This window comes from Homo sapiens, chromosome 10 (genome assembly GCF_000001405.40).
Source record: "Homo sapiens chromosome 10, GRCh38.p14 Primary Assembly".
Taxonomy (NCBI): Eukaryota; Metazoa; Chordata; class Mammalia; order Primates; family Hominidae; genus Homo; species Homo sapiens.
In genome coordinates this window covers 125,502,196-126,411,244 of record NC_000010.11, presented here as the reverse complement: position 1 = coordinate 126,411,244, position 909,049 = coordinate 125,502,196, and the positions used below count along the sequence as shown (strand labels likewise).

The 909,049-nt window shown below is 42.9% G+C and overlaps 8 protein-coding genes, 9 long non-coding RNA genes, 1 other non-coding gene and 5 pseudogenes across 65 annotated transcripts, besides 38 other annotated features; 13 read left to right on the top strand and 10 right to left on the bottom strand.

Annotated features, from left to right (window-relative positions):
- Positions 22,768-398,854, top strand: ADAM12 (ADAM metallopeptidase domain 12). 7 transcript variants are annotated; one of them, NM_001288973.2, is made up of 23 exons: positions 22,768-23,187; positions 80,736-80,833; positions 132,257-132,330; positions 255,940-256,018; positions 275,585-275,661; positions 293,021-293,207; positions 301,405-301,470; positions 302,581-302,652; positions 310,004-310,173; positions 312,745-312,829; positions 317,112-317,260; positions 339,591-339,768; positions 344,439-344,528; positions 346,244-346,439; positions 361,576-361,684; positions 361,794-361,992; positions 365,113-365,190; positions 368,097-368,205; positions 371,816-371,951; positions 372,896-373,004; positions 374,920-375,099; positions 391,420-391,550; positions 393,906-398,854. In NM_001288973.2, exons 1-23 carry the CDS (start codon positions 23,100-23,102, stop codon positions 393,964-393,966), a joined length of 2,721 nt encoding a protein of 906 aa, NP_001275902.1. In that variant the 5' UTR covers positions 22,768-23,099; the 3' UTR covers positions 393,967-398,854. The 7 variants fall into 7 exon arrangements, with proteins under 7 accessions (NP_001275902.1, NP_003465.3, NP_001275904.1 ...); NM_003474.6 differs by having other exon boundaries at positions 255,940-256,027; NM_001288975.2 differs by lacking the exons at positions 371,816-371,951; positions 372,896-373,004; positions 374,920-375,099; positions 391,420-391,550; positions 393,906-398,854 and adding an exon at positions 369,010-369,901.
- SAR1AP2 (secretion associated Ras related GTPase 1A pseudogene 2) lies at positions 137,923-138,517 on the bottom strand (annotated as a pseudogene).
- Positions 162,872-164,071: an enhancer, noted in NCBI's record as "P300/CBP strongly-dependent group 1 enhancer chr10:127935743-127936942 (GRCh37/hg19 assembly coordinates)". NCBI's record gives its function as "activates an origin of replication core promoter dependent on BRD2, BRD4, P300/CBP, MED14 and CDK7 cofactors, with strong dependence on P300/CBP, by STARR-seq in HCT116 cells {active_cell/tissue: HCT116}" and the evidence as "EXISTENCE:reporter gene assay evidence [ECO:0000049][PMID:35650434]".
- Positions 210,634-210,814: a silencer, noted in NCBI's record as "fragment chr10:127889000-127889180 (GRCh37/hg19 assembly coordinates)". NCBI's record gives its function as "represses an EF-1alpha promoter that drives an FKBP-Casp9 reporter gene in an ReSE screen in K562 erythroleukemia cells {active_cell/tissue: K562}" and the evidence as "EXISTENCE:reporter gene assay evidence [ECO:0000049][PMID:32094911]".
- Positions 236,122-236,645: an enhancer, noted in NCBI's record as "H3K4me1 hESC enhancer chr10:127863169-127863692 (GRCh37/hg19 assembly coordinates)". NCBI's record gives its function as "activates a minimal SCP1, AML or CMV promoter by ChIP-STARR-seq in naive H9 embryonic stem cells {active_cell/tissue: H9 hESC(naive)}" and the evidence as "EXISTENCE:reporter gene assay evidence [ECO:0000049][PMID:30033119]".
- Positions 248,401-248,901: an enhancer, noted in NCBI's record as "H3K4me1 hESC enhancer chr10:127850913-127851413 (GRCh37/hg19 assembly coordinates)". NCBI's record gives its function as "activates a minimal SCP1, AML or CMV promoter by ChIP-STARR-seq in naive H9 embryonic stem cells {active_cell/tissue: H9 hESC(naive)}" and the evidence as "EXISTENCE:reporter gene assay evidence [ECO:0000049][PMID:30033119]".
- Positions 252,999-253,499: an enhancer, noted in NCBI's record as "H3K4me1 hESC enhancer chr10:127846315-127846815 (GRCh37/hg19 assembly coordinates)". NCBI's record gives its function as "activates a minimal SCP1, AML or CMV promoter by ChIP-STARR-seq in naive H9 embryonic stem cells {active_cell/tissue: H9 hESC(naive)}" and the evidence as "EXISTENCE:reporter gene assay evidence [ECO:0000049][PMID:30033119]".
- Positions 253,500-254,000: an enhancer, noted in NCBI's record as "H3K4me1 hESC enhancer chr10:127845814-127846314 (GRCh37/hg19 assembly coordinates)". NCBI's record gives its function as "activates a minimal SCP1, AML or CMV promoter by ChIP-STARR-seq in naive H9 embryonic stem cells {active_cell/tissue: H9 hESC(naive)}" and the evidence as "EXISTENCE:reporter gene assay evidence [ECO:0000049][PMID:30033119]".
- Positions 262,822-263,321: an enhancer, noted in NCBI's record as "H3K27ac hESC enhancer chr10:127836493-127836992 (GRCh37/hg19 assembly coordinates)". NCBI's record gives its function as "activates a minimal SCP1, AML or CMV promoter by ChIP-STARR-seq in primed H9 embryonic stem cells {active_cell/tissue: H9 hESC(primed)}" and the evidence as "EXISTENCE:reporter gene assay evidence [ECO:0000049][PMID:30033119]".
- Positions 265,663-265,771, top strand: RNA5SP328 (RNA, 5S ribosomal pseudogene 328; annotated as a pseudogene).
- Positions 274,868-276,067: an enhancer, noted in NCBI's record as "CDK7 strongly-dependent group 2 enhancer chr10:127823747-127824946 (GRCh37/hg19 assembly coordinates)". NCBI's record gives its function as "activates an origin of replication core promoter dependent on BRD2, BRD4, P300/CBP, MED14 and CDK7 cofactors, with strong dependence on CDK7, by STARR-seq in HCT116 cells {active_cell/tissue: HCT116}" and the evidence as "EXISTENCE:reporter gene assay evidence [ECO:0000049][PMID:35650434]".
- Positions 335,401-336,600: an enhancer, noted in NCBI's record as "CDK7 strongly-dependent group 2 enhancer chr10:127763214-127764413 (GRCh37/hg19 assembly coordinates)". NCBI's record gives its function as "activates an origin of replication core promoter dependent on BRD2, BRD4, P300/CBP, MED14 and CDK7 cofactors, with strong dependence on CDK7, by STARR-seq in HCT116 cells {active_cell/tissue: HCT116}" and the evidence as "EXISTENCE:reporter gene assay evidence [ECO:0000049][PMID:35650434]".
- Positions 361,447-361,947: an enhancer, noted in NCBI's record as "H3K4me1 hESC enhancer chr10:127737867-127738367 (GRCh37/hg19 assembly coordinates)". NCBI's record gives its function as "activates a minimal SCP1, AML or CMV promoter by ChIP-STARR-seq in primed H9 embryonic stem cells {active_cell/tissue: H9 hESC(primed)}" and the evidence as "EXISTENCE:reporter gene assay evidence [ECO:0000049][PMID:30033119]".
- Positions 367,674-368,331: an enhancer, noted in NCBI's record as "H3K4me1 hESC enhancer chr10:127731483-127732140 (GRCh37/hg19 assembly coordinates)". NCBI's record gives its function as "activates a minimal SCP1, AML or CMV promoter by ChIP-STARR-seq in naive H9 embryonic stem cells {active_cell/tissue: H9 hESC(naive)}" and the evidence as "EXISTENCE:reporter gene assay evidence [ECO:0000049][PMID:30033119]".
- On the bottom strand, positions 401,653-514,681 carry FANK1 (fibronectin type III and ankyrin repeat domains 1). 3 transcript variants are annotated; one of them, NM_001350939.2, is made up of 12 exons: positions 514,590-514,681; positions 430,907-431,084; positions 422,570-422,694; positions 421,888-421,965; positions 415,747-415,828; positions 414,621-414,695; positions 413,760-413,825; positions 406,196-406,361; positions 402,695-402,838; positions 402,114-402,191; positions 401,979-402,023; positions 401,653-401,872 (listed from the first exon to the last, which is right to left on the bottom strand). In NM_001350939.2, the coding sequence occupies exons 1-12, from the start codon at positions 514,600-514,602 to the stop codon at positions 401,807-401,809; spliced, it is 1,116 nt and encodes a 371-aa protein (NP_001337868.1). In that variant the 5' UTR covers positions 514,603-514,681; the 3' UTR covers positions 401,653-401,806. The 3 variants fall into 3 exon arrangements, with proteins under 3 accessions (NP_001337868.1, NP_660278.3, NP_001350478.1); NM_145235.5 differs by lacking the exon at positions 421,888-421,965; NM_001363549.2 differs by lacking the exons at positions 421,888-421,965; positions 514,590-514,681 and adding an exon at positions 514,337-514,439.
- Positions 428,785-428,834: a silencer, noted in NCBI's record as "silent region_2929". NCBI's record gives its function as "represses an Ori minimal core promoter by ATAC-STARR-seq in GM12878 lymphoblastoid cells {active_cell/tissue: GM12878}" and the evidence as "EXISTENCE:reporter gene assay evidence [ECO:0000049][PMID:35858748]".
- Positions 437,972-439,057, top strand: FANK1-AS1 (FANK1 antisense RNA 1). The gene is made up of 4 exons (NR_102707.1): positions 437,972-437,991; positions 438,121-438,283; positions 438,400-438,508; positions 438,904-439,057. It is a non-coding gene; the product is annotated as an FANK1 antisense RNA 1 (long non-coding RNA).
- GNG10P1 (G protein subunit gamma 10 pseudogene 1) lies at positions 450,815-452,350 on the top strand (annotated as a pseudogene).
- Positions 476,294-476,794: an enhancer, noted in NCBI's record as "H3K4me1 hESC enhancer chr10:127623020-127623520 (GRCh37/hg19 assembly coordinates)". NCBI's record gives its function as "activates a minimal SCP1, AML or CMV promoter by ChIP-STARR-seq in primed H9 embryonic stem cells {active_cell/tissue: H9 hESC(primed)}" and the evidence as "EXISTENCE:reporter gene assay evidence [ECO:0000049][PMID:30033119]".
- Positions 514,111-514,405: a silencer, noted in NCBI's record as "tiled region #15703; K562 Repressive non-DNase unmatched - State 25:Art". NCBI's record gives its function as "represses a minimal TATA promoter and a strong SV40 promoter by Sharpr-MPRA in K562 cells {active_cell/tissue: K562}" and the evidence as "EXISTENCE:reporter gene assay evidence [ECO:0000049][PMID:27701403]".
- Positions 514,497-514,636: a silencer, noted in NCBI's record as "silent region_2928". NCBI's record gives its function as "represses an Ori minimal core promoter by ATAC-STARR-seq in GM12878 lymphoblastoid cells {active_cell/tissue: GM12878}" and the evidence as "EXISTENCE:reporter gene assay evidence [ECO:0000049][PMID:35858748]".
- On the top strand, positions 514,760-574,908 carry DHX32 (DEAH-box helicase 32 (putative)). Of its 5 annotated transcripts, none has more exons than XM_047425469.1 (13): positions 514,760-515,027; positions 525,569-525,880; positions 530,174-530,702; positions 544,062-544,255; positions 551,270-551,642; positions 557,042-557,284; positions 558,603-558,702; positions 558,794-558,952; positions 569,311-569,502; positions 570,249-570,398; positions 572,057-572,244; positions 572,858-573,039; positions 574,390-574,908. In XM_047425469.1, exons 3-13 carry the CDS (start codon positions 530,421-530,423, stop codon positions 574,556-574,558), a joined length of 2,232 nt encoding a protein of 743 aa, XP_047281425.1. In that variant the 5' UTR covers positions 514,760-515,027; positions 525,569-525,880; positions 530,174-530,420; the 3' UTR covers positions 574,559-574,908. The 5 variants fall into 5 exon arrangements, with proteins under 5 accessions (XP_047281425.1, XP_047281423.1, XP_047281426.1 ...); XM_047425467.1 differs by having other exon boundaries at positions 558,794-559,099; XM_047425470.1 differs by lacking the exon at positions 525,569-525,880.
- Positions 514,797-514,876: a silencer, noted in NCBI's record as "silent region_2927". NCBI's record gives its function as "represses an Ori minimal core promoter by ATAC-STARR-seq in GM12878 lymphoblastoid cells {active_cell/tissue: GM12878}" and the evidence as "EXISTENCE:reporter gene assay evidence [ECO:0000049][PMID:35858748]".
- Positions 515,097-515,176: a silencer, noted in NCBI's record as "silent region_2926". NCBI's record gives its function as "represses an Ori minimal core promoter by ATAC-STARR-seq in GM12878 lymphoblastoid cells {active_cell/tissue: GM12878}" and the evidence as "EXISTENCE:reporter gene assay evidence [ECO:0000049][PMID:35858748]".
- RNU2-42P (RNA, U2 small nuclear 42, pseudogene) lies at positions 520,567-520,679 on the top strand (annotated as a pseudogene).
- Positions 524,991-525,285: a silencer, noted in NCBI's record as "tiled region #1957; HepG2 Repressive non-DNase unmatched - State 25:Art". NCBI's record gives its function as "represses a minimal TATA promoter and a strong SV40 promoter by Sharpr-MPRA in HepG2 cells {active_cell/tissue: HepG2}" and the evidence as "EXISTENCE:reporter gene assay evidence [ECO:0000049][PMID:27701403]".
- Positions 529,641-530,363: an enhancer, noted in NCBI's record as "OCT4-NANOG-H3K27ac hESC enhancer chr10:127569451-127570173 (GRCh37/hg19 assembly coordinates)". NCBI's record gives its function as "activates a minimal SCP1, AML or CMV promoter by ChIP-STARR-seq in primed H9 embryonic stem cells {active_cell/tissue: H9 hESC(primed)}" and the evidence as "EXISTENCE:reporter gene assay evidence [ECO:0000049][PMID:30033119]".
- BCCIP (BRCA2 and CDKN1A interacting protein) lies at positions 557,550-587,699 on the bottom strand. Of its 3 annotated transcripts, NM_016567.4 has the most exons (8): positions 587,523-587,699; positions 584,580-584,654; positions 583,607-583,687; positions 580,594-580,683; positions 579,638-579,825; positions 577,299-577,473; positions 569,915-569,990; positions 557,550-558,120 (listed from the first exon to the last, which is right to left on the bottom strand). In NM_016567.4, exons 1-8 carry the CDS (start codon positions 587,685-587,687, stop codon positions 558,002-558,004), a joined length of 969 nt encoding a protein of 322 aa, NP_057651.1. In that variant the 5' UTR covers positions 587,688-587,699; the 3' UTR covers positions 557,550-558,001. The 3 variants fall into 3 exon arrangements, with proteins under 3 accessions (NP_057651.1, NP_510869.1, NP_510868.1); NM_078469.3 differs by lacking the exon at positions 557,550-558,120 and having other exon boundaries at positions 568,443-569,990; NM_078468.3 differs by lacking the exons at positions 557,550-558,120; positions 569,915-569,990 and adding an exon at positions 574,694-575,141.
- Positions 557,695-557,874: a silencer, noted in NCBI's record as "fragment chr10:127541940-127542119 (GRCh37/hg19 assembly coordinates)". NCBI's record gives its function as "represses an EF-1alpha promoter that drives an FKBP-Casp9 reporter gene in an ReSE screen in K562 erythroleukemia cells {active_cell/tissue: K562}" and the evidence as "EXISTENCE:reporter gene assay evidence [ECO:0000049][PMID:32094911]".
- Positions 586,935-587,154: a silencer, noted in NCBI's record as "fragment chr10:127512660-127512879 (GRCh37/hg19 assembly coordinates)". NCBI's record gives its function as "represses an EF-1alpha promoter that drives an FKBP-Casp9 reporter gene in an ReSE screen in K562 erythroleukemia cells {active_cell/tissue: K562}" and the evidence as "EXISTENCE:reporter gene assay evidence [ECO:0000049][PMID:32094911]".
- Positions 587,374-588,059: an enhancer, noted in NCBI's record as "H3K27ac hESC enhancer chr10:127511755-127512440 (GRCh37/hg19 assembly coordinates)". NCBI's record gives its function as "activates a minimal SCP1, AML or CMV promoter by ChIP-STARR-seq in primed H9 embryonic stem cells {active_cell/tissue: H9 hESC(primed)}" and the evidence as "EXISTENCE:reporter gene assay evidence [ECO:0000049][PMID:30033119]".
- Positions 587,374-588,340: a biological region, named in NCBI's record as "H3K27ac hESC enhancer GRCh37_chr10:127511755-127512440".
- Positions 587,631-587,830: an enhancer, noted in NCBI's record as "active region_4195". NCBI's record gives its function as "activates an Ori minimal core promoter by ATAC-STARR-seq in GM12878 lymphoblastoid cells {active_cell/tissue: GM12878}" and the evidence as "EXISTENCE:reporter gene assay evidence [ECO:0000049][PMID:35858748]".
- Positions 587,911-588,340: a silencer, noted in NCBI's record as "silent region_2925". NCBI's record gives its function as "represses an Ori minimal core promoter by ATAC-STARR-seq in GM12878 lymphoblastoid cells {active_cell/tissue: GM12878}" and the evidence as "EXISTENCE:reporter gene assay evidence [ECO:0000049][PMID:35858748]".
- Positions 587,987-626,265, top strand: UROS (uroporphyrinogen III synthase). 22 transcript variants are annotated; one of them, NR_136677.2, is made up of 11 exons: positions 587,987-588,216; positions 594,720-594,808; positions 594,985-595,068; positions 596,115-596,211; positions 598,957-599,031; positions 603,758-603,832; positions 613,100-613,180; positions 615,057-615,142; positions 616,267-616,365; positions 625,406-625,596; positions 625,985-626,265. NR_136677.2 is itself a non-coding variant. In XM_017016611.3 (11 exons), exons 2-11 carry the CDS (start codon positions 594,746-594,748, stop codon positions 622,375-622,377), a joined length of 879 nt encoding a protein of 292 aa, XP_016872100.2. In that variant the 5' UTR covers positions 587,987-588,038; positions 594,720-594,745; the 3' UTR covers positions 622,378-622,659. The 22 variants fall into 22 exon arrangements, 15 of the variants coding, with proteins under 15 accessions (XP_016872100.2, NP_001310965.1, XP_011538429.1 ...); NR_136676.2 differs by lacking the exons at positions 625,406-625,596; positions 625,985-626,265 and adding exons at positions 621,717-621,962; positions 622,240-622,659; XR_007061985.1 differs by lacking the exons at positions 625,406-625,596; positions 625,985-626,265 and adding exons at positions 616,857-616,982; positions 617,070-619,725.
- On the bottom strand, positions 591,423-591,505 carry MIR4484 (microRNA 4484). The gene has a single exon (NR_039704.1). It is a non-coding gene; the product is annotated as a microRNA 4484 (primary transcript).
- Positions 594,542-594,554: a transcriptional cis regulatory region, noted in NCBI's record as "UROS GATA1 binding motif range of bases targeted for CRISPR/Cas9 perturbation among clones U-1, U-2 and U-7". NCBI's record gives its function as "positively regulates UROS gene expression in K562 erythroleukemia cells {active_cell/tissue: K562}" and the evidence as "EXISTENCE:mutant phenotype evidence [ECO:0000015][PMID:27044088]".
- Positions 627,218-627,277: a silencer, noted in NCBI's record as "silent region_2924". NCBI's record gives its function as "represses an Ori minimal core promoter by ATAC-STARR-seq in GM12878 lymphoblastoid cells {active_cell/tissue: GM12878}" and the evidence as "EXISTENCE:reporter gene assay evidence [ECO:0000049][PMID:35858748]".
- On the top strand, positions 635,424-644,792 carry MMP21 (matrix metallopeptidase 21). The gene is made up of 7 exons (NM_147191.1): positions 635,424-635,585; positions 636,880-637,414; positions 638,495-638,634; positions 638,886-639,027; positions 640,654-640,911; positions 643,541-643,713; positions 644,284-644,792. The coding sequence occupies exons 1-7, from the start codon at positions 635,424-635,426 to the stop codon at positions 644,581-644,583; spliced, it is 1,710 nt and encodes a 569-aa protein (NP_671724.1). The 3' UTR covers positions 644,584-644,792.
- On the bottom strand, positions 647,106-691,536 carry EDRF1 (erythroid differentiation regulatory factor 1). 11 transcript variants are annotated; one of them, NR_110859.2, is made up of 26 exons: positions 691,330-691,536; positions 689,833-690,041; positions 688,111-688,177; positions 687,309-687,434; positions 685,803-685,927; positions 685,407-685,563; positions 682,141-682,242; positions 681,766-681,887; positions 680,846-680,973; positions 677,694-677,841; positions 677,502-677,610; positions 677,062-677,173; positions 675,341-675,601; positions 673,256-673,327; positions 672,800-672,950; positions 670,594-670,782; positions 670,044-670,244; positions 667,969-668,187; positions 665,315-665,538; positions 663,551-663,709; positions 663,233-663,382; positions 661,680-661,833; positions 658,331-658,446; positions 657,400-657,551; positions 647,721-647,944; positions 647,106-647,204 (listed from the first exon to the last, which is right to left on the bottom strand). NR_110859.2 is itself a non-coding variant. In NM_001202438.2 (25 exons), exons 1-25 carry the CDS (start codon positions 691,435-691,437, stop codon positions 647,773-647,775), a joined length of 3,717 nt encoding a protein of 1,238 aa, NP_001189367.1. In that variant the 5' UTR covers positions 691,438-691,536; the 3' UTR covers positions 647,106-647,772. The 11 variants fall into 11 exon arrangements, 8 of the variants coding, with proteins under 8 accessions (NP_001189367.1, NP_056423.2, XP_011537924.1 ...); NR_110858.2 differs by adding an exon at positions 668,900-669,025 and having other exon boundaries at positions 647,106-647,944; positions 680,846-680,957; NR_110857.2 differs by having other exon boundaries at positions 647,106-647,944; positions 673,256-673,322; positions 680,846-680,957.
- Positions 654,771-655,065: a silencer, noted in NCBI's record as "tiled region #6903; HepG2 Repressive non-DNase unmatched - State 15:Elon". NCBI's record gives its function as "represses a minimal TATA promoter and a strong SV40 promoter by Sharpr-MPRA in HepG2 cells {active_cell/tissue: HepG2}" and the evidence as "EXISTENCE:reporter gene assay evidence [ECO:0000049][PMID:27701403]".
- On the top strand, positions 659,185-666,518 carry EDRF1-AS1 (EDRF1 antisense RNA 1). Its single transcript, NR_120633.1, has 5 exons — positions 659,185-659,260; positions 660,764-660,805; positions 661,717-661,870; positions 665,547-665,706; positions 666,394-666,518. It is a non-coding gene; the product is annotated as an EDRF1 antisense RNA 1 (long non-coding RNA).
- Positions 690,653-691,635: an enhancer, noted in NCBI's record as "H3K27ac hESC enhancer chr10:127408179-127409161 (GRCh37/hg19 assembly coordinates)". NCBI's record gives its function as "activates a minimal SCP1, AML or CMV promoter by ChIP-STARR-seq in primed H9 embryonic stem cells {active_cell/tissue: H9 hESC(primed)}" and the evidence as "EXISTENCE:reporter gene assay evidence [ECO:0000049][PMID:30033119]".
- Positions 691,751-691,830: an enhancer, noted in NCBI's record as "active region_4194". NCBI's record gives its function as "activates an Ori minimal core promoter by ATAC-STARR-seq in GM12878 lymphoblastoid cells {active_cell/tissue: GM12878}" and the evidence as "EXISTENCE:reporter gene assay evidence [ECO:0000049][PMID:35858748]".
- On the top strand, positions 691,752-705,955 carry EDRF1-DT (EDRF1 divergent transcript). Its single transcript, NR_033847.1, has 5 exons — positions 691,752-691,823; positions 699,657-699,771; positions 701,678-701,747; positions 703,486-703,844; positions 704,045-705,955. It is a non-coding gene; the product is annotated as an EDRF1 divergent transcript (long non-coding RNA).
- Positions 692,311-692,420: an enhancer, noted in NCBI's record as "active region_4193". NCBI's record gives its function as "activates an Ori minimal core promoter by ATAC-STARR-seq in GM12878 lymphoblastoid cells {active_cell/tissue: GM12878}" and the evidence as "EXISTENCE:reporter gene assay evidence [ECO:0000049][PMID:35858748]".
- LOC283038 (uncharacterized) lies at positions 701,568-728,002 on the bottom strand. The gene is made up of 5 exons (NR_033848.1): positions 727,914-728,002; positions 724,798-724,968; positions 712,058-712,121; positions 704,562-704,663; positions 701,568-704,290 (listed from the first exon to the last, which is right to left on the bottom strand). It is a non-coding gene; the product is annotated as an uncharacterized LOC283038 (long non-coding RNA).
- Positions 728,003-728,081: 79 nt separating this feature from the next.
- Positions 728,082-834,723, top strand: TEX36 (testis expressed 36). Of its 3 annotated transcripts, none has more exons than NM_001318133.2 (4): positions 728,082-728,306; positions 749,268-749,399; positions 750,144-750,224; positions 834,371-834,723. In NM_001318133.2, exons 1-4 carry the CDS (start codon positions 728,256-728,258, stop codon positions 834,494-834,496), a joined length of 390 nt encoding a protein of 129 aa, NP_001305062.1. In that variant the 5' UTR covers positions 728,082-728,255; the 3' UTR covers positions 834,497-834,723. The 3 variants fall into 3 exon arrangements, with proteins under 3 accessions (NP_001305062.1, XP_005269874.1, NP_001121674.1); XM_005269817.5 differs by lacking the exon at positions 834,371-834,723 and adding an exon at positions 771,031-772,001; NM_001128202.3 differs by lacking the exon at positions 834,371-834,723 and adding an exon at positions 755,049-755,551.
- Positions 743,189-744,565, top strand: ALDOAP2 (ALDOA pseudogene 2; annotated as a pseudogene).
- Positions 748,364-749,563: an enhancer, noted in NCBI's record as "CDK7 strongly-dependent group 2 enhancer chr10:127350251-127351450 (GRCh37/hg19 assembly coordinates)". NCBI's record gives its function as "activates an origin of replication core promoter dependent on BRD2, BRD4, P300/CBP, MED14 and CDK7 cofactors, with strong dependence on CDK7, by STARR-seq in HCT116 cells {active_cell/tissue: HCT116}" and the evidence as "EXISTENCE:reporter gene assay evidence [ECO:0000049][PMID:35650434]".
- Positions 781,171-781,465: a silencer, noted in NCBI's record as "tiled region #5499; HepG2 Repressive non-DNase unmatched - State 13:Ctcf". NCBI's record gives its function as "represses a minimal TATA promoter and a strong SV40 promoter by Sharpr-MPRA in HepG2 cells {active_cell/tissue: HepG2}" and the evidence as "EXISTENCE:reporter gene assay evidence [ECO:0000049][PMID:27701403]".
- On the bottom strand, positions 807,993-826,759 carry LOC102724793 (uncharacterized). The gene is made up of 3 exons (XR_428823.2): positions 826,693-826,759; positions 826,063-826,191; positions 807,993-808,425 (listed from the first exon to the last, which is right to left on the bottom strand). It is a non-coding gene; the product is annotated as an uncharacterized LOC102724793 (long non-coding RNA).
- Positions 825,973-826,487: an enhancer, noted in NCBI's record as "NANOG hESC enhancer chr10:127273327-127273841 (GRCh37/hg19 assembly coordinates)". NCBI's record gives its function as "activates a minimal SCP1, AML or CMV promoter by ChIP-STARR-seq in naive H9 embryonic stem cells {active_cell/tissue: H9 hESC(naive)}" and the evidence as "EXISTENCE:reporter gene assay evidence [ECO:0000049][PMID:30033119]".
- On the bottom strand, positions 832,800-836,874 carry TEX36-AS1 (TEX36 antisense RNA 1). The gene is made up of 5 exons (NR_023362.1): positions 836,696-836,874; positions 836,106-836,220; positions 835,244-835,365; positions 834,893-834,990; positions 832,800-833,034 (listed from the first exon to the last, which is right to left on the bottom strand). It is a non-coding gene; the product is annotated as a TEX36 antisense RNA 1 (long non-coding RNA).
- Positions 836,398-837,597: an enhancer, noted in NCBI's record as "BRD4-independent group 4 enhancer chr10:127262217-127263416 (GRCh37/hg19 assembly coordinates)". NCBI's record gives its function as "activates an origin of replication core promoter dependent on BRD2, P300/CBP, MED14 and CDK7 cofactors, and independent of BRD4, by STARR-seq in HCT116 cells {active_cell/tissue: HCT116}" and the evidence as "EXISTENCE:reporter gene assay evidence [ECO:0000049][PMID:35650434]".
- On the top strand, positions 855,721-856,940 carry LOC124902522 (uncharacterized). Its single transcript, XR_007062333.1, has 2 exons — positions 855,721-855,797; positions 856,425-856,940. It is a non-coding gene; the product is annotated as an uncharacterized LOC124902522 (long non-coding RNA).
- Positions 865,543-866,043: an enhancer, noted in NCBI's record as "H3K27ac hESC enhancer chr10:127233771-127234271 (GRCh37/hg19 assembly coordinates)". NCBI's record gives its function as "activates a minimal SCP1, AML or CMV promoter by ChIP-STARR-seq in primed H9 embryonic stem cells {active_cell/tissue: H9 hESC(primed)}" and the evidence as "EXISTENCE:reporter gene assay evidence [ECO:0000049][PMID:30033119]".
- Positions 871,459-874,419, bottom strand: LOC105378545 (uncharacterized). Its single transcript, XR_946439.2, has 3 exons — positions 874,251-874,419; positions 871,755-871,781; positions 871,459-871,654 (listed from the first exon to the last, which is right to left on the bottom strand). It is a non-coding gene; the product is annotated as an uncharacterized LOC105378545 (long non-coding RNA).
- Positions 874,420-880,193: 5,774 nt separating this feature from the next.
- On the bottom strand, positions 880,194-889,378 carry LOC105378544 (uncharacterized). Its single transcript, XR_946438.2, has 3 exons — positions 889,271-889,378; positions 887,714-887,879; positions 880,194-881,766 (listed from the first exon to the last, which is right to left on the bottom strand). It is a non-coding gene; the product is annotated as an uncharacterized LOC105378544 (long non-coding RNA).
- Positions 892,604-893,346: an enhancer, noted in NCBI's record as "H3K27ac hESC enhancer chr10:127206468-127207210 (GRCh37/hg19 assembly coordinates)". NCBI's record gives its function as "activates a minimal SCP1, AML or CMV promoter by ChIP-STARR-seq in primed H9 embryonic stem cells {active_cell/tissue: H9 hESC(primed)}" and the evidence as "EXISTENCE:reporter gene assay evidence [ECO:0000049][PMID:30033119]".
- Positions 896,294-896,926: an enhancer, noted in NCBI's record as "NANOG-H3K4me1 hESC enhancer chr10:127202888-127203520 (GRCh37/hg19 assembly coordinates)". NCBI's record gives its function as "activates a minimal SCP1, AML or CMV promoter by ChIP-STARR-seq in primed H9 embryonic stem cells {active_cell/tissue: H9 hESC(primed)}" and the evidence as "EXISTENCE:reporter gene assay evidence [ECO:0000049][PMID:30033119]".

Below are 909,049 nucleotides of genomic sequence, written 5' to 3'. Positions count from 1 at the left end.
CCAAGCGAAGATCTTTCTTCCCCCCATTCCATGTCCAAGGCAGACCTCATGACCAATGGCAGTCTTCCTGACTACAACACCCAGGTAAAGCCTCAGAATCATTCTGGACACAGCATTCCTGGATGGAAGGAACCCATGAAATAAATGTATGTGCCACCTGGGCCAAGCCTGCAGGTAGAAGTGGAAGCTGGGGAAGTAGGGGCTCAGTGGAGGGCCTGCTGGCAGTGACTGAGAGCCATTAGCACCCTGATCATGGAGCCTCACCTCCAAAAAAGGCCAATTTTCAGGAACAATGGTTACTGACCTGGAAAAAGCATTTATTTTTAAAATGTGTGATTGGTCATGATTTCATTTTCATTTCACTGGAAGCTTACATAGATAGCCTCAATGATTGCCTCAGCTTTCTTCTCAAGGCTGCTTTCATGACCTGAAAGATGTAGCACCCTTTGGGCGTGGGGTAGTAACTCTCCCAGAGTCCTAAGCAAAGGCAGGCCTCACCTCTGTGTAGTGCAAGTTCAGATATTCATTAACATATCCTGACACAGCCGTGACTTTAAAAGGTAGGGTGCTGTTTTTTACCAAGATCAGGACAGAAGCTGGGCTATAGGCTGAGGCCCAGGACAGATGCTGGCATGCAGGCTCTAACTCCTGATCAGGCCAAAGGAACCAAGTTGATCTCTCCCACAGAGCAGAAGCAGACTTGGGGACATGGTTCTGGTCGAGGCCCATCCAAGACATGATGGAATTGGGCAAATCTAATATGATGCATCCGATCTTACAAAAAAAAATCATTTCTAAGGTGAATGCAACCATAATTGCTACTTGAAGATAAAATTATTTAAAATAGCAATATTCTCTATGCTGAATGCACAATTGCAGCATTAGAATCCTCAGGGGTGTCTCTCTCTGTAAGTTCCGATAGGAAAGATTTAGAAACCACAAGCCTCTCCAGGATTTGCAGGGCAGCCCTATATGTCAGGCTGCTAGACCCAAGGGGTGAGCCGGCAGAAGGCAAAAAGAGACACGATCCCCAGGAATAAACCTCCAACTGCAAGTTTTAACTTAAAATCCTATTTCATTTATACCAAATGAGATCTGCAAGGAAGTGACATTTTAAAGGTTCCAGTCTTGCAGGAATAACAAAGACAACCATTATGTTGGAAAGAGCAGCTGCTCTTTGATGTTTTAAAGGGCAGCGACAGAGTGCCCAGGTGGAATTAGGATTGGATTAAGAGGCGAGTTGAGGGAAGAGGCTGAAAGAAAGGGCTCTACAGTTTCAGATGCAGGTCTGCAGACAGCTTGGCACGTAGAAATAGACAACACACTCGGGCCCCAGAGAAAGGCAGGGCCACAGTCCACTTCCCTGCTTAGGAAGATGCAACGAGGGTTGGGGGACAGAAGGAGATGGATGAAGAGGGATTTGTTCAACTTGACTGATCCCCACTAGTTTGAAGACAAGAGTAGAAATTACTGAATTGTTCCAGGAGATAACATCTTTGAACTATTGTGAACAGAGAGAGACCCTGTTGATCTATCTTCTACTGGGGAAAGAGCAAAAAAAAGTGACTCGGAGGTTAACTTTCTTGGCAAAGCTGGGACCTCTAAGAGAGGTCCTAAGATCATTTGCCTGTCTTATCTGTGTCCCAGAAGACATGAATGAACTCCCCACCCAACCCCATCCACTGCCCATTTAAGCAACTCCTTGGAATTCAAGTTTTTAAAAGAAAATCCGGCTCGGAAAACACCCCGTGGGTTCATGGTTTCAGAATGTGTAAGGATGGCACATTGCACCTGACAATATCTGTCCGTATGCCACAACTTCCTTATAAGTTGGTAACAATTAAAAGTTCTTATTCTGTGTCAGTAAGTCCCAGTTCTACAGCAAAAGATTAGAAGGATTTCCATTTTCCCAAAAGGCTCCCAGGTAATGACTATTTTGATGCTATTGTCATTGGAATGTGATGTTTCTGGTGTTGAAGCCTTGTTCTAGGAAAATCTGGTTTGTGCAATTCTTTCCTGGAGTGGAGATTGCAGCTCTCTTTCAGAGGGAAGTCGTACGTCATTTGTCAAAAAGGAATCCCCTGAAGGAAACAGTGACCAAACCCAGATAAGAGGATGACCTTTGGGAGGGGGCTTACCAATCACGTCGGCATGGCGGTGGTGAAGGTCATCTGCGGTCTGACCCAGCTCCACACTTCTCCTTCTCCTCCTGGGCTCCTGCTCTTACCTAGGGGTGTGAACTGCCGCTGCAGGGACTGTGCTCTGGGCTTGTTCCTCTGTGTCTTGGTCCATACTATTCCTTCTACTGGGAAAGCCCTTCTAAGGGTCTTTGCCTGCTGAACAAGACCTCCTCTCCTCCAGGAAGGCGTTCCTGACCCCATCACCAAGTTTCCACACCCCCTGTGACTTCTACAGAAACACTACCAAGATCTGATTAAAAATATATTTTTAGAGACAGAAAAGGCAATATATTGACATGGGAAACTGCCAATATCTGTTCAGTATAAATTCCAAAAATCAGCTATCAAAAGTATGTACAGTGTGATTTCAAATGGGCTAAGGTAGCTAAATACATAAAAATACATCTGAACTAAAATGTGATTATCTAGGGATAATAAAAGTATGGATGGTTTTTGCTTTGTTCTTTGGAATTTTACATAGTTTCTAACAATTTTATGATGAAGGCCAGGCGTAGTGGCTCACGCCTGTAATCCCAGCACTTGGGGATACTGAGGAGGGCAGATTGCTTGAGCTCATAAGTTCAAGACCAGCCCGTGGAACATGGCAAAACCCTGTCTCTACAAAAAGTACAAAAATTAGCCAGGTGTGGTGGTGTGTGCCTATAGGCCCAGCTACTCGGGAGGTTGAGGTGGGAGGATGGCTTGAGCCTGGGAGGTGGAGGTTGCAGTGAGCTGAGATTGTACCACTGTACTCCAGTCTGGGCGACAAAGCCCCAGATCTTGTCCCCCCCCCCCCCAAAATTATAATGAACATTGCATTCTATTTTTATTGCTGCTATCACAAACAAAACAACAGGCATTTGTAATTTTATATTTCTGCAGGTCAGAAGTCTGATGTGCGTCTCACTGGAAAAAAAAATGCAGGTGTCAGCAGGGCAGGGCTATGCTCCTTTTTGAGGGCTCTGGGGATGCATCTGCTCTTGAGCTCATGCCAGTGGTTGGCAAAATTCAGTTCTTGAGTCATACATTCCCTTGAAGTTGCTGTTTCCTTGCTGGCTGTCAGCAGAGGGCCTTTCACAGCTTTTAGATGCCACTCAGATACCTGGGCTTATGCCCCCTTTCTCCCTTGCCAAAGCCAGCAATGGTGAGTCAAGTCCCTCTGAAACCTCAAATCTCTCCTGCCTCTTTGTCCCTCGAATCTCTTTGATGGAATCTTTTCCATCCTATTCTACTGGGTCATTGAGCCCACTGGATAATCCTAGGTAATCCTCTTATTTTAAGGTCAGCTGATATTAGCAACCCTAATTCTCTTTTGCCTTATAACTGACATATTCGCAGGTACACCATAAGATCCTAATGTCAAAACCCTACCTACCACAAACATTCATTTTTAAATAATAATTTTAAAAAGTCATTGAAAAAGAAGCCAATTTAAATAAAGTGAAGGAGTGTCCGCCATATTTTGGCCTTTAACAAAATAAACAGTAGTCCTCTACAAATAGCTCACCATTTCTGTGAATGTCATAATTTTCTAAGAAACCTCTGGCTTCTTGAACTCTCAAACACAATTCCAAATCCCTTGACAAAATTTTCTTCTATTTTTATTATTTAAAAATGAGCTTCATTTTTCTGATTTCAAATGGTGTGTTTGTTTTCTTGCATGGCCACGATGTCCCCATCCCTGTGTGCACAGGCCTTTTGCAGAATGGCTTTGGGGCATTTCCTTTAAGAGGCAGAGTCTCCCCTCCACCCTCTCAAGCCTGGCATGGCACACAGATCATTTTGGCCAATGGACAGGAGCCAACGTGATGCAGGCAGAGGTGTGAAAAGAGCATTCACCTTAGGACTTGCCCCTTCCTCCTGCTCTTTGGACCCCCAAGACCACCAAAAAAGAGGCTTGGGCTAGCCCCTGGGAGAATGAGAGATGACATATCATGAAGATACCAGTCCCAGCTCAGGTCCTTGGACCAACCAACCTGCCAAAGCTAGAAATGTGAGTGCTGCCACAACACGAGGGCATCCTGAGTCGGCCTAGCTGTAGGCTGACCTCAAGACCTACCACCTGGTCTAGACCGAAGGATCAGACCCAAGGTCCCTTAGAATTACGAGAAATAGCAAGTGTTTCTTGTTTCAAGCCATTAAATTTTAGAGTAATCTGTTATACAGCCAAGGCTAACAAATATATTTTAAGAAACACTCAAAAAAAATTTAATAAGAAAACAAAAGTCAGCCACAATTCCATCAACCCAAAATAACCAGTGTGAATATTTTGGTGTATTTTCTATGAATTTTTGTATTTAGTTACATAGCTAGAGAGAACGAGAGACACAATGATCAATAGAAGATGATAGAAACATACACAGAATTTCTATGACATTTTGTTGAATTCTTGCCTTTCCCACTTTCTAATAAGCATGATTTTATGTCATTAATTATTTCTAGAAGTTTGGCTTTCATTGACTTGGTAACATCTTTCAAACACTGTGATTTCCCTAATGGTCACTTTACTAAATAATGTCATCTGTATTAGCTCTGTACCTATAAATTCAAGCACTATAAATGTTCAGTCTAGTTGAGTTTAAATGAAACAAATTAGCAAATCTTTACTGGCCAACTTATGTCTGAACAACTGACTAGAGCTTGGGTTTGGTTGGTCCAATTTGGCCCTGGAAGCAGGAAGGAGTTCTTGCTACCCTGGGCTTCCTGTGAAATGCATGCTTTCCTTGGTTCCAGGACCCGGCCAGAGTGAACAGGAAGAGCAGCTGATCACCACCTCTGCTGCGTGGATCCCCATCTTGGGCAGTGATTCTTCTTCTGTGTACCTGTATCCACTTAACCCCCAGCCTTGCTCACCATGGGCCCCAGACCTAGGTGGGCAGACAGGTGGGGCAGCCCCTTGCAGTGACCTCATCCTAGGCTGATATCTAATAGGAAGGCCTGGGTTATCTGGAGAGAACAGGCCATTTCGACTGTAGCAGGCTACTTCATGTTTAGATTTGTTCACATCTGAGTCCCAGGAGGAGTGGGGACTGTGAGTGTGACCTGTCATGCCACCACTCGTGTCAATTCCAAACAGCATGGTTCAAAAGCCACACGCAAATCCACAGGGAGTCCAGCCCTTCCTTTTAAGGCTCTAAATCATAACACTCAGGAACCAGCACTCTATTTTTTGGAGTCCTCCATTTCTAATTCTCACCACCCCAACTGTCCTCTGCCCCCAAATAAGGCACCTGTTAACTCACCCCTATTCCCCAGCACCCCAGCTCCCTCCCCACTCCCAGCTTTTGCTGAAGTAACTGCAACATATTGTCATGGGCTTCCAGCTTCACCTCTCTCGTGCTGGCCTTTCTCCCGCCCTCCTCTGCCCATCCCTCCTCTTGCAGCACAAAACCCAGGAATGTGCCTGGAAGAAACAAACTATCCCCAGTAGGTTGGAGATACAAGGGCTCTTCATACAGAATTTTTTTTTCCCTTGGGGCAGGCAGGGAGGTAAGTATGAGAATGCTAACAATGCTCCCACAATAATTTTTTTTCAGCCCAAGCGGACAACTGCTATCTTCACAAAAATTCCAAGGAGACATGTGGAAACAAGGCAGTCTGATTGGGGTCACGTATCACAGTTTGACATCAGTGTCCAGCCCTGGCCATCTGGCCCTTCCAGGGTTTCCGGTGCACAGCTTTAGGAAGATGGGGCTGAGGGCTCTGTTAGCTGGGGGTCGGGGAAGGGGGAGGTTAAGGGCATTTGCACAAAAGCACACATGTGACTGTCCTAGAGGCAACCAGGAAGTAAATGACTGAGTCTTGTGCCTTCATGTGGGCACAGGACTGGTATAGAAAATGCAGGAAAGTGGTCGGGTGCCGTGGCTCACGTCTATAATCCCAGCACTTTGGGAGGCTGAGGCGAGCAGATCACTTGAGGCCAGGAGTTCGAAACAAGGCTAGCCAACATAGTGAAACATGTTTACTAAACATCTTTACTAAACATCTTTACTAAAAATGCAAAAATTAGCCAGGCGTGGTGGTGAGCACCTGTAATCCCAGCTAGTTGGGAGGCTGAGGCACAAGAATTGCTTGAACCTGGAAGGTGGAGGTTGCAGTGAGCTGAAATCATGACACTGCACTCCAGCCTGGGTGACAGGGCTAGACTATCTCTCAAAAAAAAAAAAAAAAAAAAAGGCCAGGCGTGGTGGCTCACGCCTGTAATCCCAACACTTTGGGAGGCCGAGGTGGGCGGATCACAAGGTCAGGAGATGGAGACCATCCCGGCTAACACTGTGAAACCCCGTCTCTACTAAAAATAGAAAAATTAGCCGGGCGTGGTGGTGGGCACCTGTAGTCCCAGCTACTCAGGAGGATGAGGCAGGAGAATGGTGTGAACCGGAGAGGCGGAGCTTGCAGTGAGCCAAGATTGTGCCACTGCAGTCTAGCCTGGGCAACAGAGGGAGACTCCATTACAAAAAAAAAAAAAAAAGGAAAGAGTCAGATAAAGGCAGCAAAATGCAGTCTCATTCTCACCCCCAGGCTGCTGGTGTGACTTGAAGAAACCCTGGTGAAACTAGACTTACATTTGTCCCAATTTCTTCCATCGCTTTCTCATAGCTCCACTTTTATAACACCCAATCTCTTATTCTTTCTTTTCATCCTGCAGCACCCTCTGCATATAGAAAAGCTCATAAGTCATTCACAACCAGAGTTGCAGATGTCAGTCCGCTGGTTGAAATCATTTTGCGGAAGTTCAATGAAAGCCAAATATTTGTCTGAAAGACGGGCTTTTCAGTTTAATTGCTGGTGGTTACAATTATCTCCACAGGCACTCAGGTTATTTTAACCTACCGGTGAATTCTCAATCCACCATTACACAAATGTCAACCGTTACTGTGGATGTGTCTATTAGAGAAATTTAAAGTAGCATCTCCGTGATCATGCGCCTCTCTGGCGTGCACTTGGACCTTGAGGTCGGTGCTAAGAGTTACTGGAGGCAGAGCGAGGGCCAGGGCCAGGCAGGCCCATTTGCATCCCATCAAGCCTCCACACAGAGAAGATTGCTGGTCTTGGCAAGTATTAAAAACACAGAGTTTGTAAATGCTGTTTTCTGTGATCACGGCAATATGGTGGCCGAGAGGGAGAGGTGGACTTTTCAAAGCAGATTTGTGCGATCTAAGCTAAGTGCCAATCACAGCGGCTTCCTCCTGGCTGCTGAGTCCTGCTCCTTTGCACCTCCAGGCCCCGTGCGAGTGAAGCCTTGGAGATGGAAAATATTTCCCAGTCCCAGAGAGTTCTCTGAATTTCAGGCAAAATAAATTATCCCTATGTGTTACAGCTATGGAAATAGGTTCACACGATCCAAAGAATTTAAGTGTTTAGTAATACCAGGTCCTACCTGGTAAGTAAGTAGGTTTTAAGCTTTTAAGAATATTGATTGATCAGTTAATTGCTCCAGTCATTCAAATATTGCTTAAGCCAGGCCCTGTGAATAAACACCGGAATCAAAAAAGTAAGACACTGCGTCTGGCCTGGGGGAATTTAGATCCTAATGAAGAGACACAAACAGGAAACAAATGATTCTGCTAGGGGTGATAAGAGCTGTAGCAGAGACATGGAGAAACTGCTGTGAGAGCCAGAGGAGGCAGAATTAATTCTGCAGAAGGACACAGGACATCTCCGAGGAGGTTTCCAAGACAGGGCGATTCCAGAATGGCTGAAATAGTGGCAACCCCAGTATCCCTGTGAATATGAAGAAACTGGGGCTTCCACATTGTTCCAGTGGGAGTGACAGTTGGTATAATTGTGTTGGAGACTCTTTGGCAGTCACTCACTGAAAGTAAATATATGCTGATCCCATGACCCAGCAATCCCGCTCCTGGGTTTACACCGAAGATAAATGTGTGCATATGTCTATAGAAGACATTTATCAGAATGTTCATTGCAGGTTTATTCATAATAGTTAAAAATCAGAAGCAACCCAAATCTCTATCAAATAGTAGGATAAATAAATAAATTCAGGTATATTCATACAATGGAATATGCAGCAATGAAAAAGAATAAACTACCGCCACATGCAATAACATGCATGAATCTCACAGACATAAAGATTAGTGAAGGAAGCCAGACACAAGGAACTACCCACTATGAGGTCAGCTTGTCTGTGATGATGGAAATTAGTGTAGTTGATAGCTATGGGGAGATGGTTTTGACAAGGGACACAAGGAGTGGAGGTGCTGGAGTGTTCTATATCTTGATCTGGGTTGCAGTACAAGCATTGCAAATATGAGCAAAACTCATGAAGCCATATACTTAATATGCATGTACCTTACTGTATGTATGTGATAATACAATTTTTAAGAGTCAAAAAGCAGCTAACAAATACACAAACAGAATGCCATTACTTAATACTCTAGGACACCTAAAGGATCTCCAACTTCGCAGGAATTATGAATAATCTTCTAGATAAAAACGTTTTATTCTTAAATGTCCTCGTGGGGAAGGGTAGAAAGAGCACAAACCTAGACAGAGACTGACATGGATTGACCCCACTCATGGCACTGTGACCCTGGGAAATGCCTCTGAGACTTCACTTCCTGAGTTTTTTAATTGGTGATAATAAGGCTTAAGCTATAAACACCTGGAATCATCTAATATAGCATCTCTGCACATAAAAATTGGATCAATAGTGGTCAAAGCAAATATGTCCGTGTTTTCTACAGTGACATTCACATTTTAGGCATGAGAACCTATTTCAAATTTTTTCCAATGAAACTTTAAAAAATTTATAATTATGAACATCATTTTTAAGCATATAGAAAAGCAGGGAGAACATTGAATATGACTCTAATAAACCATCAATCCAATTGAACAGTTGTTAACATTTTGTTATAATTGATATACTATTTTTCTGAATTGGTCTTTCTTAAAGAAACCATCTTATGGAAAGATTGAAAACATTAAAGAGAGAGAGTAGTATGGTCAACTCTCATGTGCCCGAATCCCAATAATTATGAAGCCATGTCTAATCTTATTTCAGTTATATCCCCACCTATTTCCCCATCTCCTACCCTAGAATTATTTAGAAACAAATCTCAAATATGACATCATTACATGCACAAATATTTAAGTGCGTATGGTTAGGTCTCTTTTAAAACATAACCACAAGATAACTATCATATCTTTAAAAAATTAACAATAGCTTCTTAATGGTAAATATCAAGTTGATATTCATATTTCTCCATTTCTCTTGTAAAACATGTTTACAGGTTGTTCAAATACTGCATGCTGCTGCTATTTTTCAAAATTCCTTTTGAATCCATAGATCCCCCTTCTGAGTTTTCTTGCAGTTCATTGTTAAACCAGGTTGCTTGTGCTGTACATCAATGCTTCACACACTTTAGCATAGAAAAGAACCCCCTGGTAAGTGTGTTAAAATGCAGGTTCCTGGGGCCCAACCCCAGAGAGTCTGATTCAGTAGGTCCAGGCCAGGGCCTGAGAATCTGCATTTTTAACAAGCTCCCAAATGATGCTGATGCTGGTCTATAGACCCAAGTGGAATAGCGCCACTCATTTCCCACAGTGCAGATTTAGCTAGTTGCACTCCCGGGGTGTCTTTGAACGTGCTTTTCTGCTCCTTACATATTTTTAAGTCACCTTGGCTAGATCCGTATGTAGGGTTGTATACTTTCATCACGAGGCTTCACCTCTGGCCAGTAAGTAGCCAGCAATGATCATCCCTAGATCTTTTATTTCAGCAGAGGTTACAGTATGGTAATTCCTAAATCTACCGTTCCTTCTTCACATATTACCTGGCTTAATTCAACAAAAAGAGACTTTCTCTCATCAACTATTTGAATACTCTCAGATAGAGTTGATACAGAAAAGTCAGGATAAATGTTTGAATCTTTCTTTTTATTAACCCATTTTCAAAATAATGGCTTGGTTCTCCAGCTTCCTGAGCAATCAAAGAGACATTTGGTTTGTTTGCCTGTTTTTTGACTTATCCTAATGAACTCATGAATACAAACATATTTGGCATGTTTCAATACATTAAGTTATTGTTTCTGTTCAAATTGTCCCATCTTTGACTAATGGGAACTTAGGTTAGCTCACGTGTCCTTTTGACATGACTCTAGTGATCTTTGACAGCTTCCTTTCTTTGGACATGACAAGATATTATAGCTCACCTTATATATTTCCTGCCCGAGACCCGGAATCAGTCATATTTCCAAGGAGCCCTGGTTGCATTTAAGGGGAAATGGCAGAGAGATCACAATCTAGGCACTAAAAGCACCATTATTAATGGGTTGGTCATTGTTTCCAGACCCTTTCAGTGCACAAAGCTAGAAAATAGGTTTTATTTTTCTAAAACAAAATATGTCCTGAGTTTATACGAATACTTTCAATTAGAGTTTAAGGGGTATTTTACTTGATCTCATCAACCTTAAAACCCAGAAGAATGACTCTAACCCTATAGCCAATAATAGGATTGTTAAAAACCATTGAAGTTGTTTTTTCTTTTTTATGTTCTTTTTGTTTTTAGGGCATGTCTCACTAAGGATGTACAATGAAATTAATGTTTTTAAGTCACATGAAATTGTCTCTTTCTTTGTGGACATGCCACAAATCAATAGTTATGTTTATTCCATTTTGGTTTTGATGTTTAGGAACTGATTTTTTTAATATTTCAATTTGTTTCATAATTATGTAAAAATATTTATGTGGTTTCAAAATCAAATCTACAAACCGAAGCATATTTTGAGGTATTTGACCTGTTCCTTTTTCTCTCTGTCATATCTCTTCATCCCCTTATATGAGATAATTTTTAAAAATATGTATGGTTTATCTTTTCATTTAAAATCAATGTATTAACAGTACATGTATAATGTTATACCCACACACATATATTTATATCACAACTTCCTGGATAAATGTTGTATTACATATACTTTTATTATATTACATATTATATTATATACACTTTTGCCCACTTAGCTTTTGAGACCATTTTATATTGTCAGCCATTTTTATACTGAATAGTAGTTCCATCCTTGGCATTCATTAAGAAAATATATAAGGACAGTGCATTTGGTCGCACTTTTAAATAAATTTGTTAGTCCTAATGCATAGATGTAGAATTGGAAAATGCTACTCCATGTGTCTATTCTGCCTGCAATAAATAATACTTGGTGCAAATCTTGATTTGAATTGCCTGGATAATCAGGAACCACAGGATAACTACTATTTTTCCCCCTTTTAAGTTTTGGAATAATTCTAGATTTACATAAAAGTTGCAAAGTCAGTACTGAGAGGTCCCCCGTATCCCTTCACCCAGGCTCCCCTATCGTCAACATCTAAAATAACAGAGTACATTTGTCAAAACTAAGAAACCAACATTAGTATATTGCTGTTAACTCCAGACTTTATTCAGATTTCACTGTTTTTTTCGCTAATGTTTTTTTCTGTTCCAGGAGTCAGTACAGGATACCACATCGTATTCAGTATCTTTCCATTTTTAATCGACCTAAAAATTGATCAATGCTAAGGAGAACTCCCATTCTGTGGGCAGTAAATGACAGAAACCAAGTGGTTAACTAGTGGTAGGATAATCACAGGATTTAAGTACACATTTGGGTAGAATTGACTTTTACAAGAGGCATTATGGTTTATGGAAAGAAAATGTAGATTCTAGAATTAGGCAGTCCTGTGTTTGAGTCCTAGTTTGCGACTTAGTAGTTTTAAGGTTTTGATTATTTGATATCACTGAGCCTTCATTTTTCATCTGTGAAACTGAAATATACTTCACAGGGCAATAGGGAAGTTTATAAATAACATATGTGAAGTGTTTGGCTGTAATTCGTGCTACTTCAATGATAATTGCCATTATCATAGCATCTTGTTGGGCAGCCTTATTACCCAAGCTTGGGAGCCGGATGTCGGGTCATTTGCTAACCAGAACACAACTCTCTCATTAAACAGATATGTAATTTTTATTCCTCCAGTTTACTATGGGGTTACAGCTCAGATATGCAACCTCTGATTAAAGTGACACTAAGCAGGAGGAGACGTTTAGAGGGCCATTTGCATCTAAATCTACCATGACTCATATAAAAATTGCCTGGTTTCTGTGTGTAAAATGAAGTTTTCCACCAACATGCATTGACATTACCCCGCAGGTATTTTACCAGAAAATAAGATCTAATAAATTATACGTATTATTGGTTTTGAACATATATATTTATATTTAGTTTTGAAGTACTGTTGACACTTCTTAAAGTACTTTCTGATGAGTTTAATTTTTTTTTTTTTTTTTTTTTTTTTGGTGACAGAAAACAAATGCTCCTTTCTGGAAAATTACTCCGGCCTTGATTTCTGCAAGTGTAAGTGTTCATGGGTGCCTATGTATGTGTTTTAGCCTCTTCTTCTTTTGCAGGGATACAAAAGACTTTTGTGTCACTTTCCGAAATAGAACTTGAAAGTAGGTCAGTAAGAGAGCTGTAAAATAGGTCAATTGCCATAAATCTAGGCAGAAGAAGGAAATAGCATTCAGCTCTAGAAAGATTTCATGTTTAGACCTCTGGTGCCAGTTCTGCTAAGGCTAATTTAAATGCTAGAGGACCATTTGGGGTACAAGGGTGACACCAGACACTCTACGGTACCATTGCTGCCTGCATCTTCTTTTTCCAGGGCAGAGATCACGGCTGCTGGTCATCAGGACCAAGTGGCAGATTTAAGCCTGATGTCATTAGGAAGCCCAGCATGGGGTTGAGGGCAACATTCTGCTTGGGGATGAATAAGCAGGATACTTTCTCCCCTCCCTGGGTAGGTGAATAAGCACTGGTGTTGAATAGCAAAACCACATTATTGGGTCATGCTTCTGGTATTTCAGTGCAGTGGAATTGGACATGGAATCCTATTCCGTAACCCCCCCACCCAGAGTGATGCTGCAGTTCCCGCTCTGCTGCTGGAAAAGTGCCTAAAAGGCTCAGGCTGCAGGAATGGCTTTTACCTGATTTAACAGTCTCCCCTTTAATGACAATGTTGTGTCCTCATCACTGGGGGCCACTTTTCCATGCACCAGACTGTCTATATCTTACCCCCAACAGAGACAGCATTTTCCTGATGGTGCAGGATTTTGATTTCTCAAGACTCAATTTTGTAAGAATTCTTGGCACTCTACCAGGTGGAAGGGGCTCTCTAATATATGAGATTGTAATTTTTGAAAAACCATCAAATCTGGTGTTGTGACCGAGGCTCTTCCATGTGACTTTCTGAGTTATTACCAACACACATTTCTGGTTTCAGATTATTCTGACTCAGGCTCATATTTATTTTTTCCATTGTTGGCAATATCTCCAACTAACCACAGTCCTTATGTATTGTCTGATTACCAGAACAAAACACAGTTTGAGGTTGTTTAGAGCCTTAAAAGAGTTTTATTTTGTTTCTATTAAATTTTAAAATAGTACCAGAAGTAACAGACTTAGTTAAAAATCAAAGATTTTCAAAAATAAAACATGTCCCAGTACAGATTGCTAGCTCTGTGAATATCAGTTCAAACTTGATTTGCAATGGTAATGAGCCTTAACTGGAATAATTAGGGAGGTTATTGGAAAAATAGTTTGTGAGAGAAATGAAATATTGTCCACTTATTGTCTTGAACCTCAGCAATAAATACACTTACATGGAATCCCTGTCCTTAAGCCTGGATTGGGAAACTATATAGAGAGAAAAATTCCTAAAGACCCAGATGGGAACGTGGTTGCACACACTGGTTCATTTATCCACTTAACCAGAAATTCCTGTGCCTTCTCTTTCCTAGGCACTGAGCTAGGCATGGACAATAAGAGTGAGCAAGACGGGGTTACCTCCAAGGGGATCCCTGTCTCGCAAGGCAGACAGGCTTGCCCAGCAATAATTATACCACCAAGCATTAAGCCTCATGCTATCAGCGGATACACAGAACTGTGGGAGCACAAAATGAAATGTTCACTTTGCCTGAAGAGGTAGAGAAGGCATCACAGAGGAAATGGTGCCATTCTGGACCTTGAAGGATAGATCCTCTACGGAGTGGAAGAGGAGGGCATTCAGACAGTGGGAGAAGCACATGGAAAACCATGACATGTTCAACATTTTGCAAAAGTCAAGTGGTGCCATGTGACTGGAGGATGGTGCTGTGTCAGGTGGCAGGAAAGAGAGGAGCCTGGGAGTGCTGACTGTGGTCTGTATTAGTCCGTGCTCATGCTGCTAATAAAGACATACCCAAGATTGGGTAATTTATAAAGGAAAGAGGTTTAATGGACTCACAGTTCCACATGGCTGGGGAGGCCTCACAGTCATGGTGGAAGGTATATGAGGAACAAAGGCATGTCTTACATGGCAGCAGGCAAGAGAGTGTGTGCAGGGGAACTGCCTTTTATAAAACCATCAGATCTCATGTGACTTATTCACTATCATGAGAACAGCATAGGAAAAACCCACCCCCATGATTCAATTACCTCCCACTGGGTCCCTCCCATGACATGTGGGGATTATGGGAGCTACAATTCAAGATGAGATTTGGGTGGGGACACAGCCAAACCATATCAGGACCAACCCCAAATTGCCTTGTATGTCTCATGAAGTAGATTCAATATATTTCTGAAGACAATGAGGACCCATGAAAGTTTTGTCAGATTTCCATTTTAAAAGTGCCTTTGCAGGAGCAGTGGCTAGAATAACAACAAAACAAGCCTCAGGACCCTACCCCTGTCTTTGAGGGGAGGCACCATGGTTATCTACCCTGGGGGATTGTATGGAGAGGGCAGAGCCAGGGGGATATTTCTGAGGTGGCATGCACAGGACTTGATGGGTGTGGTTCAGGGAGAGAGAAAGGAAGGGGCCAACGATGACTCGAGTTTTGGACCAGCACTGGCAGGGAGAAGATGAAATGGAAGATCTTTGGAGTCAGACAGACCCAGCCTCCAATCCCAGGTGGACCACTTTTGAGTTTTGTGTTCATGGGCAAGCCACTTCTCAAAGGCACCATTTCCTCTCAAAAGAGGAGGAGTAGTTAACTGTCTCAATGAGGGTTGATGAGATCTTGGAGGCCTTGGACAGAGTGGCTGCAGGACAGGCCCTGTTGTTATTATTTTAGGTAGGCTCAAAGCCATTCTCTGTATCATAAGACCAGGAGGTCTTTGAAGGCAGGATCTGTGTCTGTGTCCTTAACCTGTGGGGACGCTTCCTCAACTATTGGTTCTTTATTTTTCAGCTCAGCCTAGGACAAAGAAAGCTGGAACATTGTGAGTATGGCTTAGGGATATTAGGGAAAGGAATGCTGGAGTTTCTATCCAGGAAGGCGGTGGGATAATTCCTTCACTCAGGAGTGCTGGGGGACTTGCAGCAGTGGGGTGCTGCTGGCTCAGGATCTGATGGAGATGAAAATTTTAAATGCTTGGTAACTGCTAAACAATTAAAGCTGCATTAGAGTCCAGACCAGAGCTTAATGTAGGAGAAACAACAATTGATCCCAGGCCCTGGTACTTCTGAGTTGTCTCTTCTGCCTGAGCTCATCAAGGAGTTAATTCTAGGGAGAATGGAGCCCTGGACAAAAGTGCTCACCAGGATGCAGAACTGAGAGAAACTGAAGCAGCGGAGAAAATTGAGGTCTAAGAAGCAGACTGAAATAACCATGGTAAAGGAGGGGGACTGCACATACCACATGCAGGGCTTGGGAGCGGATGGGTGCAGGGTCAGCCACCCTGCTCTCAGAGCAGCTGGCCTCCCCAGACCCAGAATCGCTTCTTCATCCTCAGAGTAGAAACTAGGTCAGGCCTCCAAAAAGGAGTTAAAAGTCTCAGCTGCAGAGAGACCCCACTAGGCGCAATCAGCCAGTGCTCTGCTTCCCTTGGCTTCATGCAGACCCTTCTTGGAACTCTGTAGCCACATTTGGCCTCCACAGTTTAAGAGAAATCAAGAAACTGGAGAGGTGCCAAAGGACAGCAACAAACATGATTAGAAAGAGTGAGAATAGGACCCAGGGGGTACATTAAAGAAATTGGGGTTGATTTGCCTGAAACAGTAGAGACAAAATGGGAACTATATTCAAGTACATGAAGTGGGACCAGTGTCTAGTTATTTGCCAATTTTAAGGGCACAGAATAAGAGGCAAAGGGCCTAATTTGCCACAAGAGAGATCAGGTAAAGACGGAGTTTCAATAAGGCATGTAGGTCTTGGGATGGCTTTTCCTGCGTTATCGTAAAGTAGGTCTGGCCTCTCTCCCTAGGAAGAAACCTGCTGGAGATTGGATAGGGAGGCCAAGACTTGTCCCCAGAGCACCTTGGAGTCCTCCCCCAGCCTCCATCCACCCCAGCCCTCCTGGTTTCTGGGAGTCCATGCATCCTTGCAGGAACAGAAACCTGACACTTGAGTGGCCAGCCTGGGTGGTGGGGCCACTATGCTTCCTCTGGTGATTCTCTCTAAGAGAAAGAGCAAGCATGACCTTTCATCACATCTTCTCTTGGATGCATTCAAGATACAGCCACCAGCAGAGCCCCAGGTACTTTGGCAGGAGGTGAAAAATGTCTTACAACTTCCGGAAACGGCAGTCCAGATCAGATCACTGTGTGACTGGCTAACCGTGTAGTGGGGATACTCAGACAATCTTGTGAGTCTTCATGGCCTCAGCCAGTTTTGCTTTGGGAGCTGTGGCTTGGTATCTATCACCGCGAGCGAGCTCATTCAGCCAACCAACCTTCATGGAAGGAATCAAGTCAAGATGTACAACCAAGCACGTGTGCCTGCCCATCCCTCCTGCCCTGAAGACACGGCACAAAAGAAACATTTATCTACAGACAGGATAACTGTGCACTTTGTTTACAAATCAGGACTCTAGTGAGAGAGAAAGGGACTGCCGTTGATAAGTACAATAGGACAAGACTGGGACCCATGGCCACCCTATCTACACCCTGTTTTCAAAGCTGATAAACAAGAAGGGTGCCCTTCATATTGAAATTATCAAGACATTCCAAAAGCTAGAAAAATCCATAGAAATGGAATGTTCGCTTTATTACATGCATAACAATTATTGCTGTGTAAAAAATTATTCCCCAAAGTAATGGGTCAAAACAACAAATACTCATTATCTCAGGGGGTTTCTGTGTGTCAGGAATTTGGGAGCAGCTTAGCTGAATGGTTCTGCCCTGGGGTCTTCTCATAAGGCTGCTGTCATCTGAAAATGACGGGCTGAATGATCCACTTGCAACGTAGCTAACTCACATGGCTATTGGCAGGAAACCTCATTCCCCACCTCAGCTCTACTCCACTGGTCTGCTTGAGGCTCCTCACGACATGGCAGCTGGTTGCCTCCAGAGCGAGCAACCTGAGTCAAGGAGGAAGCTGAAATGCCTTTCATGATTTGGCCTCAGAACTTACACACTGCTCACTTAGGCTGCGTTTTGTTAGAATGAGTCACTAATTCACAATTGTAAAGATATGGAACCAATCTAAATGCCCATTAACCAATGAGTGCATAAAGAAAATGTGGTATATATGCACTATGGAATACTACTCAGCCATAAAAAAGAATAAAATCATGTATTTTGCAGCAACTTGGATGGAGCTGGAGGCCATTATTCTAAGTAACTCAAGACTGGAAAACCATATGCCATATGTTCTTACTTATAAGTAGGAGCTAAGCTATGAGTGTGCAAAGGCACACAGAGTGGTATAATGGTCTATGGAGACTCAGAAGGGGAAGGATGGGAGGGGCATCAGGGATAACATATACTACTTGGGTCCCAGGTGCACTAAAATCTCAGAATTCACCACCATATAATTCATCCATGTAACCAAAAACCACTTGTACCACAAAAGTTATTGAAATAAAAAAAAAAGAGTCACTAAGCCCAGCCCACATGAAAAGGGAAGATGATTAAGCCCTCTTTTTTTTTTTTTTTTTTTTGAGACGTAGTCTCGCTCTGTTGCCCAGACTGGAGCTGGAGTGCAGTGGCACGATCTCGGCTCACTGCAAGCTCCGCCTCCCGGGTTCACACCATTCTCCTACCTCAACCTCCCGAGTAGCTGGGACTACAGACGCCCGCCACCACCCCCGGCTAATTTTTTGTATTTTTAGTAGAGACGGGGTTTCACCGTGTTGGCCAGGATGGTCTCGATCTCCTAACCTCGCGATCCGCCCACCTCGACCTCCCAAAGTGCTGGGATTACAGGCGTGAGCCACCGCACCCGGCCAGCCCTATTTCTTAAATGAAGTATCCTCAAATGTTTGGTCATTCTTGTCATAGTTCATGTTTGTTTTTGAGATTCCCCTTTTCCTTTCGCTGTGTGCTGGCTTTGCACTCAGCCTGCCCCCGCTGATGGCGGGAGAGATAAGCACCTGGTCTAGGAGGCTGTCTCAGCAGCTGCTGCTGCTCCAGGAGGTGTCTGTTTCTCTTAGTACTGTCAGTCACTTGGGGTACGTAAAATGGAATCTGGGGGTGTGTAGGGAGGGGCATAATAAGTTTCCCATCACAGTACAGTCATGAGTCACCAAATGACATTTTGGTCAATCACGTGGTACGCACTTGAGCACTTGTAAGGATGCTCCCATAAAATTATAATGGAGCTTCTCTATCCGGGTGTACCATTTTTTAAAATCTTTTCCACTGTATTTTTACTGTACCTTTCTGCCTTTTTGCTGTACCATTCCCTACAGTATTCAGTGGAGTCATGTGCCATACAGGTTCGTAGCCTAGGAGCAACAGGTTATACCATAAAACCTAGATGTGTAGTAGGCGGTACCACCTAGATGTGTGAGTACACTCTGTGATGTTCACACAGCGACAAAACTGCCTAATGATGCATTTCTTAGAATGTATCTTTGTTAAGTGAAGTATGACTGTCACTTGGTTGGAGAAGTTGACTGGTCAGTGGGTAGGTGACATAGATGAATATAGATGGGGTGACCTTTCCTGTCTCTTGTGACACAGCGCATCCCCGAGTTCCTTGTCCCCAGCCCCAGGAGCATTCTTTCTTTGGCGTTTAGTGCTACTTAAGTGCTAATTCTGTGCAATAATGAAAGCATCAGAGACAAGAGGGTTTAATCTGCCCAGAAGAGGTTCACTGGGGGCAGGTTTCTGAGGAGGTGAAGGCATGGATTCTTGAAGTGAGAGATCTAGGAAAAGAAAAATGGACTACATGTTATTATAATACGCCGAGAGGAGCAGGAGTTTTCATCTCTCCAAGAGATAGAATAAAAATGATTTCCAAGAATCTTAATCTTGGGGTGATCACATTTGTTTACGTTTGGAGTAAGCCTTGGGAACTGTGCTTGGAGAGAGGAAAGCTGTTCTGCAAGCCTGTGTCTGAAGTTCTGTCAATAGGTCACTCTGCAAGGAGGCCGGCTCTTCACTTACTGCAGAAATTAGCAGTGGCTGCCTGTAAATTCCTGGCTTAGGAAAGTTTGTCTCCGTTTTTCATCTGCTTGTACTCAGAGCAGATTGAGCTTACATGAGCTTGGGTAAGAAATAAGTGCCCTGTTCGTTGTGAATGCCCAGGCTGTTAAACGAAAATAGCACACAGGAAACAGTATTGCAAAGGTCAATTCTTCCAGAAAGGAAGGGACAACCAGCCATCTATCTGAAATTTTCGTGTGTAGATCCTGGCCTCTGACCCCACACCATTACCTAACAATCCAGTATTGAATGTGATGTCGGCTTCCATTTCCTGTGAATGAGGAGGCAGAATTTCCATCCAAAGACAGACCATCTGCCAGACGCAGGATTTGCTCTTTGCCTTAGCTGGCTGTTATTGATGTCTATGAAGGCTTTGTGGAGACAGTGTCAGCCCAGGCCGCTTGCTTCACAGAGATGGTGAATTACAGGGTTGAAATCCAGAGCTTGCAGCCAGGATTTTATTTTTCTTCATTTTTCCTCTGCAATGGCTGTTTTCTTTCGTTCAGTCAGAAACAAATCAAGGACAGTCTTGGGGCACATTTAGTTCTTTGGAGGAAGCTTTGCAACATCCAGGTTTAAAAGAAATTGGACTTTTACAGTCAACATTAACAATTGAATATGAAAGAGCGAAAATAAATTGATCATTAAGAGAAAATGTATACAAGGCCCCCAGCCCAGTGCACAGCACATGTTAGGTCCATTGTGAATAAACCATTTAACCAGTCAGAAGGATCCGAGAGGCCAGTGGCTGGGCTCATCTGCAAGCAAATCTGGCCCTTTGAGCTGGAAGAAAACAATTTTTAATTCTCTTGCGTCGATGTGTCTGAAGTTCTATGGGCCACAAGTATCAGGATCACCTAAGTACTTGCTAAAACTTGTCCTTCCCAGACCTTTCTAATGAGAATCTCCAGTGCAAACGCCAGAGGAATTGAATTCTTAACAGACATCCCAGGGATCAGGTGGGTTGGGAGACATTGCATTATTTCACCTGGTGCTCACAACCACCTGGGAGGTTTGTATTTTACCTTCACTTAACAGCTGCTAAAACTGAAGGTTGGAACTCAGCCTTAAAGAAACAGGCTTTATCTTTAACAGATCTGAGGTTGGGCTCTGACCTACTTCACTGTGTGGTGGTGGGAAAGCTACATCTCTATGCTGCAGTTTCCTCATCTGTATATTCAGGACTTAAAAAATGAAATAATGCAGGTGAAAGACGTTAGCACAATACTCCGATTATACGAGGTATGTAATGAATTATGAAGTAGTAAATAGTCTGTTTTCGTGCTGCTGATAAAGACATACACAAGACTGGGTAAAATTATACAGGAAAAACGTTTAATGGACCTACATTTCCACATGGCTAGGGCAGAAGACATGAAGGGGCAAGTCATGTCTTACATGGATGGTAGCAGGCAGAAAGTGAGAGAGAGCTTGTGGAGGGGAACTCCTCTTTTTAAAACCATCAGATCTTTTGAGACTTATCCACTACCATGAGAACAGCACAGGAAAGACCTGCCCCCATGATTCAATTACCTCCCACCAGGTCCCTCCCACAACACATGGGAATTCAAGATGAGATTTGGGTGGGGACACAGCCAAACCATATCAGTAAACAAGCCTAATCATTATTAACTAGGTTAAGTAACTAGCTCACACTGTCCAATAATGATGATTTATCAGTTTGATCAGAAAGAAAAGTCTTTGAAGGCAAGAGGCTTTCTCGTTTAGTTTCCCAAGTTCTAACATAGGGTTGCTCATGTAGATTGACTGAATGAATGAACAAAAGAAGTACACTGCAACGCTGGTTGGTAGTACGGTTAGATATGACACAGGGCTTGAACCAGGCCTGGTTTCCAGATCTGGTACTGAGATATGGCAGCATTGGGAAGGGGGCTGGAGAGCCTGTGCTTCCCACTAAGGTTTTTTAAAAAGAAAGTCCTGCACCTTGTTAGGAGGATCGACCTGGGTTTTGGGAACACTGCAAAACCTGCCGTGGGAGGGAACTCCTGAGAAAACTCCTCTGCAGTGGGAAGAGATGGTATGGAAGGCAGCTTCCTCAAATGCTGGATAACCGCCTCCTAGGAGTGGGTGCTCCGTCAGGAATCGGTGCGAGGTCGCAGGACCAGGATGGAATTTCTGCAGGTGGTCCTAGGTCTGAGCAGCACAGTAGAATCACCTGAGGCTTTGAAAACTATTGAGCTCCACGCATTGTGGGAAACTGAGTTAACTGGTGTCTGGGGCTGGCAATGTCTTTAACTCTTACTATTCTAATAAGTCCCCAAGGTTGGGAATCATGGTAACCCGCAGGGTGGGCATCAGCCATCCTCCATAGCTCCAGCCATTTCTGTCTGTGCGGGCCCCCTCGCTGCTGCTTTTCATGGTCTCCCTGAGGGCCGAGCGAGGCTGAAGAGGTGGGGTCAGCCCGGAACAAGGATGAGAAGGCAAGGCGCACCATTCTTTCATTGGTGTTTCTCCAAACACCCTGGGCTCCCCTGGCCTCACAGCCTGGAGAGTCTCATTCTGAAAGCGTAGGAGGGCGCCCGGGAATCTTTTTAACAAGCCAACCCAGGTGCTTCTTACAATCAGGAAAGTTTGGGGAACGTCACTGTACACCCTTTTCTGGGTCCAGGTCATGGAATGGAAACGTGAGCCAATCTATCAACGTAAAACCTAACACTGTTGATCAAAAGTAACGCCCAGGTGTCTTGTGCCTGCGAGTCCAAGCTTGTTTCTCGGGCGAGAGATGCCCCTTTGGGCGCTTAGGGCCGGGCGGGGTCGCGCGCCGGGCTGTGGGCCGCGGTGGAGACCTGACCCGCACTCCGAGGGTTCCCAGAGAGCCGGGGAGCGAGTAGCAGAGTCATCGTTTCCAGCTTCAGCCTGAAAAGCTGGACCGTGCCGCCGCATGTGCGCTTGGCAGCCGGGCGCCCCGGGCCCTGCGGCCACATCATCCTGGGGCGGGGACGTGTGCGCTCCGGGCGCCCGGACGCCACTGAGCCACGTCTGAGCCGCCCACCCTCGGGGGTGAGCGAGCCGCGGCTCGGGGCGGGACCCTGGCGGGGGGACCCGAGCGGTCTCTAGGACCCGCGGGACGCCGCCAACTGGCGGGGGTGCGGGGGAGACAATAATTTGTTCCGCGGTAATAAGAACGGTGACTGCTGGCCGTGGATCCATTTCACAGGCCTGCCTTCTCTCACTAACGCTCTTCCTAGTCCCCGGGCCAACTCGGACAGTTTGCTCATTTATTGCAACGGTCAAGGCTGGCTTGTGCCAGAACGGCGCGCGCGCGCGCACGCACGCACACACACGGGGGGAAACTTTTTTAAAAATGAAAGGCTAGAAGAGCTCAGCGGCGGCGCGGGCGCTGCGCGAGGGCTCCGGAGCTGACTCGCCGAGGCAGGAAATCCCTCCGGTCGCGACGCCCGGCCCCGGCTCGGCGCCCGCGTGGGATGGTGCAGCGCTCGCCGCCGGGCCCGAGAGCTGCTGCACTGAAGGCCGGCGACGATGGCAGCGCGCCCGCTGCCCGTGTCCCCCGCCCGCGCCCTCCTGCTCGCCCTGGCCGGTGCTCTGCTCGCGCCCTGCGAGGCCCGAGGTAAGTCGCCGAACTAGGGCGGCTCGCTGCCCGCCCCGCCGAGGGCACCGCACGCTGCGCCTGGGCGCGCCGAGGTCCAGGGCTGCCCCGAGGGGCGACGCGCCCCGGCGCATCTCCGGAGCCCCGGGGCTTGCGCTTCCAGCGCGGCGAGACCGACCCCCCCCCCCCAGGTGCCAATTCCTTGGGGAAGGGCGACACTTGGCCCGCAGCCCCACAGGAGCCAGTACCTGCCCCGGAGGGCACAGCCTCGGGACCGCTCCCCCGTCCTCACCCTCTTGGGTGACATTTGCAGATGTCTCTGTATCTTGACATTTACACGTGTCACTCGGGACGATGCGTGTCGGGTCCTCTTGCTGGCCCTATCCCGCAGTGAATATCCCCACCCCAGGCTCCGGGCCAGCCCTTCACCAGGTTTCCTTTCCAGCCCCGCCTCCCCCGCTAACACACTTAGGGGGGCGCGCAGCGGCCCCGCAGGTGAGGCAGCCCCCTCCTCCGCAGGTGTGCCTGCTGCTCTCCACAGCAGGCTCTATTTTCATAAACTGACTCTCTTACCTACTTCTTTAGTTTCCTCTCTGCCCCTCTTCCTGGCTTCCAGGTCACTCCCTAGCTGTCAGTCGCAGGCAAACTTTAGCGGAATTCTCCCTCCTTCCTCCACTCAGTTTCTCCGCCGTAAATAATCGCCCCCATCAACTTGGTGCACAGCGAGAACTTACTTAGTTTAACGTACTTAGTTTTACAGACTTAGGTTTTCCCGAGTTGTAGCCCCTTAAAATCGGGCACCTGTGGCTCCCGTTTGCACAGTGAGGACTCACCCAGCAGGTGCCTTTTTAAAAATCCGGCAACTTCCCCGGGTCTCCGCCGCCGCCGCCTTCTTTCTGCCGCCCGGGGCGCTGTCGGTCCACCGATGAACGACTTCCCTTGGCCGCAAGCTCTCAAGTTCTGTGATTCTATATAACAGGCATTTATTTTTCAACAACTGGCCTAAATCACGAACCGTTACCACTTTATGATACGTTTTATTTTGCGATTGCCACTGCTGCCCTCCGCCCCCACCGCGTCTACTGTAATGTGGCTAAAACCCAGTTCTTGTTAAAAGCCACACTGCGAAGACCAATTCGGGGATAAATGATTAAATACAAAGATTGCACAAAGCAATGAGAAAGTCAAGAAAGAATCCTGCTGAGGGTTTAAAGAACTCTACGACCTGTAGTGAATTGTGCTTTGAAAGACTTTTAAACAAATTGGTCCTTTTGAATGTTTATTAAGAAAGAACTTTTTAAAAAACGGAAAGTGTCTCAAAGTGTGCCTGACATGGTCTTTAACTTGGCACGTGCTTTGTACACATAAAGAGAAGTCTACTGAGCAGGGACAAATTTTTTTTTTGGAAGAAAATGTTTATTAAATCCAGCTAATAATGGGAAATTATTTCTTGTGTGTGTGGGCGGGGGAGGACTTTTACTATTTTATGAGTTCAGCTTTGGTAGAGAGAGTGTTTCCTTAAGACAGATATGACCCAAAATAGAAAACCAGGGAGGCCTAAGCACTTTGAATGGGTTACCTATTGTGATATATTCCAGGATTCACTGCTTGTTTACCCTTAGATTCTCAGTATCAAGTCTTCAATCAATCAGTGCCCCAAATCATACCATTGAGGCCGTATAAAACGCCAAACATATAATGAAACATTTCTTTGCATTGGCAAGAGAAAAGGAGGAATTACTACCTGTTGAGTCTGAGCATATTCTGAGTTTCTCCCTAGCCTTGTCTGTACCCTGAGCCCTGGCACAGTTGCCTACTTGGTACTTTCTGGGGCAACTCGGCCTAACAAGTCCAAAACAGAACCCTAGATCCCAGACTCTCTAGTTGCAAATCATTCCCTCCCCAGCCTTCCTGAACCCAGTAACAACCTCCTCTGCCTTCTCCACATGCCTTGTGCTGACATGCAGGAAGTCATCCCTGTGTCCCTCTTTTTACTCCGTAAGCCACCAACCTCCTAAGTATATTCCCACCTACCCACTTCCTTACATCCCGAAGTGTGCCTTTCCCAGTCCAGGCCACATTATAGGAAAAATCTCTTCTGCAGAAGCCTCTTATCCCTCTTACCCAACGGGCCTACTGGCTTTTCACCTTATCCCTGCATGGTATATTTTCCTCCACAATAGAGCCAAAGTTATTATTTTCAAACATGAGTTAGAGCATTCAAGTTTCCTGTCTAAAACTCCCCAGTGGCTCTCTAGCACCCTTAGGAAAGAAAATCCAAACCTCAGCATGACCTAATTCCTGTTTTCCTTTCTGATCTCCTTTCTTACCATTCTCCCTTTGCTCACCCTACTCCAGACACACTGCCTTCTCTTCTTTTCAACTACCCAATATAGTAGTGCCATCATTAAAAAAAAATTCAATGTTTGCACTAAGAAGACTTTGCAAATACTTTTCACTGTTTTGCCGTGCAGTGTTTTATGGCATTTCATCCCTCTTGTAACTTTTTGCTTTTCCTAGAGTTAATGATTGCCTTGTCTTGATTTTTGTTTGCTTTATTTTCTGTGCACCAAGCTGTGATATTGTGATATAATAAGAAATATGTCTCTGCCCCTGGTTCCTGGCACAGAACTCCTAAAATCCTTGGAATCTCTGGGGTATTAAGAGTGTCTTTTGTATGCTAATGAGCTTGTTAAGGCATGATTAGAGTTGGGACTTTTAGTGCCACCTCCCTTGCAACCTCCAGGGAGGGGAGACGGATTGAAGGTTGACTTGATCGCCAATGGTGTAATTAATCATGGCTGTGTAATTAGGCCTCCATAAACCCCCCAAAGGACAAGGTTTGTAGAATTTCCAGATTGCTGAGCAAATCAAAGTTCCTGGAGGGTGGCGTATCTAGAGAGGACACAGAAGCTCTGTATCCCTTTCCACATTCTCTGCCCTTTGCATCTCTTCCAACTGTTTTTCATCTGTGTCCCTAATTACATCCTTCATTAATATAATAAACTGGTAAATATAAGCAAGTGTTTTCTGTGGTTCTGTGAGCTTACCTAGCAAATTAACTGAACCTGAGAAGGGGGTTGTGGACCCCCAACTTATAGCTAGTTGGTCAGAAGTATAGGTGTGACAACCTACTACTTGTGATTGGCATCTGACATTGGGGGGAAGTCTTGTGGGACTGAGCCCTTAACCTGTGTGATCTGATGCTTTCTCCAGGTAGATAGAGTCAGAATAGAGTTAAATTGTAGGACTCCCAGTTGATCTCTACTGAAGAACTGGTGGTTGGTGGGGAGAAACTCCCACACATTTGGGTGACCAGAGGTGAAACATTCGGTACTGAGAGTGAGAGTAGGGAGAATACTTGGTTTTTGGTTTTTCCCATCCCTTACGCAACCTCTATTTTACTTCCACACTTTCTGGAAGAACTATCAACCTCCTTTCAATATGATCCAACACATCAGGTAGTCTAGCCATGATTTTTTTTTTCCTGATGTCATCTTTCCTAGAGCCCCTCATCCTCCTGTTCCAATGTGACTCACGGGTTACTTTTTAGGCATACATTACAGCTGTTATCTCAGGACTACCCTTATTACCAAGACGCTAAGAATTCCTCTTGCATCCTTCCTGTGTTGAATCATCTGTATTCTGAGCACTGTAAATTTTTCTTAGTTCATTCCTCATTTCTGTGGAGCACGTTTTCCAGTAACTTCCTGAGGATGGGTGTTGGGAAGATACAACTTTTTTTGATAACTTGTGAATATGTCAGGGATGCTTTCAGCTGCAAATAACAAAAAAACATGACAGCAGCAATTTTTACAAGCTCGTATTCTTTACAAGCAGTTGCAAAGTAAGTATTTTGGTGGCTGGTGTAACTGGTGTGTCAGGTCACTGATGTGATCGGGGACCCAAGCACTTTCTTTTATTTCTATCTGCGATACGTAGATGTTGACTTTTGCCTTTATGCTTACTTCCTCATGGTCTCATGATAGCTGCTGTACCTCTTGGCATCATATCTGCATTCCAGGCAGTAATACAGCAGAAAGGACAAAAGGCAGAACCAGTCAAATCTATTTTCATCAGGAAAATAATATTTCCATAAGCGTTTGTAGTAGATTTTGTCTTAGATATCATTGGCTAGACTGTGACCCAGGGCCCCTGCTAGCTTGTACAGAATACTAGAAAAGTAAATATTTTTAACTATGTACATTGCTGCTTCAAACAAAACAGTTCTGTGAGTAAAAACAAAGGTTGGAATGTGTCTCTGGCATACCTTGTATAAAATATATAGATAAACACACATTCATTCATTCCACCCTTGATTGCTAGTTTGTTTAGGTATAAAATTCCAAGAAAGAAATCATATTTTCTCAGTATTTTATAAGGCATTTCTTCAATGTCTCTATGGCCATTACTGCTTGAGAAGTTGATGGTATTCTGCTTGTCAAACCTTTAAATGTAGTCTTTTTTTCTTTTTGGAAGTGATTATCTTTTTTCGTTGTCACTAGTATTTTTGCGTTTTATGATTATGTGCTTTAGCAATGCTCTTATCAGTAATTGTTAGGAACTCAGTGGGCCCCTTCAGTTTGAATATTCATGTTGTCAAGTTTTAGTATACTTTCTTATATTCGTTCTTCAATTATTTCTTCCTCACTGTTTTTACCACAGCTTTTCTGAAACTGCTATTAGCTGAATGTCCCAGCCTCCTGAAAACATCCTTTAATTTTCTTATCTATTTTTCATCCCTTTACATTTTTGTTCTACTTTCTGGGACAGTTATTTAATTTCATTTCCCAACCCTTCTATTTAAATTTTTTGGCTGGGCACGGTAGCTCATGTCTGTAATTCCAGCACTTTGAGAGGCTGAGGCAGGAGGATTGCTTGAGCCCAGGAGTTCAAGACCAGCCTGGGTAATATAGTGAGCCACACCCCCCAACCCCACCACATCTCAACAAAAAATTTTTAAAAAATTAACTGGGCAAGGTGTCACACACCTTTAGTTCCAGCTACTCAGGATGCTGAGGTGGGAGGATCACTTGAGTCCAGGAGGTCAAGGCTGCAGGGAACCATGATCATGCCGTGCTACTCCAGCCTCGGTGACAGAATGAGACCCTGTATCAAAATAAATAAATAATTTTAAATTTTATCCTACCACATTTAATTTCCAAGAGGTTTCTTGTGCAATGAATGTTCTTTTATTCTTATTATAGTGTCCTCTTCTTTTTTGTAATGGATGTAAAATTGCTATTAACTCTGAATGTGTTAGTCATTACTTGTTAAACATTTTTTGTTCACCTCTTTCTCATTGTTAGCTTTGAGATTCTCTTTCCCCCCCATTTGTTTAATATCTGTCTGACTTTCTTCAAATGTCTGATTTTTGGCTCTCTGTTGATATTTAATAACGGGGCATTAAAGAGCTGATTAGAAGTTCTGTGTACTTCCACAGATGGATTTACTGACTGATGAACATTCATTTTGCTGAGAGACGTCCACATATCACAGACTCTATTTTTCTTAGGCTGGTCAATTTCTCCAAGGAAGAATCCTTCAGCTTCCTGCCAAGGCGATTTCACTCTGGCAATTTAAGCCTGGCTCTAGGGCCTGTGAACTGAGCAGGGGAAAAGAAGATAGTGTTGCCGTTAAGTATGCTTGTATTGTTTAAACTTAATCCTTTTGTTTTCCGTTTAGCACTTTGCTAACCCACCTTCACGATTCCTGGGAGTCCTTATGTACAGAACTTCTCTACTTCAGTGTCTTCAGGAAATACACCTCCCATGTTGGTCGGAGTAGGACAGGCAACACCTAGCTGTGTTGGCTTTGCAGGGGATCTAGGGCTCTATCTTCTCCTTATACAGGTTTTCAGCCTCAGCCTGTATTGGCCTTGGCCCATACAGTGCCCCCTGTTCCAGTGCCCAGTGCCCCCTGTTCCCAAACCTTTCCAGGGTTCTGCTTATCCATCCCACCTTCTGATGGCTGCCCTCCTTTCCAGGTCATAAGTTCCCATTCTCTCTTCCCTGCTAAATAGGTAACAACTTGTCCATCCCCTTTCCATCTTCCAAAGCTTTGCTGCTTTGTGTTTTAATTATTATTATTGTTTTTTTTTTTTTGAGACAGGGTCTTGCATTGTCACCCAGGCTGATGTACAGTGGTGCAATCATAGCTCACTGCAGCCTTGACCCTCTGAGCTCAAGTGATCCTCCTACCTCAGCCTCCCTAGTAGCTGGGACTCCAGGCACACACTACCATGCCCAACTAATTTGTTCTTAATTTTTAAATTTTTGGTCAAGCATGGTGGCTCACACCTGTAATCCCAGCACTTTGGGAGGCCGAAGCAGATGGATCACTTGAGGTCAGGAGTTTGAGTCCAGCCTGGTCAACATGTTGAAATCCTATCTCTACTAAAAAAAAAGATACAAAAATTAGCCAGGGATGGTGTCAGGCACCTGTAATCCCAGCTACTCCAGAGGCTGAGGCAGGAGAATCGCTTGAACCTGGGAGGCAGAGCCTACAGTGAGCTGAGATCGTGCCACTGTACTCCAGCCTGGGTGACAGAGTGAGAGTCTGTCTCAAAAGTTTTTTTTTAAAAAATATAATTTTTAAATTTTTATACAGACAGAATCTCACTCTATTGCCTCAGGCTGGTCTTGAACTCCTGGGCTCAAGCATCCTCCTGCCGCAGCCCCCCAAAAGTGTTGGAATTACAGGCATTGAACCATGGTACGCAGCCTATTATTGTTATTACAATTATTCCCTTATGGCAGGGTTTCAGGAGGGCATACAGATAAACACCTGTGACTCCGCCATGTACATTTAGAATTTAGCCAAGGCTTTGATTACCATGCTCGACATATAGATGTATTTTCTTTCTCTCACTTGTCATTTGGCACTTTCTAACTCCTTCCTTGTGGAAACAAAAATTAAACTCATTTTTAAATGTTTCAAAACTTTCTTTTCAAAATCTATAAAAACTCAAAGTCAACATATACCTAATTAGATAAATGTTGCAGCTGTGGAAACTGTAACAAAATTTTTCTTAAGGAATGTAGCTACATCATTTAAAGAAGCTAAGCACATTCCTTCCTGGTGTAGATGATGCTGTAATGAACTCATCAGAGTTGCAGAAAAAAAATTTTGTATCAGAGTGTGTTTCAGAGGCCTCCTTAAGCTAAATGGTTTCTGCAGCGTCCATGATTTACAAAGACAGGTGTAGAATTTTCAGATGTTTCTTCTGTACCAAATGGCTAAGCCCTACAACCCTTTGGCTGTGTGCCCACAGGGAGCTATATGAAGCAGCTCTGGAGTATGTCCATGCTCTTTAATTGTCAGGTCTCTGGGCTGGAGAAGTGAAATTGGTATAATCTAGACAATGTTTTTGAGAGTAGTTGCTGTGCATTTTTCATAGTTGTTTCTTCATATGTTTGGTTAGTATTTTTTTAAACCTAAAATTGTCATACCAGCACATTGTTACTTAAAAAGGAGTTTGTCGAGTGCGTCAGTGCCAGGAGCGGTGCGCAGGTCTTTGCGTGCACTATCTCCTGCAATTCTGCTGAAAGAATCTTGTTGTTCCTGTTAGTACCCTCATTCTACAGAAAAGGAAATGATAGCCTCAGATAGTGAGATCAGCAGTGTCAGAGGCAAGGCAATCTAGTCTACCTCACGCTGGAGACTGGATCTTAACCTAGCTGTGGCAAACAGTTCATAACCTATCTTTGCCATAACTATAGCAGTGAGATTGTAATTAGCTTGGATCTCAGCAGAACGGTAATGCAGTTCAAATGAACATTATTTGCCAATTGAAATGTGCACATTGAATATTACACTTTCTCACAGGCTGCCATTTCAATCTTCATACTTTCTCCAGCCCATTTTTCACCCTGTTTCTTTTGTGCTTTGTTGAATGCCCAATATACCTTGCCTCCAGTTGATAGATGGGATGGAAAAGCCGAGTAATTCAGCATCATATTGATATTTTTTATCCTTTAAGCTTTTATGTCATTCCAAGGCTACATTAAGAGCTCAGCTTCTTGGCAACTATTTAAAAAATTGGACAGCTTCATTGGATAACGTTTTCTGTCTGTTTACCTACTCCTGGAAGCCTTGAACTGCTTAATCAGTTTAGATGATCCATTCTTAGAAATGTTGAAACACCTTGACATGTCTTCCCCTAGCAGGCATGGTGAGCACTGGTCTGCAATTTGGCCAAAAGATTCCTTGTATTATGTGTTGCTATGTTTGTAATTAAAGCCAGGATAGGATGGAGACATTGCTTTTGAGAGATATGCTCACTTGAATCTGAATGTGATCTGAGAATCTAGTCTTGCTTTAAAAAAAAAAATTGAAATACTGGGAGTACATGAAGGATTGCCTAGATATATGAGCAACTTTTTTTAATATACTTTAAGTTTTGGGGTACATGGCAGAACGTGCAGTTTTGTTACATAGGTATACAGGTGCCATGGTGGTTTGCTGCACCCATCAACCCGTCATCTACATTAGGTATTTCTCCTAATGTTATCCCTCCCCTAGCTCCCCATCCCCCTGACAGGCGCCCCAGTGTGTGATGTTCCCCTCCCTATGTCCATGTGTTCTCATTGTTCAACTCCCACTTATGGGTGAGAACATGCGGTGTTTGGTTTTCTGTTCTTCTGATAGTTTGCTGAAAATGATGGTTTCCAGCTTCATCCATGTCCCTGCAAAGGACATGAACTCATCCTTTTTCATGGCTGCATAGTATTCCGTGGTGTATAAGTGCCACATTTTCTTTATCCAGTCTGTTATTGATGGACATTTGGATTGGTTCCAAGTATTTGTTATTGTGAATAGTGCTGCAATAAACATATGTGTGCATGTGTCTTTATAGTGGAATGATTTATAATCCTTTGGGTATATACCCAGTAATGGGATTGCTGGGTCAAATGGTATTTCTAGTTCTAGATCCTTGAGAAATCACCACACTGTCTTCCACAATGGTTGAACTAATTTACACTCCCACCAACAGTGTAAAAGCCTTCCTATTTTGGTTTTGTTTTCATCCTGGGTTTTTTGTTGTTGTTGGTAGTGTTCTTCAGAGCCTGCATTAGGATTTAGGGTCTACATTATACCTCAAAATGCAGCTGTTGTCCGCCTATGGAAAGGTACATTCCTGAAATTAAGCATACTAAGTAAAACTTTTAAGCTAAAATCATTATTTCAGCCAATTTCAGTATAATTTGAGAATATCATATAAAAGATGATTGAAAAAGAAATCTGGCCCCATCATTCATTTCTAAAATATGACAATTTTAAAGTTGAAAAATGGACATAGAATAAGTTATACACCCATATTTTTGCCAGCCAGATTCTACTATATGTACTTCAGAACTTTCAACATTTAAAGATGTAAAATGTTAAAGATATATTTATAGCCATACCTTTTCTCCCCACCCATTCAGACTATTTTATCTCAGTCTTCCTTTTGCAGAGGCTATACTACTGTGAAGTTGGTTGGTTCGTGTGTGTGTACACACACACATACCCCTAATCAATATCTGATACTCTTCATGTATTTAACTGTTAAGTAAATGGTACCCTACTATATATGACAACCTTCTGCAACTTTTTAAAAAATCAATATATATTTTAGACTTATTCATATATGTGCTTGGTTCATTCCTTTTAATTGAATGACTAAATCATAATTTGTGTACTCCTCTGTTGATAATAAATATGTTTTCCCCAACTTTTTGATATTGCAATGGTGAGAGGATCCTTGCTATCTTAGGTATGGGTGTAAGCTCTAGGGAACCTATTACAAGTGAATTACTAAGCTGTAGAGTACACAAATTTTTTACTGTAACGTATTTTGTTAAGTTGCTTTCCAAATTGGTTGTACCAATTTATGTGCCTACTTATTGGAGAGCTCTGGTTACCTATGTGGTTGTTAATACTTGGTAATTTCAGGCTTTTTAAATGTTGCCAAGCTGGATGTTAAATATTTCATTGTTTTAATTGGCATTTTTCTCATTACTAAAGACTCTAAGATTCTTATGTGTTTATATGTTCTTCGTATTTCTTCTTTGAATTATTTATCTTTATTTACTCATGTTTCTTTTTAAGTTTAGTTTAAACAATCCTCCTCTCTTTCCTGAGCTCCGAAATAAATGTTGATAATTTCTTCTAAATTTAAAATTTTTGCTTTTCGCTTTTAGAATAACTGGAATTTAATTTTTATTTCTTGTATGAGATCCATGTCTGTTTCCCCCCATCTGGAAAACCAATTGCTCTAGTAACATTTGTTGAATCCTTTTCCACTTCTGATAACCAGCAAGCACACACAGATATGCTTCTGGGTTCTTTGTCCTACTGTTCTATTTACCTCCGTTCCAGCATCATATTGTTCTCAGTATCCCGTACTTCACAATAAGCCTTCAGTGTTTAGATTGGTTGGCGTGATGGTTAAGCTTGATTGGATTGAAGGATGCAAAGTATTGATCCTGGGTGTATCTGTGAGGGTGTTGCCAAAGGAGATTAACATTTGAGTCAGTGGGCCGGGAAAGGCAGACTCACCCTTAATCTGGATGGGCTTCATCTAATCAGCTACCAGCATGGCCAGAACATAAAGCAGGCAGAAAAAAAAAATGTGAAAAGACTAGACTGACTTAGCCTCCCAGCCTACATTTTTCTCCTGTGCTGGATGCTTCTTTCCCTTGAACATCGGACTCCGGGCTCTTCAGCTTTGGGACTCAGACGGGCTTCCTTGCTCCTCAGCTTGCAGACAGCCTATTGTGGGACTTTGTGATCATGTGAGTTAATACTCCTTAATAAACTCCCCTTTATATACCTCTCTATTAGTTCTGTCCCTCTAGAGAACCCTGACTAATAGAGTTGGTATGTGGTGGTGCAGAGGGCAGACACTGAAGCCAGCTTGCTGGAGTTTGCAGATCAGCTCTGCCACCTGGCTCCTGACATGTGATGTTGAGAAAGTAACTAACCATCCTGTGTGCCCAGACTTTCCTAGGTTTAGCACTGAAGATGACACATCACAGGAAACCTCTCAGTGCCAGGCAAATTGGGATCGTTGCTCACCCCAAACCTTGAACAAACTATGTAATCTTTTTCTTTCCCCATTTTCCCTTGATGAAATGGTGATAAAGATCATATCTACCTCCACAGGGCCGTAGTGCAGGTGAAATGAAAGAATACATATACAGTGCTTTGAACAGTGCTCAGACCATGCTAAGTATTCAATAAAGTATAAAGTTTAATGTCTCCTTTCCTTCTCCCCTCCTCTCCTTTTAAAGTTATCTTGACTAGCCCTGAAACTTTAGTGTTTCCATATGAACTTCAGAATCTTCTTGCTAAGTTCTGCAAAATACTGTATGGGGACTTGTAGGCTAATTTAGGGGAGAATTGACATCCTCATGACATCAAGGCTTCCCATCATGAATGTGGTGATTTCTCTATTTATTTGTTCCCTTTAATGCTATTCAATAAGTTTTCAATAATATTCTCTTCAATGTTCTTGTGCATCTTTGTAAGATATATTTCTAGATATCCTAAGTACCTAATAGATTTATTGTCACTTTAGATGGTATCACTATTTTTAAAAGATTTTAACTTTTTAATATGAAATTTTTAAACATACACAGAAGTAGACAGACTGCAATCAATACCTGTGTTTCTATCACTCAGTTTCAACAAGTGCCAGTTCATGGCTGTTCTTGTTTTATCTGTGGAGTCATTTCCTTATTGAAAGTTGTAATTGATGTTTTCTTTTCAGTGTATATGAATGTTACTTATTTTTGTAGGTTGACTTTGAATTCAGAAATCTTGCTCAATTTTTTTTTAATCCTGATGATTCAAATCATAGGTAGGTGTTTGCTCAATTTTTATTCTAATAGTTTGTCTGTAGATTGACGTCATAGAAATTCTAAGAGAATAATCACCTGAAAGGGTAAGTTTTGTTTTTTCCTATACATTCCTTATTCATTCTACTTCCTTTATTTTTCTTGTTTCATTGGGTAGCATATCCATTACAATGATAAACAAAAGGATTAGCCAGGCCCAGTGACTCATACCTGTAATCTCAGCACTTTGAGAGGCTGGGGGGTGGGGAGGGGGGATTACTTGAGCCCAGAAATTTGAGACCAGCCTGAGCAACATAAGGACACCCCATTTCTACAAAAAAAAAAAAGTCATATATGTGGCATGCACCTGTAGTCCCAGCTACGCAGGGAGGCTAAGGTGGGAGGATTGCTTGAGCCCAGGAGGTCGAGGCTGCTGTGATCTTGCACTGCACTCCAGCCTGGGAGACACAGTGAGACCCTGACCCTGTCTCAAAAAAGAAAGAAAAAAAAAAAAGAAGAAGAAGAAGTGATTGCTAGTCTCCTTGTTTTTTTTTTTTTTAACTTTAATGAAAATAACTAACTTTTGCTATCTTTACACCTTTCTTTTCTTTCTTCTATTGTTGTAGGATTATTTATACCTACTCTTTCCCAGTTCTGTTAATTTAGAGGTTACATATTCTGTTTCCACAGTTTTAGTAGTACCATTAAATTTTTAACATTTGCATTTCAGACACAGAGTCCAAAGGTAGTCAGTAACTTTGGCCTCCTCCCAAACAATTACAAGCTAACCATGGTTTAGTGCCCTTCATTGTGCCTCCTGTTTTTTTATTATTGTCTAGAATTTTAGTTCTGCCATTTTGAAACCCATCTCTCATCAAAAAAGATAGTGGGGAAATACTAGGCTTTGTTCTGTGCTGAGCAGTCCAGGCTTATGCTGATTTATCCAATGCAACTAGTTTCCTTTCTTTCCTTTCTTTTTCTTTCTTTCTTTCTTTTTTTTTTTTTAACCATGGCTTCTTGCAAACCACTTCCACTTCTGGATCCAGTCGCTTCTTATTGAAGTAGTCTTCATTGAAGGTCTCTGAGTAGCAAATTCCCTATATTTGTTTGCCTGGAAAATGTTTTTCTTTTTCATGAATGTTAGTCTAGGTATGTATGGATAACCAAACCAGAGGTTGGCGATTTTTTTCTTTTAGCAGATATTACCTGTTGTATCCTTGCGTCTCCTGTTGTTGTTAAGGAGTCTTTCATTTAATGACTGTGCCTTTGCACTAAACCTGCCTTTTTCTCTGGTTACTTTTAAGGTAGTTCTTTGGTGGTGGTGGTGGAGTGTGTGTGTTTGTGTATGTGTAGTTCTGTATTTTATTCGTGTGTTTTTATATGGTTTTATATTAAATTTGTGTATTTCTGGCCTTGTGGTGCTTCTTGAATCCAATCAATTATTTAAAAAAATGTAGCAAGCATCTCTTTAATTACTGCCTTGCCGTTTTTGCTTCATCACTTCCTTTGGAACTTTTGTTATATGTAGTTGGGCCTTATAATTCAGTCCTCCTGTTTTTAGCTTCTCTTCATCTCTTTATCACTCTTTGCTTTATATTCTGGGTGATGTCTACAAGTCTAAATTTCAGTTTACCAATTCTCTCTTGAGCTGTGTCTAAATGCTGTTTAAACTGTCTATTGACTTCACATTTTTCAATATCTTTACTTTTTCACGTATGGAAGCTTTGTTTTGCTCTTTTTCAAACTTGCCTGATCTTCTTAAAATGTAATATTTTAAAATTATCTTTTATTATCTTTTCTTTGTATTCTTACATGTCTTTAATAATTTGGGATTTATATATTGTTATCCATTTCAGGTTATTATTTAAAGTTCTTAGGATGCTGATTCTGTATTACTGTGGATTATCTCTTCCAATGCCTTGCAATTTTAAATTGTGAGTTCATTTTCAGCTTTTTTCCCTCCACTGCTACCCTCTCCATGGGAGTCCTATGTACCCTGGATTAGAAGAGTTCCTGTGGAGCAGAGTCTGTTTACTCATGACAGATGCCTCAGGGATTTCCCTTGTCTAAGCCCAGTTATTGTGGGAATTTTACACCACATGGCTATTCTAATTTTGGTCTCCATACCCATGTGGCAAAGGCTTGAAGTTTCTATTTCTCTTGCGAAACTCCCTAACCCTCACCAGATCTCTGGGGAGACATGTCACTTTGAAGTTTCCCTGTGGCATTTGGTAGAGGTTTTCTAGCCCTGGTGACTTGGGAAGGGCAGCCTGTCTGGGCTTGGTTTTATTCAAGGATCTAGCTAGAGTTCTCTGACTTGTGTGTTCAAGATCATACCTCCTGTTACTGAACTCATGGTTTCCAGGCTGAAGTCCTATGTCTGCCAGGCCTTTGGGATTCCATGACTTTGGCAGTGGGTGGATGCTCTGGCTAGGAATTCCTTAATTCCCTGATAATTTCCTTTCCCTTCTTTCTAGTTCAGTTATGTAGGTTGTCACATTTTATTTAACATTTTTCTGTGTTTGTAGTAGAAAGGCTTTCTAGCTGTGTCAACTCAGTCCACTGTGTTTTCAGAACTAGACATCTCTGATAATGATTCTTTGGGTCTTTTAGTCAACACATTTGTTGGCTGCCTATTGTAATCCCAGATTTGTGCCAGGAACTGGGGATACAGTGTTGAGAAGAACAGACACCCTCATTTCATGGCCTCTAGAGCGAGTGGATCATAAAAATGTACAGAAAATAAGTTGAACCCGCTTGGCAGCTTGATTCTCAACTTCCAGTACTCCAAACACTCAGTCAGAAAAGTCAGTCAGCTGCTTTCCTGCTGGCATGTTAGTCTTGGCCTTGGCAGCTGCAGGGGTGAGATGTGCTAATGATGGGGCCAAGCTGAGCTTTGGGGGTGAAGCCATCAGCTGTTCCCATCTCCCTCTGGCGGAGGCAAAATGAGAACAGCTGGGAAGCAAGGCCAACATCCACTCCCAGAAGCCGCTCCTCTGCCAGCAGAGGTGTCAACAGAATTCCAGTCATGTGAGCCTTCCAGGAGTGTATAGTGAATTCATTCCATACTTAAACATTCTAGTATACAAAGAAGATTGTACAATGGAGTAAGCCAACAATGGAGACACTCATTTGTATATTTTTGTAACCTTCAGAATGAATGCTATGATTCCATATAGATTGATTTCTCCACTAATTTATCTACAGGAAAATCAGACGCCTGATTTGCCACTAAAATTTGGACATGTCAGATTTAGTCTATTCAATTCACTAAGCTTTACTTCCAGTTTCTTAGTAGGGAGAGTCTGCTCCTTGGAGCATAATTTATTCAGCTGCAATAGATGGTACTCTTGAAACTTTTTTCTCACATACTTTAGTCTCTTTTCTGTTTCTTGTCTCTGCTCTCCTTTAAAAAGGTGATTATCATCCTTCTTTCTCCCTCAGTGCTGCTGAAGACTAAGCCATTGGTTATAGAGGCTCAGTGAGAAAGCAATTTCAAAAGAGGGAGGCAGAAAGGGCTGGGATAGGATATGGTCTGTAAAGCTAAATCAAGACAACTGTTTTCAAGCACAAAAGCTCCTAGTAGAAGCATCTGCTTCTCTTATGGACTTCAGTGACATAAAATAATGAGATTTCTTCAGCTTATCTCCCCTGATGTTACTTCCTTATGGATTTAGTGGGTCAAGAGTGCTGTGTGTTCTGGCGTTGTAGTTATAAAATTGACAGGTGGCTTGGATCATGGCCAGAATTCTGGACTTGGAGTGAGAAGTGGCTCTGAGTTCTGGCTTGGCCTCTTTATGGCTGTGTGACCTTGAGGAACCCACTAAATCTTTCTGAACTTAGTTTATTTGTCAACAATGAGCAAGGATGCAGCCTACCTCCCTGGGTTGTGGTGAATTCCAAATGAGGGAGAGGTTGGGGAATGTGTTTTGTAATTTAAGGTCTTCTCTTTTGATGGTACAGGGGGCACATGGTATCACTGTTCATATGTTCATTCAGTGCTGAGGTTTGTCCTCATGCCTTGAACGGCACAAGTTCTCAGCATCCATGAGCCACCGTCCCCTTCTGCTCATGGTAGATGGGTATCCAAGTTAATCCCAAAGCTTGACAGAGGGGGTGGCAGAGAATTGGGAGAGGAAGGCAGTTTCTATTCGTTTTTCTCCTACCTTAAATCTCATGTTTCCATCTTTGTTGTTTATCAGTCTACCATTAGGGGCATCTCTGTTAACCAGGACTATTTGAGATTGTGTTAATAATGTGAACTCTTTCAAATATCATTTACTTATAGCACACAAAATGGTCACCAGTTTCCTTCTTCTCTGCTATATGGGACTCACTGTGGGCTAGGCATAAGGGCTGTAGAGAATGAATGGTAGCAGATGCCCAGGCCAGGGGCATGAATTTTCCTAGCCTTCAGCTTCCACTGGCTTTTTGAGAAAGAGATGTGGGAGGGAGGATAAGCGTAGAATGGCAAGGCAAATAAAATTTAACATGCCTCTCAGGGTATTGGGTTGGCATGAATAAGAATTGCTGCAGAAATAGGAACCTCACATTTGTGGGTGAAGCAGACACATAAGCTCTTGACTTATATCTTAATTACCAGTTAGAGCAGGTGATTGCAGCAGTAAAGCCCGTTAAGCACTCTACATCCTTGTGGCTCTAAACAGTACACATTTAGAACATCCAGAATCTGACAGAAATGTTCCACTCTAAGACCAAATATTGGTGGTGTTTTCCCAATTTACAGCAAAACGTAAGTGAATGGAAAGATCTCTCCCACACTACTAAGATTGTTCATCTGAATCTTTCTGAAACTAAGTTGCAGCTACCATTATCTTCTGACTTGCACAGCAGCAAATGAATTTTCTAAAATGTTTACTCAGTTCAGTGCATGATCAGACAACACCCAAGGGCTCCTGGTGACAGGTTTATCTGTGTACCTGGAAAACAATCACATTTCTGAGTGGTAATTGCTCTTTCTTCATAGGATAGAATTGAGGAATTCCATAAAGGGATTTTGCCTGTGTGGTTTCTGTGCTAGCACTGGTTCAGTAGCTTCTCATACATTCTCACCATGCCCTGGGAGGCAGGCACTATGACCACTCTTTCTTCCAGATAGGAAAGCCAAGGCTAGGACATTCAGCTTGTGCAGTTATACAGCTACAAGGTGACGCAGCTGAGATTATGCACATGAATTACTGCACAAATAGGGAATATACTAGAAATGGGACTTACACGAATAACTAATAGTGATGACACCGGCATTTAACAAAACATTCAGCAGACTCTCGACTAATCCCTTTACATGAATTATGTGGTTAAAATATCCCTATGGCCCTTAGAGGTATGGGCCATTATTATTTCCATTTTACAGATGAAGAAACTAAGGCATAGAGAACTCATGATTTGCCTTAGCCCTTGCATCTTATAAGAGGCTGAGCCAGGATTGAACTAGGCAGTTGATTTTCAGGGCCCACATGCTAAACCACTGGGCTGCCAAGGGAGGACCTATGATGTCCAGGAACTCTTCCATACTCCAGACCCTTTGCAGCTATCTCAGCTTGTGTTTATCTTGGGACATTGGGATTTGAGGAGAGAACCTAGGAAGACACTGAGATAGAACAATACTTGAGTCTTTAGCTGTGTGAATCCCAGGAACTTGTCCTGTGGGCTCTGACCTGCAAGGACTGGCAGGAAAAACAGGACTGGAGACCCATTTGCAGGGCCTGGTATCTCTGACCTTTCATTTTCGCATCAAAGGAACATGTGGACTTACCAGCTAAAATTTATTCTTCCTGAAGGAGAAACTTACTGTTTAATAATTAAGTATACTATCTTCTGTTTCCTCTCACAAATAAAATGCAGGACTCAACCTAATAACTGCTACCTATGATGGCTGTAGAAAATACTTGTAAACATGATAAATGCACATGCATGAGTGCATTTGTTATTTATTGCTGTATGACAAATTGCCACAACTTAGTGGCTTACTATCACACCTGTGTACAATCTCACAGCTTTTGTGGGTTACGAATCTAGGCACAACTTATCTGGGTCCTCTAATTCAGCTTCTTTCACTGGTTTCAGTCAAGATGTTAGCCAGGACTGGATCTCATTCAAAGGCTCAACTGGGAAGGATCTGCTTTCAAGCTCACAGAAACATGGCAGAATTCAGTCCCTTGAGTTGTTGAACTGAAGGTTTCAGTTCCTAGCTGGTTCCCATTTTCCTAATCAGTATTCTCTCCAATATAGAAGCTTGCTTCATCAAGGCCTGCAGACTGAGAAGGCAATATAATCTGCAAATAAGACAGAATCACAAGTTGTATAATCCAATCATGGTCTGTGAATATTGCTATAGTCTACTGGTTAAAAACAAGTCACTAAGTCTCTTAACCTAGTGACTTGCTTAATTCTAACCCTACCAGGGTTACATATGAGAGTGAATACCAGGAGGCGGGGGCACTGGGAACCATCTCAACAGTCTAGCACAGTGAGTTAATTAGATAATCAGCATTGTAAATACCAGGAATGGCTTTGACAGGTGAAAGCGTCTGTTTTCAGAGGTGTCCACTCACTATGTACAAGTCCTGGAGCTGGCAGCAGCATCTGATTGGTAAGGTGGCTCTGTTTCTGCATTTTTGTTGCTTAGCTGTTTCATGTCCTTTTACTGCAGTGTCTTCATTGCCTTTGCCTGACAGTTCTTTTCCCACTCTCACTCCAACACTTGGCTGAACTCCTCCTTGGCTTAGACTTCACTTCCTCACAGGCAGCCGGTTCTTGGTCCTTCCCACCCAACCCCAGTCAAGGAAAGGTCCCCCTGCTAAATGTTCTCAAAATGCTATGTCTCTGTCAGAGCACTTATCACATTCTAATCAACGGTTTGTCTTCTAGGTTAGAATTTAAGCTCTGTGGTGACAGAGACCACATCCATCTTATTCTCTGTTGGGTCCCCCGTGCCTAGCACATCACAGCTGCTCAATAAATATTGGCATGATGAGTAAATAGTCCCACTTGGTGTGCTGCTTTTTCATTTCAACAAATGTGATTCACTAAAGCTCTACTCTTAAATTTTTTGTGTTTGTACAACCTTTCATGTAAATGAATTTTCACATTTGGAAAGTCTTTTTGAAAAAAAATACCATGTATCCAAATATTTGATATGGAAAAGGTAGTTAGTATATATTAGTGATACGAAAGGAACATCTTAAAGGAACATCTTTTGGAAATACTATGATGCTGTAATGGATGCTAATTTTCATATTGGGTAGAAAATGTGAGCTGATAGTCTAATAAAAATCGCAAGAGGTCTCTATTAATTTTAGCTTGTTCTTATCTCCCTGAGAAATGTACAGATGCGAGGATGGGCATGAAGAACTCTATGCATTTGCTTGGGTTTGGATATTCTATAGCTAGCATTTAGTGATCTGGTGATGATAAACTTAACTATATGTTTACTTTTTTTCCTTTTTATTTCCTCTACCCTCATTTTAAACTTTTGAAGTGATTTTAGCCTAAATGAGTAAAAATTCAATTGGGGAATGAAATGACTCCTTCTAAAACAGAGCTCACCTTCTGCAACTACAAAGGCAAAAAAAAACAACAACAACAACAAACTTACATCAGGCTGATTTGCAAATCACAAGTTTTACTTTGTTTTATGCTGCTTTCTTACATTGAACTTGGTTATTTTATTTACATCCACAATGGATAGTTTCAGTGGTTTGATGAAAATCATTTTTATGTACAAAAATTGGAAGACTTAACATGAAAGGTTATTATTGATAAACTCATAGTAATTTTAAAAGTACATTCCTTAAAGTTGTACCCTATTTGTTGTTACAATACATTTTTCTTTTGGTGGTTTGACTTCAGTCCTTTGTAAAAAAAAAAAAAAAAAAAACAAATCACACAATCTAAGCTGGGATCATAAAACAGTGAATTAAGTTATCAAAGGAATAATGAAATTTATGTTTCTGAAGAGTTTTAATATAAATAACAACTGGGTAGCCTGATTAGTTGTAGTCCTGGGAATATGAACTATGAGACCTACCTAGGTTTCACAAATTAGTATGCCCATTCATTTGTTGTTTATCCTATATTATATATACACATACACACATATATATACACACATGCATACATATACTTATATGCACACGTTTATATATATACACACATACACATGCACACATATACATTTATGTACATATAGAGACAGATCTGGGTTTATTACCTAATATTTTAAGGATTTTATGTCTGTTTTTATAAGAGATAGTGCTATTTTTCTTATTATATTATTGTCTAGTTTTGGTATCAGGGTTATACTGGCCTCATAAGTTAAGGTTTTCTCACTTTCTGTATTTTGTGAAAGAGTTCGTATAAGATTGTTATTATTTCTCTCTTAAATGTCTAATAGAATTATTCAGTGTAGCTATCTGGGCCTGGAGATTCAAAAAATACGTCCATGTCATCTGAGTTAACAAACATATTGGCATAACATGTTTCATAATATTTTCTTATCACTTAATGCCTGTATTATCTGTAATGACGTACCCCTCTTTAATTCCTAAAATTGGTAAATTATGATTTTTTTCTCATTTTTTTCATCCTGCTAGGAATTTAACAATTTTATCAATATTTGCAAACAACCAACTTTGGTTTCAAAGATTTTCTTTTGTTATTTATTTTATTGATTTTTGCTACTTATTGTTGCTTTTCTTCTAGTTTGTCTTTGATTTGCTCTTTAGCTGCTTTTGGTTGATCCTTACTTAGAATATTAACATAACATTCTCAATTTCTAGTACAGCCATTTGGAAATACAAATATCCCTGGTGCAGTACTCCTTTAGCTGAATATTACAAATTTGTATAGGTTATTTTTTCATTATCGTCAGTTTAAAATATTTTAAAAAATTCTTTCATAATTTTTTTCTATGACTCGTGGCTTATTTAGAAATATGTTTTTAAATTTCTGAATATTTGAGATGTTAAGATTTTTGTTATTAATTTCTAATTTTATTTTATTATAATCAGATTATGTCTTCTTTATTACTTTTATCTTTACATTTGTTAGAGAGTTGTTTTATACTCCAGCTTATAGTCTTTATTGATGGATATTCCATGAATGGTTGAAAGGAATGTAAAATCTGCTGTTGTTGGATAGGGTAATGTCCCGTAAATAGCATAGTTAGTTGATGGTGTTATCAAATCTCATATTAAGCTTACTAATATTTTTTGTTTGTTATTTCTATCAATTATTGGGAGAGGAGTAACACCTTTAACTGAAGTTGCCAATTTATCTATTTGTACTTTCAGTTCTGTCAGTCTTCTTGATGTATTTTGAAACTCTTTTTAGGTTTATACACATCTAGGATTGTTATGTCTTCTTGACGAATTGACCTGTTTATCATGATGAAATTTCCTCTTTATCTCTGGTAGTAATTTCTGTCCCACAGTCCACTTTGACTAACATTGATATGGCCACCTCAGCTTTCCTATGCTTAGTGTTTGCATATGTATGCGCAGAGCATTTTTTTCATTTTTTAAAATTTTCAGTATATCTATATTTATGCTCAAAGTGCATTCTTTTAAACAGTGTGTATTAGCTTTGCATTTTAATCTTTTCTGAGGGTCACTACCTTTTAATTGAAATATTTATTCCAATTACACTTAATTATTCTTATGGAGAATTACGTTCATTATCTTGCTGTCTTTTACTGTTTGCCCAGTATGTTTTTGCTTTTTTCCCTTCTTTTCCCATTTTCTTTTGTACTGAGTAGTTTTAATATTTCCCTTTTTTAGCTGTAGTTCTTCATTTTATTATTATATTTTAGTGTTTGCCATAGGAATTAGAATATGTATCTTTAACTTAGAGAGTTATAGAAAGGATCACGCATCCTGCTGTGACATCCTAAAAGGCTGCATGGAATTAATATGGAAGCAGTGTTTTCATACAGTAGTTTTATAGTTTTATTTTTTGTATTTAAATTATTCATTCATCTGTCATTTTTACACAAAAGGTGAGGATAGGAATCCATTCTCTTTTCAGATGACTACCCAGTTATGACCACTGACTGTTTTATTTCCATTGATTTGAAATACTACCTTGTTTATTAGATTTTTTTATACATATTTGTGTCAATTTTTCTCACTTTTATATACTTATATTGATCTGTCTATTCTTGTACTTGGACTGTATGCTTAATTATTGCTATTTGATAATTCTAACACCTGGTAGATCTAAACCTCGTATAATATTCTTTCAGAATTGTTCTGTACCTTCTTGATTACTTTCCATATAAATAAACTTTAGAATCTAAAAGAAATCCCAATAAATGTAAGCAGGATTGCACTTGAAAAGCAGGTGATTTAAGACAGGAGTAAGCACCTTTAAAATTTGTGCTATGTGTTGTAATTGGCTTTCCAATCGCTGTGCTCCTTGATATGGTTTGGCTGTGTCCCCACCCAAATCTCATCTTGAATTGTAGTTCCCATAATCCCTATGTGTTGTGGGAGGGATCTGGTGGGAGGTAATTGAATCATGGGGGCAGTTGCCCCGATGCTATTCTTGTGATAGTGAGTGAATTCTCATGAGATTTGATGGTTTTATAAGGGGCTTTTCCCCCTTTGCTCCACACTTCTCCTTCCTGCCTCCCTGTGAAGAAGGTGGCTTTCGTCACCTTTGCCCTTTGCTATGATCACAAGTTTCCTGAGGCCTTCCCAGCCACACGGAACTGTGAGTCAAACCTCTTTTCTTTATAAATTACCCAGTCTCGGGCATTTCTTCATAGCAGCCTGAGAACAGACTGATACACCCCTTTATGTTCTTCCTGGCCTGTTTCTCTGAAGCTTCTTCATTCCTAGCTAGTGGCATTATTGTTACCAATTATTATCATATTTACTTTGCCAATTTTCTAGGTTAAAATATTCTAATTTGCATTTTAAATTTATTGTTGGGGTCTTAGGAGTCTATTAAACAAACTTTCCTTCCCCTCTTAGGTTCAGAAGTAAACGATGGCACCGGAAGCAGAATGTTAGAGAACAAATGATCAGTTATTAATACACAGCTGATCATAGAATTTGGCTTTAGGTCTTTGGCTGTGTAGGCTTACTACTGTTTTACTTCCAAATTTGAGAGTCACCAATCATACTGGATAATATTAACAATGTAGTATCTTGCCCAACAGGGTCATATCCCTTAACATATGGCAAAGGGCAGACCAGAATGAGTGTGCTGTAGACACATCCAGGATGACAGGGAGATCCCAGAAGAAATGAGACACAAAATTAAGTTCCTCCTTTCAAACTCTTATATACATCACTATTCTTTACCTGGGGGAGTTAGGGGAAGGGAGGGAGGCCCGGAATATTAATCTAATGGAAATTCATGTACACTAAAACAAGGACAAAGGTGGGATGGTGAGGGAGGAGTTGAGGGAAGGAGGTTCTCTTTAAATTCTTAATAATGCAGTTTAATTTCCCCCCTTATTTTTATCAATAATTTTTGATTTTTTTAAATTGTTAGTTCATATCCTTTGGTCACTTTGTTATTGAAGATTTGTCTTCTTTTAATTGATTTGTTAAGAGCTGTTTATATATGAGCACTACCCTTTTGTGAGCCATAATTTGGAATGAACAGCATACCATTCATTTATTACAAAGCACTTTTTAGGTGTTATTTTTCTAGTTATTTTTCTTCCCTTGTCATTATAAATGGGATCCAATTTTCAATTTTATTTTAGTAATGATATATCTTGTATTAGTTTATATACACACATTCTGGGACTAGCCTGTTTATTAAAATGTCTTGCTGGTTTTAGTAGATATTCAGTTGACTTTCTTGGGTTTCCTAGGTAACTAATCATATCACTTATAAATAACTTTTCTTTTCTAACATTTATTTCCCTGAAATGTTATTGCTTTATTGCAGTGTCTCAAACATAAAGAATTGCTATAAAAATGTGTACAAACAGCAATAATTCCTCTTTTGTTTTGGGTTTTAATGGAAGGCTCCTGATATTTCACCATTGATTTTAATATTGACTGTTGATTTAAGATGTGAGTTTATGATTTTAAGAACCTATTTCTAGTTTTCAAATAGATTTTTTTAAAAAAAAAAGTATTGGATACTGAATTTTATTAACTTTTTTTAGACATGTACAGAGGTACCATATCTTGTCTCTCTCTTTTTAAATCTTGTGACCTGATAAAAATATTAATTGACTTATTGATATAAATATTCATTCATGGATTTCCCCTTATCAAAATATTCTTATATTTTTGGGACACATCCTGCTCTGTCAAGGTGTATCATATTTTTAATATGCTGCTGAATTTAATTCCCTAGTGTTCTAATTAAGATTGTTTGCATCTATATTAGGAAGGAAAGTGGTCTTAGTTCTCTGTTTATACAAACTCAGTGGCTTAAAACAATAAAACCCATCTTTCGCTCATGTGTCTGTGAGTCAGGGATTTAGGCTGGGCAGGTCTGGTCTCCGTTAGGCTTGCTGCCATGTTTATGGGCCTGCTGAGTATAATAGAGTGACCAGGCCCTTCTCCATGTCTCTCCCATCTCCGTAGCAGGCTAACCCAGCATGTTCTCATAGAGAAGGCAGAGGCATAAGAACAGACATGTCCTTAGACACAAGCCCATTTCAAGCATCTGCTTGGGACCCACCTGCTAACATTCCATTGACATGTCAGGGAAGCAAACTGGGGAAGGAGGTTCTACCTCTTCAGAGCAGGAGTGGAAAAGCCATATCCCACCCCCAGACAAGGGACTCCTTGGGGCTCAGATAGAGGGATGGTAAAGTATTAGAGCAATTTTAGCAATCAGCCATAATCCTAAAGTTTCTTTTATCCAGTCTTTTACTGTGTGTTTTTTGGGACAGTAAAAATTATATGAAAATAATCTGTCACATTGGGGCTTTAAAAAACTCTCTCTTAAAATTATCTGGCCCCAATATCTTTATGGAACATAAATCTTGTACAGATTTTTGAACTTCTTACAGACTTATTGGTTTTGCTATTTCTTATTGAACCAGTTGAGATAACTTATCTTTTCCTAGAAAATCATTTATTGTCCCCATGTTTTCAGATTCATTAGTATAAAGAACATGTAATACTTGATTACAATTTAATTTTTGTAGCAATAATTATACTCATTTCTTTTTTTAAAACTTATTTTTATTATGAGTTGACAAATTATATGGGGCCCAAATTGATGTTATGATTTATAAATACAACATGGAATAATTAAATCAAGTGACTTAACATATCCATCACCTCAAATATGTAGCTTTTTTGTGTTGGGAGCATTTGCAGTTTATTTCCTTCAAGAATTTGAAATGTACAACACACTGTTATTAGCTATATTCATGTCACTGTGCAATAGATCTCAAAAAACAAAAAACCTTATTCCTCCTGTTTAACAGAAACTTAGTACCCTTTAACCATCATCTCCTCATTTCCCCCATCCCCAGACTTTTGGTAACCACCATTCTACTCTTTGTATGAGCTCGATTGTTTTAGATTCCACATATAAATGAGAACACACAGTATTTGTCTGTCTGTGCCTGGCTTATTTCACTTAGTATGATCTCCAATTCCAAACATATTGCAAATTACAGATTTTTTTCTTTTTAAAGACTGAATAGTATTCCATTTGTATATATACTACATTTTCTTTATTCATCTGTTGACAGATGCTTGGGTTAATTCTATAACTTGACTATCGTGAATATTGCTGCAATGCACATGGGAGTTCAGACATCTCTTTGACATACTGATTTCAAATCTTTTGGGTAAATACCGAGAAGTGGGATTGCTGGGTCATATGGTAATATTGCAGGGTCATATGGTAATATTATTTTGAGGAACCTCTATAGAGTTTTTCATAATCATCATACTAATTTACATTTCCACCAATAGTGTACAAGTGTTTTCTTTTCTTCACATCCTCGCTAACATTCGTTATCTTTTGTCTTTTTGATAATGGCCATTCTGACAGGTGTGAGATAATATCTCATTGTGGTTTTATTGGCATTTCCCTAATGATTATTTATGTTGGACTTTTTTTCATATATCTGTTGGTCATTTGGAGTATGTCTTATTTTGAGAAATGTCTAGTCTGGTCCCTTGCCCATTTTAAAATCAGGCTAATAGTTTTCTTTCTACAGAATTGTTTGAATTCCTTATATATTTTGGATATTAACTCCTATTAGATGAATGGCTTGCAAATATTTTCTCCCAATGCTTACATTGTCTCTTCATTCTGTTAATTTTTTTCTTCATTGTGTGAAAGCTTTTTAGTTTGATGTAATTCCATTTGCTTATTTTTGCTTTTATTGCCTGAGCTTTTGGGACAAATCTAAAAAAAAATTGCCTATAGACCAACATCATGTAGATTTTCTTTGTTTCCTTCTAGCAATCTAGTTTCAGATTTTATATTTAAATCTTTAATCCAGTTTTAGTTGGCTTTTTTGTATATAGTGTGAGATAAGTGTCCAATTTCATTCTACTGCCTATGATTATCCAGTTTTTCCAACACCATTTATTGAAGAGACTGCACTTTTTCTATCATGTATCCTTGGCACCTTTGTCAAAAATCAATTGACCGTATATGTTTGGGTTCATTTCTGGGCTCTCTGTTCTATTCCATTGGTTGATGTGTCTATTTTTATGCTTAGTACCATGCTATTTTAGTTGCTATCACTTTGTAGTATAGTTTGAAATTAGGTACTGTGATGCCTTCAGCTTTGTTCTTTTTGCTCAGTACTGCTTTGGCTAGTCAGGGTTTTTTGTGATTCCATATAAATTTTAGGATTGTTTTTTCTATTTCTATAAAAAATCACATTGGACTTTTGATAGAGATTGCATTGAATCTGTAGATTGCTTTGGGTAGTATGGCCATGTTAACAATACTCATTCTTTCAATCCATGAACATGGACTATCTTTCATTTATTTATGTTTTCTTCAGTTTATTTAACATTTTATAATTTTCAATATACAAGTTCTTTAACTCCTTGCTTAAATTTATTTCTAATATTTTGTTTAATTTTTATAGCTATTTTAAATGGGATTTGATAAGGTTTGGCTGTGTCCCCACCAAAATCTCATCTTGACTTCCCACGTGTTGTGGGAGGAACCTGGTGGGAGGTAATTGAATCATGGGGGCAGATCTTTCTCATGCTGTTCTGGTGATAGTGAATAAGCCTCACGAGATCTGATGCTTTTAAAAATGGGAGTTTCCCTGCACAACCTCTCTCTTTGCTTGCTGCCATCTGTGTAAGACATGACTTGCTCTTCCTTGCCTTCCACCATGATTGTGAGGCTTCCCTAGCCATGTGGAACTGTAAGTCCAAATTAAACCTCTTTCTTTTGTAAATTGTCTAGTCTTGGGTATGTCTTTATCAGCAGCATGGAAACAAACTAATACAGTAAATTGGTACCAGTAGAGTGGGGCACTGCTGAAAAGATACCTGAAAATGTGGAAGCCACTTTGGAACTGGGCAACAGGCAAAGGTTGAAACAGTTTGGAGGGCTCAGAAGAAGACAGGAAAATGTGAGAAAGTTTGGAACTCCCTAGAGACTTGTTGAATTGCTTTGACCAAAATGCTGATAGTGATATGGACAATGAAATCCAGACTGAGGTGGTTTCAGATGGAGATGAGGAACTTTTTAGGAACTAGAGTAAAGGTGAATTTTGTTATGTTTTAGCAAAGACACTGGTAGCATTTTGCTTCTGCCCTAGAGATTTGTGGAACTTTGAACTTGAGAGAGATGATTTAGGGTATCTGGAGGAAGAAATTTCTAAGCAGCATAGCATTCAAGAGGTGACTTGGGTGCTGTTAAAAGCATTCAGTTTTAAAAGGGAAGTAGAGCATAAAAGTTTGGAAAATTTGCAGACTGACAATGCAATAGATAAGAAAATCCCATTTTCTGAGGAGAAATTCAAGCCAGCTGCATAAATTTGCATAAGTAATGAGGAGCCAAATGTTAATCCCAAGACAATGGGGAAAATGTCTCCAGGGCAAGTCAGAGGTCTACATGGCAGCCCCTCCCATCACAGGCCTGGAGACCTAGGGGGAAAAGAATGGTTTCGTGGGTCAGGCCCAGGGTCCCTGTGCTGTGTGCAGCCTAGGGACTTGGTACCCTGCATTCCAGCTGCTCTAGCCATGGCTAAAAGGTGCCAATGTGCAGCTTGGGCTGTTGTTTCAGAGGGTGAAGCCCCAAACCTTGGCATCTTCCATGTGGTGTTGAGCCTGTGGGTACACAGAAGTCAAGAATTGGGGTTTGGGAACCTCCAGCTAGATTTCAGAGGATGTATGGAAATGCCTGGATGCCCAGGCAGAAGTTTGCTGCAGGGGTGAGTCCTTCATGGAGAATCTCTGCTAGGGCAGTGCGAAAGGGAAATGTGGGGTTGCAGCCCCCACACAGAGTCCCTACTGGGGCACCACCTAGTAGAGCTGTGAGAAGAGGGCCGCCCCATCCTCCAGACCCCAGAATGGTAGATCCACTGACAGCTTGAACTGTGTGCCTGAAAAAGCTGCAGACACTCAACACCAGCCCGTGAAAGTAGCCAGGAGGGAGGCTGTACCCTGCAAAGTCACAGGGGTGGAGCTGCTCAAGACCATGGGAACCCAACTCTTGCATCAGAGTGATCTGGATGTGAGACATGGAGTCAGAGGAGATCATTTTGGAGCTTTAAGATTTGACTGCCCTGCTGGATTTTGAACTTGCGTGGGTCCTGTAGCCCCTTTGTTTTGGTCAATTTCTCCCATTTGGAATGGCTGTATTTACCCAATGCCTGTACCCTCATTGTATCTAGGAAGTAACTAACTTGCTTTTGATTTTACAGGCTCATAGGCAGAAGGGACTTGCCTTGTCTCGGATGAGACTTTGGACTGTTGCCTTTTGAGTTAATGCTGTAATGAGTTAAGACTTTGGGGGACTGTTGGGAAGGCATGATTGGTTTTGAAATGTGAGGACATGCGATTTCGGAGGAGCCAGGGGCAGAATGATAGGGTTTGGCTGTGTCCCCACCCAAATCTCATCTTGAATTCCCATGTGTTGTGGAAGGAACCTGGTGGGAGGTAATTGAATCATGGGTGCAGGTCATTCCCATGCTGTTCTGGTGATAGTGAATAAGTCTCGTGAGATATGATGGTTTAAAAACAGGAGTTTCCCTGCACAGGCTCTCTCTTTGCTTGCTGCCATCCATTTAAAACATGACTTGCTCCTCCTTGCCTTCCACCATAATTGTGAGGCTTCCCCAGCCATGTGGAACTGTAAGTACAATTAAACCGCTTTCTTTTGTAAATTGCCCAGTCTTGGGTGTCTTTATCAGCAGCATGAAAATGGACTAATACAGGATTCTTCTCTTGATTTCTTTTTTGAAGAGTCTCTTTTTAGTATATAGAAATGCTACTGATTTTTTTGTTTATTTTGTATCCTGCAATTTTACTGAATTTGTTTATTCTAAATTCTAGCAGTTTTTTTAGAGAATCTTTAGAATTTTTTAACATGAAGAAACACGTCATCAACAAACAGCAACAATTTTACTTCTTCCTTTCCTATTTGGGTGTCTTTTATCTCTTTCTCTTGCAAAATTGCTCTGGCGAGGACTTCCAACACTATGTTGAATAGAAATGGTGAGTGTAGGCATTCTTGTCTTGTTCCGGATCTTAGAGGAAGGGCTTTCAATTTTTTACCATTGAGTATGATGTTAGCTGTGGGCTTATTATATATGGCTTTATTGTGTTAAGGTACATTTCTTCTATGCCTAATTTGTTGAGAGTTTATCATAAAAGGATATTGAATTCTGTCAAATGCTTTCTCTTCATCTAATGAGATGATCACATGGTTTTTGTCCTATGTTCTCTTAATGTGATGTATCACATTTATTGATTTGTCTGTGTTGAAACATCCTTCCATCTCAGGGATAAATCCCACCTGATCATGATGAATGATCCTTTTAATGTGTTTTTGAATTTGGTGTGCTAGGTTTTTGATAAGGATTTTTGCATGTATGTTTAACAAGGATATTGGCCTGTAATTTTCTTTACTTTTTTTTTTTTTTTGAGACGGAGTCTCACGGTCACCCAGGCTGGAGTGCAGTGGCGCGATCTCGGCTCACTGCAGGTTCCACCCCCCGGGGTTCATGCCATTCTCCTGCCTCAGCCTCCTGAGTAGCTGGGACTACAGGCACCCGCCACCTCGCCCAATTTTCTTTACTTTTGAGGTGTTTGTCTGCCTTTGGCATCAGGGTAACGCATTTGGAAGTAATCTTTCCTCTTCAATTTTTGGAAAAGTTTGGATTCATATTTGTTTTTCTGTAAATGTTTGTAGAATTCAGCAGCAGTGAAGCTAATATAGCTTGGCTGTGTCCCTATCCAAATCTCATCATGAAATGTAGTTCCCATAATCTCCATGTGTCATGGGAGGGACCTGGTGGGAGGTAATTGAATCATGGGGGCAGTTAGTCCCATGCTGCTGTTCTTGTGATAGTGAGTGAGTTCTCACAGATCTGATGGGTCTTTTTATAAGGGTCTTTTCCCCGTTTTGCTCGGCACTTCTTCTTGCTGCTGCCATGTAAAGAAGGATTTGTTTGCTTCGCCTTCTGCTATGATCATAAGTTTCCTGAGGCCTCCCCTGCCATGCTGAACTGTGAGTCAATTCAACCTCTTTGCTTTATAAGTTACCCAGTCTTGGGTATGTCTTTATTAGCAGCATGAGAATGGACTAATACAGAAGCCATCAGGTTCTGTATTAGAAAAGCCATCAGGCTTTTCTTTGATGGGAGACTTTTTATTATGCATTCAATCTCTGCTTAGCTTTTGTTTGTCTAGGAAAGTTTTTATTTGTCCCTTATTTCTGAAATACAGCCTTGCTGGGTAAGGTATTCCTGGTAGACAGGAGTTTTTTTTTCCCCCTCCCTCAGCACTTTGAATATATCATCCCACTCTCTCCTGGCCTGCAAGTTTTCTGCTGAGTAATGCACTGATAGTCATATTGAGACTTCTTTGTATATAAAGTATTTTTTATCTTTTGCTGCTCTCACAATTTTTTGTCTTTAAGTTTTGACAGTTTGATTAATATGTGTTATGGTGGACTCCTCCTTGGGTTGAATTTGATTGGAAACTTCTGTGCTTTCAGGACCTGGATGTTGGCATCTTTCCCCAGGTTAGGGAAGTTTTCAGCCATTATTTCTTTAAATGTATTATGTGGCCCCTTTTTCTCTTTCTTCTTCTGAAATTTGTATTATGCAAAAGTTAGGTCATTTGATGGTATTCCATAATTCCCATTGGCTTCCTTCATTTTTCTGTTTGTTCCTCTGATTGGATAATTTTAAATTATCTGCTTCAATTCTTTTGCATCTTGCTCAAGCCTGCTGTTGAAGCTTTCTATTGCATTTTTAAAGTTTAGCCATTGTATTCTTTATCTCTAGTGTTTCTATTTGTTTTTTGATTGTTTCTGTTTCTTCATCAAACTTTTATTCATGTATTGTTTTCCAAATTTTATTTGATTTTTAATCTGTAGTATCATATAGTTTACAGAATTTCTTTAAGAGGATTATTCTGAATTCTTTATCACTTTATAGATATCCATTTCTGTAGGGTTCATTTTTGCAGTTTTGCTAGTTTCTTTTGGTGTTGTCATGATTTCTGAATCTTTGTAATGCTATGTTCTTGCACTGGTTTTTGCGCATTTGGGGAGACAGTCACCTCTTCTGGATGTTACAGGTGTTCTTTGGCAGAAATACACCTTTACTATTTAGTCTAGCCTGTGATTCCGGATGGGCCAATTGGTAATGACCCCAGGCAGGCAAAGCTTGCTTTCCATTCTCTAGATGGCTGGGATGCTGCCTTTGCTTTGAGTTCTGGTAGAGCTAAGCTAGCTGGGCTCAGGTGTCAGGTGAGAGCACTAGCTGAACTCTGTAATTAGGCAGAACTACTGGCTGGTCATTGCAATTTCCTCTGATTGGGCTGGGCTACAGGGTGTATTCCTTCACCAGGTGGTACTTTTATTTGAATTCTTCAGTTGTACAGAGTTGCAGGAGGTTCCCTGGGGTTAGGTGGAGTCATTGCTCAGGAAGGATGGGATTATCTGGTGCTTCAGTAGAAATGTATGCTTGAGGTTTGCGTCTTTGCCTAACCAGGGCCTTAGGGTAGGCTTTGAGGTTAAGCTGAGTGCTGTTTGAAGTTTTGGGTGTTGCAGAACTAGCTCTTGCTCTTTACCAAAATGTGTAGTCGTGGGGAGCTCTCTCCCCAGGTGGAGCCTTCAAGTAGAGCCTAAGGCTGGGCCTGGAAGATGGCTGTTGGGATTCAAGCCAGGCACAACTTTTCACCACTTGGGAGTGACCATCTTGGCTTTGCAGGTGTGCTATGCTGTTTGCTGGTACCTCTCACTGGGGGCTGCCACTGGAAGATACACAGAGATATCACCAGTATCTGCTGTGGGCCCTGTCTCCTTGCTTTGTTTCTAACTGACTCCAGCTGGTCTCGCCATGCCGCTACCTCGAGCATTCTTTATGAAGTGAGACTGAGGTGGGCTTCCTGGGAAGCATCTCAGAATGCTAGAGAAGCTAGATGTCTGCTTCTGGTTCTCCCTGCCCACTGCAGAAACCATGGGCCCTGAGGCATCCTCTCTGTGTGGCACCATGCTGAATGAAAGGATGGAGGGAGAAGCAGTGTGGTCAAAGTGAGACCATTTCTCCTACCCTTCCAATGCAGACTTCATTCATTTCTGTAGTCTAGGCAGGTCTCTCAGGCTTATTCCCAAGTTTTGGGGTTTTGACCCACATGTTCCTGTCTGTAGATAATTGCTAGTTGAAATTTCTGTGGGTGATAGTAAAGCCTGGGGCCACCTGTTCCACTATTTTTGCCCACTTCTCTTTATTTACAATTTATCTTTCCCCTTGTTTAGACCTGTCGGAGATTTAGATATGTATTTGGCCTGTCAGAAGAATTTAGTCTTGGATTTATTAATCAACACTATTCCTTTTATTCATAGCTTTTAATTTAGTCATTTCTGGTTTTATTTCTTAACTCCTTTGTCTTTTTATTGTTGTGATTTTTTGGCCGAATGTTTAGTTCATCTATGTTCATATTTCTTGATAATAAAAGCAGTTAAAACTATACATTTTTTGTTAGTCGAGTTTTGGTTTCATTCCATATATTTTGATGTATAAATTCACTCAACACAATTATAAAAATTTTTTACCTTTCAACATTTTTTTCCTGTGGGGAATTGCTATTTGACAATTGACATAAGAACTCTTGTGGGTCAGATTTTCTGTGAACTATGAATTCCAAGATCAATGCAAGTTTTAATATAAATATGTGAAAAGCTCCCATCTCCCTATTTTGCCTCCCCTCCAACATAAAATGAGTACAGATTTAGAATTTCATTGGTTAAATATATCTTTGAGTATTCATTAAAAAAAAAACAAACTTTAGCAGTGGTTACTCAAAATCTTGCCATAGTCAGTTCTGCAGTATCCACTAAAAGACTTAGATTTTTATCAAAATTTCTTTCCCCCTAAAGTCTATGTGGTGGAGCTTTCTTTTAGAATCATCAACCAGTTTGTTCTTGGCATTAAACATTATCTTTTCTCATTAAAGCTCTAATTTTTTTAAAAAAAGCTAATGATGAAAATTTTAGTTATAATTTAAATGAAATTTGCATGTACAATTGTCAGTAAGGACTATGAAACATAAACAATTACATAATTTTTGAGATGCAGCAGATCCTAGAAACTCACTCAGTCCTGTGGTTGCCAACCTTTCTCCATCTCCCGCAGACGTTCTACTGCATGCCAGATACCATGTGCAGTAACTTCTGAATCCTCTCATCCCCCTACTTCCAGAACACAGGACTATGAGTTACTTGAAAGCTGAGGCTTGGTAGAGGGCTGGAGCCAATTGCGTTAAACTAACTAACATTATTGCAAAATATATTCTAGGGCTTTTACTCTAATAAAAATGACTCCTGGAACTGCAGTACTATATTCTTGGAACCCCAAGAAACCAGGTGACAACCCATAAATTTACCATCACTTTTCAGATGAGGAAGGCAAATCTGGAAGGCCAAATTACTTGTCCAAAGATAGACACCAAACCAGTAAAGGAGCAGGATTTGATGGAGGGAGGATGAAGTATCAATGAAAAAATAAGTCTAAGTAAAGAAATGCAAATATCTTTTTCTTTAAAAAAAAAAAAAAGCTTGTTAACATTATAAAAAACATTTCAAATATGGCATCTCAAGTTTGAATTGGTTAACTTCCTTTAGGGATTTGGAATTTTCTGTCAACATGATTCCCCTGGCCAGGATTAAGACATGGTCTTGTAGACTTGTAAAAGGGTATTATCCCTGGAAAATATGCTGTTCAAAATAAGGGCAGCTGGAAGCCTACAGATGACTGTTTGTGCCAGAGCAGTCAATTGATTACCGCAGGGAGCTTTCCCTTCTTTTTAAGGACTCTGGAGAGTTCATTATGAAATCTTTTGAAAGATACATGAGCAGGACCAGGCTAGACCTGGATTCCATTAGCTTTGTCTATTCACAAATAGTGGTTAGTATTAGAAGAGTCATAAATCTCTTATTTATTTTGCTATCAGAGACCTTCATAAAACTCAGCTCTTTAATAAACAGGTTGAGATACTCAGCAAACTAAATGGAAAAAATGATAAACTAATGTAAACACAGCATTTGCCTTGTTTATCATTGAGTGCCTGTCTGTGCTTGTTGCTTTCTGAACCTTGAATGCTGTTACTGCAGACCCTCCCTTTGTGCCTAGTAGCCTGTGTCCCTTGGGAAACCTCCTTCACCACTGTCCTCTCACTTCAGCCTTGGCTCCTTTCTCCAGATTGTGGAAGACATTCTCCCTGGGAGCTCCACCATCTTAGTATGACACTGTTGCTTTCCCCACTTGTACCGTAACATCTTTCAGATCTAGGCATGTGACCTTTGATTCCAACCTCAAGGACTTGGCCTAGCACATAGCTGGTGCTAAATAAAAGCTCCTGGTTACACAATGATCCATCCATGAGGTTGTGAGCTCATTGATATCAGTGTTCAAGTCTCCACTCATAGGGTGTTACAGCCATTTAAGTATAGGGAGTGATGGCAATTCCTTTTGAATCTGTGGGCTGCATTTGGTATGCAGGAGATGCTCTGATGTTCCACGAATGGGAGGAAGGATGTTCTGGAGCAGTGGAGAGAAGCCTGCTTTGATCACAGTGAGGATGCACCCACAGCAAGAGCAGCCTTTGTGCTTTGACTTTAGCTGGTGGTCAGAGATGGTTGTTTCAAAGGCTAGGGTCTCTGAGACTGCTGGTCTACCAAATGGTCTGCACTGAAACCATTCCCTGGGAGCTTGTTTTGAATGTACATTCTTATATCCCACCTTGAATCTGGATCACATCACTGCCATGGTGGTGACACCCTATTGTTTATTCCTGTTGTTTATGGCAAGGTCCCCAGCCTCCAAGGCTCACTTCCCACCCAGCCCTTCCCCTGCTCAGCAGAATGGGGTGAATAAAACCTACTGTGACATCTTTGTGCACTGGCGTGAGGTGACAGATGCAGGAAACACTTTGTAAACTGTCAAGCGCCTGGCAACTGAAAGACATCCGACACAAGACAGCCATTAAGTAATTACATGCATAGCAACGCTGACCAGCTGTGGTCCAAGCAGTTCATATAGTACCAAGTTTCCTAACTTGGTGTCATTTGAGAACTTACTTTCATGACTTTTTAATAAATGTATATCACCTGTGCCATACACAGGTTTGCTTTTCTTAGTTTATCTTAATTTTTCTTAATTTATCTTAAACTTTAAGTCAGTATACACATTTTGCTTAAATTTGTTTAAGAAGGAAGTTGTACTTCAATATTCTAAATAGGCCAGTATCACTTGACATAAATACTATAAAGATAAATTGAAGGAAAACAAAACAATGTTATTAAAATGCAGCCAGACAATAGTGTCTGTTGGTGTCCCTGAGCCCAAGACCTGTTCTCTTTGTGAAAAAGGGCAGAGAGCCAGTGGCTGGGAGGTTTTAGGCATGGAATACCAAATGGACTTTTTCCTAATTAGAGGGCTTGACGGGAAACTGAAAAGTGAATAATTTGTTCCCCCCTTGACCTTATGTTAAGTGTCAGCACCGCCGAGGACACCTCCATCAAGCCAGCTGGGTGTGTCTGGCCCTTTGAGGGGTGCTGTTGAGTGCTGGGTTCTGAGGCTTGAGGCCGGAGGTCTTCAGTGAAGTCCCTGAACAACTCAGTGAGTCTTTGTCTAAAGCAGAGGGGACGAGGCCGGAGTCCTATAGTGACCCGAGAGTACTTTCTCAGTCCACTCTTCCTGTGTGTGTCCAAAGGCCAGATGAGGGCTGAGTGCTGGAGTGGGGGGATTATAAATAACCCCTGAAGCCAACTAGAGTCTTTGGGCACTCAGCACTTCTCACTGGGGGTGGGGGTGCAGGGAGAGCAATGCACAGTTGAAGGCATTGTCTTGATGAGGAGGTTTGAGATTTGTTCCTGGATCCTGGATCCAAACCCATCAACCAGGGGGTGTTTTCATGCAGGTCACTGGAGGGCTTCTGGACCTCCCCCTTCTCTATCACATCTATTCAGCATGTTGATGTAGCATGTGGGAGGTCCAAGGTGCAGTGCTGGGGGATCCGAGGAGAGGAAGCGGCAGTCTCTGTCGCAAGGAGTCAGCTCCCCTCCAGTGTGGCCAGGTAGTAAGCACATGCCATGCATGGGCTCTGTGTCAGGCAGGGAAATCCAGCACCAGAGGGCCAGAGCAGGAGGGACCATTTCTTGTAGGAGGCTTCAGACAGGGATCCATTGTAGTGCAAGCATGCAGGATGGTGACCACCAGTGAGGCCAAGAACTGGCCTATCCAGTGGGAACCCTCTTGATTTGGATAGGGCTGGCAGAGGACAGAGCTCCCAGAAGCCAGTCACAACCAGGACACATCTGGTGAGGTCCGGACAGCTGCAGGAAAGCCGAGACTAAAGGGGGAAGTTGGGACAGAAGGGAAGGGCAGGGTGGGGTGGGGGAGCAGGGCACATGTTGTCTGGTGCCAGCTTTGGGCTGAACAGGTGGGGTCTGGGCCTCCGGGCTGAGGGCACTGCCCGTGGACACCTCTGCCACAGCCTAGCTTCGCTTGAAATCCTGGCCATGGCCTGCTTTCCACACCCTGCTTCATTTCACTATGTGACCGATATGGGTACACTGTGGTGGGGGAACATGGCCCAGACTGATGGAAGACCAGCATGAGCAAAGGTGCCATGCAGGAGAGCCTGGACAGGGGAAGGGGCAGGGCTCCGGGGGTCGGCAGCAGTTCAGGTCACAGGATACTCTGGATCTGAGGTACCCATGGCAAGGCAGAGCCCTGGATGTGAGCCTGAGCTCTGCCCACTGCCAGAGGCGTGAATTCTGGCCAGGTGCCCGGCCTCCAAGGCTCACTTCCCACTCACCCTATCCCCTGCTCAGTAGAATGGGATGAATCAAACTTCCTGCAGCATTCCTGTGCACCGATGTGAGGTGACACATGTGGGAAGCACTTTGTAATCTGTCAAGTGCCTGGCAACTGGGAGACATCCGACACAAGACTGCCACTGACAACAGACACAGCTGCTCACACATGCAGGTCACTGCGGAAAATGCTCCAAGAGATGGACAGAGTCAGGCTCTGGAGCAGGAACTTCCTAGAATGATGGAGTTGACAGGGCCAGGTGAGTCTAGTTGTGGTGGCCATGCCCAGGCAGCTGTCTCTGTCCCGGGGCTGAATTCCTCTCCCCTCTTCCTCCCTTTCTCAAAGTCAGCCTTGTAGAGAACTTGCTTCACTCGGGCTTGGCCGACTCTGTGTGTGGGTGTGTATTTTCAAGAGGAGAGTTTCTCTCCATGTGGCTCTGATTTATGCTGATACTGTCAAGTTGAAAAACACAAATTGCTTGATTCCACAGAAAATCAATTTGACAATTTCTTTGCTCCCCACCCAGCCCTTGACATGAACAGTAATCTTTAGGGCACACTGGAAAAGTTAGGAATTACAATGTGTGCCAGTGTGTGGATGCTGCTTTGTTTTAGTTGTTTCAATTTTTTCCAGTTTCTTCTTGGGGACAGGGAGAGCATTGAAATATTTATAAGAATATCATTGGCCGGCCAGTGACAAGTACCCTCAACTCTCTCTTAGATGGAAGCTGTGTCCACGTGCAATCACAGAGTTGAAGGAAAGATGAAACAAAGGCTACTATGTGGCTTCTTGGCTCTAAAGACAAATATCTAGATTTCAATCATATGCATTTTCCATCTAGAAATCTGTCTTCTGGAGAAAACCCATACCTGAAGAGCAAGCCAGCATACCTGTGTGATTCTGCCCACGGAGAGTTCCATTATGTAATCTTTTTCTGCTTAGCAGAGATAAATGTAATAGTATTTGCATTGTTATAGATCTGATAGATCTGGTGTCGAAACAGTTTGCCTAGATGGAAGAGATATGCGGATTGTTGAGGCTGTAAGGGACGTTGAAAGTTCATCAAAATAGGAGTTGCTTCCTTTGATAATTTCATTCTCAATTGGACCTTTAGAGGGAAGTTTCCTCTTTGTATAAGGAATTATGCAAATGTTTATTTTATAGTGGATATATTTGGATTCCTGTCTCTTATTTTATAACAACTGCATACTAAAACAGGCACCTCTGGCACCAGCCCCCTCATAAACTTAGCTTTCTTTAACATGTTTTAAAAGCAAATAATTTTGGTATTGTGGTCTGCTGCATACATCATTTGTTGTTGAGCCAGGATATTATTTGAGAACTGCAAAGCTCTCTAGGTATTACCTCCCTATATAAACCATGTGTTAGAAAGATATAAATTCAGTTTTGAAATATTTGTTAGACTGCTTTTGGCTTTCAGTCCGTGCCAAACATGTGCTTTGGTGACAGATGGAGTCATGTGGGCCCCTGAATGAAACACTGCATTGTGTATAGACTTTGTCTTCCAGCAGTTGGGTTGCAGAAGCTGGGAGATAAAGAGGATCCAATTGCTATGAGGTGTGTTCTCCAGTGAGCATAGGATCCTTTTCCCCCTCAAATATGTCACTAGGTTATTTGGTCTCAAATTCTGTGCCATAGAAAATAGTGCTGTACACTCTGAATTTATCTAGAATAATTAAATGTAAAGCATTCTCATGTTAACTTCAAATTTTGAAACTAGAACATGTTTCCTAAGAATCTATTGAAACGTATTGGCTTTGCGGGCCTGTAAACCATTCAAGGAAGCATGGACCTAGGATTGCCAGATAAAACAGGACTCCCAGTTGAATCTGAATTTCAGATAAACAACGAATTTTTTCTTAGCGTAATTATATCCTCAGTATTGCATGGGACATATTTATCCTAAAGAATTATTCATTGTCTATCTGAAATTAGATTCAACTGGAAGTTCTATATTTTGATTTGCTAAATTTGATCATTCTACTTGGATCCCAATTTATGGTTCGCTCTCATAAACAGTGACTGTCAAAGAACATTCCTCAGTGATGAAGGCTCTGTGAGTTTGCAAGTCCACGTGGCACAGAGACAGAGGAAATCTCAGTTCAGTCATCCTGCAGAATAAAAAGAGTGTTCTGTTAGAACAAAGTGGACGTAGATCACATCTACTGCACTTCTGATTGGGCTCGGTTGAATACTTTTTTCTCCTCATATGCATCCGTTCTCTCTCATCTCCCCCTCTTGCATTTGTTCCCACATTGTATAGGCAGAGCACGGAGGTGAGGGCATAACTCGGAAAGGCATGCTTGGGCCCATTCTCTTTCCATATAAGAAGCTTCCTTTCCCTCCCCCATCCTCCCACGTGAATGCCCAGATCCTGCCCATTCAAAGCCTGATATCATTGGCATCCCTGTTGTGAAGACATCCTGGACCGCCTCAACTGAATCAGGTTTCTAGCCCAACTCCGATTGCTCTTAAAGGCACTATCCCTTTCCGTCTTCTTTACCAGACTCTGTGCTCCCAGTAGGCAGGATGCAGTCTAACTTAAGAAAACACCCAGGGAGGAGCCTCCAGGCTACTGACATTCAGAAGAGGTTTCTTTTTCTCTCTTCTCTCTGTCCGTAACTTCTAATTGAGCACTAAATGTACAGGTGCTAAGACAAAGGCTTTCCACAAATCCTCTCCTTTCTCAATTGCCCCAGGGGTTAAGCACCCTGTACTCCAAAGGTCCCACCTTTGGTGAAAAGCAGAGCTCACTGGAAGGTGTTGTTCTAGACTCCCATGGAAACCTGAAATGCTGTTGACTCTCAGCCTGTACCATTGGTACCCCATTTCTGAGCAGCAGCAGAGAATTCGTCACTGGATGTCTGACTCCCAGCCTCCACTCTCAGGGCAGGATTCAGGGTGACCCAGAAGTTTGTTTTAGAAATAAACCTGTTTAATATTCTTAACACATAAAGTTTCAAATAAATAAGAGAAAAACAGGCTAATTAAAAATTGGCAATAAATGTGAGCAAACAACCCCCAAATTAAGAAATAAAAATAACTGATGAAAATATGAAAAGGCTCAATTTCAGTGATAAGTAAATGCACATTGAAACAACAAAGAAATTTGTTTTCTTTATAAGTGGCCAAACATCATTTGTAGGGCTTTCTCTTTATAATGATTGGCTATTGACAAGGCAGGCCAACATTCAAATTCAGGAAATACAGAGAACGCCACAAAGATACTCCTCAAGAAGAGCAAATCCAAGACCCATAATTGTCAGATTCACCAAAGTTGAAATGAAGGAAAGAATGTTAAGGGCAGCCAGAGAGAAAGGTCGGGTTACCCACAAAGGGAAGCCCATCAGACTAACAGCTGATCTCTCAGCAGAAACTCTACAAGCCAGAAGGGAGTGGGGGCCGATATTCAACATTCTTAAAGAGAAGAATTTTCAACCCAGAATTTCATATCCAGCCAAACTAAGCTTCATAAGTGAAGGAGAAATAAAATCCTTTACAGACACGCAAATGCTGAGGGATTTTGTCACCACCAGCCTGCCCTAAAAGAGCTCCTGAAGGAAGCACTAAACATGGAAAGGAACAACCGGTATCAGCCACTGCAAAAACATGCCAAATTGTAAAGACCATTGAGGCTAGCAAGAAACTGCATCAACTAACGAGCAAAATAAGCAGCTATCATCATAATGACAGGATCAAATTCACACATAACAATATTAACCTTAAGTGTAAATGGGCTAACTGCTCCAATTAAAAGACACAAACTGGCAAATTGGATGAAGAGTCAAGACCCATCAGTGTGTTGTATTCAGGAGACCCATCTCATGTGCAGAGACACACATAGGCTCAAAATAAAGGGTTGGAGGAAGATCTACCAAGCAAATGGAAAACAAAGAAAGGCAGGGGTTGCAAACCTAGTCTCTGATAAAACAGACTTTAAACCAAGAAAGATCAAAAGAGACAAAGAAGGCCATTACATAATGGTAAAGGGATCAATTCAACAAGAAGAGCTAACTATCCTAAATATATATGCACCCAATACAGGAGCACCCAGATTCATAAAGCAAGTCCTTAGAGACCTACAAAGAGAATTAGACTTCCACACAATAATAATGGGAGACTTTAACACCCCACTGTCAACGTTAGACAGATCAACGAGACAGAAAGTTAAAAAGGATATCCAGGGATTGAACTCAGCTCTGCACCAAGTGGACCTAACAGACATCTACAGAACTCTCCACCCCAAACCAACAGAATATACATTCTTCTTGGCACCACATCGCACTTATTCCAAAATTGACCACATAGTTGGAAGTAAAGCACTCCTCAGCAAATGTAAAAGAACAGAAGTTATAACAAACTATCTCTCAGACCACAGTGCAATCAAACTAGAACTCAGGATTAAGAAACTCACTAAAAACCGCTCAGCTACATGGAAACTGAACAACCTGCTCCTGAATGGCTACTGGGTAAATAAGGAAATGAAGGCAGAAATAAAGATGTTCTTTGAAACCAACGAGAACAAAGACACAACATACCAGAATCTCTGGGACACATTCAAAGCAGTGTGTAGAGGGAAATTTATAGCACTAAATGCCCACAAGAGAAAGCAGGAAAGATCTAAAATTGACACCTTAACATCACATTTAAAAGAACTAGAGAAGCAAGAGCAAACAAATTCAAAAGCTAGCAGAAGGGGCAAGAAATAACTAAGATCAGAGCAGAACTGAAGGAGACAGAGACACAAAAAAACCTTCAAAAAATCAATGAATCCAGGAGCTGGCTTTTTGAAAGGATCAACAAAATTGATAGACCTCTAGCAAGACTAATAAGAAAAGAGAAAAGAATCAAATAGACGCAATAAAAAGTGATAAAGGGGATATCACCACCAATCCTACAGAAATACAAACTACCATCAGAGAATACTATAAACACCTCTACACAAATAAACTAGAAAATCTAGAAGAAATGGATAAATTCCTCAACACAAACACCCTCCCAAGACTAAACCAGGAAGAAGTTGAAACCCTGAATAGACCAATAACAGGCTCTGAAATTGAGGCAATAATTAATAGTCTACCAACCAAAAAAAGTCCAGGACCAGACGGATTCGCAGCCGAATTCTACCAGAGGTACAAGGAGGAGCTGGTACCATTCCTTCTGAAACTATTCCAACCAATAGAAAAAGAGGGAATCCTCCCTAACTCATTTTATGAGGCCAGCATCATCCTGATACCAAAGCCGGGCAGAGACACAACAAAAAAGGAGAATTTTAGACCAATATCCCTGATAAAATCAATGCAAAAATCCTCAATAAAATACTGGCAAACCGAATCCAGCAGCACATCAAAAAGTTTATCTACCATGATCAAGTGGGCTTCATCCCTGGGATGCAAGGCTGGTTCAACATACGCAAATCAATAAATGTAATCCAGCATATAAACAGAACCAAAGACAAAAACCACATGGTTATCTCAATAGATGCAGAAAAGGCCTTTGACAAAATTCAACAGCCCTTCATGCTAAAAACTCTCAATAAATTAGGTATTGATGGGATGTATCTCAAAATAATAAGAGCTATTTATGACAAACCCATAGCCAATATCATACTGAATGGGCAAAAACTGGAAGCATTCCCTTTCAAAACTGGCACAAGACAGGGATGCCCTCTCTCACCACTCCTATTCAACATAGTGTTGGAAGTTCTGGCCAGGGCAATCAGGCAGGAGAAAGAAATAAAGGGTATTCAGTTAGGAAAAGAGGGAGTCAAATTGTCCCTGTTTGCAGATGATATGATTGTATATTTAGAAAACCCCATCGTCTCAGCCCCAAATCTCCTTAAGCTGATAAGCAACTTCAGCAAAGTCTCAGGATACAAAATCAATGTGCAAAAATCACAAGCATTCTTATACACCAATAACAGACAAACAGAGAGCCAAATCATGAGTGAACTCCCATTCACAATTGCTTCAAAGAGAATAAAATACCTAGGAATCCAACTCACAAGGGATGTGAAGAACCTCTTCAAGGAGAACAACAAACCACTGCTCAATGAAATAAAAGAGGACACAAACAAATGGAAGAAGATTCCATGCTCATGGATAGGAAGAATCAATATCGTAAAAATGGCCATATTGCCCAAGGTAATTTATAGATTCAATGCCACCCCCATCAAACTACCAATGACTTTCTTCACAGAGTTGGAAAAAACTACTTTAAAGTTCATATGGAACCAAAAAAGAGCCCACATTTCCAAGTCAATCCTAAGCCAAAAGAACAAAACTGGAGGCATCAGACTACCTGACTTCAAACTATACTACAAGGCTATAGTAACCAAAACAGCATGGTACTGGTACCAAAACAGAGATAAAGACCAATGGAACAGAACAGAGCCCTCAGAAATAATACCACACATCTACAACCATCCGATCTTTGACAAACCTGACAAAAAACAAGAAATGGGGAAAGGATTCCCTATTTAATAAATGGTGCTGGGAAAACTGGCTAGCCATATGTAGAAAGCTGAAACTGGATCCCTTCCTTACACCTTATACAAAAATTAATTCAAGATGGATTAAAGACTTAAATGTTAGACCTAAAACCATAAAAACCCTAGAAGAAAACCTAGGCAATACCATTCAGGACATAGGCATGGGCAAGGACTTCATGTCTAAAACGCCAAAAGCAATGGCAACAAAAGCCAAAATTGACAAATGAGATCTAATTAAACTAAAGAGCTTCTGCACAGCAAAAGAAACTACCATCAGAGTGAACAGGCAATCTACATAATGGGAGAAAATTTTTGCAATCTACTCATCTGACAAAGGGCTAATATGCAGAATCTACAAAGAATTCAAATTTACAAGAAAAAAACAACCCCATCAAAAAGTGGGTGAAGGATATGAACAGACACTTCTCAAAAGAAGACATTTATGCAGCTAACAGACACATGAAAAAATGCTCCTCATCACTGGCCATCAGAGAAATGCAAATCAAAACCACAATGAGATACCATTTCACACCAGTTAGAATGGTGATCATTAAAAAGTCGGGAAACAACAGGTGCTGGAGAGGATCTGGAGAAATAGGAATACTTTTACACTATTGGTGGGACTGTAAACTAGTTCAACCATTGTGAAAGATGGTGTGGCGATTCCTCAGGGATCTAGAACTAGAAATACCATTTGACCCAGCCATCCCATTACTGGGTATATACCCAAAGGATTATAAATCATGCTGCTATAAAGATACATGCATATGTATGTTTATTGCGGCACTATTCCCAATAGCAAAGACATGGAACCAACCCAAATGTCCAACAATGATAGACTGGACTAAGAAAATGTGGCACATATACACCATGGAATACTATGCAGCCATAAAAAATGATGAGTTGATATCCTTTGTAGGGACATGGATGAAATTGGAAATCATCATTCTCAGTAAACTATTGCAAGGACAAAAAACCAAACACCGCATGTTCTCACTCATAGGTGGGAATTGAACAATGAGAACACTTGGACACAGGAAAGAGAACATCACACACCAGGGCCTGTCGTGGGATGGGGGGAGGGGGGAGGGATAGCATTAGGAGGTATACCCAATGTAAATGACTGACGAGTTAATGGGTGCAGCACACCAACATGGCACATGTATACATATGTAACAAACCCTAGAACTTAAAGTATAATAATAAAAAAAGAAAAAAATATAATGATTGGCTATTGAGTTGTCAACTTGCCAGTGCCTGGTCGTTGCTGAATGAAGGGAAACCAGTCACATTTCAGGACCAGCAGAGAGGAGGAGGGAACCCTGCCCATGCCCCACCCCTCCACCCTCCCTCCAGCCCTCATCAGCGGATTCACCTTGTTGATTTATGGTGCTACACTGTGTGATCAGACGCCGAAAGGAGAAAAACTGCTCCCTTGGATGACATATTAAGTGCTCATCTTGCAGAGAAATGAAAATCCATTTAGAACAATTAATGCATCATTAGTGTGGATTTTAAACCAAGGCAGTGTTCTCAGCCTACAAATGTTCTTGCTCTGATAAAAGACCTGCCAGCCGATACTGGATTGGACCAGTTCTCTTGTCTGTGGGAATAGATCAGAATCAAGATGGGTATTGTTGAGAGGAAATTATTTAGAAGTTCCTAAAATGAACAGTTTTCTTTACTCTTTTGGCTTCTCTATGTAAGATGAAGCAAGGATTTAAACAGTTAAGCACAGTGTTTAGTTTCAAACACTAAGAACAAAAAAAATTCTCATTAGAATTATTTAAAATGTTCCTGGGTCAATCTATATGCCTAATAAATATCTGTCAAATTGAATAGAATGAAAAGTTCTTCAGGACGCTAATTCTAAGTTGTAATAGTTTTGTTTATCCTGTTTGACTATTTAAATTATGATTGCCCATTTGGGTCCTCCAAATTCAATGGCCAAAGTCAATGGCTAGAAAATCAAAGGTTGTAAAAATCATGTCAGCACCTACCTCTAGATAGCCACACTTTCTCCTTGGCCACTGGAACTTAGGCAGGTGTCCCCTAACTTTGTGATTCCAATCATTGCAGTGCTTGAAGTCCCACCTTATTCCCCATCTCACCCTATTCCCCACCTGCATCCTGCCCAAGCCACAGTCATCCCTGCAAGTGGGGAAAAAGGGAAATGAACATTCCTGCTGTCGGGCATGGGGCATAGGATGTGCCCCTTCTTGTTGTCTTTTGGAATTCAGATTCTATTTTCCCATGAAAACGCATGAGGTTTCAGATCTAGAAACTATTACCCACATTAGAAGTCAAAGTGCATTTTTCTCATAGAGAAAATGAAATGTTCTAAATGGTGATATGAAAGTCAACTCTATGAGTTAAAAGGCATTTAAGAGTTAACCTTCAAAAACTAACCGAGTCTATAAAAAATACATTTCAAATTCAAATCATCACCCTGTGCCCACTGCCTTCTGGTGTGTAGCCACGTACATGCTGGGGCTTAGCTTCCCCTCAGCTAATGAAGCAGGCATGGATCCTTAAACAGAGAAGGAAATATCAGGCTACTATGATGGCAATTGCTATTATGGTCCCTTAGTTCTCTGTTCTCCTCTTAATTTGGCTTCTCAAGGAAGCTTTCCTGCTGGGTAGATAATGAACAAAATGTTTTAGATGAGGACTCTGGTTGACTTGGCAGTTCTTTCTCATTAAAAATAAGCAAATTGGAATTCTGGCTTATAAATAAGGCTCATGTGGATTTGGTTGTGTGCATCCACCTGTGAGGGATCAGACATTGCAGGGTGAGCTAAAAGTCAATCACTCATCAGAGTGTCCATGAGAACGAAGCCTTGGACCCCATTCCTGTCTCATCATGATCACAATGAGGCCATGGAAATTTTTAATTTGTTTGATAATAATTCATTGCACAAATACTTGTCTGCACATGAAGATATAGCAGTAAATTTGATAGACGAGGCCCCTACCTCTTGTTATTCCTATTTTTGATTGAGGGGTGGTAGAGACAGACAAAGAGGTAAATAAATAAAACAAGATTTGATACTGATAGTGGCTGTAGGCGGGATAAAGGATGACGGGCCGGGAAGCAACTTGGGTTGGGAGGAAAAGTATTTAAATAGGGAAGACTCTCTGAGGGGTAACATTTGAGCAGAGACTTGAATAACAAGGTTTGGGGGCATGCGAAGGTTTGAGAGTAGGGTATTCTATGCAGAGGGCACAGCAAATGCAAAGGCTGTGGCCAGGTGCAATGGCTCACACCTGTAATCCCAGCACTTTGGGAGGCTGAGGCGGGTGGATCACGAGCTCAGGAGTTCAAGACCAGCCTGGCCAAGATGGTGAAACCCCGTCTCTACCAAAAATACAAAAAATTAGCCAGGCGTGGTGGGGGCACCTATAAACCCAGCTACTCGGGAGGCTGAGGCAGAGAATTGCTTGAACCCAGGAGGTGGAGGTTGCAGTGAGCTGAGATTGCACCACTGCACTCCAGCCTTGGCAACAGAGTGAGACTCCACCTCAAAAAAAAAAAAAAACAGGCCACGAGGTAGGACATAGCTGAGCACTATTAAGGGGTCAGGAGGCTGGTCAGTATGGTGGCAGTAGAGAGAGGAAGATGGTGCTATCAGGACATGAGGTTCCAGAACTTAGGAAAAAAGTCTGAATCATACTCCAAGTTTTCCTAATCAGCATGAGTGTTTATTTATCACACAGTAGGATTATGAGCACAGCATTCTGTAATTTGGCTGTATAGGTCAGCCCCCTGGCTTCATGATTTGTGTGATCCTGGGCAAGTTACTTAACTTCTGTGCCTCAGTTTCATCATCTATGAGATGGGGATAAATATCACAGGGTTGTTGTTGGGTTTAAACAAGGTAAGCTTATAAAAGATTAGAATGGGGCTTCCTTGCATAGCAATTGCTTAATTAGCATTCGTTGTAATCAATAACTATTTCTTGTTTATGTAATCTATGTTCAACACTCCATGTTTGCCTTATGAATAGTTCTCATTTATCCATTCTTCAGGCTTTATACAATCCATTCTTAGGCAGAGAATGTGTCCATTATGGGTCAGAGTTAGCCTGCTTAAAAGCCCTAGAACGGGGCTGGGCACTGTGGCTCATGCCTGTAATCCCAGCACTTTGGGAAGCCAAGGTGGGTGGATCACGAGGTCAAGAGATCAAGACCATGCTGGCCAATGTGGTGAAACCCCATCTCTACTAAAAATACAAAAATTCACTAGGTGTGGTGGTATGCACCTGTAGTCCCAGCTACTCCGGAGGCTGAAGCAGGAGAATCGCTTGAACCTGGAAGTCAGAGGTTGCAGTGAGCTGAGATCAGGCCACTGCACTCCAGCCTGGGTGAGAGAGCAAGACTCTGTCTCAAAAAAAAAAAAAAAAAAAAAAAAAGCCCTAGAATGGCTTCCCACTTCACTCAAATAAAATTTAATTTCCCTGCCTTGAAAGGCCCGCCACAGTCTGAGCCTTGTCTACCACCTGGACTTCTGCTCCTCCCTCTCTGCATCCCATCTCTCACTCCATCTTAGCCATACTGACTGCCTGGCTGTTCCTGGAACCCACAAAGCACTCTACTGCCTTGGGGTTTTCACATTCATGTTCTCTTGATGAGAAACCTGTCATAGATGTTTGCTCTTGTTAAAGGTCCCTCTCCTTTAAGATTGAAAGAGGGAGAACCTGCAGGTGATGAGGCTATCTAGAAGTATTCAGTTAAGTACTAGGAGCATCTTTTAGAAGACAAAAGAACAAAAGCAAAGCGCAAAACACCAACTGGAGTTTTGTAAGAAGAGGACTCTGCCAAAGAAGTCAGTCATCCAGACACGTGGCTTAAGAAAGGGCGATGAATGTGGATGGTATTGACAAGACGTGTATGATTGAAAACGTGTTGGTTTTTCGCTGGGAGATGAAGATTAAAAACCTTTGATTTTTAAACACGTTGAATTTGAGGTGGTGATGGTGACAAGACATTGAAATTAACATGTCCTGTAGATAAAATATAGACTGTGCTTGGGTGAAGTGGCCAGATGGGAAGAAAATATTGATTTGGGCAACATCAGCTTAAAAATTAATGAGTTCTCTGGGGAACAGTAAGGGTAGAAAGGGAAGATGGCCAAGAGCTGAGACTTGGGGAATGTTCAAGTGGAGGAGGCAAGACCTGGGCAGAGGAGGGGAAGAAATCCAGAATCACAGAGTGCTGCCCAAGTTGGTGTGTATTTTGGCAGAAGGTGGTCACAGATACCCAGTGAAGCAGCAGGGATGTGAGAGAATGCCTTTACATGGAGCTGGGGCTTTAGTGTAGATGCAGAATGACTTGTTTTTCACTGTTGTTTAATTCCATTTAATAAGTTTACAGGACTTAATGACATATACAAGGTTCCATTCTTGTTGTTTTGCTGTTAAGATCCAAAAATTATTCCTAGGTGTACATTTTAACAATTAGTTTCATTTTCCCCTTACATCATTTCTTGCAAGGTAAGCATTGAAGAATTCTGACCCTCTGCAAAAGCATTACAAAGTGAATGTATGTATTTGACATGCAAAGGGCTTGGGTTTTGCCATTAATTCCACCATTTATATTATTAGGCAACTTTGAGAAAAACCTATACAACTCTATAGTTTAGTCTCACAGTGTATAAAATGGGATTAGTATCTCACTCACCAGTAACGGTTATAAAAATGTAAGTTACAGGCCGGGCGCGGTGGCTCACGCCTGTAATCCCAGCACTTTGGGAGGCCGAGGCGGGCGGATCACGAGGTCAGGAGATCGAGACCATCCCGGCTAAAACGGTGAAACCCCGTCTCTACTAAAAATACAAAAAATTAGCCGGGCGTAGTGGCGGGCGCCTGTAGTCCCAGCTACTTGGGAGGCTGAGGCAGGAGAATGGCGGGAACCCGGGAGGCGGAGCTTGCAGTGAGCCGAGATCCCGCCACTGCACTCCAGCCTGGGCGACAGAGCGAGACTCCGTCTCAAAAAAAAAAAAAAAAAAAAAAAATGTAAGTTACTGTTGTAAGTGACTTTGCTCCCCACAGCTGGGAGGCACCATAGGCATGGACAGTTATGTTTATGTGTAGTAGAGACAGCTCGTGCTTGGGGTATGAATCTATTTAGACATTTATGAGAAGCTATAACTAGCTTTCTTTGAATTTCAAAATGACACATAAAACATCTTTTCCAAATTGTAATTGTTCCATAGCACTTGATTGCTTTTATTTCCAAATGGCTCTGTCCTCTAACACGCCCAAGGCTGTGTATCTGTGGTGCCAGAAGAATTGTTGTTTTGTCATCATAAGTCCAAAGGATCTTTTTAAGTTTATTTTTTCATCATAAAAGTAATAATGTGCCAGTTATAGAAAAGCCAGAAATACATACAAACATAAAGAAGAAAATCATAATGAATTCATAGCCCCAGCACTCAAAGAAAGCCAGCAAGAGCATTTTGGTGTATTTCTTTCCAATGACTGATAAGGAGTAAACAAAAAAAACAACCTAAACCAAATGAGATCCATGTGTGATGGTTAATATTAGGTGTCAGCTTGACTGGATGGAGGGTTGCCTACATGGCTGATAAAGTATTGTTTCTGGGTGTGTCTGGGAGGGTGTTGCCAGAGGAGATTGGCATTTGAGTTGGACTGGAAGAGGAAGACCCGCCCTTTCCCAGGCTGGATGGGCAGCATCCCATGTGCTGCCAGCACAGCTGGAACAAAGCAGGTGGAGGAAGGTGGGATGATCTGGCTTGCTGAGGCTTCTGATTTCCTTCTTTTTCTGTGCTGAATGCTTCCTCCCACTCCTCCTGCCCTTGGACATCAGACTCCAGGTTCTTTGACCTTTGGACTCTGGGACTTGCACCAGTGACTTCAAAGCAGGAAGAGGAAGGTGGGATAAGCTTGCTTGCTGAGTCTTCTGGCTCTCTTCCTTCTTCCCATTCCTCCTGCCCTGGGACATCAGACTTCAGGGACTGAAGACTTCAGACTGTGGGACTTACATCAGTGGCTTCCCAACCTTTGGCTGCAGACTGAAGGCTGCACTGTTGGCTTCCCTGGTTTTGAGGCTTTCGGGCTTTGACAGAGCCACTACCAGCCTCTGTCTTTCCCAGCTTGCAGACGGCCTGTCCTGGGACGTCGCCTTGTAATTGTGTGAGCCAGTTCTTCCTAATAAACTCCCTGTTTTATATACACATATTCTGTTGGTTCTGGAAAACCTGAGTAATACACCATGTACATGTTTGCATCTATGATCTCATTTGATCCTCTTGCCGGCCCTCTGTGGCGGATGTTGTTCCATAGCCCAGCTCCACTCACCAAGGATCTGAATAGCAAGGAATGCAAGCAACTTGCCCAGGGTCATTGAGAGCGTGTGGTGGATGCAGGATGCGTCTTCTGACTCAAAATATTATGCTGCTTCTCTTACACCTGCCTACATCTTCGTAATTCAGCCTGCCAGCGTGGTAGCTACAATCTTAGGCTCTGAGAGAAGCTATATTCTGTATTGACGTGGTTTTGTCAATGTGTTTGTGTGTGTGTCACTTGGTGTCACCTTCCCAAACCTAGTGGCAGTTTCTCCCTTTAACTTTTCTGCCATCCCAGACCCTTGTAGCCAATGATGCAAAAAATCTTAAGTTTTTATTTCAACTTGCCGTTTCTGTGTTTTCTAGAGTATGCTGGAGAGTACTCAGAAGGCCCTTTAAGCTGCTTGAGAATCAATTATTTTCACATCCTCTGCCTTTTTCTACTCTAGGAATCCTTGTCAGTGACAAGGTTTTAGCTTGCCTGCAGGTACTGCATCTTCCGTCTGAGTAAATAGCAATGTCAGAAGAGCAGTGAATGGCAAACATGCCATCTTTCTGGTATTTGGAGCCCCCAGTGATAACCAGTCATCCCTGAGCCTTTTGATATGTACTGAACTGCTCCAGAATGACATGATTATTCTTGTAAAATTCAGATTAAATTTTAAAAATTATTCTTAGTAGACTTCATTTTTAGAACGATTTTAGAGTGACAGAAAAATTGCAAAGCTAGAACAGATGGTTTCCAGACACCCCACATCCCATTTCCCCTATTCTTAACATCTTACCTTAGTATTGTACATTTGTTACAGTTAGTAAACCAATATTTGCATAGTATTTTAAATTAGGTTTATACTTTATTCATTGGTTCTTACTGAGTGCATTTTTTCTGTTGCTCAGTCCCATCCAGGATACATTACATTTAGTTGTCCTGTCTCCTTAGGTTCATCTTGTCTGTGACAGTACCTCAGACTGTCCTTGTTTTTTATGATGTTGACAGTTTTGACGATTACTGGTTGGTATATTTTAGAGCGTACCTCTTTGGGAATTTATCTCATGATTAGACGGGGGCTGTGGGTTTTGAAGTGGAAGATCACAGATGGAAGTGGGACTGTCATCACATCACGTCAAGGGTCGTACCATCCACAGGACTTATCTCTGTTGATGTTGACCTTGACCATCTGGCTAAAGCAGGGTTTGTCAGGTTTCTCTATTATAAAGTTACTTTTTTCAGCTTAACTTTTGCTATTGGTTCTTTTGTGGATCCTTCACTTACGTTATTTTAAAATTGCATTACTAATTTACATGTAGGGAGCGTGCAGCTAAAATGAAAGAACTACATCATTATTTGGTTAAGATTGAAAATGTGAATCTGAAAGGAAATCTTGCTATCATTTATAGGAGCATCACCACCATATTGCCCTGAGACAAGGAGCTGCTCAGTTCTGTAAGATTTCCTTTAGGTCTCGGATATTTAGGGGCTAAAAAAATTGCTTCATCAGTTTCCGAAGCCTTGTCCCTGGCTTCTTGGCAAATGGCTGCCCCAACTTTTTGCTTTCACTTAGATTTTTCAAAAGGATGTTTATCTTAATTCTACTTTTTGCACCTCAGATTGATTCTCCATTTTAAAGTTCATGTAGGTGTTGATAATGATTTCCCTTTCAAGCCAGAACTCCAGGTGTGATATTTAAGTTTCTCTTGACTAATGATCTCATCAGAGTTTATTTTCTCAATGGCCCACTGGGTGGCTTAGGAGGATGCCCACTGGCATCCACTTATACACTGGCATTTTCAAATGATCAATATGGAGTTGTGATTTTTGCACCAATAGTGTGGTTTGGTTAAACAGACACTGCCTCAAAGTCTAGAAACTTGGATTCTGATATCTAAGACGGATTTCATGCATTAAGCTTTTCGAAAGCGCTTTACTGTGTTGACTTATTTGAGCTCCCTTAACCTCATGAGAATCTTAGAGGAGAGAATGCAGTTTTCATTTTGTAGACGGTAGAGCCTCAGATGTCAGGCTTTGACAAAGGAAAATAAATCGAGGAGGAGTCAGGACCAGGGTCAGGTCTTATGGCTCCAAGATGTCCCCTCTTCACTGTGTATGTCTTAGAGCTGCTGCATCAGTCTCCACCTCTTGTGAAATGGAGCTTGCGCGGATGTAGGCATCAGGGTGGTGTGGACTTGGTTATAGCCTTTCCTGTTTCCCTTCATAAGTTACCAAAGGAAGGTTGGCTAGAGCAAGGATGGGGCAGGACTCATGCAGGCAGCCAGGCTCTGGGTGACATGAGGGGAGGATCTGGAGTCACTTTGAGAGGTTTCTTCTTTGCCTGCTTTCCCATAACCTTAAAAACTTTCATTGCAATCTTGACTAGCCTGAATCAGATCTGAAAATGACAAACTCAGACAAGGAGACAAGCAAAGCAGGCACACACTTCCCATGGGAAAGCACAACTGATGATCACAGCAGATAACTGTCAGAGATGAACGATCTAATATGTGTTTTTCCACTCTGAGGCTGAAGCAAACTGGCCATTTTATCAAAACTGCAAGCAGTGTATCAGGTTACGCAGTGGCAAAAAAGCTTCCTGCCCAGTATAATCTATCCACATTTCTTATTTAGGTAACTATGAGTTCTGTTGATGCCCAAATATATATTATGAAAAATAAAATATATGCAAACTGTGTATTTTATAGGGTCATATTTTTTCCCCGGGTTTCTCAGGCTTGAATGTATCCATCATTCAGGTCCCGTGTTTATAATTTATCAATAAGATCACTCCATAAAATATATTCTGATACCTCACAGCTGTGTATAATTTATTCTGTCTATCCGTGCAGTGAAATAAAATTTTTATTTGCATCATCTAAAAGAAATACCAGTGTATAAATACATAAGAAAAGCTCATAAGAAACGGTCTTCTGACTACAGATATTGCTGAGGGGCTGTTGTGCAGCCAATGAAAAAGCTGAGAGATGGCTTGATTATCCATGTACATAGATAATACATACCGTACTCAGCAAATTGTGCAGTCACTCAATTTCTCAAAAAGGTTGCACCACATTCTACAAGGGCTGCCACAGCCTGCTTCTAAATTCTCCTTCGAATATTTGGAAATAAAGCCTCTTCAAGGAAAACATATTTGCCAAAAAGGGCTCCTTTTGGATTGAGATACTGGAATATGTAGGTGAAACAGGAAATGTTTCAGTGGTTGGAATATTTTGCCTTCAGGAAACTAAATAACTGTGTCTTTCTCAGCCACTAAGAGCCTTGGAAGAAACAGTCCAGAGGATGGAGGATGTTCTTTACACTTGGTTTCTGTAGCCTCACCCTGATTATCTAACAGGAGGCCCCACCAACACCTCCTGAACTTCCCCAAAGTCAAGGTGTGGAGTTGCTGCCTCCCCTACACCCCTCCCTGCAGGAGCACCTGCAAACAGTTCGACTAGAAGACCCGGATTTCACGCATCATCTCCTTCCTCCTCACACATACAGCTTCTCAAGGGAAGTCTATTAAGTGCAAAGATTCTTCCTCCAGGCATCTGAGGCCTGGGTGAAAACCTTCCAGGCCTTTTGGTAGTGTGGCTGGAATACCCATGGAAACCATCCCATCCTCCCCATTACTGGGGTTGGGTTGGGAGTGACACAGGATTCTAGTTTTGGAACTCTTTCTCTGCCCAGTTTAACACATCCTTGGCAATAGGATTGATTTGTGGTTATTCAGTTTAACAATTCACTTGTGTTGGAAACTCAGCGCTGCCAGGAGTACCTTATAATTAAACTGGTTCGTTTATGTGGAGGATATTTTAAAATGCTCGCGATCGCTTTGACAGTTTTAGCTGACTTTCCAAAGACTACGCCAATGCCCGTGGTAACTCTCGGCGTGGTGTGGTTTTTCAGCAGGTGAAGGGAAAGTTCAGATGGATCTCCAGTTTTCACCCCATAACTGCTAGTATTTTAAAGCTGCCTTAATCCAATTCCAATAACATGACAGCTGTCTTATAAGTTCAGTTAATTGCACTCTGTAGTCGGCCTCTGCAGGAGCTGTATAGCTGGATCAGAACTCACTTTGTTTCTCTGCATTCCAACGTGTGAATCCCGTGGGGTCCTGAGCAAGAGACCCTGGTCTTGGCAAAGCTTCGAGAACAGTGCCGTTGAAACCGGCCGATGCGTCCCTCACACATCATGTGATTTCCCTCGGGCTCACCACGCTCTGCCTCATTTTACGGAAAAGGAAAGTCTTGCGCTCCCTCTACTGCTGTCGATCCTCGTGGCTATATGTGCAGCTGGAGGCTTCTCATCATCAGCTCTCAGCTTATAAGCTCACCATCCCCAACAAAAAAGGGGGGCTTTCCTGGCCTGTCCTTCAGAAATACCATCCCCAGCCATTCTGCTGTCACCCTGTTTTTCTTCTTAATTTTTTTTTACTTTGAAATAATGTTTGATTGACAAGAAGGTTGCAGTTTTAGCAGAGTTGCTGTGGTCCTGCTGTTTCACAGCACTTCTGGCTCTCTGAAATGGTCTTCTTTTCATCGTTTTTCTCTCCCAGTACAAGAATGCAAGTCCTGAGGGCAGTTTTCTCTACGTCCCTCTCTGAAATGCACAGGACGGAGAGAGAGGCAAGCCTTCTGGGATGAAGCTGTGTTCAAGAGATGAGGGTCTCAGCAGTATAGACGGAGGGAGCTGGCTCACTTTGGGGCTGCTGGCTTGAAGAAGAAAGAATGGGCTTTTTGAATAGAAGGCATCAGATCTAGAGTCACTGACAAGAGTGCCTGTCACCAGGTAGACAGTTGAATACTTGGTGAGTGGTGAGTAAACACGTGGGACACAACTGGCCCGTGGCCCCGCAGCTGATGTGTGGTAGAGCTGGTGCTGCTGCAGGGTGCGTCTTCCTCCAAAGCCTGGGCTATTCTGCCTTTGAGCACATGGAAGGCATGGGCTCAAGCGACAGGAGGAGGGAGACACACTTACTCAAGATCTCCATGCTGCCAGTGGTTGCACCCTTGCAGCCAGGAGAAGGACTTCTGATGCTTCCCATTCAGAGAGTCGACTCTTTTCACCTCCAAGCAGCCGTTCACGGGTGTCACAGATATCACCATCAGAGCCAGCACCTCCACTTGCTCTGCCAGAACCCTTCTCGCTTGAATGCAGGTTCATCCCTGAAGACTCAGCCCATCCACACCCTGAAGACCACACGTCCTGGGCCCATAGTCCCCTCCCTCCTTCCTTCCCCATGCGGTCGAGGGTTGCAGCTCAGCCCTCTCCCATTGGCTGTATTTCGGACTTTCAGTTCATTCCTGTTCCTTGTCCTCTTGGTCCTCAACACCTGAGAGTTTTAAACACTCTGTGACCAGCTTGAGAATTTCTCAGAGGCTGTTTCAGACAGTGACTACGGGAGTAGTAATCCTTTGGTAACCTGAATATAACTGCAGACTTCCACATTGAGCATGATAAAATGGTGTGGATTTAAAAGTATTTGGGGAACTGTAAAATGTCTAGGATTAAAATTTCAATACCATTTGTGCCCAATAAATGTGAACTCTTTAGTAACTTAAAACTGTGCTATTATGACTCAGGTCTGAAAATTATGAGTCCTGCTTGAAGAAATGGGAATAACATGTGAGGGAATCTGGTCCCATCCTTCACCTTGAGGGATATACTGTGGTCGAACCAAATAGCAGGAGCATGACCTCATAGGAGAGCAAGTCCAGAGAAATTAGCGTATTTGTTGAGAAAGTGATACACCCTCCAGAAGAGAAAAATGTTATACTTTCCGTGAGGATTGTTTATGGAAATGGGTCTAAATTGAACCTGTGTTGGTATATTAACTGGTTCAACAGACAGGACCCCAAGAAACAAGATCATATAATAGTTTATTGAATGACTTGATTTTTTTAAAACATAAACCAGTCTAGTCAGTCTGAACTGGAAAATTAATTTTGTCTATAGAATCACTTACTAAAGCATATAAAATTAGACTCCATAAGTGCAGAGAGGAGAATTGGCATTATGTTTAACAGATTCACTGGGACTTAAATAAATGGATTTAGTCTTAATACAGCTAAAGCCATGTGACTTTTAATACAGAGCAGATCCTAAATAAAGTATCAATTCATCATTTCAAAAAAGTCACTTTTGCATTTTTGTTGCTTGTTGAAGGACTGAATTATATATCTTGTCTATGATAATACCCCAGCACATGTTACAGGTCTTGAAGGAACAAATTAATTAACTTTTGTTTTCTTTAAGTTACAAAATTTTCATGGTTAGATTGACAGAGAATTCAGCAGTTTTAACACTTTTCATGACTTAATGGGTTCTAGTGTTTCCCTGGGCTTATTTAACTTCCAAATATTTTCACTGTGTCATTTATGTAATAAGCTTCTGATGCCAAACTCTTCCTGACTAGAGTGAAATATAGGGCTGTTTTCCTTTTGATTCAGGGGTGAGCTTATGGAACCAAGGAAGAGCTGATGAAGTTGTCAGTGCCTCTGTTGGGAGTGGGGACCTCTGGATCCCAGTGAAGAGCTTCGACTCCAAGGTGAGTTCCTCTCCTTTTCTCAGCTTTGAGACTGCCGAAGCTTTTAAATCACATTAGCTGCTTTGGTATTCTCTCATTCAAGGGTTGTCTCTACTCACTTTAATGCTAACTCTATCCTTAGAGAATGGAAGCTTTATTCTTAAGCCAAAAATATGCAAACCAATTTTGATGTGACAGTGCTGATGAGGGATCCAACATTATTTGCATCTACTGAAAATTAGTTTTTGAACAAAAACCAGGGGTTACAGTCCCAGATATACAACTTCCATGTTCAGTTTAACTGAATGAATGATGGGCATTTTTCTATATTTATGTCTATTTAATTAACATTGATTTCCTCGAATTGATTATTGCTAGAAATATATTTATGCAACTTAAAAACCCATTTGTCATGAGTTTTAATGCAATCTAAACTTTATTTACTTTGACATGTTTGATTTGAGCCTTTTATGATGTAAAAGAATAATATAAAATAATTGAAATAATAGTGATTAAATTTAATATCTTGGTGCGTTTTATCTGCTAAACTGACATGACTTTCTTAAATTTCAGTGCTTGTAGGAACAGTTGGAAAGTGATAAAAATCTATGGAAATATGAGCTCTTTGAAGAGATCATACAGATGGCTTGGTCCTTGCATTATATAGAACTATTTTTAGATCATTTTTCATAATAGCAGATTTTTTGAAGAGCAGTTGAGATTGTGAACATCCTCTGTCACTTCCTGGAATGGTTGCAGTGGGCCACCTTTATATGAGTAATGATAAGGTGATTTCCATCTAGGGAGCTTACCTTGGAAACTGAGCTTTTAGAAAGGTTGGTGGTTTGATTAAAAGGCCCAAATGCCAAATGTGCACATTTTTTCTAACTTTGTTGTTTCACAGACATTGTTGCAAATTGAATATACAAGGTACAAGTCAAGTATAGTGGTGTTGATATTTTCTGGAAGAAAAACTTAAGATATTAAAGAAAATTCCATCATGCTATTGGTCAGCAAAATTAAAAACAACATAATAGATACAGTAAAAGAGGAGTGGGCTTTCGTTATAAAGAAGTTGATTTAAAATATTGATATACATGAATAATAGAAAAATATGGAATAATCTAAAGTTTCTTGGATGTTGGGAGCCATTATGTAGACTTTCCCTGGGGTTAGAGTTGCCAGATTTAGCAAGTTAGAAGTACAGAATGCCTGGTTAAATTTGGATTTCAAATAAACAATGTATTTAATTTTAGTGTAAATATGTCTCGTGCAATATTTGGGACATACTTTTTTTTTTTTTAAGTATTTGTTGCTTATCTGAAATGCACATTTAACTGAATGTGTCCTGTCTTGTTTCTGACAACCTTCCCTGGAGGGAATCGGAGGGACAAGCTGCTGAGGGCTATGGGCCTGCCGCTGGGGTGGACCAGCTCAGGCCTTCTCTGGTTTGTGACCCCCAGCTTCCTCCTTCCTACCCTCCAGCCACCTGGCAGACATCACAAGGCATGTTGGAGGAGGGACTGGCACATCTACTGCTGGCCAAGCTTACCACCTGGTGCTTGTGGGTCACAAGCATCATCTTTTAGAAGACTAGGAAGAACCATGATTATTAGGTAGCTGTCCCAACTCTTCTGGGTTTCTGTCTCCAGAATGAGAGCCCTGTGGGTGACAGGCATACACCTACTGCACTAAAGAATTCCAGGTTAGTGACGTTATGTAGGGGCATGATGACTTAGGTAAGTTGGGAACAGCATTTTGTTGTAATGCCAGTGGGCTCATCTCAACATATAGTTTATGGCATCAGTGTATGGCCATAAAATTACAATATGTACTCATATTTGGTGGGTAACCCCGAAAGCTTGTGTGAGGAGTGGTGCATGTCAATGTCTGTTACGTGTGTGTACCTGTTTGCAGGAATTCCCCATGGGGAAGACGTGTATACATGCTGTGGGAATAGGCATTCTGGCCAAAGGTGTGTATGTGTGTATCTGTCCTCATTACCAGTAAGTCAAGATTTTCATTTTGAACTGAATCATGCAGTATATCTTCAGTATACAAAACATACTCACGTGAAGAATATTTTTGCAGAACAACGGTGCCTGCTGTGCCTCAGAATATAGACTTTTAGATTTGCTTCTCACTCCTTGCCTCTTTCTGTTCAGCCAGTTTTTAACTAAGCACCTATTATGTGCCAGGTGCTAGGCATACAGCCAATGCAGAAGGCAGACACGCTTTCTGCCACCTGCAACTTACGTTGCAGTAAGGGAAACATAATTAAATAAATTCACATTGTGATAAGTGTTAAGAAAAAAACAACAAAGTATTCTAGGGGCCAGCAGGGAAGATGGATTTTGATAGTTTGGCCAGGAAAGCCCTTTCTAAGAAGGAAAGATAGTTTTTTCAATAAGTTCTAAAGAGCCAGCCATGAGAAGAGCCAGAGTGTAAGAGGCTGGAGGAGCAGGGAGGAGGCAGGTGTGTCTAGAGCATGGAAAATAAGACAGACTTGGAGTGATGCGGGAGCAACAGGGGCCAAGATTTCCCACAGGGCTCCTCCCATGTGTGAACTCACTGTGGAAGTAGTAGCCTGTAGGAAACAGACATTCACCCTGAGATAGCGACATAAACTGTGACCTTCTTTCTCTGGTAAATATTCTGATTTTATATGACTTACCAAATCATAACATTAATTTTTTGTGACTCTTTTTCCCCAGAGGTGACATGCAGTGTTCACAACCATGAAACACATTCCTTATTTATACAGAAATGCCTAGCTTTTTGATTTCTTCGTATTATTATTTATTTATTTATTTTGGTAGAGATGAGGGGGTGGGGAGGGGGTAGGAGACAGGCCTCCTTTGTCACCTAAGCTGGTCTCAAACTCCTGGGCTCAAGCAATCCTCCTGTCTCGATCTCCCCAAGTGCTGGGATTATAGGCTGAACCACTGTGCCCTGCCAGAAATCCCTAACTCTTAAACATTTTATCTGATGGCCATGGCAAGTCCAGTAAGCCAGATCTGGAAGTTTGGCCAGCAATTTCTGGCTGGGAATGCCATGGGAACCTAAAGAAAGGGGGCCTCAAATTCCAAGTCACATCCTTTCTGGCTTTCTTCCGGACAGATTTCCACAACTGTTTTCCTAAAATGAAGATCTAACTCATCATGATTTTCCTTGAAAACCTCAGAGGCATTCCTCACATCCGCATCCTAGAGTGTGAAGACAAACTCTAGGCTTGGCATGAAAGGCACGTCGCTCTGTGACCCAGAGGCACTAACCACAGCCCCACGCCATGGCTCCGGGGCTCTGACTGTCCCTCCATTCTCTCCTCATGTGCATTCTTCTTCATCCTATGGTGCCATAGCATGGGGCCACCCCTGTGACCTCAGGCAGCCTGGTCACCTGCCCCGCTGTGCTTTGTCTCAAAGCACTTTGGGCTAAAAAGTGGTAACAAGTTCCTGGGGGTTCAGTGACTCATTCCCAAATCTGGATTATGTGCCTGCCATGCACCTGGTGCTGGAGCTGCATCTCTGCCCTGAGGGTGGTCAGGAAAGGCCTCTCTGTGGAGGTGACATCTGAAGGTGACCTAAATGACATGAAGGGTGAGCCTGCCATGTGGAGTTCTGGGGAAGAGCATCCAGGCCGAGGAAACAGCGACAGAGGGAGCCAAAGAGGGAGCGTGTAGAGAGGTGAGCAGGGCCCTGACAAGGTAGAACAGCCATGAGAAGGTTCCTGGGGGCTTGGAGCAGGACGTGCAAGTGAGTTTTAACAGTGACCTCTGACAGCTGTGCCCAGACTGCAGTGTAGGGCCCTGAATGGAAATGAGGAGAGCCATGGGGAATCCAGTGCAACTGTCCAGGAAGGAGAGGGAGGCGTCCACACTCTGACCACGGACAGCACCAGAAGCGATTGGACTGGAGACGTACTTTGAAGGGAAAGTTTGTTGGACTTGCCCGTGGATTCAAGGTGTTAAGGACAACCCCTGTGTTTTGGCCCTGGCTACATAGGTGGCAGGAGCTTCCATCATATACACCCCCAAAGAGAAAGGACCCCCTGTCTAATTTGGTGTTCACCACGTCATTGACTTACTATGTATACTGGTTCTCACCCTAGCTGCATTTTAGAATCACCCAGAAACTTTTACAAATAACAGTGTTCAACCTCCAGTTGTTGAGAGTTAATTTAAATGGTTTGAGGCAGGTCCATGCAGATTTCTTAAAAAAAAAAAAAATACTCCCCGGTGATTTTAGTGAGCACCCAAGGCTTAGATCCACTTGGGGAAATTGATGCTGCATCCAATGCCAGATTGCTGGTCAAGTCGATTCGGCTGATTTAGGTAAAATTACTGTCAAGTTCTCTGTCTCTTTCTTTCTGAATGGGATGTTAGAATGTCCTTTCCAAATCAAGAATCAAGCCATCACTGCCACTGATAATTTAGTGGAAAGAGTAGAGGGACAGGAAAGGAGGTGACCTTGTGTGTGTTGGAGAGCTTGCACTTTTTTGTTCATTGGTTGTTGTCTATAATGCAGGGATAAACTTATCTGCATTCCCTCCCTCTAAGGGTCATTGTGAGAATGAGATGAAACGATGGCTGTAAAATACGCTAGAAACTTAACACTACTACAGAAATGTAAGGTGACACTGAAAGTTTACAGTGTCTTTAGGAACCAAATTCCAATTTCATGTCTTGAAAAAATTAACCGCGGAACCAGCGAAGACATGTCAAAATGTGATTGATCGTGAGATGACCTCACTTGAGCTCGGCCTTTGAATACTTCAGGAAATGTCCAATTTCCAGCTTCCTTGAGTGAGAATGAAGTTACAGAAAGAGTATAAGAAATGGAAAATGGAAGGCAAACCCATTAGAACATGAAACCAAAGCTTCCCTTAGCATATGGCAGGTCTCAAATATCAAATAGCAGCTAATTAAAATGACAGAGGCACATTCTACTCCATACATTTCCATTTGCCTTTTTTTACAGCTGAGAAAACGGAGCCCTGCTCTCCCCTCCAATAACCATCCCCATTCTTTCCTTCACAGCCAGACTTCCCAGAAAGGTGATCCGCATTCACTGGCTTGCCTCCCCCCAGTTCCCTCCCAACCCTTGGTAGCAGCTCCCATTCCCAACATGTCATTGGAATGGCCTTTGCCAAGGTCAGAGATGGCTTCCTAATTTCCAAAGCCAGCACACACCTTTCACTCTTTATCTTACTTATCTTGATACCCATTCCCTCTCCTCCTCTGAACTCCTCTCTTCTTTGGGCTCCTGAGACCCCGTTCTCATGTTTCTTCTCATATGTTTTTGTTTTTGCTTTTCATTAGCTTTCCTGGCTCTGTCCCTCATTCTTGGTGTCCTCTGAGTTTCTTTGTGGCCCCACTTCTGATGAAGGGTCCCGCTGGTGATGTCCCTCTCAACTGTGACCTCATGGTCTACTTGCACCTAGGGGCTCACATAAGTGAAAATAGCAGTGAGAGCTACCACACGTGGAGTTCCCACTGTGTGAACCGCTGTATCAGGTGTTACGAACAATAACTTCGGCTTTTGTCATCTAGCATGCATTGACTTAAAATCCACACCTCTCATTCTGCTTTGACCCCTGAGATTTGATCATCTACTTCCAATCAATTACAGGTACCTCCAGCTGAAAGTTCCCAATTATGCAAATGTATTGTCCCCCAACGTAGACTCTGCCTCCCACTTAATTTAATTGTCCCTAGAAGATAAGGTTGTCATCTTCCTTCTCCCCTGAAATAGTAAGGTTTGAAACACTTCTTAACTCTACTGGCCCAGTATCCTGACATGTGCTTCTTCTTTCTGCTGTCTACCACTGCCTTCATTAGTCTTCCTCCATTCTACAAAAGGAGGTAGGGTACTCTGTCTAAAGCACAGATAGAACCTGTTCCCTTCCTGCTTTCCAGTCCTTCGGAAGTCCCGGATGACACCTGAATTCAAAGCCAGGCTTCTTAGCATGATGCCCATGGGACTGGGTAGCCTGGGCCATCTGGACTCTAGAGCCCCCACCCCTACATCTTAGCCATGAAGCTTGTCAGGGCAGCCAGTTGCCTAAATAGGCCACGTTCTTTACACCATGCTTGCACTATGTTCTGTCCCCATGTCCCCTGACTCCCTCAGTCCTACTCATTCTTGAAGCACCACTTAAGCACTCATTCTTAAATGGCACCTTCTCTTGTGAAACCCATCCTGAACCCCTGGCCTCCTGGCCAAATTCTTCCTTCCCATACCTTTGTCTTTATAAGTTGTCCACATCTCTGTGATGTGCAATCATATCATGCACACATTTAATTCATGCAAATTCAGCCTTGCACATGGCAGAAACAGATGCTGCAGAGACGCAACTTAAGTGACATAGGTGATCACATCCCCTTGGGTCCCCAAGGAGCATGTGGGCATCTGCTGTTTTCTTAGTTCCTTCTGCCTCTCATGAGGCAAGCTTCTTACTTCCTAAGAGCAGTTCTAGTTCTTTCTGTTGGATATCATGAAATAGCGCAACCCCTAAAATAAGCCAACTCGACTATGCTCAACCCAATAAGCAATGCCCCAGTGCTCTGTGGAGAAGAAATGCTGAACCTGTATAAAAGCATGAAAGCTGTGAGGCTTTCAAAGATTAATTTGGACTGTGCCTCAGGTGCCACCTCTACCTTCTATACTGGCCTTAGACCCCAACCATGCATGACTTTGGGATTCAGCTCTCTGGCGCGATCACAGAGTACCATCATTATTAGTTTTTATCCCTGCTTCTCCCAACCAGCCTGTGCCCTCCCTCAGGGCAGCAGCCACAGCTCTGTGCCCTTCCACCTTGGTGCAGTGCTTGGCACAGAGTGGAGTGATTGCAGGATGCTTGTTGACTGACTCTGAGACTTTATCCGTGCCTGGATCCTGAGCCTTGCAAACCACTCTGACTACCACAACTTTTTAGATGTTTCCTACCTCCTTTTGGCAACTCTGGGTCCTTTAAAATCATTTGGAGGCTGCGTCTAGCTGATAGAATGCTACCTTCTTCACTTTAGTGCTATGTGGTATCTTACCTGGGACACCGCCCCAAGTGTAGCTCTGTGCCAAGAGCAGTGCTGTTACTCTACATGGGTGGGTTGACATAGCCAGACCTATATTTTTTATCTAAGGGATTATTCGAGTAATTGCAGGAGTTGCTCAGGCTAGATGGTAGCACCTCCAGCTTGGCTGAACAGGCTCAATAGTTAGCCTTTCAGACTTAGGAAGCATCTATTTTACATTAGCTTCCAAGCCAGCCAATGGTGTTTCCTCTTAAGAATGTAATGACTAAAATACCTACTGTGGAATAGATATCATCATATGACATGCACAGTGGCTCATGGTTGGAACACTGTTCCCAGACTCTCTGGGTTCCTGGGTATGGTCTGTCCCACTCAGTTTCTTACCTTCTGTGGGAACCCCAACCCCACCCTTGGCCTGACAATCCTCATGAAGCTGTGTCTGCCACACAGGAGGCTGCTGGAGGCCCCAACTCCTGCACCAGACCTCATATAACCCATCATTATGGAGAGAGGATTTGGAGAGGTAAAAGCTGGCACCCTTGTATCTTGTCTGGGAGCTCAGCTGTTTAAAGAATCATTTCCATGCATGGTGGGAGGAGAAGAACCGTGGATGTTGGAACCTGCAGAAATGGATTCGGACTCCCTCTGCCTTGCTGTGTGGCGTTGGGCTTGTCATTCGCCCTTGCTCAGGCTTTGTTTCCTTAGCTGTAAAGGAGATGGTGATGGTGGCCTTGTGACCTGATGCCATGCCCTACACATGCTGGATCCTCAGCAAATGCCAGCCTCTCTCCTGTCCCTCACCGGGTCCTCCTATCACTGCCCCAGGGCTGGATAAGCCTTTGCTGTGTGTGGGGGGAGGGCACTGGCCTGGGAGTTCCTGGATGTGTAGCAGCATCCCTGATACACCTGACTGATGCCAGCGCCACCCTCTTCTAGTCACAGATGTCTCCAGGCATTGCCACGTGGCCCCTGGGGTGTAAAATTGCCCCGGGTTGAGAACCACTGCACGGTGAGAAAAGATGTGGAAGGACAGGAAACTGGCAGTTACTGGGATCCCCGTCTTGGCCTTGGACGGAGCCAGACTGGGGTTCTGCAGATTTTTCTGGGAAGAGCTGAACAGTAAATATGTTCAGCAGCACAGGTCACAATGATACCTGCTGAAGCGACTCAACTGGGCTGTTGCGTAGAAGCAGCCCTAGATAATACATAAATGAATGAGCATGGCTATGTTCCAATAAAACTTACTGGACGTTGAAATTTGAATTTAGTATCATTTTCATGTGTCATGAAAAATCTTTTTAAACAATTTTAGAATATGAAATGAGTCTTAGCTTGCAGGCTGAACCAAAACAGGCAGTGCATTGGCTTTGCCCGAGGGCCATAGTTTATAACCCCTAGACTAGATATTCCATAGATATCAGCTCGCTGGATGCCCCCAGCAGCCCTGCAAGGTGGATGCTGTTGTGCACATGAGGTTGCTGAAGCCCCCCCCCCGACCCCCAGGTAGAAAGTTAAGCGAGAAGACTAGCATCTGGGCCAAGGCCTGTCAGATTTGAAATCCAGTATTCTTTGCATATTCCTCTGCTACCTTTCAGAAAAATCTTTAACTTTCTTTCCCCTGGGCATCATATCAGGACTGCTTCATACATCTTGACTCCAGACAGCTGAGGTCATGGTTCAGGGGGCAGACGTGGTGAGCACTCGCCAGCGCTCTCTCCCTCCCTGTCTGTCTTGCCTCCGAGGGAGATCTGGCTTTCTTCAACAAGATGTGATTGTTGCATCCCAACTCCCTGCCAGGGTCTTTCCTGTTCACTCCTCCTTTTTGGCCAACACACAAAGAGGAGAAAGCAGGCCAAGGTATTGTACTTGTTTCAACTGTGTCCCTGGCTTAGGGAGCTCTCATTCAACCAAGGAAGGGCTCTGCATTTCCAACAACACTCACCACCCACTCGCTTGTTTCTTGTGACCTCTTAGCAAGGCCTTAATATCATACTTTTAAATTGTTTTTATTGAATCGGGTTGTCTTAGATTCTGTACCTTTTCCTTCCCCTACAAGCTTCTGTCATCATCATTAAACTGGGTCCTTTTGAAAAAAAAATCATATTTTAAAATAACTGAACAAATTTGGATAATGCAGGAGATATCATGATTTACCTTCTTGAGACAGAAATTGTAAAATATATTTTTGTAATCCTGAGTAATGCTTTTTATGTTTGACTGACATGTAGGGCTTATAGTTACTTGACATTAGGAGAGAAGGAGTTTGATGAATTCTGTTTTCAGTTGTACATTTGCCCAAGGACGTATGAATGCTTGTTGTCTTTGAGACCCGAGGTCAGGTTCCCAGGAAGCAAGGATGAATGGGACCCAATCCTGCCCTTGAGAAGCTCACAGACTGTAGTAAATTTGAATAAGTACTTAGTCAGACATATGGGATTTTAAAAAATAAACAACTTATTTTAAAAAAGTTTTGGATTTATTGAAAAATTGCAAAGACATTACAGAGAATTTTTATATACTGCATACCTTGGTTCCCCATTTTTCACAATTATCTTTGTGTAGTTCATTTGTGACAATATTTTTTTCTTTTTAAGCCTGACATTTTTTAATAAGAGAGAGAACATTCTGGGGATTGAGGTCATTTGGAAGAACATATAACTTCCAGAAAGGATTAGGATTCTAAAATCTTACTTTAAACTGAAGAGCTTATCTTCCCAAGAGATTTAATGGTATTAATGTTGCACTTTATAATTTTATGTCAGAGGAAAGCTGAGGAAGCCTTCATCTACGTGTTTACTGTGGAATTTCTTTGAAGTTGCAACATATAACCAGTGAGGACCGTTCCTTAATAATCACTCAATAAGTAGTTGTGATAGTGATGAAGATGTTTTTGTTCAACCAAAATGTAAAGTTCAGATTTTTTTAAATCCTCCTATTCTTTCCCTAAAAAGTGAGAAACATTTTTATACCTATCCTGACAGTGCCTGCAACCACGTATATAAAATTATATTAAAACAACGCTTGACTACAGCACCGTTGTAGAATGTAACATATGCCTGCATAGAGAGCCGCTGTGGGAAGAATTTCCTTTTGGATATATTTAAGACACTCCTCATGCTCTTGTGTCTTGCACGTGTCCCTGAGAATGTGAGGAAGACATGCATTGTTGGTGGTGCACACTAGTGTTTTACCAGCATTTTTTGTTACCGCCTGCCTAAAGAGAAAAACTAAATGAATTTAAATTTAGTTTCTTTCTAACAAGAGAACTTGAACACTAAGGAATAAGATTTTATTGGGTTGTGCTAAGCTAAACTTTGGAGGGTAAAAACCTTTGTAATAGCGAAGGTTTTCGTCCCCTTCCTAGTACCAATTTTGCTCATCCCCGTTGAGAATGCATGGTGGGCACCACACGTAAATGGTCAAAAGGAAACACGTGTCTCCCAAGACTACATGTGTTTAGAGAAATCTGCCCATTAGAGATTTGGGGCAAGGAAGAATAAAAGTCAATTCCCACCCTTCCATCCTCCCAAGACTGCTCTTGCTAGATCTTTAAAAATAAGCTTTTTATATAAGAACAATTTTTAATTTATAAAAAAATTGCAAAGATAGTATGGTTCTCATGTACCTCACACCAAGTCTCCCCTGTTGTTACACTTGTCACAATTAACAAGCCCTTATCAGTGGATTATTAGGAGCTAATGTCCGTACCTTATTCTGATTTTCTTAGCTTTGACTCAATGTTCGTTTTCTGATGGTTCATCTGGGACCTCACATTATATCGTGTTCAGTGTCGTGTCTCTGAAGGCTCCTCTTGGTTGTGGCGGTTTATTGGGCCTTCCTTGTCCTTGATGACCTAGACGGTTTTGGGGAGTAGAGATCAGGTGTGGCATAGACTGGCCCTCAGCTGGGATTTTCCAGCGTTTTTCTCATGATGGGACTGGGCTTGTCTGTTTTGGGCAGCAGATCACAGAGGCAAATTCCCCATCTTGTTACACCATATCAAGGGGACATACTGTGCATATGTCTTATCTGTAGGTGCTTCAGCACCTGGCTGAGGTTGTGTTTGCTGGGTTTCTCCACTTACAAAGCTCCTTTTTCCCCCTTCCCATGCTGTGTTGCCTGGAAGGAGGTCACTGTGCGCATCCCATACTTGAGGAGTGGGGAGTTACGCTGCACCCCTGGATGGCGAGGTAGCTGCATCCATTATTTGGAATTCTCATGCATGTGAGATTTGTCTGTGCTCCCTATTTATGTTTTTAATCATTTAACGACATTAATGTGGTCTTATGGTTATTGATATGGTTTGGCAGTGTCCCCACCCAAATCTTATTTTGAATTGTAATTCCCACAATCCCCCACATGTTGTGGGAGGGACCTGGTGGGAGGTAATTTAATTACAGAGGCAGGTCTTTCCCATGCTGTTCTCATGATAGTGAATAAGTCTCACGAGATCTGCTGGTTTTTTAAAGGGCAGTTCCCCTGAACATGCTCTCTTGCCTGCCACCATGTAAGATGTGTCTTGCTTCCCCTTCGCCTTCTGCCATGATTGTGAGGCCTCCCCAGCCATGTGGAACTGTGAGTCAATTAAATCTCCTTCCTTTAAAAATTACCCAGTCTTGGGTCGTCTTTATTAGCAGTGTGAGAGTAGACTAATACAGGTATTTATTTTATACTTTAGAATATAATCCAATACTCTTATTTATTTTATTGTTCAAATTGTTCCTACTTTGGCTATTGAGAGTTCTTTTCACTGGCTCCTGTGTCTCTTTGACATACACCCATGGATGCATGTGTGAAGGTGTGTGAGAGAGTGTGTGGGTGTATGTGAGTGTGTGAGTGTGAATGTGAGTTTGAGTGTGTGTGAAAGTGTGTGTTAGAATGAGTGTGTGTGAGAGAGTGTGGCTCTGAGAATGTGTGAATGTGTGAGTGTGAATGTCACTGCATGAGTTTGAATGTATGTGAAAGTGTATCTGTGTGTTAGAATGTGTGTGTGTTTGTGTATGACAGAGTGACTCTGAGCTTGTGGATGTATGCGAGTGAGAGAGTGTGAATGTGTGTGAGTTTGTGTGTGAAAGTATATGTGAGTGTGTGGGTGTACATTAGTGTGTGAGTTTGAGTGTGTGAAAGTGTATGGGAATGTATAAGAATGTGTGAGAGTGTGTGTGAGAGAGATGGTATGACTGTTGAGTGTGTGTGTGTGTTCTAGCACTTCCTTCCTTTCTGGCACTGCAAGCTGCACTGGGTTCATCTGGTATATTTCCTGTACCTGTCCTAAAGTCAGCCATTTCTCCACGAGCCCGATTCCTTGGAGAATGGTATTAGAGACTCTAGGTACTAGATAGGCTCACTGCTACTGGGCAGTCATTGCTTCTAGGCCTTCTCAGCTGACAGAGTGTGGGAAATATATGTGTATGTCTGCTGTGGGTAGATTATAAAAGAAACAGATCTCAAGTGCTGGCTCATGGCTGAGACACACCCTATCTTTTCACATAATTAATTTAAAATGGCATAAAATTGGGAGGCTGAAGCAGGAGAATTGCTTGAACTCAGGAGGCGGAGGTTGCAGTGAGCCAACATTGCACCACTGCACTCCAGTATGGGTGACAGAGCAAAACTCCATCTCAAAAAATAATAAAATAAAATGGTATAAAAGGAAATATGCCAGGAATTTGGCTCTTTATGGATGTACCTATAGACATAAATAAAATAGCTATGTTCAATAAGTTAAATCAATTACTTAGAAACCTAATCATTAGGCTCTTTTCCCTGGGGGAAAAAAACATTTCTTAAAAAAATTAATTCCCAACTCTTCAGTATTTGACCTAGCTCTGGTATTTCACATTCCTTGCATTGATCCATGCCTCAAGGCTGCCTTTCTGCTAATTACTTGAAATTAAATTGACCCTTTTCTAAAGTTGGCACACAAAATGTTTCATTCAGCTGGCATAATGTCTGCCATATGCACTTTTTACTCAGCAGAGGTACTAAGGGTCTTCTTTTTGCTTGAACCTACTAATTTTCCAAGCATATTGTTTAAAGATTTGGTCAAAAACCCAAAACAGAGTTGGTGAGAGCACAGAGCTACTGAGATCCAGGGTTGTGGATTGGGTCTCTATTAAGATTTCCCGTTTCCATGGGAGCCATTAGCTTGGCTGTGTTCCTCGGCCTCACCTGGCAGGTCCCACCCCAGAGGTGTCTCAGGAAGGACTCCTCAGAAGGGCTGTGGGTGGATTCGCTCAATTGCAGAAACATCACAGGTACAGCACTTCCCATCATTGATGGACTCGCGGTGATGTTTCTGTATATGGAGGCAACATAGTTTGCATCCATGTTTCTCAAACTTCAGTCACCCAGGACCCACCAGCGTGAATTTAACCTAATTATAAAAGCAATCACATCATTAATATTACAGCTTATCATATGAATAGCTTATACATGCTTGAGATACTTAGTGATTTTTTTTCTCAAACACTAAAACTGATTAAAATGAAGTGTGCTGTATACCTCTTAAAATGTATTTGTCTGTCATGGGGGAACACATTATACCACTTGGAAAATGCTATTTTAGCTATTGTAGACTTTTAACAATTTTCTTTTCTTTTTTTTTTTTTTTTTTGAGATAGGGTCTCACTCTGTCACCAATGCTGGAGTGCAGTGGCACAATCAGTGCACCATCACCCCTGGCTAATTTAAAAAATTATTTTTTGTGGAGATAGGTTTTTGCCATGTTGCTGAGGCTGGTCTCAAACTCCTGAGCTCAAGCGATCCACCTGCCTCAGCCTCCCAAAGTGCTGAGATAACAGTCATGAACCACCGTGCCCAACCAATTTCTTTAATTTTTCCACCTTGAACACCTCATCAGGTGTATGTTTTCATCAATTTACATGTATAGCCATGTAAATTGAGCCCTGCGCAACTTGGGGCTTAGAGTTGAATGGCTCTAAACCTGCTCAGCTGCTGAGGGCGGAGGCCCTGCCTAGGATACTATTGGGTGGAATTATCTCCATGAGTTTTGACTTAACACTTTTGAGGGGGAAGAAATTACGATTAGAGATTACCCTGCTTTTCTGTTGAGTCCTTTCTGTATATTCATTTAATCAACAAATATTTATTGAGAATCCTTTATGTGCCAGGCCCTGTGCTAAGTGATAGAGATATTTTGCCCTTTTAAAAACTGCATTAAAACTGGCCATTTCATTTCAGAGCTACTTTGCAACTTGCTCAAACAGAACTCTTAGAAATGTTAACTCCTCCTGCACTACAAACATAAGGAAGAGTTAAGAGCCCATCAGGGGTAAAAAATTCTATCATATCTCCTTTGAAATCCAGCTCCTTCTTTTGTAGTTCAAAACAAGACCACGGGGGCATATAATCTCTGGTCGTGCCTATTCAGCTAATAGGAATGCGTTTGCATTGCCAAAAGTTATTGCTGGTTTTAGTGTTCCTTGACACAGGCAAATCTCATAAGTGGACTTCGTGGGAATGCATCGGATCGCTGGGAGCTGTCGGTCAGCCAGACACTAGCTGCCCATGTCTGTGTCTTTGCTTATAAAGAGCATTGAGAGTGGGCATTTGCTGTCCTGCGATTTTCATGTCTGGATCTGCTGTGGAAAAGTGAAGAATCACACATCTACAGACACCCTTGCCTTGCAGTTTTAAGTAAAAAGAGAAGGGAGCTTTGTGAGGTTGATCTCCAGAACGGTCTCGGTGGAGCTCCAGAGACTGAGTTTCCAGCCTGCTGTTTCATTGGCAGGTACTGAGCCTCGTCTGGTTCAGTCTGGAAGTGTTTCTGGGAATGCAGCTGCCATGGGAAACGCCTGTGATGGGCAAAACACAAACTGGTCATCCTCCCAGCTCCAAGGATCAAACTAATATTCTGATTTTTATGCCACATACTTCAGTTGCCCAGACAGGGTTATAAGGAGCCATCGGTTGGAAAGGACAGAAACAGCATCCTTAAGTCAAATACAAAAGATTGGATGCATTTTTGTTGGTTATAACAGACAGGAACACGGAGACGTTCTTTTGGCTCCAGCAGGCATTACGAGGAAAGAGCTGGCGAGCAGAGTTGGCAGGTGGGGAAATGAGTTGGAGAAACTTTAAAGATCTTTTCCTATAAAATAAATGTCCAGAAGCTGTGGAAACGTACGTCTTTAGTTAAGTAAATACCCTCGAAGACAACACATGTACATTTTTCAGTGAAAGCTGACTAGCTACAACTGCCATGTTTTCAGATTCCAAGAATTTCAGCACACATAGAATTGACCTATCATGCTCATTAACCTCAGAGCAACTCCTTTCAAGAAGCTCTTGCAACCATGACGGCAAATGAGTTTAACTGTTTCATTTCAAATGCAGTGACTTGGAGCGGCATGCTTACCGTTTCCTTGCCCTGCATCTCAGGCCCAAATGAGAAGGAACGTTAATTACCTTACCAGTCCTAGCTTCTGTACAAACTGGGGCAGTCTGCTGAAACCCCCGCTTCTCCCTTTCCTTCCATAGAAAGCCTCATAGCAGGGGTTTTGAACGAGGCTCTGCATTGACTGTGCTCTGAGAGGCAAGTTCCAGTCCTCTGTTTATGTTTGCAAGTGACTATTAAGTACCTATTCCAGCTAGATTTGGGGTTGGGTTGAGGAGTTTTCAGATTAAACAAGGCCCTGAATATCATGCTGGGGGCTTGACTTCAATTCTGAAGGCAATGGGGAGCCACTGAAGGTTTCTGAGTAGTCAAGTGACATTTTGGGGGTGTAATTTTAGACAAGGTTTGAAAATAGAGTATTGAAAATTTTATATAGACAATGGGCTCTCAGACAAATCTTCTTTTCCTGAAAATGTCCATGTCGTATCTCTTGATTGATTTGAGTGTGTCTCATTTATGAGTGGAGGGTGCTCCCAAAATTTGTCCCAAATTCAAAGCAGAACTTCTTAATGTGTGGCCCCATTGAGGTGATGTTCCAAAGGGCAGCCAGACGTTGGCCTGCAGCCCTAACACTCCCTGTGCCCTACTCTGTCTGCATTGAAACTCCCTTTGGAGCACCCCCCTCACACCATATCCTCACCCCACAGCATCCCCAGCTGGTTTCTGCTCTCCCTCACCAGGGACACCTGGTCTCCTCTCTAACAATCGAGCTGGCTACTTTTCCCATGGTTGTGGGACTTGCGTCCATGTCCCTCTCTCCAAGCTTACTTCCTGCCCCACCCTCAGCTCCTCCAGCAGTCCTCAGACCACGCTACTCCTGCCAACCTGCTCAGGTCGGTGGTGATGCCTCATCCTCCACACTTGGCTTCTCATCTTATTCCTGGCTTGGCTCCTCCTCTGGCTTTTGTCCAGGAGAGCCCTGGGAATGTCCTTGGGAATGCCTGTTCCTGACCTCCATCCGTGAGTGCCTACAGCACCCCATCTAGTTGCATGGTGAATGAGTCCCTTCTCGTCTCTGCCTTAAAACCCCTTCCTTAGGGAAGTCTTCCTTCCCTCATTATCTCATTTAAGCAGATGCCCACTCGCTTGGTTGCTGTAATTATTCTTTGTTTCTTCCACGCTCTGCCTCACCATTTTCTTTATCTGTTTATGTCCTCGTTTAATGTCTGCCTTTCAGCCTTAACTGTCCATCCCATGAGGAGAGAGACTTATCTTTTTTATTCACCACTTTTTCCTAGAGTTGACCACAGAAGCTTCTGTGATAAATACCAGTGATATATGTGTAGGTGGATAGAAGGGCAGGTGGGAAGACAGACAGACAGATCGACGGATGGACAGATGGATAGATGGCTGGATGGACAGATGGACAGATGGATGGATGGGGCTCACACCTTGAAGCAGGTGGTGTTGATGAGGTGTATGTATTCTCTTCCACCCTTTTATATGGTCATCTTATATGTCTGGCTATTCCATATGAGATCTTAAAATGTTCTGTTTCCCAGGTGGGAGACTTTGACCCCATACTTTGCATTTTCAAAGTTAAATTCAAGGGCTTTGTGATAGCCAGCTTCCAAGGTGATCCTTGCCCTTCCAAGGCCCTCTCCTTTGTGAGGCAGGGTTGGTCTGGGTCACCAATAGAAGAAGGCAGAAGTGTGTGACCTTGAGGTTAAGTCATAGGAGACATTGTACTTTTCACCTTGGTTTCTTGGCCCTCTCAACTGGTGGGGGAAACCAGCTGCTGAGCCATGAAGATACTTAAACAGCCCTGTGGAGATACCATATGGAAAGCCGACAGCCAGCGCTGACTTGCCAGGCATACTAGGGTGCCATCTTGCAGTGGGTCCTTTCATCCCAGCCAAGCTGCAGGCTCAGGTGATGACTGCACCCTCATGAGAGACCCTCAGGCTGGGACCTTTCAGCCAAGCTGCTCTGCATTTCTGCTGCAAAGAAACTGTAAGCAAAGTAGCAACGTGTGATGTTGTCTCTTCATCTGAACCAACATGGCTAATTTATGCAAGTAAGTAATAATGTATTACTGAAAAGTAAAAGAAGAAACTGCAAAATCTGAAGACTTGACCATAACTACCTGTTAGCTTTGGCGATGTGGCTCACATATGTTCACGTGCATATGTGGCTGCGATGAGAGGGCATCGTTCCTGGTTTGTCAGCGCCTGAGATGTGCTGATGTCCCCGGGTTTGACGGCACCATTGTCTAACAAGAGAAGAGAAGGCAGTTGCTTGCTGCTGAAGAAGGGCAAAGTCTACAACATAAACAGTATTTAATAAAGCCAGCCACAATCTTGATATCATGTTTGGCTTAGTGTTTAGGTTTAATTACAACGAATTCAGAGAGACTTCTGCCTATTTATGTTCTCCTCCTCCTTAAAGGCTCCCCACAGGCCTGCCTCCTCCCTGAAGCTTTCCCTGACCACCCAGACTCCACTGACCACACGGCATCCATATCTCATTAACCACATAGTCAGGACCATCCAGCCACACACAGCATTTCTTCTCTTGTGTTTGGTTTGTTGAAGGGAGACAACTACCTAAATTAAGTCACATTCATCCAGAGGCACGGCCAGGTTCTCACTTCAGGACTTGCTGTTCTGGAGCTTGTGGAAGACAGAACCCAGGTGTTGGAGAGGGAAGGAGCAGGTGTGCTTGGAAGGCCCCGCTGTCGGGTTCCCTCTGCACCCATCTTGTGTCCCCCGCTGGTGCTCTGCCATGGGTTTCTCACAGCCTCTCTGACGTCGTCTCATTGCAGCTGTACAGAAAATGCAAACCGTGGTCTTGACGCTTATACTTCACTTCTGGTCACCAAACGTGGGTTTTTTTTTTTTTTTTTTTTTCCACACCAACCAATTCTCCAACTTTGGACACCAGTTGGGTGTCCTACAGTTCAGTTATGATGCTGACTACCTGGAGTTAGCACCGACCCCACAGGCAAAGGGTTCCATCCCACAAGATGCTCCACTTCAGACGCCAATTGCAAATAGAGGGTCCCCAGGTGACCCACACTTCTCTCTGACTTGGCTACAAGTGAAGGGGTCCCATGACCCCCTTGTCAGGCTCAATAATTTGCTATAATGACTCGGGACTCACTTATTTACTTAGTCTTGCTACTTTATTATAAAATATATGGTAAAGGACACCAATGAGCAGCCAGATGAAGAGGTGCCTATAGAGCAGGGTCTAGAGGGTCCTGAGCGTGGGAGCTGCTGTCCCCGTGGAGTTGCAGTGCACCACCCTCCTGGCACATGGATGTGTTCACCACTCTGAAACCTGAATCTCCTCTTTTCAGGATGTTTATGGAGGCTTCATCACTTTGGCATTATCGATTTTTAACTCCAGCTCCAGCTCCTCTCCCCTCCCCAGAGGATGGGGGTGGGCTGGAAGTTCCCAGCTTCTAATCATGGCTCAGTCTTTCTGGTGACCAGCCCCCATCCAGGAGCCCACCAAGAGTCACCTTATTAGAACAAAAGACGTTCCTGTCACCCGAGAAATTACAGGGGTTTTAGAAGTTCTGTTCCAGGAACAGGGGGCAGAGACCAGATACATGTTCCTTATGCCACAAAGGTCTCATCTGCTCTGCCAGTGCTGTGCCCTAAGCACTGTGCTACTTTTTTATAATTGTTTTTTGGAGATTAGATTTAAAAAGAATTATTTTCCTCTCCCAGGTTTCTCCTCCCACTCCAGCCCCAGTTATACTTCTGTATTTATTCAGCAAACATGCATGGAATGTGGCATTGCCAAATAAAATATAGGATGCCCGGTTAAATTTAAATTTCAGAAAACCAATGAGGAGTCTTTGAGTATATCTCATGCAGCTTGTGTGCGTGCAGGTGTGTGTGTGTGTGTGTGTGTGTGTGTGTGTGTGTGTGTGTGTATTTGTGTGTATGTATAATGAGGAAGACCCATAACCCACTAAAAAGGTGGGCAGGAGATTTAGTATTAGCTCAGCTCAGAGGAGGCATCCTAGAGATTTTCCCTGCAACGACCCTTAATGAAGACTGGCATTCCCTAAAGGCAGGGACTTCTTTCCTGCTCCTTAGGGTCCACCATATCCCCTTGCACAATAAATGCTTAACAAAAATGTATCATCCCTCTCATAGTGCACAATTTCATATTTTGGTCCCATTCTCACCAAACAGCTATGAGACTATGTTAATAATTTCCCTGTACCTGTGCTACTCTGCATTACAACCTTCTTTTATTTACTGAGAAAGTTCTTTTGTACCTTCCCATTGATAATGAGACACATCCCACCCAGTGATCCATAATTAAAAACAATATGATGGTATTTACATAATTTTGAGAGTTAGCACTCCAGTTTCCATACTGTTACCTCTGCACCCACCTGCCTTTCTGCCCCTACCTCAGCCACCAGGCATCTCAGAGGCAGCTGATTGCTTTTAGTGGCTGCTGTGTACCATGGGTTTTGCTGTGTAACTATTGCAGCCTGGTTCTACCCTACCACTTGCTTGGAACATCTTTTGGCAAGGTCAATAATGCCTTGGTAAATACCTTGCTTCTCTTACATTCTCTGGGGTCTTTAATTATTGGTATTTGTCATTGGTGATTTCTTTCTCTTACTTGCAATTGCTGCCCCTGGATTTCTTGGTCCCAGGTTTTGCCTTGTTCTCCTCCGACCCCTTTGACCACTCTACTAGCTTCTTTTCCCACTCCTGTTCTCCACCAGCCTTCTAAATGTATGCAACTCCCAGGGTTCTGTCTTCTGTCTGCTTGTTTTTTACTGCATTGCATCTCTGGACCCTTTCAGAATACTCCAAAATATCATCTATCACTTTTTTTTTTTTTTTTTGAGACAGAGTCTCACTCTGTCACCCAGGCTGGAGTGCAGTGGCTCAGTCTTGTCTCAGCACATCCTCCGCCTCCTGGGTTCAAGCGATTCTCCTGCCTCAGCGTCCTGAGCAGCTGGGATTACAGGCGCATGCCACTATGCCTGGGTAATTTTTGTATTTTTAGTAGAGATGGGGTTTCACCATGTTGGCCCGGCTGGTCTTGAACTTCTGACCTCAAGTGATCTGCCCACCTCAGCCTCCCAAAGTGCTGGGATTACCTGCGTGAGCCACTGCACCCAGCCCATTTCATCTGTCGCTTCTGTTAACATGACACAAAATCTTTACCTGCAGTTCTAATATTTTGCAAGGCTGAAGTCCATATTTACAACTGTCTTAGATCATCTCAATCTGATTATTTAACTATTCTCTCTAACTGCTAGTCCAGCCCCTAAAACTGCATTTCTCTGCTCCTCCAAAGCTTAGTGGCTTATTGATGTCCATATTTGCATTGTGACAGAGCCAACTCCCAAGAATGGATTCCCACTCAGTGTAATGCAATAGGAGCACTTTAATTTTATCTCCATTTTCTGGACCCAGTGCATCATTCTAGCCCTTTTTTCTTGGAATGAAGTCTGGCTGAGAATGATGATCCATTAGTAAGAATTACTTAATAAATCAACTCTTGGTTATGAGTGGCAGAAAACTAAAGCCGGCTTATGTTACATTGGAATTTGTTTTCTGTTTACAATACCCAAAGTCCAGGGGCATTTTCTGGCTTTAGATATGAGAGACTCCAGTGACTCAACAAGTGTTCCCAAGACTGGAATTTATTCTTTCTGTTGTCTCTGCCCTCAGAGAGAGCCGACCTTCATCATGGCAAGATGGCTGACAACAGCTACAGTCTTGTCTCCCCTTCTCAACAACCCCAGCTGCAAACATTGTCTTCCTCAACGATGTAAATAGAAGTCCTCAAATAGAGTCTCTGAGATCTCATTTAGGTCATGTGCCCTCATTTGAAACGATCAATGTAGTCAAAAGGTGTAGAATACGGTGATTGGCCAAGCCTGGGCCATGTGTCCACTCTTGGCATAGGGGGAAGGAGATAGTCCACTGAAATCACAGGACTGGGTGGGAGAACCGTGGTTCCCCAAAATAACTCTGGGTTCTGGGATGATATAAGAGGTGAATAGAAGGCAAGCAGGCAAAAATGGCAGATATCTACTCAGTTGTATAAATGCATCTCTCTACTTGTCCCAGAAGGGGCTTCATGACAGCTGACACATACATCATTCTTGGACTGGTAAGGGATAAGATCTGACCTTCAACAATGGATACGATATTAAAGGGTCTCCAAGACATCACAGCTGTTACTTGCAGTTGCTAACTATGAGATGATAATGCCTCTTATCTGAGATGAGATGTTCAGTTTTCTTCTACCACAAAGTACACCAGGCATCGGCCAAGTTGCAATGAATATTTTTAAACTTCTAAGATATAGTTTGAGGGCATTTCCTCAAATAGAAAATCACAATTTGAAAAAATAGTCAAAACATCACTTAAGATTTGAGTTAATTTTAAATAGTGGCTGTGTAAAAGTTTGCTTTTATACTATCAAACAATATTAAGTCAGTCAATAGTAAAAGCAATATGTCTATGGTGATGCTTAAAGTGTTAATAGTGAAAAAAGAAAAGACTTGTGTTGAAAGTTTGCTTGACAAAGTAGTATAAATTTACATATAATTTCTGGCATCATTTAGGAGGCTGAGGTACTGGGTGAGAAAGGCAGAGTGAAATCTTCCACAATCTGCTGGTAACTTGGGAGACAAGGTCCAGCAAGAGGAATGGGGCTTGCAACAAACACATAACTAGTCTCCCATGTCATGTTTCCTGCCCAAGTTGCATGGGCAAGAAAGCTAAAGAGTACGCTTCTAGTTTGCAAAGATAAAACTGAACTTCATCTGTAGTCTTTTGTAGTGTTTGTGGGCCAAAAAGACAGATACTCCAGATCCTAAATTAAAAGCCTAGGATGGTCACCGTCAAGGAACCATCCTTGAGGATGAGCCTTACTAAGGCTTGGACTGAGCCTTACTAGAAGTGCAGCCCAACCCTGACCCAGCTCAATTCCTGGCAAGTGAGAGACTGATCACATCAGTCCAATTTTCCTACAGATGAAAGGCTGTGCTCTCTCTGGTGGGAAAATCATCTGGATCCTTTATGGCACTGCCATACACAGTGTCTAGCATAAAATAAAAAGTAGCTAGACATGTTTTCAAAAGCAGGCATGAGGGCCAGGCACGCTGGCTCATGCAAGTAATTCCAGCACTTTTGGAGGCCAAGGCAGGCAGATCATTTAAGGTCAGAAGTTTGAGACCAGCCTGGCTAACATGGCGAAACTCTGTATCTACAAAAAATACAAAAATTCCCCAGCCTGGCCAACATAGTGAAACCCTGTCTCTACTAAAATACAAAAATTAGCTGGGCATGGTGGCATGCACCTGAAGTCCCAGCTACTCAGGAAGCTAAGGTAGGAGAATCGCTTGAACCTGGGAGGCGGAGGTTGTGGTGAGCCGAGATCGCGCCACTGCACTCCAGCCTGGGCAACAGAACAGAGTGAGACTCTGTTTCAAAAAAAAGAAAAGAAAAGAAAAAAATACAAAAATTGTCGGATGTGGTTGTGCATGCCTGGAATCTCAGCTAGTTGGGAGGCTGAGGCATGAGAATCGCTTGAACCCCAGAGGCAGAGGTTGCAATGAGTGGAGATTGTGCCATTGCACTCCAGCCTGGGTGACAGAGCAAGACTCCATCTCAAAAAAAGGCAGGCAGGAAACTGTGACTGACAAGAGAAAAAAACAGAGCCACCAATATATAAATATTGAAATTAGCTGAGAAGGACTTGAAGCTAATTAGCATTGGTGTGGTAAAACAGCAAAAACGAAAAACAAAATCTCTGAAATGGAGAAAAATATGCAGAATTTCAGTAGTGACCTGGATTCTACAAATATGATTCTATAACTGAATAATATGATCAATATCTAAAATTAAGTACTCATTGGAATGGAAACAGAAGTTGTTGGGAATAGTGAACTTGAAGACAGATCAATAGACATGAAACACAGTAGACATGAATGGAAGGAACAGAACAGAGCACAGAAGCCACATGGAACGGTGAAAAGTGTAACTACATATAACTGGAATCCTATAAGGAAAGGAGTGAGAGAGACTGGGAAAGAAGCAATGTCTAAGGAGATAATGGCTGAGAATTTTTCAAAAGTTATGACTAATAGTTAATTATAATTTCAAACTCATTTAGCCCCAATTAGAGTAAATGCAAAGAAAACTTCATCTGAGCCCGTGATAATCAAACTGTTGAAAGTCAAAGTCCAAGAGAAAATCTATTAAACATTCAGAGGAAAAAAGACTTTCAAAGGAGCAAAGTTAAGACTGGTGGTTGACATTTCAATAGAAACCGCCAGAAGAAAATGGAAAGATATCTTGGAAGGTCAAGATGTAAGAAAAACTGCCAATGCAGAATTCAAACTGGGAGAAAATTCTCTTAAAAATGGAGGAAAAATAAAGATATTTAAAAACCAAAAGCAGGTGATAAAATTCGTCTCTAACAGAATCAAACTGTAAGAGCTATGAAAGGATGTCCTTCAGGTTGAAGGAAAACGATGCCAGATAGAAGCATAGAACTATAGAAAGAGCATAAGAATGTAAACATATTGGTAAATATAACACTATTAACTCTTTAAAACAATAATGCAAGATATTTAGGGCTTTACAACATATGGATAAGTAAACTATGAATAGCACAAAGGGAGGAACAAATAGAGCTCAACTATTATAATATTTTTGCTTATTCTGAAAACAGTAAAGATACTAAGTTAATAATAAGTCTGGGATCCTCATTTTTATCTCCAAAGTAGGCACTGAAAGGATGACAGTAAGATATAAGAAGCTGCTATAAGAGAAAGATGAAATAATAAAAATATAAAGTTTATTTTAAAAAAACAGGAAAAATAAAATACTAATACACAAGAAAATAAGTAGAAGGATGCCAGACTTAAACCCAGCTCTGCAGGAATTATAGTAAAATTAAATGGAAAAATTAAAAAACAAGGATTATCAGATGGGGTTAAGAAACCAAACTCCCTGTATATGATTTACAAGAGATACACTTTAAATGTCAATACATACAGAAATGAAGTATATATAAATATAGAACTTCCTACAGGAATCAAGTAAAAGGAGAGAAAAATATATATGCCATGCAAGCAAACACATCAAAATGAAGCTGACCAGCTGTAACAATATTAAATATAGTCGATTTAAGACAGGAAGTTTGATGAGAAATAGTCCTATCTCATAATAATAAAATGAGTCTACTAGCCTGGTCATAATTCTACTCAGTATCATTTTCCTTCAATCTGAAACACTTGCTTTAGGATTTTTTCAAAATATATACCATAGAAATTTGTAGAATTAAAAAGAGAGAAAACCATATCACAGTGGAGATTTTTGTAAAAATAAACTTTGAAGTAAAACAATAAAAAGATAAAATACACATAAGTGGACAGTTTAATGAATTTTGACAAGTATATACACCCACGTAACCGTCACCCAAATCAAGACATTAAATATTTCCCTCATCCCAAAAATATTTCTTCATAGTCAGTTCCTTTGTAGTGTTCCTTTTCAATCAGTCTTTCTTATCAACTCTGGCTTCAAGTAACGACCAATCTGTTTTATAGCACTAAAGATTAGATTTCTCTCTTCTAGAAACTCATATGTACGAAATCATGTGATTGTACTCTTTTGTGTCTGGCTCCTTTTGATTAACATAATGCTTTTGAAATTCATTTGTGTTGTTGGTATCAGGAGTCCATTTCTTGTTATTGCTTGAGTAGTAACTCATTGTTGGATATTCTGCAGTTTGCTCATACATTCCCCTGTTGATGGATATTTGGGTTGATTCAAGTTTTGAGCTATTAAGAGTAAAGCTGTTATAATTAACTCTGTGTAAGTCACTGTGTAGAAATATATTTTTATTTCATTTGGGAATATACCCAGGAATGGAATTCCTGTTTCAAGTGTTTAGCTTTCTAAGAAATTGCCAAATTGTCTCCCAAAGTCTACCATTTTACTTTCCCGCCAGAAATATATATGTGTTCTATTGTTTCTATCCTCACCAAGGTATACATTATATGTCGGTGGTGGTGGTGATTTATAATTTACACTTGGTATATTCAGTCTTCTTCAACTCAACCATTATAATGGTTGGATATTGGTATCTCATTGTGGTTTTAGTTCACATTTCCCTGATATTTCATGAAATTGACCATGTTTACATGGAACTTATTGGCCATTCAAATATATTTTTTTTTTGTAAACGTTCAGATTTTTTTTACCCATTTTTACGTGCGTTAAGGTGATTAACAGTTCTTTATATATTCTGGATACAAGTCGATTGTGTAGCAAATGTTTTCTTCAACACTGTGGCTTAACTTTATATTTTCTTAATGGTGTATTTTGATCAGCAGAATTTTAAAATTTTGAAGTCCAATTTATCAAATAGTATTTCATCTTCTATAATATATCATTTACTGCTCTTTGCTCTTTCAGTTTTAATCTATATGCATTGTTATACTTATAGTGGGTTTCTTGCTGACAGCGTGTAGTTAAGTCTTCCTTTTTCACTGCCTGTGACCATCTCTGCCTTTTATTTTGGAGTATTTAGATCATTTATCTTTAATGTAATTATTAATATGGTTGGCTTTTTTGAAGTTGCTGTTCTTTATTTTCTACTTTTCCATCTGTTTGGGTTTTTTGTTTTTCTCCCTCCCTCCCTCCCTCCCTCCCTTCCTTCTTTCCTTCCTTCCTTCTTTCACTTCCTTTTTGTTACCTGGTTTTGGATTTTTAAAAAATCAGTATTCTAGTTTTCTGTATGTTGGTTTCTTAGCTCTTTGTCTCTATTGTATTATTTATTTGTTAACTAATTTATTACTTTTGGGTGTTTGTGTGAGGCACGGCCTTTCTTAGAGTGTTTCATCGTAATCACAGAAGACAGAGAAAAATGATTGAGTGTCTTTCTCAATTCTCCCAAGGATGATGCATAAGTAACACCATTCTAAATGCATAGGAGAGACATTAATTCATCATATATGATGGATGTGTTAAGGTATTACAGCTCAATCTCTGGAGGAGGTCTGATCAAGAAAGACTGTGAAATTTATAGTATGGTTCTATAATGTATTCATAGTCTACTGTCAAATAATAGTATACCACAGTGGGAGAATTTAAAAATATCTTCAGTCTAGGATCTTTGCCCTTCTGTGAACCAGCCAATTTGGTGTATAATATGATGGTGTTCTCACAATTAGGACAAACAAGGTGAGGCATCACCTTACAATGAATTAAGGAAGCCAAACCCACCACAGGTAAAGAGAGGCTTTGCTATGCAGGGTTAATCTGTCTCAAAGCTGCTCTGTGGCTAGGCCAGGATTCAAACATATTGCTTATTTCCCTGTCCTGTGACCTTCTAAAGCCTGTGCAAAAATTATTTTCCTTTACCACATTCCCTGGTTTTGCTCAAAGCATATCTCACTTCAAAAATGCCCAAGAGCCAGGAATAGGGTGATTTTCTTAATTGCCCTGAATGCTCTGTGTGAATCTTCTCCTCTCGGAAAGTAATTTAATGACCTGTCTTGGGAAATGGACTGGGATCCCTGTACAGGCTATTACATTACTCTTTCTAATAGGATTTCTACAGCGATTTAACTCTTCCCACTAATCACAAACAACCAATTTAATAAAAGGGAAAATGACAGTTTTGCTTAGAAAGCTGTACAAACATGTTTGCGCTTTTCCAGCACAATGACAGCAGCAATAAAAACAGCTGTTGTTACATTGGTGATATACATAGGATAGTATGAGCAACTGGAAATACCAAAAGGATTGAAAGCTCCCAGTGATGAATGGGGATTTTACGCATGTAAAAAGGAATATCGATGCTTCCCAAAACAGCAATGGATCACATTGTACTTTAACACTACTTTCAAGTAGGTAAAAATGTTTCACACATCAAATATCAAAAATGATCAAATCAGTCCTGTCTCCCTTATTTTCCTCTGGGTGTCAGTGTCCTCCCAGGCACCCAGCTCCCTACTTTGCTCCATTCTTGAGTTCTTTTTTATCCTTAATGCCCAGCCTGTTCCAAAACCATGCCCCCTCTTCCTTTGTTCCCTTCTTTTAAAAGTCACTTCTTTTCTGGCGTCACTGCCATTGTGCTCAACTAGTGAAAACTGGAAGTACTAAAGTCTTTACTGCATTATGCCTCAAAAATACACACAGGGCATTTATCATTCTGAAATGACACAATTTTGGTAATGGTACGTGTAGCCTATTTCCAAAACCTTTTCCTTTCTTTCTAAATGTTATTTTTCAGGAGTGATTTATAATTTAGCATAATGAAACATCCTCACCATTGGTGGTTTCCTTTTAAAAAACAATTGAATACAAACTGACTCTAGACAGGAGACAACTGTGCTTTTGTTTTAAACTTGCAGAGATCACTTCAAGCTCTTCAGACGTCCTCCCCTTCCACCCTCCTGTAGCTTAGACCCCTGCTCATTATCCTAAGTGTCCTCACGAAAGGGGTGAAATCTTCCCATCTATCTGTGTTCTTCTTTCTTTCTTCTCGTCATCATTTCTGTTTTTGCCGAAACACATTGATCCCATTCAAAGTATCGTATAATAAAAGACCAATTACTTTCTAAAAAATGCTGACTTTCCATTTTAGTCCAAATGCCTTGAGATCACACACAAAAGGAACACAGATTAGAAGCACATCTGGGATCACAACAGGAACAAGTTAGTGAGAATTTAATCTGAGCCCCCATCTTGTAAAAGGATAGTCCAAAGGCTGAAGGCTTAACTTGCAGAATTTGGCACAGAAACAGACTTGGTGAAGCAAAATGAACAGTTTGGACGGACAAAACCCTGGGGGTGGGGTTGGTGGGGTTTGAGGAACAAAGAGAGAAAGCCAAACGATTATTTGATTTAAGCATCAGAATTGGATGACCCTGAGAATCCCTCTGGAGAACACACTAAAGATTGTTTCTCCAGAGAATGTCGAAATTTTAGATAAGACCAGGATGTTTTTGTATACGATTTGGACTTGAAAGTTTTATTAAGTGGCTCAAGCTGTCCCACGGTCATGATACATGCTACCCATATATGTTCCATGAATTTGAAAAGATTAAGTAATTAGGCCCCAGGCTCAGAGTATAAATTATGATTTAAGGAGGCAGAGTATTAACTACGCCTGGAAGTTAGGGAGGATGTAAGAGTATGTATAAAGGGCAATGTCTGCAATCTGGATGGGAAGAGAGTAGACCAATGTGTTTTTGTCTTCTGAGTATTTCTTAGTGGACTCGTAATGGTTGCTGCCTTTTTATTGCTTGGGATTAAATATAACCTTTGATGATCATCCTCAAAGCTTCTTACCAGCTGGTCACATCCTACAAGTCTTGACCTCCTATAAATACAACCTGCTTCTCCAAAAATCCACTGATTCAGCTATGTCAGCCACCCCACCCCTTACCCCATGTTCCTCATTTAGCCTAGAAATGTGGAGGTTCTTCTTTCCTTATTCTTCCTTTAAACAAGAACTGAAGGCCTAACTCTCAGGAAACCTCCCCATATTAAATGCACTGCCACCTAATTTCCAGTGTGTCTTCATTTGGGGACTGAATGAAACTATGCTCACCCTGACATAGATTGAATGTAATTACATTTTGGCAAGTTTTCTTCCATTCAAAGGTGGTCTTAAAAAGAACATAACACATCTGTTTGCATATATAAATAAAATAACAAGGGTGGGAGCTGTGTAAGCCAGTGTGTTGTTAGCACTTACAAGGTTATAGACCATCTGGTTAAATGCAGCTATTCAAGAAGAAAAATTTAAACCAGGGTTTCTTAGCGATGACACTGTTAACATTTGGACTGGGTTATTCTGTGCTGGGGAGAGGGAGGGTACTGTCCTGTGCATTGTACAATGTTTAGCGGCACCCCTGGACTCTACCCACTGGTTGCCAGTAGCATCTTTCACCCTGTTGAGACAACCAAAAATGTCCCTAGACATTGCCACATGTTCCCTGGGGGGCAAAATCGCCCCAAGTTGAAACCACTGATTTCAACCAACCTATTTAAGTCGTTGCTTATTTTGAATACTTGTTTTACATTAAGCAAATCAAACTGAAAAGACCTGAGGACAGAAAGCTTCAAGCTGCCTTAGAAGTTGGTCTTTCTCATCATGATATACTAGTGGAATCTCGTGGAATACTCCGGCAATGTTAATCTGTGGACATGGGAAGAGTTAACACACTCAACCTATGTAGCCTTTTACGTCAGGGTTTTAAAGGTTACATTAATTTTTCTGTGCAGGATTTTATTCTCCAGTAGGGTCAGGTTTTTGTGTTTCCTATTAATTAAAAAAAGAAAAGTGAGGTCATATGGTAATAAGCTCTGTGGTAAATAAAATTGGGCTGTTATGTTAATAGCAGAGATAATGAAACAGTACTTTCATTTAACAAAACCGTCTTTTTAAAATGTGTCTTGGCCGTAAATTATCTATACACCCATGATTGATTATTGCTGTATAGATATAATTTTTCCTGCAAGTTGTTAAACAGTAATGCAGATATATGCAGAATTATTGCCAGGGTTTAGGAGGATAACTCTTAGCTTGGAGGTACTGAATTTGGTAAGGGGAAGAAGGAAGGAGAGTGGTCTGGCTGCAGAGCCCCATGGATACTATCAAAATTGGCCTCTTCCCCCCTGTTTATCAGTGGGGGACCAGTGCCCAGGTCCTGTCAGGTGGGATGGGATCAGGCAGGTGGAGCAAAGTGGTAGCCTCCTTCCTTCTTTCCTGGGCCACATTAGAGCTTTAGCTTTGACCCTGACCCCAGTTCTTGGCCAGGGCAAGAGGACAGTAGCTGTGTATGATTTGGGTAGCATCATTAAATGGTTGAAAATTCCAGTGGGATTCTTCTAACTGCAGAACGTTGCATGCTCGCATCTTAAGAAATAGAAGGTCACACGATCCATTTATGAATTCAAGATATTTTTATTCTACAAAGGTAAAAATAATAGGAAAGAAAGTGAAAAGGAATACTTCGAAGATGGTGAAGAGACTGACGGTGATATGAGGATGTCAGAGAAAAAAAGTTGAGTGGGGCTGGGCCAGGTGGCTCACCCCTGTAATCCCAGCACTTTGGGAGGCTGAGACAGGCAGATCAACTGAGGTCAGGAGTTCAAGACCAGCCTGGCCAACATGGCGAAACCCCGTCTCTACTAAAAATACAAAAATTAGCCAGGCGTGGTGGTGGGCACCTATAATCCCAGGTACTTGGAAGGCTGAGGCAGGAGAATTGTTTGAACCCAGGAGGCAGAGTTTGCAGTGAGCCGACATTGCGCCACTGCACTCCAGCCTGGGCAACAGAGTGAGACTGTTAAAAAAAGAAAAAAAAAAGCTGAATGGTAATAGCAATAAAATATTAGACAGTAACATGGGTAAATTCAACATGAGCATTCATGTATGTGACTTTTTAGGGGTGGGGGAGTCAAGGTTGCTTAGTAGAAAATTCCTGGCAAGGAAATAGATCCAGGGTTTGGCTCTGCCATGTAGGAGCCAGGTAACCTTGGGCAAGTTGCTGAACTTCTCTGAGTTTTCCTTCTTTGCCTATAAAATGAGTGTCTTCATCTCTGTGGCCCCAGAACTCTGTATAGTGCCTTGCCCATAATAGATGCTCAACAGATTTGTTGAAAAAATGAGAGAAAAGAATAAAGTGGACGTAGCTAGAAGAAATCTGGGCTAAATCCCTAGTGACTGAAGTTCCAGGCAGGCATGCCGAGGCCTGGGGTCATGGAATCTTCTTCCAGTTAAAAAATATGTTCCTGGAAATGAAGGCATTGAAAGTGGATATGTGCTGTGTTTAAACTGTTGTAAACTTATTCACTGGGTTCTGTTTACCTCCTCTCTTTCTCATTTCTGTACCATGCCTTTAATATTCATTTAGAGGTTCCCACATGTTAACCTTACCGCTTCATTCCTTCCTACAATCTCCAAGCAGCTGTCAAAAGTAATATTCCTCTCTCCTGAAGAAAAGTCCTTAGTATTTCTTTAATGCAATCTGCGGCTGCTGAATTCTCTCAATTTTTGCTTGTCTGCAAATATCTTTATTTCACCTTTAATGTTAAGAATATTTCATTTTTTAAAGGATATTTCATTTTCAATTTTAATCATACAGAACTTTAGGTGACAATTGTTTCTTTGAACCATATAGTATATTCTTTTGTCTTCTGTGGTGTCATTTGTCAGTTATTATTGCTCTTTTTAATATACCGCATCTTTCTTTTCTTTGTCTCTGTTTTTCAGCAATGTTACTATGATTCTTCTAGGTGTGGCTTTTCTTTTTCATTTATAATACTTTGGATTCGTGATTTTTTTTATAAAAGTATGTGACTTGATATCTCTTCCCAATTTTGAAAAATTCTTATTTTCTCTTCAAATATTGCTTCTGAGGTTTTCTCTTACCTCCTTTGCTGGGTCTCTAATTACATATACCTTTCACCATGTCCCATATGTCTCTGAAGCTTTTTTCTGAACTTTCCAGCCTTTTATCTCTTTATGCTTTTGTCCTGCATATTTTCTTCAGACCGATTTTTCACTCTACGATTTCTTCCTTCAGCTGTGTTTAAAATGCCATTGAACCTATTCATTGAGTTGTATTTTCCAGTTTTTAGAATTTCCATGTGGCTCTAGTTCTCTGCTGACTTTTCTGTTTTTCAATTTCTTGAACATATGAAGTGTGGCATTTTAAATTTTAAATTCCGCTTCTGAGTTCCTTTAACTGCATCTCCTATAGGTCAGTTTCTATTGCCTGTGGTTTTTTTCTTGTATTTCAGTCTTATCTTCTCGGTGTTCACTTATGCCTGGTTATTTTTGGAGTGTCAGACATTGTATATGGGCAGCTTAAAGACAAATTGAGCCGCTAGATGATGTCATATGGTTGGTTGGTGCCTAAGCTAGGGGCACTTGTGATCAGTGACTGAACAGGTCTCAGGCTTTGTGAAGACTGATCTACTTCTCATTCGCCCTCTCTCCTTGGGTATAGCATTTTGAGATCCCAACCCAAACCCTGGAGTGGGGAGTTATCAATACTGCCTCTTCGCAGGCCCTCATTTCTGGATTTTGTCTTCCTTGCCTTGTGAGTCTGTGGGAAGTTCTGGTGAGGTTTTTTGGCCTCTCAGCTGCCTCTCCTAATAGCTGCAGATTCCTTGAGTGGGACAGTTACCTCCCCATTTTGGGATCATACCTTCTGTTTTCTTCTCCATCTGGGTCATGGTCCCATAATACTTTATTACTTTGGAAATGCTACATTGCTTTCAAATACCATTTTTGTATATTTTCCCTAGCTTTTCTAGTTGTTTTTAGTGGGAAGTTAGGTCTAAATGACTCAAACTGTCATTACCAGAAACAAAACCCCTCCATTTGTGTACCATCAGCTTAATGACTGTGGAATATCACATCGTGTGGTTCCCACGTTGTTTTGCTGTTTTTCATTCCTGAGACAGGGCCTTGCTCCCTCACCCAGGCTGGAGTGCAGTGGCACAATTCTAGCTCACTGCAGCCTTAAACTCTTGAGCTCAAGTGATCCTCCTGGCTTCAGCCTCCTGAGTAGCCGAGACTATAGACACATGCCACCAAGCCTGGCTAATATATTTTTTAAAATTTTTTGTAGAGATGGGTTTTTGCTATGTTGCCCAGGCTGGTCTCGAATTGCTGTCATCAAGTGATCCTCCTGCCTTGGCCTCCCAAAGTGCTGGGATTACAGGCGCTTATGTTTTTTCATTTTTAACCATTGCCCTGAGTTGGACATAGAAGAGGTGTTTTCTGACTTCACTGTGAATTATGCTGAATGTCTTTCTGCTTATATCTGTGCATACTTTTCTAGTTATTTCCTTTAGATGACTTCTTAGAAGTGGAATTGTTGAATCAAAGCTATGCACATTTTTAAGGAGTAGGAAAACTGTTTCCAGACTGCCTTATGGAAAGCTGTACCAATTTGCACTTTTACCAGCTGTGTGTGGAAGTGCCCATTTCTTGACATCTCACCAACACCAGCATCTCATGCTTTTAATAAGCCTAGCACAGCCCCTGGCAGCTACCAGCTTGGCTGAAGGAATCCCAGCTTTAAAAGTCCTCAACAGGTTGGAACTGTGTGTCAAAATTCACAGAATAAGTTGTTAGGTAAAATGAAAAGGCCTGCAGTTCAAACAAACAAACAAAAAACTAGCTAAGCAGATCCCCGATAGGGAAACCTGGTATAATAGCAGTTCATATTAAAAAGAGTGAGGGGTCATTTTAGATGACAAGTGAATGCACTCCTGGACTGGATTTGTAGACCTTGAAGGTACAGAAATGGAAACATGGGGTCTCAGTGAACTCTAAATTAGGTGGCTCATATCTGAAATACTCCAACCATGGTTACATTTTAAGAAGTCTGTGACATGCTTCCAGAGCAGAATATAGAAAGAGGCTGGTCTGTAACCACGTGGCAGGGAGAACAGCTGAGGGAACAGGGGTGTGTGTCCCTCACAAAAGATGTGTTTGGGGGAAGAAATGAATTTGCATGACTTTGAAAAGATTGTTCTTCTCGACTACATTTAAAAATATTTAAAAGGCTGGGCACAGTGGCTCACACCTGTAATCCTAGTGCTTTGGGAGGCTGAATGGGGAGGATCGCTTGAAGCCAGAAGTTCAAGAGCAGCCTGGACAACATAGCAAGACCCTGTCTCTACTAAAAAATTAGTCAGGCATGGTGGCATGTGCCTGTAGTGCCAGCTACTCAGGAAACTGAGGTGGGAAGATTGCTTGAGCCCAGAAATTCAAAGTGGCAGTGAGCCATGATTGTACCACTATACTCCAGGCCTGGGCAACAGAACATCTCAAAATAAAAATAAGGAACAGGCAGTTACCTACCAAATATTTTATTTTAAAAAATGTTTTGGTGCACATTTCCTGATGGTCCCCACGCACGGGGATGGACATGAGCCTGCTCTTCTCTCCAGTTACTGCCCTTCATGGACTGTTCCTGCCAGAACTTGGAATTGGTTGTAGCGTAGGGTAGATGCCTGATTGCCTGATTTACCCATGGGGTGTGTGTGTTTATGTGTGTGTGTGTTTATGTGTGTGTGTGTGTGTGTTTGTGTGTGTGTGTCTGTTGTTCGATACTTCATGACAGTGGTTCATTTTTAGCTTTGATCATCAGAGGAAGAAAGATGGGCTTGCCTTCTCTCTACTTTACATTCCATAATTTTGTTTTATTTTGTTTTTCTTTATTAACAGCAAGCAATAGGCCACCAAAAAGTCCAGGCATATTGGGGACAAAAGAGTGTGCATGGTTTTCATGGTAAAGGATAGAGTCCCCCAGAGTTATTGAGAAGACATTTATTAACTTTTCTTATTCAGGTAACTATGATTGTCAGTTTGGATGAACTTCTTATGAGTGATTCTTTTTCTCACTTCCAATAGGAGAACAGAGATGTGTGTGTGTGTGTGTGTGTGTATGTGTGTGTGTGTGTATTTTTGTGGTAAGATGTTATGGTTTGCAGCAAAATGAAAATTCAATTGTAAGAACAGTAGTGTTTTCCTGGATTGCAGGGCAACGGAAATATATTCTTAGACAAAAGGAGCAGAGGTATGACCAATACAAATGGCAGTGTGGTGTAATCCTTATTGTCAGTCACATGAAGTGCTTCTTATGTGCCATCCCTGTCCAAGTTGTGATAGAAACTATGTCATTTAGTCCTCCCAGCTGGCATAGTATGACTTACCTGTGAGGGACACTGGGCTCAGAGAGGCTAACAATGACCAAAGCATCACACAGCTAGTAAGTGATGGAGCTTAGATTTGACCCCAGATCTATGTGATTCTATTTTTTGGGGGGAGAGGGAGAGGAAGCTATAATATTAAAAAAAAATGAGTTATAGTTTCCTCTGAAGCTCTGATGGGTTTAACTGACCACTTCCTTTTATTTTCCACTGAGCCTGGATTTTCCATTTGTAAAAAATTAGCAAGGAAACCTTTCATTTAAGCTTGATGATCATGTAACAGTTTTTGGATTTCCTTATTCCATTGCAACTTTAGGTAAGACCCTACTGTATACTTAGGGAGAATACACACAGGCACACACACACATACACACACACACACACATCTACACACAATTTTGTTTATACAAAATTTCTTCTAGTTAATAATGCATCAGAAATCTTTTCTGAACTATTTTCTCTGAAATCATTACAAATAAAAGATTTGTCTGTAGGAGTTCAGGAATCTCTGTATGACATGATATCTCTAGAAAATAATGGAATTTTGGTTCTTACTGGTTGTAAATCATGTTGGTCAGTTGTAAGTTATTCACACCCACGTGCTACGTCTGTTAGCTGTCTTGACTCTTCCTCTGTTTTCCTTTTTTTCAAGTCCACATTAGTTTTATAGTCCAAGTAAGTTGATTATTTACCCAGTTTTTCATCATTTAAGTCAGGTCATTCTTAGGAATGGAGCAATCCTTTCCTCTTCCTAGCAGAACAGGGAGGAAACCTGAACAGCCGAGACTGTCGCGGGAGAAATCCTGCAGTTTCCACAGTGACCCCTTAAATGCTGTGACATTTTCACTCCTGTGGTTTAGTTTCAGTTGGGATCATCCACGAAGGCTGAAAATACGCTAAGGTTTTGGTGATCACACACTTCTGATCATTCCAGCCTCATCCTCAGCAAGGACTACATTTTCTATTTTGGTCTGAAATTCATCTGTGTTAAGGGTGAATTTAAATACTTTGTCAGCAAATCAACAGCCAAAATTCTAGTATATCCACTTATTCCATGTAATGATGACTTTGACTTTGTAGCAAAAATCAAGATTGACTCTCAGGGTGGACAGCCCGTACTTAGCACAGTGTCAGGTTCTGCCCTGTCAGCATCTGATGAAGGGATGAGCGCATTTTATGAGGCATTAATACAGTTGATCCAAAAACACATTGATTTCATACTTTCTATATACAAAGAAGCAATGCTTGAGGCACATTGATGGGTCTTCAAAGTTGCCTGAGGCCTCAAGAGGCTTGAAGCCCAGTGGGTAGACAGTGTTTGTGAGTAAACAGAAATAACTACATTTCAGGTAAAATGTGGCAGTATAGTTAGAAGAGCAGAGATTGGAGAGAAGAGCTCTACCTGGGCCTTCATGGAGAGTTTTAAAGGCCAGGGCATCTGAAGGGGCCTTGTGGAAGATGGGGAGTATTTTAGGAACTAGAAGGAAGGGCAAAAGAAGAAATGGGAGGCCGAGGTGGGTGGGTCACCTGAGGTCAGGAGTTCAAGACCAGCCTGGCCAACATGGTGCAACCCTGTCTGTACTAAAAAACAACAAAAATTGGCCAGGCGTGGTGACATGCACCTGCAATCTCAGCTACTCAGGAGGCTGAGGCAGGAGAATTGCTTGAACTTGGGAGGTGGAGGTTGCAGTGAGCCAAGGTCACACCACTGCACTCCAGTCTGGGTGAAGAGTGAGACTCCATCTCTCAAAAAACAAAATAAATAAAAATAAATGGGGTGCTCATTCACTTGTTTCATGTGTATCCCACATCATCATCCTGTTTGACTTGAGGCCAGGGATTGTGAAGTCAATACCTGTAGGGGCCAGGCCAGGGTTACAAACTAGTGAAGCTAGCCAGACATAAGATGACAGGTAAGCTTTGCCCCTTGGGCTCCATGTGTGGATCCCATAGGGCAGGTGGGGCTGGGAGAATTGGTGGCCTCTAGTTAGTTTTAGCCAACTGTTACCATTGAAGTAGAAACCAAGGGTTGCCATTTTTCCTGGTATTTCTCCCCTCCCAGAAGCTGCACATCCAGATTTGTCTGAGAATTCTCCTGACTCTTAGGTGTTAGCAACTTAATCAAATTGACAGCACTGGATGGCGCCCACTTTGGGGCCATGCCAGTGATAGAGCTACAGGCTGAAGGAGCCTTGTGGGTTGCTGGCCTGTGAAACTTGGTCGAGCAACAATGGTTCTGCAATGTGGTCCCCAGACCAGCAGCATCAGCATCACCTGGGAACTTGCTAGAAATGCAAATGCTTGGGCCCCACCCAGATCATCTGAATTGGAAACTTGAGGTGGGCGCAATGATATCTGTTGTAATAAGCACTCCAGGCGATTTTGATGCTTTCCTGTGTTTGAGATTTTTTATTTTTATTTTTTTTACCTTTTTAAATGACTGGAGAAAAAAATTCAAAAGAATATTTCGTAACACATAAAATGATGGGAAATTCAAATTTTGGTGTACATCAATAAAGTTTGACTGGAACACAGCCACATTCATTTATATGATCTATGACTGCTTTTGCACTGCAGTGGCAGAGTTGAGCAGTCATGACAGGGACTGTATGGCTAACAAAGCTTAATGTATTTATTATCTGTTCCATTACAGAAAATGTGCATCAACCCTGCTCTAGAGCACTGAATGGGATGGAGGAAGAGGAGGCAGGTGGAGGAGCCTGGGATGCTCAGGAACCTTGGCTTTGTACCCAACTTTGGCTTTATATATGAAGGGCAGAAGAATTATTTGAGCCCTGCATTAATAAAACAGCTCAGGGAACAATATACAGGACTGGCTGATGAAAGAGTAGCCAGGGGAGAGCTGGAATGAGGGCCATGTTGCAGGAATAGAAGGAACTGTGGAGGTACTCCAGAGAAGGAATTGCAAAACTCAGCCACTAATTCAACATTGGAACCGAGAGGAAAAAGAGAGTCAGAAGAGGGTACCAATGGGAGCCAAAAGGATGATGATGACAATAGGAAAAACAAGGGGGTCACAAAATGAGGAATGCACTCGGGGGAGTCGGGAGAAATGTGAAATGAGCTGGTGAGTTTTCAGCACTGTAGCCTTTGAGTTGCCAGGGAGAGATCTGCTGATTGTGGCTTGTGGGGCATTTGCAATGCATGTGCTGGGCTCAAGAGAGCAGTCAGAGCTGGAGATTTGGCGTCGAGCATCTTCTACATAGAGGACCAAGTTTTTCATAAGTATGTCTGGGCTTCATGACTGGCTGATTTTTCTAATGTTTCAACGGGAAAAAAAAAAAGCTGAACCCCAATTTTCATTAGCAAAGTGTACAGATTGAGGATGTCTCTGTCCCAGAGCCAGACTGGGTTGAAATGGAAAGTTATACCCATAAAGGTTGCAAAGCCCTGCAAGCCTGGTGAAGTGATAGTCTGGTTAACGTGGTGGCTCCAAGGGGCCACACAGCCAGATGACCCCCAGTCCTTCTCAAGTCCTTCATCTGCTTTTGCCTTGAGTCCTCAATCCCAGAGCTGCATCCATCACCCCCCGAGCCCTGGGCTTTCTGACTCCATCTCCCAACTCCAGTGGAGCTTCTCCTCCAGCCTCAGCGTGCACCTCTGTCCCATTCCTCCCGTGCCATCTCCCTCCTGATGCTGAGGCTCTCATGAATGCCTCAAGACACAGCCAGGCAGGCAAGCAAAGGGAAGAGCAAGTGACACTCTAACTTCAATTTTTGTCTGCAGCCATGAAATGAGAATTCTCTTTGCAAGATCTTTATGAGGCTTGTAGTGTGTGTTTTCATGGTGCAATTTGAATGTGTTTTCTAAAAAGTTAGCAATTAGCTGTAATTCTGTTTGTAATAGAAAAACTTGTTTGCATTCGGCCTCAGTACATAGTGACTTGCGGTGCCTCTGTGATCGATAGCAGGATTACTCTTTAAAGGGCTTAGTATATTCTGCTAATGTTTATTTGAAAGACATTACAGTGATGCTTTATAAATGGATTTTAGTCAACATATGAATGGGGTATTTTTCTAGAAGACAGCTTGCATGCAAACAAACTAGCAACTTAAGCTAACTTCCCCTGACTGACAGTTTTGAAATGTGTTGTAGGAAAAAAAAATGGTACATGAATGTTTCCAGACATCAAATTAGTTATATAAATGCACTTTGAATGGGAAGCAAGCTTTCTGGTTAATAAACACAGTCCATGCTATTCTACCACTGGCTGTGTCTTAGAAGGCCTCAGAGGCCACTCCAAAAACAATGCTCTGTGCTTTTATAATATTTTAATGTCCCTGGTTATATCAGTAAGCATACATTAGAAAGTATTAGCTTAAAACATTCTACACCAAAATGAAGTACATTCACATATTTTGTGCTGCATCTTACAGGTCTTCTAGTACCTTCTATCCCCTTCTATGATTGGTCGTACACATAGTACGTAAGAGCCTCTTCCCATATAGAAGAAGGGGGAAAGCTAAGCTGCTTTCAGCTATCAACCCAGGACTGGACCCAGTGCCTGGCTCATAAATAGGCCCTCAGTTAATAAATGTATAATATTCCTTTTTGAAAAATTTTTGAAGCGTCATTTATTATGCCCATTTTGATCTAACTATAAAAAGCATGAAAAGGGTGCAATTTGGGAAATTAGCAATCGATAATAAGTGAAACGGTATCTTGTCACTGTCATGCTGTGCAGTAGCAGTTTGATTTGTGATTGGATTTCTGTAATAAGCATGCATTTTCATTTTGTCACGCATGATGGTTTCCAAACAGCCTTTTTACCATTTGAATCTCATAGCGATCATACTAATTAAGTCAGTTGTCTAGTGCTGCTATAACAAATCACACCAGTTTAAGTGGCTTAAAATGACACCCATTTATTATCTCACAGTCAAAATCTCAAGGTCAGAAGCCCAGTGGGCATGGTTGGATTCTCTGCTTCAAATCTCACCAGGTTAAAAACAAAGTGTCCACAGGACTTCCTTCTTGGTGGAGGCTCTGGGGGAGAACCCATTTCCTGCTCCTTGACGCACTGGCGGAATTCAGTTCTATGTGGTGGTAGGAACATGGTTCCTATTTTCTTGCTGGCGGTTGAGGGCGGTTCCCAGCTTCTGGAGACACCAGGTTCCTTGGCTCATGGCTCCCTTCTGGCACCTTCAGAGTAAGCACAGTGGGTCAAGCCCTCTTGTCACATCTTTCTGACCCCAGTCATGAAAGATTCTCTGCCTTCAGGAACGCTTGTGATTACATTGGGCCCATCTGAATAATCCAGGGTGAGGTCCCTGTCCTTAACCTTAATTGCATCTTCACAGTCCCTTTTGCCAAGTAAGGTAACATATGCACACATTCCAAGGGTTAGCACATCTTTGGGGACTGTCATTTCTATGACCACAATGATAGGAAAAGCGTTTTGTTATCCCATTTTCCTTGTAAGAAAACTGAGGTCCAGCAGAGTTAAAAGATTGGCCCTCAGTCCATGGCCCACAGCTGCCGTCTGACCGTAGCCTTCTAGCCTGAGGCCCCTCCTACTGTAGCCTCTTAAATGGAAAAATGCTACATTTCCAAAATGAAATAGTTCTTTGTTGCTTAAAATTATTGTTCCTTTGCAGTCAAAAGAGGAGGAATTGCTGCATCTCCATAAACTTTCAACCTAGGATGCTCCTAGAAATTGATCAGGGTGTTCCAAGACCTGGGGTGGTCCGAGGATGCTGAAATGAACTGGGTCTTGGAACCCAGCCTAGGCCTTCTTCCCATGGTGAGCACACCTCCTCATCAGCCCTGCTTTCCAGTGCAGCTGGCATCGACACTGAACGTTGCAAGGGGCTGGTACCCGTGGATGTGGATGCCAGGCACATGGCACTGGGGCTACCAGTGGTCCTTATGAGCCCAGGTGGTACGTGGCTGACAGGAAAGACTCATCCCGGCCTCGGCCTTCTGCCTCCCCGCCTTGGCATCTGATGGTCCTCAGCAGGCAGCCAGGTGCTGGCAGAGATGCCTGGAAGTGGGAGAGGGCACGGGGCAGCAGAGGTCTGAGGAGGTGGTCCCACAGCCTGGCAGGGTTTGGTGTCAGCTGGGGCCTGGTCAGAGGCTGACTTCAGCAACATGATGTCAACACACTATCCAGCCCCCAGGCACCAAGTCACCACATGGTCCTGTCCCCAAGCCATTGTGTCACCACACGGTCCTGTCCCTGGGCCACCGTGTCACCACATGGTCCTTTTCTCTGGCCATCATGTCACCACACAATCTTATTCCTGGGTCACCATGTCACTATATGGTCCTGTCCCCAAGCCATCATGTGACCATGTGGTCCTATCCTCAGGGCTACCATGTCATCATGCGGTCCTGTCCCCAGGCCATCATGCCACCCTGTGGTCATGTCCTTAGGGGTAACTATATTACCACATGATCCTTTCCCCTGGGCCACTATGTCACCACTTTCCTGTCCCTGGGCCACCGTGTCACCATGTGGTCAGGTCCTTAGAGTCACTGTACCACCACATAGTCCTGTCCCTGGGCCATTATGTCACCACACGGTCCTGTCCCTAGGGCCACTATGTCACCACACGGTCCTGTCCCTGGATCACCACGTCACCGCATGATCCTGTCCTTAGGGCCACCATGTCACCACATGGTCCTGTCCTTGGGGCCACTATGTCACCACACTGTTCTGTTCCTGAGGCCACCACATCACCACACAGTCCTATCCCCAGGCCATCATGTCACCACACCCACCTCCACTCTTTACCTTGTATTTTGCATTGATTCAGATTTTATCAAAAGTCCTGCTGCTGCTGCTGCTCTTGCTGCTGCCGCCTCACCCTGTCTGCCCTATTTTGGATTTTTTTTGTCACGAAGATCCAAATAAACTGAGCAGGAGGATGTGGAATCCTCTCCGGAGAGCTGAGGGTGCTGGGACCCAGCCTGGGAACATGCATTCATTGGTCATTTGTATAGTCCCAAGTACAAATGTAAGAAATTCAGCTCACAGGGCAAGCCCTGCCTACTCTCCTCAGAAGAACAGTATGGAAGTCCATTTTCAAAGTCCAGGGTTTCCCTGCTCCTTGTACAGGGATCCTTGTACAGCCACTTGTGTCCCACAGAGGACGTTGGCCTCCTAGGGTGAGGCAAGCAGACAGCCCGCAGGTCAGAGGACCCTCTGCTTGTGACAGTGTGTGACAGGTGAGGAGGGACTGGAGGCCACTGTTATACCTCCTCAGGGGACCTTTGCAGCTTTGGGGTCTCCTCTCCGCCCCCCAGTTAGTGTTCCTCCTGCATCCCCGACTCCTCCTGCCTGTACCCTTCATCCTACAGAGGCATCTCGGTGGCCCTGCTCCGGGTGTGGGGACTGTAATGTGGAGCACGCTGACAAATTCTTTGTCCTTGGGAAGTTTCTATTTTGCCGAGGGAGATAGACTGTAAACAAGTAAAAGAAAAACAACAAATCATCACAAATGAGGAACTTTGCTAGGAAGAGACAGAACAGGGTGTGTGAGAACCAACAACCCCCTTAGGAGGCCGGGACTTCTCTGAGGTGGTGATGTCCAGGCCAGTGCCTGGAGGTTAAGCCACACAAAGGGCCCAGGGAAGATGTTTTGGCAGAGAGTCAGCAGCCACAAGGACCCAGAAGCTTCGGGAACAAGCAAGTGATGACATCCAAGTGAGGTGCCAGGTGAGCAGACGCCAGAGCCTTCACAGCGTGAAGGCCGTGGTTTTGTTCTAAGCACATCAGGTTGCCATTGAAGGGTCTTAAGAAAGGGCATCACTAAGCTCAGGAATTCTGGAGGAAAGCCAGGGTGGATTTTCTCCAACCTCCCCTCTGTCGTGGATCAGGGGTGATGGAGGGAGATGGTCAAATAAAAGCTGAATTTTAGCTGTGTTAAGTTTGAGAAATCCATGTCATAGTGTTTTCCAGGTTGCTTTCTGATAAGTCATGTTTTCATTTCCCTCTTCCAACCCAATAGTAAGCTCAAGAAAGGAACAGAGTAATGTCGTCTGCTTCAGAATTGGCCATTGTCCTCAGACAGATGCACGTGCCTGGTGGACTGTCATTCTATAGCATTCAGATGCACAGAAGCAGACCAGAAGTATTTCAGTGCATAAATAAGGCTTTAAGATGCTCTGGCTATAGCTAAAGTAATCTAAAATGAAAATCTAAAATGTTTGCTGCAAATCTGAGGATTAACAATCACACCGGTAGCGACGGGACAAAGAACTTGAGCTAAGAGCATCACGAGGACCAAAGGTGATGTGATGGTGCCTTTTCCTGCAGGGAGGGAGAAGCAAGCTGAAAAACCAAGACTCTATCATGCTGCAGAAACACAGTGAGAAGATCCTGTGCTTAAAATAATCCAACGTTTGAACACACAAACTTCCAACTGCATTATAAACCTAAGGATAATACATGCCATCCTGTACATAGCATTTTAACAGGTTGTTGGCTAAAGTTAATTATCCATCGGAAAAATTGTCAGTAACTCAAGAATAAACATTATCATTATTTATGTAATAACAAACAGGCCCCAATCCAGGGACACCCCATTATAATGCTGCCGTGCCTTAATTCCTGACTGTGTTATACTGCAGTTAATTCAATTTTGTCCTCTCTAAATTCCACAGTGCGCATATCTTCCAGGCTGTGGAAGTAGCACACTGATATTAAAGTGGTAATCAAGATTGCCTCTAAATATTCATAGCAATAAATGACTCCCTCGTGCCCCGTGAATGCCAAGGCTGCAGCCTGAAGCATTTATTTAGTGCCGGAGAGGGATCTAGTTATTTTAGAGTTCCCTTGAATGCAATATTTTAATTTTGTTGTTCTTCTTGAAAAATTAGATCCCTCTGAGCTTCCAGTATTGATGGTTGAGATGAATGACTTTGGCTCTGGCTGACCATGGTCTTTGGAAGGATAATCTCAGAGTTGTGATGGGAGTGGACTTGGCTGTTGACCCCAAATCTTACTTTTTGGATGGTAATTCCCTCCTGCCTGCCAGACCTGCTGCCGTTCCACTGCCACATTAATTCACCCTCAGAATCAGGGCAGATGTTTCTAAGCTGTTGAAAATTTCTTGTTCTCTAAAGAGAGAAAAACACCAAGGACCTGATGCTGTGTGTCATCCCGTCCTTCAGGGAAAATAATGAGCACCCTACAACCATGCAAAGCTACATTTATGGACTCGAGGTATTTTGTGTTCATTATGGGTGAAATGATTTAAAGTCAAGTTTGGATCAGCCTCCAATCGCACACATTAAAGAAGGGTAGCACGACATGGATAGCACCAAAAAAAAAAAAAAAAAAATAGGGAAATCAATCTAATCAGCCAATCAATCAATCATCACTTTTTGCACATCTGTTTGTACAGCCAGTTCACTGGGATGCCCTAGCCAAGTGCATTGTGGGAAACCTCTGAGAGAACACAGGCACCTGGGGGCCCTAGAGGTGGGCAGCTGGGTCCTGGCCGCACCCGTCTTTGCAGATTTGCCTGGGCTTGCCATCTCAAGGGGAGTCTGCCAAAAAAGCCTTTCTGTGAGGAAGGCACTTGCCTCCTGTGAGCACATGTGCACTGAGGATAGAGTGTCTGATGAGTTTTGCCCAACGACAAAGCTTCCCTCCTAGGAGGAAAGAGGGATTTGGAGTAAATGCAGTATCAGTCTTGGGGTTTATCTCCAAGCCTACATGCCCTAAAGAGGGAACTTAGATCTGACTCCTAGATGGAACTGAGAGTGAAGTATAAGTACAAATAGCAAGAGCTATTTCATGAAAAATTCTATAATAAACTGGGACATCAGCCCAGGTCCCATAATACACTTACACACAAAAGCAAGTGTTCATGCACATGCCTGCATGCATACAGGTAAATAGGGATATCAATAAATGTCAGTGCCTTATGGCCTAAGAGGCAGTGTAGTAGATAAAAATATATCGATTCACTTGAACTTTCAAACTTAAAAAGATATTTTCTTATGACTTTGGAGGAAACAGGAAGCTGTTGAACTTTGCCATGACTTTTTTTGTCACCTTTGTTGAGGAGAGCTTGCCTCCAAATTATAATGCTTCTCTTGCAGCAGAACCCTTTCCTTCTCTCCTACCCAGCATCCCATAGGAAGTGGTCCTTTCCTCTCTAGAATGTCCATTCCACAGACCTCTGTCCAGTCTCTCAGTCTGTAGCCCTTTTTTGGCCAGCACCTACCGGCTCCTCTTACCTGCTGGCTCCCTCACCTCCAGCCTGTATTCTCCCCTGGCCTTCGGCCACTCTTGGCCTGCACAGTCTCCAATCTTGGGTCACACCCTTAACCCTACCTACCTTTTCCAACCTGCCATTGAGCCCTGAACGCTGCAAAAGACAGACAAGTGTGTATGGGTGAATAAGAAATAAAACAGCCCCAGTGAAGAGAGTAAGGGAGCATCCTTTCTCCAAGGAGGACAAATCAAAGTGAACAAATAAAACAAAATTCACACCCAGACATACAATGGCCACACTGCCAAACATGGAAGAAAAAAGATCACAAAAGCAGCTGCAGAGAAGAGATGGGTCACCTGCCCAAGGAGGCTGAGGACTGACTTCTCAGCAACAAGAATGGAAACCAAGTCATCCGTGATCGCTCGAGCCTGTAGTCCCAGCTACTTGAGAGGCTGAGGCAGGAGGATTGCTTGAGGATAGGAGTTTGAGACCAGCCTGGGTAACATATTGAGACCTCATTTTTATAAAAAAGAAATAGAAACAGAAGACAGTGGAGCAATCCCAGGGTGCTGAGATAGTAGAGGTGAGAAGACTCACCAAACATCAGGACTCAGAGTAAAGCTGTAGTAATTAACACAGGGTGGCATTAGTGCATGGACAGACAATGAGACACATGGTATTAGCTCAGAAACAGATCTCCACATGGCTGCTACAGATACGGTGGAAGGATAGGTCTTTTTTTTTTTTTTTTTTTTTTTTTTGAGATGGAGTCTTGCTCTGTCATCCAGGCTGGAGTGCAGTGACGTGATCTCAGCTCACTGCAACCTCTGCCTCCCGGGTTCAAGTGATTCTCCTGCCTCAGCCTCCCGAGTAGCTAGGATTACAGGAGCACAGCACCATACCCAGCTAATTTTTGTATTTTTAGTAGAGACGGGGTTTCACCATATTGGCCAGGCTGGTCTCAAAGGCCTGACCTCAGATGATCCACCCACATTGGCCTCCCAAAGTGCTGGGATTACAGGAATGAGACACTGTGCCCAGCCAGGAAGGATAGACTTTTAACAAATGGTGCTGGAACAATTGGTTAATCACATTTTCTCTAAAGTAGAGTTGGACTCCTACTTGGTACTGGACACAAAAATCAAGTCTGGATGGGACTTAAATGTGAAAGGCAAAATTATGAAACATTTAGAAGATAACACAGTCTGCTTTTTGATCTTGGAGTAGGGAAGGATTTCTCAAATAAGGCACAAAGACTTTAAACCATGAAGGATTTTATTAAAATTAAGGCATTCTGTTCATGAGAACACACTTAAGAGGATGAAAAGCCAAAGCCCAAACTGGGAGAAGATATTTGTCACACATTAAACAGAGAAAAGCATAGCTTCCAGAATGTAGAAATAACTACAAATTCACAATGACAAGAGAAAGGGAGGAGGAAGAAAGCAGGAAAGGAAATGGTCAGAAAACATGAGCAAGTATTTCACAGGAGAAGAAAATCAAATGTTCCATAAACATAAGCAAAGGTGCTCTGTCTTGCTACTGAGGAGGGAGGCGTAAAGGAAAACCCCAGTGAGCCGCAGTTGCACAGTCAGCAGATTGGGGCTGCCCGCCTTTTTAAATTTTTGCCAGATATTCATGAGACTATGGAATGAGAGAAACATTTATAACCCATTTGTACTTTGGAAAACAATTTAAAGATCCCTGGTAGAGTCAAACATGTGCAAACTACACCACCCAGAGTTTCCATCCCAGATTAGCCAGGGAAACTCATATCTGTCCAGCAAGGCAGGGGTCCCCAACCCCTGTAGCCTAGGAACCAGGTCACACGGCAGCAGGCGAGGTGAGCTGCAGGCTGAGAAGCTACATCTGTATTTAGAGCAGCTCCCCACCACTCACATCACTGCCTGAGTTCCGCCTCCCGTCAGATTAGCGGAGGCACTGGGTTCTCATAGGAGCACAAACCCTATTGTGAACTGTGCACGTGAGGGATCTAGGTTGTGGGCTCCTTATGAGAATCTAACGCCTGATGATCTGTCACTGTCTTCCATCACCCCCATATGGGACCATCTAGTTGCAGAAAAATAATCTCAGGGCTCCCACTGATGCTACATTATGGTGAGTTGTATTTCATTATGTATTACAATGTAATGACGATAGAAATAAAGTACACAGTAAGTAATAATAATGTGCTTGAATCATCCCGAAACCATCCCCCACCCCCAGCCCCAGTTCCATGGAAAAATTGTCTTCCACAAAACCGGCCACTGGTGGCAAAAATGTTGGGGACTGCTGTAGTAGGAGACATGTACACAGGAACATGCATAACAGCATTTTAAGAGCAAAAAGGGTTGGAGAGAAAGAATGCCAAAGTCCACCTGTAGGAGAAAGGACTTACACATTGTTTGTGCAATAGAATACTACATAGCAATGAAAATAGATGGACTACAGCTGTATACAACCATATGTATAAATCTAACAAATATAAGATTAAGTAAAAGAAACCAGTCATAGAAGAATGGACAAAGTATGAGGCCATTTTTGTAAGGTTCAAAACAGGGTAAAACTAAACAGTGTATTGCTTAGGAATATGTACACTAGAAACAAAACTGTAGAGGAAATCAAGATAATGATTAATAGAAACTTCAGCATAATGGTTACCACTGGTTGGGAATAAGGGAAATGTAATAATGAATTTAGCATGAGAAAGTGTATGAGATGAATTTCCTCTCCCTTCCCCCCAGCAAATTCCTGTATTGACATCCTAACCCCGGTACCTTAGAATGTGACTGTATTTGGAGAAAGGCCCTTTAAAAAGGCAATTAAGGTGAAATGAGGTCATATGTGTGGCCCCTAATCTTATATGGCTGGTGTCCTTATAAGAAGAGATCAGGACACAGACATACAAAAGGCCATCTGTGGACACAGTAAGAAGGCAACTGTCTCAAAGCCAAGGAAAGCGGCCTCAGAAGAAACCAAACCTGCCAATGCCTTCATCTTGGACATCTAGCTCCAAAGCTATAAGATAAATTTCTGTTGTTTAAGCCACACAGTCTCTGGTGTGTGTTATGACAGCCCCACCAAACTAATACGGGGGCTTCTAAGATTATAGAAATAGTCTGCTTTTTCAGCTGGGTAGTAGGTGCCCTGGTGTTTATTTTAATCGTTGTTTTTCAAATTGTACTTATACATTTTATATACTCTTGGATGTACTTTCCCAATTAAAATAATAGAGCAGCAATTACTGCCAAAACATTTCTGGCCCATTGATTAGCAGTTAATTGATTTATTCAGCAGGTACAGTTCTTTAAGCATTCAATAAAAGACACAGTTCCATTAGGGTAATCAATATATCATTTTTAAGAAAAGGAATGCCGTATTTTACCGGTACTACTTCATCATCTCCAATGGGTAACAATCAAAAGAAAATGGAATGAATACATGCTTTTAAGAAGTCTAAGGCAATTAGTGGTCTTCAATTAAAGTAGCTGTCTGTTCTCCCTCTCTATTGGTTTCTCCTTTACTAGTCATACCTCAACTAATGTACATAAAGATCTTCCCTGAAGGAAAATATGTTCTTCTGCAAGATGTTGACATTGGACTCTCCTAACACTTCTAGTACTTTATGTGGAATTACTACAAATGTTAATGCTTAAACTACCTCAATTCTTTGGGGGAAAAGGGATATTGCAAATAATATATTTTTATTCACATATAGAATTGTCAGGATTTCCATTTAAGGTATGTGATCTGTGCATTGATATCTTAGGCAAACACTATTTGTAACTAAAGTAACTAAGTTACTTATATATACATACATATGAAACATGTAGTTATACACACATGTATACATACATATGGTGTGTTTGGGCACATTTTGACAGAATATTGAGACATATTTTGTTCTAATATTTTATTGTAAATATAATTAATAATCTTGTTCTTCACACATATAATTAATGGGTACATATTACAAACCCTGAAGAGAACATTATGGAAGTGTTTGTAGTTCAACCCGGGTGTCAGCAAGTATAGGCAAATATGCAGGAGTCCCTGTGATGGACTCGAAAGCAAATACCTGTAAGGGCATAAGAACACTTTGACACACTACACTACAAAGAAATGGTGCATGTTTCTTGGCATGTAGGATCCAATAGATTAATTTTCAAAGTCGAGTAACACTCAGAAATGCACACAGTTCTTATAAACACCAGACAGTATCAAAATATATAAATTTGGTATGTTTTTGTACTCTTTTGCTAGAGTAAATCCATCAAAAACAAGGCCTGTGTAAACCCAGAAAAGATACGTAAGAATTTCATATATCTGGAAATTCACCAATTTAACTCTCAAGTTTAAATAACTATTTAAAGTAATATCATCCATCAGTGAAAACTGAGAAAGAACCTCCTTGAAGCTCATAAGGAAAAAACCCTTGAGTTTGTACCTAATTTTACCTCCTGAAGGCCCTGATATTTAAAATAATCTAATTCTCAGGTGGCAATTGGATGATGTAAGTTTTAGGTCTTTATCACTGACTCAGAGCTGTCCAATAGAACATTCCATGATGATAGAAATGCTCTATATCTGTGCTGTCCCACAGTGGTAGCCACCTGTCACACCAAGTTATTGAGTCTGGCAATGTGTCCAGTATGACTGGTGAACTAATTTTTAAATTTCATTTCGTTTTAATTAACTTAAATAGCCATATGCGGCTAATGGCTACCATGAGAGACACAGAAAGACTAGAAGAAGATATGCAAAGGGCTGCCCTAAAAATAAAGCAAATAATGTTTCAGCCTTTGTGACTCTACCCCAGTTATATGGCCTTAGTTAAGTCATGTTTTGCCTTAACTCATTTTTTTTTCCCAAAACTCATGTGACCTTCAGTTGTTATGGGTTTTCTTTAAATTCTGTTTTACTTTAACTAATTATTTTCATGTTGGACATTTGGAACCCACAATCCATTTCATCTTAAAGTGTAGTGGCATGTGGTTAGTTAAGTCATGGTATAGCTGAAACATTATATATATTGTGAAAAGATCTTTCGAGCTCTGGAGTTATAAGACTGACTTTCAAATATGAAATATTAGAAAAGTATGTATAAACTTCTCATTCTCATGCGTTCATACAAGCCTAGTACCGAAATAACTGACAAAGCAAAGGCAGACGAAGTCAGCGTAACTGAAGGAAGCACTAATTGAGTGTGGTGGTGATCATGTCTCAGCAAGACTGAGTCTCCACTTTCTGCACTCATGCAATGCTGACCAGGAAGAATGAGGTCTCCTTGAGTTTGTGGTGCCTGTTCTGTGGGATGACCCAACTCTCCCTCCACTCTTGTCTTCTTCTTCTTTTTTTGTTTTTTTGAGACGAAGTTTCGCTCTTGTTGCCCAGGCTGGAGTGCAATGGTGCAATCTTGGCTCACTACAACCTCGGCCTCCCGGGTTCAAGCGATTCTCCTGCTTCAGCCTCCTGAGTAGCTGGGATTACAGGGGTGTGCCACCACACCAGGCTAATTTTTTGTATTTTTAATAGAGATGGGGTTTCACCATATTGGCCAGGCTGGTCTTGAACTTCTGACCTCAGGTGATCCACCCCCACCCCACCCCCACCCCTCGGCCTCCCAAAGTGCTGGGATTACAGGCTTGTTTTCTTTTTTTTTTGAGACAGAGTCTCACTCTGCCACCCAGGCTGGAGTGCAGTGGCGTGACCATAGCTCACTGCAGCCTCGAACTCCTAGGCTCAAGTGATCTCTCGCCTCAGCCACCCAAGTAGCTAGGACCACAGGCACAAACTACCACCCCTGGCTAATATTCTGATTTTTTTTATTTTTACTTTTTGTAGAGATAGGGTCTCACTGTGTTGCCCACCTAGGCTGGTCTCAAACTCCTGGACTCAAGCAATCCTCTGGTGCCTGGCCTTCACTGCTCTTTTTAAGCTGCTAAGAAACCTTCATTTATACACTGCATTGTGATGGCATTTGGCTCTTTCTTAGGTTGACCGCATCGTTTATTCCCTCATTTGACTACGCCTGTGGGTCTTATTCAGCTATTTGCAAATCAAAGCCAAGCGTTTTTCAACTGACTTTTGTTGTTTATCTTTCAGAATCATCCAGAAGTGCTGAATATTCGACTACAACGGGAAAGCAAAGAACTGATCATAAATCTGGAAAGAAATGAGTAAGTTAATTCTTGTTTATTGCATGATAGGAGAAAGTTAAGACACCATGGACAGAAAAGTGCTCTGTGATTTATGTTGGGGTTTAGAAACAAAGAACGAAATGCATGGATTTGTAATCCAAATTTGGATTTGAGGTGAGAATTAACTTTAAAAAATTATCTAATGGAAAAATAAAGAATTTTATCACTCTATTAAGGAACTTTATAACTCAACACTATTTTTTCATAGTTCTGATGTTTTATTTTTTCAGTGCCTGGTTGTTCAAAGATTTGATTTAAGCATCCCTGTACTGTTCAAATAACAGAGTTTCATAATTAGTTGACTTTTGACAACTCCTGGATTATATTAGGGGAAACAGCTTCAAACTGATAGAAATTATCTTCTCCCTGAGAAATACCAAGAGTTTATTTTATCTTTCAAAGCTTATCTCCAGTGATTTGGACTATTTCTGTCATCTTCTTATTTTTAAAAATTGGTCCTTTTGTGGAAAAATTATATAAATTTCCAGAAAATGGCATTATGGCTTTTTCTGGGCCGCTTGGATACTATTATACATTTTGTGTGCCTTACTAGCAGAAAACTTTGTCTGCCTCCAACCGTAAGACAAACAACTCGTTTTCTTATTCTTTGCACCCTGGCTATCCCCACAGATTCCTCAGATCTAAAGGACTCCTTAATATTCTATTTCATTAGTACCATAAAAGAAGAGCTTATTAGTTCTTCTAATAAGCAATCTGTATGTAAAGATAGAACTCAATTTTCCAAGTCCTGCTTGGTCAAAATAGCAGTTTCTCTCTTCCAAAAGTACTGGTTCCTGTTCCTCACCCATCAGCAGGATGGTGATTTTTTCTGAAACAAGAGTAGAGGTCGCAGGCCCTCACTGGGATGAGTTCTGTCAGGGATGTGGAGTCCCAGAACCTGACTCAACATCTCCCTGTAAACAACTCAGATCATTTACTTGTGTTGGTGCTTTGATTTGAGCATTTTAAGCAAGACAGACGAAAGACAGTCAATCAACAGCCAGCCCGAAAGTTCGGTATCTAATGCTGCAATATATAAAAATGTATACAAAAATCACACTACCTGCTCCCTGGGATCTGCAACCTGCCTCTTTTGTGTTTTTTTTCTTACATTCTTACTGCTCACCATTAAATAGATCAGAAGCTTTGGAAACAAGAAATGAGGTGTTTTTAGCTTTTCTTGTGACTTGCTCTTAAAATAGAGATTCAGACACATGTATTATATAATCAGGAATCTGAAGAGAAAACTGTATATTGCTTTTGATCCGTCTCCCTTAGCAAAGTACATATTTTCATACTCTATTTCTTTACATAAGAATATCGAGGGGCACACATTTTTGTACATTTTTAGGTATGGTTTTGAAAATATCTCAATGGAAGAAGCTAGGCATTCCCTGAAAGATCAAAAGCATCTAAGGCTGCTGGTGGTGATGCATTTTCTCGATGGGGTTGTTGTGGTGGGCAGCTGGATTTAGGAGTGTTCTTTATTGCACCTGCTCCCATTGTTAGGCTGTTGGAAGAAACGTGGTGCACAGCATGAGGGGAGGCTAATCCTGAATGTTTTATGGAGCATTACGACTGCAGGTAGAGAAGCAAAAATCGACCTCATAAAAACCTTAAGTTGTTTTTACTATGAAAACAATATACATACCCAGTGAAGAAAACTGAACATTATAGGGGGGAAGGGAACAAATAACCCTAACATTTTTTAAAAAGTACTTTTACCACCAAACACAATCCTGTTTAAGATTCTGGTGAATTATATAGATGGATTTTTTTTCTTATAAATAAGCCTTTGTTTCTTTTGTCTTCTTAGTTGATATCACAGTCTGTATGCAATTTTATACCCTGCTACTTCATTTAGCTTCATAATGGACACACATTTCCATAGATAAATAATTTCTTAGAGCCCGTCTGGTTGTCTGAGTTTGTAATGTGACTTAATAGCCTTGTCCATGGTTCCCCCTGAAAATGATGTACCTTCCATTACTGCAGATACTATAATACACGTTGACTGCTAGAGAGTAGCTAATTTGTATAAATATCGTTTTAAAAGGTGACTTAATTTGTTCCCTTTCAATTCTGAGTCTTTCATGAGATAATCTCAAAATTATAAAAGTTGAAAACAAAACTATCTTTTTAATTTATTTCTCTCTTTGCAACCTCACTGTCAGACTGCATTTTCAAAAATACATAGAAAATGTTTCATATGTTCCTATGATATGCTATAATTTTAATTGTATTACTTGTACCAATTTTAGAAATTCCATTATATGAAAAGTAACATTTTCATAATAAGAGGATGCCAATATTACTATTTTAATGATGCATTACCAAAAATACTTCAGTATAACAATTTTTTTGCAAAAGGTTACATACCTATTCCAAATTAACTATACCTTTGACGCAATGAATACTAAAAACAAAAAAAATCAAGTAGAGTGAAATGCTTGTGCACTACTAGCATGTAATGCTGTTAGACACCAAAGGCAATCAATCATTTAGTATATAATAGAATTTTAAATTTGCATAGCCATTGGCCCAATAGAGTCAAGTCCGAGAGTTTTTACAAGTGAAACTATAAGAACCCAGAGATAAAAATATAAGCAGAGACCATTTACATGTTTAACAATGAGTACAATAAAGGGCCTGATCAATCAGGATGAACAGCTGACCAATCAGAAGGCAAGCTGGTTAGTATACCGCTCCAACACCTTCAGCCCCAGAGTCAGCCCTGTGCTTAAAGATGTTTTACCTAAAAGTACATCAATAGGAGACTGATTCAATAATCAGCTATGAAACAGGATACCATACAACAATTTAAAATGATGAGACTTTTATTATAAAAAATTCATGGTATAATCAATGTAACTAGCATGTTAGAAAATAGTTGTTTCCTGCTAGTGTTTGTTTTCTAAAAAATGAAAATAGTTTACATAGTATTCAATTTTTATTTTAAAATTATACACATGACATGTATCTCTGAGTAGGAAGATTATAGAGGATATTTACTTTCTTTATTGTATTAATGTTTCGCAAAAATAAAATATTACTTTTAAAATTAGGAAAAAACATTTTCTTTTGAAGGAAAAAAACTATTGTAAAAACTTGATAATGGTTGAAAAGAAGATTGCTAACGTATTTATTATTCCTAAAAAGAAAATGATAAAAGTTATTTTGAGAGGCCTCTGGAAGGCCTCTGGTGACTTTTAAAGAGCAAAAAATATCTACTCATTGAATATTGGGTCTTTAAATATCCAGAAGTTTACTGTAATTGAAAAACCTGCTTAGAAACCACAACCTAAATTAAAGCGGTCCCAGTCTCTTAAGTCTATAGCTAATGCTGAGAGTCATCTAATTAATCCTACTCAAAATGCTTCTGTGGTGAACCGATTCTTCATGGCACAGGGCTGAATTTTTATTAAATAGTTTTTCAGGGAATCTCTTTTATTTACCTTCTAACATCCCTAATTTATGAAAAGATTGGATGCTGTTCACTTAAAATCTGTATTTGTATAGCCCCTGAGAAGCATTTTGCACAATATTGCTGTCTGCCTATGGACCTGTAGAAACCAGGTTGATAACTTTCATACTTCTACTAGATCCCTGTGGACTCTCAGGCCATCCCTTACATAGGTATTCTGTGAAATTGTATCTTTGATCAAAATGTTTTATTGGACAGGCTGGCCAGCTTTGGCATCAGCTTTTCCAGTTTAGGATAATGAAGAGTGATGGCAGTAGATCACGTTCCTTACATCTCTCAATCCCAGCATGCCTTCAAGTTCTGTTCCCATCACTGATTGAAGGCACTTGCCATGGGAAGTCCATAGCCCATTGAATTTATGTTTGGGGTATCTCTGGGATAGAATAACTTCAGCACTGACTTATTTTGCCTAGAACGATTCCAGACATCTCTTACAGGGCAACTTTAATTAGTATTCACTCTAGAACAATAACAGAAAGGGCATTTTAAAATGGCTAAACATGGGTATAAATATTTGGAAAGGCATTTATCTTAGATCATCTCTCAGAATATCATGGTACAGAATGGAGAAATGTAACCAGTGTGGAGATGGCATTAGATGGTTTAGTTGGCTGAATCACCATCCAGAGGATATCAAGCCATTGTTCCCCTTGACCCAACCCATGTTGAAGAGGGCGACTGAGGTTGCTGCCGGTGGCCTTAGGGCTGTGTGCATGGCCTTGTCCTGGCCCACAGTTTCATGGACCATCTCGATGAAGATATAAAAAGTGCTCTCATCACATTTCCTGGCAATGCAGAGCTAGGGGGAATAATTGTGCTTGGCACGGCAAAATCTGGATTATGAAGATTTCAGCAGTTCGGATCAATGGGCCAAAACTAACAAGGTGAGATTTAATGGGGATAAATGTAAAATCCTGTGCTTGGGTTAACAAAAAAATAAATGTTGCAAGTTCAGAAGGAAATTTGTTAGTAGTTCTTGTGAATGAGACCTGCATACTCAAGCCCCTGAGGCAATGTGGCTGCTAAAAAGGTGACTGCCACCTGAGCGTGTGGGGGTATATGTGGTGGGTCCTAGGCAGGGGAGGTCATTCTTCTGCTACACAGGGTGGGGCACAGCCAAAACCCTGCATCCTTCGCCGTTGCAAGCCTGACATCAGAGAGCCACCTGCCACTTCATTCTCATTTCCACCATTGGATGCTTCTTTCCTTTCCTCTTCCGCCAACCATGACATCCTTACGGTCAGGGGTAGGACAGCGTGGCTCATCATAGGCATCGATGAGCACTCCTCAAATGAGTGGATGATGGAGTCTGGACAACCTGGACCAAGCCAGAAGTGAGTTCCCAGGAGGTCGAAGGTCACTTGGGTGGGGTGAGAAACAATTCAAGGAGAAAACCTTCCAGAAAGGAACACAGGATTTGGAGTTAGGAGCCCAGGCTTTGAAAGCAGCATTGCTCCCAACAGCAAGTTACTGATATTCTCTCCACTTCCTTCATGGCCTCCAGCGATCTGCCCACCTTGGCCTCCTTGTCTGCAAAATGGAATAAGCATCTGTGTCCAGTCAATGCAGGAAGATTATAGCTCATGTTAATTTTGATGATCAGGTTTGAATGACTCAATAACATTTCTCTGTGGATCCAGCAATCTTAATTATTTTACCGAATTATATTATGTTCTGTTTCAGCGTTTCTAAATTAATGGAAATCAGGTTATGCCTACTCTTTACCTCTAATTCTTGGTGATGGCCAAACATCTCAATGCTCACAAGACCTGGAACAGACACGCCAGGCTGGTCCTTCGGGATCCAGCTGCTGTAGGGTTCTTACCTTTACAATCTTGACATGCCCAGGGATTGGACTTTTAAAATCTTTGAGTGTAGAGTGCTATTCCCTTTTACTTCTTCTCTTGCAGAAGAAGCCTAGACTGTTTACCCCCTCCCCACCCACCATCTTTTTTTTTTAAGAAGTTAAACTTTTATTTTCACTGCCCAACCATCAGTCAATATACTGGGCAAACCAGCAGAAGCCCTTGCCATAGCCCTGTTGTTGTACACACTGAACGTGAACGATTCCTTGGAAAAGGCATTTGGCTCCTTCAGGGTCACAAGTTCCCTTTCCTGTGGTCTGTCCATAAAGACCAAATGGCAGACAGAGTTTTTCTTCACTGATTGTGCCTGTTCTGTCCAATGTTTGCTAATCAAGATAAGGACTGGCACATGGGATATTCTTTCATCAGTCATTAAAGCATTGAGCTCCTCTTTGGATTCCAGGATCTGAGGACAATCTGCACAGTAACCCAGAAAGGCAATCCCATTTGTTGCTGGGAGATCACTGTTCCAAAACCAACGTGTTTGCTTATGCCCCAGAAGATCAAAAGTCGTAAAAGCCAGGCTAGCAGTTGTCAGCTCTGCTGATGGCAGAGGTCGTGTTGGAGCCTGTTGGCCCAATCCACCATCTTTGAGCATATGAGGAAGAATGGTTTCATCCACATTGTCCCAACCCAAGAGAACAAGTTTTCTAGATTTCTTGTAGAGTCCTAGAAACTGGAGCACACTGTAGAAGCCATTGTAGATCCACTCACAGATGAAAGACATTATTAATGCTGACCATAGCCTGAGGGGCTCCCCTGGAGGCAGCACATGGCCTGGACCCTCCCTCAGAGCACACAGACCAGCAGCACCCGGACCAACAGTGACTCACCAGGTGGACATCACACCCCCTCCCTGAAGCCTGCCCTTAGGAATGGGGAGTTCTAAACTGGCTGGTGATTCTAATTAGTGACTAAACAAATGTCGATGGAACCATATCTCAGAAATTATAGTCTCATGTTTCCAGCTCTCAGCTTCCCTTCTACTATTAACTGATCTTTATCAGAATCTTTATTAATATCTTATTAATAATTATCTTTACTAAACATTAATAATTAATAAAGCTAATTAAGACAATGTGCTTGCTCATGCCTCCCAAGATCAAAAGTTATAAAAGTCATGTCAACAATTGTCAGCTCTTCTGATGTCAGAGGTCATGTTGGAAAACATTGGCCTAATCTGCCATCTTTAATGATTATCATCTGTCATATTAATTATCTTTATTAATTAATCTTTATTGATGTGTTAAATCACTTGCTCATTCACTTCTTCACCTGGTTATTTATTCACAAATATGTGTTTAATACCAGACAGTATAATTGACCCTGGAGGGAGAGTAGTGAATAAGATAAAGTTCCTGTCCTCTTAGAATTTAGTCAAGGAGCCCAACACTAAGCAGATCATTACAAAAACAGTAACTGGATGACTGCATTGCTCAGTGCTCAGGAGGGGAAGGTATGGGGCCAATGCCTGGTCTGGGGAGGGAAAATGTAGAATGAAGCAGCTCTTAAGCTGTGCACACAGAGGGAAGAGCCCAGTCAAGGAGGGCAGGAGGTAGAGAGAGAAAGAAGAGCAGAAGTAAATGTCCAGCTTCTCAGATTCTAGAAGGTCTTTGTACTGATGACCAAGAAGGAGAGAGACAGAGGAAGCCAGGCCATACAGGGGTTGTGTGTCCTGATAAGGATCTTGACTTTATTCCTAAATACAGTGGCATGCCATAGAAGAAAAGGCCTGTAGGCAGAACAATGACATGATAAGATTCTGCTTTTCATTTGTTTGAGACAGGGTCTCACTCTGTTGCCTAGGCTGGAGTGCATTTGTGGAATCACAGCTCACTGCAGCCTTGACTGCTCTGGGCTCAGGTGATCCTCCCACCTCAGCCTCCCTAGTAGCTGGGACTACAGGCATGCGCTGCAATATCCAGCTAGTTTTTCTATTTTTTGTAGAGACCGGGTTTCACCATGTTGCCCAGACCAGTCTTGAGCTCCTGGCCTCAAGCAATTTGCCTACCTCGGCCTCCCAAAGGCATGAGCTACTGCTCTCCACCAAAATTCAGTCTTTTAAAGTCCATCTGGCTGCCTGTGAAGACTAGCTGGGAGGGTAGAGCGGGTGTGGTCAAGGGACTGCATATTGCTGCTGTCCAGGGAGAGCTGATGATGGCTTGAGCCAAGAGAGTATTGGTGGGAAGGAGTAAGTAGTTAAGAAATGTTAAGTAGGCAGAATGGACAGAACATGATGAATGATGGAATGTGTGGGATCATGGAAAGGAAGGCATACAATTCTTACCTGAGATGCCAGGAGAACAGTGATGCCTTCGATGAGAATAGAGAACCCTGGAAAAGGACCAAGAACTTGTCCTTTGAGCAGTGGCCAGAGACACAAAGATGTGGGTCATGGTAGGCATGGTCCTGAGAGTCTGGGAGGGGCTGAATATTGGGTTTCACAGAATTCACTCTGGAGGTGACCTGTGGAGGGCCCTTGTAGAACTGGGCATGGCATTTTTGAAGGGGGTGTTCATGGATGTTTGCCGCTGACCAGTGGCTGGCAGCTATGAGCTGGAGATCAGGAGCCGGCAGTGGGCAGAACATGGAGAGGCATCAGCTGTGGCCCTGACGGTATCTAAATAGCTGTCACAACCCAAGGCAATGTCAGTGCTCCACTGAATTCTAAGCTGGAGCCTAGTGGGTGAGCCTCTGGCCTCTAGGATCGCTCCCAGGCCCTATTCCATATCCTTCCTATAGTCTGTCTCCATGCAGTGGGTGTTCCCCACTACCAGGAGCTCACACATGGACTCCTGCCCTCCTTGAAGTCTAGAGCATTGCTTCAAGACCACCAGCATCAGGACCACCTGGAGCGCTTGTTAAAAGGGGCAATGCCTGGCGCCACCGCTATTTAACCAGAATCCCCAGCCATAGGGCCTGAGGGTCTATATTTTTAACACATTCTGCTAGGAGTTATATTCACACTTTACTTAGAGAGCCACTAGCCACATGTGGCTATTTAAATTAAGTTTAATTTAAATAAAATTGAAATTTTAGTTCCTTGCTCAAACTAGCCACAGTTCAAGTATTCAATAGCCACGTGTGGCTAGACGGACATTTCCATCATCATAGAAATTTCTGTTGGACAGCACTGGGGCTAGCAGGGAAATTCCAGCCCATTGGATCCTTCTGTGAGAATTTGGGATATCTGTCTTAGCTGATGCATCGCCCACAGGAATGTTCTTTCCTACAGGGAGTGACCACACCTCTTCAGCTTGCCTAATGCCTGCAGTGTAAAAAGCCCCATCCCCTGCCTTGGAGAATCCGGTGCTACCAGAGGGGTCATCTCTGCCCACTTTGATGAAAGGGTGATGGTGCAGTCAAAAATTCTCTAAGCATGACTATAGACTCAGGGAATTAACTCAAGCTACATGCACTTCGGCAATCTAACTAGACCAAACTCCTTCAGATTTAAGTTAAAATCTCTCAACCTTAACATTTAAGATCTTTTTAATTGAGCTAAATTTTGTTTCCTGAGTAAGAGCTAAATTCCCTTGAGCTTCTCCCCTCATTTCATTCTTTGAAGTTGTATAGACGTTGAAGAAGGTCAGAACACCATTTTTAGAGCTTTTTGTTCCTCAACCCGAGTTAACTTGAAAGTGCCTAAACTGGTTAAGATCAACCTTTTTAAAACAGGCCCCTCTGGGTTGTGATTTGAGAGTGTGGCGTCCTTGAGTGAACTCTTTGAAGCTGGAAGAATGAGAGAGGGCATTTGAGATGGAGATGGAGTTCCACATTTCATTACATCCCTTGCACTCCTTCCCTTCTGACACTGCAGACTCAGGGTTTTCTGACGAAAATCCTCCTGCAGCCTTAAGCTCCTTTCCCCAACTCTGTATCCCAAGAGGACAGTAATGGCTGTCCTGGCTCTTCCCAGGAGGTCTCTAGCAGTGGAGAGGCTGATGCCATCTTAGTGGCTGTCATTGCACCTTCCCTCTCCTGGTGCGACCGGGATGGTTACGTGCAGATACTGTGCAGGCTGGGGTCGTTATGGCCTGTCTCTTCTGGATTTTTTCTAGTTGTTGTGTCCTCAAAAGAAAGACCATGATGCTTTCATTGATTGCTTATGACAATAAAACTAACTCTCTGGAAAGCTTGAAAGTTTTGTTAGAGGCGTTTGAACCAGAGCAACTCCATCTTGAATAGGAGCTGGGTAAAATGAGGCTGAAACCTACTGGGCTGCCTTCCTAGACAGTTAAGGCATTCTAAGTCACAGGATGAGAAGGATGTTGGCACAAAATACAGGTCATAAAGACCTTGCTGGTAAAACAGCTTGCAGTAAAGAAGCTGGCTAAAACCCACCAAAACTAAAATGGTCACGAGAGTGACCCCTAGTCATCCTCACTGCTACCCTCCCACCAGCACCATGACAGTTTACAAATGCCGTGGCAACGTCAGGAAGTTACCCTATATGGTCTAAAAAGGGGAGGCATGAATAATCCACCCCTTGTTTAGCATATCATCAAGAAATAACCATAAAAATGGATAACCAGCGGTTCTCGGGGCTGCTGTGTCTATGGAGTAGCCATTCTTATTCCTTTACTTTCTTAATAAACTTGCTTTTGCCTTGAACTGTGGACTTACCCTGAATTCTTTCTTGTGTAAGATCCAAGAACCCTCTTTTGGGGTCTGGATCGGGAACCTTTCCTGTAACTCTTTGACATAATTTTGCTGAGTTCATAAACACAGATTCTGCTACATTCTTACAGTATCATGCCCCAGGAGGCCAAAATCCTAGATTACTGTTTTCAGAAGTGTTTACTTCAAACTCGTTATCTTGAGTGGAGTTGAGCCCTGTCTGTGATTGGCCATGTTTCATAACATGCATGGGAAAACTGCAACTGATAGTCACAGCTCTGTTTTCTTGAGGCCTTCTTACTGGTTTCTTACTTCTATTGTTTTCACAGTTCATTAGTGATGACAAAGAGCTGCAACGTAACTGTATTTACCATTAGCTCATTTGTTGCATGCTGACAGTATGTGGCATATCTTTATTCCTCATCATAGGTAGCATCATCATTACAAAGCTGGGCTTCATCAGGGACTTACAGAGAGATTTGTACACCCACATTCGTGGCAGCGGCATTCACAATGGCCAAAAGGTGGGAACAACCCAAGTGTTCATCGACAGATGAATCAGTCCACAAAATGTGGCATACGTAAAATGAAATTTTATTCAGCCTTCAAAAGGAATGACATTCTGACACATGCCATCACATGAACTTTGAAGACATTATGCTAAGTGAAATGACTCAGACACTAAAGGACAAATATTATGCGATTCTATTTACATGAGGTGTACTTTGAATAGGCAAAATTCGAATAGGCAAAATCATAGAAACAGAAAGTAGAATGGTGGTTACCGGGGCCTGGAGGGTTAGGGAGTGAGGCGTTTGGTGGGCAAAGTTTCTGTTTGGGATGATGAAAGACTTATGGAGATGGATGTCAGTGATGGTTGTACAAAATTGTGAATGTGCTTAACGCCACTGAATTATGCAATTGCAAATGGTTAAAATTATAAATTTTATGTTATGTGTATTTTGCCCCAGTTAAAAAACAAAGCTGGGCTCCTGGTTTGTTTTTATTATCTAACAAAAGGTCTCCCTCCCTGTCCTCCTCCATGAAGGTACATAGTGTAGAGGAAGACGGTGATAGTTTCTTCTAAATCCACCCCCACCGCCCCCCACCTCTCTTTTTTGTAACTCTAAGAAAATCACAATCCTCCAGCTCCATTTAGGCTAGGGGTCCCCAATACCTTCTCTGACGTGCTCTCCCCAACCCTTAGGAACTGGGCCACACAGCAGGGGATGAGTATCTGATGAGTGAGTGAAGCTTCATCTGTATTTACGGCTGCTCCCCATCACTCAGATTACTGCCTGAGCTCCGCCCCCTGTCAGATCAGTGGCGGCATTAGATTCTCATAGGAGAATGAACCCTCTTGTGAACTGTGCATGGGAGGGATCTAGGCTGCCTGCTCCTTATGAGAATCTAATGCCTGATGATCTGTCGCTGTCTCCCATCACCCCCAGATGGGATCGTCTAGTTGCAGAAAAAGCAGCTCAGGGTTCCCACTGATTCTACATGATGGTGAGTTGTATAATTATTTCATTATATATTACAATGTAATAATAGAAATAAAGTACACAATAAATGCAATGTGCTGGAATCATCCTGAAAGCATCCCCTGCCCCCACCCCTGGTCCATGGAAAAATTGTCTTCCATGAAACCGGTCTCAGGTGCCAAAAAGTTTGGGGACCACTGATTGAGGTGACTCTTCTGAGCTAATGAATAAGGGTGTAACTGTGATTCAACAGCAAAACCCAATCTGACTTCCCTGGACTCTTTCTAGAGCTGCTTCCGTATCCCTATCAGAGGAGATGATTGACAGTGTTAGGATTTGGATTTGGATTTGGGTATCAGGCTGCTTGGAGACAAGCCACGTCAGCTCCTCCATTCTAAAATGGAGAGTAAGACCTTCCTCCCAGGTTGTTAGGACAACACAGTGATATGGTTTGGATCTGTGTCCCATCAAATCTCCTGTTCGGTTGTAATCCCCAGTGTTGGAGGTGGAGCCTGGTGGGAGGTGATTGGATCATGGAAGAGGTTTCTTCTGCGTGGTTTAGCGGCATCCCCCTAGTGCTGTTCTCGTGGTGGACTTCTCGTGAAATCGGGTTGTTTAGAAGTGTGTGGAACCTCCCACCTTTCTCTCTTCCTCCTGCTCTGACCATGTGAGATGCTTGCTCCCACTCTGCCATCCACCATGATTGAAAGCTCCCTGAGGCCTCCTCAGAAGCCGAGCAGAAGCTGTCATGCTTCTTGTACAGCTTGCAGAACCATGAGCCAATTAAACCTCTTTTCTTCTTAAATTACCCAGACTCAGGCATTTCTTTGTAACAGTGCGAGAACGGACTAATACATAAGGGATATGGTATTCAGTGTGCTTGACACTGCACTGCCATTCACAGCATGAGTGCTGTTCTGCTGCCATTGCTCTTGCATTATCTCCCTCCTCACCCTGGCCGCTTCTGTCTGCAGGAAAAGGAATCACATGCTCAGGTCTCATCATCTTCCTTCCTGCAAGCAGCTTCCTGTGACTGCCCCTATTCCTGCTTTCCTCACCCATCTTTCTCTTCCTCCTTCATTTTGATGGTCAGACCAGGTCAATCCCAGTACCCTGCCTCGTCCCACCCTGCACCTGCTGCTCTTGTCACCTGAAGGTTTAGATACCCCCATTTCCATTCTCCCCAGCATCAGCAATGGGAGGGCCCCCAAGTCACCTGTGTGCTGTGGGTGGAGGTGGGCCAGGAGGTGCAGTGCAATTCTGTAGGCCTGTGGAGCCCAGGGACCACCTGTTTGGCTGGCCTGGCTACAGATTAGGTGAGGTGCATGCAACAGTTAATTGCTATGTACCCATCGCCTGTGTGCAACAATTACCATGCAATTATCAGACTCCCCCACCCCCAGACATCACGTCATTTCACCTGCAAATTCTGACATATGTATTGCTAAAAAAAGAATTATTTTTATCACACCTAAAAGATAAAAATTTTATAGTACTATCAAATGTCCAGCCAGTATTCATGTTTCCCAGATTTTATATCTCTCCATTTTTTTCTTGGCAGTTGGATTGCTTGAACTTGGTTATAAACACAGTCCCCACGTTGTATGTGTCTGCTACATTTTTAATGTGTCTTTTAATATATAGGTTCCCTATCCTTCCTTTTAATTCTTGCAATTAAAATCTTGCAGTCCTTACAAATGAAACCAGATTTTTATACTCAGTAGAATTTTCCACACTCTCAATTTGCTGATTTCATCCTCTTGGTGCTGTCTAGCCTGTTCCTCTGGGCCCTGTGTTTTCTGTTTACTGGTAGGTAATTCAGTGTACAGGCTTGTGCAGATTGAGGTACTGGTTTTAGGCAGGATGACATTGCAGGTGGTCCTCGTTCTTCTCTTGTGCCATGTCAATAGTTCTGTGACCTCTGATTGTCTTGTTTTGTGATGACAGGTTGACCACTGAGTTTGGGGTCACTCTGATGCTTCCATTAGAAAAGTCTGCCTGAGACTTCACCCACCAGGTTCAGTGGCCATTAACAATCAGTGCCTAGATCTGTTCTTTCCTTGGGTCCTGCAAAATGGCAGTGTTCTATCATTCTTTCTTCTTTTATTAGCTGAAATGCTCCTATAGAGAAGAACTTTCCCTCATCAATTATTGGTTTCCCTGAGATATGAGATAAAAAGCAAGATAAATTTTTCTTAGAGACCACCTCTACTTATCACTCTGCCTTTGCCAGTGGGTAGCCACTGTATTCCCCAAATTTAGCATCTCACATTTGGTGATATGCTGCACAGCCCCCTGCTGAGGGTCCACATTTGTAAAAGGTTCTGTGGGGATAACGAGGTGCACCACAGCCTGTCCTGGAGTAGCTTCTTATACTCTGTAAACACTTCTTGATCCAAAAGCCTTGTATTTTCACATTGAACCATAAATTACCCATATAGATATTACACAAATCTTTTTATTTAGAGTGCTGGATAAAAGGCTGACTTTGAAACTGCTCTACAGAGACCTAATTTTCTTGCTGTTTTTAAAGACAAAGGCATCCTCACATCTGGCACGGAGGTAGATGCTGGGGTGAGAACAGGGAAGCAGGAACTGGTTCCAGTGTTGCTAGTAGGAAAAGCAGGGGTCTGGATTGCGTCTAGACATAGCCTGTCCCTTGGAGGACTGTTTCCATTCCAATGGCAATGGCAAGTTAAAAAAAACAAAAAACAAAAAAACAACGTTTCATTCACAAGCAGGCTTAGTCCCACTGAAGGAAAATCGCCGTAATTGGCAAAGACCAAAGCCAGAGAAGACACAGAGGCTAACCCTACTTCTTCAGGGACCCGCGAGAAAAACAAAACGAGGGCGTTTGTCTAAAAATGTTATGAAATACTCACTTCTTTCTTCTCAGTATGCTGGTGGATTTCACTGTGGGATGAGGTAGATTCAACATAAGTGGAGAACAAGGCTTTCTTTATTTTCTTCTATGATTTTCTTCCTTATGAAAAACATGTGGTCAGATAGAAGATGATACAAAACCAAGCCCCCACAGGAGGGTTATCTGGGGAGACGATTTATTTAGAAAGAGTTATTTTCACAGCCCTTCTAAGGCCACTTCTTCAGCTTCAACTGGCCTAGAGGATTTTGTTGGTCAGTTTCGTGGTTTTCTTTGAAAATCTGACAGGCTCCAGTGGAGAAGCCTCTCGTGCTGTGTCCACAGCCGGCCAGCACCCATTAAGCAAATATCAGCATCACAGAAGTTCCTTGGGAGTTGTGGGAAATGGTTTTTACATGTGGTTTTCGTAAAATGAAAACAATTATTCATTAATATTTTCACTAAAGTTTTGATGGTATTGTACATTCATATCAACAAAATATATAGAATGTTAGGTTGGTTAAATGAAAAAATATGAAGTGACATTAAAAACTTACTAAAAATACTAGCCCTACAATTCAATAAATATGTTTAAAATTCATTTATATTTTGGAGCAAATTCATTATCTTACCAAATAGGGTAATGATTATGACTGGATAACATCACTTCTTATATTCTGTAAGTACTTCCTGATCCAAAAGCCTTGTATTTTTATATTGGACCATAAATTACCTGTATAGATATTACATAAATCTCTTTTTATCTAGAAAATTATTTAAGACAGCTGCTTTTTCCAAAGTAATTTTACATGTAGGAACTGAAATCACTGATGTAGATGGAAATATGTTATTCAATCAGTTAATTGGTTTTTACCCTATCATATTATAGAAAAGATTCAAGGTTACTGAAGGACACATAAATTAATTAGTAAACTTTTTCCAGATGTGTAAAATACACCCCCCTCCCCGCCCACCAACAAACTAACATGTCTGCATTTTACTGTTTTCAGAGCAGCAGTTCTAGTTCATATTGAATAAAAATGATGAAGACCATTTGAGGAAGTATGATGCATGCCTGTTACTGCTTTACTTAAAACAAACAAAAAAACAGCAAAGAGGATCTAGTGTGATATAGGGGAGAAGCACTGAGCCAAGGGAAAGGAAACATGAAATCTCTGGTATTTGTAAGCTCTGTGACTTTAGGCAAATTAAGTAACCTCTCTGGTCCTGAGTTCTCTCATCTATAATCTGAAGTTAAGCCTCCTCAGCTTGGAGACTGGATCAGATGGTTTTCTGGGGCTCCATTTCCACTCTAAGATGTTCGGCCTCAGTAATTTTCTGCATTCAAGTATGTTCTCACTTTAACCAGAGGAATGCTTAAACTGATCCTACTGGCAGAAATCATGCTTACAACACTAGATGAGGAATCATGCAGGGCATGTGGCATTCAAGCATCAAAACAAATTAAACAATTCCTACGAGAGCCAAGGTTTCTTATCTCATTGTATTTCAGTGAACCAGGAAACCCTGAGCGAGTGGCTCCTTCCACATGGTGCTGAGTGCTGTTCCTTGGAAACCTGAGAATCCCAGGATGCATCTCAGTGCCCAGAGCAGTCCATTTTGTTGGGAGATTTAAATGTCTGAGATTCCTCATCTGGGGGAAGTGTGTGCTCTAGGGACATCCCTCGCCAACATGATGAAGCCAGCATGGAGTACCCCACCTGTGGGTTGGAGGCAGGGTGGGAAGTGCCCTTGGCCTGAGGAGTGGGTGGCATTTGATAAAAGCTAGATGCCTTCATGATACTCTTATATATAATGGCAACCTTGACTTCCTTAAAGGCTTTTAAAACAATTTTTAAAGCAGTTATGATAGAAGAAAGGCACTGGGAAGCCTCTGGGACTCTAGTTATGTCCTATTTTTTAAGCCAAGTGATGAGGACATGGGTGTTTATTTTAGTGTTCATTTTTCCACATTCTTTTATGTGTTCACTGTAGGTCACAAAAATAAAACATTATTTTTTGGTAGCAAAACCTGGCAAATATTTTTGTCCAAAAAGGGGTAATCATACTGCTCTTTTTGAACACATTTGTTTTCTTCTTCCCCTCTGACCTGCTTGGCTAGGAATCCTGACTGATTTGCAGATTTGCAGAGGACATTGTCATTGGAATGAGTTTAAGGAAAGTGGCCACTCTTTGTTGCCAAAGACAAAACTTGGCTAAATATTTTGATGAATCGGCATCTTTTTTTCCTATAATCATTGGCATGGAATTCCTATAAGTGGAAATAGTGAAAACCAACACAAATACTATATAAAAAGTAGGATTTCTCAGAATGTATTTGTAATTAAATTTCAGTACTGATATGAAGATACATAAATATATGTACATACTCTACATATACTATATATTATATGATATTACAAAATACAGGTCATTATGCTTAGAATGCAATGACTCATTTTATTAGGTTGAGCCAATAACAAATATATTATGTTTAGAAAAATATGTTAGTTCAACCTATACTATTGATGACTTTTCAAAGATTCTACTGCAGTACAAACATGGCTTATGCCCTAAAAATAATCTATAGGTTTTGATTTAGAAGTAGAATTCCTTCCAACATTTAAATGTTGGGTATTAAAAATACTATCCTGGGAGGCTGAGGCAGGAGAATGACATGAACCCGGGAGGCAGAGCTTGCAGTGAGCGGAGATCGCGCCGCTGCACTCCAGCCTGGGTGACACAGCGAGACTCCATCTCAAAAAAAAAAAAAAAAATACTATCCATCCATCCTTATTAAGAGAGAAAAGGCCTTTTAATCTGTGGGGTGTTTTTGCCGTTTTCGTTTTTTACATTTGGACATTGAAGTGCTTGATGCCATACTGCATATTCTGTTCATCTATTCATGTTTGTTCATTTGCTTATTCATTTAACAAACTGTGTTCCAGATAGTGTATTGGGGTTTGAGACACAGAGATGAATAACACACGGTTCCTGCCCTTCACAAGGCCTAAATCCACCACCGTTTTACACAGTCGCAAAGGATAGGCTTGTCTGAATTGATTTATAACAAATACTCACTATAGGGTATCACTGAACTAGATTGCCAATTAATAGGAAAATTAGATAATATACTGCTCTTCCTATCCCAATCTTTGCCATGTCTTTACTCCCAAAAAATTCAGTAATTTTTGCTTTTTTCTAAGTATAGTCTTAATTGCTAAGTGTTTTCTCAATTTTTCAAAATGAGAACCAGATGAAATGCAGCCCGTTCGTTGTTTCAATCTCCTGTCCTCAGATGAAGCATTCTTGGTTCCCATATAGAATTTTTAAACATACCAGTGTGTGTGTGTGTGCACAGTCGTGCCTTGGTATCTGAAGGAGATTAGCTCCAGAACCCCTCATGGGTACCAAAATTCAAATATGCTCATGTCCCTAATATAAAATGGCATAGTATTTGCATATAACCTACTGTATACTTTAAATCCTCCTGTATACTTTAAATCATCTCTAGATTGCTTATAATACCTAATACAATGTAAATGCTATGTAAATAGTTGTTATCCTGTATATTTTTAAATTTGTATCATTTTTATTGCTGCATTATTATTTTTTGTTTTCTCCCCCAATTATTTTCAATCTGCAATTGGTTGAAACTGAGAGTAGGGAACCCCAGGATGCGGAGGGCCAATTGTATGGACATAAATATAAAGCTCAATATATATGTCACATCATACAAGTATATTTTTTGGTGTAATCTATGGGTGGTCTGTTTCTGTCACAGTGCTTTGGGGTGGACATGATAGACACACATGTCATTACGGTGGCACTGCCACGGCACACCCCTTCTGTCTTAAGATTGATGGTCTCTGGTTTTCAGTGGCAATGTTTCTCTTAAGTGCCGTGGCTGTCATCACTCACCCTCTGTCCACTTTTCACATTACCTTCTTCACAGCCTGACAAGTTATCTGAACAATTAACTGGCCTTAAGGAAAGTTTCAACCTCTGTATGTTCAGAATGAGGGACCTGCTTGCCTGTAAACATTTATTTTGCTTCCTATTTTTGTTTTTACTCTTTTCCCCAGTAGTCCAATTTTTCTAAATAAGAAGCAGATGAAGAGCAGCCCATTGGTTCCTCCAATCTCTTGTCCTCAGATGAAGGTTTCTGGGTTCCCATATAGAAATTTTAAGTGTTTGGGGCTGGCTCAACAGCTTTCCCTTTGGACCCTGTTGTAAACATCGACCACTTTTGATTTATGAGAATCCCAGCCAGGAACAGAGGGCAGCTTTTAAATTGCTAATTTGTATCCATGTTTGCCTGTGAGTATGGATAGTCTAGCAGGCAGCGTGAAGCGCTGGCTCCCGGTCATTTGTCCTGTTGTCCCAGGACAGATCTGAAGAACCAAGTGAAGACTACTTGGCACCAGCCATGGGTAGGTAGGTAATGTGTATGGTAATGTGTATGGTAATGTGTATGGAAGAAATGCTGGGGCCCTTGTAGGCAGGTGGGACCCAGGTGTCACTTGAGGTGGTGGCTGACCTTGCAGGCAGTACTGTCACCTCTGGGAGATCATCCCAGCTTTGCACATCCACAAATCATTCTTGACGGAACTCAAGAGGTCTGACTCACAATGACCAAACTCCCATGTGACAGACACCTAAACCAGACTCATCACTGTCATATATGCATCATTTCCCTATCACCATCCATGAGCTGACTCGATTTCCCTCAGTTTTCTTTAAAGAAAGAATTTCAGTGTTAGATGTTTGGCCCACCAAACCTTACTGAGCGTTTTGGAACTTTTTTTAGGAGTGATCATCAGTTGGGTTGATTGCCCCGGTTTAGTTCTCAGAGAGTGACTTTATTCCCTCATGTGTGGAGAAGATGTACTTTCTCTCTCTAACCCATGCATGGATGATGAATGATAGCTCAAAGCGTTTGTAGTAGAGAACAAAGGAAATCAGGACATCAAATTCCCACCTAAGTATCAAATATTAGAATTGCATTTTCCCATAGTAAAATATTTTGCTGTGTCAGACCAGATCAGGTGCCTGAGACCTTTTGAGTGAACAAAGAAATGAGTGGCCTTTATTTTTGTTAGTAAGAAAGCATGTGATCGCTCTTTTCAGTAAACAAACTTTGCAAAAATATTGAAAAGAGACTTTTTTAAGCCACAAGGGCTATAGCTCATATTGTAAACGTATTATAACTTTGCAGAGCTTGACTTTCCTCTCAAAGCTCCTTGAAGCTTTTTTAAGAAGGGTTTTTCGTCTGTATCACATTTGCTTGGATATCTAAGAAGGTTATTTATTTCACTAGGTAAATTGAGAGCACTGAGCTGGGAATCTGATAATCCCAGGTGAAAGCTGCACTCTGCCGTGTGAATTTAGGAACTGAGCTGTGTAAGCCTCAGTTTGACGTCTGTTAGATACAGACCACCAAGATCCTACTGTTGTTTTAGGAATTAAATACAAAAATCCATAAAACCATTTACTACAGAGTCTAAGGCATAGGAAATATCCCACAAAGGTTAGCTGGTGCTGCTGTTATAAATTCAACCATTATTTTTGACCTCCTGGTATATAACAAGCATTGAACAACACACTGGGGACACGGTAGGGAACAGGGGGGAAACAGCCCTTGACCTCAAAGAGCTTGCAGGCTAGTGGAGCTGTGAGATGCCAAAGAGATGATCTTACAAATAATGGATTATGCTGTTACGTGCACTGGAAGTGCTTACGGGCATGGGCAATGAGGGAAAGAAAGGTGTCTTGGTGTGGCAGCCAGGGAAGGCCCACAGGCTAGAAGTACTGTCACCTGTGGGAGTCAGCCAGGTGCAGAGAGGAGGAAGAGTTTCAGGCCAAGCAAGCAGTGCAAGTAAAGGCCCAGGTGGGTGAGGAGCTTGTGGCATGGAGGCTCTGGCCGAATGCCAGGGCATGGGCTGAGAGAGTAATAAAAAAGGGAGACCAAGGGGCTACCAAAGACCAGACTAGATCTGGCCAGGTTTCAGACGCCACCCTGCACCAGGGGAAGCCACTGAAGGTTGGTAAGTAGGGCATGGATGGATTGAAATGGGTGTTTTAAGAATGGCTTCCTGAATGAAACAAAAAGTATCAAGAGCAGAGGTCGGAGGCCACTGGGAGACCATTACACTGGTGGGGCGTGTGGGGCACGGGTGGGGCGTGTGGGGCACGGAGGCAGTGGGGATGAGTGAGGTGGAGGAATTTAAGAAATAATTAGGGAAAAATCCTGAATCCAGAGACATTTAGATGCAGGTGAAAGTGATAGTCTAGAAAACTGTGAGATGACTCAGACTCTAATGAGGACAAAGACAGATTGCAAATAAAAGTGTTTTTGTAAGATATGAGAGTGCAGAAAGCAATCTGAATAAACTTATGCTTACATTATTTTAAATGTGTGCCTGAATTGGCCAATTAAATATTGTCAGTAGACAGTGGATTGTTCCCCACTGTGTCCCTAGCATATTATTCTATGCTTGATATATAGCAGGAGGTGAAAATTGAATATAAATATAGGGACACAGATATAAAATGGCCAAAAATCCTTTTGGTATCTTCTCATTGTGAAAATTGAGAGGCCAATTCTATTTGAGGTTGCCAAATAGAGTAGGCACCTATCTTACTAGTTATTTCCAGGCATGGTGCCTGTAAAGACACCACCGTTGTCCAGAAATCCATGACCTCTGGTTAGGAACTCACCTGCTTCTAAGTGCCTGGAGTCATTTGCGCTGCTGAGCCTTTCCTGAGCCCTTGGCAAGGCTGACTGGTTTTATAATTCTAACCTCTGCTTTTATATATTCTTATCTTTATCTTTGTTCTTACCTCTATAAAATGAGGATGGTTATATTTCCTTGCCCATCTCCACGGTTGATGGATGCAAGTTATTTCATGAAGCGATTGTAGTATTTTATCTGCGATGTAAATTTTTATGCGATTGTGTGACAGGTCATATTTCCCCATTTTCCTTTATAGTTGTGGATAGAGTTTTATTTAAAGAGTCAATAAAATGTTTTTCTTTTAAATACAGCGTAGAAATGCATGACCACTTTCGTGCACCTGAGAAAGTTGGTGAAAAGAATAGATTATCACATGCTTGAGAAGTTCCTCTTTGTTCTAAGTTGTATTGAGTCAGATCGAGTTCCTTTGCTAAACTCAGTGCAATTCCTGCATTCTCTCAGCAGCGAAGAGGCCATCTCAATACAAATGGAACATTTTGATCGCAGAACAGAAGACCATGTGCACGTTCCAGGGCTACTTAGGTGTTTTGGTGAGGATTGGGCATACCTGGTGTCTGGGCTTTAGGACATCACTGCCTGACATCATTCCTTCCCGGTACTGTCTTTGGAGGGTAACTGTGTGTGTCATTGTGTTTTGCAGAGCACATGTAGGGTTAGGTGGTTGCTGTCAAGTGAAAGGGAATCCAGGCTGGCAGTACACATACAGGTGGTGTCAGTGTTCAGGGAGGAAGGGGCTGAGAGTGGGCACTGCAGGCCTTATGCAGGATGCAGAAGTGGACTGGGGAGCCCCCAGGTGGCCAGTGGGTGGGCTACTGCTAAGAGTGGATGGTCAAATGCTCTGCAAAATATGAAAAGCTGCAAAACCACAGAAGTCCCTCCATCATCATCATCATCATCATCATTATTATTATTATTCCCATCCAAAGGTGCAGGAACAGTATTTCTTAGGAATATATATGCAATATAGTACTTAAAGAACCAGCCTTTGCAATGTTGGTGTTAATATAAAAGAGATTTCTGGATAAACCTACTATCTCCCCATCCTCTAGGGCTCCTATCTCATCTGTCTCCATTCTTTTGAAGCCCTCCAGAGTGATTCAGGGAAAATTTTCTCCAGTTCCTCTGCTTTTTAGTTGGTATAGTCTCTGCTTCTCTGCACTGGGCTATTGTCCAGATAAATGAAGTAGACTCCTGGATTTGTAGACTTTCTAAGTGGAAGTAGATGGAAGTGAGGATGTCTGCTGGAAGGTAAGCTCCTGAAGGCCCCAGGGCTGAATCCCCACCTCCCAGACCAGAGTCTGACACACAGCGACGGCTCAAGGTAGTAGAACCTCTATCAATGCAGAGGGAATGAAGGGACCTCAGAGATCACTGTGGCCACGTCACCCATTTTACAGATGGAGACTGGAAGAGCAGGGAGGTTTAGACACTTGCCCAAGATCCCGTAGTTGTTGGTAGAGTTAGAAACTAAAACAAAGGGTCCAGGTCATAAACCCAGAGTTGTTTCCTAATACATTGGCCTTCTACTGTTACAGAGCCATAGGACTCTGCATTCATGTTTACCCATTCATTCACAAACTAAGCGTTCATTCATACAATGTGATTGGTAGATCTTAGACCAATGGCTTTCGTTCTGCTTGGACATTAGAATCACCTGGAGCAAAAACCAAAGTTGCCAGGTAGGGGGGTGATTTGATTTACTTTTACCTGGACATAAGTATTTTTCTTAAGTGTCCCAGGTGATCTGCAGAAGCAACAGGGTTGAGCACCACCGTGGCAGACTTGGCTGGTCCTAACTACCAGCCGTGGTGGGCGAGTGAAGATATTCCTTTGGCTGGGTGGTAAGTGCCCTGACGAGATGCCCATGGGCACCCACCTCCTTCCCTGCACCGTTCCTGATGCCGAAGGCCCTTGGACAGCCTGCACTAGCTGGATCTGGCTCCGGTAGAGGCGAGGGAAGGATAACACCATAATGACCAGGCGTGTGCCTCGGCTGTCTGCTGCCTCTGTGCAGACATCTCTGAGACTAGCTGCAATGGGGCCAGTTAGCTTTGCCATCCCCCCTTCAGAGTATCATTCAGTTGTCCTGGAGACAACCCTCATGGAGCCAGGTGCTTTGTTGGGGATTCAAAGAAAGGTAAGACGAAGTCCCCATCAGGAGGGACCCTCCGTGGGCAGGAGGAAGTGTGTTTTGATATTAGTATAAAGCGAGGTTGTACTATTTTGTTTAATGCTAGGATTTAAAAATCAGTTTTCCTGGAAACCTTTGCTGTTTGCTTTTTACAAAATTTAATAGTATGGCCATGATGACATCATCAATGTTTAAACTGCCTTATTGGACCCTCCTAGTCCTCCTGCCATGAAGGGGCTGCGTTCTAAGGGTGAGTGTGTGAGGTGGAGCCGTGGGGAGGAAGCTGGGACTGAATGCGAACGAGAGCTGGACTCGGGACACCATCTGAGATTGCCACACACCTGAGGCTTCTTTTTGAGGTACAAAAGGAGCAGTTTCTTACTTCCCAAAGTAAGTCAAAACCTGAGTCTGTTCAGTTCTCAGGCCTCACAAACTTTCATTGAGTGTAGCAAAAGGAAGACAGGAAGAAACCTGTACTTATCACCACCTGACATCAGCCTGAGTGCCAGCTGGCCGGCGACACCACTGGGAGCTGGGACTGCTAGTGTGGAACCCACAGAGGGTGGCATTGCAGGACAAGTCAGCAGATGGGCTCACGACAGGAATGCCCCAAAGCTGTCCAAGCTGACCCCACTTCGGGTGCAGGAAAGCCGTGCTCCGAGGGTGGCCCCTGTCCAAATGCCACCGGGGGCTGGTGACCGGGGCGAACTATGGCCAGAACATGAGACTTCTGTGGTTTGTAAAGGGGGACTGATGTCAGGGAAGAGAGATGGTGCCCTAATTGTCTTAATTATGGTTTATGTCAAGAGAGATGACGTTTTAATGGTTCTAATGACAGTTCCAGGCTGTCAGTACACTCTTAAGTCCTATTGTCTTGAAGCAATTTCTGAACAGGTGAAGAAACCCCTGCAAAACAGAGGGGCCTCCCCAGCGATGGCGACTGTTGCACAGTTCAGAGGAGGCCTGGGAGCATGTGAGCAGAGCGGTCAGTGGCCTTTGTCCTCACTACGGTGGTGGCTCCATGGATGCTCTGGATCCTAGGGAAGGAAGGAAGGAAGAACAGCAGTTCAGGAGGGCCAAGGAAAGGGCCTCCCGCCTGGACCGGGTGTGGAATTGACGCTGAGTAACACACCTGTGCAGGTGGACTCTGTGAGCAAGGCAAGAGGAGATGAGGAGAGCATCCGCAGGGGAAGAGGCCAAGACTGCATCCTGAGAAGGAAGTGTTGTCAGTTGCTCTTGCTGGGGTGAAGCTGACCAGACCGCAGGTTCTTCCTGGAGCCAGTGACAATGCCGACAGCTGACACAGAGGGAGCACATGACTTGCGCTTGGCATTTTCACCTGCATTATCTTGTTTATTCCTCACATCAACCCTATAAGGTATGTGCCATTACTGTCCTTGTCTTCCAGCCAAGGAAACTGAGGCACAGCCCTATCAAATGACTCCCACCAGGTCACGCAGCTGATAGGTGCCAGAGCTGGCTGCAGACCCAGGGAGGCTGCCTGCAGACCCCAAGCTACAAACCTGTTCTAATGGCTGAGAGCTGAACACACCTCCGGAGCCTCCCAAGGGAAAGGAAGGGATGAGCTGGGAAGATGGACAGTGCTGCCCAGGAGGGGACTGGGGAAGGGTAGCAGAGGGGCCATAGGACCTTGGAGGATGGCCACTGAATGGCTCTGACTGAAGATAGCACTGGGCTGGGTGAGCCGGCAGAGACATAGCGCCCTGGAAGTCTGGCCTTCAGCATCCTGTGCTGTAATTGCTCAACTCCAGGTACAGGATGGGGCATGGCAGGCCTGCCAGTGAAGAGAAACGGGGAGGGCTTAGGGCTCACCTCACTCATCCTTGAGGCTTCTCTCATGGAGCCTGTGCCAGCTCAGGCCAGGCAAGAACCGCATCTCATTCCCTGCTTATCCCAGGCTCTGCCCTGGTCCCTACAAGCCCTCTGGGAGGAAGAGTGGGACAGTATGAGGAGGAGAGCAGAAGCCCTCCCCCCACCCAACCCACAAAGATCTGCTCAAGCAAAGTGAGTCCAGGAGCTGTCAGAGGAGCAGGGTTTTCTCTGGGGGGTGGGTGTTCCCCCTCTTAGCCCAAGCTCTGCCACACGAGAAGCAGATGTCTTGTTCTAATCTTCAAGTGGGATGATTCGTGGACACTGCCATTAGCTAGTTTTCTTAACATGAAGAGACAGCTGCTTAGTGGCTATTTCTATGTGGGCTGAGCTCATTCAGTAGAGCAGCTTTCCCCTCTGGAGAACAAGAGAATGATAAGCGAGCATAAATCATGCTAAAAGGAACGACTCCTCATCATGAGTCATTAGGACACATGCCACATTGGCGAGCAGATGAAAAACCTTTGATGAAGACCAGTTGTAAAAGCACAAGCTAATGCTGGAGAAATGCATCATGGTGACTTGAAAGTGTAATATATGCATGCTCACGCTTTCGGTCTTAAAAAAAAAAATTGCAGTAAATGTCAAGAGTGGTCAGAAACCATTTCCTGTGCTGGACCCTGCAGGGAGAGGTTCAGGGAAGGGTGGGTTTGGAAGAATACTTCAAATCAGTGAGTGCTAAGCATATTTTGGCACAGTCCTTCTGGAATGGCATCAGGAATGTGAACCACAGTCCTAAACAGGTATGTCCTGTTATGTGACAGTAGCTATAATAGAACGTCACTTCAGGGTTTCGAGAGCACATATCAGAGCATGGTTGAAAAATCATCCAGAGAAATTCCAAAGAAGACCATGAAGTTGCAAGTGCCACCTTTGTCCCTTTCTACAAGGAGCAGGAGGCAGTATGCCAGGGCTAAGGCATCAGCTCTGCACCCAGGCAACCTGCTCAGTGTCCCTGTTCTACCACTTCATAGCTGTGTGACTGTGGTGGTTAATTTAGGTGTCAACTTGACTGGGTTAACAGACACCGAGAAAGCGGGTAAAGCATTATGTATGGATGTATCCATGAGGAGGGTGTTTCTGGAAGAGATCAGCATTTGAATTGGTGAACTGAGTAAGAAAGATCCCCCGTAACCCAATGTGGGTGGGCACCATCCAGTCAGTTGAGGGCCTGGATAGAACAAAAATAGAGGAAAAGTGAATTTGCCCACTTTCTCTTCTGGAGCTGGGACACTCATCTTCTCCTGCCCTTGGTTGAACATCAGAACTCCAGGTCTCCAGCCTTTAGACTCTGGCCTCCCAGGTCCTCAGACCTTTGGCCTTAGACAGAGTTACATCATCAGCTCCCTTGGTGTTCGGGCCTTTGAACTTGGACTGAGATATGCCACCAACTTCCCCAGTTTTCCAGCTTGCAGACAGCGTATCATGGGCCTTCTTATTCTTCATAACTGCATGAGCCAATTCCCATAATTAATCCTCTCCCATCCATCCATCCATCCCATCCATTCCATCCATCTATCTAATCCATTCTCCAATACATCCATCCCATCCATCAGTCCAATCCATCCATCTAATCCATCCATCCATCTAATCCATCCATCTCATCCATCCCATCCATTGAGTCCATCCATCATCCATCCATCCCATCCATCCACCCATCCATCCTGTCCATCCATCCATCCATCCCATCCATCCATCCAATCCATCCCATCCATCTAATCCATTCATCCCATCCATCATCCATCTCATCCATCCATCCAATCTATCCATCCCACCCAATCCATCCATCCATTTATCCATCCCATCCATCCATCAATCCTGTTCATCCAACCATCTATCCATTCTATCCATCCCATCATCCCATCCATCCATCCTATCCATCCCATCCATCCATCCTATCCATCCCATCCATCCATTGCATCCATCCCATCCATCCATCTGTCCTATCCATCCCACCCATTCATCCATCTATCCTATCCATCCCATCAATTCATGTATCCATCCCATCCATCCATCCAATCCATTCATCCCATCATCCCATCCATCCATCCAATCTATCCATCATATCCATCCATCCCATCCTATCCATCCATCCTATCCATCCATCCCATCCATCCTCTCCATCCCATCCATCCATCCTTCCTATCCATCCCATCCATCCCATCATCCCATCCATTCATCTATCCATGCATCCATCCATCCTATCCATCCTGTCCGTTCATCCATCCATCCCATCCATCCCACCCATCTATCCTATCCATCCATCTATCCATCCTGTCCATCCCATCCATTCATCCCATCCATCGCATCGATTCCATCTGTCCATCCCATCCATCCCATCCATCCATCCATCTATCCTATTGGTTCTGTTTCTCTGGAGAATTTTGACCAAGACAGTGACCTTGGGCAAGTTCTTTAACTTCTTTAAGCCTGCTTCCTCATCTAAATAAAGAATAATAACATGCTACCCACTCTCTGGACAGGTTTCTTTGATTGCAGGCAAGACAAATGCACACTGCTGACTTAAGCAGAGAGGAAATGTTTAGGAAGGAACTGGAGGAAAGCACAACGAACCAGGTCTCAGAAAGGTCGAGGACCAGACCACTTGGGGATCTTGGAAAAAGAACCGATGGACACGCTCAGCAGGGTCTGCCAAGGACTGTCCTTGTGTCATCTGGTCATGTTCCTACCCCTTGGCCAGAGGAGAACAAGCCACTTTGATGTGAGCCAGTGAGAGAGGCAGAGTTTCTATTCCCAGAAGAAAGAAGCAAGAATCTTATGGGGATTGATTAACATCATGTGTGTCAAGTTCTTAGCACCATGCCTAGTACATCATAAGAGCTGAAAAATCAGCCGTTGCATATTAACAATTATAAATTGGAATGGCTGATAGCAGATCAATAATGTAAACTATTCCAAATAAAAAGCTAATGATGCATACACATAAATGAGTGTAATAAAAATTAGAAATACGAATAAGATTGTTGGACTGTATCAGTGTCAATATCCTGGTTGTGAAATTACACTAGAGGCTTGCAAAATCTTTCCACTGGAGGAAATTGGGCAAGGTGGACAGAGATTTTCCCTGTATTATTTCTTAATAAACACATGTGAATCTACAATGGTCTCAACAAAAATTTCGGTTAACAATGTAAAGCTAATGATGGCTTCAGAATCCCAAGAAGTGTTTTGTCCCCATTGCGGTTCCTTGTTTTAATTCCCCAAGCCACAAAAAAATAATCAGAAAAATGTTGTTTACATGTAAGAGTCTTGATGGATTAAAAATTATTTTTAAAGGCTTGAGAGAAACTTAAGATACGATAAACGAGCAGGGCCAGGTCAGAATATTCCCTGCCTAAAAATGTTCATTATTAGGCATATGGTAAACTTGACTACACACACACACGCTCACACACTCCTTCCCTCCCAATAAACATGTGAACAAAATGTCAGCCTGGTTTGTCCCCAGTGGTTTATCTTAGAGAGCACTGTTTGTTCTCAAATCTTATCTATAAATGTTAGTTTATTTAAGTAAAGGTGGGCCCCAGTGAGTGTCAGCTCTGGAGGGATATTTGTTGGGTTTATTGAGTCCTTGAGTCCCTGTTTATATACTCTGGGATTATGCTGGGGGAAGAAACCTCATGCGAGGACTTTGAAGGGCCTTGCGGTCGGTATGCCCTGGCTTGCAGCTTTCTGTGGTAGTCCCGGATGGGTTGGAGTCTTGCTTTGGTGGAAGGGGAATCTAGCCATGCACCAGATTTTTGCTTACTCCTTTTCTTTCCCCTTTCTTTTTCTTCTAGCCAGTGTTTATCAGTGGCCTACTTATTGTGTATGAGTCCCTGTGCTAAGTAGTGAGGATACTAAGACCCAGTTCTCCCTTTAAGGAATTTGCAGCTTGACAGAGGACCATGGTGTGTGCTCCAATAATGAGCAGTCAGGGAAGTGGGTCTGTATGTCTTATGCATGTAACAAAGTGCTAGATGAACTCAAGAAAAGAAGAAAAGCAAATTCAGCCATGAATTCTAAATCAGAATTCCTGCAATTTAAATTACATTGCAGGCAAGGGCTGCATGTTGGTGTCAGTTTTCTTTTTGTTTTTCTTTTTTTTGAGACGGAGTCTGGCAGACTGGAGTGCAGTGGCGTGATCTCGGCTCACTGCAAGCTCCGCCTCCCGGGTTGACGCCATTCTCCTGCCTCAGCCTCCCAAGTAGCTGAGACTACAGGCACAGGCGCCCGCCACCACACGCGGCTAATTTTTTGTATTTTTACTAGAGACGGGTTTCACGGTGTTAGCCAGGATGGTCTTGATCTCCTGACCTCGTGATCCTCCCGCCTCGGCCTCCCGAAGTGCTGGGATTACAGGCATGAGCCATGGCGCCCCGCCTGGTGTTGGTTTTCTAAGGCACTTTGGCTAATTTGTAAGGCGTCTGCTTCCCCTCACAGACATAAATGCACTCCCCATCACCACCAACCCCCACCTAGACTGCCCTCTTTGTGGTCTAGAGGTAGTGGAGAGTAGAGTGTTTGCATTGGATTCTATTGGCCATTAGCTGTGTGGCTACATTTTAGTAGGGGAAATTGATTACAGAATAAAAAATATCTTCCAGAGTTAATTAGAAAGAGAGGATGAGAACATTTTAGCCTAGAGGAGGCAAGACTTAGGAGAAACATAAGCTGTGTGGCCTCAGGTAGAGTACTTAATTTCTCTGTGCCTCAGTTTCCTCCAACTGTAAAGTAAGGATAATAATTTTACTCTATAGTTGGTTCTGGAAATGAAATAGGTAAATACTTGCGAAGGCCAGACATGGTGGCTCATGCCTGTAATCCCAGCACTTCAGGAGGCCGAACGGGGCAGATCACTTGAGGTCAGGAGTTCGAGACCAGCCTGACCAACATCATGAAAACCCATCTCTACTAAAAATACAAAAATTAGCCAGGTACGATGGCGCCTGTCTGTAGTCCCAGCTACTCGGGAGGCTGAGGCAGGAGAATCACTTGAACCCAGGAGGCGGAGGTTACAGTGAGCCAAGGTCGCACCACTGCACTTCAGCCTGGGCGACAGAGACTCTGTCTCAAAATAAATAAATAAATAAATAAATAAATAAATAAATAAATACATACATACATACATACATACATACATACATACATACCTGTGAGGCTCCTAAAACAATACCTAGCTCATGGTATGCATTCGATAATTGTCAAGAGTACTGAAATGTGTTTGCTTGTTGATGAACCTGTCACATGGCAGAGACATCTGTTTGGCCACCAAGGACGAGAACAGACCAGTGAGAAGCCAAAGCAGCACAATCAGCTCTAAAACAAAAGTCACGTTGCCTCGAGGGGTGGCAAGGCCTGTGTTTGGGAGGGCCCAGCCATGACTTAGTGGCAGTTGTGTGTCCTGGTTGAGAGTCAGAAGCCTAAGGAGAGACAAAAATGGTTGTTTGTTATATGCCAGGCTCTGTGCTAAGTGCTCTCATATCAGGGGCGGGGGCCTTGCAAGTTTTGCTCATTTCCGAGTTCATTTGTTCATTCCGAGTACCTAGACAAATTCCTGACATGTGAAGTCGGCATCACCCTGGAAAGAATACGTGAATTATGGCCTTTAATTCTTCCCACTACCCAGTGATGCATAGGGGGTATGACTGCCACACTCAATCTGCAGATGAGGACACTGAGGCCTAGAGAAGGAAGTCATGTCACCCGAGTAATTTCAGCAATGAGCTGTGCCACCAGCAGGTGCAGGGCCAGAGACTTGAACCCACATCTGATACCTTCTCCAGCAATCTTCCAACAGCACTACTGCCTTCACGGCCCACAGACACCATTCTGATTCTCCAGTCTTTGGTTTGAAGAAATTACGAAATTCAAAGAGCATCTTACTCCGTCATTGGCTCGTGGAGCCACAGGATCCCAGGAGGCAGGCTTTGTTTTTATTTCTTGGCGTTTTAGTGAGTGGCTTGACAGAGGAGGAGGTGAAGTTATGGCCACTGTGTGCTGACTGTATTATCTGTTTGTTGCCACCATGCTGATTTGAGAGGTATTTTTAGAGTCATACGTTCATTATTCATGGCTGACATTTTTACTATTACCAAAAACTAGATAACAGCGAAGAATTCCTGGTTGGTGACTTAGTCTCAAGATTGACGCCAAGCCCTGTTTTAAATGATTCACTCTTTTCTTTGGCTGTGGAATGCCATCGGGTCCTTATGACTCAGGGCCAGAAAGCACATGAGTTTCTCAGGACTGAGCCGGGCGCTGGGATTGCCCATACGTCACAGATGGCAGGCTCTCTCCTAAATATCTAACAATAATTGTTGAGTGGACAAGGGTTTCCAAGTTCCTGCTACTACTGTGATACATGAGTGAAATTTGGTTAGTGGCTCTGTTGCTGGGAAGTTTGCCTCGTTGCTGGTTTTGTTGACATTGCACTTGAGTGGAATCGAAACTATTTTGTCTAGGAAAAGGGTGAGAAGAGTTAATATTATACATAAACATTTTATGCAGTGATATTTTCAGACTCTCTCTAAAGGCAGCAATGTTTAAGTAAAGGACGCATTTGATTCTCCTTCAATTTTCTAGCAATGGCCTTCATGTTTTAGCAAAGTTGATTTGAGATAGATACACTAAGGTTGACATGGAAAGGATTTTCTTAGAAACCACTCTCAGATACTTTACAGGATAATTGGAATTATTTTCCAACAAGAAGTAATTTTATACAATTTTGAAACCATTTGTATTTAAATAACAAGTTACATTTCTTCTTTTAGAGAAATAAAAGTTTAAGCAACTTTTGGGCTGAAACTATGGGGTTTGCTAGAAATAGATATAGAATCATGTTGTCTGCTAACGGGAATAGTTTGATTTCTGCTCTTCGTATTTGGATGCCCTTTAATACTTTCTCTTGCCTGATTGCCCTGCCCAGAACTTCCAATACTATGCTGAATAGGAGTGGTGAGAGAGGGCATCCTTGTCTTGTGCTAGTTTTCAAAGGGAATGCTTCCAGCTTTTGCCCATTCATTATGTTGGCTGTGGGTTTGTCATAGATGGCTCTTATTATTTTGAGGTGTGTTCCTTCAATACCTAGTTTATTGAAAGTTTTTAACATGAGGGGGTGTTGAATTTTATCAAAAGCCTTTTCTGCGTCTTTTGAAATGATCATGTGGTTTTTGTCCTCAGTTCTGTTTATGTGATGAATCACATCTATTGTTTTGCATATGTTGAACCAACTTTGCATCCCAGGGATGAAGCCTACTTGATTGTGGTGGATAAGCTTTTCAATGTGCTGCTGGATTCTGTTTGCCAGTATTTTCTTGAGGATTTTTGCATTGATGTTCATCAAGGATATTGGCCTGAAGTTTTCTTTTTTTGTTGTGTCTCTGCCAGGTTTTGGTATATACCTTGTGGATGGCTGGATATTCGCAGTTTACCTTAGGTTGTCTATGGCTATTTTCCTGAGGATAAAACTATAAAATCTGGGGCATTTTACAACAGGTTCAAAATAAATTGGAGAGTCAAGTAATTACTCATAACTTTACATCCACAGATCAATATCTCAGTCTTTTCATCCTTCTCCCAGTTTCTGAGAAAGAGGGTTATCTTTTTGTCCCCAAAGCCATTTGTTCACCTGTATCTTAGGCCCTATTTATTCCTGCCTTTCTCCTCCAGAATGCAAGGGTTTTGTGTCCCTCATTATTTTCTTTGTCTTTACCATTTTTCCTAGGCCCTTCCCTGTGTACTCCTTCCTTTCCACCTCTCAATATGCTCTGATGTCTCCACCATTTTTTAAAAGGTCAATCCAACTATTTTCTCTGTCTTTCTAGCTATCTGTTCATCCATCCATTCCCAGTCAAATTTTCTCCTTTATCTTGCAGCCAAACCGTACACACCTGTAGGCTCTGCTACCCTCTCACTTCTTCATCCATTCCTCTCTCCTGTCACCCCATCCTCTCCGTGACCTTTGCTTTCAGACAACCCAAAGAAAGGGCCACTTTCTTGCCAAATCCAATGCTTTCTTCTCAATCTACTTCCTCCTTGTCATCTGACGCTGCCGTTCATGCTCCCCTTGAGGAGCCCCCTGCCCTGACTCCCATGATAACTTTTTCCTGGTGCTCCCAACCTCTCCAATGGCAAATCCCCTTCACTGCCTTTCCTTCCTCCTAAGTGTGGGTGGATGCCAGGGTGCCTGGTCCTTGGCCCTGGGGTCTGGATTCTTTAGGCTTCCTCTGGGACCTATCTCCCACTCCCATTGATTCCAAAGGCAGTGCCTCTAGCCCCGACCTCCTGCCCACTGCCCAGTCCTTCAGGATGGTCCCCCTATCTTCTAAAGCCATCCTCTCCAACTGGGAGCTCCTGGTGTCCCCCATGCCTCCATAGTGGGCTGCAGTTCCCAATTGTGCGCATTCCTTTCTCAAGCTGGCAGGACTCTCTCCTTTCACCATCTAGGTTTAGTCTAAGTTCCATGTTCTTCAGCGTCTCTGGGGGATGTGTCCTTCCTCTTCCTTGCCTGGCTGCAGGTTCACGTCAGGTCCCACCTGGATTATTTGTCTCCTCAATGACCTTTCAGAAACACCCTGCCACCAGTTTGTCTTACAGAGACAAGTGCCCTTTCCAAAGCACAGACTGGAGCATGCCAATGTGATGCTCACTCTCCCTTGAGGGTTCCCCGAGGCTGGCGAGGGGATGTCCTGGTGCCTTCAGGTGACTCCAACATCTCTGTGTCATGCCCCAGCCTTGCTGTTTGCATTTGCTCCTGCTTACCATCTTCCTTCTCCTTGGTGCAAGCCCCTCCCCTGATCATGTACCCTACTCCCCATCTTCAAACATAGCTGGATGTTGACATCTCTATGTCTTGGCTTCTCCTGTTCTCTTGTGTGGAATGCCATTTTCTCCTTTGCTTGGTGAATGTCTACTCATTTGCTAATGTACAACTCCAATATCATCTTCTCTTAAAGCTTTTGCTGTTCAATTTCTAGTCCCCCATTCCTGTCCCCACTCAAGTAGCATTTTCCTTCCTCTTTCATTCCATACAACTTTACATCTCTCTTTATCATAGCATGTACACTTTATTAGATCTATTAATAGGTCTGCTTATACTAATGGTGCATGAGCTCCCTGAGATATGACATTTAGTGTCCTCTCTCTGTCTCCCCAGCACCACACCTGTGAATTAATAGCTGTCAGTATATACTGATTGAATTAGATTTTAAGTGACACTTTCCTGCTGAAGGAAGAGGATACGATCTTGTTAATTGGCATCTCTAGTCTAAACTTCCCACCATGTCTACCATGATCCCCCAACAGTCAGTCAGTCAGTCAGAGTTTTCTGGAAATGCCTAAACCCCATTCTCACATTTCTCATCCTGAGCCCTCCCTTCTCTGCTGCTCCAGAGTCTGTCTCCCCTTTCTCACCATCTGTACCTTCTCCTCTCTTCCATGCAGGCTGTGGTTGCCTTCAAATACCGGCAGTGCACTGTGTGGTCACGGACCCAAGCATGAACCCTCGGCTGGTTTTCCCCGATTGTCTGATCTCTCAGAGTTCTGTATGAGCCAGATGAAGGCAGAGGCTGGCCATTCGCTTCCTTTGAATACAACTCATGTTGGATTCATACTTTGCCCATAGTTGTACATCAGAAACTTGATGAGTTGTTTAGATATCTTAGATTTCATTGCCAAGTATTCAAGACCATCAAACCCACAGTTTTATGGCTAAATCCATGTGCTCTAATCACAGAGTTGCCAAAACATGAGTAGGCAGTCTGGAAATGACTAGAATTTGAGAAACAGAAACCTTTCTCCCCCAGTCTGATCCAGTTGGTGCAATGTCATCCCCCGGATTTTGATAGAGATGCAAATCTTTTCCGAACTGATTTATTCTAGAATTGTTAAAAGCGTATAGAGGACAGTCACTGAGGTTAAGCCTCACATTCCCCGTTGTCAATGTCTGTGCCATCCCACGACAATCAGAAGCCCTCCTACCTCTGAAAAATAGCCATGGTCTAGTTCCATTGTGAAAGACATCAGAAGCTGCTTCCATTTGGCTGGTTCTCTAAAATGTCTAGATAGTTGCGTATAAACACCTACAAAGCAGGGTATGCTGTCTCATTAGTATTCTACTCAGAAAGCAGCTATCTGCAAGAATACCACTTTTATCCCCCTAAAAGAAGTCAATAAAAATGTATTCACCCTGAAAGTGAAAAACACATCCCATAAGTGTTTTAACTTGTCCTGAATGGCCTACACACACACCCATAAGTGTTTTAACTTGTCCTGAATGACCTACACACACACACACACACACACACACACATACACTCACACACACAGAGTTGCTCCCCACTGGTCTACACAGAAGATAATGTTAGTCCCTGCCTCCTGGGGAACTGAGAGAATTAAGTAAGATGCATGAGAAGGCCTGAGAACAGAGTAAGAGATCAATAAAGGTTTGCTCTGGTTAAAATTACACACTCAAAATTGATATCCATAGTTATTATCAATTTCACTGTTATGCTGCCTAAACACCCAAGAGTCAGACATAAGACATCTGGCAAGGGCTGGCTGTTGGCATCAGCAACTTGGGGCAGGATCCTCAGGCTAAGGGTCCCCTGCAGCCAGGGCGGCCTCCATGCTGCCTGCTCAGCAGCTGCACGCCCAGGAACATGGTAACACTGGCCTGCTTCCAGCAACACGATGCAGCCATCACAGCTGCTCTGCACGCGCTGACAGGGTGAATGTGTCTAGAGGGAAAAAGAAAAAGGATGAAGTCATTGCTAGTTCCATATGGGTGGATGGGTGGCCACCCCTTGGGCTTGTATTCACATGTCTCTTGTGTCACAGCCTTGGCTAGATCATATCCCTTTCAGGGGACAGTTTTAATGCGGAGAATGGAAGAATCTCTTATACGAGATCATAAAAGTCCACAGCCCTTTGTGATGTCAAAACCAGACACTGGAAAGAGCCAGCAAGAGCTCTGTCTCACCATGTGAACCCAGAGCTGGGAGGCAGACCTGTGTCCACTTCTTTCTCCCCAGATGTGGACATCTTGAAATCCTGAGGAGCCTGGGACCCTGGCCATGGCTTTGTTTGTTATTTGTGTCAGAAACTCAGAGAGAGCACTTCCGTACCTATTCCAACTCAAATAAAGCACAATTGGTCTTCATTAAAAGGGTTTGCTCAGCCTGTGTCAGGGGCGTTGTGGAGGACCCACTGTGGACGGGCCAGGAGACGCCCACGCTCTGTGAAGTGCTGCCTTCGCACAATCTCATGGAAGGGAAGTAACCCTCAGACACCACCTCCCTACTCCTGTCTTGGGCCAGAATTGCTTACATGTTCTTAATTTTCCATCATTTTGCCTTGATTTTGAAAGTCTTTGGGGAATTTCAATGGAAAATGAGCAAGCCTGTTTAGTGTTTACTGCTGAACCATAAATACAATTCTATTCCCTGCTGGTAGAAAAGCCTTAGGAATAAACGTCTGATTTTACAAAATAGTAAGTTAGGAGTTCCTTAAAATGTCAAGGGGGTTTTAAAGTATGTTTTTACAACTTGACAGAGTCTGGGGAGAAAACAGTCTTAAAACTAAAGTGTTAGGATCTGCTGCCAACTGAAAATCAATCACAAATGAAGATAAATCACCCCTGAACATATAATATGGAACAATGGGAAAATATTATCAGAATTGTAAAAATTTGATTTGCATGCAATTTTTCAGAAACATAGCTTTGCAAGCATAAATTGAAACAAGCAGAGTGATTCATATAATGGGGGGAAAATCAGTCTAAGATTCCAAACATGTATGTCAGGAGATGATTATTTGATGTGTTAAAAAAAAAAAAAAAGCTCTGTTTTACAAAGTGTACCCCACTAGCTCTTTCTTTGCCATGGAGAATTCCAAATAGCATTTATAAAATGGACTAACTACAAATGTACTAATTTATAAAATATACTGTCAAGACCCTGTAAAGTATTGATAGCACTATTAATAACACCATTTATTAAGCATCTGCTGCTTATATTTATCCCATGCACATGTCATTTCTAATACTTACAGTGATGTCCTTGCAAACATTCTTGTCCCCGTTTTATACGTGAGGACACTGTGCAGAGCATTCACACAGCTTGCTGCAGGCCACAAAGCTATTAAGTGGCAAATCAGCGTTCAGGCTCAGTTTGCCCTGGCCTTAAACACACCTGCTTTGTCATGGCCTCAACATGTCTTATAAACAGAAAATTGAACATTGGCCCAATAGAGGCATAAGGCTTGTTGGAAGGCAGAGACCTCATCCAGAGAGAAATTCTGCCAGTTTGAGCGCAAGTCAGGATTTCTGAGACTGAAGGAAACAATTTACTGAATGACATATTTTTTTAGAAGTCAATTTTATTTTTCTGGTTACGATTCTTCTAATTGAGATGTGATTCACATAACATAAAATTCACCATTTTAAAGGGTACAGTTTCAGTGGGTTCTGCTATATTCACAATGTTGTACAGCTGTCACCACTATCTAATTCCAGAACATTTCCATCCTCTCCAAAAACAACCCCCAAACCTGTTAAAGTCACTTCCTATTCTCCGTTTGCCCATCTCTCTGAAGCTTCTGGCAAATGCTCACCTTTAGGTCTCTATGGATTGGCCTATTTTAGACATCTGGTGTCCGTGCAGTTATATAGTACATGTCCCCTTGTGTCAGCTCCTTTCACTTAGCATGAGGTTTTCAGGTTCATCCATGTTGTTTGTAGCATGTACCAGAACTTCCTTGCTTTTTATGGCTGGAACACATTCCATTAAGACATTATGGACATGCCCCATTCATCTGTTACTGAATGACATTTCAATGACACTCTAGATTTTATTTCAAGGAGTTTGGCCTATGCCATAGCAAGCTACAGAAGGAAGGTCTTTCGCTGCAGGGTAGATACCTGATAGTGATACAGCAAAAAGTGGAGCTCCCGGGGGGCTCTGTGTTGTTCTCAGAAGGACCCGGCGTCTCCTGACTGTGACCTTCCAGGCCGGCGTGCCCTGCTATCGGCCTGCATCTCTGACCTCAGTCAGATCACTCTTTCACTGAGTTCCAGCTGCTGTTTGTTCAATTCTCAAGCACGTGGTCTCTTTCACCGCAGGATCACTTGTGTTCTGTTCTCTGCCTGGAAGTCTCTGCCTCCAGCTCCAGCCTGCCTGGTAGCTCCTTCTCAGCCTTCAGGTCTCAGCCCAGATACTCAGAGCACAGCTGACTGCCTGTGTGAAATAGGCCTGCCTAACCCTCAGTCTTTCCTAGCATTTTCTTTCTTTCCCTTTAAACTGCATCTCCTCATTTATGATTCTGCACTTGTCGTGTGTTTACTCGTTTTATGTAGGTCTCCTCCACTATGCTTAATGCCATTGACAGGGACTGATTCTGCTCCTGTTGCTTTGTCTCCAAGGCCCAGCTGAAGCACAGATTAGCACAGGTGCAACTTCTGTCACGCTCTTAGGGGCTGATGCCCCCCAGAGCATCGCCTGTGCCACAATGCCCAGAGCTTAATGAGTGCTGTGGAATGAATATTTTAAAGGGTGTGCCTGTCTTGGTTGTATAGTTCCCCTTCGGCTGGTGAAGAGTCCTCAGCTATGTACACACTGAGTGGGAGGCAAGGACAGTGCTCAGCCAGGTCTCTGCCCTCGGGCTGGTCATCACACAATGGATACAGCACTTCACTGCTGAGCACTGCGTGCACCAATGGGCAGTGTAGACGCAATGCTACAGCAAGCCAGGAGGGAGCTGAGTCGACTCCGGGCAGAGCAGGACAGATGTGCTGCCTGAGCTTGGCACGGAAGGATGGAGGAGGAGGGCAGGGGGCACGGCAGTGGACACCCAGTGATTGGGTGTAAGACCCCAGTTTGGAAGCCACACCAACCAGAGCTCACCTAGGACCTACTATATGGATTCCACCTGCCCATCATGGGGCAAGATGCTGGCCTTCCTTTAGAAAGGGGCCAAATTTCAATTCCCACCAGAAAATCAAGAATACATAATCAGATAGTTCTGAATGACGTGAATGGTTCTCTTTCAACCTCACAAGATTTTGAGAGTCTAATATTAGGATTTGTGATCAAAAAGTTGCAAACGTGCACTATGTCATAATTCCTTAGATCCGACAATAAAGGATTCTGTTGTAATTCTCCATCTTAAGATGATTTTTTTTTCTCTTGGAGGAAATAACGACCTAAATAAATGTCATGTGCTTGAATTTCTGAAAGGAAAATGTTACCCCATACCCATTTATTTTAGAAAGGTCGGATTTGTTCCCCTGTCAACAAAAGCTTTGAGCTGTACATTGGTCTAGACACCCCCAAGTACTCCAGAAAGTTGAGGGTTAAAAATCCAAGACAGATTTTATAAATGTAGGACTGACGAAATTTTCAACAAAAAATTCACTGTTATGTCATATCCTATAGGAAAGGCTTTATCCACACATGCCTTCTTGATATTCTATGCTATGGTTTCATCCAGTAGTACATTGGTTCTTATAGATACATGGAAACAATGAGGTTCTTTTTCCTATATAATTTTTATTTCTGTAGGTTACATATCCCACCTGTTATCTAGAAAACATTGTTCAGTTATATGTACATGTGGTGTTACTTGAATTAGTTCAGAATCAAAAGCTAATCTTTAACACTGGCATTATTGCTGGAAGTGGTTCTCCCTTACTGCATGCTAAAAAACTTGTTGACATCATTTTTACTTCTTAATTTTGGTTTATTTCAGCTCCCAAGATGCCTACTTAGTAGTCAATGTGATCAAACTCATAGAACCTGAGGCCTAACTATTTTAGTCCCTGAAACCTTCTCTCTTTTATCTCTTTCTCTATGAATAATTCATTTGTCTGCATTGCCTCTGAAGCAAATCCTCTTTATAAAAAAGAAAGACAGGGAAAAATGTAGCAGAGCAGAATGAGTGCCCATGAAATCTCAGGTTTACCCTCAGAAACAGGCTAAGATTTTGAGGGAGTTTCTGTTTCCTGTGACTTCTTAGCTGGCAGAGAACTATGGATTTATTTTATGAGCTGTTGCCTGGAAGAAGTAATGACATCAATATTTAAGCATAATATTGTACGTGTTCTTGGTCTGGGTATTACATTCCATGTTCTTGTGTTAATTTCTAGAATGGTCTATATGTTTTTTGACATACAACTTTTAAAAATAAATTTTATTTTGTATATTGAAAGTACGCAACATGCAGTTTTGGGATGCATATAGATAGTAAAATGGTTACACATAGGTTTAGAACTTGAACTCTCAGGATTTAATTAATTAATTAATTAAATTTTGTTTGTTTGTTTGTTTGAGATGGAGTTTTGCTCTTATCTCCCAGGCTGAGTACAATGGCACAATCTCGGCTCACTGCAATCTCCGCCTCCTGGGTTCAAGCGATTCTCCTGCCCCAGCCTGTCACTAGCTAGGATAACAGGTGTGCATCACCACGCCCGGCTAATTTTTGTATTTTTAGTAGAGATGGGGTTTCCCCATGTTGGCCAGGCTGGTCTTGAACTCCTCACCTCAGGTGATCCACCTGCCTTGGCCTCACAATGTGGTGAGATTACAGGCGTGAGCCACCCTGCCCGGCCAGGATTTAATTTAAAATACAATTGTAGGAAGCGTTTTGAAGGACCTTATTTTACGCAATGTATGTACTCCTAAAACAGAATGAAAGTTGCACTTTTACAAATAAAACCATTTTAATGATCTTTTTTTAAAGAAATGCTTTGGATAATATTTTGCGTAGCTAACAATTGTCGTTGCTTTGTTTTCTTCCGTACCATCGCAGGGCCAACACTTTCACCCATTCTTTTATCATTCATCCCTAAATTCAACAAACGGTGTGTCACTCCTGAGTTCAGTGCACTGTGCTGGGCACTGTTGAGAGCACAGAATGACACACCTTGATCTTTATGTCATCCTAGCTTGTCCCAAGCTCTTTATACCCCATCACTCTAGGGCTGGAGAGAGGATTTGCATTAGAGTTCTTTCCAGTGGGGGCCTCTGAAGCTGTGCAGTGCTTAACCTGGGCCATCATATGCAATGGGCTGATTGTCAGCGTGTGATTGGGAACGTTTTGCTACAAACGTATGATTTTCATTTAGGCTCTACCTATAACCAAATATTATTTGAAGTGGCACAGCCAAAATAATAAGGATCACAGCCCAGTATAAAGATGAAAACCAAGTAGAAAGAAAAAGGGAAGGAGGAGGACAAAAATATATGAAGATATTGTAGATAAGAAATGTTTTGAAAGCAGAACTTTTGCTGAAGTGTTTCCAGTGAAGATATCTGGGATTTGCTTCAAAATAATTCAGTGAGAGGAAGGGGGAGCGGGTGCTGCCATAGATGAAATGAGGTCGGCCCCAAGTTAATGATAGTTGAATTGGGGTGATGGGTATAGGGGAGTCCCCTCTATTTTTCTGAGAATAATAGAATAGAATAGAATAGAATAATAGAAGTCCTCTCTATTTCCCTATTATTTGAAAATTTTCAAATTAATTTTAAGTTGCCAGGCCAACAAACACACAAAAGATTCCCATAGAGTTCTAACAGGCAAGGCAAAGAATAAAATAAGGGGTTACGTATCTCATAGTCCAGAAAAGGGAACACAGCAGTTTTAAAGAAAATATCTGAATTAGATGTGTCATGAGGGTATTTATTTGAAGAGTGCTAGAAAACATGTTAATTAACGTAGACGCATCTGGGGAAATGGGGGGAGGGGTTGTGGGCGAGGCTGGCCCAGGCAGGGAGGAGAGCATTATCACTGATGTTGTTTAGAATGGGCAATGCATGGTGATAATAAAAAGCAGGAGGCTTCTGGTCAGCTCTGTATTGTTTTACATTCTCTGCAGGCAATGTCATGCTGCCTGCCCATGCCCAGGGTGGATGGCTCCTGTCACCCCTTCCTCCAGGAGGCGGCCCTGCCCCTTGGCTTTGGGGGTGCTGTCCCCAGGGGTTTCTCCATCCTCAGAGATCTGTTGGTTCCTTCATGGGCTCCTTCCTGCGGGTGCTCCTTCCTGTGATGCTCCTTCCTGTAGGTGCTCCTTCCTGTGAGTACTCCTTCCTGCAGGTGCTCCTTCCTGTGAGTGCTCTTTCCTACAGGTGCTCCTTCCTATGAGTGCTCCTTCCTATGGGTGTTCCTTCCTGTGAGTGCTCCTTCCTGTGGGTGCTCCTTCCTGTGAGTGCTCCTTCCTGTGAGTGCTCATTCAGCTCCCCCCGCAGAGCCGTGCTTGCTTTCCTTTCCACACTCTCCCATGCAGTATCCACCTCTGTGGCCCAGGCTGTGATTTATCTGGAGTTCCAGATGAGTCTGACAATTTCCAGAAACCAGGCTGTCCATATTCAGCTGTCCTATAGGCATCTGAGACTCAGCAAATCCCAGCCTGAGCTCGCAGGTTTGCTCTCCTGCTCCCCACTTATCCCGGGGGCTTCCCCATCGCAGGCCCTGGCATCTCCATCTGACCAGTGGCCCCAGCCAGACACTCGAGAGTTGCAGGGTCTGCCCCAGCCTTCCCCCAGGGCACCAGGCCTGTTGATGCCACCTGGGCATAGCTCTGGATAACCTTGGATAACCTTCCTTTTCTTGTCTCCACGGACACTCTCTGGGCTGAGCTCCAGCATCCCCTGGCTTCTTTGCTCCCAAGTGAGGGCATTCCCTTCTAACTCGCAAATGTGTTCTTCCTCCTTCCGCGCTGGTGGCCTGTCCTTTTCAGGTTGGAACCCAAAGCCCTGGCAGAGCCTCAGCGCCTGCCCAAGATGCCCTCTCCAGCCCAGCTCTGTCTCCCTGTCTGCCAGGCCCTGGGCTGCCCTCGCCTCTGCTCCCCCAGCCCCTTGGTCCAACCAGGTCCTGCGCAGCCCATGGTACAGCCACCCCCTCCTCCGTGTGTTCCCCTTGACCCAGATCCCTGTGTACCCCACACCCTGCTTCTTGCTTACCCAGCCAGTTGCCAGGCCCTGCGATTTGGCCCTTTTGTTCCTAACACTGCCACTCTCCTCGAACACGACCATTATTTTTCTTGGAAACCAATGGTTTGTAAGCAGATTTGTAAACAATGGAGCCCTTTCTTCCCTTGAAATCTGGAGCAGAAAGTGGGAGGAGAGCAGAAAGGGATGAGGAGGCTGGAGAAGGAGACACGCATCCTGGTGGCATCTTCTGAGTGTGGCTGGGCTGGACGGTGTGCCGCTGCTGCCTTTCCAACAGCCCCGTGAGATAGCTCGAGCCCGCCTCACAGATGCAGGCACGCTCCTGCAGCAAGTTCAAGTCCCTCGAGGAAGGCCAGAAGGCCAGTGAGGGCAGAGCCAGGACTCACACCCAGGGGCCCGACTTGGAGCCCAGCGGTCCGCGCTCCCTGGTTCTCATCTCTCCCAGAGCCTCTTCCTGTCGTCCTCCAGATGTGTCCTCTCTTGCTCTGGAGTAGCCAGGTTTGTGCTTTTGTTGTGTTGCTGCCTGGAGGCAATGGAGCCTCCTCCGACACACCCAGGCCTGAGGTTCATCCGGTGACTAAGCCCACTCTCCCTCAAGGCCGTGGTCACCGGTCAGTCAGGCCAGGTCCCTCCCTGGGGGGTGGCTTCCTGATGGGTCACCTGAGGCAGATGCCACAGAGCAGCAGGTGCCTGGGCTTCCAGGGTGGCCCCAACCTGCGGTGGCCTGGCCTGGACTCATCGACCTGTGAGGAGTCTGGCCTTGTGTGCCACGTGGAGACGACCCTTTCCACCCCTCTGCCAGCTTCCCCAACTCTTCCATCTCCTCCCATGTCCATCCAGTCCTAGTCCCAGGAGGCCTGTCTCAACTCCCCACCTGCAGCATCAGACCTGGGAGACCTGCCTTGGTTTCTGCCTGCAGTGTGATGCCTTGTTCATGCCACCTTACGATTTGTAGGTCTCTCCACGTGCCCCTTTGACCCTGAGATGGGGAACTGCTTGGCACCTCAGCCATCACTGGTAGCAGTTGGGCTTTCCTTGGTTATTGCCTGGTGTGAGCGTTGGCCTGATCCATCCTCCCTCCATTTGGAGTTATTCCTGTTTTCCGGATCACTGGCTCAGCACCATTCTTGCCTCTCCAACTCCTCACACAGATGGAAGCAAATACAGATCTGCATTTTCAAGGCTGAGCATCCACATAGGTGGACACTGTCAGGATGCGTGTGTGTTTCTGTTTCTCGCCAGGCAAGTTCTGAGTTTGATACTACACTGCACCTCTCTCCATATCCTCCTCCATACCCAACTCATTACTGGGCAGAGCAGGCACATGGGAAGTAAGAAAGGAGTCGTCTTGTTGAACTAGAAACGTTGTAACTGATCTGTTTTCTAAGCCTGTGTTTGGATATTAGATGCAGCGTTAATCTGCATTTGTATATTTGAGATTTGGCAACAGGAATCTAACTGGCTTTCAAACAAACAAACAGTACTGAACTGCTTTGTGTCTGCTTAAAGAATACTTATGAGTTTTTATTAACATATGCAGTTTTAATTGTAACTATTATTGCTTTTCTTATTACAAATGCAGCCCATGATAATTACATAAAAATTAAGCACAAGTAAGCCAAGAGAAAAAAAAAGAAGAAATGACGCAGAATCTCATTCCATTTTGATAGCCTTCCTTCCCATCTTTTTTCTTTGACATGCTCGAACTCCTCCCTGGTGGTTTTCTTTGTATAGGAGTGGTGTGCCTGTCCATGAGCTTGGGAATTTCTGTACTCCGCCTGCTGTGTATTTTCAGCCTCTTCATTACTTTCCTCGGGAGGCCCGGCTACAGCCAGCTTATGCTATCTTTACTGTAAAATAGGTGCCTGTTTATTTTCCCATCATACACACGCAAAGATAACAATGATATATTGCCGGTTCCTTAATCTCTTCTCTTTTCCTTTATAGAACCTTAGGGGATACAAAATTATGCATACAAAGGATCATAAAATACCAAGTGCAATGTAAACACAGTTGCCACTTACTTCATCTGTTATCATAGATCAAAGACTGCTTCTACAGTAAGAGAAGCGCATTTCCAATTCAGGTGGGACTCACCTTAAAATATGCGAGTGGAGGGAGTCCCCTTATTAGAAACATTTGGTTCACAAGTGTCCAGTAATTGCAGAGCACTCCCACGAGTGCAGAAAGCTCCCACGAGATGGTTGAGGCTTATGGAGAGCCAGGCTCAATCCTCCTATCTCCTGCAGAACATGTCTGTCTCCAGCCTCTCCCTCCTTCCTAGCTCCCATGCAGCCCACAACATATACCAGCCTTAAAACTATGCCTCCTTTCCCCAACCGCCCACCCAAACCATGTGGGCCCTGCGGTGCCTCTCTACTTTTCTCTCTTTCTCCACTCCTGGTCCCCGCTGGTTCTTATCCCCATCACTGCTACTTGCACACCCTCCTCCCCCAGCAGGACCTTGTCTGAGGCTGACTTGATGTGGACTCCACTGTATCCGGCACAGTCCCTCAGGTTCTCCTTCTTTAACACTCTCCTTACCTGGTTCTGTGACGAGGCTCTTCTAGCATCCTCTCTGTCACTCCTCAGGGGTCCTCTCCCACCTCTTCCAGACTGCTCCTTCTCCACTCAGGTCTGAAATGCTGGTGCCCTCCGGGTTCTGCCCTTGGCTGTTCTTCTCCCGCACACCCTGCATCATGGGGACCCATCCTTGAACTCCCACCTCTTCACTGATGAAGCCCAAGTGTACATCTCCCACATACATCTGTCCCCAAAGCCCAGCCCCAGGCCCCTTGAATTGACTGTGGTAGGGGATGCTCTTCTGCCTGGACGTCTTCCACGCACACCCCAAATGCAATAGAAACATATCGAGATGCCACATCTTTCCCCACCGACTCTCCCTACTGCCCCCGTCCTTCCTTCCTCTGCCTCCATCAGTGACCCCACCTACCTACTCACTCCTCTTTGTCCCCATCCTGTGGAATTTCTGTTCTAAATATTTTTAATATTCCTTATCTTCCTCCCTAGTCCTACCACTATTTGTCTAGTTCTAACCCTCATCATTTTCACCTGGGCTCCAGTCATGGCTGCCTAACTATATAATATGTCATCTTCACAAGTCACTCGTTTTGCTGCACATGTGCCAGCTGAGCATGTATTTATTGGATATCTAAGAGAAAAAGACTGATGAAAGGTTGATATCTAAGATGCTGGCCTGAGAAGATGAGGGGACAGTGCAGGTGTCAGTTGAGAAGGAGGAGAACAAAGAGAGAGCAGATTGCTTGGCTCCATGTGGGGTTTTCTGGTGGTGCTGGTGAACGTGTCATTTTCCTATTTTGCTGCTCTAAAAAAATCACTACAAACTTCATGGCTTCAAACAACATCAACTTATTGTCATACCATTCTGGAGGTCAGAAGTCCAAAAGAATCCTAGTGTCTCACTAGGATACAACCAAGGTGTGGGTGGGGCTGTGTTCCTTCTGGAGCCTCTCAGGAAAATCCTATTTCTTTGACTTTTTTAGCTTTTAGAAGCTGCCTGCATACCCTGGTTCTTGACCTCATCCTCCGTTTTCAAAGCCAGCAGTGTGGCATCTTCTAATTTCTCTCTCTGACTCTGACCCTCCTGCTTGTCTCTTATAAGGACCTTTGTGGTTACGTTGGGCCCACCCAGATCATCCCCTTCATCTCCAGCTCCTTCATGTAATCACATCAGCAAAGTCCTTTTGGTAAATGAAGTAACAGATTCACAGGTTCCAGGAATTAGAATGTGTACATCTTTGGGGAGGCCAGTATTCAGCCCATTACAGGAAACAATGGGGTGAGGGACACTCATGTCCAGAATTCCTTTCAGTTATATAAAGTTTGCAGTGTCTGCTGGACATTCAAGTAGAAATGTCAGAAAGGCAATTGGTTATGTCTAGAATTCAGGCTGAGAAAGAACAGTTGGGGATCAAAAGAATCTACACTGAGGCTAGACCGAGTCACCTAAAGAGAGAAGACATGGAAGACAAGTGGGTCAAGGACCAATCCCGTTCATCCCTTTGTATCTCCTCCACAGCCCAACACACTGAGGTTGGGAAGAGGAGGAGGCGCCAACAGAGAGCAGCCGCCCCGAGGCAGGAGGCAGTTCAGGACCTAAGGCATTGCCAGGAGGAGAGAGTGGTGGGCTGGCCTTGTGCTAATGTGGGGAGAATAAGATCAGGAAAAGAACTGGTCTTTCCATGTGACCAGAGCAGGTAATGGGTGACCTTGGTGACATCCCTATTAGAGACAGGAGTCCTGCGCCAGGGCAAGGAGAGGATGGAAGGTAAGAAAAGCAGCACATCACGACCACTCATGGGAGGGAGTTGCTATAGATGGCGCAGTAGCTAGAATTAGGGAGGGTGGCAGTTTTGCTTTAAGGGTAGATATTATTAAGACATTCGTATGGTATAAAGGACCCAATAGCTGGTGCTTTTTTTTTTTTCCTACTAATCTTCTATTTCTGTTGCCTTATTTCCTCCCTCCTAAGATTTCAAAGTTCCTAAGAAGACATCGTTGTTATAAAAACCCTGGAAAAAGAAAGCCAAATGTTCCAACACAGAGAAGAAAAAAATATAGTAAATAAGTTTCTCGCAAACTTTAAATAATCTTAATGGGCTGTACTATTCTGGCAAACCTCGGCCTCTAGTAGATTGAAGAAATCATTTTTAAAACTAAAGCTATTAAAGTACAAGAATATATAGATTTACAGTATATGGCAGGCAAAAGTCAATAGGGGCCTCAGAAGATGCTTCCATTTACAGGACAATGCAATGAAGAAGTCCCTTTAAGTTGATGTCTTACGTTCTTAATAAAATGTTTTTGGTTGCTAAAATTGAACTTATAACCTTCTAAAGCACAAGTTTTATAATTTACATAGGACACAATTCCCTTAGATTTAATGCATGTCCTAGCTTAACGTAAAGGTAAAGGGAAAAAACTCTAAGGGATAAGACTGCAATAGTTAATAGTTAATCTGTAAGTTAAAAATGTTTGTTTTTATTAAAATATCCAAATCAAGGACAAGGAGCACATGATACAATGGAAAAAATATTGGCAGCATAAATATAGTGAATATATCATGAGCTTTTACAAATCAGGAAGCAAAAGACGTTCACACTGAATTTAAAAAGGGCTTAAGACAATCACAAAGAAAGTACAAATGACTAATGAATATGTGGGAAAACATTCCAATTGATTTATACTTAAATGAAAATTCAAATGAGGTCATATTTTTCATCTATCAGATTGGCAAAGCTTTTAAAAACTACAATTCGGTGTTGATGGAGTTTCAGGAGAGTGGGTGGGTTCTTACACAGTTTGGAAGAGTGGAAATGGATACACCCTTTGGTAGAGCAGTTTAGAAATACATATTAAGAATATTAAACATACAGCATTCGACTCAGCAGTTTCACATCAGGGATTTATCCTCAGGAAAGTATAGTGTATCCCAAGGCATATGCAAAAGTATATTCATTGCAGTGTGGTCATGATAGGCATTGAAGATGTTGTATTGAACGTCAGATAAATGCCAGGAGCAGTGTTAGCTGCAGGAAATATAAGGTGTGAGGGGCGGGTAGAAACAGATCCAGTCCCTGACCCCTCTACGAGTGTACCCTGCATCTGAGGTACAGATAAGTAATTTGGCCATAAGAGCCCAATGCCATGAGTGCTTTGGGGGCTGGAAGATCACACAGAAAAGGAACCTTCCCTGGGCTTGGTAAGACAGGAAAGGAGAGTACCACAAGAAGGCTTCCTGGAGGAAGTTGCAGCTCAGCCAAAATGGAAGGATCAGTAAGAATTAGCCACATATAAAGGGCAGGTAGGAATTGGCCAAGCCAAGGATGTGGACTGACACCTTAAGGGCCAAACACTGCTGGAGAAGCACAACTCGTTGAGCACCTGCATGTGGGATACTAGAGTGCGGCAGCGGCCAGGTCACAAGGGCCTTGAGAGTCTTCAATAGAAAGCGCAGAAGCATGACATCAGTAAGAGATTAACAATCATGCCTTCGAGCATTTACTGGAATACGGGGCAGAGCTCCATCTGAACAGCAGGCATGAACAGAGCACGAAGGGGGTTCCCAAAGGAAAAGTGAGGTTTGCAACTGGAGGAAGGAGAAAGAGTGAGTGGAAGGTAGGGAAGGAGGCGGGAGAGATAAAGAGAATAGGACTGGAGGGAGACAGTGGGGGGGAAGAGGAAGAGAGGGGGAGAGGGAGGGGGAGGGAGAGGGAGAGAATGCACATGTATAGGGAAAGAATGGAAGGAAATAGATACATTCAATGCTAATTAATATTTTCTAATGTGTTTTATTGGAGACTTGAAATTTATTCTTTATAATTTTCTCAAGTTAATATATATAACTTTTTTATTCTACAAACAATTTTAAAAGGCTCTTACAATTATGCAGCCATTAAAATGAATGAAAGTCTTCAAATGCATCAAACATAATTTATCCTCAGAACTGCCATGCCCAGACAAACCCAGAATTGAGGCTGAGAAGTCACAGGAGTCAAACAGGATTGGAATTTGGTTCCTACAGGCTTTTTCTCAAAAGGCAAATTAAGAACTTTCAGGCCAATTGATAATATTTCCCCTCCTAGATTCCCCTCCCTCCACCGGAAGCCCCTGCCCACCTCCTGGTTCCTCTCCCTCCACCGGAAGCCCCTGCCCGCCTCCTGGGAAGGGGAGGCTCTGAGGGCATCTGCACATGTGATCACTTGGGTAAAGAAATCCCCAGGCTCCCTGCAGAAGTGTTTCCATTAGCGTGGTCATCTCAGGTTTTTCTCTTTTGTTTTGTTCTTTTCCTGGTAAACAGGGGAACCACAAAAAGGTATTGGATTTTCTTTCTTTCCATACCAATTGATTTTATATTGTCTGACAACCCTCTGTACACACTGCCAGTAAGAATTTTTTTTAACCTTAATCTATAAAATCTTACTGCATTTAATCACTGGATTTACATTTGGTTTATTTTATACTTGCAAAGAAAACAGCCACTTTTATTTAAAGAAAAGAGGAGGCTTGAACATATCAGAAGCTTCAGCTACATGGGTGGGAGGCCTGGCCCATGTCTACTGCAGAGCATGGTTTGGGGGCAGAAGGATGAATTTAAAGTCCACCCCTTCCTCCTGATAATCAGAACTTAAAAGCTCCAGGAGGAAGGACAAAAATGTGCAACAAAGTGTTTCATTTAGTAGGAAATTGTCTTATATTTCCAGAGTGTAAAAATACCCTACTAGAAACATGATTTCTAATTATCTGATTTCATTCTGGTATGAAATAGACTTATGAGTAGGATGTTTTCTATTTAAGTATTTCAAAAAACATATGTTTAAAAATACAACTAAACCTTCTTAGGGTTTTATAAAAATTAAATCCTTCTATCTGAGCCCAACATTGTACATTTGAAGTTACTTTTTGAAAATCTGTTTCACTTCTGTTCTTTCAGCACCCAGTTCTTGGTCTTATATGAAACGATCTCTTGGAATCATGCATTTAATGGAAGTTGAATGGGGAAAAAATATCTTAGGATGCACTTTATGGATCAAAAACTCTTACATTCCAAGTGTTAAGCCTTTGTTAATACCAATCGTTTGTTGGCATATTGGGGGGTACAGTTACGACTTTGTGAACTTTCAGAAAATGTTGATTTGCTTTTGTCAATGGGACTTGATTTTCATTCCAGAACCCAAGCATTGTTAGGGGTGCAGGCTTCCCCATCAGATGTCCTATCTGCTTTCAAGTGAGGACTGGCAGTGTCTGGGGCCGTCCTTGACCCCTTTTCCCTCCCCTGGCTTCTGGAAGCTCGTCTCCACCCAGACATACCCTGATCCAGGGGAATCATCACAGGAAGGTCCCCACTGTCTCCTCCCTAGGGACTCCAGGATATGAATGGTATGAAAGGCATGGCTCTGGGGGGTGCTGCCAGCTCACCATCTGTCATGACTCAGCTCCCTCCTCACTGTCCTCTCCACTCCCAGCTCTCTCTCTGCCTCACAAAAATATTGCCATTTTTTTCTGCCTCTTTGTTTTCTTGGCCTAGTGAGGTTGTCAGAAGGATTGTTCAGTGGGGTCCCTGGGAAGGAAAAGGAGGGGAAAGAGAAAGGTGATGGGGGTACTCTCTCCAAAGCAGTCACTTTCTGCTGAGACACGGTGCCTTCCTGAATGCCATCTTCTTATCTGGGCCAGGGCTTCTCAAACGTGAGCATGCCTGCAAAGCACTGGGGATAATGCTGACATGCAGATTCTGAATCGGTGGGTCTGGTGCGGACTGAGAATTTATGTTTCTAACAAGCTCCTGTGTGTCGTACCTGCTGCTGGCCCATGCTGTCATGAAAAAAGTGTGCTACTTGAACATCAATGAGATCGTCTATGTAGGGGGCTTAACAAAGGGCCTGGCAAATACTAAGTGCCTCACAATGTGCGTGAAGTTGATGATGAAGAGAAAATGATGATGGTGGCAATAGTGAAGATGATGATGATAACAGCGGTGATGTGGTTATGATGACAGGTGGTGATGGCAATGATGATGGTGATAATAGTGATGATGGTGACGATGATGATGGTAATGATGGCGATGGTGATGATGTGGTAATCATGGTAATAGTGGTGGGCATGATGGTGATGGTGGTGGTGTTAGTGATAATGGTGATATGGTGATTATGATCATGGTGATGGTAGTGACAATGGTGATAATGATGGTGATGGTAATGGTGGTGGTGATGTTGGTGATAATGATAGTGATGGTGGTGGTGACAGGGCAAGTATTGATGATAGTGATGGTGGTAATGCTGGTGGTAGCAGGAAACACTTATCTTCATAGAAATGTTATTGTTGAATCTGCTGTACGATAAGCAGTTATTTTCAGAGAACAAGCATCAAGGAGAACAGAGAGCAAAACAGGAATTGGTTCACTTGGCCAGTATATATGTTCATATTTCCACCCAGAAATTTAGTGCAGTTTGCAAAACAGCCTTAGTCCTTCAGGCCATAAGCTCTGAGGGCATAACTGAGTCAGTCATCATTGTCCTGTGTCCTGGCACCCGGTAAAGTGCCTGGCACATAGTAATCGCTCAGTAAATGTTGGCTCCTGTCCTCAATTACTGAACATTTACTATTTCTGTCCTCAATTACTGAACACTTACTACAAGCCAAGCTCTCTACATGCATTTTTCTCATTTAGCCTTCACAACAAACTTGAATGGGAGGTATAATTATTAACCTTAATTTGCAGGTATGAAAAACTAAGTCTTGCCTAAGGTCCCTCAGCTGGCCGGAGGCAGAGCCAGAATTCAGGCTCAGGCCCGTCAGAGTCGACAGCCCAATCCCAGTCCTCTTGTGATGACATGTGATTCTGGAGCAGCGCCACCATTGCATGCATGTCAGCTGTGCCCATGTTGCCTTCACACCCCTTGCCAACGCAGGGCTGCACACGCATCCCCTCCACACAGAAGCTCCTCACCAGGCAAGGCATGTGCCCACCAGCCACGCCCATGCCCACCCGGCTTCTCCTCTTATTCCTGCTCCTGAACTCGTGCATTCTTTCCACATGGTTCTGATTCTGTCCTGGAGAGATTTGCTCAGGCTGACATCCAGTGGCTGAAAGAACAGCACTCCCACCCCACTCCCCCCGCCCCCTCCCCCCACCACCACCTTTCCCCAGGGATTATGCAGAGCACCCGGTTTCATTGCTGGGCCGTCACCTTTAACCCATCTGTACCATGTGCCTAGAGCACCATCCTGGCTTGCACGGGTGGTCTGTGCCAGACATCTTAGGTCTGCAGCTGTTCCCCCATAAGATGCCTGTCCCTGCTGCCCTTTGAGGGTACTCAAGTTGAACCCCAGATGCCCATTTCATGTTTGATAAACTTTGCTCCGCACTCCCATTTCTGTTAAAGCTGCGAAAGGCTTCGACTTTGTTCCATTTGGAAGGGAGGCTGGAGTTACCACGCTCTGGGCTCTTACATCCTGTCGTAACATCGTTGTAAGGGTTGCGTTGTGACTGCAGGAATTCCCAGTTGCAGTTCCAGGAAGGTCAGAGAGGAGCAACGTTCCCAGCCACAGTTCTGTGAGCTATGGTTCAGACTGAAGTCTTTTGCTTATTTTGGTGATAAAAGCTGAACATGGTTTGTGCTGAAGTTCCAGCTGGTTATCGGAGTGGCTGACCAGGTCAGTCTGCTTTGTGAAGGGGAATCCAGGCCCCTCTTGCCCTCATTTTGCAGCCTGAACACATGCTCACTTTCCACTCCCACGTGTGAAGCATGAACACACGCACACCTCCGCCCAGTTATGCAGTCGGGCTCACGGCTAAAAACCGATTTTCCAAATGATCGGGCAGGATCACGCATGGATGACGGAAGCTCTGGCTCTGCCCCCACACTAATTGCCGTGCGATCCCGTGCAGGTTTCTTTACTTCTCTGGGCGTGTTTCCTCACCGGCAAAATGGGAACACTTAACGAGGAAACTTTGCAGAGAGCATTCAGCTTTCAAACTCTGACTCCCCAAGTGTGTGACATATTTTTTAATAACTCCTTTCTCATTATTTCCCTTTTACCTCCTTGCTTTGAATCTTGAGACACAACAGAAAACATATACATGGTGCTTTAGCAAAGGCAGCCAGCTCCTGGCCACCCTTTCCAGGGGTCGGGCAGAGGTGTATGTGGTACAAATGGTCAGGAATGTTTTTCATCCTTGAAAAAAGCCTTCTTGCCCTTCTGCCACCAGCACAGCCTCCTCTGAAAGCAGTCGAAACAGTGGGCTCAGAGGATCCCGCCCTCTTCGGGGGTGCCCCCTTTCTAAAGAGTTGCTTCTCACTCCCAAACCTGACTCAGAGGCGGCAGGAGCAGTATCTGTGACTGACAACAAAAGCCGTTCACGTAGAGGAGGAGGGTGGCGGGACTGGCTTGGCTCTGATGCTTCCCTGATGTCCACTTTTCCCGAGTAATTGCTCCCTCGTCTCCTGCTGCAGCACCTGCCTGGGATCCTCCATGAAACAGCTGGCTGGGGCTGCAGAGTGCCTCCAGACACGCCCCTCTCCTGTGTCCCTTCCTGCTCACTTGTAGGTGGCAACAGACGTTTGACCTGACATCGTGACAGTGGCTCTTTGGCAGTCCAGGGCCAAGGTGAGCCAGGGAAGGCAGGAAGCAGAGGGGCTCTGGAGCTGGTATGTTGTGATTCAGGTGAAGCCACGGGCTAAAGACTGCAGTATTATGGGAAGATGCCCTTGGAACCTCCCTTCGTGACAAGGGCCGTGCAACGCCCCCACCGCCACCCAGGCACCTCCCCAGGCCCCTCCCCAAGAGTCCATCCCCTAGAGCCTTCTAAGAGCCAGAAGAGCCACTGTCCATCCTTCCTGTGCTTGTTTCTCCCTCTCCTGCCTGGGGGACCTCTTCTCCAGAAAGGCCCTGGGGAAAGAGTCCAGCAGCTGCAAGCTCCCAGCTCCAGGAAGGCAAGACAGGGCCCTGGTGGAAGGAGATGCCCAGAGCTGGAGGTGTGTCCAGCTGGAGCTCTTCTTTCTCCTGGGACTCCCCTCACCAGCATGGCCCCAGCTTGGAGCCTGCAGGACCTGTCTAAGAATGGAGGAGCTGAACATGAGGGTGGCTCTAACCCCGGAGACAGGGAAGGACAGGAGGAGGGGCCCCAAGTCAGGCCCTCTCTGGGCTCCCCTGAGGGCAGTCAGCTCCATATCACACCAGAGACCCACCTGGAAGCTGCCTTTCCCGCATCTCTCCCCAGGCCCCCTCCCCAGGAGTCCAGATGTCTGGAGCCCCACAGCCTTAGCTGGTGGGGGTCATGAGTTCCACTCTGAGAGGACAGTGCCGGGTTCAAATCCAAGTCCCACGTTTTATGGGCCGTACTATCCTGGTCAGTCATCCAGCATCTCTTAGGTAGCAGTTTCCTCATCTATAAGTCTGGGCACGAACCCCCAGGGATGCTGGGATGGCTCTAGCTGGTGTAGTACCAGCATTGGCCTCACATAAAGCACAGGTCCAGGCATGAAAGCACTCATGCCCAATGCACAGCTTTCCCCTCCCTCTGGCAACTGGAGTGTTGCTGCTGAGGCTCAGTAATTGTGACCAAAGACCGTGGAGAATTTTCTTTCATGCCACAGTGCTTCTGTCCTGCATGTGTCTGTCCCTGAGCCTGGCATCGGCCCACGTCCTACACCATGAAGTGGTGAGGAAGGGCCACGCGGGCTGCTCTTCTCGTACTATAGAGGCATGTGCTGGGAGGTGCTGCTGAGGATGTTCTCCTAACATTGCTTGCTTATAATTCCTTCTCAATTTTGAGTGGTGGCCTTTTAAAAATTTTATATAGATGCCTATTAGGCTCTCAGCTCAAGCATTCAAGGGCATTCAAAATAGAAGGTTGTTCTTCATTTTATTGTGTGTGTTATGTATGGCAAAGGCAGACAGCAGAATCATTTCCTTGGAGAAATGGCTCCCATCCACAAATAGTGTTCATCTCCTTGGTGCTTAGAACCTCAGCTGATTTGAGGGAGCAGAAGAATGTGACAGGCAGAAGCTGAAATATGAGAAATACTTCTTTGAAATCAACTTCGAATCTATGTCAGAGCATTATACTTTAGACTTATTAAGGAAGCAAAAACAACTAGATTGAATAACACAAGTTTATTTAGAATTGTGCTTATTATAAGCAAAAGTCTTCCCCCAAATTGTATCCTAAGTAGAAGGACTTGTGAAAACTTACAGGCTATAAATTGATAGGAAAAACGATAGGCAAAATGAAGACTATTTTTCATGTTTGAATAAAGCATTTTCAGTAGATTTGGCAGAGCTGTGCTTTCTAAATCTCCAAAGAACGCAGGAACAATTAGTAAGTATGATGAATCAGCTGACATAGGCTTTTTTCCCTTGGCCCTGTGTGAAACAATGGAAAATTTTCTATTGCAAGTCTAATTTCCCAAGAAATTGGACTACGCATTGGATAAAGGCTGAGATCTCTAAGGAGAGTCAGAAAGCAGCTTGGGATGAGAGAGTATATGGAGCCAGGAAGACTAGATGCTTTTTATCTACTGACTCTGGATCTATAAAAGTGTGAAATTGCAGATTCTCAGCAGCCTCTGCTATCACCAACTATTCCTGAAAATTGAAATCAGTACCATGATGCCTGTCTTCTTTACGGTTAGAAAACACCCCGGAAACGCAGGATGAGAGCCCCAAATGGAAGCTTTAGGCAACTCTCTGGATCAGCATGCTGATCAGAGCCACCAAAGGACCCCCAGTGAGTCTGTTGTATACCAGCTGGCGTGCTCGGTTCTGGGGCCACCAGGAAGCCAGGGATGCCACTTTGCAAGAAGAGATGATATCTGGTATGCCGAGCACTCACTGGGAGTCAGAGACTGTGCCGGGCTCTTCCTCCAACCACCCCGTGGGATAAGTGAGACTTGTCCCTGTTTTTCAGATGAGAAAACTGACTCACAGAGAGGCTAACAGATTTTCCCAAAGATACACAGTGAGGAATGGCACCATGCTTTATGAACCTGCCAATTCAATTTCACGTGAGACCTCAAAGGCGAATTGCCCTGAATGAGGTGCTTTTTTTTTATAGAAATAAATGTTCTAACCCAGCGTCCTCTCTGCAAACAAAAGCTTTATGCAGAAACCCAGAATATGCCATCAGTAATCCTAAAGGCTAGCCACCTATGAGCAGTCCCTGTAACTGAGTACCTTCCAGAGAAGAACGGTGCCCATGGTTCCGTGTAATGCCTATGTTCACGTGTGACGTGTAGGTAGCATCATAGTTCAAAGTGGGCCAAACTCAGCTGCTGAGGACCTCAGGAGACAGCCATCTGGAGAGGGGGACTTCTGATGGACAGCCAGTGGGTGGTCTAGAACAAGATGACTTCTTGTGACCTAACCTGGCACTCTGGTTCTGAGGGTCTATGACAGTTTGGTGGTTTAGAGGGAAGCATTGGCCTCAAGATGCCACCATTGGGCACGTTTAATGAGTGACAGCTTTGGTTACTCTTTTAACATAGTAGAGTTTCGTAGCACCTGGTTCAGCCCTGTCATTCTTTGGGGAGAATGAGAAGGATCTAATCTCCTGGGAGAAGGAGGATTCCAGCTCCTTTGAATTTCAGACCTGCTTCTTGCCCCCTGTGACAGATTTCAGCACCTCTGTCTCCTCGGTGTTGGATGCGAACAATGAATGAGTAGCAACTTGCTGGCCAAATTCCTATTCCTTAAGTGAGAGAGAAGACAGATGGTGAAGAGATTTTTAAGCATTTTAACCTTGTCCACATGTTATAATATAAAAAAAGTAGAAGCTCGCTATGTTAAAATCACCCACAAGTCAATAACCTGAGAATAATAATTGTTAGTTTATCTTTTGTATGCATGTTACATCCAAATGTCAACAGTACTTTGCCTCTTTTTCTTTTTCTTCTCTTTCTTTCTTTCTTTCTTTTTTTTTTTTTTTTTTGAGACAGAGTCTTGCTCTGTTGCCCAGGCTGGAGTCCAGTGACACAATCTCAGCTCACTGCAACCTCCGCCTCCACCTCTCAGGTTCAAGTGATTCTGCTGCCTCAGACTGCCAAGTAGCTGGGATTACAGGCATGTGCCACCACACCTGACTAATTTTTGTATTTTTAGTAGAGACGGGGTTTCACCATATTGGCCAGGCTGGTCTCGAACTCCTGACCTCAAGTGACCTGCCTGCCTCAGCTTCCCAAAGTGCTGGGATTACAAGTGTGAGCCACCGCACCCAGCCTCCTTCTCTTCTAAATCTACCTCATACATTTCCTGTGTTGTTCCATCATCTTCAAAACTGAAGTCTTCCATGACTGAGAACTGCCCATCAAGTGCCCCAATGATGTGGAGAGGCTTTGTTTCGTCCCCTAACGGGGTGGGATCAGAATGTGTTCTGGAAGCCTCTGGGCCTCCATGTGGCCTGCTGGAGATGCGGGTTTCCCTGCCCCAAGGCACTGATCCCAGGAACCCACAGGTGCCCCAGAGAAAGGACCTGAAGTTGCTAAGAGGGACACAGATGCTGCCAGATTTGTGTCTGGGAGGAGCGGCTCCTAATAGGTGACAATTATTCCTAGACTTTCCAACTGCTCACATTGGGTAAGACTTTCAAAGCCAATTATTTTATAAGCAAAGCATTCATAACTTTGGAACCCATCATTAGCATCACAGAGAAGGGAGGACACTAAGGATTGCGATGTCTAGCAAATGCAAATATGGGATGCCCATTGAAACCTGAATTTCAGATTAAAAAATCATTTTTATAAGTATGTTCCAAATGGTACACAAGACATACTTCAGCAACAACAACAAAAATCATTTTAGAATGAATTGATTTTGGGGTGAATTTTGACTTGTATTTCCTCATTTGAAATTCAAATTTAACTAGGCATCCTGTGTTTTATCCAGCTCTCCTCTCCAGGCACAACAAACATGACACAGCACCCTCATTAAGGGTGAGGGCTAATAAGCCTTGAGCCAGTTCCTTGCATTCCCTGACCTCTGTTTCCCAGCTATACACAGGACTGTAGTATCAGCACCTACTTCAGAAAGTGCTGTGTGGTGCTCGGCACCTCGTGAGTACTCAACAAATATTTACCGTCACTATTGTTATCGTGAATCAAGAATCCAGCTCTTCAGAGAGTTAACTAAGCCCTAGTCACGTTTCACATTGCCACGCACAGACACACATGTCTCTGAAGAGTGGAGGCTTCCGAATGGCTGGCTGGCCCTGTGGGCATGTGTCATCCTTGAAGGAGACCTCTCAGCCTCCTCCTACAGGGGCTGAGTCTCTGCTGAGATTCAGAGACGTCCTACTTGGTACGGCGAGGAGCTGCTTTATGACCACTGCAAAATCCAGAATTTTCCAGCTCCTGTCTCCCCATTGGTTCCATCTCATTTCCAATTCCCAGTGGCCTTGTTTGGACAAATATGATTCAGGTAGATTCCCATTGATTGTCTAGTTCAATGAAGAAAGCCCATTTCCTATTTTGCCTACAAACTGACAATAATTTTTTTTACTTGCCCAGAATTGTCTGATAATAAGAGGAAAGTCTATCCAAAAACAAATGTTTCTTTAAATAGGTGGCATTAATTAATGTACCCGTTAAATGGATGGTTTAACTAACAGCATCTAAATTTACTCATTGTCTCACAGAACCTAAACTTTGTGAGAAAAGTTGGCTTCTAGACAATTGCAACATATCTATGTCAATTATAAACTATTATATTCAACTAAGGTTGTTCAACTATAAGGATTTTCACCAGAAACCTCTGAGTTGTTAAAATATAATAGCGTAGTAACACTTACAATTGGATTTATGGACATTCCTTTTCTCTATAAAATGTGGACATTTTATAGCTCTGCCAATCTTAAAAGAAAAAGACCACTGATGTCTGTGTCGCACATAGCTAAAGAGATTAATGTAAGTCCTGATTAGCAAAGGTTCCCTGCTGGCCCACGGGGAGAAAAGGCATGGGGGCCTGAGGTGATGTGGCTGTCACACCAATGGTTCAATCTGAGCAGAGCCTCCCGAAGCAGGTCACCAGGACCTCTGTTCGAGGCGCTAAGGACGACTGCAACAGGCCCTCATCTCAGAGGTCACACGTCGTCAGGCATGACATCTGGGGTAATAAATCCTTTGGAAGTTGTAGCAATGGATTTTTGTTTTTGTTATTTTTTATCCAAGAGCAAACCCCAAATAGCCTGAGCCATGAGAGTTGTACAACTACAGAGCAAAGCATGGGACCTGTGAAGTTCTCCAGGCCTGGCACCACATTCTGGCCCTGTTAGTTACTGCCTGCAATCTCTGTCTCATTTGCTTCACCTGTAAATTGAGGGTAACATTACCTTGCAGGCCTGGGAGGCTTCAACGTGATGTCTGTAAAGCATCAAGCACGAGGTCAGGCGTGATGCAGCTGTGCAGTTGATGGGAGGGAGGCATTGGCATCAATATTTATCACAAATATCTAAATGTCTCACTTTTATCATAACCCCGGACATCTCTACAGATCCTAATTTGGCAGCTGCCCTTCTTATCCTAATGCCACATGAGAACTGGGGTAGAACAGTACATTCTGCCTCTGGAGGGTTTGTTTCTGGGGTTCACTTTTGTGTCCAGACATTGGATATCCTTTGAACATGGATAAAGCAAATATGAAGCCAGTGTTGTGGGATGGGTGTGTGAGGCCCTGGCAAGGCAGACCCATTGCCCAGCACCTTTGTGCTCCCCTTCCCACAGTACCTGTTCTCAGGCCCTTTCACAGAGAATGAAGGTTTTGCCATCTGTTCTGCCTCGGGTACCTCACAGACCCAAGCACCTGCAGGGAGGAAGTACCAAGATGCCCTCAGTATGTCTCTTGTTGGCTGAGTCTGCCCAGAAAAGTCAATGCATAGCAGTCAGTTCCAAGCCCAGCTGTTCTGTTCACCAGCTGTGTGACCTTGAACAAGCCTTGGTTTCCCCCTCTGCAAAATGGGCATAAGAATACCTACCTTGGTGAGTTGATGTGGAGTTAGGTGAACAACATAGTTAGAAGGAATACGTGTCCATGTTTACCTGTGATGGCCCAAGTTACGCCTGTTGTCGGGGCACGTGTATTATAGTGTCCCTTCTCACTCCAAATGTATCTCAGTGTGGATGATAGTTACCACCCCCTGCCCCCCCACACACACACTCAACAACTGTATTTTGCTTTTGTTGCTGATAATGATTAATGATTATAATCACAATCATGTCACTGTTATTCCTAGCAGCTCAGTGTGACTGAAGTACCTAGTACCAAAAAATCCTTATTTACGTTATACTTCCATGTAATTAAAAGCTTCTTGTATTTCCAATTAGAAAATAGTGTAATCTTTTTTTTTTTTTTGAGAGACAGAGTCTTGCTCTGTTACCCAGGCTGGAGTGCAGTGACGTGATCTTGGCTCACTACAACCTCTACCTCCCGGGTTCAAGCAATTCTCCTGCCTCAGCTTCCCAAGTAGCTGGGACTACAGGCCTGTGCCACCACGCTCAGCTAATTTTCATATTTTTTAGTAGAGATGAGGTTTCGCTATATGTTGGCCAGGCTGGTCTCGAACTCCTGACTCAGGTGATCCACCTGCCTTGGCCTCCCAAAGTGCTGGGATTACAGGCGTGAGCCACCATGCCTGGCCAAAATATTGTAATTTACATGGAGCAAAAATGTGCAGTGGCTCACGCCTGTAATCCCAGCACTTTGGGAGGCCAAGGCAGGCAGATTATCTGAGGTCAGGAGTTCGAGACCAGCCTGACCAACATGGAGAAACCCTGTCTCTACTAAAAATACAAAATTAGCTGGGCATGGTGGTGCATTCCTGTAATCCCAGCTACTAAGGAGGCTGAGGCAGGAGGATCACTTGAACCCTGGAGGCAGAAGTTGTGGTGAGCCAAGATCGCGCCATTGCACTCCAGCCTGGTCAACAAGAGCGAAACTCCGTTTCAAAAAAAAAAAAAAAGTTCCAAATGCACAGGCTTTTCTGTTTTCCTATGATAACTTCATAAATTTGAGGTATTTATTTTTCTTCCTTGTAGAAAGCTATGGGACTGATTATTTTTTCTCAGTAACCTTTGCTCTCTTCTGGGTAAACTTTAGTTCATCTTTTCAAAGATCACAATGTATTTAGGACATTCATTAGGTAACTAATGGTTAGCCTTTTATAGTGATTATTATAAAAGTGCATTCATCTTAATCAGTTTTCTTATAAAAAATATTCTCACTCTCATGGTTTTACTAATTAAACATTGTTTTATTAATGTACCAGGATTTGTTTGCTGACATCCCTGATTCTTGAGCTCAGAGTTGGAAAGATGAGCACCAAGAAAACAGGAGAAACAGAAAAATATTCTCCTTAATTGTCATGTGGGATTTCAGGCAAAACCACAGTGCATGGGAAGTTATAGGGAAAAGGCCTCAAGAACTGAAGATTCAGGGTGTGCATGTGGATGAGAAGCCCTTTGGGGGTACCTCATGGATCATCTTTCAAAATCTGGAATTTTCTGTTTGGCCCCAAGGCAATGTCCTCTGGCCTTCTGCCGGGGTCACCCTGGTGGCCTGGCTAAGTTCCAGGCAGGGAGGGAGGCCACCTCCCTGACCTACGAAGCCCCCTGGGCTTTTGATATACATTCAACATTCCAAATGGTCAAAACCAAAGGCATCATTAATAAAGGATGCGTCGGAAGGAACATTTGAAGCAGTGTGATGCGTTTCACATGACGGTCAGGAGAGAAGATTTATGATCCCGGAGGATAAGCCCTTTTCCTGGAGTTACTCAGACCTAACAGTTTCTTGAGGCTGAAACAACAGATCTATCACAAGCTGTGATTTATGTAGAAGGCTCTGATGGAATACATCTTGGCAGGGGCGAAATTGAGAGCTTTCGAGCTCTGTAACAGTTGGGAAACAAATGGCCAAGCCTCAGCAGGCTGACTTGTGCCTGCCTGGAGTTTGCTTTTTAATCTTTATGGGAATTCTTTGAAGTTCGAAGTGGGCTTTGCTGTTGTAGGAAAGGCTGTAGCTCATCCTCATTGGCTAGGGCGAAGTTTTATCTTCCCAATTTCATTACAGTGTTTTGCACAAAGTAGTCACTTAAATACTGCTGGGATGGAGTGAGGATTGGGACCCTTAGCAGGAACAACTAAGACATGTCTACAGAGGGCACATCAGTGTGTGATTTAGGGAGTTTCACTATCTTCTCTGTAATCTCTCAGACTGTTTTAAAAGAAGCAAGCTGTGAGCAAAAGCTTTTTAACACCAAATGGCAAAGCAAACCCTCGAAAGGGGAAAACAAAAGGCCACAGTCATATGACTTGGGGAAAGGGAATATTGCTGCCTCCCTGGGGTGGGTTCATGGCTATGACAATAATACAGATGTCTTCAAGGAATGCAAGCATAAAGCCTTTAGCCAGAAAACAAGGGCAACTCGTGAGCTCTCACTAGTCAAAATATTGATGCCATTTGCGAATACCATGAACCTTGGCTAACACCCCTGATTTTTTTGTGCTGTTTACACAAGTCCTTAAAGCTGTTGTTGTGCCGGGGGTGACAAATACACAATTTACTGTCACTGGTACACATTCTGCTTTTGAAAAATGGCTTATTTTTCATTGCAGGCTTCAGTTTTGCATTTGAACTGAGTCTTTGTCTTCCTCATTGAGTTCTGCCCTCCACCTTCCAATGGATGTGCCTGCTCTCTTCTCCTGCACCTTTCCAGTTTCCTCCTGGCCTCAGTTTACCTATCATGTATCACTTTTTATATAAAGGTTTTCCTAATGGCCTAGTCCTTGGTTAGCACACTTCCCTCACAGATTCCCACACAGAACCTAAGCCCTTGATTACTCTATTAAGGGCTGTGATTTCGGGGGGGCCCTGAGCTGAACTACAAATTCCTCAAGGGGAAGGCCCTGTCCTGTGGCCTCCCCCAGATATTTAACATGGATTGAAACCCTGAGTTATGGAAGGGCAGCCAGAGCCAGGGAGAGGCCACAGGAAAGAGGAAGGCACCATGGGATTGTCCCTGTGCCGAGGATGTACCTCCTTCCCCCACCACCCCTGTCAGTAGTGCTGGTGGGGAGTGTTATCCCTGCATGCCAGAAAGGGAAAGGCCATCCAGGCCGTACAGCCAGTACCTTCAGGAGCAGAGCTGGTTTGGACCCAGGTAGACCAGAACCACAGCTGAGTGCCCCTCACAGAAGTCACAGATGTGAGCAGGAAGTGTGGGTATGGGGAGGCTGGCCTGGACAGATGGGTGTGGTCAGACAAGCTAGAGGACCTCCAAAGCCAGCCCCAGGGGCTTGGACCAGGTGCCATGGGAAAATGGGTGTCAGAGAAGGCTTTGGGACAGGAAAATGGCCCAGCGAGGGGCTGACTCTCCCAGGTGGATGAGAGTCACCAAGGTGAGGGTAAGGGATGAGGCGTGGAGGCCTGGGAGGCGAGCAGCCGAGTGGCATCCTAATCCAGCCAGCGGGCGTGAGAGGTGGGCTGGGCCGAGGGTCCCATTCCAGAAAGCTGCTATTCTAGAGTCAAAAATGGTCTGTGCATAGCCACCTGTGATTAACTAGGACTCCAAGCTGAGTCATAATGAACATCATAGATACTCTTCTCAAAAACGTTTGCTCTCATTAGTGGCCCAATTTCTTCATTTTCTAAAAATTTGGTGCTTTTTCCCATGAAACAAATGCACACAGAAACTCAATCACTGCAAAAGGGTACTGTCAATCAGTGAATCTTCCTCTGACCATCTACTCCCACACCCTCCAGAATCTTCTTTTAGAGGCAGCCACTGCTTCCAGTCTCTCATATACATTTCCAGAGACAGCCCATGCATATATTAACACGGCTGTGTTCTGCTACTGCTTATAATGATGGTGATGAGAATAGTAGCAAATATTTATATAATAGGTACTATATGTCAGGCACCATTCTAAGTGCTTTATAAATGTTATCTCAGAGGAGCACCTTGTAGCAACCCTACAGGGTAGAAACTCTTACCCTCCCCCACGTTACAGATAGAGAAACAGAGGGAGGGGAGGGACTTGACTAACTCACGTGGCTAATGAAGGGTCGAGCCAGGATGTGACCACATAATCCTTGTCATTCTGCATCTGGTGTTCTGCGCATACGACCACGGCCAACAATCATTCCTTAGTAGCTGTAAGCTTCTTCCTTCTTGTTTTAATGCTCACACAGAATGCCACATGTTCAATGAACCCTCATTCATCTAACCAGCTTCTTATTGATGCTTCTTGTTGCATTATAGTGGTTTCCAGTGTCCTGATTTTAGCCATATTTTTGAAGTGATTTATTGGGTCACGTTATAAAATTGTACTTTTGTAATCAGTATGTTATTTTCTACAGAGTGGTAGCAAAACCTTTGCTAAGCCTGGAATTCATCTCAGTTTGGAAAGCTGCTTTCTAATAGAAGGAACTTGCTTTAATTTGCTTTTGCTATGTCTATGGAAGGTCAAGTCAGCAGATGGTCCCTGCTTTAAGGGGTAAACCAAACAAGAGTTCGTTCTAGCATTTTGGCAGGGAAATTTTCAAGGACATTGTTAAAACACCTGCTTGGTGCTTCAGTCTGAATGCTTTTGGCATCACTGGGAGCTTTTTGAAATATGTATTTTCACTTATAACAGTAATTAGTTTTAGTCACATGGAGATTTAAGGATAAGAATATTCAGTTTTGTGTTGATGGGTAATTTAGCCTGTGCATATTTTTATACCCCAAAATTGTTCTGCAAGCCTCATAGAGAAAGTGGTTTGGGTATATTCAGTGGGTGGCTTAGTTATTTCAACAAGTTGGCAAATTCTAGCATATAATTTCAAAGAGTTCCATTTGAAACAAATGTTTGATCAATTATTAGCTTCTTGTTTTCCTGCTTGTCTTGCTAAAACACTCAATTAAAAATTGTTCAACAGATTCCTTCTGGCATATAATCTGGGGATCATCTCTCAAATTTCTTAGGCTGAAATTAGATAAAACGAGTGTGTTCTATCTAAAGAACGAACCATATGCACATCCCCTCATGGATGATCTAAATTTATGTTGTCAAGTGAAAACGAAAACCTATAGCATTTTATTGTTTATAAAATTCTGGTTTATGATGCTTTTGCCAGAACACAAATAAGGTTACTATATTTAGTAGATCTTGGAGCTAAGCCCTCTCCTAAAAGAATGGGTACATTCCTTCTACAGGTATTTATTGAGCACTTATTATCTGCTCAACACTGTGCTGGATACGACAGGAAAGAAATTGTGAACCAAATGTGAGTCTTGTAGAGCTCTTGGAAGGCTTCGAAGGGTGGGGGTGCACTTACTAAAGATCCCTCCCACAATTCTATGAATGTAGTAAAAACCACCAAATTATGTGCATTCAAAGGCTGTGTTTTATGGTATGTGAAGCATATCTCAATAATGCTGTTATTTAGAAAAAAAAAGTTACTCTGACTGCATGAGAGAGAATACACAAAAGGCAGGTGGTAGGACCAAGCTCAGGAGTCCAGACACATTCTTAAGCATTTAATCATAACAAGGGAGAAAAGCCTTTGCTTACTGTGATAGCAAAATTGAAGAGAATCCATCTCTCCATAATCAAAGCTGCTCTTTTAATTAAATTCAGAAGAATTCAAATGCTCATGCTTAAGAGATACCTGTATCAGTGGCTAAAGATGATAAAATTAGATTAGCAAGGCAAGACTGAGAAACCAAGATAGCCCAGTTTTCTTCATATATGTAGGAATAGAAGGGATTGACCCAAATAAAATAAAATAAAATAAAATAAAGAGGAATGAAGAGCTGCTGCTTAACTCTCTATCAAGTTTTATTTGCATTTCAAGATAGTTACCAAAAGATAAACCAATGTTTAATCAAGATAAGTACATCTTAATTTTTTCACAAAGCTGAGGGGCAGGATACATTTAGAATATACCTTTTATTCCTTGGTTCAAGATAAAATTAGTAGATTTTGGTCACTTGGAAAATGACAGCATCATGATCATTATTAGAACAAATCATTCTTGTTTCCAAATTCTAATTAACCCCAGCTGTGTTGATTCAATATGGGCACCATACTCAGATTGAATTTTCACATCTATAGATGAAACTTTTTTTGGAGTTTGTGGATGAGTATGCATAAAAGAGGAGAAAATCCTCATTTGGAAAGTGGGAGTCTGCCCCTGAATCTTAATCACCAGTGCGGTACCTGGCATGGCAATGTACAGCCAGGCTGGTGAGCTGCGCAGCAGTCACGCCTGGGAGTGAACAAGACCCAAATTCACAACCTTTCCAGGCAATGATGAAACCCCAGGTAAGTCCTTATTCCCTCCCCATCACCCACATTCTGCCTCCCACTCTGGACTTCACAACTGCTCCAGTCTAAGCATATTATTTGGACAGATTTGTTTCAAGTAACAGAAAACCCAACTCAAAATAACTGAAGCACAGAGGGTGTTTATCGACTCACGCGGTCTCCCTCACTCTACTGAACTTTCCTCTGCATAGTTTTCATTATCCATCTGGATCTGTCCACAGGAAGCAGAGATGACTATTGGCAGGTCCAGCATCACATGGTTCAGGAGGCAGAGATGACTATTTGCGGATTCAGCATCACATGGTCCAGGAGGCAGAGATAACTATTGGCAGGTCCAGGATCACATGGTTCAGGAAGCAGAGAAGGCTATTAGTGGGTTCAGACTCACATGGTTCAAGAGGTAGAGATGACTACTGGAGGGTCCAGGATCACATGATCCAGAAGGCAGAGATGACTACTAGCGGGTCCAGGATGACATGGTCCAGGACCCAGAGATGGCTACTGGCAGGTCGAGGATCACGTGGTCCAGGAGGCAGAGATGGCTACTGGCAGGTCCAGGATCCCATGGTTCTTAAGTTCTTTCTCCTTTGAGAATATGTGAACTCTCTTTTCCAATGTCCTTGGCAACCACTGAAAGAAGAACTTAAGTGAAGCACCCAGCTCTTGAGGACCAATTGCTGAGCCCGGGAGGGTGGGGTATGCCGCCTGCCTAGCTCCATTTGGCAAAAGAACAGGGGAACAAACACACTTCAGGCAAGTTTTGATGCAGCTATTTGATATCTCAATGATGGGTTCTGTATACCTGGACAGGGAGTGCCCTGAAGGGAAGCTCCACCTTCATTCTTTCTATGGCATCACCTCCAGCCACCCCTGTGCACACCCTGTGGTTGCAAATGGCGAGAGCAGCTCCCATAACTCACATTCTAATGCCACAGCCCCAAACAGAGGAAGAGAGAGGCAGCTCCTTACACCACAGTGTAAGGTGCCTGAGTGGCACCAAGACCCCACCCTTGGTGGAGTCAACTCCACCAAAGGACAAAGATTGAAAATAGGAAAAAGGCAATTACTCAGAGGAAAATATGGAGGATATTGGCAGAAAACAGGGACCAAAGTGCCACCTACCTGGAAGCCACCCATAAATGACCCTCGTAACCTTTCCATGATTTCCTAGTCTGCCAGACTTCTCACAGCCTTGCTCCTGCCCTATCAGCCTCCCTTAATGTCCAGAAAAGCCCCACTTCTGGGTCAACCCAGCCCTCTGCTCTCCTGCTCTGTCTCCTCCAGTGCAGGTTTCACTGGTGGAAGGAACCTTTCCCTAGGCATATGGCTGAATCTCATCCTGGGCTCTCTGGTGACCTTCCTCGTGGCCCAGTCATCATCGTCCATATCCATGTTCATCTCCTCCACCACCTTCTTCACTGGACTTCTTTTATTCAACAGTCAGGAGGACTCACTCACGTCCTGTCAGCCAGGAAGCCATCCACGACATTCTCTCTGTGGCCCTGCCCCTACCCCACTTGTTCCACCTTGCTCTTTCCACCTAGCATCTGACATGCTGTGTGGTCATTGCCTCCTCCTGGATTGGGACCTGCCAGGGTCGGGTGCTAGGTGACTCACACGGGGCTGATGTCCAGAGCAGTGAGGAAGAAATTGCTGTAGGGGCTGTCTCTCTCTCAGGCTGAGGACCTGGGGAGGAGTAGATGCAATAACATTTATAACATTTATAGAATGACCAGCACGGCGCCTGACACAGAGGAAAGCATTGGTCAACAGGAGCTGCTGCTAGTCCAGCTTTGTCACGTGCTATTTCTGGAAGAATGAAATGGAGTTCACCACGCAGAGATGAAAGGAAGGACCTTCCCCATAGAGGGTCAGCCCAGGAGGAAGGGAGCAGGCATGAATGTACCTGGCAGTTGGGGAAAGATGGGAGATTCAGTCATCGAGTTGAGTGTTGCATCTGGAAAGTCCAAAAACCAAGCCTGAGAGTTAACGTAGTACCCGGAGGATCCCGAGATGTAGTTATGTGAGTCTGCATTAATAAAATGATTAAGGAGAATAAGTTACACATGAGGAGTGATCAGCAGTCGCCTGTTCCCAGTGAAGTTGTGTGCTAGCTAGGATAATCAGCTGTATCTTGAGCTTTTCATGGGTCCAGACCTCTAAATCTATTGAGTCGTGTTCTGCTGTCGAACTTAGTGCTCATAGGCTTGGGAGTTACGGTAAAGGAAAAGTAAAGAACTTCTTGTTTTACAAAATCTTTTTCTTGGATCCTCTGTGGTTTGAAACCTGCATTCAATATAACAATATAGGCCTTGTTTTGTCACCCTCTTTCTGAAAACTTTTTATATCTAAAAATAGCTGCTGACAGAATGCAGCTAAAATATTTGGATTATTTCAATCATCATGTGATCATTGCCCTAAACTCAACAGAGTTTGTAAAATCTGACTCCTGTGTTTGTCGCCAGCAAAGCTGTGACAAATCATCATATTATGGTTATTAGGACAAATTCTAATAAATTCTGTGTGACAATAGGACACCCCAGTGATTTATTTTTCTCACCATCAATTATCCTTATAAATTCTAAAGAATAATCTCTGCTTAAGACAGTTTTGTCTTTCCTGCCAAGACAAGAAAGGAACAGCACTATGGATCAGGTAATTGTTAGGCATTTTTATCAGTTTGAAACAATTTACATATCTAACAGAATTTTATAGAGGTGTCTAAAAAATTTATACTCAGGGATGCTACAATAATAAAGTTTTCAGAAGCAGCATTAGCTTTTTACCCCTTTTCATCAAGATGTGAACAGTCTACATTTTCTGGAAGTAGCCATAAGAAGCAATTAGAAGATGAAAATATCCCTCCTATGTTGATAGGATTTTGGCTTGCTGCCAAGATTCCCAACAGTGAATTGACAGCGTTCTTCTTTCCTTTGGAATTCTGATTTTCATTGCTCTCTTGCTGGTCTCAATTTTGACAGCAGAATAATGAGTAATAGAAAAGTTTCATTAATTCTGAAAAGAGATGTCTTGTCATTTGACAATTCTCAGAGAACATTCTTACGATAAGAAGTTGGCACGTAACTGAGGAAAAAGCTCAATTTGTATAGGCTAGGGGATGTGATCACCAGAAAGATGTGGGTGGTAACAGGAAAAAAAAAAAAAAACTTTCTTTTTTCTCCTTTCTATCCCGCAGTGTAAGAGTTTCTGATGGATATGATTTAAAGAAGTGTGCTTACTCCATTGGGCTTCATAGCATTTTCCTGCAAGTGTCAAATGATCATTTTAATCAGGTTACCAGATGGTTCTGTTTCTGCTCAGTCTTCCTGTCTTGTGAGTTTCCATTCTCTTCTACCTGAATTTTGGAGTGTAGATTTTATCCCCCAATAAACATGAAATAGATTTCCTGATGGCCAGTCAGCTGCCGTTGAAAAGTAAAGATAAATCCTACTTTTATTTATTTTTCTTTACCTTTACTTCATTAAGAAATCTATGTGTGGTGTGCTTATCCTGTGCCTCCCACATTTATTTGTGCTTGTGTACAATTGCATATGAATTTTTAAGAGCTCTGAAAGCCATCTGACCAACCAAGAACCAGTGTCTGATGAAGCTTGAACAGGTTTCTTACCCTCAGCCCTATTGACTCTTGCAGAGGAGGGGATAATTCTTTGTTGCTGGGGGCTGCACTGGGCATTGTAGGATGTTTGGCAGCATCCCTGTCGTCTGCCCACAGTCTGCTCCCCTGATTGTGACAACCAAAAGTATCTGCAGATATTGCCAGTGTCCCCTGGGGTGGGGCACAAAATCACCCTACGCTCCATTAAGAACCACTGATTTAAAATTAAGAACCTTTTATGGTGGCTTCTTTAAATCTCCCAGGGAATTCTTTCCCTTATCTCAGTCAGCTGATAGAAGTATTTCCTTTATCAGAGCAGCATAAATCCCACATCAAGAAACAGAGTTTGAAAATGGATATAATCCCCTACATAAAATCTAATTCTGTGAATAATAACTTTCTTTATTTAAAATGTACATTATCAGAAAAAAATTACAGAAATCATTGAAATATGTTGTTCCTTGCAAGGCTGGCTGTCTACTATTTTTCCTTTTAGTGTTTTTCATATTGAAACATGTAAGGGTTTCTGTATATTTTTGTAATCTTATCAACAATATATCCTGGAATTGAATCTCTAATTCCTGAGAGATGATGATAAAGAGATGAGTGAAACAAGAATCTGGAAGAATATTGGTGTTCGAGCAACCATTTAAATAAATAACAGCAGCTGTAATCTTCTTAGTATCAGTAAGTAATCTCAAATAATATAAACTTTGAAAGTTTTACAAAAATGTTAGCCACAAAAGCAATTATATCTTAGTAACCAATTGCTATATGAGTCAGTATAATTGGAGCAGAAGCAATCGTATTTTATATTGAGCTTATTAGTAACAGACAAGGTCCTGGGCAGAGTCTTCAATACCAATAGCATTTCAAAACTGAGAAAATAACATTGGAATTGCACAGATGTATCATGAGCACTCTTTGAGAATGTTCTCTTAAATCATTTTAATGTGCTTTCACATAAAATATCAGACCTTAATTATAATAGCTTGCGTAATTTGCACTATAACTTAGCTAAGATTATAAGAAAAGATCCCAATGCATGATCATTTCTTAGTGATGAAATCAAAAGTGTGGCAACTCTACCAATATGTTGGGAGCCATTGCATTCTGCCAATGAGGCACAGTAAACCCCTTTCCCTTTTCTGTGTCCTGTCTCCCCATTCCATTGTTTCCCCCAAGCTTTCTCATCTGTGATCTCAAGATGCTCATCTGAGGTGACTTCTAGTTTATGTTCTTTATCCTTGCTTTCTGTGTTAGTCCGTTTTCATGCTGCTAATAAAGACATACCCAAGACTGGACAATTTACAAAAGAAAGAGGTTTAATAGACTCAGTTCCACATGGCTGGGGAGGCCACACAATCATGGCGGACGGTGAAAGGCACATCTCACATGGCAGCAGACGAGAGAAAAGAGAGCTTGTGCAGGGAAACTCCCCTTTATAAAACCATCAGATCTTGTGAGACTTATTCACTATCAGGAGAACAGAAAGGGAAAGATCTGCCCCCATGATTCAATTACCTCCCACTGGCTCCCCCCCGCCCCCACAACACATGGGAATTCAGGGAGCTACAACTCAAGATGACATTTGGGTGGGGACACAGCCAAACCGTATCACTTTCCTTCCTCCCTGCCTGCAGAGAACTGCAAAGCCTTCAGGAGAAAGAAGACCCTCCTACTGCAACATACTTAGAACTCAGAGCATGATTCTTGCATGTTTCTTTCTTGAAATGTTGGTACTTGCCAGCCATGTAATCTTATAATTGCCTGGTGTTTGGTCTTAGCAGATACAGATAAACATCCCGTAATAGAAAACGATGTACTTTTTGAGTGAGATGTGTTGTGTTTGTCAGTGTTGGATATGAATACACACATTCTAGAGGCAGCAGACTGGGGGTTTCTCTTTGCTCATGGGATATTATGATTAACTTAATTCCCTGCTTGAGTGCCGAGGAGTCACCTCTTTCACTTTGACGCTTGTGTTTGAAAATATTTTCAAAATTGATTCATCTGTCTCCCTAGACTAAGCAGGATAGTGTCCCACCTGAGTATACTTTAATCGTCTATCGTTTTGGGATTTAGGATCTTGAAGCCTCTCAGAGTCAGAATTTCTGGTGTGTAGGGCAAGTACTTTTAGAAAGGGTCAGAAAGATTCATGTCCATGTGGTAGTTCTATAGACTAGTTGCTTTGCCTTGCAATTGTTTTCTTACAATGTGTTTCTCCTGAATAAAGAAAGCTTAACAGCAAAACAACATCAGAGGGTTTTGTGGTCTAGTTATTTGAGTTCAGGTTAGACCCAGCTTTGCTATACACAAGATAATTTGTTTAGGTGCTAGAAAAAAAATTGGACATTTTTCCAGACACATAAAGTCTAGCTAAGCAGGCCAGATAATAGCCTTCCCACCAAGATTTTTAGACTATGATGTGTTATTTTTTATGTGGTTGAGTGTATGTACTAGTGTGCATTATTAGAATTTATTCAGATACCAGTGATGTTTTGTCTATAAAATAAATCATATGACCAGACTAACTCAAATTTAAAAAGATATCAACTGAAAAACAATAAAAAGAAAAATCTCCAGGATATACCGATCAGTCTTTCACAGACAGTAACATGTTATACATCATCTGGAACTAAAGAGTCATGAGTAATGGAAGGGCAGAGATACAAGAAGTCTGCAAAATTTGAGATAAGATTCTATATCTTAGCCTGGGTTTTGTCTTTACTTTTGGAAACTGCAATGAGTGCATATTTCAGCCACCTGATGCTAAGCATTCACTTGTCCTGTGGAAGCCTGTCCCTTTCAGAAGGATATTCTATGTGACAGACAGATCAGGTTTAAGAAATATACAGATCCTGAGCTGGCATGGGCTGAGTTGAGCTTCAAGAAATGGTAACAAGCCAGTGGATTTGGGAGATTTTTCATTTTAGGTTTTACAACTCTTGCTGACATTAAATTAAGACTTTTGCCATCTTATATAAAGTGTATTCCAGTGATTCAGCTATTCTAACTTAAGAGGAGTGAAGTTGGCCTAAAGTACACAGGGTTGGTTGTTTTTTTTTTTTTAAACATACTTTCAGAATTCTTTTGGTTTTAAGTGACAGAAAACCAACTCAAACTGCTAAAAGAAAAGGTAAAGAGGTTTTGTGCCACATAACTGGGAAGCAAGGTACAACTTGCTTCAGGTGTGGCCTGATCCAGGGGCTCAGAGTGTCATCATGGCTTTGGCTCTCTGGTTGTCTCTTGGTCAGGCTCTCCTGCTATGCTGTATGACAAAAGCCATTGGCATCCACAGATCACACAGTATTAGCTATGGAACTCCAGGGGAAAGGTACCATCTTTCCCAAGTACCTTCTGGAAAGACTTGGTGGTGTCCAAATGGCCTGGCTTCCGTCAGGTGCCTAGCCCCGAGCCAATCCACCCTGGCCAAGAACCTGGGGTTACTCTTGGCAAACGTGGTTCTCATGCCCATTCTTGTGACTGTGGGTGGGTTCCAACCTATCTAATCTACTTAGAATAGCGCAGAGTTGGGTAGTTGTGACAAAGACTGTGAGGCCTGGAAAGCCTGTAATATTTATGATCTGGCCTTTTACAGAAAAAATGTGCTACCCATTTGGTAGGTAAGATAAGCCCGTAAATAGGGCCACCTTCATGAATGTGCAGTCCGAGTGGTCACACAAGGCCTCACAGCTAGAAGGGCCCATGGTTGGTTTAATGCTCTGCTATCACCGTCTTTAAATTCTTAACAATTTATGAACAAAGGTGCCACATTTTCATTTGCGGTCTCTTGAGTTACTCATAGACTAAACGTTGAGGGATGAGAGGGATTTCCCAGAGGAAAATGCCCTGAAGAAAGGGCATGAAGCGGGAATCTGCTTTCTGTTCCATGTGAGTAACAGAATACCTGACCCAGAGTGACTCAGCAATGAGGAGCTTATTGTCTCACAGACACAGTCACCCAGAGGTGGCACTGCTAGGTGAGGCTAATTTAGCAGCTGACAGCACCTGCATCCTGGGCCAGCCTTTCTGCAATTCTCTGGGCTTTCTCCTAGTCACAGGTGATGGAAAGCTCCAGTTCCAAGCATCACATCTTCACCCAACAATGTCTAATGGAGGGGAAAGGGAAGCCATGTTTCCTCCCTTGTATTACGCTTCTTGTTAGGGAAGAAAATGTTTCTAGAAAGTTTCCCAGCAGATCCACTGACTGGAGCTGGCTGCCAGGGGTGGGGAGATTTCCATTTCTAGCCTCTGAAGTAGGAGGTGGCTTCTCCATGAGGAACCAGGGGCTGGAGATAGGAGCTGGGGGTTCAGCAGCCAAAGCATTCGCCACTGGCAGCCTTGCATTGGCAGCTCCTACTGTGAATAATTTGTTGCAGAATTCCTTCAACTCCTGGGTGAACTTCTGGGGACATTGAAAAGATGACTTAGTTTGGTTCACACACACACACACACACACACGCGCGCGCGCGCACTCACTCTGATTTGCTTGATTTCTCCAAGAATACATCTACCACAGAGAGTGAAGTCCACCACAGAGGGTGAAGTCCATCACAGGCAGCCACACTCCCAACACAGAACTGGGCCATAGCACAGTCTCTGTGGGTCACACTCTCACATTGCCCAAAGTTATGAAACTTATTTTTTTAAATAGTTCTGCTAAGCAGTTTCTGAAGAATTTGTGGGAGTAGGAAGGAAAATTTTACCTCAAAAGATATTTGATCAGATCCTGTCAGATAAGCAAAGGGTATTTAGGGTATGTTTGTGAAACATGATTTCTTATCTAAAAATTGAACAGCTCTTCAGTAAAATGGTATTTGATGCTTTGATAGAGTTTATGCCCAAATCATTTTTCTTCCTGACTTCTGTATTTCTGCGTGTTTATGCTTCTATATTTATTCAAAAAGAACGTCTGAAATGTGTAAAACATAATTTTTCTTGGCTGAAGCACCTCCATTCCACACAGGAATTTCACTATACTTGCTTTTTATAAAATAAAACGTCTGTTGCAATATTTACCTTAAATATGATTTTAGTAACAACTGAACCAAGCTATTTCTTCTCCTTCAGACTATAATTCTTTCCAATAGGTGTTGGTAGGAAGGCATAGACATATTAATATGCATGTCAAATAAAGAATACTTTCTAGTTTCTTATAGGAAATTACTACTACAATCCCTATAGATTAAATAAAATGTACACTCTGATTAGTTATTAAGGTAAGAAACTTTCAGTTTAGAAATAAAGGTTTTTTGTGGTTTTTACTGAATTAAAAACCTGACCATCGCTGTCTCCATAATTCATTCTTCCTTCCTTACTCCTTCGCTGATGACAACTAGTTGGGCACCTGAACTTTCACAAAAGATGTCCAGTTAAAAGGAGCCAGTATGGAACTTTGTACACAATTTCCCCTGTATTCTACTATCTGCAACAATGTGAAACTTTTTAATTTTAATTTTTAATTTCAATGTGAAATAAAAAGTCTTGAAAGGAGACATTTTTTTCTTTCGGTGGTTTAAAGATCGAGTCTCACTTTGACCTTCGGAAAAATGTTAGAGCATTTCAGAGACACGTACGTCTGCGAACCTGCAGTGATTTGGGGACTTTATACAACTTGAAGCCACTTGAGTTCTGTAGACACTCAGAGATTATGAGAATTCTGTTGATATGAAGCTCTTTTGCCTCTTGGCCCCGGCAAAATTGTACGTTGTGAGTAGTTTGTATTTTTAGTTGAAGGTTTTGCTTTGGAGTTCAACTGCAATTTTACTTTCGTTGTCATCTTAAATCTGTAATTTTGAGAGAAAGTTTTTAAAAATATCTTCAATCCACTGCAGCAATTATTCTGACTGCAGAGTGACCTTTATCTTCTTCTGGTTAAAGAGAGAGAGAGAGAGAGAGAGAAGTAGTAGAGCATTTTGGGGTTTTTCAAACCCTCGGATTACAGGGTAGGACACCTCAAGATACAAAAGCAAGATTTTCAGACTTCGTAATGTCATTGGATAGTCATTAAATTTATACAAAATTACAGTTCAGTGAACTTAAGGATAGGCTGAAAAAGGTAAAAGTGGTAATAGTCAGAAAGGCTGAAATCTGGAATCAATTAACTGAAAACAAATTAACCAACAATTATGGTATGCCCTGTTTATTTTTCTAAAGATCTTGAAATAAAGCAAAAGTTTTCCACAGGTACTAATAGCTAGAAACCCATGGGAATAAGTTTCGGAGTAGAACTTCCCCACATGGGGTGGATCTCCAGCCACAGTGGAAGAAGAATCGACTGAGATGTTTGGAAGTTTTAATTGCCAAGGCATTAAGACAAGAGTGAATGGAAGTGGACAAGGAGGCCTGGCACTGGTGCTGTACATCCTGTGCGTTGCAGCCCCAGAGCCTTTCCACTGGACGAGCTCTGACCTTGCAAAAAGAAGGCCCGCCCATTCTTTCCCTGGACGTTCTTTATGTGAACGACAACGTTGCTGAACTAGCCTGCTGCCTCTCTCTGGGGCAGGCCTCTCTGCTCGAGGTAGAAGGTCTTGCTCAGAGCCAACACCTCTCTGTTTTTGTTTCTGCCTGGTCTTTCTTTCTATCAATGGGAGCACCTCGGTTCTCTGGGTTCTTACCACTTCCCTTTTTCTTTCTTCATTTCACCGTTGTATCTCCAGGTCTTTGATCCACTCTAAGAATGGCTTCTCAGCTCTGTTCCTTGTCACCACCACTCTCTCATCTGGTGACTACATCATGTCTTCCCTGTACATTGCCAGTTCCCCATCTCCCAGGGCTGCTGTAATGAAGCACCACAAACTGAGTGGCTTCAAACAACAGAAACTCGGTCTCTCGCAGCTCTGGAAGGCAGAAATCCTAAATCCAGGACTTGTGACTTCTGGCAGGGCCACGTTCCCTCCCAAGGCTCTGGGAGGAACCCTTCCTCGCCTCTTCCAGCTTCTGGTGCTTGCCTGGGGTTCCCTGGCGTTTTTGGCTCGTGGCAACAACACTCCAGTCTCTGCCTCCCTTGTCACTTGGCCTTTTCCCCTGTTTCTCTTCTGTATCTCTGTTTCGTCTCATGGCAGCCTCCTCTCTGCGTGCCTGTGTTCAAATTTCCCTCTCCTTGTAAGGCCCACACTACTCCAGTATGACCTCAACTTAGCTTGGTTACGTCTGCAAAGAACCTATTTTTAAATAAAGTCACCATCACAGGTGCCGGGAAGTAGGAGTTAAACGTATCTTTTTGGAAGGACGGTTCAACCCACGGCACACATCATGTTATCCTTTCTCAAATGATCCCTTTTTCTCACTCCGTTGTTCAATAACCATTTGGCCTGTGGAAGAAATTCTGACTACTTTAGCCTGATGCTCATACTCTTTTCCAGCCTGGACAACCCCACCTTTCTAGGATCACGTCCTATTACCTCCCATATGAGAAATTTATGCCCTGCCCAGACTGGTCTACTGTTTCTAGAACATTCCATGTGCCATTTACAATATCTGTGCCTTTGCTTACAGCATCTCTGTTGCTTTGATTTAACCACCACCACCACCCTGCCCCCATCACGTACACAAAATCTAAGTCCTAACAACTCTCCAACGTCCATCTCAAACCACATCCTGGGCTCTTTCTCTAGAGTCTTGGAGACTCCAACCTATTGAGAATCCTCTCTCCTTTGAACATTCTGAACCATTTAGAGCTTCTCATCTGGTGCTTTGTTGCTGCTGATGTTGCTCTTGCCATAAATAGCTAACGTTCCTGGAGAGTTCACTGGGCACCGTAACTGAGCTCTTTGCACACATTATCTTATTGGCACCCCACGGCAGCTCCACAGTGTGGGAACCATTATATCGTGGTGTTGTCGATTAAGATGCTGAGGCTGAGGGAGGCAAATCCCTTGCCCAAGATCTCACCAAGTAGTGGGAGATGGAGACAGGAGTCGTGCTGATTTTTCTGACTCCAAAATTCTGGTTTTTAACCTCCAAATGCTCCTGCTTTTATTGGTGTTGGTTACTGTTCAATTTCATTTTCATAATTAGAGCATAAACTTCCTGAGCCTTGAGACCATACTTGAAGGCATCTGATCGTGTTTGGGGATCAATGTCATGGTTATTAATCTGTTACTCCATTTTCAAAGACAAAAACCATTGAGTTAACTGAAGACCTAGGAAGTCTGGAGTCCTTCCTGCTCCCTCCTAGTGCCCTCAGACCATCCAGTCCCCGTGTGAGCTGCACTTCTTGCCAACCTTAACAGCTTGCACCTGTTCCACCTCATTATGTGGCCCAGGTCAGACCCTGCATGGAAATACCAATTCATAGAATATTCTAATTAATAGAACAGTGAATATTAAAGAGCATCTCGTAGGTGGTAATTGTCTGGTAACTAGTGTGTAAGTCACTGTCCTTCCTTCTGTTGATGGACTATATACATAGGTCATGGTGCGTGTGGAAGACCCCATTGAGTGCCTGTATTTTGTGCCAGTGGGCTTTTGTTTTTGTTAGTCAATCATTTGACCAAAAAGCATTGCTTTGATCAGGTGCACACTGTCTATGTTTGTTAATAGAACAAACCTTAATGCCTTTCTCAAGGTCATGCACAATCTCAATTAGCTAGAGAGACAGGGATAGGATGACTTATTTTAAAAGAATGCATCCTTATTCTTTCATTATCAGGGAATATTACTGACATGTACAGAAACTTTATATGTATTCCATTTGTAATTCTAAATGTTTATTTTTCTCTGATTTAGTAAAATAACTCACTGAAGTCTAAAAATGAAAACCTGGTTTTGTTTAGATGTGTAAGACGGTCCGAGACACACTCTGGGAAGCAGCAGCAGCTTCCCACAGACAGGGTCACATGATGCATGGGGCTGATGACACTTGATGAGCAGAGGTTTATGGGAGCGTTTCTGCGGTAGAATCCCAACGCATTAGCTGGAGGCCAGGAGGGGCTGCGAACTTGACAATATGGCTGAGTCATGGGTAGTCGTTGAAATTGGCTGGTGGCCGTTATGCCTAAAATGACTCATGCACTGCAAGCAGATATGATTGTTGGCATGACTTGAAATGAACACCGGCCATTTCAGCGGGATGGTCAGGCCCGCTGATCTCGATGGTGATTAGGTGGATAAGTTTTCAGCAGGGCTGGGTTGCCTCATCCTCCTGTCATTGTCCAAGGCTTTGAAATCACTTTTTCTTACACTTTACTGAATCATCTAGATAATTGCCCCAAACGAAACCTTCATTCAGGTGGTTAGTCTAAACTTATTGGGGTCTTCAACCTGGTAAGCAGGTAGTTTTAAAGTGAGACTGAGGACTTGACTACATAACTTAAATTCCTTATTCCTAGGGCCCCAAAAGCACAAAGCTCACCATAAAAAGACACAGATGCCCTGAAAGAAATTTCTGGAATCTACAGGCCTTCTGCTCAAGCCTACCTTCCTTACTCTTTGATATCAGATAGTGGTAATAAAATGGGACATATTTCTGATATACTGGGAAAAGTCATTTCTTCCCCTCTTGAAAAATGTTCTCCTCTTTTCTCACCACAGCTGGGAGTTTCTAATATGAATAAAGTGCCAGGAATTTGGCAGTAACAGTATATTCATAAATACACATGAAATTTGGTGGGGTTTAAAGAAAAATAAAATGGAAAGAGCATATTGTCAGGTTTAAGCACAGACCTACCTTGAGATGAAAACTGAGTCTGTTTGTAATGGTTGTTCATTTGCTTTGCAAGGATGCGTGCCAGGCACTCAGCCTCATCCAGAGGTGCAGGCAGAGATCCCCGGCACCCACAGCTGGGTAGGAGCAGCAGGGGAGGTGCTGGATCTCTGTCTTCAGGCCCAGAAACAGAAGCTGCAGGATTCACACGAGCTAAAGGCTACACTGGCCCTGGTTGCACATTTTGCGTCCACAAACCAGATAGCAAATATTTCACTGCAAGAGCCGGTGAAATGCAGAACATATGGCCCCTCCCAATGGCTCCAGGAGCTGGAGACAAATCCAGCATGTGGGTGATGAGACTTGCCGGGCCCTTCTGGTCTCTCTCCTGGTTGTGTAAATTCTGTCGTCTTACACTTCATTAGACCAGAAAAAGGTACAGACCTTCCTGATAGCGTGACCTCCCCTCTGCCATGGCAGGGTTGAGATTCAGTCTTTGAAATGTGTCTACTGATGCCGGAGAGCATGGGCGTCTGCAACGGTGACTGACCCCTCTCCTGTCCTGCATCTGCACCTCCCACAGGGGGCTTTCCAGGGAGGGCCGTGGACTCAAGGGAGGAGAGCAAGGCCCGTAGTGGCTGTCCATCTTGACTGAACACCAGCCCCAACCCATGAGGAGATACCTGGTTTGCATCTTCACGCTTCTTAGGAAACAGTGATGTTAATTTGGAACACATGTCTTTGTGTGGAATGAAGAACTGTAATTTCACATTGAAGCCCCAGTCCCTTCCCTCTCCCATTCCTGCAGTTCACGGAGGTGATGTCACCCCATGCGTGGTGGAGACTTAGGCCTTCCACGTACCACCCGCTGTCTGGGGCTTTCAGGCCTGTGAAGCATTTTCTTGCTTCTTCTCCACTCATAACCTCCCTCCCTTCCCAAAGATGTCCCTACCAGCATCACTTCTCTCTGTCACATGGCCACCTAAGTATCTTTACTTCAGCCTCCAAATTCATTGACTATTTGTTGGGCACCAGTGATATATAAATACCAAATGCAGCCAGGCAGGCTCCTGCATGCCAAACCCAGGTCTGTTTCTCAGGCTTACCTCTGTGTCCTCAGATGCTCAACCATCCGGCCTTCCTTAAATCAGTCATTTAGTTCCCAGCAATGAGAAATTCCCTGACTTCCATTCCATCTTTGTGCTGCTCCTCTTCGGACTCCTGGCTTGGTTGTGCTTCCTCTGCAACCCCAGGAGGGAAGCACACGACTGTCCTCTCCCACAGGGTCACTCACAGTCTTGCTGTGGACCTCCTGTGGTGCACAGCCTCCAGGCTGCATCACCAAAACCCTCAACTTGCCTCCCTTCCGCTCAAGCCTGGGACATGTATCCCGAGCTTGTTCTATGTTCTGGGCACCAGGCTCGGCCTCAGGGATTCGAGGACAGATCAGATGCAGCTGGCTTCTTCCAGAGTTCACCAATGGACTTTGTCCAAAAGATGCCTTGTCACTCCCTGTAGGGGCCCTAGTCAGTGCCCTTTCCAACCAGCTCATCTTTGCTTCGTCATCTCTAAGTCTGTCTTTACAAATAGCTCCTCACCTAGCCATGTCTTCCACACCACCCCTGCCTCCACCTGGGACCGTGTCTTCTTTATCTCAGGTCTGGATTGCACGGCAGATTTCTACTTCTTTCTCTTCTTCCCATCTTAAAGCCACAGCAGCTCCCTCTTACCCAAAATGATGGGTCAAATTTGTCAGCCCGGCTTCCAAGGCCTCTATACCCTAGATCCCCTGCCCTATCTGAATTTTTCCTTTGTCCCCTAGTCTCCCACTGAAGCCAAACGACATTCCCTGATTTTCCCTGACTGACATTTTTGAAAAGTTAAAATCAAATTCCCCACTTTTTTTTTATTTTACAAGAAGCAACAGATGCTCCTTACAGAAAATTACAGAAAGGAAAGGAGGAAATCTTTAAGTATTCATAATCTCACCCACCAGCAACTAACTATAACTAATCAGGCAGTTACCATGAACTATGACTTTTACTACACAAATTTATTTCTGAGCACGTGTATTATGTATTGTAGTTATTTGAGTGGATGAGTTATTTTCTGTCAACCCCAGTTCTTACCCACTCTTGTATCCCACCTAGCATCCAACATGACTCAGCGACATAGAAGGGGCCCAGTAGGTCATTGAGCCAATCAGAGTTGCTCAGTAAATGTGTCTTCAATCAAATGTAGACAAATAAGTTATGTCAAAGCACAAACTTCAGAAAGTTAAAGCCATGGCTCTCACATAAACCTATAGTGAGCATCTGTCAAAGGTTTATGCAGCTGATTGATGAGGGAACCAGCAGGATGCCAAAGCAGGCTCAGGGAGAACAAGGAAGGTTGAGAGAAGCCTGCTAGCTCACATCCAGAACCGGCTCATGTTCTTCCAGGCAATGAAACCATCACTTTAGCGCTTTATCTTTTCTGCCTGACAGATATCACTTGCCATTTCTCAGTCTTCTGCAAGTTAACATCTAACTTTACAGAATCAGGTCCCTAATCAATAGCAAATGGTAAATCAACCCAAATAGCATCCCCTAGAATGAGGGTCTACAAACGTTTTCTGTGAAGGGCCAGTTATTAAACATCTCAGACTTTGCAGACCATGCAGTCTCTGTTGCAGTTACCCCACTCTTTTTGCCACAACACAAAAGCTGCCATAAGCAACACGTTAAGTAGCTGCATTCCTATAAAACTTTATAAGAAACAGGCCCCTGGAGGCCATCCGCTAACCCCTGCCCCACTTAGATGCATTCTAGGCCAGCTTGTGAGACGGTGATCGGGTTTTACTTTGAAAGCAGACATAGTGAGCTTTTCACCTTATTTCCAAGTTTTAGGTAACTTAACAGTTTCATGGACCCCTGTCTTTTAGATATCAGTTCCCAAGTTTATCATATAAATTGTATCATATAAATAGAGTAGTCACATTTAAAAATGGTGTCTAAGAATTCAACAATATTTAAGATTGATACATAATGCAGATTTTTAAAATTGTATTTTTTATTGAAAAATTTAAGAATCATATATATCATATACATGTTGTTTTGAAATATGTATATATTGTTGAAGGGCTTAACTGGTCTAATTAACGTATGTTGGTTTTTGTTTTTGTTCTTGTTTTTTGGGTGGGGGATGGAGTTTTGCTCTTATTGCCCAGGCTGGAGTGCAATGGTGCGATTTGGCTCACTGCAACCTCTGCCTCCCGGGTTCAAGCGATTCTCCTGTCTCAACTTCCCGAGTAGCTGGGATTACAAGCACACACCACCACACCTGGCTAATTTTTCTATTTTTAGTAGAGATGGGGTTTCACCATGTTGGCCAAGCCAATCTCGAACCCCTGATCTGAGGTGATCCACCCACCTGGGCCTCCCAAGGTGCTGGGATTATACACATGAGCCACCACACCTGACCAACATATGTATTATTTCACACATTTTTGTGTGTATGTGGTGAGAACACTTAAAATCTATTCTTTTAGCAATTTTCCAGAATGTGATACACTGGTATTAACTGTAGTTACCATATTGCACAGTAGATCTTGAACTTATTCCTCCTAACCGAAATTTTGTGTCCTTTGACCCACATCTCTCCACCCCCAAGCCCTCCACCCCTGGTAAGCTCTGCTTTTAAGAGTTAACTTTTTAAGATTCTACATATAAAGGAGAACAATATTTAAGGCAGATACGTAATTAGTGCAGATTTTTTAATACTACAATCATGCGACCTTAGCTTAAAGTAACAAGACTATCAAATTCTACCTCACTGCCATAGGCATTCAAGCGTTGCCTGCCAGCAGAATTTTGGGGGCCACATGAGGTCTGATTATCCCGTTGAGACAAAGTTTTGAAGATGTTCCTAGCATTCTGTGTTACATACGTATGTCAACAGACATTATACAAGGGTACGATTACAGGCAAATACAGAAACATTCACTGCAGACCCAGAACCAGGGTTGCAACTTTCTACCCTGAAGCTCTGAATGAGCAATTTTGCTTCCACAAAACCACATTACCCATTAGGCTGAATTAATATCCTTCAATTGAGTGGTCTTGGGTTGGTAATTTACTCTGTATTTCATTTGTGAATTTGTTTTGATTGGTGTGTTATACACATACATTTATATTTCATTTTATTCTTGCATACATTTAAATACTATTGGGATAAAAATATTGTAAGTCAACACCAGGGGTCTCTGAGAATTGGAGACTTTCTCTACGTGTGAGAAATGCTACATTAAATCACGTTTTATTTGTCACTGGCTCAGCCAGATTACCCAAGTCTGCTTCCCGATAAATGGTGAGGTGTACACTTCCCTTTGATTCCTTGCCTTTTATTTGTCTCAGAAAGCTTAAAGGATTCTTCTCTAGTCTGCACACAGGTGGGCTGACAGTGTCCAGAAAGCTTTTTTTTTTTTTTTTTTTTTTTGAGCATATGAACTTATTTGATGTCTGTGACTGCTGGCAAGGGACAGAAGCACCGAGGATATTTAGTTGTTTGAAACTGAGCCACTCCAAAGTTTGATTTAACATTTACTTACATAACACGCTGTATTTAAAGTCTTATGTATATTTTTGATTATCTTCTCCTAATAAGCACCTGGAGCGTTTCTTGAATGGTGCTCTCTTCATTTCACAAGTGTAACTTTTCCAGGAAGAACATCACTGCTTCCAACGCATTTCAGGCTGTACAACAGCAGTCTCTCTGTTTCCAAATCAACCCCTCAACTTTGGTTTCTCATATCAGGCCTCTCTCACATGTTTATTTTATTTTATTTTATTTTATTTTATTTTATTTTATTTCATTTTATTTCATGAGACAGAGTCTCACTCGGTTGCCCAGGCTGGAGTGCAATGACATGAGCTCACTACAACTTCTGCCTCCCGAATTCAAGAGATTCTCCTGCCTCAGCCTACCGAGTAGCTGGGACTACAGGCGCACGCCACCACATGCAGCTAATTTTTGTATTTTTAGTAGAGGTGGGATTTTGCCATGTTGGCCAGGCTGGTCTCGAACCCCTGACCTCATGTGATCCACTCGCTTCAGCTTCCCAAAGTTCTGGGATTACAGGCGTGAGCCACCGCACCTGGCCCTCTCTCATATGTTTAAAAGGTGTGATAATGCCATTGTTGTTTCTTTATCTTTTGAAAGAAAGAATCTACCCCTTCTCTGGGTTTCATAGCTTAGTTTTATTTAAAGTGCCCAGTTTAAACCACACAATAAATTAATCCAGTAAGCACATTTCTCTAATGTATTTGACCAGTGGCAGGAATCAAATAGATTTTGTCCATCATTGCCATCAGATTACAGTGACTTTGCAAATTAAGCAAAACCTTAACTGTCATACTGGTTACCTGAGTTCATTGTCTTCTGGAAATGTTTATTTAGTCTTGTCTATTGCATATGGTTTGTCTTTTTTTTTTTTTTTTTTTTTTTTTTTTTGAGATGGAGTCTCGCTCTGTCGCCTAGGCTGGAGTTCAGTGGCACAATCTCGGCTCACTGCAACCTCTGCCTTCTGGGTTCAAGTGATTCTCTTGCCTCAGCCTCCTGAATAGCCAAGACCACAGGCACAGGCCATCACACCCGGCTAATTTTTTATATTTCTAGTAGAGACGGGGTTTCACCATGTTAGCCAGGATGGTCTTGATCTCCTGACCTTGTGATCCACCCACCTTGGTCTTCCAAAGTGCTGGGATTACAGGCATGAGCCACTGCGCCCAGAGGTCTGTCCTTTTCAAAAAGATTAAAAAATTAAAAATCCATTACAATGCCCCTTTGGCAAAGGCTGGCGACTCTCTCCCATTGGAGTAAGCTGAATGTTTCTGCCTCTTGCAGAATTACATGGTAGAAACCCGCAGCTCTAGACCAGTCAAGGCCATTTGAGGAGGACCAGATAGTCACATGCTGAAATGGGTCTTTGGCATATCTTTCAAAATTTCACTGGCCTCCATGCTTTAATTTGATCTTTTCAAGTATTCTTTAACCACTTCAGAAGTTTTGTAATCAACTGGTAGTGAAGGACATTTTCAAAATATTCCCGAGGGGGATCCCATCTACTGAAGTACAAACAGAGATTTAGAATTGTAAGTTAAGTATGTGCGATGGATGAATATAGACATCTTTGTGGTTGATTCCCATGTCACATTTCTCTTGGAATCCTGTTATTCTTCTTTCTGTGTAATAATGTGGTCATTGGCTGACACAAGGAGTAACTAAAGATATATTTTATGAACAAATCTGTGTTTATTACTCCCATTGAACATAAGCCTTTGGAAGGTAAAGCTGATGTCCCTGTGTCCCTTTGCACTCAGGACAGGGGTGCCTCCAGCAGACAGGGTGCTCAATGTATGTTTGTTGTTAGTAATAACTATAACTTATTGGGTGATGGCCATTATTTACTATGTACCAGGCACTATTCTACACATTTTATGTATGTATATTAACTCATGCAGTTCTCATAAGGACCACAAAAAGATTGTCCTCATTTTTAAAATGAAAAAAGCAGTCACAGAGAAGTTAAGCAACTTTCCCAAAGGCACATAGCTAGTGATATGGTTTGGATCTGTGTCCCCACCCAAATCTTATGTCAAATTGTAATCCCCAACTTGGAGGTGGAGACTAGTGGGAGGTGATTGGATGGGGCCGGGGGCAGACTTTCCCCTTGGTGCTGTTCTTGTGATAGTGAATAAGTGCTCACCAGATCAGGTTTAAAAGTGTGTAGCCCTCCCCATTCTCTCTCTTCCTCATCCAGCCATGTAAGACGTGCCTGCTTCCCCCTCACCTTCTGCCAGGGTTGTAAGTTTTCTGAGGCCTCCCAGCCATGCTTCCTGTACAGCCTGTAGAACCATGAGCCAATTAAACCTATTTTCTTTATAAATTATCCAGTCTCAGGCATTTCTTTATAGCAGTGTGAGAGTGGACTAATAGAGCTAGTTATTAGTAGAGCCAAGATTTAAATTCGAGCTTGCTGGCTCCCGAGTTCTACTTTCTCAAACCCTATGTTAAGCTATTGTCCACAGCATTCAACATTGTTGAATTATCTTTGTCAACTAACCTTGGAAGTCTTAAATTTTGTCCTAATCCTGTCCCCTATTCCCCCCACCTTAGTCTTCTCCATCACTCAAACCAGAACATTAGGAATCCTCTCTTTCCTTACCCACCCCCTCTGATCCATCTCCTTCTATACACATCAATCCTGAATCCATCCAGCTCCTCCTTCCCAGTGACCCTGCGCTGAACCAGTCCAAACCATCATCACCTTTCATCTGGACTCATGCGGTCACCTGCTGACTTCCTCCAGGCTTCCCCTCCTGCTGCTCACCCCCATCTATCCTCCACTCAGCAGCTGGAAGGATTAACGCATAAACTAAACAATGGTAATCCTGGTTTATAACCCCATAAAGGCTCCTCATAGACTGGGCCCGGTGACTCAATCCCAGCACTTTGAGAGGCTGAGGCAGGCAGATCACTTGAGGGCAGGAGTTCAATACCAGCCTGACTAACATGGCAAAACTCCATCTCTACTAAAAATACAAAAATTAGCCGGGCGTGGTGGCAGGCGCCTGTAATCCCAGCTACTCAGAAGGCTGAGGCATGAGAATCACTTGGACCCAGGAGGCGGAGGTTGCAGTGAGCAGAGATTGTGCTACTGCACTCCAGCCTGGGTGACAGAGCAAGACTCTGTCTGAAAAAAAAAAAAAAAAAAAAAAAAAAAAAGGACAAAACTCCTCATGGCAACTCAAACAAAACCCAAACTCTCCCAGACTCTTCACCCTGGCATTTGCCTGGCCTGTCAACCTCTCCAGCATTATCTTGTGCCTCCCACCTGCTGCGTGCTCTAACCCCACTATCTTATTTCTATTCCTGGGCTGCTCTGCTCTTTCCTGCCTCTGCCCTGTGTGGGAACATTCCTCCCCAAACCTGTCCACAAGGCCAGCACCTTCCAGCTTTGCTCTCAGCCACCATAGCATCACTTCAAAGAGGTCTGTTCCTCACCACCTTCTCATTTTCAGTCTCCCATTAGTGTGTTTGTCGCTTTCATAGACAAAACAGCACAGGCTGTAATGTACACTCTTCACGTTTTGTCTGCTTCCCACCAGACTTTGAACCTCCCAAAGGGCAGAAGCATACACATGAATTTTGGTGAAATTCCCAGCCTCCAGCACAGCTGGCTGGAGGCTTTTGCTAAATGAATGAATTGGGGCCGGGTGTGGTGTCTCATGCCTGTAATCCCACCACTTTGGGAAGCAGAGGCAGGTGGACTACTTGAGGTCAGGAGTTTGAGACCAGCCTGGCCAACATGGTGAAACCCATCTCTACTAAGAATACAAAAGTTAGCCAGGTGTGGTGGTGCAAGAGTAGTTGAGTAATCCCAACTACTCAGGAGCCAGAGGCGGGAGAATTGCTTGAACCCAGAAGTGGAGGTTGCAGTGAGCTGAGATCATGCCACTGCACTCCAGGCTGGGTAACAGAGTGAGACTCCGTCTAAAAAAAAAAGAAAAAAAAAAAGAGTGAATTGGGCAGATGTAGAAGCAGGCACGCTACACGCTAGTCCCCTCTGCCCCAACCTGAGAAGGCTGGATAGACAGATGGGATGTCTCAACAGGTGGGGAAGCCTGGCCCCGGTCCTTAGTGACTGCCTGCCATCGAGGCTGCACTCAGCACAACCATTTGGAAGAGTGAGCTCAGGATCCCATTCACAATGCTGGGTCTTCAGTGACCATCTTCTGAAAAGAGACAAACGTCTACAGGATTAAGAACTGAGTGATGATGTGCACCTGAGATACAGAGTGAAATGAGCTGCTGCACACACGGCCTAGGGAGTCCGAGGGTTGGGGATTACCGCAATGCCGTCTTCAGGAAGGTTCTGCAGGAGGCTCAGCCTTGCAGAGCAGAGGCTGGACATATGAAAGATCAAGCAGAGAGAAGGGAGCCACTGAGGCGAGGGACAGCTTGTGGGGCTTAAAGCATGGGCTCCACAGCAAGCCTGCCTGCAGGTAGATTCCGGTGCCCCTGAGTGCCAGCTCTGTAGCCCAGGACAGGGAGCCCAATCTGTCCTCACTTTGTCATCTGTAAAGTGGGAATCACAACAGTATCTACCCATAGCTTATTTTGAGGCATAAACATGGCAATGCATGTTTAGCACATGCCTGGCACGTAGTCAGCACTCAAAAAACAGTCCTAAGAGTTGGTGGTATCCGTAGAGTAGAGCAGCCGTACTTGTGGCTGCTGTTGTCCTGATGATAAATGAGGATAGAACAAAGGACAAGGAAGAAGAGGAGTTGGAAGCTGACTCTGGCATTTGAAGCCCTTCACATTCTGGCCCCAACTGGTCCTTTTGCCTCAGTCCTTCCTACACTCCCCACCGTATACCCCATTCTTCATCCCCACTGAACTTCTCCCCATTCCTGGAATGTTCCATGCTCTTTCCTGCTTTGGTTTCTTTCCACGTGCTGTTCCCACTGTCTAAACACCTTGCTCGGTTTTCTATGCCTGGTGAGCCCTTGTCCTTCATCATGATCCTTCTCTATGCAACTTGGTCTGTGGGACCTTCCTTCATTCCTTAAGTCCAGGGCTCCTTCTTCAGTGCTCCTAAAGCTCTCATTGTATCTGCATTTGTCTCCCTACTCTAGGATGTGGGCTTCTTGAGAAAAGGGACGTTTGTGCAACAGGGCTCACACTGCACCTGATGCTTAGAACATGTTCATGGATGGATGGATGGTGAATGGATAGATGGATGGTGAATAGATGGATGATGAATGGATGGGTGGATAATAAATAGATGATGCATGGATGAGTGATGGACAGATAGATGAATGAAAGGATGAAGGATGGGCGACAAATAGATGAATGGATTATGGATGGATGATTGATGGATGGATGATAAATGGCTTGATGGGGGATGGATGGATGAAAGGATGATGGATAGATGGATGGATAAATGGATAAATAATGAATGATTAATTGTAATAGTTAAAATGCAATTGAAAAAAAGATTCCCAAAGGTAAGATGAGGGGATTAAAGGGCGTACAAAGATATGTCATGGGATCAAATAAAAGAAAAATGATTCCACTCACAGAAGATGCCTGTGACTGATTAAGTTCCCTGAAATTAGGAAATAAGAATGCTATCTAACACTGAGCTGTAAGTTCACACACAGACAAGGCCTTTGTTTGTTTTCTTCCTTGTGCCCACCAAATGCATGAGGCATAATAGGTTTAAAGTAACCCTGAAGGAAAAAAACAGATGGACCATTCTGCAGGTGCCCCACTCAGTGAGGTTGGAAAAGAAGGAATTTCGATGCACGTTTTATGTGTGGGCAACAGAATGAGACCACACTGAGTCTTGAAGGCTTTTTCAACAGTGATGTGGCCAAAGAATTAGAGCACACCCAGTGGTACACATGGAGTCTAGCAAAGGTCCACAGAAACTCAGGGGCTTTGCTTTGAGTTGTAAAAGCTTAGATTCCACTTTGAGGCTTTGGACTCTGCTCTCAACATATTTTTGCCCTTATGAGCCAGACTTGTCAGAGGAAAGAAGCTGACATGGGAACCTGAGTTGGGAGGAAGAGGACAGCAAACAGTGAGAACAAGCTGCAGTGTCCAGAAGTTCTTTGTCACATAGGGTGGACTGGGCTGTCATTGCCCCTTCACAGCCTGGCTTTCCAGTGGCCTCTCCTGGGAACCTGCACTTCCTCTTTGCAGATCCCTTAGGTGTCTGATTAGCCAGCACTCTGACCTAAAGCAGACATGTGCTTCTTTCTTGGATGCTCATCTCACACTCCCAGTCATCTGCAGGAATGTCAGGCTCAGGGGACAGCGTCATCTGGTACTCAGAGTAGCATGTGATGCCATGTGCACATTTACCCTGGACCTAGTGGAACATAAGGAGGTCTTCAAAACTCCTTTCATTTTAGCTCATCAAGTAATTCCAGCAAGATATTAAAACCTGTGCACTGTGGCCAGCGTGCTGTGCCTTGCATATTCCCACCTGGTGCCCTCTCTGTGCCCACCCTGCAGCTCCGCCTCTTCCTTTAGACAGCCTCTGTGAAGTCACTTTGAAGTAGCCTAGGGTTGGATTGCCTTAACACCACCCTCTAGGGGCAGGAGCAATGTAGCCCCAGGGGTGGAGTTTCCAGCCAGGGCATCCCACAACACCGACCTGGGCTCCCACCTCATGATGACTCCAGACCTGAGCCTTCTGCCTACAGACATCAAATACAGCCACTTGCTGGGCACCCCGGCGCCTGTGTGTCAGCATTTTGATTTCCTTGGCTTTAAGAAGAAGCTAGAAGGAAGGTTGAAATCATTTACTGAAATGCCCCCAGCAGCAAAAAGCCGCTTGGTATTTTATTTGCAACATTAAATTTGTTTTTTTTTTATTTCATTTCCTTCACAGTTGGGGAGAACTTAAAAAACAGAGGTAATAAGAACAATAAAAATCATGCAGAGACGATCAGAGTGGACAAGTCCTCAGAGGATGCCTGTCCTGTATTGTATCTGTATTTTAAGAAGAAGTATGAAAGTTTTACTGATGTAGTAATTCCCACGATACAGAGATTTTTATATATAAACAGCACCTAAACGTTGGAATGAAAGAAGAAATTAGTTACTCTGTCATTCATGTAATTAGCTTAAAACTGGGGCAGAGAGGAGCTGCAAGACAGTGAAAGACACAGGGGAAGACCATGCAATTTGGAATCCAAAGTTGGAGATTGATCTAGTTAGTGACTGTGTGTCCTCAGGAAAGCATATTTGCTCATGATGACTCAGATTCCCCATCTATAAAACAAAGATGGTAGTGCCTGCTTCCCAGAGCTGCTTGAGAGATCAAAGAAAAATAATATGGATGAAAGTGTTGTTCGCTGTCCATCCTGCAGAAATGTCAATTTCACAAGAAACTTAAAAGTCATCTTCTGTCCATCCGCGATGCATTCTGCTTCTTCCAGCCCCGGCCACCTCTGTCATTGGTCTTCTCTGCTCTTGATGACCTGCCTCTTGCCCCCTCCCTAAGGCTCCAGCCCCTTCCTGTTGTCTGCTGGTCCAGACACTGTGCGATTCCTGCCCCCCTCTATGGCCCACTGCCCCCACACTCAGCCAAATGTCACACAGAATGGCCTTTTCCATCTTCCCATTCATCCCCATGTCCCTAGAACTACAAAATTGAGTGCAGAAATAAATGACCTTTGTTCAAGTGAATACAGTGTGTTGGGCTGAACTTTTCCCTGGGACTCAGATGCTGCTCCCTTGTTTGAGGAGTTGGAGTGATAGCTCCAAGGGAGGCCAAAGCTCTTCTATTCAGATTACTGCCCAGCCAGGCAGACCCAGACAGAAATTTTCCTTCAACCAAGCACCACATTGCTCCACATTGCTGTTCTCCGGCAATAGACTCTCACTTTTTCTTCCTTATTGGCTAAATGGTCCTCTCAAAGGTCACAGTTGCTAAGTATATTGATCGATAGGGTTTTTCTGCCCCGCGGGGATTACAACATGGTAAGCCTAGTGACTGAACACTGCACACTGTCCAGTTAGAAGGTAGCAGTCAAGGAAGACACAGAGATGGGTTTTCTGAAGCATCCCCACCGGCTCCTGCTAACGGGCACCCTTGCCACAACCCTTGGGGACACAGGACAGGCACAGTCCCCTCTCTTAGTGCTTTAGCTCTCATTGGCCTGAGTGGTTGTCATTCCGGATAGAGGTCAGTGACTTCTAGCAACAGCACAAGTCTAGACAGAACATTTAAACAAAATATCATCAAACTTTGGAATTACAAGTGACGTTTTTGGTCATCTAGTTCATTTCCCTGGCTAATCTTCAGATATTTTTGAAAACATTCCCTCAGGAGTTGATTCATAACTGGGGCCAGGAGAATGTGCTCTCGTTTGAGATGGTCTGTTTCCTGAGACAGTCATGATGATGGTAAAATTATTGCTTGCATTGGGCTGCCCAGGCCGGTGTAGCTCCAGCCACTGTGCATTGGTCTGCTCTTTCTCACTCAAATCATCTCTGTTTCTCTAATTGCTCCCCATGGGTGGTGTGTCTTACTCTCTTGCCATCCTAGATGTTGTCCCCCAAATGCACTGTTGCTTGTCAAACTCCATCTTTTGGGAAGCTTTTTTGCTATAGTTTCCACTTGTAATCTCACCCATTAAGCATATAATAGACCACAATTGGCCCCATTATGTACTTTCTAAAAATTACTTTCCCTCTATCCAAAAAAAAAAACAGATGTTAACAGAAATCAAGATATTCCAGCAACCCTTGACTCTTGCAAAGTGGGAGCATTGTGTTCAGAAAAGGTTGCTGTCATTTGCCCCTCTAAGATGATCAGAGTCATTTCACTAAGGCTATAGGGCATAGCCCTGTGTGGCAAAGAGAAATTCCACAAAAGAAAGCTGAAGAGTAAGTTCAGACCCTTTTTATTTTACACCATTGTTAAAAAATGAAAATATGTTTGAAAGATGCAATGCAATAGCAACGTCTTTCTTTCTTCATGGACCTCAAAAGGAAAGAATTCTGTGACTTAGATGAAGCAACAACCCCACAGCATTTGTTACCCACAGAGGTAAGCCAGGACTCAGCTTTGTGCTACAAAATCCAGACCATGTGCAAGACGGTCCTGAAAGGATATATGGCCCCGAAAGAGAGAAAAGATGAAACTCCAACCCGTGCTTTCATTAGATGGGTAGGTTTAATCCAATAAGAGATCACGGTCAGGGTGCCATGTTGGCTTGGTCTCTAAATCCATCAGGATGTGCCCTTTCCACCTCAGTTTTCCCCACACAGGATGGTGATGGTCACTAAAGTTTTGATTCCAGTCCTCATGGAGTCCCGAAGAAATAAGGCAGGGCTCGTGACGTCCTCGTACCCTTGTTGTACACTTGCAGAGGGAAAGGCAGGATTTGAACTCTGGTCCTCTCAGGTGGATCTTGTGTATGTTCTGCTGCTGTGTGCTGGGGTTCATTTTTCCTGCAACATGGTTGTCAACAGACCAAGCACAAACACAAGAGACAGAACTGAAGCGTGGCAGCCGTCGGAAAGGTCATCAGGTTGTGAAGGTGCCCAAATACTAAATTTTGACAAAACCATGAAAAATTGAACTTTAGCACTGAATCCCTTAATTCTAGTCTAGAAAATGCCATCTGCAATTTGCAAAATACGGCACAGCTTTTGCCACTTCATCATAAGAATTGGAGTACTTAAGTCTAAATAAATTATATTTGGAAGACTAATGTACTAATGAAGGTTTAAGCATGAAATCCAAGCAGGATTAACAAGCTTTGCGCCATATTAAAAATTTGAGGTCACTTTTATGTAACACTCAAGAGCTGGGGGCTTTCTGCTGAGCATTCTTTTATTACTTATGAAAAATAATAAAACCTATGAGAGGTTAATTTGCTCATATTAATGTTATCTAAAAGTTGCTGATATTACAAAACCGAATGTAACGGCACCGAAATATCACTTTGCATTTCACTTTTATCTGGTATTTCAATTCTGATATGCTCTGGATTGACACTGGGAAGACCCAAGGTACTGGGGGAGAAGAAGGTGCTGAGTGCTTCTTGGAAGGGGCTGAAATATTTCTGCTTTCAATGGGACACAGTCTTGGTTCTGGTACACATTTGGTAGGACTAGGTCCAGATTCCTTGGCTCAGAGTTATGACGTTATTAGATATTTCACACTTTTTTGAAGAAAATCAAGTAAAATATAAGGATCATAATAATGTAAGAAAAGATTATTAGATATTTCATTGTGTTACATAAACATTTATTAAGTGTGGACTTAGTTTTTAGTGTTCGTCACAGAATTCAGTAATAGATTCTTCTGCAGTTACACGGAAATCGCCATTGACATCTCCGTGTTTGGATTTCAAAACCTTCTATAATTTACTCACTTTTCCATCCATTCATGACATATCAGTGGGTGCCCATTTTGTGGCTCTAGGAGAAAAGATGTCACAGGCTCCTGTGGTTGTACTTTGGGGAAAGATGAAGCCATGACTCTTTATTACTGTCATACTCAAAGCACTTAGGATAATGTGTGGGAACAGAGGAGACATCCAAAAAACATTTATATGAATTAAGAATTTTATTTTAGAAGTGCGGACGACATGTTGACTTATCAGCTATGCCTTCAAAAAGCCTGCACTTCACCACTTGCCCCAGATGGCTGTTTCACCTGTTCTGCTTTTCCAGGAAGGTGTGTAAATGGCATGGCAGGAGGTGAAGCTCACCTGTCTGCAGTAGCCATCCTGGGACTGGGGCGAGGTGTTTTACAATGTGACGCCCTGCTCGCACACGGGTGGTGTTCTAGTGCAGTGGTCCCCAACCCTTCTAGCACCAGGGACCAGTTTTGTGGAAGACACTTTTTCCATGGAATGGGGTTGAGGGGGTGGTTTGGGGATGATTCAAGCTTATTACATTTATTATGCACTTTATTTCTATTATTATTACGTTGTAATATATAATGAAATAATTATACAACTCATAATATGTAGAATCAGCGGGAGCCCTGAGCTTGTTTTCCTGTAACTAGACGGTCCCATCTGGGGGTGATGGGAAGCAGTGACAGATCACCAGGCCTTAGGTTCTCGTAAGGAACATGCAACCTAGATCCCTCGCATGCACAGTTCACATTAGGGTTCAAACTCTTGTGAGAATCTAGTGCTTCTTCTGATCTGACAGGAGTTGGAGCTCTGGCAGTAATGTAAGCAATGAGGAGTGGCTGTAAATACAGATGAAGCTTCACTCACCTCCTGCTGTGTGGCCCAGTTCCTAACAGGCCACGGACAGGTATCGGTCTGTGGCCCGGGGGTTTGGGACCCCTGTTCTAGTGGATTGCACGCTTGCGTGCCAGGAGGCGGGAAAATTAACTCTTCTTATGTTTATGTAAATCCCCATAGTCCCGAGAATTAGACTGGGGGTCATCCAAGTAGAAGAGACGCTAGGGACGCAAAACCTTCTGCTACACTCCTCAAGCCCACCTCCACTGACCTCACGGATGTTTATTTCTGCCCCACCATGATCAATATTTGCTTTGAATCCCCGCAGCAACTTACATGAAATCTGGGCTCTTCACATCCTGGCACAGGCTCTCTCTCTCTCTCATGTGCCTGATAAGTCCTATACCTCCAGTGACATTTTAAACTTCCCCAAGGCAGAATCTGCTATTTTCATGCTTTTACGTCTTTTGTCTACAAAGGATACTTTGAAAAGATCAAGAATTTAATAAACTTTCATTAAATAAGTGAACACATCCAGAAGAAAAATTTATAGTGAGTGTTTTTTTTGTTTGTTTGTTTTGCTGGACAAATCTTGGTCCCTGGTTAAGGAAATTCCATTTGTACGAGACTATAAATGTGTTTTTAGTCCCTTAATGTTTTTTATTAGATGTCTTTATGTCTTAGATACTGCAAATAAGTATGCTGTGCTGTGATAGATATCTGGCCCTCAACATCAGACTTCTGATTGTACCACATACTCCCTCTACATGTTCATGTTTTTGGTATATAATTCTGACAAGGCATCTCAAAGGAAACTCACCAGCCACCAGGCAGAGGGGCACCTGGCAGCAGGGCCGCTGTTACCTGGCGTGCCATACGTCAGTGGTTACTTCCTGGGATGCACTGCGTTGCCGGTGCTGTGTGAGGGTGAACTTCCATCTTTTATTTGTTTCCCTAATCATGTGCTTTACGTGTCTTCTGAAGGATGTCCTCTGCTACCATCTGAGAAACAAAGGCATTGTGTAGGCAGCAGACTAATGGATGCTGACCGGGCCATGCAATTAAAGACCCCAGAAATCATGTAATCTCCCGGTGGATCTCAGCTCCCTCCACACCAGGAGGGGCTCCTGCGGCTATTGGTCGGTCCAGAAGGACTGCTGCCAAAGGCCTGATCTTCTGACTGTCAACAGCTGGCTTGCTTGCAGAAGAAGTGGTGTAATGCCAGTGAAGGCAAACACAAAGCTGCAATTTTAACCAACTGAGAAATGGAGGTGGAATCCCACAGTATGCCTCTCTTCTGCCTCTCTCCTTCCTCTGAAGGTTGTTCTTTCATTCGCTTGTTTCATTTGTCTTTCACTGCCCAAGACGGCACCTGACACTTAGCAGGCTCGTAATTAATGTTTCTTGAGTGGCTGGGTGGCTGAATGTGTGGATGGCTGGGTGGGTGGACAGATATGTACACAGATACTATACTTATGAAATAGTAATAATCACAAATTGAGTAGGACATGGTATCATGTAATATATATCAGTATAACTATAAAACTATCAATATAATTATTGTAATTATTTTGAGGCATTCATAAAGCTATGATCAAAATCCCTGTGTAGGCTTGGCGTGATGGCTCATGCCTATAATCCCAGCACTTTGGAAAACCGAGGGTGTTGGATCACTTGAGGTCAGGAGTTGGAGGTCAGCCTCGCCAACATGGTGAAACCCCATCTCTACTAAAAATACAAAAATTAGCTGAGCATGGTGGTATGTGCCTGTAGTCCTAGCTACTCAGGAGGCTGAGGCAAGAGAATTGCTTGAACCCAGGAGGCGGAGGTTGCAGTGAGCCAAGATCATGCCACTGCACTCCAGCCTGGGCAACAGAGGGAGACTGTGTCTCAAAAAAAAAAAAAAAAATCCCTATGTAGCACAAGCTGCTTTTATATCTGCTAGATTCTTTATTAGTTATTTATGTTAATCAGCTAGTATAACATTGTCCATGAAATAGCATTGACTGTTGAAATTATCAGGCTAAAAGCAATATCTGAACTTTCCTCCTTCAGACTTGTACTTCTTCCTCCTCTAGAATGTGTGTGGCTGATTGTTAAATAATGAAAGTGTATTAGTATAATTGCAGTAACGATGGCCCTCTCTCCAGAAGCACAGTGCCACGGTGGGAAGTGAAAATCAACAAAATAACAAATTTGGTGTTCATTAACTTCCTTTCTAAGAAGCTTCTTTGTACGTGATAAGGTTTTGTAATTGAAGAGGGAAAAGGATCGATAACTTCCAATGCAAAAGCAAATTAAAACTTCATAAATATTTATCTGAGGAAAATAGGGCACTTCTGCTGCTTGGTTTTAAATCCTTGTGAAACAGGTGCTAGACAGACAGACACTGGGGCTTATCTTTTTTTTAGAAAAAATAAAAGATGCATACTTTTGGAATTATCAAGCTTACCTTTTACAGTCAGGTTTCTCGTACTGTCTTCGTTTAACATTTCAATGCTTTTTCATGAGCATAGCAATAAACGTTACATGCCACCCACGTACAGAGATCACATGAACACACGTGAGTACCGAATCAACCTCATGGCTCCTGAGGTCGGTTGCTGGGGGGCCCCTCCAGAATCACAGAGCCTGGCTCTCGAGCTCTTGAATGCAGAATACTCGGAAAGGTCTTCCTTGCTGTTGCTCAGACCTTGACCTCTGCAGTCAGAAAGCTCGGATTCAAACCTTAATCCGGCTGGTTACTAAGCGGATGACCTTCCGGACATTCTTGATCTGCGTTCATCTTCATGTATAAATTTGGATATTAATAGTACCTGGGGTTGTTGGAAGATTAAAAACTCCTTAATACAGTGCCTGGGACATGGCCATCATCCCAAATAATTACTGTTATTTCTGATGATATTGTCTGTATTGTATCAATATTATATGGATGGGTATTGTATGGACCTTGTAGCCTAAATAATAGTTTTCTTTGAAGAATACGTTGGGTTTTTTGCATTGGTTTATTGTAAAAATTGGGAAAGACCTTCTTTGAAGGCAAACAAGAAGACTTAGGAGAAGCATTGGTGTGCGGTCACCACATCCAGGAAGCCGTCCTTAGCTCTCACTCCCGTCTCTATTCTGCCTGCCTAGTGACAGCCGACTACTTCCTCTTTCAACCTTGCATGCCATGCATGAACTGCTACCCCAGCATCAATAACTATTTATTTATACTTTCTTACCTCTTGATCACCCACACGAGACCAGAAGGACCATGGAGTATGTGAACCATGGTCTAACCCATGTTGGTTTCCCCAGTACCCAGCCTGGCATTTATCGGCACTCAGTGTTTATTGAATTAATTAACAAATTAATCCAAGATCACCTACATAATGTTGAACATAGTCAAAAGACAGGCAGGTAGTACCTGTGGCTGAGTAACATTTTTTAGCATCCAAAAGGTATGACCCATTTTTCTTCACAAGGGCAAAACAGTTCTAAATTGCATGAACTTTCTCTCTAGAATTGACTTTGTTTTATCAGAGTGGCCATTACCACTCTTGGTGGAAGAAATAGAAATTTGGTTCTGACCAATCAGACCAGCTCATTTTGAGCCCAATGTGTAAAGAAAGTGGTGCCGATTGATTGTATCCTGTGGGATGACTTGATTGCAAACACAAGAAGCCAGAATTGAAACAGACTGAAAGCACAGTTACCTGCAGCGGCTCTAATGCTAACTACAGAGGTGCCAGAGCAAACAGCAGAGGGGGAAGAGGAGCAGCTAACCCGCTTCACTTAACCAATATTTACGAAAACTTTGGGCACAGCTGATGGGAGATTCCCACACACTCCGCTTTTGTTCATGAAATAAACTACAGTCACGTTGATAGGGACTGCTTGAGTGCTTGAGTGGATATTTTCTTTTTCTTCTTTTTTTTTTCTTTCTTTTTTTAAGATAAGAGTCTCACTGTGTTGCCCAAGCTGGAGTGCAGTGGCACAATCTTGGCTCACCGCAGCCTCCGCCTCCTGGGTTCAAGCAATTCTCCTGCCTCAGCCTCTCGAGTAGCTGGGGTTATAGGCATGCACCACCACACCTGGCTAATTTTTGTATTTTTAATAGAGATGGGGTTTCACCACGTTGGCCAGGCTGGTCTTGAACTCCTGACCTCAGGTGAACCACCCACCTCGGCCTCCTAAAGTGCTGGGATTACAGGCGTGAGCCACTGCGCCCGGCCTGCTTGAGTGGATTTTGACAGCTGTGTGTTATGTTTTCCCATTCACATGCAATGGAGACATTTGCTCGTTTACTTTTCTACAAAGTACCTCCAAGAGCATTTTGTGAAGAGTTTTGGTTTCATCTTTTTGTCTCCTTTGATTTTTTTTCTCTCTGAAGCCTGTTTCTGTTGTGTTCTAGTACTTTCAATCTCATTAAAGAAAGAGTAAGAAATAAACAATTATTTTTACAAGCATACAAAGAAATATATTGCTCTTTTATATGAAAGAGAGTTTGACAATTTGTGTAATGTTTCAATTGCTACTTATAAAACTATCTGAAAGATGTTTATCCAAAAAAAAAAAAAAAAAAAAAAAAGATGTCCTCCAATGAGGACTAAGGTAAGCCAAAAAGGAAATATAAGTATTTCTCGATTTTCCTACCTGTTTTATTAATTTGAGTTTAAGGTGCAAAATTCTCTTTATAAAAAATGTGACTTGAAGAACACATGTGTCACAAACCAAATTCCTCTGGTAAGAAGCTTTGTAACTACAATATGGGGATTTTTTTTTTTGACTGTTTGAGACCATGTTTATTCTCTACATAAGAGAATAGTTCCCATTTATATAGAAGGGAGTTTTTAAATGACTGTGATGATTGACTTTGTCTAATGTAGATGCTAAGATATTGACACAGCCATTTTCACATCAACAATCACATAAATAAAACACAAAACTTTCCCGGTTACTGTTTTAAAAAATTCCAAAATTGAGTTAGAGACTAACATTTTATTCAGAATTGAGGTTAATAAACTAAGTTAAATGAGCGCATGGAGATTCTTCCCTAATGAAGCTGAACAAAGATGCCAGAGGCTTGAGTGACACGTTGCTCGCTCCAGCTACCTCCATTCAAATGCAAAGCCTTCCTTTCTTTTTGGCCAAAAGCCTGATAGTGAAGAAGGACTTCAGCCGCAGTTAATTCCCATTCTTTGTTGCAATGTAAGAAAGCAGGGGCAACTCTTGATTGTATTATTTAACTTTATCTTGAATTCACTGCATTGGATTCATTTTTTTGTTGTTGTTCATTTGCCGATTTGTATCCGCATTCTTCCCTGGGCTTTCTTCCCACATTCTTAAACCAAAATGTTGTTTACTTTTGTCTTTTAAATAACCAAAACCAAGCAAAACAAAATCTATTCCTATCATCGTCACAAATCTTCAGTAGGAAACCTTGAAACTGATTCTGGAGTCAGACTGATTTAGGTCCCAGTCTGGTATCTCTAATTTATTAGCTGTGTGGTCTTAAGCTATGTAATCTCTTTGTGTCTTAGTTGTCTGTTCCACAAAATGGTCAGATTCATGAGACCTTCTAAGTCTTTTTAAGTACTAAATGAGAGAGTGCTTATTAAATATTAGCATGACACATAGGGGTTCCATAAACGGTGGCCGTCATCATTATTCTGTAATTATCAGTGTTTCACATCTCACTGGCATCAAATCTCCTGTTTCTCATCTCATTGCTTTTTTTTTTTCCATTTACAATCTAATGTTATCTTCTATTTTCCTCCTGGTAAAGTAATTGTCCATTTTTCTTAGTCTTTTCTTGACAACCTGGCCTCTCCTTTCATAAAAGGCTCTAATAAGCATTTCCTATAGCACACCTGCAGCCATGTACAGCCATAAATGAATAATACCAAGTGTATTATGACCAGGAAACCGTGTGTGTGTGCGTGTGTGTGTGTGTGCACATGTGCACACACACATACACTTTGGCACACTCCTGCTTAAAAAGGTGACCCAATGACAGATTCACTATGGCTGTATACAAACAGGGCAGCTCTTTTTCAAATGAAGGGAGCCCTTTTCTGAAAGTTCAGGAGTCCCAGTTGCCAATTTCTCTCCATGCTTTTTCTCTCTCTCAGGCTTCGGCAGTAAACCCTTAGAGGGAAGCTCCTGCAGTCCCCAGACATCACGTGGAAGAGTCACCTGACATTTAACCACACACGTCTCCACGCTTTGGGAGACAATGAGAGATTTTGTTCAGAGCCGTTAGGAATTAAGTTTTTATTTGAATTTATTTTTTAAGGTCATTATTTTTAGGCTAAAAGAGTATCATATTTTAGTTACACTGTTGCTTCCTATGCCACTGAAACAAAAGAATTGTATTACTCTGTGAAATACAAATAATATGGGATGTACTTGATTTAACTATTTACGTATTCTGAGCACAAGATAGACTATGCCCTAGATGAGTGATTCAGAGTTCTTGCAATGGCAATGTCTTGCCATTTCTGGTTTTATATTTCCTCTCCTCGAAATGTGTCTTAAATTTCACCTAGTGTCTTTATTTAAAATGACGGTAAACTCTATTTCATATCACCTATAAATGAATACCCTAGGAGGCCTCATGATAACGCATCCCACCCTGAAGGATCCCAAAGCCAGCATTTTGAATCATGGCCTTGGCCGAGAGCAGTGTTTACCCTCTTGGTGAGCTGTGAGCTCTTTGAGCCAAAGGCCGCAGGACCAGAGAAGGCCTTGAACGCATGTTAATTCATGGTATGTTTTCCATCAGAGTCCCTGAGAATATTCTTTACTTGGGATCGTTCTGCAGTTGTTATGTGTGCTCAGTAACTTCCCGGAACTCAGTGCCTGATCTCTTTTGTTTTATTAGCCTCCTGGTTCTCTGACCCCCTGAGGATCGCAGTGACCTGACTCTCTTGGAACAGATCTTTCTCTGTGGTGTGCAGGGTGAGGGCGAGGCAGCCTTTCTTTATGCTGAGCTAGCACACACACAATGTTGATTTCCATCACACAGCTTCAGGGAGAGACCTTACGAGACCCATATTTCCAAAAGAGGGGAACAGCAGATCACACCTGCCTCTGGGGCTTAAATGCTGACTGGGCTCTCTTGCATGAGGCTTGAACCCCCAGGGAAGTCCAGAGTGGTAAGGGAGAGCCTTTCCCCTCCTTCCAAGAGCAGCTTGCAGGGCAGCCACCGGCTGGGCTTGTTTTGCAAAGTGCAGTGGAAGCCCCTGCTCTTCTGGGCATTCCGATGGAACGAGCAGACTCTTTCCCAACTGCCCCCAGCACGACACTTACGTGGCACCCACATCACATCACGTCCCTCTCTCGCCACTCGAATGAAACGACTAGGTTATGCTTCAGAACTCCTTGTACCATTCCTCGATTGTTTTTGATGAGAGAAAAAAATGTAGGGCATGTATAGGCAGTTTCCAAAGCAAGTCATGTACACAGAAAAAGGAAAATCGACTTGATGCTGTGTTTTTTGGCACTCACCACTGACTGTTTTAGAAACATATGTTTAAAATAAAACCTGTAGAAGTCTCGTCTTGGTGTTCCAATGGTTTTGCCTGTTTTGAGTTTTATTTTCCGAGCAATTGTTATTGTTATGAGTAAATAATAATAATATTTTGTAAGGTTGCCCCGCCAGCAGGCAGGCCATTGTGGAGGTGAGTTGCAACTCCTGGCACCTGGCTGTGTGGCCCAGTGGCCTCCACGCACACTGGTCTTCCGGTGCTGTGTGTTTCTCTCGGCAGCGTTCTTCGCTTATTTGTAAATACACCACCTCCTCGTGTGTGCTGTGCTGTTCAGCTTGGCTGCAGGTCCTTGTGAAGCCATTGTTTCTGGCTCTTCTCGCAGGATTCTGGCTCTGAAGGTGGTCCCAAGGAAATAGCAGACAAACTCAAAATTGTTTTAATAAAAATGGGTGGCCGGGCGCGGTGGCTCATGCCTGTAATCCCAGCACTTTGGGAGGCCGAGGTGGACGGATCACGAGGTCAGGAGATCGAGACCATCCTGGCTAACACAGTGAAACCCCGTCCCTACTAAAAATGCAAACAAAAAATTAGCCGGGCGTGGTGGCAGGTGCCTGTAGTCCCAGCTACTCGGGAGGCTGAGGCAGGAGAATGGCGTGAACCCGGAAGGCGGAGCTTGCAGTGAGCCGAGATCAAGCCACTGCACTCCAGCCTGGGTGACAGAGTGAGACTCAGTCTCAAAAAAAAAAAAAGGGGGGGTGAGGACTGTGGTCCTCAAATATGTCATTATCATAGGAGATAAAAGCAGTGGAAATGTCTCATTCCAAGAGACTAAGGGTAGTGAGTATAGGGTAAAGGGCACGGGGAGATGGAATATCCTAAAATCATCTTGTGGTAGATGGTGGCACCACCCTGAATAGGGTAAAAAACATGCAATTGTACATCTTCAGTGTGCCAGTTGTCTGGTACGGGAATAGTGTCTTAAAGTTGTTAATAAAAATATAGGGAAAATGGACACGACACCCTAATGCAAGCCCCGGCCCTGAACTCGGCCTGGGAGGAGGAAAGACATGCCGCAAAGCTCACAGCTGGGTCAGGGACAGCCTTGAGTGTGGCTGAGAAGCGAGGAACTGCCTGGATGTGACATTTGCCGACTTGGATAGCCGGGCCATGATGCGTAGGAGAATATCTGCTTATAGGAAATATGCAATGAAGTATTTGGTGGGAAAGGGCCATGGTGTATATCACTTATCCTCAGATGGTTTAGCAAAAACACTCTGTGTGTTTGTAAAGATTGGGAGGTGGGCAGTGGGGGGAAGGGGGAGGAGGGGAACAACGTATAAAGCAAATGGAATAAAATATCGTCCCAGCTACTCAGGAGGCTGAGGCAGGAGAATGGCTTGAAACCGGGAGGCGGGAGGTTGCAGTGAGCCAAGATCACTCCAGCCTGGTGACAGAGTGAGACTCTATCTCAAAAAAAAAAAAAAAAAAAAAAAAAAAATCAACAACAGATGAATCTGGATAAAAGGTGTATAGGCATATATATGTTGTTTGTATGATTTTTATTTTTGCAATTTTTCTGTAAGTTTGAAATTATTTCCAAATATTAATGCTCTTTAAAAAAAAATGCCCATTCCTAGCCCCCAGACCCCTGCGATGCTGACTCCCTTGGCCTGAGGTGGTTTCTGACACCAAGGTCCCAGACCGGCCTGAGAAATTCTCTGGAGTTGGGGCCTCTGGTCTCGGGGCCCCAGGCAGACTCTGCTATACTCCTCAGGAAGATTTTCCAAACCACAAAAGAGACTGAATTAGCATTGTGATTTTTCACACTTTTGTTCCTCCATTGACTTTAAAACTTGCGCTCTGAAACTTAAAAAAAAAATCTATATTCAAAAGAAGAGGAAATAGTATATTAATCCCTCCTACATACCAGCAGTTCTCAACTGAGGGTGATTTTGCCCCACAGAGGACAGTTGGCTGTGTCTGGGGACAGTTTTGGTTGGGAGAGAGTTACCGGCATCTTGGGGGTGGAGGCCAGGGATATTGCTAAACACCCTCCATTACACAGGACAGCCCCCCAGCACAGAATCATCTGCACCGATTGTCAGCTGAGCTGAGGTTGAGAAGCCCAGATTCAGCCGGTGTTAAGATTCGCCGCGTTTGCTGTTTCTGTGGTTCTCCCCTTTCTGAGGTCACCTCAAACAGACTTCATGCCATTGCTCCTCTTAACACTTCAATTTGTGTTTTTATTATTATTATACTTTAAGTTCTGGGGTACATGTGCAGAACGTGCAGGTTCGTTACATAGGTATACACGTGCCATGGTGGTTTGCTGCACCCATCAACTCATCATCTACATTAGGTATTTATCCTAATGCTATCCCTCCCCTAGCCTCCCACCCTGTGACAGGCCCCAGTGTGTGATGTTCACCTCCCTATGTCCATGTGTTCTCATTGTTCAACTCCCACTTATGAGTGAGAACATGTGGTGTGGGTTTTCTGTTCTTGTGTTAGTTTGCTAAGAATGATGGTTTCTAGCTTCATCCATGTCCCCACAAAGGACATGAGCTCAACCTTTTTTATGGCTGCATAGTATTCCATGGTGTATATGTGCCACATTTTCTTTATCCAGTCTATCATTGATGGGCATTTGGGTTGGTTCCAAGTCTTTGCTATTGTGAACAATGCTGCAGTAAACATACGTGTGCATGTGTCTTTATAGTAGAATGATTTATAATCCTTTGGGTATATACCCAGTAATGGGATTGCTGGGTCAAATGGCATTTCTGGTTCTAGATCCTTGAGGAATCGCCACACTTTTCTTCTACAATGGTTGAACTAATTTACACTCCCACCAACAGTGTAAAAGCATTCCTATTTCTCCACATCCTCTCCAGCATCTGTTGTTTCCTGACTTTTTAATGATTGCCATTCTAACTGGCATGAGATGGTATCTCATCATGGTTTTGATTTGCATTTCTCTAATGATCAGTGATGATGAGCTTTTTTTTGTATGTTTGTTGGCAACATAAATGTCTTCTTTTGAGAAATATCTGTTCATATCCTTCGCCCACTTTTTGATGGGGTTGTTTTTTTCTTGTAAATTTTAAAATAACACACCGTGCCATTGTTACACCCAAGAAAATTAGTAATGATTCCTCAGGACCCTCTAATAACCAGAGTCTGAAGTTCCAGGTCAAACAATGCTCTGACCCATTGAGAACTGAAATGTGATTGTTTAATTTTGGAAATCTCAGCCTTTATGGGAAAGATAAAGAACAGTAACTCCACATTTTATCTACTTTCTGGTTGGATCCATTGCCTCAGTCTTTGAGTGTACAGGAGTGCACTTAATACATAATTGTTTTCTGACCCCAAGAAGTGTTGATTAATTCAGTAAGTTTGGAGATCATAATAGTATTTTTTAAAATGAAACTTTTAGGAGGGATTACTGAGGCTGATCATTATAAATTACATCTTTTAGTCATTAAATTGGGCCTCCCTCCTCCTCAACGTATTAGCTATTTTTTTCCCCAGACACATGGAAAGCTTTCAGCTTCTAATGAAGAACTCCTTTCTGGAGCATGTTTCTAGAATATGAGTTTAGCAGCACACATGATGTCATCCTAATTCCCAACTTTGCGTGCAAGATTGTTGTGTGAAAATGAAACCATAAATCCCATCTGAATTCTACTTGCTGGGTCCTTTTACAGGAAGTATTCTTCTGTTTTCCTTTTCTAAAGAAACCACAACAGTGTCATCTGAGTAACAGATCCACGACTGGGAAGCCAGAAATACTGGAAGCATGTTCATCTTTTTCTGGCCAAAGCCCATCCAGAGAAGTGAAGTCATGTTTTGGGATGGGTGCATTGAGTAGGTATCTGGTTTTGTCCCATACGCAAGACACCGTGGAGACTTAGCGGTGAACAAGCCACAAGGAAAAGGTGCTAACTCTAGCCTAGTGCTGTAAGATTGCTTGTTGCCTAATGCCAGCAGCTTTTTAAAAATGCAATCCAAGTAAGTAATACGTTAGAATGCCTGGACAGCAAATGAACTCTAAAGATTTCATAAATGTAATGAATTACTGCTTCAATCAAATATGAACCAACTAACCACCCCTGCCACGGTTTTTTAAGTAATTTTACAATTTGAGACCATGATGCTTATTAAAGATCTCTATTTTTCATGACCCAGGGTAATATTTTGTCGTGTATTGCATTACTTAATTAAATCAACAAGGTAATTCATAAGAATTACCCTGCCTAGCCGAAGCATAATGAAAGCCGCCTAAAATATTCCCAACCATCATTCTGACTAAACTATTTAAGCGCTTATGGAAAATTAGCTGTTAGAATTAGCCAAACTCTTTTGTAACCTAGGAGGCTGGAATTGAATAAGAAATTAAGGCACTGGGGAAAATGTCAATTTACCCTTGGAGAGTCCATATGGAGGAAGCAAATAGTTCAAAGGCCCAGCTGTAAGAATATTGATTGGTGTGGCCTTTATCCTGGAGAGAAATCCATCAATGAATGGCCCACTGTCACTGACATCTGTCCTTTGGTTCTTCTCTAGGGTTCTCGACAGCATTAGATCTTAATGTAAAATGCTCCCAGTTTTGTATTGTTTTGTTTTGTTTTTTGAAGCCCAGTTGCTGATCAGATAGTAAATCAACTAAGCACTTGGAGAATCGTTACTGGGAAACAGAAATATTCAGCATGGGTATTACAAGTACTTCTTGTTGTAGTTTCTTTAAAACAAAGAAAACAGAAGACTACTTCATATAAAGAACCCAACAGCGAGAATTCAGATGGGATTAATGGTTTTATTTTACAATTTTATATTTTACAATCCTTCCTTGTCCCAGACACGGTGCTTTTCTAACAGCTCTGTTGCAGGCAGTGGTGTCTGCATGGGGCTGGCACAACCCATGGCTTTTTTTGGATCCTCCTGACTCAGCCTAGGGGATTGGAGCAGGCAAACTCAGTGGGCCTTCGCAGAAAAGAGGGTGTGCTTTAACTGATTATGCCTCTGTACACCTGGGTTCACACACAGGGACTCCCCCCCCGCCCTCTTTTTTTTTTTAAAGGAAAAACACATCCATTTCAAAATCCAGGCACATTTCATGGTAGCCTCAGCAAGAGGAATTGAACTGCTCCGTGGGCCAATTTAGAACACTTCAGAAAGTGAAGGTCCTCTTCGCCGCCCCGGATCCCTGCTGGTGTCTGTCTCCTGGCCACGATGGTATGGAAATTTGCAGAGCATGACCCTCTCTGAGCAAGCAGAGAGGAGCAAATTTGATCTAACACACATTCTACGGGTTTGGTTCAATGTAGGTCAATTTTTAAGAGAGCTCAGCTGGCCAGTCTGCAAGTCTGCCAGGGAGCTGGCTGGCTGGCTGGCTTCCGCCACGGCCAAGAAAATCCCCTTCTGCCTCAAAGCACCAATTAATACAAGTTCTTCACCGAGCTGGGTGGGTAAAGGAAACAGGCTGAAATGCATCCAGCTTTCTGTGAAACCACTTACAAGGTCATCAGCCCCGATATCTTGCAGGACCCCCTGCTTTGGGCTAGGCGGAAGATGCCAATCTACATCAGAAGACTCTGAGATACCAGCTGGTGTGAGGAGGGGACACGCATACACCAGGTCATTTTATTTTTAAAGTGTAAAGCTGTGTGTCCAAGGAGTCAAAGGTATTTGGTTCAATGGTTCCAAATAAGTCGGCTGAACTTTTTTTTAATTCTGGAAGTTAAGGAAATGCCATTTGAAGATGTATCTTGTAAAGTATATTTTCTATTCTACCTTATGAACTAAAAAACAGATATATTTTAGGTGGTAGAACTTCTAAGGATCAACGTGTCTTTTACCAGTCAGTGTTTTGTGGGATTGGGTGGTGTTGGTGGTTTTATTTTATTTTATTTTTTTTAGAGTAGAAAGAAGTCCTCATATCCTAAAATAGCAGCAAGTCAATAATGATTCTATTATGTATGAGTGCTTTTGCCATATTTTTCTCATTCTCAGTTATTCCATTCATTCTACAAGTGTTTATTGAGCATCTACTAAGTTCCAGACATTAATGTAAGGGCTGGGGAGGGACCCAGACAGACTCTGCCCTAATGGGGGAAACATACCTCAAATGACAGAGCAAATAAATGAGAAATGGCACTATGTGCTCAAGGAACAGGGCAGAACCTTGCGAGAGCAGCGAACAAGGAGAACCGCATTTAGGAAGGGGCAGGCAGGGAAGATTGCTGCAGATACTGTCATTTTGGATGGGGGTTACTAAGAGTTGGCGAGGCAGAGAAAGTGGGAAGAATGTTCCAGACCAAGATAAGAAGGGTGGTGGACTTGGGAAACCAAAGGGAGGCCACAGAGCCTAAGTGGGATGAATTGAGCAGGTAGAGGGGGTGGGCCTGGTCCACACTAAGGAATGTGTTTTTTGCTTTTTGGGTTTTTTTTCGAGACGGAGTCCCACTCTGTGGCCCAGGCTGGAGTGCACTGGTGCGATCTCGGCTCACTACAATCTCTGCCTCTCGGATTCACACAAATCTCCTGCCTCAGCTTCCTGAGTAGCTGGGATTACAGGCACGTGCCACCATACCCGGCTAATTTTTGTATTGTTAGTAGAGATGGAGTTTCACCATGTTGGCCAGGCTGGTCTCGAACTCCTGACCTCAAGTGATCCGCCCGCCTCAGCCTCCCAAAGTGCTAGGATTCCCGTGTGAGCCACCGCGCCTGGCCGTGCGCTAAGGAATTAGAATTCTGCTCTGGGTTCTGTAAGGAGCAGTGCAGTGTTTTAAGTGGAGAAGTGACATGATCCGTTTTCGTTTTAAAAACTTCACACTGGCTGGTGTATGAAAAACAGACCTAAATGTTTCAAGAGTGAAAACAGGAGTCTGGCTAATCTATTATGGAAGGTTAGGTGAGGGGAAATGGTGGCTGGGACCGGAGAAATGGTAGGTGAGACGAATGGAAGCCAGCGGACTTATTAATAATAATAATTGCTTCCATTTGCTGAGTACATAATATGGGTTCGGCATGTTTATCATCTATAGCATATATTAACTTCCCATATAGTGTCCCTGTGAGGCAGGCACTATCATTCTCATTTTATATGAGGAAACTCCAGCATGAGGTCGGATTTCATATTCAAAGTCATAAAAGAAGAAAATGGCAGAATGAGATTTGTTCTTCCACTGTTGCTATACTACTGCTAGAGATATATTTTGAAGGTAGTTTGGTCTTCTTGTCCACATTTTATTACTGAGAAATGTATCAGCCCAAACATTCTGCAGATACTGACTGAAAGTCTTTCGGATCCAGGAACTGGCCTCAGAAGTGAGTAAGAAAGACCCCATCAGTTAGCCCAGCTGAAAAGGCACCTCTCTCCACTTGAATATTTTTGTACATGAGGTTCAGTTAATCAGTTAGGTAAATACATTCCTTAAAATAATCAACCAAGAATTTTCTGGGACAGGAAGGGAGAAAGGTATGCTTTCCTATCCAACATGCATGTGACCAAGGGCTGGGTGTAAGATATGTTAGCATGTGACAACCCAAGCCCATTGCCGCTGTAAGAGTGTGTGGCCTTGAACACATTTCTTAACACTTCTGAGCCTCAATTCCTATATCTATAAAATGGCCATATACCAACTCATAGTGTCATTATAAAGATTTAAAGACTCACCAGTTGTCACGTGTCCTCCCACATCATAGACCATGTGGATGCTTAATGAGCAGTGGCTAATAAATACCACTTGCAGTCCAGGGCAAGAAGGGCAATTAGAAAATGAATTCGAGGTTCACTTTGCTTCTAGTCTATAGACTATTTGCGGGTGGTATGTGGCACTAATGAATAAATATAAATGAGTTTGATCGTTCACTCGCATTATTGAATATTTCATGCACCTTTACGCATGGAATAGTATGAACTGATACACATAAAATGACTAAGGTGATTATTCTCCACACTAGAGGCAAACAGAATCCTGATTTATGCAGTTCCTCGTTGTTCCTTTCAGTTTTGACCCATGGCAATAAGTGGGAAATAGATTCACCCAACTCACTCCAAATTCTTTATAATTTCTTTCAAAGACAGAGATTGCTACATTAAGTATAGTTGTCCCTTTAAAGGAATATGGGCAGAAAAGGCAAAAGTCAGATTAAGGGGAAATAGAAGTTGTATAAGTATAGCAATAAGAGCTCTGAAGTCAAAATGCCTACACAGTGCCAGCTGTGTGACCCCGGCAAAGTTGCCTAACCTCTCTTTGCCTCCAGTGTCTCATATACAAATAAGTACCTACCTGCCAAAATTGTTGTAAAAGTTAAATTTAAAAATACACGTAAAGTGCCTTTGCTTAGGAGGAGCTCAAATGAACGTTAGTGACTGATGCTACTTAGTGACTGATGCTGTTGCTACTGTTACAGCCAACTCTTGTTTTCTGAAAGGAAGAAGGAAAATTTTGAAGTTTAAGAGAAATGACTGTTTTACCTGTGTTGGTAGAAACGTTTGAAGAATGCAACGTAAGCTGACCTACTAAATCTACCCTTGCGATTCATTCTGAGAGAAGTGGGCGTGGGGCTTTACTGTCAGTGGAAGTAATCGTTTATCAGGTTTACAACTTTTCCCCTGTATCTGAGGCCCTATTTTTTTGTTCTTAAAATTGTGCTACTGAAACTTGATAGATCTTATACTAGGAAGGCAATCATGACACATTAAAAACAGCCTGAGGCCGGGCATGATGGCTCATGCCTTTGGGAGGTCGAGGCGGGCGGATCACAAGGTCAAGAGATGGAGACCATCCTGGCCAATATGGTGAAACCCCATCTCTACTAAAAATACAAAAATTACCTGGGTGTGGTGGCACATGCCTGTAGTCTCAGCTACGCGGGAGGCTGGGGCAGGAGAATCACTTAAACCGGGAGGTGGAGGTTGCAGTGAGCCGAGATCTCGCGCCACTGCACTCCAGCCTGGTGATAAAACGAGACTCCGTCTCAAAAAAAACAAAAAACAAAAAAAAAGAAACCTGCCTGAAATGGTATGTAAGTCCTCATCCAAGACTTGCAAACTGTATCTAGTCATTTGAAAGGGGAGAAAACAGCCCAAAGCCTTAAGACTGAGTCTCATGCCAGCTGGAGAGCTGCAAAGGTGGAAACCCATCAGTTTCCACCTGCTCATACATTTCAGCCAGTGGACAAGTCAGCCCTCCTGTTCTTATAGAGACCTCCACTGAGTCTGCAGCAGTCCAAAAGGCTGTCTGTGAACTCTTCGCTCATGAACAGATAGGCTCATCTGAACAGTCCCAAAAGACAATCATAACAGCATGTCTCAGTGTGTCACATGATTGGACCCAAAATTCTGTGTATTTGTGACTTATAGTGAAGCAGTATATTAAGAAGTTATTTTGCAGGAAACTTTGTTGTCCCCTACAGCTTCCAAAATGCTGTATCAGCAGTTTTATTTAATATAGTTTGTGAAACTAAATGAGAAAGAGCTGGGCAAAGGAAGCTTTTTTTATTCCAGGGGAAAACAAAAGTTGTTTTGATCATTTTGAATCTTTTAGTAAATGGAGAATAACAAAAGAAAAATGGAATGTACGTGCTCCATTGTTCTTACAGATGTACAGTTTAAATAGTTAGGATCCCAAAATACTGAAATTATATCCAAAAATAATTTGGATTTTGTAACAAAATTGAATTGCGTGTGAAGAGAAATAGCGTAGCACCGTTTTCAAGTGTCTCTTCCAACATGGAGGAAAAAATATTTCAGAAAAATACGGAATTTGGTTTGTTGCTGCTTATTTTTCAGACCGTCAGAACCATATGCTGATGCTGCTTCCTGGGAAGGCAGTGTCCACCAGTGGTTAGGAACAGGTGGTCTTTGGAGCTAAATAGAGTCAAGTTTAGTCTCCAGGGCTCAGCTGTGTGGCTTTGGACAAGTCACTTAACCTCTCTGAGTGCTTCCTCTTCCTTATCAAGCAGGCAATTACAGTCCTTACCCTGCAGAGTCTCTTTCAAGATAAAGTAAGGAAGTGCGTATCAAAAGCGAATGCCCCCGGCTGGGCACCGTGGCTCACGCCTGTAATCCCAGCACTTTGGGAGGCTGAGATAGGTGTCAGGAGTTCAAGACCAGTCTGGCCAACATGGCGAAACCCCATCTGTACTAAAACTACGGAAAATTAACCAGGCGTAATGGTGTGTGCCTGTAATCCCAGCTACTCAGGAGGCTGAGGCAGGAGAATTGCCTGAGCTTGGGAGGTAGATGTCGCAGTGAGCCGGGATCGCACCACTGCACTCCAGCCTGGGTGACAGAGAGAGACTCAGTCTCAAAAAAAAAAGTGAATGCCCCAAGGCCTGACACCCTGTGAGCAAACAATGAACAGGGGCAGGAGGAAGATGGCAAGATGATGAGGGCAAGGCATTGAGGGTGGTGGCCGCGATGCTTTGCTTTCATTCTTTAAGATGAGAACCCAGACCATGAGTTCTTTACCAGGCTGTGATAACTTGTGCCATAAAAAAGAAGCATAAATATTTGCAAAGACAAGGTTCTGAAAGAAGTTTGAGCAAAGTTGAGATGTGAGAAATACCAGATGTCTTCGATACTTCTTTTTCATTTTTCTCCTCTTATTTTATACCTCAGTATACTGGTTTTACAGAGAATCTTTCAACTGTCTGATCTTTTCATAAAATAGTCCAGAAAAGCCAATGATAGCAGCATGAAGATCTTCATGATTCCAGCTAGTCTAGAGTTTCTGCTGAAAACCAGAGTGAGTGTTTTCAGAGGATGCAGGGTCCGGTCTGGGTGCATACCGTTTGCCTTCCAGATCTTTTCTCTATATTTATTTACCTGTGATTGTGGAATGGACAGTTTTCATTAAAGGATATCATTTTAGTAACTTGGAAAATCCTGATCATGATTTTTAATTATGATCTTTATTCGGTGCTATGTTTTGTTAAAGCTCTTGGCCCTTAGTCCCACATATGAAAGTATTTGTAGCTGTATTTCCACATTCTAATAAAAGAAATCCATTACCCAAATTTACATATGAATGATTTTGTAATTTGTGGAATGATGACATGATAAAGTAAATCTTCAGCAAAAAACTCGGTTGGATGCTTTGTTCGAATACCAAATGGATCCACCAGGAAGAAGAAATCACTGAAGCCTACATTGCCTGGCATGATTTAATTGCAAAGAGTATCTATACTGCCTGCTGGTGTTAATTGACAAACAAGAACTGTCTTGTGACACTTTGGCATGGCATGAATATGCTGTACAGAATAATTAAACCCTCCAACAATACGTATGGTCTTCAAAGAAATAATAGGAAAAAGTTGACATGTCATCAATGAGTTTTTTCATATTCTAAGTAATTGATGCCAATCTCTTACTTTTCTTTCCCTGTTTCCCTCATTTAAGCAGTTTGAAATTGATAACATGTTGTCAGCATTGAACTGGATGACCGGAGAACATTCAGAATTCTTGAAATAATGAAGGAATGAATGAGATTGTCCCCACCCCATACCCCCTGTATGATCAGTGTAAGCAATTTGAAGCATATTTCTTTTATTTTTAATTGATCCAACTAGTTCTGACACATTCTATCCAGATTGGGTTGCGTTTCTATGATAATGATTCAGTTTCTCATTCGTTTATTTATGAAGCACTTCTTCTATGCTAGGCATTGTGCTAGGTTTAGAGGTGTTGTTTCTGCTTTTTAGCTCAACCCAGTGTGGGAGGAAGACAAGTAAACAAGAAATAAGGCCGAATAGGGAAAGTCTTGTTACAGAATCCTGGCAGAACACAAGAGAAAGGCTGATTCACTTCTGGGGCCGGGGGGTTTCTTTCAGCTCTCCCATGCTTTGGAGTGTAACATATGTTATCTTAATGAAATCCATCTCATTCAAACTGTGTAACTAAATTATATAAGGGTAAAGTTAAAGTTGGATAATTTCAATATTGATCTGAAAGCAATTTGGAGGTCATTCATGTTTTGAGTCAATACTCAAATCATTTCAGAAATGCAGGACATTTTATCAGGAAGAACTTTACCTACATGGTAATATTTTCATGCAAATTCTAAATACTCGTTTTCAGCCAGTATGTCCAAAGATTTTGAAATCAGAAAATACAGTACTCGGCCAAAAAGGATGGGAGTCTACTTGTCCTCTCTAAATGAGGGTGGACACCATGTGTCTCCAAACCGTAGGAGTCACCTGCTCCCATGACGTGTCCAAGAAAGAGAACAGCTCTCAGCACTGAGCATGGCTGGATTAGGACATTCTTGCGTTGCTATGAAGAAATACCTGAGACTTGGTAATTTACAAAGAAAAAAGGTTTCATTGGCTCACGGTTCTGCAGGCTTTACAGGAAGCATAGCATCGGCATCTGCTCAGCTTCTGGGGAAGCCTCAGAAAGCTTGCAGTCATGGTGGAAGGTGCAGTGGAAACATGTACCTCGTATGATGAAAGCGGGAGAAAGTGAGAGGAAGGGGTGGGAGGAGGAGGTGCCACATGCTTTTAATTGACCAGATCTTGCAAAAACTCATTCTTACGAAGACAGCACCAAGCCATCAAGGATCCGCCCCCACAATCCAAACACCTCCTACCAGACCCCACCTCCAGCTTTGGGGATTACAATTCAATGTGAGATTTGAGTGGGGACAAGTATCTAAACTACATCCATGGCTAAGACTGAACTCATGTCTCTTCTCTCCTTTATGAGTGACCCATCTCTGTTGACATCACGCAAGAGTCCTCAGTCTGTTACGCAGTTCCTGATTCTGGGCCCCCCTGAATTTCCCATCCAGTTGTGTCCTGGCCTGGTGCTCTGTATGGACGCTCACACCAGCCTCCTTGCTAACCTTCCTGGAGCCTGTATTTTTCTCTTTCCCCTCCAAGTCTCATCTGTGTGGCTGTCAGAACCACCTGTGGCTCTGAAGCTTGTGTCTGCTCAGGTCCCTTCCGTGTTTGGCGGCTCTGCATGGCACAGGATAAAGTCAGCAGCATTGGGCAGCATGTAGGTTCTGTCCCCAGCCTGCCTGTCTCAGCAGCAGCGGGTCTCCCTGCCTCAGGCCCTGCGCCCTGACCACCTGGCATCCGTGTCATTTCCCCTCCCCTCTGCGCGTTGCCCGCTAGCATGCTGTTTCTGCACCCCCATGCCTTTGAGGATGCAGTCCCCTCTCGCTGGAATGCTCTCCTCCCCATTTCCCATTCCTCTCCTCACCTTTTCCCCACCAGCGCAGCTCATTCTTCCCCATCTTTCCCGGCTCCCTTGGGCACCCCCTCCCCAGGCTGACTTCTGGGTTGGAAGCCTTTCCTGGGGCTCCAGCAGTGCTTTGGGCGTGTCCCTGTCATGGAGCCCTGACCACTCTGGGTCTGTGTCCTTCAGCAGTGGGGCCTCCTGGAGCATCTTATTCCCATTGTGCAGCATGCTAGATATTGTTTAAATGAGAGAATATTTAGGTGTCACGTGTCATCCCACAACAAACGGCAAATAGCAAAATCAACTCCTGGCACAGTTAAAATGCATTTTACTTCCTGGTATTGAGAGAAGCAGAGTGCCTTGTTAGATCGCCTAATCTAATAAGCAGAGAAAAAGAATGTTCTCATGAAATTATGCATTCACCTTCTGTTTTCATTTGCTGACGTAAGATAGTCCATCTAATTGGATTTTCTCTTTGGGGAAATCTGCAGGCTCCAAGGCCATTGCTGTCACATTTCCAATACTGCCATTGTCCATCCACCCCCCTTAGTTCTCTCCAGGGGACTTTGACTCCCGGCCCCTTTTAAATTAGGCACACATCTTAGAAAACCTCCATCCAGCGCCTTCTCAGTTTCATCCATGCTCCCTGGCAAGTCATGGTGCTGGAGAAAGATGTGGGACGTGTATCACCCAGGAAGGAGCAGAAAGCCCGAAGCAAAAGGGGCAGTGCCTGCCGCATGCTCCTCAAATTCACTTATTCTTTCACGTATTCATCTGCTCAACATGTAATGTATTCAGCACTTAGCACAGCACCTGCAGCAAACACTCCGTCAATATTGCTTGACCATCCTGTAAGGTCTGGTAGCGCCACACAGTGGTTAAGAGCACAAATTCTAAAGCAAAACCACCCGGACACTGTCATGGATGGCATGACCTTGGGCAGGTCATTTGACCCTGCTGTGTCTTGGTTTCCTCTTTTAAATAGGGATTAAAAAAATAATATCCATGGGCCAGATAATATATGGATTAAATGAGATATCAGGGGCTCAGCACAGTACCTGGACCAGGGTGTGTTTAGCAGCTATTAATGCTTACAGCCAGGAGGAGGTGCAGGCTCTCTGCAGGGCTGGAAGTGAGGGAATACAGCGATGACCAAGGAGCCCTCCTGTGGCTCACATTCTTGAAGGTAGAGATAAATAAGTAAGGAGACGCATAAACAAAATAGGAATACCAGGCAGAAAACCAAAGGAGGACTGCGATGGGGGCTAATAGTGGTGATGGGGCTGCTTTAGATAAGAGATCAGGAAAGGACCCTCTGGAGAGACAACACTGAAACCAAGAGCAGAAGGATGAAAAGGTGCTGGCTACATGAAAAGCCATGTAAAGAATGTTCCAGACACGGGCACAGCAGGTGCAATGGCCCTCAGAGGGAGAGGATCTGGAATGTTCTAGAACCAACCAGAGGCCAGTGTTGGCTAGAGTAGCATGAGCTAGAGGGAAAAGTGAGCACAGTGTGGTGGCAGGGTGGGCAGCATGAGGTTGCAAGCACCTCGGAGGCCATCGGGAGGCGTTGGGATTTCACCCCAGGGCCAACAAGAAGACACTAAAGAGTTTTAGCAGGGACAGCAGCATGATCTCCAAGCAGGACCTGAGGAAGTCAGAGCAGGGAGCAGGGGCACACAAAGCCCTGCATGGTGGGTTCATTCCCAAGGGTGTGGAGCGCATGACACCTGGAGTCTTGGCTGCAGAAGCACAGATTCCTGGAAGGGAGAGCTGGGAAGGAGTTCCGATATCAGGTCATATTGCTTCTCTCCATCTCTCATTCAAACCCCTGAAAGAAAACCAAGGAAGCTGCCTGTTTTTCCAGCTCATAGCACTGGGGCTGATCAACAGAAAGCCCATCTTCAGTTTGGGGCTTTTTTTTGGAGAGGGGGGAGTTGGTATTTATTTAGGTATTTAGCTATTTAAATGGACATATCATTGCGTGTTTTTGTTGGGCACACCATGTTGTTTTGAAGGAGATAGTTGAATCTAGCTAATAAACAAATGTATTACCTCCCAGTTACCATTTTTGTGGTGAGCGCACGTAACATTCACCGCCTGCATTTTGCAAGACTCTGTTGTATGCTGAGCATGAATTTTTGCTGGCTTTCCTCCTGTTCCTGTCTTCCCCTTCCCCTTCCCCTCTCTTGTCTTCAAAATATCTTGAGAAGATACAATGTACACAAGTGGTATGACTGCATCTTATCTGTAAATCAACATTTCTTTTCCAGACTGCATAAGAAAAACTCGAAAAGGAACATATCATTTAGTGCCTCAGCAGCAGTGGGACATGGTCAGGGCTGTAAGCACAAGCCCCTGTTCCACTCTCCTTAGACAAGAGAAGACATAACACAGTGCTTAAGAACTCTCCAGAGCTCCAAGCATGACTGTGGTTGTATTTCTGCTTAGCTCCAATGACACTTGGATGATGATGAGGAGCAGTGGGTAGTTTTAGGGCTTTGTATTGCTGTTCTGAGTCACATTTCAAAACCTTCTAATTAATTTTACTGCTGTTTAACCCTAAAATTACTCTGTCCTCCAGTTTGCTGACAGTTGTCTATCAAAAGCTCGTTTTCTCTAATCCCCAGCTTTCCTGATGGACTTTTCTCTCCCTCATACGTAAAATGACTTTTCTCCTTGGCCATCTGTCCAAACCAGCTTTCAGTTAAGCCTGGTCAGAAGCCTTCGAATGATGTATCTTTGTTCTACAAATGTCTGCACCCATCACTCCCCTTAATATTAGGTATCTATATACCTTGTTCATTCAAATAAGATTTCAACATTGTTAAGACCTGAATTGCTAAAATATTAATAAAGGATGTGATAGAAGTACAAGTACATAGTAAATAATATATGTAATAATTAATATAACTTAATCTACATTAAATTCTTCCTTTCCTTTCTCTGTAATATTTAAGCTGGTCAAGTGTGCTCCTTTTTTTTTTTTTTTTTTTTTTTTGATGGAGTCTCGCTCTGTTGCCCAGGCTGGAGTGCAGTGGCATGATCTCGGCTCACTGCAAGCTCTGCCTCCCAGGTTCACGCCATTCTCCTGCCTCAGCCTCCTGAGTAGTTGGGACCACAGGCACCCACCACCGTGCCCGGCTAATTTTTTTGTATTTTTAGTAGAGACGGGGTTTCACCGTATTAGCCAGAATGGTCTCGATCTCCTGACCTCGTGATCTGCCCGCCTTGGCCTCCCAAAGTGCTGGGATTACAGGCGTGAGCCACTGTGCCCAGCCGTGTGCTCTTTTTTAAGACTATTGAGGCCACTATGGGTTCTGGCTCAGTAGAGAATAGGCTGTGTGCATCCTTAGCTGCATCTTCCATGCTCTGTGCATCCCCCCTCCATGCTCTGTGCATCCTCCCCACCATGCTCTGTGCATCCTCTCCCCATGCTCTGCGCACCCTCCCCACCGTGCTCTGTGCATCTACTCCCCGTGCTCTGCGCATCCTCCCCACCGTGCTGTGTGCATCCCCACTCCATGCTCTGCTCATCCTCCCACCCGTGCTCTGTGCATCCCCACCCCCATGCTCTCCGAATCCTCCCCACCATGCTCTGTGCATCCTCTCCCTGTGCTCTGTGCATCCTCTCCCCGTGCTCTGTGCATCCCCCAACCCATGCTCTGTGCATCCCCGCCCCATGCTCTCTGCATCCTCCCCGCCTCTGCTCTCTGCATCCCCACCCCCGGCTCTGTGCATCCCTGCCCCATGCTCTGTGCATCCTCCCCGTGCTCTGTGCATCCTCCCCGTGCTCTGTGCATCCTCTCTCCGTGCTCTGTGCATCCTCTCCCCATGCTCTGTGCATTCTCTCCCCGTGCTCTGTGCATCCTCCCCGTGCTCTGTGCATCCTCTCTCCGTGCTCTGTGCATCCTCTCCCCATGCTCTGTGCATCTTCCCATGCTCTGTGCATCCCTCATGCTCTGTGCATCCTCCCCTCCATGCTCTGTGCCTCCCCCTGTGCTCTGTGCCTCCTCTCCCGGTGCTCTGTGCATTCTCTCCCTGTGCTCTGTGCTTTCTCCCGTGCTGTGTGCATTACCCCGTGCTCTGCAGATATGTCCTGTGTTGTGTGTATCCCTCTGTGCTCTGCATCCTTCTGCCTGTTCCTCTGCAGCTTCACCCATGTCCCCTCTCAGCCCCATCCCTCCAGTTATTCCCCTCAAGTCCCCGTCTCTGGTTTTCACATCCCGCCTCTCTGCTTCCCTTTGGAACTGTGCTGTGGAACATTCGTTCACCTCGCCTGTCACCTTGACCTGGGCTCACCTGCTGCATCTCCATTGTCAAGGTCACCAGACTCCTCCACCATCCTGGAGCTCTCTACCTATGACTAAGGACTACCCCTTCTTCACACTCTTCTCTTCAGGGCCCTGTCACCTTCCCACTGCCTTGCCTGCTCTCCTTCCCCTCTTCCTCTCCTTTGCTCATGACTGCGTGACAGGGCCAGGGTGCCCTGTGAATGAGCCTGCCCAGGCAGCCCCTCTGGCAGCTCAGAGGAGGTGAGCTTAGAAGACAGGGGTTTCAGAGCTCAACGCTGCCAAGGAGGGCAACTTTCTCTGGCACGACATGTGCACTGCTGAGGAGAGTGAGGGGCAGCACTTGGGAGGCCCACGTGCCTTTGCCAGTGAGTGTGAGGGCCCGTCTGTGTTTTATGTTTTCCGCACACTCTCTCAAACACTCGCTGTTAAGTAGACTGCAGCGGAGACCTGCCATCGGGGTCTAACTGATTTAAGCCAGGCATATCCTCAACATATTGCAATCCATGTAAAACAAGGAGCTGACTCTCAGTTCTGAACTTGGCTGGGAGCAGGTCTAAGAACTCTGACTGTGTAAGGAAGTGCTTCTCATCTCTGACATTTGCATATTCCCGCTGCTTTTCCTTCCCTGCCATACTGATCAGGACTCTGGTTGCAAAACCCAGCTCCAGCCAGCGTAGGCAGAAGAGAGGGACTTATGAGGAGGAGGAGAGGCGGAGCAGGCCCCATGGGCAACAGGTCCATCTCCCTCTCCCTGCCTTTTGTCCCTGCCTGAGGGTGACAGCTTTGTTCTCTCTGACTAGCTTTCTCCTGAAGTAAGGGACCAGGATGGAGGTGGTGGCCACATTCTCAGAGCCTTGAGAACAGAGAAGAAAGACGTCATCCCCAGACATCCCAGCTCAACATGCTGTAGGGAAGATTTGTGATGGGCTTAGCTTGGGTCACATGTTCATCTCTGGATCAAGAGTGGAGGAGCACCCCCCCACACACACACACACAAAACCAAACGGTGTGAAGAGTGGAGAGTGTCTTCCTCTGAAGACAGGAAAGGGCAGGCAGCACCTTCACCATCCACAAAGTTCAGTATTTAAAGCAACTCTTGACTCCCTGTTGTCCAGACACAGAAAACCCAGGTTCTGTTTAGAGCCTTTCTCTGTCTTCCACCAGCCCAGCTCCCCAGACTCCAGGCCTTTCAGGCCCTGACCTTGACATTATCTGCCAGGATTTCCCCTCTCCTTCCACCCTGTCCTGGGCCTGGCCGACTCCTGCTCCATCGTTAGGGCCCAGTAGTTGTCGGATCCCTACGCAAAGCCTTTCCCTTGCAGGATGCTCCACCCAAAGCACATCCACGCACCCAGAAGTGTTACTGCTGGAGGATGTCCAGGTTCTTGGTGTTTTGAACAAAGAATTGGACAAAATGCACAAACAAAACAAGGAAAGAATGAAGCAACAGAAGCAGAGATTTATTGAAAATGAAATTACGCTCCTCAGGGTGTGAGGGGGCCCAAGCATAGGTGCTCAAGATCCCCGTTACAGAATTTTCTGGGATTTAAATACCCTCTAGAGGTTTCCATTGGTTACTTCGTGTGCGCCCTATGTAAATGAAGGGGATGAGGTAAAGTTACAAAGTCATTTAATCGCTGTACGCCCTATGTAAATGGAGAGGATATTTCCTGTCATAGCTGAAGTGTTTCCGTTTGACTTAGTTCTAGAAAGTCAGCATGAATCGACCTTTGTTCCCTGCCTCCAGACCTTACTCTCCTGCCTCAGAAGGACTCTGTTTCTACTCTGTGATCGCTCCCTTCACACTGGATTCTGTGTCAACCATCACCCTACCAGCTCGTGGTGTCATCAAGATGGGGGCTGTTCCTATTTGTCTTTGTATCCCAGCAGCTAGCACCTGGCAGCGGTAGTTACACAGGAAATACTTCCTGTGGTTGTGTTGAACAGGATAAAATAGTGCATGTTATGTAAGACATTGGAAAATAATTTAAAATCTAAGTAACCCATGCTTTGCAATCTTTAATGAAGTTCTGGTAGACTGCATACAGTTTTATTAATAGCATAAACGGGGTTTCCTCCCCCTTTCAATTTATCTTAGAAATTCAATATTTCAGGATGTGCAAAATCATTTTTCCTCACCTCATACATACATTGCTGCTTTTAGCATTTCATTGCTGTTCTATTCTCTTCTGTGACATTTCAATATTTTCAGCCGGTTCTCTCACCTGCGGGGGAGCCAGCAGGGGCACTGCTGTGGATCAGAATGATTTTCCCAGCAGGTGGTTCAACCATTGATTCCAGTTGGTGGAGACTGTGACTTCCAAGCAGGAGATTTTCCCAAATTGGAAATCTGCCTGTACTATTCATGGAAGAGTATATGTGTGTGACAAATGTGTGCCTTTGCAAGTGTGTGCACCCAGTGTGCGCATGAAGGAATGAGGTGGGAGGAAGGGAGAGAGGGAGGGTTCCACATTGAGTGTGTGGGCTATTGTTCCGAGGATGCATATCTGACTCTGTTGTCTGAGTCTCCTCTGAATTCTCCCCGGAGAACCTAAACTGGGAAGGCCCTAATGGGAGCTTCCTTGGATTATCTGTTAAAAAAAAAAAAAGGAGGTCACAATCTTGCTACCCTATAGCCTAGACATTCACAACAATGTATCAATGCAATTCTGCACTCATCTTTTTATGGTGTTTTTGTTTTTCCGCAGAGGTCTCATTGCCAGCAGTTTCACGGAAACCCACTATCTGCAAGACGGTACTGATGTCTCCCTCGCTCGAAATTACACGGTAATTCTGGCACGTTGGGATCACCATAATCTTACACCACTGGATCTGTGCTTAACCTTTGTAGCCATTTTATTCGGAGCAAAATCACATGCCCAGATTCTTAACTTAGGCCCCCCCAAGAAGCGCTGGTGTGTCCCTTAGTGGTAGGCGTTCTATTATAAATCCAAAACAGCAGCCTTGGCCAGGTATGTGCACAGACAGCCCCTGAGGGAATGGCTTTATGGCAGAGCTGAACCTTGAAACCACCTTCCAAGGACTATGGATCCTCATTTGGGCAAATCCTTTTTAGAAAACCTAGCCAGTTAGAGATGGCTTGGAAGGCAGCCTTGCCTGAACTGAACTTGGCTACATTAAACTCTGAGGTGCCTTAAAGAACTTTAAAAGAAAACTGATTCTGCTTAACCTATTCTGAATGTATCCACAATGTGGATACGATTCTATATCGTGGGTGTTACTGTAACATGACATTTATCCCCTCTCAGGCAGTGTTTCTGGTATTTGAACTTTTAGCTGTGTCCTGGACAAAATGCTCACTTCATTTGTTGCTTTAACAAATGTTTACTGTGTACTCTCCATGATCTGTCCCACATGTGAATATGGGGATTCAGAGAGAATAGGACAGAGTCACTGCCCTCTGGGAAGGAGGAAGGTTACTTGTTTTAAAGAGCTGTGGGTATTTTAAAAAGGATGAGCTTGAGGCAGGCTTTATGCTTCTCCCTTATCACTGAAGGTTGTCAAGTAGCCATTACTGTCTGCAGTGATTCCTCCCTTCTCTGCATGACACCAACACTTTTCTTTATCACTTGTTTGACACTTGGCACTTGCAAGCTGATACCTGCAGCCTTCCAGGAACTTGGTGGAATGAGCTGCTGTAGCTCTCCCAGCCCAAAGAAAACACATGGAAATCCAGGATAAAATATAAACATTTAAGAATTTTTGCTAATGCCTGGTCAAGCTCAAAAGAGAGTCAGCAAAATCCCCAAGAGGCAGAAACAAAGAGGGGATGTTATTCCTGAGCACTGGCTGGTGAGTTGGGGCTCCCCAAAGGACTATTCAAAGACCCAAAGGGCTATTCAAGACCCAGAAAGAGGGCCTGGTGCTTGGGTTTGGAAAAAGAGAAGTAACCGCCTGCAACTGAGAATCCCACAAAAGCCAGATCCCCAGGAGAGCTGCTTTCCTCTGTGAAAAAGAGACAAAAAGAACTCTTCCAATCCAGGGATGGGGGCTGGGAGGAAGAATTGTTTGCCAGGTGTCTTGGATTGAAAAAAGACTTCATAAAAAATGAAGACATTGAAACCCCAGTTAGTCTCATGTGTGGATGTTGGGAATAGTCTGGGCCTGTGTCCAAATTTTTAATACCAGCGTAGGAATGGAATTCCCAGTCAAGATATTGACCTCAAAACTGGTCCCACATCAGTGAAACTCCCATGGGCCCAGACATAAGCCAACCCAAAATAGTTCTGTAGGAATATTTCTATAACCCAGATAACATGAGATGCCCTCATGGAAGAAAAAGTAATAAAAATATTAAAGATGAGCCCCAAATCAAAATTACAAGCCACACAATGCAAAAAGCCGTTGTACGCAAGCATCAGCAGACAAGAGAAACAAGAATTAGGACTTCTGAGAACATAAGAGATAATGGAAAAATCAGAGAAAAAAAATTAAAGAGAACAGAATGGGTCTAATAGAAATTCCACAATGAAAATACATAAAATTTAAAAACACACACAGGAAACAAGCCGTGTTTAATCAGAGTGTGACGAGCCTGTCCCTGAATTGAGGAAAGACATGAGTCTTGAGGAAAATCCACCAAGGAGGTGGATAACTTGGAATAACTAAACTAAACATACTCCAGGACAGCTGCTGATGAAAATGCAGAACACCAAGGATGAACTCTTAAAACCACTTGAGGCAAAAGAGAGATTTGTACAAAATAATGACAACTAAACCAACAATAAACTTTTCATTAGTAACTATGCAATTAAAACTTGAGAGCTAAGGGAAAATTATTGTCAGTCTCAATCCTATATTCATTAATTATTTTGTAAGAATAAAAATGAAATAGACATTTTCATACAAAGATGAGAGAAATTACTACCCTCAGATTCCAACGAAGGTATCTACCAAAGGGTAACTAACAAAGAATAGCTCAGTAGGAAGGAAACTGATCACCAGCAGCAAGGACAGGAAGTCAGAGGCACTAGTAAACAAAATAATGCATGTGAATAAATTTAAATAAGCTTCTTAAAATGACTGTTGCAACAGTGACCAAATTTGGATGGTTTAAAACCAGATGAGCTAATAGATTTAAAATGGTTTAAGAATTTGTATTGTACTGGAGAATAATAGACACGCTGATTAACTTTAGATTTTGATAAGAGTGTGTCCTGCAATTTTAAGTATAACTATTTAAAGAGTAGAAAAACATAAAATAGCAAGATAAAAATGAGTCAACATATTAATCTCATTATATGTAAATAGATGGAATCTCTTTGTAAAAATGAAAACATGATCTGCTTAGAATTTAAAATAAAATCCAGCTACATCATTTTTACAGGATTCACACCCAAAATATAAAATGGTTGTGAGAACTAAGAAAAGGAATGGGAAAAGATATTGTAGACAAATCTTAATTAAAAAAAAAGCAAAACAAAACAAAAAAAAAGCTGCTGTAGTGGTAACATCAGAGAAGCTAGACCTTAAGGCAAAAATGACATTAATAGGCATAAAGGGAGTAATTCTGTAATGATAAAAGGAGCAACTTAGAAAGGTAGTAAAAGAATTTTGAAACTGTATATGCTAGCAAAATTGTCTCAAAATATATAAAGTGATAAATGGCAGAATCCAGATGTAACTTTTAAATCTAATTATAGATTCATCTAGAACTAAGCTTTAGCCCAGCTCCTAATTAAAGGATTTCTGAAAATCCGAAACAAAACAAAAAAGCATTAAAGATTAGACATTATGGGCTAAAACTTGTTTGGTTCCTAGAAGGTTACCAAAAAAGCTTTCAATACTGACAGCATTTTACAATTTTTCCTCAAAAGAAAAGTCTCTAGATGTAAAATTGATAAGCTTAATTCATAAAGCAAGTCACTGAAAATGTCTGGACACATTCACAGAGTGGGAGATTTAAATATACCTCTCTCAGAAATGAAGATTTTTTAAATGAGCAGAAATTAATGAAAAGGAAGACCAAAAAAAAAAAAAAAAAACTCAAGAGGGAAGATGAATTAAACCAAAAGCTGGTGCTTTGAAAATATTCATAAAATGGACAAGACATTTATAAAATTAAGAAAGAAAGAATTCCCAAGTAAATAATATTAAGAATGCAAAGAGGGATATAAATATTTTTATTCAGAGATTTTTTAAATCACAAGAATGTTGTGAACAATACTAATTATTTCTTAGAAATGTAAAATTATTAACACTGGATCAAGGTGAAAGAGGAAAATTTAAATATAACTATATAAAGATATTAAATTTGTAATAGTACTTTTAATATTTACTGACAAAAATAAGCTCAGACTCAAATGATTTAGCTGGTGAGTTTTAACTAACATATAAGAAACAAATAGTTCCTGAGAAAAAAAGAATAATTTTTTTAAAGGAGGGTGTGGAAGGAGCTTCTAAAACAAGAAAAAGAGCATGCACAAAATGAATCCTACAGACTAGTTTCAATTATGGACGTAGTTGCAAAAATCCTAAGTAAATTTTACAAACCCTATCCAGTACATATTTTAAAAATACTTCTGACCAAATTATACTCAACTGAGGAATGCAAGGATAGTTCAACATTAGTATATCTACTAAGGTAATTTAATCCATTAATATCTTCAGATTAAAAGTATTATAACTGATAGTATTTCTTCTGTGATAACCTATACTGTTTCTTATAGTGATTTTAATAGCTTTTGTGAGTGGAGAATGCTATCTATCCCTTTCCTAACCCCATAGAGCCTCACATAGCATCTTGCATATAATAGATTTTTAATAAAATTATCCATCTAGCATTGCATTGTCTTAGGTGATGCCATGTAAAATTCATTTCTTCATCTATTCACTCAGCAAACATTTATTTAGCACCTCCTGTTTGCAGACACTGTTAGGCTATGGGGAGATAGGCTGACTAAAATATATTCCTCAGCATATAAATCCTGCTTAAGAGGCACAGAGCATTTTAAAGACATTTAAAAAACATGTTTTAATGTAATTACTATAATAGGAGATGTGTACAAAATACCACTGTGGTATTTTAATTGTGGCTGATTTTAATTCTTTGGACGCCATTTCACTAAGGAAGTAACATTAATCTGGGTCTTTAAAAGTGGGCAAAGAAGAAGACCAAGATGGGGATGAAACCTTTCCATACTAAAGAGTTTCAACTTTACCTATTGAAATTTGGGAGTCATAGGAAGTTCTCATGCAGCAGAATGGCCTGTTCAGTTCTGTGATTTAGAAAGGGTCTCTGATGACAGAATGGAAGAAAGATTGGTAGGAATATTGGTAGACAGAAGACAGGAAGATTTCTTATGGGCCCATTGTAGTTAGTGAAAATTTTGCCTACAGAACTGGGCCTTGGAATGGTCAGCAATTGGCCAGAGTCAAGAGTCCTTGGGAAGTCAAAGGAGACAGGATCAGGGGATAGAGGGTGGGGGAGGTGTCATCAGTGGGACTTTCCCTTCCACTTAGGCCATTGGATGGGCAATTTGTTTCTCAGTGGTACCATTAAGGAGCAGTTGTTGGTTGGAAGGCAGAGGAGATGAGTCTTGGTTTGTCTGTGTTGAGTTTGTCATAGGACAGCCAAGTAAAGGTCTTCTGTAGGCAGATGGATATATAAGAACCTAGAGTACAGAGAAAGATGGAGTCCTAAAGTAAAGATCTGTGGATCAACGTCATAAATAAGTGATGGGCAGGGCCATGAGTTCACATTTGACGTTTATGTCCTCTTTTACCTCCCTAAGATCTCATTTAAAATATGTTTTCAGACTCAGCACTGAGGCTATCTCCACAGTGTAAATAGTTATTTCAGAAAGAAACAGAAAAGAGAGATCTTAGAAATACCACAACAATAGGCTCCGGTCTTCCAAATGTCCACGATCTATGATGGTGAACAGTGCTTGTCTAATACAGACATCTCTAGAATGTGTAAAATATGCATTCAAAGTTATTTGAATAGTTTTGTGCATTCTGTTACAATCTCCCTTACTAGTTTTCTTTTTCTTAGGCATCTGTATTAGTATTAGTCAGGGTTCTCTTGAAGGACAGAACTAATAGGACAGATGTATATATGAAGGGGAGTTTGTTAAGGAGTACAGACTCACACGATCACAAGGTAAGGCCTCACAATAGGCCATCTGCAAGTTGAGGAGCAAGGAAGCCAATCCAAGTCCCAAAACCTCAAAAGTAGGGAAGCCGATGGTGCAGCCTTCAGTCTGTGGCTGAAGGCCCGAGAACCCCTGGCAAACCATTGGTGTAGGTCCAAGAGTCCAAAAGCTGAAGAACTTGAAGTCCGATGTTCAAGGGCAGGAAACATTCAGCACGGGAGAAAGGTAAAGGCCAGAAAACTCAGCCAGTCTAGTCTTTCCACATTCCTCTGCCTACTTTATTCTAGCCGCGCTGGCAGCTGATTAGATGGTGCCCACCCAGATTGAGGACGGGTGGGCCTCTCCCAGTCCACTGACTCAAATGTTAATCTCCTTTGGCAACACCCTCACAGACACACCCAGGAATAATACTTTGCATCCTTCAATCCAATCAAGTTGACACTCAATATTTACTATCACAGTACTTTTTCCCCTTCTTTCTCACTTGGGAGGAAAAATGCAATAAGCAAGAAGACGAAGAAATAGAGGACTAGAGAAACAGGGGTTCAACAACTGCCAGGTCTGTTTGGGACTTGGATTGCAAAAGCTGAAGTCTACATATCCAGGCATCTTAGTAAACAGCCCGGATGGAAGGGCTCCAGGGCGTTGATAGTGTTTGTCTCCATGTGGTGCGGGACTCTGTGCTTTTCTGGGTTCTCTGATTCACATGTGCACAGGAGCAGGAGCTCACATTTTTCCTCTCCTCCTTTTCCATGTGGTTACTGTGTGAAAGGGTGAATGTCTGCTCCATTCCCCTCGTCTTCCCCCGGTCCTCCCCATGGAACTGTCTCTTTACAGGGAAGAGGGTGGGAGGAGACAGGCCCTGAAAATCCCTGGTCCCTGCTAACTGGGGAGTGGCTGCAGCCCCTGTGTTGGGCAGCCCTTGAGGTCAGTAGTGGGTGAGACTTGCCCCTCCCTCCCTCCATGGAGTCCTCTAGGCAGCAGTGTTCCTCATTTCTACCTTCCCCACAATGGGTCCTGAGGCTTTTGGCTGGGAAGAAGGGGAAAGAGGTCGGGGCATGGGGAGGATGGAAGTTGGAAATTGCAGGAAGCCTCTCTACTGTCTAGGCCTAAACTAGTATCCTCTCCAGAATATACCAGAAGCCTCTTTTTTGGCAGTCATTAAGCTGATGCTGTATTTTGATCTTCATCTGACTCTGTGGATCATCTCCACTGGGGAAGCAACTGAAAGCTAGATTAATTGGCACCCCCAAATCTCCAGAAGCATCAAGCACATGTTGCTTTTATAATTAGAAAAATGGTGACTTTTCTTTTAACCCAGCAGTTCCCTTCCCCCATTCCTTTGAATGCCTTTCCAAGCAGTCAGCCTTGTTACAGTAAAGACAGGGAGTGAACAATGTTGTTCACTAATTAAAACCCACAGCCCAGAACAGCTGGTCCTTCCAGCAGGAGCCCCTTAAGGAGAGTCCGAGGCTTTGCATTGTTTTTCGTGGTGAGGACCCAGATGCAGCTTTTAGGGTTTTGTTTTTATTGAATCAGGCTGGAAAACAAAAAGAAATTTGCTGACTCATCTCCTCTTCTGCTCAAGTCAGCACACAGGGAATTTTCCTAAATTTAAAGTTATGTATAAAATAAGAACCACTTTTTGTTGGCTATAGTGTATAGTGCTATTTTTTTCTTTAAATATCTCAACAATTGGTATAAGCTGGTTGACTCAGAAGAGTGGCTGATTTTAATTTTGGAGTTAATCACATCTTTTCTCTCGACTGTCCTGACAGGATGAAATATTTGTGGCTTTATCCTTTGCTGCCCACATCTAAGGGGAGATTATGTTTTATATTGTTACTTTTAATAAGGCCTGCGGGAGACTATCCGTGTGACATTTCTGCTGTTTACATGCCAAAAGACAGCTCTGAAAGGCTGGCAGAGGTCCCCAAAAAGGCTAGATGCTGTCAGTGCTTTGGAGGGAATACATTCGTCTGTTACATGCATCTTGTCAACCAAGAACCTGCACTACGCAGGTACCATGACCTGTTCACATGCCCCCTTATGCTGAGAATACAGCAGGGATTAAAAACAGACAAGGGAGCCCATGGGTGAGGGGAGGCTAGAGGAAGAAGACTGCCCTTATCCTGGTAAGCACAAACATAATTAACATCTGGGCTAAGTGCACCAAAGGAAAGGCCACGGGGCCCTAATCTGGTCTGAGGGATCATGGAAGGCTTTATGGGGAAAGGAACATTTGAACCAACAGCTGGAGGCTGAGGAGGCATGAACCAGGGGACAGGAGGAGAAACGTTCCAGGCTGATGCTGAGTTTTACTTGGGGTGGCGGGGGAGAGGAAGGAAGTGTTTAGGAGCTGATGAAAGTCATAGCGTATAGGACCTGAGGACCATGTTGATAGCCTTGGTTGTGATAGGGGAACATTAGGAGGTCAATAAAGGCCTTCCTCAAGGCGTGTCATGACTATGTTTGGGCTTTGAAAAGCACCCGCTGGCTCCAGCATGAAGTCGTAGTCAGAGGGAACAGGAGGGGAGAGGGAGGGTCCCCTGCTCTGTCAGGGTCAGGCAGGGGCCTCTTGTGGAACAGCCTGAAGCCCAGGTGAGAGGAGATAGCAGCAGAGGCCAGGTGCACGGAATGAAAGGAAGGAAACATGTCTCCCCTTAGACATGATCAGGACCCAAAAATGTTTCATTCGTGGTATATGTTTCTCACTGGAAAAAATAGAGAGCATTTGCTTTGATAGTTTCAAAGGAGACCAGCTGAGATGAACTGAGGCTGGACCATCAGGTAAGGATAGAATCTAATATTTTGGCCAAAAGTGTTGTTTGGGTGACATCCCATTCATTTCCATGGCAACTACTGATTGTCAGAAAGGGATAGTATCTTCTACAACCAGCTTGGACTAAACACGTCAGGGCGGATGACTATCAGGAGTTAACCACAGTTCATTACAGTTAGAAAGCATCTAATCGAGATGAAAAGATAATTCTGGAAGGAAGGGGAAAGTCAGAGATCACGCACATCTCATAAGTGTATCAAGTGTAAGCAGTGTTGCAGGTGCGCAGTGACTATCTGGGCCAGAGGCGTGGGGGTAAGAAGAATTTACCAAGACAGTTGTAGGTAAAGAAAGGGAGATTTACTAGAGATCATAGGAAAATACATTACAAAGGAGCAATGGGCAGGCCAGCAAGAGAGGAGCTGACTGCAAGGAGACAAAGGCTTGCTGGAGATGTTATAGGATGGTGCTTGTGCCACCGGTGTGCTGAAGAAAGCTTTGTGCAATATTGATAATGCCAAGGTTGCAGTGAACTAAATTGCAATTTTCTGTCAGCTGGGGGTCTGGTGATAGCTGGGCACAGGAAGATTGTGAGTCATGTGCACGGGAGGGATATGTGTCCTGGACCATGAAAAAGGCAGACTTGTAGCTTATCTGCTTCTTCATTTTGCTTTCCCCCAATCCTGCTAGCCTGACTCCTCCTCCCTAACTAGGACTCCACAAGCCAGGCTCATCATCATATTCTTCTTAAAACATCATTGAGAATGGATTGAATTTCCCTGCTGTTGCTGTACTCCACACATACCTAACTCACCGGCTCTCCCTGCCTGCCTCTCCCTCACAGGCTGCTTTGCTGTCCCACTGGCCGAGGCACTCAACACCAGTGCCTTCTCTCCCTTGGGTCTTCACCCAAGTCCCGTGGTGACTCCTACCTCCACAGCACATTCCACACCCTTTCCTGTCCACCATCACATGGCTGCACCAGCTCAGGCCCTCCCTTCCTCACAGCTGGAAGATGTTTTAGCCACCTGTCTTTTTCTCCCAACTACCAGTATAACCTAGCTTTAATCCAGACCCCGCACCGGCCTGAATGATCCTTCTAAAACATCTTTCTATTTGTATCACAAGATTGCATTTACATTTTGATCCTCCCAAATCATCAGCAGCTTCCCCCAATGCCTCCTCAGTCAAATTCAAATTTCTTAGACCAGTATCACCCTCCACAGTGGTGACGGCCCTACCTTTTCACACATGCCTATGTTTATTCAGTCATTCATTCATGCACTAATTCAACAAATGTTTACTGATAGTGTCCAATGTGGTAGCTAACATTGAGTAAATATCAACAACAGGCAAGACACTGTGCACAGAACTTTTCATATATTCTGTTGTTTGATCTTCACCAAAAATCAGTTCTTGCTATCTTTATACCCAGATGAGAATACTGAGACATTGAGGGGCTAAATAACTCGGCCACACCCACAGTTAATAAGGATTCAAACCCAGATAGTCTGACTCTAGAATCTGAGCTCCTAGTCTAAGGCTACACTACCCAGAATGAGCCTGATCTCATCTGATCTTGGAAGCTAAGCAGGATCAGGCCTGGCTAGCTCTTGGACAGGAGAGTCTCAGCTCCTATATGCTGTGCTACACTGCCTCCAGTTCACTTGGAACAAAACACTGAGTCTTGGTTATACGTTTCTGGCTATGGTGTTTGTTGTAATGGAATTAGTCTATAAATGGAGTGGATTGGGGAAGCGGGTAGCATTCATTTACAATGGGAGACACCTAGAGAATGCTCTTGGGGGAGAGCAGCTGAACCAAAGTCCTGGAATATGAGGAGAGGAGAGGCCAGAACAGGCCTCTGGGGATTCACTAAGTGCATCACTCCAAGGCCCAACTGAACTCAGACCAGTAAACATCCCATACTCTGTGGCAAGTCTGCAGAAGGGAGGATGCAGCCCCTGTCCTCAGGGAACATACATTCTAACAACATATGACATAATGTGCCCATAACAGAGATGCTTTGGGAGCCAAACAATGCAAGGGGCAAACCCACGTTCCCAGAGGAACTCACTGTTTTGGTGACTTTTCTTCCATAAAATTGTCAGGAAAGGGCAGGCTGTAAGATAGACCTTCTGTCTGGAGACAGGATACGTCAAGGTTAGGATCACAAGCCAGAGTCCAGCTACCCAGGTTCGAATCCCAGCTCGAGCACTTAACCAGCTGTGGGATGTGACGATGAAACAGACACCGAGCCTGGCACTCAGTCGGGGCTTTGGGGAAGTGAGCCAGCCATGGCCACTGCTGTGCCAGTGATCATTTCACAGCAGTTCTTCCCCACGCTGTACCATATGTTCCTTCTGAAATCCCTTGTAGATTCTGAGAACAGATGAGAAGCTGGGATGCGGCTGATAACTGAGTTGTTCAGGCCTGTGTGTCTCCATCAAATTGCAAATGGCCCTATAGGTCTTCTGACCCCTGCCCCTGCTAACCCCCCCGTGTGCATTTTCACACAATATCCAAGAAAATTTGCAGTTAGGAGTTAGAGCCAAGTGACAGGGTATAAGCAAATAACCCTCCCTTCTCTCTAATGGGTCAATTTCTCTCATGCACATCCATTCATTCATTCGTTCAACAAAAATACACTGAGCAATGGGTCAGTGTGGAAGAAAATAGCAAGTGGAAAATAGAGCTTACAGCAGAGTGGGTTTAAAATATTTATGTTCGTATTCCAGATTTGTAACAATGCCTTACATTTTATGAATTGCGTCCCCATGTCATGTTTATTTGATCCACAAAACTCTGGACAACTAAGTGCCCGTCCCATTATACAGATTAAAAACTGAGAGACTCAACCCGAAGATTTCCAATTCTGGATGGATCTAGTGATCTCACTATTGCAGACGTGCTGTTCCCAGGCCCAGTTTGCCTGGAGGTCTCAAAGACTATGAACATGATTTTGTAAGCGTTTGTTCTCTCTGCAGAATTCTAGCACAGCAAAATGATTTCAGTGGTCCCTGAGGTTAGTTCTTTATAGTCTTTTAACCAGACATGGTTCTTGTTATGGACATGGGAGCAGAGATGCTCGGAGGATGGGTGTGGTGACTTATTTCTTCACAATCCTGCCCTGCACACTCTCAGGACTAAGTGTAATGTAGCCCAGTTATAGAAACACACAGAGCTGCAAAGTCACTTTTTCTTTGCTCAGATGCATTGTCACCTTGTTTTAGTCTCAAGCAAACATGTAGTATGTTGGGGCTTGCGTGCAAGGGAACAAGGACCTGACTGCAGTCATGCTGAAATGCAGGCTGGCAACAGACATGCATGTACATACACACACCCAGAAACACAGACACATACACACCCATATACACACAATGCATATACACATGCATACCCACACACACACATATACACACATGCACACCCATATATGCACATACATATACACATATGCACACCATATACACACATACGTGTATACACACACCCACGCACCCCCATATACATACAGATACATGCATATACACACACAAATATACACATGTGCCCACATATACATGCGTGCATACCCATACACATGTACATATACACACATGCACACCCACATCCACACATATACATATATGCACACCATATACACACATACATATACACACACATGCACACCATATACACACATACATATACACACATTCACACATCTGCACACCATATACAAACATATACACACACGCACAGCATATACACATGTATATATACACACATGCACACATATACACATGTGCACACCATATACACACATGCACACCCACATGCACACACACACATGCATACCCATATACACACATACATATACACACATGCACACCCACATCCACACAGACACACACATGCACACCATATACACACATACATATACACAGATACCATATACACACATACATATATATACACGTGCATATATACACATGCACACTGATATACACATGCATATGCACACATGCACACCATATACACACGTACATATACACACATGCACACATATGCACATGTGCACACCATATACACACATACATATATATACAAATGCATATATACACATGCACACCAATATACACACATGCATATATACACATGCACACTGATATACACACATGCATATATACACATGCACACCCATGCACCCCATATACATACCCATGCACATGCACACACACAAATATACGCACGTGCCCACATACACACACATACACACCTATAGACACACATACACCCATACACATGTACGCTCACCCACCTTTGGACCCCTCCTATTTATGGGCTTTTCTCTGAGTTTGGAAATGACTTCACCTTCTTATGATGCCATGAGTGACACTGTAATGAGGCTCTGCGGTACCCAGGAAAAGCATTCCGCCCATGTATGGATTTTAGGTGATAGCTTTTTGTTGGGAACAGGCCCCCCGCCAAATCTGGCCATAAACTGGCCCCAAAACTGGCCATAAACAAAATCTCTGCAGCACTGTGACATGTTCGTGATGGCCATGACACCCACGCTGGAAGGTTGTGGGTTTACCAGAATGGAGCAAGGAACACCTGGCCCACCCAGGGCGGAAAACTGCTTAAAGGTGTTCTTAAACCACAAACAATAGCATGCATGATCTGTGCCTTAAGGACATGCTCCTGCTGCAGATAAGTAGCCCAACCCATCCCTTTATTTCAACCCATCCATTCATTTCCCATAAGGAATACTTTTAGTTAATCTACAATCTATAGAAACAATGCTTATCACTGGCTTGCTGTCAGTAAATACGTGGGTAAATCTCTGTTCAGGGCTCTCAGCTCTGAAGGCTGTGAGACCCCTGATTTCCCACTCCACTCCTCTGTATTTCTGTGTGTGTGTCTTTAATTCCTCTAGTGCCGCTGGATTAGGGTCTCCCTGACCGAGCTGGTCTCGGCAGCTTTTCTTTTCTAAAAGAGAGAGAAACTCATGTTTCTGAGAGAAATGCATGTTTCTGACAGCCAGGTATGGAGGGAAGTGTCTGGCCTAGAGTTGAGAGGCCTGGATTTTAGTTCCTGCCCTACCGTTAACCAGCTCTGTGACCTTTGATGGTTATTTAGGTCTTGGTTTCCCCATCTATTCAGGGAAGGGGCTGGCTAAAAGAAAAAGGTTGGCCTTAGATGGCCCAAAGCTTCCTTCTGGCTAGAATATTGTGTGATTCAAGCACTTAATCAAGATAGTTTGGCTCATTGCATAGGGCAAGGAGTCTGGGAAGACCCTACAAATTTCCCCTAAAGAAGGCATTCAGAATAATTTTCATTTGGTATACTCCCTAACAGACTTTGGTAGCATTCCTTTCTAATCACAAGGTCAAGCCATCTTTGTTACCACTTAAGCATATAAAATGCCTTTCCTTCTAGTCCACTGAGAGTTGGGTAACAGACGTTTGATTTTACTTCCCACATGGCGTAGAGTTGAGGGCTACCAATTTTCAAGTTCAAGAGTTCTTATTCCATCTTCCTCTTACCCACCATTATATTTGATTGATAGTATTAAACAGAAGGAAAAGTTGTTCTACTGGAGTGGGAAAATGCATTAGGTTAAGTAATAAGTATATAAAATACATGGTTAGAGGTTTTTGAAAAGGAAAAGATGTAATTTTCTGGTTATGCATGTTTGGGGCTCTTTTTCTGTGTTGTGTTTTGTTGGTAGAAATAGAATGTCTTGGATCAGCAGAACTAGGCAAAGACGGCCTGGCCTAGTGGGACCATGTCTTGTTCGGCAATGTCTTTAGAGACATAAGGGTGAGGAAAAGAAAGAGGCTATACAGTTTAGCGCCCTTGAGGCAATCAGAGAGAGGAACAGGAATGCAGTGTTGGAAGGTCTGCAGAGGGTTGTGGCCACAGCTGGCTGGCTGGTAAGGGCCATGCAGTGATCAACAGGTCAGGGGGCCCTGGGGTGCAAGCCCCTCTTAGGCATGATGGCTCCCTGCTGGGTCTCTTTCTGGTGTGGATATTCAGACCCAAAAACCAAGTGTTTGTGAACCCACAAGGCCTAGTTGGTGCCTGCCTCTTAGCATCAGTGCGTGCAGAGGTGCACCCTTGGGCAGGGCACAGGCTCACCTGGAGATTGTCTTGACTGGCCACTGCTGGCCACTAGCGGTGATGTAGCCTGTGCTCCTCTCTCTCTGCCTTTGTCACTGGCTAAGAGGGTCACCCCCCACCCCCAGGGGTTGAAGACTGCATCTCCTCCACTCCCCATAATCAAATTTCCCAACCAACCACGTGATGCATGGTGTGACAACCATGTCTTGCTGAGTTGCGAAATTATCTGTGTTTTGACTTATGTTATAAAAACTCAATCACATTTGTTTAAACACTTAATGAGACATATTGAAAAAAATTAAATTTCACGAAATTGTCATTGCCTTGGAAAATCTAGAATTTGGAGTTCTCATAATTATGGTCAGTAATCTAAGAAGTTAATCACTGTCAGGAATGAACAACGGACTTGTTAGTCAACTGTCTGAAGGTGATACAAAAGTGGTGTTAAAGCTGGAAATCAGTTGTTAACTCTACTAATGACTGAGAGAAGTGAGATTGTTTACTTTAAGCAACAGTTTATGAGAGCTGAAATCCACCCCCCTCCTCCCTCATAAGCAATACTTCAAGTGAGTTGTTGAACTGGAAATTAATTTGATACTAGTTTGTTCTAAGCTCATGCTCTAACGAGCTTATATTTCTGTGTATTTAATTTGAAAGTACATTTAATAAATAATCTATTAAAAACAAATTGAGATTGAGTATAAATGAGCTTGAAATTTCAGAGGTCAGTAATTAAAATTATTGTCACCATTTGGTTTTCAGTTTTTTAAACAGTATTTAGCTACTTAGAGCAGCATTTCACATTCCTCTAAAATGGGGGAAATTCTGTAACCATATGTGACCCCAAAGATCTGTGACAGTCAAAACCCAGTGATTCTGGTTACCTTAAGCAGCCAAAATCCTAACAGCAGCTGCCAACCTTTCACTCTCTGCATTGTCTTCCGCTTTGATGCCTGCCGTGTGCCCAGGGCTAAAATCCCTACCAGGGAAGCCCGGCCTGGGAAGGTACTAGGATCCCCCTGATGCCCCAGAGCATTATGATCCAATTATATAACCCCCTCATAGTCAGAGAATTATCATGCTTCCCCTACATACCCAACTAAGAGTTAATCTAGAGTGAGAGGACACTGAAGCCATTCAAAATATATGTCACACAAAAGCTAAGGAGGTGACCTGGCAGCGAGGTTTGCCCTCCCAGATGGCCTGGATGGAAGCCTGATGCATCCTTTCCTAAGCCACGTGCTTATTGAAGATGGCAGCTTCTCTGGGGGAGGAACAGGGCACTGTGAGAGCTACACTCCTGCATCTGAACCTTCCAGCCCAGCAGAACTAACCCCACCCCTGGATGCCACTCCCCACCCCCAGCGCCCACTATCTTTGCACATGCTTTCCCTCTGTAGGTAAGTCCTCTCCTGCCATGGCCCCTGCATACCTAGCCATTTCACTCTTCAGTGTTGTATGAAGGATCCAAAAAGGAGCACACGGCACTTTCATTGTTTGCAATTGATATAATCAGCAACATAGAAAAAAGATACGCTACAAACTGATAAACTGATAAGATGGTGTGGCAAAAGTGCCCAATATAAGACCAACTTACAAAATCAAAAGCTTCCCTTTACATTAAAAATAAATATATGTAAGACAAAATAGGAAAAAAGAGATCTTATTTATGATATCAACAAATCTACACAATACCTATACATAAGCTTAACAAAAATTTTCCAACAGCCACGTGGAAAAAAAAATCTAAAACTAGACTAAAGGACATAAAAATGACCGTATTAAAAGAAGAGGCCTGCCATGTACATGAATAGGCAAGCGGTTTATTATGAAAATATAAGTTCTTCCCAAACTGACCTGTACTTCAGTGTAATACAAACTGAGATCTCAATGGGTTATTGTGTAGCTTAAAATTGGATTCTGTAATTCATCTGAAGAGAAAATAGGGAATGATAACCTAGAAACCTTTGAGAAAAGAATGGTACCAAAAGAAAATGATTTGGAGAAAGTCACCAAGACAATTCAATAGAAAAAAGAGTAGGTGTTTCAACAAATGGTTCTGGAACAACTAGCTGTCCACATGCCGAAGAATGAAGTTGGACTTGTACTTCAAGCTACATACAAAAATTAATTCAAGATGGCTAAAGATGTAAATATAATAGCTAAACCCATACAACTCTTAAAAAGAAAAAGATATGTGTAGATCTTTATGACCTTAGGTTAGGTAATGGTTTCTTAGACATGGTACCAGAAGTGTAAGTAGCCAAAGAAAAAAATAGACAAGACCTCATCAAAATTTTGAGCTTCAAAAGATACAATCAAGAAAGTAAAAGGGGCCAGTTCTGATGGCTCACGCCTGTAATCCCAGCACTTTGGGAGGCCAAGGCAGGCAGATTGCTTGAGGTCAGTAGTTCAAGACCAGCCTGGCCAATATGGTGAAATTCCATCACTACAAAAAAATACAAAAATTAGCTGGGTGTGATGGCATGTGCCTGTAATCCCAGTTACTCCAGTGGCTGAGGCAGGAGAATCACTTGAACCCGGGAAGCAGAGGTTGCAATGAGCCGAGATCGTGCCACTGCACTCCAGCCTAGGTGACAGAGCGAGGCTCTGTCTCAAAAAAAATAAATAAATAAAATAAAAATTAAGAAAGTAAAAGGACAACCCATAAAATGGGAAAAAAATCTGTAAATCATATATCTAATAAGGGTCTAGTGCTGAAAATATGTGAAGAACTCTTCTAACTCAACAATAAAAACACCAAAATCCAATTTACAAATAAGCAAGGATTTGAGTAGACATTTCTTCAAAGAAGACATAAAAATGGACAATAAACACATGAAAAGATCCCCAACATCATTAGTGATTAAGAAAATTAAAACCAAAACCACATTGAAATACCACTTTATATCCACTAGGATGGCTATAATTGAAAAGATAAACAATAACAAGTGTTGGTGAATATGTGGGGAAATTAGAGCCCTCGTGTAATGCTCACAGGAATGTAAAATGGTTCAGCTGCTTGGCAAAACAGTTTGGCAGTACTTTAAAAAGTTAAACATTGAGTTTCCATATAACCAGCAACCTTACTTTTAGACCCACGTGTCTACTCATAGTGCATATCCAAGAGAACTGGAAACACATCCTTACAAAAATGTGTACACATGTGTTCATAGTAACGTTACTCATAATAGTCAAAAAGTAGAAACAACTCATGTGCTCAACACTTGGATAAGCAAAATATGTTTTCATCCACAAGGCAGAAGGTGATTCAGCTGTAGAAAAGGAATGACATTCTAATGCATGCCTCAGTATGAATGAACTTGAGAACACCATGCTTAAGTGAAAGAAGCCAGTCACAAAAGGCACTTATTGTATGATTCCATTTCTATAAAATAACAGAACGGGCAAATCCATAGAGATAGAAAGCAGGTTAATGGTTGCCAGAGATGGAGGAGCAGGGAATGGAAAGTGACTGCTAATGAATATGAGATTTCTTTCTGAGGTGACAGAAATGTTTTAGAATCAATTAGTGGTGATGAGTATATAATATTGTGAATATACAACAAAACCCACTGATTATATATGCTTTTAAAAGGTGAGTTTTATGGCAAGTGAATTTAATCTTAATTTTAAAGGACAACTTAACTCTACCTGATATCAAAATAGAGTATAGAGCAATAGTCATTGGAACAGTGTGGAATTGGCACAGAAACAGACAAATGGATGTCTGTCTCAGTGGGCTAGCACAGAGAGTACAAAAGTGGCACCACAAACATACTGTGGGCCTTTGATATATGCCAAGGTAGCATGTCACATCAGTGAGAAAAGGAAAAATGGCAGCAAAGCACAGCTGGCTCTCATTTTTAGGGGAAAGTTAGCATTGAACCTCACAGTCCCACAAAAATTAATTCCAGATGGATTAAAGAGCTAATTGTCAGACTATAAAGATAGAAGAAAATAAAGAAGAACATATTTGTGACCCTGAAAACAGCCACCTTGAGCTATGCAAAAAATGCATGAAGAGAGCGACAAATGCATTTAGATTGATATACACTGGAAACTCTGAACAAAAAATACCATAAGCAAAGTTAAAAGACATTTCCCATGTAATAACAGGCAGAGTATTAATATCCTGAGTATATAAAGAACTTCTAAAATTAATATGAAAAAGCTCAACAGAATAATAAATGTCCCTGCAACCCCTTAACCCTATCACCCTCCTTTCATCGCCTTTTAGATGATCTGAGAATTTTGTCATCTACGTTGAGACCAAGAGATCATCTTAGCCCCTTTCCCATGGTGGTGTCTGGTTTTCTTCATGACTCAATTGCATCTGGTGCTTTTTCTTAGCAAAGTCAAGGTGGGTTTTGTTGGGCAGAATGACTGGACACCAAGCTCTGCGCTGGACAAAGTGCATGACTGTTGTCGTGTGTGAAGGAGCTGTGTGCTAAGGAGGGTGCAGTGGAGACAGACTAACACCTGAGCTGCTCAAAAGAGGAGCTTCTCAGAGGAAACCCTGAGAAGATGCATGTACCTTTCTCTGCAGAGACCTGCACCCAGCTGGCGTCCAGAGGATCTGAGTGAGGAGTACTGAGTATACTCAGCCACTTCTTGCCAGTCTGCCACTTAATTGGGGCTGCAGCATAACCTTTGCTCGATGATAAAATTAACCTTGATTCCGGACTGATATCTGTCTTCACTAAGGAAGTGTCTGTGCTGTGGTTTCTTTTTGTAAGCTGTGACATTATCAAAGAATAGAATATTGCAGGCATGACACACGGGAACTTTTGTCTTAGACTTAGAAGACCTTCCTATTTTTCTTTCCTGCCGAGATAGACTTTCAGCTCTCAATTGGGTAATTCAGTGAGGTCCCCTCCTTCCTTCTTCACCCCCACTTCCTCTCATCTGCTTTCCCGTTTTCATAAGCCACAGATTTAGGCCTTGTTTTATTACATTTCACAGTGTGCTTAAATACCCCCTACAGTTCTTCATCTCATTACAAAAGACAATTTACATGAGGGTAAAATGGCGATGTCAATGTGATTTGTTTTGCTGCTGGATTTTGTAAAACGTTCTGTATCAGGGCTTTCCTGTAGGGTGCCAGAGAGACAAGAGTGAAACTAGGGTTCATTTAAAAACCGCTGTTGGTAATCTGTAAGTAAATCAGATATTCCCGACATAGACCCTGGCTGGGTCATGTTGGGCTTTGCATTAAATATTAAGACTGTAGAACAATATTTTATGCAATGGAAAATTCTATAGTTAAAAACAAGAGGCAGTTGATTTATTATAAGTGGGCAAAAATGTGTTATAACTGAAATGGGATTCTCTCCTCCTCCCCTTTAGGGTCACTGTTACTACCATGGACATGTACGGGGATATTCTGATTCAGCAGTCAGTCTCAGCACGTGTTCTGGTCTCAGGTAAGTGGCCATGACCATGGCGGCTCTAGTCTTCAGCCATCTACTGCAGGCAACCTCTGTCTTTTCCTGCTCGTGCTAAAGCACTGAGAGTGAGTGATGGGGGCTCCCAGCTCAGCTACACCTCCACCTAGGCAAGAGAACACGGAGGCCCTCTCTCCACTGCTTACAAGAGCATGGCCACCCAGGATCTTAGCCTCATGTTCATGCCCCCTCTTACAGTGCCATCCTCAGGCCTGGTGGGGTAAAAGCGACTGAACTGGTTGAGTTTCTACATCCAAGCATTTTGTGAATTATTTTCCATTTATGTGGCTCTGATGCTTTATAATTCCCAGTGCTAAAAGATAGAACATTACATACCAATGTTGAAGCTGCTGGCTTAATGTAAATCTTAAAGGGCCTCCTCTCATTAGGAAACAAAGTAAGGAAACTAATTTAGCAACAACCAAGGTGAGTTGAATAGAGGCATGGATTGGTAGGGGGTTTGCTACTATGCTACGGGCATGATGCAGGAAACAATTACCTTCCCATGCTAGACAAGTCAACCCCAGGTGTTACTCACAGCCCGCTTCCTTCCACATCACAGTTATTGGCCATCAGGTGGCCCTTATGTGCTCCCCAGGAAAATCATTTTGTTTGATAAATTTCCAGCTGTTTCAGCCTTTTTACTGGATTTGCTTATCGAATTTGTGAACTAAATGTTTGTAACCTCAGAGTCCTGGGTAACTTTGGCCCAAGGCACCAAAGCATGATTCCATGGGAGGGAAGAGAGAGAAGGCCCTGGAAGGATATACCTGCTTGAGTTAAAAAGCAGAATCACATTCTGCGCATCAGCAGTTCCTGTGACGTCTTTGCAGGTTCTGTGTGGGATCATGGAGGATGAGAATATGCATGTGACACACACAACAACCACACACCTACCAGTTTATTCTTTGCTGCCCTCACTTCTACTCCAGCCAGCAGAGAATGAGAGTTCTATTTGCTCACATGTTCCCCATTGCTCAATACATCTGATTTATCTCTAAGTATTTACCAGCGTTGGTCCTTTCATGTAACTAAAAATAAGTACACAAAGCTATTCCTCTTCCTCGTTCATCCCGTTCCAGTCCCACTCAGATAAAAATGCAAGCTGGGAATTCCCCTCCCAGCTTTCTCATCCCTTGTGCATGTAAACACATAGTCAGAGATTGGGGTGTGTATTTGTTTATTTTTACAAACATAGAGTCACATCATATACATCATTCTACGGCTTTCTTTTGTCACCCAACCCTGTCTGTCTCTCCAAGTTAGCAGACACAGACCCAAATCATTGAGTGAACACACACATTTGCATGCACACACACATTTCTGCATACCTGCATTTTTTTAAAAGCATTTTTATGTCCTATTTATGCAACACAATTGAACTTTAAGATGTCTGCTACTCTGAAAAGTGAAGGAGGTGCCTTGTGGTTTGAATTTGCTTCTCTTCAGTTATTCATTCGTTCAGAAAACATTCCTTGAGTGCTTCCTCATTGCCAGTTCTGTTCTAGGTTCTGGGGGCACGGCACTGAACAAAATGCATTCTTCCTGGAGCACTTCCTAGTGGAAGGAACAGACAATGGACATAGAGTAAGATACATGATGTCAAGGATCATGGAGAAAGACAAAGCTGAGATGGAGGACAGGAAAGGCAACAGGTAGTCAGGGAGGTTCGGAAGGAGGTGAGGTGAGCCCTTTAGATGAGGTAGGTAGCATATCAGAGAGAAGAGCATGTGCAAAGCTCCTGAAGCAGAAAGATGCCTGGGATATTCCCAGAGCAGCGAGGTGGCCAGCATAACTAGAGTGGACAGGGACAGGGAGGCAGTAGAGAGAAATGAGGTCAGAAGGGAAGTGGAAAGGTAGGATCACCAGGGGTCACGAAGGTGATCAGATGTCCTTTGGCCTCCCCCCCAGTGATGGGTGCCAGGGAGCTTGGAGCTGAAGTGATGTGGTCTGACTTCACATTTTTACAGGGGCACTCCAGCTGCCAGGCTGGAAATAGACTGTAGGGAATGTGCACAGAAGCGGAGGCTTGGGTAGGTGTCTTCAGAGTAACTCTGGTAAGAGGTGGTGGGGCAGGCCTGGTCAAAGGTGGCAACTTTTGTGAGAGTCGAGAGACCTTTCCACGGGTATTAGAGAGGCTGGCGACTCTAAATTTTGTTAGTGATCTGTGTCTTAAAGTCACTTTCCTGAGGAAGCGTGGGGTGTGAGCACATGAAAGGACCTACTGAAGATGCAGCAAAATCCACTACCAGGCAGGGACTCCAATACGCGTACACGCCCAGCATGCAGAGTGGGCGCTCAGGAGAAGGTGAAGAAGGAGAGTTTGGAAGTGACAATTTAGAGCAAAGATGACAACTGTTCACCACCAAGGAGCTGAGGTACATGAGGGAGAAATTTTAAGTAATGAAGTATCATCCTGAGAGGCTGCAGGGGAGGTGATATCAGTGGAATCAGCCAGGATTCAGCTAGGGGAAGGAGGTAAGAGGAATATTCTGGAAGAGATTTGGATCAGGATAGGATTTGAGGATGGACCATGAGCCCCAAGAGCACAGTGGAAAGGGTTAGGGAAAAGGGAGTGGGGATAGGGTCAGTAGAGGATTAAAGACTTGTGGGGGATAAGGGGCCAGTTTTCATGGAAAACCAGTGCTTGAATTCCTGGAGGAGACAGAGATGAGGGGGTGAAATGGGATCAGACCTGGTGGCATCTGAGGTGAAGGTGAGTGACCAATTCAAAATGGATACTCTGGGACCCCAGGTAGATGTTCTCACCCTAGAACATGATAGTCAGGGTGGTGAATTAGCTGTGTGACGATGGACAGGTCACTGGGCCTCTCTGAGCCCCAGTTTGCATGGTGGGAAGTTTGCATGTTCAAACAAAGTTTGAGTTTGTTTCTCCCCTGTGATGGGTGCCAGGGGAGAAACAGTAAACAAATGCAGTGACCTCTAGGAAAGCCAAGCCCTGTGCCCACCTCTAGTGAGCATCATGAGACAGTCTTTGTTCTTTGATTCTGGGACTGGACTAGTTGAGGGGGGGGGGGTGTTCATGCAGCACTCCTGGGATAATTCCTTGCAAAGCTTTGCAGCTCCTGTAGAGACCAGGGCAGAGATACACAAGGCCATGGTAGTAAGGACCACACACACTTGGAAAGGGAAATCCACACTTTACTATTGTGCCTCTCTGGGGCCTGAAAGGTGGACCTCTTTCTTCAAAGGTCATGTGTTGAAGGCTGGATATTTTCAGCCTTCAATTTGGCATTAAGGTCATTGTGTGTAAAGAAGAGAAAAGCTGCCCGGGGGCGCGGTGGCTCACGCCTGTAATCCTAGCACTTTGGGAGGCCGAGGCGGGTGGATCACAAGGTCAAGAGATCGAGACCATTCTGGCCAACATGGTGAAAACCCATCTCTACTAAAAATACGAAAATTAGCTGGGCGTGGTGGCATGCTCCTGTAGTCCCAGCTACTTGGGAGGCTGAGGCAGAAAACTGCTTGAACCCGGGAGGCGGGGGTTGCAGTGAGCCGAGATTGTACCACTGCACTCCAACCTGGTGACAGAGTAAGACTCCAACTAAAAAAAAAAAAAAAACACGAATTCAAACTGACTTAAAGAAAAACAAAATAATGTGGAGATAGGCTTATGCTACTGAAAAATCTAGGCATGGCTGGATACAGGGTCCTAGCTAATATTATCACGGTCTATTTTCTATCTCAAGCCTCTACCTTCTTCTGTGTTACTTTCATTCTCAGGCACTATCTTAGCATGGGCTGCCATAGCAAAATACCATAGACTGGTTGGCTTAAACCATAGAATTTTATTTCTCACAGTTCTTGAGCCTGGAAAGTCCAAGATCAATGAGCTGACAAGATTGATTTTTCCTCCTGAGGCCTTTTCTCTTGGCTTCCAGGCAGTCATTAGCTTGCTGTGTGCTCACGTGACCTCTCTTTGTGCGTGTACAGAGGGAGGAAGCTCTGGTGTCCCTTATAAGGGCACGAATCCCATCATGGGGCTTCCCTCATGATCTCATCTAAGCCTGATCAGCTCCCAAAGGCCCCATCTCCCGATACCATCACATGGGGGCCATGGCTCTAACATATGAATTTGCAGGGTATATAAACACTCAGTCCATAATAGGCAGTTGTTGTTTTGTTTTGTTGGCAGCATGAGGCTTCCATGCTCAAAAAGCAAGAAGAAGAATAAGGGCCTCTCTCCCAAGCTCAGTGGAGGTCATCTAAACACATCCCAGTGGCTCTGACTAGGCCACTGGCTCATCTGTGAAACAATCAGAGTTGTCAGTGGGGAGCTTAGTAGTCTGATCAAACAGGTTATGGCCCTATATCCTGGACCAGGTTGAGGGAAAACTGCACCCAGGGTCCCCGAGGCAGGGAGCAGGGAAGGGGTGAATGTACCAAAGAAATGCAATGAGCTTTTGCCAAAAAAAAAAAAAAAAAAAAAAAAAAAAAGAAGACAGCTGAGAGCCAGGGACACTCAGAAACAAATAGGCCTCTTCCAGCAACAATTATGAAGAAATTCCCAATTATCAAAACTGAGATCAGCCATCAATGGAAACATCCAGGATTGGCTGGATAATTTTCAGGTTATCTTTATAGGGCTATCAGATTCTTGATGGGCAAAGAGAAAAGGATTCTCTACAAGGAGTTCCTAATAGCTCCTATTTACCTTAATAAAACAACTTATAAACTAGTGACATTAACTCATTAGAGTGACAACTGGGGAAGGTATTCCTAGAGTAATATCCAAGCAAGACAAATCCTCCCATAGGGCTTGGCCTTGCCACTCAGTCACAACCCTCCATCCCTCTTCCCAGGCCAGCCCTGTAGTCACCGTGTGCCAGGCACGCTGCCTTAGCTCTTTCAGCCTCCCACAAAGGTGCAGGGCAACTGTCAGGGTTGCCAGTTCCTTCCGCATGGTGGTGACGACCTCGCTGGCCAGACTCTGCAGTGTCTGAGTCTCCACATCCACCCCGCATCCCCAGGAGCAGGCACAGACTCATAAATTTGGCAGAAAAGAATATTGTGAAATCCTTGCAGCTGGGATTTCAGGAAAAGTCAGAAGAGTAAGTGCTGCATTGTCTGGTGTCAGCCACCAAGAGGGAATGGGAATGGTGATGAGGAACGCTGTGTGGGTCTAATGAACTCCTCACTGTGGGCGCTTCTGAGAATTTTGACTTCCCAGATCTTTGTGCTGTTGTTACAAAAGCAGCAGACCGTGCATCAACAGAGAAATTCCGCAGCTGTACAGTCAACTTTATGATCTTTCAAGTCAAGAATCAGACCAGGGTGAGGGGAAGCTGTATCTGATCAACTGCTCACTGACAGAAGAATTGATTGAGACTGGAAGTAAAAGGAAAAAAAAAAATGCAACTAGAGTAGCCCCAGCCTGCTAGCTGTTAAGAAAGAAAATGGGGATTAAAAATTGTGTTAAATGTGGTGTGCTCCAGAAACATATTAAGATCTAGGAACCTGGAGGGAAGCTGGGGTGTCCTAGAAGACACATTAATTACAGCCCAACAGATTCCAGTTTTGCAGCGAAAGAACATCCCACATTGCTTCAAAAACACAGGATCACAAATCAGCAGGAAGAAAAAAACTCTGTTCTAGAACATAGAAGAAGGAGGGAATTAACAAGTTGTTTTTCATCATTTGAAGCTTGAAGCGGAAAGCACACGGAGACAAAAACAGCACAAAGATCTCAGTAGAAAGGGACATGAAAGAGGAGATGGCTCTTGAATGGAGGGAATGAAGTACAACATGGAAAATGGGTCGTAAAAAGGAGTTCAGCCATGGAGTTTATTCTTACTTTGAAATGACTCCAAGTCGAATGTGAAGTTGAGGCCATACGTTAATTTTGTCCCGTATCGTATGTCTCCCATCGATGCGCAACTCCCAGTTAATACGGTTTCGGTGAAGTGCTTGTGATTCTCCTCCCCCTTTTTACATTCTGGTTCCCAATTTGCTCTGGTGGCTTGGTGCTCTCATTCCTGCCAGCCAGGGAGCCTGGAGGCACAGCCATGAGCTTCAGATAATCTGCAACTCTGCAGGGCACAGACATCAAACTGTCACTGAGATGGGAAGAGAATCCAGCTCCTGGCCCAGAGGAACCGACCCACTGTACTTTGTAATGGGATAGACGTCCAGCCCTGTCATGCTCCTGCTGGGGCATCAAAACAGCCATGCACCCGTCTTCTGAGTTTGTTCCTAAATGCCACGTTCCCACTGCTTCAGCTCCTGGCTGGAGCATGAGCTCCTGGAGGGAAAAGGTTGTCTCTCTCTAATTTTTCTGGTTCTCTTGCCCCGCTCTCTCAGCTCTGACTCAGGTATCTGGCAGGAGGAGTCTCATGGGCTCTTGGCATTGGAATGAGCCCCAAGTCTTCATCACCTGCAGGCACAGAGGTTCGACTGAAGCTGAATTTCTTCAGGGCCTACCTGTGCTTTAAAAGACCTGAGCCAAGCTCACTTGCTAGATGAGGAAGTGGTATCTCGATCAGATCGTACACTAGAGACTGGTTGTCATCATAGTTATTTCCTTTTTAAATGGGGTTGGTGACACCTGAGCACGAGGTGTCCTCACACTCACATGCGCAGGCTCCCACTTGCACACATTCCCACACGCGCACCACACACTCCCATGGGCAGGTGCCCACTTGCACACATTCCCACACGCGCACCACACACTCGCACAGGCGCCCACTTGCACACATTCCCACACGCACCACACACTCACATGCGCAGGCGTCCACTTGCACACATTCCGACACGCGCACCACACACTCACATGGGCAGGCGCCCACTTGCACACATTCCCACACACGCACCACACACTCGCACAGGCGCCCACTTGCACACATTCCCACACACACACCACACACTCGCACAGGCGCCCACTTGCACACATTCCCACATGCACACCACACACTCACATGCACAGGCCCCCACTTGCACACATTCCCACACGCGCACCACACACTGACATGCACAGGCGCCCACTTGCACACATTCCCACATGTACACCACACACTCACATGCGTACCCACTCTGTGGGGTGCTGATGATAGTTGCAGTAGGTCATACTTTATTTTTCTTCATTGTTATGATTCCTGTTTTCATGAGAATGGGGCAGATGTTATTGTCACCTGAGCAGCCAACTAAGGCATGGCATCCTCAGGGGCCTGGAGTTCGTTTCCCAACCCCCAGCATTGCTGTCATGCAGTTTGCACCTTGAAATCGCCACCCTCTCAAAGCCCTTTGCCCCATCCCCATATCACCAGGTACTGACCCAGCTCACTTCCCTTCCTCATCCCAGCTGCAGACCGGGGCCTCTCCTGAATTGGCACCTCACCTTTCCTTGTCCTCATGGGAAGCTCACACAAGCCACGAGCAGGTCTCATGCTCCTTGGTTTACAGGTAAAAAGCAGAGACCACAAAAGTGACTTCCTCATGGCCTCTCAGTGATAATGGGCAAAACTAGATCTTAAACCCAAGCCTGGCTGACCCCCGTTCAATTTTTTTTCTGGTAAACCTCTTGCATAATTTGGATCCAATCTTCTTTTTCAGTCCCACCATCCCCTTCCTGAGGAAACCACCCTATTCCCGCCATGCTGTTTTTTTGGCTGTTTCCAGAGCATGCCGCCACATGCGTGGTGCTGCCCCTCTGCCTGGGACACACTACTCCCTGCCCTCCCTTTTGACTTTGGAAGATCCACTCTTCCCTCAAGGCCCAAGTCAAACACTGCTTCCTCCTCCAAGAAGCCTCTCCTGGTGTCCCCATCTCCTCACCATCTGGCTCAGCCATGTGCTGTCATGCATTTCCTCATACATTGTAGTTCTGGTAGCATAGCAGGTGCTTTGTAAATATGTGTTTACGTCCCTGTCTTAAGGCCCCTATCCTTCCTTGCCCATGCCTTGGTAACTGCCATACCTCATTCTACGAGGTGCCTGCAACGTATAGGTCTAACACCCAGAAGGTCAGGTGCATGGAGGTGGCCTTGCCTTCACCTTCCTGTCTGCTACACTGGGAGTTCCAGGAAGGCAGGGACTGGGTGCCCCAACACGGCTGTGTCCTAGACCCTGGCATGTTACAAGTACTCAGTAAGTAGTGCAGGAATAGATGTGCCCTCCCAAAGGTCAGGCAGTTCATAAACCTTAATTTTGGCCAATCCACTTTTTAAAAACTATTTAAAGTGCAGTAGAACATATGAAGGAGGAAATTGGCATGGAATGGCGGTAAAGCCACTTTGACCTTCACCTTTGCACTTGTGGTGCTCGCTCCATCAGCACCTGTCTGACTAGCCCACCTGGCTCTCCTCCAACCTCTGGCCAGGTGTCTCTAGCCAGGTTTCCACACTGCTTCCCTTCTCCCTTCTGCTTCCTCCCATGGAGATCTTTGGACATCCGGGTAAACTCCTGTGAGAGCCATCCCTGGGGGCCCACCTCAGCTGTTTGCAGATATTGTTGGACATGTGCACGAGTCAGCAAGAAGCTTTGACGTGCATGCCACAGGGATCCACTGGCCACCAGCCACGGTGGTTTTGCCAGGTGGCATCTGCTCTGAAGGAGATCCAAGGTCAAGTCTCTCAGCTCTCCCCAGGCCCCACTGTCACTCAAAACTCAGGATGTCTCAATCTAAACTCCTCTGGGTAGGTCTCCAGACTGGCTCTCCACCTGACCTCTTGTCCAGAAGGTCCACAACACCTCGAGTCTATAAGCCTGACCCCAGGGAGATTTCTGTAACCTATTGTATCCACCCAGGCCCTGCACGCTCTCCCCTATAGCGTCTCCTTCATCCCTCTCTTCTATCACCATCCTTGTTCAACCCCCCTCTTAGATTTGAAAATTGCCTCCCCCACTGTGCTTCTGTCTCCACCCCTCCTTTCATTGCCATGTTGCACATTCTAGAAGGTCATGTTTTAAAAACACTACTAGATCATGTCATAAATCCTGCCAACCCATTGCACTCCAGCCCACCTTGGCTCTCCATGGCTTACTTGTCAAAGCCTCTAGTTCAGTCTTATGCTTGTTCAATAGTCCTGCAAATATTTAGTGATCACTTACTCACCTACTGGTCACGTGCAAACTGCAATGCTGGTTCTAAAAAAAACAACGAAAATAAGGAAACTATTCCCTGGGTGTGTAAAGGGAGCCAGATATCAATTTAATAAAATGTTGTTAGTGACAGGAAGCAGGTTGCACAAAACCACACGAGGAATTCCGCAGAAGGGCCCTAGATGCTGGGGATCCTGAAGGAAGGGTTGGCTAACCTGGACCTCGAAGGTCACTCATCAGCCTCGAAGGTCATCCCCAGCATTAGTGCTGTGCGTGACCCTGAAGAGGAGGCTAACCATCCAGTCTGATGAGGGCAAGTGACCAGGCCCAGGAGCCAGGTCCCAACTGGGACATCTTGGCTCTGCTGCTGATTGGCTGTATGGCTGTGTCTGTTTCATAGGGCTACCTTCACAAACTGCCATAAACTAGGTGGCTTCAAACAACAGAAATTTAGTCTCTCACTGCTTTTCAGGCCAGAAGTCTGAAATCAAGGGGTCAGCAGGGTTGGTTTCTTCAGCAGAGTCTACGGAAGAATCCCTCCCACATCTCCCTCCTCGCTTTGGGTGGCTTCTGGCCATCCCTGCTATGCCTTGACTTGTAGATGTCACTCCCGTTTCTGCTTGCATCTTTGCTTGGCCTTCTTCCCTACGTCTGTGTGTCTCCTCTTCGGTCTCTTCTAAGGACATGTGTCGTTAGATTTATGGCCCACCCTAGTCCAGGACAATCTCATCTTGAGATCCTTAATCTAATTACATTTGCAAAGTCCCTTTTCGCAATAAGGTCACGTTCACAGGTCCAGAGATTAGGACTTAAACATATCTTTTCTGGGGGCTGGGGGGGACACTATTCAACCCCCTGCAGTGACCTGGGGACTCTCATCTTTATTTTCCTCATTAGTAAAATGGGCTCATGTTATCTGCTTTACAGGATTGCTGTAAATATTAAAGAAAATAATATATTCCTGGCTGAGCACAGTGGCTCATGCCTGTAATTCCAGCACTTTGGGAGGCCGAGGCTGGCGGATCACGGGGTCAGGAAATCGAGACCCTCCTGGCCAACATGGTGAAACCCCATCTCTACTAAAAATACAAAAGCTAGCTGGGTGTGGTGGCACATGCCTGTAATCCCAGCTACTCAGGAGGCTGAGGCAGGAGAATCCCTTGAACCAGGGAGTCAGAGGTTGCAGTGAGCTGAGATCACGCCACTGTACTGTAGCCTGGTGACAAAGCGAGACTCCGTTTCAAAAAAAAAAAAAAGAAAAGAAAAGAAAAAAAAAAGGAAGTAATACATTCGAGAGCCTGGCTCATGGGGGCCATGAAGGATCAAGAGTGACTGCTGATAGGTCCAGAGTTTTGGGGGGAATGATGAAAATGTCTGCAATTAGATAGTGGTGATGTTTGCATGACTCAGTGAATAAGCTAGAAACCATTGGATTGCATGCTTTCAAGGAGTGAACTTAATGCTGTGTGAATTATTTTTCCATAACACTGAAATTTAAAAAAGGAGCCTGACTCAGGGAATCTTTTCATACATCATAGCTGCTATTATTATTATTGATGTGCTGGTAATGCTGGTAATAACACTTTTCTTTTTCTTTTTTTTTTTTTTTTGAGACGGTGTCTCACTCACTGTGTCACCCAGGCTGAAGTGCAGTGGTGCGATCTTGGCTCACTGCAACCTCCGCCTCCCAGGTTCAAGTGATTCTCCTACCTCAGCCTCCCGAGTAGATGGGATTACAGGCACGCACTATCACACATGCTAATTTTTGTATTTTCAGTAGGAATGGGGTTTCACAATGTTGCCCAGGCTGGACTGGAACTCCTGACCTCAAGTGATCTGCCAGTCTCAGCCTCCCAAAATGCCAGGATTACAGGCATGAGCCACCATGCCCAGCCCTTGGTAATAACTATTCTTAATGTGTTTTATCACAGTTTAAACTCTTACCTCCTCTGTCGTGCTCCCACACCCTGGTCATGAGATATATTTGAAATGGGAGCCACGGGCAAGGGGTCTTTGTATGTCTAGCCTAGTGTCTCGCGCATAGTAAAAGGATAAAGAATATTTGTTTTGACTGTACCTGAGTAGTTCACATGGAAATTACTGAAGCCCTGTGGTGCGTATGTGTTAAGTAATACTGCTGCCACGACTGTTTATCAAACATGTATGGGGTGAGATATTACTTTTACCCAGGAGTTGCTCCAAAAAAAAAAAAAGCCGAAATTAAATTTCAAGCCAACTGCTTTTCCACCACATGATTGACAGCACCACACTGAGACCAAAAGTCTTTTTCTAGGAAATTCAGTTAGCAGTTGGACACTGAGCTAGCCAGGATAATTCATGTTTTCTAATCATCATCTTATTACAGGCAGTCAAAATCCATGTGCCACTGTCCTGCTTGCCGGGTGCAGTCAAAAAAATCAGGATCAGACATTAAGCGGCCCCGGTGCCTGCTGCATCGTGGCTTTGGAGATTAAAAACTAATTTTCAGAAGGACAAAAACTTATCTTGAGGAAATATAGGTCTCTTGAGTGTCCACTTTGAAAGCTAAAATAATCAACTAATAAAATTTTAATAGATTCCTCTTTGTTTCCTGTCAAGGAAAAACAACAGGATTTTACATGTTAAAGGAAGGCCGCTGGTTTTCAAAGCAGCGGCTCCATTTTCTCTTTCTAATTCTAATTCTAGTCCTTTTCATTTTTAATTCTGCTTTTTTCATGCTCCTGCTGGTTCTGGGCCCCTCTCTCAAAACTGCACAAAGGGAAGCAGGCGAGTGTGGGGTTGAGAGGCCCAAGCCCGGGGCACACAGGTCCCGCCTGGGTCCCCAGCTCTGCCACCTGCGCACCTTGGACAGTGGGGTCATGGCGGGAGCTGCAGCCATGGTCAGCAGAGTGATCAGTGTACGGAGCGCAGCCCAGAACCTGGATCCTAGAAGAGTGCCACAGGGGGGTGACCCTGACCACCCTGAGAACCCCCTTCTCTCTGCCCCAGAACTTGGCCTGAGCCTGGGGTGATGGCTGGGCCGGCCTCCTCCTGTCGCTCTAGAGAAGGGACCCACGGTCTTCATCTTTCCCAAACATTGGAGACTTTCTTCTCATCTTTTCCCCCTACTCTACCTAGGGAGAAAGAACCCCACACGCAAAGTCCACTGGATTTAAATTCCATGCTCTGAGAGTCTTCCAACTTCAGGTTTACAACTAAATATCTGTGACATTCAACTTAAAACAAATTACATTCACTTATCTAACTCAGGGCCAGTAAGGGCTGTGAGAACATCAAAATGTATCTCAGAAACCCTGAATGCTTCAATTTTGTGTCCACTGTTGTTTCCAGCAATTCTTTAGAGCTAAATGATTAATTATACCCAAGACAGTCCAAAGCAATTATTTAATTAAGCTTATTATAGGCTGCCAATTGTTTGCAGTAAAGGGAAGGCCTTCATCCTGATTTCTCAACATCTGGCCTTTGGATGACTTAAAAGATAAAAGAAGATAAGAGAATATTTTTACGACTAAGTAACAATTGCTAGAAATATTCCACTATGTAGAAAAACTTTTTCAGTAATTTGCTTCTCATGATTAGAATGTGGTGACATGTTTTACAGTTAAGTGTTCAGCTTATTTAGATCCGATGTAAAATAGAAAATGTTGCAATACAAAATGAAATGTTACTGCCATTTTCTTTTTAGGGCAGAATTGATGGTATTCATTTCCACTTTCCCCTTGCCTGTTTTTGTTTTTTTTGTTTTTGAGAGGGACTCTCGTTCTGTCACCCAGGCTGGAGTACAGTGGCACATCTCGGCTCACTGCAACCTCTGCCTCCTGGGTTCAAGCGATTCTCCCACATCAGCCTCCCAAGTAGCTGGGACTACAGGTGCGTGCCACCACACCCAGCTACTTTTTGTATTTTTAATAGAGATGGAGTTTCGCCATGTTGTCCGGCTGGTCTTGAACTCCTGACCACAGGTGATCCACCCACCTCGGCCTCCCAAAGTGCTGGAATTACAGGCGTGAGCCACCGCACCCTGCCTCCCTTTGCCTATTTTTTTAAGTTCGCATCCTTAATAAAATCAACTTTAATAAACAAAAATCCTCTCCTACCTATTCCAAAGTTAGAAGTCTACATTTTATTTCATAAAGAACATCTCAGAGAAGGAGACACAAGCCACCCCACAGAGTTGATGACCAAAGTAATCCCTGAATGATCTGTTTGGTGATATACGTGGACACCAGTGTGGGGGAAGGCAACACTTCATAGAATGACTTTTAGTCAATCTGGACTTTGGATGACTTAGAAGGAGACATGAGAACATTTTCATGACTAAGTAACAATTTCTACAGATTTGGGATTTGAAAATATTGAAAAATGTTTTAGTTGCTCCAAACCACATTGGACCCCTTCTTCTCTGAAGGATTAAGTGTTACGGTTCTTCAAATGCACATCTTAGCTCTCACAGGATTTCTAATTGTCCCGGATATCTCGATGCTGCCTTGTCTATTAGGATACCAGTATCCTGAGCATGATAGATCTGTTTCTCCCATTGCCCATGACAACTCATAAAACAGGATTGGTGGAGTAAGCCAGTTAAATACTAATGAGTTGATTAGTCTGTATTTGCTTACCAGTTGTGTTCAAAATAGATACTTGACTAACTCAAGCCTCTTCCTTCCGTATCATTTGAGCGTTGAGATACTGTCAATCTATTAAAATTTAAGAGTTGTTAAATACTACCTACGAATGGGCCATCAATGAGCATAGGATGATGAATGACTGAACAAATATGTAAGCAGTAATGAATGACATAGGAACACCTTACACAGTCCCTTCTTTGGAAAGAAGCTTAGATTGAGGAAAACTGATGGAGTTTGCAACTTGACCAGCTATTCCTCGAGGATTGATGTATACCTAGATCCTTGGGTTGCTGCAATATAAATTATATATTAGAACTAATTATTATATAAGATTATATATTATTATATAATTATATAATATATAATTTTCTATTATATTATATATTGTTACATATTATATAATTTCTGATATATAACATATTGCATATTATATAATATGCAATATATAATATATTGCATATTATATAATATGCAATATATTATATATTGCATATAATATATAATTGCATATGTAATATATAATATATGTTACATGTAAGATAATATATATTATGTATTGCATATATAATATATATTACATGTATAATATAATATAGTATATTATATATTATATAATATATAGTATGTATATACTATATAGTATATATACTATAGTATATAATATATATAGTATATAGTATATATATAGTATATAGTGTATATAGTATATATAGTATATATAGTATATATAGTATATATAGTATATAGTATATATACTATATATATACTATATATAATATAGTATATTATACATCTAATATATAATATATTTAATTATATTGCATATAATATATTATATTGCATATATAATATATAATATATATTATATTGCATATGTAATATATAATATATGCTATATTGCATATGTAATATATAATATATATTATATTACATATGTAATATATAATATATAATTATATTGCATATATATTATATAATATATATTATTATATATTGTGTATTATTATATATTAGAACTAATGCCCTAAACCTCATTCCATTTACATAGACCTTATCCTCACTCCTGAATTTGCTAAAATAATCTGCAAAATTTTGTGGTTATGTATGTTGGGGCTCAGAAAATGATACCCCAAAATATGGATCTTTGACATGCTGAACTGAAGGAAAACCCTCAAGGTCTCTCTGGCCCCTGGCACCCACCTTCACCCCATCTGACTCTCCAAAAGCACAGGATGAAGTTGTTCTCTGACATTCCCTTATCTGCCTAAACTATAGACCCTCCAAAAAAGAAATAAATTACCTTGGTCCCTCTCTGAGTTTTCATTAACTAATGTCACAGGAAGAAAGACTGAAGCCTGTCAACACATCCAGACAGACTTTTGTCATAAACCGTTGTCTGTTCTGCAGGCCCAACAGACTTTGTCCCAGGCCATTGTATGTTCTTCCAGCCCAATGAATTCCCCTAAAAATCATTTACTCACCCCCTAAAATTATCCATACTTCCCTATCTCCCTTTCTCCTAAGAAGAAGGGTGTATAACCATCTGTGCCCCCATTGAGTAATCATTCTTCTACAATTCACCTGTGCTATGACTGTTAAAATAAAATTGTATGCCTTTTCTCCCATAATATTTCTGCCTTTTGTCAGTTGATTTGTAGTGAACTTTCAGAGGGCAAAGGAGGACATTTTCCCTTAGCCCCTACAGGTATGTATGTGAATTATTCTAGGAAGAGTCTAAGGAGGTTCATGTCTCACAAAAGGTTAGTAGTCACTGTATTAGAAGGGTCCATTTCCAGTCAGATGAATTTTACATGAAAATTTTGTGTCTTTCTAAAGTGGAGAGATAGTGGTCACCTCGCTAAATAACATAAGGTACTAGACACATGGGAATTCAGAGATGCCAGTTTGCTGTTACCCAAATTGTCATTTCTCCAAAGAAAACCTTTCTCTCAACATCAGGAAGCACCTTTTAAATTAAAGCACTTCACTGCCCCACCTTAGCAAAGAGAGAAATGAAAACCAAGCTGCAGGCCGAGGTTCCCATCGTTTGAAGGAACCCGACAGCCCAAGGCTAGCATTACTCATTTCCAGGCAGTGGGATGTGGCCTTAGCTGTGAGCTCCAGAAGGTCAGACATGTGTCATGGTCCATGGCTAAATGTCACCTTCTATCTCTGCAAGTTAGAGTCTTCAGCAAATTTGTCCATTTTTAAAAAGAATCTATGCTTTCTTTCCCAAACCTAAAGACTGGCTCAAAAGGTTCTTTCTTAGTTATTGTCATTCCCAGAAATGTATTTATATTTTTAATGCTATATTTTATATCACAGAGCCATGAGTGACCAGTATTCCTATGAGCAGATGGGTTAACAAAATACAGAACTTTCCTGAAGTTGTCAGTCTTTCAGTTAACCTGTTAACAGATGCCTAATCCATGAATCTGCCCTTATTAATAGTAAAGAAAGCTACCATCTCTCAAGCACTGACCTGGGGCCTCCCCTGGGCTAAGCGTTTTGACTCGATGACATAGCAACCCTGAGAAGTAGGTACCATTATCCCCATTTTACAGGTGAAGAAACCAGGGCTCAAAGTTAAGGTCACATAACTAGTAAGTAAAAAACTGGAACTCAAACCCAGAGCTTCCAGACTCCAGAGGCCACCCTTGCAGCGTTGAGACTGGCACTTCTCCCTGTAGTGTTCTTGATTCCAGAAAGAGCTGAACACAGGATCCAGAGGCCGGACCTCAGCCTCCAAGAAGCAGTGCTAATGTTCTGTGTACTTAAGTGGGTTCCTTTATTCACACATCTCCCACAAATTAAATAAGTAAATAAAAAAATATAAATTTGTACTCATGGTGCTTATAATTCCATCAAATATTTAGGGAATAGGGCTGATCAGGATAAATAATTAGATGTAGGAATTGTCCTTTTATAAAAAGATTTCCTAATGGCTTTTGGAGCAACTTGGATGGAACTAGGGCCATTATTGTAAATGAAATAACTCAGGAATTGAAAAACAAATATGGCATTTTCTGACTTCTAAGTGGGAAGTAAGCTATGGGTACACAAAGGCATCCAGAGTAATATAATGGACATTGGAGACTCAGAAGGGGGAGGCCAAGAGGCGGGAGAGGGATGAAAGAATACCTGTGGGGTACAACGTACACTACTCAGATGACAGGTGCACTAAAATCCTAGACTTCACCATTACACAATTTATCCACGTAACCAAAGGCTACTGTACCCCTGAGGCTATTGAAATATTTTAAAAGTAAACATTTTCCTTTTGAAATGTGTCTGCTAATTCAGATACAGTTATCTTCTAAGCAGTTAAAACATCTTTTTCCTCATTCTTCTTCCCGGCAATATATCTTTGAGACATAAAAAGAGATAAAAACATACAAAAGCAAAATGCACTGTATTCTTTACCATAAAATATTTCAAACAGAAGAAAATTCCTAGGCTAACTTTCCAAAAGATTTGCCAAATGAATCAATGCAAACATATGTCACAGAAACGTCCTTTCCAATCAAAATCTGAGAATATAAGTAAATTGGTGTTTCTGTTTTCATTCTCTCTCTTGTTAAGAACTGTGTCTTGGCCATAAACAAGAAGCTGTCCTTAAAATTATATATTTTTTCTTGTTTCTTTTTCAACAGGGGACTTATTGTGTTTGAAAATGAAAGCTATGTCTTAGAACCAATGAAAAGTGCAACCAACAGATACAAACTCTTCCCAGCGAAGAAGCTGAAAAGCGTCCGGGGATCATGTGGATCACATCACAACACACCAAACCTCGCTGCAAAGAATGTGTTTCCACCACCCTCTCAGACATGGGCAAGAAGGGTAAGGGGGATACCTGATTTTGTGTTTCTGGAAAGCTAGGAGCTCAAGCTACGGATACCCCACACTAGGACATCTGGAGAAATGTTGCCATCTAGATGATGCGGCATCTGGGGGATGGAAGTGCCCAGTTTATCTGGAGGTGGTAGACATTATACAGTGGGACACAACCATAAGCCAAATCCCCATCACTGTACTGCAGATGTCAGTCTCAGACTCATTAAAATATGCTGAGGAAAGTCACACAGTTGGGATCAAAGGATGACAAAATTACGCCCCCCCAACTTCTACCCCCACAAGCTCAAGATTCATGGAATCTCCCAAGAGACCCTACTATGGTCCTAGGCCCAGGGTTGGGCGCCACCATGACAAGCAAGACAAGATTGGACCCTGACCCACTCTCTAGCAGCTCTCCATCTACTGGAGGTGAAAGACTACATAGAGCCTTCCTTATTAGCAAGTTTGGGTTCTTATAATTTGCAGAGAATTCTCACTCTTTGCCTACACACTTATGCAGAGGTGAACTGGGCCTTCCTCCACGTGATGTGGCTCAGGAATCTTGCTTATCCACAGTCCAAGCTGCAAATGCTTGTCCTAGTTCCCTCCTGGGACCGTCCAAGCAGTCTGTGTTTTCTGGCCACCAGCCCCTGGATCTGCTGATAAAATGTCTTCCTTTTTGCAGCAGCACTGGAAAGAGTAGTTGCCTAAGGGAGTCTGTGCTGCAGACAGACTTCCCTTCCTGACACGTGTAGTGTCACACCATGAAACCTCCACCCCTAAGGGTGGCCTGCCCCTTTTCTCTCTGGCATTATGTGGGCAACAGAGGCTACAGTAGAGCTCTTTTAATAAGGATTAAAGGCAATCGTTCCCAACATTTGGCTGGAGGCCCTGAATTTAAATGAGCAGAAACAGATAGGAAATTATCAACAATTTCCTGATTTTCCATTTCTGGATTTCCTGTTCCTCTGTTGACAAGAAATCAAGAAAATTTATAGATAGGATGTCGCTTGTGCTTATATTTGACTGTCCGAGAACATTTCTTCTAGGTTTCTCCTAACCCGTTGTTGTCTCCTAACTTGAATTTCAGTAGACCACTGCTTAGCACTCAATATTTAATGAATATTATTCTTGGTTCATTCTAAATCATTTTTCTAGTTGGAAACAGTAGGGGTTATCCCAAATGATACCTTCTAATTCTTAGAATTCCCCTCATACCTGTGGATAGATGTCTGTTCCCCTAAAACTGCTCTTATCGGAACCAGTTCAGGACTTTTAACTCTAATTTTACATTCATTCTTTCAGTCCAGGTATTCTACTTGTGTAACCCTCACGTCTTCTGTTTGCTAGTATGTTTCTAAGACTTTCTATGGCAGGTGCTCACAACCTCTTTTTCGTTTCCTGCCCCATCACAGGAAGGGGAGGAACTCTCCCATCTGGTACTGTGGCTCACCTTGACATGGCTGCTTGGTGGCAGAACACTGTATCCTAATCCCAAGGAACAGAGCTTGAAAATTACCCCCCCAACCTCTACCCTTACAAGCTCAAGAGACTTTTCAACTTGTGCTTCTCCCCGCAACCTGTCTTAGTGGTGGATTTAAAGATCAGCCTCTGGGGTCCCACGGCAGGTTTATTTTACTCTTCAAATGCTTTTGCCTTTGATTCCAAACCTTGGAGAAGATGTGATTAAGCTGTAGCTTTACCGGTCATAAACAAGTAGAACATTTGCATTTTGTTTTCCAGGCTCTTTGCTTTGAGTACCTTGTTGAATGCACGTTGCCCACGTTACAAGATTTATAATTTGATGGCTTAAATGACACTCAAATATGTTTGTCGTTTCATATAGAAGTACACACTTGGTCTGTACTTGCCAGCCATATTTTAATTCTTTTAGCTTACAGCTTTCTAGAAGCATGATTGTAATTTCCAGTCATTTTGACTTGTGGAGAAATGGGGAGAATGGGAATAACAACGGTGCTTTGTTAATAATGCATATTGAAGTGCAAATGAACCTTTAAATTGAAAAGGGAAGGCATCAATGCCGGTCAACTCAGTTCTCAATATTTCTCTCTAGAAAGCACTGTGATGGTTTTTATGGAAGAGAAAGCATCCTGGACTTAAAATGCATGTATATAATGAAAATGGTGCGAAAAATAATTTCAAATATGTGGAATCCTTGTGAATTGGAATTATATAGTAGATTGTTTTGGTTAGCACCTACGGTAAATATGAAAGGGACATTTCCTGCCCCACTTATGCTGCCTTTATTTCACTCTTAAAAAAAAATCAATAGAAAGGCTGCTAACTAATCTTGTTTATGCAATGCAGCAACTGCATTTGCTTTTTCCCTGCATTTTTCTGCCCCCACTAAATGTTAACTATTGCAAAGACTGGTTTGCAGACTCTGATTTTTCTGCAGATGTTTGCGTTTTTCTTCACAGAGCATCAGGAATAAATCTGCACTCAGGGTATACACTGGCTGTGATATAAACCTGAGCTATTGTTTGTCATTTTTACAAGGCTCCACATTAGATTTTAGTGAGAACCCAGGCTGCCCCTCGAAGGGCACAGAGAAACAGGGAGCGTCACAGTCAGCTCGTTCTCTCTGTGGATTTTTGAGTCTCCATCCTGAAGCCTCCTTACTGTTCAGCTCCCCCACAGCAGACTCCTTCCCTCTCCATCGGCTACTCATTCAAGAATGCAAACTAATTTTAACATCATCCTAAGCAAGCTCTGAGCAAGGCAAAGATGGTAAATCTACTGGAGAAAATCACATAAGACATCCCAAAGGCAAATGCAAATTATTTTTGAATTGCCTTTTCTTTAGGGATTATCTGTGCCATTGTTCCCCTCCGTTAGTATGGATAATTATGAGTCAAATAGAAAAGTTGCTGCCTTCTCTGAAAAGAAATGTTTGCTTGGGTACTGTGTACATATAGGACAGCGAGTTGGGGAGGTGCTGTTTTGCTTCCTCGAAGGTGGCCATTCTGAAATGAACTGGTGCTATTGCTTTTGTGTTTCTAGACAGCCTATCGTATTTGTTTAATAGAAGGCACAGTAGTGGTGGGGTATTTGTAGCCATAGCAGTATATAGCACATTATATGTAGAGCCTAATGAGAGTTGAATATCAGGAACTGGCCAGAACTGTTTGAAAACTCCTTAAATATGACAGGCATACTGAATTCCTCTCTAACAACCATCCTTGCTTCCATGCCTCTTCTAAGAGACTATCATGTTCTTTTACTACCTTAGTTGTTCTTAAAGCTTGGTGGTGGGGGCTCACGCCTGTAGTCCCAGCACTTTGGGAGGCTGAAGCAGGCAGATCACCTGAGGTCAGGAGTTCAAGACCAACCTGGCCAACGTGGTGAAACCCCATCTCTACGAAAAATACAAAAATTAGCAGGGCGTAGTGGCAGGCACCTGTAATCCCAGCTACCTGGGAGGCTGAGGCAGGAGAATCACTTGAAACCAGGAGGCAGAGGTTGTAGTGAGCTGAGATCATGCCATTGCACTCTAGCCTGGGCGACAAGAGTGAAACTCGTCTCAAAACAAAAAACAAAACAAAAGAACCGCTTGGTGGGGAACGGGGCAGCACCACTTCCTTGGCCCTGGGCTTTGAATATCTATTTATGTGAGTGGAGGCTCCAGTTTTCCAGGTGTGGATTCCTAGTGAGTTTCAAATCCACTGAAGCTCTGGATAAATAAATAATAGATCTCACTTGTGCCATTCGTTTTTAAGGCTTAATTTCAATACTTCACATTTCTCCCTATTAACATTCAGTTTGCCGGATTCAGCCTGTTCTCCTGGCAGAATGTCTCATTTGTTTACTTCTGCCCGCCTACATGTCGGCCAGGTGTCAGAGGCTGTATCCTGTGTGGATATGATCAGTGTGTGCTGTCCCCATGCCAGTCACGGTCAAGGATGGTAGAGACAACCTTTCCTAACCGAAATTGGAGCTCAACTTACAAATACGCAGAAAGTGATGTTAGAGTCAAGGCATGGAGCGTTGCTTGCTTGAGCTAATACTGATTGTTTTCTTGCCTAGAGGAAGAGAAACCAAACTTTTGATTCATTTCATTTGCTGATATTGCTGGCGATGGACACTTTGGCTGTGGTCTCATTGTGATTGTTGTTTTCTCGCTGTCAGGTGATAGCACAGCTGGCTTGCATGTGGCTACCCATGTCCATCATGACTGTCACCTCTCACCTGGACGACTGCATGGCCTCCTTGCTGCACTCTCAGCTTCCAGTATCATCCAATATCATCTCCCTAGAATCCGTTCTCCTTCCAGTAGCCAGAGCAATATATTATATATATATATATATATATATATATATATATATATATATATATTTTTTTTTTTTTTTTTTTTTTTTTTTTTTGAGACGGAGTCTCACTGTGTTGCCCAGGCTGGAGTCAGTGGTGCCATCTCGGCTCACTGCAACCTCCACCTCCCAGGTTCAAGTAATTCTTGTGCCTCAGCCTCCCGAGTAGCTGGGACTACAGGCGTGTACCACTACACCTGGCTAATTTATCTGTTTTTAGCAGAGACAGGGTTTTACCATGTTGATCAGGCTGGTCTTGAACTCCTGACCGCGAGGGATTCGCCCACCTCAGCCTCCCAAAGTGCTGGGATTACAGGCGTAAGCCACCACGCCCAGTTGCAATATTTTTAAAATCTCACATTCAAGGCCCCCATGCTCTTAGATTATTAGGCTATCACTCAACCTCCTTGCCATGGCCCCAGTGTCCTGTCCCCATCTTCCACCTCCTCTCGTCCACTCTTGTCCGCCATTCGCCAGACTCCAGCCATACGGCCTGTTGCCAACACCCACAAGCTCTCCCCAGCCTCAGGACATCTGCTGTTGCCATTCCATCTACCTGAAACACTGTTCCCACAATCTTTCCACACATGCCTCTTTCTCATCCTTCAGGCCTCAGCTACCTTTGGCCTGCCCACTGCCCAGCTTCATCCTACCTGCAGAACCCTGTTTATTTCCTTTGTTGTACTTTTCACAGACTCTCTCTTTCTTTCGTTAATTCTGCATGGGCTCACCTTCTCCCAGGCCCCACCAGAATATGAGTTTCAGGAGGACACTGGATTTCCCGAATATGGGTTTCCTGAATATGAGTTTCAGGAAGACACTGGGTTTCAGGAATATGGGTTTCAGGAGGACACTGGGTTTCAGGAATATGAGTTTCAGGAGGACACTGGGTTTCAGGAATATGAGTTTCCTGTCCACACTGTATCCCCAGCACCCTACACAGGGCCTAGTGCAAACAGCATCCCTGGTAGATAGCATGGGATGAATAAATGTTATACAAATGGTCTGACCCATATGAAGAAAGAATTGCAATGAGGATTTATTATAGCCCCAATGTCAACTTGCTTTTCTAACTTGAGTTAAGTTCCCATTGCCAGAGTCCTCATTGCAGGCTGATCGGGGGTTATTTATCCTGGGGAACTTGGCTGTGATGACTTTGAGAGGCCCAGGAACTGGTTCTTTCTTGAGCAAGATTCAAAGAAGGCCTCTGCCTCCACCTGGGAACGGAGACTTTTGGGCTAATCCCAGAGGCTGATGTTCCCGTTTGAGGAAGGGCTTTTGTTCATAACCCCCCAAAATGAAAATCCAGTAGAGCAACCAGTTTCTTTTTTTAAATTTTTTAAAATTATTATTTTAATTTCTTCTTTAAAAAAAAAAAAACAGGATACATGTGCAAAACGTGCAGGTTTGTTACATAGGTATACGTGTGCCATGGTGGTTTGCTGCACCTACTGACCCATCCTCTAAATTCCCTCCTCTCATCCCCCACCCCTCAACAGGCCCTGGTGTGTGTTGTTCCCCTCCCTGTGTCCATGTGTTCTTATTGTTCAACTCCCACTTGGTTCTCTGTTCCTATATTAGTTTGCTGAGTATGATGGCCTCCAGCTTCATCCATGTCCCTGCAAAGGACACGATCTCATTCCTTTTTATGGCAGCATAGTATTCCGTGGTGTATGTATATACCACATTTTCTTTATCCGGTCTATCAGTGATGGGCATTTGGATTGGTTCCATGTCTTCAGCAACCAGTTTCAAATGTTGCTCTCCATATCACAAATTTAAAAACATGATTCTTTGTTGTTGTTTTTTTAACTGGACAGCCAGATAGGTGGAAATCACGTGGGGATAATGTAAACCTCTCTCTGTGTGTGCAGCTAACAGGAGAATAAACCTCCGCCCTGAGCCGGCGACTCCCCCAGTGCTTCTCTTTATTATGTGGTTAAGCTTCCCTCTGAGCTTGCAGTTCTCTGAATTCATGAGAAAATGTAGACTTCTCTGAAAATTGCAGAGACAGGAAAATTGTGTTCACATGTTTGTTTTTATTATCTGGAATTGTGTATTTTCTAAATGGGGATCTTAAGCCAGTTGGAAATATCCCATGGTCGTTTATTTCACCCCTCTGCAGGCTGAAAAGTGTAAACGTCTAAACAACCAGATTCCTTTCCATGAGCTTTTCAATGAGAGATTAGTTTTTCATTTCTAGAGCTATATTTTCTTCTGCATAATTAGCCAAATTTTTTTAATGATTAATTAGGGAATTATGGACAACAGAGAGGGTTCTGCCTCTTTCACGCCTCAATGAGGAAAAAGGGCAAGATCTTCACACTTTCAGAAGGTGTCTCATTTTGTGTGCACCCGTGGGCACCATGGGGGCAAATGTCTTTTCTTTTATAAGTAACGCATAGTTATCACCATAAAGCATGCCTACAACATATAGTTACAAAGCGTAACAGTTTCTTCTTGTAACATTGTAAAGATATGAGAAATTGTACCTTTCCTGGTGCTTTATTTTTCCTTTTCCATAAGGTTTCCAGATATCTTTAGGAACACCTAAATTCATGAATTAGCACAGCTGGGCAGCAAGAAGGAACACTGCTATAATACAAACATTTTTCTTGTAAAAGTCTGTTTGGAAGATCCCGGACTGATGGGGATTTGTTTTATAAAAGATGTTTCCCTCAGGATTATGTGACTGGAAACCTGATTCAAAGCATACTTTTGTGATTTTCTTTTGCTTTTGTCTGAAAGAGTGGTTATAACATGCAAGTTTTAAACTTGAAGCAGTGTGTGTAGTTAACTCATAAACCAGCAATATCAGTCATCAGGACCAAAGACCAACTTAACCCCCACTTCCTCCAACTGCATTTTATGGCAGAAACAGAAGGCTTTGTTTTTTGTTTTTAATGTTTGCTTTTTGAGACCACCCTCCACGAACTGCTTTATTTCTCTTAAAAATGCATTTGGAATTCTTCCAGTAATTCACAGAAGAGTGTGAATGCTTTTTGAGGAAGTTTGATTAAAATGTGATCCACTTCAGGAGCTGCCTTTGTGGGGGACGGGGTTCCTATTTCTGCTGCCTGAATCATCTCCATTCATCCACTTCCATATCCACTTTCCATGTTCTCTCAACTGTCTCACTCTTACGAAATCCCTGTTCTCCAGGGGCATATTGCAGTCTTAGTTTTTTCTTAACTCTGTTTCTTTCCGTTCTCTTTCTCTTTGCTCTTTTTTTTTTCTCCTCATACCTTTCTCACTTCTCTGTTCATTAGTCTGACAGTTTCCTTTTCTCCAGACCACCCCGGTCTTCCATTGCTTCTAACTAGATTTTTACATTATCATTTAAAAAATGATTATACAGTTCCTGTTCAAAATGTATTCTCCTCCACTTTTCTTAAGTCTCAAAACAGGTACACTTGGACCATAAAGACAAAGGGAACAGCCACAGTGCATTGAACTCCGTCGTCTTCTCTGATGACCTTCAAATGTGGTCATCAGAGAAGACCTACACGTGGTCTGAAATAAATGACTTTTGACTGGCTCCTGTTCTAGAGAGTGCTTTGGTTTTGTTTGTTTATGTGCTCGTTTTGTTTAATAATCTTGATTTGCTGCTCCAATAATCCATGATTCAGCAGAAAGCTTAAACTCCTTTTTAAGGGTTTTCCAAGTGGAAATGGAAGCTGGTTACTCATGTTGAGAAGGTTTTACAAAGAGTTGGTTGGAGTTGGGGTAAACTTCTAGATGGAATGGAGGTGTGGGGGCCTGGCGGGGATGGGGGATATACATTCTCAACCTAAAGTGTTTAGATTGAGAGACATTGACAGTCTTAATGCCAGAGAGGCATTAAGAGAGATTAAGTGCATGTTTACTCTTGGCAGCATAAAAGAGAGACCCTCAAGGCAACTAAGTATGTGGAGCTGGTGATCGTGGCAGACAACCGAGAGGTAAGAACTTTTTAAAATTTCTCAGTATGGTTGGTTAGAGATAAAAGAAAAAAGGACATGTTTTGCAAGTTATTACTTGCTTTAATGAACCTCATTTCCTATGTGCTCTTAAAAGCAATGGAAACAACCCATTGAAACAATGGTTTTCTGATTTTATAAAGCATACAATATTAAAAATTTATTTGATATATAAAGTAATGGCAAAGCCTGCAGGAAAAAACAGAGTTGCTCTATAGCTCAGCTCTCCAAACAAGGAGAATTAACTGAGAGGAATGACAGAAGGCTTTAGATTATATTCTAAAACATTTTGGGGAAAAGTTTAGTCTTTAAAATGGGACATTTAAAAAATATCCCATATGTCATTAATCAAAATGAATAAATGAAGGTATGAATGAAGGCTATAGAGACACAGCAGAAAAATCCTCCCCTCTGAGCTATAGCTTGATACTACATTCATTTTTTATTTTAATTAATTTTGAATTAGTTTTTCTAAAGATTATCTTCTCTGTATTTACTGCCTCATTGGCATATATGAATTGGGTGATTGGGTGATATTTTCTCATAGACTCTTTCAACACCTATGAATGAAACAGGCTTGACTATTTTTCAGAAAATGATTCCCATTCTGGAAGGTCAGATTAGAGAGGGGAATGGGAAATTTGTTGATTTTTTTGTCTATTCTCCTCTGTATTGTTTGACAAGCTGCCATGAGCTTCTATGACTTTTACTTTTTAATTTTTAAAAACAAATATAAAGAAAATTTCTCAGGAAGTTAAAATCAAGTTGATGATATGAAAAATGGCTTTGGACTGACTTCTAGTTGTCTGTTTCCTCTTTGCCAAAACAAGTCACTGCCTCCATCATTTATGAGGCTGGAAAATTGCAGAAGTTGCTGTCTTGAGAGCACTTGGCTTAGGCAAATTTCAGGGAATTTCAGGGAGTCCCCAGCCGGGAAAGTTAGTCGGCAGGATGCAAGCTCATTTTACCGTGAACTGTGGAGGGTCCCCAGTGGTTTGTAAAATCCCAAGACTTCACATTTCCAGAAGCCAGGAAGATGAAACGTGATTGATATTCTTGCTGGTATTAATGCTGCCATTTAAAATTGTTAAGTTTCAGAGGCAAGGAAAAGATCTGGAAAAAGTTAAGCAGCGATTAATAGAGATTGCTAATCACGTTGACAAGGTAAGTTCTTTTTCAGTAGTTAAATCATTCAGATCATGTAAATGTTTGGAAATGAGGTTGGGGGACCTCATCTGACTTAGCAAGGAGATGAGGTTCTGCCTCTGGGCCTTGGTTTGGAACTGTTTCCTGTCCTCTGAGTGTGTAATTCCTGGGTCCTGGGGCAGCTTCAGGAGATGCCAAACCACAGCAGTCTGGACTATGGTGGCCTTGGTGACATGTCTTCCTCCAGGCTCTCTTCCGGTCAGGTGGAATACCAGTCTGAGGGTGTTTTGGACTTCCCGATTAGCTCCAGAACCCCTACAGAGTTCACCTGATCCTTTGGATTCCTCCTGAGCCGGGCCTCTCCCAGGTCTCCCGATGACGGATCCCACAGGCCCCTTCAATCTGTCCCCATCATTGCAGGCCTGTACCAATGTAACCCTGAGGGTGGGCTTGCATTTATAAGGGATCCATAGGCTTCACTGTCCTGGAACACAGAAGTTGACTTTCAGCTAAATCAGCTATTGGAAAATCCCTCGCCAAGAACAAGTAGGTCAGAAACTCACCTTTCACAAAGATGATTTCCTTGCTGGAGGAGCCCCTGCAAACCAGGTCCTACTCCTGGGGTACTTGTTCACTAACCGCTCCTCACACTGCGGGCCGGCAAAGAAAATGGCAGCGCTCTCTGTCTAAACCACCTGTCCTTCCTCAGTGTATCCTGCTGGAGAGGATGTTGGCTATTTGCTGCTGACGACCCTTAGCCTAAAATAGGCTTCTCACAAGCCCCGCATATTGGAGTTGCCCTGTGAGCTTCTGAAAGCATTGCTGCCCTCAAGGGGCAGGGCGGGGGGGAGGTTAGACCTCGAATTTTCAGAAGCTCCCCAGCAATTCTCATGTGCAATGTGGATGGTGACCGCTGTCCTAAAGCAACCATAGTCTCTCAGCAATACTGAGTCTCTTGCCTGTGGGGACAGTGTGAGAAGGGATCTGGTCATGGCTGAGCCTTTCACATCCATGGTCCTCTGAAACAGCAGATTTTACACATAGTGGTTTGTGAGGGTGCCTCACTCTAGCCTTGTTTCCAAGCAATCTTATTCGATTTGAATTGCATTCTCTAAGTTTTCAGAAAAATGAAGGCAAAGGTCCTTTCAGAAATTCGGCTCCATATTACAAGACCTTATGCACTCTGCATCAATAATTCAGAATGAATCAGATGTGGTCCCTCCACTTGAGAACGTCAAGGCTGTGTAGGGAAGCAGACATGCAACCCACACAGCATGGTCCAAGGCATTAAGAACTAGATCCATGCTATGAATGGAGGTTTATGGGGATGCAGAAGAGAATCACTTACTTCTTCCCAGGGCCAGGGAGTCTTTGCAGGGAGAGGATCCTCAAAGGTAAGTTCAGTTTCACTGTGAGCATAGCAGAAGAAGGAGTATGTGTGATGTGGACATGTATGTGCTTCATGTACATGTACATGCATGTGTGTTCCTATATGTGTTCATGTGTGTGTTCATACGTGTGTGTGCCCTGCATGCATGTATGTGTGTTTGTGTACATGCATGCTCATATTGTATGCAAATGTATGCATGCAGAGCTAGGGCAGGAGGAGATGAAGCTGCAAAGATTCACGGTGCTCAAGGCCCCGGCTGTTCTACGAAGCCATCTTGATGTTATTCTGCAGTGAATAGAGAGCTAGGTGAATGTTTTTAAGCAGGGGAGAGACACACATGATAGTAGAAAAATATTCCTGCAGTTAGTGTGGAGGGTGGGATAACCAAAGACAAATAGGGCTGAGAGGAGCCTATTGCATAGAAATGATAAAGGCCTGAGCGGGCGCGGTGGCTTACGCCTGTAATCCCAGCACTTTGGGAGGCCGAGGCGGGCGGATCACGAGGTCAAGAGATCGAGACCATCCTGGCCAACATGGTGAAACCCCGTCTCTACTAAAAATACAAAAACTAGCTGGGCGTGGTGGCATGCGCCTGTAGTCCCAGCTACTCGGGAGGCTGAGGCAGGAGAATTGCTTGAACCCGGGAAGCAGAGGTTGCAGTGAGCCGAGATCACGCCATCGCACTCTAGCCTGGTGACAGAGCGAGACTCCATCTCAAAAAAAAAAAAAAAAAAGAAGAAGAAGAAAAAGAAGGGATAAAGGCCTGACCTGACCCAGGGCAGGGGAAGTGGGGAAGTGAGAAGGACAAGGATTGAGAGAGGCTCGAAGGGATGTGTTTCCTGATTATTATTTTTACCAGTTACTGTGTGCCGGGCTCTAAGTGCTTTGCACACACTCTCAGGTACACACTATTGTTCTTATTTTTAAAGCAGAGGAGGCTGAGATGGGCAGAGGTTATTCATTTGCAGGACGAGGGATGAGTGCTAGTCTTGCCAACTCCCAGCAGCAGGGGCTCTTGGCTTTGACTCTACTCCCCCTACTGTGAGTCCCGGGACCTCATGATGACCAAGCAGAGGCTGAGGGCGAGTGGGAGACCACATGACCGCCAGTTTCGTTGGAGTGGAGGGGCAGGTAGACGATGCTTCATACCCCAGGAAAGGGGGAGCAGGAAGAGGAGTTTGAAGGGCACTCTGAACAGTCAGAGATCTGGGTTTGCCACTCAGAGAGAGGCTATGGCTACATGGAACTTTCTGGAAGTCAGAAAAACCCACATGGCCGTTGATATCCTGGGATGATATTGCCCTTGTCCACCTTTGAAGCAGGTCAAACTTCCTGGCAACCCCTGCCTGTTGATGTGTTTTCAGTAGTTACTCTTTGCAGATTCAACTTTATCCCATAGTCCAGGTGCAGGAGAATCCTGGTGAAAGGCAAATCCTGGCAGGGGGGATGAAGGGTGGGTCTTAGAGGAGACATCAAAGATAGCACGGCAGTTAGAACTGGACCTCGGTCTAGACTGGACATTAGAACCCCTGGAGGGGAGTTTGTTTGTCTATTTGTTTATATGTTTACTTTAGGAAATATTGATTCCCACACCTTGGCCCAGGGATTCTGATTTGATTGACCTGGCACAGGGCCTAGGCACAGATATTCTCCAGGGTCCTCCAGTTATCCTAACATGAAGTGGGACTGAGACGCACTGGCCTAGAGGGCGGAAGGCTTAGGTGCCTGAGCTGGGAGCGCAGGTGCCACTCCAAGGTGAGCGAGTTGGACCATTGCCCCAACGGCCTCAGGCTATCCTCAGACTGTCCAACGAGAAGAAAACACGAGTTCTTCTTAGACCTCGGGAGCAAAAGGAAATGATAAACTATATTAAACCCAAACTGGAAATTGCTGAAGCCCCATTTTAAAAAAGGGATGTGTTTGGGTCCTCTGTGTTTGTATTTCTTCACATTTATTCTAGGTTATATCTTGCTTCAGTTTGCAAAACCAAAAATGAGCAATTAGGGGTTTGTTAATAACTTGCACTGGTAATTAAAAAACACTGTGCCTCGGAAAAGTCCTAACGGACTCCGTGGAGTTTGCCGGCCTGGCTGTCCTTGTGTTTCTGGCAGGGAGAGAGCCGATTTGCTGAGCACACAGCTACCCCTGGCCCTGACATCCCTGTCCATCCCCAGCAGACGCCAAAGACCTTGGAGGAGATACCCAGGCCCCCTGGGAGACTTGGTGCTTCCAAGTCTATGAACAGATGACTCCCAGCTCTGTTACACAATTCTAAATTTCAGTTTTTCAACTCTACAAATGAAAGTGTCTCAGTCCAGAAAACAACGACTGTGCCAGTGGCAACTTCCTCATTTGCTGAAGTCTTGGCTCTCCTGGACCATTCTAACTTAATAACTGCTTGCTGCGTGGAGAAAGAGGACATCCTAGACTGGAAAACAGACGAGTGGTTTAGTGATGAAGGTGACATTCTGGAATGTTCAGGAAATCCCCCCATGAGCAAAACACAGAAGGCATGTCTGACACTCATGCTTCTAGGCCAGACGCTGAGAATTTTCCCCGGGTCCTCATTACATTCCCACAGGAGCCCGGGGAGTGCACCTGCCCATGGAGCTATCGTGGAGTTTGCATCTTCCACCCTTCACCTCCAGACTGTCCTCCTTATTCATTAGGAAGTTAGTGTCAGCTGCAAATTCAGGGACCTGCTTCTGAAAGGACTCATCGTCTATGTATTTAATTTCTTTTCTTTCTTTCTTTCTTTTTTTTTTTTTTTTTAGACAGAGTCTTGCTCTATCCCCAAGGCTGGAGTGCAATGGCGCCATCTTGGCTCACTGCAGCCTCCACCTCCCAGGTTCAAGCGATTCTCCTGCCTCAGCTTCCCGAGTAGCTAGGATTACAGGCACCCACCATCAGGCCTGACTAATTTTTGTATTTTTAGTAGAGATGGAGTTTCACCATGTTGGACAGGCTGGCCTCAAACTCCTAACCTCAAGTGATCTGCCTGCCTCAGCCTCCCAAAGTGCCGGGATTACAGGCATGAGCCACCATGTCCAGCCTCTGTGTATTGAATTTCTTAGGATATTTTCACTCATGTGACAGTTTTCTTCTCCTCCTGTCCCAAACCAGTTGCCTGAAGGATGCAGTTTCCTTCATTAGACCCCAGGGGATTCCGCCTCACTGTTTCTTCCCAAAAGTCTCCAGTGCAGCGTCCCTGGACTTCCTATGTGCACCACTGCTTGGCAGTTCACTGTATTGGAGTTAACTGAACTGACAGTTCAGTGTGCCATGCCTTAAGCCCCTGGTGACCTCTGAGCATTTGGGTGGCAGGAGCGAGGGCATCCAAATCTTTGCTCTCTCTGCCACTGCCGGCCCAGCCCACAGCAAGAGGCAAGAAAATATTTGTTGCTGTTGTGTAAACAGGTGAATCGCTTCAGCTGGATCTCTGACTGTGTCCACATATGTTCTGGGCTTTGTAAGTCAGGCAGGCAGCTGCCAAGCTCCATTTGTACAGCAGAGGCCCGTGAGCTTCTCTCCGGGCCTGGGGTCACAGTGGGCCGTCTTGGAAGGGAGTCTTAGTGCTCACAGAAGATGGCAGTGTTACCTAGTGGGTTCAAACATGAGCGTCAGGGTTAGCTGGCCTGTGTTCCAACCCCAGCCATGGAGTTGCAATCTTAAGTCACCTGACTTCTCCAAGCCTCCGTGTCTTTGACTATAAAATAGAAATAATAATAATTCTTAACACATGGAGTTGTTTTCAGGATTAAGCCACAGCACAGAAACCACCGTGGCATCATGCCTGTGATGCAGTAATGCTCACTAAACATTAGCTGTGGTGGTGGTTATTAGGAAGAATCAAAAGGAACCCGTCAGCAGCCCTGGAAAGAACTTTTAGAGCAGGCAGCAAAGGCATCATGTATGATGACTTGATGTGAGTTTAGCATAAATGACAGTCAAACAATGGCACTAATTTTGGAGAGGGGAGGTTGTCTGTTATATTACTACTAAGTATGAAATCTGTTCTAAGGATGTGGTTTGAGAAGCCTAGTAGGTGGAGATGCAAAACCCATCATTATCATGAAAAGCTCCTTGATGAGGAAGCAGCAAACCTAGCACTAAGGAATGATGACAATTAGTCCTTTGCTGACCTTCATTACTGGCTCCATGCAACACTCCTGGGAGGCAAACCTAGTGTCTCCTTCCCAGATGCCAACCCTGAGCCCACGCAAGGTGTCTGACCCCAAGGACATCTCTTAGCAAGCTGGTGTGAGCATCAGCATTGGATCGCCTCCGTTTCTGCTTTCTGATCACTGTTACCTTTGTATATAATAGAGCTGAAAATGTAATCTCTCAGTGGACAGCAGCCAAACATGTGCATTCAGAGTTCCAGAGCCGGCCAGGAACTTACTTTCGCCCCGGAAGCCTGGGCTGGGAGTTTGCAAGTAGATAGCGTGGGCCATGCAATTCTTGATTGAAAACAAACTGTTGGGCTGTGTTGTAGTCATGTAATCGTCTCGTTAACTCATTAATGTAATGTCTGTAATTGTGATCTGTTTGAAACCAAGTTGGACCAATGCAATCAGCATATATTCTGTGATGCACTTTGTATCCTGGTCATATTCTCCTGCTAACCCAATGCTCACCAGATGACTGTGGGGACCAGCAAGGGAAAAGATGAGCTCACCTTATGTGGGTTAGAATCTAGGGTCAGATGTTCAACTTTGAGCAGTTTCTTCTACTTTAGTTCACCATGTTGGAATGGTGCCTAACTAGCAAATGCAGAACTTCTATAAGTTTTGTTATTGGCCAGATGCTTCCAGCAACTGAGAATAGGACCTGCTTTCATCTGGTGCTTGGCTTTGGCTGCTATCACTAGCCACCCTTTTCTCCGTGGCTACCTGGGATCTCAGAAGATGAGGGCTTTCTCCCTGTGTGCTGCCTCATACACTAGGGGCATTGAAAGATTTGACAGCCCACCAGGTGACACCATGTCCTAGCCCCCTCAACCATGAGTACAAAGCCATCTGCTTGTCTATGTGATGCCTATGAGGACAATGGGTAGGTCATACCTCTACCCTGACCGCTCATCCTGGCCCTCTGAACTCCTATGAGACAAAGCCATCCCTTAGTCCCTGGAGGAGTTGCTTTTCCCTGCCCTGACCCAGAACGACCTGCCTGTAGGTGTAGTCAGGTATGGGCCATAGGCTGAAGTCAGGAACACCCAAAGATGGTGGGGGCAGGCAGGGGAGTGAGAAGTCTTGCTTTCAGTGGTGTGCCGGATGCTTTGTTTCACAGGCGCATAAAAGAGGAACTTCATTTAACAGACCTTTCCATGACACTGTTGGTGAGCTAACTTCTGGCTGTGGGGAGGATAGTCATTAATGTTCCTGAAGAAGGGCTCTGTTTATGCCTTTGTTATTCTGAAAGATATTGACTTCTTTATTTTATTAAAACCTGCGTTGATTATAGGTGACAGAATATGATAGTGTTAGCCAGAGCTGAGACTTTGCTGAAAAATTAATACAGATTCATTTTCAGTAACTAATAAGCAGAACATTTTGCTCAAAATGAACAAGTTATTGTCCTTGGCAGAAGTGTCTGAAAGATCCTAATTCACTTATTGTTTCACTTGCAGTGGATATTAACTGGCCATCTTTAGCTATAATACACATCTGTATGTACATTTTAAATCACCAGTGAGTCATTTGAAATGTATGCTTCCATACAAATGCAAGTAGACAGTAAAAAAGCTGATAACTTCAGCATCTAATTGGTCAATCTTCGAGAACCTAGTTAACACATCACTTTGCATTAGGCACTGCAAATATTTCTTAAATTCCAACACCACAGGAACCAAAGAGCACAGAGATATTTTTCTCACCTGTGTCAGTGACCCTCAAATAACGCAAATCTGTTCTAATTTTCATTTCGAGTTTTTATTAACGTGATCCCAACTCCAATGCCAGTTTTGCCTGTTTTGCCCAGTTTTACAGACCACTGAACATTCGGATCGTGTTGGTAGGCGTGGAAGTGTGGAATGACATGGACAAATGCTCTGTAAGTCAGGACCCATTCACCAGCCTCCATGAATTTCTGGACTGGAGGAAGATGAAGCTTCTACCTCGCAAATCCCATGACAATGCGCAGCTTGTCAGGTAGGGAGTTACGTCTTGTCTGCTTAAAAAAAAAAGGAGTGCTCTCGGCGAAGCCCTTCGTTTCACCTGCACAGCCCCAGGAGCTGCCACCTTTCTGCAGAGCACACTGCCTTGTGCAAGGGGGCTTCTCAGCTCACACCAGGGGGGCAGATGCCACCCTCACCTGGAACTGAAGGTCTGCTAGGAAAGTCTCCCTCTGAACACCCTGGAAAACCTGTCCCTCTACAGAACTCTCATTTCCTTCTTCTAGAACCCGGACATTTTCTTCTATACCAATTTTTCTGATTTTAGCTGTGATGTAAAGTTGTTCTGAGTAGCCTATTTTTTTGTTTTGTTTTTTGTTTGTTTGTTTGTTTTTGAGACAGAGTCTCTCTCTGTCACCAGGCTGGAGTGCAGTGGCATGATCTCAGCTCACTGCAACCTCCAGCTCCCTGGTTTAAGTGATTCTCCTGCCTCAACCTCCCGAGTAGCTGAGATTACAGGCACACGCCACCACGCCCAGCTAATTTTTGTATTTTTTTTTTTTTTTTTTAGTAGAGACAGGGTTTCACCATGTTGGCCAAGATGGTCTCAATCTCCTGACCTCATGATCCGCCCACCTCGGCCTCCCAAAGTGCTGGGATTACAGGCATGAGCCACCGCGCCAGGCCGAGGAGCCTGTTTTTAAAGATTCATCATTATTAGTGGAAAATGTATGTTTATACAATATCTAAGGACAGTACTTTGGGTGAATACTGTCAGATTCCTGGAGGGAAAAAAGACTTTATTCCTCCTCCTGTTGTGGCTGTGACTCTTTGGTTTTCTAGATCAGAGAATACCGGGAAGCATAGCACATTAACCTTGTGTTCCCTCTTTAAATCAATATGCATCACCCGTTAGGAACCAAAGAGTGTTTGGGGGGCTTTGAACACAGTGGTGACCAACACTGTAAATCTCCCTGCTCTCAGAAGTCTCCACTCTACTGAGAGACAACAATAAAGAGGACAATTTCAGCAGGATCAACTGGAAGATGATAAACTAAGGCAAAGCATAGCTCTATTATAACACAAAAATTGTTGAGATGTTGCCGATGCTTTTATACTTAAAAAAAAAAGGAACAATCTAAATTAGTATGAAGTAGATGTTTCTAGAAGTGACAAATTTTTATTTAAATCTTTAAATACTTTGTGCTATTATTCTTTTGTTGTCATGTGGCTTATAGCACAGAAAGGAAAGCTTCTGGGACAGAGACTTTCCTTTGACAAACCCAATGTAGCTATTGAACATTTGTGGAAAGTTAAAAAACCAGTCCTACCCCATTGTCACTTCAGAAAATGCCTACGTCTGAACTGAGGCTGTTGGCATTCTTTGATAATTTACTTCGGCCATTTTCACAGGGTTCCCCCCTGCCCCTACCCTTGGATATTTGTGGTTGCCTCACATTTTATGCATTGATTAGTCTTGAACTACTAAAAGTACATTTTATGTATTTTGAGTCAGAGTGTTTTGATATTTTTCCCAAATGGAGTCTGTCCAACTTGAACATCTGGAAATAAATTATCATCTTATGTAACTTTATTATTTATATACATGTATAATTATATCTGTTCATATAGTCTATATAGATGTAAATAAAGGCCGAAATTTCTACCACTGTAAATATAAGTATAGTGGGATAGGTGGATAGAGAGGGAGGGAGGGAGAGAGGGAGGGAGAGAGGGAGGGAGGGAAGGAGGGAGAAGGTTTTATATACACTTACCACTTTCTGTTCAATTGACCATAGCTAAAATATCTAACTTTTCAAACAATATATCTGTATACATACATGGCCAAGATAGCATTGGTAAGTCATTTGACTCCTTTAAAGGAAATTCAACAAATACAGCGTTTTGTTTTTCATGCATGAGGTTGGAATTAACAGCACTTGTGTTCAACAGGCCCTTGGTGTCATTAGATTCATGATCAGGTTAAGATTCCAGATAGAAGGACGACTGCATTGAAGCCATGAAGTCCCCTTCCAGAAGCTTCCTCCCTAGGTGCCAAGGCTTTGTGGGTGCTCACTTGTTCTACACCGGCTCCAGGGTTGATAATTTTTCTGCCCATTTCAATTTTGCAAGCTATCTTAGCGGGACAATTTGAAAGAATTTGGGTGTCTGGCAGAACTGTAGTAAGTTACCCAGGAAAGCAGTTAAGCTATGGTGAAAATCTAGTAAACCATCTAATGCATTTCTTTTAGTTAACAGTGATTCTCTGTGACTATTTTCAGCCTTTCCATCAGCAGACATTGTTTAAATGGAGCAGCTTCCTACAGTCCATTAGGAAATAGGCAGATTACAACTCATAAGTACAAAAGTAATAACTAGTTGTCATCTGAGTCTTGAAAACAAAACTCTAAAAAATGACAGAACCATGACGCAACTGCAGAAATAAAATTTTCAGGGAAAAAAGATAAAATCACATGTGAATATACCCTCATACAGCTATTTTTATTTTTGCGTATTTTATTGCAGGAATATCCAACAGAATTTTTAAATATTAGAGAATGCCCCCGTTCTAATTTGATTAAAGAAAGTCCTCTCTTTTATTTCCTAGTGGGGTTTATTTCCAAGGGACCACCATCGGCATGGCCCCAATCATGAGCATGTGCACGGCAGACCAGTCTGGGGGAATTGTCATGGTAAGCCAAGGGCATTGGGAGCTGGTTCCCCTTGATAATGATTCCCCAGGAAGTCACTACTTTTATCAGACTTTGTGAAGATAGATCCTTTCCTTTAATGCTTTTTAGATTTAACTCTATTTTTACTGTAGCTGTATTTATAATTTTATATATCCCACAGTGTTTTAGGAACCATTTAAAAGCAAATTGCACACAGGAAAGGTGGGCATGTAAAATAGCTCAGCAGAGGCAAGCCTACCTCTTTTATGGAGAAACATTTTCAACCAGGACTTTCCAAACCAGGAATTCCTCGCAGCACTGGGGTGAGCCAGGGCATTGGGGTTGCCCTCGTCATGCAGCTGTTGGGACGCCCTGTGGTCTCACCAGACGTTCCCGTTTGGATGGTTTTCTGATGGTTCTGTCTCCAAGCCCAATGGCCCAAAGTCTGAGGTTTTTAGCTTTTTACCACTGCAAATGCTTTACATGCCTTCTGGCCAGTATACAGTTTGTCTTTAAAATAACCTTATTCTTGGAAGTCAGAAACCCAGGTTTATTGCTTTACAAGGACCATTTTGTCATATATAAGCTATATATGTTTGTGAAAGGAAATACAGTGGGAAAACTATTTGGGTCTCGTTATGAATGTAGGAGGGAGGTAGCTTTGATAGGCTTGCCAGCAGGGGGCTTGTGCTCCACTTCATCAGATAATTAAAGGAGAGGTTTTCACCCTATGCTGTCCCTGCTCTGAAAATTTAGTGTCTCCTCTGCACCAGACCTCAGACAGGGAGTATCCTCAGAGACCATTCTTCCATCTCCATTAAACAAATAGAACCCTGCCCTCCCAAGAAACTGTGAGTTCCTCCATGTTTTTTAAACAGAACATGTGTGAATGTTCAGTTGTATTACATAGTGGAAGGAGTTATGTTCTGCTGATGATTACTTTCTCTCCACCTACTGCCTAATCAGATATTCTTCATGAATATACGGAACCAACATTTCCCTCTTCTGTGGGTTCAGAGATTGGTCATTAATGTAAGCCTGCACTAAGGGTCAAAGCTGCGTGGAGGGATTGCCCCCACTTACTGGATTTCTGGCTTGAGTGGTGACTGCCTTGTTTTCTGTGGACCTGGAGGCCCTGCATGTGATCTCCACCATGGCAGGTCCTTGGCAAGTTTGGTTTTTGTGATGCCAGGTTCACTTCAAGTCAGATCCCAACTCTATTTTTACAGAGCAGACTGTACATTTTTAAGAGGGAATAATTTTCTGTTTCATGGTTCCATGGTCAGTTGCTACTGACTTTGCCACTTCAAGTTGGCATCATATTTTTTTTAGAGCTGGAACTCAATTCTTCATAAGCATGGTAAGTTCTGCTGCTGTGCGGTGCTGAAATGGGCCTGTAACCCATCTCACCAGAGTAAGCGGCTTTCTTCAGCTCGTGTCCCTTATTCCATTTCCATACAAGCATTTGATGAAAATTCCTTCTTTAAAAGGATACAGGGAAGGCTATTTTTAAAAAAGGTATATGAAAATGAATGTGGGAAATATAAGCAAATTATGTGTCATGCAATAAGATTCAATTGAAGATCAAAGTTAATTATCAGGAAATATGTTTTAGCAATTTGACAGCAGTTAACATCATCCTTAGACACACTGCTTACACGTTCCACATATAACAGAAACATCAAATAGGATAAAAATGCCTCAGCACCTTTGATTTCTACAAAAGTCATGAAATCAGCAAGATCAACATCTTGACCAGACCAAAAACTTCTAGACTCACTTTCTTCTCCTGTGTCTGTAAAGTTACATTCACGGGCATCCCGTGTGACTGTGCTTCATTAGAGGACCACAAATCTAAGAGGAAGGAATCAATGTAGCAAGGAAGCAGAGATCCTCATAAAATTGAAAACAGGATTGTAGTACCATTTCTGTATTTTCCAATATAGAGCAAATCATTAATTTTAGTGACTGAAAGTCATTCCTTTTTATCTAACTGGCCTAAAACAGCCTTGCTTTGGAAATAATATTAATAACATGAATAAAGAGATATTTTTTCTTACTACAAATGTAAACTGTTTATCAAGGTCTTTTAAGAGACATTCTGTTTATAATCATTGATGCATGAAAGAATGTAAAACAATCTGGCAACTAAAAACCAAGACATTCAATGACACAAAAGAATCAGAAGAATATTTTTTAAGGGTGAATTCCTTGAATTTTGTGCCAGAGCATGGTAACTTCAGCCCCTATGTTCTTAGACTGACTACATTCTCTTCACCATTGTGTTATTTTCGAGAACCGATTTCCTGAAACATATTTGTAAACTTCCTACAACAGGAAACTCTAAAATCTAAACAAAGTAATTTATTAGGAATTTCATCTACTGTAAGATTATCTTGGTTCCTTGATATGCTATTGTTTTCTTAGACAGAAGCCTCATTGTAAACACTGTCAACAAACCTGTAAGATCTTACATGAGCACACTTTTATCCAGGAGCCTCACACAGACTGTATCAGTGTGCTCTCTGAAATTCAGTATCATATTTGTTTTAGCCCATTTTCTGTTGATTCTAACAGAATACTTGAAACTGGATAATTTATAAAGAAAGGGAATTTATTTCTTACAGTTACAGAGGCTGAGAAGTTCAAGGTAGGGGGGCACACCTGATAGGGCTTCTTGAGGGTGAGGACTCTCTGAAGAGTCCCAAGGCAGTGCGGGGGATCACATGGCAAGGGGGCTAAACAAACTAGCTCAGGTCCCTCTTCTTCTTATAAAGCCACTGGTCCCACTCTCATGATAAACCATGAATGCATTAACCCATTAGTCCATGAATGGATTAATACATTATGAGGGCAGAGTCCCCATGACCCAATCACTTTTTTTTTTTTTTTTTTTTTTTTTTGAGACAGAGTCTCGCTCTGTCACCCAGGCTAGAGTGCAGTGGTGGGATCTTGGCTCACTGCAAGCTCCGCCTCCCGGGTTCACGCCATTCTCCTGCCTCAGCTTCCAGAGTAGCTGGGACTACAGGCGCCCGCCACCACGCCCGGCTAGTTTTTTGTATTTTTAGTAGAGACAGGGTTTAACTGTGTTAGCCAGGATGGTCTTGATCTCCTGACCTCATGATCCCCCTGCCTCAGCCTCGCAAAGTGCTGGGATTACAGGCGTGAGCCACTGCGCCTGGCCTGACCCAATCACTTCTTAAAGGCCTCACGTCCAATACTGCCATATTGGGATTAAGCTTCAGCATGCGTTTTGGAGGGAACAAACCTTCAAAGCATAGCAGCACTGTTTCTTGGAAGCCTCTTGGAAAACATCTTATCTCTTTCCTAAGTAGCACAAAGCAAGATTCAAACAGGGTATTTTCCTTACTCCATGGTATACAGGCCTTTTCAGAAATGTTGTATATAGGCACTGTTTCTGTAGATCATATATGCTAATTAACTAATTTCAGTTTGTAAAAGTTAAGTAACTATATTTTTTAGTTAATTTCTAGTATCTGTTTGAGCCAAGCCATCCAGGCACTCCACTAAGTTAGGGGTGGCCAAGTAGTGCTTGTTGAATGGAGAAGCCGCCTTCCATATCCAAGCAAAAGGTTAATGAACCCCCAGCCGCAAGAGTCAGAGAATCGGGACACCTCCCATTTCCAAAGTCTGCCTGGCAACACAAAGAGCCAGCAAGAATAAGATATAGCTGGTTTATAATCTTAAATGAAATGAATGGCTCTTCAAACAGATGACTCAATGTGGTCAGATTTATTATGAAGTATTGTGAATTTTCCAACTGTCCTCCCCGACCAAGCACACAGGAAGAGGCAGGCTCAATGACAACCTCTCAGGGCTCATTTAGAATGTCATTAAGCGTGCTTGCACCTGTCACCTTTATATCAGCATCATCTCAATCAAAGGTAAAATGATACTTCTATGGCCCATGAAGGAATGAGCTTTTCCTATGATGCAGGATGACTTTTTGCTTCATTCAATGGAAGAGTTTTGTGGGGCAATTGTAGGAAGCAGAATGGAGACCCTGCCTTGAAGATGTCATGTAAAAACATAAAGAATCACACATGTATACGTGCGGCATACAGACATTCCTCAGCCGAAAGGACCCCAAACTGGCTTAATGAAATGTCAAATTATATCTTTTTAAGTTTAAACTAAATGATAGCGTTTTACCTTGGTCCCTTATAAGGAATTACATTAAGTCAAATGTTAATGAAAGGTATATTTCTGTGGGGAGGGAGACCTGGGAAATAAGGCCAAGGAGATATGAATTATACACCTGTACTTTTGTGTTTTCTTTGAGGACCATTCAGACAATCCCCTTGGTGCAGCCGTGACCCTGGCACATGAGCTGGGCCACAATTTCGGGATGAATCATGACACACTGGACAGGGGCTGTAGCTGTCAAATGGCGGTTGAGAAAGGAGGCTGCATCATGAACGCTTCCACCGGGCAAGTACCATTGCTTCCATCTGCTTTGACAGTGTGCATGGCTTGAAGTGTGTGTTGGGAACCAGATGAGTCAAAGTGTCTCTGGTTTTCTGGTCAGAGCACCCAGGGAAGCTTCCAAAAAGTAATTCCTTCCCAAGAAGCAAGGGTGGCCTGTGCTACTCTGGAGAGCCATGGGCAGCCAGATGGCAATGCTACATGGTGTGTACAAGGAAGAGGGCTGACCTTTTCCTTGAGGAATGGTGGGCATGGATGCTGTCTGTGTTTAGAAATCGCTAATTATCTTCCTGTCCCAGCAAGTGTTTTTTATTTGAGCCTACGGCTCCAGCTGCCAGGCAGTCCCAGGAGCCAGCCATCTGAAAGCCTGGGCAGTGGAGATGGGCCACATGTAAACTCACTGGGCAGAGTGGAGATGGGCCACATGTCTTTAGAGGGTGCTGGGTAGAAGGTATTTCTTTCCCCAGGGTTGGCCCTAGGGTGTCTCTGAAGTCGGTAGCTTGGGGGTTTGTAGTGTCTCTGCCCTGACATCACCTTACCAGATCTTAGAGGTTTAAATGAAATGATTTCTCTGCTTTGGTATATTACAATGCTGTTCCTTATTTAATGCTTTCCTGACACTCCCGACTTGGTTCAACCAGAAAAGAGCAAGACAGTTCCATTATTTGGAGTGTTCAAACGAAGTGGAAACAGATGCACCTTGGAGGGATTAGAGATTCAGATGTGTTCTTATATCTATAAAGGGCCTATCCCAAACTAGAACTTTGTGCTAGTTTAAGAAGATTCTCATTAGTAACGGGAAGCATGCGCTGGATACAATGCTATCTTCTTTATTATACCTTGAAACCTTATGAACACTGACTTTCATGGAACATTCCAGCCCAAGCCTGCTCTCTGGGTTTCCCAAAAGGAGACACTGGGGCAAGAGGCAAGTGCTCTGAGCAGCCCAGTGACTCATCTCTGTGAAGACTTGCTGGCCAGGGGACAAGCGTGGTGTGAGGGGATACCTGCTACTGCGGTTTAAAAGACCCAGTAGAGGGAGGAATTGTTAAAGAATGTGTCTGTGCTTTTTCAAGCAATAGCCTTGTGGGCCTCCTGGGAAATAGTTTGTAGGGCATTGAGTTGCCCTTGAAACAAGAACTGAGCAGAACCACACAGCTCATCAGGGGATTGTCCTTTCATGGGAGCCATCAGGAGGCATCTTCTTACAGCAAGTGACTGATTCCTCATGTTCATCGCCCCCATTTGGGCAGAGGCTTCAGGGGCATCTTTCTGTTTGTGGTTCCCTCTTAAGCATAATTCAAGGGAGTCACCAAGACTTTGTTGAGGAAGTTGCTTTGTGAGTGTGTAATGACAGAAACCAAGGATCTGTACACAAAGTCAAAGTACTAACCGATAGGAAATGAAATATTGCAAAACTCAAGATACTAACATGTGTGTCTCTCCAAAAGGGAGGCCACCCTAAAAAGTAATATGTTCCTAGTCACTAAAGGTGTCTGAGAGGAAGCACAGTAATTGTTTGCTGGACATTTGGGGCAAGGATTTCCTTCTTAGGGTATAAGGTTGGGCCAAGGGCCTATAGATGCCTTCTGTTTCCAACATTTCACAAGCCCTGATCGCTATGCTGGGCCACACGCTGGGTGACTTTCAGACAGTGAGTTTGGCAGGAGACTGATGTGCAACTGAGTGGCCTTCGTGTTTTCTCACTCTCAATGAACTCATAGCCATAGAAAATGCACTGTGTGTCTAATTTCCCTGATCATCAGATGGGCACAAATACATTAGCCTATGGGCCTCCAGAAATGGTTTCCCATGACTAAGAAGATCATATTGTTAATATTGTTAATGTTTTTTAATTATTGATAAACCAATGGAAGAGAGGAAAACCTAGATCAAGAACACTGGACTTGAAGAGATCTGGTTGTCCCAATTCTCACACCATTTTTTAAAATAATATAGGCAGTTTAGTAACCCCCTGGCTCTTACATTCCTCATCAATAAGATGAGTGAGTCAGTCTTCATCCACCCATCCAACCATCTATCCATCCACCCATCCACCCTTCCTTCCTCCTTTCTTTCCATCTGTCTCTCCACCCACTTGTTCACATATTAAACAAATATTTTTGACCCCTGTGCTCGTGGGGAGGAATGCACAGATGATGAAGACTCTACAGCTCTAAAAATTATATAATTCTGAAGGCACAATAGCAAGGCATATTTTCTGGCACTCTATATGGTTTTATCTAAATCCTTTCCAATTGGAAAGTCTTCATGGCAGTGCTGAAGAATGCAAGCCAGATCGCCCCAGAGATATTTGAACACCGTAGGTAGAAATGGTATTGTTAAGAGCTCGACAAATCATTTAAAAGGCTTTTTTTTCCCCCATTACCAGGGGTTTGCTAATAGCCTTTATTTGATTTATACCATATTAGCAATTTCTGAGTTTTCTCTTTTGCTGAGCTTGTGCTTTTGTATAAATCTTTTCTATTTGCTTCTCATTTATGATCCCACATTCCTGTCCAGAGAGTGGTGTTTTTAATTTTCTCAGATGGAAAGCAACTTCCTAAGCAAGTAGGTGAATTAATCACAAAAGCCCACAGTGAGGGGGAGGTCGAGCGGCTCAGTCAACCCTCAGTCATCCATCACCCGTGGTGGAGTTTTCCCGGCTGCTCCGGTATTATCTCAAAATGGTGGTTCTCTTACCTCATAGTGTCTCCGAGAGAGTGGGAGAATGGACTCAATGAGATCACATGTCTGTAAATTGTAAATCATTCCACAAAGGTAGTATATTATTACTTAGCTTACAGGGGTTTTGGAACTATCAAAAAGTTAAAGGCTTTTTTCAGAATTCCTACTCATCATTGCTGGAAAGACTCCCAGTGCCCTTAGCAGTCACTCAGCAGCATGTCCACAGTTTCCGTGTGATGGCTCACTTTAAACTGGCCCACATCCAAACACCAGCCAGCCTGTGTCTTCCTCCTCCCACCACTGATGGAGGCTTGGGGATGTCAGTTAAATTCAGTCTCAGCTCCAAAGGTGATTCAGAGATGAATCAGTAACTGCTTTAATGATATTAACATCTCAGAATCAAAAAGAACCAAGTATTGTAGATGGCTTAAAGGAGAAAAGTATATCCCTTCATATACCTTGTTTATTCTTTATCAAAACATTCCAGAATCCTAACTCTGAAAACATTAACCAATTGCTGTCACTGACAAATGGGACCTGAGGCCTGTAAATACAAGGATAGAGTCCTATTTCAACTTAAGACTTGTGTGACTTCAGTTGCACATTGCAGGGATGGTTGGAGGGGGTTCCTTATGGATTGTATCATTAATTACTGCAAGGCTTTAAGTGTGTGTAAGAGTGTGTGTTTTATGTCTCTAAACATTTAAGACCTGTCCTGGAAATGACTCTTTGGCAAAAGCAGTATCTGGGGATTCATGTGGGAGTTTAACTCAGTTGAGTTTATCCATTAATGAGCTTGGAGCCCTTGGTCTTAGGGAGGTGAGGGCTACGTATGCTGCATTTATAGGAGTAAGAAAATTGTGAATGACTTGAACACTCATAGCAAAGAATATTTAGCGTAATAGTAAATGTCACTTCCTAGAGTAGGAAAAAAGGCAATATTAACATTCAAAAAATGACTCTTACAGATTCCTTTTTTTTTTTTTTTTTGCAGAAAGTTTCTGTTAAATGAGAGTTGGAGGAATAGGGCCATCTCCTCGGGTGGGGTAGGTGAATCTGCAAGTCATATTCACCGAGCCCCTGCCACTGTTACACACTGATAGGTGTTAGGGACACAGCTGTGAACAGGACAAGCCTGTTTCTTGCCCTCTTGGAACTGGTGTTCTAGTGGTGAAAAGAGTTGAAAAATGGAAAATTTAAAACTTGCAGTTTGGGCCAGGTGTGGTGGTTCACACCTGTAATCTCAGCACTTTGGGAGGCCAAGGCAGGAGGATTGCTTGAGGCCAGGAGTTCAAGACCAGCATGGGCAACATAGCAAGACCCTGTCTCTATTTTTAAAATAAAAAAATAAAAGTAATAAATTGCAGGTTGGAAGGAGTGCTGTGAAGGAAGCAAAGGAAGAGGACAAAGAGAGGAAACATGGGGTGAGGGAGCCCACTTTAAGTGGGGGTTTGGGGGAGGCCAAAAGGAAGACAGGGATGGAGAGCCTGCAAAGCATGGAAGGAAGGGAGTTCAGGTGCAGGGGACCATGGGCCTGTGGGCGCTGTGGGGACACCTTGCTGCCAGGAGCCTTGGGGCTGTGGGGGGCTGGAGGGAAGTGATGCTGGGTAGAAATGGAGGAACCAGAGCCAGCAAAGCCCAGTTGGCCAGAGCAGGAACGTGGATTCTTATCTGCAGAGCAGCGGGACATCATTGAAGCTTCTCAGGCAAGATAGGAATATGATCTGATTTATCTTTTAAGGTTTCCTCATTTTTAAGAAGACCATGCAGCCTCTGAGATATTGTAGTTTGCCAAGTTAAGGGGTTTTCTGTCTGTACAAAAAAGAAGAGGGAGGCTTCCTTTAGAAGAACAAGTAATAATAGTGTGTGAATTCTAGTTTAGTTCTGGTGTAATTCATAGGCATTTGGAAACTGTGAAGAGGAAGGATCCTTCACCAGCACACTCGGTGCTCATCACGCCACGCTCCACACTCACCTCTCCAGCCTTGTACACTTGATGTAAAATATTTCTTTTGGTTTGAGATTTCTTTTTCCTTTTCCTATAGTGAGCATCCTTTAGGGATTCTGTCAGAGAGCCACCAAGGAGCACATTCACATTTTCTTCATGTGTATCTGAAAAGAATTGTTGCCACAGTTGTCACACGGATGCTGAAATCAGGAGTTTGGGCCTGTCTGGGTTTTGCTGGGTCTATACTGGCAAATGGCTTCAACTGACGAGTGTGTCCCCAGCTGCCAACTGGGAGTTGGGGCGGGCAGCGTGTTCGTGTTGTGCACTGAGGATAATGTGGGATGAGAAAATAAGCAAATGAGGGTTACCCCCTGCTCTCCTGGGGTGCAAATCATTCACATTAAGCTGAGGTCAGACCTTCTGCAATCTACACCCAGATCAAATGACCACGTTTAAGGAGAATGTGTTGCCATCCTACTTCCCCGCAAGCATGTATAACTGGCCCATTCGATTACATTTAATTCCATTCAGGACACATTCATGGCACACCTGCCTGGACACGGAACACAAACAGATGTGTCCCCAGGTCTAGGTGGCCTCCACCCAGGTCAGCCTTCTCTCTCTCTTTTTGTTTTTGTTTTTTGAGATGTAGTCTCTCCCTGTCACCCAGGCTGGAGTGTGCAGTGACACAGTCTCGGCTTACTGCAACCTCTGTCTCCCAGGTTCAAGCAATCCTCCCACCTCAGCCTCCCGAGTAGCTGGGATTACAGGCACACACCACCATGCCCAGCTAATTTTTTTTTTTTTGGTATATTTAATAGAGATGGGGTTTCATCATGTTGGACAGGCTGGTCTTGAACTCCTGACCTCAAGTGATCCGCCTGCCTCAGCCTCCCGTAGTGCTAGGAATGCAGGTGTAAGTGACCATGCACAGCCTCGGCCTTCTCTAATGACATCAGAGAAGACAGCAGCCCTGCCCCTGACTCAGGACAAGCTTGCTACAGGAAATGAGGTCAACAGACGCGCAGCTGGCCACCAGGCAGAGCAAAGCCACTCATTTACTCCACTAGTATTTACTGTGTACCCTCTAGAGGCCAGATCCTGGGGAGCAGTTTCGGAGCAGGCACAGAAACACAAGGCAGGATCCTTGACTTCAGGGACCTCACTGCAGGGTACCTCATCAAATCTGCTTACACAGTCCGGGTATCAAGCACCATCTAGAAGTGATTTCAGTGTGGGCCTCTAAAAGACAGAGAGAAAAATCTATAACCATAACATCATTTCACATCTTTTAAAAAGCGACCAATAATTTATTGCAAACAGGGAGCAAAGGTTAGAAGAGGCAGCAGGCAGAAAAGATATCCTGGAATAGAGTCCAGTCTAAACCGATCTCGGAAGAATTAAATACAGGCTGGGCAGACCGCTCCCTGAAAATTCCTACCTCATACTGTGGGAAAACTGGATTTCTCTTGGAAGAGATTTCTGCCTGAAAAGGTGTTTTAAGAGGGTAAAATGAACTGCAATTTTCAGTGAAAAAAATCCCCCAAGGGCTTTGGAAGTGGTAGGAATTGATAGAAATTCAATGTAGCGGGAAAGTCCACACTCTGTAGAACTTGCTTTCCTGAAAATCAGTGGACAATACATATCGTTAGAATTCTCCCTCGAACTTTGGGGTGCTGTTGGAGATTATGAAATACATTTGTCATGCTGGAATTTTACCAAGATGGAATTGAAGGGAATTATTTTTCCATCTTAACTCTTCATTTGAGAGTGATAATTTTTTTCTCAATGAAAAGTTTAAGAAAATCTTCATTTCCTTCCTCAAAGTGTTAGGTGAAAAAATGGAAATCTTTATCCAGAGAGAGAGAAAAAAGGAGGAACAGCTACAGAATGAGGAACTCTGGTAAGATGAAAACACTACTAGTTAGAATCAATTTAATTACTCAGCCAGAGTAATGGAGTCAGCTGTACCCCGACATTATCACAGGGAAAAATGAACTGGCAGGAGGGATTCTTGAAAACAGTTCAAGAAGGGCGCATCAATATGCAGCCTGTTCTTGTTTCTTCTCCATGTAATTAGATATTGCTCACTGGAAAATGAAAGAATTTGTGTGCAATTCCATTAGAATATGAAAAGCTGCTGCCCAAGTTAGAATTGTCCTCCCCGTTAAGCTGTACACAAAATAGAGGTCAAGCTCGGGAGGCTGATTCTGTGTGGCCACTGATCCTTGAATATCCAGTTTAGGGGATATTGACCCTGAAGGACTGCATTCATGGTGTCCTGTTTCATCGATGAACTTTTTAAATTTAATTTAATTTTTTTGAGCTGAGCCTCGCTCTGTCACCTAGGCTGGAATACAGTGGCACGATCTTGGCTCACTGCAACCTCCACCTCCCCAGTTCAAGCAATTCTCCTGCCTCAGCCTCCCGAGTTGCTGGGATTACAGGTGCACACTACCAAACCCAGCTAATTTTTGTATTTTAGTAGAGACAGGGTTTCACCATGTTGGCCAGGCTGGTCTGGAACTCCTGACCTCAAGTGATCTGTGAGCCTCGGCTTCCCAAAGTGCTGGGATACAGGTGTGAGCCACGCACCTGGCCCATGGATGAACTTAGTGAGATGGTCATGACTATACCTATTTTATTTTATATATATATATATATATATATATATTTTTTTTTTTTTTTTTTTTTTTTTTTTTTGAGGCAGAGTCCATTGGGGCCATCTCGGCTCACTGCAACCTCTGCATCCCAGGTTCAAATGATTCTTGTTCCTCAGCCTCCCAAGTAGCTGGGATTACAGGCGTGCACCACCACACCTGGCTGATTCTTTGTATTTTTAGTGGAGATGGGGTTTTACCATGTTGGCCAGGCTGGTCTCAAACTGCTGGCCTCGAGTGATCCACCTGCCTTGGCCTCCTAAAGTGCTGGGATTACAGGTGTGAGCCACCGCACCTGGCCAACTATACCCATATTACTGGAGCTCAGAGTGTTAAATGAACTGCTTGCATTTTTCCAGACCGACCTAAGTAGAAGCCCCAGGACATAAAGTCAAGCGGCTTTTTCCCAGTGTGTTTGACACATGGAAGTGGCCGTGAACACATCTGGGCTTTATGAGAGAACTAAAGCTGCCTCAGTACAGAGCCATGTCCCTGTGCAACCTCTGGGAGGTGGGAGGTAGCCCCATTTTTAAGCCATTTAATTCTGCAAACCTCCTTCAATTTATGTTCCAACAGCAGAGAATGCTTTCCTGTCACTGGCTCGTTAACCCAGCATTTTATTTGTTGTACAGCATGTGTGAAAACATTTCAGCTGAAATCCTGCCAATCCTGCAATCCCCCTCCCACACACTTACCCCCATGGCTTCCTCCTCTCCCCAGGCACAGAGGCCACAGTGTAGGGTAAAGGATTATTTCTAGACTTCTCTACAACAGACAATATCCAAAAGGACTCATTTTCAGCTCCACAAGGTCAGGAATTTGTGTTTTGTTTATTGCTGAATCCCCAGCACCTAGAACAGTGCCTGACACATAGTAGAGCTCAATAAATACTTCTTGACTGAAAGGATCCATGAGCGGGTGGCTGGATGATGGATGCATGGATGGGAGGAAGGAAGGATAGATAAATAATAGGTAGATGGGTCAGTGGATGAATGGATAATGGGTGGGTGGAATGATGGATGGATGGACGGATGGACAGACAGACAAAGGATGGATGGAAAGAAGGAAAGATGGGTAGATGGATAAATCAATGATAGGTAGGTGGATAGGTGGATGAATGGATAATGGGTAGGTGGAAATGGATAATGGATAGATAGAAATGGACAGATAATGGATAGATAGATGGTACAATGGACAGATGGATAGACGTTGGCTGGGTGGGCGGATGGAGAGAGCGATGATGAGTACAGCACAATTAGATAAGTGCAGAGTGAGGTTTTCTCTTCCTTATCTGTGTAATGGCAAAATCTCTGGGGAGAACGCTCTGAGGCCACTGTCTTTTGTACTAAATCTAGCAATTGCAGCAGCAGCATTTTCATTTTTTGTTTATTCCACATCATTCTACAATGGATTTACAATAGTTTGCAATGATACACACAATACAATAAATAGAAGAAAATAAAAACAAAATAGAGCAGAGAAAACCCAGATAAATAGGAGGCAGAGTCCACTGCTTTTCTGTACATAATCCATGGAGACCTGGGTGAGGGAAACAATTTGCTTTCAAACAGTAGAGTCTTTCCAGCAGGGCCTTCCCCTGAAAGTCTTTGCTTAATTTAGCTAAAGTGGGAAGAGAGAGATCAAAAATATCAAATCTAAAAGCAGTTGTGAGCATAAGACTTTGTAGAACCATTCTCCAGTTTACAAAGATCTTTGGCATCTCCTTTCATTGTCACAGCCCTAAAAATAAAGAACAGGTACAATCGTCTCCATTTTACAGGTGAGCACACTGAGGCTCAGGAAGGCCAGAGGGCCCACAGGTGGTCAGGGTCATTCTGGATCTCAGCCTGCAGCCTCAGGCTCCTGATCCATTCTTTGGCCTTTCACTGGGTACCTGTGAGCCTTTGGCTCGCAGGCTTGGGGATGGGGAGGGTTGAGAGGGACAGCTCTTTCCCATTCTTGAGTTCCACATTGCCCTGGTGGTAACTTCAGTGTCAGTTGCTCAGTGGGGCAAGAACTGGGCACATGTAGACTTCAGCCCTGGTGGCAGGCTTGTAGATATCTACCGTGACTGCTTTTTCTATCATGTTTGATTAGAAGCCTCTATCCTGTTACAGGCTTGCTAAGTCAGCAGAAAGAACTAGCGTATTCTGTGCAGGTCTGTCTACTGGGCTAGGAAGAAAGGGTGGTACCATTTCAGACATGCCCACTGTCCATTATTAACCACTGCATCTGTCCATGTCTACGAGAGTCTGCTCCTCCAACAACCCCCACACAAATTCAGCAGTCATTTCTTGCAATGAAGCTGAGTAGCTCGTCTGATACATGGCCTCTGATGGGCTGAGGTCCTTTTAATATGGACACTGTGTCCCCCGCCCCTGGGTTCTTGGTCTTTCAGGACTTGGTGCAGGAAGAAATAGCCATCGTAGCTCAGAAGTGAAAAGTCCACTTTCTGGTAACGTCCAGAAGCTTCCTGTACATGTCTCAACTGACCAGAGCTCAGTTGGTGACTTTATTAAAAATTCTGGGAAATTATATTTGCACTTAAATTGGTTTCAGGGAGGAGGAGCAGAGGTCAAAGTTCACAAGTTAAGACCATGAATTATAATGTGCTGCAGATGGCTGCATTCTGGGGCCCAGGTGTTTGCTATTAACAATGGAAATGGCCTACTAAGGATCTTTCTGGTCATTTGCTCCTGGCCTGGTGGTTTTCTTAGCTTTCTGTGGTCCGTCTGGTTGGCCCACTGGCTCAGCGTCCAGTTATAAGGCAGTCACTTTCTGTTTCTGGAGTGGACGTGAGGATGGATTGCCCCATTAGCTTCAGCCTCGGTTCTGTTCTATCGTTTGAGCCTGTGTGGTCAGAGCTGTGTCCCTGTGCACCGCTGGGCAGGCAGAGTGGGCTGACTCAGGCCCAGCTCCCTCTCCCATCACACCATGAGGAGGAGTCACGAGGCTTTTGAGGCGGGGCGCCTATTTCCCCTGCCTGCAGCTCATTAGGGTCTCAACAGGCTTGCAGCCCTCCTCAGGTGTGCACGATCTGGCCCAGGTATCACCTCAGGCTAGCTGGATGAATCCCAAGACTGGGCCTTTGTCTTCTGTTACACCAAAGACCTTTAGGGAAGTCCTCTAAGGTACACCTGGAAGGAAGTGTAGAACCTTGGGTGTTCCTTCTGTTTACGTCTGGCTCCAGGGAGTCCCGAGGCATCGGAGCAGCTGCCTCTCCCAACCCATGGATACTACTGCTGCTGGCATAGCCATTTGTGCTGGGTCATGCCTGAGGCTGCCCAGAGGCCCTGCCCTGGGGCAGCTCCTGATAGCCCTCGAGACGGTGTGGTTGAGTGGGAAGAACACAGGCCTTCTAGTCAGATCTGTGCTTTCAGTCTCCACGCAGGAACTGCAGGGTCCCGGCAAGGAACCCAAGCTGCCTGCACTCAGCTTCCTCATCTCTAAAATAGGAGTCATAATTGGCTCCCAGAGGTGTCAGTGAGAGAATGTCTGCCAGGCTTCTGGTCCCCAGCAGGGTTTCACTAAACAAATGGTGGCTCCTGGCCAGCCCCGCTCCAGGCAGCATGGAGTAAAAAGCCCCTAAAATGAGATGACCTCCTTGCATCCACAGCAGGCCTGCCACGGCACTGAACATGAGGCCGGTCACCTGCGAGTACAAATGCCACCGCCCTGGCCTACCAGGCGTGCTACTTGGTTGCACATAAATTCTGTGTGTGGTGATTGAAAGTTTTTATTGTTGGGCATAACTGGGGAAAGACCTGAAGATTTTCCTGAAGATGGCCCTAGAATTTTTGGTCAGCAGCTTGTCCAAGCAATGTCCATTCCCCACACTGTGGTCCCCTGCCCCCTCATACTGTAAGAGGACCTCGCTCTCACTTGGGAAGAGAAGAGGGAATTCATGTTGGGCTTATGCTTCTCAAGGGACTAGGAATATGTAGAACTGGCTGTGAACTAAGAATGGCTAAGTTGTTTTTGGAAAAGCTCAGCAAGCTAGTTATGGAATGAATGATAAAAGTTGTGGCCGGCATGGTGGCTCACGCCTGTAATCCCAGCACTTTGGGAGGCCGAGGTGGGTGGATCACCCGAGGTCAGGAGTTTGAGACCAGCCTGGCCAACATGGCAAAACCCCATCTCTAATAAAAATACAAAAAAATTAGCCAGGCATGGTGGTGTGCACCTGTAATCCCAGCTACTCAGGAAGCTGAGGCAGGAGAATCGCTTGAACCCGGGAGGCGGAAGTTACGGTGAGCCGAGATCGCACCACTGAACTCCAACCTGGGCTACAGAGCGAAACTCCACATAAAAAAAAAAAAAAAAAAAAAAAACAGTCATTAGATTGTCTTCTCCAGAGAATGGATCCCACAATTTGTGGCCACGTCTCACTCTGAGCTCAGTGCCTGGACTTGGCTGTGGCCAGGAAATGGACGGAAGATGTGGGGTGAGCTCATGTGACATGAGCTTTATGAAAAGGGCCAGAAAAAAGCTTTCAGGAACAGAAGACAACCACAGCTGCGTAGCAGGTAACAGCCATCTAAATGGCGTTTTTGTTTTGTTTGTGGATTGCTTCATTGGTTGGTTGTGCTCCTAACTACATGCTCTTGTTGAGCTAAAGAAAAACTGGCCCTTCCAGAATGGAACAGGCTGTTTTGCTTCTTTGACACCATCTATGTATTAAACGGAGGGAATGATCTTTAACTGTTTGCTCATCCCTTCGCCTCCTGAATCATCTTGCTCTCAAATTTACTTGTATTTGTGGTTTTACAGTGTAAAGCGTGCTCTATTTTGGCTACAAGTACTACATTCTATACCATATTGGAAATGTTCTTGAGCACTATCATATACGGGGGGATTCGCAGTCAGGGCAACTCCCAATGGGAGAAAGAAAGACACATCTTTTGCCTGTCAGTACTAGGAGCTAGCATTTCACAGTGCTTGGAAGTTAACCAGACTTTGATCTTTTTGTTTGAAGCTCGTTTAGCCTCCACTTCAGTGCAATGAGGTAGTTGTTATCCCTATTTTATAGATGTGAAAACAGAGGCTCAATGAAGTACAGATAGGCTGCTCAGACATAGGCTTCGGACTTGAGTTCTCACCACACGCCCAGGTAAAGAAGAGCCTCCTGGGTCTGCCCAATCTGTGGCATCTGCTGTCAGGAGAAAAACAAAACTCCATTTTGGTCTGCAAAAAGAAACCAGTGGGAAGCAGAATGTCAGCAACATATTTTCCAAAACCAGTTAGCCCTTTACCATCTAATCATTTGTCAGCTGTGGACGATATGAGGTTGTTTTTTGTTTTGTTTTGTTTTTTTCCCCCAATCAGTTTAAACTGAAAAATCTGGATGGATTCCCATCCCCGGTTCCCTGCAACTTTGGCTTTTCCTATCACACAGTTATGTCGGCTCCAAGCTGTTCTCAGCCGCTGCCTGGCTGTTCCATCCTTCTTCCTCGGTCACTTCCACTCCTTTCCTGCCGTCAGCACTCAGACAGATGTGAGCCCCTGAGCTTGGAGGTGGGGAACCTAGACTCAGTGCGTGTTTATTAATGAGGCCGCAGAGTCACAGGAAGCAGCAGGACCCTGACCTGCAGCCCCCTTGAATCCAGCCTGATTATAGCTGGTTTCTCCAGACGCCTAATTTCCAGCAAGAAAAGCAGTTGTCTCCGAATCATACCCAGAGAGCTTTTGCAAGTCAGATAACTCCCGACTTCTACTGTCGAGGTTGATAAATTGGCCTAGTGTGATTCACCCCCAAGAATATAGCAGTGAGACGCACAATAGGCTCCTACAAGAAAAGAACCTTCTGACTGCAGATTTTTCAAAGTAAAAGTAAGCCCTAATAATATTTTACTTGGCAGCTTTGTGATGGCTAAAATATGAAGCTGTGACTGCCTTTATGGTGGGGAGCTGTAAGTGGCATTCCTCTTTTTAAAAGTGGTGTTTTTTTCCCCAAAATCACCCAGCTGTCTGTTTCATCCTCTTTTTATTTTTAACCTTGCATTCAACATGGTAAACTTGCCTCAAGTGTCCCTGGTAGTTAAATATTAGAGAAAAAGGAAAGCAAGGCTAACAAAAGAGGTCACATCGTAGCGGGGGCCACAGTCACCCTGCCACGGCTTTGGAGATAAATTCTCTGCCTCTGAGCTGAAAGCAGCACTTTTTTTTCCTGGGCCGCAGGTATCACCATTTTAAAGCATTCTCACGCCAAGGGAAAGGATCGTGCTAAAGGGCTTCTTTCCTGAGTAATTCTCCAGTTTTATTGCTTTGCACCAGTCTCTCACTGCTATAGGTCACTTCAGTTAGCTGCTGTCCTGGCACATGTGGGATAATTTATTAGACATGTTAAAAAGTACATTGTGATGAGCTTGCCAAAAGCTACGGAAGAAACTGAGGCTTGTCTTTTTAACCACAGACGAGGGGCTGTATGAGATCTTTGATGTCATGAGCAACTACCTGGCCCAAGTCAATGTTCTTTTCATGGATGCTCCGGGGAATAAAGCTGTTAAATAAGAAAAATACAAGCACAAAGGAGGCACAATGACCATGTACCATACTTTGGATTTGGAAGCAGGTGGAAGGGAAACATCACTCTGTTCACAACCAGAACTTTTCCTACACTTTAATTACTGTGCAGTATGAGGATTAGTCAATTTCACATAACACTTCCAGGTACTTGAAAATTCATTTCTGATATGAAGTTTGTTTATAAGACAGATACTCTTGGGATTTTTAGCACATGCCTAAAATCAGATCAGTAGCATCTTGCCAGCATCCTCTCTCTGGCATGGCTAAGTGAGCCATAGCAGTCTTATCAACGATCGCACTGACAGATCCTGCCTATGATTCCTTGCCTTGCCTGTTGTCCATTGGCACATCTTTCATGTGATCACAAAATCAGGTCAGGTTTTCAAAATGCCATACATTGGGCTTTTCTTAGAAGATGGGACAAGAGAGCAAAACAGAATTATTTTTTAGGATATGACAAGTGGCCCATGGTGAGTCTAGATTGCATTTTTTATTGTCACGACACAAATAGGTACAACAGCATTTGAATTTTAAATCTAGGGAAGTTGTTTCCAGTCTCTAATGGGCATCAAAATCACCTGGATCATTAACAGATGAGCAGATAGCAAATTGTGGTATGGTCTCACTTGCAATGGAATATCATCCAGCCATAAGAAGGAATGAGGTTCCGATGCATGCTACCATGTGGCTGAACCTCGAGAACACTATTCTAAGGGAAAGGAGCCAAACACAAAAGGCCACATGGTGTAGGATTCCGTGTACATGAAATGAACAGAACAGGCGATCTGTAGAGACAGAAAGCAGATTCGTGGTTGGCAGGGGCTGGGTGGGGAATGGAGAATGAGGAGTGATGGCTTCATGGATGTGGGGTTTGTTTGAGGGGTGGGGGGAAGTTCTGCAGTTAGTAGTGATGGCTACACAACATTGTGAATGTGCTGGAAAAAAACATTGGATTACATATTTCGAAGTGACTTAAAGGATGAATTTTATGTTGTGTAAATTCAACATCAATTTAGCAAATCGTCTGCAGAGCTTATTAAAATACAGGTTGCTAGGCCCCTACCTTGAGTTTTCTGACTTAGTAGGTCTGAGTGGGGCTTGAGAATGTGCATTTCTAGAAAGTTCCTGGTGCTGCTTGTCCTGGGAGCACACTTTGAGAACCACTGGTCCAGGCATATGTGGGATCACAGCAGGATTTGTCTCCTGTGTTTAAATCGGTACATTGAGGATTAATCAATCACCTTCTGTGTTTCAGCATTCACTGCTGGTCATCCAGTGCTGAACTGGCACTGGTAATAAAGAAAATGGTTTTTAGTACCTGAACGTGGAATCATAAGAATTGGTGAAATCTAGTACTGCCATCCCCTAACTGTGAACTGTCAAATCCCTTCACCTCATTTGCAAATGGAGCAATAATAACTGTTTCATTGGATTGTTCCAAAATTTTAAATTCAAAAAAAAGTATAAAAGAAGAAAAATATTACCATGAGAAAGCACCACCATATCACCTAGCTAAAAGCAGGTACTCCATAAATAGTTATGCCAAAAAAATTATATATTTTAACTCAATTACTAGTCTTGGGAATTTATAATGTTGTGGCCAGAATATGGTGACACATGAAGGCAGCGAGAACTTACAACACAGCCTTGGACTGCACAGTTCCACTCAGACTCCATTTATGTGGCATAAAAGATATGTTTCTGGGGGTTTGGGACTTCAAAGACCGTTTCTGGAGGAGTGGAATTATATGGGCCTTGGAGAACGGCTGGAGAGGAAATGAGATAGGAGGGTGGGCACATCCCTTAAGGAAGGAGCTTGGCAAGGGGGGCATGGGACCAGGTTCAGGTCATATTGGAATTGGGATCCTCTTCAGTGCTTTGAGTATAATAGACACTTGAAAACTATTGCTCCATAAGTGAGTGAATAAATGAGAGAGTTGTGAATTTGCCACTCAAAGTTGTATTCTGCCATCATCAGAGGTATGTAGGCAGAGTCAGCACCTGGGGAGCAGGTGATGCACCTGGCCTTGCTGAGCATTGGCACCTGCTTTGCTCTAGGCACTAGGTAACCAGTGGCTACTTAGGATGTAGAAAATATTCTAATATGTGTGGATTAAGATGGTGTTACCATTAGAGGAATCTAATATTCGCTACTGGCAAATTTCCCTTATCTCTTAAGATTTGAAGTAATTTTCATTTATTAAATTTTTTGTATTGGGGGGCAGTCATTGGGTTTGCTGTAAGTTTTCCATACTTAGTTCTGTGTCTTGATCAAATGAGACTATCTTAGAGCAGCAAAAGGGAGATGAGGAGCAGACCTTTGCCTGCTTAAAAAGCAGTTTGCTTTAAAAAAATAAAAAGGTGGGGGAATAAGGGTTTGGAGTTCTTATGAAAAACACCTTTAAATCTTTAATCCATCTTGAGTTAATTTTTGTAAATGGTGAGAGGTAGGGGTTCAGTTTCAATCTTCTGCATATGGTTAGCCAGTTATCCCAGCAGCATTTATTATTGAATAGGGAGTCCTTTCACCATTGTTTATTTTTGTCAATTTTTGTCAAAGATTAGATGGTTATAGGTGTCGGGGTTTATTTCTGGGGTCTCTATTCTGTTCCATTGGTCTATGTGTCTGTTTTTGTACCACTACCATGCTGTTTTGGTTACTGTAGCCTTATAATATAGTTTAAAGTCAGATAATATGATACCTCTGGCTTTGTTCTTTTTGCCTAAGATAGCTTTGGTTATTCAGGCTCCTTTTTGGTTCCATATGAATTTTAGGATAGTTTTTTCTAATTCTGTGAAAAATTACATTGTTATTTACATTGTAATCTGTACATTGCTTTGGGTAGTATGAACATGTTAACAATATTGATTCTTCCAATCCATGAGCATGGAATATTTTTTTGTTTATTTGGGTCATCTCTGATTTCTTTCAGCAGTGTTTTGTAGTTCTCTTATAGAGAACTTTCCTCTCCTTGGCTAGATAGATTCCTAGGTATTTCCTTTTTCTGTGTGACTATTGCAAATGGGATTGTGTTCTTGATTTTGTTCTCAGCTAGAACATTATTGGTGTAGAGAAATGCTACTGGTTTTTGTACATTGATTTTGTATCCTGAAACTTTACTGAGTTCATTTATCAGCTCCAGGAGCCTTTTGGCAGAATTTTTAGCATTTTCTATGTATAGAATTATATTGTCAGCAAAGAGAGAAAGTTTGACTTCTTCTTTTCCTATTTGGATGCCTTTTATTTTGGCTTTGGCAAATAATTTATGGCTGAGTCCCCAAAAGCAATTGCAACATAAACAAAAATTGACAAGTGGGACCTAATTAAAGAGCTTCTGCACAGCCAAAGAAATTACCAACAGACAGCCTACAGAATGGGAGAAAATATTCACAAACTATGCATCTGACAAAGGTCTAATATCCAGAATCTACAAGGAACTTAAATCAACAAGTAAAAAACAAATAGTTCAATTTAAAAATGGGCAAAGGACATAAACAGACACCTCTCAAAAGGAGACATACAAGTGACCATATGAAAAAATGTTCAACAACACTAATCATCAGGGAAATGCAAATCAAAACCACAGTGAGATACCATCTCACACCAGTCAGAATGGCGATTATTAAAAAGTCAGAAATAACAGATGCTGGCAAGGCTAGCCACTGTGGAAAGCAGTTTGGCAGTTTCTCGAAGAACTTAAAACAGAACTCCCATTTGACCCAGCAACCCCACTACTGTGTATATATCCAAAAGAAAATAACTCATTCTACCAAAAAGACACGTGCCCTCATACTTTCATTATAGCGCTATTCACAATAGCGAAGACATGGAATCAACCTAGGTGCCCTTCAACAGTGGATTGGATAAAGAAAACGTGGTATGGAATACTACACAGCCATCAAAAGAACGAAATTATGTCCTTTGCAGCAACATGGATGGAGCCGGAGGCCATTATCCTAAGCAAATTAGTGCAAGAATAGCAAGTCAAATACCACGTGTTCTCACTTATAAGTGGGCACTAAACATTGAATACACGTAGATGTAAAGATGAGTACAACAGACACTGGGGACTATTAGATGGGGGAGGATGGGAGGGGAGCAAGAGCTGAAAAACCACCTATTGGGTACTATGCTCACTACCTGGGTGACAGGACCCCAGACCCCAGCATCATGCAATATATCCATGTGACAAATTTGCACATGTACCCCTTCATTGCTAATAAAAGTTGAAATTATTTAAAATAAATAAAAATACCTTCAGTCATTCCCAGTGCCTGGCCCATACAGAGGCACAGCTCCCAGTGTATTGACACTCCATGGGATCTTCTCACCATCAGCATGACCTTGACCTATCTAAGAATGATGCCAAGTAGAAAATGGGTTGCCTCTCTGGGTGTGTGTCTGCAGGAAGAGCAGACTGTTTCCCACTGTTGAGTAAGTTCCTCCAGGCCAGTCCTGTCTGCAGACACTTGTACCAGCTCTTTCCCGAGGTGCACTCACACCTTCTTCCCTTCGGGTGAGGGGCTCAAATGACCCTCTTACTGGTGAGGTTTCCTGGTGAGGTCCACTGTCCCTAAAAGTTCAATACACACCCTCTTCCCTTGCTCTTTTATTTTTTTCTCCTTAATTCTACTCTTTCTAACTCATTCTGTTCCCTTAGCTTGCCTATTATCTGTTGGCCCCACTGAATGCAAGCTCCATGAGGGCTGAGATTTTTTTGTTCTCTTCATTCCCATATCCCCAAAGCCTAGAACAATGCCTGGCACCTAGTCGGTGTTGAATAAATACTTGGGGAATAATGGAATGATGTGTGATAGGCTGTTCTGATTTTCTTCCTCTAAAGCCTGACTTCCTCTAACTGCCCAAATAGGGTTCATAAATATCCTATCAGAGTGAATAGTCACCTGCCTCCTTGCTGAGAAATCATGAAAGGATGGGATGAGTAATGACATCCTACAGGTAGAAAATACTTCTCAGCCTCATCACCATTCGTCATCAAAAGTAAGTTCTTGAACAATAAACGAGGCATTTTTTTCTTCATTACATAGAGGAAATGGTAGCGATATTGGCTGACCCAGTCCGAGGAAATGGCAGGAATGTTTGTGGAAGGGCTGCTGGACTCCCCATTGACCTTGCTGGGTCGCCTGAGCAAGTCAGAAAAACCCCAGGTTGGTGGGAAGAGAAGCCACTCACACCTGCTCATGGCTGGAGCTGTCACCCATGGTCAGGAGTTGCTGGAAGTTTGAATTGTCCTGACCTGGAAGGCAGGCGGCATGCTGGTGAGCTCAGGCCATGTGGAAAGGAGCCCTGAGAAAGGATCTGTTCAGTGTTGGTGAATTCATCAAGACCTCATTTCGCATCTGAGGAGGACATCGCTACTTTCCTTTTAAAACAGAGGCATCCCTGAAGAATTAATGCTAGGATGCTGTTCCTCAGAGCAAGGTTGAAAACCCGTGAATTGGATGACGACCATTTATGTATGCATGATTCTAAATGAGAAAGAATTTTGTTAACACTTGGGAGTTGTCCTTCAGCAGAATGAGGAAAAGCTAAGGGAAGTAGAAATAGATTATTACACAGATCACTATACAGTCTGACAACACCCAATGCAGACACAAAAATACAATGATGATCTTTGCCAATGATGATCTGTTCTGTTCTCCTCTCCTACACATTCTGAAGTTTAAATCCTGGACTTAAACTGTTCTCCTTCATCCTATTTGGATGGGAAACCCCCAAAAAACCCAATGTTTGTGTGTTTGTTGCTTTGAAAGGAATGAGATGGGGAAGGCATGTCTGAGCTTAGTGAACGGAGCTGGTCTCAGCTCTCCAATCCCTGGGGTCTACGGACGTTCTCTGCTCCTTTGGGAAACAGGCCAATTCAGACCACTCTTTTCCAGGCTTCTCTTAATTGCTGTGATTCTGGCTATAAACCCTTCCTGAGACTTAACATTTATCCTAGAGTCTTTCCTAATTAACTCTAATATTTTCTAGAAATCACTTCCCTTCTAGAATGAACTGATAATGGTTTGTCACAGAACTAAGTTGCGTATCACTGAGTGAGAATGATGTTTCATCTCCTAGATCAGGCCTGGAGACATATATGTCCTAGGAAAACTCTCAGATACAGAAGAAGTTTCCATCTGTACCTCCATGAAATTGATTTTTATTTCTTTCTTTCTTTCTTTTTGCAAAGAGAAGAACTGCTCTTAAGTCCCTGTGTAATATACCAATTACTTCAATATAATACCCTTCTAAATTGCAAAAACATTATCATTTTTCTTGTGAATCATTGTTTGAACCTAGTTAGTATATTTTGATACCAGGAATAACCAGTCTGTCTGCCAGGGGAAGTTACAAAGATTTCAAGATTGTTACAGCACTATGAGTAAGTCCTGGTATGTTGCCTTTGCATCCACAGAGGAGCACTTTCATTTATTAATTTATTTGTAAATTAGAATTATTAATATACTCCAGAGTTAATAGCCCGAGGTTGATAGAAACCACTTGGAGGGAAAACTAATGCAGGAACAGAAAACCAAATACTGCATGTTCTCATTTATAAGTGGGAGCTAACATTGAGTACATATGGATGCAAAGAAGGGAACAACAGACACTGGGAAAGGAGAGGATCAAAAGACTCCCTGTGGAGAACTGTGCTTATTGCCTGGGTGATGAAATAATCTGTACACCAAACCTCGCTAACATGCAGTCTACCTACATAACAAACCTGCCCATGTACCCCTGAACCTACAATTAAAGTTAAAAAAAAAAAGTTAAGGGCCAGGCTTAAAGGCTCATGCCTATAATCCCAGCACTTTGGGAGGCCGAGGCGGGCAGATCACCTGAGCTCAGGAGTTTGAGGCCAGCCTGGCCAACATGGTGAAACCCCATCTCTACTAAAAATACAAAATTAGCCAGGCATGGTGGTGGGCGCCTGTAATCCCAGCTACTTGAGAGGCTGAGGCAGGAGAGTTACTTGAATCCGGGAGGCGGAGGTTGCAGTGAGACACTGCACTCCAGCATGGGCAACAGAGTGAGACTCGGTCTCAGAAAATGAAGTTAAGAAAAAATAAATACCTGGTCATTAAAAATCTGTGCCTAATAGTATGCCTTATATACTTGGGGAAGAAAAGGGAAACCACTCGGAGAGGATGGTGCAGTGTTATCAGTTTGGTCCTGGAAATCAGCATGATCTCAAAATTCACCAAGCTCAATCATTAAGTGGCCGCTGGTCTACCATCATCAGGGGAGCGTAGCAGCTTGCGTTGGTTTGGCCAATTGATTGAGATCCAGTTCTAATGTCATCCTTATAAATGTCTCCATTGGGAGAGGGTGCTTGGGTTTGCTGGACAGCAGCCCCTGCTCCCTCTCTAAGTAATAAAACTTTCTGGGTTTCTGGCATGCTTATACCTTAATAATCCTTGCTGCCTCAAGACATGGGAAAATGCATTTGTAAAAAGTGAGACACTCTGTGTATGTTGGATAACACTGGCTGCTTTGGAATCAAACCCCAAATGCTCAGTGGGTTACCATATTAGAAGCGTGTTTTCCTTCTGTATGATGCTCTGAGGCTCTAGGCTGCAGGTGGCCTTCCTCCATACAGTGAGTTAGGACCAGATGCCATGCCTGACACCTCCATCTCCTAAAACCGTGGGATACTCTAATCTCAGCTGGCAGATGGGGAAAGAAAGGATATGAAGAAGGAATACTCGCTTAAATACCATCAGCCAAAAGTGACCTATATCACTTTTGTTCATGTTCTAGTGCCAAGAATGTCATACAGCCCACCCAGGTACATGGGGGCTGGGCAGCCCTTCTAGAGCACAGAAGGGGAGCATAACTTTGCTGGGGAGTTGGCTGACCCTGCCACACCCGGTTGTTTAGAGGCACCCGGTTGTTTAGACCCTGCCACACCGTGGAATTTAGAGACAAGGGTAAGACCTGCATTTCTGGATCACCTCCATTCTCTTACAACTGTGCTGGGGGAAGATAGGGACTTGGCCTTTATAGACCTGAATGCCAGCATCAGCAGGCCCTGCCCTACAGTGGAACCATGTGTCCTTGGAACCATGGAATTAATAAACACCGTCATTTGTACTCTTTTCTTCTTTGCACTTTCCAATAAGGACATTGTTATGTGTTTGTATTACAAGCTACAGTCCCTACGAATTCACTTTTCGTAGCATCATTTCACCCAGAACTATTAATAATGTCTTTAATGAGACTCTGCCTGAACTTATTGATTTGAAAACCATCGAAAGATCATTTCTTTTTTGATAAAGCACTTCTTCATCAGCCGCGTTGGCACTGTACGGAATGGATGTCGGGATGGAACTGAATGTGCCTCACTTGACACTGCATATCTGAGTTTTTTGATATGCATTGTTCATTGAGACCACCAGTGAACACCTGGGCAGATGTGGCCAGTGGGTGCCTTCTTGTGGGCACAAGAAGGGCAGACAAAGCCATTCCATGCCCTGTGACTTACTGTTCTGGGCTCTCCTTTCTCAGGTACCCATTTCCCATGGTGTTCAGCAGTTGCAGCAGGAAGGACTTGGAGACCAGCCTGGAGAAAGGAATGGGGGTGTGCCTGTTTAACCTGCCGGAAGTCAGGGAGTCTTTCGGGGGCCAGAAGTGTGGGAACAGATTTGTGGAAGAAGGAGAGGAGTGTGACTGTGGGGAGCCAGAGGTAAGAACCATTCCCAGAACAAGGATACAAGAAGACTTGTATCCTCGGCTAGGCAAAGAAGAGAGAACTTGGAGGAACTGTACAGCCAGATGAAAGTACTAGAACTCAGGAAGGAAGAGTCCTATCTGCCCATCCTGAACAAGCCCCGTGAGCTAGGGTGGCTTTCTTGAATTTTAACTATTGCATGGAATAAGTGATCACTTCATTTAAAAAGATAAATAATCTTATCGAAGGGTACAGCATTCTCAGCAAGATGAGGCCAAAAACAATAAAAAAAAGTGTTTAGCTTTGAGTTTGACAGAGAAGAAAGCCCTGGAATTCTAGCTTCAAATAGCTAATAAGCACCATTTCTTTTTCTTCATAAGGTGTGCTACCAGAGGGGAATCTGAATAAGCAGCATTCATTTTTAACCAGGAGCTTCCTCTGCAGTTGAAATTCTGCCTTGCTGCTGCAGACGCCTCTGTATGCATGACTTGAGGCTTCTGCCTCTCGAGCTTGTAGCTTTCAGAAGCAATAAGTGAAGGCAGGGAACGTTTTTATCTAGCACAGGGCTTAACCCTGTTTTCCAGCCAATATCAGGAAATGTCCTTGTTTTAATAGGGCCCAAGATAATCACTATAAAAATTATAAAAGTCACTTTTTAATCTCTGAATAATCTCAAGAAGGAAAGAGAGAAGACAGCATGAGACCTCCTAGTAAAACAGGTGCCCCCTCGAAGTCTGGAGGAGGTTGTGTTTAGAATAAATCAAAGCAAGCAGTTGTACAGCAGGCAGCCTCCATGTGGGACTCCCTCCCCGAGAGTTTATGCAAGCTGAAATAGTAGACAAGTTCAAGGCAGGCTTAGCTAAATTCACAGATGGACTTAATGAGGGCTTAGGAAGAGCATCTCCAAGGGCTGCTCTGAAAGAGGGAGTTTAGGGTGGAGGAGAAATCGTGTTGAGACTGGCGCATCCGGTATATTCCTGTGTTCATCACACAAACAACTGGCAAACAGAATGTTCATCATATCCCCATCTTCAAGTCTCTGAGGTTTTCCATACCAGGAGGAATGAGCTTGGTCTGACAGTTTCTGCAAGAACGCTGGAAGTATGTAAGTATTGGGTGGGAGTAAGGGGGGATGTGATGTAGAAGTGGTTTCTTCAAATGTTTTTATGCCCTTGCCAAACTCAGAACTTAACCATGATAATGACATTGTCTGGAGGGGTGTCTAATTTTGCTCACCATGAGCAGGGAATGGTTGCTGTGTAGGAGCAAGTCCTAATTATAGTGTTACAGAAACTCTTCTCAAGATTAGCAGAGGAAAACTTAAAACCATCATGGGTTGGGGTATGCAAAGGGGAAATTCCTTGTAGGCCTTGTTAATTTCTTAAAGGAAAAAATGAATTAGTTTAAGTTTCTCACCTTTCTCAGGAGAGGCCATGTTGGCTGAAAATGGTTTGTCTTTGAACTTCTTATGATTGTTTGTTCATCTAAATAAATTTGACAGCTCTTCATGAAGCCATGAACTCTCGGGTTTGGAATGATTTCGTTAGCAGTCATTTACTCCATATGCCACCAGCAGCAGCCACATCACTGCTACAATCACGACCACCATTGCTAACATCACCATCTCCACAATCGCCACCACCACCTCCTCCACCCAACATCATCACCATTTCTCTCATGACCATCATCACCATATCACTGCCACTGCCGCCACCGTCATCACTACAGCCCTCACCATCACCCCACTATTGTAACCACTGCCATCTCCACAGCTACTGCCACCACCGTGGCCACACCAGTATCCACATCGCTACCAGCATCACTGCTACCATCCCCACCCCTATCATTATCCCCACCACCACCATCACATCAGCAAATGCTTGAGTGCCTAAAATGTGTCAGCCACTCATATTCTGATCCTCCCTCTTTTCTCCATGAAGGAGTCATGCGGCTTGACAGGGTGCTGTCTCGCCAGGTGGCATGTTGCATTATAGGGTAGCTTTGATTATTACAAACTCCCTCCTTGTACAGAGCCAAACTGCTTGCATGCAGTTACCAACTTTGTATTTCTGCGGTTAAGGTCCTTATTTTGTAGGATAACTTCTTGATATTTGAAGATAGCTCTCATTCCCCTCATCCAAAGTTCTTTCTTTGAAAGTTACAGGTGAGCCTTTTGCCTCACTTTTTAGATTTGCTTTTTTTTATTTTTTGCTTTTCAAAAAATAGTTTCAAGTAGTTATTATTAGAAAATAATAGTTTCAAGGTTCAAACTCAAATTGTGTTTGGCAGTGTGACAACCTATTTACAGTTTCCAAACTGCTTTGCCTAAGAATTTTAGGCAAAAAGACTTGTTAACCTGGGTTCTTTATCCCCCTACCCAGTGCTCAGGCCCTGGTTATTCTGCATGCCCTTACATCAGATTGACCTGGCCATTCCCTGGCCCACAGAGGGACCCAGTGTGTTACGACATCAGGGAAGGAGTAGTAAATGGGATCCGAAAAACAACTGCCAGCACCCAATGGAAACCAGCTTCTCCCTTGCTCCCAGAAATAATCTCCATCATTTTCAAGAAGATGGCTTCTAGTCTTCTCCCAGTTCATTGTGATTAAGAATCTGTGTCTGCTACCTACAACCTGAGAATGACAATTAGGGCTTTGCAGAGAATTCTCTAATGCTTTCATTATTCTTTCTTCTTTGGAGACTTGGTATTCATTGGCTCTGTTGGACTTCTCTATTGAGGACTAAAATAATCAATGTAGCAGCAGATGAAGAATGTGTCTCTTCTGAGAAATATGGTACTGCAGAAGAAATAGATCCTGGGTGGTTTGAAGGCAGGTTGATTGCTGAAGCCTTCCCGGACAGGGCATTGGATTTATATCAACATAAGGAAATCCTGACAACTCACTCATTCTTCCAGCTAACAGGATTGGGAAAGCAGCCTTATCTCCTTGTTTAAAGTCAATAGGATGCCAGTAGCTTGCGAATATCTTTTAAACTTAGTTATCTTTCTCACATTATCATCCCCTTTGAAGTCAGAGCCATTTGGCATGGCTGCATTTCCATTTGAGCTGCTGCTTATATTACTGGGTGATTTGAGAGAGGGGGGAAGATATTTCTTAAAGAATTTTAGGACCCAGATTTAGGATGGCTGATTTAACATGGAATTTCAAGAAAACTTGTAATTTGGTAAATGTGTCATCCATAGAGCCATTTAGACCATAAGGACCAGGATAGCAGTGGTGTGCATTTGATGACACTGATTTAAAAATGCAATTAATGGACTACTTTTTTTAAAAAAAGTTCCTAAACTCTTTTAGAATTGTAAGTCCACAAGTTAGAAACCCTTACTGTCATAAAAGTTACAGCTATGACTTCTGGTTGACAGTTTTATCTTATTGTATATATTACGCATTCTGGATGTTTATAAAGTCCTCAAGCAAATTTAAAATTTAATAACTTTGGAAGTCTGTATAATAGAATCAAATGGAACATCAAATGAGAGCATAATTAGAGTTTTACATAGGATATAGTTTCAGTATCTGGGTTTGCCATAAATCTTCTGGATTATTGACAAAATTTTATTAATTGCATTTATAAAACTCATGATAAATCCATTCAAGAAAGATGGTTTTCAGGAGTAAAGTATTATATTATTAAACTAGTATGTGATTAGCTTCACCCCAGCCAATGGTATATAAATTTTTCAAAGCATATCATATACTGGATAAAATAAAAGAACATTGATAAATTACTCAGTATTAAAGATCTATGAACTGTTCCATCTTATGATAATTACATTTCTTCTAAAATGTGTAAACTGCAGTTACTTGAATGTTCTCAAGTACAAGGACTTCACTTGATAAATGCGTGCAGGCCTTTTGTTGAGAACTGAGCGAAAAATGTCAATCTCTTGTTTTTGTTAGGAAAAAATGGAAGCAATGGGTACGTGTGGAGCACAGCATTATAAAGGAGTTACTTTCTTTTCTCACTTTTGTTTCAGAGAGGACAGTACATCTAATGCTTGAACTATCCATTTAAATCCCTCGCAAATCAATGGGCACAGCCCACAGGCCTCCTGCCGGCCACTTGCTTGTTATAAGGTCCATTTCTGACTTTCCGAGTGATGGAATTGTCAGGCCAGACAACTTACCCGGGCTGCTCAAGGGTCTCATCCACAACCCTGGCGAGATTGCAGGGAATTGTGGTTGAAACCACTGGTTTGACTTCATTTCCTGCCAGTACTCTCTAAATCAAAAAAGGTTCATTTTTGAAGAGTACAGATTGTATGCATCTATGTATATTTTTGATTGGGTAATTTCAAAGTCCTCCAGGGATCCTGATGCAGTCCACTGCAATGAGATCCGCCTGGACACCCCTCTACAGAGCCCCAGTGTACTGCTGACTAGAGTGATGTCCCCAGCCGGCCAGCCTATGTTACAACTGCTTTACCTTTCATGAGGGCACTTGTGTGCTACTGGCTTTTTCCAGGGACTCGTAGACCCAGTTGGTTCATAAAAAGCAGAAGCTTTGCTTTCCTAACAGACGGAAACAGGCAGGTGTGCAGTTCAGGAGCTGGGCCCTCTTGGTCTTTCTTGCTTTTTGCAGCCATTTAAGGTGTGATGTTTGCATTCAGTGAGTGCATACTCCATAAGACCCTGTCAAACAAATGCCATTCCCCTTTCCAGGAATGTATGAATCGCTGCTGCAATGCCACCACCTGTACCCTGAAGCCGGACGCTGTGTGCGCACATGGGCTGTGCTGTGAAGACTGCCAGGTGAGTCACCGGAGCTACAACTTGACCCCCAGGTCGCCAACAGGTTCAGGTGGTTCAGATCTGATGCAGGGCAAGCAGTGTGGCTGGAAGGTTTCCCAGCACTCACCACAGCACGCACCATCCCTCCTTCTCACGCCAGTTGGTGTTACCCACCTCTTACTGTTTAGCTTCCAATCTTGGGGTGAAATGCACGCTTCAGTTGCCAGTCACTTGTGTTTATTTATTTAGGGGCTGACAACTGATCAGACCGATAAACCCTAGTTCAACTTTAAATGCTCCATTTGTGCCGTCAGAGGCACATGGGGTTCTACTATGCTGACAAGAAGAGCAAGGCGAGAACAAGTCCCCATCCACTGTCACTCAGGTTCCCCCAGGTTCATCTTCTTGATCCCGCGGACATCTGCCTGCTGGCTTGTCCCAGAAGTTTTGTATAAACAACTCAATCTTAATGTCCTCCCAAAAGAAGTTGCCACCAACCCCGCCCAGCCAAGAATGGCAGTTTTATACTCTCGCCATTGCTGCTGGCTAGGACTGCGTTTCTTTTGGCAGTTCCATTGTCTCATTATTCAGAGCTGATATCTGAGAGTAGAAGCCTGAGCTTTTGATTCAACAGTTCCAAGGGTAGAGTTTTATTTCATTTTAATTAAGCAATTGATCCTGACATTCTGCTTGCAGGAAACTCCCTCTTAGCTGCCCCACGTGAGCACGGTGATTTAGAAGTGCATTATAACATTTAATGTTCGGCTTTAAAATAGCCTTCATCCTCTTCCTAATGCTGATTAACTTCTGGGGAATGTTATAAGCAGCTGGCTCTCCCTGGCTCCCAGTAACTGGTGAAGGAAGGTGCCTGGAAGGGAGTCGGGGGAAGGGGGAAGCAAGTCTGAGCCTGTGCCCAGGGGATGCCCAAGTAAGGGGAGGGAGGACCACAGGGCAATGCCTGATTGTGGTTCACTTTTAGGTTATGACTTTTTAACAATTGCTTTCGACTTCCAGATCTTCTAGAAGTTGGCAGGGGTCTTATCTCTTTGCGTTTGAGGAGTATGCAGGGAACTAAGCCCAGGACTCGCAGGGTTCCCTAGCTGTGTAGCCTCAGACGGGCTACTCTGAGCCTTAATTTCTTCAACCACAAAAAGCTGAGCCATTGGTCAGATGGCTTCTAACATCCTTTACCTCTCCCTTGTTCTTCTCCTGTTCTTCCCATAAAGCAGTAAAGAGAGAGTTCCAGTTCTATGATTTGACGACTGACTAAAATTGCTATCGTGATTGTGACCTTAAAGTTATTTTTATTAACTTGCCCACACATGCCAACACCATAAATGCAAATGTCCCCTTGAAATGTGTCATAGTGTTGACACCCAGAGACCTTTTTCTTAAGAATCAACCAGGCCAGCAGCCAACGCTTCCCTCCTTCTTCTTCCTCTGAGGTGCCAAGTGCCAGCAGCCAGCTTGTGTGTTTCTTGGAGAACCCTGATGTTGCATGACATTAACCAGAGGCTGCTCTTGGTTGTCCCACCCACTTTAGAGTGGAACAGTGAACCCCAGAACGAGAATCTGATGATTTAATGAGGTATCTCTACATTAGAAGCAACTTCCTTTGAAATCCTCACCCCTTATGTGGGACTTATGGCCTTGTCCACTCCAGCCCAGGAGTAATGCTGAGAGCTGCCTCTCCCTTTCCCCGGGTGCATGTGTCATAAATGGCCCTCTCCTTCCAGCTGAAGCCTGCAGGAACAGCGTGCAGGGACTCCAGCAACTCCTGTGACCTCCCAGAGTTCTGCACAGGGGCCAGCCCTCACTGCCCAGCCAACGTGTACCTGCACGATGGGCACTCATGTCAGGATGTGGACGGCTACTGCTACAATGGCATCTGCCAGACTCACGAGCAGCAGTGTGTCACGCTCTGGGGACCAGGTACGTGGCCGCCACAAGCTCGGCATCAGGAGAGGCACTGGCAGACCTGGGCTGTGGGACTGGGGGCATGTGCTCTGTTTTGGTTAGCCCCCACTCCTGGCGGGCGCTGTCCACACAGCATCCGGTGTGTTCAGTCGGGAGTGATTGACTCCCAGGGAGGGTCTGAGGCCGCACTGGGCATGGGGTGCACAGAAATGGACACTGCCTGGAGCCTGGCCTTAAGAAGCTCAGTGCGGTCCAACAGGAGCTGCAGGAGCACCTACTGTGCGCCCCGGGGGATACAGAAGATGCAGGAGCACCTGTGTGCCCCGGGAGATACGGGAGCTGCAGGAGCACCTACTGCGTGCCCCGAGGGATGGCAGGGATGAATCCACCATGACTCCTGCCCTCAGATAGCATAGCACGTAGTTGGACAGACAGACAGAACTTTCCCACCACCACTGAGATTTTAGTAATGCCCCTTTGTACTCATAAGAGGACCCCAACCAAGTGAGGGGCCCAGGGCTCCATGGGGAAGGCCCTGATCAGACTTGAAGCATGAGTGTGTCTGTAATCAGAAGGCCTGAGAGCAGCAGTGAGTGGCTCTCAAATGGGAAAGTGGGGTGGTTGCGTCAAACAAGAGACCATCAGTTCACCATTTCACCAGTTCAGGCTGGGCACTTGGCACACTTTGTCTCTTCTGACCCTCCAACAAGCCCCTGAAGTGGGGACTATGAAGCTTTACAGAAGATGATGCTCAAACTCTGAGACCAAATGTCAGTTTCCCCAGGTCTCCGGGCTAGGATTTGAACCTGGGTTACTGTGACCCAATGCCCATGTGTTACTCCCACAATGCACAGTCACCCTGAAGAGGGAGGTGTTGCTCTAAAGCTCCACCAAAGCTCCAAAATGAAGCAGAAGCTCAGATGCAAAAGGGAAGAATCCATCCCCTGCGTGTCTCTCCTCCATGCCCCACCTTCTGGGGTCAGAGATCCAAGGCCTCATTGGGCAGCCCTGGACTCCAAGGCCCCGTCACCCCAGAACCATTTGAGATTCAATGCCTGTGTCCAGCTCCCAGGAGTCCAACCGTGAAATCCACAAGTGCAGGCCCCACCCTGTCCTGCAGTTCTCTTTCCCTTATGATAATGTGGTTGAGTCCTTTGTCACTCCCTCCTCCTGCTGGCTGCAGAAATGACCTCAGCCCAGGCCAGAGACCCCAGCTCTGGCAAGGCCTCTTGTGGTCGGCCAGGCCCAGGCTGAAAGCCAAGCAGAATCAGGCAGGATCTCTAGCGGGAGGGAAACCTGATAGGACCTTTGTCAGACTTTTGTTGTGAGGCTTTGGTTTTAGGAGTGATGAGGGAAATAAAGTGGAACAGAAATTGATGACTAAACCTCGAAGCCTGGGTTTTCAATGGAATGTAAAAGCCACGCCCAGGCATGGAAAACAAGATGGATGTCTCTCGGAGCTGGGTCCTGCTGGGAGGCCCATGTCCCCTGCCAGCCAGCGATGTCCTCTGTACTTGGAGCTTTCTGGGGGGGAAAAGAAAGGGCAGCTTGGTAGCAAGGAGGGACGAGCGCAGGCCTCTTTAGCTCGGCCTCTGAGGAGTTGTTCTGATGCTCCTCAGCACTCAGGGATGCGCGTGGGCAGGTGGGATGGGGAGGCCTGCAGTTCCCGGGCCCTTAGTACTTCATCCTTGGACCCTGAGCAGCCCTCAGTCCTGGCATCATCGCCTGCTGGGCCTTGGGGCACCCTGGGCAAAGCAGGGGGCAGGAGCAGTGGGGGACACCCTGTTGCAATGACAAGGACTAAGCCAGTACTCGCTATACACATTGAATGGTGTTTGGGCTTGACATGGTTTAGTGACTTCAGGCAGCTTTTAGCCAACTGAGGTCACTTTGGGACTGCGGCTACTGCTGCAGGCCAAATCTTCATGGCTTCAGGCATCCCTAGTGCCGTCCCCGTCCCAGCCTTTCTCCAGAATCAGCAGTCTCCTTTTCTTGAGTTACAAGGGCTGTGATGAAGCTCCTTTCCAAAAAGCATTTTGTGGCCAGAGCACACACAACACTTGGAGCTTTGGGAGTGAAATGTGTTCCTTAATGCCCTGCCGTATTCGAACAGCTGGCCCCGTTTCCAGAGTGAGGTCAGAGGGAACTCGACAGTGCTGTCTGAGCCACCCCCATTGTGTGACTCAGCTGGCTGTGTGCCTCTGATTCATGGTGACCAAAGCTGGTATTTATTATCTCATCAGTCTAGTCCTTCTGTAGCTGCCTGACCAGAGAGAGAACCAGACAGGCAGACAGACTGACAACCTGACCCACAGACTGAGCTTTTCAAAAGCAAGAGCAATAGGAAGTCACCTGCTTGGGCTCTCATCATCCCCATGATGGAGGGGGAGGCTGGAGGTCTGAGCACCCAGGTAGCCACGTCCTCTTCCTAAGGAGGGGGCTTCCCTGGGAGCTCCTGGCTTAGCTCTACTCTCTCCCACCCACTCTCTCCCTGGTAACCAGGAGGCCTTTGCTGGGGTGGTGGTGGGTGGTGTCGTGTGTGGCCACTGCACACAGCATGGAACATCCATGGCATCAGGACTGTTGGTAACAAATGTAAAGTTTTGGTGAAGAGGCTTTATCTTTGGCTCAGGGTTCCTGAAAGCCACAGCACAGAGACCAGGCTTGGGAAGCCACCTCGGGCTTGTGACTTCCTGGGTTTTGGTCTGTCCTGCCCGCCCCTCCTCAGTTCTTCAGATCATTATACAGACTTCCTTGGGAGAGCAGAGAGCAGGGAAGGCTGCAACCCACTGTGGCCCTTGATGCCAGGGAGCTCTTGGAATGGGCCTTTGACCACCTCCTTTGGGAGTGCAGTGTGCTCCTTCCTCCCCTTGTCGGTGTTTCCGCCTGGTTTCCAGTTTACAGGCGCTGTGTGAGTTTCCCATGGCTACTGTAACAAATTAGCACAAACTTAATGGCTTATAAATGCTTCATTTTACAGTTCTGGAGGTCAGAAATCCTGAAATCAAGATACTGGCAAGGCAGCATTGCTTTGGGAGGCTCTGGGGAGCATCTGTTTCCTTGCCTTTCCCAACTTTTAGAGGCCACTTGCATTCCTTGGCTCATGGCCCCTTCCTCCATCTTCGAGGCCAACAGCACAGCATCTGCAAGTCTCTGTCCCTCTCCGACTTCTGCTTCTGTAGTCACATCCCTTTCTCTGACACTGACTCTCCTGCCTTCCTCTTATAAGGACCCTTTTGATTCCATCAGGCTCACCCAGATTGTCCAGGGTGATCTCCCCACCTCAAGATCCTAAAAGTAATCACATCTTCAAAGTCCCTTTTGCCATGTCAGATAACATGTGCATAGGTTTTAGACAAGGATGTGGGCCTTTTAGGGGAGCCACAGGCATTGAACAGACCACTTACTAGCAAGGGACCTTCTGCAAATTGCTCAACCTTGTTATGCCTCATCTGTAAAATAAGGATAGTGATCTACCTACCCCAAGGGTCTGTTATGCTCCAACATAGCCTATAATCTATTCCATGTAATATATGTGGTTCTATGCTAGATGCAGAGCTCCTAGTAAATCTAAACTCTATAAATAAGATGCAGCTGCACTCCCAGGAAGCTTAGACTAGTGAGCAAGGTACTCAAATCCTTGGGGTCTGTAAAACGGGCTGTAAGAGGGTCATGGGCCAGATATGTTGGGGTGGAGGAAAGCAGCCAACTAGGAGGCTTTGAAGACAAGGTTGCCGTGGAATAGTGGTTTGCCAGGGGTGGAAGAGGATGGATATTTCCAGTATACAGAACAGCAACAGCTCAGGGCACAAAGGGACAGTGGGGCCAACCAGGGCAAGTGCAGGTAGTTCTGTGTGTGTAGAGCTTGGGCTGTGCCTTGAAGAGCAGAGATCCTCAACTGCCACACCATTCTCTCATTTGTCAAGTATTTGTTGATGTCCTGCTGTGTGTAAGATGCTGACTCAAGAGCCCCGACTCTGCCAGAGTGACACACTTCCCACAGTCCCTGTGCACTCCTGCCTGGATCTGGAGGGGAGGGCGGATGTGAATCCTTCACAATATCCTCCCGGGAGGCATGGATCCCGGACAAATGCAGTCCTGGGAGCGGAGGTGACTTCCTCAGCCAGGCCCCTGGCCAGCCAGATATACCATTGAGAACATTTCAATGCTTTGTTGTAGTGGTTGGTTTGAATTAGCTTTTCATGATTCAGAAAGGAAAACTTATTGTCAAGTTTGCATTTGCAGTATTTCCCCACCCAGGAGCAAATGCTTCAGGATCTGGATCACGTATGCACTGGGGTCATCACAGGCCTCCTGGGAAATGTAGGAACTCAGAGCTCTAAGAGTCCTTGAGTCCTTGCCCCACCGGCCCTTGACATTTGCACCCCAGTGACCTTGCCCGAGTTGCTGAGTTGCCCAGAATTCTCCAGTTACATTCAGGATGTCCATTACTCACCCTCCAGATCTGGCGACCCAAACACTGACTGGACGAAGCCCTTCCTTCCAACTAATGATTCCCTTTTGAAATGGGCTTTTCTCAATCTGGCGTTATATTTCAATAAAACAATCCTGCTTCCAAATCTTTCTACAAATAAAACAACAGAAAATTCAAAACACATGCCTGCAACTTCTAACTGGCAAAGCAATACACTTTGAGAATGCCTTTGGGTTTTTTGTTCATTTATTTGTTGTTCTAATTGTTTTTGTTGTTGATAACGTACGTTCTCGTTGGCTGAGAGTATAATTTTTTTCTCACTGATTTTTGTCCCACAAATCTGGTATCTCAAGACTTCCTATGTTGATTTCAAACATACAAATGTTATTCACAGTTCAAACTGTGTGGTTGGCGTTTAGCTCTCTTTGCCCAGTTTAGTCTTAATATCTACAAAGATTTTCTGTCAATATGACATGACCTTTACTCCTTCTGAAATATAGCTGGATATTTTTGTTTAGGTAGCAAATTTACTTTTACCAATGTTTTTTGTGAGAACCACCAGCATGGTTACTGAAAATATTCCTTGGCAATTAATCTTACAGATAACTACACATCTATAGTCACGAACAACTGGCATCAGAGAATTCCCGAAATGTGTTAGTTTTTTCTATTTTATCACTCACCAGAATGCAATGTTTGGTTTCTGCAGTGTGAGCTGACCAGACCATTTTTATGGGCTGGTGAATACTCAGTGTTTATTTGCAAATCTGGTTTACATGAGCTTGGTTTATTGTGACCCACTTGGGGCAGTGCATTTATGAATCACCTACAACTCCTGTGGCCACAGATGGGAAAAAAAGAGATTTTTGCCAGAAGTCTTATTGTTTAGAAGTCAGGAAAGTCTCCCTTTTGTCCCATCAAGTGAGAAAGAAATGATCAAATTTGTTCATTTGGACTTCATTTTCTGATGAATACAAAGGTCCGTCTGAAGAAGAGAGATGGGAAGGACAATACAGTCTCCAGTTGTCTGTAAAAATGCCTTTGTCTGTGGATGTTAGTGGCAGGGGTTAGGGAAATCAGTGACACAGGGAAGGAGGAGCTGATTTGACTGAACTGGGGAAGTACATTTGCATCGTGGAGTCATTTTAAGTAAGATTAGATTGAGTAAACTGTGGGCTTAATTCAAGATGCCATCATTTCTCTTTCAAAAAAAATATAATGACATTGGGAACTTCCAAACTACAATTACAAATATAAGTTATAGCACTCTGAAGATAAAACTGGTAATTAAAATCCATCACTTTCTACATCATTATAAAATATAGTATGGTATCAAAATTCCCTCTGAAAGGCTAAATTTTATCTTTTGATAATGGCAAAATACCTAAGTGTTCCATTATTAAGGACTCAAAGGCTCTACATTGATGTAATATGGTAGTGATAAGAAAACCATTGTCATTCTTTCTAAGAGATGTGAAATCGCTTGTCTTCATGAAGACAGACATTTTTTAATGCAGCAACTTTGAACCAAATCTCTGCCTTTGTAACATCTTACAAGTGGATAGAAGTCATTTGCACTTTTTAAATTATTGACCACTCTGTCTCTAAGATAAATGCCAGATGGCAGCTAACGCACAAAAGCCACGGGAAGCACTCTGTTGGCCCCTCCTCCGCTATCCTGACCGGGATCAGCAGGTTCTGGACAGGCAGGGCGCGCAGAGAGTTGTCTGCGGGCTCCGTGCCTTTGAGCCTCTTTCCTTTAATGATGTTTTCTTTCAGTGCTGGAGCTGCATCTGCTCCCAAGGTCAGCACTCAGCCCCCTTTGGTTTCCCTGCTTATAAGTTTTCTTCCTTAACTTTGAGGGAATAACAATTTACCTTTCCAGGAAGTAAAACGTCTGTCTTTTTATGACCTTACATAAGATCCCACAGTAATACTTCATTTGATGTCAATGAATAAGTGGAAATCCAGAGACATAGAAAAGATAAACCAGCAGACAGCGTTCATTTACCCAGGCTGCTGTGTTTGCAGAACCACAGTTGACTTCCTCCGGGAAGGGCACTGGAGACATGATGTGCTTTCCCCAAATGGCTTTTCACTCATTCGTTCTTGGAACACATCTGCTATGCGCTGGCCCGAGGCAGCATCCCTGCCCACAGGTAGGAGCCCTGGGGCCTCTCAGGAGGCAAAAGCAAGTGTGGTAAATACAAGAGGAAGACAACCTTGGGAGGAGGGAAAGGAGGGCCAATCCCTGCCTCCATGGCAAAGCTGGGGGCAGAGGAGAGCCCTGAAGGACACGGGAGCCCTGGACCCTGATCCAGCTGGCTCAGGCATCGAGTTCCAAGGAAGACACTGACTCCCCTGGCTTCGGTCATGTGCCCAGCATTGACCCGATCATATAACCTGTGGGATGGACCTCTCTGATTCAATCTTATGTGCATACCTCTGCCATTAGATAGGAAAGTTAGCTCCAATTAACTATAAAAAATGGATTTCCCATGGGGAAAATGTTCTCGTTCCTAGAAGAAGGGATATGGGAGAGGTGTTCAACAAAACAATAACCCTGTGTCTCCTACCCCACAGTCCGTTTTCACAAAGTGCTGTTGCTGCTCCAAGCTCCCAGAGCAACCTCCTACCACACAGGTAGATTTCACCCTGGAGGGGTGTGGCCAGTGTGTGGTTCTGGAAGGAGTTGTGCTGAATCACTCTGGCGACCACTAGCTGGCAGCTCCCTGGCCCCAGGAAGTGGCCCAGAGCCCACCATGGTACCATCCTACAACCTAACATTGGAGTTTGGGGCAGCAGGGGCGTGTTGCAAACAGGACCAAGTTCCGGCCGCTGCGTCCTTAGAAGTTTGGTTCATTTGAAACCCCTTAGCCTTTAAACATCCGTGTTCCTCATGGGAGATTTCTCATTACAGCCTGGAGACTCCAGGGTAAGGCACCCTGGCCAACTGGATAAGAGTAAGCATTGTTTTTTTTTTTTGTTTTTTTGTTTTTTTGTTTTTTAATTTTTTTTTTATTATACTCTAAGTTTTAGGGAACATGTGCACATTGTGCAGGTTAGTTACATATGTATACATGTGCCATGCTGGTGCGCTGCACCCACTAACGTGTCATCTAGCATTAGGTATATCTCCCAATGCTATCCCTCCCCCCTCCCCCGACCCCGGGCTCATCATCACTGGCCATCAGAGAAATGCAAATCAAAACCACTATGAGATATCATCTCACACCAGTTAGAATGGCAATCATTAAAAAGTCAGGAAACAACAGGTGCTGGAGAGGATGTGGAGAAATAGGAACACTTTTACACTGTTGGTGGGACTGTAAACTAGTTCAACCATTGTGGAAGTCAGTGTGGCGATTCCTCAGGGATCTAGAACTAGAAATACCATTTGACCCAGCCATCCCATTACTGGGTATATACCCAAAGGACTATAAATCATGCTGCTATAAAGACACATGCACACGTATGTTTATTGCGGCACTATTCACAATAGCAAAGACTTGGAACCAACCCAAATGTCCAACAATGATAGACTGGATTAAGAAAATGTGGCACATATACACCATGGAATACTATGCAGCCATAAAAAATGATGAGTTCATGTCCTTTGTAGGGACATGGATGAAATTGGAAACCATCATTCTCAGTAAACTATCGCAAGAACAAAAAACCAAACACCGCATATTCTCACTCATAGGTGGGAATTGAACAATGAGATCACATGGACACAGGAAGGGGAATATCACACTCAAGAGTAAGCATTGTAAACAGGGCTCTGCTCCATCTTCCTCCCACCTTCCTTGCAAACCCTCACCACCACTACCAAATTAAAGCAGCAGCAGTTTCAGAGGACTGATAAAAGGAAGCAAAAGATCGTATCTATTGGGGCTACCCGTGAGTTAGCCACTTTTCTTCATTCTCCAGGGAAGAGAATGAACAAAGTAGATGACAGGGGCTGGAGTATGCATTCGGGCCTTTGATTCCATAGAGAAATGCATCTGTCCTATCCCCGTGTTTACATGGCTGATGAAATCATAGCCTGCCTCTCCTGCAAATGCCCCTTTTCTTTGCCATGTGGCAGTGAGCCCTATCATTGCTGTGCCTCAGGGACATCACTTCCTGGCCATATTTCAGTGGTAAAGTATGATATGGCATCCCTCACTCCCTCATGTTTTGGGTGAAAGCTCAAATGAATGAAACTCTTAGAAGGTGACCGTTATTGCCTTCCTGGAGGTAGACAGAAAGTTAACCTTTAGAACCTCGCATCGTTCAAGCCACTGGATGAATTAATGGCAGAGTGGAGTCAGTTTTACTGGCCAAACTTCACTGAGATTTATTTCTTGAGGAACTGCTCCCTCAGAGGTTTCCAAGTCATTCTACTCCGAATTTTTCATTTCTTTCCCTGAATCAGTATAGATGCAACAAAAAGCATACAAATATCTGCTGCCTGCCTCCATTGTCCCAGTTTTAAAGGGAAATCTCACTAAGCATGCTCAGGTGCAGGGGGTAGGCCGTGACCCAGGTCAGTTCAGCACCTGAGACATGAGCATGAGGCAGCTGTCGTCCTCACCTGTCAGGAGATTTTTTGGAAAAAGATTTGGTGAAGAAGTTGTTGACTCCATGAGCAGCTGGATTACAGGAGAATATGTTGGTGGTTCCGAAGAGGAAAGGATGGCAGGGACAGGAGTCTATAGTCAAGTAGGGGGTTTCCAAGAGGAAGGCAGCACAGGATCATGGCTGGATCATGGGTTTTGGCTTTAAACCCATGAGACAAACCCAACTTTGCCATTTACATTGTGATCTTCGGCAAGTTGCTAAAACGCTGAGTCTAAGTGAAAATCTCTGAAATGGGGAGAATGTAGACCTTACAGGGTGGCTATAAGGATCAAAGATGATACCGCGTGCTGTATCCAGCACCATACTTTAATTACAAGTGGCCTGCTGATGATCTAAAATGTATCGTTCATTTAAAGTGTGTGTGTTTGTTAAGAGCAAGGAGAGTAATGACAGGAAAATGATCTTTGTTCTAGGGTTGAGTGGCATAAAGAGAAGTCAGACTCAAGGGTCTTTGCCCAGGGTTGCCTGCTGCCTCTTTCAATGTGGCACTGGGTGCTGACTCAGGGGGAGTCTGGAAGCCCAGGCCAGGAGGGTTCCCAGAACCAGCTGGGATTTGGGGGCCGTGGGGAACCACACTCATTGAAAGGAGTAAGGGGATGGGTGCAGGGAAGTTGAAATCCTTGTGCTGGATGATAGTTCTGATTTATATGCAAAGGATGTGCAAAAACTATTAGGGTTTCAGATGAGATTCTCTTCTTTCCTTCTCATTTCCTGAGGCATCTGGTTAGCCCACAGTCTCCACTAGTTGCCCTTAATGTGTAAGGCCCTGGAGACCATGAAGTGTGAGGGAGATGGATGTAAAGCCCCTACTGACGTGATCATGAATCGTTACAGGTGTGGTAAGTGATGCGAGCAGGGGCTGGTACAAGGAACTCTCTTCTCCCCACACACACCCCCAGCCCTAAAGTCCAGAAGCCACACCTTCCCCACAGTCCAAGGTGGTCTTCATTATCACTTGGGTTTCCTAGGGGTCTGCCACATGCCAGGAGCTCTACACACTGATGCACCTCCACAGCACCTTTGAGTCAGGTCCTTGTCCCCATTTTACAGATGAGGGGACAGAACCTCGAGAGCTTGTACAACAAGGCCTTTTGGACATTGAATGCCAGATCAGCCCGAGTTCCAAGCCTTTGTTCTTCCAACTCTGAAGCATGGTTACTGAGTAGATCAGTCAGACAGGAGGGGGCAATCTAAAAAGGCTGAAGACTGATAGGCATTAGGTATTTTTCTTAGACCCCATACATGCCCAGCTATAAAACAAGGCTTCCCCCTGAAAGTAGCCAGCAAAAAGAATCGCTAACCACTGACCTGTCACTCTCTCAGCCACACCTTTTGGATGTCGCAGAGCAGGTGGGAAGGCGCTTTGGCGCTCATCATCCTGCATCCACGCAGGTTCATCAAGGCTGCCTGACAAAATCAGGTTTAAAAAAAGGCAGGTGCATCTATCACATGCTTAAATATTATTCTTCGGCTGTGACTTCATCCCATTTTGGTTATTCTGGTAAAAGAGCTTTTAAGGGTTCACTTTCATAAGCAATAGAGTGGGTGGTTCAGTTGTGGAGGTTATGAATATACACCCACTGGGCTAATAGAGAAAGTGCTCACTTTCTCTATTAAAAAGTGTTGGAAGAGTGGGTACTTGAACCTAGAAACAAGATTTCCAGTGATAACATAACAGAAGAAAAAATGTCAGCATCTTGAGAAAGCCGGAAGTGCAGGGAATGTGCCATGGAAAGCAAGAAGACTGAGACCAGGCCAGGTACGGTGGCTCACGCCTGTAATCCCAGCATTTTGGGAGGCTGAGGTGGGTGAATCACCTGAGGTCAGGAGTTCGAGACCACCCTGGCCAACATGGTGAAACCCCATCTCTACTAAAAATACAAAATATTAGCCAGTCGTGGTGGTGGGCACCTGTAATTCCAGCTAAATGAGAGGCTGAGGCAGGAGAATAGCTTGAACCCGGGAGGCAGAGGTTGCAGTGAGCCGAGATCACACCATTGCACTCGAGCCTGGGCAACAAGAGCGAAACTCTCTCTCAAAAAAAATAAAAAGACTGAGACCAAAGGAAACGTCATCTCAGTAAAATTGTTCCACGGTGTGGGAGAGGTTTTTTTTTTAAGACAATCTAAATTAAAATGTGATTCTTTTAACTGTTTCTCATTAAGTTAATTGACAGCATATTATAAGATGATGCTTGACTGTGTCATCTGTGTTGGTAAAAATTCACATATTCGAATTGGCCACAAGCCTTTCTGAGGGTTTGTCTTTGGGAGAATGGCGGTGCTCCTGAAATGCCAGGTGGCCTTCTGCTGGGGCGTGTACCATGCTTCTGCGTTATTGGTAAACAAGGCATTGCATCTTACACACACCTGGTTTTCTGAGCTGTGCTGCTCCACCAGCATTTGGGGCATTACAATCATAAGCACACCCTGTATTAGTCTGTTCTCACACTGCTATAAATAAATAAATACCTGAGACTGGGTAATTTATAAAGAAAAAAGGTTTAATTGGTTCTTGGTTCTGCAGGCTTTACAGGAAGCAGAGTAGCTTCTGCTTCTGGGGAGGCCTCAGAAAGCTTCCAATCATGGCAGAAGGTGAAGGAGAAGCAGGCACATCACGCGGCCGGAGCAGGAGCAAGAGAGAGAAGGAAAAGGGAGGTGCCACACACTTTTAAACGACCAGATCTCAACTCACTATCCCAAGAATAGCACCAAGGTGATGGTGCTAAACCATTCAAGAGAAACTGCCCCCATGATCCAATCGCCTCCTACCAGGTCCTACCTCCAACATTGGGAATTATAATTCTACATGAGACTTGGTGGGGACACAGATCCAAACCACGTCACACTCTGACCCAGAAGGCTCAGTGTGTTTCAGCTTTGGATTCCCAAGTAGAGATCCAGTGTTTTCACTTCCAGAATGCTTTTATACTTGATTACACACTGTTTCCATGCCTTTGCTTGACTTCCTATCATAACGATAGCCCTTTATCTGGTATTCACGTATCAAGCTTCCCCTTTGCTTTGCCAGTACATTTGCAGCGTCTTCAATCCCTGTTGAGGTTGGTCTCTTTCTCGTCCTCTCTCTCTCCCCCTTCCTCTCTTTGTTTTTATCCTTCTGTACTCCCCAGTCCAACCTTGTCCAACTCTCCTCCCAGGCTGCTGTTGAGCTGTTTGTAAGCTCACGTGTCTGAAACTGCCCAAAGTCTCTTTAGAGCTCCCTATAAGGAAAACAAATGTATCAACTGACATACTTGAATTGTGTCATGGTATATGTATTTTTTAAGTGGTCACAATTCCCAAGAAAGAAATTACTTTATAATAAAGGTAGCAGAATCTAGGACATCAGAATAGCATTGCGTGCAATGGCACAGTGATGTCAACTCCACCCACCCATTTCCTAGGAGCTAAGCAGTCACTAGGAGCTGCTTGTATTTCCGAGTCCTAGCCTTATGAAGTAGGGAAAGAAGCAACAAAGCCATTTCCTGCCCCATTTTCTTAGCCCTTCCACAGGCAGCTGCAGCAGCACACCCCACATCCACTGAACCTGTTGTTGCTTGGGCTGCAGGGCCAGGTCTTAATCTGCTCTCTACACCTGAGACCCAGTGCAGGGTCCAGCACCTGTGAGGATGGAGCACAGGAGGGAACAGCCCAGAAGCCTGGCTTCACCCTTAGATGATCCTGCCTTCGTTACCTATGTGAATCTGAGAAATATATTTAACCTCTGATGTGCTAATTTTCTTGTCCATAAAATGGAATAATGAGACCTACCTTGTAGGATTAAATGGTAGGATTCAGCTCATGATGTCTTCTCTAAGAGGTCTTCCTTGACCAGCCTGCCTTTAAAAGCAACAGTCCCCTGAACCCTCCTACTCTGTTTCTACCTTCATAGCATTCCCTAACACTGGGCTTTAGAGGAACATAATCATTTGGGTCTTTTTTCTGTGTCTCCTTGCAATTTTCAAGCAAGCAGGAGGTTTGTCCAGTTTGGTCCCTCTTATACTCCCAATGTCTGGAAGATAGTAGGTGCTGAATAAATACATGTGTCTGATTGAAGCCTGCAACATGATGGCTGGCTGGCTGGCTGGCTGGATGGATGGGTGGCCGGCTGGCTGGCTGGATGGATGGACGGGTGGCTGGCTGGATGGATGGACAGGTGGCTGGCTGGCTGGATGGATGGATGGATGGATGGATGGATGGATGGATGGATGGATGGATGGATGGGTGGCTGGCTGGCTGGATGGATGGATGGATGGACGGGTGGATGGACGGGTGGCTGGCTGGACGGATGGATGGACGGGTGGCTGGGTGGCTGGCTGGATGGACGAGTGGATGGATGGATGAATGGATAGATGGGTATATAAATGGATGATGGAAGGAAGTAGGAAGGGAAGGAGGGAGGAAAAAGAGGGAAAGAAGGATGGTTGGGAGGGAGATAGAGTTAGGCAAGCAACAAATACATAGGGTGTGTGCAAAAACACAAACAATTGTTGAATTGTTACTATTCTAGATGCCAGTTTTTCCAAACTGCTTTGATCAATCAGATCCCAGTACTTTGATCAAAAGTGCTGCCAAACAGGATTAAATTAAGCACAAAGTGCAGGTTCCACACTGAGGCTCTCCCTCCCCATCCTTCCCTGCTCTGACAGATAGACGAAAGAGAAAAAGAAGGCAGAATGCGGACAAATCAGGTCCCTAATAGGAGCTGAGTGTGTCGGTGGTGTCATCCTACTGTGAGCAAGGCAGATGTGGAACAGATGGAAGGAAAGGGCATGTGATGTGAGGAGCTAGGGACCTCATCTTTCTCCATGACAGAGAATTGTGTCCAGTCTGGGCTAATGCCCCTGAAAAAAGAGATTGCAGAGGCTTCTCTAACATGGCTTATAAAAGAAATGAGAAAAGGAGAGGTGCAAGGCTGGCTCATTGCAGAGATTGGAGCGCTGAGCACACTGTTCACATCAAATGATGGCAAGGTGGTGTGGCACGTGTGTGTTGAATGAGATGATCATGTCTGCTAGTAGCTGATGAGAAGGGATCAGGTGCAGGCTAACGAAGGGGGATGTTTTTAGTAAGAAGAACATCTTCTGTTCCCTGGGACGAGGTATCTTAAATAAATCCGTTGTCACCTTGGAAAGCAAAGCCTCCCCAGGGTGGAGAGCAGAGAAGGGCAGGAGTCAGAGTGAGGCTCTGGAGTGTCGGCATCCTGGCCATCAGAAGCGATGTGAGATAAAGTGCCAAACAGGACACCAATCAGGGAGAGAAAAGGGACCACGCCGCAGGGCATGGTTTGTTCTAAAGAATGTGGCATGTTTTCTTGACTTGCTCAATAGTCTTCAACAGACATCACTATGTCCAGGATTCAGGAGTCCTCCAGAACTTTGGCTGCAAATGCTGATTATATGTGCTCTCTCCGTGGCTGGAAGATGTGCTAAAAATGGCCATTTCTGAGCTCTCTGGCTGCCATGACCCTCTTTGCTGGGAACCGTCATGTTGTACATAGGGATTACCAGGGTTTATGACTCCATGGCCTCTGAGAGAAATCTCTGCCTTGCAAATAAAATAGAAGGTATTAAAAGAAGGTAGTACTTTCTCTTATAGGGAGCTTTATGGGACTAAAAATATCATAGAAGATATCTTCATTGCTCCTTTGGAGCCTGCCCTGGCTTGCATTTCCTCACCGGAATTGTGTGGGATGTTGTTAAAGAGAGCAAACTTCCCCTTCTCTGCAGCCAGCCAGCCAGCCAGCCAGCCAGCCAGCCAGCCAGCCAGCCACCTCCTTTCTGCCCTGGATCAGATCTCATTCCACAGCCAGGCCTCATTTCCTGAGAGGCCACACATGCCACAAGCCCAGAGAGCAGACCTAAGGAAGAGTAAGCATTGGAACATGTGCTCTGCCAGAGGCCGAGTCAAGAGAGGATGCGAGCTGCTGACACCCTAGGCTTCCCCTGGCCAGCTCCCACCATGAGTCGGGACAGACACTGGGTGTGATTGCTTTGAGCACGTCTCCCCGTAACCATTTGAGAGGCCTACAGCCATGAAAAAAAAAAAATCACCTGCAGGAGATGAAAATGCAGTTCTGCTTCTGTTTCAGGTGCTAAACCTGCCCCTGGGATCTGCTTTGAGAGAGTCAATTCTGCAGGTGATCCTTATGGCAACTGTGGCAAAGTCTCGAAGAGTTCCTTTGCCAAATGCGAGATGAGGTATGGAATCCAGACATCCTGGCAAAGTCTTTGCTCTGACCTTCCCACATTGCATAGGGTTGGTTCCAAATGGTTTCTCCTTGGGAATTGTTTGTTCTTACCCTTCCAGAGATGCTAAATGTGGAAAAATCCAGTGTCAAGGAGGTGCCAGCCGGCCAGTCATTGGTACCAATGCCGTTTCCATAGAAACAAACATCCCCCTGCAGCAAGGAGGCCGGATTCTGTGCCGGGGGACCCACGTGTACTTGGGCGATGACATGCCGGACCCAGGGCTTGTGCTTGCAGGCACAAAGTGTGCAGATGGAAAAGTAAGACCCAAATGTTTGCTTGGATCATAAATGTAAGTCTGGAACAGGGCCCATTGAAAAACAGCAAGAACTGGGTTACAAGGTTTGTTGGTTTTCCTAAATCTACTTCTTCTCAGATGCACCTAGAAGAAAAAGTCAATAAATCCTAGATCCTGGTCTGACTATTAAAATGCAGATTGGGGAAAAATCAAGCCTGTCTTCTTAGGCCTTGAGTGTTAATAAGTCATTTCTACACTCCAGGTGGCATGAGGACTTCTAGCCAGGAAATTACTTTGGAAAGAAATACAATCGCATATTCTATTGGTTTTGGATATGTGGCTTGGTTTTTAGCACAGAGTTCTTGGGGGCTTGTCCTCACCTGAACAGAATGGGAAATCAGATGTATTTTTAGAACCCTGTAGAGAGAAGAATAGGAGAGGGAAAGGAGTGGAAGAAACTCAAAACCAGAGGGGAGTCCTTTCAGAGAACAGGGAGAAAGATACATGGAGATATTTTGAGGTTTAGAAATAAAGTCAAACTTTTTTTTTTTTTGGAAGAAAAAAAGAATTTGAGATTTTCATGCTCTGCCATACTGATTTTTTTTTTTTCACCAAACTTTCTCATCAGACTAAATGACAGCAAGCGAATACAATGTTTTAAGAAAAGGATGAAACAACCCCCAAATGCTTCTTAGGACTCCATTTTCAACATGGTCTTGAAATCACTCACTAACATGAGGTCACACAGGCAAGAAAAGACAGAGGCAGAGACAGAATCCTGAGGACAGGTGTTGCCTCCACTCTCCTGTCTTTGGCCCCACACACCCTGAGCCACAAATCCTTTTTCCTTGAGAAATAGGATCGTACATGAATCTTCTTATACATTCTGAATGTCTCCTTACCCACATTTGCTCATATTCAGGCCTTGACATTAAAATGACATCTGATATTTTTAGGCTCAAATCATATTTTGTCTTTTAACTTTTAGGTTCAGGGGTACATGTGCAGGTTTGTTATACAGGTAAACTTGTGTCATGGGGGCTTGTGGTACAGATTATTTTGTCACTCAGATACTAAGCCTAGTACCCATTAGTTATTCTTCCTGATCCTCTCCCTCATTCACCCTCTACTCTCTGATAGGCCCAGTGTGTTTTGTTCCCCTGTATGTGCCTATGTGTTCTCATCATTTAGCTCCTACTTATAAGTGAGAACATGTGGTAGTTGGTTTTCTGTTCCTGAATTAATTTGCTTATGAAAACAGCCTCCAGTTCCATCCATGTTCCTGCAAAGGACATGATCTCATTCTTTTTTATGGCTGCATAGTATTCCATGGTGTATATGTACCACATTTTCTTTATCCAGTCTATCATTGATGGACGTTTAGTTTGAGTCCATGTCTTTGCTATTGTGAGTAGTGCTGCAATGAACATATGAGTGCATGTGTCTTTATGATAGAATGATTTATATTTCTTTGGGTATTACCCAGTAGTGGGTTGGCTGGGTCAAATGGTAATTTCTGTTTTAGGCCTTTGAGGAACGACTGCACTGTTTTCCACAATGGTTGAACTAATTTACACTCCACCAGCAGTATATAAGTGTTCCTTTTTCTCCACAACCTTGCCAGCATCTGTTGTTTTTTGACTTTTTAATAACAGCCATTCTGACTGACACCTTTTTTTTAAACTGTAGCCTGAACAGCCAGGGCCAGGTGCATCTGGACATTCCAATTCCAAGGGCTCAATTTATCATCAAATTTGTTTTCCACGTTCAAGATGAAATGTGCTTTGATCTCAGAACCTTGGTTCTCTGAGGGCTCAGGGATCCGCAGTGATTCCCATGAGGGTCCTGCTGTGTTCACTGTAATCCAGGACAGGTTCTTTTATCAGCTGGAATGTGACCATCCCCTTGGCCAGGATTCGCACCCACCGAGTGGGAATCCCTCAGTGCTGCTTGGGCCAGCGCTTCTCCCAAAGGCTATGCCTCTTGCCCTTATATGAGCTGTTGGGGTCGGATGGTGACCTCCTCAATAGGAAGGTTCTACTTGATTAAAAATTCTTCTGCCATTTGAACGTTAGACTCTTTTTCCTTTGACTCCACGGATTTGTAAAATCTTATAGGAGATAAAGGGCTGCATCCCTTGAGTCTGGAGTATATTATGCACATTTGAAATGAGGCTGAGTTCTTTCAGCCAGCCCAGTATCACTTAGGAAATGCCTACCACTACAACAGCTTGATAAATTCAAGGAGCCGTCTGTTTTCCTCTGCTGAGCCTCGTTGCTGATGGTTTATGTCATTGATGATACTACTTGTCAGTCAGTATCTGGAAAAAGTTCCCATATTTCAACCTCTCCCTTAAAAGACTCTTCAACCCTGGATTCTTGGAGTCTCCATCTATGTCTATCCAGGCCCTGGGATAAGGAGTAATCTGTCTCGCCCTCCCCTATATCTTTTTTTTTTTTTTTTTTTTTTTTTTGAGACGGAATCTCTCTCTGTCGCCAGACTGGAGTGCAGTAGCATGATCTCGGCTCACTGCAACCTCCAACTCCCTGGTTCAAGCGATTCTCCTGCCTCGGCCTCCCAAGAAGCTGGAATTACAGGCACGTGCCACCACACCCAGCTAATTTTTGTATTTTCAGTAGAGACAGGGTTTCACCATGTTTTCCAGGAGAGTCTCGATCTCCTGACCTCGTGTTCTGCCTGCCTCGGCCTCCCAAAGTGCTGGTATTACAGGAGTGAGCAACCGTGCCCAACCTCGCCCTCTCCTGTATCTTTTAATGGAAGAAAAAAATACTGCAGTACATAGATTTCTTTACAAGCTCCAAACAAAACTCATAAGAAAATCAGTTATAATTTTAGGATCAACTGAAAGTTATATTAAAAGCCATAAAATGCAAAATAATTTAATAGTGTTGACATTGAACTTAGTCTCAAAATGTGCTGAGTTTGGAGGAGTCAGGCAATAAGATCCATGCCTGAGTCCAGTATAAAATGTATTGTTATGCTCCATCCGTATTAACTGAGACAAGGTTGGGTCTTCTCCAAGCTTTCTTTTGCTTGCTTTTTGTTTGAATACAGGTATGTATGCATGCTGGAGGGGTTGGAGAAATACTAAGAGATTTGCTGTGTTTTCCTCCTCCTACAGATCTGCCTGAATCGTCAATGTCAAAATATTAGTGTCTTTGGGGTTCACGAGTGTGCAATGCAGTGCCACGGCAGAGGGGTGAGTAGGCTGAGCTGCCCTTTTACAGCCAGCCCATAACAAGTTAAGTAATAATACATTCATTTGTAAAAGGTTTTGCAATCCATAGCATTTTTTAAATAGAGCAGTTATTGTGTTTGAAATATTTTCTTCTAAAGGTATTCATTTCTTTTGACCTTTTCATGTGACTTTTATTTAACAAAGAAAATCAGACTGAGCTGTAATTACCTTTTAAATTAACATTCTATGATTTTAAAAAAGACTTTTGTTGTTCAAAGTAATTTGAAAAGCAACCTTCCTTCATGAAGAGTTTCAAAATAACATTTCAAACTGTGCTGTTCCTCTTACTACCAACATTCAGAACCAGTGTCTGAACTGAAATATTTCCAAAAGGAATTAAAACAAGGACAACAGATCATATTAAACACATGTTCTTGAAATCACACACAATGGGTTTCAACTAAAGAAGGCTGTTATTTTAGTTCAGAGAACCTTTAGGGTAGAAGAGGACTCTAATTGCTGAAAACATAATTTATTTTTCTTGATGGGCTTATTTCCAATGGAATCATATTAGTCTTGATTAACCACACCAGAGGTTCATTTGTTTTCCTGAAACCTTTCCTACAGAAATCCTGCTCCAAATTCTTTATTTTAAAACTTGTAGACACTTGCCAATGATTCTTACACAGAATTACCGGGTGCATGGGGGGAGGGGGTTGTAAATTACCATCATGCTGGAACCATAAAGGATCACAGTGTCACCTCAGATGGGGGTGTTGACGGTAAGGTTAGCTAACTCCCAATATACAATGGAATCTTCTTATGTCTTCATTGGATCATAGATTATTTTCTGATGGCTGTTAAGAGATGATCAAGTCCAGTCCTATTATTTTACTGAAGAAGCCAGGCCCTGAGCTGTGGGGATGGTGTGCCCAAGGTAATATGGCCGGCAAGCTGCAAGCTGGTTGAGGACCCTGGACCACTCCCTTTCCAATACCCCTTGGCCTTATCCACACATGGGAGCGGAGAGGCCCGCATTTGCTGGGTAGGTGGAGCCTACCCAGCCTTGCTGAAGGGTAGCTTGGCCACAGTCCCACCCTAACAAGGGCAGGCTCCCGGCAGCACCTTCCTGTGGGTTTTAAAACAAGGCGCATGACCACAAGTTGCAGAGAGAAGCCATGAGGGGCAGGCATGAATCTGGGGCTAGTACGTCCACAGCAGCATCTTTGAGGGGACAGGCAAGACACTTACATTTGACGTAGGCTCTGCCACTTGCTGACAAGTTCTACTCAATTTCTGCTTTATAGCAGTCTACTTTCTAACTTATTAAAGCCTATCTTGACAGTCGGCCTTCTTATCTGAAGCAATGAGGGTAGGTGGTTGATTCATCAAAACAAGTCGGTTGAAGCAGGAAAGCATTACATGGGAGACATATACTCTACGCATTTTATTTTGCCTTAAAATATGAAACTGTATATCTGGCAGCCATATTTTGATGGCGGGCTGAGGCCTTTAGGATTGATTTACTGAATGTCATTGTGCATCGACTTCCTGATATAAACCACCCAAAAATGCATCATCAACAACTTCTAGTTCGTTTCTTTTTGTGGAAGGGAACCTTAGACACTCAACAGCATCCAAGAACAGCCTCCTCCTTGTCCTCTGCAGCTCTTCCCAATCATTGTGCAGTAGTCCCACTCATTCCTAATTTTTCAGAAATTCTTTTAGTGATTTCTCTTTTTTAATCCAGTGTTCCCAAAGGATTCAACCTAATTTTTTTTAACTTTTTTTTTTTTTATCTTTATAAAGACAGGGTTTCACCACGTTGGCTAGGCTGGTCTTGAACTCCTGGCCTCAAGTGATCTGCCCACCTTGGCCTCCCACTTGCTGGGATTACAGGCATGAGCCACCGTGCCTGGACTTGACAACCTAATTTTCATAGAAAAAAATATATTAAATATATATCATCTTCATGGTCATCTTCCATTGGATCATGTACTTTCAGTTAGTTACATCTGGCATAATAGCGAGTCCAACCAGCATGGACAGGCTTGGGAGTGGCCGCCATCAGTAGCCCTTGGTAACCAGGTGGGCAGGGGCTGCTGGCCCCTGCATGGAATGCTCTGGTCTATGAGCTGGGCCCAACAAGGGTGAAGCACAGCCTCCTCGGGCTTTCTTGGTCTCCCTTTCCCGCCGTGCCAGAACCATTCTCTTATTTCACAATGAAAAGAATCCACTGTTGGATTCGCACCCTGGTGCGTGACTGGGAGCCAGGGAACAGCCACTGGGAACCTCTGCAAGAAGGAGGCAGGCGTTGCAGGAAGGACACACGGGGACAGGCTTCAGGAAGTATTAGTGGAAATCCCATGCACCCTGCTAGGATTGCAGGAAACAGGATTCCTTTGCTCAGGAAACGGGGGGCCTGCCTCGGACCCCAGCCTGGCGTGGGACCCGGCAGTCACCAGCCTCTCTGAGCCTTCTGTCTGAAGGAGACAGGGATGCGCCAAGCATCTGTCAGGTCCCGCGGTGCCCCAGGGCTCTGGGTCTGTAGCCCCAAAGCACGGTCCCTCCTCACTGCTGAGGGGGCTTCTCCTCATGGTCAGACAGTTTTCCAGATTGAAAAAGGAAGATGGGGAGATGGAGAAGGAAGTGAGGTGGGTGGGGGAGGCAAGCTGATGAACCCAAATAATCTTCATCACTCTCTTTACAGCCACTAATAGGCAGATGATGCATCTTCACAGCCTCAGGTTTGGTCGCCCCTGTGTGGTGTGTAGTGCCGGCTTTGGGCTTATTCGCACCATGGCGTGTGCTGAGTCTGGCTGTGTCAGTGTTGGGGGGGGGCTCTGACCATGGCCCCCCTTGCTTCTGCTGTGGTGATGCACAGAGCATATGCCCTAACCCCACGTCCCTCCCCTCTGCCCTGAAAGGTGTGCAACAACAGGAAGAACTGCCACTGCGAGGCCCACTGGGCACCTCCCTTCTGTGACAAGTTTGGCTTTGGAGGAAGCACAGACAGCGGCCCCATCCGGCAAGCAGGTCAGTGAAGCCCCTGCATCCCGGTGGGAGGAGGCTGAGCACCTGGGGGCGGGTGGGCTCGCCAGCTGTCAGCATGGGTGCAGGTAGAGCCAACAAGAAACCCAGTGGGGACCCCACATGGGTCTACACAGCCTAGGGTCTCCCGCAGTTTCCAGATGCCCCTCTCATCCCTGCCCGATCTTCTCTGAGGCTCCTTGCTCTCTGCTTTGACTGAGTGGCTGAGTTTGCCAGTTCCTTAGCCTGCGACACTTTTCTTAACTAAGGTCATTTCTATAGTGAACTGCTGAATGGGTATGAATGTCATCACTGTATCAAAGTACTTTGTAAAGGCCGACATCTGTGTGGTAGGGTGACAAGGTGTGAAGTTTAATGCCTTTTAAAAATCTTACTGGAAAGACACCCACCTCTTAGTAAAGGTGACAGTCACGGCAGCAGTGGGAGTCATTGCAACAGCTTTTGCATATGGAATGATGTGTGCAGGTGCTGTGTGGTGCATTTTATGCCCATGATGTCATCCCCTCCTTATACAACTCTGAAGAAGGTGGTATGATTCTTTTCTCACATACCTAGGACCTGAGGCTCAGGGAAGTTAAGTAATTTGCCTAATGTGATCTCGCTAAGATTTACACACACACAGGTCTGCCTGTCCCCCAAGAAGCTCTTAGTAGCAGCTGTGCTTGAACTCGTGGCCATTTCTCCTCGGATGACCTTTAGAAATGGTTTACTGGTGCGGTGCTGTTTTCTCTGAGTTCTTATTGGGCAATTCAGGGGCAAGTCTAAATGATGCCTCTTTTCGAGGGAAAGAAGCAAGGCAGGAAGCTGCAGAGTCCAACAGGGAGCGCGGCCAGGGCCAGGAGCCCGTGGGATCGCAGGAGCATGCGTCTACTGCCTCACTGACACTCATCTGAGCCCTCCCATGACATGGAGACCGTGACCAGTGCTGCTGCAGAGGAGGTCACGCGTCCCCAAGGCCTCCTGTGACTGGCAGCATTGACTCTGTGGCTTTGCCATCGTTTCCATGACAACAGACACAACACAGTTCTCGGGGCTCAGGAGGGGAAGTCCAGCCTACCAGGCACGTCTGCAGAAACAGTGCAAGGAAGGGCAGCGACTTCCTGGTTGAGCTTCTGCTAAAACATGGACATGCTTCAGTGCTGCTCCTGAGAGAGTAGCAGGTTACCACTCTGGCAGGCCCCAGCCCTGCAGCAAGGAGGAAGAGGACTCAAAAGTCTGGCCTTTCACTGAGCCTCCACAGCAGTGGGGGAGAAGCAAGGGTTGGGCCCAGTGTCCCCTTTCCCCAGTGACACCTCAGCCTTGGCAGCCCTGATGACTGGTCTCTGGCTGCAACTTAATGCTCTGATATGGCTTTTAGCATTTATTATATGAAAATAGCAGGGTTTTAGTTTTTAATTTATCAGAGACCCTGCCACCCATTCCATCTCCATCCAAGCAAACTGAATGGCAATGAAACAAACTGGAGAAGAAGGTAGGAGAAAGGGCGGTGAACTCTGGCTCTTTGCTGTGGACATGCGTGACCAGCAGTACTCAGGTTTGAGGGTTTGCAGAAAGCCAGGGAACCCACAGAGTCACCAACCCTTCATTTAACAAGTAAGAATGTTAAAAAGTGAAAACAATGTAAGAGCCTAACTCCATCCCCCGTGGCCATTACTGCATAAAATAGAGTGCATTTGAAATACCGCTGCCTCCACCCTGTTCATACATATATAAAATCAAGGCAGGCCATGAGCAAGCATGGCTCACTGCTCCCTGGCCTGGCCATGGCTCAGGGGCTCATTAAACAAGTACTTGTGTGTCTGCCACACACCAGCCACTCTCCTGGGTCCTGGAGAGACATTAAGCAAGAATGACATGGCATAAGTGAGGGGTACGACTGCAGGGAGAGAGGGCATCATGGGAGGGGAGCAACCCCCACAGAGCGGCAGGGGGTTGTCAGGAAGGCTCCTGGGGACCCTGCATCTGTTGAGGTCTGAAGGGGGCGAGGGAAACATGCATTCTGAAGCCGAGATAGCTGGCTGTGCGAAGATCTAGAGGAGTGTGGACTGGCCTGGGCTCAGATTCTAGAGTGCGGACTGGGCCAACAGGAGGGGACACAGGACACGGTGCTCGTGCTGGTCCTGGGGAAGAGGGAAATGGAGTCAGTCACTGCCCGGGCCTCTGGCTTGAGCAACCCTGGGGAGTTCAGCAGGTTCAGTGTGGGGGCCCTGTAAATGTTCAGTTTCATAGATTGATGTATTGAAGATTTATGGATTCACTTTATGGAACTAGAAATTATAGTTCAAGATTTTTGCTGTTCACTTTTTAAATTAACTTTAATTAACTTTGTTATGAGACACCAGAACTCTAGCTAGAGCCCCCTGTGATCACTACTAAGGGTCTGAAAAGAGTGACATTTTGCCCAGGAAACCAGAAGCAATGCTTTTCCAGTAACACCAACAAGTAAGTCAAGACTGTCATCTGTTGGCTGTCTTGCTTAGGCTAAGACACATCCCTGATAGGCCTTGTTAGTGGGGGATGGGGTCCAGAAACCAAGAAGGTGTGAAAGACATTCTTTCCCTGGAGTAGGAGCTGCTGCTGCAGTGATCCACAGCCAGCTGAGGGTCCAGGTGGGAGGCAGGGCCGAGGAGAGCCCAGGTAACTGCATCACGGCGATCACCAGCAGCCGGAAAGGACTGTTGCACACTTACCTGATGTGAAGTACACCCTGATCCTTGCTGATGGGAAGACAAATGAATCAAGATCCCTGTCCTCTAAAAATTCACTGTCCAGTTGAAATCACAGGTAGACCTCCTCTAAGTCTGAGCATTTAGAGTCCTTCCCAGACAGCCGCTGACCATAGCTACTGTAAGAAACCAACCTGATGGTTTGATTTTTTTCCTTCCTTTCCCTACCCTTGAGGAGGCTCTTAACTGTATTAAACAAAATGGCAGCAGGTCATAGAAAAGAAGATGTTTTCATAGAGAAAATAGCTTCCTCCCAGGAAAAGGGTTTCCCCCACAAAGGCTGTGTTTTTAAGTCCCCAACATAACAAAGCAAAACCCATGGGTGTTTCATTTAAATGAGTTTTCTTTCTCTTTTTTCACTATCTACTTTGAGATGTCCAGCAAGAAAGCAATTCATTTTTTAAAAACACGAAAAGAGATAAAGCAGAACCCAACTACAGAATGAGTAAAGAAAAGCACTTTGGAATGGCAAATCTGTGCTGGGGACTGGAAACATTTGAGCCTGGGGATGGCTGTGATTCCAGTGAGGCTTCAGTGATGGCTCCCTGCTACCTTCTGTGGCTACCATGGTCCACTGTGCCGTTGTCACGCCTCAGGGAACCTGCGTGGTCCAGACCATCACCCCACCTACCCGACTATATATTCCTGTTTAGCAAGTTCTAGAGTTGTCAGAAATGAATGATGGTAACATAGATTGAACCTCAAACATGGCATCTGAAGTAAGACAGTTTATTAGTACATCACTCACGGGTGTACTCTCTTCATTTCTGTTGCTTCAGAGTTCACTTTGCCATAAACGTCACAACTTGATACCTCCCATATTTCATTGTAACTGCCTCCTTCTGTGAGCCCCATGTGTTTTGTTTCAGATAACCAAGGTTTAACCATAGGAATTCTGGTGACCATCCTGTGTCTTCTTGCTGCCGGATTTGTGGTTTATCTCAAAAGGAAGACCTTGATACGACTGCTGTTTACAAATAAGAAGACCACCATTGAAAAACTAAGGTACCCTGGGTTTAGCTTGTCATCTGTTCTAGAAATGGTGGCTCAGAGGCTGGGTGCGGTGGCTCAAGCCTGTAATCCCAGCACTTTGGGAGGCTGAGGCGGGCGGATCACGAGGTCAGGAGATCGAGACCACGGTGAAACCCCGTCTCTACTAAAAATACAAAATATCAGCCGGGCGCGGTGGTGGGTGCCTGTAGTCCCATCTACTCGGGAGGCTGAGGCATGAGAATGGCGTGAACCCGGGAGGCGGAGCTTGCAGTGAGTTGCGATCACTCCACTGCACTCCAGCCTGGGCGAGAGAGCAAGACTCCATCTCAAAAAAAAAAAAAAAAAAAAAAAAAGAAATGGTGTCTCAGAAAATGTACAGCAAACTGCTTCTCACTTCATTTTTTTAGCAAAGGTCAGATTTTCTGGATCATAAACCTGGGACTTGGTTCTTTTTTGGGGGGTTTCTTGTTTTAAATTTCTGCCAGATCAGCTGCCTCCTTTACTTCCCTTCAAACAACAATGTGCTGCTTATTACATAAGCTAGCAGGGTGTCAGGAAATTCCACTGATGTGTTTTCTCCCACCCTTATATTAGTAATTTTTATACAACATGGAGACATTGAAATATTTTCATCAGATGGGGTAGCTTTTGATCCAAATATATTCAAAGACATTATCGCTGAAATGCCAGCTTCATACAAATCATCTTCCAGGTGTCACTACACTGCATTTCTATGGAGCGTGAGAACTAATTTGACAAAATAGAGGTTTTGAGGGAAAAACCAGTATTTATTTTTTAATCTCCTAAGAGTGTTATTAGGTAATTTTTCCTTTGCATGTTTAGCACACTGAGTTAAGTAAACTGTCTTTTGAGTGCCACTATGAGCAAAGTGTAAAAAGTCAAGTCAGTGAGAAGGGGAAACACGCTTGGTCAGCAGGTATGGGATTCTGTTGCAGGTGTGTGCGCCCTTCCCGGCCACCCCGTGGCTTCCAACCCTGTCAGGCTCACCTCGGCCACCTTGGAAAAGGCCTGATGAGGAAGCCGCCAGATTCCTACCCACCGAAGGTGAGTCTTGAGTAGATGTGAGTGCTCAGGGCACACATGCAGACATGAGGTTTTCAATACGAGACTGAATAAGAATGGGATCCTAGAGGCGCTGCCTGTGAAATGCTGAGTCAGCCTCACTAGGTCAGCAGGCTCTGAGGGAGGGTCTCTGTGATCTGGGGCCAGAGGGAGGCCCCACGGTGCCCCCATGGAAGCCCACCTAGATCCTGTTGGCGCACTCAGTGCCCCCTGCATGATATGGTGCAGCATAGTGTGAGCTGTGATCCCTTCAGTCACCCAGACCAGCCACATTTCTGGGGCCCCACTGGGTCTGCAGCCCGAGCTGGCTCCTGACACCAGCCCCCAATGCCAGCCCCACCATGGTTTCCAAATGCCACCACCTGGCTTTAGGTGAGCTGCTTTAGCCCACTGTTACTCTTAAAATATTTTTCAAAAGTTACATGGAGCTCTCAGAATTGACCATTTTGCTCCAGCCCTGAGCTGAGGAAGCCCTGTCCACCCTGTGGTTTCAGAGAACTGGATCCTTAACCCAGAGTACCTCACGGCTCCCTGCTGTCTCTTAACCCTCTTGCTACCCTGGTGAATTACAGCTAGAGTTCATTCTAATAGTTCTTCCCCACCGAGTTTTTCTGATGTACCCACAAGAATTCTTGAATATTGAACTTAGTCAACAAGAGTCCAAATTATAACAGTGAACAAGATTGGTGTCAAAAAAAATAAGTGATTGAAAAATCATTGCTGCATATGCAGTAGGCAATAAACTGTTTTAACTCCCTTGATCCAAAAAACGCAAAGGGTGGGGCTCCAAGGAGGAGGCTGCCATTCCCAATAAGCTTTACCCCTGCTCGTCCCCAAAGGTGGAACCATAAGCGAGAACGGCTTTGTGTGGTAGCCAAAAGCACATCTTCATTTTCGTAAAAAAGAAAAATGCAGCTCTATTAAAAAAAAAAAAAAAGCACAGCCTTATTTTTGAGAGCCCCAAACTAGAAACAATCCAAATATCCATCAACCAGTAAAAGGATAAACAATGGTATATTTGCACAATGGAATGAACCATTGATGTATACAACATTGAGGATGAATCTCTAGATAATTATTCTGAGTAAAAGAAGAAAAGCCAGAGTATATACTCTGTGATCCCACTTATATACAATTCTGACAAATGCAAACTGATAGTGACAGAAAGCAGACTGATGATTGGAGGGAGAGGGAAGGGAGAAGCATGACAAGAAAACTCTTTGGGGTGATGGATGCATTCATTTGTCCACTTGTTTGTTGTGAGGGTTTCATGGGTGTAAACACGTCAAAAAATGACCAAGTTGTATACTTTATGTCAACTATACCTCAATTAAGCTGTTTTTAGAAAGAGAGGAAGGAAGGGGTAGAAGCCTGAGGTATAAGGGTCCCTGCAGCACCTGTTCTAAGAACAAGGGTTACCATATGGGAGAACGTCTCCAACTCCAAGCCCCAACCTCAGCCCTGGCTTCCTGAAGCCGCAACTCTCCTTTCCCCAGTGGTTTTCTCAGTTCTCATTGAGCCTTGAACACATTAAGCTGTATCTTATTTTCACATCTCTTTTGTAACTTCCCTAAGATCTCGGTCCGTGTCTTTCTTTATACTTGGTACTTTTTCAAGTGCTTTGCACCTATTTGTTAAACAGTTTTTTAAAATCTAAACAAAAATCGATCCTTCTATTCCAGATTTGGTGGGGTGGAGGCAGGTGATGCTTCTGTTTGAATTTTGAAGTTTAAATAAATACAAAAATAATTCCCCTCTTGTGTACATCCTTGATTTCTTTCCTTTACCCCACCTTGGCCTTCAGCTATAACAGATGAGTTAGCACTGCTTTTTCCTTAAGGAGTTACTGATATTTTTGAAACCCGCTATAGCATGGCTTTTTACTTTGACTGTACAGGACAATCCCAGGAGATTGCTGCAGTGTCAGAATGTTGACATCAGCAGACCCCTCAACGGCCTGAATGTCCCTCAGCCCCAGTCAACTCAGCGAGTGCTTCCTCCCCTCCACCGGGCTCCACGTGCACCTAGCGTCCCTGCCAGACCCCTGCCAGCCAAGCCTGCACTTAGGCAGGCCCAGGTATGCTTTCAGTACTAATATGATAGGATGTAGTTCAAATCCAGATTCTGCTACTTGTTAATGTGTGAGCTTAGATAAGTTGCTTAACTTCTCGGTGCCTCTGTAAAATGGAGATAATTCAGCTACTCAGATGGTTAAATGAGATAATCCACATAAAGCAGTTAGTTTGGTGCCTGGAGTATAATAATAAGAGTGTCATATATTTTAATTTACTAGTTATAATTTTTTAAGTATTTGAATAGTTAGACCACTCATGCAACTAAACGATGACACTATTGAGAATAGCAGAGGGACTAGTAATAATTAGGCCTGTACAGTAAAATAGAGACAGGCAATCTAAGACAGATGGTCACCCTAAGAAGCATCAGTTATACTCTCTCATCATTTTATTTCAAAATTATTTACAAGAACTATACCACCTATATACAGAGTGTCTCCGTACCAAACTTAGCACTGTATTGTTTATGTATATCATCTCATTTTTATGCTGTTTTTGGAAGTAACCATTTCTGTTTGCTGCAATAACGAATGATATTTCACAATAGAAAACTTGAAGGGAGGAGAAAACAAGCAAATAAGTAGGAGATAATCACTGGTAATTTTTCACTGCTATTAATATTTTTTGTTTATAATTGTGTATTTTAACATAATTTATTTGTACACAGTTTTATATGCTGCTTTGTTTTGCCTTAAAAATTAGTCCCATTTACAATGGCATTAAAAATCCTATTTAATAATAACACTATACTTGAATATAAATGTTTAAGTACTTGCAAATTATTGGGCATGTATTGATGTATCATTTTTTGCTGTTAGAAAGTTCTAGAGAGGTAAATCTTGGGACCTCTTTATTCCCCTAGGAGAGATTCTTAAAAGTAAAATATTGGGTTGAAAGATTGTATGACCATTTTAAGCCTCATAATATAAAAATATTTTTTCAGAACTCATATACATTTGCGTTCCCACATTGTTATTGTCTTTCTCACCATGACTTTGCTAACACTAAATTTTAACTTTTACCAGTTTGATAAATACAACAAAATATCTCAATTTGTTGCTGTCTAGTAGTTCTGTCAGTTACCAAGAGGAGATGTTGGACTTTTCCACTATAATTGTGTCTCCTTTGAGTTCATCAGTTTTTGCTTCATGTATTTTGAAGCTCTGTTGTTTGCGATACACACAATTAGGATTGTTGTGTCATCTTAGTAAAGTGACCCTTTTATCATTATGTCATGTCTCTGTTTAGCTCTGGTAATCTTTGTTCTAAAATCTACTTTATCTGATATTATTATATCCACTCCAGTTTTATTTTGATTAGTATTAGTGTTGTCTTTTTGCAATCATGAATGATATTTCACAATAGGAAACATCATTCATGATTGCAGCAAACAGAAATGGTTACTTCTAAAAACAGGATAAAAAGCAAAGTATGAATTTTTCCATCCTTTTAACATACCTATGGAATTACATTTGAAAAGCGTTTCTTGTAGACAGCATATAGATTTTTTCATCCATTTAGCCAGTCACTATATTTTAATAGGTGTGTTTAGAACATTCATATTTAATGCAATTGTTGATATGTTTGGATTTAAGTCTACCATGTTAATATTATTCTGTTTGTTCTCTCTGGTTTTTGTTTCATTGTGCTTTTTCTGTGTTCCTGTAGATTAGTATTCCATATTGATTTATCTGCATTTATGTTTTTGAGTATATATCTTTGTATTTTTTTTGTATGATTACACTAGGGCAGTTTCTCAACCTCAGCATTTTGACATATTGTACTGAATACTCTGTTATGTGGGGTTTTCCTATGCATTGTAGAATGTTTAGCAGCATCCATGGCCTCTATCAACTAGATGGAAGTAACATGTGTAATTATGTTTCCAAACATTGCCAAAATGTCCTCTGAAAGGCATAACCTCCCTTGATTGAAAACCACTGCTCTAAAGATTACAGTATGTATGTACTTACTTTATCACAGTCTACTAGTCAATATTTCTTCACTTTAAGTAGAATACAGAAACTATCACCTTTTAGGTCGCTTTTCCTCTTCCTTTTATAATACAGATGTCTTAAATACTACCTTTATGTGTACTAAGAGTCACTGCAGATGTTGTAATTTTGCTTTCAGCCAAACATAATCTTTAAAACTTAACTTTGCTTATTATTTTCTGTCTGAAAAACTTTCTTTAGCCATTTTTTAAAGCAAATCTGTAGGTGACAAATTCTCTTCATTTTCCTTTATCTGAGAATGTATTTATTCCTAGAGGATAGTTTTGCTGGATATAGAATTCTGCGTTGACTGTTTTCTCCATTCAGTACTTTAAAAATGTTGTTCCCCTTCCTTCTGGACTCCATGGTGATGAGAAATCCACTAAAAGTTCTACCCATAGTCTCTGTTCCAGGGAAGGGATGTGGCATGTTATTGCAAGAAGTGATAGAAAGTAGAGATCTGCCAGTCTCTAGGCTATGATGCCTGGTGAGGAGCAGGAGGGAGGCATGGCTTTTTTCAAGTGTTGAGCTGGAGTAAGGTCAGGTATGGTCAAAACACTTCTGTGTTTCTGGACTGCTCTTTCTCTAGTCTTTTGGCTCAAGATAGCAGGCTTTTCCAGTTGTGGGCCTATCCAGAGCCCAGGCCAAGATATATAAAAGAACACACACACACAAACACACCACTGGGTAGTTCCTTGAGTTCTGAGATCCCTAGCCAGCATACTTTATGTCCAGACATTTTTGTTGCACTTAGCAGGAGAAATAGGGTGAAATGTACTTATTCCACCTTGTCCAGACCTCATTTCTCCTTGTATTTTTTTGATTACTGGTACACTTGAACTACTTTTTATGTATCCATTAGCCAATGGTATGCTGGCAAACTGGCCCTTTTAAAAAAAAATTCTGATTTACAGCTGATTTCTCTGGTATAAAACTTCCCATTGTGGCCAGTTTCAAGCTACTAGTGTGACATTACTGAATGAGGAGTAGGGAACTGGCAGTTATGAGCCAGTACCAGCCAGCTCAAGCATACCACTGCTGTTCACTGTATTTGTTCTGTGACTTGTCTTTTCCTATCCTTTGCCTATTTATTTCTGTTTGAGAGGTAGAGGTTTTCTTCTTGGTTTATAAGTTTCTTTTAAAAATATTTTAATGTAATTTTAGTTATGATTTTTTGGCATAAGAATAATTCTGGTTTTGAATATTGAATTTTTCTTTTGTGAATTTTCCCATTCCTTTCATGCTTGCAAAGTCCACTCCCATTTCATTATTAGTGAAAGTCCATATATAATTTCTTCTGTTTATTGACAGTTCTTTTACATTTGTTTTTCTAATTTGTTTTAGATTTGCAGTCATGGAAGGTGGTGAGCATGCCCTAAACTTTTCTGGTCCGTGGACTTGAGAATCTGACAAAAGCTATGAACTCATAAAATGCACCAATATTAGCATTTTGTGTGCACATTTCAGGTAGCCAAAGAGCAGAGAAGCTCCTTTCCCATGTACCCCTCATCCTGAACTTTTTTATTTATTTTAAGCAACTCACCTGTGTACCATGTCAAACTGGGGCTAACAGACCATGTTATCAGAGGAAGGTATTCCTACTGCTGGTGTTTTTTTCTCCACCAGCAGGGACTCTTGCAAGATTTCCTTTAAAGCAGGCCCGAAAAAGTCCTTCATTCTGTTTTATGAAACTAAGGAAATGTTACCCTTTAAACATCAGTCACTGAAAAATCCACATTTCTCACTCCAGGCTGGTGTCTGTCTGGAACTTTTCTAAGACATATGATATAGATTAAGTGGGTGATTTCTCTCCCATCACACATAGGGAACGGAAATTAATTCCATGCAGGTGTGGAGAATATTTGGAGGTGACTCTTGTTTGGCAGCACAAATTGAATCCACTGACATTTTGTACTTTGGGGTTCCTCATGCCCTGCCCAGGACAACGTGACACACAGCTAATCCTGCTTCATTTGTCCCAATGTACTAAGCATTCCAGAAGAAAACACTACCACAAACACCATCTTGGTCCACCTCACATTTAAACTGTAAGCTAGGTCTTTATAGAAACCATTTCATTTTCTATAAATGTTCTGTTTGACTTATAAATGAAGGAGAGCTGAATGAATGTACCCTCTTGTCCACAAACATACCTTTGCAATGTACCACTTCCTTCATGGTAAAAGGACCCTTGGAATTCAAGCTTCTCATCCTAACTCCCCAGTCTTGATCAAGGAAACAAACTTTTTTCATCCCATCAGCTATATTAGAGGAAAAATAATTCAGTGTATTCATCTAGCTGTTCACTGCATCTTAAAGAAGGCTCTATGCATTTTCTGCAGAGGTGGAGATCTTCAGTTCAGTGATGCTGTCAAAACACAACATTTCTCCTAATCAACAACTTTTATCTGTCTGTATTATATGCAACATATAATATTTTATAACACAAGACTCACCAGTCTGGCACAGTCTCATCTAAGAAAAGGCTACTTTGTTTAAGTTGCCATGGGAAGACGGTGGCAGCTATTACAAGGAAGTCCAAATTCCTCTTCCTCCTCAAACCTTTATAAAAGGTGATGAATGATGAGCTGGGGCTGTTACTGGTAAACAGCAGCTACTCCTTCAAATGCCTGGTCAGGATGCAGATGTGAGCAAAGCCAATTAATTTAAGCCACGATTGTAGATCAGTCAGGTGCTGGCCAGTTCAGAGGTTAAGTCCAAACTTTCAAACTGTTCAACAAAATGAATTTGGCTCCGAATGGATAAGGGCATGTGCCCTTCTGGACCTGTGTGGGTGTCTGATATTGAAACCTGCACTTGCAGAGCCTAGAAATCTGGGGATTAGGTCCTTGCTCATCAGAAATGCCAATTTGTAATGAGAAAAAGAAGACCCATTTGTTAGTATGTTCTCCTGAAGAAGATGAAATACAAGAAAACTGAGTTTTATGAGAGCTTCTGTTGCTACACACAAAGCACAGGCTAATAACTGGTAAAGGTGCTGGTGAGTGTCCTTCTGTGCCCTTTCCCTGCATTCCAGATCTCACCCTCCCCTAAGACCTCTCCACAGTCCTCCCTCCAGGACCTCTGATCACCTGCTGCCGTAGCCTGGAGTTACCAGTATGCCAGCTCTGCCCTACTTCTGAAGGCATAGACTGATCCCAGGCACAGCTAAGTCCAGCCCCTCGAACATAATAGATGTGTAGGAAATATGCTGAATTGATGTGGACTTAAAATAGTAAAAAATCAGTTGTCACAGTGTCATTCTCCATGGCGCCATCACACTCAGTTACGGATTAATGACAATGAGTCCATTCCCCCTGTAAATCTAAAACACAGCTACCAAGGTCTTGGACTCTCCCTGCCACCTACCCAATACTTCCAGAAACTTTAGCTGAACTTTCTTTGGCATCATATACTAATTATTCATCAGACACAAACATCAAATGTCTTTAAGGGTATCAGTTATCCACGGAAGCATGATCTCTCCCTGAAGGGAACTTCTCAGAACATGTTTTCAAGGGAAGTTGTTCACGTGATTACAGGGTTCAAAGGGGTATTTGTTTCCCACTTATTTGTTACTATAAACATGAAAATTACATAAAAAGCAGATGCCTGATATTTTAGCCTTTACATTTGCTAATAGGTAATATAGGCCTATAATTAAAAATCTCAACAGTATAAAGGGTCATTCGGAAAACAGTCTCCTTCACACCTGTCACCAGTCTCCCTTCCCAGAAGCAATCGTCACTGTTACTAGGCTTTTATAAAACGCAATTTGGGATACAATGAAAAGTCTCAGCTCTACCCCCCACCCACCTCTCTGCTAGGAGAGATTATGGAAATTTTCAAACACTCAAAATTGGAGAGAAGAGTACAGTGAAACCCTATCTACCCATCACTCAACTTCAGCAACCGTCAACTTGCTGTCACTCATCTTACATCCTTGTTTTGAATTCAAATGGCAACACATTATGTACTTTCTTCTACTTTGGTTATTCCTTATTAGTTTTATACATCTGCTTCATTCTTTTCACTGGCTACATCATTATTTGTGAAGCTATACCATGACTTCTTTAACCTGTCCCTTCCAGATTCCCAGATGGGTTGTTTTCAATCATTTGCTACGTCACACAGGCATAATCTTGCCCAAGATGGATAAATTCCTGAAAGCACAATTGCTGTGCAAAAGTCATATGCATTTAGAAATTTGATAGACTGAGTGAAGCTGCCTTTAAAGGAGCTGTTTCAGCTATTCTATTATCCAGCTCCTCACCAACACAGTGTGTTCGGAGGTTTTTCATCTCTTTGCCAATCGATAGGTTAAAAACAGTGGTCTCCATGTTTTTCTTCATAGGAAATACTTCATAGTGAGATGAAATACCTTTTCACAGGTTTAAGATTTTCTTTTTCATGAACTGCCTTTTCATCTTTGCCATTTTTAAAATTTAAGATCGGGGTACATGTGCAGGATGTGCAGGTTTGTTACATCGGTAAACATGTGCCACAGTGGTTTGCAGCACAGATCTCATCACCCAGGTATTAAGCTGGGCATCCATTAGCTATTCGTCCTGATGCTTTCCTCCTCCCCCTGCCCCATTGTGTCCATGTGTTCTCATCATTCAGCTCCCACTTAATAAGTGAAAACATGGGGTATTTGGTTTTCTGTTCCTGCATTAGTTTGCTGAGGATAATGGCCTCCAGCTCCATCCATGTCTCTGCAAAAGACATGATCTCATTCCTTTTTATGGCTGCATAGTATTCCATGGTGTATATTTACCACATTTTCTTACCCAGTATATCACTGATGGGCACTTAGGTTGATTCCATGTCTTTGCTATTGTGAATAGTGCTGCAGTGAACATATGCATGCGTGTATAATAGAATGATTTCTATTCCTTTGGGTATATACCCAATAATGGGATTCCTGGGTCAAATGGCATCTCTGCTGCTAGGTCTTTGAGGAATCATCACACTGTCTTCCACAATGGTTGAACTAATTTACACTCCCACCAACAGTGTAAAAGCATTCCTTTTGCTCTGCAACCTTTCTAGCATCTGTTAACTTTTTAATAATTGCCATTCTGACTGGCATGAGATGGTAGCTCATTGTGGTTTTGATTTGCATTTCTCTAATGATCAGTGATGTTGAGCTTTTTTTCATGTTTGTTGGCTCCATGAATGTCTTCTTTTGAGAAGTGTCTGTTCATGTCTTTTGCCCACTTTTTACTGTTTTCTTGTAATTTTAAATTCCTTATAGATGCTAGCTATTAGACCTTTGTCAGATGGATAGATTGAAAAACTTTCTCCCATTCTGTAGGTTGTTCATTCTGTGTTTCTTTTGCTGCAGACACTCTTTAATTAGATCCCGTTTGTCAATTTTTGCTCTTGATGTTGTCATGAAATCTTTTCGCATGCCTATGTCCTCGATGGTGTTGCCTAGATTTTCTCCTAAGGTTTTTATAGTTTTGGGTTTTATATGTAAGTCTTTAATCGATCCTGAGTTTATTTTTGTATATGGTGTAAGGAAGGGGTCCAGCTTCAATTTTCTGCATATGGCTATCCAGTTCTTCCAGACTATTTATTAAATAGGGAATCCTTTCCCCATTGCTTTTTCTCAGGTTTGTTGAAGATCAGATGGTTGTAGGCGTGCAGTCTTATTCCTGGGTTCTCTATTTTGTTCCATTGGTCTATGTGTCTGTATCAGTACCATGCCATTTTGGTTACTATAGCTTTGTAGTATAGTTTGAAGTCAGGTAGCGTGATGCCTCCAGCTTTGTTCTTTTTGCTTAGGATTGTCTTGGCTATTTGGGCTCTTTTGGGGTTCCATATGAATTTTTAGTTTTTTCTAATTTGGTGAAGAATGTCAATAGTAGTTTGATGGGGATAGCATTGATTCTATTTGGGCAGTATGGCCATTTTCATATTGCTTCTTTCTATCCATAAGCATGGAATGCTTTTCCATTTGTTTATGTCCTCTGATTTCTTTGAGCAGTGGTGTAGTTCTCCTTGAAGAGGTCCTTCATGTCCCTTGTAGCTGCATTCCTAGGTATTTTATTATTTTTGTGGCAATTCTGAATGGGAGTTCATGATTTGGCTGTTGGCTTGCCTGTTGGTGTATAGGAATGCTAGCAATTTTTGCACATTGATTTTATATACTGAGACTTTGTTGAAATTGCTCAAGAAGCTTTTGGGCTAAGACAATGGGGTTTTCAAGATATAGGATCACGTCATCTGCAAACAAAGTTAGTTTGACTTCCTCTCTTCCTATTTGAATACACTTCCTTTCTCTTGCCTGATTGCCCTTCCCAGAACTTCCAATACTATGTTGACTAGGAGTGGTGAGAGAGGGCATCTTGTGCTGGTTTTCAAGGGGAAAGCTTCCAGCTTTTACTCATTCAGGATATTAGCTGTGGGTTTGTCATAGATGGCTATTATTTTGAGGTATGTTCCTTTAATACCTAGTTTATTGGGAGTTTTTTATATTATGGGGTGAATTTTATTGAAGACTTTTTCTGCATCTATTGAGATAATCATATGGTTTTTGTCTCTAGTTCTGTTTATGTGATGAATCACATTTATTGATTTGCATATCCCGAACCAACCTTGCATCTTGGGACGAAGCCTACTTGATTGTGGTGGATAAGCTTTTTGATGTGCTGCCAGATTCTGTTTGCCTGTATTTTGTTGAGGATTTTTGCATCAATGTTCATCAAGGATATTGGCCTGAGGTTTTTTTTTATCTCTCCCAGGTGTTGGTACCAGGATGCTGTTGGCCTCACAGAATGAGTTAGAGAGGAGTCTCTTCTTTCCAATTTTTTTGGAATAGTTTCAGTAGAAATGGTACCAGCTCTATTTTCTACCTCTTGTAGAGTTCAGCTGTGAATCTGCCTGGTCCTGGGTTTTGTTTGGTTGGTAGGCTATTTACTACTGCCTCAATTTCAGGACTCATTATTGGCCTATTCAGGGATTCAATTTCTTCCTGGTTCAGTCTCAGAGACTGTATGTGCTCTAGATTTTCTAGTTTATGTGCATAGAGGTGTTTATAGTATTCTCTGATAGTTGTATTTCTGTGGGATCAATGGTGATATCCCCCTTATCATTTCTGATTGTGTCTATTTGATTCTTTATAGTCTAGCTAGTGATCTATTTTAGTAATTTTTTCAAAAAAACTAGCTCCTGGATTCACTGATTTGTTGAAGAGTTTTTCATGTCTATCTCCTTCAGTTCCACTCTGATCTTGGTTATTTCTTGTCTTTTGCTAGCTTTGGGGTTTGCTCTTGTTTCTCTAGTTCTTTTAGCTGTGATGTTAGGTTGTTAACTTTGTTAACTTTATCTTTCTAGCTTTTTGATGTGGGCATTTAGTGTTATACCTTTCCCTCTTCTGCTTTAGCTGCTTCTCAGAGATTCTGGTATGTTGGCTCTTTGTTCTCATTAGTTTCAAAGAACTTTTTGATTTCTGCCTTAATTTCATTATTTACCCAAGAGTCATTCAGGAGCAGGTTGTTCAGGTTCCATGGAGTTGTGTGGTTTTGAGTGAATTTCTTAATCTTAAGCTTTAATTTGATTACGCTGTGGTTTGACAGACTGTTATGATTTCAGTTCTTTTGCATTAGCTGAGGAGTGTTTTACTTCTGATTACGTGATCAATTTTAGAGTAAGTGCTGTGTAGTAATAAGAATGTAGATTGTTGGTTTTGGGTGGACAGTTCTGTAGTTGTATAACAGATCCACTTGCTCCAGAGCTGAGTTCAAGTCCTGAATGTCTTTGTTGATTTTCTAATATTGTCAGGTGGGTGTTAAAGTCTGCAGGTCTCTAAGAATTTGCTCTCTGAATCTGGGTGGTATAAGATGCACACATATTTAGGATAGTTAGCTCTTCTTATTGAACTCTTTACCATTATGCAATGCCCTTTTCTTTTTTTGATCTTTGTTGGTTTAAAGTCTGTTTTGTCAGAAACTAGGATTGCAACCCCTACTTTTTTCTGTTTTCCATTTGCCTGGTAAATTTTCCTCCATCCCTTTGTTTTGAGCCTGTGTGTGTCTTTGCACATGAGTTTCTTGAAGACAGCACACCAATGGGTCTTTCTTCATTATCTAGATGATATTGGGCCAGATATGAAATTCTGGGTTGGAAAATCTTTAAAGAATGTTGAATATTGGTCCCCAAGCTCTTCTAGCTTATTGGGTTTCCACTGGGAGGTCTGCTGTTAGTCTGATAGGCTTTCCTTTGTAGGGGACCTGGTTTTTCTCTCTGGCTGCCCTTAACATTTTTTCTTTCATTTTGACCTTGGAAAATCTGATGATTATGTGTCTTGGGGTTGATCTTCTCATGGAGTATCTTACCTTCTCTGGATTTCCTGAATTTGAATGTTGGCCTGTCTTGCCAGGTAGGGGAAGTTATCCTGGATTATATCCTGAAGTATGTTTTCCATCTTTGTGGGCTTATCTACCTTTGATCTTCGAGGTTGCTGACACCTTTGGATGAGATTTTTGTGGGTCATTTTCTGTTTAACAGTCTGGCCACTCTTCCGTAAGGCTGCTGCAATTTGCTGGGGGGGCTCTGTTCTGCCCGTCTCTTTTGGGTACCCCAATCACTTGTAGATTTGGTCTCTCTACATAATCCGGTATTTCTCAAGACCTTCTGTTCATTCCTTTTCATTCTTTTTTCTCTATTCTTGTCTGCCCATCTTATTTCAGGATAGTCTTCAAGCTCCGAGATTTTTTCCTCTGCTTCATCTATTCTGCTGTTAATACTTGTGATTGTGAAGTTCGTATAGTGTGTTTTTTAGCTCTAACAGGCCAGTTATGTTCCTCTCTAAACTATTTTGGCTGTCAGCTCCTGTATTGTTTTATCATGATTCCTAGCTTCTTTGAATTGGGTTACCACATGCTCCTTCAGCTCAGCAAAGTTCTTTATTACCCACCTTCTCAAGCCTACTTCTGTCATGTCAGCCATCTCAGCCCCAGCCCAGTTCTTTGCACTTGCTGGAGAGGTGTTGCCATGATTTGGAGAAAAAGTGGCACTCTGGCTTTTTGAGTTTTCAGTGTTTTTGTGTTGATTCTTTCTCATCTTTGTGGGCTTATCTACCTTTGATCTTTAAGGTTGCTGACCTTTGGATGGGGTTATTGTTGTTTTCTGTTTAACAGTCTGGCCACTCTTCTGTAAGGCTGCTGCAATTTGCTGGGGGTCTGCTCCAGACCCCAGTAGCCTCAGTTTTTCTTGTACCACTTCCCATGGTGAGGGTTCCCTTGGCTCCGTGTCACTCCCAGGTGGGCCATTGCCTCACCCTGCTTTTTTTTTTTGTTCTCCATGTGTCTATTTGTTTCCTGAATCAATCCCATTTAGTGTATAATCAAATTTTATTTTTTTCTAGATGACCACCTAGTAATCCTTAATACCATTTATTTTATTTGTCCTTGATTGGCCTATGTTTTATTAGATTTGTCTGGTTTCTCATTCTCCCCTACCTTCAACCAGCTCAAAGTCTTATATGATCTTCCTCTTGCTACCATTAGATCTTGGAAACATCACTTTAATGTCCCCTCTACAAATGTGAAATAATAGTACTTGCTTTTGGGACTTTGTGACAGTTACATGAAAATATTATTAAGAACTTTCCTCTAAACATTGCTTTACACCTTGCTCACTGGTTCCAATTTGTAGTGTATATTTTTTAAATAGTCTATATATTCTCTTCTGTTTTCCTCCTTAGCCCAAAGATTGAAGTTATTTTTTAAAATATTTAAAATATAGAAAAGTAAAAACTAAAATTTACTCACATTTATTCTACATAGAAATAACTAGTTTTACATCTTTCTAGATGTACATGCCTATTTAAGTTTCAGATATATATCCTTTTTCAAAAGAAGTGAAACATTAAAGTCACTACATTAGCCTCCCTCCAGATACAAGCACTGTCATAAGTTTGCTTAATGTTTTCAATATTTTTGTATAAATATGTATCCATTAATATAGTGTTTCGTGTTTTAAACTTTACGTAAGTGGTATCAAACTGTACTTACCTTCATGCAATTTGCACTCATCTATGTTGTACTTTTTTTGCTTCTAGAAGTTCTCTTTGGTTCTAATTCAACTATGCTAGCTTGTCTTGTACTTCTTTAAACATAGTAAGAAAACTTTTTCCAATAATACCCAAATCTGAAGTCTTTGGATATGTTACTGCTGAAGTTTCTATCACTTCTCACTCCTGGTTCCTTGTTTCCCTGTATGCTTTTTTTTTTTTTTCCATGAGTTCACTTTTTTAAATTATAGTTCTTCAAGGCCTAGGATGCAGGTGTGTTCTTCCATAAAGGGCTATTTTGCCTCTGCCAGGTGCCTGGAGGCAGTACCAGTTTGAGACCACTTTAAAATGGCTTGGAGCTTATTGAAATACCCAGGTGATGTGATTTCAGCTTCAAGTCCTCAAGGACAATTTGTGGTGACAGGTTTATTTTTCTCCCTCGGTCTGTCCAGCACCAGAAGAATGCTCCTTGTAGTATCCTGGGGATAGATTATAGTATGTATTTACTTCTAGAAGATTCTTAACCTGAGGTCTTGTCTGTAGAGCCCAACTTGAATGGAGAGGAGTCAGGAAGAGAATTCTCTCTCATTAAACTTGGACATTTGGTTTCTGCCCATATGTCTTGACCTTGGTTGGATTTCTCTATTCCTCACTGTGAAAGAGTATCAAAACCCACATTTAGGTTTCCCTAACTTGGCAGATGCCTCCATCTTCAGTTACTACTCCCTCTCCAAGCTGCTGCTTTCACTTAGACTTAAAACATTTGCTGTCTTGTAACTCTTGGTGGTCATCAGAGAAGGGGTAGGGCACAACAACAGAGCCTGCCATGTTACTGGAAATGGAAGACCCGCCTGTCAACTTTGGCGAGTTCCATGATACCTACATTAGGGTTTACGACATTTATATTCTGATCTATAGCCATAATTCCCACAATTGTTTTTAGCTAGAGGTAGACCGAATTTGCACAGTGAAACATATTGATGCCGCCCCAGCCCTGCATGAGCTCGTCAGGGATCTCTGGGGCATCTCTGGCATTTTCCTGTGATGAATTCCAGTCTTCCTGCAGAGATTTCTCTGGATAAGCAGGGCATGTTTACTCTCGTTTACCATGTGAAGTTGATAACAGCTGAGACTTCATGATGCTGGTCAAGGCAAAGTGGTTATATCTGGATTTAAAATTGTTTTGAAACCTCTAAAAAATCTGAAATATGTGGCTATTGCCAGAACATGAGCAGAATATAGAAGAATGGAACAGCCCTATTTAATAGCATATTAATAGCATACCTGGATTTTTCTTCAATATCTGGAAGAAGTTAAGAGGGCATAAAAATGAGGTTTGAATTCATTTCCTTGTTTAAAATGAAAATAGATTTAAAGAAATGTTTATCGTGTGTGAGCAATCTGCTTAGAGTCATTTCTCAGCTCCCTTCAGATGATGCTTGGTGATCACACTGGACTTCTCTGGGAGAGGTTCAGGTTTAGGTTTTGCAAAGGCAGAATGAAAAGCAACACCTAGAAGACAGCATGGCAATTTCATCCCTTCCTCCAGGGTCAAAATGTGCAGCTGGTGCTTCTTGCATCATGGGTTCCACACCTCCATGCCTAATGTCTAAGGAGTGAAGGCACATCTTCTTGGACTAACCCCCACTGTTCCATGGCCATTCTGTCCCAGTTAAGCCCTGGCAGGAAGCCAGCATCTTACCTAGGCAACATCTTTGCTTGCAACCTGTCTCATGCTTCCATCCAAACCATGTCCTGGCCATGGCTGGAGGAAGCAGATGGTGCCTGCGCTGATCCCCAGGTTGGAGGTCAGACCCTTCAATCAGCGTCTCAGTCATTTGGGTTTTCATCACTATGGTGACCATATAATTTATCTTCTAAAGTAGGAGACATGCCTGAGAGAGTGTGATTAATAATTAAACAGGACGATAAACATAAATTGGGAACGTCCCAGGCAAACTAGAATGAATGGCTAACCTAACTATCTCCTATGTTTCCATGATAAATCCAAATATATTGTGATACATACCTCACTTTTTCTCCAGCATTGCAATAAAAACCTGACGTTATTCTTTATTGCCAAGACAGCTTAGTCATACTTAGCAGCAAAACTAGTATTGCTAATTATTTCAATTTGATGAGTGCATACATCCATTTTTACATGACACACTAATGTCTTGCTCACAGTTTTCTGTTATCTATAGGAAGGGGAGCTTGATTTGTTACCTTAGTTAATTATCCAAAGTTTGTTGGTAGGGTTATGGTGCTTTTTGGTGGTAAATTCACTCCATTAATAATAGTTGTAATCCAGCAGCAGCTAACACTCATGGGTTATATTGCATGCCAGGCCCTGTGCTAGGAGCCTCAATATCTCATTTAACCCTCACATCCACCCGGGAGGAAGGGACTATGATCATCCCTGCTCCACCAGTGAGGATACTGTGTGTGTATGTGGAACTGGTTGAATATATAAACAATCCGTGCTCTTGGGCACATTATATGGCCTTTATTCCTAGCTAGGGAATTTTTTCTATTTAATGTTTCTTTTAATGAAAACTAATGTAGAAATATCACTTCTAAGTCTGTCCCTTGTTCAGGGGCTTTTTCCTAGCCCAATGTGTCCGTTGTTCCAACTCAGCTTATCTTCCACACACCTGTGGACACTTGTGATTTACAAACTTCTGTGGTAGCTTCCTTTGCTTTACAAAGATATGTTAAATGGTGATTATATTGTTGCATTCTTTCAGCTGAGCCCCAACTGCTAAAGAAATGTAATTTTCATATGATAGGCACTGTGAGAGAAATTCAACTCAAGTGTTTGAAATCATTGTTGAGTGTTGCTAGATATATACTGGGTCCTATGATGGTGAATTGAAGCACTTGGTTATTAGGGGTGTTCTGTCTCCCTGGAGGTTCTAGCACCATTTCCAACAGACATTCTGTGCATTCATGAGTGTTTCCGGGCTTCAAAGACAAGACATGGCACCCACATTCACCTGGGGCCAAGAGCAGAGATGTGTCCAACACTTACTGACTTCTGGACACAGCTCCAATGAACCCCTCTCTCATGGGTATCCACAGGAGGGGCCCCACGAAAAAAAGGGGCATGTGTTCTTACATTTTTTTTTTTTTTTTTTTTTGAGACAGAGTCTCACTCTGTCACCTAGGCTGGAGTGCAGTGGCACGATCTCAGCTCACTGCAACCTCTGCCTCCCGGGTTCAAGCGATTCTCCTGCCTCAGCCTCCTGCGTAGCCTGGGATTACAGGCATGTGCCACCATGCTAGGCTAATTTTTGGTATTTTTAGTAGAGACGGAGTTTCACCATGTTGGCCAGGCTGGTCTCAAACTCCTGACCTCAGGTGATCCGCCCGCCTCGGCCTCCCAAAGTGCTGGAGTTACAGGCATGAGCTACCACGCCCCGCCGTTTTTCTTCTATTTCTACTAAACATTTTTAAATTGCGGCATGAAGGAATGCTGATATTAATAACTATTATCTGTGTGCTGGGAACTTCCTATGCATTATTTTCTTTAATCCTCATAACAATGCTGAGATAGGTCTTTTTCCCCACATTTTCCAGAGAAAGAGGTCAAGTGACTTGCACAAGTCCCAAAGCATCATTTTTGGCTAAAACCTAGCGTGGAATAACCCCACCTTCCCTGGCCAGCTCCCTCACACTGGCTTCTGGTCAACACAGCCCTGCCCCTTAGTGTGTTTACAAAGCTTGACTTGCCCCTCAGACCACTGCATCAATTCTCTGAGCTTATGAGAAAGTATCTAGTGGAAGAACTTCAGTGTATTTCGCGGAGCCTTCAGAGCAACATGTGGAACAGCGCCTGCACGTGGCAGACTGAGCACAACCATCCTCACCGTCTCATCCACCCACAGATGAACGAGTCCTGCTATGTGATGTTGGCAAAACTGAAGAAACGAATGTGATGTTTGAAAAGATTTTCACCAACTTCTTATTTTAGGGTGAACAGAGAAGCCGCCTAACTAAAAGCACAGGAAAGTGTGTATCCTCAGGGTGACACTGACAGAGAAACCCCAACATCAACGCTACCCCAGGGCCCAGGGGCAGTCCAGAAGCCCCATAGTTGAGTGTTTATAACTACGATCCATGGATAAGTCTTAAATGTTACAGAAAATTTTGGCAAGAAGATTAACAGAGGTCAGCCTCCACCCACCTTGTATGGTGACAGGATGATATTCAGGAAGCAGGGCCTGTGCCAAGCGGCAGGCCCTGCTTCTCAGGGGCCTCTGCTGGCTCCTGGTAAGTGACCCTGCCTAACCCTATGTTTATTGCAGGGGACCTGTAAGCCAAACCCCCCTCAGAAGCCTCTGCCTGCAGATCCTCTGGCCAGAACAACTCGGCTCACTCATGCCTTGGCCAGGACCCCAGGACAATGGGAGACTGGGCTCCGCCTGGCACCCCTCAGGTTTGTGTGACATGCCATGCCCATCTCTTTCTCTCTCAAACTCTTGTGGGACCAACCACGACTAATCCAAGCCAGGACAGGGGTGCAGTGGTCTAGGCCGTGCTTCCTGCTCCCCCTACAACTGGGAATACCGTAAAATAGACATGACAATTACCAGGAAGGAAGCAGTCCCTGTGAGCTTATAATCACAGGCATTGGCACACAGTGCCTATCAACAGCCACAGTGGACCTAAGAGAGCAAATCAAGATGTCATAAAACTACAGTACCTCAGAAAGCCAGGCCTGTAAGACACAAAGAAAAAGAGGAGCTACCAAGTAGCATGACAGTATGAAGACTGGACACCTGTGTTAGTCTGTTCTCACATTGCTATAAAGAAATATCGAAGACTGGGTAATTCCTAAAGAAAAGAGGTTCAATTGGCTCACAGTTCTGTAGGTTGTACAGGAAGTATGGCAGCATATGCTTCCGGGGAGGCCTCAGGAAACTTACAATCATGGCGGAAGGGGGAGCCAGCACTTCACATGGCTGGAGCAGGAGAAAGAGAAAAAGGGGAGGTGCCACACACTTTTAAACAACCAGATTTAATGAGAACTCCTATCACTTAGAACCAAGGAGATGGTGCTAAACCATTCATGAAGGATCTAGTCACCTCCCACAAGGCTCCACCTTCAACTTTGGGGATTACAATTTGATATGAGACTGGGGCAGGAACACAGATTCAGACCATCTCAATGCCCACCTCCACAACTCTCAGCAGAATCTGCCCAGTTCCTGAGGTCCTGAGACATTAGTCGGGTTGGAGGCATACGGCTGGAGCAAGGGACATATGGGGAGTAAGGGAAAGCAGCTGCCTGGCAGCAGGACACTGGGAAAACAGGGACAATGGGCAAAAGGAATCACCTTTCACAGCTTATCCTGCTTGGTCCACTAGGAAGGCAGAGACCTCAATCCCAACTTATGCTGGGAGGCTAACCCCATGGTGTAGGGGAGCCAGCTTACCCTGGTTGGTGAGAGATAACCAATTTCCAGGAATTTTGCAAGCTAGGTGTTAAACCTAGCCAATATTAAGGATTAAATTATACAAATTTATGATATTTTATATTAGAAACAAAGGTAATAAGTGCTCAAAACTCACTTCACATTTTTCTCCATTTTGCTATAATTGTCTGTGCTCTTGAGATTGCACTCATCCATTATTTCTGTATGGCAGAAAACCTAGGTCATGGTAGCTGCCTGCATCTCTTCCATGTTTAGTGATGTCAGGTGGTAGCTTGAAACCAGCCACAGGAGGAGTATTTACACCATGGACATTGGCAAATACTGCAAATCAGGCTTTCCTGCCCCCAACCCCATGGGCTGTTCAACATTTACCAGCACACAGATGAGTTAAACCCACAGCCAAAGTACTCTTCTGACACACATGCCCTCTTGGCAGGAAGCCTGCTTTGTGAGCTCAAAAGAACCAAAGGTACTGTGTTGGCCAGGCCCTGGGTTCAGTAATCCTGTATCTCTGAAGGAGAAGACACACTGGAGTGATTTTATTACAGCTCTTGGGAAGAATGTTTGGCCCGTGAAAGAAAGAGCTGCTTAATAAATGTCAGAGATAAAGGCGGTCAAAGGGTCAGGACAATTGTTTAATTCCCAACTTCATAAATAGAGAAAAATTGCATAGCATCCTAATTATTTCATTGTGGTTTGCATGTTGATCTTGAAGTTATTTTTCTTGTTCTATTTGAGGAAGAAACACTACTTTACATGAAAACAATGAGGGGAAGCCCTTTTTCTTAAATGCCCTCAAGCTGTGGCCAATCTTACCTCTGGTCAGTTGCTGATTTTGGTCCTGTCCTGCACATTTCATTTTTTAGGGATACTGGGTGCCCACCTTTGCTCCCTGTTCTCTGGAGCTGTGCTGTGGGATGCAGGGACTGCTAGGCATGTTGCGCCTGGTAAAAGTCTTACTGTATTTTGAAGACTTAGTACCCTAAAATGTCAACTATCCATTTTTTTCTATTGATGATGACCTGTTGAAATAATCCTCTAGGTATACTGAGTTAAATGTATTACTAAAATTAATTGCACCTTTCTCTTTACTTTTTTCATGTGGCTACTAGAAAATTTAAAATTTCTTGTGTAGCTCACATTTTTTCTGTGGGACAGTGCTGGTCTAGAGTTGACTTGTGGGTGGGAAGTGCGGCTTTGGAGACAGGTTTCCCACCCCCGTTATGAGGGGCAGTGGTATCTGACACAGAAAACCCTTCAGACTATCAGAATACATCTCCAACCCCAGACCTCTCTATCCTCAGAATCACTTCTCAAGGTCTCTGATCATTTTTTTTTCTCCTCTCTTCATTCAGACCTGCTCCACAATATCCACACCAAGTGCCCAGATCCACCCACACCGCCTATATTAAGTGAGAAGCCGACACCTTTTTTCAACAGTGAAGACAGAAGTTTGCACTATCTTTCAGCTCCAGTTGGAGTTTTTTGTACCAACTTTTAGGATTTTTTTTAATGTTTAAAACATCATTACTATAAGAACTTTGAGCTACTGCCGTCAGTGCTGTGCTGTGCTATGGTGCTCTGTCTACTTGCTCAGGTACTTGTAAATTATTAATTTATGCAGAATGTTGATTACAGTGCAGTGCGCTGTAGTAGGCATTTTTACCATCACTGAGTTTTCCATGGCAGGAAGGCTTGTTGTGCTTTTAGTATTTTAGTGAACTTGAAATATCCTGCTTGATGGGATTCTGGACAGGATGTGTTTGCTTTCTGATCAAGGCCTTATTGGAAAGCAGTCCCCCAACTACCCCCAGCTGTGCTTATGGTACCAGATGCAGCTCAAGAGATCCCAAGTAGAATCTCAGTTGATTTTCTGGATTCCCCATCTCAGGCCAGAGCCAAGGGGCTTCAGGTCCAGGCTGTGTTTGGCTTTCAGGGAGGCCCTGTGCCCCTTGACAACTGGCAGGCAGGCTCCCAGGGACACCTGGGAGAAATCTGGCTTCTGGCCAGGAAGCTTTGGTGAGAACCTGGGTTGCAGACAGGAATCTTAAGGTGTAGCCACACCAGGATAGAGACTGGAACACTAGACAAGCCAGAACTTGACCCTGAGCTGACCAGCCGTGAGCATGTTTGGAAGGGGTCTGTAGTGTCACTCAAGGCGGTGCTTGATAGAAATGCCAAGCACTTCTTTTTCTCGCTGTCCTTTCTAGAGCACTGCCACCAGTAGGTTATTTAGCTTGGGAAAGGTGGTGTTTCTGTAAGAAACCTACTGCCCAGGCACTGCAAACCGCCACCTCCCTATACTGCTTGGAGCTGAGCAAATCACCACAAACTGTAATACAATGATCCTGTATTCAGACAGATGAGGCTTTCCATGGGACCACAACTATTTTCAGATGTGAACCATTAACCAGATCTAGTCAATCAAGTCTGTTTACTGCAAGGTTCAACTTATTAACAATTAGGCAGACTCTTTATGCTTGCAAAAACTACAACCAATGGAATGTGATGTTCATGGGTATAGTTCATGTCTGCTATCATTATTCGTAGATATTGGACAAAGAACCTTCTCTATGGGGCATCCTCTTTTTCCAACTTGGCTGCAGGAATCTTTAAAAGATGCTTTTAACAGAGTCTGAACCTATTTCTTAAACACTTGCAACCTACCTGTTGAGCATCACAGAATGTGATAAGGAAATCAACTTGCTTATCAACTTCCTAAATATTATGAGATGCTGGCTTGGGCAGCATCCCCTTGAACTCTTCACTCTTCAAATGCCTGACTAGGGAGCCATGTTTCACAAGGTCTTTAAAGTGACTAATGGCATGAGAAATACAAAAATACTCAGATAAGGTAAAATGCCATGATGCCTCTGTCTTCTGGACTGGTTTTCACATTAGAAGACAATTGACAACAGTTACATAATTCACTCTGAGTGTTTTATGAGAAAGCCTTCTTTTGGGGGTCAACAGTTTTCCTATGCTTTGAAACAGAAAAATATGTACCAAGAATCTTGGTTTGCCTTCCAGAAAACAAAACTGCATTTCACTTTCCCGGTGTTCCCCACTGTATCTAGGCAACATAGTATTCATGACTATGGATAAACTAAACACGTGACACAAACACACACAAAAGGGAACCCAGCTCTAATACATTCCAACTCGTATAGCATGCATCTGTTTATTCTATAGTTATTAAGTTCTTTAAAATGTAAAGCCATGCTGGAAAATAATACTGCTGAGATACATACAGAATTACTGTAACTGATTACACTTGGTAATTGTACTAAAGCCAAACATATATATACTATTAAAAAGGTTTACAGAATTTTATGGTGCATTACGTGGGCATTGTCTTTTTAGATGCCCAAATCCTTAGATCTGGCATGTTAGCCCTTCCTCCAATTATAAGAGGATATGAACTGAGTTTTTCTTTTGTTGTTTGTTCTTAGCTGTAATTCCTATGCTTCTATTTCAGAGAGCCAGGAGAGTTTGATATTAAAGGAGGTTAAAACTGTGATCTTATGCCATGTCATCAATGGCCACTTAGGGGCCATGGCTGATGACACATTCTTATCTCTACAGTACTAATGTGTTATTATAGAGCCATGCATTTTATTTCTGAATAAGAACATATTTAAACTAATATTCCCTTACAATATGGACAGTATTAATCCTTCCAAGATGCAGTATTTATCAAGTGAAGCATATTTAGCAGCAAATTCCATTTTAACATAACTTAGGAACCAATAACCAGGGTGTTTTGTGGTTGGGGGAGGCACGGGGTGGAGTATTCTTTTTTATATCCTCAAAACAAAAAAAATCAATACTTATATTTCAATGGCAATCTAGTATTTTTTTAAAAGACTGTATAGGCATGAATAATAGAGGTGGTTTGAGTTTTGTAGGGCCATCACCTGGAAAGTCAATGTGACTAGACACAAAGTAGCCCAGAGGCTACTTTTCTTCCTACAGCTTATTATAGTTGTAGGTTCTATGACCTCACTTCATGGGTTCCAGGCAATTCCGCTGAAAGGTTTGTCTCCTGAAATTTTTTAAGTTTGTTTTCCTGACACATGTAATCAGATGTGTAGCAACCGAGGGAAACGAAGCCTAACATTCTCCATTGTGGAAATACACACAGGAGGTTACATTTCACAGCGTGGATTTTTCCAGCTTACACATGTGGGATGACATCACAGAAACCACAAAAGCAGCAAATTAAACTGTAGGAGAGTCAATACTCCTGACGAGTCTCGGGGGGGGGGCATTTTTATGCCTTCTTAACTTTATGAGAATTCTCAGGCTGAACTATAGGCCATTGTTCCCAGGCAAATCAATACATCAATGCATCCTCAAAAAAAAAAAAAAAAAAAAAAAACCGGCTAAAACTGTGTCAAAATGTTCTTAAGGAGCCTATGGTCTCCACGGTGCTAAAAAGAGCCTGGTGCTGGGCCGACTGGCAGGGCTGAGCATCCTCCTGCCCCCTCGCCACTGATGTTTACTAAGCACTCTGAGCCAATGAGACCCCCAGCAGCAGAAAGGGCACAAGGTGGCGCCAGGGCAGCAGGGCCAGATCTTTCTCATGCACCTCGACCTCTTGCAGACTTTCTTCGTGAGATGTACTACTCATTTCAAAACTGCTTTGCAGGGCTCCCCTATGTATTCGGGGGGCCCACGGCACACTCAGGCTGGAGATCCTTCCTCACTGCGCTCAAGATGGCCTCAGCCAGACACCAGTTACCCAGCTGAAAGTCACAATCCCTCCCAGAAGTCTCCCAACACTAGTGCTGACCAGAGGTGGGGCTCTCAGGCTAGGAGTTTCACACACAATGACAGGCTGCTGGGGGACATTGCAGGACCCCTTTTCCTCTCCTCTCCATGCTAGAAGCCAGCCCTAGGCAGCTGCAGTTACTCCCTGTGACTCAGCAGCAGGCTGATTCAACACAGCTGCCCACACAAAGCCAGTGGCTAATACATCTGTTTACCTTTCCCTATCACCCAGACACAAGCCCCTTTCCCAGGTCAAACCACAGGCCGATGCATCTCCAGTTTGACAGTCAAATCACTACTTCCATTGCTACTTTAGATCAGCCAAAGTGGTGACTGCTGCAGTGTGTGGCTATCCCTACAAGGCCCACCCAAGGGATGCCCAAAGCCCAACCTTCTCCAGGGCTGCAGCCCAGAGCAACCCCACCAGCCTAAGTCCAGCAGAGGACCTCCCACCCAATGTCTTGTTCTAATTAGAAGGGGAAGTTAGCCACAGAAAATCAACTTATCTATAATTACAAAATTCTCTTGACTCACCTTAAAGTTCCTATTGACATCTACTGCTTTTAAACCTATTTGAAAACTCTGATACTAAAACAAATGACACTCTAAGAAAGTTTGGGAGCCCCATGCTGAGAACCATTTCTGTGCAGTGAGGATGTTTCCAGAAGCTACTTACCTACATGTGAATGTGCCATTTTCTTTCCTTTTGTAGAGAAAATCCCCTTTACTTTTTGGAACAGTAATGGCAGCTTCTAGTACAGCCATTACAGTTTCATATGAGAAAAATTAAGAATAACTATAAAATTGTTAAAATATCCAATAATGGATAATGATGGCCAGAAGATTTAACATACAAAGTAATTCTCAATGTAAAGCTATTCAGCTCTTCCAGGTTGAATGCCCTGTAACCCACCCTGACCTTCCACATCATCTTCAAAAAGCAGTTTCTCTGTTCCCCATGATTCTCCTATAAGGTAACTCTTTAGTCCTCCATTTAGCACATTTTAAATCCTCCAAAGAATAAGTATCATGTGATTATTTTAGCTTTACAAAAAAAAAGTTGAATGGCGTTTTATTTTCATGGCCTATAAGCAGGTACCTTAGTAGGGCAGATATAGGAAAAACAAATTAGAGCAAAACAAATCCTCTACAAATCCAAGGCAGGAAAAGTGGTGGCAGAGTGACTCATTCTCCTGTCCCTCCCATCAGGTCAAATCAGGAGGCTGCAGTGAATGCCTGTTCTTTGAATGTGTAGCAGTTGTTCCTGTAACTCTTTAAAACTTGGCTATAGGCTGTTTAGCACAGTACAGATTAAAGATACAGTTACGTAAACAGCAAAGTAATTTTATAGTGCTTCATCCATTTATCATGCTTTGGTTTGCTAATTTTTTCACATACCTTTTTCTATCACAGTCTGTTGCTTTTGTACACATTTCTCATATTGGGGTTCGACAGGTAAACACAAACTGCTATTTCAGTAGAAAAAGTTATTGTTATGAATATTAAACCCAATAAATTGTATAAAGGTAAATATCAATGTGTCTCTCATTTGTTACTGAGAATGTTACAAAAATTGGCGGAAGGCCTTCATGTAGAAAAATGTATTCTCATTCATTTATAGATGCTTGAGAAAAGTTTGGAGCAGTACATAAGAAACTAAGAAGAATGGTTGGCAGGGTGGGGGTGCATAAGGGGTGTGTGCTACCAACCTCATGAACGTGTGAGACCACGGCACAGGAAGGAAGATGCTCACACACAACACGGGGGGTGGGGCATGATATGGTTTTTGAACAATGTGAATGTATAACCTAATTTTTTAAAACTCATCTATTTACATAAGAAATCCAAAAAGCAAGCAAGCAGTGGTAGAGACAATATCGGAGTTATTTGGTATGAAAAATCTAAGTGTAAATAGATACCTATTTAAAAAACACAGCATCCAACTTAATAAAACTACAGAAAATACAAAAATACAAATACAAAATGCTAACAAGAATAAAGGAGTCTTTTTTTTTTGTTTTTTAAGACGGAGTCTCACTCTGTCACCCGGGCTGGAGTGCAATGGTGCTATCTCAGCTCACTGCAACCTCCGCCTCCTGGCTTGAAGCAATTCTCCTGCCTCAGCCTCCTGAGTAGCTGGGATTACAGGCACGTGCCACCACGCCTGGCTAATTTTTGTATTTATAGTAGAGATGAGGTTTCACTGTGTTGGCCAGGCTGGTCTCAAACTCCTGACCTCATGATCCGCCCACCTTGGCCTCTCAAAATGCTGGGATTACAGGTGTGAGCCACGGCACCCAGCCGAAGAAGTCTTTATTCTTACCACTCTCCACCTATGATCACACAAGCTGGCAAAAATTAGTACATACAGAACTTCAGACATAATTGATATATATCAAACAGGATACTCCAAACATACAGAATATATCATCTTTCCAAGTGCCTTGGAGGAATAAAAATTCTCAAAAAATAATTCCATACCCTAGAAATGAATTGATTCATTAGTTTTCAAAGATGAATTGCAGATTAGAAAACAGCAAGTGAAAACATTTCTAATAGCACATGTGATGGTAGGGATTCTCAAGATCTTAGAATTAGAAGACCTCACTTGTGATGCTTGTTCAAACCCATTAAAATCCATTGCTCATGCCCTTTCCCTGAAGATTCCAATTCAGAGAGCAGAGATGGGGCTACGAAATGTGTACTTAGCAAGTTCTCCCAGTTGAATTTTTCATTAGAAAAGTTTAGAAAACTTCTATGATAATGTAACTAAAGCACTGCTGGGGGAAAATTCATAGCCCTAAATCTATAAATTAATTTGTAAAGGATGAAAAAGGGAACTTAATATCTACTATAAAGTTATAAAAGGAACAATAAAATAAACCCAGGGGAAAAAATAGAAGAAATGAATTTGTAGACCTAAGGATAAGTTCATTAGAATACAGTAGAGCTAATAAAACTATGAGTTGCTCTTTAGGAAAATTCTAACAGTGTATACGCCACTTTCTAATCTCATTAAGTAAAAAGAAGAAAAAGAGCAAACATACATAGCATATGAGCATGAAGAATCCTGCAGTCCACCATAACCCAGGGAGATGATCTCAAGAATATAAGGATGGTTCAATATCGATCGGGAGGGTGGGCAGTTTTGCCAAGCTTGATGTCAACCAGAAGGGATGCACACTCCTACCATAAGAGCAGGCTAGTGAATACAGTCTACAACAGACCAAAAAATGAAACTAAGGTGAACATCAACATTGACCACCAACCAAAGGAGGGACCTCTGGAGAGTTGTAAATGTGCTCCAATTTTTAAAGAGGTTTTAAAAACCTAATCTGGCAAATCTAAAGGAATTTGCATTTGTACAAAAGGTAAAACACTCATGAAATATCTAAGGAATGGACTATATATGGTCCACAAATCCAATTCCTAAAACGAATATTCTGTGGGCTCTTTGGAATAAAGCTGATTGCTAACGTCAATAAAATTGTGTGCTTTTTCTCTATGCCCCTCAGCAAAAGCTTTGGAGCTTTAATTACCTTTTATTAGGCTTTCCCTACAGGAAAAAAAAAATCCACTCCTCTACAGACCTATGTAGCTGGTTTTCCCATGGGGTCAAGTTAACCAGTGTCTCTCTGGAGACATAAACTCATGTGGTCTGTGTGCTCACTTTTTTGCTGATTTTGAAGTGTGTTTGCTGAGTTGAAGCTCTACCACATTTGTGTCTTTAAGCTCCCAACCAGCAGACATGGTTGCAGTTAATTCCTACTTGTCTAGGAACTGCATGATCAGCATCAGAAAACCTTCTGCTCTGAAGACAAAATTTAATATACTACCCTTTGGCTACATCGTCCACCCATCAGCAGGCTGAGTCTTCCATTGTCAGGGCATGAGTATATGCAAACACATTAGACCTGTCTGTGGCCAAAAAGGCTGACCCTCAATCAGACACCTCCAATAGAACAGAATCAGAGTCCTGAAATATGTATTCTGAGCTTTGATGTGAGGCCAACAGCTGAAGAGAAAACTCCTGGGCTTTTCGGAGGAGCGCCACTCCAGGAGGGAGCAGCGGCCTGACAACCAGCCTGGAAGCCCTAAGTTGGGAGGGGAGGATTTAATTGAAAACACATGAGGGAAAGAATTCCAACAAGGCCTAGCATGGTAGAAGGACAGCTTGCGGGGCAGGAGCCGGGAGTGGGAGACCCCATGTGTGTTTGTGTAGCTCCGGTGCATAAATATTTTGTTTCATGTCTAACTCCAAAAGGCGCAAGTGCAAGAAAACATCCCCATTCTACAGACACCCAATGATGGTACCACATACGCACATGCTTAGGTAAAAAGATGTATTTCAAAGTGGGATCAGTGAATCTTCAACTAAATAAATAAATGTACAGCCCCCCAAGATGCAGAATTTCCCATCCCTAGTTTAACAGTCACGGTTCACTTTGTTTTACGTGCGTTTCGCAGATGAGTGGTGCTCTCATCAGCAGACACAAGACTTCTTTGGCCTCTGCTTTTTTTTCCTTTCTTCTAATAAGGAGACTACACTCTAGATAAACAAAACAGACAGGCGAATGTAATCCAGGGTTTTGGTGGTTTTTCTGAGTCTAGAAGGACTAAAAATTAGCCTTGATAGGCAGAAAGAGCATCCCAACCTGTCTGTCAAAAACTCTGGCCATTTCTAGGACACCTTTGCCGAACTGAAACAGGAAACAACAAAAATTTTACATGCTTATAAATGTTTTCTCCCCCTCCGAGGAAAATCTTTACATAAAGATGGACTCATTTACCTCATTTTTTACACTTGCATCTGCCCCTTTGTCAAGAAGTAACTGAACTAACTCTTCATGATTATTTAACACAGCCACCTAGAAAACAAAACCCAGGGTGGTGTGCATGAGCTTCTCCCTCCAGGGCACACACAGCAGGGGGCATGAGCCTGGCACATGCAGGGTCCCAGCAGCCCCCCTGCAACCCCAAAAGACCACTGTGGCTTTGCATGGCCTGCAGGCACAGCGCTTCCTCTGCAGCTGTATGGTAGCAACTCCAGAGAAAATGGAAAATGGACTCCCTCTATCCACACTAAAACCAGAACAGAAAGCAGCTTGTTCTTTGTTTCACCAGTTCTGTTTTGATCCCACAGTGGTCCTGGGGACAGGGGTTCTTTAGTCCTTAAATAGTTGTAAAAAGACAACGAAAGTATTCTAGTGACAGCCTCATGCCCTTATGAACAAGCCGACAGGGAACACACACACACAGTCAAACCCAAGGGCTGGTGCAGGGCTGAACTCACAAGAATTGTCTAATTACAGAAAAAGCTCTGACATTAATTCCACGTAGAAAACTGCCTATTTTCGGGAGGAGGACCTACCATAAGGGGCGTCTTTCCATTTCTGTCCTTCACATTCACATTGGCCCCAGCATCAATTAGAAGAGAGGCCACCCTCTGATTTCCCGACACCGCAGAGACTCTCATGAGTGGGGTCCATCCTGAACCAGTGTCCACGACGTCTACCTGTTGGGCCAGAGAAACAGCTGTGTTGAGCCCAATTTCTTTTTCTTAAAATGATTCAAACTTATAAAAGGAATATTTGCTTGCCCCAACACCCGGACTTAGATAGCCGTCTTTCTATATTTGGTTCATTGCACTGTGCTAATTTAAGTCACATTTTGGTGCTGAGAGGCCCCAGGGTCTCCCCACCGGCTTCTTCATCTACATCCTTTAAAGTGGAAAAAAGATGGGCTAGAAAAGTTAACTGAACTACTTTCCACTTGGCCCCTGGGGAGTTCTTATTTTCTCTTGCCTAACTTTCCTCACCTAGCATTCATTTTTCTTACTTTTATGTATTGTTGTAAGCAGCTTTACATCCTTTCTGGAACAAGACAGTAATAATATATATACACACTTATACTTACTAATACTTATCAATTTTAGGCAGGAGACCTACAGGTAAAATACAGAACAACCAGATTCATTACACAAACTCTGTCTGAAAAGTCTGACTAAAGGCTTCTCCAAAACAGTGTGCCCAGTAATCAGATGGCTGTTTCCTGATCATCTTCTCTACACTGAAATCTCTCAATTTAGTGTTTTAAAATAAATATTTTAGATTAAGAAAATGTAAATATTGTCGCTTCCAATTCCAATGAAGACATCGCCAATCCATGAAGAGTGGTGCTGAAGTAAAGACAGATACGTGTTTGTGCTCAGACACGCACACACACTCGTGTGTGCACACACGCATACCATGTGCACATAAGCACACATGAGCACGTGCACGCACACACACAATCTGTTACAGAAGAATTACTCAAAGATGATCCATAGCTTTAGTAAAACATCAGAATGGAAAAACAAACAAGGAATTTCCAGGAGATCTTGGGAGCACTTCAGGGTATTTCTACATATAAGATTATCCACTGTAACATGATTTGGATTTGCAGCTCTTCTTCATGCAAAGAACTAACCTGTGGGCAACACACTCCATTATATTTAAAGAATAATAAAATAAGCACCTCATATTACATGATGCTTTACACAGCTTTCAACCCTCTTTACACACACTTTCTCTTTTGGTCCTAAACGTTAATCAGAGGTAGGTATTTTTATTCTTGGTTTACAAACAATCAAAATAAACCTCAGAGAAGTGCCTTTCCTGAGATCACATGGATCATTAAATGCACAAATGAATAAGTCAGTCGCCAAGTAAATAAGTCACTCTTAGTATATGATCATTACATTTGGGAAGAAGGTGGTGATTGGCTCTCAAGTCCTTCCCATGGGCTTCAGAAGCATCAGGTGAGCCACCTGCCAGAATATGGAAAGACTCATGTTGACATCATCCATCCGCCACCAGGCCAGTCATGTGGAAATCTATAGTAAACACATCCATGCTTATTGTTCTGTCCTCTGCAAAGTAGTTCCAGTGCTTCAAAGAAAGATGGAATTTATCCCAAATAAGTATATTCATATCTGAAGCCCAGAGAGCCTACATTTCCAAAACTCCAGTATTTAAATGTTGATAGCAGAGATTTGCCCTATTGTGAATGATTTATTTATTTGAGATGGAGTCTCACTCTGTCACCCAGGCTGGAGTGCAGTGGCACAATCTTGGCTCACTGCAACCTCCACCTCCTGGGTTCAAGCAATTCTCCTGCTTCAGCCTCCCTAATAGCTGGGATTACAGGTGCCCACCACCACGCCTGGCTAATTTTTGTATTTTTAGTAGAGACAGGGTTTCACCATGTTGGCCAGGTTGGTCTCAAACTCCTGACCTCAAGTGATCCACCCGCCTTGGCCTCCCAAAGTGCTGGGATTACAGGCATAAGCCACTGTGCCCGGCCCCGATGCTTGACTTCTTTCAGCAAAGTACAACCTTCTTTTTCAACCACAGACTTTCACTAGGTGCAAAACCTGCCCAGAATTCATCATAAACCAATCAAGGAGTGTGTGGCTGTCACTACCACACATGGCACGTGGGCCCGGCTCTACTATGGAAGCCCACTGACTCAGCCTTCTGCCTCTGTGCCTGTCTCTAAAACATAAGGAAAATAAGAAATGTAATAAATTTTTAATGACTGAGATTTTTCCTATAAGGGGGCACTTTTCTTAATTCTCCAAAAGCAGCAGCAGGAACCAGATAGATCCCATAACTGCAGTCTCACTTTCCCTCAATTACCCTTCAGAAACAAACTAGAAGAAATCTACTGACATCTTCCAGGAGACATGACTTTTCTCAATTTGAGTTGATTTTCCAGGTCATCGACTTAATTTCTCAGCACTCTACACACCATCTGGCAGTCACAGATAGCACAGAACTTTGTCCATCATTCTTTAGTTCCATGCTTTGAAATTTTTAGCTAATTTCTTCAAAGTCTTGAAATAAAGTTTTCAAAGTTACCAGCAATTTCCATAATTGATCTAATTCTAATTACCCATCTTCAAATATCTATAGACGTCCAACAACACTGCTTCTATTTGCTAAATCAAATTTGCAGTTTCTGATAACGTGAAATCAAAAGTAGACCACTTGCCTGTTTCCAGGTAAAGATGCAAAGAACTGAAATGTTTTATTCTTGATATGGTCAGTTTCCTCTTTGGAAATTTTTTGTAATGACTAATCTTTAAAACAAACCAAGAATAAAAATTACCTAATTTTAGAAGTAACAAGAAGCACAATGGCTATAAGGGCTCTCTTAATATCTTTGTATCTCCGCCATTTGAAATAATATCTGGTACATGCTTAGTAAAGCTTTGGTGACAGACTGAATGGAGAGAGAAGCAAATGAACAAAAGAACAAAGTAGAAACATCAGGCTGGGCACGGTGGCTCACACTTGTAATCCCAGCACTTTGGGAGGCTGAGGTGGGTGGATCACTTAAGGTCAGGAGTTCAAGACCAGCCTGGCCAACATGGTGAAACCCCGTCTCTACTAAAAATACAAAAATTAGTTGGGCATGGTGGCATGTGCCTGTAGTCCCAGCTACCAGGGAGGCTGAGGCAGGAGAATCGCTTGAACCTGGGAGGCGGAGGCCTCAATGAACCGAGATCGCGCCACTGCACTCCAGCGTGGGCGACAGAGTGAGACTCCATCTCAAAAAAAAAAAAAAAAAAGAAAGAAAGTAGAAGCATCAGGTCCAGCTCTGGATTCAGACCTGTTTCTTTTCCCTACACAAGATAAACCCCCATGACAATCGGAAAGCTCACTCTCATGTCCATTCTAAGGTTTCAGGGGCTTTCTTGCTAAGTCAGAAAACTTTCTCCAGCATTTCTAAGGTTAGCTAATCAAAGGCCCTGCTTCTGCCAGACCCCATGGAGCAGCATTTCAGATTCTTAACGATATGTGCGTGGTTAACAAGGCAGGTCCCGTACCTCACAGCCATCCTTTATCATCCACTCAATCACACTGCAGTGGCCTCCATCTGCAGCCCAGTGCAGAGCTGTACAGCCTCCCAGGTCTCTAGCCTGCCAAGAAGCGCCATGTCTTCGGAGATATTTCACAACATCTAGGTGTCCCGCATAGCACGCCAGCATTAGACTGCAACATATGGAAGAAGCGGCATTTGACAATAAGCACAGTCACCAAACTCAGCTCCACCTTTTACCCTACCTGGCTTAAACCAAGAAATCCTAACTTGAGTGGAAAAGCCATGGGAACTGTTCATATAAAACGTACACGTATCCATCAACTGATGTACAAAATGTGGTATATCCATACAATGGAATATTAGAAATGAAGTGCTACAAACATGCATGAACCTCGAAACACTGTGCTGAAAGATGCCAGCCATGAAAGGCCACATATTGTCTGATTCCATTTATACGAAATGTCCAGAACAGGCACATCTGCAAGACAGAACTAGCAGGTGAGCGGTTGCCTGCGGCTGAAGGGAAGGAGTAATGGGGTGTGATTGCTGAAGAGGGCAGGGCTTCTTTCAGGGGGGCAGGGGATGAATATTCTGGAAGTAGATAGTAGTGGTGGTTCCACAACTTTGTGAATACATTTTTAGATGTTGAATTGTATGTTTTAAAAGGTGAATTTTATGGTATCTGAATTATATCTCAATAAAAAATGAATAGTGACTGTAACTGAGGGTAAAATATTGGATTTTAAAACATCCAAAGTCCATGATATTCAAAAAAGAGAAAAAGGAAAAAAAATACTCATTTGACACTATTAGAGATAACTATCAAACCAATTTCTTACTCTAAAAATTGGTATTTAAAAATTAAATATTTTCTTTTTTTTTTTTTTTTTTTTAAGGATAAAATGTAGTCCATCCCCAGTTGGTGGGGGGAAGCTGTTTTTCACAGAAGACTGCCAACTAATAAATATAAAAGGAACCATAGAGTTAGAAAAACCCTTATTTGCAATTCCCAATTAAATAATTGATTCAGGCAATAAAATTATTGGCACTGAAATGATTGGGTAAAAGTTAATGGGGAGGCCAGGCACAGAGGTTCACCCCTGTAATCCTAGTACTTTTGGAGGCCGAGGTGGGTGGATTGCCTAAGCTCAGGAGTTCAAGACCAGCCTGAGCAACACAGCAAAACTTCATCTCTACTAAAAATATAAAAATTAGCTGGGAGTGGTGGCAAGAGCCTATAATCCCAGCTACTCAGGAGGCTGAGGCAGGAGAATCACTTGAACCCAGGAGGCGGAGGTTGCAGTGAGCCGAGATCATGCCACTGCACTCCAACCTGGGAGAGAGAGCAAGACTCTGTCTCAAAAAATAAAAAAAATAAATAAAAAATAAAAGTTAATGGGGAATGGAATATTCACATGGCAATGAATTATCCCAGAAATTATTTTCTAAGTGCAATGGGAAAACTGTATCTTTACAGAGAAGAAAATTTGCTGTCATCATTCTAAAAAAAATAATGAAACCTAGAATCACTACCTGTGAGACAACCTGCATCACAGGCCTCCCAATGGATGTAACATGAAGTCACAACACTAGCTCTGAAGCATTCTTGCTAAAGTGTTAACCTGAGTCTAATTAAGCCTTTAATTTTTTTTTAATTCTTAAAAAATTTCACCTTATTGCCCACGCTGATTTCAAACTCATGGCCTCAAGTGATCTTCCTGCCTCGGCCTCCCAAAGTGCTGGGATTACAGGCAGGAGCCACAGCACCCAACCTAATAGAGCCCTTAAGCCTGTCTTTAACTTTATTGTTAATAAAGGGATAGATGAACAAGTGAAATGCCTGCCCCACAACCGGGAGACAAGCAAATCCAGAACATAGGACATTCTATAAGATAACTGGTCTGCTCTCCTCAAAGAGTCACTGCTATGAGAAAAAAAAAAAAAATTTAAAGAGAGGACTGGTCTAGAACCAGAGACTATAAAGAGAGAGAATGGCCAGATGAAATGTGGGAACGTCTCACCCCACAACACCCCCAAAACCCCACACCACCTCCCAAATAGAGCTGTGGAAGACCTTTGGGGAACAGGTTGGGAGACCTGCAGGGTGGTTGTGTATCAGTGATATTAAGGAATTAGTTGAAGTGTCTTAGAAGTGATATGACACGATTACTATGCAGGTTAATGACTGTGTTTTTAGGAAACATTTTCTGACGTATTGAGGGGTGAAGGGTTATGCTATCTACTAATTTCAGAATAGTTCAGCAAGAATGAAAAAAAAAAAAAAAAAAAAGGAGAGGCAAATATGGCCAAATGTCAACTGCCAAGCCTAGGTGGGGGGTATACAGGTGTTTGTTGTACTATTCTTTCATTTTTTCTAAATGTGTAAATATTTCAAAATAGAGAGTTGGAAAATAAAACAGAAGATCTTCTCAATAGGGAAACGTGCAAAGCCTCTGAGTGATAACTGGAATATCCAGCCCCCAAGGCAAGGCACAGCCGAGCTGAGATGGCGCCAGAACTCTGCAGCTGCATGTCCTCACACAGTCCCTCATTTCTTGGAGACCCCCAGAAGACAGTCAGCATGGTGCAGCACCTGCCTGCTGGGTTTAGGGTGTTCATACTGCTTTCCCAAGCACTCAAAGGTCTTTAGAATGACCTTTGCTAAGGGAAGAAAACTTCATTTTTTAAATTATATTCAAACAGAACTCTAATTGTCTGCATGACTTTTTGTTTGTTTTTTTTGAGACAGAGTCTCACTCTATCGCCCAGGCTGGATTGCACTGGCACAATCTTGGCTCACTGCAACCTCCGCCTCCTGGGTTCTAGTGATTCTCCTGATTCAGCCCCTCAAGTAGCTGGGATTACAGGCGTACAACACCATGCTCGGCTAATTTTTTGTATTTTTAGTAGAGACAGGGTTTCACCAGCCTGGCCAGGCTGGTCTCAAACTCCTGACCTCGTGATCCGCCTGCCTCAGCCTCCCAAAGTGCTGGGATTACAGGCGTGAGCCACCACGCCCAGCCTATCTGCATGATTTTTAAATAATGCCTCTTTTCTGATTATAAAGTAAGGCATGGTACCTAGAAAAAAAATCCCATATCAGAGTCACCCATAGCCTCACCTCACAGAGAACAAACTCTTAAGATTCTGTTGAATTTGCTCTAGGTGGTGAGGAGGATTGTTTAATAATCCTGGATTATTTTAACAATCCAGAGACTCCAGCCCCGGAGGCTCTGGATTGCCCAGCAATGAGCTCATTGAGACCAGGCGCTCTTCCTTCCCAGGGATAGGCACAGCCCTGAACTTACCACCTCCCACTGGCAGAAAGCCACCAAGGTCCTCCAAGGGCCAAGCAGCTGGAGTCAGCCACCAGCCCAACTGCCATCTGAACTCAAACTGCCTGGCACCCATGGGGTCTGTTATCTGCTGCTCTATAAGAATTCCCCTCTCTGGTTCACAAGGTGGGAGAAGGGGAGAGTGGCCAGGACATAGCACACTCCTGAGCACAGCCCTGCAGGGCATCCCACTGTGCCCTAGTACAAGCCCACCAGAAATGGAGGACCCGCTCCGCTTGCCTGCTGCTGAGTCCCCTGCTCAGGGTCACATTCCTAGCTCTACACAAAATCCCGTCTTTTCTCTCTTGTTCTGTATGATTTTCTCTTCTCCCTGCCTTTTAAAAGTATTATTTCAGTTTCTTATTATTTCATATACTTCCCTGTTTACTTAAGCACTGAAAACAGCATTGGCATACTAAATATTCCATCATATGAATATATCATAACACATACTAAATATTCTATCATATGAATGTATCATAACTTCAATCAGTCCATTATTGTCAGACATTTCAGTTGTTTCACATTTTCCACAATCTTAAATAAGGCAACAACAAACACCCTTACTAATCGTATTTGCATTTCTGATTATTTCCTAAAATGGGATCACTGTGTCCATGGATGTGGCTTAATATGGATGCACATTTCCAAATTGCTTTCCAGAAAGATGATACCAATTCACATTTCTATCAACTATATTTGAAAGTACAGGTTATTTCACTGCATCTTTACCAACATGATTATTTTTTAGTCACCAATTTGATAGAAAAATTGTTATTACTAGTAATGCTAAACATCTTTATATGAATTGCTTATATTGATTCTGCTATAAATTGTCTTCTTGTGTAAACTGCTTTTTTCTACTGTGTGTGGAGGCTTTTTTGGAGTATATGTATGGGCATGTGTGTGTTCTGTACATTAAAGATGCTGGTAATTTGTCTCTAATACATTTGTAAATATTTCCCTGGAATGTCCTTAACATTGTAATTAAGTTTTTAAAAATATATAATACACTCAATCTTTTTCTTAATGATTCCTTTCAATGCATTTGTTCCTTTCACATTACAAGATAAAATAATTATGCCTCTGTGTTTTCTGGTCATTTTTTATGGTTTTGTTTTTTACATTTAATTCTTAATTCATCTGGAATTTATTTTGGTACACGCTATAAGACCAGGATCTAACTTGACTTTTTCCTTCAAACATCCTATTTTTCCAATACCTTCCTCAATGGTTTATGTTACTTCTATCATCATATACCAGGTTCTTACGTAGATAGGGATCTATTTGAGGATTTCTATTCCATTCTACTTTTTTTCTGATTATTTGTTCCAGTATCATACTACATTAATTACTATAACGTTATGAGGCATTTTAATAACTGTCAAGGCAAGTCCTTCCACATTCTTCCTTGACAAAGTTTTAGTAGATATTATCTATTTGTTCTTCTAGATAAATTACAATCATTTTGACAGGTTCCCAAGAATAATTCCAGTTGAGGGTCCATTGAACCTCAATGCAGTATTTGAGAAGAACTAAAAATTGTATAATAGTCAATCTTGCCATTCTGGCATATGACATGTCTTTATTTCTTAAATTTTTATATCTCTCAGTAAGGTTTTTAGGGTTTTTTTTAATTCAGATTTCCTACCTTTCTTGTTTTCATTCTATTTCCCCATTATATTTATTAACCAGTAATTGCAGGGATTTAAGAAAGTCTTTTCTTTGCCTTGTAGCTGTCCACTTTACTGAGCCTCCTTATTAAGTCTAAGTTTTTCAAGTTGATTCTGTTGGGTTCTACAGGAAATAAATCATACCTCTTATCTCAGTTCACATCTTCTTAAGTAGATCAGCCTTCAAAATACTGTCTAATCATGAAATAACAAAATATATCTGTATTTACCATATGCCAGGAACTGTTTTAACGCATTTTTCATATTAACTCATTAAATGCCTACAAGCTATAAGTACTTCTGTTATTCGAATTTTACAGACATGAAACTGAGATACGGAGAGGTTAGGTAGCCTGCCCAAGGTCACGCCACATCCTCAGAGGGATGCAGATTTCACATCAAGCTCTCCACCACTCTCCTGGGCTTCACTACTAATTTTGGAAAGGAATTTGCCAATACTAAGAATGACACTGGCTGATTGAGATGATTTAAAAAATAAAAGAAACCTTGGTATGCTGCAATCAAAGGAATCCTTCATTCAACAGACACTTCCTGCCTCCCATGTGCCATACACTGTTCAAAGGCTGAAAGTAACCTTCACTTTAAAAAATAAGATACTTCTATCAAGACCATCCTGGCTAACACGGTGAAACCCCATCTCTACTAAAAATACAAGAAGTTAGCCGGGTGTGGTGGTGGGCGCCTATAGTTCCAGCTACTTGGGAGGCTGAGGCAGGAGAATGGCGTGAACCCGGGAGGCAGAGCTTGCAGTGGGCTGAGATCGCGCCACTGCACTCCAATCTGGAGGACAGAGTGAGATTCCGTCTCAAAAAAAAAAAAAAAAAAAGATACTTTTTAACATACATGCCAAGTTACACCCAATTTTTGTTTTGCATCTACACAAATAAAGGTTTTCACCTTTAATCGACTGATGGAAAATGTTACGTTAAAAAATTTCCTAATACCTTACCCTCTGGTATGGCCCTCATAGGAGGGATGGAAGAGATTTATAAATACCTACACACAAACAAACATACAAATAGCTTTTTTTTCCTCTATCAAATTTTAGCAATAAGGTTGTCCTCTGGAGCTTTCCAGCTTCCTCTCTGCTCTGGAAAAGCCCAAGTTTATTATCAGTGCCTAGAAAATCTGAACAGGTTCACTGGTCGAATAGTCAAGCCACAGAGCCTACATTGGAGGTAATTTTTAAATGAATTTTCTAGTTTCTTGCATGGATATTGGTTATTTCGAATTTTCTGCTTCTTGGGTTGACTTGGCGGTTTAAATTTTCTCAGAAAAAAAGTATCCATTTCAATGAAATTATCTACTATTATAGACACAAACTTCTTTTCATGTTTACATTTTCTCTATAACCAGTTATTCTTCTCTTTCAAACTTCTAATTTTTTTCTTCTTAGATTTACAAAAGATTGGTGTATCTTATTAGATAGCTTTTTGTTTAAGAGGCAACTCTCATTTCTCAATAACCTTTCTATTTTTTAATCAATGTCTACTTTTAATTCTTTCATTTTTCCTACTCTCCTCATACTTTTTTTCTTTTCCCTTTTCAGATTGCTATTTTTCTTTTCAAACTTGGAGTTGATGGCTTAGTCTCAACCTATGAGTTATTTGGAAAAATACTTTTTAAATTTATAAGTGATATTTAAGATATTGTTATTTAAAATCTATTGCTGTATTGTGTTCAGAGAATGTAAATGTAGAAGATAGGCCTTCTGATTTGAGAAGTTAGTTGGGGTTTTCTTCAAGGCCTCCCCCAGAAGGTGTTTGGCAGCTGTCTGTCGATGTCATCTACAGTGCCCAAGCCCTGGTTCTGTGTGTGTTGTGACCACAGCCCCTGAAGCCAGGGCCTGGCATTTTGCTCAGTGTTTCACCCATGTGCCAAAGCACAGCACCTGGCAAGTAGTAATCCATCAATAAACATGGGTTAGTTGGAATTTATTGATGAATGACTAGATGAGCAAGTGTTTTTAGGTCTTTCAGGAACACTCTCATCTGTCCTTTATGTGTGTCACGTTCTTCCCCTGAGCTTTTCCTATAGCGTTCTCAGCCCTCCAAGGGGACATGTGCCTCTCACCTCAGGAAAGTGCTCTTGGTGTCTCTCTTGTGGTAATTTCTGTCTGCTTCTTTAGAAACAACGAAGATTTCTTAGCAATGAATGAGGCTGAAATGCAGCGGGGGCCTGAGAGAGGCACGGGGTGCCAGGGGCAGGCGCTTGCACCCACGCCCAGCGCGGATGGCGAGAGCTGCTCTGTAGCTGCCATTTCCCGTGCACTGCGTGTCCACTGGGCACAGGGACCATGCCAGAGAAGTCACCATACGTTACAACAGATGCCCCCCTAAGCACCCTGGTGAGCAAAAGCACAAGACCATGTGAGCAAGCCAGCTTTTGTGATCACCATCTTTCCTCAGCGACCCACTCACCTCTCAGGACTGTCAAACTCAAGACAATGTTTTGGTGAAATCACAACCCCTCTGGGCACAAGCCTAGCAACACAATTCTGAGAACATCAGCACAATTTCAGTCATATCCCACCTCCTACCTGTCCTTGCCACTTCCATTCTTCAGATTCACGTCTGTGCCATTAGAAACTAGGATTTTCACAAGCCTAAAGGAAACAAACTTAAGTGTAGCTAGATAAGTCACCTTGATCACTCAGAACCCACAATAGTCCAGTAAAAATGAGTAACACAGCATCCAAGATGTATCTTTCAACAGTTTCTTCTGCACCTTCAGAAGCCAGCTGGTTTTAAAACCAGGCACCATTAAACCAGAAAACCACCTCTTTATTCCAGAAATGTGGGCTTTTACCTTTGACACGAGTTATTCATTAAAATCAAATGAAAGCACATGAAACAAATCGGGCTACCAAAATAATTCGCTGTCCTTTGAATGGCCATTTTTAATGTATTCTTAAATGGTAGCATGTAATGAAGATGCATTTCTGTTTTTTTCAAATGGCATTTAATTAAAATATAAATGAAAATGAGGTATTCATATTAATACTTATCTCTGTGTGGAACAGATAATGAGAGTGTATCTGTGAAAATTATAACTTAGCAACCTAGCAGAAAGTTTTCCAGAATATCCCTCTCTCTACATCTTAAAAAAAAAAAATTGAATTCCAATAACCAGTTTTCCAAGAACATAAAAAATATATTGCATGTAATTAAATGGCTACCTCTCTTCCTCAACACATGATTTACATTCTCTCCTGCATGTTGTGTAACTTTATGATTACAATAGTTGAATTTCTAAGCCATCATATGGTACGGTTTGGGAGATAGAAAAGAAACGGTTCCTCCATGGCCCTTTTTCCTCCCATCCTTATCCTGACCAGAGCCTTTGAATAAAATAAAAAGTTAAATCCCCAAGAGAGATTTAAAAAAAAGAAGAGCCATACCTGGTGTATCCTTTCTGGGCAGCAACCATCAGAGCGGTAAAGCCAAACTTATTGGGAACATCAACCTTAACACGGCTTGGGAAAAGCAGAGAAAAGAGATAAACATGCTCAGTACAGCTACTGCAGAGTCAAAGCCGGTGGTTCTCACAGGGCTTAGGTGGGTAAAATGACTCATTTTACTGAAAATTCCAATTTCTTTGTGGCCATTAAATCTTTTCTTGTCTTAGACTGCTAAGAATCTTCTAAACTATATACCTAATATTCTATGAGATTCAAATGTATCATAAAAGAGAAAATTGATGTAATTTCACTTAAAATATACATGCTTCGGCTCAAAGCCATGAGGCCATCGGATAAAGCACTCTCCAGTGAACACAGCTCTTTAAGATAGCTGAGGACAGTGTCTTCACTGCTGACTCTCAGCTCTACCGAACATGAGTCTGTATTGGTGGAGACTCAAGCTTTATCCTTGCCTCCCATCTCACCTACTGGGTAGAGAGCAGCCCTTTCGGAGGTCTTCACGCACATACTCCAGCGTAGCAGCTTTGGCTTTTTGTGGGAACCTTCTCTTAAGAGCTCCAAATTACAGAGCCGAATTCACAAATGACTTGTCTTCTAGGGCACTCAAAACTATTGATTCAAAAAGAACCTAGATAACATCTACTTTTCATGTAGAAGGTAACTTCAAACATCTCATCTGCAGCAGCTATATTCACCATTTCCCCTCTAGTGTTACATCAACCTTCTAAATTAGAAAGCAGTTGATTTGGCGAGTCCCTTGTTTCATCAGAAATTAGATGTGGGCATTTGGGGGTGAAATTTGCCTAAATGCTGCGGCTTATAAGCAAGAGACAGAAATTATTTCTGGGAAGAAAATATGACACCCAGCCTTGTAATTCCTTTTACAATTTCTATTACACAATCACAAAATATAACATTTACATGGGGCTTCATGAGCATCTTTATTAACTGTGGTTTATTAACTCACACCAGTCACCTGAGATCCATTTTGGAGGCAGTTTCAAAGCCATGGGAATTTTTAGGAAAACAAAATGAAACTACTGCATGTATTTCTATGCACTTTATAGGCATGGGGGAAAAAAAACAACTGACAGAGTTCTCTCACCCTCCTTGAAGTATTCGGACCAGCAAATCTTCATCATTCACACTGACAGCCCGGTGCAAGTGCTCACTACTTATGGGCTCTCCTGGAGAAATGAGATGGAAGGCAGTCATCCAGAACATCAGAAAAGGAGACTGCTTCCCGCCATCGTCCTCCTGTGGCCTTCAGGGGATCATCTTCAGGAAGGCGCTTGGCTATTCCTGTTAAGTATATCTTACATTTCCTACTCACCTGCTTCTTTTACCGAAAATGACCTTGTTTTCACATATTAAGAGAACATTTTGACTGACCTAAAGCTTGGGACATTTCCAAGTTATACAGTATTGCTTTGTGAATGTTACTTTGATATTTGGAAATAATCCTTTCAGATTTCATAAGACTTAATAAATGTCTCCTACAAGCAAGGAAAACCTCAGCAATTGTCACAATATGCTAGTTTTATTTGCCAAAGAGATGTTAAACTACTTGGAAAAAAAAAAAAGACAAAGTGCTTTAACATTTGAAATTAAAATTTTCAGTTCTTCCCAGGAATGTGACTTACATATTGGCCTTGTCTTCTCTGAGCTTCTGGGGGCAGAAGGGCTTCGACCCACAGGAAGGTGGGGAGCACCAGGAGAAAAGCCAATTAGGGGAGAGAGCTTGCCAACCAGCGAAGACCCAGGAGGAGTCCAGAAGCCTAAAAGAACAATGGGCCACAGCCGGGGAGGAGGGCATCCTTTGTACAGGGGACATCAGCTCCACAGCGAAGCCAACAGGCAGGCGGGCAGCACAAGCAGAGGGAGAATAAAGGGCTATGTAGAAGCCACCCATCTTTCTAGGCGTTTCTAGTTTCATTTGTTCTTTATTCTACACCTTCTGATTTTAAAAAGTATCACAATTAAGCTTAAATGAAATAACACCAATGAAGCACTTCGAATAGCACCTGACACATCGTAAGTACCCAGCACACAACCTGTTGTTGGGGGTGACAGTACAGCAGCTACCATCGTCAGTGGATACAGCCCCACCACTTCTTACATACTCCAACTGTACGCCCAGCCCCTCATCCGCAAACGGCAAGAGTTTGAGTTTATAATCCCTGGTCTAAAAAAACCTCAAAGGTCTCATTTATTCATTCAACAAACCTAAGTAATGTACATGCCAAGTCCTGTGCTAGGCTCTAGGGGGTTAGCATGAAAAGAGCTAACCATTAGTTCCCATGCTCACTTACACTGTAGTGCCTGCTTTCAGCCTGTTATTCTAAACCCTGAAAGAAAATATCCACTCCTACCCCATCCTCCCCCACTGCACCCTACACTGCCTCCTGGGGCTCACCCACCCTCCCTCTTACCCCATCCTCCCCCACTGCACCCTACGCCACCTCCTGGGGCTCACCCACCCTCCCTCTTATGGTCCGGCCCAGAAAGATCAGCTGGCCTCCCTCTTCCTGCTCCTTATGGTAGAAAATCTCTCTGGGATGCCAGTTCCTGGGCATAGGAGACACTTTTTCTCTGGGTTTCCTCGGAGGGTTTCAGTGGTGCCAAGTGAATTGGGCAATGTACAAACTGGGAAAACAGTGAGACAGGAGAATAAAAGGATTTCTACCAGAAGGATCTTTAGCCGATACCTTTTCCTTTCTTTCATAAAAATAAATTTATGCCAAGTTTAAATTATTTTGAAATAACAATTTTGTCTGCTAGAGCTAGCCAATCTCTTACAGACTTTTTTTAGCTACATTATACTTCCTTTTCATCATTCTACACATTTTTTAGATCAAAAGTGTCAAATAAAAGTCGCACGATAACCTGTCAAAGGCCAAGGCTCACAGCTGTCCCTGGCCTTCCAAGGGAGTTCATGCCATGCTCAGTGGTTTCACTAGAAGGGCTTAGAAAGGAGGCAGGGTTTTATACCCCAGAGGACATTTGGCAATGTCTGGTGACATTTTTGATTGCCACAACGAAGGGGATGGAGCACTGGCATCTAGAGGATAGAGGCCAAGGAACCTGCTAAGAATCCATAAGTGCACAGGACACCACAAGGAACCATCCAGTCCCCAAATATCAGTAGTACCAAAGTTGAGAACCCTGGGCTAGATTAATAAGGACTTAAAATCATGATGCGTCTCATCTATACTTTAGATGGATGAACTAAACCCATAGACTGTTTCCCCTTCTGTTGCTAACCAGGAGAAGAAAAGTGGTATGTTTATAAAAGTCTCTGTTATCCCATTAACAGGCCCCACTTTTTCCTAATCTGAAACTTCACCTGCCACTCAAACATAAAAACAAGTCATTTGGATAAATCACCTATAACAACATATAAAGCTCATTCTATTTCTACTAAGTTGTACAATGTGTAGTATCCTAAATCAAATCCTATGAATTAAGCTGTACGTAGGCTTTTTACCCAGTGCTTTTAAAATTCTCCTCCAAACCACAAGACTGGGAGTCAGAAAAGCTAAGTTGTCCAAGGTCGCCCAGTTAGGAGAGGGCAGCATCAGAGCCAAGGCCAAGTCTTCCATGAGGCCCACTCCTTCCCTTTAGTACTTAGTAAACACTGCAGTATCGACCAGTTCACTATATGCTTCCATTCTTACCAAATTTTGAATACAGATGAACATCATAAGTAAATGTGATCCTCCCGCAAAGTGTTAAAAAAGAAAGGGGATGCCTAAAAATCTTCCAAAACGTGCTAACTGCTTGAGATGTTAAGGAAAGTTCTAAGGGCACAGCCCCAACCACCTCTCTACACCGACCCCTCTACTCCACAGCCTCCATCTTACCTGAACAGAAAGGCTCTCTCGGTGGGGACACTTCCTAGCGCATCCTAACCAGGAAGCTCTGCAGCATGCAAAGGTTGGGAAATGAAACAAGTTCACTGCATGTTTATAAGCTTAAGGACCGTTTGTAGCAAAGACCAGGGCTTTTAGTATTAGGATATAATAAATGTAATGCCAATTCCAGCTTCCACGGGAGGTAAAGAGCACTTCACAGCTTACTCTGAGAACAAAGGGACACCTCACTGAAGAGAGGGGAATGACATAATTGTTCCTCAGTCCTTGCTTGCTGAGCAGTAACCATCGTTCCAGGGTGTGAGAGCTCTTTCTCAGTGTTAACTCCTTAATCGTCCTCACGCTACTACCAAGAGGGAAAGGAGGGACTGAGGATTACACTGAAACCTGTGTGAAGCAACAGAGGTACGAAAACGTCTCCATTTACCTGAATTTGACAAAGAAACAGAAAAGAAATGAAAAGGCCCTTGTTTGCAGTGCACAGCAATTCTTTCTACTCCCACTATAGGCAGGAGTCCTGAGGAACAGAGAGGAAATTCCAGGGTGAACAGAATGTTTCATTCCTCCCACCCCTGAATCCTTCAAGACTTTGTGGGCCTGGCCCAAGGGAATGCCATCAATAAGTGCAACTGAATATTTTTAAAAGGCCGGCCATTGCTCTGCGGGTTTTTCTAGTGTTTTACCCTGAGTGTTGCAATTACAATTATCAAACTGATTCTGCCCATGGTGAGGATGTTAGCCCATGCTCACGTGAGCCAGATGGACTCACCAGTCAGGGCCAGGTGAGCAGGGGCACCGAGGAGAAGGGCAGAGCAGGGCAGAGTGGTCTTGAGGAAGCCATCGCTCATGTTCTCTAAGAGGGTCATTTAGTTGCAGATGTACCTGCAGATATTATAATATGGTGCTAACACCTTTCTTGGTGGAATTTTAAGTCTTTATTAAAAGCAGTGAATAAATCACGAGCTCATTGGAGAAGATATTTGCCAATTAACAAGTAGCAGCTGTTTTTCTTTCTTTATAAGGGCCCAACTGATTAAAATTGTAAGCCTCATTTAAGCAAGAATCTGTGTACTTTACCTGGGGGGAAAAAAAAGGCTGTTCATTCTTTATTCAAACAAAGTGCATGCCTCTGTGACTCATTAAAACACTCTCAAACTGAATGCAAATTACCACCACACAGAAGCATTTTGTATCATGTGCACCTTCTTAGTTCTTTGTTTAGCATGATCTGCCTCCTTAGGAGAATCTGCTTTGGATATTATAAATATATAACACAATAGCATAAGGGAGCTGCAGCCAGCCCACAGAGCCAAGAGCCTGCCCCAGCTAGGAGGAGGAGGACACCTGATCCTCACCACCCAGTACAGCCCCCCTGAGGTTGAGAAGGCTTCCTGGCTGCAGGCAGTGATGCTATCTATTATCTGGCAGTGAAATGGCCAGGATCACTCCCCCAACACACACACACACACACACACACACACCCCTGGTCACCACCACACACTCATCCCTGCAGGAGGCCTCATCTAATTACTCATGGAAGCCATGGCGCTGTAAGGACAAATGCGCTGCACCAACTCTCCATGGCTGCCTCTGGAGCCAGCTCAGTGGGGAGAAGGCACATCTGGCCCACAGGCACAGCCTGATATAGTTTGGCTGTGTCCCCACCCAAATCTCATCTTGAATTGTAGCTCCCATAATTCACATGTGTCATGGGAGTGACCTGGTGGGAGGTAACTGAATCATGGGGGTGGGGCTTTCCCATGCTGTTCTCATGATAGTGAATAAGTCTCATAAGATCTGATGGTTTTATAAAGGGAAATTCCCCTGCACATGCTCTCTCTTGCCTGCCGCCGTGGAAGACATGCCTTTACTCCTTCTTTGCCTTCCACCATGGTTGTGAGGCCTCCCCAGCCATGTGGAACTGTGAGTCCATTAAACTTCTTTCCTTTATAATAAATTACCCAGCCTCAGGTATGTCTTTATTAGCAGTGTGAGAACACACTAATAAACAGCCCTTCCTAAAATTGCTCCAAATGGTACTCCAACCCCATGTAAACTCAGGCTAGGACGGCCAGAAGCCCCTGCCCTGGCTTTGGTGTGCTATTAAGAGGATGCTAGAGGCCACCTGAAGCCCACAATGGAAGGCTGCAGAACCAACCATATTCACCCTCACCTGGAAGGTTCGGGTGGACTCTCACTGGCCAGTGGAAAACTAATACATCTTCCAACAAACATAAATGCAACCTGAGAAAATCAGTGTTTCTTTTCATACTCTTAATTCTGCCACTGGTCTTTAATTCATTACCCATCCATCCATCAAGGATCTTCTTTTTTTAAAGAAAGGGTCCTGCTCTGTTGCCCAGGCTGGAGAGTGCAGTGGTGCCACCATAGCTCACTGTAGCCTTGAACTCCTGGCTGAAGCGATACTCCTGCTCAGGCCACAGGCACACACACTGACTTATTTATTAAGGAACTCCCACAAGCTACAGATGGCCAACCCATCGTCCATCCTTTCGGAGCCCGCAATGTAGGTGAGAGACCAAAAGGTAGACAAATACTTAAGATGCAAGAAGTGTTCATAGAGGTGGGGGAATACTGCTCTGTACCTGGGGAGGAGGGAAGGCATGTGACAGAGGAGGGGAAAGCCACACGAGGAATCGCCCCTGCCATGCTTGCCCATGGAGCAGGCTCAGTGAGCACAGCAATGAAGTGAGTGCTCCAGGGAAGAAGGGCAGAGGTAGGGGAGTGTGCAGTGGCAGGAGGCCTGTGGGCGGTGGGGACAGCAAGAGGATGGGAGGGAGCAGAAAGGTAGCCTGGGACGGCATCCTGGCTGGGGTTGCCCGGAGTCTCTGTTCATATGCCTGACTCCCTTTGCCACCTCTTCCTCCTGCCCCTTCTCCTGCAATGCCCTCTGCCTTCCTTCAGCACACAGAGCTCATGTTCTGCTGTCTTTGCTTTCTCTTAAGAACCCCAGAGGTAAGTACCTTCCATGTTACAGCAAATGTTCTCAACACTGTCGGATGAAGGAACGAGCCCTCTTTTTTTACCTGCATCCCCAGAGTTGACCATTTCATATCACAAGTCTCCTCTGAAATTGTGTTTTTCACAGATAAACTCCCAGTTTGCTAAACTCAGATCCTGTCCCCTCATGCCAGGTCTGCAACTGAAGGTACCACAGCTCAAAAGCTGAGTTAACTCAAAAGCTGAGTTAACTTTAGTCTACACAAAACTTGTAATGAAGAAATGCCTAAAGGACACAGTTGAAAGCCATGGAAAGCACATACCTCCAAGCCAAATGCTACCTGGAATAAAACGGAAAAAGAGCTTTACTCACAAAAGGAAGGTTTCCTTTGTGCAACTGAAAAATTACTTGCCTGTGTTTTCAGTGGGTGGGCCGTGGAGAACACTTGTGACCATCCTAATTTTTACAAGGCTCTTGCTCAGAGATGGCCCTGGACATAGATAGCATCTTTAAAATGCTTTAAAATACCAATCTCAGAAACAACCTTAAAACTCAGCCGGCTGAAGGGCTCAGAGGTCTCCATGTGGGGCTCTCCCTCACAGGATTCTCCGTGGATGCAGCAGCACTGTTCGTTCACCCTCACTCACCGTGACCCCAGGAATCGGGTTTGTGTGGCGAGTTAAGACGCACACCCTGGGGTTGTCTAAAATGGATATGACACTGAATGGAGCTGCTTGCCCAAGGACGCTCAGGCAGGCAGCCTGCTTGGCTGTGTGGGGACGCTTAGGCTTACCCAGCCCACACCCCTGTGGCCCATTTCCTAAGAAAGGTGACTCCACCCTTTTGTGCTGAATGGCTACTAACAGGACAGTTCTGGCACAAAAATAGCTCTCCCAGTTTGTGAAAGCATAATTAGACTTCCCTGACATTACAAGTTATGGCAAGGCCCAACTAGCAAATATTATTGCAGTGTTTAAAAATTGTATCATTTCTGCTTCTGGTAAGGCCAAACGAGAGGCAGAATATTTTTTCTAAATTGCTTGTCATCTCCATTGATCTAGAGAGAGGTGAGTGTGGACGGTCTGAATACTCACTGGTTGTAGACACTGAGACGAGTGGGCTGTACTCACACTCCCCAGAGGGGCTGGTGACCTTCAGGCGAAATCTGTACAGCGTCCTTGGTTCCAGACCTTCAACAACATGCTTCGTTGCATATCCCCTAGACAGGAGGAGACAAACATGCTGATAACACCAGGTAGCTTAATCTGCACTCTCTGATAAGACAGCAGAAGAGCAGGTGGAAGTGATTTTCCTTCTATTTCCAGGACACAGCCGATGGATCCTGCTTTGCTGAACTCCGAGAGAATGAAGGACAAGTCCCACATGGCGCCCCATCCCTATCCAGCAGGTGCACTCTGTCCCATAGGGCCTAGTCCAGGGCCTGACACATAGCCAGCATACTGTTTTGTACTTTGGAGAAATAATCACGTTAACCACGACATTTGCCCTCAAGTAACAAAGTTTTATATTTGAAAGATAAGACAGGCAGTCAAATCATATATTTGTAATTTTCAAGTGGGGGCCATCTAGTGATGGGGGCTGCAAGGCTAATACATGGCTGTATAACTATTGCAGGCAAAATACCACTGCAGGGAAAGGACCTGAAGAAGTCACATGCAAGATTGCTCGTAGTCCATAAGCAACTTCCAGTAGAGCTGGGAGCTCAGGCAGCACATAGAAGACAATGCTAACATCATGCCCCATGGTCAAGTTCATCTTAGGAATGTTTGTGGGAAATGGATGCTGAGCACTTCTGGGATAGAAATCTGATGAGAGACTCACGATGGAAATCCACACACCTCCAGAGGGAAGTAGTACTGAGTCTCATCATTTGCAGTCTGCAAAATCAGCACCAAGAAATGCCTGCCTGCTCAGAAGATGCTGGGACCTAGCGCAAGTGCTAAGATAAGACCCCACCTTCTGCTTGTGAGGCAGGTCCCAGGAGCCTGGCTTTGACTTGGCATGCATTCTACAATATCAGGTCTCCAAAAGTTGACAGAGCTGTATATATTTCCCAGTATTACCCAAAACCTCCATGTTACCCATTTCTCTTTTCTGCCAACATTCTTTCTTCTTATCCGACTAAACTCCATGTATCCCTTTTCAAATCTTATCTCTAAATTTTTCTTTTCTTCTACTCAAAGCCTTGGTTTTTGAGAGGGTGTGTGTGTGTGTGTGTGTCATTTCCAGCTCTTTCTTCTTTCCTGCTTCAACACTTAATCCAGTTCTTGTTCTCCTCCCTTGGACCATTCTCCATAGCTCCTTAGATGCCAAGGTTACCATTGTTTCCTCCTTTTGTTTTTTCCTGTCTCTAGTTTTTACTTTTATTCTCAATAGATCCTCCAAAGATACCAGAATCATTCTTTGTGATTCACAACTAATTTTTCCAGGATGTTTATGTGCAACTAAATATTTATACATCAATTCCATTCCATACAACTCAACAAGTGTATCTAGTGCCCATTATTTGCAAGGTGCTGGGACAGGCTGGGATGTAGTCCTGAACCAGCTCAGGGCCAAAATGAACCTGTCAACACTGAGTTGACCCCAACTTCCTACTGATGGGGTCCAAGAAAAGGGGCAGTCAAGGACAGTGAAGAAGGGACAACTGAGCAAGGGTGAAATGACAGTGCTGGAGTTAGCATCACTAATAAACACTTGAAAACCTGACTTCAGATCTGGATCAGGTGGGTGAGCTAACACCTCACCTAATCATCAAACAGCCTTGCCCACTCACTCCCAGCCCCCACTGGATTCTTTCTCCTAAAGGATGAGGCATGGCACAAAGTGTGTGGCTAAAGAACAGACCCAACACTTGTCCTAGAGGGAGGAGTATCCCCAAAGGAGAAGCCAGAAGGTCTAAGTTCCTTCCGCCAAATTCATCCATCAAACAAGTAATTCCCCCACTGAGGAACAGGCATGGGGCAGGAACAGGTACCTGAGAAACAGGTACAGGGCAGAGGGAATGAGGTGCCAGGACAGTGTCCTCTGGTTGAGGTATCTCTGATGTCAAGTGAGAAATGGCATAAAGGACTTCCATGACAGACAGGCAGACGTCTCCCAGGCAGTCTGAGAAAGGGACTTCCCAGTAGGGTTGAAAGAACACACAACACCTGGGAAAGTCATGGTCTAGGTACTCTCACTGCGGTGAGTCAGGGCGCAGAAGAGTCTGGCACGTCCAGGAAAGAGGTGCCTCCGTGAAATCTGGAGACAACTCTAACATCATAATTCTAACATCTAACAGAACCTTTTTTTGAAAACTGAAAAACATTTACAAAGACTTTCTTCACTTGATGTTTCTGTCCTTTGTTAAAATGTGAAATTTCAAGGTAAAATCAAACACTGAACGTTCAATGATCCTGTTTTTGCATCACAAAGTTACTTCAGACACCAAATCTAAATGACTTCTCGGGTGTAGCACCAGCAGAGCCAAGAAAAAGACTAAGCACATTGAGGCACCTCTGACCACGTACGTGTCTCTGCCTCCCTGCTCTGTGCTGGTGGATTCAGTCTCCTAACTGACATCATCTTTGCCAGAAACACATTTCTCTTCACCTAAAAGAAGCCAAATGAGCTGGAAGTCAAGCTGACCTCCACAGTCTCCACCATCCCCGCAGGAACATGTTCCTCCCCTGCCAGAGTTAGAGTCTAGTTCCTCTCCCCTTGAACAGGATGGGAAGTGGTAGAAGAGAATCTGTACAGCTCTGGGTCTGGGCCTTAAGATGCCCAGAAGTTTCTGCTTCTCCTCCCTTGGAAGCAGGGAGGAGAAGCTCAACTTCCCTGTTAGAGAAAGAGGCCACCTAGTAAGACAGTCAGTGGAAGATCCAGACCACAAAGGAGATGAAAAAGCCCAGCCAGTCTCCTGCTGTCCTGGCCATCCCAGCTGATGCATCACACATGGGTGAAGCCATTTGGTTCTTCCAGCCCCAAGAGAGCTGCAACGGCCAAGACCACATGGGGCAGAAACAAGCCATCAACACCCTAGCCAAATTACAGATCATGAGCAAACACATGCCTGTTTCTGCTGTCAACCACTAAGTCTGGGGCTGGTTTGTCATGCAGCAGATAACTGAGATAGTATGTATCAACAAAAAAGAAACTGTAGGAAAGACAATGAAGAAATAACGCCAATGGCATTACAGAAACTTTTCGATCAAGAAACCGAGAAGTAGATAAGTGTTAAAAATTGATATAAACACATTTACCATAAAAGTAAAAGCTCTAAAACCAAGATAAATATTCAGAAAAACCGCCAGGGCTAAAAAGTAATAATTTTTTTAAAACTAAAATGTATCAGCCTGGCACAAAGTAGTCTTATGAGTAGGTAGATTTTGATGTTAAATGAAAATAGGTCCATGAATACTTAGATATTTGAGTCATAGAAACTGAGCCCTCAATAATGTGTGGCATCTGAAAAGATCTTTAGAAGTTCAGTGAGAATATAATAGCCAAGCCTCACCAGAATTCAGTGCAAGGTGTCAAAGACTTAGCATAGCATTAGACCAAAATAAAACCAGAAGTGCTCCCAATAAAATTCAGTATTGCTAAATATCATAAGGTCACCCTGAAGCAAACAGCACCTCCATAACCCCTGGAAAGGGAAATAACGCAACTGTGTTAGAAACCAGATGTTACCAAGCACGCTTGTCAAAGGCTGAAGATTCTTGCATCACTAGAGATGGCTCCAAAGAGGACAAAAGCCACAGCAGGGACCAGGACACAACTGCCCACCAGGGTACTCTACAGCGATTACAACACAGGCGCAGGGAGGACTCATGAGAGCAGTTCATTGAACCCATGGAGAAGCGCAACTTTACCTAGACATGACAGCTGAAAAAATAAATGAATCTTAGAGTGACTTCCACAGTAGAGGAAAGTCTACAAAAATTTAAAGCATAGCCTTGTTTTTGTTATCAGTCAATAAGCAAATGTTTGATGCAAGAGCTGAGCAAATATGAAACATAAGAAGCTAAATAAATATTGAAAAGCCCCAAGACTCAGTTACCAGACTTCCCTTTCTTCTCTAAACTCCCTCCCCCAGAATTCCAATCCAGCCTCATGCTGATGACTCTGGAGTCTGTCTCTCCAACCCAGACCCTTTCCCTGGCCCTTGACATCCCCAACACCCTCCCTGACATCTCGGCTTGGACGTCAGACAGTTTCAAACTGAGCATCTACTCCACCCACAGTCTTCCCCATCTCTGTTATTACAGTTGCTCAGGCCAGACCCTGGGTGCCTCCTGTGGAAGACTGGATTGTTGTTCAGAGACACAAGGTGCCCTCCCACAAGGATTCTATCTACCTCCCCGCCCTGTTGAACTCGGACATGGCTGCATGTCTTGCTTTGAGCAATGAAGTATACACAGAAGTGAAGTATGTCATTCTGGGCAGAAGCTTCAAGAAACAGCATGCCATGCTCTCTCCCCTGCTACAGTGACTGACAATGTTCACGCAGAGGCTGCCGCATGGCCTGGGCTGTGGCAGGAGGACAATGCAGGATGGAGCCCTGGCCGACCCACGGTGGGCATGGTGTGTAGGAGGGAATCACTGCTGCCATAAGCCACTGAGACTGTGACGCTGATGCTTCCAGCAGCATCACTGGGCCTGTGCTGGCTACCACATATCCCTTGACCATCCTCTCTCTCACATCCCGTATCTCACATCCCATATTCGGTCCACCACCAAGTTCTTAAATCCATCTTTAAAGCATATCCTGCATCCTCCCACTTTCCACACTGTTGTGTTGTCTCCCACCTAAACTGTTTCAAAAGCTTCTTCATCAGTCCTCCCTGCTGCTTGCTGCCTGGCCTCCCTACAGCCTGTTCCCAACTCAGCAGCCAGAGGGATCCTCGTAAAACATAAGCCGGATCACACCTCTTCTCAGCTTCACAATCTCCAGTGGCTTTCCCCGCCTCTCTCAGAGTAAGCCAGAGTTCTCCCAATAACCCTCAAGGCCCAGGCAGTGACCTCTCATGACCCAGCTGCCCTCGCCCCCATTATTTTCCTCCTTGTTCCCTCTGTTCCTCAATGCTCCTGGGACCAGCCAGGTACATTTGTACTGCCAGGCTTTCTCACCTGCCCTTTGCTATGTCTGGAAGGTTCTTCCCCCAGATAGTTGCAAGGCTCCAGGTATCCTTGCTTCAGATCTACTCAGAAGCTACCTTCTTGGTGAAGACTTCCCCACCTCTACCCCAGGCCCTCAATTTTTCCTATGCTGCTGCCCCTCAGTATGTATTGCCTGCTGACTACCTATTTTTACTTATGTATCTTATTTATTGTTTGCCTTCATCATCATGAGGGAGGAATTTTTTCCCAGTGCCGTATCCCCAGCATCCGGAGCAGTGTCTGACACACGGCAGACACTCAATAATACACGCTGATGGAATAAATGGAATGCGTGGCATGGGCAGCAACGATCACAGGAATTTAGGGCACAGACAATAGGGTAGTAAGGAGAGCTTCTCAGTGGAGGTAAAATCTGACCAGGGCAGAAGAAAGAATAGGGTGAGAGGGGAAAATCTGTCCAAACAGGGAAAACAACTGAACACACATGCAGAAAACGTCAAGGCATATTCAAAGGACAGTAAGAAATCTGACTGGAGGGTTTGTGCTGAGAAATAAGAGGCAACAAGAAAGGCAGGTGTAGGGAAACTGTGAAAGACATTAAATGTTAGTCTAAGGAATTTGGCCTTTATCCTTTAAGCAATGGAGGACCCACCAAAGACAATGTGACAAAAGAAAGATTAAAATGGAAATTAGCCCAGCAAGATAGAATGATGAGAAAAAAAAAAAAGGAATAAAGTCAACTCCTTCCATCAGAAAATACACTGGGCAGGTGTAGGAGCTGGGGATCCACAAATGAGCTAGACAGAAATAAAGCCTACATCCTGCAGGGGAAAACGCAGCTAAAGAGGGAAAGCACAGAAGCAATTCTACAAATGGAGAACTCAGTAACTGACTGGCTATGAGAAGCCATGGAGGAAAGCCCAAGTCAAAGACAATATCATTGTTTCCAGATAGACTGATGACTGATGGGAACAGAAACTGACAAATCAGGAAGAAGTTCTTAAATCCACAATCCAAACATCAGGTATTCTAGATAACCACTTTTTACAAGAAAAGCATTTGCTAGTTTTAATGCTATGTAGAGAAAGAAATAAGGAAGCAAAAGAGGTCAAGATTAATGCAGCCTAATTCTGCCACCTAGCGTCAAGATTTGTACTTGTAATTCTGTGAGAAACGCAGGCATTTCCCCACTGTCCTTAGAGCAGGGACCACAGATGTCACTGCCAGCCCCACAATGCCAGGCTGTCGTCAGAGTGAGAGTGCGTTCTCCAGCCTGACAGCAACCAGGTCTCTGGGGAGAATGCAGACAACACAGACACACACCTCAGGCTGGAAGCCAGCACACGCAGCTATGGTTTCTCTAGCTGAGGCTGCCTACCTGGCCACCCAGCAAAGGCACAGCCAAGGAAGAAAGAACGATGCAGGATGGCCCCATTCACCTGCCCAACACAGCTTGTGGTGCTAAGGTGATGGGGGAAAGAAAGATGTCTTTTTCTTTCTCAAGAGAAATGTTTCTCATAATTCATGCTTTTAGATAGAAAAAGCATACCTTCAATAAGTAAAACGACATGATTAAAATAACATTTGAGTAGTCAGAACAAGAACTATTTTTACATTGCAACTACATTTCAGATTTTTCTTAAGGTACAGAGAAATTTCTCAAATATCAGATATATTATCACTCAAGTAACAGTTGAAATTGGAGCTTTCATATACAGATTATATACATATTTATAGATATTTATACACACATACACATAAACATATCTATCTTCTCATGTCAGCACTTTTATCACAATGCAAACTTGAGAAAAGGCCAGGAAAGTGATGAACCTGTTCTGCATCTTGACTGCATCAATGCCAATATCCTGACTGTGACACTGCACTATTATTTTCAAAGATGTTACCATAGGGGAGAAATGGGAAAAGGTACAATCACTCTTTCTTACAACTGGATATGAATCTATAATTATTTCAAAATTAAAAGTTTCACTAAAAACCATATTTGTATCTCATTTTTGGTATTCCTGAATCACAAAATAGTCATTTTGCATTTTTCAAGTGGTAAATCTATCAAGGGGAAGAAATAAGTCAGAGATGATATGAAGACTAAGAAGAAAAACATAACTTTTTTTTTTTTTTTTTTTGAGACAGGGTCTCACTCTGTCACCCAGGCTGGAGTGCAGTGGCACAATCATGGCTCACTGCAGCCTCGACCTCCCAGGCTCAAGTGATCCTCCCACCTCAGCCCGGGACTACAGGCATAAGCCACCACACCTGGCTAACTTTTGGATTTTTTGTAGAGATGGGATTTCACTATGTTGCCTAGGCTGGTCTTGAACATCCAGGTTCAAGGGATCTGCCCACTTCAGCCTCCCACAGTGCTGAGATTACAGGCATGAGCCACCATGCCTGGCCAAAAGTGACTTCTTCATTACTCCTGGTGGTATTGGTTCATGCCAGAAGCATTTGGAAGGCCTGCTATATAACAGCCAGCACTGTCAAGGAACCGGCTAGAGCGTTAAGCAGGCAGAAGTCTTATTTGTCTCTCACTGAGTTTAATACTGGGTGAGGAGGCAGGAAAGGAACAAGAAGTAAACAAGTAAACAACAAGGTAAACAAACTAAGCAAACAAGTAAACAAGTAAAATAAGCCCAACAGAGCTAAATGCTATGTGGCATACAAAACAAGGTTCTGAGCTACAGGAGGCCTGCATGAAAGGATGGCTACTTCAGATGGCCTTCTGGGGGCGGGGGGATGTTTCATCTGAGATTGGCATGGTGTGAAGGAACCAGCTGTATAAAAACAGAAGGAAATGTATTCAAGACCACAGCAACGAGCAAGATCCTGCGATGGGAACCAGCTTGGCCTGTCCAGGCTGAGAGGCAGCCAGCGTGGTATAAGAGAGTTGACAAGGGGACAATGGTATGACATGAGATCAGAGAAGCTAGCCAGGGTAGACCATGCGGGGCCATTCCACGTCAGTGAACACAACAGCCTGATGGGAAGCTCACCTAATTGCATCAAGCTATTGTTTGAGTCTGTCTCTACATTCTGGATTTTAAATACATATCATTAAAATATTTCAGAAGTCAAAGAAGCTCTCAAAGGTACAGAGGTTTAATTTCAAAGTTACTGCTAATGCCTATTTTCCAAAAATTGTAATTCATAAAAGAGCATGAATACAAATGATGCTGACTCATTCTTTAATTTGAAACAAGCAGTGGCTTTTTAGAGACAACAGAAATCATTCCAGCTAATCAGGAAGTAAGGCAAAGTGGCAAGCAATTCAACACTGCACCTACGTATAAATGATACCATAAGTGTGCATTTTGGGGTCTTCTTCTTCAATCGAGAACCTGAACCACTGCTCTTGAGGTCCTTGGCGTTTGGCTTTCTTTTCCAGATCCCAGTATAATTCAATGCTGTGATGAGTCACTTTGCCCACGACAGGTGGATGAGGCTTTGAGGGTGGCATGATTTCTAAAAAAAAGAATGACACCGAACTTCAGGACCCAGTTTCCATAAGGAAGAGAGACCAGTCGAGTGGATTACAGCTGCTTGGTGATCGAGCTATTTTTCTGAGCATAAGGCACACATATGAGCATACCTCCCTGTTGCTTAAAGAACCCCTGAAAAGCTAAAGAGATACAAAATTCAGCTGATGTGTGAGCTACCACAGTCTTCAACAAGCATATATTGTACCATGCCCATCAATATCATACCACCCCCACTGACCCTTCCAAAGGGCTGCTTAACATATCAAACTAATAAGGTTGTATTTGACCTGCTGGAACTCAGTTTGCTTCTGTAATCCTTCAGTGACTAACAAAGCCAAGAGACAAATGCTCTATCTGATCCAAGTATGTGGAACATAGATGACAAAGGGTTGACACCTATGCTGTATAAACAGCCCTCAGAAACTAACCAGGAATAAAGGCCCAAGGTTAGTAACAAACCTAGCAAAAGATGAGCAGCACACAAAAGAGCAAAAACAAATTGCCAAGGTAATATCTGGAAAGATGCTCATATCATCCCCTAGTGCTCACAGAAATTGGTAACAATGGGGTATAACTTTATATCCAGTCAGAAACTGAAAAAGAAATTTCATAACTATTGGAGTTCACAAGATAGGGAGAGGATATTCTCATGTGCCAGTTGTAGTGAAATATGAATTATCGCCTTTTTAGAGGGCAATATGGAAGCATCTATTAAAATTAAAAATACACATATCCCTGTCTCACCATCCCACCCCTGGAAACTTCTGCAGAAATCAGAGCATAAATACACACAAGAGTGAGTGGCCAAGATGGCTGACTAGAAGCAGCTGGTGTACCTGACTCTCACGGAGAGGAACAGAAGGGGCGAGTGAATACAACACCTTCAACTGAAACAGCCAGATACTCGCACTGGGACTAATCAAGGAAACAACCTGACCCACAGAGAACAAAGAAAAGCAAGACAGGACAATGGCCCCCCGGGGGTCAGCACGGAGCCAGGGGATACTCCCCTGCCCAGAGAAGCAATGACCGAATGAGCGACCCAGAAACCATGCTTCTCCCACAGATCTTTGCAAACCTCAGGTCAGGAGCTCTCCACGTAAACCCCTCTCTACCAGTGCCTTCAGTCTTCATTCTGACAGAGCAGCGTGGAGTCTTGGCAGAGCAGCCGCTCAGGCACGCGTGGAGACCCTGGAGCCTTAGCTACTCAGGCTTTCCAGCAAAAGTAGCCGTAGCTCTGGCAAAGTGAGAGGTTAGACTCCTGTACATACACTTAGGAAAGAGGATGAATCCAGGCAGCTAAGCAGCAACAGCCCCCACTTCCACTGCACCTCACGAGATAAGACCCACTGGCTTGGAATTCCAGCCAGCTACCAGTAGCGGCATTGCACCACCCTAAGAAGGAGCTCCCAGGGGGAGGGGCAGGCCACCAGCTTTGCTGTTTGGGCACCTTAGCCATTCTAGCTTTCAGGCTTTGGAGAGTCCGAGCCAACACAGGGCAGAAGGGATCCCCCAGTACAGCATAGCTGCTCTACCGAAACGTGGCCGGACAGCTGCTTTAAGCAGGTACCTATCCCGTTCCCTCACTGGGCAGGACCTTCCAACTGGGGCCTCTAGCCACCCCTGCCCGAGCTGTCCATCTGACAGATGGACATTGAATTTCCCCTGGGATGGCACTCCCAGAGGGAGAGGTAGGCCACCATCTTTACTGTTCAGGTGCCTTAGCTGTTCCAGCCTTTGAGCCTCATAGTATCCGAGGCGATCAGGGGCTGAAGCGGACCCCTAGCACAGCACAACTGCTCTCCCAAAATGTGGCCACTTTTTTAAGTGGGTCCCAATCCCGTTCCTCCTCACTGGCCGGGACCTCCCAACCAGGGTCTCCAGTCACTTCCTACAGGTGCCTTTGGGCCGACACCAGGTCCATACCTCCCTGGGACGAAGCTCCCAGAGGGAGGGACAGGCTGCCATATTTGCTGTTTCTCAGCCTTCACTGGTGACACCTCCAGGTTCTGGAAAATCTGAGGTGACTAGGGACTGGAGCAGGCCCCAAGCATACCACAGCAGCCCTATGGAAAAGTGGGCAGACTTGTCCATATCTCCTCACTGGACAGGTCCTCCAGGCCTGGGCCTCCAGCCACCCCCGCCAGAGCTGTGGAGCCAGTACCAACTCAGCAACTCCCCGAACAGAGCCTCCAGGGGCAACTGAAAGCCTCTCTGCCACTATCTCAGCAGTGGAACTGCCCTTGCCACCTTCAAACTAACAAAGGAGCAAAGACTCTAAGAGTACCTTATCTACACCTCCAATAAGCTACAGTCGACCCAAGGAGAGGCAGCCAGTCTGTCTCCTACAGGTCCCACACCCACTCTCCCCAGCATGGCTCATCACCAGACAGGGAACCCCTGGCTTGGGCACACAGCACAAACCCTACATCTTGGGCTGACTGCACCAAGTGATTGCTGACCCACATCTCTCTGAGGTGGAGCAAGCAAATAACCCCCGGCCACAACCCCTGCTAAGATCTCTTCCTCTGCTGCCTCTAAGCTGAGAAAGGAACATAAACACTGAGATCACCCCAGAGCTGCAGTGGGCATCCCAGGAGTGCCAAGGAGAGCCAGCACTCAAGTGGGAGAGGAACACACAGTTTCAGAGCACTGAAAGGGAGCATGACGGAAACTGTGAGGAAACAGGGGAGCCACGCAACCAAACAAGAGTCTAGCAACTGACCAATTCACCTAAGCGCCACCTACTGGATCACACCCCAAAGCTTCAATACCAAAAACACCTCATTAACATACCCCCCTCTGAAACCAGAGACAACAAGTAAGCTTCAAATAAAGACCCTACATAAAGCATCAGCCCAGTGAAAACATCCAGAAAAGAAGTCTGTTGACCGTACTCAATCTACATTAAAGGAACACCCACACTCAGATGAGAAAGAACCAGCAAGAACTCTGATAACACTCAGATGGCCAGAGTGTCATACGCCCTCCAAATGGCCACACCAGTTCTCCAATAAGAGTTTGTAACCAGGCAGAACTGGCTGGAATACAGAATATGGATAGGAACAAAGATCACTGAGATTCAGGAGGATGTTGAAACCAAATCTAAGGAAAAGAACAATCACAGTAAAATGATATAGAAGCTGAAGGATAGAATAGCCAGCATAAAAAAAAACCTAACGGGTCTGACAGAGCTAAATAATGCAATATGATAATTTTATGACCGGGCACAGTAGCTCACTCCAGTAATCCCAGCACTTTGGGAGGCTGAGGCAGATGGATTGCCTGAGGTCAGGAATTTCAGGACAGCCTGGCCAACATGGTGAAACCCCGTCTCTACTAAAAATACAAAAATTAGCCAGGCATAGTGGCAGGCACCTGTAGTCCCAGCTACTCAGGAGGCTGAGGTAGGAGAATCGCTTGAACCTGGGAGGCAGAGACTGCAGTGAGCGGAGATTGTTCCACTGCACTCCAGCCTGGGTGACAGAGCGAGATTCCGTCTCAGGGAAAAAAAAAAAATTTACAATGCAATCACAAGTATTAACAGCTGAATAAACCTAACTGAGGAAAGAATCTCAGAACTTGAAGACTGGTTCTCTGAAATAGGACAGTCAGACAAAAATGAAAAAATAAATAAAAATGAATAAAACCTCAGAGAAGAATGGATTATGTAAAGAGGCCAAATCTACAAATCACTGGCATCCCTGAAAGGGAGAGAGAAAGCAAACAACTTGGAAAATATATTCCTAGATATCATCCCTGAAAACTTCCCTAACCTTACTAGAGGGACCTACAGTCAAACTCAGGAAATACAGGGAACTCCTGCAAGATTCTACACAAGAAGATCATCTTCAAGACACATAATTGTCAGGTTTTCCAACGTTGAAATGAAAGAATGTTAAAGGCAGCTAGAGAGAAAGGGCAGGTCACTTACAAAGGGATCCCCTTAGGCTAACAGTGAAACCCTACAAGCCAGAAGAGATTAGAGGCCTATATTCAACATTCTTTAAAAAAAAAAAAAAAATCTTCAACCAATAATTTCATATCCTGCCAAACTAAGCTTCCTAAGTGAAGGAGAAACAAGATCCTTTTCAGGTAAGCAAATGTTGAGGAACTTCATTACCAGACCTGCCTTATAAGAGATCTTGGAAGGAACAGTAAATATAGAAAGGAAAGACCGCTACCAGCTGATACAAAAATACACTTAAACACACAGACTAGTGTCACTGTAAAGCAACCACACAAACAAGCCAACATAATAACCAGCTAATGACAGGATCAGTGACAGCACCAGCTGACAGGATCAATGATATGATCAAACAGCACAATGTCAGGATCAAATCCACACATATCAATACTAACCTTGAATGTAAACAGGCTAAATGCCCCACTTAAAAGGCACAGAATGGGAGAAAATATTTGCAAACTATGTATCTGACAAAGGTCTAATATCCAGCATCCATAAAGAACTTAAACACATTTACAAGAGAAAAATAAACAACCCCATTAAAAATTGAGCAAAAGACATAAACAGACACTTCTCAAAAGAAGACATACATGTGGCCAACAAGCATATCAAAACCACAAAGAGAGGCCATCTCACACCAGTCAGAATGGCCATTATTAAAAAGCCAAAAAAATAATAGATGCTGGCAAGGTCACAAAGGGAACCTTTATACACTGTTGGTGGGATAAATTTGTTCAACGATTGTGGAAAGCAGTATGGCAATTCCACAAAGAGCTAAAACCAGAACTGCTATTTGACCCAGGAATCCCATTACTGGGTATATACCCAGAGGAATATAAACCATTCTACCATAAACACACATGCATGTGAATGTTCACTGCAGGACTGTTCATAATAGCAAAGACATGGAATCAACCTAAATGTCCATCAATGACAGACTGGATAAAGAAAATGTGGTACATATACACTATGAAATATTATGCAGCCATAAAAAAGAAAGAGATCAGGTCTTGTGCGGGAACATGGATGGAACTGGAGGCTATCATCTTTAGCAATCTAATGCAGGAACACAAAATCAAATACCGCATGTTCTCTTTTATAAGAGGAAGCTAAATGAGAAGAACTTAGGAACACAAAGAAGGAAACAACAGACCCTGGGGTCTACCTGAAGCGGGAGGGTGAGAGGAGCAGAAAAGGTAACTATTGGGTATTGAGCGTATTACCTGGGTGATGTAATACTATGTACAACAAACTCCTGTGACTCATATTTATCTGTGTGACAAACCTTCACACGTACCCCCAAACCTAAAATAAAAATTAAAAAAATAAAAATAGATACACACAAAGACACATAGGACATTACTACAGTTTTCAGCAGTTTACAACAAAACAAAACAAAAGATGACCCATTTATAAGAGACTGGACAAATAAGTTATTCTATGTCCATAAAGTGGAACATTATACACCCTTTGAAAAATGAATTTGTTCTATACTAGGTGCTTTGAAAGGACCTCCACTAAGTATTGTTGGGTGAGAAATCAAGGTGCAAAGAAAAACACAGAATATCTCATTTTTGCCAAAGGTAACAAGGGGTGCAGTAGAGTGTATACCAAGCTGTGTAGCATGCAATTGTTCTATGTTAGTTTTGTCTCCCCTGCTACACTTTAAGTTTCTTACAGGCTGGGTCCATGTCTTACACTTCCTTTGAAACTTCTCCCTGTAACTCAATCCTTCTTGAGCCTCAAATATATCACAGATTTACTGCATTGTTCATTTAAAAAAAAAGGATCTTGTATTTCCCTTGAGCCAATGTCCCAAGTAGCTGACCAGCACCCTCTGAAGACCCAGGGGTCTTCCTGCAGTGCAGACCCACTGACGAAGACAGGGCTGCCCTGGTCTTGCCACCCCAGGCCAGTGGGGCACACAGCCAACAATTTCCCTTACACGAAGACCCCAGAGATATGCTAGGAGGCAGCCTGCAAGCTCACTTTCCCAACTTTATTTTCCAAATGTTTATAGAAAGCATGATGGAATTGGATAAACCTAGGTTTGAATATGTTCTCTGAAACTGAGTTAAAAATACCACAAAGTGTTTTGTGATAATTAAGTTACAAAGTATCTAAATAAATGATGGCATATTTCCTACAGTAAAATCCTATACAACAACTAAAAGAAATTAGCTGTATGAGTTTTGTATACACCTGCATCAACATAGATCAATTCAAAATGGATGGGTGGAAAACATGGGTTGCAAAAGGACACACTACATAACACGCAAAAAACACTACATGTTATTTATGAATGCACAGATATGTAGTAAAAGTTAAAAAGCTGAAGGGAAGAACATACACCACCTCAACAACATAACGGAAGGGATGGGGGCATGATGGGCAGGAGGGGGGTCTTACCAGTATATTTGTAAGGTTTGATTTCTTCATGAAAAGACTTTATGACATATATGGCAAAATGTTAACATCTTAAACCAAATGGTACATTGAGTACATTACCATTTGAAATAATTTTGATATGTTTAAAATATTAGTTTTTGAAAAATAACCATAAAAATCAACAGTATACATTACCCTTATGGGCCTCTTGGTTTTCTTAGAGAAACCAATTTCAGGGTTCTAGATACTGAGGGATACATGTGGAAGAAGGAACTACTGAACCAGACACTGACCTCTTACTGTGAGTCATCTCACTGAATCCCAGCAATTCTGGCTGGTGATGTCACAATGACTCACATCTTCACGTCCTTGTATCACGACATCAGTGTTGAACAAATGATTTTTTTCACAGCCCACTAAAACCAAACACCAGGAATGGTAGACTGTTATGGATTACCCCCAAAATAACCAGAAGCCAACAAGTATTTCAATTCCAAAGACATCCAGCCTAGAATCCTACTAGAGATCAGAACAGGCAAGAAATTCTAAATTAATGTCAAATTTCAAAACAGTTCACCATGAAGTTATATGAGGAGTAAAAAGATAACATTCCCAGAGACCCAAAAGTTTCTTATGGCTTGTTCTTTACTGATCATTGATGTAGGTACATAATGAGAGATCTCCATCAGTGAGCTTGGCACCAGCCACAGGTGGCCCACTGCCACCAGAGCTGGGCACAGGCCCACTTCCAGCTGCTACTCATGATGGAGCAAAAACCCTCACTTCTAGCCATCACCCCTCCAGATCTGGTACAGAGCCCGGAAAAGGTGGGTGTGGTGCTTGGAAAGTTGGTTCGTGTGTGTGTGTGTGTGTGTGTGTGTGTGTGTGTGTGTGTTGGGGGCAGGTAGTGATCCAAATGTAATGGCAGCATGGTCTCTCCAAGGAAGCCTTAGGTGTGAGTGAAGCCTCAGTGAACACACACACGTGTCAGCAATGGACCAGCTGCTGCCAAATCACACAACTACGCAACACGTTGCTCAGAAATGCCAATGGTTAGTGTACGCCCCACTGATAATGTTCCTGCATCTTCTTTACTTTCATACAAAACTCATCAAGATGTAAATCTCCACTTAGGCAAGAGTTGCTTTTTGCAAAAAGCTATTATTGCCAGATAGGACCTGGATGGTCAGGTCATGAATGAATGACCTCATCAGGTAAGAGCTAGTTATTTTCAGAATGCCAAAAAATAGTGGATGGGACCCAATTTGTTTTGCTTTGTTTCTAAGCCAACCTAGAGTAATTTGACAGGTGTATCCTAATCCTTACAATATTAACCCATATACTTTCTACTTTCTCTTTGATAAAAATTCTGGTGTTTTTGTCATCATCTGCTAATATACATATTTTAGGATATTGGTTTTAGGATCCTAAATATGTATATTTACAGGTGACTAGCAGAGTGCAAACATTACTATGACAATGGAGCAGAGGCCCGGGGCGGCACCGAGCCTTGGTAAGAGCCGACAGAAATGGCAGGTCACAGGCCGTCACTGAGGAGAACTGCAATGCGGCAACACTTATATGACACTTAATTTGGGTCATGTACTAGTGTGGATGCTTTATTTATTCATTTAACTTTCACCACATTTAACTTCACCAACTCTATATGCTGTAAGGATTTTTATTATCTCCCTTATAAACAATCTGAGGCACAGAGAAGTTACATAACTTGCCCAAGGTCACACAGAAATAACTGGTAGAACCAGGATTAAAATGAAGATAATCTGGCTCAGAAGTCCCTTACTTTTAACCTTGTACCATACTGCCTCTTAAGAGTAGAGATATAAAATGTAGACCGGAGCGGCCGGGCGCAGTGGCTCACACCTGTAATCCCAGCACTTTACTTTCGGAGGCCAAGGTGGACGAATCACAAAGTCACGAGATCGAGACCATCCTGGCTAACATGGTGAAACCCTGTCTCTACTAAAAATACAAAAAAATTAGCCGGCCGTGGTAGCGGGCACCTGTAGTCCCAGCTACTCAGGAGGCTGAGGCAGGAGAATGGCGTGAACCCAGGAGGCGGAGTTTGCAGTGAGCCAAGATCATGCCACCGCACTCCAGCCTGGGCGACGGAGCGAGACTCCGTCTCAGAAAAATGTAGACCAGGGTGAAAAATCTACTATTAGTTCGTTCTCCAGATTTCCTTAAATTATTCATTTTAAATCAGGTCTAGCTTGTGAACTGGCTTGAACCCCAAGGAAATTTTTAAATGATCAAGAAAACTTGGTCAGAAAAAGTGAGACAATGCAAACCAGGTAATTGTTTGAATAAAGTAGAGAGATGTTGTGTGCAAGCAGAAGAGAAGGCAACTTATTATAGCACCGAGGTCAGGGAGGCTGCTGACCTTCAGGAGCCCAGTCCAGGAAAGGAAAGATGGTATAGAAAGCCCATAGCAACCAGTAGTGGAGACCAAGAAGGCAGAGAGTTTGACTGATGTTTACTTGCAGACACTATGGGAATGGGTAGGAAGCCAGTCAAATGCTGCATTAGGTTCAGCATGAAATCTGGAAGAGGAAGAGTTGCATCAACAGGAGGGAAAGGCTATAGAATGTGGGTGAAACAATTAGCAAGATAGCTCATAGATAAATCTGAAAAGATTGTATATACTTAGGGCAGAAAGCACATATCACAGTGGAAAAGTACTCTGAATTTACTACTAATACATGAACAAGTCTATTTGTAAATGTTATCACCCCCAAGTTTTATAATACAGCTAAAGTTGCAAGGAGAGGTAAGTATATCTGTGACTATAGTCCTGGCTCACTTGACACTAGGACTTAACCATGCTGGATGTATAACAAGTAACACATCTTTCCTAAGGTGACAAAAATCAACATTTTGAAAAATTCAAGCTCAAGCTCTCCCTCTCCCTCTCCCGTCTCCTGCTTTCCACGGTCTTCCCCTCTCCCTCGTCTCCATCTCTCACTTTCCACGGTCCCCCTCTGTTGCCGAGGCTGGACTGTACTGCCGCGATCTCGGCTCACTGCAACCTCCCTGCCTGATTCTCCTGCCTCAGCCTGCCGAGTGCCTGGGATTGCAGGCGCGCGCTGTCACGCCTGACTGGTTTTTGTATTTTTTGGTGGAGAAGGGGTTTCGCCGTGTTGGCCCGGCTGGTCTCCAGCTCCTGACCTCGAGTGATCTGCCCACCTCGGCCTCCCGAGGCGCCGGGATTGCAGACGGAGTCTCGCTCACTCAGTGCTCAATGCTGCCCAGGCTGGAGTACAGTGGTGTGAACCTCCACCTCCCAGCTGCCTGCCTTGGCCTCCCAAAGTGCGGAGATTGCAGCCTCTGCCCGGCCACCACCCCGTCTAGGAAGTGAGGAGCGTCTCTGCCTGGCCGCCCATCGTCTGGGATGTGGGGAGCGCCTCTGCCCGGCCGCCCCATCTGGGAGGTGAGGAGCGCCTCCGCCCGGCCGCCGCCCCGTCTGGGAGGCAGGGGGCGCCCCCGCCCAGCAGCCGCCCCATCTGGAAGGCAGGGGCGCCTCTGCCTGGCCGCCCCCTCTGGGGGGTGGGGGGCCCCTCTGCCCAGCCACCACGTCTGGGAAGTGAGAAGCCCCTCTGCCCGGCCGCCACCCCGTCTGGGAGGTGTACCCAACAGCTCATTGAGAACGGGCCATGATGACGATGGCGGTTTTGTCGAATAGAAAAGGGGGAAATGTGGGGAAAAGAAAGAGAGATCAGATTGTTACTGTGTCTGTGTAGAAAGAAGTAAACATAGGAGACTCCATTTCGTTCTGTACTAAGAAAAATTCTTCTGCCTTGGGATGCTGTTAATATATAACCTTACCCCCAACCCCATGCTCTCTGAAACATGTGCTGTGTCAACTCAGGGTTAAATGGATTAAGGGCAGTGCAAGATGTGCTTTGTTAAACAGATGCTTGAAGGCAGCATGCTCGTTAAGAGTCATCACCAATACCTAATCTCAAGTACCCAGGGACACAAACACTGGGGAAGGCCACAGGGTCCTCTGCCTAGGAAAACCAGAGACCTTTGTTCACATGTTTATCTGCTGACCTTCTCTCCACTATTGTCCTATGACCCTGCCAAATCCCCCTCTCCGAGAAACACCCAAGAATGATCAATAAATACTAAAAAAAATTTAAAAAAAAAGAAAAATTCAAAAGCTGATCTTTTTTGCTATTTATTTAACCATGATGTTTATATCCCTATCTGTATTTATCTGTTATCAGTACAAACACTCTTGAGAACTGTTTTTATAGATGCTCTATTCAAGTTTTATAAAACAGATACAACACACCCACAGATACACATTCATAGACACAACTTACATGCTACTTTTTATACAAAAGTTTTAGAACTATTTTTTCTTGGTCATAAGTAAGTCTCAGATCTTTCAAAAGGTACTTTTTTTTTTTTTTAAGTCTGATAACCAGCATCCAAATTTAACCAACTAATTTCATCACAAAGTCAGGCTTTAATTTTATTTTAACTTTTCTAAAGATTTTGTTTTCTAAAAAATTTTCTAAAGAGTTTGTTTTCTAAAAAAAGCAAAAAGAAAAAGGAGACCTTATGTTCAATTTTCAATGGTTCTTTCAAATAATTGGTAGGATCTTTTCATCATGACAAATATTTCTTATTTTAAAAGTTTCTCAAATAATGAAAAAGGAAGAACAACAGTAAAACTACAAGAAGTACCTCAAAAGGACGATTATGAGAATTTATGGATGTGTTACGTACCATAAAAGCTTTTTGTAAGAAAGTTCTTATGCAAATCTGACAAATAAAACAATTTTATGCCTCTGGTGCCACTTGTCAAGTAATAAATGGGAATATAGAATAATAAAGGGCTTCATACACTGTCGCCACTCAGTCCCTATGGTTACTCAGAAGATGGCATAAAACATGGCTCAAGTACATCAGAAACCATAGTAAAAAGGTATCACTCACAAATTATAGGTTTGAACGTAGAAAACTATAAAATTTATGTAAACCACTACACAATATTAGGCTTAGCATCCTACATTTTTTAAAAGGATTGTAAAAGAAATGCACCAAGAGGAGACTCAAAAAACAAATTAGTAAAACAAAAAAAATCAGATTATTCAGCATCTTTATGATAAATAGTTGACCATATCTCAAAAGCTACAGAGAGAAGTGGTGATCATACACTGTATTGGAATTTGCAATTGTGATTTGTATCATGAAAAGTGGGAAATGATAAAGAAAAAAAACAAATATAAATATATTCACTATATAAAAACAGAACACCTTAAAGCAGAATTGTAGTTTCCCTGCTCTTCCAAAACTCATCTGAAAATTTACCGAAGTCAAATTTCACTGGCAAGGGGCATCTGCAGTCTAGCCTCCGGTGGCATATGGTCCACAGTGAAGATGACTGCACACTGAGGGGGATGCTATATGAGAACAGTGGTGGCTGTCACCTCAAAGCAGTTTATCATGGCTTGATCAGATATTTACAGCAACCATTAATCAAAAATACGTTCTAGGTCAGGTGCAGTGGCCAACCAACATCTGTAATCCCAACACTTTTGGAGGCCAAGGTGAGAGGATCACATGAGGCCAGGAAGAGACCAGCCTAGGCAACCTAGAGAGACCCTATCATCATGCCACTGCACTCCAGCCTGAGCGAAAGAGCAAGACCCTGTCTCAGAAAGAAAAAAAAAAAAGAAGAAATTAAAATAACTGTAAGGTACCATTTTACCTATAAAATTATATGAAAAACATGTAATGGTAATAATATTCAGTGTTGTTTAAGACTGTGATAAAACCGTTTTAGATTGAGCATTACACTGTATATTACACAATTCTTTAAAAAAACAATTTGGCTGTATTCAAAAATGGTTGTAAGATCTCCTACTTTGTGGTCTCACTTCTAGAAACACATTCAAGAAATAAATTCAGAAATCAAAAAATAAATATAAAAGCTAAAATGTTTTTGCATTGTATGTGCTTTTATTTTTATTATGAAAAAAGTTTCTGTCTGGGCATGCTGGCACATGCCTGTAGTCCCAGCTACTTGGGAAGCTGAAGTGGGAGGATCAGTTGAGCCCAGGAGGTTGAGGCTGCAGTGAGCTATGATTGTACCACTGCATCCCAGCCTGGGCTACAGAATGAGACCCTGTCTCAAAAAAATAAATAAATGAATAAAAATTTCAACATAAAAAGTAGAACGAATAGTATAGCAAATCCTCTTGTATCTGTTACCCAGCTTCAATTATCAGCACAATTAGGGCCAACTCTATTTTACCTAGGAGTCCATCCAACATCCCTGCCCAAACCTGGGTTATTTAATAGCTAAGTTTTCACAAGACTTTGTATGAGTGTTCTAAACTCTTTACATATACTATTTAATCTTCACAACAACCTTATAAACTGCTATAACTTTCCTCCTACCTTTTACCTGTAAGACTGGAGGCACACAGAGGTCCCATAATTTGCCGGGGAGTCCATGCAACAAGCAGCAGAGCCAGGATTCAAACCCAGGGAGCCCAACTCCAGCGGCGTGCCCTTAACTTTCCATGTGCTATCTACTACTGCCCTATGTTTAACTACATACACACATGCATAAATCACAACAAAAAATAAAAACCAGAGAGGAACACTTTAATACCACTGACAGCAATGAAAACTAATCTAAATGTCCAAGAACATGGAATTTGTTAGATACACTTTGGTACATTATTTATATACAAGAATATTTAGTCATTAAAAGTGTGGAAGATGATATACTAAGGAAAGGGTACGAACTTACAAAGATGCTATGATTATAATGGCATAAAATGTACAGATGCACGCAGACAGAAGAACTGAAAGAATTTAGAAAAACAAAAGACAAAATAGTAGCATTATGGCTGATTTTTTGGTATTATTTTAAGCTGGTATAGTACTGAATAAAGGGGGAAAAAACAAAATGTAACTGAGCACTTTTACTTATTCTTATGGAAAAAAGATTCAGCTAAGACAAACTACTAGCCTAGACTCTTCCTTGCTGAGCTTATACATATATGATAGCAACAAGTCTGATAAAAATAAACCAAGAATAAGTCAATGTGGATGCTTCAAAGCATGAGACACTTCAATTACACTCTGGCTCAATTTATTGACCATTTTGGTGTCAAGCAGATATCCTGCTTGACATTTATTTCCAAGGAAAAAGTTTACTTACACCCATTCATTCAGCACACTTGTGGGATACCTCTCCTGTGTCCTGAGGGCACAGGTGTAACCAAGATGACCAAGAGGGAAGGGCAAAGAGAGGAGCAGGGAACATTGGACACCAAACAAATACAAACCAGGTGCATGGGGGAGGCAGGTGCAGAGGGAGCCTACAGGAAGACGTGTTCAAAATGCATATAGTTTACATATATTCTAATCTGGGAATGAGGTGCCTTAAGTGAGGTCTCGGGATAAAGAGGCAAGTCTGGCAGAGCCTGCAGGCAAAGAATACATCATCTAATGAAAACATTTCAATATACTTAAATTTTCTTATATTTTTTATCCCAAAACATTCCTTATCCTTTAAAAGTAAGTAACGTAAGTGCAAACTGCCCAAAAGTTGCTTTCCTCTACTTTGCTAGTAAGTTCTTCAAGGGCAAAAATCAGTTCAAACATCAAAAACCAAATAGCAAAAACAATAAAAGACAAAACTCCCTAGAGTAGTAATGGGGAAACATTGCTTCCTTTTGTGTCTCTACCATGGATATTCCTCATCAGGAAAAGTGGGGGATAAGTAAGGATACCTGTCCTGCCTCCCTCTCAGATTTACTGCAAACAAAAAAATAATGTGACAAAATACTGAAGTGATTTGAAATGTATAAAGGACTTCACGAACATAAGGTAGTGATAATGCCTTTGAAAGTCACAATGCTCACCTATTTCACACTTTTAACTACAAGGAAACCCTGCTTGGAGTTCTATATGGGTAACAGGTAGTAGGCAAAGAAGGAAATGTACTTCCCAAGATATTTCCTTTACTTAATTACAACAACTTCAATTTACTGCAGGCTTGCTCTAAGCAAAAAATCATACAGGACACTTGGTCAACAACGGATTCAACCTCACGATGATGGGGTGTTCTCAATTTATAGATGAGGACAGAGAGGAGGAGACCAAGGCTCAAAGAAGTACAGCAGCCTGTTCAAAGCTACAGAACTGATAAGTGGAGAGCAAGGATTTCAATCCAGATCTCTAACTCCAAAATCTGTGCTCTTTCCCCCACAGGCTGTGCCTGGTATGGAGCTCCTGAGATCTTCTATGGAAATGCACACTGAGTGTGTAAAATGACAAAGTCTTTCACAATCAGATAAGAAAAGCCAAATTGTTATATATATATTCTTTAGACACAGTATGTCACAAGTCTAAAATATATTCACAGTAAGAAATGGTAGGATACTTTCACAATAGCAAAGTGTTCAAATGGATCAGCTTATATTCACTCTTAAGAAAAATGTGCTACTGAAGAATATGACCAAGCAATTCAGGAGGATTGCCAGTGAAACCTACTCAACCTCACTGAAAATCAAAATGATGCAATTACAATGATGACATTTTGCATTCATCAAGTTTGTTTATTTGTTTATTTATTTATTTAGAGACGGAGTTTTGCTCTTTGTTGCCCAGGCTGGAGTGCAATCTTGGCTCTGCTCGCCACAACCTCTGCCTCCCGGGTTCAAATGATTCTCCTGCCTCAGCCTCCCAAGTAGCTGGGATTATAGGCATGCACCACCACACATGGCTAATTCTGTATTTTTAGTAGAGACAGGGTTTCTGCATGTTAGTCAGGCTGGTCTCGAACTCCCAACCTCAGGTGCTCCGCCAGCCTTGGCCTCCAAAAGTGCTGGTCATCAAGTTCATTAAATCTAAAATCTGCCAATAGCAGTGAAGAGGAAGAGTGGAACACTCTCAAACTGCCAGTAGAGTATAAATTGGGAAATCTCTTTGGAAAACAAGTTGGCAAGGCTAAGTTGAGGTTGTGCATTCTCTATCATCCTGCAATTCCACTCCTAGGTATGGTCCCTTACATGTGTAAGAATGTTCATGGCAGCTTTACATTTAACAGAAATGGAAAACTACTGAAATGGCCAGCATGAGAAGACTGGACAAATTATGAATAATCAAACATTAGCATACCATATAGCAGTTAAGACTAAAGTTAAAATTAATTGGGGCTAAATATATCCATGTGAATAAATCGAGGGTAAGGTCGAATCACAAAAGAAAGTTGTAAAACGTTATGTAGAGAATGATACAATATAGGTCAGGTGCAGTGGTTCACACCTGTGATTCCAGCACTTTCGGAGGCCTAGACGGGTGGATCACTTGAGGTCAGGAGTTCAAGACCAGCCTGGCCAACATAGTGAAACCCCATCTGCACTAAAAATACAAAAATTAGCTGGGCACGGTGGCGCACACCTGTGGTCTGAGCTACTCAGGAGGCTGAGGCAGGAGAATCACTTGAGTCCAGGAGGTGGAGGTTGCAGCGAGCAGAGATTGAGCCACTGAACTCCAGCCCGGGTGACGGAGCATGACTCCATCTCAAAAAAAAAAAAAAAAAAAAAAAAGAGAGAGAGAATGATATAATCTACATAATATTTGATTAAAACTATATCACAGACAGAGGAAGAGGAAAAATAGGATGAAAGAAAAATAATTTTGTCAGCAATGATTTGTTTCTTAAGCTAAGTGGTGGCATGTGAGTATTTTACATATTTTATGTCTGAACTATTTAATAAAAGAACAAAGTACTGCATACATGGATATATTTCTCTCCTTTTTTTTGTCTTACCCTTCTCCCAACTAAATAGGTATCCAGGTAAGCTGCACTGCAAAATTATCTTAAAATGTTTTTTTTTATTATTATACTTTAAGTTCTAGGGTACATGTGTACAACGTGCAGGTTTGTTACATATATATACATGTGCCATGTTGGTGTGCTGCACCCATTATCTCGTCATTTACATTAGGTATTTCTCCTAATGCTATCCCTCCCCCCTACCCACACCCCATGACAGGCCCCAGGGTGTGATGTTCCCCTTCCTGTGTTCAAGTGTTCTCACTGTTCAATTCCCACCTATGAGTGAGAACATGTGGTGTTTGGTTTTTTGTCCTTGCGATAGTTTGCTGAGAATGATGGTTTCCAGCTTCATCCATGTCCCTACAAAGGACATGAACTCATCCTTTCTTATGGCTGCATAGTATTCCATGGTGTATATGTGCCACATTTTCTTAATCCAGTCTATGGTTGGACATTTAGGTTGGTTCCAAGTCTTTGCTATTGTGAATAGTGCCGCAATAAACGTACCTGTGCATGTGTCTGTATAGCAGCATGATTTATAATCCTTTGGGTAGATACCCAGTAATGGGATGGCTGGGTCAAATGGTATTTCTAGTTCTACATCCTTGAGGAATCACCACACTGTCTCCCACAATGGTTGAACTAGTTTACAGTCCCAGCAACTGTGTAAAAGTGTTCATATTTCTCCACACCTGTAATCCCAACACTTCGGGAGACCGAGGCAGGTGGATCACCTGAGGTCAGGAGTTTGAGACCAGCCTGGCCAACATGGTGAAACCTCATCTCTACTAAAAATACAAAAATTAGCCGGGCATGGTGGTGGGCACCTGTAATCCCAGCTACTCAGGAGGCTGAGGCAGAATCGCTTGAACCCAGGAGACAGAGGTTGCAGTGAGCAGAGCTCACACACCACTGCACTCCAGCCTGGGCGACAGAGCGAGACTCCATCTGAAAAAAAAAAAAAAACCACAGTAATAATAATAATGTATCAACATTGGTTCATTATTTGCAACAAATGCACCATATTCATGTAAAATGTTAATAATAGGGGAAAATGGGTGCAAATTATGTGAGAATTCTGAGAAATATATTTGTACTTTATAAATCTAAAATTTTTATAAAAATAAATTTTTCAAAAATCACCAATATGCAAGGAAACGAAATAACAGTAACAGAAAGAAAAAAATCAAGAGAAATAAACCCAGAAATGACATCTATGACACAATTAGTAAACAAATACATTATCCTGTCAGTACACTGTCTTCGAGAAGATAAAAACATGAGCATTGTAATATTTTAAAAATACTTAGAACTGTTAAAAATAAAAAATACAAAATTGAAAAATGGAATTAACAGCAGGTTATACTCGGCAGAAAACTGTATCAATCAATGAAAAGAAATAGCAATTTTAAAAACTGACAAAACAAAGGAGACAGAAAAAATGACTGAGAATAAATTAAGAGCACCAGTGACCTAAAGGACAATATCAAGCAGTCTAACATACGTGTAATTGTAGTCCAAGGAAGAGACGAGAAACAAGAAACAAAATGTTTGAAATAATGGTCCAAATTTCCTAAATTTGATGAAAAGCATAAACCCACAAATCCAACAACCCCAAGCAGAATAAACTTAAGAAAATTATGCCAAGTAGCATTCTAATGTAATTGCTAGGATTCAGTGGAAAATCTTAGAAGCAGCTATGGTGGGTGCAAGGGGGTCTACAGAAAAACAAAGAAAGACAGCAGACCTCTCTTCAGAAGCATGTAAGCTGACAGCAGAGTAGAGATGCCTTTAAAGTATTCAGATTGTTTTTTGCTGTTGAGATGTTCGAGCTCCTTGGATATTCTGGATATTAATCCCATCAGATGAATAGCTTGCAAATATTTTCTCCCATTCTGTAGGTTGCCCTTTCACTGTGTTTATTGTTTCCTTTGCTGTGCAGAAGCTTTTTTGTTTGATGTAATCTCATTTGTTTACTTTTGCTTTTGTTGCCTGTGCTTTTGTTTTTTAGAGGCAAGCTTCTGCTCTATCACCCAGGCTAGGGGGCAGTAGTTTGATAGTAGCTCACTGCAGCCTTGGATTGCTGGACTCAAGTGATCCACCTGCCTGAGCTCCCTGAGTAGCTGGGACTACAGGTACATACCATCACATCTGGCTAACTTTTATTTTTTGAAAAGACAGGGTCTCATTATGTTGCCTAGGCTGGTCTTAAACTCCTGAGCTCAAGTGATTTGTTGACTGCTTTTGAGGTCTTATTCATAAAATATTTTCCCAGACCAATGTCCTGAAGGGCTTCCCCCTATGTTTTCTTGTAGTAGTTTTATGGTTTCAGATCTTACATTTAGGTCTTTGATCCATTTTGAGTTTCAGATCTTACATTTAGGTCTTTGATCCATTTTGAGTTTATTTTCATATAGGGTGAGAGGTGAGGGTCTATTTTCATTCTTCTGCCTATGGATATCTAGTTTTCCCAGCATCACTTATTGAAGAGATTATCCTTTCCCCAGTGAGTATTCTTGCTGCCTTTGTCAAAAATCAGTTGGTAGCCAGGCATGGTGGCTCATGCCTGTAATCCCAGCACTTTGGGAGGCTAAGGCAGGAGAATCATTTGACCCCAGGGGTTTCAAGACCAGCCTACACAATATAGTGAGACTCTGTCTCCACAGAAAATTTTTAAAAGTTAGCTAGGCATGGTTGCACGTACCTGTAGTCCCTGCTACTCAGGAGGCTGAAGTACGAGGATTTCTTAAGCCCAGGAAGTAAAGGTTACAGTGAGCCATGATCATGCCATTGCACTCCAGCCTGGGAGATGGAGTGAGACACTGTCTCAAAAAATAAAAAATTTTTAAAAAGCAGTTGGCTGTAGACGAATACATTACTTTCTGTGTGGTCTATTCTGTTCCATTAGTCTATGTGTCTGTTTTTATGACAGTACCATGCTGTCTTCATTACTACAGCTTTGTAGTATATTTTGAAGTCTGACAGTGTATACCTCCAGCTTTCTTTTTGCTCAGGATTGCTTTGGCTATTGGGAGTCTTTTGTGGTTCAATATAAATTTTAAGATTTTTTTTATTTCTATGAAGAATGTCATTGGTATTTTGATAAAGACTGCATTGAGGCCAGGGCACAGTGGCTCACGCCTGTAATCCCAGCACTTTGGGAGGCCGAGGCGGGCAGATAACAAGGTCAGGAGATCGAGACCATCCTGGCTAACACAGTGAAACTGTATTTTTTGTCTCTACTAAAAATACAAAAAAAATTAGCTGGGCATGGTGGTGGGCGCCTGTAGTCCCAGCTACTCTGGAGGCTGAGGCAGAAGAATGACATGAACCCGGGAGGTGGAGCTTGCAGTGAGCCAAGATCGCACCACTGCACTCCAGCCTGGGCAACAGAGCGAGATTCCATCTCAAAAGATTGCATTGAATCTGTAGATTGCTTTGGATAGTATGGTCCTTTCAACAATATTGGCAGTGCCCACGCTCAGGGCCTGGCAGGGCTGACCCGCCTAGCGTGGCTCAACCACCCTTGGAGCACACTGCTGCTACCATGTCTTCCAGGGCCAGCAAGAGTGCCCTGCAGCGCCTGGTGGAGCAGCTCAAGCTGCAGGTCGGCGTGGAGAGGATCAAGGTCTCTCAGGCAGCTGCAGAGCTGCAACAGTACTGCATGCAGAATGCCTGAAAGGATGCCCTGCTGGTCAGTGTTCCAGCAGGAAGTAACCCCCCTCCTGGAGTCCAGATCCTGTGCTTTACCCTGAAGACTCTAGGAAAGAAGTCTGCAGAGGAATGCCTTCAAGTACAAAGTGATAAATGACTGCCTCCAAGCCTCAAGAGAAGGCTTTTCCCTAGTCAAGTGACATATAGTTATTTCAGACCTTTCCTGTAGCCTTGTCCTATAACCAAAATTCTACAGAAATTGGTGAGTTTCTACTCAACTGAGGAAACTGGGAGAAGAAATATAGCTCTAAATAATAACAGTATGGGTTTTTTGTTTGTTTGTTTTTGGTGAAGTGCTTTATATGTAAGACAAAAACCTTACCACCAGATACGTCAAAATGTACCTCTTTCATAAGTGAATTACTGATGTTTCTATACCTAGAATATCATGTATGTTTTATTTACTGGATGTTTACATTTAGGAAGGAAAACATTTTATTTAAAAAATTGAATATTTGTTATCTGTTGCTCCTGACAAATATTTTTATACCAAATTCTACAAAATGTGTTCTGCTCATGAATTTACAATTTCTAAATGAAGGCAAGAAAGTACAAATTGCTGGGGAAAAGAGTAGGTTTTACTAATTAACTGATGCCTTGATTTTTCCAAATGAGAAGGTTGTTTCATTTTTTAACACTTAACACGGGAGCTGTTTCTTAGCAAACTCATCCAGAAAGATTAATTTTATGTTGGGCATTAGGTTGCCCCATCGTATATATAGATTAGATGAAGCAGATTCAGTCTTTGTATTCTTAAGTTTTTCTGCTTGTAGTTGTGGTTGTACCTAAATACATTATTTCGTATCTTTTTTTTTTTTTTTTTTTTGAGACAGAGTCTCATTCTGTCACTCAGGCTGGAATGCAGTGGCATGATCTCAGTTCCTTGTAACCTCAGCCTCCCGGGTTCAAACAACTCCCCTGCCTCAGCCTCCCAAGTAACTGTGATATGTGATTACAGGTACATGCCACAACGCCCAGCTAATTTGTGTGTGTGTGTGGATTTTTAGTAGAGGCAGGGTTTTACCATGTTGGCCAGGCTGGTCTCGAACTCCTGACCTCAAGCAATCCACACACCTTGGCCTCCCAAAGTGCTGGGATTACAGGCATGAGCCACCATGCTCGGCCTATTTCATGTCTTAAGAAATGTTTAAATATGACTCGAAGAACATTGTAAATAGTTAAAAACAAAGTAATGTAAAATACTACAACCTAAAATAATTCTTAATGTCACAAGTGTTTTATTTATTTTGATGCCGTGCCTTTGATTTGATTTGGGGCTTTCAGAAGACAACTTTGTGTTTGCAATAATCTTTAAAGAGCTTGGAAATAAAATTTCTGCTTAATTCAAAAAAATTAATTCCTCTGATCCATGAGCATGGGATGTCTTTCCATTTGTTTGTATTCTCAAACTATGCAACTTAAATATAGGCAAATGATCTAAAGACATTTCTCAAAAGAAGACAAACAAATGGCCAAGAAATATATTTTTTAAATGCTCAACATTATTAATTATAAAGGGAAATGCAACTCTAAATCACAGTGAGGTATCACCTCACTGGAGGATGGCTATTATCAAAAGACAAAATAACAAATGCTAGTGAGGATGTAGAGAAAAGGGAACTCTTAAACACTCTTGGTGGGAATGTAAAGTAGTATAGCCGCTATGGAAAACAGTATGGAGGTTCCTCAAAAAACTACAAAAGGCTTGGCATGGTGGCTCATGCCTGTAATCCCAGCACCTTAGGAGGCCAAGGCTGGCCAATCACTTGAGACCAGGAGTTCGAGACCTAGCCTGGCCAACATGGCGAAACCCCGTAAGACATGCCTGCTTCCTCTTTCACCCTGATTGTAAGTTTCCTGAGGCCTCTTCAGCCATGCAGAACTATGAATCAATTAAGCCTCTTTTTAAATTACCCAGTCTCGGGCAGTTCTTCATAGCAATGTGAAAACAGACTAATACAGAAGCTAAAAAAAATGTTGATCACACAGAAGTAAAAAAGAGAACAGAGGATACTAGAGGCTGGGAAGGGTAAAGGGAGCAGAGAGATAGGAAGAGGTTTGCTAAAGGATACAAAATTACAGCTAGATAGGAGGAATTAGTTCTAGAGTTCTACAGTACTGTAGAATGACTATAGTTAACAGTAATACATAGTTTCAAATAGCTAGAAAGAGAATATTTAATGTTCACCCTCCCAAAATAATGTTCCAGACGATATGCTAATTACCCTGATGCGATCACTGTACACTTTATGCACCAAAACATCACTATATACCCCATAAATATGGGCCAAAAAAGTCAATTAAAAATGTAAAAGAAACCAATTTTTTAAATATTAAAAAAAAAGTACTCAGAAGGAAAGTGTGTCAAACTAGAACTCTTTACCTAGTGACATTATCTTTAAAAAATAAAGGCAAGGCCGGGCATGGTGGCTCACGCCTATAACCTCAGCACTTTGGGAGGCCAAGGCGAAGGGATTACCTGAGGCCAGGAGTTTGCGACCAGCATGGACAACATGGTAAAATCCCATCTCTACTAAAAGTACAAAAATCAGCCGGGTGTGGTGCCGGGTGCCTGTAGTCCCAGCTTCTCGGGAGGCTGAGGCATGAGAATTGCTTGAATTTGGGAGATGGAGGTTGCAGTGAGTGGAGATCATGCCAGCACACTCCAGCCTGGGCAACAGAGCAAGACTCCGTCTCAAAAAAATAAAAATAAAGGCAAAATAAAAGCTTAACATAAACCAAGCTGAGAGAGCTCATCGCTAATACACCTGAACCATACAAAATGTTAAAGGAAGTTCCTCAGGCAGAAGAGAAACCATACAAGATACAAATCTGGATCTACACAAAGTAACAAAGAGCCCTAACAAAGGCAAGTATGTGGGTAAATATAAAATATGTTGTCTGCCTACAACAAAAATAACAACGTTTTGTGAGGTTAATAGGATATGCAAAAGCAACATAGAGGATAACAACAGCACAGAGTCTGGGGCCTGGAAGAATACTGTCGTAAGGTTCTTGTGCATAACATCAAGCAGTGGGGTATTATTTGAAGGAAGATTGTGATATGTTAAAGATGTCTACAGTAAGCCAGGTGCGGTGGCTCACGCCTGTAATCCCAGCACTTTGGGAGGCCAAGGCAGGCAGATCACAAGGTCAGGAGATCGTGACCATCCTAGCTAACATGGTGAAACCCCGTCTCTACTAAAAATAGAAAACAGCCGGGTGTGCTGGCACACACCTGTAGTCCCGGCTAGCTATTCGGGAGGCTGAGGCAGGAGAATCGCTTGAACCCGGGAGGGTGATGGGGAGGTTGCAGTGAGCTGAGATCGCGCCATTGCACTCCTGCCTGGACAACAGAGCGAGATTGTCACTGTACATTAGAAGCCTATACTACCCCGAACTCGCCCTTATTATACAAATCTATAATGAGTTTTACGTTTTTCCTGGTTATTAAAATCATCTTCCTTCTGGCTTGTCGGATATTCTCCTAAATGGCCTGAGCGAGTCCCTTCATGGTCACCATCATTGCTAAATAAACACACTCACAGGTTACCACACAATGATCTAACTCTTATGACCACTAAACTATAATTTTAATTTTAAACTGCCTAACTATAAAATTACTTTCTACTATTAAAAACCTATACAATAAATATATTACATTTCATGTACCTGTGGTATATTTTCTGTAAAACCAAAGAATCTTTGGTGAAAAGTTAAAAATTCCAACTTGATCTGAAGTGGGAAAGCAATAAAGATAAAAATTATTCATGCTCATACATAATAAATCTGCCTGCTCCTTCCCATTTTCTATACCAATATAACTTGCATTATATTTGGAGGCTTAACATTAGAGCTTGGAGGCAAGGGATATCTCCAATAAATCATATTTTCTGTACAATCTTTAAGACAGCCTTTGATTTTTTGCTTTTCCAAAGTGAAGTGCTCAATAAACATCACTTTGAATCTCCTTTCAAATATATTCAATCCTCATCCTGGTTGTTTCCTCCCTTTACCCCCACCACCGCCCCCCCCCCAAAAAATGTATCATAGAAGTACTGGTTTAAGCTTCAAGAGTAGATCGTGTGTAAATCACCTGCATCCTTGCTAGGCAGAACGCCTTTCAGCCAAACTGTGATACAGCAAAATTCTTTATCTCAATCCCCATTTTCCTCCTGATTCTGACTTTAAAATGGAAGTGGGAATGTGGGCTTAAATGCCCCCCACCTCCCATCACATCCAGGATAATGAGTCATAGTTCCGTTGACTAGAAGTCTTTCAAAACATTAAGTTCTTTTCATTTTCCTTGAACATGATATATCCTCCCCAACCCTGCTTCCTTCCACTGCCTTAGAACATAGATTCTTTTGTACTTGGAAGGAACTTGATTTGTTTTGGAGCTGAATAATCACTTGAGATGAAGCATACAACTGAGATCTTATTAAAACTTCATTTAAAAATAAGATGGGGCCAGGCACAGTGGCTCACACCTGTAATCCCAGCACTTTGAGAGGGTGAGGCATGAGAATTGCTTGAGCCTCAGAGTTTGAGAACAGACTGAGAAACATGGCGAAAATCTGCTGCGACAAAAGTTAGCTGGGTGTGGTGGCATACACCTGTAGTCCCAGCTACTTGGGAGGTTGAGGTGGGAGGATCTCTTGAGCCTGGGAGGTCAAGGCTGCAGTGAGTCATGATCGCACCACTGCACTCCAGCCTGGGTGACACAGCAAGACCCTGTCTGAAAAGATCACAATAATAAGATGCATCAACTTTGATGTTACAACTATGCAGCCATAAAAAGGAACAAGATCATATCCTTTGCAGGGACATAGATGGAGCTGGAAGCCATTATCCTCAGCAAACTAATGGAGGAACAGAAAACCAAACACTACATGTTCTTACTTATGAGCTGAATGATGAGAACACATGGTCACATGGGGGGGACCAACACACACTGGGGTCTGTCGGGGAGGTGGGTGGGGAGGGAGAGCATCAGGAAGAATAGCTAATGGATGCTAGACTTAATGCCTAGGTGATGGGTTGATCTGTGCAGCAAACCACCATGACACCTATGTAACATACCTACACATCCTGCACATGTACCCCTGAACTTAAAAGTTGAAGATTAAAAAAAAAAAAAACTTTGAGCATTATGAGTGTTTCACAGATATTCTTGGTGGAGCAAAGCAATCAACACAAAATGCTAAAGCGATTGCTGCTAATGTTATGAGTGTCGGCAGTTGTTCTTTTAAAACTGTCTTTTAGTTACGTAAATCCTCCTTTAATTCATTTTCCTTCCCCTTTTTTTAATTTATTTTTTTGAGACAGTCTTACTCTGTTGCCCAGGCTGGATTGCAGTGGCACAATCTTGGCTCGCTGCAACCTCTGCCTCCTATGCTCAAGTGATTCTCCCACCTCAGCCTCCCAAGTAGCTGAAGACTACAGGCGTGCACCACTGGGCCCGGCTAATTTTTATATTTTTAGTAGAGGCAGGGTTTCACTATGTTGGCCAGGCTGGTCTCGAACTCCTGACCTCAAGTGACCTGCCCACCTTGGCCTCCCAAAGTGCCGGGATTACAGGCGTGAGCCACTGCACCTGACCCCTTTCTCTATTTTTTTAAAATGAAAAATCAATTTTGCCCAGTACAGGAAAAAAAAAATCCATGAACTATTGAAATTTTTTCTGAGATTTCAAGTAGGTCTTCATATTTATTTCATTTAAAAATTATTGATCCTTTAAGAATAATGTTCTAATTTTCACTACAATAACAAAACCATCATGACAATACTAATATTTAACTGAGCACTGATGATGGGTCAGATACTGTGCCAAGTGTTTGGGATCTACAATCTGTTAGATACAAAAGAAGTTCCTCTTCAAAGGTTTAGCTTGTTCAGCATCCTTGCTCTTCGTTCCCTACTTCCAAGGCCAAACTAACTTCCTTATCCTTTATGCCTCCCTGTCTCAGTTTCAGTAAACAACTTTCCCACTGGTCCTTATCTACAGAGCCCACATCTGCTACCCGCTCTGTAAATTACCCCTCCTGTCGCAATGGCTCTTCCCACCAAAACTGCCCCTTCCCCCATTGTAACCACATTCCTGCACCATTCAAGTTAGCCAATCAGGTTCTGCTTAGATTGTACGGTCCAACTCCACAGTGGAGATAGGACACAGCAGCAGGGACACACTGTGTTAGGGATAAAAACCCCTTCCCTCCTTCGTTCGGTGTGCTCTCATGGTGACCAAACTTGCGAGCAGCACCCTTCTGCAGAAGTAAATTTTGCCTTGCTGAGAAATCCTTTAAGTGCTCATTTTCTTTGCGACTCTGAGCTTTACTTCCAAAAGATTTCATCCAAGACTCACAGCAGCCCATGGGGAAGGCAGAGAATCATGGCCCATGTTACAGGCACAGACACAAAGGCCTCCCAGAAGCAGCAGCGTGCCCAGCTAGGAGGGGCAGGGCCAGGACCTGAACCCAACTCTGTCTGACTTCAGCATCTGAACCACAAAGCTATGCTGAATTTGGAGTTGTAGCTCTCTCTGAAATGAAAAAAATACAACTTAGCAACCAAGAGGCATTCTGGCCCTCTGGCTTTCTGGGACCTGCAGCTCAGAGGAAATCTCAGGGCTTTCACAAGCTGCTCACTTTGTAGGGCCCAGAATCCAGGTTGTTACCATAAAAATGTGGGGTTCTTCCCCCGCATAGGAACTCATTCTCCAAACAAGTTCACCTATAGGATCCTCGTGCCTAAGACATAAAAACAGAGCTGATCTGGTGAGAAGGTGAGGTCTGAAGCATCACCCACACCACCTCCCTGATCAGTCACCCTGAGGTGACTCCATTCTATTTAGGAGGTCTGGAAAGCAAAGTCTGGAAATCCCTAGACAGTCATTCAGACTAGACTAGTGACATGGATCTAGGGGGGCCTCTTGAAGGTTCCAACTTCAGCCATAGAGCCTGATGCAAACCACCAAACTGCACAAACAGAGGGGCCTTCACAAGCCCTCTCCCAAGACAAGTGAGCCCTGGCAGGGGGGCCAAGTGGTTTTCAAAGCAGGGTTCCTGGCTTATCACTGGGAACTGGCTAGAAATGGAAATTATCAGTTCTGACACCAGTCCTACTGACCCAAACTCTGAGGCTGGGGCCAAGCATTTCACGTGTTAACAGACTTTCAGGTCATTCCAATGCACATGCAAGTCTAAAAACCACTACGAAGAAACAGAGGCTGACCAGTATCCTGAAGTCAGCAGCTGTGAGGAAGAGAACACAGCATTTTCTACACTGAGCTTTCTCCCTATGGGGATAAAGCAAATTAACTCCCCCAGAGCTGCCACCCCAGCCTTTAATGAGTCCACCATATCAGGCACGTAAGAACAGTGTGTGTGTGTGTGTGTGTGTGTGTGTGTGTGTGTGTGTGTGTGTGTGTGTGTGTGTGTATGTATTTCCTGCTGGGCACCACAGCAGCAAAGGTCTTAAGGGAGACAGAGGGAGACAAACAACTCACAGAACAACAACAAGGTACCATTCCACAGGAGAGAGGCAAGCAGAGGTATACAAACCAGGAGGGTGGGCCACTCTGTCTCAGACATCGAGGAACATTTTCATCCAGATGACACCTGAGCTGCTGGAAAATGCAAATAGGAATTTTCCAGGCACAGAGAAGTGCTTTGGTGTCCAGATCCCCCAGCCCCAGCACCTGATACACACAAGGGTGATCCTGGTTTGGGTCAGAGCTCAGTAAAAAACATCTTCTCTGAACTTTTTTTTAAACAGCTTTATTCAGATGAAATCTGCACACTATAAATTCACTGACTTAAATCATACAGCTCAGTGGTTTTCAGGGCAAGAAACCGGCAGGATTGGCATCTAAACCCTGACCTGACATTTCGGGCAAACACCCAAACACCAAAGTTTTACAATTTTAAGCAGAGAATTTGGTTCTTATTGATACCTAGTTAAAATAAAAGTTTTCACCTGTCAAGAAAGATACTCAAAAAATAGTGTACATAATTATAAACACACCACGCTTTTTTTTTTAAAGCAAATCACATGAAATAAAATTTGTGAAAATTCCTGGGTTTGTAGGACACAAACACCAAATATTACAACAAATAGTAAGTACAACTTGGGATGAGGCTGCCTGATTTATGCACACCTGAACTTATCTGACACATCTTGTCCCCACAAAGTCTGACAGTTCCAGATAAAGCAGCATGCAAAATTGCCACCAATATAGCAAAGTGGCCTGAAGAAACAAATGTTCCAGTGAAAAACGCCCACATGTATCCCATCAATAATTCAATATTTACAGTACAAGAATAATTTGGTTACACAATTACAGGGCTCAACTGAACACAGTGGCAGTTTTTAAATGCATTTGAATTGCTTTTGTGTGTGTCTCAATTTCAGATGAATTTTTTTCCACAATTATTGATCATTCTAAAATTTAAACTCAACGGAAGGTATCTTAGTGGAAACCAAAAAAGGAAATTGAAAGAATGAAGATTGGCAGGAGCCTCAAAATGTCAAGAACACTCCTATAAAACAATGGAGACTAAAAACTCTGATGGTTGAAATGGTATGCAGAACTGTTTCATTAAGAATCATGATCACCAACAAAATGTTGGTAATAACAGAAGAGAAGTAAGACTGAGAATCAGAATACTCCCAACAGAAAACAAAACCTTCCAAACAGAAAACAATTTCTACAGTCAGCACAGCCTTGTTTCAATGAATGTGTTGACTTCCGTCCCTAAGTACCTTGAACTTTCATCCTTGCCTGTCACAATGAGCAACTCACAGCAACACTGTGAAGTTGCAAATTTTTCTGCCTCCAAAATCATGATTCCTATTTACAGAGAATCAAGCAGAACATAAAGGATTTGTTTAAATGTTTCCTAAACAGGTATTATAAAAAATATGAGCAAATAGTTATAAGATCTTGGCCAGTCTATTCCAAAATATATACATATTGGTTGTTTTGTTCTTTTTTTTTTTTTTATACTTTAAGTTTTAGGGTACATGTGCACATTGTGCAGGTTACATATGTATACATGTGCCATGCTGGTGCGCTGCACCCACTAACTCGTCATCTAGCATTAGGTATATCTCCCATTGCTATCCCTCCCCCCTCCCCCCACCCCACCACAGTCCCCAGAGTGTGATATTCCCCTTCCTGTGTCCATGTGATCTCATTGTTCAATTCCCACCTATGAGTGAGAATATGCGGTGTTTGGTTTTTTGTTCTTGCGATAGTTTACTGAGAATGATGATTTCCAATTTCATCCATGTCCCTACAAAGGACGCGAACTCATCATTTTTTATGGCTGCATAGTATTCCATGGTGTATATGTGCCACATTTTCTTAATCCAGTCTATCATTGTTGGACATTTGGGTTGGTTCCAAGTCTTTGCAATTGTGAATAATGCCGCAATAAACATACGTGTGCATGTGTCTTTATAGCAGCATGATTTATAGTCATTTGGGTATATACCCAGTAATGGGATGGCTGGGTCAAATGGTATTTCTAGTTCTAAATCCCTGAGGAATCGCCACACTGACTTCCATAATGGTTGAACTAGTTTACAGTCCCACCAACAGTGTAAAAGTGTTCCTATTTCTCCACATCCTCTCCAGCACCTGTTGTCTCTAACTGGTGTGAGATGGTATCTCATTGTGGTTTTGATTTGCATTTCTCTGATGGCCAGTGATGATGAGCATTTTTTCATGTGTTTTTTGGCTGCATAAATGTCTTCTTCTGAGAAGTGTCTGTTCATGTCCTTCGCCCACTTTTTGATGGGGTTGTTTGTTTTTTTCTTGTAAATTAGTTTGAGTTCATTGTAGATTCTGGATATTAGCCCTTTGTCAGATGAGTAGGTTGCGAAAATTTTCTCCCATTTTGTAGGTTGCCTGTTCACTCTGATGGTAGTTTCTTTTGCTGTGCAGAAGCTCTTTAGTTTAATTAGATCCCATTTGTCAATTTTGGCTTTTGCTGCCATTGCTTTTGGTGTTTTGGACATGAAGTCCTTGCCCATGCCTATGTCCTGAATGGTAATGCCTAGGTTTTCTTCTAGGGTTTTTATGGTTTTAGGTCTAACGTTTAAGTCTTTAATCCATCTTGAATTTATTTTTGTATAAGGTGTAAGGAAGGGATCCAGTTTCAGCTTTCTACATATGGCTAGCCAGTTTTCCCAGCACCATTTATTAAATAGGGAATCCTTTCCCCATTGCTTGTTTTTCTCACGTTTGTCAAAGATCAGATAGTTGTAGATATGCGGCGTTATTTCTGAGGGCTCTGTTCTGTTCCATTGATCTATATCTCTCTTTTGGTACCAGTACCATGCTGTTTTGGTTACTGTAGCCTTGTAGTATAGTTTGAAGTCAGGTAGTGTGATGCCTCCAGCTTTGTTCTTTTGGCTTAGGATTGACTTGGCGATGCAGGCTCTTTTTTGGTTCCATATGAACTTTAAAGTAGTTTTTTTCCAATTCTGTGAAGAAAGTCATTGGTAGCTTGATGGGGATGGCATTGAATCTGTAAATTACCTTGGGCAGTATGGCCATTTTCACGATATTGATTCTTCTTACCCATGAGCGTGGAATGTTCTTCCATTTGTTTGTATCCTCTTTTATTTCCTTGAGCAGTGGTTTGTAGTTCTCCTTGAAGAGGTCCTTCACATCCCTTGTAAGTTGGATTCCTAGGTATTTTATTCTCTTTGAAGCAATTGGGAATGGGAGTTCACTCATGATTTGGCTCTCTGTTTTTGTTGGTGTATAAGAATACTTGTGATTTTTGTACATTGATTTTGTATCCTGAGACTTTGCTGAAGTTGTTTATCAGCTTAAGGAGATTTTGGGCTGAGACAATGGGGTTTTCTAGATATACAATCATGTTGTCTGCAAACAGGGACAATTTGACTTCCTCTTTTCCTAATTGAATACCCTTTATTTCCTTCTCCTGCCTAATTGCCCTGGCCAGAACTTACAACACTATGTTGAATAGGAGTGGTGAGAGAGGGCATCCCTGTGTTGTGCCAGTTTTCAAAGGGAATGCTTCCAGTTTTTGCCCATTCAGTATGATATTGGCTGTGGGTTTGCCATAGATAGCTCTTATTATTTTGAAATACATCCCATCAATACCTAATTTATTGAGAGTTTTTAGCATGAAGGGTTGTTGAATTTTGTCAAAGGCTTTTTCTGTATCTATTGAGATAATCATGTGGTTTTTGTCTTTGGCTCTGTTTATATGCTGGATTACATTTATTGATTTGCGTATATTGAACCAGCCTTGCATCCCAGGGATGAAGCCCACTTGATCATGGTGGATAAGCTTTTTGATGTGCTGCTGGATTCGTTTTGCCAGTATTTTATTGAGGATTTTTGCATCAATGTTCATCAAGGATATTGGTCTAAAATTCTCTTTTTTGGTTGTGTCTCTGCCTGGCTTTGGTATCAGAATGATGCTGGCCTCATAAAATGAGTTAGGGAGGATTCCCTCTTTTTCTATTGATTGGAATAGTTTCAGAAGGAATGGTACCAGTTCAGTTCCTCCTTGTACCTCTGGTAGAATTCAGCTGTGAATCCATCTGGTCCTGGACTCTTTTTGGTTGGAAAACTATTGATTATTGCCACAATTTCAGATCCTGTTATTGGTCTATTCAGAGATTCAACTTCTTCCTGGTTTAGTCTTGGGAGAGTGTATGTGTTGAGGAATTTATCCATTTCTTCTAGATTTTCTAATTTATTTGCGTAGAGGTGTTTGTAGTATTCTCTGATGGTAGTTTGTATTTCTGTGGGATCGGTGGTGATATCCCCTTTATTATTTTTTATTGTGTCTATTTGATTCTTCTCTTTTTCTTTATTAGTCTTGCTAGTGGTCTATCAATTTTGTTGATCCTTTCAAAAAAACCAGCTCCTGGATTCATTGATTTTTTTGAAGGGGTTTTTGTGTCTCTATTTCCTTCAGTTCTGCTCTGATTTTAGTTATTTCTTGCCTTCTGCTAGCTTTTGAATGTGTTTGCTCTTGCTTTTCTAGTTCTTTTAATTGTGATGTTAGGGTGTCAATTTTGGATCTTTCCTGCTTTCTCTTGTGGGCATTTAGTGCTATAAATTTCCCTCTACACACTGCTTTGAATGCATCCCAGAGATTCTGGTATGTTGTGTCTTTGTTCTCGTTGGTTTCAAAGAACATCTTTATTTCTGCCTTCATTTCGTTATGTACCCAGTAGTCATTCAGGAGCAGGTTGTTCAGTTTCCAGGTAGTTGAGTGGCTTTGAGTGAGATTCTTAATCCTGAGTTCTAGTTTGATTGCACTGTGGTCTGAGAGATAGTTTGTTATAATTTCTGTTCTTTTACATTTGCTGAGGAGAGCTTTACTTCCAAGTATGTGGTCAATTTTGGAATAGGTGTGGTGTGCTGCTGAAAAAAATGTATATTCTGTTGATTTGGGGTGGAGAGTTCTGTAGATGTCTATTAGGTCCACTTGGTGCAGAGCTGAGTTCAATTCCTGGGTATCCTTGTTGACTTTCTGTCTCGTTGATCTGTCTAATGTTGACAGTGGGGTGTTAAAGTCTCCCATTATTAATGTGTGGGTGTCTAAGTCTCTTTGTAGGTCACTCAGGACTTGCTTTATGAATCTGGGTGCTCTTGTATTGGGTGCATATATATTTAGGATAGTTAGCTCTTCTTGTTGAATTGATCCCTTTACCATTATGTAATGGCCTTCTTTGTCTCTTTTGATCTTTGTTGGTTTGAAGTCTGTTTTATCAGAGACTAGGATTGCAACCCCTGCCTTTTTTTGTTTTCCATTTGCTTGGTAGATCTTCCTCCATCCTTTTATTTTGAGCCTATGTGTGTCTCTGCACATGAGATGGGTTTCCTGAATACAGCACACTGATGGGTCTTGACTCTTTATCCAATTTGCCAGTCTGTGTCTTTTAATTGGAGAATTTAGTCCATTTACATTTAAAGTTAATATTGTTATGTGTGAATTTGATCCTGTCATTATGATGTTAGCTGGTTATTTTGCTTGTTAGTTGATGCAGTTTCTTCCTAGTCTTGATGGTCTTTACATTTTGGCATGATTTTGCAGCAGCTGGTACCGGTTGTTCCTTTCCATGTTTAGCGCTTCCTTCAGGAGCTCTTTTAGGGCAGGCCTGGTGGTGACAAAATCTCTCAGCATTTGCTTGTCTGTAAAGTATTTTATTTCTCCTTCACTTATGAAGCTTAGTTTGGCTGGATATGAAATTCTGGGTTGAAAATTCTTTTCTTTAAGAATGTTGAATATTGGCCCCCACTCTCTTCTGGCTTGTAGGGTTTCTGCCCAGAGATCCGCTGTTAGTCTGATGGGCTTCCCTTTGAGGGTAACCCGACCTTTCTCTCTGGCTGCCCTTAACATTTTTTCCTTCAACTTTGGTGAATCTGACAATTATGAGGAAATATGTGTCTTGGAGTTGCTCTTCTCGAGGAGTATCTTTGTGGCGTTCTCTGTATTTCCTGAATCTGAACGTTGGCCTGCCTTGCTAGATTTGGGAAGTTCTCCTGGATAATATCCTGCAGAGTGTTTTCCAACTTGGTTCCATTCTCCCCATCACTTTCAGGTACACCAATCAGACGTAGATTTGGTCTTTTCACATAGTCCCATATTTCTTGGAGGCTTTGCTCATTTATTTTTATTCTTTTTTCTCTAAACTTCCCTTCTCACTTCATTTCATTCATTTCATCTTCCATTGCTGATACCCTTTCTTCCAGTTGATCACATCAGCTCCTGAGGCTTCTGCATTCTTCACATAGTTCTCGAGCCTTGGTTTTCAGCTCCATCAGCTCCTTTAAGCACTTCTCTGTATTGGTTATTCTAGTTATACATTCTTCTAAATTTTTTTCAAAGTTTTCAACTTCTTTGCCTTTGGTTTGAATGTCCTCCCGTAGCTCAGAGTAATTTGATCGTCTGAAGCCTTCTTCTCTCAGCTCGTCAAAGTCATTCTCCATCCAGCTTTGTTCCGTTGCTGGTGAGGAACTGCGTTCCTTTGGAGGAGGAGAGGTGCTCTGCGTTTTAGAGTTTCCAGTTTTTCTGTTCTGTTTTTTTCCCATCTTTGTGGTTTTATCTACTTTTGGTCTTTGATGATGGTGATGTACAGATGGGTTTTCGATGTGGATGTCCTTTCTGTTTGTTAGTTTTCCTTCTAACAGACAGGACCCTCAGCTGCAGGTCTGTTGGAATACCCTGCCGTGTGAGGTGTCAGTGTGCCCCTGCTGCGGGGTGCCTCCCAGTTAGGCTGCTCGGGGGTCAGGGGTCAGTGGTCAGGGACCCACTTGAGGAGGCAGTCTGCCGGTTCTCAGATCTCCAGCTGCGTGCTGGGAGAACCACTGCTCTCTTCAAAGCTGTCAGACAGGGACACTTAAGCCTGCAGAGGTTACTGCTGTCTTTTTGTTTGTCTGTGCCCTGCCCCCAGAGGTGGAGCCTACAGAGGCAGGCAGGCCTCCTTGAGTTGTGGTGGGCTCCACCCAGTTCGAGCCTCCTGGCTGCTTTGTTTACCTAAGCAAGCCTGGGCAATAGCAGGCACCCCTCCCCCAGCCTCGCTGCCGCCTTGCAGTTTGATCTCAGACTGCTGTGCTAGCAGTCAGCGAGATTCCGTGGGCGTAGGACCCTCCCAGCCAGGTGTGGGATATAATCTCGTGGTTCGCCGTTTTTTAAGCCGGTCTGAAAAGCACAATATTCGGGTGGGAGTGACCCGATTTTCCAGGTGCGTCTGTCACCCCTTTCTTTGACTCGGAAAGGGAACTCCCTGACCCCTTGCGCTTCCCAAGTGAGGCAATGCCTCGCCCTGCTTCGGCTTGCGCACGGTGCGCGCACCCACTGGCCTGCGCCCACTGTCTGGCACTCCCTAGTGAGACAAACCCGGTACCTCAGATGGAAATGCAGAAATCACCCGTCTTCTGCGTCGCTCACACTGGGAGCTGTAGACCGGAGCTGTTCCTATTCGGCCATCTTGGCTCCTCCCCCCAGTTGTTTTGTTCTTATTAAATTTTTTTTAACAAGACACACATGACTTACACCAGGCAAACTGTCAGACTAGATTAAATGTATTGAGCTCTTAATCATAAGACACATACAACACAATGAGGCTTGTTTACTTGGATTACACATAAATTAATTATAATGCACTTTACCGTTGTCTTGCAGGACAAAGAAGGAACATACAGTATTATGCTGAAGTACTAAGAAGAACAGTGGAAGGTGTGGAGACAAGCTCGGTTGGGGAGACCCTAACCTAGCAGCACTAGAGGAATTAAAGACACACACACAGAAATACAGAGGTGTGAAGTGGGAAATCAGGGGTCTCGCAGCCTTCAGAACTGACAGCCCCCAACAGAGATTTACCCACGTATTTACTGACAGCAAACCAGTCATTAGCATTGTTTCTATAGATGTTAAATTAACTGAAAGTATCCCTTATGGGAAAGGAAGGGATGGGCCGAATTAAAGGAATAGGTTAGGCTAGTTAACTGCAGCAGGAGCATGTCCTTAAGGCACAGATCGCTCATGCTATTGTTTGTAGCTTAAGAATGCCTTTAAGCGGTTTTCCACCCTGGGCAGGCCAGGTGTTCCTTGCCCTCATTCCTGTAAACCCACAACCTTCCAGCTTGGGCGTTAGGGCCATTATGAACATGTTACAGTGCTGCAGAGATTGTTTATGGCCAGTTTTGGGGCTGGTTTATCGCCAGATTTTGGGGGGCCTGCTCCCAACAGGAAGGTATTGAATTGTTAAGTGAAAAAGGTTTATTCATCAGAGATCACAATGAAAAAGTTGTGTTCTTCAAGTAACAGAAATTTCTAGGAATCACCCAATTGATTTCTAGATTTGATCAATTTTTACATGAGTGCCTGGAAAACTATAAAGGTAGAAGGACAAATATGACTTTTATTTATCCAAAATAGCTCATGGAGAATTAATCAAAATAAGGGAAAATATGTACAAAATAAAGTGGGAACTCAAATAAGTAAATAAACCAAACATCAAATATTGCTACAAATTCTCCAGTAGCAAATTGCTTTATGTATGCCATTATCGTGTGCTACTCTAAAACAGAAAAATCATGTTCTACAGCAAACCAACTTTTAACTGTCAAAATTCATCTGAAATTAAAGTATACACAAGAATAATTCAAACGCAGTTTTGTCTTTTCAACAGAATGAAATAAGTTCTGAGCAACTTTAACCTTATGTTGCATTTGCAATCAGTCACGTAAAAACGTGACTTTTAGAAGACGTGAAGATTCCACAATGCTTTCACATTAGTAAGTACTTAAAATATATTCTGGACGCAGTTCGCTTTATCACTTAGTTATCCCTGGGAAAGCTGCCTTCCCAGTCCCTAAAGTTGCTGACTACTTCAGATTTTCCAAGTTACACGTTCTTCTTGAATTTATCTTTTACATTACATGTAGTATTTTAATCACCCATGCCAACTTAGTATTCAAGGGTCTAAGGATAGTGAGGTGGTTTGCCCATTATAAAGCATTGAGATCTTGTAGCACAAAGTACACAACATCTTAAAGACTCTAAAATATATTTTCTGACTCAGAAGGAACACCTGAGCATGAATAGAGAGTTCATTCAAAATTTAATAAACATTGCACAAACGGTCACATATTGTATAATTCTATGTATACAAAATGTCCAGAATAGGCAAATCAGACAAAGTAGATTAGTGGTTGCAAAGGGCTGGAAGAAGAGGAAAAGGGAGAATGGTTTCTAATGGTTATGAGATTTCTCCTGGGGGTGATGAAAATGTTGAAGATAGATAATGGTGATTATTGTACAACTTTGTGAATATAATAAAAAGCCACCGAATCATGCATATTTTTAAAGGGTGAGTTTTGTGGTATATTAATTATATGTCAATATTTTAAAAGTTACCAAAGGTCAAATATGCCATTTTAACTGCAATTTAGAAAAACAATTTTAGGCTAGTTTAGAAAAAAAAATGAAAAATGTCTGATTCCTGATTTAGACATATGAAGAGTTTAACAGAAAATACAGAAAATTACTGGACTATGAAACAATGGTGATTAAAGATGAACAATGAAATTAATAGAAATTATTCTGACATCAAGCAGCAAATTATAGTCTGGGCACAGTGGCTCACGCCTGTAATCCTAGCACTTTGGGAAGCCGCAGTGGGCAGATCACGAGGTCAGAAGTTCGAGACCAGCCTGGCCAATATGGTGAAACCCCATCTCTATTAAAAATACAAAAATTAGCCCGGTGTGGTGGCACACGCTTGTAATCCCAGCTACTCAGGAGGCTGAGGCAGGAGAATTGCTGGAACCCGGGAGGCAGATGTTGCAGTGAGCTGAGATCATGCCATTGCACTCTAGCCTGGGTGACAGAACAAGACTCCATTTCAAAAAAAAAAAAAAAAAAGCAAATTATAAAAAAATTTCAGATCTAATGAAAAGCAGTAATTAAAGACACAAACTTCAAATAGAAGTAGCAAATAAGCTTGTAGATTTGATAATTCAGTTAGTAAAATGAAAAATATAACAGGTGTATCAAGCAGTCGATTAATAAAAATATTTTTCTGAATTTAAGTTGGTAATGTTTTATATTTGTCAGCTTTTAAATATTTGTAATTTATTTTCTTGTTTTTAGTTAATGTTAGCTTTTCTACCTAATTTCGTTTTCTTAATTTTGTATTCTTTTCGTTAAAAAATGTCCTCCTCCTCAAATCGTTTAAGATTTGCTGAGAGTTCTCAGCTTGTCCAGATTGGGGAAAAAACTCTAAAATTGTTATAAAATGTTAAGCCTATGAAGTCAGGGAGAATTGACATCTTTATAAGAATAAATTGTTCTTTTAAATTCTGGAATATACGTGCAGGACGTGCAGGTTTGTTACGTAGGTAAACATGTCCCATGTGGTTTGCTGCACCTATCAATCCATCGAGAATAAATTTTTCTAAGAACAAATTGTGACTTTTTGTTCAAGTTTCCTTTGTGGCTCTCGGCAGACTCTCAATGTCTTCACAATGCTCTTGCACACTGCCCATGAAATTTACTCCTAGCATTTTATCTAGGAAGTTCCCTTCCTATATTAACTCTGATTACTCTTTATATACAGAGGCTATTTCTTATTTAGTTTTCCTTCATCATTATCATGACATTTCACATCAGAAGGGTGTGTGGACCCCATCCCTAATAAAATGTAAAAGGCACATGCTGGGAACCAGCCCCCATCTGAAGGCCAGAACATTACTAATACCAGTGGCCCCACTTGTGTGCTGGCCCCATCCTATTGCCCTGAATAACCCCCAAAGACACCACCACCAGTTTTGCATACATTATCCCTATGATTTATAAAAGTGAAATAACATTGTAATATGAATTCTTCCGTATTGTTTGGCTTTGCTGCTACAATGCTAATGCCACTATAACAATGGTATCAAATGGTATGATTTTGAGACTTGTTTTATTAAATGTCATGTTACTGGGATATATCAAGTTGTGAGTAGCCGTGGTTCACACTTTTCCATTGCTGTGTTATATTTCATCATGTGAATATACCATAATGTACTCAGGCTCCTCACAATGGGCATGTGGTCATTTCTAGGTTTTTGCTACTGCAGACCATACAGCTATGAACATTCTTGGTTTCTTGGTATCCACATGAAGGTTTCTTTGTGGCCTAGACATAGCAGTGAAATCTATTAGTCAATAGCTACACAAATATTCAAACTTATGTGATAATGTCAAATTGTTTCTCGAAGTGATTATACTAATTTCCACTTTCCCCAGAAGTATGAGTTTCCACTGACCCATAATCCATTATCAGACTTAATTATTGCCAGTCCTGTAGATGCAAAATCGTATCTTACGATGGTCTTATTTCCCTGTTTTCCAAACAGCTTTAATGCCTTCCCGTGATTTTATTTGCCAAATTGCTTCTTCTGCAAAATGTCTATTGTCCATATGTTGCTTGTTTTTTCACTGGATGTATTTTAATTGACTTGTAGAAATTCTTTATGTAGTCTGAAATCTAATCCTGTTAGATATGTTGCAAATATAGAACTTCTGCAGGATTGTGTCTTATTATTTCACTTTCTTTACAGTTTACCTTTGTGAAAATGTTATTTCCTATCCCAAGTTTAGAAATGTATTTTCTGACTCTAGGGAAAAGAGAGATCAGACTGTTACCATGTCTATGTAGAAAAGGAACACATAAGAAACTGCATTTTGATCTGTACCCTGAACAATTGTTTTGCCTTGAGATGCTATTAATCTGTAACTTTAGCCCCAACCTTGTGCTCACAGAAACATGTGTTGTGTGGAATCAAGGTTTAAGGGATCTAGGGCTGTGCAGGATGTGCCTTGTTAACAATATGTTTACAGGCAGTATGCTTGGTAAAAGTCATCGCCATTCTCCGTTCTTGATTAAGCAGGGGGCACAACGCACTGCGGAAAGCCGCAGGTACCTCTGCCCAAGAAAGCCTGGGTACTGGCCAAGGTTTCTCCCCACTGAGACAGCCTGAGATATGGCCTCGTGCGAAGGGAAAGACCTGACCATCCCCCAGCCCGACACCTGTAAATGATCCGTGCTGAGGAGGAATAGTAAAAGAGGAAGGCCTCTTGAGGTTGAGACAAGAGGAAGGCCTCTGTCTCCTGCGTGCCCCTGGGAACAGAATGTCTCGGTATAAAATCCGATCGTACATTTGTTCTATTCTGAGATAGGAGAAAACCGCCCTGTGGCTGGAGGCGAGATATGCTGGCGGCAATGCTGCTCTGTTACTCTTTACTACACTGAGATGTTTGGGTGAAGAAAAGCATAAATCTGGCCTACGTGCACATCCAGGCATAGTATCTTCCCTTGAACTTATTTGTGACACAGAGTTCCTTTGGTCACATGTTTTCTTGCTTTCTCCCCACTATCACCCTGTTCTCCTGCCACATTCCTCTGGCTGAGATAGTGAAAACAGTAATCAATAAATACTGAGGAAACTCAGAGACCGGTGCTGGTACAGGTCCTCCGTATGCTGAGCACCGGTCTCCTGGGCCCACTGTTCTTTCTCTATACTTTGTCTCTGTGTCTTATTTATTTTCTCAGTCTCTTGTCCCACCTGATGAGAAATACCCACAGGTGTGGAGCGACAGGCTACCCCTTCACTGACATATCTTCCAAAAGTTTTTGTTTTGCCTTTCACATTTAAATGGATTAAGATTAAGAGGTGGAGGTTGCAGTGAGCCGAGATCATGACACTTCACTCCAGCCTGGGCAACAGAGCGAGACTCTGTCTCAAAAAAAAAAAAAATAATAATAATAATAATGACAGTAGAAATTATTTATTTTATTGACCCTGTCTTTAATAAGAATGCTTCTAGGTTCTGCTACCTTAAAGCATGATGTTAGCATTTAGAATGAAATATATATAATTTTATTATGTAAGGCAATCATCTGTATTTTCCTACTTTAAAAGTATTTTTAAACTAGAAAGGATTTAGACTTATGAATGCCTCTTCATCATTCTTTGGATTTATTAATACCATGAGTTATATTAACAGGTTTCCTATTAGGGAACCATAGATGACAAAATGGTAAATTAGTATCCTTAATTTAAAGAGATACGGGGATTAGTCACTGCACAAAAATATTTAAAATGCCCTGAAATCACTGTTCTAACTTATTTCAAAAATTCTATACCTACAGAAAGATAAAAGAATATTGCAATGAATTCTTAAAATGTTGCCACATTTGCTTTATTCTGATATGTGTACACTTTTATTTTTCACAGAACCATTTAAGTTACAAATATCATAATGCTTCTCTAAGTACTTTAGCATGTATATCCTGAGACAGTCTCCTATATAACCCAATACCATTACACTGAAAAGCTTGACTTAATATTATCGAATATGTAGTCCATATTCAAATTTCTCCCAATTGTCCTTTTTCTTTTTAGCTAGGTTTCTTTTTTTCTCTGCAATCCATCAGATTCAATGAAGAATCATAAACTGCATTTAGCTGGTGTGTCTGTCTCCTTTATTCTAGAACAGATGCCCATCTTTCGTTGTCTTTCACATTCACATTTAAGAGTCCAGGCCAGTTGTGTTCTGGAATATGCTACAATTTGTCTGATTGTATGTGCATAATTATATTCAAATTAAACACTTTTAGCAAAAAGAATACATAGATGATACTGTATATTTTCCACTACATCATATCAGGTGGCATGTGATGTTGGTGTGTTTCATTATTAGTGATTCTAAGCTTGATGACTTGGTTACAGTGGAGTTTGCCAGATCTCTCCACTGCGAAGGTATTAACATTATTCTTTTTGATGCTCAAATGCTTCCAAATTTGGCTAGTGGGAGACCCTTCAAGCTGGTTCTGTATACTTTTACCACTCCCTAGAGTTTTGGCAGGGGGGTGTTTGTTTTTTGAGACAGAGTGTCACTGTCTCCCAGACTGGAGTGCAGTGGTGCAATCTCGGCTCACTGCAACCTCCGCCTCCCAGGTTCAAGCGATTCTCCTGCCTCAGCCTCCCAAGTAGCCAGGACTACAGGCACCTGCCACCATGTCCGGCTAATTTTTGTATTTTTAGTAGGGACAAGGTTTCACCATGTTGGCCAGGCTGGTCTCGAACTCCTGACCTCAAGTGATCCGCCCACCTCGGCCTCCCAAAGTGCTGGGATTACAGGTGTAAACCACCGTGTCAGCCACTCCCCAGAGATGTTTAAAGCACCTCTTTGCTTTCGTGGCACACCGAATATTCTAGGCTCACCTTGTAGTTTTCATGCCCCAATACCAGGATCATCCAATTTGCTAAGCCATTTCTCCTACTTCTGTTAATGGGAAATATATTTAGCAACTGAGGTCTCACACTGTGTGCTCATTCCTACTGGGCAATCATTGTTTCTAGACTTTTCAGTGGACAGTCAGGATTTTTTTTTTAATCATAAATTCATACTATTCACTCCAGTTCAAATCCAACATGACTATATTGTTTTCTTCCTTCCATATTTACATATTCTTTCTTCCGCAGTGAGAATCCTGTTTTCCAAAAGCATCGATATAGTTTCTCAATTGTTCAATCCCAGAATACATACAAAATAGTATCAAAACTACCAAGAGACTGAGTAATGTTCAGTAGGCCTTTACGGTCTGTGTCTTTAGAATATATATACCAATAAACATATGGAGTCTGAAAAATGTGTTTACAAGTTCAATGAATATCTGTGTGGCTTGTCAATAAACTAGGTCTACTTGCTTCTGTTTGTATGATATTTCAGTTTTTTCCGTCTTTGTAAATGTTTAGTTTTGAATCGGTACAACATTAGCGTGGTTTAGCAGCTACCTGTTAAGCGTGTTAAAGTTACTTTTATAGGCAGCTTTAAGCCCCGTTCCCTCACCTATCCCTTCCACCTCATTCCCACTCACCTCCTGTTGTGGGTATTTCATTTCATTCATGTTTCATTTATCCTTTTGCTTATTTTTTGCAAAACCTATATACTATAAATATACATATGCACAAAAGGTATATACATCATTCTAGCTATACCTTTTGCAGTTTTCATTTTATATATCATATAAAATCACTCCCCATCAGTTCACTGAGATCATCCTATTTATTTTTTAATATAGTTGCGTGGTACTCCATTGTCCATACCATAGTTTATTCCATCAGACTCCTTCATATGGGAAATACCCTGAAATCTTAAAGCTTATACATGAAAAAAGTTGATAGAGGTCTTTCCAAATATGACATTCTAAACATTGACTCAATACCAAAAACAAGTTGTGAAGCAGAATCTTTTTGAAAATGTCTGTAATAAACTACGATCCAAATTAAAACCACAATGACAAACAGCTTTCACAGGTACTACAAAGTCTAAAATTAAAAGGACAGAAAATACCAAGTGTCAGTAAAGAGATGGAACAGTGAGATCTCTCATACAATCATGCAATGTATTAAAAGAACTTCCTTACACTGTGGGTGAGATTATAAGTCACGACCTTGAACAACTGTTTGGCAATATCTAGCCAAAGTCAGTCACATACATACCATATAACCTAACATTTCCACTTTTAGCGATACACTCAACAGAAATACATACATATGTTTACCAACAAACATGTACTAGAATGCTCATAGAGGTATTATTTTATTTTTTTTTTTGAGACGGAGTTTGGCTTTTGTTGTTGCCAGGCTGGAGGGCAATGGTGCGACCTCTGCTCACTGCAACCTCCGCCATCCGGGTTCAAGCGATTATCCTGCCTCAGCCTCCGGAGTAGCTGGGATTACAGGCATGCACCACCACGCCTGGCTAATTTTGTATTTTTAGTGGAGATGGGGTTTCTCCATGTTTGTCAGGCTGGTCTCCAACTCCCAACCTCGGGTGATCCACCCACCTCAGCCTCCCTAAGTGCTCGGATTACAGACGTGAGCCACCACGCCCAGCCTAGAGGTACTATTCATAATAGCCAAAAACAAGAAACTATACAAATGTTTATCAATACTGGAATAAATAAATGGTGCTATATTAATGGAACAGCAATGAGAAAGAAGGATCTTCAACTATCTACAACAATATGGATTAATCTTACAAACATAATGTTGGGGAAAATAAGTCAGATCCAAATAAGTACATACTGTATACTTCTATTTACACAGAGTTCAAAAGCTGGCAAAACTAACCCATGGTGTTAGAAGTCAGGGCTGTGGTTTCCTTGGCAAGCATGGAGATTGAATCCGGAAAGGAAGAAGAGGAGGTACTTCTGGGGTTGTGGCAATTTTTTTTTTTTTTTTTTTTTTTGAGACAGCATCTCGCTCCAGTGGGTTCACTTTGTGAAAATTCAGCAAGCCATAAACTTATGATATGTGCATTTTTCTGTATATCCTTTTTATTTCTATAAAAAGTTATGTTTAAATTTCAGTTAAGGAATGAAAAAAAGGACAAAAAATAAATCACTAAATTCAACTAAATACCTACAAACAAATGGAAAGACTATGATGGAAATCAGGATTATTGTCTTAGATTCAAAAGTGTCAAGCTATTAGGTCAAAATTATAGCCTTATGAAGTCTGGTGTTTGAGCTTTAAATTATACATTTTGCACAGTATTCTCTGATGTTTCCATTTGTCCTAATATAAAAATGTTTCTACATATATACTAACAAGTAAAACTGATGCTCCAGCAATATGTACCATGCTTTTCCTGTAGTTGAAAATCTACCATCAAACATGCTACTACCTAATGACGAATTCAGAGAAGGTAAAGAAAGTATGTAAACCTTTCCCTCACTGGTGGCCCTTATTAGCTTAAAAATGTAGTCTTCATATAATATAGCAAGACATTTATGCAAGTCTAACATTTTTAGACTAAAGAAAAAAGTGTAATTACTATATTAATAGAAAGACTTAATTATCTTTCTATTCCAGCCACTGAAGTTATTATGACAGAATTGTTATACAAAGGTAACATAATAACATGTAGCCAAAATATATAGGAGAAGATATTATAGAAATATATTGGACAATTAGTTAATAAATGTTATTTTTCAAATGTTATGACATTTGTGACATTGGTCAGCTTTTTATATTTTTAATTATACTTTTTGGCATTCTAAAAGACAGATTTATAATCTTTTTTGTGTTTATAATCAGCATTCTTTTTCTTAAAGACAACTCCCCAAACTGCTTCAGAATCACAAAATCTTGATTTGCCCCAATTGAGACTGAAGTTCCCAACAAGACTTTAGTTTCTTATCACATCAAATATATATTAGATGATAACCCTGCTGTCTTATACCACCTGGCAACTAGGAAGTAAGAGACAAAATTAGTTGAAGGAAGTCATTCATATATTCATTCATCAAGTAAATATGTAAGGCTTCTGGATGCCAGGTGCCATGTAAAGCTATGAGGATACAACAGTGAGCTCAGATGCGGCCCCTGCCTTCAGGAAGCTTATAGTTCCACAGGGCAGAGAGATAACAATCAGATAATCCCCAGTTACAAACTGCTGTCGATGCCACGAAGAAATATTATGAAGATGACCACAAAGTAAAATACAAAAATAGGCTGACTTTCCGTGAAGGAATGAATGGGGGGATGTCCCAAGACAGGGTGTCTCTATCAGAGTAGGAGGAGATGTCTGGAGAAACAAGCAGAGAGATGAAGGCCAGCAGCTCTGCCCACACCCCCAGGCAGAAGAGATTGGGGCATGCACAGCATAGCCTCCACCCTGCTGAACTGCAGCACTGAGCAGACCTGGGGAAGAAACAGCATCGTGCTGGGAGCCACAGCTCAGCCAGGCCCATGGCACCATCCTGCAGGGCAGGCACCAGCTGCTCCCGAGCAGCAGCAACTGGCAATTCTAGCAAGACACTGTTGTCACCTGATGATTCAGAGTTGTGAGGACAGCCAGACTGGGATAGAATCCTGGTTCTGCCACATTCCAACTGTCTTTCTCTTCGTGATTTGCAAAAAAAAAAAAAAAAAAAAAAAAAAAAAAAAAAAAACGGTAGGGGTACAGGTGGTGGGAACTGAGTTGCTGCATGCTAGGCTGTTAGGTGCCCTGCACAGAGCTCAGTACACAATGCTAAATAAATGGCAGCGGCTCTCATCATGGACCTCTCCCACCTCCTCCTCCAGTCTGTTCTGTCTCTTCGACTTGGTTTGGGGACCAGCCTTAATTCACGCAGGACTGGAATTCTGCCCACAGCTCAGTCCCCATAACTAGCCAGACATCCCGGAGCCTTCATCTGCCTGCCCAACATTGCCACCTACTGCCCAAGGCTGGATTCCCTTGGAGCCACGCTCAGCTCAGCCCTCAGCCAGTGCTATAAGGTAGATGCTGCCCCAAAACAGGCAGAATTATAATAATACGTGTTTAGGGATATATTCATGTACAGTAAACTATAAAGAAAAGCCAAGTAATAAAACGCAAACTATCTTTCAATTATAAAAACAGTCTTCCTGCTGCAGTAGAAGGGTCACTTTAGTAAAGAAATTAACATTTCTATTATGAAACTTTAAATACAGCACAATTTTAATATGTTTTTCTTCCACATCACATTATGTTGAAATTAGCTATTTAACTGATTGTATGCATTTTAAGAGCAGGACTGTGTTTTATTATACTTATTTCCAAAACCAAACAAAATATAGAAAAATCAACCAATGAAACTTGCAGATGCCAATAAAACAAGCCTCAATAAATTTAAGAAGATTGAAATTATATCAAGCACTCTCTCAGATAACAGTGGAATAAAATCGAAAATCAACTCCAAAACGAACCTTCAAAACAATGCAAATACACGGAAGTTAAGTAACCTGTTCCTGAATGAGCACTGGGTCAAAAACGAAAACAAGATGGAAATTTTAAAATTCTTCAAACTGAATGACAATAATGACACAACCTATCAAAGCCTCTTGGATACAGCAAAGGTGGTGCTAAGAGGAAAGTTCATAGCCCTGAACACCTAAATCAAAAAGATTGAAAAAGTGCAAACTGACACTCTAAGGTCACACCTCAAGGAACTAGAGAGCCAAGAACAAACCAAACCCAAACCCAGCAGAAGAAAGGAAATTACCAAGATCCGAGCAGAACTAAATGAAATTGAAACAAACAAAAAAGACGAAACATAAATGAAACAAAAAGCTGGTTCTTTGAAAAGATAAATAAAATTGATAGACCATTAGCAAGATTAACCAAGAAGAGAAGAGAGAAAATCCAGACAACCTCATTAAGAAATGAAACAGGAGATATTACAACTGACAACACAAATACAAAAGCTCATTCAAGGCTACTGTGAACACCTTTACACACATAAGTAGAAAACCTAGAAAAGACGGATAAATCCCTGGAAAAAATACAACCCTCCTAGCTTAAATCAGGAAGAATTAGATACCCTGAACAGACCAATAACGAGCAGCAAGATTGAAATGGTAATTTAAAAATTACCAACAAAAAAAAAGTCTAGGACCAGACAGATTCACAGCAGAATTCTACCAGATATTCAAAGAAGAATTGGTACCAAGTCACCCTAATACCAAAATCAGGAAACGACATAACCAGAAAAGAAAACTACAGACCGATATCCTTGATGAACATAGATGCTAAAATCCTTAACAAAATACTAGCTAACCAAATCCAACAACATATCAAAAAGATAATCCACCATGATCAAATGGATTTCATACCAGGGATGCAGGGATGGTTTAACATATGCAAGTCAATAAATGTGGTACACCACACAAACAAAATTTAAAAAAAAATGACATGATCTCAATAGATGCAGAAAATGCATTCGACAAAATCCAGCATCACTTTATGATTAAAACTCTCAGCAAACATGGTACACAAGGGACATACCTCATGTAATAAAAGCCATCAATGACAAACCCACAGCCAACATAATACTAAATGGGGAAAAGTTGAAAGCACTCCCTCTGAGAAGGGGAACAAGACAAGGATGCCCAATTTCACCACTCCTCAACATAGTACTGTAAGTCCTACCCAGAGAAATCAGACAAAAGAAAGGGCATCCAAATCGGTAAAGAGGAAGTCAAACTGTTATCGTTTGCTGATGATATGACTGTTTACCTTGAAAACCCTAAAGGCTCCTCCAGAAAGCTCCTACAACTGATAAAAGAATTCAGCAAGTTTTTCCGATGCAAGATTAATGTACACAAATCAATGTACCCAAATCAGTAGCTCTTCTATACACCAACAGCGACCAAGGGGAGAATCAAATCAAGAACTCACCCCCTTTTACAACAGCTGCAAAAAAACTAAAATACTTAGGAATATACCTAACCAAGGGGGCAAAATACCTCTACAAGTAAAACTACAAAACACCTCTGAAATAAATCATAGATGACACAAACAAATGGAAACACATCCCATGCTCATGGATGGGTACGATCAATATTGTGAAAATGATGATACTGCCAAAAGCAATCTACAAATTCAACACAATGCCCATCAAAATACCACCATTATTCTTCACAGAATTAGAAAAAACAAATTCTAAAATTCATATGGAACCAAAAAAGAGCCCGCAGAGCCAAAGCAAGACTAAGCAAAAAGAACAAATCTGGAGGCATCACACTACCTGATTTCAAACTATACTATAAGGCCATAGTCACCAAAACAGCATGGTACTGGTATAAAAACAGGTACATAGAAACAATGAAACAGAATAGAGAACCCAAAAATAAGCCCAAACACTTATAACCAACTGATCTTCAACAAACCAAACAAAGTGGGGAAAAGACACCCTTTTCAACAAATGGTGCTGGGCTAATTGGTTATGCACATGTGGGAGAATGAAGCTGGATCCTTATCTCTTACCTTATACAAAAATCAACTCAAGATGGATTGAGGACTTAAACCTAAGATCTGAAACTGTAAAAATTCTAGAAGATAACATTGGAAAACCCTTCTAGACATTGGCTTAGCAAGGATTTCATGACCAAGAACCCAAAAGCAAATGCAATAAAAACAAAGATAAATAGTTGGGACTTAATTAAACTAATGAGCTTTTGCATGGCAAAAGAACAGTCAGCAGAGTAAATAGACAACCCACAGAGTGGGAGAAAATCTTCACAATCTATACATCTGACGAAGGACTAATATCCAGAATCTACAACAAACTCAAATCAGTAAGAAAAAAACAATCCCATCAAAAAGTGGGCTATGGACATGAATAGACAATTCTCAAAAGAAGACATACAAATGGCCAACTAATATATGAAAAAATGCCCAACATCACTAACGATCAGGGAAATGCAGATCAAAACCACAATGTGATACCACCTTACTCCTGCAAGAAAGGCCATAATCAAAAAATCAAAAAACAGTAGATGCTGGTGTGGGTGCAGTGAACAGGAAACACTTCTACACTGCTGATGGAAATGTAAACTAGTACAACCACTATGGAAAACAGTGTGGAGATTCCTTAAAGAACTAAAAGTAGAACTACCATTTGATCCAGCAATTCCACTACTGGGTATCTACCCAGAGGAAAAGAAGTCATTATTCAAAAAAGATACTTGCACATGCATGTTTATAGCGGCACAATTCACAATTCCAAAATCGTGGAACCAACCCAAATGCCCATCAATCAACAAGTAGACAAATAAACTGTGGTATATTTATGCTACGGCATATTACTCGGTCATAAAAAGGAGTAAATTAACAGCACTTGCAGTGACCTGGATGAGATTGGAGACTATTATTCCAAGTGAAGTAACTCAGGAATGGAAAACCAAAGATTGTATGTTCTCACTGATATGTGGAGCTAAGCTATGAAGATGCAAAGGCATAAGAATGATACAATGGACTTTGGGGACTTGGGGGTAAGGGTGTGGAGGGGGCAAGGAATAAAATATTACAAATAGGTGCAGGGTATACTGCTCGGGTGGTGGGTGCACCAAAATCTCACAAATCACCACTAAAGAACTTACTCATGTAACCAAATACCACCTGTCCCCTAATAACTTGTGGAAAATTTTAAAAAAGGAACTTACAGAGGCCAAAAGCATGCCCATGTATATAGTACTTGATTTATAATAAAGGTGACACTGAAGAACAATGAAGATGGGCCAGGTGCGGTGGCTCCTACTTGTAATCCCAGAACTTCTGGAGGTCAAAGCGGAGGATTGCCTGAGCCCAGTAGATCAAGACCAGCCTGGGAAACATAGCAATACTTCATGTCTAATAAAAAAAAAAAAAAAAAGTTGAGTGTGGCATGTTGTGCCTGCTGTCCCAGCTGCTCAGGAGGCTGAGGTGGGAGGATTGCTTGAGCCAGGGAGGTTGAGGCTGCAGTGAGCCATGATCATGCCACTGCACTCCAGCTGGGGTGACACAGCAAGACTCTGCTCAAAAGAAAAGATGGTCATTTTAGGCCAGGCGTGGTGACTCACACCTGTAATCTCAGCACTTTGAGAGGCCTAGGCAGGCGGGTCACCTGAGATCAGGAGTTCAAGGCCAACATGGTGAAACCCCATCTCTATTAAATATACAAAAATTAGCCAGGCACATGTAATCCCAGCTATTCAGGAGGCTGAGGCAGGAGAATCGCTTGAACCCAGGAGGCGGAGGTTGCAGTCAGCCAGGATCATGCCACTGCACTCCAGCCTGGGTGACAGAGCAAGACCTCGTCACAAAAAAAAGAAAAGATGGTCATTTTAATAAACGGTGCCAAAGTCAACTGGATAGCCATGTGAAAAAGTTTCCTACTTGATACTGAGGCAGGAAAATAGGGTCTGGAGGCAGGCAACATCAGGCCAATTCACACTTCAGCTATAACAGGAAATATCCTCTCCATAAGGTGTATGCCGTAAATTGCCTTGTAACTTTACTTCATCCTCTTCATTTACATAGGGTGTACCTCAAGTAGAGGGTAAACTCATAAAAACTCTGTAACAGGAACTTTGAGCCCCTATGCTCAGAGCTGCTTCCACACTGTGGCGTGTAGTTTCATTTTCTATAAATCCCTTCATTCCTTCCTTGCTTTGTGCGTTTTGTCCAATTCTCTGTTCAAGATGCCAAGAACCTGCACACGCTCCACTGTTAACAATACCATACATAAAAATCCCTTCCAGATAGACAGGCTACATGTGAAAAGGCTTCTAGAAGATAACATAGAATTAGGTAAAATTTTTCATAAAGATCATGTTGGGCTCAAAAAAATACCCCAAAATATGCAGCTGTAGACTTCAACCTGAGAGCACCTGGGAAGCAGCAAATACAGGCAGTGCTTTCTCCGAAGTTTCACTTATTTGATTAAGAGAAGTTCCCCCAGGAGGAATGCTGTTGTCTGTCATAAACCCTGCCCTCCTTCCTGGGATCTACATTAACCAGACTCCTATGGAAACAGAGGAAACTAAAAGGTCTCCACACTCAGGATACCACACCAGACAGACTTTTCACCTATTCTGAAGGCTGCTACCTGAGGGACTTTTTTCTGCATAAGAGCCTTTGTTCCCAGTGCAGTTCCTCCCCTCGCTCTCCCATAGCTTGTCGCCACTACCATCCAGGGGCCTTTAAGCTCCTGTTTCTTTCTGCAGCTCAAATTGCTAGCTAAGCTTCAACCACCTGGCTCTTCTGTGAGTCTCATATTTCGTGGACTCCTGTGCATACGCACATCATCAGGCTGTATGCCACTGTTCCTGCTAATCTGGCTACTGTCAAGTTTATTACAGAGACTCAAATTATCGAACCTTCAGGGAAAAGAGAGAAAGTTCAAAACTCCCCTGCAACCAAAAACGTTATCCATAAAGGAAAATACTGATAAATTGCACTATAGCAAAATTAATCATCTTTATTCAAATAATCATTCAGAGAATACTGGGTAGAATATGACCAAATAACTTTGGTCCATAATATAAGAATTCCTACAAATCAGTAATTTTAAACAAGAAGACAGGTAACCCAATAGAAAGCTAGGCAAGAGACCTGAGCAGGCCCTTTCCCAAAGAGAACAACTAAATGACCAGTATTAAAACATGAGAAGATGCCCTTCCCTACTTAGGCATTACAGAAATTCACATTACAAACACCATGAGATACTACTATACATCTATCAGAAAGACTAAAAGTTTTTAAAAGCTGACACGATAGTAAGTACATGGAAGTGTCAGAGGGGTTTGAAAAAGAGCAACTCCATCTTGAATAGGAGCTGGGAAAAAAGGCTGAGACCTACTGGGCTGCATTCCCAGAGAGTTATAGGATGAAATTCTTAGTTATAGGATGAAATAGGAGGTCAGCACAAGGTACAGGTCATAATGACCTTGCTGATAAAACAGTCTGCAGTAAGGAAGCTGCCTAAAACCTACTAAAACCAAGATGGTGACAAGAGTGACCGCTGGTCTTCCTCCCACTGCTACACTCCCACTAGCACCACGACAGTTTACAAATGCCATGGCAATATCAGAAATTTACCCTACATGGTCTTTAAAAAAAAAAAAAAAAAAGGCACGAATAATCCACCCCTTGTTTAGCATATTATCTAGAAATAACCATAAGAATGGGTAACCAGCAGCCCTCGGGCTGCTCTGTCTATAGAGTAGCCATTCTTTTATTCTTCTACTTTCTTAATAAACCTGCTATCACTTTACTCTATGGACTCGCCCTGAATTCTTTCTTGCACCAGATCCAATAACCCTCTCTTGGAGTCTAGATCAGGACTCCTTTCCTACAACAGAAGGATGGGAAACAACTGGAACATTCATCCACAGCTGGCAGAGTGTAAACTGATATAGCCACTGCAAAATTTTTAGCAGTATCTCCTAAAACTGTACGTACACTCTATAAAGCACTTGCACTCCCAGATACAGATCAAATTAAAGTACACACGTGTGCACCAAAAGGTAAGTACAAGAAAGTTTAGGGCCGGGCACAGTGGCTCATGCCTGTAATTCCAGCACTTTGGGAGGCTGAGGCAGGCAGATCACCTGAGGTCAGGAGTTCGAGACCAGCCCGGCCAACGTGGCAAAACCCCGTCTCTACTAAAAAAAATTAGCCAAGCGTGGTGGTGGGCACCTGTAATCCCAGCTTCTTGGGAGGCCGAGGCAGGGAGAATTGCTTGAACCCAGGAGGTGGAGGTTGCAGTGAGCTGAGATTGCGCCATTGCACTCCAGCTTGGGCGACAAGAGTGAGACTCCATCTCAAAAAAAAAAAAGTTTATAATGGCATTACTCATAATGGACCCAAGCTTGGAAGAACCTGAATGTCAGCCACCAGCAGAACAGATAAACATATTGTGCAATATTAGTAAAACTGAATGCACACAACAATAAACAAACCACGGCCATGTGCAACACCATGGATAGAACTCACAAGTCTAAAGCTGACAAAAGAAGCCAAAAGAAAAGATCGCATTTATAAAGCGAATAATAGGAAAACTAATCTATAGTGTAAAAAGTCAGAATAGGAGATACCTTTTGCTTGAGCCCAGTAGACTGAGCTGGGTGTGGCATGTGTGCCTCCTGTCCCAGCTACTCAGGAGGCTAAGGTGGGAGGATCGCTTGAGCCAGGGAGATTGAGGCTGCAGTGAGCCATGATCATGCCACTGCACTCCAGCTGGGGTGACAGAGCAAGACTCTGTCTCAAAAGACAAGATGGTCATTTTAGGCCAGGCTCGGTGGCTCATGCCTGTAATCCCAGCACTCTGGGAGGCTAAGGCAGGCAGATGACCCTGCCTCGAGAGGAGGTAAGAGCAGCAACTAGAAGGAAACAGAAGAGAGGCTTCTGGGTTGCTGGTCATATCCATTTCTTAGGTGTTAACTAGGTGAAAATTTTGAGTTGTACGTTCATGATCTCCTTACCTGTATGCCTCTTATACCACAATAAAAAAAATTAAGTATGAGACTAACATAATAGAGCTTAAAATGTGCAGAAATTGAGGGAGCTCGCCCAAGGAAACCATTACTAAACAGATACCAAAAAGATTTCAGGCAGGAAGAAAATGATCTCAAGTGGAAGATCTGGGATATAAGAAGAAATGAAGAGCAGGAAAAAGACAGGTGAATATATGGATAAAACTAAACAAACGTGAAACGTATAAAACAATAGAAGTAATGTCCCATGAAATATAAAAAGAAAAATGATAAAATATATCAAAACAACTTTGACGGATCACAAGATAATTATGCTGAATAAAAAAACTCAATCTCAAAATATCAGACAGTGTATGGTTTCATTTACATGTGTTCTTGAAATAAAGTTACAGAGATGAAAAACAGATTAGTGGTTGCCAGGGGTCAGGGAGTGAGGAACGTGTTTGTGACTATAAGATGGGTAGCACAAGGGATCCATCCTTCTGATGGAACTGTTCTGTATCTTGACGATGGTGATGGTGGTTAGGTATCTAATCTATGTACACGATAAAATTTCATAGAACTAAATACACAAAAAAAACTAAAAGTGCACATAAAACTGGTGAAATATGAACAAGGTAGTTACGCAAGATGTTACCATTGGGAGAAACTGAGTGAAGACTATATGGGATTTCTATTATTTCTTAAAACCGCCTGTGAATCTGCAATTATGTCAAAATAAAAAGTTGAAAATATACTGTAGTAGCATAACTCAAGAGGAGTTTAATGCGATGAAAGTATTCTTAAGTTATCCTATCACCCAGGAGGAGGATAAATTTTAGACTTTCATAACTTAAATATGCACATTTAAATTAGCATGACAGTTACTAAAAGAATATAAACAAAGACTAGAACTTAAAATGACTAGAGAAGAAAAAATATCCCACCAATTGAAAAGAAGGCAAGAAAGGAAAAAAAGAAACATAAGTAGGATAAATAGAAAGTGACAAAATGACACAAACACATATGCATGTACATACACACCACTCACCATCTATACAGAATCCAAGTATGTCAGAATACAAATACATGCAAATGGACTAAGTAATCCAGTTAAAGATGGATAAATTGTTAAAATCTCATTCCATGCTATTTTTAAGTCATATTTAAAATACAAAGATATTGAATGATTTTAAAAGGTATTAAAATACGTATCAGAGGAGCCAGGCTTGGCGGCACATGTCTGTAATCCCAGTGACTCAGGAAGCAGAGGTGAGAGGATCACCTGAGACCAAGAGCTCAAGACCAGCCTTGGCAATATAGCCAAACTCTATCTCTAAAGAAATAAAAACAATTATTTGGCGGTGGTGGCACACATCACTCTAAAGACTGAGGTAGGAGGATCATTTGAGCCCAGGAGTTCAAGGCAGCAGGGAGCCACCTGTGAACACCTGTGAACAGCCCCTGCACTATAGCCTGGGCAGCACAGTGGGAAAAAAATACACACATACACGTGAAAGATACACAGTGCAAAGTCTAACCAAAGTTACTATAGCTATATCATACGTAATGTTGAAAGCATACATAAATGAAGGAAAACATTTCATTTTGATAAAAGTTCAAATTAAAAAAAGATGTATATTTTTTGAATCATATGCACCCAAGTACAGCCTCAAAAAGCAAAAGTTGACAGATGAGGAGACAGACAAATCCATGCTTCTAGTAGGATATTTAATATATCTCTCAGTAAATAAAGTATAAAAATAATTAGGGAGGATGAAGATTTAAAACTATGAAAAAAATACTCAATGCAAACATATAGAACATGAGATTTAACTACAGAAACAGACTTCCCTTCAAGAAAATGTGGACAAGTTCAAAAATTAACCATATAGACGAGTGTTAAGTAACAAATTTCTAAGAAAGTGGACAGATCACAATTTCTGGTAACAATTTTAGAAACTTTCTAAAAGTATACTTTTAAATAGCCCATAGCTTGAAGATAAAATAAGGCAAATTCATCATCAGTTCTACATATTAAAAACTGTAGGATATAATTAAATCCATTCATAAGGGGAAAATGATAGTCTTTTTTTTTTTTTTTTTTTTTTGAGATGGGGTCTCACTCTGTCACCCAGGCTGGAGTGCAGTAGCAAAATCTTGGCTTACTACCCTCCACCTCCTGTGCTCAAGTGAGCCTCCCACCTCAGCCTCCTGAGTAGCTGGGACCACAGGCTCACACCACCACGCCAGGCTAATTTTTTGTGTGTTTGGTAGAGATAAAGTTTCACCATGTTGTCCAGGCTGGGGAAATTTATAGTCTTAAATGAGAACATTAGAAAAGGAACTTGGAAAAAACATCAACAGACTGGGCACAGTGGCTCAAGCCTGTAATCCCAGCACTTTGGGAGGCCGAGGCAGGTGGATCACGAGGTGAAGAGATCGAGACCATCCTGCCCAACGTGGTAAAACCCCATCTCTACTAAAAATACAAAAATTAGGTGGGCGTGGTGGTGCACACCTGTAGTCCCAGCTACTCGGGAGGCTGAGGCAGGAGAATTGCTTGAACCCAGGAGCTGGAGGTTGCAGTGAGCCGAGATTGTGCCACTGCACTCCAGCCTGGTGAAAGAGCGAGCGAGACTACATCTCAAAAAAAAAAAAAACTAAGCATCAGTCAATAAATCAGACAAAGAACAAGTTAAATTCAAAGAAAGAAAAAGGAAAAACATAACAAACAAATGAAATACAAAAGAAACACACAATAGAATCAGCCAAGCTAAAACTTGTGGGTTTTTTGGTTTTCAGATAGGGTCTCATTCTGTTGCCCAGGCTGGAGTGTAGTCGCTCAATCACAGCTTACTACAGCCTCCCCCTTACAGGCTCAAGCGATCCTCCCACCTTTGCCTCTCAAAGTGCTGGGATTACAGGTATGAGCCACCATGCCCTGCTAAAACCTGGTTCTTTAAAAATACATTATAAAATTCACAGACCTTTAGCAAGATTTGTCAAGAAAAAGCAGTCAAAAAACAATCTTGCACAGGAGGACTGTACTACAGATAGAAAGACTCTGAAAGGAAGTCATAACTTGCAGGCCAAGAACGATGGCTCGCACCTGTAATCCCAGCACTTTGGGAGACCGAAGTGGGAGGAATGCTTAAGTTCAGGAGTTTGAGACCAGCCTGGGCAACATGGCAAAACCCTGTCTCTACCAAAAATACAAAAATTAGCTGGGCATGGTGGCACGTGCCTGTGGTCCCACCTACTTGGGAGGCTGAAGCAAGAGGGTGGCTTGAGCCTGGGAGGCGGAGGCTGCAGTGAGCCATGATTGTACCACTGTACTCCAGCCTGGGCAACAGAGTGAGACCCTGTCTCAAATAAACAAATTCATAATGTAAAATTATGAATACCTTTATGCCAACAGACTTTAAAGCATAGATGAAAAAAATTTTTTTTTTTTGAGACAAGGTCTCATTCTGTCGCCCAGGCTGGAGTGCAGTGGCACAATCACAGCTCACTGCAGTCTCGACCTTCCTGGCTCAAATGATCCTCCCACCTCAGCCTCCCAAGTAGCTCACACTACAGGCACCCACCACCACACCAAGCTAATTTTTATTTTTTTTTTGCAGAGATGGAGTCTCACTATATTGCCCAGGCTGGTCTTGAACTACTGTAGTCAAGTGGTCCTCCCACCTGAGCCTCCCAAAGTGCTGGGATTACAGGCATAAGCCACCATACTTGGTGAGATATGAATTTTTGGAAAAAAAAAATCAAAATTGACTCAAAAAGTAGAAAAAAATCTTACATAGATTAAATATATTGAATCAGTAATGAAAAAACTTGCCATAAAGAAATTTCCAGGCCCAAGTGCCTTCACCAAAAAGTTCCATGAAACATACAAGAAAAAGAGAAACCAACCAACCAAACAAAAAAAACTCTGCCACTAACACAAACTGAGAGAATAAAAAAAGAAGACTCCCCAGTTCATTTTATAAGGTTAAAATAAAAATAACCTTGATATCAAAACCCAACAAGGCAAGTGCAAGAAAAAATATTTATAGGCCATCATTATTCAACGTGGATCAGAAATCATTTTTAAGATGTACTGGCCAGGTGTGGTGGTCATGCCTATAATCCTAGTACTTTGGGAGGCCCGAGTGAGAGGATGGCCTGAGCTCAGGAGTTTGAGACCAGCCTGGGCAACAAGGCAAAATCCTGTCTTTATAAAAAATACAAAAATTAGCTGGGCATGGCAGCACACCTATAGACCCAGCTATTCGGGAGGCTGAGGTGGGAGGATCACTTGAGCCTAGCCGGTTGAGAATGCAGTGATCCCTGATCATGCCACTGTGCTCCAGCCTGGGCAACAGAGTGAGACCCTGTCTCAAAACAACAACAGAAAGATGTACTGACCACCTGTGATGCTGGCCAGGATGGCGTATGTATGCTACGGCCTGTCATTTCCACTGATCACAATTTGAAACTCTGGACAAAATATAAATAGCAATGATCCAAGTACTCTGAAAAGTAACCAGCAGACAGGTTGGGAAACGTCAAAACCTGAAGAATTATCTGGATGGCGGTGGTGAGAGATCATATTCTGGGTCATAAAACAAACCCTGAAGTTAAACAATTAAAATTCAGTGAATTATTTTCTCTGACGACAGAATTAAACTAGGAATCTAGAACATTTCTAGAACATCCCCAAATATGAGAAGTTAAATGGCGTACTTCTAAATGGCCCATAGGTCAAAGAGAGTGTCTTAAGAAAAATTGGAAAACAGTTTGAACTTAATAAATATGACATCATCTTATCAAAATATGTGCTTACAGGGCAATTTATAGCACTAAATTATGAGAAATGAAGCATCAAATCAATAATGTAAGCATTTACTTTAAGTAAAAAAAGAACCAAATAAACTCAAATCAGGCATAAGAAAAACAGACTAAATCAGTAATATTTAAACAAAAACAGTAAAGGAAAAAAATTCAACAAAATCCAAAGTTGGTTCTTTGCAGGGGTGGTGGAAGGTGGAAAGCAATCAAATGAGGAAGCCTCTAGCAGACTGACAAAGGAAGAAGAGAAAACACAAATTACCAATACCAGAAATGAAAGGATTATTACAAATCCTGTAGACACTAGAAGGCTAGAATGGATACTACAAAAACAAAACAAACAACTATATGCTTCTAAATTCTACAAATTAGGTGAAATAGATCAATTCCTTGAAAGACAGACTACCAAAACTCAAGAAGAAACAGACAGCTTGAATACCCCTGTATTTATTAAAGAAACAGAAGTGGCACAGCACTTTGGAAGACAATTTGGCAGGTTCTGATAAAGTCAAACGTACACGGACCATGTGACTCAGCAATCCTACACCCTTAGTCATTTGCACAAGTGAAATGAAAACCTATGCTCAGACAAAAAGCACTTTGTGAATTCCAATCCACTTATAATTTACCAAAAAGTGAAAATAGTCCATATTCCTCCAATGACAAACCAATAAGCAAACCATGTAGTATTTATACAATGGATTACTATTTGGCAATAAAAAGGAATAACTGTTGATACAGTACATGAAAGTAGCCAGACTCAAAGGCTACAGCCTGAACGATTCCATTTGTATAAAATTCTGAAAAAAAAGCAATGCTAGAGGAACACAGATCAGTGATTGCCAGAAGTTTACAATGGAAGGTTTTACTATAAAGGGCAAGGTAATTTTTGGAGTGATCATATAATTTTGTAATCTACCAAAAACAAACATAATACATGGGCAGATAAGTTCACGGATTGGAAAGTTCAATATTGCAAAGGTCTCCCAAAAATGACCTATCAATTTAATCCCAGTGGAAATTCCAACCAGTTTTGTGAAGGCTGCTAAGTCAACTCTAAAATGGCCAAGAATAGACAAGATCACCGGAGAGGAAGCAGGAAGGTGGACACAAATATCTTCTGATTGATGAGTGAAATCATTAGAAGGCCAGCAAAAATACAAGTAAGCCAGAATTTCTAAAGCACCACAAAAGAACACTAGTTAGTAGTGCATATAGGTATCTCCCAAATTTGTTGTAAACATAGGCTTTTAAAAAAAATTAGAAACTGATATTTAGAGATATAAACTCATATTAAACCTTTTAAAAAACAAATTCTAATCAAGGGCCTCACCTAATTTCATAAAAGGTTGTACAGAACCAACCATTGCTGCAAACGATGTGCTGCCCTGAGATGTGAGGATCCCAGTGGTTCCTCTGGGTCAACAGCAGCTACAGCGGCTGAGCCCAAACTCTGATACATTATCTATCTACGATCATTATTTTTAACAATTTATATCAATGCTACCCATAAGTCACAGAGAAGCAGAAATGTTTATGTGGCCTCCTGCCAAAAACAATCACTTGCACTTATTTCTAGTATTCCAGAAGACAGTATTAGAAGTTTTTCAATTTAGAAAAACATTTACAGCAAAGAAAAAAATCTCTGTAAATTTCCTGCTTAACCAATCTAGTGAATTCTGATGAGCCATATAAATTCATTTAGCCACCTTATGAAAGACTTAATCCAAAGTCACTTCTAACTTCTAGAAGAGCTAATGTATTATAATCACAGTTGTGAAAGACTCAAAGGCCAGAAATGTCAAGGTTTGGTCTATATCTTAAGTCCAGAAAAAAAATAAAAGCAACATGTACAGGCCAAATGATTGCCAATTTTTTCGGCCTATGTCATCCTTCTTCACTATAGCCTGAAATTACATTTCATGTTTGACAGTTCTCAGCAAGGAGACAAAACAAGCTTATGAGTAAAATAACAGAAAGCAGAGCCACAGAGAGTACGAGAGACAGGAGTCATCTCCCAAGTCCAAGTTCAACCTCTGTATTATTAGACAGGGCCTCAGTGTCTTTGAACTGCAAGGAATTAATATTGATTGTAGCATGAGTAAAACCTATCTTCTACTCATCATGAAAAGTCACAGTCGTTTTGTTTAAAGACTCCAGAATTACTATAGGCAGAAACAAATAAGAAGGTTACACACCTACTGTTTGGTGAAACGAGGAATCAGGAATGAGCATTCCCAAGAGAATACAATTACAAAAGTAAAATCATCTAGAGTTTTTGGGCTGCTTAGAAAGCCCAGAAAGAAGTGCCAAATGAGAAAATAATCAAATTCAGTGGAAAAACTCACTTGAGGGTATCATGGTCAGCTGCGTTTCCACCCCTTTGATGCACTTCAAATCCTGTGTATTCCACAAAGACTTGCTCCTTTCTAAAGGCTAGGGTTCACGTTCAACAGAATAACAGCAACCACCATGAGCCTCAGGGCTGGCTAGTCTTTAGTATTCTGCCTTATTCAAAGAAATGAGTCTTTCCCTCATTCATAAAGATCTCCCAGGTCCATTACAAAAAAAGGAGCAGCAGCCAGGCGCAGTGGCTCACACCTGTAATCCCAGCACTTTGAGAGGCCAAGGGGGGAGGATCACCTGAGGTCGAGAGTTCAAGACCAGCCTGGCCAACATGGTGAAACCCCAACTCTACTAAAAATACAAAAATCAGCCGGGTGTGGTGGTGTGTGCCTGTAATCCCAGCTACTAGCGAGGCTGAGGCAGGAGAATTGCTTGAAACCGGGAAGCGGAGGTTGCAGTGAGCCAAGATCATGCCACTGCGCTCCAGCCTGCGGGACAGAGCAAGACTCTGTCACAAAAAAAAAAAAAAAAAAAAAAAAAAAATTCTTACCTCCTGGAAGTATTTTACTAGTGTTGGTTTCTATTTGACATTAAACACTTCCCCAGGCCAATGCATTAGCAGTTAGCTCCTTACTGAATATTATCTGTAGCAAACAGTAGCTGACTCCTAGCTCTCTTCAGTGAACTTGAATTTAAATTTATAGAATTCTCATGACTTCTATTTCATCTTGAAACCCAGAGACTCCTTCCCTTTCCTAGTGATTTACCTTTCAATTATATGTAGACTGAACCAGTCCCAGCCATCTTTAGTTGGTCTCTATTCAAACGTACTTCTGTTTCTTGATTACATCTTCAATTATTTTAGTTATTTCTGAGATTCTCCCCTGCAATTTCTCCAACTATCTAGGGCATAAAGAGTGCATGAATAACATTATAAAGCCTATGTAAGACTTCAAATAAATAATCTTTCTGAGCCTCAGTTTCCTCATCTGTGAACCAGGAATAATATTTACTGAACAAAGTTGTTCTAAGGATTAGTGAAATATATGTAAAGCACTTAGCATTTAATAGGTGATCAAATGGTAAATGGTGCTTATAAAATGTCTTTATCATGGTAAAGTATATATAACTATATATATATATATATATATATTTTTTTTTTTTTTTTTTTTTTTTTTTTTTGAGACAGAGGCTTGCTCTGTCACCAGACTGGAGTGCAGTAGTGGTGCGATCTCAGCTCACTGCAAACTCCGCCTCCCGGGTTCAAGGATTCTCCTGCCTCAGCCTCCCAAGTAGGTGGGATTACAGGTACCCGCCACCACACCTAGCGAATTTTTGTATTTTTAGTAGAGACGGGGTTTCACCATGTTGGCCAGGATGGTCTTGATCTCTTGACCTCGTGATCTGCCTGCCTCAGCCTCCCAAAGTGCTAGGATTACAGGCGTGAGCCACTGTGCCCAGCCCGATTTTAACCAGTCTTAAATGTACAGTTATTGGCATTAAGTGCATTCACGCTGTTGTACAACCATCACCACCATCCATCTCCAGAACATTTTCATCATCCCGAAGTGAAACTCTGTACCCAGTAAGCAATAAGCCCTCATTCCTCTCTACCCCAGCCTCTGGCAACCACCAAACTACCCTTTTTTTTTCTTTTTTCTGACAGGGTCTCACTCTGTCGCCCAGGTTGGAGTACAGTGGCATGATCATAATTCACTGAAAGCTTGAACCCCCAGATTCGAGTGATCCAACCCACCTCAGCCTCCCCAGTAGTTGGGACTACAGGTATGTTCCACCACACCTGACTTTTCTTTTTAAAGTAGAGATGAGGTCTCACTATGTTGTCTAGCCTGGTCTTGAACTCTTGGGCTGAAGTGATCCTCCCGCCTTATCCTTCCAAGATGTTGGGATTACAGGAATGAGCCACTGAGCCTGACTACCATTCTACTTTGTTTCTGTGAATTTTACTGATCTAGGTATCTCATATAAGTGGAATCATATGTAAGGGAGGAAAAATATTTTTCCTCCACCCTTCTAATTTCTTGGCTGGGGCTCTTGTACCAAAAGACAGATTAACAAGAGAAAAGCATACACATTTACTTAATATAAGTTTTATATGACACAGAAGAAATTGACTTTTCTGGAAGTAACTTGATCTAACTAGGAACCTTTGTAAGGAAATAAAGACCTGAAGAAACAGTTAAACCTATGTCTTTATATATTAGGTTCGTCAAAAGACTAAATTACAAATTAGGTTTTATATTATCAGAGGACTACAACAAATTTATAGATTTAATTGGCTTTTATTCATGATTCATGAATCTGGGCACCTTCCACTCTACAAAACAGAATGAGAGCTCCCACTGGGCAATAGCAGAACCACAGGTTTTATGAGGTAGCAACAAGGAAACAGAATAGAAAAACCTGATTGGTTAACATCAAGCTACTTCGGTTACTTTTTTGTAATAGTTAAAGCAGAGGGGACTTCCTTCTTCCGCTGATTCAAGTAGACTGGAATCTCATGTTTTCAGGAAAAACTGGTCTGTTTGGGGATCTATCTGCTTCCTTAAAGTTTCAGTTTGATGACACAGCATTTAGCATAAGTAACTCCATTTTGGTTTGGTCTGATCTGTTGAGGGCTAGTGCAGGAGCTCAGCCCAAAAGAATGGCCTCCCATAATTTTTAACAGTTTGATGAAAAGTGGAGAGAAGCAGAAAATTGTGAGAGGACAAAAAGGGGTAGGAGCTAAGCGTAGTAAACTGGGAGGAACAGCAGGACGTATCATTCAGATTCGATTCAGCGTTATCTTCAGAGAGAAGGATGTTCCTTCCTCCAGGGACAGAGAGGGCACCTCTCACCCAAGGGCCTTGTGACCTGCGTCAGAGAAGAGGGTGGGAAGGTCAGAGTGTTCTTCCTGTCATTTCTGAGATTCCTTCAGCTTCAAACATTCAATATGCTAAGGTGGCTATTTTGGAGATTATCAAGAAGCTGATCACATAAAATACTTGTTCTTTGGTGACTGGTTTATTTCACTTGGCATAATGTCTTCCAGGTTCATCCATGGTGTAGCATGTGTCAGAATTGCCTTTCTCTGTAAGGCTGAATAGTATTCTACTGCATATAGTGTATATATATACCATATTTTGTTTATTCATTTGCAGATAGACACTTGGCTTGCTTCCACCCTTTGGCTATTATGGATAATGCAAATGGTATATTTTAACTACAGATTTTTTTATATCAAATAGACATAATCAAAAGAATTTATCCTACGCCCACAGAGAAGGCAGATGGGGTCCCTGATCGATTACAGGGGTTCTCTTTTTAAAATGCCTTCTTCATAAACCTATGTGAGGGGAATACTGACAGTACCTACTTTTTATAGATGAGAATTCTATTTAAGAGCCCTCATGTCTGGGTGTGGTGGCTCATGCCTGTAATCCCAGCACTTTGGGAGGCCAAGGCAGGCGGGTCAAGAGATCGAGACCATCCTGGCCAACATGGTAAAACACATCTCTACTAAAAATGCAAAAATTAGCTGGGCGTGGTGGCATGCACCTGTAGTCCCTGCTACTTGGGAGGCTGAGGCAGGAGAATCACTTGAAGTCAGGAGGCGGAGGTTGCAGTGAGCTGAGATTGCACCACTACTGCACTCCAGCCTGGTGACAGAGCAAGACTCCGTCTGAAAAGAAAAAAAAAAAATTCTCATTACTTTCTCATATTACACAGAGGAGCTACATATGACAATTAACTAAACTGAAGAAACAGACAAACTGCTAATCTCAAGCAGTTATTACAAACTGTCAAGTTAATATAGACAGCAACCTGCAGTTTGAAAATGCCAATCACTACAAATCACAGGGAAAACATCTGTGCTTCAGTGGAAACACTACACATTGTTTAGATCACACTCCTTCAGACTTTTGAGATAGGATCTCCCTCCGTCACCCAGACTGGAATGCAAGGGTATGATCCTGGCTCACAGCAACCTCCACTTCCCTGGCTCAAGGGATTCTCCCACCTCAGCCTCCTGAGTAGCTGGGACTACAGGCTCATGCCATCATGCCCAGCTAATTTTTGGAACTTTTTTTGTAGAGACAGGGTCTATGTTGCTCAGGCTGGTCTTGAACTCCTGGGGTCAAGTGATGTCTACCTCAACCTCCCAAAGTGCTGGGATAACAGGCGTGAGCCACCGCACCCAGCCCCTTTAAGGTTTTCTAGTCTAGCCTTTCACCTGTTTTATGGTATGTGAAGTTGAAAAGAACAGATAACGCAAATGATTCTTGTTTATAAACATGCAAATCAACCTGCCTTGGAAAGCCAATCCTTCTCCATGTGGCAAAGCCACTTATGCATCAATTTCCAGTTTATTTCAATATTCTGAGTAATAGATGTGTCCGTCCCTTTGGGTTCCCTTTTGAACTGGTTGTAACATCTCACTGCTCACTTCATTAATAAAATAACATTTATATCTATATGAATGATAGTTTTCCCTGTTTTTGAAAAGTTACCCTTTAACAAATGTAACATGCACAGGTGAGTTAACGCCATGCTTCTCAAAGTGTGGCCTGTGGAAAGAGCAGCCTGGCAGTCCCCTGCAGTATTTTTGACAGAAATGCACAACACTGGGCCCCGACTCAGGAGTGTGGAGTTGTAGCTGGATCCCTTTCACCAACACATTAGCCATCCTAGGTTAATACACATCACTGACCAGCCTCAAGGAATAGGAGTGCTGGATCTACCAGTCTCTCCCGACCATTCCCTGGGCTTTGTCAAGTGCTTTCTGCCTGCCAAGCTCACTCTCAGATCAGATGGGGCCTCCCTGCCAGCAGTTCTACCTCATCCCCTCCGCACCTAAGTCATCCCCTCCGCACCTAAGTCAACCCGGGAGTTCAGACCTCACTTCTGATCTCCACCACCCCTCCTCCCCTTCTACGGTGACTCAAACCTTCAGGCAGCGAAAATAAGCTCACAAACTAGGAGACTACAGCTTCAGACCACACATTTTCCACTGAGCCAATATCTGAGCAAAAACTAGTTTTCTGGAGTTGGGGGGATGAGGAAGATTTGATATTAAAAGTGTCCTTGGTGGCCTTTCAAAGTTCAACATCATCTAACAAAAATTTTATTCCTTTTTCATTTCTGTTAGGGAATGTTTAGTTTTTCCTCTTTGATAATGAAAATATGGTTAACAAACATTGCTTTGGACCAATCTTCCTTTTCACTAATCACTGAGGTGTGTCTATCCACAAGTTCTCAGTCCAGCCTACATTTTCCAGTCTTCCATTTACCTATTCAACCAATACCTGACTGTCATGTGTCCTCCCTGCAAACATGCTGGTGACAGCGTGAGCAGGCAGGGCTGGTTCCTGTCCTCATGAAGCTTACACTACCTGAGGCTGGGGTGTAGAAACTGACACATAAAAAGACCACTGAGACTTTTTAAATATATATATATGGCATACAAAGATGCTGAGCTGGAGCTTTGGAAAATGAAGAAAAAGTAATACAAATTTAGAATGTGACATTGAGGAATGAAGACCATCACTTAACATATCCTATGTTTAAAAAATCTAATGTCCATAGGAAGTTGTCTGGGAGGCGGGCAGGGTTTCATACTGTAATGAGTACTTAGAAAGTTTAGAAGAGTTCTAATGGTTCTTAATTTAAGAATTATAAGAGGTAGATTCAGGTAGAGAGAGATTCCCATGATATTCACTGCTGGGTGGAGAAGGAGATCCATCCCCCTCCACTCACAAACATCTTCTTTGTGTTTTTACTCGACAGTCCTTCATTTAGCTGATCCATCTGTATTTATATTTGTTCTCTTCCGGATCTTGTTTCATAGTCAATATCAAGTGTTTTTGTGTAAACTGCCTGGTCTTGACAGGCCGGGCACGAAGGTAGGCACCATTCACACAGCACTGCATTTAATCTTCACAAGACCCCTGCAAGGTGGGTCTCAGCCTCCCCTGATACAGGTGAAGCAGGAGGCTCAGGGCTGCTACAACTTGCCCCCAGTCCCAGAGCTGGTATACAGCAACCCAGATTGACAGATTCCAATACCCATCCATGCTGCCTTGCCTAACCATGTTGTTGGTGCCAAAATTTTGTAAATTAACCCAGGTTTATGTAAAATTAACTCAAAGTTAACATATGCTATTTGGAAGTAGTGGTGGCAATGACTTATCAGAGAACTTTTAAGAGAAACAGCTGTGGCAAACGAGCCTGAGTCACACTGAAGTTATCTGTAATCAAGTTACCAACGGGCAACTGATTAGTGAATGAAGCTGAGCGCCAGGACTCACGACAGCTGTCTGTTTCATAAACACGCCCTCCTTCCTCCTTTTGGCCGACTGCTAAAGGGTTTAGGTGTCATGCAGAATGAGTTTGGGTGTCATGCAGCATTTAGGTGTCACCTGAGTTTAGGTGTCATGCAGAATGAGTTTGGGTGTCATGCAGCGTTTAGGTGTCATGCAGAATGAGCAACAAGCAAAATGTAGGTGCAATCAGATAAGGGTGGAGAATTACCAGTATCTTTAGAATCACCTGTTGGGCATTTCTGTTGATAATCACCAATTCAGAACAGCAAGGACTGAGAAGCCACAAGATTCCCTTAAAAGGCCTCATTCATTTGCATACTTTTCTGTTTTCAGGAAACAAAAATTATGTTTTGTGGGCTCACAGTCAATAGATTTTTGTTCTGATTTGTATTTCCATGATACATAATTTTGTGGTTTCTTTGAAGTTTAAAGAATTCTGAATGTATATGCTAACACTGATTCACATTAAAGCTAAGCAATAGGCTGGACACGATGGCTTACGCCTGTAATCCCAACACTTTGGGAGGCCGAGACGGGCGGATCACTTGAGGTCAGGAGTTTGAGACTTGCCTGGCCAACATGGTGAAAGCCCGTCTCCACTAAAAACACAATTAGCTGGGCATGGTGGTGGGCACCTGTAATCCCAGCTACTCGGGAGGCTGAGGCATGAGAATTGCTTGAACTCAGGAGGTGGAGGTTGCAGTGAGCCAAGACTGGGCCACTGCACTCCAGCCCGGACAACAGAGCAAGCAAGACTATGTCTCAAAAAATAAAATAAAAACAAAGGTAAGCACTATATATTAAGTAGATGATTGAATATTTTAACCAAGGGTGTAAATTATTAACCAGGATATTTAAAAAGCAATGAATTGAAGTTGCTGACATTTTTAAGAGAGCTGTTTCTTTCCCTAAAGTTTTAATCTCAAAAACACACACACACACACACACACACACACACACACACACACACACTTTGGTGGTGCCAATAAAAAGGAAACAAAAATAAAATGGAGAAATGGAGGTAATGATGATCCCCAAGCTAAAGGAAGAGGAGGAGGGGGGTAGATATATGTTATTTTCATTCTTTCCTATTTCACTCTTCACTGGAAAAGCACTTGAGTTACAGTTTGTGCTTCTGTTAGTCCTTCAATATGGTAAAACAAACAGGTTTATCTCATGTGCAAATAATCGATGAGGAGTGGCTGCCTCCAAGAGCCTGGGTATTGTTGACCTTAGTGGGAAGGATCTGAATCAGGTGCCAGGGCCACACACGTGCTGTGTGTTTGTTGATCCCGCCTTATGTCAACCAGTCAACATCAAAGACGATCAGGGCATTGCTAGGCAACCACTTCTTCAGTCTTCACTAGTCAATTATTGTGATTAGGATATTTTAGTTCTAACATTTTGTTTTCCTAAATGGAACTTGATAGATGGATAGAATGGATTCTACATCGCATTTTTTCCCCTCTAACTATCATGCACAGATGCTGTTGAGTATATCATCTCCTCCTTCTGTGCAGGGAGCCCGCCCTATATAAGGTTAACAGGAAGGACACAAAGGTATGCAGTGGAGAAAAAAACAGAAATAAGGACCCAGGCGTAACTCTGAAGGAGCTTCTAACCATGTTGTGCAGATGAGGAAGACTCAATAATTAGTAAGTTATCCAAAGAAATTAGGGCTTTTTACTAGCAGAACAGTAAAAATTCTAAGTTTGGTAACACATTGAGTTGAGGAGGCTGTGCGAAAGAGGTATTCACTCATATTGCTACTAGAAGTATAAACTGGTATAACCCGTCTAGAGGAGAGTGATTTAACAATTATCAAAACTAACTACCTAGTCCACATCTAGACATTCATTCTGCAGATATACTTGCCCAAATGCAAAATGTCAGATACACATTGTTTCTTGCAGCTTTGCTTATAATTGTAAAAACAGCTCTTCTAAGTTTCCTATTGCTGCTATAATTAGTTACCACAAATGTAGCAGCTTAAAACAACAGAAACTTATCTTATTATGAGCCCAGAGGTCAGAAGTCCAAAACGCGTCTTGCGGAGCTAAAATCAAAGGCTGGTTCCTTCTGGAGGCTCTAGGGGAGAGTCCGTTTCCATGCCTCTTCCTTCTGCTGACGGCTTTCCACACACCTTGGCTCTATGATCGTGTATCACTGCAACCACCACTTCCATCTTCGTATTGCCTGAGTCTGACGTTTCTTCTTCCCACTTATAAGGACGCTTGTGATTGATTCCATCGTGCCCACCTGGATGATACACGCTCCTCTGCCCATCTCACAATCCTTACTCCCAAGGCCCCTTTGGCTATGTAAAGTAATATACTCCTAGATTCAGGGATTTGAATGTGGACATCTTTTTTTTTTTTTGGAAAGACGGAGTCTCACTGTGTCACCCAGGCTGGAGTGCAGTGGTGCAATCTCGGTTCACTACAAACTCTGCCTCCCGGGTTCAAGTAATTCTCCTGCCTCAGCCTCCCAAGTAACTGGAACTACAGGCACATGCCACCACACCCGGCTAATTTTTTGTGTTTTTAGTAGAGACGGGGTTTCACTGTGTTAGCCAGGATGGTCTCAATCTCCTAACCTCATGATCCGCCCACCTCGGCCTCCCAAAGTGCTGGGATTACAGGAGTGAGCCACCGCACCCAGCCTGTGGACATCTTTTATTCAGCCTATCACAATAGCAAACGTCTGGAAACAAACTGGATGTCCATCAGCAGTGGACTGATTCAATAAATTATGATAAATTCATACAACAGAATACAGTTGTTTAAAATACGAGAAAATGTATTATGTACTAAACAGAAAACTCACCAAAATATAATGTCAGGTGAAAAAAGCAAAGTACAGAACAGACACAGGAATGCAGTATACATAATTTGCTTCTATATACAAGGTTTAAACTATCTCTGGAATGATATACCAGAAATTAATCATGGTGGTTACCTGTAGGACAGGAAGAGGGTGGTGGCATTGCAAGAATGAGACTTTTCACTAACATTCTTTCATAATTTTTTATCTTTGAAACTTGTAACTATATTACTTATCCAAAAAGTAAAATAATAAATTCTAGAAAGAGTAAAAAGAAAACAAAGTGTAAAAAAAGTTATAGATGGGGGATAAGTACCCATTGTAGGACTCTTTATGCTAGAGCTGTACAATTTTTAAAAATTAGAAGTATGTATATGTTACCAGGAATGCCAGGATATATGATCAAGTGACTGAAAACTATGAACAAAATAAAAAACAGAAAAAAGAAACAAACCCACAAGTGCTTCAGGTATTAGAATTATCAGACATGAACTTTAAAGTAATTGGTAATATTATCAAACTTAGGTTTAAATAACTAGTAGTTTTTTTTTTATCTTGGTGCTAGTTACAGAGATTCATTTACATTGTGATAATTCATCCACCTGTACATTTAAGATGGCACACTTTCTCTCAGGTATATTATACTTCAATACAATTTTACAAAAGTAGAAAACTTGTGGGATGTGACTAACTCTGGGGTGGGGGAAATCTATAATCGTAAACACATGTATTTGAAAACAAAACAAAGTACTAAAAAACAATGATATGATAGGTGTGGTGGCTCACATGTATAATCCCAACATTTTGGAAGGCCAAGGCAGGAGGTTTGCTTGAGGCCAGAACTTCAATACCACCCCAGGCAACATAGTGAGACCTGTCACAGCAAAAAAAAAAAAAAAAAAAAAAGTTAATTGGTCATGGTGACGCACACCTGTCGTCCCAGCTACTTGGAAGGCTGAGGAGGGAGGATTGGATCACTTGAGCTCAGTAATTTAAGGCTGCTATGAGCTATGATTCATCACTGCACTATAGCCTAAGTGACACAGTAAGACCCTGTCTCAAAAAAAAAAAAAGAAAAAGAAGAAAACCCCACTGATCTAAGCATCCATCTCAAAAATCCCAGCAAATTAAGCCGAATGAAATTAAAATGATGGAAATAATAAGGATAAAAGTGAAATCAATGAAAAAAAAACAAAGACATAATAGAGAAAATATAAAAAGCCAAAGCTGTTTCTTTGAAAACAGTATTCCAGTTGCTAATCTCTGTGGCAGCCAGCCTCCAAGATGGCCCCCAGTGATTTTCACTTCCGCTATCCAGGCCTTGTGTAGTTCTCTCTCATATTAAATGTGGCTGACCTGTGTTATCAAAAAGATAGTTCAAATTTCCTAGGCTACATTATAAAACACATGGCAGCTTCCACCTTGCTCACCCTGGGTGAAAGTAGCTACCATACTGCAAGGACATTCAAGCAACCCTACAGAAGTTAATGCATTACATTACAGAGGTCTCCTGCTAACAGACAGCATTGACTTGCTAGCCATGTTAAGTGAGCCGTCTTGAAATTGGATGCCCTAGCCTCAGTCAAGCCTTCGGATGACTGCAGGCCTAATCAACATATTGACCAAGACAGAACCACCCAGCTAAAGCATTTCTCAAATCAGGACCCACAGAAGCTCTATATTAGTTTGCTATTGTTGTATAACAAATGAACATCTCAGGAAATATACATATATTGTCTAGTATATTTTCTCTTATACAGTTTCTGTGGGTCAGGATTTCATTTAAGAAAATACATGTTCTTTTTTAAGTGGTTTTTTTACTTTTTTTAAATTTATTTTTTATTTCAATAGGTTTTTGGGGAACAGATGGTGTTTGGTTACATGAGTAAGTTCTTTAGTGGTGATTTCTGAGATTTTAGTGCACCCATCACTCGAGCAGGGTACACTGTACCCAATGTATAGTCTTTTCTCCCTCATCCCCCTCCCACCCTTTCCCCTGGGTCCCCAAGTCAATTGTATCATTCTTATGCCTTTGCATCTTCATAGCTTTGCTCCCACCTATGAGTGAGAACATATGATATTCGGTTTTCCATTCCTGAGTTACTTAACGTAGAACAAGTCTCTAATTCCATCCAGATTGCTGCAAATGCCATTATTTTGTTCCTTTTTATGGCTGAGTAGTATTCCATGGTACATATATACCACATTTTCTTTATCCATTCGTTCACTGATGGGCATTTGAACTGATTCCATATTTTTTCAGTTGCAGATTGTGCTGCTATAAACATATGAGAAAAGGCCAGGCACAGTGGCTCACACCTGTAATCCCAGCCCTTTGGGAGGCCGAGGCAGACAGATCACCTGAGGTGAGGAGTTCGAGACCAGCCTGACCAACATGCAGAAACCTTATCTCTACTAAAAATACAAAATTAGCTGCGTGTGGTGGCGCATGCCTATAATCTCAGCTACCTGGGAGGCTGAGGCAGGAGAATTGCTTGAACCCAGGAGGCAGAGGTTGTAGTGAGCCGAGAGCGCACCACTGCACTCCAGCCTGGGAAACAAGAGGGAAACTCTTGTCTCAAAAAAAAAAAAAAAAAGGGAGAAAAAACATATTTATTCTCTCGTATTTTCTGTGGGTCAGGAATTGGGGCACAGCTCAACTGGGTTCACTGCATAGGCTCTCACAAGGTTGCAGGCAAGGTGTCAGCTGAGCTGGGTTCAAGCTCATTCAGGTTGTTGACAAAATTCATTTCCTTATGTCTGTATGATTATGTAGCTATGTTTTTTATTGGGTATTGGCTGGAGGCCACCCTCAGGTCCTAGACACCACCTGCTGTTGGGCTTTCTCAATATGGTCACACACTTCCTCAAATCAGCAAGGAGAATCTTGCGTGCATGCTAGCAATATGTCTATCTCATATCCTAATGTATGTCTCTCTCCTCCTCCTCCTCTCCTCTTCCCTCTCCTTTCTTCTGTGCACACACACACACACACATACACACACACACACACACACACATCCCAGGAGTAACAACCCATCACATTTGCAATATTACGTCAGTTAGAAACAAGTCACAGATCCTACTCACGTTCACTCGATTTCATCCAAAAGGCTGAGCAGTGATCCCATCCACACTAAAAAAGGAAGAGATCATACAGAGTACAACACCAGGACATTGAGATCATGGGAAACATCTTAGAAGTCTGCCTATCACAGATAATAAATACTTGTTGTTGTTTGAAGACATTAAGTTTCAGGTAATTTCTTATGCAGCAATAGATAACTAATTAGAGTTGTGCCTAACTAATTAGGCACAAGTTAGAATATAAGGAGTGAAGAGTTATCACTATAGATCCTACAGATACTAAAAAGAGTTTGTTTTACTATAAGCAAGCCTATCACAATAAGACAATTTAGATTAAAAGGCTGGTAAGTTTTATGTTTTGTATATTTTACCATGATAAAAACATTCTATAAGCATCACTTACCATTTGATCACCTATTAAATGCTAAAGGCTTTACATACATTTCACTAATCCTTAGAACAACCCTGGTTCAGTAAAAATTATTCCTGGTTTACAGAGGACAAACCTAATGCTCAGAGAGGCTACTCATTTATTTGAAGTCTCACAGCCTTCATAATGTTATTCAGGCACTCTTTGTACCTTGCCACACTCTTCTCTAGATAACTGGAGAAACTGCAGGGGAGAATCTCAGAAATAACTAAAATAATTGAAGATGTAATCAAGAAACAAAAGTACAATGTTTGAATAGAGACCAACTAAAGATGGCTGGGACTGGTTCAGTCTACATGTAACTGAAAGGTAAATCAGTAGGAAAAGGAAGCAATCTCTTGGTTCAAGATGAAATAGAAGTCATAAGAATTCTATAAATTTAAATCAAGTTCACTGAAGAGAGCTAGGAGTCAGCTACTGTTTGCTACAGATAATATTCAGTAAGGAGCTAACTGCTAATGCACTGGCCTGGGGAAGTGTTTAATGTCAAATAGAAACCAACACTAGTAAAACACTTCCAGGAGGTAAGAATTTTTTTTTTTTTTTTTTTTTTTTTTTTTGAGACAGAGTCTTGCTCTGTCCCCAAGGCTGGAATGCAGCAGCGTGATCTTGGCTCACTGCAACCTCCACTTCCCAGGTTCAAGCAATTCTCCTGCCTCAGCCTCGCTAGTAGCTGGGATTACAGGCACACACCACCATGCCCAGCTGATTTTTGTAGTTTTAATAGAGATGGGGTTTCACCATGTTGGCCAGGGTGGTCTCAAACTCCTGACCTCAGGTGATCGGCCCACCTTGGCCTCTCAAAGAGCTGGGATTACAGGCATGAGCCACTGTGCCTAGCTGCTCCTTCTTTTTTTGTAACGGACCTGGGAGATCTTTACAAATGAGGGAAAGACTCATTTCTTTGAATAGGGCAGAATATTAAAGACTAGCCAGCCCTCAGGCTTATGGCGGTTGCTGCTATTCTGTTGAACGTGAACCATAGCCTTTAGAAAGGAGCAAGTCTTTGTGGGATACACAGGACTTGAAGTGCATCAAAGGGGTGGAAACCCAGCTGACCATGATACCCTCAAGTGAGTTTTTCCACTGAATTTGATTATTTTCTCACTTGGTACTTCTTTCTGGGCTTTTTAAGCAGCCCCAAAGCTCTAGGTGATTTTACTTTTGTAATTGTATTCTCTTGGGAATGCTCATTCCTGATTGTTTCAGTAAACAGCCTTGAACTCCTGGCCTCAAGTGATCCTCCCACCTCACCTTCCTGAGTAGCTGGGACTTCAGGCTGCAGAAACTTTTAAGAGAAAATAGAGGGAACAGAGCCAAGCTCATTTTTTGAGATTAAGATAAACTTGATATCGAAACTAGACTTGTCACAGAGAGTGCAAGAGGGGGGAGTTATCTCCCAAATCCAAGTTCTGCCTCTGGATTATTAGACATGGCCTCACTGTCCTTGATCTGCAAGGAATTTATACTGATTATAGCATTAGTAAAACTTATGTTCTATTCATCATGAAAAGTCATTTTTTAAAGATTCCAGAATTATTAGAGGCAGCAACAAATTGAAAGGTTGTACACCTACACCTGCTGTTTGAAAAACACAACTTACCAAAGCCAAACAGAAGAAGTATGTAAACTCCTATGTCTAGTAATAGGTAGAATCTGTAATTTAAAACTTTCCCACAAAAACAATTCCCAGTTCCTGATGGCTTCACTGGTGAATTCTTCAATGAAAGGGAAAAGTAACACCAACACTACAGAATTTCTTTTTTAATTTTAGGGACAGATTTTTTTTTTTTAATCTTAGTGACAGAGTCTCACTATGTTGCCCAGGCTGGAGTGCAGTGGCTATTCACAGTCACGTTCCAGTGATCCTCCCACCTCAGCCTCCAGAGTAGCTGGGACTACAGGCTACAGAAACGTTTTTTTTGTTTTTTTTTTTTTTTTTTTTGGGACAGAGTCTCGCTCTGTCACCTGGGCTGGAGTGCAGTGGCGCAGTTTCAGCTCACTGCAAGGTCCGCCTCCCGGGTTCACACCATTCTCCTGTCTCAGCCTCCCTGGTAGCTGGGACTACAGGCGCCCACCACCACACCCGGCTAATTTTTTTTTGTTGTATTTTTAGCAGAGACGGGGTTTCACCCTGTTAGCCAGGACGGTCTCGATCTCCTGACCTCGTGATCCGCCCGCCTCGGCCTCCCAAAGGGCTGGGATTACAGGCGTGAGCCACCGCGCCCGGCCAGAAACTTTTAAGAGAACAAAAATAAAGGGAACAGAGCCATGCTCATTTTTTGAGATTACAATAAACTTGATACCAAAAGTAGTCTAAAAAATTACAAAAAGTAAAACTACAGGCTCATCAGTCACATGAACACAAGCCCAAAAGTCATTTTTAAAAACAGCACACTAAGCGGGGTGCAGTGGTTCATGCCTGTAATCCCAGCACTTTGGGAGGCCGAGATGGGAGAAGTGCTTGAGCTCAGGAGTTCCCTTTATTTTTGTTCTCTTAAAAGTTTCTGCAGCCTGTAGTCCCAGCTACTCAAGAGGCTGAGGTGGGAGGATCACTGGAACTTGACTGTGAATAGCCACTGCACTCCAGCCTGTGCAACATAGTGAGACCCTGTCCCTAAGATTAAAAAAAAAAAAAATCTGTAATGTTGGTGTTATTTTTTCCCTTTCATTGAAGAATTCACCAGTGATGCCATCAGGAACTTGGGATTGTTTTTGTGAGGAAGTTTTAAATTATGGATTCTATTTATTTCATAAATATAGGGGTATACATACTTCTTATGTTTGGTTTGGTAAGTCGTGTTTTTCAAACAGTAGGTATACAACCTTTTAATTTGTTTCTGCTTATAATAATTGTGGAATCTTTTTTTAAAAAAATGATTGACTTTTCATGAGTAGAAGATAGGTTTTACTAATACTACGCTCAGTGTTAATTCCTTGCAGTTCAAGGACACTGAGGCCCTGTCTAACAATACAGAAGAAAAACTAGGATAGTGGCAAGACTAGCCTGGGGAACAAAGAGAGACTCCAGTTCAAAAAAATAAAAAATTAGCCAGGTGTGGTCACAGCTGTGGGATCACATTCTGTGGTCCCAGCTACGCGGGAGGCTGAGGCAGGAGAATAGCTTAAACCCAGGAGGTGGAGGTTGCAGTGAGCCTAGCTTGTGCCACTGCACTCCAGCCTGGGCGACAAGAGTGAAACTCTGTCTCAAAAAAACAAAACAAAACAAACAAACAAACAAAATATATATTTATATATAGAGAGAGAGAGGCTGCCTAGAGAGGAGTAATACACTAAACTAGCAATGCTAGTTTCAATTTAGGGTGAATTACTTCAGTAGAGAACCAAAGTACGTGCACTAGCCTGAATATGTTTATTTAAATTAAAAAAATTAAAACTTAAAAAAAAATTAGAGATGGGGTCTCGACATGTTGCCCGGGCTGAATCCAAACTCCTAGGCTCAAGCAGTCCCCCCGCCTCAGCTTCCCAAGTAGCTGAATAAGCTGATTAAGTTGTTTTGTTTCTCTCAGGGAGTGCACAACAGGTGGAGGGAGGAGGCAGGGGTGTGGGGATGAGAGCACCTTCCCAAGAAAAGGCCTGGAAGAGTTTCTAACAACCAGGAAAGGTCTGGGGCACAGCAAAAGGAACTGGCCTTTGCCTCTAGGAGAAAGGAATGCCTCCTCCCTTCTTCCAGCCTCCCTTAAGAAAAATACCCAAGAACGCCCCCAGCCCTGTGAGCACAGAGCACTGGTGTGAGTTGTTTACTTGTTAATGAGTTTGCACCACTGTCTGCATGTAATGAGTCATTCAGGTCATTCTGGGATGATGCTGGTATGCACAAACCCCTCCTTTAATCTGGTTGGCTAGTTCAGAATAGACAAGTTTTAACACTGCTTCCTTCTCCCATCAAGAAGTAAAGCCCAGGTTCTGAGGAACAGACTCCATCTGGAGACCATGTTTGGTGAACCTGAGCTTGGGGAAAGACACGGCTTCAAGCCTCAAGTCGTTTTGCCCCTTCCTGTGGCTGACAGCATCAGAGGTCAGGATCACAATGAATTTTACCATTTTGATGGGGATTTTAAAACATGACTGTTTAAAAGACACTGCTTTGAAAATTTTTTTTAATCTTGATTTATTAAGCATTTATTTCTTGATAAGATTTGAATTATAACCTAATTGATAGACTTAATATTCTTCGGGGCTAAGACTACATGAGAAAAAAATGTTATACAGATTTTTTAAATGATTCCTGGGCTTAAGGAAAAAATTACTTTTAAATCCTTACCAGTCTCCCAGATAATTAATGAGCAGGTGCTGGCTGGGAGTGTAAAGATTTTTAGGTCTTATGACCTCGTGGCCGCTTGGTCCAAAAAATAAGTTTACTTGCCTCCTTCCTTATTCTTACCGGATAGAATGAGACTCGTTTAAAACATCTCGTTTAGGTTAGAAAAGAAAATGGGACACCATATTTGTAATCGACCTAACATTTATAAGTACCTGATTTAAATGAACTTTACCCAAAGCACAATCCACAAGAGGCACTTCAAATTTCACTGGAGCACAGCCCTTTGTGTTGTAGAATAATGTAGAATAAAATGGCTTTCTTTTTTTAAGTACACCACAACACTCTTAAGGAAATGAAAGTAGGTAAGGCATCTATCTGTGAACAGCAGTGCTATCCATTCCATGAATGTTTAGGGTTTACTCCGTGTTAGGCACTAGGGACGGGATGGCAAACAGGGCAGACAGGTCCCCTGACCTCTTCCACCACCCTACAGTCGAGTGAAGAAAGTAGAATTTTTTATTTAATTATTATTATACTTTAAGTTTTAGGGTACATGTGCACAATGTGCAGGTTAGTTACATATGTATACATGTGCCATGCTGGTGTGCTGCACCCATTAACTCATCATTTAGCATTAGGTATATCTCCTAACGCTATCCCTCCCTCCTCCCCCCACCTCACATTGCTCTTGTCTCCCACGATGGAGTACAGTGGTGCTATCTCGGCTCACTGCAACCTCCACCTCCCAGGTTCAAGCAATTCTCCTGCCTCAGCCACGTGAGTAGCTAGGATTACAGGCGTGCAACACCACACCTGGCTAATTTTGTATTTTTAGTAGAGACGGGGTTTCGCCAGTTGGCCAGACTGGTCTCAAACTCCTGACCTCAGGTGATCCGCCCGCCTTGGCCTCCCAAAATGCTGGGATTACAGGCGTGAGCCACCACGTCCAGCTAGATTTTAAATATTAACAAAATAATTACAAGTTCTGATTATTACTATTAAGAGAAAAGCGCAGAGATAGAATAACATCAGAGAGGGGGCACCACCACTTTAGGAAGCCAGGGAAGGGTTGCAGGAGGTGAAATTTAGGCAAAGATTGAAGGACATTAGGAGTCAGACCTGCCATAGCAGGAGGGAATAGCATCCCTGGCAGAGAGGAAAGCTTGTTCAGAGCCACAGTCCTGAAAGAAGCTTGTTTGAGGGACTACAAGAAGACCAATGTGCTTGAAGCATAATACATCTAAGATCAGATGTGTGATGAGTTTGAAGAGGCAGCTAGATCAACGTAAGGACTTTGGAGGGCTTTTGGCAGGAGAGTGACATGATCTGATTTGATGTATATTTTGAAAGGTCACTCCAGCTTCCAGGTAGCAGTGGAAGAAGACATGCAAAAATCACAATCATAACTTACACGGCATGGTAGCTTGGAGTACGGAGGAAGAGGAAGCACATTTGGGGTATATTTTGGAAGTGGAATAAACAGACCTGCTGGTGGATGGAGAAGGGTGGGGTGAGGGTTGATAATGAGGAGCCAAGGATGACTCATTTTCAGGTTGGAGTAACTGGGAAGGCTTGGAAGACTAGTGGAGAAACAGGTTTGGAGAGAGAAGTCTCAGTCCCTTAGTCATTCACCTCAGTTTCTTAGTCACTGAAATACCTTAGATCTCTTATCTACCATTTCTTTAAAAACATGCGTGAGCCCAGTAGGCAGTCCTGGCTACTCGGGAGGCCAATGGGGAAGGATCCCTTGAACCCAGGAGTTTGAGGCATACCTGGGCCACACAGCAAGACCCTGTCTCTCTAAAAACAACAACTACAAAAAAAAAAGGGGGGCAGAAAAAGGCTGGGCACAGTGGCACACGCCTATAATCCCAGCACTTTGGGAGGCCGAGGCGGGTGGATCACATGAGATCAGGAGTTCGAGACCAGCCTGACCAACATGGTGAAACCCTGTCTCTATAAAAATACAAAATTAGCCAGGCATGATGGCGTGCACCTGTAATCCCAGCTACTTGGGAGGCTGAGACAGGAGAATCGCTGGAACCTGGGAGGCGGAGGTTGCAGTGAGCCAAGCTAGTGCCACCACACTGCAGCCTGGGTAACAGAGTGAGACTCCGTCTCAAAAAACAAAAAACAAACAACAAACAAACAAACAAAAAAAAACAGAAAGAAACGTGTAGCAGAAAACTGCTGCCTGCTGGATTTTTAAAATACATATATATAGCAAGAGCTTACAGAACAGGTAGCACCAAGTGGGAGCCGGGGGGCTTCTCTTGATGCTGCATTTGATAAATATACAGTTTTTACTCAGATTATATGTTTGCTTAGATTTGGGCTAAAGATCCCCAAAGCCACCCCTTGGTATTAAAACTCATTAAGAAATTAAGGAAGAGATAGTACTATTGAACTATTTTCCAAAAAAAGAAAAAAAAAAAAGGACAAAAACCCAAAACAAATGGGAAGTGATGTACGTTTTCCATGTTATTTTATACATGAGCTATCTTTCCAACACTGAAGTTGGTTTAGCAAGAAAATAATTAAAGACGTCAATGTGCAAGCCAAGAGCCAAAACCACTCTCAACAGCCCAAGGTTGTGAACGTATTTAATTTGCCCTTTCCCTGGGAAGTCATTTCTTGGATCATTGACTTACTATTATTCTGTAAAACAGTGGTAGCCCCTGCCTTCCTCTGCTTGCTGCCAAGAGTATGATCCAGCTGTGGGGTCTGAAGAGTTTATGTTTATTGGATTTTAATGACTTAGTTAACAAAGGTCATTCCTAAAAGTAATAGAAAACTAAGGGTGTGGAAACAGAACGGAAAAGACTGACTCGAGGGTTATTTCTAGTAGTTCCTTGGTGTTGTCCTTAGATACATGTTTAATCCTTAAAAGCAATTATGAAGGAGTCTTCCTCATAACCAATTTACTGATGCTATATTCAACTACACTTGTAAAATGTTATTTTAGACCTCTCAGTAACAAAAGGAACAGGGTTTAAAATATGTTAGATAATATCGGCATAAACAATGTACTGTTAACATAATATTGCTGACAGTATAACTGTAATTCACTGTAATACTTGATGCCACGTCTGTAGTGCTTCCATTATGGCTGACAGTAGGAAATAACTTCCGTCTCAGGTGAAATCTGGTTGGATACAAATCTCCAAGTTAAAAGAAACCTCAAAGATCATTTAATCTTGTCCTTTTAAATATTTAGTAACTGTGAATGGTAGTAAATATTTATCCAAATTATGTTTCTTAGACTGTAAAAGAATTTCCAGGCTGGGTGTGCTGGCTCACGCCTGTAATCTTAGCACTTTGGGAGGACGAGGCAGGAGGATCACTTGAGGCCAGGCGTTCGAGAACAAATTGGGCAACAAAATCAGACTTTAGCTCTATTCAAAGTAAATAAAATTAAAAAGAAAATTAGGGGCCGGGCACGGTGGCTCACGCCTGTAATCCCAGCACTTTGGGAGGCCAGGGCGGGAGGATCACCTGAAGTTAGGAGTTCAAGACCAGCCGGACCAACATGGAGAAACCCCATCTCTACTAAAAATACAAAATTAGCCAGGCATGGTGGCGCATGCCTGTAATCCCAGCTACTTGGGAGGCTGAGGCAGGAGAATTACTTGAACCCGGGAGGCGGAGGTTGCAGTAAGCCAAGATCACATCATTGCACTCCAGCTTGGGCAACAACAGCGAAACTCTGTCTCTAAATAAATAAATAAATTAGCGGGGTATGGTGGCACACACCTGTAGTCACATCTAGCCAGGAGGCTCAGGTGAGAGGATTGCTTGAGTCCAAGAGTTCGAGGGTGTACTGAGCTATGATCGCACCACTATACTCCAGCCTGGGTGACAGAGCAAGACCCTGTCTCAAAAAAAAAAAAAAACAACAAAACTTGAGCTAAATGGTGATTGAATTATTTAAAATTAAATTGATGAAATAATTTAAGAATATGTGGAAAGAAAGAAATTTACAGTCATTCCTCAGGTATAAATTAAATATTTTCCACCTCAAAATCCAATGACATGAGATATAAATGTATAGTTCACATAAGTAATACATTTCTCACATGGTTACAGAACCTTTCTGATCAGGCTCCGGTTGAATTTTCCAGCCTTATCTCATTTCTCCTCCCTCCTTCCAACCCTGTTTTTTCCTCCTCCTCTCCTTAGCTACAGCTTTACTAATCTTCCTACCGTGAGCCTCAAACCCACGCTGCTCTCAGGTCTCAGGGCCTATGTACAAGTAATTCCCACTGCCTGGAATCCCTTGCCCTCATTCTTTGCTGGGTCATTCTGCAGACCCAGTACTACTTCCTCTTGGGAGCCTTTGTCCATCTCCTCTTCCCCCAATCTCCGAACCCCACCAAGACCTCAGGAGTTCTTGAGCAAGCCTCTGCTTAGTTTTCCTGGGATGACCAAAACTAACACTGTCCGATCCGTTGTTCAATCCTCAATCCCTAGAACAGAGCTGCAACATAACAGGCACTATAAATGAATGAATGGATAAAGACAGCACTGAAGAACTTGAAATTATAGTTTACACATGAAAACAGTAACATAAATCTGAAGAAATAAAGTTCTTTTTTTTGTTTTTTCGAGATGGAGTCTCGCTCTGTCACCAGGCTGGAGTGCAGCGGTGCAATCTGGCCTCACTGCAACCTCCGCCTCCCGGGTTCAAGCGATTCCCCTGCCTCGGCCTCAGCGTCCCAAATAGCTAGGACTCCAGGCACGCGCCACCACACCTGGCTTTTTTTTTTTTTTTTTTTTTTTTTTTTTTTTTTTTGTATTTTAGTAGAGATGGGTTTCACTATGCTGGCCAAGATGGTCTCAATCTCCTGACCTCGTGATCCGCCTGCCTCAGCCTCCCAAAGTGCTGGGATTACAGGCGTGAGCCACCGGGCCAGGCCAAGTTGCTGTTTTTAAAAGGTATATTTCAACTCACTTCTCTAAGGCGGGAATATACACAGCCTGCCATCAGTTTGACATAAAACAAAAATTTTAGCGTTCTTGTATGCTAAATTTCTTTTACTAGGTTAAAAAAATGTAGAATCCAAAGAGCTGTAAATGCAAATGACAAATACTGTACAAAATCTATCAAGCAACTATAAGTCACAACTTGCAAGCTTTCTCCTCAGCAAATGAGTTAAAAGGAAAAGTATTTGAAACTTTCTTGGTGGAAAACGAATGACCTTTAAAAATGCCAACATTTTCCCCAGAGAATAGATTTGGTCTGAGTTCTTCATTTCTGAAATTGTACAAGATAAGACGACTTGGTTTGAGAGTCAAACTGCATCCTTCTATAAAGGTTTTAGATAAATTTTAAGTCTCCATACAAAACACTCCCCTTATTTTGAGAACAAAAGGAACAATAAGACAGCTTAGGCGGGGCAGAGAAAGAAAGGCCTTGAAACAAAGTCCCTGGAAAGGTAAAAACAACAACAAAAATAGTAAGTTAGAGCTCGTGTTTAGATCTGATAACTCAAAACTGCACAACTTTTGCCATACATCGAAAGCAACATGGGAAAACAGAAAAAGAGATTACAAACATTTTTTGAGTGTCCTAACTTGTAGAACCCCTAAGAATGAATCAAATACACTTGGACAAAGCTCTTCTTTTCTCTCTCTCTCCTTCAAGTCGCAGACTAGGGGTGTGGGGCGGGGGGCGGGGAGTAAGACGGGGTCTCTAATAAATACAAGACCCAGCCTCGGACGTGTTTAATTGCTGACATTTTAGAAGAAAAATGGGCTACTTACAATTAATGAACCAAACTACCAAACTAAAATCATGAGTAGGAGGAGGAGTAAATGGAACCGTCCGGGCGAAGTTTCAGGAAGACGCACGCTGGGGTCGCTGCGCCCTTCCCCACCCATACCTCGGGGCTCTCCAGTCGCTCCCAGCCCCCAGCGCGGACTCTAGGGCGCCGGCGGCCCAACCATACAGACTTGGCAGGATGTAGCCCCCTTCTCCCCTCTCCAGGAGAGAAAAGCGCGAGGAGACGCAAACCGTATTTCCGTGTCCGAGCGTTGAAACCTGCGGAGTCGCGCGCGGGGCGCCCACACTCGTTCCCGGGGAGCCCCAGCCCGGTCGCCCGCCCCGGTCCCAGCTCCAGCCCGGGCCTCCCTTACTCTGGGGCTCCATGGTCGGCTGCTCCCCGGCCTCCGCGGGCGAACCCCCGGACTCCTAACGCCTCTCAGCCAGGGCCGGCGTCGCTACGGTTGCCCTGACAACCCGGAGGCGAAGTGGGCAGAACTAAAGGGACGGCGAGCGGGAGGGACCAAAAGCCGCAGGAAGTGAGGGAGCGCGTGAGGACCCGCGCGTCGCCGGGGACACTGAGCGAGGGTAGCGGCCAGGTCACCGGCTGAGGACACTGCTCCTGAAGCCCGGTCAGGCGGTCGCGCCCTCCCTGGCGGCCCCCGCGGCCCCGCAGGACCTGTGCCCCGACGTCGCCGACCCGCGGTCCCCGCTGTCGCCGACCCGCGGCGTCCGTCGGGCGAGTGGGCCTGCCCGCGGGTAAGGCGCCGGCCCTGGGCCGCCCTCCCGGGAATCGGGAGCCGCCGCTGCAGGTAACAGCGGGGCCCCGGCGGCGGAAGGGGTCGGGGGTCGGCGCAGGGGCGGGCGCGCCCCGAGCCGGGTGGGCGGCCCCGGCGCACCTGTTGTAGCCGCCTGGGGGTCCCCTGCCCGCAGTTGGCCGTGGACGTTCCCCGCCCCGACTCCGAAACGCCGAGGGCGGCCTCCGCGCCTCCTGCTCCGGGAGCCGCGCCTCAGCGGGAGGACGGAGCCCTGCGGGCAGCCCTCGCACCAGGGGCTCCCTCCGAGCCCGGGCATGGGCCGGGCCTGGGGCGGTCCCTCGAGCCCCCCTGACGGGAAGCGTGGAGCAATGCGAGCCGCCGCCGTCGTCGCTGTCGTCCCCAGTGAGCCTGGCGCGTCTCCTGAATCGCGAGAGCCAGGAGCACGGTTTTGCCCGGCTTTGCCCCGTCATCCCCGTGTCCCATTTCAGGCAGGGGGCCCGGGTTGGATCTTTCTCGCTGGCTTCGTTTTTTGTGTGTTGATTTGTTTCAGTCCTTCGCGTTTCCGGTTGAGTTACGGAATCTGCCCACACGTTTTGTGGCCAAACTTTGTAGGGCTGTGAAACAATGTAACATTATCCCACACAATAGTCTTTCATACTGGTTTTAAAACACAGTGATTCAGGGTTTGCTTTAAGGAAGCTTTGAGGATCACAAGAGATTATTATCTGGTAGGTTGTAAAAATTCAAACAACCAGGAGAGTATCATAGGTTCCGGAACACCAGAAGGAGGAAAGAAAAATGGAGACGAGAGAAAAAGGATAAGCAAGAAAGTGCAGGGGCATTAAGGGTGTGGGGGGCTGCAGGATTGATTTGGTATTCAGGTCTGGAGATTATGGCCCCTCTATTAATTCCAACCGCTGCTCCAGACAGTACTTGAGGGAAATGGAAGGAAGAGCCGTTTTGGGGGTCATGGAAGTGATTACTAATCTTGCCAGTAGAAAGATTTCCACTCCATGGATGACAAGGACACTAAGGAGAATTACTTTCCTCTTAGGGAATCATTGAGAGGTTAATTGAACTTGAGAAGCATATATTCTGTGATGGAAACTGACATTTATTATATTCTTCCAAATTAGGTTTTCCCCCTCTCAGACTATATGGGGACTTTTTCAGATTAATTGTCAAAACAAGAAGGTTTATGTGTGGATATTGACAAGCAGCGTGATATATACAGAACACATAATTCTTAAGCTGAAGTATTAAGGTAATAAATTAAGGGTGGAAAGTAAACACTTCATGGAACCTTAACTCCCTGTTCCTGAAATTTAGAGACAGGGGCTTCATTTTTAGACAGAAAGTATAAAGATCAGCAGTACTCCTGTATCCAGTGGTTCTCAAGTTCTAGTTTACATATCATTAGCAAAATCACAAAGCGGTCTTTTCATTCAAGATACAAATAGAGTGATCAGTATATCATAATCAAAAGTGACAAGATAGTGATTTAAAAAACACCTGGCATTTATTGACAAAAGAAAAGGTAGGATTAAGTCTGCTCAAACAGTAAAGGATTAGCATTAGTATTTTTTTAAAAAGAAGAAACAACAGTGCAGGTCTCTATGCTAAAGTAATAAGGACTGAAGAAGTTTTAAGTTTGGAAAAAATGGGGATATGTATTGGTGAAACACTTTGTAATCATATAGAATGATTATTTTATCAGCAGCTGTTAAGTTGACTTTGAGGAAATTTTGAATTGAAATACTTTAGGTGACAAGTAAAGGCAACTGTGAAAAGCAACATTTGATTTTAGGGGACAGGGTACCTGTGAAAGAAGACTGGTTAGGAGTGGAAGTCAGGCGTAAAGGCACTGAAATGTCCGAGGCAGGGACAATATTCAGTTTCTCTTCCTCTATCACCTTGTGCAATGTACCTGTTAAATGTTTGTTGAATGAGTGAGAAGGGCTTTAGAGAAATTGTTTTGGATATAGGGATACACTTTACTATTGGAGAAAACACCCGAGATCAGAAAGTTGCTAATGAGATAGGGGTGGGGGATGAATGGTAAAGACACTCTACCTTTTTGGAGTTTTCTACCATTGTGTTTTATTTCTTTTCACGGGCATGTTCAGTATGTTATTAGTGGTCAAATGAAAAGGAATAAAGTTCTATATATATTTTTTTAAGTCTCCAAGCTCATTACTAGATAGAATAGTTACATTATTGTTTACTTTGCTGATGTTTAACTAAATGTAGCAAACTGAAGCATTATGGATCGGGAATAACAAAGTAACAATGAAGAGACAGATGTAGTCTTTTTCTTATTTAAATCTCTTGACTACCTCAGAATTCAAAGTAGAAATAACTTTAGTGGGAGGTTAACATTATTTAATGCAAATAGGTTGATAAAAAATGTAGCAAATGAACATGTTATTAATAGTTCTGTCTTCTAGCCTTACTGTGGTAAGTTGAAGGAAGTTTTCATTTTTGTTTTTGTTGGTTTTAGGGTTTTTGTTGATTTTTGTTTTCTTTACCAGAGTGAGGGTACTTTTTTCTCTATCTGATACTTTCTGAAACTCTTAGGGAGTTCTGTCAAAGGTGGAAAACAATCAATTTCTATTTTTGGTGTTTTCCTCTTTGTTCTCCAAACTTGTCATGGTCTACATTCAATTTGTTGCACTCAAATGGAATGTCTATCTCTCCGCCCTTTACTCGTCCACAGTCTAAAGGACACTGGCCGGGCGCGGTGGCTCACGCCTGTAATCCCAGCACTTTGGGAGGCCAAGGCAGGCGGATCACGAGGTCAGGAGATCGAGACCATGCTGGGTAACACGGTGAAATCCCGTCTCTACTAAAAATACAAAAAATTAGCCGGGCATGGTGGCGGGCGCCCGTAGTCCCAGCTACTCGGGAGGCTGAGCCAGGAGAATGGCGTGAACCCGGGAGGCGGAGCTTGCAGTGAGCCGAGATTGGGCCACTGTACTCCAACCTGGGTGACAGAGCAAGACTCCGTCTCAAAAAAAATAAAATAAAAGTTAAATAAATAAATAAATAAATGGGACTGCAGGAGCATGCTGCCCCAGTTTCTGGAAAGTCTTTCAGGATTAGGCTAATGCCCACTAAATGCACTTCGCTCTCCTACTGGGGGTGCTACACGGTTTAGCATTTAGCTCTGTAGGATGCTTTCCTATAGAATTTTATCTCATATGGATGGATCTTGTACCTCTGACTGGATTAAATATGTTTGGAGCTAAGTGCATGACTTACGCTTCTTCTGTGTTGCTTTTAGCACATGGTGGTCTTCATTGTGTACCTGATAATTTAAGTAGGGTAATAATAGAGAGGTCAAACCTTTAGTTAGGGGTCATTGCATTAATTTCTAGCTTTGCCCTTTTGGAAAACCAGAAGCTATTATTTTGTCATTGATAACTTGGGATAATAAAACCTGCAATGGTTGTCTGATAGTCTAGTTGTGAGAATCAAGATAAATGTGATTATAGATTATGAATGAAAATATCTTGTATGTCGTAATGAACTTTTTTAATATAAAGGGCTGTTATTGACTTAGGCATAGAGCAGACATTGATTCCACATTCACAATGTGTTAGGTACTTCCTGGGCTCTGGAATTGCATGTCATAAAGGGTAAACAGGAAATGACCAGGTGCTTCCGAAGCAGAACAGCCTGGGCTGAGGCACGAAGGCCGGGAGAACAACTAAGCCGTGGTTTATTGTGGCTGAACTGGAGAATACTTCTTCATGTGTATTAGCAGAAAATGGGAGGAAGTAAGCCCAGAAAGGCAAATGTGGGCCAAATCAGAAGGAACCTAAGGACCATGAGTTTATTTTCCTTAAAGGTAATAAGGAGGATTTGGGTCAGTGACTGGATCAGTTTTGCATTTGGAAAGGATCACTGGCAACACTCAAATGACAGATTGGTAGAGAGCCTAAATGAGAGACAAAAAAATTGGAGATGTTGCTGAAGCTCAGTGAAGAAATGAAGAGAACCAGGAGAGCGATGGTGGGAATAAGAAGGAGGGGCCACTAAAAAAGGTAGAATTGGCAGATCTTGGTGATATAGGAGATGAGGAAGGAGAAGCCAGGGATGACAGTGGGGTGATAGACTGGATTGTTCTGTTATTCATTGAACTCTAAAGAAGAAAAAAATTTTTTGAGGAGTTTAAGAAGTGGGGTAGATGTGTTCAGTTTGAGATGCCTGTCATATACGTTGGGAGGTCCCATAAGTAGTAGTAGTTGGACATGTGGGTCTGGAACGAAAGGAAAAAGTCTGAGATGAAGATAGAATTTGGATTAAGCATTTAGTGATTGAAGTTAAAATGTGATGATTTTCTCCAGGGATATTATGTGGAATAAGAGGGTAAGGGATAGAGCCCTGAAGTATGCACATTTTACCTTGTGGGGAGGGGCTGATTGTGGAAGAACCCGTGGAGACTAAAGACCAGTGGTCAGAAAAGGGAGCTGAAAATCTGGGAGGATTAATGGAAGAGTACCTACTCCTGAGGAGTTCATGCATTGGCATTCCCCAAAATGATTATATTTTCCTCTAGCCACCGTAGAACGCACAACACAGTTCATCTATTATTGTTTTATTAAAGTTCATGTAAAATGACTACCCATTACTTTGTTAACAACAGAAATCTTGATATTTATGTTTAAAAATATTTTTTAAAACATTTTTAAACAAATTTTTTAGATATAGAGTCTTGCTATGTTGCCTAGGCTGGTCTGGAACTCCTGGGCTCCTCCCGCCTCAGCCTTCCAAAGTGCTGGGATTCCAGGCATGAGCCACTGTGCCTGTGGCTATTTATGGGTTTTTTGTCTACATTTGGGACAACAAATCAAGTAAAATGTAACTTTAGAAGTTGATTATGATTATGCCTCAAGCAAATACTTAAAAAAAAAAAGAGAGAGAGAGATGGATAAAAGTTCATTTTGTGTATGTCTCAGGTAAAGTATGTTAACTTGGGGAGACCAGCAGTAACCTGTTCTTTAAATCTCAGCTTTTATTGAATCTCACACAAAATTTTTCTCAGATGTGTCACTAGACTACTTAAATAAGCCAGATTAGTATTTTTGCATACTTTATTAACTCTGCTTCTACTCAGAGTAAATTAGTTTTCGGAATGGAATGCAGTCAAAAAATCATCAAAATAATATCACAAAGCACTGAGTGGTCCAGTCATTTGAACTTCTGACAATACCTTTGACTTAGAAACTTATTTGTAGGGAGTGGTATATTAATACTATACATAAACATTGATTGAGCTCGGGGGGGACTTTCTGTATATACATTAAAAAATATGTTTTTTTAATAGAGACGGGGTCTCTATTAAGTGACCTCTATTTTTTAAGTGAGACGGGGTCTCACTGTGTTGCCCAGGCTAGTCTCAAACTCCTGGGCTCAAATTATCCTCCCCACTTGGCCTCCCAAAAGGATGGGATTACAGGCATGAGCCACTGCCCCAAGCCTAAAATTTTTTTAAGTACCGTTAGAATGTAAGGATTCTTTTTAAAAAATTTGATTGTGCAGGGTTGGTTATTCAACCAATATGCAATACAATATTCAATACTGTATATTCATCACTTCTCGGCCTTTTGGCTAAGATCAACTGTAGTATCTGTTGTTATTAATATAATATTGTATATTCAACCAATTGTCAATACAAGGCTGGTTGTATCTGATATGAACCAACATTGAGTTAAAAATGGACCTTTTTTATTTTTAAAAAGCTAATTAACTAGATTTGCTTACTTAAAATCAAAGCAATCAACTCGTTACAAGTCTAGAAATAAGGATTTTAAAATAGATTTTGAATTTTGACCTTATCTTTTTCCAGAAAGACTTTAAATTGATACTGGAAACCAAATAGGATATATTTTTGGGAGATTTCAGGCTATTAAAACAAAGGCAAACAAAGAAGTGACCTTCTAAAAGTCCTAGTAATGATTAGGTCCATTGTTTCAATTAAAGCATACCATGCTTGAGAGATAAAGTGTATTAAATATTTGACTGTAACTTTGTGTTAGAAATATGTTTTTCAAATCTATAAAAAAGATTTACAAATCTATCTATACCATGTTTTTCAGTTTTATGGTATTTCTTCCAGACCTCTCTTCCTGACATCGCCATTAGTGTCAAGTATTTCTTCAACCCCCAGTGATGCAACGTGAGCCTATTTTTAAAAATGTAGTCTGGAAGCAATATGTAACATAGTCAGGAAGCAGTATGGATATATGGTTAAGCATATACACTATACACTGAACTGGGGTTAAGCAGAGATCATACTGCCTGACTTTAAGCACCTGCTCTACCACAGATGATCTTCTAGAAGCCGTATAAATTAAACCTCTGAAGGTTTACATTTCCTCATTTGAAAAATGGAAATAATAAAGTAAACCCTCATGGGGTCCTTAAGAGTTTAAATGAAATAATCCATATAAAGTGCTTAAGTGCTGAACATAGCATCTGGTGTGCAATAATCACTCTATAAATGCTAATTGGTAAAATTATCATCATTGTTATTGTTAGTCCAACTATAGTAGTAGTATGGAACCAGGCTTCTCAAAAGTGTGGCCTGCAGATCAGGGCCAGTGCAGACTTACTGGTTTGCAGTGAGATCCGGAGCTTGTGCCAGAATGTAAATAGGCGATGTCACTAAACATACTGATTACTGTTCAGCTGACTTTTTAAAAATAGCAAGACCTCTTCAGTGTAGGAAGCAGTTAGTTGATTTACATTCTGGTGCAAGCTCTTTACCTTGCCACAAACCAGCACCAGAGTTGACGTGGAGTGTTGGACCAGTGATCCCGCTCTCCAAAAATAATAGTCCTTTATTCTGAAGACGTTATTATTCACTCATAATACCTCATTAACTTTCTTTTTTTCTAAACATAGTAAAAATAGAGTGTAAGTATATTGTTTATGAGTTCAGCAGATATTTATTGATCACATAGTTTGTGCACAGCCCTGTATCTTATTTTGCAGGAGTTGCAAAGCGGGCTCAGAAATTAATCTTGGCTTTAGGAAGTCTACCATAAACCCGCAAAAGGAAATAAGTGAAAATCTAAATAAATGTGTTGAATATATGCAGTGAGTGTTTGCAATAGTGTTATAAGTTGGTTCCAAAGATTTCAATATAGACGGATGTTTCCTTTTGCTGAGCTGCTACCACAATGGGACAGAATTAATTATTTTTTTGGAAACGGAGTCTTACTCTGATGCCCAGGTTGGAGTGCAGTGGCGCACTTCAGCTCACTGCAACCTCCGCCTCCCAGATTCAAGCAATTCTCCCACCTCAACCTCCTGAGTAGCTGAGATTACAGGCATCCGCCACCATGCCCAGCTAATTTTTGTATTTTTAGTAGAGACGGGGTTTCACTATGTTGGCCAGGCAGATCTTGAACTCCTGACCTCAAGTGATCCACCCGCCTTGGCCTCCCAAAGTTCTGGGGTTACAGGCATGAATCACCACGCCTGGCCAGGACAGAATTAATACCTTTTACTTTTTCAGCATTATGCTATCACAATAAAGTTCAGAGTTTGCTTTATTAAGATAGTGTTTGAATATTCTAGGAGATTCAGAAACCTGCAGTACTAGGGAAATCTGAGTTTTAGATATAATAACAAAATTATAAATTTTAAAGATTTGTATTGTAGAAGATTATCCTTAAGTGTTTTTTAAATTACTAATTTACTATTTCACCCTTCATGCAAATATATGAATTATAAATGATTGATTGTTCCATAGAATATGAAGAGACATTAAATAAATCTTAAAATATTTATAAAGTTTTGGTTAAAATGAGCACAATTTCTTCTCAAAAAAATTCACTGCCAGCCTGGGCAACATAGGGAGACACTGTCTCTACAAAAATAAAAAAATAAAAATTAGCCAGGCATGGTGGTGTGTTCCTATAGTCCCACTACTCGAGAGACTGAGGCAGGATGATCAATTGAGCCCAGAAGTTGGAGGCTGCAGTGAGCTATGATCATGCCACTGCACTCCAGCCTGGGCGACGGAGTAAGACCCTGTCTTTAAAAAAAAAAAAAAAAAATGCATTGCTCAAACAGATAATGTTGAAACAAATTCTGGGGTAATATAAACATAATAATTTTTAAAAGGCAAGGCGTGTATATTTTACATATAAATATGTATATTATATAGTACAGGGTTTACAAACTATGAGTCAGATCATGAGACAGATTTATTTTTGCAGACTAATTTACTGTTGAGTGGGCTTAGGGAAAAAAGGAAAATAATGCAAAATGTTCAAGTCAAGAAGTGTTATTTCATTTTTAATATTTCTTAGAATGTTTTACATGGAAGTGGATATATTGGTTTCTCTTATTGCCATGCTTGGTGCACCTGCTCATAATCACGTTTGTTGTGCCTTTTGCCATAAACTGTTACCTAATCTCACTAATGACTTTAAGAAAATTGAAGGTGGGTGTTAGAAAGATTATAGGTAATATTAAAGAATATAAGGCAGGCATGGTGGTGTGCACCTCTACTTCTAGCTACTCGGAAAGCTAAGGCAGGAGGATCACTTGAGCCCAGGAGTTGAATACAGCCTGGGCAACATAGACTCTGTCCCTATTTCTAAAATTTAAAAAAAAACACACACACAAACACATACAATGTAAAATAAAGAAAAGACTGTAACCTGAAATTTAAGAGGAGAATTTTAAGGAAAAAAAGAGTAAAAAATGAAATTTGGATCAAGAAATGACTAGGTAAGTTAGACCCATGGCACTGTAATCACAACTTTTTTACCATAGCAGATCAGGTATTTTGCGATCTGGCCCCTATCTCATCTTTGAACTCATCTTGTACCAAAGTCTTTCTCTGCAATTAGGTACCAGCCACACTTGCCTTCTTTTAAGTAATTGTCTGTAAGGTTGAGTCTACATATCATAGACAAAGAATTTCTATTTCCACACCCCACCCTCAGCCTCACCTAACCAGACCTGCCTGTTCAAACTGTGTCCCTACCATGTTCACATTGCAGACACATATTAGGCACTCAAGTATTGGTTGAACAGGTAAATGGAAAACCCAAAAATGGAGGCATTGAGGATGAGAAAACTTGAAGACACAGAAGACCTATTAGATTATGAATGATATCGATGGTAAAATACAATCAGATGTTGCCCTTAGAAGCATATGATCCCTAAAGGATAGAAAATGACTCATTCACTATTTACTCAGCCCGTAATTATTAATTAGTCACCCACTGTATTTGGATTTAGGAGTGGAAATTACCAGTGAAGAAGGTGTAGCTCCAATAACAGTGTAAGTAAAGAGACAGAAAGACATGGGGAAAAGATAATCACTAGTACAAACGGTTCAAGAGTCCCCTCATACTTGATGTTGCCTCCTCAGCATGTGCAGTTTACAAGCGGTCCCACAAAGATCAGTGATCTGCTAGAGCAAGCGTGATACATGCCATTGTCTGAATCTCAGTGCAGCTTTGTACTTTTCAACATGATAACTCTTCTGAATTGATCAAGAAGAAAGCAGCTTTAATAAATGTTGAAAGGAGTTAATTTGGGGTTTGGATGTATGATTCAAGGGACGACCAGGAGCCTCTACAAATATTCCAGTTTGTGGGTTTGTGAGTCTTAAAGAATTCTAAGAATAGCAAGAGTCTATCATATATCATAAACAGAAGGGAACAAAAAAGTCACATAAATCCAGAAACATAGTGAATTCCTGATAGAAGTGTTTAAACTCTATGCAGCAGTAGTAAACTACCTTGAACTTAGCTAAGAGTGAAATAATGAAGGACGTAACTATGCAAGATAGACTGCAGTGGAGACACTAAGCCCTGCTTCATAGAGCTCACATTCCAGTGAAGGGCACCAACAGAAAACAAAGAGGGAAAATGTATACATTATGTTAGGTGGTGGTCTTAAGGAGAAAAAATGAAGCAGTTAAAGAGGTTAGGAAGTGGTTTTTGGGAGTGTGGGAGAGCGGTAAAAGTTTAGATAGGGTGGCCAGGGAAGCATTTACTGAACTGCCATTTGGTAACGACCTTTATGCAGCAAGGAAGCTAGCCATTTGGATATCTGAGGGAGGAACATTTCAGACATACAGAAGGGTGAACACCAAGTTCCAGAGGCAGGCATCTGCCATGGTGTTTGAGGAATAGCAGGGGAGCCGTCTGGCTAGGGAAGACTGAAGTAGGAGCTGTTGCAAATGAGGGCAGAGAGGCGATGGGTCCAGATCATACAGTGATTGTTGGTCCTCTTAAGGATTTTGGTTTTTCCTCAGAGTGAGATGAGATGGGAAGTATTGGAGACTATTGAGCAGAGGAGACATGAGCTGACTTTAATAGGATGACTCTGACTGCAGGCTTGAGACCTGACTGTAAGGGGCTAAGGGTAGAGGAAGGCCGGTTAGGAGGCTATTGCAGTAATCCAGGTGAGAGGGGTAGTGGCTCAGACCAAGTGTTCACAGTAGAGGTTATGGGGCACTTGATATTTTTTGAAGACAGAACTGACATGATTGAATATATTAGTTTTCTATTGCTTCTATAAGAAATTACCATAAATTGAGTGGTAATTTATTGTCTTAACAGCTTCGTAGATCAGAAGTCGGTTGTCGGTCTCACTGGACTACAATCAAGGTGCCAGCAGGACTGTGTTCGTTTCTGGAAATTCTAGAAGATGATCTGTTTCCTTGCCTCTTCTAGCTCCTAGAGGTCACTCACATCATTCTTCGGCCGTGGCCCCTTCCTCCACCTTCAAAGCCCACAACATTGCATCTCTCCGACCTTCTTCCATAGTCATATTTTCCTCTGACTGTGGCTAGGAGGGTCCTCTGATTGTTAAGACTCATGTAATTAGATTGGGCTCACCAGGATCGTCCAGGATAATCTTCCAATCTCAAGGTTATTAATTTAATCACATCTGTAGAGTCCCTTTTGCCATGCAAAGTACATATTCATAGGTTCCAGGGATTCCTACATGCACATCTTTGGAGGCCATTCTACATACCACATCAGTCGAAGGACCAGATGTGGGATTTAAGATAGAGAAAAATCAAGGGTAACTTCAAATACTTTGATCTGAGCAATGGGAAGGAAGGAATTAACTGAAATTGGGGGGACCAGATTTGTGGCTTTGGGGTACATGTTGGGAGCTCAGTTGCAGGCGTGTAAAGTCTGAGTTTCCTATTAAATATCCAAGTGGGAGATGATGCATAGGTAGTTGAATACATGACACTGAAGTTTAGATCGATGGATCCTAAGGACAGATACACCCATACATCCAAGTATGGATGGCACTAAAGCCATGAGATGAGATGAGACCACTTAGGCCCTATTAAAGAGAGAAAGGGGAAGAGAGGTCCAGGAACTAAGCATTGGGAACTTCCAGATATCTACCAAGTGCTAAAATTATGTATTTGGGTATTTGATACATGAAAAGTAAGCAGTAATATTGGCTTGAATACAGAAAAAAAAAACACACAAAAGAGGAGCACTGAATGGTGAAACATAAGTTACTCAGGACAAATTAATGCTTTTGCTTCACTTAATGCCTTACAAACTTTGTCTTTCCATTTCTGTGAACTGTATTTCTAGAATTACTGGACCAGAGCCAAACACATAAATGACTAAGACATAGCTTCATCTTACATTGACTTCTAATTCTACCTTGTTAAGGTTGTCTGTTAATTAGATATGTATTATTTTCATGGATGCATGTTTAAGAGCTGTAATAGATTGATTTCAAATAGCTGTCCTTGACAAAGTGTGCCATCTACAATATACATGTATGATAGCTTTGAAAGAGCAAATGTCAATCTTTCAGATTTAAATTTCTTATAGTGGAATGTAGTTTATACTTACAACAGAACAGTTATGAAACTTTATTTTGAATGACATCTAACCTACCATATTATTTGTTTCTCTTTCTTTAGACTGGTACTGTTAAATTTGCCAAAGGCCAAGACATAGATCTTTGGTACATATTTAATTACCTCTAGGAAAAAACATTTACATGGCTTACACCAGTTGCAAGATGAATAAGGAGAGGTATATGAATGTTATTGGAGTCAATGGGCCCAACTCCTCTAGTTAGGTCTCAGCCACTCCACCCTCCAAATTTGGAATCCAAACCATATAGCAGCAAAAGGTCCTTCTGAGTAGTCGAAATAGATGTTCCAGAGTCTATAAATGTCATAGTTTTGCGCCTCAGACTCATTGGATTCAATGGTAGCATCCTTTGTGGACTCAAGCTTTACAAATGTGTCTGTCAAACAAGCTTGTCTGGCTTCTAATGCACCGGTTAGGAGAGCAGGTTAGAAAGGCAGAGAAGAGCCTCACAAGGTAAGAGGCCACACCACACAGTGGCATGGGTTCTGAGTCCCCAGGGAAGAGCAGGGCTCCAGGAGAGCAGTCTGGTCTTTGGCTTCTGTAGATTTCGGAGACATCTGAGGACATCATTCTGTTTTGGCAACTGATGTAATGGTGACCTTGAGTCACAATGAAAAAGTTAAATTGTGAGTATAGTTTATTTAAGAAGGCAGAAGTCTGGTTATCTGTTTCTGCAAGTCAAACCACCCTGCAACTTAGTAGCTTACAAAAACAGTGACCATTTGTTGTCTCATGATACTTTGGGTTGTATGGGCTCCTGTGGATGCTGCTTCTGCTCAGTTGGCTGGGGTTGCAGTCATCTGGAGGCTCGACTGGGCTGGGGCATCTTAGGCAGCTTGTTCACATGGTTGAAGGTTTATGCTGCTGTGGACTGGAAGTTCAGCTTTGGTCTCTTCCCGGTGGCTTGGGCGTGGGTACCTCATAGAATGACAGCTGGTTCTAAAGAGGAGTGTTTCAAGCATGGGAATATCTTGGAAGTGATTCAGTATCACTTAACTGCATTATTTTAGTCATAGTGACACTGGTCACAGGGCCAGCTCAGATTCAAGGGGAGAGGAAATAGACTCTACCTCTCCATTTGGAACAGTGGCAAATAATCTGTGGCCATCTTTAATTCCACTATAACAGAGAAGTGGTTAAGGCTAATGTGTGTGGATACATTGCACAATGTGTGATGAAGGGGCCAGGTAAGTCTCAGGTCTTTAGAAAGAAGACTATTCAGAAAACTTGATTATTTCCTCAGGGTTCAAAGTGGTCAGTGCTTTATAAGTAAGAATTTACTGTAATTATAAGATTATTACACTCTTAGGGAGTATTATAAATAAGAGAAACATTTCTTTTTGGTAAAAATAATAGCTGTTCTTTTTTTAAGGTAAAACAGTTAAGAAATACTACCTAAGGCAATCATTGGTTATAATATTTAATAGCAATTTAATTTACATGTAGGCTGAGAACCCTTGGAAGGGATTCTAATCAGAACAAAAGAAAAATAGAATATAAAATTAAATTTTAACTTCTCTGAAGAGTGGAATTTTCTGATTCTTGGATACCTTCCCAGAATTAGCTTGTGCGATGATCTCAAGCTACCATGCTTCCTGGAGCTATTCTGTGGGTCTACTCTCACCTTATAGAGGCAGTGAAGAGTTCTGAAGTGAATCCATATTACAACATTTCTATTATGCCTTTGTAATTCCATTTTAATTTTGAAACACTGGCTTTTAGATGAATTTTTAAGAACTTTACTTGGGAAGAGCTATGAAGTTCTTCTGCCTCTCTGGTTACTTACCTCTAAACTAGCTTGTTCATCTGTGAATTTTAAAACTTTCTATCCTGCTCTTGCTGCCATCTTCAAAATATCCTTTATGTGTGTATCTAGTGCCTAGTTTACTCATCTAATAAGCCCTTAGAAGACACTCAGCAAATGTTTTTTGAGTGATTGACTGTTGCCCTGGAGCCTGTCTTGACCAATAGAGAGAGAGCTTTTCTTATCACTTACTAATTAGGAACTAGCTGTTGAGCACACTGGCTCCAACCATCTAAAGCAATAATTAAGGTAAACCAGGTGATCCGAAAAGTGCAGTAACTTACAAAATATCATGAACTGTATTTTATTATTCTTTTTAACTTGAGTTTTCTTTTTCATTTTTATCTGGTTAATGTGAAAAGGAGCTTATTTCCAGCAACACTAATGGAATTTTTCTTTTTAATCACTAGTAATTGGAAGGGGAAAGACCCTTCACCTGACATGTGGGGACTGAGTTATTGGTATAAATCTTGCTCTTTCTTGGGTGATTTCTCTTCTTCATTTAAATTAAAAGTTGTCCTTAATGGCCTCTTGGAGCTGACATGTTGGGCTCAAGACCCAGGAATCTCAAGAAATATGCTAGAGATTTCTGGTTTAATTAAACAAAAGACCTTATTAATAAAAGCCAGCCAGCTGGGCATGGTGGCTCACATTTGAAATCCCAGCACTTTGGGAGGCCAAGGAGGACAGACCACTTGAGCCCAGGAGTTCGAAACTAGCCTGGGCAACAAGGCAAAACTCCGTCTCTACAAAAAAATACAGAAATTAGCTGGACATAGTGGTGTACACCTGTAGTCCCAGCTACTCAGGAGGCTGAGGCAGGGGGAAAACAGCCTGGGAGGTTGAGGCTGCAGTGAGCCATGATCACGCCACTGCATCCAGCCTGGGTGACAGAGCGAGACCCTGTCTTTTTTATATATATATAAAATAAAAGCCAACCATAACTACATATGGAAGGAAATAATAAATTCATTCCCCTCACTTGGCTTTCTAAACTGACATAAGCAAAAGGAAAATGAAAAGTTTTAAAAATGTTTTTCATTAAAGTAAAGGATTTCTTAATAATAGATTTTCCTGTAGCCTGTGTTAGAGGAACACTCACCAGGTCATCACAGTTCTTTCCTTTTATAGGGTCCAGCTCCTCTTTTGACATGGGATTAGGTGACCACGTGATTGATTAGCCTCACAATCACAATCCTGTCCCTCCTGTTGCTTTCCATTCACAGTTGATCAAGACGCAGAGCCTGAGATAGAGGTCAGGCAGAGAGCACGAGGCCCAGTGCAGAATCATTTTCTGAACCAGCCAGGAAATACCGGAACCCACCAAACTTTAAACACCAGCCTAAATTATTCCTGTTCTTTTAAGCAGGCAGCAGAAATGACAGAAACCCGTTAACAGAAAAAAAAAAAATAATGCTTTTCATTTGAACTCCTGTGCATTTTCTTTTTAACTTATATGTGTTCCTAATTTTCCTTACTCTTTTTGTTTGTTTGTTTCTTAGTGTGGTTTATTGACAATCATTTACAATGCCGAAGAGTGCTGTAGTGAGCCAGCACAGTGGGTAACACAGCAACGGAGAACAGATGCAGGTTTGAGGAATTTAACTTGCTAAAACCTTGAACTGAAGTCTTAGAGATTGGAACATACGGGTTTGTATAAATAGGCTTTTAAGCCCTGTTTGCAATGGGTTACTGATAGGAGAAACTTGCTTGTGGAATGTCAGCTGCGTGAGCTCACTGTCAGACAAGATGGAAGAAGAAGGGCTGGAGTGTCCAAACTCTTCCTCTGAAAAACGCTATTTTCCTGAATCCCTGGATTCCAGCGATGGGGATGAGGAAGAGGTTTTGGCCTGTGAGGATTTGGAACTTAACCCCTTTGATGGATTGCCATATTCATCACGTTATTATAAACTTCTGAAAGAAAGAGAAGATCTTCCTATATGGAAAGAAAAATACTCCTTTATGGAGAACCTGCTTCAAAATCAAATCGTGATTGTTTCAGGAGATGCTAAATGTGGTAAGAGCGCTCAGGTGAGTAACCACTACAAAAAATAATTTGCTGTATGTGTTGATTTTTTAATTGTTATTTAATGACATGTCACAGCCTAGTGTTCTAATAATAGTGTCTAAAACAAAAAACAAAACATTATTCAGATAAAATAATTAAATCACGTACCTAATTTTATTAATTTTACTAATACTAGCTGAAAAGTTAATAATATCTATGTAGAAATTAATTGTGTTTAGGGTACCACTGAATTGTCTATAGAGCAGTATTAAAATTACTCAAATGATCCTAGTATTAAATTTACTCAAATGATCCATTGTGTATATGATATTTTAAAAGATGTGATGCGTGTTATTTCCTCAGCATGGGTATGGGGATTAACTGCTCTGTTTCAGTGCCCAGTGGTCTGAGAATCCAGATATGTGGATGTGCTTGCTGGTGAAGCTGGCTGAGCTACTGAAATCAAAAGCACAAGGAAATTCTGATTTTCCTGACTATAAGAAATAACTGAGCAACTAAATATGATCCAGGCCTGGGGCCACACACTTTGGGGTCTAAGATGGGGGAAAGAATTAGGATCATTAAGAGATAAACCTAGGGATATTAAAATATTAAAGAGTTGGAGCAGGCACAGTGGCTCACATCTGGAATCCCAGCACTTTGGGAGACCAAGGTGGACAGATCATTTGAGCCCAGGAGTTCAAGACCAGCCTGGGCAACATGGCAAAATGCCGTCTCTACAAAGAAGTAGCCGGGCATGGTGCTGCATGCCTGTCGTCCCAGCTACTTGGGAGGCTGAGGTGAGAGAATCACCTGAACCTGGGAAGTTGAGGCTGCAGTGAGCTGTGATGATGCCCCTGCATTCCAGCCTGGGCGATGTGAGTGAGAGACCTTGTCTCAGAAAAAAAACAAAAAAAACAAGGAGTTTGTTTGAGCAAAGAATGACTCATGAATTACGCAGCACTCAGAACCATTGGAGGTTAGTGAGCCCCATTCTAGCAGCAAGGGCAGTGAGCTTTTATAGGCTGAACATGAAAGTAAGACAAAAGACATTTAAATTGGTTAGAGTGGAAAGTTCCGAGTTAGGGAATAGTTGGCAGTTTCTGATTGATAAAGTCTAGTATGGTTTTACTGTTTACATTGGACTTTAGTTTGCTTATGTGGGACCTTCTAGAGCTCTGTCATTGCCTCAGCCTAATGGCCTCTCAATTAAAGTTTGTTTGTTTGTTTAACGGGATAGTGGGCCAGGTGCAGTGGTTCACACCTATAATCCCATCACTTTGGGAGGCTGAGGCAGGAGGATTGCTTGAGTCCAGCAGTTTGAGACCAGGCTGGGCAACATGGCAAGATCCCAACTTTATAAAAAATTAAAAAATTAGCTGGGCATGGTGGTGCGTGCCTGTGGTCCCAGCTACCCAAGAGGCTGAGGCAGAAGGATCACTTGAGCCCATGAGGTCAAGGCTGCAGTGAGCCATGTTCATGCCACTGTACTTCAGCCTGGGCAACAGAGCAAGACCCCGTCTCAAAAAAAAAAAAAAAAAAAAAAAAAACAAGAAAAGGCTGGGCGCTGTGGCTCATGCCTGTAATCTCAGCACTTTGGGAGGCCGAGACGGGCAGATCATGAAGTCAGGAGTTCGAGACCAGCCTGTCCAATATGGTGAAACCCTGACTCTACTAAAAAATACAAAAATTAGCTGGGCATGGTGATGCACACCTGTAGTCCCAGCTCCTTGGGAGGCTGAGGCAGGAGAATCACTTGAACCCAGGAGGTGGAGGTTGCAGTGAGCTGAGATTGTGTCACTGCACTCCAGCCTGGGTGACAGAGTAAGACTCCATCTCAAAAAAAAAAAGAAAACAAAACAAAACAAAAAAAAACACCAAGAAAAACAAGGTAGTGTAGAGAAGGAAAAAGTAATAATTTTCTCTGTCCTTCATAACTCTTATCTGAGGCTCCCTGTAACAAAAGACAAATTAACAGAAGAAAAACAGAAGTGTATTAATATGTATGCCTCATGTATACACGGGAAAACCCCAGAGAAATGAGCAAGTCTCTAGAGTAGATCTCAAAGAAAGCATTTAAATTTTGGGCTTAAATACCATCATTCTCTGAAACAAAGTAAAAAAGGTTGTGGGGAACAACCCTGTTAAGATGAGATGGCCAGGAAAAGCACCTTAAATGAAGGTGAAGTTTGTTATGAAGATGTAAGTCGATGTCTTCTTTACTTAGTCATCTCCTCCTGTTGCAGAGAGGGAGATGCCCTTATAAGCAGAGATTTCTTGTATAGGCACAAATTTATCTTTAAAAAGGTAACTTTTCAGAGCTACTCCTATGTCTACACTTTCTCAAAATGTGCAAAGGAGGCATATTTTGGGGTCACATATTCTGGTCTCCTTCAGTCATATTCTGGGGAGGTATGTCCTGAGCCCCAACATTAGATAGTTAATAAATACTTATTATTCAGTTTGTTGTTGTATTTGGACTTCAAGTTTTTGTTCAAGTGAGATCCATATTTTACTCTTAAGTTTTAAAGCAAGCAACCAGTATTTTTATCATGAAATTCATTTCTAGATTCTCGCGATGTAAGAATTAGAATAGACCATATAGTGTGAATAATAAGAAGTCCCATTTCTCATAGAGAAGTTACGAATAGATCTAGTAGAATAGACTATGCTCTAATAGAATAGAATTAGAAACTGATGGAACCCCTTCATTTTTCAGATGAATAAACTGTGGCCCAGAAGGATTTGATAATTTGTCTATCTAATGTCAGTAGCTTTCTGAATTGGAGTTAAAAGAATATTTTCTACTATAAATTGTTGCTTTCAAGTTGTTTATTATCTCTAGAGTTTACCTATTTTATTATCACTATTATTTTTTGAGACAGAGAGGCTCGTTCTGTCACCCAGGCTGGAATGCAGTGGGGCAGTCTTGGCTTACTATGACCTCCGTCTCCCGGTTCAAGCAATTCTTGTGCCTCAGCCTCTTGAGTAGCTGGGATTACAGGCATGCACCATCATGCTTGGCTTATTTTTGTATTTTTAGTAGAGTCAGGGTTTCACAATTTTGGCCAGGCTGGTCTCGAACTCCTGGGCTCAAGCGATCCTCCCACCTTCACCTCCCAAAGTGCTGGGATTACAAACATGAGCCACTGTACCTGCCCTAAAGTTAACTTACTTTAAAGGTAATTTGAAAAGAGGAGGGCTGGACAACAGATGTTTTTTATCTGATTTACAGCTGCCAGTATCAAAGGTTTATTATGATTTGTTCTTTGTTACGCTGTTATTGTTATAACAAACGATTTCAGTTCATTACGAGAAGCTAACGATGAGAACTGACTGAGTATAATTTTCCTAGTTTCTGTGGACAAATAACATTGAAAAAATGTGTTTTTATTTTACAATAATTTCAAACTTACAAAAAGTTGCAAAAATAGTACAAAGATTTTCCATATGTTGTTCACCCAGATTCCCCAAATGTAAGATTTTACCATATAAACTTTATCTTTCCCTCCCTGCCCCCTCCATACATTCATACACATTTTTATTCTGAACCATTTAGGGGTAGGTTGAGGACATGATGCCCTTTGCCTCCAAATACTTAACAGAGTATTTATTTACTGAAAAACAGTGTGTAGCCGTAACATAATTATCAAAATCTGGAATGTAATGTTGATATCTAATTATTATCTGATTTCTAGACATTCACATTTAATCAGTTTCCCATTGATAGCCTTTATAATCACTGAAAAAAATTGTTTTTCTGGTCCAAAATCCAATCTAAAATTGCATTGTATTTTATTGTCGTTTTTTAATCTGACACAACTCCCCAGTCTCTCCCTGTCCTTTATGACTTTGACATTTTTGAAGAGCACAGGTTATATATTCTGCAGAACCTCCCTCAGTTTGAACATGTCTGATGTTTCCTTAGGGTTAGGTTCCGGCTCTGCATTTGTGGCAAGAAGATCACACAAGTGCTGTGTATCCTTCTCAGTGCCTCATATCAGGAGGCACAAGATGTCAGTTTTGCCCATGCTGGTGATGTTAATTCTGATCCCTTGGTAAGGTGGTATCTGCCTGGTTCTTTATTGAAAAGTTAACAATTTCCCTCCAATCATTTAATAGATACATATTTTGAAAGTATGTAAATGTTTCTCATTATACATTTGTAACCACCCAATGGGTTCATCTTGTTTGTTGTCAAGATAGAGCCAATTTATCAAGACAAGGGAATTGAAATAGAGAATGAATTTAATACACATAAAGCTGGCTAAACAGCAGACAGGAGTTGTACTATTACTCCAATCAGCCTCTTTGTCAATTTGGAGGCTAGAGTTTTTCAAGGATAGTTTGGTGGGCAGGGGGCTAAGGAATGGGTACTGCTGATTGGCTGAGGATGCAATCACAGAGGTGTGGAAAACAGTCCTCATGTGCTGAGTCCACTTCTGGGTAGGGACAACAGAGGAGTTACTGGTCTATCCAGTTATAGGGCCTCCAGTTGTCAGAAATACAAAAACCTGAAAAGACATCTCAGAAGGCCAATCTTAGGTTCTATAATAGTGATGTTATTTACAGGGAGGTTACAAATCTTGTGACCTCTGGAATAATGACTGGTAATCATTTAACTACACCTACATCTTGGCAGAATTCAGGCCCCTCTCATCCTCCTAACCTGGTGTCCTTTCATTAGTTTTACAAAGGCAGTTTCATTTTGCTGTCATCATTTAAACTATAAACTATCTACAAAAGTTAGCTTGGCCCACTGCAGGAATGGCTAAGGGAGTTTGGGGGTGAAAGGCAAGATGGAGTTGTCAGGTCAGATCTCCTTCACCATCATAATTTTCTCACTGTTACAATTTCTGCAAAGGCAGTTTCACATTCATCCACTAGTGTTAGCATTTTTGGTGATTCTTACCTTTGAATTATTACATTAGTAGTAACCAAAGATGATTATTCTAATTCTGACATGCCTTCTACACATTATTTAGAATCTTTCTGTAAGTCTGAGCTTTCTCTCCTTCATCATTTATTTATGTCAATGTGGACTCATAAATTCTTATTTTATTCTATGGGTTATAATGTATTACTAAGCCTACTTACTTTGTTGTTCAAATTGCCCCCAATGTGGCTTCTCTGTCCTTTTGACATTTCCCCATTATTGAGCACTTCTTTGCTTTCTGGCTCAGTAAGATGTTCCAGGTTCATCTAGTACATTCCGCATGCCGGTGTAGAAACCATTTTTTTTTTCTCCAGGAGTCCTTGTTCCGTTTAGTGGTGAACTGTGTTTTGAAACCAAGATCTGGACACTAAGTACCTATTACCATTGGTTTATCATTGCAATTTTTTTTTTGAGACAGTGTTTCATTCTGTCACCCAGGCTGGAGTGCAGTGGCATGATCACGGCTCACTGCAACCTCAACATCCTGGGCTCAAGTGATCCTCCCACCTCAGCCTTTAGAGTAGCTGGGACTACAAGTGTGTGCCACTACACTCAACTAATTTTTGTATTTTTTATAGAGACGGGGTTTTGTCATGTTGCCCAGGTTGGTCTCGGACTCCTGGGCTCAAGCAACCTACCTGCCTTGGCCTCCCAAAGTGCTGGGATTATAGGCCCACTTCACCCGGCCTATCATTGCTTTTAGGCCATCTCAGTGGACACAACAAGGAAATAAATGTATGTGAGTGCAATATACACACGTCTCATTCTATCCATCTATTTGTGGCTCTGTTTCTCTCTGTCTTTCTCTATTTTTATGTATTTCTATTTTCTTACCTCTCATATTTTTTATCTCTCTTTCTATATCTTAAAAACCATGAGTTTGTACTGATGCCTCTGATTCCAGTTTAGCACTACAGGGTTTATTCTAGCCTTCCCAGTTTTCATATCCATAACTTCTCTATGAGAAACAGGGCTTCGTGTTATTCACACTATCTTTACCTGTTCTCAGATTGAACAAGTAAAGATACTCAAAAGAACAATTCATATTGTAGTTTCAGAATTGCTAATCCACACTGCAGTTTAAAAAATTTTTTTAATCTACTTCTTGAGTTTTAGAATTTATCATCTTCAAGAGCAAGAATTGTTATATGTTATATGTTATATTAATACCTAGCAATGGTTTCTCTTGTCATTTTTAATTTCTCAATTATTTCAATGAATTAGGCTTATTTTCTGTTAATTGGGACGACATGTATCTTCAAAGTGAGAAAAATCAAAATGGTACTCAAATAAGAAAATGGATCTATCCTAAACTAATTTAGATAGTGGGAGCATTGGTTGGTTTCTTTTGGAAACAACTTGGTTTTTGTTGTTGTTGTTTTAAGAGTTTGCGAGACTGTTTTCTTGTTCTTCAGAGTTTTAAACCTTTCAAGAAAAAAGTCTTTCTTCAGAGCCAAGCTTTACAAAGGTCCTAAAGATTTCACCTGTCTTTGGTGCAGAAACAGAGGACAATTTCCCATATGTTTATAGAATCTTTTCTTATTACATTTTTTGCAGACAGGTTATGAACGATCCTAAAAGAGAGAGAAAAACATCTCTAGAAGTGTATATTTTGCTTATTTCTCCTTCTCTAGTTTTTGTCCTGAAATTTCCCATGAATGGATGGGTCAGTGAGGTGAAAAAGATATGAAAAGATATGAAAAAGAATTAACTTAGATTCTAAAAGATGTATGACTTAGAACATCTGTACTTCTATTGACTGAGTAAACTTGTTCACCATTTTCTGCTGGTAGGTTCTACCTGTATTCACTCAAAACCAAGATGTATGTGAATTGTTATCCAGGGATGTGTGATATTTGATTCAGAAGGGACCTCACTCCTCAGTAATGGATTCTGATATATTGGCTCACTTTGGGTGGGATAGCTGCCTTAGGGGCATACTCAGGCTAGGCATTTTACAGGAATGTTGTTGAAACCATTAAGACTTGCAAACTTAAAAACCATGAGCTTGTGCTGATGAATTCAACACTGAATGTGTTGAATTCACCTTTGGGTGAATTGGTGGTTCTTTAGATTCCTTTAAACTTGTAGATTCTGTTTTTCTGGTACTGAAATTAAAGGGAGTGATTGGGACCTTGGCAGTAGCTTCAGGATTGGTGGTCCTAGAGACATTAAGAGAAGAAAGCAGAAGAGGACTCAGGCCCTGATGGACGTCCTGATGATCAAAAGTGAGGGATTAGAGGCCTTTGGGACTAGTATGTGTCTAACAGAACAGTAATAGCATTGTGTCTCATGGAGGTCCTTTTTTTCTCACTTCATTTATTCTCATTTAACTATATTAAATTATAGTTAACTAACTTTATTATCCATTAGATGAGGTGAAACAATCACTGGCAGTAGATGGAAAGGACAGAAAGTTCTACACCAGTGTAGCTCATGTGGAGGTCCTCTTGCCACAGTGGCAGTGATGAGACCATACACGGATACGTGATGCCGCTGCTGCTCCCTTGATTCTGATCTGGATCTGGTTGCAGATTCTTATAGGAGATCTCCCTGCAGCCCACCCTAAAGACCCCAGGCCCCAGCTCTCCCACTACCCAGCAGCCCAACCTCTGTGTGCTGCCCGGAGTTGGGAATGGAGCATCTTTGCCTCACTGTCTGAATTTGTACAAGTTGTAGAACTGCAGTTGCTAACTTAGGTTGATAAAGCCTTGATTTAGATTAGATTTTGATTACCCGGAGGACTCCTCTTACCTACTCTCATAGCAGCAGATTGGCCAGAGTGTTGGTGATTTCCTTTCAGGTAGGCGGTAAGAGGCCAGGGATGCACATTCTCATGCCTCGATTGCTTACCTTGCATGCCCCAGAGTCAGTTCCAGCTGGGCTTTGGGACAGAGCATAGGGCAGGCCCCACTGCTCTGGCTTTATGCAAATGGCACATCAGAAGTACAGAAAACTGAATTTAGAAAATGGATTGAGAAACATGAAAAAAGTATTTGGTGAGTTCAGAATAAAGAGATGTGAAGTATTGATTTCTAGTTAGGGAGCATTTCCAGACCAAATGCGTAAATCCAAGGGTTGCACATCACCAAACTCCCAGGATAAATCACATGAAAATAGCTTTTTTTATGTGTTAGAGGAGCAATTTTCTGTTTCTTCACCATATTGTGCAACTTTTGCTAAGTACTCAGTCACAAAGTGACCCAGAATTCAATGTTTCTCTGAAAAAAGTTAAAGCCAAATGATTCATAGAAAGGTACAACTATTTAAGCTTTTCTAATTCCCATAGTGCCAACTTGGCAACTAGTCCATCCAGAATAATGTTTTTTAATACTAGGGGGGAATATCTTCCAAAGAGGAACTATGGGGTAGAAACAAAACCTCTAACAGGCTTGTAAGTCATTGGTGAGAAGACAAAGATGCAACTGGGACAATGAAAAAGTTGCTAAGTAGTACCCAGAAAAGTTAGGCCAGGTGTTGTGGCTCACACCTGTAATCCCAGCACTTTGGGAGGCCGAGGCGGGCGGATCACCTGAGGTTGGGAATTGGAGACCAGCCTGACCAGCATGGAGAAACCTCGTCTCTACTAAAAATACAAAATTAGCCAGGTGTGCTGGTGCGTGCCTGTAATCCCAGCTACTTGGGACGCTGAGGCAGGAGAATTGCTTGAACCCGGGAGGCGGAGGTTGCAGTGAGCCAAGATCCTGCCATTGCACTCCAGCCTGGGCAACAAGAGTGAGACTCCATCTCAAAAAAAAAAAAAAAAAGAAAAGAAGCAGAACTAGGGGAAGAAAGGTCAATACCAACAAGAGATACAATATTTACTATAAATGCAGAGAAGGCAAGAGTTCTTTGTAAAGCTGCAATCTCAGTATCCCTTGAAATGTGAAATACTCAAATTATCGACATTTGCCAAATGATAACATTTTTTAGCCAGTAATTCAAGTTTGCTAAGGAATCAACCCTCAGTATGTTACTTAGCTTGCCCAGAGTGATTCAGAAGGCATGTAAAACTGGAGAACTCTAACAAATAAGGCAGATGGTTTCATGTTTCCCTCTTTTCTGGCTGGAGATAACCTTTTCAGTTTGTGTTTGCATTGCTTACTGTTAACTATCTCCAAGTAGCTGTTACTGGAAGGGGAGCTGCATCCTATGTGGTCAGAGCCACAGTTGAGTACGTGCAGTATAATTTGTTGTGACTTCTGCTCAACTATTAACTTGGGCACGTAAGCAAACATTCCTACATTAAGCACGATATGGATATGTTCAGTCTTCTACTGGTTATTGTAACTGATATTTAGATGGCCTTTTCCCATTTCTGAATTAATGTCTTTGCCTCATAGGTGAAATAGTTTGCTCTAATGTAGAGGAAGGCAGAAAAGGAAAATGAAGACTGTTGGATTGGTATATTTGTTGTACTTCCAGGAATGTATAATGTTTATACTATTATCAACACACTGTAATAAACTAATCTTGCAGAATGTGTTTCATGAGCAAAGAGAAATAAATTAAATGCAGTTTTTAAAAAAGGCCCAAATCAGAAGCTTGAGAACATGGCTCATGATCATTGGAATCTTGTCGAATTTTAGAGTTCGAAAGCAGCTGTCCTGGACCTTATATGAATAACCAGGCTGAACGTGTCCAAATGTTTTAATAAAACTGGATAGTATTATTTCAGCAACGATTCTAGCTATGTAAAGCAGTGCCCACTGTCATCATAGTACTGTCCCCCTGATGTTGCCATTAGGCTAGAAAGAGTAGTTTATTTATTTATTTTTATTTTTTATTTTTTTGAGACAGAGTCTCGCTCTGTTGCCCAGGCTGGAGTGCAGTGGTGTGATCTCAGCTCACTGCAACCTGCGCCTCCCGGGTTCAAGTGATTTTCCTGCCTCAGCCTCCCGAGTAGCTGGGATTACAGGCACCCACCACCACGCCTGGCTAATTTTTGTATTTTTAATAGAGATGGGGTTTCGTCACGTTGGCCAGGTTAGCCTCAAACTCCTGACCTCTCAAATAATCCACCCGCCTTGGCCTCCCAAAGTGCTGAGATTACAGATGTGAGCCACCGCACCCAGCCTAGAAAGAGTAATTTAAAATGCTGATTGCCTGAGAATTTCATGGCTTCAGTTGCCACCTTTCTATAAAGATGCTTAGAAGCAACTGTGATGTAGTGGCAATTATACTCGCCAAGAAACTAGAAGATATGGATTGGTTCTGGTCATGCTGTTTACTGGCAGTATGACCTTGGACAAGTCACGCCTCTAAGTTTCTTTCCTCATGCATCAAATGAGGGTGTTGGCCTTCATGTCTTCCAGAGATTTCTTTCAGTACTGAAATTCTGCAACTACCATGCCTATCTCTAGCTCTGACCTCTCCCTTAGCCTCCTGCCTTGCTTTTCCGTTGATCCCAGGATGGTTATGCCTGGATGTTCTTCTGATAACATTGACCATCTTCCTGACTATCCTGAAGGTCATCTTCCTACCCTCCTAACTCCTGATTCCCCCCAAAAGAACTTTATGCTGCTCTTTAGCTTCATTCATTTATTTTATTTTACTTTCCAATTTCCTGTTCTTGTCAATTATATAATTAGTATTTTAAGTTAGAAATCATAGAATATTTGTCTTCTTCCTATGCATAATTAGTCTGTTAGTGGGCACTGCTTATTCTTCCTTTGCAGTAATTTTCCCGTGGTTTTATTACCTCTCTCCCATGCTTAGCACTAAGCCCAAGCCTTTCTCTCTCTTCTTTTCAATTATTATGATGTCCTTATCCATCTTTCCACTCAACTCTTATCCCTACCATATGTCAGATCCTCTGTTCGGTATTGGGAACAAATGCAAACCACACGTGTAGCTTAAGGATCTTCCCACATAGTGGAGAGACAGAGAATCATATTCAAACAAGGGTTTTGGCTGGGCACAGGGGCTCACATCTGTAATCCCAACACTTTGGGAAGCTGAGGCAAAAGGATCACTTGAGCCCAGGCAATTGAGACCAGCCTGGGCAACAGAGCGAGACCCTGTCTCTACTAAAGAAATTTTTTTTTTTTTTTTGAGACAGAGTCTCACTCTGTCGCCCAGGCTGGAGTACAGTGGTGCCAGCTCAGCTCACTGCAACCTCTGCCTGCCAGGTTTAAGCGATTCTCCTGCCTCAGCCTCCTGAGTAGCTGGGACTATAGGCGTACGCCACCACACCCAGCTAATTTTTGTATTTTCAGTAGAGACAGGGTTTCCCCATGTTGACCAGGCTGGTTTTGAACTCCTGACCTCAGGTGATCCACCTGCCTTGGCCTCCCAAATTGCTAGGATTACAGGCATGAGCCACCATGCCTGGCCTAAAGAAAATTTTTTAAAAACAAGTAGTTTTAATATAGCTTTTCACATGAATGATGTTTGAGGTCTTGGCTAGGGACCCTAGATAGTGGACCCTGACATGAAGGCAATCCATTTAAAAGTAAGAATTTGGCAAGAATAAAAAATTACTTGCTAAGGAATAAAGGAGGCAAAATTTTATGTAAATTCTTAAACGATGTAGAATCTTAAACTATGTAGAATCACAGAATTTTAAATTATTTCTAGACAGTATAAGAAATTATTCATTCAATGAATAATTACTGAGTACTAGGATAATTTGGTGACCAACACGGATAGGTCTCTGCTTTTAGAGCTCATTTGAGGGGCCGTTAGGTAGTGGGGAACTAGGAACAAACAGCAACCTCAGGAAGGTGATGGCTGCCACGGTGGGAAGCACACCGTGGATCTAGATACCTAGGGGATCACAGCAAGCCTTGTGGAGAAAACGACACCAGAGTTCAAACTTGAAGGATAATTCTCATTCATTCAGTCTATTCATTTTACAGGTAAGAATTAACTAAAGCTTAGAAAATTTGTGGTTTACATGGAACAAATTAATGGCAAGCCAATCCCTTAGGTGGCTTGTTATTCCTGGATCTTGCCTTGATTCCACGTTTCCTGAGCGCAGTATCTTAAAATTTCATCTTTCATAGAACAAAGTAAGCGTTGAGTAAATAATTACTGATAACTTGCAACCTGTTGACAAGGCTGACACCTATCTGAAAGTGCAGGAAGTGCATTTGCCTTTCAGTCCTTAGGAATTTACAGTCTACAGCAGTCATTCATTTTGGAGTTACTTGTATTTCTGGTGAGTTATGTTTATTTTTCAAATTACAGTGAGAATTCAGATCTAAGAATTTCATAATGAATCTCATAAATAGCAGACCTCAAGATAATTAGAAATTTTACAACGTTTAAATTCCTTAGATCAATTAAAAACACTCTTGGAATAATTTATTTTTAAAATGCATGTAACAATGCATAATTTACTGACAATGCCTTAAGATTGTAGCATACAAATGAATTCAGTACATTCTACTATAATAATTCTTGTACAAATGAATGTGATAAACATCAGTTGGTCCATAATATATTTTAGAAAAAAAAGGATTTTTAAAATAAAATGGCTCTAGAGTAGCTTTGCTTAGAACTGACTCCAAATCCAGATGGGTTGGTTGATTATCTCACTGGGTTTATTTAGATGGGTTTATTTATTTAATTATATTTAGATTGTAAATTACCAGGATATTTTAGCTTTTATTATCAGAGAAATGTTAAGTAGGCTTATCTGGATATTTGTTATCATCATTTGGATTTAAATATAAATGCTTTAATTTTGAGTCACTAGTTTTTATCTAAATGCTATCTATAATTTACATTGCTTAAAACACAATAGCTGATAACAGAAGCCATATTTTTGATGGGCCTTCTAATCAAAAAGAAAATAATCTCTAAATACATTAGTCTTTTCAGAAACACAGTTGAGGTTGAAAGTATTTTTTTTTTCATTTTTGTCCTTGATTTTTTTTTTTTTTTTTTTGAGACGGAGTCTTGCTCTGTCGCCCAGGCTGGCGTGCAGTGGCACAATCTCTGCTCACTGCAAGCTCCGCCTCCCGGGTTCACGCCATTCTCCTGCCTCAGCCTCCCAAGTAGCTGAGACTACAGGCGCCCGCCACCACGCCTAGCTAATTTTTTGTATTTTAAGTAGAGACGGGGTTTCACCATGTTAGCCAGGATGGTCTCGATCTCCTGACTTCGTGATCCGCCCACCTCGGCCTCCCAAAGTGCTGGGATTACAGGCGTGAGCCACCACACCCGGCCTGTCCTTGATTTTTATCTGCCTTTTTTTGTCTGGCAGTCAAACTTTCACAGTCCCTGTTAACTCCTGTTTCTTCTTAACTTTATTTCCTAGCAGTAACTCTGTGCATAATCCATATTGTTCAGAGTTTCACTAAGTAAGATGTAATACAGCCCACTGCTGATTTACTGATGAAAGAAAATCACTTATAAGATGAACCCTGCTGTAAGACAGAGATGTCTCTTGTTTTGTTTTCAGCAGAAGCTGATCCTGTCTCATTTTTTCCTGCTACAGGTTCCTCAGTGGTGTGCTGAATATTGTCTTTCCATCCACTACCAGCACGGGGGCGTGATATGCACACAGGTCCACAAGCAGACTGTGGTCCAGCTCGCCCTGCGGGTGGCGGATGAAATGGATGTTAACATTGGTCATGAGGTTGGCTACGTGATCCCTTTCGAGAACTGCTGTACCAACGAAACAATCCTGAGGTTGGTTTGTGGGGTTCAGTCCGCTCCCTGCTGATGATTCTTGGCTTAGGTTCTACAATTCTGAAGGAGCATTATTCTGGCATTCTACCTGTTAAGCATCTATGCTGTGCAGTAGCAACTGGTCTCTGTCATCAGCCAGCCAGCAACAGTTGCTTTCCCACACTGGCATCATCTGGGATTCCTTGTCTAAATGTATCCCATGACTCCCATTATCCCCTGGAAAAAGTTAACAACTTGCTTGGCCCCTCAGAACCTTCAAGCGTGTGCTTCTGGAGCTATGCCTCATGCAGGGTCCACATCATTGCCTGTGTGCAAGCCACATGGACACCTGGAGCACACTGTGTGCCCTGTGCTTTCCACACCCTGTGCCTGTACACCTGCCCCTCCCTGTGCTCAGCATGTCCGGGCCCGGCTAGTTCCTCCTAGTCACTCAGTATGCAGTGTAGCAGCCACCTACTCCAGGAAGGCTTCCCTGCCCCTCCAGTAATACACATTAGAAAACCCTCTGTGGGGCTTCTGGAAAACTTGGTGTCAGCCTGCATCATAGCAGCTTCGACAGTGTTTCTCAAACTGTGCTTTGCAGAGTCTTCTATGTTCCAAGGAGACTTCTCTGTGGCTACCGCAAGTTGTGGTATCTCTTCTGTGCTTAGCTTCATTATGAGATTTCCTTTGAAGAAGGATTTCCAAGAGCTTGAAAGAAGAAAAAAAAGGAAAAAGAAACTGGAAAAATCACTGCTCTGGGCTAGTGCTTCTCAAGCACCTTTATATTACAGCCATCATAGAAAGTGATAGTATCCATACAGTACCGCAAGGAAATGGTCACAGCTGCCTGGAGCCAGAGTTGACCATCCCACGGGCTTCAGCTGCCCCGGGCACTGCCCGACCACTCCAAGAGCCAAGTAGCTAAGTATCTCGGGGTCAGTATTTCTGCACCTCTCTAACCCATTTGTGTGGCATACAGTGTGCCACGCACAGCATTGGGGAAGCTCTGCTTTTCTGTAACAGGGCAGGGATGGTTTTTCACGTGCTCATATCCCTAGTGTCTCATGTGCTCATCCCCAGGAGGATGTTCGGTAAACTGGATAGTGGAAGGGATTTTGCCCTGTCCCAGCTAGCACTGCACTCTGGTGCGGTTCTTATCTCCATTCAGAAAACCCATGGGGCTGGGCACAGTGGCTAATGCCCATAATCCCAGCACTTTGGGAGGGCGAGGCAGGAGGATTGCTTGAGCTCTGGAGTTTGAGACCAGACTAGGCAACACAGTGAGATCTCATCTCTACAAAAAATACAAAAATTAGTGAGCGTGATGGTGCATGCCTATAGTCCCAGCTACTCAGGAGGCTGAAGCGGAAAGATCACTTGAGTCCAGGAAATCGAGGCTGCAGTGAGCTGTGATCGCGCCACTGCACTCCTGCCTGGGTGACAGAGTGAGACCCTGTCCCAGAAAAAAAGAAAGCCCATGGGGCTCATTCGGTTTGTACTAAGCTACTTTCCCTCAAACGTTTATCTTCAAAAGTAGAAGACAGTCTTCAGGCTAGTGTCAAATCATAGGGGAAAGTCTTTAGACCATCAGCACTCTGACTTGAACTTCTTGAAGATATATTACCTTCTGTTATTATAACAATTATGTCCCTGAGTCATTAAATTACTATGTATTTATAAATTGCTGATTGTGTAAATTGTACGTGAGTGGTACAAAAGAAACATAAAAACCTCTCTGGTTCTTAGGAGCTCACAAACTAGTTAAAGAGCTGGACAGGACAAGACATAGGACCCTGAAAGGGTGAAGGATCCCTAAGCAGATTTGTGGTTGGTTGGTTGGTTTGACATTTTAAAGTAGCCCTTTGAATTATGTTTTTAATTAAATGATGGCTCTGACTAGGTTCTGAAGTTAATATTATATCTTTAATACCATCTAGACTTTGAAAACCCTTTAAAAGGATTCTTTAATGTAGTCATTTTTAAAATGAGATATTATAAGAGCTTTGTCATGATATGGAATCAGATATTTCTTTTTCTTTCTTTTTTTTTTTTTTTTTTTTTTTTTTTTTTTTTTTTTTGAGACAGAGTCCCACTCTGTCTCCCAGGCTGGAGTGAAGTGGCACGATCTCAGCTCACTTCAACCTCCATCTTCCGGGTTCAAGCGATTATCGTGCCTCAGCCTCCTAAGTAGCTGGGACTACAGGCATGCACCATCACACTTGGCTAACTTTTTGTATTTTTAGTAGAGACGGGGTTTCGCCATGTTGCCTGGGCTGGTCTCAAACTCCTTAGCTGAGGCAGTTTGCTGGCCTCGGCCTTTGAAAGTGCTGGTATTACAGGCGTGAGCTACCGCACCCAGCCTAAGATACTTCTTAATATGGAAAGCCACAAAGACAAATAATGGTGGGGAAATCTAATAATACTGTTAGACACGCCTCACCTTTTAAACATCTATCACATGTTAGGCTTAGGATTGTTTTATGGTAAAAACCCAAGCATTCAATTCTGACACCCAAAGGAAATACTATATATTAAAGTATGTATTAGTTTCAATCTGTGTATGGCATTCCTTTCTTAACAGGGACAGTTGCTTCAGGTGTGGTGGGCTGAGGTACAAAGGCACCCATGGAGACAGGTGGAGAGTAGCTTCCTGCTTTGACAGGTTTTGCAGGTTGTTTCTTTCTGCCCTTGCTGGGCTGCCTTATTCTTCATTGCTTTCATATCTTCACTTCACAGTTACTCTTGCTTCTGAACATTGTACTTTCTTTTCCACTGTGACATGCCCCCAGAACCAGCGCAGAGTCAGAAGATACTCTGATGCATTGTGGTAAACAGTGTTTGAGTCACAGGAAAGAGGCCAGAGCTATTGAAAAGACCCCTATGATAAAATAAAGCAACACCTGTTTTCTTCCTGGTATTCCATGCTCTGGAGAGGAGGCAACATGGCTGTCAAAGGGTGTCTCCACCACTTACTCACTTGTAACCTTATAGAAGTCACCTAACCTCTTTGACCTTTAAGTTGCCTCATCTGAAAAATGTGGACGATTAATATACTTGCTCTGAGGGTTGTTGTGAGGACTATTAAATTTATGTAACTGATGCATGGTGTATGTATGTGGTAGCTATGTTTATAATTATATTTTTATAATTATGATTAGAACAAGATTGATTTTCCTGAAGAGGTATGCTAGCCATAATTTTGAATAAGCTCAGATTGAATAGCTATTTAAATCAGAGGATTTAACATTGATCATTGATTGGCCGGGCACGGTGGCTCACGCCTGTAATCCCAGCACTTTGGGAAGCCAAGGCGGGCAGATCCCAAGGTCAGGAGATCGGGACCATCCTGGCTAACATGGTGAAACCCCGTCTCTACTAAAAATACAAAAAAAATTAGCTGGGAGTGGTGGCAGGTGCCTATAGTCCCAGCTGCTCAGGAGGCTGAGGCAGGAGAATGGCGTGAACCCAGGAGGCAGAGCTTGCAGTGAGCCGAGATCATGCCACTGCACTCCAGACTGGGCAACAGAGTGAGACTCCATCTCAAAAAAAAAAAAAAATTGATCATTGATTATAGAAGGCAGTAGTCTATATTTGATACTGTCTTTTTCATTTTTTTGGTAGCCCCTTAGTATCTATCAAACACATCATAGGCAATTAGTAAACTGTCTTTAAGCCTACTACTATTTTTTGGATGCTATATGTAACAACTTTGTTCTTCTTTAAGCTTTTCTCTGGCCTTTTTTGAAACAGTGAATACCTGAATATTATATACCTAAAATAGTCTTTAGGAACTACATATCAAGATATCTCATAGAAGTGACTCATAGTGTCAAATGGTGGTCTTTTCTGTTTTTAGAACTGGAAAATTCTCAAATTTTCATTAAGGTTAAACTCAATTATATAATTTTATAAAATATAAATATTAATAAAACTTTATTTTATTATAGTCTTAGCTTTTAGAAATTTAGCCTTAATTTAAAGATATAAACTGCATTTCCTGAAACCTTGGTAGTGTATCTATTTTTTTTACGTACTTATTAGTTAACAGCACTTTTTAAAGTATCATACACACAATATCTCATTACCATAAAGTTCAGAAACATATCTTTGTGTTATATAGAAAAAAAGTAGTTTTTTTTTTTGCTTTGTTTTGAGTTGGAGCCTTGCTCACATTGCACAGACTGGGATGCAGTTGTGGGATCATAGCTCACTGTAATGTGGGACTCCTCCTGGGCTGGAGTGATCTCCCACCTCAGCCTCCCAAGTAGGTGGGACTGCAGAAAAATGTGGGTTTGTATAGTAAGTTTTAGGATTGAGCCTTCACAATTCCCTTATATAATCATCTGTAAGGCTAGGCCTTGCTGGATGAGTCTGCTGGAGTTTTTAATAAGTTAGCATCTTCTCTTTTTTTTAATTAAGCCTAGATGTATTTACATAACACATAAACCTCCTCAATCTTATGGGGCAGCATTACTTCCTATAAGATCAGTGCTTAGGTGAGTTTTGCTGAAAAGGAAACAGAGATAACATTAGAAATTAAATCTCTAATTAGCCTCAGCAAAAAAAAAAAAATTGAAAACTAGATTTCAATGCATCTGTTGGCATCTTGCACAAAGTATAATACTATAGTATTCAAGATGCTTTATTTTCTAAGTTTGAGGAAAGGAATCATCAATTTATCACTGCTCATTTGAAAGACACAGGATGAGAACCTGTATGAAAAGAAAGGCAGAGGGCATACACTTTGATCTCATAAAGATCCAGAGAGGAAGAACATGGACTTTTATCACCAAAACTACAAGGCCAAGGAAGCAATCGTTATAATTTGACAGTGACAACAGATAGAACAACTATCTGGGTTTAAATCTTGACTCTCTACCTGGCTTTGTGACCTTGGGCAGGGTACTGAATTTTTCTGACCTTCAGTTTTCTCATTTATAAATGAGTCATAGTAATGGGATAGCAATATCTACTTTGAAGATTTATTCTGAAGATTAAATGAGAAACATATACACCAGCTTAGTGACTGGCTCACACTAGGTGCTTAATAGATGTTTGTTTACTTCCTTTTTTTTTTTTTCCTTGAAAGAGGTTAATTGAGGACTGTGTCAAGATCCCCAAGACTACCCCCGGGTTCAGTGATTTGCTAGAAAGGTTCATGGGATTCAGCATATTATTTACATATAACTAAGGTTTATTGCATTGAAAAGATACAAAGCAACATCAGCAAAGGGAAATAGTGGATGGGACGAAGTTTACAGGAACCCAGGCGCAAGCTCACGAGCTCTCGCCCAGTGAAGTCACAAACCGTGCACTTCATTCACAGCTCGTGAAATGGTGCCCTACCAGGGAAACTCAGGCTCAGTGCCCAGGGTTTTTATTGAGGGCTGGCCGTAGAGGCACCCTCTGCCTAGTATGTTTCAAAATTCCAGACTCCCAGAAGGAAAGCACATGTGCAGCGTAAAACATATTGCCTGTACAAATGGTTCAGGCACAGCAAACTACTCTTTTCTGGGGGAGTCTCGCTCTGTCGCCCAGGCTGGAGTGCCCTGGCGCAATCTCGGCTCACTGCAAGCTCCGCCTCTCCAGTTCACGCCATTCTCCTGCCTCAGCCTCCCGGGTAGCTGGTACTACAGGCGCCCGCCACTACTCCCGGCTAATTTTTTGTATTTTTAGTAGAGACGGGGTTTCACCGCGTTAGCCAGGATGGTCTCGATATCCTGACCTTGTGATCCGCCTGCCTCGGCCTCCCAAAGTGCTGGGATTACAGGCGGGGCAAACTACTCTTTATCAGTTCTGGGAATGGTGAGGACCCTCCCCAAATCTAAGTTCCCAAATGCTAGCCAAGGGCTAACCTTGCAGGCAGGCCTGTCGAAGGATAGCAATCTCAGAATTGCCATGTACAAGAATAAATAAAAGTAAATACCTTAAATGGGTAAAAAACATATGGGATTGGGGCCGGGCGCGGTGGCTCACGCCTGTAATCCCAGCACTTTGGGAGGCCAAGGTGGCTGGATCACAAGGTCAGGAGATCGAGACCATCCTGGCTAACACGGTGAAATCTTGTCTCTACTAAAAATACAAAAAATTAGCCAGGCGTGGTGGCGGGCGCCTGTAGTCCCAGCTACTCTGGAGGCTGAGGCAGAATGGCGTGAACCCGGGAGGCGGAGCTTGCAGTGAGCCGAGATTGCGCCACTGCACTCCAGCCTGGGCGACAGAGCGAGACTCTATCTCAAAAAAAAAAAAAAAAAAAAATGGGATTGGTTTCTTCAAGCAGTAATACAGGTAAATATGTAAATAGTGTCAGAAAGTTATTTTCATTAAGCTTAGTGACTAATAGGTGGTTATTTTAATTTTAAAAAATCATCCCAAGAAGTATGGGAAAAGCCCATTAAAATCACTAATGACCTCTCCCCACTCCAGGAATTCTAGCCAGTTTTCATGCTGCCCTTAAATAGGTGGTTACTTTTTAGATCCTTCTGTTTGCTTATTATTTGGATGACATCTTAATGATATCATCTCTCACAGTGAATCACCAATAATAGTGTCTGTCCTAACAGTGGGCTAGCAGGACCATGAGCCTGAGCCAGGATGGTTATTCTTGTATCCTTTCCTTGAAAAGTGTATAATTTTACTCAAAATTCTTTCATTGATGAATTCGAGAGGAAAAATTGACCAGGGTGTTTTATGATACTACTTTTTATGTATAAAGCTCAGAACAAAAGTTAGATGCAGGCTTTTATTAATATTTGTAATAAACATTTAGGCAGAGGTCTTTAACTTAGGGTTCAGAATGGTCTTTGTAGGGGGCAGTCCATGAACATATACAAACTGGGTATAAATCTTGTTTATCTGTGTTTTTTTGTGCTATAATTCTGTAGATTGTATCAACTTAAAGGAATTTTGGCCCCAGTAAAAATTTAGAGTTACTGATTTAGAGAAATGAATATAGGAAAGGCATTTTTCTTGTTAGGAAGTTTTTTGCATGAGTTAGCATAAGAATATTCTAACTTTAATGTTTCTTCTTTATAGGTATTGTACTGATGATATGCTGCAAAGAGAAATGATGTCCAATCCTTTTTTGGGTAGCTATGGGGTCATCATCTTAGATGATATTCATGAAAGAAGCATTGCAACTGATGTGTTACTTGGACTTCTTAAAGATGTTTTACTAGCAAGACCAGAACTGAAGCTCATAATTAACTCCTCACCTCACCTGATCAGCAAACTCAATTCTTATTATGGAAACGTGCCTGTCATAGAAGTGAAAAATAAACACCCTGTGGAGGTTGTGTACCTTAGTGAGGCTCAAAAGGATTCTTTTGAGTCTATTTTACGCCTTATCTTTGAAATTCACCACTCGGGTGAGAAAGGTGACATTGTAGTCTTTCTGGCCTGTGAACAAGTAAGTAAGTGATACTCTAACCTTACAGTAATAAGGTATTTCATTTGGGAAGCTTTTAATAACTAACATACAGGTTTCAGTTTGCTAATTAACTGTTTAAATATTTGGTTTCATCACACCTCATTAAATAAAACCTGTGCTGAAAGGAGAACAGGAAGTGTTTCTAAAATCACATGCAGTTCTGAAAACAAAATATGGGTGAGGAGTCTCTAGACATGATCTCCAGAGCCAACTTCCCTCCAGCAGGCTCAGGCCAGAGAGTGGCTGCCCCAAAGGCACAGCTGGCTCTATTTATGCTTGCTGTGAATTGTCTCTTGGTACAGTAGGTGCATGCCGACTCCCCTGACATTCTCCACTGCCTCCCTGTGAGCAGGTGTGTTTGTTGGAGATCAGGACTATTACCTAAGCACTCACCATAGAGTTAAGTAACACAACATTTCCCACAAGCAGTCCTGTGATAGTCAGTGGAGTATGGGCAGAAAATATAGCCCACCCGAAAAGGTCATCTCCCTGGACTGGGGCTCCATTCTTAAAAGATTAAAAAAAAAAAAAAAAAACAAACAAACAAACAAAAAAAAAAACCTTTAACTCAGATTTCTTTAAAACATCTCTTTAAAAGAATGACTGGAAATGTGCAATCAAGCATCATTTCCATTCTGTTACTGCTTTTAGACAGCCAAGGTACCATTTGGGGTTGCATTTTTTTTTTAAATTGCAGCTACACTGGCCCTATTTCTTTCCCCACTACTCTGTTGGCTGAATCTAAAAGCCTCCAGGATCTCCAGAATTAGACCTCTCTTCATGGAGACTAATTGCCTGGCCTTTTTTCCCTGTCTTCTCCCACAGAGAGGAGAAGCATGAGTTTTTAGACCATGACCCATATATGTAGTGGTTCTACTCATTAAACAGAAACCAAAAAGGAAATTATTTGATGTAGGCTGAGCCACAGCTGAACAGATAAGTGGCTCAGCTGTCTGTCAGAGCCTTTTCTTGAACATCCACATATTTCAGAAACACTTTCAGAAGTATTTATTCTATTTTATACTCAAAGCATAAAGGATGACAGCTCCTTCTGGCTTTGGGAACTTTAGTTTTCTTAAATGTATCTGTTTCTAGAACCTCAATATGACTGCATATTTATCATTTTTTGTATGTATATGATATACATTCTCTTGAATAGCAAATCTGCCTATTACAGTGATTTATTCTGTTATCATCTCATCCTGCATGATTCAAGATATTCAAGAAAGTCCTGAGGAAAATAATAAAATGATTACGGAGACATAGGATTTATGAAAACAGTTGGAGGTTCTCAGTGTAAACAGATGAAGCCTAAGGAAGGGAAGAATGGCAAATCTAATATATTTGAGAGTCAGAATTGCCAGGTGAAAAACAGGACGTAGGCCGGGCACTGTGGCTCACACCTGTAATGACAGCACTTTGGGAGGCTGAGGCGGGAGGATCACGTGAGGCCAGGAGGTTGAGACCAGCCTTGACAACATAGCAGGACCCTATCTCAACAAAAAAATTAAAAAATTAGCCAGGCATGGTGGCTCAGGCCTGTAGTCCCACCTACTCAGGAAGCTGAGGTGGGAGGATTGCTTGAACTAAGGAGTTTGAGGCTGCAGTGAGCTATGATTGCACCACTGCACTCCAGCCTGGGTGACAGAGCAAGACCCTGTCTCTAGAAAAAAAAAAAAAATGAAAAATTAAAAAAAAAAAACCAGGATATACATTTCTGCAAGAAAAAAATGCAATTAAGACTGATAGGATGGGTGTAATCCTTCAAGTCAGGGTAAGCAAAAATTCCTAAATGGATTTGGAAATGGATTTTGGATCTTGGAAAATAAAGCTCATAACAGAACTGAGGTGCAGATGGTCTTAGAGTACATGATTCTTATAAGTTTAATATAAACTATAATTAATTGTAGAGTGACTTTTGAACTGTCAACTTTAGAACATGCATCATTATCCAGGCTGGTAGTAGAAACTGTAAATGCCACAGGACTTGGAGAGGTATGTAATTTCCCCTGAAGGCAGGCTGGAAAGGCATTCCTATTAAGAAACCATCAGTCTTGCAGTCTTAAAGTGAGAGTGCCATGAAAGCTACCAGAGGATTTTGTAATTCTGAGCCTCTGTGACCCAGGCGGAGCACTGGACCCTCTAAAGGTGAGCTCCTCATTGTTCAGGGGCTCAACAGCCGACCTGCCCTGTGGGTGGGGCAGCAAGCCAGCCACTGACATTGGGCTGGCTTCAGCAGACTTTACCTGGGCACCAGGTTTCTTTCTCCTGCTTCAGCCTTGGATTCCACAGGTGTTATCTGGTTTTCCTTACCCCATCTACTGCCTAACAAGCAGAACACCATTCAGTATACTGATGGACTTTTCTTTTTTACTATTTTTGTCAGGATCCCTCATTAAGATTCTCATCTCTTATGGATTGGGATTTGTGTCTTGGAAAGATTTGTCTTGCACCGAAATCAGTGCTAACAGCTATTGATCATTTCCCCCCATGCTATTTGATGCTTTCTTGATTTCTATATAAAGCTTTAAAACCTACCGTAGCACTTAAATATCATGTGAAAACAAACTCAACCAGTCTAATACAAATGTATTAATTGTCATTTAAAATTTGTATTTATTTACTTAGAGACAGGACCTCACTATGTTGCCTAGGCTGGAGTGCAGTGGTGTGATCTTGGCTCAGTGTGACCTCGAACTCCTGGGCTCAAGCCATCTACCTCTTCAGCCTTCAAAGTAGCTGGGATTACAGGTGTGCACCAGTATGCCCAGCTAGTTTTTGTTTTTTGTTTTTTTTTTGGTAGAGACGGGGTCTAACTATGTTGCCCAGGCTGGTCTTGAACTCCTGGCCTCAAGCAGTTCTCCTGTCTTGGCCTCCCAAAGTGCTGGGATTATAGGCATGAGCCACTGCACCCAGCCCTGCCATTTTTTATATTAAGAAGTATGTTTTAAATTACAGAAATATTCTCAAACATTTTGGTGAAACGGCAGTGCATTTGCCTTAGGTGTGTCACATTTTCTCCAGCCACTTGCCTAGCACCACACCTGCTGTGAATTAATCTCTGTGATTCACAGGCTGCCCTGTGTCTTGGCACTTAATTGAGACTTAGAGCCCTGAATGTTTAGCGTGTTGTTTCCTATCACCTAGCTGTCTTTTAACCGGAAGACAAAATATGAAATAAGCAGAAAACATACATTGAGATTTACGATAATATGTAGCCAGATTACTGTACAGTAATAAACTATCACAAAGGTGTTTTTAGGTTGGAGGTTTTCCTGGGAAATGTTTTATGCAGTTGTGGATCTTCTTTCATTTTTGGTGAGCTAGATGTCTGCTAGATATCGTCCTTCAGTGGGTGTTGCTGTTTTCCGTAACTGTGCAGGTAGTTATAGGAAAGTTATGCGTATGTAAATAAACCACATACATTGAATAAGAATCAAGGAAATGAATAAACAAAATGTCTGAAGTACCAGATGCACATTTTTTAAAGCTTTTCTGCCCCAAATTCTGCAGATTATGGCCTTAAAGCCCTGTATCAGCTGTGCTTGAGGAGCCTAAACTATTTATCTATTTCTGTTTTGCTCTGCTTTTTCCCTTCTGAAGATTTTAAAAATTCTTTTTTATTGCCATTTGGAACAAAATTCAACATTAGAACCAACTTACAAGACAGCCAAAATAGCTCAGTGAGAGAGCATTAGACCGAAGAATTCACCTATGACTAAAAAGTTTTAGCAGCTAGAACCAAATAAAGAATTAGTGGCCATAATTATTTTTCCCACATCTTCTAGGAGAATAAAAGTAAATATTTCAGTGCAATAAAAAGTTTATCTTGGGCCAGGTGCGGTGGCTTACGCCTGTAATCCCAGCACTTTGGGAGGCCAAGGCAGGCAGATCATGAGGTCAGGAGATCGAGACCATCCTGGCTAACACGGTGAAGCCCCGTCTCTACTAAAAATACAAAAAAAATTAGCCGGCCATGGTGGTGGGCACCTGTAGTCCCAGCTACTCGGGAGGCTGAGGCAGGAGAATGGCATGAACCTGAGAGGCAGAGCTTGCAGTGAGCTGAGATCGGGCCACTGCACTCCAGCCTGGGCAACAGAGCGAGACTCCATCTCAAAAAAAAAAAAAAAAAACAGTTTATCTTGATAGGAAATTGCTCATGAATGGGCTGCTGGAATCAAATACCCCTTTCCAAATCCAGGTTAGCTGTTAAGTTGCACCAGTGAGAAGCTTGCTTGATGGACTCATCTGGGAGGAATGAATGCGTGTCCTCCTAAGGCCAAGCAGCAGCCAGGTTCAGGGGATGCAGCTCAGCTCAAGTACTCATTCTTTTCCTTTTAATTTCTTTTTTTTTTTTTTTTGAGACGGAGTCTCACTCTGTTGCCAGGCTGGAGTGCAGTGGCACGATCTCGGCTCGCTGCAACCTCTGTCTCCCGGGTTCAAGTGATTCTCCTGCCTCAGCCTTGTGAGTAGCTGGGACTACAGACGCATGCCATCATGCCCAGCTAATTTTTGTATTTTTAGTAGACAGGGTTTCACCATGTTGGCCAGGATGGTCCCAATCTCTTGACTTCATGATCCGCCCGCCTCAGCCTCCCAAAGTGCTGGGATTACAGGCGTGAGCCACCACTCCTGGCCTTCCTTTTAATTTCTAAACAATCCTTCCTTAATATGTGGAGTAAAATGAAGTAATCAGAATTATAAGAATGGAGAAAACGTTTTGTTCTCATTATTCCAATTGGCAAGTTTTCACTCATTAGGATCAACAGCCATGCTGTTTGCTTGGTAAAAAATCTGCCCCAAGTAATTCAATTATATGTGGAAAAAGGAAGTGCAAGCAAGGGACCGTACCTGTGTACCAGCTGATGTGGGACCCCCTGGAGCGGCCTCTGCCCAGCTTCCTGGGAGCCACTTAGCAGACCAGGAAACGAGCACAGCTCACCTAGTTCTCAGTGACCTGTGATACCTTGCTATTTTTCTAGATGGATCTGTCTTCCTACAAAACCCTTGAGTTAATTCAATCCCATTCTACAAATGGTATGGAAAGGAAAGAGACATAAGCTAGAGACCTAGAGAATGGAATTGAGCTGTAAAAACTATGGCAGTTGTGGGAAGTCATCTTTTTTACTTAGATTTTTAGTGAAATCTAACAAAATTAAATGGGAAAACAATATAAATTATATTTAACTTCCCCAAAGACGTTTTCTCATTTAGGTGCATCTTTACTTATTTAAAGATACATGTAGGCAGCAACACAGGGATTTCTTTCCCTGTATCTGTTACGTAGTATTGCCTAAAATTTTTTGTAATTCAGACATTTTTTTAATAGTGATGTTGTTTGCATTGTATTTTATTTTCATGGGTTTTTTTTTCTTTAGGATATTGAGAAAGTCTGTGAAACTGTCTATCAAGGATCTAACCTAAACCCAGATCTTGGAGAACTGGTGGTTGTTCCTTTGTATCCAAAAGAGAAATGTTCATTGTTCAAGCCACTCGATGAAACAGAAAAAAGATGCCAAGTTTATCAAAGAAGAGTGGTGTTAACTACTAGCTCTGGAGAGTTTTTGATCTGGAGCAACTCAGTCAGATTTGTTATCGATGTGGGTGTGGAAAGAAGAAAGGTAATTATTATTGAGTAGGCTAAACAGACTGCTGATCGTTGTCAAGCACTAGTTTCTCAGTTTCCTACCATTTTACTGATCAGGAAGTGAGGATGAACTATGTGACCTGGGGATTCGTTGAATTTGGTCATGAGTGCAAAGAAGAATTATTGCAGCCAGTAACAAAAGTCTTGATTCCATTAGCATGTTGGAGGTTTGGAAATGAATTAAATTGATTGAGCTGCCAAAGGAGAAAGTTTTGAGGGAAGACTCAACTACTAGAGCATAAAGGTGATAGTCATCTTTAATAGTATTTTTTCTTTAGCTAAGGTACTAGCAAAGCAAATTGTTTGACTCTTAAACTGATCTCTTCTTATGAACAATTTACTGGATTTTTTTGATAGCCCCTTTATCAGAGTAATTAGTATCTTACCCCAGAGAACTTACTAGAAACTTGTTTCAAGTATACTGACTTTAATTTTAGCAAATTTTGGCTTATAATTGACGATAAAATTTTCATCCTAATCATTACAAAATATTCTTTATTACTTTTAAATTAAAAATTAGAAAAAATGAAAACAAGGTATCTCAAACTCTGAAAGACACTGAGACTTCAGAAAATCCTAACATTTGAGATCTCAAACGAAACTAACAAATATTGACTAATTTACCATTACTAGGTGCCGAGATGTTTTATCCCTCCAGGAGACTATGAGCCTCCTAAATATCCCTGACTTATTATGACAGAGCAATTCCAACAGTCATGAAGGTTCCCTGGAAATCACTTAGAGTTGATCTTGATTGAATTAGTCCAGCCTTCAGAGAAACCAGGGCTGTCACTTGCCCCCGTGAACCACCTGTAAGGAAAATCATTGTTAGTGCCATACGCAGTTTCTGTATTAGCTGTTATGATTGGAACTCTCAGTATGTGTTGTAAAGGTGAGACCACCAAGATCCTGGTTGATTTGAACAAAACTATAAAGAAACATGGCACTATCAGGTGAGAACCCTTTCTCTGTGTGACATATGAGCATATGTTATCATTCACCAGTACAGTGCTTTGAGAAGTGACAGTGCTAGTATTTCAGCAGATGACACAAAGGTCTCATAGTTATTGAAGCCACAATGAAAGCAGACAACCTTTAAATCCATTTATCAAAGCACTTGCAGTTTCCATCTCAAGGCAAGTGAAACAATAATAAATATCGTGCAAAGAAAATGAGTCTGTGGCAGTGCATTTCATGGAGTAAAGTACTGCGCAGCATATTCTCTTCAGGATCAGTGAGCCTACTGAATCATGACTTATCTGACGCTAATGATGCTGTCTTTCCATTTAAAGGTGTACAACCCGAGAATAAGAGCAAACTCGCTCGTCATGCAGCCCATCAGCCAGAGCCAGGCAGAGATACGCAAGCAGATTCTTGGCTCATCTTCTTCAGGTAGTGCTGTGGACACAAATACTAAATGTTGTCAATTCTTGTATGCAGGCAACCCAGAAATATTAAAGCCATTTTTCTTGGTGTCTTTTAGGAAAATTTTTCTGCCTGTACACTGAAGAATTTGCCTCCAAAGACATGACGCCACTGAAGCCAGCAGAAATGCAGGAAGCCAACCTAACAAGCATGGTGCTTTTTATGAAGAGGATAGACATTGCGGGCCTAGGCCACTGTGACTTCATGAACAGACCAGGTAGCCTTATGCTCCCATGTCAGCCAGGCATTAGGCTGAGATTCACCTTCTCCTGCCCATTCTCTGTCCTGAGTTCACATGATGCGCAGCAATGCACACAAGCATGGAGGGGGCGTTGGTTTGGACTGAAGCATTTTCCTGCTAGAGGTAAACATTCTCTGAAGGTAATTTTTAAAACCCCACAAACCTCTAGGAAATAACTGTTCTGACACGAGAAATGTGTCTGCTGTTGGACACTGCAGCACAGGGGAACTGGGCTTAAGGAGCTGGGTAATGTGGAGTATGGAAGCGTAAGGGTGAATCAGCAGAAAGAAGAATTCTCAGCAGCTTGAATTGTCCTTTTTTCTTTTCTTTTTTTTTTTTTTTTTTTTTGAGACAGGGTCTTGCTCTGTTGCTCAAACTGGAGTACAGTGGCGTGATCATAGCTCACTGCAACCTCCACCTCACAGGCTCAAGTGATCCTCCCACCACAGCTTCCCAAATAGCTGGGACCACAGGTGCAAGCCACCACACTTATTAATGTAGATTTCCTTTGTAGATGTAGATTTCTTTTACAAAGTGACAGCTTTTCAGAGCTAGTCCTATGTCTGCAGTTTCTCAGAATAACCAGCTCAAAATATGCCAGAGAAGTATATTTTGGGGTGGCATATTCTAGTCTCCTCCAGTCATATTTTGGGGTGGTGTGTCCTGAGCCCCAACAAGATAGGTTTCATTTTTGAAAATTGCTCTTCCAGTCCCACTGTTCATCTCATAAGCCCAGGAATCACCACCTGTTGATTTCCTAGGCATCTTCTTGCTCAGGGTAGTAGATGTTTGGTGGACTAGAAATGCAGGGAGAAGAAAAGGAAGGCTTGGTGATGTCAAGGATTTTTAAAAGCAAACTATCTCACTGTGTTCTCTCAATAGTCACCCTCTGTGCTGCTCATTCCATGAGGCTTAAAGCTGATAACTGGGGGACAAAAGGGTTAGGGTAACAATTTATTTTTGTCTCCTGACAATACACACATAACTTTTCTGCTGTGCTTGGGGAAAATATAACTGTGGATTAATTCTGACTCATTGTTTTGGAAGCAAAAAAAGAAAAAGATGCTCGCAGCTGCTGCATTTAATTCAACTTATAATTGAAATATGCAAATCCAGCAAACTAGTTACCCTTTTCAGGATGCATGAACCATGTGAAAATGAATTTGGCATAACTAGGCTACAGGCTGTTAATTGAATTCCCCTGATCTGGACCTCTTTTTAAAAAATCAGTTGTATTTTTCTTCCTTGGCTGCCTGACAATTGACCTCCATCCTGAATGACACAGTCACTGTCCATTGGGGTAGGAGGCCTCAGGACCAGCTGACCACTTCAGTGGAAACAGATGGCCTGAGACTGCCGCTACCCTGGGAAGGCAGTGGTACCTAGATAGAAATTTGGAGAAAAACTAGCCAAAAGGTACCAGACTACACCAGAGGTCATCTTTGTATTCAGAGGCAGAACTCATTTTGGTAGTAGCCAGATGACTGGCTTTGGTATGATCTATGATTCTTTGGATTATGAAAAGAAAAGTGAACCCAAACACAAACAGGCATGGCACGTTAGATAAGGCAACGCCTCATGAAAACAGGGGAAAATGCAGGAAGAAAATAAAGTTGCTGGGCACAGTGGCTCACGCCTCTAATCCCAGCATTTTGGGAGGCCGAGGTGGGTGGATCACCTCAGGTCAGGAGTTCAAGACCAGCCTGACCAACGTGGTGAAATCTCGTCTCTACTAAAAACAAAATTAGCCGGGCATGGTAGTGCATGCCTGTAATCCCAGCTACTTGGGAGGCTGAGGCAGGAGAATCACTTGAACTCAGGAGGTGGAGGTTGCGGTGAACCAAGATTGCGCCATTGCACTGCAGCCTGGGCAACAAGAGCAAAACTCTGTCTCAAAAAAAAAAAAAAAAAAAAGAAAGAAAGAAAAGAAAGTCAAAGGCTGCAGAGGCCAGGGATGGCTCTGGTGAAAAGAGGAATTAAAGATTCTGCAGGGCTGGGCATGGTGGCTCACACCTGTAATCCTGGCACCTTGGGAGGCTGAGGTGGGAGAACTGCTTGAGGGCCAGGAATTCAAGACCAGCCTGGGCAATATAACAAGACCCCATCTCTACAAATTTTTTTTTTTTTTTTTTTTAATGAGCCAGGTGTGGTGGCATACGCCTGTAGTACTAGCTGTTTGGGAAGCTGAGTCAGGAGGATCACTTGAGTCCAGGGTTCAAGGTTGCAGTGAGCTATGATCGTGCTACTGTACTTCAGACAGGGTGACAGAGCAAGACCCTGGTTCAAAAGAGAAACAAAAGATTCTACAGTGGTGTCATCTGTTGTGATGGTGCAGATCTTTCACCAGAGGATTCCTAAACCAATTCATCAAGACCTTCTGGAATAGTATTTACCACACTAAAAGCCCAGTTTGTAAGAATACTAGAGAAGTATATGCGCTTGTTTGTAAATCACTTGGAAACTCAAGATTTGGCTTTGGAATTTACAAAATGATCTTTAAATGTTAACGTAACATTTACTATACTATATATAACATTTACATGTACTAAGAGGAGAATGGGAGGAAGCAGGCTGCCAACGGCCCTCACATGTGGCCCTCCCCATAGCTCTGCCGCAGTGCCTGACACCTACCGGCAGGACTGGCACTGCCCAAACAGCCCAGAGAGTCGAGCAAATATTCTAGCATGACTGTCAGGAGGCCACAGCCTAGGTTTTTAAGTTAATGAAGGTTACACTATTATCTGTTTAAAGGCTACACAAAAGTTACTACTATACTCAGATGAGGGGGTGTGAAAAAGAGACGCAAACATGCCAAAACAACTTTCCAGGGCCAGTGTGTGAGGATCTTGGAAACAATAAAGTAAATAATGTTACAGAAAGTGAAAACAAAATCCAGGAGAGGTTTTAAAGGGCCCAGAATGGAAGTACTTTTGGCTCCTGAAGCCCTTTAGGCTCTTGTGGGCCTGGGAACTATATGGCTTATCATTTAAGTTGATATGTTTTTGCGTGCAACAGTGCAGGCGGAAAGATGGCTGTGGCTCAGCAGGAGTGACCCCTCCCTGCTAACAAAACAAAACAAAACAGCAATTTAACTTAATGGAACCTGTTTATTTTGCGATGAATTCAGACAAACTGACCATGTCCCTGTGAACTTCATGGGACAGGGGCATGAATGCTATTAATGATTAAGCTGGGATGAAAGGTGGAAACAGATACTGCCCTGGGTAAACTGGGGTAGATGGTCCCCATATTGAGGGGACTATGCCAAAAGGCACAGGCTCTTGGGCCAGGCTGCCAGGGCTCCAAGCCTGGCCCCATCATTTGCTAGTGGGGTATTATTCAGTAAATTAGGACTCTCATTGCTTCACTTCATTTATCTGAATATGAGGATAATCAAAGCAATTGGTTCATAGAGTTATTAAGATAAATTAGTTAACATATGCATGCCCCTTAGAAAAGTGACTGGTGTATAGTAAATGCTATAGCACAGTCATCGTCTGAGTGACTCCTACCTGAGCTCTGCACCACAGGGGCCCTGAGCTGCAGAGGGTCCTAGAAAGAGCAGTTTTAATGGGTGTGAGAAGCAGATAATGACCCTCAGTTATTAGGAGACATCACCAGATTGCCTCTGAGATGGGCCGGAGCCAGGAAGAGCCATGGCAGATAACAGCAACAGCACTGGACTTGGGAGTCCAGCATCAGCTGTGCTGGCAGAGCATGCCAGGTGCCAGGTTCAACACTGCCGGTGGAAGGCCCAAGTTCAAAACCTCACTTTACATATGACAAAACAGCTGGGTGGCCATGTGGCTTTGGCAAGCCACTTGTCTTTTTCTCATCTGTAAAATTAGGGTAGAGTGTCTGCCCTCTTGTATCCTGGGGTTATTTAGAGGTACAAATGAGATGTTTATGCAAAATTGCCATGTACAGTGTAAAGGAGTAGGAGTTAGGCAAATGCCAGGTTTTGGGAACATGTCCCTGTGAAATTAAGTGAAGCAGAAGCCTTTCCTCCCTGTCCTCTTCAGAGCCAACTCTTAATGCTATTCCCCAGAGGCCCTAGACATTGTAGAGTCTTAGGGTCTACACCATCTCTTCATTCTTCAGTTTCTCCCCCTGTGGACTCTTTTACACAATGCCCAAGTCCCAACCCTAAAATAAATCAGAAACAGAAGCTTCATTTGCTCCTTCAGCCCTCCTAAGTGATAACTGCATTTTTCTCTGTCCATTTATGTAAATGTGTATATACATTAATGCAGGGGTCCCCAACCCCTAGGCAGTGATGGGTACCAGTTCGTGGCCTGTTAGGAACTGGGCCGGACAGCAGGAGGTGAGTGGGGGGCAAGCGAGCATTACTGCCTGAGCTCCACCTCCTGTCAGATCAGTGGCAGCACTGGATTCTCGTAGGAGCTCGAACCCTATTATGAACTGCACATGCCAGGGATCTAGGCTGCCCGCTCCTTATGAGAATCTAATGCCTGATGATCTGTCACTGTCTCCCATCACCCCCAGATGGGACCGTCTAGTTACAGGAAAACAAGCTCAGGGCTCCCACTGATTCTACACTATGATGAGTTGTATAATTATTTCATTATATATTACAATGTAATAATAATAAAAATAAAGTGCACATGTAACGAGCTTGAATCATCTCACAACCATCCTCTCCACCCTCTGGTCTGTGGAAAAATTGTCTTCCATGAAGTCGGTCCCTGGTGCCAAAAAGTTTGGGGACCTCTGCATTAATGCATGTACCTGGCACACAGTAGGTACTATGTGAGTATAGCTCTTTTTGTTCTTCCCTATGCTACGTCCCTACCATTTGGAAGTTCCAGTGGCACTCTGGAAGCACTCTGTTATAGAATGCATTATGTTGCAGTGGATATATTAAATTCTTCTGAATGCAAGCACTAGTAATCCAGCTCAAACTAGCATAAGGAAAAAGTGAATTATGATAAGGGAACTGAGGTATCTTAAGAAATCCAAAACAAGTTTTTTAGTTTCTCATCCCTGTATCTCTAGGTTCCCCTCCCTCCCTCCCTTCCATGGTATGGAACTGGCAGTCCCAGAACAACCTAGAAAAATCAGGAAGAAAAATGCATGGGTTTTAAAATGACCATACAATGGGTGTTTTCTATATGAGTAGTTAGCTGGCATTATGCAAATGTGTAGAGTCTCCCCCTGTGGACTCTTTTACACAATGCCCAAGTCCCAACCCTAAAATAAATCAGAAACAGAAACTTCATTTGCTCCTTCAGCCCTCCTAAGTGATAACTGCATTTCTCTCTGTCCATTGATATAAATGTGTATATACATTAATGCAGGGGTCTCCAACCCCCAGGCCGCGATGGGTACTAGTTAATGACCCGTTAGGAACTGGGCAGAGTCTTAGCTGCTCTCTGCCCTAAGCTTTATGATTTACTATGTCAGCTCCTGGAAACTCCCTTGGTCTAAAGTCGAAAACGCCCAAGAAAGGGAGCCATTGATTCTATTTGAGAAGCTGCCCACCCTGAACCAGTCCCCTGTGACTGGGGTTAGTAGTGATAATGTGGTGTTGTCACGTGGCACAAAATCCTGTCCTATAAGTATGGAAGTGAAGGTACAGTTCCTATAAAAGGGGACAATTTGGAGGTAAAAGTGCATTTCCAGTAGAGCAGGATTCTTGATTTACGTGTGCATCTCCATATATAAATGAGACCATCCATGCTAGAAGGGCCAAGAGTGAGGCTGTCCCAGATGTGTGCCTGCCCCAGAGCCTTGCCAGTGCCAATAGCACAAGATACTCAAAACAGACTGAGAGCAAATAATAATTTGAGCCTCACCCTTATGAGGAAATCATGAACCAACACCAAACATAAAGTCCTTTAACTACTCATATAGAAAACACCCACTGTATGGTCATTTTAAAACCCATGCATTTTTTTTCCTGATTTTTCTAGGTTGTTCTGGGGCTGCCAGTTCCATACTATCTAACTACAGTGCCAACTCTTGTTTAAAGATAGTTCTCTATAATGGTATGAGGGTGGGGAGAGTCTTCAGCTAGTCACCACTACAAAAACCTGGGGCCAGCTTCCTGGCTGTAAGAACAGTTACTGGGAGTGGAGACCGTTGGTAATTTGTGAAGTGGCAGAACTTTCCCAATGCCCTTACGCTTGAGGAATACTGACTAGACAGGTGCCCTCTAGAAGGCCGATAGTCTTCCCCAGAACATGAGCAAAGGCAGTCACGTGTGGGAGACAAATTCAGCTTCCTTCCCCACTTAGTCCTTTCTGAGGCCTGGGCGGTGGGAGTGATGTGACATGCAGGGAGAGTCGAGAGGATCAGGAGGTGCCTGTGGCTGTCAAAGGTCTGCGTGTGTTTCCTTCCATGTCACGGGCAGGAGCAGAGCTGGCGTGTGAGAGGTCTTCAGGCACAGCTAAGCTCGGAGGAGCTGGCCTCCGCCTGCCTCACGGTGCGGGTGGCACTGGGAGGGCAGTGGGGATACTGCCATTACCCGAGAGCCCTGCCCAGGGCAAGGCTGGACAGAAGGATCTTGGCTCCCGCCAGTGGGCAGGGAGTTGAAAATGCTTTTCTTCAGTTTACCATGGAGGCCACTCTATCTCTAACATCCTTTCCAACTCTAATGACTCAAATCCAGCCTTACTTCTCTGCTCTTATTGGGAAGAAAGGGGGTTAAGGAGTGTGGTGGAAGGAGAGGGAATGGCCCTGGCTTTGGGGACTGGTTACCAGGAGACCCCCTGCCCTATCCTCGTGAAAATACATGTCCACTTTAGACAAGAGAAGGCATGATGTTCTCTCTCCTATGCATATTCCCAGGAATAATTGCAGACTAAAACTTTTACCTGTAGGAAAGTACATATAAATATGTTGGCATACATTTGCATAATGTCAGCTACCTTGAGAGGAAATTCAGTGTTTCTGAGCCATTTTTGCCAGATTAGGCAGAAAGTAGGCCAAAGATTGTTATAACAAAAGAGACCTGGCTGGAGGAAGCCTCCTGAGCACCTGAGTAGACAGACTTCCTGTGAGGGTTTGGGAGCCAACCGAGGCTTCCTACCATCTGACATCTATAAGAACACTATAAGAACATGGGAAACATGCCGCGTGGGGCTGTCAGCTCTGGAACTGCCGTGGCCTTGGACTCCACTTGGCCTGTGCTCAGCTTGGAGTTAGCGCTGCATCGGCTCCTCCTCTGCTGGTTGCAGTTTAATGACCTCTTTGTAACTAGGTTTTCTACTGATGCCAAGGAAGGAAAATGCAGGCACATATTGGAGCTTGGCATTTGGGGTTCCACAGAAAACAGGCACACAGAACAGTGAAGAAATACTGTAATGATAGCCCTTCACATTACTTTGAGTGATGGTAGTGGAGGAGGAGTGTGACCTTGCAGTGAGCTATTCCACAGGGAGTACAGCTGCCGCTGGCAAGCGAGCTTAATAAAGATGATGTTTGGTTCATCTCAAAATTGCCTTCAGAATAAAGCAGTCTGATTTTGCACTGCCAGAACAAAGAGGCCTGACACTAAAACACTTCCATTCCATTTGTTAGCGTTACTTACTATGGATTATACTTAAGCAGCACTGCCCTAAAGAACCCCCATATAAACTCTTCTGCTTTTTAGCTAAGCAAGTTTATGGGCCACACTGGGGAGATAAAATGCAGAATATAATATTAGCAAATCCTATTTAGTTATTTATTAATGTTCTTCACCTGTGTAATCTGCATTCATTAACTCATTCTTTCTAATATAATAAAACCCCAAGAACATCCTCTCCTTTTCTGTTGTAGGACCAGGAGCAGAATCATGAAGTCATTTATGTTACTAACCCTGTGTGCGGCCAACTCAACTCCAGGGTGTAAAAATGAATAGTAGGTGCCCTTTGGGGACAGAGCCTGGCTGTCAAGCCAGATGCTTAAAGGGACCATTGCCAAAGATCCTGTAACTTATAATGCAGCAGCTTTGCTGATTTATAGAAACTGGTTTCTGAAAAGCTTTCAGTAGTTAAGTTTGTACTCCAGCCCCTTCCTGCTCTGTTTAAGATGCTTATTTCTGATGCTGCTTCTTGTACCTTCTCCAGCAGATCGGCTGTTACTTTTCATGTCATGCCTCACTGATAGAACTCTTGAACTTTTTTTCTGAATAGCCCATCTGTTTATTTCCCATGATTGTGATTTCTCAAGGTCATGGTTAGTCCAAAGGTCCCCAAGAATGAACAAGTAAGACGGTAATGCTGTATGTCAGGACCCAGGCAGGACAGGAATATCTCTGAGAAGCCATAAGCTTCTGCTCAGTTTTAAATCTTGATGGGAAAACATTCAGAATAGGGAAATTCAACATATTTGCCCCAAGGTAAGGATGAAAGCCTTGCTTCAGTACTCCAGCGGATGTCTGGGTTCCCTGCAGATTTCCCTTGGGTGGTTTGGCACTGCCCCCTCACTCCTAGTAGCAGATCTTTTGCCTGTGGTGGGCGCGTCAGGCTGAAGTTATATCTGGTGCTGGCTCCGCTGTCCTCCAGCAGGACTGGAGGTGTGGTAGGCTGCATCGCAGCTTCCCTGAGTCATTTCCCAGCCTACAGTAGTGGCTTCTAATGCCTTCCAGTTGTCCTGACAGGAATGGAGGAATTTTATCAAATCGAAGTTTGTGAGTAGGTTTTTTTTTTTTTGAGACGGAGTCTCGCTCTGTCGCCCAGGCTGGAGTGCAGTGGTGCCATCTCGGCTCACTACAAGCTCCACTTCCTGGGTTCACGCCATTCTCCTGCCTCAACCTCCCGAGTAGCTGGGACCACAGGCGCCTGCCACCACGCCCGGCTAATTTTTTGTATTTTTTTAGTTGAGACGGGGTTTCACCGTGTTAGCCAGGATGGTCTCAATCTCCTGACCTGGTGATCCTCCCGCCTCGGCCTCCCAAAGTGAGGTTTTTGAGCTACTCAGTTTGCCTGAAATTTAGACATAGAGCTTAATGATCAAAGTTTAGACAGCACATAAGAAAATTTTTACCATATGTTACTTTGAACTCCCAGGAGCAGACAGGTTCAAGCGCTTCTTAGGGCCCCAGAGTCTTCAGCCCCTGCCCACCTTGCACTTACTGGAACTAAAACAAAACCAACCTAGTGGCTCATAAATCCTGCAGTTTTGGGGTATAACAATACAGCAGCTTTCTATTATGGGATTTGCTTCATTGTGTGACCTGTATTGCTATACCAGGAACCAGAAGGGTGGACAAAACACATGTATTTATTTAATAAATATTAGGTTGGTGCAAAAATAATTGTGGTTTTTGCCATTGAAAGTAATGGCAAAAACCGCAATTACTTTTGCACCAATCTATATATAGCCTTATTCCACAAAGAGAATATATTTCTTTAAATAAATGGATTTTTAAAAACTTTGGTAAAGACTGAGCATATATAATACCACATCATTATCGATGTTACATAAACTTAAAAGAAATAAAGAGATGGAGAGAATCAGCTTGCTATCTTTATTTCTTTATTTGCACTGGGAAATAACATCTTTGTCTACTATTTCTAGCATCTGAGATCCAGGTCAGTTGTGATTAATTTTTCTCTGTATTATGCAATGTATTTTCCTGCTTTTCATGCCTCTCTACTGGATGCTAGACATTGTACATTTTACCTTCTTGGGCACTGAATATTTTTGTAGTCCCAGAGGTACTTTTGAGCTTTGTCCTAGGATGCAGTGTGATCCTTTCAGGTCCTGCTGTATAGCTGTGTCAGGTGGCAGTGCCCATCTAGGGTTTCTCACTTGTGTTTTCTACCCAGTGCCCCATAAATCATGAGGTTTTCCAGCTAGGGTGGTGGGAACAGGCCCTACCCTAGGTCCTGTGTCAGCACCACTGTTCCTTCTAATCTTCTCACATGGCTCTTTCTCTGGCCTGAGGTGGTTCCTTACACACATGCGCTGATCAGTAGGGCTGTGCTGCCTAGTTGAGGGAGCTCCCTCTGGCCCCCGACTTAGATCTGTGTGTCTCTCTCCAGTACTGTGACCGCGAGTTCCGGCCACCTTAGTCTCCCTGGATCCCTGGCATTGTTTTCCTACTGCAGGGAGGCTGGCAGGCTCCACCTGGGTTCCCCCCGCATGCACACTGCAGCTGGGACCCTCCTCGGAGCATGAGCTGGACAATCACAGGGCTCCCCTCCTGAGTTTGCCCTCTCAAGAATCACTATCCTTCACTCCCTGGTATTTGGTGGCTTGCAAACCGTTGTTTCACATATTTTGTCCATTGTTTGCTTGTTTCATGCAGGAGGGAAAAGTCCAGTACCTGTTTCTCCATCTTAGCCATATGAGACTCTTAAATTATTATTTTTTTCCTTTCCTAGCACCAGAAAGTTTGATGCAGGCATTGGAAGACTTAGATTATCTGGCAGCACTGGATAATGATGGAAATCTTTCTGAATTTGGAATCATCATGTCAGAGTTTCCTCTTGATCCACAACTCTCGAAGTCTATCTTAGCGTCCTGTGAATTTGACTGTGTAGATGAAGTGCTAACAATCGCAGCCATGGTAACAGGTATCCTTAATGACTATTCCTTTTCTTTTTTTGCAAATCTGCACTAGGTATAGATTTAGATCGGATCCATTTGAAATTATATTTTGAGGAGCACAGAGCAGAGATAGTGATCAACTCATTTAACCTTTTGAAATGATAGTGAGGTATTTTAATAGGTTAGAAAAGGAAAATTTTCTTAATATGAAAAATTATCTTAAGAAAACTAACTCAAAGTTCAGCAAATTTATACATCAGATGTATGAAAACATACTAGATTTCTTTTGCTGAAATAATCAGTGCAGATGAAGAAAATGTGTCACTAGAGGTGTTTTTCCCCAAATAATGTTGTGTGCCTGTTTTTTATTTCCTATTGGCTTCATTCATCCTGGCTTGTATGTTTTAATTTATTCTAATACTGGGGGAACAGACCAACCATTGTGCTGTATCGGAACTGGTTCCAATCCTCTTCTTGTGTCTGGACCTCCAAGCACCTCAGGTTTTCCCTGCTCCTGCCGGAATAGAAGCAGGATATTAACCATATTCAGTTGACCTTAGAAAAGCAAACACACACACACAAAAGGAGAGGGAGAATTAGGATGACTCACTCTAAATTTCTGGGATTTCTAAGTAAACAAGAATAACATATTTATTCAGAGTACCAAGACAGGAGCCATGCCACTAACAGTCGTGACCCCTCCCCTCTGCATGTTAGGCTAAGATAAAATGTCTTCATTATTGCTAACCATGTGACCTTTTTCATTTTGAAGCTCCAAATTGCTTTTCACATGTGCCACATGGAGCTGAAGAGGCTGCCTTGACTTGTTGGAAGACATTTTTACATCCCGAAGGAGATCACTTTACCCTCATCAGCATTTACAAGGCTTACCAAGACACAACTCTGAATTCTAGCAGTGAGTGTAAGTGAATGCTCAGAAACTACCTATTAATTCCACCTTCCTTTCCCTAGATAAGTCTGAGTCCTTATTAGTTATTCATCAAACATTCTTCGCCAGCCCTACTGGCCACTTGAATGCAATGGCACTTGAGGCCCTAAACGCACCCACAGGCATCTGCAGAGTGGGAGATGCTCAGTCCCCCTGCTCCCACGGAGCTCTGGTGTGCCACCATGGCGGGCCTGTACTTCCAGAGCTCCAGGACTCCACTCAGCCAGCCTTCAGAGCAAGCTTGCTTGGGGCATGGTGACGGGGGACACAGACTCGTACATGGGTCTTTGGAGGAAGACAAGAACAGCCACCTCTACGTGCCCACTGTCAGAGTTGTGCTGTGCACCTTCCGTATCCTGGCACATTCACCACGTGCATGCAGAGAGGCTGCAGAGCTCCAGATACTAGTGCAGAATAGGTAGGCTGGGGTGCTGAGGGGAGGCTGCAGAGTTGCTGACGGAGCTTGATAGAGGAGAGCAGAGGGTGTCCAGAGAAGAGAATGGCGCATGTCAAAGCAAAGCCACAAAGTCCTTTGTATGCCTGAAGGGCAGTGGGTAGCTTACCTGTCACAGGAAGGTACTCAGAAGTCAACTGGAAGCTGCTATGCAGACAGAAACAAGAGGAGGGGGCAAACAGGGCAAAGCAGCATAGCAGAGGCTAGAGCCACCCATAAAGGGCAGCCAGTAAGGTCCCTCCCTGACATTTTCCATGAAGCATCTTTTACCTCCTTTGTTCTGAAAGATGGTGTGAAAATATGTGAAGTAGTGTGAAAAATATGACAGCAATTTGAAAGACAGAATTGTATAAAGAACAGGGAGTTAGTGTTTCAAAGCTGAGAAGAAAAAGTTGTCAGTGGAGCCAGCAGGTACACAGGAATCTGGTGGCACCTTTTGAGGGCATGCTGAATGGGTGACACTAAGTACATGCTGTGGTTGCTCCGAGCAGCATGAGTGGACAGGACAGGGTAAATGAGGGTCTTCTGTCCATGGTGCCATGGCCATGTACATTCCCAGGTCCATCTTAAGTAATTACAGGTGGCCAGAAAGACTAACTTCAAACTCACCCACATGCCTGAATTTTAAGATAAAAGTTACAGCTAGGGTAGATAGATGAGCTTAACTATAACATAATTAATTCCCAAATCAACCTGGTAGTAATCCTGTTCTTATCATTAAATAAAATATGAGATATTTTCATAGATCAGAGGAATTTATACTGTGGGCTTTTTCCTGCCTAGTTTGATTAAATGGGACCACATACATACATGCTGTATGCATAGAGACACAACATAGATCTTACAAAATCCTCTCTGGCCTTTATGAGCCACGGGTTAGTGAAATACATCTTCAGTCACCACTAGGAACAGTTTCCACAGTTGGCTGGGATCACAGAACCCCAGCAGGTGGCATGGGTGCTGTCGGTGGCACCGTCTCCCTTCCTGGTAGTGCCCTGACAGCTGACCTTGCAGCCACCAGAAATCCTTGTCCTTGCTGCCTTCCTGCCACTCACCTACGTGGCCTCCTTTGTAGGAGAGGAGAGCACAGGGCTTAAAGATGGCAACTGCCTGGCCTGGGCTCTTCAGAGCTTCTGACAAATCATTTCTAAATAGCCTTGTGTTCTTTCCCTCCTAGACTGTGTGGAAAAGTGGTGTCGTGATTACTTCCTCAACTGTTCAGCACTCAGAATGGCAGATGTTATTCGAGCTGAACTCTTAGAAATTATCAAGCGAATCGAGCTTCCCTATGCAGAACCTGCTTTTGGCTCCAAGGAAAACACTCTAAACATAAAGAAAGCTCTTCTGTCCGGTTACTTTATGCAGGTGAGAAGGGGTGGGGTCACCTCAGCATAGGCTCTGCTGAATTGCACATACTCAGGATATGCTGCCAACAATGGCTTAGGATGATGATTTTGACATTAAGTAAAACTAAAAATCCATGTTATTATTAAAGATTTGGTACTTAAGTATCCTTCCCCTCAAGGGAATAAAGGGCCAAGGCAGAATATGTAGTCTTAATGGAGAAAAATGACATATCATTATGGATTTCCTCATCTGTAAAGTAAGGTTCCTACATCACAGGGTCATTGCGTGCTACACACCAAGTGTAAAGCACTTGGCATTGGAGTGTATGTCGCCCATAGTATGGTGGGTAGCGTGCTAAGTTTCATCTCATGGCCAAAACATTAACCTCACAGCTGCACTGTTTTAGCAGTGCCCTGCTGTTGCTGAAGTTAGTTAACATCACTGTCTCAAAGTTTTAGGCAAAACATGCTTATGGCTTATTTTCTACATGTGAAAGTAGGAAACATGAGTGGCAAACGTTAGTTTTAACTATCCCGTATAAAATACTTTGGTATTTTTTTCAACAAACATCTTTGTATAATGATCTCCATATTAATACAAAATCTTTTTTCTTTAAAATTCTGCCTTTCAGATTGCTCGGGATGTTGATGGATCAGGTAACTACTTAATGCTGACACATAAGCAGGTTGCTCAGCTGCATCCCCTGTCTGGTTACTCAATCACCAAGAAGATGCCAGAGTGGGTCCTCTTCCATAAATTCAGCATTTCTGAGAACAACTACATCAGGATTACCTCAGAAATCTCTCCTGAACTGTAAGTTTAATGGAGAAGAAAGGGTTGTATTTTTTTTTTAATTCATACCTGTAGGAGTAAATGACAAATTTGGCTTTTATTCTTAGTTCTAAAGTTTATACTGATGCAATCTTAATTTACGTTGACAGTACCTACTAAGGGCAGGCCTCTGTGGATGATACCTAAGAAATGTCCCTGCCTGTTAGATTACAGCATAGAAAAGACAGTGTAGAAATAAAAACAAAGACCATGTGTCTTTAAGAAGGACAGAATGCTAGAGAAATGCACTGTATACAGGTGCATTGACCTTGAGAGGAATGAGCTTAGCCATCTTTCAAGAGCCACTGCAGTTGGAGCTGTCGGGGAAGAGGAAGGAGGGAAGGCTGAAGAGAGAGGCAGGCACCAGAAGGTGTAAGGCTTTATGGGCCACATAGTTTATATTTTATCTAAGTGCAGTACACAGCAATTGGAGCATTTTAAGCAAGAGTAGCATCTTCTCGATATAGTTTTAAGGATCACTGTAGCTGGCCAGGCACCTTGGGAGGCCAAGGCAGGAGGAAGATGGCTTGAGCCCAAGAGTTCAAGACCAGCCCTGGCAACATAGCAAGACCCCGTCTCTACAAAATAAAAAAATTAGCCGGGTGTGGTGGCATGCGCCTATAGTCCCAGCTACTTGAGATTCTGCGACAGAGGATCGCTTGAGCCCAGGAGGTCAAGGCTGCAGTGAGGTACTGTCACACCACCGCACACCAGCCTGGGAGACAGACCAAGACGCTGTCTAAAAAGAAAAAAGGAAAAATAACTGTGGCTGCTACATGAATGGAAAGGAGGGGCAATGGCAAGAGTGAGACTACTCCACTAGTCTTTGAGAGGCCAGTACAGAGTCTGGATCCATTTTGAAGGTTCCACTACTATTCCAGCAAGTAGTGTTCAAGGCAGCAACCAAGAGTGACTCATAGATGTCTGGCTTACGCAGCTGGATGTGGAGTGGTACTAGTTAAAATAAGAAGCAAAGATACCCCCTCTCTCCCCTACCCAAAGCTCTCTTAAGCATACGATTGGTGCCTCTTATATGGTGATGGGCCTTAGGGGAAATACTAGTTTCCACTAAAGGTTAGTGGTAGACAGCACTTCCACTGTGTGGCATAACACTAGAGAGGCCAACTTATTCTAGAAATGCAACAGGATTGGCTGCATAAAAAACAGAAAGTATTTATTTTACAAAGTCGGACTGAGATACTATCTGAGTTCAAATTAAATACCGGTTCTACAGGTAGATTCTCCAGGGATGGGAAGTGCCCAGACATAATGTTTGGTGTCTCTCACCACCTTCCCCACTCATAATCTCATCTTTTTGTCTTAAATAAACAGATTTATGCAGCTGGTACCACAATACTATTTCAGTAATCTGCCTCCTAGTGAAAGTAAGGACATTCTACAGCAAGTAGTGGATCACCTATCCCCTGTGTCAACAATGAATAAGGAACAGCAAATGTGTGAGACGTGCCCTGAAACTGAACAGAGATGCACTCTCCAGTGACTCCCCAGCAAACACAAGGTGCAGCAGGGTCCCAAAGGTAGCTGGATGGCTGAACTGCTGGATATGGGAGATACATGACGCGAAGACGGATTTCACATCCACAGGACGGTCTTGAAGAAAATAACACTGTGTATATTATTTTAAAATAAAAAATAGAAGTTTTTATTGAGTTCTTTAAATTACTACTCCATGCTTTTCTTCTTCTTGGAAAAGTTTTTAAATCAACCACTCATAATTTGACCAAAATTTTAAAAAACTGGTATTTTGTAAATGTGTCAGAGACACATGGGACAGAACCCTACTTTTTGTAGAGGAACTTAATCTGAATAAAGTCTGAGTTTTTCAGTAAATCTCCACTGAGTTTTCTGGTAATTTTACAAAAACAAGCCCATCACTGTCCATTGGAAATGGGTTAGACAGATAGATATTCTTTCAGTTTATCCATGATTTCGTTCATCTTGTCGCCTGGAATTAACATCACAGTTCGCAAGGGCGTCATTGGTACGTCATCAAAAGACCATTTGCCTCCCAGACAAGTGTCGCTCTCCTCCTGCACTGAGTAGTTGAACTTGAGAATTGCCTTCTAAACCAAATAAGTAACCATGAATTAAAAATCGGGACAACCCAAAGACAAAACCCATTTGATCTACGGCAAAGAATATTACGTTTGGCATATGCTTAAATAAGAATGAGAGCTAAAAAAAAGCAAAACTCAGAATTGAAAAAGTTCAAATGGGACATTCAGGCAGAAGTTATAAAACACAAACCAAGTAGATTTTAAACCCACATGAGGAACAGGGATAGAGGTGTGCAATTTCTAAGAGGTGAACAAGCAGCTAAGTGGTATTTTCATTTAATTGTCAAAATAATCTTGTGAAACATAATGAAATTAAGACTTGTAAAATTTGATATTTAACAAGAACTTGTCTTCAAACACTCTTTTCTCACTTTCTCAGCTGCTTCCTTAGCATCAGGCTTTTGTGTGAAGACAGAGTAAATCTGCATACCCCGCCATCTTAAAACACCCATACACACTCCCCCCAAATGGTCAACCTGAGGTGTTGAAGCATATGGTTTTGTTTTTTTTGTTTGTTTGTTTTTTTTTTTTGAGACAGAGTCTCACTCTGTCACCCAGGCTGGAGTGCAGTGGCGTGATCTCGGCTCACCGCAAGCTCTGCCTCCCGGGTTCACACCATTCTCCTGCCTCAGCCTCCCAAGTAGCTGGGACTACCGGTGCCCACCATTGTGCCTGGCTAATTTTTTGTATTTTTAGTAAAGACAGCGTTTCATCGTGTTAGCCAGGATGGTCTGATCTCCTGACCTCGTGATCCGCCCGCCTTGGCCTCCCAAAGTGCTGGGATTACAGGCATGAGCCACCGCACCCGGCCTATGTTTTTTAAAAATTATGTTTACTATTTACTTCCTGGAAAAGAAGGGCACAGCTAAATTTGTAGCGCTTTAGTCTTCTGCAGAAGTCTTCAAAGTGATGTGATATCATCCAATTCAGGAAAATATGTTCCCCTCAGAGATACACTTCAAGATTTTTTTTTTTCTGAGACAGAGTCTCGCTCTGTCGCCCAGGCTGGAGTGCAGTGGCGCAATCTCGGCTCACTGCAAGCTCCGCCTCCCGGGTTTATGCCATTCTCCTGCCTCAGCCTCCCGAGTAGCTGGGACTACAGGCACGTGCCACCACGCCCGGCTAATTTTTTGTATTTTTTAGTAGAGACGGGGTTTCACCATGTTAGCCAGGATGGTCTCGATCTCCTGACCTCGTGATCCACCCGCCTTGACCTCCCAAAGTGCTGGGATTACAGGCGTGAGCCACCGTGCCTGGCTCAAGATGTTTTTGTGTTTTTTGTTTGTTTGTTTGTTTTTGAGACGGAGTTTCTTCCTTGTTGCTCAGGCTGGAGTGCAGTGGCGCGATCTCGGCTCACTGCAGCCTCTGCCTCCCAGGTTCAAGCAATTTTCCTGCCTTAGCCTTCCGAGTAGCTGGGATTACAGGCATCTGCCACCATGCCCGGCTAATTTTTTTTTTTTTGTATTTTTAGTAGAGATGGGGTTTCTCCCTGTTGGCCAGGCTGGTCTTGAATTTCTGGCCTCAGGTGATCTGCCCGCCTCAGCTTCCCAAGGTGCTGGGATTACAGGTGTGCACCACCGCACCTGGCCCACTTCAAGATTTTTCAGAGGAAGAGAGGGTAAGAATATTCTCTGGTATATGGCTGTCCATCACAGTACAAGCTACCTTTATAGGAAAAAAATGCTGGAGATATCCCACCAGCAGGATGACATCCACGACTAAGGACACAGAGCAGCAGGGGTGCCCCAGCTTCCACACTGACCAGCTGTGTGATCGCAGGTAATTTCCCTCATTTCCCTATGCCTTAAAGTCCACATCTGTAAACCCCAGGCTAATGTCTACCTCTCCGCATGGTTTTAGAATGAAAGATTTCACAGGAAGCATATTATAAATGCCTAATCATTCTTAACAGGTTAATCACTTTTCTCCTCCTCCTCCTCATGCTCATAACCACAGTGCAGGCAAGGAGGCTGGTGCCTAGCCTCCTGAGTACCTACTATGCACCTGGCACTATGTTAGCTGCTAGGTCCTGTGGGGAAACAGAAAAACAGAGTAGCCACACTTGAAAGACTTGGACCTAAAGTGGGAGAACAATAAATCTTGATAAATCATTTTCAAGAAAATCCTTATTTACATCTAAACAAATAAGCAGGATAGTCTTACCTCATAGAAAAATTCTTCCTCTGCATTTGCAAACATTAACGCAGCTTTCTTTTTGTTGCTAGGTTTCTTTTTGGAATTGTTTTTTCCTGCTTCCACAAATGTCTTACTAATCAGAAGGTAAAAGTAGCACTTCCCACATGGCTTATTGGTTCTGTGTGCCCCCGCCAGTTCTTTCCTGCAAGGCACACACACAACATTTGTTTACCTGCTGGGTCAAGTGAAATCCATCAACAAACCAGAGCACAGAAAACCCGGTGAGGCATCTTCAGTGGGTTCTGCTGTGACGCAGGCATTCAATCTGAACACTTAGTCTACAGGAATGATTTTTATTTACATAATCAGTTGCATTTTAGATTATGTATTACTTTTTATAATACTATGATATATCTCTCAGATTATGCTGATTTGTGGATATATAGCAACTAACAGATCAGATGAGTCTCAAATTCACTCAATGTATCACTGCTCTGCCTGTGCATAAGTTAAAAATATATACGAATCTGAATTTTTGAATTTTTTAAAGCAATGAACATTTAACTGAAACACACAAAGGTATACAGCCACAACCAATGTCACTACAGCCTGTGACTACTACCACAGTCTCTAATTGCTAGAGTCTGGAACTAATTTCTGACATACTGCAGAAACTGCATAAACACACAACCTAAATTCTAGCAATGGAATCGCAACAAAGCCTTAATGTTTCTTCTTTCTGAAAATTAAACATAGCCTTGTGCATCTGGATGCCCTTGAACAAAAGAAGAAACTCAGAACAACCGTCCTCTTCAGCTTTCCTTTTTTTTTTTTTTCTTTTTTTCGTTTGGAGACAAAATCTCACTCTGTTGCCCAGGCTGTAGAGTACAATGGCACAATCTCGGCTCACTGCAACCTCTGCCTGCCAGGTTCACACGATTTTCGTGCCTAAGCCTCCTGAGTAGCTGGGATTACAGGTCTGCACCACCATACCCGGCTAATTTTTTGTGGGTGTATTTTTAGTAGAATTGGGGTTTCGCCATGTTGGCCAGGCTGGTCTCAAACTCCTAGCCTCAAGTGATCTGCCAGCTTCGGCCTCCCAAAGTGTTGGAATTACAAGTGTCAGCCACCACACCTGGCCTTTTCAAAAAAAAAAAAAGAAAAAAAAAAAGATAGGGTCTTGTAATTTTGCCCAGGCTGGCGTGCAGTGGCTATTCACAGGCACAATCATAGTATATTGCAGCCTGGAACTCCTGGCCTCAAGCATTCCCCCTGCCTCAGCCTCCTGAGTAGCTGCGACTACAGGCGTGCACCACTGCGCTTGGCTCACTTCAGCTTTAACAGGACTAGGAGAAAGCAAATCACCCTCCTATAAAACCAAATAAATGTGAGCTCCAGCTGATCAGAAAAAAAGAAAACCAAAAAAAAACAAAAACCACTTAAGGCACCAGAAGCACAATCTGAGCTACAGCTGAGAGAGCAGGGAGCAGGAGATAAGAAGCATCGAATCCCTAGGAAAAAACAGCAAACGTAAAGGTTTCCAGAGTAGAGTTGCATTCCTACAGCTATTTAAAGGAAAACCACAACGCAAGGGCTATGACCTCTGAGAAAGAATATTCTATAAAGAACCTGTCTAGGTCAAGTGCTGTGACTGACACCTGTAATCCCAACACTGGGAGGCCGAGGCAGGAAGATCACTTTAGCCTAGGAGTTCAAGACCAGCCTGGGCAATGTAGCAAGACCCTGTCTCTACCAAAAAAAAAAAAAAATTTAAATTAGATAGAAATAAATAAGAGAATCTGCCTATATTTTGTCCTCTGTTGCAAAGCACAGACAATACAATTCTTAGTACACTCAGTTTGCTAGATTTCACAGCTACATTTGAAATATTTTTGTAAACTTAAAACTTCTGGATTAAAAAATAGAATAACAAAAACCCTGAAAAGCTAGCCACAGTATCAGGACTATGGTTTCATTTGTTATGAAACATACCAATAGAATTTGGGAACTTTACCAGTTTTGTTATTGTTGTAATTGTTCATTATTTTATTCATGTTGCAGAAAGCTATCTGTGAAGGTGAAAAACTTCAATCAAATGGGGATGCAAAGTCTATATGAAATTATCTACTTATATATCACTTAAATCTTAAGTTAAAATTTCATGATTATTGTCACAAACTCTTCAAAAAGCCAGTTGTTAATAATGTATGTACTTCACAGGATGTTTCTTCCACTCCCCTCACACTAAACCCACTTAAACCAAGGACAGAACTCTTTCTATATCTACATATTCTACTTAAATGACATTTAGGAATCTATTTGAAAAAAAAATTACTGTTCAAAGATATTTTCCCAGAATCTCTTACTGAAGCTGCTGGTACATGGGCAGAGCGATCTGTGGAGGGACATTAATGAATCTTTCACTTAGGAGAAGGCCCACAGGCTTGGTGGTGTCATTTAAAAACTTGTCCAGCTGTTCAACCATGCTCTTTTCACAGTTCTTCTCACAGAAGCGTAGAACCAACTCTTGAATTTGTTCAACACACTGGGTACCCTAGAAAGCAAAGAGAAAGCTTGTTTCCTATTACAAGCCATCACATAGAGGACAAAACCTGAGAGTAAAAGCTATCACTTTTCATCTTACAGCTAAGGGCAGTTTCCTGCCATAGCCTTAACGTCTTGTATGTCTTCAGTGTTGACTGCTTAAGCATTTCTCAAAAGTAAATACACTGGTTATTTACCATCCCATGATGAGTGGTAAGAGAGTCATAATTAACATTCAGACACACTGGAATGGCAACTCTAGTCCATCTCATAAAGATAGATGGAAGTAACTGGACAGTTTATTTCAAAATTAAAGACTAAGTGTAGCCTGCATCTTATTCTGAGGTGGGTAAGCAGCTGGTTTACTTTTTATTACAACTCATCAGAGAATCAATAAAAAGAGATGAATCGAAACAAAATAAAATGTCAGTAAATGCCCTCAACATTGAGGCAGCAAAGCCTGAGAATATCCCCACTACACAAGTAGCAAAGATAACAGCTGCAGAGAGACAGCACAAACAGCTCCTGCATCAGTACCAACATCAGGACTGCAAAGCCAGATGATTCCCTAAACCACAGGGAGTAAACAACTTTAACTGGGTACAGACCCAACACCACCACCTTCATATTGAAAAAGGATTACAATAAGATTTCACAAGAGCACTTATCCCTATAGTTAATATCACTGTTTAACATAAAAGACATTTTCACCATGCATTAAATAAAAGTGGTTTTGGCCTAAGAAATAACCATTCAGATGCCATCCAGTGAAACCAACCTTTCTTTCAGTTAAATTTAAAAGGCTTATGAAACCAAAAACCTCATCTTCATCCATATCATCATTGCTGTCTTCTGAAACATCCGTTTGCTATTTTAAAAGAAAAAATATTTAAATGTTATATTTAGTATAATACCAAGAGTATAAAACCAAGTCTTGGGATGTAGGCCTCATTTATCTTTTCACTTTTCAAAAGCAAAACTTTGTTTTACCACCGCCATCTTAGAAAGCATTGTATTTTAAATACTGTCACAGTTTTACCACCATCATCTTGGAAAGCATTGTATCTTAAATACTGTGTGACCTTGTTCATTTCGCTTTACCTCGACTCTGTTCCTCTTTTCAGATTCTGAACAGATTGAAATTTCTTTGTACCAGATTAAGTCATTTTCTTTTATCAGATTCTCAATATAATACAAATCCAGAAGAGATAAACCTCATGAAATAAAGCATTTTCATTTGTTTTCTACACAATTAGGCTGGAGCCAAGCCTTGCTTCTCTGCTGGCCCACAGCATTGTTTCATCTAAAACTCATGAGTTTCCAGAACACTTGTCAGTCTTGACCATTAGTGAAGCTAGGCAATGCTTGAGGGCCACTTACACCTATCACATTAGCAAGAGAGAAGGGGAAAAAAGAGAACCCCCTGCCCTTTGTTCTATGATCCTAGGGACTGGCTCCACCGAACACTATGGGTAGTCCCTTTACTAAGAACAAGAAGTCTCTATCCTCAGGACACCTCAAGTGTCTCTGGAGAATCCCAAGAAGCCACAGTTACAACTGCAGAGCTATTGATGTGATTATCCATTTAAAGAGTGAATCCTGCCATTAGATAATAACCTCTTTCAAGGATAAAAATAACTGCTTCTCCTCCATATCCATTAGGTCTTCTAAGACACGAATCAGCTAGAGATCACATTTATTTGATGAAAGGGCAGGTGGTCTGCTTTTTCCCATTGCCCTAATAAAAGGAATGCCCCATAGGTTTAATTTCTCATTTTCTTTACATTGAGTGCCATAAAGTTACTAATATTGTCAGAAGCCTTGAAAAGTGTACACTGTATTTAGTAACAAGTATGTTGGTGACCCTATCACTCAGTGTCCGAATTTTAGTGGTGTAAAAGTCAGATAAGAGTGTCTGAAGAATGAATAGGAGGACAGGAAGTAGAAACCATGACTTAAGATTACTTTTCAAGAATTTTGGCTCTGAAGGTGATGTACTTAAGAGTGGAACATTAGACTGAATGGAGCTTTTGTTTGTTGTGTTTTTCACAACAGGCTAGGGAACAGGTGCTAGGAACAGGAAAAAGACATCAACAGTGACAGCTACACATATGTAGCACATGTCAGCTGCCAGACACTGTTTTAAGCAGTCAGCAATTCATTTTGTTTACCCATGCACTCTACAAGATCGGTGCTAGTACCATCCTCATTTTCAGAGACAGAAATGGAAACAGATTAAGGTACTGTGGCAGACTGTATCTTTCACAGATGGCCCCAATGGATCTCTCCTTGGACATGCTCTTCTGACAAAGTGACCTAGGTACTTTTCTCATGGAGTGGTGGGATCAATGTGCCCTCCCCCTAGATAGAAATTTCTATCTGTAAAGACTAAGCAAATGGTGGAAATGGCACTATATCACTTCTGCCTGCTTCTTTTGGGCAGCTTGCTCTTGGAAGCAAACCAATGTGTGACGAGGCCCACATGGAGAAGAACTAAGGCCCCTGGTCCAGAGTCCCAGCTAAGCTCCCGACAGACAGCTAGGGCTAACTTGCCAGTCATGTGAGTGAGCCATCTTGAAAGGGAATCCTCCAGCCCCTAGTCAAGCCACCCCAGCTAACATGATGGAGCAGGAGCACAGATGAGTTGTGCCCACTGAGCTCTGTCCAAACTGTAGATCCATTAGCCAAATAAATGACTACTGCTATTTTACGACACTAAGCTATGGGGTGGTTTGTTATACAAACAACAGATAACCCAAAGAACCACCAGATGATAAGCAGCAGACCCAGGGTCTAAACCAGTCCTTATTTTGTTGAGCTCTCTACAACATCTATCTGATAAAGATGACCATCCCCTCCTCCTTCAAATGTTATCTTTCTTGCTGTGTATGACATCACTGCACTATTGTTTCTTCTACTTCTCCTGTCATCCCTTTTAATCTCCTTTGCTGGCTCTGCCACTTATATTACTCATCGAAGTATTCTTGGTATTACTAAGGTGTCTGTCCCTTCCCTCCCTGCGCAATCTCAATCACTTCTACGACCTCAGTAACATTTACGACCAACTCCCAAGTCTCCAGGGCTCCACCTGCTACCCGGTATCTCACAGGTAACTCAAACTCAAAATGTACAAATCCAAATTCACATTCCCCCTCCTAATTTGACCTTCCTCCATGTTTGTTATCCTGTTTGCTCAAGCTAGAAACCTGGAAGTCATCCTTGACTCCTTTTCCTCTCACTTTCAGACCCAATCAGGGACTAAACCTCATCATATTTCATCTCCCAAATATTTTCTAAATGAGCCCACTTCTCTCCCTCTCCATTGCCCCCACCTGGACTACTGCATTTAATAAGCTTGGATTTCTGCAATGACTTCTGATCAGTCTCCATTCCTCCAGTAATACTGCTTCCAATTTGAGCTAAACAGAATAAAGAACTTTTTTTTTTTTTTTTTTTTTTTTTCAGATATAGGGTCTTGCTGTGTTGCCCGGCTAGAGTGCAGCGGCACAAAGCTCACCATGGCCTTCAACTTCTTGGCTCAAGAGATCCTCCTACCTCAGCCACCTGGGTAAAAAGACTACAGGCATGTGCTACTATGCCCGGCTAATTTTTTGTTATTTTTTGTAGAGACAGAGTATTGCTATATTGCCCAGGATGGTCTTGAACTCCTGGCCTCAAGCAATCCTCCCACCTTTGCTTCCCAAAGTGCTGGGATTACAAGCATGGTGAGGCCCAGCATGAACAGAATAAAGAACTCATTTAATCAGAATAAACACAATTATCCTACTTACCTTAATCACACTCCCAATATGGTTCTGTTGAATTAAGAGATCTGTTAGTTCTGCAGTGTTCACAGGAGCCTTTAGAAAAAGCTAAAAGGAGGAAAAAATTATTTTAAATTAAGATCAAAGCATGATTTCTAATAACTTCAAATCCTATATTCAAATACAAACAATGAAATTTCTGTGACTTAAGATGATGATCTAGAAAAGCAACCCCAAGAGGGAAAGAAAAGCCCAGGAGAGTCAAAGAAGCTAAAGATTAGGAAATTTCAGAAAAGAAGAAGTCAGTAGTAATATAGAAGTAATGGGGGAGGGGGAGAAAAAAGGGAGAAACGAGAGAGGATAAACTTAAGGCCAAAGAATTTGGTGAAAAAGACGGTAGAGCTATAAAGGCTAAAGAACCAAAGTCATATTATATGAGTAAAAGAATAAGGAGAAGCAGCAAGCATCAATTTTATAGCACCAAACAGCACAGTTATATGACTGTTACATAAGAATTGTGAATTAAAAAAAAAAACAAAATAACTCTAATTAGCAGATGAAAGGAAATAATTCTTCCTTCCAGGCAAGGTGGAGAGGATAGAAATGGAAATTCTAAAAAGATGAACTTGGGAGAGCCTGTATTGAATGACCTGAATTTTCTTTTTTTTTAGAGACAGAGGCTCACTCTGTTGCCCAGACTGGAGCTCAATGGCACATTCATAGCTGCAGCCTTGAGCTCTTAGACTCAAGTAATCCTCCAGCCTCAGCCTCCTGAGGAGTTAGGACTAACGGTGTGTGCTACCACAGTTGGCTAATTTTTAATTTTTTTGTAGAGACAGGTTCTCATTATGTTGCCCAGGCTGGTCTCAAACTCCTGGGCTCAAGCAATCCTCTCACCTCGGCCTTCCAAAATGCTGAGATTATAGGCATGAACCACTGCACCCGGCCCCTGATTTTTCTTAGAAGAGGAAATTTATGCATAATAAATAAAAGACAATACCTGCTGCAGTAATTTCTTAATTCCGTCATAATCATTATCTGATAGGGAATAAGCTTCAAATTCAATATTCACTTCCTGTAAATAACACACAAAATAGTTGTTACCAGAAAAACTACAAACATCTAGACTTTAAAACAGGCAAACATTGCCAAGATTGCCATCTGTGAAGAATACAAAGCACCTTCACACTATTTCTTCAGGTGACACAAAAGCCTGAGAAAACAAAACACTCAGAGTAACCTAGTTTAAATGTTGAGAAAGTCCAGTTCAAATAAACCAGACACGGCAGCCACAAAGGATAAATTATTTTCCTGATTACAAGGGTGGGCAAAAATCAAAATCACTTCAAAAGTCCCTGGAATTGCCTAGAGCTTGACTTAGCCCATGGATTTGAGGTTACACTACATTTGCTTAGCAAATATTTATTAAGTATCAATCCAGGTACCAAGCACTGTGCCAGGCACTCAAGATGAAAAGGTTAGTAAGGCAGACACAAATGATCCTGCTCTCGTGCAGCTTACGATTTAGGAAGGAATATAGGCATTAAGGAAATATTCATAGAAATAAATGTAAGTGCTATAAAACAAAGGTACACAATGTTGTAACAACTTAAAAAATAAGAAGTCAGTCAGGAAAGCCTTCCTTGAAGTGACATTTGAGCAAGAAACCGAGAAACAGCAAAGAGAGTTCCTGGTACAGGGAACAGCACAAACTAAGGCCCTAAGGCAGAAGGAAATACAATGAGTACAAGGGACTAGAAGAATGAATGTGTAGCTGGGCTCCCTGATCTCTATCTGCAAGACAACAGAATCTAGAAGATGGAACTAAAATGCCAAAAACAAAACCTAGTTGCTTTTAAACACTAACAAGATTAGTCCTTGAGGACCCTAAATCAGACCTTGATAAGTGACACAATGAACCTGGGGCTCTGATGAAATAATATATTTAAAGGCACTTCAGGTTTTAACGGTTTCAGAATTTAGGTCTTAGCTGAAGAACATCGCAGAGGAAATCAGACCTCCTTTTACCTTGCCACCCTGACTATGTATATATTTAAGTCTTCCTTAATTGTAAAATTGCAAGGCCCTGGAATTGCTTAGAGCAATTCCAGCTCCAATTTGAACTCTTTAAGTCCAGCTTTGCAGACTTCAAATGCTAACTTAGCCAGATTATGTGAGCAGCAAAACACAAGGGGTCGGGTGGGAGTGTTCCAAACAGGATCAAACTAAACCAAATAACAAACTGTCATTATTCAGGACTTAAACTTATTCCTTAGATATAAATACATTCTGTAAATAATGCTCATCTAGTGTTTTTTTCTTTGTCTAGACAGACATCTCGGACCTCTGTCCCAGACTATTATGGCACCACCAGGGAAATGGGCGGCAAATGGATTATCTGTCCAGCACCCTTTTCCTGGGTATGGGCTCATCTCCACATGGCTTCAGCAGGAACAGTCACGTTTGTAGAAAAGAGCCCTGTCCCTCATTCCCAGGTGATTTAGAATTAAGACTGTGGTGGTGTGATAGATTTCCCATGTTAACACAAGCAGCATTGATTTCTATAACCCAAAAGTAATAAAAGAGCCAGTCAAAGTTCTAAGTGAAAAATGGTGAGATGGCATTCAAGGCATAGAGCCAAAGTAAAATTTGTAAGGGAAGGAAGATTGATCACATACCCACACCATGGTGTCACCTCTAATCCTGCATCCATGCTTCTCTCCATGCTCCCCTCCATGCTCATCATGACTCATGATTACCTCTCTGATTTTATTTCCTATCACTCTCTCTTCCTTATTCTGATCCAGCCATCTAGGCTGCCTTTCCGTCCCTCAATTGTGAAGACTCTTGATTTTCTTGTAAATGAACTAGAAAGCCAATGCAGCAATCTAAGCAGAGGCCTGAGATCAGACCTATAAGATCTCTCTGACTGTAAGTGGAGTATAGACTGATTGTAGGGGAACAAAAATGGAGAAAAGAACGCCGGTTAAAAGCTGTTACATTAAATAGTAGTCCAGGCAAGAGATGATAGAGGTGTGGACTACGATGGTCTCAGAATTAGTGCTGAGAAATGTCTGGATAACAGGATTTACTGATGGGCTGGATATAGGATGAGGAAAGGGAGGAATTAAAGTTAAGCCCCAGGTTTTGGGTTAGAGCAGCTGGTGACTTTAGGGGCCATTTATAGAAATGGTGACGATTAAGAGAGGGGCATGAATTATTATACAAATTCTGCTTTGGACAAGTTAAGGCTGAGGTATCTATTTAAACATTCAGTAGGCTGAAGGATCATTCAGTCCTAATTGTTTACTAAACAAATAATAAGTACCTATATTGCCAGGCACTACGGTAGGACCTAGTCTGAAGAAAGGAACACAGTTCTATGAGACTATGAAACCAAAGATTTACCCACGACTTGGTCAGCTGCCCCAGGAGCCAGAAAATACAGCCTAGCTGAGATCTGAAGAAGGAAGGGAAAACTGCAGGATAAAGAAGAGCATTTGAAAAGGCTTCTACGGTAGAACGCGGCAAGAGCCTTCAAGAAACTGAGGGCCCAAGTGAGTGCCGCCCGCAGAGTGAAGAGGAGGACAGCTGCTGCCCCGAGGGGAGAGGGCCCCCTCTGCGAGCCCGGGGTGGCCGATTCAGGATCTGAGGCTTCAGCCTGAGAACTAAAGAGGACGAGAAGAACACACCTGTTGTGGCGGGCTTTTTCGGGGAGGACGCGGGTTGGGAGATTAACTGGACCGGACTAGACCTTTAAAAAATAACTACTATGGCTGCAGTGTGTTAAAGACCGAGGAGAAACCTGAGAAAGAACTTATCTCCAGTTTCTCCTCACAGACCCTCAGGGTCAGGGAAGACCCTACACTATTTTTACACAGCCTGGGCTTGCCAAAAAGTTTTTCTCAGGTATAAACCAACTAGGGGAGCGTGTCCTTCTCACCTCGTCAATGACCTCGTCCTCTTCATCCTTTTCCTTGTCACTGTCATCATCGTCTTCATCCTCATTTTCGACTTCTTTTTCCTCTTCCTCGTCGCGCTGGACTGGGGGATCCGGCGGCTGCGGAACCCCACTTTCCACGGCACGCCGCTTAGACCTGGACGCCATGTTGCCGCTCACACTGCGCCTGCGCAGCTTCCCCTTGCCTGACCTTCCGGACCAGCCCATAGTAGCCAAGGGGGTGAGGAACTACGAAGAAGCTCGGCGCTGAGTGCACGTCAACCCCAATGCCCCTGCTGGATTCCGCAGCCATGACCCCTTACAGTCACGTCCAGCTTGCGGTCCCATCTTGCTTTTTTCTTCCGCTTTCCACCCTCCATCACTCCTCCCAAAGCTTCCCCTCCCCTTCCCGTAGTGGTTCAACCCATCTAACCTCTGGCCTCATTCCGTGGCCTGGATGGCGGTGCGCATGCGCGAGCGCCTAGCTGCGCGCAGCCACCCACGCGACCCCAGTCTGAGGTGCGGGGTCCTGGGGCCCGGCGCGGGTGGCCGCCGCGGCCCCTCGGGCTGCGTGGGGAGGGGGCTTCCGCCCCTGTTGTCATTGCTCCTGCAGCCTTTTCGCTGGGACTGCGCGACACCGCCCCCCGACCGGGTGCCCGCTGTGTGCCAGGCCGGGTGCTGGGCACGGTCCCGCGAGGTAGGTGTCGCCGCCCGCTGTACCGGTACGGACGCCGAAGCCCGCGGGCGTGCAGGGGCCCGGCCCCGGGCGGTGTGTGACACAGTGGGGCCAGGGCCCCGAGGCTTCCGCGGACCTGGGCCTGCCCAGGCGGGGATGTCCGCTGCCGCTACCGCTGCGCCGGTGACGGAAGGCGCCTGCCCAGCCTACCCTCGCCGAGCTTCTGGAGCGCATTTCTTGACCTAAAAGTTTTTTTAAAGCCGGCACCGCAGTTAAAAATGCTTCGGCGGGGGGCCGGGCCCGGTGTCTCGCGCCTGTAATCCCAGCACTTAGGGAGGTCAAAGCGGGTGGATCACCAGAGGTCAGGAGTTCGAGACCAGCCTGGCCAACATGGCAAAACCTCATCTCTGCTAAAAGTACAAAAATTAGCCGGGCGTGGTGGCGGACACCTGTAATCCCAGCACTTTGGGAGGCCGAGATGGGTGGATCACTTGAGGTCAGGAGTTCGAGACCAGCCTGCCCAACATGGCGAAATCCCATCTCTACTAAAAATACAAAAACTAGCCAGGTGTGGTGGTGCGCGCCTGTAGTCCCAGCTACTCAGGAGGCTAAGGCAGGAGAATCGCATGCCCCCAGGAGACGGAGGTTGCAGTGAGCCGAGATCGCGCCACCGCACTCCACACTCCAGCCTGGGCGACAGAGGTAGACCCTATCTAAAAAAAAAAAAAAATGCTTCGGGGCCAGTGGGGTAGTCTAGGTTAAAGACCCGAGCCTATTTGGAGAGAAGAGTGGAGGGGACTGCGGCCAACTGCAGAGCGAGCGCCAGCCCCTGTGGCAGGTGGGGATGCAGCCTGGGGCAGCCAGGTCTTCCCATTGCGAGAGAAACAGGGTTCATCAGCTTTCTAGGAATAAGATCTGCGGTTCTCAATTGATTTTTCTCTGTAAAATGAGGGGGGTGGGTTGGATATGTTTGATTCTAGGAATGGTGTGAGCTGCGCTAATAGGCTGCTTCTGTTTAAGCAGGGTAACATCTGATAAATCAGTGATCCTTCATCAGTACGAGATGGCGTGCCCTAAAGGTCCCCAGGAGCCCAGATTGCCCATAATCGTGTTCTGTGATTTCGGTCTTTCCTGGGAGTCTCTTGTCTACCCAGCCATGTCATGGATATTAAAGTAATACTTACACATCAGCGCTCCACATCTGATGGGGCAGCTTGAAATGGCCTCTTTGGGTCGCACAACTGCAAAAACATGTTCCTGTAATGGAGAAGAGAGGAAGCTGTCAAAAAAGACCCATCAAAAGGCTAAGATTAGAAAAAAGACTCAGAAAGACCATGTGAACATATCAACAGAGTTGCACTGAGATACCATAGCCAATTTTTTTTCCTGTTTCTTTATACTTTTTTTATGGTGGTAAAAGATACATAACATACATTTTACCATCTTAACTATTTTTAAAGATACAGTTCAGTGGCATGAAGTGCATTCACATTGTGCAACCATCACCACCACTATCCATTGGCAGAACTCTTTTCATCTAGCAAAATTGAAACTGTAGTTAAACAACTCCCTTATTTTCCCTCCATGACCTTTCTACTTTCCATCTTTATTAATTTGACTATTCTAGAAACCTCATGTAAGTGGAGTAACACAATATTCTTCCTTTTGTGACTATTTCATTCAGCATGATGTCTTCAAAGTTTATCCCATGCTGTAGCATGCATTAGGATTTCCTTCCTTGTTAAGGCTGAATAATACTCCATTGCATGTATAGACCACATTTTGTTTATCTACTTATCTGTCGGTAAACATTTTGGTTACTTCTACATTTTAGCTGTTGTAAATAATGTTGCTATGAACATGAGTATCAAATATCTGTTCGAGTCCCTGCTTTCAATTCTTTGGGGTATATATGTAGCAGGGGAATTGCTAGATCATATGGTAATTCTATGTTTATTTTTTTGAGGAACTATACTTTTTTGTAGTTTGCAAATCTTTCACAGTAAACAGGATCACTTTTGTAAGACAAGTAGGGGAAAAAGCCTTACTTTATGCCCTCAGATTAGTTCCCAGTGTTGAGCTCATGGTCAAAGTGTGAATTAGAATAGTGAATGTGAAAGTAAATACAGTACTGACCCTAGGGAACTGAACTCAGCAGGTAGTAGATTGCTTACCACTCGTTCAGTGTTCATCTTTAGCTCAGAATTTATCTTAATGAGGCAGAGGGATGGTAGCAAGTGGTTAGGAGACTGAGCATGGGCTTCAGACCAGGATCCAAATTCCATCTCTCCCACTTACTGTGCTGTGTGACCTGGGACAAGTTACTCAAACCTCCCAGGGACTTGGTTTCACCTCCTGCAAATAAGGCTAACACCACCTACCTTGCAGGTTTAAGTGAGGATTGCAGTCTTGCATGTAAAATGCTTAGCCCAGTGTGATAGTTACTTTTACATGTCATCTTGACTGGATCACGGATGCCCAGATATCTGGTTAAACATTATTTCTTGGTGTGTCTGTGAAGTTGTTTTCAGAAAAGATGAGCATTTGAATGGATAGACTGAGTAAAGTGGATTGCCCTCCCCAAAGTAGGTGGGCAGCATCCAGTCTGTTGAGGGCCTAAATAGAACAAAAAGCCAAAGAAGGAAGAATGTGTCCTGTCTCCTCCTGCATGCTTGATCTGGGATATCTTCTGCCCTTGGTGCTCCTGGTGCTGAGGCCTTCACACTCAGGCTGGAACCTACACCCTTGGCTCTCAGGCCTTCAGGCTACAACACCAGCCTTCCTGCTAACAAGTCTCCAGCTTGCAGACAGCAGATCATGGGACTTCTCAGCCTCCATAACTGCATGAGCTAATACCTTATAACAAATCCCTTTCTAGATGTAAATATATGCCATTGGTTCTGTTTCTCTGAAGAACTCTAATACACCCAGTAATTAACATGAGTAAATGCTCAGTAAAAGGGTGACTGTTGTTATTGCTGATACCCAGAACACCATGACATAGAAGGTACGGGTTTGAGGTTTGGTTCTTTCTTACCAGTAAGGTGCCCTTATTCCAGTCATTTTTTTTTTCTTTTCTTTTTCATCAATGATTGATGAACATAAGTATGAGGGTAAAATGGCAGAGCAAGCATTAGACTGTAAATCTAGAGACAGGTTGAGCCCTCTTTTTACCAGTGCCGAGGTGAGTTTCATGTTGGAAGCTTCAGGAGCAGCTTCATTTCTGCTGGGGCTTCTCCCGCCTTTTTCCCCCTCAATGGGAAATAACAGGTTTCGTTATTTTCATTGGAAAAAAAGGCAGAGGAAACCCCAGACACTGCACGGTTTTTAGGCCCTAGCCTCACCAGTCTCAAGCCTCCTATCAAGGAGGGCCATATAGTGCCTCTGATCTGCTTGATGCAGACCCTAGGGTCCTTCCCACTCCCATGAGCCACCCACCAGAGTGAGCTAAGAAATCAACTGGCAGAGAGCAGAGTCACGTATGGCCAAGAGGAATTGTTCTGGGGGTTGTTTAGTAAGCAGGAGAGAGGGAGGAGAAGAAAAACTGCACAGGGATCAGATGCCTCCAGCAGAAGAAAGCGAGGCATAGAGATCCCTTACCATCTGAGTCACGTGGCACCAAATATGTTACCAGTGGCAAATCAGTAGACACCTGCAGCAACCTCAATCTTGTCTCCTCAGAAGAAAATTCAACTGGGGGCATAAGGCAGAAAAAGTGACCGAGGCAAGCTTCAGAGCAGGAGTGGAAGTTTATTTTAAAAAACTTTAGGCCGGGTGCAGTGGCTCACACCTGTAATCTCAACACTTTGGGAAGCCAAGGCAGCCGGATCACGAGGTTAAGAGATGGAGACCATCCTGGCCAACATGCTGAAACCCCATCTCTACTAAAATACAAAAATTAGCTGGGCATGGTGGCGCATGCCTGTAGTCCCAGCTACTCAGGAGGCTGAGGCAGGAGAATCGCTTGAACCCGGGAGGCGGAGGTTGCAGTGAGTTGAGATTGCACCACTGCACTCCAGCCTGGGCGACAGAGCAGGACTGCATCTCAAAAAACAACAACAAAAAACTTTAGAACAGGAAAGAAAGTAGAGTATGCTTGGGAGAGACCTAAGCAGGCAACTTGAAGGACAAGTGCTCCATTTTACTTTAAGGAAAATTAATCATTCTTTCTGTTTCAAAGATGCTGGGTAAAATTGAAATTGTTGTTTTCCCACAAGGTGAGCAAATAATGAGCATCTACTACAGGAAAGAAAGTCCATCAAAAAAGCCAACAATGGAGAGGCTCACAGCCCCTTTCCAATGTACAGGAATCTGAAACTGAGACTGAGGCAAGAGCAGCCTAGACCAGAACCCAGACACTGGCCCTCCTGTGCAAACACCCTCTACTCCACCAAGCCTCTTCCTAAAGCCCAAGGTGGCGACATGTTAACCTATCTGTGCACGCTTCTCAATTGATTTCTTTCCCAATCAGCCTGATAATATGTGACTCTAGCACAGCAAAGAATCATCAACAACAGAACCTTTTAATTTTATATTATTATTATTATTATTATTATTTAGACAAGATCCTTCTCTGTCACCCAGGCTGGAGTGCAGTGGCACGATTATAGCCCACAGCAACCTTGAACTCCTGGGCTCAAGTGATTCTCCCACCTCAGCCTCCTGCGTAGTTAGGACTACAGGGATGCGCCACTATGCCCGGCTCCTTGTTAACAACTTTTAAAATTTTTGTAGAAATGGGGTCTCGCTATGTTGTCCAGGCTGATCTTGGACTCCTGCTCTCAAGCAATCCTCCTGCCTCAGCCTGCCAAAGTGCTGAGATTACCAGGCATGAACCACTGTCCTGGCCTAATTTTATATTAGAAATGCTTTCAGTGTTTGGGAATGATTGTATACAGGATTAAAAAAGAAGACAAATGCTTTCAGTGACGTCAGATAAAGGATAAGGGTAGTAGTTGGATTTTTATTTGCAACACATCTCAGGGAGCTCTTTATTATCCAGAAGCCTAAACTTCATGCCAGCATCGGTTTTATTACCTAAGAGAACCACAGATTAGAACCCAGGAGAAATATTTTCTCTGTTTACAATGGGTAGATTGATTTTTCTTTGGGGTGTTTGCATAACTAAACTAAGCACTTTGTACTACAGTGATACTTTATATTTTTATACCTCTATTTTTCCCAAACATTTTCGTATTCAAAGTGTATGTGAGGCATAATATAGCGTAGGGGGTTAAAAGCACAGACTTTGGAGCCAGACTGGTTGGGTGTGAATCCCAGCTCTGCCACGTAGCAATTCTGAGACTTTGGATGAGTGTCATCCTCTGTACACCTCAGCTTCTTCCTAAGCCTCGTAGGTGGACTTAATGCATGTGAAGCTCTTAGAATAGTGCCTGGGAGGCAGTAAGTTCAATAGATCTGTTCGCTGTTTTTATCTTCTTTGAGTCACTCAGCAACCCTAAGGCTTGGTAGGGCAGAGGTTATTCCCATTTAACATGGGAAAAAACAAGATCACACCATGGTTAAGTCATAAAGCTGAGACCAGAGCTCAGGTCCGTTGGCCCTTAGTCCTGTGCTTATTCTGTGACACCATACTTCCTTCCTTATATTATCACCTTAGAGAAGGGAGAAGGTAAAAGGGCAAGCAGAAATGAGGAAAAGAGAGGAGAAATACATCTATAAGGCTGGGTGCAGTGGCTCACTCCTGTAATCCCAGCATTTTGGGAGGCCGAGGCAGGTAGATCACCTGAGCTCAGGAGTTCGAGACTAGCCTGGGCAACATGGTGAAACCCTGCCTCTAAAAAAAAAAAAAAAAAAAAAAAAAATACATCTATAAACAAGAAGCTTCCCGTTGCTATTAAGATAAGAGCCACATTCCCTAATATGACCCAACGAGACCCAAAAGAATTCTAGTGTGAGCATCTTTATGTTAATCTTTGGACACATTTATCAGTATTGCTTTAGTATTCTTAGAAGTGAAATTACAGGAAGAAAGAAGATGAAGTATATAAAGCTTTTGATGTCAACAAATCGTTTTCCATGTTGTTAGACTCTCTTATGATACTTGACGTTTAGAAAACATCATTTAATAAGTAGAAGAGTCAATATAATTATTTCCCAAAGTGCTTATGAGCTACTTAGCATATTTATCTTGAAATGGAAAAGCTATTTATCTCCTTAAAACATAAGATACCAATTTCTCTGTTTGTTGTTGATACAACCCTAAATTTACATCAGTTCTCTTTCCGGAACCATAAACGTTTGGCATAGGACACTTGGCTTTCACTAATGGTTTCATCTGTCTTTCCAAGTGATATCAACTGCTAACATGCTCTTTCTTGGCCTTATCAGTGACAGGGGTCTTCAGAAAGAACAAGCCCATTAGTGCTAAGTCATGGTGTAGGAGGGATAGGTCTCTTCCACAAGCATTTGATTGCCTTCTTCTTGTGTACCGTCCCCATCGGAAATTGCTTAGGAAGAGTCTTTGAGATCTAATTAAGATCTGTTTCCTTGCTCTGTCGCAGTGCCCTATAAGGACTGCCAGGCAATAATGAAGGTTCTTTTACTGAAGGATGCGAAGGAAGATGACTGTGGCCAGGATCCGTATATCAGGGTAAGTGGCCTGAGACTCCTTATCCCACAGTGTCCTTTCTACTGAGTCAAGGGGCCTGGAGCAGGCAGGGATGGGTTTTGCAAAACCTCAGAGGAACTGACGCAGAATAAATTGTTAATGTTCCCTTATTTTAAAAACAGCCCTAGCCAATCCAGAACTATATTCTTTCATTTCAGGAATTAGGATTATATGGACTTGAAGCCACTTTGATCCCTGTTTTATCGTTTGAGTTTTTGTCTCTTCCCAGTTTCTCTGAGAAGGTAAGGCCTGTTGTGACTGAGCACCATGTTAGTGTTTGATTTCTCCCTTGCCAGCTGAAGCCAGAGAGGGACTATTTTACTGTCTTCTTATTTTATTCCCAAACTTTAAAACATGGCAGCATAACTTCACCTGGCTCCAGGAGGCTGCTGCTGTTGGGAGGTTCTGACTGAGCCTCTATCAGCCCCTCCAGAAAGCCACCCAGACTCAGAGATTGGGGCCCAGGAGAGCAGGTCATGGTGAGAGCAGCAAACCTGCATTGCTCTCAGCAGTCCTAGAACCCTTTCACTCATCCTCTCATTTAATCTACCCCTCACCCCCAACTTCTGCAAAGCAGGCCAGGGAGGTATTATTTTCCCGTTTTAGAGATTGGGGTCTCAAATTAGGCAACTCAGCTAAGACCTCTAGCAAGTAAGAGACAGGGCTGGGACTCAAACCCAGGGCTTCTGCCCACAACTTCAGTTCTTCTTCCAGTGAGGAGTGATAAAAATTGCAGGAGACAAGTCCAGTAAAGCCTTCCAAATGCTTCAGAGTGAAAATTCAGTGCCCACAGCTTCAGTGAAGTCAGATATGTACAGCAGCCTAGTGCCTGGCTCAGAGTAAATGTTCGGTAGATGATATCACCATTATCCTCTTTGAAAATCAGGACTTCAGCATTGATATCACCCCCTGAATATTCCCATTTTTATTACAGATTCGGGTCAAGTCTTCCCCCACTACCTGCACCCCACTCTAATCCCAGGCTGCGTCAGGCTTCCCCTCTGTGCTGCAGTGCACTTATCACCCTGTGTTTCACTGTCTCTGCCCTAGACTCTGAGCTTCCTGAGGGAAATACTGGGAATAAGGAATTCACCTGTGTACCCTAAAAGTCCTAGAATAAATAGTTCCAGGCACATAGTAAGCACTCAGTAAGTGTTGGGGGGATGGGTGGAAGGAATTAGTTTGCCTACTACTATTGTGAAGCATTTGGAATTCTGAGTCTTAGCTCCTTGGAAGATGTTGAACATAGCCATCGTATAAAATGTCTTTATTGCTTTTTGGTGTGCAGCTTTCTCATCCTGAAGATTACGGGGGACTCATTTTTACCAGCCCCAGAGCAGTGGAAGCAGCAGAGTTATGTTTGGAGCAAAACAATAAAACTGAAGGTGAGGGTGGGTCTGCTGTGGATTCCACTGGACATTTATTTACTCTTATTTCTCCTGCTGGGAGACTAAATTCCAGAAGCAGCTGCACTTCTAAGAGAAGTGAGTGCTTAGTGGTATCAGGTCACAGACTCTGCCTTGGGAAACAGGAGAACAGGGCTATCTCCTAAACTCCCAGACAGATGACCCTGAGGAGGACTTTCCCCTGTCTATTCGTTGTTCACCTCCTAGGGACTGATATATCCCCTTAGAAGGTATCATCTGAAAATAGGATAAATACTACTTTCCTGAAAGAGAGATGATGAAAAAATCTAACTATGAGAAAATGGTCAGTGCCACCATGTCAGGCACTTAGTGACCCAGTCACCTCTTTGACTTGTCTTCCCACCTCCGTCCCTCACTATTAGAACAGTATGAAAATGGCAGTGCCCATTAACAGAACCCTGGGTTTCAGCCTGAGCAAACACCTTAATAAATGCAATTGAACAGCTTCCTAGCTAACAATTATGGAGTGCCTGTTGTATGTCAGACCCTGTGTAATGAATACTTCACGTTCATTACCCCACTTAACCCTAGATAACAATCCAGAGGCACACATTGCTATGATCTTATGTCTTATGTTACCATTGAGAAAACTGAGGCCAGGATAGTAAGCACAGAACAAGTCAGTGCAGAGCCAGGCCTCACACTCGGGCCACCCACCTCCACAGTTACACTGATGAGCGGAGGCAGCGGGCAGAGTGGTTATGCAAGGGCTTTGGAGTGAGTTAGTCCTGGGTTTATGCAGCCATTTGGACATTAATGAGTTCCTTGACCTCTCATCATGGGATTACTACTAATAGTAATGGGATTATCTACTAACAGTAGACTATTAGTTAGGTAGAACTTACTGAATGCTCACTCTGTGCGAGACTCTGTCCTGAATACTTTTTCCTGTGAGATAGATGTGCTTAGTATTTTCACTTGGCAGATGAGGACCCTGGAGAACAAAGGGTATGGAACTTTCCAGGCCCCCACAATGTGTAAAGCACAAGTGCAGGATTCAAGCTGCAGAGTCTGAGTCCCAAAGGAAAGCATCCAGGACATTACCTGGAGCAGAGTGGGCATGGAGTAAGTGACAGTGGTGAGTTTTGGTTATTCTGTCTCCACATTTAACCAGGCTTCGCTGTAGCCTAAACATCCCACCTTCTTGGTGATTTCATACACACATTCACCTCTTGTTGAAAAGAAAGCGTGAGAACCTAAGAAACTCAGAGCCAGCCAGGCGCAGTGGCTCATGCCTGTAATCCCAGCACTTTGGGAGGCCAAGGTGGGCAGATCACTTGAGGTCAGGAGTTCCAGACCAGCCTGGCCAACATGGTGAAACCCCATCTCTACCAAAAAATACGAAAGTTAGCTGGGCGTGGTGGCACATGCCTGGAGTCCCAGCTACTCAGGAGGCTGAGGCACGAGAACCACTTGAACTCAGGAGGCAGAGGTTGTATGAGCCGCGATTGTGCCATTATACGCTAGATGGGGAAGCATGTGTACTCTTTCCCAGTGGTGCTCTGGGTGCTTTTTCTTGCAGTTGTATTTTTTCTTTTTGTGTATGTTTTGAGGATGAAGATAATGAAAAAGAGGAAAACCCTAGAAAGGTCACTATAACTCTTTCTGGTGCTTTATAATAAAGTTTAAAATGCATTTTCCCATGTATTTTCTTATTTTGATTCTCACAACAACCATAGGGAATAAGCAGTAGGAGTGTAGTTAATCCCAGTTACCTTGATGAAGAAACAGACGAGGTGCGTTAACTGACTTACCTGGGACACACACGTTAAGGGGCAGAGCTGGCTCTGTGGAAGGCTTTCTGACTCCACCCAGTGCTCACTCCAGTTGTTCTGCTGTGAGGCTTGGAAAGTAGTTTGTTTACATGCTATGGATAACTTTTGAATAAATACTATTGATATTTATGGGGTAGGAAGCAAAGTGGAACTCAATCTTTGGTTACCATTTCAAAGGGAATTTCCCTTAATGTAAAGGGTAGAGGAATGCTCTTGAATTTAAGGGAAAGTTATGTTCATAACCAGATTTTGGAAAGGAAGAACCATTATTTCCCTGTTTTCTAAAAATGTAATGAATGCCCAGTAGCTTTATGATATATTTATACAATCCATTTTCTCTTTGTGTTTCTTTAATCTATATTTAAAGATTTTGTTTGATCATAAAATGATAATATTCTGTATCAAATTGTGTTTGTTAATTGACCTGAAATTTATTATTTTTACTTTGGTGTAATGGATAAATGAACCCTCTCCTCTGAGATTACAGTTTGTTGACTGCTTTCAGATTTATGTCCCAAATAAACCAATTGGATTTCCTTGTTAGACATTTAAGTTGCTTTTTTTAAATGACCAGTGTCTTTTTCTTTAAAAGTCTAGATTTAAATTTTTGATTTCACTATGCAGATTAATTCTTCAAGTTATGTTGATTTCGTGGTTCCCATTAAAATTCTTCTAGTACCAACTGTGGAGATAGGCTAATATTTCAAGCAAGGAGTACTAAAACATTTATGAAAGCAATTTTTTAAAAATTGCCTATAAAACATGAACAAAGTGAAAATGGAATTTTAGTTTGAGATGCTGTTTTTTACATTTGGTTGCTAATAGTTTGCTTTGCTCACAGTTTCTTAGGGTGAACAAGCAGCCTTGGGCAACAGTCCAAATGGCCACTTTGGTATTTGCAATTCACATATCATTTCATGTTTTACAGTCTGGGAAAGGTCTCTGAAAGAAAAATGGAATGCCAAGTCAGTGTATGTGGTTGGAAATGCTACTGCTTCTCTAGGTAAGGAGTCAAGGTAAAAATAAAACAACAAAAAATGGCTTAGCCTTTTCAGTTTTAAAAAACAGTTTAACTCAGTTTAAAAATATTATTTTTTGCTTATTAAATTTGCAAAAATTAATTAAGTATACGATACTACTGATAAGAATGCAGTGAAACAAATATAATCAAACATTTCCAAATGGCATTAAAAATTGGTTTACATCTTTTGAGAACCACTTGGTCAGTATGTATGCAAAAGCTTTATTAAAATGTTTGTACCCTTTGGCTGACTAATTCCATTGTGAATGTACATAATGCCACTGAATTATGCACTTAGTGATTAAAATGACAAATTTTATGTTATATTTTTACTATAATTTTTTTAAAAGCCTAAATCTCCAGATAGTGATATCATAGTTGTTTTTTTTTGGTTTTCTTAATATTTTGTGCATTTTTCCAGTCTTGAGTCTATTTATTCTTCTTAAAGCATAAAATGTAAATAGTAATCATTAAAAATTAACATTGAGCATTTTAAATACTTAAAACAATGCTTAGCAATTGTCATAAATTAGCCTGTAACTTTGTTTCAGAACAGTTCAATTTGTCCAGTGAATTTGAAAATATTAGAGGAATGTATAATATGAGTGAAAATAGTTTAAGAATTAAAAGCACATTTTCCAGAGAACAAAATGAGGCTGGGGAAGAAACCAGTTGGGAGTTGCTAAGCTAATTAAAAGATGATTCCTAGATCTTCTGAGCAGCATGACTTTTACCACAAGCTCAGCAGATCAGCCAGGGAAAGGGAATTAGTGGCTTGGTTGCCAAGGAAACCATCTTCCCTCCCGCACATCTCTCTCCAAAAATAAGTTAAGAATTTGCTTGTTACTTTCTTTTATCATTTTTTCCTGAATGAGAAGAGGAAAGAAAATAGCCAGTTTCTTTCATTCTCTATATTTCCTACCAAAAACTCAACTATCAAATATACAGTATATTTATACATTTTCCAAACTTTCACACATTCACTGATAAGCAAACATTTTGAGCATCACATCCCCTTCAGTTTGATTTCGGTAGCATCACTATGCATTTTGCTGTCACTGTCCTGTCATATGAGAAGAAAATGAGAAAAAAGACTATGGTGATACAATGAATGATGAGCATCTATGTCTTGAGACTTAGAGTGGCTGAGAGTGGACCATATCAAGTGCAGCACAAGCAGCAGGGCCTTGGTCTCAGTTAGGCACTCACTGGACTCAGTCTGGTCCCTGTTTATTCAGTTGTGAAGGAAAAGGACATGTTCTAAATGCAGGGAACATATTATCAAAGGAGAGAGGAAATTAGAAGTGTTGTAACTTTTAAAAATGTCTTTGAAAGGAAACCACATTTTTCCTTGACATGAAAGTCAATCACCCAACTTTGAACATTCTATTTTAGCTCACCTTTTCAGATATAATAATGTACAAAGGAGCTCTTTTGAGTAGGTACAGGGACAAGGCATTGCTTGAACTCTCTGAGGTTTCTGTTCAACTAGAATCTCAGCAGGAGCCTGGAGAGTTATCAGAAGTTGAGCACCAACAGCTGGGAGGAGACCAGGCCCAATGTATTATCTTTGCTGCGTAACAAATTACCCCCAAATTACCCCAAAACTTACTAGCTAGAAACAGGCATTTATCATCTCAATGTTTCTGTGGGCCAGAATCTGGGCATGATTTAGTGGGCTTCTCTGTAACCAGGCCATGGTCAAGCTGGTGGTCAGGGCTACAGACATTTTGAGGCTTGACTTAGGGGAGGGTCTGCTTCCAAAATCACTCACATAGCTGTCAGTGGCCTCAGAAGATCTGCTTCCCAGCTCACTCACATGGGCCTCCCGAGAGGGCTACCTAAGACATGGCAGCTGGCGTCCCCTGTCGCAAGGCAATCCAAGAGAGAGCAAAAGAGAGCACCTACCACTGAAGCCACAGTCTTTTTATAACCTAATCTTGGAAGTGGCATCCATTTCTTCTGCCATTTCTTTTGGCTTGAATCAAGTAAGTCCAGCCCACACTCAAGCGGAGGGATGACACAGGGGCATGGATCACAGGGATCATTAGGAGCCACTTTCCACTGCCCACAAGCCCTCTAGTCAAGAGCCACCCCTGGCTCCCTAGAGCCTGGGAATCAGGTTAGGAAAGTTGGACATTTGAAGCAAAGAGAAGACAAGGTAGACATTTTTCTTGAAGTAGAAATGAAAACAAGGGTCCAGTGAATAGCAAGGGATTTCGGTGTGGAAGTCCAGTGAGAGAAGATGCCAGTATTTCTTTATAAATGTTGCACGCTGACATAATTTTACAGGTATTATTGATTAATAATAGATGGCAAAAAGTACATGCTGGCTGGGTGCAGTGGCTCACACCTGTAATCCTAACACTTTGGGAGGCAGAAGCAGGCAGATCACTTGAACTTAAGAGTTCAAGATCAGCCTGGGCAACATGGTGAAACCCTGTCTCTATTTATTTGAAAATAAATTTTTTTCAAAAGTACATGCTATGTAACATTATACAGAAAGTCCTCACTTAACATTGTTGATAGGTTCTTGGAAACTGCCACTTCAAGTGAAATGATATATAATGAAACAAATTTTTTTTTCCTTATCAATGTTGTAATGAAAACATGTTGAATGAAACGATGTTATTCAAGGACCTGCTGTATGTCGTTTCACTTACAGTGGCAATTTCCAAGAATCTATTGTTGACATTAAGTGAGGACTTACTGTACTTGGTCTACATAAAATCTCCTGAGAACATTATTTGGTTCAATAATATATGCATATTTTAATAACATTTTAATTTTTATTGAAAAAGCAAAGATGGTTGGCTTGTGGTTTGATACCTTGCAACTCAGCCAGCCATATCCTAGGAAAGCCTTCCATTTGGCTGCCCAAAGGTCAGGTGCCCCAACTTTCCCATCTGATTGCAAAGTTGGACCTGGGCGCCATTTAGTAGGCACTGTTGCTTGGCCTTGTAAACCCAGACCAGTGATGTCACAGAAGATAGCTTAGCAATTAACAACTTGGAATTCATAACACAGAAAGACTGTACCAGCCTGGGCAACATGGTGAAATCTCTTCTCTACCAGAAATAACAAAAATTAGCCAAACTTGGTAGTACATTCTTATAGTCCCTTTAACTGTGGCAGTCAGTGTCTTAACCTCTCAAATATAAAAAATACTCTCTGGCAGGTTTATTTAACACAGTTGGAGACAATTTGAAGTTTCACTGTCAGCTTTTACTTGGGCAGGGCCCTTAAGATGGGCTTACCCAGCCAGAGTGTTGGTTGAAATGTTGTACTGACTTGAAGCAGAGTCAGTCTTGCCACATGCAGGGACTGAGACCTTAGACCAAATATGCATTCCCCAAACATTTCTTGAGAGCCATCTGTGGACTGTGGGGTGGACCGGGTAGCCCCAGTCTCTGCCCTCACAAATAGAGCTGGCCACTGCTTAATAGCTTCCTTCCCTCTCAAGTACAGTAGTAATTGTTCTGTTCACAGGGTTGTGGTGTGAGGATCAAATGAGCAAGTGCTTACTTTGTGATCAGCAAAGCTATATATGAGAGTTAATGTTCTGGTTATGGTTATTATTGTTTCATTACTTGGGAAAAATGCATATTTATGTCAATATTGATTACCAGCGTCACTGCTAAGTTCTTATGTCTCAGTTCAGTTCCTGTGGGATTTTTACAGGTTTTTTTGTTTACTTTTGTTTTTGATGCGTTTAGCTCTTCTAAGCTCAGACAGGAGGTCCAGCCTCGGTTGCCACTGTAGCATAAGCAAGGGCTTAGTTCCTGAACTGAGTTACAGCTTTATTTTTCTTTTGATTCAGCATGTTTTTAATGATCCATAAGTTAAAAGCTGCTGGTGTTTTTATTAAAGCTGCCATTTGTTACTAACCAGGCTCTGTGTGACTCCTAAGTGGAAAGCCCACAGCACTTCCTTCCTCAGAGGCATTCCACATTCCTGTGAGCAGGTAGCAGTGTTGACTGAGCCAGTCCCTTAGGCCTCCCTTCATCAGCACGCTTTGTGGAGTGGCCAAGTGTTTGCTGTCTGGAAAAGTGCAGGGGGAGCCTGAGTCTGTTAGCTTCTTACTTGGTTCATGAATAGGGATCTCACAAAAGTGCTGGTATAGCCCCTCATCCTAAATGACTTGTATTTGTAGCGCTGTGGGTCCCTGTTAGCAGATTATTATGAAACCTTTCCTCCCCTTCCTTCCATTTTAGTCTGGCCATGTCAAGCCATAACACCTTTCTGGATGTGGTCTGGCCACATCCTCCCAAAAAAATGAAGGCTCTGTAATGCCGATTCCTGCAAAAAGTACCAAATGCCCATCATCTCCTTCCTGACTGAAGAGAAAACAGCCTTTGTTGAGCACCTTCTAGATGGCAAGCACTTTGCTCTTATTATCTGACACGATCCTTAAAACAGTTCCATGTGGTTGGTTTTTCCCCCTCTTGTAGATGAGCTATGTGGGGCTCAGGGAAGCTAGTTAAGGCCTTACTTACCCAGCCTACACAACTGGGGTGCAGGTACCAGGACCTGATGCTTTCTCTTCTGAACAGACACTTGTGATCTTCCCTCAGTAGCTTTCAAGAAAAGACATCCTCTATGTGATTTGTAAACTGCATACCTGTGTATTTGCACGTTAAAAAATAACGCTGGAACAAAAGGACTTCAATAACCGTGTTAAGAAATACATTTCTTTGTGGTTTTCCAGTGAGTAAAATTGGCCTGGATACAGAAGGAGAAACCTGTGGAAATGCAGAAAAGCTTGCAGAATATATTTGTTCCAGTAAGTAGAAAAACATCACTCCAAATGAAGCCATTTATTTTTTGTTGACCTCACAACCACTACCTAGGGAAAAGAATATTTCCTCAGTGCATTCTTGGTGGTGAGATTGATTGGTGAGCATCGTATAACCCACTCTGGGAGCATAGCCTATTTGTATTTGTGTATGTCTATACTTTGTGAGGTTTAGCCCACTTCCTTCTACCCCCTGTACCAAAGAACTTGACTTGAACATAACACAAAATAAAACATTTGGGAGATAAAAACAGTGGAGAGATCACTTGAGGGATTCCAAAGAGAGCAGAGGCAGGAGGTGTGAGTGGGTACTCTCCCCTTACTGAGGACTGTCCTTTCCCTTCTCAGGAGCTACTTCTGTCTCTGAATTCCCTCTCCCAGCTTGCTCCCAGGTAAAGAACTGACTCATGATTGGGCTGCCTGTGGACTTGGATTTAAAGTGGCACTTGTTCTAGGGGTGTTAGCATTTAAATGGGGACTTAGTCTTAAACTAATTATGGAATTGTAGGCTTCAGAAGATACATAGGCAAAAATTCTTGGAGCAAGAGGGATGGGAAGGCTGACCGTCTACTTGTAGGGCAGCCCCACCTCTAAGGTGCATCTCCCTTCCTCTCTGTTCCCTGAATGTCCAGTACAACCGCAAGCTCTTACACCCTTGTCATTTGACTCCTCTGCTGTAGGTGTAAGATCATACACCCCCATGAGAGCATGAAGTAGAACTATCTTATCTTAGATTGCTGAAGAGGAGGAAATCCAGGCTTTCCTAGAGATCATGAGCTGGCAAACTTCATCTGTTAAGGATATTTTGGGCTTTGCAGGCAAATGGTCTGTCAGAACTACTAATCTCTGCAACAGAAGCATGAGAGCAGCCATAGGAAATAAACAAACAATGGGCTTGGCTTTGACCCCAGGCTAGAGTTTTCTGACCCCTTTCTAAAATTGCTTGAGTGTCTGCTGAGCTGGGAGGCCAGGGTCAGATGAACTGCTGACAGCTGAGAGTTTCCTCTAAGGTGGTCCCAGGAGAGGGGTATATGCCTTGGCCCTTGGGTGGTGAGATCAGGATGAGTGGTATAGGGAGAGAGTATACCTTAAATAGGTCTCTTTATGGCTTCTGAAACAGTGATAGATGGTTTTGTTTCTGGTAAAACAAAGTATTTATGTTATTTAAAAAAAATACTCCTAAAGGTGATGTTGGCCTTTCTTGACGTGCAAACTTGTACACTAACGTCTTATAAGGCATTACTTACAAGTCTTCCTGCCGTAAGTCATTGCTGTTGCCTGAAGGTTCTCTAGCTTATATTTTTCTTTGTGTTACTGGGAGCTTGTTCTAGAGAAAGTCCTGCGTCTTTTTCTACACTGTGGTCTGAGGATCCCTGGAGCTTAATTAGGCCCCTGACAGAGTCGTCTGGGTTGGGGGCGGCAGTGAGCAGTCAGGGAACAGCAGAGATACTGCTGGGCTCAGTGGATCCTTTCCAAGTTCTCCAATTCTCCTTTTTTCTCTTTTCTAATTTCTTTTAAAAATAACTTCGTTGTACCTTTCCTGAGTCACTACATGCTCGGTGTTAACGTTGAAGACTAGCATTTACTGAGTGCCCAGCGTGTCTCGGGTACATAGACACGTGGCCTGTATGATGTCATTTAATCTTCACCATCACCCCATGAAGTCAGAATCGTGTCCACTGCAAGCTGTGCTGGCCAGTACAGTAGCCACTAGCCACATACGGCTATTTAAATGTAAATGTAAATTAATTGAAATTAAATACAATTGAAAATTTAGTTCTTCAGTCACACTGGGCACATTTCACAAGCTCACTTGTCACTGTGGCCAGTGGCACCAAATTGGACCACACAGAACATTCCCATCATCACCAAAAGTTCTTTCTGACTGTGCTGCTATAGAGACTCTTGGGGGTCCAAGGCCCAGATCTTGTCCAAGGTCACAAGCTATGAAGTGGCAGGCTGGAATTCACACTCAGCACAGCAAGGCCACTGCTCATCCCATGGCCTGTCACATTCAGAGGCCTGACTGGCATCTGCTCCATGCCGACCTGCTCTCAAGGAGATGCTGGCCAAGCACCTCCATCCACTCTGATTTACAGTGACTGGGGCTCCTGCAGGGATGAAGACGTAAGTGTGCTTGACTCTGTGTTTGAATCTGGTGGGCAGAGGCTTAAGGAGCCTCCGGTTTAGAGGAACTACACGGGCCTTTTCTGGCCACTCAGATGAATAAGCTGTAGTCCCAGAGTGTTTCGGCCACTTGGCAATCCTGAGCCTGTGCACTCCTTAGTTCAGTGGATGTGCGTTCATCGGCTCGGACATGGCTTTCAGGTATTAATGCATTGACTGACGCCTCTCTTGCCCCACCCCCCATATTGCTTCCCACATCACAGGAGAACAAGTCAGTTCAATATGGTTCGGCAGATGTTTACCCAGGAGCACCTGTGTGCCAGGCCCTTTGCAGGGCGTTGGGACTGAAGAGGAGTTTAACTCCATTCCTGTCTTCTGGAAGTTCCCAGCCTAGCTGGGGCTGGAGGTGGGGTAGGGTGGGGAACATATACATCAGTAACCGTGATAAGGCAGGGTGGATTAAGTGACCAGAAGAGGTATGAACAGTTTTTGTATGGTGGGCCTGCTATTAAGATACCTGTTTCTACCTGTAAAACACTCAGGATACCAAATAGGTGGGGTTTTTCCTCATATCAATGACCAATTCTCCAATGCTCCAGATAACAGCTGGGTGTCCTACAACTTAATTTTGACATTACCCAGAATTAACCCAGACCCCACAGCTTTAAGGGCTCAGTCTTAGCAAACTGTCCCCCACTTTAGATACAAGTATTGGATGCTGAGGGACCTCTGTCCAAGTTGGCTACAAGTCAGGAGTTCTCACGACTCCCTACTCAGGTTCAGTAATTTGCTAGAATGGCTCACAGAACTCAGGGAAACACTTATGTGTACTGATTTTTATAAAGGAGATAACAAGGACACAGATAAACAGCCAGATGAAGAGGTCTGGAAGGGTCCTGAGTACACAGGAGCTTCTTCCCCCATGGAGTTGGGGTGCGCCACCCTCCTGGCACATGGATGTGTTCACCAACCCAGAAGCTCTATAAACTCATAGTTGAGGGGTTTTATGGAGGTTCCATTATGTAGGCACCATTGATTAAATCATTGACCCCTGGTGACTAGCTCCATCTCCAACCCTTTGATCACATGGTTGTGATCCTCTGTGTGGCCTTCAGCCCCCATCCTGAAGCTTTCTAGGGGCCACCACCAGTCACCTCATTAGCATAAACTCCAGTATGGTTAAAAGGGGTTTATCATGAATAACAAAAGATGCTCCTCTCACCTCTAATGGGAAGTTCCAAGAGTTTCAGAAGCTCTGTGCCTGGAACAGGGAGGAAAACGAAATATTTCCTCTTGTATCACAGTGTCATGTCAGGGTGTCCAAAAGAAGGCAGAGGTCTTCAGGAAAGTCTGTACAAAAGGCATGGCCTCCTCTCCACAGAGAAGGGCAGGCCCTCCCTCAGGCAGTAGCCATGGCCAAGCCCTCCCACTCAGAGGGAGCCACTGAGCAGAGACGTGGAAGGAGAGGGTTTTCCTGGAGAGTACAGCATGGCAGGGGCAGTGGGTGGCAAGCTGGGGAGCACTGAGTAGCCTCTGAGAGTTGACCGGAGCCCTGAGGCACGGGGCCTTACATCAGCCCCTGCGGGTCAGACTCAGGCTGGATTGGTCCTCCCCAGGCCTAGACGGGAACACAACACTGCCTGCTCCCTCTTAGCGGGCATCACTAGGTACAGCCAGGATTGGGCCCAAAAGGCAGTCACTGGATTAGGACCCAGTTCTCTTGTTCCTGGGACTTTTTAGGAGTGTCTCTGAAATTTATCCCTTAAGTAAAAAGAGCATTCTTTAAAACCTACAGAGCCATCGCAGTCTAAGAGCAGGGCCTGGGGTGCTGTGGCAGGTCTTGCCTTGAAGGAGCCGTCTTCCCACAGCTCAGTGTGCTCCAGGGCTTGCTGGCAGGCAGCTTCCACGGGGTCCTGGAGGCTCTGGGGGCATAACAGAAATGCTATCAGGGAGTTTGAGGGCCCGTTATGAGTCTGACATACATTGGCATTTTGTGCATGCCTTTAATTGTCTGACATATTGTGGTACTGAGCTGTGACATGGGAACGATTACTAGACCTGCTTTTGCTCATGAAGAAACTGAGCTCAGAGAGGGAAAACTTGTCCATAAGGAACAGAGCTAATAGTGGTAGGCTGGGGCTCAAGCCTAGGACTGGCTGACTCCAAAGCTCTTCCTGTCTCCCTTGCTCTGTGTGCTTCTAAAAGATACTTAGTCCAAGTCCAAAATATGCTCATTTCTCTTCCCTCAGGTGAAGAAGTCAAAGGAATCTTTTGAAGTGAAGAAAGTGGGTTTGGACGTGCCCTTATGCTGATGAATCATTGGAGTAATATCTGGGGTTTAGCCGCATCCTTGGTGGCAAGGCGGTGGGGAAAGCCCCTGAGGGTGAGGCCAGCCTGAGCCCCAAGGGAAAGGGGCTGCTGGGACCTCCTGACCTCAACTCATCTCCAGGAGCGCACAGGGCCTCGCACAGATGCCTCAGTCTGTACCGCTGGGAGTTCGTGCCATCTCAGACCTACCCTCCCTACCTGGGCTGTACCTAAAGAGATACTGCTAGGCTTTCTCTAGAATGTTTCATGAGCCAGCACTGTGAGACATTTTCAAGCTAAAAACATACAGTTCAGGAGACTGTAATCTGTGGTAGAAAGTGTTCACCATTTGCTGCTAGTAAAGACGGTTGGCCCTGTGCTTCTCTGGCCACTTGTGCCACATGGTGTTCTCGGAAGAGGCCTCTCCATGCACCAGTGTGGAGAAGCCCTCTGGAGGCCAATTCAAAGAGCATCTGAGGCTAAGCAACTGAAAGGAAAAGGCCTGATGGCCAACGTGTTGCTTTCTGTGGAATGTTCCAGACTGGATTGCTGGGGGTCATTTTCTTTAACAGCAGCCTAGACAGGCAGTGACTCTCTTTTATTCAGCCAGGTGTTGAAATAGCTGCAGGGAAGCCACAGACAGTTGTTCCAGCTTTCCGGATCAGAGAGCACTGGTTGGGCCCCGTGCCATGTGGCCCCAGCCCCATGGGATCGCTCCTCAGGTCATGGAGCCACACATCAGTGTGGAGGGTTCGCTCCAGGGGTTCCTGGTACAGGATGCAGATGGGTCTTGTCTGGCTCCAGGCTTTTTGTTTCTAATGTTGTTTCTAGAGAGTCATCATCACCGCATAAATGGTATCAAAGCCCTTCTTTTAAAAATGTAGAAATAAATGTAAATGGTAGATCTTGACATTGCTTGTGGGATTAAGTTCTACAAAGAATAGTAATTATTTCTATGGGTGGCTGACAATTAGCTCTTTAATAGAATAGGTGGCTCCTGCCTGTTTTCAGTGAAGACATTGAGCTGTACCCACAGTTTGTTTGTAAGGAGACAGAAGTGAACCTCTGAGTCGTTGTTCATTAGAAGACCCAGAACCATCAGGCTGGTGTCCCTGCTTTGCAAACACAAGACAGAAGAGATCAATGTCACTTCTGAGTGATCACATTGGTGTTTCAGTTAACTGACTCAAGGCTTGGTTGGATAGATATTAACATATTCTGACCTTATCTGGGAGAATACTGGTCTGCATTCTTTGCAAACTTCTGCCATTTCCTCTAATTTATTACCAGCATATCTATGGGTCCTAATAAATCTTCCATTTGCAATTAGAATATCCAAATAAAAATCCATGTTGACTGCTAATAAGGACCTTCACCTTGGCTTTACCAAGGCATTAATGATTTTTCTTTCTCAGTAAACTTTGATGCCTGATTTTAAAAGCTAAAAATCTACCTCTAATGCTTGTAGTAAACAGGCCAATTCATAGCTATGCCTATTTATTTTAGTTAACACTTAACTACTTTGTGACAGGCACTATTGTAAGTGCTTAAAGCTATTAATCCATTTAATCTGATAACTCATTGTTCTGATAGATTCTCCTTCTTTCCCAGATATCTCCTCTAATGGGAAAGTAATTACACACTAAATGGTAAAAGGTAGAATACAGTATAACTTTTGAAAAGAGAGAGAAACTGTGTGGGCAGAAAGATTGCACTGCAGTTTATTTGAAATGTCCTCCTGGATTGGGAAAATCTCTGCAGCCTGGCACACTTACTGGGCTTTTCTTCCATTCCTCCGATCAGCCTCCTCATCCTTATTATCAGCACTCAGGCGCCCACTGTCTGCTCGAACTGATTCTCATGGCAGTGCCCGAGAGGGGGAAGTCATTGTTAACTTGGAAGTTGTTACTGTTCTACAGATGTGTGCACGTCCTTCAGTAAGATGACATTTTAAAAAGTCAGTGTCATTGATGCAGGACTTTTTGCTCCTTAATTCAGCTAAATCTGGGTTCTTGTCTCATGACCAGGAAAAATTAGGCATGTGGACACATTGAAGGGTGAGAAGGGCAGAACTTATTAAGTGAAAGGAAAGCCCTCAGCTGGGCGCAGTGGCTCACTCCTGTAATCCCAGCACTTTGGGAGGCCGAGGCAGGTGGATCACCTGAAGTCAGGAGTTTGAGACCAGGTCAGGAGTTCTGGCCAACATGGTGAAACCCCATCTCTACTAAAAATACAAAAATTACCTGGGCTTGGTGGCCGCGTCTGTAATCCCAGCTACTCAGGAGGCTGAGGCAGGAGAATTGCATGAGCCCAGGAGGCAGAGGTTGTAGTGAGCTGAGATTGCACCACTGCACTCCAGCCTGGGTGAAAGAGTGAGACTCCGTCACAAAAAAAAAAAAAAGAAAGAAAGAAAGAAAAGCTCTCAACAAAGAGAGGGATTCTCCAAGCAGGTTTCTCCCTCATTATTGAATACCAGGGGTACCACACATGAGCTGATGAGGCCAGGCTCCTCCCCTGCGTAAGGTGCGAATCCTAGTGACTCCGCCCCGTTCCCCCAGCACGCACACGAGGATGCCCAGGTAAACCATAGGTAGTATCGGAAAAGGCAACATTTGATTGGTTAAAAGGCATTATTCGGAAAGAATCAATTGGGAAAGGGCAGACAAACGGGCAGACGTTCTGCCCCTGGGTCGCTGGTTTCATCTGGGACCAGCAATCTGGTCTTTCAGACTTCAGGCTGTTCTGGGCTTGAAGGTGAGGTCTCACCGGGGACCCTTCCCTATCTGCCTAGGCATTTGTCTGCCTCCTGCTTGTATCATCATTTTCTTAATTGCCTGCAGTGACTTTATCAAGCCCCCTCCTGAGCTGCGTAATAATAATACTGTGTTAGGATTTTCAGTGTTATTACTCATCATCAGCCCGGACAGCCCAGAATTCCAGGCCTTCTTCCTGTTAAACGAACGGAGAGCAGAGCCTTTGAGCTCCACAGTTCACTATCTCTGTGTCAGCCTTAACCATCCCATTGGCCTGTTGGGGCTGAAGATAAATCCCCAGGCATTAAGCATATTCCAAAAGGGAATAACTCCTTTGTCTTTGGCTTTTTGAAGTGGGCTAGTTTTCAGGACATGTAGTTGTAGATCTCTCCTCACCAGCAAAGGAGGACTCAGCCAGGACATTTTCAATTTTCTCCTTTCTGCTGACAGGGTGGTGCCTTTTCAGTGAAGTCAGCTGAGCTGGTTGGACATTTGTGGGCCCTGTGTGCCTGCAGAGCCAAGCTCTCTGCAAGGCACAGGTGGTGGAGAGATAGAGACAAGCAGCTGCCCTCAGGGAGCCGCGTACCCCTTCGGCCCAGCCTTGTGAGTCAGAGATAAGAATGAGCAGCTCAGGACTCCACTGGACCCTCACAAGAGGTGCTGCCAAGGGAAGATTCCTGACTCTTTCCAAGGCCCCTCGCACACCTGTGGGGCTGGGCTTGCTGAAAAACTGGACTGTAGTTCTCTTACTGGATCCCCAGGAAGAGCTTTGGCCCCTAACATCTTCCACCCTGCATTCCCCAACACACACATAGACACACAGAAACGGGGAAGAAAATTGCCTCTGAACATGGCTTTGAAAATATGTCTCTAGGGATGCAGAGCATGAAAACATTTCCTCGCACTGGAAGAGAGAAATCAGCAGGCATCTATTAACGAATTTAACAATCTCCCAATTCATTATTTTATTTTATGTTGGTACAGATATTTACAGAGCAGTTTAAATAAAGAAAACATTCACCAGTATGTAGCCTTTATACACTTGAAATTAAGTGGCCTGCAGTTATTCCTGTTGTTTGGCTGCTGCTTGCTAGAGGTGGTACTGGATGGAAAGGGGTTGTTTTGCTCCTTCCTCTCGTTGTAGTCACCAGAGAAGATGTGATCAGAGAGATCATAAGGATGTGAGAAAATATACAATGTGTATGAATAACGCCCATTAAAATTTCTTATGTCTTACGGATGGATGTGGGGGGTAATGGCTGGTTCTACTAAAATGCTGTGTTTTCACATTTGGGGAAGATTCTGGCATTTGACAACTTATCAGCTTTTTTGGACAGTATTGTTGCAAATTGGCATTCAAATCCTATGCTGTCCTCACTATTCTGCAAAGAGTTAAGGGCTGAAAATGCCCTTAAGTCTTCCCAGAGTGGAGATGCTGGGAGCAGAGGTTGTGGTGAAAGGAGAGGCAGGCCGTTCTTAGCAGGCTTCTCTCTCTAAGGCCTGTGCATTCGCCTTTTGGCACTTGGCCTAGTGGCTGTTGGTGTGGCTAGAAGAGGAGTGGGCAGTGAGCTTGTCTTTGTTGGGGGTGGCTGCAGAGCCACTCCTGGCTGCCGGTTACCGGCTGCCTCCTGAGCATGAGCCCTGGCTCATCTGGAGCCTCTTTAAAGGTAGAAAATGTTTGCCCCAGTGCCAGTCAGCACCAGGCCTGATCTTCACCTTCCTGACTTAGTTAAGGTGCAAAGTCTGCCTTCTAAATAGTGACTGCAGGCTAGGGAGTCACTTCAGGATCAGAAGGAGTTAAAAGAATGTGGCTAACTTGTTTGTGTGGATGTTCATTTTCTGAGCACCTCCACACACATTACCTCTTATGATCTTCATATAACAACCCTTCAAGTTCGGCAAGGTAGCAGGTGCTCTTCCTGTTTACAGATGCTGAAACTGAGTCCTAGAAGCAGAGCCAGGCCTGGAGCCCAGGGCTGCTTCCCCCTTCCCAAAGCTGCCCCTCCCCATTCCCCTGTGCACAGGCACTGGCCCTGAGTTTTCACAAAGCCTGGTTATTTATTCACAGGGGAGTCCTCAGCACTGCCTCTTCTATTTCCCTGTGGAAACCTCAAAAGAGAAATCCTGCCAAAAGCGCTCAAGGACAAAGGCGAGTAGAATGCTTTGACTGCATCCCTTACCACTTTGGGATCCACCAGGAGCCTTTGCAGTGATAGAAGTGGGTGGCCCTGCAGAGAGCACACAAGGGAGAGCAGGGCTGGGTTGGATAAGCCAGGCCAGGAGACACAGAGACCATGCTCATGGGAAGAGTGGACGTGCAGTCTGCACTTTCCTTTCTTTGGATCCACTCTTCCCAGCTTGTTAGCTCAAGCTAGGAGCACACAGTGTGTCTCCAGTCCTTCACCAAGAGGACAGGAGATCGAGATGTGGAGGTGGCCCCTGGGCAGATAACTGAGGTGACAAACCATAGAATTGGTTCCACATGTAGAAGAAAGTCTACAAATGTAGCCGATCTTATAATAGCATGCAGCACCCTCCAGCCGAGCCACACAAGCTCCACCTGCCCCTCCAGCTCCACCTGCCGTGGCTCCCAAGACTGTCAGCACCTAGAAACCAGTTCTTGCCTCTGAAGCATGCTGCCGTCCTCGATGCAGATGTCTTAGCTGTCACCTGCGCACCTTTTGCTGTCACATAGTTAGTCTGGGAGCAAAGTCTATCAGTGGTTTGGAGTACCAGCTTTCGGATGAGATAAAAACAGATTTGAATTCTCCCTCTTGCTGTTTATTAGCTATGTGAATGAAGGTAAGTGATGTAATCTCTCTGTGCATCAGTATCCTTATCTGTGAAATATGGTTATCTGTACATAACCATGGTACCTGCCTCATAGAGGTGTTCAGAGATCATGTAGCATGACACCTTGTTCTCCAAAGGCAAGCTCTCCATGGAACTATGACTGTTACTGTCTCTCCCAGGGTTTTGAAGCTCTAATAGTCCACATGAGCAGTGTGACCCAGGATGACCTTAGACCTTGTAACTTTCCCCCCGTATTAAAATGGAGCTAGATCGTATCCCTTCTACCCATATCATCTGTCTTCTAAAGCTACCAGGAATAAAGGCAGAGGACATTAGGTAATAAGATCAGCAAAATCATTAGCTTTTCGGGAACAAGAAAATACCAGGATAAAATAAGAGAAAGCTTGGTCTCAGTTACCCTTAAAGAAATAATATATAAATCAGAGGTTTGATACTTCAGTTTATTTCTTTAGTTTTCAGGGATATGAAATGGCAATAGGTTGCTGTTTTATGCTGAAGTTATCATTTCTTCTGAGAGAGTTTCCCATTTTATTTTCAGAAGCCTGAGTTTTCACTACTTTTCACCTACCATCTGGCTGCCCCTCATAAGTCAATATCTGACTGAAATTGCGTGAGTCCCTTCAGTGCCTAGCGCCTCATCACCAGCCCTGAAAACCCCTGGGAATATTCAGAGTCGCTGAATGGCACAGGGAGGAATGTGGGAAAGTCCACGGCTTAATCAGTTCTTGTACAAGTGGACACACTGAGGCCCAGAGAGGGGACGCGTGGCCATGTGGAGGCACAGCTGGAGTGCAGCCGGGGATCTGGACTCCAGGCCTCTCCCAAGAGCTGCCCTTCCTACACTTGCTGGTGTCATGCAACCAGTCTGTGTGGGATCCATGGAGTGACTAGGGACGGCCTTGTGTGGACAAACCTACATAAGCCTGGGAACAAAAGGCATTCTGGGTACAAATGAAGGCTTTGGTTTCTGGGCCTTTGTTCTTTTTCTGCCGTCTCAGCCTCCTCTTCCACCGGACCACTCCACAGCGTTTAGCAGGCTGCAGAGGACTGTTCAAGGCCTCTCTGCTGAGTCTGGCCTCTCAGCTTCCAAGCAGCTCGTTCCAGGAGGGTGGTGCTGTATTGGGAGGTTTCACCAACTGTGCTGTGAAGTGGTGGAGGCCCCATTGTGTGCCCAGTGCGGTAAAGTCTTTCCTGCTTTTGATTGTGCCCAGGGATTGCCATGGAAAGCATAACTGTGTATCAGACAGTTGCACACCCAGGAATCCAAGGGAACCTGAACAGCTACTATTCCCAGCAGGTACGTGGCGTTTGGGGGCGGTTCTGGCAGGGTGGGTGCCCAGGTGGGGAAGCAGAGGGTGAAGGGCACGAGCTGATAGATGTTGGTTCTATATGTGGTTTCACTGTCCCCAGCTGTCACCTGCATGCCTTTTCCTGTCACATAGTTGGTCTGGGATTCTAGAATTAGGAATGGAAACAATTTTGTGGTTGTTTCATGAAATGTCTATTGCAAGCTGGTTTGAAATCAGTGATTTCGGTAAGAGGTGCTTGTAGTAGGTGGTCTATGAAATCTCCCTCTTTGGAGAGATTAATGTGGTGACTTTGAGGAAGTGGTAAGTTTTTATAGGGGTTAAAGGAGATAATTTACGCAAAGCTTTTTGTACAGCATCGAAGATACATACAACCCTGAGGTAAATAGTGGCCTTGATGTTATCATTGCTATTCATCATACGGGGATGCTGGTGGAGCTGGAGGGGCAGACACTGGAGAGGGAGGCTGAGCCCATAGTGGGAAGAGCTGACAGTGGCCACCAAGGAGTCTGGATTGAATTTGGGAGTCCGTGGGGACTGTTGGAGGACTCAGGCAGGAGAATGGATAGCTCTTGCTTGAGTTCCTTGATGTCTTCAGCATTTATATGCAGTAAAACACCTCCCTTTCCTCTCCCAGGGCAAGCTTCTGAATGTCTTGCCTGGTATTGGGAGGGCCTGATAGGACAAACCAAATGCAAAAAGGCCAGGCAGGCTTGTCTGCTTGCTCTGCTTCCAGAGGGAGGGAGCATTGACAGGGAGCCAGCACTGCCTCACACCACTGCCTCATGTGATCAGTGCCGTATGACCACAGGAGCTAGAGGCATTGTCTAGGCTGCTGGGCACATGAGCTCCGGGATGCCCATGTCCTCTGGCCAGGCAGACACAGACCTGGGGCAGCACCAGCTTTCTGATGGCAGCCTGCTCTTTCCAACAGTTCCCTACCAGAATCCTGCCTCACTGGAGCAGAGGATGCCAGCATCAGCCGGGAACCACTCCTGTGCTAAAACCGCCTTGGTGGCCTGTGGCTTGAGGTCTTGATGCGGATGAAGCCGGAGGAATGTTGTCTCTCCTCAGTCTCATGGCAAGGACTGATCTTGTTTTCTGTTCCCCACAGGGGGTTCCAGCCAGCATCACATTTTTTAGTCCCTCTGGCCTCACATACAGTCTCAAGCACATTCAGGAGTTATCTGGTGACAATATCGATCAAATTAAGGTAAGTTATTCAATGAGCTTTTGGTCTTTTTCAGATTCTTTTTTTTTTTTTTAATCTTTATGAATTATCCTAGGGCTTCAATGTCAAGTGAGACACCCCTGGCCTAGCAGGTGCCTTAGAATTGGAAGGGCAGCTCTACCTCCTGCTGGGCTGTTGCACAGATTGCTCACCTTCTCCCAGCCCGTTTCCTCACTTGCAGCATGGGGATAATTGTCTCTCTGTGGCTTTCATAGACATGTGTATGGTCTTCCCTGCTTAGGATGAGTCTCAGGATTACATGAGGGAATTTGAGTAAAGTCCTGAATTAGCTCAGGGCTTGGTACAGGTGTTAACATCCTTTCCTTCCTTTCCCCCATCTTATGTTTGCCATTATTGTCTATTCTAAAAGCAGTCACCTTTTTCATATCTTTTAAAGGGTTTACATTCTCACTTACTAGGGACTGTATTTATTATGAGTCTACAAATAACCACAACTCTTGTGTCTGTAATAGAAACACCCTTGAACTGGCTCCAGAGGGACTGAGGAGAGGGTGCAGGATGTGACCCAGAGCCCAAGGACAGACACTGCCACTCACTGCAGTCAGGAAGAGCAAAAGGCTTCACCTGCCTTCTCACAGGTGCATCTCATGTGGGGAGTATGCACCGCTCTCCCAGTTTTAAAGATGGAGCACGGGGCTCAGAGACATCATATGGCCTGTCTGTAGGTCACACTGCTGAGAAGGAAGAGCTGCAGTTGAACCTGGGAAGACTGATTCCACATTGTCAGCCATGGTGATGCCTTGCCATGGTCTCAGGAGCTGCTGAGCAGTTGATGCACTTCTGGGCAGTAACTGATACAATTCTCACACCAGTCCAGTGGTGGGTATCCAGAAAAAGAGGTCAGTGTTCCTCATTACAGGTGAGGACACTGAGGGCTAGAGAGGTGAAACAACTTGCCAAAGTCATGTTTTGAGTTCCTAGAAGGCCCAGGACTCACACAGGTCACCGAGGAAGAAAAACAATATCTGAATCTTGTGGTTAGAAAGATTAGAGAGAGGCCGGGCGCTGTGGCTCCCACCTGGAATCCCAGCACTTTGGGAGGCCTCAGGCGGATCACCTGAGGTCAGGTGTTCCAGACCAGCCTGTCCAATATGATGAAAACCCCGTCTTTACTAAAAATATAAAAATTAGCTGGGCATGGTGGCATGCGCCTATAATCCCAGCTACATGGGAGGCTGAGACAGGAGAATCGCTTGAACCCTGGAGACTGAGGTTGCAGTGAGCCGAGATCGCGCCACGGCACTCCAGCCTGGGTGACAAGAGTGAAACTCCGTACCTGCCCCATAAAAGAAAAAAAGAAAGAAAAAGAAAAATTAAAGAGATAGGACCCATAAAGTGCTTAGCATGGCAACTGGTCCATATGACCAGCGCTTACGTCATATTGCAGGTCAGGATGGGTCACGGTGCTGGTCCTGCTCTGGTTCTTGTCCCTCTGTGCCCTGCTGCCTCTCCCCTGGGCCTGTAGGAGGAGTCCCCACCTCCACCCCACCCACCCACCCCCAAGTCACACAATGCTGTGAGATGCCTGGTGGTATAAGCCTAACACAGTTTTCCCCAAGCTTCTTAGTGTTTGCCTAGAGGAAGAACAAAAGATTTATACTCTATCTTCTTTCAAAGTGAGCATATTTAAAAGCACAAATGGATACTCAGCATCTGAACCAAGAACTCAGGCCTTTCTGAATAGACTGCTGCCTGCATTGTCCACACCCATGGCAGCTGGGGGCTGAGTGCGTGTTCCTATCCTGTATCTGTCACACCCATTTCTGCAGCCCTCCAGACACTCTGAGGAGCTCTCAGTAGCCCCCTCGCCTCTTACTACAGTGATTGATTACCCTGCCTGCCAGTAGTTAACACCTCTGCCATTGCTGAGGAGGAGAAAGTGACAGAGCTGGCCTTGCTCACAGTGACTATGGACTGCTTGGGGGCCACGAAGGCACTGTGTGTGGGTTGTGAGTTGTCCCTCGACACTGGGACTTGGCGCTGGATAGTGAGGTGCTTTCAAGGTTCACAGAGGACACAGTCCTAGCCCGTGAGTTGGTAGTTAGGCTTTTCTGTCTCAGCTCAGCCTCAGATTTGCTACTGTCCTCCCTCCCCAGGAGTCCCTGTAGGGCCCACTGTTTGTACAGCATTGCACAACATGCAGGCGCACCACAAAAGATCAAAGGGGGTGACTTCCGACCTGAACTTGCTACTTATCCATTGACTTGGGAAGACCACGCACTTGTCTATAAATGCCACAGAGATGTCACTGCAAAGCAGTAGGTAAGCAGATTCGTAATCACCACCACCACACTAATGGCAGCAGCTGAATTTCCTGTGTACAGCAAAATGCCCTTGCAGCCTGTGAGGTGGGTATCTTCACACCTAGTGCTCACTAGCCACAGTGGCAGAGCCAGGCTGTGAACGTGGCTGCTGCCCCCAAAGCCAGGCTGGTGCACTCACGTCCAGTTTGTGCCAGGGATGGAGAAAGAACGTTGATGCTGGGCCCCCTCGCCTGGCCTGGGGAAGACTGCTGCTCTGTGGGGCAGCATCATGTGAGCATTCATTGACACAGGAGTGAAAGGCTCCTGTGAAAAAGCTGCTGTTTCACCAAACTGTTGATACCCCTGCTCTAGGACTACAGTCATGTTTGCCATTTGCTGGTTCCCAGTCCCAGGGAGTTTCTTTTTTTCAAATTTTTAAATAGCTTTATTGAGATGTAATTCACAAACCATAAAATTTACTTTTTATGATTTTAATATGTAAACTTAAAAATTTTTTTTTTATTTTTTTAGAGATGGGGTCTCACTGTGTTGCCTAGGCTGATCTCAAACTCCTGGCCTCAAGTAATCTTCCCACCTTGGCCTCCCAAAATGTAGGGATTACAGGTGTGAGCCACCACGCCCAGCCCAATATGTAAACTTTAACATGATTTTTATGAGAGTCACAGATTTGTGCAACCATCACCACTGTCTAGTTCCAGGACATATCATCACCCCAAAGAGAAACCCGGTACCCATTCGCAGCCACCCCTCATTCCCTCATTCCTCCCACTCCTTGGCAACCACTCAACTGTTTTTCATCTCCATGGATTTACCTATTCCGGACATCTCATATTAATAGAATCATACAGTATGTGGTCTTTTGTAACTGACTCTTTTCACTAGCATAGTGTTTTCAAGGTTCATCCATGCTGTAGCTGGTACCAGTACTTCATCCCTTTTTAGTGCCAAATAATAGTACATGCTGAGGACCGTTTTATTTACCCATTCACTAGTTGATGGATATTTGGATTGTTTTCCACTTTCAGGCTATTAAATAATGCTAAACATTCAAATACAATTTTCTGTGTGGACATACATTTTCATTTCTCTTGGGTGTATATCTAGGAGTAGATTTACTAGATCTAAGGTAACTTTAACGTTCGGTCGAATTACTGCTATTTTCCAAAGTGGTTGTGCCATTTTGCATTGTCACTAGCAATGTGTAAGGGTTCCAGTTTCTCCATATCCTCCATGTCCTTATTTTTCTGTCTCTGATTATGGCCATCCTTGTGGGTCTGAAGTGGTTTCTCAGCATGTATTTGATTTCGATTTCCCTAATGACTAACAGTGTTGAGCATCTTTTTATGTGTTTGTTAGTCATTTTTATATCTTCTTTAAAGAGATATCTATTCAAATCCTTTGCCTACTTTTAACCCAGGTTATTTGTCGTTTTATTGTTGAATTGCCAGAATTCCTTATTCTGAATACAATTTTTTTTTTTTTTTTGAGATGGTGTCTCGCTCTGTTGCCCAGGCTGGAGTGCAGTGACACAATTGTGGCTCACTGCAACCTCCGCCTCTGGGGTTCAAGCTATTCTCCTGCCTCAGCCTCCTGAGTAGCTGGGATTACAGGTGCACGCCACCATGCCTGGCTAATTTTTGTATTTTTAGTAGAGATGGGGGTTTCACCATGTTGGCCAGGCTGGTCTTGAACTCCTGACCTCAGGTGATCTGCCCACCTCGGCCTGCCAAAGTGTTGGTATTACAGGCATGAGCCACGGCGCCTGGCCTCTGAATACATTTTTTTTTTTTTTTGAGATGGAGTTTTGCTCTCGTTGCCCAGGTTGGAGTGCAGTGGCACGATCTCAGCTCACTGCAACCTCCGCCTCCCGGGTTCAAGCAATTCTCCTGCCTCAGCCTCCCAAGTAGCTGGGATTACTATATGCATTTTTAGTACAGAGGGGGTTTCACCATGTTGGCCAGGCTGGTCTCGAACTCCTGACCTCAGGTGATCTGCCCACCTCGGCCTCCCAAAGTACTGGGATTACAGGCATGAGCTACCATGCCTGGCCTCTAAATACAAACTTTTTATCAGACATACGATTTGTAAAAATTTTCTCCCATTCTGCGAGTTGTCTTTTTACTTTTTTGATAAAGTTCAATTTATTGTTTTTTTCTTTTGTTTCTTGTGCTTCGGGTGTTGTATCCAAGAAACCATTAATTTAGTGTTGCTTTAATTCAGTGTTTTGAAGATTTACTCCTATGTTTCCTTCTACGAGTTGTGTAGTTTTAGCTCTGAACTTAGGTATTTGATCTGTTTTGAATTGATTTTTGTGTGTTGTGTGAGGTAGGGGTCCAACTTTATTTTTTCCTCAGGGAGTTTCCTAAGCAATGGGTGCTTAGCAAGGCAGTACTGTGGGCGGGGTGGGAGCGGGGCCTCTGCAGGACAGTGGCCTCCCTCCCCTCGTTCTGACTCAGCCGGAGGAAGGAGCCTCAGTCCCGCAGCATCCGAGGTTATGCAGAGGTACAGGTGGCTTGTTACCTCCACTACCACCTGGCCTGCTGCTCACTTGCTGGGAGGGAGGATGAAGCGGAGTGCTGGGCAGGGGCTGCCAATGTTGGATGCTCACTTGCTCCCAAACAGGTTTGGGGTCCACAGTCTCAATGCAGAGGAGAGTGGGGGATGAGGACCTTCTCTCATTTAACCCCCACACTAGCCCTCTGAGGCCAGGGTAACTGTGCCCCTTTTATAGGTGAGGATCAGAGAGGCTAAGGGACTTGCACTAATAACAGCTAGCAGGGGGCAGAGCCGGGACAGAAGCAGTGCTCCATCCCAGGCGAGGCTCTGCACAGAACCATCGAGCCTGTGGTGCTTGTTCAGAGAGAGATGTCCTGTGGATGAGGCCAGTGCCCCGGATTGGCTGATTGGAAGTATCACGACAACATAGGCAGCAGCCCATGACGGTCATTGAGCTTATCTCTGGGCCAGGCCAAGTGGTTCACACCTGTCACCTCATTTGATCCCCACAGCAGCCCAGTGAAGAGTCCTGTTATCTTTTCGGTTTGACAGATGAGGAGATGGAGGCCAGAGAGGATGGGCCACGGGCCAAGGTCATTGTCCTGTGGAGCTGGGATTTAAATCCCAACCCTGTGCCCACAGAGCCCTGACCTTGATGGCTCTACTTTCTTGGGGATTCAGTCACTGCCCCTGCCACACCATCCTCCCCTTGATCAGACCCAGGGCCCCCAACACCCGAAGAAGAACTGTCTGCAGCTAGAGCCTCTGAGGAAGGACTGCACTGACACAGCCGTGATGGTGAGCACCAGCCTGGGGCCTTCAAGTCCCTGCCCCTCACCTGAGCCTGGCGACAGTCGCTCAGGGTGGCAGACTGATGAGAGCGTGGATGCAGAGGTATTTTGCACGCTCAGAAGCTGGGCTAGAATCGGGCAGTGTTGTCATTTTTATAAACACGTCACATGAGCAGTAACGTCCAACCGCAAAGCTGGCTGACGGCCCCTGCACACATCCAGCTGCCTGCTGCCCCAGCCCCTCCTGGTGTGCTGAAGCCCTGTTTTCTCTTCTGTCTTTATAGTTTGCAGCCATCGGCCCCACTACGGCTCGCGCGCTGGCCGCCCAGGGCCTTCCTGTAAGCTGCACTGCAGAGAGCCCCACGCCACAAGCCCTGGCCACTGGCATCAGGAAGGCTCTCCAGCCCCATGGCTGCTGCTGAGTCAGCCACCTAGCGCTGGCCCCATGCAGCCTCCCTGGGCTGGGCTGGCTCTGGATGGAGCCAGGCATCGGCAAGGGCTCTCGGGAGCTGCTGCCGTCAGACTCCTGCCTCAAGCCTGAGTGGAAGCACCTGAGGACCGGGGATCGGGACCTGACCTGGGGCTGGCCTCAGGCCCACGTGCACGTGACTGCCCTCTGTGGAAGCCAGCTTAAACCCTAGCCCTGTGAGAGCTTCCTGTGCCCAGCAGGAAGGAAGTCAAATAAACCACACTGACTACCTGTGCTTACTGAGTGTATGGTTGCTGTGTGTCATTTTAAGTGCAAAGCTGTGTTCAGGGAGGAGACAGGTATGCCCACCTCTGATAACCCACAAACCTGCTATGAATCAGAAAATTTGCTCTATATAAAGTAGGTTTATTCATTCTATAAAAAGGACCGTGAAGTTCCTGCTTGTGAGCCATGGACAACTGTGGTTCAAATATAGAAAGACTTGCTTTCCCTCAAAGATGCAGCTGCAGCATTAGACAGTCAAACCATCTGATCTCCCAGGAATCTGAGGGGCTAGAGAGGCCGGTATTTACTGAGAAGAGGTTCATGTGCAAATGCAGTGCCCTGCAGAAAGGCTTTGGAAATCTGTTCCCAAACTTCATTCCCAAAGTTCCCAAACTTCATTCCCAACTCAGCCTGAAGTTTAGGCTAAGTTGACTGAAACCCAGACTTGTCTCTTAGTAGCATGTGGGCTGGTGGTGGGAAGGCTCTGCCCACACACCTCTGTCTCCTTGAAAGATCTGGCTGAAAGGCATTTGGGCTCCCCGTCTCTGATCTCCATTCCTCATAACCCTGAGGAGTGGACATTCCTATTGTTCCATTTTTCTGGTGAGGAAACAGACTCTGGTGAGGTGAAATGATTTGTCAGGGTCACATGCTAGTGAGTGGCAGAACCAGAACAAAATTAAAAGGCATGGACGAGCATAAGCACTGAGGCCTAGACTAATGAAATTCATCAGCCACCTCGTAGGAGATTCACACTAGTTGAGAGGTTAGAATTTGGTGATGATTGTTCTCCAAATCTTGATGTGAGTATACAGAAATTCTTTGAGAACTGTTCTAAAACGGGATTATGGTGATGGTTCCATGAAGTGACCACTTGTGTCAAGATTAAGGAAAATAATTGGGCAAGCACTGTTTCATACACGTTTTCACCATAGTACCAAAGTGAAATAGATTTGCCCAGGAACTAAGAACCTGGCTATACATCAGAACCACGTAATGTGCTTCTAAAATGAAGTAGCTCAGGCCCCACCCCCAGAGAGTCCCCTGAATTGGTTTCTAGAATAAAGCCCAAGCAGCAGGAGGTGTTAGACGCTCTCCAGGTGCCTCCAGTGTGCACCCGTGTTTGGAAACTGCTGGATTGCAGGAATGGGGTCCCCCATAGCTGGAGTGTGATCAGGAATGCCCTCATGCATGGTGAAGAGGCTGGAGAAGCAAGACAAGCCCGGAAGTGAGGAAGGAGGAGGAGAAGTCCAAGCTGTAGGCAGACAAGAGCGGGAGGGATGTGTGGGCTTCGGAAGCACACATTGAAGGAGGAGGAAAAACACCCTGTTGCAGGGCAGGGAAAATAGGTTCCTTTTCAGAGCCTCGGGGTAGGGGACAGAATCGGGGACAAAGGTTCACTAAATGTCTACATGCTAGTAAACACCACACGTGTGTCCTTTCATCCCCACACAACCCGAAGCCACCTTTTGAAGAGATGTGAGGCTATTAACAGTTCTGGCGAAGCCTTGTTTCAGATGGAGTGCGCCAGGGCGTGGTTAAAGATGGTTCTGTTTGGGATCAGGAAGGCAGGGAGCTCATACGGGGCGGGAGATGAGCAAAGCAGCAGGCGCAGTGTCCTCGACGATTGCGTGAGTCGGGAGCCTGGGCTTGCTTTGGCAATTGGGCTGGAGATTCCTGAGAACGTGAAGGCTGAGTAGGCAAAAGCCAGTTTGAAAGGGACTGTGGAGAAACCCTGGTTCTGAAGGTATTGGTGGGACAGAAGGTAAGATCTGTAATTACTCAGCTCAAGAAAGTGAAGCCCAGGGATGTCACACCTCATTTCTTCTGCTCACCCTCCCACGGGACTGCAGTTTCTGTTAAGGGCAATAATTATGTTAATCATTCTATGGCTCAGTGGCTAGATGGGAGTGAACAGAAGCTGGCATAAGGCTTTTCTTCAAAGATACAACTGCAGCATTAAACAGACCATCTGATCTCCCAGGAATCTGAGGGTCTGGGAGGTCAGTATTTTCTTAGAAGAGGTTCATGTGGCCAGGCGCGGTGGCTCACACCTGTAATCCCAGCACTGTGGGAGGCTGAGGCGGGCGGATCAGGAGTTCAAGACCAGCCTGACCAACATGGTGAAACCCCATCTCTACTAAAAATATAGAATTAGCCAGATGTGGAGGGTGCCTATAATCCCAGCTACTTGGGAGGCTGAGGCAGGAGAATTGCTTGAAGCCAGGAGTTGGAGGTTGCAGTGAGCTGAGATCGTGCCACTGCACTCCAGCCTGGGCAACAAGAGCAAAACTCTGTCTAAAAAAAAAAAAAAAAAGGTTCATGTGCAAATGTACAGCCCTATAGAAAGGCCTTGGAAATCTGTTCCCAAACTTCATTCCTACTTTTTAATAGATCCAGCTATTCCTGATGTGCTGGGAGAGGTTCAGCTTTGAGTTCGTAGATGTTCTAGGTGCCGGATTCCCAGAGTCAATGTGGGAAGCCGGGTGGAAGCCAGAGTCTCACTCGACACCCTGAGTGGCAGTAGGGCCACCCAGGACGGTGAGTGAGTCGCACCCCCCACCCTGCCAGCTCCAAACAGAGTAACGCCCCAGCAGGCTGGGTGGCCAGCCTCCTTGTGTCCTTCCTGGGGATCAGAAGGGACAGAAGGGTGGGGTGGGAGAAGACGCTCAACAGATGTGCTGCACAGGGTTTTGCCACAGTTGTGTGATCTACATTCCCTTTTTGCATCTGCTCTCACGTGCCTTCCCCTCCAGCTCCTGGATGGAGGAGAGTTGCTGAAGAAGTTCATGCAGGGAAGGAATAAAGGATCACACAGGAATTTGAGAGCCAAAGTAAAGTGCAACTGGCCCCCCAGGCCCAGAGGGGCTAGCAGTGAGAACTGAAGATGTTCCCTCTGGACCTTCCGGCCACAGCTCATTGATGGGACATGTTCTCAGACAGTGTTGTAAGTTTTGTGTGCTTTAACTCATGAGTTACACGTGGTCACTCACTTAATGAGTTAAGCGTTAATACAACTTCCCTGTGAATAGAAGGTAACAAAATAAAAACATTGTGTTGTATACAAGTCTTCAGAAAATAAGCTACCAAGAATCATTTTACTAAAAATTCTAAGGAAGTAGATGACAGGGATAGAGTCAGTGAGGTGGTCTCAATATTCATTACTCTGGAACAAGAATCCTTGATATTCAGCAAAGTACGTGGTCATTTGGAATAAGAACTACATTTCCCAGCTTCCTTCGCAGGCAGGCATGAGAGTGTGATTAAGTTGTAGCCAAGGGGATGTAGTGAGATGCACACCTCTGACATCATTCTTCCTTCTTCCTGAAATACAGATCGAAGAGCTGGAGCTCCAGTGGGCATCTTGGGCCCTGAGATGACATTGGGGAAAGAAAGTTTTCTGGAACAAGGTGACACTGTGGGCACAAAAACTATCCCAACTCTAGACTTCTTGAGTGTAAAAGACATATCGACTTCTATCTTGTTTAAGCCACTATTACTACGAGATTTTTTCTTTTACAATCAAATCTAAATGATAAAATAATCAAGTGAATTGGTAGAGTAAACATCAAGATAAACCGTTTCCGAGTTTGAATAAAATGCCCTTTTAAGAAAATCTTGGCCTGGTGCAGTGGCTCATGCCTGTAATCCCAGCACTTCAAGAGGCCGAGGCGGGTGGATCGCTTCGAGATCAGCCTGGCTGACATGGCGAAACCCCATCTCTACTAAAAATTCAGAAACTTAGCTGGGTATGGTGGTGCACATATGTAATCCCAGCTATTCAGGAGGCTGAGACAGGAGAATTGCTTGAACTTGGGAGGCGGAGGTTGCAGTGAGCCAAGATGGCGCCACTGCACTCTAGCCTGGGTGACAGAGCGAGACTCCATCTCAAAAAAAAAAAAAAAAAAAGAAAAGTTTGGTTACTAGAAGTCCCTCATATACTTACTGTTGAATCTTTTTATCAAGTTCAATTTTAAGCTGTGTATTTGCATATTATTTATAGATTTATGCCTTGTGCAATTATATAAAGTGTTTGAAAAGCAACTGAAACAACAAAAAGACTTCAGCAGCAGAATTCTCATTTTCACAAAATACTGATAAAACCTACAAAAGCTGCAGGAATGCATTTGCTTGGACAGTTTCTTTCGTTCTTACTGGTAAGCACCCTACTGCTTGGAAGGTATGCACAGTGCTTACAGGAGAAATGTAGTCTTTTATCATATTTATCTCTTGTTAAAAGAAAACCTTAGACAAATTACATTTGAGAGAGTTTAATTGAGCAAAGAATGATTTGCGAATGGGGCAGCCCCTAAACCAGAAAGGTTCAGAGAGGCTGGGGCGCTGCCTCGTGGTTGAAGATTTATGGACAGTAAAGGGAAAGTGACGTACAGAAAATGGAAGTGAGATGCAGAAACAGCTGAATTGGTTACATCTCGGCATTTGCCTTATTTGAACAGGGTTTGAGCAGTTGGCCACCTCTGATTGGCTGAAATTCAGTGATTGGTACAAGAGTAGGTTACAGCCTGTTTACACATCTAGGACAGAGCCCAAGCTGTATCCTACAAACAGGCTGTAACCTACTCTTGTACCCATAGCTGTAACTATTTAGGTTACAGTTCACTGTATACGGAGAATTCTTTAGGCTGAACTTAAAACATGTAAGGAGGCAGCTTTAGGCTAAACTTAACACTCTGAATTAAAAGAGACTTAAACATTTCCCCTCAACATCTCATTTAATCCTCAAAATAGCCCTATCAGGTGGGTCCTATTACCTGCATTTTGGGGACAAGAAAAACTGGACTTGGAGGAATTTAATGCCATACACAAGGTTAAGTGAGGTGGAGGCAGATTGAAACTTTGCTGACCAAGGGCTGAGAGAGAGTTAGATGAGAGAGTGTTCCCACGGGAACGCTGGAGTCCACCTCCCCTTGGCGGGGCTCCCCAGGACTGCAGGACGGGGGTCATGTTCCTCGGCATGGCCTCCAAGCCCCCTTTTCAGCCTGGCTTGACTGCCCACAGCCCGTGTGTATGCGCAGCTCCAAGCTGTGGTCACTCCACCTCTCTGACATTCTGAGACCTTGTTCTTCTCAGGGTGTTTGTGGGCTCCTGAGAGCTGGACCTGTGCTTGTCTCTGCTCCCTGAGCCCCTAGCAGAGGCCTAGGACTCATAGGTGTGGGGGGTAATGATCGGAATCCTGCCTTTACCATCAGCGATGCTTTTCCCAGATAAGCTTCTCCTCTCAGCCCCAGAAGCAAATCATGAGCAATATTATTTATTTCTCAGAACATTTTACACGGTGTTTGTTAATCACCGCATTAAGCTATTGACCCTCCAATGGGCTGTAGCAACACTTTTCTCAGTGGTGAACACATCTGGAGGCAGCAGCTCAAACTCTCTTAACGGATGGGAAACTGATGCTCCGACGACAGGGTAGAGACTCCTCAGCGTCAACCCGCTTTCGGCGGCAGGACAGAAACTGGGCCTGGGCCTGAGATGGTTCCTTCCTACACCCTTCTCCAGGGTACCGTGTCCACCTCTAAGCCTCTGGACCCTCTGACATGTAACCTGTGTCCCCTCCCCAAGCCAGCAGAGAGACCCAGGCGTGGTGCGGTTATGGAAAGAGCTGGTTCTTGTTCTCAGCCTGATGGGTCCCTCAGGGGCGGCGCATGTGTAGCAGCTTTTCAGGAGTATGGGGGGTGACGGGAGCCAGGGGCCACGTGGTGCAGATGGGAGAGAGGCCAGCAGATGGGTCTAGCAGCAGTGGGTTGAGCTTTGCCGTGTAACCTCGGCGACAGGGGCTTTAATCTGCATGGAAAATTCTGCATGCTTCACACTCATGGGGCCTGTCACCAAGCTGACTCACTGAGTTACTTTACTGAGTGTTCAGCGTGTGACTAAATTTCTGGACCTGGGGAGTTCGTAACTTTTTCCTCACCTCTCACCCAAACACCCCCAAGTCCTGTAAAAATTGCATTTCCAGAGACGGAAAGGAGTCCCACGTAACCAGCCAGATCCCATCTCTGAGCCAGGCCAGACCGCTTCCTCTTCCCTCTGCGTCTGGTCTGCTTCTGGGGTCCTCTCTCTCAATGTATTAGGGTTCTCCAGAGAAACAGAACCAATGGGATAGATGGACAGAGAGAGAGAGAGAGACAGACAGACAGACAGACAGACTAGGGGGCACTTAGGGGAATTGGCTCACATAATTCTGGAGGCCGAGGAGGCCAGCATCTGTGGGCCGCAAGCTGGAGACCCAGGAAAGCCAGTGCTTGCAGTTCAGCCTGAGCCTGGAGGCTGAGAGCCGGGGAGCTGGTGGTGTGACTTCCAGTCCGCGTCTGAAGAAGGCCTGGGGAGAAGGCAGTGCGAGAAGGCAGTGCTTCTGTAAGTCCTGGGCTCTGAGGGCCTGGGAACCTGGATAGACAGGATTCAAGGGACAAAGAAGATGAATGTCCCAGCTCAGGAAGTGGGAGGATTTGCCCTTCGTCGGCCTTTTCGTTCTCCTCGAGCCCTCAGTGGACTGGATGACTCCTGCCTGCGGGTGAGGCTGGCTCTTCTTTACTAATTTAAATGCTCATCTCTCGTAGAACACCCTCACAGACACACCCAGGAACAGTGTTTTACCAGGTCTGTGGCCATCCCTTGGCCCCGTCACACTGACATACAGAATTTACCATCGTGCTTGGGAAATCTCAGCTTCTCAACTGGTGTCATTGCTGTTGCCCTGGCAGCTGCCCTGAGAAGAGCTGGGTTTGACCAGCAGACTGCGGGCATCTCCTCATCAGAAGGCCCCACTCTCAGAGCAGAACCAGTTGGGAGCTTTCTGAGGGATACCACCAGCAACGATGAGCATAATTCTCATCCGGAGGCCAGGAGGCCTGGGTGTGCCTTGGCAGAGAAGTGCAGGTGGGTAGTGAGCGGGGCCTCCCTCCCGCAACCACTGAGCAGCCTCCATGTGCATCCTTTGCAGGGAGGAACAAGCCCCAAACGCAGACTCTCATGTGTGTAAAACACAAGCAGTTCTCCCCAGGGAGGCCGAGGGTCCTATGCCGGCCCAGAGATGGGGAAAAGGGTTTATTTGTGGATGAAAAGAGACCAAAATGCAGTCTGGAAAGAAGGGAATCAGGACAGACACTGGGAAGGGTCTTTCTGTCTCAGGCACGCTATGCAGCTGGAAACAACAGGCCTGCCCTGGTGCTGATGGCATCACTCCCCAGCACCTGGGCCCCCTGAGCTCTGCTCACTTTCAGAGTCAGAACTGACCCCTCATTGAACATAAGGCTCAAAGATCTCCTGTGGGAATGACTGTTTCCAAATATTATTGTCCAACTATACTAAGAATATGCAAATCCAGGCTGGGTGCAGTGGCTCATGCCTGTAATCCCAACACTTTGGGAGGCCGAGGTGGGCAGATTGCTTGAGCCCAGGAGTTCAAGACCAGCCTGGACAACATGGCAAAACCATACCTCTACAAAAACATACAAAAATTAGCTGGGCACGGTGGCTCACACCTGTAGTCCCAGCTACTTGCGGGAGGCTGAGGTGGGAAGATCACTTGAGCCAGAGAAGTCACGGCTGCAGTTGAGCTGTGACTGTGCCACTGCTCCTCAGCCTGGGTAACAAAGTGAGACCCTATCTCAAAAAAAAAAAAAAAAAAGCAAATCCACTTTGTAAATGATGAATGTTTTAGGGGAAAAAAACTTCAGTTCTCCCGCTGACAATTAGGTTACGCATGTCATGGCTTACAGAGATTGTAGAAGCTCCAAGCCAAAGCCTTGCCCCGCCTCAGGAACGGGAGGTGGTCTGCACAGACCAGGAACCAGTTTGTGCGGGAGCCCCTGTCCCTCATGTTGTCTTTATTGTAGGTCACGTGTCTTCCTCTGACATTTTCCCTCCTAAATCCAATTGATTTCCTTGAAATCCAATTAACCTGGAGTGAGCAATTTGGTTAATCAAACATTCTCAGCCTTGAGCAGCCAGTACATTCCAAAGCTTAGTAATAATCGGAGAGAAGAATCCTCCAAAAGAAGAGCAAACATCCACATGGTGAACATACTTCCCCAAGTCAAGCACCCAAGCTGCATGAGGCCACCGCACCATAAAGTTTCTTAAAGAATAATAACTTTAGGGAACAAGACCCTTCAGTAATGAAGCCCTCAAGCCTGTGATCTCTGTCTTAGTCCATTTGTGATGCTATACCAAAACACCTGAGACTGGGTCATTTATAAATAATAAAAATTTTCACAGTTCTGGAGGCTGGCAAGTCCAAGAGCAAGACTTGATGTCTGACGAGGGCCTGGTTTCTGTTGCCAGATGGTGCCTTGAACACTGTGTCCTCATATGGCAGACGGGCAAAGGGCTGAATGCTCTCTGAAGCCTGGCTTCTAAGGGCAGGATGGTAGAGCCTTATGATTCAATCACCTCCTCAAGGCCCCACCTCTTAATACGGTTGCACTGGGGATTAAGTTTCAACATGAATTGTGGAGGGAACACAAACGTTTAAGCCACAGTAATCCCAAAGGGGAATCATCTTACCCCACTGGGGAGAGCTGTCATGCAACTTTTCAGATTTGACTTTCAGAAGCACAGTCTTTGACCAGAGCTGGTGGAATGGACAGAACTGCCAGTCTTCAAACAGAACAAGGATCGTGGTGGGTGCCCAAGCTCCTCCTGAGCACCCCTTCCCAGCATCCCAGGTCCCACCTTTCCCCCACAGCATTCGGTGTGGGCCCAATGAGGAATGGATCCCCTGGGTCACAGTGTAGGACTGTGCCTTCCCCGGAAAGCCCGGTGTCCTAGAGCCCAGGAAAGTGTTCTAGGGTGCGGCACAGTCAGAAAAACAGAGAGGAGTTGATGATAGCCAGAGGGTTTCACCCCAGGAGGCACAGCCTACACCAACCTCAGAACTGCACAGAGGTTCTTTAATAAGTAGCCAGTCCTGGCATTGTCCACTCAAAATGTTCCACCTGAACTTACAGTGAACCCAGACTCCTTATTTGCCCTATGGGTCCTTCCCCATCTGACCTTCACCTGCTCCTCTTCATCCTCCCCTCCCAGCTCACTCCTCCCACTCATGTCCAGCCAGGCTGTTCTTTCTTCCCTACTATTGTAGGTTTGCCCAGCCAGTCCCAGCCTCAGGGCCTGTGCACTTGCCCTTTCCTGGCCTAAAATGTACACCACTCCCGAACCCCCAGTCACATGTGACTGAGTCCCTCTGATCTTTCTGCTACTGCCCAGATTTCATCTGCACAAGAGGTCTTTCCTGCTCACCTGAACATTCACTCTTCCCCATAGACACTCACTTTCCCTAATTCTATTCCTAGCACCTGTCACTATTGGAATTTTTCATTTCTTTTTTGTTTATTGTCTGTCTTCCCTACTTAGGATCTACATTCCATGAGGGTAGGTGTGATGGTTAATACTGAGTGTCCACTTGATTCGATTGAAGGATGTAAAGTATTGATCCTGGGTGTGTCTGTGAGGGTGTTGCCAAAGGAGATTAGCATTTGGGTCAGTGGGCTGGGACAGGCAGACCCACCCTTAATCTGGGTGGGCACCATCTAATCAGCTCCTAGAATACAAAGCAGGCAGAAAAACATGAAAAGACTAGACTGGCTTAGCCTCCCAGCCTGCATCTTTCTCCTGTGCTGGATGCTTCCTGCCCTGGAACATCGGACTCCAAGTTCTTCAGCTTTGGGACTCAGACTGGCTTCCTTGCTCCTCAGCTTACAGATGGCCTATTGTGGGACTTTGTGATCGTGTGAGTTAATACTACTTAATATATCTACCCTATTAATTCTGTCCCTCTAGAGAACCCTGACTAATATGGTAGGGAATGAATTCGTCATGTTCATTTCTGTATTCCCTGTCGCTAGGACAGTAATAAATATTTGCTGCATGATGACTGAATGAATAACTAACGGATAGCCCCACACAGGCCTGTGCACACCTGCTCTTCTTGGAGACCTTTGACATAAAATTCTCAGTTCTCATCTGCAAAATCACAGTGCCCAAAGAACTTTAATTCATTTCCTGCAAGCCCTCTGGATACTGGGGTAGAAATTCCTGCAGCGAACCTGAACCTCTACTTACTTTTTCCTTCTCATACTCTGCCCTTCCCCTGCCCCGAGAGTCAGCACCTCAGGGCTGTGTGTGACCCACCAAGAAGAGAGGAGGAAAGGAAACACTCAGGAAAGTGGGAGATGCGGGGGTTGCTGTGCAGTGCAGGAGCCCACGGGGAAGGGGCTGTAGTCATGAGTTTAAAGGAAATGGATGAGCAAATGGATGAGCAAATGAGTGCTCAGCAAGATGGAGGAAACAGAAAGCCAGATCCGCCCAGGGTGCGGCCCCCAGTGCAGGGGTGGTAGGAGGCTCTCAGGCAAGGGCTTGGTCGGCATCTGTGGGATCTGAGCTGGACAGGGTAAAAACCAAGGATCCAAGACAACTTAGGTGGGTGAGGCAGAAGGACCCTCAGGACCCTCAGTGCAGTTGGGGGTCAGAGGGCCAGTGATAGGGACAAGAGGGTGAGAAGCTCCGAGGAGAGCCAGCGGTGGGCATCAGGGGCTGCCTATGCCTGTGGGATCAGAGGCGCAGCAGTGCAGGGGGTGCCAGGGCTGGGCCAGGCGAGGCCAGGCCACGGGTGACTCGAGTGGAGTGGAGGTGAGAATCTTCAGATCACAGTCACGGAGAGGGAGGTCAGAGCAATGCACCAGTCATTCACAGGGATGCCAGGGTCCAGGACAATGGAAGGACATGGAATACAGGAGAACCCTGCAAGAAAAGGGGCGAATGCGTCTTGGGGAGAGGACAGCTACTAGGAAGGCTGGAAGTGACCCAGAAAACTGTCATGAGGCTCACAGGAGCAGGGCACTTCCCTGAGTGGAGGCAGCCATCAGGGACAGGAAAACCCATCCTGCTCTTTGACCTGTGCAGCCTTCACCAGGGAGGAAAGGGCAAGCTGTAGTCTCTACTGGAGACAGGTGTTAGGGAATGAGGAGCATGTTACAGGTCCTTCTGGGGACAGACTAAGCATTTAGTGGCCTGTATTAGGGTTGTCTAACTGCTGCACCCACCAACCCCAAATCTTAGGCTCCACGCAATACAGTTGTGTTTCTTGCTCCTGTCACAGAGCAGTCAAGGGTTTGAGGGTGGCCTTCCACAGGGGGATTCAGGGATCCAAGCCACTTCTGCTGGAGGCTCTGCGTCTGGTCAGGAGTTGAGGGAAGAGAAATCACAGAGAATAGGAGGGTGGTCTTAGAGTTCAGGCCTGCAAGTGGCACACATCACTCTATCCACTTTTTTTTTCCTTTTGAAACAGGGTCTCATTCTGTCATCCAAGTTGTTGTGCAGTGACGTGATCTCGGCTCATTTCAGTCTTAACCTCCTGGACACAAGTGATCCTCCAGCCTCAGCTCCCCTAAGTAGCTGGAACTATTGGCACGCATGCCACTACACCTGGCTAATTTTTGTATTTTTAGTAGAGATGGGGTTTCATCATGTTGCCCAGGCTGGTCTTGAACTCTTGCTGGTCTTGAACTCCTGGATTCAAGCAATCCACCCACCTTGGTTTCCTAAAGTGTTGGGATTATAGGTGTGAGCCACCACGCCCGGCCGATGCCAAGCTAATTTTTAAACATTTTTTGATAGAAATGAGGTCTCATTTTGTTGCCCTTGCTTGTCTCAAACTCCTGGCCTCAGTCCTCCTGCCTCAGCCTCCCGCAACGCTGGGATTATGGGTCTGAGCCACTGCACCTGGCCTCTCCGTATTTCTATGATTCTCAATATTCCCATGGACGGCTGTGACCCAGTCAGTCTGCACTCTCAGGAGGACATCTGCTCAGATAAAAGCCCAGTTCAGGGGCTCTGTCTTCAGGATCCCAAAGAAACTTGAGGCTTCTCCATGAGGGGAAAAAGTAGTGGGCTGAGGTGATTCTAGTTTATCCTTCTATAAAAATCTTTACCCACAGAATGGGACGCTGTGCAGTCATTAACTAGAACGATAAATACTTACATTCAGAAACAGAAAAGTGCCTGTAACGTTGTGCTGGCTTGTAAGAACAGAGAATAGAGTTCATGTAAAATGAGAGACACACACAAATACTTCTCTAGGCATCTGTGCATATGTATCTGCAAGAATGTTCACTGAAATGTCACCACCGGAATCACAGAATGTCTCCTTCATTCTCAGTACTTTTACAATTTATACTATCTGCTCAGAAGATCTCCTTTATATAAAGATAAACAAAAAGAAGAAAAGCCACACAAAAAATGTGTGAGAAACAAACTAAAAATCTCCAAACCCCAGTTCACCAAGAAAAAAAAAGTGACCCAAACTGTAAGCAAACTAACGGTCAGGGTTTTTAAACTCAGGCTCAGCTCTGAGAGGCATGTTGTTAGGGGCGCAGTCTCGTGCCTCTGTTAATTCCACAGCTCATTTAGCGGCAAACTTGCCCGCAGTATATCTCCATAGAAATGGAACCCACAGGCACTGGCAACTGGAGGATGTAATTATCGGAGGACATGGCAAACTCTGGAGGCTGAGAGAAGGAGTTCTCACACCAACAAGAAAGGTGAGCCTGGGGTCTTCAAAGGCAGCACGCCCAGGGCCTGCCACGTGGCCTCCTAGCGGGCACACTTCAGGGCTGGGTGAGAAATGCTTGGAAACCTGGGTGCTCCCTCCTGCGTAGCTTATAAAAGCCACCCTAGGTCCTGCTCCTTAAGGAGAGGTGACGGGGACGGGGAAGAAGCCAGGCAGGGAGGGCAAGGGTTCAGACCAGGCCAATGCTCGCCGCCTCCATCTTCCGTCCGACACTGCTGCTCTGCTGGCTGGCTGCTCCCTGGCCCACCCAGCCCGAGAGTCTCTTCCACAGCCGGGACCGCTCGGACCTGGAGCCGTCCCCACTGCGCCAGGCCAAGCCCATTGCCGACCTCCACGCTGCTCAGGTAGGAGGAAGCTGGAAGAACAGCAATACCCCCAGGCCCGTGCACGTGCACACAGGCACATGCGCACGCGCGCACAGGCACAGGCCAGGATGCCGGCTGTGCAGAGGCAGAGAAGGGCCAGGCAGGCTGGGCTGAGAGGGAGGAGTGGCTCCTGTGGCTCCTATTGGAACAACCATGAATCGATGCTTAACCTGATTCGACAATCCCACAGGTCAGCCCTAGTGAGAAAGAAATGTCAGTGCGCAGACAACAGACTCAAATGCCAAGTGCCTTTCCAAAGGCAAGCATGTGATACTGTAGTGGCCAAGGCACTGTCCGAAGGCATTCTGTGGCTGCTCACCATGCCAATCTCTGGATGTAGAGAAGGGGACAGCCCTGCAAGGTTCCCCAACACCGCAATAGTAAGGATCCTAACAGCTGTCTGGGGTGGCATCCGTGGACTTCACCGGAGTCTGTGGTGAAGCACCCAGGAGGTCCAATGCAGGCGATCCCCTCCTCCAGAGAGTCGTGGTGGCGGGCAGGGAGTGGACCCATGAGGCCCCTTCACCTGCTCTGGCACGTGGTCCTTTGGTCACCATAGGCCAGGAGCTGATGCTCAGGGTCAAGTCCAATCCCCAGCTCCCACAGTGCCCCAGAGGCCAGGGCAGGGAGCAGGAGAGCCGCCCTGTGGCCAGGCCCGCAGCCGCGTGGAGGCCGCTGACCTCCCTCCCGCTGTGCGGCCATGAGGAAGCCCCCCAGGTCCTCAGACCCAACCACTGCCAAGCCCCTCAGTTCCAATTCCCAGCTCTCAGGACGTGCCTCCCATGGCTTTCTCTGCGGTGTGGCCACGCCCGGACTTCCTTGGCACCCCCCACCTGCCCCGCACGACCTGCCCTGCGCGACCTGCCCCGCAAGGCCGGGGGGAGCGTCTTCCTCCCCCGCGACCTCTTACCTCCTCCCGGCACTCGCCCACCCCGCTGCCCAGGTCTCCTGCTCCTCCGGCCCTAGGGCGCCTCTGACTCAGCCTGGTGCCCATCCAGGGCCCGCACTCAGGAAGGCGCCCAGGACTCGCTCCTTCTCTCCTGTCTACCTCTCTCCTGTCTCTGTCTCTCACTGCCGCTCTCTCTGTATCTCTATCTCTCTCTGTCTTCCTGTTTCTATTGCTATCTCCATCTGTTTCTCCCTGTCTGTCTCTCTGCTTCTCTCTGTCTCTGTCTCTATCCCCATGTCTCTGTCTCTCTAGACTTTGGGGCAGGGCAGCCCGGGAGGGCCCCGAGCGAGGCGGCCCAGATTAGGGTGCCTTTCTCTCCCACAGCGGTTCCTGTCCAGATACGGCTGGTCAGGGGTGTGGGCGGCCTGGGGGCCCAGTCCCGAGGGGCCGCCGGAGACCCCCAAGGGCGCCGCCCTGGCCGAGGCGGTGCGCAGGTTCCAGCGGGCGAACGCGCTGCCGGCCAGCGGGGAGCTGGACGCGGCCACCCTAGCGGCCATGAACCGGCCGCGCTGCGGGGTCCCGGACATGCGCCCACCGCCCCCCTCCGCCCCGCCTTCGCCCCCGGGCCCGCCCCCCAGAGCCCGCTCCAGGCGCTCCCCGCGGGCGCCGCTGTCCTTGTCCCGGCGGGGTTGGCAGCCCCGGGGCTACCCCGACGGCGGAGCTGCCCAGGCCTTCTCCAAGAGGACGCTGAGCTGGCGGCTGCTGGGCGAGGCCCTGAGCAGCCAACTGTCCGTGGCCGACCAGCGGCGCATTGTGGCGCTGGCCTTCAGGATGTGGAGCGAGGTGACGCCGCTGGACTTCCGCGAGGACCTGGCCGCCCCCGGGGCCGCGGTCGACATCAAGCTGGGCTTTGGGAGAGGTAAGAGCACCCCGGGCTCCCTGCCTGCCCGACCCAGCCCCTCGGGGACCCCGGCGCACCTACCCCCACCTCGGCCACCTGCAGAATGGGGGGCTAAGCCCTCCCGGCCTGTCCCGGGGGCACCTGTCAGCGGGGCAGGCAGAAGCCACCGGTCAGCGTCGTCTTGTCGGAATCATGGTCACCCTGCAGATAGCCTGGTGTGGCCTACTGGGACACTAGGGCCGGCCCTGGGCACAGGCTGCTGCCCGGGCTGCTCCTCAAAGTCCCACTCGGGCCCCCTGCCTGTGCCTCCAGCTTCCCTAGGGAGCAGCAGCTGGGGTCTCAGGACAGGGCAGGGTCAGGCACAAGTTGCCACCACCTCCGTCTTACAATTGGACAAATGCGGGACAAAATACCTTGGACGTCTAGCAACAGAAGTGTTTTTAAGGGGCAGACCAAGCAGAAGAGGATCACTGCCACCTGAAATTGGGTGCTGGCGTCCCCAGGAATCCGGTCTTGGCCTAGACTCAAGGATGGGTGGGATCTGGGATACCCACAAAAAGGCACCCAGAATGGAGAGTGGGTGAGGGCATGGAAGTGGTCAGAGACAAGCAGCAAGCAGACAAGCCGCTTTGCAGCCCCATCTGTGACCCGGGGGTGCTCAGGGCTGTCTTCTGGTCTCACTGGGTTAATGTCCCAGGGTGAGAAGTATAGGGACACGGTTGGCTGAAAAAGACAAATTTTAAGGGACCCAGCTTTCAATATTTCACGACCTCCGCAGAGGCGAGGATCCGGCCCCGATCTTGTCCGGGTGAGGCCTTTTTGCCATCTTCCCAGGCCCCCAGCCGGGCTCTCACCCAGCCCCGCTCCCCTCTGCTCCCAGGCACTTGGTGCCTGCTGGTCTCTGACAGTCTGTGGACTGTAAACACAGTTTACAAACAAACCGTCTCCCACCCTCCGCACATTGAGGACTTAATCCAGGAGCTGCCACTCTGTCTACCTCTGCTGCCGGCTCCTGGAGGCTGGGGACCCCCTAGGTGAGGAGTCTGTATGGGGGGCACTCATCCTTCACCGGGACCAACTCCTCCTCCCCCTCGCCAGGCCGGCACCTGGGCTGTCCGCGGGCCTTCGATGGGAGCGGGCAGGAGTTTGCACACGCCTGGCGCCTAGGTGACATTCACTTTGACGACGACGAGCACTTCACACCTCCCACCAGTGACACGGGCATCAGCCTTCTCAAGGTCAGTGGTCCTGAGCCACTGTGTTGATAAGACACCAGCAGTGCTCATGGGCTGACGTCCAAAAAGTCCAAGCTTTTCTCATGTAGTGTCCGCAACCTCTGAGGAGGTGAATCCGTGGAATGGCTCCCCAGTTCCACCGGTGCTCCCCTCTTCACAAGCAACGCTCCTCTCGAAGCACAGGCCTGCGTCTGTTATGCAGGGATCCATCGCCCAGGCTTCACCCAGCACCCATGGTGTGTGTCCCCTTCTAGGTGGCCGTCCATGAAATTGGCCATGTCCTGGGCTTGCCTCACACCTACAGGACGGGATCCATAATGCAACCAAATTACATTCCCCAGGAGCCTGCCTTTGAGTTGGACTGGTCAGACAGGAAAGCAATTCAAAAGCTGTATGGTAAGACTGCTGCGGAGGGCATCCCTGAGCTAGCGGAGGACACTGTATTCCAGAGCACTGTAGGACCCCGCTCACTCCTCACTGGGAAACTGGGCCTAAGAGCGCAACGTTGTACAACTCATGTCACCCAAGGGTAGCCACCCTCTAGCTCCCTGATGCCATTCTCTCAGTTAAAAAGTGGTTTTGCCCAGTCGACAGCCAGTCCCTCCTGTGTCCTCTCTCACCACATGCATTTCCCAGGAGGACAGTGAATGCGGGGTGGTTTTCTCAACACAAGCGGGCCCCCAACCCGTGCTGTGGCATCCCACCAGAGACGCACACACTGGAAGCCCTGGGAGTTTACTGCAATCCCAAAAAACTGAGCTTAGCCTGGCCAGGATAAGCTCCAATCTCTATTTAGAATCGTTCAGGCCAAACGTTCTAGTGGTTGATTATTTAATTAAAGTGGTTAGTGATTTAGTACCGAGGCCCAAGGGAAGAAAGCTGTCCTCCTCTTTTCCATTCAAAGGTCCCTAGGCCGGGCACAGTGGCTCATGCCTGCAATCCCAGCACTTTGGGAGGCCAAGGTGGGCGGATTCTTGATGTCAGAAGTTCGAGACCAGCCTGGCCAACATGTTGAAACCCTTTCTCTACCATAAATACAAAAATTAGCCGGACATGGTGGCACACGCCTGTAATCCCAGCTACTTGGGAGGCTGAGGCAGGAGAATTGCTTGAACCCATGAGGTGGAGGTTGCAGTGAGCCAAGATTGCACCACTGCACTCCAGCCTGGGTGACAGAGCGAGACTCCATCTCAAAAAAAAAAAAAAATAGTCCCTAACAGAGACCACCCCATTTCTGTTCTCACATCCCCCCATTCTCAGCACTCTGTGTCTTTGGAGACAACAACAGCCAGGACACACGGACTTGCCCCAGTGGAAATCTTACTCTTACATGAGCCCAGAATCAAACTTCTTCCCTCTAATGAAGTCAAACTGCCATCAAGGTGTCAAGGGAGGCATTCAGTAGCTATATTTAGGGTGGTCAACCGTACATAACTTCACAACCAAACTGAGATGCTTCTGAGAGTGGCCTGGGGCACTGTGAAGAATGAAGCCAGGATGTGCCTGTGAACCAGGACTGTAGCAGGCAGCCTGGCACCTCCAGCTCCCTCTGCGCACCACCTCAATCTGTTTTTTTTTCTTTTCAAGATAGGGTCTCACTCTATCGCCCAAGCTGGAGTGTAGTGGACTGATCTCAGCTCACTGCAGCCTCAACTTCTCAGGCTCAAGCAATCCTCCCACCTCAGCTTCCCAAGTAACCTGTGCCAAGGGACCACAGGCACGTGCCACCATGCCCGGCTACTTTTTGTATTTTTTTTTTTTTTTGTAGACACTGGGTTTCACCATGTTGCCCAGGCTGGTCTTGAACTCAAGCAATCCTCCTGTCTCGGTCTCCCAAGGTGCTGGGATTACAGGCATGCGCCACTGCACCTGGCCCCACTTCAGCCTTACATGGTGTCTTGCTTTAAGGTGTTTTTATAGAAAGCCCCAGCTTTGCAACTGTCTTCATTCAAGTCACATATGAAAATATAAGTTTTGCACCATGTATGTGACAAGTGGCTGTTTTTTGTTTGTTTTTTTAAGGCTCCTGTGAGGGATCATTTGATACTGCGTTTGACTGGATTCGCAAAGAGAGAAACCAATATGGAGAGGTGATGGTGAGATTTAGCACATATTTCTTCCGTAACAGCTGGTACTGGCTTTATGAAAATCGAAACAATAGGACACGCTATGGGGACCCTATCCAAATCCTCACTGGCTGGCCTGGAATCCCAACACACAACATAGATGCCTTTGTTCACATCTGGACATGGAAAAGAGATGAACGTTATTTTTTTCAAGGTACAGATTCTTCATGGATGGTTCTATTTCTCTCATTAAACGAATGCACTCAGAAGGAATGTCTTGAGCCCCTACCAAGGAATCTGTTGTAATGCTCTTGTCATTACTTGCTTAATTTCTGTCTGCTCCATCAGACTGGAAGCTCTGAGGGCACAAGGATTGGGTTGTATTCCATTTTTTTTGTTTCTGAGACAGAGTTTCACTGTTACCCAGGCTGGAGTGCACAATCACGGCTCACTACAGCCTTGACCTCCCGGGCTCAAGTGCTGTTCCCACCTCAGCCTCCTGAGTAGCTGGGACCACAGGCACGCACCACTACACCTGGCTTAATTAAAACAATTTTTTTTTTTTAGAGATGGGGTCTCACTATGTTGCCCAGGCTAGTCTTGAACTCCTGGCTTCAAGCCGCTTTCCCACCTTGGCCTCTCAAAGTGTTGGGATTACAGGTGTGAACCACTGCACCCAGGCCCTGATCTTTTTAAGACGGCACTAAGTCACCGAATGAGTGAATGAACTTTCCTAGGTACTAAGGTGGCTGCCAAAAAACTGTAAGAAAGGGCCCTGCCCTGCAGGAGTTTTAATCTGGTTCTGGAGGGAAAAAAAAATACCTTGGACATCTAGCAACAGAAGTGTTTTTAAGGGGCAGACCGAGCAGAAGAGGTGATCACTGCTACCTGGAATTGGGTGCTGGCGCCCCCAGGAATCAGGTCGTGGCCTAGACTCAAGGATGGGTGGGATCTGGGATGCCCAGAAAAAGGCACCCAGAATGGAGAGTGGATGAGGGCATGGAAGTGGTCAGAGACGAGCAGCAGAAGCGAAGCCGTGGGGTTGGGAGTGAAAAAGCCACAGAGCTGTGAGACTGGGGTCCATCAAAGCTGGTGACAGACTTACCCGGGATGAGGTCAGGCTAGAAAGGCGGGTTGGCCCAACCACGGAGGGCCTCGAATGCCAGGGTCGGGGCTGGACTTCACTGAGCAGGCCACGAGCCATCAATGGCAATTGCTCAACATGGAAGGTCAGTGTTTTGCTGGAAGACAGAGACTGATGTGATGGAGCCTGGGGGGTCATGGGGAACACACCAAGAAAGGCAGGTCTGGGACTCTTACTGCCGCTGCTCCTTATTCACACCCGGTCTCATCCAGTACCCTGGACCCGGTGCACGAGGCACGCTGCCTTTGCAAAACCAGACAGCACAGAGTCCGATCATAAACATGATTTTGGGGTCACTGCTTTTTCCTTCCCCTTTCCTACCCAGAGACAAGTTGTGTAGCCCCTCTGCCTGAATCCTGGTAATATAACCATAGGGCTTTAAATTGCTCAAAAAGACTTAACAAGGTGAGAGCCAAACTGAATGAACTTTATATGCAAATTTTACCATAAGGATCCTGTATATAAATCTGGTCTCAGTTTTCCTTCATATCACACAAAGGAAGAATTATTTCAGTTACATAAAAAAACTGACTTACAGCTGACTTTTATAGTTCAGGTCTTTCAGAGTTGGAAGCACATCTTTCAGGGTTTTAAGAAGTCCCAGACTAGAATTTATGTTGGCAACACTCAAAGAATCATAATTATAGATTTAGGTCATCATAGGGTAACTGCTACAATACAGCTGTATTTTATTCTTGGAGCTTTAAAAACATCTTAATTTGCTATGAATATTTTGGATTAAAAGAAATTCCTGTTAGAGTGAACTGCATCTCTAACTGGATGAACGTCACACTGTTAATGGTGAAATTTTCCAAGTATATTAAATATTTGGTTGCTAAGGAACGTACTGCTTGGGGTGTTCTGTGAACTGTGAACACCAAAGCATCTAAGTGGATCTAGTCTATTCTGTTGGCAAGATGCCAAATATCCAGGATTAGGAACTAACAAGAAGCAGCTAAAATAAGCTTCTACTGATTTAGAGCACGAAATGAGCATCTGAACTCTGAAACAAAATGGAGCAAAGTTCCATTTCACAGGACAGTGGGGAGCCTCTCTGGAGTGGCATTTGAGAGTCCTGGCTTGCATTCCTGGCTCAGCCTAGGCTGTCTGAATGTGGACCAGTCACTTCAGCTCTCTACTCCAGTGTCCTTATTTGTAAGATGGGCGTGGTGGTGGGACTAGGGGACTCTAAAACACTCAAGGTATAATCCACTGATAAGGATCATGATTTCTTCAGTAAAAAAAGAACTTAGATTGATTAGGATACGAAAGTGATTCCAAGCCTTGGGCCACTAACATTAAAAGGAACATCTTTAGACTATAAAGGAAGAAGAAAAAAACATTAAGATACTAAGGTAAAAATGACATGATTTTTGCTGTTTTGTTTTTGCTTTTGATGAGAGCCGGGAGGATGATGTTCATGGGGCAGGGTTTGCTTTGGTGTGAAAGGCAACCAGCATTCCAACTGCAGCAGTGACGGCCAAGAAAAATGCACTTCCTGGGTTAAATGTAAGAGTAATTCAAGACGCGGGGAAATGGCGGAGTGGAGGCTTCACTCAGATGCCGAAAGCCCCGTTTTCTCCTAGAATCATGGCAACACATTGTACAGGATTGGCTGAGACCTAGATTGAAAACTGTCCTTTTTGTCACGTGATTTAATAGTAATAAACCACATGAACGTATTTTGTTTGGCTCTCAGGAAATCAATACTGGAGATATGACAGTGACAAGGATCAGGCCCTCACAGAAGATGAACAAGGAAAAAGCTATCCCAAATTGATTTCAGAAGGATTTCCTGGCATCCCAAGTCCCCTAGACACGGCGTTTTATGACCGAAGACAGAAGTTAATTTACTTCTTCAAGGAGTCCCTTGTAAGTAGAAGGCTCTTCAGCCTAGCAATGCTTCTGTCATCCCTAATAGAGATTCGTCAGATGACCAAGTTCATATTTAAAAGCTGTACTTGGCCTGCCACAGTGGCGCATGCCTGTAATCCCGCACTTTGGGAGGCCAAGGTGGGCGGATCGCTTAAGCCCAGGAGTTTGAGACCAGTCTGGGCAACATGGTGAAACCCATGTTTCGGTCTCAACAAAAAATACAGAAATTATCCAGGTGTGGTGGCACGTGCCTGTGTTCCCAGCTGCCTAGGAGGCTAAGGCAAGAGGATCACTTGAGCCTGGGAGGTTGAGGCTGCAGTGAGCTGTGATTGCACCACTTGCACTCCAGTCCAGCCTGGGCAAGAGTGAGACCGGGCCCAAAAAAAAAACAAAAAACGTGTACTCACTTCAGATCTAAATAGCAATGGCAGAGCATGATGGAAAATTAAGAAGTTCAAGTCTAAAGAATTTGGTACAAAGTCTTGAGTTACTTATCTCATTGTTATAAATTAACCAAAAAATATTAATAATTTTCAGAAGAGCCAGTCTATCTTATTTGCTTTGCAGGTATTTGCATTTGATGTCAACAGAAATCGAGTACTTAATTCTTATCCAAAGAGGATTACTGAAGTTTTTCCAGCAGTAATACCACAAAATCATCCTTTCAGAAATATAGATTCCGCTTATTACTCCTATGCATACAACTCCATTTTCTTTTTCAAAGGCAATGCATACTGGAAGGTAGTTAATGACAAGGACAAACAACAGAATTCCTGGCTTCCTGCTAATGGCTTATTTCCAAAAAAGTTTATTTCAGAGAAGTGGTTTGATGTTTGTGACGTCCATATCTCCACACTGAACATGTAATAAGAAAAAGTAGGAAATGGAGGGTCATAGGACTTCGCTAAAATTCTGATACTGTTTACAAAGAAAACCGGATTTTCAGTAGCTGAAGAAAATATGGCACTGTAAGTTAAAACCCAATGGGAAAAGCCTTAGTTGAACTTTTAAAATACTTGATTTAAAAACAATTGCTCAGGCAAAACATAATTCATAAACTAAAAGGTTTAAAAAAACAAAAAAACAAAAACTAAGCATCCAATGATCTTTGCCTGCTTTCTACTCTGTGGGGCTCTGCCCATCCCAACTGCTTGGCCACCTGATGGGAGTTGGAAGGGCGGCCAGAGCCCTGGGTCAAGCTGTCAAGGAAGGAGATGCCACAGAGATGATTTTACTGAGGGATTTAATGGGAAAGTCACAGGATTCAAATAAATTGCCCTCCACAGTCCCTGTCAGAATGACATTTCTCTAAACACAGTGTACAAAAGGTTTTCATGTGTATTTCTCTCTTGATCTTCACAACTCTGTCAGCGTGGCAGGATGGATACTACTGTACACATTTCCAGTCATATTAGCCAAAGTTCATCTGTTTGTATCCTGCCAAAAGTCAAACCCAGTGGTAGCTCTGGGTCCTCATCTCCAAATCCCAGCCCAGGGCCCTCTGCACTTCCTCTGTGTCACTGTGGTGGTCTCGGGCCCTGCAGTGAGTTGCACCCTCTTGTTTGAACACACAGGCCTGCAACCCAAATGGCCCTGAACAGAACAGCTTTCCTGGTTCACTATAATTCATTTAGTGTTCTCTCCTACCACTTTACATGACAGTTTACTTAGGTTCTAAAGACCAGACTACCAAAAGGAGACTCTTGAAGCTAGCTGGATAATTTTATTTCTCCAATATCAGTTATATCTAGGATAGGCATTATATCCCTTTAACTCTTACATAATATGGCTATTAACTCTTAACCCAAACAAAAACCCAATGTCATTTGTAATGATGTGAACAAAATCTGAAATTAACTGAAATGGATTCAGTAGCCTCAATGATCAGGCCACAAATACCAAATTTCTTCTTCTAAAGGAATAGCTAAAACACAGGTACTTCAGGAAATTTTAAGTTAAAAACAGCAAGTTACAAATGTATTTTATAAGGATCTTTATTCCCCCCTGTAGGAACTTTCATGTTATTGCTTTGACAAAGGAAGATAACTAGAATTTATTCTTACTTGCTTCAGAACAAATTTTCCTCGTGACTGAAAGGTTGTTTCAACCAAGGAGAGGGGCTGGGAGGAAAGATAAGCATCTCTCATACCCCTAATCCCAGCTCATTCCTACCTAAGTAGGAACATCCTTTTGAATTCATTAACCCAAAAGATACTATATCATCTTTCATTATAATCAACAGAAGTGTCTAGGTTTATCTAGCAGGGCAAAGACAGTTTTATGATGTGTGTACACTTGCTACAAGGGGAAACGGAATGACAGTGGTCCTGAAATGAAACATTGCTGAATTCGTACAACTGCTTTACAATTTAGGCAAAACTTTAAATGTTTCAGTGATTAATTGTTGCAAACCGATACAAATCTGTTCCAGGGAAAATGCAAACTAAGTAAACAACAACCAAGTGGACAAATGGCAAGAGAGAATTCTGCTAAGCTATGATGGATGTTAACTCACTGTTAGTAGGCTGGGTGTGGTGGCTCACGCCTATAATCCCAGCACTTTGGGAGGCCGAGGCAGGTGGATCCCTTGAGCTCAGGAGTTCGAGACCAGCTTGGGCAACATGGCAAAACCCTGTCTCTACTAAAAATACAAAAAATTAGCCAGGCGTGGTGGTGCACACCTGTAGTCACAGCTACTTGGGAGGCTGAGCTGGGAGGATCCCTTAAGCCTGGGAGGCAGAGGTTGCAGTAAGCTGAGATTGTGCCACTGCATTCCAGCCTGGGTGACAGTGAGACCCTGTCTCAAAACAAACAAAAAAATCTCAGCCAATGAAAACACCTGAAAATCTCTGTAAAAGAGAAAGAAGTCTCTTTTACATCATAGCTCTGTAAAAATTCGGCTTAAAACTAGGTCTTCTAGACAGTTTTCTAGTATAGTTGGAATTCCTTCAGAGGTCTGGCTGGTGTGGGAGCGGGTTCTGGCCACCATGGAGGGCCTGCAGGGAGCTGGCCGAATCTCCAGTGCACCTGCCCCCAGGCCTACGCAGCAGACCTACCTACAATGGTGTCATGCACAGAAGTCCAGACCTTCACCTCACCTCGAAAGAGCCTGTTTTATCTGTTACACTGTCTTGAAATTGAAAATATGAATTATGAACGAAAACAGCCTTGTGCACTGTAGCCATTACAAAGAACAGGGGATGTTTGTGTGTAACTGGACAAGAGCCATGTAGCAGCAGCAATAAGTAAAATATTCTAGGGAGAATTTAGTGGACAGCAGAATTTTACTTTTAATGTTTTGAGCTTTGCTTTGTAAAGTTTATTAATTTTAGACTGAGTTCAAATCAAAACTCAATGTGAAGAATGGAAATTGGAAAAATACAAAGACATTTTAAATAAATAGTTTATTTATTCAAAATAGTTTTCTTACCTTATTCACAGTTTCAAGTTTGAAATGAAAAAAAGGGGTAGTACCTGTTCTTGATCAACTGTCATATAAAGTCAAAAGTGAATCCTTTCAGAACATGCATTAAATACAGCAAATTGCACAACAGCTCGTCTTTGAAAAATCCTGCACTGAAGCTTATGAAGAACACACCTTTTTTCTGGACAATTTAAAAGGAAACACTGTAGATGTACAGGAGGTCTCCTTAACCCACTTGAACCTGTAATGTCATCTGGATAAAAGTTCTCTTGACCAAAGTAACATTTTATCCAAAATAATCATATCTTAGACCCGTGTAGCTTGACATACTTCAAAAATACGTGAAAGTGTAACTGCATCACAGCAGGTCTGTTAATACCGAGGTACTACATACTTCTCAAAGACATAAATAGTGGAAGCTTTAAGTTTGATTCTGATGTTAGCACTTCAAGTGAAGAAGCCACAGAACTCAACCGTAATTTGTCTGTCACTTAAAATAACTCTGTGTTTCCACTGATATACCTGTTTTAAATGGATATTTCCCTATTATTTAATGAAACAAAGCACCGAATGAACAAACCGGCTCCGTGTTGAAGGCACTGACAGCGTGTCTGGGACACGGCTCTGTGCAGTCACTGAACGGCATTGCTGCTCGCTGCACTGCCGGCGGCAAGCTGGCCCAGCAGGTGGACGATAACGTTGATTCTTTCCAGAAGAGTCGCGGTTTTATTTGCAGTTGCTCTCAAAAGCTGGGAGTAAATGTGCTTGTTGGTTTTGAGAATTGTGTCATCTTCGATGTTATTGCTAGGGTTAAAAAAGAAAAAGAGACAGGTAAGGGACCAGCAATGCCTACCGACAATTCAGAGGTCCAGAAAACCGGACAGTGACAGCCCAACAGTCACTCTTCACAGAGCAGCAGGCATTCCTCTCCTGCCGGGTTCAGACCTGCCTTCTTTTACATATTGCTCATGGGCCTGTTTCTACACATTTATTTCAATACATCAATGAAATCCAGTACTCATTCCTTTTATAAATATTTGAATGCCTATTATGTACTAGGAATTGCTCTTGACAGAGAACAAAACAGGCAAAAAGAAGCCCCTGCCTTATGGAATTTGCATCCTATTGAGGTAGGAGTTTGGGGGAGGGGAGGGGAGGCACTGGGGGAAACCATAGTAAACAAGAGAGTGACAGACGGACGGCCATGAAGAAAATGCAGTGGAGCCGGGTGAGGGCACAGAAGGAGCTATGCAGTATTTCCTCTGTTCCTCAAGCTCGGCCTAAGCGCCTTCCTGTGTCATAAACACACATCTAAAGCCACTGTTGTACTGCCGTCTCTAGAGCTAGAACTACCTAGGATTTAAACATGGATTCCTGAATTACAAGAACTGCTGCATCTCAGTTTACTCTGAAAATGTCAGTGCAATTCTGTGTGAAGACTGCCCCTCAGCTGAAGAGTACTAGACAGTACTCTACCTGAAAACTATTTCAGTTTACAGTTTGTCCTGAAAACATTTACCCCTTATGATGGATCGGTGAATTCTATTTTTGTTACTACTGGAAAAGACTAGTAATTACGTGGCAGTTCATATCTAGCATCTTTTTTTTTTTTTTTAAATGAGTCCAGGTGGAGACCCCTGGCTCACATAACCAGATACCAGGTAACAATTCCACAACTCTTTTCAGTGTCCATGAACACATCTGAGCCTTACAATAATCCCATCCCCTCAGATAGGCAAGGACTAGCATTTTGAATTTACAGATGTAAAACCTAAGGCCCAGAAGGGTTAACAGTTTGGACTAAGGTCAAAATGTCATGTTTTCCAATTTCAAATGCTATGCTCTTTCACCTCTTCAGGGTACAAATTTTCTCCCTTCACCCAAGGGCTTGCCAGTCAGGCCTGCCACAGAGCAGCCAGCATGCAGAGCTCCCTTCCCCAGGAGTTCCCCTTTCTATTATTCCTGGCTCCATTCCTCCTCCACAGGATCCCCATCGCTGCCTTTAGACATTTCTCCCCTCCAATTCCCACTTATTTTATCAGGCAAATCTCCTCCTGCCTTCCCCCAACAACCACAGTACAGCAAGTGACTGTTCCAAATGCATTCCCTATCTGTAATCTGGGCCTAAGATTGGCTAGATTTTAGTTTTGTGGGGAGTTAACAGTCACAAAACCTTTGATAATCTTATAGAAAATTTAAATTACTCTGACAGTAATCAAGGCATTAGCACTTAACAATTAGAAAAGGCATTTGAAAGATGACTTATTCTTTGTGGACAATGACATCACACTGTCATTTTATTAATAGTTGGGTGCCTAAAGATAATTGATGGCTGCAGGGATCATAAACTTAAAATCTTTTGATTTGTCCTAACCATAACTCTGAATCTTAAATCTTCATCTTCCAATTTCTACAAATCACGCCTTCCTTAATGCATTCTTATCAGCAGTTTCACTGACCTATGACCCCTATTCAGAGGGCTCCATCATCTCACAGGCTTTTTCTAAAGGGAACTAACTTACATTCTTTCATCTCCCTTTTTACTAATCTTAACAAAATATTAAATGTACACATCTAATGGGAACAACCCATGAATCCAAAGGATCTGTTCTTAGCACTGCAGCAGAGAGCTCCCTGAATCTTCAGAGATTACTTCTACTTTTTATGGTATTTCATTATATTAAACCGCAAAGCCACCAAAATGTTAAGAGGCCTGGATCTGTGAAAGCAATGAATATTAAAATACAGTAGAAGAGTAAATTCTAAATTCAAAAAGAGAAAAGAGAAAACCTTTGGCCTAACAAACTGCTACTGCTAGAATTTCTAGCAGGTCAATGCCAATGCAGTTGTCATATGATGATGAAATGCCTGCATCACCTGAAAATGAAAACAAAAATTTTTTTTAAACAAGTAAAATGCATCTTTCACTCTAATTCTATAGGAATCTAATAAACTTAAGATTTTAATTATTAAGCCTTGTTTATTTTTTTGCCAGAGGGCATGAAGTGGAAAAAGCAGTAGTCAAAAAATAAAACAAAAATTTGTTTAACATGGCCTCTCAGTATCTGTGGAGGATTGGTTCCAGGACCCTCCAGGAAACTAAAATTTGAGGAGGCTGGAGTCCCTGATATAAAATGGTGCAGCATTTGCATTTAGGCTGTGTACATCTTCCTATATACTTTAAATCAACTCTAGATGACTTATAATACCTAATACAATGTCAATGCCATATAAATAGTTGTTATACTATATTGCTTTTTAAATTTGTATTATTTTTTATTTATTTAATATTTTCAGTCTGTGGTTGGTTGAATCTGTGGATGCAGAATCCTTGGATACAGAGGGCTGATTGCATTTTCTTTCTTTTAGGTCTCATTCTGATTTCTCTCTATATTGCAAAAGAGAATGTTCATGTATTCACTGTGAAACAACTAAGCCTGTGGCAGAGGGTATTTTCCTCTTAACAATAAAATTATAGATGTTTTCATTTGCACATCAGTGAAAAATGAAATAGTCACTGACTTAGTAATTAATATTTTTGTTTTGAAACTTGTCAAAGTGTTTATTTTATTAACACATTATCACATTTAAGTTTAATAAACCTTAAAATCAATATAAATTAGCTAAATAAGATTGTATGTGTCATGCATGAAAACTTTAGATTACAATAGTTTTCAGCAGAATATTAATAACCTAAATAAACAGAAGCTTAGAAAACCTTCCATTAAAATAAAAATTACTTAGGTCATACATATGACTGTTACAGTTATAAAAGATAAAACTGAAACTATTACCTATTACCAATTACTCAAATGATTGACTTGTGAAAAATCAATGAATCACTTTTTCTCATGTATCATATATTTATATTACCATCTTGTGGAAACCAATACAAATTTAAAAACTTTACCCACTGCTGTTAGAAAAAGGCAGGAATTCTTTCCAAGCCTTGTTACCATATGCAGTATCTGCTCCGCCTTAGGGCTCTTCAAAAAGATGGATGTCTCTGCTAAATTACAGTGAGTGTATCAACACCCGCTGCTGTGTACCACAACCAGGATATGGTGCAGACACTGTGGATTAACAACCAAATAAGGCCAGGCGCGGTGGCTCACACTTGTAATCCCGGCACTTTGGGAGGCTGAGGCAGGTGGATCATGAGGTCAGAAGATCGAGACCATCCTGGCTAACACGGTGAAACCCCGTCTCTACTAAAAATACAAAAAATTAGCCGGGTGTGGTGGCGGATGCCTGTAGTCCCAGCTACTCGGGAGGCTGAGGCAGGAGAATGGCGTGAACCTGGGAGGCGGAGCTTGCAGTGAGCCGAGATTGCGCCACTGCACTCCAGCGTGGGCGACAGAGCGAGACTCTGTCTCAAAAAAAAAAATAAATAAAAATAAAAACACACACAACCAAATAAAAGCTCTCCTTAGACTATAGAGAATTATTCAAAAGCCATTTTTTTTCTTTTTTTTAAAGAGTTGGGTTTTGCTCTGTCTCCCAGGCTGGAGTGCAGTGGTGCCATCAGAGCTTGCTGTGGCCTTGAACTCCTGGGTTCATGTAATTCTCCTGCCTCAGTCTCCCAAATAGCTGGGATCACAGGTGTAAGCCATGGCACTTAGTTCAAAGGCAATTATTGAAAGAAGTTTCTATTCATGGTGCAGAACCGGAAAAAGTCTCTGGCTCAAGCAGGGCAAACTACAAGGTCATGGCTCTTCTTAAATCCATGAGAGAGGTGGGGCAGCCAACTAGCCTGCAATCTAAGGAGAGACAGGCTGATACAGGGAGAGAAAGGACAGTCCTTCCTTACCTGGGGCAGATGCAGCCAGATGCCAGTAAGCATTTAGCTAAAATAGTGAATGGGTTGGTGGGGGCCCAGTGAGGCTGGTGAGAAAGTATAGGGCCTCTGTGGAGTCAGGGGGTTCACATCTTCTTACTGGCTTTTCTCCAAGGACCTCACCAAATGCCCACATAAAAGACCAGTGAGAATCCTGACAGACTGACCCTCCTGCTGTAGACCTATGACAGGGTAACAGCAGCTGCTATGGGAGGGACCAGCAACCCCACCTGGACCCTTCTCCTCTATGAAACAAAAGACTCAATGGGGGTGGGGGAAGACAATGAACCCTGCCAACCTTAGGGCGTTGGTTAAAGTCAATGAAGAGAGGGGAAGGGAACAGAAAAAAACACTCTGAAGGGTTAGGTGGGGGTGCAGGAGCAGTGGGAAGGCCACAGTCCTGAGACTCAGGGACACGAGTGTCTGCCTGGACTGAGGCTTAAACAACTATGGAGTCCTTGCTAACTCCCTGCTCCCTCCCAAACAGGCGAAAAGGCACCGAAGGACCAGTGACAGTGGAATATGGCTGGAAGAACTGTGAGAGTATAAAGACAGACCCTCTCTAAGGTGCAAAACAAAAGAAAGACCTAGAGCTGAAGGTAGAGAAGACACTAAGAATCACCTTCTGCAGATCTGTTCCACCCTACACACGAGGACTGCTAGGAAAACTTGAAGCCTGTGGTACATGGAAGGTAACCATCGCAATAAAAAAATCTCAACCACAGCTCAACTCCAGGCTAGAAAAATGAATTCCACTTCCCACACTAAAGCCGTAGCAGGGGGAAAGTACAAAAAATTCCAGGCAAAAAAAAAATATTTCTCTTGGTCTCTACTATCATACATAAGGTGTCCAGTTTTCAACAAACAAGAGATATACGGAAGGCAAGGAAAAAACAACATACTTCCAAGAGACAAAGAATCAACAGAACCAGCTAATTATGACACAGATGTTGGAACTATCTCATAGGGAATTTAAAAGGACTATAATTAGTATGTTCAAGACACTAATGGACAAGATGGATGCCACGCAAGGTCAGATTGGTGATTTCAGCAGAGAGCTGGAACTGTAAGAATGAACCCAGGGCAATTGCTAGAAATAAGGAACATTGTAACAGAGACAAAGAATGCCTTCAAAAAGTTCAACTGTAGATGACACAAAACCAAGTAAGGAATCCATGAACTTGAAGACAGTTCAACAGAAATTACCCAAACAAAATCACAAAAAGGAAAAAATGGCATCAAAAAAACCAGAACGGAATATCCAAGAGCTGTGGAATAACATCAAACAGTCTAACATAGGCATAACGGGCTACAGAGGAGGAGAGAGAATGGAACAGAAGAAAGAAAAATGCTGAAGCCAGAGGTAAAAGCCATCACGACACACTCAAGCCTATCATAGTTAAACTGCTGGGGGGTGAGGCGCCTACAGGCAAGGAAGATGCATTTCTAACAGATGAACAAAAGTAGGAAACACAGCTGGCTTCTGGTCAGAAAACACACAGGCCAGAGACAATGGAGTGACATCTTTAAAGTACTGAATGAAAAGGACTGTTAACCCAGAATTCTATACTCTGCTCAAAGATCTTCCAAGACTGAAAAAAGAATAAAAACTCTCTCAATTGAAAAGATAGAATTCATTGCTAGCACACCTACAAATGCTAAATGCTAAAAGTTTTTCAGGCAGAAGGAATATGATGCTAGACAGAAACCTACACAAAAAGTAAGAGTACTGAAATGGAATAAATGAAGGTAAATAAAATTTCCTGTTCCCTTTAATTGCTCTTAAAGATAACTGTATAAGGTAAAAACTAGTAGCAGTGTATTCTGTTTATAACATATGTACAAGTAAAACGTATAATAACAGTACAAAAGACGGGAGGAAGGAATTGGGAGTCTACTGTTAGAAGGTCTTTACAGTACATGTAAAGCAGTATCATATTACTTGAAGGTGGCCTCTCATGAAAGATTAACGATGTATACTGCAAAATCCTAGGTCAACTGCCAAAATAATTAAAAAGTGGCACATAATAAATCAATAGTGAAATAAAATGGAATCACAGAAAATAATTAACAGAAGGCAGAGAAAGAATCATATTAAATGTGAATGGTCTAGAGACACCAATTGTAAGACTGGATTTAAAAAGCAAGACCCTTGGGCCAGGTGCAGTGGCTCATACTTGTAATCCCAGCACTTTGGGAGTCTGGGGAAGGTGGACTGCTTGACCCAGGAGTTTTGAGACCAGCCTGGGCAACATGGCAAGACCCCATCTCTACAAAAAATTAAAAAATTAGTTGGGTGTCGTGGGGCACACCCGTGGTCCCAGCTACTCTGAGAGGCTGAGGTGGGGGATTGCTTGAGCCCAGGAAGTTGGGGCTGCAGTGAGCTATGATCATGCCACTGCACTCCAGCCTGAGTGACAGAGTGAGACCTTGTCTCAAAAAAACTAAACATAAATATAAGTAAATAAAAAATAAAAAGCAAGACCCAACTATTGCCACCTATAGGAAACCCAATTTTAATATAAAAGACATACAAAAAAAGACATTAACCAAAAGAACGTTGAGTAGCTATATTATCAAAGAGGGACGGACATCTGTAGTAATAAGGAGGTCAGTTCTCCCAGATATCACAATCCTACGTGTGTGTACCTAACAGAGCTTCAAAAACACATGAAACAAAACTGACAGTGCTGAGAGGAGAAACAGATAAATCCATAAGCGTAGCTGGAGACTTCAACACTCCTCGCTCAGTAAATTGATAGCAATAGACAGAAATTCAGTGAGAATACAGAAGACCTGAACAATACTATGAACACGCTTAACCTAACTGACATTTACACAATGCTTTACCCCAAACAGCAGGACACGCAGATTTTTCAAGTACACATGGAACATGTGCCAAGATAAACCATATTCTAGGCCATAAAACAAATCTACACAAACGTGAAAGAAGAGAACAAACACAGTTATGGTCTCAGCACATAATAGAATTCAACTAGCAAGCAATATCAAAAGATAGCTAACAAGTCCCAATATTCAGAAACTAAACAGCACACTTCAAATAACAAATGGGTCAAAGGAGAAGTCTCAGGATATCAAATATTATTTTGAAACAAATGAAAACGAAAATATACAAAAATATATGAGATGTAGCAAAAGCAGTGCTTTAGAAGAAAATTTTTGGCAGCAAATCTTATATTAAAAAGGAAAAATGTCTCAAATTAGTAATCTAGGCTTCCACCTTAAGAAACTACAAAAAGAGCAAATTAAGTCCAAAACAAGTAGAAGGAAGGAAATGAACGGCAGAAATTGATGACATTTAAAAGAGAGAAACAATGAGGGGAAGAAACAGTCAATCAAGCCAAAAGTTGGTTCTTTGAAAAGATTGGAAAAAAAAAATCGAAAACTTCTAGCTAGAATGACCAAGAAAAACAGAAGGATTACCAATATCAGGACTAAAAGAAGGGCTATCATCACAAACCCCCTTAGACATTAAAAGGATAATAAGGGATACTGTGAATCTATACATTTGACAATTTAGATGATGGACCCTCGTTTATTCAAGAAAAAGACAGCCTGAGTAATACTGTATCCATGAAAAGAAATTGAACTCACCGTTTAAAAACTTCCAACAAAGTAAACTCCAGGTTAAGATGGTTTTACTGGTAAATTCTACTACATGTTTAATGAAGACATAGTACCAATTCTATACAATCTCTTTCAGAAAACAGAAGAGGGAACATGAACCCACAGACTTTATGAGGCCAGCACTGTTCTAATACCCAAACCACACAAACCCATTATAAGAAAAGTGAGCTGTAGACCACTATCCCCTATGCATAGACACAAAAATTATCAACAAAATATCAGCAAACTGGATCCAGTAATACATAAAAAGAATCCTTCATCACAACAAACTGGGATTTATCCCAGGAATGCAAAGCTGGTTTAACATCTGAAGAATCAACGTAATCCACTAAACAAGGCTAAACAAGGGAAACCATGTAGTCATCTCAATAAATGTAATAAAAGCACTGGACACAAATTCAATATCCATTCATGATAGAAACACTCTTAGCAAATTCAGAATAGAAGAAAACATCCTCAACTTGATAAAGGCCTCTACAAAGCCCCACAGCTGATATGAGGCTTAATGGTAAAAGACTGAAAACTTTCTCCCTGAGATCCTGAGGAATTGGGGGCAGGGGCAGGGTTGACTGCAAAGGGGACAGCAGGAGGGAATTCTTGGAGTGACGGAACTGTTTTCTGTCATAACTGTGGTGGCAGGCACACATCTATATGCATTTGTCAAGGTTTGAAGAAGTATACACCACAAAGAGTCCATTTTACTGTATGTAACATAAAAAAATAAACAGACAAAAATGATCTGTACCCTAAGATTATACATCGGTAAAATATACATAAGATAACTGGTAACAATGGATGTATTAGGATAAATGGTTGTCATTTCCTTTTCTCTATTTTCCAAATTTTGTAATATGGCCAGATTGCACTTATATTTAAAAACAAGGAAGGCATATCATTGATATTACTTTCCTGATCTAGTACTTACTACTGAAATTTCAAATTAAATCAATAATGCCAAAATAACAAACTTTGACAAAAGAATGTAAGCGCAACAAGATGACTCAGGGCCATTAGAACATTTCTGCGGAGGTGTGCGCTCTTCTCTCCTGCTTCTCTCCTGCTTCTGTGTTCTGTCCTCTATTCTGCAGTGCACTTGGCCCTGAGCATCAAACTCCAGTCGAGACCCTCCATTAATGACAACATTCAGAAGCATCACTAGAAACGCAGATCTTCATTCCAGGGTTATTCATCTCCCTCAAGGAAAACGTTAACAACAGAGTATTTGCCCTTAGGCAGCAAGATTTCTTTCTTTCTGTAATTTCAATACATAGAAGGCTTTGTGGAGAGGGTTCTTACCTAGTTTAACAAGTCAAGAAGGAACACCACTTAAAATTCTACTATCCACATAGAAGACAAGACAGAATACAACCTATTTTTTTCTTTCTTTCCTTTTTTTTTTTTTTTGAGATGGTGTCTCACTCTGTTGCCTAGGCTGCAGTGCAGTGGTGTGATTTCAGCTCGCTGCAACCTCCACCTCCTGGGTTCAAGCAAGTCTCGTGCCTCAGCCTCCCCTGTAGCTAGGATTAACAGGCGCCCGCCACCATACCGGTTAGTTTTTGTATTTTTGGTAGAGATGGGGTTTCACCATGTTGGCCGGGCTGGTCTCGAACTCCTGAACTCAAGTGATCTGCCTGCCTTGGCCTCCCAAAGTGCTGGGATTGCAGGTGTGAGCCAATGTGCCTGGCCCCTAGTTTTTCTTTATGATGTTAGTAGAGAAAATTTTTATAGGTAGGGTGCTAGGAAAGAAATTCCTACAAATAACCACTTAATTTACCTTGTTTTCTTTTTAGTTGAAGATAGCAGTTTAATGGACTGAAGGAGAAGAAATGACAACCGAGACTCAAATATACTGAGGAGTTTCATCACTTCTTCTCGATTGAGACTAGGAGAAGCATCAGCAGCTGCAGCGGCGTCACCACTCTTAGGCTAAAAACAACAAAAAGTTATTTTACTCGAGCTATCCAACAACTGTAGTTTCATATCGTACCAAGTGATGGAACTGCAGTTTCATTCATCCAATACATTTTTAACCCTAAACAAGACAAACAAACAAAAAGCACACCTATGATCATTTTGATAGACTAAAACACATAATTAAAATGTCTCAGCCCCAATAGGCACTTTTGTAGAAGAAATTAATCCTGACTTTCCAACATTAGACACAACGCAGAAATGTACGGTACCACACAGGATTTGACCAAGCAGGGCTAGAAGAGCAATAGGTGGGCGCAACATGGGGGCTTCAGGAAGCTTTTAGCAACAGCAGAAGGTAAAATGAATGCCGGAATGCCCAGAAAACGAGAAATTCCTTCCTGAGGAGCCTGCTTAGGCCCATTCACCATTCAACTGCTCCCAGGCATTCTAGTGGAAATTAGAAAAGAGGGCACAGGCCTTTTCTTTTAAAACATAAAACAAAACAAATTCCCACCAACAGCAACAAAAAAACTTAAGAGACTTTATAATTTGTTAACTATGGTCTTGTTGAGATATATTCTTAAAAATATTTTAAAATACTTGCAAATTAAAGAAAGGAGATGAATACCAGGCAAATATAACAAATCACTGTTAAAATGTTTTAGTGCATAGCATACATATGTACATGTGTGTATATATACCCACACACATACACACACACGTCCACTATATACATTCACCATGTAGCTTAAGACACACAAAAACCAAAGACAGTCATTTTCTCCATGTACCTGGCCAAATTCTTCTATAAGCTCCTTCTGGATAAGCTGGAATGCGTGCTCAGTTCTCACCATTATATCAAGAGCCCCAGATAGTGTTTTCAACTTTCCAACATTGCTATTCTGACCTAAAGTTTTAAATACAAAACGTTCATTTCTTTAATATAAATCTAGAAACCCATCTAATGTTAATGTATTAATGAAAATTCAGACTTTCAAAATGCTATAAAGGAAGCTAATGAGAATCTTAAATCTTCTAAATCCAACTTCTATTTAATAATATTCCCTTGACAAAAATACTAAGTCTGGACAAAGCAATAAATAATCATTGTTTCCCTGCCCCACCATTTGGTTTTGTCAAGACAGGCCACTTTTTCAGAACAGGAGCCTTAGGAAAAGGGACCAGCAGAAAAGAGTCTGGGGCTCGAGGCCCACCTCACATTTTACCAGTTGTGTGGTCAAGTCACATAAGCACTTAGTATCAGTTGTCCTATCTGTAAAATAGTTTATTACATCTCTGTTCAAAGGCAGGAAGTCAGACCAGATGAACAAGGTTTTGTTTTATTCTAGAGCCTTCTAACTACAATTTTTCTAGAGCTATCAGATACTACAGGACACCTTTGCTCCTGTTCTCCTAGAACTCAATTGTGTGCGGTGTGCAGTAGAGGATTAAATCTTGTACAGAGGTTTAGTCTTTGTCCTTGGCTCCCAGAAGGTAACCACTAAGTCCTTGAAATGTCCTGCCCGGTAAGAACGCCTTTGTTTACCTGGGGGTCCTTGGGTCACAATGGATAGCCTAACAATGGGATTTACTGTGGGGACTTTGGGCCCCAGGGTAACAGCTTGACCTCTGGAGGCACTGGAGACAAAGATCAGCCACGTGGCAGTCAACCATGTCTATCTGACCAAGTTCCAATGAAAACTCTGGACACCAAGGCTTGGGTGAGCTTCCGCAGTTGTACATGTATTGATTGATACACTTGGTGAGCACTGTCATGCATCACTGCCGGGGTGAGTTAGCACTATCTGTAACTCCAGCAGCAGAGGAACTGGGAGCTCCGCGCTTAGAACTCTCCAGGACTCTGCCTCCCGAGCCTCTTCCCTTGGCTGATTTTAATGTACATCCTTTCATTGTTAAGAAATTGTGGCTGTAAGCAGAACAGCTTTCAGTGAGTTCTGTGAGTCCTTTAGCAAATTCTCAAACCTGAGGGTGGTCTTGGAGACCGCCGACAGACTCGTAGTTAGTGTGAGAAGTGACAATGGTCTTGGGGACTCCCCGACTCTGCGGGTGGGGAGAGAATAACTGTTGCCTTCTTCCTTTAGAAGTATAATCCCACACTTTCTAAACAACCTATTCTCTTTAAAATCAATGGATCAATGTGATTTCAGCATAGATTTGGCATCTGGAAGACAAGCTATTGCTTATGTATGAAAGTGTTGTTGGGACAACGACCAGACAATATAGACATTAGGAAGGGAGGTCTGAATCATATGTACTAGAAAAAAAAAACAAAAAAAAAAACACTGGGTAAAATAAGATAGAATAAAAGGTGTCACAAACTAGAGCATTTATTAACTTGGCTTACAAAACCCACAAACCTGGCTAACAAAACCCTCTAAAATATTTACATTATTTTCTAAAGTACTCACAGTAGTAAAACATTTAAAGGAGAGAATTAAACACACTTATCATCTTAGCAAATTTGTTCCAGTATCTTCCAGCACTTTGGGAGGCCGAGGCAGGAGTATCGCTTGAGCTCAAGAGTTTGAGTCCAGCCTGGGCTTATAACATAGTGAGACCCTGTCTCTACAAACAATTTTTCCAAAATTAGCACTTGTGATCTCAGCTACTCGGGGAGGCTGAGGATCACTAGAGCCCAGATGGTCAAGGTTGCAGTGAGCCATGACCATGCCACTGCACTCCAGCCCATGTGACAGGGTAAAACTCTGTCTCAAACAAAACAAAACAAAACAAAAAACAAAACCCCAACAACAAAAAAGATGCTTGATCATTCTAAGGAATTCAAACATGGCAGAATATTCAAAGGTGCAAGTGAAAACTGAAGATCACTCTCCCCAAACCTTCCTCACATAAAGAGCTACTGTTAATTCTGGTGACTGTCCCACACATCTAGCCATGCGTTATATGCCAGCAAAAAATTAGTTTTAGTAAAAACCATTTTTAGAAACTGTTTTAGATAGGTAATACATTCCCAAATTTACAAGGTCCAAATGGGTATGCAGCAAAACCCCTCCTCTTGGCCTTCCAGGTTTCCTCCCCAAAGGGAACAATGTTACCAGTTTCTTATGCATCCTTCAGGGGCTACTGTATTATGTAAACTAAGTCATACAGATTTAAAGTATTAACCTTATTTTACAGCAGACTGAAAAACTAAATGAACTGCTGCACTTCAAATAATTGTTTCTTGTTTCTTTACCACACAGGAGATATTTCTCAAAAGACTCCTCTGCGGGAGAGGAGAATAGGTGAGCAAGAGAGAGAGGGGGAGAACTTAGGAAAAATCATTAAGTGGTTGAAGTATCTGCTTACTCCATGCCATGGAAAATAACATAAGAAAGCATTCTCACTTTCACCCTTCTCTATCTCCCGACTTATCTTGACCTCGGTCAGGCTCTACAGTAGTGTCTGTTCTGGAACCACAATCCAAGGGTCAGTTCTATGTTTAAGGGGTTCAATAAGGTCCACTACTCCTTTACTGTTGCCTCTCCATTCCCAAATTTTTCATGCCGATTTAAATCTTTTTTTTTGTTTGTTTTTGTTTTTTGAGACACAGTCTTGCTCTATCACCCAGGCTGGTGTGCAGTGGCACGATCTTGGCTCACTGCAACCTTCGCCTCCTGGGTTCAAGTGATTCTCCCACCTCAACCTCCTCAGTAGCTGGGACTACAGGCCTGCACCACCACACATGGCCAATTTTTGTATTTTTAGTAGAGACGGGGTTTCACTATGTTGGCCAGGTTGTTCTAGAACTCCTGACCTCAGGTGATCTGCCTGCCTCAGCCTCCCAAATTGCTGGGATTACAGGCGTGAGCCACTGTGCCTGGCCGATTGAATTCTTTAACTGTCTAAATTTATTTGTCAATTTTTTTTCCAAACTAGGGGTCATGGGCCATATCTCAGTATTTCTAGTCACTGAACATAATCTAATACATTCCTCTAAGTTTTAAAAAGCACTTCAAAACATGTAGTGATTTCTCACCCTCTCTACCCGAAGTCATTAACTATGGGGCAAATTAAAAAGAAAATAGTATTATTTAGATTCACAGGCCTGCCTTACTCTAAGACAATCCAGCACTAAGCCAATGCATACATATCTGAGAAATGAAAATTAAGACTTACTGGTCATCTGAAATTCAGCAAATGCTACTCTCTCTAGCTGTACTCTAAGCAGTTCGCAGGGAGCATCTTTCAGCAGCTGAAACAGCTTTGCGGCCTTGCTGTAATGAAGATCTGCCAGCACCCGGTGTTGTTTCCTAAGGTGTTCATCACCAACCTAGAACCAAACCAAAACAAGCAACAAATCCTTCACGGTAACTACTTCAGGCTTCACTAAGTGCTTCTTAGTTATTTTTCCCCCACTGTGGGTCTTACTAGGTCTTATTAGTTTTAGCTTTTATATTTAGGTCTTTAATCCATTTCCTTTCTTTTTTTTTTTTTGAGACAGGGTCTCGCTCTGTCGCCCAGGCTGGAGATGCAGTGGTGCAATCCTGGCTCACTGCAACCTCCGCCTCCTGAACTCAAGCAATTCCCCTGCCTCAGCCTCCCAAGTTGCTGGGATTACAGGCACCCGCCACTACTGCTTGGCTAATTTTTTAATTTTTTTCTGGGGTTTTGTCATGTTGGCTAGGCTGCTCTCTAACTCCCGACCTCAAATGATCCAACCACCTCGGCTCCCAAAGTGCTGGGATTACAGGCATGAACTGGAGAAGATTTCTTTCCACTTCGACTTAGGAAGTCCTCAACCAAAATTCAGGTTTGCCCAGATGGCCTAATATCCTGAGGGCAAAAGCAAGCTTAAGGGTGCCAAGACAATGCAGCAGAGGAGTAGTCTTTTCAGCAAATGGTGCTGGGACAACTAGATATCTATATGCAAAAGAGTGGGGAGGCCTGGGAGGCGGAGGTTGCAGTAAGCTGAGATCGTGCTACTGCACTCCAGTCTGGGCAACAGAGTGAGACCCTGTCTCAAAAAAAAAGAAAAAGAACTTCTCCAGTTTAAGCTGTATCTCAAAAGATACTTTTCAGAATAAAGGCAACCCAGAAGTAAACTCATGCCAAAGGGACTGTAAGGTAAGTAGTCTTACCTTACGGGGGGGGAAAATCAACAAAACAAACAAAAAAACATCACTGAGAAACTACAGGCCCAAGACTCGCAGCAAAAGCCAAGCAATCTCTCGGAAGGAAGTGCCTTTATCCTCGGCCTCAGATTATTCTCAGAAATACAGGCATTTGGGCACCAGGATTCATGTACAATCCTGCTGGCACTAGATTATTTCTAATAGCATCAAACTGGAATCTGGAATAACCCCAAAATTCACTAATCATAGACTAGATAAACTAAGATATAGTCATTTAATGACTACTGAGCTGAGAAAATGAACAGCTACGTGTGCCAACACAGATGTATCTCAAAAACACGATGTTAAGTGACAGGCAGTAAGCCACAGAACACCAACAGCGGATTCGTTTTCCCATGCTCAACATGGAGCACAATGCGGACATATTGTTTAAGTGGCACAGCACAAAAAAAGGCACAGACGCAGCAGAAAATTTAGGACAGCAGTTCACCTGAGTGGACGTCAAGGAAGACATATATGACCATGTTAAAAAAACAAAAAGCACCCAGAACACTTTTAAACTGATGTGGCACTGTACTTAACTTGGACTGACAATACCTGATTCCTCAGACAGCTGTGGTACATGGAGGCCAGCCTGTGATGGATGGTTGCAGCTCGATACTGACAAAGGGGCTGTCGAGCAGACACTGAATCCACATCGCAGTATTTTAGGGACTTCATCATGGCCTCACTGACTTCTTTCTCAATCTGTTCTTGTTTTGAGGGGGAAGAAAAAAATAAGCTTCTAATCTGACTGTAGGAGTTTTTAAAACGTTTAAATACTGCTTATTAGGGAAAAGACAACAGACGCTAAATATTTGTTAAACAAGGGAATTAGATTGAGAACTTATTTTATACTCCAGCAAATATTATCACCTGCTCCTGAGCTTTTCTAGATAACGGAGCATAATCTTGCTGTAGAGTTGCCATAGTAAAGTAAGTAGTGGACAATTCCCAGTTCACTGAATCCCAAACAGCTGGGTGTATGTCTCGTGTTCCCAATGACCTTAGCGCTTTCAAATAGTAATCAATAGCCTGCAAAGGAGAAAACAGTGTACATTTCTGACTCAGCTTAAACATATACCAATACTGCATTAAAATAAAACACACTTCACAACTACCCAGATGTTAATTTAATTTTGGGATAATTTATAAAGAGACAATATTATGAGGAAATGAAAAAAGTAAGTCAATGAAAATATTTCAATGAAGAAAGTTATTCCGAGTAGACTGAAGACCACTCTGTGTTCCCATCTCAAGGCTACAAGAAGCCAATCCGTGCTGCTGCTTTCTGACTCAGGCTGAGCATGATGATGCACTTGTTTCCTTTGTTTTTTTTTTTCTTTCTAAATGAAAATTACAGTTTATATAACTAGTAAATTAGATTAAAAACTTGCCAAATTTTACGTAAAAAGAAGTATCTCCTCCTACCTTGTTACCCCAATCCTCAAATACATGGCCATTATATTGAAACCAAAAACAAAACCACACTTAATCACCCAGCAATAATTTCTACATTTCTGGTGTTTATTTATTCACTCTTTTCTGTGTATATATAAATTTAAAAAAGAAAATCAAAAAAGGTCACTCATTTAAAAATTTATGCCACCAACATTCTTCACTAATGTCATTTAAATGGCTTCAATTCCTCCATTATATGAGTGCTCATATCTTTGTACCCTCTCCAACAGTGGGTGTGACCATTTGTCATAAAATTTGGCAATCTAATAAATAAAACTCAATTTTGAGGCCAGGAGTTTGAGACCAGCCTGGCCAACATGGCGAAACCTCATCTCCACTAAAAATATTATAATGCCAAAATGAGACAGGCGTGTTGGCAACATGCTTGTAGTCTCAGCTACTCAGGAGGCTGAGGCATGAGAATCACTTGAATCCAGGAGGCAGAGGTTGCAGTGAGCCAAGACTGTGCCACTGCACTTCAGCCTGAGCAACAGAGTGAAACTCTGCCTCAAAAAAGTAAATAAATAAAACTAAACTTTGAAAATTTTCTTTTATATATATTAGCCATTTACTTTTTTTAAAAAATGTGTACATTTTCTGTTCAAGGTTATTTGCTCTTTTTTCTCTTTGGGTGGTTTATTTTCAATGATTCTTATTTTATACAGCAAGAGTATATTAACCTCTCATCTCTATGATTTGCTTTCAATTTCAGTTTCTGTTGAGCATTTTTAGATCTTTATTTTTTATACATTTGTGCATTTTAGAACTTTAATTTTACACATTTGAGTTTATTCAACTTTTACCCAGGATTTCTGCTTACTGTGCCATGCTGGGAAAGTCTTTCTGTAACCTATCATATAAGCCTCTACCTATATTTTCTTCTAATACTTTTACAGTTTCACTTTCTCCATGTCAATCTTTAATCCATTTGACATTCATGCTCGTTGTACAAACCATTTGCAGAATCATCTTTTCCCTTCCAATTCCACATGTCATCTTCAATACTCAATTCTTACTAGTCTTAGGCCAGGTTGCAAGTGTTTTCACGATCTGTCTGGTGTTGTATCATTAGCAGAGTTTAATTATTTTTAGTTTTATAGTATTTTAGTGAAACTGGCAAAATGTAAATAAATGACAGGTGTGAATGGGTGAGGCCCAACATGTACGCGAATGTGTTACCTTATTATAATACAAGCCTTCTTCTGGTGAAAATTCACGTTTCAGTTCATCCCCTGCACCACAGTGGGCCTGCGCACAAATCCGCATGAGCCTTCCCGTGTTACATAATAAAAGGGCGGCATTGGTGGCATCCTCAATTGATTCAAAGTTGTGAATTCCCTTTTCAAAACAAGAAAAGCTTTTTTTCCACAACTGTTGCTCGGCAGCAGACACAGATTTGCTCACTTTACAGAGAAAGAAAGAAAACAACTGTGTAAGCAGACATCAGTGTAAACCTTAGCACTGTCTCTTGATGAGATAAGAGGAGGATGGCAGTGACAGGAGTGTGGTGGCGAGCCAGTCACCTGCAGTCAACCACGGCTCATTGCTCTCACCATGCCTGTTACATGAAGGTAAACGTGTCCATATGAGTTCATATGTTGAAGCCCTAACCCCTAGTTCCTTAGAATGTGACTGTATTTAGGACAGGTCCTTTAAAGACGTAATTAAGATTAAATGAGATTGTAAGGGTGGGATCCTAATCCAGTATGACTGGTGTCCTTTTAAAGAGGGAGGGACTCCAGGGCTATGCACAGAGAGAAGGCCCTGTGTGGACACGGTGACAAGGCGGTTATCTGCAAGCCAAGGTAGAAACATGAGAGGAATCCAATGCTGCTGCCACCTTGATCTTGAACTTCCAGTCTCCAGATCTATGACACAATAAATTTCTCATTATGTCACCTAGTCTATGATATTTCATTACAGCAGCCCCAGCTCACTAACATAGCTTGATGAAGTCTCTCACCATCCTGCTCTGCCTCACCCAGGATGGGAACCATCCCTTTGTCCAGCACATTCATGCTGTATGCACGGCCCACCCATTAGTCACTTAGTAGCTGTCTGGGTTATCAGATGACTGTTACAATATTGCTGTGCTTTTGTACAAGTAACCCTTATTTTGACTTAATGTCCCAAAGCACAAGAGTAACGATGCTGCCATACTGTTGTAAATGCTGTTAATCTCTTACTGTGCCTAATTTGTAAATTAAACTTCATCGCAGGTATGTATGTATAGGAAAAAGCACTGAAAAACTCTCCAGTTTCAGGCATCCACTGGGGATCTTGGAACGCATCCTCCAAGGATAAGTGGGGTCTACTGTACAACACTTAAGTATAACCCTCTTCACTATTAACCAAATGATATTAAAATAAGCAAAGAAAAACATCTGAGCAAAGTGCCATTTTGTGAAGATCCAAAAGCGTGGTCCCCATGGAGTCTGAAGAGATTACAACCTGTGTTGTATCCAATTTCCCTAGCTTCCTGACTACCACTTTCCAGGCTCCCTCACTGACTGCCCCCTCCAGATGCACCGTAAATGCACAGGTTCTCCCACTAGCAATGAACTCTTTGAGGGCAACATTTGTATCCCTAAGTGCCAAGCATTATTCACAGATCAACAGGCACACAGGCTGGGTGCAGTGGCTCATGCCTGTAATCCCAGAACTTTGGGAAGCCAAAGCGTGAGGACTGCCTGAGGCCAGGAGTCCGAGACCAGCCTGGGCAACCCAGCAAGACTTCATCTCTAAAAAAATTTTTAAAAATTACTTGGGAGGCCGAGGTGAGAGGATTGCTTGAGCCCAGGAGTTCGAGGCTGTGGCAAGCTATGATTATGCCACTGCATTCTAGCCTGCGCGACAGAGTAAAACCCTGTCTCAAAAAAAAAAAAAAAAAGAAACAACCAAAACCAAAACCAAAGGCCCACAGATGTTCAGCTTACCTGCTCACCTCAGTTCTACCTCAGCCCCTTTCTGTTCTGTCCCTGTGTCCAGGCTTTACATTCTTATCTATTCTCACGGCTTCAACTATTACCTTTATGTGAATGGTTCTCAGTCTGTCTCACTAGCCCTACAGCTCTTAGCACACTTCAAATTGACTACAAATTATACCTTTCACATACATGTTCCATAGTGAACTCAAATTCAACATGGGCCCAAATGGTTTACCATCTCACATCTTACTTACACCATCCCACATCTTACTACGCCATCCCACATCTTACTTACCCACTATCCCACATCTTCCTCACACAGGCCTCTTGCTCCCTCTAAACGTACACTTGCACCCTTTGAGATCCCTGGCTTCTTCCTCACACCGCCTCCTTGGTCTGGAGTGCCCTCCTTTCCTCACATTTGCCGGCTGATGCTCTACACATCCTGCATCACCCTGCTCAACAACACTTTCCCAAAAGCCTTCTAACTTATAACCTCCATAAATGTCTTATTTCCCCAGTCTCCCATTATACTTCGTCGGTACTCATCCACAGCATTTTGAGGCTTTGTGTTCCTATCTAGCTTCCCAACATGAAGAGAGAACCATATTTTAGCCAGTTACATATCCAACATAGAGCCTGGCACATGGCTGGATGTCCCATTTGCTTCTGAATTGATCAGATGGAGTGAGTACAAAAGTAAGAATGAAGAACATTGAAATAATTCATTCCAAGGGAAAATCATGTGTTCCTAATTCTATTTCTTAAGAATAATAAGAGGTTCTCTAATAGAGCACCTCTTTATGATATAAAATCAAGTGCCACAGTTCTTTGCTTGACTCATACAAAATTAGCATAATTTTCTGAGAGAACAAGCAATAGAGAGGAATCTAAAGAGATACTCACCTAGTCTCTCACTCTGTAATGCAGCAGCCTGATTCATGTAAAACACACCAATTTCATTTCTAATGTTACCCATTCTCTTTAATACTTGTACATAGTGTTCTGGATTTTGGCTTTTCAAGTCACTAAACTGCAAGATTTCATTAGCAGCCTCATAACATTTACAACTAACAGAGAGTTGACTTTCTAAGTCTGTAGACAAATCAGTTGCCCATGCAAATCCTGAAAAGAAAAAAGGGATACATCAATGCGAATCATGTGATTCCTTCTTCCTCAGTATCCAAATGAACCTGAGATTCTAAATTCTAAGTAATAAAAAATGCAATATAGTGTAAGTATACCAAGATTCAATCAATACAACAATATTTAAGTTTCATAATAAAGATCTATTTATTTATAAAATTATATTTCTTGGGATATTAATGTTGGATAAAAATATTTTCCTGCCTATGAATATCAAACAATTTCTGTGACCCAGGTTTTCCCAGGTACACTTGTTTATTAGAATGGACCTAAAGTTGTCCACTAATACAAAGTAAAGTTGCTATTTTTAACTAATGGAAATAGTTCTTGAAATAATGTCCCAATATTAACTTTAAGTCACTGAAGAGGCTGCTACAGAAGCCCTCGAAGATTAAAAATGCCATCTAGTGGGGACTAGAGTAAAAAGAATATTTAACTGAAATTGCTATGATGGGAGTAGTAAAAATACACCAAGGACTTTCCTACTACATTAAAACATGATTATTTGAGAAAGACGGAGAGAGGGGAAGAAAGGGCAAAACTATTACAAAATAACACATTTTTCCCTCTCCCCCAGTATACTCCTCTAGCTATGAATTGTCTAAAACTCTGGGAGGCAAACATCAAGTAATATTCAGTATAACAATTTAAGAGCATAATAAAACAACCCCATGAGACATTACAGAAGCACCTTCAGAAGACTCATCTTTTACTTCATTCACTGTGTTAATGGCAGCGTGGTTACACACTGTGCTGAGGTAAGAGGGAGGGATATCGCTGCTGCGGATCAGATTATTCTACTTCCCAGTTTTAAAGCCTGACAATTCCAAACAGAGTGACATATTAAGCAAGACAGGTGGCTATGAACTAACTTTAAAAACAATGATCACTTTATTTCAGCCCCAAGGAATCATTCAGAAGGTTAATTAACCTCCTTCACCAACTGTTATACCTTTCAAAAGGAAACCTATGGCTTTGTTAGCTGACTACAAGTGTTACCTAGAAGAACCTCATGAAAAGAAGAGTGTAAAAAGCTGACACAAGGCTGGGTGCAGTGGCTCGTGCCTGTAATCCCAGCACTTTGGGAGGCCAAGGTGGGAGGATCGCTTGAGTTGAGGAGTTTGAGACCAGTCTGGGGCAACGTGGTGAAACCCTGTCTCTAACAAAAATACAAAAATTAGCTAGGTGTGGTGGCGCATGTACTAGTCCCAGCTACTTGGGAGACTGAGATGGGAGGATCACTTGAACCCAGGAGGTGGAGGTTGCAGTGAGCCAAGACTGCCCCACTGCACTCCAGCCTGTGTGGCAGAGCGAGACTGTGTCTCAAAAAAATAAATAAATAAAATAAAATAAAAAGTTGACACAACTGTCTTCATATCTTACTTTATATTTAGTTCTAGTTATATAAACAGTAATTATAAAATACTTAAAAACCATTTTATACAAATACACAAGATCATGCTTAATCTTAAAATTAGGAAATGAATAAAACAGCAGGCCAGGCGTGGTGGCTCACACCTGTAATCCCAGCACCTTGGGAGGCCAAGGTGGGCTAGCCGGGCATGGTGGCGCATGCCTGTAATTCCAGCTACTTGGGAGGCTGAGGCAGGAGAATTGCTTGAACCCGGGAGGCGGAGGTTTCAGTGAGCCAAGATTGCACCATTGCACTCCAGCTTGGGCAACAAGAGCGAAACTCCGTCTCAAAAAATAAATAAATAAATACAGAGCAAATATCAAAACTCTAATATTTCTACCCCTTTTCTGAATACTCAAATAAGCATGAGCTAGACTGCACAGTCCCACTGTGAACCACGTGGTCCAAGCCTGTGGCACACCTTGGCAACTGGACTCTCTGTGAAGGCTATGCAGGATCTCCTGGTCTTCTTTTGTTTGGTAATGAAACTCTTCAAGGTGTGCTGCTCTATTATTTGCATTCTGGGCCAGCATTAGTTGGATATCACCACAAAGTGTCAAATATTGAGAGAGAAACAACAGCACTTCGGAAAGCATATTGGTGCAGAGGCAGCAATAAGTATCTGTTTAGAAAGGGAGGGAAGAAGAAAAAACACAAATGCAGAAAAAAATTAATGATCATAGGAAATATGAAGAAACTGTGTTACCAGCTGAACGCTTTGTAGCACTGTATCTATTCTGTTTATTTTAGGTCCAACAATACATATTACGGCTTCATGTAGTTCAAAGCAAAGAGATGTTAAACCACTGAGCAGAAACTAAAATAGAAGGTAACACACACAGGATTGGAAACAGTCATTTTAAAATAAAGATTTACTAGAAAAATAGGAGTAAACTTCCACTGTGATTCAGATGCCTTCTCTGTTCTCTCTTCCCAGTGCCTATTAAACATATTCATTTATAGTGGCTTACCATGGCTTTGCAAAGCTAATTTAATGTATCGTAATGCTCTTCCGTATTTCTGAAGACTCATGGCAGCATCGGACAAAACATAATAGGCCTTTGATGACTTGAGAATCAGCTGAAGTTTCATTTTATGTTGCCAAGAGCCAGGGATCATTCCAGATTGACTGGAATAATTGCCCTTCTGAAGGGAGCCCACTGTGACATGGAGAGAAAAAAAAAGACAGCACATTTCATTTGACTGTAAGTCTCATGCACAAAAAATATTTTCTGTTTCTTGATGGAAACACTCTAGACTTAGGTGACAAGACTGGTAAATACTATGCTTTACTGCTTAAATACACTGGAGTGAAATGGCCGTGTTAAAAGACTCTCACTTGGGAGTTCTAAGGCCTTCTGCTTCCCTGACATCGGCAACTCTGTCATTCTCTTCCAGTGTCACTGACATAGCTAACCTCATGAGTGACACCTGTCTCCTTTTTCCAGTCTATGTGTCAACCTGTCAAAGTTTACCTTCCTAAAGCACAGCTTAGATCAGCGTGAAAGCCTGTCCTCAAACATGAAAACGGCTTCTCCCCACTTAGCTAGTTGCATGTTTCTCAGTCTCACTTCCTACTTGTCCATCCTACTACCCATCAGCCAATGTTAAGTTACTGCTTGTCACCTATAAACATGCCTGTTTTTCCTATCTCCCATCTTAGTTTACTGTTTCCTCTACAAGGAATACTCTTTATTTAAAGTCCAGCCCATCGCTACCTTCTTTACTCAACAAATGATCATTTTTCTGCCAAGTACTGTGCCAGGCACTGGAAACTGTGACATGAAGTTATATGGCCTCTATCCTTGATAACATAAACCACAACAAAATATGTTAAGTGTAATTAACAGACAAAGAACAAAATACTGTGGAAAATTTTGCTCTGCAAATAACAAAAACACCCACCCCTTCCCCCAGCCTGAAGGTTTCTCATTTTTTAATCAGCTAGAACACAAGTCTTTCAAGGCAATGAAAGGTACTTAGTCTTCATTATGGTTTAATGTGTGTATGGATTTTTTTCCTCTGCTGATATAAGCATCATCTGTGAGTAAGAGGCATTGTGAGAAACTAAAATTAAGATGAAGTTCTTGTTCACAACCGTGTGTGTGCATGTGTGTGTAAAACCATTTAATGCTGGAACTCTGACATAAGGCAGGCTCACAGGACAAAGTGGTAAGAGAATCAAGTAATTCTGATGGAGAACAGAGGGAAACATGGAGATTCTGAGCTTGAGCAGGATTTTCAACAGGGGAGATGGAGAAGGAGACAGAAAAGGCATTTCAGAAAAAAAGAATGGCAAAAGTCCTGGTGTGATCTCCTTACTGCCTGTAGGCCGAAGCCTGGCATACCAGCAGCACTATATAAATGCTGGGGAAATAAATCTATTCCTCTCCTACCTCCACCATGTTTGTTCAGGAAAAGAAGAAGGGTCCAGAAAGCGCTTCCACTATGATTCAGATGTACTTCAAACATACAGGCTTTCTACACTTTTTTTTTTTTTAAACAATTGAAACTGATTTAAAAGGGGGAAAGAAATAAGGTTGGAAAAAGAAATACAACTTAGGTTAAAATAAGAAATTCACAACTTCTGCTTCGAAGTCCATATATTCTTCATGATGTTATATTCCTGAAGAACTAGATAATTTAAAAGTGACATTTGTAGCTTATTCAAGTACTGTGCAGTAACAACAGCCTACACTTCTATAGTGCTTATTATGTACACTGTTCTGAGCACTTTACATATATTAATCATTTAATCATTTAACAACCCTTTAAAGAAACCATTATTATCGTCTCCATTTTGAAAGAGATAAAAAGTGACTCAAAGAAGTGGAGCAACTTGCCCTCGCAAAGCCAAGATATGAAGTTAGGCAGTCTGGCTAAGTCTGTGGCTCCTACACGATCCAGCGAGAACTCCACCAGGCTGAAGCATTAGTTCCCCACTGTGGGTAACAGGAAGATGCAGGCTCCTTATGCTCTTATTAGAAATGTCCATGAAACATCAAAATTATCCTTTTTATATTTCAAATGAAAGAATACTACCCCTAATTCCAGTTCACAGGATATCTTTTTCTCAATGCCTTTCAATTAATGCCTTAATTGACATAAGTCTGCTGTTGATAAAGAACCAGTGTATTATTCTATTGAAGGCCTTATTTGCACATCAATTCAACTTACTTTTGTCCAAAAACAAGGCCATCTGCTTCTCTAGCCCCTCGGGACCCCCTCTTGAGGATTCATCTTCATATTTTAACGGGATTGGAGTGCTGGGGTCAGCTGCTGGAAGGTCGCTTTCTTTTTTGATGCTGCTATCGACAGATTTTAAACCCTGCAAAAAAAGGAAAAGCATTCACTATCTATCTAACTTCAGGTCAACTGAAAACTAAATATAAGACAGTATCTGGACTACTGAATACGTTTAGGAAAATTTCCATCTCACAAACAGACTTTCAAAAACTATGTTTGATCTGAAAGATTTGGGAAAAACAAATCTGATTTTCACTTTATGCTTAAGGAAAAAAAAATCGCAGCAGAACACAATTCAGAATAACATTTAGATACCAACAAACAAGTGTAATTTGCATAATCAAGTACAAACTTTACGAAAAAAGTGAAGACTAAACTTAAACTTACCTCTAGAACATAGCTAAGCACAAGTCTACAGCGCTCTTCTGTGTCATGGCAAACTGGAAATGCACAACTGGGCTTGAGGAACAAACATAAAATTATTAATACACTACCAATGTATTAAGGTCAACATATTGTTTTTGTTGAAGATTAAATTACTGTAAGCATTATCAACAAAAATCTTGCTTAAAAAGATCCTACAACATATATGTTGCTTTAAGTACTTACAATTTTAAATACAATTCTATTATGACAAAAAAGCAAGAACTAGAGTAGTAATGTTTTAGACAAATATAGACATCATCTAATAGGTCAGCTCCACTCATAATTAGCACCGATACTGGACAAAACACAATTAACAATTAGCGTCAATTTAGAAATAACAAGTATCACCAATATTCTCGTTGTTTAATTTATTTGCTTAATTAAGGAGCAAAAGCAGCTAGCAACCTCCAACTATGAAGGATATTATGTGTAGGGGCTTCTGTGAAGCATTTCATTTCGCTGAATCCCGTGGGGTTGGAATTACTGTTCTCATTGCACAGAAGAGAAGCATGCACAGACAGTTTAGCAATTTGTCTGAGGACACGGTGAGTGAGTGGGGAGCTGGGACCCTGGAGCTCATGCTGACTGTCCATACCACAAAGTCATTCAATGAGGATAAGGAAAGGCTAACTAAAGACATGTTTATATGAATACTAAGACTGCATTTTTTGAGTGCTTCAGATACGGAACAGAAAGTGCTATCTGTGAAAAATAGTGACACTAACTCATTACATCTTTAATTATTACCTAATTGCCCCGTAAGTCCATGGCCTAGTGTTACAATGCAGTTTTCCAGATACATGTAACTTTTGCAATCAATGATTATAACCAGAACATTTTTTCACTCCACTGTGGAAGTTCAAGCTGAAAGTGAACTAAAATTTAGATGGACAGTTAATGACTTTTTCCTGCAGTCATTTAGTCAAATATTTACTGAGCACCCATAATGTGTTCTAGACATGGGAGATAGAGGGTCTGTACCTGCAGGGAGCTTACGTTCTAGTGAAGCAAGACAAACATTAAGAACTTCAGGAACAGATAGGCTCCTTGAAGGACAAAAAAGTAGAGCATGCTTTGGCCAGAGTGGTCAGGGAACATCTCCCTGAAGAGGCAACATTTCAGTCAAGACTTAAGCCTTAAAAAAGGCAGCCATGAACAGACCTAGGGTAGGTACATTCCAAGCAGAAGCAACAGCAAATACAAAGACCCTCCAATGAGCATAATCTTGATGCTTTTGAGAGAAAAAAAACCCAGCATGGCCACGGCAAACCAATGGAGCAAGTGAAGGTCAGAAAGATGGTCAATGTTTTAAGGTGACAGACATAGCCCCTCAAAAACTTGCTTAGAGTTTCCATCTGAAAGTTACACTCAGTGCTTAAATTAAGAGATTATCTGTAAATACGACTGTATTTCAGTTCAGGGAACAGCCAGAACTCTTAAGGCTGGCCTGGATCTAATCATAGGGAGACGGTATGTTGAAAGGTATATACTGCCTGGAGATACACTGATGGTAGAGTCAGTGCAATCCACACAGGGAGAAATCTGTCTGGCCCTCTCCAGGGCAGAGACATGTCCAATACAACAGACATGACCACAAGAGTCACGAAAAAAGTACTGTCCTATATAGCACAGGGATAATGTACCAGAGCTCACCATATACAGTTCCAAGAGCCACCCCCTTCTCTACTCTATGTTCACCAAGCAATCTATATATGTCATTTCCCAGCAACCCCAACACCGGATAGAAGTGCCCTAGTAATGAGACATGACTATGACTACACACTGGTCACTGGAAAGGAAAATCCTTCACATAAGAATAGACAGACACCTGGTTTACACACCTGTCCACTATAGGCTTGCATAATGTGGGTCAGTTACCCTCGAACAATTATAAAACCAACTTTAAGAATTCAGAAAACTAATGATTACTAGATGCTAGACCATGAAAGGTTTATTGAAGTAATGGTATCTTTTGAAAGGCTAACTATATTCGATTAACAATTATGTTTCCTTGATAAAAATTTAATATAAATTCTAAAGGCTTACTCTGATTTGATGAATAGATTTGTATTTTTCTGGTACTGATAGTTCTCCAACAGACTTGATTATAGCTACTGCTTTGCTATCATCTGATGGATCAGAGCTGGTGCTATAGGATCCATTTTCATCACTGTCGGGCATCTCTTCCTCCTCTTCACTATAACTTTCATCAGAATTCTCATTTAAAGGAGATTCTGAATTTTCTTCCTTTTTAGGTTCATCCAATTGAAAAAGTTCTGAAAGCATGTAATTGGCGGAAGCAATAATCTTATGAAAAAGAGAGAAATATGTGTAAATTACTGTCATCAAAAAATACATGAATTTTACTACCATACTAACGAATTTTAGGAGGAGGTCTGCACACAGGCTGTTTCCACCATATAGACTGTAACACACACAGAAATGTTCCCAGTTCAAAGCTACTGATACTCTGGGTATGCTCTGCAAAATCTTTATAGGCTGATGCATTTCCTATTTCCCGAAATTACTCCACCCTGAGCCCTCCCTCTTAAAAGGTGTCAACTGAATTTCACTGGAGACAAACAAAAGCTTTTGAGTACAGAGTGTCATAACTAAAATATTAACAAAAATTTAATACCACCCTATGCCAAGTGAGAAACCAGAATTTTTCTTTACAAACTATAAATTAATTCAAGTTTCTCTATAATAGGTAACTAATATTTATCATATAATCTATGGTTCTAGAAAAAAAAAACCATTACATTAAAAAGGGAAAAGTCCATTCTGATATCTCTTAAAATTAGCATTTATATATGACCATTTAACCCATTCTACTATTTATCAGTTCTTAATCACAGACAATAGTCTTTAACACCATTTCTAACATCCAAATAAACCACTCAAGTTCCACTAAACACTGCCACCTCAGTCAGCAATTAGGTATTTCAGTCAGAAACAAAATGTTTTACTATTTTTCTTCAAAAACATTTCTGAGTTTGGTCTCTAGGATAATCTTTATCTCTAAATCAAATGTGGCTACAATTAAAATTACTTTGGCTCTTCAAAGAAAAATTGCGTATCTTACATACCTTTACTGATTTGAACAGGATACAACAAATAGCCTTAACAGTGAAAAATAAAGTTGTCAATCAGACAACCGAGGGTAAGGATGGTGTAAAACTGTTGGGAGCATGACTGAGGGAATATTTTAAGAGATGCTTTTTCCCCTTCTCTTTAAAAGAAATTTTACTGGCCTTTATTTAAGAGATGCTTTAATATCCTGAAGTGTGGAATGTGAACCCTATTTATATTAACAAAGTGGTAACAAGGTCTAATAGCGACAAAACAAAGAACTAAGGGCACTACTGTTAGAATTACATGAATTCTAAATTCATTGAGCAGTGCTGTCTGAGAGAAATGTAACATGAGTCACATACAGAAATTTTAAATTTTCTAGTAGCTACATTTAAAAAGTAGAATCTGTGAAATCAACTTAAATATATTTAATCCAATATATGTAATATTGCATTTCAACATGTAATAGGTACAGACATCCAATCTTCAAAATTCAGTGTGTATTTTACACTTACAGCACATGTCAATTCAGACAAAGCACATTTTAAGTGATCAACAGCCACATGTGCTAATGGCTACCACACTGAATAGGGCAGTTACGGAATATGAATCAGGAGGCTTTACTGTCTAGGTAACAATCTCCTATTAGAATGCTAGGATTGTTTTAGAGAATACATAAATGTTAATCTTACTTGAGGATGCCTACTTTTGTCCAGTAATTTCAGACAATTAAGAAGCAATGTTCTAATAGTTCCATAGTGTTTCTTATTTTGATTCTTCTTCATCATCATGTTGCAAGCAACCCTAAAAAAAGAGTTTATATCAACTTTACTGCCCATTTCATCGTTGTCTGCAAGACTCAAGTCTAGGAGTGCTCTTGTTTCTTTCCAACAAAGAGCTATAAGAAACAACAAAATACTAAACTTTACACTTTACCCACAACCCCCAAAACGTTTATACTATGGTGGCATAAGAAAGCTGAGTAATATTTGGTACAATGTGTACGTGTATTTTTCCCCCTACTATGAAAACCTAAAAGCATTTAAAAGCCTTGGTTTGGAAACTGTGACTGTATGCTTTAAAACTTTATATAATAGGCTACTTCTTCATCTTAAATTCTTAAAGCACTCACTTGTACAAGAGAATGGCTACCGGCATTGTGAATGGATTTTGGTATTTGTCTTCAGTTTCTTCACAAAGAGTAGTGAGGTCATAGAGCTTCACTATATCGCTGCCACTTGCTGAAAAGAAAAACAAAGAAGACTCATTTCACAGCAGTTACCCAAATCAATTATTGTTCACTCAAGAAGTATTAATAGCTTACCTTTAAAGAGCCAATAGGTATGTCCTTCTTTGGTACAATTAGATTTCAAAAATGATAAAATATTCTGTGCAATGTCTTTTATGACTTTAGTAGAAAAATTAGAATTTTCCAAATTGGGAATTTCTTCTGTCTTTATCATTTCATATTTCTGTAAAATACAGACAGATGGAAAGCAGTTTAAGAGAAAACCCAAGGAAACAACACCTTTCTTTTTAAAAAGCAACCAAATGCAGAAGTCCTGCAAACAGAGACCTATGTAGCATGAAAGTGTTTAAACCAGTGGTTTTTAATCTTTTTTCTGCCCCAGCCTCCCAAAGGAATCTCATCCACCCCATCAGCAAGGGCAGTTCACTATTGGAGTAATTTCAATGGAGAATCACTACCAGATTTAGAACCTCAGATTCAGGCATGATCTTATTTCTGTTCTAACATGGAACAAATCATACTGACTACTTTTATTCCACTTGAATGGTTTTCAACTGGGAAGATGGTAAATGAAGGTAGGCTTTACCCAGCAAGATTTTAAAACACATGTATTTCTGGCCTTTTTTTTTGCTAGAAACTACAGTCAGTGACTCAAGGAGAGAGAATCATTTAGGAAATTTTCCAGTAGACACCTCTCTTCCCTTCATCTATGGACTTTATTACTTCACAGGGATGGAGCAGGGGGGAATGGAGGTGGCAATAAGAGTAAAGGCTTCATGGACATTACTACCACTATTTTAAAAGTGCCTTTGCATTTTTCTTGTTTATCTTCTGTGCACACTCTCCTAACCATCTCCTACCACATTTTCTGAAGTACTCTAAAACTGGAAACTTCAAATCAACTGGAATGTAAGACCAAACACAATCGTCTGAGGTTGATTTTCACCCCACTTTGTTCATGTGAAGTCCCCAATGTTGATTATTTCCTTCCTTAAAATGCTCCTTTCCTGTATTTTAATCTGTGCTATTCTTGTTCTCCTTCTCTCTCTCTAAATGCCCTTCTATTTTTACCCCTATGAGGAGAGGCTCCAATGTCTGATTTTAATAGATTCCTCTGGTGATGAAATCTGACAGTATCTAGGCAGATGATGCTTCAATTTATTTCTCTAATGGCTGCAACTTCAAAATGCTCACTAGACATTTTTATACTTTCCTCAAACTGAACATGTGACAAAAACATATTACCTTCCCTGTCTAAACCAATTCAACATCCTTATCTCACTAAATGGCACCACCATTATTCTAGTCCCTAAACCCTGGAATCTCCTTTGACTCCTGTTCCCCTCCGCCTTGCTAACGCTTTATCTGCCTCTCTCTTTTCTCTTGCTCCCCACTCCCACCCCAGCCTCTCACTAAATGTTGCCATTTAGGGAGATGGTCTAACAGTGGTTTTCAATCAAGACTGCAAACCAGAATCATACAGCAGACTTTCAGAAAAGACAGAAGTACACATCCTACTGATACTAGAACACTGGGGGCCCAAGCAAGTGCATTTTTTCAGAGACCACAAGTGATTCTGATGCACAACCAGGTTAAGAATCACTGGGTTGGAATATAACGGTTCAAAGCATGTCCTCAGCCAGAGAGAGGCACAAAGACTGGCACCGCCACTCACTACTAAGTTGACCCTGGGCAACTCACTTGAGCTCCTTGATCCTCAGTCTCTCTTTCCATCAAATAGGAATAACAGCATGTGAGGTAGCTAAGAAGATCAAATAAGGTAAAGCATTTAAAGCATTCAGCAAAGTGCTTGGATAAAATAAGCACTCAATAAATGCTATCTATTCTTACCATTGTTGATTCTTAATAGTTCCTCTCTAGTGGAAAGTACATTACACTATCTGCAAAATGGTACAATGCCTCTGGTTTTCTTGTCTCTAAGTCCTCCTTTTCTGTCCTATATGCTATCTCTAAATTAATATTCTAACACAACAAATTTCCCCTCCTAGATGCAAAGCCTTCTGATTCCAGATTACCAACTGAACCAAGTCCATACTCCTTAGCTCAACATTTAAGATCTCCATCATTTGACCATGACTTTTCCAACCTTACTTGCAGCTATTCTGCTACATAAATCCTGTGTTCCCTAGCTGGATTTATTATCAATCCTTTCATGTATTTACACTAGACTTTTAAAATCCAGCTCTTATTTTTTGAGATACTAGCTATCATTCAGGACTCAGTTAAGATGTCCCTTCTTCCACAAAGTCTTTCCTCCAGACCTGAATGGAAGTGCTCACCCCCTTCTCTGATGATCTAGATTTCTGTGTGCTACACTTCTAATTCTTATCTGTCTCCTACTGTTCTCTCTGCATATTATTTCCCATTAGATTATCTCTTTCTGAATAACAACCAAGCTTATTCTTTGTTTTCCTTCAACAATTATTTATTGTTTAAATTCTCAATTTTTTTATTTTTTTGAGACAGGGTCTTGCTCTGTCACTCATACTGGAGTGCAGTGGCACGATCATAGCTCACTGCAGCCTCAAACTCCTGGGCTCAAGTGATCCTCCTGCTTCAAGCCCCCAAGTAGCTGGGACTACAGACATGTACCACCATGCCCAACTAAGTGTGTGCGTTGTTTTTCTACAATTAGGGTCTCACTACGTTGCCCAGGTTGGTCTTGAACTCTCGGCTTCAAGTGATCCTGCTGCCTCAGTCTCCTGAGTAGCTTGGGATTACAGGAATAAGCCAACACGCCTAGCTTCCCCCAACACTTATAATGGGGATACGTGTCTTCTAAACAGAATATGCTCAATAAGAATTTGCTATATAAGCTATCCACCATATGCAATTTTTACAAGACCTTTCCCTAAAACTTTGCATGTACTGAGTAGATATTTGCATAACGAAGAAACGCCTCCATTGTGTAGACACTTTCAGTTAATTATTAATGAGAGCTTGGCATTAAAATTAGAGTTCTATGGCTACAAATGCAGGTTTTCATATATTTATGAACTTCCTCCAAATTACCTGTAAAATTATACTTCTATAACATCTACAATTCTGTTATCACCAACTTAAATGTACACTCAAATTCAGTTTATTCACAGCTATCTTCCCTGGCAAAAATGCACCTTAGTACTTCAGGGCCGTAAAGACTTTGGTGAGGAACTCTCTGTACCAATTTGCATTTGAGAGATCAGAAAAATCACACTGTATCTTACCTGTACAATTCCATTTACATGAAAACACATCACAAGCTCTGGCACATTGCATATCAAGTTGTCCAACCAATAGTCAATTCCAGTTAGCACATTAATTGGTTTGTTGTTATCCCTAAAAATATACATTTCTAGTGTTATTTGGTTTAATTAAGATGTTCCTTAATTAATCATCTGAAAGTTATTTCACCATTTAAGTATCTTAAGCTGTCCTCTCTAGATAGAAAATGCCATCTATGCTTTCTTTTCTGATAAGATATGCACATGCAGCTCAGTGGTTGTGCTATATTTAACATCTTTCCAAAAGCTTGCTTGTATTTCTAACTGACATTGGTAAGTTTTCAGTAAGAATAGAAGACAATATAATAGGAAAGGACGGTGAGCCTACTGCCTGCTCCTCACACACAACTTGAAGAAAGACTGAACACCATACAAGACCATGCTTAAGTTGGAATTCACATTGGCTAATATCAACAAATACACGTGGAGCATTAAGAAAAATGCTCACAAGTAGTTAGTAGGAATCTAACTAATTAAATAAACTCTCTTGAATATTCTCACAAGTTGTAGATTCAGACCTAAGACTAGGCCAGTCCAACAAACCTCTGGCTCTATTCAATGAGGTCTAGAATGAAGACTCAGCTATAGGCCTGCCTTTCAGCATCTGCTGACAGTAGCTCCTTCCTTAATGTGGCCATTTCAACTGGCAGGGGAAGGAGGGAGGGGAAAAAACCTAGAGAAAGAGGAAGATGCCCAAATAGATGGAACACTGATTCTTTTTTGAGACGAGTCTTGCTCTTTCGCCTAGGCTGGAGTGCGGTAGCATGATCTTGGCTCACTGCAACCTCAGTCTGATGGAACACTGATTCTAAAGGAAGAATTTAAATACCATAAGCTTGAGGAGGGGTATGATGTTAGTTCACCTGAGACGTAAGCTGACTGCTGGGTATCTGCCTCCTCCAAATATGGGCATGTTGGAGCCGACCAACATATGGATATCTTCAAATGTCCATAGAATATTCCGAACAAAATCATTTTTAAGACCCTGTGATTTAAAATAGGGAGGATTATAATAAACAGTCAATCTGTAATTTCCCCCCATGATCCATAAAAAGACTAGAAAAAGGAAGAGACAAAGAAGACAAAGTCAGGCCCCAGAGCTAAGATCACAAAGATGCTTAGAAAGCAGTTTCAGGATCAAGTGGAGTTTTTCCCTATCAATTTCGACTTAGGCTAGTTTTGAAATGACAAAGTAGACTGGGGATTTGCTGTCACCTTGGACACCATGGAAAGCATACCTGACTGTGCTCCCCGTCATTGAATAAAGTAATCAGGTTTTGTTCTTTGGGGGCTGAGGCCACATGCCCCACTATGTATGAGGGTTCAAGAGGCTCACTTCCCTGTGAAAAGTGCAAGGATAAGGAGTGATTCTGCTGTCAACATTTCTTAAAATTGACCCACTTTTGAGAGTATCACCTAAATATTCAAAGCACACACTTCAAATCTACCATTGTGAATTATTAGGCCAATACAAATAATAACACGCCTCATTGGGTGGCTTGCTTTGGCTAATGATCATAGCTACTATAAGAAGCGAATCACATTTAGATCTTACTCAAGAGAGATAGATTAAAGATTATTCTAAACTTTCTAAGTTTTTCATTTTTCTCTTTTTTGGTGCATCTGATTACCACTGCTCTTTCAGCCTACTCTATCTATATTGAATTTAAAAATTCCTAAGAAACTGGCCAGGCACGATGGCATGTGCTTGTAGTCCAAGCTATGTGGGAGGTCGACAGGGGAGAACTGCTTGAGCCCAGGAGTTCGAATCCAGCCTGGACAACATAATGAGAGTCTGTCTCTTAAAAAAAAGAAACCCTAAGAAATCTTACTCAGCCACAGTTTGAGATACTCATTATCTTAACAGTCTCCAGTTTAGCATTTCCTGATGAGTGTTTCACAGAACACTAGTTCCTGGGAAACTGAATGAAAATTTTCCAGAGTCAGGTTTGAAAGATGACGTTTACCAGGTACTCACTTTTGTGGAGTAACAATATTTATTGATATTAAAACAATAAATATATAATAAGTAATCCTGCAATAGAAAAATCTACTTTATCTTTGTAAAAACCAATGTTTCCCAAATGTATTTAATCTCAGAACACTTTTTGTTCTTAAGATATTCTCTGGAATACTTTTTTTTTTTTTTTTGAGACAGAGTTGCCCAGGCCAGAGTGCAGTGACATGATCTCAGCTCACTGCAACCTCCGCCTCCTGGGTTCAAGCAATTCTCCTACCTCAGCCTCCCGAGTAGCTGGGATTACAGGCACGTGCCACCATGCCCGGCTAATTTTTTTTTCTTTTTTTAAATAGAGATGGGGTTTCGCCATGTTGGCCAGGCTGGTCTCTAACTCCGGGCCTCAAGTGATCCACCCACCTCGGCCTCCCAAAGTGCTGGGATTACAGGCATAAGCCACTGCGCCCAGCCTGGAATGCATTTTGGAATACACTTGGGCCCTCTTGACACTGGGTAAACTCAGCCTACCACTCAATTTTCCAATCATTAGGAAAGTAGTACTGCCATTAAGAAATACTACTTTAAGCTTTTAATGTCATTGCCTCAACAGAACCCAAGACAGGCATGCGTGTGTTGCTTATTCCACAAACATCTGTCTTACTTGTCATCTGTGTGTGCCAGTAGGCTTGGCACCTGCTTGGGAAGAGTGTGTGACTATAAGCACAGGTGGCTCTCTAGCACTTCTATTGTGCCTTGTCCTCTCCCTCAGGAGTCCTAAGAGAACTTTAAACTCTTTTTTATTTTATTATTTGTTTACACAGACAAGTTATCAACTCATGAACCGATTCTCAAAACAGTTTGCCAGGCAGTTGCTTTAGTCAGAGTATGAGCTCTAGGTTACAACGTTCTCAATAAATGTCTGGCTCTAGGACCATCCCACAGTCACCTATTTAACCTCTATAACTGCTTAACAAAGGCCTCAAGCCAGCAGTTTTAGTTTTTGGAACAAGAATTTGTGCAGAGATAGCTTGCAAATATAAACAAATCTCTAAAGCTGAAATTTAAGCAATATAAGAAAAGTACTCTGTAAGAGACTCTTAAGGCAGGCTAGCTGTGCCTAGGGATACACCACTACTACGATGATCTGACTGTTAGTAGGGCCTTGCTGTGTGTGGAGTACACGGACACAGTGGAGTACTGCTGGAGGAACAGGCCTCTGCAGGCAGAAAGATCTGGGTTTAAGCCCTAGCCTGAGAGTTTCGCCAGCTGTATGACCATGTGAAACATCTTTTGATGAGCGTTAGTTTACTTATTTGTACAATACGCAGCTCCAAGAATGAAAAAAAAAACCTTGTACAAACATACACATGGCATAAGAGCTATTCAGTAAATGCCAGCTTGCTTCCTCAACACGCAAGTCTACAGATTCCCGACTCTCCAAGAGTTTTCACAGTAATTCCTAAACAAGGTAAAGACAGAACAACACTGGGAGATGGGTGACATGGGTAATAGGAGGGTAGTATTTGTATTATGTAGTCTTTTCTCCCTTCTGAATCATAGAACATCCCTACTTCTTGGTTGTTACCACTATGTGACTTGCATATTAATTACTTCCTTTTCCTTACATTTTTCTCACTTTTGAAAGAAATTTAAATTCATTATGGAGTTTTATGGGATGCTTTCTCTATCTTAAACCTACTGAAACTAAAATCGAGTTAAATGTATCTGCTCCCTGTAATTTGTGAAGATTGAAACAATCTGGTTGAATAGTGCTCAATATGTGGGAACACAACAGCAAGAGGGAAGACGTAACTTATCAAGTCACAGATCTTATTATCTATTTATCAATCTATTTTCCTGAAAATAGACATGTCACAATTTACATCTATGGCTTTATTTTATTCTTTGATAGATACAGTAAGTACAAAAATAAACAAGCATTAGGAAGAAACAAGGATGTAAGAGATAAAATGGACAACCTAGTTCATTCTCTTTTCTAAAACTTTTATAACATGAATGTGGACTAAGTTTCAGGAATTTTATCTGGAAAACCTTAAAGGGATATTTTAGGTCTAACAATCTGACTGAAAGTTATGGTAAAAAGGTTAGAACTTAAATTACAAATGGGTCTCTGAGTCTCAATATTTGGTAGGAAATGTCTATCAAATATTGACAGATATTTATAGTTAAAATAGTATTTATAGTTAAAAATGACTAGTATTTATAATTAAAATATACTATATCTCTATATAATACTCATCACTTGAAGGAGATAATCAGTATTAATAAACATATCAGTCAACTATTATATTTCGATTTAATAAAAAAATCTGATCTCCCCACCTATAATAGCTCTTGTAAATTCTATTGCGAAAAACTAAAAAGTATTTCTCCAATTCCATAAATTGACAGAAGTCTTTTTTCCCCCATTCCATAAGCTGACAGAATATTTCTTAGTCCTGTTCATCTTTTTTTTTTTTTAACGAGATGTTAAAAAAGGCTTTGTTTTCCTATGTGAGTTTCTAGAATTAGCATTTAAGTACTAACCTGACTGGAAGCACTGGGATCTTCAGAAACTGAAGAAGGCATTTCGAAGGGAGCAGGCCATGAAGCCCCTTCCGAATCATTTGTCTGATCTGAACTGGACGATTCCTGCTGTTCTGCGGTGGATGAGACAGGCTGAGCGGCTCCATCACCATTGATACTGGCCAAACCAGAAATAAAAAAGGATTGCTGTTACTAAAGTTAACTTCATGCAACAGTCTACCCGTTTATAAAAACTACAATCTGTAATTAAGCATACATCTTGTAAAAAAGAAATATGAAACAAATGTTAACAGTATCACAGGGGCAAAACTTAAATTATAACTTCATTAAGCTTCACACTAAATTTTAGATCAGAATTCCCTTTTTCTCTTTAGAGATAAATAAGTAGCCAAGTACCTGTAATATAAAAACTTGGAAAGAATTGCCTTTTGATACCAGTGCTCTTTGCTCTTTTTCTTCCTCTGCCACTTCTGATCAATGAGTCTTTGATAAAACTCTTTCAACCATGTCCAGTCACCAGTCTGGATAACATGAGATACATATTATTAATACAACACACATAGTCGAAACAATGTTACCTAGTACTAGCTTACAGAAAAGGCTCCTATTATTTTTTGAATAGTTTCATAAACACATACTCATTAAAAACATATCTTTCTGGGTCAATTCATACCACCTTTCTTTTGTTTTTTGTTTCCTAAAGGAAACCCGTCTTCCTCCTCCTAAGCCAGGCTGGGAGAGGTGAGTCTTCTCTATAACATGTTCCTTAGCAGCTGCAGTAGTTCCCACTTTGCACACTATATTGAAATGATCTGTGTATGTGTTTATAACCCCAAACAATGAACTGCTGAGGAGCAAGGCCTGTGATTTGTTCACTGTCACATCCCCGTGCCTAGGCTCATACTCACATGATGAACTAAACGGTGGTCTTTTCAAAGGAAAAAAGCACTTATTTTAAATGTCATTTACCTCACCATAATTTAATTTTCTTTATCAAAGCACTGTAGTAATATTCTTTAAAGACTGACCATGAACTATTTCTTGCCAGCCCAAGAAAAGTACAGATATGGAGGGTAGTTCTTGAGAAACTGCAACAATGTTATTATGTTTTTCAAAAGTATCCATTCTCAACATGTGGGAAAAACAGTCCTTACCAACATACAATTTGAGAATCTAGGCTAAAGAGCATCAATTAATTCTAATAACTACAGCCATGTGTCATTTAACAATGGGGATATATTCTGAGAAGCGCGTCATTAGGTGATTTTGTCCTGGTGTGAACATCGCAGAGTGTTACTTATAGAAACCTGGATGGTACAGCCTACTCCCTACCTAGGTCATACGGTATAGCCTATTGCTCCCAGGCTACAAATCTGTACATGTGACTGAAGTATTTGTGTATCTGAACACTGCAAATACAGTAAAAATACAGTATATTATAATCTTATGGGACCACCGGTATATGCAGTCCATCGCTGACTGAAACGTCATTATGGGAACATGACTGTATTTATTCATAGGAACAGCTTCTAATATTTTTCACATTTTCCAGTAGCTGTGTTTCCTGAGAATCTGTTTAAGGGAGACGTTAAAGGATTCTTAAAAATATTAAACTAGTCCCTTAAATTTCACAGTTTTTTTCACAACTTTCTTCATTGGCTTCATCTTTTTTCTTGTAAAAAAGAATCTGGCTGTTGGAATCAATAAAATAATTTTCTTCACCATTCTCATTCTCTTCTTTTTTCTTCATTCAAGCTTTTCTATCTTCAGTGAAACTTTCAATTTCTCGATTGTTGAAGTACTCAACTACATTTCCACTTTGGCCATTCTCTGAAACAAAATCGTATTTCTAGTGCTCTTAAGCTGTTAATGTTTTGTTGGATTTTTTCACAAAAGCATTACCTGAGACGATCTCATAAAGAGTTCTTGAATATCTAGCTCATCTAGTAAGAGAGTCCTTCCTATGCGGTGTACTGCCATGCTCACGTGCGACTTGCTGTAGGGAATTTTCAGGAGTTTTTTTATGTTCTTAAAAAATTAAGAGAAAAAATAGTTTAGAAAGACTGTTTTAGTGTGATTTGGAATCTTTTAAATTTTAGCTTCATTCATTTTAAAGCATAATAAACCTTATTTCCTTAAGGTTATACAAATAGAACTTTAAACAAAAAGCTACATGCAAACACACAGAGGACGGAGCTTTCAAACCAGAATCACGTACACTTTATGAGTCACATTATGTTAGTGACAGTCAAACATTTATTTTTACATGATAGGATTTCTTAAAGTTAAGGGTGTATACGTCACACTGTTATGCTGACCCAGGCTTTTAGCATATCAGATCAAAGCCACTAAGGATCCAATAGATTTTACTAGAAATATCATTTGTAACTCAACTGGTAACATATACAGAATAATCCCAAACACTATTATCAGTTTCAATTACTATCATTAAAATATAACCATCAATATATTATTACCACTGCCAGTGTTTGGGGATTGATTATTCCTTCCTCTTTAAATACAAATGTGGTAAACAATGATACTTTAACAACAAAAAAGATACTCAATAATCAGGTAAGTTTTATCTTATTTCATCACTAATTTCTCAAGACTTGCACATTTATATTATGCAAAACACAGCATGATATAAAACACCTATCACAAAACACCTCCAAAATTACATTAAGCGACAAATAACACTTACTTCAGAGTCAGAGACAACATCCACATCATTTCCCACTGAATCAATAAAGTCATATGCCATGCCAAAGCTACCAAAGAGAAAAAAGGACACAGGTTATGAGGTCATGCTCATAATCATGCAAGTAGAGCTTAATAACAATACTGTAGCTCATTGCTTCTAGGATACACATTTTCCACATTTTAACAACTCTGAAACCAGGATGTGTATCACCATCACAGTTGGCAAGTTTTTTTTTCTTAGTGGTACTAAAATAATGGTGTGTCTTAAAGTCAATGGCATCTTAGATTTGATAAAACATGGTAATAATCATTAGAAGCATCCAGTAGGAAATATTTAGAATAAAAACAATTATTCTTTATTTTTGTAATCACAAAACTCAAAGTCTCCAAGGGAAAATAGTTCAAAACTTTATTCTTTTTAGGTGGAGAGATAAGAAAAACAGAAACAGAAACATTTATCAGGATTTTACTTTCTGAGATTGTGTTTCTAGTGATATACAATACCTCTTAAAAAAATACATGAAAAAAATGTACCTGACACCAATTCAGCCACAAAAGGAAATTAAAAAAAAATGTTAATTGAGCAGCCAACTGATGCCACGTACCACCTGAAGCACATCTATAGTCTATAAGCCTGAAAGGTACCCGACATCACCATGTTCCAACTACTAAATGGCAGAGTCAGGACACTTACCAAGGACTACCTAACAGCAAAGCATGCTTTGTGATTTACTGTATGCTTGAGCCAAATTATTTAGCTCTTCTCAGCTTCCGTTTTCTCAGGTGCAATATAATTAACAGTGCCTATCTCAAAGAGTTGTTGTGAGAATTAAATGAGATAAGCATATAAATACTTGCCACAGCATTTGTATAGAGTCAATATAATTATTCAAATTTCCTCACAACATTTAATTATGTTGACAAATCACAACTGATTAAGCCATTCTTTTAAAAAATGATATTTGGGTTATTCCCAACTTTTTGCTCCTATAAATGATGCTACAAACAAACAGCATTTTTGCAAATATAACTTTTATTTTCTGAGGCTTTAGGATAATTTCCAAAATACCAGCTCATAAAGTATTAGTGTATTTGTGCCTCTTGCTACAAGTTACATGGAAATATTTTAGATTGAGTTGCTGAGAAGGGGGAAGAAGAAAAGAGAACCCTACACATTAAATGTCCTACAGTATGTACATTAATACATTTTTCTCTATAAGACCTCAGGCTACTCTCTCAACTTTGAACACCATCAGTTCTGGTGTCAAAGTCAAGGTGTAGGTCACCCAACATGCTGGGTTTTTAAATCTGGCTTTTCCAGATCAACCTGCCACCATTTAATGAAAAACTCCACAGGAAAGATGAAGGAATGTTCAAGGTTTTCCTCCTCATGCACCAAGCTGATCCTTTGTATTCACATATCCAAAAGGTATGCAAATTGGCTAAAATGAAAGGGCTGATTGAACTTTGGCAGTCAAAACTCATCTTTGCTGATAACATGACGTAGACTTAAAAGAAGCATATGCAATTGATATTGTATGTATATCTTCATGTTTTAACATCATCTATTATCAGAATAAAAAGCCTTTGAAAATCAAATGTGATCTTTCTCTAAAGAGAAATCTCGACAAGTTAATAGGCATTACAAACTGAATTTAAAAGCAAATAAGAGTTTTAAGTGAGGGTGGAGGGGCAGGTAAAAATGCCACTGATTAATATTTACCTTGAAAATGGCTTGCTTTTCTTGCTGTTGCCAAGAATGGTAGTTCCTGCTGGCCCTAGTTTGGCACTCTCTCGTAACCAGTTGGCAGGTGGGAGTTTCAAGTCTGTTTTCTCTTCAAGGCGTGCAAATGCTGTTCGAGGAGGGGCAGAAGAGTATTTCACCACAGCTCGGCTCTTCACTTCATTGCCTCCAAGAAATAAAGCTGATCCCTAATTAACACATTGGGTGAAACTTTAATGAAAATTACTAAGAACGAAAAATCTCACCTTTATAAAAAGAAAACAAGAACCTGTCACACCAGGCTTCACAAGGAACGTATGCCACATGTTACTAACAGCACTTAATAAATTTGAGCATAAATGGTAACATTTACTTAGTTCTTTTACACCAACTTCAAAGAAAAAAGATGAGTCAAGGAGTATGATGGTTATGGTTATCAGCTAGAAAATGGACCACCCACATCTCTTTTAAAATGTATTCATGTAAAGTGGAGAAGCAGAAACCAAGGAGACTCAATGGTATCATGTTAACTAGATGCAAACTTTAGTAAAGCCTATTTTCAGTATTAAAGATGTATTTTAATTCTTTTTTTTTTTTTTTTTGAGACGCAGTCTTGCTTTGTCGCCCAGGCTAGGGTGCAGTGGAGCAATCATGGCTCACTGCAACCTCGGCTTCTGGGGTTTACGCCATTCTCCTGCCTCAGCCTCCCTAGTAGCTGGAATTACAGGCGTGCACTACCACGTCCGGCTAATTTTTGTATTTTTAGTAGAGACAGGGTTTTGCCATGTTGGCCAGGCTGGTCTCGAACTCCCCGACCTCAGGTGATCCACCCACCTCGGCCTCCCAAAGTGCTAGGATTACAGGCGTGAGCCACCGCGCCCGGCCAAAGATGTATTTTAATTTTAATAACACATCATTCATAAAATAGTCTGGTAGAACATTTGGGCTTTTTGTTTTAATGCAAATATTTAGTAATCGATGCATCGGTTCATGCATGCATGCATGGTTCAAATACTCTTGAGTCTCTAACTTCATAGAAAGGCATTGGGGGTTCGTTCCTCACAGCCTGCACTTGCACACTCCCAAAGCAAGTTCGGCGTCTGGGTTCAATATTCTAACCTTTCACGCAGTACCTCTTCTGCATGGCAAACATTTTACACCCTTTGTGAATTAGTTCGGTCTCATTCTCGGCGAGTCACTACCTGGCACCGTTTCTTCCCTCCTGCTTTGCACGACTGTGCCACGTTTTGGAACGACATATTTACATGTACCCTCCTTGAGAGGAAAGATCGTATCTAATTCACCTGTCGGCTACCAGAACTGCTTTTAATACGAATACCTGCCGACTGGAGCATGGACTTCAACTCCCTGTTTTGGGGGTGTCAGGGAAACATGGAGAAGCCTCCAGAATCTGCCGGGAACCGTGGCATCCCTCCCCGGTGGAGCGGGTCCTCCGCTCCCACATCCCTGGCAGGTCCCCCTCCGCGGAGGACTCACCTGTGCAGAAGATTCCTCGGATTCTCCCTGGGACAGGAGGCTGAGCCCTCCTCGAGCGGCGGCCCCGGCCGGCGGACCCTCGGCTCCGGCCTCCTTGGCATCCCCCATCACTTCGATCCAGGGCAGGCGATACGACGGGGGAGCGGAGGAGCAGCAGCAGCAACGCAGGCCCAAAGCAGGGTAAGCGCCAGAGACGCTCCGCGGACCGCACTTCCGGTCTCTGCCAGGAAGAAGTAGCTGTGACTCGCCATTAAATCTCGCGATCTTTGTCCCGAAGGCCCGGCCCCGCCTCCCGCTGCGGGTGCCACCTTCGCGGCCAGGGCGGGAATTGTAGTGCGCCTGCGCTTGTCCGAACCTCTTCGGGAGACTACTTCTCGCGGTATCTGACTCCTAGGCTCCGCCCTCTGCACGCCGCTCACGGTATCTGACGCTCAGGCTCCGCCCCCTGCATGTCTTTGTTGGCAAACAGTTCTGGGGGTCGTCCGATCCTGCAGGTAGTGTCCGCGTGGGAGGGGAGGTGCAGCCGTCAGCGCTGCCGGCGGCTCCCGTTACGTGAATTAGTGAGAGGTTCAAACTTCTTCCCCAGGCTTCAGTGTCACATCTTTTCACACGGGCACCCCGAGGGCCCGGACTGGAAAGGCGAGCCAGCCATCTCGAGACTGGGCGCTCCTGCCCGCCTTTTAGTGCCCATGTGGCCCCATCCTGGGTGTGGGAGCGGCGGGGCTTCCGGGGAGGGCGCTGGGACGCGCGGACGAGGCCCTCCCCGTTTAGGGAATGGGTGGCTTTCGGAGTCTTCTGGGGGCCCGGCATGCCCGCTGCTTGCGGGGCGTCCCAGGTGGTGCAGGACCCGTGAGACGCTGAACCTGGGGCCTCGTAACGCCTAGGTTTCCATTCGGGCGCTCTGGATGGGTCCGAGACTCGGCATTTCTCACAGGTTCCCAGGAAACGATGCCAGCGCTTTGAGTAGCGAAGAGGTGGAGAAATAGCCCGGGCCGTTTGCAAGCTTTGAAGGTCCAGGCTCTCTTTCACACTCCTCAGTGTCATCTCAAACTGTCAAACGCAGCCACATCCGTTATACAATACATGTTTTGTAGTAAAAGTGTTTTGTTGTGCCGTAAGATACAGAAAGTGTTTTTAAAAATTAACTTGGCTCTTGCAATTTGGCTGTCTCAATTTGTAATTCACGTTTGGCTCTTACAACTCACTGTCCTGTCCGTTTTCAGGAATGCTCCTGATGAGTAAGCATTCAACTCACAAATTGCTTTCAAATGTAACAAAACAATTTTATGAATTAAATTTAACAGGCCGGGCGCGGTGGCTCACGCCTTTAATCCCTGCACTTTGGGAGGCCGAGGTGGGCAGATTGCCTGAGGTCAGGAGATCGAGACCAGCCTGACGAACAGGGTGAAACCCCATCTCTACTAAAAATACAAAAATTAGCCAGATGTGGTGGTGGGCGCCTGTAATCCCAGCTACTAGGGAGGCTGAGGCAGGAGAATCGCTTGAACCTGGGAGGCAGAGGTTGCAGTGAGCAGAGATGGCAACACTGCGCTCCAGCCTGGGCGATAGTGAGACTCTGTCTTAAAAAAATAATAATAGTGAATTAAATTTAACAGTTAATTTGATATAATAGTGTATTTTGTAGACATTTACTTCAACATGTATTGATTTTGATTTTTATCATTTCATTTGAATATTGCAGCCAATAATTCTTTTTTGGTTTTTGCAAGTTATGCATTGTTTTTTATGGTGAAAAGTTGAACATAATATCTAACACTAGGAGGAGGATAGTCAAATTTGGTTTTGGTAGAAAATAAACCCTGTGCAACCATAAACTTGTTTTTCAGGAATATTTAAGAACATTTAAATTGCATATCATATAATGTTAAGTGATAAGTGAAATTTTAAAAAGCCAATATGCAGCCTAGCGCGGTGGCTCACGCCTGTAATCCCAGCACTTTGGGAGGCAGATGCGGGTGGATCACGAGGTCAGGAGATCGAGACCATCCTGGCTAACACGGTGAAACCCCGTCTCTACTAAAAATACAAAAACAAAATTAGCCAGGTTTGGTGGCAGGCACCTGTAGTCCCAGCTACTCAGGAGCCTGAGGCGGGAGAATGGTGTGAACCCAGGAGACGGAGCTGGCAGTGAGCCGAGATTGCACCACTGCACTCCAGCCTGGGCAGCAGAGCGAGACTCCGTATAAAAAAAAAAAAGCCAATGTGCAATATGATCTTAATTTTAAAAACGTCTCCATTTCTGTCTCTGTGTCCACAAAACAGACCTCTGAGCCGTAAAATGAAGTGATTTAAAATTTATTCTTTACATTTATTGATTTGCATATATTGAACTAGCCTTGCATCCCAGGGATGAAGCCCACTTGATCATGGTGGATAAGCTTTTTGATGTGCTGCTGGATTCGGTTTGCCAGTATTTTATTGAGGATTTTTGCATCAATGTTCATCAAGGATATTGGTCTAAAATTCTCTTTTTTGGTTGTGCCTCTGCCCGGCTCTGGTATCAGGATGATGCTGGCCTCATAAAATGAGTTGGGAGGATTCCCTCTTTTTCTATTGATTGGAATAGTTTCAGAAGGAATGGTACCAGTTCTTCCTTGTACCTCTGGTAGAATTCGGCTGTGAATCCATCTGGTCCTGGACTCTTTTTGGTTGGTAAGCTATTGATTATTGCCACAATTTCAGAGCCTGTTATAGGTCTATTCAGAGATTCAACTTCTTCCTAGTTTAGTCTTGGGAGGGTGTATGTGTCGAGGAATTTATCCATTTCTTCTAGATTTTCTAGTTTATTTGCATAGAGGTGTTTGTAGTATTCTCTGATGGTAGTTTGTATTTCTGTGGGATCGGTGGTGATATCCCCTTTATCATTTTTTATTGCATCTATTTGATTCTTCTCTCTTTTCTTCTTTATTAGTCTTGCTAGCAGTCTATCAGTTTTGTTGGTCCTTTCAAAAAACCAGCTCCTGGATTCATTAATTTTTTGAAGGGTTTTTTGTGTCTCTATTTCCTTCTGTTCTGCTCTGATTTTAGTTATTTAAACAGAACCAAAGACAAAAACCACATGATTATCTCAATAGATGCAGAAAAGTCCTTTGACAAAATTCAACAACTCTTCATGCTAAAAACTCTCAATAAATTAGGTATTGATGGGCTGTATCTCAAAATAATAAGAGCTATCTATGACAAACCCACAGCCAATATCATACTGAATGGGCAAAAACTGGAAGCATTCCCTTTGAAAACTGGCACAAGACAGGGATGCCCTCTCTCACCACTCCTATTCAACATAGTGTTGGAAGTTCTGGCCAGGGCAATTAGTCAGGAGAAGGAAATAAAGGGTATTTAATTAGGAAAAGAGGAAGTCAAATTGTCCCTGTTTGCAGATGACATGATTGTATATCTAGAAAACCCCATTGTCTCAGCCCCAAATCTCCTTAAGCTGATAAGCAACTTCAGCAAAGTCTCAGGATACAAAATCAATGTACAAAAATCACAAGCATTCTTGTACACCAATAACAGACAAATAGAGAGCCAAATCATGAGTGAACTCCCATTCACAATTGCTTCAAAGAGAATAAAATACCTAGGAATCCAACTTACAAGGGACGTGAAGGACCTCTTCAAGGAGAACTACAAACCACTGCTCAATGAAATAAAAGAGGATACAAAGAAATGGAAGAACATTCCATGCTCATGGGTAGGAAGAATCAATATCGTGAAAATGGCCATACTGCCCAAGGTAATTTACAGATTCAATGCCATCCCCATCAAGCTACCAATGACTTTCTTCACAGAATTGGAAAAAACTACTTTGAAGTTCATATGGAACCAAAAAAGAGCCCGCATTGCCAAGTCAATCCTAAGCCAAAAGAACAAAGCCGGAGGCATCACACTTCCTGACTTCAAACTATATTACAAGGTTACAGTAACCAAAACAGCATGGTGGTACCAAAATAGAGATATAGATCAATGGAACAGAACAGAGCCCTCAGAAATAACGCCGCATATCTACAGCTATCTGATCTTTGACAAACCTGAGAAAAACAAGCAATGGGTAAAGGATTCCCTATTTAATAAATGGTGCTGGGAAAACTGGCTAGCCATATGTAGAAAGCTGAAACTGGATCCCTGCCTTACACCTTATACAAAAATCAATTCAAGATGGATTAAAGACTTAAAACGTTAGACCTAAAACCATAAAAACCCTAGGAGAAAACCTAGGCATTACCATTCAGGACATAGGCATGGGCAAGGACTTCATGTCTAAAACACCAAAAGCAATGGCAGCAAAAGCCAAAATTGACAAATGGGATCTAATTAAGCTAAAGAGCTTCTGCACAGCAAAAGAAACTACCATCAGAGGGAACAGGCAACCTACAAAATGGGAGAAAATTTTCGCAACCTACTCATCTGACAAAGGACTAATATCCAGAATCTACAATGAACTCAAACAAATTTACAAGAAAAAAACAACCCCATCAAAAAGTGGGCGAAGGACATGAACAGACATTTCTCAAAAGAAGACATTTATGCAGCCAGAAAACACATGAAAAAATGCTCACCATCACTGGCCATCAGAGAAATGCAAATCAAAACCACAATGAGATACCATCTCACACCAGTTAGAATGGCAATCATTAAAAAGTCAGGAAACAACAGGTGTTGGAGAGGATGTGGAGAAATTGGAACACTTTTACACTGTTGGTGGGACAGTAAACTAGTTCAACCATTGTGGAAGTCAGTGTGGCGATTCCTCAGGGATCTAGAATTAGAAATACCATTTGACCCAGCCATCCCATTACTGGGTGTATACCCAAAAGACTATAAATCATGCTGCTATAAAGACACATGCACACGTATGTTTATTGCGGCACTATTCACAATAGCAAAGTCTTGGAACCAACCCAAATGTCCAACAATGATAGAATGGATTAAGAAAATGTGGCACATATACACCATGGAATACTATGCAGCCATAAAAAATGATGAGTTCATATCCTTTGTAGGGACATGGATGAAATTGGAAATCATCATTCTCAGTAAACTGTCGCAAGGACAAAAAAACAAACACCGCATGTTCTCACTCATAGGTGGGAATTAAACAATGAGAACACATGGACACAGGAAGGGGAACATCACACTCTGGGGACTGTTGTGGGGTGGGGGGAGGGGGGAGGGATAGCATTAGGAGATATACCTAATGCTAAATGACGAGTTAATGTGTGCAGCACACCAGCATGGCACATGTATACATATGTAACTAACCTGCGCATTGTGCACATGTACCCTAAAACTTAAAGTATAAGAATAAATTAAAATAAAATAAAATTTATTCTTTAATATTTTCTTTTCCTATTTTTATTTCTGATTATTATAATATGTAATTTTGTTAAGCTTTTACACACATACATAATTCAGCTTGTGATAATCTTTAAATTCTGTTGTTTTATTGTGTAATTCTATCTTTGTAAGAAAGAAATAGCAGTGATTCTTTTCTCAGGATTCAAATATTTTGCATGCTTCTTGAGAAGTGAGTGCCTAGACACGTGTTGATGATGCTTAGTGGGAAAATGTGCCGGAAATAGCTTGTGAAAAGACAAAGTATGAAACAGAACCAGGAAGTCAGCACAGAAAGAGAGGTTGGGAGCACACAGAGGATAATGGGAGCTCTAAGGGTGACCAGTGACCCTTAGGACTGACTGTGGAGGAAAGCCTGAGTCGGGGCTGGGTCTCCAGCAGCCACACACAGGACCAGGATTACAGTACTGTAATTTAGTTCGTAAAGGAGCATGATCCCTGGGGGCTGGAACAATTGGGCACATGTGGGTTACATAAAATTTATATATGCCTCTTGCTCTAAGGGCTTATTAATTTTTTCTTTTTCCCTAGTCAAACACTTTCACATGCTGCTGGAGCTCATAGTGGTCAGGAAAAATTTTAAAAATAAGTGGGGAAAAAAAACCCACTTTTACATGGTGTAGTGTTTTTTAAAAAGTTATTGTCACTGTTTTTAATATAGGAAGTTGAAATATTTTGTGGGAAAACATGGAGAATAAGACATTACTCTTAGAATTTCAAGTTTTCAGACACGAATTGATTTTCATTTTTATATTGTACCAGTGTCTGCCTGTTTCCTCCATCTCTGTCCTCCTGCCCCAGGGACCCACTTGGGATGTACCCCATCATCCATGGCCTGCTCTGCCTTGTCTGTGTAGTTATCCTGGCTCTTGTAACTACCCATGGCTCTCACGTGTTTACTTGCCTCTTCAGTGCCTGATGCTCTAGCTACTAAGAGTGTTTGTTGAATGAATGAGCAGCATGCTTGTCTGCTGCTCCAGCTACTTGTTCCATAGCTCCACGTTTGCTGGTGCTTTCCTCTGCCTAAAATACCTTTTTCTTCCTCACCTGGCTTCTCTCCTGACACCTCTGCCTCCTTACCCCTCAGGGTTCCTTCCTTTGTTCCAGTCGCTTGTATTGCTTTATCCTGCACTTGTCACATTATAGAAAAATTACCTGTTTGTATCTGCCTCCCTCCCCGACTGTGAGCTCCTCAAAGGCTGGTGTCCCGTCTGATCACTGACACCAGGCACAGCACCCGGACAGAACTGTTTCAGCCCTTAGGCAACGGAGGGAAAATGACTGGGGTTGACAGGCTTTTAAAATGCTCATCAAAATGTTTGAGACATAAAAACAATGTTGTTGGCTCCAAAATATTTTTTTAATCTGCAAAATCAAAGCTAAAAATGTTTAATGAAGTAGCTCCAAAATACTGCAATGTCAATGTCATTAATTATTAAAGTTAGTATTGACATACAGTTTGTTTCATTCTAAAACAATTTGTAGATTAGACTTTCTCAGCAAAAATCCTCCCAGCATGCAGTGATTTCTGAGAAATCCCAGTCATTTGTAAATTCATGTAGTTATTTGTATAGTTTCCAAAACTTTTACAGCAAGACATTCATAAGTAAGGCAAATGTGGTTGGGGCTCCTGCCGAAAGTACGAGTGCCCAGGGTACTCACGGTTCTTCTCTAGCCCCACTGGCAGAGCATGACAAACTTGAAAACCTTCTAAACTCAGGGACCATTTGGGGAATATCCTTTTCAGTTTGCCCTGGGCCCTTCCACAACCTAATGTCTTACCCCTAACCAGCCTCATTTGTTTACTTTCTGGACCTTAGAAGGTTCTGAATTTCTGGCTCCTGATCCTGGACTTTTAGAGCTGAAAGAGAGATTTGAGGTTGTCTGAGCCAATCTCTTTCCTCTTTAGATGAGAGCAATGCAGTCCAGAAAGGAGAATAGGATTGACTTGTTGAACATCATACAAAGTTAGGACTAGTACCCAGGTCTCCTACTTACTTAGCTTTCTAAAAAGTCAAATAGTAGACATAGGCCAGTGGAATTTGAAGTTGTCTCATAATCACCTGAGGAACTTGTTTAGCAAACAGATCCTGCAGCCACCTCCAGAATCTAGTATCTCTGGGGTAGTGCTGATTAGTCTACATTTTTAGTGCAATTGTTAAGTTTCTGACAACCTTGCCCTGTAGACTACACCTTTGGACAGTGGTCTCCAAAGACAGTCCCCTGAGGTGCAGGAAGACTAACTTTTTTTTTTAATATGAAAAGTAAGGGCAAAATTAAGCTTTACTAGTATGTAATATACAGATTGACACAGGTGCTCTTCCTTGGGCCATGGTGAGCTAGTCAAATAAGATTGGGCTATGCTGACAAAACAAATGATCCCTAAGTGTCAGTGGCTTACAACTGGGTTAGCCAGAGAAAGAACAGGACGCAAAGTTAAATTTGAATTTCAGATAAACGGTGAAAAAATTTTTAGGATGAGAATGTCCCAAATATTTAGCATAAGTATGTCCCATCTGATGAAGCAGCTTCAATCTGGAGCATTGCCAGTTGCAGTAGCAGAGAGACAAAAAGAGATTGGTGCATTGCAGACTAGCTACAAAGGCTTTTGGTCAGAAGTGGCAAACATCACTGTCATTCACCTTTTTTTGGCCAAATAAATCACATAGCCAAGCCAAGCATACATGTGGCAGGGGAGACTGGATCCTAAGGAGGAATGTTGGTTATCCGTAACCATTATGCAGTCTACCACAGGCATATATGGTGGCTTGGATAGGCTATTGGGTGCCATTCACAAGGCTAAATTTGGTGAAAAAACAAGGCCTTTTGCAGAATCTTTTCAGAGTTTTGTGATGAGGGATGTCTTAGTCTGTTTTGCATCATGATAACAGAATACCTAAGATTGGGTAATTTATTTTTAAAAAAGGTTGATTTAGTTCATGGTTCTGCAGGCTGGGAAGTTCAAGCACATGGCTCTAGCTTCTGGTGAGAGGTTTCAGGCTGCGTCATAATATGGCAGAGAAGATCAATGGGTAAATGGACATGTGTGAAGAAAGGCAAAACCAGGTGGGTGTTCTGACTTCATAATAACCCACTCTTGCAGGAACTAACCAATTCCTGAGAGAACTAATCCAGTCTTGCCAGAGCAAGAACTCACTGCCATGAGAACAGCACCAAGCCACCCAAGAGGACAGAGCCCTCATGACCTGAACTCCTCCCATTAGGCCCCAACCCCCAACACTACCACAATGAGATCAAATTTCAGCATGAGTTTGGTGGGGACGTATATATATCCAGACCACAGCAAGGAGCGACCTTGAAAATCTTGTACCACACAGAGATCACAGATCATCAGTGGTAAAGCATTCAAAAGAATTGTCAAGCTTGAAAATGAGTTAGTTACTATATTTTCTTTTATAAGGAGTGTTCTACATTTTCTCATCTGTGATGACATGAAGCTGTCATTAGGATGATACCCAGGAGAAAGTTTCACAAAAACAAACAGACTCAATCTCTTTCTTCAAAACAAAGGTGATATTTTAACAATGAGTGGGAAAGTATTTGGGTTTTATTTATTTTTTTTTTTTTGAGACAGAGTTTTGCTCTTGTTGCTCAGGCTGGAGTGCAGTGGCGCTATCTCGGCTCACTGCAACCTCTGCCTCCTGGGTTCAAGCAATTCTCCTGCCTCAGCCTCCTGAGTAGCTAGGATTACAGGTGCCTGCCACCATGCCTGGCTAATTTTTTGTATTTTTAGTAGAGACGGGGTTTCACCATGTTGGCCAGGCTGGTCTCGAACTCCTGACCTCAGGTGATCCACCCACCTCGGCCTCCCAAAATGCTGGGATTACAGGCATGAGCCACTGCGCCCGGCCAGTATTTGGTTTTCAAAAGAATCTTATGGAGAGCATTTTTGAAAGTAGATGTTTGGAAATCTTTCCAACATTATGTGATTTTTGTCTCTAAAAATGATGTATATTGCTTATAAAAACTCATATCTGCACACTTATCTTAGAAACTGAAATTCCTAACCTCTTTTAGAAATCTTCCAAATGGAGAGGTTGAGTTTTAAATATATTGAGGAATTCTAAGGAGGACAGTGGCGCAGTTCTGGCTTACTTAAGGCGTGCGAAGGGAAGAGAGCCAGCAGAGCTCGTCCAGAGGCAGCAAGCCTCATATGCTCCTCAGCCATACCATCAGGGGGTTCGAAAAATCTGTCCACACTTAATTGTTTTCTTTGATACTAGTTGTCCTACCCAGAACGCCCAGACTGATCTCTTTATCAGCTGCCAACTGATTTGTTTACCCCAAAAATATGCCTGCAAGATTCACGATTCCCAGGCTGCCAGCAGGTTTTTCTCTCTCCTATCTGTTATACATCCTGTTTTGAATTTTGTTCCATGACAACAGTCTATTGACCTTTCTTCTTGTACAAGTAAACAAATTGCATATAAAACAACTAACTAAAAATCTCTGAGTTATTCCTTGATACTGTTTAATTGGTTTGTTAAAAAAAAGACTGATGGACTTCAAAGAAGATGGAAATTTAACTAATTAAATTTCAGTTAAAACCTGTGCGTGATTTGTGCATACAACCGAAATGAGCAGTTTGATTTAGTAAACCCTGAGACCGGGTGATTTTTTCAAGTAGGCTTGCTTATCTTTTGAGATATTTTAAGTGACGACAGCCATTAAAACCACATTTTAAAATAAACTTGACTTGGAAGGAGACCTCAAACTGTTACACCACAAAGTTTTCAACAAAGATTCTCAAAAATAAAAGAAGCCTATTCAGCAGTTTTGCTCTTTTAAAAAATATTAATGAAAATAGAACTAATTATCAGTCAATAAATTAAAATGTTACATTGTTTTCTACTTGTTTAATGTCAATGTATTAGTGACAGTATATCATTTACAAATAAATACATATTGGGGTTGCATGTTCAGAATTTTTTTTAAATTTTAATATTTTTAGAGACCGTCCAGGCTGGACTTGAACTCCTTCCTCGGCTGAAGTGATCCTCCTGCCTCAGCGTCCTGAATAGGTAGGACTACAACTGTGAGTCACTTTACTCAACCAGAAATGGTGAATGATAAAAAATGTTTATAGATCATTGCTTCTAAAAAGACTATATTAGACACACTGTGGTACCCAAAACCAAATGCTAGCTACTTTTTAACTCAAAAATAATTAGTCAGCTAATGATCTATATTTTGCTTTACAGTTTAACTTGACGAGTAGAAAAATGTCAAGGTATAAGACAATGCAAAATGTAGGGACAAAGAAGAAAACTTCCCCTTTCACCCTCTGAAGGTTTGCTGAAAATGAACTGAAAAAGGCAGAGCAACAGGAGAAAAGGCATGCGTTTATTTTAACGTGCATACCATGGGGAATTGCAGAAGAGTAATGGCCTAATAACCCAGCAGGGTCCAGATGCCTGTCTACCCTCTCTTCTTAGGGAAGGCGGGGATGAGGTGTGTAGGAGTAAATGACAAAAGTTCCTCTGAGCTCTGGGGGAGGTGTTGGGAAGGTGAGGAGTGAAACGTCACCTTGCACAAAGGTTGTCAGACCTGCCCTCGAGAATAGATGAGTAGTCTATCTGGGTATAGTGACAACTCCGTCTCTTTGCTTCTTTCCTGGTCATTTGATGAGATTCCTAAAGATGGGGGGGGTGGTCTTAAGACAATTGCCTTTTTTTTTTTGGAAAGAAGCTTTGTTAGATAAGAAAATTCCAGAGAGTCAGTCCAGTCCCTCCAGGTGCTTCTAGAAAGAGGATCAGAGAAACAAGGAGGTAAGGAAAGTCAGAAAGAGAGCTTGGGTCTAAGGCTGATTTCTAAAACCTTCCGATTTTCAAAGTACTCGGCATGCCGAAGCACTATATTTTGGGGGATCATTTTCTGCACCCCAGCAAAACCTTAATATGTAATTTTCAGTGTAATAGCAAGACACCCTTGGTTATAGGTATCTGACATTGAATCATTAACTGATAATTATTTAATTGCTGCTCTGTAGATTCATAACAGGCAGAGTATTTGAAGTTATTGAAACTATTTCGACTGCATTTGAAGGAGTTTATTTTCTGGACACCTGATGAACTCAAATTCTTTTGCAAGCTCTTAGCATTGACTTTTGGGATATAATGCAAGTGACTGCAAGGGCAGACTGTCTCTGCTAGGTATCACTTTTGCAACAGAATTCTTCTTAGAGTGTTTGTGAGTTTTCCTCTGAAGCTGATTAATACCCTGAATGAATCCTAGGAAGAGTGTCAGAGTCACTAATGTCTGCTGTTCAGGCATGTCGGTGGCTGGAGCCCAGGCAGTTATTCATGCTGCATGTGCACCTTAAACTAAGGATGAGAAGGAAAGAATTCTCAAATGAACCTTCCAATCAATCTGATAGAGACTGCTTCTGAGTTCCCCTCTGCCTTTCCAGTTAAGGGCCTGACCTTTGCAGACTCTGGTGAGTCATTTAGCTATTAAACATTTACAAGGAGGCTTCCAATGGAGAGAACAAAAGGACAGCACTGCTTAGTGCAAAAGCATCAAGTGTCAAAGCCACTGACTGGACCTTTTTACTAAACATTTCTATAACATTTATCTTCCCTCAGGCATTGAAGAGAAATATATTTTACTTTCTCAGTGTAATGCAGTCACAAGGGACCCAGTAATAGAATCCATAGCTCGTGAATGTTAGGCAGAATGGTAACTACTGGATGAACCAAGGGTGTCATCCACATATGACAATTTTTTACGTATTTATTTACATGTTTTTTTTCTCTCTAGGAAGTGGAGCCAGAATCCACAGATGTCATTATCCATCTGCACACTTTGTTTACTACCCAGAAGGCAAGAATATTGCATTTTAAAAGTGCCCGGACTTTTGTTCTTTCTTATCACAAATGACTTGGGAAGCTCCGACCACTCATGTTTACCCCGAGTGAAAGTCCCATTCAAAGCCTTGCTTCCTGGAGAGCTTTGAGATTCTGGTACAAAAGGCATTTTATAAGCACAAAGTGGAAAAGCATCATTCATATTCATTTGCTGCTGCGGCATTTCTCCCTGGAATCTTCCTCTTGTCTGTCAACATTGGGCAAAAGGACTGGCCTCATCTACATTACAGATATCCTTGTGATGGTCTGGAGGTAGGAAAAGGACACCCAGCACAAGAGTGAGAAGGGAAACTCAAGCTCTCCTGTTGGAGAGTCTCAGGCTTCTTTATCCATAAAACTGATTGGACATAATTGGTGTGGGTTTATGATTTGTTTTGGAAAAACCTGAGTATGAAATCAATACTGTGCTTTGTGCATCTTGGCTGCAATGAGTGTTTTTTATGTGATTGCAGGGACCTGTGGGAGAGGCGGCCATCCAGAGGGCTCTCTGAGGGGTCATTTAGAATGCAACTCTTCTGGGCAGAGGATGGTCTGCACTGGCCTCCACCACGCAGGAAGGCTTCCAGAGTGGAGAAATGTCCACTAACATGGCTTCTGTGAGGTGTGGGCAGCTCTTTTCTTGGTGTGGGGCTCTGTTTGGTGTGATGTAAGAGGTATCACAGGGCTTTCCTGTCCCAGAAGATCTTAGTGGATGACACCTATGGGGGTTGCCAGCTGGATTAGGTGAGGCAGAGCACACAGCTCTACCTAAGGGGTCCCATTCTCATCTGGGAATATTCTAGGACATAGGACACTACCCAAGAGGCAGAGCCTGGAGTGGCATTATACGGGTGAAAGATCTGAGTGCCAGGTCCATATAAATGAGTGGGGTTGGGGGGATCGAGGTGCTTAGAGAACAGGAGAGCTGCCACAGGAAGGGATGGTACCCACAGGGAGGAAGAACCATGTCTCAGATTCCTTCCTTTATACCTCTTCCTGGGACCTCCTTGGAGTCTGCAGATCAGCTGGTGCTTCTCCATCTCCTGTCATCTTCTTCAAATCTTTTCATCACAAAAAATTTTCAGTGTAAACCTAAGTAGAGAGAACAGTAAAAGGAACCCCCAGGGGCCGTCACCATCACCCACCATCAACAGCGATCAATGGGCCGTCTAAGTCCGTTTTCCCTACTTTCATCCCCGCTCCAGATTATTATCAAAAGTAGCTCATCCCTAGTTATATTTCATTTAATCCTCTCAGTTGCATTTTTTTCTGGCCACGTTCTTCTGTCTGTCAATCATGGTCTTAAGTCAGACAGTCTGCTGGGTTGGCTAGGAAAAGACTCTTTCTTTCTCAAGAAAGAGTTGTAAGTAATTTTGAGAGAAATGTTGCAGATTGACCAAACAAGGTATGCTTAATTTAGTTCAATTCATCAGTTACTTATTGAGTCCTAGGCTTAGTGCTGGATTCAACATATCAGTCAATCATGGTTTCTGGCCTACAGGGTTCAGTGCTCTAGTTCTGGGTGTGCGACGAGGACCACAGCAAGTATTCACTCAGGAAAGGCAGAATGTGGCCACAGGGAAAGGAAAGGTACAAGGTGTGGTGGAGGTTACAAGGCATGACAAACACACTGGGCTGGGAATGGTAACAGTGGAAGAGGATCAGGAAGGGTCGTGAAGCCTGAGGCATTGGAGAGGGACTTGGAAACCTGGGCAGACAGTGGGACGGTGACTGCAAAACACTCAAGTGTGCAGGTGGGAATGGCAGTGGGGGACAGGCGAGCCTAGCAGCGAGAACACATGGTGCAAGGGGCCCCATGGGGGTTCTGGGGTGGAGGAGGTAGGCAATTGGGCTCTCAAAGAAACCCTTGGGCTTTTTCTAGCTTAATAATAAACAATTATTATTTCTAAGGAAAAAGAAAACTGGATTTCTAGAAGCATGGCTATTAAAAAAAAAACAACTCCAGACCCCAATTAGGAAACTGAAAGGAAATCAAAGTGGGCCTAATGGAAATTAGGTAGTAGGGGCAATAAAAGAAAATGCAGGTAGCTGCCTAAAATCCAGTGGACTCCAGGTCCACCAGCCAGGCACCACATTGTTTTAACCTATAAATGAAGTATGTCCATGACTCTCACTACATAAAATGGAAGTTAAGCCATAGTCCTTTTCCAATGTGATCTGAAAATGTACTGTTTTTGCCTCTAGCAAAGCAAATATATAGACAGAAAATTCCTAGCACTGCTTTCACGCGAGGGATGACAAAGGTGACAGACTCGGGCAAAATGTTCATATTCTATACGTGAAATGGAATGGTAACTTGATTTTTCAAAAGGATAAGATTCTTGTTACAAATTTAAGCATATTTATTAAAGAAAACTCAAATTAGTAAAATGTGAAAAGGCAAGGAAATTCATGGTCCCACTACCCAAATAACATTTTTTTTTCAGAATTTTGGTGTCATATAATGATTTTGGAACACGCTTTTCATACTGAATGGCTTCAATATCTTATCCCTGCTCTCTTCCACCGCCCCCCCCCCCCAATTCATTATGATTATCAATGAGTTTGGGGAATTGTATTGACTTTTTTTTTTTTTTTGAGACAGAGTCTCGCTCTGTCGCCCAGGCTGGAGTGCAGTGGCACGATCTCGGCTCACTGCAAGCTCCACCTCCCGGGTTCACACCATTCTCCTGCCTCAGCCTCCCAAGTAGCTGGGATTACAGGCGCCTGCCACCATGCTGGCTAATTTTTTTGTATTTTTAGTAGAGACGGGATTTCACCATGTTAGCCAGGATGGTCTCGATCTCCTGACCTCGTGATCTGCCCGCCTCGGCCTCCCAAAGTGCTGGGATTACAGGCGTGAGCCACCGCGCCCGGCCAGGGAATCGTATTGACTTTTTTAAGAGTCAATTCTCTTTTGAACTCAGATTTCAAAAGGGGTACAGGGAATCATCTCGATATAAGTGTTGATATAAAGTTTATTCTCAGATACTTGTGAAGCCAAAAACTCTGTGCTAACATTTGCAGGCCTTTGGGAAAACTGTGCATGGAGGTCTGAATAGCATATGTCCAAATAGTTGAAGTTTTTATAAATTAAGCTAACTCATTATTAAAGAAAATCTGTTCTAGCCTCCTTCCTTGATAAATACACCTTCATAACAGCTGCCCCTTGGAAGCTATTAAATATGTTATATCCTCTTGCCTTCATAACAGCTGTCCCTTGGCCACCCCTCTGGGTTGGGGTGCGTATGCCCAATCATCTTGGGGACAGGCCCTCAAAGCAGGCTTGGAGCCGTTAGGGCCGGTTCCCTGGAGCTCCACGTGCACCTGTCTTCTCACCCTATGTGGGGAGTGATGGTCAGAGGAGGGCCAGAGTGGAACCGCAGCCTCATGGGGCCCAGGGCAGGCACCTCTCTGGCTCTGGTCTGAGTGAATCATTCCATATTTCCCATGTGCAGGTCATGTGCTGGGTGCTGGGAACACAAAGGTGAGTAAAAGCCGTCCAGTGGGGGCACACAGACTTTCAAATAAGTGCCCCCTAAAATGTAAATTTGCAACTCTGAGTTGACTCAGTCAGGAAAGTTAGGAGGAGGTCACTTTGCAAAGAAGAAAAGAGAAGAGAATTTCAGGTGGAGAGAAAACTGGGCAAAGTCCTAGCAGCAGTGGAGAGCACAGCCAGAGTGAGGCATGAAAAGCTAAGAGGACATGGGGCTCAGGTGTGAGTTGGGCTGGACAGGCAGTGGGCACCAGATTAGGAAAGGCCTCTGTGGCCTTACTAGGAAACTAGGTCTATCCACGGTAAAAGGCTTTTAGCCAGGGGCCACATAATCAGGGGCAATGAGGCTAGACCAGGCTGCTAAATCAGTCCAGGCTAAAACTGTTCTTTTTCCCTTTTTTTTTTTTTTTTAAGAAAAGCAAAATATTAGACAAAGAAATGTGAAATATGTAAATATTAAGTAGACATTTGATAATATTAAGGAATTAATGTTTTCTGATAACAGTATTGTGTGTTTTTTTTAACTTTTATTTTAGGTTTGAGGGTACATGTAAGGATTTGTTACACAGGTAAATGCATGTCACTGGGTTTGTTGTACAGATTATTTCATCACCCAGGTATTAAGCCCAGTACCCAATAGTTACCTTTTCTGCTGTTTCCTTCATTGTGTTCATAAGTTCTTATCATTTAGCTCCTACTTATTTTTATTTTTTTGAGAGGGAGTCTCGCTCCGTCGCCCAGGCTGGAGTGCAGTGTTGCCATCTTGGCTCACTGCAAGCTCCGCCTCCCAGGTTCATGCCATTCTCCTGCCTCAGCCTCCCGAGTAGCTGGGACTACAGGCGCCTGCCACCGCACCCAGCTAATTTTTTTGTATTTTTGGTAGAGATCAGGTTTCACCTTGTTAGCCAGGATGGTCTCAATCTCCTGACCTCATGATCCGCCTGCCTCGGCTTCCCAAAGTGCTGGGATTACAGGCGTGAGCCACCACGCCTGGCCCATTCATCTCTCACTTATAAGTGAGAACATGCAATAGTTGGTTTTCTGTCCCTCCATTAATTTGCTAAGAATAATAATTTGCCTCTAGCTCCATCTGTGTTCCCACAAAAGCCATGAGCCCATTCCATTTTTATGGCTGCATAGTATTCCACGGTGAATATGTACCAGATTTTTAAATCCGATCTGTCATTGGTGGGCATTTAGGTTGATTCCATTAGACCTGATAATTCTTTGGAATAGTAGCGGAGAGGAGGAGATGGAGTGAGGCAGACAGGCTTCAGGGGGATGTAGAAAGTCAGATGGCCAGGGCTTTGGGTATGGATTGGGTTAGGACTGAGGAGCAAAGTAGGTACCAGGCATATCTAGTTGGATGAACCATGTATTAGTCTGTTTTCACACTGCTATAAATAACTATCTGAGACTGGGTCATTTATAAAGAAAAGAGTTTTAATTGACTCACAGTTCTGTATGGTGAGGGAGGCCTCAGGAAACTTACAGTCATGGCAGAAGGCAAAGGGGAAGCAAGGCATGTCTCACATGGCAGCAGTACGGGGTGGGGTGCCACACTTTAAAAACCGTCAGATCTCATGAGAACTCACTATCACGAGAACAGCATGAGGGAAACTGCCCCCATGATCCAATCACCTTCTGCCAGGTCCCTCCTTTGATAGGTAGGCATTACAATTCTAGATGAGATTTGGGTGGGGACACAGAGCCAAATCATATCAAATGGGATGGATGAGCTGGGGACACTGAGAGAGGATGAGGACTGAAGTCCGGGGAGTTCATGAGCTGGCTTTGGGACATGTGCATTTTGAGATGCCTTTGGGACATCTGAGAGGGCAGCAAGTAGACACGAGCAGGTACTGCCAAGCTATGAAAAGAGGTTGGGGCTGGGCATGGTGGCTCACGCCTGTAATCCCAGCACTTTGGGAGGTCGAGGTGGGCGGATCACTTGAGATCAGGAGTTCGAGACCAGCCTGGCCAACATGGTGGAACCTCATCTCTAATAAAATACAAAAATTAGCTGGGTATGGTGGCGGGCACCTGTAATCCCAGCTACTCGGGAGGCTGAGGCAGAAGAATCGCTTGAACCCGGGAGGTGGAGGTTGCAGTGAGCTGAGATTACACCACTGCACTCCAGCCTGGGCGAAAGAGTGAGACTCACTCTCAAAAAAAAGGGCGGGGGAGAGAGGGAGAGATTGGGGCTGCAGATTTAAAATATGTAGGAGCCATCCCCATGAGAGGTAAGCCATGGAGGCGATACCTGGGGAAAGGTACCTGCCTGCCTACCTGGTAGAAATGAAACAGTCCAAGCTTTCCAATGTGGATGAGAACTTTAGAAATGAAATCACACAAGCAGTGAACTAAAATGAGACAGGCAAACCTTCTAGCAACCTTGCATCTGACATTTGTCACTGTAAACCTGCTTGTCATACACAAATCACTTGCAACCACAAGGAGGACTGTGGATCAGTTGGTCACTCTGCCCAGGTCTTTGTATGCCTGTGACTTTAAATCAGGTTCTTGTGACTTGCACAGCATTTTGTGCCGTGTATTTGTAAAGATATCTTGCCAGCATATTTTATGCTTCAGTTAATTTAGTTGACATCTAATTTAGTTGACATATAAAAATAAAATCAATTTTCAGACAAAATACCCATAAAATAAGTGAAATGCTGTAATAGGTTTCAAGAAATTAAAATGTAATATATTTAGGCTTCTATTCTAAAGCAATTTGATCTAGAATAGCAGATACTGTAGATGTAATTTTTTCCATGAATTCTTGTCAATTATATAATAAATGTTGCTACTATATATTGAGAAATTTATTGCTTGGAGTTGTTTGTCATAAAAAAATGAAAATTTTTGTTGGGGTTTCCTTTAAAATGCCAAAGAGCCTAAATATGAATACTTCGTATATTGATGTTCAGGCTGTAATTAAGCCATGACAGAGATTATTACTTTGGATGTAAACACTATCAAATTTTCATTGGGTGAGTTCTTTTTAAATTAATGTTGAGTTATGTTCTGTTTATTATCCTGTTTGCCTTACGTTTCCTGTCGTTTTCCAGTTGTCTGCTTGAATTCTGTTTTTCAATAGTGATTTAGCAACTGATAATGTATATTGATTTCAGTTTTGCTTCTAATTTACATTTGTATCTGTTTGGTTGATGTATTTGGCTTAATCATTTTATTTTTATAAGCAGTTGTACAATTTGTTAATTTAGCTAGATGATTAAATTTGGCTTCTAAAGAGTTTGTTTTAGAAAATAGTCCCTGAAGTAAATTAGTGTTTGGCATTTCCAACATGTCAAAGGAGCTGGTCTCTTAAAGATAACTAGAAATGTAACTCTGAATTCTTAAAAGTGGTTTTGTAATTTTAAACCTCTGACTATATGGAGCTGTATATTCCAGTAGGTGGTGCAAATCGACTCCATTTCAAATGGAAATGTAATTTAAACTTGTGATGTAACTGTTTTCACTGTAAAAATAATATTTCAACATGTTTCGCAACTGCAAAATTATTTTCCTCTCTTTCTAAAGGAAGCTTGATTTACCCTCTCAATGCTCATTTTTCTTATGGTTTATTCCTCAGGTATCATTCTGATCATTGTTGTTACAGGAGAGATGAGAGGAAGTTAGAGGGGCTAGAAGAACCAGGAGACCTGTTGAAAATCATGAATACAAAGAGAGGTCGTTTGCTTCTGTGCTTCAATTCTATAATAAAATGAGTACAATGTCAGTATCAGTGTTCTAATAGTTTTTATATCCAAAAGATGAATTGAATGCCATGTTTTGTCTGTTGTAAAACTTGAGGTTATTTCACTTCTAGGAGTCTGATATCCTCACACAAGCACATAAAATATGTATACAAGGATATTCACCGCAGCATATTTTTAAAATTAATTTTTTTCTTTCATCCCAGTCATATATGTGCAGCAAAGTAGGATGATTAAGAGCAGGGCCTCTGGGCAGCTGCCTGAGATGGAGGCCTTACCACGTGAGTATCTCTGTTTCCTTTTCTGCAAAATGCAGATCCTCACAGGTAGCGCTACTGCATCATGGCATTGATAGGAGGATTAAATGAGCACATATGTAAGTGTGCAAAGCATGCCTGGCAGGTCGTAAGCACTGTATCAGTGTTAACTGTACCTCTAAAGTAAAATAGCACTGAAAGGATTGCAGTGAGAGGTAGCATTCTCTTGCAGTATTCCTCCAGCCCCCGAGTATCACTTCCTGGTGCTAAGCACTCACAACCCCTCTCCACCCCTGCTCCTGACAGTCACCACCATAACTTTAAATAGTATTCTTACACAGCTATTTTTTAACCACTTTAACTATTTTAAGTGTCCAATTCACTAACATTAAGTACATCTACAATGTCATGCAATCATCACCACTATCCATCTCCAGAATGCTTTCATCTTCATAAACAGAAACTCAGTCCCCATTAACCAATAACTCACCATTCCCCTTTGTCCCCAGGGCCTGGTAACCACTACTCTACTTTTTGTCGCTATAAATTTGCCTATTTTAGGTATCTCATGTAAGTGGAATCGTATGATATTTGTCCTTTTGAGACTGGGTTATTTCACTTAGCATAATGTCCTCGAGTTTCATCCACGTTGTACAGAATTTCATTCCTTTTTAAGATTGAATAATATTCTATTGTTTTTATATGTAACATTTTGTTTCTCTTCATCTGTCGATGGACATTTAGTTTTCTTCTGCCTGTGGCTACTGTGAATGATGCTGCTATGAACATAGGTGTACAAACATCTATTCAAGTCCTTGTTTTCAGTTCTGGGCAGCTATTTTTTGATGTGTCTGTTCTTACATTATCTTTTTACTTCTAGGCACGGTAAATTAGATAGACAAGGACTTAAGCATAATCAACTCCCTGCCTTTCTACATACACTCCCAGTCCCCACTCCCACATAGCTTTGGTTAAAAAAACAGTGTTTTCTCTATCGAATGTAAGTTCTCTTACCTTCCCTGGGATGGAAGGGACGAGGAAGGAGATGGTGTTCCTGGAATCCAGGGAGAACTGGAGCCTGGGAAGAAGCAGAGGGAAGCGGAGATGACGAGCAAGACTGCACCGGATGCCAGAGCCTGAAGGAAGCAGGGAAGAAAGATGCTGGCCTTCCTCTCCTTTCTCTGCTCCATCTCTTATAGCTCAAACCAGCTTGAAAGCCAGAGGGCAAAGCAGCCCAGGCCATGCATCCGCAGGGCCCAGGAAGATGAGAATGGACCAAGGAAGGAGGCCAAATGGAGCCCACCTGCACCCTTTTCTTCCTGAACTGTCCTCTCCATCGCCAACTCCCTGCCAGTACCCATGGCCCCTGCTGCCAGCAGGAGGACACCTTCCCTGAGAGCAGCCTCACTGTGCACATGGACCTGGCAGGGAGGCTCACACACACCCACACTCAGAACGAGCACAGAAGCTTCTCCCAAGGCCAGATAGAAATGGCTTTTGGATTACCCGCCATTTGGGCAGATTATCTGCACCACTGCTTCCGTCCATTACTGAGGAGAGCCTGGAGGTATCTGGACTGTCCTTGGTGTTCTGGGATGACCTTGTGGAGAGCTGATTACAGTCTGTGTGCGGAAAAAGAAGACGTCTGCCTGCCATTCTTTTCCTCACACTGGTTCAGCGACGTTTGATCTCTGGCCTGTGGCTGGAACCCATATTAAAGAGCCTGTCATTGCTTGTGATTTTTCTTGGAAGACCAGAATTCAGATTGGAGCAAGGCTTTCCATCAGAGCTGTAGAGAATCCATATTTGCCTTTGAGCCTTCCCGGCTTCAATTTAGTACTTGAGACCCCTTCTCCATAGCACTCCTCTTCACCCTCATCCCAGCTACGTGCCCCCTGGCTGTGCTCCCCCACCCCCAAGCCATTAGAAGGGCAGCTACCAACACAGCTGTAGGTGTCTGAGCAGAAAAGAAAATGAGAGCGAGAGGCAGCCTCCAAGGAGGTCAGGACATGCAAGAGTCGGTGGATACGCCAGTAATGGGAATTCGGGGTCTTCCTGGTGGGCTCCTTGGATTTGCACAGAGAACATGTGCCTCTGCCATAGCCTCCTCTCATGTCTCAAAGCCCTGACTCCAGGACTCACTTCCAGAGCCTCCAAGCTGTACCGCTCCCCTAGCTCTAGTCCTACCCATTTCTGATGTCCTGGGCCCTTTTCTCCTTTCTTCAACCACCACTGCATTCCCACATAGGCACTATCGTTTATAGATGAGAAGCTGATGCATGAAAAGGTTAAATAACTTGCCCAGTATGGCACGTCTAATAAGCGGCAGTACTAGGGTGCAAAACCAGGCTGGCTACCTCCAAAGCTTGTGCTCTTACCTGAGGGTAACTCTGCCTCCGGGGCCATTCCTCGATGGGTTCCCAGGGCTTTGGCTACTTGCTTCCTTGCTTGCTTTCCTTCTTTTTCTTTCCTTTCTTTCTTTCTTTCTTTCTTTCTTTCTTTCTTTCTTTCTTTCTTTCTTTCTTTCTTTCTCTTTCTTTTTCTTTCTTTCTTTCTTTCTTTCTTTCTTTCTTTCTTTCTTTTTCTTTTCTTTTCTTTCCTTCCTTCCTTCCTTCTTCTTTCTTGCTTTCTTCTTTCTTTCACTTTTCTTTCTCTCTTTCTCTTTCTCTTTCTCTCTTTTCTCTTTTTTTTCCTTCCTCCCTTCCTTCCTTCCCTCCCTCCCTCTCTCCCTCCTTCCTTCCTTCCTTCCCTCCTTCTTTTTCTTTCCTTCTTTCTTTCCCTTCCTTCCCTTCTTTTCCTTCCTTCCCCTTCCTCCCTTCCTCCCTCCCTCCCTTCCTCCTTTCTTTTTTGAGTCTCCTTCTGTTGCCCAGGCTGGAGTGCAGTGGCGTGATCTTGGCTCACTGCAACTTCCACTTCCCAGGTTCAAATGATTCTTGTGCCTCAGCCTCCCGAGTAGCTGGGATTACAGACGTGCACCACTACACCTGGATAATTTTTGTATTTTTAGTAGAGACGGGGTTTCGCCATGTTGGCCAGGCTGGTCTTGAGCTCCTGGCCTCATGTGATCCGCCCACTTCGGCCTCCCAAAATGCTGAGATTACAGGTGTGAGCCACTGCACCTGGCCTGTTGTTTGCTTTCTAAGTGTTGGGAAATATTCCTGCTGTCTAAAGAAATAGTGAGGCATTAGCATTCAGGTGAGTTTTGTTTTCAAGTATGACTTATTATATAATAATAACAAATTATTCTGAATGTGCTTTTTAAACATTGTTTTACTGCACTGGAGATTGGGTTAAAACAGAGGTTAGCAATTTTTTCAGACCGAAGAGTCCAAGTGCACTGAAATCCAGAAAACATGGTCAACAAAGTTGCCAGATGAGAATGCTGATTTTTAACAGAAAAATAAACAATTGCATATGAATGATACTGATATGGGGATGATTAAGGGAATATACTGAATATGGAACCTATCAATTTTATTCTATGAAATTGAATTGGTGGGGCCTTTGCCTTTTGCTTTTTCAAAGTTTTCATAACTTCCTTACCATGCCTGTCAGACCCTAAAGGGAGTGACTGGGCCCTGTGGGTAACAGAGGAGCTGGTCTTGTCAACAAAAAGGAAACTACACTCAGGACAAGAAGGGGTCGCTTGGTCCCTGAGGTGTGCATCTGGTCTGTCTGTGCCAGGTGGAGGGAAAGCTGAAATTATAGGATGAGCGGTGGGGCTGTCGTGAAGGCCCCAGGATTTTCCAAAAGAAGTCCTTTCCCAGGAGGAACAATGGTGCTTTGCAGGTGACATCAAACCCAAAGTGGGTGGGCTGGGGTTGGAGGGTCCACAGGGACCAGGGAATTGGAATTCCCCCTCTCCTTTCCCCACCCACATTGGGGCTCAGCTTCCCACCTGCTCTCCTGGAGACAGTCAATACCAGGAGACCCTGTCTTGCAGAGGCTAAGCATGGTAGAGGACTGAGACATGCTCAGCATTGGTGGACAGCAGGGGATGGGTCAGAAACATGGGTCAGGGAGAGACATGTGGTCCTGGGCTTTGGAGGCTTTAGCCTGGACTCTGGTAGGAGTCTCTGATCCTGGGAGAGCAGAGCCTGTTTTTTTCTTTCCCTCTACCCTCCAGTGGCCCCATCTCTCTCTTTCCCACTGGAAAGAAACTTGTCTAGTATGGCACATCTCCATAGCGTCCTCTCACACTCAGCCTGGGAGGCCAAGTCTTCTTTCTTTCCTAGCTTCTCCCTCAATCTTCATTCCCTCTTAACAGCAAGAAGGAAACTTTATTGGTTGATGTGCAGAAAGGTTCAGAGGTACTGCCGGGTTCAGGTGCAGGTTCAGCTGGAGTTGCCAGAACCCAAGACCCCTCAGCTCCTCCCACAGCCTTCTCCAAGAGTTGGCCTCATTCTCGAGGCATGGGCGTGGGAAGGTGGCAGCAGAAATGCCAGCCCATGTGCTTTTAGATTCAAATCTGTCAGGAAAGATTGAGATTCTCTGCCCAAATAAGAGTCTAGAACGGAGTTTAATTCGCTCTGATTTGGGTCATGTACCCACGGCAGAAGCAAACATTACTGCCAGGGGAATGGGCTGCTCTGATTGGCTGGTATTGGAGCAAGGGCAGAATCAACTCCACTTAAGCCATATGGAATGACAATCAGGAGAGATGGAGAGACAGCTATTGTTGGAAAAAGAGGGATGCTGGATGCTGGAGAGGCAAGCCCCAAATGGCCTCCATGCACCCAGTTCCTCCTGCCTCCGAGTCCCCCATGACTGCCCTGTAAATTCAGATCTGGCCCCTGTGACCCAACCCTGGTCTGGATCACTTGGCCAGTGCCCTTGGCACCTGCCTTAACCCCTTAGGTAAGAATCTGTCAGGCTGTCTATTTACTGTAAAAATTAGCACTGGATACTAAAGAAATCATGCCAAAAGCTTTCAATAATGGAGAAGATTTATATGTAACACACACACACACAATTTATTTCTTTTGAGTCTGATTCCTGAGGGTGGAAGCTTTGAAAATTTCACGACTGTGTTTAGAGGAACCCATAAAGACACTTTAGCTGGTCATGGCCTTCCTGCTTAAAGATCTTATCAGGAATTTTACTGGAACTTGGAGGTTTATTATTACTCATTGTTTGACTGTAAGGCTTCCCTCTTAAGAGTCTGGGGTGAGGCCAAGCACCATGTCTCAGCATTCTTTAAGCTTTCTATGATTTCACATTCCATAGTGCAAGGCTTATTAAAGTGGATTCCATAGGAGCTGACAGGAAAGCTTCTCTGCCTGCCACAGGGTGGAATGACAGTGCTTCTGTGGAAATGTGGATGCGTTCCTCGGTCAGGATTTGAACCCTTGAATAGGGATCACCTATTATGCACTGTGGTATTTTAAGCACCTGACACAATTTGGAGGATTGCCGGTGGAACACGTTTTTGGAACACATGCAAATTTATGATTTGACCGTCAGCCAGTCTGGTCGTCTCTATTCTTTGCAGACCACCTCTAGTTCTCTGGGTTTTGTAGCTTAATTTATACAGCCTTCCAATTGTCTGGGTCTTGAATTGCCGCAAGACATTGATCATACATTACTTGGTTTGCCATACCTTCTTTTTAAAAAATCGTCAAATTTTGTTTCTGACCACAATACAAATATGTTCCTTATGGAAATTTGGAAACGCTCAATGAAGAAAAAAGAAATAAATAATTCTAAATATTTGTGTAATCTGCAGTTTTCCCATAATATGTGGATATATATTTACAAAAAGGATTATTCTATTTATGTATTTACTTTTCTTTTTAATTCTGCAGTTTTAGTTACTCAAGGTCAATTGTGGTCCAAAAATATTACAGTATTTTGACAGAGAGAGAAAAAACACATTCATGTAATTTTTACTATGGTATATTGTTATAGTTGTTCCATGTTATTATTAGTTGTTTTTAATATCTTACTGTGTCTAATTTATAAGTTAAACTTTATCATATGTATGTATAGAATGTATAGTACGTATGTATAGAAAAGAAAGTAGTATAAACAGATGTTCCTCGACTTACAATGGGGTTACATCTAGATAAAGTTATTGTAAATTTAACATATCTTAGGTTGAACACCATCGTACGTCCAGGAGCCTGCTGTCTGGGTATCACTTTTGCACCACTGAAAAGTTGAAAACTCACAAGCGGAATCATTCTATGTTGGGATCGTCTGTACCACGCGCGGTTTTAGGCATCCACTGGGGTCTTGGAGCATTTCTCCCTTGGATAAGGGGAGGACTACTATAAATTGTTTCAATTTTTTTCCCTAACAAATGCTGTAATGAGCATACTTAGGGATAAATCTTTGTGTGAATACTTGGGTATTTTCTTGGGGTAAATTCTCAGGAGTAGAATTGCTGGATCATAAGATATGGATATTTGTAAGGCTTTTTGGGAGCCACTGCTACCCAATTACTTTTTGCTGCCAATAGTAATTTCTTAATTCTTTGTCCTAATGCCAGGCCTGGCAGCTCCAGTGAACAGTGCCTAAAGTGAGAGCCAACCTCTGTAGGTGAGACTTCCTGCTACAGCGGCTCTTTGTTCTTTACAGACGAACTGGTCTTTCAGGGTCTATTCCTTCCCACTGCTTCTCATTCAAATGTCTCCTTACATTGGGGTGAATGCAATCTCCAATTTGAGACAGTGCCTATTCAAGAAGGCAGTGCGTCTGTCACTCAATTACTCAGCTTTCGATCTCGTGGGTTTTCTACTGGACAATCCCTGAAGGAGGGCCTGTAGGTAAGGACTTCCCTACGTGAGAGCAAGACCTTCTCTCCAAAGGCCAGTGTTAGTAAGGGCCCTGGCATTCAGAACTACGTATTCCAACCACACAGGTTAATTTGTCTAGACAATGGCTTGGTCTCTAGAAATGGCCATAAGGATTTTCCTGGGAAGTGAGCTGAGGTGTTTCAGCAAAGCAGCTTTTTAAAATTGAGGGCCAATCATTTATTATGGCCTTTTCAGATGCCAGCAACAATTGGCCAAAGTAGGAGATGCTTGCCGGAATGTCCCTGGGCCGGCCACGCAAAAGTCATAGTTATTCTGGCCAATGGGAGTGATTGCTAATTTGCTCTCAGGGCCCTAACTGGCTGATGGTACAATTACGTGCCTACTATTTTAAGGCTGCGTTTCTAGCCCCAGCCTGGCAGGCTTTCTTGAGACATCTGGCAACAATGATCAAAATGCCTCTTTTTTAAAGGAGGCTCACAATCGATTCATCTATGGACTCACAAGGACAGGCTCATTTAGTAAAGCCAACATGTTTCAAAGAAAAGTATATTTTCATTAACTAGCCTCAAAGCAGTAATTATATGTTCAGAGAACACAGTAAAAATTTATTTCTAAATATTTGGTGGTGAAAGGTTGAAGGCAGTGTGTGTGTGTGTGTGTGTGTGTGTGTCCAACATGTTGCATGTGTTTTAAATAAACCCAGCATCTTCCCCTCAAAAAGGAAGCAGGAAATACAATCGTAGACTTTGAAATTTAATTTTTAGCAACAGGATGTGTTTCTAAATACCACTAACATATCAAAAGGAGAATGTGTAGTTAAAAGCTTTAAAATTGTTATCAAAGCAATTGCAAAGCAAATGAGGTACCTTTCTTCTTCTTTTTTTTTCCCCAAGGATGGTGGTGTCTGAACATTGAAAACCAAATCTCCACTGAGGATCAAAAGCAATGGTGGTGTCTTTTTGCGTGAGATGCAGCTGAACTTGGATGCTCTCCCTGATCTGATTCACAGTTTATAATCACAGTTATCACAGAACCATTAAAAGCCTATTAACTTGAATTCCCACAATTCCTTGAGGGCAAGGGCAGAGAGAGAGCAAAATAACTTTGAATATAAATGTAACACAACATTCGAAGGGAGAGAATCTCTTTTAATTATGCCAGTGAAGGAAGATGTCTTATGGATGCATCTCCCCTAGCAGATGGCTGATGAAAGAATACACATGAAGTCTTAGGATGCTCGGGATGTTATGAAAATGAATTCTCTGCAAAGAGACTTTTAAAGCATAGGGAAGAGTGTGCAGACCTCTTCCTGGGAGGAGGAAGCGTAGAGGACTTGCTAAAATGTGTGGCTGCTGGTTGGGTTGGCTGGATGGACACTGTACCGTGGCGAAACAAATCAGCCTGAAAAGAAGCCTCAGCCACATTCTGTGGAAGCAAGAGCCCAGTGAATATTTGGGCTATTGTCATGTGAGAAATTTGATTTCATGTTTTTCCACCCTTCAGTGACTTCGCTGACATTTCCCCTAACAATGCTATTATGTGCTGTACCAGTAAGACAGTGTCGTCAATAAGCTGTCTTGTGACTTCAGATAAAATGGAATGTTCTTATCTCACCGCAGAACAATTAGACACATCAAATTACTTAAAAAAATCATACAGTAGTGAGCTGTGTGCATACCAATGACAGACTCTGTCCCCAAATCTCTGGGCCCAGCACGGTGGCATCAACACCTCCACATTGGGATGCTGGCGCTAAATAGTCCCCACATGTACTTGCACGCCTGGAGGCTGGACTTGACCTTGCCGTGCTGTTTGTAAAGGAATATTGGAATCACCTGGGGAGGGAAGGCACACATACACGCACACACAGTCTCTCTCTCTCAGTCTCTCTCGCTCTGCTGTCTGAAATAACTAATTCCAATCAATCCACCCTCACCTTAAATGCGTTCTTCCTGCATGAATTACCCACATTCACTGCCCAGCTTGATCTCGTTTCCGCAATGGATAAAGCAAATGACTCAGTCCAGAGGGAGTGGGTTATTGACTAAGTGCTTAATTAGGCGCACAGCTCTTATGTGGTCGTTCTTGTACAGTCAAAACGACTGGACCGTGGCATGGCAAAACCGTGAATTTGGTTTACTCTCATGTGCCTGGGCCACAGTTGAATCAATGGGGCAGCAATCTAAATTAAACATTAAGACAGCCACACCGCAACATGTTTATGTAACTCTGCAAAGAAACAGCGTGTGTCTCAGGATCCTCCAGGGTAAAACATTATCCACTTCCCTACTTGCATATCAGGCACACAGGAAGGTGGGTATGGTACAGTCTAGAAAGGTTTTGAGCTCCTGAGGGAAAACCTTCTAGGTAAACACAATGCAAACTGACTCTTTTGGTCCCTGACTTTGGCTTCTGAATCTTTAAAAGTTTAGCAGTACAGTAACCGCTGTCCAATTAAAGGTAGCAGGTTGAGAAAAGGCTTCAGCGCTTATCTGCAGGTGCAAGGTCAAATGTGCCCAAGGGGCACTGGCAATCCGTTGTCCTTCCCTTAGAAGAACTGAGGTGGTATTGACCTAGACACAGCCCAGGTGCCTCTCCCGATTCTATAAGGAGACGCTTCTCAAACTTTAATGAGAGCATGAATCACCTGGAGGATCTTGTTAAAGCACAGATTGTGATTTAGTAGGTCTGGCTGGGGCCTGAGATCCTGCATTTCTAATAGATTCCCAGGTGATATTGATGCTGCTAGTCCCAGGTCCACAACTGGAGCAGGGAGGTCCTTGAAGGAGGGTTCCCTTACCTTACAGCCAAAGCAAACATGAGGGGGGTAGGAAAAGAAAAAGACAGCTGATGGTTTGGTGACAAGATGCACTGAAGCCAGAGTGGAGGCTGATGGCCACAAAGAACCAGCCAGTCATCCCTGGAGTGAAGGGAAGTGTCTAGACGGGCTTTGATGGCAGCCCTATCAGCTCTCCGTTACGGTATCGTTTACTCAGCTGAGTGTGCAGAAGGCAACATGGTAAGGCTCAATGTGGTGTACATTTCCCGTTCGCCTTTCCAAGGCACACCCCATTGGCAAAAATGCCCTGGAATGTGAACAAAGAGCAAGATCAAGAAAGGACACATTGTATTGGTGGCCATCCACACGATTAACTGAGTTGATGAACCCTAGATCCCTGTAGAGTTGGAGAAAGTGAAGCCTAAAGCCAGCACTCAGCCCAAGTCTGCCTTTTATGACTTTGTCTTATTATTATCTTTGTAACAAGGCTCTTTTATGAGCTTGTGATTTCCTGCCAAGTTGATGAGATCTCCATTATGTTTTATAGTACAAAATAAGAGGATAAGAGAGGTTTTTAAAAGGCCTGCAGATCTCTTCTTCATTTAGGAACCCTGCCTGCCCTAATTCTGTCCCTGTGTGGGGTAGAGATCAACTTTCTGTCATGTTCTAAGACACTGTTCGTTTTCCCTTCAGCTGAAAAATAGATATTTATTTTGCCATTTTGCTTCACGATTCTAGAGGCTGGCATTTTCCATTTTAGTGCTCTTCATTTTGAACCACACATGTAATTACTGCTGTCTTTTAGTCTGTGTTTTCGGAGGACTAGCCCGTTCAAACTGCGAGAGGACAAAAGCAGCTGTCTTTCCAGGGAGTGAAAACAATAGCATAAAGTCTTCATGTAAACCTCAACAAACATTGAAACACAGAAGTGGAAATAGGAATAAAACTCCCAACAAGTAGAGAAACAGAAATCCAACTAAATATTTCCGCCTTTCTCGGAATTTAGAGAAAGAACAAATACGCTCAACACATCTGCTATATTCTAGTGTGAGTCTTATTTCTAAGGTGCTTTTTTTCAGAAGGCCAAAGCTCCCAGCTGATTTTATTGTTGTTGTCGCCCATCACCTGCATCTCTGCCTCCTACTGACATTGTCAGTTGGTCCAGGTCACCGAGGGCAAGGTGCCTGTCCACATTTCTCGGGCTGCCTGAATGATCTGCCTCCCTGGTCCTTCCTCCAGCCTGGCTCTCACCCATGCCCTTCTCGGTGGCATCAAAGCCCCCTTCTGGCCTCCTCTTGGGTTCTTTTTTTTTTTTGAGATGGAGTCTAGCTTTGTCACCAGGCTGGAGTGCAGTGGTGTGATCTCGGCTCATTGCAACCTCTGCCTCCTGGGTTCAAGCGATTCTCCTGCCTCAGCCCCCCAGGTGGCTGGGATTACAGGTGCCCGCCACCAGGCCCAGCTAATTTTGGTATTTTTAGTAGAGACAGGGTTTCAACATGTTGGCCAGGAGGGTCTTGATCTCCTGACCTCGTGATCTGCCCACCTTGCCTCCCAAAGTGCTGGGATTACAGGTGTGAGCCACCGTGCCCAGCCTCCTCTTAGATTCTTGAGTGAGCCAAGCTCCTCCCAACATCAGGGCTGCAGCAGTCATCAATCTGCCTGGGACACTCTCCATCTTCCTTGGTTTGCTGACGTCATTCTTCATTTCTTCATCGTCTTTCACATTCATTCACTGTCACAGGCTCCTGGAGCACCCTGGACCTCTCACAGTCATACCAATTATTTGTGCAATAATGTCTATCTCCCTTACCTCAGCTTCATGAGGTCAGTGACTGTATTTACTGCGCCTGTCACTGTATCCAGTACAATTTCCTAGGTCACAGCACTTCTTTGGGTGACCAATTCTCCAAGTTATCAATTAACCAAAAGCTTTTCTAGAAATGATTTGGACAGTTTATAGCAATTCTTGTTTTGGCAAGGATGTCAAAAATTCAGTCATTACAATGACAATGTCTTGTGAAATTTGAATTTGGGGTGTCATGAGCATCAGCAGAGTCAAGAAGTTTTGTAAATATTACAGTTAGTTTCTACCTTTCAATTTAATAGATGTTCTAACCGGGCCTGGTGGCACACGCCTGCAATCCCAGCACTTTGGGAGGCCGAGGCGGATGGATCACCTGAGGTCAGCAGTTCAAAACCAGCCTGACTAACATGGTGAAACCCCGTCTCTACTAAATACAAAAAAAAAAAAAAAAAATAGCCAGACGTGGTGATGCATGCCTGTAATCTGAGCTACTTGGGAGGCTGAGATAGGAGAATCGCTTGTACCTGGGAGGCAGAGGTTGCAGTAAGCTGAGATCGCACCATTGCACTCCAGCCTGGGCAACAAGAGTGAAACTCTATCTCAAAAAAAAAAAAAAAAAAAAAAAAAAGTTCTAGTGGGCCAACTTATCCTTCTTATCTTTCAACTGGTTTTGTCTTTCTTGTCTTGATCCAGGAATTGTTCCCTTGAGTGTGAGCAAGAGAGATACAGTTGATTTTCCATATAGTTTGCAACATAGGGTAACAAAAAATGTGCTTTATGTTATAGATGCCTGAATACTTTTCAAGATGGCAGCATACAAATGTGCTGTATATTCATGACAATTTCTACTAGTACCATATGAATCATGTATCATAATAAATAAATGCAGCTGAGTCACTTCAATTTGGTTGTTATTTGCAGAAAGAATCCAGATTCACCCTTACAAGGTGAGCCCAAAATGTGCTTTATAGTTAAGATACCTGAGTATTTCTTAGATGGTCAACATTTTACATACAAATGGATTGGCCTTCCTCATATGCATGTTTAATTGTCCAGGATTTGCAGATGTAAACATGAAAATGAATCTTTCATTTGGTAGACCGACAAACTGTAACATGCCTGCATAGGTGGCAGCTGAGTGTTTGTGGGTGGACTTGTGGGTAGGCATGTGCAGACACACATGTGAGAACATTCCTGCAAAGTCTCCCTAATTCTACCACTTCCTCTCCTGCAAAAGACAGCAAATCATTAAAACGAGGAGTGGCATGCTGCCCTGGAAATGCATGGAAGACATAGGCGCATTTACCCTGCACTATCTTTAAGAAAAAAGACTTAAAATTCAAAGTCCACAAAAACTGTCATGTCAAAAAATACACTGGACAAAACAATTTGCTGTTAATGTTGTAGGTAGTCCAGTGAAAATAATTTTTGGTTAATCAATAGTTTTGAGGTACTGGTCATTGAATGTATTGCTAAATTCATGATTTGCTATTTATAAAGAACTGATTTTTGGTGATTGCCTTAGTGCTGTGACACATGGCAAATGTGCAGTGATATTTGTTGAAGCAGAGATTGGCTCAGTGTTGTCTTTGCAGACAGTCCCTAGCTGGCGGTTTTGGACCACTACGTGCGAGCATGTGCATAAGGCTTGAGGCAGGACCCAACTTGACCCTCGGGCGTTCTCGGCCCTGGTGGTCTGAGGACCCTTGGTGCTACAGGACTTGTTTTCAGAATGGTGGGTCACAAAGTACAGCCCAGTAGTTTAAACCTCTGAAAATAATAACAGCCACCATGAGCATCCCTACTCCAATCTGTGGCTGAGAAATAAATCCTAGCTGAAGAGAAGTAGAATTTCATTTTTTCTGGCCAGGTTTCTTTGTTCAGTTTTGATTTTCCTGGACAAATTTGTTAGAATTTTAAACAATCATTCAAAAGGAGAAAATTGGAACATATGTTAACCAGCGGTCATATACCTTGTTTAACAGAGCATAAGACTAAATACAGAGGAGATGCGAAACATATTTGAAAATGAAGTTTCAGTTCTAAGAGATTTTCTGCTCTATTGGTTGAGACAAAGTGAATGTGTGTGAAATACTGAGTTGGAAATGGCCGCTGTTTTTAGGTTTTAAATGTCGTCATTGTCTTCCTCCCTCCTTTCTGACTTTAGCTTTCATCTTAGGATGCAGGAGAACCAGAACTCTGCCCTGGCCCACCGCCTTCATCTGTGTGGTGTTGGTGGCACATGATGTCCGTCATTTGGCCCCTGGCCTACAAGAGCTCACCTTGTTGAAGCGCTAGGCATTTCAGCAGGCCCTGTTTTGTGCAGGTTAAGGAAAGGGAATTAAAAGGAATCCTCTTATAAAATCACTGCTCAATAATTTAACAGCGTCAAGCAAGTGCATTAAAACAAAACCTGTTTTATGCTGGCATGGAACTTGGCCTCAGTACGTCTGGGTTCTGCTGTGGGCTCTGGCATATATTAGCTGTGTGACTGTGGGTGAGTCACTTCACTTCATGGAGGCTCGGTTTCCTCGTCTGTAGGTACGACAATTACTAACACCTGCTTCGGCTTCAGTCCGCATCCCTGCAGTGAAACCAGTGACAGACGAGACTGTAATGAAGGGTCTCCTCTCAGAGATGTGGGCAGGGTTACAGGAACTGACAAGGAATGGTGCAGCTTCCTGGGACCAGCAAGAGCAGGAAGCCTGTCTATCCCTGGGCCAAAGGGGTAGGGAGAGGGCACTGTGAGCGGGGAGAACTGTGGCTGTGGGGAAGGGGCTGCCCGGCAGGAGCTATGGACATAAGTAGACAAATACAGCCCCTTCCAAATTCTGGCCTGGTAGGGATAGAGCCTGGGGGGCCAGTACTTTGAACCTGTGATGTATCAGAATGTGTTATGTACATCTCTTCCCAATTCCATGTTCAGTGATGTCAGTAGCTTGAAATCCACCATGGTGGAAGTATTTATGCATGGAAATTGGCAGATGCCACTACAAATCAGGCTGCGTTTCCTCTGGAGAGCTGGTTGTGAACCATTTATGAGCACAACACTGTCTATCTCCTTCTGCCCTTCTGATTCCCACTGCTATTTCCTATGGGATGAATCCAACCAGAGCCAAAGCATGGGCTGGGCGCAGTGGCTCACGCCTGTAATCCCAGCACTGTGGGAAGCCGAGATGGGGGCGCATCACCTGAGGTCAGGAGTTCGAGACCAGCCTGGCCAACATGGTGAAACCCTGTCTCTACTAAAAATACAAAAATTAGCCAGGTGTGGTGGTTGGTGCCTGTAATCCCAGCCACTTGGGAGGCTTAGGCAGGAGAATCGCTTGAACCCAGGAGGCGGAGGTTGCAGTGAGCTGAGACCGTGTCATTGCACTCCAGCCTGGGCATCAAGAGTGAAACTCTGTCTCAAAAAATAATAATAATAAATTCAAAAGCAAAAAGAGCCAAAGCATAGGGGAATAGGGGATACAGCCTTTACAGCTTAGACTCCAGACTGCAGAACAGGGAATAGATGGAGAATGACTGGGAGAGGGGTACACACAAAAGAAAGATAACCAGCACACGTCTTAGGGTTGTCGTGAAAGTTATATAAAACAATGAATATAAAAGTACTTAGTAAACATTGACGTGCCTTTCATGTGTTCTTCCTTAGTTTTGCAAAGTACGTTAGAGTTTGCAGAGTATTTATAAGGTGCTATGTGAGCACAATGCTGAGAAGTAGACAGCACTGTGCATCGTCTTCTGCACCCTCCCCCTGCCCTGGCCAGGCTAATTGGAATGAAGTTAGGCTTATTCTTGTTAGAATTTGGGGAATTAAATGATCAAATTAAAGATAAGAGAACACCCGCTGGGGTGGCAGAACCTTCAGGCTGTCCTTTGATTTTGCTTCTCTGTCTCTTCCATGGTAATTAAACTTTCGGCTGGGCAATCATCCCACCAGGACAATGCCTACTTTGCAGCTCCCTTTACAGTGAGGCCTGACTATGTGGTTGAAGTCCTGGCCCACGAGAGGAAGTGTTGTATGGCAGCTGCCAGGAAACTTCCTTAGGAGGAAGCAGCTGAGCCAACTGGGGTTGGCCCAATATGATCCATGGGGACACGCCCTTTCCCCTCTACTTCCCTTTCTGCATTCTGCTGCCTGGAACGCAGATGCCATCTGGGGCCAAGTGATGACAGCTGCCCCCTGGAGCTGGTGAGTGGTGGTAGGTGGGAGGGAGCCTCATCTCTGAGAATCCTGAACAGCAGAGCCACCATATCGAGCCTGGACTACTTCCCTCTGGACTTCACTACGCAGAGAGAATAAATGTCTATCATGTTTAAGCCCCTGTTAGTTCGGGTTTCCTGTCCCAGTCAAATTTGTTCGTAATCAATATAGTGCGTCTTGGCAAGGCTGTGAGACGACAGAACTCCCTTGCACTGCTGCTGCTGGGAGTATTTCTTTACACCTGGGCTTTGGAGAGCAGTGGGCAATGCCTGGTAAAGGTGAAAAATAGTGTCTGTTGCACTGGGTTTGTCAGCAGGTAGCAGAAATCCTGGAAGGGTTTACTCCACACACAACAGTATTGCCTGGTACAGCAGCTCTGCAACACCAAAAGAGGTGGCCCACCACCTTTTCCTCCTCTCCTTACCATGTGGCTTTTGGCATCATAGTGCAAGAGGACCTGTGCATCTCCGGTGTCACATCTAAGGGCCACCTCTGGCCCTTCAGTGCTGGCAGTGGATAAGGTCCTCTATCACTACTACAGCAACTCTCCTTGGAAAACCTAGGAGGGTGACTGGAGGAGGAAAGGGTGGAGGACACAATTTCTGAGTGAGAGAGCAGCTGGACAGGTTGTCCTGCATGTGTTTACTCTCGTATTCACACGGAGTAGCCAAGAGAATTGGCAAGACACAACATTAAAAAAAAAAAGAAAGAAAGAAAAGCAGAAAACACCTTACTGAGTAGAAGGGAGGCAGGACGTGTGTGTCCAGGCCCCGAGAGAAACGCCAGATTTCACGAGCAGCCTTTGCAGCCCTGGGGATGCCAGGTGGCCCTTGGCAAGGCTCATGAGCTCTGGAGCTGGCCCATGACCTTGCTGGGACTTGTGGCATCCCATCCATTGCTGTATGTCCCTTGTTTCCTATTTGTAAATGTTGAAGGTTGTCGTGGAGAAAAAATAAAAACAGGTGAATGTTTAGTTTAGCACAGCACTTGGCATATAATAATTATTCATGAGTGTTACTTCCTCATGGTCTCAATGCTGTGCCAGGCAGGTAAGAGTGGCTGTGAGTGAGTCCTGAGGTTGGGTCCGAGCTGAGACACAGAGGCTGCCACAGAAGGAGATGGTAGGCAGCGTGGGTCCTGGGTGCAGCAGTGCCACTGATGCAGACAAGGTCACCCCCAGCCTGGGACTCAACTTACTTCTCTGAAAACTAACAGGTTGGAACATACAGTTGCCAGGGGGACATGCAACTCAAACATTATTGGTTCAAAAATTGAGAGGGTACAAAATGTTTGCCATTACCCCCAAATCATCTTGTCCTTACCTGTCTGAGCTGACCACAGGGCTTCCTCAGCTGGGACCTGGTGGCTCTTTGCCTCTTACCCTGGGGAGTCACAGCTGCAAGGAACCAGTGGCAAGAATCCTCCGAGGGTTTAGAAGACTCCTTTGCCCATTGTGATGGGTGAGTTCCCATTCCATGACAACAATGGGCACCCGCACCTTCCCCTCCTGGAAGAGGCTGAGAAGTAAAGATCAGGAACAAGGAGGAGGAGGAGCTTCCCAGACGTGTAGAGCTTATGAAGTTTAGGAAGCAGCTTCCCAGACATGTAGAGCTTATGGAGAGGTGAGGGAGCCAATCTCAGCCACATTCAGCTTCCTGGAGAGAATGACCAAAGGGCGACGCTTCAACCCACCTTCAGACAAGGATGGGAGATGGGTAAGGAAGATGGTGGCCCCTGGTGCCTTTCTCATGCCACGTGGGTGTGGTCAACAGTCTGAGGAGTTCCAATCCTGCTTCTACTATTACTGAAGCATGACCTTTGACAAATCACTTCACTTTACTCAACCTCAGTTTCTTCATCTGTGACATGGGAATCCTCTAACACTCTTGCAAAGATTGAATGAAATAATGCATGTAAAATGCTCAGCACACTGGAACCTCGTGAATGTCCACTAAGCAGTCATTCCTGCTCTACTTTTTCTTTCTTCCTTAACATCTATTTTCTAACATACTACAGAACTTATTCTCTTATCTATGTTATTTTTCTCCCCTTGCTAGAATATAAGCTCCATGGAGCTGGGATTTTTGTCTATTTTATTCACTGATGTATCCCCAGTGCCTAGAACAGGATCTGGAGCATAGAAGGCACTCAATACATATGTGTTGAAGTAATTATATTATACTAGAAACCTCTAAACAAATTCTTGTTGGCTCCCAATCCAATTCCTTTAGCCCCTCCGGCCTATGAAATGAGAAGAGTCCAGGAATGCATCATTTACTCATCTTCATCACTTGAAAACTTTCCCTTTCCAGCTTCACGCTCTCCCCCAACTCTTGCTCTTCTGATGTCACTTACAGAGCCTGTGGGATTTTTCACTCTTCTACCATCTTCAGGAAACATTTGGGTCACTCCTAAGTGTGAGGTCTTAGCCTTGTCGGCCAAGCACTTCTCTCCTTTGCTCTTCAACATGTATATTTCATGGCCGACAAGCCTCAAGCCTTTCCCATTTCTGATTTCTACAATTCATTCACAAAAAGAATGTTAAGGGGAAATCACAGCAGTAGACTCGCAATGAGAAACATAATCAGAGAAAAACCTGACGTCGACTTCTTTTAGGGTAGCAACAGGTAAAAAATTGTTAAAATTTTAATTTGTTTCAAAGAAAAACAGAAAACACTTCAGCAAATTTGGGTCTGAAGGCTTTAAAAAACTGATCTACCCACTTGGATACAACCTTGGCTAAGCAGCTTAGTCTTTCTAAGTCTCAGTTTCTTTGTCTGTAAAATGGGAGCATAATGTACCAAGGGTAGAAGACCATGGTGGGGGATTCACGACTCATTAACAAGTGCTCAGTACAATGAGTGAGCACATAGAAACCACTTAACATATATACACTTTGTATGTATGTGTACATATACGTGTATACACACAAATGTATACCTTGTTTCATTCCACAAAAATTTAAAGCATGGAAAATGTACACAATAAAATAATACAGTATAAATCAAATAGAAAGTTATAACTAGTTTTATAAATACTTTAGAAAGAGAAGAGGCTGAGTCTGAGAACACATATAACATAGACATAATATTAGGTATATTTCCAGGATTATATGGTAGATATTTGGGCACCACATTTGACTCTGAGTTCCCTGGCAGCCAAAGTAAAATGAGAGATAATGTCAACTCCATAAAGCTAAGTTCCCATGAAAAGAAAAATGTAAGTTGCTCAGATTAAGTAGCTTTCCCTCTAGCTATTACCTATGTATCAGTTACAATTGTTAGCCTGAATTTTATAGAAGGCTGACTAAAGTGACTACAGTGTCTTAACCAAATAGGGATTTATATTTCTTAAGTAACAATGAAACCTAGAAGTTGGCCATCCCAGGCTAGTACAGCTGCTCAAGGGAGTCATCAGCAGCTCCCTTTTCAGCATTCTGTTTTGCCATCCTTAGTGTGGGATGACTCCAGCTCCAAACAGTGAATCCACAACTCAGGCAGGGAAATAAGAGGAAGGTCAAAGGACAAAAAGATGGAAGGCGCCTGTCACCTAAGTCTGCCCCTTTTTATCAGGAAAACAATACTTTCCTGCCTTCCCTGGAGCCTGCTCCCTAGACCTCTGCTTCCATCTCACTGTGTCACATGGCCAATTTAGCTAAAAGGGTGTCTGAGGAGGTGTTTTTTTTAACCAACCACATGGCTGCTGTGAATGAAGAACCTGAATTCTGTGGTAAGGGGGAAAGCGAGAATCAACATTTCATAGGAAGAAATTTTATTTTATCCTTCTATCAAGACCCCAGAAACGTAGCCCAGTCCCTGGGTTTTAGGGAGAAAGGCACTGTTCCCCAAAGCTTGGCTTGGGCCTTTGGCAAAAATCCTTTCTGCTGTCAGCACCTAAGAGCATAAAAAGAATAGTGCTGATCATGAAGTTTCCCAAAGTAACTTGTAGACGAGGAGGGAAAAATTAAAGAAATTATTGGCTTTGAGTCAGCTGCAGCCCATTTGGGAGGACCGTAATTGCCACATTAGAGGTGACAGTCATTTTGCAGTTGACCTTGCTGGTTGCAATCTAGCTATTGCCAGGTAGGAAAGACTTTTTCCACACACTTGCCCCTTCCTATTTAATATTTCAGTCATTGAGTGACTGAACGAAGCAAAAATTTCACCGCCAACTTGTTAAAAAGCTGTATTTCACGGTTACAATATCTAACAGAAGGGTTTATTTCACAGCTATCATGTTATAGCCATTAAATATATATTTTAAAAGAGCGAAATTAAAACGCTAGAGCCATTTTTTACAGTGATTTAGTCTACAGACCTGCTGAATACAAATGAACCCAACTCAGTTGTCATTTAACTGGTGAGAGACATCATTCTTGATGTTAGAACAGCCTCCCCCAACCCCCAGCCTGATTTTCCACAACTTCCGAGAGGGAAGTGTTGACTCAGTCAGACTGGAGGAAGGGTGAAGGAAAAGGTTCAGAACCCGAAGACCCTTTGTATTATTTATATTTACCTCTAAAAATATTTCTTTGGAAAACATTTTAAAAATAGAAGATAGAATGAATGAGAAAGATATAGGTTGACTTTGAACACATTTCTAGAATATATTAAGAGAGGAAAGCAAGGTGCAAAGCAGTATGTATGATATAATCTGATTTTTGTAAAGCAGTGTAAGTCTTCTCACAGGCATAGGTGTTTGTATGTGATCATATGAGTGCTTGGTTGCTAATATTGTTATCTGGGGTTGGGGAGTGCGACAGGAAGCAGAGAAGAAAGCAACCCAAAGCTACCGTAAAATAATAAGGCAGAGGAGGGGCGTCAAGATGGCTGACTAGAAGCATTGCGTGCCCGCCTATCCCACTTAGAAGAACCAAAATAGTGTACAGGCAGTCACACTTCAAATATGTTATCCAAGAGAGAACGCTGGAATTCAACAGAGAAGTGACAGGAAACACCGTACGTGGGGAAAGAGAAAGGAAAAAGGCAGCCTGCCTGGCCGGGATCGGCTGGGAGCCAGGAGTGACTTCCCAACATGGGGAAAGGGTAAGTGAGTAAGTGAGAGACTTCCGGCAGCCCACATGCCCACTGTAGAAATGTGTAACTCTGGCCATGGAGAACTTCTCGACCCTTCTCTCCCTGAAACTAACAGAGAGAGTCTCCCGGAAACTGTGGGATGGAACTCCTCTAGGGAGGAAGGTCATGCTGGGTTCCTTTCTGAGACCCAGGCTGCTATAGCAAGGTGCCATTTTCAAATCTATCTTTTGACAGACTGCACGCTCTCCTGGGCCCCAGAAGCATCTGGACTGAGGCATTATGGAAACTTGGGCTGTTGCTACTGGGACTGAGGAGTGAGCTGAGAGCACTTCCACAGTTGAGGCTAAGAAGCAACTGAGGCACGGGCTGCAGCTGCAGCTGCTGGTGCTGGGTAGTGAGCACTGCCAGGAGACTGGGGTGTGAGCGAGGCACAAATTGACACTGGAACTAAGTTGTCAGCTTGGCGGGGGCGGGGGGGGTGCTCCTGTAGCCAGAGCCAAGGGGAGCAAGCTAGACATGGGCTACTGCTGCCAAGGTTGGAGGGCAAACCCTGGCAGGACTGGAGCATGAGAGGGATGTGTGTTCCCCATGCACCAGCCCAGACTGTGGCCACCAAAGACAACCCCTCCCTCCAGTGACAGGGCCTCAGCACAGCTGCTACCACCTCTCAGCTGAGCACTCCACCTGGGGCCTGCTCCTGCTCACGATGGCTGGTGCCTGCTGTCATATTTTGGGGGCCTGAGCGCAAGCCCACCCAGCCGGGCTTTGCCTCCTCTTCCATGACAGAACACAGAGCCTCACGTCCTTGAGCTTGCCCAACCCATCTACCACCTTGAGTACACTCCTCCCAGGGAACTCAGATTGGGCCTAAACTCCTGGCCACTACCATCTCAGCTGGCCCCCATGTGCAAGCACCACCTGCAGTCCTAGAGACTGGCCTGCCCAGCCCATCGCAACCACTGCCAACATCAATGCACACCACTCAGGACCCAAAAAATTATCCTGCCACTGCTACTGCCATCACCCATGCCACACCAGCTGCCTAGGGGCCTGAGAACCCACCCACCTGCCTCGTTCATTGCTGCCACTACTAGTATCAAAGCAAGCCACCGGGAGGCCCAAGAATTGGCCCACCAAGAACTGCCAAAACAGGTGCCAGCTTATACTACTCTGAGGCACAAAGATAGACATGCTCAGCCAACTGCTGCCACCAATGGGGCCTGAAGACTGACCTACCTGGCATCTCAGTCCCCAGCACAACTTCATCACAGCCTCTACTGTTAACCACACCCTAACACACTGAGGAAATCACAGGTACCACTAATTGTGGTTACAGACAAAGAAATCATATAAAGCCTGCATGACTACATGCATGCAGAATCAAAGCCAAAGTACTCTATCCAACTGACACCATGGAAACATCTTCAGGAAAATGTCCTCCCTTATAAAAGTAAATTTAAAAATAGGAAGAAGAGACTGTTACACCAGATGTGCAGATAGCAATGTAAGGACAGAATAAACATGAAAAAGCAAGGAAATACACTTCCAAGAGACAAAATAATTCACCAGCAATAGATCTTAATCAAAAAGAAATTTCCCAAATACCAGATAAAGAATTGAAAATATTCATTTTAGGGGCTGGGTGCAGTGGCTCATGCCTGTAATCCCAGCACTTTGGGAGGCCGAGGTGGGCAGATTATTTGAGGTCAGGAGTTGAAGACCAGCCTGGCCAACATGGTGAAACCCCATCTCTACTAACAATACAAAAATTAGCTGGGCATGATGGTGCATGCCTGTAATCCCAGCTACTCAGGAGGCTGAGGCAGGAGGATCAATTGAGTCTGGGTGGCGGAGGTTGCAGTGAGCCAAGATCGCACCACTGCACTTCAGCCTCGGCAATAGAGTGAGACTATGTCTCAAAAGAAAAAAGAAAAAAAAATTCATTTTAAAGAAGCTCAGTGAGATACAAGAGAAGGCTGAAAAATAATACAAAGAAATCAGAAAAATAATTCAGGATATGAATGAGAAATTTTCCAAGGAGAAAGATATTTAGAAAAGAAAAGAACCAAATAGAAATTCTGAAATTGAAGAACTCATGGAAGGAAATACAAAATACATTTGAAAATTTCAACAATAGACTTGATCAGGAAGAAGAATCTCAGAACTTGAAGACAGGTCTTTTGAAATAATCCAGTCAGACAAAAATAAATAAAAAAGAATTGAAAAGTATGAGCAAACTCTTTGTTACATTTTGGATAACATAAAGTGATCAAACATTTAAGTTATCAGGATCCTCCAGAGAAAAGAGACAAAGAAAAGATTAGAAAACCTATTTAACACAATAATAGATAAAAACTTCCCAAGTCCAGAAAGAGATCTAGACATTCTGGTACAAGAAATTCAACAGTCCCCAGGCAGATACAATACAAAAAGGTCTTCTCCATGAAATGTTATAGTCAGACTATCTAAAGTCAAAGATACAGAACAAATTTTTTAAAAAAGCAAGGGAAAAGCATTAGTCATCAATAAAGGAAACTCCGTCAGACTAACAATAGGTTTCTCAGCAGAAACCTTACAGGTCATAAGACAATAGGATGATATATTCAAAATGCTGAAAGAAAAAACTGCCAGTCAAGAATGCTATTTCTAGCAAAGCTCTCCTTTACAACTGAAGGAGAAATACAGTCTTTCCCAGACAAGCAAATGCTGAGGGAAGGACTTTTTTACCATTAGATTGACCTTTTGAGAAATACTCAAGGGATCCCTGGAAGTGAAAGGACAATATTTACCATCATGAAAACATACAAAAGTATAAAACTCACTCGTAGAACAATCACACAAAGGAGGAAGAGAAAGGATTCAAATTGTACCACTACAGAAATCCACCGAACCACAATGACAAGCAGTAAGATAAAAAGAAAGGAAGAAAGAAGATGTAAACAACAAGAAAACAATTTAATAACATGATAGGAACAAAGCCTCACATATCAATAATAACTTTGAACAGAAACCTTAAATTATCCATTTACAAGATACAGAATGGCTGGCTGAATGGAATTTAAAAAAAAAAAGATCCAACTATATGCTGCTTACAAGAAACTCACTTTGCCAGTAAAGACATATAGATAGACTGAAAATAAAGTCATGATAAAAAGATATTCCATGCAAATGGAAAACAAAAGTGCACAACAGTAGCTGTACTTAGATAAAACAGTCTGTAAGTCAAGAACAGTAAAAAAAATACAAAGAAGGTCATTATATAATGATAAATGGATCAATCCAGCAAGAGGATATAACAGTTCTAAATATATGGCTATCCAACACTGGAGCACCCAGATTCATAAGGCAAATATTATTAGATCCAAAGAAATGGACTGCAATGCAATAATAGTGGAAGTCTTCAATTCCCTACTCCCAGCATTAGACAGACAATCTAGACAGTAACTCAACCAAGAAACACTGGATTTAAACTGAACTTTAGGCCAAATGGACCCAACAGACATTTACAGTTCATTCTATCAAACAACTGGAGAATATACATTCTTTTCATCAGCCTATGGAACATTCTCCAGGATAGACCATATGTCAGGCCACAAAACAAGTCTCAGCAGTTTAAAAAAATTAAAGTCATTACATATCTTCTCAGACCACAGTAGAATAAAACTAGAAATCAATACCAGGAGGAACTTTGGAAACTATGCAAATACATAGGAATTAAACAACATGCTCCTGAATGACCCCTGGGTCAATGAAGAAATTGGGATAAAATTAGTGGGGAGGGGCCAAGATGGCCAACTAGAAACAGCTGTGGTTGGAGGTTCCTACTGAGAAGAATGAAAATGGTGAGTGAATCCTGCACTGGCAACTGAGGTATCCTGATTCTGTCAGAGACTGACTAGGTGGTTGGCATGACCCACAGAGAGTGAGGAAAAGTAGGGTGGTGTGTCTGCCCACCTGGGAGCCACATGGGGTTGAGTTCCCACCCCCAGCCAAGAAGGGTGGTGAGTGATCATCTTGCCCTGCCCTGGAAACCATGCTTTATCCATAGATCTGTGCAACCCATGGATCAGGAGATCCCCCTCATGAGCCCACACCACCAGGGCCTTAGGTCCCAAGCACAGAGCTGTGCAGATTCTCAGCAGCCACTTGGTGGGGACTGCCTAAGACTACCGAGTTCCTGGGGGGAGGGGTGGCCATCATCACCGTGGGTGCCTGCTGCCTAAGACGACTGAACTCCCCAGGAGAGGGGCAGCTGTCATCACTGTGGCTGCCTGCTAAGACAACTGAGCTCCCAGGGGGAGGAGTGGCCACCATTGCTGTAGCTCCAGTCTGCCATTTTTACCCTGCTGGTGCTGGAGAGACTGGACCATGTGGACCCAGGAGGAATTTCCCACAGCACAGCATAGCAGCTGTGGCAGATCGTGGCCAGACTGCCTGTTTAAGCTGGACTCTGGTCCATCCCTCTTCACTGGATGAGGACTCCCTGCATGAATTTCAGCAACTCCAGCCAGGGGTTTAAGGACAGAACTCTTGTCTCCCTGGGACTGAACCCCTGTGGGGAGGGGTGGCTATGGTCTCCCTGGATCAGCAGACTTAGTCTTCTCCCCTGCTGGCTCTAAGGAACCTGGGCAATCTGGATGAGCGGAGATTCCCCCAGCTCAATGCACCCACTTTGCCAAGGGGCAGCCAGAGTGCTTCGTTAAGCAGGGCCCTGGTTCCCATGCCTCCTGACTGGGTGAGACCCCTCAGTCAAGTTACACAGGAGTGTTCCTGCTGGTATCAGGTCAGTGTCCCTCTGGGACAGAGATCCCAAATGAAGGAGCAGGCTGCCACCTTTGCTGTTCTGCAGCCTCCACTGGTGGTAATTCCAGGTGCCAGAGGGACCCAGGCAAATAGGGTCTGGAATGGACCTCCAGCAAACTGCAGCAGTCCTGTGGAAGATGGGCCTGACTGTTAAAGGAAAGACAAACAGAATGCAACAAAAACAATAGCATCAACAAAAAAGTCCCTGTAAAAATTCCATCCAAAGGTCAGCAGCCTCAAAGATTGAAGCTAGAAAAACTCACAAAAAGGAGAAAGAATTAATGAAAAAATGCTGAAAACTCAAAAAGTCAGAGTGCCTTTTATCCTCTAAATGATGGCAACACCTCTCCAGCAAGGGCACAGAACTGGGCAGAAGCTGAGATGGATGAATTCACAGAGGTAGGCTTCAGAAGGTGAGTAATAACAAACTTCACTGAGCTAAAGGAGCATGTTCTAACTCAATGCAAAGAAGCTAAGAACCATGATAAAACATAACAGGAGCTGTTAATCAGAATAACCAGTTTAGAGAGGAACATAAATGATCTGATGGAGCTGAAAAACTCAACATGAAAACGTCACAATGCAACCACAAGTATCAATAATTAAATAGACCAAGAAGAGGAAAGAATTTCAGAGCTTGAAGACTGTCTTGCTGAAATAAGACAGGCAGACAAGAATAGAGAAAAATGAATGAAAAGGAATGAACAAAACCTCTGAGAAATATGGGATTATGTAATAAGACCAAACCTATGACTGATTGGGGTAACTGAAAGAGACAGAGAGAACAGAACCAAGTTGGAAAACGTACTTCAGGATATCATCCAGAACTTCCCCAACCTAAAAAGACAGGTCAACATTCAAATTCAGGAAACACAGAGAGCCCCAGTAAGATATTCCACAAGAAGATCAACCCCAAGACACATAATCATCAGATTCTCCAACGTGGAAATGAAGGAAAAAATGTTAAGGTCAGCCAGAAAGAAAGGCCAGGTCACTTACAAATGGAAACCCATCAGACTAAGGGCAGACCTTTCAGCAGAAACCCTACAAGCCAGAAGAGACTGGGGGTCAATATTCAACCTTTTTTTTTTTTTTTTTTTTTTTGAGAGAGAGTCTCTCTCTCGTCGCCCAGGCTGGAGTGCAATAGTGTGATCTTGGCTCACTGCCACCTCCACCTCCTGGGTTCCATTGATTCTCCTGCCTCAGCCTCCTTAGTAGCTGGGATTACAGGCACCTGACACGATGCCCAGCTAATTTTGTATTTATAGCAGAGACGGGGTTTCACCATGTTGACCAGGCTGGTCTTGAACTCCTGACCTCAAGTGATCAGCACACCTTGGCCTTCCAAAGTGCTGGGATTACAGGCATAAGCCAGTGCCCAGCCTCAACATTCTTAAAGCAAAAAATTTCCAACTCAGAATTTCATATCTGGCTAAACTAAGCTTCATAAGTGAAGGAAAAATAAAATCCTTTTCAGACAAGCAAATGCTGAGGGAATTTGCCACCACCAGGCCTACCTTGCAAGAGCTCCTGAAGGAAGCACTCAATATAGAAAGGAAAAACCATTACCAGCCACTGAAGTACAAAGACCAATGACACTATGAAGAAACTACATCAACAAGTCTGCAAAAATAACCAGCTAACATCATGATGACAGGATCATATTCATAGATAACATTAACCTTAAATGTAAATGGGCTAAATGCCTCAATTAAAAGACACAGAATGGACAGCTGGATAAAGAGTCAAGACCCACTGGTGTGCTGTATTCAAGAGACCCATCTCACGTGCAAAGACACACATAGCCTCAAAATAAAGAGATGAAGGAAAATTTACCAAACAAATGGAAATCAGAAAAAAACAGGGGTTGTGAGCCTAGTTTCTGGACAAAACACACTTTAAACCAATAAAGATCAGAAAAGACAGAGAAGGGCATTGAATAATGGTAAAGGGATCAATTCAACAAGAAGAGCTAACTATCCTAAATATATATGCACCCAATATAGGAGCACTCAGATTCATAAAACAAGTTCTTAGAGAACTACAAAGAGACTTAGACTCCCCACAATAATAGTGGGAGACTTTTACACCCCACTGTCAATGTTAGATCATTGAGACAGAAAATTAACAAGAATACTGAAGACTCAAACTCAGCTCTGGATCAAGGGGAACTGATAGATACCTACAGAAGTCTCCATCCAAAAAGAACAGAATATACATTCTTCTTGGTGCCACATGGCATTTACTCTGAAACTGATCACATGATGGGAAGTAAAACACTCCTCGGCAAATGCAAAAGAAGTGAAATAATAACAAACTGTCTCTCAGACCACAGTGCAGTCAAATTATAACTCAAGATTAAGAAACTCACTCAAAACCACACAACTACATGGAATTTGAACAATCTGCTCTTGAATGACTCCTGGAAAAATAATGAAATTAAGGCAGAAATCAAGTAGTTCTTTGAAATCAATGAGAACAAAGAGACAATGTACCAGAATCTCTGGGACACAGCTACAGCAGTGTTAAGAAGGAAACTTATAGCACCAAATGCCCACATCAAAAAGCTAGAAAGATCTCAAATTGACACACTAACATCACAACTAAAAGAACTAGAGAACTAAGAGCAAATGAACCCCAAAGCTAGCAGAAGACAAGAAATAACCAAGATCAGAGCGAAACTGAAGGAGATAGAGATACAAAAAACATTTCAAAAAAAATCAATGAATCTAGGAGGTGGTTTTTTTGAAAACATTAATAAAATAGACCACTAGCTAGACTAATAAAGAAGAAAAGAGAGAAGAATCAAATAGACACAATGAAAAATGATAAAGGGGATATGACCACTGACCCCACAGAAATATAACCAAACATCAGAGAATATTATGAACACCTTTATGCAAATAAACTAGAAAATCTAGAAGAAATGGATAAATTCCTGGACACATGCATTCTCCCAACACTAAATCAGGAAGAAGTTGAATCCCTGAATAGACCAATAACAGTTCTGAAATTGAGGCAGTAATTAATAGCCTACCAACCAAACAAAGCTCAGGACCAGATGGATTTACAGCTGAATTCTACCAGAGGTACAAAAAAGAGCTGGTATCATTTCTCCTGAAACTTTTCAGAACAATTGAAAAGGAGGTACTTCTTCCTAACTCATTTTATGAGGCCAGCATCATTCTGATACCAAAACCTGGCAGAGACACAATAAAAAAAGAAAACTTAAAGCCAATATCCATGATGAACATTGATGCAAAAATGCTCAATAAAATACTGGCAAACTGAATCCAGCAGCACATCAAAAAGCTTATCCACCATGATCAAGTCAGCTTCATCCCCAGGATGCAAGGCTGGTTCAATGTATGCAAATCAATAAATGTAATTCATCACATGAACAGAACTAAAGACAAAAACCACATGATTATCTCAATAGACATAGAAAAGACCTTTAATAAAATTCAACATCCCTTCATGTTAAAAACTCAATAAACTAGGTACTGATGGAACATACGTCAAAATTATAAGAGCCATTTATGACAAACCCACAGTGAATGTCATACTGGATGGGTAAAAGCTGGAAGCATTCCCCTTGAAAACCAGCACAAGACAAGGATGACCCCTCTCACCATTCCTATTCAACAAAGTATTTGGAAGTTCTGGACAGGACAATCAGGCAAGAGAAAGAAATAAAGTGTATTCAAACAGGAAGAGAGGAAGTCAAACTGTCTGTTTGCAGATGGCATGATCCCATATCTAGAAAACCCCATAATCTCAGAAAAAAACTGGAGGCATCATGCTACCTGACTTCAAACTATACTACAAAGCTAGAGTAACCAAAACAGCATGATACTAGTACAAAAACAGACACATAGACCAATGGAACAAAATAACTCAGAAATAAGACTGCTCATCTACAACCATCTGATCTTCAACAAACTTGAAAAAAACAAGCAATGGGAAAAGGATTCCCTATTTAATAAATGGTGCTGGGAGAACTGGCTAGTAATATGCAGAAAATTGAAACTGGACCCCTTCCTTATGCAACAATTAACTCAAGACAGACTAAAGACTGAAATGTAAACCCCAAAACTATAAAAACCCTAGAAGAAAATTTAGGCAATACCCTTCAGGACATAGGAAAGGGCAAACAAATATTACATGATTAAAATGTCAAAAGCAATTGCAACAAAAGCAGAAATTGACAAATTGTATCTAATTAAACTAAAGAGCTTCTGCACAGCAAAATAAACTATCATCAGAATGAACAGGCAACCTACAGAATGAGAGAAATTTTTTGCAATCTATCCATCTCATAAAGGTCTAATAACCAGAATCTGCAAGGAACTTAAACAAATTTACAAGAAAAAAACCCCATTAAAAAGTGGGCAAAGGACATGAACAGATACTTCTCAAAAGAAGACATTTATGCGGCCAACAAACATATGAAAAAAAGCTCAGCATCACTGATCATTAGAGAAATGCAAATCAAAACCACAATGAGATACCATCTGATGCCAGTCAGAATGGCAATTATTAAAAAGTCAAGAAACAACAGATGCTAGTGAGGCTATGGAGAAATAGGAATGCTTTTACGCTATTGGTGGGAATGTAAATTAGTTCAACCATTGTGGAAGACAGTGGGTGATTCCTCAAAGACTTAGAACCAGAAATACCATTTGATCCAGCAATACTGTTACTGGGTATATACCCAAAGGAATAGAAATCATTCTATTATAAAGATACATTCATGCGTATGTTCTTGCAGCACTATTCACAATAGCAAAGACATGGAGTCAACCCAAACATCCATCAATGATAGACTGGATAAAGAAAATGTACATGTACACCACGGAATATTATGCAGCCATAAAAAGGAATGAGATCATGTCCTTTGCAGGAATCTGGATGGAGCTGGAGGCCATTATCTTCAGCAAACTAAGACAGGAACAGAAAACCAAACACTATCACGTTCTCACTTATAAATGGGAGCTGAACAATGAGAACACATGGACACAGGGAAGGAAACAACACACACTGGGGCCTGTTACGGGGGGTGTGGGAGGGAGAGCATCAGGAAAAATAGCTAATGCATGTGGGGCTTAATACCTAGGTGACAGGTTGATAGGTGCAGCAAACCACCATGGCACACTTTTACCTATGTAACAAGACTGCCTCTCCTGCACTTGTATCCCAGAACTTAAAATAAAGTTAAATAAATTTTAAAAAGATAAAAATTTAAAAAATTCTTAAAACAAATGAAAATGGAAACTCTACATACCCAAACCTTTGGGATACAGCAAAAGCCGAGGAATTTTTCTTTTTTTTTTTGAGACAAAGTTTCACTCTTGTTGCCCAGGCTGGAGTGCAATGGCATGATCTTGGCTCACTGCAACCTCCGCCTCCCAGGTTCAAGTGATTATCCTGCCTCAGCCTTCCGAGTAGCTGGGATTACAGGTGCCTGCCACCATGCCCAGCTAAGTTTTGTATTTATTTATTTATTTTATTTATTTATTTTTTTTGAGATGGAGTCTCACTCTGTTTCCAGGCTGGAGGGCAGTGGTGCGATCTCTGCTCACTGCAACCTCCGCCTCCTGGGTTCAAGCAATTCTCCTGCCTCAGCCTCCCGAGTAGCTGGGACTACAGGTGCACACCATCACACCCAGCTAATTTTTGTACTTTTATTAGAGACAGGGTTTCACCATGTTGGCCAAGATGGTCTCGATCTCTTGACCTCGTGATCTGCCTGCCTCAGCCTCCCAAAGTGTTGGGATTACAGGCATGAGCCACTGCACCTGGCAACTTTCGTATTTTTAGTAGAGACAGGGTTTCACCATGTTGGCCAGGTTGGTCTTGAACTACTGACCTCAGGTGATCCACCTGCCTCAGCCTCCCAAAGTGCTGGGATTACAGGCGTGAGCCACCGTGCCCGGCCAAGCAGAGGAAAATTTATAGCAATAAATACCTACATCAAAAATGGTAGAAAGATTACATAAATTAACTATCAACAATGCACTCCAAGGAACTAGAAAAGCAAGAATAAACCAAACCCAGCATTAGCAGAAGAAAAGAAATAATAAAGACCAGAGCCAGAACTAAATGAAATAGAGACTAAAAGAAAATACAAAGGATCAATGAAATTAAAAGTTGATTCTTTAAAAAAGAAAAACAAAATTGATAAACTCCTTGCTAGACTAGCCACAAAAGAGAAAACCCAAATAAACAAAATCAGAAATGAAAGAGGAGACATTACAAGTAAGACCACAGAAATATAAAAGATCTGTGGAGATCTTTTATTAAATAAAAAGTTGGAGATCTTTTTTTAAATAAAAAAGTTGGAGACTACTGTGAACAACTATATGCTGACAAACTGGGAAACCCAGAGGAAATAAATAAATTCCTGAAAACATACAACCTACCAAGATTGAATCAGGAAGGAATGAAAATCTGAACAGAGCAATGCTGAATAGTGAGACTGAATCAGTAATTAAAAAAAAAAAATCTCCCAACAAAGAAAAGTCCAGAACTGGTTGGATTCACAGCTGAATTTTACCAAACAAAACCCAAATACCAATTGTCTTGAAACTATTTCAAAATATTAAAGAGGAGGGAATTCTCCCTAATTCATTCTATGAGGCCAACCAGCATCACACTGATACCAAAACCAGAGATAGACACAACAAAAAAAAGACAACTACAGGGTATGCAGAGGTGCCCCAACCACACTCTGTCCACAGACTCTCAGTTATTTTAGGAGATCCCTGGCCAAAGATTTATTTCTGTTGACAACCAAGGGCCTCCGTCTGGATTTCCAAGGAAGAAATTTCCTTTGAAGCACTGGAACTTGCCACCACCAGCACCATGCCCTACCGATATCCAGCATTGACCCTGGAGCAGAAGAAGGAGCTGTCTGACATCGCTCACCGCATCGTGGCACTGGGCAAGGGCATCCTGGCTGCAGATGAGTCCACTGGGAGCATTGCCAAGCGGCTGCAGTCCCTTAACGCCGAGAACACCAAAGAGAACTGGCGCTTCTACTGTCAGCTGCTGCTGACAGCTGACGACTGCGTGAACCCCTGCATCGGGGACGTCATCCTCTTCCACCAGACACTCTACCAGAAGAAGGATGATGGGCGTCCTTTCCCCCAAGTTGTCATGTCCAAGGGTGGTGTTGGGGGCAGCAAGGTAGACAAGGGCGTGGTCTCCCTTGCAGGGACAAATGGCGAGACCACCACCCAAGGGTTGTATGGGCTGTCTGAGTGCTGTGCCCAGTACAAGAAGGATGGAGCTGACTTCACCAAGTGGCATTGTGTTCTGAAGATTGGGGAACACACCCCCTCAGCCCTTGCCGTCATGGAAAATACCAACGTCCTGGCCTGTCATGCCAGCATCTGCTAGCAGAGTGGCATTGTGCCCATTGCGGAGCCTGAGATCCCCCCTAATGGGGACCATGACTTGAAGCACTGCCAGTGTGTGACCAAGAAGGTGCTGACTGCTGTCTACAAGGCTCTGAGTGATCAACACATCTATCTTGGAGGGCATCTTGCTGAACCCCAGCATGGTCACCCCAGGCCATCCCTGCATCCAGAAGTTTTCTCACGAGGAGATTGCCATGGTGACTGTCACAACGCTGCACCGCACAGTGCCCCCCGCTGTCCCTGGGATCACATTCCTGTCTGGAGGCCAGAATGAGGAGGAGGCATCCATCAACCTCAACGCCATTAACAAGTGCTCCCTGTGACCTTCTCCTATGGCCGAGCCCTGCAGGCCTCTGCCCTGAAGGCCTGGGGCAGGAAGAAGGAGAACCTGAAGGCTGCCCAGGAGGAGTCAAGTGAGCCGTGGCCAACAGCCTGGCCTGTCAAGGAAAGTACACCCCAAGCAGTGAGACTGGGGCTGCTGCTAGAGAGTCCCTCTTCATCTCTAACCATACCTACTAAGTGGAGGTGTTCCCCGGCTGTTCCCAACACTCCAGGCCCCGCCCCTACTCTCTTGAAGAGCGGGCCTTCTCCTCAGGTCTCCAGGTTGGCTTGCCCGTGCTCTTGCCTCCCTCGTGACAGTGGTGTGTGGTGTCGTCTGTGAATGCTAACTCCATCACCCTTTCCAGCACACTGCCAATAAACAGCTATTCAAGGTTGGAGGAGGGGGGGCGGGGAGAGAACTACAGCCAGTATCCCCAATGAACATAGATACAAAATTTCTCAACAAAATACCAGCAAACTAAATGCAACAGCACATCAAAAAGACAATATACCGTGATCAAGTGGGATTTATAGCAGGGACGCAAGGATGCTTCGACACACACAAATCCGTAAACATGACACATCACACCAACAAAATGAAGGACAAAAACCATATGATTATCTCAATAGGCACAGAAAAAGCATTTGATAAAATTCAACATCGCTTTATGATAAACACTCTCAACAAACTAGACATAGAAGGAACATAACTCAAAATAACAAAGACCATATACAGCCAACCCACAGCTAACATCATACTGAATGGAGTAAAGTTGAACGCCTTTGCTCCAAGAACTGAAACAAGACAAGGATTCTCACTTTCACCATTCCTATTCAACATAGTACTAGAAGTCCTAGCCAGAGCAATCAGTCAAGAGAAAGAAATAAAAAGCATCCAAATTGGAAAAGAAGAAGTGAAACTGTCTCTTTTTGCTGAGGACATGATATTATATCTAGAAAAACCTAAATACTCTACCAAAAAAAACCCCACTTAGATCTGATAAATATATTCAGTAAAGTTGCAGGATACAAAATCAACATACAAAAAGCAGTAGCTTTTATATATATCAGCAATGATCTAGCTAAGAAGGAAATCAAGAAGGCAATTTCATTTATAATAGCTACAAAAATATATAAGAATAAATTTAACCAAGGAGGTAAAATATCTCTATAAGAAAAACTATAAAACATTGATGAAAGAAATTAAAGATGACACAAACAAATGGAAAAATATCTCATGCTCCTGCGTCGGAATACATCATTAAAATGACCATATTGCTTAAAGCAATCTACAGGTTCAATGCAACCTCTATCAAAATACCAATGTCATTCTTCACAGAATTAGAAAAAACAATCTTAAAATTCATATGGAATAAAAAAGAGCCAGAATAACCAAAGGAATCTTGAGCAAAATGAACAAAGCTGGAGGCATCACTTATTACAAGACTATAGTAACCAAAACAGCATGGCATTTGTATAAAATTAGACACACAGACCAATGGAACAGAATAGAGAACCCAGAAAACTGATCTTTGACAAAGCCAATATGAACTTATATCGGGGAAGCAGCACCCTGTTCAATAAATGGTACTGAAAGAATTGGATAGCCACATGCAGAAGAAAGAAACTGGACACCTATATCTCACCATATAAAAAAATCAACTCAAAATGAATTGAAGACTTAAATATAAGATCTGAAACTGTAAAAAACACTAGAAGAAAACCTAGAGAAAACTCTTCTGAACCTTGGTTTAGACAAAAAATTTATGACTAAGATCTCCAAAGCATAAACAACAAAAATGAAAATAGACAAATGGAACTATATTAAATCAAAAAGCTTCTGCACAGCAAAGGAAACAATCAAAAGAGTAAACAGACAATCTGTTGAATGGGAGAAAATATTTGCAAACCATTCATCTGACAGGGGAATAATATCCAGAATATACAGGGAACTCAAACAACTCAACTGTAAAACAACAACAACAACAACAACAACCAAAAAACCAAGTAATTCCATTAAAAAGTGAGCAAAGGACATGAATAGACATTTCTCAAAAGAAGACATGCAAACGGCAAACAGGTATATGGAAAGGTGCTCAACATCATTGATCATCAGATAAATGGAAATCCAAGCTACAATGAGATATCATCTCACCCCAGTTAAAATGGCTTTTATCCTAAAGACAGGCAATCACAAATGCTGGTGAGGATATCAAGAAAAGAGAACACCTGTACACTGCTGGTGGAAATGTAAATTAGTACAGCCACTGTATTAGTCTGTTTTCACACTGCTATAAAGGACTACCTGAGACTGGTAATTTATAAAGAAAAGAGGTTTAATTGATTCACAGTTCTGTATGGCTGGGGAGGCCTCAGGAAACTTACAATCATGGCAGAAGGTGACAGGGAAGCAAGGCATATCTTACATGGCAGCAGGAGAGACAGTGAGCAAAGGGGGATGTGCCACACTTTTAAACCATCAGATCTCATGAGAACTCACTCACTATCATGAAAACAGCAAGGGGGAAATCCGCCCCCATGATCCAATCACCTCCCACCAGGCGCCTCTTCTGACATTTGGGGATTCTAATTCAAGATGATTTGCATGGGGACAACCATATTAGAGCCAAACCATAGTAGCCACTATGGAAAATAGTATAGAGGTTCCTCAAAAAATTAAAAATAGAACTACCATGTGATTCGGCAATCCCACTGCTAGGTATATACCCAAAAGAAAGGAAATCAGTATACTGAGGAGATATTTGCACTCCCATGTTTATTGCAGCACTATTCACAATAGCCAAGATTTGGAAGCAACCTAAGTGTCTATCAATAGATGAATGGATAAAGAAATATGGTACACATACAAAATGAAGTACTATTCAGCCATAAAAATGAATGAGATTCTGTCATTTGCAACAATGTAAATGGAACTGGAGGAAATGTTAAGTAAAATAAGCCAGGTATAGAAAGGCAAACTTTTCACATGTTCTCACTCCTTTGTGGAAGCTGAGTATTAAAACAGTTGAACTCATAGAGAGTAGAATGATGGTTATCAGAGGCTAGGAAAGGTAGTGGTGAGGGACATGGGGATGGAAAATGGTACAAAAATATAGTTAGGATGAATAAGATCTAGTAGTTGATAGCATGACAGGGGGGTGACTACAGTCAATCATAATCTATTGTACATTTTAAACTAAAAGTATAATTGGATTGTTTGTAACACAAAGAAATGATAAATGCTGGAGGTGATGGATCCTCCATTTCCCCTGATGTGATTATTACACACTGTATGCCTGTATCAAAATATCTTATGTACCCCATAAATATATACAGCTACTATGTACACATAAAAAATTTAAAAAATTTAAAAAAGGAGACATATAAATGGGAAACAGGCATATGAAAACATGCTAAACATCACTAATCATCAGGGGAATGCAAATAAAAACCACGATGAGATATCATCTTATCCCAGTCAGAATAGCTATTACTAAAAAGACAAAAAATAACAGATGTTGGCGAGGATGGGGAGAGAAGGGAACTCTTATACACTTTTGGTGGAAATGTAAACTAGTAGAGCCACTATGGAAAATAGTATGGAGATTTCTCAAAACTCTCAAACGAGAAATTACCATTTGATCCAGCAATGCTACTACTGAGTATCTACTAAAAAAAATCAATATATCTGAGGGATACCTGCACTTGCATGTTTATTGCAGCACTATTCACAATAGCAAAGACATAGAATCAACCTAAGTGTTCATAAATTGACGAATGGAGAATGAAAATGTGATTGCTATTTAGCCAAAAACATTTGCAAACTATTCACACTATTGGAGTGTATACATTTCCTCTTTGTATCAAATCTACCATATCAGGTAGGTATTATTATTCCCATTTTACAGATAGGGAAACCGAGGCTTGAGAAAGTTTAGTCTCTCTCATCAGGCTCACCTAGGAGATAGGAGAGAGACCTGGGGTGGACTCAGGACCTCTGAATGTCCAGCCTCTGACCCAACCACATTATGCTTCCTTCTCCCTTTATGGGAATTTTCATTGAATTGGGTCTTGTCTTTTTAATTTCCATTCATTTCCTCCTAGAGAGTCCTGCTTCAGAGCTCACTTTGTTGGGGTGGCTTTTAAGAGGCACCATTCAAATAACATTGGGGTGAGCTTCTCTTGCCATAAGAGCTAGCCACACCCCCCTTCAGGAATGAAAGACTCATCACTCTGGCTGCTGGGAGCATGGCCCTCACTGCCCACACCTACAGGTCTGTTATCTGAAGAGAGCTGCCTCCCTAGGGTCACGCCTTCTTCTGGGGGTAGCTCAGGAATAAATCCAATGCCTCATTGCTTGGTGCACAGAGACTGGGTCCCCTCTCCCCAGCTCTGAGTGGCCACCCAATGTCCAGAGCTCCCAGCCGGGTCAACAGAGGCCCTTGTTGGGACTACCCCTCTTCTGCCCAGTCCTGTTTCCTTCCCAGGCTTTTGTTGGGAGATTGCAAGGACATATTCTAGATAATCCTCAGTCCTCATTTTTCTTGCTTCACATCCTTCTACCCCCTCTTTTTCCCTCCTAGACGTTACCTCCCCTCTACCATCCTACATTTCCAGTGGAGAATCACTTGAGATTCTCTGTTCCTCCCCTTCCCGTGGTCTTAGGGCCACCTCATACCTACATTGCTGGAGGTTGGCTCATCTCCATAAACGTGGGTTGGCTCCAAGGTCCTCAGTACTGGGAGCTCCCTGACCACAGGAAGGATCTCAAATAACACATTTCTGTCTTCTCAGAATGTGTCTGCTCACTCACTGAGGACCACACCCTCCTTACCAGGCTATGGAAACATTTCCAGGCTCCAGCTCAGCAGGGGTGGCCTCTGTAACTTGAAACAACCGGCAGTGATGGCTCTGGGCCATTACAATGTTTTTTGTCTTGGAAAGAATACTTGAAAATTACAAAAATTATGCCATTTCCATTGCATGCCAAAAGCACCCAAATTGCATTTTAATCACTGTACAAAGGAAGCCCTGATACTTGGCTTGTAGATTCAAATGTGTCTGGTTTTAATCAAGGCGTGTGCTGTTCTTCCAGTTCCCTCACATCGGGCTAACGCAAAAGACACCAGAATCCATCACCAGTGCTACGTCAAAAGAGCCCCAGAGTCCACACTTGCCTCGGCAAGCGGAGGGGAAGCTGCCGCCCATATACAAAGTCCGGGAGAAGGTGAGTCCTGAACACTGGCCACTGCCATGTGCTCCTGTGGACCTCCCAGGGGGCAGCGCCGCTGGCACGTTGGGCCAAACAATTCTTCTTTGTAAGAAACTGCGCATTTACTATCCTTGGACCCCTAAGGGTTGGTAGTATCCCCACCCCATACCCTGGTGCTCTGCGGCAGGAACTACTTCCTGCTATGGACAATCAAGTTAGGCTCCTCCACGAACAAGAAGCAACACCCCCTTCCAGCCCACAGCTCATTAACATGCACCTCCTGCCTCCCCGGCCAATTCCTGAGCAACTTCCAGGCCCTGCAGTGGCACAAAGGAGAAGCCAGGGTCCATTTCATACCTGCCAGGGTTCCCCCCAGGCCTTGGGCCAGGGCTCTCATCTCCTGGGACCCTTACTGGCCAGATGACAGAGTTGGTCTACACGGCCTCAAAAGTCCTTCCCAGTTTTTGGCTCCATGAGCCTGTACACTTTTCCATCCTTGCATCCAAATAAGGTGTTTTGAAAGATAATTTTTATGACTTTGGGGAAGCTGGAAATAAGGTGGGGTTTCAAAGCCCGGCGCTGATGAGCACGTGGATATCCTCCCCCTCCTGTGTCTGCTCCATCTCTGGGGCCAGGTTTCATTGTCTTTCTTAGAGGTCGCTTTGCCTCATCCATCTTCCTTCCACATCACCCGATCCCAGTTCTGAAAGCATGCAGGGTTCTAATGTGTGCTCTTTCCCTTCCATCCCACTTTTCCAGCAAGCAGTGAATAACCAGTTCCCCTTCTCCGTGCATGACAATCGGCACAGCTTGGAGAACTCTGGATGCTACCTTGACTCCGTGAGTATTTCTTTCCAAATTATTAATAAAACAGGGAACAACACAAGGGATCTTGATTTTCTGGGGTGTGTTGAAGATAGAGGATTGGCCTCAAAACTGGAACAAGGTCAAAACAAAGCGAGGTCTTAAACAAGACTCATAACAGATTAAAAAAAAAATGTTCAAAGCTCTCAGAATTCCACGCCGCTTTCAAGATCTACACCAGTGTTCTGCCTAGGTGTAAGTGCGCTTCATCCTTCTGCAAGTGCCTTCCCATAAATTGTCTCTTTTGCGAGCTTTCTTGTGAGGATCTGCCATGGGAAGGAGGGACTGCTATGCGTATCTCTGGATGGCAGAACCAGGATCCACGAGGAAAGGTCAGAAGGAGGAGGAGCTTACATAATATAAGGAAGGATTTCCTTGTAACTGGAGTTGCCTTTTCTCTACAGGTTGTGAGTTCCCCATCACTGGAGAACATGAAGTCTGATACAGTGGTGGTTCACACAGCACTGTGTGATAGAAATGTAGTGTAAACTGTATGCATAATTTTAAATGCTTTAGTGGTTACATTAAGTACAAAGAAACAGGTGAAATTTACTTTAATAATATATTCTATTGGCTGGGAGCAGTGGCTCAGCCCTGAAATCCCAGCAGTTTGGGAGGCTGAGGTGGGAGGATCACTTGAGGTCAGGAGCTTGAGACCAGCCTGGGCTACATAGTAAGACCCCGTGTCTACAAAACATTAAAAAATTAACCAGGTGTGGTGGTGCATGCCTGTTGTCCCAGCTACTCAAAAGATTGAGGTGGGAGGTTCACTTGAGCTCAGGAGTTCAAGGCTGCAGTGAGCTATGATCACGAACACTGCACTCCAGCCTGGGTGTCAGAGTGAGATCCTATCTCAAGCAAACAAAAATAATTTATTTAGCCCAATAATTCTCCAAATTGCCCATTCAACATGTAATCAATATAAAAAATTAATGAGATATTTTACATTCTTCCTTCCAAACCAAGTCTTTAAAATACAGTTTGTGTTTTACACTTATGTAACATCTCAACGTAGACAACTCACATATCAAGTGCCCAATGGCTACATGTGGCTAGGGGCTACCAGACTGCACAGCACAGGGAAACCTATTAGATAGAAAGCTGTATCAAGTGATACCTGCAAATCCTCATGGAACCTGAAAGTCCATGATAATGAAGGTGTTATTAATGGCCCACCATTTATAAAGCATCTGCCATATACCAACATCTCGTATTATTGTATTCAATCCTCACAACAATCCTACAGGCTAATTACACTTATCATCTCAATTTAGAGATGAGCAAATTGAGATCCAGTAAAGTTAAACAACTTGCCCCAAATCCCTCTTTCTTCTAGACTACAGTGTCTTAACTAAATAGAAGTGCCTTAACCCCAGAAATCTGGTTTTCTTCTGGCAGAATGTTGAAAACAGGACCAGAATACCCACTTTGCCTGCCTCTGTACATGGGGTGCTTAATATTGTTTTTTAAATAACCAAAGCAACATATGTCCTTTAAAAAACTGAAATCATACAGAATTGTATAAAATTAAAAATAAATTCACACCCTTATTTTCCTTCCTCACAATCTGACCTTGACGATTCACTGCTAGTAATGGTTTTGTGGGTAAAATTTGAGAGTTTTTCCAATTCACATGCAGATGTACACACATAAATGTATATTTGTTAATGATATAAACAGGATTCTACCACTTGTATTTTGCCAAGGTTATGATAGTCTTCTAGAAAGCCTTGGAAGCTTTCCAACTTTCTCTATGTTCTGGAATAGCTTATATAACATTTGGATTTTCAGTTTAATGGAAGTTTTCAGTTTAATGGAGGTTAGACAGAATTTGCCTATGAAATAACTTGGGTTTGGTATATTTTTTAGAGTAAGGTTTTTATGACTTTTTCTTTCTTTCTTGATTATTAATCTATTCAAACTTTCTATCTCTTCTTGGGTAGATTTTGCTGATACGTATTTGCCTAAAATTTATCTAATTCATTTCAAATGTACGGTATAACATCTCTCAAAATAGTCTTATTTTGTTGTTCCTTAAAATTTGTTTTCAGTTGAATGTTTAGTTCACATACTTGCAATTGTTTTTGTTAATAATTTATTAAAACTATAAGTAGTCTTTAGATTATTGGTTTGACTACATCCCAAAGGTTTTTCCAATTAAGGTCTCATTATTATTTGCTTTCAAATAGCCTATGATTTAATTTTTAATTTTTCCCTTTCCTAAAAAAATTGGAAGAATGTTTTGAATTATCTATATGGTTAAAAATTTTAGAAATAATCTATTCATTGCTAATATCTAGTTTTATGGGTTATGGTAAATTTCAGAGTATAATCTAAGATTCTCACTTTTTGAATTATGAGATTATCTTTGTTGTCTTGTGTGTGATTAACTTTAACAAGTGTGTCGTGGCTGTTTACAAATAATATATATTCCCCCCTGTTGGTTACAAAGTTCTTTATATTTATTAATTTAGGACTGTGAATTATTTAAATCTTTCATATCCTTGTCTTAATTTTTGTATTGATCTGTCAATTTCTGCTTCTAAGATTATTCTTGAGTTTCTAAAGTTTTTTTTGCCTGATATAGTTTAATACCTTATCTTTCTGCATCAAAAATTTTTGTTGTTTTATTTTCATGGTGGCTTTTGCCGTTTATCAATATGAAGTGTTTCTCTTTATATGCATTAATGCCTTTAGCCATAAATTCTATCTACATTATGATACTGGCATTGTCACTATTACTCTCTTTTTGCTAATGTTTGTTCTTTATGTTATGGGCCATTCCTTTGTCTCCATAATTTGTAGTCATTTTGCTTTGCATTTGTCTTCTATTATAAATATAATGCAGCAGAGTTTTAAAAAAAATCGAAGAATCTATTTCTTTATATGAGAATTTAGCCCATTCACATTATTATGACAATTTATGCTTTTGGTTTTATTTCTGCCATCTCATGTTTCCTATTTATTATGCTTATATTTTTCTTTTTTTCTTCTTCTCCTGACTTTGCTAGATTGATTGAATTTATTTGCTCACTCTGACTTCTACTGATATTCTACAAGTACTTGCCCTCAAGTACAAATATTTAATAATTATATTAACACTATATTACTGTATGTATAAAAATTAATAACTGTAGCTTTTCCCCAAGAATAAGGTAAGTCTTCCAGCATGCTTTATCTCACTCACTTCCTGTTCCAGGGCTGCTGTGTTGGTGGCCAGGTTGTATTCCCCCAAGCCCTGTAGGTGCCATTCCTGGACTTCAGCTGGGAGCTCAAAGATGTGGCCCTGATTTCCCTAATCAAGTTGAAATCCTGGGATTTCAGTTGCAGATTCTTTTCTTTCTGTTTCCCTCCCTCCTTTCCATTTTGTGAATTTGTACAATTCAGTACATTTCATAGTCACATTATTAGCAAGCATTTAGATTTCATCATAAATTTTACTTGCTGCTTTCCTTGAAGCTCTTTCCCCTATTTTCATCATGCCTTTCTTTTACTTGTTTTTCAATTTGCTGGAGTATCCTCAAGTCATTCTTTAGAAGCCGACTTGGACATTGTGCCCCGCGTCATACACTTGTCCCTCCAGTCCCACTCTCCTCTTCTCCCTACTCTGGTTCTGGGGGCTGATCTATGTGGAGTACATCCCTCCCCAGTCCCCTCAGTCCTGGAGCCATTGCACAGCCCCTTGGGGTGTCCTTACACACACCCACACGTATGTAGACAGTCCCTTTATAGACTGTCCTCAAATTACTCTAATTGGAATGTGGCTTGCATCTCCTGCTGCAAATCTGACACTGACCCTTCATCACAGAAACCTCACTTTACTGACGTGAAATCTATGTAACGTAATGTCCATTTCCTCTCAGTCACTCATGTCAGTATAGTGTTTTCTTTCTTAGTTTTCATCTAGTTGTGAACAAACAGAATGTACAATTTTGAGTACACAGTAATTATCAGGTTCGCACGTAAGGTGCTGAGAGTGAATGAGGAAGCCTGTGGGCCAGGACCTAAAGGTGCTGGGTCCTTCAGGGAGCCCTTAGGGTTGGGAAAGAATTCAGCCTCCTCAGACTTTTCAGAGAAAGAATCATCATTGGTCCCACTGAGTGCTGGGGGGCAGCTCAGTGCTGGGGAGCAGGGAAGGTCGGGGGTGTTGGGAGTGAAGGGAACCTACCTGGGTCCCTAGGGTTGAGGCTGGCTAACAGTCTGTTTCTGGCTGGATTGTCTCTGGTTCTGCTTTCCATGTCTCTAAAAGTGCAGGCCCCTTGGTGGCACCAGAAGACTGTGAGGACAATAACAGAACCCTGCCAGGGTTTTGTGAGTGTCAATTCATAACCTTCAACAGGTTGTTAAAGGAGACCTTGAGACAGTCGTCATAGTGTGCATTTGAACATATACATGTCAAGTAACTGATTTTAAGAAAGACCTCAGAACTATGTGACTGAGGCTGGGCACGGTGGCTCATGCCTGTAATCCTAGCGCTTTGGGAGGCTGAGGCGGGCAGATTGCCTGAGCTTAGGAGTTCAAAACCAACCTGGGCAACATGGCAAAACCCTGTCTCTACTAAAAATACAAAAACTTAGCCAGGCGTGGTGGGGTCCACCTGTAGTCCCAGCTACTCAGGAGGCTAAGGCATGAGAATTGCTTGAACCCGGGAGGCAGAGGCTGCAGTGAGCTGAGATCGTGCCACTGAACTCTGGCCTGGGTGACAGAGCAAGACTCTGTCTCAAAAAAAAAAAAAAAAAAAAAAAAAGAACTATGTGAACTTGAATATTTTCCTTCGAATCTTGTAATTCTTCTCTCCAGGGCCTGGGACGTAAGAAGATCTCTCCAGATAAGAGGCAACATGTTTCAAGAAATTTTAATCTCTGGGCATGTGACTATGTTCCATCTTGTCTTGATGGCTTTTCAAATAACCAAATATCATACGTATATAAAGAAGCCATGGTGGTCTCAAGCTTCAGACGCTTTCCACGATGCTATAAAGAGATATGGAACGCTTTTACATTTCTTCCTGAGAGAAGCTATACAGAGGTTTTGAAAAAGAAGCCCAAAGTAAGGTTCACTGTTGACAAAAAGGTTGTTTCTTCACTGGAGTCCTAATCCTCCCAGAAGATTTTTGATGAATTTTGTAATACTGGTATTTCATCAGACATCCTAAAAGTATATGTTTTCTGATCCAGCACCACTATTTAATTTTTAAAGTACTTTTATGATTTTTATAAGGTCAAAAAACATTCAAATCCTTGTGAAATGAATTTGTGATGACATACGCATGTGTAAATAAACTTTTCAGATGGCCACATTTACTTTTGGGGAGTTTTAAAAAGTACATCCTTAATATACGGTCACATTTTCATTTTGAAATTTCAAACCATACAGAGGAAACAAAAGTCCTCCTTGATTTCACCACATCTCCAATCCTGTATGTCCTCAGAAGTAAGTTAACTACTTGTTTTTAATCTGCATTTACAATCATATACATGTGCATAACACATAAACTTTTCAACATTACTATGTTACACAGTGCAAAATATTCTACAACTTTTTTTTAATTTTGTTTTGAGACAGTCTCTGTCACCCAGGCTGGAGTGCAGTGGCACCATCTCGACTCATTGCAACCTCTGCCTTCTGGGTTCAAGCGATTCTCCTGCCTCAGCCTTCCCGGTAGCTGGGATTACAGGTGTGCACCATCACGCTGGGCTAATTTTTGTATTTTTAGTAGAGATGAGGTCTCACCTTCTTGGCCAGGCTGGTCTTGAATTCCTGGCCCCAAGTGATCCTCCCACCTCGGCCTCCCAAAGTGCTGGGATTACAGGCATGAGCCACCGCGCCTGGCCTTCTACAGCTTTCTTTTGATACTTAATAATGTGTCTTGGAATTCTTGCAGTGTTATAAGAATAGACTGATTTTTTAAAAAATCGCTGCCTATATTCCCAAATACAAATTCACTCTGTTTTAAATAATTATCTTAATAGACATTTGAATCATTTCTAGCGTTTTTGCTGTTAGACACAGTGTTACATGAACATGCTTGATCAGCCTCTCTGGATACATGTTTCCCTGCACCTCTGGAGTAGATAGACTCTGAAAAGTTGCTTTGTTAGTGCTTGGTTGACAGTAATGCACAAAGTGTTGAGAAATAATGCATTGGCTTTGAAAAAGACTGGACCAATTGAACTCCTACCAACCGTACCTGTGAATTTCTGTTTTATCCCCTCTCACATTATCATTTAAATATTTAAGGATATTTAAGGGGAAAAAAGGTACCTTGTTATTTTCTTATTTTGCATTTCTCTATTTATTAGTGAAGTTGAGTATCTTTTCCCACACAGTGGCCTCCTCTATTTCCTTTCTATAGACTGACAATGTCCCCATCATTCCATGCCACCATTTTCTTGTTTATCTTGAATTTTTTTCTGTACATGAATTTTAGAATAAGCTTGTAAAGTAAACAAACAAACAACAACAAAAATAACACTGCCAATGTGATAGGCATTTCCCCAAATTTAGCTTTTAATTTATGGGAAAACCAACACCTTTATACTGTATCTTCCCCTTTGTTTGAATTTACTTTATGTCCTTCAGTAAGGTTTATAATTTTCCTCACATGGGTCTGATGTGTTTCTTTTCCATGTTTATTCCTGTATATTTTGATATTCTATTGGCTATTTTGATATTCTATGGCTATTTTGAATGTTTTAATTGCACTTTTAGATTGGTTTTGGCAGATGCATGAGAAAGCTATTGATTTCTACATATGAATCTTCTACTTGGCAAACCGGCTAAACTTCTAATAATAAATAAATAAATATTCTATAAAATAAAAAGAAAGTTCTAATAATGTTTCAGTTGATTCTCTTCTCGATTTTTCTAAATGGAAAATTATATCATTCATAAAAGTGATAATTCTTTTATGTCATTTCCAAAATTTATATTTTTCGCATCTTATTGCACTGGATAGGACCTCCAGTACAATTGGAATATTATTACAGAGAGTATATATCCTCATTTTCTTTTTCTTTTCTTTTTAAGAGACAGGATCTAGCTCTGTTGCCCAGGCTGGAGTGCAGTGGTGCCATCATAGCTCACTGCAGCCTCAAACTCTTAGTCTCAAGTGATTCTCCTATGTAGTGAGAACTACAGGAGCATGCCACCACACTCAACTAATTAAAAAATTGTTTTTTGTAGGGATGGGATCTAGCTATGTTGCCCAGGCTGGTCTTGAACTCCTGGCCTCAAGAGGTCCTCCTGTGCTGGGATTAGAGGCATAAGCTACCATGCTTGGTCCTGATTTCTTTTTATATTAAGATGTTAAGCTTTTGTGTCAAATATATTTCTTTTTTTAAAAATTTTTATTATTATTATTATACTTTAAGTTCTAGGGTACATGTGCACAACGTGCAGGTTTGTTACATATGTATGCATGTGCCATGTTGGTTTGCTGCACCTGTTAACTCGTCATTTATATTAGGTATATCTCCTAATGCTATCCCTCCCCCCTCCCCCCACCCCATGACAGGCTCTGGTGTGTGATGGTCCCCACCCTGTGTCCAGGTGTTCACATTGTTCAATTCCCACCTGTGAGTGAGAACATGCAGTGTTTGGTTTTCTGTCCTTGCAATAGTTTGCTCAGAATGATGTTTTCCGGCTTCATCCATGTCCCTACAAAGGACATGAACTCATCCTTTTTTATGGCTGCATAGTATTCCATGGTGTATATGTGCCACATTTTCTTAATCCAGTCTGTCATTGATGGACATTTGGGTTGGTTCCAAGTCTTTGCTATTGTGAATAGTGCCACAATAAACATACGTGTGCATGTGTCTTTATAGCAGCATGATTTATAATCCTTTGGGTATATGCCCAGTAATAGGATGGCTGGGTCAAATGGTATTTCTAGTTCTACATCCTTGAGGAATTGCCACACTGTTTTCCACAATGGTTGAACTAGTTTACAGTCCCACCAACAGTGTAAAAGTGTTCCTATTTCTCCACATCCTCTCCAGCACCTGTTGTTTCCTGACTTTTTAATGATCGCCATTTTAACTGGTGTGAGATGGTATCTCATTGTGGTTTGATTTGCATTTCTCTGATGGCCAGTGATGATGAGCATTTTTTCATGTGTCTGTTGGCTGCATAAATGTCTTCCTTTGAGAAGTGTCTGTTCACATCCTTTGCCTACTTTTTGATGGGGTTGTTTGATTTTTTTCTTGTAAATTTGTTTAAGCTCTTTGTAGAATCTGGATATTAGCCCTTTGTCAGATGGGTAGATTGTAAAAATTTTCTCCCATTCTGTAGGTTGCCTGTTCACTCTGATGGTAGTTTCTTTTGTTGTGCAGAAGCTCTTTAGTTTGATTAGATCCCATTTGTCAATTTTGGCTTTTGTTGCCATTGCTTTTGGTGTTTTAGTCATGAAGTCCTTGCCCATGCCTATGGCCTGAAGGGTATTGCCTAGGTTTTCTTCTGGGGTTTTTATGGTTTTAGGTCTAATATTTAAGTCTTTAATCCATCTTGAATTAATTTTTGTATAAGGTGTAAGGAAGAGATCCATTTCAGCTTTCTACATATGGCTAGCCAGTTTTCCTATCACCATTTATTAAATAGGGAATCCTTTTCCCATTTCTTGTTTTTGTCAGGTTTGTCAAAGATCAGATGGTTGTAGATGTGTGGTATTATTTCCGAGGGCTCTGTTCTGTTCCATTGGTCTATATCTCTGTTTTGGTACCAGTACCATGCTGTTTTGGTTACTTGTAGTATAGTTCAAAGTTAGGTAGCATGATGCCTCCAGTTTTCTTCTTTTGGCTTAGGATTGTCTTGGCAATATGGGCTCTTTTTTGGTTCCATATGAACTTTAAAGTAGTTTTTTTCCAATTCTGTGAAGAAAGTCATTGGTAGCTTGATGGGGATGGCATTGAATCTATAAATTACCTTGGGCAGTAAGGCCGTTTTCACAATATTGATTCTTCCTATCCATGAGCATGGAATGTTCTTCCATTTGTTTGTGTCCTCTTTTATTTCACTGAGCAGTGGTTTGTAGTTCTCCTTGAAGAGTTCCTTCACAAATACCTTGTAAGTTGGATTCCTAGGTATTCTCTTTGAAGCAATTGTGAATGGGAGTTCACTCATGATTTGGCTCACTGTTTGTGTTATTGATGTATAGGAATGCTTGTGATTTTTGCACATTGATTTTGTATCCTGAGATTTTGCTGAAGTTGCTTATCAGCTTAAGGAGATTTTGGGCTGAGATGATGGGGTTTTCTAAATATAAAATCATGTCATCTGCAAACAGGGACAATTTGACTTCCTCTTTTCCTAATTGAATACCCTTTATGTCTTTCTCCTGCCCGATTGCCCTGGCCAGAACTTCCAACACTATGTTGAATAGGAGTGGTGAGAGAGGGCATCCCTGTCTTGTGCCAGTTTTCAAAGGAAACGCTTCCAGTTTTTGCCCTTTCAGTATGATATTGGCTGTGGGTTTGTCATAAATAGCTCTTATTATTTTGAGATACGTCCCATCAATACCTAGTTTATTGAGCATTTTTAGCATGAAGGGCTGTTGAATTTTCTCGAAGGCCTTTTCTGCATCTATTGAGATAATCATGTGGTTTTTGTCTTTGGTTTTGTTTATATGATGGGTTACGTTTATTGATTTGTATATGTTGAACCAGCCTTGCATCCCAGGGATGAAGCCAACTTGATCATGGTGGATAAGCTTTTTGATGTGCTGCTGGTTTAGGTTTGCCAGCATTTTATTGAGGATTTTTGCATGAGTGTTCATCAGGGATATTGGTCTAAAATTCTCTTTTTTGTTGTGTCTCTGCCTGGCTTTGGTATTATGATGATGTTGGCCTCATAAAAAGATTTAGGGAGGATTCCCTCTTTTTCTATTGATTGGAATTGTTTCTGAAGGAATGGTACCAGCTACTCTTTGTACCTCTGGTAGAATTCGGCTGTGAATCCATCTGGTCCTGGACTTTTTTTGGTTGGTAAGCTATTAATTATTGCCTCAATTTCAGAACCTGTTATTGGTCTATTCAGGGATTCAACTTCTTCTTGGTTTAGTCTTGGGAGGGTGTATGTGTCCAGGAGTTTATCCATTTCTTCTAGATTTTCTAGTTTATTTGTGTAGATATGTTTATAGTATTCTCTGATGGCAGTTTGTATTCCTGTGGGATCGGTGGTGATATCCCCTTGATCATTTTTTATTGTATCTATTTGATTCTTCTTTTCTTCTTTATTAGTCTTGCTAGTGGTCTATCAATTTTGTTGATCTTTTCAAAAAGCCAGTTCCTGGATTCATTGATTTTTTTGAAGGGTTTTTTGTGTCTCTATCTCCTTCAGTTCTGCTCTGATCTTAGTTATTTCTTGCCCCTTCTGCTAGCTTTTTAATGTGTTTGCTCTTGCTTCTCTAGTTCTTTTAATTATGATGTTAGGGTATCGATTTTAGATCTTTCCTGCTTTCTCTTGTGGGCATTTAGTGCTATAAATTTCCCTCTACACACTGCTTTAAATGGGTCCCAGAGATTCTGGTATGATGTGTCTTTGTTCTCATTGGTTTCAAAGAACATCTTTATTTCTGCCTTCATTTCGTTATGTACCCAGTAGTCATTCAGGAGCAGGTTGTTCAGGTTCCATGTAGTTGAGCTGTTTTGAGTGAGTTTCTTAATCCTGAGTTCTAGTTTGATTGCACTGTGGTCTGAGAGACAGTTTGTTATAATTTCTATTCTTTTACATTTGCTGAGGAGTGCTTTACTTCCAACTATGTGGTCAATTTTGCAGTAAGTGTTATGTGGTGCTGAGAAGAATGTATATTCTGTTGATTTGAGGTGGAGAGTTCTGTAGATGTCTATTAGGTCTGCTTGGTGCAGAGCTGAGTTCAATTCCTGGGTATCCTTGTTAGCTTTCTGTCTCATGGATCTGTCTAATGTTGACAGTGGGGTGTTACAGTCTCCCATAATTATTGTGTGGGAATCTAAGTCTCTTTCTAGGTCTCTAAGGACTTGCTTTGTGAATCTGGGTGCTCCTGTATTGGGTGCATATATATTTAGGATAGTTAGCTCTTCTTGATAAATTGATCCCTTTATCATTACGTAATGGCCTTCTTTGTCTCTTTTGATCTTTGTTGGTTTAAAGTCTGTTTTGTCAGAGACTAGGATTGCAACCCCTGCTTTTTTTTGTTTTCCATTTGCTTCGTAGATCTTCCTTCATCCCTTTGTTTTGAGCCTATGCATGTTTCTGCACTTGAGATATGTCTCCTGAATACAGCACACTGATGGCTCTTGACTCTTTATCCAATTTGCCAGTCTGTGTCTTTTAATTGGAGCATTTAGCCCATTTACATTTAAAGTTAATATTGTTATGTGTGAATCTGATCCTGTCATTATGATGTTTGATGTTTGCTCATTAGTTGATGCAGTTTCTTCCTAGCATTGATGGTCTTTACAGTTTGACATGTTTTTGCAGTGGCTGGTGCCAGTTGTTCCTTTCCATGTTTAGCGCTTCCTTCAGGAGCTCTTGTAAGGCAGGCCTGGTGGTGAGAAAATCTCTCCGCATTTGTTTGTCTGTAAAGGATTTTATTTCTCCTTCACTTATGAAGCTTAGTTTGGCTGGATGTGAAATTATGTGTTGAAAATTCTTTAAGAATGTTGAATATTGGCCCCCCACTCTCTTCTGGCTTGTAGAGTTTCTGCCAAGAGATCTGCTGTTAGTCTGATGGGCTTCCCTTTGTGGGTAATCCAATATTTCTCTCTGGCTGCCCTTAACATTTTTTCCTTCATTTCAACTTTGGTGAATCTGACAATTATGTGTCTTGGAGTTGCACTTCTCGAGGAGTATCTTTGTGGCGTTCTCTGTATTTCCTGAATTTGAATGTTGGCCTGCCTCACTAGGTTGGGGAAGTTCTCATGGATAATATCCTGAAGAGGTTTTCCAAGTTGGTTCCATTCTCCCTGTCTCTTTCAGGTACACCAATCAGACGTAGATTTGTTCTTTTCACATAGTCCCATATTTCTTGGAGGCTTTGTTATTTCTTTTTACTCTTTTTTCTCTAAACTTCTATTATTGCTTCATTTCATTCATTTGATCTTCAATCACTGATACCCTTTCTTCCAGTTGATCGAATCGGCTACTGAAGCTTGTGCATGCGTCATGTAGTTCCCGTGCCATGGTTTTCAGCTCCATTATTTAAGGACTTCTCTACTCTGTTTATTAAATCTAGTTAGCCTTTCATCTAATCTTTTTTCAAGGTTTTTAGCTTCTTTGCGATGGGTTCGAACATTCTCCTTTAGCTCGGAGAAGTTTGTTATTACTGATCGTCTGAAGCCTTCTTCTCTCAACTTGTCAAAGTCATTCTCCATCCAGCTTTGTTCCATTGCTGCCGAGGAGCTGCGTTCCTTTGGAGAAGAGGCACTCTGATTTTTAGAATTTTCAGCTTTTCTGCTCTGGTTTCTCCCCATCTTTGTGGTTCTATCTACCTTTTGTCTTTGATGATGGTAACATACAGATGGGGTTTTGTTGTGGATGTCCTTTCTGTTTGTTAGTTTTCCTTCTAACAGTCAGGACCCTCAGCTGCAGGTCTGTTGGAGTTTGCTGGAGGTTCACTCCGGATGCTGTTTGCCTGGGTATCACCAGCGGAGGCTGCAGAACAGCAAATATTGCAGAACGGCAAATGTTGTTGCCTGATCCTTCCTCTGGAAGCTTCATCTCAGAGGGGCACCCAACTGTATGAGATGTTGGTCGGCCCCTACTGGTAGGTGTCTCCCAGTGAGGCTACTCAGGGGTCAGGGACCCACTTGAGGAGGCAGTCTGTGTGTTCTCAGATCTCAAACCCCATGCTGGGAGAACCACTACTCTCTTCAAAGCTGTCAGACAGGGACATTTAAGTCTGCAGAAGTTTCTGCTGCCTTTTGTTTGGCTATGCCCTGCCCCCAGAGGTGAAGTCTACAGAGGCAGGCCAGCCTCCTTGAGCTGTGGTGGGCTCCACTCAGTTTGAGCTTCCCGATGCTTTGTTTACCTACTCAAGCCTCAGCAATGGTGGATGCCCCTCCCCCAGCCTTGCTGCCGCCTTGCAGTTCGATCTCAGACTGCTGTGCTAGCAGTGACCAAGGCTCTGTGGGCGTGGGACCCTCTGAGCCAGGCGCGGGATATAATCTCCTGGTGTGCTGTTTGCTAAGGCCATTGGAAAAGCGCAGTATTATGGTGGGAGTGTCCCGATTTTCCAGGTAACATCTGTCACGGCTTCCCTTTGCTAGGAAAGGGAATTCCCTGACCCCTTGTGCTTCCTGGGTGAGGCAATGCCCCGCCCTGCTCTGTGGGCTGCACCCACTGTCTGACAAGCCCCAGTGAGATGAACCCAGTAACTCAGTTGGAAATGTAGAAATCACCCATCTTCTGTGTCACTCACATTGGGAGCTGCAGACTGGAGCTGTTCCTATTCGGCCATCTTGGAATCTTCTCTGTGTCAAATGTATTTCAAGTGTTTTATCTAATTTGTTGTTTTTTGTTCCTCTTTGCTTATAAACTTTATTTCTTAGAGCAGTTTTAGGTTTACAGAAAAATTGAATGGAAAGTTCAGAGTTCCTGTATACCCACTCTCCCGCTTATATCCACAATTTCCCCTACTGTTAACATCTTGCTTTGGTGTGGTACACATCATATAAAAGCCCTGCATATTTTAAGAGTAAAATGAATGAAATTTTTATTTAATGGCTTCAGGATTTCATGTCTTGCTGAGGACTTCCTTTGCTTGAGCTTATTAAATAATTCTGGGTTTGTGCTATGGTTGTACGTCTGGAGTGACATTATAGCAAATAATGTTCTGGTCTTTATTGAGATAATTTTATGTTTTTCTATATTAATATGTTAATATAATAAGGTATATCAATGGATTTTCTAAACTTCAGCCATTCTAGCATTCTTGGGACAAACTCTATTTGTTATGAGGTATTATGCTTTCGATACATTCAGAATTCGATATGCAATTATCTTACTTGCAGTCATTTAGTTTTTAAACTTCTGCAATTATTATTTTAGCTTTCAGTTGAAGGCAGCTTTCTCTCCTTTTCTATCTTCTGACACCACTTATATAAATTGCAAATACCTATAGAATTTGCCAGGAAAGCTCCTGGACCTGGGGCTGTTTTCGGGTGCAAATCTTGGCATGTCTTTTCCATTTATTTTTATGGAGATTGGTCTGTATGGTACTTCCATTTTTTTTTCCTTTTTCTAATTTTGATCATTTTTATTTTTAGAGGAAACCATTTGTTTTACATGGATTTGTAAAATGTTGGTGTTTTAATACAGTTCTCTTTTTTAAGGCTCTTCAAGTCACATCCTGTCCTTTGACATTTTGAATGTTTACATGCCTTTGCTCTGTTTACCAACTCTACATTTTTGTTGCTGTTGTTTGCTTTTGATCTCGTTAATGTATGCTTTCATGTTTACTAATTCCTTTCTTGAGCTTATTTTGATTTTCTTTTTCTGGCTTCTCAAGGTGAAAACATAACTCAATTATTTCCAGTCTTTCCTGTTTTCTTGTAAATGTAGTTAAGGCTACTCCCTCAGAATGCCACTGTACATAGACACATCATGGTGCTCTTGTTATTGTCCATTTTTAAATAGCTTGCAGTTGTTTTCTTTCTTTTTATTTTTTGTTTTATTTTGTTTTGTTGGTCTTGAGACAGGGTCTCACTCTGTTGCCCAGGCTGGTGTGCAGTTGCATAATCATGTCTCACTGCAACCTTGACCTCCGGGGTTCAAGTGATCCTCCCCGCTCAGCCTCCCAAGTAGCTGGAACTACAGGTGCACACCACCACGGCTGGCTATATTGTATTTTTAGTGGAGACAGGGTTTCACCATGTTGCCCAGATGGTCTCAAACTCCTGAGCTCAAGTGATCCTCCCACCTGGGCCTCCTCAAATACTGGGATTATCGGTGTGAGCCTCTGCTCCTGGTCTGTTTTCTTTCTTAATTCAATAGTTATTGAGAAGTGTATTTGATTTTTTCTTTTGTTGTTATTTTTCATTGTCAACATTTTATTAATTAATTTCTGCATTGTGGTCAGTGATTAAGATTTGTATGATTTCTGCTTACTGAAAATTTTAAAATGTTCTTGAGGCTTAACACATAGTCAATTTCTGTCACTGTTTCACATGTATTTGACAAGAATATACAATCTCCCTTTTACATATTTTTTTTTAGAGGGAATAATTATAGGGCCATAGAAAGTTGCAAAAAAATTCTACAGAAAGATTCTGCCTATTTTTTACCCACTTTTCTCCAATGCTAATATCTGGCATAACTCTGGTAAAATAGAATATTTATTTTCTATTGCTGTGCATATTAGTCCATTTTCTGTTGCTTAGGATAGGATATCTGGAATAATAATGTAAAATTATAAACTACAAGTGTAATTTATAAGGAAAAGAAATTTATTTCTTACAGTTATGGAGGCTGAGAAGTCCAGAGCCAAGGGGCTGCGTCTGGTGAGGGCCTTCTTGCTAGTGAGGACTCTCTGAAGAGTCCCCAGGGTGAATAGGATAGCCCATGGAGAGGGGGTTGGGCATGCCAATGTGCTCTCTCAGGTCTTTCTTTCTCTTATTATCAAGGCACCTGTCCCCCTTCCATGATAACCTATTAACCATGAATCCACGAATGGATTAATCCATTCATAAGAACAGAGCCCTTATAACCCAATCACCTCTAAAAGGTCCCATCTCTCAATGCTGTCACATTGGAGATTAAGTGTTAACATGAATTTTGGAGGGAAAATATTAAAACTATAGTACTGTGTAACAAGTGACTACAAATTTAGTGGCTTATAACAACACCATTTAACACACAGCCCCTGCAGGCCAGAAGTCTGGGTGCACGTGGTGAGGTCTTCTGCTCAAGGTCTTACAGGCTAAAATCGAGGTGCACTCTCATCAGATGCCAGGGGTTCTCTTTCATGTTTGTGTGGTTGTGGCACAATTCAGTTCCTTGTGGTTAGAGGACTGAGCTTTCCTGCTTCCTCATTTGCTGTTAGCCAGGTCCCTTCTCAGCTCCTTGCTACATGGCCCCTCCATCTCCAATCCCAGCAATGGAAAACCTTGAGTGGAATGCCTCTCTCAAGTTTTGCAATCTCTTTCACCAGAAAGAGTTCGGTGCCCTTTTTAAGGGGATCACCTGATTGAGCTTGACCCAACCAGGATAACCTTCATATTTTAAGGTTGAGTTGAGACTTTAATTCATGTAACATAACATGTAACATAACATAATCATGGGATTGACACAGCATCATATTCACAGGTTCTGCCACACTCAAGGGCAGGGGATTATACAAGAGTGAGATTCATTGAAGGTCATCTTAGAATTCTGTGTGCCACAAATATCATAACCAGGAAATTGATATTGGTACAATCCACAAGCCTTATTCAGATTTCACAGTTTTACGTGTGCGTGTATGTGTTTTTCTGGCTACAAAATTAGATTATATCTAGCTTCTTAATTAGCTAATCATGTCTGACATTTACATAATATGCACACTTGGGAATTAGGTAGGGTATTTCACTTTCAGTATTGTTTTTTTTTATTTTCAGTTTTCTTTTAGCTATAGAATTTTTTTTCAATTATATCTCTGATTATTTTCTCTCCTCCATGTTCTTCGAGAATGTGTCTTAGATGGCTACTTAAATACCTGGCTCTATCTTCCTCAGCTCTCAAGCATTCCTTTATATTTTTTGTCTACTTATCTATTTGCACTGGTTTCTGGGAGAATTCCCGAACTTCATCTTCCAGCTTACTAAGTGGCTCTTCAATGATCCATTCTGTTATTTAGCCAACCTGTAGAGGTTTTCTTGTAACCAAACAACATTTTAATTTCTAAGGTCTCTATTTGGCTTTTGTTTGTGGGTGTAATATTTGATTCTGCCTGATAACGATTTTACTTATTTCTATAGCTTGTTATTTTTCTCCACCCACTTGGCTTCCTTGGGTATTGTTGTGTCTATTTGCCTTTATTGCATGGTGCAAACATTTTGTGACTTGGTTTTATGCTCATGTTGTTTTTTTTGTTGTTGTTCTTTTGTTTTGTTTTGCTTTGTTTTGTTTTAGGTGAAGTCTCGCTCTGTCACCAAGGCTGGAGTGCGGTGGCACCATCTGGGCTCATTGCAATCTCTGCCTATTCAGGCAATTCTCTTGCCTCAGCCTCCTGAGTATCTGGGATTACAGGTGTGTGCCACCATGCCCAGCTAATTTTTGTATTTTTTTTTTTTTTGAGACAGAGTCTCACTCTGTTGCCCAGGCTGGAGTGCCACTAGTGGTGTGATCTCTGCTCACTGCAAGCTCCACCTCTGGAGTTCATGCCATTCTCCTGCCTCAGCCTCCCAAGTAGCTGGCATTACAGGCACCCGCCACCAAGCCTGGCTAATTTTTTGTATTTTTAGTAGAGACAGAGTTTCACTTTGTTAACCAGATGGTCTCAATCTCCTGACCTCGTGATCCGCCCTCCTCAGCCTCCCAAAGTGCGGGGATTACAGGCATGAGCCATCGTGCCCGGCCTAATTTTTGTATTTTTAGTAGAGATAGGGTTTCGCCATGTTCGCCAGGCTGGTCTCAAACTCCTGACCTCAAATGATCGGCCCACCTCAGCCTCCCAATGTGCTGGGATTACAGTTGCTTTTTGAAGATCCTTGATAGCTTACCTGTGAGCAGTATATACGTTCTTCTCACGCTGTCTGCATGAGGGCGGGTGAGAGGCAGCCCCAGGTGTGTCCACTAGCTCCTCTTCTGGGTAGGGGCTCCCAGCCTGTTTACTGCCACCTTTCTGGGACACTGCCCTGCCCTCCTGGCCCAAGTGATAACTCTCAATTCATCTGCTTTGTCACTGACAGGGATCTAGTTCATCACTTTGCACAGAGAATGTGCTGAGGACAGCCTTGGCAGAGAACCTCTATGAATAACCTCGTCAAATGCCCTGGACCCTGCCCCTTCTCAAATTCACTGCCTCCATGCCAGCACCCCTGGAACAGTGAATACATTTGTAGCCGACCTGACCTGTGCCCAATTTGATCCTGTCTAGCTTCCATTACTTAGAAAATTGAGATCACTTGTCATAGATAGAAGGCAATCTAAAAGTAAATACAGTGGAAAAACCAACCAACCAACCAACCAACCAATGCGATTAAATTCCAGCTGGACATTGTTGCCTCCTAAAGACCTCTTGTCTGAGGCCTGGTCTCCGTTTGTTGAAATAGGGAATTAGTAAGTATTAGAGAGGTGTTGGACATATTACCACCAAACCCAAGGTTTTCTGCTCAGCCTAAACAGAAGGTTTGAAATAGAAAACACAAAAAAACAAAAAAACCTTTCTTAAGATGTAAGTCAATATTATTTAATATCACACCTGGCAGCCACCTAAACTCCCTCCCACACTTTAGGAAATACATACAACTAAGGGATTTTATGTTCACTAAAATGAAATCTTAAAAAAATGACACAAATAAAGAGAATATCAAATGATGTTTCACGCATCTTAAATTAGTAAGCATCGTAGTTTCCATTTTTCATTCCTTTTTCTGAGGGAAACTTGGTAGCTTCTCTCCTGTCCTCTGTGTCAAAGAGATACTGTTTTTGTTGTGGTTGGTTTTAACAGAATGCCATTTAACAGGCAGGTTTGTGACATCAGAGGCTTGCAATGGGCATAACTCTCAAGCTCATATCTGACACACGGGTTACATGGCTTTATCTCTGCCTGTGCTAAGTTCTCTGCAAGGCCCTGTCTTTGCCTTCGACATGTAGGAGCTTTGTTCTCCACCAGGTGCATTTTCTTTTCTTCTCCCAGGGAGTCCTCACAAAATCCTCACTTGTGGAGCCTTCTGCCTCTTCTCTCCTTTCTCTGCCCAAACACCAACAGTCTCTAACAGGAGTGACACATAATTCCACTTATGGGAAGTGAAATTCAAAAAATTACCCAAAAGACATACAGAACCAAATCTGCAATTATGTGGAGGGACACAGAGATAAATGAGTGGGAAGGGTATATTTACCACCCATGGAAACGCAAATTAGATAACCTCCCCTTAAAACCAGTCTTTCTTAATAGTTTTCTACAAAAGAGATAACACTGTCCAACCACCTCACAATTCTCAATCCAGTGAGTCAAAAACAAAAGGATACTGCACAGGAATGGAGGGGTAGGTCCTGGGGACTCTAGCATAGATGTCCCCAATACAACAACCCACTTTACAAAAACAAAAGTCTTTAATAACTTGGCACAATGTCAGTGACTTGCTGTTGTTGGTTCTTGTTTTAATGTATTGTTCTGAACAGAGGAATAAACAGCCAGTTAAAGAAACCCCAACTTACTCATCAAATACATGAAGGTGTTTATAGATTTCTTCTGTTTTAATGCATTAGAGTTGGACTTGTGCCATCTGAGAGATGACTTAGACACTAAAATAACACCCGAGGGCAATAACGTTTCATAGCGAGGCTGTCTAGTACCCATTCTAGACCCATACTAGGAATCTTCAGTCACTTTTTGTGCATGTAGCAGGCATCTGCATAACTACTGAGTATTTAGTTTATATTTGCAAAAATCAGATGTAAAGGCCCTCAGACATGATGGTTAGAAGGGCAAAGTGATGATTTCCTATATGAAACCAACTTTTAAATGCCTGCCTCTTTTTAGAGACGTACATTCTCTTTTGGTCTGCTTTAGCATTTAGGACCATGACTTAAAAGTTGCCTTGTGCCTTCTTTTTGTTAGAGTATCTTGTGGCTGCCTTTGGCCAAAGCCATTTCTGTTTGGGTGGCCAGGCACGGGAATCAGATGTTGTGAGGGCACTTCTCCTGCCATGGCTAATTCTACAGCCTTTCTAGGAACAATTTCTACATTGCAGTTTAGTGGTCAATTGCAGCTCCAATCAAAGTTCAGGACATATCACAGCTGGTCTACAGTTCGGGAGAAGAGGACATTTCATCCCAATTAAATTTTTTTTTTCACCTACAGAAAAATTGGTCCCATATTGAAGATTCCCGGGGGAGGGGGGAGAGATGGGTGTGGGGGAGGAAGGGTTGAAATGATGAGCTAACTATAGGCTTCCCATATGTTCTGTTGAGTACAGGGAAGAATCCATGCTGTTATGGTAACACCCTAAGACCCACAAAACAAGCAAGAAGAATCAATTTTCTCCTTCAGGCTCTTTGCTGCCACCCACAGTCTTTGGTCCTAGCATGGCACTGGGACCCAGTGTTTTGGGAAGATCCCCTTCAGCCCAGCTCTGCCTTGAGAGTAACCCTGTCTTCTAGTCCTGCCTTTCCCTGGGTGAAACAAACCTGACACTTCCCAAACACACAGGGCAGTCAATTGCGCTAATCCTGGTGCCATGTTGAGGATGGGAAAATGCTAAGTGTGAAATGCTGTGTATTGCCTTTATAAGTACCCATCAAAACAAACCAAAACATCTCATTTAACACGCGGTATTTAAGTAAACATGTTATGGCTATACCAAAATAATCCCCCCAAATATTAAACAACAAATCAACCCCCTGTCAGAGCCTGACTCACTGAATAAATGGAATGAATAAAATTGTAACTCACGCGCTTGACTACGGCTCTATGAAATTGTTGAATCTGTTAGGTGTAGCGTGTGATTTCCGCAGAGAGTAACCAAAATAACCTCAAATGCTTTATTCTCTCTCCCAATAGAAATTAAACAGATCTGTAAGTTCCCAAATTGGGTAATACAGGCACAAGAACACAAATCCTATTTTCTTCCCTTCTTCCTCTCCTCCTGCCAAATAGGAGCTAGCATCAGAATGTTCAGTCCAAGAACAATGATTTCTACTCCACTTGGGCACTGATCTGGCTGTAACATCTGCAGGGGACAATCCCAGTTCTGAACGGAAAAAACAACTTTGCTCATTATCCACGTTCCATATAGCTACTGACGGGATAATAAGTGACCACAGCGGAATACTACGCCTTCTCTGCTGAGAACACATGGTTGTAATTCCTTTGGCCTGAAGGAGAATCACTGAAGCCATTTTAAACATTCTTCTGCTGTTTATAGCCTTTGTCTAAGATGCCATGACTGGTATCGGCCATGAGTGGCATATCCAATCCCTCTCTAACATCTGCCGTTATAGTTCCCAAAGAGGATTGAGAAGTCTCAACATAATCTCACAGGAGAAATCTTATTGTTCCTCCAAAGAATATTTTGTATTGAAAGCAATGCCTCATATTTATGACATTCTAGATGTTTAGAGAAAGGATTTGACTCTGTTGGATAACTTCAATCAACGAGGATAGTCTGGGTTAAAGCAATCATGTTTGCCAACTGAATCTGGGTTGTTTTACAGCTCATTCCTTAATATGGCCACAGCCCCTCCCACCCTCAGCTTCCCCCACCCCCCCACATTGCCCCATTCCCTTTGGGACAGGTGATGTAGCCACAGTATCATGTGTATTGGTATGAACACAATGTAAGACATGCCCAAAGACCTTATGTATTTACTCATCATTCGGTGACAATTTTTTTTTATCACAGCCCTAACTCTGTGTTAAGTACTATGCTGGCTTCTGGGGTACAAGCATGAGTGGTAACAGACCCCAATGCTGCCTGTAGTGCATCCAGCATAGACTGTCAGGCAGTGAGATGCAGCAGGCCCCTTGCAATAGCTGAGATTTGGAGCTAGGGATGCTGTGTCAATGTGGATCAGGCAATGGTACTTTGAAAGGTCATCATTATAATTTTATTAAGCTGTGATGAGAGTGAGAAGATAAATATAGAAATGTGTTTAGTATTGGATACATATTATCTCACAGAACAATTATGAATTGTGTTTCTTGTGTACATTAAAATTTGGATATATGTGTAAGAGCAAAAGCTGAATCTAATTTTTTATCTGCCAGATAAGGAATTCATTTGAATTCTTTCACTGCTAATTAAAGGAAAATTAGAAAACAAACTATTTACTAAAGCACTAAACACATTCTGATTACTTATGGATAAAGGTAATTATTTTGGCTTCATTTATTTATTTACTGAAAGCCTAATGATAGGTAAAACAAAGAATTAATAGTGTAATAGAAAGGGATGATGGGTTTATTCAGCAGACGGAAGGAGCATGATGCATTTCCACCTTAGATTTGGGAACATGAAGTCTCAGTGATGCTGATGTGTGACGTTAGGCTTCATGCAGCCCCTGCTGGAGTGCAGTGACCTGCACACGGGCCCAGGACAGGGAGCAGGTTGGGGTGGCAGGTGAGTGTGGCTGCAGACCAGCTCAGTTCAAGGTGCTAGGGGAGGCAGAGGGAAATCTCCAGGTGACAGCTGGGCACGGTGGCTTAGCTCAGGACTAGACACGTAGGGAGAAGATGTAGCGATAGCTTGATGGAGAAATCGAGTCAGCAAATTTTTTTTTGTTTGTTTGTTTACAACAACATAAACTTATTATCTGATAATTCTGGGGGTCAGAAGTCCACAGTGGGTCTCACTGGACAAAAATCAAGGTGTAGGGCTGGTTTTCCTTCTGGGGGTCCAGGGGGAATCCATTTCTTTTCCCTCTCCAGCTTCAGCGTTGAGCTGAGACCTTCTCTCACTGCCATCTCTCTGCTTCTGTCTTCTGAATTCTTCTCTCTTCTCTCTCTCTCTCTTTCTTTTTTAGGATTTTTTTTCTTTTTTAAACATAGGACTTAGTGGTGCTTATAGACCGAGGGAAAGAAGGAATGGAAATGCCCAGGCTGAGGCTGCCTGAGGATGGGGAAGGAGAGAAGGGGAGCAGGGGCAGCACGGGGAGGGGCCTGCACCTGGAAGGGAGACCCACTTCTGGCAGTGGGGGATGGGGGCTGGGGGAGGGGGTTGTCACATGGCTTAAGTGGATGGGAAGAGATGAAAGAAACTTGAGAGTGGGGAAGGAGGCAGTTGGGGAATTTCTCTGGAGTGAGTGAGGGAGGTGGAGAGAGGTCTTCAGCTGAGAATGAGGCACCTGAGATGAAACCCATAGGAAGATGAGCAGCCTGTGGCATGATCATTTCAAGGGAACGCCATCACCAAGGGGAAGTTGGAGGGGGCCCGGCAGCAGGGGGGTGGTCTGGACTTGCAGAGGGTTTATGTCCCACTGTGGGATTTTTCCAACAGAACTCAGCAGCTCAGGAGTGGGGGCAGGAGAAAATGAAGAATGCGAAGTGGAAATCGTTCTTATGGGGAAAAGCAAGGAGACTGTGCCATGAGATGGATGGGGGCAAGGTTCTTGAGGCCGCTGCCTGGCAAATCTCCTGGGGAGCTCACCACAGGGGTCCCACTGGACCGGCTGAGTCAGGTACCTGGGGGTGGGGCCAGCCTCAGCATTTTTGAAGAGCTCCCTAAGTGATTCTAGGGTCAGCCAGGGCTGACAACTGCTGGTAGGACTGGAGGAAATGTATATCTAAAAGACGTGAAATCAGGATCTCAAAGAGATGTGTGCACTCCTCTGTTCACTGCAGCACTGTTCACAATCGCTAAGATGTGAAACTGACCTGGACATCCGGTCAACAGGTGAATGGATAAAGAAAATGTGGTACATACATACAATGGGATCTCATCTAGTCTTAAAAAGGAAGGAAACTCTGCAATCTGTGATATGAACAGACTTTGAAGATCTTATGTTAAGTGAAATGTCAGACACATAAGAAGACACACTGCATAATTATACTTTTTTTTTTTTTTTGAGACAGGGTCTCACCCTGTCACTCAGGCTGGAGTGCAGTGGCAATATCATGGCTCGTTGCAGCCTCGACTTCTCAGGCTCAGGTGATCCTCCCACCTCAGCCACCCACGTAGTTGAGACCACAGGTGTCTACCACCACGCCAGACTAATTTTTATTTTTTAATTTTTTTGTAGAGATGGGGTCTTGCCATGTTGCCTAGGCTGGTCTCAAATTCCTGGGCTCAAGTGATTTGCTTGCCTCTGCCTCCCAAAATGCTGGGATTACCAGCATAAGCCACCGCACCAGGCCTATAATTCTACTTATCTGAGATGTTTAAAATAGTCAAATTCATAAAATCAAAGACTGGAATGGAGGTGACCTGGGGCCTGGGGGAGGGGAAAATTGGGAGTTATTAATCAATGGGTATAAGGGTTCATTTAAGTATAATGAATAAGCTTTAGAAATCTACTCTACCACATTGCACCTCCAGTCAACAGTAACGTATTATACACTTAACATCGAAAAGGACGCATCTCACGCTGAGTGTTCTTAGCTCACCCACACACAAGTACAGCGGCAGGGAACTGAGAGTGAGAGAGACGTGACTGGAGAAAGTGAGAACTGGCCTGAGTGGGTTCGGGGACCGGCCACTGATACGATGGTGGGTCACAGTGTGTGGGCAGATTTACAGAACTGGAACACGGGTTTAGAAAGTTCGTATTTGTGAACTCATTTGGAACTTTTATGAAGGTATCAAAATTGAATCTCATTTGGTTATTCATGTAATGAGTCAACCATATAAAATAGTTCAGCAAGGCTGGGCGTGGTGGCTCACGCCCGTAATCCTAGCACTTTGGGAGGCCGAGGCAGGTGGATCACGAGGTCAGGAGATCGAGACCATCCTGGCTAACACGGTGAAACCCCGCCTCTACTAAAAATATATAAAAAAAAAAAAATTAGCCGGGTGTGGTAGCGGGCGCCTGTAGTCCCAGCTACTCGGGAGGCTGAGGCAGGAGAATGGCGTGAACCCGGGAGGCGGAGCTTGCAGTGAGCCAAGACCACACCACTGCATTCCAGCCTGGGCGACAGAGCAAGACTCTGTCTCAAAAAAAAAAAAAAAAAAAATTCAGCAAACACAGTTGTAAACATTTGAAGGCCGCATGTGGTGACTCACGCCTATAATCCCAGCACTTTGGGAGGCCGGGACAGGTGGATCACTTGAGTCCAGGAGTTCCAGACCAGCCTGGGCAACATGGCGAGATCTCATCTCTACAATACATTTTAAAAATTAGCCAGGTGCGGTAGTGTGCACCTGTAATCCCAGCTACTCAGGAGGCTGAGGTGGGAGGATTGCTTGAGCCCAGGAAGTTGAGGCTGCAGTGAGCCATGATTGTGTCACTGCACTCGAGGCTGGGTGACAGAGCTTGACCTTGTCTCAAAAAACAAAAAATGAAGTGTCCTAGAAATTCAGGCTGCCCAATCACCAAGCAGAGAAGTTGAAAGAGCCGTGGATGGCTGGGTTCCAGTCTGGGCTGGAGGTGGAACCCACCATCCCAGAAGCTCATTTATACCATTAACTGGGCACTGGCTGGAGTGAGTGGAGAACAGGAGAAACTGTGAGAAAGCAGGCAGAGCCCCAAGGACATGAGTGGACACTGCGATGTTGCTGGGTTCTCAGGCCAGGAGGATGGCAGTGCTGGGGGACAAGAGAAAGACGGTGAACTTCCCCCATCCGCTGTACCTTCGCACCCCAGCACGAGATGCCCTGCCTTGTATGCAGAGCACTGTTGCAGGGGAGCTAGCAAAGAGCATTCTGAAATGCCTTTGCCATGGACAGTTGTCAAGGCTGGTCTTGGTCTACTGGTTGAAAGCAGAGCTTTGGTGCCCAACTCAGTTACTTGCTGTCTTTGTGACCTTGGGCAAGTTACTTCTAAGTCTTAGTTTTCATATCCTTATATTGGGGCTAATGATAGGACCTTCCTTGTATAATTAAGGATTGCATGAGAAAATGAATGCACAACGTTTTTCAAAGTGCTAGATGCAGGGTAAGAGTCTGGCTACCTAGAAGATTCCAATGGCTAATGGGTGAGGCATGCAGGATCCCTTTCTGGATCCCTTCTCCTAAATGCATGGAGCAATGTGGTGGAGCCTGCTTCTTGGCAAGACTCTTTGCTGTTAAATCTTCACAAAATCAAGCCCCTAGTTACACTTCTCATGCACTATTGGTAGATTCTGCTAGTTCCCAGAAAACCAAGGAATTTTAGGTTGGCAATGCGTCTGGTGTGGCCTTAATCCCTTTCCCTGCCTTGCTTAAGGGAAGACCTCATCATTCCATCCTGGCCCCAGCTGAGGAAATGTTACCTCCTTCTCTGAGCTCCCTCACAGCCCTGAGCACAGCCCACTTGTATGTTAGGCATCTTTGTACAGCTTCATCTTCCTCCCAAGCTACATGCCTTGGGGACAGGGGCTCACTATCCATCGTTTCACCTTTAGCTAGTCACAGTACTTCACTCTATCTACCCTCAATGATGACGTATTGCATTAATGAACTGGTGGATGTTTTCAGCACAGCCAACCGCTAAACCATTGTTTGCAGATCTGGGCATTTTTTAACCTTCTGATTTTTAACAAAATGGGCGCTATCCATTCTAGCAGGCAGCAACTATCATTTTCTTCTACAAAGTTGCAGCACGCAACCAAAGATGTGTCTGCAGAAAAGATAACCTTTTACCAAGGCAGAAAAGAATGCTTCAGTTTTTCTTCTGAGAAGATAGATTCCCTTTTGTTATTTATTTAATAGCTGTGATCACAGGGAGAGAAGATAAGAAGTTTGCTCTGGACTAAGCAGATGAAGAGATGCATTTCACAAGGAAAAGTGCCCAAAGCAAAAACTGCTCCCCCATCAGTACTCGGATCAAGACTAAAAACCCCAGTGGGCTCACAGAAGAACTTGTCATAACAACCTACCCTCTCCGGAATGACATCAAATGTGTGGAGGTAAATGAGGTCAGGTCACCTCCTCTGCTTGGCATCAAAGAGAGATGTTGCAAAGTTGGGACCTGGCTTCTGCTGGCTCTGCTGAAGGAATCACACTCTCTATATTTTAAGTCCCCAATCACTCAAGCACTATGCAAGATTAATAAGATTCAGACAACAGGATTTTTAAAAAATCATGTATGTAACAAACATCCTTTATCCCCTCCCTTAAATGAATATACAAAGGTCAGCTCATTGTTTTTAAACATCTGGGCAAAAACAAAACAAAGCCAGAAACAACCTCCCTGCTCCAAAAAAAGTAAGTTTTTTTTTGTTTTAATCCAAGAAAGTAAAGGTATCCAATGCTGAGGGGTAGACTTGAACCCTAGAGGCAGAGGGGTGGGTACTAAAGGGCCCCATAAAGTGCTCCCTGCCTCCCGCTTAATGCCTAATTACTCATCGGCATGCCTTTGTTCGCCAGGCGTCTGCTTTTACAATGCAGTCAAACAACGTAGAACCGTGTCCATTTATGGGAAAGTCAAAGACCAATAAATAAAAAGTTTAATTTCCTGATTCCCTGATGTCGATGGGGCTTAGAAAGTACTCACCAATCCTTCCAACAACGGTCTTTTCCAAACATCATGTGAGCAGCACCTCGTATCAAATTTCATTGCTCATAAAAAAGAATCAGATAATGTTCAGTGGGAAAAAAGCAGGATACGAGGTACATGGTGTTTGCAACTAAAAAGCCGTCTGCTTATGGGGAGGGACTGGAAGTGCACAATCGCTATCAGAACCTTTGTGTTGGGGCAGGATTTGGGGAAATCGTTTTCCCTCTGTTTTCTACATTTTCTCCTGCTATATAGGTTTTACAATGGAATGTTTTTAAAAAATCGATTGGTAAAACAATTAGCTAATTATTTAGCAGATGCCATTACCCAGAACTGAGAGCATTACAGGAGGTGTCCAATGTCAAGCAAATCAGCTGTAGCCCAAGAAATTCAACCAAATATCAGCAGACTGGGTTTCTTAGCTTTCATCTAGAGAGATGTTGATCCCTACGGATTTCCAAAGTTGCCACCATTAACAAAAAATCATCTCTCATCAGGTCTTTCCACCTATTGAATTCTTTCAGGTAATTAACCGTCTTTAGGGAATTTTCCCTCTGGAGAGACAAAGTGGAAAGATGAGGCAATGAAGTGAAGTATGCATATAATTTTTTTTTTTTTGAGACAGGGTCTCATTCTGTCACCCAGATTGGAGTGCAGTGGCACAATCTCGGCTGACCGCAACCTCTACCTTCCAAGCTAAAGCAATTCTCCTGCCTCAGACTCCGGAGTAGCTGGGATTACAGGCGTATGACACTACGGCCCAGCTAATTTTTGTATTTTCAGTAGAGACGGGGTTTCATATATTGGCCAGGCTGGTCTTGAATTCCTGACCTCAAATGATCCACCTGCCTTGGCCTCCCAAAATGCTGGGATTACAGGGGAACCACACCTGGCCAGTGTGCATGTAATTCTGATCTTTGGTAAGAAAATGGCTCAAGAGACATGAGCTGGCTTATTCACCTGGCTGTCCATTGGGAGGGGATCCTGCAGAAAAGCGGACGGAACTAGTTTTGGCCCACCCCAGCCCATACTGCCAGGTGGAACAGGGACTGTAGCTGAGCAGCTCGTGCAGCTGGTGACAGATACACCAGCTGGGCTTGTTCTCCCGCTCTTTCCTTTCTCTTATTTCCCATCACTTTTACCAGCTTCTCTTCTAGGCATTCCTCAAAAGGTGGTCCTCAGAGTTACACTCTGGGCCCTCTTCCCTCCCTTAGCTTCTCTTCCTGAACGCATTTTGTGGGCCAGTCCCTTATGTAGAGAGCCGTTTATCCAGCTAAGTCTACTGAACCTTCCAAGGTGCCAGGCCCTGTACTAGGCACAGGAGATGCGGGACAAAGAAGGAGAGTCTCTTCCCTTAGGACTGTGCATCTTAGTGGGTAGAAGACACACAGACAAGCCAAGAGGATTTCACCAGATAAATATCCCAAGGCAGAACCAGGGTTGGTTTCTGCTGGACTTGCTCCCTGGACGTCTCACGAGCACATCAACTCAGCCAGTCCAAATGTGAGTGCCACCTCTCCCCCAGACCACTCTTCTCCTCGTCAGAGTCCACATTCTGTCTGCTTGAAGACACTGCCATCTATGTAGTCACCAAAGCCCCAAGCCTGGGAGTCCTCATAGATGCCCCTTGCCCACACCCTGCCATTCAGCCTGAGGACAGTCTCTTTCGTCATTTCCTTCTTCCCACTCCCACACACACTGCCCCAGATCCCCCTCACTTCCAGCTTTCTGCTGCCATCTTCTGTCCTATCCTCTTGCTCCTCCACACGCCACCACACGGAGGGCTTCTCCTAAAATACACACCTGATTGCTTGGTGTTCCTGCTTAAAAGACCATGCCAGGCTCCCCACCAGTGGACCAAGTTCGTCCTCCCTGCATGGCCCCTGACCACTCTGTACCAGCCTCTGCAAGTGGCCTCACTTGCTTCCAAATACTCACTTTCTGTGTCAGCAACCAGGGCACCAGGCACCTGCCACTTCCCACACATATAGCACGCGTTGACATCGCTGGGCCTTGGCCATGCTGTTCTCTGTACCTAGAATGCTTCTCCCCCTACCCACCAGAAGGGAGGACCTAGAAAAAAATCCTGTTCACCTGTCATTCAAGACCCAGGTGCAATCCATCTTCTCTGGATCCTCACACATCCCAACGCTGCCCCTGGTCACTCCATTTTATTAAATCCCTCCAAACCCAAGGAGAATGAGTTGCATCCTCCTCTGGCTTCTATAGTTGATCATTCCTGCCTCTAAGAGAACACATTCAGAAAATGCGCTTTTCTCTCATTCCGGCGATGACACAGAATGTTCAAGATCAGGACAGGGCTCTCCTCCGTCATACAGCCGAGGCCCACCCCGAAGGTGTGTGGCTACACAGAGGGCTTCTGAAATAGCTCATGATTAGTGACCACAATGTCAGCAGCTGGTGTTCCTAAATACCCGCTATTTTTTAGGAGTCAAAATACTCATTTAAAAAAATCTGAATTAAGACTTGAGATGTACTCAGATAATTATAGGCAGCAGTCAATGTTCTGATCAAATGCAGTTGTAGTCATTGGAGAAAGCACTCTGACCATACCTTTCCTGCCTAATAAAATCCTTTCAGCATGCCTGATTTGCTGCTTCAGTGTCTGTTTCCAGGGTTACTGGTGAGATTGAAGATTTTTCAAAAATGTTTATTAGTCATTCGTATTTCTCCCAGAAGTCCTTGATGGGACTTTCTTAAAAAGCAGGCAGAAGTGGGGATGGGGAAGAGAACCTGAGACAGGAGCATAGGGAGAAGTCCCATTCCCACCCTTCCCTGGAGCCTGACCCCCTCCTGCCCATCTGTGCTACAGCCCCGCCTCTGGCCTCCCTTTTTAACTCCAGAGCTACATCCTGGAAGACTGGGTCTCTTCCCTTGGGTAATTTCCTCTCTCAGGACTTCTCCCCTTGATCATCTTCCTGGAGACATTCCAGTGGAAGTGGGAAGGGGAGGGGACGTCAACCCTCCACACTGGCTCGCAGTTGGATGGAGAGTGCATTAGGACCGGGTGCCATCCCCCTAACAGACACTAGTTTCCCATCGACATGCATGGCAGTCAGCCTTCCAGATGCCCGAATAACTCGCATTTCCCCGTATTCATGTCCTTAGGCAGTCCCCTCCCATACTAAATAAGAACTGGCCCTTTGTGTCCAGTAGAATATGGCAGAGGTGACCATGTCTAATTCCTGAGGCTGCATCATAAAAACGAATAGAGCTTTTGCCTAGTATTCTCTCTCTCAGAACATTCATCCTTGCAACACAGCCACTGTGCTCTAAAGAAGCCCAGACTAGCCCACATGAACAGCCCACACGCACTGAGAAAAACCGAGGCTCCCACCTATAGTCAGTCTCATCCACCACTGGAGTAAACAAGCCTTCAAGTGTATCCAGCCCCCAGACTTTGAGCCTCCTTCCTGAGACCCCAGATAATCCATCCCCTGTCTGAATTCCTGACTCGGAGAATGGACATTTTACACCATGAAGTTCTGGGGTAACTTGTTATGCACCCCTAGTAGCTGAAACAAAATAAATAATAAAATGCCAATAAAATAATTTCATTCCATTATAGCTGTCATTAAATATGAGCACATTGAGATTTTTAATGCCTAGCAGAGGAGGCGTCTAGAAAACACTTGTTGTAAAGAATCAGAACTATTTGAGGACTAGGCCCTATGGCTTGGCTTATAGACAGCCACTTGGAATATTGTATGTCTTCTGGTCTTAAAAATGCATAGTATGTGATCATACAGATGCATACCACAAGAGGGCAGGTGTACATACTGGAATAGGGCCTCTCAGACCTAACCCTGGTATCTCACAGTGACTTAAAAAAAATTTCATCCAAAGGGCAGGTGTACTTACTGGAATAGGGCCTTGCGGACCTAACCCTAGTCTCTCACAGTGACTTAAAAAAAAATTCACTGATGATTTTCTTTCATATTGATCATGGTGATGGATAGACTTCGGTTTTGAAGAAGTGAATCTACATTTCAAAACCCAGCCAGCTGGGAAGGCCTTCATCCCTAACAGTTAATTTAACAATGCCATATTTGTATTTATTATAAAATATATTCTTGTCATGAAAACACCTATAATTTAATTACTAAGAAAAATAGAGCTGCTATTTTTAAATGTCAGTGGGATAAACATTTCCTGACTTTATATCACCGAATGAATGCAGATGTGCTATTTACTCAATCTCATTTATTTCATAATTGGATTAAATAATGCTTCATTATTTTATAATGAACAAAGTAATATGTGATTTTGAAAAAAGAAGCAATTACACTGATTTTTCTTTCACCTCAGAACCTCCCCCCATGCATTCTGACATTAAAATGAAGTAATTCGTTGGGTAAATTTGAAGTCGCCTCAATTTCTTCAAGAAAGATGAGGAAACAGGTTTCTCAGAACATGGGTTTTTTCTGATTACAAATTGTTTTTTCAAAATATCTCATATGAACTTCAGATCGTCTCTATCACAGGGTGCTCCTTGCACACCACACAGTCAGTCCTTTTTTTGTGAGTGACCAGTGCTGGTCTCTGCAGCCCAGCTTAATTGCAGTTATGATGTAGATCAGGCTGAAATATCAGACTCTGACTGATGGCTTACTTGCAATTTGCCCTGCACAAATTCCGAACTACAGAGAGGCCATGGAGCTCCCAGGCTGGGTGTAAGTCATATGACTGGGCAATGAAATAGCTTTTCTTAACCTCAGCTTTCTCGCCTGTCAAATGGAGCTCACACTTCTATTTTCCTCAAGAGGATGTTGTGAGGAATAGATAAGGTAGTGGATATAAAGCATGAAACTCCATGCCCGGCACATGCGTCATCAGTCCTCAGTAACTCTTCTGTCCCCCCTACCACAGCCACAAGTCTCCCTGTGATCATGCATCACCTGGGATGTCTGTGACAATGTCTGGGATGCAGCAGGCACTCCCTAGACAGTTAACTACTCTTACTTTTTATCCCCCAGCTTTTCGCTCTATAAAAATCTTTAGAATAATGATTCTGAAAACAGAGATGGTAGATGAACACTGCATCTTCTTTACCAGCTGCATACTCATGCACGATCTCAAGAAGCACTTCTAAAAGATTCCTCCAAAACGATGCTCCATTCCACACTTCCTTCCTGTGTCCGGAAATCTAATTATCATCATCGGGAGAGAAAAATCAAGACAAAGGAAGCCTTTCCTGGTCAGTGTTATTAGAGACTGATATGCTCATCTATTCCAAAAGAAAGCAACTTCTAAAAAGCAGCTTCTTTTCTTTTCCATTCTCCTCTCTGAAGGTTCACTGCAATATGATTCCAGGAAGACTTTGCACAGCAGCCACAAACCCACACCAGAGGCCACAATAACAAATAAGATATAGTGGGACATTAACTATGCTTCCATATTCAGGGTGCTGAGGTGGAAATCATTTTCGACAGAACATGCGCTGCTTTGCAGCCTGTTAGCATTAAGTGGGCACAGCTAATGCAGTGACTCCAGATGGAATCCTTTAAAGCTTTGCTCCCTTCCACGACAAGCACACAAAGCCAGATGTTTTCATAGGACAGAATTCTACAACACCACACTTGCATTTTTTTCCTTCAGGTGCCAAATGCTTCTTATCATTACATGGTCTCAAATACATTTTATTAATAGTTTTTTTAAGGCACCAATAAATTGCATAATTTTTAACCAGTGAGTGTAGGCATACTAAATTTGGACAGGCAGTAAATTGTGACTCTGGTCTTACAGTCACTTCAGTTAGCCTGGACAAGTCTCTTAATCTCTCATTTGGATAATCTTTGAAGAGTCTCCTGTGGCTTTGATATTCTAGGTGTTACCGCCTGGCACCTTCTCAAATCCACCAGTGAGACTGACACCCTCCTCTGGGCTCTGCAGTGCCCTGTGCTGGCGTCTGCAGCTCCCAGAGCTCTGTTTTATCCCTTGGTGTCCCAAGGACTCACGCAGACCTGGATGTTTCTCAAGGATAAAACAGGAATGGTGTCCCCTGGAGTTGTACAATGCGATGGCATTATTTATTTGTATATTTGTTGAACAAAATATTAATTGAACAAAAGACAATACATTATGCCATAGTTCTGATTCAAAATATTTGTTTCACTCTTTTTATTAAAATTAAGATAAAAAAGATCAGGATTGTTTTAGAATAATGTAAAATGCAATGCTTAAATAGAAAATGACGTTTTAAATTAAAGACATGCTTTCAAGAACTTAAGTTAATAGATTTTTTTTTCTGAATGACTTTAAGCATGACTTAAATATTCTAACAGGCCAATGGTTTATTGATCAGAAAAACTTAGGCATTAAATTACTGGCTGAATACTGCCCTAGGAATCCCATTTGTCTTTAGATTATAGGGTGATTAATTTGATAAATAGCCAAGATATATTTTCATCTCTGTAACATCTAAAAGCATAATCTAATGCTCATTGTTCTTCTATCCAGATATGTTCTGAAGTAGTGTGTCTGACAGCACAATTAAGCATTTAAATATTTCACAAGTGTCAATATGCCCCAAAATCAGATTAGTGAAAACATCTCACTTACATGTATTTAAAAAATCTTTTTCTCTCAAGGTTCTTCTCCTACGGGAGATACAACACTTAGCAAATCCTGTTGACTCTGGAAAGTGGCAAAGAAGGATTTAAATTAATCCAGTGCTTGAGGTGGGACCTGGGGCAGCTTTCCAAGATCCTGTTATTCTTTCATTTGCAATCCCACCAGCCCCCTCCGGAAACTCCCTCCTTCCCTTTTCAGTCTCCTCTCTTCCATTTCCCAGGCCCCAGTGGGAAGGAGCCTCCAGGAGGTCGTGCTGGAGGGAAGTGCAAGGCCATTAGACGTCTCTGACTTCCTGCCATCCCGGGTTAGACCAATAGAAACCTCTGAGTAGCTTGGTTTGTGTGCAGGTTTCTTGCACTGCTGGGATGACTGTAGTGTTCGGTGTTGGATTTAGTGCTCTCCTGGATCCCATTGCTTCCAGCTGCTGGTTCCGAGTTCCCACCTCCCCAGAAAGCCCTCCCTGATTGCCCTCCTTCTCCCCACTTCATGGCCTCTGTGTCTGCTCCATCATGGCTTTAATGCCTGGGAGAATTCTCTGGTTTGACATCAGCCTTGTGCAGTTGACTGTGAGCTCTCCAGGGGAAGGAAAGGTCTTTTTCTTCATTATATCTTCACTTCTGTGTGGAGCAAGCATTCACGATGTCTGTTGGATGAGGAGTAAATGAATGAATGCACAGACAAAGAAAGGAAATGAGATAACATGCATGAAAGTGCTCTGTAAACAGCACAGCACCACAGCAGGCACATGAGCGTTAATGACTATTCTGTCAACATTGGCCAGTCCTGATGCCAGGCCCAGGATATAGGGGGCACTCAGCACCCTCTGTGGAAAGTGAAGGCAGGAAGGCTGAATGGGGAGCCGACTGTTGCAGGTTGGGTCCCCAGCAAGCCGAGTCTGAGGTGGAGTTCAGTGTGCAGGTTGTTTACCAGGGAGGGCTCGTGGGACCGAACTTGTAGAAGGGAGGAGGAGGGAGCAGGACTGGGCAGCGGCAGAAAAGTGGCTTCTTGGCTGACCCCAGGGGTGCTCTGAGCTAGAATGGCCCTTCAGAGTTGTCCTGAGTTGGGCTAAGATGGCCTGACCTTTATCACCTGCACTGGTCTGTAACCTTGGGTGAGGTCGTTCTCTGCAGCCGTGGTCCCTGAAGGTGTCTACGAGAGCAGGTGATGGGTAATGCCTCCTTCATGGCAGGGGGCGGTCTGGGCGGCACACCTCGGTGTCCACTATACCAACTCCGACAGAACCCATGACCAGAGGGAGCGTGCTCAGAGTTGAGGAAATCCTTCACCTGTAGCAGCGGTGGCATCGCTTGGAGAAACATAGCCCGGTAGATACACAGAAAGTATTTGCCACGAAAGTGGCTCTGCACTGGGTCAGGTGCCAAGACTGAAGAGTCCAGGGCTGCGCCTCTGGGGTGTTGGCAACGTTCTGTTCCTTGCTCTCTGTGAGAGGTTGCATCTAGTTGAACACGTATGACATATTTATGGTTCTATATCTATGTTATGTAAATTACATCTCAATAAAGTTGTTAAAATTAGTTTATTTATAACAACTGTGTCATGTTTCACCTTCCAGTCTGCCTCTTATTTCTCCTTTTGAAAGAGAACATGTCACTGAGGTTTTACTACACACAATTCTGCCAACCCCCAGATGGAAACTAACATTTTTAGACTAAACTATGAACTGATCCAGAACATCAAAATAACCTTTGGATCAAATCTGACTTTTACCTTCAATTTGGGCAACTCTCTGTCTTCTACTCAAACCCTTTAATGGCCTTCCATGTCACACTGCACACCCACAAAGTAAAATTTGTGGATTTGGTGGGGGGTGCTAAACTATTTTCAGTTCCTGTCACCAAAGTTTAATTGAACATTTACTTTGTGCTGGGCCTGGAATTGGGCTCTGGGCTTAGACCCAGGGCTGAATAAGGCAGTCCTGCCCAGGAGGGGCTCATGTCTGGTGGGAGATTAGGATGCACGCATATCGTCTGCGTGTCCTGAGAAAAGCTGAGTGATGGCTGAGCCAGGGGCCACCTGGAGTACTGGGGAGGTGCAAGAGTCAGCACGGACTTTCTGGAAGAGGTGTTGCCCTTGCCAGATCTGGAGAGATTGCCATCTCAATTGTCTGGCATGTCTCCTGGAAACTTTGTTTTGCTTGTATTTGTTCTCCAGAGGCCAAGGTCACCCTGGCCTCCTCTGCAGTTTTGGCTCCTGTGTTGACGGCTCTTGCCTTTGGACATCTGTGCCCGCCTTTGTGCCCCTTCCTTATCTCTTTATGCAAAAAGATGGCTTGTTCTTAGGTGGCTGTGCTTGCTTGCGGAAAGGACAGTCACTTTCCCTGGGATCTGCCCCCGAGCCCCCTCTCACAAAACCCTCTGTGCCATTTCCCCAAGTGCGCTGGACAACACTCCTTTAAAATTCATACAGTTTCTGTTTCTGCTGCTGCTTTCAGGCCTTTTTTTTTTTTTCTGTAGAATTATACATCTCATGAGTATTTGGTCATCTTGAGGAAGGGTCATTCCCCACCTCCAATGAAGATGAGCTCACCAGAACAAGCTTGGTGGGGAGTGTATGGAGACCTCTGGGGCTGTATGGCACCTCTGACTGGCTATGACCAGCCCCACCAGTCATGACCCATTGCAACTCTTCCTCAGGACCCTCTGATCTGTTTTGCAGGACAGGGTTGAGAATCAAATCCTTTGGTCTGATTCAGAGCCCAAACAGGCTCAGGACTGGAGGACATGAGGATGTCTGCCCCTGGGTTTCCCCACTTTCTTCTCTGGTCTCTGACTACCCCCAACACTCAACCTGTGTGGAGCCGCACCTGCCCCGAGCTCAGAGAAAGAATCCTGTCAAAATTCACATGAGCATCGGTGTCTCTCACTGTCATTTGGGAAGTTCTTAGGGGGATAGTGAATGGCAGGGAGGTCTTGGGAGAAGATCAAGAGATTCAACAGCCAGAATGTGTTTTGCTTCCACAAACACTAAGATTAACTTGCCTTTCTGAGCCTGTAACAATTCACAACTGGGAGAAGGGATTCAGGACTGCAGTTTGTCCAGCTTAGAATCAAAAAGTTACTGCAGATAAATCTGAAAGCAGAGACATAGAGAATTAATGATATCAAGAGGGAAAAATTATCAACATCTTAGAAAACCTCCCAACCTGTCCACACGGGTTAATCCCACTAACGCTCACACGTGTGTCCACTCTGAGGTGAGGATAAGATGATCCCTGTTACTATGTCCCATGCCCTCTTTCCAGAGCTAAAACAAAGAGGCGACTGATTATTTATAGATTCAAACTGCATAGACAGCCATTCAAAATAATTTATGTCCAATCCTTTCTTTAATGTGTTATTAAATCCCTGGGTACATATTTGCTGATACAACATTCACAGTGAGACTTCGAAGAGCCAGAATGCCTTCGAATAAAGTGCCTTTCTCACACTTACAGAGTCTCTTCAGACCTACCCATCAGTCCCGTACAGGGCCTCGCACCTTCCTGTCTTGGGGCTGTGCAGGGTTTGGTTGATCAGGGACTAACAGGAGACTTTTTTTTTTTTTTTTTCATTTGGAAACCAGTCAATCCTGGGGATATTTCCGAGTCAGTTTCATGTTACACATATTACTAAACAGTCATGAGCTAATGCAGAAAGACAAATCTCTCCCAGTGTTTCTGTGCTAAATGTGATGGTTATGAACACGAGGTATCAATTTGATTGGATTGAAGGATGCCTAGATGGCCAGTAAACGATTGTTTCTGGGTGTGTCTTGGAGGGTGTTGCCAGAGGAGATTGACATTTGAGTTGGTGGACTAGGAGAGGAGGACCTACCCTCAATGTGGGTGGGCAGTATCCCATCAGCTGCCAGAGCAGCAGTGAGCTCATGCTCATGGAATTCACTATTCTTACCATGTTCTCCACCATCCTGAAGCAGCTGGATTGATAGAACAGTGGAATGGCCTTACAACACCAACTAGGTGATGATACTTTGCAGGGTTGGGGCAAAGTTCTCCAGAAGGCTGTGTATACTCTGAATCAGCCTCCAATATATGGTACTCTTTCTCCCATAGCCAAGATTCACAGGTCCAGGAATCAAGGGATGAAAGTGGAAGTGGCACCACTCACCATCACCTCTAGTGATCCACTAGCAGAATTTTTGCTTCCTGTTACTGTGACACTATGTTCTGCAAGCCTAGAGGTCTTAGCTCCAGAGGGAGGAATGCTGTCACCAGGAGACGCAACAATGATTCCATTGAACTGGAAGTTAACACTGCCACCTGGCCACTCTGGGCTCCTCCTGCCTCTAAGTCAACAGGTTAAGAAGAGAGTTCCAGTGTTGGTTGGGGTGATTGACCTGGACTATCAAGATGAAATCGACTACTACTCCTCGATGAAGGTAAGGAAGAGTATGTGTGGAGCACATGAGATCCCTCTGGGCGTCTCTTAGTACTACCATGCCCTGGGATTAAGGTCAATGGCTCTACGACCATACCACACTGAATCCATCCCATCTCGTCTGATCTTGGAAGCTAAGGCCAATGGGAAACTACAGCCTAATCCAGGCAGGAACAAATGACCCAGACTTTCAGGAATGAAGGATCACAGTACCAGGTGAAAAATCATGATCAGCCAAGGTACTTGCTGAAGGCAAAGGGAGTACAGAATGCGTAGAAGAAGGTAGTCATCAATAACAGCTATGACCACGTGACCAGTTGTAGAAATGAAGACTGTAATTGTCATGAGTATTTACTCCTTATTTTGTTAAAAATATGTTTGTGCATGTATACACCTGTACTAAGGAAATATCTTCATTTTATTTCTTTTCTTTTTCCTTTATCATGTAACATAAAATTTATTGACTTCATATCAGCATTTAAGCGTTGTTTGTCTTAGCATTTAGGTTAAGGATTAGTGTGCTTCTTGTTGTACGAAGGATAGCTGTATTATGTTAGGCATAATTACGACCTTATTATTGTCTTTATGTGGAGATTAAGTATGATTTCAGGACATGTGTATGGGTGCCCAGTTGACAATGGGTAGACTTGTGATGGTTAATATTAGGTGTCAACTTGATTGGATTGAAGAATGGCTACATGGGTGGTAGAGTATTGTTTCTTGGTGTGTTTGTGAGGGTGTTGCCAGAGGAGATTGGCATTTGAGTCAGTGGACTGGGAGAGGAAGACCCGCCCTCAATGTGGGTGACAGCATCCCATCTGCTGCCAGTGCGGCTAGAACGAAGCAGGTGGAGGGAGTTGGGATGATCTGGCTTCCTGGGTCTTCTGGCTTCCTTCTTTTTCCATGATGGGTGCTTCCTCCCACTCCTCCTGTCCTTGGACATCATACTCCAGATTCTTCAGCCTTTGGACTCTGGGACTTGAACCAGTGGCTTCTGGGGGGCTCTTGGGCCTTTGGCCACAGATGGAAGGCTACACTGTTGGCTTCCCTGGGTTTGAGGCTTTCAGACTTGAACTGAGCTACTGCTGGCTTTTCTCTTTCCCAGTTTGCAGATGGCCTATCGTGGGACTTCTCTTTGTGATCATGTGAGTCAATTCTCCCTAAAAAACTCCATTTTATACATACATATATCCTATTAGTTCTGTCTCTCTGGAGAGCCCTGACTAATATAAGTGGAAAAGGCAATATCAAAAATTACACACTGGGAAGATACACACCACACCAGCACATGAAAACATGTCACTAATCATTAGGGACATGCACATCAAAAGCAAAATGAGATATCAGCTCTCATCTGTCAGGATGACTACTATTAAAAAAAAAACAGAAAATGCCAAGTGTTGGTGAGGATGTGGAGAAATTGGAGCCCCTGTGCTCTGCTGGTGGGAATGTAAAATGGTGTGACTGCTTAACACACGATGGCTCCTCAAAGAACGAAAAATCGAATTACCACATGACTCAGCAATTCCGCTCCTGGGTATATATCCAAAATATTCTTTGGATAGCTATTCTATATACTCAGAGTGTATATATCCCCAAATAATATTTTGAATATATACCCAGAAGATACTTGCAGGTATTTGGGGATACTGTATCTGTATACCCATTTTTATAGCAACACAATTCACTACAGCCAAAACATAGAAATAAGTGTCCATTGATGGATGAATGAACACACAAAATGTGGTCTATCCATACAATGGAATATTATTTAGCTTTAAAAAAGGAAGGAAATTCTGACACATGCTACAACATGGATAAATCTTGAGGATATTATATTAAATAAAATAAACCAGCCACAAAAACACACATGCTATATGATTCTACTTAATTGAGGTTCCCAGAGTAGTCAAATTCACAGAGATGGAAACTGGAATGGTGGTTGCCAGGTTCTGGGGGAGGGAGGTCTGAGGAGTTACGGTTTAATGGGTACAGATTTTCAATTTTGCAAGATGAAAATGTTCTGGAGATGGGTTGCATAGCAATGTAAATAAGCTTAACACTACTGAAGTATATATTTAAAAATAGTTAAGCTGACACATTTTATCTTATGTGCATTTTACCACAATTAAAAAAAATTGACTTGTGATTGCCTTCTGGCAGCAACTGTCACTGGCTCCAGCTAGTGTTCTGGCCTGGGGTGTGTTGTGAGTCCTTGACTGTATCTTCCTGATCCCTGTTTGCCATGGTCTGACAAATCAATGCTCAACACATCTTCACTGAATGTCAGAGGGAAAGAGGGAGACAGAGAGAAAGGGAAGAAGGAATGAACAGAAAACTCACAAAAGATAAATTACAAATGGACAGTAGCCAAATGAGGAAATGTTCAGCTTCACTAGTAATCAAAGAAAAGGCCATTAAAGCAACAATGAGTTTCCATTTCTCTTGACAAAATGAGCGAAGATTTTTATTATTATAATTTAAAACCTAGTGCTCGCAAGGATTTGTTGAGATGGGTAACTTCAGACAGTGCTTGTACATTTCTGGAAGGAATGTAGTAGTATATCTCAGCAGCCCTGTAAATGTTCATAGCTTTTGACCCAAGTAGGACAAATCCTAGGGGACTGACAAGATACTCAGACAAAGATTTAGGGGCAAAGATGCATGTTACAGAGTTACTTAAAACAGCTCAAAGAGCAAAGCTAAATACCTGGCAAAATAGAGAATGCTTAGGTACAAGATGCAACATTATGTAGCTACTAATAAATCATATTTTACAAGAATATTTAATGATGTGAAAAATTTTTACAATGATACATGCACCTAGGTGATATATAGATGTATATATATATATGCACACATATATATATATATTTATAAATAAATAGTAAAAAATGGTCGGGCGAGGTGGCTCACGCCTGTAATCCCAGCACTTTGGGAGGCGGAGGCAGGTGGATCATGAGGTAAGGAGTTCAAGACCAGCCTGGCCAATATGGTGAAACCCCGTCTCTACTAAAAGTACAAAAATTAGCTGGGCATGGTGGTGTGCGCCTGTAATCCCAGATACTCGGGAGGCTGAGGCAGGAGAATTGCTTGAACCTGGACCCGGGAGGCGGAGGTTGCAGCGAGCCAAGACAGCGCCACTGCACTCCAGCGTGGGCTACAGAGCGAGACTCCGTCTCAAAAACAAACAAACAAACAAAAAACAAATTACTTCACCATCTGAGCTTTCAAAAAGTGCTTGGAGACACAAAATGATGAGGCATAGTCCGTGTTCTCAAGGAGCAGACGGCATGGTGGTGGAGACCTCTACTATGAGGAGAGGGGAATGTGGGTGGTGGTGTTGGGGCAGGGACCAGGGATGGAGCCCTGCAGAGGTGGTGCCTGCACGGCTTTGAAGGATTTGCACCCTTGCCTCTGCTTCCCCTGAACTTGGTGGTGGTGCCTCCTGTTGATTTTGTTCTTTCCCGCCATTGCTTGCCTTCAGTGCTCTGTTTCTGTGATAGGTTTACAGTGCTTTAGGGTTTATTTTCTCCACGATCTGTCTTGGTGCAACTCAACCAATAACGGATATTCTCCAAGGCTTTATTTTTATTTTTATTTTTTTATTTTTATTTTTTTGAGATGGAGTCTCGCACTTTCACCCAGGCTGGAGTGCAGTGACGCGATCTCGGCTCACTGCAAGCTCCACCTCCCGGGTTCATGCCATTCTCCTGCCTCAGCCTCCCAAGTAGCTGAGACTACAGGCACCCGACACCACTCTGGGCTAATTTTTTGTATTTTTTTTTTTTTTTTTTTTTTTTTTTTTAGTAGAGACGGGGTTTCACCGTGTTAGCCAGGATGGTCTCGATCTCCTGACCTAGTGATCCACCTGCCTCGGCCTCCCAAAGTGCTAGGATTACAGGCGTGAGCCACCGCGCCTGGCCAAGGCTTATCTCTTTAACACCGTCACTGCAGCAGGCTTGGGAGTCAGTGTTTAAGTATCCCTTGGCTTGCATCTATTCTGACAAAGATAACCTTTCTTGGAGATCAAGGTCTGGAGGGTGGGCAGGACCTGCACTAGCTGAAGGCCATGGTATCAGGAACCTAGGCTGTGGAGCTGGGAGGCAGGCACCTCCATTAGGAAGTGGGAAAATGTGACCCCTGACCCCCGAGCAGCCTAACTGAGAGGCACCCCCCAGCAGGGGCAGACTGACACCTCACACAGCCGGGTACTCCAACAGACCTGCAGCTGAGGGTCCTGTCTGTTAGAAGGAAAACTAACAAACAGAAAGGACATCCACACCAAAAACCCATCTGAACATCACCATCATCAAAGACCAAAAGTAGATAAAACCACACAGATGGGGAAAAAACAGAGCAGAAAAACTGGAAACTCTAAAAAGCAGAGCGCCTCTCCTCCTCCAAAGGAACGCAGTTCCTCACCAGCAACGGAACAAAGCTGGATGGAGAATGACTTTGATGAGCTGAGAGAAGAAGGCTTCAGACGATCAAATTACTCCGAGCTACGGGAGGAAATTCAAACCAAAGGCAAAGAAGTTGAAAACTTTGAAAAAAATTTAGAAGAATGTATAACTAGAATAACCAATACAGAGAAGTGCTTAAAGGAGCTGATGGAGCTGAAAACCAAGGTTCGAGAACTACGTGAAGAATGCAGAAGCCTCAGGAGCCGATGCGATCAACTGGAAGAAAGGGTATCAGCGATGGAAGATGAAATGAATGAAATGAAGTGAGAAGGGAAGTTTAGAGAAAAAAGAATAAAAAGAAACGAGCAAAGCCTCCAAGAAATATGGGACTATGTGAAAAGACCAAATCTACATCTGATTGGTGTACCTGAAAGTGACAGGGAGAATGGAACCAAGTTGGAAAACACTCTGCAGGATATTATCCAGGAGAACTTCCCCAATCTAGCAAGGCAGGCCAACATTCAGATTCAGGAAATACAGAGAACGCCACAAAGATAATCCTCGAGAAGAGCAACTCCAAGACACATAATTGTCAGATTCACCAAAGTTGAAATGAAGGAAAAAATGTTAAGGGCAGCCAGAGAGAAAGGTCAGGTTACCCTCAAAGGGAAGCCCATCAGACTAACAGCAGATCTCTGGGCAGAAACTCTACAAGCCAGAAGAGAGTTGGGGCCAATATTCAACATTCTTAAAGAAAAGAATTTTCAACCCAGAATTTCATATCCAGCCAAACTAAGCTTCATAAGTGAAAGAGAAATAAAATACTTTACAGACAAGCAAATGCTGAGAGATTTTGTCACCACCAGGCCTGCCCTAAAAGAGCTCCTGAAGGAAGCGCTAAGCATGGAAAGGAACAACTGGTACCAGCCACTGCAAAATCATGCCAAAATGTAAAGACCATCAAGACCACGAAGAAACTGCATCAACAGACGAGCAAAATAACCAGCTAACATCATAATGACAGGATCAAATTCATACATAACAATATTAACTTTAAATGTAAATGGACTAAATGCTCCAATTAAAAGACACAGACTGGCAAATTGGATAAAGAGTCAAGACCCATCAGTGTGCTGTATTCAGGAAACCCATCTCACGTGCAGAGACACACATAGGCTCAAAATAAAAGGATGGAGGAAGATCTACCAAGCAAATGGAAAACAAAAAAAAGGCAGGGGTTGCAATCCTAGTCTCTGATAAAACAGACTTTAAACCAACAAAGATCAAAAGAGACAAAGAAGGCCATTACTTAATGGCAAAGGGATCAATTCAACAAGAAGAGCTAACTATCCTAAATACATATGCACCCAATACAAGAGCACCCAGATTCATAAAGCAAGTCCTTAGAGACCTACAAAGAGACTTAGACTCCCACACATTAATAATGGGAGACTTTAACACCCCACTGTCAACATTAGACAGATCAACGAGACAGAAAGTCAACAAGGATACCCAGGAATTGAACTCAGCTCTGCACCAAGTGGACCTAATAGACATCTACAGAACTCTCCACCCCAAATCAACAGAATATACATTTTTTTCAGCACCACACCACACCTATTCCAAAATTGACCACATACTTGGAAGTAAAGCTCTCCTCAGCAAATGTAAAAGAACAGAAATTATAACAAACTGTCTCTCAGACCACAGTGCAATCAAACTAGAACTCAGGATTAAGAATCTCACTCAAAACCGCTCAACTACATGGAAACTGAACAACCTGCTCCTGAATGACTACTGGGTACATAACGAAATGAAGGCAGAAATAAAGATGTTCTTTGAAACCAACGAGAACAAAGACACAACATACCAGAATCTCTGGGATGCATTCAAAGCAGTGTGTAGAGGGAAATTTATAGCACTAAATGCCCACAAGAGAAAGCAGGAAAGATCCAAAATTGACACCCTAACATCACAATTAAAAGAACTAGAAAAGCAAGAGCAAACACATTCAAAAGCTAGCAGAAGGCAAGAAATAACTAAAATCAGAGCAGAACTGAAGGAAATAGAGACACAAAAAAACCATTCAAAAAATTAATGAATCCAGGAGCTGGTTTTTTGAAAGGATCAACAAAATTGATAGACCACTAGCAAGACTAAAAAAGAAAAAAAGAGAGAAGAATCAAATAGACTCAATAAAAAATGGTAAAGGGGATATCATCACCGATCCTACAGAAATACAAACTACCATCAGAGAATACTACAAACACCTCTACGCAAATAAACTAGAAAATCTAGAAGAAATGGATAAATTCCTCAACACATACACTTTCCCAAGACTAAACCAGGAAGAAGTTGAATCTCTGAATAGACCAATAACAGGAGCTGAAATTGTGGCAATAATCAATAGCTTACCAAGCAAAAAGAGTGCAGGACCAGATGGATTCACAGCCGAATTCTAGCAGAGGTACCAGGGGGAACTGGTACCTTTCCTTCTGAAACTATTCCAATCAATAGAAAAAGAGGGAATCCTCCCTAACTCATTTTATGAAGCCAGCATCATCCTGATACCAAAGCCAGGCAGAGACACAACCAAAAAAGAGAATTTTAGACCAATATCCTTGATGAACATTGATGCAAAAATCCTCAATAAAATACTGGCAAAACGAATCCAGCAGCACATCAAAAAGCTTATCCACCATGATCAAGTGGGCTTCATCCCTGGGATGCAAGGCTGGTTCAATATACGCAAATCAATAAATGTAATCCAGCATATAAACAGAACCAAAGACAAAAACCACATGATTATCTCAATAGATGCAGAAAAGGCCTTTGATAAAATTCAACAACCCTTCATGCTAAAAACTCTCAATAAATTAGGTATTGATGGGATGTATCTCAAAATAATAAGAGCTATCTATGACAAACCCACAGCCAATATCATACTGAATGGGCAAAAACTGGAAGTATTCCCTTTGAAAACTGGCACAAGACAGGGATGCACTCTCTCACCACTCCTATTCAACATAGTGTTGGAAGTTCTGGCCAGGGCAATTAGGCAGGAGAAGGAAATAAAGGGTATTCAATTAGGAAAAGAGGAAGTCAAATTGTCCCTGTTTGCAGATGACATGATTGTATATCTAGAAAACCCCGTTGTCTCAGCCCAAAATCTCCTTAAGCTGATAAGCAACTTCAGCAAAGTCTCAGGATACAAAATCAATGTACAAAAATCACAAGCATTCTTATACACCAACAACAGACAAACGGAGAGCCAAATCATGAGTGAACTCCCATTCACAATTGCTTCAAAGAGAATAAAACACCTAGGAATCCAACTTACAAGGGATGTGAAAGACCTCTTCAAGGAGAACTACAAACCACTGCTCAAGGAAATAAAAGAGGATACAAACAAATGGAAGAACATTCCATGCTCATGGGTAGGAAGAATCAATACCGTGAAAATGGCCATACTGCCCAAGGTAATTTACAGATTCAATGCCATCCCCATCAAGCTACCAATGACTTTCTTCACAGAATTGGAAAAAACTACTTTGAAGTTCATATGGAACCAAAAAAGAGCCTGCATCGCCAAGTCAATCCTAAGCCAAAAGAACAAAGCTGGAGGCATCACACTACCTGACTTCAAACTATGCTACAAGGCTACAGTAACCAAAACAGCATGGTACTGGTACCAAAACAGAGATATAGATCAATGGAACAGAACAGAGCCCTCAGAAATAACGCTGCATATCTACAACTATCTGATCTTTGACAAACCTGAGAAGAACAAGCAATGGGGAAAGGATTCCCTATTTAATAAATGGTGCTGGGAAAACTGGCTAGCCATATGTAGAAAGCTGAAACTGGATCCCTTCCTTACACCTTATACAAAAATCAATTCAAGATGGATTAAAGACTTAAACGTTAGACCTAAAACCATAAAAACCCTAGAAGAAAACCTACGCATTACCATTCAGGACATAGGCATGGGCAAGGACTTCATGTCTAAAACACCAAAAGCAATGGCAACAAAAGCCAAAATTGACAAATGGGATCTAATTAAGCTAAAGAGCTTCTGCACAGCAAAAGAAACTACCATCAGAGGGAACAGGCAACCTACAAAATGGGAGAAAATTTTCGCAACCTACTCATCTGACAAAGGGCTAATATCCAGAATCTGCAATGAACTCAAACAAATTTACAAGAAAAAAACAAACAACCCCATCAAAAAGTGGGCAAAGGACATGAACAAACACTTCTCAAAAGAAGACATTTATGCAGCCAAAAGACACGTGAAAAAATGCTCACCATCACTGGCCATCAGAGAAATGCAAATCAAAACCACAATGAGATACCATCTCACACCAGTTAGAATGGCAATCATTAAAAAGTCAGGAGACAACAGGTGTTGGAGAGGATGTGGAGAAACTGGAACACTTTTACACTGTTGGTGGGACAGTAAACTAGTTCAACCAGTGTGGAAGTCAGTGTGGCAATTCCTCAGGGATCTAGAACTAGAAATACCATTTGACCCAGCCATCCCATTACTGGGTATATACCCAAAGGACTATAAATCATGCTGCTATAAAGACACATGCACACGTATGTTTATTGCGGCACTATTCGCAATAGCAAAGACTTGGAACCAACCCAAATGTCCAACAATGATAGACTGGATTAAGAAAACGTGGCACATATACACCATGGAATACTATGCAGCCATAAAAAGTGATGAGTTCATGTCCTTTGTAGGGACATGGATGAAATTGGAAATCATCATTCTCAGTAAACTATCGCAAGAACAAAAAACCAAACACCGCATATTCTAACTCATAGGTGAGAATTGAACAATGAGAACACATGGACACAGGAAGGGGAACATCACACTCTGAGGACTGTTGTGGGGTGGGGGGAGGGGGGAGGGATAGCATTAGGAGATATACCTAATGCTAGATGACGAGTTAGTGGGTGCAGCGCCCCAGCATGGCACATGTATACGTATGTAACTAACCTGCACATGGTGCACATGTACCCTAAAACTTAAAGTATAATAATAATAAAAATAAATAAATAAATAAATAAATAAATAAATAAATAAATAAAAGATGTCAAAAAAAAAAAAAAAAAGGAAGTGGGGAAATGAGACCTAGAGAAAGACAGTCTTGTCCAAGACAGGATTCCAGCCGAGCGGCAGAGCTGGGACTGACCCTAGCTTTCCTGACAGTCGGGCGGGGCACCTCAACACGACACTCTGCTACTGTTCTGCTCTCAGTCTCTCAGCTGGAGGTGGCAGGACTTTTCTTTCAGCTGGAACACTGGACTTCTGCAGTGGTGCAAAGAGACCAGAGCAGGCTTTTGGTGGGGGTGGCTGGTGGCTGCCTTTAGTATTGATATAAGAATGATGGAAATTATCTTTGTGTGCACATCAGGAGACCATCCAGATATCTTTTAAAATTTGTAATTGAAAAAAAAATTACAACCCAAATGAAATCTAGCCATTTTCTTCTATTTTGGTTTTATATAGTTTTTTTTTTTCCTGTTTGTAAAATCCCCACATGTTCTGGAAGTTTTAGCGGATGTGATAAACAAATCAAAGATGCACTTTGTAACTAGTAAAAGTAAGATATACTCGATTACTTTTAGGTATGATGTTTGCCTGCTTATAAAGCCCGGGGGATTACTAAGGGAGCTACTGCAGGTAAGAAGAGGACAGTTGCCCAATGAACCAAGGCAGACTTCTGGCTGCAAACTCACAAAAAGACTGGATAGGATATAAATGTGTAGCCATAAAGCTATATACATAGTAATGTGTGTATATATACATACATATGTAAATATGTATATATGTATATTAGCTGAGCTAAATAGAACAGGTGGGGGCTGATAGAAAGAAACAGAAAGCCTCAGTTTCCCTGAGTGGTAACACAAGAGCAGATACAGGTGCTTGGCACTTTGATGGGTGCTGGGGTTCGATGGCTCACACCTGTAATCCCAGCACTTTGGGAGGCCAAGGTGGGTGGATCACCTGAGATCAGGAATTCAAGACCAGCCTGACCAATACGGTGAAATCCTATCTCTACTAAAAATACAAAAATTAGCTGGGTGTGGTGGCGCACACCTGTAGTCCCAGCTACTCCGGAGGCTGAGGCAGTGGGATTGCTTGGACCCAGGTGGTGGAGGTTGCAGTGAGCCAAGATTGCCACCTCACTCCAGCCTGGGTGACAGAGCAAGACTCTGTCTGAAAAAAAAAAAAAAGAAAAAGAAAAAGAAAAAGAAAAGAAAAGAAAAGGGAGTGGAAAAGAGACAGTGCTGCCCTCTTCATGAGGCTCGCATGCTACAGTAGGCCACAAACATTAATCAAAGAATCACACAAGCAGAAAATACTGCCATTGTGCAAAGTGCTATGACAGCAGGTATCTGGCATTCAGGAGGCATTTTACCTGACTGGGGAAATCAGAAAAAACACAAGCAGAGACCTGAGGGACAATTTCCTTTTAACAGTAAAACATTTAAAACAAAATCTAAAAGAACAGAAAGAAAACATAGAGGGATAATTTGGAGGTAGGGCTTATATTTTTCTTTTAGCATAATACTAAGGAAAAACATTGCAAAATTTGACCCTGTCAACATTTAAAGCTTCTGCTCATTGAAAAAAAAACACCATATGCAAAAGTAAAAGGCAAAGTGCAAATTGCAAAAAAAGTTTGCAATAAGCCTAGGCAAGAGTTAAATTTTTCATATATAAATAGCTTTATCCATCAATAAGAAAAAGATACCTGCACCTACTGAAAAAATAAAAAACGGGCTTAGAACTGGACAGTCTCACACACACATTAAAACAAGTAAATACAGAAGGCCAATAAACATCTAAAAAATATTTGCCTTCTGTTGTCATCAAAGACACATGGATTACAACAATAGCATGTCTTTTTATTTATTCAGGTTATGAAATTGGCAGGGATTTGAATGCTGAGGTATTAAAATGTTGAGGAAAGTGGCAGGAAACGGGTGGGAATATAAATTGGTACAATTTTTCTGGAGGGCAATTTGGCAGTATCTATCAACTACTTTAAAAATATGCCTATTTGGTAATTTCACTCAAAGAATTTATCATAAGGAAATCAATATGCATGTGTACAAAGATTGCGTGAAGGATATTAACCCCAGTGTTATTTACAATAGAGTAAAACTGAAAACAACATAACTGTCTAACAAAATAAAGTATGGCAGAATACTAGGCAGCCATTAAAATTTGCATTGTACAGGAACTGCTAATGTTGCCAAAAAATGTTCACAATATACGATTAAATGAAAAAAAGGCAGGTTACACAACTGAAAAATTCATAGGGAGGCCAGAACCACACATCCACGGAAACGTAAGATAGCACCTATGACTCGAGTGACACTACCAGTCAGGAGGCAATGGGTGGATAATTCAATGAACCACACTGGGATAATTGATTATCAATATGAAAAAATAAAATGAGAGCATTATAGCACACTAGAGACAAATGTAAATTCCAGATGAAAGAACAATCGTGAAAAGAAAAACTAAAAACTTTTAGAAGAAAATATAGCATCATATCTGTGTGATCTCAGGAAGAGAAGGATTTAAGTGACAAAGAGGGCAAACAAACCATAACATAAAATATTGGCAAATACTACAAGGTTAAAATTTAAAAAAAATCTGTACATGAAAAGATAGATCCCCAAAATGCAAAAGTTGCTACAAATTGGCAGAAAATGAATTCAACGCATAGAAAAGAGGAAGAATTATTTCAGAACATTTGAAACCGAGCTTCTTCAACTTCAATATGCATGGGCATCGCCAGGAGATCTTTTGAAACACAAGTTCCGATTCAGCAGGTTTGGGTGGGGCCTGAGAGTCTGCATTTCTAACAAGACTTCAGGTGCAGTTTATGCCCTGCTCCAAAGATCACACTTTGAAAACGGCAGGATATACAGAACCCCCAAATTGGGGTTCAGCCTGGGAGGCCATCTGGGTTCTTGGCTTCATGCAGGAAGGAATTGAAGAGTTAGCCACCAGAGTAAAGTGAAAGCAAGTTTATTAAGAAAGTAAAGGAATGAAAGGGTGGCTACTCCATAGGCAGAGCAGCCCTGAGGGCTGCTGGTTGGCTATTTTTATGGTTATTTCTTGATCATATGCTAAATGAGGGGTGGATTATTCATGAGTTTTCCGGGAAGGGGCAGGGAATTCTCTGAGGGTTCCCCAGTCTTTCAGACTATTTAGGATAACTTCCAGCTATTGCCATGGCATTTGTAAGCTGTCATGGCAGTGGTGGGAGTGTCCTTTAGTATGCTCATGTATTATAATAAACGCATAATGAGCAGTAAGGCAACCAGGGGTTGCTTTCATCACCATCTTGGTTTTGGCAGGTTTTGTCCAGCCTCTTGACTGCGTCCTGTTTTATCAGCAGGGTCTTCGTGACCTGTATCTTGTGAAACCAGTCCTGCCAAACTCATATCTCACTACAGACAAATGAAAGAATATAACCCCATACTAAATTTGGTGAAGAGTCTGAGCAGGTAATTCTCAGGAGAAACCAAATGATCAATAAACATGTGGTGTGAGTTAGGATGGGGTTGCTGCTGCAACGTGTGTCCCCACAACAGACGTTTCTTTCTTGCTCATATAAACAGGGCAAATGTTCCAGGCTGGTGAAGGGAGGGGCAAAGTTCTCTCTTCACAGCTCACAGGGTTCCTGGCTGTTGGAGGCTCTGCCATCTTCAATATGGTAGTTCCAAAGTTGCCGTAGGAATTAAGCAGCTGGAAAAAGAAAAGAAGGAGAAGGATCCCGCATGGGAGGTTTTCCTGGGCTGGACCTGGGGATGGTAGCAGGTTGCTACTCACATTCTGTTGGTTAGATCACCATTCAAGGCCACAGCTGAATGCAGTTGAGCTTGGGAAATATAGTTTAACTGTGCCCAAGAAAAAGAGGAACCGTGCTGGGTGACTAGCTAGCAGTGTCTGCCACACATCTGAAGACACTGAACTCAGGCAATTAAAACCATAATGTGATTCCATTTCACACCATTGAATTGTCAAAACAAAACATAGGGCCACCAACCAACCACACAACTCCACACAGAGAATGTTCCCTCTCCCACCTCTCCAACCCCTTCCCCTGTTTAGTTTAAAAGTTTTTTTTTTTTTGTTTTGTTTTTTCCTGAGATGGAGTCTCCCTCTGTTGCCCATGCTGGAGTGCAGTGGCACCATCTCGGCTCACTGCAACTTCCGCCTCCCAGGTTCAAGCCTCCTGAGTAGATGGGATTACAGGTGCACGCCACCACATCCAGCTCATTTTTTTCCTTTTTTTCTTTTCTTTTCTTTCTTTTTTTTTTTTTTTTTTTAGTAGAGGTGGGGTTTCACCATGTTGGCCAGGCTGGTCTCAAACTCCTGGCCTCAAGTGATCCGCCTTCCTCGGCCTCCCAAAGTGCTGGGATTACAGGTGTTAGCCACCGCGCCCGGCCTCCCTTTTTAAAATTTTTATTCCATGCATGTATTACCTCTAACATACCGTTAATATCCTTATGTATAATGTTGTTTCCTGTCTGCCTTCCCTCTCTAGACTGTCAACTCCAAAAGGAAAGGGGCTATTTGTCTATGGCGCTAACTTCTGCATCCCTAGTGCTGGCACACAGTAGGCCCTCAACAAGATGTGCTGAGCGGGGAGGCTGAAATAGGGGTGCTCCAGGGGGCAGTCTAGTTTTCCAGTCACACCAGCCCGTAGCCCAGACACTAGACATGTAGGGAGTTCCTGGTCCCTCTAGCCCTCAGCCACTTGGTCATTTCCAGCTTATGGGTCTTCCCAGCTGAGGTCCCAGGCTTCGTGGAGGACAGACAAGTTTTTCCATGTCAGATTCCCAACCCATAGTATTTGTGAGCATAATCAATGACTGTTGTTTTCATTCTTTAAAGTTTTTTGTTTAATTGTAACAGTCAGTTTACTAAGTTACAATTTATATTTAGTAAAACGCATCCCTTTTCAGTAGTTCAATGAGTTTTCCCGACAAATGTATAGTCATGAAACCATCATCACCATCATCACAATCTATAGGACATTTCCACCACCCACAAACTCCCCTCTAAGACCCAAGCTTTGGGGTGGTTTCACATACAGCAACACTCACAGGACCCACATCCTCCTTTCTCTTTATTGTGAACAGTGTCCTTGTTTAGTGACTGTTTTCCCCGCTCTGGAATATCCTTTCCTGTGAGCTGTTGCTAAACCTGTTTCCTCATCAGTCTCCAAGCTCTGTGAGAGCCAGATCTGTGTGACTCGTTGACCGTAGCTGCTCCTATGACTGGCACAGCTTTGGGTTCATAGTAGGTACTCATTAAACCATCATTTCATGCATGGAAGAAGGTGATGGCACCTGCTGGCTCTGGAGACTCGAATTCTCACTCTGGCTTCAATCTTCTGTGGGAAAGTCATGTGACTCAGCCTCAGACAGTCCAAACTCGAGACAGGGTTATAGTTCCCCATGAAAAGGCTTACGGCATGGAGGCGGTTCAGCTCATTGCCTCAGTCATTTGCTTACCCAGTAAATATTTATTGAGCACTGACTATGTGCTGGGCACTATACTAGATGCTAGGGATGCAAAGGTGGACATGAGCAGATAGAGGTCTTATGCTCCCAGGGCCTACCAGCTAGTCGGGGAGTCACATGTAAACCCAGTGAGCACACATGTGTTCTGAGACGCTATGGCAAATGAGGATGTGTCTCTGTCATGAGCTCAGTGGTTCAACAATATTCTTTGGCACCTGAATGAATCCCCATGTTCTCTTGGGATCATTGCTCAGGAGGGAGAATTGTTCTTATTTGCTGTCAAGGTTAGAGATGTTCTGAGAATCACCGTGTTTACACTAACAATAGCTTCTGAAATAAATGCGGGGAGGGCAGAAATGGGCAAAACCACCAGGCAGTCTGTTCTCTTTCATAATCCCTGACTTTAAAATGACAAAATAGACCTTTTGGATAAACCAACCAGCCTCATAAATATTGTCCAGGATTCAACCTGGGGGCACTTGCTTGACAGCACTGGAAATTACAAATGCCTTGCACTTATCCTGCAATGACTTTATGCTTTGGAAGGAAGTGTGCTGTCTTATAAATATTTCCCATTATGGAACTTTTTGGTAAGCTCCTAAAGTAATTTTAGATCTCAGCTAGGTTTGCTCTCCCTGCTGCCCAATACAATATCTTCCAGGACTGCAGCACCCAAGTGATCTAGAGAAAAGAGAAATTAAGACTATTTTCCAGCTTTCTGTAAGCATTTGCATGTGAATGAAGGCATCCTGCTGTTTGATAAATATGATACCTAGGAAAACCATGAGAATCAAAGTTCGCATCCAGTTGGGCGCTTTATGTGTACGTTGTCAAGGTTGCTACAGAAAAATGTGATACTATCCTTGCAAGTATATGACTAATGAGAATACGTATAGCACATCTGAGACGGCTCAAATGTGTAATTATTGTGAGGATTTCACAGACACATAAATATAATGATCTTCAGCTAAGTAAATTGCTAGCTACCAATGAAATAAATAGAGTCCCTTCAGAATTTGAAATAATTTGGAATGGTAGGTGGTAGGAAATGATTCACCTTAGCTGTTATCTCCGGAACAGTAATATAGAAATATATCTGCCAACTCTGGTGCATTTACATTGTTCTTCATATCCTGTAGAGTTTGTCAGAAGAGCTCTGGTCCCTGCTGACTTCCACCCCCTGATCTGATAAGCTACAGCACAGCACGGCTCAGCACTGGGTAGAGCAGCTAATATTGTTTACCGTGGTAGCCATCCCAGCCATAATATTTTTCCAAGAAACACTGATGTGTTTAAAGGTCAGGTTGATACTGATTTGACGGAATAACATAAATTCAACTTTCTAGGAGTAAAATGGTGTACATGACTTGGTTTAAAGGTTAAACTGTTTTTTGTGCACTGGATAGGTCAAAGATATAAGGCTTTAATACACAAAGTATAATTACCTGTTTGGACAGAAAGGAAGATGTGGTCTACGGTTTGGATTTTCGGAGAGATGTTTGAAAACATAGGAATCTATTGATGTCTTGTCGTTCTTGAATACATTTCACTATAGGGAAAAAATAAATCCTACAAGGGTGCTTAATTGGAAGGACTGTCAATTTCTCTTTTTCTACTTATATGACTGCTGGGATTCCAGGAATTGATTTTTTAGAACACGGCCCAACAGTCTAAGAATGTCTTCAGATACAAAGTTCCCTCTGGGCTGGTAAACTCCTGCATAAAAAAAGTACAGAGTAGGTGCTAAATAAAAGCTCGGTAGATGAATGACTTAAATGCATCATTGATTTTAGTCCACAAAGTTGGTTTTAATAAATAAGATGAAAGGTGAATAGATTCCCTGTAACTAGAATCTAAAAATAGATAGATCTGGCTGGGCGTGGTGGCTCATGCCTGTAAGCCCAGCCCTTTGGGAGGCTGAGGAAGGCAGATCACCTGAGGTCAGGAGTTCGAGACCAGCCTGGCCAACATGGTGAAACCCCGTCTCTACTAAAAATATAAAAATTAGCCAGGTGTGTTGGTGGGCACCTGTAATCCCAGCTACTCGGTAGGCTGAGGCAGGAGAATCGCTTGAACCCAGAAGGTGGAGGTTGCAGTGAGCGGAGATGGCACCACTGTGCTCCAGCCTGGGTGACAGAGCGAGACTCCATCTCAAAAATAAATAAATAAATAAATAAATAAATAAACATCTTGGACCCAGAAAGTTTCTTCATTCATTCCTTCACTCTTTTTTGTTTTCACTAACAAAAGAATTCTAAAGCACTTACCACATTGCTGTGCTATGCTGTGTATGGAGATTAACTGACCACATTGCTGCACTATGCTGTGTATGGAGATTAACTGACCACATTGCTGCACTACGCTGCGTGTGGAGATTAACTGACCACATTGCTGCACTATGCTGTGTATGGAGATTAACTGACCACATTGCTGCACTATGCTGCGTGTGGAGAATAACTGACCACATTGCTGCACTATGCTGTGTGTGGAGATTAACTGGCAGGACATGGTCCTGACCTCATAGACTTTATGGGCTGTCTAGGAAGGAAAATAAAATGAGTCGAAGGCATAACAGGAGAATAAGAGGGATAAGGTGGGCCCAGCTGCCCTGCGTGCTGTGCCTGGGGACAGGCCCCACTAGCATCCTTCTCCCCTGTACCAGAGAGCAGCCATCCCCAACCTTTTGGGCACCAGGGACCAGTTTTGTGGAAGACAATTTTCCCACACACCAAGGCTGGAGGGGATTGTTTCCAGATGATTCAAGCACGTTCCATTTATTGTGCACTTTATTTCTGTTATGATTACAGTGTAATGTGTAATGAAATAATTATGCAACTCACCATCATGTAGAATCGGTGGGAGCCCTGAGGTTATTTTCCTGCAACTAGATAGTCCCTTCTGGGGGTAATAGGAGACAGTGACAGATCATCAGGCATTAGATTCTCTCTCTATTTCTTTTTTTGAGAGAGAGTCTCGCTCTGTCTCCAGGCTGGAGTGCAGTGGCACAATCTTGGCTCACTGCAACCTCTGCCTCCTGGGTTCAAGCAATTCTTCTGCCTCAGCCTCCTGAGTAGCTGGGACTACAGGCACATGTCACCACACCTGGCTAATTTTTGTATTTTTAGTAGAGATGGGGTTTCACCTTGTTGACCAGGATGGTCTCAATCTCTTGACCTTGTGATCTGCCCGCCTCGGCCTCCCAAAGTGCTGGGATTGCAGGCATGAGCCACTGCCCTTGGCTCTCTTTTTTTCTTTATGTGTAGAGACAGGGGTCTCATGATGTTGCCTAGGCTGGTCTTGAACTCCTAGACTTAAGTGATCCTCCCACTTCAGCCTCCCAAAGTGCTGGGATTACAGGCATGAGCCACCGTGCCCAGGCTAGATTCTCATAAGGAGCGTGCAAATTAGTCCCTTGCATGCACAGTTCACAATAGGGTTTGTGCCCCTATGAGAATCTAATGCCACTCCAGATCTGACAGGGGGCAGGGAGCTCAGGCGGTAATGCAAGTGATGGGGAGGGGCTGTCAATACGAATGAAGCTTCACTTGCTCATCTGGGCTCCTGCTGTGTGGCCTGGTTCCTAACAGGCCACCAACTGGTACTGGTCGGGGAACCCTGCCATTGAGAGTTCTTTCTCCTGGCTCTGGTCACATTTTATGGGAAACATGTTTCTTTTCCTGAGGACTCCTCCCCGACTTATCAACTCTGACATACAGACCCTCATCCTAGGCTCATTGCTCACCAGCAAGCACTTTCTGAGCTTCTCGGGTCCCGGGGGAGGCTGGACTGAACCGGAATGGGCCCCTTATACCCTAGGGCCCAAGTTCTTACAGTGCAGTACAAGAGCCAGACATTTGGAGTTTGCCTAACCTGCCCACTGGGCCCAGCCAGTGCCTCCTTTCCCTCTTTGCTTGGTGACATGGGGCACTTTGCACTCTAGAGGGTCCTGTGTTCCGGTGGAGGGGGGTGTATCATCTCAGACTGCAGGAGTTGGGTGGGGAGGGGAGGTTGTGGCTCTGATTTTCAATATTAGGACTGCATAAGGGAACTGTGGATACGTTGTCCTTTTGACGCCTGGCACTGTGGACGTGAGGTTTGTGCAGGTGGCTGCATGCCCTGCCACAGAAACCAGCCTCCAGGGCTGCCATGCTTCAGCAACAGCTTAGCCTGCCCCCAGATTTTGCCATCATTTGCATGCCAGCATTTTAGAGGTGAGAATGATGGCACAGCCTTATCTGTGACCACTGTGCAGTATAAGGTTCGTCAACAAGTTCTCCTGGGGGCTGGGTTAGAGAAGAGAAGCACTGGGTGGCGGGGGCAAGGACCAGTGGGGGAAATGGGCTCAGGCAACGGGCGGAGCAGATGGGGGACCACTAAGAGGTGCAGAGGGGAGCTCAAGGGCTTTACTGTGACCTCTGCCCTGCCCACCCCACCCCTGGACCCCCGCCAGGTTTCTGGTGCAGGGATGGGGGCACAGGCACAGGTACTTGGAAGTCGGAGAAATCAAAGTGGAAACCATCTGGTAAGGGAACCATCCCTTCCTGTAGTTTCTGGCGGGGGGCCATGGAGAGGGGTGGTGCTTTTATTTAAGTAGTTTTATTGGACAAATGGGACTCTTAGGACAGGAAGGCTGGTTGGCCTTGTCCGCAGATGGTCATCGCTCCTGAAAAATGGTCCGAGTCTCTTTCTGCCCAGTTCTGTCATGCTTGGCCTTGGGAGCCGTGTTCACCTCTCCATGCATGGCACCAGGTGGGCCCGTGGGCGGGGTCCAGCTGGGTGGAACCTTCCCAAGCCCCGGAGAGGACAGAACTGGAACGGCAAGCCACACAGGTCCCCATGGAAATCTCCAGGTGTCATGTAATCATCAGGCTGTCCTCGAAGTATTCATTTGTACCGCATGCGTTTGATGTATTCTTAACGAGTATTCCATGGAAAGGATACAAATGTTAATTCCTAAAAAAGAGAACAGAATTCTATATGGCATAGAAATATAAACACATAGAATTTTAAAAGTCTGGATGGAGAGAGTTTGGAAATGTGTCTAGACTTATTCTGTACCTTCACCTTTGCTTTCTCCACTTCATCCATTTCTTCTCTGTCCCATCTTTGATTTGTGTCTTTAGGACACAGAGCCGGCACTCACAGTGTGTTTGTTGAATGAATGAATGAATGATGAATGAATGAATGAATCAAGCACAAGTCAGAGTAATACAGCTGCCGGGGAGCATGAGGAGGAGAGACGAATCCCAGTGGAGGGAATCAGATGGGGCTTGCCTGACCCCTGAAGGAAGGATAGAGGGGAACAGCACGAGACGGGGCGGAAGGTGCCCAGTGGGGCTTGAGGAGTAATGAAATCCTCCCTGGTTTGAATACAGAGTGGTAGAGGGATGTGATGAGAGCTGAGAATTTTTTTAATAGATGAAAAGCGCTTTCCCATCTATGGCTTTAAGCACAAGAATGACAATATTCACTTCAAATTTCATAGTGAAAATGAAGGCCCTGTGTATCCTGAGATGTACCTGCCAGGAGATGGGTGCTAGGCCAGCCTCATACCCCGCATAAACCAGGCAGCGTTTCTGCCTCACTAAGTCACAGTTGAGCCCCCTCCTTCTCCCCAGGATACTCTTGCCCCTTCTTTTTGACAGGCAAGGAAGCTGAGGCACAGAGAGGGGCGGTGGCTTGCTCAGCAGATAGAGGCAGAGCCCAGGCTGGCCTCCCCTTTCCCCCTGCAACACCTCCCTGGATCTTGCTATAAATCTGTTCGCCTCCCTGCTGGGGGTATGGGGATGGTCCTTGGATGTGCATCTTTGGCAGAGCAGCAAGAGCAGGGACAAGGAAGACACCCCGCATGCAGGTGCTGCCTCTGGACCTTGTCCAGGGCGAGGACCCCAGTGCACAATGTGTGGAGGCTTGCCAAGTGTCTACCACTCCCTCCAACTGGTTAGCAGGTCGGTGTTCCCAGAGGATGTCTGAAGAGTTCATGGGCTGTGATACATCAACATCCCCCAAATCGTCCCAGGGTCACAACTCAGATATAAAACTGAAGCCAGGGACTGCCTGCTAACAATTGAGGGTAGGTGGGGGCCCTGGATCCCCAGTTGAGCCATCAGCAGTGGGAAGCAACTGGAAGCAGTGTGCACCATCTTCTCCCCAAACTTTCTAAACCAAGCTGGCAAGCTGGTGAGCACCATTGTGCATAGGTAATAACTCAGCCAGAAACAAGTGTCATGATTCACATGCTACAGCTAATGTCTAGCTAATATCCCCCAGCAGGGATGAGCAATTACAAATTCTTGAATTATCTTCACTGTCTGTAACTCAAACAAACAAGCAATCATCTGTTTCCTTAGCTAACCACCTTTGGGGCTATATGGCTAAAAGGTTGGGAGAGAATGGGCCTCTGAGATGGGAACCTGGCATTGCCACTTCCTGGCTATGCCTCTTGGGCAAGTTACAGGGAGGTCCCCTTCCATATAGTAATTATTATAGTTTCTTTAATACTATACGTGTCTTATAGAATTATTGTGAAGATTAAATGTGATTATTAATTAAAAGTTCCTCAAACATTGTAAACATACCATAAATATTAGCTGTTATGATTAACTGAAAATTAAACCAAAAATATTAGGATGTGGGCATTTATAGATAAAGTATGCTTAGATTTCACAAACATGTTTAATTTTCCTGAGTCTTCTATTTCAACCAGAGAGCAAAATTGAATCAACACTTATGCATGCCAACTCCTCTGGCCAAATGAGAAAGCTAAAACAAAATTGCTTTTGGACTCAGCAAATACACTGTATTCTTTAGCAATTGCTCTTGCTTGCTAAGGTCATCAGTGAGGCTATTGGGATTAGTGCAGTTCCAGGTAGGATCCAGATAGAAATGGGCCGCGGTATTCAGTGTCTCACAGTTGCAAAATCAGATCTTTGTGCTTTCTCACAGACAGGGCTCCATGTACCCTTGAAACACTAATGAGATGCCAAGAGGCTTTCAGGTCATTCCGTGGGGGTCATATTTAGAAACAGAATGATTTGTGTTTAGCTTAAAGATGGGACAGTTGTCCTCCTGAGCTCTGTAACTCAAAGGCCATTGCATAGAGGGTTGTGATTGGGACCCTGGGGTATCACTGGGGGTCCTCAGCAAGTGACTTGACTGCGGTGGTCCTCACTTTCCACAAATGTAGCATGTAGGGCTAGATCCAAGGGCTTTCTTTTTTCTGATTTTAAGTAATTCAAATAGAAACAGAAACTCACCCACATTAGCTGAAGTAAAGGAAGGTCCACCAGAAGTACAACAGGCTCAGGAGTCCAGGATTCCAGCAGCAGGGATCTCACAGATATGGTGGTAAAGGTTGGAGACCCCCCTGATCACTCCCATCTAGTGACATCTTTCCACCTCTCTTTGAGTCTGCCCACCCAGATCTCTTCCCTCCCTAGCTCCCCAGTCTCTACTCCCTCCTCAGCCTACACGTGAGCCAGCACAACCTCCCTGGGCCCCTCTACATCAACTTGTGATTCATCCCCGCAGCCAACTCTTCCAAAATTTTAGTTTTCTCATGCAGACTTTCTGAGAAAGTAATTGGATTGGCCCAGCTCATCTTATTAAGAAGATGACACAGGTCATAAGTTACCTGCCATCCTGTAGACTAGCTCCTCTGCTCTGGGCAGGGACCCATTTGTGTTTGCTGCCTAAATAAATTGGATCCAGGCCCAGTTTCCTGAACTGGGCTAGAGACGTTAGGGCTGAATCAGACAGCCAATCCTGAAATGAGGGACTGAAGCTTTCCAATTCCCACCTGTCTCAGGACAGCATGGATCCCGAAGTCTAGAGCAGGGCTGAGCCTGGGATTGGGGGTCTCACAGGCACAGCTTCCATTGAGGAGAGCTGGGGTGGCCTGGAAGCCAGGGAAGGTCCACCTGAAGGGCCTCACATTTACGGATGGGTAAACTGAGACTCAGAAAGGGATTTACACTTTTGAAGCCTCTGACCATTGCGCATTCAGAAATATTGGGCCACAAAGTAGTATTTGCACAAATACAATACAAAGGGTATTATATTAAGGGAGAGATATCATCACAGATTTTTTTGCCAGTTGTTTGAGGCAGTGAAAATGTTACTAATTCCAGCAAGGTGTGTGTTCCTGGCATTGGGTAAACCTTGGTGCTCATATGCGCCATCTTTCCCTAAGCAGATGGGCAATTTCCATTTGCTATTCATCCAGGTCCTCCAGCATGCATGGAATCTAAGAACATGATACTGAAAGACACCTGTTACAAAGGAAGGAAATGCAGAAAAACAAAACCAAAAGTAAAGTGGAAAATGAAAGGAATGAACGTCAATAAAGAGAGTGAAGTAAAGAGGAAACACACACACATATGCACACACAGAACAGGACACTGCCCCCAGGGCAGGTGTGGTGGCCTGGCACTGGTGTCAGCTGGTCCTCAGCGGGTTCCAAGAGCCCAGGACATGCGTCTCCCTGGTTACACACTGAGACAGGTTTCAGTTTTAACATCTTAAGGGCAACAATGTGGACTTCTTCCACAAACCGTTAGTGGATGCAGTTTGCTAGGATTATAGGTGTTTTTCTTTTTCTTCTTCCATTTTCCAAATCTTCCTTAATGTGGTTATATTTTATAATAAAAAAAGTTTTTTCCGATTATTTTAAGAAGAAAAATCCAAGATAAGTACCTTTTCATCTTTCAGTGAGTGACTCTTCAGGTAGCAGAAGGCAGGGGGTACGGAGTGGGGCAGGCAAGGTCATGGTTAAGAAAGATGAGATTCCAGAGGAAATTTCCAATTTATGGAAAAATAGGGTTGATATGGTCAACTTCACATTTAGCTGATTTGTTAGTGGTTAACCAGCAGGACCAATTATAAATTTTTGGATTGGGAGTTCCAACAATGGTATGGAATTTTCAAGACAGCTCAATGTTAGGAATTTCTTTTCCAGAAAAGGTGCAATTTAACTCAGGTAAAGTGAGTTACTGTTGAGATGATTTTGAGCCTGGCCAATGATTAAACAGGACTTGCCTGTTTGCTGAATGAATTTGATTTCCTAGAGTGAATCTGCTGGGTCTCTAAAAATCTCCAAGCAAAAATCAGTAAAATCTACTGATTAGCAAAATATAGAGTCAGAAGAGATGTTGAGAATGCTAGGAATGGACTTTCTGGATTCATTTTCTTTGCATGAAAATTAGGCCGGCTTGGCAATGGATGATTGGCACTGGGCTCTGTTGGTTTGGGGAGAGGTGGCCTTGTCAAGGTCCTAAAGGACAATTTTTCCAAGGATCCTCTTCCTAGAGATTAGAGTGAGCTGGCTGCTGAGCTGCCTGTAGGCCTAGACAAGCTCAGAGGCAAAGGCAGGAGGAGTGCTAGCCTCAGCATCACCCAGACAGGGTTACCATCACCGCCAAAAAACTAACCCAGTTTTTGTAATCCTGTTTCCTCCACTGTTGCTACCCTGAAGCGTTGTGGTGAGCTTACACATAACAGCTGGGCAGGGTCCAGCCTAGACTACGACCTCAACAAATGTGCATTATATCAGCAGCGTCTTCAAAGACAGGCCAGAGAACGTGACAAACAACCATACACTGGAGACTTAGGAAACCTGTGTGTCCTGCTGACATGAGGCTAGAATCATATTTGCAGGTGGCCCACAGACCCTAGCAGGGACCCCTCTTAGGGGCCTGCCACTCCCACCCTCCTTAACCCTGGCATGGAGATAAAGGACAAATTTCGAGTCTCTTCAAGGGAAATTCCAGGCACCTAGCTAGCTCTATAATCAGCAATTAAGAAAGTAAATAAATAACCCGCTAAATAAGAAGGAAATAATAACTTCAACAATAGCCACCCAAGTGAACCAGAGTCACAAAGTGTTTGGGATCCCTATAGAAACTAAAAGATAACACCTAGCATATGTCCTTGAGTTGTTTTTGGAAACCCAGGCCCCCCGCCAAATGGAAAATGCCAACCATTGTCATTTGGACCTAGATAAGGGGGAACTAAGGACTAAACCCTGACTGCCATTCTTTCTTCTAAATTTCTTCCTGTGGGGCCTGGAGCAAGTCCTCCAGGCCACAGGTGAAGGCTCCTTTACTCTGACCCTCAGTTTTTAGGAAAGCCTTGCTTCCTTGACCAATTGCAAATCAAAGAATCTCTGAATCCACCTATGACCTTTAAGTGCCCACTTCAAGATATCCTGCCTTTTTGGGCCAAAACAACATAAAACCTCCATGTATTGATTTACAGCTTTTCCCATAACTTCTGCTTTCCTGAAATGTAACCCTACCATTAGAAACTCTTGCTTGTAAGCTATTGGGCAGTTTGGGTATTAAGCATTAGTTGCAAGGTTCTCTTTGCTCAGCACCCTGTAATAAATGCCTCACTTTCTCTTGCTGCAAATGCCCATGTGAGTGTTTTTTTTTCTGTGCACTGGGTGAGCAGACCCAAGTACAGCTTGGTAACAGTGGTTGGGCTCTGGAGGAACCCCAATGGGTGGAACAAAGAATGGACTTCACATGGTGGACACAGTAGAGTTTGATGTGAAGTCCAAGCCTCAGGTGCAAACATGCACCTGCAGTGGATAGAGAAGACAGATGGACTACAACATTGGGTAGTGTAAGCACTTTGCAGCTCTAAGCGATGGTGAAGTCAACAGTCACTCCCCTAAAATTGCATGTGGTCACCTGCAGGGCTCAGCCAGGTTTGGGTCACTCTTTTTGGGGCAGGCAGTTCATAGGTGCCAGCTGTTCTAGCAATGTTGCAAAGGGCATCTCATGTCATCCCATAATGGCTTTTTGAAGTAGGTAATATTTTTAACCCATTTTACAGATGAGGCGAGTTAACAGGAGAGATTACAAATTTACACAACTGCTTTTTAAGTCCAGATTCCCAGCCAGGAATTTCTGAATCCAGAGTCCCAGGTTATCTGTTATATTGAGCTGTGCTTGAAACAGCACTCCATAAAGAACAGCTGGCTTGATCCTTGCCAGTGGGACTATAGGGCCTATCTGCTGATTTCTCATGCAGGTGGTTGAATGCTCTCTCAGCATCTACTGAGATTTCCTTTTCTTTAATCTGTTAATGTGGTAAATTGCTGTGTTAATTTCCAATTGCGGCTGTAAAAAATTGCCACAAATGTAATGGCTTAAAACAACAATAAGGTAATAAACAACACATATTTATTATCTTATAGTTCTGTAGGTCAAAAGTCTTAAAATCAAGGTATCAACCAGGCTGTGCTTCCTCTGGAGGCTCTAGGAGAGAATCCATTTTCTCATCTTTTCCAGCCTCTACGTGCCACTGGTATTCCTTAATTCATGGTCTCTTCCTCCATTTTCAAAGCCAACAGTTTTGCTTTATCTTTGAATCTCTTTCTCTCCCTCCCTCTTCCTCCTCTTCCCTTTCCTTCTAACTTCCTCACCTCTATTTCTAGCCTTACATCTCCTTCTCTGACTCTGACCTTCTTCTCTCCTCTTATAAGGATCTTTGTGATTTTATGGGCCCATCTTGATAATCCAGAATAACATCCAGATGTCAACATATGTAACAATCACATTGGCAAAGTCCCTTTTGCTGTATAAGGCAACATATTCACAGACATGTTGAAGGGCCATTGTTCAGCCCACCACAGTTACATCAGCACATTTCTCATGTTAAACCATCCTTGCATTCCTGAGGTTAAATACTTACCTAGTCATGTTGCTGCTTTATTAGTATTTTGAAATAATTTCTGGATTCAGATTGCTAATATCTTCATAAGATTCCTGACATCTAACTTTATAAGTGAGATTTCTTTCTTTGTTTAAGAAACACTTTGGAGCATCAGCAATGTGTCAGGCACAGTTCCAGGACTTTGGGATTCATCAGGGAATAAAATAGAAAAAATCCCTGCCTTGTAGGGTTTACATTCTAGACAGGGAGACAATAACTAGGTAATGCTATGTACTAGGCAGAGAAGTAAACAGGGGAAGGAGGTGGAGAGTGACTGCCATCCTAGACAAAGTGGTAAGGGCAGGATGCTCTGAGGAGGTGGCATTTGAGCAGAGGCTCAAGAAAGGCGGGAGTGAGCCATGTGAGTATCAGCAGAACAGCCAGTGCAAAGGCCCTGAGGCAGGAGTGCTCAGCCTGCTTGGGGAGCTGGAAGGGGGGCATACAGTCAGCAGTAGAGGGCAGGACAGAAAGGTGGCTGGGGAGGAGCACAGAGGGAAGGCAGCACATATTGAGCAGGAGGGGCTACTGAGCAGGTCGGTGATGTATCTGACTTATACTTTAAATAGATCCCCTGGGCCCCAAAGAGGAGAAAAACTAATTGGGCAAAAATGGCAACAGAGAGATTAGCTAGGCGGATGCTGTGAAGATTGGCCAAGGATTTTCCTTTTTCTGAATGTTCTTGTCTGATTTTGATATCAATGTGATGCTAGCTTCAGACAAGTTGGGGAACTTTTCATTTATTAATATTTATTTATTTTGGTGGGGGGGTGATTTTTATGAGGGAGGGACAACCTATTTATTATTTGCAGGCCTGGTAAAGCTCACCTGTCAAGATGACTGGGTCAGGGCCTTTGGTGTGAGAAAATCTTTGATTCAGATTTATTTAAGAGATCCATTCTGATTTCCTAAATTTACCATTTGTAATGTGTATTTCTATAAAATTATTCATTTTCACTTACATTTTCAAACCCTGTGACATAAAGAACACTGTTTTACATCAACGCTTTCTTCTAATTTTTAAAATCTTAATTGTGACTATAGTTATATTACCCCTTTATATGCTTAATAGTTTTTATTGTGACTTCTCTTTTTCTCCTTCTAGAGCTTCTTCAATCAATCTTGCCAGATGTTTGTCTATTTAAGTTTACAAAACAAATGTTGGTTCTGTGGATTCTGTATATTCTTTTATTCTGTTTATTCCTTGCTAGTTTTATACTTTTCTTCATTCAGCTTTCTTTGTAATTATGCTGCTATTCTTTTTCTAACTTGTGCAGACAGTTTTTATCAATTTTAACCTTTTTTTCCCAAACATATGTTGTGACTTTCCCTCTAAGTAATAGTTTAGCAAAAACATAGATTTTGATATTTTGAACTTTGTCATTCACTCTTTAATATTTCAAAAATGTCAGCACAATTTCTTCTTTGACCCATATTTATGTAGAATCGTGTGTTTACATTTCTAAAAATGTAGGTTTGAGAGCTTTTTTGAAGGAAACATTTTTTAAATATACTTGATTAATTTCTGAGAGAGATGTGCTAAACTCTAATGTGGGCTTCTCAATCCCATCTGATCTTTCAGCTGCTTCCACTATCTTGAAGCTGTGTTGCTGAGTATATGAGAGCTCAAGCATACACTTTTCATCAGTATGAAAGATCCCAGTTGTCTCTTTTAATGATTTTCACTATGAATTCAGTTTTTTTCTGTTATTAATTTTACTACATCTGCTCTCTTTTTGTTTTCACTTAGCTGGGACATTTAAAAAATGCTTTTACTTTTAACCTTTGCTTATTTAAATATATATCTAGCAAATTGTCCATTGCTCTACTTATTCGAGAAGACAGTTGGCTACTATACTGTAGAAACCAGAAGTTTAAAATTTAAGTTCTTCTGGGCTAAAGTAAGGTGGGGTCCCTCTTCCCCAAAATATAATCCAGATGGCAGCTGGGTCCTTCTACGTCTTGGGAGAGAGGTTGCTTGTGACTCTAGCCTCAGACAGCTCCTTAGAGCTCCAGAGAGGCCAGCGTGCTCGCCTGTCTCCTGTGCTACTCCGTGTTCCTCTGCCAAAACATCCCCTGTGTCACCTCCACTAGGAAGACTCACATCTGTTCTTTTCTCTTTTAAAATTCAGGTGAAATTTGCATAACATAAAATCAACCATTTTTAAGTGTATAATCCAGTGGCCTTAAGTATATTCACATTATTGTGCAATCATCACCGCCATCCATCTCCAGAAACTTTCTATCATCCTCAACAGAAACTCTGTGCCCATCAAACACGAATTCCCTGTTCTCTCTTCCCCTCATCCCCAGGTAACCTCTCTTCTACTTTCTGTCTGTATGAATTTGCCTATTTGTAGTGGAAGCATACAAGAGTTGCCCTTTTGCATATCTGTTCATTTTTAAAATTGTATTTTGTTTCCTCATTGAACATTTAATAAGAGCTAACCTCACATGCCTCTGTAAGGGATAATGCCTTACACTGTGTGATGCTTTGCACCATCCACGAATTTTCTAATGTATTAGCCTGTTTGAATTTCATAACAATCCTTTAAGGCAAGCACCGAAGACTTTATTACCCTAATGGGACTCTGAGGTCTAGAGAAGCTACTCATGTTGTCTAAAGTCACATAGCAAGTGGCAGAAGCAGGATGAGAAGTCTAGGTCTACAAATTCCATTATTCTTTCTAGAGTATGGCAACTTCTCAGGAGTTGGGGATGATTTCTTTCCTCCTGAATCTTGTGATGTTATAATATAATTAGAAATATACATTTGGTTTTTGCCCCTGGTTCCTGGCACACAGCTCCTAAAATCCTTGGAATCCCCAAAGTAGCAAGTGTCATGCTAATGAGATGACTGGTGGCTGGGGCCCTTGGGCAGCCCCAGGATGGGGGATGGTTGCCAGAAGAATCAACTCTGTGATTGGAAGGTTGAAATTTTAGCCCCACCTCCCACCCTCAGTGGAGCATGGAGAGGATGAAGGTTGATTTCATCACCAGTGGCCAGTGATGTAATCCATCACGCCTACATAATGAAACCTTCATAAAAACCCAAACGGGCAGGGTTTGGAGAGCTTCCAGGTTGCTGAACCCATGGAGGTTCCTGGAGGGTGTTGCCCCTGAGAGGACATGGAAGCTCTGTGCCCCTTCCTCCATACCTCATCCTAGGCATCTCTTCCATCTAGCTGTTGTTCTCTATCCTTTGTAGCATTCTTTATAAGAAATGGGTGAGCCTAAGTAAAGTGCTCCCTGAATTCTGTGAGCTGCTCTAACAAAGTAATCAAATGTGAGGAAGGGGGTTGTGGGACTCCTGACTTATAGCCAGGTGGTTGGAAGTATGGGTCACAAGTTGGGGCTTGGGACTGGTCTCTCATATGGGAGTGCTGTAGGACTGAGCCCTTGCCCTGAGGGATCTGATGCCATCTCTAGGTGGATAGTGTCAAAACTGAATGAAATGACAGGATTTTTTATTCAGTTGGTGTCTGCTAGAGAATTGCTGGATGTGCAGGGAGGAAACCCAGCATATCTGGTGTCAGAAGCATTGTGTTGAGTGACTGTGTAAGAAAGTAGGAAAAACACTGCCTTCTCCTCTATCTTCTACAGAAATCTCAACATAAAATTCAAGTAGCTACATTCTATACAAGCAGAGAAAAAATATGTTGTATTTGTGAGCATGTAGTTAGAGAGGAGTCGTTACACGGAGGTCAGAACTCACAGGAAGCTCATCAAAGACAGACTGTGGCTGGTGGCCCTGGTGGCCTAACGCACGTCTGGCTTCATGGGGATGGTCTCCACTTGCCACCCCCAGCCTCGCTTTCCTCATGCCTGCTGTCTTTACCGAAGGTTTTCTCCCAGCGGGAGGGTTTAGGATGCACAAGATACGCTCTTCCAAAAAAGTTGGGCATTTCTCCAGGAGCCAGAAAAATAAACCAGTGCTCAAACAGACTGGAAGACAATTTTGTTTTTCCAAGCTCTGAAATAATCAAGATCTCACTGTGTACATGTTTGCAAACAAGGAGGAACAATAAGCACATTCAACATGTAGAGTTTTATTTGCAGTTCTATCGTGCAGGACAATCATTTGTTAGGACTTGATTACGACTGTCACTCTGTGAAAATATTGTTGAGCCTGGGCCCTACTCAGAAATGAACGCTCACAGACTTGTGAAATGGAAAGCCCTGTCTTTCCTGTTGGGCACTAATGATTCTCATACAAGCAGGGAAGGTCAGTTTCAACAAAGAAAAGTTGACGAGAGCAGAGTAAACAAGTTCGTCATGAACGCATCTGCTAATTGATCCTCTGAGTCTGAGGGATATTTTCCTTTAATGTGGCAGCTTCATGAACATGCATGTGTATTATAGCTACACTTTCAAGGCTAAGACTAAGATCTGCTCTAATACAGAAACACTAATTTCCTATTGATTCAAGTAAATTCAGTGTAGAGAGAACCATGGCAGACACGAGGGTATTGATCAGTGCGGTTTCCCAGCATGTGTACACACACATAGTGAAGCTGGGACAGTTCTAGAGTACTACAGGACACTCCAGGAGGATAGTGTGTGGATCCTGCCAGCTGTTGGCTTCCCACTGCGGGAAGATCTTCAAGACAAATCCACACAGCCTGGGGGCCCTCACTTCTGGGCCTTGGTGGCTCCCAGTTACTAAGGGCAGAGCCAAATTGCAAGGGTTTGGGGGGATTTGGGGACTACATTGAATTTAAACTTTCACCATCCACCAACTGATCTTCCCTCCTGTTGATAGTTGAGAGGAGAGTCCAGTAATTAAAATAATATAGATGACATCAAACGCTCATTGAATGCTTCCCAGATAGGCCAGGCACTATTTTAAATGTTTTACCTTTAGTAACTCACTTTTTCGTTCTCAAATTCCAAATGAAATGGATTTCTGTCATTATCATTCTAAGACACAGAGAAAGATAATCACTTGTGCATGGCCTCACAGCTTGGTGGAAGGGAGGGAGCTCAGATCCACCCTCATCACTGGGCTGTGCTCTCTCCAGGTATAGTACAGTGCAGGCAGGGCCCGTTGTGAGACGATTCACCTTTGGGCCACATGTGGGGAAAAAAATATATCCCACGAACATTACTCATGTGAACATAACCGAAGAGGAACATTTAAACTGTGCAACAGAACAACTTTTGGAGCCCTTTTGTAACTCCTGCTTGCATAATATGTATATATATCAATATATCTATATCTATATATAGAATCTCTCTATTGTGTCATCATGTTTGTGTAAACCACACCAATCCAAAAGATCAACACAAAGTAAATCATATTTCTTCATCAGACAATATTATTCTCATTATAGCTAACTTCTATATAGTGCTTTTTTCCAATGCGTTTTCATAAACATCATCTTATCTGAGCACTGAGCAGCACTCACTAAGTCAGTACATTATTGACATGGACTTCCACTGGATGGGACTGGTTTTCAGGAAACACTTTTAGCCTAGTAATAATAGTAATAATAATATCTGCCGCATTTTGAGCTCTTACCCTATAATGTTGTGCTAAAGGCTTTTGTAAAATTTTATTAATCTTTACAAAGTATTGCCACCATGAAGATAGTACTATTATTAGCTGCCCCCCACCTTTTTTTAAAATAAAAGAGAAGGAGGGCCAGGCGTGGTGGTTCACATCTGTTATCCCAGCACTTTGGGAGGCCGAGGTGGGAGGATCACCTGGGCCAGGAATTTGAGATCAGCCTGGGCAACACAGTGAAACCTTCTCTCTACAAAAATTTTTTTTTTAAAAAATTAGCTGGGTGTGGTGCCACTCACCTGTAGTCCTGGCTACAGGAGAAAGTGGGAGAATTGCTTGAGCCCAGGAGGTGGAGACTGCAGTGATCCGAGATGGTGCCACTACACTCCAGCCTGTGCGACAGAGCAAGAGCCTGTCTCAAATTAAAACAAAAAAAAAGTGAGAGAGAGAATGAGGCTGAGAGACATTAACAGACTTGTCCAAGGTCGTGTAATGTTAATAAGTGGATTTCCTGCAGACACCTTGCAGACACATGATTGTAGTTGTGAAAAAGGAGACCTGCAACTTAATTATGCAGATTTGGAAAAGCAAAATGATGCTCAAAGATGAAGATTGCCCAAGAACAATCTAACCAATTGTGATACCGAGACTTTACAAACCACATCACTTGAGAAGATGAGCGTACACTGAATCATATTTCTTCATCAGACAATATTATTCTGATAATAGCTCAATGTCATATGGTGAATTCTGACCAAATGAAAATTATACTGTAATTTTTCATATGACTATACATAAGAGATGCAGAAATCCTAAATACAATAGTAGATAATTGAGTCTTGCACTATCCCAGGAATGCAAAGATAGTTTAGGGTTAGGAAATCTATTGACATAATTTATCATATTATAAGACAAATAAATAATATATGATTCTTTCAATGTATTCTGGAAATATTTTAATAAAACTCAATATCCAATACTGATCAAATTTACAAAACACTAATGGTATCTCAGTAAACTGGGAATAGAAAGACACTCCTTTAAAATAGTAGAGTATCCATCTCAGTGTATCAACCAATATCACACTTGTTACTGAAATGCTAGGAGCCTTCCCCTTAAAGTCAGGTATAAGACAAGGGTGGCCACTATCACCCCTATTTTTTAATGCTTTTCTGGAAATTCTAAGTTGGTGTAAAAATACACAGAAAAAAGATAAGAATATTAGAAAGGAGATACGGGTGGTAATTATTTGCAGATGTTTTAGCTATTCATCCGAAAAATCCAACAGGGTCAACTGACAAACTATTAGAATGAAAAGGAGAAGTCAGTGAGTTTGCTGTTTTTAACAAATCTATACAATAAACAATCTCATGAAAATAGGCAAAGAACATAAACGGGTAGTTCTCAGAAAAAAGAAATAGAGATGGTTTTTAAACATATGGGAAGATGCTGAAAATCATTCTGATATTGTTTGATGTTTTCCTCTCCATATCTCATGTTGAAAGGTACCCCCAGCGTTGGAGGTGGGGCCAAGTGGGAGGTGTTTCAATCACGGGGCGGACCCCTCATGAATGGCTTAGTGCCAGCCATTGGTGATGAGGGATCTCTTGTTCTGTGAGTTCACCTGAGATTTGGTTGTTGGGTGCCGTGGCTCACGCCTGCAATCCCAGCACTTTGGGAGGCCAAGGCATGTGGGTCACTTGAGGTCAGGAGTTTGAGACCATCCTGGCCAACATGGTGAAACTCCATCTCTACTAAAAATACAAAAAATTAGCTGGGCGTGGTGGCACACGCCTATAGTCCCAGCTACTCGGGAGGCTGAGGCAGGAGAATCGCTTGAACCCGGGAGGCGGAGTTTGCAGTGAGCCGAGATTGGGCCACAGCACTCCAGCATGGGCGACAGCTCGAGATTCCATCTCAAACAAACAAACAAACAAACAAACAAACAAACAAACAAACCAAGAGCCTGGGGCCTCCCGCTTCTCTCCCTCTTTCTCCCACTCACATCACATGCTGCATTGCTTCCCCTTTCACCTTTCACCATGAGTGGAAGCTTCCTGAGGTCTTCACTAGAAGCAGACGCCAGCACTCTGCTTCCTGTAGAGCCTGCAGAACTGTGAGCCAATTCAACCTCTTGACTTTATAAATTACCTAGCCTCAGGTATTTCTCTAAAGCAATGCAAAAATGGACTAACGCATATTCACAGTAAGTGAAATCAAATGACAACTACACTAAGATACTACTTTTAACCAATCACACTTGCAAATATAGAGAAAGTCAATACCACACTGAGATGAAGGTGAGGGACTCTCTTGGATACAATCCTTTTGGAATGTAAATTGGTACAACCTCTATGGAGAGTTCTATCCAAATTACAAATGTCTGTACCCTTTGACTCATTAACCCATCAACTAAGAGTTTATCCTAGAGATATACTCACATGTGCATGAAGTGATATATTTACAAAGTTACCGCTGTTTTTGAAATAGCAAAAGATTAGAAACATTCTAAATGCCAGTCACCAGTGCAATGATTAAATAGATTATGGTATCCACACCAGATGGAGAATCTAGTTAAAAAACAAAAAAAGGAATCCTTAGCGGCTAATATGGGATGATCTCCAAGATACATTGCAAAATGAACAAAAGCAAGGCACAGAAGAACTATTACTTGTTATAGTTATAATGAGAAGGATACGTGTGTATATGTGTGTGTGTGTCTGCTTCATGTGTATAAAGTGTCTTTTTTTTTTTTTTTTTTTTTTAATTTTGAGACAGAGCTTCGCTCGCCCTTGTAGCCCAGGCTGGTGAGATCTTGGCTCACTGCAACCTCTACCTCCCAGTTCAAGCAATTCTCCTGCCTCAGCCTCCTGAGTAGCTGGGATTACAGGTGCATGCCACCGTGCCTGGCTAATTTTCGTATTTTTAGTAGAGATGTGCTTTCACCACATTGGCCAGATTGGTCTTGATCTCCTGACTTCAGGTGCTCTGCCAACCTCGGCCTCCAAAGTGTTGGGATTACAGGTGTGAGCCACTGGTCTGGCCTGTATAAAGTGTCTCTAAGGTAAGAAACTGATAGCATTGATTGTTTCCAGGAGTGAGAATATTGGTGGGAGGCTTTTTACTCTGTAACTTTTTTAAACTTTGAAAGTTTCAACTGTGTAAGTTTAATAACCTTTAAAAATTAAATTAAAACATGATAATACAAAACATAAAACGCTTTTTTCCCCAGATGGGGTCTCAGTAAGTTGCCCAGGCTGGCCCCGAACTCCTGGGCTTAAGCAACTCACCTGCCTGAGCCTCTGAGTAGCTGGGACTACAGGAGCACACCACCACACCCAGTGAATTTGTTCTTGTACTGCTGTAAAGAAATACCTGAAATTGGGTAATTTATGAAGAAAAGAGGTTTAATTGGCTCACAGTTCTGTGAACTGTACAGGCTTCTGCTTCTGGGGAGGCCTCAGGAAACTTACAATCGTGATGGAAGGCAAAGAGGAAGTAGGCACGTCTACATGGCAGGCACAGGAAAATAGAGAGAGGAGGGAGACACTACACACTTTTAAACAACTGGATCTTAAGAGGACTCTATCACAAAACAGCACTAGGGGGATGGTGCTAGTCCATTAGAAACCACCTTTCCAATCACCTCCCACCAGGCCCCACCTCCAACACCGGGGATTACAATTCAACATGAGATTTGGGTGGGGACACAGATCCAAGCCATATCGCCTGGCAAATCTTTTTTTTTTCTTCTTTTTTTTTAGACAGGGTCTCATTTTGGAGCCCAGACTGGAGTGCAGTGCTGCGACCTCTGCCTCCTGGACTCAAGCAATCCTCCCCCTTCAGCCTCCTGAGTAGCTGGGACTACAAGTGTGTGACACCATGCCTGGCTAATTTTTTTTTTTTTTTTTTTTTTGGATTTTTAGTAGAGACGGAGTTTCACAATGTTGTTCAGGCTGGTCTCGAACTCCCGGGCTCAAGCGATCTGCCCACCTTGACCTCTCACACTGCTGGAAGTACGGGCAAGAGCCACCCTGGCAAATCTTTTTGATAGACTATTATACACACTAACCCATTAAGGAATATATTATTGGAATAAGATCCTATTCACAAGAGTCAAAAAGATAAAATAAAATACCAAGGTATAAATTTAACAAGAAATGTACAAGACCTGAAAACTACAAGATATATGAAGATACATAATAGTGTCTATCTAGGTTGTTCATTACCTTTGACCCAATGATTTTACTTCTAGGCATTTACACTAAAGAAATAGCATAGATGAGAGTAAGGGTTAACTTATAAAAATGCCTATCCCAACCTTATTTATAAAGATAATACATTGGAAACCAACTAAGTATACAATAATAGGACTGAAACATTTGACTAAATTATGCTATCTACATGTGTATAGGACACAAACTTGTGTGCTTTGTCAGATGCCCCAGACGGCCTCTGTCTCACTGTCATTTGAGCTCTGTGTCCCACCTGCACACAGTTGCCGTCTATTACTGAACTTAGATAAAATACCACAAGTCAGGGCTTCTGTGCAAACCCAAAGGACTGGACCACACAACCCAGTCCTATGGGACAGTTAGCTCCTGTAGGGCAGGGAAGTTTCCAAACCTTCCTAGGGTTCCATGCTAGGGCTGAAAGTAAAACTGACAAAGACAGCTTAACAGCAGAAATGAATCCAAATCATTAAATGAAAGTTTTATGTGACATGGGAGCCTTCCCAAGGAAATGAAGTCCCAAAAGCCTGGAGAAAACTATGGATTTTGATGCGAAGTCTGATGAAAGAAGTGGATAGTTGTGGAGAAACATGACTGTACACAAAAGGGGTAACAAACTGGGTGAGTTTTGTGGGGGAACCCAGAAAGCCCTGTTTGTTAGGATTCTTTTCTCTGTCTCTGTAAGACTTTCCTTCCCTTCTACACATAGGGTAGGACACCTGTCCCATGAGGGCTTTCAGGGGAAAGAGAGATCAGAGTGACCTTCCCATATTTTATGGCTAGCTTTGGGGTAGAGGAGTTCTAGTTTCTTTGATCCACCTTGGGGGAGAGGATTTTTGTTTTCTATGACAGGCCTTGGGGGAGAAAGGGGAGAAGGTTGAAGAGACCTTGCTTCTGAGGCCTCCCCAAGCTTCCTCAGCTCAAAGTACTCAGCACACCAACGTGCCATACTTTGGGGTATTGTCTTCTAAGCCCAAGACACTCCCTCTGGGGGTGACTCTTGACCTGCTGGAAGTGGGAGGCAGGAGGGAATTGGGCAGGTACATCCTCTCCACTTTCTCCCTCTGGGAACTCGTCCATGGTATAGCTCCTCCTCGCAGCCCCTCGGGACACACCTTAAGCCAGGGGATGACTGACCTGCTATGTCTTTGTGCAGTTTGTCATGAGATCTCAGTCAACACAGTGACTCATCACACAGCATTTGTGTTTTTCCTGGTGTTTTTCTTTCCATTCTTCTCAAGGTCTCTTCCCGGAGCTTGCACCTCCCTAAGAAAGTATCAGCAGGTTAATCCTTGCCTAAGGCTGGATTTTCTAAGGGACCCATGTTGAGACATTCATCTGAGCTATTGTTTAAAATGATGTTGAAGACTATCTATGACATGAAGAAACATTTGTATTGGGTCCATGAAACAGCAGATGTTCAAAATGTTAATATGTGTAGTAGTCCTCTCAGGCTGCTGTAACAAAATACTACAGGATGGATGAACTACGTGACAGAAATGTATTTTCTCACATTTCTGCCCTTTGGAAGTCACAGTTGGTTTCTGGTGAGGTCTCTCCCCTTGGCTTGTAGACAGCTATCTTCTTGCTGCTGCATTCTTACAGAGGCTTTCCTCTGCACATGAGAGGAGGAGGAGAGAGAGAGAAATCTCTGGTGTCTCTGCCTCTTTTTACAAGTACACTATTCCATTGGATTAGGGCCCCACACTTATGATGTCATTTAACCTTAATTAGCTCCCTAAAGCTTCTATCTCCAAATACAGTCACCTTGGTGGTAAGGGCGTCAACAGATGAACTGGAGGTAGAAGATGCATTTCAGATCAATGTTTTCATCCTTGTAAAAAACATAAAGAAAAACTTTGGAAGGAAAATACCAACATATTAATGGCTGTTAAAATTAGGGGTAGGATTACGAGGATTATTTTTATACTCTTATTTCTGAATTATCTACATTTATTAAAAACCCATTTGTATCAGTGATCTGTTGCTGCATTACAAGCCACCCCAAAACTTAGTGCGTTCAAACAACATCCATTTTATTTGTGGACAGTTTTGTGTGTCAGCAGCTTTGGCTGGGCTCTGCTGGGCAGTGATTCTGCTGGTCTTGCCTGGAGTCTTTCAGGTGGCCCTAGTCTGGTAGCTGTCCTGGGGCTGTTGGGTCCAAGATAGACTCATAACATGGCAGGCATGCCTCTCTCTCGAGGTGGTCTTTCATGTCCACAGTGCCAGGTGGGACCTTTTTTGCATAGTGGCAGCAGCTCGAAGAGGACAGGAGTGGAAGATTTGATGTCTCTGAGGCCTGCTCTAAGCTCCCACAGTGTCACTCCCTCCACAACCTGTTGTTCAAAGCAAGTCACAGGCCTGACAGATTTGGGGGTGGTGGGGAGAGATATCTTTTCTGCCTCTCTGGGTGGGAGAAGCGGTAAAGTCACAGGATGAAAAGGCTGGAGTACACGGATGGGAAGAATGATCAGACTCTTTGCAAATGATCTACCATACTGTTTCAAAGAATTTTTTAGTTTCTTCCAGGCTATGTATCTATATTGAGGCAATAATAATGGCTAACACTTATATAATTATTTTGTTCCAGACTCAAGATTCTATTTGGACTTGAAGGAAAACATTTTAAAAGTATTACATAAGTCCTACAGCTGATATTTTTAACCAAAATAGATGGGCTTTTTGCTAGAGTCTGAGTGTGTCCTCTACAATTTACATGCTGAAATTCAATTGCCAGTATGATAGTATTGAGAAGTTCTGCCTTTAGGAGGTGATTAAGTCATGAAGACTTTGCCCTCATGAATGAGATTAATACCTTACAAAAGAGGATCCATGCAGCATTCAAAACAAAAAGAACCTTTTGTTCTTCCACCCTTTCTGCTATGCAAAAACACAGCGTTCATTCCCTCTGGAGGAGGACACAGCAAGAGGCACCATCTTGAAAACACAGACCATGCCCTTACCAGACATTGAACTTGCAGGCACCTTAATTTTGGACTTCCAGCCTCCAGAACTGTGAGAAATAAATTTCTGTTGCTTTTAAGTTACCCAGTCTCGGGGATTTTGTTATGGCAGCACAAATGAACTAAGACAGCCTTCCTCTCCACCCGTTCAAATTAGTGAAATTTACAACATATGTATCAGGGAAAGTAAACTTCAATTTAGTTCCTGGCTGCTGGACAGATTGTCAGATTTGTGCTAGTGATTAGAAGAATAAATTTCCCACAATTCTGCAATTAAAATCCTACCAGTTTTCCATTTCTGATTGTGTGGTAGGATAGGACCATCTCCTAGTTTCTTAATATTATTAGATTAGCAAGAAGATGTCTAACATGACTCAGTGTTGTTCTTGAGAAATAATTAGCTACCTAAGTGGAATAGATCTCCATGGAATACAACTATATCTCTTTTATAACATTTAAATTTGGAGGCTTAATTATCTAGTGAAAAATTGTCACTTTAGCACTTTAGTCCATTTGGCTATATATTGACATTATTAAAATGCTTTCCTGGTCTTTATGCAAATTGCTTTTTTAAAAAAACCAATTTATCTCCTAGCAACCCAAAGTGAAATAAGTGCTGAAAAATACCACTTCAAGAAGACTTTGAGCTCTTAATCCATGTAAATTCCCGAGGTTTATTTATTGATTGTCTGAATGAACAAATGATGAATTGGTGCCTTTAGGTGTATGCCGCTGAATCACTCTCAACTAAACTTTTAAGCAGCTAAGTAAGCAGTCAAGTTCACTCAAATAAATGATAAAATCCAGTGCACTTGGCCACCACTTTGGATCTGTAGGCACGCACGCAGCAGAATGGAAGAACCAAACTTAAAGTTAGGTATGTGCATTTATTTGAAAGACATGACCATGCTCTTGAGACTGGGGAAGTTATCTGTTTTTAGGGATGCACCCTGGCCCTGTGGAGCTGGCAGCCACCTCACCTTCCAGAGCCTGAACTTCCTCCTCTGTGAAATGTGCAGAAAATTTGTGGTCTAGAATTTGAGGTTAAGAAGATACAGTTAAATTATGGGAGTGAAAGTGCTTTACAGCTAGACATCACTGAAGTGAAACTCATGATTCTTCTTAGGGATGATGCATCAGTTAGGATACAGGCTGCCAGCCCTCCCTGAGGGCACCACTCCACCCCACCCCTGCGGGATGCTGCTGGCCATCTCTCTGAGCATGTTCCTTGGCTTTCTCACTCCCTTGGCCTTGCCATGGGAAGGCACTCAGATTCGCTTCCTCCAGCTGGCTGAGTAGGGAAAACCACCCCATCCCTGAGGTCTGGTGAGAGCCCCTGCTTACCCCCTAAGACCATGCGTCACTGTGGCCTTGTATGAGTGGAGCTCAGCCTCCTCCTCTCACTGCTGCCTCTGTGGCTGAAGCCAAACTCTGCTCAATGCAGGCTTCTTTGGGTGGGAGGACAGACAGTTACTTACCCTCTACAGGGATATGCCCAGTTCATGGCATCTGGGCCTCAATTATTTCCATGGGTTGGGAGGTGTGAGCTCAGATAAGGTTGAGAGACCACCACCCTACATCCCCCAGTGACCACTTCTCTCAAAATCCCAGGGTTGAGTGACTTACCCACCTTCTCTGTTTCATGATTCTTTGTTTGAGAATGACAGGATTTAATTCAATTACTCAACCTTAGGGGGGAAAAAGGCAGAGACTGAACTGGCTTTAGGGATAATCCACAGACAGGCCATTCCTGATTAGTTTGGGTTCCCTAAAAGCTGACTCTGAGAGAAGTAGGTGAGTGCAGGTAGTTTACTTAAAAGGTGTTTCCAGAAAGTCCTTGTAAGGACCTGGGGGAAAAGTGGGACAGGAAATTGAGAATACCCAGGAGGATATGCCCGAGTGGGGAGTTACCCAGGAGGATGTGCCCGAGGGGCGAGTTACGCAGGAGGATGCGCCTGGGAGGATGAATTACCCAGGAAGATGTGCCTGAGTGGTGAGTTATGCTAGGGGCAACAGGGCCTTTCTGGTAGGGACCCTCTGAGAAGCCATCGCATCAGCATCAGCATCTTCTCGGTACTAGAATGGGAGGCTGGGGGTGTTTGTCAATCAACTCCCGTCCCCGACTGAGGGTTGCCCCTGGGAACCTAATCTCCCTGTTTAGGGTGTGCCTGGTTGCATCAGAGACAGAACAAGGTGGAGAAAGGCCTCAGGAAGAGGGGAAACATGTGGGGACTTGAGATGGGAGGGAAGCTGTCCCTAGGCTGCTGCTGCTAGAGAACTCAGGTGGGCCGGGGCTATGGAGTGGGCACCAACACCTTCTACTCTGAGCACAAATGTCCTTGGGACTCCTTTGTCTGTGTCTGCTGGTTTTTTCACTCTCTCTGACAGCAAGTGGGCTTTCTTCAGGTTGCTCCATCTCAGGCCACTCTGGGTTGAGGTCCTTAGAGATTATAGAGGACTCTTCCCTTCCAGCTCCAGGCAGGAAAGTCCCAGGAAAGGACTCTGATGGGCCTGGTTGTGTCATGTGACCATCCCTATGCCAATCATGGTAGTCAGGGTGATGGAAGATTATGATTGGGCCGGGATGGGTCATTTCCCTACCCCTGGTCAGAGGGATGGGGCCTGTAACTGGAAGCGGGAGGCTGAGGTCAGTAGAAGCTTGCACCCTTTCTGGTCATTGGACTTTGACCAGGACCAGCCAGCCCACCTAGCGGGCTTCAGTAATGTGGGCCCTTGGTGACAAGGGTTGGGGTCTGATCCCTTCCATCTCAGAAGCTTCTGGGACCTAAGTTTATGTTTTCTCTTTTCTTCCCTCCAGCAGTCTTCAAGCTCAAAAGTTTCTTTCCTCCCCTTTACCCCTCCAGGCACTGGGACAGGCAGGAAGCCACTTAAATCTCATAGCCCTGTCTAGCTGGTGTATTTTATGGTATTCTGGGAAAACTCTCCTCTTCCATTTATCAGGCATGAATAAAGTTGGAGAAAACCTTTTGACAAAGGGTACTACCACAAAAGAGCAAATGGAAAGTTTTTAAATATTTTTCACACCTTAGGGCACTTGACATTTTAGTTAGAGTCACGCTTTTGCTTTCCTGTACTAGAAATAAGACTTTCACTTGCCTGACTTTAATGAGTGTTAAAGGGATCCTTTCATGGTTTAAAGACAAGTCCAATGTGCAAGAAACTAGTGGTAAAAACCAAGCAGCCATTGGTTGGAGAGAAGCTGACACTCCAAAATATCCTCCTCCATGTCTAATAATACAGACCATGCCTTTTCAGAGCTGCATGTTCATTTATTCTTTTATTCAACTAATATTTATTAAGTACCCAACAGGTACTTTCTAAATCATGTTGACCAACATCTAACAACATTCTTGTTTTCAAGAAGCTTACTTCAAACTGGGGAGACTGTATTAGTCCATTCTCACATTGTGCTAAAGTACTACCTGAGACTAGGTAATTTATAAAGAAGGGAGGTTTAATTTCCTCACAGTTCCACAGGCTGTACAGGAAGCATGGCTGGGGAGGCCTCAGGAAACTTACAATCATGGTGGAATGTCAAGGGGAAGCAGGCATGTCTTACATGGCCAGAGAAGGAGGAAGAGAACAAAAGGGAAGGCGCCACACACTTTTAAACAACCAGGTCTCACGAGAATTCACTCACTATCATGAGAAAAGCAAGGAGGAAATCCACCCCCATGATCCAATCACCTCCCATCATGACCCTCCTCGAACAATGGAAATTACAATTCAACATGAAATTTGGGCAGGGACACAAATCCAAACCAAATCAGAGCAAGAAGATGGGCTTGAAGGAATGAGAAAGCAAGTGACATGATTTGACTGTGTCCCCACCCAAAATCTCATCTTGAATTGTAATCCAAATTGTAATCCCCACGTGTTGGGTGAGGGGCTTCATGGGAGGTGATTAGACCATGGAGGCAGTTCCCCCATGCTGTTCTCATGATAGTGAGTGAATTCTCATGAGACCTGGTGGTTTTATAAGGGGCTTTGCCCCCCTTCCCACTGCATTTTTCCTTCCTGCTGCCTTGTGAAGAAGGACGTGTTTGCTTCCTCTTTCACCATGATTGTAAGTTTCCTGAGGCCTTCTCAGCCATAAGGAACAGTGAATCAAGCCTCTTTTCTTTATAAAGTACCCAGTCTCAGGCAGTTTTTTATAGCAGCATGAGAACGGACTAATACGGCAAGCTTCTTTCCAAGAATGAGTGTGCCAGAAATGAAGTAAAGCAGAAGTTATTCAGGGAAGCCTCACCAAGGAAGGCATTTTTGAGTCAATATCTGACTAATCAGGAGTCCTTTCTGTAACGAGTTGGGGAGGAGACAGATAGAGGCATGAGCATGTGCCAAGGCCCTGAGGCAGGAACGAGTTTGGGGGCTTCAAGAACTAGGAAGGAGGCATGGGCGACCAGGGCACAGCATGTGGGGAAAGGTAGAGGTGGGTCGGAAAGGGAGTCCATCAGCAGGGCTGCAAATGAGGGTTTTGGTGTCAGGGCAACAAGAAGCCATTGAGGGCTGTGAGCAGGGGATTGGCACAGGTGGGTTTGGTTTTTGAGAGGTTGCTCTCACTCCTGTGGGGATAATGGCTGAAGGGACCACAGTAGTCTAGGCATGAGATGGGGTGGTCTGGCCATGGGTGTAGCAGAGGAGATTCTAGAGGTAGAGCCACAGAATGTTTATAGACCGGACAGACAGGATGGAAAATGAGAGGAGGAGGGACGACAAGGTACCCCACCTTCCCTTGGCTCTGTTCTTCAGGGACAGCAGAGCCCGTTTAAAGCTGGGTAAGCCCATAGCCAAATGAACTCTTTTCTGAGTCATTGAAAATACCTGGGTCCTGTCCATGTTATCTTGGGAAAAAAGAAAATTCAAGTCAAAGAATGACTGAAAATTCAGTTCTGTTAACTGACGACAATTTAATTCCAGTTGAAATGTCATTCCTGTGCCAGCAAACAAGCTCTACTCAATCACTATCCTTGTGTGACCCAGGGATTTATTTTCATCATCCATAGTAGTCAAGTTGAGCTAAACCAGAATTTCATTTTGACGTGAATTTCAATTAAGCAGCTCAAGCCTGTGGGTTTGGATCCACGTATTATCAGCAGCTCTCAGAACAGCATCTTCTCCTCACCTGAAGCAGAAAGTGCTTTTAGAAAACCCTGTTATCGCCCACATCCCACAGTAAATCCATAGGTTCTCTGGGAAATTACTGTTTTCCCTGCAGTGGGCTGTGGCAGGAGAGCACCACCCTCCACTAGCATTCAAGGCTGTCCAGTGGACTCAGTTATTTAAAAAATGGGGAAAAATAAATTTAGTGATTAATGACTATAATGCTGATAAATATAGCCATTTCAAGGCATGCTCTCATAGAATATGACATTTGTTTATTTCAGCAGCCCTGTGAGAGTCACCAAGACCTGCCCTTTTTAATCTTTCTTTCTCCTCTCTTTGCTCACATTCCCCCGGAAACCAAAAAAAGTCAGTACTCCTTCCAGTTATTTGTGCAGTCTACAAACTTTTTCTGCCAAAGAGCTGAGTAGGAAAGGAAGTGGATTGTGCAGGGAACAGAGTCAAAGGAAATAACATGAGAAAATCCTTCTGTTATAATTTTAAGTAAAAAGAGCAGGATGCAAAATTGTCTATACAATATGGCAGGACTATATTAAACACGTACACGTGCCTGGAGAAAAAAGACTTGGAGGAAATACTCTATCGTGTTAATTACAGTTGTTTGGAGATGACAGGATTATGGGTGATGTTTTCACTCCACATTTTAAATTATTTTTTATGATTTAAAATAATGAATACTTATATTCAATTTTTTTGTGTGTGTTCTTTTCTTTGAGACACAGTCTCACTCTGTACCCCAGGCTGGAGTGCACTGGTGCAATCTCAGCTCAATGCAACCTCTGCCTCCCAGGCTAAAGTGATGCTCCCACCTCAAGCCTTCTGAGCAGCTGGGATTACAGGCGTGCGCCAACATGCCTGGCTAATTTTTTGTATTTTTAGTAGAGACAGGGTTTCGCCATGTTTCCCAGGCTGGTCTCCAACTCCTGGGCTCAAGCAATCCTCCTGCCTCCACCACCCAAAGTGCTGGAATTACAGGCATAAGCCACTGCACCCAGCCTGATATTTACTGTTTTGTCCATGCAGAAGAGCACCTGAGACCTCCTGGAAAACTTCCTTCCTGGTTTCAACCCTGTGCTTCTGCTGAGGGCTGCCCCTCATTGTACCCCATCCTTCCAGTCAGAGAGATAGACCCAACTGAGCCAGTAATGATATCCCATTCCCTTGCCCCAGTTCATGGATGGGCCTAGGGCTCAGGCTAAGTCTCACTAAATCCTTCTCTGGGGTGTTTTTAAAGCTTGGGCAGGGAGAATAAGGCCCCCTTTCCTCTCTGATTGCTGAACTACAAGGATTTAAGCACACAACTACTCATGGTTCTACATCTTCCCTCTTCCTCACAGGAAAGAATGACAGCAACGGACCCACAGGGAGAACCAGACAAGAGACAAGAGTTCTATGAGCCGGTGAGGACCCAGTCCATTCCTCATCCAGGCCTGAGAACTAATGCACCCCTCCTTGCAGTGTGAGCTCTTTGGGAGCAAGTTTCTGTCACCCATTCCCCAGAGTCCTGACTAATAGAATGTGTATTAGTTGGGAAGAAAAGGACCTTTTGTCTTAGCCTAGCTAGTTAGTAACCACCAGGATTTATTCAGCATTCTTGGAAAAATAAATTTCCAGCTATGGAGAAATCCTCTTATTCTGCTTGCCTGTGTGGGCGCAGGTATTAATAGGGCTATCTCCCTGGCAGGAAGAATGATCTGTCTAATGGTCTTTTTTGTCTGCCCTCTTAAGCCAGTGAGATGATGTTTGTCCTGTTGTTTCACTCTCAGAGTAAATGTATAAACCCTAAAAATCAGATAGGACCACTCTGCCCCTGACAGAGCATCTTTTGGAGTTGTATGAGAGCATCTCAAAAGGAGTACCTTCATCAGTAATCCCAAAGGGTAACTTCCCCGATGGATGTGAAGTTTACTCAACGTCGTGCAAACAGAAACTGTCCGGTGTAGACACTGTGAGTCCTCTACAGAAAAACACACAGCTTTTTACACATGCAGGGCCCATCCCATGCAGCAAGAGCACGTCTGAACTGTGCATTGTCCTGACTGTCCTTCAGGCAGAGCCATCCAGGAGTTAGGGGAGCAGGAAGGACCCAGAGGGACTCAAGAACTGGGAACACTGGTGTGGCTGGCCCAGGGAGGAGGTGGGCAGGCCCCGGCTCCATGAAAGATGGGTGTGCCATGGCTCCTTCACAGTTACCACGTGGAGGTACTCACGTGTTCATCCAAGACTCAGGGACTGTCTCAGCATTATGGCTCTGAAAGATAGGTCCAGGCTGGGGCTGGAGCTACAGAGAGCAGGAGTTGCTCATGTTGAAGGCTGTGCTGCAGGGCTGGCTCTGATGTAGCAGTGGATTAACAGGTTAAGGCAGGAAAATTGAGGCACCAGTCAGTCCATTCATTCACCCATCCATTTATCCATCTAGCCACCCACAAAAATATTCTGAGCATCATAAGCCAGGCACCATGTCAGGCACTGGCGGTACAACACCAGATTAGACGGGTAGCCCCTGACCTCAAGGAACTTGCATCTGGTCACGAACAAAGATGAGGAAGTGGCAAGTGTGCAATAGGAAAATGGAGTCTCTAGTGGGCTGCCGCCCATTGAAGGAGTTAGGTGGGAATGGCTCTGAGCCAAGTCCTGTTGGGGAGTAGGAGGTAGGGGAGGAGATGGCAAAGGCAGTGAGAGGTGGGGGAAGCAGGAAAGGCAGGCTTGGTTGAGGAAACAGCATGTTCAAAGGCCTAGAGGCAAGACGTGGAAGAAAGGGGTTTCAGGCTGTCTGGGGCATAGATTGTGGGCGGAGGAGTCTTGAAAGATGAGGGAATGGGTTGGGGAGGTGGGGAGGCCCCATGTTTAAAGATTTATAAGCTAGGTTTAAGAGGATTTTGTTTTGTTTTGTTTTTGTTTTTTTACACAAGATCTCACTCAGTTGCCCAGGCTGGAGTGCGGTGGTGCCATCAGAGCTTACTGCAGCCTCAAACTTCTGAGCTCAACCAATCCTCCCACATAGTTAGGACTACAAGCATGCACCACCTTGCCTGGCTAATTTTTTTAAAAAGTTTTGAGATGAGATCTCACTGTGTTGCCCAGGGTGGTCTTGAACTTCTGAGCTCAAGCAATCCTCTTGCCTCCACCTCCCAAAGCGCTGGGATTTCAGGCGGGAACCACAGTGCTTGGCCTGAGTGTGGTCTTTCTGGTGAGAGCAGTGGAGTGACATGAAAGGTTTTTCAGCAGAGAATTGTCAGGTCTGGGTTTAAGAACAACCCTGGCTGCTACATACAAAACGAAATGGAGGAGGGGAGACTGCAGGGTGGGAGAAGCTTGCCTGTCCCCGCTCCTTCCTTTCAGCCCACCATCACCTTCGCCCCTATCCAATTCTAGAGCCGAGTTCTCCGTGTGGGAGAAGTCCTCCCTACAGAGAAGCAGAGGTCATAACGGTGCTGTTCCCTGTTCTGTGTCCCCAGCTGGGCACTACGCCTGGCACTAGGAGGTGGGCAATAAACATCCGTTCCCCGATGAACGGCCACCCGAATCAATCTGTAGGAATCCATGTTCTGCCTTAAATCTCAGCATTGTCCATTTCTAGCTATGGGGCCTTGGTCTCGCTACCAAGTCCTTCCATGTCTCCGTTTCCTCACCTGTACAATGGTGGGAATTATTTTACTTACCTCATACTTTTGTTGGGAGGATTGAATTACATAAAACACATGAGGCCCATGCCCGGCACCTGATAAATGTTAATATTCTTGGGCTGTGGAGGTTCCCTTGCCAGGTGACGGAAGTGGAAACCCCCTCCTCTCAGTCAGGGCCAGCACAGCCAGGGTTGGGAAGGTGTGGGAGGTGGAATAATGGCCCCTTGAAGATGTCACAACCTAGTCCCTAGAGCCTGTGAATATGCTATGACACAGGACAATGAAGGTTGCAGTTGGAATTACGGTTGCCAACCATTCCCTCAGATGGGGAGAGTTTCCTGGATCATCCAGGTGCTCCCAAAGTCATCACAGGGGTCCCCGTGAGTAGAAGACGGAAGCAGGAAAGAGTCACCATCAGGTGACATGGGAATGACTCAACCTGCCATTGCTGGTTTTGAAGATCCAGGGAGGGGCCACTGCCAAGGAATGAAGCAGTTTCTAGAAGCCTGAAAAGCCAAGAGCACAGATTCACCCTCGAGGCCCCAGAAGGAAGCAGTCCTGCCAACACCTTGACCCTCGCTCAGGGAGACCCGGTTTGGACTTCCACCCTCTGGAACTGTGAGATGATACATTTGTGTTGTTTTAAGCCACTAAGTCTGTGGGAATCTGTTATTGCAGTGACAGGAAATCAATAAGAAGAGAAGGCCCCAAATCCGTAGATGTGGGGAGCCAGGGCAACACGCCAAGGCTGAACGGGGGCTGCAGGGCCCACCTTGGGGAAACTTGGGGGAGCTACTCCTCCCTCACGGCAGCCATGGCATTAGGGGGAGCTGTCAGTCACTGGGCTTGGAGAACACAGCTGCACTTCTGGAGGTACGCATGGGGTCCCTGGGTTTACTGAACCGAGGTTGGGGAGAGAGGGAGGCCCTCTTGGGTGGCACAAGTGGTCCACATGGGAGGTAGGTGGTGGTGGTGGCCATACTCCCAACAACATCCTGCTACAACAGGGCATCTGGCAGGAGCCATCAGCAGCCAGGAGGGCAGCAGAGGGGTCGGGACAGGTGCTGAGCAGCCCCTCAGCAGCCCCAGCCCCTGGGGGTCTGCAGGGAAGTACAATGCTCGGTGCCCCCCTAACCCCCACTTCCTCCCAGCTGCTGAGTTAAAAAACAAAGGGTGAAGAGAAATGAAAGTGTTGCTAAAGTTCCAGGAGCGACAGTGGATGAGCCTGGGGTGAAATGTCTGTCTCTGGGTACAAGAAGGTCAACTCCTGACATTGGTGGGGCCCAGCACATGAGTGCATGCTAAAAACAAATGTGTTAAATATGGTAAAAATATGTTTGTAGTTTGTACATGACAGAAAGTTGGCAAAATTTCAAAGAAAACTAAATTTAATTATTATTGTGTATGTTTAAGCATTTTACTGATGGCTCGGTGATGGATTGGTAATAAAATTGGGATGCATAACTCATAAATTATATACTTATTCCATAAAATTTATATTTCTCATTTTTATTTCAGTAAAATCACTAATTATCTTGTTATAATAAAGATTTCCATATAATTTACATGTCACATGGAATAATGCCAAATTAGACAACATTTCTTGAGTTATCATAGTTCTTAGTTTTTTATTAACTTCAAATTGAAGCAGTAGCTGCTGAAGTCATCAATAAACTTCTTCCAGTAATACTTAGATGCCAAAATAGACCATGAATTTTACATATCATGTATGTAATATGATAAATTATTGCAGAAAATGTTATAAATTATTATAATTTTGTCATATATACAATAACCATGTATTTAGCAATTTTAGCCATCTCTTAAAGCAGTGTCTAGATTGATTTAATATTTCTCAATTTCTTCTTTCAAATTTTTCAATGCTGGGATATTATGAAGAAAGCTGAAAATGTCAGTAAATTGCTCAATTTTTTCATATCCCTACTCAACTAAGACTCTTCTCTGATCCACAGTACCCCCAAAATATTATCTAAGGAAAATTCATTTGGGAATTATTTTTATGTAGCTCTTCTTCCCAGTGACACAATTATTTTTGTTTCCTTGTTCTAATTTCTTTACATTTTATTGGAATGTCACACATTTTACGTGTATTTTCTTTTGATTTAGAAAACTCTTCCTTTAAGATTTCAAAAAATTCGTTTTAATATTTAAAAGATGAGGTAGCCACACTTAAATTATTTTTTCTTTTGAAAGCTTCTGATAATATAATTGAGAGCAAGCAACAATGTATACCAAAAGATTATGGATAGTGCAAATTCAAAGTAAATTTAATTTTCTATTCATGCACTTTTTTTGTAGATCTTCTGTTACTTTGCCTAACTCTTCTCCTGTCTTGTTTAAATGAAATCTAATTCCTTGAACAGCATTTAGTTGGCATTCCCACCATATGCTGAGAGAGCTTGTAAGGTCAAACTGGATATATGTTTCACGAAGATGTTCCCTCTTTGGGTGGGTCCAGAAACTACCCTTCAGACTTGCTTAATTGTTCTGAAAGTTGCATTACCACAGGTCAAGTTGAGACCACGTGTCCTAGCAACAGATTTATACTATGGGCTTTACAGTGGATGCTGCTGAATTTTCGGCCAAAATTCTGACCTATACACCTTTTCCTTTACCAAGTATGTTCCTGCCATTTTCATAGACTTAGCTTCACAATCTTTTAACTTAATTCCTAAAATTGTAAGTTATCTTTCCAGTTCCTCATTTAAATCAAAACCTGTACTTCTAGGTGTGGAGACAATGTAATTAATATGTTCTTGTTTCATTCTTCAACAATACATATCACATATGTTAGTTGTTCAACATGATCTTTGTCCCTGTTACCATCATCTAATTGCATTGAGTAATATTTACCTACTTTTGTGTGTTACGTATGATTTATTCTCTCACTCTATTACCTACTAAATTAGTAATCTCATTTTGAATTATTCATCCTAGATAGTGATTGTTTTATTACTTTTATTCATATTACATTTTTGGCCCTTCTAGCATAAAAATTGGAGTTATTTCTATTAAACCTAGAATTCTTTTATTGCTTCTATGAATATGGTGCTTGTTAATACGTGAAAAGCATCATTTCTCTTGGTTACATATTGGACCCCTAATATTTTTTTTCAGAACATCACAACAATGTTCTAATCTGGTGTGCGCTTATCATTGTTGAATATTATTGGGGGTTTGGCCTATTTTTAAATGTCTAGTATTTGCATGCGTATTTTTTTATGGTGTGAATGACATTTTGTGTTATTTTAATTAAAAATCCAAATGTTTCTGGTCAAAAATAACTTATTTGGCTAAAACTCATCTGGAAAATTGGTGTGAATCACGTAACCCATATAATCAAAAAGTTCAAGTTTTCACTTTGAAATATGAAAAACTGTCTCTAGATATTCTTTTTCCATTTGAAAGAATGTTGGTCTAAAATGAAATACTAAGTTTCCTGCCATGCTCACCCAGTGAAACATCGTATTTGCTAATTTGAATCAGATTGTGTTTTGCTAGAAACATTCTCATGCTGTGAGGGGGATGAGTGCCATTTTTAGGATCGACCTTTAATGAGGGGTGCTCTGGAGACTTGCTCTTTCTCATCCAGGTTGCTGCCTTCAAGGCGGATATTTCTTCCCCTTCTAAAGGGCAAGCCGGAGTTGCACTCCTGAGTTGTGAATTGGTTATGAACAATCCTCTTTTTCATTCTCATTGCTCTGAGCACTAATTAAATCTTCATGTACTGAAGAATGTGAAGTTCCAGGGATTTCATCGACCTCTTGAAGTTGTGAATTTGATGAGAATCATTTTCTTGCTCATTTATCTTGTTTTGATTCATAATTAAAACTTTATTAAATGTAGCAGTTGTAATGTCTTACTAGCAAACTTTATGTGTCTCATGCTTTTGTATAAGACTTTTCACTTTTATTATTTCAGTTTTACAAAATTTAAGCAAACCATTTCTTTGAAGGTATTATAGGTTTTTTTTCTTTTTAGTTTTTTTCTTTTTGCGTTCTACTATTTTTATTCCTGTCATGATCTTGCCTTATATTTATTCTCGGTCATTTAAACACTAAAAATAGAATGTAATTGTCTTTTAAGAAAAAACAATTTAAATATATTTGTATTAAAAAGCAAACGTGAAAAAAATAAAATAAAATAAAAAGCAAATGTGACAAAAAAATTATCTTTATATTTTTAAATATTACTTTTAAGAGATGTTAAATTTTAAAATTAAATAAAAAATAGCATCATTAACAAATATAAAAATGAAACATTTTTAAGAAATAAAATTTTTAATTTAATTTTGAAAATTTAGCTCTATCTTATTGAATAGTTTACAATAACAGGATTACTTCCAATTCTAGTGTTCAATGGCCATCTAGTTGTGCATGTAGGAGTTGGTACCAGGCTTCATGCATGCCATAGCTAGATCCACATACATGCAAATTTAAGAGCAATATGAATTATTTAACTATTGAAAAATATTCTTCAGATATTAGATGCAACAGTTGCAAATTATGCACTAATTCTTCAGGACTTCTGGGCCACAAATTAGAATATGAAGAGACAGAAGAAAATAGACTCTCAGTACCACAGAGAAAAAATGCTTCTTTATGTGAGAATCCATTTTGTTTGCCTGATCTCAGAAGATGGAGTTGATAAGGTAATTAATTAGTGATTTATCTTACCTAAGCACTTCTACTGCTCAGGTCCTCCCTGATTTTGAAGCAGTGTCTGTTTTTGACACATGCAGGTACAACCCACAAACCTTTGTGGCATTCAGGCTCAGTTACTTTTTGTTTCAAGGAATAGGGCAAGAGATGTAGAGAAGTGTTTCCCTGGGACCTGAGCTATGTTAGTCACCTGAGTAAATGTTTAAGGTGGCAGGTGGCACTATGCCAGCATTACTTGTCAGATCCCATGGGACAGAGGCACCTGTGTATTTTTTTTTTTTTTTTTGAGACAGAGTCTTGCTCTGTCACGCAGGCTGGAGTGCAGTGGCATGATCTTAGCTCACTGCAATCTCTGCCTCCCAAGTTCAAGCAATTCTTCTGCCTCAGCCTCCCGAGTAGCTGGGACTACAGGCGCGCGCCACCACACCAGGCTATTTTTTGTATTTTTAGTAGAGATGGGGTTTCCCCATATTGGCCAGGTTGGTCTTGAACTCCTGACCTTGTGATTCGCCCACCTCGGCATCCCAAAGTGCTGGGATTACAGGTGTGAGCCACCGTGCCCGGCTCACCTGTGTATTTTTTTTTGAGATGGAGTCTCGCTCTGTCGCCCAGGCTGGAGTGCAGTGGTGCGGTCTCAGCTCACTGCAAGCTCCGCCTCCTGGGTTCATGCCATTCTCCTGCCTCAGCCTCCCGAGTAGCTGGGACTACAGGCGCACGCCAGCACACCTGGCTATTTTTTGTATTTTTAGTAGAGACGGGGTTTCACCGTGTTAGCCAGGATGGTCTCAATTTCCTGACCTTGTGATCCGCCCTCCTCAGCCTCCCAAAGTGCTGGGATTACAGGCGTGAGCCACAGCGCCCAGACCCTGTGTATTTTTCAAAACATTCATTGTGTGTATTTGTGATATGCAGAACCCTCAGAATTTCAGAACCTAGGACAGAGGTTCCTCTTGTTTGGAACTAAGGGTAGAACCAACGTTTAAATATTTTTGAATATTGTAAATGAAGAGATTTGGGAAACAAGGGTTTTAGTCCATCTACCCATCCATCCATTTATTCAAATACATTTTTTTTGAGTACTTCCTATGTACTAGGTACTATGCTAGGTGCTAGGGTCACAGACTGGGGGCATTGGGAACCCTTTTGTAGAAGAAAATAGAGAAAGCTATACTGGATGGGACAACATTATAGCTGGTCTTGAAGAGTCAGTGATCACCAGGGGAGAAGAGAGAGAAAAACAGACGAGAGGGAAGTCTGTGCAAAGGCACAGATTCATGAAAGGGTTTTAATGTCTAGGTTTGAACATGTCTGATGGGCCAAGTTTCAAGGAGCCTGGAACACACCATATGTCTAGAGAGGTGTGCTGGAGCCTAGTTTTGAGCAGTCTTGTTGCCATGTTAAGGAGTTTATAATTTATCCTATAGGCATTGAAACAAGAGAGTTCCTTGACCCCTTTGCAGGACTTGCAACAGGGGTGTGGCTCATTTGCTTGGCCCGCGGTGTGCTCAAACCCTTTTCTGGAGAGGGAGCATGCAGACAGGCAGGTGCAGGAGCCAGGGTGAGCACTTTTGGGCTCCGGCCCCATGGTAGCATCTAGAGTGTGTTACAATTAATGCCCTTAGCAGTTGCTGTTCACAAATGGCTAAGTGTTAAACCAGCTCAGTGGAGAGTCAGGGTGACAGCCTTTTATACCCTGCCTTCTTGGTACCCAGGTCTTTGCCCAGCGTCCAGGAAGAATGAGGTCACTCGGACTTGGAGGATGGTGAATGTGGGGATTTTATTGAGTAATGGAGGTGTCTCTCAGAGGGATGGATGGGGAGCTGGAAAGGAGATGGACTGGAAGATTATCTTCCCCCTGGAGTCCAGCTGTCCCTCGGCCAGTCTCCTCTCTGACCATCCCCAGCCGAACCCCTCCCAACATTCAGACGCACCTTCTCTTCTCTCCTTCTCTGCCTCACCGCCCTGCCGTTCTTCTACTCTTCTTTTTTTCTGCTCATGGAGCTTGGGGTTTATATGGACACACGATAGGGGTGTGGTGAGCCAGAGTGACCTTGGAGAAGGCAACATTTGGGCATGAAAACAGGAAAGCTTGTTCCCATTTAGGGCCGTGGGTTTCCAGGCTTGGGGGCGGGGCCTTTGCTGGGGAAACGCCCTTCTGCTTCCTGTCCGTATCAGCATGCATGTGATGTAATCATGTGCACAGTTTCAGGGAGGGAACCCTTTTCCTCTACTCTCTTAGGTTTTGTATTGAGGGCCTGAAAATTAAACTGAAAAAAAAAGACAACATAGCGAGAGAAAAAAACCCTCAGATTTAATTACATATGTATGTGTGGGAGTTCACAAAGAAGTGTGACCCAAGGAAGCAGTTAGAATTTGGGGCTTATGTATCATCTTAACAGGGGAAGGGACACCTCTGGGAGAAATGACTTCTTAGACGAAGGGGAGAAGGGTCACTTATGGAAAAACGATTGTCTTTTTGGAAAAATAAATATGGCCTTAGGAGAAAAGATAAGAGATATGATGGTTTTGTGAAGTTTGTTTGAGATGTAAACCAAAAATAAAATTCAAAGGCCTCCCAGCACCCCCCAGTTCAGGCCATGATGGGAACTGGGGGTCGAACATGCTTAACTATACCCCTCCAGCATTACCATCAATATGGACCTTAAGTCTGATAAGAAACATTTACAATCTAGTCTCTCTGAAGCCTGCTACCTGGAGGCTGCACAATAAAACCTTGATCTCCACCACCCTTTATCTTAACCCATACATTCCTTTCTACTGACAATAGCTTTTTCAACCAATTGCCAATCAGAATATATTTAAATCTACCTATGATCTGGAAGTGCCCTGCTCCCTTTGAGTTGTCCCACCCTTCCAGATCAAACCAATGCAAACCTTACATGTATTGATTGATGTCTCGTGTCTCCCTAACATGCATAAAAGCAAACTGTACCCCAACCATCTTGAGCATGTGTCTGCAGGACCTCCTGAGGCTGTGTCACGGGTGTGTCCTTACCCTTGGCAAAATAAAGTTACCAAATTGATTGATACGTGTCTCAGATACTTTTTGGTCCTCAGGGAGTAGGGATTAGAGTTGCTTCTGGGGAGGGAATTTATGACAATTTAGTTTTTTGGGTTTTGTGGAGGCTCTTCTTTTAGGTAGATAAGGGATTTTGGAAACTCAAATGCCTTCAGCTCAAAATAACTTTTATGCCACAGTGGCTTATTCTGGATCACTTCAATATGGAGATTGCTTTGAAATGGGAGAGAATAGAGAACAGAAGATCCCTCTGGAGACTGGATGAGTCTGGGCAAGAGCTATGAAGGTTAAAGTTTAATGTGCACACAGTACACCTGGGGACCTTATTAAAACATAGATTCTGATTTAGAAGTTCTGGGCCGGAGTCTGAAATTCTGCATTTCTACCAAGCTCCCAGGTGTTGCTGGTGCTGTGAGTCCCTGGACCACACTTTAAAAAGGAGGGCTTTGGCAGCAGCGGAGGGTAGAAAGGGGAGGAGACCAGTGAAGGTTCTTGACTTTGACTACACAATAGAATCACCTGGCCCGCATCCCGAGTGATGGCATCCGAATCTCTAGGGGTGGACACAGATATCAGTGTTTTGTAAAGCTCCCCAGGTGACTAAAACTGCCGGCAAGGTTGAGTGGCAGTGTCATAGAGCCAGTGTCAGCTGAATTTATTCCTCCATAAGCCACACCACTCCCACTCCTGTGTGTTAATTTCTCTGGCTTTTAAAGCCAAAGCTGATTCCTGGCAGAGTGTGCAGAATGGCTTCGGGGAACTGAAAGACAAACTGAAGACAAATGCTTAGTAGGATAGAAATGATGACCGTTTTATCTCTACCTTCTTTGTTGCTTTTAATTTTGCTGTCTTACTTGGAAATGGCCTTCATGTATCTCGTCTTTCATAGAGTCAGAAAGCACAAACAAAAATCTGCTGTTGTTTATCACAATTGAATAAACATCCTTAAACCTCGAGCTACTCCTGTGAGCCACAGAAGGCTGAGCCAGACAAAAACAAGAATGAAAAAAAAAAAAACAGTTTTCTTTTGTTTTAAGGAAGGTCAATTGCTTTTTCTAATTATAAAAATTATATGGGCTTATTGTAAAAAATTTCAAACATGATAGACAGATAAAACCTGGAAAGGGGCAGTTCCCCAGGATCTAGTTGTTTTATTTTAATTTCCATTTAGAAAAAAAAGAACTTCATGAAAAAGCAAGGTAATGAAGCTCAAACGCAATCAGAAGGGAAAACAACATTCTTGACAAGTTTCGATGGCATTAGCCTATTAGCTTTTTGACTTCCAAACTTTTGCAAATGTGGAACTGTTCTCATCTTCTCACCTGGAGTGATCAGTACTTAATGGTAGTGATTAACTCTCCAGCTCAGAAGGCAACTGGTTATTAAATAACAAACTCCTGCCACGTTATCCTTCTCCAAAAACAATGTGCTCACAAACCCCAGTGTTCTCCTTGCCGGAGCTGTGACATAGGCTTTGGGGCAAGTGGCACAAATGAATATCTCCCCAGGCACACACAAAATCTCTCCACCACTCCCGCTTACTTGAGGTTTAAGAATAAATGTTGCAACAGACAGCTTCCAGTGATTAAACTTGCTTTCTCTGGCAAAAACCCCACGAGTTTGTGCAATTGACGAAATGTTAAGTCATAAATCTGTTAATGGGATTAGGGAAATAAAATATAGATTATTTTTAAAACATTAAATTGGCACAATTATGAGACATCTGGGAAAAATATTAAAGTTCTGTGAATTCTTGAGCATGCCAGAGCCTGAAGGCCAAGGTAGCGGGCTCCATTCATCATCTTCGTGAGTAGAGTCTGTGCTGGACTAGGAGGTACTCGACTATGTGCAGCCTGTTTGTTTCACTAGCACTAAAGTGGGTATCCAATTTAAAAGGATTGAGGGCTGAGATGCAATGAGTGAAGGAGGGTGGGATGAGATAGCTGGTGGACGGACTTGGATGATAATTTAATAAGGAGAGGAAGATTTAACAGGGCGATGGTGAATGTCATCACAGACACATGTATATCAGGGGTCCCCAACCCCCAGGCCATGGACCAGTACAGGTCCTTGGCCTGTTAGGAACTGGCCACACAGCAGGAGGTGAGTGGTGGGTGAGCCAGCCACTCCATATTGCTGGCATTACCCACTGAGCTCTGCTTCCTGTCAGATCAGTGTGGCATTAGATTCTCATGGGAGCATGAACCCTATTGTGAACTGTGCACGTGAGGGATCTAGATTGCATGCTCCTTATGAGAATCTAATGCCTGATGATCTGTCACTGTCTCCCATCATCCCCCGATGGGACCATCTAGTTGCAGGCAAACAAGCTCAGGGCTCCCACTGATTCTACCTTATGGTGAGTTTTATGATTATCCAAAACCATCCCCCTCCCCAGCCTGTGGAAAAGTTGTCTTCCACGAAACTGGTCTCTAGTGAGTGCCAAAAAGGTTGGGGACTGCTGCTATACATGAAATATTTTCACCAAAATGCAATTTTCCCATTTTCTCACCTCGTTTTATTTACCCATGTAAGGTCAAAAGGAAAGTATTATCAGTTGAGGTATATTAAATTTAGTCCCTTTTAATCCTCAGTAACCCATCTCTGTACCCCCATTGTTTCCTCAGATGCAATTAATTCCATTCACCTTCGTGGTGTGTCCTGGGCACTGGCTGGCTGGTCATCAAGAGCTTTGCTCAGGAATAGCCCAGCTACAGTGACTAGATGAATTTTCAAGTTGAGTCCAGTTTCTCACAGTATATATCACTCTTGAAAGGAGAATTTTTTTCATTTTTGATTAATGATGTGGTTTTTCTTGGGGAGCTGATCTACTAATTCAGAATCTGCCAAAACCTTGCATTCCGGTAAATGGTTTTCACATTTCAGGGCTCTTTATTTACTGTTCAGTGTTCTGTTGGTGTTCTAGAATACAAAATGGTTCCCACTGAGCCATTTCTCATCTTTCTGAGCATTGCCTTACATTTGAAACATTGGCAAATCAATTCAAGCCACAATCCAGTTATGCTGATTTTGAAGAGAAGTTGGGATCAAGATCCAGAGTTTTTCCCTGAAGGGAAATGGGGAAGATTCATGTATTTTTAGATCCACTCTAATCAACCACAGTTGCCTAGATAATTCAGGTAGAAATGAGGTCTCTTTCCATTTAAGTGACTAGGTAGTTTAGGCTGTATATTACCTAGGTGTAAATTTCAGTGTACTCTGTAGACACTGATTGTAAATAACTCACATGTTAGTTATCAGGTACTAACTAAATACTTTGCAAAAATTCTTCCCATCAGGAGTCTTGATTTCTTGTTATTTGTGATAATAAAAAAGTAGCATGAAAGCTCTCCAAATATATTAAGTGAAAAATGCAAGTTGCAGAAGAAAGTATATAATATGGTACTATTTATGATAAAAGAAGAGAGGAGAGGAATATACGTTTGTATTGGCTTTAAACGCTTTAAGATGTCTGAAAGGAAAAGGTAATAAAAGCAAAAGACAAATCTAATAACGCTAGTCCCTGGCTGAGAGGGATAGGGAGTTGGCAGATAGGAGTTAGGAGTGGGAAGAAGGCTTTCCACTGGGTGCTTTTTGGGATTTTTCGATGCTTGAACAAATAAACTCATTCATGTCAATGAGTAATTTGGCCAAAAACCCAAATAATTATTTAATTAAAAAAAGTAATTGATGATTAGTGATTAAATGATGGAGGGGCATGTTCAGATGCCTCACCAGCTTCCCTTTGGTATTTATCCTTTAACTGAAGGGAACCAGTGAGGCAGGAATAAGGGCTAATGCATTTACCTTTACTCACAAGCCACGCAAGAGGAGCACTTGACTGTCCAGCCTGTGCGGCAGGAAGAACTCAACCACCTTGAAGACTGCTGGCCAGCAACCAATGGAGTGCACACCCAGAAGTCTTGTGCTCCACAGCTCCCCTAGCTGGGGCACCTGTGTATGGCTTTGTATGAAGCAGGCAGGACAAGATTGGGTCGTGGGGTCCGGATGTGGCCATCTGACTACATCCAGCTATCATCCCATCAGCAGAGGGATGCTTCTCTTAGAAGACTCCATAGGCCTAGTAGGCAGCAGGCACCCTAACACAGAGAAACAATCCTTTGATTAAAAGATCAAACAGACAACACTTTAAAAATGGTTAAAATGGTAAATGTTATGCTATTAATATTTTAGCATAAATTTAAATATCAATAATGTAATATACAAAACCTATTGAATTGTATATTTTAAGTGGATGGATTGTATAGTATGTGAAGTATATCTCGATAAAGGTGGTTTTTAAAAATCAGACAAAAGCCCCCGCCACTTTTTCTGAATTGTTGTGAGCTCCTTGAAGGCAGATGCCTTGCCTTTTCCACAGTCATATCCCAGTGCCTTCAGGAGGACTGGCTGAGAACGTTGTCAGGAAATATTTGTTGTCTGAATGATGATTCACATTGGCTATATGGATAGTTCAAATTCACCCATTAATTCTGTCTAGCTTACATTGGAAACCACCTCTGTATAAGTATCTGGATCTCCATTACAGCAATCTAGTCATTTTTCTCTTTTTCAATCTTTATGGTTAAAAGCAAAACAAAACAGAAAATCTTTACATTTCTAAGGAAGAAGAAATCACAACTTAATAACAAAAAATCAAATAACAATTAAAAAGCGAGCAAAGGACTTAAATAGATATTTCTTCAAAGATATGCCAAATGGCCAAGAAGCATAGGAAAAGATGCTCAATCCCTAATCAGCAGATAAATGAAAATCCAAACCTCACACCTGTTGGATGGCTACTATCAAAAAACCCAGAAAAGAATGAGAATTAGAACCCCTTTGCACTGTTGGTAGGATGCAACAGTGTAAAATGGTGCAAACCCTATGGAAAACAGTACGGATATTCCTCAAAGAATTAAAATAAGCACTCCCATATAATCCAGCCATCCCACCTCTGGGTATGTATGCAAAAGAATTGAAATCAGGGTCTCAAAGAGATATCTGGACACCCATATTCTAGGCTATTCACAATAGCCAAGAGGTGGAAGTGACCTATCCACCCAGGGATGAATAAATTAACAAAAGGTGGCCTACCCATACGATGGAATATTATTCAGCCTTGAAAAGGAAGAACTCCTGCCTCATGCTACAACGTGGATAGACCTTGAAGACACTATGCTAAGTGAAACAAGCCAGTCACAGAAAGACAAATATGTAAGATTCTACTTGCACGAGGTATCTAAAGGAGTCAAATTCATAACAGGAAGTCAAATGGTGTTTGCTAGGGGCAGGCGGGGGAGGGAATAAGGAATTACTGTTTAATGGGTATAGAGTTTCAGATTTGCAAGATGAAAAACTTCTGAAGATCTCTTTTACAATATGTGAATATGCTTAATATTACCGAAGTGTAACACTTAAAAATGGTGAAGATGGCAAATTTTATGTCACATTTCTTTTTAAACACACACACAAAAAGAAGAAATCAGCTCTATAACTGGTATAATACGAAATGTTGATACTGAGTGATGGGTACAGTGAAGTTCATTATTCTGCTCTCTCTATTTTTATAGCATAGAATTCTCTAAAATTTATTTAAAATAAATTTGGTATAGGCATACCTCAGAGATATTGTGGATTCGGTTTTCGATGCCTGCAATAAAACAAATATCACAATAAAGCAATAAAGTGAGTCACACAAATTTCTTGGTTTCCAAGTGCATATAAAAGTTATATTTACACTATACTGGAGCCTGTTAAATGTGCAATAGTATTTTCTCTAAAAAGGTACATACATTAATTTAAAATACTAAAAACTGCTAACAATCATCTGAGCTTTCAATGAGTCACAATCTTTTTGCAGGTGGAGAGTCTTGCCTCAGTGTGGATGGCTCCTGACTGATTAGGGTAGTGCTTGTTGAAGGTTGGGGTGGCTGTGGCAATTTCTTAAAATAGGACAACAATGAAGCTTGCCACCCCACTGACTCTTATTTTCACAAACGTTTTCTCTGTAGCATGTGATGCTGTTTGGTAGCATTTTACCCATATTAGAATCTTTTTCAGCATTGAAGTTAATCCCTCAAGCCCTGCCACTGCATTATCAACTAAGTTTGTGGGATGTTCTAAGTCCTTAGTTGTCATTTCAACAATGTTCACAGCATCTTTACCAGGAGTAGATCCCATTTCAAGAAACCACTTTCTTTGTTCACGCATAAGAAACAACTCCTCAGCCATTCAAGGTTTATCATGAAATTGCAGCAATTCAGTCACATATTTAGGCTCCACTTCTAATTCTAGTTTGATTGCTATTTCCTCTACATCTGCAGTTATCTCCAACACTGAAGTCTTGAACCCCTCCAAGTCATCCATGAGAATTGGAATCAACTTCTTCCAAACTCCTGTTAATGATGATATTTTTATTCCCTCCAATGAATTGCAAAATTTTTTAATGGCATCTATAATAGTAAATCCTTTCTAGAAGGTTTTCAATTTACTTTGCTCAGATCCATCAGAAGAATCACTACCTATGGCAGCTATAGCCTTATGAAATGTATTTCTCAAATCATAAGACTTGACAGTTGAAATTACTCCTTGACCCATGGGCTGCAGAATGGATGTTGTGTTAGCAGGAATGAAAACAACATTCATCTCCTTGTGCATCTCCATCAGAGCTTGCCAGAATCATTGTCAGTGAGCAGTAAGATTTTGAAAGGAATATTTTTTTCTGAGAAGTAGGTCTTGACAGTGGGCTTAAACTATTCAGTAAACCATGCTGTAAACAGATGTGCTGTCATCCAGACTTTGTTGTTCCATTTATAGAGCCCAGGCCCAGTAAATTTCCCATAATTCTTAAGAGCCCTGGGATTTTCAGAGTGGTGAATGAGCACTGGCTTCAACTTAAAGTCACCAGCTACATTAGCCCCTAAGAAGAAAGGCAACCTGTTCTTTGAAGGTTTGAAGCCAGACATTGACTTCTTCTATCTAGCTATGGGAATCTTAGATGGTATCTTCATTCCTCTAGACGGCTAAGGGAATCTTAGCTGGTATCTTCTTCCACTAGACAGCTAATTCATCTACATTGAAAATCTATTGTTTAGCATCGCCACCTTCATCAATGGTCTTAGCTAGATCTTCCGGATAACTTACTGCAACTTCCTCATCAGCACTTGCTGCTTCATCTTACACTTTTATGTTATTAAGACAACTTTCCTTAGACCTCATGAACCAACATCTGCTAGTTTGAAACTTTTCTTTTGCAGCTTTCTCACCTCTCTCAGCCTTCACAGAATGGAAGAGAGTTAGGGCCTTGCTCTGTATTAGACTTTGGATTAAGGGAATGTTGTGGCTGGTTTGATCTTCTACCCAGACTACTAACATCTCCATCTCAGCAATAAAGCTGTTTTGCTTTCGTATCATTCATGTGGTCACTGGAGTAGCACTTTACTTCCCTCAAGAGCTTTCACTTTGCATTCACAACTTGGCTACCTGTTTGGTGTAAGAGGGCTAGCTTTCAGCCTGTCTTTGCTTTTGCCATGCATTTCCTGACCAAGCTTAATCATTTCTAGCTTTTGATTTGAAGTGAGAGACATTTGGCTCTTCCTTTCATTTGAACATAGACGCTACTGTATGGTTATTAATTGGCCTAATTTCAATACTGTTGCGTCTCAGACAATAGGGAGGCCAAAGAAGAGGGAGAGAGACAAGGGAACAGCTGGTTGGTGGAGTAGTCAGAACACACACAACATTTTTCTATTAAGTTTACTCTCTTATATAGGTGTGGTTCACAGTGCCCCCTAAAAATTACAATAACAGCAAAGATCACTAATCATAGATCGCTATAACAGGTATAATCATAATGAAAAAGTTTCAAGAATTACCAAAATGTGACAAAGTGAGCACATGCTGTTGGAAAATGGCACTGATAGATTCACTTAACACAGGATTGCCATAAGACCTTTGATTGGTAAAAATATGCAATATCTCCAAAGGGCGATAAAGCATAGTGCAATAAAATAAGGTGTGCCTATAAATAAATTTAGAATTCAGCAAAACTCAGTAAAATTTATGCTTGAAAATTTCTATAATAAAAAGTAATTAAGAGCCAGGCATGGTGGCTCAAGCCTGTAATCCCAGCACTTCGGGAGGCCAAGGCAGGTGGATTACTTGACTCCAACTTTGAGACCAGCCTGGGCAACATGGTGAAACCCTGTCTCTACAACAAATACAAAAATTAGCCTGGCGTGATGGTGGAATAGTCCCAGCTACTCAGGAGGCTGAGGTGGGAGGATGGCTTGAGCCGAGGAGGCGGAGGTTGCAGTGAGCTGAGATCATGCCACTGCACTCCAGACTGGGTAACAAAGTGAGGCTCTGTCTCAAAAAAAAAAAGTAACTAAGAAAAGAACACAATTCTTTTTAACTAAAGCCACATTGAGAAAGATTCAGCAACGATCTAGATTTCTGAAACATCCAAAGACTCAGGATTGAGACTGTATGAGCTTGGACTGAAATGCACATTTACACGGGGGTCACTTCTGGCATCGCAGAGGGAGAGGACAGCTCTGTGCTGCCTGCCAGACAGACCACATCTGTTGGGAACATTGTCCGCGACAGTAGACGGCACATTTATTTTTCTCAGGTTCCTCTAACATGCTACAAAAATCAGGGCATTATTCTGTGTTGTAATTTTCCATTGTTGAGATGCAAATTTACTAAATATATTTCTGATAGATTTCATTTATATTCTCTGTGTCACCTGGTATGTGAGCAAACTTCTCTACCTGCCTTCCTGGAATCCACAGTATCAGCCATCTTAATGTTTTATTAAGCTTTTCAAACACATCATCAATCCCCCAGCCAGAATCCTGTGCTTTACATGGCTTTAGTCCCAACACAGCTTCCCAGGGATATTTGCCAAAATATTCTTGGATTCATTTGTAATCCATCTACCAACTTATATTTGAAGGATAATTGTTTGTACAAATACTAACCATATTATTATGCCTGTTGATGGCTACCTAGATGATTGGTAAATTATACGAAGGTCACAATAAATAATAATATAACGATAACCACATGTGGAAAATCAAAAGAATATAGGCTAGCTTTCATTCAAGGTATCTCTACATTATGCCAGAGTTCCTGATGAAAACCAAGGAAATTGCACCTCTGGGTCTTTTATTTACCTGCTGCCAAACGTCTACACATTTGGACAGAGGGTGATGGATGGTTTTCAGTGCTGTGGACACAGATATGTCACTATGGGCAATTCAAAGAAGACCAGACTTAGATGATGAAAAAGATGATGTTGAAGGGAAACTTGGAGGGAGAAAATCCAGGGGATAGGGATACATTAGAAGAGGATAAAATGCCAGGAATGACAATGACGGAGCAGCTGGCATGTGCACACACAGTTACATAGTATCACGCTCCAAAAACATAGTGTTGCCTCAGACCTGTGAAGGTTTAATGGAGATACTAAGTAATTTACAAAGGTCTTTTATCACCTTCTTTATTCCACAGGGGTAAGCCGAGAAGGAATGGAATGAATTTCTAAGTGCATAATTCTTATTTCTTGCCGTTCAGCCAGCTGACTGACCTCTCTCCACACTGGCTCATAAATTTCCCACTCCTTGAGTCATGGGTCTGAAATACAAATTGCCCCCCAAAATAATAACAAAAACAAAGAGTGTGCCATTTCTTGTGGCATTTTGTTTCCGAGGCTAGCCTTTGATCTCTGTATCATCACAGGCCATTCTGCAGCATATTGAGAAATCAAGCTACTGTGTGTTTTTTCCACTTGAGCCATTTGTCGGCAGATACTATAAAAACCCCAGTCGTTTCTCTTGATCTTTATCAGAGATTGCTGTTTTCTTTGATCTCCTCCCCTGTGTGTGACATTTGTGCATGGCTTCCCCATTTAATTGTCTGTCTTTTGGTTGCTGTTTGAGTTTAAAAGTTAATCGTAGCTTTCCTTTTTCTTTTTCTTTTTTTTTTTTAACTCTTCAGTTTTTGAGCCAGTCTTCCAGGTAAAGTATTGTGATTTCCTAATGACGTCTCGTCAGTTAGGTTAGTAATGTCTGCCTCTGCTCAGTTTTGCACAGATAGTACATTTCTGAAGTTACGAGGAGAAACCCCTCACAGAAAAGTCCAGACGGTTGTTGTGCATCTTGGTTTGCCATTATCTGTGTGGAAGACATCAAGGCTGGCTTGCAAAGTGTAAACCCGCCTCCCTGCAGAGCGGCCAGCCTCTCCGGTTCAGCCCAGCTTCCTCAGTTTACCCCCACGCACCTCCTTTCACTGTGACAGCCACCGAGTAGAGGATAAAGTAGAAAAAGGAATGTACACATGCGCCCCCGACCTTCTCCCCACCCTATTTGAATGTTGAGGATCTTTTTACAGATTTCCCTAGCGGTGGGGGCCTCCAGAGCCCACCCCGACGAATGCTGAGGCCTTCTGTACAGTTTCCACAGTTACAGCCACATTCTCCATTGGGACTTCTAACTGCAAATATCAGGGAAAGAAGACTGACATTTAGTTTGGCACATGATATGTGCAATGCGTTAGAAGCATCTCTTGTACAATCAGCAGCCCCATTTTGCACATGAGAAAAGTGAGGCTGATGAAGTTAATAAATGAATTTCTTTCCTCTCCCCGCTGCTCTTGTGCCTTTTTAAAACTCTCGTGTTTTTTTTTTTCTCCTTTCTGTAGTTGTACAGGCACCTCTGGGCTCTCACAGCTCAGTACTCACGTTCGTGTATCAAAATCTATAGTTAAGCTTTGCCCCCTGTGAGTGCAAATGGCTGGCGAGCATGTGCTGCCAAGCAGCGGTCCCCGTGTGGAAGAGGAGGCTGAGAAAATGCAGTCAGGCTTCACTTCAGAACAAAACACTTGAGAACACACTTGAGACAGTACAAAACACTTCAGACGTGGCCGGTAAACAGGCCTGAGCTCCCCGGGAAGGACCACATGGGCACAGTGGACCTTTTCCCGTTCTGTTTCCTGGTATCCACATCAGCATTCGGAAGATGTCTGGGCACAGCGGAGGGGTCCCATAAATCACCAGGCCAGCAGACTCACCTCCAGGGTGGGGAAGTCTTAAACCTTCCCCCGCCATGTACCCCACAGAGTACGTTATTCAAGGACAGGCACCTCTAATGACCATCAGCACCCTGGGGGACCGTGTGGGGAGTGGGGCACACAAGGACCTGTATGACTGATGACAGACTCTTCCTCTGTGACACGCATCACAGTTGTGATTAAATAAGTTTGGGTAGGTATTTGCTTACTGTCTGTTTTCCCTAGGAAACATCACGCTTCTTGTGAGTAGGATCTGTGACTGCCTGACTCTCCGCAGCACCTCTGCAGAGCCTGGCATGTAGAAGGTGCTCAGTGAATACTGGTTGAGTGAATAAACAAGGTATTTATGCAGGGTGGCTTTTATTGGATGAGCTACGAAAGATCCCCTGCGGTGCTGAAGCAAAGGCCCCCAGGTGGAGAGGGGAAGGCGACCTGAGGGGAGAGGAAAAGAAAGTTCTATCAGGGAAATGAATCCCTCAGAAGTGGGTGGCTCAGTCAACGGCGAGTGGAACGGTGTCAGTTGGGCTCAGGGTTCAGACTGGCAGCTGGGCGAGAGGCCTGGGAGGGGATGTGTGGGGAGACAGGGCCTTCTGCGTGGGGCTGGCAGCAAGCAGGACTACAGGAAAGGGCTGGGCAAGGGCAGGCCATCTCCAAACTTCCTGCTTGAAAATATCAGGAAAAGGGAGGAATAAAGGAGGGACAAAGAAAAAGGAAGAGGACCGAGAAGAAATGGAAGGGAAAGAGGATGAGGAAGACACAGAAGAGGGAAGGAAGGAAGGGAGGAAGGAAGGGAGGGAGGGACGGAGGGAAGGAAGGAAGAGCAAGAGAGGTAAAATGGACAAAGGAAGATGGAAGGTAGGAAATAATGAAAGGAGGAAGAAAAGAGAGGGAACGAAGGAAGAAAGAAGGGAGGGAAGAAAGAAAGGAAGGACAGAGGAGAAGGGAAAAAATTATCTTCTATTGACAGAAAAACCCTGAAGACCAGGAGAACATGGTTATTTTATAAAACGTCACAAAAGGTAAGGGGAAAACAAACAGTGGAGAAGCGGGAGCAGCTAATCTGTGATCTTGATGGAGAAGAGGTGCTGCGTATGTATCCATAATGAAAGACCAAGATTGACAGGAGGAAGATGGGCCAGGCAGGAGGGTATAAATAGCAGCGCTGGCTTATTTGTAACTTTCATTTTTAGGTAAGGATGATTGGCACATGGATGGCTTGGATGAAGGGAGCCCCCTGATCTTTAACTTGCAGGTCACATGGAGAAAACTTTGCAAAAATGCTCCAACATGGAGATGTCAACTTGAGTGACAGCCCTGTGCGAGGTGCCTTGCTCCGGCTGCCTTCTTTACATGCATGGCTTCACAGAAATGATGACTGCCATTTGAACAGAAAGACATCCTTCCCAACCGGGGTCAGGAAACTGACAGGGCCCACCCATTAATAGAAATAACTGTCATTTAAAATAAAATGCTTGGTGGAAAACTTCAGAAATCTATTAGATAACATGGGGCCTGTGATCAGGGCACCCATGAATCACCGTAGAGGATGCTGGTGCTCAGATATGGCGCAATGAATGGGCAACGGTCACATCCCCAGCAGTCGATGCAGCCAGCCATATGGCTCCCTCATGCAGAACATGCAGGCGCCTTCTCCTGATTTACAGCCCCTACATCTTAATCAGGAGCTTTCCTTGTGGGACAATGCAGGAGGGGATCTGCATGAAAGGATGAATGACAACATAGTTTATGATTTGAAAACTTCTTACAGCAAAAACTTTTTTGGTGCTTGGAGTTGTTTGGAGAAGGTTCTTTCCTGTCAAAACAACCAAGCCAGTCATGCTCACTCCTGAGAGTGAGCTCAAAGCTCAGAACCTCCTCTGATCTTCCATGATGTCTTATTTTTTGACCAAATAAAATATTGCATAAGGGACAACACTATTCAAAGGGTTATCATGGCATCTAGGCAGTTTTCCTTAAACATTAAATATATTTCTTAATTAGAGGGCTCTGAACTATACAAAAATGGTGGTGCTTGATGGTAGGTTTGCAGAAAGTGGACGTTTGTGGCCTGTTCTTGGGTGTATGATGTCTGTGGTTTGTGCTCAGACTGGTGGTGTAAATTACAAACATTGGTGCCATGCCTTATGCATCCATGATCTCATTTGATACAATCTTTAGAACAATAATAAGATAATGATTAATGTGACCCATTTCACAGAGGAGACAACTAAGGTGCAGAGCAGGTAAATGACTCTCCCAAGAGCAGCCACGTTGAGAGGAAGGAAGTTCTTGAACTCCAAGTCCTCAGACTGCATTCACTGGGACAACTCTGAGATGTGGGTGTTATATCTGTCACTCGGTAGATGAGAAAACTGAGACTCAGGGGTTGTGCAACTAAGGAGAAGTATAAAAGGAATTCAAACTTTGTCCATGCTCCATTCTATGAAGAGCTTTCAAAGACGATGTCAGCCTTCTATTGCTAGGCAACAAATTTTCACAATTGCAGTGGTTTAAAACAACACTCATTTGTTATCTCACAATTCTATAGGTCAGAAATCATGGGCTCACCTGGGCTCTGCTTAGGATATCACAAGAGAAATCAAAGTACCAGCTGCTGGACTCTTAGCTGGAGGCCCTGGGGGGAGAACCAGCTTCTGAGCTTATCCAGGTTGTTGCAGAATTCAATTCCTTGTGGTTGTAGGACTGAGGTCCCCCTAACATTACTGACAGTTGGATGAAGTTTGTTCTCAACTCCTACAGGATGCTATCCAGCTTTTACATGTGGCTCCCTGCATCTTCAAAGTCAACAACAGTGTTTTGTTTTGTTTTCTGTTTTTTTTTTTTTTTTTTTGCTTAACTCTTGCTGATGTCCCTTTCTACCACCAGCCAGAGAAAATTTTCTGGTTGTGTTAGACCCATCCAGATAATATCCCCATCTTAGGGTCAACTGATTAGTAACCTTAATCACAGCTGCAAAATCCCTTTGCCATATCATGTAGCATAATCAGAGGAGTACTATCATATACACATGAGAGGGAATTACACAAGACTGAGGGCCATCTTAGAACTCTGCCCACTACAGAGATCATGGGCTGGGAATTGCCAGCTCTTAGGTGCTCAGCAGGGCATCCTTGGTTGAAGGGAACACACCAAATCCTTCCCCCCAGGAGGTTGAAGCTGACTCTATCTCTACTCAGGGCACCCATTGTTCCTGAGCAGTAAGAGGTAGCTGGAGACTGCATGCTCCTTGGGGGCTGGGGATCCAGCCACTCACTTGCTCTGGGACCCTGCCAGGCCACATTCTCTCTGAGGCATCATTGTGTTCTCTGTTAACAGGTTTGGGGCCCAAAATTGAAGATTGCATCAGGCCCCACAATGTGCAAACACTGTACTAGGCACTGTGGACAACCCAAGAAAGGAATGAAGCACGGTTCCTGCTTGCAGGGCGCTTACACATTCAATCAAGGAAATAGCCCAACTAACCAGAGTCCAACAGACCCAAGGTTTCCAGGATGCAGCTTCCTTTCAGTACCCAGCCAACAAGTCCCAGGCTGTCCTGCAACTAAGGACGTCTGTTTTTGTCAGAACCCTCAATCCCACTCCCACTCCAAGAGTTTCCAAAAGTCTCCAAGAAATGCACTGGCTTGGTGAGCCCAGCTGAACTGAATCTTAGCACTTCAGCTATGTGTGTCCACTCCCTCATGCCACAGTCATGATCTAGGCTGCCAGAGCTCTCCTTATACATCCCAAGTGTGAACACGGGCACTTAAACTTAATTCCACAAAGTTTAGCAAAGACCAAACCATGCTGATGGCCATGGGGATCTGGGGGTAGCATCAGGGTTTACAGTGCAGTTGAGGACAATTTTTAAATCACCTCTTGAACAAACATCTAGAGTGCATTGGTTGTGGCCTTCATGGGATCCCCTTTTGGCTCTCCTTAGGTGTCCAGCCCAGACACTACTCCCAACAGGGCTGGCCAGGTTCCCACAGGAGCGAGGGGACAGCTTTCATCATATTCTTCCAACCCTCAGTGGATTCAGCTCAGAGGAGGAAAGAAGCCCACATTTCCCTCATGACTGGTTTCCCATCAGCATCATGGTGATCTCGGTTGAGAAGGAACCTCCTTGCCTGGTGCAGACAGCCTTTGAGCGTCAATCCACAGTGCTTGATCGATTGCACTGTGGCCTCATCCTCTCCATGCCAGTGTGGGCTTGGGGTCTTCTCTGCAAGATCACAAGGACACTGAAGTGTCCTTTCTACCCTCTAATAGACAGGCGTGCAGTCTTTCCCCAGAGACAAAGTTGACCTCCACCTAAAGTGAAGGAGGAAATTGTGGGCAACTTTACAATTGCGGTTTCCCTCCTTTTTAGCCATTCTGGTTTTTAAATATATATATCAGGGTGAGCTCAGTGTCAGAGAACCCAGTTAGCAAACATAAAATGAGACATGGGATGCCATGAAGGAGTGTCCCAGGATGAGTTCCCTGGAACAGACTCTGAGGTAGAGAACTGCATGTAGGTTTCTTGAGAGATGGATCCATAAGGCAGTAAGGATTGGGCAGAAGGAGAAGTGGATCTACAACAGATACAACAGAGGCCCAGCTGCTCCGGTGGGAGCTCTGAAGCCAGGGTGACCCTTCAGCATTGTCCCCAAATGGAGGGAAGTAGGCTGGGCTTGGTTTCCCTGCTTCAGCCAGTCACCAGCCGTAGGCTGCCTCTGCAAGAGCTATGACCTTGGGCTGGGCTATTCCCTGTGGCTAAATGCAATTGCCAGTGAGGGCTACAGCTGGGGGAATGTATGCTTTGGTCCTAAAGAGGGGATCTGGGCAGAGTGCCCCAGAATCCACTATAAGGAGGCACCAAGAAAGGCTGAGGGTTACAGAGGAAGTAGAAATACATCCAGGAAGGCTTCCTGGAGGAGGATTAGCAATGTATGAGCAGCATTTGGAGAAACAGTATGAGGTGGAGAAGGGGACCTGCCTCACAAACGCTGTGGGCCCAAGATCTGTGCCCACCTGAAAGCCTGCTGTGATTGTGAAGACTGACAACAACTCCTCTTGTCTCTGGAAAGCAAGAGGCTTGGGCTTTGTGAATGCCGGGATGCCTGCAGCTCTAACAGGGTTTGACCCCTTGATCTTCTGTCCATCAGAAAAATGCACAGGGAAATAAAAATAATGGAGAGGTTAATTAATGGGGCCTGCAGACTTCTTTTTAACCTCCTCCACTTCACTATGTCAATAATAACTTGAGAGTCGACTTTCCCCAGGATGTTCCAAAGCGTGACTAATTGCAATAACACCAAACACATTTCCCCTCTTCTCCATCCTCTCCAACTTGAAAAATGATTTTGCCCTTTTCCAGATATATGATACAAAATGGCTGAATTTGTTTAAACACAGCTACAGAGTCAGAGTCAAAGCTCACTTACTAAGACCTGGGCACCCTCAGTGACTCCTTGGCACTTCTTTGGAAACCAAGCCCAGCAATACCTTGAGAAACTGATGCGCTGCTGTGGACATGAGGCCAGAGACCTATAGAATTCCCTGCTTCCATTATAAAAATGCTTTCTGAGAATTAATCTAGAATCACATAAACAAGATTTCTTCCTCTGAAAATAAATTTTGTTTCTAAGTCATTTACACTGTTTTTCCAAAGGCTTTATAAATACATTTATTTGTTCATTTTTATTTAAATCCTGAGACACGTGCCTCTCAAGATCAGTCGGAGTAGAAAGTTCGGTGAGGACCGGGCAGTTTACATGGCTGTGTGGGAAGTGCTAAGTGTGTCTGGAACACATTAGGGACACATGAGGCTGTGCTCACCACATGCCTGTCAGCTCAGAAGATCAAAGAGGAAGCTCTGCCATGCATTTAGTGTGTTCCTTGAACGGAGTTCTTGTTGCAGATTACAAAAACGGCCATAATTTGTTTAACTTCCTCTATCTGCCCCTTGGATAGTCCCCTCCCACACTGGCTCTGCACTGGCCTTATGTCTTACGTGGCTCCTGGGACATTAGCAAACAAGCCACCAAAGGCTTTAAAAAGTGTTCACACATTGGGGCTGGCTCTCTTGCTGCCCTGGGAAGCTGGGTTCATGAGAGCACATGGCTCAGCCATTCGTGTTGCCCGTAGCCATCAACTACCAGACAGGTGGGTGAGACCAGTCAGCCTCCACTTGATTCCTAGCTGACCATGAGTGGGTAGTGTCTCGCTGAGATCATCAGAAGGGCGTCCATCTGCGTCCAGCCCAAACTGCTTACCTATAGCATTGGAAGTGAAAGAAATGGAGATCTTAGGACACTCTGGGAGTGCTTTGTTATGTGGCAAAAGTGAATCAATTCAATATTCACCCTCAGTCTCTCCACCTATAAGATGGCGGGAAGTTGCCTCCTTCCTAGGTTTCTTGAAGCTTAAATGAGTCCTGGCCCAAAGTAGGTGCTCCAAATTTGTTCCATCCCTTTTCTGCAAAAGATGAGATACAGTGTGCAGTTGGTTGAATTACTGGCCCCAGTTCTTCCCCCCTCTCTACCAGCACATCCTTGCCACGACCCTTTTAAGGGAGTGCTCCTGTCCTTTCACCTTGGACTTGGCTCTTGTTAACGATATCTGGGCAGAAGTGGCAGCGACTGGTTTTGAGCCTACACCTTAGGCGACCTGGAGGGTTTCCATGAGCCCTCGAGTGCTTCCTGCTATTTTCATCAGAAGCACATGCCCTGGAGAGGCCCCTGGCTGCAGAAGCAGGATGAGAGCCATGTACTGGTAGAGCTGCTGCCAAAGTTTCCCCAACCAGAGCAGTTTGGAGTATAGCTCAGCCTAGATCGGTTGATGCCAGCTGCCCCACACATTGCTGAGAATGCTTCATTGTTGTTTTAAGCCACCAAGTTTTGTGGGGGAGTTTGTTACCCGGCATCATTGTGGCAATGGCTAACTGATACAGACAGGGTTTCAACTCACTGCCCACATGTGAAAGTCTTTGGTCTGGACAACTCCTACAAATATTTGGAAACAAGGCCAAAGGAGAGAGGGTATAGCAAGGGTTGGTCCCCTCAAGTTAACCATTGCAGAGTGCTCTGTTGGGAGCAGCACAGTGGAGAATGATAAGCCTTTCTACAACTTAGGGACAATCGGCATGTCTCTGGTGCTGTTAAATACTCTATGCATTAGCCTTTGTAACCCTCAAAGCAGTACCAAGAGGCAGGTACAGGAATCATACCTGCTCCCTGAGTCAGGAAACAAGCTGAGTGAGATTGAGAAACACAGCCCAGGGCTCTGGGAACAGGGCTCTTGAAGTGCAAGATCCAACCCACGGTCAGTGTCTCACACTCAGCCACAATTTAGCAGCCCAGTTCTACTTGGTAACACCAAAATCCCCCGGGTTTTCAGCTATTGCCGGACTGGGGTAGTGCTTTGTGCTTATTGTAAAGGCTCACAACACTGTTGCCTTGAAATATAACATTTCCATTCGTGAATTGAAGAATACCATTATGCAGGAGAACATTTCTTTATGCCCAAATTCTGTATTCATGACGGGTGTTCCACAAATTGTTTCTTTTCATGAGAAACCTCTGTGCAAATGCACGGCAGAGTACCCACTTCTGTGCACACGTTGAATTTTCACAGCCGAGTTGGCTGCACCTTCAAAAAGAGCGAAGTATTGTTAGGCCGCGAGAAACTTCCATGAACAGATAGTAAGGTATGGAAAGTCACTGCAACTGAACGATAAAATTGGAACTCTGGTCCTTGTTGCATGGTTTTCTCCGATACAGATGACTCTATCAGTAGGGGATCATATCAGTTATTTGCCAAACTTGGACTCCTTTAAGAATGAAAAGGGGCTGGGAGAACAGGTGCAACTGAGACTGTTATAGGTAAACCAGGAGTGCGGTCACCCCATCCTGCTAGGAGACTCAAAAAATAACAGCAACTGACCTTTGAAAGGACTTTAGCACTTACAGAGATGCTTCCCATACTCTGTGAAGCAGTATCAGATCATCATTTTACAGATGACAAAACTAAGGCCCAGAAAATGGCATTTAAGTGGCGTGTTAAAAATCACGTGTGCAGCAAAGTGGTGATTCCAATCGAGGTTTTCTAACACCAGATCTTAGATTCTTTCTTCTGCAGGATTTTGTGTCCATCAAATCTCCCATGACTTGCACATGGAGATTACGTGATAAATATTTGTTGGAGGAATAAGTGAATGTAACAGCCAAAGAAGTAACGAGTAACACAACCGTGTTGTATCTTGTGATTTCATATAGGGCTCAGAGGTATTTTGCAATGTAAGAGAAAGGCTCTGTTCTGTTGGAACTTCTCTGAAATTGCCTAATAACTTAATTGGTCTTTAATATGAAGAGGTTCCGCCAATATCCCCTTCTTCTGTTCTTGGGTTGCTAAAAAATGAGTACTTTGTTCTTTCCGGCGTGGGAGGATTTGGTTGATCTCTGTAATCAGCAGTAGTGGGAATAATATCTTTTTATGCATTCTCTGCCTCCCCTCACCCTCTCCAGCCACCCTTTTTTCCTCCTGAGTTTGATGCTCTTCATTGTGGTTCCCCTTCTGCTCTGTGTCAGGGGGCGCTGCTACCTTTTATAAAGACCTTGGGAGGCTCCCTTTTCCCCTCCAAACTTTCCACCAAGGCAGCGTCTGCTGTAAACAATTATAAAATCAGTTAAGTGGTATCGTTCCCCAAGTGCTTCTTTCTAACATTAGTTTTCATTTCTCTGAAAAAAAAAAAATTACGCCTAAGAATTGGAGGCAGTAGGCAGTGAGGTGGTAACAGTATGTCCTACGAAAATATTTTGGCCATGGCATCTATGATAGCTTTTAATGATTGTTTTAAACAATAATCTTTTTCTAGAAATAAACTCATGACAAAGATGGAACACATGTTCTGATCTCTCCGCACTCAGCTCCTGAGGCATCCTTGGCTACCTGCTTTTTTTTTTTTTTTTTAAAAAAACAAGTCTTGTTCTTTTGCCCAGGCTGGAGTGCAATGGCACAGTCTTGGCTTATTGCAACCTCCACCTCCTAGGTTCAAGGGATTCTCCTCCCTCAGCCTCTTGAGTAGCTGGGATTACAGGCACATGCAACCATACCTGGCTAATTTTTTCTATTTTTAGTAGAGATGGGGTTTTGCCATGTTTGCCAGGCTGGTCTCGAACTCCTGACCTTGGGTGATCCAACGGCCTCGGCCTCCCAAAGTGCTAGGATTACAGGCATGAGCCACTGTGCCTGGTCGGCTACCTTCTCATTTATAATCTCCACTCATTTGCCAGACATCTGAGGGACATGCTTTGATCTTGAGAAAGATCTTTCTCTGTCCTTCAAGATGAGGTACAGGGTTACTGTCTGCTCCCACCCAATACAGCATGATAAATAATGTTCACCTCAGCAAAGAACTTGAAGCTGAGAGTCGAGTCTCTCTTAGCACTGGACAAAAGAGCCCCACCTTTGGGTTTTAGGCCATGCCCGGGGCATTATTTTGCATCATCCAAGCAGGAGGACACAGCTGCAGACCAGGCTCCTGCTGAGTGATTGTCAGTTAAACGCAGACCCTGAAGTAAAATAGAAAAAGGGGCTCCCTTACCCCCAGGGCTCTTTGGTCTTGTCCCCACAAGCTGTAGAGGACACTGTTGTACCCCTCTCAGGCCCCCAGCTGTTGTCTCTCCTGCCCACCCCTGTACCTGTGGCCCCTTTGGAGGCCCGTTCAAGGGCTACTAAAATCACTTTGCCCACAGGTCCAGGAGCCCAAAAGGCCTGACAGATTGTGTTTCCCTGGGGCTCAGAGCCAATAACTGGGTGCAGGACAATGATACCCAGTGCTAGCCTCAAGACTGAGGTGTAACTCATGCTTCAGGCTCCCCACAGGAGCAGGCTGAGGCCAAGAGCTTTCCTAAAATTGCACCCTGGTGTGGCTTCTTCCCTTTCCCTGCCCCCACTCCCACCTGTGTCCCAGGAGCATTTCCTTCACAAATCTCTTGCACAGGAATTCTTGTCTTGAAGGAACCTAACCTAAGACTCAAGTTTGCAAGAAAAGTGCTCACTAGCAGAAGGCATGTATTTCAACAGGCATCTATTCAGAAGACAGCCCCCCTTGGTTTCTCCCCAGAGCATTTGCTCAGGGAACTCTAAATAAGGGATTTCTTCTTTCAACACATATGCATGACAGGGACAGCAGCAACCTCTTAAAGAGGACAATGGTGGCACTAACCTGCAGGGAACCCACAGTTAAGCCCATTTGTTGATTCAGCCCTTGTGCGTTCATCGAGGGCATAGGGTAATTTATACTAGAAATGGTGCTCGGTGTAAGGATACAAACAGGGCTAAGACCCTCCCCAGGGTGCCACGAGTGCACAGTGGGAGAGACTAAAAAAACAACACAGAGAGACAGCACAGGCACAGAAAGCTCTGGAAGCAGGACCGTCCTGTTTTCTCCCATATCTGGCTCCTGGGCAGTAGACTGTGTGCTCCCTGCAGGCAGGGGCCATGTCTTGTGTGCCTTTGCATCCCCGGTGCCCAGCACACTGGAGACAGCCAACAGGTGTTGGCACAAAGGAGGGGTTCCCTATGTGGACAACTTGGGGCAGGGATGGGATGAGAGTGGTCAGGTAGGCTTCCTGGAGGAGCTGTTGCCTAAGGTGTGTTGGCTGTGGCTGGGTGAAGAAGAGTGAAGGAACAGTGTCCTAGTCACAGGGAACAGCATGTCACGGCCTGTCCTAGGAAGGCCCAGTCTGGCTTGAGCAATGCAGGTGGCATGGTACTCCTGTATTCGTACTAATAATATCCTACTACTGCCTTTCAGAAGGACACCCTCATACCTGTGAGACGGAGCAGCCGGGTGCAAGGCGGAAGGAGGAGCAAAGACCCCACCGAGTGTGGGGAGCCTTCAGGTTTGCGGCTGATGCTATGGATGGGCCGTTAGCAGGAGAGGAGCATGGCTAGCAAGAGTCCTGTGGCTGCGGACTGGCGTGGGGAGAAGTGGGGACCAGACACCACTCAGCAGGATTCCAGGTTTCCAGGCTGGGGAGCGGGGAACTGGACAGATGTGAAGATGTTTAAGAAATACCAGCCAGAAGAGATTGTGGCACTCTCACGATGGCTCTTCCGCCATCCAAACAGAGCTGTTCAGGATGAGAGAACCCTGGGGCACAGCTCCCCCTCTTCCTCCTGGGTGCAGCCCTGCTAGGGATGAGACCATCTGCAGCAGGAGGTGCACAGCCAGGCCCTGGGAGCTGAAGACAGCCCACATCTCTCTGGGGTGAACTGTCCTGGAGCTCCATGGGGCAGGAGGGGCACAGGGCGTTATAAGCCGAGGTTTCCTATTAGCTTGGCCAGGCTGATTTAGGGGGGAACAGATACAGAGAGGGGACAAAAACCCCCCACACTCTCCAGAGTCAGTACTTAAAACAAAACTGCCTCATTCTTAGAAAGCACGATGTCTCCAGTGCAGAGGTGGGGACCCTTAGGAAAGGGTGATGCTTGCATTTCCAGAGGTGTGCGTATGAGTTCCTTTGAAAAGGTGCCTTGTGTGTTGAGGACACGAAGACCCCCAGGGCAATGGGAACCAGGAGGCTGGGGGTCCAGTCCCAGCCTCGTCACCGACCCTCAGCGTGACCTTGGGCAAGTCATGTGATCTCCTGGGCTTTGGGCTGAGTGAGCCTTAAAGTCACTTCTGGCTGTAACACGCCAGGATCTAGTTTAAAACCCACAATTCTCAGGGAAGAAACAGGGCAGAGGGACCAGGGACAGTTCAGGGTCACAGCAGCTGCCTGACTGGAATATGGCAGAGCCACAGTGTACCACACGCCTTCCGGCAGGGAAAGTTGGTAGCTTGCCTGGAACTTTTGAGAGCACCGTCTCCCCGGACCATGAGGTACAGCCTCCTCCTCTGTAGGCCGCCACGTTAAACACAGCAACTTCCTGCAAAGGAGAACATCAGCAGAAAGACCTCAGGGCTTTTGTGGAAATCAAATAAGGTAATGCAGGTCAAGTAGTTTAAAACAAAGTGCCCCAGCAATGGCAGATGTCACTGCTAGTAGTAACTGTGTTGGTGAAAAAGCAGCAACTTGGTGAGCTTAAAAGGCTGGCTTACCAACCTTGTTCTTCCAGCCAATTGAAACACGCCCACATACACACACATGCGCACCTGCTCTCACACACACATGCACACACACTTAATACACAATGTTACTTACGTGGCATAGTTAGTACAAGCAGAATATTCCTTCTCTGAAATGCTTGGAACCGGAAGCGTTTTAGAATTTGATTTTTTTCCAATTTTGGAATATTTGCGTTATACTTATTGGTTGAACATCCCCAGTCCTAAGATCTGAAACCCAAAATGCTCCAGTGAGCATTTCCTTTGAGTGTGATGTCGGTGCTCAAAAAGTTTCAGATTTTGGAGCATTGCAGATTTCAGATTTGGGATGCTCAGCCTGTATCAAAAAGTCCGCATTCCAAAAAACAAAACAAAACAAAACAAACAAAACAACCCAAAAAAGAAAAAAACAAAAAAACCCACCCACTCTAAAAATATTCAGTAGTGCCCATAATATCCTCCTGCCCTTCAGAAGGGATCCCTTGTATCTAGGCTCATTGACTATTAAACTGAATAAAGGCACAGGGACGTTACAAGCCACTGTTCTGTTCTTGCAGCTAAGCTCAGTGATAGGAAGTGCAACAATGCAAGGCAGTAAAACCAAGCCGAAGGCAACGGTTTGGAAAGGCACTGATGTTGTCAAGCACATGGCATAGAACCAGGTGAGATGACAAGTCATCCAGGAGATGAGCGGCTCCCTTATAGCCTGGAATATGATAAGCCTTGAGTTAACTTTATTCTATTCGGGGACATATAAAAATGTCTTTGGGACGGAAACCTAGTATGTAAGTCTTAGAGAAATTTACAAAATGTATTCCTGGTTACACAGATCATTTTAAAATCACCTAGTACTTTTATCCAAAAGGAAGGGATTTAAAAGAATTTGTGTCTATCTACGTAGTCCCAGGGATCTCTCTGCAGCCCGGCTATGCACACGAGACCCTTGCCTGCCGTTCCCCAGAGAAATACTAGGGAAATACCAGGGGAACACTAGAGGAATACCAGGGGAACGCCAAGTCCTGTTTCTGCTCCATCATCTTGGCTTTCCGGACCAGCACATTCGGGGAGCTTTGCTGGTGCACAGGCAGAGGATGGGAATGCGACACTCAAGGGTGATATTCCTGCTCTGTCACCTGCCACCCCCAGGCCCCATCTCTCCTTGGCCCATCTCCTCTTCTCCTGTCCTCTGAGGAGAGTTCTGTCTTTCCCCACATACTTCCCAGACTTTGAGACACAACACTGGAAGACTGAGTGGAGAGATGCAGGGTTGGAGAGGTGAGGGAGAAGAGGGAAGCTGGGGAGAGACTTAGAAGGTACACGGGCTGGGGCTTCTGGGACTCTTGGGGGCAGAATGTTGACAGTGAAGTATTTAGAGTTTGAGGGCTCCTGTAGCAATTGTGTAAAAACTGGAGGAAAAAAAAGGAAGGCAAAATAGTTTTATTGATTTATTATTTCAATAGTTTTGGGGAACTAGGTGGTGTTTGATTACATGGACAAGTTCTTTAGTGGTGATTTGTGAGACTCTGGTGCAGCCATCACCCGAGCAGTGTACAGTGTACCCAATGTGTAGTCTTTTACCCCTCACCTCCTTCCCACCCTTTCTCCAAGTCCCCAGAGTCCAGTATCATTCTTATGCCTTTATGTCCTCACTTGTGAGAACATATGATGTTTGGTTTTTCATTCCCGAGTGACTTCGCTTAGAATAATGGTCTCCAGCTCCATCCAGGTTGCTGCAAATGCCATTATTTCATTCCTGTTTATGGCTGAGTAGTATTCCATGCCGTGTGTGTGTGTGTATATATCTATATAGCTATACATATATATATATCACATTTTCTTTATCCACTTGTTGGTTGATGGGCATTTGGGCTGGTTCCATATTTTTGCAATTGCAAATTATGCTGCTATAAACATGTGTGTGCAAGTATCTTTTTCATATAGTGACTTCTTCTCCTCTGGGTAGATACCCGGTAGTGGGATTGCTGGATGAAATGGTAGATCTACTTTTAGTTCTTTAAGGAATCTCCACACTGTTTTCCATAGCGGTTGTACTAGTTTACATTTCCACTAGCAGTGTAGAAGTGTTTCCTGTTCACCACATCCATGCCAACGTCTTTTTTTTTTTTTTTAAATGATGGCCCTTCTTGCAGGAGTAAGGTGGTATCACATTGTGGTTTTTGATTTGCATTTCCCTGATCATTAATGATGTTGAGCATTTTTTCATATGTTTTTTGGCTATTCTATTCAGGTCCTTAGTCCACTTTTTGATGGAATTATTTCTTTTGGAAAAGGGGTTTTTAAAGAAGTGTTTCTAGATATTATAATTTGGATTGCCTCCGATATTCTTCCAAAGGAGACTGAGATTCTTGGTGTCATTTGTTGTTGCTTGAAAGTTTCTGATGTGACACTCTGCTGAGGCTGGACCTCACGGGGCCTGAGGACCTGCCCAGGCCACACATGATTATCTTGGAAAAGTAGGAGCAGTGTTCAGTGCTTCTGAGATTACTTCCCTCCCCAGCACCTGAGGAGCCGTGTTCCCGTTAGTGAATATTGGAGTGGAGCGCACTGGACCAAGTGAACGGTCACCTCCCTCTTGCTTTTCACCATCCTCAGAGACCAGCTTGGCCCCTCCCAAGCTCTAGGGGATGGACTCTGCTTTCCCATTTTATCTACTGGATCACTGGCGTTGCAGTCACATATCTGCTCAACACATCCTCAAGTTTAAGATATTCTGGTTTATATTTGAGATATTTCCAAGATCCCTAGGGAAAAAAGAAAAAGGGAATGAAAGAAAGGAAAGGAGGACCGGGCATGGTGGCTCATGCCTGTAATCCTAGCACTTTGGGAGGCTGAGCCGGGTGGATCACGAGGTCAGGAGATCGAGACCATCCTGGCTAACATGGTGAAACCCCGTCTCTACTCAAAACACAAAAATTAGCTGGGCATGGTGGCACGTGCTTGTAGTCCCAGCTACTTGGGAGGCTGAGGCAGAAGAATCGCTTGAACCCGGGAGGTGGAGGTTGCAGTGAGCCGAGATCGCGCCACTACACTCCGGTCTGGGTGACAGAAAAAAAAAAAAAAGAAAAAGGAAAGGAAGAGATGGTGTGAAGGAAAGAAGGAAGAATAGCACTTCTACCGACTCAGAGCCAGGCACTGGGTCTGATACTTTACATACAGAGAATGGTTTGAGCCCCAGAGCCACACACAGCATGACTTGGTCCCCTTCATTTGTGAAGAAATTGAGATTTGGAGAGGTTAAGTTACTCAGCCAGTAAAACCCAGTTCTGCCGACGGACAGATCTGGCGTCTGTGCTGTAGGGCTTCTGCCATTCCAGGACTCACGCTATACTCCCAGTCTGAGCCTCTGCAAATGACCCAGCCTCCCCATCCAGAGCTCTACGGACTGAAAAAGATGAAGCGTGGACTTTGAAGGACTTCCTCAGGTGAGAAGCCTACAGTCGTACAAGTGGAGTCCCAGCTCACCGAGGCGCAGCTGGAACTGACCTACCGATGTAAACTGATGTGAAAACAATGCCCTGGAAAGATATTCAGGCCCCCTATTCTCCTTCCACTTGGTGGACAGTGAGGTCCAGAGGGAACTGCTGAGAACCAGGAGACCAGGGTTCCACTCCATGACCTTCAAGAGTCACTTACTCTCAACACACCTCAGTTTTCTACTCTGGGAAGTGGAAAATAATATTTATTAAACCCTTCCAAACCTGTTAAAATACATATTAGACGTGAACACCTCTTTAAAAGAACACTACAGGAGGAATGCATAACGTTTGCCTCAGTTATGATTGCATCTCATGCAGTCATAAGGCCTCTGTTTTGCGTGGTTTCACATTCTTGTGAAGTAGGCAAGGTGGGCATTTGTTTCCCCATTTAGCAGATGTGGAAACTGAGGCCCAGGAAGCCCAAGTCGCATGGTTTTTAGGTGCGGGGAGAGCGCGTGCCTTCCCTCCCTGCCACATCTCGCACGTGCCTGTTCTTTGTCCAGGCCCATTACCCACCTGGAGCATCCTGAGATGTGGGGGCTGACAAGGCTGCGTCTTGATCCACTTACGGTCCAAAATGTCACTGGAAGAGGCTGCCAGCTGTGACCAGATGTTGAGAGGAATCAGGAAGAAAGCAAGTGGCTGGCCATACACAACCCATGATCACTCATCGGGAGGAAGAGCTACTAAAGGCACTTACGCTGCTGGTGGCAGGGTGTAGTGTCACCTTCAGACAAGAGGGGGAAGTGAGAAATGGGAGCACCCCTCAGTCAGGGTTCAGCAAGGGAATTTACTACCTCAGTCTGTGAGTGTTGGTTTCATTTCCATGGAATAACATTTATTTCAGTTTGATGGATGAGGCGTAAATCAACTCTGATGCCCACCTCTGTCTGTATATGTGGGCTGTGATGTACTGTTTCTTTAAAAAAAAAAAAAAAGTTGGAAAGGTAATTCTTCCCAGAGCTAGATTAATGATTGCACGTCTCCTATTACCACGGGCTTGTAAGACCAGGATTGACAGCTGTTTTAGTGCTCTCCGGCTGGGAGCGGTTTGTTTAACAAATACAGCAGGACACACATGATCCCCTGGCTGCCTGTTTTCATTCCCATCTCGTAGGATGGCATTGTGCCCACTCACAAGCCAGCAGCTCCCTGCCCTTGGGCAGAGGTGCCAGGGAATTGTGGCTTAAACTGGCACCAAGTGGTGCACGGAGGATGTTCTGCTTTTCCTTCTCCTGCAACCCAGGAACCCTGTGTCCTCTCCACATGTGTTTCCACCAACCTGGCACCTGAGTATTATGACAAGACTCTGAACAGATGACACTATTAACAATAGTGGGTACTGAGAATTTGTCATGGGTCAGGCATGGTATTGAATACGCCCTTTACATTTTCTCTCTCATTTGAGCTTCATAGCAACCCTTGAAGGTTTGCAGAGGGGTAAGATCATTACCCCCATGCTATAGAGGAAGCAGTGAGGATGCAGAAAGTTCCACTAACCTGTCTGGCATCTTATAGTTGTAAGTGGCAGAGCTGGAAAAGACCCAAAGGGCAGGACCAAAAATCTCCCAAGTGGGGAAATTTAAATGGCTAAGAAAATATATGTAAAAGTTGAAGAGTAGAATCAATAAATTCAGATGAAAGCCTCACTAGTTTATCATGTCAGCTTTCAAATTAGCAAACAAATAAATGTTTCTCATGACAATATTCAATGCTGATGTGGTAAATCACAGGTGACCATAAATTCTTTGACACTCCTAAGAAACAAGGTCTCGGCCCGCTCCCTTGAACTTTGGTGAGCTCTGTGGTGCTTCGACCAACAGAATACAGTGGAAGTGATGCTGTGCCTTAAGAGACTGGCAGGTTCCACTTCCCATCTCTGGGAGCCCTGGCTCACTGGGTGGCACCCAGAGTCTGACTGCCCGGTGGGAGAGACCTTGTGATGAGGCCCTGAGAGTGCATGAGCAGGGGAAGGGAGTTATAAGCCCGGCCTTCCAGCCATCCCTGCCAGACTGCAGGCATGTGGGGAGGCCAGCTTGGACCCTCTGACCAGCGGCCGACTCAACACCACCAAGAAACCTCAGTCAATGCCATGTAGGGCAGAAGGACTGACCGGCTGAGCCCTGCCTGAATCCCTGACCCATAACATCGTAAGAGAATAAAATGACTGTTCCTCGAAGTCTTTTTGGTTTGGGGCTAGTTTGTTCTGCAGTGGTGTGTAACTGGAAGAGCTGGGAAGCTGAAGTGTTGCAAGCACTCTCAAACCCAATGGGGCAGTGCATGCTGGGGCACACTTTCTAGAAAGCAATTTGGTAATATGGATCTAAGATCCTAAATGTTCATTTCTACTGGTTCCCTAATTCTCTTTTGAGGAATCCATTCTAAGCAAATAACTCAAAATATAGACAACATTTCCCACATTAACATTAAATTAGAACCATCCAAATGTCAAACATAATGAAAATTTAAGTTCTAGTGCAAACACTGTCACATTCTGTAGTGTTTTTTTAAGTTTTTAAGAGTTTTTAATGACAGTGGAAAAGAACTCGAAACTGTGTATTTAATATGGGTTTATCAATGTTAAAAATACAACATACAAGCATACTATAAGGATATATACCAAAAATAATAATCAGAACTACCTCTAGGTAATGGGATTACAGTTGACTTTTTTCCTTATTGTTCAAACCTTTTTCTACTTTCTAAATTATTTATAATGATACTGTATTACATTTTTTAATCATAAAATAAAGTAAAAACAAAAAGGAGAAAACTCTCTTAATTAATACTAAGAATACTGAATGAAAATGGGCCTTTGGGGTGGAGAAAATGTTTCCTTCAAGTACAAGGTGTAAGGTATGCAGGTTGATGTTCTAAGAAATAAACTTGACTTTCCAAGGACACCGTGAGTTTACATTTAATCTGTAAAGGTTTGAGCTTGAGAGATCGTGTGAAGCTCTACAAGCTGGGGAGAGCTGCTGGGTCCAAATGTCCCCTCCTTCAGGAAGCCCCGAATCCACGGGTGCACCTCATCGGGAAGTGACCCCACTCATCCCAACCCAACTCTGAATTTCTGAAGCACTTGACTGGTCTCATTCATTTGACCAGGTTTAGTGAAAATTGACTCCCACCAGGCCCTGTGCATGGCACAGAGGATATGAGTGGTCGTCTCTGTTCTTGGTTTCAAGGAACTTACGATCTAGTCCGCAGGCACTCGTTACTTTGTAGGTGGCACTAGTGGCTGTGTCCGTGGCTTGTCTCCTCCAGCAGCCTGGGAGGTACCCGAGGGCGGCAGCATCCATGTCAGTCTCTCTTCAGTGTTCCCATGGCACCCAGGGCTGGCGCCGGGCACATAACAGGCACCCTCTGGGTATCTGTGGAAGTAACGATGCGGTGAATGCCCCACCCACCTCTCTGTGATTGTTGCTCGAGTCAAATGCACTAAAGTCCATGCAGTGTTGTATATATGGAAACTAACATACAAACAGAAAGGACTCGAGTTATTAATCACAAGGACCAAGAGCGACTGAACATTCCACATAAGAGGGGAAGGGTTCTCTCATTTGCATTTTTCTGAGAAGCAGTTCTGCCTGCTAAATAAGACTTTCTTGTTCCAAAAATTGGAAACAGAGAAAACAGATCACTGTCTCCAAGATGTCAGCAGAAGCTGATCAGAGCACACCTCCCCGGGCTGGAGTGCCCTGCGTGTTGTCCTGTGCTAGCAACCCTTAGTAACAGCCTTGGTGGAAAGGGTAAGTGTCATGAGCAAACCAAGGACCCACCGGACCCCGGGCACTATTGCATGCCAAAGAGAACACTTATTTTCCCTTTGTTTCTGTGGATGTTTTTAAAGGCAGAATCCCTACTCATTGTTTTCAATCTAATTGATTATGAAGAGATTGCTGGATCAGAAAAACTCACAGAAGAGCAGATGTGGGGCAGTGGCCCTCCAGCTGTAATGTGCCTAAGCTTCATCTCAAGTATCTGTTCACAGTGCAGGTCCCAGACCCATGCCCAGAGACCCTTACTCAGTGGATCTGGATGGGGTGAGGATGGGATATGAGATTCCCAGGACCTCAGCTGGAGAAGCCATGATATTGGGGTGTGCTGATTTGGGGCTCTCCAGAGCTAAGCTGGTTAGAGGGATGTGGCTCTCCAGAGCTAAGCTGGTTAGAGTGGTGGGAAATGAGTGGGGTTTTTCTTGTGAGATTTCATATGTTCATTTATTGGTTTATCCCTTTATTCATTTATTTTATATAAACATTTATTTAAAGTCAATAATGTGGCAAGATAGAGACCGAAACAGCCCATTGGAGGTCACTGGCAAGCTAAGGGAGGTTTCTGGGGCGTAACGAGGGCAGAAGGCAGATTGCCGTGGGCTGAGGGAGTGGGAGGTGAGGAAACGGAGCCCCTGGGTGCTGGTGATGCTTACACGAAGCTCGGCTGCAAAGGGAGGAGAGCGTGTGAGAGAGAACAAGAGTGAGACAGAGGAGGTGAGAGAGGAGAGAGAGAGGGAGAGGGGAGAAGAGAGGAGAGAGGAAGAAGAAAAGGGAGGAAGGGAGACAGAAGAGGGATCCAGAATGTTTTGAAGATGCTAACTGGGCAGTGGCCTTGTGTGTGTTAACTGTTGATGGGAAGGGGCCAGTAGGAAGGGTGAGGCTGATGGCCCAGGAGAAAGCAGAGATGGCCCCTGGAGCGAGTCCAGAAGGTGGGATGAGACAGGGTCCGGAGCTTGGGGGAGGACTGGCTGGCGATGAAGAGCTGACCTCTGACTTAGCACAGTGGTTAAAGAGTGGTCACCTCCTGGCTCTGCCACATGCTACGTAAGCGCTTGGCCCCGGGCAGGTGTCAGGAGGACACAGCACGGAGTGGACATTCCAGCGGCGAGAGGCACTCACATGACCAAGAAAGCCTGAGTTGTGGCACACAGCCGAATTAGCCCCAGCTGTGGACAGTCCGGCATCTCAGAACTCAGTTACCAAAGATGCTGTGATTTATTCATGGCAATTCAGAACAGGGGCCCACAGAGGGCCACCTGCCCCCTGTTCCTGCAGAGCTGTGTTGGCTGAGCCATGCCCATTTACCTCCATGTTGTCTGTGGCTCCTTTCTCTCCAAGCTGCAATAGACTTGTGGGGATAGAGACCATATGGTCCCCAAAGCCTCAAATATGTACTACAGAAATACGTGTTGCAGAAGAGCTTGCCAACCACTGAGTGAGAATATGCAAGGACTCTGGGCAGCTTGATTCCAGTGCTGTCTCTACACGGATGCCTGTGTGCCCTGGGCAGCCTCCTGGTCTGTAAGATGCAAGAGCAGGAGTCCTCCCAACAGCATGTAGGCAGTGCTCACTGTGTCCTCACTCAGCTGGGCACTCTGTCTGATATGGACTGGCTGTATCTCCAACCAAATCTCATCTTGAATTGTAGCTCCCATAATTCCCACATGTTGTGGGAGGGATCCAGTGGGAGTTAATTGAATCATGGGGGTGGTTTCCCCCATACTGTTCTCGTGGTAGTGAATAATTCTCACAAGATCTGACGGTTTTATAAGGGGAAACCCCTTTCGCTTGGTCTCTCATTCTCTCTTGCCTGCTGCCATGTGAGACGTGCCTTTTGTCTTCTGACGTGATTGTGAGGCCTCATGGAACTGTGAGTCCATTAAACCTCTTTTTCTTTATAAATTACCCAGTCTCGGATATGTCTTTATCAGCAGCGTGAAAAGGGGCTAAATACACTGTCTTCATCTCTTGGCATGCTCGCAGCCAGGGTGCCCAGCCATCCTCATCACCAGCTTACAGACTGAGGCCACAGAGCCCTGGCAGAGTCTAAGCCACCTGCCCAGTGCCCTGCAGGAGAAGCCGAGTTTCTGAGCCGGTGCTCTTCATGGCTCTCCTGTGACATCCACCCTCAAGCTCGGGGCCCTACATGCCGCTTCTCTGGAGGTGCTCAGGGGTGCCCACAGCAGGAGAGGAGGAAGCTGGGGGCAAGACCTGGGCATCCCTCTTTGCTCCCACCAGGGTCGCTCCACTTTGATCCGTTTATAGCCTGGATTTAAGCATAAACATCACGTGAAAGAAGGGTCTGCAGGCCAGCTGGGCTCTCAGGCTGTTTCCAGGAAAAGAAATCTGTCTATTTTCAGGGCCCCCAGCCAGATGCCTTGAGCCGTGTGTGCTTCCTCTCCCTCATCCCCACACCCAGTCACCCACCAGCTGTTGACTTTACTTGCAAAATATCTCTTTATTTAAGCTGCATCACCTCTTTCCCGGACTATGGGCCCATCACCGCTCTGAAGGCTCAACCTGCCAGGACCACATGACTCCCGACTGCTCTGCAGCTACACGGGCACACGTCCACCCCAGGCAGCAAACCTGCATTTTGGTCACTTGGGACGAGGCATGCAGGTGGCTCAGGCTAAATTATGGACCCTGCCAGGCAAACGGCTCAAACCACGTGGGCAGGAGAAGCTGCTCTAAGTTGGTAGCATTACCCAAGGGCTTGAGGACACGTCCACAAAGTGGGTAAACAATCACATTGTGATATCAAAGTGAAGCCCACCTTCTATTACAGGGGCCAAGTCTAGCAGCAGTGACTTTGCTTTCAAATCTTTTAATTAAATTTGTTTTTAGGTAGTAAAGTTCCATGTGCACTTGTTAGATGCTCCCATGTCAATAAGACCCCAAGAAACACCTAATGTAATTCTAGCCCTCAGACTTCTCTCTTCTGTTTACAGCACGGGACGGTGGCACTGAGTGACGTGACACAGACTGACAACTACGGAGCCACGTAACAAGCATCACTTGTGCACACAGCTCCTGAGGGCCAGGAGGAAACTTTGTCTCCTTGAACATCTAGACTGTAACATCTGCTTGACCAAAATGTCTGATTGGATGATTCCTACGGAACAAAGTCTAGTATAACAAACTCATGCTCCACTGCCCAACACTTAATATTATACTAATAATGCTCAGTGTCTGTGTGGTTCATCTGTGTTTTCAAAATACATCAAAATGTTTAATTAGGCAGTAAATATCTATTCCTTTCCTTCAAAAAAGAGCTTAAAACAAAGGTCATCAAAACATGATTCTAATTTGATCACTTGCCTTCTGAAGTCACATCTCAGACTCAAGCAAAGTGTGGAGTTGTGGCAATTATCTGAATTATTCAGGAAGCAGAATTCTGGCCTAAATCATCACATTCCCAGAGAACAAAGAATATCTGTCAGTTCAGCTGAAAAGCAGAAAAATTGAACACTTTGCTCTTTTTCTACATGAAATAGCATATATGCCACCTTATTTTCTCTGAGCTAATTGGCTAATGAATTCTGTTTGACCCTGAAAAAGCTTAAGAAGATGAAGCCAGAAAGTTAAAGATTCTTTTGCTTTGCAAAAGTTGGAGAGATCTATATTTACCAAAGATCATTTTGCTTTAAGTTCCTGGTGTCAAATTGGAACTTTCTGAAGAATAGAACTTTTTCTTATTTCTCCAGTAATATTTCAGTTAGCCCCACTCTCGGTTCTTACCTTTTCACCTGAAAAGATTCCATATCATGGAATCATTAGTAAAATCAACCGTTGAGAGCTTTTTTTTTATATATCAAAGTTTTCTGGCCAGGCACGGTGACTCACACCTGTAATCCCAACACTGGGAGGCCGAGGTAGGTGGATTGCTCAAGCTCAGTAGTTCGAGACCAGCCTGGGCAACATGGCGAAACCCCATCTCTACCAAATACACAAAAATTAGCCAGGTGTTATGGCACGCGCCTGTGGTCCCAGCCCAGCTACTCAGAAGGCTGAGGTGGGAGGATCACTGGAGCCTGGGAGGTCAAGGCTGCAGTGAGCTATGATCGCATCACAGCACTCCAGCCTGGGTGACAGAGCCAGACCTTGTCTCAAAAAAATTTTTTTAAAGTTTCCTATTCTTTCCAAGTGATGCAGAGTCTGAGAAGTCACTCATAGGTCTAACATTCAAGTTTATAAATTATGCTGTTTCACTTTTGACACCATAATTTAGGATGAAAACCAGGTTTGCGTAAAAAGCCCCTGACTCTCCAAATGGGGAGTTTCACCAGAAACATCAGCGATCCCATTCTGTTCATTACAACAAAAAGTTTCTCCCGGAGGCAAGTTTGGCTTTGAATAAAATCAGATAAACCCAGGTTGGAGGAGGGGATGGTGGTACGGGGGTGGATCCCGTATTGTTTCTTTCTTTTTTGGTAAAACAACAGATCACCAATTAATTAGGATCTGAAAGAACAGAAGTACTCCGCATTTCTAATTTTGAAATCCTTAATGTATAAGTCCTTCTAGGCTCAGAGTTTATATGGCAACACGATATGTTCAGAAGAAAGTCTGGAAGGAGTTTGGATCTCTGTTCTCCAGTTCCTCGGAAGAAAGGATTAGGACAGCGCGGTTGTGTGAGTTCTGGAGCCACCGGGGCTCGGTCAGCACCTCCCCCAGATGACGAGCCATCAGCTGATTCATCTTGATTTCGAAGCTGCTGACACCTGCTCTAAGCACCCTGTCCTGTTTCCATGGTAACTAAGGGAAAGCATCCTTGTCCACATACTTTCGGAACCTCATTAAATCAGGCGGCAGGGCAGCAGCTGTGTTCTCCATGCGTTTCTCTGACAGCCATGAACTAATTTTACGATGCTCAGGTGATTTTGGGTGCTTTCTAGGCCAGACTGTTGAGAATGTGTAGATAGTGGGACAGATGGCAGAATAAATAAATATTGCCAAAGTGTTTAATGCACACACATTTTCTGAAAGGTGCGAACCAACGATAGTAATTTTATTGACTGAGGTAATTTGAAGCCAAATAATGGTTATGAGGAGGATGGAAGCTTTTGGAAAATGTGAACTTGAGGCACTCTTCTGATGCTAAAAATCTCTAAGGAAAATAGTACATCACCAGTGTCACCAGTGTGGTTCTAAGGCAGCTGGTGGCCCAGAATGTGAGGACGTGAAATACAAAACTTTCTCATTTCCACCATCATATTATTTGCTGGATTCAGGAAAATCTGAAGGAAGGTCTTTTTATGCAACACACACACACACACACACACACACGCATGCACACGCGCGCAAGCGCACGCACACACACTCAGCCCAGGAAGTAGACATTTGATTAAACCAAAAAGTCAGTCCAAAGCCCAATTTATACCAAGGGAACATGCAGATTTCACAAACACTGACTCAGAAACCAGATTTTCTCCACTGCTTTTTTTTCCCCAAAGGGGGTTGAAGATATGTATTCAACTGAAAGAAATCTGGGCTGGCCTGACTGATCCAGAACAAACATTGCCTGCTGATTTCCAAAGAGAACCCCAAACCTCTCCATGCTGAGAATGGTGGAGGAAACGTTGGATTTGTTGGTTTTAATGGAGATGACCGACAGCCAGGAGAGAGTCCCAAGCTTCTGCTGTTCTCAGGTGGGATAGAGGGTCGGCATCTTCCCTAGATCTAGGGCTGGACTTCCTCGGCTCCAAACTCTGCCCTGCTGCTGACAGGGCCATGGCCTTGGGCAACTTATCTAACCTATTGGTGCTGTAACTGCTTCACCTGTAAACTGGAAATCATCACAGTTCCTACCTCATAGGGTCATTCTGAGATCGTAACGAGTTCCTATTTGACAAGTGCTTACAACAGTGCCTGGTGCTTATTAAGTGCTTCCTGGGGGTTCACAGATTGGAGTTTTCTTTCTATATTCGTTGTACTGAATGAGCATTGTCTATTTCATAGGCCAATTCCAATTTTTCCATGTAGCAGTTACAAATGAGATGACTTTGGAGAAAGTTAGACCTGCGTCCGAATCCTGGACTGCCACAGATGCACTGGGTGTGTCACCTTGTGCAGTGACGTAACCTCCCTGAGCCTTGGTTTGCTCATCTGTAACAGCAGAACCCACCACCCAGGGTTGGGGGCTGGCGGGTAATGAGGATAAAGTGCGGTGAGGTGAGTGCAGCACATAACTGGTGCCTGGCACACAGGAAGTGCTCCATCCATAAAAGTGATAATGATCACACCATTCGCAGTATTAAGAAGTTATTGCTCATCAAAATAGGTTAATATACTAGGAAAGCTAGGCTTTGTCTTATTTGACAGATAACATAAAAATAATAGAAAGTAATGAAGTGGCCAGAAAGATTCTGCATTGCACATGTGAAATGTGGAGGTAGGAAAGAGATTACTCCTTGATAAATGAGCTCTTGACCTTGTTTGGTGTGGATTCAGCCCTTACAGGAGATTCTGAACTTTTAGCCTTCAAAAATTGCATAACAAAATGTTCTCTGTGTTGAAGAGGTCAAGAATCGTGTAAATTTTTGTGCAATTAGTTAGAACCAGGATACCATTAATAAATATGTCAAGAGTTGGAGCTGTCATTACATATACCAATTCTCTGCCCCTGTTATGAGAAAAGATGTGCCTGGATGATTGTCCAATAAGCGAAATATCATTGTTACTCTGGAATTGGGTAATAGTCATATGTAACCAATTAAAATCCCATTATGAAGAATAGAAAACCCCTACTTTGAGGGTGAGGGGGATCAAGGTTCAAGAATAGAGAAGCAGGATGTACAGGAGGAGAATGTGAGTGGCCACAGTGACCTAGAGTGCTGACTGTCCCTCTGGGGCTTGTTGTCCTTCCTGGAGCAATGGGATCTCGCTGCTTCCCCAGCTCCTCTATGCTGAGCAGGGTTGATTCAGGAGGATCTAAAGAGAATGACATAACTTACGTTATTTTAGGGTATGAACAAACAGTTGTTGACATGTGTCATGCATAAAGTCCTGTGCTAATGGCCAGAGGGACTCGGAGGTCCGTCAGACACAATCCTCGTCCTTGGAGAAGCCTATGGTCAAATGGGAAGGAGTCATGCCTAGAGAGTGAGAGGGTGGACTAGGAAGGGAATAGGATGGAGGGGGTAACATATGTCTTGCAGCAGCCTGTGCTGCTAAGAACTTGGTGCTGGGCTGTAGGAGAGGCCCCTCACACTGCAATCCACAGCAGGGGCCCTTCCGCAGGACCAGGCAGGAAAGAACATTAGCTAGAGGCCCCAGCACCCCCGCTTTCTCCTGCCATTCCTACCTCTTCAACAAACTCCAACCCCCATGGTCCCTTTGGGTGGAAATGTGAGGTTTCTATTATTTTGGCATTACAATTCTCACACCTGCACTTGAGGTCAGGAGGTCAAGACCAGCCAGGCCAACATGGTGAAATCCCATCTCTACTAAAAAATACAAAAATTTGCCAGGCATGGTGGCACACACCTGTGATCCCAGCTACTTGGGAGGCTGAGGCACGAGAATGGCTTGAACCCAGGAGGCGGAAATTGTAGAGAGCCAAGATCGCACCACTGCACTCCAGCCTGGGTGACAGAGTGAGACTCCATCCCCCTAAAATACAAACAAAACCAATTCTCCCCAAAATATGAAAGCAATGTATGCTGAAAAAAATGTATAAAGAAGAAAATTAAAGAAAAAAACCATCCAAAATAATTTTGATACCTTGGTGAATTTATTTCTAATTATTTTTCTCTGTTGTTTGTTTGGTTTTAATGTGGGTGTGATTACATAGAATATTTTTATCTAAGTTTTTCACTTAACATTAAAATAGGTGCATTTTCATGCCGTTATGAAATATTTGTACACATCAGCTTATGACTGCATAATGGTCCATTCTGTTATAATTTAACTAAACATTCCCTTTTTGTTAAGGTCATTTCCTACTCTTTGCTATTGTAAATAATTTGCAAGAAACAATTTTGCATTTAAAAAGTATTTCTGGCCGGGCGTGGTGGCTCACACCTGTAATCCCAGCACTTTGAGAGGCCGAGGCTAGTGGATCACCTGAGGTCAGGAGTTCAAGACCAGCCTGGCCAACATGGTAAAACCCCATCTCTACCAAAAATATAAAAATTGTCTGGATGTGGTGGCACACGCCTGCAATCCCAGCTACTCGGGAGGCTGAGGCAGGAGAATTGCTTGAACCTGGGAGGTGGAGGTTGCAGTGAGCCGAGATTGCACCATTGCACTCCAGCTTGGGTGACAGAGCAAGACTCCATCTCAAAAAAATAAAATAAAATAAAATAAGGAGCATTTCCAAAACTGATATCTTTTTAAAGATATCCCATAGGATGTTTTAATAGATAAACTACAAAAAATAAAAAAGAAGTGTTCTATGCTCCAATTAGTTTGGGAAAAGCTAAGTTAAACAAAGCTGGGTTGAAAAAGTAGGCCTCTTCCCTGCAGAAATTTTCAGAGCCTTTGTACATGCTGTATTGTGAAGCTCTAACAGAGGAATACGTTTCCCAGACCTGTTGGCACAAAATCCTTTCCTTTCAAGGAGAACTTATTAGCAGGACTGACACTTTTCAAAAGAATGAAGATGTATTTATTTTTTCCAAAAAACACAATCAAAATTTCTTTCAGACACATTTTATTTTATGTTATTTTTTTTTTGGCAGTGGCAACAGTGGCATGATCATAGCTCACTGCAGCCTCAACCTCCCAGGCTCAAGTGATCCTCCCACTTCAGCCTCTCAAGTAGCTGGAACTACAGGCATATTCCACCATGTCTGGCTAATTTATGTATATTTTTTGTAGAGATGGGGTCTCTCTATGTTGTGCAGGCTGGTTCAAACTCCTGGGCTCAAGTGACCCTCCTGCCTCAGACTCCCAAAGTGCTCAGATTACAAGCATGAGCCACCACGCCTGGCCCAGACACATTTTAAATGACTAACATATCCCTAATATTGAAATCAGACAAATGCAGCTTAAGATAGGAAAGCTGTAGGTCACTGTCACTCATGAACAAAAATGCAAACATCCAAAATAAAATATTAGCAATTCAGTTACAACAGGATATAAGATAGGTTAAGAATGCAAAGATCATTTACGCTTAGGAACCTCATTAATGCAAATTATTAAATCAAAAGATTAAGGAAGAAAATCTTAAGTGATCATCTCGAGGGACATCAAGACTTTCTACGAAATTTCCAGCCGGGCGCAGTGGCTCACGCCTGGAATCCCAGCACTTTGGGAGGCCGAGGCGGGCAGATCACCTGAGGTCAGGAGTTTGAGACCAGCCTGGCCAACATGGTGAAACCCTGTCTCTACTAAAAATACAAAACTTAGCTGGGTGTGGTGGCGGGCGTCTGTAATTCCAGCTACTTGGGAGGCTGAGGCAGGAGAATCGCTTGAGCCCAGGAGGTGTAGGCCACAGTGAGCCAAGATCACGCCATTGCACTCCAGCCTGGGTGACAGAGCAAGACTCTGTCTCAAAAAAAAAAAAAAAAAAGACATTTTATGAAATTTCAGGGTTATTCTGGCTTTTCAAAAAAGGAACAACTTTTAGAAAATAGCCACAAAACAAAAATTTTGTTAAAATAATATAGAGTATATCTTGGAATACAACAAATTAATATACAATAGTATTGCACTAAAGATATTTGGACTGAAGTTAGGAATGAGACAAGAATGCCTCCTCTAAATACTATTATTGCATACCATGCTGGAGGTGTAGCTAGTACAATAGGACAAGAAAAAAGTTAAAGATAGAAATGTTGGAAATCATCATTAATAACAGATTATATGACTATCTATCCAGAAAACCTAAAAGAATCAACTGAATATTATAATCAATTTTAAAATTTAGTATGCTGACTATTTTCTAAATAGATACAAGATAAATACACAAAATTCAATTGCTTTCCTTTATAAAATTAATAACCAGCTAGAAAATATAAAGGAAACAGAGATGCCATTCAAAAGAGCAATTAAAAGTACAAAATTTAGGGAATTAATTTGATAAATGCATAACTTTGGTATGAAAAGTACTGACAAAGCTTTACGGAAGGCTATTATATTATATCTGAATAGATAGAGACAGATAATGTTTCAGATCAGGAAAGTCAATGTTGTAAAAATGCAACTACTCCTCAAAGCCTATTTAATGAAATTTTCACCACAATCCCAATTTCCTTTTTAGTTTTTGTGTTTGTTGATTTTTTCCCTTAATAAATCAACCCCAAATTTTAACAAAATAAAATTTCAAGAATAACCAAGAACATTTTTAAAATGATTTCACCTTACTGAGATAAAGTAAAAGAGGGGAAAGAGTGTATCCTGGTTAGGGACATAGTCTTGGTACCTTGATTTCAAACAATAATTCAGAAATATTAATATGTTTCTGATTAACAGTTCTGGGGAAAGGGCAATGACTATTAATTGAATAGAAATGTTTGGTAGAAGTTCCTCATTATCTAGGGGAAAATGAAGCAATAGCAACTTCATTAAATAAAAAAATTAGAAAAAGGAAAAAGAGGAAACAAAAATGAAAAATAAACATGGATACAGAAGAATCAGAATCAAGAATATCAGTTTTTACACTAAATATAAAATGTTGAATGACGGATTAAAAGACAGAGAATCAGATTAAGTTAAAATGCAAAACCCAGGCCGGGCGCGGTGGCTCACGCCTGTAATCCCAGCACTTTGGGTGGCTGAGGCGGGTGGATCACAAGGTCAGGAGATCGAGACCATCCTGGCTAACAAGATGAAACCCCATTTCTACTAAAAAAAAATAGAAAATATTGGCCGGGCATGGTGGTGGGCATCTGTGGTCCCAGCTGCTCCGGAGGCTGAGGCAGGAAATGGCGTGAACCTGGGAGGTGGAGCTTGCAGTGAGACGAGATCCTGCCACTGCACTTCAGCCTGGATGACAGAGCGAAAAAAAAAAAAAAATCAAAACCCAGCTCTATGCCGTTTATGAGAAATAAAAGACAACTTTTATGAAAAGGTTGAAAATATGAGTAATCAAAGAGCTAACAGATAAAAGCATATAAAAAGAAAGTTGGCATGGCAATATTAATGTCACAAAATGAAATTTTAGGTTTATAGAGCTAAATGGAATAATGAGGTACATCGTGTAATGATAAATGCAAAATTTATGTAGAAGAGGTAATAGTCATAAATCTGTGTGTACAACAATGTAACAATTAAATACCTTAAGCTGAAACTGTTAAAATGCAAGTAAAATTTAATTTAAAAAATATCAACATGAAAGGAGATAGATCTACTAGGTATAAGGTAAGGATGTAAAGGGATTCACTAATACCATCAATAAACTTGACTTCACCGACATACATTGAGCTTTACATATCTCAAATAGAGAGTACACATTTCCCCCCTGTGTACATGAATCATGGACAAAAATAACTCAAGTCCCACTTGGTCACACTAAAACATCTTAATGAAATAAAAAAGCTTATACTTAAAGGCCACATTATTATGTCAACAAATTTTAAATTATAATTAAATAATTCAACCAAAAATCTTAATTAAGAACCACAATTCCACCTAATCATTGGGTCAAACAGAAAATTATAAGGGGAATAGCAAACTACTTAGACAATAATGAAGAGAACACTTCAGTCTATAAACCTATGACACAGAATAGAAAGCTCAGAAATAAACCCATGCATATACAGTCACCGGATCTTCGACAAGGGTGCCAAGAACACACCATGGGGAGAGGACTGGTTCTTCAATAAACAGTTCTGGGAAAACTGAGTATCCACATGCAAAATAGTGAAATTCGACCCTTGCATTGCACCATACCCAAAAATCAACTCAAAAGGAATTAAAGATTTAAAGGTAAAACCTGAAACCTTAAAACTCCTAGAAGAAAATATAGGGTAAAGCTCCTTGACATGGATCTTGGCAATGATTTTTGGGCTATGACACCAAAAGCACAGGCAACAAAAGCAAGAATAAACAAGTGGACCTACACCTAACTAAAAAGTTTTGGCACAGCATAGTAGCAATCAGCAAAACGAAAAGGCAACCTATAGATTTGGAGAAAATATTTGCAAACCATCTGTCTGATAAGGGATTAATATTCTAAATACATAAGGAACTCATACAATTCAATAACAATAATAAGAAGAACCCAATTTAAAAATGAGCAAAGATGTAAGTAGACATTTCTCCAAAGAAAACATGCAAATGGCCCCTTCTAATAGACACAAAACACACACAGGAAGAACACCATGAAGACAGAGCAGGGTGATGCTTTTACCAGCCAAGTATCACCTTGCTCTCTGCCGGGATGATGGATGGCCAGCAAACCACCACAACCTAGGAGAGAGGCGTGGGACAGAAGTTTCCCCAGAGCCCTCAGAAGAAGCCAACTCTGATGATACCTGGACCTTGGACTTCCAGCCCCAGAAATGTAAGATGATAAATTTCTGTTGTTTAAGCCACTTGGTTTGTGATATTTTGTTATAGCAACCCTAGCAAACTAATACAACAGGAAAATGAAATAATAGATATAAACATTGGAAAAGAAGAGATAGAATTACCTATTTTAAAAAATGATACAATTGGATACTGAGAAGCCCCAAGGGATTTGGGTTTTTTGTTACTAGAATTGATGCTTTAACACCTAACGTGGCTTAATACAAGGCTCACAGCTGGGTTCATCTTATGGGAAGCATTGTCAGGAGTGTGACGGGCAGGAGGAGGATGACAGTGGGGTGTCTTCCTTTCTGCTGGACCGAGAATTGGCAAAGGCTGGCTCCTCTACCAAAGGCTAAGCTCCTCGCCAGATGTCCTCTACTACATTGATAGCCTCAGTGACAGCGTTTTTTCCAGGTCCTACCTTGGAAAACCTTGCCCCACTGCGTTGGCGTCCGGGGGTGCTTCTCTTCTCCTTGTTGACTTCCCTTATTCATGCCCACATCTTAATCAATACTTGATATTTAAACTCTCCTCAGTACCCGACTCGAGTGCACCATGTGTTTCCTGCCAGGACACTAACACAGCACCTGGAAGAAGAAACTGGAAAATTATTGATTTGCAATAGTAACAGAAGCCACAGATACTTAAAAATGAATTCAACAAAAAAGTGCAGTATCTAAAAGAAGAAAACCAAAGACTTACTGAATGATCTAAAAGGAGGTCTGAACAAATATTCTTCTTGGATTAGAAGACAATATCATAAAATGTCAATTCTCCCAAATTAATATAGAAAAGGAATCTAATTTTGATTAAAATCTCAATTAGCTTTTTTTTAGTTGAATAGAATGACATTAAAGCTTATATGGAAGAATAAATGCCCCCAGAACAGCTGAGAAAGTTATGGAAAAGAACAGTGAGTACACTTGCCTTACAAAAGAACAGATCGTGCATAAAGCCCTGCCATCAAGTCACTGTGGTATCAGCTAGGAATAGACAAACAGATCAGTGGAACCGAAGAGAGAACTCAAAAATAGATCTTGACAAATACAAAAATATAATATATGACAAAGATTCATCTCAGTGGAAAAAACATGGATTATTTAATAAACAGTGGCAGTGCAATGGCTGCCTGAAAGAAAAGAGAATTGGATCTCTATCTCACATTGCTTAAAAAATATGATCTAGATAGACTAAAGACGTGAAAGCAAAAAAACCAAAACTCGAAACATTTCCATAAAACCCATGGGTCTACACATACCATCTAGGGGCTCAAGAGGCCTTCACCACTAGAAACCTAGAAGTTATAAATTTAAAAATAATAGAGAGATACATGGCTAGATACAGTTTTCAAACTTTTAGAAGACAAATTGGGCTCTGTATAGAGTCAACAGACAAATCGTAATTTTGGAAACAATTATTTGTCATGCAGCCAACATAGAGTTCGGTGCCAGTTTTGCACTGGAGACGCGGAAGGGAAACTGGAGCAGAAAGGGATTCTTCTTCCTGGCCCGAGGAGGAAGCGGTCTTCTCAGCTGGAACACGTGGAGCCTGCGAGACACCCGCCCCCGACCCCCAAGCAGTGCGCCCCCAGTGGGCAGTCATGGTACTGCCTCTGACTCCAGTTCCCTGGAGGGGAACAAGAAGTTTCCCTCCAGTTCCGTCTTCTCAGCTGGTGTGCCTGGGGCCTGTGGGACCCCTGGCAGTGTGCCACCCACTGGGCAGCAGTGGTACTGCCTCTGCCTCTGCACTGCCGGAAGTTTCCCTCCCGCCGCACTAGCCCTCTTCCTGTTCCTCCTGCACCCCACACCTGTACCAGCCTCATAGCCTCCTCCCCGTGACACCTTCCCACACTTGCTCCAGGTCTCTGCTCAAATGTCACCTCTGAGACATCTTTCCTGAGCACCCTACCTTAAATAGCACTGCTTGCTCCATACCTCTCATTCCCTATTCCCTTTTCTTCATGTCCCCTCTGACTTACCAAATATTTATGTGTTTGTTTATCTTCTGACTCCCTCCTGGGATGTGAGCTCCGCCAGTGTGGAGACTTGACCAGCTTGGCTCACTGTCACATCCTCAGTGCCAGCAACAGTGCCTGGTAGGCAGAAGATTTTCAGTAAGCTTCTCTTACTGAACAAATGAATCACTTTACAGGCAGCTTACTAGAAACAAGTTTAAAAAACTCCATATTCATACCTGGCATTTTTAGGGAGGAGCATAAAAGAATATATATACATTGTAAATTGTTACAGTCCTTTAAAAATTCTACCTGGAAACATTGATCAAAATTGAACATGCATGTATCACCCAATTCTGTGAATCTAACCTACCAAAATAAAAGCAGGACATAAAGACATATATAAAAGGGTGTTTATTTGTGCAGTGTTTAGGAAAAAAAATTTAAGGAAATTAAATATCCCCTGTTAGTAGCAGAATGACTGAGAAACTTGTGGTACATCCACATTATAAAATATTAAGCAGCACTTTAAAATAAATTAAAGTTACACTGGTTTTGGAGGGATATCCGTGTTGTTGAGTTTTAAAAGCAAGATGCAGAAATATGTGCATAATATGATCATTTATATGTATAAGTATTAAACATCTTTAATAGAATAAAATTATTAGCATTAAAAACTGTTGTTTGCCGACAACATAAAATGAGTGCATACAATGTACTGAGAAATAATGCACACATACCAGGGAATTAAAAACAATTGTTCCATATAGAAAAGATGTTACTTTGTTGATGACTCATACAAAAACAGTTTATTTTCTTATAGAGTTACAAAATGATTACATAACAGAATAGAAATGTGGGAAAATTCCAAGGAAGGGTTGACTCCAAGGCTTCCTTGAGGAGGTAAGAGATGGTTTTAAGAGAAATGAAGGTTTAGGTCAAGAAGGAAGTAAATAGATGGCAAATTTGCTTGCCAAAAGGTTTTTACTTACTGGGCGTATCGGGCTCAAAGGCTCAGGTATATAAGTTTCATGAATTAGGAGAACGTATACTGGAATTTATATAAATCAAAGTGAAAGACTCATTTTGAAATGATATAATTAAATAATTTGCACCATTAGGGATATAATCTTTCAAGAAGTCATGTTGCTGCATCTACTGAAGAATCATGTTCAGCAAGATAGGATGCATTCATTTGGACATAATCATTAGCTGAAAACTGCAATGTAGAGATCCCTGATAAACAGAGAATGTGATTAACAAAGAAAATGAAGAATCTATTTGTAGTAATAAGAACAAAAATGGAATTGTCTGTAGAGTCAGCTATTTTCAATGTTCCCAAACTCCATCTCCTCATCAATGTGTGTATTTCAGAATGTCAGATTGTGCAAAACCTAATGAGGCTGGCCATGGCCGATTGTACAAGGAGAGTCAATGTCTATTGAAGAGACAAGTAATTATCAAATACTTTTTAAAAAATCTTAAATGTATGAAAAAATTGCAAGTATAGTGCAAAGAACTATTTTTAGGAACCAGAGAAAGTCGCCAATAAGAATATTTAGTAAGTATTGTGTATTTCTACAGACAAGGGTATTCTACATAAATAAAATTCAACCATACACTCAGGAAATTAACACTGATATAACACTGTTATCTGACCCCCAGATGACATTCAAGTTTTTCTAATTGTCCTGATAATGACCTTTATAGCAAAAGGATCCAGTTCAGAGTCACATGTGATAGTTGTCATTTCTCTTTAATCTCCTCAGTTTTTCTTTCCCTATGATGACCTTCACACTTCAAAGTTTACAGGCTAGTTATTTTGCAGAATTTTCCTCAATTTGGGTTTGATATCTCCTCAAGATTAGATTCATGGTATGTATCTGTGGCAGGAATGCCATAGACATGAGGCTGCTTCCTCTCAGGGGGCACAAAATCTCAATTTGTCTCATTACTTATTTTGCTCACTTTGATCACTTGATTAAGGTGGAATCTGCTCGACCTTTTTTTTCTATTTGTAATTAATTTTTCTATTTGATTTTGTTTTTTTCCTCTTTGTAATTAATAAGTATTTTGTGGGGAGGTAATTTGAGACTATGTAAACATCCTACCTCATCATACTTTCAATTTATTCATTTATTTATATCAATGTGGACTCGTGGTTTCCTATTTTATCCAGTGGGTCATAATCCATTACTAAAATGATGATTTAGTTTGACCCTCAAATTGTCCTAGATTTGGCAATGAGAGCCCCTTCAACCTGGCTCCTGTGTCTTTTTGGCATAATCCCATCATTTCTTAAGTACTTTCTTAGTTTTGGGCACGACAAGAAATTCCAAGCTCATTTTGTTCTTTCTCTGTGCCAGCCATGAAAGCAGCCATCTCTTCAGGGAGCCCAGGTTTCTTTCAGCAAGAATGGAATTTAGAAACCAATATCTAGGTGCTGGGTGTGCTCAATGCTATTGGAATGTCCCTGCTTCCAGGTTCTCTTGGTGGACAGAACTAGGAAATATATGTACACACACATACACACATTGACATTGACATTTGTTTCTCTTTCTGTATACATTGAAAACCATGTGTTCACACCAACACTCACAAGTTTTCAGCTTTCTTCTTTTCGATAATTGCAACTCCTTTCTCTGGCAACAAGAAACCTGGCTCCCATTATCCTTAACCTTAAGTATTTATTTAATCAGAGTCCAATGTGAATGCCCTCCTCATGCACACGGGCCCTGACAGCCCTCATCAACCTGTCTCCACCCCCCACCCCATGAAGATATCCTTCTTATTTATTTATTTATTTATTTATTTATTTATTTTTATTGATCATTCTTGGGTGTTTCTCACAGAGGGGGATTTGGCAGGGTCATAGGACAATAGTGGAGGGAAGGTCAGCAGATAAACAAGTGAACAAAGGTCTCTGGTTTTCCTAGGCAGAGGACCCTGCGGCCTTCCGCAGTGTTTGTGTCCCTGGGTACTTGAGATTAGGGAGTGGTGATGACTCTTAAGGAGCATGCTGCCTTCAAGCATCTGTTTAACAAAGCACATCTTGCACTGCCCTTAATCCATTTAACCCTGAGTGGACACAGCACATGTTTCAGAGAGCACAGGGTTGGGGGTAAGGTCACAGATCAACAGGATAAGAATTTTTCTTAGCATAGAACAAAATGAAAAGTCTCCCATGTCTACCTCTTTCTACACAGACCCGGCAACCATCCGATTTCTCAATCTTTTCCCCACCTTTCCCCCCTTTCTATTCCACAAAACCGCCATTGTCATCTTGGCTCGTTCTCAATGAGCTGTTGGGTACACCTCCCAGACGGGGTGGTCTGGGCAGAGGGGCTCCTCACTTCCCAGTAGGGGCGGCTGGCCGGGCGGGCGCTGTCCCCCCCACCTCCTTCCCGGACGGGGCGGCTGGCCTGGCGGGGGCTGACCCCCACCTCCCTCCTGGAAGGGGTGGCTGCCGGGCGGAGACGCTCCTCACTTCTCAGACGGGGCAGATGCTGGGCGGAGGGTCTCCTCACTTCTCAGACGGGGCGGCCGGGCAGAGACGCTCCTCACCTCCCAGACGGGGTCGCGGCCGGGCAGAGGCGCTCCTCACATCCCAGACGGGGCGGCGGGGCAGAGGCGCTCCCCACATCTCAGACGATGGGCGGCCGGGCAGAGACGCTCCTCACTTCCTAGACGGGATGGCGGCCGGGCAGAGACGCTCCTCACTTTCCAGACTGGGCAGCCAGGCAGAGGGGCTCCTCATGTCCCAGACGATGGGTGGCCAGGCAGAGACGCTCCTCACTTCCCAGGCGGGTTGGCGGCCAGGCAGAGGCTGCAATCTCGGCACTTTGGGAGGCCAAGGCAGGCGGCTGGGAGGTGGAGGTTGTAGCGAGCCGAGATCACGCCACTGCACTCCAGCCTGGGCACCATTGAGCACTGAGTGAACCAGACTCCGTCTGCAATCCCGGCACCTCGGGAGGCCGAGGCTGGCGGATCACTCGCAGTTAGGAGCTGGAGACCATCCCGGCCAACACAGCAAAACCCCGTCTCCACCAAAAAAATACAAAATCCAGTCAGGTGTGGCGGCGCGTGCCTGCAATCGCAGGCACTGGGCAGGCTGAGGCAGGAGAATCAGGCAGGGAGGTTGCAGTGAGCCGAGATGGCAGCAGTACAGTCCAGCTTCAGCTCGACATCAGAGGGAGACCGTGGAAAGAGAGGGAGGGGGAGACCGTGGGGAGAGGGAGAGGGGGAGGGGGAGGGGGAGGGGGAGGGGAAGTTTTTCGAAGATATCCTTCTTTACCCATTCCAACATCCTGCACTGGGCAGCTGCCTTCCCCTGAGTGTGGACACCCACGTCACTCCAGTGGGGTGCCACATCCCTGCTCTGGGCCCCTGTAGCTCTGCCAGTTCCATCCCCTGCACAGATGTCTACCTTGTTCAACCCTACCTGTGGGCTTTTGCATTGAATTTCTATCAACCTCTTTGCCAGTCTATACTGGCTTAGTAAGCTATTATAATCTAAGTGGGCTTTCTGGGGGCTGCATAGTCTCAGAAAATTGGGGGTATCGTTTAAGGGAGCCTCCAATGGGGCCTGAGAGAGGCAGTCACTTCCTCTACCTCACCTGGCCAGCCCGAATGAAAGTTGTCATTGGGCTCAGATATAACACAAATGTGTGGGTCCAGCTGTGACCCCCACACTACAAAGCCTGGATGAAGGGCCCTTGCAGCAGAATGGCTTTTGCCATCTTCCAACACTTTCCACAGAAAATGATACCTTTTCCTGACCCATCCCTTCTTAAGTTTGGCTGGAGACAGAACTTGCCCGGGTGTAGCTGCCTCAGGGGACATGAGATGGAACGGAGCCTTCTGCTCACACCCACCTCCCCAAGGGATTGAACTGTCCTTCTGTCTTGCTGTGCACCATTGAAAGACTAGGAAACAGAGAAGGGAAAGGCCTCAGTGGAAAGGTTCTTGAATGTAGATCTGATATTTCAAATATGATAAAGATACTATTGTCTTTTGCCACTCAATGCCTGAGGGTGAAACTGAGTGAACTTAATGTATCATGGAAATCATTATGAGATAATTTTGATTGCTAAGTCATTCCATCTACACTGGAAATTGTTAACAAGCATTGTCCATACTCATAAACATTTAATATTTTATAATTTTTATTTTATGCCTATAATAAAAATGATTTAACTGTGTTGTCTTATATCTGAGAGGTTTGGAAATGTTTGTACTTGGATGATTACATTTTTTGGCTCTCTGACACTTATTTGAAAGGATATCATTTCTCAGTTTTCTTTTTCTTACATTTCAACAAAATGATACAGTGAGGAGGAAAACTGACCGTACTCAGGGAACTTAAATAACTGTGAGAACATTCCAGTCACAGGTTCAGATGTGTTCATAAGAAACCCGAGGTGTAAGTTTGTCACGGCATTTGCAGGTTTCTGTTTCTCAGGAATCATCTTTTATTTTGATCACAGTCACCCAAGCTCCATCTCCAGAGGCCAGCAGGGATTTAGCCGGCCTGTTGTGTCTGAGAATCTCCCTCACACACAAAAGAACATTCCAGCAACTCCAAGATGGGGTCCAGAGAGCATCTAGGCATGGTTTAGAACCCCGCCTAGTGAGGCATGTTAATACAGAGCATTCCTCTCTTTGTTTTAAATATTTATTTATTATTTTTATTTTTTTTGAGACAGAGTCTCGCTCTGTCACCCAGGCTGGAGTGCAGTGGTGCAATCTCAGCTCACTGCAACCTCCGGCTCCCAGGTTCAAGTGGTTCTCCTGCCTCAGCCTCCCGAGTAGCTGGGACTACAGGCACCCACCACCAGGCTGTGCTAATTTTTTGTATTTTTAGTAGGGAAGGGATTTCACCATGTTGGCCAGGCTGGTCTTGAACTCCCAACCTCAGATAATCCACCTGCCTCCCAAAGTGCTGGAATTCCAGGCATGAGACACCGTGCCCGGCCTTAAATATATATATTTTTAAATCCAGATCACTTTAAGCTTTTATTTTATTTTTATCTATTTGCTTCAGCTTAAAAAAAACGTTTTAACCTGGATGGCTTCAGGGAAGCCAATGCCTGGAGCGCAGCCACCGTCGTCGCTAAGGCTTTTTGCAGCTCCCCCAGGGACTGATCTGACTGGGGGAAGCAGAGAGAAAATGATTCTTTGTGCTTCCTGTACTCAGATTGGAATGTCTGCCCCTTGCCTCTGCATATCTCAGACCAGGGATCCTTCAAGGCCTGCTCCTCACAGCCGGAAGCCACCCTCCCATCCTTGGAAGGGAGGTTTTCCCTCTGGAGCCTTGCTGGTGGCACTCACCGCTAGAGACAAAGCAGGATGGCCGTTCCTGTCTGGTGTCCCACCCTCAGATCTCTCTGGGTGACTTTCACTTCTTGAAGCCAAATACTGAATTGCATTCCACCTCAGCAGCCCATGAACAGTTGAATGAATGCAGGAAAGGAGACAATCAAGGGGAAAGGCAGTGTCTGGAGGAAAGAGCACGATGTCGTTATCACAGAGATGATGATCCTTCTCCCTCATTTTCATAAGTGTGAGGCATCTGAGCTAAGGAGAGGAAATGTCTTGCCAGGCAAGGGTGGACGCTGCTCTCCAATATCCCCGTAGCCTTGGCTGAAATATTCTGAAATTCTCCTCCTGAAATCTTTATAGCTTGGAAATACCTGTGAAGAATGAGAAAAGTGTTCACTGCTTCAAAGTCAGCTCAGGCCCTGGGAAGTGAAACGTGAGATAAAAACCCAAATCTTTAAAGAGAAAAAAGCCCTGTTGGTTTGCTGAAGACAGAAACAGGTGAGAATGCAGCATGATGACGACAGAGAGCCCGGACCACATCTAGGGACACACTCCACCCACGCCTTCCAGCCCCACCTCAAAGGTGACTGTGAACCCTGCGACGTTGACAACAGCCGCACTGAGGGTGCGGCAATGAGGCTGTGCCCGCCAGCGGCAGTCGGAGGCATGGTGGCCTTGGGGCTCCTCTTTCTCTCCTCCCAATTGTGTGTCATGGTATTTTGGCCTCCAGGCTTTGGCCACTCTCCAGCCATCTCCTCCCTGCTTACAAAAGAACTGGGCTGAGAGGGCAAATTGGGACCAGAAAAGTTTTTTTGGAACTTCTTCTGGCGACAAGCCTAAAAGGCCATTAAAGCTAAAAGCCATGTAATTTTTCTGTTGGGCAAAGAATGGAGTGAGGGTCTGGTTCTACTTAGGAAGTAAGATTTCTGCTTTTGTGGGAAGCCGGTGGTAGAAACAAACCATTTTGTGTTTTCAGTTTTACAATCATTTCCTCTACTCTGCTAGGTGGAATAAATAATTGTGTTCCATTATGATGGAAATAGTCATTTCATTCACATCAGAAAGCCTCTGGCAGCTTGGAAACAACAGACAATAGGCATCCATGCTGGTATCATAAGTACTAACTTTTCCAAGTGTGTATCTTTAAAGAATGTTAAAGAATAAAGACATCCGGTAAAGGTCAAATTCATGTTCTTATTTAAGGACGGTGTTCATTTGACATTTTGGTTGAGGAAAGACAGTTTCTCTGCTACTCAGAGAGGAAGTAAAAGTTGTCTAATGGCAGATGTAGTCGTTGCTGTTAAACAAAGGCCCTGATATTAACTTCGCCTCTGTTCTAAATCACTGGGGGTGGAGGGGACAGCCTGGTCTTTGCCAGATGAATAAAGACAAACGGTCAAGTAAAATAAAGCATCTTCCTCTCCATGAAAAGACAAACACAAAAACTACTTTAAATGAAACAGTTTTTGACAGATGTCTTTTAGCTTTAAAACAAACACATACACAACCTGAAAAAAAAAAGTCTTTTGGAGGAAAAAAGGAAGGAAAATATTGGCAGAACACACTGCAGATCTCAAATTTTGTGCAGACTTGCGAGGAATGAAATGCATGACAAGACGCTGATGTGGGTTTGGACAGCTTGACTTCACTGGTGCTGTACGAAGACAGTGAGAATCATGTAGACTGGCTTAACACCTTAAAGTGCAAAGTCATTGTCAAAAAGGAGTCTTGAATTGGTTTCTACATCTCCTTCTCTAGCCACTTAGTCCCTGGTACAGAGTCATCAAGGTGTCACCGGCTGCTGGGCTTGCGGGGGTCAGGCCTGGCCTGAAGTCCAGCCTCTGATGGCCTTTGGGTGCAAATCTCCACTTGCCCACATAGCAGGCACTGTCAGTCCCACATCAAAATCCTCCTGGCTCTTTCTGCAGCTGTGGGAGCAAGTCAGTTTCTGCTGAGTTTAATTCATCTTCCTCTTACAGAATGTGTTTGGGTCCAGCTAGGAAAGATCAATGCCTCCCCTGTGTGCTTTCGACCAGCAAGGAAATGAGCAGAGATGTTTTCAGTTGTCCGCAGCTCCGACTGTCTCTGGACAGCTCTGTCTTCCTGGCCGTGAGTCTCAGCCACTCCTGCATTCAGACTCCGGCTGGTGTAGGTGGAATTCGATTCAAGAAAAATCACCTGCCCACCTGCCCTCTTCTTGACATGATTATTCCAGCTGAAACATTCTGTTACTTGCAGAGCCCTTATTATAAAGTCTTTACTGTCTATTTGTTGTAAATAACTACCATTTCAAGTTGCCAGAAACATTCTTTTATGTAAGGTGATTGGCATATCTTTCTTTAAACAATGATCTAAAAATTTATTTTACAATTCATGAAAAGAGTAAAGTAGGTAATTATTATTGTAAAAGTAATGAATTTGAATATAATTTTCAAAAATTCATTTTGCCACAATTAAGGGTATATACTCTGCATTTATTGCTGATACATACATAAGAGCTGAGATTCCCCCCCTTCATTAAAGAAAGAAGAATCCAGAAAGCCAGGCATTAACTGAGCAAGCACTTGAGTTATGAGCTCTATCGTGTTTTGGGGGAAAGAGGAAAGAGGCCAAGAATGAAAATATCTCATTGCAGCTAAAAGGAGAGAATCAACTCTTTTGAGTTTTGCTCAAGGAGGTTGCTGTGCTTATCATCACTATGGAAAATATCCTCCATCAGCTTATAAGTAAGTGGGCTGCCAACTCAAACGACACTTTTGTGAATGACTCTTCATGTTTTATTTTATTGGAATTTTGGGGAGGTACAGGCTTTGATCAAATCCAAATACTATTTTCTGACTCCTAACCACCGAAAACTATGAATGTAAATGTATCAAATGAAGCCAGGAGTGGTGGTACACACCTGTAATCCCAGCACTTTGGGAGGCTGAAGTGGGCAGAATGCTTGAGCTCAGGAGTTTGAGACCAGTGTGGGCAACATAGGGAAGCCTCATCTCTACAAAAAATTACCAAAATTAGCCAGGTATGGTGGCACATGCCTGGAGTCCCAGCTACTTGGGAGGCTGAAGTGGGAGAATTGCTTGAGCCCAGGAGGTCAAGGCTGCAGTGAGCCGTGATCACACCACTGCACTCCAGCTTGGGTGTCAGAGTGAGACCCTTTCTCAAAAAAACAAAAAAAAAAGTATCAAATGGAAACTCCACTATGACACGCTTTTATCAATGGGCAGGATGAATAAATATGTCTTTTTAAAAAATTCAATAAATATTTACTGAGCACCCATTGTGGGTGAAACGCTATGGTAGGCATTGGGGGTTTAGCCACAAGCAACGCTGACCCAGTTTCTGTCCCTGTGGAGTTTATAATCTGGTGGAGAATAAATAAGCGATGACAACATTGAGATGAGAAGAGTTACAGGGGCAGAAGCACAAACAAGGGTATCTAACCCAGGTTTAGGGGATCAGGGAAGGCTTCCAGGCAGAAGGGGCCTCTTAGTTGAGACCTGAAGGATAAGTTGGATTTAACCCAGCAAAAGTGGGGATGGAAATGATGAGGAAGAAGCCCAGGCCAAGAGAAAACAGTGTGTGCAAAAGTACAGGGAGGAAAGGAAACCCTGGACACTTGGAGAAATGAAGGTACTGAGGGGTGATTGCAACAGAGAGTCCAAAGGATGGAGGAAAAAGAGGTTAAAATGATAGATATTTTCAAACATCTGAGGGACAGTCATGTGGAAGAAAGATTAGGTTTGCCTGTGCAGCCAGCTGGTTCCGGGGGCCCAGAACCAGAATCAAAGGGTAGAAATCCCAGTGAGGACATTGACTAAAAATTAAATTAAAGTAATGGCTTCCACTGATTTAGCCCTTCAGACATACCAGACACTGTGTTAAAAAGGGTTATACCCATTATATCACTGGATCCTCAAAACAAGCCTGTGAGGTAAATGTTGTTAGAAAACAGATGCAGAGAAGTTAAATGAACCAGCTTAAGGTCATGTCACTGGGATGGACAGAGCTGGGGCTCCAGAGCACCATGACTCAAAAGCTGCAATCGTGCTCTCAGCCGCCACCCTCAAGCTGCTTCCTTGTGAGAATTATGTGGTCACAGAGTAAATGTGTGGCTCTAGAAATTTCCCATCACAGAAGGAGTTTAACCATTTGGCTGGGATGGTGCAGAGGATTTAAATATTAAGGATAATCCGTAGACTTCCGAGGGACTTCCAATTAGGAGATTCAGGGATTCAACGACGTGTCAACGGTGGAATATATAAGACAGCCCTCAAAGAAGACCGCCCTCTCCATGTTGGGCAGTTTGATTGTCATGTGTGTAATGGACAGCTTGCAGAGCCACCCTCCTGGTGTGCCTTGAAGGGAGGCATTCTCAGTCTCCATCCATGCAGAGGAGAGGGATGACCTGAGCACCGCGACGGGGGCGGGGAGGGGCGTAGTGAATTGGACCGAATTAGGGCAGCACAGCCCTCTAATAAAGACACGCATCTTTCACAAACATCTGCTTTCACTAATGTTGGCCTTGGGCAGTATTAAATTATGTATTCAGCTCTTAAACTATCACAGATTCATGTTTCAAAAACATAACTGTGAGAAAATATTGCACTACTAGCAGAAACAAAACGGCTCTGCTAATTTTGCATTAACATTTTTGGGTGCACTTCTATAATAATTCTTCATTTTCTTTCACATTAGAAGACACTGTGGGAGACTACCTAGGTTAGAATGCAAAGGAACTTTTTTTTTCCTGTATGGATTATTGCCAAAAAGAATTAAAAAGAACCGTTTTTGCTCACCATTCAGTGAAGAGGACCCAAATAAATAATAATAAATTATACAATGTGTTAGAGGCAGAGAAATCTTAGTGAACTTTCCCAACTTGTTTTCTAAAATGCTCAGAAATTTATTTTCTAAAAAGCTGCCTTTTATTTACAGAGAGTGTTCCTCTGTATTAGTTCGTTCTCACACTGCTGATAAAGACATACCAGAGACTGGGCAATTTACAAAAGAAAGACACTTAATGGAGTCATAGTTCCACATGGCTGGGGAGGCCTCTCAGTCAAAGAGGAAGGTAAAAGGCACGTCTCACGTAGCGGCAGACAAGAGAAAAGAGAGCTTGTGCAGGGAAACTCCCCATTGTAAAACCATCAGATTTTCTAAGACTTCTTCACTATCACAAGAATAGCATGGAAAAGACCTGCCCCCATGATTTAATTACCTCCCACCAGGTCCCTGCCACAACACGTGGGAATTGTGGGAGTTAAAATTCAAGATGAGATTTGGGTGGGGACACAGCTAAACTATATCATCCTCTAAGAGCTCATATCATTATCTTCTTGATGTGTACACTGGGTAGGCTGGCTCCATCCCTGTCCTAGCATTTTCTTGAAACAGAAAATCACAGCCTGAGGACTTCACCTTTGAATTTTAGAAAGACAAAGGGTTGTTGAGGACAAAGGTGGATTCTCTCTTTGCTCATCAACTCTGATGTACTACCCAGTACTCACAGTCCCTTATTTTCCCCAAGCACTACTGTTTCTCAGGAAGAGGAAGATGTAAGAAGAAATTAGGCAGAGGTAGAGGGGAAAGAAACATGTGGACAATTGCCTGGAAATAAACAACCCTGCAGCAGCATAGAGATAGAATTAAAGTCATTAAAATAAGATGGTCATAATAATATTATATTTTTGGGGACTGTGGCTTGACCTCTTAATGGTTAACAGTGTTGGTGTCCATGACAGCATGGCCAGTGTCTTAATTTTTAAGCCCCGGTTCCTAGCCCACTAGAAATTTCTGAAATGTCTGTAGACTTTGATTTGAGACAGAGTTTCACTCTGTAGCCCAGGCTGGAGTGCAGTGGCACAATCTTGGTTCACTGCAACCTCTGCCTCCCGGGTTCAAGCGATTCTTCTGCCTCAGCCTCCCAAGTAGCTGGGATTACAGGTGCATGCCACTATGCCTAGCTAATTTTTGTATTTTTAGTAGAGACGGGGTTTCACCATGTTGGCCAGGCTAATCTCAAACTCCTTACCTCACGTGATCTGCCCACCTCAGCCTCCCAAAGTGCTGGGATTACAGGTGTGAGCCACCGTGCCCAGCCTGTAGACTTCTTTTCTGAGAACTTGCACATCCCTTTTCTGATCTTCTCCTCCCCACAAAGCTGGGAGGAAATAATTTTTTGAGAAGGAAAACATTTGAGAACTGAGGAGCACTGTCTCATGACTGCCAACCCAAAATCCTAGAACTTCAGAGGCCTAGTCCAAGGGACTTTCTGTGACACCAAATAAATGTGTCTTTTTTCCCTTCCCCATTGTGAATGGAAAGATGCATGCACAGGTTGACAAACAAAAAGTTAGACAGGTTAAACAGATACCAACGTAGACTCTTTCTCCTGGGAAGGGAAAAAGATTACACTGTGCATCTCTCTTTCATAAATAATGCCAGTTTGGCAGGCAGAAAAATAAATCTCTGGTATCAGGAAATGCCAAGAGGTCACACAAGATAGTATGTGCCCATTCCCAGCTTCACCTCATGCTTCTCTTTAGCCTGTCTTCCATTGTCATCTGAAAAAACACAGCTTGATCTTTAGACCTCATCTGGCGTTAGCCATGCCTGCAAGAGTTGGGTACCTCTTCCCGGTAGCTGGGACTGTCCTGTAGTTCGTGGACTCTTCTAGGAAACAAACAACAGCTGAGGGCCTTTTCTGTTTTGGAGGCACCTTGCTCAGGAGACCTTCTTACAACATCTGCCCTGAAGTAAGGAATGGGCCTTCCTCCTCATCTTCTGGAAACACGTGAGCCTTGAGCTTGTCCTGAACACTCGAGTCTCTTTTCAAGTATCTGGAAACAGTTGGAGGGAATTTTTACCTTGGCCAGAGAAGCCACTGTTGTATTCCCTTTTGCTCTCTCATCTCTGGGCTCTTGCTTGAATGTATTGAGTGTAAGCTAGTGCTGACCCTGGCCAAATGGCAGCCAACACCCACAGCTGTGCTTCTGTGGGGTGGAGACGCAACTGAAAAGTGTCCATGAGGGCAGCCCCAAGCGTTTGGGAGACAGGCATAAATAGACTGCAGGCTGAGTAGGGAGGCTGGAAGGTGGGCTCATACTCACCCATCAGGAGGCCTATTTGGAGGCCATGTCTACCCCAGAAGCCACCAGGAGTAACAGAGGAATCCATTGTCTGCCTCCCCAGTGGACTGAATTGAGCCCAGTAGAAAGGGAACACAGGAAGGCAGAAAGGAAATCAGCCTTGTTGAAGAACAAGGACAGCATCATAAGGCCAGAGGCAATTGAGAAAGCCGGGGTCACCACAGTGTGGCCAGATGGAGTTTTTCTTCCCAGAAGAAATAAAACCAACATGTTGGAGATGATGGCCTCTGACCTCCATGTCAGTAAAGGCAAGAAAAGAAAGCACAGGACTTGGGGAAAGGAGGGGAACATGGGTTGTTAGCAGCTAACGGTTCGATGTGTTGGATGGCCCAGGGAAGTGAAAGCCACCATGAAGGCTACTTTTATAGGAGCCTTCACCAACCTGGGCTGTGAATCTGGCCTGAGCATGAAACAAAAAATTCCATTTCAAATGGACTCACCTGAGTTAGACCACAACCCAGAATACAGTGTCCTCAAGTTTTTACATTTAGTCATATGTCAAGATCACATTTTATGAAATTCTATGCAAGATCCTATGGTTTTTGAGTATGATAAATGTAAAAAACATTAATGGACAGACTGATATACAACAAGGTGTAGCTCAATAATGTGACATTTGTTAAAATGACATTTAAAAAGTTATTACTGCTTGTAAATAGTAAAAACAATTCATGCTTCGTCTAAGTTATTCTTTTACCACAAGAAATGAATGTAGGGCTTTGTTAGTCTGTGGATGAGACAGGAGCCATAATGAGCCATTTGAGAAAAGACCACATTGGCGTAAACTAAATAAAGGAAACTCAAGATGCAACTGAAGTTCGGGAAAATAAGCGCCATCACTTACAAAATACTGAGATGTTACATGTCAAAGTTTGATGAGAAAGGTTTGGGGGCTTACAGAAAAGTCTGCACATGTGGAAATAGGATCTCCAGGCCATACTCAGAATTCCAGAGTTAACCATGAAAGCTGTCACATGGTCCCGGCTTCCTTTTTCTGGGAAATAGTTGTACATTATGGCTGTTTGTGACTAAAATGTAGTTATATGACACAATATTCTCATCAGAGCCCTCTTCCTCTGTGTCCAGGCATCTGAATTACATCCGCAATATGCCTTCAGGCATATTACATACAATTAGGGAATCTTCTTTAGAAGCTCATTTTTTCCAAATATGTAATTTTGGCTGAACGATATTAAGGGATTTTTTTAAAAAGATATCATTACATTAACTGAAATTATTACTATTTTAATTTGCCTGCAAAGCCTTCATTTCAATATTGTTTCTTATAAGTTGTAACTTGGTGGGTGTCATAATCCTGATAGAATTTTAGCTACTTGATAGCCTGAGACATTTTGGAGGAATCATTCCCAACAGAAAATCAGTTTAATGAGCACTTCTGGTGTTAACTGTGAACAGCTATTTCCCACACTCTTGAAGTACATGACTAAACCAGGGGCTTATGCCACCTTTTAAAATGTAACACCTGGTGTTCTGTTCCTCCCCACTCCTGACCTTAACAATCATCTTTGAGTAATGCCTAGCCAATTTATGGAATTGATGGACTACAGAAAAAAACAGAGGCGCTGAGCAAGCTTCCTGAAATAGCAAATTCTGAGATGAATTTTTAGAACAACCACGTTAAGATGCAATACAATGAAACGTTCTCTTATAATTTTCAACCAGCCAAGACTTTGCCAAAAGGGTATTATTTGTTGGAGAAAATGACATCCCTGGGGATGCAGAAAGCAAATCGCTGATAGTAATGGAAATATCTAACCGCTCACTACATTATCTCTTCAACAAAAACTGGTGAAAACCTGGGACACACTGTTCTGTGAAATATGAAATGTTCAACATACATCCTACATATGGTGTTCTTGTGGTCAAGGTGGTGCTTGAAATTTTTCCCCTCTGCTCCAAACACAGCAATGACAAAATATGCAGTCAATGTTTCTTTTTTTTTCTTTCATTTATTTAAATATTTTCATTTTACTTTAAATTCCAATATACATGTGCGGAACGTGAAGGTTTGTTACGTAGGTATACGTGTGCCATGGTGGTTTGCTGCACCTATTGAACCTCTAAGTTCTCTCCCCTCGCTCCCCAACCCCCAATAGGCCCCGGTGTGTGATGTTCCCCTCCCTGTGTCCATGTGTTCTCATTGTTCAACTCCCACTTATGAGTGAGAACACGCGGTGTTTGGTTTTCTGTTCCTGTGTTAGTTTGCTGAGGATGATGGCTTCCAGCTTCATCTATGTTCCTGCAAAGGACATGATCTCACTCCTTTTTATGGCTACAGCAGTCAATAAATATTTCATATGTATTTTACAAATTAAATTACATGTGAAATATATAAATTTAAAAGGATGGCTATGCTAAAAAATGAGCTAAACATCCCTAGGGATCAGAAAAAGAGCTACAAAGCAGAAAGAGTGGGGCACTACAGCAGGCAGGGGTGGTGAAGATTTAATTCCTGTAGAGTGACCTAGACAGGGGCATCCTATGTGCAGCTGGAGACCAGAGTTTGGCTTTCTTCACACAACTGAGGGCTGGGTCAAGCTTTCTAATACGTGAAAGGAGACAGGAAAAGCCCTAATTAGTGTTACCTGAATGTGACAGTGGTGGAAAGAAGCAGAGGGAACAGCAATGGCAGCACTTAGCCCAGTGGCTGGCCCTGGGATGGCACCGATAGCACAATGGGACTAGACACTGAACTACCAGGCTGAGTCCTGGATCCTACAGTAGAACTCCTTTCAAAAGTGGAGTGAATCCTCTCAGACCCTGCCACTGCCTTATCAACTACGTTTGTTCTAAATCCTTTGTTGTTATTTCAAAAATATTCACAGCATCTTCATCAGGAATAAATTCCTTTTCAAAAACCACTTTATTTGCTCATCCATAAGAAGCAACTCCTCATCTATTCAAGTTGTATCATGAGATTGCAGCAATTCAGTCACACTTTCAGGCTCCATTTCTAATTCTAGTTCTCTTGCTGTTTCCAGGACATTTGCAGTTACTTCCTCCACTGAAGTCTTAAACCCCTCAAAGTCAACCATGGGGATTGGAATCCACTTCTTCCAAACTCCTGTTAATGTTGATATTCTGACCTCCCATTAATCATGAATTTTCTTAATGGCTTCTAGAATGGTGAGTTTTGTCCAGAAGGCATTCAATTTACTTTGTCCAGATCCATCAGAGGAATCATTATCTATGGAAGCTATAGCCTTACAAAATATATTTTTTAAATAATAAGAGTTGAAAGTCAAAATTACATTTTGATCCATGGGCTGCAGAATGAATATTGTGTTAGCAGGCTTGAAAACAACATTCATCTCCTTGTACACCTCCTTCAGGGCTGCTGAGTGAGCAGATGCATTGTAAATGAGTGACAATATTTTGAAACAAATCTCTTTTTTCTGAGAAGTAGGTCTCAATAGTGGGTTTAAAATATTCAGTAAACCATGCTGTAAACAGATGTGCTGTCATCCAGGCTTTGTTGTTCCATGTACAGAGCACAGGCAGAGTAGATTCAGCATAATTCTTATGAGTCCTAGGATTTTCAGAATGGTGAGTGAGCCTTGGCCTCAACTGAAAGTTGACAACATTCACCTCCAGCAAGAGAATCAGCCTGTCTTTGGAAGCTTTGAAGCCAGGCATTGACTTATCTGGCAATGAAAGTCCTAGATGGCATCTTCTTCCGATAGAAGACTGTTTCATCTACATTGAAAATCCATTGTTTAGCACAGCCGCCTTCATCAACGGTCTTAGCTAGATCTTCTGGATAACTTGCTGTAGCTTCTCCATCAGCATTTGCTGCTTCACCTTGCACTTTTATGTTATGGAGATGACTTCTTTTCTCAAACCTCATGAGCCAACCTCTGTTAGGTTGAAACTTTTCTTCTGCAGCCTCCTCACCTCTTTCAGCCTTCATAGAACGGAAGAGAGCTAGGGCCTTGCTCTGGATTAGGCTTTGGCTTGAGGGAATGTTGTAGCTGGTTTGATCTTCTACCCAGACCACTAACACCTTCTCTATATCAGCAATAAGGCTGTTTCACTTTCTTATCATTTATATGTTCACTGGAGTAGCGCTTTCAAATTCCTTTAAGACCTTTTTCTTTGCATTCACAACTTGGCTACCTGTTTGGCACAAGAGGCCCAGCTTTCAGCCTATCTTGGCTTTTGAGATGCATTTCCCGACTAAGCTTAATCATTTCTAGCTTTTGATTTAAAGTGAGAGATGTGTGACTCTTCCTTTCCCTTGAATACTTAGAGGCCACTCTATGGTTATTAATTGGCCTAATTTCAATATTGCTGTGTCCCAGGGAATAGGAAGGCCCAAGGAGAAGGAGAGATACAGGGGAATGGCCAGTGAGTGGAGCAGTCAGAAAACACACAATATTTATCCATTAAGTTTCCCATCTTGTATAGCTGCGATTTGTGGCACCCCAAAACAATACAATGACAATTGCAACATCAAAGATCACTCACCCCAGATCACAGTAACAGATATGACGATAATGAAAAAGTCTGAAATAGTGTGAGAATGATCAAAACGTGACACAGAGACACAAAGTGAGCACATGCTGTTGGGAAAAATGGACTTGCTTGACACAGCATTGCCACAGAACTTCATTCTGCAGAGAATGCAGTACCTGCAAAGCACAATCAAATGATGCACAATAAGACAAGCTATGCCTCTATCTTAAAATTGTGAAAAATAAAAATAGTTTTTAGGTAAGATATAGGGGCCACAGCTGCATTCGATGAATGGTATGGACAAATTATTTCTTTCCATCCCCTGGATGTCATGCTTCAGGGTAGCAAGAAAGAATGTTTTCTTGAAGACTCGTATATTCCAGATGGAGGATTCTAAGGGAATAAGCTTGAGACTTATGCTTAGTCAATTTTCTGTCATCACAGAGCTACATGATTCTTTGGACAGAGCTCAACTGGCCATCACTCTTTTTCTCTGTGGATTGCCTGATGCAGCCACAGGAAGCTTCACATTCTTTCACTTAAGGAATTAGTCCACAGTGTGGATGGGTCAAGGTAAGTACCTAGTCTAGAATGTTTCTTTGGTTTTGGTCCTGCTATTTAGAGAAAAATAATGATGGTTCTTTGGATTTGTTGAGTGGCATCAACATTGTTGAGAGTCTACCCCTAGAAAAAATTCACCAGCCATTACTGTTGTTACCTATAGTAAAATCTTTTTCCTATAGCAAAGAAAATTCCAAATTTCAAAGTTTGAATTTACTTTTTAGGTTTCTCACATAGTACTTGAGATCATAAATTGAGACCCTTACCATATTCTTAATCCTTTTTTTCTTGATCATGACATAAACCCATCCAAGGAATAGACTTCCACTAACTTTTCTGCCTTGTAATTGTATCTCAAGAACGTTACATGCTGCTTGTTTTCTTTAAACTTAGTTTTTCAGGCCAGGCGTGGTGGCTCATGCCTGTAATCCCAGCACTTTGAGAGGCCGAGGCGGGTGGATCACCTGAGGTCAGGAGTTCAAGACCAGCCTGGCCAACATGGCGAAACCCCATCTCTACTAAAAATACAAAAATTAGCCAGGTGTGGTGGTGCATGCTTGTAATTCCAGCTACTCGGGAGAGAGAGAATTACAAGCATGAGGCAGGAGAATCGCTTGAACCCAGGAAGCGGAGGTTGCAGTGAGCTGAGATAGCACCACTGCACTCCAGCCTGAGTGACAAAGCGAAACTCCGTCTCAAAAACAAATAAATTAATTAATTAAATAAAATTAGTTTTTAAAAACGAATGTATTTGCCACAGAAGATGGTGAGTAAATGACAAAAATAATTGAAGTTAAAAAAAAACTGTATGGCAAGAAAGAGAAGAATCTGGAGAACATCAATTATCTAATTAAAAAATGAATTTCTGTGTTGCAAGCCCATAGCTCAGTGGTGGGTCAGTCACCTTTAATAAGATGCAGGGCATCCCCATTACTAAGCAGCATGGCAGGGGCACAGATGGCATTGGACTGCGGCAAGGGTATGGGGGTGATAAGTAATGATATCAGGAAGGGACATTAAAAATATGTGTGCCTGCGCCACTGCACTCCAGCCTGGGCGACAGAGCTAGACTCCGTCTCAAAAACAAACAAACACACAAAAAAACGTGTGTGCAGCCCGGGCACAGTGGCTCACGCCTGTAATCCCAGCACTTTGGAAGGCCAAAGCAGGCGGATTTGAGGCCAGGAGTTCAAGACCAGCCTGGCCAACATGATGAAACCCCGTCTCTATTAAAAATACAAAAAATTAGCTGGGCATGGTGGTTCATGCCTGTAATCCCAGCTCGGGAGGCTGA

What these genes read in the sequence shown, in the direction of transcription:
- MMP21 (NM_147191.1), top strand. Translation starts at nt 635,424, where the DNA reads ATGCTCGCCGCCTCCATCTTCCGTCCGACACTGCTGCTCTGCTGGCTG. An exon ending in CAAGCTGGGCTTTGGGAGAG is followed by an intron (nt 637,415 to 638,494) that starts GTAAGAGCACCC and finishes CCCCCTCGCCAG; the next exon opens with GCCGGCACCTGGGCTGTCCG. An exon ending in AGCAATTCAAAAGCTGTATG is followed by an intron (nt 639,028 to 640,653) that starts GTAAGACTGCTG and finishes TGTTTTTTTAAG; the next exon opens with GCTCCTGTGAGGGATCATTT.
- UROS (XM_017016611.3), top strand. Translation starts at nt 594,746, where the DNA reads ATGAAGGTTCTTTTACTGAAGGATGCGAAGGAAGATGACTGTGGCCAG. An exon ending in GCAAAACAATAAAACTGAAG is followed by an intron (nt 596,212 to 598,956) that starts GTGAGGGTGGGT and finishes CATGTTTTACAG; the next exon opens with TCTGGGAAAGGTCTCTGAAA. An exon ending in AAAAGCGCTCAAGGACAAAG is followed by an intron (nt 613,181 to 615,056) that starts GCGAGTAGAATG and finishes GATTGTGCCCAG; the next exon opens with GGATTGCCATGGAAAGCATA.
- EDRF1 (NM_001202438.2), bottom strand. Translation starts at nt 691,437, where the DNA reads ATGGGGGATGCCAAGGAGGCCGGAGCCGAGGGTCCGCCGGCCGGGGCC. An exon ending in AATCTATTCATCAAATCAGA is followed by an intron (nt 673,328 to 675,340) that starts GTAAGCCTTTAG and finishes TTGTTCCTCAAG; the next exon opens with CCCAGTTGTGCATTTCCAGT. An exon ending in ATTACAGAGTGAGAGACTAG is followed by an intron (nt 665,539 to 667,968) that starts GTGAGTATCTCT and finishes TTCTCTGTAAAG; the next exon opens with TGAGCAAATCTGTGTCTGCT.
- FANK1 (NM_001350939.2), bottom strand. An exon ending in AATGGAAGTGGCAAGGACAG is followed by an intron (nt 406,362 to 413,759) that starts GTAGGAGGTGGG and finishes CATATGTTGCAG; the next exon opens with TCTAATGCTGGCGTGCTATG. An exon ending in TGATAAAGGATGGCTGTGAG is followed by an intron (nt 402,839 to 406,195) that starts GTACGGGACCTG and finishes CTGGCCCAACAG; the next exon opens with GTAGACGTCGTGGACACTGG.
- BCCIP (NM_016567.4), bottom strand. Translation starts at nt 587,687, where the DNA reads ATGGCGTCCAGGTCTAAGCGGCGTGCCGTGGAAAGTGGGGTTCCGCAG. An exon ending in CCCATGTACCAGCAGCTTCA is followed by an intron (nt 577,474 to 579,637) that starts GTAAGAGATTCT and finishes TGTGCCTTGCAG; the next exon opens with GAAAGAACTGGCGGGGGCAC. An exon ending in AGGAAGAATTTTTCTATGAG is followed by an intron (nt 569,991 to 577,298) that starts GTAAGACTATCC and finishes CTATTCCGGCAG; the next exon opens with GAGCAGGGAAAACCTGAGGT.
- ADAM12 (NM_003474.6), top strand. Translation starts at nt 23,100, where the DNA reads ATGGCAGCGCGCCCGCTGCCCGTGTCCCCCGCCCGCGCCCTCCTGCTC. An exon ending in CAAAGTGTGCAGATGGAAAA is followed by an intron (nt 361,993 to 365,112) that starts GTAAGACCCAAA and finishes CTCCTCCTACAG; the next exon opens with ATCTGCCTGAATCGTCAATG. An exon ending in CTCCGCCTGGCACCCCTCAG is followed by an intron (nt 391,551 to 393,905) that starts GTTTGTGTGACA and finishes CTCTTCATTCAG; the next exon opens with ACCTGCTCCACAATATCCAC.
- TEX36 (NM_001128202.3), top strand. Translation starts at nt 728,256, where the DNA reads ATGACCAAAGGGCGACGCTTCAACCCACCTTCAGACAAGGATGGGAGA. An exon ending in CAGACAAGGATGGGAGATGG is followed by an intron (nt 728,307 to 749,267) that starts GTAAGGAAGATG and finishes CTGTTCTTCCAG; the next exon opens with TTCCCTCACATCGGGCTAAC. An exon ending in TATACAAAGTCCGGGAGAAG is followed by an intron (nt 749,400 to 750,143) that starts GTGAGTCCTGAA and finishes CCACTTTTCCAG; the next exon opens with CAAGCAGTGAATAACCAGTT.
- DHX32 (XM_047425468.1), top strand. Translation starts at nt 530,421, where the DNA reads ATGGAAGAAGAAGGGCTGGAGTGTCCAAACTCTTCCTCTGAAAAACGC. An exon ending in ACCAACGAAACAATCCTGAG is followed by an intron (nt 544,256 to 551,269) that starts GTTGGTTTGTGG and finishes TCTTCTTTATAG; the next exon opens with GTATTGTACTGATGATATGC. An exon ending in TCAGAAATCTCTCCTGAACT is followed by an intron (nt 573,040 to 574,389) that starts GTAAGTTTAATG and finishes TTAAATAAACAG; the next exon opens with ATTTATGCAGCTGGTACCAC.